Source organism: Bombus pascuorum, chromosome 16 (genome assembly GCF_905332965.1).
Source record: "Bombus pascuorum chromosome 16, iyBomPasc1.1, whole genome shotgun sequence".
NCBI classification, from domain to species: domain Eukaryota; kingdom Metazoa; phylum Arthropoda; class Insecta; order Hymenoptera; family Apidae; genus Bombus; species Bombus pascuorum.
Genome location: NC_083503.1, coordinates 213537 through 1360427, shown reverse-complemented (window position 1 = coordinate 1360427; position 1146891 = coordinate 213537). Strand labels below are relative to the sequence as shown.

At 37.7% G+C, this 1146891-nt stretch overlaps 92 protein-coding genes, 11 long non-coding RNA genes, 1 other non-coding gene and 2 pseudogenes across 234 annotated transcripts; 54 read left to right on the top strand and 52 right to left on the bottom strand.

Annotated features, from left to right (window-relative positions):
• The first annotated feature begins 135884 nt into the window (after window positions 1-135884).
• On the top strand, window positions 135885-193979 carry LOC132915042 (basic-leucine zipper transcription factor A). Its single transcript, XM_060974669.1, has 2 exons — window positions 135885-136288; window positions 186474-193979. The coding sequence occupies exons 1-2, from the start codon at window positions 136268-136270 to the stop codon at window positions 187725-187727; spliced, it is 1275 nt and encodes a 424-aa protein (XP_060830652.1). The 5' UTR covers window positions 135885-136267; the 3' UTR covers window positions 187728-193979.
• Window positions 180303-183524, bottom strand: LOC132915112 (uncharacterized). Its single transcript, XR_009659782.1, has 2 exons — window positions 182535-183524; window positions 180303-180801 (listed from the first exon to the last, which is right to left on the bottom strand). It is a non-coding gene; the product is annotated as an uncharacterized LOC132915112 (long non-coding RNA).
• A 990-nt stretch (window positions 193980-194969) lies between the features above and the next one.
• LOC132915040 (fatty acyl-CoA reductase wat-like) lies at window positions 194970-198151 on the bottom strand. Its single transcript, XM_060974664.1, has 5 exons — window positions 197713-198151; window positions 196768-197287; window positions 196475-196670; window positions 196111-196353; window positions 194970-195691 (listed from the first exon to the last, which is right to left on the bottom strand). Exons 1-5 carry the CDS (start codon window positions 197950-197952, stop codon window positions 195337-195339), a joined length of 1554 nt encoding a protein of 517 aa, XP_060830647.1. The 5' UTR covers window positions 197953-198151; the 3' UTR covers window positions 194970-195336.
• Window positions 198152-200112: 1961 nt separating this feature from the next.
• LOC132915035 (importin-5) lies at window positions 200113-208894 on the top strand. The gene is made up of 14 exons (XM_060974641.1): window positions 200113-200258; window positions 201267-201416; window positions 202326-202552; window positions 202641-202737; window positions 203071-203636; window positions 203952-204060; window positions 204370-204669; window positions 204746-204928; window positions 205043-205169; window positions 205278-205640; window positions 205752-206005; window positions 206083-206603; window positions 206687-206906; window positions 206998-208894. Exons 1-14 carry the CDS (start codon window positions 200142-200144, stop codon window positions 207091-207093), a joined length of 3330 nt encoding a protein of 1109 aa, XP_060830624.1. The 5' UTR covers window positions 200113-200141; the 3' UTR covers window positions 207094-208894.
• LOC132915397 (small Cajal body-specific RNA 8) lies at window positions 202805-202932 on the top strand. The gene has a single exon (XR_009659850.1). It is a non-coding gene; the product is annotated as a small Cajal body-specific RNA 8 (non-coding RNA).
• Window positions 208895-210293: 1399 nt separating the features above from the next.
• LOC132915043 (choline-phosphate cytidylyltransferase A-like) lies at window positions 210294-216419 on the top strand. Of its 8 annotated transcripts, none has more exons than XR_009659760.1 (11): window positions 210894-211355; window positions 211601-211818; window positions 212191-212335; window positions 213024-213131; window positions 213462-213570; window positions 213665-213781; window positions 213861-214024; window positions 214091-214312; window positions 214387-214554; window positions 214916-215147; window positions 215408-216419. XR_009659760.1 is itself a non-coding variant. In XM_060974673.1 (11 exons), the coding sequence occupies exons 3-11, from the start codon at window positions 212225-212227 to the stop codon at window positions 215508-215510; spliced, it is 1224 nt and encodes a 407-aa protein (XP_060830656.1). In that variant the 5' UTR covers window positions 211058-211355; window positions 211611-211818; window positions 212191-212224; the 3' UTR covers window positions 215511-216419. The 8 variants fall into 8 exon arrangements, 7 of the variants coding, with proteins under 7 accessions (XP_060830654.1, XP_060830656.1, XP_060830653.1 ...); XM_060974673.1 differs by having other exon boundaries at window positions 211058-211355; window positions 211611-211818; window positions 214916-215037; XM_060974670.1 differs by having other exon boundaries at window positions 211058-211355; window positions 214916-215037.
• A 1989-nt stretch (window positions 216420-218408) lies between these two features.
• Window positions 218409-234492, top strand: LOC132915034 (protein ECT2). 10 transcript variants are annotated; one of them, XM_060974633.1, is made up of 18 exons: window positions 218409-218580; window positions 218802-219398; window positions 220886-221096; window positions 221189-221324; window positions 221403-221612; window positions 221793-221939; window positions 222021-223301; window positions 223786-223920; window positions 223980-224229; window positions 224531-224658; window positions 224755-225151; window positions 225454-225894; window positions 226169-226323; window positions 226431-226516; window positions 227124-227216; window positions 228436-228610; window positions 230012-230130; window positions 231192-234492. In XM_060974633.1, exons 2-18 carry the CDS (start codon window positions 219332-219334, stop codon window positions 231232-231234), a joined length of 4074 nt encoding a protein of 1357 aa, XP_060830616.1. In that variant the 5' UTR covers window positions 218409-218580; window positions 218802-219331; the 3' UTR covers window positions 231235-234492. The 10 variants fall into 10 exon arrangements, with proteins under 10 accessions (XP_060830616.1, XP_060830615.1, XP_060830613.1 ...); XM_060974632.1 differs by having other exon boundaries at window positions 218409-218638; XM_060974630.1 differs by having other exon boundaries at window positions 218409-218732.
• Window positions 234493-276780: 42288 nt separating this feature from the next.
• On the top strand, window positions 276781-496555 carry LOC132915036 (cyclic nucleotide-gated cation channel alpha-3-like). 13 transcript variants are annotated; one of them, XM_060974645.1, is made up of 18 exons: window positions 276784-277271; window positions 320145-320847; window positions 323558-323985; window positions 381685-381762; window positions 393090-393367; window positions 396302-396540; window positions 399169-399380; window positions 400438-400693; window positions 401519-401773; window positions 402624-402754; window positions 477888-478028; window positions 479387-479539; window positions 482928-483065; window positions 486038-486076; window positions 489544-489711; window positions 494395-494721; window positions 495915-496260; window positions 496420-496555. In XM_060974645.1, exons 3-17 carry the CDS (start codon window positions 323643-323645, stop codon window positions 496178-496180), a joined length of 3024 nt encoding a protein of 1007 aa, XP_060830628.1. In that variant the 5' UTR covers window positions 276784-277271; window positions 320145-320847; window positions 323558-323642; the 3' UTR covers window positions 496181-496260; window positions 496420-496555. The 13 variants fall into 13 exon arrangements, with proteins under 13 accessions (XP_060830637.1, XP_060830628.1, XP_060830626.1 ...); XM_060974643.1 differs by having other exon boundaries at window positions 276785-276903; window positions 399166-399380; XM_060974646.1 differs by having other exon boundaries at window positions 276785-277271; window positions 399166-399380; window positions 489559-489711.
• Window positions 422188-424474, top strand: LOC132915052 (uncharacterized). Its single transcript, XR_009659767.1, has 3 exons — window positions 422188-422363; window positions 422506-422624; window positions 424125-424474. It is a non-coding gene; the product is annotated as an uncharacterized LOC132915052 (long non-coding RNA).
• Window positions 496556-510770: 14215 nt separating the features above from the next.
• LOC132915216 (elongation factor 1-alpha) lies at window positions 510771-513796 on the top strand. Its single transcript, XM_060974951.1, has 4 exons — window positions 510771-510948; window positions 511163-511771; window positions 511967-512242; window positions 512507-513796. Exons 1-4 carry the CDS (start codon window positions 510805-510807, stop codon window positions 512861-512863), a joined length of 1386 nt encoding a protein of 461 aa, XP_060830934.1. The 5' UTR covers window positions 510771-510804; the 3' UTR covers window positions 512864-513796.
• A 544-nt stretch (window positions 513797-514340) lies between these two features.
• Window positions 514341-515232, top strand: LOC132915217 (small ribosomal subunit protein uS14m). The gene is made up of 3 exons (XM_060974952.1): window positions 514341-514501; window positions 514622-514762; window positions 514887-515232. Exons 1-3 carry the CDS (start codon window positions 514427-514429, stop codon window positions 515070-515072), a joined length of 402 nt encoding a protein of 133 aa, XP_060830935.1. The 5' UTR covers window positions 514341-514426; the 3' UTR covers window positions 515073-515232.
• A 797-nt stretch (window positions 515233-516029) lies between these two features.
• On the top strand, window positions 516030-526258 carry LOC132915215 (gustatory receptor 5a for trehalose-like). Of its 2 annotated transcripts, none has more exons than XM_060974949.1 (10): window positions 516030-516210; window positions 521070-521314; window positions 521852-522083; window positions 522568-522703; window positions 523338-523534; window positions 523624-523715; window positions 524029-524249; window positions 525524-525692; window positions 525836-525925; window positions 526011-526258. In XM_060974949.1, exons 2-10 carry the CDS (start codon window positions 521108-521110, stop codon window positions 526068-526070), a joined length of 1404 nt encoding a protein of 467 aa, XP_060830932.1. In that variant the 5' UTR covers window positions 516030-516210; window positions 521070-521107; the 3' UTR covers window positions 526071-526258. The 2 variants fall into 2 exon arrangements, with proteins under 2 accessions (XP_060830932.1, XP_060830931.1); XM_060974948.1 differs by having other exon boundaries at window positions 523606-523715.
• A 1384-nt stretch (window positions 526259-527642) lies between these two features.
• LOC132915214 (gustatory receptor for sugar taste 64f-like) lies at window positions 527643-536251 on the bottom strand. The gene is made up of 11 exons (XM_060974947.1): window positions 535411-536251; window positions 533763-533830; window positions 533523-533670; window positions 532846-532964; window positions 532374-532568; window positions 531705-531814; window positions 531117-531287; window positions 530662-530834; window positions 530385-530547; window positions 530213-530302; window positions 527643-529887 (listed from the first exon to the last, which is right to left on the bottom strand). The coding sequence occupies exons 1-11, from the start codon at window positions 535515-535517 to the stop codon at window positions 529789-529791; spliced, it is 1443 nt and encodes a 480-aa protein (XP_060830930.1). The 5' UTR covers window positions 535518-536251; the 3' UTR covers window positions 527643-529788.
• A 4265-nt stretch (window positions 536252-540516) lies between these two features.
• Window positions 540517-541225, top strand: LOC132915051 (uncharacterized). The gene is made up of 2 exons (XR_009659766.1): window positions 540517-540958; window positions 541027-541225. It is a non-coding gene; the product is annotated as an uncharacterized LOC132915051 (long non-coding RNA).
• Window positions 541200-542331, bottom strand: LOC132915048 (uncharacterized). The gene is made up of 2 exons (XR_009659763.1): window positions 541474-542331; window positions 541200-541443 (listed from the first exon to the last, which is right to left on the bottom strand). It is a non-coding gene; the product is annotated as an uncharacterized LOC132915048 (long non-coding RNA).
• Window positions 542332-543074: 743 nt separating this feature from the next.
• Window positions 543075-559184, bottom strand: LOC132915046 (uncharacterized). 2 transcript variants are annotated; one of them, XM_060974683.1, is made up of 4 exons: window positions 558684-559170; window positions 551321-551423; window positions 547570-547854; window positions 543075-545827 (listed from the first exon to the last, which is right to left on the bottom strand). In XM_060974683.1, exons 1-4 carry the CDS (start codon window positions 558684-558686, stop codon window positions 545760-545762), a joined length of 459 nt encoding a protein of 152 aa, XP_060830666.1. In that variant the 5' UTR covers window positions 558687-559170; the 3' UTR covers window positions 543075-545759. The 2 variants fall into 2 exon arrangements, with proteins under 2 accessions (XP_060830666.1, XP_060830667.1); XM_060974684.1 differs by lacking the exon at window positions 543075-545827 and adding an exon at window positions 546304-547239 and having other exon boundaries at window positions 558684-559184.
• Window positions 559185-559199: 15 nt separating this feature from the next.
• LOC132915049 (uncharacterized) lies at window positions 559200-559790 on the top strand. Its single transcript, XR_009659764.1, has 2 exons — window positions 559200-559562; window positions 559675-559790. It is a non-coding gene; the product is annotated as an uncharacterized LOC132915049 (long non-coding RNA).
• Window positions 559791-568076: 8286 nt separating this feature from the next.
• Window positions 568077-584569, top strand: LOC132915038 (nose resistant to fluoxetine protein 6-like). Its single transcript, XM_060974660.1, has 12 exons — window positions 568077-568708; window positions 577799-577954; window positions 578557-578777; window positions 581559-581767; window positions 581888-582143; window positions 582237-582397; window positions 582545-582713; window positions 582814-583007; window positions 583101-583230; window positions 583297-583489; window positions 583579-583724; window positions 583789-584569. The coding sequence occupies exons 1-12, from the start codon at window positions 568447-568449 to the stop codon at window positions 583933-583935; spliced, it is 2244 nt and encodes a 747-aa protein (XP_060830643.1). The 5' UTR covers window positions 568077-568446; the 3' UTR covers window positions 583936-584569.
• LOC132915041 (probable serine incorporator) lies at window positions 583629-589582 on the bottom strand. Of its 5 annotated transcripts, XR_009659759.1 has the most exons (12): window positions 589375-589582; window positions 588461-588625; window positions 588129-588313; window positions 587846-588055; window positions 587659-587743; window positions 587390-587573; window positions 587055-587255; window positions 586761-586799; window positions 585979-586141; window positions 585720-585897; window positions 585175-585239; window positions 583629-583743 (listed from the first exon to the last, which is right to left on the bottom strand). XR_009659759.1 is itself a non-coding variant. In XM_060974665.1 (11 exons), the coding sequence occupies exons 1-10, from the start codon at window positions 589399-589401 to the stop codon at window positions 585759-585761; spliced, it is 1398 nt and encodes a 465-aa protein (XP_060830648.1). In that variant the 5' UTR covers window positions 589402-589582; the 3' UTR covers window positions 584828-585239; window positions 585720-585758. The 5 variants fall into 5 exon arrangements, 4 of the variants coding, with proteins under 4 accessions (XP_060830648.1, XP_060830649.1, XP_060830650.1 ...); XM_060974665.1 differs by lacking the exon at window positions 583629-583743 and having other exon boundaries at window positions 584828-585239; XM_060974666.1 differs by lacking the exon at window positions 583629-583743 and having other exon boundaries at window positions 584828-585239; window positions 585979-586126; window positions 589375-589581.
• An 8233-nt stretch (window positions 589583-597815) lies between these two features.
• On the top strand, window positions 597816-605929 carry LOC132915037 (extended synaptotagmin-2). 4 transcript variants are annotated; one of them, XM_060974658.1, is made up of 17 exons: window positions 597816-597979; window positions 598908-599376; window positions 599449-599589; window positions 599678-599754; window positions 599843-599909; window positions 599992-600137; window positions 600214-600334; window positions 600426-600596; window positions 602523-602617; window positions 603178-603226; window positions 603297-603386; window positions 603455-603541; window positions 603616-603774; window positions 603851-604003; window positions 604086-604206; window positions 604287-604575; window positions 604654-605929. In XM_060974658.1, exons 2-17 carry the CDS (start codon window positions 599044-599046, stop codon window positions 604979-604981), a joined length of 2427 nt encoding a protein of 808 aa, XP_060830641.1. In that variant the 5' UTR covers window positions 597816-597979; window positions 598908-599043; the 3' UTR covers window positions 604982-605929. The 4 variants fall into 4 exon arrangements, with proteins under 4 accessions (XP_060830641.1, XP_060830640.1, XP_060830639.1 ...); XM_060974657.1 differs by having other exon boundaries at window positions 597816-598008; XM_060974656.1 differs by lacking the exon at window positions 597816-597979 and adding an exon at window positions 598289-598509.
• LOC132915047 (uncharacterized) lies at window positions 605324-611837 on the bottom strand. 2 transcript variants are annotated; one of them, XR_009659761.1, is made up of 5 exons: window positions 611719-611837; window positions 611383-611485; window positions 608974-609187; window positions 606712-606827; window positions 605324-606532 (listed from the first exon to the last, which is right to left on the bottom strand). It is a non-coding gene; the product is annotated as an uncharacterized LOC132915047 (long non-coding RNA). The 2 variants fall into 2 exon arrangements; XR_009659762.1 differs by lacking the exons at window positions 611383-611485; window positions 611719-611837 and adding an exon at window positions 609269-609402.
• LOC132915039 (EF-hand domain-containing family member C2-like) lies at window positions 606029-613289 on the top strand. 2 transcript variants are annotated; one of them, XM_060974663.1, is made up of 14 exons: window positions 606029-606168; window positions 606346-606510; window positions 606652-606802; window positions 606898-607121; window positions 607600-607842; window positions 608202-608428; window positions 609033-609224; window positions 609297-609439; window positions 609710-609906; window positions 610049-610188; window positions 611104-611217; window positions 611282-611461; window positions 611733-611835; window positions 612474-613289. In XM_060974663.1, the coding sequence occupies exons 1-14, from the start codon at window positions 606115-606117 to the stop codon at window positions 612633-612635; spliced, it is 2295 nt and encodes a 764-aa protein (XP_060830646.1). In that variant the 5' UTR covers window positions 606029-606114; the 3' UTR covers window positions 612636-613289. The 2 variants fall into 2 exon arrangements, with proteins under 2 accessions (XP_060830646.1, XP_060830644.1); XM_060974661.1 differs by lacking the exons at window positions 606029-606168; window positions 606346-606510; window positions 612474-613289 and adding an exon at window positions 612198-612308 and having other exon boundaries at window positions 606751-607121.
• On the bottom strand, window positions 613273-643613 carry LOC132915045 (protein Wnt-11b-2-like). 5 transcript variants are annotated; one of them, XM_060974679.1, is made up of 6 exons: window positions 643373-643613; window positions 642649-643045; window positions 626764-627005; window positions 623688-624040; window positions 622851-623122; window positions 613273-614085 (listed from the first exon to the last, which is right to left on the bottom strand). In XM_060974679.1, exons 2-6 carry the CDS (start codon window positions 642738-642740, stop codon window positions 613911-613913), a joined length of 1134 nt encoding a protein of 377 aa, XP_060830662.1. In that variant the 5' UTR covers window positions 642741-643045; window positions 643373-643613; the 3' UTR covers window positions 613273-613910. The 5 variants fall into 5 exon arrangements, with proteins under 5 accessions (XP_060830662.1, XP_060830661.1, XP_060830663.1 ...); XM_060974678.1 differs by lacking the exons at window positions 642649-643045; window positions 643373-643613 and adding an exon at window positions 635728-636302; XM_060974680.1 differs by lacking the exons at window positions 642649-643045; window positions 643373-643613 and adding an exon at window positions 633970-634165.
• A 6235-nt stretch (window positions 643614-649848) lies between these two features.
• Window positions 649849-657671, bottom strand: LOC132915286 (arylsulfatase I-like). Of its 2 annotated transcripts, none has more exons than XM_060975094.1 (9): window positions 657286-657671; window positions 656239-656431; window positions 654601-654760; window positions 653114-653340; window positions 652551-652812; window positions 651662-651819; window positions 651105-651399; window positions 650606-650883; window positions 649849-650173 (listed from the first exon to the last, which is right to left on the bottom strand). In XM_060975094.1, exons 2-9 carry the CDS (start codon window positions 656383-656385, stop codon window positions 650009-650011), a joined length of 1692 nt encoding a protein of 563 aa, XP_060831077.1. In that variant the 5' UTR covers window positions 656386-656431; window positions 657286-657671; the 3' UTR covers window positions 649849-650008. The 2 variants fall into 2 exon arrangements, with proteins under 2 accessions (XP_060831077.1, XP_060831078.1); XM_060975095.1 differs by having other exon boundaries at window positions 657382-657671.
• On the top strand, window positions 651717-652297 carry LOC132915288 (uncharacterized). The gene is made up of 3 exons (XR_009659833.1): window positions 651717-651850; window positions 651929-652103; window positions 652201-652297. It is a non-coding gene; the product is annotated as an uncharacterized LOC132915288 (long non-coding RNA).
• A 592-nt stretch (window positions 657672-658263) lies between the features above and the next one.
• LOC132915285 (arylsulfatase B-like) lies at window positions 658264-663505 on the bottom strand. Its single transcript, XM_060975093.1, has 8 exons — window positions 663209-663505; window positions 661921-662080; window positions 661540-661766; window positions 661224-661464; window positions 660798-660955; window positions 660244-660535; window positions 659824-660131; window positions 658264-659469 (listed from the first exon to the last, which is right to left on the bottom strand). The coding sequence occupies exons 1-8, from the start codon at window positions 663329-663331 to the stop codon at window positions 659239-659241; spliced, it is 1740 nt and encodes a 579-aa protein (XP_060831076.1). The 5' UTR covers window positions 663332-663505; the 3' UTR covers window positions 658264-659238.
• A 1842-nt stretch (window positions 663506-665347) lies between these two features.
• LOC132915164 (isopentenyl-diphosphate Delta-isomerase 1) lies at window positions 665348-668058 on the bottom strand. The gene is made up of 2 exons (XM_060974883.1): window positions 667378-668058; window positions 665348-666993 (listed from the first exon to the last, which is right to left on the bottom strand). The coding sequence occupies exons 1-2, from the start codon at window positions 667645-667647 to the stop codon at window positions 666538-666540; spliced, it is 726 nt and encodes a 241-aa protein (XP_060830866.1). The 5' UTR covers window positions 667648-668058; the 3' UTR covers window positions 665348-666537.
• A 442-nt stretch (window positions 668059-668500) lies between these two features.
• LOC132915162 (serine/threonine-protein phosphatase 5) lies at window positions 668501-671968 on the top strand. 2 transcript variants are annotated; one of them, XR_009659793.1, is made up of 9 exons: window positions 668501-668763; window positions 669262-669651; window positions 669730-670016; window positions 670102-670207; window positions 670277-670419; window positions 670596-670903; window positions 671006-671087; window positions 671159-671288; window positions 671374-671968. XR_009659793.1 is itself a non-coding variant. In XM_060974881.1 (8 exons), exons 1-8 carry the CDS (start codon window positions 668670-668672, stop codon window positions 671216-671218), a joined length of 1470 nt encoding a protein of 489 aa, XP_060830864.1. In that variant the 5' UTR covers window positions 668501-668669; the 3' UTR covers window positions 671219-671968. The 2 variants fall into 2 exon arrangements, 1 of the variants encoding a protein (XP_060830864.1); XM_060974881.1 differs by having other exon boundaries at window positions 671159-671968.
• On the bottom strand, window positions 671542-673426 carry LOC132915165 (nucleoside-triphosphatase THEP1). The gene is made up of 5 exons (XM_060974884.1): window positions 673311-673426; window positions 672966-673033; window positions 672516-672687; window positions 672339-672444; window positions 671542-672264 (listed from the first exon to the last, which is right to left on the bottom strand). The coding sequence occupies exons 2-5, from the start codon at window positions 673018-673020 to the stop codon at window positions 672001-672003; spliced, it is 597 nt and encodes a 198-aa protein (XP_060830867.1). The 5' UTR covers window positions 673021-673033; window positions 673311-673426; the 3' UTR covers window positions 671542-672000.
• Window positions 673059-677209, top strand: LOC132915161 (DDB1- and CUL4-associated factor 5). Of its 2 annotated transcripts, XM_060974879.1 has the most exons (8): window positions 673059-673378; window positions 673516-673886; window positions 674120-674300; window positions 674377-674646; window positions 674716-674942; window positions 675026-675240; window positions 675310-675580; window positions 675662-677209. In XM_060974879.1, the coding sequence occupies exons 2-8, from the start codon at window positions 673691-673693 to the stop codon at window positions 676657-676659; spliced, it is 2358 nt and encodes a 785-aa protein (XP_060830862.1). In that variant the 5' UTR covers window positions 673059-673378; window positions 673516-673690; the 3' UTR covers window positions 676660-677209. The 2 variants fall into 2 exon arrangements, with proteins under 2 accessions (XP_060830862.1, XP_060830863.1); XM_060974880.1 differs by having other exon boundaries at window positions 673328-673886.
• A 201-nt stretch (window positions 677210-677410) lies between these two features.
• LOC132915160 (integrin alpha-4-like) lies at window positions 677411-681937 on the top strand. Its single transcript, XM_060974877.1, has 10 exons — window positions 677411-677990; window positions 678069-678447; window positions 678823-679118; window positions 679291-679750; window positions 679842-679984; window positions 680056-680505; window positions 680572-680735; window positions 680846-681339; window positions 681427-681716; window positions 681790-681937. The coding sequence occupies exons 1-10, from the start codon at window positions 677568-677570 to the stop codon at window positions 681847-681849; spliced, it is 3159 nt and encodes a 1052-aa protein (XP_060830860.1). The 5' UTR covers window positions 677411-677567; the 3' UTR covers window positions 681850-681937.
• A 258-nt stretch (window positions 681938-682195) lies between these two features.
• Window positions 682196-684903, bottom strand: LOC132915163 (collagen alpha-1(I) chain-like). Its single transcript, XM_060974882.1, has 6 exons — window positions 684733-684903; window positions 683857-684343; window positions 683524-683786; window positions 683182-683407; window positions 682626-682891; window positions 682196-682543 (listed from the first exon to the last, which is right to left on the bottom strand). Exons 1-6 carry the CDS (start codon window positions 684757-684759, stop codon window positions 682391-682393), a joined length of 1422 nt encoding a protein of 473 aa, XP_060830865.1. The 5' UTR covers window positions 684760-684903; the 3' UTR covers window positions 682196-682390.
• A 696-nt stretch (window positions 684904-685599) lies between these two features.
• Window positions 685600-687337, top strand: LOC132915169 (uncharacterized). Its single transcript, XR_009659794.1, has 4 exons — window positions 685600-685985; window positions 686249-686435; window positions 686515-686743; window positions 687011-687337. It is a non-coding gene; the product is annotated as an uncharacterized LOC132915169 (long non-coding RNA).
• LOC132915171 (uncharacterized) lies at window positions 686883-687870 on the bottom strand. Its single transcript, XR_009659796.1, has 2 exons — window positions 687263-687870; window positions 686883-687189 (listed from the first exon to the last, which is right to left on the bottom strand). It is a non-coding gene; the product is annotated as an uncharacterized LOC132915171 (long non-coding RNA).
• A 546-nt stretch (window positions 687871-688416) lies between these two features.
• LOC132915166 (uncharacterized) lies at window positions 688417-698925 on the top strand. Of its 2 annotated transcripts, none has more exons than XM_060974886.1 (5): window positions 688417-688846; window positions 692806-693049; window positions 694318-694419; window positions 697707-697832; window positions 698556-698925. In XM_060974886.1, exons 2-5 carry the CDS (start codon window positions 692884-692886, stop codon window positions 698645-698647), a joined length of 486 nt encoding a protein of 161 aa, XP_060830869.1. In that variant the 5' UTR covers window positions 688417-688846; window positions 692806-692883; the 3' UTR covers window positions 698648-698925. The 2 variants fall into 2 exon arrangements, with proteins under 2 accessions (XP_060830869.1, XP_060830868.1); XM_060974885.1 differs by having other exon boundaries at window positions 688420-688846; window positions 692809-693049.
• Window positions 695824-696601, top strand: LOC132915170 (uncharacterized). The gene is made up of 2 exons (XR_009659795.1): window positions 695824-696540; window positions 696571-696601. It is a non-coding gene; the product is annotated as an uncharacterized LOC132915170 (long non-coding RNA).
• Window positions 698926-699071: 146 nt separating the features above from the next.
• Window positions 699072-701289, top strand: LOC132915168 (uncharacterized). Its single transcript, XM_060974887.1, has 3 exons — window positions 699072-700017; window positions 700577-700724; window positions 700852-701289. Exons 1-3 carry the CDS (start codon window positions 699951-699953, stop codon window positions 701075-701077), a joined length of 441 nt encoding a protein of 146 aa, XP_060830870.1. The 5' UTR covers window positions 699072-699950; the 3' UTR covers window positions 701078-701289.
• Window positions 701290-716825: 15536 nt separating this feature from the next.
• LOC132915208 (cytochrome P450 4C1-like) lies at window positions 716826-729459 on the top strand. Its single transcript, XM_060974940.1, has 8 exons — window positions 716826-717912; window positions 722695-722892; window positions 725281-725466; window positions 727937-728006; window positions 728080-728206; window positions 728438-728674; window positions 728799-728961; window positions 729031-729459. The coding sequence occupies exons 1-8, from the start codon at window positions 717726-717728 to the stop codon at window positions 729366-729368; spliced, it is 1506 nt and encodes a 501-aa protein (XP_060830923.1). The 5' UTR covers window positions 716826-717725; the 3' UTR covers window positions 729369-729459.
• On the bottom strand, window positions 718029-727558 carry LOC132915210 (uncharacterized). Its single transcript, XM_060974942.1, has 8 exons — window positions 727139-727558; window positions 726769-726991; window positions 726399-726495; window positions 725589-725827; window positions 725197-725507; window positions 722686-722992; window positions 721975-722276; window positions 718029-721811 (listed from the first exon to the last, which is right to left on the bottom strand). The coding sequence occupies exons 1-4, from the start codon at window positions 727391-727393 to the stop codon at window positions 725647-725649; spliced, it is 756 nt and encodes a 251-aa protein (XP_060830925.1). The 5' UTR covers window positions 727394-727558; the 3' UTR covers window positions 718029-721811; window positions 721975-722276; window positions 722686-722992; window positions 725197-725507; window positions 725589-725646.
• A 77-nt stretch (window positions 729460-729536) lies between the features above and the next one.
• Window positions 729537-729658, bottom strand: LOC132915391 (5S ribosomal RNA; annotated as a pseudogene).
• Window positions 729659-731012: 1354 nt separating this feature from the next.
• Window positions 731013-731134, bottom strand: LOC132915389 (5S ribosomal RNA; annotated as a pseudogene).
• Window positions 731135-734449: 3315 nt separating this feature from the next.
• Window positions 734450-736598, top strand: LOC132915209 (UDP-xylose and UDP-N-acetylglucosamine transporter). Its single transcript, XM_060974941.1, has 5 exons — window positions 734450-734834; window positions 735005-735221; window positions 735297-735611; window positions 735917-736068; window positions 736152-736598. Exons 1-5 carry the CDS (start codon window positions 734758-734760, stop codon window positions 736396-736398), a joined length of 1008 nt encoding a protein of 335 aa, XP_060830924.1. The 5' UTR covers window positions 734450-734757; the 3' UTR covers window positions 736399-736598.
• An 815-nt stretch (window positions 736599-737413) lies between these two features.
• Window positions 737414-769684, bottom strand: LOC132915142 (AMP deaminase 2). Of its 12 annotated transcripts, XM_060974846.1 has the most exons (14): window positions 768396-768410; window positions 768244-768349; window positions 766765-766901; window positions 756669-756846; window positions 744099-744252; window positions 742222-742408; window positions 740519-740868; window positions 740175-740372; window positions 739782-740077; window positions 739584-739710; window positions 739336-739499; window positions 738955-739249; window positions 738742-738852; window positions 737414-738671 (listed from the first exon to the last, which is right to left on the bottom strand). In XM_060974846.1, exons 3-14 carry the CDS (start codon window positions 766895-766897, stop codon window positions 738501-738503), a joined length of 2364 nt encoding a protein of 787 aa, XP_060830829.1. In that variant the 5' UTR covers window positions 766898-766901; window positions 768244-768349; window positions 768396-768410; the 3' UTR covers window positions 737414-738500. The 12 variants fall into 12 exon arrangements, with proteins under 12 accessions (XP_060830829.1, XP_060830828.1, XP_060830827.1 ...); XM_060974845.1 differs by lacking the exons at window positions 768244-768349; window positions 768396-768410 and adding an exon at window positions 769501-769684; XM_060974844.1 differs by lacking the exons at window positions 768244-768349; window positions 768396-768410 and adding an exon at window positions 769237-769450.
• An 809-nt stretch (window positions 769685-770493) lies between these two features.
• On the bottom strand, window positions 770494-776183 carry LOC132915141 (uncharacterized). 3 transcript variants are annotated; one of them, XM_060974841.1, is made up of 5 exons: window positions 775821-776181; window positions 775548-775703; window positions 775366-775428; window positions 774485-774647; window positions 770494-774140 (listed from the first exon to the last, which is right to left on the bottom strand). In XM_060974841.1, the coding sequence occupies exons 2-5, from the start codon at window positions 775700-775702 to the stop codon at window positions 771030-771032; spliced, it is 3492 nt and encodes a 1163-aa protein (XP_060830824.1). In that variant the 5' UTR covers window position 775703; window positions 775821-776181; the 3' UTR covers window positions 770494-771029. The 3 variants fall into 3 exon arrangements, with proteins under 3 accessions (XP_060830824.1, XP_060830825.1, XP_060830823.1); XM_060974842.1 differs by having other exon boundaries at window positions 775366-775465; window positions 775548-776183; XM_060974840.1 differs by having other exon boundaries at window positions 775548-776181.
• Window positions 774079-775358, top strand: LOC132915149 (uncharacterized). The gene is made up of 2 exons (XR_009659788.1): window positions 774079-774170; window positions 774461-775358. It is a non-coding gene; the product is annotated as an uncharacterized LOC132915149 (long non-coding RNA).
• Window positions 776184-776572: 389 nt separating the features above from the next.
• On the bottom strand, window positions 776573-777826 carry LOC132915146 (peroxynitrite isomerase THAP4-like). The gene is made up of 3 exons (XM_060974860.1): window positions 777347-777826; window positions 776856-777238; window positions 776573-776787 (listed from the first exon to the last, which is right to left on the bottom strand). Exons 1-3 carry the CDS (start codon window positions 777372-777374, stop codon window positions 776662-776664), a joined length of 537 nt encoding a protein of 178 aa, XP_060830843.1. The 5' UTR covers window positions 777375-777826; the 3' UTR covers window positions 776573-776661.
• A 637-nt stretch (window positions 777827-778463) lies between these two features.
• On the top strand, window positions 778464-781237 carry LOC132915144 (katanin p60 ATPase-containing subunit A-like 1). The gene is made up of 10 exons (XM_060974858.1): window positions 778464-778762; window positions 778837-778972; window positions 779066-779210; window positions 779296-779386; window positions 779455-779576; window positions 779639-779818; window positions 779928-780070; window positions 780138-780250; window positions 780329-780455; window positions 780533-781237. The coding sequence occupies exons 1-10, from the start codon at window positions 778480-778482 to the stop codon at window positions 780729-780731; spliced, it is 1539 nt and encodes a 512-aa protein (XP_060830841.1). The 5' UTR covers window positions 778464-778479; the 3' UTR covers window positions 780732-781237.
• A 96-nt stretch (window positions 781238-781333) lies between these two features.
• Window positions 781334-782682, bottom strand: LOC132915147 (RNA-binding motif protein, X-linked 2-like). The gene is made up of 4 exons (XM_060974861.1): window positions 782415-782682; window positions 782175-782327; window positions 781971-782100; window positions 781334-781863 (listed from the first exon to the last, which is right to left on the bottom strand). The coding sequence occupies exons 1-4, from the start codon at window positions 782426-782428 to the stop codon at window positions 781741-781743; spliced, it is 420 nt and encodes a 139-aa protein (XP_060830844.1). The 5' UTR covers window positions 782429-782682; the 3' UTR covers window positions 781334-781740.
• Window positions 782683-782959: 277 nt separating this feature from the next.
• LOC132915143 (exostosin-2) lies at window positions 782960-786901 on the top strand. Its single transcript, XM_060974857.1, has 10 exons — window positions 782960-783846; window positions 783921-784127; window positions 784195-784378; window positions 784445-784584; window positions 784654-784881; window positions 784955-785133; window positions 785216-785382; window positions 785471-785614; window positions 785857-785985; window positions 786051-786901. The coding sequence occupies exons 1-10, from the start codon at window positions 783320-783322 to the stop codon at window positions 786270-786272; spliced, it is 2127 nt and encodes a 708-aa protein (XP_060830840.1). The 5' UTR covers window positions 782960-783319; the 3' UTR covers window positions 786273-786901.
• A 427-nt stretch (window positions 786902-787328) lies between these two features.
• Window positions 787329-790176, bottom strand: LOC132915145 (threonine aspartase 1-like). 2 transcript variants are annotated; one of them, XR_009659787.1, is made up of 9 exons: window positions 789970-790176; window positions 789772-789839; window positions 789411-789682; window positions 788635-788714; window positions 788290-788357; window positions 788110-788226; window positions 787829-788019; window positions 787575-787726; window positions 787329-787513 (listed from the first exon to the last, which is right to left on the bottom strand). XR_009659787.1 is itself a non-coding variant. In XM_060974859.1 (9 exons), exons 1-9 carry the CDS (start codon window positions 790007-790009, stop codon window positions 787436-787438), a joined length of 1056 nt encoding a protein of 351 aa, XP_060830842.1. In that variant the 5' UTR covers window positions 790010-790176; the 3' UTR covers window positions 787329-787435. The 2 variants fall into 2 exon arrangements, 1 of the variants encoding a protein (XP_060830842.1); XM_060974859.1 differs by having other exon boundaries at window positions 787839-788019.
• Window positions 790177-791056: 880 nt separating this feature from the next.
• On the top strand, window positions 791057-794029 carry LOC132915175 (sentrin-specific protease 1-like). Of its 3 annotated transcripts, none has more exons than XM_060974895.1 (3): window positions 791057-791227; window positions 791478-791581; window positions 791740-794029. In XM_060974895.1, exon 3 carries the CDS (start codon window positions 791850-791852, stop codon window positions 793545-793547), a length of 1698 nt encoding a protein of 565 aa, XP_060830878.1. In that variant the 5' UTR covers window positions 791057-791227; window positions 791478-791581; window positions 791740-791849; the 3' UTR covers window positions 793548-794029. The 3 variants fall into 3 exon arrangements, with proteins under 3 accessions (XP_060830878.1, XP_060830876.1, XP_060830877.1); XM_060974893.1 differs by having other exon boundaries at window positions 791057-791344; XM_060974894.1 differs by having other exon boundaries at window positions 791057-791344; window positions 791468-791581.
• Window positions 794030-794889: 860 nt separating this feature from the next.
• LOC132915178 (uncharacterized) lies at window positions 794890-797405 on the bottom strand. Of its 2 annotated transcripts, XM_060974899.1 has the most exons (6): window positions 797287-797405; window positions 796658-796895; window positions 796356-796458; window positions 795963-796227; window positions 795539-795692; window positions 794890-795461 (listed from the first exon to the last, which is right to left on the bottom strand). In XM_060974899.1, the coding sequence occupies exons 2-6, from the start codon at window positions 796893-796895 to the stop codon at window positions 795277-795279; spliced, it is 945 nt and encodes a 314-aa protein (XP_060830882.1). In that variant the 5' UTR covers window positions 797287-797405; the 3' UTR covers window positions 794890-795276. The 2 variants fall into 2 exon arrangements, with proteins under 2 accessions (XP_060830882.1, XP_060830881.1); XM_060974898.1 differs by having other exon boundaries at window positions 794890-795692; window positions 795975-796227.
• Window positions 797406-798007: 602 nt separating this feature from the next.
• Window positions 798008-801003, top strand: LOC132915177 (GATOR complex protein NPRL3). Its single transcript, XM_060974896.1, has 8 exons — window positions 798008-798365; window positions 798511-798677; window positions 798797-799068; window positions 799138-799233; window positions 799296-799514; window positions 799577-799910; window positions 799985-800161; window positions 800238-801003. Exons 1-8 carry the CDS (start codon window positions 798347-798349, stop codon window positions 800610-800612), a joined length of 1659 nt encoding a protein of 552 aa, XP_060830879.1. The 5' UTR covers window positions 798008-798346; the 3' UTR covers window positions 800613-801003.
• An 808-nt stretch (window positions 801004-801811) lies between these two features.
• LOC132915173 (endoribonuclease Dcr-1) lies at window positions 801812-810209 on the bottom strand. Its single transcript, XM_060974890.1, has 20 exons — window positions 809983-810209; window positions 809783-809898; window positions 809523-809682; window positions 809127-809422; window positions 807664-808580; window positions 807392-807570; window positions 807006-807157; window positions 806761-806902; window positions 806432-806662; window positions 806178-806357; window positions 805864-806077; window positions 805610-805782; window positions 805356-805534; window positions 804884-805137; window positions 803718-804814; window positions 803071-803643; window positions 802774-803005; window positions 802475-802695; window positions 802225-802390; window positions 801812-802141 (listed from the first exon to the last, which is right to left on the bottom strand). The coding sequence occupies exons 1-20, from the start codon at window positions 810040-810042 to the stop codon at window positions 801894-801896; spliced, it is 5790 nt and encodes a 1929-aa protein (XP_060830873.1). The 5' UTR covers window positions 810043-810209; the 3' UTR covers window positions 801812-801893.
• Window positions 810210-810637: 428 nt separating this feature from the next.
• LOC132915179 (ubiquitin-like FUBI-ribosomal protein eS30 fusion protein) lies at window positions 810638-813792 on the top strand. Its single transcript, XM_060974900.1, has 5 exons — window positions 810638-810740; window positions 811094-811182; window positions 812075-812210; window positions 812760-812815; window positions 813577-813792. Exons 2-5 carry the CDS (start codon window positions 811105-811107, stop codon window positions 813706-813708), a joined length of 402 nt encoding a protein of 133 aa, XP_060830883.1. The 5' UTR covers window positions 810638-810740; window positions 811094-811104; the 3' UTR covers window positions 813709-813792.
• A 1233-nt stretch (window positions 813793-815025) lies between these two features.
• Window positions 815026-821262, bottom strand: LOC132915174 (tyrosine-protein kinase hopscotch). Of its 2 annotated transcripts, none has more exons than XM_060974892.1 (12): window positions 821044-821262; window positions 820390-820688; window positions 819798-820157; window positions 818582-818785; window positions 818213-818493; window positions 817809-818130; window positions 817234-817623; window positions 816652-817031; window positions 816389-816582; window positions 815935-816219; window positions 815493-815830; window positions 815026-815420 (listed from the first exon to the last, which is right to left on the bottom strand). In XM_060974892.1, exons 1-12 carry the CDS (start codon window positions 821143-821145, stop codon window positions 815087-815089), a joined length of 3489 nt encoding a protein of 1162 aa, XP_060830875.1. In that variant the 5' UTR covers window positions 821146-821262; the 3' UTR covers window positions 815026-815086. The 2 variants fall into 2 exon arrangements, with proteins under 2 accessions (XP_060830875.1, XP_060830874.1); XM_060974891.1 differs by having other exon boundaries at window positions 816389-816585; window positions 816655-817031.
• A 541-nt stretch (window positions 821263-821803) lies between these two features.
• On the bottom strand, window positions 821804-831471 carry LOC132915099 (liprin-beta-1). Of its 8 annotated transcripts, XM_060974768.1 has the most exons (13): window positions 831291-831471; window positions 830658-830796; window positions 830225-830391; window positions 827808-827932; window positions 827502-827733; window positions 826843-827004; window positions 826533-826664; window positions 826242-826416; window positions 825513-825805; window positions 825276-825452; window positions 824229-824600; window positions 823574-823755; window positions 821804-822563 (listed from the first exon to the last, which is right to left on the bottom strand). In XM_060974768.1, the coding sequence occupies exons 1-12, from the start codon at window positions 831318-831320 to the stop codon at window positions 823597-823599; spliced, it is 2163 nt and encodes a 720-aa protein (XP_060830751.1). In that variant the 5' UTR covers window positions 831321-831471; the 3' UTR covers window positions 821804-822563; window positions 823574-823596. The 8 variants fall into 8 exon arrangements, with proteins under 8 accessions (XP_060830751.1, XP_060830745.1, XP_060830748.1 ...); XM_060974762.1 differs by lacking the exons at window positions 830225-830391; window positions 830658-830796; window positions 831291-831471 and adding an exon at window positions 828490-829234 and having other exon boundaries at window positions 824229-824340; window positions 824416-824600; XM_060974765.1 differs by lacking the exons at window positions 827502-827733; window positions 827808-827932 and having other exon boundaries at window positions 831291-831467.
• A 3103-nt stretch (window positions 831472-834574) lies between these two features.
• On the bottom strand, window positions 834575-838625 carry LOC132915104 (zinc finger protein ztf-16). 5 transcript variants are annotated; one of them, XM_060974775.1, is made up of 8 exons: window positions 838311-838625; window positions 838004-838264; window positions 837465-837697; window positions 837124-837355; window positions 836766-837034; window positions 836345-836680; window positions 836041-836267; window positions 834575-835716 (listed from the first exon to the last, which is right to left on the bottom strand). In XM_060974775.1, the coding sequence occupies exons 3-8, from the start codon at window positions 837638-837640 to the stop codon at window positions 835472-835474; spliced, it is 1485 nt and encodes a 494-aa protein (XP_060830758.1). In that variant the 5' UTR covers window positions 837641-837697; window positions 838004-838264; window positions 838311-838625; the 3' UTR covers window positions 834575-835471. The 5 variants fall into 5 exon arrangements, with proteins under 5 accessions (XP_060830758.1, XP_060830757.1, XP_060830759.1 ...); XM_060974774.1 differs by having other exon boundaries at window positions 838004-838246; XM_060974776.1 differs by having other exon boundaries at window positions 838326-838625.
• Window positions 838626-839272: 647 nt separating this feature from the next.
• Window positions 839273-844942, top strand: LOC132915106 (lipase 3-like). 4 transcript variants are annotated; one of them, XM_060974785.1, is made up of 6 exons: window positions 839273-840884; window positions 841390-841509; window positions 841939-842162; window positions 842582-842828; window positions 843574-843823; window positions 844006-844942. In XM_060974785.1, the coding sequence occupies exons 1-6, from the start codon at window positions 840843-840845 to the stop codon at window positions 844299-844301; spliced, it is 1179 nt and encodes a 392-aa protein (XP_060830768.1). In that variant the 5' UTR covers window positions 839273-840842; the 3' UTR covers window positions 844302-844942. The 4 variants fall into 4 exon arrangements, with proteins under 4 accessions (XP_060830768.1, XP_060830767.1, XP_060830766.1 ...); XM_060974784.1 differs by having other exon boundaries at window positions 839275-840884; window positions 841390-841557; XM_060974783.1 differs by lacking the exon at window positions 839273-840884 and adding an exon at window positions 840917-841086.
• Window positions 844943-845393: 451 nt separating this feature from the next.
• On the top strand, window positions 845394-854184 carry LOC132915100 (rab proteins geranylgeranyltransferase component A 1). Its single transcript, XM_060974769.1, has 12 exons — window positions 845394-845549; window positions 845657-845714; window positions 845797-845863; window positions 848521-848715; window positions 848788-848971; window positions 849714-849951; window positions 850462-850684; window positions 850801-851007; window positions 851332-851456; window positions 851543-851703; window positions 852090-852266; window positions 852375-854184. Exons 2-12 carry the CDS (start codon window positions 845666-845668, stop codon window positions 852540-852542), a joined length of 1794 nt encoding a protein of 597 aa, XP_060830752.1. The 5' UTR covers window positions 845394-845549; window positions 845657-845665; the 3' UTR covers window positions 852543-854184.
• A 1206-nt stretch (window positions 854185-855390) lies between these two features.
• LOC132915102 (FAD-dependent oxidoreductase domain-containing protein 1-like) lies at window positions 855391-860555 on the bottom strand. The gene is made up of 7 exons (XM_060974772.1): window positions 860246-860555; window positions 858660-858935; window positions 857960-858436; window positions 857053-857201; window positions 856852-856938; window positions 856580-856733; window positions 855391-856193 (listed from the first exon to the last, which is right to left on the bottom strand). Exons 1-7 carry the CDS (start codon window positions 860333-860335, stop codon window positions 855939-855941), a joined length of 1488 nt encoding a protein of 495 aa, XP_060830755.1. The 5' UTR covers window positions 860336-860555; the 3' UTR covers window positions 855391-855938.
• Window positions 860556-861032: 477 nt separating this feature from the next.
• Window positions 861033-863683, bottom strand: LOC132915107 (uncharacterized). Of its 2 annotated transcripts, XM_060974786.1 has the most exons (5): window positions 863432-863683; window positions 862965-863266; window positions 862289-862424; window positions 861655-862108; window positions 861033-861578 (listed from the first exon to the last, which is right to left on the bottom strand). In XM_060974786.1, the coding sequence occupies exons 2-5, from the start codon at window positions 863131-863133 to the stop codon at window positions 861297-861299; spliced, it is 1041 nt and encodes a 346-aa protein (XP_060830769.1). In that variant the 5' UTR covers window positions 863134-863266; window positions 863432-863683; the 3' UTR covers window positions 861033-861296. The 2 variants fall into 2 exon arrangements, with proteins under 2 accessions (XP_060830769.1, XP_060830771.1); XM_060974788.1 differs by lacking the exons at window positions 862965-863266; window positions 863432-863683 and adding an exon at window positions 862729-862867.
• Window positions 863684-864139: 456 nt separating this feature from the next.
• Window positions 864140-865205, top strand: LOC132915111 (NADH dehydrogenase [ubiquinone] 1 beta subcomplex subunit 9). Its single transcript, XM_060974794.1, has 2 exons — window positions 864140-864379; window positions 864808-865205. The coding sequence occupies exons 1-2, from the start codon at window positions 864270-864272 to the stop codon at window positions 865142-865144; spliced, it is 447 nt and encodes a 148-aa protein (XP_060830777.1). The 5' UTR covers window positions 864140-864269; the 3' UTR covers window positions 865145-865205.
• Window positions 865206-865351: 146 nt separating this feature from the next.
• LOC132915108 (uncharacterized) lies at window positions 865352-868998 on the top strand. Of its 3 annotated transcripts, none has more exons than XM_060974790.1 (5): window positions 865352-866684; window positions 867072-867333; window positions 867405-867612; window positions 867889-868018; window positions 868820-868998. In XM_060974790.1, exons 1-5 carry the CDS (start codon window positions 866360-866362, stop codon window positions 868828-868830), a joined length of 936 nt encoding a protein of 311 aa, XP_060830773.1. In that variant the 5' UTR covers window positions 865352-866359; the 3' UTR covers window positions 868831-868998. The 3 variants fall into 3 exon arrangements, with proteins under 3 accessions (XP_060830773.1, XP_060830772.1, XP_060830774.1); XM_060974789.1 differs by lacking the exon at window positions 868820-868998 and adding an exon at window positions 868217-868376; XM_060974791.1 differs by lacking the exons at window positions 867889-868018; window positions 868820-868998 and adding an exon at window positions 868217-868376.
• LOC132915110 (transmembrane protein 41B) lies at window positions 868066-870458 on the bottom strand. The gene is made up of 4 exons (XM_060974793.1): window positions 870332-870458; window positions 869680-869791; window positions 869491-869619; window positions 868066-869306 (listed from the first exon to the last, which is right to left on the bottom strand). The coding sequence occupies exons 1-4, from the start codon at window positions 870363-870365 to the stop codon at window positions 868799-868801; spliced, it is 783 nt and encodes a 260-aa protein (XP_060830776.1). The 5' UTR covers window positions 870366-870458; the 3' UTR covers window positions 868066-868798.
• Window positions 870459-871417: 959 nt separating this feature from the next.
• LOC132915109 (tumor necrosis factor receptor superfamily member wengen) lies at window positions 871418-881840 on the top strand. Its single transcript, XM_060974792.1, has 5 exons — window positions 871418-871728; window positions 874358-874777; window positions 875296-875479; window positions 880129-880257; window positions 881255-881840. Exons 2-5 carry the CDS (start codon window positions 874361-874363, stop codon window positions 881410-881412), a joined length of 888 nt encoding a protein of 295 aa, XP_060830775.1. The 5' UTR covers window positions 871418-871728; window positions 874358-874360; the 3' UTR covers window positions 881413-881840.
• A 1114-nt stretch (window positions 881841-882954) lies between these two features.
• On the bottom strand, window positions 882955-890859 carry LOC132915105 (gamma-aminobutyric acid receptor subunit beta-like). Of its 3 annotated transcripts, none has more exons than XM_060974779.1 (10): window positions 890399-890859; window positions 888220-888362; window positions 887645-887751; window positions 886959-887026; window positions 886391-886536; window positions 885839-885996; window positions 885293-885577; window positions 884893-885123; window positions 884548-884804; window positions 882955-884444 (listed from the first exon to the last, which is right to left on the bottom strand). In XM_060974779.1, exons 2-10 carry the CDS (start codon window positions 888282-888284, stop codon window positions 884292-884294), a joined length of 1470 nt encoding a protein of 489 aa, XP_060830762.1. In that variant the 5' UTR covers window positions 888285-888362; window positions 890399-890859; the 3' UTR covers window positions 882955-884291. The 3 variants fall into 3 exon arrangements, with proteins under 3 accessions (XP_060830762.1, XP_060830764.1, XP_060830763.1); XM_060974781.1 differs by lacking the exon at window positions 890399-890859 and adding an exon at window positions 889304-889338; XM_060974780.1 differs by lacking the exon at window positions 890399-890859 and adding an exon at window positions 888445-888541.
• A 1678-nt stretch (window positions 890860-892537) lies between these two features.
• LOC132915101 (gamma-aminobutyric acid receptor alpha-like) lies at window positions 892538-900022 on the top strand. Of its 2 annotated transcripts, none has more exons than XM_060974771.1 (11): window positions 892538-892657; window positions 894751-894953; window positions 896565-896632; window positions 897009-897229; window positions 897381-897463; window positions 898167-898366; window positions 898445-898532; window positions 898846-899006; window positions 899101-899277; window positions 899408-899550; window positions 899780-900022. In XM_060974771.1, exons 1-11 carry the CDS (start codon window positions 892650-892652, stop codon window positions 899991-899993), a joined length of 1566 nt encoding a protein of 521 aa, XP_060830754.1. In that variant the 5' UTR covers window positions 892538-892649; the 3' UTR covers window positions 899994-900022. The 2 variants fall into 2 exon arrangements, with proteins under 2 accessions (XP_060830754.1, XP_060830753.1); XM_060974770.1 differs by having other exon boundaries at window positions 897009-897241.
• Window positions 900023-903627: 3605 nt separating this feature from the next.
• On the top strand, window positions 903628-904861 carry LOC132915098 (single-stranded DNA-binding protein, mitochondrial). The gene is made up of 4 exons (XM_060974759.1): window positions 903628-903727; window positions 903800-903881; window positions 904326-904445; window positions 904622-904861. The coding sequence occupies exons 1-4, from the start codon at window positions 903716-903718 to the stop codon at window positions 904822-904824; spliced, it is 417 nt and encodes a 138-aa protein (XP_060830742.1). The 5' UTR covers window positions 903628-903715; the 3' UTR covers window positions 904825-904861.
• Window positions 904862-905582: 721 nt separating this feature from the next.
• On the bottom strand, window positions 905583-934493 carry LOC132915097 (ets DNA-binding protein pokkuri). 5 transcript variants are annotated; one of them, XM_060974755.1, is made up of 6 exons: window positions 933266-934493; window positions 921449-921609; window positions 911795-912040; window positions 909804-910466; window positions 908510-908759; window positions 905583-907914 (listed from the first exon to the last, which is right to left on the bottom strand). In XM_060974755.1, exons 3-6 carry the CDS (start codon window positions 912009-912011, stop codon window positions 907611-907613), a joined length of 1434 nt encoding a protein of 477 aa, XP_060830738.1. In that variant the 5' UTR covers window positions 912012-912040; window positions 921449-921609; window positions 933266-934493; the 3' UTR covers window positions 905583-907610. The 5 variants fall into 5 exon arrangements, with proteins under 5 accessions (XP_060830738.1, XP_060830740.1, XP_060830737.1 ...); XM_060974757.1 differs by lacking the exon at window positions 933266-934493 and adding an exon at window positions 923620-923740; XM_060974754.1 differs by lacking the exon at window positions 921449-921609 and having other exon boundaries at window positions 933266-934492.
• Window positions 934494-982365: 47872 nt separating this feature from the next.
• LOC132915199 (septin-2) lies at window positions 982366-986625 on the top strand. Of its 4 annotated transcripts, none has more exons than XM_060974922.1 (9): window positions 982366-982600; window positions 982834-983010; window positions 983081-983173; window positions 983856-984021; window positions 984105-984255; window positions 984417-984582; window positions 984859-985027; window positions 985455-985536; window positions 985964-986625. In XM_060974922.1, exons 1-9 carry the CDS (start codon window positions 982591-982593, stop codon window positions 986123-986125), a joined length of 1176 nt encoding a protein of 391 aa, XP_060830905.1. In that variant the 5' UTR covers window positions 982366-982590; the 3' UTR covers window positions 986126-986625. The 4 variants fall into 4 exon arrangements, with proteins under 4 accessions (XP_060830905.1, XP_060830907.1, XP_060830906.1 ...); XM_060974924.1 differs by having other exon boundaries at window positions 982367-982600; window positions 982838-983010; XM_060974923.1 differs by having other exon boundaries at window positions 982368-982600; window positions 984859-985015.
• Window positions 986626-986759: 134 nt separating this feature from the next.
• Window positions 986760-988180, top strand: LOC132915202 (pro-resilin-like). Of its 3 annotated transcripts, none has more exons than XM_060974930.1 (3): window positions 986760-986903; window positions 987325-987450; window positions 987730-988180. In XM_060974930.1, exons 2-3 carry the CDS (start codon window positions 987340-987342, stop codon window positions 988006-988008), a joined length of 390 nt encoding a protein of 129 aa, XP_060830913.1. In that variant the 5' UTR covers window positions 986760-986903; window positions 987325-987339; the 3' UTR covers window positions 988009-988180. The 3 variants fall into 3 exon arrangements, with proteins under 3 accessions (XP_060830913.1, XP_060830911.1, XP_060830910.1); XM_060974928.1 differs by having other exon boundaries at window positions 986760-987068; window positions 987761-988180; XM_060974927.1 differs by having other exon boundaries at window positions 986760-987068.
• Window positions 988110-990738, bottom strand: LOC132915201 (fructose-1,6-bisphosphatase 1). Its single transcript, XM_060974926.1, has 4 exons — window positions 990490-990738; window positions 988779-989243; window positions 988504-988693; window positions 988110-988403 (listed from the first exon to the last, which is right to left on the bottom strand). Exons 1-4 carry the CDS (start codon window positions 990663-990665, stop codon window positions 988215-988217), a joined length of 1020 nt encoding a protein of 339 aa, XP_060830909.1. The 5' UTR covers window positions 990666-990738; the 3' UTR covers window positions 988110-988214.
• Window positions 990739-993481: 2743 nt separating this feature from the next.
• On the top strand, window positions 993482-993957 carry LOC132915198 (ubiquitin-conjugating enzyme E2 T-like). The gene has a single exon (XM_060974921.1). It carries the CDS (start codon window positions 993482-993484, stop codon window positions 993947-993949), a length of 468 nt encoding a protein of 155 aa, XP_060830904.1. The 3' UTR covers window positions 993950-993957.
• Window positions 993958-995608: 1651 nt separating this feature from the next.
• Window positions 995609-1000839, top strand: LOC132915197 (RNA-binding protein spenito). The gene is made up of 2 exons (XM_060974920.1): window positions 995609-996049; window positions 996291-1000839. Exons 1-2 carry the CDS (start codon window positions 995928-995930, stop codon window positions 998479-998481), a joined length of 2313 nt encoding a protein of 770 aa, XP_060830903.1. The 5' UTR covers window positions 995609-995927; the 3' UTR covers window positions 998482-1000839.
• A 2159-nt stretch (window positions 1000840-1002998) lies between these two features.
• LOC132915093 (rho GDP-dissociation inhibitor 2) lies at window positions 1002999-1004810 on the bottom strand. Its single transcript, XM_060974749.1, has 4 exons — window positions 1004663-1004810; window positions 1003877-1004065; window positions 1003571-1003795; window positions 1002999-1003340 (listed from the first exon to the last, which is right to left on the bottom strand). Exons 2-4 carry the CDS (start codon window positions 1004058-1004060, stop codon window positions 1003141-1003143), a joined length of 609 nt encoding a protein of 202 aa, XP_060830732.1. The 5' UTR covers window positions 1004061-1004065; window positions 1004663-1004810; the 3' UTR covers window positions 1002999-1003140.
• Window positions 1004811-1005187: 377 nt separating this feature from the next.
• Window positions 1005188-1008486, bottom strand: LOC132915084 (dynein axonemal assembly factor 5). Of its 3 annotated transcripts, none has more exons than XM_060974732.1 (6): window positions 1007518-1008485; window positions 1007215-1007442; window positions 1006959-1007154; window positions 1006572-1006878; window positions 1005578-1006502; window positions 1005188-1005492 (listed from the first exon to the last, which is right to left on the bottom strand). In XM_060974732.1, exons 1-6 carry the CDS (start codon window positions 1008218-1008220, stop codon window positions 1005356-1005358), a joined length of 2496 nt encoding a protein of 831 aa, XP_060830715.1. In that variant the 5' UTR covers window positions 1008221-1008485; the 3' UTR covers window positions 1005188-1005355. The 3 variants fall into 3 exon arrangements, with proteins under 3 accessions (XP_060830715.1, XP_060830714.1, XP_060830713.1); XM_060974731.1 differs by having other exon boundaries at window positions 1007215-1007451; window positions 1007518-1008484; XM_060974730.1 differs by having other exon boundaries at window positions 1007215-1008486.
• Window positions 1008487-1008730: 244 nt separating this feature from the next.
• On the bottom strand, window positions 1008731-1011199 carry LOC132915090 (phosphoribosyl pyrophosphate synthase-associated protein 2). The gene is made up of 6 exons (XM_060974740.1): window positions 1010966-1011199; window positions 1010713-1010802; window positions 1010231-1010639; window positions 1009886-1010158; window positions 1009607-1009753; window positions 1008731-1008986 (listed from the first exon to the last, which is right to left on the bottom strand). The coding sequence occupies exons 2-6, from the start codon at window positions 1010787-1010789 to the stop codon at window positions 1008828-1008830; spliced, it is 1065 nt and encodes a 354-aa protein (XP_060830723.1). The 5' UTR covers window positions 1010790-1010802; window positions 1010966-1011199; the 3' UTR covers window positions 1008731-1008827.
• Window positions 1011200-1011550: 351 nt separating this feature from the next.
• LOC132915087 (exocyst complex component 7) lies at window positions 1011551-1014824 on the top strand. 3 transcript variants are annotated; one of them, XM_060974736.1, is made up of 7 exons: window positions 1011551-1011746; window positions 1011946-1012182; window positions 1012425-1012963; window positions 1013046-1013597; window positions 1013673-1013907; window positions 1013987-1014256; window positions 1014495-1014824. In XM_060974736.1, exons 2-7 carry the CDS (start codon window positions 1011954-1011956, stop codon window positions 1014764-1014766), a joined length of 2097 nt encoding a protein of 698 aa, XP_060830719.1. In that variant the 5' UTR covers window positions 1011551-1011746; window positions 1011946-1011953; the 3' UTR covers window positions 1014767-1014824. The 3 variants fall into 3 exon arrangements, with proteins under 3 accessions (XP_060830719.1, XP_060830718.1, XP_060830717.1); XM_060974735.1 differs by having other exon boundaries at window positions 1011551-1011774; XM_060974734.1 differs by lacking the exon at window positions 1011551-1011746 and adding an exon at window positions 1011797-1011824.
• On the bottom strand, window positions 1014783-1017764 carry LOC132915094 (ras-related protein Rac1). Its single transcript, XM_060974750.1, has 3 exons — window positions 1017105-1017764; window positions 1016237-1016624; window positions 1014783-1016134 (listed from the first exon to the last, which is right to left on the bottom strand). The coding sequence occupies exons 1-3, from the start codon at window positions 1017137-1017139 to the stop codon at window positions 1015979-1015981; spliced, it is 579 nt and encodes a 192-aa protein (XP_060830733.1). The 5' UTR covers window positions 1017140-1017764; the 3' UTR covers window positions 1014783-1015978.
• A 1133-nt stretch (window positions 1017765-1018897) lies between these two features.
• Window positions 1018898-1022974, bottom strand: LOC132915083 (DNA replication licensing factor MCM4). Its single transcript, XM_060974729.1, has 8 exons — window positions 1022741-1022974; window positions 1022274-1022620; window positions 1020954-1021840; window positions 1020571-1020890; window positions 1020215-1020492; window positions 1019511-1019911; window positions 1019220-1019430; window positions 1018898-1019127 (listed from the first exon to the last, which is right to left on the bottom strand). The coding sequence occupies exons 1-8, from the start codon at window positions 1022838-1022840 to the stop codon at window positions 1019032-1019034; spliced, it is 2640 nt and encodes an 879-aa protein (XP_060830712.1). The 5' UTR covers window positions 1022841-1022974; the 3' UTR covers window positions 1018898-1019031.
• A 578-nt stretch (window positions 1022975-1023552) lies between these two features.
• Window positions 1023553-1030364, top strand: LOC132915089 (uncharacterized). Of its 4 annotated transcripts, XR_009659780.1 has the most exons (4): window positions 1023553-1024088; window positions 1024194-1024564; window positions 1024656-1024831; window positions 1026155-1030364. XR_009659780.1 is itself a non-coding variant. In XM_060974739.1 (2 exons), the coding sequence occupies exons 1-2, from the start codon at window positions 1023962-1023964 to the stop codon at window positions 1027135-1027137; spliced, it is 1110 nt and encodes a 369-aa protein (XP_060830722.1). In that variant the 5' UTR covers window positions 1023561-1023961; the 3' UTR covers window positions 1027138-1030364. The 4 variants fall into 4 exon arrangements, 1 of the variants encoding a protein (XP_060830722.1); XR_009659779.1 differs by lacking the exon at window positions 1024656-1024831 and having other exon boundaries at window positions 1023555-1024088; XR_009659778.1 differs by lacking the exons at window positions 1024194-1024564; window positions 1024656-1024831 and having other exon boundaries at window positions 1023561-1024088; window positions 1026155-1029332; window positions 1029392-1030364.
• On the bottom strand, window positions 1028005-1034922 carry LOC132915088 (facilitated trehalose transporter Tret1-like). Its single transcript, XM_060974737.1, has 4 exons — window positions 1034670-1034922; window positions 1032812-1034298; window positions 1031799-1032425; window positions 1028005-1029654 (listed from the first exon to the last, which is right to left on the bottom strand). The coding sequence occupies exon 2, from the start codon at window positions 1034269-1034271 to the stop codon at window positions 1032859-1032861; it is 1413 nt and encodes a 470-aa protein (XP_060830720.1). The 5' UTR covers window positions 1034272-1034298; window positions 1034670-1034922; the 3' UTR covers window positions 1028005-1029654; window positions 1031799-1032425; window positions 1032812-1032858.
• Window positions 1034094-1040304, top strand: LOC132915095 (large ribosomal subunit protein mL42). 2 transcript variants are annotated; one of them, XM_060974752.1, is made up of 2 exons: window positions 1034094-1034236; window positions 1039899-1040304. In XM_060974752.1, the coding sequence occupies exon 2, from the start codon at window positions 1039899-1039901 to the stop codon at window positions 1040256-1040258; it is 360 nt and encodes a 119-aa protein (XP_060830735.1). In that variant the 5' UTR covers window positions 1034094-1034236; the 3' UTR covers window positions 1040259-1040304. The 2 variants fall into 2 exon arrangements, with proteins under 2 accessions (XP_060830735.1, XP_060830734.1); XM_060974751.1 differs by lacking the exon at window positions 1034094-1034236 and adding an exon at window positions 1039555-1039726.
• On the bottom strand, window positions 1035010-1039024 carry LOC132915085 (coiled-coil domain-containing protein 40). Its single transcript, XM_060974733.1, has 7 exons — window positions 1038658-1039024; window positions 1037831-1038453; window positions 1036904-1037147; window positions 1036405-1036815; window positions 1035801-1036322; window positions 1035448-1035735; window positions 1035010-1035377 (listed from the first exon to the last, which is right to left on the bottom strand). The coding sequence occupies exons 1-7, from the start codon at window positions 1038775-1038777 to the stop codon at window positions 1035207-1035209; spliced, it is 2379 nt and encodes a 792-aa protein (XP_060830716.1). The 5' UTR covers window positions 1038778-1039024; the 3' UTR covers window positions 1035010-1035206.
• Window positions 1040305-1040334: 30 nt separating the features above from the next.
• Window positions 1040335-1045115, bottom strand: LOC132915082 (uncharacterized). Of its 2 annotated transcripts, XM_060974727.1 has the most exons (8): window positions 1045026-1045115; window positions 1044441-1044572; window positions 1044100-1044261; window positions 1043728-1043957; window positions 1042456-1043644; window positions 1041615-1041719; window positions 1041514-1041548; window positions 1040335-1041436 (listed from the first exon to the last, which is right to left on the bottom strand). In XM_060974727.1, the coding sequence occupies exons 2-8, from the start codon at window positions 1044515-1044517 to the stop codon at window positions 1040511-1040513; spliced, it is 2724 nt and encodes a 907-aa protein (XP_060830710.1). In that variant the 5' UTR covers window positions 1044518-1044572; window positions 1045026-1045115; the 3' UTR covers window positions 1040335-1040510. The 2 variants fall into 2 exon arrangements, with proteins under 2 accessions (XP_060830710.1, XP_060830711.1); XM_060974728.1 differs by lacking the exon at window positions 1045026-1045115 and having other exon boundaries at window positions 1044100-1044286; window positions 1044441-1044523.
• On the top strand, window positions 1042132-1050721 carry LOC132915081 (putative ATP-dependent RNA helicase TDRD12). 3 transcript variants are annotated; one of them, XM_060974726.1, is made up of 18 exons: window positions 1042132-1042467; window positions 1045406-1045587; window positions 1045728-1045996; window positions 1046090-1046289; window positions 1046384-1046519; window positions 1046598-1046745; window positions 1046821-1046985; window positions 1047274-1047426; window positions 1047523-1047675; window positions 1047745-1047979; window positions 1048047-1048190; window positions 1048291-1048472; window positions 1048543-1048668; window positions 1048770-1048918; window positions 1048978-1049148; window positions 1049355-1049523; window positions 1049616-1049795; window positions 1050421-1050721. In XM_060974726.1, exons 2-18 carry the CDS (start codon window positions 1045411-1045413, stop codon window positions 1050631-1050633), a joined length of 2970 nt encoding a protein of 989 aa, XP_060830709.1. In that variant the 5' UTR covers window positions 1042132-1042467; window positions 1045406-1045410; the 3' UTR covers window positions 1050634-1050721. The 3 variants fall into 3 exon arrangements, 2 of the variants coding, with proteins under 2 accessions (XP_060830709.1, XP_060830707.1); XR_009659777.1 differs by lacking the exon at window positions 1042132-1042467 and adding an exon at window positions 1045111-1045285 and having other exon boundaries at window positions 1049616-1050159; window positions 1050192-1050639; XM_060974724.1 differs by lacking the exon at window positions 1042132-1042467 and adding an exon at window positions 1045111-1045285.
• Window positions 1050722-1050941: 220 nt separating this feature from the next.
• LOC132915080 (zinc finger protein 568-like) lies at window positions 1050942-1056052 on the bottom strand. 2 transcript variants are annotated; one of them, XM_060974722.1, is made up of 14 exons: window positions 1055915-1056052; window positions 1055131-1055401; window positions 1054928-1055049; window positions 1054749-1054870; window positions 1054535-1054677; window positions 1054289-1054457; window positions 1053800-1054220; window positions 1053363-1053700; window positions 1052939-1053285; window positions 1052723-1052796; window positions 1052426-1052654; window positions 1052163-1052335; window positions 1051816-1052088; window positions 1050942-1051510 (listed from the first exon to the last, which is right to left on the bottom strand). In XM_060974722.1, exons 1-14 carry the CDS (start codon window positions 1056050-1056052, stop codon window positions 1051325-1051327), a joined length of 3006 nt encoding a protein of 1001 aa, XP_060830705.1. In that variant the 3' UTR covers window positions 1050942-1051324. The 2 variants fall into 2 exon arrangements, with proteins under 2 accessions (XP_060830705.1, XP_060830706.1); XM_060974723.1 differs by lacking the exon at window positions 1055915-1056052 and adding an exon at window positions 1055754-1055843.
• On the top strand, window positions 1055975-1057648 carry LOC132915092 (N-terminal Xaa-Pro-Lys N-methyltransferase 1). Of its 4 annotated transcripts, none has more exons than XM_060974748.1 (5): window positions 1055975-1056112; window positions 1056658-1056851; window positions 1056944-1057130; window positions 1057194-1057299; window positions 1057368-1057648. In XM_060974748.1, the coding sequence occupies exons 2-5, from the start codon at window positions 1056663-1056665 to the stop codon at window positions 1057606-1057608; spliced, it is 723 nt and encodes a 240-aa protein (XP_060830731.1). In that variant the 5' UTR covers window positions 1055975-1056112; window positions 1056658-1056662; the 3' UTR covers window positions 1057609-1057648. The 4 variants fall into 4 exon arrangements, with proteins under 4 accessions (XP_060830731.1, XP_060830727.1, XP_060830729.1 ...); XM_060974744.1 differs by having other exon boundaries at window positions 1056929-1057130; XM_060974746.1 differs by lacking the exon at window positions 1055975-1056112 and adding an exon at window positions 1056346-1056472 and having other exon boundaries at window positions 1056929-1057130.
• An 83-nt stretch (window positions 1057649-1057731) lies between these two features.
• Window positions 1057732-1059594, bottom strand: LOC132915091 (heparin sulfate O-sulfotransferase). 3 transcript variants are annotated; one of them, XM_060974743.1, is made up of 7 exons: window positions 1059549-1059594; window positions 1058794-1059020; window positions 1058638-1058723; window positions 1058430-1058568; window positions 1058256-1058353; window positions 1058037-1058194; window positions 1057732-1057962 (listed from the first exon to the last, which is right to left on the bottom strand). In XM_060974743.1, exons 1-7 carry the CDS (start codon window positions 1059556-1059558, stop codon window positions 1057751-1057753), a joined length of 930 nt encoding a protein of 309 aa, XP_060830726.1. In that variant the 5' UTR covers window positions 1059559-1059594; the 3' UTR covers window positions 1057732-1057750. The 3 variants fall into 3 exon arrangements, with proteins under 3 accessions (XP_060830726.1, XP_060830725.1, XP_060830724.1); XM_060974742.1 differs by having other exon boundaries at window positions 1059516-1059571; XM_060974741.1 differs by lacking the exon at window positions 1059549-1059594 and adding an exon at window positions 1059139-1059509.
• A 796-nt stretch (window positions 1059595-1060390) lies between these two features.
• LOC132915126 (AP-2 complex subunit sigma) lies at window positions 1060391-1061500 on the bottom strand. 2 transcript variants are annotated; one of them, XM_060974819.1, is made up of 5 exons: window positions 1061382-1061500; window positions 1061203-1061303; window positions 1060883-1061032; window positions 1060646-1060819; window positions 1060391-1060571 (listed from the first exon to the last, which is right to left on the bottom strand). In XM_060974819.1, exons 2-5 carry the CDS (start codon window positions 1061203-1061205, stop codon window positions 1060470-1060472), a joined length of 429 nt encoding a protein of 142 aa, XP_060830802.1. In that variant the 5' UTR covers window positions 1061206-1061303; window positions 1061382-1061500; the 3' UTR covers window positions 1060391-1060469. The 2 variants fall into 2 exon arrangements, with proteins under 2 accessions (XP_060830802.1, XP_060830803.1); XM_060974820.1 differs by having other exon boundaries at window positions 1060883-1061006.
• On the top strand, window positions 1061492-1068443 carry LOC132915118 (cilia- and flagella-associated protein 44). The gene is made up of 22 exons (XM_060974802.1): window positions 1061492-1061694; window positions 1061773-1061935; window positions 1062011-1062150; window positions 1062220-1062514; window positions 1062591-1062735; window positions 1062818-1063008; window positions 1063062-1063304; window positions 1063367-1063545; window positions 1063605-1063743; window positions 1063810-1064083; window positions 1064164-1064404; window positions 1064498-1064768; window positions 1064843-1065006; window positions 1065285-1065497; window positions 1065581-1065691; window positions 1065930-1066110; window positions 1066181-1066366; window positions 1066425-1066622; window positions 1066718-1067254; window positions 1067343-1067514; window positions 1067639-1067937; window positions 1068017-1068443. The coding sequence occupies exons 1-22, from the start codon at window positions 1061492-1061494 to the stop codon at window positions 1068239-1068241; spliced, it is 4770 nt and encodes a 1589-aa protein (XP_060830785.1). The 3' UTR covers window positions 1068242-1068443.
• On the top strand, window positions 1068257-1069076 carry LOC132915125 (uncharacterized). The gene is made up of 3 exons (XM_060974818.1): window positions 1068257-1068488; window positions 1068569-1068711; window positions 1068804-1069076. Exons 1-3 carry the CDS (start codon window positions 1068257-1068259, stop codon window positions 1068957-1068959), a joined length of 531 nt encoding a protein of 176 aa, XP_060830801.1. The 3' UTR covers window positions 1068960-1069076.
• Window positions 1069077-1069288: 212 nt separating this feature from the next.
• Window positions 1069289-1073286, bottom strand: LOC132915121 (asparagine--tRNA ligase, cytoplasmic). Of its 4 annotated transcripts, none has more exons than XM_060974809.1 (11): window positions 1073180-1073286; window positions 1072304-1072467; window positions 1071893-1072006; window positions 1071324-1071734; window positions 1071077-1071234; window positions 1070869-1071012; window positions 1070611-1070759; window positions 1070381-1070509; window positions 1070042-1070291; window positions 1069664-1069927; window positions 1069289-1069583 (listed from the first exon to the last, which is right to left on the bottom strand). In XM_060974809.1, the coding sequence occupies exons 3-11, from the start codon at window positions 1071924-1071926 to the stop codon at window positions 1069452-1069454; spliced, it is 1671 nt and encodes a 556-aa protein (XP_060830792.1). In that variant the 5' UTR covers window positions 1071927-1072006; window positions 1072304-1072467; window positions 1073180-1073286; the 3' UTR covers window positions 1069289-1069451. The 4 variants fall into 4 exon arrangements, with proteins under 4 accessions (XP_060830792.1, XP_060830791.1, XP_060830790.1 ...); XM_060974808.1 differs by lacking the exon at window positions 1073180-1073286 and adding an exon at window positions 1072560-1072698; XM_060974807.1 differs by lacking the exon at window positions 1073180-1073286 and adding an exon at window positions 1072523-1072687.
• A 96-nt stretch (window positions 1073287-1073382) lies between these two features.
• Window positions 1073383-1075539, top strand: LOC132915122 (TATA-box-binding protein). Of its 2 annotated transcripts, none has more exons than XM_060974812.1 (6): window positions 1073383-1074083; window positions 1074163-1074293; window positions 1074353-1074596; window positions 1074669-1074867; window positions 1074977-1075106; window positions 1075327-1075539. In XM_060974812.1, exons 1-5 carry the CDS (start codon window positions 1073799-1073801, stop codon window positions 1075051-1075053), a joined length of 936 nt encoding a protein of 311 aa, XP_060830795.1. In that variant the 5' UTR covers window positions 1073383-1073798; the 3' UTR covers window positions 1075054-1075106; window positions 1075327-1075539. The 2 variants fall into 2 exon arrangements, with proteins under 2 accessions (XP_060830795.1, XP_060830796.1); XM_060974813.1 differs by having other exon boundaries at window positions 1075324-1075539.
• Window positions 1075540-1075711: 172 nt separating this feature from the next.
• LOC132915123 (exosome complex component MTR3-like) lies at window positions 1075712-1078126 on the bottom strand. Of its 2 annotated transcripts, none has more exons than XM_060974814.1 (4): window positions 1077694-1078126; window positions 1076869-1077122; window positions 1076173-1076319; window positions 1075712-1076069 (listed from the first exon to the last, which is right to left on the bottom strand). In XM_060974814.1, exons 1-4 carry the CDS (start codon window positions 1077839-1077841, stop codon window positions 1075797-1075799), a joined length of 822 nt encoding a protein of 273 aa, XP_060830797.1. In that variant the 5' UTR covers window positions 1077842-1078126; the 3' UTR covers window positions 1075712-1075796. The 2 variants fall into 2 exon arrangements, with proteins under 2 accessions (XP_060830797.1, XP_060830798.1); XM_060974815.1 differs by lacking the exon at window positions 1077694-1078126 and adding an exon at window positions 1077355-1077655.
• Window positions 1078127-1079569: 1443 nt separating this feature from the next.
• On the top strand, window positions 1079570-1080823 carry LOC132915124 (NADH dehydrogenase [ubiquinone] iron-sulfur protein 4, mitochondrial). 2 transcript variants are annotated; one of them, XM_060974816.1, is made up of 3 exons: window positions 1079570-1080034; window positions 1080134-1080463; window positions 1080533-1080823. In XM_060974816.1, the coding sequence occupies exons 1-3, from the start codon at window positions 1079904-1079906 to the stop codon at window positions 1080708-1080710; spliced, it is 639 nt and encodes a 212-aa protein (XP_060830799.1). In that variant the 5' UTR covers window positions 1079570-1079903; the 3' UTR covers window positions 1080711-1080823. The 2 variants fall into 2 exon arrangements, with proteins under 2 accessions (XP_060830799.1, XP_060830800.1); XM_060974817.1 differs by having other exon boundaries at window positions 1079614-1079959.
• Window positions 1080824-1082339: 1516 nt separating this feature from the next.
• LOC132915116 (sodium channel protein 60E-like) lies at window positions 1082340-1102800 on the bottom strand. Of its 5 annotated transcripts, XM_060974796.1 has the most exons (22): window positions 1101911-1102800; window positions 1099230-1101127; window positions 1098094-1098302; window positions 1097784-1098004; window positions 1097000-1097180; window positions 1096775-1096852; window positions 1096552-1096693; window positions 1096307-1096441; window positions 1096007-1096236; window positions 1095355-1095911; window positions 1094809-1094897; window positions 1093158-1094575; window positions 1092766-1093081; window positions 1091583-1091699; window positions 1091325-1091483; window positions 1089833-1090129; window positions 1089561-1089715; window positions 1088935-1089421; window positions 1088467-1088786; window positions 1088003-1088362; window positions 1087008-1087388; window positions 1082340-1086842 (listed from the first exon to the last, which is right to left on the bottom strand). In XM_060974796.1, the coding sequence occupies exons 2-22, from the start codon at window positions 1100649-1100651 to the stop codon at window positions 1086455-1086457; spliced, it is 7662 nt and encodes a 2553-aa protein (XP_060830779.1). In that variant the 5' UTR covers window positions 1100652-1101127; window positions 1101911-1102800; the 3' UTR covers window positions 1082340-1086454. The 5 variants fall into 5 exon arrangements, with proteins under 5 accessions (XP_060830779.1, XP_060830781.1, XP_060830782.1 ...); XM_060974798.1 differs by having other exon boundaries at window positions 1088467-1088534; window positions 1099230-1102800; XM_060974799.1 differs by lacking the exons at window positions 1082340-1086842; window positions 1087008-1087388; window positions 1088003-1088362 and having other exon boundaries at window positions 1088516-1088763; window positions 1099230-1102800.
• Window positions 1102801-1104021: 1221 nt separating this feature from the next.
• Window positions 1104022-1109107, bottom strand: LOC132915119 (H(+)/Cl(-) exchange transporter 5). Of its 4 annotated transcripts, none has more exons than XM_060974804.1 (11): window positions 1108891-1109107; window positions 1107234-1107343; window positions 1106951-1107134; window positions 1106503-1106846; window positions 1106274-1106435; window positions 1105912-1106199; window positions 1105663-1105845; window positions 1105356-1105570; window positions 1104716-1105276; window positions 1104235-1104612; window positions 1104022-1104145 (listed from the first exon to the last, which is right to left on the bottom strand). In XM_060974804.1, exons 2-11 carry the CDS (start codon window positions 1107330-1107332, stop codon window positions 1104055-1104057), a joined length of 2505 nt encoding a protein of 834 aa, XP_060830787.1. In that variant the 5' UTR covers window positions 1107333-1107343; window positions 1108891-1109107; the 3' UTR covers window positions 1104022-1104054. The 4 variants fall into 4 exon arrangements, with proteins under 4 accessions (XP_060830787.1, XP_060830786.1, XP_060830788.1 ...); XM_060974803.1 differs by having other exon boundaries at window positions 1106503-1106852; window positions 1108891-1109106; XM_060974805.1 differs by lacking the exon at window positions 1108891-1109107 and having other exon boundaries at window positions 1106503-1106852; window positions 1106951-1107103.
• A 551-nt stretch (window positions 1109108-1109658) lies between these two features.
• On the bottom strand, window positions 1109659-1114166 carry LOC132915078 (uncharacterized). Its single transcript, XM_060974721.1, has 16 exons — window positions 1113942-1114166; window positions 1113613-1113884; window positions 1112989-1113126; window positions 1112570-1112909; window positions 1112456-1112500; window positions 1112247-1112372; window positions 1112010-1112168; window positions 1111792-1111920; window positions 1111529-1111710; window positions 1111345-1111453; window positions 1111053-1111274; window positions 1110741-1110952; window positions 1110456-1110675; window positions 1110189-1110372; window positions 1109970-1110072; window positions 1109659-1109889 (listed from the first exon to the last, which is right to left on the bottom strand). Exons 2-16 carry the CDS (start codon window positions 1113862-1113864, stop codon window positions 1109779-1109781), a joined length of 2532 nt encoding a protein of 843 aa, XP_060830704.1. The 5' UTR covers window positions 1113865-1113884; window positions 1113942-1114166; the 3' UTR covers window positions 1109659-1109778.
• A 466-nt stretch (window positions 1114167-1114632) lies between these two features.
• Window positions 1114633-1118285, bottom strand: LOC132915292 (uncharacterized). Its single transcript, XM_060975099.1, has 8 exons — window positions 1117897-1118285; window positions 1117679-1117833; window positions 1117348-1117620; window positions 1116623-1117282; window positions 1116383-1116545; window positions 1116129-1116261; window positions 1115410-1116044; window positions 1114633-1115335 (listed from the first exon to the last, which is right to left on the bottom strand). The coding sequence occupies exons 1-8, from the start codon at window positions 1117975-1117977 to the stop codon at window positions 1115240-1115242; spliced, it is 2196 nt and encodes a 731-aa protein (XP_060831082.1). The 5' UTR covers window positions 1117978-1118285; the 3' UTR covers window positions 1114633-1115239.
• A 548-nt stretch (window positions 1118286-1118833) lies between these two features.
• LOC132915065 (mucin-2-like) lies at window positions 1118834-1125475 on the top strand. Its single transcript, XM_060974696.1, has 5 exons — window positions 1118834-1119296; window positions 1119501-1119622; window positions 1119753-1119905; window positions 1119969-1120327; window positions 1120415-1125475. Exons 2-5 carry the CDS (start codon window positions 1119502-1119504, stop codon window positions 1123961-1123963), a joined length of 4182 nt encoding a protein of 1393 aa, XP_060830679.1. The 5' UTR covers window positions 1118834-1119296; window position 1119501; the 3' UTR covers window positions 1123964-1125475.
• Window positions 1125476-1125512: 37 nt separating this feature from the next.
• LOC132915075 (COMM domain-containing protein 3-like) lies at window positions 1125513-1127338 on the bottom strand. 3 transcript variants are annotated; one of them, XM_060974716.1, is made up of 4 exons: window positions 1127170-1127338; window positions 1126330-1126479; window positions 1125980-1126251; window positions 1125513-1125899 (listed from the first exon to the last, which is right to left on the bottom strand). In XM_060974716.1, exons 2-4 carry the CDS (start codon window positions 1126463-1126465, stop codon window positions 1125729-1125731), a joined length of 579 nt encoding a protein of 192 aa, XP_060830699.1. In that variant the 5' UTR covers window positions 1126466-1126479; window positions 1127170-1127338; the 3' UTR covers window positions 1125513-1125728. The 3 variants fall into 3 exon arrangements, with proteins under 3 accessions (XP_060830699.1, XP_060830700.1, XP_060830702.1); XM_060974717.1 differs by having other exon boundaries at window positions 1126330-1126471; window positions 1127170-1127309; XM_060974719.1 differs by lacking the exon at window positions 1127170-1127338 and adding an exon at window positions 1126710-1126843 and having other exon boundaries at window positions 1126330-1126471.
• Window positions 1127339-1127866: 528 nt separating this feature from the next.
• Window positions 1127867-1129153, top strand: LOC132915076 (uncharacterized). The gene is made up of 3 exons (XM_060974720.1): window positions 1127867-1128012; window positions 1128235-1128360; window positions 1128861-1129153. Exons 1-3 carry the CDS (start codon window positions 1128001-1128003, stop codon window positions 1129041-1129043), a joined length of 321 nt encoding a protein of 106 aa, XP_060830703.1. The 5' UTR covers window positions 1127867-1128000; the 3' UTR covers window positions 1129044-1129153.
• A 1174-nt stretch (window positions 1129154-1130327) lies between these two features.
• On the bottom strand, window positions 1130328-1142213 carry LOC132915066 (uncharacterized). Of its 4 annotated transcripts, XM_060974698.1 has the most exons (19): window positions 1141546-1142213; window positions 1140728-1141010; window positions 1140447-1140534; window positions 1140035-1140257; window positions 1139028-1139214; window positions 1138665-1138886; window positions 1138392-1138541; window positions 1137828-1138176; window positions 1137055-1137185; window positions 1136642-1136896; window positions 1136272-1136527; window positions 1135951-1136175; window positions 1135547-1135694; window positions 1135270-1135440; window positions 1135053-1135185; window positions 1134689-1134963; window positions 1134489-1134605; window positions 1134150-1134275; window positions 1130328-1133236 (listed from the first exon to the last, which is right to left on the bottom strand). In XM_060974698.1, the coding sequence occupies exons 3-19, from the start codon at window positions 1140505-1140507 to the stop codon at window positions 1132756-1132758; spliced, it is 3510 nt and encodes a 1169-aa protein (XP_060830681.1). In that variant the 5' UTR covers window positions 1140508-1140534; window positions 1140728-1141010; window positions 1141546-1142213; the 3' UTR covers window positions 1130328-1132755. The 4 variants fall into 4 exon arrangements, 3 of the variants coding, with proteins under 3 accessions (XP_060830681.1, XP_060830680.1, XP_060830682.1); XM_060974697.1 differs by lacking the exon at window positions 1141546-1142213 and having other exon boundaries at window positions 1140728-1141104; XM_060974699.1 differs by lacking the exon at window positions 1141546-1142213 and having other exon boundaries at window positions 1138065-1138176; window positions 1140728-1141104.
• A 1139-nt stretch (window positions 1142214-1143352) lies between these two features.
• Window positions 1143353-1146578, top strand: LOC132915069 (SCY1-like protein 2). Its single transcript, XM_060974706.1, has 3 exons — window positions 1143353-1145427; window positions 1145520-1145901; window positions 1146025-1146578. Exons 1-3 carry the CDS (start codon window positions 1143738-1143740, stop codon window positions 1146488-1146490), a joined length of 2538 nt encoding a protein of 845 aa, XP_060830689.1. The 5' UTR covers window positions 1143353-1143737; the 3' UTR covers window positions 1146491-1146578.
• Window positions 1146579-1146891: the final 313 nt, after the last annotated feature.

Sequence of the window (1146891 nt, the reverse complement as noted above, 5' to 3'; positions counted from 1 at the left end):
TTCGTGTGAGTCGTCGGTCCAAGCTGGTTAACTTCACCTTCTCAACTTGATCGATGTTTATCTTGCATAATTTCGCCAATTTTCTTTGCTCTTTCTTTTTCCAAGGTAATCGGTTTGGCAAATAAGAGGCTCGTATAATAAGTGTAAAAAGTAGTGCCAAAGCGCCTGATCGATGCTCATCTTATATAATTCCAGCAATTTTCTTTCCTCTTCCTTCTCTCGAGTTCACCGATTTGGCAAATAAGAGGCTCGCGTAACAAGTGTCAAGATTGCAAGCAACGTAAAAGACCAGTGAAACCAAAATGCAACATTCCAGCAAGAAGTTCGGCTGAGAGGAACTCGGTGTGAGCGAGGCAGATGATTCAGACCTGCCAGCTCGAATTAACCAATACGCTGCTACCCAAAAACGATACCAACGAGTGTACAGATCGTGACAAACTCTCTCAAACGAGAGTTTCAGCTAAGAAGAACGCACGCGTGTTTGTCCACGGCAGATGACTCAGTGAAGTCCATTTCCAGACCCGCTGGAACTGACAAATACTCCGCCACCGACAGGTCTCTAAAGCTGTCGAAGCTATAAGATGGGAGGCTCAAACAACTTGCAGGCAAGAGGAGCGCGCTATGAGCGAGGCAGATGACTGCGTCGAGTTCATCCCTGGAAATTAACAGAATACTCCACTGTTGACAAGCGCAAAGCTGGATCCTTCGTCTTGGTCGTTTCTCGAGATCGATCCAGCGATGTCCATTTCGCATTTTGCCTGTCAGAAGCTAGATCAGCCTGGTGTCCACGGCTACCTCGTCACCCGAAACGTTAGAGCGTTTGGAAATTGGTGGCGGCGACCCCCGTATTCTCCGGTTCGAGGGCCGGGGCTATGGTATAGGTATAACGAGAGCGACAACAGCAGCGGCAAACCTCCCCTCATCGCCACTCCAGGACTCTCCTAGCCCCGTGGACTCGTAGTTGGAAAAGGGGAAGCCCGGGTGGCGCGCATGCGCCACGCTCGGACGGAAAAAAATCGGCCCGGCTACGTCGGAGAAGGGGCGCTGGGGTGGCCGTATCGATCGCGAGAGAACATCGGAGTCCGTGGCGAGTCCGTGGGCACAGCCGACGTTCACCCATGACGACGACGGCGACGACGACGACGACGACGTCCGCCGAGCCACGATGCCTCTCGCTCGGAATTTTCCTCTCGTCGATCCGCGAATCGATCACGCGACACCTTTCGAATCCTGCGAATGTAGGACACAGTCGGACCTTCCTCTTATTTTCCTGCTGCTCTCGCTGCTTTTGTTTCTCTTTTGTGCCGCTCGAGCTGGTTGTTTTAACGTTCGCCGCTTGGTACCTTGGTACTTTAGCAAGTACTCGCGGTGCTGCGGTACTTGAGGCTAATTTGAGTCGCCGAGAGGCGACAGGCATTGATGGACTTGGTAAATTGAAACGTAGAGAGCAGCAGCCTGACGTTGTAAATATTATTTTCGGAATTTGCTTCGCAGTTTGTCAGTAATTGGATGGCCGGTTTTCTTTGCGCAAATCAAGTTATCGAATTGGGTCATTTGTTTCTCGAGAATTGAATATCGGTCTACCGAGACGGAAGCACATAGCAAAAATGGAATCGATCGGTTTCGCTGCTGACAGCTTCGTTTACTCTAAAATCATGCAGAAATTGAATTGTTGGTGTTATCTTACGATTCCAAGCTATTTCTTCATTTATATTTGTCTGTACGATTATTATAATTCTCTTCGTCCTCTTACCTAACTTTATCGTTGCATTATTATCGAACGATCCATTTGTTGCTTCTGGCTCTTCACATTTTCGCTAAAACAAATCTTCCTCTTTTTTTTTTGCACCGATTCGACGTAAAACGAACCACGAACTTTGTCCTGTATTTTTTTATTTTTCAATTGTTTATAAGATCATCGCGATACCATGCCCTACGTCCCGCTATACTAACTTCTTTTATCGAGGTTACACATTTCGAGAATAGAAAGGTAGAACGAGCATACACGCGTTTTACTTCTTTTCCCTAGAAAGTAGGATAACAGGGTTTCTATTCGAATTTTTTTCTTTCCATTATTTTAACGTTGTTTCCACTTTTTCTAACTTGTAGCTTTCTTTCCTATTGCTGCCTCTCAGCGTATATATACTTCTTTCCTTTTTCTTGTTCGTAGAAATTATTGATTTTTTTAAGGGGCAAAGGAACAGAGTGGAGTTTTTCGTGGATCGTTTTGTTCAATTGTCTTAGCGATCGTTCAACGGTACGAGGAATGAGCACGTGAGAGAAGATTCCAACTTCTTTTTCCTTGTTCCAAGAGCGATTGATGCGCGATCTTGCCACGTACCATCGGTTCTCTTCAACCGTTTATGGTGGCAGGTTATGGAGTATTTTTAAGAGCAGACTGGATATATCGAGCTTGACGAATTTTTATCAGCCCAACGTTTCGAAATTAACTAATTACTTAATCGCATCATGAGTTGGTAATATCATTCCCCTAAGTTGAATAGAAAATAACGTTACATCCTCCTTAATGGGGGATTCCAGTACCACATTTTACGCTTTTTAATGTGGAAAGCAGTCTGAGGTAGTTTATGTACACTTTTTTAGCGTATAATCAAATCCTTGAACGTCCATTTGTTTAAGGAAAAATAGGATGTATGTGTCTTTCTAATATCGGTCAGAAATTCTACTTCTGCAATGTGCAGTGTATTATTTATTATTGGAACTTTTATTTATTATTTGTTTAAGGAAAAATAAGATACATATGGCTTTCTTATATCGATCAGAAATTCTACTTCTGCAATGTGCAGTGTATTATTTATTATTGGAACTTTTATTTATTATTTGTTTGAGGAAAAATTAGATGTATATGTCTTTCCTATATCGATCAGAAATTCTACTTCTGCACTATGCAGTATATTATTTATAATTGAAACTTAATAATCAAATCCTTGAACGTCCATTTGTTTAAGGAAAATAAGACGTATGTGTCTTTCTTATATCGATCAGAAATTCTACTTCTGCAATGTGCAGTGTATTATTTATTATTGGAACTTTTATTTATTATTTGTTTAAGGAAAAATAAGATACATATGGCTTTCTTATATCGATCAGAAATTCTATTTCTGCAATGTGCAGTGTATTATTTATTATCGAAACTTTTATTTATTATTTGTTTAAGGAAAAATTAGATGTATATGTCTTTCTTACATTGATCAGAAATTCTACTTCTGTAATGTGCAGTATATTATTTATAATTGAAACTTAATAATCAAATCCTTGAACGTCCATTTGTTTAAGGAAAATGAGACATGTAGTGCTTTCCATATTAATAAAAAATTCCAACCGCTAAATATTATACCTTTTACTATATATAAAATGATATCGAGGAGATTTTAGATGCTACGATGGATCAAAGCTTGATATTTAAATACCTAAACGATCTAAACGAATTAATCTACGATTCTGCCTCGCTGATAAAAATAATTTATATTAATACTCTAGAAATATTCCTCGAAAGGTGCAGAAAAAAAATGAAGCAACAAGAACAACATGCAACAGGAATTTTGTTCAAGATTAAATAGTGAATTTTCGAAATTTGTAAAATTATTCTGCACGATAGAAACGTAGAAAATGAGACGTCGCAATTAGAGACAGGGAATAAACAGGATTGTAGGAAGTGGAGAGAGGCGTTCCGGGTTTGGTCAGTTTATTTCACTGCAAACCTGTCATCCTTGAATAAGATGCTGCGTGGGAGGATCGAGCGACGCCATTCCTCGCGATGGATACCTGCTTGATGTCTGTATTCATCGGTGAGCTGGATCGTTGCGAGCCGCTCGTTTCCAACTCATTCTCGATGAAATGATTCACTAGCGAAACGTACGAATTATTTCCAACGTTGAACGTGTTCGATAGAATACTCTTTGATTAACGTAATCATATCTTACGTTGATTGTCTCTCAACATTTTTAATTACTCGCGATTCTTTATCATTTTTTTTCTTTTTATCGATGTTGAAGCGTGTCAAAACTTCACAAGCCTCGATAAAAATAGATTCAATTGGAATTATTTCGCGGTATGGCGTTTTAATTTAACGCGATTAATGTTATTTGTTAATTAAATTGAAATTACTTGGCGAGTAGCAAATTCTTTCGAAGAACAAACCAGGACTATCATCTGATTTATTTCGCAAGGAAGCTGAATTACTCGAATATTTCTCTATAAATTAATTATACTCAAACGTTAAGGATCGTGAATTTTATTTCTGTCGCCGCCAAGAAAAAGATATCGTACTTTAAACAATGATCATTTCTTTTTACCTAGATAGACAGATAGATGACTTTGTTCTCTTGTTTTTCGACTCTGAAAAAGCTGCAATTTTTTTACTCACGCGTTAACTCGTCGTTTCATTTCTGTTGAAAATAAGTTATATAATTATATTAAGTATCAAATATACGAAGATTTTGATGGATTAAAATCAATCTGTATTTGAAATGAACACTCAATTTCACGATGGCAAAAGTTTTCAACTAAATAACTGCAACAGTACAATCTAAGGTTTGCTATATGCATGGAATATTAGATATCATAAAAAAGCCGCCCTAAGATGGCTCAGCAGTAGTGCACGCATAAAACACACTTTTATTGACGTTATTCTTTTCTATTACGCCATTTACGTCTCACTTGCTATTATACGACGAATCAAATAAGAAAAAGACAGGAAACACGTACCGACAAAGCTGGAATAATCGGAGCAAAGATTATTCGTAAGAATAATTTTTTAAATCGTCAAGGAAGAAATCATGGACGAGGTCATTTAAACGGGAGAGAGCGATCGCCAAGTGTCGAAGAAATTTGTGAAAAAATTCAAGAACCGAGGAACATTCATTTCGAAGTATTCCAGTTACGTTTCGCTTGCTACGCGCAACGAATAAAAATAAGGGAAAGACACCTGCATACTGACAAAGCGAGAATAAACAGAAGAAATATTATTCATACTTTTTGCGTTCCTTCTATCAAACTTCTTCTATTCACCTTGCCCTCGTCGTTAATGGTCTGGGCATTCAGACGCGACCGAATCTCTATTTTATTTAAAACAAAGCATCATGGTGGCGTTAATCAGGAATTACAAGACGCGGGCGCGGACGTGTCGTGTTTTCATTTCCATCGCGGGCTTCCTCCTCTTTCCATTCACGCGATTCTGCGAAACAGAAAAGGAGAAAAGAAAGAAGAAGGAAGAACGTTAGACGACAGAGTTTTCACATTTAAGATGCCGGCAACGGGTCAATGAAAGAAGTGGCGGACGTCTTTTTCAGCCGGCCGGTTCCTGCCTATCTGTCTCCCTTTTCCCTGTTACACGTCGCTCGCCTCTTCTTCCCTTCGCCGCGAGCAAAGGAGAAGGGTGCTTTCAGCTGGAGACGCGTTTAACGTCGTGAAACAGATAAACGATGAATCACGACGGGGTCGCGTCTTCGAAATTTATGGTACGGAACGACTGCCACGGCCCGAGAGAGGCGTATTTGTTTCAAAGTAGCTGCTTCTCCACGCAGCCGGCGGAATTTTCTGATTTTTCTAGCGAATCGTTGCGCCTTTTCCTCATCTAAGACGACTATCGACGTTTCCCTATCGGCGAAAGAAGATGCCTCTGTGAATGCGAATTTGAACTTGCTGGGAGAAGGTTCTGAGATCTAGCGGATGAGAAAATCCACGACTTACTGAAATTCATTAAGGAAAGTAGGGTAGCCAGTAAAATACTTGAACGTGGAACGCACCACCCTACGATGTCGTCGCTAATAACCGCGTTGTTCAGATGACATTAAACCTTAATCAACAAAACAGGATACTTTCTTCTCTCTTAGGAAAAATTTTAAGATTTTTCATCGTAAACGGTCGTGTACTTTTGTCTTCGAAGGAGCAACGTCAGAGAAATTTTGTCGGAAATATTTCGCAGTTGGAAATCTTGGGAAAATCCAGGAGAAGGTGTGTGGATAATTCTCCTTCCTTTGGCAACCAATTTTTGGTATATCATAAATAGGACAGTTTACTAATTGAAAAAGGTAGACTTGTTACTTGCTAGTCACTCTTCTGTCAAACCAGCACGAACAACCACTAAAACGCACTCTGCAAAGGACTCGCTAGTCAACAGCAATGAGAATCGTCAACGTGAAAGAAGAATCGAATGGAAACGGATCAGAGTTGGCGTATCGTTCGCTGAAACACGAGCCATTTAATCCACGATGCAAAAACATGTGCGTGTGGCCCTCAAACAGACGTACGCTCCTCGGCAACTGATTTCGTTCGATTGACAATCAGTGGGCTGTTGCTGCGCCGTACCTAGCAATCTTCGACGAAAATACGGGGCCGGTAAAAAATAATGACTGTTATCGTTTCGCGATATCAGATCAAATACGTGTCGTTTAACCGTGCACGATGCGTTCCTGTTTGCTTTCGAGGGACGAGGCCCGCTGCTGCACTCGTTCTCACTATGGACGTAATTTTGGGGATGGGGCGGCTGCACAGGGTAAAGAACAGACACGAAGGGAGCGAAGAAGAGGGGAAGAGAGAGAGAGGAAGAGGCGGGGTGACGTCCTTTCTAGTCGAATATCGGGGTTGGCAGCGTAAGTTCGCCCCTCGACAAAGAGGGCATTTCCATCGGCTTACCCCAACGAGAAAAGGGGGCCGATGGGAGCACAGAAAGGGAGTGGGCACTTTTGGACGCTCTGCTCTTCCGGAAAACGCGTATTGGAGATCGGCCAAATATCGCGAAACGTCGCCCGTGGATGTTTAAATGAACAATTAACGCGTGTCCCCTAACCACCAGCCAAAGTGCGTTTTGCGATCGAAGACGAGGCAACCGTTTTCGCCCTCCTCTTGTCGAATCATCATGTGTCTTCCTGGCTGGAGTTCATTAGAGCCTCGCAATTCCAGATTAGATAGTTCCATCTACAAATTTGGAGAGGAGAATAACTTGTAATTGGACGATAGAAGTCTAAGTTTTCAATAGGTTTTGAGAAACCATGGGCCTTTCCCAGCTCCCTCAATTGCAACTTGTTGCAGTCTGGGAATTTGAGGTTAGACAGTTTGAGCTTGAGATTTGGAGAAGGGGACAACTTGTACTTGGACGATAGGAGGCTTGCCTTTTAGCTGGTCTAGGTTTTCAATAGGTTTTGAGGAACCATGGGCCTTTCCCAGCTCCCTCAATTGCAACTTGTTGCAGTCTGGGAATTTGAGGTTAGGCAGTTTGAGCTTGAGATTTGGAGAAGGGAACAACTTGTAATTGAACGATAGAAGGCTTGCCTTTTAGCTGGTCTAGGTTTTCAATAAGTTTTGAGGAACCATGGGCCTTTCCCAGCTCCCTCAATTGCAACTTGTTGCAGTCTGGGAATTTGAGGTTAAGTAGTTTGAGCTAGACACTTGGAGAGGAGAATCATTTGCGACTGGATAGTAAGGGTTTGTTTTTTATAGGGAGAATTTAAGAATACTGGTCTTTTGTGGAACTAGGATCTTATTAAATAATATGGTGTATGCTATTTCTTCCAATGACTTTCTGCTACATTGTTTCTGAATGAATTTTTGTTGCCAGGAATAAATTTTTCTTACACTTGGAAAATATGTTCGCGGTAAATTGTGTATTGGTACCCAAATGTACAATTCTTTGGAATGACAACAGTAACTTGAGCTTGCTAGTTGGCCTCATACTTTGGCCAACATAGTGCGTATATATAACTGAACTCACAAATGAACTGTTCTAACAATAGCATTCACATTCTGATACTCTTACTATACCTCTACGTAGATAAGGAAACCGATGATTTCATTGAAAAACGAAAAATGCTCTTATACTCGCAAACTTCGTTGAACCTGTAGAAAAATCTCAATAGAAACCTCATTAAATCTTCGTGTAATTGTACACGTACACATCAAAATTTAACTCGGCTCTATTTTAGTTCGTTTTTGCCACTGTCCTTCTAAAATTATTATTCCATTACTATTGTGTTTTACTTCTCGTGATTTATTATTTATATTCTATTACTGCAATATTATAACCAGTCCAAATAACTGTTACTGCTATTGACCAGTTAATTTACATAATTTAGTAACATTCGTTGACGTGTCAGTCTCGTTAATGGGCAAACCAGTGATTTTTAATCGACATCGCTCGTTACGGATCTTCTATTCGTTTTTTATCCAGCTAATTACCCGCTCGGTGGGCCGAGTAACTCAAAAAGATTTGCGCCATCGATAATGCGTTATCTGTGACGAATAAAAATTGTCTCACGAATAATGCAAAAGATTCTGCCACATATAGCGGATATCAGCAGCCAAACGAAATACCTCTTGAAGTGAATAGGTCGTAAAGAACCACGTGGGGGTCACCAGTTTGAGGTGAATAAGTCGTTACATATATATAATAATAATAATTATCAGAGTTCCTCGACATCTTAGGCGATCATCATCTACATATCAGTTTATATAGCGCATCAAAACGCATCGAACAGAACTCGAATTTGTAGCAGCGAATCCCGAACCGCTAATACAACAATCGCGAGTTCTACGCATCGTGTACACAGAGCATATATTTTAATAAATTTCTATTGTTAAATATACCCAAGTGATTCTTTAGTACCTATCACGACCTATTCACCTGACTCTCGTCGATAATGCTGATCGTAATTCGCCATTCGTAAAGTTTATTCGTAACACGTTGTGGTCTCTGTTCTGCAACTTGGAAAAGCTCAAGAACCACCGTGCTGAAGAATCGTCGAATATCCTGGCGGGACCACAGCAGAGCCGCGCGAGTAGCGAAAGGTGCGAAACGCTAATCGTGTAACAGAATACATCAACGCATTGGAAGTCGGCCAAACATTATGAAACACAGGGCTGAACGTCGGCGTAGAAAATATTCGAAGGAAGAAATTGAACGATACGTTTGACGCGCCACTTCTATTCTCAGTGTCGAAAAGGTCTAAAAATACAAAGCCGTGCTGACTAACCAAGAGAATTAAGGCATCGCTCGTGCGGAAATAGCTGCGCTGGAGACCCGCCAAATATCGTAAATGCCGCGCCAACGTGAGCGAACCGCCAACCAGGGAATTTGTAAATAATCGCCACTTGAATCTCTCGCATACTCGCAGACAGTTGCTCTTTGATGGTTCGACCAAGTTCCCGTTCCTCGATCGCTCGGTTGATTCACGATCCGGCCGGTTGGCTGGTTCATTCATGGATCGACCAGCGACAAATGGAGATCACGAGCACCGTTCCGAGGAAAAGAAACAACGCGATCGGCTGCCTCGTGCCAGCTAGAAGCAACTGCAACGTTGCTGCGAAGGTGAACGAGATCACGTTGATGAAGACGGGTCTGTTGCTTTGTTCGTGGCCGAGACGTTGGAATTTATTCGACCAGACGACGGTTTATTTTCTCCCCTCACTCTGTCTGTCTATTTCATCGCCATTGACAATATACAGGCTGTTCCCTAACACGTGACACCTACCCGAGTAGTGGACACGAGACGCAGACAACAGCGCGATGAAACAAATCCTGTCTTTGCCATTGCAAAATCGTGTAGCCACTATCGCACAGCAAAATTTCTTCCTCCATCGTTCAGAGAAATACAACGAGGATAAATTAAGTTTCCTGTAATTAAAAATTCCCGCACAGCGCCATGTTCTCCGCCACGATAAAATCTCCAGATTAGCGAAGACGTGTTTATTAGCAGTGGGAAAAAATTCTGGAAAATTTATGGAGTTGCCGTAACACGCGTCAGCTGAAACTTGAGACGCAGGTCAAAAAGTTCTAAGAGAACGGTCGTCATTAATCGAGAGGCGTTAACGAACATACCGATGGTTCATCAGCCTTCATCTGGTAACCTTCTGGCAATTTCTCTTTAATCGTTATTTCGTCATGCATTATTCAACGGTACACCTAGTTTCTTCGATATTTGAATTCGTACGAGGCCTCGCTTTTTCACTTAGCGACTACTGTGATTCCGCGATTCCGCTAAATGGTTCCGTATATATTACCAAAAACGGAATTTTTGACGATCGGCCTCGCGTTAATGCCTTTCACGATCACCACGACCAGCCAACGTTTAATCTGCTCAAAGGCAATGTTGAAAATTTCGGATAGAACGATACGGATTTGCGGTAATCTGGCCGTCTTTGTGTAATACTTACAACTGTAATCAGCTTCAACTTATCCTTCCACGTCGTCAAGAGTATTATATTTAACTGGGATGTGCTTATTATGTGCTTCCAGAACCGTTTATTCCAAGTTAATTTTCTACTTTGCAATTTCTGCAATTTTTACAATGCACGACTAATGGCTATTTTTCGAAAGCAACGATATAAAATGTAATCCGCATAGTCGTATAGACTTCGAATGGGGGAAAACTGGCCAGCAGTTTGAGAAATACTCGCGCGATAAAGAAACTTAGACACATTCGGATTAAGTAGAATGTCAAACCTTAAAAGCTATCACGGATGACGAAAATTTTGTCTCAACGATGCTGCTATCTTTGATAATGAGAATTACATTGCAGTAAGTAGCGTGTTTTTAAATATCTTCAACGATCATTCTCGACACCAGGACACGTCCATTAAGGGATGATTTATTCTCGTCACGATTCCTTAAGATTGTGTACTTATAATTTTACAACATTTCTAAAATACCAAACTTTTGAGTTATTATAACCTGAAGAGGTATTGTGAAAAATAGATAAGCAGAGCAATGATATCGTGGAAATATTGTTATTTGCAATAGCTGCAAACAATAATTTTCTTTCTCCTGGTCAGCGTTAAGTAACATTAAATAAATAAATAATAAGATGTTTCATTCCTCTTGATTGACTGTATCAATTTTTCTATTTAAAAAAAATATGGCTTTAAGCTTTAAAATACATTTATATGTGAAATATAATATAAAGGATTCTTGGAAAATATCTCTTCTTACTATTAATTATTAAAATATTATTTCTTCGTCACTGTCATTTTCCCAATGGAACGGTATATAGTTTCTTATGCATAATGCAATTTCAAGGCAGACGAAACTAAGGGGAAGAATGGGAAAGACGTCGATAAATTAATCTAGAGACGAGGACGTCTCGTAACAAAAAGATGTCCACTCCGCGAGTGATTAATGTGTTTCATATACATGCAGGCTTCCATTTCGTAAAAACAAGTAGAAACCAAGCCATCTCAGAAGTATCATAATGGAATCAACTTATAGATTTAGTAGATAATTGTTGCAGAAGATGTCTAATTGTAAGAGAAGACAGAAGTTTAGTCTTCAGGCTGATGGATGAACAATCTGACATATTCAGAGTGGATTTTTCAGTAACAAAAAGTTTATTAAAAAAATATGCCTTGGAGGGGAAAGATACCGATGCATCGTTACAACGAAATTAATCTTAAATTTCTAATTGGGAAGAAAACGTAGATCGCATGTTGAAGAACAGGAAACGAATCTGTATCTCTATTTGGGAATTTCTAATTGAACTTTCAAAGTGTTGAGATTGTTAAGTGTTTGCGAATACAAAGGAACGCGTGGATAAATTGCAAGGTAGAAAATATGTTTTAAATACTGAGGTGTACTACTCGACACGTCGGACAGATCCGCAAAGGCATTAACCTTAGACTAAGCACTAGATTCAAATGGAATCAAACATAGTATAAACACTTGTTAATCGTGTCATAGTACCACGCCAGATAAATTTACTTAAAATCCTCTAACGAGAATTGATTGCAAATTAAACGCAAATATAAAAAAATACTGAGGTGTAAATACAAATCGGAATATAATTGAGCTGACTGAAAATCCTGAAGCCAACGTTGCCTGCGCACCGTTTATGGTCTGCCTTCGACGCAGTCTTTTGTCGATACGCTGTCGATGGCTTCGGTGCTTGGGAAAACTCAAAGACCAGATGTAGAGTTTTCTTAGAAGTGATGACCGCTTCAACACAGAGTAGCACGTTGTTTTACTTCTCATTGAACACGCTATCCCATAAACCTACATGGATCTAATACATAAACAGGCAATTCTCTGAATCGTTTCTTCTTTTAATCCAGAAAATATCTTCGTTCCTCGAAGCTACCGTTCTTCTAAATTTTCCCATTACGAAATTCCAATTATTATTTCAAATTCGACTCTCCACAGACAAGTTCCAACGCCGATATCAGAAGCACACAGCTCGATAAATTGCTCAGCTGTTTGGATGACCTGACGAGTAAACAAAAAATCATGCGAGATGATTCTTCGTGATGTCCGTAGAATAGAGAAGGAGCTCTCTGAAAAAGAAAGGAACCTTCCACCTTGGAAGCTACATTCTGCGGATAAAAACGTGCTCGTTGAAAGACGCGATCTTGAATATTATTCCCCGTCGAGATAGTCGTTCGATGACCCAATAACTCGCCAGTTTCGCCACGCTTTTTGTTCCGTCCTGATTTACGCGGTTTATCAAGCTACAGCCCCATGTGACGAGAGGGACCAGCCGGTCGGTGTAGGTTGTCTCTACAATGAAAGTACATTCCCCTCGGGTCCTGGCTCGAACGAACGGCCCGCAGGGGTTCCTGGCGTCGTTTTCGTCGCTGAAAATGTTGGGGTTCCTGCTGACGAAGAGGGCGGTTCCGTCGCAACCCCCTTTCGCTCGAGGGGGATCGATCCGGGAACGCTGGTGCGCGCAGCTAACGTCCTCCTACGAACCTAAATCCGAATCCTTACTCGAGGATCCGAAGGAGCGACGTGCCTAATGAAAATGAAAGGAAACCTTTAAGAGGAGGAGATTGGCCGACGACCTGCACGCTCCTGGTTACTTGTTTCCGGCTGTCTGTTTGCTTTACTTGAACCTCCATTAGATTAGGACAGAGATATAAAGGCTGATTCACACTGGCGACCAGACACACGCGGTCAGATCGTCATACGAGCATTGATCGACTCCCTCGCATTCTTAGAATCGGTCATCGACCACCCTGTGGTAGATACGAAGCTTGCAGCTTTAAGAAACTTCGGTAGGACTTGTCATCCTGCTCTCCTCTTGTCAGCGTTTAGGTTGAGAACGTAGACTGGGAGGATATGTTTCAGACCTTCGCATAAAAAGACAAAAGATTTGGGCAAATAAATATTGCTCTTTGGGATGATCAGGAATATCTTCTTTGGGCGTCGCGTCAAGGACTTTTGCTTTTATCTACACATCGGCCAAGTTCTTTAAGAATATCCGTACTCTTTGACTGTCGGATGTCGTGCTCCGGTTAGGCCCCATTTACTCTTCCGTCATCTCAACACCTCATCATCATCTCGTAAATAATCCGGAAGCTGCACATCGCAATCTTCTATTCTCGGATCTCAAACCTTCCGAATGCGGACACTCGATCGTCCGCTGCTCCACCCATTGCAATTAATAAATTGTCCCTTAACAAATTTCGACTGATTTTCAGTTTCCTGTTAGTCGTACGAGAATTTCACCGAACCCGCAACGTAGTAGAATAAATTTGTGCCGCGTCAAGACTCTTTTATCCCTTCAGCCTATGGCGTCTACTTTCTCCTGTTAATCTCATTTTTCCTATCGTACGCTATAGAAGGCACAAGTGGTAAACAAGCGAATAAAATAACGTAAAATATGGAGCAGTTTGGAGATGGAAAGAGAGTTCGTGAAACATGGAGAAGAAGAGATAGATCGTAACGAGACGAACTAATGATCATCGAGGTCGGGAATCGCTCGTCATCATCGTCGTCGCCGTCGTCGTCGGTCGACGAGAACCACGTGATTAATCATCGCGGAACAGAAGCAACTCGCGGACAAAGCTAATTAACGCGGTCGTAAACGAAACGTCGCGTGTGGTACGCTGCACGCGTCTCGGAATATGTTTCCCAGGCTGGTCTGCTTCTCTCATTGAGTAAGCCGTTTATTAGCGGTGGATCGACAATTATTAGCGTTCCGCGGGGTCAAGTGTAATGCGATTCTAATTGCGCTTCGAACATGACACCGACGGCTCACGACCTCTGTTCCCCGATATTCCCTGGTCCGCTGGCTGCTTTGCTTTCGCACTGTATCGCTGCTAATTGTCCATCAACGAGCATGAAATCGAGAGCCGCGGGAAAAATCGATCGGCCAAATTGTTGCGCCGGGAACACGCTCGAAGGATAACCGTGAGTTGATTCAGCCTCGTTCCACACTCGTGCTCACGTTTCTCCACGCCAGAAAAAAGGGGTCGTGTCGATTTAAATCAACGCATTGCGAGTTTCGCGTTCTTTCGCGCCGTAGCAATTCGAACGAAAGTTCTCCGAGCTTTGCAGCAGTTGGAGGAAACTGACCTGCGCTCTGTATGATGTATTTTTTCCTTTTTTTTATGGTTTAATGCGTTCTCTGTGTTATGGATTGCAAATATTCCAATGGCGAAGGATCGCGATTTTATTTTTCAAAACACCACTTTCAAGTCGTTCGCTTTTATAAGCTTCGTTGTTGATTTACTATGAATTAGCGTTATACGTTGTCGATAATTTTGTTCAGCTTAAGAATTACATTCTACCGATGATGCAGGAATTATTTCCCTTTTTTCCTTTTTTAATTTCGTTGCGATATTGTAATTTTCAATACCAAAAGGGGTAATTTATGAAAGGGGCAAAAGAAAGAAATAAAACAGGTAAATACAAAGAGAGACTTGATACTATGGCGTACTATGGCCTTTGAATGTTATCAATTAGAAAAAAAAATGTATTTTTGAATGCGTTTTCGCTGTTTTCCGTTCGAAACAAAAATGTCCCTTTCATGCCACCTCTGCGCCACTTAAAATCGGTCGGAAATTAAAAGTAAAAGTTGGAAATGACGCGGAATAAAATATTTTGTAATATCAAGCTGTGACGTTGTACATTGATAATAAATTTTCGTTTTCTAGGAGATGCTCGACCTTCCCCCTCTTTGCCGTAGACTCCTCATTTTGGTGAGTTTATTGTTTTATTTACTGGTGATGGAGTGGAACAAGTTTTAAGATACGCGTAAATTTTTTTCGCCGTCATTTAATTAGCTTGATCGTATTTTTTGAAAAGGTAATTATTATTTGTCGTATCCTTCTTCTTAAATATTTTGGAATTCACGGTTAATTTCCAATTATATTGTTACACTTTTTGAAGTGCGTCGAACGAGGAAATATGTTTTCTATTTGTTGGCTAACTTGTGCAAGGACCCATTAAATGTACAGCGATCGTAAATTAAATTGTTTATCTCGTTCGATTAAATTTTGTTTATCGACTTATTTACGGACCATAAAATGGAAAAAATTGTAAACTAAAAGGGCTTTCGATATATTTTATTTCGATCTTTTTTTAACGGGGGAAAAGGTTGGGATTTGTGACATTCGCAGTTAATTTCAAATTACATTGCTAAAAATCTTTTAGCTGTAATTAAAAGAGAAATCTTTTTTATTTGCTAAATTTATGCCCCATGAAAAGCTACTACTATTTTTTATACCTATAGCAAAACAAAATAATTCGCTGCTTTTAATTTTCTGCTTCCATCGAAATTTCCGATGCTTAATGCTGGGAAAAACAGACAATTGGAATACGGGGAAAACGAGAGAAAAAAGCTCCTATCGTCATGCTACTGCAAAACTTTCACATCTTTTTTAGTCTCTCAGGGATTTTTATACGATAGTGCTTTACAAGATTTTCCTATGGCGAGGAATTTTTTTTAAAAATTTGATAATTCCTCGTACCATTTTAAATAATACGTCAATGATCTTATTACACGAGTCTAACGCTTGTGTCGCGACGAGTGTATCGTACAGTCTGTGAAAAAAGTAAATACACACGTACAATCAAGCATACGATGCGTCTAGACGAATCAACTAATTTCAAGGGAGAAATTGAATTCGAGATAAAAAATTGCTCGAGCCATTTCTTTGGAAACTTATTTCCGAAAGTCTCGGGGAAAGCATATCTCTTGAAAGCCAGGCTAATTACCTTCTGCCACTTGATAATCCAATTACCTAACACATTTGCCGTGCAGACGGTTAAAAACGAACGAACCGACCGAACGAGAAGGGAACTGCTGGAAAATCAAAAAAATGCCACTTCTTTTCGAAGATTATATGCTACGAAACGTAGAAATCGATCGAATCTTCGCGCCTCTGATTTTTACCATTCACTTGTCATCAACTGACTGCGAACGTTCCAAAAATCCCAGGTGTCTTCGGAAATACGAACTTCTCTCGATTAAGGAGTTTTCGAGATATGGAAAATTAAAGAGAGTCGCATAAAATCACTGGAAACGTATTATCTGGGGTCGATGATTACTTTCGCTCAAAGAACTACGAATACTTTTGGTGTCCGAAGGATTCGAAAATTAATAAGAAATACGTACATTAATTAACGCCGACGTTATCAGGCTCGATCGAACGACCGGTTCCGAAATTGAATTCCAAATTGTACATTCATCGTTATTTCTGCCGCTCGTCCAACTTTACGCAGATTCTCGTATTATCCGATCGGTCAATTTCTCGAATGTTGCTAACGCGAGAATTTACGTAACGTCGGACGAAGGAAAGAAACGACGACGAATGTACAAGTTGAAATAAAAATTGGAAACTCAAATTTCATCTGTCCGGGTCTCATCAAGATGGAATATGCTTTAAAGAGAACCGTGCGAACAACGATATCGAAAATTATCGTATTATACGACACGTGTGTACGGTAGCGGACGAAAGAAAGTTGGAACGCGAAGGACAGAGGAAGTAGGACCGTAAGCTACAATTTCAATTATGGTTGATAATTCTTGCGCGAATTTCGTCAACTGGAAACCACTCACAAACACACGAGAGGCCGTGAAAGTCCGGCTCATAACGCGATCAGACACACGTGAAACGAGACTTTGGCTAACTCGTGGCTACCAGGTAGCGAGGGGCTTCCATCGGACAGCAATTTGCGGCGATTTGGAAAACCGTAGCTTCGGAAAATGGAATCGTTGGAAAAAGAGGCGCAGAGTGCCGACCCAGTCGAAAATTGGGAATTTCGAGCGCACATGCGCGTCACGCGGTTGCAGTCGCCCGCAGGAAGTGCAGCAGGATGCATGCACCGGCGACCTTATTATCCTCTCTGTCTGCCTTGTGCCGCGCGCGAACGCCCGTCGAAATGAAGTCAAACTCGGGCTGTTTGCGCTACGGTTCGGAAAATTTCAGCGATCGTGAACGTTATGACGGCCGACTCGGTTTCGCGCTGCTCGCCGACGATAGAAATCCGCGACGTCCTCCTCGGGAGCTCGTCGTCCAGTTCGGTCGCAGTTAAAAACGCGTGCAATTCGTCTGATGTAATTTATATTTATATATTCTAACTGATTTAGGCAGCTTGGTGTCACAATTAAATAGAATTAAATATGGCCGTTTTTGAAGTATTTTTTGTATAAAAATTGTATGAAAATCTTGTATTTTCGCTAGAAGTAATCAAATTCAAAGAATTCAATTATCGAGCAATTCATTAGCGGCCAGAAAAGGATAAAATTAACCGGATTGTCACTTTACAGAAATTTATATTGCATAGCCATATTGCTAAGCTAACGAAACGAGTGCATTTCTTTTCTTTTTTCTCCTGTGGCGGACATTTCGAAATTATCCCGTGACGCGATGTTTAAACTTTTTATCGTAGAGAACGTATTCTCGAGCGATCGCCGAGTGTTATCAAACATCGCATGGCGGCTAAATATGATGGAAATAAAAGCAAACACGTGGTCGCTAGGCCTGTGGAAAAAGATAAAAATGAAAAAAAAAAAATGGAATTTGGTCGTGGAAGTTGAATCGTGTCCCGGCCGGGACACTCTCGCCGCTCTCAAATTGATTGCAATTGATCGGAGAAGTCCCTTGGTACAACGAATACACGATGGCGAGAGCCAGCGAGACCGAAAGTGGGCAGAAGTTCTGAAATTTTCACCTCTCTGCTTTATTTATTTTTTCTTCTCTATTTTATTTTCTTTCCCCTTGTATCTCTTATTTTTTACAAAATATCACTCGCCCTCCCTTTCTTATTTATCTTTTATTCTACTTCATCGGCGTTTTCATCGTCTCTTGCTCCTCATTCGAAACTTGAAGTCCTCTTGGTCGAAGAAACTCGATATTATTTTGTTTAAAGCCTGCCAGTGGCTAAAAACGTTCGTCTCCGAAGAGAATAATTTAATAAGAACAATATCCAGTCAAATTAAATGTAACAGCTGCTGAAGAATTTTAGCTGATAAATGATCCTTTGGGGATCTTTTAAGATTATTCCATAAATTCGTATTTTGTTAGAATATGGAACAATCAGTGCTGAAGATCATTTAGAAATATAGAACATTCCAAATAAGATACTTTCACTCACCTTTCGAATTCTACCACTTCACTTTTACCAAGCTATGTACAGTGGTGCGGAAAAGTTTTCGGAACTTGTCTTCGTGTCGCAACAAGCAAAGAGATGTACACAGGCACACAGAGATATAATAGATGTGATGATACAGAAATTATCAAATGACGAATATTAATATTCGTTTTTCTTTTCATTTTTCCCGTTAAGTGTGTCTTGGTATTTTCTCAATAATAAAAATAAGAACGTTTTACTTTATATTTGCATCGCAAGACCTGCGCCAAAAGTCAAATGGAAATTCTGAGCTACGACGTCAAGGCATCTTCGAAAACCTGTTCACGTTGCCTTAACAATTATACGGTTTGTTTAATATTTTTCTAAAAACCGTGTCGAAGACTGGAATACTTTTCGACGACGATTATTATACTTCTGTTGATGCTTAATAATCCTAACGTGACAAAGATTCTCTACACATCAAAATGTGTTTTATTTCCTTATTTTTTCTAACCCAGAGAGAAGCCTCGTGAAAATATGCAAAAATGACGTGGCCCTTATCGAGGAGAATTCACGTGTCCGTGGCAACGCGCGTTTAGCTTCCGCTGGCAAAGAAACGCGCGAATCTCGTGCCGTTACGTTTCACAGAACAGGACAGGCTTGTAATATCTTGGAGGTTTTTGCGTTTGAAGAGCCCGTTTCCATCGTTTCTTTCTCTTTTTACACTTTGTCTTGCCTCGTGCGTTCAAAAGATCGGCAGATCCGCGTCGTTGTAAATCATTTGTCACAACTATCACGAACGACCAGGTTGAAATAATCCTCGGCAACAACTTTAGTCTTTTATCGGCAGACAAAAAGTATCGTCGAATAATATATCGTTCCACCCTCTGCCGTCTGAAGGGTGATCAACCCCTCGCCTCCCCTGACAGATTACGCTCACGACAACTTCAAGTTTTACCATGTCTCACGGTTTACCATGAATAATTCTACCTTGCAGTCAGTTCCGCGTTTCACGGATTGCTCGGCCATCGCCGAAACCTCGATACAGGTTACAAGAACTCGCGCAGCTTCATCCGCAAACTTGCTTTTATTGCAACTTATTATTCGTTATATACTTGGCTCTTGTTGTTGGACCATTCGTTAAATTGCTAATCGTCGATCTGATGTAACATTTATGTCGTTTGGAGAATCGACCGAGTGGACCAGTCGTACAGGTTGCAGGCTCTTCTTTTGCTGTCGAAGAATTAATTTTATTGAAATTAACGTTGCACCAGGTACCTTGGGATTTATGCAGCTTGCTGCCACGCTAACTGTTTTGACAATTTTACGATCGAGAGGGAAATCTTCGAAGTAAATTTGCTCGATCTCGGATCATTGAGAGTTGCTAAGTTTCTACGTTCTTGGCCCAATTGGAACATCTGTCTACAGTGACAAGTAGAATGTTGAACATTGAAATTGTTATCTTTTCCGCACAGTGTGTTTTTTTCGTATCGATGAATTCTAATTTTAGACTCGTAAAAGTCCACACAACCACAAATGGGAAGTTCAAATTATTTGGAAAAAGAAGTCGTAGATGGTAGCGAAAATAGATGAGCTGTTCTCTGTTCTCGTACAATTTTGTTAATAATCTGTTCACCGGTGGAGAAAGGCGAGATGGAAATTATTCGAACGAAAAGTCATAGTAAAAAGAATAAATTTTTTTATTTCAGGTTCTGCTTTATTAGGTATTAAATTAGAATTGAATTAGGAGAATAAGTTTTAATGCAAATTCCCTGTTTCTGCCGTCAGTATAGGTAGATAATTAGAATTCTAATGCATCAAATTCTGTAATTACCTAATTGCTGCTGTATCTCGCGTTTGCTACAGGCTGATAGAAAATAGTTTTATTTTGTAAAGCAACGAGTTGCACACGGAGACCTACCTCTGTGTTCTATTGACGCATTTTCGAAAATTCGAATTTTCGGAACTCGTGCTCGTCGCGATTCCATTATGCGATTGCAGTTGCACGTAATGGGAATAGAATTGCGCGCTGCTGCACCGGCCTCCAGTGAAACGCAGCCGTTCGATGCTTCTTTGTGCTTTAAAGCAACGGTTTGTGTTTCCGCGTGAAAAGAGCTTTCACTGGAACACCATGTGATTATCCGCTTTTGCTACCTGAAAAATCGTGCGTTTCGTGAAAACCGCGATTGATCTCGCAACGATATCTATACAAATGATGCAACTGTGCCCAACTTTCTGTAATTCTTGACTTCATATTTTTTACATTTACTTCGTTTTAATCTTAATTACGGATGAATGAATAATTAAAAAGTTTTGTCACGATTCAACTATGATATTTGGCTAGCGAGTACAGTCTCTTCGAACGAACGTCTTATTATCCATTTTTTTCAGCAAATTCCACAATTTTTTTTTTATAAATACGCACATTTAAAAATTTCTCTCTGTCTCTCATAAGAAGTTCACTCATTTTTATTCCCATTTTCGTTGATGTGTATATTTCGATGACTGTCGTAAAAGTAGTTTTAAAAAACGTGAAGATACGCGTGCTGCAAGTTACAAAGAATTGCGATGAATAATTTGAAATATTAAAATACTGAAGATGTTTTTTGTCACGAAATGTAAATGAATTATTTATATAATTATATAATAGGATATTTGATTATCACTCAACAGAATATTTCATTTTGGAAGAATAAGAGCAGCTATATCGATGGTGTAATTACCAAATATTATAGAAAGGAAAATGCAGATGAGAAAACATGCAGGTGACACCTTTTCCAAGAGGAATGTATCAATGCCACAGGAAGACATGTAAATTTGTTCCTCAGAAAAATAATATACACGTGCATTCTCTTTCCCCATTCATCTTGAAGATTAAATATTCGTCAAAGAATTTTACATGAGAATTCACTCGGCGATATTTCCTGACGATATCTATTTACAGTGTACTAAAAGCACAAACACATCATACATAAAATAGAAATCAAAATAGACACATTTGGTACACCAAATGATTGCTCTTGAGCTAAGGAAAAATGAAAAATCCATGTATCTTCGTAGCACAGCATCCCTCGGCAGACGAAAGTCCTAAAAATCCTAAAAATTATGTAAAAATTTACTAAAAGCACAAACGTATCATAAATAAAATATAAATCCAAAATAGACACATTTGGTACACAAGATACCAAATGATTGCTCTTGAGATAAAGAAAAATGAAAAATCTATGTATCTTCGTAACTTGGCATCCCTCAGCAAATGAAAATCTTAAAAATTATAAAAAATTTACAATTTACTAAAAGCACAAACGTATCATAAATAAAATCCAAATCCAAAATAGACACATTTGGTGCACCAAACGATTGCTCTTGAGCTAGAGATGGATGAAAAATCCATGTATCTTCGTAGCACAGCATCCCTCAGCAGACGAAAGTCATAAAAATCCTAAAAATCCTAAAAATTATATAAAAATTTACTAAAAGCACAAACGTATCATAAATAAAATACAAATCCAAAATAGACACATTTGGTACACCAAACGATTGTTCTTGAGCTAAAGTAGCACAGCATCCCTCGGCAGACGAAAGTCCTAAAAATCCTAAAAATCCAAAAAATCCTAAAAATCCTAAAAATTATAAAAAAAATTTACAATTTACTAAAAGCACAAACGTATCATAAATAAAATACAAATCCAAAATAGACACATTTGGTAGACCAAACGATTGCTCTTGAGCTAAAGAAAGATGAAAAATCGATGTATCTTCGTAGCACAGCATCCCTCGGCAGACGAAAGTGCTAAAAATTTGATAAACCAGAGAAACAAGACTTTGGCGGAATAAAAATATACCTTGTAAGTTGCCTTGGCAATTAAACGTAACAGCCAGGCTAATTCTTCTAATTCCGATTACCGTATATCGTAGTATGTATAGTATAACAAGGCATATAAATTAAACGTACACACACGTATCGGCGAACGTGTAATTGCATTTACATGCAACGCACCAAAATGGATCCGCGAGCACACACGCACACGTGTGCATATAGCCACACGCGATTCAGAGAATAATGTGTGTATGTAGATGCACATCTGTAGATTGATAGGCACGTATATACCCGTGGATATGTACATTTACGTAATCGGATCCACGTACATGCGATTTGGTGGAGCAAACGTGTGTACACAATGCGACATTGCGGTAATGCACAGCCGTTCCTTAACTTTGCATCGTCGTCGAACGCTTTTCCACGATTCCTCGCGTTACACAGACACGGTGATGATCCCTTGATCTCTTCGATGATATTTAAGCTCGTTCGCGAGTATTTTCACGCTCGTCGATCTCGTGAAAAACGTGACAATCGAGAAGAAGCTCGACAGCTGGGAAAATTGAAACATTCCGATCTTTCGTTAAAAAATAAAACATCCTCTCGCACTGCCAATAAGAATATCGTAGCGTAGAATTTAAGAAGACGCTGCAAGTGCCAGGATTGACAAACGTTGATCTTTGGAAAATATTCTACGTACGTAAAATTAATTGTTTCTTGGCTTTTGTTGATGACGTTTGTCGAAACAGATGGAACAAACGGACGGAGCTTTCTTTAAAGCAAAAGATAGCACAGTCTTTGCTACGAAGCTTTGCTTGTTGCTTTTTCATAAATTTGAACTACGTTGGTGCATAGGTTTTCTTCTTCTTGAGGAACTTAACTCTCGGAGCTGACGGTGTTCTCTTCGATTAAACCGCGGATTTTTGTAGAAATCCGTGTCGTTGACGATGCAATTAAAAAGGGGGAACCTCGGTGGAAAATTTATTTAAAAGATACTTACGTTTTATATATTTTATATATTTCTCGATACTGTTGTTTGCTGTGACGTTTTGCACCACCAAATTTTCTACACACGCGTAAGAATCTATCGATCTAGCGATAATTAGGAAATGATTAATTGGTAAAAACTTTTATTATCTTGCTTCGTCGCCTCTTAGTATGGCTTCCAGTTTCCATTGATTCTATTATTCCAAATGATTCCATTACAGTGGGACCAGAGGAGAAAAATAACAATAAGTCACACCTACTGCCTTTCGCTATTCTTAGCAAATAATTGTGTAGGATTGTTTAAAAAATCAGTCGCCACATTCAAGAAAATTCTGTTAAATAATACATATTGTTTCTTTCAATGATTCTTTCTCCAGGAACTCTTTATTCTTCTCAACAATGACCACCTACGAGTAGATTTTCCTCCAACTGCTTCGAATCATTAAAGTAAAAATTTCCCCGTAATTGAAGGTATTTTATAGAATAAATAAACGAATAAAATAAATTCCAGTCAAGATTCGTTTAGATTCGCAAGATTGTGAAAATATTGCTCGTAACTTCGACTTATTGCTCTTTTAGGAAGAAATCGTCTTCGAATTAGCCAGACGTCGTTATTGCAATTTGCAATTTTGCAATTTTTCTCCGGTAAAGTATATTTAGTTGAAAAATTTTTTCAATGCTCTTCCCCCGGATTTTGTCACCAATGAACTTGTCCAGGTAGATTTTGCATAAATATCTTGGAATGAGTCGTAAAAATCCGAAAATTCCAAATTTTGAAAAGACCATAGCTTGTATATAACAAAATACATACCTAACGGTATTATATACTCTATATAAATAATATATAGTACGTAATATCTGTAATATAATTAAATATATTATCTGTAATATAATTAAATATATAATCACCATACAATAAAATTTCATAGACTTATAAAATAACGTGCACATACGTTCCGCTGAGAAAAGATGCGTGGAAAGCTGAAAGGCTGGAATAAAATATTTCCCACTGCTTTAATTTATTTCTCGAAATTTCTCGAAGGAAAAATGCGCCGCTTTCGTTCGTACGGCGAATTAGGCCTCTGGCGTGATAATTCGCGATATGCAACGGCCATTGGCGTGTGCCAGCAAAGCTTTCAATAAGTCCACGCGCGCATCCTATCGCGGATACACGTGTATAAAAAGCGTACATTTAACACAATAGATGTATTCATAAATTTGAGAGTAAAATGGCTCTGCATTCTAAATACATGAACGCACAGGTGAATGCATGAGAACGTGCATGACCGTGGTTGCACGTACGATTTTACAGTTAGAATATATTGTACAGGATAATTCATTCACCGATAGCGCTTTCGGGATAGCGGTTTCCCGAGCTTTGCCCATTGTACTTGGTGTCATTGATTTTTGCCTTCGCTCGAGTTTATCTTGATAAAAAGTCACCGCTATTATCAGGTCTTAAACTTTTGTCGGAGGTTGCGAATTGTCGATGATTAATCAGATTTCACTTTGACTTATTCTACCAACCAATAAATTAATTTCCTTTATATCGTCCTATGCGAAAAGTGAAAATTGGCCACAGCATTTTTGTTGCCAATAGCTTTACAAATTTCCTGTTCGGCTCAGATAGTCGACTATCGAAATTGAACAGATCTTATAGTCTTGGACTTACTGTAACCTGAGTGACTACAGCCTCTGATCTATCCTGAGAACGAGAAAATGAAGTTTCTCTTATCTCGTTACGTGCAAAACAATTATCCGTGGCATTTTTGTTGCCAGTCAAAAAGTGTTGTATTCACTGGAGGTTTTTGTATTCGCATAATCGATAAAGCGAAAGAACCGAACACGTGTCTTCGTAGACTATCGAACTAAAGGGAAGCAAAAATGAAACACCTGACTCGAGTGTAGTGGACGCCGCTTCTCGCTGAAATTTTCACCAGCTACTTGCAGAATCCACTGACCCGAATAAATTAGTCCGTGCTTGTTTATTTACCAACTGTTCCCAAATGATACGACTGACGTGTAGAAAACTAGCGCTGAGAATCCATCCGCTGAATATCAAAGATCGAAAGCGAAAATTCAACGTGAGAATTGTGCAACAATTATACGCAACTAAATTAAAACTAATCAACGAGACACGCAGGGAAATGAAAAGAGGTTTGAAATCAGTGCGCAGAGGGGCCACGAAAACAATCGCGTCTATTTCACCAGAGAGATTTCGCGCGAGCAATTAAAACAGAAGAGAAAAAGGGACAAGGTGTTCAAACGTTACTTGCACCAACCAACAGTCAGGATATCCAGTGGGCGCGCAAAAAAATCACCTGACTCTTCCCCATTCGGTCAAATTGCACGGTGTTTCCCACCGTGCGCTACTCCGCGGTAATCCACCCTCTTCGGCCACCCCTTGACCGTGGCCCTTCAAGCCCGTGCAACGTGGCTCCCAAAAAACCGAAAAATATTCCACCAAAATGAAACTGTAACGCAACCGGAAAACTCAGGACGACTGGTGCACGTGCTGTCTTTCTTTCCTTTTCTTTTGCTTTCTCGGTGCTACTCCCTTTTCCACCCTCTTTCGTTCACCCTCTTTCCATTCTGACGAAGTGCCTGTATCTTGTCATCGGAGCTCCATACGCGTAGCCAGTTTTGGCTGATTTTTCAGTTGGTTCGTGCTTTTGCTTAAACGTTTCTTCGTTCGAACAGATTAAGGTAACACGCAGGTATGAAGACTATGGCGTGATATTCTGGGAACCAGGAGGAGTATTGGAAAATTGCTCGGGACTTTTTCAAACGCAGGATCCCAAGGAAAAGAACTTGAACGACTCAGTATGCAAACGACGTGATTAGAAATTAGATTAGGATTAGGTAATTTCGATGTAAGGAATTTTTGATCTTCGCTGTCACGCTGATTCGTACGTTAGGATTTTTCACGACTATCATGGCGATCAGTAGGAAGCATAGCAGTGTTAGAATTACATTCTTAAATCGTCTTGGCGATTATGATGTTCGCGGACAGCGATTTAAACGATCGCAATTGCAAAAATAATTTTGACAATGCCAGCGATAAGAGGGCGGAAATCAGCTCGGAACAAACAGCTGGAAGACTCTTTGGAATAAAGTTCGTTTCTGCGAACTCGCGGTATATCGTTGGACTTTCTCCGATCGAAAGGATTAATCCTGACCACGTTGATTAGAACGTAAAGGACAGATAATAATGGCGCAGGCTTTTAAGTGCGCCGGGAGGTTGTAATTTCGTGTTTGATAAAAAACGAGCTTGTTTATTTAAATTTTCGTTTTCGTTGGGCGTATACGCCACCGATTACCATTATCAACCAGGCGTGTTAAGCGCGCTCGTATCCTCCAGGATTGCGGTGATGCACGATCCGCGTCGCTTTTAAATATCGCGCGTTTAAATATTCCGAAGTGGTAAGATTTAAAAAGCTTATATATCACTGGCGCGCGTTTTAACCGCATTAATTCTCGCCGTTTACCATTCGCATTTTACGCAATTACACGCGTCCATAAACTATCACCCTTTCCAGAAATATGATTCTAAAGATATAGTTATTTCTACTTGTTATCTTGCGCTTAATCGATTCGAACATTGTTTTCCAATTAATGGAATAAATTTGAACGCCGACTCATCGTGACGTTGTTAAAAATTCGTACGCTGCCCGCTGGTTAATTTATTGCAGGGATTGTTGGTTAAAAGTTATTGGCAACCAGAAATGTATTTTTAGTTTGCGCTTTTGTTGTTTCATTTTTATTTCTATTTCTTTGTTGTCGTATTTCCTGAAATCAAATGTGTTTCTTTTAAAATAACGAACGCGTAATAGAAGTTGTTCAAAACAACACGTTCTGAACGATCTTCCTCAAGAGCTGGAACAGACTCGTCGGAACTGCAAATCTACCAAAATTAATTTCGCCAAAGATGATACAAGTTCGTTGGCAATTTTCGTCGTATCAGCTCGATGTGTTATCGGTTATCGTGCAATAGGCAAAAAGATAATTCGGAAAATTGCGATCAATCATACGAAAGAAAATTCTTGAAGATGGAGGGGAGGGAAGAAAAATCCAATGACTAAATACACTTCCCTCCTTTCGAATACAAAATGTCATCCAAGAGGAAAGAATCCTCGTCGACCGTATAAAAAGAGATTTGCACAATAAAAAAGGAAGAAGGAGAGCTTCGATAACTAAACGCACTTTGCTCCAGCCACAAACAGAAAATATCAACTATCTCGTAAAAAAGAATTCTCATCGACCCCATAAAGAAAGATTTTCGGAAAAAAGGGAAGGAGGAAGAAAGCTTCGATAACCAAGCACACTCTTCTCCGCTGAAACGCAAAAAATCAACTATCCAATAAAAAAGAATCCTCGTACGAAAAAAGATTTTCCACATAAGACAACGAAGAAGGGAAGAAAAATCCAATAATTAATCAAACACGAAAAATCATCTAGTAAAAAGAAATGCTCGTCGACCATATGAAAAATAGAGGTTTAAAAAAGAAGAGAAGAGAAGAAAAGAAAGCTGCAATAACGAAACGCGTAAAAAGGAAGATTAAAAAAAAAGAAAGAACAGAAGAAAAATCCAATAATTAATCAAACACGCGTTCCTCCAGCCAAACGCAAAATATCAACTACCTGACCGAAAGAGAATCCTCGTCGACCATATAAAGAAAGATTTGCGAAAAGGCGAAGAAGGAAAAGCCCAATAATCAAACGCACTTTCCTCTCCACCTAAACACACAAAGAAATCAGCTAACTAATAAAATAGAATCCTCGTCGATCAAATAAAGAAGGGTTTCCAAAAAAAGAGCGGAACAAGGAAAGAAAGATCCAATAATCAATCGAAAAACCATATTTCCACCCGCCGAACACAAAGAAATCACCTGAATAATACAGAAGATTGCTCGTCGTCCCTGTGAAAAAATATTAAAAAAGAAAGAAAGAAAGGGGAGGAAGATGTCAATAACGAAACACACTTTGCAACACGGAAACTCAGCCATCTAACGATAATAAGGAATCCTCGTGGATGTAAAACGAGATTTTCAAAAAAGGAATCATCGTCGTCCCTGTGAAAAAATATTAAGGAAGAAAGGAAGAAAGGGGAGGAAGATGTCAATAACCAAACACGCTTTCCAACGCGGAAAATCGGCGATCTAACGATAAGGAATCCTCACGGAGCACGTAACAAGAGATTTTCAAAGAAAAAGAGAGAGATACATAGTTGTGCTTGGACGTCCATCAGGCGGTGTGCGTCCTTCGGCGACGAAGACGAAGCCGGCCACGCGCTTCATCTTGAGATTCGTCCCGTGACTAGGGGTTGGTGCGAGGGAGACACCCTCGTTCTCGTGCGACGAGGGTGGAAAAACTCATATCCCCTAATGAAGTAAAACGGGACGTGTCTGTGTGCGTGGGCTCGACGAAGAGAGAGAGGGTGAGCACCGGGAGGACGGAAGAGCGGAAGGAAAGAAGGAGGACCGTGAAGCAGGAGAAAGGAAGAGAGCAGTTTCGCAAGTGAGCGCGACAAGGACGACCATATGGAAATTCGCGCGCATAAAACAGAGAAAAGTAAAATAGGGAAAAATAGACACGGCTGTGTTGGACGTGTGTGCGCGCGTTTGTGTGAAACAGAGGGGAAAGTAGAGACGAGCGTATTGCAAGCTCGCGCGTATAAAACAGAGAGAAAAGCGAGCAGAAAAATAGAGACGACCATATTGCGAGCTTGTGTGCTTGAGATAGAGACAGACAGAGAAAGAGAGTGATAAAGAGTGAAACAGAGACGGCCATATGGAAAGTTGCGTGTACGCAAGAGAGAGGAAAGTAGAGAGGAAGAGAGAAGATAGCAAAGAGCGAGACGGAGCGACGTACGCGGGAAAAGAAGACGAGGTACACGTGCTTGAAAGAGAGACGCGATACACACTCGACAGTGACGAAGCACCCTTCATTCGGCAGGGCGCAGAAGAGAATCGAAGGAACGGAGCCGATGGTAGAGAGAAAAAAGAGGAGGAAATACAGGAACGAGGTTCGGGGCGCAGATGATAGCCAAGAAAGAAGAAAGAGAAGAGCCGAATGAGCCGAGCACCAGCGTGTGCGTGTATGTGCGAATCAAGGATTTTTCCCTGTCTTCCTCTGTTTCCTTTTTCCCTCCGCTATCTTTCCCAAATTTCCAACGATCGCGCACCTACAGACACGAGTATTGGCGAAAATGATTAGAGCGAGATTATTTTTTTCGAAAGTATAAATACGGCTGACGATTCAATGAAAATTCGAAGGCGGAAAATGGTAAGTTTTTGCGGTAGAACAAAGTTACTTAGGCTCACGGCTGTGCAATTTTGGAAACTTTTATCACATTTTCCAAGAAACATATGCTTGGCTGCTGTTTCGGCTTCCTTGTTCGTTAATTCGCTGGGAGAGCGATACAGACACCTGAGAAGAGTAAATTCTCGAGGAAATTGGTTCGAATCGGAAAACTTCAAATTTAGCAATTAAATTTAATTCGATTCGGTTGAATGTTTAATTTAATTAAGATTAAATTAAATTAAAAATTTAGCAAGTTTAGCATTACGTAATATATACGCTGTTAATTATTAACTAAGTAGAATATTAAAAATACTCGATGGTTTAACAACGAAAATATCTTTTTCTTTTACGATTTCGATCAATAATCTTCCACTTCTTACGACAAACTAATCTAACGAACTTCCTCGTGCTGTTAACGCTTCCTGATATCGTTTGCGCCTATTGTCCACTATCATAAAAGGGATTTAACGTTCTATTATTAATTTGGATTACCACGCTCTTCTTATTGTCGTCCATCGTTACGTGTACGCGTGTTATTTCGAGTATGCAAATCATCGTCGTCTTCCTACATTCCTGATTGCGTATAAGGGATCTAAATAGCGTGTGCAGCTTGAAAAAATGGGAGATGCCGACCAAATTGTAGAGGATCTCTGTAATTGTAAATCGCACGTAAGATGCGAAAAACCGAGCGTAGTGCGATGTTATAATCGCTAAGTGGATCGATGGTGGTAGAGCATTAGCTGGTCTGATAAATTAACAAGAAACAGCGTAGGACAGCGTCCATTACGAGGTGGATCGATGAACGAAAACGAGGCGAGTTCGGCGTGGATTGAAATTATTCGCTGGTAGCTGCGGCGGAATTATTCCGGCGCGCCGCATAACGTTCCAGAATTCTTCACTCCTTTGTCCGAAACGACGTCTGAAATCGTAAAACTGCACTCAATTAAAGGGTTAGACCGCTCGTCAAACGTTACTGCCCACTTGCTGCGAGACGTTCGTTCCGTCTGGTCGCGATAACGCTCGTCGCAATAAACCTGGGACCATCGAGCACATGCACACACGGCCTGTCGATGTGTACGTACAATAAAGCCGCAATATCGTGCAAGTATACGCCAGGTGTAACGCGGTTCTACGTGTCGTAGGTAGCGAGCAGAGATACAGAAGATGATCACTTTGGTCCTCGCGTATTAACATTTCTATCTGCCGATTTCTTTTAGCCGTCCCATCTGTATCTCTACATAGGCGCCTATTATGAAACCGATGCGAGTCAACGAGTCAGACAAATCGAGATTTTCATCTGTTTCACGTTGCATCGGTTTATATTTCAGCCCGGCACCTTCGCACAGCCGAAACTTGGTAGTCGAACTCCCAAGGGAGGAGATCTAAAATCTTCGACTTCTAGAGCTTCGACTTATCGAAATTTCCAAGCGAAAGAGGTTTAAGAGGGAAAAATTCAGCGTACGGAAGCTTCGTACAAAGGATACAAAGCTACGTTCGCCTTATCCCAAAGTGTTGGTATTTTAAACTTCCTTTTAGAACTCGTTTTACTCGAAGTACCAAGCGCAAAAATTAGGGACGCCGCGGATCGTGGCAATTCGCGTTCGATCGACGAAAGCAGCGAATTTCGAACGATGGATTTCTCAGATTTTCTTGACAGGCAGCGTTTCAAGTTGCAGAGACGATTGACCCACGCGGGTAAACTTGGATTCGTAAAGGCTCAGCTACTTTAAATTCGGACTACAGAAGTAAGAGGACACGTGGCAAATGATCGCCAATGATTTGCCGACGATTTTCAATTTATTGTTCCAGGGGAGATTAAACTACGATGCGAAATAATAAATTTCGTCGACGATGTTGTATTTAAAAACGCGCTACTTTGAAGTTTCGAGTGACAGACGCAAACCCTTAAGTTGTTTCAGCGTCCAGCCTGAAAATACGTAGCGACGACTAAAATGTGCAACTTGTAGCGAAAGGACAAGGGAGTATACATGAAAAAATGGATGATTTAAATGCAAGAAAGAAGCCTTTATTCGTATACTTTACGTTTAACTTGGCAAAGTATCCTTTGACTTATAGACGCGACTGTAGTCGCGGGAAAAGAAATGAAATCTCATTTTCCACATAGCGTTGCGAAAGTGAAAAATACTCGTCGACTATCGTTTCCGGTCAAATTTTTAAGGACGAAAGTTTCGCAGCTGTGATAAAATTACCATGGTGGAAGAAGCTTGTGTAGCTTTCGTTAAACACGTCAAACATAGAGACGATTACGCTGGATCTCGAATAGAACATAAAAGGCGGACGTTTTGTCTGAGCACGATGTAAAATAACTATCATAAAGCGAACATTCGTTAAGATTAAACACACACGTATTCAACCTTCGTTTAACTTAGTCCAATACAGTGATATTTAATTAGCCGTACAATTTTCATTTGAAGATTTAGGCTCAGATTAAATCGGTCTATTTATAATATTTCCGTACACATATTTAATTAAAAGAAAATGGTTTTATAGCGCGGACGATTTCCATGGATGAGGAAGCCGAGGAAAATTTTTAACTTGGCTCTTTTTTATCTTTAAATAGCCTGCCACGCTTTTTTCCAGCGCCCGCGACGCGATAACCGTCGAGACGCGTACAATAAACCGCAATAAATGCTGATTTGAGATTACTGGAAATTGTAAATGGACCTCTCGTGTTATCGTAACGCGAGGAACGATTCCAAAGTGAAAATGAATCGACTATGCATAGCCATCCTATGACCATAACGGTGTAACATTTAACGTAAGTGAATATTTCCTTGTATTTTGCAAGTTTTGTTAAACCTACTGATCTTCAAGATATTCCTCTTTGCCATTCTCTTGCACATTTGTCTTATAGAAATCAATTGGCTGATGTTACTTCTCAATGTTATTTTTATTTTTACGATTGAAGATAATTCAGAATATCGTACGTTGTCTTCCTCGTATCTTCTCCATTTTGCACTAAATAGAAGCATAACGTGGGTCAGTAGCTCGTTCCTGTAGATCTCAGTTTCCTTTTTCATATTAGTATATTTGTATTTGAGTAATTTTAATTACCAAACGATCAATACGTAAATTTGTAAAAAGAGTTTCGACGTATAGTCCTCGTTGGCTGTAGGATATTTTCGTATATTTGTTGCATACATTTTTAACCAAAGATTCATCAACTTTTACCACTACAATGTTAACTATATGTGCACTTTATTCGTGTTCTGAGCGATTATATATACCGTGGACATTATGTAAATGGGGACAATCACGAGATATGCAATTATTTCTTTCTTAACTGCTGATATTGATCCATTAAGGAGTGAAATTAAATTAATTTACCTGAAAGTTCACCGCGTAATTCGGCCAAAAAATATTTTAGAAAACACCAGAAACGCTCTCTCTTTCTCTGTGTCTCCTCTGCAATTTCTATATTTCATCCAATATTCAAATAATCGTGACATATATTAGCAACTGTCTTCTCTCAATCCCGATATCGATCCATTAAGAAAGAACCTGGAATAACTCGAATTAGACGAACTTACACCGAACAGCATTGGGAAATTCAGTGGACAAATCTTCTTTTTATTTCTTTCCTACAATTCTTTTCTCTCAATTTTAATGTTAACCCGTTAGGGATCGAGCAATTTGGATGAGATTCACGTGGCCCAGATATCAGCGCGAAATTCGTTGGAAAAAGATTCCACTGCATAAATAAAAGTGCGAGCGAAATCGCTCGGATCGTTGTCATGGAACACGGACAACAGTGTTACAGTGGAGCGAACCGATCGAGAAAGGGTGTATGAGCTGAATCCATCGAGCGGCTAATAAACGACGTTGTTCATCGATCATCGTCGACGTGGTGCAAAACGGATTTGCAAGGATAAAAAGTGAACGCGCGGGCGGACTATCGGCGGAAAAAACGAGCGGCTCGCGTGGCTGCACCGAATTTTCCCCTGAAAAGAGACACGTCGAAGTGACAGGTGCCACGAAACACCATCAAGGTCGACCATGACCCTCTCGAGGCGTTTACTTTCGTCCATCGATCGTCACGCCGGTTTCGTGTTTTTGGGACATTGACCGTTCGCAGATATACGCCGGCTCGCGAAAATATTTCAACACTCGGCACAGAAAATCTTCATGGATATGCCATACCTGTTCCATGACGTAATTGCATTAAATTTGTCGTATCGTGAAACATTTTCACGTGACACGCCTCTATCGCGATTACGATAGTAAACTTGCAAGCTAATCTGAAAATGTATACAGGAAGTTTGTTGAATAACGATGTTAAACGTACAATTAATAATAAAAATGGTCCCATTGCGTACTGTTGCTTGCGAATATAGTCGATAACCGATTTTGCAAGTACTTTGCTGGTCTTTTCGAAGTGTACGCGAGCAATTAGTATTTTGCGGTTTCTGTACAAACGTTCAGAACGCGTGTCACATTCTGCCAACGTAGATTCGAAAAAATAAAAAAGAAACCTTATGCGAAACACGCGCAATGATATTTTATTAAAAAATATATGGGAACTGCATTATGGTGTTTGTTCGCGCACTTTATAGGCCGTTGGCATGTTATCAGACTGCGTATCATATCCGAAAACATAAAGACGCTACTACTGTTATTTTATAAAAAAACGTGTACGCAATTTTTGTTTGATATACGTCCCTTAAATACTCCAGCAACAATTTACGGTGATAATGCACGATGATATATCCGAACAGCGTAACGATCTCTTTTTGCACGTTTTATAGATTACTGGAATATCATTAAACCGTGTATTATATCGGAAAACATTGAGACTAGTGGTGCTACGAGTATTTAATTATTTTATTAAAAAATGTACACGTAACTTTTATTTCATATATTTGTATATGTATGTACGTTGCTTAAATACTCTATAAACAAATTGACGGTGGTAATTTACGCTTCACGGCGTACGTGTAATCTTTCTAAAGCCGAATGATTAACTTAAACGTATGACATAGCCGCACGTTTCTTCGGGCGATTAAAAACACAGGAGAAATGGTAGCGGCAAGGGGAATCGGAGTCCATGGAACGTGGAAAAATCCGCGAAGATTAACAGGGGTGGAAAGTCGGTGGGTAATCGCGGCGGTAATTGAAATAAAGCTTCTGTTATCTGAACGAGGCGAAACGTTCTCTCGATGTGTTATTAATGCGCGACGTTTGCGCTGCGCTCACGCGGTTTCCACCCGCATTATTTATTACCAGGAATATTAATTTCCACTGGACGCCGCTGCATCGCCACCGATTAATCGATAACGTTCAATAATACTAGCTGCCACGCGTAAGTCCTGCCGATTCTTTCAAATCGTCGCGCCAACTCCCATTCGTTTCTCCTTCGATCGCCTTTATTTTTTTCTCTTTTTTCTTTTTTGCCAATCGGTGCTTGGAGATTGAAAATTCTTATCTTTATGCAGATTTTGTTAATTTCTTTGTACGTCGCAGATCGATAGAAAGTAATTAAAATTCGCAGACCTTTCCTTTCTTTTTATACAGCTTTATGCAGCTTTTAGACAATTTTTCGGCCACGCTGTATCGCCAGGTTCACATTTTTTTAATTTCGTTAAATCGAGAGAGAAACGTTGCTCCGTGTCAGGTCGATCGAATGAAATTTCGAAATCGGAAATTGCTCCCGACGTCGTGTTATTTGTTCTTTAATTTTCATAATCGTATTGTCTTTCGCAACATCTTTCGCGAAGCTCGATTTATATCTGCTCTTCGTCAATCAGCGTTATGGTATTGAAAGTTTGTATCTGTGTGGAAATTTCTTAATTTCCCTGCATGCTAGGAAATGATTGAAATTTATTGATTTTTCTGTCACAGGTTTAGCAACGCCATATTATCGCGTTTCAATTTTTTTCACTCGGAACGGAATATTATTTTATGTCAGATTAATCGAATCAAATTTCGAAATCGTCGACCTGACATCGTGCGATTGTTCGATAATCGCATTGTCCATTTTTAAGGAAACGAAACTTTACGTAAATGCTGTTTTTTCGTTGAGATTTATTTACAAACTTTGTTGCAATACGACGATGCTTAGGGATGAGCACCCACACACAGACACCCACACAGGTGTCGTGTATACGTTTCGTATAATACGCGCGTTAATGAACCTGGTTCACCGTATCGTTACTTTGTATAGTTTTCTAATTCATTTATCATAATTACAGAGCACGTGAAAGAATAATCAAATGTTTTATCAATATTAGAATTCGTGCAATAAAATTGCCAAATCTGTTACGTAACATGGAACTCTGTCTACTTTAAAAATGAATAATTTTACGATCAATGATTTTAATAATGGAAAACCTTTGCGCAGAGATCAATTCCTGTATTAGAATCGTAACTTCAATTTTCTCCGGCGGATCGAATTTCCTCTCGATTTAAAAAATAGAACAAATCACGATTACTATCGCGTTAAAATTCCATCGTCGTGAAATAAAGATTCGAGACGTATTTCATGTCGTATTCTTCGATGCAAGAAGAATTCTCGAGATAGTTAGCTATTTTCTAACGTAGAAATAAATTTCTTATTCCTTTCGTCGCCGCTCTTTTAAAATCGACGAGGCTGCGATCAGTTTTTCGAACCAATTAAAATTGATCGCGTGCGAAGCCAGAACATGGTGTTTGCCTTGAGAGCTGCGTCGTATTCGCGAGCCATGTTTCTTCGTTTAATATGAATATTAAAATTAAAAAAAAAAAAGAAATTGAAAAATGTGAACAAACAACGTAATTCATTATGTCTTTTTATTTGATGCAAGAAAGGTCCGGCGAACTTTCGCTAATTATATTATATAATTCTCGTTATAAAAATTGCAGTAATGAACTTAACAAAGAGAAGAAAAATTCAATCTTTATGCATTACACTGCGTCATGTTTTATTTAAATAATGTAATATATTTATTACGTTATACGAACGCAACATTAAAATTTTATTACACAAAAAGTATGCAAGGAATTTCACAATCACACTGTCGGTTTTAACGCATCTATAGCGAACTTGAAGGTGGAAAAATGCACAAACTGCGCGAAATATATATAGGAAACTATGGTATTTTCTCTAACATCTAACGGGTGAAACAATCTTCCACCTTCTAAATTATATTCATAGGAAAAATATGAATTTGCATGGATATGCTGTCAGTCTATTCGCCTTAATGATCATCTTACTCTGCTCGTGGAGTAGCTCTTCTAAGCGTCGGATGATATATTTCACAAAATCGAGCGTTGGCGAAGCTCGAAAAATCGACCAGCGGGCAAAAAGAAACAGCGAATGTGCAGGATGCCCGCGCGGTCCATTCATCAGACATTTTCGATGCGATATTAAGCCGATAGCAAATGTTTGCGTAACGTGGCGCGTGCGCCGACGTGATTCCTGCCGACGTAATTTATCCATAGTCCGCGGAATAATTTCAGCCGCGGCGGCTGAATTATGAAATTACCGGCCCCGGGGGCGGTTGCGCGCGCTCTCTCGGCTCGCGAATTTCGCGCGACGAAAGTCGACAGAGTCGCTCCCTTCGATTTTGATCTTGGCGTTTTTGTTCGTCAAGAACAGGAGAATTTCAAAGCGAACACTCGTAGCAATTTTAACTTCCACTTAGAAAATTCCCCTCTTTGCTGGAAGAGCAATTTTTAAAAAAAGCGGCTGAAATCTAGCTGCAAGCTGATCGTTCGGCGCCAACAAGCCAATGTATTACATTGCTGTACGATCTTCTTCAGCCGCGCTGTTTATTTTTTTAGCGAAATCCATTCGTAATGGCGACTCGGCCGTAGAGTGGATTTCCCACAACGCTTGTACCAAGAAAATTTTAGCAGTTGCACGAAACTCCTCTCTTTACCGAGTGTCAGCGCGATACTCGAAGAAACGAAACGAAGGGGAAATGATTTTTGTATGAGTTTTAGGAAGAAATGAGAAGATCGCTGCTGTTGGCTCGCGCGTCGCCGCGTGTGGTTAGACAAAGAAACAAATGTTGGAAATACCTGAGCTTTTCCAGAGAATAGGAAAAACGATAGCAAAGATTTGATAAAGAGAATTTTACTTAGATCGAGTTTCGAGCAAGCTGCCTATTATGCTACATTTCTGTCGCTCTTTGCTCAGAGCGCTCGTTCGATTACCGCGTTGCTTAAAATAAGAACACGTAGACGATGGAAGATTTGTCGTTTCCTCAGTGGGAAAAACGGAGAGGGAAAGAATATTTTAATATTTATTAAAAGAGTTGAGAGGACTGAGAGATGTTTGCGGATGTTGGAGGAACAGAATTTTATTCGTTGGTTGAGGAAAGGGTTAATTAAAGGAAGAAATGGTTTGCGTTGTAGAAAAATGAAGAATTTCAAACGCGTTTTACCGATCTAACGAAAGAATCCTTTGAATAATTTTTGGCAACTCGATAGAAAGAAATCTGGGAGATTCGCCGCTGCTGCTTTTACCAGAGGCTCTAGGAGAAATGAATTCTTCGAAGGGAAATTCCTCCGTATTATGATAATTTGATAGCAAAGGAATTATCTTGGCAATTTAGAAGCCTGTTTTCTGGCTATTGCATAAAAATTCGTCGTCTCTGTGAAGAACTGTAGTAAAGACGAACGTCTGAAACATTCATATCGCCCTCGGTAAGCTAAAGGAAGCAAGATACGTACACATATACACGCACAGGGGACTTTGTCCCGTAACAATTCCAAAGAGTGCATCGTTCATGTGACAACTTTAGAAAGAAGAAATTCGCAGACTTTCTGTCATCTGTCAGGGGGAGCAACTTCCTCCTAAAAATCTACCGTCTCTGTAAGGATTTTTAAGGAGAAAAAAATTGCCAAACATTCGTCACGCTCGCAATCGCGAAAGGGAAATGAGAATTTCTAAATAGCTGTATCAAAAAGTTGTAAAACAAGGCGAAGTTCACGATGCTGGAGTATACTGGTGGTTTGAAAACAGCGTGAAATCCGCGGAAATTCAACCGGCGATCGTTGGAAAAGATAAAAACGAATCTCTCGATATTCTAAATTCGTTAGGGTTGCCGCGTGATCGAAGGGTTCCAACGCCTCAGAACCACTTAACGCAGCCGATTCTGTGCGCATCGATAGCAGTATGCACGCACACACGCAACCGCGTTCAGACTTTGCGGCCGCTGAAAACGCGGCTGAAGGGCGCGGAGGGTTGATCTTAGCCCCGTTTCCGGTGACCGAATCGCCTTCCATTCGAGGAATGCGATGTTATGTTTTAACGACACGTGAACAGATAGTAACATAACGTTGAAAAGTTGATAAAATCGAAGCGTGTAATTAAATAAATAAATAAAAAGAGCGGAGTATGCGTGTGTAAACGTCTACCGACACAAAATATATATTCGTCAGAGACAGTTAACTGGTGAGCCAAGTCGATGTACAGCAATTGCCATCGTTTGGTCGCAGCAGGAGCGGAAAAGAAGGAAACAACGATCTACTGCGGCGTTCTGCTCTTTTAATTAACCGACGACACCAGCGACAAGCCTGAAAGGCAAAACTGAAATCGTCAGAAGTGAAAGCAACCTGCTGCTCGCTTTGAGTCTCGACGAGAAGAGAGAAGAAGGGCCAGGGTTACGTTCGACGAGGAAAAGGAAGGGGATCGGAAGCGATGCATCTGTGAACAAATCTGTCAGCCTGACTACATTGTCCGCGTCACGGCCATTATACTCGCGGCGGCAGCAGGGTAAATAGCAGTCAGTTTTGAAGCGACGCGACGACGACGGCGCACGACGCCGCAACGGCGCGGTGGCACGCGTGTTTGACGAATTACACGGCTGGACGAGATCGAAAGTAAAGTTCTCTCTCGGCCGCGTCCTCCTCTCTCAGCTGTCGCGGCCGTCCGTTCGATGGCCTGGATTTTTTCATCGGCCGCCGCGTCGCGACGCCCCATTTTTCCTTCCGGTCGACAGCTTCCTTCTTGCGCTCGCGTTGCGCAATTCCACCGCTGCATTTCCTACAACGTGGTGATGCCAGTAATTGAGTTATCGACGAGGCTCGAACTCGGCCGATTTCTGCTTTATTCGTCGGACGATCATTTATTCGACGAACGTACGTTAAGGTAAAGTACATACCAAAGGTAGGACGAAGAAAGGGAGTTGAAAGATACGGTAAATTAGTCTGCGTTTGAAAGCTTGCGTCGAAAATGCAGACTCCAATTAATCGATTTTTCCTAATATAAGAATTTACATAAAATTAGACGAGCGGAAGAAATAGGAATAAATTTGTGCGATTTTAAGTCACATTTGGAAATCGGTCGTTTGACCGGGCCGGGTAAGGTTAGTGTCAAGGTAAAACTCGAGCCTCGAGCAAAGAGCTAAAGCATTGCGGCTCTAGAAGCTTCGAATTATCAAAATTCCCGGGCAAAAGAACTACAGTGAGCAAAACTTCGACGTACAGAAGCAATTGCACTCGCCCTTCCAGCAAGTTTTTAGACGTTTTAAGTGTTGTTTTTAACAAAGTCCCTACTGGAACTCTCGGAACTTGGGTTTCGCTCATCGTCCATAGGCGAGAAAGTTGAAGACGCTGCGAACCGCGGCGATTTATTTTCTTCCAACGAAGATCCATCAGCTTGCAGGAATATGCACCGGACGGTCGCAACTGCTAACAGGAAAGGGACGACGTTGAACGACCAATTTCTCGCGTCTTGCCACACGCGTCCGAGTTGAACAACGACGGTTGAAGTTCTAGAGGGTTCGTGTTATCAAATCCCCCTAAGCTCAACATGATTAGCGGACGGAGACCCTTATGCAATTACACAGAAGCAATACAGTAGCAATTACACTCGCCTGTCCAGCAAGTTTTAGACGTTTTACGTGTTGTTTTTAACAAAGTCCCCGCTGGAACTCTCGGAACTTGGGTTTCGCTCAACGTCCATAGGCGAGAAATTTGAAGACGCTGCGAACGGCGGCGATTTATTTTCTTCCAACGAAGATACAGAAAAGGGACGATGTCGAACGACTAATTTCTCGCGTCTTGCCACACGCAGTGTAGCTATAGCTTCGTTTCGAGTTGAACAGCGGCGATAGAAGTTCGACTTGCGGAGGCCTGATCGGTCCAAATTTTAGTTACACGGGCGGAGCAACGCGTGTGAACATGTGGGAGATAATTGGAATTAAATTAAGTGGAAATAAGTTTTGACTGTCGCAGGCTTCCGCAGCGCAGCGCAAGAAAATGAACGAAATCATAGTCTTATAGAGGTTCTCGAGTTACTGAAGTATTCAGATCTGTCAATTTGAATTTTGACTCGATCTTTGAAGCTTTTTGGTAGCTCGATACAGGATATCGAGTGATATTTTCAACTAACACCAACAAATTCTATTAGCCCCGTTGCTGCCTCAAAATCGAAACGAAATAACGGGACGCTGAACGCAACGAAACGTTTCCACAAAACCGTACGATAGTGTCACGTCGGAGACGTAACGAATCGCCAGTAATCTGCTCGCGTCGCGGTTCGAACGAAATGATTCTTTCACGAATAAGATGAAGAAAATTGAATTTCGTATGCGACAATTAAATTTATTACAGAAACCCAACAGAGTGACGGTTCAAGCGTTACAACAGAATGGTTCGGAATGTTAGAACAGACCGGTTTGAAATGTCACAACGGACTGTTCGAGCGCTAGTTTAGGAAGATCCTAGACCGAGGGTCTAGTCCCTTTGGAGGGGCCTTTTCAGTTATTATTTTAATAGCTGTGGCATGCAAGGTGTTCGGTCTATTTGATTACTGAGCGGTTGGTCTTCTTGCGTGTGTGACAATAGAATGCGTTCAGCTCACATTCCCAATATTTTCCTATCGTTTGTTATATAAAACCCGCTGTCTAACGTAAGCTAAGCGAACAACAGCGTAATAAACGAAATGACGCATTGCCAAAGAAGAAAAGATGAGGAAGTTTCACGTTGCGTATTGTAAATTCAATGACTGCAAAAGTGTTTCTGTCAGAAGCGTTAGGCCAATTCGTAATGAAGGGTATAAATTGGAAAGATGTACGTTGGAAAGATTAAATGGAAGATTACTATCGTTGGATAGCGTTACGTTTTTCCAGCGTGCTCTTAACTGAATTGTTCTTTTAATAAAATCCAGTGAAGCCGCGAGATTCAAATGTTTTCGTGCGCACGCTGAAAGCAGAGGGTTGCCCGAATGACGAACGCAATTTTTCGTTTAATAGGATGCGGAAGGCGCGCGGAACTTTAATCTCGCGTGGCTGTCGGGTCAAGTGTCCCATTTTCAGGGTTCGCTCGGGGGTGGAATGAATTACGCGGCGGTGACACGTGTTTATTTAGCCGCGCCGCTCACGTGGGCGGGTAAGATGAATGGTCGCACTCGGATGCGGTTGTCCGCGATCCACTTGCGTAATAAGCGGAGGCCGATTGTGTAAAAGATCGCTGCAACCAACCGAGTGGCGATCGATACGCTTTCCTTGAACTTGAACTCCGTCGAACTCGAGCCTCGAGGCTCGATCGCAGTCTGAATGAGAAATCCAGATAAATGGACGTGATTTTCCAGCCGACTGGCAAAATCTAACCACGTATATATTTGCAACGTAGAATTATTTATTGCACGTAGAAGGTCAACATTCAAAACGCCGCACTGCCTTTGCATCTTCTTTGCTCAAACGATGAAACAATTCCTGCAGAGGTTCCTGACAAATTCGCGATGTCAGTTTAAAAAATCGTTCAACGTAACGGTGCGTCTCTAGTGACATACAGCTACCAGTTAGCCTAAGGACAATTGGCGAAAAACGCTCGCCTTTATCGAAATCAATTATCAGAATCGTTGTTCACGTCGACCACGATGAACGAACCATCTCTTCGTATTCCGTTCCATCCGGAAAAAAGGTTCGACAAACATCGTTCCAAGCAACAAACATGTTTTCCTTCGCTGCTCGTGCTAACAATGTTCCGTACGAACCGTTCAGGCGTCTCTTCGACTTATCAATCGACCAGCGACTGTTTATCAGCGTGGGCACCAGCTGCACGCGTCTAGAAATGTCAGTTGCCGGTTAGAGAAAGATTTAGAGAGAGAGAGAGAGCGAAATCGAGTGGAAAGGGGAACGCGATAGTTGTTTTCGAACTAGACAACATAGCTGGGCCAGTCACGAGCATAATGAATCTGTTCCAACACGGGACCGTGCAGAGTTGCTGGCAACCATTGCTGGCCTTCGTGTCCTCGAAAATCGCCCATTGAACGAGCAGACCGCGTTGTTTCACGACAAAACGTGGCTGCTTGGCCCGGCCACTAAATTATTCTGCTGTATTATGTCGCGAATGAACGAAGACCAGCCATTCCGGCTGCAACTGTTCACGCTGTACAGGATGTTTCTTGGATGTACAGCGTGGACAGCGCCAGTGATATCGGTGTCTTGTCGATCGTTAAGCGACTGTAGCCTGTTGCTTTAATTTCTAGCCCATTGTATCTTGTTGTTTTAATCATTGAACGATAGCTGTTCTTTCTATTTAATTTGGTATTTTCACGGTATTTGGTAAAATATTTCAACGTGATATTTAACCAAACTCGCGTCCTTCTGCTACTTGGTTTAACTCGTCTTTCATCTTTTTAATCTTCTTTAATATTTACTCGCTAATCTTGTTGGTTTTGGCTACTTTCATCGTCGAGTACGAGCGAACTAACACTCCTGGAAAGTAGCTGTCCGAACAACGCGACGTATTAAACTCCGGTCCTTTTTCTAATCATTAGAATAATTATTCGTCATTTTGACATTCTTCTTGGGATTAAATTTATCACGATAATTTATCCTACTTCGTATTATATACAAATTTATATTTCGTTGCAGGAAATTATTTCCGCGCATCGCAAACCATGAAATATAGTACGAGCTTGTGGTGAAAAAAAATGTTTCACAGTATCGTCACAACTGAGAAATTAAGAAAAATTACGCGCGATTAACCGGTAATGAGAAGTTAGTGGTAAAATACAGAGATGAATTTAATGTATCATTTTCGTTGAGGCAAGCTGGCCGTATTGTAATTCTAATGCAGCAGCAGATTGGAGATTGAGTAGGCGAAGTTGCAGCTAGATGACTGCCATAACTAATCAGTCGCGGACGTTTTGATTGAAGTGCGAGACGAGGGTTTTAATTACCACTAATAACATGTCTGCAATATGTTATGAATTTAAAAGACACGAGATATAGCAGATAGGTGCGAGATAACGATAATTAAGTATTTATATTTGCAACAAGTATGTCGACAGCAATGTTTCATTACCGATCTATCATTCAATCGATTTCATTTTTTAAACCTTTCTACAATTCAATATACAGTCTCTCCTCATACTTTGGTAGCAGACAATTTTTCCTTATTAATAACTATTAACGTTTGAACGACCAGACGTGTGAAATAATTGCATCGCGATATGGAAACATTAAAAATACGAATAAAACGTAACGTCGTATTTAATACCAGCATCGATGCTTTAAATTACAGATCAGTTTTTTAGAAAACGTTCGTCAAATCGCCTCTGCAATGTTCTAAAAACGTCCACAGCAACGAGTCAGAATAAAATCGTCTTATCGATCAAACGTTAAAATGAATAATAATTCGCCTACGTTTCTGCAACGAAATGTAAGAAATTGTCCCTCTTACTCCAACTTTCTCCTTTAAATATCAGCCGTCTGTATTTCATTTATAGTCGAAGCAGCTAATAGTCGGATTATTTTGAAAACGAATCGCAGTGGCGTGATAAAAACTGAAGGATCATTTTCCCTGTCACTGTGATTTTTCTACTCGCCTCGCGTTTCCACACATTTTGTTTCGATGATTATTTCACGATCGATCTTCGTTGCAGCATCGTGTACGAATAACATGTTAATCCATCGAATCCATCGGTCTTCTTTCTTCGTCCGATAGAATCCCACATGTTAACGATGATTATTTCGAGCAGTGTATAGTTATGTTTCTTCCTCGGTAAAAGTAATTCTCCTAGAAGCGTTGCTGCTGCAAGCAGACAGCGAAAAGTATTTCTACTGCACGAAGTATTTGTACTACATGGAAAAGTATAAAAACAGTATTTTCCAGCGTCTCTTTATCATTTTCATAGCATGAGATTAGCGATAGAAAATTCAATATGCCGTGATTCTAATTAATTAATTAATACGTAAACGTCGTAAGAAATGACGATATGGCGAATGTGTGTGCTGCTGGCAAGTAGCAAAGGAAGGTCCGAGGCCCGTCATTTCACTGCAAGAATAGCAAAATTAACCCTTTGCACTCGTCCGTTGCGAGGGGACGTCGTAAATCTAGCAAGCAGCTCGGATTTCAATTTAATTAATTTTGTGCTACACGCGGTTGTGTAATTTTCTGCTATACAATCGCGGATTACTGCTGGTTATATAGCGCGAAATTACTCGCTATATAAGCACAGATTACCGGTGATTGTATAGCACAAAATTACCGAATCTCACATTTTTTCGGGAACGCGCGCCTCCTCCAAGTTCCTGCCTCGCGCTCTACGAAGAAACAACTGAAAAAAATGTAACGCAGACCGGCTGTGCCATCTCGCCAACACCTTGCGCACAAACGGAGTTACGAGATCCGTTTGACACGGAAGGAAAATCAGCCGTCTCAGTCAGCCGGCTAATTATTCAGCATGAAACACAGGCCGTGGCACGAAAGGAAAAAAGAAAGTGGAAAAATGCACGTCGTCGACTGATTAAATACGGCGAACGACATTGAACGAAAGCGATAGTATTGCCCTCCCTTTCATCCCGCTGCGGAGATTTTTATCGAGGCAGCCGTGGAAATCGCACGGTTCCGCGCCCATGCGTCGCAAATTTTTCCGTTTATGGATTACATTCGTTTTGACAGGACCGCGGGGGACACCGAGCCTGTCCTACGAATCGTTGATCGAACGACCATCCCCCAGCGAGACGCGGACGTGTACGAGCCACGAGAAAATGACACGACGAAGAGACCGGCGGCGTGTAACAGAGACAGACGAGGGCATCCGGAATGAGGTGTCCCTTCTGCGTCTACCTGGCGTGGACATAACGCGTACCGTTATTAACACTCGCAACACGACGATGATAACTCGCTGCGATGTACAGGGTGTCCCATTCCGCACGAACGTCTCGTCCGATGCTGGAGGAATCTTCCTCGGAGCAGTCGCCTTTGGTTGGATCGGTCGTGCGCTCGTTACGTGTCGGATGTGCCGTGCGCTGGGTCTCCTCGAACGGGACAAGAAGAAAGTGTCCGCAGGCAAATCATATCGGCGATATTACAGCGAGGAAGCGTTCTATTATATTCTAACGTCACCGTTCGCTTACTGCAAAGATTTACGGCTTCTCGGTTTCTCGTTCTCGCCGTGTCAGCGACTGGCAATTCGAACGAAGAAGAGGCGACAGCGTGCTGCTCGTTTCGAGCGAAACTGGGTTTTTCATCAGCCTCGTTAACCGACTGCGTAGGAAGAAGAACGCGTAAGGAGATGGCTCGATTCGATGGAGACGAACGAATGGAAGAGTCGATGGACCAGAAAGATACGTCCGTGTGCGTTGAGCGGTTCAATTTCGTATCGTCCACAGTGTTACTTACGCACGATTAGAAAAGTTGATTACGAAGATGGAATTATTGGAAAATAGAGCCCAAGTGGCCACGATTGCGCCCATCGCTCTGTCTCTTGTCGCTTTTTACGATAATTAGCTTGCAACGGTTGACGATTATTGGACTGCAAATGAATGGGACGATCGTAGGTGAGGCTTGGGTCAACAGCTCGCAGTTCCTGTTTCTCCAACTCAGCTGTCCACGTCCACGTAATTTGTGGGTCTTCAAAAGAAGATCGTCGTCGCAGAAATGCAACGATCTCCGAGGAAACAACAGTTCGAAGTTGTTGCTGAACACCCTGTAGCATACGAATTACATTACACGATATGGCATATTCGAATAGAAATGGCTTTGCAAAAGCATAAATTTACGTAGATACATCGTAAGATGTTAAGAAATTCTTGCAGAAGAATTGTCTGATAGAAAGAGAGCCAAAAGAATGGGAAAGGTTAACCTTGACAGCGAACTTGCCGCCACTACATTCGTCCATACGACTTTGATTAATTGCTTTTCCAATGACCCTGCGATCTTTTATCCAAACTTGTGTATGGCGCACGAATTCCCGTTTGATCATCCGCGGGTGTAACGGCGCAACGCTGAAACTTTGAAACGGCAACGAAATCGGGTTGCGTTAAACGAGCTGCAGCCTCGTAATGCAATGTGCACAAAACATATATACACGCGCACACGTACGTCGTACGCGGCTGATTTTTCCGATAATGTGAGATTTCGCCAATTACGCGGGCCCGGTTGTGCGCATAATTGGTCGCTATGTCAAAAACGTGGATTATTTTTGAGGAATTAATGCGAGAGTACGCCGCCACGGGATAAACGCGTGCAATTCGCCAGCAACAAAGTCGGTTACCGTAACGAGTTATAATTAACGAGGTGATTCTTTTAACTTGCAGCCGTAATAGCTTGAATTAAAATAAAAAAGAACGAGCTGTGCGGGCAATTAGTCGTTCTCGTATTGTGCGTTCGATCGACTCTAACCGTATTATCATTAACGTGGCTCGATCCCTATTTTTTCCACCCTCCAGTCTCTTTTTTTTCTCGTTCTTCTTGCACTTTTCGCTTGTTACTCTGGTCGCTTGAACGAAACGACTGCCCGAAATTTATGTCGACGATACGGAATCGACGTTGTCACGACCACGATGTCACGTCGTATTAGGCTGTCCGAGAAGTTTCTTTCCTTTCATTGGTTAAACAACAGATTCACGATATTTGTTATTTTGTATTATTTTATGGACCTGCGTGTGATTTATAGTAATAGAATAAAATGGGATAAAATAATATAAAATAGAAGAAACTTCTGGGACAAATTAATATTATCGCGAATCGTATTTTCCATTTATTTCTATTTATTTATTCCAGGTTTATATTGTATTACATCGTTCGTTTCGAACAGAGGAACGTTGTGTACGGATCGAAACAAATCCGATTCTTGGGCCAAATCTTAGGCAGTTAGTCGTTCGGACAATACTTTCCAGCAGAAACATAGAGAAATTGTACACGATGGCTTGCACGGTGAAATACAGCGCGCGTGAAAAACAGGGGAAATTAATTACTGTATAGAATTATTAAAAGATGAGCCGAAACATGTAGACGAGTAAAACAACAGCCGACTTACGGAACCTTCTCTGTAATCCGTTGCGTTACGTTATCTGATCGCACTCGTAGCACAGATTACTGTCAAGATACGCCAAAGACAGATCGTATTCGTAACAAAGTTTAATCTCAATCCCTACTTCGCATTTGATGTATAACCCTAAGGTTTATCAGCTACAAATCACACGCAAAGACAGTGAATAATCGAGATCGGTTTCTCCTCGACACCCATTCATAAAGTGCATCAACTTTTTCCCGGCGTTCGATCGCGAAAAACGAGACACGTGCGGCCAACAGCGACGGAGGAAAGTAGCGCCGAATATCGTAGCAAATACGGAATTGTGGTGTTTTTAAAAATCTGACAAATGAGTATCTCCGAGACGACTGTAAAATACGTGGCTCGCTCATTTTTGTGCATTGCACATGTTGCGATTTAACAGTCGAGCGGACGTTAAATTGTCGTGGTGGGATCGTTCTACCTTGTCGCTGTTGGACAATTTTCGTTTTTTTTTTCGTATTTGTTATTATTTTGCCATACTTATGTGTGCTTTTTATCGTCGCTGACATAATTGCCCCGATTATTTATCAGCTGTACGTGGTATTTTTAACTTGGTAAAATTCCCAGCACGGACAAGCCCCAGCAGCGATCCAATTATGGAATATTCCATATTTGGATTACTCCCTTTTTACGGGGGTTTCTTTTTTCATTTATAAGATGCCAGGATATTCCCTTGTAGGATAAGAAAAAATCAAGAAGAAGGAAAGCTGTGAGATGAAAAAATAATGGCTCAAGCCATACAAATGATCGCAGAGAAGAATATGGGGTAGCTCGACGCAACAAACCACTTTAAGTCCCGAGAACAATCACCTTATTTCGACTTTGTGGGAAAACAGAGTCATTTTTTAATCCCACTCTTCTAAAATATGATTTTATTAACAAAAGGGAATAAAACGATCTTCTGCTTGTTTTCTATGAATGCGCAATACCATATTATTCTATACTCGGGTACTTGTTCCACGTTAAGTACAATTCCTATCGTCAGCTGGATATTAACAATTGTTCCTAGCGTTGCAAATATCAAAATGGTTTTGATTTATGCCTCGAGTAAATCTACCATTGAACAACTACAAATCTGGTTGATTCTGTAAAAAAGACATTCGACAAACAACGTAGCCTTCCACGCCTGGGTACCTGTTCCACGTTAAGTACAATTCCTATCGTCAGCTGGATATTAACAATTGTTCCTAGCGTTGCAAATATCAAAATGGTTTTGATTTATGCCTCAAGTAAATCTACCGTTGAACAACTACAATTTTGATTGATTCTGTAAAAAAGACATTCCACAAACAACGTAGCCTTCCACGCCTGGGTACCTGTTCCACGTTAAGTACAATTCCTATCGTCAGCTGGATATTAACAATTGTTCCTAGCGTTGCAAATATCAAAATGGTTTTGATTTATGCCTCGAGTAAATCTACCATTGAACAACTACAATTTTGATTGATTCTGTAAAAAGGACGTTCGACAAACAACGTAGCCTTCCACGCCTGGGTACCTGTTCCACGTTAAGTACAATTCCTATCGTCAGCTGGATATTAACAATTGTTCCTAGCGTTGCAAATATCAAAATGGTTTTGATTTATGCCTCGAGTAAATCTACCATTGAACAACTACAATTCTGATTGATTCTGTAAAAAGGACGTTCGACAAACAACGTAGCCTTCCACGCCTGGGTACCTGTTCCACGTTAAGTACAATTCCTATCGTCAGCTGGATATTAACAATTGTTCCTAGCGTTGCAAATATCAAACTGGTTTTGATTCATGCCTCAAGTAAATCTACCATTGAACAACTACAAATCTGGTTGATTCTGTAAAAAATACATTCCACAAACAACGTAGCCTTCCACGCCTGGGTACCTGTTCCACGTTAAGTACAATTCCTATCATCAGCTGGATATTAACAATTGTTCCTAGCATTGCAAATATCAAAATGGTTTTGATTCATGCCTCAAGTGAATCTACCATTGAACAACTAGAAATCTGATTGATTCTGTAAAAAAGACGTTCGACAAACAACGTAGCCTTCCACGCCTGGGTACCTGTTCCACGTTAAGTACAATTCCTATCGTCAGCTGGATATTAACAATTGTTTCTAGCGTTGCAAATATCAAAATGGTTTTGTTTCATGCCTCGAGTAAATCTACCATTGAACAACTACAAATCTGGTTGATTCTGTAAAAAAGACATTCGACAAACAACGTAGCCTTCCACGCCTGGGTACCTGTTCCGCGTTAAGTACAATTCCTATCATCAGCTGGATATTAACAATTGTTCCTAGCGTTGCAAATATAAAAATAATCATAAAACGCGCATTAAGCGAATAGCCAGGGAAACGTATTTTTATTGCGATTGATTTCGACATTAGAAAAACAACATGGAGTTGCGTATTTGGCCGGGTTCCTTCATCGCGACCAAAGTGACGGCAAAAATGTTGGACCATGCGTCCCGTAGAAATTAGATCCGGCTAGAAAATGCGACGCGTCGCTAATTAATCTCGTTTTCATCGACAATGCTCGTCACTGGTGCGTCCATTCACCCCTTGCAACGCCACCCTCTCGATCCGTGTATCCGTCAGCGTTTTACATTTTTGGAAATGCGCGCCGCGGCAATAATTACGGGCTGGATCTATTTAAAGGCCGCGCTGATATCGGCGCACGCAACCGTAGTGTCCGTGCACAGTTTATACGCGCACCACATCGACGTGGAAATTGAACAATTCCCGTTACCGCAAGGCACACAGCGCATTATTTATCCCGGATAATAATGAATTGGTTCGTCAACGAGAATACCTGCTTTCCAGCACTGGCTTCCATTTACGCGTTCCATCGCGTTCACTTCCCTTCCTTTCTCTCTCCCTCTCATCCTTTCTCTCTCGCTCGCAAGCTCGCTCTCTCTTGCTCGCCTCTCTTTTCACCCTCGTTTCAACCCTCTCTTCTGTCCCACCCTGTTCCCTCTTTCCACGGATATATACCTCAAACGGTAGTATAACGTTGTCCTCTCGCTCTGGTATACGTATACAGGGTGTTCCTTGGAATTGGGACCAGCTGACGAGTACAGCCAACTCTGAGAGAAGGCACTGCAACTTTTACGTTTTCACGTTACGATACAGTCGCGTCAGCTACGACGCTACCTGTGGCGTAGACACGAAGTGGCATTTCGAAGATAACCTTGACTCTTTATCGGAAAAGGATTTGGGGAATCTCTTTTATCGCCACTTGCACAGACTTGTAAACCAACCGATTTTTGTCGCAACTTCTCGTCAGATCGACGGTGCTTGAAAAATTGTCGAGCGTGTTGCGCGGCACACCCTGTGTTATCGATATTCTCAAATTAACAATTTCTCTCGTCGTATTTTTAGACGGAAGAACGACTTTGGGGATTAATCCTCTTTGCCATTTTCCAATTTTTGTATCTCTGTTTCGCGTCTTTCGTCTGTTAATATTCTTCCTATTTTATATTTTATTGCTGATTCTTTGCTGATTCTTCGTCAGCATACCCAGTCGATCTCGACTAGCAATTCCAAGTAATTTTTCGTTTTCCCCATATTTTTGAATTTTGCTCTGCACAGACGAATGAAGGTAACATATAGCCTACTCTACGGACGTGAGAGACTCTTCATGAATTTTGCGGGGTTTGTTAAAACGCACGAACCTAAAAGAAACTGCGTGCACTTAAACGACCCAGTATGCGGACCACGTCAGTCAACGAATAAAGTTGCAGACACAGAAGATTAATAATGATTACGCTTAAATATTCTATCATATTAGTAGCTCCTTTACTGATATTTAAAAAGTCGATTTTTATGCATATTTTTATGCAGAATTTAAAGATGGAAAGATACGATACTCAAACTGTAACAGTATGTCAAATTGGTCGGAGATAGGCGAAAATTTCGTAAGGCAAAGTTAAATTGTTTTGAGTAGTGCGTCGCGCGATGCACGTGCTTCCTTCGGGAACGGTGGCGATTTAAAGTTTACATTCCTTTCACAAAATAACGAATTTTTTATTCTCCAACCGATACATTTTTCTCTACAGAAAGGCATCGAGGCATTCAGCTCTTGTCTTTACTCCAATTTCGTAGAATTTAGCATTCGAAAGGGAAGAAATACCTCCGTCTCTTTGCTTTTCATTCCGCGCCACTTCCCATCGAACGTATAAAGCAATCGAACGACGAACATATAAAAATAATGATTGTCAACGTGCGATGTTTTGCTTCAACATTATGCCACGTTAGTACCTTTTCCTCATAGAAAATCAGATGTACATAACTCCTCCAAAAAAGAAAAAAAAATTGTAGTGGCGCCAAAGTCCTCAAAATGCCCCCTCGTTAAACTGAACGTCTCCTAACTAATCCTATCTTCTACCGTTTTGCAGTTGTATGAAACACCCTGTATACGCTGCGCCGCGGAACCGACCCTCGCGACAGTTCGCCCTGTCTCGTTCTGTCTCTGTTGGTAGCACCGATGTCTGCAATTGTCAGTGTTTACCGCGTACATATTATCGTGATGACGTTGCGGCGTTATGGCGATCATACGGCAGGGGATTGAAAAACCGTGGAAACTTGCGTTCGACTGTTTGCGTCTGGACCAACCGGACGCGGATTTCCGACGGAATTATAATTATTACGATGAATCGGTGGAACGTTGCAACGCTCTCTCGTTCGATGGCCGATGCAACGCTCGACGAACAACCGTAGAGCAAACGTGGATGGAACTTATTGTCCGCGAGCGACGGTTTTTATCCATCCAGGCATTCGGCTTTGCACGTTTAGCAGGGAAAATGGCTTGAAGATACCAGCAGTCGACGATGGAAGCTGCGAGACGTGGTCGTTCTTGGGTTAAAAAATGCCTCTTGGGTCTGTTGCAAGACGCGGCTGATATTGCTTTTATTCGAGTGATGAACAAAAGGAATGCCGAGTACCTTTTTGTTTGGCACGTCAGATTGTTTATATCGTTTATTCACGTGGAAGCCTATGGCGAAGCCTGGTATCTTCTGGAAGCGAAATTAGACCTTTCGTATGTCGTGTGAAACGTAAATTATTTTTTTGAAGTACTGTCAGTGGCACGTAGTGTAGGATCCTTCCTGAGGGATCAGCGGATGCTTGGAACATCATTTGGAAGGATTCTTTGCCACCTTATCTGCAGCTCGACAAGCAGACAAGCCGATTATTATAATAAACTGCTGATGGTCCCACGATGTCAACGCTTACAGCTGCCAATCCCTGCGCCTTGTATTAACTTTGAAAAACGAATTTCATCGGTAGCCGTAACGAGGCGTAGAATCGTCGCGAAGTCCCTTCATTTGCCACCTTGTAACTAATTAACACGCTGTCACGAGTGAGCAAATGTGCACGTACGTTGCAGCGTATCTTATTAAGCGACAAGAAACAACATGCAACACAGAAGCTGGAAAGACGCAAGTCGAGCAGAAGCAAGGAAAACGGACAGAGCAGCGGTCGGCGGAAGGCAACAGCGGACAGCGGAAACAAAAGCGGGACCAATAAACGTCAATGGAATGAAACGTGAAAGAGGAAGAGCGAGAGGAACTACGGCCGCAGGAGAAGACGCGAGAGAAGAGGTGGAGCGCGCAGGCCACGTCGCTCGGATTCGATGCATAAGAACGAGACAGGGAAAGAGAGGATTATAATATAAATGAAGGCACCTTACCTTCGTTTCTACCTGCTCCGTCAGCCAGTTCAACGAGGTTGCGACGAAGAGATCTACCATGGGACAGGGAGGAAGAGGGGCGCGATCACGGGGAGCGGAGAGAAGTAGAACGAAAGAAGGAGGAGGGTGCGATCGACGAAGAGTCGCAGACAAGAAGAGGGCCCGACCAAGAGGTCGCCAGAGAGCAAAGGGGCGAGAGGGAACCGGAACGAACGAGGAATAAAGAAGGGGTGAGCGCGTTGGTCGTGCAAAAGCAAAGAAAGTAATGCCGCGTGTACGCTCGAAGAACAAACGTGGTTTGAGCGAGCAGAAATACCCAGCGGTTGAACAAATTAATAGGAAAACCGATTTACGCCAAAAGATGACGCAGCCGACGAAGGTGTCGGTGGTTTAGGAAGCGCGCAGGATCGCCCGAATATAAATTAGCGTTATAGTCTTTGGGAAGCATGCAGAGATGTGCAAATGGCGAAGGAAATTAAATTCACAGGAAAACTGTTTCCCTGCGGGAAAAAATGGTACAGCCGATAGAGGGAAATTTGTTTGAAGATTGGCATAATCTTCAGAGGTGTTAGTCGTTCAGAAAGTAGTGCTCTAACTTTAGAACGCCAGGACGTACGAACTATCAGTTGCCTAAATTAATAGGAGAATTGCTTCGCGTCCTTCGTGCACTCTGCAGGAAAAGATGATGCGTTAATAGGAAATTTGTTGGACAAGTGGAGGAATGTCAAAGGCGTTGAACAGAAAGTGGAAAGGAGTGCGTCTGAACGTAAATCAGTCTCTGGGAATGACGCAAAAGTGTACAGAACGTACATACAGATACTCAAAACGAAACCAAGCACATTAGCAAAATTGCTTCGCGTGTAGAATCTACTAACTGGGAAAAGTAGGAGAATAAAAACTGAGCCCAGGAATCTGCCGCCCACGCCTTGAGACACCTTCGACCGCCAGCCAACAGCTCCGGTACAACCACTCAGCCCAATGATCCCCGCGAACCGAAGGTGGAAAGAAGCGCGGCTATTAGCAGAGCCGATATCGCGTGGGAAATGATGGAAGGCTGCGGGCAATAAATTGGTCCAGAAAGAGGAGGAAACAAAGTGCGCAATAAAGAACAACGCCAGAAAGAGGCAAGTGCGAGACGAACGAGTAGCCGCGCACGGGTCGAGGCTTTGAAAAAGCGGAACGAGAGGAACACAGGGGCAGGAAAAAGGGAGGAAGATAAAGGGAGAAGGTGGAGGACGCGCGTGGAGAACGTGAAAGGAAGAAGGGAAGGAAGGAAGGAAGGAAGGAAGGAAAGAACGAACGAAGGGGCAGAGTTTGCAGGCTGGTTAGAGAGGATGAGAGCTGGTACCCGAAGCCGTTGGGGGCTAGAGAGGCAGCAGAGAGAAGGGAAAAAACAGTGTGGCGGCAGGTGAAGTGGGACGAAGGGAGGCGGAGGAGAAAACGGTGAAAAAGAGAAAGACGCAGGCGAAGAGGACGCTGTACTGATGAATATGACAGATTATAATTTTACGGCGTGGGTGGTGTGAGAAGGAGACAGCTGGAGAAGCTGGTGGTGCGCCGGTCTAACGCTGGCTCGGAGGAGGTGGCCGTCGTTGTCGTGGCCGATGGAGGTGACGCTTTGGAGGTGGAAGTCGCCAGGCGGAATGGAGGTGCCCGAGAAGAAGGAAGGGAGATGAGATGGCAAGTGCTGTCAAAGCAAAAAGGACGGGGATGGAAGGGAGAGCGCGGGGTTAAGTCGCGCTCGTGACTTCTGACGTTCCGACGCTGCAAATGCCTCGACGCCTCTTCTACGGAGACCGTTCCGTTCGTTCCGCTTCCGACCCACGGAGCCGGCCCGATCGACGCGTGTCATTTTTTATCGCGTCGTATCGACGATCACCGACGTCGGGGCTGGAGCGGATCCCTCGCGCGGATCTGCTCGATCAACGCTTTCGCGGGCTCTTCGTTTCTTCCGCCTGTTTCAACGTTCCACTTGGACGCGAGTCGCAGCCCTCGCAGCTCCTGCGCGAGTCAACAGTTAGGCGAAAATGTTTATTCTTTGCTTGAAAAACATCGCGGTCGTTGTCTTCTCAGCCTTGAAACTTCCGTCTGTTGGTCTTCGAGGGTGTTTTAAAATCGGAATTAGTATTCCGGCTTCGATTTTCGTTTCTAAGAGGGAGTTACGTAATTGTTCGGAGTTGCAAATATTTGCAATTATAACTTGTCGATATATTCCCTATGGAGAAAGCGGAGCAACACGGCACAGCAATTTCTAGGTTTCACGAGCTTTCTCAATACCTAGAGCTTTTCAAAGTTAATGGAAAATTTCCTCATTTTTTCTGACTTTATTTCGTTTCTTCTCGTTGGAAATTAAAATTCTCGTGGCTGAGGCTTGAGGTATTTCTTGTCCACTCGATATAGCATACATATTATACAAGCATAATATAATTAAGATATTTATTACGAATAACAAAATTACGAAGACGATTCGTTTCCCCTCCAATTTTACGCACTACCGAGGTGCAACTTTGATTGCTGCATCTGGCTAATTGATGATCCGGAACTCAATTAGGGACGTAGACAATCCAGTTTCCACTGGCACGTTACAATATACGATATTGTAAACGAGTAATTACTTAACGATTGTTCGACGCCACTTTCTACGCGGCGTACACACTGTGTTCAATTTTTCGTAGATTTATCGAGGTTAATTCAACACAGTTGTAACCTGCTACCGACAGCCTCTATTCCCTGCATATAGTTAGCCTCCATAGCTGAACTAAACGTAATTTATATATACTTCGTAATCTTGAATTTGTCACAATGTTTGGGAATTCTAACAAACTGCAAAACTAATTATCTTGCAAACCCAAATTTTCGTTGGCATATTCTTCGTCACCGAACGAGTAGCTTTTCCTGAAGAATATAAATAAACGTTAAAAAGTATAATTAATTAACTGGCACGAGTTTCACGAAAAGATACGAATCGGTGACTTACGATGTTAGGCTAACTCTATACGTGTATAGTCTAATGCAATGAATCTATAGGATCTTCGTAGCTAATTAGGATAATAAGAAGTGAATATAAAAGAAGTAAAATATTTCTTTATTATTTGCATTTATTTTACAATCAATTTTCGCTAGAGAATTGTAAGTGTATTTATCTGACGTGGTACTGTGACATGATTAACTAGTGTTTTTATTAAGTGTTCTATTTAAATCTAGTGCTTAGTGTGTGTGAAGTGTCAAGTAGTCGAGTAATTGGAGGGCTTTGGTGGTTGTTAACTCTTGCGCTATGTTTATTGCTGAATTTGGATAATTTTTCTTTAACTGTGGGTACCTTGAGGTCCTGATGCATCGTTTCGTTGGTGAGGTACCAAGAAGCAAGGTGCACAGCAGGGCCCGCCGTTTTCTCAAGGAATTATCAGGTTTAGTAACGTTGATACTACCAAATATTGGTAGTATTAATTGATAAATCATTATCACGGCTTAACTGTAGCCGCAGTGCAGGAATTCCCACCAGTGTCTTTTTAAATAGCCCTTTACCCAGCTGTGGTCGCCGTTTTTTTCAAGGGACTGTTACATTTCGTAATAATTGGCTTTTAATACGCCAGAGGCCTTGGCCACGCGGCAACTACCGCCCACCCATTAGAACACACAAGTAAAACGGCGTTAGACACGGTCAGCACGTAATGGGTGATCGTACGTTATTGACACACACTCGCACACACAGGGAACGAGGAGGACGAAATGAAAAAAGGGAATTAGCGACGGATAAAGATCTGAGTATAAATAATAAAAACGCCAAAATATGGACTGAGGTATTTGTTGGATAAAAATAAGGTCAGACAAACAGGCAGAGGAAAAAAGGAAGACAGAGCGGAAGAAGGGAATTAAGCGACGGATAAGAATCTGGATATAAAGAAACGAAAATGACAATATACGAAGTGGAATATCCTTTGGATAAAAATAGTCTGAGCTTCCCTCGAAGCGCCAAAGAGAAGTCACACGCGTCTACATACATGCACACGTACTCCTTCTCTGTTGAGATGAGGTTATTAGATGTGTGCGAATTGCAAGGTAGAAAATATATTGTAAATACAAATGGGAGTATAATTGAGCTGATCCAGATGCGCGCGCTAGCAGTGTTACCCTGTGACTGAGAAACCTGAAGCGAACGTCGCCTGTCTACTGTTTTCTGGTTTGCCTTCGACCCAGTCTTTTGTCTGTCGGTGTTTGAGAAAACTGAAAGACCAGATATAGAGTTATCGTCGCAATGGTGGCCGCTTCAACGTTCTGTATACATGGAAACGGAAATGGAACGAAGCACACGTTACCGGCGTAAAAATGCCTTAAGAATCGCGACCGCTGAAAAGTGCTTTCAATTTCGCGTTACAGTTGATAATTCCGCTAGAAACACGAGGGGTAGCTGGAATCGCGAAATGTTGCGGTTTAATGGCACGGGGAAACCGGTGACTTCTCTAACGACCATTATCACGGAGGGTCTGAACTGGACGAGCTAACAAGCGGAGCAGCCACGACGCTGGAGGAGGGTGCCGAGGTCGCGGTCGCGGTCGCCACTTCCGGCTCTTGGAGGCGCGTACGCGCCAGCTCGCAGACGCCGTGGGAACCGACTTCCTTCGCGGTATGCTGTTTTTCTTTTCCTTCTCTGGTTGCCGTGCGTGGTGAAAGTAAAGCGGGCGAAGGCGTGCGCCACTCGCTCGCTCCCGTACTTTCCTACGTGCACGCAACTCTTCCGCTCGTCCGTTTTCTTTTCTCTTCTTTCGCCTCCTTCCACCGCCGTCGAACGCCGCTCTTGCACCGGAAATCGATACACCGTTAACCTTGCCGGTTCTCGACCAACGCGCGTCGCGATCCAACGGATCGATCTCTCGCGTCTTCCGATACAAAAGTCCACTTCGCGCGCGGCCTGTCGCAGCATTTTAATTATCGTTCTGGCGATGACGCGTTACCAAGTGTCAGCGCGGTTTGTCGTTCAGCGTGAATCAATTCGTTCTTGACTCGAATAGTTTGGCTAGTTTCTTTGGCTACTTATTTGAGTATCAGCGTCGCTGTATGCCACGACCCGTTTGCTACGCTCTCCATAGCCGGTTTTTATTTATATCAGGCTGTCGGTGTTTGAGAAAACTGAAAGACCAGATATAGAGTTATCGTCGCAATGGTGGCCGCTTCAACGTTCTGTATACATGGAAACGGAAATGGAACGAAGCACACGTTACCGGCGTAAAAATGCCTTAAGAATCGCGACCGCTGAAAAGTGCTTTCAATTTCGCGTTACAGTTGATAATTCCGCTAGAAACACGAGGGGTAGCTGGAATCGCGAAATGTCAGGCGTAATTAATAATCTATTTGTATATCGTTGAGGCAGCTGATAAATAATAAGACGTTTTATTAGCCATGTATTTTTCCCTCTTTATCGTAACTATTTACGTCTTCGTTAGGTTCAAGTTTCCTATTGCATTTCCATAAAAGTCAGGCGATGACAGATTCTGCTACATCGAATTGGCATAACTTACGGGGGATGATTTAATACGATGCGATAGAATAATTACGTTAATATAATAGTATATTAAATGATTCTTTAATTTCTACCAACAGCGTGCCATAATTTATTATAATCAACGGTAGATATTAATTAATACTAGCATTAATTTAATCACCGTATACCATATCTCTCGTACTATTTTCGTATTTATAACATACAGGTGTCTTAATTGTGTCCTTTTTATTATCGTTGCTACTTAATTTATAGGATACGTTTCGTAATTTCCACGCGGCTCTCAGCTCTCGCAGTCAGCAACGACGATAATAACGATAAACGTAATGGCCAGAACTATTTTATATCCATCAATTATAATTCCGTTAATTGCATTAGAAACCTTGCGTTTCGAGCCTCGGCCAAGTGTTGCAATATTCTCCACACAATTGTACCAGCGCGTATTTATTTCTTGCATGTGAATTGTAATTGGTAGCAATAATAATAGCATCGCCTATTTTACATGCCGTCAGTGTTTCTGCTCGTCGTCGGTTAAAAATCGATACATCGTTATCACTTGAATACTTAATGAACGTGTATTATAATTAACAAGCACAAAATGATGATTGCCGGCTGTTCGCCAACTGTTTACCGATCCTCGATTCATCAAATGATCGATCTCGATCGTGAAAATGGCCGAATCCCGGCCACTCGAGTGGCGGTCGAGCATTTTTGCGGCTACTTGCACTCGTGTTATTTAGTAATAGCAGCGGCAAGAATACCGATAATAATAACAACAATAATAATAATATCGATTGTGTTATACCGTATAACTGACAGCGGCGCGAATCAATAAACAGAAAAGAGAATGTACGGCGTATAATGCAACGTTAAATTAGCGGGCAACTTTTCACGATGGAAAATTATCCGCGTCTCGGAACAGCGTTTGCTGTTCGTACGCTGTTCGATGGTGATAAAAACGTGGCACAAAGTGGCGGAGAAGGGCTGGCCGGAAGTAAAGTTGTCGACCAGTTTCCCGTGGAATTAAGCGTTTATCGCGTTTCCTTAAATCTCGTTACACGTAGCACGCGGTAATTGTTCCTTAACGAAATGTAAACGAGTCTCTGTCGTGTAATTATATAAGTCGCCGCTTCGACTGCGATCATTTCCATCCGAGCCCGGGCACAAAGCTACGAAACACGGATTTTTTCCGCAACAAAAAAGCTTGGAATTCTACCGGCGGCCAAGAGAAACCGGGTCGGTGCCTTCTCCCCGCGGCGAGTCCGAACGAAAAATCGAATATCCAAACCGAACGAAACGGCCGTAAAACGCGTCTAGTTCTTTGAGAGCCGTCAAAGTTGGCTCCCTGCAACACAAAACGTTACAGAGCAAGGGAAGAAGGCAAAAGAATATCGCGTACTCCGCCCTTCTTTCGTCAGTTCCACCGCTGGTTTTCGGCTTCCACTGGCCAAATTTGCTTCGCTTCGTTTTCTTCAATTCGCTGGTTAAACGCTCGCAAGTGTTCGATACAATTAGCAAAGTGCAGCGATTCGTCGATAAGGTAATACAATAATATAGTCGATAGTAAAATACAATAATCGTGATATAGTAAAACAATAAGAATATAAAAGCTGTATGACACCAATACAACCGCTTTGATCGTCTAATTGCGACCGCCAACGATTCGGACAACTTGGAAAACGACGTCATTGCTGGTCCGAGCGGACGAACGAGGATGAGAAACACTGCCACGAACGGGATTCGTTTGTTTAGTGCGAACATCTCGGTAAAATCGTAGATTTTGGTGGATCGTAATCTGACAGTAACCTTGACCGCTTGCGTGAATCAGGCTTAAGTGAACGATCGACGTCATGGCCGAGATCTACGGATGATTAATGGTCTCGATAAAACGCCCGGACGAATTGTACGCGGGAAATCATTGCCAGGCTGTGGATTCTCAGTGACATGATAAGTCGATTTGCATTTTGTCAAAAGGCGAATTCTGTAGCTGTTCGCACCTTGGTGAGCACAATTCTCATTTCTGAAAAATGGCATATTTTTAATGAATAAGCGAGACGAAACATAATTCGTGTAATCCTCTCACTTCCTAGTCTTTTTTTCTATGGTTTTCACCTTTGGAAGTTGTCGCGACTATCGCCACGTCTCGGTCACTCGAGCCACAGTTCCCTTCTGAAAATTTTTGCTACTGCGTTCGCAGAATCTCACTCACCGCGACGACATTTTAATTAGTAGCTGATTAAATGATCCGTCGTTGTACGAACGAAGGAAGAATCACAAGTAATAAGGAAAATCAACTTCTCGAATTGCAGTTATTTGGACTGTTCGTTTCCCCGATGAATTCAAACGAATGCAACTCTGCTATCCGAACAACAAGATTTTTAGCACCGTCAACGTCATTTTCATCGACGAGCTTCTTTCAGCGCGCGTGCACGGTGTGCTCTTAGCTATATCGCAATCAGAATTTTCCTTCGATCCAATGAGAAAAATTCCTCTTTATCGGCTATCAACGATAGAGAAACCGTTATCTTGACTGTTTCGCCAGGAAGATACAAACGCGTTATACCAATGTAAATTACGAAGAAATTTTGCAACACGTACATTCATAGTTTATAGTTTCGTTGTTAATAACGTAGATAGATGAACGGCGTTACGTATGCGGAGGATGAAAGGCGCAAAAGTTAGAAATTTAACTATCGACGATGTTAAACGCGCTAAAGAATTGTCAAAAATGTTGGAGAAGTAACGCTGTTTGGAATATAAAATGTAAAAGGCGCAGAGTCTCTTTCTCTGCGCCTAATAAAAGAAGAAAACGTAACCTTTTATTATGATAATGACGGTAATAGGAATTCCTGAGCAAGCAGAAGGACCGAGGGAAAATCGATAGACGAAAGGAAGGATAGAGAAAAATTATGATTGAAATTATTCGTAGCTTTCGAATGAACTTTATTGCACCGACGAAATTGTTTCGTTCATTATACAGGAATTCCGTTGGAATTGCGAGTTAATTAATACTAATTCGGTGCTGATTCGCGAAAATTCTCGCTTAATTGTACAAAGCACTTTGGCTACTTTCGGCGCAATGAGTTTTCCGGTTTCGCAAAAGCCGGACAACCGCGAACCCGCTGCCTGCTAAATGAATTTTTATTTGGAAAAATGTACCTCCTTCGGATCCGCTTGGTCGCTGTTTAAATAATGTTCCTCTCGTCGAAATGTTCGGCCATCGGGTTGCACGCAGCGGCGCACACGTCGCCGCTATTTTCCAGTCTGATTTCCGTTTCTGAATATTTCCCCGTATTTTCCACTCGAGAAAGGCTAATGCGCTTCCTCGAGTAAATATCTTCGAATTTCGGATTTTTCGCCTTCGTTTTTTCATTTTAGCTTCCAACTCGACCGTAACGGCGCCAGTCCGCCAGTCGAGAAATATAGCAGCTGGCAAATTGGGAATCGAAACTGCGTGAATCTTCGTTGCTCGATGACAAAAGAAAATACGTACCTTGCACTAGGTTTTAATTATTTTGCTCATCCCCGTTAACTAGAAAACATCGAACTATTTTCATCCAGTCCACCTACTTTTTGTCCTGTCTTCTCACTCAACAGCGTTGCGACCAACTGTTCGCCTACTTCTTCGAACGCGAAGAGATTTTATAGTCGTAGTAGTAGGAAAACGCATCTTCCGCGATTAAAACAATCGAACACGACAGTCCCTTTACATTTGCCGATCCATTCGCTAGTCGCGTTAGCGTATCGGTGAAAACACGGAACAAGCAACAGCCAACGCGAATGGAATGGTCGAAGCTTGCTGCAAGCAATTGGTTAAACTGCGTGTCGATTAAAGCAATTTTCGGTCAAAGTCGATCGAGTCTGGTGGATGGTTGTCGGCAGAAGCAGTGGCGGTGATTTCAACCAAGTGCAGAAAAATTAGCCGCGTAGCCGGCTATTTCGCGAGATACATGAGACAGTTACATGAGAACCTCGATGCGACATGCAAACTCGCTGGAACTGACAAAGAAGAAGCTGCTGATCGGACATTCTCGCCACTTTAAGGTGAGACCGGTTGCATTGTGTGTGTTCATTCGTTCGAGACGAGATTTCTTTATTTTCAGCCTTTACATATGCACAAGTACGATGATCGGGCTGACAGCGGATTCCTCTTCGCATTTAAAACTCACTACAAACAACCTATGCTTTGTATTACATAGTGTACGTAGTAACCTAATCTCTAACTTTTGCATACCTGGGTGTCCCACGGATATTCTAGTACTTGAGTATCTCAGATGAACAGTTGAAACAATGTGTCTTTACCCATTAATTGATTAGGTCAAAGTGTGTTAAATTAAATATTAATTAATATGAAGCGTATTAAAGTGTACTAAATTTGTATCATTTGATCGTTTACCAATCTACACTTTACACTTCATAATCCAGTAGCCTCACTTCCGAGGCTATCCGGGTATCTCAGATAATCGTTTGAAATCTGTCCCTACCTCCGGAGCACTAATTGGATTAGGTTCAAGTATATTAAATTTTGTACTGGTTTGTAATCGATAACCAACAACGTGTGTGCTTTCTATCACATAGCAACAGTAGCCTAACTTGGAATAAAAAAGTATCAAATTCGGATGTCTTGTGAGATACTCTAGCAACTTTTGTACACGCAGTTGTCTCACGGATACTATGGACGTCTCAGATGATCAGCTGTAATCACTCGACCTACATTCACATACTGATTAATTAGGTCTTAGCGTATTAAATGAAACATTAATCAGTATCAAGCCTATTAAAGTGTACTAAATTTGTATCATTTGATCGTTTACCAATCTACACTTTACACTTCATAATCCAGTAGCCTCACTTCCGAGGCTATCCGGGTACCTCAGATGATCATTCCAATCCTCTGGTGCATCAATTGAATTAGGTTCAAGTATATTAAATTTTGTACTGGTTCGTAATCGACCACCAACAACGTGTGTGCTTTCTATCACATAGCAACAGTAGCCTAACCTGGAATCAAAAAGTATCAAAAGTATCGTGGATATTCGGATGTCTTGTGAGATACTCTAGCAACTTTTGTACACGCAGTTGTCTCACGGATACTATAGACGTCTCAGATGATCAGCTGTAATCACACGACCTACATTCACATACTGATTAATTAGGTCTTAGCGTATTAAATGAAACATTAATCAGTATCAAGCCTATTAAAGTGTACTAAATTTGTATCATTTGATCGTTTACCAATCTACACTTTACACTTCATAATCCAGTAGCCTCACTTCCGAGGCTATCCGGGTATCTCAGATGATCATTTGAAAACTGTCCGTACCTCTGGAGCACTAATTGGATTAGGTTCAAGTATATTAAATTTTGTACTGGTTTGTAATCGATAACCAACAACGTGTGTGCTTTCTATCACATAGCAACAGTAGCCTAACTTGGAATAAAAAAGTATCAAATTCGGATGTCTTGTGAGATACTCTAGCAACTTTTGTACACGCAGTTGTCTCACGGATACTATGGACGTCTCAGATGATCAGCTGTAATCACTCGACCTACATTCACATACTGATTAATTAGGTCTTAGCGTATTAAATGAAACATTAATCAGTATCAAGCCTATTAAAGTGTACTAAATTTGTATCATTTGATCGTTTATCAATCTACACTTTACACTTCATAATCCAGTAGCCTCACTTCCGAGGCTATCCGGGTACCTCAGATGATCATTCCAATCCTCTGGTGCATCAATTGAATTGGGTTCAAATATATTAAATTTTGTACTGGTTCGTAATCGACCACCAACAACGTGTGTGCTTTCTATCACATAGCAACAGTAGCCTAACTTGGAATCAAAAAGTATCAAATTCGGATGTCTTGTGAGATACTCTAGCAACTTTTGTACACGCAGTTGTCTCACGGATACTATGGACGTCTCAGATGATCAGCTGTAATCACTCGACCTACATTCACATACTGATTAATTAGGTCTCAGCGTATTAAATGAAACATTAATCAGTATCAAGCCTATTAAAGTGTACTAAATTTGTATCATTTGATCGTTTACCAATCTACACTTTACACTTCATAATCCAGTAGCCTCACTTCCGAGGCTATCCGGGTATCTCAGATGATCATTTGAATCCTCTGGAGCACTAATTGGATTAGGTTCAAGTATATTAAATTTTGTACTGGTTCGTGATCGATAACCAACAACGTGTGTGCTTTCTATCACATAGCAACAGTAGCCTAACTTGGAATCAAAAAGTATCAAATTCGGATGTCTTGTGAGATACTCTAGCAACTTTTGTACACGCAGTTGTCTCACGGATACTATGGACGTCTCAGATGATCAGCTGTAATCACATGTCCTACATTCACATACTAATTAATTAGTTCTTAGCGTATTAAATGAAACATTAATTAGTATCAAGCCTATTAAAGTGTACTAAATTTGTATTATTTCACCGGCTACCAATCTACACTTTGTACTACATTATCTAGTAGCCTAACTTCCCAAGTTATCCGGGTATTTCAGATGATCGTTTGAAATTTGGCTCTATCTGTACACACTAATTGATTAGGTCAGAGTATTAAATTAAATATTAATTAATATGAAGCGTATTAAAGTGTATTATATTTGTATCATTTAATCGATTACCAATCTACACTTTGTGCTACATGATCTAGTAGCCTAACTTCCGAGGTTATCCGGGTACCTCAAATGCTCAGTTGAATTCGCTAGACTTAATAATTTTCTGGTTAGATCTCATGTCAGAAGTATAGAACTCGGCATAGAAAAAGTAAAATCTCTCCTATTGAGGCAGTTCAACAGAAATTCCAGCTTTCTCTAACGTGGTATGTCTATTGGCCATTGATAACTGCAATTATGAGTTCTTGGTGCTCCTAATAAGCTACCGTTTGCAAATAGATGAAAGATACGTGACATTACTTTTCTTAATCATCAATTTCCATAAACCTTTCAAGAACACAAGCAGAAATAATATTCTTCGTGTCAACAATGTAGGTTCAAAATACAGCTCTTTTCACCCGTTGTTCCCTACGTATCCCCTTAATTATGCCAATTGTTACGCTGACCGCCTCGACCCTTTTTCCTGGAATAGGGTTGAAACGTACCTTGCGTAGCCTCGCTGTGTAGGTGAAGGTTTCACATTTTTCGTGGTGGAGTCTTCCATAGTTTACAAGTTACGTTTCTTTGATTTTCATGCGTATAATTGGTCTATGGCCTGTCAATAAACGACATGATGATACATAAATTTATGTGTATATATATATATATATATATATATATAGATCTCAATCAGCGAGTTTCTTCCGACTGCATCGTGTTTCGTCGGTAGTTCCATCGAATCGAATATTTTGTACTTTGTGTTTTACTTTCTTTCAGCAGTTGCGATGACGAGCTTCCCCCGTATTCCTCTCGGTGGCTCGCGGAATCCCACCCTTCGAGACGAGGAAATCAAACGACGATCAGATGGAATTTATATATTCGTGGATTTGCTGTAATGCAAGGATTGACAAGAGGATCGTTTCACTACGTGACATGGAACTGTGCAAGGTTACAGTTTTCTGGTAGGCCACGGGTAAGATCGTTCTCTTGTTTTGATTAAGAATATTCAGTTTTATGGAAGTTTGTTTGAAGAAGTTATAAGAATAAGTGGTGCTGATGATGGAGCATGTATGCATATTTTATCATTCTTGAGTCACTTTACAATGCACACAGAATAAAAACAGACCCATATCAGAATTTCAAAATGGGATTATATCATTGACTAATCGTTTATATTATATAACAGATATATATTATATGTTACATAACAAATATATATTAAAGTCTTACGTTAGCACTATAATTATTCCCAACGATTCTCCTGTTTCTAAGTTTCCGCTGGAAACCCGGCCCGTTATCCGTCCTGTCTGAAATTAAGAAAAATCTACTTTTCCTTCGGAGAGAAAGTAAAATTCTAGAAAATCCACGAAACTATATCGACCACCTAGATAGCAGCGACGCGACAAAACCGTCAAAATAACAAGATTCCCGATGGTTTGCAGAGAAACGTACTGAAATACGGTGTGCCTGAAACGGTATCGTCCTCTTTCCAGCGAAGTTACTCCGGTGAATCCTTTCGCGGAATCAATTCGAACCAGCACAATGTCTGCCTGATCGAGCCATTTGCACGCGTTCTCTGGTTCACGCTCGATTCGACGACAGTGACGGCGTGACCAGGAAAAGCGTGAATTAAACGAACGTAACAGAGACGACAAAAAGAAAGTGTGCGAAACGGGCGATGGACGGGGGTTGGTTCGCAACGCAACCCTCCTCGTCGATCGCCACGTGTAGTATCGCGAGGGACGGGTTGCTGCATGAGGCGCGCGTACGTATTCCACGCGGGCCGTACTCCTCGTATTAGTGAAATCTGCTCGGTCGCGCGAAATATAGTTGGCTGGCCTAGTACGGTGGATGGTATACGTCGAAAGCGTTCTCTGACGGGCACGAGCACATTTCCCGTGTGCACCGCTACCTACACACTCAGACAGCGGTGCCATTAACGCTACGATCGAGTCGTAAAGCACCACACACAGCCGCAGGCTGCTACTCCCACACCCTCACGCTTCCTCCGTACGTGTGTGTACACGAAGGGAACTAAATTTCCACGTTGCACGATGGAGCATTGCCCCTCGCGTCACATACACTCACGCCGTGAAACTGCGTGGATGTGACGAGGATAGCTGATTTCGGAGAGGGACAGGATAGAGAGGGAGGGTGAAGCTGGAGGGAAAGGGGTACGCGTATATAGGAATCCGTATGGGTGTGGACTATCATTGGTACCTCTACGTATATACACATACGTGCATTGTATATGACGGTACATACCGTATGTACGTATGTACACGTACGTATATGCTATGTGTGTATATAGGTACTTACATATATGTATATATCTCTAGATATATGTGTATATATATATAGTAGTCGCGTTAACACGTACGACAACCCTCCCCTATTTTCCGACGAAGAGGGGAGCTCTCTGGCAGCACCCCCACCAGACTGAAATCTACTTGTGCCACCCCTTTGGCCCACCCTTCTCTGCTGCTCGCTGTCTCGTTCATCCTGCCACTCCGTCTCTGTTCGCCGGTAACTATATAGATCGGTCGTTCTCGTCTAGCTCGGGGAATATCGGCGAACCTCGTCCTCGTTGCTCCTCGCGTTATCCAACCCTCCTGGCCAGCAGTTTCAATTTGTTATTTTTACATCATTTTACCCCCTTCCTCTCGCCGTAGACCACCATCCACTCCCTCGGCTTGGAATCTTCTCTTTTCGTCCGTCTCCCTTCCGCTTCGCCTCTTCTCTCTCGCTCTCTGTCTCTTTTTCTCGGTTTCCACCCTCACCATGAAACCCACTCCCCTCTATCTTTCTCGGTTTTTCTCTTTCCAGCATCGGCGTGTCCTCGTCGCTTTTCAAACCCGCTTTCTCCCCGTTCTTCCCATCCCACAGTTCCCCTTGTTCCTGACAAGAGAGAGTAGAGTCAGAGGGACGCGCTTTAATTGTGTAGTTATTATGTTTTCTGGAAGTTTTAATTATGTCGGCCGGCGTGCTTAGATCGTCGACACTTTCCACGCCTCGTCGATGGGCCGATTACGAAAAACTTTCATGCACACGCTGCCACGAACGGGGGTATACGTGAGGGGTCGTTTTCCGAAATGCGATTTCTCTACTTGCGCAGGACCAACCGGGCCGGTTGACTGAATATTTTAACGCTCGTTCACGACCGCTTCATGCGTCTCGTCCTAAAGCGTATCCTGCTCACCTTCTCCTCTTGATCCAAAATGAGGAGACCCGGTTGATCGAAGCGAACGTGATTTGATCGAAGCCGAAGCGCACGTGCGCTACGTCGGGGACAAAAGTTTTTCCAAAGGGAACACCGGGGTGGTTCTACGTGTTACGATACGCGGAAACTCCGTATAGATTTTTGGTGAAATAATTTCTAATCCGGCAAATTTTCACCGTTATTTCTTCCTCGTCGTTGTCAGCCTACGATTTCTCCCAACACACCGACGGTACTGTAAATTTACAGTATCGAGTTGCAAAAGCTACGTTTCCACGCACGTGTTTGTGGCGCGATTTCCTTTCGAGAATAATCCTGGAGGTTGGCAACTTATTCATAGAATCTTTCTACGGTATGATCCGGGCGAGACCGAGTCTTTGGTCGATCTACAGTTTTTCAAAAAGAAGAGACACGGGGAAAAGGGGCAACGGAAAAGAAGGATAAAAAAAGTCCGTGGAAATCCAATAGGCGCCGCCGATCCCCTCCCATCCCTTGGAACACCTTAGGCAGCAGCAACCCTTACCGTAGAGCCTCGAGCGAGCGAGCGAGCAAACGAGGGTGGGTTGCGCGCGCACGTATCGATCCATGGCCAGCAATCGATCGATCTATATATATACATGTATATATAACCCCGACGTGTACGTACACACGTAGGACACGAGGCACGTACATGCATACACGCGGCCACACACGGACCCCTACGGGTCAGGAACGTGGTCGTGCGTGAGCGTGTGTGTAAGTACGTGTGTACACGGTGGTTCGAGCGTGTCTCGTATATATCGTTGGTTCGATCGATAGTTGGTGCTCAGCCAGTCGCATGGTAGGTGCTAAAGGACGAAGCCAGCACGACCTACGCAAGGTCCTTCGAACACGTCCATTGGAATCATCAATCCTCTCGATCTTATTCCGATCGTTGGCTCCCCGCTGCGAACCGTAACAGGCAAGGGCCTGTTCGCCACCGCTGTCCCTAACCCCTTTTCCTTTTTCATTTCCTCTTTTCCTCTTTGCCCCCGTTTCTTTCATCACGGATCGCTCGTTCCACGGCGAATTTTTCATCCTTCCTTTTTATCCCGTAGCCTACGTACGGTAGTACCCTGTTCGTATTGTATTCCCTTTGCAAGATTCTTCTGTTTTTCTTCCCTTCTTTCTTTCTCCTCCTGTTCCCCGGATTCCATTGTTCCCCTAATCCCGTCCACCTCGTTCCCTTCCCTCTTCTCCTCGTCTTCCGACCTTTCGTTTATCTCGATGCTCCGCCACTTTGCTGAATTTTACATGTTCCCTCTCGGACGCGCTCCTTTTTTCCTCTCCCTTTGCCTACTCTCCTTCGGCCAAACTTTTTTGCCCGCCGCGCCATCCGTCCTTCCGGTTCTACGTTCCCGTTTCTCTCGGTTTAATCTTCCGTCCGCCTCGCCCGACCCCTCTCGCTCCCTCTCTCGCGCCAGTTTTCTCTCCGTGCAGTTTTTCCAGCCGGTTCTCTTTGATTCCCGGTGTCTTTTGCCGGCGCGGCCTTTCGACAGACATTCGTAGTCCCCCTCCACATCCCGCCATTTCGCGCGTCCCTTTATACACCCCTCTACCTATCTACCGTCGTTCTACTCCGCGAAAATGTCGCCCCTCCCTCTCTTGTCCACTTTTTCATCGTGCCGGCGTTTCTCTCGACGGGTCCTAACAGCGGTAGAGCGCAGAGCGTATTCTCTGCGTCCTTCCAGCTTCGTTCGTCCTCGACGCACACGAGGGACGGGATTTCAAGCGTGGGTGTAGTCGCGCGTTAGAAGCGCCTCCTATAGGAACGACGGCGAAAGAAGAACGAAGTAGAAGGTATAATTCGCCGTCTCTTCTTCCGTCCAACTTCCCTCGTGCCGCGTCGTGTATCTTCTCTCTCCGGAGCATGCCCCACCTTCCACTCCCAATTTAGACACGCTTCTCCCTTCTGTCAAAGCGAGAAGAAGCTCCCACGTGTATCCACGGACACACGTTAGCCAGCTGCGTGTTCCTCTATGTATATAGCGACGCTCTACCGCGCTCTATACGACGAGAGCGTATAGCGCACGAGCGCCGCACACGGCCATATATTTAAATAGATTTATGGGAATATACGTGCGCGCGCACGTATAGTTCCCGGTAAGTCCGTTGATTTACATCGCGCCGAAAATACACCTTGTCCATTACGGAATCTCCACGCGTTTCGAGATAAATACTTATCCAGCGAAATTAAAATCCCTCCCCGCAGCAGCAGCCGCACCGTGGTGCACGAGGTAGCAGCGTGTAGAAGAACAGGAGGAACCCGGCACCGCTGAGAACGACCAAGCTAGCTAGCAAGCAGGTAAGTGGAAGAGAGAGGGCCGCGTTAATGCTCGGACACGATTTTGCGTCCTCCACTCCCTTTTCCCTCTGTCTCTTTTTCCCCCTGCCTGCGTTCGTTCTTCCTATCTTAGACTCGCGTCGCAGAGTATCGCACTCCTGCTTTTCCCTCTTTCTACGTTCGAACGTTCCCCGTCCCACCTACCCGCTTCTACCTCCCTCTCTGTCCGCCTGTTTTTCTGTCTCCTGAAACCAGCTATTGCCGCGCGCGCGTATCTGCCGTACACGGAGGTCGGAGAGAAATAACAGAGTAAGCGAGAGGGATGAGAAGTATTACGGCCGGCTGGGGCAGGAGACGCGAAGGGGGCGACGGAGAGCGAGAAAAGCGAGTAATGGACGGATCGAGCGAGTGTGTTGGTGCGAGAGTCGAGGGAATGGGACTGGGAAACGAGGACGAAGCGATGCTTGATATACGAGCGAGAGAAGGACAGAACCAGGAGAGAGGAAGGCATTCGAAGCACGAACAACGGAGGAAGTGAGACGAAGCGAGCGACGAGGACAGAGCGAGAACGGCTACGAAATAGCTGTGGAACGAAGATAGATGTATGGCGGAGACCTAGCGAGCGAGGAAGAACAGAGAGAAATGACAGAGGCGAAATGAAGAGGGAGGAGAAGGAGGGCGAATAAACGAGTGGGCGGTGGTGCGACAGAGATATAGACAAGGTGGATGGAACGAGATAGATAGAGACGGGAAATGAAAGAACTGGTTGGACGAGGATCGAGATCGTTCTCTTCTTCTTTGCCTCCTTCTCTTTCTTGCTGCATATTCGACGCGAACAACGCGCAGCCTGGCTGTGTGCGCGCGCTCGCGCACCTATATTTCTCTCTTTCTCTGGTCTTCCAGCGTCGTTAGACAGGCTTCGCCGAAGTCCCTCTCTCTGAAATATCTCTCCGAGAATATTATAGAGACGGCGATGGCGGTGTTGCCTGGACTCCTCGAGAACGATGCTGTGCCATCGCGTCTGTGGATTATTGTATTATACGCCGGCTAGGAATTTTTTTCGCGCGTCACGATACAGCGTCGCCCAGCGCGTCTAGTACCTTTCCTAGGGTTTTTTTCCTAACCGTGACGTAACAGCCGACTCGTACGCAACGATCACCCTTCACCTCTGATTTCCCTTGAAAGGTCGTCGTTCGACTGTTCGGCACCGGGGAAAAAAAGCAATTTCCGAGATGCTGAAAAATAACTCGGAAACGTGCCGAAGAAACGGAATAGTCATTACGTTCAGCCCTAGCGCGCAAGATACGCACGCGATGAAAGCAGAGTGTAATGTAGCGTGACATCGGATATGACGTATGCTCGAAGCTTTTTTTTTTTTCTTTCTTTTACTTCCTTCGTTTCAGAACGATTACTTGGCTACTTGAAACGACTATCGCATACGCGATATACATCGCGAGAATCACGATAACGTTTACCATTTGCGAAATTGATCCAAAAGATACAGCGCCGTATGAGAAAAGATTGTGACATATTTTTTGAGAAGCCGGCGATTTTCGACGTAAAAAAGCTCGTGTCGGACCGATTGAAAACAGGAACGTTTATGAGAATCGAGGGGAATATCGTATACTGGAGAGCTAACGAGAACGCGTGGATACTTCTGCTTCGTGGTTCCTGTGGGGGTTGGTTTTCGTAGGATACGTTAGAAGCACCGAGTGCACCACCACGAGGAATGGACCGGCAGGGGAGCGCACAGGCGTGTGAGAAAGAGAGAGACGAAAAGAGAGCCAAATGTATCCACCTAACCTACCTACCGCAGGGCAAGAACAGATGAGCGGAGATCCCTCTCTGCCAGCCATCAGGGAAAGGGAACGAGGCGAGGCTCTCTCCTCGAGTCTTCCTCTTCTCCCTTCAAAGCATCCTTTGTTCGCTTGTTCACGATCCCCCGGGACCCCGCGTCCATCGTGTTTCCTTCCAGCCAGTGCCGTACGTCAAGCTTCGTTACGACCGAACTAAACTCTTTTTCACGTGCAACAATTTTCTCTAAAACTAATTTACCGTTACTTGGCGTACGTACGTTTAGAAGTTGAATTTCCTTTTTTTTTTTGTTTTCGTATCCGATATAGTAAAAAGCGTTCATCGCCGATGGATGAATTTTATCATGCGAAAATAACCGTTATTTATCATAGGTCGAAAAACGAACGAGAAATTCTCCGTCGAGCATTCTCGACTGGTTGGCAGTGGTTGTTAACGAAACTGCACGTCGGAAGACGACGATTTCGTCGGGCGCTCAATAACTTTCACGCCATTTACGTTTCAGTCGAGATAAAAATACATCCTCCGGTATCGACGGTCCGTCCTAATCAACTTCCGGATCCATCCGAGGTCGGCCGTTTTTTCTTCGATCGCGAGCCCCCCCGGCATCCTACGGCCCTGCACCTCCGTCGCACTCTCCCTGCTTTTCCCTCATCCCGCTGGATTTCCTCCCCTCCAGTCGGCCGCTTTCCACGCAGCATCCCCCTCACCCTCTTCCCCGCTCGTAGCCGGCACGAAACCGGATTGGCCAGCCGTTGGACCAATCCCGTGCCCCCGTTACGGACTTGGCGCATTCCCCACACACGTAGTTGACGTATGTCCATATTCCTAGGGTGGGTGCGCGAAAAACGTCAAAAAGTTTTGTTTCGGGCCAGATCGCGCGTTACGCGAGAGAAACGGCGACACGTTGGAAAAAAGGATAGAGAAAGGAAGAGAGGGACAGGAACATCGTCAAATACTGATAGACAGAGAGACGAGAAATCCGTAAGAGAGAAAGCGAGATGACCAGAGACAGATAGAGAGCCACACAGTGAAAAAAGCGAAGGGAGAACCGGTGGACGATGGTGGTGGGACAGAGACGAGTAGCCGGACAATTACATCAGCGAAAGGAAGAAAAACGACCGTGAGACGAGGAGAGAAATCGTTGGGAGCGAGACAGAGAGGGCGTGTGCCCCTGTACGATAGTTAAATGGAGACGGTCTAACGAGAAGTCCGACTGGTGCGAGCGAGATGGTGAAACGAGAAGGTTGTAGCGGGAATAAAAAGGGGAAGAAAGGAGGCGAAGGGAGACGAATGGGGGGGTGTTTCTCTTTCCTCTGCGTGTGACGACGTTGACGTGAACCGGCAACCACGTGGCTCTCCTTTCTCTCTCTCTTTATCCGTCTCTCCATGCCTGTCTTCTTCCTCCGAACTTTTCTCTCCCTCTTCGTCCCTCCACCCGGGTTCCATGTACGCGATACGCGCGTTCCTCTGTCTCTCCTTCGCCGTTGAAAAGCGTCTCCCGCTCGCACACAGCTTTCAGGCCTCTGCGGCTGGCAAAGCCTCCGACGCCACCTCGCCAGATGCAACGCCGCAGTCCCGCACTGCAGTTGCATCGTGCCGGTGCACGTTTCTCGTTCAGGCATTCTCGCCGTGCACAAGCTCTCTTCCGCGGAGCTTCATAGGCACCTGAAAACATGCGACGCGACCCAGCCAAGGGACAACGGATTAATCGCAGCCTGTGTTCCGGCGCTCTCCCAGCGGCCGTGTTTTTCCCTTTCCTTCCCACCGTTCTGTATCTTCTGGGCATTTTCCCCAATTCCCCCCCCCCCCGCTTTTTGTCTCCGCCGCTTTTTCATTTGCTTTCTCAACGCGATTCGTCCCGATCACGTGGACCGCTCGCTGTGTGGCTGCGCTCGCGACACGCGATACGGCGCAGGTGGAGGTTAGGTACGGTTATAGCAGCTCTGTGGGTTTAGGTGCTTCTATGGGTGTTTTTTATGACTGTGAATAGCTCTTGGTCAGTTTGGTTTCTTTTCTTTTTTTTTTTTGCGTTTTGTTTCAGGTACAGGGACACGAAGATTCGTGATGGTTTTACGATGCCAGGGATTGAGATCCTAGGGTTTGAGGGTTCAGGGTTTGAGGGTTCAGGGTTTGAGGACCCAGGATTTGAGTTTGTCGCAGTTTGGGGAAAGTTGCGTTTTATAGTTTTTGCTATGGTAATTGCGAAGGAATGCCATTCTCCGATGGGACGTGTCGAGCAATTCATTTTGCGAATCTACGCGAAAACTATTTTTGTCGTTTCTCCATATGCATAAACTCTAACGACTTCGAAGTACGTCCAACAAGTTGCCAAACTCTCGATAAAAGTATCAATTCATATTCGAATCTCAACACGAGTCATCAATTGCTCCGTGTGTACTTTTCGTAAGGCGTCTCATAGGAAAATAATAAAAAAATTCCTCTAAATACTCGTATCTACTACTCGTAACACTCAAAATCCTCCGTGCATTTGATTTCAACACGAGGTGCCAAAGACACGAAACGTCGTCGAGTTAACTTTACGATTTCCGATATTTATGGTTGCAGATTATTACAGCACAGGCTGTAGGTATAATCGTACGTACATGTTACAGGTATTACCGGTTTTTCACAAAAACCGTAGTAGAGTACAGGCTTTCGGCCAACAAGTTGTATGAAAATGGACGAACCAGCAAAAATGTCGCGACTTTTTCACTGTTCTTCAGATACAGCTACAACAGCGCTAAAATCATCGGCGCATTAATCAAGTCTTTATGTTAATTCATGTAAATGGTAAGTTTTATCCGCGCACGGCACGTCTGTCTTGGTTCACGCGTGTTCACGCACGCGGAACATTCGCGCCAGCGAAATAGCCGTGTTTCGCTGGTTGGCAACACGGTAGCGAGCAATCCACGCGACCGTTCCGCCGATCAGCTCGGATAATTGTCCTCGATCACGATGTTTCTTAGGGAAACGCGACTTTTCCCTCTGATATAATCGCGGCGCAATCAACGCGGCCAATCAACGAGCGGGCGTCTCGTAATTTATCGAGCTGCCTTGGATCAAGTGGAAAGCAAAAGGGACCTGTTAATATCATAAGCGATAGCTACCTTGCTTCTTTACGTCGCGCCATCAAACGCATACTTGGCTACTTATCAATTACCGGCACGTTAACCCCTTAACCGGCGCGTTATGCCCGATCGAATGCAACATTTTTGTCCCCAAGTTGCTTCCGAAGCTGGTTTTGCCGGCGTAATTATGCTTTTCCCCTCGGCTACGTGCTTATCAAAACCGATTACTGAACTTTGCTCTAGGAATCGCAAGCTGATTGCAAACCATCGCGCTCTTCTTTTTCGGCTTGCAATTAGTGAATGCGAAGGATTCCTCTATTTACTTTCGCTTTTACTCGTTTGTTTTAACGTTGAAGGCGGCAGATTTCCAAGTGTTTGTCACTGAGCTTGTATCATTGTCAGTTACAGGAATGTGGAACTCTTTGGCTATCTTTAAAATTACTATGCTCGAAATTATCTGAATTTATTAATATTCCTACTTGAAAGTGTGTTAATTAAGTGTACAAGGTTTTTTGCACGTTTTATAGTACGCGAGTGTTGAGTTTCTGAAAGAGAGTACACATTGCTATATAGGATAAAGTTAGGGTATCTAGGTCAGCTGAGCTTCAACGTCTTAAAACTCAACCTTGAACTTTGCACAGAATAATCAAGCTTGTAGCATATTACGGGACGGGCTTTAATATGATAAGAAAAGAATGGGAAGATATCGTGTACTTTAAGTTTAACACGACAAGATATCAAAAGCTGAGAAAATAACGCCGTAGTAAACTTAGTTGACTTAACTTAAAATTTCATATTTAAACGGCAAGAATACATTTAATTCTTCTCAATCGTCAATTTACTTATTAAAATGATTAGCTCTCTTTCTTTCCCATTTGCTGCGTCCTTTAAAACGCACGGGAATCTCAAACCTTTAAAACGTGGTATTTCTCCTCTCTGTAATAATTCAACGAAAGACGATCCTATGGAGAATACGTTTTTATTTCGTTGTGAGAATTAAAGCGAAGTTTTTTACAAAGCAGCTATACTGTGTCTTGCTAAGAAATATTTTGTGTTTACTTAACCGGTCCACATCCGATGAAACAGTACGGAGAAAAAAGAAAAAACACAGAATAAGTCGTCTGTACACAGCGATTGAAGAGATTAAAGCGATATTTGCGCCGGAAAGGGGTCCAAAATCAACAGCACAATGCTCGCCACGTTGACTAGGGACATTAATTTGTCTGGCATAGCGTCAGCTCCGTTATTTAATTATCAGACCGCGCAGTATCGATAGGCTGAACAGATTGCGCGTTGCCGACAATACAGATCCATCGTGTTCATTGATACTCGATCACTGATCGCCCAACAGCTGCAGACGAAACGAATTCTCAGCATATTTATCCTTACAGCCATCTGTAGCCTGAAACTCGGAAAAACGTTGAAAAACTTTGTGCGAGATTTCGAACGCTTTAAATTACAAAGAATACGGAAAATAATAATGCTTGTAATCTCTCGGATTACCTGCTGATTTTGTTCATTAAGTCGCTAGAAATTGGCAAATTTATTTATTCGTTCGTTCGTATGATAATCCCACACGTTTCCTATAAAAATGAACTGCGTCGATCGATGCATTAAAAATTGTATGATTTTACTTTTGAAAACCTGTGTGTAATCTTCGTGTCCCTCGATTAGCATACTAATTAAATTACTATAGTGGTAGATAGTAGAATAAATTTTTATAGTATCAAGTAATAGGATATTGGATTTAGGTACTAGATACACTGTATATAGCAGCCAGTAGAATCGCCTTTTTGTACAGCAAATAATTGAGGGATAATTTCTAAGTACACAAACATTAAGCAGGAACATGCTATGTCTGTTCATTCAAGTTCCTCACGATTGAAAGCTTTCTAAAAAATTGTTGGTCAGATCTGTACAAAAATTCCTGAAAAATGAAATAATTTCCTGAACACTCAAAAACGTCCTGTCTCGAGTGTCCCCTAAAACGTTGCAATAATTTCAAAAGCGTACGACAAAATCGTGTAGTAAAAGTGGCTAGTATTTGCGCGAAAGCAGCTGGCTGGAACCGTACACACAAATCTATAACTGTCACGGTGCAAGGAGAATCGTGTTGTCTCTTTTTGTTCGCCTATATTCTTTCCTCTTTTTCCCTTTTTTCATATTTTTTAATCCTACTGGACACGCGAACTGAACCACCCATATATCACAAGGAGGTGGAACGGTAGAACTGCGCATCTATATAGACGTTCGATTAGCTCGCAGCGTGCTCGAGGTAGGGCTGACCACCGGCGGAATCGTTCTACTGACCGCGCTACGCCGGCCACTAATCAAACGAGTTCCCAGCCGTGCAAGCTTTGCGCGGGAAACTCGTGGAAATCGTGCGATTCATCGCGCGTTCACTTGCGCGCGGCCTATCGCTGCGATTTCGAAACGAACGCGCTTTTTTCACTCGTACGAATTATTAATCGCAATCGACGTAGAATTAGGATACGGATTAGGATTTAATTAATAAGAATGGAGACAGGATAGGGATAATACAAAATAGGTCTTTGTAGCAGGTTGTATATAGTATGTATTTAGTTATTTAAGACGTACGTTACCATGTTTTGGTATACTGTATCGAGTATCGCGTGTGATATGGATATGGAAACGGGACGTTTTAAATGGTAAGAGAAGCAATATAGATATGTTACGTATTCTTTATTGTATGTTGGAATATCTGTTATCGCAGTTATACGTGTAACGTGAAATTGAACGTCTCCTGTTGTTTTCTTTCTTTTAAATTAAGTTATTCGTGTGCTAAAATTACCTTAGCTTTTCATGTAAGAAAATGTAGGCTTGCGTTTTAATTAATTTATATTTATAGTTAATTTTATCTATTTGTAATTTGGCTTTGATTTTACCCCGTGTAGAAATGCCTTCGATCGCTTGCACGCAACTGTCTCGTTGTTTTGCCTTGGAACGTGATATTTCCGAGGTTTAATTCACGTAAAAATTACGCCTGTTCATGAGCTGTACCTGGTCGCTGGTGACAGAAAATTATGTCCTTTTATGAGATAACGGGAAGACGTAAGAAAGTAGCGTAGAAGAAGTATAAACGAAGTTAACCTTATTTCTGTAGAAACCTTATTTCGTTTAACAATCGCTTTCAACAATTTTCTGGTTGGGAATGATAAGCCGAGAAATTGCGAGCATGGTATTTTAATATAAATTTTATAATTTATTTCGTTATCTTGGTAACAGAAGCTCGTTGCATAAAACGTTAGATTTTTATTCTTTCCAAAGGACGTTTGATCCCGGAGGAGCGTAGAAATTGCCAACTACGAATACGTCAAAAGATTCTCAATTCCTTAAGAATTTATTAAAAAATAAATTAGATCTTTTCATACGTCGATTTCGAATTTTGCAATACATTCGAACAAAAATCGTAAAAACTTTGCACCTTAGAATTTGCTGAGAGTAGCAGCAGAACAAAGATACAAAGCGAAGTAATGAACGATTTAATCTCGCAGATGACTTTGACATTGCCACTCTCCCTATATAAAGTATTTTTCAAATAGCTATAAAAACTAGCTATCGAGGCGCACAGATACGTCCTGTAGAATTTTAAAACCCTCTGTACAGTATGACAAACATAATCCTTTGTCAAATTGATTTTTTCCCTGAAAGTTATTGATGGCCGTTTTCATTCTCCACTGCCACTTCAACAATTTTTCCATCCGCCATTGATAGTGATTGCAGGTTTACCGTAATCAAAATATCACACAACCGTACGATCTCCAGCTAGCGATATAATACGTACACAGGAAGCCATAGCACTACACCGACAGCTGTCAGCTGCCTAATGAAAAGACGCATTGCCACATCATAGTTGAACAACCGTTACCGCTTTTGGAATTTTTCGATTGACACGTAAATATTGCGAATTCAATGTTATTTTCGTTCCATTCATAAGATTCGTAAGCTTCTCTGAACAAAAATACACTGGCGGTAATTGTCCGTATTTATTGGCAATTATTTTCTCCTTTATATTCTCTTTAACGCAGCTTTTTTAACGATTCATATTTATATATACATATACACGACGATCGTCGATACAAATTCCTCGTTTCCTCGATATAAAGCGAAGTTAATTAGGCTTTCACTTTCTACGAACAACTCTCTTCCAGTTGTTCTTCGGTAGAACCACATTTTCGCAGCATATACCGTGCGTGTATTTAAAGATACAAGGAGTTTCGTAATAAATGACTCTTTGATAATTCGTATTTATTTTATTTCACATATACGCGAGAATCATTAGAAAATTCCTCGTCCAGTTGCGATAAGGCAAATTGGATTACACTTTTCTTTCTACGAGCAACTCTCTCCCAGTTGTTCTTCGGCAGAACCGCATTTTCGCAGCATATACCGTGCGTGTATTTAAAGATACAAGGAGTTTCGTAATAAATCATTCTTTGATAATTCGTATTTATTTTATTTTACATATACGCGAGAATCATTAGAAAATTCCTCGTCCAGTTGCGATAAGGCAAATTGGATTACACTTTTCTTTCTACGAGCAACTCTCTCCCAGTTGTTCTACGGTAGAACCGCATTTTCGCAGCATATACCGTGCTTGTATTTAAAGATACAAGGAGTTTCGTAATAAATCATTCTTTGATAATTCGTATTTATTTTATTTCACATATACGCGAGAATCATTAGAAAATTCCTCGTCCAGTTGCGATAAGGCAAATTGGATTACACTTTTCTTTCTACGAGCAACTCTCTCCCAGTTGTTCTACGGTAGAACCGCATTTTCGCAGCATATACCGAGCGTGTATTTAAAGATACAAGGAGTTTCGTAATAAATCATTCTTTGATAATTCGTATTTATTTTATTTTACATATACGCGAGAATCATTAGAAAATTCCTCGTCCAGTTGCGATAAGGCAAATTGGATTACTCTTACCACGTATTTACGGATATATTATGTACAAATATATAGATACAGGCTACTTCATAATGAGCTGGCAATATTTAAGGAGATGGAGTCAGCAGTTGAAAAGAATTAGACAAATTTCCGTCAACGTGTTTGCTGTTTGATCTTGTTCATGACATCATTTGGTTACGTACCTGATCATTTTTCTAGAAGGTGCTGTCAGAACGACTTCCTTGCATCTCAACGCATGCAGTCGTTGGATTTTTATTTGTGGCACCTAGCGAAGTTGTTGAATTTGAACAAGGATTTCGACGAACTCGAGCAATATGATAACGTTGATACGAACTTTCCTTATCTTTCTTCAAGTTCCATGAATTCCACCTCTAAATATCGTCAACTTATAACGAAACACCTTGTGTAATTAATAATCTTCTTGCACATGTCGCAGGTCTTCATTCATCCTGCCATTTTATTTCGTACTTTAACCCTTGCACACCCTAATCTTCCATCTTGCATCGCGTATGTCCAAGTTCAAGAATCGACTAATTGAACTACAAACGTATCTACAACTACAACAGCAACACACTTCTATGGCTGTACGTAAATCTGTTGGATTCATCGGCAGCTTGTGCAACCGTTCAACAAGCGTCGTCCACTTGCTGCACAATTGTCAAAATTCCAAAACGAAATTACCAAAAGCAGTAGCCGTTCCCCTTCACCGACGCCAACTGCTTTCAAAACCTACTTTCTACCGGTGCGAGCGTCCGTGGGTCCATTTGACCACGTTGCTGAGGAGACAGAGGCGAGAGAACAGTCGGTTGCATCGAGTCGGACGAGACGGGACAAGCACCGGTGGCACGGTTTCGAGATTTCGGCCGCGCCAGCTGTCCTTGGCTCGGCTTCGTCGTGCTTGCACGCTCGGCGAGGAGACTCGTGACGGTCCTTGAGGCCGACCAAGGCTGCAGGATTACATGACGCCAATGCTAAGAGACTGGAAAACCTCCTGATACGCGAGAACGCCCGGGGAATACGGGCTGTGAAAATATTCATGGAGCCCTGACGAAGATCAACGAGGAAGTCGGTGGCCGTGGAAAAGCGAGGATCGTGAAACACTCGCAATCGCTTCGAATCTGTTTACACGGCGACCAATTCGAACCACTTCCGACCTGATTCGAATCTTAAAACTCTCGAAAGCGTCGGTCAGTCTTGAACCTTCATAGTCTTCTCGAGTCTTTTACAGTTGAAACAGTTGCGACAATAACTCGAAAGTTCATATTGCTACGGTTGTAGTCGATGTTTTATATCGATCGTCGTGTCAGTTGTAACGCGTAAGCTTGTGTACCAGTCGCAAAACGTTTCTAGAATCGATTCTAGCGTTGACGAGTGTTGATCGTGTTGGCAGTGCTGAAGCGGCGGGATATTCGATATTCTTGGCTCGAGAGTTTGGTAGTGGAAATGATGTTTAGGTCGTAGCGCAGGCTCGCAGCGGCTTATCTTATCGAAACATAAACAAAAGCGAAGTAGCCCGAGGAATTCGTCGGTCGTCATTCCGACGATAGAGCACGATCAAGGCTTCCACAACGATCAAGACGTCCGAGACGTTCAAGAATTCCAGGATGGCGAGACTCGAGACAGTTTAAAGGTTCAAGACATAAACAACAGACACCGTGGAAACGCAAACAAAGACGACACGGCCCAAGCAAGTCTCGTCGATCGTCGTTTCCACGACAGAGCACGAGCAACGCTTCCAGGACTTGGGAATGCTCGAGATTTTTAAGGCGAACAAGACTCATAGACTCGGGACATAAATAAGAGACGTTATCGAAACGTAAATGATAATGAGGAGCACCAAAGAATTCGTCGGTCGTCGTTCTGACGACAGAGCACGGTCGACACTTGCAAGTTGACCTTGCAACTTGAGGAAGACTCAAGACGCGAATAAAAGACATTATCGAAACATAAGCAAAGACGACGTGGCCCGAAGAAGTCGTCGATCGTCACTTTGACGACACAGCACGAACAAGAATTGCGAGACTTCAAGACTCCAAGATGAATAAGACTCAAGACTCCAAGATGAATAAGACTCAAGACTCCTCACAGATTCGAGAAAGATGAATGAAAGATGTTCTGGGAACAGAGACGAAAATAAAGAGGACCAAAGAATTCGTCGATCGTCTGAGACAGAGCACGAATAAGAATTGCAAGATTCAAGACTCCAAAATGAAGAAGACTCAAGACTCCAAGATAATAAGACTCAAGACACCTCACAGATTCGAGAAAGATGAATGAAAGATGTTCTGGGAACATAGACGAAAATAAAGGGGACCAAAGAATTCGTCGATCGTCTGAGACAGAGCACGAATAAGAATTGCGAGACTTCGAGACTCCAAGATGAATAAGACTGAAGACTCCAAGATGAATAAGACTCAAGACACCTCACAGATTCGAGAAAGATGAATGAAAGGTGTTCTGGGAACATAGACGAAAGTAAAGAGGACCAAAGAATTCGTCGATCTTCTGAGACAGAGCACGAATAAGAATTGCGAGACTTCAAGACTCCAAGATGAATAAGACTCAAGACTCCAAGATGAATAAGACTCAAGACTCCAAGATAATAAGACTCAAGACACCTCACAGATTCGAGAAAGATGAATGAAAGGTGTTCTGGGAACATAGACGAAAATAAAGAGGACCAAAGAATTCGTCGATCGTCTGAGACAGAGCACGAACAAGAATTGCAAGACATCAAGACTCCAAGATGAATAAGACTCAAGACTCCAAGATGAATAAGACTCAAGACACCTCACAGATTCGAGAAAGACGAATGAAAGGTGTTCTGGGAACATAGACGAAAATAAAGAGGACCAAAGAATTCGTCGATGACTAAGACTTGCAAGATGAGCAAAACTCAAGATAATTTAGAGACTCAAGATTAAACGAACGCTTTCAAGAAGTTTAAGCTTCCGATCCTGTTCGAAATTTCGTTCAAAATTTTCGATAGAGTTTCAGATCCCATCGCTGAACGACTCGCCCTGGTTTGGTTTGGCGCAACGCGCAGGAAATGCCGTAGATTTCGACTTGGCCACCTTCTTCCTTTTTCAAATTTATTTTTTCAAATTGTAACGGGAATACGCAAATGATACGCAAAATGCGGATGAATGATGTTTGATAGCCACGTTCAAGTACACTTAATAAATTTTCCAACTCGATTTTCTCGAGAATGGAGCATCGTATGAAGATACGTCATTCCATATTCTCCTCAAGTATTTTTCATATGAAGTCACTTCGCGCCTATCTGTACACGTTATTCAGCGACACCCTGTAGAGTTTTCTAATCGACTGACTTTAAACGCTAAGCCTATTTTTTAGTCTTTCTCAATGCTATCGTATATTTAAAAAAATGTTACTGAAAATGTAACCGCTCAATTCGATTGCAAGTTTGATTTTATTTATTTTGCAGCAACTTTCATAGCACTTTTTTAGAAACTTCAACTTGCATAAGCAAATGACAGGAACATTTCAATGTACGGCGACCGATAACGAGATTACCATATATTTGTGCATAATTTTTGGCAAATTCCTTCTTTCAATTCGATTGATAATTGGCAATGAGACGATGAATTGATAATGAGACAAAATTTAATGGATAGTATTCGTCCGGCAAATTTAAATTTCGACCAACGTCATTACATATACATATAGCGGGCTAATATTAATCCTTTCGTTATGAAAGGCAGATTTGTGCACTCTGAAAACGTTATGCGATCATTTGCTAAAAGCACAAGCACCTACACGCACGTGGCTTCTGCAATACACGTAGAATCATTTCCACCATAATTAATTATTATTCCCAATGCTTGTACGCTCACGCGCGTATTTTTTTCATTTTACAAGAACAACAATTTCTTCGATCCGTGTACCAATGACGATTTAAATTTTCCCGCCGAAAACATTTCGCGAAAAAGCTTCGTGGTAAGCTCGGAAGGAAAATTTTTTAAAGTAACATCTTTCAAGTTACTATGCGATCAACCGCACGAAATTATACTGTACCTTTCGTTTGTTTTAACGAACGACTACAAAACGTGGTGGAAACTGGGACCGTGAAGTGACGTGCAAATATATCGAAGCTTTTCGAACATATCAATATTTTTGACTCGCTGTCGCGTAAGTAACGTGACTGCTAATGACCCAAGTGAGTTGATGCGACTTAAATAAATAAATAAGAAGAGAATAATTAGCTGAGTAGCACGTGTATAGTGATGACAATCATTTCAGCAATGCAACGGTATTTAGAAAAAAGCTGACCATATTTTGAAATCAGATAAAGTAGATTATTCGAGTTATGTGTTTAACAGAGAGAGAAAGAGAGAGGAACTCGTTTCAATAAGCGGTTTTTCAAATAATCGGTCTAGAAGAACTAAATATGTCATAAAACGGTCGGAAATAAAACAATTTTCGAAGGCTGGACGTTTATTGCGTGATAGTGCACACAATAGGCCGAATATAGGAAGCGAAATTAATCGTTTTTTTCATATAGCTAGGCTTCATATTGCTCCTAAAGTAAATATTTAAACGATAGAAAAAAATAGGATTTTCAGTCTGCAAATGAAAATGAGCGCGCCGATTATGCTGAAAATTGTGAGAAAATTGAAAGAAGGACCATCTTTAATAAATTACATCTAATCGCTAATTACTCCAAGGCTGTTACATAGAATGCGAAAATGATTGCTGCTACTATGGAAAATGAACGTTAAATGAATAAACTAAATAGAAGATAAAAGTGGGCAAATATGAATAATATAAATCTAAAATATAAATTTTTGTTTCTGTCTGACTAGAAAACTAAATCGACTAGAGCCCGTCTCAAATTTTCCTCCCATTTAAATTCGAACTACAAAACCTCCGCTCCTTCAATCTGCTCCTCCAATCGTAGACAGAATTTTACTTCCTTCAAAATTACCAGCGCGATCGGTCATTGGCTTGAACTCGTTTTTTAAATTTGTAATTTTCGTAGTTTAATTCCATACAATGTTGCATAATTTCAAGCACGAGCGAACAGATCAATGTTTAACGTGTTGCTAGTTTATGTAAAAAAAAAGAAAGATCGATCGGTAGAAATTAACATGACCGTCGATACACAACTTCGATAGAAAGCGTGCACGGCGATATTTTTTCCCCGTGCAATGTGTAATTCTGGTAGTTTTTTGTTGGCCGGTATACCGGTTGGAATACGTGAGTTATGCAACTTGGAATGATAATTCAGCAGGTAGGTTCCGCTCGCGGTGAATGCGTTGGGACTAAACGACCTTGCCCATGCCTAAATAGGTCACTGTGTAGAAAGAGGCTAAGAGAGAAAGGGAGAACCTCTAGCCAAGGTTAAAATATTCGCGCAGAAATTCATTCAGTTGTTCGTTCTTCCGCGTTTCTCAGCCGAAAGAAGAATTTATATTCAGATACAGTCGTATCTGTTCGATATACTTTACTGATATTTTAGTTGAGTGACATTGTAGTTTAGTTTAGCGAGCGCGATTGACAAAATACACGAGAAGAATACACAGAAAACGAAACGTAGAAGAACCAGGGCAACAAATTTATTTTATTAAAAATAATTTTTATATATGTCCAACATATATCGATTAACCTAAACTTATTGATAATAGAAAATAGAGAAATAAAATGAATATGACACTGACGCGGGAAGCTACTACGTTCGCGTATCGGAGTAAGCTCGTGGAAACTTAGAGAAATCGAAACGAAAACCGAGGTTTAACTTTCCTGGAAGAAGCAAGAATAGAAGCTTCGATCGCGCCATCTTGTCAAATACTCGCACGCAATTCACACGGCAACGGTTGATCGTTGGAAACGGAGCAAGAGCGATCGGCGGTTTGATCGACGCGCGTTACGGTACTCCGACTAACGGGATGGGAAAATCGCGGGAAATTCGAGCGCGGCACCTCCGGAATTCAATGGCAGATAGGGCTAGGGCGATCGGGGAATCGTCGTGGCATAGCTGGGATCGCAGAAACACCGGGCCGCTGCCGACAACTTCGTTCGACCTTGACTCTTGAGGAACTTAGCCTGGTCAGAGCTGGGTCGCAGCTCGCACCAAGCCACCGCCGCAATTTTGACATTCGTTGATAGGAATCGGGCTGGTCGCGATATAAAACCATCTGCCGAGCGTGCGCATTTTCCGAATACTGCACAGATCACGTCGATTCTTCGCGTTCGTGCTCAACTACAAGCGCGGAGCCTGTGTCTTACGACAGCTTTCTCCGATTGTAGATTTTCCTATCGCGCTTGACGCGGTGATACGGTTTAATGGATAGTTTGGTCTTGGATTTTACTTTCTATCTAAACGCAGATGGGTGCGTTTCATTTTGTCGTTTACTTGACCATATTTCGTGTTGCAGGGCTGACAGGTTCGTAGTCGACTTGGCGACCGAACGATCGAACTGGTGGAATAATTCGTTCGAGCTTTTAAAGAGATCGCAAGCAGACTGTCATTGTTCGAATAAATAGTTTTAGCTAACTTAACGTGCTCTTTTGCCACTTGTTTTCTACTTCTAAATTTGTGAGAGTGGCGAACGTTGACGCAAGTTAATTCTTATTTCTGGCCCTTGTCTCGTTTGCAATTTTAATTCTACAATCGTAGAATTTAAATAGCGAACAGAGAGATATACACGCCATACGAATACAAACGTATTATATTTAAAAAATTGTTTCTATCAGCAGTGCTGTCCTTTGACTCTCGATTCTTCTCTTTGTTAACATTGATATTTGTTAAGGTTATTCAATGTATGTGAATTAAAGAAACGCGTGGGTAAATTGTAAGTACATATATATTGTGAATATTAAAGTACAAAGTGTGGAGTACAATGTAAGCTGGTCCAGATCCGCAGTGTCACCCTGAGACTAAAAGAACCCTGAAGCGTCCGCTTATGGTCTGTCATCGACGCATTCTTTCGTCTACGCGCTATCGATGACCCTAGCGCTTGAGAAAACCGAAGACCAGGTGTAGAGTTTTCTTGGAAATGGCCATCACTTCAACGATGTTAAAGATATTCGTTAAACGTAGGACGAATATATCGCGAGATATATTTACTGCTTAATAGAAGAATTGCGCTAGGAGGTAGGAGGCGAAGACTTATCGCAGCGTGTACTGCTACAGTTCATCCGGAAGCGAAAAGAAGCGTACGAGCTTCGGTAATTCATCGACTGCAACGAAATAGATTGGTGGCAGTTGCAGCACTTCTTGCGATGTAGCAATCCAATCTTTTACTTGCCTATTAAATATGGAACGATTTTTATACCAGAAAACACCGGTGGAATCCTCTCGATCCATCAATTACCTGAATATGTTAATCTCATAAACCGACATCGAGCAAAAGTGATTTTCTTTCGCGATCCTTCAAAACGACAGACATAAGCGAGCTTATCAATCCACCCAATGCTAACCGGAACAACAAATATTCTTTCTGCGCAAGAAAATTGCTCGCGATGCTCAGTGTCGTCCACTGTTCGAACCGTACGCTAGCGAAAACGTTCGTGCGTGGAAATTTGATAAATTAAGGTTGTTCCGTGTGCTTGGAAGATGATGAAAATTATCCGAATGCACGCGACATCGACCAAAGCGGCAGATATCCGCTTTACGTAAGGATCGTGGCTCTTCTCAACGTCCGACGTCCACTGTCCACTCGCGAGAGCGCGTAAGATGGTCAAAACGCATCGTAATGCCGCTTTCATTGAAAGATCGTGGCGGAAACCGAGAGAAGCAACGGAAACTCGCGAGGCAAGACATTAATCGTCGACACATATCTGCCTACCGATGCACAGCCACACCTCCGATCTCTTTCTCTCTGTCTGTGCTCGTGGCTTAGCGAACCGTGTCGCTACCACCTTCTCTCTCTCTCTCTCTTCCTTCCTTTCCTTTTCTTCGTCTCTTTTTCTCTTCTTCCTTTCCGTTTCGTTCTTTTTTCTTTCAAAAAATCGCGCCGCTCTCCGAGCGGACGACGCGATTGGTCGGCCTGGCAAAACGAGGATAAAGAAAAGGAGCGGCGCGGCGGTGTGGCACGAGCGACAGAGGCGGAGAACGACGGCTGGCACACTTAGCCGGCCACTGTGAGTCACACGCAGTGTGTTGAATCGGTGGGCCAGAAACGAACGAGAGAGGCGGTCGACACACTTCGCCGAGAGAGCAATCGGCAACGCGTCGGCCATAAGGCACTCCCATCGTAAAACACGCTCTATCTTTGCTCGCTCCTCTCCTTCTTTTTCTCTTCCTTTTTTCAATTTCGCGTGCTGCTTCAGTGAGTCGGCCAGTTTCCAGTGCCCGGTTTCTTTTGACCGCCGCTCCTCGAATTTTCTCTCCGGGATCGACGCGCGAACGGCGCGTGCATCCTCCGCGCTACACGCGCACATCTGCTTAGTCGGCTGGTTCTTTGCTTCCCTCCGTGGTTATTCTCCCTAGACATGCTGTTTCTTCTTATTTCTTTTAAAGGGAAATCCCTTTCGTTTCGCTTCTCTGCGTCCTACGTACAGTGCCATTTTCCTTTTTCAACCAGTTGGCTCTTCTTCACCGGTATAGTCGTCACGACCAGCCCTGTCATTGATACAATTAAAAAGTAATACAGTCATCTCGTCGTGCTTTCGTCTTATTTCCTAACGACCACGTGTACTCCGCGTTCGACGAGTATACTCGTCGTCGCTTACTTTTCGCCACACGTCTTAGGAGTCGCGACAGCTAACTGGTGTTATCCCTTTGCCGACTCTCGGTCATCTTGAAGTCGATGCCAACGCAGCTTCATGGACGTATTATATCGAACGATACTCTTCAAATGGCTGCAAGATTTTCTTCTCTCGAATTAGTCTGTGTCTTCAGCGTCAGCCTGAGCTTAACGGCTCTGCCAATAGGAATATCTCTTTCTCAAATTTTCTGAGTCGTGTCAGTCCGGAATTTGCCAAGTCGCTTCAAACGAAGATGAGTTTGATCTGTGGAGGATGCTTGGTCTTGTTCAACTCACATTGGTGACACCGACGTGCGAAGCGAGCTAGGATGATGGCAAATGCTAACGAAGCTGCGGATAGCGAAACCATAGCCAATCAAACGATCGGCATGCCTTCGCTACAGTCCTCGAACATGGTTCGCCTTATCGGAGGCGCAATTCGAGGCAGCGGACATCACGATCGACAAAATAAAGTCCGTGACCCCCGAAGCGTCCTGTTTTGCGGCCAAGTTTCAGGACAAAAAATACAGCACAAACAAGAGTACACAAAAGCTCCGCTCCCCAGCGGCTTAAATCCAAAAACAGGAATAAAAAAACAAACAAAAAACTGTGAAAACCACCACACATAATATAGCGTGGCTACGTCGTACCGTATCGGTACCTTATGCTAATTCATAGTTTAAATGAACACAAAATTAAATAAACAAAAAAAAAAAATAAGTTCGTGACCCTCGCCAAATGCCTCGAGGGTCGGCACCTACAACGAATCGAGGGCGTATTGACGAATCCCCGGCCACGAAACGATACCAGAAGCTAAAAGGTGAGCTTATTCGCGTACCAACCGATTCGGACAGTGTACGGGTGAAAGGATCGGTGGGAAGCTAAGAGATGAGCGACTGGAAGCCATCTCGATTCTATCAGAATCTAAAATAACTCGCCAGTCCTTCTCATAAACGACGAAATTTCGTCCGTTCATACTCGGCGATAAATAGAAGGAAAAGAGCATTCGAACATGGCAAAAATATTAAAATATCAATAGCTTGATACGTATGCGATCGAGCAATGCATGAAACAGGCGGCAAGTCTCGAGTTGTTGGCAGGTTCAGAAGAAAAAGCTTCGAACGTAAAAGGTTAATTCTTTCGTCCTCCTCGCTTTTTCCTTTCGCTCCAGCAACGCTCCTGCACACGGTCACCGATCATAGAGGTTAAAGCGTGCGAAACGCAGGTTGACTTTGGTGTTCCGATGGCTACTCGGTAGCTGGTGCGTGGCTCGGGTCGTTGGCGAGTGAAGAAGCAATTATCGCTGTATGTAATAATTCCTGAAGAGACTACGATCCCGCCGGGATTCGAATGCGGCACCTCCTGGTGGCAGCCGGTCCCTACGGGACCTGTCAGATAGAGGAAAAAGTTGCTGCGGCATTTTACTATCGCTGGAATGATATCGAGTTTCGGTTAGTAATTTGTGAATGTACCGCTTTAGTATCACCTGTTTCTCGATTATTATACGGCGATACAAAAATGGTACACTCGATATATAGACTGTAAGTGCCATAAACACAAGTACCTCTATAAAAAGAGGTAATAAAACTGTCCTTTTTTTCATCCATAAAGGGCATAAAATACGGAGCATAAAAAAGAAATCAAAGCCTGTTGCGTTATAATTTACTGACTTATAATATCATCGAATTGTTCACTTATGATATACGGATTTTAAGTTATGAAATTTGACCATTTTACAACTTGCTGTCAAACGAGATAATCGAGCGACACGTACCTCGAAAATGTTCTCTTTAAACCCCCCTTTGCCTTGCTTTCTCTTACCAGGCCTTTTATTATCCCGCGAGAGGATTTATTAATATCGAAACGTGTAACTGTCGAGATACTACACGCGTCAATCGCGCAAGAAGCTAACGATATTGATAATGTTCGAACAACGACGCGATATTTCGAGAAACCTAAAGACGACGCTAGATGAGAAGAGAAGAAGCAAAACGTAGCTCTCAGTTTCTCAAATACACGAACTTTATCCAACTGATCCAACGGCGGAGAAGTAACGGCATTCGCTGCCACTGACACGCACGTACGACACTGATACAACGCGACGTTGCACATATCTGTGACCAAACAACGACTAGTCTGACATCGAGTTGTGTAAGTTTACGAAGACCCCTCGGAGGTGGACGTCGCTCTAAATAAATAAATTAAAGAGGGAAAGGACAGCTTTGCACGACGACACGCGACATTGGCAATTAAACCTTCGGGTTCTCGCGCCGGTTTCGCGAATCTCGGTCTGTTCAATTTTCAAGCACACGGCTGCTGCCGTTGGAACAGTGGCAGCGAGAAAATCCGAGAATACAACTTGAACATCGTAAGCCACGGTCTGATAGAAAGAAGGCGACGTGATTTTAAAGAAACAAAAATCTGTCTAACCGAACACGTGTGTTCGTTTGTGGAAGTAAAACCGTGGGTCGCTGGGTGCCATAATGAGAAGCGACGGTTAAATCGAGTTTTGCAAGTTAATTTGTGAGATAATTTTCGAATTGCGAAAGAAAAGTCTATATAACTTGCAAATTGACTCTGCAGTTCGCCCACGCTGCGGATTAAATCGGAAATGTCATTTTGGTGGACGGTAGCGATGGCGTGTAAAATCGCTGAGAGTGATTTATCATAGCGATCGTTGAATTACGATATCACGGCCGTGATCCTACTTCATTCGCGGCCGTGACCGTCGCTTTTTATCTTGAGCGGATTTGCTCGTTGCAATGGCAACTTTTAACGCGCCAATTTTCCCGCTAATTTCACCGCGCCTCCGTCCAACAACAACAACAACAACAACTCGCCCAACTTTCCTCCGCCACGTTCGGGTCTCCGTCTGCCGCGTCCTCCTATTTTTCTTGCGGCAGCGCGCTTCCTCCTTTCCTCTTGCTCCTTTTTTCCACCGCCAGAGAGATGCCCTTTGTCTATTTGCCGATTCAATGCCACCGGCAGCAGGTGGGCTCGCTTGATAGATGGCGCGTTGTTGGAATCCCCGGTGTCGCGCACACACACACGCACGCGGCCGCGTGCACCGACGAACGCGTTGCCACGTACACGAGCGAGAACGAGCTCTGGGTCAAGATCGGCCGAGTACGTAAATCAACTTTCCACTTCCAGCGTACTTCCTCGTGCGCTACGTCGCGCGCCCACCTCCGCCCGCCCTCTTTCGTCCTTTTTCCGCCCCCTTCTGCCCCGCTGTGCTCTCGCTCTCTCCGCCGCCTTTGTTTTCGGAAGCCCTCCCCCACTCGCCGCCGCTCCAGCCACCGCAGGTCTCTGTACGCTTTGGCACAGACGCAATTCCCCCGTGTTTCAACGTCCGACCACCGCTCCTGCTCTTTTTAACGCGCGCCGGATATCGAGGAATCGCGCTCTGTCGCGAGCTTCGGCTCCAGCCTCGCGATAATTTCTCGCGCTTAATTCCAAACGAAGCTCGGTGCCGCTGACCTCAAGCGCAGCTACGAACCTTTCGCGCGCGCGACAGCGAAGCTGCTCTCGAGGAAGCCGCTTCCTGGCGTAGCTTCGACGGTGTTCGGACGTCTGCAGACCAGAGACGAACCGAAAGAAATTATGCGGACGCGCTGCGAGCTGCGTTCGACAGAAGACGCCAAACGAAAGCTTAATCGGCCGAGCCAGCTTGCCAGTCGCGTGGTGATTTCCAGAAGAGCGGGAAACCGCGGAGGCGTCGGGCAGCGAAAGAAGAGAACCGCGTGCGCTCGGAGGACGAAGTTTCTTACGAACTCACGATCCCTTCGGTCTTGCCTCGGCCAGGCTATGAGCTTCGCACGAGGTATACAGAGCGGTGAATAATTACAAATTGCAAATTATATAAATAATAAATCGCGAAACGACGTATTTTTAAAAGAAATTATTTTTAAAATAAACTGAGGATACTCCTTTCAAGTCCGAAAAGGATGAAATTTCCTCTCAAAATCTGGTTGTAAAGAAGGAACACGTCGTACACGAGATGTGGCTGAAGAATGGGACAAAGATTTCGGTTCTGAGAAGTCGGCAATTCCATCAGGAATAATAAACACAGCTTGAAACGTACGAGGAATCTGAGAAATGTGTTGCATTAATGAAAACAAACAAGCTGGATAAATCGCTCTTTCATAGTATTAATGATTTATGTAAAATTATTCACACTGTTTACTAATGTGCTTTCATAACAGCTATCCATCTAGTTATGAGGATTCATTGGTCGTAACGAATTATTTAACGTTATTTTATGCCGATAGCTACGTAATTTATTATGTCGCTGTTTCCCATTTTTTCTACGAATACTCGGCAAACTTTGCAAGCTTCTACTTGCTCCGTGTAGCGCTATAAATATCGCGATCGTAATAGGAATTACTTATCACGGATATAAGTAGGAAAAAGATGTTACACAAGCACGTGTCGTGCATCGAATGATACTAACAAGTATAGAAGGTAGAAAGGGATCGGCAATGAACTTGCGCCGCTTGCTACGATAGAAAGCAAGAGTAGCTATTATGCTTCGACCTCTAAGATCGCCTGATGTCACGCCACTAGACTTTTATGCGTTGGCAAGTTCGAAAGAAAAAACAACAAGCAGCGAACAAGAATCCGATATGAAAAATTCATCGCCTATCTCTTTCTCTACCATTTCATCTATTTACAACTTCCTCTCCAATTTTCCTTCTGCATTATCCGACGTTTTCTAATTTCTCCGCAGCGTCGGTCACTGTCGGTAGAAAAATACGATTTACGCGAACGGTAGAACAAATTCGATCGATGAACAGCGCCAGTTTTCCATCGATAACGATAGGAAGTACTTGAAAATGGAGCTGACTATCCGCCTGTTATAATATAATTATTATAACAATAATCGCAAGACTCTCTTTGTACCTGCTTCGCAGCTTCTTCACGACGCCTCTGTATTTATATAACGTCTTTTCTCGTGTCCGTAACACATTCGTGACGCCTGAACACTCCACATAGCATGCATCTAATTTCATCTTAACGTAACTTACGATCTAGTTACTGCGAGACATTTTACGCCTACCAACATTAGGCTAACAAAAAGATCAGTCGACTGTGCGTCACCTTCATGCAGCAATAAATTTCATTAACATCGGATTACGTCGATGTTTTCGCTACGTGTAGCGCAGCTCTAAAAACACAATACCGTAAAAATACGGCAATCGTCGTAAAATTTGCCCTATGACAGTCATAAATACGTACGTCTGACTAAATTTATCACAGTCACTCGCGTCTAATTTCATCTTGACATAATTTACAAAACAGTCACTCGACTGTACCTCGTCTTTATGCAGCAAGAAATTTCATTAGCATCCGCGCACGTCCATATTCTCGTATCTATGTATATATTTCAACTATAAACGTAAAGTAGACGGATGCTGTGAAATTTCCAATCGCAGCTACTCTACAGGCCCGCTCAAACGATCTGCCAGTCGGTTCGTGCGGCGCACCAATCTTGAGGAGACTACGTAAAACGCATCCGAATGATTTAACTACCATCGATCATCGGACACTCTCGCTTGTCCGCCAGTTTACTCGCTGCCAGGCGATCGCCTCCGAACGTACGAATAATTTATCTTAAAATGCTTTTCCTGAACCAACTGTAAACTCTAAGCAAGACGATGAGAAACGAAAGAAAAAACGAAGAATTCGACGAGAATCGGCCTAAACCTACCATCGACGCTGAAAAACCGCGCGCGGTAAAAAGCTGCCGATAATAACGATAATAATAACGCCGGAGCCGGTGCGAATAAACGTTACTTTACGGCAGAAACGATTTGTCAGGAAGCGCGAGCCGCTGCCAGAGGCATCATCGTCGGGTTACCCAGGTATTTATTAAAAAACGTTGGCCGCTGACGGCGCGTGGGCACGGAAGGAAGGCCGCGGGGCAAGCGCCTCCGTGCGAGTAATTTTTCACGCGTGCACACATAATCGATGCACATGCGTGGAGGGCGGCCCGGCTCCGGAACAGACTACGCCACGCTTGCGCCGGCATCTTCCAAATAGCTCGAGCCACTTTGGCTACGTGTAACGTAGCGGCGCGACGAAAACGTCGGATATGTTCCGCTTGTACGAGATGCCCTACTTGCACGCTGATTCGCCTGATGACGCGGAACAAACCTTTTCATCTTTGTATTAACCCGCTCGTAAACAAAATCGCGATTCGTCCGTCGATTAGCCTGCGGAACGTGCTGGCTCGTGCGAAAAGTCTCTTTCGTTTTACAGGAGGATCATAGACGCGCTGTGTTTCTCTGCGTATTATTATTATCGAGTTACTTATGGTGCTTTTTGAGAATTCCTTCTGTTCCACTGCGAAACGCAAAGCTTTTCCTCGGCTCGACATTAACCCGACCAGGTTCGATTTCGATCATGCAATTTCATCGAGAAATGAATTAATTGCATGAGGTTGAGAGACGTGCAAGGCATGCAAGAGTACCGCCTTATCTTAGAATTAAAAAAATATATAATCGATATATAAGATAAAAATCTGCCGGAAGAGATAGAGCAGCCTTTCATCGCCACTTTTCAAGTGGACACGCGCGTTGTTCAAAATCGTTGGATTTTCTTCGATTTCAATCCCCTGCGCACTTCCGCCGTTCCCAAATTCGAAGCAAACAACCACAACACCGCGGAGCGACGATACAAGCGCAGAATTGTCACGATCGACGAACGAACAGCGTCGGAGATGATCGAGATTTGTAGCTACGCGAAAGCTGCCACATGGCGCAGTTGGTACGAAATTGGAACACGAAGATCGCTGCACTCGGTAGAAGATTTGAGAACTCTTTTCCCTGGCTTAAGCTCGAATTAGCAAATTTTATACCGCGAAACTATTCCCGCGTTAGGTCGCTTGACTAATGTACTTTGAAAAGAGTAACTCGAACTGCTGAAAATGTGCTTAAGGAACGGCGCACATCTGCAGTTTCCAGACTCGAATTCGAGAGCACGTTGTAGTACTCGAAGTACGGCATTCTTGCCATTATTGCGAAACCGGCGAGGGACGTAAATTTCGTTGAAAATTCACTGCAGCGTTAAGCGAGCAGGTTGACTGCAAACCGAAAGATAAATTAATCGGAAAAGAAAATCGCGATCTAGACAAAATGCTTCTCCGTTGGTCCGAACGAAAAGCTACGAAGGTACGTGAAACGCAGGCTCTATGAAAAATATGCAAAACAACCGAAATATATAAAACTCGTTACGACGTTTAACAGGCGAAACGAGTGTCCGCGTAAGTTCGGTTGTGCTCGTGAAAGCATACATTTGCATAAACATCTAGGATCTAGAAACGTCTTGGTTGCTTGGTTATTAATAGATGGTGGGAATTTATGCGAATTTATATCTTTGCGAACACTTAACATTGTCCCAAAGAAACGGAACTTACGCGGTTTATTTTACCTACGCAGTTGCGGATAAAAATAAGTGGACAATTTGTAGAAATATTAATCCCAATTATTTATTAAATAACCTAAGCGCTGCGAGGATATATAAAAGGTAAAACTTAGGCGTGATACGCTGGTAGCAGTTTGACAAACTTCATTGGTACCTGCTACCAGTACCTGTGCTTTTATTTCTCTCCCCGACGGTAGACAGACGATCATAGCGATTAGGTTAATCGTAGGAAACGAGTAATGCAAATTTTTCAATGCAGCTTGGAGTTTACTTAAAAAAGAATGTATTTATTTATTATTTTTATCATTTATTTGCGATCCACGTCTGCCGGCTTTCGATGACTTCCGATTACATCTCCATTAATAGTATCTTATCTTATCTTATCTACTGGTCGCACCACGGAACCTATCTTCCTGTCCTTATAATTCCACTAAATTAGAATCAAAACGAAAGGTAAACTCACCGTCCAACTCCACTTGCATCTAAACATATTAAACATAAACATATCCCACGCCTCTTCTTCTTCATGTTCTAACATTCCTCGTCGAACATACATTTCAATTAATCAACGTATCCAAAACTGCTACGACGTTCGAACTCGAGGCACGGGTTCCATCAGGGGAAAAATGCCGTGTCTTGGAGCAAGACGCAGCGATCGCAGGACGCTGACAAAGGAGAACGTTCGGTGGAATCGATTCGATTCCGCGACAAAAGACGTCATAATGAGTCTCATTTGGGAATCGCCTGTTCCGATCGATGCAACGCGCTTTGTCCTATACTCGTCGTTTAACGAGTGGACGACACTGAAAACGACGACGATTGGATCCTGTGGAAAGGCGCAGCGTTCTGCCAGGACGAGGTGGCATCGGTCGGCTCGGAGTTACGGCAAGCAACGACAGCTACGTAGCTCGGTCGAATAATTTGCTGTACCTTTTTCGGCGAACTCCGAGTACCATTGACAAACTTCTGACGATCGCGCGGCTCATCGATAGCTTCGCGGGACGTGTTGTATATTTGTATCGATAAAAAAGGAAGTTTATGCGTGGGGAATCGATCGACGCAAATTGACGAAGAAGATAATTCGAAATGGCCACTTGCGGTCAGCGGGCGTTGGTGGAGAAGCGACGAGTACCTTGCTGCAACCGCTCGCTGTACCTTTGCTCGAAATGAATTTCCGGTCGCAGCGAGAAACTCGTGACTGTTCGTTGGCACGCGACTTTCGCGATAAACGCGCCAACAGCCAACTAACCGACCAAGGAGTTAACCATCCGCGCTTCAACCACTTACCTACGCACACATGCATGACGTTAACCACCGGATACGAAGGAACACGCACGGAACATGGAAATAAGCGCCTTCTAATCCTTATCATCCGCTGGCCCAGTTCCGGAAGCGGCTTACGTTCGCCGTTACGGAAAGCCAGAGGCGGGCCAGGAATCCGCGCGTCAATTATCCGGGCCAGGCGCACGTGCGCGCGTGTACAACAGGAGAACGAAACGAGAAGAACACGTAGCGGATCGATCCTACGTCGCGCCGTTGGATCCAGTTTGCGATGATGGTTGGACGAGCACGAGGCGATACTCGGGCGCGTCGATCGCGCCAGAGGGAAAAGGAAACAAAAGCGCGTGGGCGTACGAAAAGCAAAACAACGGGCAGCTGAATGTCGCGGCAGCGGATGGGGCGGGGGACGTGGGTGGTTCGCGCTAGTATGCCGCCGCGGGGGAGGGTTGAGGGCGAGGAAAAGCAGATTCAACAAGTAGAGGCGACAGCTGCTGATGAGACCGGCCGAGAGTGGCCAGACTTTTATCTCCTCATTTCACGCGTACGCGAGCTCCTCTCTCTTTGTCTATGCTTGTACAGGCCGCTGCAAAATACCCGCAGATTCTTCTTGCGCGTTGCATCGCTGCTTTGCTTATTCTTCATCGCGATATTCCTCATAGCCGATTATTGCTGCGATTGGTTCCTCGTTCCATTTCATCCTCCAAGACTGTGTTCGCGCGTAGGTAATTAGGTTTCTGTCGGATTGAGGTTCGTTCCGGCTTTCCGGGCAAATCGAAGGATCCGCTTCCTCCCTTACTTGTATTCTTCTGGATGACTTTTCGCCACCTGTGGGCGTGGAATTGCTCGCTCTTCCGAGGAAGGGAAACGTTGCAGCCCATTTTCGCGGTCTTCCAAAGAAGGGAAAGTCTTATCGCTCAGGTAGTTTCGTAACGAGCAGAATGAGCGATAATCTGAACTCACGAGACCGGCAGAATGCGGTAAACGGGCAACAACATCCCGTCCAAAGTGGAACGGACCAATTTTTGTCGTCCGTAGTATGTCTGAAGTACCACCAAAGCAACGAGAAACGAGTACTTCGCAGGATGTTTCTCTCACATTCCACGGTTCACTGTCAACGGATCACGCGAAGTTGCGTTCACTGCAGTCCTGCGTCCCTCGGATTCTTTCAGTCGTTTCTGCAGAATGCTCCTATTTTTGTTGCTTCTCTTGCGCGGTTAAACAGTCGTCTTGCATCGTCTTCAGTTTGCGCTGTTAATTTCTCTTCCACTGTTTCATTTCCCCTCGAATCCCTTCAAATTTCTTCTTATTTGTCCGTATAAAGGATGTTCTAACAATATGTACTCTACACTTTCTTCTTTGTACCTGTTGCACCATGTGCATAATTCCCCTCTCTCTATATATTCTTTGCTTGTATCCTTCTTCTTCGTAGCAGGATGTTTTTTACCAGCTGGTCTCGGTCCAGCTATTGATCTTATTGCCTTCGGTATTTGAACGGTGTAATATATGGAGAAAATATTGACCATCGCTGTAAACTTATGTATATCTGATATTATATCGCATTTTACCTTTATATTCATTCTTATCGTGTTATATATCAATCGCTATGATTCATTCGATTCTACGTAAAACTGCGCGTTTATTATCGCATCAGTTCCGCGTCAGAGGCAATGGCATTAATTAATAATCGCCTGTAATTAGTATCTCCGGGGACGTACGCCTTAAGAAGCCTCTGCTCTAAAATTGAAGTTCTTAAATTTCTTAAATCTTCTTAGCTCTTCAAGTTGTTCGAAACACCGACACCTGTATGAAACCGACGTACAAGCATCTCTCATATATTTTGTGACACCCTGTACAGGTTTGTATGTGTGTGCGCACCACGTGTACCTCACCCTCTCACCTTTGCATTCGTAATATAATCTAATGGACTGTGGCTGCGTGGGTGTGTGCGTGGTGACATGGTGTGCAGAATCGTGCGCGTTTATTGGCAAGCGTGGCGACCGTATCGAGATTGCGACTCGAAGGTGGCTCGATACAACGTAAAGTCTTTCTGTTTGAGTTTTGACCGTTAGGCGGATGAGTTGTGTCGAGATTGTGGGAGGTTCGAGCGAATGAAAGTGCAGAGAGAGACTAGGGGAGATTGAATTTAATGAAACGCGCGTCTGCACGATGGTGGTGTGTAGGTTTAGACCGGTCGCTGGGGGTTGCGCGGATGATATCGACATATTAAACCATGTCGATGGATCAACCGATTGTTAACACTGGCGAGAATCGCTCGGTCGATTCTATTTTTCTCCTAATTCGCCACGACTAATCGTATTTGACACCGTGTCGCGCGATAATTCGTGCGATTGAATATCAAACACGGTGTAATAAAGACTGTTGTTATACTTTAACGAAAGTGTAAGGAAAGCGAAAAAAGAAAACACGACAGATCCTTTCGAGACGCAGGAGCAACTGCAAAATCTCAATCTACGTTTTAGCGACACTGCACGAAGACCGAGGAAGCATAGCATAGCTGGCAAACATCGTCAAACACCGTCAAAAAGAAGCACACGGGTGTGCATTGAAAGCTAAACCAATCGCAAAATCTCAACAAAGTTGAAGCGACAAATTTCACAAAGCGAACCTAACCTAGCCCAAGGCTGCATTCATCCTTGAAGTGGATCAAGTGTTAATTGGTCGCGTGGAAGAACGAGTCGAGGAATAAGAAGGTGATAAGGCGATAAAGATGAGAAGTGGAAGATAAGGAGCGCAGGCGGTGGATCATATCGGTCGCATTAAATTCTTGGAGAATCCTCAACAAAGCTAAATCCACGAGTCTCGCGAAGCAAACCAGACGCAAGCCGAACCTCCATTCACCCTCCAACCGGATCAAACGATAATTTGTGGCGCGGAAGAGCGAACGGAAAAGTAGAAACGTGATAAGACGCCGATGAGGACCAAGAGCGGAGGATCGTATCAAGGGACAGCTCGCATCAACTTCTTGGGCGAGCCACGACAAAATTAAACGCGCGAGTTTCGCAAAGCAAACCTAACCTAACCGAAAGCTAATCCGTACCTAACCTATTCGGCCGCCTGAACCGTATCGAATGCTAATTGCTGGCGCTAAAGAAGGAAAGGAAAAGTAGGAAGCCGATGAAGACAAGGAGCGGAAGGTAGCTGGCGCGTGCGGAGGATCATATCAAGGGACAGCTCGCATTAACTTCTTGGGCGAGCCACGACAAAATTAAACGCGCGAGTTTAGCAAAGCAGACCTAACCTAACCGAAGGCTAATCCGTACCTAACCTATTCGGCCGCCTGAACCGCATCGAATGCTAATTGCTGGCGCTGAAGAACGAAAGGAAAAGTAGGAAGCCGATGAAGACAAGGAGCGGAAGGTAGCTGGCGCGTGCGGAGGATCATATCAAGGGACAGCTCGCATTAACTTCTTGGGCGAGCCACGACAAAATTAAACGCGCGAGTTTAGCAAAGCAGACCTAACCTAACCGAAGGCTAATCCGTACCTAACCTATTCGGCCGCCTGAACCGCATCGAATGCTAATTGCTGGCGCTGAAGAACGAAAGGAAAAGTAGGAAGGCGATAAGACGCCGATGAAGACGAAGAACGGCAGGTAGCTGGCGTGAGCGGGGGGTTATATCAAGGGACAGCTCGCATTAACTTCTTCGGCGAGCCTCGACAAACAAACGCGCGAGTCTCACAAAGCAGACCTAACCTAACCGAAGGCTAATCCGTACCTAACCTATTCGGCCGCCTGAACCGTATCGAATGCTAATTGCTGGCGCTGAAGAACGAACGGAAAAGTAGGAAGGCGATAAGACGCGGCGATAAAGACGAAGAGTGGAGCGTAACGAGCGCAGTCGAAGGATCATATTCACAGACAGCTCGCATTAACTTCTTCGAGAATCCGCAAGAAACACATTACCCGTGACATGATCCGATACAGAGAGGACATGAATATTCACCGACGTGCACACGCGCACATACACGTTTCCGTTAATACGCGCGCGTGTTTCTGTTACCGCTCGCGCGTATATTCCCATGTGCGCACACATGTCCGTGATAATCCATCCGGGCATACGTCCATAGATACGCACACGTACATAATGTAACATAGTACACCGCGTGTACAGGGGCGCACATTCACCTGTGCCGCCGTATATATCCGCGATTATTGGGGGTGAACGTGAGCGACCGCGCGCGCGCGCTCGAGTTTAATCCACCCAGACACGCGTCACAGGATATATGCGCGGCAATATAATATGACCGGGATGAGTAGAATCGTGCACAGGTGTGTGCATGCGGGCGTATGTTGCTCGTCTAGGCTGATCCAGATGCAACTTGACGAAGATTCTCGCAATTAGAAACGTTTGTACGCAGGATTTTTACGCGTTTCTACTTGTACGCACGCAGCTTCGAAAAGCAGAAATTACAACCGGTACGTTACACTGGATGTATCTGCTCTGATAGTTCCAACTTCTTCCTCCTTGGCCCGTTAATCGAGTCGCTTCTTGGCTGCAAGAAGTTCGTGCGACCGAAGCAGAAGAAGAAGAATCGACTTCAAGTACACTTTTCACGTTCGTTCATTTTATTTTCAATTACATTTTTAGGCGTTTACACTTTTACCTGGACAGCTCGAAATGTGGAAGGTGGATAGAGAAATTTGTTTGGTCCGTCGAAGATTCATTCGGATGTTTGCTTTACCGTTTCGTGCTTTTTTGCACAACGTGGGTGGTTTTAACGAGCAAGTTGCGTAATTGGAAAGCTAAAGAAGTCGATAGCGACGAATTAATTTGTCTTGGGAAACGTATACTTTAGTGAGCGCGAATAAAAAAGTAGAGATTAGACGGTGATTTGTTTTCTGTATTAAAGATGCTTAAAAAGTGAAGTAACTAAATGTATGTAGGGTGTTGCCATATGGAAAAGAAGTATCAACTATAAGGCAGATTTCTATGTGAATTGCCTGGTTGTTCTTGTTTCCTACACTGGCATGCTAATTATAATTAAACTTACACGTCGTGCAATCGATTTTCTAGCGCCTAAAAAAATACTTCAAATTAAAACGACATGTTTGACAATCGGTCAAAAAATGTTCGTACATGCGTCGTACACTATCGATAGATATGCACAAAGATAATAACAAACGGCGAACAAATAAGCAGGTATAACGACGTAAAATTAGTTTTGTCCATACGTTTCACGTATATTTTGTGCAAAACACCACCATGTATTTGCCTAATATTTCGCTGTTCGCAGGGTTGCAATAGTAATTTTAAACTAAATAGTATGTATCTCGTAGGAATTATGGAAACGATAGTATCTTATTTGCATGCCTGTTACTCCATAATGCGTATACAGTACCAATAATACCTCAACTACGCTAAAAAGTATCCAAGAGCCGTATCATTTTCTCCGTCCCACCTCGAGAGAAAAAAAGAAAAAAAGAAAAAGGAAGAGCGAGCAATTTCACCGAAACAACCTGAATCACCTTGAGCGTCTCGATCAGGTTGATTCCCCAGCGAACTTGGAAAAACAATTGAAAAGCTACGCGGGTAGAAAGGTTGGCAACGTGAGCGTACGTCGCTGCACACGGTTGCACACGTGGAAGGATAACGCAACCGATGGTGCACACGCCGATTATACGTGGCGACATAATGTAGCGAGGAGACGCGAAGCGTCGCGTCGCGTCGCAACTCGCTGCAGCGTGTTGCACGCGGACGTAGCGGCAGCCGCGTGCCTGGTGCATAGGAGAGAAGTGACGCCGATGGAAAAGTTGGAATGCGACCGAGCGGGCAGCCTTGAGCTGGCCAGTAGTGCGAGTCAACCTCCCGTGTGCCTGAAGCCGGGTTCACACGTACTCGAATCGCACAGCGGCTGGCCCTTTAGGAAATCGCGGTCATGCACGCCGAAGGAAACGTTTCTCCTTGGAGGGATCGACGTTCCTTCTCGTTACGTGCTAACGGTGTTCTTGAAACTAGTTCTTTTTTCTAATTTCGCGTTCCAGGCGTTTAGAAATATCGGAAATGTTCGTCGAACGCGTTTACAGCGCCTGGAAATATTTCGAACATTTGTTTAGCGCGTTTGGAGAAGCTGGAAACATTTTAAAGATTTTTCGGCGCGTTTAGAACACCTGGAAATATTTTAAAGATTTTGTCGGCGCATTCAGAGCACCTGGAAGTATTTTAAAGATTTTTTCGGCGCATTCAGAGCACCTGGAAATATTCCGAAGATTTGTTTAGCGCGTTTAGAGAAGCTGGAAATATTAAAAAAAATTCCTTTGGCACATTCAGAGCACCTGGAAATATTTCGAAGACTTGTTTAGCGCGTTTAGAGAAGCTGGAAATATTTAAAAAAATTCCTTTGGCGCGTTTAGAGAAGCTGGAAATATTTCAAAGACTTTTTGGCGCGTTTACAGCACTTGGAAATATTTCGAAGATTTGTTTAGTGCGTTTAGAGAAGCTGGAAACATTAAAAAAATTTTTGGCGCATTTAGAGCACCTGAAAATATTCAGAAGACTTTTCCAACGCGTTTACAGCACGTGGAAATATTTTAAAAAATTTTTTAGCGCATTCAGAGCACCTGGAAATATTTCGAAGAGATTTTTAGCGCATTTAGAGAAGCTGGAAATGTTTCAAAGACTTTTTGGCGCGTTTACAGCACCTGGAAATATTTCGAAGACTTGTTTAGCGCGTTTAGAGAAGCTGGAAATATTTAAAAAATTCCTTTGGCACATTCAGAGCACCTGGAAATATTACGAAGAGATGTTTAGCGCGTTTAGAGAAGCTGGAAATATTTCAAAGATTTTTTGGCGTGTTTAGAACACCTGGAAATATTTCGAAGACTTGTTTAGCGCGTTTAGAGAAGCTGGAAATATTTAAAAAAATTTTTGGCGCATTTAGAGCACCTGGAAATATTCAGAAGACTTTTCCAACGCGTTTACAGCACGTGGAAATATTTTAAAGATTTTTTTAGCGCATTCAGATCACCTGGAAATATTCCGAAGAGATGTTTAGCGCGTTTAGAGAAGCTGGAAACATTAAAAAAATTTTTGGCGCATTTAGAGCACCTGGAAATATACCGAACACTTGTTTAACGCGTTTAGAGAAGCTGGAAGTATTTAAAAAAATTTTTTGGCGCATTTAGAGCACCTGGAAATATTCAGAAGACTTTCCCAACGCGTTCGCAGCACCTGGAAATATTTCGAAGATCTGTTTAGCGCGTCTAGAGAAACTGGGGAACAAGTATTCGATCTATGCTAAAACGTGGGCATAGCAATATTTGTTAAGTCTTGTATGTTATGGAAAACACGGAACAGCGACGATGGTAGCGAAATCGAAGAGGAATAGTAGGAAGAAATAGGAACAGGACAGTAACCTAATCAAGATGATTTTGTAAAAGACTGAGTTTACATCTCAGCCATGATACTGAGATAAAACTCTCATATTAGTACTACCATCATTGTAATACCATAAGGATAATTACACAATTATAAAAACAAAAAGAAATTATTCCAACTTGAACACAGATGGTTGTAACGCGATTAACTTACAATATCAGTGATTTAATTCTACTCTCAAAAGCATTGTTATTAAAACCATCATACGCAGACAGGCGAAACAAAATGACGAAATTATCTCTTCAATTAAGCCTTGCAACACGCAACACACATTTTCCCTATTCTCTATTCTTCGCAAATCGCGGTTCCTGCTGCACCTCCATAAACCGTGTAAACTATAAACAATACGAAAACTTCGAACCTTCAAGCTGGATTTTCTATTCTCAGACCCAGTTACATTTAATCTGCGAAGAAACATCGTAGCGTGACGGCACTACGCATTAATAAACGTTATTTATTAAAAACAAAAAAAAAAGAGGGAAAGGAACGAGGGTCGAATGGAAGGGAGAAAATAAAAAAGAGAAAAAAGGAAGACAGAAAGAAGAGAATTTCTTTTTATTCGGTGGAAGCACGCGAAGCGCTGATGTCGCCGTCGCGGCGCGATCGAAGTCTCTTGGAAACGTCGACGGGAAGAGATTGCGGTGCCGTGGAAGCGCGGCGGGGCGGACGCCGGAAGAATTTGATCGATTCACCTGTCAGGTGAAAACGCAACGACCGCGAATAACGCGGCTGTATTTTCGCGACATGCCCTCTGTCGGCAGGTACGCCAATCGAGGGCTCTTAAGTTCGATCGATACTCTGTCGGTCGATCGTTTTCGAGTCCTCCTCCTCGTCCGTCAATCATGCTCGCGCGCGAAAAAAAAGAACCGCGCGCGCTCGGCTCTTCGCCTGGCGACTTCCGGCTCGTCGGCGACCCGCCAGCCACGTGACGCGTCTTCCAAGATGCAGCTGTCGTCGTCGATGGTCGCGCGGACTTTTATGATCGTACGTACGAAGACCTTGACGAAGAAATCGGTGGAGCGTGGCTGTCGGAGAAATTCCACTGGCCGAAATTTTGCCAACGCGCGCGGCTTCTGCGGAAGCTCTCCTGCTCGCGCAGATCTCGATAGGTCGACACCTCTGTCGCTGTATTTGTAGAAAATGGCAAGTAGAAGATCGTAACGTTGCCCTCGAGGTTCCAGCTAAGAGCGTTGCTTCTGCTTCGTTGGAGGATCGTTGTCGTTGTTATTGCAACTTGCCCAGCTTCGACAACGGCGTGTCGTCGTTGCAATGCGCTTATCGATCTTTTATTTCGCGATTACACAGGCTGCCGGTTAAGAACTGGTTCGATTAATGGGTTAGCCGAACACGATACACAGACAGCTGGACGAACGCGTTAGAACGAGCCGATTGTTTCTACGGGCAACTTTGTCCGCCGGCTCGCACTCCGGAACATCGAACTATCCAGATCAAATATTGAATTTTCGAATCGTTTGCGCATAAAAGCCGGAAAATATGGCGTGTCGTGTTTTTCAGCTGCACCCTCTCCGTATCTGATCGTACATGGCGTAATTTTAGTGGCAACTTGTTCGAATAATAATGGCGCTGAAATATCTGGCCACGATAATGAATTAGATGAAGCGATATTGCGTTAATGCGTGTATAGGAATCGGCGCGACTTTCGATCGGCGAATATCGAAATTTCATACGGTCGCAGGCTGGATAAATATTAATAATTTCAAGTCGGATAAATATTTAGACGTAATTTCTATCAATTACACTTTAACGTGGCAAATTCGCCTTTCGTTGCGCTCGTGCAACACGCGGCAACTTTAAAATGAATCGCGCGTGTAAATCAGCTGAAAAATGATTAAACTCGCAGGGCTTTCGGTATTCATGTCGTTTTCGTCGCTTTAAAATATGAATCTCCATTCATACACGTTAAATAATAATTAAACGTTATTGAGGATCCTCGCTGGTCCTTCCAAATGAAATTCACCTCCAAGAAGAGGCTCGTGTATCGCGTGTATTCCTCTGTCTCGCTTATTTCTCATTTTCTTTCCTTCCTTACATTTATCTTTTAACTTTCCTCCCACTCCACCCACGCGACACTATCTTTCCTTGGAATTCGTAAGTCGCTCTAACCCACTGTTCAAGCATTATACTTTTCAACGAGGTCGCAGCAGCCAACTGGTCGACGGATCGACCGTCTCCAATTTCTTTACAACGCGGATCGAGAAATAGAAGATCGATCGATAACAAGATCGGCCAGGAATTTGCGTTGCGACAGCTTGCGGTTTCAAACAAATTGCAACGTACGCTCGCAACGGTGCCACACTCGCGTAGAACCGCGGCGTCTTAAATGAGCGCGTTAGACGCGGAAAATAATTAGACGTTTCAAAGCGCTATTTTCTTTCTCGCTGTCCGCGGTACCGTGCGCGCACGGGGTCGTCCTGTACGCTCGAAAATACAGTCTTCCCTCAGGAGACTAGACGTGTACGCTGGAATTACATTGCGGACGATGCATGAATTTAATAGTATTAAGTCTATTCCGCTTATTTTTGTGGTTTGCTGGCATCAGCTGTCCCAGCAGCACTCGCAAAAATCCTACGTGCCCGCTGTAATACTGCGAAAAACAGTAAAATGATATCTTGTGCGCGCGTCTGTATTCCGCTTTCCAAAATGAAACTACCTGCTACATTGTTTTCTATACGGTTTCTTCTTTTTTTCCTTCTGCGTTACAGTTTCCTATACTTTGCCTTTTTATCAGTCGCGATGATAAATAAATTATTCTTGAGGTCGTTAGATGCATGAACGAAGGAACGCGTGAATAAATTGCAAAGTAGAAAATACATTTTAATACAGACGTGGAAATACAAGTAGGGATATAATTTGAGCTGGTCCAGATCCGCACGCTGGCATCACGTAAAATCGCAAGTCACAACTCAGACTATAAAAAGAAGATATAAATTAACTTTCTTTTTTATCGCACTTTATTATGCACTTAATAATTACAATTTAGTATATACCGAGTTGGCACGTACAAATTACACTTTACACAGATCCGAGGGTAGAAACGCGGTAGAAAGACGTTGACCGTTCGAAAGTTAGAGAATCGGTAAAGTTTACCGACGATGTTTGTTTTTTTTTTTTTTTTATTTTATTTTGGTTATTTTACAATTTGTCCTTGCGGACATTTGGTAAAGTGTTATATCTTGTTGGTGAAGAAAAAAAAAAATAATATAGCACGTGGGCGGCTACCCCCAGCGGGGTGCCAGCTTCGTTTTTTCTAAGTTATATCTTTTATGAGGACGATGTTTGTGGCGGAGGAAACCTAACGATGGGTGGGTCTAAGGACACAAAAGAGCTGATTGTTAAGGATAAGTTCTCATTAGGAGAGCGAGGGAAATAGACCTCCATGTCGATTGGCTGAGGAAGGGTGCTCACCGCCCTTGAGAGAAAGTTGCTAACCCGTATCTTCCCGTGGTAGGCAAAAATGTAAAAAATCGCTCGTTTTTGGCCTGAAGGACCTCAGCTATGAAAATGGTTTTATGCTGGGTCCTCAAGAACATCGAGGGTACGCGGCAAGGATGTGTGGACACCTAGTTGTCATCTCGCTCTCGGCGTGCGACCTGGTCCCTCGTGTGCTTGACGTTACACTAGCAGCGTTACCCCATGACTGAAAGCCCCGAAGCCATCGTCGCCTGTCTACCGTCTATGGTCGCAGTCCATAGACTGTCGATGGCTTCGGTGCTCGAGGAAACTAAAAAGACCAGATGCGGAGTTTCCTGAGAAGTGGTGGCCACTTCAATAATTATTTATCGCACTTGATCACGGTTTGCACTCAGCTTCTCTTATCAATTAATTACGTTGTCCTGCGATCTCGATGTTACTCTTCAACGATGTTTATAATATTCAATAATAATAACGTCGATAGAGCCATCGCAGAGATGGACGCTGATCGTCAGAACGCCTGCAATGGTCTGCTCTCGTGTTTACCGATCTTGGATGGTCGATACCCATCCGAAAAAGGTATAGAAACCTTACACGAAACAAACATATTAAAGAGATTGCACCGTGAAGGAAGACAGACAGCAGACAAAATCGCCTAAAACTTCTTCTTTTTATTATTATCTCGAGACCCTTACATTGCCATTGTTATGTGTTTTCTATTAACCATGTTTGTAGTAAGTTCGCCAATATTATGTGTTGACAGATATCGCCTTAACGTGGTGGCAGAACAGCGTGAAGATCGTGAGACAAAAATGAGCGAATCGCCAGAAGAAGCTGAAGCGAGGTAATTGATTTAAACACAGCGTAATTTTGCTAAATACGCGCGTAGAGTTATACAGGGTGGCGTATATCGACAGTCGCGCACGTAAACATTGACGCTGTTTTCTTCGTCCCAAGTTGCTTCGCTGTCAACTCGTGATATGATAATAGATCTCTGTAGGTTTTTCTCCTCGAATCTTAGCTTACTCGTCGAGAAAACAGTAGTCGTGACGCTGTTAACGATCCGATGTCAACCGCATTATCTTCGTCGATGGACAAAGTGCACCGACTTCTCTTGCTTCCTGAACGTTGCAATCAGCGTTCGTGGGAAATTCCACTCTTCCCTTGCTCTACATTGATCGAGCTGTGGACGTACGCTTCGAGGATGACTCGAACTCTCGGCTCTCTCTCTTTCTGCATGTTGCGAAGTCGGCAAAACGCCGAGTCGTTTAACTTCAACGCATTTTCGCCGCGCGTCTCGCCTTGTGTCGGTCTGCAAATCCGATCGAACGACGCGCCGAAGCAACAACGAGCCGATTCCTCGCGGCAAAGTAAGGAAAAAGCCCGTTCTGTCCTTGATCTTCGAGCAGATCGAGTTCGCAAGTTCGTCAAGTACAGCGGAACGTGGCAGAAGGTGGCTGTACGCGTGAAAATAAGTGTAAGATTCTCCCGCGGGAAAAATAAATTTGAAAATTTATCATACGCGCGTACCAGCTCTCATTTTTCTTGAAAGCGAAACCCCTCGAACGGAAAAATGTTATTCCACATTTCCGATTTGTTTTCCCACCCAGAACAACCTCCTGTCGCAATTAGCCACGTTCCAGTGTACTCGATTTCCTTCGAAAACTGAGCCGAGGACGACACGAATTTCGTTTCATATTTTGTCCTGGTTTTCCCACGAGGGTCCGCGTCCTGCCTGTCCTCTTGCCATTACGCCATTACGTACACGTATGTGCGTTATTTGGCTGCCAAATTTCAAGTATTCTTCGCAGTTGAGACTCGTTGGATCTTGGCGATGATATTTGCAAATTCCAGAATTTACCGCTCTTTGTCGGCCCACTGTGAGAACTTTAGCTCCCACTGCACCCCTTATGTACCGGCCAATTGATTTAATAATTCTCGTTTACCGGTCACTCGTGCAACTTGTTGTCTCCCTGTTCGTTTCTTTGTTCATCTATCTTTCAATGGAGCGTACCAATTTTGTATTTCTTTTTTTCTTTGTAGCCGAGTGTACCATCACGCAGCTTCCTCAATTTATCTAGACACGCTCTTGGGAGTTGCTCCTCGCCCGTGTCATACATCCCAGCTGAGTAATTCCAGGCATTTCTCTGTATTATTCTCTATATCGTTTGCTATATTTTAATTTCCATATCGCTCACCGCATCATCTTCTCTACTCTTCCCTATATTTCTACGTTGTCGCGCTAACTACAGCATCGTACGAAACACAAAGAAAATGGTCTTGTACTTTCATCCTCGTTTTGCGTGTTTTTTTTTTTTTTTAAATAGTTTATTTAGCCAATATTTGATTTTTTTGTACATTTTTGAGATTCACAATAAACAATGAATTGAGTATAGTGTGTTTAGGCAAAAGTACCGATACGCGTCGGTACGACGTAGCCATGGTCTAATATGTGTCGTGGGTTTTAGGTTTTTGCGTTTATTTTTTTTGTTTTTTTGGGTTTAAGTCGCATTGGTGCGTGATTTTTGTGTATTCTTGTGTGTGTTGTATTTTGCCCTGAAACTTGGCCGCAAAACAGGACTCCTCGGTGTATTACTTTTATGCGTTGTGGGATTTTGGGGGGAGGGGATGAGTGGGAAGGGGAGGGGGGTGTTAAATTATATTATTTACAATGATTATAGTATTTACATATTTACAGTACTTACATCTAGGTTATACGGTGGTAGGAATGGTTTTTTTTTTTTTTTTTGTCGAATTGGTAGTTTTCACTTATATTTTCTTATGGGTTTGGAATCCACCAATATTTTTTTGTGTTTCTTCTGTGTTTGTCTTTAGTGTCTTTTTGGGGGAGGGCCATGTTGTACCTCCACCTGGTGTCTGCAGTCAGTCCGTTTAGGTTTTCTCTCGTTTTGCGTGTAATAAGCTCAGCGTGATCCCAGTCGGAATATCTTCCGAACTAATTTTCGGCAAATATCAGTGTACTGTGCTTTTTCGTAAAACGACGGTGGAGATTCGATGTAACGGAGGAGGAAAATTCCAGGCAGACGGACAGAGAAGCGAGGTAAATGAAAAACTGTTGGAATTTAATCTTGACACGATGTTTGTGTTAAAATAATGTGATGTTTATTAAACAGAACTACAGAACCTGATGTATACAAGCGATATAATTAACAACGTATGGAGATCGTCGATCGTTGGCCAGTTACCCTCGGACTAGACGTAGGTAGTGACCCATGCTCCCTTAAATATTTTCATCCCCATTCCCTATACAGTAATGAGTATGAGTAAGTGTCCTGTTCAAATACCTGTACTTATTCCTAAGCGTGAAATATCGTTGTATTGCGACAAAAGCATCGAAAAGGAAGGCTACCGTTTGAAAGAATAGCGCAGCTGCAAACACGCATTTTTGCACTTGCGAGGAAGATGCGATCGCGTTTATGTAGTTGACTTTGAACCGTTCGTTCCCTCTCCCATTTCTCGTTTACGAGAAACACGCTGACTAACAACGCGAACACCCTGTATATGCTATTTGCTCTCAGCTCGATGTTACTACATCGCGTGCCATTAAGAATCTTCAAAATTATAACGGGTGTTCCAAGAGTACGGACGCAAAGGTACGCAACGTTTGGCGAAAAATGAATTTTCCCACTAACGAAGTGAAATCGTTGGAAACACTCTTTCCACCGCTATCGTCTTGCGGTGTATTACTACTGCAGCTTATGTTCATCCATACACGCGATATATTATTATTTCGTTATAGTGTGTTATAAAGCCACGTTAACCGTCCCCGGGATAAGAAAATGTACGGCAGGAAAAGCGAACCGCCGTGCCATATTCGAGACCTTCTTGCGGTAAACGACAAGTCCAAGTGCGCGATAAATCATCGTTATTATTATTATTATCGTCATATTTAAATTATTAACGTTAAATATCGCGGAAATCTAATCACATCTAATCGCACAGCTACGAACTTCTGTAGAATCGAAAAGGAATCTAATCTACCGGGTAGAACGATTAAGCAATCCATTTTTTATTTTCCATTACGATACCGCGTCGCTCGTAATTTTCGCCGGCGCGATGTATTCTCGATGCGCGCGATTTAAAGCGGACGCGATGCCAGTGGTCGATATAAAAATCTCGAAGCGTGGCGTATTATCTCGGGTGGAAAGTTAGAAAGAGACAGAACCGATATCGGATCGCCGCTCTCCGGCAGTCCGGCAATATTGAAATTAATCTTGATACTTGGCGAATAAAAACAGGCTATCGTAGAATAAGGCGCTGTCGTATAATGCGTTGTTACGCCTACAGCGATATCGAAAACGTACGTTCGGCGTATTTGTCAACGCGACATATTTTCTACCGCTGCATATCGAGGATGGAAAAAAGAGAGAGAGAAACTAGAAAAAAAAGAAGAAGGGGGAAAAAATGTTTTACGAGCCGTAAATAAACGCAGGCCCGTAGCCACACTTTTCACTGTTTTGATTTTGATAAAACGAACCCCCGAAAAATATTATAGATCTTTGATAACGTCTGCCGTGTCTGCTGTACGTACAGAGGGAAAAAATGATGGCCAATAAACGTTCTAGTCTCATCTTGCAACGTGGATAAATTGCGCGAAACATTGAATAATGCGATATCGCTTTCTTCCTTTCCCTTTTTCTCGTTTCTCTTTTTCACGGATATAAATTAGCACGTGCAAAAGCGCAATTACAATTTTTAATCTTTTCAATTCACTGCTCGTGTCGCCGACGAATGATTATGCGCGTGTTACGACGACGAGTTCTTTACTATTATTCTACGATTATTTATTTATTCTTATCGTATAAACAGCGTTGGGTAGTTTCCGTGACTTTTTCCTTCGACGTTTGTAGCCTTAGTTCCTCCTAAACGTATCCCTTGAATGTTCATCGCGCTTTGCCGAGTATTTCGTTGTACCGCGTGGCAACTATTAATTTAGAAACGAATAATGCGTGTTCCACGTGGAAACGTGTGTATTTTTTATCCGTTCGTGGCATAATAACGCGCGTGTGTAGCATGGGCTGGTAGAATGACACGCGAGGCACACGAAAATAGGATAAAAAATAAAATAAATAGACGAAATGACATAAACATAGAAAATGTTCATTTACAAGCAAATAATATGCGTTGCACGTGAAAATGTTCCTATTTATATGCTCACCCTGTATGTAGTAGAACGTACATACGTAGTATGGGCTAACAGAAAGATATAGAAAACGTAGGATATAACGTAGAAGATAATACGAAAGATAGAAAATATGAATTTAGAAGTAAACAATACATATTTCGTATGAAAATGCTGCTATCTATATGCTCGCCTCTGTATGTGGTAGAACGTACGTATATAACGTGGGCTAATAGAATACCATAGAAAATACACAAGAAGAGTATAGAAAATCATATAGAGAATAAGTATAACGCGTATCTCACGCAAATTATATTTTCACCGTACGCGCGAAATATAGAAAAGGCAGCGTACGAAATAACACAAGAAATTCTGAATTTGAACTTTGAAATAAACTATACTGCGCATCTCCTATGAAAATATTCGATACGCTGGTAATAAAATTATATTTGATAATAGCTTAAGAATAAAGCGTACTCGAGCCAACTAGAACGATGTACAAAGCGCGGACAAATAATATAAAAGAATGATAGAGCGAGTAACTAAACAAAGTGACAGAAACAGGAAAATTACGTTAACTTGGAAGCGAAGGATACGTGTTACTTGGCGCGAAGGATATTTCCACCGATTTTCCTGCCTATAAATAATAATTCCTTTGGCTTTGCGTTTTGCTTCCTCCATCCATCCCGCCAGTCGCCAGAGAAAAGAAAATGTAACTGTAATAGAAACTGATGGCGCTATTAAAACATTATACGTCTCGTAGATTGATGAGCTTTCCTTCCCCAGGCTGAAAGTGATTGTGCGATTAAGGTTCGTAGGGGTGTTGGCGGCAATCCCATACGCGTGTTAATGGGCTTCTGCTAAACAACCGAAAGGAGGCTATCGATACGATCGCTTGGGCCCTGATAAACGGGTAAACAAGTAGGTAATGTCGACAGTAGTATCGGCTCGGTGTGTGGTCAGACGCGCGCGTGACTGCAGTTGCATCGTGTTGCGCTAATTCGATGCGAGTATAAATTGATCTCGGCGACTCTGGTTGATCGATCGCGCGACTAGAAAAATCCCTCGTGTTCTTTGATCCGTGACCGGCGACCGTATCATCCGCCACGGGGAAATTAACATTCGCCACGTATCGTAGTCGTGCGGCGAAACGCGATCGACGTAGAGGGAAAGACGCGGAAGGAAAAATAATAATGATCTTTGGGTCGCCGTGCTGTTTCCTCGTTGTGTGAATGGACTTTCGTCCATCGCCATCTTCGAATTGGACATTCGCCGTGATAATTGCACTTATTTCTGTTTTACGTTGCGCTCGTTGACGTACTATTTGCTTATAATTAGCTGTCCATCGATACCGCTTATTAAGCACCTAATGCATATTATTATATCGTAGATAGTTTATTCTAGATGTCGATGCACGTGCGTTGACTGCTATAGCAACAACTACGTATCGATAAATACACAGTACGTGTTGGTATAAATGAATTAGAAATCTTTGAACGTTACGCGCTATATGAAACGCCATACACGGTCGGATTGTTCTTTATCGTTCGTGGCTTCTTTTGTTCTACGTTTCTCGGTGAAATAGAAGGTATTTGGATTACGATAGCACGTAAACGTACAAGAATCGGATGGCAATGTTTTTGAGTTAGTGGAGTTGTTGACCAACAACAACATTCATTTTCAGAGTTGTAATTCTCTGCTTGTTGATACTTCTCAATGTTGCGGTATCTGTAAAATCTGCTTTTATCGGTGAAAAACTCGCCGAGTTAATTGACGGCGCTTTAGAATTCGATCGAAGATCAAAAGTAGCAATAGTTATGCGATCGTGCGATAGAAGAGTTCGATATATGATAATAACAACGAGTATCGTCAAGAGAGGATCCCCTGTGATCATAATCATTTTTTCTATCGATCAACAGCGATTTGTCAATTTCCAGTAAACTTACAAATACGTCTGACGAAACGTCATCAACGTGAATTATACGCGCGTATATAGGAGTCGGATGTTTTCGAAACAAATTCCCGTTGATTGTGATCATCTGGCGTCTCGAATGATTTTTCATTTCCAACGAACCCCGACCTGTCCCACGTGTTACATAAAGCGATAAAAAAGAAAGGAACGTTTACGGAATAGAAATAATCAAACATCATTAAGAGTAAATAAACCGAGCGGACGTTTTCCAAGCGAATTTCCTTCGATCGTAATTATTTTCCCATTCGTTTCAAATACACTCTGGAAAATAAATGTTTTTCGTATATAGGGCGATTAAAAAAAAAAGCTGGAAATAAAACTAATCAAATGCCATCGAGTTATAAAATATGCGGAACGAACATTTGTAAAACGAACTCTCTTTCATTATATCCATCCCTCTGTTCGTCTGAAATTATCTCTCTCTCTCTTTCTGTCTCTCCCTCTTTTTTTTTTTTATTTCGCGCGAGCTTTCGATTTTTACTGATTGTATAAAACAGGATTTAGGAAGATAAAACTAATCAAACACCGTACCACTCGATTTTATTTACACATAATAAAATTTCGGTATTGTTTGCGGTATAAAAATCTGTCCCAAAGCAAATATTAAACGCACACGCTCGTGTCATACACGGTACACAACCGATATCGGTAGTTTGCTTATTTTAGCCATTGATTTTTAGGGGTTTAAGCTGCGATACTTTGTATCGAAACACGTGTACATTTACATCCGATGCATTTTTGTCCTGCTTTAAGGTTCAAGGTTAACTCCGAGTCCCTGCCAAAGAGTACAGCACTATTTTTAAAAAAGCCCGAGGTCACCCGATATACTGATAATTTCGAAATATAAACAGATAGAATGAATTTGCTCGACCAGATTGAATACGATGAAACATACGTACTTTGTATAAAATATTTTCGTTGATAAAATAATAATAATAATAATCAACATGAATTACACGTACGTGTTATTTTATACGTACCAGTTGCTTTAAACAACAGTTGCCATTCACTTCCCAACGATCTCTACTATCCGGTGTTAATTTTTATCGTGTCAAAGTATTTAATCGTTTTTTGCTACTAAAGCAAAAAAAAAAAAAACGAAATCCTGCATTGACACATCCGCTTCCGATAATCGTTACGTAACGCGCTAAAGGGATTTTCCGACCAAGTTAAACTAAAATAATCTGCGTGAAGAGAATCGATGGCAAATGGGTACGTAAGACGGAGAGGGTTTGGCGAACGCGCTTAAAGTGTACACAAAATACATAAAGACGTAGAAAGATGCGTGAAGATTCGTAATACGTCGAGTATGCTCGTCGAGCATTCGCTGGACGAGAGGAACGTCTGTTTAGAAACCGATTTGTCGTTCATTTTGCAAAGCTCGTGAATTTTTTCAGCTGACAACTAAGGAAACGCGGAGTTCGTCGATACCGACTAATGAGAAAATCCGTGTTCCTTAGCTGCGAAACCATTAAAAGCTACCGGACTGCATCGGCGAGCCAAGCTCTTTGAATCATTCATTCGGCTCGCCGCGCCGAACCTCCATTGAATCAGATCCAAGAAAGAAAATGAAAGATCCGTGGATGGATCGGCGACCACGTGGTGGCCATGCATCGATATCCATTCTGTCGCTGCAACGAGCTCGTGTGCACGCACACTGGTCCTCCTCCGTATAAACGTGGAAGGCATCGACCGAATAACAGTGCTCGTCGTGGTCTCTCTGTTGCTCGCGCAGCCTGCGCGCTCTTCGCCTTGCTCCGTCTCCGTCGTTCGATCGAATAAGGAACACGAGATATTTGGAGATATTTATAATGCATGAACGCGTGCGACACGGCGGGTGAGGGGAGGAGAAGAAAAGCCGATGAACGAGGATCGAATGGTCGACCGGCGGGTTTCGTCGGGATCACGAGGGAAAGGAGAGGCAGAGCAAGAGACATTGGGGCAGGTCGCGCACAAACGTGCCGCCACGGAAGCTTGCACAGAGAGGAGGAGCAACAACGATACGAAGATAGAGACGGAGGAAACGCGCGCAAACCATTCCGCCAACGAGGATACAGTGACTCGCGAAAGTATTCGAACGGTTGGGCACGCTTTTTACGAATGTACAAGCTGTTCCATTAACTACGCTACGATCGGCAAGGTGGCGATTCTACGGAGAAAAATCAGTCGAACACGTAGATTTGCAGTTTGTTCGTACGACGCGAAAGTTGTATTTCGAAATTTCCTAGCCGAATACGTCGAAGCTGGTGCACGAATTTCACTCGGGACGAGACGTTGAAGGGAAAAATGTTTCTTTCTTAATATTGTTATTCTTGGTAGTTTTCTAATATGAAAGAACCTGTTGTGATCGTTCCCTTGGCCACAAACGGTATTTAAAGTTTGATTAATACCCATATAAGTTCGTAGGAAGCCGCTTGCAGCCTCTGTTTCCAGGTTTCAAATTCCATCGATGTGATCGAGAGAGTCGTGTCTCGTTTTAGCGCTAATACAGTTTCAATACGTTTTACGTAACACGAACGATACAAGAGGAAAGCTCCGTAGAGTCGGTGTTCAAATACTTTCGCGAGCCACTGTACCTAAAGACCGATGCAGCGAAGGAACGAAGGAGGGAATAAGGAATGACAAGATAGAGAGACCAGGAGAGATTAGGGGATTTTTATCGCGCACGTGTGTGTAGTGTACGTACGTGATTTGTATCATGATATATCGATTCATCACGCATGTACATTGATACGTGATATTGATTTGTATCATGCCTGTACAATGTACATTGATACATTCATCTGCATCATGTACGTGCAATGTACATTGATACATTGATACATTCATCTACATCCTGTACGTGCAATGTACATTGATACATTGATACATTCATCTGCATCATGTACTTGCAGGACACATTGATACATTCATCTGCACCATGTACGTACAATGTACATTGATACATTCATCTGCGTTATGTACATGCAGGACACATTGATACATTTATCTGTATCATGTATGTGCAAAGGGCATTGATACATTCATTTGTATCATTATGCACATTGATATATTGATTTGTATTATGTATGTACATTGATACATTGATTTGTATCATTATGTACATTGCCACATTGATGTGTATTATGTATGTACATTGATACATTCACCAGTATCATGTATGTGCATTGATACCTTCTCCTGTATCATTATGTACATTGATACATTGATTTGTATTGTACATGTACATTGATACATTGGTTTGTATCATTATGTACATTGACACATTGATGTGTATTGTACATGTACATTGATACATTGATTTGTATTGTACATGTACATTGATACATTGATTTGTATCATTATGTACATTGATACATTGATTTGTATTGTACATATACATTGATACATTGATTTGTATTGTACATGTACATTGACACATTGATGTGTATTATGTATATACATTGCTACATTCATCAGTATCATGTATGTACATTGATACCTTCACCTGTATCATTATGTACATTGATACATTGATGTGTATTGTACATGTACATTGATACATTGGTTTGTATCATGTACGCGTATCTTCAAATTGGTTTGAAATTCCTCCGATACAACGAAGATCATCGTGCCCCGTGACAGTGGCGATGCAATTTCAAAATGTTTTACATAACACACATAGAACGATACGTAGAAAAAAAATGTTTCCTGCGGGCAGAATAGTAATCGTCCAAATACTTTCGCGAGCCACTGTACCTAAAGAATGGTGCAGCGAAGGGACGAAAGAGGGAATGAGAAATGGGAAGATAGAGAGGCCAGGAGAGATTAGGTGATTTGTATCGGGCACTTATAAGGCGCGGGACATTTTGTTCTCTAGAGTCGCCGGTATCGCAGTCTCGCTGCAGCACGCGTGTGCACAATGGCCCATGTGTATATTCACCGGGGATGAATCGATCGTATAGGCAATAAATAAGGCACGGGCCATTGTACGAGCCGATTTGGTAATCGCCGTTTAAGGAAGGTGCTAATGCATTCCGATTAATTGGTTATGGTATTCCGCGTCGCGTGCGACCGGAAGATGAACGATTGTTTCGTACCGTAGTTGGCAACCACGGGACCTGGTACATCGCGATATTAAGTAGGTGAAATCGTGAGTATTTTGAAAAGAATTTTGCAAATAATCGACAACGTACATGCACCGAGGAATAGAGAAAAGCGACGACGTTGTAAGAATTATTTTTTTTTGAAATTTAAATGTCTTACCGAAACCTACAATTCTAATTAAATTGAAACCTGCGATAAACGAACTTCTGAAGGTAAATCGTCAAGGAATCGTCCAAGAAATTCGCGAATCGGATTGTCGATTGCTTTGCTTTCCGAAGGAACTCGAATATGAAAGAATCGTTGATTCTGTACCGAGATTTTTCTTCAAAAATTGGGAACCTCTTGGACCACGGGAACGAGAGCGACACCGGGCTATAAAAATCCGAACACGGTGATCAAAATCCAAACGAGATGGGTGCGAACTCTGCACGAGTACCTCGACAAACGTAAACAGAAGTTTGCCAGCAACCAAAGCTCGAGCAAGTAGATTTGAATAGAGCGCTGCAACCAGACGACTCGTCCGTACGAATAATACTTTCACCTGTATCATTATGTACATTGATACATTGATTTGTATTGTACATGTACATTGATACATTGGTTTGTATCATTATGTACATTGACACATTGATGTGCATTATCTATGTACATTGCTACATTCATCAATATCATGTATGTACATTGATACCTTCACCTGTATCATTATGTACATTGATACATTGATTTGCAGTGTACGCTTGCAGTGAAAACGCTAATTTTAGCCAATGAAGTTGATAGAAAAGAAAGAATAGCGACGAGTGTGTGACGCGTCGCTGCTCGTCTCGCTTCTCTCGCCGAATATTCCCGCGTCTTCGTGCTTCTGTTTCATTCAACGTCTGCTGCCGTGTTCGCGATCTACCAGCGTATTCCAGGCGCGGGCGCGAAATTCGAATTCCATTGCAAAAGCGCGAGAGGCAAAAGAAGAAGAAAGAGAAGAGGCGAGAGCCGCGCCAAGTGACCAGCAAGAAGTCGCGTTCTTGCGTACCAGGTATTCAGAGTCCTGCGAAATGCCATCACGTGCCGGTTATAATTCAATCCGAGCGAGGGGGCAAGCGTGTTTTTCGAGCGCGTCAGCGCGCAAGGATCCGCCGTGACCTACGTCAAATTTCACGGCTGCCGCGCCGCGAGACGGCAGTTCGTTCACGCGGCGCTATCACTCGAGATCGTTATGCCGGTAGCGAACAATGGGTTCGCTCGGCCCGCTAGAAAACTCCAATGGCAGAAGTTGGCCCCGATTATGCGAGCCGCGTCGTTACCATCGCATTCCTCGCGTTCTTTCCACGGCCACGGCGCGTACGCGCGCGGAAGCGCGTCAGCCGCTCTTTTAATTTTCATTTTCTTTATTTTCATTGCGGCGTAAAATTCGGCGTAAATCTCGGCCGTTGCGTCATCGCGGGAATTTTCTCCAGCTCGCCTCTCACTCGACGCTCGTCCACGGTATAAGTGGAAAATGAGGATGTAACGTGGGTAAAAGGTAAACGGCGTTGCGTGCGATTAAACGCGCTTGTCCAAAGCGGAACAATGTGGGTCGAAAGTGTGTGATGCGAATATAGCAAACGTTTGGTCGCAGGCGATGGAAATAGGAAGCAACGAGGCATCCGTTCGGTAATGCGCGTTTACGTCGTTGATGGAAAGCGATACGATTTCCTCGTTTGGAAAAATCGAAAGAAAAGTTAAGCCAAGACGATGTATCATATCCTGACTACAAGTTGAATGGAAATCACCTGACCGTATCAAAGGATCACGCCGTACGATGCTCTAAATTACCTCGAAGAATTACCTCGGCTCTTGCACGAAATCCGACGCGAGGATAACGAGCCGAGACTGTCGCTGATCAGCAGCCAGGTGTCGATGCGACGAGTGCTTTAGAACGCCAAGAAAATATGCTTTCTAATTTCGTTTGACGGTGTAGAAGGGTCGAACGAAACCCACGCGACACTCTGGCCGAGTTACCTTGCGAGGCCCACCTGTCCAACGGCCAACAACGATCGAATCGACGATTTTTCCTTTTCTTCTGCAAAGCGAAAGAAATCGCGAAAGATGACGAAAAACGAACGAGTCATTCGTTGAACGAGGACAGAGACATCGTTGAAGCGACGTCGACGCTCGTGTCGCCGACCTACGACAAATTCGACGACACCCGGCGCCTCTTTACGCTCCGGCTATCAGTCTGGATCATTAATTTATTCCGACGAACAATGATTCACGTCGCGTGCCCACGCGACACAGTGCGTACGCCGCAACGCGAACGAGTGGGGATGGAGTCCGGTAACAGGAACCGAAGTGTCGTAAAACTAATCTCCCAGATACAAATTACATAATCCTCGTCTGGTCGTCCCTCTATGTCTCTCTCTCTTCCTCTCTCTCGCTCTCTCTCTCTTTTTCCCCAATAAATATCTCTCTGCGGACGTATGAATGGCTGTTCGTGCGCGACGTCCGACACATCATCGCTGACTCGTTTCTTTTCACTGTTTCCCCACCCCCGCTGTGCCGTGTTCCTCGTGTCGAACGTTTGCCAACACGGATATTTAAAATACAATGTTTCTTTCTTTGCTTTCTGCCTCTTCCAACCTCGTGTAAACGAACTTTCCTATCGACCGCCGTTGACAACTCGAAACCGACGCCAAATAAATGGCACTGGCTGTCCAAGTTCGATAGCGAGCCTCAAGACGCTCCTCAGTTTCCAACATTCGTTTTAGGAAAATAGGTGTTCAACGCCTTTCCAAACAGCGTTTTCTTCGAAATTTCCTGTCGCTCGCATTTATGGCGAACTAACAGAGACGCGAGAATATGTCTGACTCTGTGTAACTGTCATACTTCTGCAGAAGCTATCGAGGCTGTGAGTAATCAAAAATGCAAGTAATTCGTCGATAATTTGTACGTTCGTTTAGAGAAAGACGATTTCAAGTTGCCTGTAGAGACGACGATAATCGCATTTGTATACGTCAGTGTGAGAATTTTTCATAGGATAAACTTTCCGCGAGAAATGCCAAAGTCGACGTGGAAAGACGCGAGTAGCGTTAGGAAAGAAATGCGAAACAACCGCAGAAACTTCTGCGTCTGAAATTATTTGATCGTAACTTCTCTACCTTCCGCCAGTATCTCGACTTTACAAATACGAATGTTGTTGCTTCTTGCACCGGGCGACGAATGCAAAACGTCGGAAACGCACCACCTGTGAGGCAGCTTACTCCAAACCTTTCATTATCCTCCGATTATCCGACCATCGATTGTCCACACCCGTGCCGAGCCGAACGACGCCGATTAATCGGCAGCTCGGTGCTTAGGAATTTGTTGCCTCGCACTAGCTGACGATATGCAGATCGAAGTTTACGGCCAACAATATCTTCCACCTTAGCCCACTTTCCTCGCGATTTACGTGCGCACAATGTGGTCAGGATGTATATCGTCGAGGTGGACGTGGCTTCTGGTTGTACGGTCGTTCGACTAGGAAGTGCAACACGCCCGGCAGCTTGCAACTTTGTTGCGTTCTCTGCCGGCGCGAAGGTTAAAGGTGAACGATATTTGATGCGTCTTTTAAGCAGATCCGCGCGGCGACGCGATCGGACCTGAGGCATTTTATGGCAGTAGCGCGAGCTTTTCTTTTTATTTCTACGTTCAACGGTGCTGTTCTTCGTTAGCAACGCGGCGCGGAATTAGCCGTAGAATTGCGCGTAGAATTTCGTAAACCTCGGGAAGGTTTCTCACCGGTTCCAGCACAGTACGATTAACGCTAGAGGAAGCTATTTCAAACCGACCACAACCAGCCAAAACGACTGGTCTTTAAACCAATACCAATAACGACAGTATATTTGTTTACTTATTGATTTATTGCCTTCTTACAAAAGCAATCCCGTGTTACATAGTACGTTTGTCGTATTATTTCATCAGGGACCGTGATCCCTAAACAAACAAGAGAAGGAGCACGTTTTATCAAATCGTAGAACCGGTCGTTTTCACTGGTGCGATAATAACACACCGTCGGAAAATTGGCACGAGCACCGTACGCAAAGCTATCGCTCCATAGTGCGAAAAGCCTGATCGAAATCCGATCCAAGATATTGGCGTTGCCGGAAGAAAGGGTGAATCATCGGTGGAAAGCATCGTTGGCCGCCATGGCATTTGGTGCGGGGCGAGAGCTAAGTGCCGGCCCCGTGGCGTATCCGCGGGCGGCTGGAAAAGCGGCAAAACCGTGGCAAAAGAGTGGCTGGAGACGACGATAAAAGCAGCAGGTCGCGCGCTCGTAAATAGAGCCGCGGGTCCATTCATGAGTTCGGCCAGCTCGCTCGTGCGTACACGTTGGAAAAGTCTTTTTCTCCGTGTATTTTACGGGAGGTCAGGGTTAAAGAGGCGGAAAGAGAGGCGAGCGGCGGAGTAGGTGGAGTAGGAAGAGGCGAAGCGAGACTCTGTTTTATGGGGCTACGATTCCTCTCCTTGCGCGGTACGTCGACCCTTCTGCCGGCTCAGAATTAATTGGTACCGACATTTAGGTGAACCCGATCCATCTCTCGTCCCAGTTGCGCTCCTCTTCGCGCCAATTTTCACTTTCATCCCCGTTGTTCTCGTCTCGAGTCCGCGGGAAAAATCTCCCACCTGCTACGCGTTTATCAGCGTGGAAATTTCTCCTCGATATACGATAGCCGCCGGTGTGTGCCGTGCACGTTGCTGGCGTGTAGCAACTGGGTTAAGGATAACACGAGCGTCAAGCACGGACGGATGTGTGAGAGGATCGAACGAGATAGCGCGCGATTAGAAAAATTGCCAGCAAGTCGCGTTTCTTCGCGGCGAGATCGAAATCCGATTAATTATTAGTATCGTTGCGCAGCAATCGTTTTCGGTCGTTAGGAGCCAAGCAACGTGTACGTGGATCCGTATTGTGTGTAGATGTTGCGAACGCTACGATTTCTTTAAATCGAGTAAAATCGCAGAATCTGTAATATTCGTCTGACGCGTTAGGCGCCGAGCATTTATGCAGATAGTTTACTATAATGTTACGAACGCTCGACTTTCTTCGAATGGAACGAAGCTGTAGGATCTAAAGATAAAAGATATTAATGTGGAACACAGCAGGGAAGAGAGAGGGAATTCGACGAGTCAAATTAATCGGAAAAGATTGGAAATAAATAATTGCGATGGCGTGATGTTGGCCCTTGATAATTTCATTTTGTAAGTTTAGTTTCATGTTTAGGAACTATGTTGGTAAAACCAAGCCCGGTTTCTATGCCATCTGATACAAATAAATACGATATACTATATATAACAGTCGCTTGAATATTTATAGAACCTGTGCTACGTATCGCGCGAAATATCGTAATAAACGAAAGAATTTCTAACAAGTGAAATTTAAAAGTGTAAGAATGTTGGGAATGCATGCAGCATGCAAAACTATGTGTACAAAATATCCGAGACGAAATAGTCATTGTAGTATACACTTGGCAAGTGAAATTCTCATTTAAGTCTCTTTAGTTAGTGTCAATATTGAATTATAATTTCAGTATCGGAATATTGATAACGCTCGAGTACCGTCGATAGAACGCGTATCAGAAGCGAAGAAACATTTATCGTGATAGCAGAAAGTACGATGAAAAATGAACTAATGAGTTGGCCGGTAAAATGCCACTCGAAGCGGCAAGTGACAAGAAAAATTAAAAGTTTTTCCTATTGTCATATATAGAATGCGTGGATCATAATTTTTATCAACGCTTCCATGCATCGAATCCAAAGGACAGATATCGACGATACGAATTTATCTCTCAGCGTGTGTTGTTTCTTTCTTTGAAACAAGTTGTTGTTGTATGGCCATCATCTTTGCTAATTTTTTTTTTTTTTTATTTTATTTTGGTTATTTTACAATTTGTCCTTGCGGACATTTGGTAAAGTGTTATATCTTGTTGGTGAAGAAAAAAAAATATAAATAAAAAATAATACAGCATGTGGGCGGCTACCCCCAGCGGGGTACCAGCTTCGTTTTTTTTTTTCTAAGTTATATCTTTTATGAGGTCTATTGGGTTATATCAAATATGACAATGATTTTTTACTCCGTACATGGTATTAATCTGTGATAATTATTTACCCTGGAAAAGTCAAGATTTATTTATGTCTATTTATGATTTATGTCTATTGGGTCATCTTTGCTAATGACACGTCTGTTTAGATTTACGCAATGCTTAAGAGTAGGTAATCGTCAAATGATCGATGACGATAATGATAATCATCGGACGAATTGATAAATTCGTATCCACTGTGCTCCCTCCTCGTTTAAATTATTCAACTCTCCTACACGTACGCACGGAAATATTTATTATACAAATATTATGATTCAAAGCCTATAGCTTCTACGTAAAACGAGAAAATAAATACATGGTCACTGTGCTATAAATTTCCAGACTTCGCATTCCTCATAACTCTGATCGATCACAGCGCAACGTCATCGATTTGTAAATACGTAATATTCGTGTATCGTTGTTTCGAACGGCTGTTACGAAATTATCTGAGTATCGTAAAAAGCGGTGCTTTTCGGTGCAAGCGATTCTTCTTCTTTCCTTTTCCCTTTCTTCTCGCGCTACGTACAAGTTTTATTCAACTTTGCTTTTCATTTCTTCGATAAACGTATTCTGCAAACGTATTGGCAATCGTTTAATGCGATGTATTTGAGATAATTTTCAACCGAAAGACTCGGCAACAATCTTATCTCCGATAAAGATTTCCTTATCATCCTTGTTACGATGATAAGACGCGATCGCGCTAGTTCTCTTCTTCGGTATAGTCCGTGCAACGTACACGTATAGCGAAGTCTTAAATTAAAGCATCAAGCAGCGGCACCGATTGATGCAACGGCGTCCAAGGTCGCACGCGGCATTCTATATTTTTCCACAGAGGCCGTATCAAATCCGAGATACGCGTAAACTATTATATTTCTAACTCGAAATTTCCAAGCTCCGTGTCCCTAAAAATCTCCTGCGTCGCGCGACACACGAAACTACGACATTTCGCTTATTTCGTTAATTCGCCTTACTTGGACCGCCGCGTTTGAAACGATCACGAGATCTTTCGAAATTTGGTAGAAGCGTAAACTGTAGAATAATAATCTTTCGTTGTAACGGCGATGCTTCTTTTGCCTCGTTAACGGGCGGCTGTTAAGAATTAATTAATCGCGAAACCGCGGGGTCGTCGACTAGGTTACATAAGCGGGATCCCCGCGGAATTACGCGATCGTCCGTGACAATGAGCAATTAATGAATAATAAGTTGCATCGCTTTTATCGATAGGTACATGTTACTTGGCGAAACGCATGAATGAATGGCGGAGCGTGTACGCGCGCGCGTCTCATCGAGCCAGACCTGTGTCATGCGATCGCTTTGAATTCGTGTTACGTCGATCGTAAAGAATTAATAAATGTCTCCTATAATTATATGCATGCCGCCGCTCGTTCACGTTCAATGACACGGCCGGCCGTTCTCCTTCTCTTCTTTTTCCATATTTATTTTTCATTTATCACAGGCTGACTAATAACAGCGCCGCGTGAGCAATGGCTTATTGATTTGCATAAATCTGATACCGATCGTGAGTTAACGTAGAGCTGCATTTATCTGAATTTGTGGAAGAGCAGCTCGTACGCGATAATAGTCCGAACAGAGGACCCGAGTTCTTGCGCGGAATTAACGTTAGTAGCCAAGTTTTCCAACTTTCAAATTTATATTTTTGCGAGGATAATTAAAGGACGCAGGGTATAGGGAAATTCCCTTCGAATACTGCATTCTCAAAGATTTTTCCTACGGCTGACCGCACAGCAGCAAGTAAAAGCAACGAAATAGGTGTTCGTAAATGCACGTTCTACCTGCCTTCGTTTATGAGATGCGAAGAATTTTCTGTCTTTGCTGCGAAGAATTTTCCCTAAATACAAAGCTCGGTAGACGTCTCGTCGTAAATTGTATTATTCTCTCAATTCCCATTTTGTCTTCCTAATTTTTCGAACGTGCTCGTCCCCTTCTGAAACGTACTTGGCGTTTCGACATTTTCCACAGGCGTCGCCCGGTATTTACGAAATTCGTCGCGCGAATCGATCGACGTCTTCGTAGACGAACACTTTCGGACGTACGAGCACCTACTCGAGTGTCTGCCACCTGTTCCGTTTTACATACCCTGTATGCACATGGTAATTTGTTTATACGGGGCCATTGAACGAACAAAGAGCGCCGAATCTGTGAACCGGGCCTATTATGTAAACACGGTATTCACTCGGTCAATAACCGAGTGGAAGCTGCCAGGCTTCTTACCGGGCTAATCCGAAACGGTTCGGTCCGAATTAATTCGTGGCACTTGCTCGTAAAGCGGAAGGGATCGCCGCTTGAAGAGGAATGGGGGATCTTATTGCCGATCTTTATCGATACCCACGATCGGAATCCGTAATGAGGATCCGATCGTCGCTATTAGCGTGACCGCCCTTTTGAACGGCGCCGCACCGCGGGCCATTTTCTTCCTCTTATTCCTGGCTAGAGTCCTTCCGTATTAATGCTGCTGGCCACGATCCTGCGTCAAATTTATAGTCGTCGGCCCACGCGCCATGTTATAGACCGTGTGAGTGTATGAACTGTGGCGGATCTTGACGCCTGCGAGGAGTACAAATTTTCTATCTATTCTGGTACTTAATTGGAGTGCTTCGGCGACCAGTTTGTTCGGTCGTTCAACTTTCTGCCGATTAGCTGCATATCGCGATTAATTGCCATCCCGTGTCTGGAGGGAAGGTCGAAAAGGAAGAGAATCTCCACGTAGATGAACATTTCCAAGATCGTCGTAGGTGCCGAAGCGGAGAGTGGCGAAGAGCGATCTTTGGATATTTATTTTTGTTAAGGTTATTCAGTGGATGGAATTAAAGAAATGCGTGAGCAAACTGCAAGGTATTGAAAGTGTATATATTGTGAATAGTAAATTACAAAATATGTGGTACTATGTAAGCCGATCCAGATCCTCTCGCTAGCAACGTTACCCTGAGACTAAAGACAACTGCCTCAACCAACGTCGGACGTGTACCGCTTATGGCCTTTCCTAAACGCATTCTTTTGTCTATGCGCCTTCGAAGACCTTAGGCGGTTGAGAAACCGAAGACCAGATGTTGAGTTTTCTCAGAAGTGACGATCACTTCAACAATTTTCGAAGCTGAAAAATACGCTATTACCTGGGACGAAGATAATATACGAAGTAACGATTGAAAAAATAAATCATCTGTTTTCGTTGCTCGATCGTATTCTGTATCTCTTATACTTTCAAATATACGTACTTGGGTATTCTACGTCAATTTTTCGATCGCAAGAGATACGAGCGACGGCCACTTCTGAGGCTGACGAGTGTTTTACTTAACGGGGTAATCTTAGGATTAACGTTGAACGCATCCATCTGTAGGCTTCGATATCGCGAGATACCCTGCTGCCCATTAATAATAATTAGGGCGGGTACGAGGTATACGAAAGTCACGTGCACGCACGAGTTGTCAAATTAGTTGATTAACTTACACTTACACCTGTCGATGTCGTCCGGATGTCACCGTAGAACCGAACGTGTGTTAACAGGTGTTTTTAACTCGACCGTGCGAAACGCTTCCAGCTGCTGGCTGCCCGCTATTGGATAACAACGCGAATTCGAAGGATTTTCGATAGATTGCGACTGGCTGTCTCAGTTGATCAAACAAGGAGCAGCAGAACTTACAAGAGGACCGTGTAAATCGATATGATGGCGCGGTATGCAACCACGGAAATTTTCGCTAACCGTAAATCCGCCTTAAACAGGTGAGAAAACGATATACACCTTATAACGTAATAATCGTTATACAGAAACGGGCTATGTCGTCTTAATTAACACGTAAGAGAACGTATTAACGCTAATTATCGGTTAATTATATAATATAATATATAGAGAGAGAGAAAAAGTTTTTGTGATGTAGGTTTTTAATATGTATATACATAAAGGGATGAAAAATTTAGTCTTTCATGAAAACGAAAATCAAATACATCGAGGTTTCACGATTAATTATGATAATTGATTACGTAATATCGATAATGATATTATTTAATTATAATTTTATACCTTTGGCATTCGTTAGCTCGCGTGGACGCGATTAAACGACCGGATTTTAGATTTTGTTTGTCAGAAGCCTCGCTTCCTGACTTTTTCCAGCTTTTTCGTTCGTCCCGATAGATACCCGAAATTATTCCAATATTTCGATCGGTGTTGATTAGGTTGATTAATAAATTTACGTAAGGGAAGACAAAATACGAGAGAAAATAACGCGTGAGAAATAGTCGATAGCGTATGTGTAAGAAATCCAAGTTGGAGCATTGTCTGAATTTTCAAGAAGAAAGGCATATCAAGAGAAGAATAAATAGCGTCGTTGTATAATGGATAAATTAGTTGCCATTAATTGCGTACAAGTCATATTTGAAAAGTAGAAGATAAAAAGCGTCAACCGGAGAGAAATCGAAGAACGTTGAAAAAGAGATTTAAGGATGAGAGAAATGCGGCCGAGGAGCAACTTCCGGTTGCATGGAAACAGCGGGAAAACTGTCCTGACTTTCCAAGCATCCTCGGTCGCTGCACCTCTAACGTAACACGATTTTCCTGGATGCTTTTTCGACACACTTAGATACTTCCGCAAGACTTGTAACATAAACACCTTTAAACTTGCAATTTATCAACATTCCATTGCTTTTACCTTAGAAAGTAATCGGCCGCCTGTTACCTGTAGTACTCTAAATTCAATACCGTCGTAATTATAATTGCCTAAAGAAATTAACCTACCTAATACGTTGCTTGATTTAATTCTGCGTTAAAAGTATTAAATTATACGGAATAAGTATAAAAATTGCATTATTCGTTCTTGCAGTATATAGCAGATCTAAGATATCACATGTACAATAAAATAATTTCTAATGCGATGTATAACAGTACAAATGAATCTACGCTGTATCACTAAAGAAGTTCATTCTCCTGAAAGACGTTTGTAAAAGAAGCGCATATATGGATGGGATCGTCTAAGATGTATAAAATAATTTCTAATTTTCTAATATCATCCGTAACAGTTTAAACAGAAGAAACTTACGGCATATGCTATTAAACGATTAACGTTAAACCGTAGGAAAAACGTATGAAGATTGCAGGAACAGTTTTTACAGTACAGTTGCAAAATGACGATAAAACGATCCCTAATTCTGAACAAAATAACGGCAGAAAGGTCATCGCATCAAATGGTACACGATCGAGATATTTTCTGCGGTTGCTGAATTATCTTTCCCCGTCTGCGAAAAGAAAACCGCCTGGAGGTGCTTCTAGAATCGAGGCCGGAAGTGCACAGAAGTCGCAGCTTTCGAAGACGATCGTAAAACGCCCCACGAGTTCCTCGATGTTTCCTTATCCCCACCGCGAGCACCATCAACGTCTAGTTCCCATTCTGTTCTTAGATGAGAAAGTTTAGTAATCATATCAAAAGAAAGTTCAGACCAATTTTGACATCATTTTATCATCGGTACTGAAAAGAGTCTAAAAGAGAAACCACGAGAGGCAAAGGATCATAATGAAAAGTGGGGAAAACCGATACGTAAATATCAATTGTCCATTAGAAGAGTCACGGGCGTGATAAAATTTATTTCCTACAAATTGCATGCTCCTCCCTGCTTTTATTTTTTAATTATTCTATGGGAAATCTGTTATTTTATCCACATCCTATGCGATCCATAAGTAAACTGAGGATTTGTATTAACGTAACTAAAGAAATAGAAGACCTCTCTCTCTCTTTCTCTCTCGATAGATAAATAAAGTTTCGTTTCACCCGTTGAGCATCAATAACAGCTACTTTACTTTGAGTATTTTCCTTTTTGCATGTTGTGCGCATTTTTGTAACTTTAAAAAATACCTCGTTAATAGAAATGTATAGAAACCCGAAAGATCTATCTACCGGTGGCAAGATGAAATATCGAACAAAATACAATTTGCTAGAATGATCCAATAGATGTAACAAGTAGCAGTTCTGACACTAATGCGATATATAGTTTTCATAAAAAAGCTATCCTCTACTATTGAAACATCATAAAATACGAGCAAGATCGTAGATGCTTGTCAAATCAACTAGAATCAAGTTCGAAGCAGGCGACGTGGTCTCGTAGATACGCAAGCGGTTCATAATGTTCAAATACGGCTTGCTTACGTCGTCGTGGCCTCGTCCAGAGAGCAAGGACATTCATTGGCCACAATTCATCTGTCGCGCAATGCTCAACCAATCGTAAACCCGACTAGCGCTTTACTTCCGTCGTGAAGCCACGCGTTCGACTGTCCTCAGTCCTCGTGCACGCTGGCCGTCGTTGTAGCGGCACAGGTATTACGTTTACACATATGTATATTCGCTTACATACGGCGATGCACGCGAGTGAGCGGGTTTAAACGGTTGGTACGCGCTCGTTTCCGCGGTCAGAATCATTGGCGCATTCTCGCGCCGGCAATAAGCCGCCAGTTAAAACTCCTCCTTCCCACTCTCCTACGATATTGCCATCTCTCTCTTTCCTTCGATAGCTGTCCGTTCCGCGGCGTTAAAATCGCCCGACGACGACATCAACAATAACAAACGATACGAAGCGTAACGAGACACGCGACAATTCCGACGAAACATTCGCTGGACTCTCCCTTCTTCGATCGACGTAAAGAGTATTGAATCTCGGCGGCACCAGATGAAACGAGTCGTCACGGTCGGCGATTCGATCTCTCCGAAAACAACGATCTCTACCTGACCGACTGACTTCGTCGTCAGACTCGTCGTTGTCGATCGTCTCGACGGAGACGAGAAGAAACTCCAGGTCTTTCTTACGAATTCTCGCTGGGAGAAATTCCGCTGCCTCGATCCTCGTTCGCGAAGCCAAGGAATCGATCGAAATTCAAGTTATAGACGTATAGGGACTTTCACGCGCGTAACGACAAGTCGAAGTTCCCTCTCTGTCTGTGAAAAGCGCTGCTAACTCTTAGATACAGATATATATGTAAGTAGACACCGAGCAACAATGAAGGGAGAAAGAAGTTCGTTCCTCGTGGCGAGGAGGAGGAAGACATTTTCACCGCGCCTTCACGGAGAAAACGACTTCGCTTAGAACTGCCTCGCCGACGGCTGTGGCCGTCGCGCGATACGCCGCCGTACGCTCCTCACAGAGCCTCGAGCACGCTCTCCCCTCGGGCTGTTTACGGAATGTCGCGCAAAATTCCCGAAATTAACCGGCCTACCGGGCAACAGCGATCGACGATCGATGCGCCGGTTTGCGCGCCGTTGTTTCGCGATCGAAGCGTCCCGATGATGCGGCCCGTTTACCCGATACCGAATAAAAATGTTCGCGGTGAATTTTCTTAGGCTGCTTGCCGTATGGAAGGTGGCGCGCGGTATCCGTGCGGCGTTGTCTGCCGCTCGTTGCTGGCTCGCAAGAGCCGAGGCCTTCGAGCGCTCTTACGCTGCTCGCCGGATACAGGCTGACAGTCAGTGGCGGGTTTCGAAGCTAACGGCGTTGGGCAGACTCCCTCGTACTCGGGGGCCCCGGTGTCTACGAGTTCCCCGTTTCGTAGCCTCGAAATCGAAATCGAGCCACGGTTTCCACTGCGTATCGAACGCTTGAATTATTTCTGTATTTACAATCGCGCTAAAATATTACAGTTTCTCGCTCGTAAATAATTTTACACGTTCGTTATGCGACTATTGGAAAATATTTTTTTACACGTATAATTTTTATATTTCTGCCTATACGTATGTACGTGATTACGTTTTAAATATTGAATCGAACGATGCGGTCGTTCCGATAAATCGCTGACTTTAGGAAATGGAGCAAATTTTCAGATTATCGTATTACAGGGACATGGAATTGTACGATATAGTTGGATGGTTTTTTTTAGTTAGGATTTTATATCATTCGATAGTATATGATTCGGCCGCAACGACGTAAGAAACTTGCTGATAAACGACGCCAGAAGTGCGAGCTTCGCGAAATAGTTCTCGCTAGTACCTATCGAATGGCCTAAGTCGTTTTGAGTTTTTGCGCTGGATCAAATTTTTCATCGTAGCTCAATCCATTCTCCCGTAACTTTCATCGAGCGAGACCAGGCTATCGTGCACTTTCTCGCGCAGAACAATTTTTCACGTCGGTGTTAGTGCAAACAGTTTTATATGAAAAAAATACGAAAACACCTGCTTTGCGAACTATCTTGTACATAATTGGACAAGATTAAGCCGATTCTATGAAAGAGACGAAAACAAAATAATTTGGTAAATACAAATATACGGGATCTTCACATTTCTATACCCAGAGACTTTAAATACCTTAATATCGTATCCTCACTTTCTTTGGCAAGGCTTTAAGGGCACGTGGCCACTCCCCTTCCCTCGTGTTTTCCGCCTTGAACAAGTGCGTTCCACCTATGCTAGTTAGTTTTTGCGGTTTTTTAATGTCACACACGCATCATAAATCAGAATATAAATCAGGTTATATAAAAGCATTGATCACATTTCAAAATCATACATTTAAACAATGAATTTCCTTTGTATGAGCAACCTGAATGGCATAAACAATCCGAGGATATTCAATATCAATTATACAATTAATTTACGTGGCGTGAATAGAACGCACCCTTCCGCCCGTACGAAATCTACCACCGGTCGAATGTCGACAATATGCTGTTCGCTTTTCGATGTACAATGGCTTTTAAAAATAATTTATTGAATTCGAAATCCAATCGGTCGGCGTAGTAAATCATTGAAACGCGCAGAACTATTTTAATTTTCTCACGCGTATTTTGATAGATATATCGAAACAATTTAGCTAACGCTCTAATGGATTCGTATTGTCGGAGGCGGCGCCGTTGCGCACGAAAAAAAAAAAAATTATTCGATGGAACATCTAAATCATCGGTATGATCGCGCGTCGATATTCATGAAATTCATTCCGCATGATTTTGTATGAACAAAATATACACAATGGTGCGTGTTACTTCGACAACACGCGGACAACCGGTAGCGTGTAAAAATAAATTCTGAAACTTTCTTCGCGAACATTAAAGTACCCGCCACGCTCCCGTTATTACAACTTTACAAGCTGGAGAATAGCCAGGACCCTTTAATTTACGTTCATTCAAGAGGTGATCTTTCCCTCAATTTTTTTTTCTTTTTTTTTTTTTCTTTTTTTTCACCGACATTAGGAAATATCAATTTCCTACGATACAATAATGTATGTAACGTAAATCCCTACGCGTAGTTATATACGTTATATAACGATCGATACGAATCAAAAATAATTCAGTTTGTTTTAATAAAAGTTACGATAGCTGAAATCAGTAGGAGCAATACTATCTTTACGCTGTTTTCCTGCTTCGCTGTAATTCGTAGCGTGGATACGCTGATTTTTTAATACAGAAAAGACGTAAGTTTTATGTAAGAAGATAGTGGCAAGCGATTCGAAGATAGATACGAGGAGAGGTAAAGGGCTCGACGGGACAAGGCTACGGCACTGCGTGCCGTGCCGTCGTGCTAGAGTGCAGGTGGGCCGAAGTTCGACGGAAATAGCCGAGCGCTCACTCGGGGGAAAACCGAGCGGCGGTACACGACGAGTACTGTTGTCAGAGTATTCAGTAATGCTTTGCATGGCCAACCAGTCGCTAGTGGGCTCGTCAGTGAGAGTCGTGTCGTTCACTCGTAGTGATCGTGTGGTGTTACTCGACGAGCCTAGACAAGCGGTATTCTGAAACGTGAATCACAAGCGCACGGCGACGAATGTATCCGCAATCGTGAGAGTGCATTTCGTGAGACTGTGAGAGAGAAAACGAACAGAGTGTATTCACGGAGCGTACACCGACGGTGGAGCTTCGATTTCACGTACTATTTCTTCACTGAAAACAAAAAACCATTGCGCTACACTGTGTATGGTACACGAGCGATCCAAGATGCTGTCGTCAGTGCTAGCGAAATAATAATGTGGTGCGACGTTAGTCAGGTGAGTGAAAAGTGCTACGTCAGTTTCTTTTTCTTTTTTCTCCAACAATTTTTTTTCCCCCCTTTCGAAAACTGTGCCGGCCTGTGTTCGCCTGCCTCTAACGTTCTTGTACGGCCAGCCAAGAGAGCGTTACGCGAACACGACATCACAACGGCTACGAGGTGGTTGTGTGTCGCTTGCTGTGAAAAATTTAAACGTTGCTCGGTTCCTCGAGTTCGGTGTTCGTTACGCCAAGGGACTTTATCCTCGTTTCGACGCGACGTTTCTCAACCATCGAACGAGAGCCGTGTATCTCAACCGTGCCTTAGTACAAGTGGTTCTTCAGTGTGTGATTTTTCTGTCTCGACGACGGATACCTCGGATATACGATTCGTTACACGCAACTCTGATCGCCGAAGAGAACGTCTCGTCCCGCAGCGACGAGCGCAACTTGCAATTGAAAGTTAACTTCTCGTAACGCCTTGAAAGGCTGGCGCACATGAACGGCAGACACGGCGACGAATCTCCGTGGAAACTATTTTATCATCTAACCTCTGCGATTTCTTCTCATCCTGTGTGTGATCGTACAAATCGATGGGAAATATTGCATCAACCGGGTATAATCATGCCGCGAAACCGTGTTAATCGCCCGTCGGCTGCGAGTCATTGAATCGTACCGGGCATTCTCAAGTGCTAAGAAAAACCATAAACACTCGTTCGTTGATTCTTTTTTCATGCGTCGACATCGGAATCGATACAAATAATCGCCCCGAATTTTTTTTCGTCGTGTTTCGTCATTTCTCTCTCTCTCTCTCCCTCCCTCTCTCTCTCTCGCTCTCGCTCTCTCTCTCTCCCCCTCTGTCGGAGCATAACATTAGGAAACTCTGTGTACGTGAGAATCGGCGAGGTTTCACGTCGTCGACGTTATTTCCACTATGGTGTAGAAATTGATACAGCGGCGGATCAACGTCGTGCCGAAGTGTCAGATTTGACGCGTGGTAACCTCGTGTTCAGTAGTTTGAATTCGAAGCGATCCCGCGTTTCCTTGGGCTTGGGGACGAGCGGCGGAGGGAGCAGGAGGGTATAGAGGCGGCAGCAGCAGCAGCAGCAGCGGAGCAGAGTAAGAGGAGGTTGGGGGTGGAGAGGTGGAGGAGGTAGGACGGCGGCCGCGATGCTGGGTGGCGTAGTTAGGATGGCGAGAGGTGGGGAACGGTCGAGGTGGCTGTGGTAACGACGGTGGGTCGTGGGTCGCTACGTGCGGAGAGGAGGGGCAGCGTAACGAGCGAGAGAGAAAGAAGCAACGATAGGGAAGGAATAAGAGCACGAAGGAGAAACGTGTATATATACATATATATGTGTGTGTGTGTATATATATATATACTACACACGCGATATGAGAGACAAAGAAAGAGTTCTCGATAAAGAGAGAGAGCGAGATAGAGAAAGGTGACCGGAGGCTCCGAGGCTGGCTGCCTCTTCTTTACTTGGCCAGCGCTGTGGAGGAAACCTAGCGTCGCCTGTGCGTCAGGAGGAGCAAGGAGAAGGGTACGACGTTCACTAAGCAGCGGGCAAGGGGGGAGGGGGAAAGGGGCACGATTATGACCAACCATCAAGGGGGCAACGTCGTCATGGTTACCGCGACGACAACAACCCGACTCTGTTCTAAGGGATGTTTTTAAAAGCATATATTTACCTTTGCTCTTTTTCTCTCTCACCGATCGCGTGGAGGCGATAGGAACGACTAGTTTTTTCCTTTTTCACTCGCCGAATGTATGTAATGCATTTGTTGATGGCCCGGTTTCGTTTGATCAACCGAACGACCGTAACCTCTTCCGAACTGTATTCGTCCACGTTTCCAAACCGTGTTGGATCGTCGTCGAAATTTAAGGAACATGTTTCGTCATGCCATAGAGAATTTGTAAACTTGTACTTTAACCTGTGAGTATCTTCTGGCCGCTTTATTAGTTATAGCCGGGGCACAGAACATTCAGTGTGGATCGGTTACGTGACTATGCGGTATATCTCCGTGGCGGATTGGTTTTACCCACAAGCTACGAATATGCTCTAAAATGCTCCGTGTTAGTGAAATGCCAATGCGTAATAGGCGTATCTCGAGAAACAGCCGCGTTCGCGCGAAGACCGCGCTGTGTCCGACGGTGACAAAACCGGTCGAATCTGTGACTTCAGCGTTCTTGATACCTTTATCGTTTTATTATTCAGCAGGAAGTGCGTCGTAAGAATTTCTTCGTCTTTGGATCATACTGTATTCAGAGACATCTTGGCGACGTGATCTTTCCGCAAATTTCTAGTTATTTCTACTGATCTCTGTTCGTATACGAAAGGGTATCCTTCTCGCCTTGCAATCCTTGGAATATTTTCACGTCGAATTTCAATAATTCATAGAATATATGAGAACTATATATACACAATGTACTACGATTTTATGTATTTTTGAGGTTATCCCACGTCCAGTGCGATTGAGCGTACGATCGAACGCGTCCGTCGGACAATGTCACACGGCAGTTCTACCAACTGTCTGATCGAAACGAAAAAATCCTCGCGTTTTCACGAACGTTTCTATTGTGATAAATTTTGTTTTTAACGATTGAAGGAAAGCTCTGGCAGAGATTTCAAAGATATTGACAGAAAATAGCAACGTCTTTGCTAGTGACAGATAGTGCTTGGTACAGTTATGTAAGTGAGATATTTTCTTTCGATACGCTCGACCGATCGATCGACTAAAACTGACGCGTAATCTCGACGTCGGACATGGTCAAGAAATCGATCGATTATTTGTGCGAAAGGATAACGTTCTCTTGTCGTTTCCGCGAACAACTCGGTTTTCTTATTCTCCGTGGAAAAATCCAAATTAACGGAAGATATTAGTCACGCAGAAACAACTAATTTCGATCGCGATTAAAGAATCGTTCGACTTTTATGCACCAGAGTAGCATTTTCTTGTTATTTTCGAAGGTTTACGGCCATCTTACATCTACATCTGATTTTCAGACGTTACGATCTTCAGTATCTCGATTCAATCGCGATAATTCTGCGAATCAACCGCTTTTTTTTTACTCAAAGTGTATCGTTATCTCTTCGAATGCAAATTCAGATTATTATTTTTCATTTTTCCGAGGCAAATGCGTATAAGGCTGATTATTCGTGGAAGGATTTTCCGTAAACTCGTGTAACACTTACTCGCAATTATACATGTTCATCCTAGGGAATTATACATTTCGGAATCGCACATCTGTGTCTCTCAACTAACCCTTTCGTTCTCATGATAGTCGTACAGCTACATACATATTTAAAATTGCGAAGTAGAATGTTACTCTTAATCATTATATTTCATATACTCGTTGATCGTTATAACGTTTCTAGACGTCTAGAATGTTCCTACTAGTTCCTTATTTCTCACACGACACGCAGCCATATTTCCGACATTTGCTTTGTAACCAAAATATCTCTCCGAGCACTCTACGTCCATAATTAAGTAATTAATTAATTTCCACCGATATTTATTAATGCAAATGATGCAATTCTTTTTTGTAACAAAACACAACCAACGCGATATCTCGGTCGTACAAGATACACTTTTCATAAAGCACGTAAATATTTCTAGGTTATACGATATCGTAGATCGAACGCACAAAGATCAATGACCGAAACGATCGGCTAAAGTAAAATTTCTGGCACTCGTTTAATAAAATCTGACGTGCCAGAAAGTCTTCAACCTGGCCAAGATTCGAGTCGGAACAGACTTGTAAGGCGATCCTCCTGTGATTGTTGATTAGCTCGAACTTGGTGCGATCGCACAGAACAGAAATCGTCTTCTTGTAACAACTACATAAAGCGACACGACGGTCTTCTATGTTACATCGCTTTACCATTACAGTGAGAAGTTAGCTTTGAGAGACTGCAATACCTTTTTCTACGATAGTAGATTAATATCGATTGTTCGCTAAATGCCCACGGTGGCGTAGCAAGCGTTTTTCACGGATTTCTAACGACATCAAACGAATATTCGATAATAGCAAGACGAAAACAGACCTGCACGCGGAAACTCCGTCAAAACAGTTTTACGTCGAAAAATATAGTCTGCGGTATCGTTCGCTGCTCGGTACTACTGTGGCCAACAGGTTTTGGAAATAGCGATCCAGCGCCGTCTGTCGGATTATTCGATAAAGCGAACAGTCGTAGATCACGCACTTGTCTGTCGTAATTGTACAGAATAAACGAACGATTCCTAATTTGCAACACTTGGTTCGTTATCGCACTTTTTCCGCTTCTGTAAGATAAAAGGACGATCGAAAGCACCGGACGGAGACAGGTCGTATCGGCGATTTGCTTAAACCGACGAACGCCGATCGAGGGCCGAACACGCGCTTCTTCCAGCGTATTATCGCTCGATCAAACCGCCTACGGTTCTCTCCTTGCTTTACTTTAGCCAGTGCCTGATTTGACGTAATCTGGCCGTCTCGCTCGAGCTTAAACACGATGCAAGTATCGAAGCTCGGTCTCGCATCGGTTTCCCACCGCTACGAACGATTTCTATCCGCAGAGTTTTGACACCACTGCACAAGAGGGACCTCGCTGCGTTGTCCTAAGTTGGAACACTCGAGTAGCGGGCACGCACGCATCCGCTGTAACTTGGAGCGCTACCTAGAAATTGCGAGAGCTTAACCAGCTGGAGGATCGGTCGCGATCGGTGCTAACCACCGGGTGGAAGGTTTTCAGCGGGCAAAGGACAAAGACTGGCGGCAAGCGGGGAACACGGCGTGTGCCGCGAGCACCGGCGGCATAAAGCGGAGTCCAAGTTTCCCCCGTTACCCTCCTTGGTCGGCCTGGCCTCCAGCAGCTACTCCTCCTCCGCCTCCTCGTCCTCCTGCGGCGCATCGAGCCGCTCACCCACCATCACGGGCCATTAACGAGAGAGTTATCGACGCGCGATCTGTCAATAGGCTTCTCCCATTCATAAATTCGCCCGGCGTGTGGCGGCCGCATAGTTTTGCCGCGAAAACCACGTGGCGGCGGTGGCGCGCAACATCCTCTCCGTCGAGCTGCACCGCAACGAGCCGAGGCTCTACTACGTGATTTACGGGCCGCGTCCCCGTTTTAAATGCATGCAGAGTAACCGTGCGTATGCACGTCCTTCTCTATCTCTCTGTATCGCCGGCTCTTCCACCTTCCCAATCTTCTCCTCTCTTCCTCCGTCTCTGTCTTTGTCTGTGTCGTTGCATCGCGTAATCTCTTGGTTCCTTTGTGCGCCAATCTGTTTACGTATGCACAACGTGGCAGTGAAACGAGATCTACCGAGGAGCCGGTCGCACGCGCATTTTTCTTCCGCGTCTCGCGAATCCAGTCGACTCCTTCGCACTTGTTCAGCTTCGATAAGATTCGCAACACGCTGCGACGCACCGGCGAGTGAAGACGCGCGTCCTTCACCATTCCGCGGTCCCCTTGGAATCTCGTATCGAGACGTCTGTCTAATTCTCTTGTAGGATCAACCTGCTCGCTTCGCCGCAATCCGAGACACTTGTCAGTCGACGCAGCGGCAACTTGCACGTTAGAAAATTGGCTCGAAAATTCTCTTCGATCGGATTCTCGCGTCCGATCCTACCTCGGCCGATTTTTACGTGTAGCCGGTAGATGACGATAGAAAGCCTAGTTAACGTTGACGAAGCGCTGATAGAAGGGAAGTAACGCAAGGTGCGTGGCAATTGGCGCAGACGAAAGCTCAGCAACTCGAAGTAGCTCGTCCGACAAAGACGATAGTTGACGTTAATTAGCACGAGACGAAATAATCGAAGGCAAATGAAAGTTACTTGTAGGAAAAGTGGCGAGTTAGGCGACTCGAAGCGCGTGTCTGTCCGATGTAGGTTTGCGTGGTGCCAGCTAATTGTGGATAATTGTGGAACTTGATCGTCGACGCAGGTATATTCCTCGTCTCAGTTTCGATTCGACGGATCGCGTTGTGGCGAGAAGCAGAGAAATCACGGCGGACGAACCTTCTTCCGACACAGCGTGGTGAAGATACGAGGAAAATTCGAATAAGAGGCGTTTGATTTTGCCTGGAATACTCTCGCCGAAATTCCTCGTTTCGCAAATTGGCGTGCGACGCGCCAAACGCAAATTTCCCTGCGTAACAAGGGACGACGAGGGATAAGGATGACCCGTTCTTCGGCTTCGAGAGCCAACGAGATGGTTACGAGGGAATTCGCGTCCTAAGACGCTTCTTAATCGATGTAAAGACTGAAATATCGGTTGACTTGGATCGATGGAAAAAGACCGCGAGGGTTTGACGTTGCGTGGAGTATTCTCGAATAGGACATCCGCATTTCTCGTGGAAAATTATCTTCACAGGTTGGACGCGAACGCGAGCGAATTTCCTCGCAACGGATCATGGCAAAGATGAGGATGACGATGGACGTCGTTTTTCGCTTCCAAGTTCAAGGAGACTGACGCGACCATGTTAGTTATTGAAATATTATTATCGTCGTTATCACTTACATTTCGTCATTTTACGTCTCACGTTGCGCAATTGGATCATTGACGAGGCAGAAAGAAAATAATTGACGTTTCCTCGAGACATCCATCCTGCCGTCTTATCGCCGCCAGTTCCTGCAACCGACTCCAAACACTTCTATCGGTTTACGTTACACAGCAAGATAAATAAACCGAGTTTATAACGACGATGGGTGACACTCGACTGCCAGCGATTAGTCGTTTAATCGGCCGTCGATCGTCTCATTCATACTCGATATTCCTGGCCTTACGTTACGATGCCATTCAGTGCCAAGCAGTCTGGCGAGAGAAAACAGTCGCGGATTGCTGGAAATGCAGCCTCGACAGCGTTCGCGATAAGGAAACTCGGTACACGCGCGTACAACCGCGGTATCCCGAGAGACTTTGGCAAAAGTCGAGTCTCGAGACTCGTTGGTGGATTCGTCTGTCGGCTGAGCGTGCCGTTGGCTCGGCTCTCGTCCACCGAATCCACTTGTCTCCACGTAAACTCCCATCGCGCGAATGAAAAATCATATGTCGCCAGAGTCAGTGTATTTTTATTGTATTTATTGCACGAGTCGTGGCTCTGGCTGCTCTAGTCCCAGATTCCAAGCAAATGGAGAGTTTTAGTATGCTCCATTTCTCTAACCTCCGCGCGGCCCACCGAAATGACGCGGTTCGTCCCGAGTTTACAGCTGCGATGTAAAAGCATAGGGAAATCCCCCGATGAATTTTCTACGATGTCTTTTTTACGAATTAGAGATCCTCAGGTATCCGCTTGGTTAGCGTCGATTGACAATTTTTGGAAAAGTTTGCGAATATGGTTGCCGAGATCGCTGCCGTGGTTCGATGCGAGACGTGGAATTGATATGTGAATTTAACGAGTGGATCGGAAGCGCCACAGCAAGTTAAATATAGAAGCAAGATTCGGAATTACGCTCTTTGTTCCTATACTTTAGGCCGTATTTTAGCGTTAACCGATCTTTATCTACTGATACGATGGGATACTCGTTACGTAACGAGTGGAATAGGATCAATTTAATATTTCGAATTGGTCATTGTAAGAGTATGACGATCGTAGTTGACGGATAACTCGAGTGATCGTCGAGAGATACGATAAGGTTTACAGTTATATCGATCTAGATTTGATACGAGCATCAAATTCTAGTTACGTCGTTTGAAATTTACCTACAAAAAGACCGTCTTACTCTGCTCTGTCTTAGTTCGAATGGTTTACTCGCTGCGATTATCCGTTCTCGATCTCCAAACCAAATCGACGAATTCCAATTAAATTGTGTCTGGACATGTTGGGAACATCAGCAGCGAATCTTTCAATTCGCGAGCACGGAAGCCGTCGAAATCTCAAGCTCCACCTTCCCTCGCTGACTCGCGTAAAAATGTCAATTTTAATGCAAAACACGAGCCACGCGTCGGCAAGAGATGATCGTATTCAGCTGCGTAAAACGACGAAGCCGCGGCGCAGACACCAAGTAACGCGAACGAACCAACGCGATCCGATGCGTTGGATCACGACTTTGGCGCGATACACGGCTTATGGAAAAAAGCTCACGAGACGAGATAGAAGTATGACCTACGCCACTGTTTGGCGGCCGCTGATAACATCGCTGAATCACGAATTACGAATGTTACGTTGCGTCTGGCATCTCCCACTGTCCCCCTTTCGATGCAAAGACAACCGTAGCACGTGGCGCGTTTGTCGTCGATCGTGTGTACACGCGCAGAGAGACAAGCCCGCGTTGCACTCTGTGTCCCGTTTTGTTTACGTTTTACCGGCGTGCCTGCGGCCGATTGAAAAATTCGCAACCGCTGGCGCGCGCGCGTGTGTGCCGTAATTCACGCATCGACGTGACGAACTCGGAACCGTTCGCGTGTCACGCGCGGTTACAAATGAAAACGAGAGTCGGCTTCCTTTTTTCGTCTTTTTTCCTACGGACGAAAATTAAAACCAACTGGAATCGACGCCGCATCGCTGAAATAACACTTTCATACGACATTTTTTACACGCGCGCTACATGCCAATTCCTGTTTAGTTAAACTAATTACCAGGCTTTTTTTATCTCTCTCGATGACATTCGTCGGTAATGTAATTATTGGCCGTGATACTTTCTACTTGTGAATGAAACCTTCGACGCGTACGTGGAATTTCATTCTTCGGAGCGGCTTCCTGGATGCTAACTTTGCTAACAGTTGTAAAACATTCGGCGTTCACGTGCTTCATCGCGTGCTTTCGTATGTTAATGCCTCGTTCGAAACAGTAGCGGCAAGTTAGTTTATTCTTGTCTTTTATCGTATAAATTTTGAGGCTGCTTTCATAGTCGCAGGACGAGCTGTACACCGTGCGAAGCGAAAAGCACAGGCTGAGAATCCTACGATCGACGAAGCTGCATCGCGTGGCCGAACGGAGTCGTAGAAAATAAAAAGCTACCAGGACAATGCTAGACCAGGAGCGCTGAAAACAGCTGAGATTAAAACACCTGAAAATCGTTTGGTCGATCGCCCTAAAGCGGTCGAACAGTCCCGAGCATTGGAAAACGACATTCAGCCTGACTTGCAACCGATCCTCGTTAATTTCCCATGCAACGAAAGCTGTTGTTAGCGTGGAACGACTAATTGAGCTTAATCGGAAGCGCCTGGTTCGTCGCTCTGGAGCGACGCTAAGAAAGAAGCCAGGACTTGGAGACGAAAATTTGGAAAACGGTGGCAGGAAAAGAACTTGCAACTCTCGGTCGTTGATTTTCCAGCTGATTAGCGGCATTTCCGTAACGCAAGAAAAGCCGTTATCGTCTTAAAGTAGCCAAAGTGAAATCACTGGATCGTCGTGCCGGCTGTTAGAAAAGAAGCCAGTAATTGACCGATAGAAGCGAACTAACGGTAGCAGTGGAGCAACATGGACCGCCGGAAGAATTTGCACGTCGTTTAAAAACAAGCTTCGTTTCCAACAACCATCCCGCGTCAATTTTCCACTTTATTAGCCGCGTTTCCCCGCTAAGCATCCTCCTCTCTCGCTGGTGGAAACGAAAAGCACGCGGAACGGTAGCGTGATTTAGCGAAGAAACGGGGCCATAATTCACGCGTCTAATTCGATTGCGCGTTGCGAGGTATTCGAAATAAATCCCGCTTGCCTGCGGCTCTATAACAACCTGGCATCAGCATAGAAAGCAAGAAAGAAAGAGAAGAGAAGAAAATCAAAGTTTGCAGCGGGTGTCTAACTTTCGAGCATTCCTGCCACGTGCCGTTAACGGTACCGGCTAGTTACAAGTACCCACCACCGTTTTCCACCGAAAGTAACCGTTAGCAAGTAGCCACACACGTACCACAGCCCTCGCTGTACGCGTCCGCGTCGAATCGGCGTCTTCGCGCGGCCAAAAGGTGCACCGATAACCACGCACGTATATCGCCCTATTGGAGCTGGTGTCAGGGTGAGAGACAGCTTTGCGGTAGGTTAAGGTTAGACACGAGAATGCCCCCTCCCTCTCCGTCCTTCTCTCCCTTTCTCTCATTCTCTCTCGTCCCTTTCTTCTTTCCACGGTGATGAAGCTTTTGTACGAGCAAATTTCACGCCCACCACCGCTGATGGTTTCGTAATTGCGAAGGGAATACACCGAGAGAGGAAACGAAGGAGGCAGCAGTCTTGGCGAGACTTTCGCCTGGACCAGACTCGACAGCCGAGAACACAGTCTCCTTTCTAATCGGGGCGAGAGCGTCTCGACGTCGCCTTGCACGATTCTTCCGTTCCTATGGAAATTGTGGCCGACGAGGATACCGGTCTTCGGTGTCTTGCGAGTTTATCTCGCCTTCTTACGTTTCGCTTCTTCCTACACTTTCCTCGCACACGTCCGTCAGGTGAAACGCATCGCGAAGAACTGCCATTCGCCCGCCCATTTTGTCGTTTATCGCATGCTCGTAGGTTCCAGGGACGTTGGGATGATCTTAGGGGACAGTCTCCTGTTCCATATCGTAGCTCTCTGGCGCTACTTCCTACACCGCGCGTATCCCCGTTCTTTACGCTCGATGTCTACCATATTTCTTGGACTTGTTCGTATCGCACGTGTTATTGCTGACGTGCCTGTACTTGCGTCTAAGAACTCGCGGCTGAACCTGCTTATTAGATCCCGCTAATCCAAAGTGCTCTAAACCGAACCACAGCTTGGGCTACTTGTCTTGTCCTCCCCCCGCTCCTCGCCGCTCTATCCAGCCTTCTCAACCAGTTCACAGACGCTTCTTCTTCTGCCTCTTCGCTTCATAATTCTTCTATATCCTCGCCTCGCGTGTCTCTCGGAGTCCCAAGGTCTCTCTCCCATAGAGCACGCCTTCCTTCTCCTTCGTTTCCCAACTTTTGCCTCGTCCTTCCTACACCGACGTACAACGCGGTACAGCGATCTGTATAGTGGACCTATCTGTTACTTTCATCTGTTCGATCGACGGCGCCAGGGAATAATTGGTAAAAGTTTGGACACGAGGCACTGTCCGAGGAATCAGCAAGCAAGGTTAACGACCCGTAAAAATTCCCTTTGTCCAGACGTTTAGATGGCTCGTTCGATATAATGAAACAGGAATAATGCCACCTGTCCGCCACTGACCGCTCATTACGCCTTTCTCATAGACTCCTCTCATGCACGAGTTATGCGAGCAGGTGTGTTGCTTCTAGCAACCGTGTCACTCGTCGACCCTTGTTTCGCCAGCGGCTCCGAATTCTTTTCTCTGACTTCTTTCGTTTACCCAATGATCCCTCCCTCTCTCTCTCTCTTTTTATCCCGGCGCTATTCGGCCTTGAACCTTTAATCCTCGTAGCGTAACCCTCCGCTATGTTTCTTCCTTCTTTCCCTCTCCCCCTCACTCTGCTAACTCTTTCTTTCTGTATTCTCCTTTTCACTTAACCAGCACCCTTACATTGTACTTTTATTGGTCTTTACCGGTACCGGCATTGTTCACCGGCTGTTCGAAATTATATCACCGGCTCGTGCCTCTTTCATTGTTTTCCGGATGAATGAAAGCCGCTTGCAGCGGTCGTTGTTCCTACGACCGCGGTGTTTAGCATTTTACGATCGTTTTCTCTCGCACTTCGATCGACTCGTTGTTTTTAATTCCCCAAGCGACGCGATCCTTTGTTTTTCCCATTTTCATCCGTCTCGTTCCCTCCCTTCCATCGCTATTTACTCCTTCTCCATAGTTCGTCATCCCGTTTCTTCGGAGGACAGCCCGTGCGAGGTTGGACATAATTTGGAGACGTTAGGAGCGCAAGGCGCGCGGTGTATGCCTGCCGTGCAATTGCCCTTTCAGCGAACGATATTTACTATGCCTTTATCGAGCTGACAGTGTGCTGCGCATACTTTGAACAATAAGAAGCCTTCTCAGGCAATAATAGTGCGATTATCGCACGCAATGTACCCTCGTTCGAATCTGCTTTGTACGACACCTTTCAGCTTCCGTCCGACCAGATACCGTAGCAAACGGAAGACTCGTTTCAGCGAACCGATAGTGAACCAACGCAGTCAGTAGCGAAATTTCGGAGAATCGGCTCGCGAGTCCGCGCTTTCTTCCATCTTTCGTCGATATCCCTCGTAGCGGAGCGCTGGTCGATCGTCTTCGTGTGATGCGTTTAATCGAACGTCGGATATTTGAGTTAAACACACCTAAGGTTGTGGCCTCCGTACCTGTATACAGAAGGGAATGTCGTCGGTGTGTATTTCTTTGCGCAGGAGATCAACGCGATACTTTAAGGACATTATAAGCGAATGTAACTGGAAATGAATAAATTTGTCTGGTCGAATGGGAAATCTTTTCCTCTGCACCTATACCGCGCGAAGTAATTTTATATGGAGACACATAGAACAGGAAGTTGCGGACTAAAAATACGTAATTTGTGGTGAAAGGGTTGAGCTGTTTATAACTTTGCGTCCAACCTGAATCACGCGTTAGTCCTTTCACTCAGCGGCTGACCGATAAAATCATTTAACCTCTTTAAGGGTGATCTTATTAAGGCCAAGAAGCACCGTCCTTGTGTTTTCTTTCTTTGCTTAGGCATATTTACGTAAGACGGAAATATTTTGAAAATACTCGACAGGAGTACTTCACACCCATACACACGTAATGTCGTAAATCTCGAGGTAATTCGGGCGAGCGATTCCGAAGTCTGAAAATGGAGTTTATTGTGAAAATACTTGAATGAACGATTAATACCGATCTATAACAGTAAACAATAAACGACAAGTTCTGTGCAACGTCTACCTGAAAATCGATTCTGAGCTATCTTTTTCCGTCGATCTTTGTTGAAGATCATCGCTTCTAAGAAAACTCTACATCTGGTCCTTGAGTTTTCTCAAGCACCGAAACCATCGACAGCCATATAGACAAAAGACTGGGCCTGTACACAGACGACGTTGGCTTCAGGGTTTTCAGTCATAGGGTAACACATGCCAGCGTGCGGATCTGGACCAGCTCAATTGCATCCCCATTTGTATTTACACTTCGGTATTTACAAAAATATATTTTCTTCCTTCGTATACACGTACATCTAATAACCTCAACAATGTTCAATGTTTAAGCAATTATTCTTTCTCGTCTATCTCCGACGTTGCTCTCTGGGGAACGAGTGTCCCTCGAAATGGTTCGCAAAAGGAAAGAAAGTCGCTCCGTCCGCGAAACGAAGAAAATCGCGCTGTCCGTAAACAGAGACTCTATACACTCGAACTCTAGGGAACTTACATATACACGATCTTTCGGAATCGCGTTTCCCATTCACACCGTCGCTGATGAATCGTCCGACGCCTAATAATCGTCCGTGGAAGCGAGTAATCGCGACTGCAGCGAAGAAACTATGGCGGATGGCAATGTCGAAGCGGTTGAGAGGAATTTCGCTTAGCCGGAAATAACAGGGCAAAGTTTGAAGCGATATTGTCGAAGGTTCCGATAATTCCCTAACGATCATTCGCTGATCGCCGTACTTGCAATATTTACGAAGCAAGTTGCGCGTGCTGGTCGCCTTGGAGAAGTTAAACCGATAATTCGCCAATTATTTGCCGCTTAGCGGCGTTGTTCTTCGAACCGCGCGATTCCATTAGCAACCATACGCGAGTCCATCGCAGCGCTCTCCGCCCGAAACGACAATTTCTCTCGCAAACAAACGCTTCCGCCTGTACCGGCCGTGTCCGACCACGCGAATACCAAGGCGAATGGAACGAGTGGAAACACGTAGAACGTAGAACGACGGGCCCGGTGCCGTTGTATCTCGACCGCAACAGCGTCCCCGGAGCACGTGTCGCCGCATACGTATGCAACACGTTCACGGACCTCTTTCTTCCCGCCAAACGGCCGAAACGAGTAGCAGCCGACCGACGACGCGTGTGTGCTCCGGTGCACACGCGTTTAATACAAGGCGGTCGCGCGCGTCCCCGTGACATTGACAATCGCGCGCCGCGAACCAAGCGTGTGCGTTCTCACGTGAAACTCTGTGTGTACACCGGCTGTGTACGTCGCGGCGCCCGCGAACAGCATTTCTCGCGTGTTCTCCGGACGCCGGCGGATGCGTTAGGCTTGGCGTAGATCAGGGATCGGACTCTGCCGGCATTTTACAGCTGCGCGAGTAACAGCAGATCTGTAGCTTTCGCGTTGATCGGACGCTGTTCTCGTCAGCTTCGCGTAGCTTCTTCCTTGGAAATGGTGTTCTGCTCGTGGAATGCTGGGAGGGAATGACGCGATGGACGCGTTCTTTTTCCTTTCCTTCGGACTATTCTGTTGATAAAAATCGTGGAACGCTTCTTCTTTCGTAGTCGAAAGAAAGAGCGGAATATAAGGAAGACGGTAGCGTTGATGTCTGTCGAAATATCACGCGCATCGCGAGTCGTGTAGAGCCGTGGAGGACAGCAGAGAAAGAACTGAGGTGCGCGATTTTTCATCGGAACTTTCCGCTGAATATCGCATCGCGTTAAATAGTTTCCTTGCGTTACGAGATTCCAAGGATCTTGCAGCGTGGTTAATCGCAGAGTCGCTGAATTTTCGTGCGAGAAACAGACGCAGCAATAGAAATAAATATTTAGTAATATCGACAGATTCACATTTCTAATGTTTAGTTAGAAATCAGGGATACGATAACCTCGTGATCTGGAAACGGCGATAGCGTACAAACAGGCAGATTTGCATTTCTAATGCGGCGACGATGCCACGATCGCGCGCGTCGTTGGATTTTCCTACGAAAAACATTTTTCACGTTGGATGATTAGCGATGAAATTTCACTGCGACACGCTGTGTGATTCGGCAGATTTATAATCTTGCCAACGTACATTATCGTAATAACGCGTCGATCCCGCTATCGGAAATACTTTTAAGGTTTACCGTAGATTAGCGTTGTGACGTCCACGCGATTTCATACGGCGCTCTGACGTTCTATGATTCGCTAGATTTATGTTTCTAACGATGCAATGCACGTGGTCGTGTGATCCTGGTATTAGAAATACTTCTGAGGCTCGGCGGCGGATCCGTAACGTGATGTCAGTGCGACTTTGCAGCGATGACGCTGTGCAATTCGGTTGACTTTACTTATCTTACCATGTAATTGCGTAATGCATGCTGCTGTACGATCCCGTTACATCGAGTACAAAGATGCCGAAACACAACGCGTCGCACCGTTAGCGTGACTAGTCTCTCACTCGACGGCTATTAATCCACCAACACTCGATATGGATGGACGAATGCAACTTTATTAGACGCTATCTAGTAATTAGAAACTATATTTCGCTCTGTACAATCCCATCGCTAATAGCGACGAGCTAATCGATAGCGATATAATCGCCAGGTCCCATTAACAGCGTCGTTCCTTGTACGTAGCAGCGCAGGCCGCATCTACTTAATATTTCTCGGGCCATTGCTACGATAAATGCCTGCTTCGGCCAATGAAATGCGTTTCATCCCAACACCCGTGTCATACGCTCGTAAGAATCCAGAGAAAGTATTGGAATACTTGCTCGCTGCACACCTGTACGTAAGACAGCCTTTACGAACACCTATGTACCACGCGCGTCGTTCGTTGGCACTGTAACGACAGCCGACCATCGTTTTTATCGTTGGTCGGATCCGAAGATGTACACAGAAGCTAGAAAATATTGGGCGCGAGAAAAAGAAACAAAGATGCTTGAGCGATCGATTACCCGTACCCTAACAAACGTGGGTGTTCAACGAGACTCCAGGCTATCCAGGCTACGTGCTAATCTGTTTTATCAAGCACGTCTCCAAGTTGATTTGAAATTTCCAGCGCTGGCAAAGTGCTAGCTGCTGGCAGAGACGTCGGCCGACTGTTCTTGGCCGATAGGAGCGCGAACCAAGTGTCTGCGTTCTCGACGAGAGACGGCGTGGTGCGCACCTGGAACTGGTCGCGATACATAATACAGGCGCGTAGGAGAGTCCGCACGACGCAACAGAGGAAGCAACAGCTGACGATATCGACGTGAACGAGGACAGTTTATGTACTTTCTACGCGGGGGAGGCAGGCAGGATGATCCACGTGTATGCGTGAGAGGTTCTCGCGTTACAGGGGCCACCGGTTCCTATATAGCGTAAAGTACGATGTAAACACACGTGGATGAGCGAGAGAAAGGGTAGAGAGAGAGAGAGCTAACGGCGTGGCAACATATAGGAATCGTCGGAGTGTGCGTCGATGCATTGTGATGTCGCCCTCTTCTACCACCGTCGGCTCTCTACCCCTACACAACGGTTTACACACACTGTGTGCATGTGTGTACATACCTCCTCCTTTCACTACCCATCGACTCGTTCCATCCCTTTCGACCACAGCGAGATCGTTGTGCACTTGGTCGCGCGCCCCTCGCTTCTCTACATACACCCTTCTTGTCCTACAACCGGCTATACGCTTTGTCCTCGTCCATTCGTCGATCCCATTCCGATCTTCGTCGATCGATCCAGTTGGCGACCGATTCACACCTGTTTTGCGCGATCGTCCATCCTCCGTCGAAGAGACCGCGACAGTGGACAGGCTTGGGAAAGCGACTCCTTTAAGTGAGAACCTTCGACGTCGAAGTCGTGGCCCTTTTCCTTTTTCGAAATTTCCCAATTTCAGGATCTTTTAGCCACCTTTTGCAACCCCTTTCTTCTTGAAAAAAGCCGCAGAATTATCCCCGTTTCCCCTGGCTTACGATCTTCATCGAGTACCCCGCGTTCTCGTATTTCGCACGCTCGCATCGTTGCCTAATACTCTTGACGCTAAACCGAAGCAATAGTGCAACGATCGGCATCCGATTTTCCGCCTTCTCAGTTACCAAACTGCAAGTGTTTTCGATAATATCGATATTTACTCTCGTCGAGACTGAAACACGGCTACTCGCGTTGCTTCGATTCCAATCGACAGTGCGTTTGCGCTTAATGTCGTTGCTGCAGTATCCCATTGATATCAACGATATGTATATAAAAATAGGTAAATTCTACAGGCTGCTTTACTCTTCGAGAGACAGTCGATGAAACGTACTTAGGATACTCGGGCTCGGTACGTACATACATAGGCGCGTTGAACTTGTGTTTCTGTTGGTGTGAGGGCGCGCGCAAGACTCTTGAATGTCGTCGGGAGAAACTTGCAAGGTATGTACATCGTTGGGACTCGGCTACACAGCGAACACGCGACGTTGTATGGAAGTTGACCGTGAATGAAGCCTATTTGCGTACGAGCAATAACAGGTGACACTCTCCACGGTTGTTTACCTTCCCTATCGGCAAAAAGCCGGACGTGGAAATCCGCGGGGGCGAGGGAACCGACGAAAGAGAGACAGAACGCGCGAGAGGGGAACAGAGAGGCGGCCAGGGACCACGTGGCGTGTGTTGTATTTTAAAGAACGAGCGAGTAGTCGCGCGTGCTCTACCATCAACCGTGTACACCGTGTGTGATCCACTTTTCCACCGACCGCCGTAAGCTCTTCGAGGAACGTGCAGGATCGCTTATTCGCGCTTATGTCACTGCGTCGTTAAACGGTTTTCGCACTACGAATGATGCTTGGGACCAATGTTTCGTCTGACTTACGAACTTACTCGCCAACGTTGTCTCCGCGTCGTTCGCTCGCCATCTTTCCAAAGGCTTTCACGTATCGTCAGCGTTTCGGTTATACGTTTATACGTGTGTGCTTCGTACGTTTTACACGATCGTATCGTTTCTTTGCTCGCATGGTGAAACGAAGTTGGAGAGCTGGTATGGAACCGTGCAGGCTCCGCTGCGGGGCCCGAGTACCTCGCTTCGTAATTATTTTCTAGATATATGATACGTGGCATGTAAATAAGAATAGAACACCTCGTTGAATCTGTCGTAAATATTTGCCGGCTCCTAGGACTGTCGTTACAGTTTGAAGTGTTCGACGAAACTCTCGACAACGTAGATCTAAATAGAACCGAGCGCGAGCCTTGCAAAGTTAAACACTCGATCGGAGTGTCGTAAGAACTGCGTATTGAAATACTTAATTTCTCCGTACGAATCGATTGATCTTCTTTCTTCAAATATACACGCGCAAACGCGTAATCGTCTTGGATGTGGCGCTACCCATAACGTCTCTTGTTGTTTAAACGTGAAATTGCTCCCAGCGACGTGTCAACTTTTCGAAATAGAAATAGAGATACAATCGTGTGTATGCCTGCTAATTACGATCGTAATACAGTTTAGAAACACGTGGAACGCGGTTGATTCTATTAACTCTCTTATTAGAAGAGATCGTGACTCTTGGGAATGGTCGTATAAGTCACGCGTTTACATACTCGACGTGTAACAACGTTAACGTTACTCGTACTATAAACCCTGTAAAAACAAACGCTACACCAACAAAAACACTTAGCTTTACCGAAAGATACCCGTGCTTCTGTACAACCGATACAAAGTCCGCTTGTTCTTCCGATCGCCAGGAATTGGCACGCTTACGTCGGTAAATACAGAAACGTCTTGCGAGCCGTATATATAGCAGCGGGTACACGTGGAGCAAGATAGATCTACAAACACGTATACATTTTCGCCAGGCTACCAACACACCGGCGCGACTCACGCTTAATCGCGTTGGCCGTACGCGTCTCTCCTTGTCTGTTGCTCGGTCGGGTCGCGCCGCTCACACGTACACGCACACGCACGCGCGCACGTAGAGAAACGTGCAGGGGATGTGCGAACGTCCCCCCAACGAAGAAATGCTCGGACGGATCTCCGAAGATCACGTGCTGCGCATAACTTACATTCCCACCACTCCTTTCGGGTAGCACGTGCCTCCACGGTTCTCTCTCTATATATCTCTCTATCTGCTCGTATCTCTCTGTCTCGCTTCTCAGCGGTGCCCTCTCCTCCCCGTTCTTCCCCCGTCCTTCGCATTTGATTCCGCGATTCGGTTCAATCGAATGCTATACGATCTTAGACAGTCAGTCGCCTCCCGCGACGCCACACCGACGGACTTGCGACTGTACCACGCTGCCTCCGCGCCATCCGGAGAAAGCCAGTCGCTGGCTCTCTTCCTGCAGTCGCCTACGAGATACACGCAGCGAATACCTACATCGGCTTCAATTTCAATAAATCCTAGAACCCCCGCTCTACGTCTTGCAATTATAAATCCTAGAATGCCCTCGGTGAGGAACAGCGATGGATGGGCAGAGCAGGACGTACTATATTTATTTACCAGCCGTGTAACTAGGTGTAAAAGTTAGACGTTAGGTGCAGGAGAATGCCGGGAAAAGTAACTCTGTTGGAGTTTAGGATTTAATCACCGCAGTATCGAACGTAGACTCGTCAAATTTCATCGTTGCTCGATTCACGGTATTTTACAGGTATTCGATGATAATAGGTTATGGTTGTGCGCCGTGGTTGCAATGGCGAACGGACGAAGACGCATCGAGAAGCTAACTCGATCCGACGGTGGCCGCTTTCGCGTGACAAATAGATCGCCACGTGGTTCAGGTTATCCCTTGTTTCCCCCTGCGCATCTCTCTCCACCCCAGTTTCCCCCCTCGACATTCTGGCCAACTGTAAATTCACGTGCCTACACACAGGTGGCACCGCCCTCTTGCCAAGTGCATGTACGAACTGGAACGAGTACTCCCTTTGGAGGTATGGATACGTGTGTCTCTCTGTACGCGAGGCGACGATGTAGGGGGGATAAGCGTAGCCGAGAGAGAAAGAGAAAAGAGGGAGAGCGAGAGAGAGGCAGCGGCTCTGTCTGTTTATCATATGTAAATTTGAGGTGGCCGCGTGGGTGCGACGGAGATGGTAAAAAGAGACTGTACGAACGGAGGAGATAGGAACTCTCCATTCAGCAATAAATGCATTCCAACGGGGGCCGCCGTACCGGCAGCAACGAGCCTCCGCATGGGCTCTCCGTGTCCTCACGTGCTTTACATTTGTCGTGCTCTCTCCTATATTTATCGTTCCTCTAAATTTTCAAAATCTAATTCGTAGTTGGGTTCTTTCAAATGCAACGCGCGCATTGAAACTATAGGTGTACGTACAGATGTTGTATATTCGTTTGCTGTTTACAAGGAAAGTTAGAAATCGCTAATCGTTAATGATCGCAGATGGATAGTGTACCGCTGTGAGATAGAAACGTAACGTGCAGTAAAAGTTGCACGAGTTGCTTTGGGAATTACGTCCTTTGTCATTTGTCGGAAGTACGTTGCTATTTTATAACGTTTAACTTTATTGCGTTTAAACATTGTGCCCATCGAAGGTTACGCTAGCAGGATCCGAGACAACTTCTCTCACGTTGTAATGCACGCAACTGGATCGTAATCGCGTGCGAAAGGCCAGCCACATGCGCTAGTTCGCGCACTCCCTTTCAGATGGCAGCACGGTACAGTGCCTTATACTCACACACGCGAACGCGTACACAGTCGATTACCAATACAGAGCGCTATCTACTCTTGTCTCACGCGTAAATACCCGGATACTTGCGCAAGAATTCCTCTCGACGCACGACTCACGCGCTCATGCTCTCTTTTTGTCTCCCGCATGCATGCTTATCTACGATTTCCTCCTCTTCGTTCGCCCATGGCTTTTTTCGCTTTTTCCGCTTTTTTCACGAATCTCGTGAAACGTTCGTCTCGATTAAATTAGAAAATTTAGTTCGCAAAGAAGCAACGTTCGGATCGATTTACCGCGCATTTATCATCCACTGCTATTGATAAAGTATCAATGAGATATAAACGTAAACGATCAATAAGATAAATTAGAATTTGTCCTCGTATCGTATTACATAGAAAATTTCGCAAAAGGACGAAACTCGGGAACGAATCGTGGAACATTCCATCGAATATATCGCGAATCTAACCTCGTGCGGCTTCTGCGAGACACAAAATGTAATCGCGTATATTGCTCGTCGTTTCACCCACACGAGGAACGCCTTATCGCGTAACGAGGCTACATCCAACGTAGTTTGCGCCGAAGCGCTCTGGTGGGAGACTATCACGAGCAACATGCTTTCAGCTGTGTGCTCTAGGTTACGCAATCAGGCTTTCCACCTCGGCGTTGACGTTGCCGACTGTACGTCGACGTCAACGTAGTCGTCCCCGTCAGTGTCGTTTTCGAAAGGGCGCTCGACGCTGTCGCAGGTCACTCGTTCGATAACGCTCGGCGAATAGTCGACATCGATCCTCGAGCAAAACCTGCTGCCACGCAGAACGGTCTTTTTTCGAAGTTCGAGTAGCGTGAGCAGCAGTTACGTGGCATAGCTGGCGTAGAGGGGTACGGGGAAATTGAGATTACGTAACGCCGTCCAACGTATATACTTGCGAGTGCCTCGAGATTTTTGATGTAAATGTAAAGTATACATGTACATGAATAGTTAGTTGCGAATAGTTTTTGGGACCGCGTCGCGCGGTATCGCTATTTCAACGATATCTTTCTTTAATAAACATATAAAAAATACTCGATTCTGATTTTCTCATAAAATATACCGTTTATGATTTATAGAATTTTTTTTCTAATATTTTATTCCAAAAATTAATAAGTGGAAATACGAAATAACGTTCTCTTTTTAGTTTCAAGTTACAAAGAACGTCTGTAAAGTTTAAGACGTACAGCTTTATGTAATTCTATCCGTCTTTTTTCGCGCGATACGTCATACAGGAAGAAAACGCAAGAAAATTACATAATCGCGGCAATACTCGCGATCGGTGTTGCTTCCCTTCACCTGCGACGACTTATCTTATTCGTTCGCATCATTCCCAATTTTATTCCCTTTTGCAGAAAATAACCCGCCAATTATCGATACCGTCTCTTCGATCGGTCGGTGTTGGTGCCGCCGCTCCGTGTGCCAGCGGGTTCCGCTCGAAAAATTGCTCTCCGCCTGCGTTCGCAAAACATAAAATCATCAAAATACGTTCATCCACCTTGAAAATGACCAGACATTCTCTCTCTCTACCCCGGTGGCTGAAACTTTCCCGTAGTACCTCCCGAAATTGTTCAGCGTTATTTTCGCTGATCTCCCCCCAAAAAACGGATCCCTACCACCGGGCCACCCCAGAGAGAGAGTCAGTGTCCTTTAAGTAAGTTAGACGCCTGCGCGAATCGACGGTGGAAATTCTCGGCCGGCAGTGGTGAGGGTGGTAGGTGGTGGTGGTAGTTGGATTGCGCGGTGGTGGGGATGGAAGGCGACAAAGGGCGCGTGGGCGGATGGGTGGAGGGTTAATAGGACGTTGGCGCCACGACGGCGGCTGCGAGAAGCGCGGCCACGTGCGTTCGCTATCGAACGGCGGGCGCCATCCCCAATCTGCCCGTCCACCCAACCTCATCCACCCTTTCTATGCCTCTCCCCTACTTCTCCCTTATCCGTCACAACCCTCTATACCCTACCCTCTCTTCGAGTTCACCCTCCTGCCTCCCCGTTATCCCCCATCGTTTCGCTTCTGCCCCATACCACCACGCCCCTAACCCTTATACACGCCGTACCGAACTATGGCTACGTGCTACGTACATATAGGTGCTTACATATATATACGTACATTTATATATACATATATACATACATACATACATACATACATATATATACATATATATATACATATATATATATATATGTACGTACATATACATACATAGAGGCGTATATCGCGCCGCATGTACGGCTGATACTCGTGTGGCGCTCTCTATGTACCGTATATACACACGTACACGTACGTACGTGCAAGTAGAGACTGGATGCTTTTGCGTGTGGGTGAATACGTGCGGTCGTACAGCTGTATTTCAGAATGAGCTGGATATATCGCGCGAGAGAAGTCGCTGAACATGAAGTATACAGTTTATGCCATTACCGACGCTTCAACGAATTTCAGTCTCTTTTCAGACGACAGGATAATCTGATAGGAAGGTCGGGAGACTCCGATACGCCTCCGCCCCCGTCGTACCCGGCCCTGTCGTACTCGTGTTTTCGAATTTTTCGACCGGTCGGAGAACAACGGCGGTGCCACCGCTTTTCAATCGTCACCGGATAATGCCTGCTTGTTTATCTTTCGCTACCGTGTCTCCTCCGGTAAACGCTTAATTTCGCGTGCTTTAATTTTCATGGCGACCCCGACGACGAGACGGGGTCGATCCTCCTCGGTCAGGTTAAGCCGGTAACTTGTTTGCGCGCATATCTTTCGCGACCCGGTTGCCAGTCGGTATCGTGCGCGTTTCGTGATTCGATTTCTTCGAAACGAACACGATATGTATACATGTATTATATAGATCGCGGTTCCAACGCCAGATAACAATATATTTGAGCAAGTGTACGCTGGCGCCTGACAAAATCACTCTCCTCGTTCGCCGTCGGCACTTCGATTATCTATCTGGAATATTTTAAGACTTCAAAAATCCTCGCGTTACCCTCGTACGCGACTTTCTCGATCCTCGGTATATGCGTATCATCGAAAATACTCGTTAAATCTGACGAGTAGGCCAGAATAAGTTTCCGTGAACATGAACCCTCTATAATAAGATCCTTAGAGGATATTCCTCGCGCGCCAAAGGAATTTTCAATCGTCCACGAGTATGCATGCGTGCGTGCATGCGTGCACGCGCGTCACATCCTTCCAAACCAGTTTCACACGGACGTAACTGATACCTCCGTCTTCCTCGTGGATCGGACGATCTCTCGCTCTACGCTCTTTCTTTCTTTCTCATTTTCTCTCCGGTCTCCCTCCCTCTCTCTCTCTCTCTCTCCATCTTTCCTTGTAGCCCTGTCCCTTTCTCGCTTCCCTTGCCCACCACGCGCAAGGATACATCGCGGCTCTCTCGCGTTCTAAGGCCATTTTCGAAGTCCCGACTGGCGCGAATTATCGTGCAACTGACTTGGTCACCTCGAACGGGAGGGACGAAAGCGCCGTAAGTTTCCGATCTTTTCAAACTCCGCCTGCAAATATCTATATTCAGCGATTCGGTGTTGCCTCGCGAGAGGAAAATTTTACCTCTTCCTCTTTCGCCCGATGCTATTTTATATCGATTTACTTATCGCGGTTAATTTGTCGTGAGACGCGGTATTTTTAGCAATTGTAATATACAAATTCACGTGTTTATGAGTATAATTAAAAAAAAAAACAAAATGTAAAGAACGGAATACTATATTTTAGTTTTACGTATTTTTACATAGTGCATGAATTCTACTCGCTTTCAAATTTCCCGTAGACGCACGAAATTCTTCAATTCGATCGCCAGATGATACGTATTAGTCGAATTCGTTCGTATAGTTATTTTCATAATTTCACTTAAGCGACTATCTATCTCTGTACCGAATACCATGTAATATGGGGTATACAATTCTATAAAGAATATCGCTTAGTTACCAAGACCAAAATTACCTGCTTACTAACGACTCCTTGTCTGCAACGTTATTATTAAAAACTACGGTTTTGTGTAGGCGCGGTGAGCGCATGTCATATAGATATATTGGATAATGGACAGGTAAAGGACATAGTTTGGACGGAGAAAAGTAGTAGCGCGATAAAGTACCCTAAGGAGAGAAGGGTCTCTTAACAGTCGAAACCAGCAAGTAACGAGTAGTAGTAGCCTCGCGGTTATTTGCTTAATGGTGCTTGCTGTTGGATTCGCCGCGACTAGAGGTAGCCCCTCTAATTGCCGACATGATCCCTACACTCACCGGTAATAATTACCCCCAAGATATCGCGCGGTACTGCTCGCCATTCATCCGAACATCAACCGGTGTTTCCCTTGGTCTAGAATCATTTTCGAATCGGAACTTTGTCGAAAATACGGCAGAGGGAGACGTTACTCGGAAACAGAGCACGCGGAACGAAATATACGTTTCTGCAGTTTATTACGCGAATAGAAGTTTAAAAGCGGCGCGCGGATTTGCCTCTTGCCCTTTATATATTCAGCCCGATGAAAGGACGCGTGGCTATTAACGTTATATTATAAAATAAATTAAAACAGGAATTAGCAACTTTCCGGGAAGAGTTCTTTAACGAGGTTCATTCCGCTTTTACCCGTAGGGTAAAGCAAACTTTTGCGAAACACACCTACGCAACGCGTTACATGATGAACGCAGACCGCGCCACGCTTGTTCTCCTCCACGCTGGTATATCGGCGGCGTCGTCGTCTCTTTCTCCGTCGTGACGCGTCTTCTCGCCCTTTTCTCTCGCTCTGACGGTTTCAGGAAGGTGCGTTTTTCAGGGCCCCCTCTCTCGAAGTTCTCTGAAAACCCAACTGTACTTGAGCCACAACGGAAAATCTATACGCCGCGGGGGCAACCCGGAACACAGCGTAGCATTCTACTGGATCGTTCAAAAATCTTCGTTTCCGCTTTTCCGATACGATTCATTTAGGAAATTACCAAGATGTCGATGAAAGGGAAGTATATCGTACATGGCAGGAATAACGGAGGACGTGCAAATATTTTCGCTTTGGATGTTTAATGTGAAAAGAGGTTAAGTGCAATGATTTGGAAGATAATATATATATAGATCAAGGACCACCGGTTTGGAAAGATTCACGAGTATAAGTTAATTAATTTTCGTTCGTGCAACGATTGCGAAATTATACATACATTGCCACGCCCATTATTATTGGGAAAAAAGAAGCACCGGCAGAAGACTTCCCCGATTTTGCTATTTCGTTGCCCGCCGTTGAATCCATTAACGTCCTTCCATCATTTTCTGCAATTTTGCATGCGGCACCAACGACGATTTCGCCCATCGCGGAATCCTCGTTTCGAGAGCGCCCGTTATTCGTCCTCCTCGAGAAGCCTCGATATCGTACGGACTCGCCGGTCGTGTGTGAACGAGCCTGTACGCGTTGGAGCGACGAAGACGGAGTTCGCAGTATGTATGAGTGCCGTGTACGTGTTCTCTGTACGCGTGCGTATGCGCGAAAGAGGGAGAACGAATGAAACGAGAAGGAAGAAGCGAGAAAGAGCGATCGTGGGGCCGTGCAGTAGGGAGCACGAGAGAAAAAGAGACGGATGGCTTTGGAGGGGAAGGTAGAACGCGTCGGACAAAGAGGGACGCATTACTCGCGCGCATGGGGCGTTGCCATGGAAACCTCGGCTCGTTCCACCCTCTCGCCATATCGTCGGTGAGAACGAGAGAACTAGAGTGAAAGAGGGAGGAGGTGAAAGACTATCGGAGGGTAAGAGCGAGCGAGAGAGAAGAAATGACAGAAATAGAGGGAGTGAAAGGTGGGCCAAGAGAGAGGCGGTGGAAGAGGCGAGACAGAGAGAGAACGACTAGGATCGCGACGGCAAGAGGGAGAGAGAAAACGATACTGGAACACGAGAGTAAAACAGGAAGGAATAGGGCGGGGAAGCGCGAGGGGTGATCGCTAGACGAAGATAGAGAACGAGGATGAGAAGAGAAAAAGAGAGGAGCGAGCGAGAAAGCTGCCAAACGCGGGGCCGCCAGTGCAATCAACCCGTTGGCCGCCCGCGAGGGTAAAACTACCCCAAAGTCAAACGAGGATACGTATATTGCAGAGAGAGCACCATCGCTCTGTGCGAAGCTATATATATATATATAAAATATATATATATATATATAGAGAGAGAGAGTAACATGTATGTATACGTATCAGCACACGCAAGAAAGGATAGGGATAGGGAGAAAGGGAGAGAGGGGAGCTATAAAATGATAGCATGTAAAAAAAGAAATGCTTCCCTATTAAGCACTTGATAATAGAAAAGAAACTCCGTCGGTAAAACAGTCATATCTATTAAAGTTTCCATGGTTGGGGCTCGTTTTTAATTTGCATCAAGATATCGTAGCCGATCATCTTGCATAAAATTTCCTGAAATATTTATCGACTTTTAATCTTTATCGAAGCCCGGGGAAATTTATAATCTTAAGGTAAAAAATTCAGAAATTTATGTTCCACTGCAAAATGCATGCGAGAGAAAATCAGCACCTATTTGCAATTTAATCTTTATACCGTTAACTATACGAGTCAACATTAACGAAATACAGCTTAAATATCTTTTCGAATTTACGAATCGTTTTAGAGTCTAGAATATTTACTACGTATAATGAACAATTATATAACGTGTTTCTTTTGCGAAACGGGAAACTTGACGAGAGAAATCCAAGAACAGTAGTAGTTGCTGTTAGGGAGTTGAGCTGCGACCCGTTGTTGAAAGGCACCTTGCGGTACGTCCTTGCAGACGTTCCAAATATTCACGAGTGGAAAGGATCACGGTATATACGGGTACGAGGTTAAACTCACGCGCGAGGGTGTCGAGGCTTTCGTTCCTCGTGCTGTTGCTGGTAAGGCGCAGTTGCTCTATTCTCCTGGAACCAGTTTTCCTCCACACGCTCAAAAGAGCGTGAGCGCGCGCGCTCGCGCGCGCGTGTGCGCGAAAGAGAGAAAAAGAAACACATGCTAACATGACGGACGCGCATACATGCTCCCTATACGCACACAATTAACGTGCACGCATATGTTGCTGTAACCGTGTGAGACGGAGCACACGCGTACGCGCGCGTACACGTGCACGTACACGTACACGTGCATATACACGTCAGCTAAACTAGAAAGTTGCCCCAGCCAACGTCGAAGAAACAGTGGTACACGTTGGGTAGAGCCTTTCAAATTTCAACTCTGTCTTTCAAGAAGAAAAGTATTTCGTTTAGTATTTGAAACATCTCTATTCGAAGTATGTACGTAGGCTTTCCGATAGAAACGAGTAAAATTACTCGATTAACATCGTAAAATAATTTGAATATAATTTTCGTTAAAGCATCCACGTTTAATGTGAAAAATAGAAAATAGACGTCTTCGACGGATGATATAATTTCATGAGGTTAGAACTTGTAGTTAATTTTATCGTCTATTTTTAGCCATTACTTCACGAAATATATATTATTTTATTAACCTTGAAATGTTGATGGTATTGGGTCGAAGGTCGAAATTAGAAATTCGTATTAAATAAGAGATCAAAAAGTGCACCCTTGATATGTTGTACGATTGTTGCGCCAACAACCCCATTCTTGCGAGTAGAAAGTTCGTGTAGAGGTATTTTGCTCGGTGCAAGAGCGACATCGTGCGAGACCTCAGAGCGTGGGTATCAGTACGGAACCGAGTCTACAACGCACTGGCGCTGCGTTGCCACGTTTCGAGGTCTCTCTTTCTCGTCTCCTCTCTTTCCTTCGCGTTGCCGGTATCGTGCTGTTTCGTTCTGTCTTGATTTTCTCTGGTTACCCAGCGTTGTCGAGTCGACTGGCGGGAAAACTGGGTTTCGAAACAAATTTTCCTTCGCTCACGGTACTCTTTTGTGGCGAACGTTGCTAAAACTTTTTAATAAATTCCTTTCTGCGCAGTAATTTTATATGGTAATCCCGTTTATTACATCTACATTTTATTCCTAGAGAATTAGCAAATTGAACGAAATCAATAAGGAATAATCTTCATCGCGACTATGTACGTACACGAAAGGAAATTCTTTAACGTTGTAATTTCCTCATCGCTTAATATATAATTAATATCCAACTCGTAACGAAAGATAGGAACTCTTCTCGAACTTGAAGTTTTAAAAACTGGCTAACTACGTAGTTAGAGCAACTCATTACCGTGGTTTTCGATAATGGGTTTTTCCATTAATGTTTCTTATCTTTACTTAATTTCGAAAGTAGAAAATTCCTCGTTTTGAAAATACCGTTCGAAACGCCTACTTCACTGATCGTCCTTTCTATCGTGCTCGTGTAGAAGGTGAAGAAGTAGAGAAGAGAAGCTCGTTGCTGGATCTGGCGGAGTACAGGGAGGAAGGAGGGTAGACGGTTTTAGACTACGGACTCGACGCGTCGGCGTCGAGTTAAAAATAACAGTAACAGCAGCAGCGGGACAGAGCCAGTCTTCAGCGTCTACGTTGTCCACATTGCCTGCGTTTACTGTTGCCTATTTCTCGTTACTGTCGTACTACTAGTCGTATCATCGAGTGTCGAGCTTTATCAACGCTATCGACAACGATGTAACGCTATTTCGGTGCTGCCTTGAGCGTAAACATTGCTATCAAAAACTGAGTAGCCGAGTACAGATGCTCTACGATATCTGTGCCATTCTTAGAACTTCTCTATATTACCATATACCGAGATATATATTGCATCGATTTTAGACTCGCATCGATACATTCGTCGTATCTTGCCAACGTACGACATCGCACGATATTCTTACTATATCTGTACTCTATATTATCGGGACGAGAACGATAAAGAGAAGTCCAGCACTCGCACTTATCGTACTTAACTTTATCCTCGCATCTGTTGTTCGTGAAACTGCTTCTTCCATTAAAAATAAAAGTCAGACTCGTAGGCATACGTTGATAACCTAACGAGCCTGCCTAATTACACGAAATTAACGAAATAAAGAAGTTAGATCTTTTGCGCACACGTTCTAACGTTGTACGGTAAAGATGTCTATCGCGTAGACGCTCTGTAATAGATGAACGTTACCGCTAGAGTCCGTTATTGAAAACAGTTTAATCCTGCGTTTGACGTGCGTTTATCATAGTCAACTGCATCTAATTCTCTTCAGTATCGATCGTCCATCAACAACGAAAAGCTCGAAGCGACTAGTTAGTTAAACGGAGAAAATAACTAGACATTCCCGTAATAACCTCCAACGAAATCCTAGCGAGGTGCTTTTTCCCCGCCGGAATCACAAGATTTACGTTCCTGGCGTCACTCGTACGAACTCCCCATCGCTAATTGCCAACCAACGTCGGGATCGAGCGATCGGTAAGCAGCGGCCGAGAGACGTCAGCCGTAACGGCGCAGCCTTGAAGGAACGGCAGTGGCGGCGAGTTGCTTCGTCGCGGCGTCGAAAAAACGATGACGCGTTCACGGGCCGCCAGCTGGCGCTGCGGTCGCCTCGGCTTCGCGTTTCGCTTCGAGAGAAGGCGCGCTCGCGCGCTGCCAACGTTCTCTCACACGCTCTCTCATGTATGTACGCGCTTTACAAATTTGACTTTCACGAGGAGACTCGTTGGTTCGTCGTCGCACGTAACCTTGGCTGCGCCGTCAGAACGAGCCGCGAACGTCGTGCAGCGATGGGACGAATTTTATTTTCGTATCGTCGTCGTTGTCTCGTTGTTTTGCTTGCCCCTGGTTTCACCAGCGCGCGTGGCTGACACGCTCGTAAATTCGAATCGTTACCGATCGTGTCCTCTCGTATCGTCAGATGTTTCAATGATTTTCAATCGGTTCGTCTTAATTCGTACACGAGACGATGACAATTGAAAGCGACGAACGACGAACCTGCTGCGTGTTTATAAAATCGGAGAAATCGGATCTCAGTTGCGTTTCGTGTTACTACGTATATATAGTTCTGGGGAAAGCGATTGGGATGGTAACACCCGTAGGTAGGGCTCTGTTTAACCCCTTCGGGTTAGCCTTCGTTTATCATTACGTTTTTAGCGTAGTAATTTCGAACTTTGATTTTCTCGTGTTTCATTGCTCTGTTCTATCTTTATAATCTCTTATCACGAATACAAAGTAGGACTTTCTTCTGAAATATATCGTTTCATGTAATATCACGAATTAATATACTTTCGTAAATCGTACGAATTGACACGAACGTGTCATTATACGATGGAAACGCGAGAGCATTTGTAAAAAAGATTTTTACTCAAACACTTATTTTTCTAATTACTCGTGACATTTTCTTACGATTTTGATTACGAGAATTATCTCGACGCATTCTCGTAAAATGCAATGAATTCTCAAGGGGTTTCTCAACGAAGCTTGCATTACTCGGTGCAAACAATACAATTATCGTTACACATAAATTTTGTAATTTATCTAACATTGTAAAACCAACTTATCTTGTACATAACTTTATAACCATACATAACTCTTAGACGTCTTGTTAGACGGCACCAACTTAGAGATATCGAAAAACGAATATCTAAATATCAGACTCGCGTAAGAGTATTAGTTACCGGTTTAATCGTGCAATTCGAAGTCCAACGGCGCAACAAACGTTTTTCTCTCCTCTTTTTTTTTTTTTTTTAATTCTCACATCGACGGGACAGTTGTCTTTTTCTTTTTACGTTCATCGGCTACCGTATACATGCTGACAACAAACACTTGGCTGGTGTCGTGTTCTTCGGCCGTTCGTGTCGACCGTCCGCCTTATGCAAGCGATTTTCGCTCCAGTCGAGCTTCATTATATCGGTCTTGGGTCAATTTTGCAGCGTCGGTCATTTTTGTTGTAAAATGTGAAAGCAAACCTGGAACCTTTTATCTTCAACTTGGATGCCGTTTTCTTCAAATATATATCGCTTATACAGTCATTTATATAAATATATATATTTATATGTAATACGGCGATACTTCGTCTCGCGTATGATATAACTTCATCAATGTTCGCGTTATTGACGTATACGCTGTTATCTGTACTTCGCGATACTCGACGGTCTTCGAGCCGGTATCGGAGATGTTGTTCCTGCATATAAAGACGAGAGCAAGCTTTACGCTTGATGCAAATCAACGTGTAAGAGGAGGAACCATCGTGACAGAACGATCTTAACATCTAGACGTATAATTAGGTATATTTATGAGAACGATACACAGTACAAAAACCGGAGCTGGCCGCTTCTTTCAAAAACAATCGATTTTAATATAACGATGCAACGATGTTGACGCGTAATTTCATCGGATAATTCGCCGCGATGTTTCTCAGGCTGTGGAAAAATATCCACCGATGGGAGCACGTTTCTTGGTCTCTTCGGAAGGAAGGCGTAATCCGATAGAATGCAAATATTTTTTTATTCTAATCAGTCAGCGATATCGCGAGCGACCTTGGACATCGCGATATTACCAAGTTGAACGACATAACGAGATCAAACGTTTCGAGTACGCTATTACATCTAGGAATCTGCATTTTTTCACAATTTTTCGGACGCACAGGCGTGATAAAACGATATTGGACGGCGAGACGAGCATTGTACCACGTGTACTCGTCATTTTCAATATCTCATAATCTCCTTAATGTAGTTGCACTTTGCTCGACACGGAGCTAGGAATAGCCGAGGCAGGATACGGGAACAGTTACGACCCGGGCTGGTATTGCTCGAGGCGATCGTGCAAGGACAGTACCGCTACAGGCGAATATCTTCCATTGGCGTTCTTCCTTCTTTCGCGGGGATTTATCACGCGGAAAGTCTGCCTTCGCCGCGATAATCCAACGTAAAGACGTATGGACCGACCGACGTGGATTGTTCAAATACACTGGTTAAATATGTATACTTAACAGAGTAACAGCGTATACATCTCCAATACATGAAAACATATTCTTAGCCGTCCGTTTTGTAAACCGGACCATGCAGTTTACACAATTTCCATGTTTCTATTAACCTTTATTAAAATCGAAAGGTTCCTCCTCTATCGCCTCTGTGTTCGTTCGTAAGACGTTTTTTTCGGACGAAAGCGTGTTACATAATTTCTGCGATATGCGTTTAACTGGTTCCAATTAGGCTACGAATTCGTGGATCCGATGGATAGCGCTTGCTACACAGATCGTTCGTCGCCTCGGAGCATCTCGAGGCGCGATTTTTGGCGGAACTGCCGACGCAGCAAAAAGCTGCGTACCACAGCCACCAAGGCCGTCGTTCATCCACGTACATCTAGCGTCTCTAGAACGCGCGGTGGCCGTGACGCTGAATCCAGCGAACGTCCGAAAGACACCGGTATCCTCCTGCAAGGATCGACAAGGAAATCAAGGATGACGCTTGGCGTTTGAACAGAGACGCGAGAGGTCGTTGAATCCCATTAAGCGGTACTCCTTGGATCGTTCTTGACCACCTGTACATCCGTGTAATAGACGTCGTTCTTTTCGATCGATGTCTCTCTCTCTGTTTTCTCCTTTCGTTCCTCCTATCTCTGCCCTCTCGCCTTTTCTTCTTTTCCATTCGATGCATGTCCGAGCATCGACATCGATAGAAGAAGAAGAAGAAGAAGAAGAAGAGGGGTAGTAGCAATCAGGCTGCAGGATGAGAACGATTACTCCCGGAGAGTCGGTTCCCTTGCGTTTCTCCAGGCTCTGCGTATTTGCCGGTGAATATCGTGTATACCAGCAGCCGGAATATCGCATTCTCGTTTTCTTGTGTAGCCAACGCGGCCACACCTTTCACCAACACCCAACCAGCCGCCTAGCTAGGCTCTCTAGCCTGGTGAACGCGCGCGATCGCTGCTGGTTGTGTGTTGATCGGTTGGCTCGTTGGCCGCACGCACGACCAGCTATACACACGTTCGATATATATCCCGTACCAAGCTTTTGCGCTTAGACACACTGCTTATATATACTGCGTGTGCCGGCTAACAGTAAACTCTTCCACTTGGCTTCTCCGGAGAGGAGACGCGCGACGAGGACGCGCCGGCGTTGATGAGCCGCAGGCGCGCCTCGCGCTCTCCACCGCCATTTTCTAGGATCTTTTCCTGTTTCGATGCTGCCACGCGGCGTGTCGTTCTTCGCGCTCTCGCCGCTATTACGTAATCGCGATCCTGACTCGCACAGCGGCCGATTCCTCGCTGTTGGCTAGTCGCTTCTCCTCCAACGCTTTTTTGCATACTCCTATCGATCTTTCCTTGCAGAATTCGCCTGCAACGAGCGATACTTGTATCGATCTTGCTCGTGCAATTTGCCTCGTTTCCTACGACCAGGCATTATTTCCAAAATTTCCAGGCGCCGCTCGACGAGCTCCCCGATCCTGCCAGCTGTTCCGAACGAACAGCCTGCAAACAGTCAGTACAATCGCGAGATTTCTAACGGACCTATCGCATTGCCTGCCTCCTCGTCGTTATCAATCGTTTCCTGTTAACAGTAGTGGCAAGGTCGGCAAAAATTGGTTTCCGTTCGCCGAGAGCGGTCGTATACGCGTCGACCGACCTGCTGTTGTCAGTCATAGGATAGGCAGGCAGGCAGGCAGACAAGCACGGTACGGTCGTCGGTTCGCCCAACGAGGGGAATTTCTCCGTTGTCGCTTCGACGAGCTAGACAAAAGGAACCGGGACCGATAGCCGACTGGCGACCCTCTGCCGTATAAAAGGTTCCAACCCTCGTTTGCCTGCCGAGGGTATATACGGGCTGGCCTACCCCAAATCCAACAATACGGACCAAAAATAGCTCCTATGGGACTCTGAGGGACCAAGGAATAAGCTTCAAGGCCCCGACAGGCTGCTTCCCATTTCATAGTTCGTCCGTGCAACTGTACAACTATCGTCAAACGTGTTTCCTTTTCTACTTTCTTCCTTTTACAACTATCAGGCAACGTCTCGGATTTTGGGCTCTGACGAAGCAGGTGGAAATTTTTGTTTCTTGGCTTTTGCCTTTTGTTCGAGTACATAATCCGATAGCTTTAATTACGGAAATAGCAACTTTCAGTTCTGCTTCTTTAATATCGTTAATCGTAATTATACACAATTTACACCTCGTGTATATCTATATCTATATATATATGCAGATGGTTTACGTAATGAGTAAAAATTTCGTAATAGATCGATGGGAGAAAATACACTGGGTACTTGTGCGTTTGCTTCTTTGCTATTAAAGGCGATAGGGAGTGATTTAGACTCGATTAAGTTCGATCAGGTGAACCAATTGCTAACCGTTTGATTTCTAGAACTTAAGAAGCGTTTGCTTCTTTCTCTCGTTCGGAGAGGAGTTAGACGGAGATTGGTAGTTGCTATATCGACGGACGCGAGTATTCCAGCCGAATAACGGAGGATCGCGAAAGAAACGTAGGTCGGTTGTTGATGTTAGAGAAATTTCGCTTTCGTCAGATTCCACGAAGGTATAGTCATTGTTTGTGCCTCGATGACGCGACCCGTTACATTCAGTTCTTCTTTACTTTATGACGAATACGTGACTGGTCATGGTGTTTGAGCCCACGTCGTTGTTTGTCGTTTCTGCTGGCTCATTATGTTTGCCGCCACTGTGCAATAATTCCGTACGATATTCGGCACAAACATCGACTTACAAAATTCGTGACACATTGGCGGCGCAAAAAACCTCGCAACCGCTTCCTTCCGCAAACCGCTCAGTCTTATCTACACGGTAGCAAGCTCGTAAACTCCGACCTCTCCGGCAGCCAAAGCAATTAGGCCGTTCTTCCGAAAGAATCCGTTTCCTTTCTTCCAGCGACGTAGTCGATCGTTCGTACGAGGCGATAGAAACGGGCTTCTGCGGGAAGCCTCGTACTTGCTTCTCACAATCCGCGTGATTCATCCTCCATATGATCAACGCGGATCGAATTATCCTCTCGACCCTGCTGCCTTCCTCGGATCATTTTTAGCTCGATCCATTTGATTTTCCGCGCGTGGCACGTTCCTCGAGAAATACCATAGTTACGCGGCCATGTCGATTCCAACGAGATGGATTGCCCGAGCTGTTGTCTTCAAATTTATTTCGCCGAAAGATCCGAACGAAAACTTCCCCGTAGCTTGCTCGAAATTCGAGGAATTTGCTAACGATAGGACAATAGGATCAGGTGGAAAGTGGACGAAATAACGCAGGGTTAAGGACCTCGTAGGAATTGGCTTAGCGAGATCACCAAGATCGACGGTCATCGAAAATAAAACGAAAATACAGTGCTCAAATTATCGATCGTTTACACCGGCATACAGCAACAGGGGGACGAACGTTGTGCATTTTGAGAGTCACTGGCCTCGTAGAGGAACCGAAGGGTACCTCTCAAAGGTACAGACGATGATTTCCCTGATGCGGCCCAATGTCCGACCCTCGTCATTCGACAGCGCTGAGCCCCGGCCAAGGTTCGGCTTTCTACCTGGGCCCAGGTACAGAGAAACCCTCGCATAAACGGGGGACGTACCCTCATCGGTAGACACATTTCTTCAGGAACTCTGGCTGGATAGAGAGACGAAAGGAAATCCTGGAACGAATCGAATCATAAATTTTAACGCGATTAACGAGCAAAACAACACTTTCTCGGCCCTTTATCAACAACCTCCTTACGCATACTTGGCACAATCATCGGCCGTTGGACGATTAACCGGGCGGACGAATTTGTGTAGAACCGGCGATTTTAACGAACCCTCGTACTTAGTTTTACGACCCATCGTACTCGGTTCGACAAATCCTCGTACTTAGTTTTACGAGTCTTTGAAGCTACAACTTCAATAGGAATTATTACATAAAGGATATAACTTAAAATACACGAAGTTGGCACCCCGATGGGGGTAGCCACCCACATGCTATATTCATTTTTATTTTATTCTTTTTATTACCAATTAGATATAACACTCTACCAAATGTCCTTCAGCACAAATGGTAAAAACCAAAATAAACTATAAAAAAAAATAGGAATTGTTCTATACGACTTATTGAATCACGCACGATCCATTTTGTTCCGATAGAAGAAAAATAGATAGAATTCGTAAATAAGAAAAAAACAGATTCCGTACCACAGGAAATTCCAGGTAGAAGAGAAAACGTTGCGCATCTGTCGTTTCCTTAAAAAGAGGAAAGGAGCTTCCTGGACAACCCAATTTCGTACACGACGATTACCACGGGAACGCAGAACGCGCCACGTAATCGTAGAAACGGTTAAGAAACGACCCGGTCAACAGGTTAGGGCATTAAAGATCCTCCGCTCGGCTGGAACTGAAACGAGATGGATTCTTAATGAATCTGAGAATCGCGGCCGGGGTTAAGAAATGGCGGAAGACGGGGATGGTGTAGAGTCGTGTACTCGATTAATATTAAACGTCGCTGGTCAAGCAACAGGTCCCGATCGAGAGACCTAAGCAAACGGTACGGTAAGTACGTACATTCGCTGGATCCAGATTTCCGTGCGGCGGGACATTGCATAACGTCTGTTTATCGAGCTCGTTTAGTCAGCAAAGATATACGACGCAGAACAGATGAGTGATATGACTGAAACTGAATTAAGAAGCCTATCTTATCGTCGGACGGGTATTCGTTGACTTTCGTCACTTGCCTTTTGCATCGATGAATTCCGTTTCCTCTTGGCAGCTTGGCAGGGGCTGTAGTCGCGTGCTCGCCATGGTCGGAACTCGCAACAATAGCGTTGCAACGCGATCATCGATGTATTCTCGCCGCTTGGCGAAGCAAAGTGAATCGATCGAAGGGATCAGGTGCTTCTCGATCGTCGTAAATGGAATTCTCGTCGGTGTACACGGTGTTTCCTCGCGCGAAACATGCACGCTCCCCCACGATACCCGCTCCCAATCCTCGCGATAACACAGTTCCGTGAAATCCTAATAACCCTGATTAACGCGTAATCTTTATTCGGCTGTGTCGATGATGTTCCTCTATGCAACGACGCGAGCGAACGATACCCCGGAAGTTACATACTTGGGGTGAAATTCGAGCTGCAGGATCGTTACGTGGGTATACTTTCGTCGCAGAGACCGCCTGGATGGTCGATTTGAATTTTTAGATCGGCAGGAAGCTACCACGTTCGCGTGAGGTCTCCTCTCTTGATCGACGATTAATTCCACGGATCGATCGATAAGAAGCGAAACGTGTTCCAAGATACCACGTAAATCGTCGTATGGGACACGAGGCATTCTCGCAACACCTGGAACGTTTCGTCGTCCCCACTCCGTTTAGAAAAATTTCGTTTCGTCGGACGGAAACAAAGATGGGTCGTTCGCGTGCAAAAATCTAACATCTTCCGGTCTTCTAAGTCTCCGGCAGAAGTTGGTACGATACTCGTTGCGTAAAACAAGGAAGAACCCTTTCGAAGGATCGCGGATATTTTGCAATTAGATGGGGAAAAGACCGCGGGAACCGTAAGCGGGAGTCGAACGACAACCCTCGTAAGACGCGTTCCTTTCAGCAAGTTGTGCGACCCTTCTAACCGTAGCACCCATGATTTATATTTACAACAGCCTGTTGCAAGTTGTACGCGTGGCCCGTACGCGGAGGATTCGTCACGCGAAAGCTACCTGTTCGCCGCTCGGCTCGAATGCACCTTGCGACCGTCCCACTCGTCAGCGGCTGTGCGCTCGCGAACTCGGCACACGAGAGAGACGCGCGTGTATTATTTAGCGTGGCCGGCGGAGGCACCTGCCACGTCGTAACCATCCTGTTCCCTTCTTCTTTCACTGTCCTACGATGGCCACCTCGTAAACTCGAGCCAACGCGCCCACTCGTCACCGCCAACTGGTTCCGAACCGTACGTCGCGCTTCCTCTTTCGCCGCTCTCGCGGACCTCGCCCGTCTCTCGTTCCGTCTAATTATTATCATCAGGTCGATCGCGCACTTCACACCTGTGTGAATGAGCCCGCGCTCGGAGCAACGCGATTCTTATGCACGTGGTGCTCTCGCTTGGTTTCGACCTCGCGGTCGAGAAACGCGTTCCGTCTGCGTACGCGAACCAGTTACGTAATTTCGTTTCGCGCGTCCCATGCACTCGCCGCTTTTGCCCCTTTCACGCCTTCGCGTGTTCCTATCTAAACTCGCTGTCATCCAAACACACGGCCGCTAAACTTGGCGTCATCTAAACATACAGCCAGTGGCAGTTCTAACCCTTTAGGGGCCCCAGGCTAATGATTATTTTGAGCGCGAGAGTTAAGGCCGAAATGTCGAAAGCTCTAGCCAAGTCCATGTTTGTCAGATCGATAGGAGATGTACGTTTACGTCTGCCGGTCCTTTGGCCAGTCCGCCGGAGTACGATGTTCACTTGCGCGAACCTTAACTTTGATTTGTAGCAACGAAGATACGAACGACGCATGTTCCTGTCTCGTTTCCTAGCTCGCCATCTCTAGTTGCGTAAAAGAAGAGCTCTTGCATTTTCTCCGTCTATGAAATTAAATAGGATTAATAGAACACGGTTTCTGTCGTGTTTCCAGGGAAATTTAATAATTTCCAAACTAGACACGCAAGAGGGAAGAAATAATTGAAGAAACGTCAGACTACATCTCCTTGACTAAATTCACAATTTAAAAATATAATAAATCAACGAGTATTCGAAACAACGTCAAGCACGCCAGTCGGCTTTTCTCACTGGAATATTCACAACGAAAAGTCCAGAGTTAGGAAATTCTGCGTGTAGGAAATCGCCAACGCGCGACAAGTTCGCTTAATCGTCTTATGTTTCAAGGCGCCAGGGTCTCGGGTTTGCTCTATTACCACGAACGACCCGTCGAGTATCCCCAGGGCCATTCAGAAAAATTCGTCACAGCTCAGAACGAAAATGTGCTGGATACCTTTAACGCGCGTCATCCTGCAAACTCGCATAATCGCACTTGCCTGTCGTCCGTTCGAATTCGCCGACAGAACGGGCAACGACGGCGAATGACCGGCGATCGATCGAGCGTCATCGAAGCCGATAAATATTATTAGGAAGAAGCAAAATCGTCGACGATCTTTTGATCCTAACCGACGGAGCCAAAGTACTTGACGAATTGCTGTAATGTTTTAACGCTTCTTCTCTCGTCATTTGACCGATTCTCCTACGTTTATAACGCATTAACCCTTAAACACCCTAATTGTTCGCCCATCTAATTTTGTTCATCGTGGCACAAATTGCACGAAACTGTAGACACTGACGATGATCGAGAGAGAGGAGACGAGATGCTGTTGGTCTCGCCTGGCGATTTCCATCGATCGAAATCGAGAACGCGACGATAATGGATCGAACGATGCGTTGCACTGTGTGCACGTGTAAGCAGGAAGATGCTGCGCGTAAAAAGGCCGGAGGGGTGAAAAAAGTGCATGAGAAAGGGAGAGAGCTGCGACGCACGAGGGTGCTGGCCGTTGTCTGCCATATGGCCCCTCTTTTTTTAACCATCCCTGTACGGCTTTCTTCCCACACGACAAAGGTAGCCACCCGCGTGTGCGTGCACGTGTGTGTTTACAGCTGTACGCGCGGCTCCCGTAGTTACTGGCTTCCTCGAAAGTGAACAACCTCTTTTTCCCTTCCTTTTTTATTTTTTCTTTTGTTTCTGCTATAAAGTTGTAACAAAAGTGAGCAACCAGCGAGAGAGCGTCGCGTCAGGTGAATTCACTCTCTGTACACAGCTACACTCGTCTCTCTATCGTATCCTCCGTCTATCGTCTTCTCGCAGCGATAGACGATTTTGTCCGGATACCTTGCACGGAAGGGATAGGAATAGTTTAACGTTTGTAGTAATTTCAACCGGAGGGTTTCGTTGAAAATTGCAATTTCTGCTTTTAGACACCGGGTTCAACGCTTCGATTTCTATTTTTGCCGGTCGAGGGGATTGTGCGGTTTCCGCGGGGCGACGGAGAGGAGGATAGCTATGCAATGGAATAGTTTTACCGATTTAAATGAAGTTCCGCGAGTTGCAGCTCGGTTTCCAACAGATTTATCGGAACTCGTTTCCCCGTGCAATCGAAATCCAGCGATCCTGTCTGTCTTTCGACCAAGTACATACCACGCCGTCTTTAAATATATTCATAACGGTGGAAAAGCGATATGATTTTTACGGAATACTCCGATTAATCCCAACGCGCGTACGCCACGTCGTATTTTACAAATTGCCAACAGCTCGACGTCGCCAGCCAGCGTCTCGCTCGTCTAACTCGCTCCTCGAACAGCCAATTTGGTGGCAAGGCGCTGAAACGTTTCGGAAGAGGAAGAGGTCGGTGCTCTTCTTCTTGCAACGAGCCAATAAAACTAGCAACAACCGGCTCGAAACGAAATGCCTTTCGAACGTGATGTAAATTCATAGTCAATATCCTTAGCGATAACGAACCACTGCGCTCTTCCATATACTCGCGTATCTTCCTTTCTCTTTCGGTAAATACAACAGAAGCGTTATAGCTTCCCTACTGCCCCTGATTACCTCAAAGATAGACTTCTACCTTTTGTCCCGCAATAACCGTTACTAAGAAGGCTAAGCGTCTACGCAGGTTTGTGTTCCGTTCAAGGAAACAGACGAAAGGTACCGGGCTCAAAGAGGAGTTATTCGCCAGGCGCATCGAACTTTGCATGCCGATTCGAATCTGTTTACGTCGGCGTTTAATTTTTCTCCCGCGATTTCTTCTCCGAGAGAGACGAAGTTCGCAGTTCCTAGCTGTCGTGCCGTCTCGTCCAATGGAAAACTTCTCGCGCTTTTCTTCGACGTTTCTCTTTTTAAATTCTCCCGCTTCGTTTCTCACCTTTTCGGCTTCTCCGCGCACGCTCATCCGCCGCTAATTGCGGCTGATCCGCGCGGCTTTGGTTCCAACGCGTCGCATCTTTCGAAGCGTCGCCGGACCGGTAGCCGAGGCTGCGTATATTCATCCGACGAGACGAAAATCGGAAAAAAGGGTGACAGTTCGTAGCGTGTAGCCGAGGCCGCTCCGTTCGAATCTCTCCTTCCGTTTAATTAGCAGCCAGATTCCTCGACGAAGGCCAGATGAAGGGTGCTGAAATATCGTTTCTTCGTTCTTCGTCTCTTTATTTCGACGTTGGCAGGGGCGACGTTAAGAAGCCAACTACATTTCCCTTCCTACGCTCTGCTCCCCCGTGCTTCTTCCAATTTTCCATCCCCTGTCCACCCCCTCCTAGTCTCTCTTTTTCTGCCGACGATTCCGAGTGCTCAGGGTGCCGGACCCTTCGTTTAGGGCACCGCAGATGCCGCGCGCCCCACTAGATTACGTGCCGTTGGTTCTCAACCTTCGCCTCCACGCGGCGTAAACCTAACGGACGACGACCGTTCGCTCCGCGCGGTACAACCTCGCCGATTCTTCCACATCTCTCGTTTCCATCGAGTTATCTCTTCGATCTGAAATTCATCGTATTTCAATGACCAACGCGTCGTTAGCGGACCGAGGAGCTGTACGCGCTCGCAGCAAGTTGATAAGTGGGAAAATCACAGCGAACGCGTGTAATACGAAAATACGTAAAACGTGCAAAGTACGCCGCTTCCCGTAACACTCGGTAAAGCAATCTTTCACCAAGGTTCTACCTCTCTACACGCCGCGAATTTCCATGAAAGTCCGCGGTCTAGTCGTTGCTATTGGGATTCGAAAGTACCACAACGAACAGCGAAAATGTATAAAATACTCGGAATAGTCTGCGAATACTTTGCGGTTCCAATAGATCGTCGTTTAGGTTCTGTTTGTTTAATTCCGCTTGGAACTTCCGCGATCTAGTCGTCCAAGTATGAAACAGGACATTTTTGCAATCCCTAACGATATTTCACGATATTCCCGAGGCCTTTCCGCCCAGAATATCAAGCGCGGTGATATTGGAATAAGTTTGAACGACGCCACAGTGCGAGCCTTTTTCTCTGTTCTTCGACGAATGCTCTGTAGCTGGATACTTCGGATACTTTGGCTTCGCAAATTTAAATCCCACCAAGTATAATTCTACATACGTATAATTTCATTTCTTCTTGGTACATCAAGGAGTCAGGAAACGAAGAAACCGAACACAATTCCTAGAACGATCTTCCCTCGATAACTGTCGCGTGCCTCGAAAATACAGTACCGCGTTACCCTATTCTTATCCGTCGTCTACTTTCCACAGAGGAAATTCTCCTCCTTACCGAGGATACTCTACCCGATATTCTTTCACTTCTGCAGATACGCGGAGACGTTCGGGGAACCCTCTATACGAATAAACTCGTGGGGAATACAGGTCGCCGTGCTATAACGATCAAGTATTTTAAATCGAACGAGGGAAGACGAAGGTGGGCCGATGGAAATGATAAAACCCTTTTCTATCTTTACCTTGGTAGGTGAAGTTGCCCGAGTCAGGCCATGGAATACAGGCCGTGCAAAGTTAGTTCGTAACGAGCGAACGATACGTTGAATCGAACGAAGGAGAAGGAAGACAGGGGCCAATGAGAATGATAAAACGCTTCGATCGTTTCAATTTCGAATTGCTAGATACGACATGGTAATTAAGAGGGAGGGAAGATATCGTGAATAGCCTATGGTGTTTTTCTGTTATACGACGCGGCATTAGCAAGGGGTAGTGAGAACCGCTTGCAAGCAGGGAAAGCAGCAACCCTCCCTTTTCGGAGACCTTCCTTTATTCATCCCCTAATGTAGGACCAGCGCGCGCGTACGTTCTCCTCTCGCTGTCACGACCACGGTATATAGGCTAGTGTATTTATCGTGAAAGTTGTACATGCAGCGTATATACGTTTATATTGTACAAAGGATACGCGCGGTACAAGACTCGCAGGACTCGCGTCCGTGTACGTGTGCACGTCGGCGCGCGCGATAAATGCACCGCGTGTTTGTGCGTACGGCGTACAAACACCCATAGGCGCACACGACCACTCGTATTTTCGCGGTTGCAAATGTTGCACCGCGCGTCGTGAAACTGGGTCAACAATCGCGGGACTATTCTTCGGGGGCGACGTTTTTCTTCTTCCTTTTTTTTTTTTTTTTGGAAAAATTTGAGACGCAGAGGAGGGGAAACTTAGCCACGTTCGAAGCACGCTGCGACAATGATTTTCGCGCGAAAATTAGAAGCTACCAACATCCCTTTGAGTCCGTCCCAAAGCATTTTTTAATCGCAAGACATATTCATATGCAAATACCCGTACGTCTTATGTTTCTTTTAAATTACTATTTTTCTATAAATTTCACATATAGATGTTTCAACGGAGAACTGCATATATTTTTCGAGATTTTTCTGCGCGAGTTTCGTAAAATTGCGCGTTGTACTTTACCACGGTTATTCCCGTTATGCGAACCTACTCTATCATCGAATGTACACAGCATAGTGCTACTTGAAGTACAACGCTCAATGGTAATTGTAGCAAAATTTGCATTTAGAGGGTGATGGACAGATGAGCGAGTAGATCGTCATCTATCGGCGCAGACATGCATCAAAGGTAGTTTTCACCCTTTGTCCCCCTTTGTGCGACCCTCTCCATTATCAATGAATCGGGCACGTGGCCCCAAGCATAAAACGTACGTACGTACGATCATGTTCGCGAAGGATAACGCTTATTCATCGTACTTTTCGGCCATCTACGATAAACGTCGTGTAGATTCTAGATCGTCGCTGCCGCTTCTCGTGTTTCTTTCTCTCATTTAAAGGTCGTAAACTGACCCCCTGCCGTGGCCTCTTTCGCTCTGCTCTAGTCGCCATATACGCTGGCTTTCGGTTTTTCGTTGGCCGGCACGCGAACCACTATACAATTTCAGTCTTCTGTTCTCTGGTATCGATTTTCGATCGTCTTATTTAAACGCGTCATCGCTTTCGAACTGCAGCTTTGACTCGATTATCCTTTGACGAATCCTAAATAGCGCAAAAATATTTACAACATATTTTTTCCACCTTTCATGACGCTCTCGCTTCTGCATAATTGTCCCCTTTTACGCTCTCTTTGCATCTATCGGTGATACGATGTGACAATTTTTCAATGGTATGTCTTTACAATTATGATAATTGTAAAAATGTATCGCAGCAATAATTAGCAATTTAAAGTCAAAGCAACGATACGTGATCATTTCGTTTTATATTTCTGTTATATTAATTAATTAATTAATATATATATATATGACGCAGCGAGCAGCTCGTCTTTGTCTTGTAATTATTATTACTTAAAGGTAAAAGTAAAGATTTGTAACATTTGTTTCTTCAGTGCGAATTTAAATTCCTCCATGGTTGATTATTTCCTGAAAACATCCGACTACTTTAAGATAGTTTCAATATACTATTCTATTCAAGGTACATAGACGAGCATATAAAAATAAAACTAGCATGCAGCATACACGTAGCGAAACATAAAAGTCAAATCTGGATGCAACGCGTAAAACGTACTAGAAATTGAAACCCGTTTCAAAGCTATCGGATTTCTTAAATTCTTTTTACACGTGGATAAAAGGAAAAAGTAAAATCTCGCGCTTTACCATCTCTAAATTCTATGCCGAAGACCAAATTAAAAAAGGAGAAAATTTTCCAATTTGAGAAACGGGAGGCCTGTGACAATCTCAGGTTTTTCAAAGTTGACGACGATGAGCGCGATTTACGAGTCCTTGAAACCTAAGTCTAACTGGCTTGCTTGCTTGCTTGCTCCCCGACAATCTTATCCGTTCGACGAGATAGCGTACCGCTAATCTGCCGCGGACTTTACACCGTTAAAGCTAGCTAGCGCTCAGACAGCTTCCAGGATCGTACGCGCGAAACTCGAAGCCGAATTCGAAGAAACGTCGCCGCTCGGCAAAGATCTTGCGCCATATCGCGAAACGAAATTCGACGATTGCATAATTCATGGCTGAAACGGGGAACGTTCTCGATTTCGAAAAATTTTCTCGTCCGAGACGAACAAAGTCATTCCGAGCAGACTTTACTCTCACGGGGAAGGTATATTACGATTTTTCCCTTTCTTTTTCATCGCTGAAATACCATTAGATAATTTTATATTGTCCAAGCTACGAACAATTTGTTCATAAACGTACAGTAACCGTAAATTTGGTTCAGGTTCAGATTGTCGTTAGAACGTAATATCTAATATAATTCGAATTATTTTAATAATTTTCTCGACCGCAGCACTGATGGTGGAAAATTATCCAGAATATCATACCTATAAATAATACAGCAGCGCACGTCATTGATAAATGGACGGATAAAGAGTAGACAATATCTGGCGATAATATTATTCGTCGAAGAAACGTGAAAGCTACTCGTCGATTCTATAGGAAAAACGAAAATCTTTTATCCAAGGGTACGCTCGCTGGTTTCTCATTTATTTAAATATTCCCGACGGAATTGCGTTCGATAATCATAACACGGCAAGCTATATCGTACGCGTTGTTATTTCTTGGCCCGATACCGTGGTGCGCGACGTCGTTGTCGAGCTGTTTTTCGTAGTTGGCGATCTCGCCGGCAGGCGTCGCGTCGCTCGAGTCCCCTTTCGAAAATAACACACGGCCGGTTGACGTCATGTTGTCATGACTGCCGACCGCCGGCACCAACGTCGCCTCGATGTGTCGTTCTTCCGATGGCCGAGCAGCGCAGAAATTTCGCAGCAACGCGACTCCATTACATTTATCCACTATGCAATTTCGAATACGAGGCGAAGCAAAATTACGATGCTTCTGCGATGCATCGCGTGACGATCATTTTTTAAACCGATACTCCTTCGACAAAACATAAAGATAATATACTGCGAACTTATTTTACGCTTCGACTTTGCTCGTATCATTATCTCTTTCCTTTTTTCTTCCTCCTTCCACATTTGAACTTTTAATGTATTCGATCGTATTTCGTTCTTTCCGCGCGCTCCTTCCAAACGATTACCGAGTCTATTGCATTTCTTGTTGGTACGATCGAGTTATTGACCTAACCTCCAAAGAAGCAGAGCGATCGACTATTTTCCGCCGCTAAATATGCAAAACTAATATCGTACCGAAAATTCTGGAGCATTTCAATTCAAAAATGCATTCGGGTATTCGATCTTACAGTATCATCGTTCCAATGTATTTGTATATGTCTAGCACGCACACATATAACTTAGGAATGTACGACGCCACACACTGACTGGTTTTATCTACGGGGCTCCGAGTGGCTCGAACGGGGGCTTCGTGTGTGTTCGTTCTTTGGCTGACTAGATAGCTTTGACTCGTGTAGCAAACATTACCTCATCGTCAGGCATAGCCGGATCCACAACAAACCTCCTCTACTTTTGATTCTTCTCTGGTTCTGTGCTTGCTCGCTGGTCGTAGGAAATCAAATGGAGTAGTAGAACTCATTCAAAGTAAACGTATTTGTCAATCTGTTATTCAAATTACGGACACGTGTCAATTACCGCATATACGTATGTCGAAAGAAATTTCTTTATTTCCCCTATTGAAAGGAATTATTTTTACCTTTGTTTACGTTATCCATTATTCATATTTTCATTTTTCCAATCTTTTTTACATGTCAAGTGGAATTTCGCTTGATTTTACAAAGAGTGACGCAAAAGACTGACTTTATTAATCTTCTCATGCGTATGCTTTAGCCAGTCTAGATAGGCTTCACGCAGTGAACATTATCTTATTGCGAGCACAGTCGTCATGAATCTTTTCTAGTTCTGGTACTTCTCTCACGTTTATTCCATTGACCTACATTCCTGACGATAAAACAGGAATTGGAGCAAATTTGTTTATAGAAACTCTGTCGTCAAACTTTCCGTGTAATTTGTCGATATAATGACACGTATTTAACGATAATTAGTCGAAGGGATACCGTTATAAAATTCGATAAATTATTTCCTTTATCTACTCGAGTTAAACGTAATTCGACGAATTTCATAATTTATTTGTCGCGTTTCTCGATAAGTCGCTTAATAATAAAAATATTATAACAGGTTATGATATTAGGAGATATACGCTATTTTGGACGTACTTTTATCTGATTAACCTCGAAATAACTTCTCTCCGCGAGTTAATTACGGAGTTCGCTGGTAGATGGCATTCGTGTGAAAAAATCCAACGTTATTTAATAAAAGCAAAAAAGCTGTTTCGAATACGAATAAAAGACGGGGAAGTGCGTTCGTAATTTTATAAAATTTTAGCACAAAAATATTTTCATTCCAAACACGTTCGGTATATTTTACAATTCAAAGCAATTTTCATTGACGCGATCGAATTACTTGGAATAGTTGCATCGTAAAAATTTCAAAGGAGAGATATAAAACGAATGAAAGTAACTTCCCGGCACTTACCCTCGGAAATCAGTGGCACGATTCTCTAACTCAGATGAGGCTCGAAAGATTCTTCAGTTGCGAAAGTGAGCCGCGCGGATCGCAACCCTTAAATATTTCGTGAGAGGAAAAGAGAGTGGGATGAGGATGCTTCTTGACTTTGATTTATGGGCAGTTAAGAGCCGTGCATTTCTACCACACACAGTTAATCCGTTACGCGGTAACTCCCCGCAGCAACCACCCGGTGGCCGTCTTGATTCAACAAGTGCCCGGACCATGTTTCGCAAACATTGTTTGTAAGGACGTTGGTCGAATTCTTGAGCCCGCTCACTGAAATCTTCGTCTCATACGTTTCAATTAATCCGGTCTAATGTAACTTATGAAGATACAAAATCTACCGGCGACCTGAATAACACGGCTGATAAAGTAGAAATTCGCGAATAAAACATTCAGATTGGAAATTCGTCATCTTTCTTTTTTTCTTTTTTTGCGCTCTTTTATCAATGAAATGAATTACTGCGTTTCAAAAAAAAAAAAGTGATATCGTGATACAAAAAAAAAATAAGCGATTATATCGTAGAATACATACGGTTGTGTTAGCATTAGACAAATAAGGATATTGGAAAAAGCATTGATCGACAAAGCGAGAATTACTTTCCTGAGAAAAATCACGTTTTCACCGTGATGGAAGGCGAAATCAAGCTTGCGGATACGAATCCGTCATTGTTTTCCCTGCGATTCCGTGAATCGTCTCTCGGAGAGCTCCGGGACTGGTCGACCCTGTTGGAAGGAGAACCTTCGCGAGCGAGTCGTATTCCAAGTAGGCCGCCGCGGCGGATGTACACTGTCGAGTCGAGATTGAGTCGTTGGCTGCTGTTGCCGCCGCCGCTGTACTAACTAGTTACTTCTAGAAATCTATAAATCGTTTCTAAGAAAGCCTGCCTTTCTTCTTCTCAAGGGTTCTTGATGATGAAGTTATTTTAATGAAAGGTAATTTAATTTCTTGTACCGATAACACCATAATCGAAAAATATATATTTAAACTCTTCGTTTTATTCCAAATTTCCATTCTTTTTATATTATTAACCGAAAGTTTCATTAAAGAAAACGTCGAATTGCATTACTTTATCATAACCACGGATATATATCATGAGCGCGCGGTATCGTCTCTGATGGCATTGCTCGTTTCCTCGGAACTTTTTTTTTCCCCTCCTTTTGTCACCGTTGTTCTTGCCAGTTGCACACGCGGCTCGTCGTATTGGACGAACAACATAACGCATCGATTATCTGTTAAATGACGTTCACGCCACCGAGCATCCCCTACCCATAGGTCAGCTCTTCGTGACTTCCATTCCCTCCATTTCTGTTTTTTCTTTCTTTTTTTTTTTCTGAAATCAAACGTCATGTGCAGACCACGTGGATCCGACAAAATGACGAACGTGTCGCTAGTGACATCCCACGGCAATACGTTCAACTAACTGCGCTGTCAGCGATTCTCAACCACATCCACGTGATTTTTATCTCTCGAGTTTTTCGCGTCGCTCTCTTTGCCCCTTTGGTAGACTTGCTTCAGTGAGCAAAAGTTGAGGGAGGGAGAGACGATTAAGTAAGTAAATACTTACTTTCACCCGTACAGTCGTTAAATCGGATGTGCACGGATATAAATCATCGATGCTACGTGCTTTATCATTTTGTTTGGGGTTTCGTCGCATGGATCGATCATAGAGATTTCTCATAGTTCGAGTATCACCGTGGATCGCGAACAAGATATTTGTTTATATATGCGTAAGCTCCGCGTATATACATATTTTATTTTCATACAAAAGAAAGTAATAGAGAACATTTAATTTTTATAATACGGTAGAAATATAGTAACATTACGCGTAAGACTTGGTTACTAGAGATATAGGAAAATCACTAGTCAACCTCAAAATTGAAAATAATTTCGCTTTGATAAATTTAATATGTTACTATATATGTACCTTCGAACGGATATAAAACGAAGGAAAAGGAAAACAAAGACGGAGGGAAAGATAAAATGAAGAGGAGTATTTCACAAGGGGCCCGCATGCTTGCTGATTGAACCCATGAGTAACAACACTCCCCTGTCCCCTTCGCCATTTGTGGCCCCCTTCTCCTCCATACCCACTCGATCATCCATTCCAACGATGACTTCTTCCAGGCTAGGGTAGGGAGATGCCTGACGTCATTCTCCAACGTCTGTCAGCGAGCCGACCCTCTGAGTCATGCAGTCACGTCGTTTTGCCTACACTCTTGTTCGTAACAGAGTATCGAGACTGGGCAAGGTCTTTCGCGATCATGTCACTAAATTGTTATGGAAGGAAAATCCCTAGCCTATTCAAACTTTTTCCTCGTTCTTAAAAACTTGAAAAGTCCTATCTTTGTTTCCCGTATAACGGAAGATACGATTCTTGCTTTAATTATCTCTGTCTAATTTCATATTTATTCCGATAAACTAATATAGTATCATCGTTTCTCGTCGTTACCTGTATCTATAATTTTACGACGCTTACGCTCTAGAAAATATCGAACTGCTGTGAAAGGGAGACGTATGAAAGTATATTACATTATTTTGAAGTATATAAAAACGAATCTATACAGAGGAGGAACTAACGTGTCGCGTAACTTATCTATTTTCAGAGTTGTGCAATGATGGGTCTGCAGGCCACGGCAGGAAAACGTAAACTGGAGGGAGGTGTGGGCTGCATGGAGTTCGACATGGATATGGGCGAGAGCCCATCGAAGTTAGGCCGGGTGGAGGGTAGCTGGTGGGCGATGGAGGATAGTTACACGCCCCCGCTTAGTCAAACACCGGCTTCTTATTACGATATGGAAGTGAGTTCGCCCTGCCTGCAGACAAATCCTTGTCAGCCGACATCGGCAAGTCAGCCGCAACAGCAACAACATCAGGCGGCACAGCAACAGCAGCAACAACAGCCGCAGTCGTCGACGCCAACGTCAGCGCCACCGCCGTCTACGGTGGCGCACCTGCACCATCATCCGCAGCACTATTATCATCATCAGCGCGGACCTAGCAGCCCGGTCGGTAACAACGGTTACAGCCAACTGTCGAGGCCTCAGCCGCAGTGGGGCGCACCTCATCATTACGAGCCGCCGACGATACGGCGAGAGGAAAATGGAAAAAGTTATTTGGAGCTTGGTTCTAGTTATCGAGCGAACGAGAGGTGCTGCGAAGGTTCGAGGTCGAGCTGGTGTCGACGTGGTAGAGCGTGTTACAGACAAAGGCGGCTAGCCGTTTTAAATATTTCGATGTGCAAGCTGGCGAGGTATCGCCAATTTCCGGATCCGAGCCTTCATCGATCGGTTCTCATCTGCAATACACTGAGGCATCTAGAACGCGAGATGGAGAGGGACAGAAGTCCGCCGCCCATGGAGCCGGTTATACCGGCACCGATTGCTCAACTTCAACCTCCTGAGCAGGGCAGGTTAACGCCGTTCCCGATGCCACCAACGTCTTCGAACGAGACAGACGTCGATTCCGGGATCGGTGATAGCGACGACAGCCGTTCCATCAATTGGGGCAGCGTGCTGTCTCTCTCGAGTCAATCGCCGCTCGATCCATTGAACAACAACGAGTTACTGGATGTCGATATCGGTCCAGACCTAGATTTAGACTTCATGCCTGGATGGAAGCTGACACCCCTGTCCGCGGACGATATCCTCAGAAGTACGACGGCACAGGAACAGCAGCATCATCAGCATCAACAGCATCATCATCATCATCAACAGCAGCAGCAACAGCAGCAGCAACAGCAGCAGCAACATCTGGCTCCACCTAGCGGCAGCTGTGCTAGTAGCAACGTTGGAAACGCCTGTGTCAGCGCTGGCAGTAGCAGTAGTACGCACGAATCGTTGATGTGCGTTGGATCATAGCCCCCGATTTTGACATCGATGAGTCATCTCATCGATTTTTACCCGCTGATGCCGCAGAGTAAATAAAAACAAAAAGAGAAAAAAAAAAATACAAGCGCGGCAACAAACTCGCAAAGAACCACAAATCGCAGAAACGAGGTACTCGCCCGCCTCTCCGATATGTGCGACGCCTGGTCGGCGATTCTCCAGGAGGTCTTCTTTTTCTTATTTATTACCGTTCGTGTCAATTACGCACCGATCGATTATCTCGGTTACATTCTACTTGTAGCATACCGATAACCAGCATGGGTGGTCTACCGATTGTAGGAAAGAGAGAAAGAGAGAGAGAGAGATAGAGATAAATAAAGAGAGAAAAAGGGTACACGTCGCGTTACCCTGTGTTCGCAGGTGCAGCCGCCACGGAATTCATGGCCCAACGGGAGTGCTTCAAATGCGAAGCAACCAGAGGTGATTACAATTTATAAACCGACGAGTAAGCTTGATCTCGCCTTGTTCCAATTGTCTATCGACTACGATTCCACCTTTTATACTTTATCACGTTGCTTGGAATGATTTTCATTTTAACACATAAATCGTTCGAATTGATCGAGACTGTTTTATGAAACTGTTCGCTTCAAAAGTTTTATACGTTACGCATTCGGCCGTTTGAACGTGCGAATTACATTGGAAAAATTCGAGTTCTCATACGATGGAACAACGCGAGGTCGGGTCCTCTCCTTCGGTCATCAACAACCACCTCGAAACGAGCATGGCTATACTATATCGAAACGATGTGTTTTTGCAGCTGCACCTGCGAATTCAGCGGCGCATATCAGTTCCCGAGTCGCTCGAAATGTCGTCACCGGCGGCACGTCGGACACGAAAGAGCGAGAATAGCGTTAGAGAGTAAAACCGGAAAAAAGAAAGAAAGAAAGAAAGGGAATAGTGAGAGAGCGAGAGAAAGCGAGTGAGAGAGCGACAGGGAGAGAAAAAAGAGAGGTAGAGAGAAAGAGTTGGAAAAGTATCAGAGCTTTCGATGTTGACGCCCACGGGCCGACGATAGGACGAGTACGGAGGATCGGTGGTAACCTTCTCTTCGGCTCCTTAAAACAACGACGATAAAGCGGCACGAAACCCCGACAGAGACCTACGTATGCACACAGAATCTAATTGTTATCTAATTGTTACATTCGATAGAAAAGTGTCCTTCTCTTCTTTCTACCGTATTAATAACTCTCGCTATTTTTGTTTCTCTTGTTTTTGGTAACATCGGCACAGCGCGTATATCGCTCGCCTAGCCGGCTGACGTTGACAACTCTTCGGCGACGTCCGGCGTCGTTCGCGACAGCCAATCGAAACGGGGAGTGTCCATCATCATCGATCGATGTTTTTCTCTTTGGATTAGAAAGACTATCCAGCCGACGATTAAATTAATGTCATACACTCTGACACACTAACGATACACTTACACGCGTAAGACATAACCGCCGTGGCCTATATCGTACACTGATACACGTACACGCACCACATGTACACGCCGTATACGCTCATATACACGTACATTGATACTATATATATGTACATCAGGAGAGAGAGAGAGAGAGAGAGAGAGAGAGAGAGAGTGAGCGAAAGAGAGCGAGCGAGAGAGAGAGATACAGGTTCGTACACGGAAAAGTCGATATGGTGCTAGGACGATCACACCCTGGTGCTTAATTCTGTACACACAGAGACACGTGTGCGTAAGTTCGCACGGATCGCCTGCAGTCTTCGTTAAGAAGTCTAGATACGTCCTGACGTCGTGAACAGGACACACCGTGATCCGACGTATCTCCATCAGGATTCTTCGTGCAGATTCTTCGAGTTATATGGCTTCTCTGTTCGGTCGCCTCGAAGGACGTGCGAGCACTGGATGAAAATACGTTGGATGGAGACGCGTAACTGTGTTCTGGCGCACGATGCTAACAAATGTACCTGCATTTTAGAGATCGGGTTAAATGTTCGGTCCCTTCGCGTCGTCGCGCGGAGGCCACTGCGCGCCACTGATCTCTCGTTAATAATTATGTACTATAATACTATTGTAAAATAGAAAGTGGCCGACGAGCAGCGAACGAAGGCGACCAATGATTCATTTGGAACGGTGTGAAACGGTGGGATTATTAAGCGAGGAGAAGAAAAACGAAAGAAAAAGAGTAAAATAAAGTAAAATAAAACTCGACGACACGCACTTCGCGAAGAGGAACGGCGATCCGAGCGCGATCTCGTCCTCTACGTCCACTAACTGAATCCAACAGAGCAGCTATACTTAAATCGAAGATAAGCGTTGTGTAAAACAAATCTATGAACGAACGACAGAACGAATATAAGAAAAGGTAATTTATAAATCGACTGATCTACCTTGCGAGATAGCGGACAAGGAAAGGAAGAAGACGGAAGAAGAATCAAGTAACGAAGAAGTAAAGGAAGCTCTAGCCGGCAACGTTTCATCACGGGAATTCATTCATACTGTAATTAATCGAGCGTTAAGCCGACGATGATGTATACACTTACACAGATACGCGACACATACCGTTACAGCAAACTCGTATGTACACGCGCGACACTCTCGTACGACACAAATGAACACGTTTCTACACGAGATACGCTAGATACTTGGATGTGTGTAGCGAGGTACACGCTACGTGCTAAGTGTAATAACGATGAACACGAGCCATCAACCCTCGGCAGTTTTCAGTTTTTCGTTCCTGTTCCGATAATCGTTCGCTTCTTTCGTTTTCCATCGCCTCGCCTCTATCCGTTTCGTTCATTCGTTCCTCGCTTATTTACCACGAAGAAAACAACGAGCAATATTGTTACTTCAACGGCGCGGAGACTCTACGAGAAGAACGTGTACGCGTGCATCGATCTCGAGCGGTTCGCGAGCTTCCTTCAAAACGGCCGATGAGAACATCGTTCTTCCTGATCGTCGTACACGGCGGTGTTTGATCAAACGTTTTGTACATTTACAACTGTTTATACTGTGATCGCATTGTAAATATTATCGGAAATACGAATATCGCCAGTAATAGATAACAAAAAGAGGAAAAATTGTATATGAACGAAAGGAAAGTCGTTAGAACCAAAAAGTTGAATAAAGACTGCGACGTTTAATTTACGATCACGAAAGAGCGACAGAAAGTAACATTTTGCGATCAAACGTCGGTCAGTAGATATAAAGAAGGAAGAAGAGATGTGTTCTCAGGTGGCTCGTTGCGTCTCTTAGGGTTACGAATCGCTCGAGTTCTACGACTCTGCGTAAGGTGTTAAAACGCGAGAAACACATATGTACACGATACATAGACACGTAGGCATACACAAACAGATGCACACACGGATAAAGCGCGCGTTGCGCGAGATTGCGCTCGATGCGTATGTGCGGCGGAGCGTTTTCAGGGATATGATCGATGTTGTTTTCTTGCATGGTGTACCAATCGGAACTGGCGCGAACGTACGTGCGACGTACGAGATACATCAACGTGTGCTACATTGTTGAAAATATTCGTCCATCGCGTTGATGCATCTTTCCAAATACAAACGCGCCTTTCCGTGTTTTGCGATCGCAAGCGCTACCTCATCGGCTTGGTGTTCCGTGACGAGGAGGACGCCTTACAATTTCACTTTCGATACACGCTGTACTCGCCGATAAAACAAAATTCCAGCCAATTTACCGGATAGATGTGTGAAAAACGGGCGTTGACTGACGTATCGAATTTCGTTAATACGAGGAAGAAAACCGCGCACTGGTTACGCGTACGCGAACAAAATACTCATGCCTCTCGATCGCAACATTTTGTATCCCGTTCGGTCGAGTTGATCGTTTAACGGAATGCCAAGCACCGCGTTACGCGACACTAGACTCGCTTCTCCAGAGTCAAAGAAGTAAAAGAGAAAAAAAAGAAAGAAAAAAAGGAACTCGGGAGGCGACAAAATAATTTCGTATTTTTTACACGGAGACGTAGCATCGCTGGTTCGAAAGCAACATTAAGTTACACGCGATTACACACACTCTAGTACATGTACACACGTGACGAAGACCTCGGTACCGTAGGAGTGACCGCGAGTTCGGCGTTTGAGAACGGCGAGCGTGTTGAAGAGCGAAAGAGGACGAGAGTGTGTTTCTTTTCCTTTCCGTTTCTCTTCTCTCTCTTTTTTTCTTCTTTCTCTCTCTTTTTTTTTTTTTTTTTTTTTGTTTCAAGTCGTGGATCACGTGACGCAGCTTAGGGAAAAGGAAAAGCTTGTGACCGTGCGAGAGAACGACGATACGAGTTCTAAACACGCGTATATTTCGGCGAGTGCGCCGGCGTGCGTGTTAACGTTAAAACGTTTTAAAAAGAAAAACAATAAAAAAAGATGGATGATATGAAACGGGTGTGCGACGAACACCTTCTTCCGATGGAAGGTCGGAGGAAGGAAAAGAAAGGAGCAACCGAGCAGAAGACGTGGAAGAGAAAGAAGGTGGAAGATGAAAAATTGTACATAGTATAAATAGTACACGCGCAGAAGTACGTTTAAGCGGAAATAAAAGATGATATAATAGGTATAATGTGAAGAAAAATATACACATATAAGATATTATTATATATTATATATAAATAAGAAGTATATATATAAGATTATTATGTATATTTACCGTGGTAAGTGATATACAAAAGCGGTGACGGGGACTCGCGCAATCTCGTTGTCGTGTTCGGATGATGTTGCTGTGATTCGCGGCTGGCCCACGCAACGATTTCCTGTTCAAATTCATTTCTGCTCGTAAGACGGCATATCCCGTCGGACATCTCGCGTTCTCTTTTTCTAACCACGTACACGCACACACACACACACAAACGCGCGCGCAGAAACACCACCGCTCCGTTCTTGTCATCCGTACTTTCCCATACGATACATGCTCTTCCAGATTGTTTTCACGCGTGTACGCATCCAATGTAGATAATCGCGTTCGATCGTCGTACGCGTGTCGTCGCGAATTCTTTCTTCTCTCATTGTCCGCCGATCTTTCCCTTTCCATTTCTCGTCACTCGCCGCGTTAAGAGTGATCAGTCGCGCGTAACGTATATAACGACAGCTAGATACGGACAAGAATGCAGAGCAGCCGATAGTCCCGGCAATGCTGCGTTTCTTCGCTCCTTACGAGACGGAGAAGTCGCACCGTTCTCTGCGTCGAATTTATTTATGTATAACACGGTGGGTTGGTTGTGTAGAGCGTTTAGTATCGGGCTTTCTGTGCGTCTGTTCGTTGTTAGCATGAGAGGGAAAAGAAAAAAAAGAGAAATACATACGTTTTTGTTATATCACCGTCATTATTATTATTATTATTATCATTATTATTATCATTTATTATTATTATTATTATTATTATTATTTTAAATATTAATAAATGTAAATTTTATATTGTCCTACGAAGAGTTAATGGAATTGGGCTGTCGCGAGGATGTACGATTTAAGTTCCTATTACCACGATATCTAACAGAGAATTAATTAGAAGAGCAATCTACACGATTCGAACGAACGAGTAAAATGCAGTGCAGCGACAGCAGCGTTCTCGTGTGGGCCGCCTTGCGAACGCAACGTCCTCGAATCCTCCTATTTCTTTTCTTGTTTTTTTTTTTTTTTTTTTTTTTTGTTTAATGTGCGATTACTATTATTATTATTATTATTCTTATTCTTATTATTCTTATTATCATTATTATTATTATTATTATTACTGCTACTACTGCTACTACTACTACTATTATTATTATTATTATCATTAGCGCTAGTACTATTAATATTATTGATACTATTAATGATCGATCGTTTCTACCGAGCGCCTTAACCGAACGCGAAAAGAGAACGGTCCCTTCCCTTCTTTCGGACGAGAACGCGAACGAACGGGGCTGTACGACGCCGCGGCCAGCGTGTGAAATGCAAAAAAAGATAGTCGACGAAAAAATGAAAAAAAAAGGAAAAAAGAAAAAAAGAGGGCGACAGAGGGGAAAGAAGCAGAAACGAGGACGGGTGACGGCAAGCCAGAGCTAGATCGTAACGGATCTCCGAGACTTTACGAGAGTCCCGCCGTGACCGCAAACCTAGGACACGAGGAAAGAACACACGACACTGTACATTGTAAATAGTAGCGCGGAGAAGACGGTTACAGAGAAAGACAGAGTTAATTAATTAAAAGATAAATGAAGGATAAGATGAGATGAGAGAACGTGCGAGCGAACGTGAGAGAGAGAGAGAGAGAGAGAGAGAGAATGAAGAAAAAGATGAATTGGCTTTGAATTAGCGCCGGGCGCGTGAAGCGAATGCACGGTTCCCAGGGATGTTCGATTCTAAGGCGAACACAAAAAAAGTAGGAAATTTTTGAAACGAGAGGAAACCATGGAAACGCCGGTAAAGCCGTTTGAAATGCCGGTATCTAGTGCGATTTTCCATGGCGAAAAATGCTCCTTGGTCGTCGTGTCGATGGTAGGTTTTCTCGAAATTAACTAGCGTCGTTAATCGCCTGAAATCGATGTATCCCGATGGGAGGTACGTTCGCCGTACGAGCCGCGTGTGCGGCCACTTTAATAGAGCTAGGACAAATTTTAAGATGCACGATCGTGTATCTGCGAGACGCGCGCCGATCACTCGAACTGTCTTTCGTATCGTGTCGCAAGACTGCGTCTGAAATTAAAAAAAGAAAAACCAAGTGGGCGTGAAAGAGGGAGAGAAGGAAACATACACGCTTTAGGGAAAATAAAAGGAAGGTAGAAAAGAGAGAAAGCGAGGCGGTAGTTGCGCGTTTTACGCGGTTAGTGGGAAACGGAGCGCAAGGACGAAGGACGACAGGATTCTTGATACAATCCGCGTCCGCGATTCGTTACTTTGCTCGCGAATTTACCTTGCCAATCAGCATGAGAACAAAGGAAAAGGAAAGGAAAAATGTCATGGAAAGAGAAAAGAAGCATGAATCGCGATTACTCTAGTCCTAAGTGGTCGGCGCGTACACGATGCGAAGAATCGCACGGTTCTCGAGTGGTTGGACACGTTGTGTATCTTTTCTTTTTTCTTCGTTCGTTTCTCGTATTTTGTTTCAAAAAGTTGTGTCGTTGTATCGCGTACCGTTTTACCAAAATATCGAGCAGCAATGAATCAGCAGCAACAGAAAAAGAATGCAAACAACAAATTGCGGCGTAAAAAACGATTAACCTGAAGAGAAGTAAGAGGATAACGCACGATATGGACAACAACAACAAAAACTATCAAAAACAATAAAGAGTATTATTCTATATATAATTATGTGTTATATTTTACAATCCTTAAAATCCCCTACTATCCAACAATTTTCAAAGATTAAAGATTTCTCCCCATTTTAATGACGAGTAATTTAAACAAACCATATTTAACATCAACATGCATTTTATAATAACGTATCAGATATCTAACGTTATTGTTGTTCGTTATTTATAATCGTATCGACCGCGCGAGTTCATTAGCCAATCCAACATTACTATTTCACTATAATACAGTGAAAAAGTGTACTATACTGTAGCACACGACAAATACGAAAAATAAGTAAAAGTAAAAGTAAGAAGACACGTTTAACAAAAGTCTCGTGTTGCGTTTATTATTCTATGAATGAGAAAATGTTACATGTTATCGAGTAGAGAAAGTAGAATAAAACAAGTACAGTTAGACTAACAACGACGTAATGTGATATCATCAAATATCGATATTTCTTCATTGTCGCCGGTGTCGGCTGTGATGGTTCATTCAGTAGTTTTCGCAACATGTCGAAATTCTGACTTGTATAACTATTCCAGTTTATCGTTGATAAATCAAAACAGAATTCTTGTAAATCGGTCTCGCTCATACGTGTTAAAATCTTCTTCATATTATCTGTTTTTATAAATCGATCAGGTTTTAGAAATCTCTTTCCGTCTTTATAATTTAAAACTACCTTTTTCAACAGCTTTATAAACCTAAATGCAAACAAATACCATTTTGAAAGATTATTATTATTATTATTAGTAGTAGTAGTAGTAGTATCGTTTTAGGATGATATTAGGTTGTCCGAAAAGTGTCTTTATTTTACAGACACGTCTTTTGCAACGATACATCAAAGATGTACAAAGACAAACATGAAACTTAATCAATCGAACGTCGTGATCTTTATTTCGATAGAACAAAATGAATTATATGTGATTCGATAAAATAATATAAAACGGAAAATGTTGCGCGTCCGTTATTTCCTTATAAAACGAAAGAATCTTTTCGGACAACCTGACAGCATTACTTTAAAAGAACGAGTGTACAGATAATCTAATTAAGCATACCACGATCGAACGTGGAAGATGTGCTCATCTGAAATTAGAAACTGGAATTTGAAGTTAGGACTTACACTGGCTTCTTCCGTCGAAATACGAGGTACGCGTCGACAAATAAACTAGGAATAACATTAAGTAGTGTAAAGAGAAAAGCGAAAATATAAGCATTTTTAATAAAGATCAGGAACGGATAGCGGATCATTTCGGGCGATGGATATTTGTGTGCATTTGTCAGTATACTTTCTGACAGCATAGTGTTCATAACAGGATTCCAATCGCTGCTTGCAAAATTATACACTCGTGGTTCAGACGATTCCCTTTAGAAGAAAAACAGGTTAATAGAAATATTCCTTTTCATCTTAAGTGTTTCATTATGTAGAAATGAAAAAATACTGTTTACTTATCAATCTTTGGGGCCATTTTAATAATGTAAAATACCTATTTAAGACGTAGTCCCATATCGCTGCCAAAAGACCATTAGCCGTCATATCAACCGGAATCAGATCCATAGAAGAACCACTGATATCAAACTCAAGCACATTTATGAGGCCCGCTCTTACCGCCCTTGCCGCAAGTACTGGACCATTTTTATTTCCGATCCACCCTACGATTGGTTCGTGGTGCGTGCCCGTGACTATCGAAGATATAAATAATACAAGTAAGTAATCTAAATATTCTCAATCTCCGGGATATCTTTAAGGAATGTAAATAATATAAAGCAATTGACATACTGATGCTAGGTCTGTACACTATACAAGGAAGCGACTCTCTTATGCCAAAATTCTTGACTAGATTTTCAGCGGTGGCTTTGCTAAAGGGATAAAAATTTATCCAACTTCCTGCGATATCGCGCATCGATGCCTGCGAAAGTCCACTTTTGGTTTCTTCATCGACTTTTATCACGTCTTTGATCAGCTTTATATCAGCCGGAGAAGGGTAAAATTTTTCTTCCACCGTTGCGTTAGAAGGATTAGAATACGCGGTCGAAACGTAAGCGAATATCTCCAAGCGAGAGCACTCCGTCGCTAGTTCCAATAGCTTCTGCGTGCCAATCACGTTTATTCGGAAAATATAGGACGGCTTTGCGTCAAAATGCACGTCCGATGCGTTGTGAATTATTATATTCACGTTCTCCAGCAAACGCCGACGATTTTCTGGCGATAAACCCAAGTCGCTTTCGTGTAGATCACCGTAGATCAGCTCGACTTTTTCCATGAAATTCGGATTTGACCCACGTAATGTATCGAATATCTGTAAATGGTACGACGATATATGAATTATTTTGTAATTGCAATTATATAGCTGATTTACTCATAATTGATTTTAATAATGTCATGCGCGTAGAAGTTATACCATAAACTAGATTCTGTATTTCGTCAATTGTTGCACCTACATCTACGTATCTATTTTTCTAAACGTTAATACATTTCCCTGGCATTGCGGTATTCTGTTTTCTATTAATTTCAATCAACACACCTATTAGCACTAAATAATTCTTTTTGTAACAGTTGTTACTTTTTGGGCTTCAGCTTGAAAAGCAGGTAGTTTTAACGAATGCTACTTTTTTTTTTACAAATGTTAAACGATTTTAAGTATTAAATGATTTTCTTCGATATCATTATCGCCTTCTAGTGTCACGTAGTTCTTTGATATTATATCTCAGTTGCTTTACTTACATTGTTTGTAAAGTATTTTTCCAATCGCTCTTTAACTTCCATGTTCTTTTTCTCTCGAATCATAACGTAAATTTTACCGATTTCGTTACATGTGCGCAAGATTTTTTCCAAAATGACGGTGCCAAGGTAACCAGTGCATCCGGTAAGCAGTATCTGTTTGCCAGCATAAAATCTCCGTATCTGACTTCCGCAATTTTTCTTTTCCTCGTTTACTTGTCGATCTTCTTTTTGTTTAATCATTTTTTCCCTTTGTCCCTTTTTCCTCCCAATTTTATTAATTCGACTTCTTTAAAGATGATATAGTCGCACTCACTGAATGATGTAAATTTACTCAGCTTACTCAGATTCTAATATAGTTGAATCGTATAATAGTAATTACTAATAAATAGATGTAATAATCGAACTACTTTCGGTCACGATATACGAAGATCCGACGCGTGAAAAGATTATGCAGTGATCAAGCGATTTCACAGATCTTTTATAGACCGTGATTTACAATTCTAATACCATAAAATGATAATAAATCATATATTTCAAGAGACCGAACAATTACACCTATATATAGTGTTACGATGTGCATATCATAAATTAAGTATCTTGATTACGTACGTGTTTTGCCCCGACATTTTAAATGAAGGATTTGAAAGAAACATTTCCAAAAAACTTACAGTAGCGTGATTATGTGATCTGACCTACTGTTATATATAACCATATATATATAAATACTAAAACATAATTAAAATATCTCGTGATTATATTTAGAACGAAAACATTTCCTATTTGTAATAGCTATGATTTTTACTGTAGTAGCTAAAATTTTTACTATATTAACATATAGTACGACTGTGATACTTATATTATTGAATAATATCAATATTAGAACGGTGTTTACGTAATGTTGATCTCATCATTATTCTTCCTGCAATTCGACAAATGTAATCATACAGAATATTTAAATTGTTTAAAAATTACGCCGTGAAATATATTTCACCATAATTAGCTTTTCACCGATTAGCCTTTTCAAATATAATGTTTATAATATGAAAAACGTCGATTCATGTTTCCCGTTAATGTTAATAATTATAAAATAAATGTTACTTCTCATATTTGATATTTCATATGCTCTGTTTATTTCTCATTGTTCTTCTGTTATTTCTTCTCTTTCACTATTTTTCTGATGCTATTACGTTTTTGCAACCATGAACTATTGAACTATAACAAATGAATAATAAGTGTTAGCTGTACATAGTCATTAAACTGATTTAATCTGACTTTAATCAACTTTCCAGGAACCAAAGTTCGCGTTGACTTACAATGAAACGATTAAATATATATTTTAGTTGAAAAAAATATTGGACTCACGCACGTTTTTCTTATTTTTCTTCGTAGTTTAAATTACTGCTTGAAATTTTTAGAAACGAAGGCCGATCGTAATTAAAGCGAGAATACCGAGAACGTTTGTACTACAAAATTTCTAATATAATAATTTTTAATTTTTTATATTAATGACATAAATTAAAATACGATATAAAATTTAAAATATAGAATCAAAATGTAGCTGTGATACACTTTTGTACTTTTTGGAACGACGTACTTTTTCTAAAAACGTATGTAAAAGATATATAACACGATAGATGCTAATAATTTGTTAAAAAATACATTTCTTGTTGAATGTCCTGCAATCTTTCACAAAATCTGATCTGTTACACACTATACAAAATATTAAACTTGTTCTTGCTTTCATGTTATTTTTCCCTCCTCTTAAATCGACCTAATTCCATAAACGTTTGTGAAATTTGCAAACAGTATCGTTATTACACGAAAGTAGATATAAGTAAACATTACTAATTATCTCGTATCTAAAATTTTATGACCTGTTTTCTAAAAAAAAAGTTTTATTACACAAGTTATTAGAAAAAAAAATAAATAAATAAATAAATAAATAAAGATAAATTCATCGTAATGAACTTTATACGTATTGCAACATTTTAGTTCCGTATATATTTTTTTTCTTTTTTTTTAATTTTGTTATAGGAGTGTATTTCTTTTCTTAACTTACTTGACTTTTATCCTCTTCATCTTTAACGAAAACATCTATTGGACAGAATAACATAATTGACACAATATCTTAATTTGTACATCAGATTTCTATCGTTAGGATATCCAATGTAAATAATGTACAATGTAAAATATTATCTAATGTTTTACATAGAAATTTTGTAAATATTCTGAAACCATGATTTTAGATTCAATTTAGTAATATTTTCAAACAATCGAAATTCATTCTTTTCTAAAAGAACTGATTCTAGTGACATAAAATCTAGTTAGCCACGGTATCTTCTATAAGAAAAAAAATGGTGAAGTTGGCAACAAACATTTGGGAATATTTTAGTCGTTTAATTTGGTAACATTAATTGACGATCAACTCTATGAGTGTACGCTGTAACTTCACTCGTTCGGTGACAATGGCGGCAGACCTTGAGCAGTTTCAACAACTTTTAAACACACTTCTTAGCACAGATAATGATACCAGAAAGCAAGCAGAGGTGCGTATATAATTCCTAATTTTCACACGCGTATTTTACGTATATTAATTTGCCGAAAAACGTAAATACTAGAAAACGGGATACTTCGTTTCTCGAGCACGTTGCCAACGTGTTGTCAGAATCCGCATGTGGATGCCGTTCGATGGTCATTGCTGTTAAATCACAGTTCTATTTTGGATCTTATTACAAAATACTTTTATGTAGCGTTAATACAAACAGTTTCGTGGTAGATACGATTAGTAACTGTAGTGAATACTGACAAGTGTTTAGAACAACCTAATAAAATCCAAAATGGTGTCGCGCGGCAGCATGCACCCCTCGAACCTTTTACGTTGGTCCGTGTCACATTCAACGTGATACCAATGCACGTTTTAACCAAAATTTTTTACGATTTTTCACAATGTTTATATAATTTTGTTATAATACTAGGAAACGGAGCAGTGTAATTTTAAACTAAATAACATGTAATATAATAGCTTAATTACCTAGAAGGATACATAATTTCTATATTTCGCTTTCCCGCCTACACGCGATCATTTTCTGCCGGGACTCCGGCATTTCTGGACCTGTTTGAATCATGAAGAAATACCTTCTATTCTTTCAGACGAACGTTTTTAATCTTTCATGCATTTATAGCTATATTATGGTAGTTACTAAAAGTAAATTATAATATTTCCAATTTTCTTATTGTGCATTTAGCACATGTATATATAGTAGAACATTAAAAAAACACGTGTCATTATCAGGCACCACGTACTTCTTTTTCTTTAATGTTTTTTTCTTGTTAATTATCAACTATTAACGTATAAAGTATAGGTCACTAAATAACTACCGTAATTTCTCATTAACATTAAATTATAAATGCAGCAGTAATTATTAAACATGAATATTTTATTGATATAATAAGTTATCTTTTTCTTTTTTAAGCGGAGAAGTCTATTTGTGACAAATTAGATTATGTAATAAATGTGTATACATACCTATATGTATATATATTTCATATCGTAGGAGGCATACAACAACCTCCCAGTGGATAGTAAGGTGACGTTTCTTTTAAGCTCCTTGTGCAATGCCACCCTTACAGAAGAAATGCGTGCTATGGCTGCCGTCTTGCTACGTCGACTATTTTCTTCTGAATTTATGGATTTCTATCCTAAAGTAATTATACCTTTATTATATTTATTTTAAATAGAATATTTATTTTCTGTGAAAACGGAAGAAGGCTTGTTACATTCAAAACAAAATTTTTATTTGGGATAAATACATTTTTTACATTTTTTACATTTTTATATGAATATATGAGATATTGTTCTACTCTTACTAGTATCACATATAGTAAATTATTGACTAAAATAATTTCTAATCATATAATACTTTCTGTAGTTTATGCCAGCAACTACTGCCAATAATAAAGTGACCTATTGTATCTCATGAACTATAAACCTATTTCATTTATTAAATCAATATTATTTGTATAAAATATAATATATATATATATTTTTTTTATTTTTATATTATATATATATTGGGACATTTAACAAGTACTAAACAGAATGTGTTAAAAGTTCTTAATAAAATAATTTTTAAATGCTTACTACATGTATATAAAACTTGAGAAATATACTTTAAATAAAATAATACAGTCTTACAATATCTTATAACTTTTAGGTTTATAATTTTTAAGTTCTAGTTCTCCTAACGATAGATATTGAAATTTCTATTTGTGTCTTTCAGGTTTATTCTATGTTTGTTTAAATAAATGTTCCAACAGCTTATCAAAATCGCAGCTAATTTCATTAGACACGCAAAATATACATTGATTTGCATAAAATATTTCCATTGCTAGGACATAGATTAAATTTAAAGCATCAAATAACGGGCGATATATAATGTTAGCTTTAAACTTGTTATTATAATAAACATCAGAAATATTTTGCATAAAGTATCCCAATAAGTAGTTATATACATGTCATACAGTATACAATTTACTTTTCATAATGTATATAGCGTCAGGATCTTTGTGTACTTGTGGAAATACAGTTGTTATATAAATATATTTTTGCCTAGATTCCACCAGAAGCACAAGCTCAATTAAGAGAGCAAATTTTACTATCTGTTCAAAATGAACAGACGGAGACTATTCGACGTAAAGTTTGCGAAGTTGCAGCTGAAGTTGCACGAAATTTAATTGACGAAGATGGTAATAATCAGTGGCCAGAATTTCTGCAGTTCCTATTCCAATGTGCAAATAGTCCTGTACCAGCATTGAAAGAAAATGCTCTTCGAATGTTCACGTAAGTTTATCGCATTTGTACTCTAAAAGTAATGCCATCTTAGATTATAATTTGTATAATATAAATCATGCGTATTTCAAATATATAGATCCGTCCCTGGTGTATTTGGAAATCAACAAGCAACTTACCTTGATCTTATTAAACAAATGTTGCTGCAATCTGTCATGGACTCTGCAAATTACGAGGTAATGCAAAACATATTTTTTTTCTGCATATAGATGTAAATTCATTTTATATTTTCAACATTTCATATGGAAGAATGATACACGGGATGCAAATAGCTAAGTTCCTCGTCACAGTTTCTTCCTATAAGAAGATTGCCTTCTGATGACTGTAACTTGTGAAGTTTTAATTTACAGACAGATACGGGGCATACAAAAATTAACTGAAATTTTGTTTACTCTGTACTATCTGTATTATGTTTCATTAATTCATATGTTGTTACATAAAATCACAATGTCTTTTATTTTATAAATTTTATTTCAATGGTATAATAACTATAATGATATTTACCATAGGTAAGATTCCAGGCGGTAAGAGCAATTGGAGCTTTTATCGTTCTTCATGATAAAGAAGAGAATATACAGAATCATTTCTCAGAACTATTACCAGCAATTGTACAAGTAATTGCTCAATCGGTAGAAAAACAAGTAGATGATGCTCTTTTAAAAGTTCTGATCGATTTAGCCGAATCAGCACCCAAATTTTTGAGATTACAATTGGAAACTATAATGGAAATGTGTATGAAAATATTTTCAAATGAAGATATGGTTGATTCATGGAGACAATTAGCATTGGAAGTATTAGTTACACTTGCAGAAACTGCTCCTGCAATGGTACGTAAAGTTGGTGGAAAATATATTGTGTCTCTAGTACCATTGGTACTAAAAATGATGACAGATATACAAGAAGACGAAAAATGGAGTTTTTCGGATGAACTTCCTGATGATGACAGTGACAGTAATAATGTCGTTGCTGAAAGTGCTTTAGACAGATTAGCATGTGGTTTAGGTGGTAAAAGTATATTACCACAAATTGTACAGAATATTCCGTCAATGTTAAATAACAGTGACTGGAAGTACAGGTAAATATTCTAAGGATATTTTTATTTAATTTCAATACTTGCAATTATCACAGTATAGTCAGCAATTGTGTACTTCGTGCATATAATTGCGTTACATCTGTGATAGAGTAATCATCGGGATTATTCTCAATTTTATCTATCGTTCTGATATATGAAGTTTGAGATTCTCGATGGGTGTTCTTAAATAAGAGAGTTGATAGTAATGTTTCAATATTATTGTCATAGGCATGGAACAAACATTTATATTTTCGAAAATCTATTAAGTATAGCTTATGGAATTATAGTAATAAATGTTACCAAAAATTTATTTCGTAGGCACGCTGCTCTTATGGCAATATCAGCTATTGGTGAAGGTTGCCATAAACAAATGGAAGTAATATTACCTCAAATCATGGATGGAGTTATACAATATTTACAAGATCCTGTAAGTTTGATTATAATGAAATCCTTTTTAAAGGCCATGAATCGAGTCAGCAGTTATATTTAGGACATAAATATAATAGCGTTACGTTCATGGTAGAGTACAACGAAGGGTTTAGTATTTATACATTGTCGTTCTGACAACATGTTTATTAAAATACTTCCTTCGGAGTTCTCGGGAGAGAGTTGGTTATTTATTATTAAATAACCATAGTCATGGGACACACACTGCATATGTAATACGTATACATCGTGTTTCAATCTATTGCACGAGATTACCTTTTCTTGTTTATCGATTACATACTTTTTCTAGCATCCTCGCGTAAGATACGCAGCTTGTAATGCAGTAGGTCAAATGTCAACTGATTTCGCACCTATATTCGAAAAAAAATTTCATGACAAAGTCATTCCTGGATTATTAATGGTGTTGGATGATAATGCGAATCCAAGAGTTCAGACTCATGCCGGCGCAGCCCTCGTAAATTTCAGTGAAGATTGCCCAAAAAATATATTAATACCGTATTTAGATGCTATTATGGCTAAATTGGAGTCGATCCTTACTGCTAAATTTCAAGAGTTAGTTGAGAAAGGCACTAAACTTGTCCTTGAACAAGTAAGCATATTGATTACATATAGTCAAATGAGAATAGTGCATGTATAATTGTAAACTATTATTATTTTCCTTATAGGTAGTTACAACTATAGCATCTGTTGCTGATACATGTGAAGAACAGTTTGTAACATATTACGATAGATTAATGCCATGTCTAAAATATATTATTCAAAATGCTAATCAAAAAGAACATAAACTGTTACGTGGTAAAACCATTGAATGTGTGAGTCTTATAGGACTTGCAGTAGGACCTGAAAAGGTATAATTAATATGATATAATATTAAATCCATTGACAAATTAATAATAAAATATTTTAATGTTACTTTTTTTTTATAAAATTGTTATATACCTAAAGCTTTTATGGTTTTATAGTTTATTGCAGACGCAAGTGAAGTTATGGATATGTTATTAAAAACACACTCAGAAGGAGATCTTCCAGATGATGATCCACAAACTAGTTATCTAATATCTGCGTGGGCTCGAATTTGCAAACTTCTTGGTATGAAGTTTAACCTTTTATATTTTACTAAACCTCTATCTGAACTGGTGAATATGTTGATCTTAGTATGTTAAGATCTATTTAAACAGTAAAAATTAATTTCTTTAGGTAAACAATTTGAGCAATATTTACCATTGGTAATGGGTCCAGTTTTACGTGCAGCAGCTATGAAACCTGAAGTAGCTGTACTAGATAACGAAGATATGGAAGGTCTAGAAAATGTTGAGTGGGAATTCATCTCTCTTGGTGAACAACAAAACTTCGGAATTAAAACTGCTGGCTTAGAGGACAAAGCTTCCGCCTGCGAAATGTTAGTTTGCTATGCACGTGAATTAAAGGAAGGTTTCGCAGATTATGCAGAAGAAGTAGTACGGCTAATGGTTCCTATGCTGAAATTTTATTTTCATGATGGTGTTCGAACAGCAGCTGCTACAAGTTTACCATGTCTTCTAGATTGTGCAAAAATAAAAGGTTAATTAATAATTGTCCAAAATAATCAATTGCTCACATTTAATTCATTAATATTTTCTTTTTATTATAACTAAAATAATAACTAATAACTGAGTAATAACTGAATTACAGGTCCACAATATCTTGAAGGGATGTGGGCGTATATCTGTCCCGATCTCTTGAAAGCAATTGATACAGAACCTGAACCTGAAGTTCTCTTAGAAATATTATCTTCGTTGGCTAAATGTATCGAAACCCTTGGTGCCGGTTGTTTAGGAGCACAACCCATGGCTGAATTGTTACGTATATTAGATAAATTACTTAATAAACATTTTGAAAGAGCAGTAGCTAGATTGGAACAACGTAAAGATGAAGATTACGATGAAGTAAGGCTTTGTAGAAAGATTTAATATAAAATTTAACTGTTTATGTCAATAGCTTGAATTTTATATTCACGTCATAGGTTGTTGAAGAACGGCTTGTTGATGAAGATAATGAAGATGTATATACTCTAAGCAAAATAGCAGACATTTTACACGCATTGTTTACTACTCATACGTCATCGTTCTTCCCTTACTTTGATCAAATTTGCGGACATTTTGTTAAATTATTAAGTCCCGAAAGACCTTGGTCAGATCATCAATGGGCTTTGTGTGTATTTGACGATATAATAGAATTTGCCGGACCCGAATGTGCAAAATATCAAGAATACTTCCTACGACCGATGATACAATACGTATCCGATAAATCAGCAGAAGTAAGACAAGCAGCAGCTTTTGGTTGTGGCCTTCTAGGGCAGTACGGAGGAGAAGCGTTCGCTCAAGCATGCGCAGAGGCTTTGCCTAGGTTAATGGATGTTATAAACGACCCAGAATCAAGATCGCCTGAAAATGTCAATCCTACTGAAAATGCTATATCTGCAGTTACAAAAATTCTTAAATATAATAATAAAGCGATCAATGTTGACGAAATACTTCCTTATTGGTAAGAGTTTGATTTTCATATGATAATTTATAAATATTACGCATAATCAAATATTTCTAAATCCGTTATTACTCCTACTGCAGGATCTCTTGGCTACCAGTGGTAGTAGATGGAGATGAAGCACCCTATGTTTATGGATATTTATGTGATTTAATCGAAGCAAACCATGTAATAGTTTTAGGACCAAATAATGCAAACTTACCTCGGTTAATAAGTTTCTTTGCAGAAGCATTTTGCAAAGATGTTATATCGACAGATAATCCTGTTATGGGTAGAATTCTTAGTATTGTTAGGCAAATACAGGTATAAGCAAATGCAACATGAAGAATATTATACAAGGTACATTTGTTACTGTAACATATTTAGATTCTAAAAAATCTATTTTTTGTTTCAGAACAACGAGTCTATGTTCCAGGCATGCATAAATGCATTAACTGCAGATCAACAACAAGCATTGCATGAGGCACTTCGTGCACAGCCTACTAATTAGCCGTTTGCTTTTATCCCCCAACCATAACACTTTAATATAAAACAAAATAAAAAACACACAAACATTTGCTTTGATAAAGTTTGTGGAGAAATCACAGATTTTAGGTAGCTACATTATACCTATGGAACAATTTCGCCAGCCTAATTATGAAGAGAAATAATTGTATGTAACTATTTGATATAACTCATATATTTGTTGATTGTATTTAACTAGTAAATACAATAGTTGTCTCATTTTTTACTATTTGAAATTATTGCAAATTACATACAAGAAAATTTGTACTTGTCATTACTTGATAAAGTGTGATACGTTACATAAATAAATCTAACAATATAAAATTCATTAAATCATATAAGTGAGTTCGCACTGACGAAACTTTTTATATTAATTATTTTTGTTTACTTCATAAGAATAACACAATTAAGTAACAATCAGACATGAATTTATTTTTAATATAAAAAGATCAGAACAAAAATTACATTTCCCGCCATTGCGAGCCGAACGATGCTAAAATCTTTTTCCGTGTTTTTTTTTGCTCCTATTCTTTTTCTTAATGCTTTGTAAATTGCATAGTATCTGTAATCATTAGCTCCATTGTTTATTCTATGAGTATCGAAAAAGTAACACTTTTGTCATTGCGATCTCTTCGTCCCAATTATTCTCGTTCTGACACTACTTTTTTGGCAGAATAATAAAATTGCGAAAAATAGACTGCAAAAAACACCAACACATTGCCATCAAGTGATGGCGTAATTATTGTGATTTAGGTATTTTTATTATTAAATTTAGGTACAGTAAATGTTATTTAATAATGATATCGATAATATTACAGCGTTGAAGTTATACGGAACTGTATACGAATGCCTTTAAATGAAACGTAATGAACTGCTCTAAGATGTTTTATGTTTCAATATAATAAATTATTTGCTAAATTCTAATTAAATGGACTGTATTAAAATGATAAATATATATTTTTATTTTAACATAAAACATATTTGATCTTGTAACTTTACAGCTAATTTACATTGATTTGTTACGCTTATTTAGCTGTAATTTTACAGTTTATTATCGCGTCATTTAGAAATAAAAGATGACGATGTAATCAAGACATATTACTAAAGTAAGTTTAAAGGAATGAATGCTGGGCATTACGTTTCTTTCGGTTATTGTGTAATGACAATGTGAATTAAGAACAGCGGTGTAAAAAAAAAAAAAAAAAGATATGATTGAGTGGAGTAATGTTACAATTTCCTGTTCTCGTTGCTATTTATTTGTACACAATAATTGTCATGATATTTACTATTGCATGCAGATTTGCAATGGAAGATATATTCCAAGTAAAATTGCGACTAGTTTCAACAAAATTCCTCAAAAATTTCTTTTATTACGATATATAAGAGAATAGAGTAGAATGGTCAGACATTTATTTGTATATATATATATATACATACATATATATATATTTATATATATATATATTTATATTTATATGTATATTTATATATATATATTTATATATATATTTATATTTATATATATATATATTTATATTTATATATATTTATATTCATATATATATATATATATTTATATATATATCAAAGTATATGAATATTAAAACTAAGTACGTAAAGTTGAATTAGATAAATGTAATTATTGATGATTGGTAGGCACTGCCTTATTAATTATTTTATCAAGACGAGCGTAAAGATCCTGTGAAATAGATACAAGCAATGTGCGATTGTAAACATTTCATTAAGAATTATTGAAGGACTGTTTATGCGACATATTGTGACAAAAAGATGTGAAAGCAAAATCGATATGAAAAAAGTAAAATTATAATTCTTGTAATTATATAGAGATTATTTTAAAGTTATTATTCATTAAAATAAATCTCTGCTTTTTAATTGATTGTTTTGCTTTACCTTTCAAATCATGTATTTTGTAAGAAATAGAAATGAAATTTTTACAACGTGAAAAATAATATTATGTGAAAATAAATCGTAAATCATAATCATCGTTAGGTTACATTACATTTGATTTATGTTAACAAAAAAAAACAATCAAATCATTGCCTAAATTTTATACAAATATAATTTATACTCTAAAGTATAAGATTATTATTAGTAATATAAAAAATCAAATTTAAATCTAGATACGTATTATATAATATCATACATAGAAATGAAAACGGTGATAACGTTAATTTATTTTCATTAAAAAATATCTATTTAATTAAATGCCTTTCTGTTCATATATATAAATGTACTGAAAGTAAATAAACAAAATATATTCCATGTTTTTTTATATGAAACATTTTACTATATGGTGTTTAATAATTATTATGATACATATCAGAATTTGGATACTACATATTATCTATAATATTATATATAATATTATCAAATATTTCATCTACAATGTTCCGCTTAGGTAATAAATCACTCGTAAATAGTATTTGAGTGACAAAATTTTTCAGGGCTGATATAGTTTGACTGATGTTATATATTGGACATGTTATAAACAATTGCATGACAGAAAATTTTATTAAATTCAATAACTAAAAAATCAGAAGTTTATAAAATACACGCGATCATGATAAATGCAATTAATCCAGTTATAATAAAATCTTTAATTTTTTGATTACATTACGCAAAAGTTTTGTATATATTTATGTAAAACAATTATCATTATATATGTATATACTATATACGTATATAAATCGATTATTACTATATAAAGAAACATTTGACTATAAAATAAAACGAAGGGAACATAATATTATTTTTAAATATTTGGTTTTATCAAAAGATAAACGACGAATACAATGAATTTACAACAAATTTATTCATTATTCGATACGTGGAAATTTTCGTTATTTTAATTTGTATCATTTACATGTATGTTCATGAACTATATATTTACGTATGTATAATATAAATAAGCATTTCAGTTATAAGATATCAATTCAAAAATATAACTTTTTAAATTATCCTACAAAATACATATAACTTAATTCGTAATAACTAATTATCGTTTTGAAGAACGCCAATAATTTCATATTATGTTCGTAGATATGTATTGAAACGATTAAATTTGTCGGAAATAATTGTATAGAATTGGAAATGTATTTGTACTCATGTGATAATAAGAGTATGATTGTATGACGTTGTGATCATCCGATATTACGTCACCGTTATTCTCCTTTCATTTTCATACCGGCGTTCATTCTATCGTCAAACACGTTCGGTGCACATTTATGCATTACAAGTGATATATTTATTGTGTGAAACTGAATTCTAATTGATCGTGTTCGGAAAATTTATAATTATTAATTACTTCCTCTGGCAGTCGAGAAGTGTATAGTATCATTTTGAAAACGTATGTTTATAACATAAAATGCGAATTATGTCTTCTATTTCTAGACCATATTTTGCGCGCATTTAAAAAAAAATATTTTATTAAATATTTATTCTATTTTTGTATTGACAAAACTTCTTCATAACGTGATGATTATATACACGGAATGTCGATAATCCCAATCAAGTAATCAAAATTAATCAATCATACTAATATGTTACAATACAATGTTAATATCGACATTATATAATATTTAACAAACTAAATTGTTTTAGTCGAGAATTAATTTTTCCAATAATACTACTTAGTATTAATGAAACCTAATCAATCTTAATAATTAGAATATTTGACTTTTAGAAATTCGATGTGCAACTTTTACGTTCGCGACAAAGATAAAAATAAAAAAGAATTCCGGTTGAAAATAATCTAGAGCATAAATTTTCATGGTTTTATTTTCGGTAATCGTGGAAACTAGATTTAAATAAAGATATTGGTACGGCTTCTTGTCCTCGTTCGTAATTCCCGTACTCTCTATTCTCTATATAGAACTCACGCACGCACAAATACCATCTCGTTTATACTTAGGGTTCATAGTACTGTTATGCCGCTCCTGATTGCATACTGAAACGCATGCAATGCGCAGAGTATCCACAAGTATTGTGGCCAGCGTCTGCTGCGTTAGCCATTTAGTAGTACATGATACTAGCATAAAATGTGAAATTTCTCTAAATATTTTTACAAATTTGTTTCTTAAATTTTGCTGTAAAAGTTACGCGGAGAAATCCAACAGACTTAACGAGTTTATTAAACTTTTGACGGAACTCTTCGATTTGTCGTCATATCCTATTCCTTATTGTATTAGTCTACTACCATCGTGTGTACAGAAATTAGGGCGTGAAGAGGTTCGTTTGGTTCAACTGAAATTTACAAAAGTTTAAAAAGAGAATACATGATAAGATAGACAGTACACGTAACGATGGATTCTAGAAAGTCCAATGAATAAGTTACTTATCTCTACACGATTATTATATGATTAAATCGTTAATTATGCTATGAATATTGTATTTTTGATTCGTTGTTTCTGACTATATTTTGTTTTCTGTATTCTCCTTTTTTAACCTTCGAACAAATTTTAGCAACATGCCAGTGCTTTACAGGCATTAAACGTATACCTCTGAAATTTTCTTAAATAATAATATGAAATAACATCAAACATGACTAGCTCAGAAATAATTCGGCACGCCTCTAATTGTTCCCTGGGGATTATACGAGTATTCATGAATACTTTATAAACATAGTGATCTGTAATCTAAAGTTATAGTAATGGTATTGACCAATAATTTTAATATAACTAATGAAAACCAGGTAAACTTTTGTTAATTTCTGTGTAGATTATTAACTAATATCCATAAATTAATATTATTAAAGATACAGTAGTGCTTATGAAAGTGAATTGGAATAGTGCTATTTTTAATTTTGATATTACAGTTTTACAAGGTATTATCAGAAGTATGTGCGAATATATTTTTATTTAGTTCAGATAGAGTATTAATGTACATAAGATTGTGTGACTTTTGTTAAAGTTCATACTTATCTTTCGTTACACACAGATGTAAAAGATAGCATATATCTTTTATGTAACATTTTACATCACTAATGGCATTAATAAGATGTACACGTGATTTATTTATTAACAATAGGATCAATAAAAATTTTCATATTCTTTCTATTCAATAGGCTTTTTATGGACCTAACACTGAAACAATAAAAAATGTCCAGAAAGCGTGCTAGAGAAGAAACTATGTTGAATTCTACAACTTATTCAAATATTCAAAATGGAGAGGATGCATCTTGCTCCAGAAAAGATTTGCCTGCTTATCCTGTAAGTACTAATTAACATAATCAAAATTTGTTGAAAGTGTACTTGTTCAATAAGGAAGACACAATCTGTTTGTACTACGTTATCATTTAATTGATATTTCACCGATTTAATATAATGTTTATTATATTCAAGATTTTATATTAATATATATATATATATATATGAAATATGTATCTCATATACCTATGTGCTAGTAGTTACACATGTACATGCGAATAAATAAAGTTTACATACAAATTATGCTGGGGCTATGGGATTATCTTTAATCATGAAGAGATAATATAGAAGCAAAAATTTTTTATGATAGTGGTATGACATTATGCAAGATCATGAGCATATCTGTCTTAATATAATACCATGGATACTTGATTCTTTAAATAGTCTTATTGAAATACTTCGTGAACAAGTATGTGGACATTGGTTTTGAAACATATTCTCTGTACTGAAATATTTAGCAGACAGTATCTCAACATTAAATTCAATGCAAATCTAGTTTTTTAATATATGAAAAAGTTTTATATACATTTTAAAAAGTATTTTAATCTCCTAATAGAAACATCAAGATCTTTAAAATGATCTGTATTTAAAGAAATTTAACAGGTAGATAATACATATGTATATATATCTGACAAATAAATTCAATCGTATTGTTCTTTTATGGAAAATTTATTTTTCATAATATTAACAGCTAGTGACAATGACTTGGGGGACCAACAGGAATTCAGATAATGAGTCAGGTCAATTTTCGCTGAAAAAGTATAATAGCGAAATTTGTGTTTCCCACAAAGAACTTCCAGTGAGTCAAAAAAAAAAAATTTTTTTTTTTAATAATTTTTATGTTAACATATGTAATGCAATTAAATTTTTATTTTTTATTTTGTTTTTAAAAATAAATACAAGTATTTTGTCTTCATTGTTATTAAAATCAAACAAAATGTATGATTAAATAGGCTTTTATTATGTATTATATTCAACTTTTCAAAAATGTAATTGAAATAATGTTCTTAATAAATTTCTATGGATTTTCCTTGATTATATATATATATATCTATATCCCTTTTTTTGTTGTTTCATACCTTACTTTCATTTTTATTGTATCATTTACATTGTATTGAATTTATTGCAGTCAATTTGTAAGGAGGCTCCCTTTAGCGATGATCCAGAAGCACTTGCCGAAAGAAATGCATGTGATTATAATATTCGTATTACATTAAAAATGGCAAGAAGTAGTAAAGGTTAGTAGAAATGAATTAGATATTTGTGAAATTAAAAGGTAATAAGAACTTTTGAACAATACATGTAATATTAATAATCTGTATAATAATATAGCTCCTAGGAAAATCAGAGTTTATGCAGATGGTATTTATGATCTATTTCATCAAGGGCATGCACGACAACTTCTACAAGCAAAAAATATTTTCCCTAATGTCTATCTTATTGTGGGAGGTAAGAAATAAATTTCGAAATTTTGAGATGTAACATGAACTTTGCATAACATTAATAAAAACAATTTTTATTATTTTAGTTTGTAATGATCAGTTAACACATAGTAAAAAGGGAAGGACAGTTATGACAGATGTTGAGAGATATGATGCAGTAAGACATTGTCGCTATGTAGATGAGGTAGTTAGAGATGCACCGTGGGAACTGGATGATGAATTTCTTACAAAGCATAAAGTAAAATTAACTGTAAATTATTTTTTTAGAAACATGTTTATCGAATGTTAAAACAGTTCAACGTTTAACATTTTTCAGATTGACTTTGTTGCTCATGATGATATACCTTATATGACAGATGATAGCACAGATGTTTATGCAGGCCTGAAAGCTAAAGGTATGTTTGTGGCTACGCAAAGAACAGAAGGGGTGTCAACGTCAGATATTGTTGCAAGAATAGTTAAAGATTATGACATTTATGTAAGAAGAAATCTTGCACGAGGCTACAGTGCCAAAGAACTTAATGTTTCTTTTCTCAATGCAAGTATATATTTTTTTAGCGCAATATCTTTTTTAAACAATGATACTTCATCGAATAAGCTATATATTTACAGGAAAAAAAATTCCGTTTACAAAATAAGTTTGATGATTTAAAAGATAAGGGTAAACGGGTGATGGAGAACATTGGCGAGAAACGTATGGATATGATTAGCAAATGGGAAGAAAAGTCTCGAGACTTTATTGATGCTTTTCTACTCTTGTTTGGAAGAGAAGGTAGATTGGTGGGTAGTATTTATGGATTAATTATTTTGATAATTACTTTGTACTCAATATTAATGATACACTGTGAGATATGCATTTATAGAGTTATATCCATTATAAAAGAATAAATAATTTTTAAATTAACTGATATATAATTACACTTCTTAACCGAAATTGTTTATAAGGCTTTTTTCAATGCAATATGTGCATAAGCATAGAGGAATATTCGTAAGAATTCGGGATATATCTTCTTCGTACATCCGTAGTTTATATACAATGGTCATATATATGTATCTAATCTAATGTTTTTCGTATATTCTTAGAACAAGAAACTACGAGTCGTACAAATTTTAGTGAATTTTTAATTTCTTTTTTTTGCAGTCAACGATTTGGAATGAAAGCAAAGGACGTTTGATGCAAGCATTATCTCCTCCTGCAAGCCCAAAAAGAGATGGTAGTCCGAATGGCAGTAATAGCAGCAATAATGATGAAGATCAGACAAGGTACATCACAGCATTCGAGTCAATTGACTAACATGCAACACCACTTCATTCTGTACTGCTTCTATATGAAAACCTTCAATACTTCACACCATCCATTTGCAGCATGTTATGTTAGTATATAATTTCACTGTTAAATACATTAGATAAATTTTAAGCAATAACACACAATTTAACCAATGCTTGTTGTAAAATAATGTGTTTTACTTTCTTCCTTTTCTCTGTGTACATAATATATGTATAGTTCATAACTTGTCTGGTATTGTCACAAATACTTTTTTTTAAATACATGGTAAATATTAAATATGGAAATGTTATTTAATCAATGATTAATCCAAACTAATGTAATTAATTTATATGATTTATGTTGCAGTCCACCACCAAAAAAGACTGGCCGTTTTGAATATTCACAGAGTAATTATTATTTAAGCGATGATTACAGCGATGATGAAGAAGAAAATTTGCACTCCAAATGATAATCCTTTTTTTTCAAAAACACATTCTTTATTTTGACCAAAAATATCGTGCAATCTCCCAAAAAATGTTTAAGGATATTTTATTGCGTCCACGTGAATTGATCATATGAATTATAATGTTATGCTTAATAGTATTTTTATGGTATGATTTCATACTATATACGATATAAAATTATCTGTTAGAATGTTTTCATTCAATCCAGCCATGGATTATTATATATTAATTAAATTATATCTATGCACGAATATTTAGAAATCATACAGATAACTTAAAATATCCGTTGCAACTATTCTTGAGAGTTTCGTTATAATAAGTTCCTATATTCTGAACGATACTTTATCATTCATTTTGAGTTTCATGCTATACAAGAGCTACTAACAGTCAAAAGACATATTTTCTTCCCGTGCAAAAGAATCTATGGTTTAAATATTCTATCAACAATTTTTAATAATTTTCAATTTTTTTGTTATTAATTTTATATAACATTTTTTATACGTGTTACCTCATAATTAATTTCTTATGTACTATATATGTGCAGTGAGTACCTTCGCTGTAATTAATATTAAATCATATTTTTATTGAACATACTTAGTGTTGTTTATAAGAAGTTAGTCTGTATGAAATTAATATTTATTTATATCATAAACCTTATATTATTAGTAGAATGCCAGTAAGAAGATATGAAGAAAATGCAGAACTTCAATAAAAAACTTAATTTGTTGTATTAAGGGTATTAAAGAATTTGAATAGGATTAAACAAATTCAAATATATTAATTTTATAAATAATTGTTCTTGTTTAATCAAAGAATATTTATAAAGAAAGATGCAAATCTGCAATTTATTTTTAATAGTAAATATGTAGTAAGATTTCGATAAAAATCAATGAATAAAAACTAATCAAAATGAATATAGGATTTTAATTTGAATAAGAATAATACACCACATAGGAATCATTTTGGAGATGGTGCTTTTATTTGGATATATCCAGATATAATAACCCTGGAATGGTACAACCACTTTTATATTTTTAAACCATAACGTAGTTTTATAATATTCTTATATTTATGAAATATTTGAATAAAATATTTTTTTAATATATAAATAAAATATATGATGAAGATATTTATTCTTATTTTCGGTATGTAGCATCCACAATAAAGCAATTTTTAACATGCAAATTAGGAAGTTTGTTAATAGCATATAGTTCCAGGGGTAAAATATGTATTAGATGGAGTTTAGATATAAATTTGAAATTTAGCATGAAATGTATGAAAGATTTAAAGAAACGAGAGATGTATATAAATTTGTATACATTGAAGCGCTTCTGTTTCTTAAAGAAGTACCAATGGTGCCTGAGTTTGACACCTTTTATTTAAATGCATATAAAATAGTATATCACAAGTATGTCACAGAAGATTTTCAAGTATGTTAAATGTTTGCTTCGCAATGTAACTGATGCATAAATTAGTAACATGTAATGTATGTGATAAGATGTAGTATAGTTTCAATATCTTTTTTTAACGAATACATTTAAGAATGATTAGACACGCACAGGTTTACGATCGATAAAATGAATTTATGTAATTTCGACGGTTCATTTTAATTTTTTGAAACAAAAAAGATGTAGTAATGTTCCATATTATTCATATAACAGAAAAAGTTAAAGTTGTTCAATGAAACATTACAAGTTGTAAGTTAAATAGAATAATACTAATTAACTATATAATATATAATTGTAAGTTTTGTATATTAGTATATATATATATATAGATTGCTATATTGTTTAAAGATTTGTCTGATTCTAGCACTTGTATTTTTCTTTTATCCTTTAATATAAATATGTCGCAATAGTCCAATTCATGCAAAAGGTAATATACATGTTAATTATATATGTATAAATGTATATTACAGTATAATGTATTTATATCTAGAATAGTAAAAGAGATAAATAAAAGATAATATTTTTTATCCACATGATGACATGCACAAAGATACGATGATACAACGTGTGAATGTGGAAGAGCGAAGAATTTCCATGAAAGATCCGTGTCAGGTGACAGTGAATCGAATGGAAGTTATCGATAGTAGGATTGATTATTTGATTTTTAGAATGCACGTGTAGATTGATATACATGAAGCCACGTAAAAATTTGATATTGCATAAATGTGTGAATGAAGGTAGTTAATCGCAGGAAGAGGAAACGAAATCCAGCGACAGATATCATTATACTTTTCTTTATTTTATTTTATTCTATTTTATTAACATGTTAACTGCCTCGGTGAACATCGACGACACACGCTAATAAATTTCTTAGAATGATTTCATAAGATAAAATCAAAGAACTAAAAAATTATCAACAATGTGAATGATTTAGATAACATTGTCAGAGAAAAGTGTGCAAATACAATATAACATTTTGCATAAATTATATGTTATGGTGTAATTATATATTTTAATCTATTGCGTACCCTAGCGCAAAACACATGAAAATTGCGTGGTAGTTGGCGTGTTGAACACTATTTTACTATTACACAAAACTTTTACGTATTTTACGGAAAAATACATATGATCTCTGTCATCTTATTTACACGTACATACATATCATAAATGATAAAATGACAATATGTTATTGGTTGTATTGACTATTTTGTATTGTGTCGATCATTTTTTGTATGTTATTTCTTTGAATATTGCTTTTGAGTCGCTATAATTACAGTTAATCGTTATAGTTTTACTGTTTCAGAAGTTTAAACGCTTGAAAAATGGTAGCGTAAATTTGTCAATGCTACCATCCATTTGGAAAGAAATCTAATAATGCTATAATCTAAGTTACTCTTAATTTTGCAACATTTTCTTTGTTAAATTAGAATTTATATTACGCTCTTGTCGAATTAAACATTATATAATTTTCAATTTACTGTTATTTGTGCAATTTAAGAATACGGTAGTAAAAAAATAATTGGTACTACGCGATACGCAGTGATATATAGAGATCTAGTATAATCATCAACTTCACACTAATATCAGTAGCGTTAACAGCGCGTGTTGTCTTTAGCTGATAGTTATTGTTAGTTTTCAATATTTAAAATTGCGAAATGTTCTTACACCACTGCTTCCCATCTTAGGTTCTTTTACATACGTAATCCTTTCTGAACCTTATAAATCATAGTTTAATACCGCACTGAAATTTCATTTCAATTTGAACTTATCAATCCCTTTGTAAGAGATAAGGCGAATTTTGCATAGCAATCTGAAGTGAGTGAATTTTATTGTGTGTCCTCGTTACAGGAAGGAGGAGAGAAACAGAATCTCGGCAATTAGTGAGTAATAGATGCGAGAAGAATGTCGAGCGAAAAACGGTGATAAGTAGCAAAATCACGGCACTACTGATAATTACGTTTCTGTGCCACTTCATGACACTTGCGAATTTAGCAGAAGAACCGAGGATTATTCGACTGTTATATTCATAATGGATTTTAAATAAATGCTGATGGTAAAAAGTGTCGTTTGGTGCCAATATCCAAATATATATACATATGCTTATACATGTATACGTATACATATATAGATCTGAGGAATCTTATGTACTGTAGGGTCCGTGAAAATAATACACCTAAGGGAACCCTGTTCAGCATTTGAACTTGTGTTTTGTCTATAAGATTCAAGGGCGCTATATGCTGCGCCATCAAGCTCCACTGTTCTTTATTTTTCCGGGTCCTTTCTCTCACTGGATTCGCTCGTAGCCCATAGGAGGCGCTCTCAATGATCAGTACGAAGAAGAGCGTACGAGAAGAACGATGTTGTAACTAACGGCCAAAATGGAAGAGCAAAGCGTTCACAGCAGTATCAGTGATATAAATAGTGAAGAGGCAGTTAGAAGTGAGCGTAAGTTCGCTAATATTTTCATCTTTACTATTATGTTTAGCTATTGATCTACATTGTTAATTGTTGCATATACCATAGGCACCTGTATGGACTAACCCTACCTCACTCTTTATCAAAACTCACGCGACAATGCTTGTGTCTTATATCTGTCACTCATTCTGATCCATAGATAAATCGACGTATCATATCCGCTATTTCTCTTATACACTTTTATATTGTGTTTTGAATTTTACGCGGGATGAATGTCAACGGTTTCTTATAAAATTGGCCTTGACTTATTCTCCAAAATTACGTCAGAAATTTGGTAGTCCGAAATGTCTTTATGAGCTTCTCTACAGTTCGTTATATGCTTGTTTTGAATTTAATTATCTTTCATATTTATCTTCGTGTCATTTTAAGGTTAAAATCATCTGCTGTCATCTAAGATACATTATTTATTATACATTACATCTCACGAATTATTTTCATTATTTACTAATAGTATTATTTACTAATAATATATAGGCACGCATTTGAAAGCAATATCGTTTAAAAATATTTCGATTAAACTTATGTTATCAGTCAGTGATTGTTTGTTAAATAAATGAAGAATTAAATTTTTACATATTAAATATTATTTTAATTGTTTACTAGCACAATTATTTATATTTTATTTATTCTGCAAAAATTTAGTTATATTCACTTCATTTTTAATATTTTTTATTATTAATTAATGGACAAATAATAAATAACTAAATAAAATTCTCTTATATTTTACGTTTATTATTTAATAACACAATTATTTGAAACATTTTTCAAAATAATATCATCAAAAGTATTTCAGTACATCTTTCCCAAGTATTTCTTCTGTATCAGTAGTTTATAGATATGGGACAAATATTTACACTTTGTATTTTCTAGTCATATTTCTTGTTTAGTATAGGATTAATCATTATTTACATACAATTATCTGTGGGTCAATCTTAATACAATAATATAAGTTATTAGGGGTTGGTACCTGTATCATATGAAAGGAGATTAAGCATGGATTCAATAGGAGTTTATTGCACCCTTCATTTATGGATACAATACCATCATCATATTTATTGTCCTTTCCCTGTATTCATTGCATTTAGGATTCATACATACATAAATTTAGTTATTTCTAGCTATAATTACTGTGTGTTTGGACTTCAGGTATTTAAAAAATTTTAGATAGTGAAATTATTGTCGAATTATAAACAGATAAATAATAATAATCAATAATATCATATTAATAATTTAAATTTCATAAAAATAATTACTTTTTTCTTAGTTTTCTTAATTTGAATTACTTTATCTATTATACATTTTGTAACTGAAAATAAATTTTTTAAATTTAAATTATTGCTTTTGTTATGTAAATGATGAAATATTCGTAAAATATTAAACCTTGACCCAAAATGTTATTGGTAGCATTGCTTCATTAAATTTTACTAACGATAGCTGGATATTTGTTTAAATTTCAGCTCTGATCATACCACGTAAGAAAAGGATATGCTTGATTGGTGCAGCTGGTGATGATCCTGCACTTGGTGCTGCTGCTCAGCAGTTTAGCGTACCTGTTCTCAAATCTGAAACTGGTTTAGAACATGTAGAAGATACATCATATTGTACTTACTTTATATTAAAGAAGTTCGAGGGACCTGAATATGATGCTCTTCATAAAAGTGCACATAGGTTTGTCATATTTAATTTCATATAATTTGTAACATGTTGAAACATAATCAAAAGAATCTGACTTTTGGTTGGTTTAATTTAACACGTTGTAGAATATTGGGACCAACAGCACTTCTGCAGTTGGCAGAAAAAAAGGACTCATTACCTAGTATTACTAGACCAATGTATACACAAGCCATGGTAGGCACAGTAGTAGTGTTTACTGGATTTAGGAAAAAGGATGAATTGGTTAGTTTCATCTTATTAATTGATATAATGTAGGTCATAATAATAGAAATATTATGATGTTAATTTTTAATATCATAGACCAAGTTGATTAATATGATTCACAATATGGGTGGAAGTATTAGGAAAGAGATGGGTGCAAAGGTGACGCATCTCATTGCTAATTGTTGTGGCGGAGATAAGTATAGATATGCTGTTACATTTCGTGTCCCTATTATGTCTATGGAGTGGGTTACAGCATTATGGAATGCCAAAGACGATATTTCCAGTTATGGAAATAATGAAGAACTGGTAATAATTATATTAATAACTATATTCAAATATTTCACTATTCAATTCTTACTATCTATTTTTTTTGCCAATAACGATGGTACATTTAATATATATATATATATAACATTTAATATACGATATAATTATATGTGATATAATTATATAATTATTTATAAGTAATATAACGATTTTGTGCAGATTACAACTCATAAGTTAAAACCATTTTTCGGTGCAAAAGTATGTTTCTTTGGTTTTCCTGATGAAGAGAAACGTCATATGTGTGAGGTTTTACAACAACAAGGAGGCGAATCTACAGAAATTGATGATCCAAATTGCACACATGTGGTAAGTTTATACAATACAATATTTTACATATTTCATAAAGTAAACAATATGTAAAACAAACATATGTAATACATCCTTTAGGTAACAGATTTAGGAAGTCATCAGTACAAGAAATCAAACAATACTTTTGACACGCTGCCATGTACTAAAAATCCTAATTATACTCCATATCCTTGTTTAAAAACAAAACCGTTTTCCTTCACTTTTTATAATCCATACACTAATACCATTCCTAACACAAAACTCATAAATTCTTCACATACTTTCCATGTTAATAATACAAATTTAACTAAAAAATTGAGTACAAGACACTTTTCACATTGTTTCTGTTCTTATGTTCCTCAACATTTTGAACTTAAAGAAAATAAGTGTGCTTATTCTATATTAAATGATATTAGTCAGGATTCAGCAATTTGTATGGATGATAATTTATATGATTATCCAAGTTTATCAGATGAATCTTTTATGTCTGAGTTTTCTATAGAACGAGCTGATTCTGGTGTTAGTATGTCTAATGTAATACAAAGAAATGACGTTAATGCATTACAAGAAAGCAATTTTCCTGTCACATCTACTATGTTGGATATGCATTCTATGTCTTTATCTTCATCATCTTCATTTCTATTTAATGATAAAAGAATTAAGAACAGTATGTTTAATGCTTTTTCGAATTATAACACTGGTAATAAAAATGTGTGCACTCAACAAGGGTTATATAATTTTAACTCTTCTACATTATGTAAAAAGAAGGTTACTCAACATGTAAACAAGCAGTATTCTGCTAGAAAAACTAATTTGATACAGTTTTGTAAGAATACGCAGTGTGCACGAAATTCCCTTTTTTTTAACAGAAAAATTATATCTCCTAAACGGTATATCAAATGGAGGAAAGCTAAATCTTGTATCGCAATTCATAAAATTTGTTCTCTGGAAAAATTTAAATTAAAAAGAATGCATTCTCATCCTAATTTATTAAGACAACATGATTTAGAACTTAATGATTCTCTTTTGTATGATTCATCTATACCAATAACGAAAAACAAAGGTTTTTTGAGTACATGTAAACTGAACTCTTCCATTTTGTCAAAACTTAGTCATTTAAATTTTTCTCCAATGCTTAAACAGTACGTGGTTATTAATCCATGCAAGCAAATTCCTGAAATTCATCAAAAGCAAAAATATACTCCTTTACCTAGTCCCTTGCCCATCCCTGCTAAGGTAGCAAAATTATCAACTTCTGAATATGGCTCAAGAAGTTCTTTTGCATCAGATGAAAGTTACTTAAATATGTCTTCTAAAAGTTGCGTTCTGAAAGATGATCATATAAAATTGGACAAACAGAAGGACAAGCCATTATCTTTGGTACTTTTATTTTTTTAACGGGTATTATGTTAAATTATGGAATTAAAGATTAATAACTTGCTCCACTAAATAACAAGTTGTAGACAAGTAGGGATGAGGTTATTAGGGTATTTTAACACTAAATAAAAACTTATAATTAGCAAGAACAGAAATTGTTAATTTTAGAGAAATTATTTATGAATGTTTCATTATATATAATACTAGGATGTAATTTAAGTATAGAGAATTCCTATTTTTGTGTTGTTTTTGTGATGTATTATAGTGTGTTCCTTTAATCTGTAGTAATAATAAATTGCATAATTAGTATTTTGTCCTTTATAAATGTTTAATGGTTTATATAGTATATGTTTTTGTTATATTATAAAAGAAATAAATAGAATTTGTGTATTATATGTTTCAATATACATATACGTTATTTGTTTGTATTAATTAGGCATGGTAAATATAAACAGATTAAAATTATAATAAGTTACTATCATTTTAGGTTGTGGATGAATCAAACGTAAATGCATTACCAGATTTAGCTTCTGTGAGAGCACATATTGTAAAAGCAGAGTGGTTTTGGACGTCTGTGCAGAATGAGGGTGCAGCTGACGAAAAAGAATATTTATTTGAAGATGTAAGTTTATTAAAATATTTTATATATTTCCCATTTTCAATTATTTATTTTACATTTAGTATTTGGAATCCGTTCTATCACCAACTGTATCAGCTAGACGTGATAGTCAACAAGCTGCTACTCCAAGTACAGCATCCACAAGACGAAAACGCAAACGCTTAGCAGAAACTTTATCTAGTCTGGTTCAAAATGGTGCAGATTCTCCAGCATTGCATAAGAGACGATCCAGCATCAGTGATGCAGGACATTTAAGTGTTAGTGGAAGCTTTCTTGATTGTACAACGAGTCCAGACAAACCATTACTTGATGGTTAGTTGTTTATAAAACATAATTATAGAATTGATAGATGTGGTTTAAAAATATCGTACAATTAGCAATTACAAATATTTTAATATTTTTTTAACAGTCCCACTAAGTACGTCTTCCCTTCCTTTGTGGTTCATTTCTTTTGTTAAATAAAGTATTGTATTTTTATATCTCATCTAACACGATTATACTAACAATATACATAATTTAAATTCCCTATGTTTTACCTTAAATATTGATAATGCCTAATATGAACCATATGAAGGGGAAGATAATACAAATTTGAATTATTGATAACTGCCAGATATTCCAGAAGTGGAAGCTGTTAATACAGACACGTCTAGGAAAAATTTATCTCCGCGTCATCAAGTTTTCTTAGAATTAGTACAAACAGAATCTAATTATGTTGGTATTCTCAGTACAATTATGACGGTAAGATCTGTTTCATTATATATTACGCTGAAACAAACAATAAATTAACATTATACATATAATATTACATATTTGTAATATTATTTATGTTTCTAGCTGTTTAAATCTCCACTAGAAGATCTTATAGATACAACTGGCGAGTTATTAAATTGCACAGAAGCTAAAATTATATTTGGCAATTTTCCACCTATTTATGAAGTTCATAAAAAAATGTTGGAAGAACTGAGATACAGCACTACTCATTGGATGGAGGACAATAGTATAGGTAATATATTTCTGAAGTTCGCACCTGACCTAGTCAAGGCGTATCCACCGTATGTCAACTTCTTCGAAAATACAAAGGAAATGCTCGATCAATGTGATCAAAACAAACCACGATTTCATGCTTTTCTGAAGGTTTGTCAGACGAAACCTGAATGTGGCAGACAAAGTTTAAAGGAACTGTTAATTAAACCAGTACAAAGGTTACCCAGTATTAGTTTATTATTAAACGGCAAGTATATGTACTTATTAAAGTTATTATCTCTTCGGTACGATAATCGTTTGTGACATAGTGTTATCTCACGGTTGATACTTTTATCTAATACTTGATCATTATTAGTCATCATGTATTTACGGCTGTCCATTGTAGTCAACACTTTGTCATACATATGCATTTCATGCAAGCGAATCGAAGTCGACACTCGATTGTAGATTTGGCAATATAATTGATGCTTATACAGAAAGAGTTAAATAATTAAGATGATAATAAATTTTGCATAGTAATTAATATTTTTACACATTAATGTTTTGCAGATATCCTTAAACATACAAATAAAAATAATCCAGATCATAGCGCTTTGGAGTTATCAATTAGCAGTATTAAAGAAGTTATGACCTATATAAACGAGGATAAAAGAAAAACTGAAGGTCAATTGGTTATGTTTGATATTTTTAACGAAATTGACAACTGTCCACCGCATTTAGTTTCTTCACATCGATCATTTATTGGCAAATGTGATGTGATGGAACTTGGTGAGGGCCTAAGTGGACGTGGGGATCATTTAGTTTTGTTTTTGTTTACCGATACTCTCGAAATATGCAAGAAAAGGTCAAAGGCTTTTAATTCGTTAAAAAGTCCTAATACAGCAAACGGATTGCATACAACTAAACTAAGTCAAGGAAAACCCTATAAACATATTAAGATGTTATCACTTAGTACGATAAAAAAGGTCGTTGATATTCGAGAAACGGATGGTAAGTTTATAACGAACAATATTATAAACTAATAATGAACTAGATTGTGTTTAAACACGTAATAGATATATATTTCTTATTTTCATTTTTATTGTAATTTTTTTTTTATTTTATAAGAAAAACATGATTACAAAATTTATAACACTATCAAATATTTCGTACGTGTGAAGATTTATAAAATGTTTGTAAAAAGTTTAAAATGTATATGTTAAATAAAGTAAAGCAGAGCAAATATGAAAAAATACACTTTTCGTTTTATGTATATTATTTATAGAATGTCATAAAGTATTCGCTTTAATGGTGAGAAGTAATCAAGAGTTAAAGGAAAAATTATTTTCATTTACAATTACTGATGAGGAAGTAAATAAGACAAATTATTTACGAACTTTGTGTAGACAAATGGCTAATACAGTGTGTAAAGCTGATGCGGTAAGTTTTAGTATTCATCTTGCTTGTATATTATTACTGTTTGCAGCTTGTATATTATTACTGTTTGCAGCTTATTAGTAATAGTATTTTTATTTCTATATTTGCAGGATACGTTCCTGATAAGTCTTGATTCGCATCAACTTGAAATTGACACAAGCGATGTAGCATTAGGAACATTAAGTAAAGCATTTAAGTAAGTAGTTGAAACTTAATTGGTACCTGTCGTATATCGTTAACATCGCATATGACCGTATCTCTCTTATAACTGTAAGTCCGTTTTTTATTGAAAAGAAATTGAAAGAAATTATATTGTAAATGAAACATTATTTAAGATAAAAACGGTATTTGTAGATATGATAAAAATAGTACTTACAGTTTTTTGTAGAGAAGCACTTAAAAAAGATGATTTTCTCATATAAATAGATTAAAGAAATTTATTAGATATAAGTAAGAATGATAAATATATAATTAATTAGTATTATGCTCCTAGAATAGCTTAGCTTATAATATACTTTTTTGCATTGCTATTAAGTTTTGCTGAACTATAGTACACATACACACATAGAATCTTCTTATTATATTCGTATTTAGGATATGCTAAAAATAAGACCTTTGCGTGTTCTATATCTGTATTATATGTTATACAAAAATTGGTATGAATCTATTTGATAAAGTAGACATTTCTATAGAAAAAATATGCATACTTGTAAAGGGGAAGATTTATCAGTCGTTCTAAACTGTTTTTCTCCTGTATTGCATGTTAACAAAAAATAATGGGGCGACGACTCGTTTGGTTGCAGGAGCCTATTTCATAATTTTTACCTGGAGTATATGGACCCGTATGTGTTCCTACTCAATAGCATGTGTGAAACCACGTTACATGTCCCACTACCGTCAGTTTTCGCACCAGGCTGATTATCTTTTTTTTTACTCGCTTTGGTCCTTTGTTCCCTGCTTGTTTAAATAAATCAATCGCATTCTTTAGTGTAAAAATATAGAAAATTAAACAACTTCACAAAAAATTTCGCCAGTTCAAGCATAATATTGAATATTATCAGCCTGTTTAAAATCATTAATATGTGATTAAAATATTTAATATCTATCTATTTGACCCCTCGATGATTTCATATTTTATACGAACATCAGACTTTCTAAATGTTTATTAATAAAAGAATAATACATATTAGTGATTACACTGAATGGCATTTTAGCTTTAAATTGTTTGTTATTTATTTGTATGTAATCTCCTTAGGATTTGTAATAGCTTTTATGGTACAACAAAATCCTAAACTAAGATAATTAGTAGTACTACTGATTATGATATAGCGACATTTACGATCAATACGAGTATGCAGTATTTACGTTTTTCAATAGACATTGAACCAAAGTAAAGATATATTTTATATGACTTGACTAAGTTTACAGTTTCTTAGTTTCCTAAGTTTCGATATACGTAAATTTCTGCATATTAAATTATGTTTTATTAATTATAATATTGGACTAAGAAAGATATATTTTTTAGTGAGTAATGAATCTAAATAGTTGCTATTTATATAGTTAGGTTTCCATTTTTCTTAGTTGTTAAGGGGTGAAATTTTCAACACCACCACCTACTTAGTGTCTCAAGTTTTAGTATTTAATTATATATCATTAATGAACTTTCATTACTTTTTTTATTTTATAGGCCATAAAAGATTTTAATAATTTGGAAAGACTCTGTAACCTCGCAATTAAGCCCTATTTATTACTCTTACATTTGTAATATAGATTTATAGTTGTGATGTAATACTTCAGCATGAACAGAATAAAAAATTACTTGCTATAATTCAATTTTTGCATGCTCATTAGTAACTATTATGGTGTAATATTTACTTGAACTGGTTTATTATTACGGTTTGGGATTTTATTTAAGTTCGCTAATTCCTTTGTTTGCTTGAAAATTTATTTTCCTCCATTTAATTATATATTAAATATTAGTACATTATTGAAAGAAGTCATTTTAGTTTATGTAGTTGAGTAAACTATTAAAGGAAAATAAAATTTCAATATCGCTTTTGTTTTTTGTCCAAATGTTTAAATTTAAATGAGTTTGTAACAACTGTTTTTCTTCAGGTTCGCATCTCGTACACGGATGAAAGTTGGCAGGGCGTTTAGTTTTAATAAAACTCCAAGCAAATTAAAGAGAGCAATGTCAACAATGATGTCGCCATTCGGATCCACTAACAGTCTTACTCCGGCGAGTCAGCAACTTGCACAGATGCGGCTTGCTAGTTGCAACAATATTAACGTTAGTTGACAGTTTATTATCGCATGCATCTTTCTTTATTATATGCTTATGCTGTTTCTTTTCTCTTTTCTCCTTATTTACTTTCATTTCACGACAGGAGATTGTTGTCTCTTTCATATTGATCTGTTCATATTGAAATGAGTTCAATATATCAATCAAATTTTTTTTTATATATATATATAATATTAACGCGTTCAATTTCGAATTGCACGTCCGATTTCTATCGCTTTTATAGAAGTTTGCTTGAATGCGCAATTGTAAAATCATTTTGCCGTTTACAATATTTTCTTCTTGTGTATATCTCTATAAAAATATTATGTAAACATCTGATATTATAACATTGAAATAATTTATTTCATTTCTTATTTTCATTATTTTAAGATATTTATGCAGATATTGGAGGAGATTAATTTATTGTATATACAACATAATACATCATTTTCTTATATTCATCTTAATTTGTTGTTCTATTTGGTTTTTTATTTTATGAGATACATTAATTCATCCATAATGTGTGCGAATTATGTCCTTTTCACGATATTTGTTTCTTACTTATGCGGAAATAACGTTAGTGGGTAAATTTGTATACTCTATCACGTAAGTATACCGTATTGCGTTTATTTTATTGAATATTAGCTAAATATTATAATATTGAAGTGCTTACTAATATTCGCTCTAGAATATATAGGAAATATTAATACAATTTAACGTCTCCTCTCGTGAAAGGGAGTAGAGAGGAGGAGGGTTAGTAGAATTTTACTTTCAACAGATAAAATTCCTTTTAGGAATGTGACGCCACACAGTGTTTCGACTGGATCAAAATACTTCGTGTCACAAATTAAATAGAGAAACTTAATTTTATGCTATTCATGATTAAGACGATTCTCTTAAATTGGATTCTAGAAAAGCTAAAAATTTATATTTTTATTAAGTTAACTTTGCCCTGTTAGAGGCATTTTGTATTAACTGAGATTTTCTTTACCCTTCTTTTTTTCTTTTTTTTTCTTTTTTTTTTTTTTTTTTTTTTTTTTTTTTTTCTGTTACTGCTTACATATATCTATCACGTGCTGTACAGATCAACAAGGCTGGAATCCTTTCTTTTTTCTTTGTTTGGTTTCTTTTCGTAAAATATATTTGCAATGAGAAAAAAGTATAAAGTATTTTTTCTTCATGACACCTAAAAACTTGCATGATGTTATTTTTCATATTAAAGTATCTTTCTTATTCTCTATTAGTTTTGCTTCCAGTGTCGAATTAAATGTTTAAATGTTTAAATTGTTTTGTTTACCCAATGTGATTAATGTAGAATCAGTATTGTTTTAATCCCTCCTGGTATTGTATATATGTACAGAAAAATTGTATATATAAATAGGATAAATGGATATTCGTGTGTCTTTCCAGGAGCTGGGTAATGGTGGTTCAGGCTCGCCATCTAGAGATGATGTTCTAGTAGCACCTATGTCGGTTCAGCCGACACGAAAGGCCAAATGCAGTTCCCTCAGTATGGCTTCGTTAAGAAGGTTGTAATTAGTATATCAGAAATGATGCAATTTTTTTTTTCGCTGTTATCGCATAACTATGTTTGATCAACCTGCCTATTGTTTATGTGCCTTAAACTCTCTTCACTGTATGTTTAGTGTTGAAAAACATTTACATATACATATATGCGAGATCCTTGTACGTAAATAATATATCATACATTGGTATGTTTATTCATGACTGTAAAGACTGGATTGAAATTTCTAGTGTTATATATATATATGTTTAGCGCAATGCAAAGTTTACCATTACTAAATACAATGCATGTAAATGTGTCGTGGAAATTTCGTCGTTTCAGAAATATTCAAACGGAAATTTATGGATACTTGTTATAATTTACGTAATGGATTGAAATACTCATATTGGTTAAGGCGAGCTTTAAGGCGACCACAATGTATAGCACAATTTGCATATTTTGCAAAAATAGTGCTGCATTTACAATCACTTTGATCCTATGTTCTTCGCTAGTATCGATGCTTGTAATGTATATATATGTTTTTGTGAAAAGAATTCATTTATATCGTTCGTTGCAGTCCATGCTGTACCAAAAGTTCGCCACTGTTCTGTTCTTTAAGGCTAAGTTCATTCATAAGTACCTAGTTTTACTTTAAAGTATTGTCAAAATGATACTAATAATTATGTCTATTTAGTGCCTGTAGCATTAATTAGGTGGTTAACATTTATAATAATTTAATATTTAGCTTATTACTAATGCATATTTATTTAACAATATTAGATTTTTATTCTTTACATTTTTATGCTGATTTGCTGCAGGGCAATTTCGCTTGCTACATTTTCCGATTTAAAATACTTTTATCTATTATTTGTCATCAATAATTTTTTTCATCATACTTTTCCACCAACTCGGTTAATAATATTTCGAAATCTTAGAAAATTTATTCGATGTTACATACAATATGAAATACAAAATTAGAAGCATACTTGACTTTTATTTGTAAGAAAGAGTTGGTGTATTTATCTAAGCTTTATATCCATGTTTCCATAGTATAGTCTTTTTGACGTTACTTTATTTATCCTCCAGAAATTGTTCAGAGGAAGTCATGCAGGACAAATCCGATCTTTGAAGTGCAGGGCATGAGTAGTGTGCAACAATACCATACATTTTTCTTTGGGATCAGTAAAATGTTTATGTGAAAATATAAAATATATGAATATTGTTGCAAAGACATATCTTTGCAATATGATTTAAGTATTAATCTTCAAAATTCAGGAAATAATAAAATGTTCGTACAAAGGGTAGATGCGGAAGAGCACATTTATAAACTTCAGCAGATGAATACAAAATTTGTCATGTGCCAATAGAAAAACCATAAGGAATTTTACAAGAAAGATGTACATTGCCAATTATTCTTTAAGCAATTTTATAACCATATATTAACGATATACGTTACCTAATACCATATTAATCGTTAACTTTTATCTATCATACTTGCATAATTAAAACTCTTGTCTTCGAAGGACAAACGAAATTAAGATAAAGTAAGGGAAAAACATTTATATTTTCAGTGGTATATAATACAAATTTTATTATAATTGTATACATTTTATTAGAATTGAAAGTACGAATATCAATTTTGTGCCATTTAATCTTGTTCTGTAAAATATACTCAGAATTTATTGCAGTGCCTGAAGATAATATGTCGTTTTTAAAATTGAAGATAATTCGTCATTTTTAAAATTAAAGAAATGTAATGCTGATCTATTAAATTAACATTAACGATACATTTTTTCTGTTCAACTGCCATGTCTTGTATCATTGCAGTTTTAAACCATGAATACGAATTGTATAACTACGGCTATACTGTCTTTAGTTTATTGTGTTTGCTCTTATTCAATTTAAATCTTTCTGATTGTAGTTTTCTTAAACGATTCATAATGCCGAAATTGAATAGAACTGTACATGATATAATATCACTGGAAATCTAGAAGCTCGAATTTAGAATAACAGTACAGTATAATGTTTTTATCTTTTTCTTTCTAAGAATATAATTGTATTATAGTAAAGTCAAAAGATGTGGTAAAAGAAAAGTAAGAAACACGTATATCAATGTATATATATATACACATACACACACATATATATACATTGATATATATTTTTTTAAAACAACAGACTTTAGATTATACATATGTTTATAAAAAGCCATAGTTTATTAGGATTAAATTATTACAGACCTGTCCATCGATAAGACGCTTAATGCTATGAGTTTCCCTCATTCGTAGTAAAGTTGAAGATTGTTTACTAGCTTTGAAGTGAAGGGAATGATGTAAAATTAATAATTCGTTAAAAGCATTGATATTGATCACATGCTTTTCACATACAAGCGTTTCTTAATATAAACCTACGACCATCATCGTAGTTTCATAATGAAATTATGGAATAGGAAAAGTGTTTTGATACATGTGTCGGATCGTGGACAGGTCTGCATTATTATTAATTTTTTTTATCAATTTACGCTTATTGTAGTTGCTGACTATATCAAATTTATATTACGATGTATAGTTGGTTACTTAGGTTGCAAAATATGCTATTGTTTGAACTATATAAATATTTATATTCTTATCAAATATAAAGTATTACGTTAATTGATCGTAGATGTGAAGTATTTGTACAATCGATTATACATATTCTCAAGTATAACAATTTTCTATTGTGATCTGTATCATAAAGCTTTTAAAAAAATTTCGTTTTCAAATATCGTAGACATCATATAAAGACAGAGTACTGGTTCAAACATGAAAATCACGATCTTTTATGTTGCAATCTTTTAAGTGTACAATGGTTGTTTTTAAGGAACATATTGTAATATTATACTTAGGAAAGTGATCTATTCATATTATACAAAAAATATTTATAAATATTCCAACTGTGCGAGTAGTTTATGAAATGAATATCGTAAGATTTGGAAGACATTTACTTTAGTAGGTGAAGAAAGAACAAATTAATCTTGTCTCAAGTAGGTATTTCTTCAATTACGGAAGGTTTCAAAGGTTCTTTTCGCTTGATTAGTTATTCAGTTACAAATAAAGGTTATAGATAAAGTTTCTTTTTGTTCATACACTGTGTTTATCACTTTGTAATGGAAATTAGATTGAAATTTTGGTAATAAGAAGCTTATAAAAATGATCATTTTTGATATATGAAAATAAATATAGTTGAGATACAAAACTATTTTTGCACAAAAATTATAAATTATTATCAATAAATAAATATAATGTAACATCATAATTACAAATATAAAAAGATATTTGTATCACATGCTACGGAATCGAAAATCGATATTGTAATGAAGTATAAGCGTCAATTATATCTAGTGCCTTAACCAATATAACAACGAATTGTATTCCCTGTAATTTTTCTTGTTATCATCAGCAGTATTTCCTTATTGTTTTCAATGCTCTGGCGAAAAAGGGAATAATTTATCAACGATCAAGGAATAAATTAATCAACGAAATCTTTTAACTTAAAAGTGATAAATTGCAAGAAAAATAGAAAAAAGTCTGTTAGTTCTTTACAGGGACTTGTTTAATAAACTTCTTGCCATATTAATTCTTGCGCATAATGTCTACTCGAATAACGTGCCTTTGCGTAGAAATGATCTAAAAATACGGATCTTTCGGTGTCAAGTGAGAAAACATTCATTGATGATATTTTTGTGATTTATGATCTTGCATTAGTGAGTACGTTCACCTGAATAATTATGGATGCTCTGGTAGCACTTCATACTTCGATTCTTAATTTATATTATATTCTTAGGATTTCAGTGTAATCTATTGCTTCTCATAATATAGTACATGGATAAACAGAAGAAAAAATATGAAATTAACTAAAATAATGTACTGTTATGTAAAGATAATCGTGGACAATTTTGTAGAAGAAAGATTTAGACAGTCTTTTCCATTGATGAACATTATATAAAGTTTTTAATTATATCAAGGCTCATTTTTCGTGATTTTAACGTCAATTTATTAGTTTAAATAATAGCTATTAATAATTCTTTTATAAATTGCCGGCACGTCTGATAAAAGCCTTGATATTCTGAATATCACGACATTTTATGGTTGTCAAATGATTCCACGAATCATTTTGGAGATATTAAGCGTTTTTTCTCGATGAAAATGAGAGAAATTCCGCTCGCTTCGGAGCATTGTAAATATTAACGATAAGTATCGTGTAAGTGTAGTATAGTGCAGATGATGTTTTTTACTACACGCGTAAGAATATTGTAATACTTGTAATGTTGCGTATAGTCGTTACTATTTATATGATACTGTAATTGATTGTATAAATTTACTCTTTATTATGTAAACCGAAAATTAAAGCGTTTGCTTTCCTTCCTTTCCCCATTTTTTTTATTTTAAATTACAATTACGTCATAAATTACTACCATTCATCGATAAGATATCTATATTGCTACAAAACCTCGGGTTTAATTATAATATAATATATAATTTATTAGAAAAAAGGTCAAATTGTTTCATGATTTATAGAATTTTGTATGAAAATAATTCGAGAAAATGCAGTACCAGGGTACTAATAGAATATAATACGTACCTGAGCCCTCTGCGCTCTGATGACAGAAATACGAATTAAAATTTGAAATTACATCATTTCGCGCGGAGGCGTATTGGAAAGAGGAAGCAATTGTGGAAAGTTCGTCACAAATGTGGAAAATTTAATACATATCGACACGGCATTGCTTCAAAACGGTAAGAATCATAATTTAAACCATTCTATATTCACAGCTATTAACATATTACGGGTGGATTACGTCAGTGAGAATTCTTGTGTTTATTCTAATGCTTCAAGCCGATTATAAAAATTTTCGTTATTTTAATCGTTGTCATTTAGGGATAAATTATTTAACTATATCCTGGGAATAGCTAACAATAAAACGACTAGTTCGCAATATGTTAACACAATTTGTAGAGATTTATCGTATTTCTATGTAAATAGACGGATATTGAAATAAATTTCTAGAAAATCCGAGTAATATCCGGGTACCGATAGAACATGATACGTTCCTGAATTAAACGCACTCTGGCGGTATATTTTTTTAATAAAAATTTGAAATTATACCATTTCGCGCGGTGTCGTATTCGAAAGAGGAAGCAACTGCTAAGAGCTTGTCGTGAATGTGGAATATTTAATATAAAACACCAAGTCATTGCTTCAAAATGGTGAGAATCTTAATTCATTTCGTTTTATATTCGTAATCTAGTATAATTTACAGTGATTTGTCGTTTCTCGATGTAAATAAACGATTATTAGTTTTCAATCAAAATCATCTCTATCGAGGAATATAAATCATGTATTATTTGAAAGAATTCTTTTCCTTTTTACTTCCCAATGTATTTTTTCATCCATTTCTTTTACTTTGATAATCGTTTTCTTATGTTTTCTATTTTCTTTTCCTTTTTTTTCTTCCTTTCTCTGTTTCCCCATACATCGAACTACGTTCATTAATGAAATATAATTCGACAATAATCGTTCGGTAAGAGAAAGCAAATTTTACGGTAATAATAATATTATGATGTTTTATTTTCATTTTGTTAGTCTAGATTACATCAGCTCGTGTTTATTTATTTTTCTACGCGTATTTGCGCATTTCAATGTGTCGTATTATTTTTTTTTCTACGTCGAACGTAATATCGAGAGTAATATGAGTTTGTAAACATACTTTCGTGCAGGTTTGAACTTGTCGACGAGCCTCTCCCCACTCCCCCCTTCTTTTCACCGACCGAACACTGATATGTTGATCGGGGTGCGCGGGGTCATTCTATCGACGGAGAACGAAGCGATCGGTTGTGCGTCGCGTATTACTGCGCGTCAGAGGTCCTTTTACAATTTCGTTTCATTAATGTACGTTTCTATATAATAATTTATTATAATCTAATTATAATCTACTATTTGATTATCTTCTTTTCTTCGATCATCTTTCTAATTGTCGTATTTATCGCTATCTCGTACAGTGAACTTTTAGAAGCAATTTAACCTTGATCGTTGCTTCATTTTAATATAATTTATTCTCTTTGTACATTTATTTTTATGTCTTGGTTTTCTTTTGTGTAGATTATTGTTTGATTACGAGGAGAACTTGGAGCCATTAGAGAAATGCTGCGAAATTCGAAAGAAAGCCACGAAATTCGGATGGACGCCGCGGTGCTTGATGATCAATCTGATAGTTTTTTATGCAAATGTGGTAACATTTAATTTATTATAACGAAGGCGGACGTATTTAGTGAATAATTGATAATATTTATTTAGTATTTAATCTATACAGATTCTTACACACAATTCGTAATATTAACGTCATAAATAATTTTATAGTTTATTAAGAGTACAAAGATAAAGGTAGACAAGATTAGTTACACTTTTTTATTTCGAGTATCTTAAATTATTTTTTTATTTCAAACAAATTAAATGCATTTTCACGCATTTTCTAGAATAATACTTTCATTTCGATTTTTTTTTTCAATAATTTATGTTATTCTCGAAGAGGGCACTGTCGTAGGTTGGTTTGAATTCTGCGCATCTATTGCGCAGACATTTTGAACTGACAACAAAAAAAAATTTGATTATTACGAAATACATTTGAAGCTCTAATAATAGACATTCAGAATTAGATTTTTTGCGAATGAGGTGCATTAAAGAATACTCATAGACACTAGATACGTATATACGAAATATTTTGTAATCTATAATTATATTTTGACTAATTATATAATATAGTTAATAATATATAATATAATATGATATTTTGTTGTCTACGGTAAATGATTAATAATTAGTTTATAGTTTTGAAAAAGCAGTATTTTCATAAATAAACACTCAATAGAAAGAAGAAAACTGATGATATAATAAGTGATACAGAATGTTTTACTTCTTTCTCTTCCCCTTCCCTCTAATAAAGTTTTTTTTACAGAGAATTTTTGTGATCGCGCGCAATGCGATCGGTAGAGTCAGTGTTTGCTCGTTATATTATTTTTAATATTCTTTAGAGCATCATAGCTCTCATTAAATTTAATTATAATGATCATTCGCGAAATTAGAGTCAGTGTGTTCGCCGATTATTACACGAGCGGACGCGTTACTAGTCTTTTATTTTTCTTTTTTTTTTTTATCTTTTTTTTTAAACATTCGCTTTCGGTAGTAGAGTCGCAGGTCTCGCAAGAGGATAAAGCCTCTCCTGGAGCTCAAGAATGTAAGTATTTTTGTATATTGCACTTTAATTTATTTCATTACTCGTATATAACTCGAACTATTATTAATTTCTATTGAAATAAAAGTTTAAAGTTTCAATATCGAAATATATAATAAAAATGATTAACTTTTGTAGTAATTAAACTTTATTAGAATTTCAATTCATTTTTATATAAAAATTGCAAGTTTGTACGGAATTTGAATTTAGAAAACATTGGATTTAAGTTTTCTAATAATCAGAAGTATGTTTTTAGGGACAAATAATTATTATATTTTAAATATTTTGTTACAGGTTTCTCACAATATTCATTTTTTCCTCTTCTGTGGGAAGGATGTAGCGATGCTTCAACTTTAAGCATGTAAGAATCTGTGCACATTGTATTTCAATTAATTTTATTCCGTGTATTTTGTAGTAATTATCGTTAATTAAAAATTAAAATTAAAGTTCCAAGTTTTCGTAGAATTTCATATTTCATTATCCTAAATCGTTCGAACTATCATCACCGTTTTTCAGAACAAATTATAATAATTCATATTTTGTTAAAGGTATGTCACTCCTTCCTCTTCTTGCTGTTCTTCTTTGCAAAGGACCTCCTATGGTGCTTCAGAAGCCAAAAACGTAAGTAACATTTTACTTTGTGCTACATTTAATTCTTATTCCTTATATTTTACGATAATTATTATTAATTAAAAAATAGAATCTGATTGAAAAATTGACAAGTTTAAATTTGTCGTTCCTGAGCTGTATATTGCCATTAAAATTTTGATAGAATAGATATTAATGGAGATTAATCTTTCATTATTTCAAATTTTTCAAATAATCAACATTGTCTCCAAGAACAAATTATAATACTCCATGTTTTGTTACAGTTTTCTTCCAGTCTTTATTTCTTCTATGGAATTGCATGGCTCCTCCTCCTCCTTGATGACGGCCTTCACGATGACTTTTCCTGGGCAACCAGAGCATCGACGACCCTGTTCTTCGCATCTAATGGTGAGTCGCATGCATTTTTGTTCCTCTGGTCACTCAATCATGTCGTAGGATGAAAGGTCCGAATCGACACGGGTGACTAGTTGTATTACGTAGAACTTTTGACGAGCATAGTGACCGCGGGTATAATACCCGTGAGTAGTAACATATTTTGTCTGTGTTTTATCTATTAGCTCAGGATAGGTTTTCTTGCACATCGCGGTTTTAAATATTGAAAATAATGCATTAATGTACGAGTGTAACATTTATATATTACAATATAAGGAATTTGTACGAAGCACATAATGTTGCTAATGTGTATGTATATACGATTAAAAATTACAAATGATACATATTCGTTATGACTATTTATATAATCAAATGATGTGTATTTAATGTAACTATGAATCTTAAATGTCTGTACAAACATATGTACGAATATTCAAGTAAATAACGAAATGATTTTGTTTAACTACTTTATAGTGGAGAAGTCTGATTCCCTCAGACTTCGTTATTATGAAAATTTCGACTATTATCAAAATTATTTTAACGCTTAGATTTAATCTTTACCTTCTATTTTACGATAGCATAGAACATATTTATTATTTGAGTTTTATATTCAGCATAATTTCCGTTAAATGTGAAATATGAAATATGAAAGCACGAGTAAAGTTTTATTTTGTCTGTCCGTTAAAATGTATCAAATTTCATGTGCAAGAAGACACTTCGCGACAGATAGATTTCAGAATCAAAACAAGTTTTGAATGTTTCTTTGTATTTCAAAAATATGTTTTGATAAAGAAATCGCCTGAGGATATTTCTATTTAATATGCCACTTTAATATGCCAATAATCATTGATACATATATTATTTGCAAATTAATAAAATAGAACGAAGAATAAAGTAATTTTTATTTGTTAATTAAATTTATTTAATAATTTTTAATTTAATTAAATTATTGAAATTGAGATCAAATTTGATGGCATTATTCGCTTAGATGCAAAATATAATTGTTAATCATACTTTTAGCATAGGATTTTCAGATTTAACCCTTTCCATGTTCATTGCCAGGACCTTATTTACGTGCCCAGGTGCTACTTGAGTGGGAGAAAGGCAATGAGCATGATGACTAGTTGATAAGCTTAATTACTTTTTAGCGACTGACGTTGCGTTAGTGTGTCGTGCACGACGTATTTTCCACTGTGTGTGTGTGTGGTTAGGCTGTGGAATTGCGTCGATTTTACTATTCATTACAATTTTCACAGATATGTGAATCCAATTACGATTAACTATATACGTACAATACATTATAGATAGTAATATGAACGTACGTATTAAATTACAACGATAATTACATTGATTAAGATACAATGATCTATTAAAATTATCTCTTTGGATGATATATACATGATTATATTATATATGCGATTATGATTATTCGATTAAAATTGAAAATCAAATGTACGTAATATATTTACGCAATGGCCGCTAGCCATCGTCAGTCGATTTCAGGAAAATGGTACGTACATTAGAGTGTGAATGTTGTGTGCGAAACTCGGGTGTCGGAGGCGTCCCGGGACGTCTCTCTAGTGTAGGCCTTTTGCGCCCGGGTTATGTGTGAGAACCGTGGAGCGAATGTGTTGGTGTGTTTGTTTTGCCATTTTTCAGATTTTAAATATAGGTTCCCGGGTAGGATAGGTAGTATATTTTCTGGTATGAATGTTATCTATAAGTAGGTAGGGCCGGGCAGGTTGGCACAGTCTTTCGTCGGGTAGGCGCGTTTTCGCGTGACCAACCTGTTTCAGGAAATTTCATTTGAAAAATCGACGGTGAAGCTGACATCACGAATGGAGCATACCATTTGTCTTGAGTTTTGCCTATCGATTTTTCGAATATCGCGGTCGTGGTCGCGAATGGGGGATAGGTTCCGAAACGAACGTTTATCGCTCGAGCACGCACATGCGAACGGACAGCGATCGCTACGATCGTTGGTCGTCCATGCGCGCTTGAATTAGCTTCCGCGATTTATATTTTTATTTCACCTTTATAAGTTATTTTTTGTTTTCCGATTAGAAAGTCTCGAGCTAGATTTAAGTTTCAGCGGGCATCGCGCCCGAAGAAAGAAGAGGCTATAAGCTGAAGAGGCCCGACAAACTGTCACTCAAGAGGGCAACTACTAATGGCTCCCCATCCTCTGGGTAATCCAGAGCATGGGAAGTCATTATTGTTACTACTTTGTCACTATGCTCGCTTTTAGTATTTGTAGTTGTAGTTTGTTTTTGTCTTGGCCGATCTATATGTCGGCCCTCCACCACATTGGGCAAATCGCGGTTTTTTTATTAGCGTTGCGAGAAATTAAATACGGTTTGAATTAGAGTTGCGGAAAGTTTCGTGGCTTTTTATTAGTGTCGCGAGGTACTGATTACGGTTTGAATTAGCGTTGCGAAATAAAGATATTCGCGTTTATTTTAGTGTTGCGAATTACGATATCGCGATTGTCTTTAGCAATTTTTATTATAAATTGTCGGAATTTTTTACAGAGTTAATACATATTAGAGTTTTTCTTGTATGCTTTAAAGCTTTTTCCTTCGTTTAAAGTTATGTTTACAAGTGTTAACGTTTCATTAATTTTATAGTATTGCAATTTGTTTTAATACGATATTCGAAATAGCTTTTTCTTCTTATATGAATATCAATTTTATTTTTGTTTTGAGAATTAGTGTTTCGGTATTTTATCGCGATTATTTTAATTACCTTTCTAGTTAGAGTTGCGTTGATGAACGATCGCGTTTTACAAAGTAGCGTTGCGCCTATATAATGCCCAATCTTCTTCCACTGAACTGTGGAAGCACGTTCCCGCTCCTGGATCATCAGATGCAGTTTCATCAGTAGCCTGCTATGTGGCTACACTGGGCCCTTATTAGTGTTGCGAACATATAAATCTGAGTGCATAGAGTAATATAGTGTCGCGTCAGTAATTCACACGGGAATTTTCTGTTTTTTTTTCTTTTTTTTTGTCAATAGTAAATTAATTAACATTGCAAAAATAATAAAGCACTCGTCGCGATTTGCTTTGAGAAATTTCTGTTTTATTTTACTAATTAGCGTTTCAGTATTTTATCGCGATTATTTTAATTAGTTTTCTAATTAGAGTTGCGTTGATGAAAGATCGCGTTTTTGAAAGTAGTATTGCGCCTATATCATGCCCAATCTTCTTCCACTGTACTGTGGAAGCACGTTCCTGTTCCTGGATCATCAGATGCAGTTTCATCAGTAGCCTACTATATATGGCTACACTGGACCGTTATTAGTGTTGCGAACATATAAATCTGAGTGCATAGAGTGATACAGTGTTGCGTAAATAATTCACACGGGAATTTTCTGCTTTTTTTTTCCTTTTTTTTCTTGTCAATAGTAAATTAATTAACATTGCAAAAGTAACGAAGCACTCGTCGCGATTTGCTTTGAGAAATTTCTGTTTCATAACTATGTATAGTAAATTAGAGTTGCGAAATGAAATGGACATTCCACTCACGGTTGTTCGGTTACATCGAGTGGATACTTTGATGGCCCTTCTGGCTTGTAGAGTCATTTCTTTTTCAGCGCCCTTTATTACTAGAGTGTTTATTATTGAAAATACTGCTAAGATATGTTGCTTGTTAAATAATGAATATTTTTTGGGTAAAATGAAATCTCATTCAATAATTTCATATTGTATTTTAGAAAAAGTAAAAACAATGTAGTCAAAAAGAAAAAAAGAATATTTTTGTACACCATTGCACTAATAATTTATTTGAAAAATTCATAAGTAAGAATGATCTTTTTAGAATTAATAGTCTGAATGTCCGTTATTATAGTCTTTATCTTAAATAACAAATATGAATTGGTAGTTATCAATCAGTTTGGTAAATGAAACTGTTACAAGATCTTTATCAAATTAAATGTCATTTGATGGTTAAGAAATAAATCGTGTGATTTCTATCGGTTCTTTCTTCATCTTTGTACTTCAATTCAATTTAAAATTCAAGTTAAATTTAAATTCAAATTTTTAAATTCAGATTTTTAGATTCAGATTTTTAGATTCAAATTTTTAAATTCAAATTCGTGTCTTGATAATTTGATATTTTCTTGTGTCTAATATGTCTTCCTTACAGGTGTTTTTTTTTTTTTTTTTTTTTTTTTTTAAGTACTAATCCAATAAATGAGTATGTTTCAGATTGATTAACTTGTAGGAAGCATAAATTGTACATATGGGATTTTAACGATATCTCAAATGATATCAATATGAACGAACGACTGGAAAGTGAAATAATATGGATTAACAAAATGATTAAAAGAGGAGAAACATGTATGAAGAAATAATATTTGAGTCCTTTCTATATTAGTACCTAATTATACATATTTATAAAATTGTACTAATTTTTGTGTGGTTTAAGTTTGTTTCAGGATCTATTGTAAGATCGACGGAAGGATACTTACATCCCACACTTGCCCTATACAATGTCCTATACAATACCCTATATAATGCCCTATACAATGCCCTATACAATTTCCCATTCCTTCCTTTTATGATATTTCGACTTTTATGTACATAGATCTTTTTTATATCAAATCCCATAGATAGATCTTCAAACTTTTCTAGTCAGGTCTTGTAAAGAAACCTTCAGAATTTTGATAGATAGGGTTAATAGAGAAACCTTCAGATTTCTCACAAGTAGAATTCAAAGAGATGTCTAAATATCTAGATATCAAACCCCCATAGGTAGATCTTCAAATTTTTCTAGTCAGGATTTGTAAAGCAACTTTCAGAATTCTAACAGATAGGGTAAATAGAGAAACCTTCAGATTTCTCATAAGTAGAGTTTAAAGAGATCCCTAGACTAGTGATAATTAGGATCTATAAAGACCCATTCAGATCTCTGATAGGTAGGGCCTATAAAGGAATGTTTTATTTTGTTTAAGCTAATTTAAATTCAGATTTGTTTTAGAAATTTTTGCAGTGCTATTGGGAAGACACGAAGTTTCTACAGCTACATATCAGGAAGAATTTCACGATGCGCAACATTGAAGAAATCATCTTATAAAATACCCCTCCCCTGTCCCTGTTCCTTTATTATATTTAGATATATGGTAATTAGAACTTATATGCGAACTTTGGATTAGGTGGAGTATAGAGGGTTTTTTGATATTCGTAGGTAGGGCAATTTTAAGCTGCTTTCAATGCTTTCAGTAGTTTCAATGCTTTCAATGCTTTCAATACTTGTAGTTAGATTTGTGTTAAGTGCATGCATAATTATGGGTGGTGTTTGAGTAGATAAAGTAACGTAATGTAGATAATTAATATAATTCTTTATGATGCGCATTTTACTTTTTCTTTTAAATACTTTTAAATAATTTTAAGCGTCAAATATTTTACATTTTTTTAATACCGTCTAATACCATCTCATAAAGAATTATAAGATATAAATAAGAATTAGTTTAAGATTTAATTTGTCTTTTCATTTCAGCTGTTCGAATCCGTTTAGCTTTTCGCGTCGGTTTCCTTAAAGTTCCTTTTGGTGTATCTTTTGCGTAACGATCAAAGGATGGGACGTTTCGCAAACGCACACGAAAAGGGGAATTTGCTGTAACATTTTTTATTCAAAATTAGTAAATTTTTGCGTAAAAGGAGGGTGGATGGGATCGTGGATAGGGTGGGTCTCCACTCGCAGCAACCTCCACGTGGTGAGACCTGGGCACTTAGTATTATTTCATATACAATTGCTAATTGTATCATTATATATGATAGAATTATAAATTGTATCGTAAATAATATTATGAGCTGATTGGCTGCGATCGCGATTGTATTATGTATAGTTGGAGCATTTGTTAGATAGTTTCATCGATTTCTGCATAATTATGGACTTCTACCTCGTAGTTGTTTCTTAGTAAAGTATCATGCTCAAAAATTTCGAAAGTTATCATTCTATTTCATCAAGTGTGGTATACGATATATTAAATTCTACATTTAATTCTCTGTCAGTGTGAACAACTATCGTAGAGGTATTTGTATTGCAATTATATCCTTCGCAATCTCATAATAAAAATTTAATATTAATTCCATTCGTAACTAACCAACGTCGTAATCTTCTTTTATGAACCATAAAAAATTCATTAGATACCCGTCTGCGTTTATACGTGTAACAAACGAAGATTCTTTCATAGCTACTGGCTTTATTGCTCTCGATTGAGTCGAAATTAAATTGAAGTTGAATATACATAACTCCTGTGTTCTCGTTGGCGAATCGCAGACAGCGTAAGAGCACAAGAATTGATTTTTTTCGGAATCGATGATCCAGAACGTGAGACACGAAGTTTTCCATATAGTGTCAGATTAACGGTCAATGTATTTTGTCAAATAGTCAATGATCATATCACGCAAGAGTATACAGGATAGACAGTGTTAACAGGATTAACGGTGTTAAAATCTTGTGCCGTTAATCGAAGCTGAAACTGTTGGGAATTCTTCGAAGAAAGACGAAAATGATAGGTATCGTGTAAAAAGTTTTAGAAGGTGACGCTCCCCTAGATAAAGCGTTAGCCAAGTTGAAGAGACGAGTTAAAGTGCTTATGAACGAAAGAAGACGTAGAAGAAGCGTAACGCAAATAAAGAAGCTGGCGTAGTTGAGTTTTTTAAACGAGGCTAAAAAAAAAAAAAGAAATAAAAATATAAAAGAAAAATAGCAGCCAAGTCGCAGCCGTGTCGTAAATTGTGTTGCTAACGCAGCTTAACGATCTCTAACTCAGAATATTATAAAGAAATGATGCAACAGATTCATATTGTAAAAATCATTGTCCGTGATAATTAGATACAATTGTGTTATATCTATACTCGTAGATACACTCACAGCGTTCGCGTAATATGACGAATATTTCGTTAAAAGGAATTGAAACGCGTCGAACAAAGATTAAGCGCGTTATAGGGTACTTTGCTTTTCTGTAAAAACATAAACACGCACAAGTATCATTTTTATAGTGGATCTTTTCGGTTGGAAACCGGACCGGAGCGTAAGCAATATTTGTTTTTGAAACTCGAGCTCGGTGTTTGAACGCGTTTTATTACATTTTGAGTTTAAAAGCGGGATATGAAGTGGCGGTAATGCTACGCGATGCGGACGATGCAGTTGCAATAACCGGGCTGGGGCCATCAACGAAACGTCGACTGTTCGTCAACCGCAATACGCATCAACCTCGTTACGAGACTGCCGGACATTCTTGGCGTCGTCGCGACAGCACGCGCGTTACCGCTGACTAAATCAGTTACTGGCGCTGTCCACGTTTCCTGCCCGGATATTCCACTTCGATATAGATCTGCTAGTAGCGTTGGTACCTCGGTATTTTGCGCCATTTCGATTCACGAGAACGGCTCTTGATTTCCGGCGTTCGCGTATCCACTTTTATTCATTTCCATATATCGATCACTTTGGCGCTTCTTCTTTCTTTTACAAGTTTACATGGTTTTTTCTTTTTCTTCCTTTTTACTTTTATTTTCTTCGGCCGATGCTGTGGAGGAATGTTGGTTCGCGAACAGGATTTTATACGCTCGAAAAACGTAGTAGAAAGTAGATTTAGTGACAAAATAATAAAAATGTAACGATAATAATAGTACTTTGTAATAAAATGATAATAAATAACGAAATAACAGCGATAACTCTCTGGTAAAGTCCTCGCTATTTCGTTTGCCCCATTACGTGTTCATTCGCTTTTCCTTTTTTCGGAAAAGAGATATAGACAGAATATGATATATGAAGAGAGATATATACAGAGCGTACGGAAAATCGTGTTACTTTAAAAAAAAGTACTTTATTGGCCAATTTAGGTACATTTAGTCGCACGAGTATCGCGATTCAAAGAACTGAGATAAATTTTCGGCGTTTCCGGTACGCGATGGCGAACGCGTGCGGCTTTTCCGCCAGCGGAGACGTTAAAATTTTTACACGGCTCGCAGTTGACATGAATTTTCAATAGCCGCAACGCTTCAACGTGGAGTGCTGCGCTACTTCTGCACTTTGCCTGTCACAATAGAGGCAGCCGCGGCACGACGCGGCACGACGCGACGTGACTCGAGCATAAAACGTAATATCCCCACGCCAGGAGACGTCGTTGCACTTAATTCTTCTACTTACGGCCCGTTCCGTTTCAGCATACGTTAACATTCGCCGTTTGCGTGCCTCTAAATGCCGTGTCGTTACTTGCCAGGTAAAAATTGACGAAAATAATAGCAACACGCGTAGGATTTTTTAACGCAGACTCGCCTATTGTTTTACTATTTTTGAAAGCATCGATCTTTTTTTTTTTTAATTTGGAGGATCTTTAGAATTTGTACAGAAGGCACATTCGGTAAATTGTTATGGCATTGCGTGTGTTTCTTCGATGGGGAGCGTCTGCACAATAGATGCAAGTTTGCAACTAAAGTTGTGAAAGTAGTAGGTGGTGGAAGAAGGTTGCGGCGTAGGATTTGTAAAAGTACGTACGTATATCAACGAACACAGTAGGTTTCGGTTGACTTGAAACGTCGATTTTCCTTAAATTTTATTTTTTCCAAAACGAGGTCCTGCACGCCAAAATTGTATTCTTCAGTTTCAATCTATTTTCGCATACAGTAGAACAACTTTCTGTCAATTATTCGCATCTCTATCTCACTGGTAATTGGTGAAATTCACGTACGCTTCACAAATTTTAGAACTCGATTCTCTCGAAAACGGATCCTCCAACGCAAATTTGTTATTTTTGATTTTCATTTTATTTCCGTCCATAGAATCCGCCTTGACCCCATTTGTACCATGGATTACGGACCATTCTGTGTAATATATAAACCAACACATATATCTATAATGTAGTCGATCAATGTTCGAAGCTGCTTGCAACATACTTGAGCTGATCGTTAATAATAAGTGCAACAAACACGGAAGAAGAAAATGGCAGGCAGCACGTAGGCAATAGAAATACAATGGTGAAGATGTAATGGTGCGAATGAGAATGCGGAAGACGCGTTTCAAATTGAATTCTTAATTAAAATCGACGGGAAGCACGGTGAAAACGTCTGTCATTCCTGGGAATGAATTTTCAGCGAATTTCACTGAAAATTGTTATTTATTTCTTTTGTTTGATAGTCGGATTAATACCCTCTTTTTTTGATGAGAGGAGGAGTGGAGCATTGCGCTGCATCAGACTGGACAAAAATTAATAGCGTAAAAGCGATAAACGCAGAGGTGGACTTAATTCGTTTATTAATTCTGTTGTCTGATTGTCTGTTGTACGAACATTTTATGTTATTCGATTATTTCGAAAGTGTGGTTTTTCGTTCATGCTCATTCGGAGGAACGAGTGGATAATTTTCTTCGTACGGCACGTACGCGTGGCATATTTTAGTTTTTAAATCCGCGTGGTTTAAATCGTTGGATCGTAGAAAGCGTTGAGATTTCAAGTCGCAGGTAGTCGGAAACGATCGATTCGTAATTTCAGAGGGATAATTTAACGATAAACATTCTACAATGTATCTATTTTATTTTCAAGGCAGACTGAAGCAGACGGTGGATAATTCTTGTTAGCAAGAGTACCTACCAATATTTTGCGGTGTCATGAGCTAACTGGATTTCATTCGTAAATCACGCAGAAATTTAACAAACAAATGCCAACGGAACATGATTGAAAGCGGAGCTGTTATAATTTGCAGAATCGCGTTTTCTCGTTGAAATTGTACGACTTTCGATATGTTCGCGCGTGTTTCGGAAATGGAGTTAACCGAATGAAGTTAAAACGAGCTGACATTCCACCGTGAAGTTTTATTGCACGTTGCGTTTAGCAAACATGATTTCCGATACTTTACTAATATCTCGCTAATGACGGAATATAGAAACGCGTTTGAACAATTAATAGATTTATCTCGAATCGCGAATACACGTTTTGTTACCAGGAGACACAAAGCCCAATGTTATTTCGCGTGAATAGTTCAATAAATCTAATATTATTTCATACGAATTCGTTTTGTAAAGGTACAGCAGGCTGCAACCTGATATTTTCTTCCAACGCACGTATAATATATTCGTAAAAAGATGTTACGAGCGTTGAAAAACTGTTGAAGCTGTTGTACGTAGACGAACAAAATTATTTAACTATTCGAAAAATTGTACTGTCCAAGCAGCACGTGTTACAAGTTGTTTGGATAGCAGGCGATGAGTCTACGATTTCTACGGTTCGACGTAAATCTGAACCTTCGCACAGGTTACGAGACGCTGTACGGTGACACGACCGGCGAAGAAAGGAACCGAGAAAAAGGGGAGAAAAAGGGGGAAAAGGTAAAAGGGAAGGAAAAACGTTATCGGAATGGTTAGTAGCGAAACCGCAGTGGCTAACATTGATTTTTACGGGGGGTTGTGACTTTTTGAAGGCCACCGATGGAATGAAAGCTGCGGCCTTCAATTCCCTCTCGTTCACTCGTTTCGATCCTTTACGTCCTCGCACCCAACGTGTTTTCCTGCGATTCTTCCTCGCTTCCATGGACGCCGAGGCGTGTCAACGCGAAATCTCGTTCAATCTTCCCATCCTTTCTTCCACCTTGATCTCTCTTATTGTCAAGGAAATGACGAAGAGAGATTGGTATTTTTTAATGACAACACGTCGTCCGGTTCTATCGATAGAGATAATACCGGAGTAGTATCAGTCGGCCGCTAAGCTCTGTTCTCTTAATATAGCCAAGACACGAGATGAAATTGCTTCTCGATGGTCTTCCTTTTGTTCGCGAAGTATTTATTTCTCGTTCGTTTTATGATTTTTCGTGTAGATATAAAGGAAGGTCGAGACGATCGATATTATTGTTAATATCTAACGTTCTCAACATTATCGCACGTAAGAGACACCCTCTAGACTCTATTACTCTCTAGACGATCAGTATATATATATTGTCAATAGAACGTTGAGCATCTTAAATATTGACCATACTATCGACGATAGTTTCGATCGTTCGAACGCTTCTTTAGGTGGGCGCAAGTGCTCTGTCGAGATTAATAAAAGCATAAGCAGTCTTCGTATTGTCCGTTATTTTCTCTGTGTGTACGTACCGTTCGATCAATCGTACGGCTCTACATCTTGTTTAATCGATACCACCTCTCACAAAGGGTAATTTTATTTATTTAATTCAAACATTTTCGTAGTTCTTGTATTTTCTTTTTATAAACCGAGGGGTAAATTTCTTGTCGAGTATATTGATGTATTAAGTATACTTTGCAAGATCCTCGAGCGGTTGGAGGTAAATCGGACACGCTGTAGAAGCAAGGAGGATAGCAGGGCTAATTGATATCAAACGATCGAAAGTTATAACCTTTGCTCGATTAGATAGCCGTTTTCAAACACGTCGTAACGCGTCGACGCCGTAATTTTGTTTAACCGAGACGCAGAAGCAGCATGTGCTTCGCCTTCGAACCAATATCCATTACCGCGTTAATACACGGCGCAAATTGTCTTTCGTCCAACGTTCGCATCCAAGTGACCTCCGTTTAACAGAATTAATCCTATAATCGCCGATGGCATTATCGTAGTAACGTTATCATTCTGATAGAGCACTTTCAAATGATTATAGACCAGTCCCTTTAAACGGTGGCTTCGCGGCTGCCTTTATCGATTGATATTCAACAGTGCATTTTCAATACGAATCCATGTTGCGACGTACGCGTCGTCCGAACAAAGCCGATGGACTTTAACGAAGTTTGCCAAGGCATTTACGGGCAAAGGATCGTGGCCTGAAGCTGGACCACATATTTCCTGCAGGCTAGCCTCTGTTTAATCCTGTATCGGTCCATGAAATTTAGTGCTTCTGCCCGAGCAATTTTTTCATTCGTCTACGGAGCGTTCTTTCGTTTCCACGTTGTTTGATTCACACGTTTTAATTCGTTCGTTGCTCTATCGACGATCAATGGATGATCCACGTTGCTGATCTTTGGTAACGTGTGTAGTCACGCGTATAAGAAAACTCAGAATATGCCGTAGCATTGTGCAAAAGCTTTAGGCCAAATGGGTCAGTACTTTAATTAAAAGAGCAGAGTTAAAGTTACTCGCAGAGCAATATTATTTTGTCAACTTTTAAGTATCTTTCGAGATGTTTTATAAATTGAAGAAACTTTAATCGTATAACGTTAGCAAATTTATTATGGCGTAGTAAATGAGAAATTGCTTTAGTCAGCCAACGATGGATGTTCGTGAAACGTTCAACGATAGTAACGACAAGTATTCGTGCGATAAACGACGAACAAATATTGTCTGCTTTATGACGATTTAAATCAGTGCATCAGGATATAACGCGAATTCTTTCTATATCGGATGTAGCACGGACTCAAACAATTACCGATATTAATCTTCTTCATGGTTTGTGATTGTAAAACCATCATTAGTTACACCCGTAAACGTTATCGATGGTTTATCAGCTTGCATGACTACCTAATAACGCGAGTACGTAACTGATGAATATTCATTAAATGGAATCGGCATGAAAATTTGCCGACAAAACCTGACGGAAAATGAAGTTTACTCTGTTCCATTTTCTCGCTTTTATTTGCCGAAGATCGATTCACGCTACAGAGAAATCGCTAAACGGCAAACTTTTGTTAGAAATTTATTAGTTTTCCTACACGATAATAGTTATCTAGTTGCGCGTATTAAAAGCGCAAAGATTTTGTTAAATAGACTTTGTTGTGTTAAAATAGTGTCAAAAATTGTAGCCTTTTCACACTCGATGTTGTGTAAATTATAAATTATTAACTGGCTTAGAGAAAGCTTTGCAGACAAAATTCCAATAAACACGGAAAATGATAAGAATGATAAAAATGACCAAAGTTGTACATTTTTCATCTCGGTTAACGCATGTAGAACCATTTCATAGAAAAAGAATAAAGTTATTTCTAGCTTGAAAAATAATTGCCAACGATCTACAGTATCATGCTTGTAGATTCAATTATGTTATGAAAAATGGTGGAAAGTTTTTAATGCTTTCATAAGATCATTAATTCGATCGTTACTTGGGATCTTAATTACTTTGGATCCAGCTGTAATTTTTAAATTAAGCTATTAGCGAAGTTGATTAACCAACTTTGTACGTAGGAGCCATCTACGGGATGATGGAAAAAAATATTAATTTAAAACTTTGACGAATTCGCCGTTGTCATTAGCCGGACGATACGAGAAGTATGAGATGAGTGATGAAAGAATGAAAGTCGCAGTCTAATAAACACGTTACCAACGTGTGGCAAGAACAGTCGAAGCGCGTAAAAGTTATGCGAGCCGCTGCTGCCAAAGAATTACCGGCTTTAGCGGGAAGCGGGACTTTAAATGACTACTATAAATTATACCGGCAGGCAGTGGAAGAGTACATCGATGGTCAGACCACGCGTAGTCGTAGCAGTAGCGCTAGCCAGGAGAAAAGTCGTGTGTGGGTCAGACAGCGAGCGGCGAGAGCACAGTTACATAGTTTGTGCTGGCTATTCATTTTGAACAGAAAGCACCTTTTGGACAACGGGTTAGCGTTACGTCTACAAATGAATTACGGCCATCCTTTTACAACTTGGCGGCTGGTTATTAACTTTGATATTAACTTCCCTGTATCCACCGGTCTGTGATAATTCAGCAGGTATTTGGCCAGTGTACGTTCGCCCGCAATCGATCCAAGTGCTAAATTGCATGCATAGAATAATTAGAAGAGGAAGTGGACGTGGACAGTTTGTGAGATAGAAATTAGAGGTTGGAAATATAAATAATATATACAGGGTGTGCCACTATATTTTTTCTGCCACTTGCGGCCATATGACAAGAAATGTTTCGAACTTTTAACGACGTTGAGTGTACTACTCGTGAGTTATCCTCGCGAAAATGTTTCTCGATGTTCCTCGATGGCTGCAGCGTTTAACTCGATCTGCCTATCGATAAAATCTTGCACAATTTATCATCTTTCTTTAATTAGGCGCGACGGGTATATTCGCGAATGCACAAAAAGCTCCTAAATAATTTCGAAGCTATATTTGATTTTGTGTGTGCACATGCAGCGTTCCTTCTCTTGTTAAATCTTCGTGCAAGTACATTTGTGAAACATCGATTTCCTTTCGGACCGTCGAAGAAGAAACTCGTTTCAACGTTTTCCACTCTTGTCAAGTAGCACGGTTGTTTGTGTCCCAAGGCGTTCTACACGTATTTCCAAATTCTGCGTCCGATATTTTGTTGAAACGTAGACTCGGATTATTACTTTATTGAAATTCAAGACGAACAATATGGCTTTCGTTGGTGTACTTGTTTGGAAATTCGAAGAGAAAGTCGATACGTAATAAATACTCGAAGAAGTATAAAAGGAATATGGAACTGGATATGTAATATGTATGTAGAACATGAGAATTTGCCGATTGTGTCACGAATACTGGGACACCCTGTGTGTAATATAAGGACGTATACGCCAAACCATGTTGAATTACACAGCCAGTTTTCATCTGGCCGCGAAAAAAAGGTAACGTCGAAACTTTCCGTTCGAATTAGCAAAGGCAGTCTTGTCGAGGGGCCAGAGTCCTAACTGGCATTCCCCGTAGCGCTATTAACAAAGTGGAAACGAGTTTTCCGGCGCACAATGAAGCCAGGCCACGCAGCACTTGCGAACTTGCAGATTAATCGGGCTTTCGGCCAAATAACATTTATTCTATTATCGAACATGCATTTGAAATTCAAATGATTTCCCGCCGGTCGAACAGGTGATTCCATCAGCGCGGTATTACCGCATAAAATCGATGCACGGCGTTTCGGACCCCCTCTGTACCCTTTCAGCATGTTAATAAGACCGAGGCAACTCGCTGATCGTTAATCACGAACTTCACGAAATGACGATAAATAGGCCGAAAATGAAACGAATCGGACGCATCGTTTAAATAAATTAGAACAGAAGAACATATCTAACTTTCGCTCATTCTATCGTGTTCTCACGCTTCCATCCCAAACTCGCGTATCTCCTCATCTTTTCGCATAATATATCCAAAAATAAAAGTTGCCAGAGTTGTTCGATTACTTTCGTCGCTGTAGTCTAATGCCGAGAATTCTCGCATAAGGAGTAATTCAAGTGCTCGGTGTTTTTGGTGTTTAAAACTGACCTAGATACGTATGATATATTTGTGATTCTTCCATTCGGTTTTCAATCGTAATTTTATTAGCACGTTGCGTTTTGAATCGATAGATTTTTTCATCATTTTTTATTATTTCGTAGGAATTTTCAGTCGCATCCGCCATGTGCTTTTGCCATGATTAGCTAAACCAACGCAAAATAACGTACTTATGAAACACACACACACACGCACATATATATATTGTTCCATGGGGAATCAGGAACATTTACCAAGACATATACATTATTATACATACGTCCCACTTGGGCTGTAAGGGCTGTAAGGGCTGTAAGGGATGTAAGGGATGTAAGGGCTGTAAGGGCTGAAGTGATTCCAGATATTGCTACGAGACGATGGTCACTATCCTGTATTACATCTATGTTGTAGGAATAGTAGGTATATTTTGTAGGAGGAGAATAGTTAAGCCTATTGTTATATACTATGTATATTATAATTTAAATTTCTCGTAACACGTACATTTCTGTAAGAAATTATAATACGGTACAGTGTTAATCTACATATAATACTTGGTTGCTAGCGAAACAACTCATTTACTTTTCTTTGCGAGTATTTAAACGGTGTCGAGCCATTACCGATTATTTCGTCCTTATCCGCTGTTGAGTTTCGATAGGCAATCGGACAATACACGGACAGAATACAGTGGAATACTATCATTCGACCAGCAAAACATTTTTTAAATGCTCCCTATTGTTGATGCAGCGATGCGGAGGAGTGTCGATAATAGGCTGTTAGAAGCGAATACATTCGTATTTGAAGTATATGCAAGAACGCGAAAGTGTCGATACCGAGCTGTTACTGTTCGTTTGCTCTATTGTTCGGTGAACGACGGCCTCTAGATGAGCTTAGTCTCGAGCTTAATCGAATCTAGAGTGAAACGCTACGAGATGGAGTTTTAAACGCTGTCGAGCACTCAGCTACCGTACACCACATTTATCTAGTCTACGGCTATTTTATTCTATAAAACAACTTTTATACTGCGTTCAAGTTGAAAACAGCTAGACGCATGATCGCTACCAGAATGATGAAACTTGTCAAAATGACGGGTGTCGGGTGTTTTGTCTCAGCGGTTCGTAAAAACACGCGCGTGCTTTTAGCAAAATTAATGTTGGCTTTTGTTAAAGTAGAATGTTATATACATACAAGTATATACATCGGTTGAAGAAAATATCGGAACACTTATAGGAGGCATCTTTGATGTATACGTCGTATGTGTTACGAGAAACATTAAAAAATTGTATCTTAGTGGAATTGAAATATTGTAAATTAACGCAACATCATTATTAAAGACTCTTAAATGAAGGAAATGTCGCCTCATTTTAGAAAGTGAATTATTAAAAATCTTTGAGGATACAATTAAAAAGGTAGAAGCGTGACGGGAGACATGAACCGACGTTTTTAATTTTGTAAGCGTTGAGCACGGAAGTCGTGAATCGACGTTTTTCATTTCGTTTGATTTGATATATTTCTCAAAACTGCATGGGAACTGGGATAAAATTTATTTTACGGTATAACGTCGACATATGTTAAAGTTAGGTGTTATTTAATATCCTCAACTTGTATTTGTCGAGTTTGTTCGTTCCGATTTCCTCTACCTTGGTGTACTGTATTCAAATCTTTACGATTCCTCCCTTAAGCTGGACTTCTTCCCGTACGACCAATGTAATACGAAAGTTTCTATGTGGTAGTTGAAAAAGCCCCTGGACATTCTATTCACGGCATCGGTTCCTGAGATTTTCCAAGATTGCTCGACAGTGGATTTCGTTTGACGATGTATCGCAACAGACATTTCTCATTCTAAATTCCGCATCACTGCACTGTGATGAAACTTTCATTTAACGAGGAAGAGGCACGCGAGATTTGTCGGTCAATATCTTTTACTGTGATTAATACGTTTTTGTAATCACACGTGATTTACATTAACATCATTTTAGTTACTCTATGCCGTTGTATATATAAGACTCTGAGAGGCCGAATCGATCGACTCGGAGTTTTATAAATTTCCCAATTTCGTCATTCGATATTTGGTCGATATTAGGTTTATAAACCAATAATTCAATTTTTCCAGCGAAATTCAAAATCTATTTAAAGAAGAAAGTTGTTGAATCGATGTATTTGTCTTTGCATTTTATGACTTTGAGTCATCTATTAGGTAAGTGATGAATTCCACCATGGAAGAATGTGTCTTTAGACAAGATCCAGGCGTTAGGACACTGACAAAGGAGTACGTTCCGTGAAATTGCCGCCTGACAACACTAGGCCATATACTGCTTCTATCACAAAAGACGTCATAATACGTCTTACAGCAGCCAGTTTATTCACTAGGCATCGCTTCTTTGGATTACTACCTGTTCCTATGCAATACGCCTTATCCCATACTCGTTCGCAATTAGTAGGTGAAAAACAAAAATAATTATTTTCCCGTTAACAGATATAATACACTGTATCTCAGAGTAAAGAAAATTATCTGATACATTGTTACTAATATCGTGATTATATGCTAAAGTTTCCAATATTTTTATACGCAAATGCGAATACTAAGCTTCCCTTTATCCGTCATTGCACGCGTAACGTAACGCAAGTAACTGAAATAGCTGAAGTAAGTCAAATAGAGCAGAACCTATTATTAATATTGTCTTAAACTTTCACACGATACGCGGATGTACTTGAACTTTGGTACCTGACATCGTGTACAGTCGGGAAATACATTCGAATCGCGGAAAGTTAATAATTCGGAACAAAGTGGTATATGGCTCATAGAAGTAACAGAGGGGTAGCATAAAGATCATATTAGAATAGCCTGAAATTCTTATGTTTCTCAGACGTTGAAGAAGAATGAAAAAAATGTAGTTTATCGTTTGATATCTGATTAAAATTGAAAAATTCGTAGGTCACAATCGCCTGGTTATGATAATTTGTAATTTACTTCTTCGACGTCGATGTTATTCGATATTAATTAAACGTGTCGTAGGCATTCTATTTTTATTAATATAGCGAGCTCTATTGTAAGTATCGCAGTTATTACGATTTTAAACAAAAGTCATTTCTGCGGATAGAAGTGCAAACTGCACTTTAATTATTCGCGTAGGTGTTTACAATGTACATTCGATGTAACTGGTGCATATTATATTTATGTATATTAGGTCCATATGTTATACGTGGCGCAATTTTACTAATGGAACATTCATTACTGGGTTAAACGAATGGAACGAACATTTCGTCATACGCTCGTCGTTAAACAGAAAATAAACTGCATCGTGGAATCATAAAATTCGTCTCTTCGTTTATTTCTTGTTGTCCATTACTTATCGTTTTGATGTGAAAAATCGTATTTATCATCTGATGAAGTCTAAATATAGCGGAATGGATCCACACACACACACGCGCGCGCGCTCGTATAGAAGAAAGACGGTGGAAAATTTATATTTTGTTAGGTATCTTCCGACGTTCCGTAGCTCGATTATACGATAATAAGAAGCGTGGGAAATGTAATTCATTAAAGATAAGCTTAGTCCGAGGAAGTTTTGCGCCGAAGGAAGCAGGAGATTATCGGTTTATAGAATTTTCAAAGAACTGAACCGTATATCGTGGAATAATAAAGCTTTTCTCCATAAAGTTGAAGATGACTGCAGTAAAACCACATAACGTGTTTATTTATAAGAAAAAAAAAACCCGTAAATTCGTAAGCCAGAATTTTCAACAAAGCACCTTTCTCTTTAAAAACTGGAGCGTGCAGTCGACCTTTCCATTTCTCGTTAGAAAATAATTACTCTAAAACGGGGTTTTGCTCTATTATTTTCTCGAAAGGGGGATAATTTCCGTGTTTCAAAACAACAATAAGATCTTTGCATTGCGCGCCTTGTCGTGTCCTCAAATTTGACTCTTTTTATCTTCTGTAATAAACTATTTATTGCTTGTTCGTTTACGATGACACACTCGTGTTTCAACGACTCGAGATATTTCAGTTTTTAAGAATCAAGGCACACTCACGTTGGCCAGCACTTTGGAAACGCGATATGTTTCGTTGAACCTACGTATATGAATAGAAAAAGAGACTTTAGCTCAGACGTAAAGATATGGATTTTTGTGCTTTTGGTCCAAGTCCAGGTTAGGTTGGCTTATGCCGTACTACAAACTCGTTCCATTCACAAAAGTGAAAAGTCGTCGTTCGCGTGAATTTTTTTTTTTTTGTCTCTTTTACAACGTGGAACAGCGAAGGAGAAGTTAGAACACAGGTAAAGACGCGTTGGAGGAAGAAGGGGCGAGGTAGAAGCTGGAGGGTAGACCCTATTTGCGCATTCGATATCGCAGTTCAATCTTTCCCGGATAAAAGATCTCTGGCTTGGTAAAAGAGCGAGCAGTAACTGGACCGAGGGAAATGGATCTGACAGCAGATTACCGCAGGTGAAAGTGAGATTTCCGAATGTCTTTATCCGCGTTTTCCAGCTAGTCGCCGCGATATCGGTAAACTGTCGGAGAAACGCTTATCTGATTATCAGTTGAAACATTTATTTCTGCGTTAGACTACGCTGCATCGAAAGAGGAAAGAGAAGCATAAGTAGCAAAGGTTTCGATATACTTGTACGACGAAACATTTGAAAATTAGAGTAGTTGGTTATATGGTCGATTTGTAAAGAAAATGTATTTTTTCCCCATCAATCGGGCTGAGAATTGAAAACCTACAGCAAACGATAAACTCGTGTAGCAAAACTATTATTCACGAGTTTTGGCAGTTACGAATGTCAATTGCCTTATTGCATCCATTAAGTTTCAAGAATTCCATCGCGTCGGAATATTCTACGCTGTTGCACGAGCACGTTTATGTGGTGCACGTAACTGTAACAAATAATGGAAGAATGAAAGAATCGAATAATTGGATATCTCGTTGGCCGTATAGATATCATTGAATTACGTTCTGTTGAAGGGAAGAAGCACGTCTGGAAATACGTTTGTGCGACGGTGTATACCTGCTAGCAAGATGAGAAAGGAAAGTTAACGTTTGTATATTTTATATGTCGTGGTTTCGTTACGTTTAGAGAAAGTTAGTAGACGAGGGAAGAATCAATCGAGCAAAGTGCGACGCTGCACGCAACATTCGACTTTATACTAATCGACAAGTTAGACTAATCCACAGGTTATACTAATCGACAAGTTAGAGTAAATGCGGCTGGCCCGCGATAGTCGACAAAGTTCCTGGGATTAGGTAGCTACTCCAAGACCCTTATTCGGCATGAGTTGGCACAACACTATACAATATCGTATAATAGTGCACCTAGTACTTAGGACCATTACGTCGAGGGAAGCACGGAAAGCAGCGTAAACATCGTTGTTCTGGGAAAAACACGCGTGTACGTGATCCTTCGTGGATGATTGTCGCGCGTGGCTCTAAAAACCCTCAAGCTTCTTAAAACTAGAATATTTTTTAATATCGCTGTTCTTCTCACAGCTTTATATACGCTTGGAAAAATTCCGTCGACGATTTCAAACATTACGTGACTTTTACCGCTGTCTGATGTACATTACGAAAACGGAAAAATAGCTCGCAGCACGTAGGTTGAGACGCGGTAATTGCGTCCTAATTATGCAGAATCCAATAGCAACCCATAACGATCTGAGAGCGAGAAAATGTAATTAAAATACCTTGGGATAAACGTAAATGTAAATATAATTTTGATAAATATGAGTAGCTGTTTAAAGAAATTGAGCTTTGTTTCTATCGTGTAATTAATATTATCTTAAACATTATTTTTGCGAATATGCGAACAATCTGCTGGAACGAGGTGGCTCGCCTCTTGCAAATTTCTAACTTTTCCCTCTCTGACATTTGGCCACGATATCGATAGATCCGTAATAGTATTCGTAATGCTGTAGAACATCTGCCACGAGCAACTTGCTTTAGATTTATTGTTTCAATAAGATCGGACAATTCATTTTGCGTGACCAAGAGTGATTAGATTGAAGAGCATTAGACTGCGGACTTTTTTAAAGCGATTCCTCAATCGTGTTGCTTAACACAGCGAAAGTAACGAACCAAAGGCTTAAACGGTTTATTTCACTGTATTACCTCTTCCATATTCGTATTAAAATATACTAGGGGAAAGAATAAAAGTCGTTCGATCTGTACAATTTCATATCAAAAGACTCTCAGTAATCTTCTAGAGCTGTCCATCTGTTGGTATTAGAAGTGGTACGTGACTTCAGTTCTATATGTAACAATCCTTCAGTCCATGCTTTTGTTTGTTCAAAAGCTTATCTAACCTGCTACTCTATCAAAGATAATACCTCGTGCTCCGCGAAAGACACACGTTAGCTCTGCTCAACGATGATCTCCCATATTTTTTACCTTCTTATATCTAGCACACGTCTGGTATCGTGGCCATTTTGTGGCTCAGTTATGCGCAGATTTTTATTTCGCAACCCGTCTCTTAACAAGGAAATTGTAGCAGAAATTTCTCCTGTTGTCTTTTGTATTAAACATATGTATGACGCTATCATCGGCAGATATTGGATTTCTACATTTACGTGCAATCGTGACTCAGAAATTTGACACAAAACGGAGGAAACAAATTATCGTTACATATTCACGGCATTATTTTGACTACTGCTTGTAGAAAAGTAATTTTCGTATTTAAACGTTAGAATGAATATTGTAATGGACATAAATCCAGACGATTCTTTACAGAAAAGTTTCTATGACGAAGCTCCACGACGAAGCATGACTCGTGCAGCAGTTTGTCTTTAACGGTACTTCGGCTTTAATCGAGCAGCCATGGAAACCCCATGGCTGCGGACGTGACCCATGATAAAGGTATCAAACGGAGGAGGATGGAAACTTTCAAAGTTGAAGCTCTGAAATTTAAGTTACTCCATTTGATGTTATAAAAATTACAGAGAACAGTTCCTCGAAGAACATAATCCTGCAACTTGTGAGATCTTTCGCAGTGCCTGCCTTGCAATTGGTTTCGCTGGCTAAACGTTACACCACCCGCGATTCGAGTAGGAAATAACAAAAATGACGAACAAAAACGAGATAAAGGGTAGAAAAGAACAGGGAAGGTTTTTCTGTAGTTTGTTTAATGTTTTTGCTTAAATTTGATACAGAGAGGATGAAAATAATATAGTGTATTTTTTAGTGAAATCATTTTTGAAATACCTGGGGAAGTATTTAGAGAATTCGACGAATCGTCTATTCGTATCTTTTCGTTAATACACATTTTCATTAGCAGGTGATATAAAATGTAATAAAAGGATAAATTATGCGATTATTATTTGGGATATTTTATGTCTAAGTGTTTCTTGATATTAATAAATATCATCGTAGCTCGAATAGGAAAGATACTTAAATAGCTGTTAGTTAGAAGCCTAAACGGAAAAAGTTGCTTAATTTATTAATTTTCTATGTTCTCTACCGTCAGTTTTTATTGTGATTTTGGATATGTATCGATTAGTCTATTAAAGCAAGTAATTTATGTAAATTGCCATGTAGACTGGAAAGAACGTCTCAGAATAGGTAACTGTCCCAACTCTTTTCTCTATTATTGCTCTGTATCGAGGAAAGGTCAAAATGAAACTTTGTACTTACCGGAATTGTTCCCGAATAAATTGAAAAACTTAGAATGTGCTACCTGGAAGTAAGAAAACTTTACTCTAGCGTTTCAAAATTATTAATAGAATGACAAACTCTTCCTGCGCCTTCAACGAACACGTAGACAATTAACTAACCTCAGTTACCTATATTTTTAAATGAGACAGTTCAAGTTAAAATCCGTAGTAGCGAATTAAATATCTTCAAACCAGGGAGTTATCAATATGTATATTATATGTAGAGCATATAACTTGAATGTAGTTTAAGGAGGTGATTAAGAAATTGCGTTTTCGTCTTTGTTTTTTAATTATCGATGTACGTAAAAATTCCCCTGCACGAGAGCAAACCTTCTTACACGAACGAAAGGAGGGCATGTATACACACATGTATATGTATATTTGTAATGATAAAAATTTTAAATTTGGGAATTGAAAGATAGCAGAATCATATACGTAACATAGGTAATTAAAAAAAAAAATCATATTCATCCTCCTATAACCTCTTAACACCGTTTCAACTCATTAGTCGTTAACACTCGGGTTAATTGACACGTTGCGATATGCATTTCCTTGCAACGAAGTGCTATCCGATAACTGGAAATTAAGCAACGAAGACAAATCGGTAAATTAAAAAGCAACGATGACGCACGGTGACGTTGACAGCAACGAGGTCGCTTCAGACAAGATTAATTTTCATAATTTTTATTAGAGTCTTCCATCTCGCCGCGTGATAAACGACCTGTGGCTCAAATTTTCTCGATATCCGCGCAGCTACGACTCGTGGTAAGGTTGCAAGTAAACCATAAAGGGAGTACAATTTCTCTTCTGATCTTAGAGTTGTAACTCTTCTCTGGGAAGGCGACAACAATTTTTATGCGATTCGATGCGTGGCTTTGAATTTAGAGGACTGACAACATTTTTCGCACATACGTATCGAGTCGATAAAAGTTTCATTTGTTTTATGAGAACTATCGACGTTGAGCGGCGTCTTTCTTTTACAACAGCGCGCATCCTTATACAAACATGAAACCTAATCCGTTAGACGTTGTGACCTTCATCTTGATAGAACAAACCGAACCATACGTAATCCAATAAAATAATATAAAAGAAAGAAACGTGATGCATCGATTATTTCCTTCTAAAACGAAAGAAACTTCTCGGACAAGCTGATACATCGACTGTCTCGCTTGAAAGCGTGCAAATACTATTGCACGCTGGTGTAGATAGAGATTTCGATAATTTCGCGATATTCGTCGGGACGCACAAATAGCGATCAACGACAAAAGGAATTTCAATCAACGTTCTCGCAAGAGAACCGTGTGGTTTGGTCGTGTTTGAATATCCATTGATAACGTGGCTGTCAGAGATCGATCGTCTGGAATGCCGTGACAGTTTTATCAGCGCGCAAGAAGAGGGTAGTCACTCCGGGTTTGGTTTGTCATGGCAAAGTGGCTGGGTGGCCACCTACGTCGTCCTTGCTTTTATTCTACCCTCGATCTCCTATTTTTGTCAGCAATTTCCTCGTCCTTTCCACCACTCGTTCCTCTTTGTCACGTCTTCTCCTATGTTTCCCTCCATTTTCATCACCTTTCGACCTCTCTATACTCGTCTTCTTCGTTTCGATCCCTTTTGAACCTCGCCTCTAGTTTGCCGGTGTCTTTGGCATTTCAAGGATTTATTTATGCGTGCGGTGGTCGGCGTGTTGTCTTAAACACGCCAGCTCCGCCGCTAATATTATTTTCCGACGATATCAAAGGGGATCGTATCGACAGATTGTCTCTCGTATCTCGCGTACAATTGCGGTAGATCGTCGACCACTGTTTATAAGACAAATATCGAGTTGCTCATCTTGTTTGTTCGTGGCGTATCTGTTTTTTTTTCAGATGATCCTTTGCGATACGATCTACTCGTTTTGTTGCCAATCGTTGCTTTCTTATCAGGCTCGTACCAATTACGCAGGAAGACGAGCTGCTTGGTGATTTGCAACTTGCGTGGGTTGCAAAGTTCTATCGTCCATGTCGGTTGAATCGCGCAACGCGACCCAACACTCGTATTCTTCTCTCTTATCGTCCTTTTCTCCGATAAAAGCAACGTAACAACAACTTTGTTACTTGTTTCGTAGTTGCTTGAAAATTGCCCTTCGCTGCAACATCTAATCTTATCGACTTTCTCTTCCGATCGAACTCTCGCCAGAACAAGCAACATTCAGCGAAGATACACGGATCGCATTCAACGACGCGATCGTGTTCACAAAGCAGAACGCGGGCCGAATCATTAGAGTTTGATAACCGTTGGAAATTAAGGACTCGTTGCAGGCTTTCGTTGGGGAACACGCCTCGTTACCTTCGATGCGACATCGTTCATCCGGAAGTCAGCCTTTGGCTCTTGCCTTTGGTCGACGATTCTTTCATCTCAAAGGAGATTGCGTCATCCGTTGATGCAAAATCCAACTGAATCAGTTGGTTCGTCGTCGGGGAAAGGCCTCTTGCAAAGTTCCAATTAGACGAGCATCGCGGAAGAGTCGTGATGGACGTGCGCCTCTGGCTACGAAACCGCAGAATTGCTCGGTGATTATCACTGGGAAGAGAAGGAGCAACTGCGCGGCAGTTTCCAACCACGTGAATTTGCGGACGAAGCTGATACACGGTGCGCGCGAACAACATGCACAAGCAGACGCGAAGTGATTCATTATGAAAGAATAAGAAGAAAGGGTAGAGTAACATTTTTCCACGTGACGCCTCGTTCCCGAGAAAATGGAGTTTGGAAATTTATTAAGTACGCTTGAACATGATTAATCTCGAACTGGACAGAAATAAATAATCGACAGGACGTTATCGTACGTGTGAAAATAAGTGGAAAATGTAGAAGTACATTTTTCCACGAGAAAAATCCTTCGTTTCTGGGAAAAATAAATCCCACAGCTTGCTTATTATACGCGCACACTAGGCCAGTTTTTTGTTAGACGCGTTCAGACTCTATCTTCTTGAAAACGAAAGCTTAAAATCCTTGCGATAGTATGTTTCCGCTGTTGCACGTATCGTGTTCGGTTTTCATTTTTCCTTCATTTTCCAACTTTCTTTTTAGTTCTTTTAAGTAAGAAGAACCGTCGAGTATGACGAGAACATTCGCGCCCAGTATTTGGTGTTTTATGAAATATATTCTATATATATGGTATATATATACTATTCTTATCCAATTTCACCAAATGTACAAGTCAACGCCTGTGGTGTAAATAGTTTTATTTCTATCGGATGAATTTGCGAAAGAAAGTTTGGATAGAAATGTCGCGAATGTGAGTAATAGAGTTACAAGTACATCGAAAAGATGTAACTCTTGAATATGAAATTTTATCTGAAATCTCGTCGGTATAGAGGAGAATAAACTAAAACATCGCTTACATCTTTAGCATATCATGACGTGTGGTCTAAGAATCACGTGTACTTTGTGTTAACAAGCAGAAAAGTTGGAAAGAATGATTTATAACGGGGAAACGCGAGCGCGCACATTTTTGAATACTTCTTCAGGTTGTTTTTCATGGATGGAAAAGTACCCCGTGTCAGATTATTGATTCGAACACCGCTACTACCTGTCCCATGAGAATCCTACGTACGTGTAACTGGAAAGAGGCAAGGCATAAACATGGCTCATCAGGAAAGTAGAATGTAATGTGATTTAATAAACGCGAAACAATTGAATTGGAAAACCTACAGGAAGAATACAGATTGAAGATTTCAGGAAAGAAATGTCCAAATTCGAAGTTTTTAGTGCAACAAACGAATAACTCAATTGGCAATTCTACGAGAAGAATACAGATTGAAGATCGTAGGAGAAAAAGAGCCAAACTTGGACTTTTCGGTATAACAAACGAATAAGTCAATTGAAAAATCTGCGAGAAGAGTACAGATTGAAGTTTGCAGGAGAAAAAGGTCCAAACCTCGTTTTTTTACTGCAACAAACAAATAGTTCAATTGGAAAATCTGTAAGAATACAGATGGAAGATTGCGGGAAAAATGTGCAAGCTTCAGTTTTCTAGTAGCTACGACGAATCTGATAATTTCGATAAAAGTGATAAAAGTGATAAAAGCATGGATAGAAATGTGAGAGCGAAAATTGGTCAATTAGTTAATTACTTTTTGAAATATTGTGTGAGCCAATTTAAATTAGTTTTACAGTGTGTATTTATGGGATTTACTCGGATGCAGTTCTCGTTGTGTTTCTAATTTTGTCAATATCTGGAACTCCGCCATAGAATTTTTTAATTGGTATATTGTGGATATAAAATTTGTACACGTATTTCGAGTCGATTATCGAATATTTTTAGTTGAATAATTACAAATACTCGAGGTGTACCTTTCGGTTTATTTGTTCCGTAAAATTACAAAATGAAGCTGTCATCTTAGATCAGAGTGTTACTATATAAAATATAACAAATTAAAAATCACTATAGACATAAAAAGTACGCTATCAGAGCATAGTAGTCTGTTTCCCAAATTGAACGCGTAAATACACAAATCTACAGATAGATAAAATACCAATGGAAAATCAAAGGAAGAAATAAATAGATATATGTAAAAATAATTATAAATATTGCCTGTCCAATAATAGTTATTTTGATGTTTACTCTGCTCGAAATAGCCACATTGGCAGCAGAAAAACCGTAAGGAATTTTTAGAAACGATGACCTCGAACGCGTCGTCGGTATCTTACTTCTTTTGTAACGCGAACCAGGTCGGATGCATGTTGTGGCTTGCAAGAAATTTTTCCACCGGAGACCGAACCTTTTCTGAAAATACCTAGCGATTTTCCTTCGTACGCAACACATGCAAAAAAATCGTAGCTAATTCATAGACACCATTGTCTTGAATTAAACGCGCAGTATTGGCTCTATTCTTATAATGAAAAGTGCCGCCTATCGAACGAACTAGAATAACCACCGACAATGCTGATGCACGCTATCAGTAATCGATAAAATGATAATGAATAGAAAATAAACGACGTAGCGTGGAGGGACGATAGAAGCGTGTATGCATATTTTTACGGATATTTTTCGAAAATTAGCGTCGAATATTTTAACAGCGGAAGAATTTATATAATTTTGTTTTTTATAGCGTCGTTATAATAATATCGCTCTCCTTACTAATTTGTTTATAGGTTCCAACGAAGTGACTAGAAAATTTGACGAGTGGAAAATTGAAATAGGAAATAATATAATTTTACGTATAGAAATGTTGATTAGTTCCGAAGAAATCTGCATATCGTTCTGCTACTTTACAGGCGTGCAGTTTGCGTAAACACCGATGAACAAACTCTGCATATTTATGCATTTACCATAAACGTGTATAAAAACGTAGCAAGATGTACAGAAATTCAGAAATATACGAAACGTGGAAAGCAAATAACATTCTTCGAAATGTATAACGTTCTTTGATTCAACTTTTAATTTTCTTCAGCCAGCGGCTTTAAAAATATAAATTTGCACAACTCCATGCGATATACTCATGAAATAATTATCGCGAATAAATTGCGTTCCGCGGAAAGTATTTCTTCGCGAAGACAGATAGCTGGCGGAAAATTATCCGAGATTATAAAATTATACGCTCGTCGGCAATGAGAAGCTACGCTTCCGCGGATATATACGTTCGTCCGGGTATAGCGCCAGCCGTCTGCAAGATTTATCAGATTTTAATCCATGTTATTCTTCCACACGGTCCCAGGTTTATCTTCTCGAAATTAGAATGAGATCGTTGGTCGTTAAATGTTGACGATTTTATCCGCATCGAGAACTCTATCCATCGTACATTCATCGTGTATCCATCGTATATCCATGGTATATCCATCGACCGAACGAGAAACATGGGGCACTGCGATCTATTTAAAAACAGGCGATCGATGTAATATTTTTATTCTGCTGACAAGATCACCGAACGGAAATGCTTTGCCCAGACAGTCCATAGAATTTTTCTCCACCGTCCAGTCTCCTTTTTTATCTATTACTGACAAGCATACTTTTATCATCTGTGCCAAATGTCCTTGATGTTCGCCACTCGTCGAGGTCAGATGTCATGCAATGTTTCGGAAGGGGCAATTTCATGGAATATCATAGTCCACTTGCTTCGATATTAGGCGTAAAAAAGCACCGAGGGCTTGTATGAATCGATCAGGATATTTTTATTCCTTTATCGTCGTTTTATCAGATTTCTTGATTATTTTATTTCCCTTATACGTAGACGTACGGCAGCATGAAAATATTTGCAAACACTTACAGAGAGCTTTGGAGGTATATATATCACGTCCTGTACCACACGAGACATTTTGAAGTTTCATTAACATCGTAATGAGAGTCGACTACTATCACGGTTATGTCGATAAATTCGCTTGGTCAATCAAATTAAACGACTTCCGGTTAAATCTTCCTGGTTGAGCATCCGGCTAGAACTTCCGAGTCGAGTCATCAGTTTGATCAGCCAGCCGGAACATCGTTCAGTACAGATGGAGACAATGGGGCCTGAAACCCTCAGTTTCAGCTTTGCCCTGGAGAAATAGACTGCAATGTCTATGAAACGTTGGCGTAGAGTGAAAGTGCAACAGCTACACACGATTGCCACCGAAGAAGTCAATATCATATTGATGTATCGTCATCGCGAAACTTTGGAATCTATATCGATAGAGTTTGCAAGAAATCTGAAAAATATACATCGGAGCTACTAAATATTTAGAGCGAGTATATATTCCGCCGAAGTCACAAAAGTATTTCTTGTTCTCCGCCTCGCAGCGCAAACAAAATCTGCTTGTAGAATTTCCCGACCAACCCGCTACCATCTCTGAAGAAGCTGTCTGAAGCAGCGTCTCGAGTACACGGTGGATTTTTGTGCGTTTATGGAAAATTTGAAGGTCAAAAAATATTTTTTAATCTACACGGAAATTCTTACTCAAATTTGTATTTTTATAATCAAACGAATGGAATCTTAGCTTTGTTGGAGTTTCGTTCATTCACGTGAAACGACGATGATCGAAACAGGATTTGAACAACTGTTTATATGAACCTCGGGCAACGTACGTTTTCCAGGACTGCATCAGATTACGTTCTATTCTTGCCTCAGCGTCTGCAACGTTGACAAGACCGTACATACACGCATACACGTACACAGAGGCAAAGGCACAGACACAACATACGTACGGAGAAAAGCCTGATTTCCGGCCAAGACATCTTTTCTTAATTTGCTAGCACATGGATCGGTATTGGTTTGGACTAGATTTTTTCAAGCGAGCGAATCCAACGAGCAATACGTGTCTGTGTGTACTTGTAGTGTACTTGTCAATGTTGCAGTTGGTTGGACCCTGCGTTGCTGCTAGTGAAAAATTTGTCTCGACGAAGTCACGTATTGATGGCAAAACAGTATCGGTGAAACGATACGGACAAAACGGTGTTAACGTACGAGGGTGCCTGACTCTTCCGTGAGCCGCACCGATATCTCTTACGAATTATATTACATAACATAAAGTACATTCATAGAAATATGAATTTTGCACAAGTATCGTGGAGTCGTGAGTTGGTAATTTCGAAGAGCACGCGTAAGCTCGATAAAGGCGATTCACGTAGAATCGAAACTGTGTAGGACTCATCGATCGGCAAGTTGGTGGTCGACGAATCCGAGACAAGCTTGGCGGTTGCACGTTAATTACTAGGATGGTTGATGAATCGTTCGTTCGTAGATGGAGTTAGGACGGTCCGTACTCGTGGAGGACGATTGTTTTCAAAGCTTTGGCCCGTCTCGAACAATCGATAAATTTTCCGCGGTTCTCGTTGCGGCAAGTTCGTGAACCACGGTCACCGTGACGAGGGTATTCTGATTAATTACTTAAACTCGTATTGCTCGCCAAGAGCATCTCGTATTTCTCATCGGGCACCGTGTTAATTGTAATTATGTTACTATCAGCATCGCCCATTGTGCAAAGTACAATCCTGTACCATGTTGTTCAGTTGGTTAAGTATTCGTCGTGACAAGAGTCGTTGGATCGTTGTTGTTGCTGCTATTGTTGCTACCGTTGATTGCGTCCGATGGTTCTAACGGTATGTAGCGCGACGTCGAGTCGAGTTACTAGCGAGTATCTAGACTGCTAGAATTTATGACTGTCTCGTATGATGTATGGCTGTGACATTTGTTCCAAGTTATTCATCGTGCAAAGTTCGATGGGTCTGTAACAAATATCGTTGCGACGTGCTCGATGCTTTACTCACATAGTTTATTATTTCTTCTGTCTATCACACAGATACCTTTGACATGGATATAATTCCTGCACAGAAGGAAACGGAAACGCGCGTCAGTTGGATAGGGTCGTCGATCGTTCAACGTTCAACGGTTGTTAAACATTCCTCGTGTTTTGCAAAGAAATACACTTTTTTGTAAGACGCTGGCGAGGGAAACATCATCGTTTATCAACCGAAATATTATTCCATTCAGTTTGTTCGTTGTTACACCCTTCGACAAAAAGATAGCACATGTGTGCTATCATTAATTTCTCATAGATAGAGTCCGAATTTCCCAAGTTTGACGAATGGCATATAAACAGTACCTTGTAGTAATAAGGTATATGAGCTTGAAACTGTATCTTCGCTATTCCTCTTGTATTTATCAACAATGATTGTGAAATCCGGTCGGCGAAATGATAGCACACCAAGCATTTTGTTTCCATTCCTTAGTATTTCTGTGTATTCTGAGTGGTGTAGACGTAGTGAAAAGTAGAAGAATTTCATTAGAAACCTTACAAATTTCGATTCAAACAATGGGACGTGGAAAACAGCTAAATAGTGAAGAGATTCAAACAGTTTTGAAATTAAAGAAAGAAAACTTTACTATTTCTAAAATTGCAAAAGTTCTCAGTAGAAGTCGGAAAGTCATTTATAATTTACTGAAAGATGTAAATAATTATGGAACAAAAAAAAGCAGTGGGAGACCTTCCGCGATTAGTACTCGTGAAAAACGTGCAATTTTACGTGCCGCGTCAAATTCGCTTCTCACGTCACGTGAAATTGCAGAAAAAGTTGGCGTAAAAACTAATCCTCGGAATGTCAGACGTGTACTACAACAATCCGCGCACATAAAGCGGATGAAATTAAAACGAAGACCAGCTCTAAAGCAGATTCACAAGGAGCATCGATTATATTTTGCAAAAGAACATATACGGTGGAACAAGAAGTGGAGGAAAGTTATATTTACAGATAAAAAAAGATTTAATTTAGATGGCCCAGATGGATTCAATTTTTACTATCATGATGTAAGAAAAAAAAAATTGTCACAAATACGGCGTCAAATGGGTGGAGGTAGCATTATGCTTTGGGCAGGTATTGGGTATAACGGAAAGACTGATTTAATATCAATTCGCAGCAAGATGAATGCTATAACCTATCGTAATTTGATACAAAATCAAATTGCAAAGTACGCAACACATATTGCGAGACAAGATTTTATTTTTCAGCAAGATAATGCTGCAGTTCACACCGCTAAGGTTGTGAAAGAATATTTTTCAACAGAAAATATTGCAGTTTTGGACTGGCCTGCATGCTCCCCCGATTTAAACATAATCGAAAACTGTTGGAGTAAATTAAGCAATGCCGTTTATAGAGAAAATAGGCAATTTGAAAGTATTAATCAGTTAAAAAAGTGCCTTGAAGAGGAATGGAGAAATATATCGCTGGATTATATTAGAAAACTATATCGTTCTTTGCCGAAACGAATGCTGGAGGTGGTGGAGAATAAGGGAGGATCCACACATTATTAAATTTTAAAAGGTTTTTTATTTTTGTACAATTTAGTAGATAATAAACACTACAACTTTTGAAAGTGTGCTATCATTTCGCCGACCGGATTTCACAATCATTGTTGATAAATACAAGAGGAATAGCGAAGATACAGTTTCAAGCTCATATACCTTATTACTACAAGGTACTGTTTATATGCCATTCGTCAAACTTGGGAAATTCGGACTCTATCTATGAGAAATTAATGATAGCACACATGTGCTATCTTTTTGTCCAAGGGTGTAGATTCTTTCCCTATTCGCGTATTCCAGGAATATAAGTGGAAAGCCGAAGAACGTAATTCCAAGAACATAAAGTTAGAATAATCTTTATACGTGTAACGTTGTATACCGTATACTTATTACCCGGCTCTAATTCAATCGAGTTCAATATAGATTTTAATTTTTAATTACTAACAACTAATATTCACAATCGTGCAAGTAACATTTTCGCTAGAAATTAAATTCCACTCACCAAGTCGAATGCAGCCACACCGAGAAGGATAGGAATGACTACGAGCGACCTCGTAGCATTGCCCCAAGTACTGCGGAACTGGAAAAACGATTAATGGGACGATACAGGGGCAAAGAAAGCGACTGCTCTCTATCGCTCATCGTCGTGTCATGCGTGGCTATGTACATATTTATGTAGTCTTGGTTGTACACGCGATGCTTACAGCCAAAATACACGTGCTCGTCTTTACGACTCTGATCGTTGGATCCATCAGAAATAACCAATGAGAGCCGCGTGTCTTCGCCTAATCGTCTTATCGGCTGTCTGTTATATCGACTGTTTCTCAATTATATCGGCTGTTCCTCAATTATATTGAGTGCTCTCAATTTACTGTTACGTCACGCGTTGCTATATCATCTTATTTGCGTGCGACGCTCTCGGCCAATACCCGTGCTTATCTTTATGATTGTGTTTGGTTTGTCAGAAATAAACGATCAGCCCAATCAGCTCCGATTCTAACGACAGATCAGATTCTAACGACATCCCGGTGTTGTATCCCATTTCTTTCTATCCCATTCTTGGTGGATATTTCACAGCGGTTTTATCCGTTGGATACGATCTAGTCAGCAGTCAGTGCACAGACCGAATCTTCTTCTTCCCTTTAATCAATCTGATCGTTGGTTGCTAATCTTGTTATTAGGAGGACCGAAGCTACAGCGTCGAAGGAGTGCTTGCACAGTGCACACGTGTAACGTATGACGCATCTAGCTTGACGCGCGTCTATGTAGCGGCGCACCTGGATCCGATTATAGACATGACTTATCGCACACAACATTAGGTTTATCGGATAAGTGTTTGCGGGCGTGGTGCAAGGAATATCCATCCCCTCGGAGACTATTCCCTTTGATCTCCGACATAACAGATTTTGTACGATAAATGCTGTTGCATTTTTTACGCCGCTTCGGCTCCCGTGTACTCGGCTAACCTACATGTCTCGGTTTACTTAGCAACAGCAAGGTGTGGAATGAAAATTGGTCTGGAAGGGGTGCAGAGTAGGCGAAGCCGCAGGGACTACGCTTGATATCGGAGATTAAGCTCCTCCGGAATGGCGAACGGAGTACGATTTCGCGAAAGACAAATTGTCGTGAAAAATTGCCGCTCGAACTCGCAAATTCTAAATTGTTGACGAATGATTGAAAAATGAAAATATACTGCTAATTGATGTACATTTGGCGATACATGGCGTTAGAATTTTGTAGAGGATGGCCACTAGTGGACACCAGCGAGAAATAGCAAAGAGATTGCAGTGATCGAAGGCGTTATAACGCTATAGATATTTTGATTTCTTCGAACTTTGTAATATCGTAAGATCCAGCTATTAAATTATATCGTTCAGTTAGACGCGATCCTTAAATTGCTTTGAATAGTTCGTAAATAGAAGTAGTTATCTCACAATTTTTACGAATTAATGCAAACGACGCTTCGTATTTCACAGAATTTCATTAAATTTAATATTTCAACAATTTCCAGAGATTTTCTATGATCATCATTAATTTACGGAATTGTAATTACGAAATTTTATAAGATCGAATCAAGCGTGTGCAGTAGCTAAAATGATTCGTTGCACACGTTCTGTAGAATGCACGGAGATTTTACTAATTAATTGCATTCGGCGCGGAATGTTACAACGAATATACATGTATGTACACTGGCAATATAACAATCGTAATTAAAAATTATACGTGAAATCGTACAAGAAAGCGTTAGTCTACGAACGAAATAAAAGTCTTTACATTTTATTAGTATGTATATTGTTGTAATAAAATTTCTTTACTATCGAATTCTGATATACGGGGTGTCCCGCACAAATGGGACAAACCATATCTCTGGGACGTTTCTCTATTGACATTTATACTTAGATACGACGACAAAACAAAATTTCCCAAAATAATTGATATTAAAATACGCGTATTCGTAAAATGATAGATATTGTCTTGTACTAAAGGCTTGCCTTTTTTAATAATAAATGGAATCTTTTCATTCATCGTCCATTTCTCATCGTCGGTAAAAAATTCCATTGCAATCTAATTCGATGCCAATAAAATTAGAACGACGATAAAAATGCATAAACGATAATAACAATTACATATATGACGTCGTTTCTTAATTATTATTACATGCACCGTGACTCTTCCCTGGAAATTAGAGCAAAGGAAAGAGTGTTGTAAATAACTACGCGTGCTCGTATTACACAGTAGAAAACGCGATTCGAACCTTGTTTTTTTCCCCCTCGAATCTTCGGTATGGCCGGTTCTGCTGCCCCCCATTCGTAACCGTGTCACGAAGCATTGGAACAGAAGGGTGCTCGCCGCCTTTCTCGCCCTATTCAACGTCGTATCGTCACAGTTTCTTATTAATATTCCTTGTCTTTCTATACTTTTTAAAATACAACTCCTGAGAGTTTTCTATTCACTTTTCCTACCTTTTTCTACTTCCACGCGTATAACTCGCAATTTATTAGGGCTGTCTTCCATCTGCAGCGTGGTTCACACGTGGCGATTAAACCCTTTTCACCGCGTATATCACTCGTCGCTCCGACAAAAGATACGTACGTCCGCTACCCCTCTTTTCTGCCATCTCTTTCAACCTCGTGCTCCAATCATTTCTGTCCCTCCTTACCGCCGGTTTCTTCTCTTCCGCATTGTTTTTTGTCCTTCACCTCATTCTCGTCGTTCCTTAATCCGCGCCTATTTCTACCGTTTCCTACTTCCTCTCGCCTCCATCCTTCGTCACTTACTCTCTCTCTCTCTATCTCTTTCTGTCTCTTTTCAGCCGTCTTTGATCCCCGTCCAGTCTCCGTCCATTCTCTTGCTCCGATCCACTCGTCTGTTCCAACATTTTCTCGCTCGTGCACCTCTTTTTCCATCTCCTTAACCGTCCTTCTTGGACCGACCGACTCTATCCTTCCCTCTTGTCAGCCATCTCTCTTCGATCCAGTTTCCTCTTCGTTCTACTTTGCACCCCGTTCTCCTTGTGCCCCTCTCGCACTCTCTCTCTGTCTTTGAAGCCTACACGGCTCGATCCCTGTCGCACCCACGACCAGTTCGTTCCCTTTCACCCTCGCCGCGTACTGCGTCTCTGTTCAACCAGCGCCCTCTTTCATCCACTCTGTCGGCCTGTTGGCGTCTCCGTTGGACGTAGTCGTCGCGTCGCACGGATCGGTCCTGCGCGATGGGGATGCTGCGAGATAATCGTTCCCCCTTCGGCCCGCGAACAGCCGACCCCTTTCGGACACCCCCGCGCCGAGGGAAGCAGCAGTAAGAGCCAGGCCGCCGCCATAGCCGCTCCCCGGGCAACGAAGGAGGAGAAACCGGCGTACCATTCTCTTTTCCTTTTTTCCTTTCTATTTTTCTCTCTTTCTCTCTTTTGCGATCCGCGAGCGAAGATACGTGCTTCTTCCGCGGCGACGTTCTAACCTGCACCAGCTCTCTGCACCAGCTGTCCACTCGTCCAGCGACGCTGTTCGAGTAACATCGAAGGACAGACGGGAGCCGAGCATCCGTCAGCGGATCATGTGACGCGGACCTGAACACGCTCGACGTTGCCCTTAAACGCGTGTGCCCGATGACAGCGGGCGAAACGGCGCTGCCGACGACGTCGCCCGTGCTACGTCTTCGATTCGCTGCGTGGAACGTGGACGACGACCGGTGCAAGTTGGTGCCAGTGCGCTAACCTCGATTCCGTGGCATCGCGACGCCACGAACCTCGCGAACTGCGTTCACCGCTCGATCGCTAGCTCTCGGTGAGATTACACCGTGTGCGCGGTAAAGAAAGCAGCGGGTCGTCAAGATCTCTCGGACGAGATGCAAAGCTACGATGACACCGGTCATCGTGGAGAAACGACAGCCTGGAATCAGTAGTCGGCCAGTATCGACTAACGGTATCGTTTGATGACTCGAAGCGACGCACGAGAACGTGGTCCACGATGCTGATCGTTCGTCGTCACTGGCGAACATGCGTTGCATCGTAAGTCGCTTTCAGCGATCGAGCTTCGTTGCTTGCCTACGATATAATACGGCTGTCGCAATCGTTCTGGTGACGTGATTCGAAAGGATCGTCCACTAGGATGGTGGCGAGGGTCGTTGAGATGGGAAATGTTGACGCACGGCATCCGCACGTTTCACAGACTCGCTGCATCGACGTGTTCGGCCAACCAAGGCCGACGTTCTCGACGAGCTAATTGATTTATATCTTGGGAAAAGCCTGGCCGGTGAGCGATCTCGGCGTTATCGTTCGCTGCTCGGTAACAAAGCGAGAGACGCTCGACGAGATGGTGGAGAGGTCGCGCGAATGAAAGAAGAGAGTATATCGGCAGAGTATCCTTCGAGGGGAACAAAGAAGAGGAACACACGTGTTGCTCGAATGCAAAACAGCTTCTTATACGTCAAGGCTGTCGTTGCGTGCTCGCCGCAGCGAAAAAGTTACGCGAGATTGTGCAACGTGCGAATCGATATCATTCGGCGGAACGTGAGTGAGCGATCCCAAGAGCTATCGTATTTTTCTTCTCGCGCAGAGGATAAAATTCTGGCCAGGTGCGGGTTCTGTGCGCCGCTCGATGACCTTAACCTTTCGCGTTTCGGGGGAAGAAGTGGTCGAGGGATTAGACGTCGGACAGGGATCGTGGAGAAGCGTGAAAATTCGAGAAAGAATCCCCTTGCGACGTGACGAATCTAATTGAACGTATAACTGTACGCTCTTATCGACGAGCAGCCCGTAGAAGTAAGGGATGGAAGAAAGGATAAGAGGCACGCTGACGCATCCGTGCTGGATTTTTAGGCGAACGATCGCCGCACACGTTTTGTACCGCGACGATTTCTCATCACGTACGTCACTCTGAATCTCATCGACCAACACAGTGATTCGTGCGCCGGCGAATCGTAACGCAATTACCAAGTGTCTTCTAAACGATAAGCATCGATCATCGACATCGAACGAATCTCTCCTTATTGAGAAGCGAGCCGCACGACGGAATATTTATACCGAATATTTCAACAGCGACTTATTCGATCGAATACGATCGGCAAAACATTTTCCATAACCGCATACACGTAGAACGAGCAGCCGCGCGAATAGCTACGTTCTTCTCACGGACGACAAACGTACGAGTGCCCGGTATCGTCCAAGTTTCATCAGCAACGGCCAACGTCGAAGACGCTCTTTGTAAACGAGTGCAGTCAGCGGCGCATACAAACAGCTCATTTGCATTCTAACGATACGCAAACATGGCCGGACGGTTCGCCTCGGTTTGGAACGCAAGTCGGCGATAGTTTGATCGTTTCGGCAAGAGCCAGGTTTCGGCAGCGCTGAAACGTGTGGTGCACGTTCCGCGACTTTGGACACTGCGCTTCGGACTAAAGCGTGGTTCGGTGGTGTCGTCGGGCGATCGTGTCGAGTCGTCGTATCGGGTCATCGTGTTGGGCCTGCGATGAGTTCGGTTCAAGGATAAACTCAACTTGTTGCGAGAGAACACACGTACACGAGGTGGGTGGTGAAGGAGGAGTAGATGCGTGTGGAAGTGTGTCTTGGCGTGAGGCGACGCTTTGGTGCGAATGTGTGTCGGCTGGTGTGGTCGTTGGTGTCGCTGCTGATGGTTGCATCGCAGCCAGCCGTAAAGGAATACGCTATTTCGCGCGAGTGTCGGTACCGTGGCGTCGTGGAGGTGTCGTTGCTCGGTCGACCGGTGTCGATTCCCTCGATGATCGATCGACGACGCGGCCTCCGTTTCTTTCGATCGATTTCGCGACCGTGTTGTATCGAGCGGCCTGGTCGTTCTCACTCGTCCGTATTTTCAACCGCGTCGCACACGAGATGAGCAACGGGAGCAACGTGCTCGTCGAGCATCGGTGTTGGTGGTGAGTACGGTCAAATGTATGGCGTTCCTCTGCCTCTCCATCCATGTGTGTTGTATGCGCGTGTGCGCGCGCGCCACCGTTGGTCTGCATGATCTACGTGTGCATGATCTAACGTGTGTAGGTGTGCGGAGCCGTGGGTGCGCGCACGATAGGATGGTTAGGTACTTAGTAGCTCGTTACTGACACCGAACTAACATCGAAGTAGTTTAATCCAACGACGTCGCTGCGTGTTGTATTAATGTCCTGCTATTAAACGGCACTAACTCTTTTGAGATAGGCCGCTGCAACTAACGCGCAAGCGGACGCGTCTTTTTCCCTATCGATAATTGGCTCTTGCGAGTTGGTCGTAGCTGATATCGTTCTAAATCAACGGTTATTGTTTCCTGTAGGATGAGGTAGGTCAGTCGCGACGTGTATCTAAAGACTACACGGCGGAAAACATGATAATCCAGTTTGTCGGTTTTCCGACTTTTATGCTTTTATTTATATATCGACTACAGGATCTGTGCAGTAGCTAAGGCCCGAGGCTGGGTATTTTTCATAGAGTACAATATTGAAAGAGCGGCGTGCGAGCAAATATGAATAACTCTTTTGTATAATGCGTTTACCCGACACCTTGTGCATATCTTATCAAAGCATTAAAATATTTATTTAGAGTATGGCGGTGTGACTGTGTACGCATTCAATGGGAACTTTTAATTCGTTGTTTGAGTTTGAATATTTCTTTTCTATACTTTTCAGTATTTTTTTTTTCTATAGGCTATAGTTGGAGAAATCAAGACCCTCCTTTATTTCCTTTTTTATTTAGATTGTAATATCACGGTCTTTGAGAGAATACAGGATATTACTGCACGCAGGTAGATTTGGTTTGACGAGTAAGAACTTCTTTAATTATTTTCGTAATTACGTCAGCTTAGCTTTTCGTTTCGTTTTCGAGCGAAAATTCTCTTTCACTCGAATCTGGTTGGTAGAGAACTCCATTAGACGTTAATGTATTTCCTGTTATGGCCGTGAGATTTTGTCAACTGGCAGAGATCGATAGAAAAGCAAAATTATATTCGGTAAAAGAGGAGCGACAAAAAGTAGGTTCTGCCATGTATATGCATTGAAACTTTAAGCCAGTATCTTTGGGAGGCGAATCCTTTTATATTCGGATTTTGTTTCTCGACTTTGGTTTATGTTTGTGATACTTGAGAAGAAAAATGCAGATGAGAAAAATACACAGAGAAAGAAGGGAAGTAAACAAAATACGTAGAAAGAAGAAAGTAAAATACAGTATCGTACGAAATGCGAGTATATCGAACAAATTTTTAAAAAGTTTCATTTAAAAATTGGAACACGATAGGTACAATTAGAAAGAATATAACGTGATATTACCATAGAATAGATGCTGCTGATATTACAATGTCCAGTCGCAACACAGTATTCTGATACGCGTTGAAGTTATATCTCTATTCTCAAGTTTTACGTTTTCCACGAAAAACATTGTAAAAGTTTTTCGGTTGTCTCGCGTATGACGCTTGGTCCTCTCTAACTGTATCGTTATACTTGCTCTTGGCGGAATTTTTAACTCGCGTCATCTATGTACACACTTCTTTCGCAACAATAATTTTTAAGTTTCGAACAAAACACAACGATTCTTTGGTATAAAATGCAACATGAATGAATTCCTCTTCGTAAACTGGTTAGATGCATGGTGTTTGTAGATATTACGATTTCAATGATTTAATAATTAATACTATTGTTACTCATGTAGGGAGCATAACGAATATAACGAATATTTAACGCGTAATACAACACGAACGTAACAAATTGCCGAATCTGCTGCGCTGTAGGCAATAGGATATTTTATTCAAGCACATTGTTTTCGCTGCACCATATCGTTCATTATTGTATAGGTGTATTTTAAGTAGGAATAACAGCTTCAATGATTTCGCGTAATTTTATTCTATAAATAAGAGACACGCGTGTATTATCTGCCGTAATATTTTTCAGATATTAATCACTCTTGGCACGTTTCTTTTAATTAATTATTTATAGACGCGTCGACTATTCTAATAGGATATCAGCGAATTAATTGCAATGACGGGTCGAGTTTCGTCATTTTTGCGAAAGATTGCCTTGTCTTAGCATCGACGTCCGGTCGAGTGAAATAAAATTAATCATAAAACTATTTAATTAGAAAGCGAGATTAAAAGCTAGGATCAAACAGCATCAAACAGCCGAAGATTAAAAGCTAGGATCAAACGGCCGAAGATTAAAAAATAAATAAGATTAAACGATTGAAAATGAAGAATTAGATAAAATGGAAGATCTCCTTCAGTCGCTGCTGCAGACATTAAGATTTTTCCCGTGTTCGTTGTCACAGTGTTCGTTTGTCCGAATGCTGGTATTGCATTTTATCGGATTTTGTGCAATTACAGGATCGGCGAGTGAGGGCAAACTGCGGATAGAGAGCGAGGCAAATTAAATTTATGAGTGTCTGGCAAATATGATTGGGGTGATAAACGATAGAAAAACACAGGGTTCCGCCCATATGTGCGACGTTTATGCGACGATATTTGAGGCACGTGGTAGAATCGTAAAAATGGGGGCGCCAGTTTTAGTATTACCTATTCAGGACAAGGGAAAAGACGTTGAACCCCAAAAATTTGTAATTTATAGCCTGTTTGGTTATTTTATTTGCTCAGACAGACTTACCTTAAGCTTTACTTCTTTCCTTGTAAAATTTATAACTTTGGTTATCCGCAGGTGTTAAAAAATTTACTCGATCTAACGTCATTCCACGCACATCTTTATATTTTACCATAAATCTACTATACGGCCCACTATAAATTAGTTCTAGAATCATCAGACCTAGTACCTCGTTTCCTCGTTGATTTACGAGGACAATTATACTTGGACGTTCTGATTCGAGATCATTTCAATCCTTTTCCGCCGCTTGCCGCACTGTGCAAAAGGGCGAAGTCAAGTCTCAAACTTTCCACTTTGTTACGAGCATATCAGAGAAAGGTTTGTTGGCAACGCTTTAATTTTTATTTTTAGTAAGATAGGACTTTTTGTAGTTTCTCTTGAGGATTGTTTAGCAACGGGAATCGAGCAAAATTGCTCTACACGAAAAATTTGCGACTTTGGTTGATTTATGGAAATAAGGGTAAACTTGGTCTCGTTGAGCAATAAAGTAGAAGCTTTCGTCTATATTTTATCGTGCATGTAATACTTCACTTCTGTACAGAGTTCCCTTAAAATAATTATTTTCTAGTTGGATGATTTCCCTCGTTAGTTGACATATTCGTGAAATTTTTCTCGCTTACACAATTCATTGACAAAACGTTATCGTTCTTTCGTAACTCTTACTTGTTATCGAGCTTTACATTAATCCATATTTAACGGCAAACGTTAAACGAATTAGGGGGAATCGTAATCTATTTTGAAACTATCGCGTATTTGATGAAACTTCCGCACAGCACTTACAGTGAAATTTACCGAGTTTAGATTCGGTTGAGTATACATGCACCGAAAAGATTTTCAAACTCGATTTTCTCGAAACCTAAATCTTAGATGAACAAATATTATTCCTTCTTTTCCAGTTATCTTTACAATGAATCTACAATCTTCGAAGATTTGATGACGAAGAAAATGGTTTGTGATTTTGACGTCACGGCGGGGTAAAAATACAAGTAAAAATGAAATTAAACTAACAGAATATGGATATTAGCGTGTAATTTGAAAGTTAGGCGGCGTTGTGCAAGACTAATTACACGACTCGTGTCTGCAACTACCAACTATTCGCAAAATTAACGACAGCAGACGCTGTATCGATTTCTCTCACTAAAACCGTCAGAATAATTCTTAAGAGAAAACTTTGCATGTACCACGACTGGTTAAATGAAAGTTGAAATTGAAATGAAATGAAAGTAACAGAATATGGATATTAGCGTGTAACTTGAAAGTTAGCCGGCGTTGTGCAGACTAATTACATGACTTGTATCTGAAAGTACAAACTATTGGCAAATTTAACGTTAGCAGACACTGTATCGATTTCTCTCACCAAAACTGCCAGCGTCGGAGAATAATGCTTGAGAGAAAACTTTTCACGTGCCAGGAAAAATTCTGCCTGGCAATCTGAGCAATCTGAGCAATCTGAGCGACGTGCAAGGTGTCTATTACCGGCGTAACGGAATTTCGCGGAGGTATCCCGATCGGAGAACAAATGTGCCCGTAAAGTGAAATCAAGTGGCTTATTAATCTCGCATAAAGCGCGGCCGAGGAATTGCCGCTGCAACCGGAAGGAAATTCGATGGGCTGCGGCGGAAGTTGTAGCGCAGGAACCTGCTCTTTAGTCGCAGCCGCATTTCATCCGTGAAGAATCGCTTAGATTATCGTTGCTGGATTGCTTACTGCGACATGGTCCAACTATCGGGAAAGCGAACGTCGATGGAACGTGACAGGAGGGGATGCAATAAAAATTCAGGCAAATTTATTAGAAACGATGGCGAAGATCTCGAAAGAGATACCGAGAGAGATCGGAGGATCGAACGAAGCTAGGTCAATCGTAAAAATTCTGATTAGTTGGAAGAGGTATTAGAGGTAGGAGTTTGAGATCGAATCGAGATTAAAACGAAGGAATAATATCGTTTTCCCAGTGAATATTCTTGTGCCAATTGTGTGATCCATGTCGGATACGTGAAACAAACTTTTTTCACTTACTTTTATTTTTGTATCACGTTTAAATGTTTGGAACGAAAAGACCCAAGAATGATATTTACATAGAGAGTTTCATAACTCAGTCGCAGAAAAGTCCTGAGCTTTTCAAAAGTTATAATTGAATGCATATGTCAGTGATGAAAGTACGCAAGGATTTGAAACACATTTCAAACTTTCAAAAAGTCGAGGTTATATAACATGGTTTAGAGATGTGTGCGATCGAACGAATTGTCTTACATAGAAATTAGATGATGTTACGTTGCAAAAATATTTTTATTGTATTTTCTATTACGCTGATATTTATCGTACGATCGTATCGACTTGGACAGATTTTTGCGAACAACTCGAAGATACCAATATGCACAAGATACTAAGACGATAATCCTCCATCTAATTTCCATTTTTTTTTTTTTTTAGTTATATTCATAAAAAAAACAAATTTTTCAGTAATAAACAAACGCAGTCGCAAATTGTTACCGCAGAGAATAACGAGCGATAGGAATCGTTTCGTCTGCTTTCGTGAAATATCGTACGGTCTGTTCGAAGATGAAACAGTTTACGCATCCACACGGATAATCGAGAAGATAGGCCATTTATTTCAGTTCTATTAAAACTTTGCTTTGTATAGCTTTGATCGAACCTCCAATTTTATCGGACTGGTACAAGTGGAGTCTCAAATTGCAGCAAGATCACTTTGCAACCCTTTGTATCACGAATATACCCTTTAAGTCTTTGATCCTATGAATGCCTATATGCGTTAAGCAAAATCCATTCTCTTGCTCTACGAACACATGCATAGATATATGGCTGGCTACGCGATGGAGAAAATTCCATGGCTCTATGAATACACGCAAACGAAGGAAATAATGGACCAAGTCTGTGTACCAAGTTGTTGCACAAACAGAAACACAATCGCGAATCGAACGTCGCTTTACCATTTAACGTAAATTGCTAGCTCCTTTCCTAGATTTCTTACAGATTTACGTACATCGTTATTAATGTCTCCATCGTTTGCCGCGAATATTAATTGGTAAAAATATTAATTTATAAAAGCATAATAAATAGAAGCGTATTCGGACTGAAAAATAAAGAGATGTAAAATCGAATTCTTTACTTTTATATCATTTAATCGCGTCTTAATATCAAATCTACTTAGGACACTCGTACATATGGTTTTCACGTATGCTTTCTAAATGGAAACTATACCGTTCCACTGCTTTGCAGCCTATCCGTTCGCATACTCGCTGATGTTGGATTCCATTCATGCGTTATTACCGCGATTTATTCATGAAACAGCCGACTCGCGTCTCGCATTTATTCGACAGTTTTACAACTGTCACGCGAGCTATCGGTTGGCAATAAATACAGGAACGCTCGTGAAGAGAGCGTACGCTTTTCCTTCGATATGATAAATCGAAGATAGGAACGAAAGAAAGAAAGCGGCCACCTGCAGGGCGAAACATTCGACCTTGTATGGAAATTTAGCGCAGTTTATACGATACCCATAAACCATCCAGAGCTTGGAGCTTCTGCAACAACCGATTCAACGCTCTCACGAAGCTCGCTGCTTTTTATTTCCATCGTCGGTTTCCCCCGGCTTCTCCCGTCCCTCGCCTTCGTTTTTCCCCTTCGTTCTTTTTGCGCGTCCCCTTTCCATCCTCCCCTCTTCGTCTCTGTCTAATTTTTCCGTTCCACCGCTAGAGCAAGCATGTTTGGAATACCAGCTCGTTTAAGACGAGCAAAGAATCACAGCAGAGGAAGGAATAAAACTGCGAAATATCACAAGGCAACTAATAAACTTTTGTATTATTTCAAACACTCTGACATACTCCGAGGTTCTGACATGTTTTAACGATCCAATACTTGTTAGAGAACTCGTGCAAATCGAATAGAAAATTCACAAACGTGTCCTCTATTGTTGGCGGTGTTAGAAAGTCGATAGTTTTTTTTCTTTTTTCCCCAAGATACTCGGCAGTCTCTTAAACGTTGCAAACTAGCAACAGTGTCTGAAATATGCCGATCGTTCTCTGTCTATTTCTCGACTTTTCTTGCTAGCGGCACACCGGCAAATTTATGCATCATCCGACCGACGCGATAAATCATGCAGTCACCGATTTCGTCCGAGCGACGAAATAATAAATCAGCTTCTTGCCGCGTGTCCCCCAAGGCGTTGGTTTACTCTGCCTAGACGTGGCAGCGTGTTCGATCCGCGAAACTCGATCGAGATTTACGAGACGCGGTGGTGTTCCTTGAGCTGAGCGCGCTATCGCCGCGCGCGACGTTGTCTCGGCCTGATTGCGTCACGCGTCAGAAATCGCATCCGTTTTGTCGACGCCGACTCGAACAACGTTATCTCCGCGATTCTTCACCACCGGAACCGTTGCAAATTCACCCGCGGATGCGAAACAAGCGCGAATGCGAAGGAGGCTCCGCGGAGCTGAGAATAATGCTCGGATTTTTTAGCACCGAGCGACGACGAGGCGCGAATGTGACAAGCGACGACGTTCGTGGATCGAATAAATCTCGCTCGATTTCTATCCCAGAGAAAACTACGCACAGCCAACCGACGCTGCGACTCGGAGAATCAAAGACTACAACAGAGAGAACAGAGGACTACAATTTTCGACTAAAACCGGAGGAGGAAACAAGTAGTTGTAATGCGCAAGCGCAACGCTATACCGCATTAAATATCATGCTTCTGTACTTTTCTAGAAATATTGGCTTTCCGCGATTTACATAGATGCTTTCGAAGTACAAACGTAATTTCTCTCCAGCTTGATCTCTTATCGGAGGAAACTTTTCTCCGTACACTGTGCATAACTCACGACACTGCCGTGACGGACGCGAATCGATCAGGACCCGTAAAGTTAGAACCGGTTAAGCGGTTTTTAAGTTACAGAGGCGCGAACAAGCGTACATTAAAGCTAAACAGAATGCACCGTGTTCGCAGCGTGGTCGGGTAAAAATATCAGCATTTTCGGGATTAAAGACGATAAGAGCATTTCAAACGAGGGACCGCAGCACCGTTTCACGCAATGCAAACGACACTGCATTAAGTGTATGGCCGCTAAAAGGGAGCTCTTTGAACGCGACCGTGCAGGTTTCGAGGAACGTTGAAAGGAATAATTCTCGTCAATTATTTCCGCGAGATTTTTCTTCGTAGCGCGATTTGGTAGACGCACGCAAGCATAAAGTATTTGTACGTAAAGTTTCATCGAGATCTGCAACTTGGAACCGCGTAACGCTGCTTGTTAGTAACTTACTAACCGTGCAAACTAACTGTTAGCTTACTGTTTAGTGGAAATATAGAAACGTTTCTGGCCGCAGATAAATTATCGCGTTTGAAGAGCGAAACAGGTGCACCAATATTAGCTTCTTAACAGATTTATGCGGAGCTGAGCATTTGTTCGTTGATTTGACGTGTAGCGCGCCGAGATAATTATTATCGGAATTATTGCAGCATAAATTTGTTTAGCTGCAATCACAGCACACCGTACTCTCAAATTATTCTGTTTTTGCATTTCAATCATCGTAGCCTGGTAATTATATCGATACGTCAACTTGAAATCGCTCGATCATCGCGCCCCTCTAAACCGAATTCGATTAGCTTTCACCACGAATAACTTTCTTCGTTATAATCGTTTGTGACGGCAACTGACGGCTATTATCTTGGAACCGTAGCGAAAGGTTTATTTTTCAAATTATATATTCGCCATTCTCAAGTATACTAAGAGTGGAATATCCCCCGTTGTTTTTAAATCGAGCGATTAGACTCTCCGAATATTATTATGTATTTAAAGTATGTAAAAGTATGCAAATAAAATACGTAGCGTGGAATAATTGACTTATAGCGTCTGAACACACGAGAACAACAGCGTGAATTGTTTCACGAAGCATATGACGCGTGGAAGATGCTACACTATACTGAAAACAACGTGCTGTTGCAATAACGCAAGCTTCACTTTTTAAACATTACGTTCGTGATTAAAGTTGCAGCAAGCTAAAAGCATTGTTCCCATCTACATTTTCACCCTTGGCAAATTTCCTCGAGAGTTTAATAAATAATACTGAATTCTTTGAAATAATTGTGATAGACATATACGAATATAGCTAGGCTATATTTTTAAGACACGAAGACCACACGATAAGCCTGTCTCTTATGATGAAAACACGACAAGTCGTTTTCTGTCGGTTTTCTAATTTTAATATCTTTATACTTTACGACGAAAAAGGAATATATCAGCGCACGATATGCGAACGTGGAAAGAATCTGTCAAGTCCCGTTGAAGGAATTATTAATATCTTGGATATTCTAATGATTTTCGATGTTTTAAACTCAACGTTTTTACGAGCAATATGTTTTAATTGCGAGGAAAGTGGAAAAAGTGCATGGCTACTACGTGCTTTAAAATAACGTGAAATCACAATTTCGTTGGACGTGCCTCTAATTGACAGCGCATTGAATTTTGATATTTTAAAACAGTTATTAGAAAAATGGAAAATTTCACTCATCGTGTTCTTTTATGCGGAAAATACAACACGTACGAAATAGAAGGTGATCGTAACCTCGTAAAGACAAAATAAATTCCTATCCACTTTGCAATTTATTGCCAATTTCCCATAAAAATATGCATCATCGGACTATCTATAACGTCCCTAACGACAATTTGCATCTTGCAAGGAGCTGGCTTACCTTCCAATCGTATCGTATTTCGTAAAGTCGTCGGCGTTTTAAGCGCTCACACTGTCGGCGAGACCGTTTGCCTTCTTCGTGGATTCGAGGGTAGCGCGTTGTACCCGACAGACGGGAAAAATTAATGAGAAGCAATGGAAGAGAGGGGCATCAGAGACACTGTGACGAAAAGAACGGAGAGAATAAAATTTGTGTACGAAAGGCTAAACTTGAAATATTTCTAAAAATATGTTGCGATTAATTAACGGAAAAACGAGAAGAACGTGGGCGGAATCAAGCGAGAAAGTTTCTCCGCACACACGAAGAAGCGAGGCAAGGACGCTCGTTAAGCCGGATGCCGTTTCCGATCTTTGTAGCGGATTTAGAGAAAGTAACGAGGAAAGATTAGAGAGTAGCCGGTAAAAAAGTTGTGCAGCTTAACGTGGCCAAACGACATGGTGTTGTTGGCAAGGCAGGAGGTTGAAACGAGAGAAACGACGAACCGTTTGGAGAAACAACTGGAAAGGGAAAAGTTACTACCGAAGAAGAGGAGAAGTCGAAGATGACGATGATTTTCAGAGGAGAAGCAGCTTCTCCTGTGGTAGGAAAAGTCCACGCTGTAGTCTCCGTTTTGACTTTCCCTCGTACGATGGTGCGAGAAGTCCGTCTGTGCGGCGAGTTGGCGGTTTCGAAAGTAAGTTGGGCAGCGTTGCGGCAAATAACGAAGCGGCATTTCCTCTGAAATCGCCACAGTCTCGGCGAATAAACCAACGTGCATTATGGCTCCCAGGTCGGTGCTTCCTATCGGAGCCATTATCTCGTTTTATTCGAAGCAACGGTGCAGGCGCGCACGTTGCAATCTCTTGTCGGTATCGTTTATCGGCTGCTTTTGTGATGCTGCAGCGGAACTAGTTTATCGCAAAATGCCTACGCAAAATATTGGCCGGCGGTTAGCGAATTTTGTATTCGAAGGCTGTTCTTCGAACGCTATAGCTTGTGTGCGGTAGCTACGGGCGGAAATGCGTAGCGAGCTCGTGAATCAAACGATCGACCGATAGCAAGCATGAACGCCTCACAATTGCCTAATTAAATGTGTGCATGTATATTAAATTGAAGCGAAGATTTGACAAATCTCGAAGCACCGAACAACCATACTTTTGGACAGTGTGGTTAACGAACTTCTCTGTTGAAGCAACGTTAAAACTAGAGAACAGAAAAAGGTATAATTCTGAAGCGTGACACTACGCTGTACACCTGTGCGCTATACGTACTGTATAACACGGTATATCCCTGTAGAATGTTTAACAGGCGCATAGACGACATTTCTCATTGTGCGAACATTCCAATTTTTGCAGTATCCAGAGAGCAGCGAAAAATAATTAAAAAACAAAGTATCAAAAAATATATATATTACGTAAAACAGCAATAAATATTAGAGAGGGACGTACAACGCGAAAGCATAAAAGATAAATGAAGGTAATAAATCGAAGATAAAGGCAGTTGAAATGAATTATTGTATGAAATGCTACAAACTAAGGATACGTGGGTGTATCGAACGAAAAGATAAAACTGCGAATGAGAATTGATGTAGATATTATAGAAACCATTAAAGCAAAGTGTCTCAGATGGTATGGACATTTATAACGAATGGGAAAGGATAGATGGTCAAAAAAGATATTCAATTGGACCGGAGAAGAGGGAAGGAAGAAGGTGGCAGGCAGCGAGGAAGTCACGGGAAAACGAAGGCAAACGAAAGATGATGAATAAGGGATCCCAGAGATGGAATGTGTAAAATTCAGAAAATTGTTGAAACGCTTCGCTTGCCGGTGTTTCCGTGATAAGAGCGCGAAATTTTACCGGCGATTAATGGAATTTTCAACTAATAGGACAATCGCTTTTCTCGTCTGAGATTTCATTCGTTCAACTAGATAGGGATTAAGATTAATCGACAGGTTCTTGAAATATTTATGGAGCCCGTGTCTCCTCGTCTGTCGAGTCACATAATTCCGTCGATACGAGCGACTGCACAGAGTTACGTTACTTTTGTACTTGGAAACATCGAAGCTGTTTCTCGAACGCCACGAACGCTTCGGCATGAGAAACCAAATTATTTTATTACGTCAGTGTATTTAAGGTTTCTCCACTGTCGCCAGCGTCCGACGAGTCTACGCGTTTTGGATAATTTTCAATATCGCGTTTTTCTTTTTTAATGTCTGCGGTTCTCGCAACACCACAATTTGCCAATTCCCTTGCGCTTGCGAGTTTCGAGTTGTTTAATCGTGTCGTATTTCGTTTCGACAGTCAGAACGCTGTTAGTTTCGTACTAATTTCATAATGGGACGTTTTAATGTTTAACCGAGCAGCCGTCAATTTCAAATACGTTGGAAAGTAAACGTCAACCGTTACATATTCGGTTTCAATGCAGATATGGATTTCTCGTTTAATATATATACATAGACAAAGTATTTTTGCACTTTTGCGCTTTGAGATTCCGCATAAGCGCGTTAAAATGCTCGCTCTACTTACAGCCTTTTCTTTAAAACGTAGTTTCACCTATAATATTTGAAACAGGATTACGACCCGCTTTTTACACACTTGCCACTTACGCTGTAATTACGAGACGAGTATAAATTATACTTGTTTATGCTAATTATCGTTCGAAAGCTCCACTTTGCCGCGTATTACGACGACCAAAGGGTAGAAATTGCGGAAACACGGGAGAAAGGGTCAGGAGAGAAATCTGGTAACAGGGAAAATGGCGCGTTGGTTTTTGTCGCGCGACTATTTGCCCCTAAGCACGGGTTAGAAGCAGCAACGAGGCTGGAAACGCTGGAAAATCACAGAAAAAGCGTTGAAACGCAGAACCTGGCCAAGGGATCGGCTTGAATTCAATGGAGCGTACCGGCACTTGCCTCTCTCCGCCGCATGTTTCATGCAATTCGTAACACGAGGACACCACCGTGTTCTACATTTTTTCGAGCGTAAAGATACTCCACTACGCGATGTGCCGTAACTGTAAAATATTAGGCGAGAAACGAGATTCTGGAATGTACTTAACACGAACCGCGTTGCACGCTTGGGACAAAGTTTAAGGCAGGTTTCTCGTGTAACAACAGCGAAAGCGAGAGATTCTTTTCTTTTTTTTTTTTTTTTTTTTTTTTTTTCTGGACATAATTACTAGATAGGTGGGACCAAAGCATTCGTGGAATGCGAATATAGTCTCGAGGTAAAAACGTAATTTTTTCTATTTCGTTTCAATTCCTCGTATCGTTTATCAACTTGTTAAACCGCGCCTCGTTTGGTAACTTTTTAATCTGACGCGCGCGATACTGGAAAAACTAATTGGTCGATCAATTTCGTACAGACCTCATTCGCTTCGTTACGAATTTCCATAGGAACGAAACATCGAATTTTTATTCCATCGTTTGTTTGTAATATTCTTTCGGACAATATGGACTCGATTTATCCCCCGAAAGAAGTAAATTTTCTCGTGCATTTTCTTTTAAAAATGCTTTCGTTCAGTTTCAGGGTTGACCATCTAACTTTAAGAAAAGTCACAACTTTATCATTCTGATGACTGCGACTACACGCCAACAATGGTTACATTGTCAAAGACGATCACAAATCGCCCACCAATGATACTTTGCAAAAAGCATTGACAGAAATCGGCACCGAGTTGAAAGTATAGTCAAACACGTGTAAAAGAACGTATTGTATTCATGAAACAATGAAATAATATCTTTTTCGTTTGACACTAACTCGATATAAAAATGTCTTCTACCCTTCGCTTAAGAACAAGTTGACATTTGTCAGACGATATCAGGTGCACTTATACGATACACCTGTCTTCAAGTCTGTCTATTTGCATCGCGAAAAGGGTCCAGTCAGTCCCACATGTCCATTAGTTGGTCTAAAAGAGATCCATAAAAATCACTCGATTTTATCGTTGTTACACGGAGAATCCGCTCTTAATATAATTGACGTAATTAAAAGTAGTTTTAACTCGCTAATGAATTGAAGGCTTAGTCCGAAAGTAAAACTTTGTACATATATGTAGGTGAGTTACGAGGGAAGTTGGGCAAGAAGAAAATTCGAAAAGAAACTTGGAACTTTGCACGAATGTAGTTCACGTGATTCTGGTAACGGAACAATTTCTTCTTCCTGGTGAAAAACGGTCGAAGGGGTGGAAACACCCGCTCGGAGAGATTTTGACTTTTCGTATTATCGTGAATATTTAAGAAACTGTATAAAAGATGTAGGGAAAAAGTTAAATTAAAAGTTTGTTGGAGATTTATCTCCGCCATTCGTAATTTTTCAGAGTCTTATCTTTCGCTGTGACACACACAGTCTAGGAAGAGAGTATACAATTACAATAAAAAGATTTCGTACCTGTGCGTACGAATAAATTGATTCTTTCATATAATGGCATCATTTTTCTCATTCAAAAGTCGCTCTTGTTCGACACGTCAAATAAATATCTTTTTCGAGATGTTGCACTAAAAAGACTGTTCTTTCCCTTAGAGTACCGCATCTTAAAAGCGTCAGCCTACATTTTTAACGAGAAACATCAAAATAGAAGAAGGTTTAGAGCATTTTCTCGTAAAAATATTCCTTTTCGAAACCTACAGCGGAAAAGATTTTTTCTGAGAACGACGTCGCCTCGTCTGCTAAGTTTTTATCCTCGAAACGTATTCCGCCATGCTCAAACTGCGTTCTCAAAGTCTCAAAGTGTTTTTTTAAACAGCAGCTACTTGAAAATTGAACCAGATGTGGGTGAGCCGTTAGGACGAGCGAGATTCGTGGAAGAGGCGCGACAACCTAGGCTTCATAAATTGCTTACCTCGATTGTACAGCACGAGCTGTAAAGTATTTCAGTATGACAAAACTCCAAATACGAGAGAGGAGAGCAGCCATAAATAACACGGAGAAAAATAGTTTATTTGTGGACAAACGCTCCATTTATTCAGTTCGGCCGATACTTTATACGATGCTGCAGCGTCAATGCACTCGAACGTGTCATGTAAGTTTTATGCGTCTGCCAGATTAGCAAACACGAAGTCAGTTACAAAGCTCTAGGTATACAAACCGAATTTTATATATTTTGTCATAGAAACGATTTATCTTACAACTTTTATTGTTTCATGTATTACAAAATACCTTAAAATTTTTGCCATATATCGACGTATTCGCAGAAGGCTCTTAGAAAGACTTAAATTATTTAGTTGGTGAAAATTTCGGAACGAAATTGTAGCATAAACCAACGGAAATTGTATTAGGATCGGATCGGTGGTTTCATAGATGTTGAAAGATTAAATATCGAGAGGGAAGATATTAATATATCGTTAAACTTTTACGATTTCATGGACAATAGATCGGTTTTAATACATATAACTCTATTTAATAAATTGATACGATTTCATGGCGTAATAAATGTATATACGTTTTGGAGAAATTTTATTTTACACTCTTTTTTGCCTTTTCCTTTTAACTCGCGTAATAATTTGCGTTGTTGCTTTTCTTTTGTTTAAATCAAATCGATAGGAAATTGAATCGAAAATCAAATTGATCGTTATATACATATTTGTTTCATCAGAGATCGTATTAATTTCTATAAGCTTTGGAATGTTTGATTTACAATATCAGCTAATATTTAATATTGCCAAAGGAGAAATTATCAACTAAAATCCTCACCGATCAAAAATAATTTTCGTTAGGAATTGCATTAAAGAATTAAAAAGTCTTGCAAGTCTCCTAGAAGTTGTAGTTCAACAGTGATCAATCGATACCTAACTCAAAACGCAATTTATCTTATTTCCTTCGAAACGTTTACTCTACTTTTCCTCAAATCTTTTTTTTTTTTTATTAAATATTGGAGGTTTTTTAATTTGTTACAGGGTCAATGCTTTCGCCGCTTACGTCTATGTATATTGCGGTTATATTTATCTCAAGCTCAATCTAAACAAAGCAAAAAAAAGAAAAAAGCAAAAGGTAGACCTTTGAAGCGATCAACAAAATTAAACCTACTTTATATACCTTTTTTACATTTTATGAGTTATTTTAGTCTTTGTATTTTCGGTCGGGAACATTGTCATTTTCTCTTTTCTATTTCGCTGTTTGTCAGGAATTGTTATTTTGCACGATCGCAAAGCACAGTCGGTTTATCGCTCTCCCGATGACTCGGATCTAACTGCAAAGTTTTCAACGAGATCAGTTTAAATATTATATTTAGGGACAGCAGCGAACTGTCGTCCCCCTTCTCCTTTTCGTCCATCGCATCGTTTCGCTTCGCTTTTAATTAAACGCATTGCTCATTTTATACGCGCACGTACACCGTCATAAATAACTTTTCCTTCTTTCAATTCGTTATTTATCAGTATTACTTGTTGCTCCACACGTTTCACTTTTAATCTCGAAAAATTCACAAGCCAACTTGGAGCATCACCAAAGTACCACTCAGCCTGATGAAAAAATATCTGTTTTCCTTTCCTCCCCTGGTCCTTCCATTTTTTTTCTACCTTTAAACTGTCTTTTTACATCAAAAGCGTCTGTTTTCCCTCTTTACGTCTTTCTCACATTTTTTCTTTCTTTCTTTTTTTATTATTTTTTATTATTTTTATTATATGCCAACAATTTAAGCATCCTCGGAAACACCGAGTTTCGATTTCGACGGATTCAAATTATTTTAAACGAGTGGAAAATATAGAATACAATTTCGTCCAGTCTGGAAATTCTCTAGAGCATTCTTGAACTTCAGATTCAACTAGAGTAAATAATCGACGGAAGGTTATTCTACGTGCGAGAAAAAGCAGGAAAGTATACAATAAAATCTTTTGATAAAACCCTTAGTTTTCCAGGGAAAAAAAAAAAGAAATAGAAAAAGAAAAACGAGTTACGCGCGTGTACTACACCCTTGGACAAAAAGATAGCACATGTGTGCTATCATTAATTTCTCATAGATAGAGTCCGAATTTCCCAAGTTTGACGAATGGCATATAAACAGTACCTTGTAGTAATAAGGTATATGAGCTTGAAACTGTATCTTCGCTATTCCTCTTGTATTTATCAACAATGATTGTGAAATCCGGTCGGCGAAATGATAGCACACTTTCAAAAGTTGTAGTGTTTATTATCTACTAAATTGTACAAAAATAAAAAACCTTTTAAAATTTAATAATGTGTGGATCCTCCCTTATTCTCCACCACCTCTCCAGCATTCGTTTCGGCAAAGAACGATATAGTTTTCTAATATAATCCAGCGATATATTTCTCCATTCCTCTTCAAGGCACTTTTTTAACTGATTAATACTTTCAAATTGCCTATTTTCTCTATAAACGGCATTGCTTAATTTACTCCAACAGTTTTCGATTATGTTTAAATCGGGGGAGCATGCAGGCCAGTCCAAAACTGCAATATTTTCTGTTGAAAAATATTCTTTCACAACCTTAGCGGTGTGAACTGCAGCATTATCTTGCTGAAAAATAAAATCTTGTCTCGCAATATGTGTTGCGTACTTTGCAATTTGATTTTGTATCAAATTACGATAGGTTATAGCATTCATCTTGCTGCGAATTGATATTAAATCAGTCTTTCCGTTATACCCAATACCTGCCCAAAGCATAATGCTACCTCCACCCATTTGACGCCGTATTTGTGACAATTTTTTTTTTCTTACATCATGATAGTAAAAATTGAATCCATCTGGGCCATCTAAATTAAATCTTTTTTCATCTGTAAATATAACTTTCCTCCACTTCTTGTTCCACCGTATATGTTCTTTTGCAAAATATAATCGATGCTCCTTGTGAATCTGCTTTAGAGCTGGTCTTCGTTTTAATTTCATCCGCTTTATGTGCGCGGATTGTTGTAGTACACGTCTGACATTCCGAGGATTAGTTTTTACGCCAACTTTTTCTGCAATTTCACGTGACGTGAGAAGCGAATTTGACGCGGCACGTAAAATTGCACGTTTTTCACGAGTACTAATCGCGGAAGGTCTCCCACTGCTTTTTTTTGTTCCATAATTATTTACATCTTTCAGTAAATTATAAATGACTTTCCGACTTCTACTGAGAACTTTTGCAATTTTAGAAATAGTAAAGTTTTCTTTCTTTAATTTCAAAACTGTTTGAATCTCTTCACTATTTAGCTGTTTTCCACGTCCCATTGTTTGAATCGAAATTTGTAAGGTTTCTAATGAAATTCTTCTACTTTTCACTACGTCTACACCACTCAGAATACACAGAAATACTAAGGAATGGAAACAAAATGCTTGGTGTGCTATCATTTCGCCGACCGGATTTCACAATCATTGTTGATAAATACAAGAGGAATAGCGAAGATACAGTTTCAAGCTCATATACCTTATTACTACAAGGTACTGTTTATATGCCATTCGTCAAACTTGGGAAATTCGGACTCTATCTATGAGAAATTAATGATAGCACACATGTGCTATCTTTTTGTCGAAGGGTGTAGACCGCTTCTTAACTAAACGTCTTCAAACTATTATTAATTTCTTAATAGCGGTTCTCGGAACATTGTGTTTTACATTTTCGACGTATCTTGGCACGCGGAACGATCTGCCGCTGCTTACCCCTACGTAATCCGTAATTAGTCAAGTTTAAGCGTGCTCGACAATTTTCGAAACTCGATTTTCTGTAAAACCGAGCTTCGTACGAAACGATGTTATTTCATTTCCTCGACTTGTTTGCCTTCTCACGCGCAACCACCCTGTACCCAGTTGCAGCAGCAGTTACGAACCACCCTGTATATATTTCGTTATATCCTCGCTGCTTTCGCGATAAATTACCCGAGATCGACTACTAATTTCACGTTGCCTTTTATTCAGCTTCGTTGCAGCTTGGTTCCTCCCACTCATCCTCTCTCTATCTCTCGTCCTATTCTCTTCACCCTCGTCTCTGTTCATCCCTTGTTTTTCTGCCTCTCCTAGCACGCGTCCTTGGGGCTTCCTTCGTTGCCGAGTAACTAAGTAATTATTGAGCTCGGTAGATCACTTAGGTGATTAAAGAAGGAAATGGATGAGCTCTCATTTCCCTTCGTAAGTATAATTGACAGGGAAGCCGGCCGTGCCACGTTACACGTATTTAAGGGAAAGCCTGTACAGGGAAGCGCTTTGTGCCTGAATGGAGGCATTGAAAGTTGCAAGTAACTGGCTCGTCGATTCTTTCGTTTGTATTAATCGTCCATTGTCTCTCAGCGTTTCCTTGCGTAGTAGTAGTAGTAGTAGTTGATGAAGATAAGGGTATTTAATGAAGTTTAGGTTGGGTTGTTTGGAAAGTTTCCAACGTTTCCAACGTTTCTGACAACTGAGCGCTCCGTGGAAAAAGGCACATGCAACGACGATATCGCTTTAGGGGAGAAAAGGCTCGGGGTAAAAGTAATTTTCCCAGGGAACTTGGCATTGAGTCGTTGTTTAAATGGTAATTGGGTTAGATGATCTACGACGACTGTCGTATTGCGTCGGCTGTGAAATTTATTTTCTCACGACAACGTTCGCTATATTCCACGTTGAACGAGCTCGTGTAATTTTGACGCGAAGTTTGCACCGATTTGGCATATTATTTTTCTTCTTTATTACGTTTCGTTTCGAACGAACTTGTGTAATTTTCTGTTTTGATACGAGTTTTCTATCAGTTTGATACATTATCCCGTTGAAAATAGTGTTTGGAAATAGGTCGAGGAATATATAACACGTTAATAACGAAAAAATATGGTAAAATCAGTGCAAATGGTTTTTATTTGGTTTAATAGACATCGTCAACGTGTTAAAGTTCTTCTTTCTTTCTCCCTTGGATCACGTTTCAATGATAAATACACAGACTTTTTATCAGTCTGCCAGCTAACTCCAGAGGATGATAACTATAAAAACATGGTTCTCGAATATTTAATTAAATCTTGAGATTAATTTACAGAGACGATGCTCTGTTTTTATGTAAATTCTACTGCCTCGTTATTAAGAAGGGAAGACTATCATAACGAAGAGCGCGTGTGTGCGTGCATCCGAATTACGATATCTCTCTAAAGCGTTAAAATCAAAGTATCGGAATTCGGAATCGTACGTGAGACATAATACTTCTAATTTCTCGAACGAAAAAAATTTTAAGTTTTAAAAGTAGCTTTCATCTATAAAATAACATAACGTACGTTGACACGGTGAAATATCGCGTGGCGAGCAAAGAAGCTTAAGCAAAATAGATGAGCAAGAAAAGATAATAAAAAGGACAGAATAAACGGAGCGTTTTGTTGATGGAAAGCGGCATCGATAACTTCTTATTTAAATAAATTTACCAGCTACGCTATCGCGCCGTTTCGAGGTCGAAAGGATACTGCTCTATAATGGCTTCTTTAATTGATTCAGCCCTGCTTATTCTAATTATCCGGTCGGTATCAGCACCACTGACCCAGCCACTTTGTCCACTTTATTTCAGTGGCCAAGCAGTGAAATTGGAGAATGGAATGCGTGAGAACCGGTGATCGGCTTATAAACTTATCCACCGTCTGCTTTTATCTCGACGAAATGTGTGTTTTGCTAATGCGAGCACCCTTTATCTCGAGAATTCCACCCTCCACGGTCCCGTCGCCTCTTCAAATAGGGGAAATCTCTACAAAATTGTATATATGGGTGGAACCTTTGTTATATCATAGAGAAAAATAGCCGAACATGGAACGTCACTTTGTTTTTCGAAAGTCTTTCTTACGAAAGCAACAACGGAAGAATATTTTTATGGCTATTGGATTACACGTTTGTTTAACGTTCAGTTTTTAACACGATGTTTGTACTTGGAACGCCAGGAAGAATTTTCAGTATTGAACCTTGATCGTTGGAAGAACAGAAATTGCACCTGATGTGGAGAAGCGAAATGTGGAATACCGAGATATTAATTCATTACAGTCGTTACACGTTAGTCGCTAGTAGTCATTACTCATTGCACGTGACAATAATTGACTCTATCCGCCAACGGCGCCAGCCACGCAGAATGTACCGGGTACCCATAAGAACACCGAAGTCAAGCTGCGTTGGGCACGGATTAGCTGGAACTGGCTGACCGTGTGCTGTTGGCACAAGAGCAAAAGGGATAGAGAGACAGAGAGAGAATTAAAAAGAGAAGGTTGAAAAGGCCGACGAATTGCGAAAGAGAGTGTTTCATTGGACAAAATAGGGGTAGTTAGTCCCTGCAAACGCCATCTCCTGGGATTTCCTCGAGAGAAAACATAAATGCACGTATAACAGTTACATTTGGCTGTTTTCTTCGTAACTGTACGACACAAGTTACACGACAATGTCTATTAAAACAGTGTCTGTCGATATCATGTTTCGGAAATTATCAGAAATTTATAAAGAAAAGATGATTTTGTTAGGTATACATTTCTATGTAATTTCTATATGGGAAAGAGAAAAATGGTAGGTGAGTGAAATTGGTCGCGTTCTTGGTCGATAATGAATCTCATTTAATGGTTCCGAATGGATAACCGCCTAACCAATCTGATTTCTTTTCTTCTAACGAACTTTCCCTTTCTAACAAATTTTCCAAGGAACTTTTTAATGGATTCTATAAGGCGACACACTAGATTCCTCGATAATTCAACTCTGTGTTCGGGGTCCGGTGATTTAAATGTCTTGTCAAATTTAACAAGCAGGTTAATCGAACGACCATCTTCTGCTTCGCTTGATGTAAGTTACGGGCTTTTGCGAAAGTTCTTTACGTCGTCGCTAATTTTGCAGCTAGGGAAATTGGTCCCACCGTTTTGCTAAATTTTTTTGAGCCTTCGGGCTGGTTAAACTTGGTATTTTCGTTAATGGCCCCCGATAGGAAAGAAAATATATTAATTCTTATCGCGTCTAGATATTGTATTATAAAATAGTTACATACATAAATTTGATCTCATTTTCACTAAAAATTTCAATAACAATGTACTTATAATAAATAAGAAATACACAATATCGGCGTAAATACTCGTAAATTTAAAACTAAGTCTATGATACCAAAGATCGTAATTGAAATTGTGAAATCTATTTGGTCTAAATTATGCGGAAAGCTATCGACCCTCGATCATCTGAAACTTATTCAAGTATATTTAGTTTGAAGTATACTTTATTTTAGAAAAGCGTAGCTTCGTTTCTATCGAATATATCTTATTTCTCGTCATTTACCTGCAATATTTATTGCTCGCTCATTTAATAGCGAGTAATATAATTAATACGCGGTTTAGATCCGTACCGTATTCCGCTAATTTTTCTCGATGATGCTTAACGTTGATTTCTGCATAACTCGGTCCATTTAGTATCGTACATCCCATTTACTAGAAACGAAGGTGCGCGACAAATGAAATTCTTTGCCGGAACATTGCTCAACGACGTAATCCTTTTATTACGAGATACATGGTGACACTGAGATCCGATTAATTAACAATTCTTCGTTGGTCAATATCGGCTAGCTGCATTAATCTTCATCGTGCACGATTTCATATAAACGAAATAATTCAGCCGACTGGTGTTTCAAGAGCTCGAAAGGTTATCTCTACAAGGGGATTTTACGATTTAATTTTTATACGCGTCCTTTGAAAACATAATAGTCATCCGCGGCCACGATTAAAATAACCTTGTAACCATTCGAGTTGCTCGTTATTGGCTACAAAATAGAATTTTCTTGCATGCAGCGTGCGCGACACAAAGGTTAAATTTATCGGATACTTGTATATTCTATTTTAATTGTATCGAACGCCGTGTGTTACACGGTTTAAAGCGTATGAAACACGACGGGCATCGTTCAAAGAATTGCTGACGCGAAAGAGAACGCGTTACGACGCATAATTTTGTCGAAGCGTTTTCGATAGTTTGTGGTTGGCGTGAACAAATCGGACGCGTATCTTTATTCGGAACTTTATCGAACCCCTTATAAACGGAGCATTTTTTCGACCATAAAACTCGTCGTTTTACGTACCGAAAGAATCGCAAAACGGTACACCTCATAATTTGGAAGCACGATGATTAATTAGTTTATAGACTCCTGGCTGCCATTTATCAATTTCGTCCTCTTTTTATAAATCTCCTCTATTCGCGCATCGGTCTTACTTTTTCGTAGACTTTTTGCATGATTTGTAGCACTTATTTCACTACCATTCACTCGATCCATTTATTCATTCCATTTATTCTTTTCACGTTCGTTCGTTTTCGTCTCGTTCGCTTTCCCCACTGTTCCAGCGCACGCTGGATTGTTTGAGCGATCTAGCGGGACAAAAGTCGCAGCTCGTACATAAATCATCGGTTAACCGGAAATGTTTATTATTTGTTGGAAAAACACCATCGACGTTGCTTTACCATCCTTGAAACTTTCACCCCTCGACAAGCCCAAACGATCTTCTCAAAGCGAAATTTATTCTGTCAACGCCTTTTATTAATTACACGCGTTAGAACCCACTCGTATCATCGACAACTCTTGAAACGTTACGTTCAGTGCGGGTACAATTTTACGATTAGTCAGATCGTAGATTAACGTAGAATGGCGGCACAGAATCCTACGTACCCATTGCGCGAGTAATTGTATGTACAGAAACATTTCTAAAGTGACGAGTCTAGGTAATCGGATAGAGTGTTGGAATTATGGATGAAGTAGCGGAAGAAACGTCTCTACCGTCTCGTAGACTCGGAAGCGAAGCGGAAGCTTGGCGTCTTTGGCTAACCGAAGTTAACTATCTGTTTCTTCCAAGAATGCTCTTTTTACGCCACTCTTGGGGCTACCTACCGCCCAATCGGCGTTTTCTCCTGTCGTACACGAAGTTTTATCATTCTTCGTAGCCACGCGCCTTGCAGCATATGGCTCTTCTGTTACACTTCTCGTCTGTTAAGTAAAATGCCACGTTAGTCCATAAGATAAGACTAGCTTTTTCTTCTTTTCTTATCACTACCTTGCGATAAAATAATAATAAACCCGAAGGAAAATTATAATACATTGGAGGGAAGATTTTCGATGGTCGTTTAGAAGAAGAAAATACATTAGCAAAATAACTAGGATTACACGTGTATATTTGTAGGGAAAGGAGATTGTCGCGTTATAAGCGAATTAAGATACTTTCAATTAATTAATTACATGGCATAATCGTTTCGCTTTGCATCACTGTACCTTTGTGCGGCTATGTTAATGTATGTAAAACTATGTTAACAAGGACATATTATCTACGCAATTACTATCTCATATCAAATTATATCAATATTCGAGTAAACCAGTTACGATCATTTTGAATAATCAGTAATTAGATAAATTAATGAGAGAAATTAATCGAGCAAAGCAACCGCATATCGTCCCCTTCGTCGTATATCACCTAATTAAGCTAATAATAAAAAAATTGAACATGCGATTACAAAATTCAATTAATTTCGAATTCTAACAAATTTTCAATTTCTGCAAACGAGCGTAAGTATTTTTTTTTTTTAATTTTGTCCCAGGCAATTTTCATCGTATCGATATAACGATCGATATCGTACTAGTATAGGACAAACAACGTAATATGCAAAAGATGATAAAAAACGCGGCTTGTTCCACGATCGAATTTTATTATTTTACACGGGCAGAATGGGCTCGCAAGTATATTTTCCACGTTGAAGGTTGGTCCTCATTGGCGAAACTGATTTTCACTTTTTCTCGTTTCCCTGCAAATTGCATTCTCTCTTCGTGTCAAATGATAAAATTCGATGGCTGAACAAGCCCGGTCGTGCTAGTATTACTCATCCTGTGATATTATTCCACGCGTATTCATACGTAAATCCAGAAGATGCTGACGGCTAGAGTCTCCGATAGGGTTTTCAACTTACGTGTACTTTCCATACTGTTATATACCATCTTGGGGACGCATCTGCATTTCCCTGTGGAACCAAGAAGCGAAACGTAGCTGGGTAAACATCCGTGGAATCGAAGTGAAAAGGTGCCGCCTTCATCTTTCGCTACTAGGGGCGAGCGAGATCGATAGGGGAAGAAAGATGAATGTACAGGGTGACTAGAAAAGAAGTGTGGACAAATCCTTCAAGTACACACTGCCGTTTAAAAGTACAGAGTGGCTACACTTGGGTAGAGTAAGGCGTATTCAAATAGTCGTATCTGGTCGGCGAGTGGTTTCGAGAGAAATGACTTTTAGTATCCAATAGCCAGCCATCGATTTCACATACGTCCGAAAGTAAATGTAAACTGTTATATCTTTAGTTCGAATGCAGATGCGGCTTTCTTATTTAAATATACGCGTAGAGAAAATATCTTTGCGCTACCTGGCAGCAGGTGTGATCTGATTGGAACGAAAGTTGGACGTACCTCCTTTTCGAGAAGAATTTTGCTGTTTTCGATGAACTATGGCTCATGGTGTATAAAAATAAATACACGAGCATATAAATAGGGAATGTAATATATATATAATGCGATACAATATCGTATAATAATATAATGATAAAATATGTAATATAAAAGTCTTCGATTTAGATCAACATTAGTGGTACAGATTTTAATTTGCACTTGTTCGTCAGGGATACTACGTGAAACTACATCTGTCAATTGATTGATTGTGATTCACGGATAAAAATAACTTTTGATCCATTTTTAAGCGATCTTGTATTTATTCAAATGTTAAAAAAAAAATGGGATTCCCTGTCTATATGCTCGCCACTGCAAATCGTGTTTTTGTAAATTAATACACGGTAGAGGTTTATAGGACTCGACAATTATGTATATTAAATAACATTAATTGGCTAAGGGTGTCGTCAGGCAATCGATAATATTGTCAATATTTCAGTCTTCTGCTCTCAACGTCACCGTATAATATTGACAGTATCGTATTCACAATACGTATTCCTTTAGCCGAGGACCTTGAAATATTGACAATGTACGGAGACGTACGCAGGACACGTGGGACCCACTTTGGCAGCTGATTGTACAACGAACAAAGTTCGTATAAACATATGTTCTATCTAAGTATCGATAATATACTGAGTGTGACAGAGCACGCGACAGCCACTTCGTGAGCTGATTTTACACCTACAAATAATGCAAAAGATCGGTACAAACGTATGTTCTATCTGTTTTCTTTTATGAGATATACCGTGCAAGAAGCGGAAAATGTCGGCAATCCGATGCTTCGCGCGAGTTGGAAAAAGATGGGGTCGGATCGTGTCGGGTGGGTCCCAAAACTTTGGTCAGACTGAGATATTAAATTCACTCGCGATCGTTAATTCCAGGTTAATTTAACGAAACATCATGGTAGGGGTAGTAATGCGTTACGTTTGCTAATATCACAGTGGTAATAATACGAATCGTATAGGCAATGAGTACATTTGCATACTTCGTTATTAATTATCAGATTGTAGCGTATGAAATGCTCGTTTTTCTCGATTAACATGGACTTGCGTTTACTCTTGATTGGACTAACGATAAATTTATTAACTGACACACGCTGTCCGTCGAAAGCTTTCGGTCAAATTGTAGTCCTATTTTGGCGTAACTTATTATTAATTTCGTACTCTTCTTCGAAAAATGATCGTAATCTCTCAATTTATGAGATGCAGTGCGCGCTATACTTGTACGACAAACTTTTACTTTCAGAAATTCTTTGTCTCGACAACATAGTAAAATCTACACTGGATACGTAACAAGTTATCCCGTGAGATATCTAACAGACTGGATTGAATTTGCTCTCCAACCAACGATTTCAAACTTTCACGAACTTACTCTAGTTTGCAGGTTATAAATAGGATTTAGTTAAGAGAGATATTTGTGGTGTGGATAAAGTTGCAACACCTGTAAATATCTCAACTATTACATATGTTTCGTGCTAAATTATTTATAGATTAGCAGCAGTACGTAGAATTTGAACCAAATATTTTATTTAGACGTACACGTATGACGTTTAACTAATATATTTTTTATTTTTTTTACTTTACATACGTATGTATAAATTGGAGGGTTTATAGAGCAACAAAGGAGCTCGCAGTATCCTGTAGAAAATAACGATGGATATAAATTTTTTTAGCAACGGTTGATTAATTCTTGATTTAAGGATGAAAATAAAATGAACGAATGATGAAATTCATAAAACAACAGAAAGTGAATTCGTATACGAATATTCTGAAATTATTGTATCTTCTCAGAAAAATTCGTAACCCTAATTTTATAGATTCTTCCAATACGTACTGTCAGTATTCGACCTAATGTTTCCAGCCGTGGAATAACCGACGTTTCGCTTAATAAACTCTGTCGCTCAGAAACTCATATTGCTCTCTAGGATAACTCACATTTCAATGCGGTTCTATGGCATTAACTTGTGGCGAAGATAGCGTAGTTGCGGTACCACAGGTACGTTGTACACTCGATCGAAGTCTTACAACCTTTGTTCATTACCAACACATGGCTGCTCGGTCCTAATCGCGAATTTCCTCGCTGAAATATTATTAAAGTATCGGATAATATTGAATATGCAAATGTTTATCGGAGGGAATGTAAGAATATAACATAGCAGAAGAAACTAGGAATAAGAATGCAACAACCTTCTTGCAATAGACTATGGGCCTAAAGTACGAATCTCCCAACTACATCGTACTGCATTGAATCATCCGTTGATTTTACCTGTTATTCTTTAATTCGTCAACATATTTTATTAAAAAATGTTCTGAGATATTCTAGAGACAGTACAACGCGCAATATTCTATGTGAGTATAGAATATGCGATCAGCATAGCAGAAATGTTGATTATAATAAAAAGAGAAGATCATCTGCACGTACGAAATTAAATTTCGTTTGTAAGGCTGCCGTGTAAAAGTCGAAATAAATAAGAGTAATTTAGTGGAATTTAAGCGTTTGATGTATGCGTGTCTGTGAGAGCATGACTTTTAATTGAAAAGTGAAAGAGTAAAGCGATTTACGTGTACAAGGATACAACCACAGATGGAAGATGATTAAAATCGAAGGATTGCGTTTCTGCACAGGACAAAGAATAATCTGCAGGGAAACCTCAGAACTAATCTCAGAAGAGAAAATGAGTTTCCATTATACGTATAAAAATGAGGGAGGAAAGAAAAGAGATTTAATTAAAAGTTACAAATAGTCGAGAAAAATCAAACGCATTGATTATTTTCTTGCCTATAATTGTCGTCGTGATGTTCGATCGTCTAGAAAACGAAATTATCGAAATGGACAAGGACGAGAAGAAATCTCGTACAGGTAGCAACGTCTTCGTGCAAGGAACTACTCGGGAAAGTGACTTTATTCGAATGAACGTCACCGTGAAGGCTTCTTGACTTTTACTTATCCGAATCCGCTTTGTATCTTGAAAGTCCTGCATGAAACTTTGGAAAATCTTATCTGATGGAAATCAGATAGAAGACTTGTGCATTGCTGCGGATCCTTACGGTAAATCTTGTTATACATTACGGACGTTTTATCGATTTTAGTTTGTGTCTCATATCTGCAGGAATCGAATAACCAGGCTGCAGATTTTTAAGTTTTTAAAGTTCCTGTAAATGCATAAATATCTGTAGCTTACAGTGATCAGGATACAACTGTTAGAAGAGAAAAGAAAGGAGCAGAAAGGGCGCAGAACGTGTCTTACAGATTAAATAATTCGATTCCTTTATCGACAGCTGAACAGTTGGAAACTATATTTGGTTTCTACAGGGGAAAGAGTTGAGGGATCTTTTAAAATTGTTAACACGATCGTGATCGGTTACCGCGGAACACATGGAGGTTACGAACACATATATTTCAGTTTTACGCCAACTCTCAAACTATTAATTGCTTTCGAAGACCGGGTCCCGTTGCGACTGCAAACTTTTAAAGATTAATGGTATTTCCCGTGGAACTTTATTCTGGAATAAAACAACTGCGAACTGGCAGCCGGTCCGTGCGCTCCTGTTGTTTCCATTTTATCTATTACACGTGGAAGTTGCTGTAAGTACATACAGTCAGCCGAAGAAGTCTACATGCGTATCTTGAAATATTACGGTGAAAACGTTAGCTGCACGAATTTTTCTACGCGTTAACGCGCACATTCGAAAGTAACGAACGTAACAACAATAAAAAGTAAAGATAAATGATAAACGAGAATCGTATTACAGATAATTGTATGGGAAAATGTGCTTTTAGTTTCGCGCAGGCGACATGCCAAATTTAAATTCGATGCCGTAGAGTTTCGTCACCGTGCATACAAGGAAGCGAGGAAAAAATCAACAGAGATAAATTGCATAGAAACTTATTTCCTCTTTAAAAATTCATCACTGTACTTAGGTTCATCAGGTGTCTACCAAAGCATATAACATATACGTACTTGTGGTACCTACTTTGCTCATGCGGAAAAGTGCATCAGGGAAGATGGAGGAACATAAGCACGTGGCTCGAGAAACATGAGAGGTGCATTAGATTAGAGTACGCGCGATATACATAATCAGTGCTATCAAACATACTTGCTTTCACAGAGAACATGAAAGTAATTTTAAAGATATGAATATATACTTTTTTGATGGAATGATAATACAATATGAAGCAGCATAAAATAACATAATACGATATTATAAAATTACGTCGCATCACGCAGATGTAGAATGGTAGAACTTTTGGTCGAAATTACCAACTGATATCAAATTGGAACGAAAGTTACTCGGCACATCGGTTCCAAAACGACTTTCCGTTCGCTAGAAAATTATATTTATTGACTTTTTATTGAATTATATTTATCGAACATAAGCGTCTGCACGTTCTGCGGGAATCGTCCCTCCCTTGGTCCTTTTCTTTCAAAACGACAGAAACCAATTTGGCCGCAAATACAGAGACGCGTTCTGGTCGAATGCAAAACAATATTCTAAACTATCACGCGCGATCGAGATACGATTTCTCTGGTCGATAACCATCACACGCGATGAAAACGGAATTGCCCTCACCAAAAATGAGTATACCAGTAACATAAAAAGTCTTCGATCGCTCGTAATGATCTTCCGTAACTAGGACGTCTAACAGTGGAAAGTTTTTGATCGCGCCGTCTTCCCGAAAACTTTCTTTACGTTTTCCTCATTAATATCCTCCGCTTAAACGGCGAACAAGTTTCCGTAACTGATTCCCTTCCCGTAAAAATTGTTAGGGTGACCGTTATCTTTCGTCCCTGCCAGGAACACGTTTTACGTACGCTAAGCTGCCAATTGGCGGATATCGTTGAAAGTAGAGTTTCCAGAGGTTGGCAAGCTTCGCGACGCTCCGGCTCTCCCTGTTAATTGATTTCGGATAGCGCGGCGCGTATCCACCTTGGCTGCCGGCGAATGGAATTTCTCTGCCGGTGCAGGCTTTATCCTGATTAAATTCTCTGATTTACTATCAACGTTATGGAAACTCACGAGAAAGTGCAAGTCCCGTTTGCATAGCGGAGCGCTGCTCCGGATCGATATACGTAGGAATGCCGGTGTTTCCGGTCCCGTGGCAAACTTTTCCCAACCTGTCGATTCGAGCGGCTGGCTGACGACGATGCGTCTTCCGACACTTACGCCAAGGGACTCTTTCGCGACTCGAGACCTACATCTGTGTTGGATTTCTGTAGTTGCTTTCCGGCTTGAACCGTTTTCCACTGCCAACCGTACTGACTGCTCGTCGCTGCAACGCGAGAAACTCGATATGGATGCGGTATCGGGGAATTGTTGCGTGGAAACGTCGCCAGGGACGAGTCGCGCAACATTCGATTAGTCGATGTCCCGATAATTCCCGCAATTGGAAAGTTTAAGCTCGATGTATACCGATTCATCGGTACCAACGTGACAGTACCTACCGACTGTCATTTACTCGTTAACACTAACTTGCTCGCCAGACTCGCTCAAACGACCGCTTCCAGAATTTTATTCGTCTGACTTTATGTAGATTCCTGTGTTATCCGATTGAGATCAGTTTCCTAATTTTTCTTAATACAGGAATTTACATAAAGTTAAACGAAGAAAAGAAAGAAGGATGAATGTAAAGTTAGTGTCAAATTATCGACAGGTTAGAAGCTTTGTCGCGGTAAGCGCGCAATTAGGCTAAGCCGAAGAGAGCGAGGGATTAGGTGGTATCGTTGCTTGCTAATGTACTGATCGTAGGTGGAATAATGTGGGAATAGGAGGCGAGGAATGTAGGGCGAGATCGTACAGTATCAGTTATTATCCGATACTCGTGTGTATTCCGAATTTCACAAAGTTCACCTGAACACGCCGAGCTCGAGCTACCCTCACGCTCGCCGCGATCATCGGTACGCTATTCACGCACGAAATTCAATAAAAGAGCGAAAATAAGATAAATTTCACAGACTGACGAGTCGCCAATAGCGTGAACGATTTACGCAACATCGTCGGACAAAGGTGCGCAAATAAAATACATTTTGCAAAAATTAAACGTTACGGCGTAGCAATATTTCACCGTATCGCAGCTGCCAGGGCAAAAAATGTATAAAATACTGGCGGCAGAACGAACGCGCTAAATGCTTCATTTTTACCCTTCCGCCGAGCATAAATCAACCCCTGGCCCTTTCAATATTTCAAGCTTCGTTCCAATGTATTTTTATGCAGACGCCGGGGCAATGGCGATGGCGTGGCGCGAGCCAATCGAATCTCATCGCGAGCAACACAATAAATCGCAGACAATACATTAAGACAATGATAGCTAGCGCGGTGCGGCATATCGTATTGTTGGAGATACTTGGTACGTAGCACGGTCTGTTCCAAGATATACAAGAGTCGAACGGGACTGTATGCTCCTGCAGGAGAGTCGCTATGGCAACCAGAGACGTCGACGTATACGCACAGGCGCTTCTGCCGACGCCTCGAGAGACGTCCTCGTCGTCGTCGCGTAACACTCGCTCGAAATGCCAGACAATATTGGCCGAATTATTCACTGGGTCCCTACCGGAAACGATGCTATCGTCTTGACGCGTCGCCGCGACATCCACGACACGCACGACATCCACGGCTTCGGCCGTGCATGAATATCGCCATTTGATTTCGCGGAAACACTTCTGCACCGGCTGCTGATTATCCCACTGTTACCAAGCCGTGAATGTGCTTCTTATCGTGCATCGAAACGTCCATACAGGTTTTGTCTCTGCTTGCGTACGCATACGGACAGCTGCACGGTTTAAACCCTCGTGCGAGAAGAATAAGAGCACGTTTGACGTTGCTTGATGTATCTTTTTTAATATCTGTTTATTTTACGTCAAAAGTTGCCAAAAATGCAGGATAAAGTATCAACGAAGACATTTATCTACCAGTCATATTTTGGCCATTGTACCGTTACTCGTAACAGTAAATATCGATCGTAATAGCCACTCGTGATGTTCTTATGCAAAATGGCGAAAGGATTCGATTTATCCGGAGGAAAGATACATTTTCATAATAAAAAAAAAAAGGACAGTTCAACTATTAAATGCACACGCGACTGCCTGCAAGAAATATTTGGCTCCAAAAATATGGTACTTTTTGAATCGTTCATCTTCCTTCTGCGACATTTGCTTCTAATTATACTGGCTGAACTGCACCAAAGAGCTGTAACTCGCAACAACTGCTAGATTTAAAAAATGACGAATAACTTGTAGTATTTATATATGTGTATGTGAATTTTGTATTTGCAAGAACAAAGCACACATCGAAAGGGAACTTTGCTGAACGTAATCGATCGATCCGAACGAGAAACCATTCATCAATAATTTTCGTATATTTATTACAAATTTGTAGTAAAGCGTTTACGACGTTTACGCGTTTACCCAACATCTTTTTCTTACTTTTAATCGTGAAATATGCCGACACCGTTTGACGAGATAAAAATGAAACGTTGTATATATTATACTATGCTATTACGATACGTTATAATAACGTCTATAATACGTATAATAAGCGTAGAAGAAATATCTGCCAGGAATATGTTTTATACGCCCTTGCTGTCATTCCACGATCTTTTATCGGACAGAATGTGCAATCAGAGGCTGTGGATTCGTCGCTCATTGCGTCTGCTCTGTGTTGTGTGAGATTGGCGATTACTAATTTACAATGCAGGGTTTCGAGTAATTAACGGTAGCTGAGCAGCAATGTGCACCACATCCGAGACCTGTGGTCTATGTGCTGACGTCAGGATTATACAGCAATTGCTATTGAACAGGCGATGACGATACCCTAATTAGTTATTCAGGTTCGTTCGTTGCCCCTTTGGTTTATGAACGTCGTAACATATCCATTTCCGATATATCGCTGCCTGCATAATGGTAGATATTTGTGTTACAAGGTGCAACGATCATCAGAGTGATTCGAACGATTGAAAACGAGCGAACGATGCAAAGATTTCGTAGATCCATAAACGCGACGAAAGATGGAAGTTTAAAGTAGAAAAATGAAAATGTAAAAATGTATATGAATATCAGAAGAGTTCAATTTTGGTTCATATAAAGTGGCCATTTTCTTGAAATTTTAGTTTCTCCTGAACGGAGCTTCGAGCAACGAAATTTCGTTCTTCGTTTTCAATTTATTTCTGCATACAGAACAATTGTTGATTAAATAGTTAACTATCGATCGGTGTCCAGCTGGAAATTGGTCGAATTCTATGTACTTTGCAAGTCTCGAAACTCGATTTTGTCCGAAAATGCAATTGCGACGAATAAGTCATTTTCGTCCTGTTTTCGGCCATAGAATCCGCTGCTCGATCCCTTTCGCACCGTGAATTACGGGCCACCCTGCTTATCGTCCCTACGAAACAGCTTAGGCCGAATTAAGAGATCGTATTTAATAGAGCGTAAAGTCGAGCTGTTTAATAGGATACAGTTTCGAAATACTTAATAGAGCATAGACTAGAAACTAATAGAACATAGACTGTTGAAGCGAACGTGGAAATTCCCACTGGAACACGTAGTTTCGGCAAGTTTCGAGGAAATCTTGACGCATCACTGGCGTCGCTAAATGCCTTAAACAATGTTACTGGACGAGAGTTGGGTACGTACCTCCGTGTCGGAGAGTTCCACTTTGCAAATACCCCAATTTCGTTGCGAATCACAACGACGTGTATTTGCGCCAACTTTTCGTTTATACAAAGTCAGTCCTTCGCACACTCGTCTTTTAAGACAGACGGACATTAAACGTCTAGTTGCGATAATCGTGCGACTGTCAGCCGCATATAACTTTTCATCGGTTTCAATACCATGCATTCCGCGAAAGTAGTTTCCAAGGAGCGGGGGAAAAAAAACAGAGAAAGTAAGAGAAGACAGAAAGAAGGAACTAGAGCGAAACCACGATCCGCTCGGTCCATCCGATTTACCTAATCCGGAAGGTTGGCAGGAGAAACGAAGCGGTTGGCGGTGAAAACCGTCGCGTCGTGTCGTATCGTATCGTATACCTTTAGAGTCTTTTCAATTCGTGGATCGATCGGTCGCCGGGCACGCCTCAAAACGTATACCGCAATTTCCTTCTAATATCCCGGTTTAATTAGAGCTGATCGAATGGCCACGTATTTCAGCGGACTTTATTGCCTCTAATCCATTGATAGTGCTCGATGCGCGATACGGCGAACGCTGGAAACATTCCGCGTAACGTATTCAAGCGGACTGCGAGCTCGTAACTTTGATATAAAGTGGTAGGACGAGGTTTCGCGAAGTGGCGCGAAATGGATGGCTCTTACCCGTAAACGGCGAAACGCTGCTACTCCCGAATTATAATCTGGTCGGTTAAATACGTGAAACAGGCGAGTAGTGGTGTAGCCGGCGCACGGCTGTGTACACGGTTCCCCATGGGGAGACTTGGGCGGTGTTGAAACGCCACCTCCGAATAGCTTCATATTTGATAGCGCCGGCGTGTAACAAGGCCCGCGTACATATATAACTGTGCCACAGGGAGCGGTGATTATATTTGTGACGATGAAGAGTGATCCTCGACGGCCGGAACACCGGGGGAATCTGTTTCGAAACGCGTTCGACCGAGATTCCCGCTTCCAATCAATGACGATAGGTTCGTCGAGTCCTTTGTCATCGTTCGACGAGATTTCAGCTGAAACGCTCGCGTCTAGTTAAGGAGATGGATGCTACGGGATCTAGTATTTGCGGTATTTCCAGCGAGCGCTGCATGTTCGCAGACGAACGATCTTGTCGAAAGGTTCTCGTCTTCCGATTACTCGTGCAAGCGTAAGTGTACGATTGGAAAGAATTAGGGAACAGGAACCTTCGTCTCTTAGATATTAACGCTTTGAGGGTAATTAACAGGCTACGTAGCCCGAATTACCGTGTATCTTTTTGCAGCGATGGGAAAGATTCAAAAAGTCAGACTCTCGGTCGACCCTATCTTTGCACAACGGTATAATTTACCGTGTGTTTGGCGTAACTTGGAAATTATCCTAACCAACCTACCTACGCTTATCATCGATCAGACGATCGTCTGCTATGTCGTTTCACGCTACAGCATTCTACTACGTTTTACATCTATTTTCATACATTTCCATAGATTCCGCAACTACCAGCAACGAGCCTCATAAATTCAACTTTGCTCCGAAACTTCCGTATCCGTGTATAAATGGTGGCTCATTAAATCGCATCGCGTTGCATTCGGATTGGGTTATCGTTGCGATCTTCCATTAGCTGAGATATCCTGCGAGCATTACGCTTGGCGACTCCGGCTGAATACGCCGCGACGTTTTATCCACGTTTTATCGATGTTTTATCGATGTTTATACTTACATCGGTGCCAGTCGCGAAACAGCCAATGCAAAATATCGCGCAATCGCGTAAGGCCGTGTTTACGCGATACTTTTATTGGTCGCATCAACCCGAAGAAACTCGCTTGCGCTCCAATTTTTTCTCCGCCATCGCGGTTCGACCGTGGAATTGCTGTTTCGGCTACTTTACCTCAAAGCAAAACTGCATTACAAACAGCGTGGTGGAGAGATCGTTTTAAGCATTGACATTTTTAAACGAGCACGAATCGCGTCAACAGAGCCGCGTGATTTACCGTGAAAAAGTAGCGTTTGCTTTATTGTCTCGTTAATCGATGCTTTATGTGTTCGATCGTTTAACTTTTAATGCGCGCGCATAGAATTCGCGGCAAAATAATAAGTGCACTTAATTAGCATAATATTTCACGCGAGCTGTGCGAACGAAACGTTCTTATTTATACGTATGCACGCTATTGCGTGAAAAATTGCTTCTATGGGGCAAGTTTCCTGAATTAATTTAAAAACCAAACTTAGTACTACCTGATTTTTGGCATACTGTACCCAAAGAGTGCACGAATAGATAACTTTCTATGTACGTGGCAGAATGCATTAATGCGTTAATGCTTTCTATATCTTGAGAAACGAACGAGAATAGTTTACACAGGCTATTACTTTGATTCAGACTATCGTCGTTAGGGAAGTAATCGGTTCTTGATGTTTCTTAATGATGATTATCCTCAATGAGAATTACGCAGTTCTTGGTCTATAGTTTGACGGTAAAACCTTTAGTCTAACAGCTTATCGGCAAAAATATCAGGTTTTTGGAGAATTACGAGGCGATGAACAGCGTAGATAATATGTATACAGTGGGCTCATATTTTACGTATTTTCATTGAATTAACCGACGCAGCGTAAATATCAGGGGTTTTCGTAAACAAATGAGAGCTTATCGTTAAACAACGTGCTTGCAGCGCAGCGCTGCCCAAGTTCGATTAAATTCCTAATTAAATGGTCCTTGGCACCTCTCCATGCCGCAGGAGCCACTACATTTTCTCGATGAAAAGAGTTTAAAACAATCCTTTGTTCCTAACGTAGCCGAACAAAAATGAACGAAAATCGTGCATACGTGTATCCACACGGTACAGAGTAATCGTCTCACGACAAAAGAACTCTATATTTCGATACAGATTCGATTCACAAATACATCGTATCTGCTGACGTAATTTTTATTTCGAACATCGTTAAATATTGTACGCGATGACAGTTTCACAATAGAACATCGTTGCATATTATACGCGATTACAATTTTATAACAGAACGTTGTCCAACGTCGTATCGTTCGTTTATCAACGGTTGGAATTTTTAGAGAATCGGCCACTGAATAGATCGGACATCCACGAGTATAAACGATCAGGAAACGATGTTTGCAACTGTGCGGAATAATCAGAAAATAAATAAATAAATCCGTATAGCGCGGAAAAGCGTAGAAAATAAAGGAAGACAATAGGAAAAGGATTGGACGACGATGATGGATTCGAGCGTATCTCGATCAGATAATAGCAGAACGAAAAGTGCCCCAGTGGTTGGCGGCGAAGATGTACGCCGAAACGTGCAGCCGTCAGAGTGTCAAAAAAGACCCTAAGAGGTGTCATTCCAGCGCCGAATACTCTGAAGTTCGGATGCTGCGCTAGAAATAATGTAGACAGCCATTCATTTAGACACTCGGTAGATTACTCGGAAGCGGTAGTCTCTTTGTGCTCGCGTCGCGTCCTGGAAGCCGTGACATTTAAAGACGAGTAATACAGATGCACGATCGTGAATCACGTTAGATTAAGTTGGGGTATTCAGAGCGCACACAACAGAATTACCGTGTGGCGTAAATTAATTTTACGAGCCGCCAGAATCCAATGCACGCGTTATTTAAGACTAATAATTTAGCGTGCTCGAAACTGTCACGTAGTAGCAACGCTAGTCGATAAATAATGCTTTACGAAGAAGGATGTTCCGCGGTATCTCGTTTGCCACGTTAGAAATAGAAAAGCTAATAAAACTGGGTATGTCTTCGTCTGTCTATTTTTTGTCTTCTCTCGAGGCTTCTATCTTTCAAAAGTATTCGTTTCGTCAAAAGATAAACTGCTTTCACATCGCCGAGCAGAGTAATTAACAATTTTCTTCGTTAAACAGAGTACGACCAACGATTTTCTGTTTCAAATCGGGTCCATGGAAAATTTGTTTCCTTATTCTGTTTCTCGTTGCTAGTCGTGACGCGACAACGTGATATGGCAGTAGAACAAGTACCTACATAGTCAGACATCGTGCTGCTACAGGCAACGTGTTCGTTTCTATCTAACGTATAATTTGGAGAATTTCTAACGAACGAACTTCAGCGAAACTAAAGTATTAAAATCACTCTAATACGCGATATATGATATTCGTTACGACGTAATCGTGAGTAATAGCGAGTGCGGTGTGTAGCTGCCTACACGTATTACCCCGAGCTCGAATGGGATTCTACTTTCAAACTCTCGTTTCTACTCTCACACTCTCGAGCCAAGAACATTCGAATATCCCGCAGCGAAACTTGCAAGACGATCGAGACTCGAGAGATTTTAATGGTTTCGCGACTAAGGAATTTTGTCATTAATTGGTATCGACAAAATCCGCATTTCCTTAATTGTCAAACCAAAAAATTCCATATTTTCATGAACTCTGCCAAATGGATGGTAAATCGGTTCTTAAACAGATATTCCTCTCGTCTAGCAAATGCTCGACGAGTATACTCGACGTATTACGAATCTTTACTTATCTTCCTTCGTCTCTATGTATTTTACGTAGATTTTGAAGATACTAGACGTATTAAGATCCCAAATCGATCGGGTTTTAAGACTCGAATTAGGTTCGCAGTGATTGGAACTCGTCGCCGTGCAGATTCCACGCAATTGCAAGCGTCTCGCGACCCGTCGGTCGATGCCTTGTCACTTTAAATTGCTCGTTTAAATTGCACATTTTGCAGACAAGCGGGATTCTACCGCAAGTTACCGGTAGCTACCAAAGTTTGCCGAGTGGACGATTGCATCATTTCGTTTCTACGTTGAAGCAGTTTCTTTTCCAAAGCATCGCCTCCTGCCGTTTCGCGTCATTTTTTGGCTCCTCGTGTTCCCTAAAATGTGTCAACTTGCGCGTTTCGCTCTTCAAACATGTAATTTCGAACGCCCGACCGATTTTACGTCCTCGATATGTCGCTTCCGCGTACGGACGCACGTATAACACAGCACGTACTTAGAAATCTATCCGATAACGTTGCGCTTAATTCGGCGAAACCGAATGGGCAACGGCCGAGTTCGTCTCAATCATCCGGCGATAATACGAACGCATTCATCGACAAGCGAGAAACGGAAGCGCGATCCCTTGTCGCTGTTCAGTCATTTACAATCGGCGCGTTCCGAAACATTGGGACGTTGTACATTGAACGTCTATTGCTTTGTATCCATAACCAATGGATCGATCACAGCCGGTACGTACGTTACAGGAAGCTCCTTCGTGGCCTGTTCGCGAAATTTACATTCCAATTATTGACTCTATCCTTTTCCCTGTTATCTTTCTCGGGGTATATGTATTTAAGAAACGAGCCGGAAGAGAGTGTTATCGTTTTTAACGCGAACGTGGGCTAAGCAGTTTCTTAACGAATTTTCCTCCACGAGAAATCGGTATAAAATATCTTCGAACGATTCGTAACTTTAGAAACATGGATATCCCGCGAAGCCTTGGAATGCGTTGAAGAAACGAACCAGACGAAAGCTCCGTCATTTTTTATTTCAATTCCAACACGAATAATCTGAAAATAGCTTTTATTTATACGGTTCATATAAATGTATACGTAACTCTCTGTTGGGATGAAAATACCAAATACGAATTTGGGTAAAAATGCGCGATCTTATAACGAAGATCACTTGGTATTTATGGTGCTCTTGGTATTTTGAATCTGTGGAATTTGCTTGTCCAAGTCACCTACGATAAACGATACGTATCTGGTTCCTTCGTTTCGAAACAGATTGAGAATATCCGGTTATCTCGCGAAGAAATAACTCGGACAAAAGCGGTAGCGATTGTCGACGCTTTTCCGCTATCTACGTCGAGATATTCGCCGCTCTTTGTCCGCGGAATAATTCGATATATCGTCGGCTGGGGCTTTTGCCCGTATCACGATTGTCGAGTGTCGTCGCTACTGTCAGTGCCCTTTTTATACGCAACGCGAGAATAATAGGTGGAAATAATACGTCAAGCCAACTGAACGCGACAGCTGAATGTCCCGGGTGTTCACTGTGCTTGTTCATTCTCTCTCCTCTGTGTCCGCGATCTTCGGCGCCGTCAACGATCGTCCCCACAATGATTTTCGTTCGTGAAATGTACATACATTTTGCCACTTTCCACTTCCACTTTCAAAAACGTTTTTCGATTGGCGAATCGCGCGAACCGAAGGGAGAAACGCAAAGACAAAAATAATGAACGAATTTGCGCGTGAGACGAAGATGAATCTACGCGTGTAGCAGAGCAGCAGAATTCGAACGATTATAGTTCTTTCGTGGATTTGGCGATGATAGAAACGACGAATATTAGAAGCATAACAAGATAGATATTCTTAAACTGCATTAAGTTTCACAAAATCTTACACGGAAGAGAGTACGATACAACGATCAACGTGTAATATATAATACGAGTGTCCTCGGTATCTTCGACAAATTATAACAACGAAAAATCATAAATTGTATATCGTTAAATAATTATGCAGGTCTGCGTTGCTTAGGCTGTTTCATATTTTTGATTTCTCATTATTTCAAGTACTTGCCTTTTCCCCCTCTTGGTTTTATTACTTTTGTAGCACGTCGCGAGTAACACGTGCGCCCAATTTCTCGTTTTGTCTCGTGTTTCGCGAAAGGTATTCGGTAACTTCTTGACCACGATTTGTCACGCGCACCGACGAATGCAGGAAACTGGATAGGGAAAAAGGTGTAACGACATAATGTAGATGTAAGTCGAGAAAACAACTTGTTGGCGTTGAAAGTGGTGTCTGGAGGGTGTTGCACTCAACGGAATGAAATTCGACGGAATATGTAACGAAATTCTGACTGTCTGTGAAAGACGACTCGGCAATCTCGTCGTGTGATTGAAAATTTTGTATTATTCACGAGATGAAAGCACTGTGTGGAAATATCGACGGAGAATCTTTTACGAGTCAAATTGGAGGATTTATAAAAGTGCTTTGTATGATTCCTGTGCAGCCTCTCGCATTTTATGCAACGCTTGATTAAACTTTTTGAATCTATCTAGTAAACGTAGTACGATAAATAGAAAATGGAAGCAACACCGAATAAAAGAAGAAACACAGTCGTGTTAATTGTCTAGGATTACAGATTTAAAAAAAAAAAAACAAAAATACAAAGATTTTTTGCACTGTAGTAATACCTTCTTTGCAATGTTTTTTAATGTTTCTCTTTTCATTTAACACGACTTTAAAGCTAAACACGTGTTTCCCCATCTGCTTCAAAAATCCTCCTATTCGATAATTTAACCATAAAGCGATACAAAAATCAGAAACTCAACGAAAACGTACCTATCGTGTTCTACCCCCGCGATCTTCGTATTCCTTTGCTCCCCAAGAAGAAGATGGACACGCTCGTACTATTTCGCGCTCTTGGAAACTCGTGTACACAGAGATAAGTCGTATTTGCTAGCAGCCCTTCGATCGATACAGGATCCATGGCTGTTAAAACTCGTGCTCTACTCTCGAACCATAGAAAACAGTTGGAAATTTTACAAGAGAATTCGAAGCTAAGCCATGTATGATGTCGATGCAGTTTGATGGAAATTGGTCCACGGAGAGCAGATACTGGCGAATTCGAAGGCAGAGTTAATCGATCGGCTTATTAATGCGTCCGGAGGTAACTCTAGAATTCACCGTACCCCAGCAGAGTGTTGCCTCTAAACGAGCGTAACCGAAACCCTTGTTTTGTTAATATCAAATCACATGACTCACTCAGCCGAGTCAATTCGCTAAACGTTGCTCGGAATGGTCCTGACACACGAGCCCTCCTCCTGTCCGATCGGGGCCACGGATAATTGATATTGGCCATTTTCTCGAGGCTTCTTCTAATCCTCGACTCATTACTCGCTCATCAGCGTCGAGTATCCGATTCTGAAACGGCGGATCCTATTAGCGTGACTTCGCAAGACCCGACCACGTAAATTTGCTGCCACAAATTATGAACAAGATATATTAGCCGCCTCCAAACGAGCCACGTGTGATGCATTAGCTTGGAGAGCGAAGGAAGAGGGTAAATTTGTGAACAGCGTGGTTAATAATCGTTGGTAGATTTACGTCGTCCAATGTTTGCCTGTCTATTCCGTTTTCTATTTAGCGGCGAATAGTTGACAATTAATGCAAAGGAAGACGAATGATCGTGTAAAACGTCGTATCAGCGAATGCGAAATGTTTCCCCTTCAAAAGTAAAATTTTAATCGCATCCAGCTTCTTCGGAATTTTATTATTCCAGATTCGTAAGAATATTCAGTTTTAAAAGTCGATAATTGCAATGAAGTTCCTACGGTCTCGTCATTTATTTTTCTTTTTTAGCGTTAAGAAATGCGTTAAAAAATTGTTTATACGAAGCGGAATATTCTTCCAATCTATCCCGAGTATGGTCCAATTTAGGTTTTCGATAGCTAGCGTTTCATCTGGCTAGTCAGTAACATTTTTGCAGCTTGTGATGGAATGCCGTTTGAATTTGGCGCGACCGGCTATTGTATTCCGTGAGCGACGTTAGCGTGATAACGCTACTGCGCTGTGAGTTAGTCGAATGGCGTGCGACGTGATGCAATTGAATGTACAAATGTCCAAGTTCCTTTTTTTTCCCTTTCTTTTTCATGTTTCCCGTTTTGTTTGCTCCTTTTTCTTCTTTCGTGTGTACGTGTGTGCGAGCTTTAATTTCGTTTCTACTTAACGAAGTACGTCAATGCAAAGCTGCTGCTGATCTTCCCTGTGCACGAAGATTTTGCGACGACCGTGGTACAGGTATAAACGCAAACGTCAACTTTATTTTCTTCTATCGAACCATACATCTTTCTAATACATTAATCTTTACGTCTTGGTTCGGTTATCGATCTGTTTCCGTCGGAAGATCATTAGCTTTTAGTAGATGTTTGATCCTTTTTTCGAGAAACCTTTTGCATTGTATGAAAGAGACAAAAGCAGTGCTTCACGTTCTTCCGCCGTGTATATGTATGTATATGTATAATTCTATACAATCGACAAAAATAAACGGCCAGGTAGCGAAAGTAGACATGAATGAAGTTTAATCGAACTAGTAGCAGTAGCATATACTTAACTTTTATATATGGTACGGTACATAGTACATAAATTATGTAGTACATAAACTGCATGGACATCTACTTCCACCACCTGTCCATTTATTTCTGTCCTTGTAGTACATTATCGGTGGTATATTACCTATATCCTTATAGCGCATAGATTATTTAGTAAATAATAAAAGTTAATATTTATACCTTATAAACGAGCCGTATTTAAAAAAAAACTTCATTGATAGGTATTTGCGTTACCTGAGCTCTTCTCTTACTTTGGTCGCTGGCTACATCTACATATACATGCATAGATAATTTGCGTTTCGTTCTGCTGCCCAAAACCCACGTTCGACAAACACCGAAATTTCCAAGCACAACCACGAACCTACTTCTGCTCGGCTCGATCATCGAGCGAATCGTCGTGCTCTAACCTGATTCATCCGCACCATTTTCAGGTACCATCGCGCTATACAGCGCTTTGACGGAAGTTAAGCATCGTGATCGTTGCGAAGAGAGCAAAGGACGAAGGGGAGCATCGAGTGGTTGGCAACGGCAGCAGCGGCTCGTCGAAGAAGGAGTGCAGGCAAGCACGTGACACGAGTGCCGTGACCCGAGACACTTGTTGCACGGCTGCTGTCCCTTAAAGAGTCAGGCTGCACGGCGTGTTCCTTCAACGCGACAGGATTAGTCAACGTCGAAAATAACTAGAAGGAGGGAAAAGGGAAAGAAAGAGAATAAAAGGGAAATAAGAGGGACGTACGTGTCGTGAATTCCGTTGAATATCGCGTTTCTTGCGACGTACTCGTGGCATGTCGGCGGCGTTTCTTTCTAACGTGGTTCGCGAGAAGAGGATCGTCCGTTGACGGGATGAGAAAAGCACGAGCGGGGTAATCGTGTGATGCTGTCGAGGCGATCGTGGATTCGTCGTCGGCCAGCGAGCGCACAGGCGACGCGTCGCTCTGTCTAGGATTAGTGGTATCGGAGTTTCGAGTTTTCGGGCGTAAAGAAGAGGCAAGTGGATACCGGGAAGAACGGAGAACATGAACGTGATCCTGCGTTTAGACCGGTGACACCGGTGGCGGTTGTGTGTGCGTGGCTATCGTCGCTGGTAACACCCAATTAGCAGACTATCACTGAGACGACGGATATCCTCACTCGGTGAGATTACTTTTTAGATTCTTTCGTTTGTTAAGTTGAAACTTTAGATGAAATTTTTGAAATAGGAACGGGGTATATACTGTTATAGCGTAATTTAGGGAACGCGTTTCGATTTAAGAAACAAATCTCGAGCTGTCCAGAAGATTTCGTGGAATCGATAAGTCACACGACTCTCTCAGCTGATTTAATTCGGAGAAATTACATAAGTGATCCCAGATGGTTCTCTTCTCTTGTCTGTTCCATTTCGTAGACTTTACAAAATTCTGTGACGATAACGTTCCTATTTATCGAAAGTAATACAGCGTCGAGAAAAACGAGGTTGCAAAACGAAGAAAGACACGATAGAAGAATATTTTATGATGTTAACAAGATTTATTATTTTTTATATTAATAGAACATACTTTACATACACACACACACACACACATTGTTTATCTATTTAAAATATAATACGTACAGAGAAAACTCAATTTTCGTTAACTCGATAAGTATGCTTAATTGATTTAACATGTAAATACAATATAAATTAATTTAAGCACAGATTAACGTAAAATATAATCGAAAATGTGGCTCGTAGAACACGAATTATGTACTAACTAACAATAAGTTGGTTAAACTTGCAATATCGAAATATAAATTATAGCGATTAGTATCTCGGAAATTAATTTCCATATTAAAATATTCAATTTTGATATTCCGGATTATGGAATGCATCATGAAATTATCAACGATTGAAGGAATTTAGTAATAGTCACACGTTCATAACGTACACACGATGTACATAGAAAATACGATAATTTCATTGCAAATACATACGTATTACGTATAATAATAAAAAGATCGTAATAAAATCTTTGCCAGTAAATTATTCGAATAAATATCAATTATATTATAAAAATTATACTATTCGAATCTAAGTAACCAATTAAATTAATTTACTTTGTCAAATTCAAATTTACAAGAATCAATAATTCATCCATTAGTTATTTTCATATCAATTCTAGTTATTGGCGTGATTTCTGAACAAATAAATACTGATTATCTACTCTAAAATTACTAAAATTAGGTTACTTCCAGGACATAGAGTTGATCAGCTTGGTTTTCGGATCGCGTGTATAGCGAATAATTTTTAATCAATGATTCAGGAACATATGCATACGTTATCAAGTATACTGTTGTACGTGCAATATGACGTACAGGATGTGCCACAGTTATTGTACCTAATGCTGCTAGTATGTTTTGTACGAAAAAAAGGATAAAAATATTATATAAACATAGGAACGTAATTGGTTTGTTAAAAAGTTATAACAAAAATACGAAATAACAAGAGATTGGTTTTTCGTCTGTACGATTTTTTAATGAAATCTGAAACCAGACTTTCTACCTGTATTGTTATTTACGAGTGCAGAAACAGTGTGATTCCTAGCAAGCGTGATTCAATTACTAGGCGTATAAATTGATCGTTTTATCAAAGCAAATTAACTGCTCAAAACCGTTGTAAATATCTACCACGAATCAATTATTCTATTTGTTGTACCTTTTTGTACCTTTATTCCATTTCGTTCATTAACGCGAATACACCAATTTATATCTCCAAACGAACAGTATTTTCGAAATTGTGCTAATTAGAAATCTGCTAACAATTATGTTAATAACGAAATGTGCGAAAATGGAAAGGATATTGCTCTGTGGTGTAATCTTTATCATAAAAATACTGCAACGAACGTATAGTACTTACATAGTAATTATCTTTATTACAAAAATGTCGTACGAGTACTGTGAATTGATATTTCATTTTTAATAGGTGAAAATTTCCTGAAAATTAATTTCTACGCACGAGGACAGGCGAAAGATCATTTTGAAAATTCCGTGACGACAATTCTTGACGAAACTCCGAAATACTGAGATTTTAAGAGGCGTAGGCAAGTTAGTTTTTAAATGGAAAGCGATTATAGAAAACGAGGCAACATTAACGATCGAGTTCATAATACTTTCCAATATTTTCGCGTTAAATTTTTAATAAGAAAAACGTCAGGACTTGTGAAACGACTTAGTAGAAACAATGCAGATTTAAATTACTTTCAAAGAAACAGCCGCGAATACAGGGAAAATGCAACGAAACATTTCATAAACCAGTAACTCTACTCTGATGATCACCACCACGATATAATACCGAACAAATTAAATTCCACCTGCCTTCTCATCTTAGCCTAACCAAATACTTGACTCGTTTCTCCTCTTCGATCAGAATACGCCAGACACAAAGATAGAGCACACGAGTCGTATGTTACCAACGTGTAAATGACTGCTGTCACATGCGAGTAGAGAGAAAACGCTGCGTAGAGGTCCCTTGTGTCCTTATTTAATCAGGACACAAGGCACACCGACGCTGCTCGTCGACTGCGGATTTTTATGCAAATGCGTATTTTCGAGAATATAATTAAAAATGGTGCAGACGCAATAGAGAAATTGCTTTACCTACCAAGTACGTAGTGTCATGGATACGTGAAAATGCGCAATCTACTAGTTATCAGACAAGAAGACGACAAAGAGAGACCTCCGTGTCCTTCCTATCCCTCTGTCGCTTTTTCATCTCGCTGGCGCGCATTCTATCTGGATATCTCTACGGAATATACACTGTTGTTTCGCGCAAATAGAAGGAGCGCCGTCTGTAATCTAAAATCTAAGGCGTGTAATTTAAAATGCGTAGGTGGATATCGTCGGGCTTGTAGACGGGGCGGGTTCGGCGAAGACAGGAAGAAAAAAAGACCGGAAGGCTGGATCACCTCCGTGGAATGTCTTCAGGCGCCAAGCGGCTGGTGCAGTCGCTTCGCGGCCGCAGCGGGGGTGGCAGAGGCAGCGGCGGTGGCCGCGGGGATGGCGGCGGAGGGGAAGGCAGCGGCGGCGGTGGCGGCGGAGCGAGCACCAGCGCGACCAGATTGTGCCATTACGATAGCGGTCACGAGCTGGACGAGATCTCGGTGGTTGGTGCCGCCATCAGGGGCAGCGAGGGCCTTCCCACCCCCACGACCCCCTGTCATTGCGGCGGCCTCAAGTATGGCAGCGGGCAAACGCTTTACAGCATCGCCGGCCTGGTGCCCCCTGCGCCCGCTGCACCTGCGCATGGAGCCCAGTCAGGTAAGTAGTATCGCTAGTATCCTGTTGTTGTCGTGGCTCGTACAGACACGTTCGGTAATTTAGTAAATTGTCCTGTATGAACGTTAACGTTTAATCGAGTGGTTCAGTAAAATGTTCGGTAATTTAGTCGAGTAGTGAGCGATTTAGTAATCCACTAATCGCATCTGTAACTCGACTGTACTAATTCCTCACACTTTCTACGTAGATACTAAACCATCTTACGTATAAGTGATATACTGGTGGTTACTCGACTAAATTATCGCACGTGTCTGTACTTCCGCGAGTCTTTATTTGGTTGTTTCAGCGTATTACAATTAGTTAGTTTACGATTTGAACGGAGAATTGGCCATTGTCTTGGAAATAATATTTATTTTGTTTGTTCGTAGCTCGCCCATATTTTGACGCGTCGTGCCGTCCATCCATCTTAGCTGAAGTTTATCTGTTTGGTTTTATTAAACTTTTATATCATGCTATGCAGTCGATGTTACAGAAACGGCAGGTTTAGATAAAAGCTGCACTAGAAAAAAAAATACTCGTCCGATACTTATCCCACGTAACACATGTACAAATGTCAGGTGTATTTTACTATTTTACTATTCCCAAGCTTTATTCCTACGTGGATACGTCGAATAATTTGAATTTTCTTTCAAAATGGTAATAAATGCACGTTAGCTGCTTTTTCCAGCTTTTAAAATAAAAGAGACTGTGCAAAGAGCGGACAGACGGTCCTTTCCCATTTTTATCCAGACTGGGATTTCCATAAACAAGTGGATCGTATCGTATCAAATTCTTTTGACAATGTTGTACCTCACAAGGAACGGAACACACGCGTTACAGGATGTTTTAAATCGCTTTTCGTGTTCTGTAGGATATAATCGTACTTTCGCATATAAAATTTGTCCGATGGTCCTCGAAATATTCTCAAGCCGACTCTCTCGCAGTTGTATATAATTTACGATCGATGACAAGCTATTATATATCGTTGATGATATATCGAATTAGTTGCTTCTTATACAACTCCTTCGTTCGTGCAGCAGTCGTTTTCGTGAAACGCATACAAAGTTGCATATTTCCTACGTCACGTGTTTTGTGCGACCAGTTCCCACGTTAATGTTTCATCGAGTAAACACCATTCCTAAGTATTTCGTTCGCGTTTCTGAATCGACTGGGAGAAAAATTGGAGATTGTGTCAGTAGCTCCGATAACGTAAAATTTTTCTCCAACAAATATTTGTTCTCGTGTTACTTAATTTTTAATCGAACGCACATTTGTAATTTTAAAACACAAAGTGTCTCGATAGCGTATTTAAATTTCTCTCGGCGGCAATTAGCTTCTCAATTACCTGTTCAAATTTCACCGACTCGTGATACAGTTTTAAATCTGGAATTTCTCTGCGGAACTGTATTTTATTTCGTTATAGTTTTTCCTTTGGTATTTCCGAGTACCAATGTTTGATAGACTTGTTCGTAGAACGACCAATGTATCGATTAATCGTAATTACTCGTTAATATCTATAACGTTTGTGTACATCCTCACTTTTCATTTTCTCCGAGACTTGGGTAAATAGTATTGGATTTTATAAGATAAATACGACGAACGTGAATGAAAGGCGCAAAATATGCAAATATGTAAAATAAATATTATAGTATTTGCCGGGCTAAAGTAGTTTATAAATAAAATCAATCTTCCTTAAAAATATGCATTTGCGTAAATATCTTGGCCGTTTATGAGCAAACCCTTAAATCGCAAACTTACAAATTTCTCCTTAATCTCCATAAATTTGTTTCACTCGCAACTGTATTAATAAACTTGCCGTTAATGTGGTTTGTGATAATATCGTATCAGTCAGTGTAAACAAAATTTGATAATTCTCAGTGTAATTTCCGCTGGAATATCTGATTTTATCGTACATGTCAGCCATTTCACCTATGGCAATAATATCGATGTATACGAACGTATAGAATAACAGAAGGGTCCATCGCTGTTAATAAATGGTGCATTAACGTTGTAAAAAGACATTTTGATATCGTAGCATTGTATTTAACTTTAATTAACTATTTAATCGGTCGAAAGTTTGATTAACTGCTTTAACGGTACCTGATTATCTGCGCTTTCGTACTCTTTAACTTCACTCTTAACTCACACTCTTAAACTATCGGGGAAAAAAAATGAAGTTACGGTAAAGTTGAAAGCACCTGGGAACTTTGGTCGAACGAGACTCGGATAACCAAGACTCTCCGTTATACAAGGGGAAAAGCTAAACGATAACGAGGAAACGTAGAATATTTGCATTTCTGAAACGGTTGTCACTCCTCTGTAACAAACAGTATTGTAAAATCATGCAGCTATAGTTACGAGAAAGAACGAATTTGCTCCATTGCTCGCTAACAGTTAAATTTTCAAATACCTGGTCCCTTTGAACGCATATCCAAGCTTGTGAAATAGGTATATCTATCCGCTTCTCGCTAAAAGGCAGTTCACGATTCGCAGATTACCGGTCCGTAAGTTTCCAGAAATTTTTCTGCCTCTGCGTTTCCATAGAGAAACTTTCTTGTTGAACAATTCCCGTGAAAAAAGGTATGCGCCATCGTACGGTTGCACGTGCATGTCGCACATGCTCCCGACTTTCTCTGTACCGCGTTACGCGTAACGGTATAAAAGGTAGGGGTTTATTTCGATTCCCTGTCGCGTAGATTTCCACTTTTTCAGACGAATAATTCATGGAGCAGAGCCATCCTTGCCAACGATACTGAGTTCTTTTAATCCCCGACGAGTGCTTTGTTGCGATCTTCGTTGGCATTCTTTTCTTTATTTTTTTTTTTTTTTTATCTACAATGGCTACGAATAGTATTTTTTAATTTTATTATTATTGTTCATCGCTGTACGTTACTTCAATCGTTTAGTCATTTCTTTTATGATACACGTGCTCGTTAATTAGTTATATTAAGTATATTAGTTTCATATCATTCGGTAATACTAGTGTCGTGCATAGTGCAGGAATAATTTGCGGGATAATTATTTAATTTAAGTAATCAACTGAACATACGGTGTGTATTATTTCTTTACGTTAGGACATCCTGTACAGAAAATATTGGATCAAAATTTTATTTGTTCGTAGCAATAAGCCATAGTACCAGTAACTAATTCGTTCAAAAAATTCATTCAAAAGACCGAGGTAAAAGTTGATGATACCTGGAAATGTATACCCGTTTCTTCGGTGAAACGAAATGTTTCTTAAGGATTATATTCGAAGGGGTAAATATGGTGAAATTCTCATTTAGAAAGGTTCACGACCGAAATTGGAAACTTTTGAAGCGCCTCTTTTGGGCGGATCTCGGCCACTTCTATTACATCTCCGTTACAAAGGATGACTAAAGTATGCAAGTGGGAAGTAGATGTGTTCAGTTAGGACGTGTCCGTCGGTCGAAGAATCTCGAGGAACGTGGCGATAACACTTCCGCAGAGTTCGCTGCCGTACTTGCGAGACTTTTAAAGGCTGACACTTTGAAGAGTGAGCAAGAAAGTTCGTACAGGTACCTAAGTGTTCTGTCGGAAGACACTCTGTACGAAGACATCGTCGGTGCAATGGATGTGCATGTTGGAGAGAGAAACTCGATTTCCGAACAGATAGCTTCATTTAAGATATAAGTACCTTATCTAAGTTTTCGAGAAACCTATTTTTATCCGCACGTAACGACAGTCTTCTGTTTAATAAGATTAAGATCGTGTACCAATTCGATGAAACTGTACGTTATGTATTATATTTTACGTCCGTCGCATAATTCATTCGTACGTTCCAACGCACGCTCCAACGCACGTCAAGAGCATAAATATCCGCGTTTTACGTAAAAGGTTTCGGTAATTTTTGACGCCGCTGCGTTTCATTTTCCCTTGCAAACGCTTCACTCGTCGAAACGTTTAGCCGTGACGCTTAGTTCCTAATAAGCTTAAAACAGGACACGCAAGAAGAGTCAGCATTTTGGCGAGGAAGTTTGAGCTAACGGCACCTAGCGTCCTACGAGCACACAGAAGTCCTGACTTTGCCAAGTATCCTGGATCCCTGTACGCCTGGACACACTTAGGCAAAAGCTGCCTTGGCTTGGCTAAAACGTTTTCGTGCACGAGCCTGGAAGAACTCCGACCAAGTTTTCGGATTAAGCTTAGAAAGCACAAGGAAAACTCGGCGCATTGTGCCACTAAAAGCGAATCTCCGTTACGTAGTCAGATAACCATAGTGTCTATTCTTACCAAAAGTGGTATTTCCTTCTTTTCCATCTCCTCCATCCACTGATTTAGTATCTTCAGTTGAGATTTTAGCTGTAGGATCGCTTCGAACGTCGCGGAGACGACACTTTGCGTGTGCCTTTTTACAAATATATATATATTTGTCATTTATTAATTCTAGCCTCAAAACTAAGAACCGAGTTTGGCTTGCAATTCCTTGGAGTCAACTCGTATACCGATGGTTCCATTCTCCATCTTTCCCTGCCAATCGACCACTTTCTCCTCATTGCTTCCACGCAATACCCCATCCGTAGTACAATTTCCATTTTCTACCGTTATTTCTCGTTAACTTTTTCCTCGTAACGGTTCTCTAACTTGTGTTTTAACGTACGCCTGCCACTGTTACATAACGCTCACCTGCGCTCACAATCCTCCGACCAATACCTGTTAAGACTCACTAAATTGCCACATCTTGTTCTAGCAATTAACTTGTCACTTTTCTCTCCCTTGCTTGCTTCGAGCCTCGTATTCCACCAAACTGCTGCCCTCGCCTTTGGCTCTCATAGCCTCTTCTTTCCAGTGTAATATCGAAGAGATGTAATTCCTTCTACCAATGTCCTGCTATATCCATTCCTTTCCATAAACTCGGATCTATCTTCGCGGATACTCCATTTTTCCTCCTTTATCGCGCCTTATTATTCCTCTTCTTTGTATCTTAATATTAAAAAGAAGAAAAATGTCGAACGTGTAGCTGGCAAAGATCTCTATAGGAGATTTAATTTTTACGGCAGCGGTGTCTGCTTATGTCCAGGCATTTAGCACGAGACCAGTGCATTCATGAGCAGCTATCAGCGAAGGAAGCTGCAGTTTGCGTTGCTGAGTGTGCACGTATACATAATAAAAGCGCGGTAATGCCTCTGGCGAGGGTCTCGCTAACACGTACGATAAGAGTACGGCACTTTTCTCCGCAATTCGCCGCTAGATGCTATCCGCCAATTATTCGACTTGATTCGTCCCCTATTGCGATATTCTCGGCCAACGGTTCCACGCTGAACGCGTACATCACCAGGCACTGTAGCCGCGGGTACACAAGGAGTTTTCGGCTCGTCGAAGGCTATCTTGTTTGTTCGGTTGTACGCCAGCGGAATAGGTATTTCTCCCGCCGTCGTTTAGTTTTTACGGACACACCGGAGCATTTTTGCTGCCGCGTACGAACGTAGCGGCCGGAATTTTTTTGTACACAGAAGATTGCGAAGGTTGGTAATAACCATCATCATCGTTAGAGAACGGTAACGACCGGGAAGTACCGAATGTACTTTTAACGAATACGAAACGTACACCTTATTGTGCAGGAGTAAAAAGTGGAACTGACACGTTTGTCATTTTTAATAAAATTATTCGGCAACAGTTCGTTATAACGTTCGATCGATCGAAGCATTAAAATGCTTTAACTCGCAAGATTCTCTCACCTTTTTTAACCCTCTGACAATTTACACAAACGTTAGGTGAATTTTTTTAACGAGTTGACACCAATATAACGACATCCCATTGGATCGTATTTGAATTCAGGCAAGCTAATCTGTTTTCAAGATGTTAAATCGCTAGCGTGCGTGTTGCGCAACTTGCTCGAGACACTTGTTCTAAACAGGCATACGGTACATAGCTCGTACGCGTAATTAATAATTTGCACGTTTGGTTTCTTGGAGTAAATTCAAACACTGATCGTCGAACGCATTACGTACTTCCTAAACGGCGAAACTCGTTTGGCAGATGTCCTATATCGAATAAATTAATTAGGACACAAGAATAAAGCTATCGCGTAACCTGAAATATTCAGGTTTCACAATTCACGTTCTTAACGGCTTACCCGCTGAATTATAAAGCGTATTTGTCTTATTATTTATGGAACGGATCACGTATATAGCTTGAGCAGAGGTCGACGTTGACGTAATTGATAAATCATCGATGAATCCACTCCCGGACGTTGCTCGGCAATGCGCAAGTATCCTGTCCATCTTAATAGCCTACGAGACTGCCAGGATGGTAATTAGGCCGCTAGGGAATTAGGTCTAAGAACCAGCAGACATTGCGTCCCTTGATTGCGCATCGCATCGGGAATTCATTAGATACGTGTCAATTGTTATTAACATTTTAACACACTGTTACCGCTACTGTCGTGGAAATCGTAATCCGCTGAAATCGAATTTATTTCAGCCTGACGGCTTAGGAGGAAATTGCACTTGCGTCCAAGACTGCGCGTGGCGGTCAAAAATGTATAAAAAGTTCAAAGCAGACAGCGAATCGTAATATTTGGTCTGAGAAGGCGATTTCTATCCATTTTACGTCTTTCTAAATAATTACTTTCACAAAAATATGGATTCGTACGAGCATTCACGGTCCATGGATATTTTTACGGCCCTACGATACTCGCATACAATAATTTTCATATAAATTAAACGTGCATTTGTTTTTCGCCCCGTTTTTAACCACTCTGTCCCTCACACCGGCAGAATTTTGAAGAATTTGGAAATTGGTCGCTCGAGGGGTTGCAAGGGAACTTGGCAGAGCCAGGCGTCATTGTTTCTTAATTACCAACAACAAGTCGAATAAGTTCGTTGTGTAAACGCGGTTGAATGGAAGCGTGACGTTTGGCTGTGCTGGCAAAACCCGGACGTGAAATTTTAAGGGAGTAATTAAACGAAGGTACGCTTGCAGGCATTGCTGCAAAGTTGCCAAATAATTTGCAAATTCGCGCGTTAGCACTCTCGCCGGCGGCCAAAATGGAAAACCGTGGCAAACTTGCCGCCATTTCTCTTCCACCGACTATGCTCACCGGTGTCCGTGTTCTATTCCTCTTACTGTCGTTACTCGAAACGAATGACGTATTTTTCTTCAGCTTCGATATCTTTCAATCTCGCCAAGTCTGCCACACGAAATCAACTGGCTATCGATCGACATTTCTCGAAAAATGTTTGAGATAGAATTTCTCGTATTCGACCGGTCTGATCATGTTTTTATATTAACCTATTTATACCGAAAAACCATTAGTTTAGCAGATGTTTTAACTCTTATCCGTGGAATTTGTCCTCGTCTAACGTTTGAACTGAAGGCTGTCGAAGAAAAATGCCGTTCCTTCATCAGAGGAGAACGAGAGTTAATAACGAATCTTCGATTCTTAATAAATTTTGAATTCACACGGAGTTGGTTAGAAGAGTGTTAAAGAGCCGCGAAATATCGTGGCAACCGCACGTCTATTATCCTCTCATAACACTAAATACGCAAGATTAATTTGGCTCGCAGTAGCGTAGATTAACGTAATCTATTCAGCAAGTTTATACGTGCAATTTACATACTGATAGAACCGATTCTGCAAGTGAGTAATTAGATAGATTGCTTACGATGTTTATGCACCGCAAAAGTAATTTACATGTAATATAATTACGAAGATAACAGCGGGTAACGTTGTTAACAATTTGCTACGAGCTGCGCAGTTGTAGCGGCACCATACGTAATTGGTGGCAGTGGTTAATGAGACGCGTAATCGCAAGAATTATCAAATTTTCTTTCTTAATTCGTCTCAAAGCACCGTTATAATTTTACTCTGTCGGACAGACATCCTGCAAGTTATCGATATGTCGCGAATATTTATGAAAAAGTTCCTATTTTTACGAATATAATTCAAGAAGGATTTAAAATAGCACGAAGAACCGCATGGAATGTGTCTCTCTTGTATACTTTGACAAGTCTCTAAAGGCTAGGGTTTAGAGCGTAGTCGATATTTGACAAACATTTTCGATGCTTTGACTCGGACGATATCATTGACATAAAATATTAGAGAAGATCTATGAAGTTGAAGATATCAGAAATGCATTTACCCGAATGACTTTCAGGATTTACAAAGCTTGCAAGACTCGCAAGACTCGCAGGATCTACAAGACTCTTTTCAAGACTTTCAGAAATTTTAGTGTATCGAGTCTTGCAAGACTTTCAAAAGTTTCAGGCTATCGAGTCTTACAAAAGACTTTCAGGAGTTTTGGGAAACATTGGAGACTTTCAGTGTAAGGTGCCAAGTCTTGCGAGACTTTCCACACTTCCAAATCCTTCAGGTGTTTCAGGTGTTTCGTGTTCAAAGTGATCCGAATTCCGACAATTTCGAGAAGCGTGGAATCGTTTCGAAACTGAGAATCGAACGGCCAACACTGTTCGTAGTTTTCAAATGGCTCGTCTTTTCCAACATTTACGCGTGCAACAAGGAGATACGGCGCAAAATGTGCAGGCAAACGATACGAGTTAGCCAGCGTGTAATGGAAGCTCAGACTGCTAATGATGTTGTCACCGAATCATCCAGGCCCCCGTTGCTATTAACACACGATACACGAAGAGATGAGAAATCGTGGACGTTAATGCGATTTCGCGACAGACGCGCATTAATTCCGCGCAACGACTAGGCGCGTCCGTGCTCGATCGAAGCGATCCGCGGACGCAAACCGGACCAATTGAAATCGACAATCGGATAATCTGGCCTCGTTCATTCTCCATCCGTTTCTTGATGATTTTTTCGCGCGTTCGTTGCGCGCCCTGGATTTGCTATTCGGTCAATTCCAGTTGCGCTTGTTTCGATCGATTCCGAATTGAATCAGCGTGGCTCGCGTCGAATAGAGTGGAATCTAGAGACGAAAATGAAATTGCGATTGTTTGCGATTTATCCATGCCATGTTCTAATATATCGTGGTAACGTTAACGTCCTTTTCACAAATAGTCGCTAAAAATACTATTAGCTGATAATCGATTGTTTTAAAGCGTCACAAGCGATTTGATAATATTAAGATAAAGTTTCCATCCGCAAGAATATTACCACTGCCATATTCTGTATTATATCTCGTATATATCGTAGGATCTTCGTAAATAAAAATTTTCCCGTATCCGCGAAAAGAAGAGAGACGCCGAAGCTGATGAAAATTATTGCCCCTGTACACGTTATTGTACCGCGTATAAATTCATCCCGCTGCGTGCGTATCTATAAAACACTTTTAATGCGATTGATAAAACATAATCGTATATCAGGAAAATTGTAAGCAATCACCTTGATATTCTGCGATATTCCATTTCCCGTGTAATCCGAAAGTGACATTTATCCATACAAATTCCATCGTCATTGAACTCGAAATTTGACAGTATTTCTGCATGCATAAGCGACGTCCATTAGTCTTGTCTCTCGTCATGCATGCATTTGATTAAACTTTTATTCGTCTATCCAGCGAACATTTCCGCTAAATTCCACGTTGCTTTTTATCATCGAGATGTTGTCTCGTGTGTATCAACGAATCGATTAATCGTTCGACCTGCTCGAACATTCGTTAGCTCACCTAACTCGAAAATATGATTTTCAGAAGAATGTACTGCACAGATGGAACCAGTGTAAAGTTTCGCAATCTGTGTTCACCGGAACTGTCGTGGATATCGACTTGAAATTTGCGCGCGTTAAACGGTTCAAAGCGGCTGACGCTTTGGAGTAGAGGAAGTTGTGGCGGTGAATTTCCTAGGCGCGCAAAGGGTGCAATACCCCAATTTCTTTTCATGTAAACGTATCAGGTTGTCCCGAAATGTACCGACGACAAAGTTGCTGGAGATGTCGATGCATCGGCGCTTGTTTTTTTATCCTTCTTTTCCTATATTCTTTCGACGTAGGCGGCTCGGCGAAAATACGGTGACGGGAATAATAAAGACAGATCGGAGCGCTCGAAACAGGTCAGCTTTCATTTTTTGATCTTTTTATTAAGTGCGTTTGTGCGAGCCGCTCGCACAAACGAACACTTAACGCGTCTAGTTTTACTCGTGTCCGACGATTCCGATCCAATCAAACTCGAGCGAAATTCGACGAAATGAAATATTAGTTGGCGTTCCTACTCGATAACCGACACACACGGAAAATTTTAACTAGACAGAAATTGGAATCGGACTCGAATCAACTGCACCAACGACGCGTGTTTCGAAAGTGGACGCTTGTTTCTTGCGCGTATTAAAAAAAAGGAAAAAATGTTGACGACGAGCGAAACAGAATAAAAAAGAATACCATTGTTGCACGCTACTCATCGCAATACGAATTTGCATAAATATCCGCGCTCTTGGCGTTATAAAGGACCTCTCGTTGGCAATTTTCGAAAGGACGAGCCACTCGTTCTCTCTCCATTTCCCTTCTTCTATAGTCTGGTCGTTCTAAAATAGCTTTCTCGCCGCGGCTGCTATTGATATCACGCTAGTGTCACGTTAGATAGAAGGAGATCAATACTTTCGTACTGCGAACGCCTTGAGGAGTTGAAGGCGACCGTGAAGATTCCTTTGTAATAACCGCACAGCCTTTAACGAACGGCGATGTGCGTTATCATCAAGCTCTACTTGCTCCGCTTTCCTCATGCAGGACTGATTGACTTCCTATAGGATCGACGCTGTTTGCAATTGAGGCAATTGAGGCAATTAGAGGCGACGCGACCTAACCGCTGTCAGATATTGTTCCATCTGACTCATCCATTGCTACACGAACGCGGTATCGCACCGAGAAATTTCTAATCGAAGGAAATTAATGGCTCGCTGTATCCGAAATATCCGCGAAATTTACGCTCGCGGATATTTCGTTTCGTCCGACTCTTGTTTCCTTCGTATCTACTTTTTCTCTTGGTCCGTTCGCTACTACGATGCTATAACCTGTCGATTGTCAAATCGAGGAAAATCGTAGTAATTGAAATCGACCAACTGTCTTATTTGTCTATTTTCTCTAGATCTTTTTAAGAAAACTTCCACTTTTACGGGCAGAAAATCTTGACAAAGTTTGCCTGCTAAAGCCCAAACCACCTCACTCTGACAACTGCCTCGAATGGTAAATCGCTTCGTTCCGTGGCGGTGTAATCGCTGGTTACATTGACGTTTCTCGTCTCACCTTCGTCACGCGGCTGGCCCATAATTTCAGCGCCGGAAATAAAACCACGACGCGATCCATTCGCTTGTCGATCGCAGTCTGGTACGACAAGTACCACGGACAAAATCGCCGGATTCTTCATAAATTCTACTGGCTTCGCGCCACGTGGTAGTCGATAAAATCCGCCCTACGTGAATTTAGTGTGTCGCCTTGATTTGTTTTCGGTTTCGTACATGGAAATCCGCGCGTTACATTGGCTCGCCGCTATCGTATCTCGGACCCAAAACGATTAATGCGCAACGTTTTCATAGAAGGGAACTGCCCCGTTATCGCGTTGACGTGTGTTCCTTTTAACGTAAGATTTTCTGTCGTTTCTCTGGCCGCCTTTGTCCACTAACCAGTTAGCTGTGTTCGACGACTATACTCGTCACCGCTTACTTCTTGCCACGCGTTTTAAGCACGCTACAGTTTTTCGATGCAACAGCGAGGTGGCGAAAGGCGGCGATAATGGAACGTGCGAAATCGGCTCAAGCCGATCGCGGTAACTGGCGCGAGGCCAATATTCTTTCGCGGTTCGGTCACGTTCGAATTTTAAATCGTTACAAAGCGAACTCCGCAGATTCATAAATCTATTTGCTATCCCCGTTGAAAGAGCCGCCAGTGTTTTAAGGTGATTTCGACACGACGGTTTCTCTTCTTTAATTTCGCTAGCGCAAACAATCGTCGATGAAGAACGTAGTTGCCGTCGCTGTAGCTACATCGTCTCTGAGATTTTACGGTGCCTAGGTTGGCACTGTCGAATTGTCAACCAGTTATTCACTCGCTCCGTCAGCATGATTTTCGTCCGCTTGCCTGACTCACTGTTTACGCTTGCTCCATTTGTATCGTAACGCAGTCGTTTCAAGCATCGCCGGCATTGTCGCGGCAACGTTTCCTCTCAACCGGAATTTAGACCGCGTGCCGTCACTCCGTCCATTCACATCGCTGTTACGCGAATTTTTATCCACCCCGAGCACCAACACAAAAGCAGAATTAAACCTATATAACGTTAAACAAGTCAGGAAAATTCTCACTCGATGTTGGAGAACTACGCAAACTTCTAGGAAGATCACGCAGCTCGAACGTACCAGAAATAGGCGAAGAATAGGGACGATTTTATCGTCTTGTTACACCAAATTTAACGCAGTCTTGAGCATCGTTAAACAGAGCTGTGTTAAAAAATGGAACAGCGAGAGTCATCGAAACAGACGATGAATTTGAACGAATAGCGTTGCTATTTTCACCGAAGCCAAAAGCGCAATAGAAATCGTAATCAGAGAGGAATTACCGGCGATGAATCGGCGAACAGAATCGCTCAATAGCTTTTTTTTTTTTTTTTTAATTGTCAAGTGGCTTTTTTCATTGGTTCGCTTGTCGATACGCGACGCCCTCGTGGACTTTAATCAGACTGTTTTTAATCATTTTGTCGGAACGAATCGCGAAACAAAGTTTGATCTTGGATGGTATTTTAATTTTTTCAAGGTCATCGAGATTCGATCGTTTCTATTATTTTTCGCGCCACAGCAGGCTGATTAAAAACGGATCTCGTCAAAGTCCACGAGCGCGCCGCGCATCGACAAATTCACCTTTCCATTCGGCGGTTACAGCTAAATTGGATTTAACAAAAATCAGTCGAGTTCAATACCACGATATTGCGCGGACGTTTCGTTGTTTTATTTCGTCGCGTTTTTAATACTACGAACTTAGGACCACGACGTCTATTTCGGCGACAGAGGCCACTGCGAGCTTTTCAAACAGCTCGCTACGTATTTCTCGCTTTCAGGTAACAGATGTAGCATCTCGAACTTACAAGAATATCAAACGCCGGGTGACAAAGTTGGGCGAGTTAATTCTCGTGGAATAGAGCACACGCAGCAGCCCTCGATTGTATATTATTCCCGCTGCCTGATACGGCCCTGATTTATGCAGGTCGTACACGAAATTGGGGAAATGGTCCGTGTCACCCGTACGCTCACAGTTGGCCAAGAAAGTCTAGAATAGGAAAGATTAAACTTTGGTGTTACGTAAGTGGCAAGAACCACAGGCATTTCTGAAGTTGCCGCATATGAATCGTGTAACTTTGAAACTGGAAATTTCGCGTCTTAGGAATTGCTCGATTCGGCTAATTTTGCAACAGTTGCCCGATGAAATCGCAGGTGCTGTAAAATCAGCGCACAACTCGAACCAACAACGCGGTCGAGAGGCGCGTTTGCCACGAGGCATAAGGCTCCATTCACACCGACGATCGCGGTCAGGAGATTTTCGCTCGACTCGCCAACTCTCGTTGGACTACGCCAGTGGGAATCGAGCTTTACGATCGCCCACGTACCGATCCATTCGGTGGCAAACGCGAACGATTCGAGTGCAGGAAGCTGCTGAGCGAATATGTAAATCGCGTTCCCCGCAGCTACACACCGACGGAAGGACGTTTTACAAGGATTTTGGGTGCAGTTTGGAGCTCGGATAGCGTGCCGACGAGACACAGCTCGTTCTTCGATAAAGAGGCACGCGTTCAGCCGCCACAAAAGCCCGTGTTTCACGAGCTTTATTTGGCTCACGCTTTCAATGGACCAGCCGTATTGTCGCCGATCAGCCCTGAACGCTACCTCGCGCGGTTAATCAATCCGTTAAAGCAAAATGTTCTTCGCAAACGAGGAAGAGTTTGATACGCGGAACGCTCGGATGGATTACGTGTTATAACTGCAGATGGATAATGACAATTGTTGGAGTCGAAGTTACAGGTACAATTAGTAGCATTCGCGGGAAAGATATGACAGATCTTAGGATAATGGGTCGCAGACGAGCGCTTTGTAATTGCCGACTGACCTACTTTGCCTAATTTTCGTGCTCATCGCGCCATGATTCTCATTCGCGATCGTAAGACACGTTCGTTCGCAGATTGTTTCACACTACGACTCGTGTACTTTACGTGGAAAATATGTCGCGATTTTACCTTTTTTTTTCTTTTTGAAAAGAGTGAAATTTGAAAGCAGATTCGATAACTGGCTGGAGGTTGTTCTACGAAGAGGCAAGCAAACGAAAAGCGTAGAATAAAAGTCAATAATTTTTGGGCTGAATATATCGAAATTCAGGGGAAATGTTCACTCGGTTATTTCGATTAGAACTCGTCATAGAAGTGGAGAAAGGAGAAGGAAAGACTGAGGTCGTTTGGTCCAACTTTAAGAATTCTGGCTTAAAGCGTGCGCCTGTATTAACGTACCGCGCTGCATATTTCCCGCTGCTCTTCTAAAGATCGTTGAATGGAAGTCGCGTCGTTCCATCGGCCAACGCGATAGCCGTCGATTCTCAGAGATTTGTAAGGATATCGGGTGAAATCTCGTTCGACCGGCTGGTCGTATCAAACGAGACGCGGGCATTGTGGATTAAGCGCTCGGAAACTAAGGAGTTTTTGATCCGCTTGATCCGCGGCATCACGGAAAGACCGGCGCGGATCGAAGCGCCGCTTCCTAAAGAAAACGGGAAAGTTGTGTAATCCAGTTGCACTTGCCGTGAGATGTTGCGAGCAGCTCGACAAAAGAGCTTCTTTGGAAATTGTTGGAACAGGCATCCGACAAAATCAGTCTAATCGCGTTTTAGAATCGTGGAAGAAACGAGAGGCAAATGGTCGAACGCGATCTTGCCAATATCAGATTTATATTTTCACTTTTGTGTTCTTTTATTACATAGATGCATTTATTTTATATATTTACATACATTTTTATAATAATTCAAGAAATAGAAAAATAATTGACATTGTGCACATGCACATATTTTTATTTCGTAGTGCGTTATCGTCTTATCTTCGTACGTGTCAACTTGCTCATCGTTAACTCGTATATTTTTGCGATCGATCTTGGAGTATTCTCATCGTGTATCATCTTATACATCATCCTCTGTCCACCTTTATATATAGCGTGCTATTGCGCTGGACACGTGGATTTATGCCGCCTAAGTTTCAACAGTTCGATACATTGAAATTAATAACACCTTATATATTTGCCAGGCAAAACGCCATCGAACAAATTAGCTCTCTGCACCTGCCAGCCGAAGCAAATTCATCAGTAGCCGGCAAATTAACACCGCTGCGAAATACATTCAACGATCTCCAGTATTTATTCGAACAGTGGCTCTATATTCTTTCTTCGCGCTAATTTATTACCAACATTTGTATCGTTTTCTACGAGAAAGCCAAGAATCGATGCCCAGAGATGACATCGATTTAAATAAAAGCTCAATTGTACCTTTCATACTACCTTACGATATATTATACAGAAGCTCCCATAGATTTTGTAGTTTGGCTGAAAAGAAAGCAAACAACTGATCCATCAGAATTTGAATTCGTATTACGAACATAATATCCATGCTGAAATACGTAGGTACACGTCTGATACACCACGTACGATCCTACTATGTTTAAAAACGTGTCAGCTCTCTAATCTTGAATATTTCATAGCTTTGAAAGTATTGGTCGCGCGAAGAATAAGAGAAGGAAATAAAAAGTGACAGGATATATTCCTCTTTTGTCTGCTCGACGATATTAGAAGCCTGTTGTTAACATTTCCTGCTTCACGTTCTGCCGTAATATCGTACGACGTCGAACACACGCTAAAAAGGATATTAAAATGTAAAACGATTATTCTCCGGATGCTGAACGAAAACACCAACTTCACGTTACCAAGAATACGACTAAATCTTTTTCATTCTCCGTTTATTTATTTCTCCGTCATAAACGAGAGCGCCGAAGCTCGACGTTCTCAACGAAACGGTTTTGCACAGCTCGAGCACACGGATCGCTATGGACAGTGACAAGCGGTCGTTTGAACGCGAGCACGCGACACGCGCAACTCTTCCCGAAAGTTTCGCATCAGGACACGGAAAACTTTATTCAGCAGCGGCCAAGTATCGGCGAAACCGATTTGCACGCGCGAAAGCTTACCACCAACGCGGTGGTGATGGTCTGCGCGGACTACACACGGATGGGAGATATTTTAGCTCTATACAAGCTTCGCTTAGCGATCTCGGAGAAATTGCTCAAAGCTCTCGTCGTCAAATAGACACCTGCTGCGTGTCAATTCGATTTAACGTTAACGAAGTGATGCCACGGGGCTGCATTAACGCGGCGTCGAAGCGAAACGCGAAGCCAAGCCCTGTCGAACGCGAGGGCGTCTCGAGGATAGAAAATATGTAACGGCGACGTTTTAAGGAGAGAACAGACGGGCTCTGTCGGAAACTGTTTCCGAAAGAGCGTTAAAGCCAGATTTACCACCGCCCCGTAGCGAACCTCGTTGCAGACGCTTTTTATGGAGTCTCGCTTCGCCCTCCAAACAGAGATCTGCTGGGCGATTATCGCATGAAAAATGTACCAGTTATTAGCCGTACACGAGAATAATGAAACTTCTTTTTAAGCGTTAAAAAGTTGCCAATAAGGCGAGAATCGAGCGCAAACGTAAAAACAGCATGCGCAGCAGTCGGAGGTAGCGCGGCGAATCATTTGGAATCGCTTACGCGAGATGGGAAAGTTTCGGAACGGAGGAAGGTGGGTGTCCTGCGAAATCGCCGCGCGATAACGTCAAACCACGCGTTGCTTCTGATACGAAAGACGTCGCAATGGGTCCCGGATGGGAAATTATGCATATTCAGCCGACGTTGCTCCGTCAGACTGTTAGACGCTATCAGATATAAACGCCAAACGATAAAGACGCTAGAGATATAAACTGCCAATTACCAGAAGGACCGTAGAGGCAAATATAACGTCGGAGTTCGATTTTTGACTGTGTTTTACAGCGTTTTGCCAAGGTCTGTCGGTTCGAAAGCGTTTCAGCCTTACTGGGCGAATTTTACGGAGAAAGTGTATAATGAAACGAGTCGAATGGCAATATACTTAGCATAATGACGTAGAAGGAGAATTGCGAGCTAAATGTTAATATACATGTTAAAATTTGAATATCCCTTGGCGTACAGCGTTGAGAGGAGGTTCATTTTTCGTAGAAAGGCGGAAAACATTTTTTTCCGACGAGATTCGCAATCTCAATTTCTGAAGTAGGGTACCCGCCGAGCATAATTTATTTTCGAGCACTTGAGCAAAATCGGCCGTAAAACTCGGACTTTTATTAAAAGCAATCAGGCTAAAAGCAATCGACTCGAGTTAGTCGGACAAATGTCCACGGCACTCAGGTTTCAATCGCTTTAGCGAATAATTAAATCCGATAGCACGAGAATTGTTAATGAACCGATGAATCTGAAATCTATCGAGCAACGTCATAATAATATGTGCATCCGATGAAACGTAAAATGCGATTCTATCGAGCGGAGTGTGACAAGAAATGCAAATTTCTTTTTTCGAACGCGCCAGTTATTTCAAACGCTGAATTATCTGCTGGCATTCGACGTGTACATTATTTTTGTACATTTTCCATCGATGAACGAGCCTAACGCTTTAACGCGATGGTTTCCTTGCTGCTGCTTCATCGTCGAATCTTGTCAACGCCTCGCGAATCGAAAGATGCGACGATATACCACAGATTAATAAATAATAAACGAGCTTGCTGGACGATGGCCTGCCTCGATACAAGGCTGTGAAAGGAACTTGAAAAAAAATTAAACGTAACGCGACGTTATACCAAACGAAGACGTATCAAAAAGACATGGGAGGACGTGGGAGGAAGAGAACGCATCTTCGATACGGTACGTCGCTTAATCTCTGGCGGAAGATTAATGGACCAGCCTAATCCTTTAACACGACCACGGTGTTACTCATTGGCCGGTCGTTTCGCCGTGGTAATGTAATCGCGGATCAAGCAGCTCTTTCTTCGTACGGATCCCCCGGCGAAAGGAACTACTTGTGCCTGGAAGATAGGAAACTAGCATAAAGGGCCCCGCAGCGCGATTAAACGCTTCCTATGAAATGTTAAACGGCTGGTCGCGTGTTCAATGGGATTGCGCGATCGTGTGCACGCGTGATTAACGCGAGCTTGGAACTTGCCTTAATCACCCGACCGATGGTCCGTAATTCTCCTATCCTTGTCCCGCTATCCACGATCGAGCGAGCTGCTCGGTGATCGATTAACATCTATGGAAAACTTGGATTCCGCGTTGCTTTGTTTTGCCCTGCCTTTGTTCCCTTCGATCTCCGTTCGCGGGTATCGCGCCGATGACGAACCAACGAGGGGGAAGATGATTGTTTCACGAAATAAACGCGCTCGATGAAGCTGCGAGCTTAAAACGGTTTTTGAGAATTTCATTTCTATAGATGTTTGCGTAACTTTGGGAAGAAAGGAAATCACGGTGATTGCGACTTCCGTTTGCCGAGAAACGTTTGCCGAGGGGTGTGGAAATTTCGGCACCGAGAAATTCCAGCGTGCCACCTCCTCCGAGCTTCTATTCTTCTCGTAGAAATTTGCAATTTTGGTCAGAAAGTTCCTACCGAGATGCAGAAAATTCCAATTCCGCGAGATTGTAGCGCGCTACGTACAACCTCCTCGCAGCTTGCGTTCTCCCGATACGAATTTGCAATTTTGCCAAAGAGATTATCACCGAGACCTGGAAATTTCACGCGACGTTGAGCGTATATTTAAAAAAATAAAAAGATATTAAGAGCGTAAATGACTGTGTTACGTTTGCGGAGAGTACGGAAATATATATATACATATATGCGCATATCTGCACAGCGGAAAGAACGGATTTTAATTTTGAAACTTGCGGAACTACACGACCGAAGAATTCACGTGTCACGCGATGCAGCACGTGGAAAAACGTGTCAAAGATGCGAAACCCGGTTGCGGGACACGCGTACAGACAGCCTGGATACGTTATTAATAAGAGAGGAAATTATAATAATTTAACGATATTGCGAGATCTGCAGGCAGTTGAAAAATAATGAAATTGTAAAAAACGGCTGTAATTTATGTTTATCAGGCTACGTTCGTTTTACTTTCCTATCCTTCTTCTATTATATAAGTTAATTAAAGATAGATCGATTTAAAATATTCCGGATGGAAAAGGAGAGAGGATCAGCTACAAAAATTCCAGCCAATTATTATTACGATATTACTTATCACTGCTTGCTATTTATCACTTGTTATTGCGATGCAATATATCGATCTTTCGCGTCTCGATAATCTTGGTAAAAATACGCCAACCTCTTAGTTTCTTTCTATATAATTTTGTATTCCTTTATGCAAAATTTCTTGCGTACTTCATATATTTATTACCGCTTCCTCCGTGTTATTATGCAGAGCGAACTGGATCCTACTGCATACGCAAATAGGCAAATATTTAAATTGCGGCTATACATATTTCAGTCGTTCGTCGATGCATGAAAAAGTTCTTTCAGCAGAAATTTTTATTATCCAGGGGAGTGGCAGAGGGGGAGGGGGAGGAATCCCACGTCGAGAACAATACTTTTAGCGAGATTAATTTTTTTTTTTTTTTTCGAAAATTAAAAACCGTAATTATTAAAATTATTTTATATTTTGTCAGAATAGGAAGAATCCTAATAACATGCAAAAATTATCTCTATTAACGCATTATTCTAATTAACCATTCGTTTCATTGGCACTGGGAAAAATGACGAATATTTGAATTAATTATACAGCGTCCCGGAGATCGGGAAATAAAGATCCAACTAATACTGAACGTCGAGACGAGTGTTTACGATTTTTCTCGTAAACGAAATTCGATTAGCCCTGACGAATCCATTCGCAGTTAGACCGCGGACGTCCGCGTAATTTCAAATTTTTCCGGAAGTTAAATTACAGAAATGGAAACTTGCTTCGTCCATCGAATGTACTCTGTGTATTTTTGCATATCGTATGCACCGTGTACTTTTGGAATCTTAAATCGCCCAAAAATGCATAAACATCCGCGGACGACGTAAACATCCTGCTTGTAGAAAACACTGCGAACGCCACGAAACAAGTTTTCCAGGAGAAAGAGGGACAACTTATGCATTAACGTGGCCGAAATTCACGAAGAAGAAGAAAAGCGTTTCCGTAGAGAAGTCTGTGTGTGCTTCTTGTTAGTCGTGAAAGCCTTGTCGTTAGTCGTAAAGGAAGCTCAGCGTTACATTCGTTTGAATAAATGGCATTCGTTGAAATAAATGAAAACCAAAGAAACAGTCGATAACGTTCACCGCCACTCGTGTCTTTTTCTATAAAGGCGACGTTGAGACGTCGCTTTCTAATGTTATTAATAACTATTTGGAAAGGAACTATACATCTACGCCATATACTGTACACTCAACGATGTATACTGTACTATCTATTTCCAAATTTGTCCAAGTTTGCTGCAAGCGCTCCTCGATCACGCACCGTGGTCGTTTGTTAGAATCGTCCAAGTCGTCGATTATTTGGACACGCGTTTGGGGCCGGTCGTGTCATATCGATCGCCAGACGATTCTCCGCTAGACGATAGACGAAGAACCGTGTGTAAAGCCCCGTAAAAAGATAAATGAAAAGGGTTGAAGCGGAAGCGAGACGCGCGTCTCACGCTCGTCTCTCCCCTTCGGCCACTTCTCTGTCTCAAGAAGCGAAAACGAACGATACAACGAACCTGAAACTTCCGACGTTGTTAATGGTTCGAGGTATCGTCGGTAACAGGGAATTTCATTAAAACGCTGAGTTTCTGAACGCGATCCAATTACTTTAGTCGCAGCTGCGCGAGCAGCCGTTTTGTCGCGCGCGTTCCATTCGATCTTCGGCGAAGCTTACAGTATTGGGTGTCAGCGTGTCTTTCGAGCAGCAGGATATATACGCTACGAGCAGTTTCAATCGCGTTACGCGACTCGCGCGTCTATTCGAACGATCGGGCCGTGTTACACGGAAACCTGGCAAACTTGCAAACGACAAAAAATTTGTCGAACACAGCGCGGATGCCACGTTAATGTGGTCTTCGTGTTGCGAGAAATTGCTGACCCATGGAACACAACCCTTACGGTACAGGGATGTAGCGTGGCAGGGAAACAGAGTGTCTCGTTAACTGGCGCGTAGAATAATAAAAATCAATTGTTGCTGCGTTCTTCGGTAGTGTTTAGAAATTTTTATATAGAAAAATTATAATACTCGAACAACGCGTAATTGAGGCGGTCTTTCCTTGTGAAAATTGTTTGTACGATTAGAGTGGAGGAATCGGGAATTAATGGAAAAGATGTTGTTGACGCTTCGAATCAAACAACATTCGTAAAGGATAAATATAACGCGTGGAGAATAACAGCAGAGGATTTATCGCGAGAATGTTGTATTCTCGAAAGTAAATTGCTCGGAATTAATGCCATTGTGATTGATAGTTGAAAAAGACGCCATTATACGTGTTTGCAGAAATCCGGTTAAAGGCGACGAAAGGGAAAAATTGAATGAGGGAAATCGTTCGAAAACACAGATGGAGAAAGTTTGGCGCGGCAAGTTTGGCACACGATCGTCGTGCGAGAAACTTTTTCATCCCTGCAGTTTGAAAAAGTTAGACAGGGTCAACGAGGTGTCGCGTATTTTGATACTCGGTTCATAATAGCGAAGTATAGTGTTGGCCGGTGACGGTGGGAATTTCGAAACTAAGTTTTCGTTTCAACTGTGAAAAAATTTGCTAATTTCGCAACAAAACTCACGCTCTTTCCCGTCTTTAACTTTCATCGAGTTTCGCCAGAGACCAAAGTTTGTCTCTCTCCTGGCGGTTAAAAAACACGGACTATTTACTACAAGAATGTAAAGGTCTATTAAATAAGAAACACAAAAAGACACGAGGCGAGAGAAACGAGTTTCAATGTTAACAACTGCCTATAGTTTGCAGTTTCTACCGTACGATAGAATTTTCAAAGTTCGCTCGTAGCATTCCGCCAGTAGAAAGCAGAACCAACGACTAACAAATTACACATTTCTGGTTACGTGGTTGTCGCAGGAAGCTAGCGAGAAGCTGTGGAAAGACACGTCGGTAAACTTCACCTACGATTAACTTTCATTCTCAGCAGAAGAAATGCGAAAGTTAACAACTCGCGATAGAAGGTACGTCGTAGAAAGTTGGCAGGATCGAATAAACGTTGGAGCTTCGTGATTGACAAGGAGACAGGTTAAAAGGATGACGAAGGTGTCGGAGATCTGGACGCATGCGGTTATTCGAACGACTCGCAGCCGATGGAAAAGCCGGCGATCCACCTATGAATAATGTACGTACCACGACTGTGAACGACAATGACGAATTCGTATTCGATACGTCCTTTTGACCACGCGAGGCGATGTGGATTAACAAACGAGCGAGCTGTTTAGATATAGCTGGAACCGATGTAGATTGAGAGGGATCGAGGCTGCGATAGTTGGACCGGGGTTGGATCGTGGCGAGTCGCACAAACAAGCATTAATTCAAACCGTTACTCCCTTTGTGTTTGTCAAGATTCGGTGCTCGATAAGATGTGGATTATTAGTCGATTCGGCCAGAAAATTGCCGCTATCGTCTCAACTTGCCAGTCAAATGGCGCGCTCCGACCGCACAGAGACGCGATATCCGTTGAGCGATCGAATCGCATAAAATTTGATCGGTTCGCCGTGTTTCGTCTAAACGCAGAATATTTGCTAGCGGAACTTGTTCGTAGAACAAACACAATATAGCACAACGTGGTGGAATGTCGAAGCGATAAATTTCAAGCGCCTTGCCGGAGTTTCGCAATGCAAGGAAGAACGATTTAACGAAACAGAAGGAGAACCATGGATGCAAAAAGCAACCGGACGGACTATTCGAGTTTCTTGTGTGATTAAAGCAGCTCGGTCGAGAGACATTTGGCAGGCGGAAGCTTTACCGCCGTAAATAGCTTCAACAGCGTGAAACAGAATGCGATGGAAATGTAATAGAAAAGTAGATGGACCAGGAGAAATGTACAACTCGTAACGTAATTTATTTTGCGTATTACGTACTTGCGTTACTTACGTACACGTTAGACGTTATACAGTTATAACGAAGTCGGCAATCGCAATCTCTATGACGTTATTATACGAAATATCCAATTACGCGAACTCTTTGTCTTGTAACAAGATTGCAGAAGCAGATCGCGTACGCGTTGCAAACGTCAATACACTTTGCATATAACGTTCTACCTTTAAGATGTTATAATACACACAGCGTGTATTATAATACGCGTTATAACAGAAGGAGGAACCGATATAAAATCGATGAAAGCGAATAAAATGTTAAGAAAGTACGGAGTGCGTGGTGCCTATAGCGTACTTCATATATATACAACAAATAGAAGATTCTTATTTATGGAAACAATTTAAAAAATTCTCGGCGTCTTGTGCCGAGGAAGCGGAGAGTCGTTTGCGAGTCGCCGATGGAGCTGCAGCTGGGAAGAAAAATGTATCGGCGTCGGCGGAGACTGGTGACAAACGATCCTCGCAATTTACATGCCTAAACAGGAGATTCTTTGCGAAAGTCGTAGATTGTACGGACGATAGCGCTGGCCACGTGGCCATTAGCCGCGTCAAATGGCTTGAAATTAATTCTTACAATCAGCCAGACGCGATTGATTGCAACGATTTCCCTGAAATTCCGGTATCTGGTCGGACCGCGCCATGCGAATGGAAAGTTTCCTCGTTGAAAAACAAATGAAACGCAAAGAAAAGCAGAGAAAGGAAGCGCATACGTTCTAATCGTTTTACGCGTATCGAGACAAGCAAAAAAATGATAGTGCGCGTTTAAACATGGAGGACCGGGGACATGTTGTTACATTTACATTCGTTTCGTATTGCCGTTTTTAATATCTGCGTTCTGCGAGCGAGAGACGTACGTACATTGTACGTACCTTTGGTGCGGTATGGAGTTTCTTTCTCGGTGCAGAAATTCCGAGAGAAGAAAAATTCACATTCGCTGAAACTCGGTCAGTTCGTTTCGAAAGATACGAAAGCTAATTATGAGTCGTAATGAGCGTATCGAGAGCCCTGACAGTGAACACATTCAAAGGCAACGATATCGTTCGAACGCATTAATGCCGTTTATACGTTTACACTGGAAGCAATTTTAAACAATTTCATATTTTCAACGATATTCGCTTGCACGCGTATCGTTACGATGCGCCGGCTAATTCAACCGATATCCATTTGTTATGTTAATATCGTTCAGAGTTGCACCACATTATACAAGTATCGAACAACAATACTCATTGTGCAACTGTGCACTGGAACAACATTACGCGAATATTACGACCGACTATTCTCTCTATTTAATCCGGCCATGCAGTTCGGACGTCGAAAGATGGCCATTTTTTAAGCATCCTCCAATTGCCTGATATAATTACGCCGAATACCAAGCAAGACGCTAAAGATAATGATTTTTATATTTGCGCTAAAATAGCATCGCGTTATAATACGAGTACGCGTCGAGTACGCGTGTACCTGAACGAATGATCAATCAGACGGCTATTTCTAATCACACCTGTGTTCGTAAATATCGGCAACGCGATTTGTTTCACATCAGTGGGAGGTTTATTAATATGAAATCTATAGCCGTGAGGATCATCGCGCGTCAGGCTATTCTGGTGGGTTTCTCGATCGGGATAAAATAAGACTTTGCTGTTACATGCATTGATTTTCACGCTTCTGCGGTGGTTTCAATCCCTTCGGACGCTGAGCCGTCGCTTTTAACTCGCGCTCGCTTCGATCTTTAAATATAATTTTTGATCGGAGCCAAGATATTCGTATAGATATTTGAAATAGCTTGAAAACGTCAGATGTCCGTAAAAATATTGAGAAAGCCATTGTGGATCGCGTATCGTGGAAAGGGTCTTGCAAAGTCCGTCCCTTTGATACAGAAAATTTCACTTTTCATAATTATTATTGTCCTGCTTTTTTCTTTTTTTCGTCGAATTCTCCAGTTGCATAAAATTGCAAAAAAACCCCCAAATTGCTATAATCCGAAGAGGTATAGTTTTCTTTCTTCTTATTCGAAACGGACTTGAGATCGCGCTTGAATATGTCAAAACGGAGGGAAATTGAGCTTTACGCCACTTTCGAAATGAACGTATCCGTATCGTAATACGAAGAAGCTGATAAATTAAGCGGCTATAGCTTCGTTACGGAAGACATTGTATAATTTTAATACCATCTGTATTACCGTTTCGTATCGGTAGAAGATAACACAGCTGAAAATTACACTCGCGGGTTCGTTTTCCGCGGCGTGTCCCTCCGGAATAATTCTGCTACACCCATTACCCTCATCGATACAATCTGCACGGCACGCGCAAAACCCAAGATACCGCGGTTCCCGCCATTGTCCGAGCGATCTATATTTTTACACGTAATTGCAGCTTTTAATCGCGCCCTAATATCCACCGAGGGAATAAATAAACTCGTTAAGCGTTGCTTTTAGCATCGGCTAATTGGCGAACAGCGCGCGCTCGTCCAACACTCGTGGGCTGAACGATTAACGTAGCGTAGGAAATGGAAACTGACGTTTCGTATGGTGGATCGTAAAGACTCTTGAGAGACTCGATATGAATTTAGTACTCCTGTGTAAACGTTATCGTCGTATTTGTTTCGACAGTCCACGTATATCTGCGATACGTACAATTCTAGCGAATGTGTCGCGTATAGAAAAATGTCGTTGTTGTCTGCGTCGACGTTACCAAAGCACGCGTAATTCTATCGTCTGATTATAACGCACTGAAATGCGTACTCCGTGCTATTTACAAAGGAAGCTTATTTCGTTTCACGACCAAATGGTCTAACAAGATCGCGCGAACGTTGCAACAGAGAGCAGTATCATCGAAGCAGTACAGTTACTCATGTTGTTCAAACAGTATCACCGTGTATACTCATTGTCAGTATCCACATGGCGCAATTGGTCAAATAGCGCGGGTATATGCCTTAATATAACGCCAATACGGGTTGTAGCGTTCGGACGCGTTCGATCGTAATATCGCTGACGAAGAATTACTTATTTACAATCGAAAATGTTCTATTCCATTCGTATACGCTCGAACGGCCAAGTTTTTCAAACGATTTTAAACATTAACGCCAGATCTATCGTGCCTACGTGAATTCAATTTCTTTCGTGATAATGCTGTTACGTAATTTTTCCTGCACCTTTTGTCCTTCCCTTCTTTCCTTCGTGTCTCGAGCGCATCATCAAAGACGTGTCTTGAATTCTCAACGTTTGCGAAATTTCAAGTAAGAACCGAACATGACGTAAGAATATCAGAACGAGGATAGGTTTTTCATTTCTGACGTCTCGAGCAAAGTGTATACTCGAATTTGTCGAATGTAATATATATACTACTCATATGTATTACACACAAGTTGTTCTCGATGAAGCAGGACATTCCGCCAAAATTCTCATTCTCTACACTTTACCTCTGTAAACGCATTCCTCTCAGCTGTAAGTTACACGTACGTATTCGCACATACACCGTCTCGCTTTTGAACTCCGACCGGGGTTTATACCCGCACGTATTTCCCACCAGCTTTTACGTTGGCGCGTTTCCTTTTTTCTATTTCTTCATCTGGTTCGCCCGATGCAGCTATTTGTAGCATGCATTCGAACATGTTCCCCGAAAATCCGACGTCCAATTTACATCCCACGTATGTTGGCGAGAGCATGACTTGGCTTAGACAACCTCTCCGTTCTTAACCTCCGTTTACTACAACCAACCAACCAACCAACCAAATTCCCAGCAATAGCGAACGCGTTAAGTCGCTGTTAGATTAGCGCAAGACGCGGCACTAAAGCGGTTCCACCTAATCTTCCTACATTCCTAGATGATCTAAGCTCGAAGCTCATTGTTAGAACGGGAGCACACGACCGCAGCTCGTCGGTTGGTTAACCAGTGGATTTCGATGCGACGCGTAATTCATAGGAGCGTGTTAATGAGATGCGAGCTGCGTCCACTCGATAGTGGCAAATATGCACGCGGCCAGCAGCAATACGCATTCGTTATGGCGGTGTCGTGTGCGTTTGACAGGTATAATGGGCGTACGAGCGACGAAGCACGTTCTATTATAGTAATGGTCCGCTCTCCGACTCGGCAACCGTCGCCGTTTATAGCCTGTTACCTTAAGACGAGTTCTCGCTACTCGTACGCCGGAATTTTCTCGTCCGCCGACCGATTTAACGACCCAATTCCGCGCCCACGAAGTGTTTCTTCACGAATGAATCTTGGCGAAACGCGGTCAGACCAATCGCCGCCCTGTTTCTTTCCTCCCGGCGATTGATTTTCACAGTTTCGATAATACGTGTCGCCGATCACGGAAATTTTGTCGTATATTACGTCCGAGCGTGATCCTTACTCGACTGACTTTACGTTAGGATCGCTCGATGGACGAAACTTCCCCTCGCGATAGAGGAACGTAGCCAGACACGGAACGGTAGACGTAGCTAATACGAAATGGCGCTCGTGTTTTAAACCTGACAAACGGACAGACAAAGCAAGTCGGACAGGATTAAGCGAAGATCCCGGAGAAGAGCAGGGAGAAGCTGATCCTAGAGGATCGAAAGGACGGACAGAGAATTCTAAATTCCAGCTACAATCCGATGCACGGAAAAATCGGGGACCCGCGGATGTACAAATAGGAGGACTATGTCCAGTTTCGACTATCGACGCTCTACAGGACCTAGACGGTAGACACGGAATCCTGATTCTTTGCTAAAATCCGTCGCGCAAAGGAATCAAAGACCTGCAGAGTTACAAATGCGAGGACCACGTTCAATTTCAGCTGCCAATATCCCAGAGCACCTAGACGATAGACACAGAGTCGTGAATTTTATCTGTAGCCCAATGTACAAGAGAATGGAACACCTGAGGACGCGCCAATACGAAGACCGTGTCCAGTTTCAGCTGCCAATGCCTTGGAGGAGTTGAAGGACCTGGAAAATGGATACAGAGTCCAGAATTCTGACGGTCGAAGACGTACCTGGATGTTACGTAGAAGCTCTGAGGCCACGCTGAGCGACCAACTATCAAAGTCTCGTAAAATCGTACCGATGAAGCAATGTAATAAATAAAGTGAGGTCGAAATCAGAGTGGTCGCGGGATAGATGGATTGGAGCAAAGTGAATGGCAACACGTAATTGTAGCTGGTGCGAGCGTGCGCGATGCAGAGGGTGCAAGAGAGATTGTCGAGAGGTACAGCTGAGCGCGATAAGAAGCGCGCGAGGTGGTTAAGAGAACTGGGTCGCGTTATAATTGTTTTGGGAGTGAAGCGAGACGAAAGTGTTGCGATGTTTTAAACGAACTTCAGCTTTGGAGATTTATGTTAGTTTTAAAGGAGTGAAATGTGGCGCGTCCACGGCGTTTACTTTTCGATAATGAAAATAAATATGAGAAATTGCGAAAATGGAAATAGAAATCTTCCATCGTCTCGGAAGATGTAAGAAATGTAAGATCGTGCCGTGTTTCAAAGATACATGCTCGGAAAGGAGATAGGAACAAGTAAACGGTTTATATTAAGAGTCAGACATCCATGATGATCTCTTGAGTACGATTTATTTCGTACTCCGAGCAAATATTAGTCTGTAGCGACGTTTTTTCAACGAATCTCCGCCGATCCAGAGACGTAGAATCGCGCGGTGGTGGTCACGACGCTTTGCTCGCACCTTGTACACTGACTTACACCAAACTACGAGAAGCAGCCAACTACACGACTGACAAATTGTCAGATGTCTCGGAGTCTTGGTAATTCTCTTAGGATCTCGAACATCTCGCCAATCTTGATAACTAGAGGGTCAGCGAGTTTGCGCCGCAGACCAACAAAGAGACTAAGCCCGCGGGAAGCTAACCCCTTGTATACTAATTGCGAGTGCAGCATGTTATGCCTTGGCGACACGACTATTGTTATTAAGCGTGCGGATGTCAGGCTCTGATACTTCACACGACCCGCACGCCTTATATCGCCATAAAACGATCTCGAAGCCCTAACTTTCAGCTCCAACGACTTGGCTATCGCGTCCTAATGTCAATTATTTATATCTATACATATATATGGTTACACGAAATTATTTACGATATTTATATGGCCAGCACTTTGTGCGACTTCTACGATTCTACTACAACTCTGTTTTACGTTCTCTTTGTTACGACCCAACGGCCACAACTTTTCTTACTACTGTGCCGTATCTGTTCCGTTTGCGTTGTATCTCGGACGTCGGTCTTCCCGCGAATTACGTCCTCGTTGCGTTCTGCCTCTGGGAAGGGTCTAGAAGCTCTGTGCTGTGTCAGGCTGGACGGTAGTTTGGTGGCCAACTTTGTGCAAAGTTCTACAGGGTTCGAGCCAGATGGCCATCGTCGTATAACGTTTAGAAACTCTGAACTTTATGACAGGATATTTGCTACCGAGGCATAAGAAAACTAGAAAACTAAATGCATTTTGTCTGTTCGATAAATGAACTACCGAGTCACGTACCGTTTTAACGTCAGCGTGCAGACGACAGCGGCGTCGAGTTCCATCTCTCGAAAGTAGCGATCGACTCGACCGTGTCATAAAGCCACGCGTGTAGCCGCGCGGCACTTAACAAACAAAAAACGATATATAGTCTTCTCGCAACGTCATCGTAAATCACCTAGTGGCTCTGTCCACGTAGCGAGCAGCTTGTATACTTTTCCGAGAGAGGGAACGCGTTGACCACTTAATGCGAGCCGGGGCACGATGTCTCGAGTCGAACAGAACCGTGGTAGCAGTTAGAAGACAGAACGCTCGGATAAGAGGATCGTAGTAGAATCGTAACAAACTGTTACCATTGGAATTCCTTTCGTCTTTTTAGTTCTCCGCATAAAATTCCATTTGCTTTTTCCAGAACACGCAGGTTTCAGAAGCAAATAAAAGTCTCGAAATGTTCATCGAATTTGGAAGCGAAGAACAACGAAGAACTCCCCGCCTGTTCGCTTTAAATTGAACGAAAAATGATTACCTTAAAGAATAACAGTTCTCATAAATGAAAGATTATTCTAACGTAACAACGTTGGTAACTGACATTGATACTGGCGTTTTAATCGAATTCCCCACCCATTTATTTCGCATCTTTCTTCTTTTCGCATTTAACAATTATACTTCCTTCGACGTAATTAACGTACGGTAATTATGTGGACATTTAAAAGCAACGAGGAGACTCGTGTTCCGTCAGAATGTTTCTATGTACGTCGTAGTTGCGAGCAGTTTATTGGAAGTTTAAACGGAAATTTCTTTAATTAGTTTCGTAATTGCTTCACGGTTTTTAGTATCGCGATTATCGCGTTTTATTAGAACGCTTCAACGGTCAGTCAGAGAGAGAGAGAGAGAGAGAGAGAGAGAGAGAGAGAGAGAAAGTTTCCACGTTTCAGTTAGGAAAGAAAAGGTTTTAAAGAAGAAAACCTTTCGTTAGTCTTCCACCCTTCTTTTCGATCATCGTGCGCGACGCTTTAAGAGATTGATAAACGACAACCAGGATCGAAATAAAAGGAAATTAAATTTCTACTTGAAAACTGGGATCTACATGCCAGGAAAGCTTCGCTCTCGCATAACTGGTGGTTAGCCCGAAAGAAATTCGCAAAAATTACTTGCTGTGTCACCGTTGTTACGCGAGAAACCGCCCTTAACGATAACATCTTTATCAACTCGCGCTCTTCCTTCTACTTATCAAAGGAGAAAAAAAGAAAAGGAGAAGGAGAGAACCTACTTATCCTATAAATATCATATCCTTTCTTTTTTCAAAGATGCTGCTACAGAGGAACAGCTTTTAACGTTCCAACGTAGTTTGCGGAAAAGCGGCCGTTCTCATTATCCTCTCGTTCTCGCTTTCTTATCTGCTGCCTCTCCTTAAGTTTCATCGAAGTCACCACCCTCCGCCGCCGCCGCCCCCACTTTTCCCAGCTTAATTGAATCCGCAGTATCTTCGTAACGATTCACGGTGGAGGCCGGCGAGCTTTTATATTCACTGAAAGGGGAAGCTTTACCGCGAAAGCCAGTGGAATCGTAAAAACGAAATTCCGCCTATTTCAGCGAAGCTTCGCCTCGGGAACGCGATGTTGCATCCGCTGCACGTGCTCGCCGTACATGATAACGCATGTACTTTCGTCTTTGAATACAAAGTTACAGTTTCGTAACCGTGCATGTTGCAACGAAACCTCGTCAGCAACTATAAACGACGTATTTCGAATAAAAATGGAGTGGGGCAGCCAATGCCTGAAGAATATTCGTGAACGAGGATAGCTTTGATTTCCGACGCCGCGTTTGCAACCACCTTTTCATGGATGTTAGTCGGGGAATGCGAGCGCGTGTATCACGCGTATCACGCGTCGAGTATTTCGTATCGCGAAGCATTTATTCTCGCGTTCGTCCGCGCGGAAGGTACAAATCCAGGTACAAGCAAACGCGAGAAGAAGATACGCGCGCGTCGTGCAAGTGAATGTATCGGTATATTCTGTCGAACGCGTTATTCCATCCTAAATCATCGTGGAATTTGATCATCGTTCCCTCCCGAGATATATATTTGACGTCGTCAGCTAAGTTTTCGTATTCATAGCTCTATGGCAAGCGTTAAAACCTAACTAAAAGCGGTAAAACGTGACTCTTGCGGTAGCTGCATGTATATCGAAGGTTTTTATCGGTACTTGCGTATTTGCGGCACGCAGGTGCATTAGTGGAAGTAGAATTTTCGAAACTATTTTCGTATGTGCAGTTTCGTATGAAAATGCGAAAGCTTTCGGATAAAACTTTAAAATATCGCTTAATCCTCTTTCGGGCAAAGAAATGCACGGGGACGCACGTTGCGTGTAAAATGTATACGCGCTGCTCTTTTCATATTCCTATCAATTTTGTGTATTTCCATTTTTAATTGCACAACAAAACCATTTCCACGACGGTCGAGTCGAGTTTACCTTTTCGAAATCGAGGAATCGATCGTCGGATAAACGAGTTACACGTAGATCGCGAGATATATCGCGTAATAATTTATTTCAAATCTCGCCTAGCAAAAGCTCGTTGCTCGCCGTGATTCGAACATTTCGTACAAACTGCGTCGAATTTCCCACTTGACCCAACGACGAGTCCTGTCGTCCGTGAAAAGAAACAAGAAGACGATCGAAACGATTCAAATGATGGAACCATTGACAGAGCTGGATTAAACCTTAGAGCAAACAGTAACGATAACGGCCACCGCGCGACGCAATTATCAAGAATTACGACGAAATTGCAGCCTGTAATTACCGTTAATAAGATTAAGCCGTTTCCAATTGCGACGAGAATGGTCCAAGTTATAAATATATTCCATTTGAATCAATAACGCGATCCGTGCTAATGGCGAAAAAATGCCAATCCCTCCGGCGAGTCTCAAGTTTTTTGATCAAACTTTATGGAAACCCGTAAAGTTTCTCGGTTTACAAAGTAATCTAAGAAGCTTTACTGTCCTCGCCATTTCACTTCGTTGAAAATACTTTCTTCCCACGACTTCTGTTTCTTACAGCGATTCGATTCTTATCAACCTGTTCATCCAGGCAAATGGTTCACCTCTTATTCGAACACTCGAGATGGAATTAATTAACGAAATCGGACTGATCGATAAAGGAAAATTGATACTTCTCGAGGAATTCATTTTCATACATTTCCTCCTTGCGATTGTCCTGCGAATATCTATCATTCTTTGTTCCTCGTTATTTATTCCTTATTCCGATTTTCTGTTGCGTTTTTGCTGTGCCATTTATGCTATGTTGGCATAACGCAGTTGACTTTAGCATTTGCCTATAGAAAATATATTTTTACGGAAAAGTTCTTAAAATCTTCTATCGCCGCACCGTTTCCCCGCGGTATAATACAGCGTCATTGTCCGATCAGCGTAATTTAAGAAATAGTTTTCCTACGATTTGATTAATTTACTTTCACGCGTTCCAGGGAAGAATATAATTTGCGACGAGTCCGCGGTCATCGCCAGTGCGACAGACAGAAAGGAATCGCTAGAGTCGCATAAGTTGGATGAAATTCTGATTTATCGACGATAACATTTTTGTTATAGTCGGACTCTATCGCAAATAATCAGCTTACACGGTCGTTGCCGGCTTTTATATTTCGCTCGATGTCGTAGCTTTTACCGCAAGCTAGCTCTTTACCGAGATTAAATTCCAGTTCGGTAACCCTAGCAGCTACCAGATATAACCTTGCAAGCTTTTCTTCGGTTTCGTCGTTCGTCCAATCGGATTTCAACGCGTCGAGAAATCGTCGATTTGTCACCGCGCAGAATTTCCACAATATAATTTTATTATTCGCCGGAATCCTATTTTCTAGGCTGGCGCGAGTTTCAAATTCTTTTATCGTTACAAGGTTCCAACACGATCGTAGAATTTACCGGAGCCGAAGGATGTGAATTTTTTAGTCGGAAAATGTCTTTCGATTCGTCGATTATACGTACGACCGTGAACATCGTCTCGTATAATTAGTTAATGTACTTTCCGTCGAATAGATATGTTTCAATCTGCGAAATATTTAGTTCGCCTGGACGTTTTATTTCGAAGCGCCCGTGTGCTTTATTATTCTCCGCAACGTGCAACTATGTACTCAACTCGGTAACGAATTTTAACTTTCCACTTATTCAGTTTAGTTAAATAGGAATCAAGGGAAGACAGGAGTTAAATAGGAATTAACAGTAATATTAAGTATGGTACTCGACTCGGCAACGAGTTTTAACTTTTCCACTTGTTCGATTCAGTTAAATAGAAGTCGCATCTCGATAAATATAGGCAAGTAAATTAACGCGTTGACTATTTTCGATGCTCCCTTTCTATCGCTACAGACATTAAATTAAATTTAAATGGAAATGAACGAAGCACTGGTGTTGGTTTCATTAATTTCATTTATCAAACGAGAGTGATTCACGTAGATTTTTCACTCAACCGTGTGTCTATTCGGCAAACGCAATATCTTTGGTGGAAAGTGTTTTATAAGTTGCTGATGTAGATGGAAATGAAATTGTCAATGGCAACTACTCGCAGAGAGGCGAGAGGAACTTCCTAACGAAGATGAATAAATCATCGACCGAGCACGGACAAGGTAAATTAATAAAAATCATTAATGGAAGTTAATTGCACTTGCGCAACGAAAGGCGAATATCAAAGGGAATATCATATCGAAATGGCTGCCGTATCGATTTTCGTATTTTCAACGATGATTTTATTGTGGGACAGCAACTTGGTCGATACGCGCACGTACATGCATGCGCTACGTTAACGGCAACGCACATCTTCGCGTCGATAGAACGACAGATAGCCTAACGATGATTTAGCCTAATGATAATTTATGACTCGAAGTCGCCGAGCTATGAGCTATGAGGTATGTGCTATGTGAATGGCGCGTCTGTTCGGAGGATGCGTGAAGCAGTTTGACGAAGGATAATTTGATAGAGAGACAGACCGATGGCGAGCGAGTCGACAAATTTGCATCGCCAAAGAATACAGAACAGAGACATTGTTTAACTAGCCCGGTGAAATGATCGATTTCAAAATTTAATTAAAAATCGTACATTCATCGTCGTTTCTTTTATTCATCCGATTTTATGTAAATTCTTATATCATCCGATTAATAAATCTCTCAAGTTTTGTTAATACAGGAACGTATATAAAGTGAGTCTCGTGGAACCACCTACCACATATCCATTAGGAGAAGACTCGGAAGAAGACACCCGGTGGATCTTGCCACACAATGAAATATCACGAACAATCTATGAATCCGAGTTTCAATTACATGTGTATCTTACACGCTATATGCGTATAATGTAATTATAGCGTATACATTGTATTATGCAAAGAGGCGTGGGAGTGAATGGCGCGTGAAAAAATTCTGACGAACCAACGACAGAGTACGTAAAACATATATAAACGGAGTTAATAAAAAAAGAAAAAAAGGACACGAATCGATAACTCGCTGCTCTTTATATTTTCAGAGGAAAAAGCTATATTCGCTTACACTTCGAAGCAACGATATTTACTTGAACACCGTGGAAGGAAATATTTTTGTATTCTATTGAATCAACTCGCGAGATTTTACGAGCTCGAAAACCAGTTTCTTCCGCCGATTATTCCGCCGTTATTTACAAGCTTTTCGCCGTCGTTTTAATAATTGCACGACGATCCCCTTTGCTCTCTCGTGGCCTTTCGTTGTTTGGAAAAAGTCTGCGGAACGATTAGATGGTTTCCGAGGGGAAAGAAACAGCTCGAGTTCGCTTGACAACCGCACTCTGTTCGTTCCACGTAATACGAGGCGTTCCCTGGCTCCTCCTTTCCTTCCAGAAATGAGAAATAATGCTTCGTGCGCGTTTTGTAATTTATATTTATGGCGATGTTTCCAGATTTTTCTCGCTTCTTATAGATTTGCAAGCTTCTTATCGTGAACTGTCTCTCGGCCGTTCTCAGCCGCCATAATCGATTTCTTCTCGAAGCAGGATGACAAATTTCCAGCCTTTTAATGTCGAATCGTTTCATAAAATTGTTCGTCGTGCTTCTCTTTGTCAAATGCCTGATGCGAAATTATGAAAATGTATTATAAACGCGATTGTGAGTGTCCGTCTAGCTCTACCGTTCCTCACGGTAAAATCTCATTTTTCTGTATAGCAAAATGTCTAGGATTCTGAATTCCGTCGAATGTTTCGTGGCCCAAGAGACTTTCATAAAACTTTCCATCCTCGACTATCTCCGATAGCCTGCAACAGTCTGCATCGCCTACGTTCTTTAATTACCACGATGCACTTGGACCGTCGTCTTCGACCGATGGAACGAGCGTTCTCTTCTGCAGATTCTAGTAATGAATCAAATCTTTGGTGTGCAAATAAACGACGCAAATTTGTCAGCGAAGCTCAGAGTTCACTTAGAAGGAAAAAGAAATACCGCGAGTTGTTCGGTCAAGCCGTGCACTTGTCGTTGCCTTCTGTAACGCGCTTTCGATTGCTACGCTCACGATGGACGACTCCCTTCGAGTCATCTATCCATGCAAGTCCGCCTCGGTAGTCGTAATTCGCGATGGGGCGGCTCTCGCAACCACAGCGGTTGCAACGCGTGCGAACGTTAGGAGCGTCGAGGCGGTCTCGTAAATTTTTCGTCGCGACTTAATCGCGAAACAGAAGGTTCTCCGGTTTCGCAATTAATTCGACCTCGCGACCTGACGTCGAGGATACTAACGCGGACGAGTGGCTACGAGGAAGCCCGATAAAAGGCAGCGCGAACGAGCATCATTTTTCTCGGCGCGCCGCGCCGCGCGGCTGCTTGAAAATAATTTCACCGTAAAGCCGGCCAAGTCGGCATTGATTTATCGACGAGCCGGGCTAATTGGCGCCGTTTCTCTTCGTCTCGCCGGCAAATTTTTCCCGCTCAGCCGTCAATTACACTCGCGACGTGACCGAGCAGTGCGTTAGCGAGAGACGCGCGTCATCTCTGGATTCGACGAATTTCAATTAGCCGGATTAATCTTCCGGTTCGTTTCACCGAATCGTTGGCGCTGTACAAAGGCCAATTGTTTCCGGCTCGTGCATCGCGAATTCACCCCGTTTCCTTTTTTTCTTCTTCTTTTTTTTATTTTTTTTTTTTTTTTTTTTGGCAACGTACGGAGGATGTTTCGCGCGAGGAATATCTTCTGTCTCCGGCGCGTGATTTCAACGTCGTCATTCCGTCCCTCTCTCTCTGTCTCTCTCGTTCCTTTCCCTCGCGGTCTCGCGCTGCTTTAATTAACGTTTGCACAATACGCTTTGACAAACAGAATCGAACTCGCAAACTCCGGATGATTATCCATAGAGCAAGTGCGTCTGATCTGGAACGCTGCGATATCTCGTCAAGCAGCTAACGAAATCAATCGACAAAGGTATTTAGAGTATGTCGTTAAAGGGAAAAGACGAGCGTGTTGACGCTCTTGGGCTTCGCTCGTGATAAATCTGTCGCTGAACGCAACCGATCGCGCGTATGAAAGTTTTCGAACTAAATAGTGGAATTCTTTAGCGGAAACGAATTAGAAATATCGCTCTTGCACGATGTATCATCGAACGCGTCTGCTGTTCAGCGTTCAGAGGAAATTTACTCGAGTTCGATTTCTCCTCTTCTTGGCGCGATTATTATCCTTCTATCGATGCACGTGCGCACACTTGGAACACTTTGAGCGTACGTAATATGGCACGCGTGAATGCTACTGACGATGATGATAGAGAATTATATGCGTTTCGTTCGATGGTGGTAATTACGAGAGAGACGAGGATAATGAAAAATGGGCGCAACGTGTTCGGCGCCTTTGTTGCGGTCACGAAGAATGTGCCTCGGGAGCTTCATCCGCGTGTTGAACGCGTAGAAGACGCAGGAAATTAACGTGATATTATACAAGTCTAAAAAATGCAAGATATTTGTCTCTCCGTCTTTTTCGTTTGGAAAGATATTCGTCTTTCGTAATAAGAATAAAGATTTTTGACTAGGAGTTTCATACTGGGTACCATTTCCACGTGTCACGAAAGAATGGTTTTCACGTGGAATTGGCAAAAAATAAAACTGCTCTTATCCTGTTTTTCACCGGTGGTCTTCGTGTAGCTTGACCAGCTTATCGTTACATTTTTTTTACCATTGCTTCGGGGCACTTGAACCTTCGCATAGTTAACTACCGGCGCAAGAATATCCGTCGATTTGATCGCGCCTTGTCTGGTTAAAACTCGCGCAGAAGAAAGCGTTTCTTTGCCTGGGAAGCTTTTAAAATCAGCTGTTCCGTGTTAAGCGCAGTTAGAGACTGAAACTCGCAAGCTCCGAGTGGCTATTCGTAGGTCCACATTTTCGTAAGTTTCTCCATTTTCTCCAAAGTTTCTTCGTGGTATTTTCCTCTTCTCTTAGGTTTTCTAAAATTTCGCCTGGACTTGGTTACCCTTCGTTTACATAGCTCGGCCAGGCTCTTGCGAACCTTTGTATATTCGTCCCTTGCTGCTTTCACGTTTCCTCCGGCTTTTCCCACGCCAACTGCGCATTTCTCTGTCTCGTCGGTTATCTCCTTCTTCGAGATGCGACGCGCAGGAAATTGATCGCGCGAGGTACAGAGCTTAGCGTACGAAGGATCTCTTCGCGGAAAGACTCGAATTACTACGCGGTATGTTAACTGAATGCGGAAAAGGCTCCGCTAGTTTTTTATGAGTCAGACAATCTTAGTATCCGAAAGTATCCTATGCATACAAATAAGGAAAAAATACGGGGCGATGAGGACCGACGATTTAGATAAGGCCAGTTTCTTCGCTTCGCGTTCCGCGTAACTCCGTTTTTCTTTCTCCGAGTTTAAACGTCTTTGCTTCTCGCGCAAGCTGCAAAACCTTACGATCTTTCGGTGATAACCAATATGAGAAAAATTGATCGGTAAGAAGCGTACCCTTGGAATTTCCTTCGTTCGGTTGAACAAATCGGCGGAACGATCTTTAACAGCCTATTTCTTTTTGTGCACTGTGGCGTGTTTTATGCGTCGTCTCGAACAGGAAACGTAAAAAGTTGGAAGCTTGCGCAATAAATCGGTATCGTCGCAATTAAGGCCTCATGCTGACTCGCGACGATAATTTTTCGCGCATCGTTCGTTCTTTGCGACAATGGCATAAACGAGAAACGAAGGTTTCCAGGGAAACGAGTTTGAACGTCGGAAATCGTCGCGTAGTATCGTGACAAGGCGATGGTGACGGAACTGCCCTCGCCTGGACGATTTTTCGCGGCTGTTGTTTCCGCGCCGGTAACTCGAAAACTAGGAATTTTGTCGGCAAACGAGCGATACTATCGCTGCAGCGTCACTCGTGAATTTAACGAGGCGACTCGTAATTAGTGGCAATCGGCAGATTACGAAATCCCGCCGACAATTATAAAATTAATCATTCGATTATATTGTACATTGCAAATGAACTTTTGTTTCAAGCAAAATGATATTTGTCGCGAAATTACACGAGCGATTCAATTAGCACCGCCCGCGCTGCCTCGAACGATATTTTCCGCACGCAGATCGAACTCGATAAATTGCGTTTCCGCTCGTCCCAAATTTCAAGCATATTTTCTCTCGGCCGGTGGACGCTGTGGCTTTTCTGCGAGTTTTCGCGGCGTCGGTCGTTTCCGATTCGCTCGCCTGAAATACGAAACGGCCCTCGGTCTCCCAACGAGACAAACAAAACCAACAACCGACTCGTGATTGAATTGCATCGCTGCTTTTGCCCAAGTATAGTTACTCCGGCTGCGCTTTACGTCTGACCAGAGGTAATTTCCTGTTGCACGAACCGACCCAAGATTGCCGCTTTGTTTTATCACGGCAGCCGCATAAATTATAAATCTATCGCGGGCAACTTGCCTGGCCACTTTGTGGCGAGCGCGTGAGATTAAAATAGCCGGCTAACGAAGCGTCAGGTGAAGCATCGCCAGGTATCGGCAAGCTCCTCTCGGTAGACGAGAAATCTCTCTCTTGCGTAAAGTCCCGGCTCGTCCTGACGCGGCTCTACGGAATTCAATTACGGCGATGCGTCAAGAAATCCAACATCGACGTGGCTCGATGAATCCCAAGCAAAGTTCTCCGAGGGAAGATAACAATAACAACAGCCCCTTTGTACGCGAGAAACGAAGACTTTCGCGCGCAGTGCACCGGTACGAAAGAAAACGCGTGCCAGCGCCGTAAAATCGGACCGTAAGATCGCGCGGCAACCAACTGTCGACAAGCCAGCGAAAATAGGACGGCTGAGAAGAAGCGACTAACTACTTTGTAACTTTGGTAACTTGGAAGGATTGTCAAGCCGGACAATAGCTCCTTGCACGCCAGATTACCAGTTGAAAATTCGAAGAATCGCCTTTATAAACTGAAATCGTCGCTTTTTATAGGAAACGTACAATCGTTGGCAAACTCGGTACCGGATTTAACCCATTTTTCGCAAAAATGTAACATCGCCACTTGCGTATGTACGTACATAACTTATCCGTGTATGAAAGAGCGCGCGATAAAGGTACGCGATTGGCTCGTTGAAGGAACGAGAAAGGAAGCCCGATGTTTGATGCTTTGATTCCGGTACAGCTCGATCGGCTTCGATCGTTCACGAGGTAATTAATTATTGGGAAAATGAAGGAAGAAAGAAAGAGGGAAAGCGTAAAGGAAAGCCGTGTGAGATCGTGTGGCAAAGCGAAACTGTATGCCACGCTTACTGCCATAAGTAATTAAAAAAGAATCGGCAGTCATTTGAAAATGACTTCCCATACCGTGCAACTTTATACCAGAATTTTAATTAGCGTGCTTCTAATTAGCATCGCACAAAGAAAGGAGGAAGAGATCGCCAAGGAATATTGGCAAGCATAAGATTCTCAAAGTATCTCTTCGTCCTAGCGAATCGTTGCTCGTGAATCGTTATTTCTATAGCCGTGTTATCTTTCGCTGCTGCATAGTTCGACGCGATAATTCCTCCGTTTTTATCTGCACCGTGGATCGTGTCTTGCGTTTGATTTGTATTCCGGTCAGATGTTGCTTCTATTTTGAAAGACCTCCGATAATTGCATATAGTCCCGCGAATTTTTTAATTGGTTCTCGCAGGCGATACTTGACAATCGAGTTGTTAATTATATCAGGAAGCGTATTTTTATTTTATTTTTCTTTCTGCTATTGTCGTCTCTACCATCTGTGCTATTTTATGCCTGCACTTATTTGTACTGTTTATTTCTCGTTTACTTTTATTTTTATTTCTATTGTTTCTTTTTTTTGGTTAGAGTACACACACACGTATATATATGATACAGTGTCAGATAAATCAGTTTTTGCTGGCAGCATTCGTCGCATTTCTGTGGTAGCTTCGAGTTTCAAAAAGCACGCTGTTCAATCCGTTCCCATCGTTCGCATTAAAAAAATACGTTTGTAAAGACTCTGTTCATTAATTAAACGATATGCTATCGACGATTCTCACACCGATGAACTAGATTTCAGGACGCGCAACGCGGGAACACATTCTGCGCGGAGATTTCCAAGAGTTTTACAGATGCTTCTAAAGCCGAGAACATCGGCGATGTTGATCGAACCGAGATTATTCTCGGGAAAGCCGGAACGACAGAGTACGGCTAGCAAAGGAACGAAATTTTCATTTACCGAGAAAGCTGAAAGGAGGCGAAGCGCGAGAGCAACAATACGGTCGAAAGAACAATTAATGCGAAGGAGAATGGAATAGGTTGCGGCGAGGCGAGCAGCCAGAAGAAATCCTCAACAGCCGTGGAGATTCTTTGACTCTGAAGAATTATCTTGCAGCTGAAGTGAAAGACAGAGGGTACGCTCGATCCTCGCAAAGTAACGCATCGTTCCACTCTGTCATCCTATTTGGCTAATCCACTGCAAAGGCTTTTCGCTTGCGGTTCGGCGTGCAAGCGCAAAGGATTGAGCGAAAGTAGTCGCGCACTTTGCGGTTTGTGTTAATTTTATTTCGGTGGTTTCGAGGCGGTTACGATAATTTTAAAAGCGAGAACGTCACGAACGAAAAAAGAAGAGCAGAGAGAAAAGGAGAAGGGGGGAGTCTTGAAAGGCGGACGGTTTTGAAAACTCGCGCGTTGCACGAAAGAGGAGGCAAAAGTGTGTCGTCGCTTTGCCAAAAAACCTTTGATAGAAAAGTCGCTGGAAATGGATCCAAACGTGCGAATACAAGATGAAACTCGTCTAATTCGTTACGTTTCATCCTCTTTCTCGTAGTAATCTCGCGATCCATCTCCCAGACAATTAGCGAAAAAATCGCGCGACGAGTCAATGGAAATTTTGGAACTGAGCAAAGTCAAAGTAAATCCATCGACGGGATCCATTGTATTGGACTCATCCGCCTGGCCGGACGATATCGTCGACGCATCTTGAGCGAAGCTACCGCCATCGACGAGTTAGTTGGATGAAATATTCGAACAATTTCTGCTCGCTGCTCGACCGTGTAACGCTCCGTGCAACGGTTATTTTGCCATGCACCCATGAAACAATTGCTCAGGCGGGACAAAAGATGGTTGGCAGAATGGCGACACTTGGAAATTAATCAGTTACACATTGTCCAGCCTGTATTTTATCAACACCGTTCCCATGGAAAATCCATAGCTCGTAGCAATTAGTTATGACTGTGTTGCTAGCGTATTCGTCAAATTGCGCTGCACGACAGGGACAGTCGCGCCAATTAAAACTTGCGAACGTAACAAATAACTAATGAGCGACGGACGTAGAATTTCTGGCCATGTACGGCAAACCGGAGCACGATGGCCAATTCTAGGCGAACGCGCGACTAATTCGAACCACGAAATTTTTGACGAGAAGCTGCGATGGATATCACGATGTTTGTACGTCGGATAGAAATATTTTACTGGAACGTAATTTGTGAGATATTTAGCGAACGTGTTTTGTTCGACCAACGTTTGCGATAGAACGACGCCGAAAGGGACACAGCGAGAACGATGGGAAATGCGAAAACATCAACGGCAGGAGCGAACGAATGGAAATGCAGGAACAAAAATTGGAAGCAAGTAGAAAACAGAGTAAACGGTATAAAACGTAATGAGCACGAGATACTCGAACAATACAAAAACGTGGTGCGATAATCAGAAATTAACTCGCTGTAACAGGTCGACCATTTCCCGACGTACGTCGCGTTGACGTAAAATTATAAACATCGACGAAGAATCGTTTAGAATTAATATCCTCCGATTTATCATCGGTCAACGTTTCGTCCGTGCATTTTATTTGATGCGCCGTTTCACGGACACAACCGGGCGTACAGTTTTTCCAAGCAGAATGGGGTCGCGAATGGGAAAAGTTCAAGAAGCGCCGCCTTAAATGCGCGGCAACCACCTTTCAGAGGAAGTTGGCGAGCAGAAAAGTTGCCCCTCCTCGTTCTGTCGAAATCGAAGAAAACTTGTCCAGGCAATTAGCCAATATTCCCACGAGACGGTACGTGCTACCTAATTATCCGAAACGAAGGTGCGAGCAAATAATAGCGCTCGTGTTCGCAGATTCCCACCTCCCTTTGACAGCTCACCTTGCGGTCGAAGCTTCCCAACAATTTCTCAGCCAACCTCCGGCCAAGTTAGGAGCGTAACGCGGCTCTCAGGCCGCCGGGAACTTTGGCCAACTTTATTTCGACTTGTTTAACGCGCGGAACCCTGTTACTCTTCGATCCGCCTGATCGCCATAAGTGGATAACGAGAACATACCTTTGCGAAATTGAAATTCGCGGAAACGTTCCCCTCGGCCGAGTTAGCCCGAGTTAGCTTTACTCGCTTCTTCGCTGTTCGCATTGGCGAAGATTCTAAGCGAAACGAAGCGATCATTTACGGAGTTTAACTATCGTAGGTATCGAGAAATTAGAAATAGATTATGTTGGGCAAAATAATTCGTAAAAATTTCAAGTTAGTCGGACGTAGAGCTTCGCTGATCTGCTGACTGCAAGCTCGACAACATAGTTTCGGGGGAAACGCGTTTTATGTTTCAAGTTGATGTTTCTCGAAAGTCGATTTTTAGAATCTGAAAACACCCTTTTACCACACTTTCATTTGTCTACGGTTATTCTGCGCTTATATTTTTCCAAAAATAAATAAGTCTTTCTTCGGATATTTATTTTTGTTGTTAACTCGTTCGTTTAAAAGCCAGCAATTTTTACACCGACCATTTTTTGGAAAAACTAATAGTTTGCGAGATATTCCGTGAAATATGTTTCCAACCCTTGACTTCGCGGTTCGTTTTGACCCTTTCAGCGCGAATGTCAGCACGTAAAAAAGATACGCGTGAAATATTTTTTTCGAGAATTACGTCGCTCGGAAATTTCGTTAAAATGGGCATTTTACAGGGCGCGTTGCTGCCGTAAGTAAGTCGGCTTTTAATCGCGAAATTCGAATTGATTTCCAATTTTCGATCGTTTCAAGTGCAAATATCTCGTACCGAAATACGACCGTCAAAATAGTTGGTTACTTTTACACGTCATCGATCGCCGTTGGTTTTAATAAAATTGTTTGTCATCCCAGAGATATTGCCATGCCCGATTTTCAGTCGAAACGGGATCAGCTATAAATTCTCGCATTATTCCGACGCGAATAACTTTTTTGATTTAGACTGTGGCCGAAACGATGTGAATTTTTAATAAGCACAGAAGCGAAATAAATCAGACGGATCGTACCTTTATAGAACAAGGTTCGTTAAAATCAATACGACGTTCCTTCCTGTCCGCTCTACCACAAAAAATCCTTCGTACGTTCGTCTTCTGCAATGATATTATATTAATTGTCAGATAGCATCTCGAAGGCATTTTTGGAACGTGATTAGTTCTCTGTGGAAGTCGACTTACGAAAGCGTTAAATATTTAGAAATGGAGAATAAGTACTCAACAGTACTAAATACCTAGACAAAAATGATTAGATAGGATATTGAGTAATCAATGATATCCTTTGGCCAACGTGCCAAGTTGTTTTTGGCGAGTTACCTTGCGATATTCGTATCGCCGGGTGATCATCCACGACAGAATCGACTTCCTTCGGTCTAGGATCTGACCAACGAGGAAGAAAAACGAGGCGGCGATGGCGTGACGATTTTGCGATACACGACAGAGCCATTACGCGAATTAATCGAAGAGCCACGGACCGCGATGACTTGCAGAGGTTTCGTTGATTGATATTCACGATTGCCGAAGAGAAGGAATAAACGATATGAATTCTAGTTGTCGCCTGATGCTTTCTGCTCTTGCTCCTTTCGGATCATCGAGCCTGATGATTCGAACGGCGGTGTGTCGGCTATCGGTGTAATATTCTAGTAACAGTTTTCGAACGCCGCAGTGGCTCCGGTGAAAGCTTGTTATACGATTACGAAATTTATGTTCGAATAGAACAACCGATGCGAGAATATCTCTCACGCTTCCATAATTTTTTACACGCTATACCGATGGATATATGGTGCGCGTAGAGTGGCTGGCTCTTTGTTACACGTACGCAGGCGATTAAAAATTTGCATGCATGTGTTTTCATCCTTGTGCAACAAAATTGCTGCGTAATCTGTAAAAATTGGATGTCGGTGAAATGCAGTACCTCGGCTATCTTGCGCGATCACGTTTATGTCAAGCGATAACGTGGATTGTATTAATCGACGATGCGACTAATGACATTCGTGAATTGACAAATCAGGGAGCGCAGGTCGCACTTCTCTTTTACCTGTTTTTCAATTACAAAAACACCTTGCAGCGTGTTGCGTCGGTACGTGCCAAGTCCAGTACCAATAACGTAACGCGCAAGAAGAAAAAAGGAAAGACCTTTCCCAGGTACAAATTATACAGAGCAGTAGAAAGGCCAAGAGCATCTTCGATTATGTTAATAGTATAAAACGTAATAAACAATAATGTAAGATGTAACAGGAGCTGTATGTCGGAAATTATAAATCTTCTTTTCACGTGCTACGGGGCTGAAGAAGAAATAAATTGTCATTATTGCGTACTGTGTTATATTTTACAGTTTGAAGTCAAACGGGAGAGTCAATCGATTGGAAAACTGATAGTTTAAGCGTTTCGCAAATGTGATTTTTTGAAATTTCCCCCGCTTTGGGATTTCGTTTACTATGTAACTTGAAACTTGGGAAATTTCGCTGACAGTAATGTCTCGGTTGTACAAAGTAATGCTGACGCTGCTTGAAATTTTTCATCGAATTTTTATGTTCACGGTGGCCGCTCCTTTTTATATCAACACGGACGAAAAGCCTTTAAGGAAATCTCGCAAGAATTAATATCGGCTAGAATAACATGCACGATCGTTTTACTTTGATCTTTGTGAAAGAAGGAGGTTGAAAGTCTCGAGGAGACGCTCGAACGAAATAAAATTTCTCGTGTAATTTAGAAATACACGTTATTTCTCCGGAGAAGAGTCTTATCGATACGCGATCTCTAATATTCTTGTTAATAAAGAGAGATTATTTCATTTTGCGAGAAAATAGAGAAATGTTGATAAATTATACGATTTAGCGAAGGAGAGATTTCGCATTTTATACCGAATTCATATATTCACGAGCAGTGTGTAATACGAAGTATTCGCCTAATACGCCGTACCTATGTAATTGATTTTATCGATTATAGGAATTTAAAGGAACCGGGCACCGTGCGTCGCTGACCGCAAAATAAATCGAGTCCGCTACACCGTACCATTCTTCCGACAATAAGAATATGAGATACGTGCTGAATTTATATCACGGAAGAAAACAGTGATTTTTTACGATGCAGGACAAATGGCGTGGTTCCCTCTGGATTACGCGATTATTAATGATGGGACGATTTAAAAGTTTGTCTGAAGAATTCCACGTCGCGGCGCCGTTCCTTTCTAAACATTCGCAAAATCCTCCGACGAACGTATAATCTCTTCAGTCGTATCTTTGCTCGAATCTGAACAACTGGTCGTATGAACTGACATTTCAATAAAATGAAATTAGAAGAAACCATCGAGTCTTCGATGCTTTCAGAGACAAATAAATTAGAATGAAAATTTAACGAATATCTAGTAAATAATCGATGGAGGGAAGCGAAGAGGTGTATCTTAATTGAAAATTCTACGTGCTACCGCCTGGATGTTGCTTATCTGCTTGGTTGGTCGTGACGCGTTAGCGGCTTCAGTTTTGCTTGGTCAAACAGTAGCAGACAAACAAAGCGGCAAAGATAAACCCGGTATTGTACACAAAATGCATGGAGCGAATAGTTATAAATGGTTTTAGCCCTCGTTGTTAACACGGTTTATATCACGCCATGTTACCCAGGCGGAGCATCCGACAGGAGAAAAGAGCGATGGTACGGTTTTGTAGATGTTACAAACTAACGGTAAATTATTTCTTCCGGTGCCAGTACACATAGGCGTATCGTACATCAGACATGTTGGAACGATCATTGCGAGAAATTTGTACAGAGACTGATTAACCGAAAGATCGTAGTCACCGTTGAAAATGAAATTACTTCTTTGGAAAAGCTCGATGGAACGGTTGACTTGGAGGAGATCTGACATTCTGAGCGAGATCTCGCGAAGCTAGCGATCGAGCCATGACGAGCTACAGTGAACTAAAAATCTCGTAATCGTACTCAGCGTGAATACCGGCAAGATCGCCAGTTATTGAAATTGGATGATATCCTGTGACTTAATAAACTGAACGTAGCTACCTGTATCAACCGAAGATCCAATCGCGCGTAATAAGACGAAGCTTGGATAAACTGACGCTCGCACGCAGCGCGACTAATATCAAAATCAGCGAATCGATCGGAAACTCGGATCATCGTCACGCGAACTGCCCTCGCCGACCACGAACACGCAAACTTCTTGCATAACTTTGCTAGGCAGCGTCAATGATCGATGCTGCCCTGCGTCGATTGATTCTCCGGCAAAGATCAAGTTGGATGGGATCATCCGACCATGATCTGTAGCATTGATAACGTATAATAGGATTTCGTAGCATTTCTACGTTTCAAGTTAATCAAAAAGACACTTGAAGAGGCTTTCGAATTATTGCCCATTCTTCTCTCGTTAGTTATTACTCAGCCTGAAAAAAGTTACTGGTCGTTGCCAGTTCTCCTCTGGTTCGTTTGGTAACAGGGAAATCAAAATCCCGATGTAAGAAGAGCGTATCCAAAGTTGTTCCATCGTGCCTGCTCTCGTTTCGTCTTCAGGATCTTCATTGAGAGATTGACTAAATCTTCTTAGCGATGATTTGTACACGTGTCTGGAGATCTATTACAACTTCTTTGGCTACTCGGTCGACCTTTGCATTCTGCGCGATTCCAACATGGGACAGGAGATCCATAGTACGTATTGTACAATGATATTTTCTTTGCGAACAAGCTCTATATGAATTTCTAATGCTCGTCCTTACCGGACATTTTGTCATCCAATGGTTAATGGTGCACTTTTGAATCCAGACAGAATTAATGCATTACAGTGGAATTTCTCTTTAGCTGTAATTCGTGCATGTTTAATTACCATAATCTCCGCCGCGAAGATTGATGCACCTCAGGAGTCTGATTCTGCTAGTGCATACACTACATCTATTTTGTTTTTGGAGCCGCCAGTGTAGGTGGCAGCGTGGTCTTGCTACGTATTAAGTGTCTCATTAGTCAGAGCGGTGAACGCATCGGGCTTTTGTCGGGTTTTGCGTAAACCGAAAACTCCAGGCTGATTTCGATGCTCGGCATTGTCCAACGTGGTAATTTCCACAGTGTTCCAGGGTCGGTATAGCTTCTTTTCCCTTTAATTAACGTTACGCGAGTCTCTGTACCGCGCCTATTGGCTCCGGGCTAATTTATCGTCAAACTATAAGTCGCTGTCGACTACCAGAACTAGAAACGGGTGAACGTTGATCGTTCGACGAATGGAGGGACATTTTGAGTGGAAATCTCCAGGGGCTATCGGTAATCAGGGAATTGTTATCGCAGAGAACTTGATATTTAAATGCTCTTCTATATTTCGCATATTCTGTCGTAGAACGGTTTTTCGAGTAACTTCGGTATTGCAGATACTTGGCGTTAAATCGATTTGCGCGAGCGTGGTATGACGAGGTTTGCTAGGCGTTGCTGAGATTTTCCTATCGCCCCTAACAGCTGGCAACTCCGCGTACACCGGCGTCGTGCTAACCCGTGTCCCAGGAGACAAACACCATCCTCGCCGTCGTCTTAACGAATTCGTCGCGCTTTTCATTCGTTAGTCTGCCAGGCTTCTTGCGCTACGAAAGCGCGAGTCTCTCGTGGTTGACTTCTCGGCGCTTCCTTTGACGACGAACGAACATATCGCGTGAAACAACGACTGGAAGTAGAAGCGCTGACGTGTACGGTCATCCGATGCCAAGTTAGGAGCCACGATGGCACTAGACGGTTTTATCAGGCAACGATTTCAGTAATTCTGAGCGTCCGAATACTCGTGGCTGTGCTCAGGCTGTAGGCAGGAAGTTGCCGGGACTGTTCTGGGATACTCTCGCCGTAGGAACGACCGGTTCCGCCCGGTGGCGATCGAATTCGACAGAATTACACCGGATCCGGGGACACGGAATCACCGCGACGCGATATTGCCTCGTAATCGTGCGAGTTCATGGAGCAGGCAGCGTGTGCACGTACGCAGGTGTGTCTGTCACATGGATGCGCGTGTTAGGGCGTTGGTTAAACAAATCGCGGACGTACAAAGCTCGGCGTACTCAAAGCGTCGCGCGTGCGACCTCTCTCTGACGCTATTGACACGCAGTGCGCTCTCACGTTCCCTCGTGTCTCCTGGCCGTCTCTCCGGCATTCTGAGTGTCAACGTTGCCGCGTATAAATATTTGCCTGCATCGTATTGCCGCTAGATTCGCCAGCGAAACGTACCTGCCTGCCGCCGCCGCCGCATCCATAATCCACGCGCTGGTAAAAAATGTGCTCGTCCAAACGCATTTCCCTGATTCTCAACGGACAGCCGGATTCGCTTCGTCGTGAATGCAAACGCGATGGTTCTGCCGTTTACCCGCGTTTTATGCCGATTTAGATGGACGAGGCTGTGATTGGCGGGCCGCCTTTGAGTCTCTGTTTGGTTAGCTAATTAACGCGTGACGGAGCGTGTGGTGTGCAGAACGTCTGCGTTTCGTCCCACGAGTGGAATAGTTTGTCAGTGATCGCGTGCTCTGCTCGGGAAACTGTCCGAACGCGGTCGATCCTCCAACAATGCGGAATTAGGGACGCGCGGATCCCGCGCAGTCGAAAAATCGCGTACATTCTGCCTGAAGTTCAAAATCACGATCGAAGATCTGAGATACGCTCCGAGGCTGCTACGTATACCTGAGAAGCATCCGAGATGCGTATAGTCAACAGGCAAATAATTCCAAGCACACGGTACCTCTAGCAAATATATACAGTGTGGTGACCCTCGTGTCACCATAGGGATGAACACCAAACACCTTTCTGCCAAGCCCTTGCCTGACCAACTCTCACACAAATAGGTACATACGTTCTCTGACTTGATCTCTGCGCTGCCAAAATTTCATAGTCGATACGCACCGATAGTTGGCTCTGGAATTGCCAAGAAAAATCGCTGCCGTACAAGAAGGGAACAGAAGAGGGAAGAGAAAAGAAGCATCCATCTATTTGGATTAATGAAGTCGCAATAGAGTGGCTAAAGCGGCTTCGAAAGAACTCGGGGGACTCGTAAGCTGAAAATTACACGAAGCTGTCCATAGATTCATAGATCCTACGACTGTGCCTCCATTTGGATTATCATATCCCTTCGGGCAACGTCCCGCGCTCGAACGTTGTATCGAAGCCATGGAGAAACGTTTTGCCATGTAATTTACTCGTTTGCCTGGAATTGGCCTATCGAGGTAATGGGCCATCCGTTGCATTGGACACCGGTTAAAACCACTGGCGACTGGTCAAAGTCAAATACCATGACAAATGCGCAGCTGTGGGGCTAGATGTATCGGGTGGATTTATGGCTGAGCTTATTCGACGAGTCAGAAAAGTTATTGTCTATTGTTGTTGTTATTATGATTAATATCAAAAGCTCAGACGCGCGAGTATTTTCGTATGTACGGAAATACAGCTCGACGCATACATACGTTGTAACGCGGAAAAATAAAGTGGGCGGCAGGGGGCGAAAGTTACCCATTTTAATGAGAGCTGTCGGTATACAAGAAACTTTGTCCAAGAAGTTGGCGCACCTCCGAAATTATTTAACGTCCCGTCGACTGGAAGAACTCGCCATACTCCCCCTCCCCCGCCCGAAAATCGAATAAAAAACAGTCTCGTTATTTCTCGGACGCGCGAAACGTAGTTCGGTACTACTTTGGCACGTGGCGAGCCGAACGAACGCGATTTATTACCACTCGTCCACGATCTTTTTCTCCTATTCGCCCCGTTATTCTCCCTTTCTCTTTCCCTCTTTTTCTTCTTCCTTTTTTTCTTTTCTTTTTAAGCTTTAAAAACCGATGAATTTTCCACCGATAGTAGGCAGATCGGGGGGAAATGGAATCGTTGGCAGTTAAAAGTGGAATCGTTGGCAGTTAAAAGTGGAATCGTTGGCAGTTAAACGAGTAAGCTTTATGATCTATGCGCGGCTTGCTTCTCCGATGCGCTTTCGAATCGACGTGCCGGGTAACATTCGTCGTTTCTCGGATTTGTACTTCGAATATCGTCTTGATAGAAAGGTGTAATGCATTTTTTCCTACACTTTACAACGTCTTAGTCTTATACACCATAATTTCGCAGCGATTTGGTTTGATCATTTTGATTTAATTAATTTAACTGAGCCATCCTATAACATTCTCGATCGGACGTTTTCGTATTACCATAATTCAGAAAGAGAATAACATAGTTGGTGGGATTTCTTAGCTAAGTACGCCGCTAGCAGCAGTGGCGTAAACGATATCATCGCGATCTATCTTCTTCTGCGTGACTAGCCATTTCGAGACCCGAGCATTTGTCATCGCTTAAAGGACCATCAATTTTCGACTGGACGATTCCTCTTGAAAATATCGATATTCCACGCACACCCCGGGGTTTCGAGCTAAATAAGTTTCCAGTCATGCTTTATTCGAGGAAAAGTGTTTGTGCCTCTGCCCGAATTATTTATACGTTGCATCCTTCACTTATCTCTCCTCCTCTCTTTTCTTCTCTTTTATCTCTGGCTATGTCTCCTTTTCCTATAACGTTTCGTCATAAATACCCTGGCCTACGATTTTAACAGCAGAGAGAAAGATAGAGAGCACTGTGCCCGCTTCACGTTCGCGTAGCATTTTGTAAAATTGAAACGCCTTCGTTTACGTCGTTTACTTCACATGGACGAGTGCTTCAAATGTAAAAATGTAGCACGTACATCGTTTAACGCGTTCTTCGCCCACGAAAGAGTCTGATTTACATGAAATTACCTACTTGTCGCGATCGTTCAACCGTTTGTAATGCCTGTTATAATAGTTACGGTGTCACAAATAGCTGTAAAGGGATTAATTAACAAAGGGGTTAACGTAGCCCATTTTCTGTCATTAAATTTTCCTGGTTTCCTGAAATAAAAAATATGCCAGAAATTCGAAGACACAACCTGCGCATGTAATTTCACGCAAGACGTTGAAGACACGCTCCGTGCTACTAGAAAATATAATACGACGTCGTAATAAGAATTCGTAGCGAGCTATAGGAATCTTCTAGCTATGTGACAGCGTGAGTGACGCTGAAAAAATTACCTTACATTTTCCATTGGTAATTCAGGAGAAATGTAGTCACATCTCGGATTAAAACGTTCCAAACATTGACACTGGCTCGTAATTTAAATCGCGTACACCAACCGATGGCTAGTATTGCCATTTAATCGATGCACGACGTACAGAAGCTGCGTACGAGGGCGCAGTTGCGTTCACGTTTTCGCAAGGTGGCTGGTACGTTAAGCTTCTCCCTGGAACTCGTCGTTTTATTCGCAAATGAAATTTAGGACAATCAAAGATGACGGCAATCGTACCAGCTTCCATGGATAAGCAGATGGAAGGGCGACGAGGCGAGGATACGGCTTCTGGCGTCGTCTTATGTTATTCGAGACAATCGTAACAGTTGGAAGAAAGGAGGCAATATCGAACGATCGATCTCTCACATCTTGCGACACGCGGCGTAGCTGTGAGTACGCTCGGAGTTGCAGAGCCGAAGGCGATAGATGTTGGACCTACCAGCTGATAAAGTAAATTTTATTTCGACTTGCAGAGGTTTTCACGACGGAACGGCAAGCAAATGAACGGAATTGTAGTCTCGCAGAGGTTTTCGAATCGCGCACAGCTTCCACCGTGTTACGATAGAAATTGTACGTTTGCTGTCTGGAGCTTCTGTTCGACGTAGGTGTATTATTCGTGCTAACAGTTGACGCTGTAAGTGGTAATGTAAATTAGTAGCGAGGAGAGGCACGTACAAAGGATGATTTCGTTCGAATCTTGCGTTAAACGCGTACGAGGTGATCCGAATAACGTCGCAAGTTGGTTAGAAGAGCGTATTGTTTTAAGGGGGATAACACCTGGCCGTAGCTTTCCTTTACTCATTGCTGGGAAGCAATTTAGTCATAGCTTCCCTTTCCGTCCACAATTTTCTCTCGCTCGTATAGCGTCCTCTCGACCGCCCCAAACTTAAGCCAAATTTATACCGTTTCACTTTGGAGAAATACGGCGGATGAATGCTGCTTTCATCCTTGTTTTTCACGCGCGGATGCTCGAGCAAAGACAACGATGAAACTTTTACTCTGGAGCTACGCAGAGAGTCAAAAAATGCGAATCGATTCTCGGAAGCTCGAGCTTTAACAATTTTCTAACCTCGCAGTTTTGTGAGGTCGCGTTTCCTCGTATTTTGCAATTTTCAAGTGCCAACATGTCGTCGATAAATTCTGTATTACCAATTGTTGCTCCCCTGTCGTTCGATTTCTATCGGCACTAAATATTTTCACACGAAATCGCGTCGATGTCTCTGCGTGTGATGTTCGGTCGAGAATTTATCCATCGACGTTTAATTGGACTCGATGTTGATTTCGGAAAATTCGACGCTCGTCTTTGAGTTAAATCGCGTTCTCGTCTTTCGGCCGTTTCACTCACGGCCGGATCATTCGATTTCACGTGACCACAAGCGAATCAGGAGCGCAAAGCCGATTACGCGGCCGCGATAACTATTATCACGGTTTACGCAGTTAATTGCTAAACTGCGCGAAACTTTGTCGTTTACTTTCAATTTGCGGACCGATCGTTGCAATTGACATAATCCTTCCGATTGACATGTCCGACGTGTAAGTGCAACTTTGTTGCGGTAGATCTATCGCACGAGAAACACGTGCCTTAAGATCGGCTTTCGTCTCAATTTCCTACGCTTCTGTGTAATACGGTGTCGAGAAAGACATACCACCGCGGTACCTTGTTGATCTCCTCGAACAATTCTCCCAGACTCTTTTCAACTTCGTTAGTCCTAGACGTAACTATCGGTAACGTGTTTTCAAGAACACTGCGTATAGTTCAGCTTGTATTTATTCTACAACAAGTAGAAACCGCCGTGTCGTAAGATTTTAACAAGTTTGGAAATAGAAATGGAATAGGGAAGAAGAGGAGAACGGAACTAGAAATTAAAATAGCGATCGAGGTAATAAAAATAGGACGTCTATTTGTACGAATCTTCGATTTCTCCTGTACATTGACTATGCCGGTAGAACTATATTTTCTCAGTGTAAAACATTTATACTCGCAAGGGAAATTGGGCAATCGGAAAATTCCCCAAAAATTCGAAGCTTCGAACGAACGTAGTTCGCGCGATGCCAATAGCGGGACAATTTTCTTTTCCTGCTGAAAAACAGCCCTAGGGCTGAAAACACCGCCCTGAGGGTTTTTTCGTGAAATCCAAATACATGTGACGGTGGAAGAGGAAACATCGAAAAATTATGAGCGCTACCGATAAATTCTCAAAAAAGAATACATTTTTTTTTAATTTATCGCATCCGTCGTACAGACCGTAAAGAAGACCGCGGCTTTTAAACGAACTTTTTTCCTCCATCTCGCGCTCTTCCTTAAATATTCACGATTACACGAGGAGCGAAGATTTCTTTGCAAGGGTGTTTTTCACCGCCAGGATCGTTTCTTCTCAGCGGGAGAAGAAAATTGCTGTGTTATTAGCATCGCGCGAAACTACGTTCGCGCGGAGTTGAGTCGGCTACGGATTTCACCGGAAACGTCATTTATTTTGCCATTTTACCGAGTCTGTCTGTCCGGTTGACTGCGCCACGATTTTAATACACTGTTATACTACTGGCAATAATGATAACCTTTATGACGTATACAGCCTAGCAAATATACTTCGCTTAGCATCTCTGCCGTGATCCTCGTGGATATTGATTCCGCCGACTCGTAAAGCTAAATTCCCTCGGTTTCCACGACCAGCTTTGACTCTTCCCACTTTGATATTTAAGCTGTTCAACAGGGTTGACCGACGGATGATGAAAGTTTGTTTTCAAAGAACCTTTGCACGTCTTCGTTTTTCTTCGTCTTTTTCCATTTGTTTCTCTTTTCTTTTTCCTTTCTTTCTGTGTGTGTGTGTGGAAATGAAGCATTTCGCGTTTCACGAGTTTTCAATTTAAAACTTCAAACGATCGCCGGGACTGACTGTCTTTGGAAGGAGCACGGAGCGCATTGAATTTTTTCCAAGAGCAGAAGCACGATTCGCGAGCTTCGTATTATTCTCGGGTCTTTGGAATTTGTCCAGAGACCTGGACAATCGGTCAATTGGTTTAACGATGTTGTAACCGTAGCAAGTAGCCGCGTTTGTCCCATTGAAGGGACGTTGATGATAATTGCACGAACGCGATTGCGTTGTTTACCATCTGCGAGCGAAGCTCCGAGTATCGTTCGTTCGCTGCAGCAGCGACGCGACTAAAAAATATCACGACTCTAGGAAGTACGTGTTTGAACGTCGGTTCAATCGGCGAAACCGTTGGTTCGAAAATTGTCGAACTGTGAACGATTCCGTTAAACGAAACACTCGAACGAACTTGGCGGTTTCACGCGTTATTCGTACGATACCGTATCCGCTTCATATATTTTTAGCTAAACTGTTGCAACTGTTTTACACGTCGTGGTCCATTAGGCCGTTAACGACCATGTGTTTTGGAACTAGTAAAACGAAATGCGTATTATACGGGTAGATTAAACAGCTGTGCTGCTAAACTTTTTCGCCGGTGTGTGTCACGCGTGGCGCGCATTCCAAGAGGAGACGTTCCCTTAAACGTTTAGGTATGTGCAGCGTAGGGTTCGTCAAAGGCTTCTAATTAAAGCAAGCCAAGCGGTTAATTCCAGAATCCGTTACGGTCATCCGCATACACGTTCGTCCGTTGGTCTTGAAGATGAGCTTATGACACGTTAATCGCCTACACGACGGATATACCGATTTCTGTCCTAATTAAAGTTGCAGCCTCGTCGGATCGTACGTTGATGGGCTTTCGTACGCGCAAAGTGTAATAATGTTTACCTGTCGGTTGCCTGTTCGATGAACAAAACCTATGGAACAGTAGCCGTTTTTAATAACCAACCTACTGTTGCGATCTCTTTGAAAAGCGGGTACCTAAAACGCGTAGCAGAAGGCAAACGACGATGAGTATGCTCGTCAAACGCAGCGTATGCGTGACTGTTGCGACGGAACTATTTTTTCATTTTATTAGCGCAATTTTCTGCGATTATTAAATTGCAAGTTAAGCGGCAAACGGCGAGTGTACTCGTCGTAACGGGAACTATTGCCATTTCTTCACGACCAGCGAAATGCCGTCGTTGAAAACGGCTAACTGGTTAGAGCGAAGGATCTAACCGGCAGGCAGTGGTCGTCGTTTCTCAATGATTTTCCCCAACCTTAATCGAAGTAGAAACTTTGCCGGAATAATCGTATGGCCAATGGTGCGAAATGAAATAAAGCTTTGAGTAGCGGATTAATAAAGGTCCGCTGCGTGAAATTTACGTCGTTACTGACAGAGCGGCGAATTAAAATTTCCGATAGCAAACTGCTTCGCAATTAGTGCCTCCGTATCGTTGTTCGTCTGTTTCACCATCGAAACTAAATTCCAGTTGCGAGCGACGCGTTGGTCGCATTGGCCGTTGTTTCCGTTTGCTCCTGCTCTCTCGCTAACTCGCGAAATAGATGTTTAATTCATGAACGTGATTAGCGAGTGGAAGGGACAAAGCGAGTAAAGTTATAAGTATAAAGTAGAATACGTAGCTTTAGTGCTCTAAATACGTTTTAATACCGGATGTTTAACATCGATGTTTACTAACTGGCGAACAGTTGTTGTTGGAATAACTCTTGGATCAACGAAACCTTTCCGTGCGCGTATGTACGATTAGCATATATTCGGCTATAGCAGCTTTATCGATATCAATTTCGAAGCGCGGTGCACCGCGAAGTCTATTTATCGATGTTCAACCTTGTGCCGCAATTTCCATCAATTATCGTCGTACAGATAAGTTGGGGAACGATGGGAAATATTTAAATTGTCCGATCGTTTCATTCTTCTGAAATCCTCCGAACGAGGTTTAGATGGGAAGGATACAATATCCTATTCCTAGAAGTTGAGCGCTCCAAACGACTAATTATTTCTCCAATAACCTGGTTCGATCGTTACCTTCCGTGCGTGGCAGGTGTCCTGATACTCACGAGGGCGTAGAATTCTACAATTAAGTTGGAAACGTACGGTAACAATGGGAAAGCGGTGTAACAGAAGCGCATGGAACATCTACGTATTCACAGATCGTACGTTGCTCGGTGTAGGACGTTCACGCGTTTCATTGTCCACTTTAACGTAGAATACTCGTAATTAGCGTGAACGGCAAGTTAGATAAAGCACGGCCAATGTGAATATGTTAAACTTTCCTGCATCGTCCGTAGGTTGTGTTGTTTGCAACAGGAGAATACGACATATCGATACAATTACTTGTAATATCACGATACGTCTATCGATGCGAATAAAGCGAATTTTATTCTCGTCTACGTTGAATAATTTCCACATTCGCCTCATTTTATTGTTGTATTTGTCGTTGTTCGATTTCATCTCCATGTTTGTTTTTTCGATGTTCGTCTTTATGAATTGCAAATTCTGATGGATTAATCGTTTCGTTGATAATTTGCAGACCCTGCTCATCGAATTTGGACTACGTATGAAACCGTACTTGGCCAACCAAATTATTATCCAATGCGTAGACGCTCGAGTACGTAACAATTAATTTATCGCTACAAAATATCGCACAGCCAAATCCGTCACGAAAACACCCTAATACCAGGCAATTTACCCCTTTATTCGAATGCTGTTAACCGTGTCTCCTCCCAGCCAGCCACTTCTTGTGTATCCAACGTCGCATCACCCGATTTGAATTCGAAGTTTACTCGAAAATTCACCATGTTTCGTAGAACAAGTCGATAGACGGCGGATTTTTATGCATTTCTAAGATATTTGAAAATATATGCGAGATTCTACAGAATGCAGTTTAATACGAAAAAGATGTACGGAATCATAAATTGTGCTTCTGTAATTATATTCTGAGAAATACGAATTTGCATAAAAATTCCCTGGCTGCGATAAACTGTATCGTATCCTTATGTGTTTCGTGTCTCGTAATTGGTGTAAGTATTTCTATTAGAAACGTGTTACGATAAATCCACAATCGCAAATTCTGCTCCTTTTTGCACGAAATCGTATACGAAGCATTTCAGGAGATTACGGGAAATGGACCTGCACCAGTTTCAAAATATCCTCGCTAAATTCCATCTATGTATGTTTGTAAATCTGGAAGTTTGATTCGAACAAACTAACGTTGGAGGATGAGGGACAAACGCGTTTCGCGATGACGACGAGTAAATTTGGCGGATTCGCGCGATTAGGATGGTCGATCTGCTGCTAGCTCGCTCGCTCGCCGATCCTTTCCAAGAGACGAATACCAGCCGCGATTCGTGCGTTTCGTTTTGCAGTTGAAAACGCTTACAGCGAAATCAGAGGACATCGATCGCTTTAAAAGCCAGACAGGAAATGCATTTGCCGTTGCCGGCGAATTTCCTTTCCCAGACCTTTGCCTGCGCTGGTTTTATTTCGTCGGAGATAACGTTTAAGAGGGGAATCGTGAAATTCATTAAAATAAATTCTGAGTATAAAGTGGGCGCTCAGAGTTGGATGCTCGGAACGAGAACGTCGAAGGAGGGAAATCCTTTGGCGCGAGAAATCCCGGCGACGCCATCGGGGACGAGGAACAGCGTGCAGATCTCAGAAATATTATCCAGCGAGACGACCTTTGCCGGATAGGAAACATGAGCTAATAGTCTCGAGATCTGAAAATTCGCGGTATCTGATTCTTGGGTCACCCTCTATACGTACTTCGAGTGGAAATTGATTACATTTCTTTAACCGTAGGAACGAAAGTACAAATTCCAGTTACGAAATACGTAACTGCTTGTTATATTCCGAGCAACCTCGTTAATAAACCCATTTCCGTTTTTAAATTATTCCTCGGGTAGGTCTTATTTACCGTTCAACTGTGCGTTAAAGTTTCAACGATAATTTTTTCTAATATTCATGCATCTTGAGGCGAAGAAAAGCGCGTATTTCCCGGCGTTAACCAGAGCTAGTACGCTAAACGGATGAACTCGGCGAGTACATCTATGTTACGGTGTACTCCTGACTGGTTCTTTTAGTACGCAATTTCATGCAAATTTCTCGTTTTCCTAGCGAATGAACCTCGCGATCGATGTGGCATCCGTGATATACTTGGCTTCCGTCGCGTAGAAAACCGGTGGCGTACGCTTTCAAGCCGTATCGCGGCAAGATCCCTGTGTTTTTAGCTCGGTTGAAAATTTCACGTGTTTTTAGTACCGCGGAAGTTTATGACGCGCACGTATTTTACTAGAAACATATTACCAAGTTGATGGGAGGTTACGCGGCGTAGTCGCGACGAGGCTGAGACGAGCGAAGAAGAAGTGGAAAGGAAGTGGTGGAAACCGTGGAATACACTACTACTTGGCCGTGCAACGTCATCATCGACTTAACTACTTAACTCTTGGAACGAACAAATATTCGAGACACTCGAACCGAGCCGGAGAAAATAGCAAGCAAACGTACTGGCGAAGATTCGATAAACGGACTTCCGCCAAGTATCCTGGGCATCTCCTGCTATCGAATTTCAGGAAAACTGCACGTTACAGGCATTTGTCGTTGGAACGCCGCGCCGTGGAGCGTGCGAATCAAAATTCTCTGGCCGAATGCTCGTTCGGATGCCGCACCGTGGATCCGCTCGAACGCGAACAACCGCTCGTTGCAGTCGCCAGTCGGACAGGTTATTATTCGTCGCGGGGACGTTATCCCGTCCGAACTTGTATTCTATTAATTCGCCCCTTTGGCGGACTTCCGACCGGCTGAAGTTCCTTTCGGCCGGGGAAAGCGACCCAAGTCGGCGGAAAAATAAGTTTGACGGCTCTGGATGAAGAGCGTCCGCGGAAAGCCGGATATTGGAAATACGATACTTTCATCGGGCAAGTTGGAAAGTGAATACACTCTTTAGAAAAGTTGCCGCGCTTCCGAAGGAATCACGTCGAGGAAATACACAAAGTGGAACGGTGTTCGTGGCGTATCGAACCGGGACGAGCTCTGAAACGCGTTAACGAGATATCTTGCCGCGAAGTGAACAGGGCGAGAGATATTTTGCGGAAGTTCAGCCGACGAGAGCCACTCGATACACGCCGGTGGCGTCTTCCGAGCCTGACAAATTTCCCGTTTCTACCGTCGCTTTTTTAATCTTTGACGCGAGCGGTTGACGTCGAACGCACGTCGTCGATTTTAACCAAGCTTACCACGAATTCTTCGATCATCGAAAACGCGATCCAAACACCGATAAACTGCAAATAGATATGTCAAGATTCAGCGTGTAATATGCGCAGGTTTCGGAAAGATCGATGAAGCGCCGACGAAATGGCAAATATCGACGACCAGCTTTTGAGTGTCTGAACATCTTGAATCTCTAATCTCCTAAACCGTCTCGAGCGACGTACAAATTATTTTCCGATTAGATTCCATCGACGTTTCATCAGTACGAAAAATAAGTGAACGATACCTACGCGATTATTTCTAAAAGCAATTTTTGTATCGCTCGACGAAGACCTGGATTCTCGATATTGTTGGCTATGGATATGGTTATTTAAAATATTATTGCGAATATAATACGTCACTCTACTTTGTAATTATCTCGAGACCGGAGAACACTTTCGAAATGAAATCACTTAGGATATCGTTTCAACTGACGCGTTGCGCCATTCCGTAAATATATAAGATAATTATGGACCAAATTAATTTGCTGCTCGTAATTATGCTTGGAATAATTATTTCAAAAGTGCCCAAGATCGACGTACATACCTCTTTATTGCCTTGCCTTTGCTGTTATTCCCTTCGTCGAATTTGTAATTGAGAAATAACGAAATAATTGCCGTTATTTCAGACGAGTCGATATCGTCCGCCTCTCGCATATAAACCCGTAACGGTATCGAAAATAATGGCGCGATATAAATTATTTCGGATAGTTGTCTCTTGTTTCAACTCGAAATACAATTTGCCCGACTCTGTTCTTCGATGTTTAACGGAGGATGAGGGACAGGATCGTTTCTACAGCGTGATCTTCCCGTAAATTTTTATCGATACCGCGCAACGCCTATAATAAACGTTGGTATTTCCTAAGACAGCGGCGTTCGATGTCGCAGTTACGACGTATCCCATAAAAGGAACTTGGCTTCGGAAATATCGTGCATGAGAAAGGTGGGATGGATCGTTTAGCGGTAATAAATGGAAGCCGTAAATTAAAAGGTTACGAGCGATGCACTGAAATCTGGTTTCATTTCTAGATAACGCGTATAAAGGACGCGTCTCGCCGCAGGATAGAAGGCAAGAACTGGAAAATGATCGTGGCTGTTACGATCCCTCCTATTGTCCTGTTTAGAATTTCATTGTCTAACCGGCTATTGTCATACGCGCTGTCTGAAACAGCATCGCGCAAAGAATCGAGAGACCGCTATAAGTTTGTTTAGCTCCGTGTTGTCAAGATTCGATGCCTCGCAGACGAAGCGTATTTAAATTCTCGTATTATTTGGCAGATTGTTAATATCGTGGGAAATCGTATGTTCTCAGACGTGGTATTTCCTGATACGTTCAGGTTTCGCGATTAAAAAATGTACCGGAATAGCATGAAAGGACGGCTGTTGGAAAATTACTTATCGGTAAATTGAAATAGCTTTCTGTAATAAATAGGCAACTCTAACGCGCATGTCTATATACATATATAAATGTTATTACATATACAGCTATTAAACTTCACTTATCTTCTGAAAGAAATCCGTTAATTTAATTTTAATTAATTCGTATTCCATCGTGAAGCAGTAGCTGTGTCTACTAGTAGATAGAGGACGTCTGTCCAATTACTGACTTCTCTACTTATCAGGCAGAAGTGAATTTAAATTCGTTGATTGTACATAGCAAAATGATACTGCATTTATACAGGATTTCGCGGAAACCTCGCGGAACTCGTTGGCAAACTCGTTGGAAACAAATTATCGCGCAAAATTGAAAATATATTTATATTTGTTCTGTATGTAATAAGCAGAGGTATGAAAAGAAAATTATTATATTTTAATAAATAGCAAATTCCAGGAAACGAATGTTCAATGACTTCTTGCGCCATGAATTAATTGAACAATTAATTAAACAATTTTCCAATCTCATTCTCCCGTCAAATTCATCTAATCGAATTCATTTAACCAAATTCAAATCAAACTCATCAAAAAAATCTCTTCGTTTGCAAAGCTTTCTTTCAATAATTTGATATACATGTAACTCGTCAACGATAAAGCGGTACGAAACGACGAATCAAGCAGCGAATCTTCATCGAACTTTGACTTTCTCAAACGGTGCTGCGAAAATCACAAATAATAGGCGAGATGAAACGATGAATCGGAGACCACGTTCGATAGGATAGTAAATTCTAGGACCCGATTCTTGGAGGAATTATCGGCCAATTGTATTTCCTTTCCGATGACAAACAATTCCAAGTTCAACAAATAATTGGTTCACCAAGTGCTGGAGTTCAAACGTTCTCGTCGGTCCAATTAGTCGGCTTCTCGCTTTCGGATAGTCAACAGTCAGTTAGTTCGGAGAATTCTGTCGCTTTCCTTTTTCCTTCGCTGTGTGTTTCGAATCGCTGTCTCATCAGGCATCGATCAATACGACGCCAGAATCCCGCTTTGATACGAATTATAAGGCTTCCATGAGATGTCGTGAATCGACATGCTCGACCGACGGTGAATGCCGCAGAATGCAGTGGTAACGGTATATTTTGATCATTATTACCTGCAATTGCCTGCACTAGTTTTATTTGATACGAGAAACAATCGAGCAAAACGATTCGTCCACGGTTTGTCTGCCATTGTTTTTGACTTTTGTTTGAAATATTTCTTTTTACATAACGTAGTAATTTAGGATAGTAGACAATTCGAGAAATTTCATCTTACAAGCATAGGTACGTGGTCTTTTACACGGTCGTCGAATGCTGCCAACAATAATAGTACGTACATTCAAGGAAATACCGAGATAAATAATTCAGAAAGTAAAAATTACAAAAATATTTGAACGCTTTGTGTTGAGCTTCCCTCGCTTGCTTGCTACCGTGTATCTCGCCGATTTTGTATCACACGGTAAATGTATTCCCTGTGAAGTAACAATTTACTATTCACAAAGCTTTATGAATGCAAAACAATATTGGTGCTCAAGACATTCATTGTTTTCGCGTTGAAAGCAGACAAATGCTTTGTAACGTTTCGTTGAAGATATAGGCATGTACCTTTTGCTGGAAATTTTACTTTAATAATTATACGTAGAATATTATTTAAAGAAGACTAAAAACTATATTAATGTAATTACTGTAACAATTATATATGGAATCTTATTCGATGAATATTAAAAACCTCGGCAATGTAAAACGTTTTTTTACAGCTCTTTCACTAAACTATGAAAGTGTAAGAATATTTTTAACATATGTATTTTATTACATATGTATTTATTAACAAATTTTGCTATCGTATACAATGGATAAAGATAGAAGAAGCAAAGTAAATGTTACACAAGCACGAAAAAATTGATACCATTCCATCGCTAACAGATCTTTATCATAGTATAACTGGTAACTGAACGCTAATTATTCAAATAGAATTGTTCAACGCAATTGAATAATCTACAATAATCTACAATAATCTACAAACATCGTCAAGAACAATTATAGAAATTCGGAAACGCCGGGAACCCGCCTGCGCGATCGAGGTGCGCAATAGCACCGATCTCGCCGCGATGTCGATAATCGATAGTACGATCGATGGAGCGACGCGTCGCGGGGTGGGGATATCGCTCTACGTGCGACTTGTACGGGGTGAAGAAGGTCAGTTCGTATTTCGATCGATTGGCAGACAGACGTGTTTACGACACTGCGAACGGAGCAACTTTATCGTTTCTCCGCGTTCGTGCTTATACGAAATACAGTTTAATATACTGTCTTTATTCGTCGTCCAAGATGTTCGTAAGCGAAAATCCGAGTTTAAATCGCTGCCGTACAAACGGATCTGGGCGTTCGCCAAGGAAGAGTCTAGAAGACCAACATGGCGTCGGAAGCAAGAACGCTGCGTACGTTATGCGCGGGCATAGCGTACGTATTCGTTGTCGGAGGCCGGTGAGAATCTTTGGAGAGCCGATAGGACAATAAAGGAGAAAGACAAGGTGGGATACGTTACTCTTTATAAGAGAAAATTCTAGTAGAAGCTCGTTTTGTTCCTCCGCGTTCTTCTTCCCGCCTTGCGCCTGGGCATAGCTTTTGACGTATCATCCGTTGGTTCACCCTTCCTAGTGGACGCAGCATTACGCTATTTCTTTTTTGCGATCCTGTAATTTCCCACGTCCTTCGACGTAAAAATCAAGTTTTGCGATACTGAATCCACTGGTTGGAAAGTTCCGCGTATATAAAATTCAACGTTTCTAACGTATTTAGTAGGTCACTTTGACGCCATATTGGCTAAACTTTATATATGCACATACGCATTTGGTCGACTTTATATACGCATAACTTTTGGACCAGTGAATTCGATACCTTAAAGCTTGCATTTTACACGTCGGAAACTACAAGATTGCAGATAAAAAAGTCGATAATTTTGCGTCCCCCCAAAATAAACGCTATACGTGGACCATTTACCTCGGCAACATAATTATTTTTGGTCGAAAGTTATATTTACTACAAGTACGTATCGAATAAAATATTAAATTTAGGGATTTTTCCATCCAAAGTACGAATAATATTGGTTGGACTACGGTATTTTTCCCTTATGTGACATTTTATCTGCTAAATCGATTTGAATAATGATAATCACGCGATATTCCGTTACTTCGTATACGGTATGCGTGTAAATAAATAAAAAAAAGTTTGTTCTCGACGATTCGATAATTTTCGAATATGCTATCGAGCACATGATCCTAAATAACTTTTTCACATACGTATAACAACATCGAGTGACCTAGTTTTTCGAGACATTCGCAAAAAATTGTCAATACTAGGTGGACATGGAATCCTGCTCGTTTTGTGTATCTGTGACACAGCGAAAAACACAAACATTGTCGACGCGTTTGCCGTTTGAAGATCTCTTTACATCCATCAACCATCCGATCTGCTCGTCTCTTTCTACGTATTAAACTTTACGAATCGAAATAAACAACTTGTGTATAAACCTCGTTTATAACTGCGTACACGTTGTCACTCAACGCAAAGAAAATTATGTATAATATATATTTCTAATTCATTCTGTACATCTGTTATTATTTTACACGCACATTGTTAATAACTTAATATAATATGACATAGTATAATATATACGGCGATACAGACGCACAATTTATAGACAGAATTTACTGTAGCGGTTAAATTCTATGGATATCGATATATAGGTCAATAATTTTCAATAAATTTCAATACTCTTGCAATCGAATACACAATTCGATTTCAGGCTTATAAAATTTAACGGTTCTGCAAGTAAGGAACGCGGATTTTGTCAGTTCGTATTGAAAAAATCCGCATTTCCTTACTTGCCAACCCAAAAAATTCCACATTTTCACGAACTTTGCCAAATGGGTGATAAGTTGGTTCCTAAACGGATACTCCTCTCGCCTAGCAAATGCTGGACGAGTATACTCGACGTATTACGAATCTTTACGTATCTTCGTACGTCTTTGTGTATTTTAAGTAGAAATATATAACAGTATCGTTTTGAGCGTTGAGATCGTAATTTCGAACTGGAAGAAAAAGGAATGCCCGGATATTTCAGAATTTAATTTTTAGCTTTTTTCGTGACGTAACAATCCTTTATAGAAAGTTTCCGTCGCTACAAAATTTTATGCTTCAATCGTGTATCTCAGCTCGCATTTATGCACACATGTCGCACATAAAATCACGATTTCTTTCCTCCTTTTCTTTTTTTTTTTTTCTTTTTTCCTTTCATTAGACGATACTGGCCATAAAACGCGCCAACGAAATCGAAGCTTCAAACGCTTGCTGTAAAATTTCAATTTGAACACGGTGCTTGCTTTCCTTTTTTGCCGTCTACGCTGCCATCTGATACATAGCTCGGGATGGAGAGGAGGCTATAGATTGCGTAGGACTTGGTTCCAATATTTTTTCGTTTCATCGAAACATTCTGTGTAGTACACTAGAGTTTTCGCTGCAAATATTTGTTACAATTCCCTCTGCTACGATCAATTTTAGTGTAGCTATATCCAGTTGTGAATTTTTAACGCCTGTTAACAAAGTCCATTAAAAATCCGTGAAAGTTTCTTGCGGCTATTCGCGAGATAAAAGGAGCTACAAATTTCGTGTGTGTTTTGCGTATTCCTTTGGATTTTATTTAATATTATCTAGGGTAATATTTACTTGAGATATATGAATATTAAATAGATAATACGTATCTACTAAATAGCAATATTTTGGAATGGTTTGTTTAGGATATCGACTTGTAAATTGTCGCTAACTCGCGTCACAAACGAACAGAACTTACAGTTAATAGCTGAGGTATGTTGGTACCGGAAACTTGTGTAAAGTTTCATATACGAGGTGTGACGATAAAGTTTCGAGAATAATCCTATTTCCATCAAAGTTGCGAGAAAGTAAGTAGACAGTTACGTGTCTGCTCTGTGAAGCTTGATCCTTTCTCTACCAGCATGCCAAAGAGAAACATTGTCGATTGTTTTAGTCACGTAAAAGTTGATTCCTGTAAAAACGTGTCGATGGTCAATAGGAAAACTGGAACGCCATTCAGAACAAAAATTCTGATGAAACTTTTCGTGGATAGCGATTAAACATGGACAAAGACTTTCAAAAAAATTGACTGACGCTAAAGCTACATACGTATTTTTGATTGGTCAAACAGATAGATATTAATACCGTAGTAAGTTAAATATCTTTTTATTTAACTTTGCATTTTTTGTTTAATTAAATGTGTATAGAAATAATACGCAGAATAATCTCCAACTTTATTAATATTATTTTCCATCGTATATCGTAAGTTCCGTCGCAAATACTAATTAAATACACATTTTGTATTACTAATTGGAATCAATTGAAGTAAATATTATAAGATGGTAAAATAATTCAGCTGTATCGCTTGCTGGCTCAAGTGGTACGTAATACAGAATATTCAAAATTGAAATGAATTCCAAATTATTTGCTACCTTATTCGATAAAGTTAATCAAAATTTGAAAATCATTTGACCTTCGCAGAAAATAGGGTAGCTTTTGTACTAAAAGTAACGGGATAGTTGATATGACTCATTCTTCTATTGTTTCTTTCTTTCAAACAAGGTTTGTCCGAGTCTAGTGCAAACATTATATCCAAAGCCGCTTCTTGAAATTTTTCTATTCGCGACCTTGGTTACGTACGTGAAAAGGTACGTGAAATAAATACACAAAGGAGACATTAGTCGCTAACAAATCCAAGAGATTTAATTTGAAACGATTCTTTGACGACAGATAATTCACGTTCGAATCGAAGAAACCCCGGTACAATTTAACACATTTACATAACGAATAGTTCACGAACGACGATTTCATTTTTCCTGAAATACTTTCGTAAAGCGAAATTTATTCTCGGAGATGGGGCTACCGACTGGAACAAGATCGCCTGTTGCTTGTACGGTGCAAGTCCGTATCGAATCTATTTAGTTAGAATATGATTGGAATCTCGTCGCTGTACCAGTTTATAAGCAATCTCGAGATACGGGCGATGACACGTCTGGAGGCGACTTAGATGCTTTCCGTAGGATCCCGAACAGCCTGTCCACTTTGATAACTATGTAGAAGGTTAGCAAGGTAGCGCTGTAGGTCAAGCGAAGTACCAGGCCCAAGGGGAAACGATCGTCGTGCTCGCGAATTGCTCGTCTACCGCGCCAAGGCTTTGTAACGCGTCTCTGGAGTTTCCGTAGATTGCAACTACCAGAAACGCAGGTCCGCGTTGTTCTTTTCTCTTTCGCATCGAACAGGCTCGATATTTTGAATTTTATTTCCGATAGCGACACGAGGATACGTCGTAAGTTCTTATCCGGTTCAGTCGCAGTTCTTGCGTATTTGCTTGAACGAATATCATTGTACCCCTTTACGTTTATCTTCTTGTCGATTGCACCTTGATACCCTGGCATGTGTAGATAACTTGCGTTCAGGCAAAATACACGTTCCCTGCGTAGAGATATTTGGACGAGAACTTGTAATTTATTCTCACAACATAGTTTGTTAGATTACACTTTGAGCAGAAAGCGAATCGTACTTGCGTATCTTTTTATTTCTGAAACGGTGTAACGCGTTTCTTGATAATTGTTACCGATTCCGTCGACTTTGCTGATTCACTGGAATCGGTCATTTTCACTGCTTGACCTAAATACGAAAAGACAGAAAATTGTTAACCCCTGGATATTTGAAAAATACTTTTCGATCGCCAATTAACGCCCGAAGCTAGCTCGAAATAAACAATTGAATAAAAAAAAAAGAAAAAGAAAACGAGGTAACGAGGAATATTTCCACTCGACGAATCGAATATTCCTGTTCTTCGAAAAATATAATAGAAAATTGACGATGGCTGGTCCATGGCTTCGGCCTCCATCAGCGAAGTTATAAACCGGCCGTGGCGCGTTTCATTCCCTGAACCCTGCTAATTATTACCCTGTCCGTGAAAGCGGGAAATGCAATGGCCGACATCGATCTCGGCACAGTTATACGACGTTTGGCGACACTTTGTACGCGATATGCGATCGATAGCCGCGCTCAGTCGATTCTAATCGACAGCCCTCGACGCTTTTTTGCTCGTTAGCGGCGCTCTTGGAAAGAAAAGCGAGAAAAAAGCGATAAGACGGAGAGAAAGTGGTAGAGAGAAGAAAGACGACGGCTAGGAGGGGGAACGAGGGAGACGAGAATCAAGCGATTTCCCTTTGTTACAGGCATAATCACAGGGAGTGGCGGCGGAGGAAGAGATCGGTACAGCGGCGGTTCCGCTTCCGCTTTGAGTTGCGGCGGCGAGAAACTCCGCGAGGACAAACAAGGGAGGATGCTGGATGGCAAGACTGGGATCAGAAGAGAGAAGGAAGAGGACACGAAGAGCGCGGACAACGTTTCCAGGGGTGCTATACCTTCCAGGCAGAGCCTCCTGGAACTGGTCAGCAGCAAATGCATGAGCCGCCACACGCCCACTCATCATTATTATCATCAGCAACAGCAGGTCAGTACGACGTTCGACAGTCACCAGGCAAGATGCCCAAATCCGCCAGTTCAAAAGATCGCGAAACTTTGGGCTAGCTCATGCAGAGGATATACAGGGTGCACATACAGCTAAATGGGATCGTTTAAATGTCTGTATTGTTCGTTGTCGCGTAAGGAAACTCGAGGACAAAGTTGCACTCTCTCGAAAAGCGCGTTTTGGTACTATTAATATGTAGCTTTTATTTTCTTCTTTTTGACGATCCTTTTTTTACGGGACTCTCGGATCACCGATAATTGGTTCGGAGATCAGACGAAGGTAACTTCTTTCGATCAGAACTATCGGTCGGTAGAAAACTTATCGGTGCCATAGCGAGTCGTAACGCAAAATTGGAAACCAACCGAGTGTTCAGGGGTTAATTTCACCCCTTAGAGTGAGTTTGGGTAGCAGAAAAAAATTGCGCGATACTCGTCTGCGTATTCTCCCTATACACACATTGCCTTAAATTTCAAACTTTTCTGAATTCGCAGATCGGCGATGTTCCCTTGTCGGTTCGCCTATTCCGCGAGTGTTTCGCTGATTGCGTCGATAGTAGGCTCGACGCTAATTGCGTTATTAAGTCCGACGATGGGATTAATCCTGGTACGTGTTCCGCGAGTTAGAACCGATCCAATAATCGCGTGGCTTTTCAGTACGATCGAGTGAGTATAATAAATTCGAGCGGTATAATCGAGCGGCTAGAGATGCGCGGGGAATTTTTGCTCTTTGGAACGTTCTTCTCGCGTTTTGTTAGCGATCTAGCGAAGTTACATTATCGATCAAACGTCCTGTTAAATTTCCACCGAAGCGAGGAATTGCCACGTCGAAGAAAGAAATGTTACCGGAGCATTTGCTCGAATAAACGCTTCATTCCCGTTAGTGTTGCCAACACGCGGTATTCGCGATTTATTTGACGTTATGGGGGCCATTTATGCACATGCGACTAGATTGTACCGCCTCGTGAAAACACGTGCAACCACAGCTGCGTTCAAACCACATGTATATTTGCAACTTGACGTGGGAACAACTGTTCTAACGTCAGCGAAGCATGGAGTTCATTTAGCGCGTGATATTTCTTCATTTTCGCTTTCGTAATAGGCTTAGCAATAAATAAACGCATCTTTGATAATTGTGTGATAGAAACGTAGTTTCAGAAACGGTTTCTTCCATTTAATTTCGCGTTATCGTCACGAAGAAGAGGTAACTCGTTTCTCGAACACTTTCTGGCTCGAATTACTACCTCGCTAACACCGCTGTCCTCTTTACCTCTTCTTCGCGTTTGTACCTCGTCGGGTGTCTTCTCGTTTCGAACAATTTTATTGGTGAAAAGCGTAGAATACACAAAAGATGGAAAAATATGAATCGAAGCAAGTGAAATTTACGTGTCATTGAAGACGAATGTCAACCAAACTGGAAACAGAGCACTCTCCTGTCGCAAATGTTGATTCGCGTCCCTTATTCGAACATTCTACTTTGATTACACTCGTCAGAAATCCATCGAACCTCGAATCAACCTTTAGTCGCGCCGCTTCGTTCGATGCTTCCTTCATCCGACCGTATCATCCCAGTGCTTTCCCATTCTCTTGAGGCACCGTATTGTCTCTTAATTTCCTTCGCAGTGCCATTGTGTCAACGAAGACGACCTCCATTGTCCGTGCGAAAGCTAGAGAAAAAGCGGTGCCTAAACCGGAGTCCGGGTAATCACGGGGAGAAAAAACAATTTCCCAAACGAAGAACAGTAAAAAGATAAGGGAACAAAGAAAGGAAGAAAAAAGAAAAACTCTTCCTGAAGATTTTAAGCAGACTGGCGTGACAAAGGGATAAATCCTTCCGGTCGGAAGGACACACAACGGAAGCTCGTTTTTAATCAAATAAATTGTCTGTATCAACTTCTTGGAAGGGCCGCCCTAGACCTTCTCTCGAGAAATCCATTTGATTCCCATCTGCTGTTCTTAGCGTCGCTCCACCTAATAGGCCACCGCTGTTGCTTCTCCGATGGAGCCGACAAAGTGGCATTTAACCTTTTCGATATTCTTACACCCCACTATTCGTATTTTGGGAATCGAAGACGCTTTTAGCCTGGTGCACTCTGTCGTTTGACTTTTTTCGGAAACGATTATCGATATGCTTAAGGAGTATGCTTCAAATAAATACTTTTCAAAGTACCAAGATTCTTCGTCAGAGTAGTTGAAATGATCAATTCGTGACTTTAAATGCAAAATAATTTTTGTATCTTTTTGACGGATTCTTGCTAGCATAGTGTTTACGGTTAATATCGTTCTTTCGTTTGGACAATTGATACATAGCGAGTAAATGATAAAAGGAGAAGGTAAACGATAGAGAAAAATTCAGATTATGCTTCATTCGGCTTATAGTTTCGCCCTTTATTTAGTTATAGATTCACCCTTACAGCCAATCACAGAACTGTATCTCCCAGTTCCAGTATCCACGTTCATTTTAAGTTTAAACTCTTTCCCTAACGAAGATGAGCCGAACAATTAAAACGCATTTATCATTGTCCAATCGACTGGCATTTATTTTATTAAAATTCGAGTGGTGTCTTGTACTCCGTTTACGTTCAGAATTCGTTCTGCGAGGCTTTCGTCGGAACTCGCGACATTCGTATTCGAATTTGCAGAAGTTCGCAACACAAAGTAATCCCGGAGCGAGCACAGACAGCAAGAACTTTATAAAACGTGATATCGAATTTTCCATTCGACTGCACCATGCTTTTCGTTATTATACCTTCCATTTCTTATTCTTTTCTTTTTAAATATAATATTTTATTCTCCCAGTGTAAATTTTCCCTCCGTTTATTTTAAAACCAAGCACCGACTCTGGAATCGTGTACCAAAGGGTTTCATACCCGTGAATAATAATAACAACAATAACAAAAATCCCTCGAATATGTTACAGGTGTACTCGGTACCGCAGCGATATTTCAGTTCGTCCCGCGACTCGCTTCAGGGGGCTTACGTGAATCGCGGCGCCAGTGAGTTCGACCTAAGCCGCAAACCGAAGAGGAGGGACCAGCTGAGGGGCAGATTCAAGCTGCCATACACCGTCGCGCTCACTTCCTCGCGCGACCAGTCGCACCTGCACACGCCAGCATCCGTCAATCATCTCAGCAATAGCAGCTGTAACGGCACCGAGACGTGAGTATCCGACCGCGTCGTATTCGTTCGAGAGCACCGTCGCTCACCGTCGCTGGGATCTACGGGTACCCGAACTTTTGAGCACTCGGATACGCCAGCTCGATCGATACCCGAGTACCCGAATAAGCAATCGGACAACGAGAACTATGTTATATTGTTAATTTCAGCAAAGTTGGTCTCCCGAATCTATTAATTCGAGCGTAGACGAAAAGCTTCTCGTACGTATATTTGAGTAATCACGAAAAAGGAGTCAAATCCGGGTATTCTAGTACTCGGATTCAAGTTCGGATACCTGGATTCTCAGGCTCGTACGCTGTTCTTCAGCGGGAGGGTAACAACGAGTACTCCGAGTGCTTGAAGCGAGTTAACTTGGATCAAAGTCCATCGAGCATTTTTTACGAAGCTTTAGTCAATCGGCCGCCGCGAGAACTACAAACGCTTTCTTTGGCACCGAGGTTCGAACTTGTGGTACAACGATGATATAAATTTACAACGTAACTTCCACGAAGAAAATTTGAAGTGGAAAACTATTGGGAATTATTGGAAATGTGGAGGATTGTTAGGAAATTATTAAAATATTATCAGAGATCGTAAAGGATGCATAACGTGGCAAAAGTCTCGTCGATTATATACCTGCGATGGAATCGATCGTTTGTCTTATCTGCGCGCTGCGTTTCTCGCGCTCTCTCGTTTCCGTCGATACGCTTCCGCGTGACTTTTACGGGCCACTCGTTCGTCTTAGCTGTGTACGCGCTCCGAGGCACAGTTATGCGACTCGAGTCACTTTGACACAGCCGGATAAACGGAAAGTTAGGTGTCTGGTTGTCGTATCCAAGGCAAGTTGGTTTTGCGCTCGTGTATTCTATTCCAGGCCTGTTGTCTGCAGCACGTGACACAGGCCAATGCCTGCAGTGCACGAATGTATCCGCAGCGGCGTGAAATGGCGAATGTAGGGTGGTGAGCCGGGGGCGTAATTTTTGTCGGTCGTTACTCAGGCATGGTGTGTTTGACGGCAGGAAATCTAGCGTTCGATGGTAACCTGAAGTGGTAAATATCTAGCAACAAACGCTCGTGCAGCGTGAAAACGTCGAGTGCACGCGTTGTGGCATGGAACAAACGTTCGAATCCGGCTGTGAGCTGGAACGAATGGTAATCCTGGTAGCATGGATTATTTGAAAAGTATTTGACTTTAACAACCATTTCTTGCAGAGCGTGCGTACACTGCTGTTCATTGCGTTAGCTACCAGCAACTCGGCGCCACTTTGTCGCGAAAACGTGGACCTAGGAATCGTCATATCGTGCGATACACAGCTTTGCAACCGGGTAATGTGTCGTAACGATATTTGATTTACGCGAATACAAATTCATCGAGGAACAGGGACACGGAGCAACGTATTTTTGCAAAAGGATCGAAAGCTTATTTCTTATAATTTTTCCGCAGCGTGATCAATTTTGAAGCAATTTCCAATATGCATCGCAGGCTGGTTTATACGCGTTTCACGATAATAAATTGTTCGACGTTTTCCACCTGGTGATTTCCTATCAGAACAAACGATACAGTCCCGTTTTCTTTCTTCCACGTTGGCAATACGTAGTTTATTCTAGCGAATTGCAGGTTTCTTTTATTTATCTATTATTCGATATAGGAGTATAAAATTCATGTAAACACACACAGATTTTCAAAAATAATATTGCCGCATCGCGGGATAAAATAGCGGAATTTTGCAAATTTCTAGGAAAGCTATTTGCTCGCATGACACGATAAAATAGCAACTTTTGAGTAATTTTCTATTAAAGAATGTATACATATATATATTTAAAATTTATCTCCAATGAAATGATAAGATCTTTCGGCAAACTTGTATAAAGCTTCGTTATATAATTTTGATCCAAGTTTCCTCGGCGTCGTAAAATCGCTTCTTTCGGTTCGGAAACAGCATTATATTGCCTCCATTATGTTGCTTCGTACAATAGCCTATTAAGTCTTCCCCGGGCGATTTTCTATGATATTAAGATCTAAAGATGTTTCCGCCCAATTTGAAACACGTGATATATCTTCTATTTATTATATTTGCATCTCTCGAGAACGCTATCGAAGAACGTCAAAAAATGGAAGAAGAAGAAAAACATATAATCGTAAAATACTCGTATCCAGGTTGGACGCGTGTTCGAGATTCCAAGATAACGTTCGTCTCGCAAAATGAAACTGTACATTTATTCGCGCGATTCGATGCATTTTTTAATCCATTTTTTAATCCTTAACAAAAAAAAAAAAAAGAAAAATAAAATATTAAGCCACTTGGCTCGAAAAACGACTAGTACAAAAGATATTTCAACTTTAATCGTGTAAAATGTCCCGCGCACTCAGACACGGAGATCATTCTGACAGTTAAAGTAGGAAATCTGATTGGGAAATTAAAAAAAAGAAAAGCATCGTACTCGCGCGATTACGAACTTTGGGAATTGTCTGCCCGACTCGAAACTCGAGTATCTTCGTATTAAAATATTATAAAACTTCATGGCGCGGAGTTTGCTCGGAAAGCCGGAGTTGCTGGATTTTCGTACCAAGCTGCTCGTTTGTCGCGTAATGTTTTCACGAGTCATTGTGCCGTTAATTTTCCATAGTAGGTATACGGCGCAGCAACAGCAGCAACAACGTGGTAATAGAGGCTACCCTGGACAAGCAGGAACAAAGGGTTTTCGTACGGGTGCCCCTAATTGGTCCTTCATCTTCGATCCCGCGGGACGTCTCTGTTATTACTGGTCGATGGTGGTCTCCCTTGCCTTTCTCTACAACTTCTGGGTCATCATCTACAGGGTCGCCTTCCAAGAGATAAACGGTTAGTCTTTTGCTCCGCGACTCGATAGATACCGTGCAAACGTTTTGTCTCGGAAGAAGGGGCACATCTCGTCGAGGCGTTTCGCCTATGTTAATTTTACAGTGATTGACAAACTATTAATTATATTTTTGTCGTACCCTTTTTCACCCTTTCAGAGGAGCTATTCTAATTGACCCTTTAGGGCAGCGTCGAAGAAGGTGAATTTAGTTAAACGTAGATGCTTCTCTTGACAATTTTCGGAATTTAAGAAATTGGTCAGCTTATTATGCTGCACGTTCGTAAATACAATAAGAAGCAATTTGCATACGCGTGCGGACGGAGATGCGTTGTCGGAATGGAAATATGAAACAAGTATCGAATTCAATTTTATTAATCGCGTAGTATATCTAGGAAGATTGTAATATTTGTTTAAATCGACGATGCAATTCCACGTTACACGTAAAAGTGTGATTTTAACGAAGAAAGATTTGCTCCTTTATCGGGAAATGGAGGAAAATAGAAAAATAAGAAAATAACTCGACTGTATGTATGCATAGCTTCGTGAAAATCATTGAAAATCATCGTAGACCAGATATTTTTATCGTTCCTTCTCCATCGAGACGATTTGAGTTTCCAGAATTAAAATTACTTTGATTTTTTCTTGCTTATCTTCTTAAGAAATGATTCTTAGCAATTTTCCAGAGCCGAGGAAAGAAAGAAAGAAGGAAAACATGCCATTGCTCGCCTCCAAGTAAATGCTTGACTTAGTGCAAAGCTTGGTACAAAAAAATGGTGGATTCGTAGAATTAAAAGCTTAAAAAGCTCTCACTTATAGACTTATAGGATTATGTATGCTAGTCTCGAATTGTTTAAAGAGTTTAACTTGGAATTGTTTATATGAGAATATACTTTAATATCTTGACGTTAATGCGAAGTATAATTCATTAAATCGACAGGGCTATCACATTTATATCTGTAGTTAACCGATAAGAAAAAAGTATTATCGATGTCTAATAGAATTGTATCGTTTAAAAATGCTTACATATCTAAAATTGAAATGCGATTTTATGTTATTTAGGCGAAACGCGCTGGGTGTGGTTCTGCTTGGACTACTTTTCCGATTTTTTATACGTGCTGGACATAGTGTTTCACATTCGAACCGGGTACTTAGAGGACGGTGTCTTGCAAACGGACGCGACGAAGCTGCGAAATCACTATACAAACAGCACCACGTTTTACATGGACATCCTGTGCCTGCTGCCCCTCGACTTTTTATACTTATCTATAGGATTCAACAGTATACTTCGAGGTTTTAGGCTCGTGAAAATATACCGGTGAGTGTGAATCTTGATGGAATTTCCAATTATCGCGCAATATGTTGACAGAATATTTCACGTGTAATCAACGTGTTAAATCGAGTCGTATTTTATTTATATCGGTCAACTTTTATGTCGCAATCGCGCTTTAATTTTAACAGTCGATAGAGAGTCGAGTAAGATATTTGACACGAAATTGAAACGAGAAGTCGCGCGTATCGATAGAATAATCTCTGTATATTTCGATGAACCTTGAGACGCGTTTCGACGTTAGAAAAGTGTCATCGGGTGGGAAACGGTGGAAGTTTTGCTTAACCGTATTCCGAATGGAGGTTGCCCAACTATGCTCGTGTATTGACCACGTTCCGTTTATCACCTACTTTCCTCTCCTCGTCTTTTTGCTTTAGAAAGTTTCCTAGGATAGCGCGAAACAATCGAATGGTCGAACTTTTTTACGGCACTTGCGAGGGCAGATTATTTTCGGATCCTTCGCTCGAGTCGACTCTCTCGCGAATTTCACAAGTCCGTCCATATTAAACTCGAAATTCTGCGTAAACATCGTCGCTTTATGAATGGCAAGCACGTAACAAAATTATACTGCGAATATCGGACGAACAATTAACGAAACAATAGCTACTCGATCGTTGCCTGGAATAAATTATGCTCGAATTACGTCTGAAACTCACGGCACGACGCGAACATAGAATCTGTTGTTTCTCAAAATATGCCGAACTTGATGTAGACCCTTACTCGAGGTTTCCATTCGATCGACGAAGGAAAACACCGTGACGAACACGTTGGAATCTCACGAAATCTTCTTCTTCGTTGCATTGTCACACACAGGTTCTGGGCGTTCATGGACAGAACCGAGCGACACACCAACTATCCGAATTTATTCCGCTCCACATCCTTGATACATTATTTACTGGTGATCTTTCACTGGAACGGGTGCCTCTATCACATTATCGATAAGAACAACGGCTTCGGCAGTAAGAACTGGGTATTCAGCGACTCGGAGACCGCGGACGTGGTGAAGAAATATTTGCAGAGCTACTACTGGTGCACGCTGGCCCTCACCACCATCGGTGACCTGCCCAGGTAATTCGATTTTCCTCTCCCTGTTTCCGTCCACGCTGCTTTCCGCGATAGAATCAAGAGCTTTGCTCGAATCCCGAATGTCATAAAGTAGGAGAAACAGCAGGATGCTTAAAAATGACAATTTTTGGTCCTCCTCGAGAGCGAGAAATTCTCGCAGGACATTCTAGAGCGTCTAACGTTGCAGGTAATTCGATTTCTCCCTCTTTCACCCCGCTGTATCGCGGTCCACGCTGCATTTCGCGGGAGAATCGCGAGTTTTGCTGGAATCTCGAACGTTACAAAACGAGCATTCCTGGTTCTCTTTGCGAGCGAAGAATTCTCACAGCAGATTACTCAGAAACATGTTTCAAGGAACAAAATATCTCGTACCGTGATAGGAGAATCGAAGAAGACAAGTAAAGCTTAAAAACGGAAAAGTTACGTATCTCGAATAGAATATAACCGCGGTAAGCGTCTTCGAGGTGCCGATGTCGCGTGTATGTGCAGTCAACGAAAAAAAAAGAAAAAGAAAAAAAAGCGAGAGATACGAAAAGAAGAGACGTATTGAAACGTTCCTGTCCGTTTTATTACACCGTTTCGAAAGCTTCTCTGCTCGTTTGTTCCTCGCGAAAGCCGGATCGTTTCTACGTTTATGCTGATCTCCTTCGATCGTCGATGTTCAGCTAGCTCGAAATACGATCGATTAAGAGCGAAAATGTGTCTAAACTCAGTTGGAAGACGAACGAATGATAAAACTTAGCGATTTAAGCGCTGCGCATAAAAAGCTTTGGCAGTCGGCCTTGAAAAATTGGAAGACGAAAGGAAATACGCATGGCGTCGTCGAATCACGCTATTCCGTTTCGCTTTGCAGGCCGAGGAGCAAGGGCGAGTATTTGTTCGTGATAGCTCAGCTGCTGTTTGGTCTGTTGCTGTTCGCCACGGTGCTCGGACACGTGGCCAACATCGTCACTTCCGTCAGCGCGGCCAGGAAGGAGTTCCAGGGTGAGTGAAAAGCAAATGCAATTATTTCGCTCGCGCTTGCTTGGTTCTTTTTCATCGGGAAAAAATCGCGCGAGAAACGTTCGTCGCGCGCCTCTGATTGACCGTGCCAAGAGCGTGTGCCTTGCGATTTGCCGCAGGCACGGGTCAAAGGAGGATCTTTCAGTTCGTACACGCGGCGGTTAAACGTATCTGGCGCAACGCGCACGTGAAAATTTGCTACGACACGCGTCCAGTTGTTTCCGCGAGCCAGCGTACATAGCTTAACGAGAAACGAAATAAGACGTTAAGTTGTTTCGCGAGAGTGCGAGGAACGCGAATGGGAGTTACCTAACGACGCGGTCATCCCGCTTGTAAATTAAAATTCAGCGCTACGCTAGCGACGAAGATGGCCACCGCAACATCTGCGATAGCCAGAAAGGACCAGGAAGCTCGTACAAATGCGACGGCAAACCGCATTCTTAATTATAAAACTCGACTGCTACTCGCAGTTTCCGCCACGCTTACCCTCCAGAGAGAGGGAGAGCGAGAGAGAGAGAGAGAGTTAAGCTGGCTTTCACGAACCTGATTGCGCTGCACGGTTAACAGAGGCGGGATGAAATTTGCAAACTACACTTTCGTCTTTCGTTCGGACCGAGAAACGTGTTATTTCGCGTGCTGTGCGAGACCCGTTTAAATCGAAGTAAACGGTGCAGTTTGACGATGCAAAATAGCAGTTTCGCGAGCATCTCTGCCCACCGGGGAACTCTATAATACCTTTGCACATTGTCCTTTCTGTCGACCAAGGGCCACGATATTGCCCCTGTGTTTGGCTACCTTGTGGGGCAGCTGGAAATTTTCATGTCTTCATACCTGTCCACTAACTTTCAGTTCTCTCGGTTATACAGTGTTGAACACTTGACCGGCTGCAGACGCAAATTCGCGTTTTGCATACTTCGTGCGGTATCATCCTGTAGGAACGAGACCTTTATCGATGCGTTAGATATAACATTGGTCGCTCGGAAAGTTCGCTGCGATTTTTAAGGAATTTAATAAAACAGTAAACTTTGCTCAGTACCTGTAAAATCGGTATTAAAGTCGAAAGAAGTCCAGATTCTGTGAGAAACTAATTAGAGACGTAATTTCTCGGGGAACATTAACCGGAAAAATAATTTGCGGCGTATTAACACGGAAGAGATTCTCTTTTATCTCTTTTATCCGGATGAGGCAGCGTAAGAGGACGAAAATGGCCGAGAGACGCTTGTAACAGATTATCCACGAAAGCGAGTGTTTTTTACTCGACCAGCCGTTGATGAATCGCGAGCATTAACTATAGCCGCGACGGGAATGAAAGGAGGCGTAAGAATGAACGCGTACTCTTAACGCAGTCGATAGAGCGCCGACGACAAACAAAAATGGACGTGGTTTTACGCAGCGACATCGCCGGCAGATCCGCGCCCACGATCATTCCGAGATACAGATTGCTCGACTTTTTCTCGCCCCTTGTAAAAACGCATTAAGCAACGTTTTAGCCGGGGATAGCAACACGAAAACAACATTTGCCGTAATTGCAGCTTCTGCCTCGCTTTCTCCACGCCTCTCCGAGAGGATCATTTATGTATATCACCGCGCGATGATATTGACCCAGTGAGTCGAAAAACGAACAGTGGAAAGCTTGGTCGATCAATGTCCAATAAAAACTTTTCAAATCGCGTGTACAGCGAGGCATCTCTCAAGCTCGATCTACCGTTGCAAAAAAACATAACCAAATATGAAATATATCTGTTATTTATATTGAAATATATCAATTATTCTGTTGCTCGAGTGTTGCACGATCGATTTAATATACGATTGAACTCGAACTTTGACTCCGATTATTTAAAAGGAAAAAAGCACAGCTGGGAATCTCTCAAGCTCTATCTGCGTTAGCAAAGAAAGTAGTTAAAACTGTACTTCAAATTTCCTAGGCGATTGTCATACAATCGATTTAATACGATCAAATTCGAGCTTCGATTATTTAAACGAAAAAAAGCACAGCCAGGAATTTCTCAAGCTCTATTTGCGTTAGCAAAGAATGTAGCCAAATATGATATATCATTTTGTTGTCCGAGTGTCGTACGATTCATTTGATACAGTTAAACTCGAGCTTCGATTCCGATTATTTAAACGAAAAAAAGCACAGCCAGGAATTTCCCAAGCTCTATCTGCGTTAGCAAAGAAAGTAGTCAAAACTGTACTTTAAATTTCCTAGACGATTGTCATAATACGATCTAACACGATCAAATTCGAGCTTCGATTCCGATTATTTAAATGAAAAAAAGCACAGCCAGGAATTTCCCAAGCTCTATCTGCGTTAGCAAAGAAAGTAGTCAAAACTGTACTTTAAATTTCCTAGACGATTGTCATACGATCTAACACGATCAAATTCGAGCTTCGATTCCGATTATTTAAATGAAAAAAAGCACAGCCAGGAATTTCCCAAGCTCTATCTGCGTTAGCAAAGAATGTAGCCAAATATGATCCATTTTGTTGTGAGTGTCGTACGATCGATTTGATACAGTTAAAGTCGAGCTTCGATTCCGATTATTTAAACGAAAAAAAGCACAGCCAGGAATCTCTCAAGCTCTATCTGCGTTAGCAAAGAAAGTAGTCAAAACTGTACTTTAAATTTCCTAGACGATTGTCATAATACGATCTAACACGATCAAATTCGAGCTTCGATTCCGATTATTTAAATAAAAAAAAGCACAGCCAGGAATTTCCCAAGCTCTGTCTGCGTTAGCAAAGAATGTAGCCAAATATGATCCATTTTGTTGTGAGTGTCGTACGATCCATTTGATACAGTTAAACTCGAATTTTGACTCCGATTATTAAAATGAAAAAGGGTACAGCTTTCTTCTTATTAGAAATGGACTTCTGAGGGAGAACACATATTCCCGGAAAAGAAAATGTTCTTCGAAAGCGTGCATTCTTATAAAGTAAAGCTTGTTGGGGATAGATGGACGCTCTTAAGCGACATATGTTTTTTTTTTTCAAAAATATTTATTTCCCTTAAAGGGGAAACTTCTGAAAACATGAATTCTTCGTGAAGAAGAATTAACTTCGTTCGCCGCGATGGATTTGTACGATTAATAGGTAAAAATAGCAGATGCTCTTTGTAAGTACCTATCGTAGACTTGAGATAATTGTCAAAATGTTTTGGCCGGAACCACCGCTCCTCGATCGATACGAGACTTTTAATTTTAATCATGGACAGTTAATTACCACGATTGTATTAATGCTTGTCGTCGCGTTGCATGGTATCGATAAAGAATGAGGCGACGTAGATTGCTTCGCTGTCGAGCATTGCCCGGACTCGACCTATTCTCGTAGTCGTTGGGCAACAAGAAATATTATTACATTTCCATCGAGTTAATCGACGTGCCACTCACGATCGCGGAAAGTAATCTTCTTTTTTGAAGGCATTCGCAGCATAGATCGACTTGCTTACAAGTCTCTTGAAATTCTGACGACACGTTATTCGGTGCATTATATTTGGCATCAATGACACCCTCTACACGTTGAAACCTGCATGTCGATCGAATCTTGATCACCGACTAACAGCAGATCCAATTCCTGCATCGATACGAGTGTCCTTCGCCGATATCGAACTACGTTCATTTCAAGATGCATCACGAGACCTAAGCATACGATGCATACGATGCATACGTCGTAACACGTTAGACGCGTATATAAGCTTTTAACGAAAGAAGCAGAGATATACCGTGAAAGAGGGTCCATCCAGATGCAACAGCGTCGCTGATCACCTCACACTGGATGCAACTTGACACGCAAAAGACATTTCATGCCACAAGTTCACGGATACGCCGAATGTTTTCATTGGTATACCAGCCCCTAACCATCATCATGCGCGTCTTCCTTTTTCAAATCTCCTCGCCTGTTTGCAGGCGATTGCCTTCGTAGCTTTCCATCCATATTCTGATACGTAGCGTGCCGATCGCTTGGTTCATGGATACGCAAATAATTTCGTATTAACGCGTTGTTCCGTGAAGAGATCGTCGGACATCTTCAAGACGCTTGACGGTATGGGCGTACCAAAGAGATTGCCATAAACGAACTTAACGTGCGCTCGTCACGTTTAACCTGTTTATAGATAAGACTTTAATTGTGTTTTTCGGTCAGTATATTGGATCGCAACGGTGTTGCTGCGTTGATGGCCAAAAAGATTATTGAACGCCGTAGATACGTAGATTCGCCTCTTTGTCTGTCCACATAAACGCGTCTGACGCTTATAGGAAATCTCACCTTAAGAGGATTCTCCACATTCCTGCGACATTGCGTTCGATCCGCTTTGCAGCGGCATTTAAACAGGACTTGGCTGGAACGCGCGCAAGGCCGAACACAAGATCAAAGAGAGTGTTTGACGGCGGTAGCTGAACCCTGGGACGAGCTTTAGCGCGCCATTTTCGACGCGAGTTAGAATTTCAAAATTTTAATTAACCAACAGCCCTCGAGACTCCTGCGCGCATCGTCAAAAAGAGGGACGAAGCTGCCGGGCTGGATTCGCAGCGCAAGATGCGCACAGTAAGGCATTTGGAAAAAGGATGGATAAATACACGCAACATGCAGTTTTCCTGAAACTTTGGTATCCGGGGACTCGATGTCGTGAAGAATCTGTTCGTCGAATCTTTTGTTCGCGTTTCTCTCCGACTCGATCGAAATATCTTGAATATTTGTCAGTGCTGTCAACTATCTCTTCCCACTTTCCCCTAAGTGTCGTATAAAACGGACGTATTTGACCAAAGGAGGATTGCTGGTTAGACGATTATAACTGCACGACCATGTTGCGTTTGTAAGCAATATGCACCGCATACAAAGCGCCCCGTAATCAGCGATACAACTGCGAAGAGGACGATCGTACAGAGAAGAAGTAAACAGGGAAAACACAATTTTTAGTTTATCGTGCTTAGTCCGGCTTTGGAGGAAATCGAGTTTGAGGATTTTGCTGTTTCATTTGCATACAACAAGAGAATGTAATTACTAACGATCTTTGATGTTGAGGTAACGTCAAAACTAAATAAGAAAAGAAAACTGAAGAATAATTGAATGAAGAATCGAATAAAGGAAAAGACCTTTTGAGAACGTAAGGTGTAATTTTTATCAATTATTAATTTATTATTATTTATTTATTTATTTTTTGGATTATTTCCTTAATTATTAATTATTAATTTCTATGCTGCTTTCGTGCATTGCACAGAGATATTTTGTTCGATAAGCAAGGAGCGTTTATTTTTACCCAAATCTGTAGAAGTTTATACAACGCTCTGTTTAAAAAAGTAAATTTGTTTCGGGAAACATTGTTTCAACGTAGATGATTCTTACAAAAACGTATGTACATCGTACGTTTCGTATCTCCGAACAAAGAATCTAAAATGGGCTTCCAAAAGATTGCTTGACGCACTAGCAACAAGCCAACCTCTGTATAATATACGCCGGAATTTATCATTTGATTTATATCAAATTATTAAACATTCGATTGAGAGAAATGGAGCCTACAGATAATTCTAACTAACGAGAAGACGTAGGAAATTATTACCATAACTCGTTCGCGCTGGACATCTTCCACAAAGTATTTCATCTGAAATGTTATCTATCCAACACGATGTCGAAACAACATCGAAAAATTATTTCATTCGCTTAGAACGATAACTTACGATCTAACGAAGGATACGTTTACAGGCAAACACACAGATACCTGCGAATACGATACAACAGATGTCCTTAAAATCGTATGACGTTGCGTTTAATCGACCACGAAGACGTTCACCGTGCAATAGAAGATGTACAATTTATTAAACGGTTTGAGAAAGGCCGTGATTTTTAGCGCGCATTATTCATAAGACACGGACGCTTGCAGTCGTATTCCCAGCACGTTAGCGTCGAAAGTTGTTTCAAATTGAAACGCCGGCTTGGCCAGCTTTATTTACAGCGCGACCAGCCACGAGCAGGTTAATATTGTAAATGTAATCTCGCGGAATCCAAAGAGAGACGCGAAACGGTCCGTGGCGATCTCGTAATGGCGGGATTTCCGTTCTACAATTTCCACTCGGGGGAATGAAGCTACATCTTGTCGGGACGACGCTGATTGGATATAAAATTTCATTTTGCCCCGGCATACCTAAATCCACCGGTAACTCTCGATGCTCGCGATTCCGCTTTCAATAAAAATCCCTTTATCTCCTTAATTGCTATCATCCTCGTACAATTCTCTCGGAATCGCGGCAGATCTAAAAAGAAAAGAAAAAGGAGGAGAAACGACGTTGAAAAGTGAATCAAAAATCATCTTTGGACCTCCTTCCATTCCATTCACAGGTCCGAAAACCTAGTCGAACGAATCTCGCAGGAAAATCGTTTCACCTAGCGGATATAGTAAGAAGGCTGTTTCAGACTGCTCTTGGACGCAGCAAAATCTGAGATGACGATAAAACAAATCGCTGCGAATGTCCGAATATTATTGAGAAGCAAGCGCGGCCAGTTTCCGTGCTCTCGTTTCTCAACGATTCTTTTCTTCAATGATTCTTAACATTTCTTTGAAGTTTGCTTGAATTTACGGTTGTTGCGAGCTAACGAGCTAATCAAAATAGCCGGTCGAAATTTTATCTACATCTATGCGACACAATTAGAAGTTGGGTTACGAGATATAACGCGGAAGTCGAAGCATGGAGCTAGCAGTGCAGTTGCCAGTCGAATACGCTCGCGGAATAGAGGCAACGGTATAAAAGGAAACGTCGAGTCGTTTCTCAGCGTGCAGCGCTGTTAAACCTCGTGGTTGTGCAACCGTATGCAGAGCAAACTCTTTGCGTGTCTCCGGATTGAACGTATATACCACAAGGTAAAGCTATCCATTCAGCTATCCTGCTGTAATGCGAAAAATCAATACCGCATTAGTTGACGGCGAATGTCAGCGACGAAATTATGAAATGTCAGGTTACGAAATTGGAAATTCGTATTGTTACGAATAAACGTTTAACGCGTACGTTTCCTTTCTTCTTAACCTACACGTGTTATATTCTGTCGAAGAAATTAATTGCAACATGCAGCGGAATACGATGGTCGAGACGATGAAGATTTTCATGCGGATACAAAATCGTAGAAAATACGCAACTTCGGAATTGAATTCTAGGATTATATCCAGTATCGACTATCGTGATATCGAAGCTACTCGCGTACACTTGGAACGAGCAACTTTGACGAATATTTGCTACATCTGCTAAATCTGCAAGTTTTTCTCTTCAAAATGATAATCTACGAGCAACTATGGGTGTTTTAAAACGAACAGAATCCAAAGAGTGGCCGCTTTGCCTCTGACTACAAGTACGAAATTAAGTCATTTCAATAGCTGTTCTCTAAACGATATTGAGAAATTGACGGTGAATATCAAAAGACTGGAAGTTTAACGAGTATTATCGCTGGCCGATCTCTGCTCTTTTATCGTTAGCAAACGGTTGTCGTTAGTTGTAACGTTAAACTTTTCACCTGATACAGCTTAATAAGGATCCAATTAGCAAGAAGCACGCGTAAAAAGCCGCGTGAACTTGGTTGCAACAAAGGGAACAGGGAGTCGTGTAATTGTAGAACAAACACCTGTGTAGGAGCAGAAGGACAAGACCAAGAATTAACCTGCCTGCACAGCCGTAGGGATGTCCTTGCTTTAATCGCAAGTATGCCCAGGTTACCGCCATTATGTCTCGAAGTGCTGAACACGGGTGGCATCCTCTCTGTGCCTGCAAGTAATTTACTTGTAAACTAGTTGAGACGTTTTGCTCGGCATACGATCGAGCAGGAAGCTCTGTGCGATAGAATCTGAAGGTAATTCGAAGCTAAGGACACGAGATCGAACCCATAAGGCGAGTTCGTCTCTCCATCGTCAACTGGCTCTATTTTTTATATTTTTGAGAAGAAGTCGAATCGCAGCATCGTTCGCGTGTTGCAGCTGATTAGAAGACGAAGCAAAATTACCTTATCAATGGGAATCAATCAACAGCGTCAGCAAAGAAAAATTATTCAAAATTATCAAGATCATTAGGATACACGAGCTACTTAACCGCGTTATTATCCGCGATTAACGGAGTATACGAGTTATCCGCGAGCATTCACACTCTATTTTTGCCAATACGTCATACAAACGTCTATCGATATTTATTGTGTGGCGGCACTCGACAACAAATACCATCACTCGGCACCAACTAGCACCGAACGACGGTAGCGCGGTGGTTAGCACCTTTGGTTACGAACGTTCGGGACCCGGGTTCGAATCCCGGCGCCCGTAGTTCCGATTTTTCTTCCACGCATCTAAATGAGAAGAAGTGTGAAGAAACACCATGAAAAACAACACCACCACACTTAACACCAAGCGTAACGCACGAGCTGCTGATACTTTCTCATCTTCGCGCTCATCTTTCTCAACTTTCTTAACGCATTTTCGGTAGACGTCGGAACGACACTTTTTGTTCCTGAAGAGATGGTTCTTGAACAACGTCTCGTAAAAATTTCTCCTCCGTGGAAAAATGGACGCTTCTCAGCGTCCTTCTCTGTCCGATTCAAATGGCAAATGAACGAAAGCACGCACATCCCCCGATCTAATCGAATACAACTGGACGCCGAACGAGGCACCATCGAACGAAGGTTGATTTTACGAAATTAGCCAAACAACGCAAACCATAGCGCGGTAAACCTGCCCGTAAGAGTAACTTTGATAGTTCGTTGACCCTCGGGCTCACGTTTCGCCGCGGTGAACCACAATACGCCAGCTGGCTAACCTTGGTTGAGCCAATATTAATTTCATTAATTATGCGCCACCGTATTACGATATTACCGCCGGCACGGCCATTCCGCTATGCGGCATAATTTCCCAGGAACCGCACTAATTATTGCGGCAAGCCTTCTTCGTGTACGACGATCTGGTTCGAGGTCGTTCTTACTGGTTCCGAACGTGGACGAACGAAAGTACCTCGCCATATCGAAAGTTGCTGATATTAATTGGAAGAAATTGCAGTGAGAATGGTGGGAGGAAATCCCATTTTTGGAAAATGTAAAAGCAACGGTTCCTGTAAATTACGGAGTACGGAGATGATCGATGTGCACGATACACAAGTTTCTGTCGCATAACACGGTATGTTTGTGATAGAGCCTCGCCTTAACGCGATTTGAAAATTTTGGAAACCGCCGCGCAACGCGATTTCTGTTTCCACGGTGGGAAAATGGAAAATTCCCGTGATCCAAACTTAGGTGTATCCGTGGGAGACGTATGAATTGGAAAGAAATGCCCCATTGATCTAAATGGTTTTAGACAAAAACCAAAAATGCTGTCAATTAATTGCATGTAAATTACATACTGCATTGTATGCATGGACATCGCACGTGAGCCGATAAAGAACCAAAACTTTTCAATTTTGGTACTTACAACGTTTTCTACGAGCACTCTGCGATTGCAAGAACTGAACAGATCCGTGCAAAAAGGATGATAATTTTTAAACGCAAGCACGTTAGATTAGCGTATGAAATTTTGATATACCGAAATTTGTAATCTACTGGTATTTGTATTCTCTTGCCTACTCTTCCTTTGCTTCCTCCTTCAACTTTGTTGCTCTTTTCCTTGTCCTAGTTCTTATCTTGTCTCGTTTCGTCTCTTCTAGCCCCGTGTAACTCCCGTGTACAGCTGTCCAGACCTAATACCCACCTTATGTATGTTATCTGTATCTTTTCCACTTGCCATCTCTCTTCTTAACCCCATCCCTCATACTCCATACGCCAGTACGCTCAACACTGACGCGCGAAACCTGTACATTCTCAACTTTAAATCGCTCTTAAATTTTCTCCATCCTATGCCCGAAATCTGGTTTAATCTAAGTTAAAACCCTTCTTCAGTTTCCTCTCTCTTTCTCTCTTGTGGCTCGAATTTGGCTTAACTCGACTGAAAATCATTTCTAAGTTGCCTCTATCCTATGCTGCAACAAACGTGGCTTAACTCGATTAAAATTATTCTTCAATTTTCTCTGTACAATATTACAACAGCTCACTGTATACTTGTACTTTAATGTTGCATCGTATTGCACTAGAAATCAATATCAATTAATAGTTTGGTTGTTTAATGCAATAAGTCTACCGCATAACATTATGGCGTTTGATATCGTCTCTTTGAAGTTGCATACAAATTATAGCAGACACTTTGCGTAAAGTTGCTTACGCGGCGAAGGCAAAGCAACTTTGTAGAGTCTCGTTGTCAGTTAAGTTGTTGAAATATGCAATTAAGCGTCTCTTAACGAGCCGTAATACAGGTTACTAGCCGTAAATCGGCTACTATTAATTTTCTGTTAATTGTTGCACATTACTATATTAACCCATTAATTTTCACGCGATAGCAGCCGCGTTGCGTCTACGTAAATTGCTGTCAGTTATTAAAATACAGAAACAAGAAGAGAGAGAGAGAGGGCTTTTAGGAGAAAAGAGAGCGAGCCTGATCCGCTTCGTTATAACGAACAACGCGTAACTCGTGCATAATTTGAGCGTTTAAATTTATGTATTCTCCTGGATAAACGTATCAAAATTAGCATCCAAGCTACGACATACTGCAACTTGCGATTAATCATTTGTAAGGAATAACGCAACAGAGCAAGGATAATCCTCTATGTCCGTGTGATTTATCGTCGTAGCTACTTTTCCGTTTATTTCTCGGAACACTCTGATCTCGTCTTTTCCAATCTACAAATCGCTGGAGCTGATCGCGTGCGTGTAAGAAAAAAGTCAAACGACTACATAAATATTGGATCGTTAAAATAATGTTGGAAAAGAAACGAGTAAGCCGACAAGGGACTCGACAAATTAGCGTAGGTGTTTTGTTTCGCCTACTATGAAACTATTTTACATAAAATTATCAATGGCACTTGATAATCCAGCGAAGTTCGATTAATTTTCCATTCAAAATTGGTCTGTAAAATAGCGAATGTTTGAAGTTAGAAATGCCAATCAGATACAGATTGATCCTAAAATAATTCGTTAATACAATTAGTCCAATTATCAAGCGCTGCTTTCCAACGTAATTATTTCCTTTCCAATTATGGCACAGTGTATCCGTTCTAGTTATTACGTAATTATAGCAATACTTTTTTCATCAATAAGACACAAAAATTCGTTAATTTACTCGGCTAATTATTCCTCGCTATAATATACAGAAGTAGATAAAGTGCAAAACAACTGTGTCGTTTAATCGATCGACAATTAACAATACTGCTACGACAAGTTGGAAAAGCCACAGACTAGACCTCGCTAGACCTCGATCATCCGAAGATCCATAATTCTTCATATCTAAAAATGTCAAATAAATAACATGAAACACATTATCCTTTCGCGAAGATCAGGAAAACTCGATTAAGTTGGAGCCAACCGTAAATCCATGGCTGTGTTAAGCATCGCGATATAACCGAGGACATTATCCCGTGCTTAATACCACAGAAGGAATTACTTACTCTGGTATGCACGGCTTAAAATTACGAGCTGAGCCGTGCCTGTGTCGACAGTTCCGTTGTGCTCGCGGTAAACTAGGGAGGAGAGATCTCGTCAGGTTATTGAGCGCGCTTTATTCGGAAAAGGCGATGTCAAAAAAACGGCTTGCGAACGAAAAATTCCCACAGTACGTTACCTCAGGAATTATTAGAGAAACTATCGATCGATCAGAGTGTCTTATGTCTACGGAAGATAACGATATAAAAGGGAGAACAAATGTTATATTGAGCGTACGAGTGATTTACAATTCTTAGTTGTGAAAAGTTGTAGCAAGTTTTCAATGGTGTTTCGTTTTCCTTCTTTCTCTATTCGTGCTCTAACAAGAAGTTATAATCTGATTTTCCCCAGAAAAGGAAATAACTATTACTGTTCGGCTCGTGTTTAGGTTTCCTTCTTCTTTTTTTATTCCTGCTCTAATAAAAACTTATAATCTAATTTTTCCTCGCAAGAGGAAATAATTAGTATTGTCTGGTCGATGTTTAGCTTCTCTTCTTTTTCATATTCCTGCTCTAACCTGAACTTATAATCTGATTTTTCCCGAAAGAGCAGATAATCAGTATCGTCCGGCTGGTATTCGGGTTTCCTTATTTTTCTCTTCCTGTTCTAATAGAAATTCATAAACTGATTTGCCCTGCAACAGTAAACGAACATTATCTGGTTGATCCTTGCGTTTCTTTCGTTTCTTTCGTTTTCATTTTCTACCTACGCTCTAATAAGAATGTATAAACTGCTGTCTGGCGATTAATCGCCGCCAATAATTTCTCGAAATTTATTACACAGCTAAGCTCAGAGGCAGTGAATTTTAAAAACTCGCAGAGCTGTTACAAATAATGTAACAAATCCTTCTCCAATTTGTCCGAACTGTCCGTTTGTTTGCACCCTTTTAAATCACGCAGATCAAAGCCGCGCGTGAACGCATCGGTTGCGTACGAAAAGCCGTCAAAGGGATTTCGAAAAGCGATTGCTATTTCTATCAATGTCTGTCATTCGTTTGAAGCCTCAAACGAATTGTTGCCAGCGTTTCGCTCGCGGTAAGTCGATACGTTTAACTAGAAATCCGACGTGTAGGCTAACAGAGACACGTTCAATCTTTGGTCTCTGTGCTGACGTTGGCGTATTCAAACATAAAGCAGAGGTTGGGCTGGCCGGCGGGCGAAAAACTGTTTTCTCAACAACTTAAATCCACTCGGACAGGATCCACGCCCCTGTCGAAAACTTTCCTGCGTTTTACGTTTGCTCGATAAACACGCCGCCTCGGCTATCTGCACTTTATTGCTTATACCGGAGAACACTTTTGCAAACAGCGATCCATCTAAATAATTTGCGGCCAAAATACAGACACGTACGCGAAACGTGGCAAGGTGGTGCGTTTTACTGGGTCAAGAAACAAAACAAATGAAACGGGCCGCGACTCTCTCTCTATCGTATCGATAGTGATCAAAGTTTCACACATCCCGTACTGCGGCAGAATTGAAAGTGTCGACGAAACTGACGACTGGCTGAGTCACAAAGGCGACAGCAAAGGGAAACTAAACAAAGTGAAACAAAGTAGGATAAAATAAGCGCAGAAAATGAACGACAGTCTACAGCGAGTCAAAGCCACCACCGCGAGGACGACCTCACTCTCCCGGATGGTGTGGAAGAGCAGGTCTTGCGCCCCTCTTGATCTTCCGAGGTTACTTTGGAGGAGGCGCTTGAATTATTGCGCCAACTCCATGGTCTCCTCCTGGTCATCTACTGCTTTTTTTGCGATGTTTTCCTCAGCTCCTTTCCTCGGCTGACTCGCGGATGGGTCGCCTCCTCTTGACTTCCGAGGGGGGGGGCGGCGCCCAGGGTGCACTTGGGTGCAGAGGCCTCTGGCACCAGCCTCTGGCACGATGTCCGCTTCTGTTGCACCTGAAGCACAGGTACCCTCGATCCACAATGTTCACGCATATTGCCAAGTGTTCACAAGGTTGACGCAAGTTACTCGTATGTGTTCCGTCTCTGAGCACTTTAAACACTCCTCGCGGTGGACCATCCCAAGGCAACTTATCCTGTATGGGCTAATTTCCGGGCTCCAGCCAGCAGGCGCTTTATCCATATTGACCTGAAGCCACCTCTGGAGGTGCCAATCTCTCCGACTTGCACCTTCGCGCCGTCACATCCTGCTGCCAAAGCCAGTGCTTGCCGCAGCTCCTCCTTCTTGACCAAAATGTCTATCTTGACCAGTCTTAACCAGAGGCGTCGCAAGCAATGACGCCTTCTCCATGTCCTTGCCTCCAGGGATCTTTGTTATAATGGCGCCCGTCATGGCCCTCTTCTTGTCCACGGACTCAACGCCGATCTCGGCAAGGGGGATGTTCTGCCTGGTCGTTGTAATTACTTCCACATAAGACATCTTTGATCCATTCCTCGCTCGGCGTTAGAGTCGACGAGCGAGAGAGCGTGGCTCTCTTCGATGTCTGTGTCGATCCTTTGTTTGGTGTGGCGGCACTCGATTTCGGCGCACCTGTCGTCCTTTTTTGCGGCTGCTGGCCATTCGCCAGTGGAGCCGCAGTCGCCGCTTTCTTCGCCACCTCTCCAGCGGATACTTTCCTCTTCTTCCTATTTTTCATTAGAAATTTCCACTTCCATCTTCTTCCTATTTTTCATTAGATATTTCCACTTCCATCCATTTGTCTCCCTCGTATTTCTTCTCACCTCAGACCCCAGACGCAGAAACACGTCCAGGGGCCTGGCGGTCCACCCCCGAACGGCCGTGGTCGTGAGGTGACGACGCGGTGGGGCCCACTTACCACCTACAACCGCGCCGGTACTGTGGTCTCCCTCCCCTTCTTTTTATTGTCGGAATCCATCATGTGTATGTATTTTGAAATTGTCGCCAAGTCGTCAACTGGGGAGCCCGACGAGAAGGTGAGGTGAATAGTCTTGACAGGCATGGGCCAACCAACTTCTCCGAAATTCTCCGCGCCGGATAAGCGAACTGACTTTCCCAGGGCGTGGTCCTACGCCCTGAGAACCCATACCCGCCTCATGCTCCCCATCGAACCGTAAGACTAATAGACTGGCAACTGAACCGCGATAAAATCTAACAGTCTCGCATCGTCCATTTCTCCGGCCGGGAAATGCCACGTTCTCCCTTGGTTCGCATCCATCATTCTCCGGTGTTTACCTATCTGCCTATATCAGCGTTTCCCCGAACCCATTTTTACCACGTTGCGCTCTCGGGCCAAACGCGCTGCCTTCGAAACGGCTCTTGTTCGGTCGTTGGCGTTTCCAACTTGGCTCGAAAATATTATCTTTAACGTAGCGGCTGACGAGGACACGGCGTTGCCGATATCACGGAACCAGGAGACTGCGAAAACATTGTTCGATGTTCTTCCATCCTCTTTTTTTTTTTTTTCTTTTATATTTTCGTGGAGGAAATCCGCACGAACACCCGCCGCCTCTAGGGGGGAGGGCGGCGTGGTAGTGTCGGACTCCAACCGACTAAAACCTCCACGGCGGAGACTGTCTCTACTGCGTCGAGGGGAGCCCGGGAACCGCTGCGGCGACACACCGGGCCCCCCTCCGCGCAATATTCCGTCTATATCACGTCTCTCCCTCTCTCAGAGGGCGTCCGGATCCCCAACCGGACTGTTTGGTATCTCCCGGGTGCTGGAAGGTCCAGCGCCTAACTTCATTCCCCTTTGGAGGTCGCTGCGGCTCTCCCGTGCCCCATGTAGGCGCGAGACGCTCGAACTGGGCGCCAAACGTCCAGTGACAAACGTCGAGAGTCAGGCCCAAGTAGTTCATTGTAGTGTATTCTTTTTCTCTGGCACATGTTCAACCAACACCGTTACCACCACCAACTCGTTCTCGCCCTGTTTCACTTCTCCTTCTTTCTTTTTTCAACCAGCCTTTTTTTCGATACGATCGCCACCGTAATTACCATTAATGGTAATTACCTCGAAGATAATTTCCAACGAGCGCAATTACATTTCTATCGGACAGAGTGCATCGATTATCGGCGGGCGAAAGCCAGCGAATATTATGCTGAATATTCGGATTTTACGGAGCCGCGGCGAAGGAATTTGATATCAGACGAAAGCAATCGAAAAGGGTGGAATGTATATAATTGGAATATTTTTGTTTCAATGAGACGACGATGGTCCCCCTCTGTTATTTCGCCAATGGCTCGCGCGCGTTGCGGTGAAATGTAATTTTCTGCGGTTTTCAGACTAGATAGACTCCGAACGAAGGTAAAAAAAATACGAAATTTCGCTTTGAAATATGAATTTGCAAGAGTCGCGTTTTAGGTACTAATGTTTGACGCGTAGAGCAAAAATTGTGGAAGAACCAATTGGTAGAAATTAGCATTAAAAGTGAGACTGACAGTTTCCCCTGGTTCGATTTTGACATATTTTTCAGTGGTTTCAAAATTACGAATTGTTCGAAGGCATTTTTGTAGTAATTTCACGTAGATGAAAAATTGTTTGGAAGCTATTTAGCAAACATTTGTTTTAAAAAATGATAATCCTTTCTTCCGACTCACTCTTCAAATACTTTTCAAAGCTTCGTAGGATGTGCATGTTGTCAATATTTGCGAATTACTCGAATATATACCGTTTACAGTTTAGCTGTTTAGACGACGGCTGTTTTCTGTCACGTTGTTAATTCTGTTCTGTCGTTAAACGTTCGCATTCGCATCTTCTCGATCGTTCGATACGATTAACCGCGCACTTTTCATCAAAACTAAATCGAAAGGTGCAGAGTTTTGTTTTACGCAGAAAACGAAAGGAAAAATTGAAACAGTTTAACTCGGTTCAATGGTAAAGTAAAATCTGCCGTGCCTTGAATGCAAACTTGAAATAGTAATTAATGGTGCTGACCATACACAGAGTCATCAGTTCCCTTTCTGCGTGCTTCCTTTCATGCAGACTTACGAGATTTATGTAGATTCATTAATCAAGCCATTCACTATTCTCGCTGAATTAAAATATGTAATAAGGGAAATGATTTATCCGAGTAGGAGGTTTTGCAACAACAATTAAAAGCTCGCAGCGCCGAGAGAAAGCAACTTCTCTATAAACATCAACGACATGATTAACGAACAAAAGGAGAATATTCTTCCTTTTGCAAGAATATTTCTTTCTTTCGAAGACTCTCTGTATACGTTTTCTCGAGAATGCTTTACAGAGAGAATAAAAACTAATTGGCTATTTAAAACTAATTTAGCAAATTACCGATTTATAACAAATAACCAATTATTTATATATTGCGTAAATAAAAATTAATTCGCGTAATATGCGAATATACATGTTGAATTTGCGTTGGAATTCTATTATTCTTTCGGTTCGTTAGTAGTTGCACCGAAAGATGGTGTTTTCAAAAGCATTCCGCTTTTACATCGCCAATTCGTTTACTCCATTTCGCGTTTCTCACGCCTCCGTTATCAAGCGCATAGAATATACGTTATAATGTAACGTAGCATATCCCAGCATGCTCGTTCGGCCTTACACTCGCATCGTTTTCGTTTAATTTACACATTGTTGCGATGTTTAACCGGCGAGAATAACTGTATGGGAATATAAATTTATAAGATTATAAAATACGTGGCCGTAGAAACCGGAATACAAATTATAAACTGTGTGCGGTAATACGCAACGCTGCGTACAATTTTCGTTTATAAGATTACAATTTTCTTACTTTCTAATTATTCTATTTTCTTGCGATACGTCGCGACCGAAACGAATGTGTACCAGGCCTTTTAGTATCGCCAGATTTGAAACGAAAGACGAGCGCGTTGCGAAACAAGGCAACGAAAACGAAATGGCGAAATAGAAACTAGCTTTCGCCGAAATCCCGCATTCATCAATTAAAAAACAATCGTTGTTTCGTCATGTAACCTTACAAAATTCACTTTAGTTACTCAAAATTACCGCTAAAGCACGTCGCAATTAGATAAAACTGTGAATCTTTGCACCTGAAAATCGGAAAGAATATTTCAAGTAAGTATATTCATTTGCAGTTACGTTGCATTAATACGCCTGCGTATGTGTGTGGCGGTGCGATTAGAAATATATAAAAGATTGGTCTTTATATATATAGAAAAAAACCTATCTTTTTTTTGGTATATATATATATGGAAAAAAACCTAATTGAAGTTTAACAAAATGACACCTATGTTATATTTATTTGTTGTATCGTGCTTGCTCTTCTTTGCAATTAGGGTCCGCAATACGCTACGACACAGTTAGAAAACCAGCGATATCTTCGCAAAAATAATGGTTTCTTTTCGAAAACAAGAAGAGTAATTTATAATTGTAGATTAAAATTGGACAGCCGGTATAATCCACTTTGAAGAAAATCAGACAGAATACGAAGCAATCGTTTCCGCACTCGAAATTCTCGTACTTCCTTGGCAAACATAGTGGCAGCAAATTTCGAACGACGAAGGCTTGGAAAATGATCGCTGGATAGAATTTCTAGGCCTATCGCCTTCACCAAATGACCGACCAGGAAAGATCGACTCGTCGATCGAGTCGTCAGCCGAGCCACGAACCGAGTAGAGAGCTGAAATCTCGTAACAATTCTACGCCAAATCACTTCGATTGCGATCCTCAATGCTCGTCTCCTAGCACAGGGGAAGATCCAACACTGATCGTGCGTAGCAACCGAGTTCCTAATACTTAGACTGCGAGTTTTTAGAAAATTATTTCACGTAGCACGTATCATGGAGACCAGCATACTTTCGGGTATTTTATACGCATTTTCTCGTGTCACGTGCCGTGCAATTTTGCATTTTCGAAATTCCTCCCTTGCGAACCAATTGACTTTATCCTGACGGAAATTTTTCTATCGATTAAAGTAAATATGAGCTATCAGCAGCTTCGAGGGATGCAAAATGAACGAAACGATATTTTTGATAAATACGGAAGCATAATGATTCGCCGATACTCGTGGTGCTCACAGTGCAGCATATCTTAAATGTAATTTAAAATCGTACGTTCGTCGTTGTTTCCTTCGTTCGTCTAACTTTATGCAAATCAGTTTCTCGGCTTTTATTAATAAATAGGAATTTACATAAATTTAGACGAAGGAAGGTAGCAACGGCGAACGTACAATTTGGAAACTGGGCACTCGGCCGAGCCTGGCAAGGTTAGTGTTCCAGAGAAACGTATTTCGTGGTTCGATCAGTCTCTCATTTCGAATCATTCGACCCTGTTGGTTCGGCGAAGCACGCTGCGGAAAGTATTTCGATTATGAAACAGAGGTGAGTTCCACGAACTGCGGCGTGCGGAATATTCGGGGCGGCGCGTCGATATCCGAGGTAATTCAATAAATACCGGTGCTATCAAGAAGTTCCTGTACCAATGAGCTCTGAATAATTCCGAAAGTCTGGGAAATTGTGGAGCACGTCTCCAGCCGAAATCGCCAAAGTTCCCGCGTACGATGTTGAGCAAACCAACGTGAAATCGTCGGATCTCTTGATCCTGGGTGTGTTGCGTAGCAGGTGACAAGGGTGTGACGAGATTTACGCTCATATGGCAGATAGACGTGGATCACTTGTGGGAGGCCGATCGTAGAAACGATGCGGGTCCAGTAGAGACAGTTCTATTATCTTTTCGTCGTGTGTCAAGTTTAAAAGTAACAGAATATGAAACTTACGAGACATAGGTACAAATAAACTAGAAATATTTTACACTTAAGAGCTGTGTGTGTATGTGTGCTTTAACGCGACTGACAGCGTTTGACATTAAAGTAAAGTTGCTTGATGATAGCTTTCGAGGATTAACTATCACAGAGAATTAAGAAAAGAAAGAAAAACACTATGCTTGCGATGTTAAATTTTCTGGTTTAATGTTACTTTCTATAACAGCCCACCGAAACGTACGAAATACGCGCTTGCGAGGGACAATCGAATTGCTGTTTGACATCTGACTCTAAGGGACGATCAGAGAAAACGTCGAAGTCAAAAAATTGTGGGTACAAGCACTGCTGAAAGAAACAGGAGATTGGACGTTGGTCTGTGTTGAAGAAAACGCTTCTGGGTCGCGGAGATAATCTTGTCTGGAGCTGAAACAACACCTCTCTTCTCTTTCTCTTCGTAATCTTATAAAAACATTCAATTTTATCCTTAAGCTCTTTACTATAAAAGTATTTATCATACCGTTGCTTTTTTCACTTTTACAAACTAAATTCCGAAGGTGCAACTAGTAAAAATGTTGAATATCATAGTTTTATTTTAGATCTCTCGTTACAAGACGTCGGTGAAAAATGCCTGTCATCATAGGATGCACGAAAGAGAACAATTGCAAAAAGCTTGCATTTTTAAAAGCCAAGATGCTTGAACAAGCTCGGGCCGCAGGTTTGCTTTGTTTCACGTTAAATCTGTTAACCAAAGAGCGATAGGGAAATTGAATTAATTCAGGAGAAGCTTATTCCAAAGAAACAGAGAATCTCGTTAAATAACAAACACGTTTAAATAAATATGTTAAGCGAAGTTCTGTTCTATTTTGACAAATTTTCGTATTTGACCAGCCTCGAACTATTTATTAGAATCGTTCTTTGGATAAATTGGAACTAATATCGAGAAAACGTGATTTTAACGGTCCGATTGAACTAATCCTGAATTATAGCAATAACGACGAGAATAAAGAATATAACAATACTATTTTGCCTTGCTCTCAAATGAGCAATATATTGGTAGAAATTTTCTCCAAACGCGCAGTGTCCAAACACACCTTGCTTGTTCATCGTACATTTTCGAACACGAGAAAAGTACACAAAATACCAATCATTCACGCATAAATTTAATCTCCTGTTTACCCTGTCGATTCGAACGTTAAGTCCGCTTCTTTAAACTTCAGCGTTAAATATACCCGTAAATAACAGGCAAATTGCATCTGCACACGTGTGTGCTCATTTCCGGTTTTAGGTTGGCTAAAGATACTTTAATCGAAACCGCTGTAAACCCTTTTACGTTTAGCGGCTAATTAACGAAAAACGCTGTGTGATCCAAAGCAGATATTTGGTTGAAACGCGTAATTTGCTAAAACAAAGACACGCGTAACGTCAGAGATGGTCACTTGTTTAGAATACGGCAGGCCTCACCGATCTCGACGGCCTTGAAATGTGTTACCACGTTCAATAGTCTGAGCCAGACAGCTTTAGCTCCTCAGGTGTTTCCAACAAACTTCAGTTGAATCTAAGTTAGGATTACGTCGCCATTCTAGGGTAAAATAATATTAGACATAAATTCTCTGTACCTCCGTTATTATCTTTAAAATTGAAACCGAGCAACCGTTACATGCGTGTACAAGGAGGGTTGTTCGCGAGGGGAGATCCTCGACTCGGAATTTGCAAAAATTATCAAATTTCGGGGATACGCGGAGGACACGTATTTGTACATTCTTCTTTCTTGCCCAAATTCGCTCTGATGAAACGAAACGGACTCCTAAAAATCCGCCTGCTTCTCGATTCCGTCCCTCGCTACAACATCGATCAATTTTTTACCGAACGACAATCCTAATTGAAGGGACTAGCTGTTGCCTGCAAACTTCTTTCCCGGTTCTTACAGTTGCCAAGTTATAACGAGAAATGGAAGGGTAGCCGGGTGTTCGGGGGTCGATCTCATCCCTCGGAGAGAATTTTGGGCAGCGAACAGAAATTGCCCGATGCATAACTTGTATGCGTATTCTCGGCATATCCGCCAAGTCTCGTAATTTTGTAAATTTGCGGTTTGCGGGTCTACCCTCGTCAAAATCATGTCCGCGACAAGATATTCCGAGACCATCGAAATTGGTGAGGTCGGTCCCATTCCGAACGACTATCCATCGATGTAATACCGCGAATTCGAACCTAGAAGAGAAGAGCAAAAGCAACGAGGTGGGTGCTAGCTCGAAGGAACCCATGAAAACGCCTCCCCTGCGTTCCACCGACGCCGAGTCGAACCGCGAGTCAAGAATCGTGGAACAGCTGGAGGACGAAGAAGTCGAGCAAGGACCGATCGAAGGGGCCGAGGTTCCAGCTGAACTTCGCGAAACAGCTGGCCAAGCTGAAGGAACGAATAACGAAGACCCGACTGACGCCTAGGGCATTTGAAAATTCATCAGCACCAGCCAAGAATACTATCAAAGAAAGGAAGAAGGAAGAACTTGACCACAGAGCAGAAATCTTGGCAACCGATCCTCGAAGGGACGCTCCTAATTTACTGACAGTTAGGTAATAATTGCTCGTTTCCCTCGACTCGGATGCATCGTTAATGGTCCCATCAGGTTTCGGGAGGACTCGTTGTACGTACGACGTGATATTTTACATTCGTATCATTCGTATTATATTCTTTCGCTCGCGCCCTGTCTTCCAAGTTGGACGAAACGACAAGTCCCATCCGTTACGTACGATCGAGTTCTCCGAACGATAATTGGCGGTCGCAGAGTCTCGATTTTCGATTTTCGACCGATCATGGAGAGAAAAGTATTTACGTATATCAGTCGTCCGTTTTCGAGTCGAAGATGTACGCTTGCAGCGAAACGACGTCGTTTCCAACTACGTCTCGCGCTTATCATAAATTTGCATCGTTGGAGCAGAAAGCCAGCCTCCGAGGAAGACTCGTTTAGCCGCGTAATCACCGGAGGCGGATTAATTCGCCGACATCGAGGAGCTCTGCGAGCTCGCGAGGCTCGGCCGTGCAACGAGAGGAAAACGAGAGGAAAACGAGAGGCAAGAAATCAAGGGAACCTTTTGTGCTTAACGACAGCCAGAGCCCGGCAGAGTCCTTGGGTAAATTTGCCGACTCGTCCGCTAACTAAGGACGTCCCAACTGACGATTTCAGCTCGGCTATCCGACTAGAAAAGAGGTCGCGCGGTGGTTGTTCCGCGCCCTAGACGAGATCAAGTTCCGTTGGTTCTTTGCCCGGTCATGTTGTATCGTCGTGGCCTGCTCAGGATCGAAATCGAATTAACGCGACTGAGGAATTGAAACGGCACGATCCGAAACAGCTTAGAGTCGTTGGATGTTTCTCGGAGATCGGAAAATTGGTTCGTCCGAGGATATGGAGAGTGAACGGAACAGCCGACAGGAAGTAGAAGGTATCGTAATGAAGTTAAGAGCAAAGAAAGAAATACGACAGTTCTCTTTTTTCTTTTTTAATTGGTTGTCTTAAAAATTTGTTGCGCTTTGTCGGTCAATGATGGATTCGGAATATTTCAGCGAGAACTGGAGAAACAGCGCGATGAAAATTAACGGAGAATCGAAATCGATTAAAGAAAAATACCGTTTCAAAAGTATACACAAATTCTAGTAGAAAATCGAGCACGAGGCAAAATTATAATACTCTTCGTGAGATAATTCGAACAGCGCGCGCATTCCTTTAAATCGCTCGATCGAACTACGGCACTCGACATACCTTTGACAATTGCAAATTACTTTAAATTTAGTGTTTGTATTTTTGGATATAATATTCCGTTTTCAATGGAACAAATACGTTTGTTAACGATACGAAATTTGCTACTCTAATATCTGGGGAGTAGTAGGCAGAACGCGGTTGTTGCGTGTCTTGGGTGCAAGGACTTGAAATATTCGCGCGATCTTTCATAGAAACTAAAGACGAGGTTGAAGAAGAGGCCGAGGGAGAGAGAGATATCGAAGAGAAGACAAGGAAAGCTGGAACTTTAGACGAAACCGCGGCCAAGGCAGAGGGGAAGCCGTTGAAGCAGGATGAATCGGTGCAGTTATCGATAGGCGAAGAATGCCCATCTCGAGAGTGGGACGAACACGCGAAAGAAAGTGAGACAATTTTAATTCCCCTGAGAGATCGAAGCACGCGTCTCGACGTATCCGAAAGGAAACTCGCAGTTGCCTGTTAAAGAAAAGCGGAAATTTATTTCCAAATCCTTTGATGTTCCTGCATTCTGCGCGCGTTAAGCTACTTTGCCGCGAACTTCTTACGGGTCCCATTCAAATCGCCGACAGCGATTCGTCGACGACGGTATTTGATCGTCGGTAGCTTTGACTTGTCAACAGCTTCGCTGCTGTAGTTTTAACGACGGCCGGTCGCCAGGACCGTGTCGCGTAATTTTTGAATGATAACCAACTGACTGACTCGATAAAATGACTTCCTTTATTGGCTACATTGTTGAGTTTTTGCTGCAAAACGATTACAAGAACTGTCGCAGACCCGTCTCATACCATCGAGGAGGAAAGCTCGGTGTGAGTGTGCCCTTTTGAACTAAAATCGTGGATTCGTCGTTCACGTTTTTCGGTAGAAAAAGAATAGAATAGAATAGAAGAGAAAGAAAAGCTGATGTGCCTCATGGGCATCCTCGTTCATGGGAAAAATCTGCTATTTCGCTAGACACCCGCTTTCTCCGTAAGAGCGTGCAACAAACATAAGGACCATCCGTAAACCGAAAGTACTTATATCAATAGAAATGAAGCTAAACAGATTCGGTTTACGGTATTTCCTCAGATTTGTTGCGGGTCAGTGTAGCAATGTGTAGATCTTGGCGACCAGACCGTGAGGGCAACACATGGCAAGCAGAACTCTATTCGTGACAACCGCGTACCAAATCATGAATCCGATGTCGATGTGCGTCGAAATTACGTTCGAACTTTACGCGAATTAATTGCGACCGAGGCAACGCTTGTTTCGTTGCTACCGCTCAATTTTTCACAGGCCGTCGTGAAGCGGCCTGTTCCATCAATTATCTGCAACAATCGAATCTACAGAAGTAAAAGTCCTCTGTTATTTCCCTGTGTTGATACTGCCGGTCGGTGGGAGCTGGCGTCAGTTAAAATTGTCGTCGGACGACGACGTTGTCAGTCAACTCCGCTGTCGGTCAAATCTGTTGTCGTTAAAAATGGTGTCAGCGGTTTCAGTGGCGATTTTCAGAAACAACGCTAGGACTTAAGGTGGTAGCGAGTACGAGCTCAACTTGCGAAATTCCAAGCAGCGCGGCACAATTTCGTCACTTTCCATTCATCGTCCGCAAATTTTACGGTCGCTTCTGCACGAAATTGTGTCTGCGACCGTCAGGAATTTCGCAAGTTATGTCCACGCCGGCTGCCAGCTTAGGCGATACCATTCTACGAAGCTGGATCCTACAAAAACTGCTGCCCCGTTATGACAAGCTTATCGATTATGAAAAAGTTTGTAGAAAGTTCCGTCGTTTCTTTGTTAGCGAAGGGAAACGCGAAATTCGACTGCGAAACGCTTCAGGCGTGTCACAGGCCGCCTCTGCCGCCTTCCTGCCCAGTTCAAATTCTTACGACAACTCACGCCCAATTTTTACTCCGTCAGACATCGTATTAATCGCTCCTTTGCCCGATTAGTCGTTCGTTGCGCGATCCAAAAGCCGACAAAATTCTCCGCTAGTTTAAAGTTTGTTGAAAATATATAGAATGCATGGAACAACGCGAAGGTTTTTAGAAATTTCCTGCTTTTCATTGATAGGCTATCGGAACCTACTTTCCGCGTACCAACGATGATCGAACGAATGATTTCGAGTGGGCTGGGACGTGCACGCGAGGCTTTCTCGTCGGGAAATTCGTTTCGTATGGTCCGCTACGCCGATTCTAATCGGCTTTATGAAATTTCGCAAGCAGCGAAGTATCTCAGCTGGTGCTGCGCTTTCGGCGAAGAGCTGGGACCAAAGATCGAATGAAATTCGAAATGCTCCGGCCGTAATCGGCTTTGTCAAATTTCATAAACAACTGGAAACTGAACTCCGCGAAAGACGAACCGAGATGTTGCGAACTGCGTAGGAGTTTGAGCGAAGCATTAAATTATATCGTGACTTTAACGCGTCAAAGTATCTTCTCCGTTCATCTTCCTTCCCAACGATACCGCGAGATTCTTGTTCGCAAAAGAGCATTCGTCAGTGTCACTGGAATTTTTATCTCGAACGATACCCTTCGTTGTTTACGTGTAATTGATCCCACCTACTGAAAAGCAGCAAAACGACTATAGCAGAGATCGAGCTTTGTTTCGTACACCGTTACATACACGTATATAGCGAAATTTAAGTATACCTGTCAAATTTCATTCCAAATTTTCTTATTTTTCCACACGATGTGCCGGATGTTTATAAAAATGAAAATTTCTAAACATTTGCCGCGAATATTTCCGCGCACGTAAGGACACGCGGCGTAAATTTCCTTCGCTTAAACGAAATTGAAGCGAGCAGCTCTCTGGTCAAAACTCGGGGCTCACGATCGATTTCGATTCTGTTCTCGTAGGATTCGACACGGCCGTCTTCACTTTGGGCACGTGCGCTGCGGTTTTCGCTGTCTACATTTACATCGTGTACAGTTTGAGCAGTCCACCGACCGTGTTGCATCGAGTCTAACAGCGGTTCCCTAATCAAACGATCGAAAGACTGAGCAAGTCGAGCGCCCAGAGTCGACTGTTTGCGACAGCTGTGTACAAAAGCAGTGTACCCGAAACGTAAAATATACCGAGCAGAAGATGAATTTCAGCGGAATGTTTTCTTTAACACAGAGACTCACTGACAGAGAGACTTTGACGAGTTTATGTTCCAGGAACAAATCACATATTTTACGTATTTATATATTTAATTACAAATTATATAAAATGTTTTGGAATTTCATTAGCATTGTAATGCGACACGGACTAATAGTCGAAACGAATTTGAGAACGTATGTAGAAATTTCCAGATACTACTCGACATTGCAAAGATCGTCAGGATATTGGCAAGACCAATTATTCACTATATTAATAAATCCCAATATTTAGTGTGGCCATTTTTAGCACTGGATGTGCGTTTGAAATCGCTCTTCGTGTTGCATACTAATTTTAACGATAACGTTTAATGTACGTTTACGATGAACCTCTTGCAACTTGCTTGTAGACTTTTGGGTCGATGTGAAATTTTGCTATTATAATTAGGATAGTTGTATCTTCGTTACACGGCTAACCAAGTTCCACGAAGTTTCGTTGGATGCACGTAATATATTCATGAAAAAATGTTAAGGCACTCGAGAACTGTTGTCGTGATCGTATCGATAAAGTTCGGAAGGGATCCGAGGGTGTATGCATGTAGAGATGAGGAAATATTTATTGGAAACTATTTCGCCAAGACCACCGATTCGAAAGATGGATTATTCGCGATATCACTAAGCCAGAATATTCAGCGTGATCGTGTATAACGGTAATTTCACGTTGCCGACTACTCTGTTAACGCTCTATGCTAATTTTTCACCGAATTTATGTCTGCAACGAATATCTTGCAGCTTTTATATACATCTTTGGCTTAGTTTCGAAATTTACCAGCAGAATCAGGATAATCCTGCCTCGTTACGGTATTAACGAAGTTTCAAAAAGTTTCGTACAATGTGCGTAGTATGTTCATAAAAAAAAATTCTATATTAAAGTGTTTGAGTGCTTTTGCGAGTCACTGTACTTTCATAAATAATCGGGCTGGATGAAACGGCGGCGTAGAAAAGTTTCCTCGTTTCCCGCTGAACGGTGAAAAGTTCTATCAAGTCAGTTACCCAACCAGTCGACTTGTTCTGTTGTAGATTAATTAATTTCTACCGCGTCGCGTGATTCAATTAACAGAGCTAATTGGATTTCATCGTTGGATCGACGCTCGCGTCAAACGGAATATCGATAGAATTTAAAAAGTGCTAATAACGTCGGAGAAAAGTATCACCGCACGCTGTCTCGCAAATGTATTTGGGCACCTGTCACGGATAACTTTCTCTTTTCTCTCTCTCTTTTTCCAAATCTGTCACTAATTATAAGAGAAGAAAGGGCCATGTCGCGCGAGTTTTCGATCGTTAACAGAAAGAAAATTGGGAATAATTTGCCAGTGACGAGTTTTTACTGTCGCATTGCTTTTTAACGAGTATTACTTTGCGCAATACCTTTGAAAGTTCCATCTGAAAATGCATTCAGCGTTCCATTTGCAGTCAATTAAAATGTTGATGAAGCGTCTTTTATCGAATGAAACGACACGACGTCCCTATTATTTGAAATAGAAGGCGCACGCGAAATAGAGAACAGATGGGGAACGTGACACAACGTAGCAAAAAGTTAGATACAATATATCCTGCATCGATGACTTTCTTGCAATCTTTCTCGTAGACGTAGACGTAAACGTTGATTTTGATAGCCCGTAAAAGTGAATTGCCATGTCGGTCGAAAATCCTTGTAATTAACCGCAGTGGAACATGTCGATCCTTCGAAAAGTAACACGTCAACGTTAACGGTACAAGAATACGTCGTCGAAGTCAGTGCTTCGATTTTATATTAGAAGGTTTCGGAGCTTGGATTCGAAACGCGTATTTTCTTCGACTGGAAACCTAGTTCGATCGATTTTCCGACGATTAGTCGATGGAATGATATTTGCAAATTTAAACGGTGATTTCTGCCTGCGTGTATTTCTCTGGAACGTAATATCAAATTTCGAGAATTTCCACCGCAAACTCAACCCGTCCAAGTTTGACGTGTATCCCGCTACCATTGACTCGGATTAATTAAATTTCTGGATTCCTTTGACGGAGAATGATGACCTTTCGCCTTCTCACGCTCGGTAATGTACACTCAAACCTGTCTGGGGTTGTCCGCAAAATTGCCATAAGTTACTGCGCCCCTTAAATACCCAGCGATCTCAGAAATTAGACGGAGCACGTCAAGTACAACGCGTATATACCTTGGTTCTATAACGTCTCTCTGTAAGAGACACGCAAATCGCGAACGTTTCGTACCTTGTCCGAACTGATAAGAAGGCGGCATAATTATTCGGATAGTGGAATATTGCGCGTAACGGAAGAGTCGCTAGACAGAGAGGAATTTTTATGCGTTTATGAGAAATTTGAAGGCGCGGAAATGCGTAGAATGCAGGAAATATGCAAAAGTATATGAAATATTCAAAGTGTATAGTACTCGTTATAATATTCAGTACGCAAAGCAATTCTCCGTCTCTGGCTTCCATATTCTCTGTGAATATGCATTTGCATAAATATCCGCGATCGAACAATCACTTTTCTCCTATGAAATTGATTAGCGTGGATGCCTCGACGTTCTCACACGTTGTATGAATTCTACGCGCTCTTGCGCTTGCGAGTCTTCCACGAGCGCAGCTAAAAAATGCACGTTCGTAAACATTGTCAAAGAAGAACTAGAAGTAGAAGAAAAGGAAGAACTAGAAGAGGGAGGGACAAAGTTCTACCGAAGATGTTAAAAATTCCCTGCTGTCCGTCATTTCCTGTCCCACTGACTCTCCAGTGAAATATAGCACGAGCTAGAAGCAACAATACGACGCATAATTACGGAAGAAAAATGCAGAAGCCGCACTCTCGATTCGTATTTCTACGCGGAGAAATGGCAGAATAAAAAGAAGCATCCTGCTGGCCTCGTTATTTCGTTGTTCTTCTCGTCTATCCGCTTTTATTTGTCAAAGAGTGGATCGATGACGTCAGAGAACACTCGAAGGCTAATAGCTCCTTGAACGTGCTCCTCGAACGAAAACGACGATTTCTACGATGGCGCCCACAATCTACAGCAACTATCGAAATGTTTTATTTTCCGCAAACGAACCTATTCCTATCTGTACATCATTTTTACATCGATACACGGATGACGAACGGGAGCAGGCCTCTATTTAGCGTACATGAAGTTAGGCTTGCGTCAGTCCAGACGGTGGATCGAAGTAAAATCCGGTAAAAGACTGGAAGGCATCGACCGGGTTTCCAGTCGATTCACTGGAATGTTGCGATTTGCTTCCACATTAACGAACTGGTTCTTATAAGATACCAATGTCATTAATCGTGCTATAAAGTCGTAACCTGCAAGAGACCTACTCCGATCCAATTTACAAGCCGCGAACTTAAGAAGACCAGCTGCGTTCTCTCAACGAGTTGTTCGTATCTTAACTGGTTTGGCGACCGGACGATAGACGCGTGCTCCGTGTGCTGTTGTTAATCTTGAAGAGGAATAACGAGTCTCCCAGTCTCGAGGGAAGATCACAGATTCGACAAGAACGTAATCGAACGTAACGACAGCCATTCTGATCCTAACACGAACTTAAGAAGACTACGCTGCATTCTTTCAATGAGCAGATTTTGGCGAGCAGGCGATAGTGGCGTGATGTAAATGCGACGTAATTAGGGTGCAGTATAAAATAGAATTTACCTGTTCCTCTTCTACAGTCGAGAGTAATTAACGAAGAGGAGCTTTCTTGGAAGAAACGTCATGGGAAAGGCGAAGCGGCACGGCGCTATGTGAAATTGCCACTTAGACCTTGTCGCGGATTGGGTTAAATTTCAATTTCTGCCACACGGGCTATATCTACCACGGTGAATTATTGGATTACTCGGAATGTTCGACGAATCTGGTCGCGTGACGGAATGTTTCGCGGCGTCTCATTACTCGCGCAATCGAGTTTCAGCCGGCTGGCTCGCTCGCATCGCGATGAATTTTCACGCTGCTCGCAACTTCCATCGCGATACTTGCATCGTGAACGCGAAGATCGACCACCCCGAAAATGCTTTAAATTGCACTGAATCGCGCGACGCTGTAGAATACGTAAAGTAATTTTACGCGAGCTCTGGCACGCGAATATCTCCGCTGACGAGTTTCAACAAAAATGTGTTTCGTCGAAGATCGTGCGCAGTCACGAGTGCCATTTTTTCACAAAAGTGACATAAATCGAATAGCGCGTTGAACAAGGGCTGATTTTTTTTAGAGTTTGTTGGGTTTATACGTTGAAAATAATGCAAATGTTCTTTATTTTGTTTTTTGTTTATGTTGGTTATTTACAGTTGCATCGAATTACTGTACCGGATGACTTATTTTTATTAGTCGATATCGTAGATCGAGTTCCGTCATCTTTGGAAAAAATTACTTTCCATTGAAATTTTTTAAACGACCTTTTATAAAAGAGTTGGTAACGTTTAAGTACGATGTAGTAGCGAAAGAATTGTCGCAGGGCAGGATAAAACGGTCCACTGTAAATTTTGCAAAATAATACTCGACAACGCATACAACGTTTTCCACGGCAAGTGTTCAAATACTTTCTTCAAAACGTTTATTCTCGTCTTATAATATTTTTGTTGTACGCTAGAATGATTTTAAAAGCGTCCAGTTAGCTCTAATTGCATTATGGCGTGACAACGCTCCCTTTCTGTTTATCAACGAAATTTCCAAAATCGAAATATTTATCAGAATTTCGCGTCGTATTTTACGGTCAAATTATTTAACTTTTAAAATATCACGAGACCCACAAAGTGTAATGGAAAGTCTCTTTGCAATTTATTGCAAGACGCGAATAAGTATGGCGAGGAATAAATTATGGCTGATCGACGAAGAGCGGTAGAAGTCAAAGGACGAAATGTATGAATTTTTGAAGTGCCACGGGTTGTGTAAGGGATAGTTGCGAAGCTATTTACAATTTATCGATAGATAGGAATGAGCGTGGCGAAGAATAAATTTATCGCTTAGTTGTGAAGCAGAGCAGAGCAGTGGACGACTCTCCGCAGTTTGTGCTAGCGGGAAACGTGCTGTTTCGCGTTGCCGCGCCATACCCATATCTCACAGCAAGACAGATTGCCCACGAAACTGGAGTTGAAATCAATTTTCTAAACGTTGGTGGAAGTACCTGTGTGAGGATATTAAGCGACTAAAACCGCAAATGCTAATCTGGCAAACCGTCGGCAACGTTAATGTTTATTTAATGCAAAACGAAATGACGAAAAATAGAAACGTCGTCGGTCTTGTTCGATAATTCCCTTCGTTGGATACTTGTTCATTTATGCCAAGATTAGTTTTTAATACATCGAAGTAATTCACTTAAACTGTGAATCAGAATAAGATGTGTTAGGCAAAGGTACCGATACGCGACGGTACGACGTAGCCATGCTATATTATGTATCGGAGTTTTTGCAATTTTTTGAGTTTTGCATTCTTGTGTTTTCGGATTTTGTTTTTGGCTTTTTTGGATTTAAGTCGCTGGGGAGCGAAGTTTTTCTATGTTCTTGTTTATGTTGTTATATTTGTCCCGAAACTTGGCCGCAAAACAGGACGCTTCGGCAGTCCACTTTTTGTGTGCTGCGGGACTTTGGGAAGGGGCGGGATGAGAGGGAGGGGGAGGAGCCTTCGTTGGATACATTTTTCGTTAGATGATTAGCGTTCTGTTGAAGATTTCTCGTCTGCAACATAACATCTCTATATCTATGTATTTCTTTTCACGAAATATTTTATTGCGTCGATGGAAAGTTATATTTCTGTGCGGTTTAACTGGCAATCCGCATCTGAACGCCATCCCCTGGGCCGTCGCGCAAGTCCGAGGAGGTCCGGATCCTGCTCGGCGTGTCAGCCTCTATGACCACCTAGGACGGCGTGTAGGGCCGTCCTTCGGCGCGGAATTCTGCCAGAGTGGAATGTTGTCACCCTCTCCCGCTGTGTTCGTTCCTTTACGAGCATTACGGCTTCGCAATATGAGCGTACTGCGAGCCCCCTCAGCATCGCTTTCACGATCGACGAGGAGTCTTAATCTTTCTCCGATCGTTACCCATAGAATACGATGCTCGTCGCCTCTCTTCCACTTTTCGTCAGGTATTTCCCGAATGCTCCATGTTCTGCGAGCACCTGCGTCATCCGTAAGGACGGTGGCCCTGGATCTGGTCTTCGGTGAGTAGGTCGCAGCGCCATCGCTCCCACGCTTCTCGACTAACTTCCCCTCGAACGTCTTGGACCGCAAGCTCGGCGAGGGGTGAGTCCCCGCCTGAGCTTCACTGATCGGAGCGCCAAGCCCTTGGAGCTCGAACGGAGGAGACGCCGAAATAGAGACTACGGGGCCCCAGGGGGATTTAACCTGGAACTTGTAGCTGGACTACTACACCAAAGCAATACTCTTTACTAATATTTACAACCCGTTCTTTTCGATCTCCTTCACAACGATTACACACCGATTATTTTTGAGTAAGTGACCTTCGTGTTCAGTAATATTACAGAAAATTATGAATATAGTTTTCCAATTGGTGTAAATTTCCTCCGTGGTGCAGGTACTAAGAATACTGTTGTTCCATGAATATGCGTGATATTTACATTTTATTGGTGGACATGTCGACGTATCTGTAACATACGCCATTTTTAGCGAATATCGTTACTTTTCGGCGGTTATATCGATTGGGAAAACTTTGTGCCTTTTGGAAGCTACTTCTGTAATCCCTACACATAACAAAGTAGCGCTGTTAAAATGGATCTACTGTCTGTGCCATCGAAACGTTTTCTCTGGTGGGAAAGTGATACGTTCGCACGTTACGTGGTAAGGTAACCCCGTAACGGTAAGGTACGCCGGTACCTCGTGTTGAACGCGTTTGTGATGTCCAGGGAGATCGTCAGTGCCACTCCTTCTCAGGAGGCCATGTTCTCCGCCACAGACCTGACCCATCTCACCGCGTCCACCGTCGGGCAGCCTCGGCGAAGTCCGTATTTTCTGTCGTGCAATCCTGGATCTCGCCGCGACATATGGGCCTCCAGGCTGGCGGCTATCACCTTTTCCAGCGGACGTCGGGTCCAGTGGACGACGGGTCCAGTGGACGTCGGGTCCAGTGGACGTCGGGTCCAGTGGACGTCGGGTCCAGTGGACGTCGGGTCCAGTGGACGTCGGGTCCAGTGGACGTCGGGTCCAACGGACGTCGGGTCCAGCGGACGTCGGGTCCAGCGGACGTCGGGTCCAGCGGACGTCGGGTCCAGCGGACGTCGCGGACGTCGCTCCACTCCGTCGTTGTCGTCGCCACCTCGTCGTCGTCGTCGGAGGAGGAGGTGGGTGAGGATGGTCCTGACTGCCCCGCGTCGCTGTTCTGCCGTGGGAACAGAGTCCCGACGACGTTGTCCAGCAGTACTGGATCCATGTTCACTGTCAGTGGGGGGGGGGCGAAGATCGCAACTTATTCTTCAATGCTTGATATGACTGTCACTCTCTCTCATACGTCACTTACAGTCACTTTAAAGTCAAGAGTACCAGCAGTCTGACTATGTGTTTGATGCAAAATTGCGTAATTTGCTAACGGTATATCGTGTATTATAAAAACTTTGTATCTTTTAGAAACTGCAAAAGTCGGATTATCTCTCCTTTCTCATACAGAATCGTCTTACGTCTAATCGCTTGGCGCGTGTTACGGTCCGCGTCTATCGCCCTTCTGCCCAGTTTAAATGCCTACGATAACGCACGCCCAATTTTTACTCTGTCAAACATCGTAGCAATCGTTGCTTTGCCCGATTAATCGTTCATTGCGCGCTTCGTGTATTCGAACCGAATGACAAAAGACTCGTGAACGTAGAAACGACGGTCATACGTTCCCATGGCAACACTCTTAGCGTTCGCAGGACCGTGACACCAAAACGAGGAAAAAACGACCCGATACTTATCGTCCATCGGAACTATCAAGCGGAGTAAATATTTCAACCACCGCGGAGCACTTTAGAATTGAACGATTTTATTTTATCGTCGGGATTTTTTTTTACGCGACGTGTCTACCGGAGCTTCCGCAGCGGCCGCGGATCCAGAGCTTTCAGAATAGTCCAGGCTGAAAACGAAATAGTCCTGGCTGAAAACAGAGTATTCCTGGCGGGCTAGCTGGCGAGCTAGCTGGCGAGCCTCCGGCCTATCGACGAACGAATATTCCAGGCTATCTGTCCCCGGGGAATCAGAGATCAAGCAGGATAATATCGTGATACGAGTTGGCCTCGTGGAGATTTTTCGGGGTAAACTCCGCCACTTGAACGTGATATCGAACCTCGCGACCCGGAAAATCGTCGAAACATCGATTAATCGAACAGTGCGAGAATGTCCAACGAACTGCGGCCACCGATTCGTTGCGCCGGTGTTTGCAACATCATGATTTTTCGATTGTACGTAGAACGTTTGATTCAATGTCGGTTGATAGAAGGAGGAACTTGGGATAGTCGAAAATTCGGATGACACGACGACGGAAGGTGCAGTAGGAACGTAGGTAAATCGTACGATAAAATCGTAGAAAGCATTTCGATAACGTTGGTAATTAATGCACGTGTATTTGGGCTTAATTAATTATGTAACCGGTTGAATGTGCGATCAGTTACTTTCGCAATTCCAGGCTATTCGTATTTTCGTATCACTCTGCGCAGAGAATTTCTCCGCGCTAAAATTTCGAACAAAAGCGAAGTTAGGATTAATTTCAAAAGCACCTCGGATAATACGGAGCTTCGGTTAAACGAGAATCGGATAACCCTGACTCCACTGTATAGCTTGCTTTCTGTAGTACTTGCTACGGTAAAACAATTTTCTGCCGAGGTTCCACTTTTTTAATTATATTCTCGAAAATATGAATCTGCATAAATTCTGCGCAATCCAGCCGCTGTAATTTAAAGCTGTACCGCAGCATGGCCGCACTTGTTCGTAAAAATACGATGAGGTCTCATATTCGGTTCATTTACCTATAATACGCTGTTCATCGCGTTGAGATACAGTTTTATGTACCTGTTTTGGCACTTCTCTCTGATATTTTCCCTTCTTTTTTCTCTGTTTCGCGTTGTATAAATTGTGACTTTATCACAGGCAGAATTTATTATTAGCGTTGGGAATATAACGCAAAAATTCCTGATAAGCTGCGAGAGGTTATTCTCTTTTATTAGCCGAGTGCTGTTTAAAGCGTGTTGCTGTACCCGAGCCAGAGAATACATTTTGCTGTTTTTTTTTTTTCTATTTTCCGTCGCGGAATTTTGCGTGTTTTGTTGGTACTTAAAAATTTTACACGATACGCAGATCCAATTCGAGTCGATTATTTTTCCCATTATTTGTTGCCGTTAGTTTATCTCGACGTTTATTCCCAACGTCACCGCAGTTTCGATACTTGGAGGAGAATTTGCACATGGAATCGAAGTCACGTCCGATAGCAACAAATTTTTCACGCTGCTCTCAGATCTGACAAAATTTATTTGACCTGTAATTTTCGCCCGTTGCTACGAGTCGTGTTATAAACACACGCAGTTTCATCTTTTTTAGAAATCATAATGCGTAGATTGCTCGTTATTCTCGACACGAGAATGTCAAACGTAACACGGAGCATACGTAGTTGTTATGTAATTCTTTTGGTTGACCCTCGAACGATCGGCAAAAACGGTCGACAAAAACGGTCGACCTTTGTGTTAAAAAATTTCCATCGTTTCCACGTACTAATTTTCCTTAGACCGTTGTCGAGATTAGCCGTTTCGAGCGAATAACGAAACAAACAAAATTATATGAATTTTCGGTGTATTCGAAACGAGCCTGTCTCTTTCGAACGAAAACCGATTGCCATTAATTGTTATTTGCCCCGTTGTTATCGATGAAATCGCATTACACGTGCACGAACGATAAATTTATATCGAAGCACGAGAGACAGTGGTAAGAAATAAATTTCTATCACTCTCGAAAATGTAATTAAAACGCTGTCTAAAATCAGCGAACGATCATCAAGGTAAAGAGCCCCGAAAACTAAAGCTAAACGAAAAACTGGTTAACACAGCGACAGGATAATCTGTGTCGCGTTGACAAGATGCACGGCAGTCGAAGAGAAAATTAGCAGAAAGTAGGTTTAAAGACAATCACCAGCCAATTCTCAAGCACAACGGCGTGCGATGACGAAGCAACGAGACGCCGTGTATGGGATTACGTTGAAGCGTATTTAGCAGAAACAACGAGATAGATAGTCTGGAGCGGAACGAGCTTCGCGACTACCCGAAGAGGATATCCTTCTCGAAACATAAAACGGTGATGATGACAGTTTAAGAGGCTGCAATAACCGTTCCCTCTTTAGGATGACATCAACTTTATCAAGAGTCGCAATCATAAAATCCTCATCCACTAACCGAAGAAGGGTCTCCCTTCGTTTTCGTCTGTTTTCTTCGCTGGATCTTATAGAATCAAACAAACGATAAACATCTATCAGACATTACATAGAAGCACGTCTGATTAATCTACTTATCATTATCAATGAGAATCGATTGTAAAATTCTCTCAAGTAAAAAAAAAAAGAAAAAACTGGCTCTTATACAATAGCGTGGCTGTAAAGTTGGCGATTACTTTGAATGTCCTCGATACTTGCGATGGAAAGTAATCTTTATGGACCGCGCCAACTAAAGCATATTCGTTTTTTATTTACTTATGGGAGATTATCGTTTCTAGCTACGCATTCCAAGTGTTATCAATTATTCCAAGTATTCTGAAATATTCACTTTGCGTAATTACAGTGAAAGCTCCCTTTTAATGTCGATGGGGCGGCGGAATTTTCGACGATGATGAAATTACGATTGGAATGACGAATTCGACGAATTGGAATTCTTTCTTTCATACGGAGTTTCATTTCTGCGGATACAGATTCTTCGAATATTTATCGATCCCGCGTCTGTTTGCCTGCCGAGTCAAACACGTGGTTCTTTCGGCAGAAACAACTGAAATTATTTCGTTACGTTGGCATAGTATTTTAGGTTCTCCTATCGTCGCCAGTTTTGAATAATTTTCGTACTTTTGTTCCTTAACACTGACCTTACCAGGTCCGGTCAAACCTCGTCGTTATTTCTCGCTTTATCCAAGTTCTTGTTTCTCCAAAGTTCGAGAAATGGGCGATAACAGTTATCGGAGATGACAACGAACGTACGATTTCAAATTACATTTTGAAACCGATCTTTTGAACTTGCCTGGTAAGGTGAGCGTTAATGCTCGTAACGGTGGATTTTTTAGTAGTTTGTACTTTCGTACATTTTTGCGCACACACTCCGTCTTTCGAGTTTCTCAATTATTTCTTATTTTCTTTCGATAATCAGCACGCTGTTAGTTTGACCGTTATTCGATCGAATAAAAATCGAATAGAAGACGATAAAAGGTCAGGATAGAACACACTGTATATGTAAGATAATAAAACACCTATACGTACTCGAAACAAAAAAGAAAGGGCGTTCGTCAAATAAAAATATTATGTTGGGTTGATACAACGTCCCGTTATTACGTGTTGACACGGCTGTTATCCGTATGTTTACAGTTTTTGCGCGTAACTTTGTTGTAGGACGCGTCGCCGGTTCGCCGTTTCGTTTCAGTTTCGTCTCGCTTTCGCCTCAGTTTCGCTCCAGGCTCGATCCAAGTAACACTTGCCTCTCCCGGCTTTCGGAACATCGCAAGAATTTACCAGTCGCGAATAACTTAGACACGCGTCTCGTTTCGCCGATTGTGTGCCCGGAGTCGTAGAAACACGCGCAGCGGTGAGATGCGAAGAAATCGCCAAGGAAGCTCGATCAGCGATACGTTTAATTGGCACATTGGTATCAAGTTTACGTTGATAGAGGTGGACGACGTTTGAAAATATGCACAGTATGTAGGTACGTATTTGTAAGGGATAAAGGCTTACGTTACCGGGAAATAATTATGTTCGATTAATAGAACGTTGGGATAATTGGTGTTGGAATATCCGCCGCTTTACCGTATATTGTAACGAAGCAAATCATACCGTTCCATTGTATATTCCATCTTCGTACGGATTTCGAGTTATTAGCATATCGAACATCGTTAAACGCTCGTTGTAGTTATCCAGCGATTGAAACGTGGTTGATGAACCTCTGAAATGAAGCGTTTTGTATAAATTAGATTCGGCTGATGGGATACGTTTAAAATAAAGCAAGGGTAGTGTTGTAGGAAGTAAACGGAGAAACAATGTACAATTAGTAGTTTCTCCTTTCACAGATAGAGTTTAACGTTACAGTCTCTAATACCAAAGACGATTTTAGGTAGATTCAACAATATAAATATATTTATATATATAGTATAAAGTATACCTATATACATATAGCATAATCTACATAGGCAAGTTCAATTTCTAGGCTAATAAGATGAAACGAATAAGCTATACTACTGGTAATATACATGTATAATGCATGTATATTTGATACAATAAATCAGTAAAATGTTACTTTTGTACGTATTAGAACGTACTAAATCGTATTTACAGGAGAACGCTCGACGTCATTTTCTTCGAAATTTTTCCATTGAAACGTAAAGCGACGTGCACGAGATTTCGAGAATTTTCAATCTCAACTCGCTACTTTACGCGTCATCTTGGAGATCGCTGATCGTAAAATGTTCTCTCGTTGTCCACTTCGGATAATTTATTTAGTAGGTAGAAACGCAGAACGTTTCAACGTTTGTTAAGGTATTACGGACTACTGCTGGTGATACAGAAAGTTAGATTCTCATTTATCGTCGCATCGTTAACGCGTAGCTTTGTGTTCGATATCATAGGATCTTCCCAATGAAATAGAACCTCTCTATCTCGGTAGCGGTATCGTGGTTCGAAGCAGGTTAGTAGAATGGGGTAATCGTTTTACTAAATTACTGCGGGATAACTACGAGAATATAATTATAAATCGACGGGAATAGAAAGGATTTCAATAGCGGAAAGCAAAGCCCCAAAACCATCCGTACGATCCTACTGTCTATATAAACAGGATCGACAAATTGAAAGTTATATTTGCTCGCAAACCGGCGATCAAAGGAGCCTTTGTGATCGATCAAAACATACTGATTTTAAAGCAAACTCCACCGAGAGCAGTTCCATCGAAGGACCGGCGATCTCGCGACGCGGCCAATTGTCACATAGTCGTCGTTGATTTTCCAACGTATTCCGAACGCGCGATCCTTGCGATCGTTACACGCGCGATACCATTGATTACGGCGTTAAAGGATTTACCGGAATCTCGATCCGCACGATATCGGAGCAAGCTGGACGCGATAAATAAATTTTGCTCGCAAGTTGTGCTCGATTGAAAGGCCCTGGCGGACAAGGACGAGCGGCATGAAAACGGCAGGGATGCTCGTTAATCCGTCAACGGTATTAAACCGGTCGCGGAATCGTTGGGATTCGCGGGACAATTTTATCGGCTTTGTAAACGTCGTTATGAAATGCTACGCGAGGCGGGCGGTTCATTATCGATCAGAAGGATTAAGGTTCGCTTTATAGCATCCTCGAGCGATAGGTGTCGCGTGAAACGCCGCGTCCTTTATTGCTAATTAATTTTAAGCAATAACGTGTTGGATACCACGCGTTACGTATACGACATAGGTATTACACTTGACGACCACGTATATCGAGAACGTTGTACTGACGATACACGGACGGATAATTTTGACCATCTGAGTCAGAAATGTTAAACTTGGATTTGTCTGAGAACATGACTTTATTTATATATGTTAAGGTTATTCAGTGGATGGAATTAAAGAAATGCGTGGGCAAACTGCAAGGTATTGAAAGTATATATATATATATATTGAATAGTAAAATACAAAATATGTGGTACTGAGACTGAAACAACTGCCTAAACCAACGTCGGACGTGTACCGCTTATGGTCTTTCCTCGACGCATTTTTTCGAAGACCTTAGGCGGTTGAGAAACCGAAGACCAGGTGTAGAGTTTTCTTGGAAGCGACGATCACTTCAACAATATATATATATATTTTGGCAAAAATCAATTTTGTTTTACGAATTACCGCGCTAGTCGCGAGGACGCTAATGAAATTTTAGTGTTTCCACTAATACGCACGATATATTCGTAAAAATCGTCTACCAGCGTCGGAACACGTCGTTGGTCCGAATGAAAATGCAAATACGAGGATCCATTATGTATAGAAGGATTTTATTTCGTGGTCGGTAGTTGATAAATTCGTCGCATCATCGACTATCGATGATAACATTGCGGTTCGACGTAGAGCCGCCATTTAGATTTCCGGTAATCATAGTTGGTTACTAGTTACGCAGAAAATCGAACCTATCGCCGCAAATTGATCGTCAAACGCGGCCACAAGCGACAGACACGTGCCATGTAAATCAGGATTGTCAATGTGGAACGTGCAACAAGCAGAAAATGTAGCATTCGTATGAAAATATTCTTCGTTCCACCTCCGCATCATTCCACCATTATGTTAATTAGTTGCTGTGACGGAGGTTCGATTAATTATTAACACAGCAAACGTATATTAACGTTTAGTGGACTGGAACTTCAGCTCGCGAGTCCACGGTTCTCTCTTTCCGCTTCTTTTTACGAAGGAAACGTATTTTGACTCGCGTTGATCTAAATCGACTCGAGTTTCGCTCGAATCTAGTTGGTAATTATTTACGTTATTCGATTATTTATGCCGAAGGTACAGTAAAAATGTATCGACGATGGAATTTACGAGCAACTAACAAAGCCATCGATCGGTTCGAACAAGAAGGCCAAATAGAGTCGTTTCCAGGCCGCGAATTTCCCATACTGCCGATTGGCGATGTAATGTCGAGACACGGTTCACAGCGCGCAATTTGCATCGAGGTTCGGGACACGCGCGAAAAGGTGCATATAACGCGCAAATTTCCCAGTAACTTGATATCGAATGATTCGAAGTGTGTGAAAGTTCCTATTTACCTTTGTATCGTTTGCCTCGGTTCAAGTACCTTAAAAATTTGTATTTTGACATGAAGTAGCGATGACATCTTCCTATTTTTCCCCAAGTTTCGCGTAGAACAAAAAGGAGACAGAGTTTTCGTCCAACTTCCAAAATTTTCTCGCATCGATGTGATCGAGTACTCGCTGCTCGACTAAATCGTGACTGCGGATGGATCTCAATAAAAAAGAAAGAGAAAGTTAAAACAGTAATCGTGAACAATTTGATTTTTACAAACACGCGAAAAGCACTTTCTGTTCGAAATGGTAGCAAGGCAAAAATAGGCAAATGTAGGAAAAAGTGTCTGTAAACGTAGAAATCTAGCGGACGTACCGACTGGTCAGTTGGAAAACTCCAGTAAAATTCACGAGGCTTCAGGGAACGGGTAATTAATAAACGATATTTCAGCGCGCGATTTAAAAGAATAGCTGGTTTCCGGGCGGAAACGACCGTGTCCCGTTTGCATCAGTTGGACGCATCGTTAAATCGTGTCCGAATAGAGCTATAAATTATTTGTTTCTGCGTATTTTCTGAATGCATCGAGGACAAAGCACGGTTACAAATCATCGGATACCATACGCATCGTGTGCGGTCTATTTTCATTCGCGAATTACGACGAGAGCAACAATTAATTGTCCTCGTGCGGGGTATCGTTGCTGTTATCTTACTGTTCGTGTGTCGATGGCGGACGACGATAGGAAAGACACGAGTTTCTGATGTTTTCGAAGCAGAAGATGTAACACAAAATGGGCAGGTATCCGTATGAAAGTGATAGGATTAATTAATTAAACGTGCAGGTGTAAAATAAACAGGGTATATGTATTATATACGCGGTGTGAAAAGAACGTTCGAATGTGGTCGCAAAGCGAAGTAAGCGAAAACCGCAAATGTCTCCCTGTACAATTTTTCTTCGCAAACATTTTCTCTCGTTTATATTTATATTTTGCCAGACATTTGGACGAGTTTCGTAAATTGAGCAGGACGTCTCGTATATTAGGATCCGCGCTCGAAGCAGATAGTGTCCCTAATTTTCCACGGACAACGTTCGTATGCAAGATTATTTAATATCGCGGCAAATATCAGAGGCTGGGAGAATCTTTTATTAAACGGTTGGGACAAGGATGGAACGGTCTGTCGAGAGAAAGGCGAGGAGTGGGAAAAAGGGCGCGCGATCGTCGTGTGTATGCAAATCGTCGTCGTTTTCTTCGTCTCGAGTCGAACGTTGTAGCCCGAGTCGGCAAACAATTCTCGTTTATGAAAGAAGGCTCGACGATATTTCTCCGGGCGGACCTTTGGAAAAATGCTCGGCATTTCGGCGAGCTGCGAGAGCCTCCCTCCTCGACGAAATGCGCTCGTTCGATGCATTTTCTCCGAGTTTAGGTTCCAACTTCGAACGCCTGTTGAAGCTCTCTCGTGTCAGAACGAGAACGAAAATACCGCTTTTTCTCGCCGATCGAACGCGAGAAGTAACCTGAAAATCTGTATCTTTATCTAGCCACGCATGGTAACCTTCAAGTATAGATAGCTAAGAATAGGTACGATCTCTTCTTTCTATTCTTTCCCAAGTCTTGCGTATAACAGGCGTATCCGCTTTCTCGTCTCGTGAGACACATCACACCGACGTCCAGCAAAGGACAGAGTTATCGCTCGATTTGCAAAATTTTCTTGCATCGATCCGATCGCGCGTACACTCCTCTAAATCGTAATTGCGGATGGATTTGGATAGAAAGGGTAGAAAAGATGCGGATTGGTATCGGAGCAGATAGGACAGAGGAAATAGCGAATTCCTTTAGAGAGAAGGTCGGCGGCTCGACGTGGCTCCGGCAACAGATCGTCGCTCTGCTAACAGTGTATTTTATTTTATAGCCGAGCGAGAAGACATTCGCGTGCTTGTAGCGCGCGATACGAATTTCTCTTTAGATCGTTACAGAGAAGAAACGCGGCCCGGGGAATCACTTCAGGATCGTTTCTGTCCTGGACAGAAATTTATGTCTCTATTGCTTTACATTCGGCCGCTTTATCGTCGTCCGGGGTAAACATCACGATGAATGGAAATCGATTTCTTTTACGACTCTCGGATTAAATCGAAGATACACACTTGCGAAATAAGCGTTGATTTATTGCGCTCTACGCGTAGCTGCGCGTATTAGCTGTCGCAACATTGTACAAAATTACAGAAACCTGTGTTATCAGGAGGATTTTCTTCCTCCTGCATTCAAAGTGTTGTTGTCTATTTTGGAAATATTCCGAGATACATTTATAGTACTTTGAAGAATATTAGAAGTATAATATAGTATAAAATTTGGAAGGATAAATTTTATACTTTCTCTATATCTTCCCGTTTACGTGCGTCGAGTAAAACGAGTTCTTATAGGAAGACTTCATAGCGTTAGGCTTCGAAAAAATGGATAAAAATTATATACAATCGACCGAAAGACGTTGTTGTGTATGATCTTCAACATTCTTTTTGCGGTACATTTACATAGTTTTTGGCCTGCATTTACATAGTTTTTGGACCGTGTATTGCTTCCAACCTTTCCATCTTTGTTCCAAGCGGAACGTTAATTCGACTTAAAGGTGCGAAGAAATGAATCGCTCCGTATCTTCCCCTTTCTTTTCGATGCTATCATTGTCCCGAATAACCACCAACTGACCACGCTTCTTGTCGTTCGAACGCGTAATTAGCGTCTTCTGCCGCGTCTTTATCTTGCTCAGTTGTTTGCATCTTGGTTCTTTCAAATCACGTACGTCGAGTAAAACGAGTTCTGAATATATTTTTCAATGATTGTTCCTGCTTTGAAAAGACGGATAAAAATTATCTACAATCGACTGAAAAACGTTGTTGTGTATGACCTTCAACAATCTTTATCTTGTGCACTTAACCGCATCTTGGTTCTTTCAATTCACGTGCATCGAGCAAAACGAGTTCTCAAAGAAAACAGACGATGGATAAGAATTATATACAATCGACTGAAAAACGTTGTTGTATATTACCTTCAACAATCTTTTATCTTGTCCACTTATCTGCATCTTGGTTCTTTCAAATCACGTACGTCGAGTAAAACGAGTTCTAAGTGTGTTTCTTAATGTCTGTTTCTGCTTTGAAAAGACGGATAAAAATTATCTACAATCGACTGAAAAACGTTGTTGTGTATGACCTTCGACAATCTTTATCTTGTGCACTTAACTGCATCTTGGTTCTTTCAATTCACGTGCATCGAGCAAAACGAGTTCGCAAAGGAAACAGACGATGGATAAGAATTATATACAATCGACTGAAAAACGTTGTTGTATATTACCTTCAACAATCTTTATCTTGTCCACTTATCTGCATCTTGGTTCTTTCAATTCACGTGCATCGAGCAAAACGAGTTCTTAAAGGTTAACGTCATTGATTGGGAGAAGATGGATAAGAATATACAATCGACTGAAAAACGTTGTTGTATATTACCTTCAACAATCTTTTATCTTGTCCACTTATCTACATCTTGGTTCTTTCAATTCACGTGCATCGAGCAAAACGAGTTCTTAAAGGATACGGTCATTGATTGGGAGAAGATGGATAAGAATATACAATCGACTGAAAAACGTTGTTGTATATGACCTTCAACAATCTTTATCTTGTCCACTTAGCTGCATCTTGGTTCTTTCAAATCACGTACGTCGAGTAAAACGAGTTCTAAATATGTTCCTTAATGGCTGTTTTTGCTTTGAAAAGACGGATAAAAATTATCTACAATCGACTGAAAAACGTTGTTGTATATGACCTTCAACAATCTTTATCTTGTCCACTTAGCTGCATCTTGGTTCTTTCAATTCACGTGCATCGAGCAAAACGAGTTCTCAAAGAAAGCAGACGATGGATAAGAATTATATACAATCGACTGAAAAACGTTGTTGTATATTACCTTCAACAATCTTTATCTTGTCCACTTATCTGCATCTTGGTTCTTTCAATTCACGTGCATCGAGCAAAACGAGTTCTTAAAGGTTAACGTCATTGATTGGGAGAAGATGGATAAGAATATACAATCGACTGAAAAACGTTGTTGTATATGACCTTCAACAATCTTTATCTTGTCCACTTATCTGCATCTTGGTTCTTTCAATTCTCGTGCATCGAGCAAAACGAGTTCTTAAAGGTTACGGTCATTGATTGGGAGAAGATGGATAAGAATATACAATCGACTGAAAAACGTTGTTGTATATGACCTTCAACAATCTTTATCTTGTCCACTTATCTGCATCTTGGTTCTTTCAATTCACGTGCATCGAGCAAAACGAGTTCTTAAAGGTTATGGTCATTGATTGGGAGAAGATGGATAAGAATATACAATCGACTGAAAAACGTTGTTGTATATGACCTTCAACAATCTTTATCTTGTCCACTTATCTGCATCTTGGTTCTTTCAATTCACGTGCATCGAGCAAAACGAGTTCTTAAAGGTTATGGTCATTGATTGGGAGAAGATGGATAAGAATATACAATCGACTGAAAAACGTTGTGTATAACCTCCAACATTATTTTTGGGGTACATTTGCATTCTTTTTGGGGTTCATCTACATAGTTTTTGGACCGCGTATTGCTGTCAACTTTTCCTTCTTCGTTCCAGGTAGAACGTTAATTCGATTTAAAAGTGAGAAGAAATGAATCCCTTGCCAAATGTAGCGGATGATGTATAGATGTTTGGAATAATGAAATGTCAAGATATTGCTGTTGCGACTCTTATAAATTATAAACTCTGTAACTCTATACTCGAAACTTATAAACTCTAAAAAATTCCAAGGATCAGAGAATTAGTAGCGGAGAATAATTAACACGGCGCACGTAATACGAACCGTGTGTTGTGCATCTTTACATCGATGCATTTTTGCAACCGGAAATGGATGTCGTAAATATTTCGGAATGATATCGACGAGATCGGAGGATCTTGGTCTGGTCCACTTTCCTGGAGGATTCGCTGGAATATCGTGGCCTGGTCAACGACCTGCGGTATCTCTCTACGTGTAGTATGCAACGTCCTGTCGAACGGAAATCGTTCCGCTTTAGTGGTGCAGTTGCAAAGGGCCGAGAGAAGCGGTAGCAGGTCAACCAGTCGATGCATTCTTGTCCGCCACTAAATAAAACTAGGAGAAGACGTCCTCTGCTACGTCGGTTCTTGCTTCCGAATATCGATTTTATCTCCACCCGTACGCCACAATGTTGCAGCGCGAGACAAAACGTAAACAAGGCTCTGCACGCGATCTCCTACCCATTTCCGATTTTATGTCGCTACTTTATCGCTTAGCTGATCAGCATATAACCGTCGATAAAACTGTACCTTTTTCTTACAAGGCGTTTCGTTCTTCCTGCGAAGCGAGCAATTTTTGACTGCGATCTTCTTGTACGTTACTCTGCTTAAAAAGTTCGCAGAATTACACGGGCAAGAAAGCAGAGATAATGCTCTCTCGCTTCTGAATCGTTTTTTGGAATCGAATGTTCTCTTGCTCGGCTGATACAAAGTTCTCCATCATCCGGACGGTAACTATGGCATCCCATAATACGAACACGTCGAATGTTCATTGTAGTTGGACTAGAACTTTAAGATAGACGAAGGAAGCGATTTCTACTAAACGATGTTTTTCCAATCCGTTTCCTCCATTTATAAATGCTTACCGGCGTTAAAGCGTCCATTCCGCTTCTTTTAACATATCCACCACTTCTGTCCCTTTTCCCCCGCTGTAGTTTCTTCCGTATTGCGGGAAACATTTAGCATTGACCACGTTGCTACTTGAAAAGATCATTGGGCACTTTGAAGATGCACGAGCATACTAAGGAATTCCTAAGTAAAGCCATAAGCTTATCGTAAGCTCGCTTAATTTGTTTATCGATACGATCATAGATTACCACAACGACGATACAAAGGATCGATGTGATTCAAATCTCTTTGCCTGTTTGCCTGGCAAAAGTTTTAGAAGAACGGCGTCTACCTTACTTACGATACGTTTTCTGAACAGTCTACCTGTTTCGGAATGAAATGCACGCGATAAAACATGTATAATAAATATACGAGAAAATATGGAAGAATGCACTTGGGTTGAGCCGTAGTTCGTTTCGTTGTTAGCAAGTTTCAGTGGCCGAAGTTAATCTCAATTTTCTTTAAAATCTTAACGACGCCGGGGCTAAATCTCGACTCGTTTCGTGAGCTGTGTTACGCGAGCCATAACATCGCGTTGAAGCTAAAGTTCTCGGCGAGAGAAGTTGGCCGAGTACTCGCAATTTATAATGTTACGATGGATGGACGGATCTGCACGAGCTCTGGCTACCTTATTGACTTTCTTCCCAACTCGCCAGCAACAGACGGACGACATCGACTTACGGGAAACGGCGATCCTCGAGGACCTTCCACATTCCCAAGTGCTTCTCCAAACGAATTCATCGCACGACTTTAACCGAGTACCTGCTACTAATAGAAATCCACTTTACCAGTTCATCAGCCGGAGCCTCTCATATCCGCGCGGATAGAGTGACGAAAATAATCGAGTAATGGAACAACCGCTTTCGTGACATCGAGTTTCTCTCGTTCGTACAGAGACGACCAGCATGTCAACTATAAACGGATCCGAAGAGATAACATATATAAGAAATTACACAGGTGGAAGAGTCGATTGCGATAAATTATTGCGTGTAATTGCGCACCTCGTTGTAGGAAACAACGAGCAAAGAAACGTAGAATCCGATCAAATGCGCGCGATGGAATATCGGGTGTAGCGTAACACGTAAGCTTTCGCAGCGTTGTCTGCGCCTCCTTGAGGCAGAAGCTAGCGACAAAGAACGATTCCCTTTCCAGAAATTGTGCGTTCGCAACCTTATGATGTACCGTGGTACTTGGCTGTTGCAGGATGCATAGGTCGATTACCTTAGCGTTATAAGAGAGCGCACCTTCGCGTACGAAGACACAGTGTTTCAAAGAATCCTGCCACACGCACGCTATATACACCTTTCTTGTTTCTTTATTTATTCTGTGAGGTAATAATGATAAAACGAAAGGACAGATCCCAGAGCCACGTTACTGCATTAGCACGCAAATGAGTTAAATCTGGACATACAAAAGCCGATGTTTTGAAGCAGGCGAAAGTAGAACTTCAAGAATAACTGACGTTGTTCTCCTTAAAAAAGAACAAGCGAGTTAAATATCGCGGACCGTTGTAATTTGCTACCTGTTACTGGCTTTATCTCCGCGGTATCGATTATTGCTGTGCGTTATTGCGCATTCAGTTTGAAGGATTCCATAAATAAAGATAAGATGGGTATTTTTCCGATTAACAGAAATGGAATACGCTGAAAAGTAAGGGAATTGTCCAATGGCATTCGTGATCCGATGGATGTAAAAGAAAGAAGAAGAAGAAGAAGCAAGTATCTGTCTGGACGCAACAGTCTTTATTCTGTTGGATCAGCTGTATCGTTAAGGAGTTGCGCTCACCGTAGCCAAGCTTCTTATATCGGAGGTCCGATCATTTCGATGATTGGAAACTGAAAGCCGGAGGGAAGAAAAGGATGCAAGGAGTGCTGACACGTGGCGCGTAAAAAGCATCAGGCTTCGTCGGAGCGAGTGGCACAAAGCGCGCGATTCCATATAGGGCGCCTCAAAGAAAAGGGAATTTCCCATTTTCTGAATTATCGGTCCCGATCAACGAACGAACGCCCCCTTCATCCGCTTTCTCTCCTTTACCTCGAGTCGCAAACAATGATTTTCCTCGCGTGCCGACCCCGTTGACCCGGCACAATGCGGAAAATTGCAGTGATTGCCGGTTCCGTACAACGCGAACGCCGCCCTATCCCCCCGACCCTATCGGGGCTCTGGGCCAAAGCAAAGAATTCAAGAAAGTGCGGCTGCCTCGACCGTAATCGCGCTGTTAGCAACGTCACACGCCGCATTCTCAACGCCCAACTTGAACGCTCGAACCGCACGTTGAATTCGACAATTGTATAGAAAATAAAATATCAGAGGAAGAGTGGACAAATACCACGTACATGGAACAGCATTTTCTTCGTACGCTCCGTCATTAATGATCGATGCTGAGAGCAGTTTTGCACGGAAAAGGACAAACAGAATACGGCGAAGCAGTAACAAGTACGAGAGAACGCAACAAATTTGCACAGAGTGAAAAGTTTTCGAACGGTAGCAGAGCGAAACGATCCTACCACGAGATTAACGTTCTATCGACTGCCGAATCGTTGTCAAGTTTACCGGATGTTCGTCAGATTTTTGAAAATATCACTGGTCCGTGTTTGGCTATTTCTCTGCTATTTTTCTCTCTCCTTATCACACGCTTACAGTCCACGCTACAACAACAGTTGCCTTTTATCGCGTTAAACCAAAGTTGCACCGCGTTGTGCCGGTGTTAGAATTAGAATATTTTTTCCACTCCTTTATTTATACGTACGTATAGTAACTTTCTTGAAAGATATCGATAACTCGGATATCAGCCGTTCTGTCTTCGAATGTCAGAATATCAGCAACTTGCTTTTTCCAGCAGTATCGATTCGCCATCGATAGCAATAATGTTGCAAATGTATTGCCACCTGAACGAACGAACGAACGAACGGATAGGTTCCCTTTCTTTTGTCTCGGTCGCATTTGTCTTTCTTCTTCGTTCTCCTTTTTTCATTTCTCCCTGCTTCTAGTAATCACGGATCACCGTAAAGAACAGGCGCAACGCGTAATGTAAATAGAGAACGTACAAAGGAATAATCAATCGCGAAGATAGAACAGACACATAAATCGTATCTACGTATCTCGGGTCGTTCAGCGTGAAGAAAAACTTTTCCCTTTCCTCCCTTTCGAGCAATGAAAAATGTCGAATTTGTTATCGCAATTGCTCGTTTTTTAATTCTCGAATTCATTTTCGAAACTATTGCTTCATCTTGGCAAATTATGGCTGTGTTGATAAACGAATTTTACTCGAACGTATCTCGTTGCAAATATATTTTGATGTAATTTCTGTTTTTTCGATTCGGATAGATACGTGAAAATGATTAAGCTAGAAATTGATTGCCGCGTCTAAACGGAGGTTGGACCGTGTGTATCCTGCAGATTATTTATGCATGAATATAATTATTTCGCATTTCGCTTGATACGAAATATTTAAAAGTCTCATTTGCATATTGAAATAATCCTGACACGATGAATTTAAATATTTAATGAAACGATCCCGTCTTTTTTTGTTAAACATCACCGCTTCCCTGAAGATTATTTCGTTGTAGCAACGGTAGTAGTGGTAGCGGTAGTGGTAGTCTATTGCCTCCCCTATGGGGTTACAGGACTTTCTCTTTATATATTAACCGTGCTTTGAAACCCAACTACGTATAAAACAGAAAGCAGGAAGAAAATCCGCCTTAGGTACATAAACTTTGCATAAAATCCGGTACAAATTAACGAAACGAACCAAGAGCTTTCGCAACACGTACACAAATCTAAACCCAGTGATGTAACAAAAATATAACGAAAAGGAGAAACATCGTGATACCTTATGAATAAGGTGACCTATAAAATGAAAGAATTCCATACACGGAATATTTCACAATCGAGCCACTACTGGCGGCTGTGTCCATGTTTGGAATTAAACAAAAAATGTTTGCTAGAATAACGGAATTTCAATTTTTACGTGCTTGTTTGACCGGTAATTGTGTATTTGGGTGCCTCGTATTTTACGAGTGACCGAGGCTAATTAAATCGTCAGGCTGACAGAGCTTATAGCGATAAGGCTAGCGACTTCAACTGATCATCTGAGGTACTGCAGATAGCTGTGTATCTCATAAGACACCTCTAAATACGTAAGATAATCGAGAATTAGCGATATTCCAAGTGGTGTTTTACACTATGTGATAGAAAAATATGTTGCTGGTGTCCTGATTTTAAATAATCGCATGCAAAGTTGCCTATCGTTGTACGTATGCATATGTGATAACCGAAAATAAAGAGATGTGTATCTCCTTGATGTGACAAGATGCACGATCAGGGCCTCTTCCTTTGGCACTTATAGCGAACTCGACATCCGCATCGAGATATTTACGCGTTTGGATCGGTATAGAGGCGTCGCGCGTTCCACGAGTGACCAAGGGCGGTTAAATCGTCAGGCTGGCTGGACTGTAGACGTTAGGACTAGAGATTTCAAATGATAGACTTATCGTTTTATATTATTTTGAAAGCTTTGTGATACTCTCCCAGATTAGGTTATTACACGATGCGATACAAGGAATATGCTGTTGGATGTGACGAAACGTACGATCAAAGAGGCTTCCTCTTTGGCACTTTTAGCGAGCTTCACCCTCGTGCATCAATGACCTCAACTATCGTACGTATCTCATTCCCTCGTACTCGGGTATCTTATGAGTCAGGGACCTGGTCATTATCGAGGGATACATGTACCCAATCTCGATATACGTAACCCTCCGCCATCCCCAAAGATCGAGATGAAAAGTAAATATAGCGCGGATAGTTTGGTCGATATATATCGCCCACTAGATGGAATGGACATTGCCATTGAAAATGTAAGATGGAAGTCGCAGTTGGCAGAATCTCTGCCGTTCGACCATTTGACACTTCGGTAGTTTGGAAGACAATATTCGTCGATAGCCTGGGTAGCTTAATTGGGGTCAGATTGACAAAGCACTAGCGCGGCAAGCGGAAGATCCGACATCCAATCCCGGCCTAGCAGTACGGTCGGCCAAATATCTTTCTCCCTACAAATCCAATACAAGTGTTCCCGGAAATAGCAAATATTCTGGTCCGTATCGTAAACTTTGGGAGTCGCATGGATGACCCGAACACGTATCGTACTACTACCGCACGTATCGCTACAGCGTCACGTGACCGAAGCATCGATGGAACTCGCAGTACCCATGTTTGTTGGAACGTCGCACCGTAAAACATCGGAAGTGCAAGCGTATACGTGATTCCCTGCGACACGCCAAAACCCTGTAATTCCCGAATAAGGGGTCACGTCCGTTATCCGCGCGGATGCCCGTCATCGCAAGGCACACGACGAGCACCGGCCGATTGTCTATCAGCGAAGACGAGCGAAGCGAAACGTTTGGAACCGCTGCAACCTATCCGTAGAGATACACGTATATCTCGATCCCTGCTTGTCCATTCGTCGGCGTCGTTCAATTTTCCGTAATGGTTTCTTTCGTCGAATGACGTTTCATGCTGGACGCGATCAAGAACCCTCGCTCTTCGTAATGTCTCGCGGACCAGCTACATTCGAGAACCGATAGACCGTGTTATCTTCGCGAGCATAATTTCTAGCAAGTTCAATTTTTTTTCTTTTTTCCTTTTTATGATTATAGTTAGCTTCGAAAGTAATTTAATATCGCGCTAGACTAGTTACAGAAACGTTAGGAATAAAATATAGTTGCTCGCGAATATTTATTGCGTGAAATTACGTAATCGGTTGTGCTTAGTGGTTCGAATTTTATCGTTCGTTAACGAGTGATAGCAATAATAGTAGAATGGCAGAATAGCGAAGCGAAGTGAAGTATATCTGATTTTAGTATAAATAGTATATATATATATATATGCCGTTACTTCGGTAATTATTAAAAGTGAGATAACGTTCTACGCGAAAATCGTTTCGCTTTATGGGGCAAGATCAACGAAATATCTAATGTAACTCTAGATGAGATAGATATCGAAGTTAATATGTATTTCGTCTAATTGAAAAGTATGTCGAAGAGAGGAGAGAGACAAATTGAATCGACTGTAATTGAGACTTGAATTAATCAAGACGAGTGCAGCTAAAGGGATTAATCTCAATTTTGAGCATAGCCGTGCTAGGTGGATTCCACGTCTTTAGCGATAAACGAACCCGATGCATATAGACTAAATAATTAATCTCCAATTTCCTGTTAATATTTATTATTGGCCGAATTAGTACTATTTAATAGTACAGACTGCAAGATCGAATCCTACACTTTTAATAATAAATGAACCGAGCTGCGTAAATTACATAATTCATTCGTAGCGTTACTAATATGTATGGCTACGTAAAGTGGACAATTTGGTAGCACAAAATTTGTTTCGCGAACGATTCACGTTGCAAAGAAACACACTTCGTTAGATAGCTAAAACTCGTCGTTCCTAGCCCGATATTTTTCCCACAAAAATCGAAGTAACGAAGCGTTCGGCCATTTAAATCTTCGCGATTCACTGATTCCTTTTTATCTTTTCTTTTTTTTTTTTTTTTTTTTTTTTTCGTCAACACGAATCGATAACGTAGTTTTGGTTCAGCTCGTTGAATCTGTCGTTGCGTCGCATCCCTGGCCAGATACGGGTATCTCCACTGAAACGTAACCCCGAATAGATTTTCTATTTAATTACGATGTTTCTTTCTATCGTGCGTCCCCATTCGTAACCATCAGAACGTGGTTGTTTCGTACAAAATTTGATAATCGACCAAAATCGACAAGGAAACGTTCGTCCGATCGAACTTGACCGATCACGCAATTCGAACCTTCGCGATAGCGAGATATTTCCGTATTGAAAATGCAATTGCAAAATCCAAAGCAATAAAACGAACATAGATAATATTTGAGGCTTCTCTCGTTTTCTTCAAATGTCGTGTGGTTGGATATTGTCAGCATTGAGGTTAGCGATGGAAATCGAACATATCAAATACCCGGTTGCACGAAAGTCGGTTGGCTCTCCGGGTATCTCACGAGACACCTGAATACGCGAGATAGTAAAGAGTTTTGACGATACCCTCCGACGTTAGGCTACTATAGTACGTAGCCTATCAGGTACAATATTTACTGATTTAATACTAATTAATTAATATAAAACTGTTATAGTAGGTGCACAGTACAGTACTTGTGAGACATCCAGGATTCTCACAAAGTTAGGCCTCTGGGCAGTTTCGCCAATTCCTAAAAGTGATGATGGACAGACATATCACGCGTCAGGGTTGCTGACAATTGTATCATATTCGTCTTCTACCGAATGTTCGTTTGACGACAAAAATTTGTGACTAAAGCCGCCTTTACGGACTACGTACTTTGCCGCTTACTCGGGTACACGTTGATGGCAGTCGGCTTTGATATCCAAAAGCAGAAGCCGCCGTTTCTTCCTGCTTTCTTTTCTTCTTGCTTTAGCATGTTATCACGAATGAGCCTGTGCTTTCCACGCGTTCCAACTCGGTCCGTATACGCTCGCGCTAAATACCTTGTCCAACACCTGCAAATATACAGACTCATTGAAAACTTTGCCAATATAATTACGTCGATTATGTGTCGTGGCAGAGCTAAGGCAATTTCAAAGCGCTTAGCGCAACACGCGCGTAATGCGCTCGTAAAAGTTGCCGACGAGTACGAATGCTGTGACGAGCCACCGTGTAACGGTTGTCGCTGCACCTTCGAGGAACTCGCTTATTTCTTCGTGTAACGGAAATTCGTATCGAAAGCGCGGATACCGGACGTAGAATACCGAACAAATTGGTCCGTCAAGCTTCTAATTCGGCTTCTGATTGATGAACGTTTTAGATGAAAGTCGACACAGGCTTATAGAAAGATCCTTCGAAGACGATTTATGGGAATAAAAGTCAGCGAGGACGTCTCCTCCTTGGAGGGTCGTAAGCTTTCTCGATCGATTCGTCGAAAACTTTTAAAAAGACGAGGAAGCTGGCCGCGTATTTCTTTGAAACAGAGAAGCAACGACTCGAAGCAGCCTACAAGGTGAATACAGCCAGTCGAACGATCCTTCGAGGATGCGTTTGCGCATCGATCATAGAATTCATTTTCTGATTTCCCAGCAGACGTACCCCAGGTGTGTCGTAGCTAATCTCTCCAAAGTTGGTTGCTCGTTACCGAAAGCGCTTTTCAGCTCCATACAGAGAGTACTTTCAGCCAATTTTTCCCACACGGGTGGCTGATATCTCTTTCGTCCCAGTTAGAGAAAATACTTTGGTGACGTTTAGGTCGCTTAAACAAATTTAATTACGTTTAAAAAGTGCAATTGAAAATTAAATCAAATTGCATTAAGTATAACAAGCCCATTTATGCATGTACGGTGAAGTTTAAAATTCATAGCTGTGGCTAATAAAAATAATCGCATCGATAGGATCATCATTTACCTAATCAATGACAGTATTAAAAAATGTCCAGTTTGTAGACACAGATCGTTATATCTATCTATAATTTATTCGTTGTTGTCGAATGTAATTCTGTCTCCTGAAATTGCGTTACCATCTTGCTACCACTTTTGTGGCAAACACCTTCTCTAACCTGATTTTGCACTTTGACCAGTCGAATGGACTGTGAATGGATTGCGTTTGAGTCGAAATTAGTAGACGTAGTAGGTAGGAGCATTAATATCTGCAAACTGAATGCAATTAATTTGCAACAAAACCGGATCTAGTTAACATATTCGCTGACATAATTTCCATTTGCGTCGATTGAATTCTATGGTAAAATGAACAATGGAATACGTAATTCGATTTCTACTACTGAATTCTATAAAGTACGATACGCGTGCTGTACATATATTCCTTTGTCGTTGCGCTCTTTTTGTAATTGTTATGCGGAATGATAATTTCGCAGTTGGAAATTAATTAATTTCGTATCGTACTTAAAAAAAGGAAACGTGCGTTGTACGTATGTTGCTCCGTTATTATGCTTTTCTTTTAATTGTTACGCGGCATGATGATTTTTCAGTTGAAAATAATTAATATCGTATTATGTGTAAATGCATATAATGATCGACGCGATGTAGGCAAAGAATTCTGTATTGGAACGTATAATGACCATCATACGAGAGCACTCGCTCCATTCGCGAAGCATCCGATCATACAGGATGAGTCCAGCAACCGAATTGACGCAGCTTCGCTCCAAGCAACGTTGGACAAAGATTCTGGAAGAACGTTCGTGTTTGACGCTTTTAATTCGATTGCAAACCTCGTGTCATTTTCTTCTCGCTATCTCGCGCAAATTTCACGCTTCCTCGGATATTTTCTTCTAATTAGATGAACACGGGTAAAGCTTGCGTGACGTAGATCTTCCTGGTTGCTGATCGCCGCCTTTCGTTCGGTGAATCTGCACGCATTTCTCGCAATGTGTCGTCTCGTACTAACCGAATGCTTGCTGCTGGATTGGCGTTCCTCGTGTTCATACAGCTGACCGCTGCATAGAACGAATTAACAAATTGCAGCACCTTGTACCTAACTCTACCCTAGCTTCCTAAGGTCCATTAATCTCGCGCGCAATCTTGCGGTCCTCAAAGCATGTAAACTTTAGCTTCTGACCGATCGCACGATCTCACCGTGTCTGCTAACTATATCTCTACGAGTTCGTACGAAAGCGTCTGAACGAAGAGACGACGGAGTAGCGCGCACGCGTTTCACGCCGGTCAACGTGAGCCACCCACTTTTCCACCCACTTTGCCACCCTATCCCGTTCCATTCTCTAGGTCAGGAGGATGAATGAGTCGAGCGAAGCACCCTCTAGGGATGTCACCAGCTTTCCAATCCCTCCGACGCCCCTTCCCGAGCGGCCGCGGTGCAGACTACTCGCGCTCTACCCCCTTCCGCAGGGTTAAAAATAGCCGGATCCGCTGACGTCATCGATCTGTCGTCGCCGGACCAAACTATTCCGACCAACTCGTCCCTGGGAAAGTGGCGACCCGACGCCACTAGAACGGCTCGTAGCTAGCGATGGGATCAAGTTCAATACGTGTATAATTATAAATCGAAATCCAATACTATCAGCCGCGGTTCATACTGTTCTCACAGTTCTCGTAGAATTTCTGAATAGTGCCAGTTGAAAGTATCAAAACGCGATCTTAAAGATCACGCAGGAAGGTTGAATTTCTTGCACATTGCGAACAAAATTTCCTACATTTCTTCTTGAGTTTCTTTGGTATCCAATCGAGACCAGTTTCGAGATTTCATCAACGCTACGTGCAGGTACACTGTTTTTCTACGAAAAGTGTTGAAATTCGAAATACTTTCGCGGGACATTCAACTTGAACCTATCACTGCTCGTTGCGTTAATAACAGGTGCAACGCAGCAGTTTTACGACCGTCGCGTCTCGCCAACCTCGCCGTACTCGATCAATCGTCGATGAGGTTTTTCCACATGAACAGCGGACGTTCGTTCGATTCGCTGGAATTCTCATCGCTGCAGAATTAAGCGGTCGGACGGGTCGCGTTCCTGCGGATGTTTCGCCAGGACGCTTCTGCGGCGATTTTCCAAAGTTACCTGTCTCCGCACGCGCCACTATTTCCAGGCAAATTACAAGCCCGTAATTGCTGGCTGATAATTTCGCGGGGTTTAACCCTGTTAAGTAATCCCGCTCATTTCCCTGCCAATCGTATTTTGCTGTCATTAAGCTCTTAATCAGGGAAGATGAATCGCCTCGCCGTTCCTATTACCGATTTCTTCGACACGGTGATCTCTTCGTTGCATTCCTCTTAAAAAAGATAAATTACGTACGCTGTATCGATACTTGCAAGTACTAGAATCGACCTGATCGAAATTAGTTTATTCCAATTGTTGAGGTTATTCGGTGTATATGGAATTAAAGAAAATGCGTGGATAAATTGTAAGGTATTGGAGGTATATATATACTTATACTTATACTTATATATATATATATATATATATATATATATATATTGTGAACAATAAAGTACAAAAGATACAAGTAAGCCGATCCAGATCCTTTCACTAGCAACGTTACCCTGAGACTAAAACAACCGCCGAAACCAACGGTCTGTCATCGGCGCATTCTTTTGTCTACGCGCTATCGATGACCTAAGCGCTTGAGAAACCGAAGACCAGATGTTGAGTTTTCCCGGCAGTGGCGACCATTGATATATATATATATATATTGTGAACAATAAAGTACAAAAGATACAAGTAAGCCGATCCAGATCCTTTCACTAGCAACGTTACCCTGAGACTAAAACAACCGCCGAAACCAACGGTCTGTCATCGGCGCATTCTTTTGTCTACGCGCTATCGATGACCTAAACGCTTGAGAAACCGAAGACCAGATGTATAGTTCTGTCGGCATGGCGATCACTTCAACACCAATATCTTGTATTCGAGAGATGTATATAGATTTCTACGAATGACTACAACGCTCGTCAAATACACCGCAGGGTACTCGTATTCACTGTTAAATACACTATGAAATTCTCGCACAAATTAACGCTAGTTGTCTGTCTACTTTTTTCTCAGTAGTTTTGAATATTTCTATATCCGGATGGAATTTTAGGAACCGTTAGAGAGTGAGCCAAAGGATCGCGCCCATATTCGGACCCACCGTTACAGAACTGAATCTTGTAGCAGATAATACCGCACGATGAGAACGCAGGAAATTTTCAAGTCGAGCAGGCAGTTGATATCTTGCTGACGAGACATCGATCGATCGATTGCCTTCCGAGATACGGCAGGTCCGAGAACTCAAAATTCATTCGTGGACTACAGTCCCAAACATGGAATACCAGGTTCCGATTATGCAAAATATGGGATTTCGGTCGAAAATCCCCCGCCAGTTGTTACATATACATGACATCTCGATATGGGATCTCAATGGAAAGAATCGCCACATTTTTATAGATTATCGATAAAGATAAATAGTTGGCTGTTGCAGCCACGTTACCAAACAGTTGTGCGTAGTTCCTCGGATGTTGTTAACATTGGGACTAGCAACGTAGATCGAACGTTTGAAATATCCGGTTACGCAAAAGCTGCCCGGCTATCCGGGCATCCCACGAGACACCTGAATACGCGAGATATTGGACAGTTTTGGTACCCTCCGAGGTTAGGCTACTATACGATATTTAATACACTTGGAAGTAATCAATTAACACGTGACTGCTATAGTAAGTACACAGTACAGTACCTGTGAGACATCCAGAACTCTCACGAGGTTAAGCCACTAGGCAATTTTGCCTCGAAATAAGCAACGACCGCCTCATGAGTTATTCTGAGAAGCGCCCGCTTCTTACAAGTCACAGGTGTACCGTTCGACTTGACTGACTGTGCTTCCGAACGGAATCAGAAAGAACACGGAGGACGAGCTTCGAGACAGTCGGTAACGATTCCTGAAAGCGATGGACCGAGGGACGTATCACGGAAATTTGTGGTTAACCGTTTCCACAGACTTGGTACTTTGCCACTTACTTGGATACACGTTGTTGATAGTCGCCTATATGACACGACGTTTAATATACTTCGATGTAATTAATTACTATGTAACTGCCATAGTAAGTACACAGTACAGTACCTGTGAGACACCTGGGATTCTCACGAGGATTAATCCACCAGTCAGTTTTGCCTCGAAACAAGCAACGACCGCCTCGTGAGTTATTCGGAGAACCGGCCGCTTCTTACAAGTCACAGGTATACCATTCGACTTGACTGACTGTACTTCCGAACGGAATCAGAAAGAACACGAAGAACGAACTTCGGGACAGTCGGTAACAATTCCTAAAAGTGACGGACTGAGTAACATACCACACGCCAGGGTTGCTGACAATTGTTGTATTATATTCGTCTTCTACCGAACGACGTTATCGTTTGTTTGACGACAAAAATTTGTGGCTAATCGCCTTTATGGACTTCGTACTTCGTCGCCTACTTGGATACACGTCGATGATAGTCGGATTTAATACTGCAAGGCACAAGCCGCTGTCGACCGAACTATGGTATACGTACACGTGTGAGAACTGGAAGAAAAGATATCTCGTTGCTGGATATCTCAGTCGCTTTGAAGTTGTAATATCGTGCGATCAGCAGCTTCTTTACGATTTTTTAGCCACTTTGGCTCTCGTATCTAAGTCCTCGAATATCTCATGTATCTGGTGCGTCTCTATATTCACATTTATCTACCCGTTTGAATAAGTAGATACAATTGAAATTATATCGTGCTTTATCAAAAATAATATCCGCTCGATCGCAACGGACTGTAGAGAACCTGCAGTCGCGAGGTAGCGACGAAGACCGGGCAATTAACGAAATCCAAATGAGGAGAAACAAATATCGACGTGATAGATGGTTTTTCCGATGTATCATCCACACCGTATCGAATCGGCCATCGTTTCTGAAAATCTGAGTCAAACTCGTTGTTGCCAGTCGATAAAATCCACGGGAACAATTTCCAACATCATCGGACTGACGTAAAGTCGAAGCGCGTGGATCGACGAGGTTACAAAATTTGAGTTCTTTGATCTCCCATACCTTAGAAGGTAATCGATCGATCGATGTCTGTTCACGATGTACGTTTGGCCCAAGATTCAGACCCAAAATCGTGGGACGTAAAAGGTAGGCGAAAGATTCTCTCACTTCTCAAAAGCTAAGATACACCGGCAGTAGAGATGTTTCGTATTCGCGGGGTGAAACGTGAAATTCGCTGGCGAGTGAAAATTCACGGGAACACGGCGCTCCGACGAACGATATATACGACGTTTAAAATAAATGCAATTATAGAATATAATAAGCGGGGACGGTCCGCGTGTTACGTCTGTCGAGTACTCTGCGGCTTGCAGATAGCTTTCTTAGGCACACAACACTACGAACTGGGTCGACGCGGGGATCGATGTGACGTAAATGAACGAAATTCCGCTTGGGACGAGTTATTACATCGCGATGGTGCTCGTTCCTCTTCGTTGAGGTAAGATTGAAAGGAAATCAGAACGAAAGAACGAAGAAAAGGACGGGCAGAAATATAAAAGATCTCCGTCCCGAATGATTTTTTTTCTCTCTTCTGTTTTATGTTTTCCTCCTCTTATTGTTCCCCGTTTTGGATTCTTTCTCCTTTTCCCTTTTTTCTACGTTTTTCAATCTTTCCTTTCCATCTTGAATACGTTTGTGACGCGATAAAAGATGATGTTGACTGAGATGATAGATCGCATGGAAACGGGTATGAAAACGACACGAGATAAAGACAAGTTACTTCTCTCGGTTTTTTACGAGAGATGACTCCAGAATGCAATACACGATCGTTTATCATCGTACTAAAATTATTTGGTTTTGAAAAATACTATAACGATAGAAGCTGTTCGTCTTTCGTCGATAACGAGTAGCGTGAACGTCAGAAAATCAAAGACTTGTTTTATTCTTTTCTCAAGTACTTATTGTTGAGGTTATTAGATGTGTATGAACAAATGGAGGCGCGGATAAATTGTAAGATAAAAATATAGTTTAAACAGCGAAGTATAAATACAAGTGGAAATATAATGGAGCTGGTCCAGATCCGCACCTAGCAGTATTACCCTATGACTGAAAACCCTGAAGTTAACGTTACCTGTCTACCGTTTATGGTCTACCTTCCACCCAGTCTTTTGTCTATACGCTGTCGATGGCTTCGGTGCTCGAAAAAACTAAAAGACCAAATGTAAAGTGTTCTTGGACATGATAATCATTTCAACGCTTATTCGCGAGAACATCATTTTTTGTAGATATTAGGAATTACGAATGAATCAAAACGTCCGAGTCTGCCCATTTGCAACAACCTACGACAAAACTAGACACCAACGACCACAACCACAACCTCGTACCACGAGTGCACGAGAACCGAATCACAAAGGGCAGAAACACGACGTAAAGCCAAAGCCAGCTTTAACATCGCAGAGCCACATAAGGCACGATCAAGAACTAACGCGTATTTGACGCGTATTAAAGCTGAATTTTCAGAAACGCTCCGAACGTGCAACGTAGGTGAGCGAGCTATTGGTATCGGTCGTATGTTGCGGATGATAGCCGCAGAAGTACCACAAAATCTCTGTTCGCAGCTGTTGAAAGCTCGGTAACGCGTTTAAAGCGAGCTCGTCCGTGCCGGGTCAGTTGCGCGTCTTGGGCTGCCGGGTCCGAGAGTTAATTCGTCAAACGAAGAAGACGGAGAGACTCCTCGTCTGATTTCAACGTCGGCTTTCCGCCCTACTTGGCGCACGAATCCACTCTGGCGCAGCGTCGTTCAAAAGTGTATCGTTGAATTATTCATGACGCGTGTTCTTTTGGACTACGTTAGCGCCGACCACCGCCCACCTCGCCGAGACTTCTCGTTAAGACGTTTGCACGGTGAATACAAACGCGCGATCACGGCAGAAAAATAAGCGCGATCATCGAACGCGCGCCGCTTCCCTTTGTAAATAAAAACCTAGCTCCTTCCCGTAGCTAATGAAACAGAAGAAAAAGCAGCAGGGATTTGCCGTCCACTCGTACTAGGGGACCATTTATAATACGTTGATCGAATTTCTCCAGTCTCACGCACCCACGCGCTTCTCAGGATAATCCAACAGCCGATCCAACGTTATCAGGTCCGTTTCTTTTACGGTATAAAATTCGCGTGACGTTGGCGTGTCCGTCGGTACCGAACGATTCACGCGCACAGAATCCATCCGCGTTGGTCGTAATCGCGGCGCTCGTTGGAACCGAGGAACGGCCGATATTCTCTTTGATATTTCGACCTACGAACGAGACGCGAAACGGCCGATCGACGGTGGAATATTACCGACGATCGATGCACGATTATGCATACGTGACGTTATCCTATCAATCGGGATTCGTCGATGGTATCAGGCCAGCCACCGGCACCGCCAACGAAGAAGCTCGCGCTAATTCTGCCACGGTTTGCAGACGACGTCCATGCTCTAATACCTGATTACGTATGCGTGCATCCGCGTACACGTTGGTCTACCGGGATTAGACTCTATCCGGACAAACGGCACCGGTCTGTTCCACTCTGGTTTAACATTGAGCCCTTAATCTGTACGTTATACCTCTTATCTGGCCGACTAGGCCACGCGGAATCGGCCCTGCCACATCGAAAATTCGCTACAGCTATTCATTATGGATTATCCGACGCAGCTAATCAGCCAGCCGGAAGACTATATTTCGGCCAGGTTACCCGGACGCACCGGAGGCCGACTATCAGCCGTACGCCCGGTTAATTAGACGTAGTCGATCCGGAGAACGACGATCGTCGATGCTCGTTATATGGCTATGATATTAGATAGTTGATTAGACGGACGGTGTCGCCAGGCCACCAGATCGTTTGCTTGGAAAGGCAGTTAATTAAGGGACAATCGTTCCGCGGTTATAGCGTTAATTGGCCTGTGTTCGTGGGCCGAGCGAGTTCGCATTCGGCGCATGGAGTCTGTCGCCAACGTCCGGCGAAGAATCGTCGTCGTTTTAGCTTTACAACTTGCTTTATCGCTCGCCGAATAACTTGTTTAGTTGCGAGATCAGTATCTTATATAAGTATCAAGGCATAACGACGGTAATATGAAAGACGTCTTCCATGGAGGACATATGAATTTCTGTTATTTGCACGTGTAACGATCTTGTTCGAGAATGGGGTAGGATAAGTTGGTTTAATTTCAAGTATTTAAGATACGACGATCGTATGGCCTTGACGGTATAAACGTGGATTAATTTAAAGGGTCCGTTTAAATACTTTGACTGGCTGCCAGTAAATTAATTCTATTTATCCCGCGTAGATCATACAACGATTTGTTCTTCGTCGTAAAAAGGAGTAAAAAGAAATAAAAGAGAACCGTATTTGGCAAAGACCAATTGAAATTGAGCGAATAGCACGAACCGTGGCCTGTTACCCGTTGTGATAATTGTACAACGTGTTTAATTAATTCTGCATCTTTTCAAAGCTCGCTAGATCTCTGCGCATAACTCGTGGCTCGATTAGGTTTCGAGCTTCGTCCGATTTCGACCGCCGATTTTACGATTGATTCGATATCGGCACCGATATATCCATCGACGATTCAGTTAGAGAAAAATCAGATCATGTTGGATATGGGACGTCAAATGGTCTGCTGGAACGCCGACGGTGATCGAAATTAAATATTCAATCAGTGGTGAATGGGGTATCGAACGAAGCGGAAAGAAGAGAGCCAGAACGATCAGGTGCAGGCAGACAATGCCTTTATGAAATTACGTTAAACGATAGCCGCCATAAAAACGTCAAATCTGTTTCCATGGATCATGTCGCAGAGTAAAATCCATTTCTCTTTCTTCTTCTATTCCATCGTTATCGTCTCTGTAACCTTCCCTTGTCCGGATATCATGGCGCTTCCATCTTGACTTTTATTCGAAGATAGGAATATCCCTGTTCGAACACGTGCATCGCTTACATCCGACGATATTCTCCGGATCTTTAATCCCTTTCCGTTTTACGAGAGACCGTGAAGAGGTGAAATAAACATTATCGATTGATATATTTATACTCTTGGATATATATATATCGGCTTGCTCGCAAAGTAATCTCGTTTCTCGCGTGAATATGAAAGAGGATTATTTTTTTTTATAAAAAGAGATAGCTCCGTTCGGTTATGTAAATTTATATCAGCCTCAATTGGCCTTGGACGGAGTATGGAGCATATTCGAGGTCGAAATTACCAGGACCAAATTTGGCATTAGCGTTCGACCCATACACGACGCGTGATCGTCCGATCAACCCAGAAGAATACGGAGGAAACGTTCGACCGGATTTCCACTTCGATCGAATTCTTCGAGATTTCCATAAAACAAAAGTAACGTGGACGCGTTACGACGATACTAACACTGTCTATACCTCGAATGTATTAATAATATTAATACCACCGTTCAAATTTGTCCACGTTCAACGATTGCAATAATTTCTGATATATTCCACAGGTCCCTGAAATCCACTGTTCGACAAAACTACTATGCAACAATGTGTTGCTAAAGTCTGTCAATGATACACTAACGTTATAGCTGGAATGTGTCGATAACCCGCCAGACACCTAACAATTACTCGAACGAGAAACGAATAAAAGAAAGAAGGTCACGCGTGGCCGATGCCAAAACGTATTCTCCGTACGAGAACGATTAATTTGGCCAGAGACTAAACTAGCTTCTCGTAACCGGTATTATACGGAAGTATGGTTGGCGGTACGTAGGTTCAGCAGCGAACGATGGGAAACTGACGTGGCGCGCGATGAAATCGAAGAAAGACGAGGCGACATGGCCGGGAGAGTCGCGGCCGTTCGAAACATAGTAGGAAGAAGAGACTCTGTCGAGAACGAAGCGGAAGAAAGTTCCGACTGGCGTGGACGTGGGGTTGGTTTCAATCGGAAATGGGCTTCCAACCAGCCGAATAAACGACAACCGAGTCGTGATAGACGGTGGTGGTGCAATTTAAACTTTCTCGTTCTCGCCGGCTTATGGCTCCTTCGACTCACGAACGAACCGGTCCAAGATAGTGGCTGACAGCTCGCAAGAAAGATGGCAAAAGGCGGCACTGATAATATACCTGAACCTCGGGATTCGCCTCGGAACGATCAAAGTATCGGCAAGATTTTGACAGAGATTCGAATCACGGCGTTTAACATTCGCCGTTACAGGAGGCGGAGAATCTTTAGCTGATTAGCGTGGTTTAGCAGCGACGCGGCGATAAACTCTGCTTGGTCCAACGCTGCTCGACGCATCTCGGAGAGACCAGCACCCGAAAAGAAAAGAACATCGACGTTTGGCCAGCATCGCGGTATCGCGTGTCGCGCTCCTGCTAGGGTGTATCCGGAGCCTTTCGTGGTCCGGATGTTCCGAAATGGTAACGAGAATGACACTCGGTTGCGAGTTGCGGGTGAATGATGGACGCGACGTCGATTTTCAAGTGGGATGATCGGCTAACGGCGTTCTTAATCGGTCGGCTGATCGATTAAAACAGGAACGAACGGAAAGTAGGCTGTATAAAAAGCCGTATCTCGGTTGATGTACTCGAGGTGTCTGGCGATCTCCGTTTCCTTTCCTATAGTTCTTCGGCAAGTACCCTTTGTTCTTTGCTAAGACAAACGTCTTTTCAAAGAGTATCTTATACCCGGTAGTTGGTTGGTGTTCCGCTACCGCCGACTGTACGTACTTGAGTCCGGTGCACCTCTCTCGTTCCTTGAGCCGTGTACCCAAGCTCCTCTCAGTTTCGCCATAGTGACACTCGAGGCCGTGAAAGTCTCAAGACTCGCTCAAGTTTCTCGATTTGTTATCCGTATTGGATTACTTGTCATGGATAGGAGCGAGTTAAAAAGTGGCCTTCTACGGCCCTGCTTGCCAGTGAGAAATGCTTGCAAGATATCCGAGAGCGTCTCCGGAGGAACAAAAAATGTTCCATTTGCCCGAGATGCGATGAGAAATTCGAAGGAAATGAGTGCAGTGACGAAAGCGATCCAAGTTTGGAACAGAGCAAATCCCAAGTATCACAGCACGGTTGTTGGCCATTGTTCTCGTACGTAGCAACGATCCGCTGCTACTGCAGATTCGCTCGATTTCGAATTACCTATAAACGCATGAAAATTCGCGGTCTAGTCATAAACTACGCAACCAGTGCTTGTTAACGTGGCGAACATGAGATTTTGTTGATTTAATGACGCAATATGATTGACTGTTGCCCTGCCTATCTTCTCCCAGCCCTTAGTACGCTGAGGAAACCTCCAGGGACACCAGTATACCGATACTCTTTACCGATGCTCTTCGACAACTGGTAGAAATACAAAAAGTACCAATTCTTCGTTGTTTCGTATTTTTCTTGCAACGTTTTTAACGAAACATTTTTATAAGTCTACTTCTTACCGATAGAATATGTTTGCCATTCGGTAAAAAAAACTTTGGGATACCTACTATATATATATAGATTGGGAAGAATTGATTTTCTCGAAAATAAAATGTAATTCGAAAAAAGATTTCACTGTCCGCTCACACTCTGTTTTATTTGACTTTACCGAATAACACCGTGTGTGACGACTAATAGGGCTGGCAGGTTGAATTTAATTTTCACCGACCAGTTCAAATAATTACTCAAAATTAATCACGGAAACGCAGAAAAGAGCACTTCCTTTTGGGACAAAGCGAACGGAAAATCGACGAGTCTGCAAACGGAACAGAATGCTGCGATGGTCAATATTTGGAATAGAAAAGCGAATTTTACAGAGAGCGATCAAAGCGATCATGAATACTTTGGTACATTTCCAACGAGCAAGGCTCGAAGCGGCACCTTCGTTATATTTAGTTTCATCGCCAACATCGACGAATGCCGTTTATCACGATTGAAAAATACTTGTCTCGAAGAGTATCAAGAAATGCTGATGACATCGTGATAGAGCGATTTCCTAATTTACGAGCGAACCAGTGTCGCCTACTTTTTAACCAACAACCGTACAATATATTGCGTAATGCTATCCTCAAAATGCTGGAAACACTCGATAATTCCTCGGAATGAGGACTCAAGTTTCGCAACTGTGACGTAACCACCGCCTGACTGACTCGCCCCAATGAACGTTCGAACGTTCGGCTCAACTCGTTCCAAGTTGTACCGTCTGCGGTCGAGTCCTTCTCGATCATCGATGGAATATTTGCGGCAGAAACGGCGCCACAAAAATTCACGTAAGATCGTCATCGTGGAAACGAGCTTTCCTCCGCGTCCAGTCTTTTGCCTGTCACCTTAATCGATGCATTAACGCGTAATGTAAATGTACCTTAGCCAAAATCAACGCGTAGTAGACGGCTGCCGTAATTTTGTAACTAGCCCCAGCCTAATTCAGTACTCACCGACAAATTCCATGCCATAATTTACCGTTTTATGGGGATATTCCTCGGCAGCAAGTTGAGCGTAACTTTTACAGCAGACAACGGCACGCTTCTCGTCGCCGAGGGTAACGCGGTCTCCTCTAATGAAAATCGCTACGATCGTGCGACGATCGTTGGGTAATTGACTTACCCACCGACCGTTTCATTTTCAACTTTTCATCCTCGAGATGGCAGCAGTCCCCGCTTCTATCAGCGCGAGTAACAGCCCCTGATGATGGAATACTGGATGAATCGCGCTCGCATGAAATATCCATCGAACGCGAGATCGGTTAATTAGGTTCGGCTGGAAATTGGTGAAATTCCTAATTATCGGCTGGACGATACATCCGCGCCAGATGTATCCGTGTCCCATGTATCGTTTCCACGTAATTCGACGCTCAAACACTGGCGATTACGTTAAAAACAACCTTTGTCTCGTTTCAAACGACCGTTCCAAACAACTTGGTTACAAGTTTCAGTCAGACGTACGTACACTTGCCTATACCACCCAATTTCCTTCCACTTAACCGGGCGGATCGAGCAAAACTTGGCTGGCGCTGCGGACAGCAGTTACGTACGCGGCAAAGAGCCACAAAGGGAAGGACCGAGCTTCGCCGTCTCTTTGTTCCAACAAGTTCTGATAATTGTACATTCGTATCTTTGGTCGTTCTCCTTCTGATGATAAAATCGAGAATTGTTGCTGCATCTATACAGGGTGTCCGGCCAAACTTTAGTACCTCGAGTGCGTCGCGCATGACTGTATTTTACTAAATATTTTATCGTACACGCTTGTCGAACACGATGCTACGGAAGCGTTTCAAAGAAGAGCGTTCGGAGTGTTCGATGGGGAACAGCAGCAGCGAGCCATATAACCAAAATCGAAACAATGCAATTCGAAATCATTAGAACGATGGTAAACGTGGTACGTTAGAAACGAGGACATACGGAAAAAGCTGATGAACGGTCAAGGAGGAGATTAACAGACTCGTAGAAAGATACAGAGAAAGAATAGAAATACACGCGAACCAGCTGACAGCGGAAACGAACAACGCGACAAAAATCTCAAGAAGACTAAGAAGGAAACACCTAATAGACTTCATAAAAGATATAAACTAGCAAACACGAAGATGGCACCCCGCTGGGGGTAGCCACCCACATGCTATATTTTATTTTTTTCCCCAACAAATAAGATACGATACTTTACCAAATGTCCTTCAGGACAAATTGTAAAAAAAACCAGAATAAACAAAAAAACAAAAATTTTGTTGACTATCTTCTCTGGTTGACCGGGAGATCTCTTCTCGTAGGATTAACAAGGTAAAAAAGAAAGCGAGAGAATCGGGGAAACGTTCTCGCAAACCAATCTAGATAATCTCGGAGTTGAGAAGCTCGGGACAAATAGGCGAAAGAACACGTATCGTTGGACATTAAGCGTTACGTTTAATAAGGTACAAACGCGTGTTTATACGACGCGTAAATCATCCGTGTTGCATTTGCCGGGCGATTCGTTGCCGCGTTAACCGTGTAGTATTCATATATTCCGCATCTGCAGTCGCACGCTCATGTAAATTACATAAAGCTTTCGGGGTGCGGTGTCGCGAACGAACAAGTTTTGCATCGTTGTTTGCTACATTGAACTGAGTTTATGGTACGAGCAGAATACGTCACTTCGAGGACATTATGCTCCGAGGAAGTTACCGATTGAATTCAAATTGCCACCGGCTATAAATCAGCCACCAGAGCGAAGCTTCTCTTAAAAAATCTCCATTCTGCAGACGACATATGAGAAACGCGAATTCGCGACGGTGCCATTTGTAGCGTGCGATGCACGTTCGGAAAATGACGAATTCGCCAGGTTTCGCTTTGGCGTTTATAGCAACGATTGGGCGAAGAACGACTAGTGCCTCCACCCTCGGCGTCGCAGCCTCGCAGCAGAATGCCGCTAGCCTCGGTTCTAGCGAGGGAGCTTTGGAGGAGAGTCGTGGAAAACCCAGGCAATCGAAATCGCAAGACGCCAAGGCCGCTGACCCGTGCAACATGCGAACGAGGGCTTAAATTATGGCACCCTTAAGCGTTGACGACTGCTTTTCCTTCCCACGGCCGAAGGTGACGAAGGGCCGGACGGCCGTCACGGGTGTTCGAACTTGGCCTTTTCTTACAAATATTTTATGGCTTTCAGATGCACTTGTGCATGCTAAATGGATATAAATCGATGGATGCAAATAAACGATGGTACAAGAATGATAAACGAACAAGTCTCTTTAACGTATACCACGATTGATCGGTATGATCGTTTGACGAATCTAAAAGATATAGTTTGAGCGATGTCATTGGTCTCGCCCTCGCTGATAAGATATTCAGAATTCAAATATGCTATAAGTTGTCGAAATTCGTAAAAAGAAAAGAAATTTAGCCAATTTACAGAAACAACGAGTTGCATCCCCGTGTGAAAAGACATCGTTACTCGGTCAACCATTGTACATGATCGAACGCCTGACACGGCCTTAAACGATAAGACGATAGTTTCCAAGTTATTTGTTTGTCCGATGCGATAGTTTTCGGAATGGTAAAATAAATAGAGTAAATTCGGCAGTTATAACTGGATCCGAGTCGAGTTATCAGTTTGATCAGCGAAGCGAAACGTTGCTCGATGTTAAAGGGAGACACAGTGGGACCTGAAATGCTCAGTTTCAGGCCCGTTCCGAAGAAACGAACTCCAATGTCTACAAAACGTTGCGTTAGCGCAGGATGCAAGTGGAAATTGCAAGTAAAATGGCTCCCGAAAGGCCAATCTCGCGTTATCTCGCCATCGTGGTGAGACTTGGAGATGTGAAATGCGCACTCGCGTCGTTACCTCTCCCCTGGACAGATCGTCGAAATATCATTTTCCACTCAAAGGGGAATCGCCTTTTATCCTCCTGGCACTTACATCGTTTACCGTTTCAACTGTGCAATTATAGAACGATCGTGGAAGGTGGTGAAACGTGACGTCGCGTGGCAATCGATATCTCCGGTTGCAGCGTTCCCGAGTTGGTTGAACGCCGCTGTTGGCGCGTTCCGCGACCCTCTTTGAATTCGGTGCAGCCGGTTTTTACGAGCGGGTAGCGCTCGCAAAACGGTTCTCGGCTACGAAGGCTACGAACCACCGATGCCAGGAAGCACGTATCGGTCGTTAGTCCTTGCAACTTGCAGCGCTTTTATTCCGCAGCGGACGCGGAACGATGGACATTAAAATGCCAGCCGGGTGAAAAAATTCGTACGTTCGGGGAAATTCGAATCCGAGTGAATGGCGCGACCAACGAAAAGGCTGCACGAAGAGAAAGCTTTTAAATTACACGCTCCGGTCGTTAAATAGGTTTTTATAGAGGGCTCGGGACGAGCCTGTTAGAAGATAACCTCCGTTTTCCAAATCTCGTCTTTTCATTTTCTCTCTTTCGTTCCAAGTTGCTCTACGTTCGTTCTACGGCGCGCCAAAGAAACAACGATTCAAAGGATGGAAAAATTTCAGAAAAAAGAAAGTGAAAACAGTGAGTTTCTTACCAGCCTGCGTGATTTGAAAATCGTGACAAAATATTGTTGCAAATATCGCTACATCGATGCCGCGCTTCGTCGGGGAGGCGTGTAATTTGAAAAAGCTGTACTCGCCAGGAAATGGACGTTTCTCTTTATTCTAACGGAGACCTGGAATGCCCAGACCTCTATGAAATACGCTCGTTTCTGTTCCTTCCGCAAGGAAGCGTCCTAGGTCCAATACTATACACACTATATAATACTATATACACGGCCAACATACCAACAACCACCAACAGCAAAATACTGACATTTGCGGACGGCACAGCCATACTAGTCAGGCACACTAACCCCGTAACAGCAGCCACGATATTACAAGAACATCACAAAAATAGAAAAGTGGCTGCAAGACAAAGAAATTAAAGCTAACCCTAACAAATGCAACCACGTCACGTTCACACTGAGAAAACAGATAACACCGAACATCTTCCTGAACGGCACACATAGATACACACTTCACGTGGAAACAGCATATGAAATAAATAATAGACAAAATACAGACAGCAAGGAGACAAATGCACTGGCTAGCAAGCCGAAAATCCAAACTGAGCACGGAAAACAAATTAAAAGTATACGAAATAATCATGAAACCAATCTGGACACACGAAATTCCACTATGCGGAACAGCAGCAACGAGCCATATAACCAAAATCGAAAAAATGCAAGTCAAAATCATCAGAACGATGGTAAACGCCCCATGGTGCGTTAGAAACGAGGACATTCGGAAAGACCTGGGAATTTCAACGGTCGAGGAGGAGATTACCAGATTCGCAAGAAGATACAGAGAAAAAATAGAAACACACCTGAACCAGCTGGCAGCGGAAACGAACAACGCAACAAACATCGCAAGAAGATTAAAAAGGAAACACCCAATAGATCTCATAAAGGATATAACCTAGCAAACACGAAGATGGCACCCCGCTGGGGGTAGCCACCCACATGCTATATTTTTATTGTTATTTTTTTCTAATCACTAGGATGTAATACTTTACCAAATGTCCTTCTGGACAAATTGTAAAAAACAAAAATAAAAAAAAAATTTCTCTTCCTCTGGAAACCACACCAATACACTCAGCTGTACACACCACTAAATTAAATGTTCCTGGAGGAACAGCGTCGTCTCTGGATGCTGCAGTGGCTAGAAATGTAAGGCTACCTACTACGAACCGCGATTTTTATTAACACATTTCCTACCGGAAAAATATTTTATGACGCTGCCTTTACGTCTCTTAGGACCTATACTACACCTCATTTTATGGCAGCCAACAATTTTCATCAAGACAAGGGCGGTTTACGGAAGGATGGACCGGATCGTGTCTAACCTTTTTCTGTCTCTCACTGCGGCTCTTGATCATCGAATTAGAAGTGGAGAGATCACGGAAATGGAGCAAATCGCGTCTATCTTTGTTCCGACTCCAATTACAATTTCTCATCGTCAAATTGGAAATGATTTACAGAAATTGGGTAAATCGCGTCTACCTTTGATCCGACTCCGGTTACAATTCCTCGTCGTCGAATTGAAAACGATTCGCGAAAATTAGTCTAATCGCGTCTACCTTCGTTCCCACTCTAAATCCACTTGCCGATCATCAAATTAGAAATTATTCACGCAGCTCTTAAGAATTGTTTGCAAAAATCTCACCAGTCTCGTTAATTCTGTAGTCTTGGTTTCGTCATTTGGCGTTGATCTACGCGATGATCGCTATTCTTTCGCCTATGTACGTCGATCATCGTCGATGAAGTCGTTCGAATATCCAAAGTTTACGGTTACGATAAAAATTTTCATAATAAATTCGCAATTATTCCGCTTAATAAAGAGTTACGGAAAACGACAGTGATTGACAATCTCGCTGACGGAAATAGCATTTTTTACCATTTCCTCTACGAAACCTAATTTGCTTTACAAATGGCACGTACATAGGCAAACGCCGCGCGACATTTGTCTTTTCTTTCATTTCGGTTTTCATAAATCCGTGTCGTAGAAACGTCAACGCGGTAGGAACCGGCGAACGCGTAGAAAGCATTCCCTAAAACATTCTGAAACGTGACAAGTATTTTTATCCAGGAAGAATTTGCCGAATTTGCGGTAATTGTCGCTTGTCATCCGCTTGTTTAATTTTCATAAATCATCGTTCGTCTGTATACGAGTGTTTGCGCGTACGCGTGTTAAACATAGCCGACAGAAGATTGTTTCAAGTCGAACGTTTCAATTTCTCCAATTTCTATTAGAAACGTGTTGATAATAACAATCGCATGGATCACGTGGGAGTAAATAATTTTGTGGCAATACAAAATACAATTTTGGTTTCTTCGATAGAAGATGAACGGAATTCGGTAGATGTACGTAAACTTGCGTGATTAACTGTAGCATACGTTGATCAAACGCACAGATTTCTCCGGCATATTTTTCCATTTGGACATGGCTAATTAATTCAAACATCAAACGTCAGGTTCGGGCAAACACGGCGAAATATCCGTGCGTGAAATTTTCAGTTAATTCCGGTTCTCGTTCGAGCTGAAAACGCGTGCGTGTAGCTATTGTGACCGAATATACAAATACTTTTTAACCAACATTCTCGTTATAAAAGCGGCCGGTTGAACAGAGGAACGTATGGTTTAAAAATTAAATAAAGCGATGAAACAAGCGAGCTAGCTACCCGGTAACGGATATCACGGCTTTTGGGATTTTTCGGTTAAAAAATGTTTCAGCAAAGGACACGCGAGCGTGTTTCATTTTTCAAAATTTGTTTTTCACTGACCGGTAAGATTGGATTATTTTCTTGTCGATCGAATTATGCCCATGCACCCAGCCATCTATGATACCAACGTTCGACGATAATCGAATCAGATTCGACAAGATATAGAAAGCGTAACCCGAACCATCGAAATAATCTCGTCAACGATTTATCAAGCCAGCACGCTGGAACAAGACTCGAGAGGACTTGGCCGAACGATCTCTCGAGATAAGCTCGGTTAAACCATCGATGGATGGATGGTTTCCGATTCGAGTCACCCAACACCTAGCAAATTTACTCACTGATTCGCACTAATGACGGGCAGCGGTAGTCCGGTGATGTAATGTTCGAACTTTGCCGGTGTCTTCTATGAGTACAGATAAATCTGAAATATCATGCGGCGAATAGAGGAAAAAATACGTTGCAAATGAACGTTGATAAAACACGCGCGTATTCGAAGCGGAAAAGGGCATCCGTTAATAGGAAATGTTAATAGAACGTTCCCTATGCTATGGTTTCGTCGTCTCGATACGACGCACCGTATAACTGTGTTTACCGTTTCAACGCTCGATTCTATTAAACGGCGTAGAAAGCTCGTTTCGTTTCAGTCTCGTTCCGCTTTCGTTGGAAGCAAGAGTTGCCGAATTTTCACAGTGTCGCCAGTATTTGCGGAAATAATTACGAATTTGCGAATGTGCGGATACGCGTTTCGTTGGCGGGTTGTGCGCCGCAAGCTCTAGAAACGTGCGCGAAGTTCGATCGACGAATATCCTGTAAATAATTATGTAAGTTCACGAGAATATAATATTCGATGGTTAGCGGAGAGAGAATAGAGAGATAGAAGTTTGCATTAACAAAAGCGGTCGACACTTGGAATACATGGTTTTCCTATGACTTTTTAATGAACCATTTGCCAACATTTTGCTACATGATTTTTAGTCTTATCGTTGCCCCGTAGAACACACTGGCAAAGTTTGCACACTGTGTATATACGTATAATACTTAGAACAGCATCATTACGTTTGAAAATTTTAACTAATCGAACGAATAGAATTTTGCTTAACTCTCGTCGATATAATAAAGTAGACCAATTGGCAATTACCAATAAAATTGCAGATAACTGATATATTAATTAGTGATTGGCGTTATACGATTCAATATTTTTTATCTTATATTGTTCTACGTTACTATGGATATATTAATCGAGTAATACGCTTATTAATAGCACAATACCGAAAGGTGACGCGATATAGCGGAATATCGACTTGTAGTAACCGCGATGCTTTCTTTTTTCTAATTGCAGCAAAGCTGGATGGTGTGAAAACGTACATGAGAATGAGAAGAGTGCCAAAGCATCTACAGGTGAAGGTGATCAAATGGTTCGACTACCTTTGGTTGACGCAGAAATGCTCGGACGAAGAGAAAGCTGTCAGCTGTCTTCCCGGTAAGCGTTTCCCGCTTCTCTGTTCGAAACGTTCGCCCCTTTATTATTAATAGTAAGTTGGAATAAATAATTTATTTACTTATACCGGAAATTTATAGTTCTCGAGTTACCGCTGCAAAAGAAGCAGCCGTGTTTCTTGTACATCGTTCCACCGGTAAAGTTGTCGTGCAAGTAGTCCAGTTCGAAGATTCATTCGAACGTACGTTCGTGTTTTTTTTCGTTGAATAGAAAGGTCGTTGAGTAAAAGTCCATTTTTATTTAAAGGAGAGCCAGTTGTATCAGTAAGTCGCATAAAAATTTCTCGGAAAATGGGAAACGATTAAAAAGTATTAATCTTTTTAATCGTTCCAACTACGAATAACTATAACGAACGGGTTAATTTTGGTCATGTGTCGCGTTTATCGCAAGCTAAAATATTCACAGACGTCTCCTATCGGCGAGTTGACGCGTTCGCGCATTGACGAAGGTTGCTCGAAAGTGCATCAATTTGCTCGTGTAATTTTTTCCACAGCATTTAGCATCGCACGATTCGCTTTTCCTCTTCGGTAATTCCTTCCTCCTCTTCCTTATTTCTTCTCATACGTACACGTGAATCGCGTATCGAGGTTTATTCCACTGGATTTACCTTGGTCATAGCTGCAGCAATCTTATTTCATCCCGCAGTAATATGACGCACGTAGAAATCTTCCATCGTGATTCTCATTTAGCCAGAATGATGGACGTCGCTGAAACGTATTTCCGCGGGATAGTTCGTTAAATCTGCCGCTGAATCTCCGTCCCGTAAATATTTTTGAAGCGTTAAAGTACACCGGGTGTAGTCGAATAACATGCACGCATGGCCAGCACGTGGTGATTTCTCGTGAAAAAATAAGAAGAAAACATGGAATAGAATTTGTTCGTACGACGAATCGTTTTCCACGTAATCGAGTTGCAGGATGTACAGCAGGCTATATTTACGGGCTACTGTAATGGTAACATTTATAATCAGAGTATCCAAAGTAAAAAGAAAATCCGAAATCATCCTTAACGTGGACTTTCTGACGTCTCTCTTGAGCTAAGCGTAACGCTGACAGACGATTGTCCGCAGCCAATCAGCGTCCGTCTTTCGTGCAAGATCCGCAAATTTCGTGAAAGATTCGCAAAAAGACAGATCCGCAGGTGATCGGCTGCGACACGTGGTTGCGGACAATTTACCGCCAGCGTTAGACTTAGCTTTACGGTCTATCCATTCATGAAGAAATAAATCGTCCAAGCCGAATTTATCGGCGAGGAGACCTTAAGATCTCGCGGCAAAGAAGCTGAACAAACGGAAGCTGAAAAGTCGCCGTCGTTAAATTAATCCCGTTGGAACGTTGCAGACAAGCTGAAGGCCGAAATTGCGATAAACGTGCACCTGGACACGCTACGGAGGGTGGAGATCTTCCAGAACACGGAGGCTGGCTTCCTGTGCGAGCTTGTACTAAGACTGCGACCAGTTCTTTTCTCACCCGGCGACTATATTTGTCGCAAAGGTACGCGTAATTTTCTCCTTTTCTTTTTTTCCTTTCTTATTCAGTCACCGGAATCGCCTAGCTAGCTCGATGTCCAGTGCTGATTGAAACGTAGCGCGGTGTATCATCGCCACTACAGAATAACATAGACACGAACCGATTTCCAATCAAACCGCTGCACTGTAATCGTTCGATACAGCGACTGGGCTGATGTAAATCCATCTTTGCAATATCGATAATCATAGATGTTATTAGATTTGTGCTATTGGGATGTTGCGTTTAGGTCAATCTGTTTATCAAGTCAACGAGTGGCGTGTTTTCTTTTTTTAAGTTTGACTGGCCTCTATTGATTTTTTTGATCGGATTAGTTAAGAGGCCGGTGTGGCTTTTTACGAGACGGAAATCGGTTTTTCAAGTGGCTTTCGTCGAAGTTTGTGATTTCTTTTCTGATCGTAAATATTTCAACGCCATTGTGAAATATTTTCTTCGACGTGTACCACGATACGTTGCGTATAGTCCACAGGTCGTGTAACTACTTCTCACTTGCAATTTCTTCCTTCCTTTCATCCTCTGCACCCTCCTCGTTCTTCTTGCTTGCTTCCTTCCTTCCTTTTACACATCGCCACACGTTTTTCCTGACCGGGATTCTCTTGGAACGAACAGCTGGAACCTCGCCAAAAGATGTACCCTAGCTGGCAGAAGTTTCAGAAGCGATTGCCTACCCTCTCCACTTGGCCTCGTTGCCAATAGCGTACCCAGAAGGCGCAGTTATGAACGAAATACTTTATTCCGAGAAATAGCTAACCGTGTCGCGGATCGAGAGAATCATCCGCCTCGGACGACTGCAGCTTGCTCTAAAAATTCTCTCCCGCCTCACGAGGAATCTTATCTTGTCCGGCGTTCCTCGGCAACTGCAGGTTCGTTCAGAGAAGAAACGTCGTGTGTTCGATAACGGGGCGCTATTATTTTCGCCTTGCTCGAACCTTTTCTTTTTTCTCCTTTTTTTTTTTTTACGTGGGGAAATCCTCATGGACACTCCGCCGCTCTTCCAGGAAGCGAAGAAAGTTTTCGGGAAGTCTTTCCTATCGCAGTCTGCAGCCAGATCGAGGTTGATCAACTTTGGTGTGAAACGCCTTTCCGCGAGATTATTGGAAATGTCGGAAAAGTGGTGAATCCTCTCTTAGACTGTACACCGCGTACATCTTCGAAATTGTTGGATCACTTTCTATCGTCCTACGAGTAGCTGCGATATTCTACGAAACAAAATCGAAGAAACGCGTAGTTGGCGATGAAAATCTTGGGCCGCCGAGCCACTTCGCAAAACCTCTGTACAAAACCTTTGAACAGAGCGGAGAGATTCGTCGCCGAAGGCAAGTGAATAAAATCGTCGATTTAATTAAAGGCAACCGAGCGTGGAATAGTTTTCGCTGGATACGTCAGCGATCGGTCAGTATTTCTTCGATGGGTCGCGCGGACGAACGTGACCAGCCAGCCAAATAATTTTCTCTTCCCCTGGGAGAGCAGGGAATGAGAAACGAAAGCGAAGGACAGGAAAGCAGCCAGTGGACAGAGACAGACAGTACGTGTGTGTGTGTGTGAGGTGATCGTCTTCTCTCTAGCCTCTTCATCGCCGCGGAAACGACTGCCGCATGACCGTTGGTACGCGACTACAGCCGTTTTCTAGCGCCCTGGATGCTTCTGCTTGATGGCCGACTCTACGTCGAGTGGATCCACTGCTGCTGCGGCGCAGTCGACGACTTCAGCCTGAATTATGGCTACCCGTTACTACTTTAACTACGCTAACGTCGTCTTTACCGTGGCTTTCTCCAAACGAATCGCTTTCTCTCAGCGATTCGCACGATTTTACACACACGTGTACGTAGGTTGGATGAAACGACGACAGCGTTGGAACACTCGTAGGCGTCTTCTATACGAACGTATCACGCGTATTGCCGGGAATTATTTGACTAGAAAGTACGCTCGCCGTATATTCGTTTTATCAACATTTTAATAGAACGTATAATTACTCGCTTGAAACGTTTATTTCGTCATTTGTTTCGCCACTTGGTCTGAAATAATATCATCCGAATAATAATACACGTATTCGTTAGCTTCTTCGATATTTAATTTCATCGACGAAACGAATATGGTTTTCCGTGACACGTGAAATTTTTACTCCGACGTTTAACGTAGATTTTCAGATTTCCTTTACACGTGCCTCTTTATTCGCAATAGCTCTATGAATGTTAAATTTGAAGCGAACTCGGAAGCATAAATTTTCTATGCTGGTACCCTGACTTCTTTAAAATTATTCGCCGATCTAACGTCTCACGGCAAGCAGTTTAGTAAGTGTACGTTGAACATGCATGGAAAATCGGGCTTTGACATCGCTTGATGTGGGTTTAATCCCCATAAGTAGTGCAATGAATAGGATAGAACAGGGTTGGAACAAGGCTGAACGGAGTAGAACAGAGTAAACATAGGATGACGAAGCGTAGCAGGCACAAGCACACAAGAAGATACCAAGCCGCTTGTGCAATGCAAGTAGAAACTATGCTCTGTTTCCCATTAGACTGCTAATGAAACGTTATCAATCAAAATTTAAGTATGATGATGCACGCCGGGTGAAACGTCGTAGCGGTGTAAGCGAAAATTCTGAGAATTGGAATTTATTCGCTCGTTTCAATTCCTACGAGTATCGTCTGTTCGGTGTCGTAATTAACGCGTTCGTAATTATTACTTTCTCTCGTGATACGTTCTCACAACTTGGAAGATGACGGAAGATACAACAAATTTCTCACAACAACATACGTCGAACGTTATTTTACGAAGAGTACTTAAAGATTATACGTATTTAAGATTACTTGAAGATTTAGAGTCTTTCGATTAATTGTATGTCTCCTATGGATGTCGCTGTTCTTCTCTCGTCCATCGGTTTCGCGTATCGTCGACTACTTTTGCTAGGCGAGATTTTCTTCCGTTTAAAAGTGTCCACGGTTCGGTCGTATGCTGATTCTTTTGTCGATCGAACGCATAGTACCATCTTCTACCCTGTCATTAACCATCGCGTTTGGGTACGTCGAACGAAGCGATTTCTAAGGGAAATCTTAAAATTCCGACACGTTTGGGAAAGGCGAACGTAAACCTGCTGCGCCTTTGTACAAAGCTGCTTTACCTGAAATCTTCGTTTTGTCAAATCTCTTTTATCCAGAGATTTCGATAAGTCGAAAGCTGTATAACTCGAAGATTTTAGCTGCTCCCTGGAGACTCGTGCTACCGAGGTCCGACCGTGCCAGTTCGATCAAACTACACCGATATCTTGCACGCTTATTTCTGCCCTCGATTCTATCTGTTGTTGGGAAAAATGGATCTCCGTTCTACTAACTTTGCTCTCTGAAATCTGTTGCAGGTGAGGTAGGCAAGGAGATGTACATAGTGAACAGAGGCCGGCTGCAGGTGGTGGCTGATAACGGGAAGACAGTGCTGGCTACCCTTAAGGCTGGTTCCTACTTCGGGGAGATCAGCATTCTCAATATGAGGACTGCAGGTAAAGAGTGCGGTAAATATTCCAAGCGGACCAGGGGCCCGTGAGCTGTCCCCCTCGTATTTCACGATCACGTTTTCACGATTCACGTTCTTACTACTCTGTGAGAGGGCAACCCGCCGAGCCGGTATGAGCCGATCTTCAAACCCAACTTTCTTCTACTAACGATCATCTTTCTTTACTCTTGTACTTTCTCTGTCACCGACATTCCTATTGTCGATTTCCTCCTGCTACTTGCGCTCCCGACGACCACGCAACGAACAAACGCGCGCTAAAGGACGTTGTTGCGTCAAAATCGAGTGGTTTAGATAGAGGAAAGTATCATCTTGAATGGACCTTTAATGGTTTCGGTAATTTGCGGACCAAATATCGACTTTTAAAAGATTTTTGGTAAGTTTGCGCTGATCTCGCTATAATACGTTTAAAACTGTTTTTTTTTTCCTTTTTTTTTTTCAAACGTACATTTGCGAACAAAAGCAAACAGATTTTTCGTTACGACGGTGTCGACATCGCAGCTATTGTGCGTTCAATGAATTTGAATAACCAACACACAACACTTTGTTACTTGGACGCTTGGACAGCGCTCTTTGTTCTTCTATTTCAATATTTTTCGTTTGTTGTTGCCGAACAGATTTAACGAATCTGGTCGACTTCCGTTGAAATTACGAAAAATTCGCTCGTAATGTAGGTCATGAATATTCGATGCATTGAGAGGAGGAAACGTGTATCGTATTTGCAGAAGGTTTAGAGTATCCGATGCAAAGTATCGAGTCTAGAAAATCGGTAAAATGATCAGGTCGTGTCGAGTCAGGCACCGGTCGAGAGATTTTCACTCGACTCGATCGAACCACCGACTGTGGATGAACATTAGCTTCCATTGGATTACGTGTAAGCGATTTTGACCGGTGCCTGACCCGACGTGACCCGGCCGTAGCGTGATCGCTAGTGTGAATCGAGGTTTTTAAAGAAAAATCGATAGGGCGAAATCGTTGCGAGATCGTCGATGCGTATTGAACAAGGCCCGTGACACGTATTGCCCTTTAGCCTTCGACCCTCTGTTTTTATCGATTATTGTCTTCCAGCCGATAAACCAACACAACCTACTGAAACGTAATAGATATCGTACGAAAATAAATGATACCATATAACACCGGGGCCTCTGTGCACGGCCTCGGCCGTGATAAAAATACCGAGCGTTCCGAAAATACGAGAGACAAGGCCGAAAGCGGGAGAAAATCAATCGTGGGTCGTGTCGGTCGATCGATCCAACCGGACAAACATATACAGTAACTCACGAAAGTATTTGGACACCCTTTAAAACGGAATAACTTTTTTAATATTGGACCGAACGACTTGAGCTTTTTTCGAGAAGTTGGATCGACCAGTTGGTAATTATGCAGGAAGGGGGGAGGGGGCTTCGATTACAGTTTCGTTGAATTTCGGATACGTCGTAGGGTGGAAGTTCTTGAGTAACGTGCACTTTGTCCGAAACGTGGGACGATCGCGGTTCAAAAGTTGTGAGAAAAAGAAAAAAAAACGATATTTGCATCACATTTCTTCCAATATAAGTGGCTAAAGACGAAATAACAATACGCATTTGCGTAGGATCGCAATTCTGATAGCGGTAAGTTATAGTTAAGTTACGTCAGTTTAGGTTAGGTTAGATTCCACGGATAACCTAACCTAACTTTTGATCGTCTACGGCAAAGTGCGTGTTACTCGAAGCTTTCCCTTCTGTAACGTGTTCCAAGGACGAGATCATCGGAGTCAAGATCCCCTTCCCTGCGTAATTACCGATTAATTTGATCGATGACGTGTAAGAAAAAAATGTCGTGAAAAAATTGCAGTACATTGGAATCGCGAAGAAAAGGACGAAGGTCGTTTCTACAATCTTTTCGGTGATACAGGAAAGGACACGCTTCCAACGATTTCAGCGAGGTTGAAATATGTTGCCAAGGTCCTAATACACCTACCGCTATAACCTAACCCATAAGCCATTCATTTTTATGTTCACGATATCAATCTCTCTTCCGTTAATGAGTCAAGTTCCGCTGGGTATGTGTAAAAATGCGACCACCTGTTCCAAAACGAAGTATAACCGTAACATAGTTCGAAGTTCTTTGCAAATACCTCGGAACCTGAGATCCAGCGGAACGGGAACAGGAGCATACTTGGGAAAAAGTTGTCCAGAATGTCGACCTTGACAACATATTTTTAAGCGGTGAGACGCGTCCTGTTCTGTATGCCACAGTGTCCGAATACATGCAAATACATGGATCGGGACTCGTGCCCGCTCTACCGTGCTCTACCGTGCTCTACCGTGCGTGCATCGAAGATAAAAGCGAGAACCAGACAGTGCGAGTGAAACAGAATAGATAGAGAGCGCAATACCAACGATCGCAACCATAACCCGAACCCGGTTGGACTCTTGGTAACACGATATCGTAAAGTCGGCTCATTTCTTACTCCCGATCACATATCAAATATTTCTTTGGTTTAGTTAAAAATTGTTGCTGAAATATAGCCATGTCCGATATCTTTTTCATCGTACGAGTCTCGGTAATTTGACTAAAGCCATCTCGTAACGATATAACAGAAGATAAAACAGATTATATTTTTCTCATTCCGGTAATTCGATATCGAGTTGAATTACGTCGATAGATGTCAAAGATATCACCCAGGCCTGCCTCGAGCCGGCAGTTCCAGCAGTTCCAGCAATTGGCGAGGATAATCTCCGGCTGTATGTGCGGACAAATTTTTGATCGTACGTCCGGAATTTTTTAACGCAAATTTGGAAAATACGTTTGATAGATTTACTCCAGTAGATGAACTTCTCAGCATGTACACTTATACGCAACTGGAATTGCAATCTCTTTTCGAAGCTTTTTTTTACACGTCATCCAGTAAACTGATCAAACTTCTCAAAAGAAACTCGAATCGTTTGGTCGGATATTAAGAAAGTTATTCTGTTTTAGTTGGTGTTCAAATAAAAAGGTCACATAAAAGGGTGTTTCGTGAGTCACTGTACTTTTTAGTCACTCCTGTTTTTATCATTCCTCTTTAGACACTCCTGCTTTCGTAGTAACATTAGAATACCTAGTTTAGATTTGACCCATTTGGAAACTGGACATGCTCTTTCAGCATTCTTTCATCTTCTTTCTGGTTACGTTTGCCGATCGATTTGCTTCTATGACATGCTGAAACATACATTTTACCCGTGATCTATCTGCGCAAGGAAATATTTGCGAGTCGTCTCTGCGAAACAGGCCATTTTTTATCCATCGTTCGTACGAGGAACTTTGAATTCCAGTGAACGTTAATTATCGAAATTTCTTGCGAATGTCTCGCATCGTTCGTTATATACACGTTTCTGACGAACTTCAACGAGTTAATCTCCGTTCTCCGTTTAAGATATTTTTACGAGAATTTAATTCCAACAACAATCGGTATTCGTACGACGGTCTTAATTATAATCGTCGATGTAACTGAAACATTATAATGGTCAACGATGAATAAAAAATGTTGTGTTCTCGCGTAGAAACAAGGGGGAGAGTACACAAGTTAAATATATCTGGTAAATATTTTCTTCGCTCACGTTCATTTCCATATTTTTCTACTTTATTACCCATATCAGTGCACTATTTAATTACCTATATCTTATTATCTTATTATATTTTTCACGATTCTTCTCTACCATTTTTTAACGTAGTCTCTTAATAATTATTGTAACTTATTGCTGCAATGATTCGTGCCCACGGATGTGACTAATTTGCACTGGAAAATTACATTATCTTCTTATATATGTCCGTATATTAATTATCGTAGTTAGTTTCCTGTATATTGAACGATCTACGTGGAAAACAAATCTTTTGTGTCAAACACTTTTCGCTGCGAAGAATAGCCGAGAGTGATTTTTAAATGTCATCGATATTAGCGAGCATGATTTGCAGAATATACCATGAATATATTACGCGGTATATCGATCGAACGAACAATCTCATCTCGTTAGAAACTTCTTAAATTACGAGCGAGGTAAATATCGCGTAAAAGATCCGACAGGTTTTACAAGCAACGTAGCTATTACAACGTACGATTCGGGAAGGGGATTAATCGGATTTCACTCGAGTCACCGTCAATTTCTAGCATCGTACAAGCGATACTACTCGCCGTTGGCGTTGCAACAATATATTTTTTATCGGAGCAAATAAAACATTTCGATTTATGATATCGCGTACATTACGCGTACGAACAAAGGTATATTTGCATTTCAGTCATCGATAGGACATTCGTCAATTAGTTTGGAAATAAATACACGCATTTCTCCGTGTTTACCAACGTACAATACAAATAGGTACTTTGCATGTCCGAACATTATGTACACACCCGCGAATAAATCGAATTTTACCCCTTTTAACTCTAGCAAATAAATTACAGTGAATTTATTCCCTTTTACCATTTTAGCAATTAAATCGCACTCACCGTTAATAATTAATTAATAATTAATATGTGCAATGCATCAAGAGTTGTGTTCCCATTTCTTGAACATAAATGTTTTACAATTGACAGTAAAGGAGCGACATATATATATATACGTGTTATGTGAAAGAGAGATTATGCGCAAATGAACCGTGATTCGAAATTCGCCATCGTTTTACCATATATATCGTTAAATGGTAACCCTTTACTCTCTTAGTTTGAAACATATATTTGACAAGAATTTTATACTTTGTGATACGACAGTATATAACTGCCTTCGATCGAAATCCTGTTTAAGACGTGCAAGAATTTACGCAACACTTTCGAACGGTTCCAGTTTCACAATTTTTTCATTATAATATTACGAATAAAAAAATCAGATTCTGTTGAGAGATAAGCGACTCGTCAGAGGAAAAGTTGAGCGACCTTGTTGATGCAATTATGTAACAATTAAAAAGTTAGGGAAAGAGATATGGAATATTCGTTTTTCCTTCTTTCTTTTTTTTTTTTTTTTTTTTTATTATCGCTATACGTGCGATTTGTCGTATAATAACGATCTACAGAACGCGCATTACGTTATTTATTGCATTTTATTCCGATGAAAATATACACTTAACACACACGTATCATCACATGACGCTCTTTATAACGATAAGAAAACTTGATCCCACCAAAGCACACACACAGTACATAGATATAAAACATCACGTAGTTTGTCGGTTTTCAATGAAATTTTGTCGAGCATGATTTTTACGGCTTATGAGCCAAGGTTATGCTTTGATATGGTTTTGAAGTTGTATCGTTAGGTAACATCGGCGTGTAAAGCAGCCTTCGGCATCGTCGTGTTCACAACTATCGCCCGTTTAACGACACAGCACCGGCACGACGTTCGGCTGTCCACGCGTCAGCAACGATACGTTTTACTGTTATTTAAAGAAAATTACCGTAACAGCACTGTTGCTCGACGAGCGCGCAGACTGTTGGAAAGCAAGAGAATTTTGAAATTCGGAACGGGCAACAGCGAATTTCATACGCTATGTGTCGAAACGATTAATTACGGATGAACAAAGATTCTATCTTGGACGTCGATGATCCCACATCAGATATTATTTAAAAAAAATTAGAGCGGCAAACGCGGGACTGTAACATTCTATCTACGACGTTATTTATAATGTACGTAAGATTAAACCAACTAAAGTAGCCGTAAAAGCTCAGAGTAATTAAATTAACGATCGTGGAAGATCGAAATGACCAGCTTCGAACCAGTCGGACATCCGATTGGCGATGGGATCTGAAACGGTTCGAATCGCTTCGAATCTGCATCGCGTACGCGACGACAATTTTTCGGATCGCTCGGGGAACAGGATTCGAAGCTTAAAACTCTGGGGAGACTCGATTCAGATCGCTAATACGAATCAGAATGAGAAAGCGTATCCTGTTCGTCTTCTGCCGAACGACGTCACCGTTCGCTCGATCGCAAAGATTTATAGGTTCTTGCTTTCGCGAACCTCTTTCTCGTTTCCGGATCTCTCGCTCTGACGACGAATTGGAACAGAGAAGAAGCAATAGCGAGTTGCTTATTGCAACGCGGAAGCCGGCCGCGTGTTTCGAGTTATACGCCAGTTTCTTCTTTCGAGGCGGAAAGCGGCGGTTGGTTTCGAGGCAAGTCTCGCGAGATACCCGGGTGTCTCGTAACTTGGAATCCCGTTTCAGACCCCATTACCAGGATTCAGGATCGCTATCGAGTCGGCAAGGAGGAACGTACGTCGGTGCTTGTGCTGTTGTCGTCGAGTGGACGCACTTGTGTTAATTAGAATACATGGAAATAACGCGAATACGTGGATGCTGGTCTGGTGCCATTCGGGCCACGTGCTGTTGGACGGGCGACGAGCTTTACACGATCGATGTACGATAGCGGAACGATCGGTCGATCGATCGGTTCCGAGCGGATACAACAGAAAGCTTGATGCATCTCGATAACCAATAAATGGCTACATCGACGCAGGTAACCGGCGAACAGCCAGTGTACGTTCGGTGGGCTACTCGGACCTCTTCGTCCTCAGCAAGAAGGACATGTGGGACGTTCTGAAGGAGTATCCTGCGGCTAGGATCAGACTGGAAGCCATCGCGGTCAAGAGATTGGAAAAATACAAGAGGGCTCCTCTCGAGAAAGGTAAGAACCTTTAATTAAACGCTGCTTAATTCTACACCACTCGAACGACCTTCGGTTTTATCGACTCTCTGTGACGGCGATTTTCAACCGGCGTGCCGAGAGAATTGTCAAAAGGCGCGAACGCCGCCTAAGTGCAAGTATTTCGGACCGGCGCGAATTGCCTCGAACCGAACACGTACGCGTAATATATCTTTTGGTCTACCGCGGAATTCCAGTAACGAGTTTGCGAGTGCCGTGAGATGGAAATACGTTGAAAATCGCTGCTCTATAAAGCAGAGTTCTCTTCTCTCTGCTCCTTACGATTTTTCATCCGAGGTCTGCTAATTAACGTAATTAACGACGTTGAAAGATCGTTCAGCTTCGGTATAATTGACCAATAACGCAACACCGATCCGTTCGGCGATTCGAGTCAGTTGAGGTAAACGGAACATTTGCCTGCTAGGCACGCGATAGACGCAAGGGACAAACGTTCAGTTGTGAAGCGGTTTGCGTGGTTTATTGTTAGGGTTTGCTGTCGCTTCTAGGCGCTGTGATACAGCGTCTGAGACCCGTGTACCTCCACCGACTCGATTCATTGGACGCGCTATAGCTATGACTAAACAAGTCCGTTAATGACTAAATAAGATTCGCGTACGTGGACGGAAGAATACGCGACTGGGGGCCGGTCTATAGAGGGAAATTGCAGAGGACAATTTTGCATTGTTTATCGAGAGGTTTGGGTTAGGTTTGGGTTAGCGCAGCGCGATTTTTTAATAGAATCCTACGATCTTGTTTGCGTCGATGGATTCCTCGCCGCGCTGTTTCGAACAAAAAGCTATAATATTAGGATAGATACAATGCTGGAAAATGATGGCGATGAAGACTTCACGTGGTTCTTTTGTTCCGAACGTAACAATGGCACTGATTGACAATATACCCTGACTTTTAAATCTGCTCTTCCGTAAAAAACGAAAAATGTTGCCGACCGGAATAAAACGACGACGACACTCGCGCTCTTCCCCTGTATTTTTGCTTGTATTACGCTTCCGCCAGTTAGTCGCAGATCGACGGCTGAACACGTTCCGCCCTAACAAATTTCTTTGATCCTAAGATTCTCGCAAACCACATTCGACTCGTCGTAATCTTTCAGCCACAAAACGTTGCTGGAACAGCAACATTTCGAACCTGGATAAACATCATCCTCTGCGTGTATTCGCGTACACGTGTATCGTTGACAAATGCAAACGAGTTGAAACGTAGCTCTGCATTAACAGCAATTCCAGCCGAATCTGTCTACCCGCTTACCAGCAATTACATAGTTTAGAGCGAAAGTTAGCACGGAGATGTAATTTGCTTATTAATTTACCCTCGTATACCGAGTATTCTGCAACAGATGGTAGAAAATTTAGCAGCCGCCTCTGCAAGCCAAAATAGCACGAAAACGAGGGATAAATGTATCGCGTTTGTGGCTTTGCCCATTAGTTGTTAAGTCTTTCGCCGGTTTGCTCGAACATCGCACGGACGAATCGAAAAGAGTAAACTTTAGATTCGTAACTCGCATGCGTTGCTATACAGGGTGTATCGTAACACCTGCTTTGGTAGCTACTTTGAGAAGCGGACAAGAGGCACGAGAACAACGTTTATTTATATAAATATCTTCCTCGTACGTTCCAACGTCCAAAAACGCGATACACCGAAAGGCCTGCGCCTCGGCTGGGTACATAAACTACGGAAAGAAAAATGTTACCAGTGGATGTAATAAATATCCACGATCGCTATAACTGTCAAAAATCCTGCCCCGTAATACGACCAGTCACGCGTGTCGATTCGGACCTTTTATTCCATGACGTGATTGAGTGACCAAAGGAACAGAAGTACAAGCGATTCATGGTTATACGTATGCAGAGAACGAACGCTGCCATCGAAGCCACAATAGCTCGAAAAAAGGTTATCGTGAAGGCAGTTATCGAAGAAGAATTATACGTATGGCGAACTTCGTGAAGGAAGAGTGCTTAGAATTGTTCGACGCTCGCGCGATATTATAATTTGTTTTTAAAGGCACACAGTGTGGGTAGCTTGAAGAGTTTGAAACAAGTAACGAAGACTGGAAATCTCTGGTAAAATTTAGTTCTCGAATAGATAAACTTTGAGAAAGAAGTTTGATATCCAGAAATGGAAAGTCTAACTTTTACGAATTGTTTAATCGAAACTTTAGCTGTTTGAACATAATTATCTTAGACGTATCTTTGCAAAAAAGGAACGGCTCTTTCACGCGTTAACTGAGAAAGTATACCGTACAGGATCAGGATAAATCATGCGGCTTCTAACTCGCTCGTACTTGTGGCACGAGCAAGAACTGCCAATCCGTGAACGATGTAGTGTACCGACAAATATCAAGCATGTCGCGTAAGAATGAAACGAATAGGACACTAGGAGAGTAATAAATCCGCCAGGCGATACCAACAGTGTATTATTATGTTCCGAGGAGAACTGTAACAAACCGTGCAAATCACATTATTTCCATCGAAATTCCGCAAGTTATCAAATTTCTAGCGAACGATTTCGACAAAATCCGATCAGGCTGCGGATGTTTATGCATCTGCGAGAGACGTAGAGATGCAAAAATGCGTAGAATGCGCGTAACATGCAGAAGTATGTCGAATATTCGACGCACAGCGTTGGACTCGAGCGTAGACAAACTACCTAAATCTTGGCGCCATTTCTTTACCCTCGCGTATAAAAAAAGAAAGAAGAGAAAATAGATTTGCATAAATATCCGCGGTCCACTAACGACCTTCTTCCGTGCGTTGCGGCGACGTTGAAACCAATTTAAAAAAGAGCCAAAGTACAACAAAACTGCTTTTTCGCTCTTAAATCACGGAGGAACAGCAGCCTAATGATACGCCGTAGAAGCTCGCGGAGGAGATTTAAAAGGATCTCGTTGGCGAATAACGAAGCAAACAGCTAGCGGGCACGTCAAAGGCGTTGTGAAAAAATTCTTGATCGTCGGTGTGTCGCCGTCGAACGTGGCCGGACCGTGGGCTTTCGATTAATTAGTTCGGAAGTCGAAGAGCGAACAAACGCGCAGCTTATCGTCCTCTTCGCCCTGGCGTCGTTCTTTCGCCGAAAGAAAGTTGCTGTTGTTACGAACTTTCGAACTGGCGAATCGCATCGTCTGTACTTACGTGTGTACGCGTATGTAGTTGGAGACGGCCATACAGTGCTGTACATACACACTGACACGGACACACGCGCGCGCTCGTTCGCTCGCGCAAAACTCAACAACCGCAGAGGCAGCACCGCTGCAGTGCGCCGCACTGCTGCACAATGAGAAAGGCGGTGGCTTAATTAAAGAAGCTCGCCGTGGTGAAAATGGGAGGCGGTTAGGCGGCATTGCAAGCAGATCCGCGAGGCCTGTTCTCGAACAAAGGACTCGAACGCAGAACACGGCGAACGAGCTTGAGACGAATTTCGAGAGGAAAAAAAGAATAGGAGAAAAAGGAGATCGCGCACTTGTCAAGGCAACTCGGCTCCACGTAGAGTAACGAGGATGTTGTTCGCGTGTTTGCTTTGTAGTATTGGAAATATGAAGTTGCGTTTCAGCTCGTGGAAAGCTGTCTAGTTTGCAGCGGACCGCGCCTAGTGGAAACTTGTGTACATCTCCGGTTGAAGGATTTACGATTAGTTACCAATACGGCGGCGGAATTACTTGGATCGTTATATTCAACTTTCGTTTAGCTCCACGTCGTTGATTATTGTATAGCGGCCTTTACTCTGTAAGAGGAAATTCTATCTTTGCGAATAATGTAGCCAATTAAAGTGAAATCGAATATTATTAACGTTATAACGAAATCCAGTGTACAAGCTCGATCGATACGAAGCGCGTTCGCGAAAGCAGAACTCGAACGCGAGACTACCGTTCGCGATGACGTGTTACGATTAGTAAGTTCTCGTTAATTTTCGAAAAAATTGTAGCGACGTGAGATGGAAAAACGTAATTCGGTTGATCGGTGCAGACGTTTTAGAAACTTTCAACCTCACGTGAATTTCATACTTAATCGTACTTTGACGTATCCCAGTCTTACAAATCTCAACGGAAAATTTATTTAAGTACCAAATATATCGAAACTCCGTAACACGCACCAACTAAGAGTAAACTTTTGGTTGCAACGATGATCTTACACGTCTCCTTTCCAACTAGAATCCATTTAATCGACGAACTGTCTTGTAAAACGATCGATCTACATAAATCTTGAAAAATACTAGAAAAAAAAAAAACAACCTTTCGAAACCAACTACAAGCCCTACCGAAACCAAAAACAGCACTGTTACTCGCACATAGCAGAACACTGTCGAAATAAGAACGTACGAAATACAAAACTTTACAGAACTTCGTTTAAAATTTATGCGAAAGTATCAAACTAGCTGCGCATAAACTAAGTAAAACTCCAACCTCACGCACACCTCCTTCTCAAACAGCTTTCATTTAGAACGCTCTAACTGTGCAACTACCTCACGAAAAAAACAGTCAGTCTACGTAACTCCTGAGAAAAAGAAAAAAAAAAAAAAAAAAAAAACTAAAAGACACATTTTCAAACAGACTGCGAGCCTTTCCAAAACTAAAAGCAACACTACTGTTCCTCCGACAACCGAACTTGATACTTGTGGCATGTGACGTTTTACGCGCACGATACGAACTTTCAGCTGCAATGGGACGATGCCAAAGCACGCCAGGCCTCGTGGAGTCACGAGGTCGTATACCGTTGGAGGAGATGTGGGTTTCACCGGTGGACACCAAGTCCACTCACGCGTACTCGGCTGGCCACTCGTTGTTCTCCCCCAGCCCTAGTCCGGTGACGTCGCGCGGCTTGCCCAGCACCGCCAGCAACGTCAACGCGAGCAACGTTGCGAGGAGCATGGATAGTCCGATGAGTGCCACCAGCAGCGGCCACAGCAGCGAGGATCAGACCGCCAGGGCACCGCAATCCGCGGCCACACAGCCATCCACCGGCAGACAGTCCACCCACTCTGGCAAGTATTTCATCTTGAACGCCACCGACTGGAAATATACGCCCTCCTTCTGAATTCTTCGACCCCGATTCTCTTTCTTAACTCTCGGACCTTCGGATTGAACGCATTTTTCCTTCGTGATTTAATGGACGTTAAATCACCAAGGAATCTTCTTCCTCTTCCGTTGGAATCGAAGCTTCCATGCCTGATGCACAGTATCCTTTGATTTACTGGTCGGTTCACCTAAAAGGCTACCCATCGCCAAGAAAGAATTTGTAAGAATATCGAGATAAGAGGAACGAATGTTCGAAAGTACGAATGAGTTGGAAACTCGCGACGATCATTTCCCGTAGGAGGTTTTATTTTCCCGGCCGACTGTGCTACGAAAGCTTATCCGAATATACATGCGTTTCGTATAGAGTTCCGAATATGATTTGGCTGTTGCGTTTGAGGTCCGGAAAAATTGTTACTTGGGAAGGAAGGAACCACTCTGACGACCTGTTGTCGTTGATCAGGATCCACGCATAACGTGATAACGAGTTTTCTGTCAGTTGTCCACTGTTCGTAGAGGGAATCGTAAAGAGTTGTTCGTCTCGTGATATTGCGAAATTTTAATGGACGATCCAAACTTAACCTAAACTCAATTTAAACGTAGCGTATATGAACGTTCAAAGACATTAAAACATTGGAGGGATAGGAAAAAGAGATTTATCTTTTAGCGGTAGAGTAAACAAACTAGTTATGAATAGTATGATATACATCGTTCGCTTGAAACTCTCTATCTATTTTGAAACTCTCCGTCTCCTTTAGAGCATCGGATTATTTATAGTGGTTTTCATTCGATCTTACGTAACATGTTGTAATATTAAAAGTTCATCGGAGATCGAACAGAGACTTGTTACCTACTAGCAATTTATGCGTTGACGTTAGCACTCATCCGTTGTAAACGGGTCGCCGCGAACAGTTCAATAAGGAAACATTGCCTGAATGAATCCAATGAAAAATGAAGTCATTCGTCTAGAACAAGCATGTTTTAACTGGGAGAAGAACTATACGTAAAATGTCGAAACAATTTGCAAGTAAATTTCTTAAATAGACGTTTCTTGCCTTGCTTTAATCGATAACGAATTAATTAACAATACGCGTATTTGTACACGATGTTCGATATTATCGATTTACTCGATCGATAAGACGATACACGTTACTTTTTCCAGGCATAACCAGCAGCATGACGCATTTAGTGAGCGAAGGTGCCACGCCGCTTTTAGGCACTAACGAAGCTTTATTGGCTGAAATTAAACGTCTCCGGGAACGTCTGGTTTGTTTGGAGTCTGAAAACGCAGTGATGAGCGCTAAACTGAATCAACAACAGTGGGAGGTTGAGAATCGATTGGCTGAAATCGAGATGCAGATTTGCGGTGCCAGCTCGTCTTCCAGTTTAGAAGATAACAACGAGCGAAATCGAGAAAGTATCATTTAACAAGAAACAAGGCCGCGAGAGCGCGGCAAAACGAAGATTGCGCGAATACGACACTATTTGGCTGACGCTACGGACGACAGGTAAAGCGGTGTTGTTACCCCTATTAAAGATGAGCATTTAATCGGAAGCATCATCCTGAAGCATTTATCTCAAAGCATCGTTGCTGAGCTTCCAGTTGAAGTGAATTCCGTGCATAATTCTTATACGTGTACTCTTCACGCGTGTAAACTTTGTTACAGATACGCGGCGGACGACAGAGAAGAACTGGAAGAAACTAGGATCTCCGGTAGATCCAGCGATACGAAATCGATCGGTAGCCTCAGTCAACATTTCTTCGAAAGCGACGAAGATGAGAAGTATTACGGCACTTGCAATGGTTACGCTTCGCAGCCTGGCAGCAAGTCGAACTTATTGCTATGCAGCGAATGCGATCAGAAAACCCGTACCTGTACGTACAGGCCACAAACGCCTGGCTCCTATTCTAGCAGATACGTCGAGGAGCGTTTCGACGATCGACTTCAGGAACCAGGAACTTCCCGCGCGTACAAAAGCCCGATTCATATGTCTTCTCCTCGGTCGACGGTATATCACGATCAAGAGCATAGCGGTCAATCTTCTTCGCCTAGGTCGTCGTATCGCGATCAAGAGTATCGAAGAGTTTGGCCCAAGAAATACGAACAGGAGCACGACCGAAGAGACTATGAAGACAGAGACCTAAAGCAGGACGACGACAGTCCTGTCTGCGAAGTCTGTCATGGTAATGGACATGTCGTTCAATGCGAACATTGCGATTTTTCTAGCGAAGGTGATTTAATATGCTTCCGATGTCAGAGCGACGAAGGTTCGTCGAATGGTCAAAATTGTCCTCGTTGTGAAAAAAATGACAGAATATTATCGAGCAGGGTAGGTTCGCAAAGGGGAACGACGTCATCGAGCGACGAGGGAAAGTACCCGGTAGATGCTGTAGTCAAAATCCAGGTTAACGACCATATGATCGACGTAGACTCGGACGAGACACCTGAAAGTGACTTGTCAAGTAGTCATCACCACCAGAGGGGTACGATGGATCGACTAGATACTATTGTCGAGGCAAAGGGAGACACTGCCAGTGAAAATGACGAGGAAAACGGCGGTACAAAACTAAATGGAACTAACAGCGCAAGATATCTCAATTATATGATCGTACTGTTTCTGTAAATAACATGGTTATGGTAGCTGCAGTTGAGCTATGGACTATGTTGGTAAAATGGAGAGTGTTGTTTCGTTGAAATTAGCAGTTAGTTGACAGATGATAAATATAGACACACTTGTAATACTTTATAAGTTTTAAAGTTTCAGATGATTTCATAATATCTGTATAACATTTCTACTGCACTTATTGTAATACTGTTATAATAACATACTATTTATATGCTAGTAGAGTATCGATAGTATACTATTATAACATACTGTTATACTCTATAAAAACAAACCACTTTTTAATAGTATTTCGCTATATTGCATTTAAGCTAAAGCGACATAACGCAAAATAGAAAAAATATATATCAGAATATATATATATATATATATTACAAGTTTCAATAAATATTCTTTTAACAATTTTCTCACGATACGATAGCAGACTGTTGCGTTTGTTTTGAGCAGAATTCTCTAACAAAACAATGTAGTTAACGCTACCCTATTAAAATCATGTTTCACCACTGTCATTATAATTGTACAATTGTTTCTATTTTGATCACGAAGCATGAAGTAAATAGTAAATATAAAAAGTACGATGGAACGATTCGTTACATTAAAATTACGGTCACCATAAACATTCTCAAGATGGATAGATAGAAACGAAGGAAATGTTAGATCGAAACATTTCAAACCCTTTTATACGCGTATACTATTTGTAAACACTCTGATGAACGATTTTTAAGAAACGTTTGGAGGATCGACTCGCTAATATCCGCAACGACACTCTCCATCCAAGACACGAAGCATTTTCAAAAGTGCTGGTTCGCTACACGAGGGAAAAAAATCTATTGATTTTGACGTGTCTCGCAACTTTTCAAAATGTTCCGTGCTTCACGGGTTGCTTGACATCGAAATTCGTTGCCGTATGATATTTTCGGCGCCATGGCTCAACTCGCGTGTAAATAAACTGCCAAAGGAACATTCATCCGTATATCGTAGGGCCGTATAGGTTAATAGATAACTCGTAACGTTTAAAATGCTACTTGAGAGAATGAGAAAGAAAGATCGAACGAGAGAGTGGAGAGAAGAAAGAGAGAATGAGAGAGGGAGAGATAGATGTTACATTACGTTCGACACGCGCAGCGTTACCATAAGCTGAGATCCATGATGCAACGATCGACACGATTCCATGCGCGACTTTTACAATGGGTTTGTGCAGAAATCGTGCTCGTTTTAACTTTGTATATTTATCGTCTTTCTTTCTATAATTCGTTCTTTTAAAATCTTTTGTACCAAATTCGATTTATTTCCCCTGAAGGGTAATATGTTTTCATCGTTAGTATAGTATAGAAGATACGATTACAGTGAATAGAAAAGAAATTAGTTTATTCGTTGTATATCGTTTGTTACGTGCAGTTATCGAAACGAATTGAACGTATTAATTGGAAATGTGTGATCTGTGTTTGACATGTACTTCGAATCTTTCGTTTATCGACCGATAAAGATTTGTACACAAACCTGAGTAACTCATGTTCGGGACCAACTAAAGCCACCATCTGCATCGCTGCTTCCGACTTCTGCTTTCATTTCCGGTCATTAGATTTCATATTTTTTTCACATGTACGGAATACGAGAATAGCGTAGATAACTTGTCGTATATGTTTCACTCGTGGAAATTCTACGGTAATTTCTTTTCAATGATACAACACGGTTGGTTGAAGAAAAGATTTGTCAGAATCGCGAGATAATTTACACGATCAAATTGAATCTCACTACTACCTGTACGTGTAATTTTATTTTTTTACACATCTTTCCTTTCGATGTGCCGAAACCAAACGCATAGAAATTACGAACGTGAATGTATTTGAAGCGGAGCAAAGCATTCATAATCGAGTCGTATTATCAGCTTCGAAAGTTTCAATTCGGACGAACGACGATAGAATTACTTGTCCTCGTACTAACAAACCATTTCTCCTCGAGGGCCTCAACGGGACCGAATTTCTCCAGATTCGAAAAATCGATACGGGATCACAACCCTTCTTCCCTATTTCCCCCATGTTTATAACGTTAAATTATGATTAATAACATAGTACGATTTCGCGATCGACAATTTTCCCCGTTTATTCGGCTCGTTATCTTTCATTGGAGATCGAAACAGTATCGACGATGAACCAACATCGCGGCAATTATTATCGTTCGAACGTTGCCCTAAATTTTGTTCTCCGAGTCTTCAAGATAGAGTTATTTTTATATTCTTTACTTTTCCATTGGGAACGCATAGTTTCGTTGGAAGTTTCATATCCATTCTAGTCGCAATCCTTGATATAGCGTTTGAGGAACAAACAAAGTCGAAGAATAGTATCTTTCTTCGAGAATTATTTAGATAACGTAAAAAGGTGCAAAAACAAAAAAAAAAAAAAACGCCACACTCATTAAACATCCGTATTAATTGTGGGGGAAATAATAAACTGCAGACTCGCCCGTTTGTATTATAGAGACAGGTAAGAAGAAGGCGGTGTAAATCCTTCGAACTACAAAATACGAAACGATTTGTAATAAGGATAGCGACTTTTTTAGTATTTATAAACCATCGAATAGACTTTAATAGTTAAATACATTTTTTTAACGTTCTACTTTGCCCACTTTGTAAGCAGACCGCACGTTTACCGCTTGAACCGACGAGATTTCCATTTAACGAACGAAACGCGCGAATCCGAAAGACGACGGGAGAAAAGCAGGCAGATAGAGATGAAACGCGCAAAAGGGGGTATGTATATTGCGTAGTTATCTAGCTAGCTTCGAGCATTATCGAGGGACGTATTTCATGCGAAAGATTCCGCGGGATTAGACTTATATCGATCTACATGGTATTCACAGCGACAGACATTATCAGGAATACAGCGCAAAGTCTAAACGAACAATCGTTAAGATACACCAGTATCCGAAAACCTACCTTACCTTGAAGCAAGGGCGTGATAACTCGAAGGATTAGAAGGGAAGAAGTTACATCGTGTATTTCACATCAGGATGTTTAAATTCTGGAAGCAACTAAAATTAAATACTCGTGCTGTGTACATATCGCGAACTCGGATTTTCTCCATTCCTAATATACTTGTGTAAGCGAAGAAAATTTACGAATTTAAGAATCAATTGAGAGAATTAGCGGTTAACCCTTTTTAAGAAGAATATTTGCCTCTCTTAGCGTCAGAGCTGCTCTCTTCCTTTGCAATTTGTTTCATATCGTTATTACGGAAGGAAACTCTTCCGGTAAATAAAAAGTAATGATATATTGATAATGTTACTAAATGGTATAATGTTTAAAGGATTAGAAGATCAGAGTAGGTCGAGTTACTTCGTCTTTGCGACGAGGTATCGGGTGTACTATTATTCTACTGCCATGTTCGAAAAGTTCTGGGAAGAACTTTGAAATCATTGAATACCTAGTCCTATACGTCATCGTCAGATCATTACACGGGAGACACCGGACGATTAAACTCTCTCTCTCTTGGTTTTATAAAAGTTTTACGCGCGATCGCGCTTGCTTCTGATCGGAGTGTTGACTTATTGGCGGCGCGCCACGCTGTAAAAATCCATTTCGATCGTGGATGCGGTTGAAGATACAACGGTATCGCCGACGACTAACGATAAAACGGAGAGAGAACGTTGGATCGCGTTGGAACAGGAAAAGAGGAGTGCGTTTAATCAGCCTTACTTATACAATTATTATCTACATTATTGTACTAAATTTATAAGCATGATTTGTGTACGTATATGTATGGTCGACGTACTTTTGATTATAGCCTTGAGAGAATGCTGTGGACAACGATAATCTCTGAGCAACGTATGGCTTGGTGTGTAGTACGTTTCCGGTTTCATGGTATTTTGTACCTTCCGTTACGAAGAATACGTTCCATTTATTTTTGTTGCTCGATACTCGTACCATTTATAAATCTAAAATTGTAGGCTATTTAAATGGCTGTGATACGTGTACGTTCGTAATTTATTATACTCGTTACCAAATATGTACTTAGTACTTTACGCAACACGATGATTTATTTATATATCGTTTATATCGTTTATATCGTATTGTCTGTGTATCGTTTACATGTATACACCATTTCTAAGCTGTCTACGGATACGTTAGGAAATGATATACCCCCCTTTAATTAATTATCTAGCCAGTTGCTCCGAGTCACGTCTTATTTCATAGTGTAAAATATTCCAGAGCACAGCATCGAAACTGCTGATGAACAATTTGTGACTTTATCCAATATTATAAGCCTTCCGATATCTTATCATGTATTGATATTGTTTCAGAGATACTAGATTTATAGTTGAACACTTTGAAGCTCCATCTTCGACGATAGTGTCTTACCTGTACACGGACGAACAAAATAAGAACAAAATAAGACGATACCCTCCTATTAGTGTAGCTCCTAATTCGGTATTTGTATACGCTCCTTTTTGTTATTTATCAATTTACCGAAACCCATCTATACTTAATTAAAAGCAATGTTTATCGGGAAAGGTGTGTGTGTGTACATATATATATATATATATATGTAAGTCTCATTCGCGACGATAGAATATCAGGATGGCGGCGCGGTAAAGGGAAACAAAGATGAGAATGTAGTGTCTCTGAAACCTTGGAACGCGGGCGAGGAGCGAGTTCGACGATTCGCGAGATCGAGCTCGCTCCTGCTCGCCGTAGTTTTTATTCGATTTTGAGAAGCTCGAATTTACACGATCGATAGAACTAACTCGGATGATCTTCGCGGTATAAATCTCCTCACGACTGTTTGCATGATATTGATTTTATTGAAGATGTTTATCGGTGTTACAAAGGAGCTGAAGAGCTGAGACGCGCGTGAACGCAAAAGTCATCGATGTGGTCTCGCGCATCGTAGCGGACACGATTCGTGAAAGTTTGTTGATAATCGATCGACGTGGTCCGATCGGCAGGTCGACGATTCCCGTTATACTGTCCGATTGACGATATCTTATGCATGGAAACCTCCCAATCGCCTAATCGATATTGTTACGCGTGTTGTATAATTTCATTTAAGTAAGCGAATGAATATTGGACAAAATGCACGGACGCTCGATGGAACCACGTACGTTCGGGATCGATGGTTCGAAATACTTCGTCGGCTAGTGATCCTTGCGAGAATTTCTCTAATCATTTTGTGGATCGTCGTCATCGTCCTCTTGCGCGATGATGTGCGACTCGTGCCAAGATTCACGACCGTCTTCCTCGCACTCTTCTCGAAGTATATTTGTCAGTGTTCGCCGATCCTTGTCCTTGGATACTAATTTCGTTCTTACGTCGTGTGTCTTTAGTTGTTTCATTAAGTACCAATTAGTATCGAGAATTTAGGAGATAACGATGAACAAGTATTTATGAATATTGTTTACGAATAAGTGCCAATATTATACAGGAAGTATATTTGTTACATGTATTCGCAAGATTTTATAAATAAGAGTATATTAATCGTCAATTACAAATACAATTTAACGATTTATTTTATATCGAACGAACGTTTATCTGCTTTACAACCTATAATCTTGTTGCTTCTATAGATTCAAGAAATTTATTCGCGTTGAAATCAGAAACATTTCTTTCGTCGCGGCATATCACTCGCGTAATATGTAGACACTTTTGAAATTCGTAAAGTTTCTCAATGTTTCTTTTAACGATATATACGTACCGTTCTCCACAAAATGATTCAGAAAATTCTTAATTTACATTCGGAGTTTACGTAATAATATTAGGCCAGTTCATATCAAGCGATTAATTATATGTAAATAGTTCGAGTAACGTAAAGAATATCGTTCAGGATTAAGTCAAAATTATTATACAATGTTGGTAAATTAGACGCGTTTAAATTATTTGTTGCGTTACGCATATTCGGCTCATAATTCGCGTGGTGGGTTTCGACAACCATTGAATCTCTGAAAAGTAGATTATAGAAATTCGGGAGACGTACGTGTAACGCTATCAGCGCCCTGCTATTCTTTCCGGGACTACGCGATCCGAAATGAACGTTACATTTCGATAGATATTATCGAAATGTAAATAATTTCTATAAAATGTTTGATTTCGGTATTCCATATAGCGTTTACTACCTTTATTATGTAATACGAATAAATAAGAGCGAAGACGCAGAGCCGAGGAGAACAGCAGGGTTAAACTTGCCGAAATGATCGTTTTAAAACAAGCGGTATAGTTTCGTTGATTCGCGAACGAGTGATTTTTCGATGTCTCATACAAACGATGATTATAAATGACAATGATTTCAAACGATTGTCATTTTCTTCGATATGTAATTATTTTTTTGTCTTACGATTGAAGGTATCTATCGTTTCTTGAGCTGAATATGTCTGAAAGCACTGAAACGTTCGAGTCTGATCGTTTCTTCGAACGAGGAAATCGACTTGGGCTTTCGAACGAGATTCTCGATAGTTTATCCGCAATCGGTTCGACTTAAGTATCGATCAACCATTAAAAATTGAACGTATTTCCGTATTTGTCGTCTTACTACCTCGGTTTCTTATCGCGGCGCTTTAGCGTTAAAATAAGCTATCCGATAAAAATAGAAGGGGGCGGGGGGGAAAAAAAAAAAAGAAGAAGAAATAAGAGGCGAGTCTCTTAATGAATGGTCACTCAGGAATAAAGTTATAATGTAATAACAGTTGCGATATTGAATATTAACGTTTAACGAACAATTTTTTGTAAATAGGAGTATAATTACAAATAAATATAGATATATAATGATGAACATATATATGATAATAGTATGAACATGTATAGAAGCTGCGTGCAGGGTTATACGAAAAAGGGTGTCGTGCGATCGGAGTGTCGTTTCTTTGAACAAAAAGTTTACCAATGTACAAAATTATTGGAAATTAGCGGAGAAACCGATCGTTTCTCGAAGCGTGTGGAAGGCATGTAGCGAATCGCGTGCGTGCCAAGAAAAATAGTAATTGTTGTTTCGATAGCCGAAAAGAGAAAAGCAGTGGTTAGCGTATGATACTCGTTCGAACTTAGTTGGAACCGTTTCCCCTGTACTTTTTTTTTTTTTTTAATCGTAGCATTTCTCCGATCTAACGCCTGAACGATGTCATCCTGCACAACTTTACGATTGCCCCGATAAAAGATAACAAGCCTGCGAGATAGTAACGCGTGAATGAAGCGGTATATCTATATGTATATGTGTGTACACGAGGGACGAGGTAAGAAAGAGTGGGAACAAGAAATAAGAGAGAATGTAAACGCGTGGAAGAATACGTTATGCGAGAGAGTCTACTTCCGATTACAAAGAATCGACCAAAACGTCTGCATTAAGGTTAGAGCGCGACATATGTTAATTAAACGATCGTGACTGTCAGAAGGGAGACAACGAGAATCGAGCTAACGGGAGTCACAAATAAAATTTAAAAAGAAGAAAAAAGAGCGAGAGAGAAAAACGAGAGAGAGAAAAAAGATACGACGGCGAGAGAACACGACTGTAACCATACAATTATCAATTAGACTCGTAACGAGTATACATTGCGTGTATCATCGACTATGTACTGGAACATGAATTATGTCTACCCGCGCGATTACGCGTGAATTTTTGTCCATTTCTACACGTATATCCGTTTCCTCCTCCTCGACGATAGAAGTTATTTTTAAATTTTCGAAACTTAGCTACGCCGCTCCCACGTGCGAGTGTCTGTACGATCGGATGTCAGTAGGAATTCAGAAATATAAATAGAAGATTGAAGTTGGCAAGATGTATCCTTCGACAACACCCCTCTGCCTATATATGGCAAAAGATTCTCAATTTTCTTTTCCTTTTCTTCTGCACAGTTGCCCGTCCTCGACGAGCGTCCCTTTTTCTTTCTTGCAGTCTGTACGATTTTTCCTACCTGGATTTTACCTTGGTACGATATTTAATTTTTCTGCCGAGTCCGATGGCCATAGGTCTCTGGACTAACGCTACGACTGTAACTCTCCAACGAGTACACCACCGGATTTTCCCTGCAGTACCAGTCCCTTTCTTTCTCACTTTTCTTTTTATTTTATCACGGCGTGTCCGTGTGACATCGGTTGAATATTTTCTATGTTTCAGTCTTCCTGCGTATCCGCATGCATATCTGTAACATATATAAGGTTTGTATCAGCTTATCGGTGTGCGACATCAGAAGAATATGCATCTCTCGAAATCATTCGACTTTCATTCGAATCGTGAAACTCGTAAACCAAATACATTTAGGTCGTCAGTTACATTTTCGTAATATCATATTCGTTTATATCGTACTCGGTTGAATTCGCAAGAAATAATTATTTATCATCCTTTATTTGTACTTATTGCTCGAAAGAAGTTCTAGTTGTAACGTTACCAGCGAAATATTCGACTCGAAACGAATGAACTTTAATTCACAAGTACATATTCCTCCGGAGCAACCCTGACCATGGGAACGATCGAATCTCTTCCCGCAGAATAATGGATCTAGGAAACAGGAATCTCCCCTCTTTCGTTGCACGTGGCAACATCGAATACCAAGAGTCAATAAAAACTGATGCTTTGTTTTGTCAAAAATCGATCGATACGAACTTCGAAAAGCAACTTCGTTTCGTTCGAACTTTGCTACATTACTCGTGCTCCGAAAACCTTAACGTATTTTCGTTAGTTGTTTTATATTCACCGGTAATAAAAGTCAGTAACAGTAAGATTGCATGATGTTAATAAAATTATGCGTATAATTGAGATTGATTTTTGGGTATCTAGGAAAAAGAACGTAAATTTAATAAAAAGCTGAGAGTAACTAAAGACGAAAAGCTTTTCCGAGATTTTATCTTTCCAAGTATCTCCAAAATTTAATCTTACTGCCAACTAATTCTGCCTTTGTAAACTTCTAGTTAGTATGATTCCTGAAGAGTATATTAGCAACAGTATGACGTTTAGTACTTGCGTACAAAGCAAATGATGCATAATGAGTCGTCCGTTATTTTCAATGATTCATTCAGCGGTTTGCGGAGAACGCGATTGCATAACATCTCGTAATAAACCGTAATTCTTTTCCCCATATCGACATCATAGGATACTTTTCATGCTCGAAGGTAAACACGGGCATCCCTCAATTGGATATGTAACGCGTATTGTTTGTTATTAAATATTAATAATTTAAAAATAAAAAAACGATGGATCAACAAGTGTACCCTTTGTGTATAAAAATCGTACACCTTATATATCAATTAATTATATTACGCAATTGATGTATATTCGATATTAATTATATTACAATCTTGAATCATATTTTACAATAAAATAATAGATATTTTGTAATTGATAATTAATGTTGGATTATCAATGGTCGGAATTAAAATGCGTATGAATATCTTCAGACGGCTATTAAGTCGCAATTTCCAAAGATTTTACAAAGCAACATATGAAGGGTAATACCATTATATTGTCTATACGATATGTACGTGTTTATAATACACGCAGATTTGAAATATTATAGTACGAGGGAAAAATATTATAACGAATAGAAAAATATAGTGTAATAAATGAAAAGATTTAAGAAAGCTATGTTCCATTGTCGCCACCGGAAAGGTTTTGTAACAGTAGTCCAGGGCTGTAACAAGGTATCATCAGTGCCTTGAACGTTTATCGTTCATACAACGACGTTCATACCAAATGGTTTCGTACTTTTCATCGCGAATAATTCTTGAATCGTCGATATCGAAAGATTCAAAGATTAAGGAGAAAAATATAGAATCGCAAAATAGGTATCGCCTTTCATACCGAAAAATAAATAATTTCATTATTTAACAAACGTTGATTTCGTATTGAATATTTTAAAAATTGTGCTAAGAAGACATAGAAAGTCTTACCGTTACTTCGCAGATAAAACAGCAAAGCAGCTATTCTCGAACTACAGATTACAGACCATTTCCATTGTAAAAATTCTACCTGCTCCAAAGTATTATTCTTGCCGTATGCTAAGATACTGAGATACATATCGAAAGATGTTACAGTTCACAGTACTTTGAAACTGTGCATACATTTTACTGATCTTTATATATTATGTATTTCGATATGTCGTGCAATGTATTTTCCAACATTTTCTTGTGATATCACCGTTTAATCTTTGTTATTCCTTTTAGATAAGTTCCTAACTCGCCACAGTAAAAAGAAATAATAAAATGAATTATATATATATATATCTGTAACATCTTTCGATATGTATCTCAGTATCTTAGCATACGGCAAGAATAATACTTTGGAGCAGGTAGAATTTTTACAATGGAAATGGTCTGTAATCTGTAGTTCGAGAATAGCTGCTTTGCTGTTTTATCTGCGAAGTAACGGTAAGACTTTCTATGTCTTCTTAGCACAATTTTTAAAATATTCAATACGAAATCAACGTTTGTTATATATATATATATATATATATATATATATATATAAAAGAAAGGTAATAAAAATGCGCGTGCACATTGATATGCTTATATCATCGAATACCGATTGTATCGACAATTATATCATAGAAAAGTAGCTTTGAAGTATGATTCATGTATGTATATCGGCCATGAAAGTACATCGGGGCTTTTCTTTTGGAATGTCCGGGAAAGTCACCGATACTTTAGTCCAGACTTTTACTTAACATTATTACACTTAACATTGTTTATTGAAAAACAGCTGTTTATGATTTAATCTAATTGCGTTTGCCTGAGATTTATGACAGTGGGCCTGGGCTCGAAGCGACATAACGGGTCGCTGAACGTAGCCACGGTCACGGGAGGGACGTGTACCTAACTCAGGTATGAAGTAATTAAATAGCTGTCCTTAAAAACAAGGATATACCCGAGGGATGCAAGGGATACGAAGAATATATAAGGGCGGTTTCAGTTGGACCGAGGAGCCAGATAAGTTCTACATGCCTCGTGAACAACAAATACATTTGGTCACATACAGCTCGTGAATTGGTAAATTTTTTTTTCTTTCTTTTTCTTTTTCTTTTTTTTTTTTTACTTGATAGACTATTTACAATCGATTCTCAGAGAAGATCAGTAAGTTGAATTCGACTTAGACTGTGTAAGAAATCGCGTTCGTTATCCCGTTGCCCGTGGATTATCTAATCGCTGCTGCAACTTGTTGCTAAACTCTGTAATAATCACATTTGTATCAATAAGTATCATCGATAGTACATAATAACGATGGCCAATTCGCGTGAAGATTCATTATACGCCCCTAACTCTCCAATGATTACCCGACATATATATATATAGATCTGTATTACAAAAATATTAAATTCTTTATTCACCCAGCAATAATCTATATTGGCTAGATTGGTAGATTATGATATATCCATATTGCTTTGAAGTGAAATTGCATTGAACTCGTCGTCTAGTCATCGCGTATAGAACAATTTGGTAAAAAAAGAATGTCGAAAAAAAATCGGATTTTGCTTCGTATTATTGTTTGATATTGTAAAATTTGGCAGATTCGGGGTTGTAATATTAACTCTGCTGTTACGAATACATTAATGCATCCCTGAATGTAGCGTGTTAACATTCTCTTGCTTGAATATCCCTATCTTTTTCTCAATTCTCTACTCACACACGTACACGCATCCCAGGACTATCTATACATACATATATACGAGTCTCGGCACGCCTGTTGTTGCTGCGTAACCGTAATCTCGAACCCAGCGCTTCATCCTCTTAAAAACTCCAATTTTACTGGTTATTAAAACCAATAATTTTTTGCAAGTTTATAAAAAACATGTCAACCAGTATCTTCAATAATTCGGAAAATTATTAGCTGTACGACAAAAAATATAAATAATACGAAAAATAATGGTATATCGTTTTACAAATGATCAATATGGTGAGGGCGCTGGCTTCGAGGCTATGGTAGGAAACCCGTATGCGCATGTCACTTCACTTGGACGATCTCTTTCTGTCGTAGCATCTGAAGGTGAGTGGTTGTACGAGGTTTACGCACAAGAACATAATCCGTCGATTTTCTCATCGGAAAAGTAGCATCGGACGTCAGGTACGGAATAGAACGAAGCACGAAATACGGGCGAAATGTGTTGTGATAACAGTTTCTCTAAAATGTTATTTTTCTCGGTGAATTACAATATTAAAAAATGGGCGCGTGGTTGATCGTTATATTCGCCGGCTGTTCAAATACGGACGGACCACATGCTGACTTTCGTTGAAATCGCTCGTCATATCTTTCGAGGAAAACGCGTCGAATTTCGCAAATTGATTGTTCGATCGTACGAAACAATTCACGCGAATAAACGAATAACTAATTGAGTGTGATTTTTAAATTAAAAAATTAGGAAAACTCAAATAACCGGATGCAGTATGGCGGTCGCTTGTCAGAACTGGAGTTACACGGTCACGAGTTCGAGCATTGCTGGAATTCCATTCGTGATGTAAAATCTTTTCTAGTTCGGCAATTTCTAAAAACATCGACGAAAGTAATTTTACATGTATGATCGAAAGGGAGCTGTAATTGTGGCTTCAACATTTTTCTAAGTACGGTATCCAGATACGTGATGCGTATACTGGAAATCGTGTGCAATGACGACATTGTGGGACGACTCTTCGCCAACAATGGAGTTTGCTTGCTGATTTCCAGTGTGGTGGATCGTTAAATCAGTCAATTTTCTTTACCGTTATAAAGTTCATAGCTGTGTAAAAGTGATAATAAGTGGAAATTATATTGTGCGAAACTTGGTAATTGAACGGCGGTATATCTGTATCAATTTATCATATAGCAATTGTATAATATATACAATTTTGTAGCGCGTTTTTTATACATAATTTTCCAAATTTTAAATACTTTTCTAACCTTCTGTATATAATTAATCAACAATAATTTTGTTTTCAACACGATTAAATGTTTTTTTAGAAGTTACCTTATAGATACCGTAAAGCAGTTGTTCACGTGCAATTAAAATATATATTACTTTTAACGGAAATTTTCGAGTAATTAGTAAAGTTTAAATATATATGTACATATAACACTAGTATAGCTTTTCTCATTGGGAATTATTGAAAGTAATAAGTAACGTAGCATTGTGCAACGCCAAGCGTCAAGCAATTCTGGCAACGTTGCAGCTCTTCTCATCACGTACAAAATGGCTGCCAGTTCCGTTCTCGAATATTCAGATACCGCCACGTGGACGTTAATACGGACACCTGCTGCTTTCTCGATAGAAAAAAAACAAAACAAAAATCGCCAAACTGTAACTTGTTAACAAAAATGAGTATTTTTAAACGATATTTTGAACAATATTCGGAAATTTTTAATCGTAAAATAAATTTGAAATTTGTTCGCACGCATTGTATAAATGTAATCTTTAATGTAGAATGATTTTCTGATATGTTATTTCATTTCAGATTTAACTAGTAAAGTTTTACAAAAACTTTCATAATGGGTAAAGAGAAGATTCATATTAACATTGTCGTCATTGGACATGTCGATTCTGGAAAGTCTACCACCACTGGTCATTTGATCTACAAATGCGGTGGTATTGACAAACGTACCATTGAAAAATTCGAGAAGGAAGCCCAGGAAGTAAGTAATTGATGCGTAGTATAGTAATATTTACAAGGAAACAAGGATTATAATAGTAGTTGCAATTACTGCTAAAAATTTAGCAAAGCTTTGTCACTGGTAATTGGTTTCCTTAGTACAGTGATAATTAGATGCTGCTGTTCTCTAAACGAAACAGCTGGTTACTTCTTACACAATTTTTAAACGTAATTGATAAAGCATTATGAAATTTTAGATGGGCAAAGGTTCCTTCAAATATGCCTGGGTATTGGATAAACTGAAAGCTGAACGTGAACGTGGTATCACTATTGATATTGCTCTGTGGAAATTCGAAACTTCAAAGTACTATGTTACTATTATTGATGCTCCTGGACATAGAGATTTCATCAAGAACATGATTACCGGTACTTCTCAAGCTGACTGTGCCGTATTGATCGTTGCTGCTGGTACTGGCGAATTTGAAGCTGGTATTTCAAAGAATGGACAAACCCGTGAGCATGCTCTGCTCGCTTTTACCCTTGGTGTGAAACAACTGATCGTTGGTGTTAATAAGATGGACTCCACTGAGCCACCATACTCTGAAACCCGATTCGAGGAAATTAAGAAAGAAGTATCATCTTACATTAAGAAGATTGGATACAATCCTGTTGCAGTAGCATTTGTGCCAATTTCTGGCTGGCACGGGGACAATATGTTGGAGGTTTCTTCAAAGATGCCTTGGTTCAAGGGATGGACTGTCGAACGCAAGGAAGGCAAAGTCGAGGGAAAATGCCTCATTGAAGCTCTCGATGCCATTCTTCCGCCTACTAGGCCTACGGACAAGGCTCTTCGTCTTCCCCTTCAGGCAAGTTTTCGATTGAATTTCATAGCCGAATTTTTATTTATCTTAAATGATGATAAAGTTATTTGCTCATTCGCGGTTTCCACCGGAGAATTTTCTAATTTGATGACGGTTAGAGACGACTGACTAAAACTAATTTTTCAATAATTATTCCTGTTTCGAAAGGCATATTGGTAATATTATTAATTGTGATTGTAGGATGTATACAAAATTGGTGGTATCGGAACAGTACCGGTAGGTCGAGTTGAAACTGGTGTGTTGAAACCAGGTATGGTTGTCACATTCGCTCCTGCTGGTTTGACCACTGAAGTTAAGTCTGTTGAAATGCATCACGAAGCTTTGCAAGAGGCTGTTCCTGGTGATAATGTCGGTTTTAACGTGAAGAACGTGTCTGTCAAGGAATTGCGTCGTGGTTATGTTGCTGGTGACTCGAAGAACAATCCTCCTAAAGGAGCTGCTGATTTTACTGCACAGGTATATATTTAATAATACGTTAAAAACTAGAAACAGACTCGAGTAAATTATTATCGATTAATTTGCACGATGATGAGAACCTATTAACTTCGTTCGCGGTTTCCACCGGAAAGTCTTTAAGGCTTGTTGACGGCAGAAGGCGACTGAGTGCATTTTGTTAAATACTTTTTATATGAATACTTATCTACATCTATTTACCTATTTTAATACCTACTTACATCTTAATTCTAAAAATATTAATTATGTTTTATATGTCTGTTATAGGTTATTGTGTTGAACCATCCTGGTCAAATCAGCAATGGATACACACCAGTGTTGGATTGTCACACTGCACATATTGCGTGTAAATTCGCTGATATCAAAGAAAAGTGTGACCGTCGTAACGGAAAGACCACCGAAGAAAATCCTAAAGCTATCAAGTCCGGAGATGCTGCCATTGTTATGCTTGTACCAAGCAAGCCTATGTGCGTTGAGGCTTTCCAAGAATTCCCGCCTCTGGGGCGTTTTGCTGTTCGTGACATGCGTCAAACGGTAGCCGTCGGTGTTATCAAAGCTGTCACTTTCAAAGACGCTACTGGCAAAGTCACCAAGGCTGCCGAGAAGGCCCAGAAAAAGAAATAACTAGTTTCCGTACATGTGTATCACCAGATGGGTATGGGCGTATAGTAGCTAATATAGTTTACCTCCTTTCTTCACGTTCCTCGCACGAGAACAACGTTACGTTGTTGCCATTGGAGACTGCAATATTTTCTACGAAATCGCGACCGATAATTAAAGATAATAGAGTCGATAAAGAATCGCGACGACTAGCATTTTTTATGCATGTAATTGCATACTCGCCACATTTTTTTGATATTCGTATATTCCATTTATCAAAATGGTTACTTCGTCACTTTTCTCATCGCAAAGAATTTCGTAGGAAAGGCAAGCCAACAATGGTTTGCAAGCAGATGTTTTTCTTCGCCTGTGAGTTCCATGAGAAAAGAAAGTAAACTATGTAAAGTTACTTATTACCTAGTCAGGTAATTGGAAAGTGATGGCAAATAGGTCACATTTTCCAATCAAATTTGTATTGAAATTGTTAAACTAGGTAGTTTTACAATTACGATTTGCTTCCGAATTTGTAAAATTCCATTGGGGAGACTTTTAGAAATTTTTAAAGCTTTAAGCGAGTCATTGCATCGCGGTGCATCGATACAAAGTAATCGAACAAACAGTGAATAAAATGAAAATGATAATTTTATTACGAATTTGGCTGGGTAATGAAATCTGTTTTTCTATTACTTTCCAATTGCCTGGCTATAGGTAAGGAATTGAACTACGAAAATATATATACACAAAACACTTTTCTAATGATATATGTCTTTACAAAGATTTCCCTTATCTTTTTACACGTCCTCTATATTAAAAAGAAGTATGTGCGGAAATATATGATTGTTCTACAACGGTACAGCAGTTTTAGCCATGATTTTCCGATTGAAATTGGTTTAACAACGGTTTTGTGTACATACCTATAAATAACAATGATAAGAAAAATAAAGGAGATACGGAAACAATTTCATGTATAGTATTTCAATGCACCATTATTACCCTTGTGTCATGGAAATATTTCAATGTTTTTCGACAACATTAGTTATAAAACATGTCACGTATGCATGATGTAAGAATTGAATCAAGCATTCTTTGAAAACAATTTCAATAGTACAAAAGCCTAATTCTTATTTATTGATAGATCGTAGGATCGATCGAAGTTGACTTACGTTGCCAAAATATATGTACTTGGATGTGATTTGGTGATTTATTTTCACGAAATTAGTCGTAAAGTGAATTTTTTATTCAAACGATATATACCTGTGCAAAGAAAATACGTAATAGTGCTGTCGAACTAACGTTTTCAGAAACAAATTGATAGTGGAAACCTTTTTTTCGCAGAATCTGGTTCGGGGCGATATTTAGCGATCGAAGCAATTTTCCTCTGGTGTTTTTTAAACAAATTATCGGTCGAATGTAGAAAACACGTTGGACGAAGAGAACGATACTGTGCAGCACAGGCAGATATATATTTTCCGTTAGGCGAAGATGGTAGTAGTGTGCGGCATCATGGATAGAGAATACGAGCGATGCCAGAACTAGGTTAGGTAACGTGCGACGAATTTCATAGCAATAGCTATTGTTGAGTCCAACATGGCTGCTCTGAGGAATGGTTTGTTGACATGTTCGAATTTTCTTTCAAGTAGCACAAAATTTGCAGCATGCGAGGTAAGTAGAAATAAGTTTTCAAATCTTTTTATATATAACATTTACTTCGTGATGTAATATATTTTAGTAAACCATATATTGTTTCCAATAGATTTTAGTTTCACTATATTCTTTGTTTAGTTGCAGCAAATACGTAACAAATATGTTGGTCGGTGGATGATTCGTGATATTAAACGAAGAAACATGGCAAAACAATATGCCGAAGAACGACTGCGACTTCTAGCTATAAAAAGAAATACTATTTTGCCAGCGGAAATTCGAGTACGTCATATATAACCTCAAAGTGTGATAAAAGCATACGAAGAAATTTGTTACGTTGAAAGGATTATTAGACGAACTACAGCTATTGGTTTTTTTGTTTACTAAATCTACTTTGCTGTTTCAGGAAGAAGTTAATCAACAATTTGATAAGATAATTCCACGTCAGACAGCTTTAAGACAATTAACATCACGGTGTATACTAACTTCTCGTGGACACGGTGTCGTGCCAAGGTGGAGATTATCAAGAATTATGTTCAGGGAGTTGGCCGATTATAACAAGTTGTCTGGTGTACAACGTGCAATTTGGTAGAGATTATATGTACAATGGTGTTTCGGTTCTTTTGTCGAAAAAATGTGAAATAAATACAACATAATTGATGTATCAGCTTGTAAAGAAGTATAAGAATGTTTTCTTATTTTATTACGTTTATTATTTACCATTATCGATTATCGATTATTTATGTTTCGTTGCTATCTTGTTAAAAATTGTAACTTCTAATAAAGTAAGAAGAAATTCTTTTTTATAAGCAGCTAATACTAAAGGCATAGTAGTGTGTACAGTCTTGGACTTGTCGTCGATACAGATACGTTTCTAAAAATATTTCATGTTATAAAGAAGACATTAGCCTAGTAAAATACTTTAGGATTAGCGTATGTTGTGATTTTTATTTACCCATACCATGTTTCAAGAAACGATAATTTGTCACGGTGTTACGAATATTTTAAACTTTTCGAGCTTCTCAAAATTTAGAATCTGGTCAAAAACATAAACAGTGCATTGCAAGCGATTAAAGGCTGTAAAGGCAATGTTTTCGTTTACTTATATGTTGAAAAAGATATTTCTTAATGAAATAAACTCGCGTATAATGTTGTTGCATTCCAAATTACATTTATTATTTTTTTCTCATTTACTCTCGTTTACGAAAGTTCCAGTAACTGTTGTGATCTTTTGATTTTATTAGATTAAATTTGTATGTACGGTAAAATGGAACTTGTTGTACTAGCTTGTAACAGCATAAAGCATCGGTTGACTAAAATTTTCCCTTCTTTTATAACCGAGTGACACCATAAATAAATGGAAGCTTAAAGCTTTTACGATATCGAAATATTTATGATGTCGAAATAATAACTGGTATACAGAGAGAGTTCTACAAATACAATTAGCGACCGTGTCTATATTCTACCACATAGTTGATTTATGCCAAGTAAGCGCGCGAAAAACTAGTAGTATAAGCGTTTATCTGATCAGGCATGCATGGCGCAGGTCCGAGTCTCTAGTTCACTTCTCCTGAATCAAGGAATTTTTTACGAGGTAGTAACACAGCGGTATACTCGTGCAGTAGGATACTCTTTTGTTCTTGTTAAAAGTCGACCTGTTGCATTCGCTTTCTTCATTTTCCATAACCCGGGACGTCCAGCATATTAGAATTACATAGATGGCTGATTTAGTAAGTATTTCGATTATGTAAATTTCTTTAAAACTGGACTTTGATTGACACTGTTAAATTGTTCAGACGTTCTTCTATCTATGTGGACGTAAAATGATATGCATTTTACACCATTTCTAATAATATCGTACGCACGTCGAATATCTGAAGTGAAAATTGCCGAATTTACAAATGAAGAAACATACCTTGCGTTGTAAAATTATAGAGCGAGTTACTTTTGTTTAAACATATGCAGATTTTTTCCACCGTGAACGAACGGCGTTTTATACTCGTTTTTTTTTTCCAATTTCTCGTAATTTCATTGACTCGACTTGGATCGTGAAAAAAAAAAGGAAGAAAAGAAAAGAAAGAAGAATGAGATAAGACGCTCGAGGGAAGCGCATTTAATTTTATGCGAATTTGCGATTTTCTTGCAGCTTATTAAGTAATCGATCGAACTATCTCGTTGAGTATTTGGAAATTAACGTGCTTACGGATACACCGTGGAATGATTTGTTGAAAAAATAAATAATTTAACTTACATGAAACTTTGTAAGACACGATATCAGATTTTTGTGCAGTTAGATTGTGCTAAAGATTTCCTCGTGTGAGAATAATAGCTTCGCGATATATATCAACGTGTTTTCAATTTTGGAGAAGCAGTCAAACGTCAAAAGTTATGAAAAGCATGCATTGAATATTTATCGGAGTTTGAAAACAATTGTTTTCGCTTGATCTTTATTTTGAAGAAAATTATAAAATTATTTACCAACCGGTGCGAGTTACTAAAAGTGAAATAACTTGTGAATTATTTTTGGCTAATTGGTTCGCGATATTTTTCTATCAAAATTCGAAGGTAATCAACGGCGTTTCTGTTACTTCCAATAGTGTGCCATACTTTTTTTTTTATTATATATCAAAACGGATAATCTAGACGATTTCAGTGACCTCCATCGCGAGGTTACTCGGCCATAAATAAGGGAATAAAACAAGGAGTCTTACATTATAATAATACTGCACGTGTATAAGTATACAACGTTTCATTGTCTTATATCATGTGATGTTGTTGCAGGCTTTTCCTAGCTTACAGTAGTATCTTTCGATATTCCCCAAAGGTGTAACTCGATGAAATGTTTATTAGAAAGATGTGTTGATATTAAACGTGTAAAAAGAGAATGTTAAATTTAGAACGTCAAGCGTCCGGAGTTGTGCCGCCTACGCCTCTTATCAACTCCTCCGTATTTTTTTCCGTGTCGACAAAAATTGCGTGTACACATATATAACAAGGTGGAAATAGGAAGAGGAAAATCAAACGATCAGAGATATTAAAAAATCGGCCGAAGTACCCCTGTACGCGAGCAAACCTCTGTACACGAACGAAAGGAGGTCAGCCTAAGCAGCGGGGCGCACCGTGATCGTCCGCGATCCGAACGACACATGGGCGGCAATTTACCTCTTACAAGTCGCAGAGAAGAAGACTATGATATTCAGAGACGTAAACTGCGATTTTAGATAGAGGGTAGCCATTTCGAGCAGCTTCTACGGAGCCAAGAGGCCGCGAATTATCGAAGCACAAAAGTGGCTGTAATTTAAAGATAAAATTGGACGGGACACGTTTTCGTATAAACTTTTTTCCCTCGTGAAGCGGTCCCACCATGGCGCAACAATTTTGTAAAGAAACGTTTCTTTGCATTTCTAAAAATAACGACGAGATTCGAGTTATTGAATGGTACATGTCCTTGAGACACTGTGTGTGGCGCGTATTCCGAGGTGTCTATTTTTATCTGTATCTTTATCAATGTAAGTCTAATATCGGCGTGCTATTGAACTTGTTTGATAAACGAAGCAGTAATTCATAAACCTATATTATACCGGTGTAATAATAAATATCAGTTATCTATCCGTACGGTGTATTATATTAACAAGGGTACGTTCCTTATCGTATCATTATATTTGTATAATATATTTGTGTTGGTTTCGTGGCATTTCTCAGTATAACACGTTGGGGAAAGTTAGTACAATAACCTAGAAGTTAGATTTTCTAAATTCCGATGAAAATTATACAATTAATTTTACGAATTGTTCGAGTTACCTGCTTGTTCCGTGTTATCCAATTTTTTTCAAATATTCGACTTATTCGCGCTTGCACGGAAAAATTCAAAGCAAACAACGAAATGAAACTTCTCGCACGGATACATGCGGGAAATGTAAGGGACGATCCTCGAAGCTTTCGAAATAAGACGAAAGTTAAGAACAAAAAAATTGTTTTCGGCTTCGTTTTTTAGTTACCGACGATTAAATATCGGCCAAAATACCCCTGCACGCGAGCAAACCTCCCTTACACGAACGAAAGGAGGGGTCGGTCAGCCAGGGCAGTTTTATGTTCCCATAAATGTTAAATGATAAAACTGAAGAAAGGGGAAAGGTATTAAATAATTCTTCGTTTCTTCTTCGACAAAAGAGAAAACGTGTTAAACAATTCTCCACTTTTTCGCTAAGAATCGTCGTCGATAAATTTGCAATAGGTAACCGAAGTGTCTAGAAATTCTTTCAATTTCCAACGGAACGTTGCTGTCTTGTAATCCAATTATCTTCTATTAATAGCCTTCTTTGAAGGAAAAGAACGAAACACATCGGAATAGAAAAGCCGCAAATTAACAAGACTTTACAGTGTCAACACGCTGCTCCGCATCCTAGATAAACACGGGTCACCTTTTTCCCTGGAATATAATGCATCATTGGGATCGGCGGTTGTCCCGGGGCGTGCGTCACCACGCAGAATGTCCACGATGCTCGGCAATTAATCGAACTACAGCGAGTTCTACGAACGATGCCACTTTCTCCTACGATCTATCGAAATTTGTCGCGTGTCTCGTTAACGTTAACCGCAGCTCGACGTGGATTGGAAATAGGAGACGTTAGCTCGTGTTTCTGAAACGGCGAAATGCTGTTTCGGAGGACTGATAAAGCGTGAAATATTAGCACGATTAATACCACCACGTATAGATCGATGACACGTGATATCAAAGGTGTAGACTATAAAATATTATTTACTACCGTTGCTGTTTCGTTCTAAAAGATATATTTTAATTTATCTTTTGAGAATGGGAAAATTCTCGTCCCCGAATGAAATTTCACTTCTCATTTGGATTTCGCTAGAGAACGAACGACTGGATATACGAACAAATAACTTGTAGCTTCGTCTCGTTCGTTTTTCGTTCTGTACAATGAAAAATTCGCGAAATTAACACGGTTCTATATATGCCGTTTTACATGTACGTCTGCGTAAAATTTAACACGCGTGATATCAATTTCCATGCTATAGTTTATACTATGGTTAGATGTTAGATTCAAATTATAAATCTACAGTGCATATATCTGTAAATAATAAATATTTAAAGATGCAAGAAATAGCGATCGGTCGTGTGTGTTAAAATACATTAATACAGCAAGTACACCGATAGCAGTCCAGTTGCAGAGAGAAATCGATAGAGTATAAGTCTAAATTTAAATGTGCAGACGAAATCAAATGCACGAACCTTTTAACAAACGTCGTTCCATTTTGTCGATCGGAACATTGGACAAGCTCTACGATAAGAGTCGATTCGTGTTTGTCGAGACGCGCAGGAAGTTTGTATTTTTCGAAGCGAAACAAGACCAGAAATATTACGTGAATTTCTCCTTTACCTTCCGTCATTCTCTAACGTTTCCGTCGCTCTGTATAATTTTGTATTACGTTAAATGTACTTGATAGAATTCTAATTCCATTTCTAAGAAATTAACTCGACAGGGAAGATGAAAAACAAAAGACCAGACGTATCAGATAAACCGCCTCTTTATCATCCATATTATCTAACATTTTCATTAATGTATGTAAATTTGAAATACGTTAAACACATTCGATAGAATTCTATCTTATCTGCATGAAATTCAGGTAATAAAGCAGCAAATAAAGGAATACGTTAATTATTATTTGATAATGATTATGAAAAGCGAGCCTCGTCAAATTTGTCAACTTTTTAGAGAAGAATATATACGGTGTCCGGTAATTAGAAGCAAGGCTTGCAATATGCTGGCGTATCGATAGCATCGAAAACGATCTATTCGTGTCTTGATTTACCTATTGTTGAATCAAAATGAACTGCCTCTACAAAAGCAACATTTATCAAAGCTTCGTCAAGAATGGCTCTCGTTAAACGACTAGCGCTATATTTCCCCGTTTTTCTTATTGTCAAGATTGATAACGGAATATCGCTGATTGCTGTCCAGACGACGTATCAAAATGATTTGAATCTAGTAACAGCAGCGGGTAATATCGATATTTTTAAGAATTCCACGCGTTATTTGCTTTTTTTTATTTAGACCAGGCATCGTCTTCGATGGTTGAGCCACGTCGTTCGACAAATCATAATTGGAAAATGTATAATTCTCCGAAAGCAACCTTAGACACGTGACTAGGTATCGCGGCACATTCACAGTTTCCATTCAACTTCGTTTAATCGAACACGATCTCCTGCGATACGACTAAAGATAATAGGACAACTATCGTGTAATATGATCGATACTCTTTGTTAAGAAAAATTGAAAATTAGATATATCAGGGTGTTGCGTATTTCGTGAGCTCGGAAAATGACAAGAGTCGATAAATGTCGTCTTCGTTACGAGCACACCCATTGAAATATCAATCGTAGAAGCTTGACGCATAAAACGACGAAACGAAGTATTTAAAATACAGGAGAGAACATAGAACTGTGAGAACGTGGCGAGAAAAACACGGGATAAAAGGTTATCGAATACGAACGCATCGATCAGTTGGTTAAACTACGTTGCTGCTATTATCACTGCATCGTCGTCTAATAACTGCGCTATTATTTCGACAGGATCACTATTACACGATGTAATAGCGATACGCAAGAGCATGCAGGAGGATCGATGCATGATGTTAAAATCGAAAGGAACGTCGAGCGATGTACCCCTTAGAAGCAAAGCTTCCAGCTTGAGGGTTTGGTCCTCCTTTACGTATCGCAAGAACGACAACGACGTCGGGGAATTAAGCACGAATCAGGAAAACGATCTATCCGTTGGAAGAATTCGAGATGGACAAAACTACACGGCAGACTTCAACGTGAGACTTTACGTGTTAATCTCGAAAGAGAATATGCTCGAAATAATGAGAATTATGAAACGAAAATTATAAAAAAATGTTACGAAGGAGCGAGTAGCTTCGCGTGAAATTCATTTTCTCGCTAGAAAAAAGATGAATAGAGCACGTTCTTTATATGAACTTTTCTTCGTTATCTTTAGGTTCGCCCCGTTGTATAGACAATAGGCAAATCTTTCGCCAGATGACAAGAGCCTAACTAATCAAAAGAAGTAACTTTTGCCCGAGAACTTATTTTTTATCTGCTACAGCCCGCGAGTTGTAAATCAACACGAAATCGCAAAATAGCCGAATTTTCAGCGGTCAGTCTTACGGCTTACAGTTAGAATTTGAAGAGCGAAAAAAATCGCGTACCTATCTACGTATGCTCTACGTATCTTCAAAGTTTCATAATTTTCTGAGTTTCCGGATCGAGGATGTTCCATCGTAAGAGATACTCGTTCGAGATACTCGGACGAGAAAGACAGACGAGATATCATCTATAAGTTTATTCTCTTGCAGACGATAGAGAGCTTTCATTGCGCAATCGGGCCTGTTTTAAGCATAGCCCGAGTCTTTGGTTTATTTCCAGTGGCTGGAGTCCGGTCCGTGTCACCCTCCAAACTCCAGTTCAAGACATTTTCGTTCGTCACTTTTTATTCAGGTTTCGTAGCCTCGATGATATTCTTTATGACGATCGTATCGGTGCTTCACATGGTGAAAACTCTTAACGCTAGTACGATCCAGACACGTGGTAAGCACCGTTCATTATTACTCCGTTACATTTGCGTCTTCCACTTAATAAAATGTGTAACTAGATGAACAACTTTCCGATAGACGCATTTCCTATTTTCTAATAGTTACGTGATTTATTTCTTGAAGCTGGGCTTGCGTCGGTCCAGTAGTGTATCTCGAAAGTGCGCCGATCCAACCCAGCATTGGAGCGTAACTGGAGCATGCTGTTTAGCATGCTCGTTCCAGTACCGCTCGAAAAGATATCGACCGCTCAGAAATCTCTCAAAAACAAGATGAAACCCGAGAAAACATCGTTTCCATCGATTTTTTAACGTGCTCCTTGAAATAGCTTAATTTCATCCCGTGAAGCATTCGCGTGCCGTCGCAAATAGGACAGATACTCGGCTCGATCTCGTTTAGCTGGCTTCAAGGATTGTTAGTTATCGAGGAATTATAATTATATTCGAGGCGAGATAAACCGACGACGTTGTATCGTGTTGCAGGTGGCATAGCTTCGGCGACGGTCGGCGCAGTGTTCTACGGGAACAGTCTGGTGGGCAGCGTCTTATTTTTCTGGCTGTCGTCACGCTGGGTACCTCTTCAGTCGGAATGGAGGGCCATGGAACGATGCATAGACAGGTCGATATCTCGACACTCTTGTCCAGGTTCAGAGCTTGGCACGATTCGCGAGTTTGCTAATCGTCTTGTTTGTTGCTTATCTGCCGTGCACGCGAGCTTGGATACCCGTTAATCGGCACCGCACTGGCAAATTACAATTGGTTTGTTCTACCGTGCAAATGAGATGCCAATAGATTCACCGATAATCCGATGCAAACTTTTTTTTTACGATAGAATATTCTTCCGTGTATTTTACAATTTGTTGTTGGACGTTCTTTCTCTAATCGTTGATCGATACCGAGCTTGAAGTTGCGCCGGATCAAAGAAATCGTTAGAAAAGACACTGACTCGCTCTGCAGCTTTACCGGAGCCAGGTTTGTGCGTAACGCAGTGATAACATAGCGACTCGGAAAGATTTCGGAAGAATTCGAAATCGAACATTCGTTCAGAATATCGCCGATACGATATATACGAAGATAAGTCGCAAATGTGGAATAGAATTTTCCTGTCCAAGGTCTCGTGCTCGACAACATAAAGTTGGAACACGTTCGGGTTACTCGACGAATCGTCAAACTCTCGGACACGAACAAACTAGCTCGATTTATTCTTTCACCGCAACGCAGCCTCCTTCCATTTATCTTTTTACGATTTACAGCAACTGCATAGAACCGACGCGGCTGCGATGGAAATTCTTCTTCCTAAGTTCCGTGATACTGGTGTTGGCTCTGGTCGAGCACATCCTAAGCATGTTCAACAACGTCGATGGGTACGACTGGAACGCATCGAATTCCACGTTTCGCAGCTTCCTGGAGACCTACACTCTACGCTCGCATTCCTTCATCTTCGACACATGTGAGATTGTACCGCTTAAACGCAAAAACCGAATGTCAAACGTTACGAAGGCAATGACGTCGTTTAATCAGCGTCACGTTCGTTTCCAGTGAACTACAACTTTGCCTTCGGATTGTACATTTTCGTCGTTAGCAAACTGGCCACGTTCACTTGGAACTTCACCGATCTTTTTATCATGCTGGTAAGTAAAAGTGGCTACTTTTTACTATTCTCGTCATTTTTAGCAGAGTGTCATTGTTTCGGACCTTCTTTGGAATTTTCTTCGAGGCAATAATCTGATCGGTACTGATTTGTACTGATTCTTCGTATGCACAGTTACCGTTACTTGCAGCGTAGAATATATCTTTCTCAAGCCAAAATACTTGAAATTGTACGAGTTGTACTTGCCCGAACAAGATCTTTTTAAAAAGAAAATTTATTACTATACGATAAATACTGAATTAGCAACGTATACGACGTTTCAATAAGATTAATCCTCTGTTTTTATTGTTCAGGTTGCTACTGCTTTGGCCGAAAGGTATAAATCTTTGAACAAAAAGTTGGCAGTGACGGTGACCAAATATCGGCCGATATTCTACTGGCGCGAACTTCGCGAACACTATGCGATCTTGAGTTGCGTTGTTAAGAAGGTGGACGAGCACATCTCTCCCATAATCCTTTTATCCTTCGCAAACAACCTCTACTTCATCTGTCTTCAGCTATTAAACGGACTGTCGTACGTATACTCGATTTACAAGGCACGAAGATGCCACGCTCTTTTCCACCTTTTTTTCCAAAGAGAAATTACAACTGAGAGATCTGTCCTCCGCATAAATTACGATTTGTAATAATCGTGAAAACGGTCCAGTTAAATCAATCTCGTTTGATATCCGCCGATTCCACCAAGAAGTTTCCACATATTGCTTTTTCAAAATTTGTCGGTTCGGACGCTATAGTAACCGTGGAAATGGAATTAACCTTGCAAATTTTTCAAACGTAATTATCCAGTGCCCCGCCTTTAGAAATTGCCCTACCTATCATATCTTGGATACGATGGATTTGCGTAATTATTCGAAAGCATTTTCATTTCGCCTAATGACATCGGGTTTCCAGGACTCAGCCGCTTTGTAGTTGTGACTCGCCCCAATTGGGCGAGGCATTTCGTATTAGAGAGAAATAAATGTAACGCGCGCTGACAAAGGAGTAGGCCGATACGTGTTCATTTAGACGAGACGCTCGTAATTGGCAGTACGTATAGTCGCGTTCTATTGACATCAAAGTGCTCGGCTTTTTAAAATATTAACGAAGTCGCAAGTTTTGATTGCCGGTAATCTCCCAGTTTAGCTGATTGCCAGATCGGTAAAATAAACATGACGAGCACGAGCGAAGTCAGAGCGAAGGATCGATGATACGTCCAGCTCGGTTGGCAAAATAAGAAATGTTTATATAATTTTTGTCTTTCCTAATAAAAATAATCGCGCCGGAGCGCAGCGTTTCTCAGTTTCTCGTGGGAATTTTCGATTATTCGTCGTTTTTACGATGGATGCGTAAACATAGGAAGCCCCGTAGCGGAGCAGCGATGCGATCTTCCCGTTAAAATGACTTGAAGTCCAAGCATTCGATTTACGTTTCAAAATTATCCGTAGCTTCGTACTATTAACTAATTATCTGCAGAACTAATTATATCATATTTTTACAGATGGTTTCAAATTACGTAATGTGTATTTATTACGATTGAAGTAATATCATGGTTTTACCCGTAATTATGTACTTGTCACAATCTGTGCGCCCTCTCAACGATCGTTTCTTCTTCCAAAGAAACACGCACAGAGTCTACAACATCCGGCCATCGATATATTATAAAATTTAAACAAATTTACTGCGCGATTAATTACACAGCCTCTTTTCTCGTATACATAGCTTAACGAGAAGCATAGAAACGAATAGTTGATTACGTAACGTTCTCGATTAACTTGTTGATTAACGTCGTTGTTCTATTTTTGTCAAAAGCATAGCAGAAAAGAGCAGCCCATTGAGCGCGGTTTACTTCTTCGGCTCTTTCGGCTTCCTTATTATTCGCACCTGTGCCGTCACCTTACTTACTGCCAGGATACACGATCAAAGTAAAGAGGCCTTACCCTATCTGTACAATTGTTCCACATCCAGTTACGGCATCGAGGTAATTATCTTTCCTAGCTGCATATTTCGTTGCTTGGAAAGTTCAAAATATTCTTTCGTACGTTTTGGACCGAAGTTTTTCTTTTATTCTGAAAATTTACGTTTATTCGCAATGAATTAAAAACGTACATTGTCTGTTCAAAGGCGCAGAGATTGCAGTATCAACTGGCGACAGACGAGGTAGCGTTAACTGGATTACGTTTCTTTTCGATCACGAGAAATTTTATGCTTGCGGTAAATCAGTACATCTACGTACATCCAAATATAATCTCTAAGATCTATGGTACAATTTATTAATAGAAAATATATGGGTATACAGGTGGCCGGAGCAATCATAACGTACGAAGTCGTGCTTCTGCAGTTTGTCGATGGTAAATAAAGCAAAATTCAGTGATATCTATTTTACGCTACTATCGATCTGTTTGTAATTATATTTTTGATAATATTGTTGTTACTACGTATGCAATTCATGTTTTAGCCTATCTCTGACGACATTTCTTGTTATTTGTACATACAAAAATATACAATTACTTTATTTAAACGTGACGGAGGTAGTTATTCGACCAGTTTAGCCGATTTCTCTTTCAATTAGAACAATTAAGAGCCAAGTGGGCGAGAGACGTCGTACCACGATAGATACGTAAATGTTCTTCTCTCTTGGAGAGGGGGTTGATGCAATGACAGACGTTAATACTAGACACAATTTCTCACATTCTTTTCATCCTCTTCTTTATTTTTCTATAAACGATAAAATGCGTGTGTTACAACTACATACACCTGCACATTTCCAGAATAACAATTTCAACTTCGAATTTTCAAGGAATATCAAGCAATTACACAGAGTTACTTCGTTACTTTTTGCTCTTACTCTTAATGCAAAGATTGCGAAGCTAACAAAATAACAAACATTAGTCACTCTTCCGTAGTTACAATCGTTACAATCGTTGTATTTCTTATTCCCAAGTAATACCAAACGTAAGATTTGTTGCAGCAATATCCTTTATCGATATATTTTATAAGGAAGTTCAACGAATAACCGAGATTACGGTTTGCTAGTGTGCTCCAACGAGATGAACTACATCACAGAAGAAGGATCCTGTCGAAACAAAGGAGCATTTAGTTAATTCCACTTGTATGTTAACCGGGACGAACGATGTTCGACATCCATAAATTAAATTGTTTATTATTATACATAACGGTGATCGAAAGATATTTAATAAGAAAAAAGCACGTGACTGTTGCGAATATGGTAAAACGAAGTTAGTGCAAAATATTTTTATATACAGAGGTAGTTATCGATGTAGCGTAGTTATTATACATAGGTACGAGCTTGAAACTGTCTTCCGCCGTCCACCGTATTCCTGACGAAGGAGGAGATACGATATCGTGTATAATTCGAAATGCGGCCCAGCTATATTTTATCGTTGATAGCGGTGAACGCGTTAAAGAATGACTCAGACAACGGATTGATAAGTGAAGTTGGAAAGTATACGCCGAAGCAAGGAAATTATACTACTTATAATACATACGTACATATGTACATATCTACATGTCGTAAATTTTACACGCAATATAACGTTTTTATAATTTGGATCTCGCGAAAAACCATATTCTTCGACGAGTAAGTTTTGTTTTCCAGCATTTGTGACACGTTTATGCAGGACTCCTAATACATATAATGTAACAATATAAAATACAATACAATACGGTGGAACTCCTGTTGCAATTACAACCAATTGGGAAGCAATTTTTTCCTTAGCGTTCAATTCGACTGAACACCTGGGATAAATCGAAATAAAATGAATACGATTTGTGTCTGAAGGTAACTTCATACGTAGAATGCAAAATCGAGAAGACAATATCGTTCAATGCTGCTTCTTTTTAACGAAATTAAAAAGATCAAACCTATGGTTGTCAGATCTTCTTTGACAGATGTGTAATATTATTATGTATTAATATAAACATATGTATATTCTAATACTTGGCGAATAATAGTTCATATTAATAATAGATGATATTGTACATCATATTATAACATTTTTACCACTGAAAAGCTACGGCACAATTTTACATTACTATGCTACATACAAGCATTTATTAATTACTTTATCCCTAACGAACCTTATATTTTTGTACTTTTTATTCCATTATATATATATATATAGTTCGTTTAAGTTACAGATTAATTTGTTCGTGACAAATTACGAATTGATTTGTTCAAAACAAATTTCACTCTGCTTAGAACAAATAACTGGACATTTCAATGCTATAACAATTTTGTTATTGTAACTGCATCGACTGATTTCTGGTTGGTATCCACAAAACAAGAACTTTTAATTTGTTTTCGCGACCAATGATGATTTGGTACTTACCCAATTTAATTGATTGTACGTTATCTCTACGATTCCAGACGATCCGTTTCGATTAATTCGATCAACATCGAACAGTGCTAAAATTATACTCGAGAAACGTTATATATTACAAGATAATATATTCAGTTTATTCGATATTCCGTGACACTCTCTATTAACTAATCGAGTAACGCCTTTACTATCTACTCGGATTATACTCTTATTACTTCTGGTGTTAACGTTTCGTTCAATGTACGAAGCATTATTTTGTGCAAAGAGATTTTGCTTACCGTTGCGAAGCTACGAGAAAAACATATCGAAAGTTACTCGATAAATAAATAAATGGACGTTCCCTAATTTTTAGGGTGGAAAATTGTTAATTACATATAACACGCATTAACTATACAAAAGTCTGTTTTCAAAGCAGCACTCACGGAACAGTTTTCCTATAAATTACTACGATATAAATCATGATGAAACATAAAGCATAAATTACTTGAAATGTTGTATTGTATGTACAATGTATATACATTGTGATTTTTCAATTATTAAGCCCAGCGCTTCTTAAACTTTTTCCACTCGCCACCGCATTTTGCCTCGGGAAAATTTGACGCAATCCCAGTTATATACGTAGAAAGGTACATAAAATAAATATACAAACGAAACCATTAATCGATAATAAATGAAGGAAGTTTAATTTTAAACAACTACTCGTTACGTTTATAACTTTACCACGCATTACCACTTATTGGGACAAAGCTAAATTCCAAGGAAAGGTCCGTCTGAACGTTCTTTTTTTAAAGCTGGTGTTTTATACTTGTGTCGATTAATAACTCGGCGAATTCCTCGTGATCCTTCAACGTGAGGTGACTTACGTGTCTCGTCTCGGTGGTGTGTGGCAGCTGCAAAAATTTTCACGACCCCGTAATTCTGTAACGCGACCCCGTATTGGGCAGTGGTTTAAAAAGCCCTGATCTAGCCCTGAAGCAAACGAAAAGGAAGAAAATAAGAGTGAAAATAAATCAGGGAGAAAATAAATCGAAGAACAATTGTACGATACAATGATCCGAAGCAGTTGGAGCAAATTGAAGCGAAAATGTTTTACCAAATTTAACGAAAACCGTTTAAGCAGAACCACTCTGATGTTGATTTCGTCATCTAGCTCAAAGCCTAGACCTACATCTTGTTACGATGTCTCGTCTCATAGTGCTTCGCTGTGTTCTCAATTTCGATGGAAATAGCGACGTCGTTGTAAGATTTAGCGTGTAGTTGCAGATCTTTGGAAACGATATTTATCGTCTGCATAGATGTGCAGATTCTTATGCGTTTATACGACATACGAAGATTCGGAAAATGTGTATAATAAATAAGAACGTACAAGACAGTTTTGAACAGGGGAAACAAATCTTCGCTTAAGCTCTGTTTCCTAGTATCCCGTTTGTCTATAAATTTTAATTTGCATGAAAATCTGCGGTCCATCTAATATCAATTTCCACGGAACGTGTCTTTGTAGAAGAAAAATTTCGTTTTCAGCGTCAACTTATCTCTGGGACGAGCGTAGGTCGCCCTACTTCTACATTCTTCACACTGTGCACTTATATACAGCGGCTTGGGCAATAAGCGCTATTCTATTTAAGATATGGAAATATTTATAATGGGAAATTGTAAAGCAAGATGTTAAGGCTGGATGGCGATAATGTAGGTGAAATTCCTTGTAAGCGCGTCGAAAGATGTTTGAAAACGCGGTTACTTCACCTCGCACACGGTACTGTTCGACACTTCACTTTGCTGCGTTGTGTTGAACTGCACCAGCACCAATTCGTACGTGACTATGGTTCCTGCTACCTGAAACAAATTTTCAATCATTCGGCGAACGCTATTATCGCCAACAAACACGTGCTGGATATTCGATAATCTTTTTAGCGATTGTTGGTGTGATCCACGCGAAGCGAAACTGATCTGGCGTTTTCACAAGCTTCTCGCAAGTGTTTGGAATCGTGCAACAAAACACTTCAGGTCAGCCTTCGCAGTTCGTTTATAAATTATACGGAACACGATACACGTTCGTGTCTGTCTTTGATTCTCAGGACACGTAGCTTATACGAGGGACAAACGCGTTATATTACGCGCTTTTAAAATCGTTATCTTACGTTATATATTTTATACGCACTGTTAATACGAGGCTCCTGGTCACCGAGAAGAATTTCATGCCCGTCAAGCAAATATTATCCGTTGTCACTTGTGCCAGGAATCTCATCACCTACGAGAACGATAAAATGATTACACGCGCCATATGGAAAGTCAATTAAACGGGCCGATAAAGGCGTGAATGGAAATCTTACTTCCGTTGAGAAACTGCTTCCAGAAACGCTGTATAAGATCGGGGCCGGGAGTAACGACTCGTCGTGAATCGTTGCGGCACACAGGGAGACCACTGTCGTTCTCGCCAACAGGAATCCAAAGGAAAAGCCGAAGTAGATTTTCTCGATAATGCCTCGCATCGGGCTGCTTTTTAAATGTTCGATATCTTAGTTAGAGGACATGCTGGCGCGGAGGGACGTCGTCGCATATCGAACGTGCGATAATAAAAATAAAAGAATGATATTTTGTCGTGCATACGTGAAAGAGAAAAGTAGTTGTATGCAGATGAAATACAGATCGGTAGCGAAAGAGAGAAGAACCATAACGGAGATATGGGAGTCCAGCTGCCTTGTTAGCGTTGCCAAGTGATTATATTCGCTCCTTGCCTCGGCCCACCACCATTCGGGCATTGCCTTAACAATGAAATGATGCTAAGGACCAACATTCGTTATTAAAAACTGTAATATTTTCTGCGCTACTTAATTCAGCTAACAATATTATAACGATCAACGATATATATACGATATCTCGCGCAGTTAGTTTTCTATCGAATGATATTCTGTAATCTGCAAAATAACGATAGTTACTTAATTACGTGAAATATTTTGCTTCTTTCAAACAATAAGGCACTTAACGTGCGAACAACGAGTAAACGCTTAACTTAACGATGAAATACTCGATTATACGTGTATAAATACGATGCAGTCACTTACCTTGCCCCTTATAGAATTCAGACGACTGTTCAGTTGACGAAACTGATCTGTCAAGGCGATGCTGATCAGAATAAGAAACAGATCGACAAAATTCCACGAGAAGGTACTGAGAATATTACAGATGTCCACCAATACTCCTTTCCACAAACTGTACTGTATCCTAGAAAATATCTGGCCAACACACGTTTCTATTTACAATGTTTTCCACTGATCGAACAACTTGCAGTATTTTTTTTTTAAACGAACCTCGAGTTTCAATGAAAATTTTGGATTACGCATTTGCACATGTAATATAAGCGAGTTGTACGAATAATATGTAATAATAATAAGCTATTCGAAAAATTAGCAGGAAGGTGAAAACGGCGATAAGAAATATACAGGAGAACGAAGTAGCCCGGAATATGGTAAATATAAGGAAATAAAAACGCGGATACCATAGAGTACCAAAGGATCGTTGAAAGCTCTTCAGCTTTCGTGGATGGAACTTTTGTGGGAATAAAAAATAATAACAAAACACGGCCCCTTCTAAAAAAAAAAAAATATCAATTTGTTGAGAAGAAAGTTGATAACAAGAGAAATAGGTGTTACCTGTGGAAACTGCATCTGGAAATACACTCCAAGTATATCCTCTTCTGCTTTGTACGCGGCGCATTCTTTAGCTTGGATGTAGCCGTGGACTATCGACAAACCGTGTTCAACTGTTGTAACAACAAATCGCAGTACATCGATTAAAAGAAAGCAGAAAAAATATTAGAAAATATAGAACTCTCGGTTTAAGGGAACGATGTTTGGCGGGGCAAAGACTAAAACCGAATGACACGGTAAATGCTAAGGAAAGGGGAGAATTTATGCGAAGATGAGGATGAGGAGCGTACGTAGAAAGACGGATGAAGACAACTGCGGAAGAAAGAGACAGGCAAGTATCAAGGGATCAAAAACGGTACAGCGGAATGATTAAAACACAAAGTGTAATAAACGGTATAAGCTTACCACGTGTTTCGGTGTATCCGAGTATCAAATAGAGGAAGAACGTGGAATGAAACAACAACAGTTTTCGTTTCGCAAGAGCGAGGCGCGGGAATGCGCACGGGAACGACAGATTTTGGGAGAAAGAAGTAAAAGAGAGGTACATTTTGTGCGAGAGAAACTTGGAGACTTTGAAGCACTGGTTGGAGGGATTGCACGAACTGTGACTCCTAGGATCAGGTTAGAATCACGCGATAAATAAAATAAAATAACGATAAGAGTGTCACTTACCTAATGCAATCATCATCACTACTATGGTCACGATACTAAATTTCGTGGCCAGGGTGATTTTCGAGATTCTTCTATGCCTGTGCGAAAGCTCTTTCTCGAGTTTCTCCCAAGTTACCATCAAACAGGGCCACTGGATCGACAACTTTAGGAACAGCAACGAAGCGATCAAATTCGTCCCATTGAATACGAACGTGGCTTACGTAAATAAACGATAAAATATATTACTTGTGTTGTAACGGATCAATGCTATAATAATTATGTTATAATAATGTTATAGATAATGATCGATCAATTTAATCCACCTATTGTGTTCGGATTCATCACATTATTTACATATGAAACAGTCGTGTTTCTAAACCAACGTAATCTTTTTTTATCGATCAAATTTTAGTGAAATAATTGCAAATTTTTATATGTAAATATCTTAGAATATTTGAACGAAGTAAACGTAAAATATCTTCAAAAATCTTACTCATTTTCGTGGAATTTACTCCGGTCGCAACTATTCTCAAAATGTTAAATATCGTCATCACCGACGAACCAAAAATTGACATCGCACAATATACAAATTTCGGGCTGCGCCAGGTGAACCTAGACGTAAAGAGAATCGCGTTAATAATTAATGTTTCAACCATTTGTACTTTTCGAGTGACATTACGCATCCAAATTGTGCCAAATATTCGAAGCAACCTTGTAATAAATCTTGTAAGTAAAAATATCTTCGATTCTGTTGAAACTATCTGAAAGATGTCAGCCCATCCGTTCGTTTCAGGTTTCGTGTTCAGCTCTATCGCTCAGAATTATTGATTGCTTGGAATATATACAATTCCCTACAATATAGCAACTAAGAGCTCGATGCAAGAGAATATAATTATAGCGTACAAGACCGGAGATAAGAATGCAACAACACTCCCTGTAACATCGCTATGGGACTAAAATACGAATAAATTGTTGTCATACGTAAAATTCTTCTTTAACAAACTTTTAATCAAGTTTGGTGTCGGTGAAGTCTGCGTCGATGATCGCAAAGGGGTCCCCAATTGTTGTCTACCCGGCTATCTCATAAGTTAGAGGCACAATGGACGCAATGGACACAATCGTGGAGGACACATGGAGTTTCTAACAGATCATCGATGGGAAAGAGATTACCTGAGGTACGACGCATCGGAGTTGTTGATACCGGACACAGGAAACAAGGAGAAGCATTGCGCCAACATGATGATCGGCCTCATAGACGCGTGTAAGCTGTCGGTCTTTGGGTTGAAGGCGCTGACGGAAGCTGCTACCGGCTCCGACACTGAAAATTTATTTTGTAAGTTCGATTGGAGATTCGTTCGACCCGCGCTCGATCATAGGTTTTTTGTTATATGAGCAGTCCTTAAAATTTACTTCCGATAGTGTCTATCTCCGTCTTCAGATTGTCGAATTTGCCAAACTGCGAGCTACTCTTGGGTGACCTGAAAATTTCGTTACTCGCGTTAGCAACAAATACGACATCGACTATACGCGGTGATTCTAACAATCATGCTCGGTTGTATCTCTGTTTCAAACGTAATTGGAGAACATCATAGAGAAATTGGTAAAACAATATGTATCATAGACGTTTATTATGTATCTATCCGTATACTTTTGTGAAATTATTACTTTCTTCCTTATACCTGCAACCCACTCGTTATCTAAGTTCGTAACGGGCCAATGTCTAACACGATGGTAACATTAGAATTAAAAATAGATAGTTCCGATATTAAATCGTAAATTTCACATTCACTCGAGGCGATCGAGGCGATCAAACAGCACTTGACACAACAGAGGAACACAGATATCCCGTCCACGTAAACAGGCGACTTATTAAAAAAGCGAAATTAATCGAAGCGTGATAGATTCGCGTGAAATGTTTGACCGTGTTGGCGATCACGATAAAAATGATAAAAACCTTCCGCGTGAGGCGTCGCGATCGACGGTGTGCACGCCGAAGGATCGCATGGTGAACAGAAGATAAACTCGTTATTTCCGAGCTTTATCATACGTCAAAGGATAGGTGGAGGGTGTTTTATAGACAGTTCTAGGAAACTCAATAAACGTCCGGTTGAACAACCATTGGAAAGTTTGTTCGTCTCAATGGGGCTAACGTGAGTGTTAGCAATTGTAAAAATCCCTGACAAAGAAGCGATTTATTCTCCTTTCTTACTCGTCCTGGTGTAGGAAAGCAGGATTCGTATTGTTGTAAACCTTTTTTTAATATTCGTTTCACATCCCCCTTGACGTTCTTCTTAACATTCTCGCGATATCGTCGGAACGACTAGCACAATTTTCGTGAATAATTGTTTGTAAATTGTTAATCGTTGCTGCTACGATATGGATGCAACGATTATTTGCAGAGTTTTGAAACCTTAGCTACAAGAATACGCAATGAAAAATGGAGGAAAAATTGACACTCTTCAACGCCATTTCTTTCGCAACGTTAAAATTTATTGCACAAGACACGTTTATATCGCATTGTAGCGTGCTTAACGACGGGAAAGAGACTCCAAAGCGAAGGTATAGATACATTTTACGAGAGACAGTGCGTTTTCCTAGATGTTGGTAAAAAAATTGGACGGATGAAGCCTCTGTAACGACAACTTGCAGCTATTTCCCGGAAACAATAGATCGAATGATTCTAGAAATCTATAGGAATATTATACAATGGGTCGAAGCTTTTTTAGAGAATAAGAAAGGCGGATAAAACTGCGAAAAAATCTGATGAAAATTCTTTGACAATTTCTTAATATTATAATTAGGCAAGTAAAATTATTTATATCGCTGTATTATATTTCGTATAAATAATTATATTAACGTGTATTATATCGACATTATTATTACAATTATAATATAATATATAAATTTTTAATACAATATTATTTCGTAATCTAAAGTTAAAGAAAAATTTCCCTTCACGTTTTAACTCGTATATTTAATAATGTTTAAAAATCACAACTACTAGTAATTACGAGCACTAGTCGATGTTCAATAAATATACGAAGTTGCAAATACTTACCTAACATTGATCAATAACGCGTTCTGATATTTCACGGATGGCAAATTCAGCGGCCGCATCCCGTTTACTTTTTTCCCTGTATTATCGTAATTCGACATGTTATTCATAGCATTTCGTCAAAAAACATACATCTCACACGATACGCATGCCACCGATCCGCACTAACTGCAATTCCAACGTGTACGATATCAGCGAGCCATTGTAAATACCATTGCAGACACTTTACCACCATCAAACATATTTATATACGTGAAAGAAGCCGGAGGACGAGTAAAGGACACGTCGAAAGGTATAGTTAATTAAAAAGCGCAGCTGAATACGAGCGAACACTTTACAGTAAGCGAAACACGACGAATACGCGCACGTTACGTACAATATGACACGACAGGGTTGTAAAAGCCGACTAATTGGGTTACGATCGTTGCAACTGAGCTAAGTATAATCGAGAAATTGTGGAAAAATTAAAAGGGGAGGATTACAAACGCGGGGTATCACATGACAAATGTTACTCCCTTGGCTGTGTGGAACGTGTCAGGAAATGAACTGAAAGATATACGAGCCGCTGGCACGAACTATATATCTCATAGTTTATACATATAGATCGCGTATAAACTATGACAGAGAAATAACAGATATGCACTACTGGCTGTGTAGGTCTATGCATGAGCGGACATTTGACACACTCGTCGTAAATAGTGCTCGATGCTCGCTTATCCTAGCCATTTGCGGGTACTCAACTTTCCGATTTTCCCCGGTCACGATCTTCCTTTGCATTTCAACGAAATTACACAAATTCCACAGAAATCACATCTTCGGTTTGCCTGATGTTCGCCACCGTTCTTCGGTCTCCACACGGAATCGCTACACACCGCTGCGCTAATTGCCATTATCATCTGCTTCTGCGCAGCAATTACATCCCCGTTTTGGCTGATGTTGCTCGCTGCTCCCCTCAGTTTTCAGACAGGGAATCGCCACACTGCTGCGCTAATTCGCGTATCATCTGCTCCTGGAGGTGCGACGGGCTCGCTGCAAACAGCGCTGGATACGCTCGCTCATCCCAGCGAGGGTACTCAACTTCCGGATCTTCTTCGAAGTCGACGATCTTGTTTCCTAATTTAACGAGAATTCCTCTTTGAACAGAAACTTTGCATCTTCGCTTTGGCCGACCCTGCTCGTTCCTCTTCGACTTTCAGACAGAATTCCAACGCTACCGCGCTAATTCGCGTATCGTCCGCTTCCTGACTTCATCGAAGACACGATATTCGATCGACTATCAGGTGAGCAAAAGGAAGAAGCACGGAGTTGTCGTTACCTTCGCATTTAATAGATGCAAATTTGTTGCTTAGCTCTCTGTTCTTACGCCTCCGAATGCCACTGTCCAGCGCTATTGCGTTGGATGCTACACCGACAACGTTAATTGGCAATTCATTGTTTTTAAGCAAGATTATCGTCGGTTCGTCGTGTTTCTCATCATCGATCATCATTTCATCGTTTCGTGTACGATCCGTTCGATATGAAGTCCCTCTATTGGAAAGTTAATATCGTAGATAAGGAAGGATGATGACTGACGCAAATTCGAGTGTGTGAATATGTCTTTGATAAAACGAGGAAACCCTTTTTATGAAAAGATAGTGGTAGATTTTATATTTTAATATGGAACGTACCGTACAAAGCAAACTTAATAAAATTCGACAGTCGTACACGGTTCCCTCGTACAGCATAGAAGCCGCCAAACTTTGTAATACGATTCTATTCTACCGTGATGCTCGAGATCGATCGATTTTACTACTCTTTCCGCTGTAAAGCTTCTTACGTAAATGAAATTTAATAAAATTCAGTTTATTCGTATACGTACGCGAAAAGTTTGCTCGTTAAACGTAGATTCTATCAAATTTCATAATTCTATTTTGCTGTTTTATAAAATTAATATATTAATATATTTGGATGCAACGTTTCTTTTCGTTAGGTAGCGTTTATCGACGAAAAGCCAATTTTCATTTAATGTTACTTTCATAGTAATACGTACAATTACGTATTAATAGCTTGATTCCGAAAAGAAACGTCGAGCGACGTTTTTCTCGTTTCTTGTTTTCGTGCTGTCCACGTAAATCTTTAATAATTCGTTACTGTATTCATCGGTATAGCGATGCATCAATCATATCTTTGCTGTCCCATCGTTTCGAAGGAATGCGTGAGAGAGTCGTGACGTTTAACACGTTCGCTACCGATCGTTGATCAGCCTTCCATCATCTAGAATACTATACATATATGCTAATAAATAATTTTCATAGAGAAGCTATTTTTATGCTATAGGTATTCATGTAAAACTTTATGTCTGTGAGTTATTACGAGAACTTCGACACAAAGCGTTCCAACGTCCCTCTCGTTCGACTCAGCGACGAAGAAACATCTCGTTCCAATTTATAAGAAAACATTTGCTCACATTAGACGACGAACTGGCGGCCTAAGAACCGTTGATAAAACTTGTCTGGACTTATGGGACACCGTTATGGGGCGCGGCAGCGAAAAGTCGAATGGCAAAGATGAAAGTAATGCAAGAACTTGCAAAAATCCTAAGAATGGCAGTGGATGCACCGTGATATCACAGAGATGAGGATACACGAGGAGGCTTAAAAATACCAATCGATCTCGAAGAACGGTCCTAATGAAAATTGGCATTAGCGTGAAAGCAAATCAAAAATGATGAGAAAAATTTGCCAATTGGCAACCAAAGAGGCGATGGATGTTCCTCTCGAATCAAATGCTGCATCGATATCGCATAGCAAGATTTTAAAGAGGCGATAACGACGTACGTGAAACATGCGTGGACTCACAGGCGGATCGCTGAGAACGCTGAGAACGCTGAGAACGCCGACCAACGGTTCGAACGCGGTGGGAGGATCCTTCGATAGAAGAGACCGAATCATCTTCAACAGGATCCAGATTGGTCAGGTGAAACTTATTCGCGAAACCTCCATCCGGTTGCAACGCGTGCCAATGTCTTCCTGTCGACTCTTGAACGCGTGTCGATCTTTCGCGAAGGAACCTCGCGAAACCGGGACGAAAAACTCGCCAGATCGTCATAAGAATGCTTCGGTAAAGTACGAGGAGCATTGAGAAGGCTTTCTCGAGAAGCTCGAATTTATCCAAAGCGATGAACTTTTCTACGATTGCATTTAACCGTCACTAATCAGCACAGTGCACGCAGCTAATAAGACGAACGTGGAATAAGACAATTGTGTAAAGAGAACACGACGAAGTACCGACTACCCATTTACCTCTTTTTACCTGTTCGACTTGCCTTTTATACCTACGTTAGTTAAGAAATTAGTAATATTTCATCCTTTTTAAACGAGAAGTAAACGTAAGCTCCAAGTTACATTAAATACATGGGTTAAATACATGCGATTAAATTTAGTTTCACATTCGCTCTAACGCACGAAAGATAGCAAGGTTCCATTAAAAGAGAAAAATAAAACATTAATTATCTTGATAAGATTGCGAGAAGCAAGCAACGTTGTTGATTGTATTAATCTTCCGAAGCTATCTGAATTATGTTTTACACGCTCTTTTGTATATCCTTGAATCTAACGCGGATATTCGTACTTTTGCCTTCCGATGAATCATTCTTCGTTTAATTGAACGTAAACCTTTCACATTAACATAAAAATAGCAGGCTTGACGGAGATCCAGAAGTCGCTTCGTGACAACATGATATTTATTTGAAGATGATCTATCAGGAATACGTGTATACGTCTACAGTATGTTGGAAATACAGTATTTCCGTGCTACTTTGAAATTTGCTTCCACGTTGCATGCTTGCGTGTACACGAATTACATTACACGCTGCTTACGAAAGCACAAATTACATTTTATCTCTGTGTACTTTATAAACAGTCTTAACTGGACCGATGGTCGGACGTACGAGCTTTTACGCGCGTTTAGTTGTTGAAAAGAAAAGAAGACCGATCAATGCGCAGCCAATACGATGTAAATACTTAAAGTCAGCGAAATGAAGGAAAATCCCAAAGAAGCGACTCGAATTGTCGAAGTTTTTAGAACCAATGTTTCTCGTTTAATTTAACACACGCGTCTACGTCGGAGTTCGCGTGCTACAGCCGATCGGTAGAACGAATGCGATCCCTTTGTCGTTAATCAGAAACGAAAAAAAAAAAAAAAAATTGGGAGGACACATGCTTATTAAGCGGTGTCGTTGATATTGATATCTGTAGGAGTTTAGATTATCCACAAAATCATCGCCTGCCATATTCCCGTATTAATTATGCATATCGTAGCAATTCTTGGTAATCACGAGGGGTAGGAAATTTCGATGGCTTTGAAATATATCGCCAAGGTCAACATATTTGGAACATTTTTCTTCCAATACCCGCAAAACGCTGCGATTAAACTTGGGTTGCGATCACGCTTCATTCTGGAATAGTAGGCAGCCGCGTTTTTCCATGATCCAACATAAACTGAAAGTAAATACTAGTAAGTAATAGCAAATATCGCGCGAGGAGAGAGGAAACACGACGAAACAAAAACAAATCAGAATCATTTGTAGTTTCGTACAAGCTCTAACGATGTTTATTCATCGCGACGTAGAGACTCGGTGCTTCGGTTTCTCTTTCATGTCAGTAGTATTCCGTATACATAGGCGAACAAACGACAAGCTGACAGGCTGTGTAAACGGAATTTTTTCCATTGTCAGGCCGCTTGCATTTGCTTGCAATGAAAAGGGGCGCGTATGTGGACCTTGTCTCGTAATTCCGACCCACTTTAATATCCTTCCCTTTGTAGCCTTGGATACCAATAAACGCACCGCGCCGTGTATCGTGTCCTCCAGAAGATTGCAACTTCGAAATTTCTTCTTTACGAAAGGTACGAGTTAGAAGCAATATCACTGTTACCGCGAACTTTTCGATAACGTCATTTTCACAGGAAACCTTAAAGCAATAGAGTTGCTCAAGCGTTACTTCTGCAAATTGTGATTATATTTTCCTCGAACGTTTATCTGCAACAAAAATCCATGTTTTACGTTTCACGTGTATGTATGTATATATGTATATACGTATGCATATATCTCGCGAAGAAGAAGAATAAATCATAGGAGATTATCACCGAGCCCAGTGTCAGCAAATTACATTTCATTTCCAGGATACAATTAGCAGTCATATTGCGATCAAATATTCATGTTGCGTGAAGAGTCGCCGGACGACGATTGCTTTAACAATGGTTCTCCGGGTGGAATGGTTTCACAGGGTGTAACAGCTAAAACAAACAATGAAAAATATTCGTGTAAACATGCGCTCTATCTGCCTTCGCTATGAGATTTAGCGAATGTTAAAATAAGCGGAGCAAACTTATTAAAAATGTCGAGACTAGAGCAAGCTTTTCAACGAACACAGGAAACACCAGAAATCGATTCCTGCGTCGACAAACGAACAAACGGTTTATCGTCTTCGGTTCGTTTATTTGTTAAGCAACGGGTAGAGTAAAGAAGATTCTTTCAAATTAACGGAAGGACTACGGTGTGTCGATTCTGGCGGTAGGACATTTGACGAAGGCAGACAGAACATATTTATTATTATACGAACATTTTCCATCGTCTTTCAGGCCACGAAGTAGGTTCCACGTGTTTTGTTACATCCTGTACATGCACTCCGGTTTGTTTGCTCCGATTATATTTGCTGAATAATCGTAGCTGCTTTCAAAGTCAAGATGATTATCATGGAAGAGCAATTGGAGAGAAAAAAGCAAAAGTGGGATAAAACGAGGTGTCGGCCGAATCACACGTACGAATTATATTTATGTTCTGTTCCCATATACGAGTGGCATACTACATTGTTACAATTGTGTTTATTCGCTAGACACAGTAGTTTTAAATAATGAACTTAATCGCGAAGGCCGTTATTGTACATGCTCGTACATGCTCCGACAAGATTTTTCATCGATCGACATTTATTATTTATTAATAATAGTCTGGTCGTATCATAGACCGTTATCTGTGCTCGTGTCCTTATCGCTAAAGGCCTCTATACACGTTGAACCACGTTGAACCACGTTGAACCACGTTGATCAACGTTGCGGCGCATACATCGGCGCTTAGGTCTCATGATTACATGTTACGAGCATGTAATTTGGTATCGGCGGATCACCATCAAACAGCAACTTTTATCTATGCTTGCCGTCTTAGTTGGTGAGCAAATCCCCGTAGACACGCGGCTTTCAACGCGTAGAGGGCGCCATCGATACCAAACATATTAATTTACATTAAATAAATAAGAGACTCTCGTCCAATGAACAGACGCTTATCCAAACGAACCGCAATTAGTAGTAGCTTTTCCGTCGTTAACTAACGCTATCCCAAGTTTCAACCCCAACAATTATTATCAAAATTTTCTTCAAAATTTCATGATGTTTAACGACTAACTATTACGACGATCAATTTGTCCTCTTGACGTCTCGTAGACGTCAGAAAATAAAACGGAGCTGATAATTGGGACTGTTACCGATATCCGAAGCGAAATCTACGCTACCAATGATCCAAACATTCGTGTAAAAATCGTTCGCTGGTATCTTCGTCGGATTAACCTCGAAGAACGTATCTCGTGAAGATTTCTACGCGCGTTAAAACGTGTTGCGGTGCATGTATCGACATTTAGGTCCCGTGATTACATATCACGATGTGTACGTAGCTCGTTATCGGCGAATCGGCATCAGAAGCAACTTACATCGGTGCAGGAATCGCAATCCCGCGTTAGTCGGTAAGCTAGATTCTATTTGGAATGGAAATTTCAACGTATAGAGGGCAGCACCGACATTGACCGTGATTGACGGTACACCCTCGTCGTTGTATTTCGTTCGTCGATCCTTGGGCGAAGTTGAAACGATCGAAAAGCAGAATCACGCGATTAATCATCTTCTTGGCCATTTCTGCTTTTCTTGAATTTTGTACGTTCTATAACCAACGTACCTCCTATCGGAATATAATCGAACATTTTCAGACACGTGTTTCAACGTTGGTACATCGAGAAGAGTCGGTAAAGCGAAACTGATGCAGATTTTATGAACTCTGAACATCGCAACGTGTTTTAACGTCTATAGGGACCTTAAGAAGAGATACATTTCGAATAATTATTGGATTAAATTATGTATAAATTACATAAATTCAACTTTCCCCTCACCGGTACAATTAAAATGTAAAACATCGTTACAAGCTTCGAGTTGGAATTAATTTTCTATTACTTACACGGTTATATTTATCCCTTAGATTAATTACCAGTTACATACGCTAATACTGTTAGGAGCTCGATGCTGTTTACTCGTGTGCCTCGCCTCATTTGGTAACAATATACATACATACATAAGTTTATCGTATTTAAATTGTAGCAAAAATCCGATATACGTGAAACAATATCGTTACTCATAGCGTTAAAATTTTTTACGTCTTACGCGATAAAATAGCATAACGCTAAAAAACAGTTTCTTTACAGGAGATCATTCGTCAGTCATTTCTTGTTACGTGCTAAACGTTCTGCCGCGTATACGGTGCTGGGCAAAATTTCGTTTACCCATTAAATAACGAATAAGAAATTGAAATAACGTTTTAGTTGCGAATAAGAACGAAATTTCTTATTTAAATAAGGATCGTCCCAACGTGAAATTTATTCAATAATGCCCAACACCGCTCGCGGTACATACATATATTTACAATTCGGTAATTCAAAGACACATTATTCTTGGTATCGTCTGTACAAGCCCTTATATTGACATAGCTAAGAATTATGTATTTTGTACACAATTAACGTACTGTACATTATTTTCGACAGAAATTTCAATATTATTAAACGATCGAGGTTTTTCCATAATTACCATTCCACGTTCATCAATCATTATATTCGTCATTAATTTAATTATCGATTATTTGCAACTAAGAACAGCGAAGTCTAAGCATCGAAGTGAGTAATTTGCATCGGAATTGTGCGAAATTACAATTGATCTGCTTCGAGAATTATAATTGCAAAATAATTCAATTACGCTCGTGATTCAAGTAATTTGCGATTACAAATCGAATTAAATGAAAAGTTTGCGTTACGTAATACCTTAAGTAATCAAATTACAGCGTAATTTAATTAACACAACTGTAATATACACTGTTCTCCACGATAGTAACAGTGCAGAGGATATAGTCGCGGTTAAGGAGATTATCCTTGAATCCTGGAAACATTCTCGGAAGAGAAGACCTATTTTTAATTGTCTATCTTGACCAGCAGTATATTTCTTGGATCCATCATCGATATTTTCACAGATTGAATACAATGGAACATCTTGTATTTATGCAAGTCTGTTGATGATCTTGTTTCGCATTAACAGTTTTGTTTGTGGTACGAGATTGAACAGCATTACTGTAAACGAATATTAAATATAACATAAATTGTTTTAAATTGAAACTCCTGGGAAAATGATTCGAGACGAAGATAATTCTGTTCGTATTGCTATAGTATTTCATGGATGTATTCGAAGCACAACCAGAGTTAATTACGCTGCAAGACAATTTCGTTGCCACGATTAAATTACTATTACTAACGTTATAAATAATCTTTAGGCATGTAACAAATCACACGCGTTTGTAAAAATATGAGAATTTCAGAAAATACTTACTTCTCGTTGGAAATTTTGAATACATAACGTGATTTCTGATCATAAATAAAAATATATCTCTGCGCGTGCGTTTGTCAATAGGCCAATGTTCGTACAATGAATATTTGTATAAAACTGCATATCTTATATCAAACTTTTAATTCCTAAATGTTATGATATTTACGCGTACCACGATGCAAAAAAAAGGAAAAAAAACAGACCGAGAACTTGTAAGATATCTTCGGTGGTAACAGAACCTGACAAATTTATACAAAGGATCATACTCGTTTCTGCGAACCATGTTCGCGATTCACAAGGTGCCCATGGGGGCGTACACACGTACAAACACGCTGACCTATCGGTATACAACATTCACGACGTCACGACATGAAAGATTTATTCCGTGAGACAGACAGCAAGTGTTTCCCATCGTGCGATTCTCGAGCTATACGCACACGTACACGACGTGCTCTGGTAGAAAGAGATTAAGGTGCGACGAGATCCATCTTGACGTTCTCATGTTTTTTTATAGGACAGAACTACACACGTGCAACGAGACAACCTCGATTTTCTGGAATAATTATTGACTTCGCAATTCACAATCAGTCGTTTACCGATAACGAAACAGTGGACGATTATTGATTATCAGACTGCGGATTTTTGTGCATTTGCTTGTGCATTTATTTCGACGCGTATATCCAAAAGTACGTTAGATATCCAAAGCAAGATATTCACTCTGATATTCAGTGGAGACGACACAAAGGTCCATTTCTTTGGTTCCATTCATAAAGACGTAAAAATGCACGAAAGTTCGCAATCTATTTATTACATTGAATACAAGTTACGAAACATCTTTAGGAAATGCGAAAATCGACTATTTTTCTCGACAGGAGGAAGAGGCGTCTTCGTTCGCTCTTTTCTTCCTGGAAAGCCGTGAAACAGCCGAAGACAGACTTTTTTATCCTACTTTGTCGCGAGTACAGCGTGAAAAGAGCGCGACACTTTATGAAATCCAGCAGACACGTCACAAAACGAAAATCCTGGCAAAGCGCATACTCGTTTGTCCCACTGACTATTCTCACAGCGGTCGCTCTAATAGCCTCGCAGAGTGCAACTTGAGAATGCGCTTGCAATAAAAAAAAAAAAAGAAAAAATATTCGTTCATCCGCCACTGTAAAGCGCGTAATTCTAAACGCGTTTTGTCTGGAAAAATCATTTTCTCGCAGTGCTCTCTTTTTCCAGAGCGCGTCGCCTACTTTTATCAACGACGCGTCGCAAGAGCCGCTAAATTGTCTGCGACGTTGCTGCTTCAATAATATCAAACTTGCTAACTAATCGTGGCTATTTCAATGCATATTGTGAATATGTCTCTGTTCGTTACTAACAACACGAGCTGCAACGCTCGTTTCCGATAGAACGTACTCTCCACACTCGCATTAAATCACATGCTTACAGTAGCGCACGTGTGCAACTGGCTTTCAAGGGGCAACCACACCGGCGCAACGTAACGACAAGATAAACGATGCGTGAAGTTTGAGGCCGAGCGTCGCGTCGAGTGACGGCCCGATGCTGTGTGTTTCGACAACTCCTTTCTCCTGCAACTTCGAACAACCACTTCTTCTTTTGTTGCTGCTGCGTTCCCCATCAATGGCACGTTCCGTCGATCTTGCGACCGAGGTATTCATAAAACGAAACCAGGGGCTGTGTCAACCCTGTTGTTTCGAGGTGCCTGGCGAATTCGGATCTTGCCCACCACTGCTCGATTGACCTGCAACTAATTCGTGAGAGTCAGGTGATTCGTCTCTTAACCGGCTAACACGAAATATATTTCGTCGTATCAAGTACGCCCTGTTGAGTACGACGACACAGGGACAACGTCAGATGTGATACGCGATGTCAATGGACGATCCAAATCGTTGGGAGACACTCAAGATTTGCGAAGACCTTCGAGGAAACCTACGAAATAGGACTGACTGGTTGAGAAAGAGACCGTCCGATCGTCGAAACGCTGCAGCAAACGATCTATACGGCCAATCTATCTTGAGGAGATTACACAGGAAACACGTCGAATCATTAATTCTATTATTAATTAGGCGATTAATTGAGAACGATGTAAGAAACGGTACAGAGTGCTGGGAAAATATGTGCGCGTGTCACCAGAGCAAAATAAGAATTGCCGAATGTCTGCGAGACAAATTGCAATTTTCAGAAATGAAGATTCAGAAAGGAGCTGTGAGAAAGAAGATAAAGTTTCATTTCTAGTCGTTTTATGACGTGGAACACATTTTGCTGGTTACAATTAGAATTACAAAACTATCCATAACCGTTACGCGACTAATTAGAATTACATAGGATTATGAATTCCACGTTAAATAAAATTAGAGATTCGATGAGGAACGATGCTGGTTAAAAATAGAGCATGTTCACGTTCCACCGTAATGAAACAAGAAATATCGCCATTCTTCTTACGTCCATTATTTCTGATTAGAGTGTAACTTTACATTATGTCAAGAGTAATAAAGGCTCATGCATAGTAAGCGAGCGAAGGCCAGAGCATCTGAATATTAAGAAAACGGCAGAATCGGCCTTGATTTAACGATAATACAGGCGAGTACCAGCGTACTACGATGCTCGTTTCGAACAAAGATCCATAAAACGAATAAGAATTAAAACAATATAAAAAGATTACATACTTTTCCCAAGTGTCGCGTTATCATCGATAAATAAATTCAAACAGCCCTTCTTTCGATATCTTGCGAGTACCTGGCACAACGAACGATACGTCCCCAAATTTATCGTAGCTGTTAGCGATCGTCGCTGATACGCTTTATGTCACGGCTGTGGCGTTTTGGTTTGGAGTCCCTGGGCGATTGCACAGATTGAACGGACACTTCGCACGTAGAAAAGCCGCTTCGGCTCTTGCCACACACAGCCGTGCCGTAAATTAAGGATTCCGAAGGGTCTCGACTGGCGTCAAGCACCGGAGTCTCAGTTCTTCGGACTCGAAGGAATTTTCTCGCAGTCACCGGACAGGCAACCTTCCATGATTCCAGAAAAGGCAAATTTCTACCAGAGAGACACGCGAGATCTCTGAGATGTGCCGATTGGGTCTTGTTTCTTAGAGAAGCGGGGCAATCGGCAACCTCGAAGACTGTCGATCGGAAGGATGACTCCTGGAGGAGGTGGCTGAGGCAAGGAAGACAATTTTAGAGTTCCGAAGCGAAGTTGGAAGCGAAAGAACCGGCACTCGTCCGGTTCGGCAAATTTCGCAGGATTTTTGGCGCGTGCTAATCCTCAAACGACCAGATTTTTCTTTTTGTTTCGATTTTTATCCACCGTGTGCATCGCCAAGAAATTCCCTCTGGACGTGGCTTCTTACGTTCGTAATAAATCGAAAGTGGCAACGATAAAAATGAAAAATCAAGAGAAAGAAACGATATTAAATGCGGCGTCTGCGAGTGTTCGGATGCTTCCACAAGCTTACGTTTAAGTATATTTATCGTATGGCTAACCAACCTGTCTCCATGGAAAGCTCCTCGAATCGATCCGGCAGATCCAACATCGCAGGCTCAGCGTGGCGGCCCAAAATCTCCGTCAGGGCATTCCTCCTTCCGGCTCTTCCGGTCGAAAGGAACTCTTTCGCCCTGTCGTCGCCCTCGTAGGAGCCTGGGCTGCGCGCACCACGCATGTAAGTTCCCGAACCATTTCCTGTTGCCCCAGGATCCTTCGTTTCCGGTACATTGCCGATCTCCGCGGGACTGATTGATCCCGATCGTCCCGGCGTTAGCATCTTTTTCAACGCTGCAGCAGACAGATCGAGTTATTTTAATCTATTCCTTCGGGCGCTTCGATAAAGTTCCAAGACAGACCCTTCCAAGTAACTAGCTCCAACACTATTTAATTGAGATTAGATTTGCCTACAATGTTATTAGTATCGTTTGCATAGAATTTTAGTATCATTTATTTGCATAGAATTGTAGTGATGTTATTCGTATACGATTTTATTATTGTTGTCTGTGTGCAATGTTATTGTTGTTATCTGCATACAATGTTATTAGTTGCTATGCGTACACAATGTTATCATTGTTATTTGTACACAATGTTAGCATTGTTGTATGTATACAATCTTGTTATTATTATCTGCATACAGTATTATTATTTTGCTATGTGTACACAATGGTATTATTGTTATTTGTATACAGTCTTGTTATTATTATCTGCATACAGTGTTATTACTGTTATGGGTACATAATGTTATTATTGTTATTTGTACATATTGTTATCAATCGATCGTCGTCATCATCGTCAATTGATAGCACGTGATACGGTAATTGGATATCCATTGCGTTTCATTAGGTGCGAAGTGCAAACTATTTGGCCTGGAGGTTTCTGAAAGAACCGTGTCACCGATGCAAAGAATATTTTATTTCGAGCGCGGCACGTTTGCCCGTACAATTACGAGATAAAACAACGCGTCGTTCAAATCTGTGTACGAAATACCATCGGTTGTTTTAAAACTTTGGTTCAACGCACCGGGAAGATTATTTTTGTAATTTAAAATCATAGAAGGGAGTTGCAAGTGGAAAAATTCGTGCTTGTCAAATTTCCATAAACTTAAACTTTTACTAGATATCGTAAAAGAAATTATCGACGATCGATCGAATATTATCTACGAAAAATACAAATACATTAGAAAAATATACTTCACCAGGTTCGATTTAGAGAAGAAAAAGTCAGGGACGGAAGAGAATTGACGTTAAACCTTTTATATCGATGCTTCGCTGCTTTTTATAATCACTATTCGTAAGTTCGATTGGGAAAATTAATTTCTCGACGATGTAAACGATTTATGGTATAACAAGCGATTACGATACTTCGATATAAGACACTAAGTTCGTAGACACAGAAAAAAAACGACTGACTTAGCCGAAAACAGCGTCAAGTGATAAATTTATCTTAGTACGCGATAAGATTATATTAATATGATATAATTTGTATCCCCTAACTTTGATGCGAACGGCGTTTTTTTTTAAAACGATGCAGCTTTAACACATACGTTTATATCATTTACTTTTATTAAGATAGGACGTGACAATCCAGCAAAACAAACAAAAATAGAAGATACGTTTTGTTTCGCAACGTTCCACGTATTTCGTATTAAATAAATAATTAAATACTCCAAAATCATAAAAGCATTACTCGAATAAACCAAACAACGTTCTGGTTTTGTAAAAAATGAAATAATAATAAATTTTATATTAATAAATTCGAATTAAGCGTTGTGCTCGCGTAAATATAAAATTTTAATTACCTATCGTTTTTATACGTTCCGATTATTCGTTATATTTGGCGAATATATGCCCGATATCGATCGAAAGTCATCTGTTGCTCTGAAATATTTATACAACGCAAAAAGTGTAAAACATACCATTTTGTATCACTCACGACGCTATATTATAATCAACGACGCAATATGATAATTAACTCTGCTGTCCTCCTTGCTCTTTTCCTTCACCTTTGTGTCTCTTCGGATATTTACTTCTTTTTCTTGCCTATTTTATTCGCAGAAGTCGCGGAATACGCAAAAGCTGTAGAAATTCTATGGAACAGTAAAGACTAAAATATTAAAGGGAAAGGAGCTAAGTTCCAACAAAGTTGAGCAATATCTATATCGAAATATAAAAATATAATATTCATGTAGGCTCGAGGAAAACAGCAGAGTTAAACGATACTACGCGCATAGCCGTCGATAAGGCGAGGTTAGCTTTAATTCTCACCTAAGGCTATTAGAAATTCCAAACTTCGCGCGACAAAAGTTGCCAAGGATACTTCGACGTTGCAATCTAAAAACGCACGCGTTTCTCGTTACATCGACAGTCGATAAAACAGTTATCAAATAATGGAATAACAGAAACACGAATCACGCTAAAAAGGATTAAATCGGAGGGAGGTAGTCCCGATTCCCTTTATTACTGTCGTATTTAATCTGGCTTTAATCCAGTTGGCAGTCCGAAAGCGGAAAGTTTCTCGAGGTGGATAGCGGCACGATTGCCGAGGATATCTAACAGAATTTCCTCTGAGAATGTCCGGCGAAACAATACAAACAATAAACGATGTTTTCCTTCGTCCCTTTTTTACGCGTTAGCTTCCTTCTTTTCCTACTTTTCCACCACTAAAACCGCTAACTTTCTCTTCGTTGAACGGTATTTCTCAATAAAAATCAGAGCGGTGTTTGGTATTTTCGCGACACATCCAGATCATTTTTTTAAACGGACTATACGATACGCAGGTATTTTCGTATTTAATTTTAGCCCATTCCAAGACGAGTTCAATGAACCGTGGCTTGGCTTTCCGACTGAATCCGCAGCTATTTAAAATGAATCGAAAGTCTCCTTCGCTGGACAATTCTACAGAAGAATAGTCTTTTTAGATATTCGTAAAGTTAACCTTGGGTATCGATACATTGATGAGCGCATTTAGTCCGGATGATGTCATAAAACTGGAAAATCAGATGAACTCATCGAGCAACAAATTTTTAAATACATCACGAACCGTTTAGATTTGACTGATTCATAAATCGTGTTTCGATATGCTCGATTTGCATTTGGCTACTGTTACATGTCATTCATCTTAAATATTCGCTGTCGACACGAAATTAAGATGTCACGAACGTCGGAGAGCGTTAATCAAGCTATAAAATAAATCAAGTACAGCGCAAGATGTAAGCGAAGAACAACTATGCCAAGTAGGCGACAGGGAAAAAACCAGGATACAATGTGACGACGATGTGATGTCAGTTACTAGCAATAAAGATGAGAATAAGACTCAGAGAGATAGTGCAAATCAAAGAAAGATCGTTATTTACATAGCTGCTCACATACTTTTGTAATATTATTACTTTCTTACTTATATGTTATAATATTGAGTACAAATTATTATTAGTATCTAAGCTTCTAGCGGATTAGTAAGCGAAAGCCTAACAGAAGGATAACGATAATAATAATAACAATAATAAAAGAAAATAATGAAACAAAATTATAAAGTCAGCTGAAATCACATTCAGTCAATTTTCAGATATCGCGCTAAAAAGTTCGAAGAAAGTAATCCTTTCTCCTTCTTTCTAACGATAAGTACAAAGATTACCCTTATACCGTGATAAAACAAAAAGTACCGAGGTTAATTTAAACGTTAGTACTTGTGTTAGTGTAAATTAGGATTAAATAAAAATTTAGCACGTACGTTTGGAATTAAAAAAAAAAAAAAATACCTTTTTCACGCAGGAGACGTTTTTTCCGGCGCCCTTTGTACGTCGAGTGGTCGAAAACGGCAAGGCAATTTCTCCCTGCCACTGACACTTTGCGCAGCTTCACCTAATCGAGTATCGTTTAGAATTATAAGCTACTGTTTAGGCCGACGAGATACCTTAAAATTCAAATTGATTATAAAATATAAAATGAAACAAATAAACGAAGAAACAAAACGTGCAATCGTTTCAAATTACCCGTAGCGTTTCGCACGAATAAAATTTCGTAACGATACACCAACTATCTGAGTAATTTCCGAAATGTTCAAATCCTATCTAAAGAATTTCCAGAATGTTGAAATTCTATCTGAAAAATTCCCAAGAGGCTCAAAAATCCTATCTGAAAAAAATTTCCAAAATTCAGTAAGAAATATAGTTAGCAATTTATAGATTTCCAGATTTTCAATATGAACCTTCGTTTCTACAACGATATGTACCAATTTCAGGAACTTTTGACGGCGACGGAAAATTTTTCGCGTGGGACAGTGTTCAATCAGTGCTATTCAAATCCTTTCAGAGATATTTTCACTCTAGGGGAGCAAGTATACGATCGACGAGTCAGCTATGTAAATGCTAGAAATGTAAAATTGCACTAATATAGGATGCTCTTATATCATAATTTCAACTCCAAAGTAACACAAGTTGGAAACGAGATCTTTATGGGATAAAATTAAACGATTACGTATGTACATGTGTGCACTGGAAGTTTTCTGTGAAATAATTATAAGCCTAAATCGAAACTATGGCTCGGAGTTGTTCTGTGGATTGGTAATTTTTTACAAAACGAATGTCACAAAATTATGGGATCCGTACAGCGTTCAACCAATTATTTGCCACACTGGAGGTTTCTGCCTAAGTTGGCGCATTTGGAGCTAGTTAGCGTGACACATTCTTTAACAAGAATATTTCGTTAAAATTTTTCTCTTACAAATTCTCATGTATATTCATATAGGATATTGGAGAACAGCGATAAATATTTTGTAAACGTGAAATTTCCCAAGCAGGAAAAGAGCGTTCGCGTTAAAGCGGAATATTAAAAACTGACGAAGAACCCATTAATTTCTAGGTGTTTCAAACATGACTTAAATTATAATTTTTGTATGTCGTGTATACGCTTTGAAGCTTCCTCTACGAGCTTCGACAAAGTAAACTGTGATCATGCTTTTAGCGTCAAGGAAATTTAAATTAATATGGAGCAAAGAAAAATGTAATTAAAATTCTATGCATACACTGTCATTCTGACACTGTCATTTTTTCAAAAATAATCTCCATAAAATTTAACGAGATCAACTCCGCTCAAATCTACCAATAAACAAGAAAGAATTTTGGGATAATATAGTAAAAACCGCATTTAAAATACGATCTCGTTGTTGTTACTTAAACCTGCGTTAATTGCGCAGACAACGTCCATTGTATCACTGTGGTGCTCAAAACTCACGCGCAAATTCTAGTACTCTAAAGTGCACAACTCTGAAACCTCTATTTCCAAATTTCTAACAATAAGACGCCAGTACTCTCGTGTCTCGATCCTGTATTTTCCGTAAAAAGGAAAATTAAAAATTCATTTAAAAACCATAGATACGCAGTTGCGAATTATCGAGACACTAAGATGGCTGTGGCTTTGAAACAAGATCGCACAAGACACGCGTTAGTATCAATTTTTCTGAAGTGGATTCCACATATTACAATACACGCTGTATAGTAGTTTGCAAATATATAAAAATCTATCGTACCGTTAACCATTAGTGTTAGGAAGAAATCGCTTGTTATATTATATTACCCATTAAATTTCCTTCGTTTTTCCTTTTTTTTTTTTTAATTATTTTCTTCGTTCTTATCAGCTCGTAGATATGGTCCAATTATCCAGCACATTTGATTATCCGGCACAGTCTCGATCCTGGCTATGCCGGATAATGGGAATTCTAGCGTACCAATATCGAGAGAAATTGCTTCATAGACGCAAACGGTGCAAAAATCTTTATTATAGTAAATATTCGATATGATTTGCTTCCGCTGTAATGCAACACTCACATTGTGGTACATCTTCGAATATTGCTCTTCGTCTATCGAGTAATTTCGATCGATATTAGTAATATTTTGTGTTGGCAATCCCGAGCTAACTTAGGTACTTCAGAATCAATCTCGTTGTTTACGTTCAACGAAGAAACTCACTCGCGACGTCCAATGTTCGTAAATGATAAAAATCGATTTTACGCCAAAAGCATTGACCGCGGGGATCAAGACGCTTGGACGCGTTTGCTCCTCTTGGTACGTGAACTGTAAACTCTTATAGTCATGTACCCTCTCTTCTTAACAATCTGTTACATTGGTTTGCTTATACATTTACAATTTCTTAAAAAAGAAAGTTGTAGTCCAAAAATTTAAAAGTTACGTGCTCTTTGTCTACACGAATGTCGTAGATCTTTTGTTCTCCCTTCTTTCTTTTTTTTTTTTTTTTTTTTTTAATCTTGGGTTATTTAGCGACTACTTGCTGGTCACGTTACTTTGGTATCTGGTACTTCAGTAACTCGATTGCGTTTATCGTTTAAATACGGTTCCTGAGATGTGTACATTGTTGATGAACGAGATTACGATGATACTCCATTTATCTCAACGAAATTGTATTTACTAATGAAATTTCAATTGCTAATGAAGTTTCGAAACGTTTTACGGCTATAACACACGCAATATACGCATAAAAGTATGGTAGTATCCTATTCTATGCTCTATGTATCGTTGTAGGTTATCCGCTACCAATACGGTAATTGTTATCGAGCAAGAAGGAATATAAAATACAGCGTAGTTTCGATGAAAGATTTTGAGCAAAATTTCAATTTACAGGTGACTGTTGCAATTAAATATAATTTTGCCGAACCACTGTGTACGTTTGATTTTACACGTGTATCGCCTTTCATAGAAATTGATAAAGTCGCATCAACGCGACTTATTTTTAACGATAAGTCACACAATTTTCAAGTGTCCCAGACACAATACATTCCACGGGAAATCTAAATTAATTATGAATAATTCAAGAGATCAAACTCATCATTTTCTAATGTTTATCATGCAAACTAAATTATTCGATAAATTAGCATAGTACAATGTTAATATTTCCTAGATTAATATATCCTCCTATAGTGACGCTAATAACCTTGTAGTTGATGTGACATTAAACCTTGTCTGGACTGCAAACTCATATCCAAAGAGCACGTCAAAATAGTAATTGAAAATGCTTATAAAAATGAAAAAAAAGACAAATATATCGCTTGACAAACAGGAAGGCAGTACTCCGCGTAGAGAATAAATTACCAATGTACAAAACGATCATTAAACCCATACACAGATTTATGGAGAATAGTCACGTTGGTAACAGCAGTAAACAACCGCGTGGGTAAATTTCAATCGCTGCAATCAATTCTGCTGACAACAGTTTGTTAACGGTTCGTGATACGTCAGAAACGAAGATCTACGGAAAGATCCAGAAATATCAACTATTCGAGAGGAAACTAAGAGGAACATAAGAAAAGCGCGTTGCACAACATCCTAATCAACTAGTCTTGCGGACGTACAAAGATCGGATTAAACGAGGCTTAAAAAGGAAACACCCTGCTGATCTTCTATAGAATTCTCACAGGATACTGTAAGACGACGTCCTACCGGGGATAATCATCCACGTAATAATTTATAGCTAGAAGAATTTACCGAATGTCTAACAAGACAAATTGCAGAGAGAAATAGCTAAAATAAAACGAAGAACGTCAAAGTCCAGTTGAAAAGGAAGCATCGCGAGAAATGAAACTACAACAGTTGAGACACAGACGAGGAGTTTATCTGAAACGATATTTTGCAGTAGAAACAGAAGAAGATAATATAAAAGCTCTTTGAAAAGCAGTCGTTCGAATAAAAAAAAATAAAATGTACACGTCCGATCTTCTGCGCGCTATTATATTATCTTCCCTGAATAAACGAAGGAATGTAAAAAGAAATAAAAGGCAATGACAGAATGAAAAGAACGGATCCACGCGCAAAACTTCTACGCTGCAGTTGCGCACGAAAAAATGTAGTTTTCCACGTCGCACAGAATTCGAGTAGTCGAATGGAGCGTATAAAGGGTGTCCCGCGTGACGCGACTCAGTATTTTTCAGCCATTTGCGGCCATGCAACGAATAATGTTTTGAACTATATCGACGGGTGAAATATTATTTCCACCATCGTGAACGTGACATTAAGTAAACAGAAATATGTGTGACACGTTTTTTGAATTTTTCGTAAAATCCTGTACCATCTCGTGGAAAAAACGACACATGGTCTTATATTTACGTTCCCTAAACAGCCCTTGGTTTCGCTATGAAAACAAAGTATTTTTGGAATATTTTATCGTCGTTCGCAGTACACTCGGCGACATTAAACTACGATTCGATACATTCTTTTATTACATGGCCGCAGATGGCAGAAAATACGAGCCGCGTTACGCGAGACACCCTATACACGAGTATATCGAAGTAGTCCCGAAAAATATGATCGCGTCACCTGCAGTTCGAGTATTTAAACGGGATACGCAGGTCTAGTCGCGAAAAAATTAAACAACAAATTGCTAGCATTTGTAGAAAATATACTATGCAGGGTGCTCAAAATATTTTCTGTAAAATATTTTCTATTAGTAGATTATCGTTATACTTTTTCTTCGGTGAATGATAGAAGTGCGTCGCGAATTCCCTACATTAATTTCTAATGTGTGCTAACTCTAGAGTAATCTTTCTCTTTTAAGTTCTATTCAAATAGAAATTCAATGGCGTAATATCTAACGATCTTGGGTTAGGTTAGTACCAAGAATAATGCTCGTTTAATCATTAGAATTACCCTCTTGAATCATACTGGCATACGTTCGTAAGTTTAGTTCCTTTTTTAGCTTAAGTATAATTCTACAGGATATAATAAATCATTACACTGAATAAATATTGCTGAGTGCAGAAAATTGTCTCCCAAATAGACACATCTTAAATTCTTTAAAAAATAATTTATATTTTTTTGATCATAACGATTCGGCTCTCAAGAAATTCAAGGCTGCATAATCCATCATGCCATTTCGTATTTTTGTTGTAATTTTTAAATTGCAATTAAATATTCAATAAAGTATTTACGACTCCTACATCTTTCTTAACTTCTATTCGTAGAATATGTTAGCTTCGCAAAAGATACCCAGGATATCCTATATAGAGTGATTCTAATAACTGAGCCAATTAACTTAAATTAAATTAAACTAAATTAAATCAACTAAATGAAATTAAAAATTGAAATTAAAAAGACGTCGTAGAGGTAAATTTTGCGTTGTTTCACGAGCCTCCTCGCCATGTGGCACAATTTTGTTTACAAGTGCTTGCAAGTTACCGTGCTTCTTTCTATTTTTCCAATAAAATTCTACTACTCTGTTTGCGTAAATGTATCTCTCCTCCTATTACGCTACGAATTTCATTCCTTCGAGAACTTCTAATGAGTATTCAAACCTTTCACTCACGTTCTAGGTACTCTTAAGAAAATTGATTATATTTTCCATTATGACGTCTAAGTTTTCAACGCTCGTGTTCAACGCGTTAAAATTAAATCATCACATGAGTATCGTGTTTCCTTGCAGTTCATTATAACTCTCATGTTATTACATAGTGTTGGCGTTATTTCGTATTTGACCATTCACGTAATTCACTTAGTAATCATACAGTAACGACTAAACTATATGATGGAAAATAGTAAGAAACGCATGAACGATACAACGAGATACGATGGTGAAACGATTGAGAATTTGCCACAAATTTTTTAAAACGTGAAATATACGATAAATTTTAAAAACGTAATAATACAATTGGTATTCGATAAGACCCATAGTACTGTTTTATTTAAGTTTAAAGTATTTGTTTTAATTTTTGAATGAAAGGTCGTTGGATGTAATTTTATTAAATTACTATTAACTTAGATTATAGAATTTCTAATAAATTTCCAATAATTTAGTTAAAACAAATTATTAACGAGTCTAGAATAAAACTGTTACTATATGTTTTTGAAATAAGATGCACCTTGATATGAATATACGAGAGTTTAATAAAAATGTTTACCTTTCAAGCTATATATGCGTGTGTTAAATAAAAACGTTTATTTTTGTAAAAAATATTCTACCAATTATTCTTCGTGTAAAACAAAAATATTTGTACATTCGTAGAAACCTTTTTTAAAATATGATTAACATTTATTTTTAACGTTACATGTTATGCTATGGTAATAGAAATATTAAAAAAGAAAATAAATATTCGTCTTTGATAGAACGATCCATAGCGCAAGAACTTTTAGATATTAATTTCATTAAGAAATTTAATAACAGAATCTCATATATCAATTCGGAGCAAACATATGTAATGCAAATTTCATATAAATAGCTTGCAATTGTATTTACGATACACCATGCATATATAGCTTGAAAAATATTAATTGTGCTACTGCTACATCTTACGATTTTTAAGAAATACAAATATTTTTAAAATGTTCAAAGAACATTGCCTAAAGAAAAAAACTAGGATCAAATAATTATTCCAAAGAGGATAAATTTTGGATAAACTAAATTCCATTAAAATTCATAAATCGTGCATTTTGTCAACAAATTTACAAGACCTCCAAGGTGCTAATAAATAATAGTTTAAGCTATTTTATAACTGCGTTAATCGAACTAATACATTTTTCATAAACATCGTGTCTAAACTGCTTGTAATTATTTAATACTGGCAAACAGTACATCGACTGACGCATCACTTATTAACGAATCTACTGTCTTATTCATACAGTAACCCTGAAAAGACAGTGATCGATTCGTACGTATCCCCGAACACAGTTACGACAAAATATGTATATCTTACGTCAGCACCACGTGCTTCCACGTAAAAGTCCGCGATACCACAGGATACTCGGTAAATTTCGTAATACCAAACGCTGATTACCGAACCGACAGAACTGTCACATTCTAACAAGATTTATTTCGGAGCCGACCCCCCGGTGAACATGAGCTGTCGCGTAACTGCAACTTCTGGCACGAACAAAATACGCAAGAAGCAAGTAACAGGCAATAACCGAAGGGAATGGTAATAAGGAGACGGATAAAGACGAAGTGATCGAGCGAGACGGTGGAGAGCAACAACGTGTGCAAGTGCAAACCGTGGAAAACAATGGTCGAAAGCATGTCACTGGAAGAATGAAAGTGGCTTGAGGAGGACATCGAGTGCGAAAGAGCAATGAGACGTGACGCAGCGACACATCAGACACATGACGTAGCGATTCACGGACTCACCATCGAGATGTTGATAGCGTTGCTCTTCCGTGTGCGTAGCTCGGTGTCGCTGGCCACTGGGTTAACTACACACGCGTCTGCAGTCGAAGCTTCACTGTCAGCGTGGGTGCTATACAGCGTGCACGCCGGTTGTAAACCAGCCGCCTGGCGAATCGATACTGCGCGAATCAAAGCATACAGCAGTTCCACGAGGGGACCGTATAATATGACGTACGATGCACGATGCACGGGACTACGAGAGGATTACGAGTAATAGAGAACAATGTGCTGGATGTCGATCCGGGAAGTCTACCAAATGGTTTTTGGCCTGTGCACACTGTTACTACTACGCGCACGAGATGCTGTTATGCGTGATCGGAACGAGCCGTACGACTTGGCAGCAATTAGCAAGTTAGCACTTGCCGGCCAATCGCAGCAGTGCAGACGTACGAGAGAAAAGGACCGATCACCACGACGAAGACGATGTCATAACTTCTCAACCGTCTGATTTCGGTTTGTCCATGAAACGAATGGGTCATGGCTTACGGCGCTCACGAAGCCGATTTTCTTTGTATTCTATCTACGTGCCGTACGCTTCGACGACCATGCGACCGCTGCCGAACCTCGCCGACTTTTGCCGAACGAGCAACAGAATTTTGGTGCCCCGTACAGGCTTTTCCAATTTTCCGATTAATGAAACATTTACAGCCGTCGTTGCTCGCTTACGTATTCTAGGTTCTAGGAATGTCGTATATGTCTTTTGGAAACTAGAGATTCCAGTTCTATCTCATTTTCTCTTATTTTACAGCGACAAATATCAAGGTATGAAACTCAGTCGACGGTACGAACTTTAAAGGTAAATTCACGTCAATGAAGTACTTGGATTTATTATTGAAAGAAGTAATTCTTATGTTACGATCTTAAGAAATTATATGTTTCTATACGATTCTGTACTTTCTCTCGTAGAAAGAACCATGTCTAAAGAATATTCATTTTGATCTGTTTCAAACAGGCTGTCTGCTCAGTCGGACAAATAAAGAATATGAACTTATGTTGGAACATAGTGCCATCTACCAGAGTCAATAACAGCTACGAGTTTTTGAAAAGCTGCCGCTTTGGAATTTGCAATACGTGATCAGAATTGCACATACAACAATTATTTAGAAGTGTTTAACATGTATTCGAAGGAACATTCTATAATTCGAAGATATATAATTAACTACAAGTTTACAGGGAATTCTGATATTAGTATATTAGTAACAAATATAATATTGCTATTGAATCTCATTGAAGTGGAATTAGTATAACATATATTTTGTAGAAGGGTAAAGCGACGAGCATGGATGAAAAATCGATGCATCGAAGTGTTTTTACTACCAAATATTGCGAGTCAAATATTGACCGATTGAAGCAGAATAGACATGAACACAATACTTCAATGTTCAATATAGAAGCGAAAAACTAATTTTATACTTTGAGGAAATATTTACTATGTGTCATATTTTCATTATATGTATACATGTATATTATACTGAGTACAATGTTCACGATGTATATAAACCGTGTAATATTTGAGTTAGAAATTACATGAACAAATTTACATTTGCACGTTGTTCGCAAAAATTATTACGATCTAGATAAGACTCGTAACAACGAAACAAGCTATGTTCCATTTGAAACACTTTATCGAACGATGCATACTCCGGGCGATATCTGCGCGGATCGATTAAAACGAGACACCCTGTATATATACGTAAATGTATCTATTAAATTAGGTTTACTCAACACATTGTGATATTGCACAACATTTTGGTACAGCTGTAATAAACGACTAATCGAATATTCAATATGCATCTTATTGCACGCGATAGAATTCTAACGCAATCTGTATCTATATTTCTAGCTGACAAGAGGAAATCATTTCTGCAATCGAGGTCAATGAGTTTAACACTTTTATAAACTTAGACCTCTATACCTACCGTTAGGAAATGTCATTTACTTTTCCCTCGATCAGAGAAGAAGAAGCATCATTACAGATTCTATACGGAGAGCAGCCAAAAAGGGGGACCCATAAATATCTAAAGAATCTGTCAGTTAATCTGAATCTATATTTGAATAAGCGAAATATCATATCGGAAGTCTGATTGTTCGTTCTATTATCCGGGAAATTCCATTACCCGAGTATTTTTGTCGGATTAGGGAAGCTCCGACTAAAACTATTTAATACGTGTATTTATTTATCTATAAGGAATATGTCTTGTCTGCAAGGAAGTTGCGGGCGAGCGATTGACGCTTGTTTGGCACGTTACGAATTTAAATTTTCAGAGATAATACAAGATCGTCGAAACGTGGTCCATGGTAAACGAAAGGATAGGAACCACCGTTTTGTCGTATTGGAATTTGACTATTTTTAAAAATCATATTTTAGAATATCTCGTCGATACAATTCCAATGTTTTCCAATAATGAGAAACGCGTCGAATAAATTATTCGTATAAACGGATCGAAACTTTCTTTAAACTTCTCTTGCGCCGCCTTTTGGAAGATTTGGCGCATTACTAATAAACGTCACGTACTGTGTGTAACTGTATAAATTACAGGTTGGACAATGCGGAACAGAAGAGGCCATGCCGTTAACGAACGATTACGTAAGCGACGCTTTCGTCAGAATTTTTCTCCTTTGAACAAATGCGTGTGACCGCTTAGAAATTTTATATCATTTTTTTAAGGAGAACGGGACAAGCACACAAGAAATACCATCATCATTAAATTATTGCAAATACCAATTTCATTTTGAGACGCTACGTCATAAAATTCTGGTCTCGAGTTCGTTTTTCCATTGTCCAGACTTTTAGCATAATTTAATATTACATTAATGTGTATCATTCGAAGAATACTCCACGGTCACTATTCTGAGACGTAACACCTCTTGAATCGCTTCGCTTAACAAATCCTTTGTCAGTTTCTAATCGTAACAGTCGACCGAGGCTTCTCATTAAAAGCTTGCACGATATTAGAATAGTAAATGTCTTGCGAGTCTCGTGCATAGACTATCTCGGATTACGAATATTAAAAAATCGTTATTGATAAGCGTAGTTTCTCGCTTTAACGAGAAAGAATCAAAGATATAGCAACGATAGGAGCAGCAGACTACCTGACCTTAAATATATCACTATCGTTGAGAAGAATTATTGCACAGGAAAGATTAGCTGGCAAACAACGACGATAGCACATGGACTGAAATATAAAATAGAAGAGAACCTGCCGTGTCAACGATGCAACACCGGGGAAATAGAAAATAGAAAACACATATACCAAGCGACTGCACGATGTATGCAGAAGGCCACTGAGACTATATACGGACGCACATTGAGGAATAAAGAATGGCCAGAGATAGCAAGAAGAGCAACCGAATGACAAATATGACAAGTGCAGGATCTTGTGAAACGAGACGCCAAGTTGAGGACTTCCTGCATGAACAACAGACGGACCAGAGAAGAACTAACAGGAACGAAATAAATTTAGATCGCTTAGCTACTAGATCAGCGGTAAATCAGTAGAATTAACAGCGATCCGGCAACAGGCGTTCAAGATTGCTTATTACAACGTACAACAAACAAAATCTGCGTCATTCTCATCGATAGCAAACTGGATTACCAAACGGAAAATTAAAATCAATCGAACTAACTCAAACCGCATGAGATTCGCCTTAAGGGAAAGCATGTAACAGCGAAGAGGAAACAAATAGATCTAAGATGCAAAAATATGTACAGCCTGTTTAGCAGAAAATCAACATTATCGCACGATGACAGATACACCATGGTATATGTCGAATAAAACGTTCCACGATGATCCTGACGTCCCATTCGTCACAGAGACGATACAGGAAAGAGGCAACGGCTAACACATCTGACTAGATCCTCGCAGCAATTCTCTCGTTCAACTTGCACTCACACACAAAGATTGTCCTTAAGGAACATGATCCTGGAAGATTGAGGAGACAATGGCCAGGTGATCTCGAACGAGCTATAGGAGGAGAAGGCTCGATGGAGGACTTGTAACGACGTATAATGGATCTGAGACACTAAACCACTAAATCGACCTACAGAATCCACACTTCGACCCTGATTGATGCAAAGGGGAAGAAAGAAATCGATGGCAAGGATGCTGTCACATCCATCAACAATGTATACCAGTTCTGATGACATCGAGCTTGATGTATTGGAAACAAATCACTATGTGATTAAATTTTCCTCGAACGTGTCCTTTTAATCCGCCCTGATATCATCACTCTCGGAACTTTAAGCGAAAATCTCCGTACGATACGATACAATATTTCGTTCCAATGGCACACCACAAATGGCTTTCTCAAGATATTAATTAGATCATTAAAATATTAAGCGAAAATTGGAGAACTTCAACGGAGATAGGGGAACTTCTTTCGAGACACGTGTCAACAGTTCGATTCGTATGGGCTTTCGTTTCGTCGAATTTCGCATGTGGCCAGCATGCAGGAACTCGAATGGCATCAACTGTATTAGGTTCAATAACTCGCACGTGGCATTTATGTTCACGATGATGCAGTCAGCTTTAATTAAAATAACTAACGTGCTGCGCGTAACATTATAGCGTAGAGAAGGCCGGTCGCTTCGCGAACATCGCGCCGCGTGAATCGACAATGAATTATTGTCACTTTTCTTTGGCCAGCAATCACTGATCCATTGACACATAAAGAGCATCGGAGTATCGCTGATTTTCATCAGTCCCGGCAGAGAATTTTGTATGCGTCGTTCGTGTTGTTTGAAATAATTCGGCGCAAGTTAATGCACCCGGAATTAACCACCGCCTGTCGTACGAATTATTATTTGCGGACGATCCTTCTCGTGCATGTCGTCGCATTACTTCCCAAATTCCATATATGGACGATTAAGAGAAGAGCAACGTACTTCGCTTTCTGTCAATAATACAAGAAATATCTAGTCTATGCTTGCGTTATAACGTGAACGGTATATTTTCAATAGCTTTTACTTTTAACTCGAAAGGCTTTTATTTGTAAGTCCTTCGTTCTCAATTCGTTTCAACGAATATTATATTGCATTGTTTAAATATTGAGTTGGAATAGGCGAATGAACAATTGTTGCACATTCTCGCGCGGAGAATTATTATATATCTCGAGTGAAACGGTAAATATCAAGAGAAATCATAGTTGTGATCAGTTAATTATCTAATTGTTATTCATTCCAATTATAGTCGGGTTTTCATATCGTGAGACACGATTAGAATACGTACGTTAGAGTATTATCCTTTAATATTATAATTGTCCTGCTACACCAGTAGCAATTGCTTGCTAATTAGTTATTGTAAGACAATTGAAACGTAATAACTGAGTTTATCGTTTAAATAAAATTACTGACACGTACGTGTACTGTTCATGAGACTCTGAACCCTCCAATTAAAAAAGAAATTGGACTGTTGAGCGCTTGCAATTGTTTTAACGCAAAAGAGATTGAAATTAATTTTTTATAATTCGAATAATTATAGTATTTGCATATCAAATAATCCATTAAAATAATCTAATTATTTTAATTTTCCTTTTATCAACAAGCAAACATTTTCGCTGCAGCGGACACGTATCTTGCTATTGCTGTTGCATAAAAAATTATTATATTTCTTACTTACTGAATAAGTATTTTACTGTTTTCTTCCTTTGTGTATAATTTACAACGTGTTATCATAAAATTCCGGGAATATTAACATGTCACGTGTACGTTCGTATGCATACAATTTTCCGCAAGTTTATAAACATTTTAATATTTAGATATTTGTGATATCGCGCCGAATATCTTATCAAATTTTATAGCCGAATTAAATATTTACCATAGCTTGTATTGCATTCTTGTCACAGCTGTTTTGCGAACTTGTTTATTTTGTATCTACCGTATAAAATATTTGTCTCTTCGTAGTCGCATTATGAATCGTTTATTTCAGATAATACTACTAAATGAACATATCAGCATAGAGGAAAGAGTTACGTATATTTTATTCAATTTTGTACTTTTAAATCTCCCATAAATTATAAGTGCATAAAACTCCGCAGTCTGATCATACTAAATATGATACGATATATTTAGTTTAGCACATTACAGATTGGTGATCCAGCGTTGATATTATACGAACGTGCATACGTACAAATCTGATCGTAAATACATCGACAGTCATAAGTACTTTGGCGCGCAAGTGTTAGTAAAGTATGTGAATTAATGAGAAATTAACGATCAAAGGTAATGCTATCTTCTCGAAATTAGCATGATACGAAACTTAAATTGTCTGTTTAAGAGCTTGTTAGTCCTACGTTAAAATTAAGTACAAGACTCGTCATGGTGTAATAAATGTAATTCCTATAATTAAGAGAAAAATATCAGGTTGAAAGAACCTTCTCTATGTTATTTGTAGCGTGGCGACCAAATGAATTGAGGTAAATAAATTCCTCGAGTATCGAAATTTCTTCACAATGCATGACGCTTACAAATGTTAATCTTTTCAGTTAGTTTTAATCCTAATATGGTCCTTGGATACTTACATCTCTATCTCGCTCTTGATTCAGCAAGTAAATCACTTTTTGTGTTTTTTAAAGTATAAAATAAAATCCTGGATCGTTCTGTCCGTAATTTCCTAACTAAATTACATCCTGTCAGAAATAAACACGTGTCTACGTACATTCGAGCGACGATATACAAGATGTACAGTATAATCCAGACACTCGTACGGCCAAAAGTAGCAGTTAAAATGCAGCTGGATGCGTGAGTTTTTATTTGTATTCATCGTATGAATGAATTCAAGTTTAAGGACGCTGGAATGATTTTCTTTAACCGCCAGTTGCTTCCTTTTCTTTCTCAATGAAACGTTCGTTCCGTTCTTAATATTCACGCGTATAATGTGATTAATATTTTATACGAGCCAATATGTTCACGTATAAATTCAAATTTTAAATGCAAATTTTGTTACGCGTATTTCACCATACACGCAGAATGAACAGACATATCGTAGAAATAAATATCTCGGCGGTTCTTCTCTTCTTCGAACGAGATTAGGATGTAAGAAAATTTGTAATAAATCGAAAATCTTGTTGAAAATTGCTGGTAATAACCTGGCGGTATGTAAATATTGTTACGATATCCTACGGCATATATGGACAAGAGGTGTTGATTAAAAAAAGAAAGTAATTGCAATCTTTAAATTTAGGCTGGCGAAAATGAAGAATGAAAGACACAATTCATGGAGAGCACGCGTAGAATGTGTCGTAACGATTACTAAAGAATGCAACACACAGGGGACCCCGACCCACTCTCTATTGCGATTCACACGTGTATATTAAGTATAACGAAGACTTCACAAATGTATCATTTACGATCGGCTTCGTTAAAGAAATAATAAGTGGCAAACTACGCGAACAGTCGGGGAAAGTATCATTTAAAAGAAAAAAAAAACCAGTCGTTTAAAAAGTGGACAATTTTGTACGAATAACCCGTAATTCGTATCTGTTTTACAAAATTGACAAATATATAGCGTTAAATAAGAAATGAAAGAGCGAAAGATCGTTCGGTTAAGTACGCGAAGCATTGGAATTCAGTACCTGTCGAAATATTCCTGCCTGCACGAATGTATACAGGGTGTCCTACGTAACTAGTGCAACCTGTAGCTCTGAAACGACGGAAGATAGGAGATCGTTTCGTTGAGCAAAATTAAATAATTTTGGATAATACAGCGGAACCTCCTACACGAACGTCAACATTATTTCAACGTCGTATCGAATATGAACATTTTCTACATATTAAAATATACAAGGTTCCTACACACTTGGCTTTCACAAGATTTCTGTTAACCACAGAAGTAGTAACGAACGAGGACGTAATTGGAATTCATAAAAAATTACGTCCAAGAGACGGCGATAATATGCTGACAAATGCCACGTTGAACGTGAAAAGCGAAGAACGCCGGAGAGAGTATGGGATAAATTTTTGCCGTATGAAATAACAGAAGAAAATCAAGGATCAGACTGGAGTGGAAACGACGAATAGAGCAAGTCGTAGCAATGCTACATAGAATACCAGGATGCAACGATACGCGATACTGTGGCTTTTTACCTTGACCATGATAGTGGATGCGACTCTAATAAAACAAAGAGTAATAATTAAATTAAATTTTGATGAACGTATGTGGATGAAGGTGAGCAGGTATATGACGCGTAGTTATGCATGAAAAAATATTTACGTAAAAAGTAAAATACGTATGAGAAGAAGAGTGAGCAGAAAGCAAATAAACAATTATCACGTAAGGTCTAAAATACTGAATGAGACCATGCAGGTCGCGTTATAACGTAACAGCGTGGTTAATTTTTAAATAACGATTAGATTAGAAAAACAGCAAATTGTCGAAATAAAATACGAAAAATAAAATAATAATTATTTAACGAAATAAGGAAATCCGTAATATTCGTGCAAGAAAATCTGAATCTGAATCTGAATATGTACTGTGGTGGAAATCGAAATGAAAAATACCGTGGTTAAAATTCGAAAAGAACCTCTTCACGGTATATCGAAATACCATACCGTTGGCTGTTCGTGACTTTCGTGTCTATCGATTTTGATAAAGAAAGTTTTACGTTTACCTTTAATATAGTGCTCTTTGAAGTATGAAATGTAATGATGTAACGACGTAACGATACAAGGATAAATAATTGAAAGCGATAATTAAATTGGAAAATTTCACGTTCTACTTCATAACAATACGGGACAAAGTACGTAATAAAACGTGCAGCTATGTAACTGATAAATTGAAATTTATAAAACAGATAATATTGACAATTGCTATTGCTTATGTGTAAATTTCGGTGTAAATTTCTTTCATTAAGTATCATTTTGACCAATATGATAAGCATTTAAAAAGAGTACAATAATATTTTTAGAATTTCAGTTATATAAAATAACATCAAATTTCGAACGCATCTCGTCTCAACTTAATTTTTGTTGTTTCCATGTATTGTTAAAACATCAGCTTGCTAAAGTATCAGGAGCCATCTGGTAACGCTATGTTGGTGCTCGCAGTTTCGAGCGCGATATATTAATTATACTAAAAGCTTTGCTAATTTCGAGTAAACAGAGCTAAATGTTGTTTGATTAAAGACAAAAGCTAAAGATGACTAGAAAATGGTTTTAAAACGTCGCATAGTTAAACACAAACGCGTTGTTTTCAAAGGAGGAACGATATAAAAAGGAAGATACCTATCCTATAAATTATATAATTATTCCCATCAAATTGATATAGGACTAGCAAGCTCCTTCGAAGACGGTTCAGAGTGGGAGAGGAAGAACGCAGCATTCACCCCTCTTCTATCGCCCCATTCGTGGCCACAAGTAACTCCGTCGTCTCACGATCACTCATAAAGCTCGCCTTCGAACGTCCAAGCAATACAGAAGTCCGTGAAACATTCGGTGGTGCACTTTTGCAAATTCTCTTTCGTTCGCTTCACGCTTATCCCGCGAAACAAAGATTGTTCGCGTGCGAGCATCTGCCACGTTCTAGATCGCCTGTTGAAGTTGATCCGTGAGCAATTCTTCCGTTTTACCGTCCCGTTCCTCTACAGCCTCGAAAATCTATGCCGAACAGGGTCGAGGAAGCCGCGTAGAGTTACAGAGTGATCGTCGACGAGATACCCCGAACGAAATCGGATAATTCGAAGAGACTGACATCGATTCGAATCCTGGCCGTTTCGTTTTTCTGTAAAAATGAGAACATTGGCCAGGGCATGGACGATTCTTTTAGTGATGAAGCTGTCGTACGCCGGGAAATCGGTGGACGTGTTGACGTCCAGCAGCCTCAACGCCCTGGAAGACGAGGAGATCCTCCGAGTGCTGTCGCGCAACGAGAGCGCATCGGCCAATAATTTCACGCTGGTCGAGCTGATGGACAACTGGAGGAACCACACGACCGAGACAGACGCCACAAGGCGGGCGAAAGAGCTGGATGTCCGCACTAATCCCTTCTACAGTGAGTTCTTTTGCCAAGATAATTAGCAGTCAAATGTCCGCCGTCTCCTACGAAATTGTACAACTCCGTGATCAAGAGGCTGTACAAGTCATTATCGCGAGCCGATGTTCGAATCGACTAAACTGACGCGTATATTTGTTATATTTGTTACTCTTGTCATTTTTGTGTACCACAAACAACTCCAAGACGATAACAGGATTTTATTATGCACGTACGCGGCGGCTATGTACACGTATGACGTAATTGTTAAATTGATAAAAAAAGGTATTGGCGTTTTGAATTAAAGTCGTCAATATCGAGTTCTACGTTGGAGTTGCTTGCTTCTCGACCAATTGGAGATTAGTGGCCGCTGATAGGACACGGACAGTTTTAGGCAAGCGCGACTCTTTGGATGGAAACATCCGACGATCAGGTGTACACCCATTAGACCACACGTGATTCTTATAATTTTGCCATCGTTTAACCACGTCGTTTCCATTCGTTTAAGTTGCCACTAATGGAATTCTCGACCGACTATTATAAACCACGAGAAGATAGATAGGTGTTTTCTTTTAACAATCGTTAGTCCGAAGGTTCCGAAATCATTCCGACGAGAGCCATTATTTAATTTCTACGTTCTCGTCTTTTCCTTACTTTTCCAATTGTTTATGTTTATTTGTATTGCATATGCTGCTGGAAAAACTCGACCCTAACGTAATTAAATGTAATTACGTTAAACGAAAAATTTAGTAATTTTTATAAATGGATTACTTGCGATTAAGAAGATGTTAATTCGACGAAGATAATTATTTTCCTCCCGATTGTTGAAGAATAACGTATGGGTTAATTGCATCAAAGACGATAATTTTAAGCGCCAAGAATAATTCGATACCGAAAAACCATGTTTATTCTACAAAAATTACCGTCGATTATGCTATTCATGTATCTCTCTATTCGTTACATCGAAGGTCGCTCACGTCAACGATGACGTATTTTTCGATCGTTGGTGATGCGAGGCATAGATATCATTTAGGCCTTCGAAATATGTATAGTCCAAACATAATCTGTATATTTCTTAACTATATTAGAATAATTAATACAAATGGGCACATTCTGAAACGAAAATTTTTATTAATTAATTTTAATTTGATCATTTTACGAGGCTCCGAATGTAAATTTTCTTCGATTCTTTTCCTTTCGACGTTTCTCGTCGATTTCTTTATACCTTTCCCCCTTTACACATTTATATTTTTACGATACGTTTACAGTTTAGTTGTATCCGTACTTCTTCTGTATATATTTGTTTCCGCTCTCGCAGTCCTGAAAAAGACATCGCTCACGGTCTTTTTACGATGTCGATTCACTTAACCCAACGACTATAATTTTACTCGTTCTACTTAGGCTTACTTTTTACATCTTTATAATTACGCTTCTCGGATAAGTTTTTATTTCCATATTTCGTAACATAATTCAATGTTATCTTAAATAGGAGCATATTAGGTTAATGTTATAATGCATATTATTATTGCTATAATTAAAACATCATACATTACTGGTATAAATTAGCAATTAGTAATGTATGAGTGTGTAAAAAAAGCAATCGAGCCATCTATATTATAGATTCTACAATCTAACGTTTAAAAAAAGCATAAAAATGCAGTCTACTTATTCAAATACTGTGGCAAAAAGAGCTGTTATTTTGTTTGATAGCACGAGCGAAATAAACTCGACCGTTGATCGAACAAATGACAGAAAAAAGCAAAACTACTTTCGATATTTCGAAATGCGCGCTACTAAAGTCCGATTTTCATCCATACACAGTGCCAGTATACCTCTCACGATTTCCCTACCCATTGTACCGCGTGCACGTCCTTACAATGAACCTGAACACGTAAAAAGTGCATCACGTTTAACCTTGTCTTTTCTTTCGGCCACTTTTTGACCCAAATTCATTCCCCTAACGTCGACACATGTGTTTCGAGTTCGAAGAAGAGAGAAAGAACGAAAGAAAGGAAAATGCGTGAATACGCGTGAATTCTTCTTGCTTGTTAAAACAAAGAGATCAAGATCGTGATCGAGACACGGAGATTGTCGTAGCCTGGATGTCTTGCCACAAAAATATCTTTGCAAATGAACCGAAGACAATCCTCCTGTTAAACGTAACATCTACAGTGTCAATCATAGAGCCACGTAATCATAGAGCGTGCTACGCACAGTTGAAAAAGGGAAAAACGTAACGTCGACGATCATCTTAGAGATATCGCGTCGGTCCTGGTCCAACGAAAGACTATCAACTGTTGTTAAGACGTTGAACGGAGTTCGATAAGCCACCGAATATAAAAATATTCGCTAATGGTCATAGTAATCGCCACAACTTTAAAGGAAATAAATAATGATAGGAAAAATAGTAACTAGAAGTATGAATACAGAAGGTCGGTCGCGCTTCTATGTTTACAGTCGAAAAATTGCAACTAACAGGAATATATAGATTACTATCTTATTGGTGAATTACTTTCTATATTTCGCCACATCTAGCATACTAGAATTTCTCGTCTGCTATATACGCTCAATTTCACCGCGTATTGCACAGCGTATCTACATGTTACTAGGTCCCGAAAAAGAAGGCAAAAACGAAACTTGTCGTTCGGACGCGTAATCGTTGCCAGCCAAGTGCGCTTGCCTCGTCACGATGGCATAATCGCGAACGTTGTAAAAATGCATGCTGCACCTTCGATCCAGTTCGAAGTAGTTAAATTCTGATCGTTCTCATTGTACACTTCCGTGGTATCACGGGTGAACAGGACAGTAGGGCACAGTGTCGATTAAACGCGAGATAAAAACCTAACGTGTGAATTTATTTCGTTTTAAGACATTAAACGCGACGTTGAACAAACACGTATTTAACCACTAACCTTTCCTACATTTTATTATACCTTTATTAGCTGAACCGCTCATTATCTGATTGATCAATTTCTCGATTTTTGTTAATATAAGGATTTACACAAAGTTAGACGAATAAAAGACGAATAAAACGACAGGCCTGGTAATGTTAGTGTTAAAAATACGATAAAAACAGGTAACTCCGAGAATCGGTCCACGTTATCTGACTCGTCCCGCTCTGACGTGCGTGCATCAGGGAAAAGAACGAGAAACAGGCAGCGAGACAAAATAGGTGCAATGTAATGAGATAAGACACTATAGAGTCCAGTCATTCCTTGCTCCTTGGTATCGTTCTGATCGTACGAATTTCAGTAGTTCGACTAAAGCCACCTCGCAACGATATAATAAAAACACGAAAGAGATTATATTTCTTCTTATCCCGGTAATTCGGTATCCGCTTGAATGACATCTATGGTGATCATAGATAACACTATGATCTGGTTCCAGTTAGCAGTTCCATGCTTTCACGAGCCATTGTAATAATCTTAAAACACAAGTACGCCTCGGTCAAACAGTCATTCAACTTTTAAGTTATTGCTCGAGTGACCTTGACGTTTTCAGTCGTCAGCGCTCGACAGTGATCGGGCAGAAATGACTTGTCATAAGAGTAAAATACTCTTAAGAGAGTATCAACATTTTTTCCACATCGACCAGCAATCGTAGAAAGAAGATTTATGCAGCTTAGTTAACCCGAGCGGTGCATTAACGTGGTTTTATTTCAGCGTTTCTTTTAACTGTCTCGCTGCCTCGCTGTCTCGCTGTCTCGCTGTCTCGCTGTCTCACAACGAGTGCATCGCTACAATACTTTTCCTCTCTCCTCATATCACCATCTTTTTAAGAAAGATCTTTTCATTTTGTCGTTTAATCGACAAATCGAATAAATTGAAGTGAAGCAGACAGAAATATATGTTAGTGAACTTATCATATTTTCCCCGTGTGATCTTCATCTATTATTATTCACTTCATTTATTCTTTGTAATCCTCCTCCGGGTTAGATCGCATTTCCAGTTACATTTCTCTTTGATTTAGAAGTAGACTCATGGTCTACTTCTGCGATTACCAAGCTTGACGTCTCTCGCACTTAACATTTAGAGTCGACGTTTGAACTTGATCTTACAATGTACCTCTTAATCCTCATTTAGTCGTAATCTATCAGAGAAATTTCATCGTGTGTACCTAAGTTGTATATCTAAATGAATTGATACGAATATTCTTGACCTTCGTTCTTCGTACTTGGATATAAATTTCTTGATCTAAAATCACGAATGAAATATCCACAAGCTGTTCCACTTCCTCGTTCATTCTTAGATCTACAGGCGCGTGTTATTTCGACACGTTAACTTAACAGGTTTAACAGGTCTCCGTCAATATACAGATTCTGCCAGCGACGTACTACGAATAGCAAGTTTGTATAATTTGCAACGAGTGTTTCTGCTGTTTAAAAATATTCGTAATCCATAAACTTTTCTTTCCACGCAGAAAGAATTTTATAATATTATACACAAGGAAATCTTACATAAAGGAAATCAAAGCTGTATTAAAATACCACGATGCAGTAGATATCCTAATCAATGGTACGTGTGGATTCGGCGGATCTCTGGCTAAAGCCAGAGGTTTAACGAGCTTTTGAGACAGCTAAATCTGGCTACGCTGGAAACACGGTTCTATATATTTGCACAGAACGATCTCTTAAGTGACTCAACCACCTTAGCTCGCCGGCAGAGACCATTTCGTGCAAATGCGTCGAAGCAAAAGCTCTTGGATTGGCTTGAACCAAATTTACAACATCCGTAGGCAACGGCAAGGATGGGAGCAGCGTCCATCCGCCAAAGTGAAACAGCGTAAATTCGACTTTAGATTGTCGGTGGACCTCCGGCTTTAGTTTCGCGAGCCTGGAAGATATTACGAGCGGAGGACTGTGATTATCGATATCTCAAGCCCTTCACCGATTTCGATGACTCTTTGTCGTGTCATTATACAAAGTGCACACTTTTGGTACGACTCGTATACAAATTTTAAAATTCAATCAGAATGGCTATTTACACATATCGATATTGATAAAAAAAAAAAGAAGAAGAAAAGAAAAAGAACCTTGTTCGCTCGTAAAAAGCAAAACGCGACTCGAATGTAACCAATCTCACGATCTAGAAATTTATGGCGACCTAACGCGTGTACTTGTATACTGATACTTTACATAGGTTAAAGTCTAACATAGATAAAATACGTTTAAACGCGTTTACTGGGTAGCTAGTGTACATATTGCGTATTTAGAGATTCTCGGCCAATAAAGCCTCTAGCGAATACTAAAACCACGATGGGAATAAACCGCTTCATTTAATCGTTTCGACCAGTGTATTCGTAACACTGTTCAATATTCAAACGCATCAACAAGTGCGATAAATACCGAAGAAACTCCGAACAGCCAGCTTCTCTCATTGTGCAACTTCGTCCAGTTTGCCAATACATCGCTCGCTGAGCAATCGGAACTACGTTTGAACAACAAATGTATTGGGTGTCGCACGAAAGTAATAGCCGCTAACTTTGAGGCAATAATCGTCAACCCACGACCATTATTTTCGTGTACACCTAATAAATAGAGAACCAACAAGTGAATTATCGTTCACAGAGACAACGATGCTTCCGTTTGCTTTTTAACGCCAACTTTACCAGTTAAGATCACGAAGTGAAAATATAATTCCGGTACGATGTCCAACATATAAATCTGTCTTTTTCTCTGGTTCTGAAGTCAACTTCGTCTCATCCTTTCAGTTATCTTCAACGCGTGCGTTTCGTTAGACCCTTGAGTATTTTTAAGACACTAGTTACGATTTCTGCAACATTACGTAATATTCTTAGTTGTCACGTATTTTTCAAGGCTTACGTATTTTTGTTTCTAACTACGTTAATGCCTAATAAAATATCCAAAAAGTCGACTCATCGTGACTCTCCTCTGTAGGCTGCGTATATGTACACTGAGCATGTAACCCGAAGATCCAATTAACAGGCAACAATTAATAACAGGACATTTAATCGCGTTTATTCGAATTAATCGATTTATCTGTATAAGATAAAATATGAGATAAAACTTCATCCATAATAAGATTAACACGATATCTTTCGGAATGAGCTTGTAAGCGGTAGCACGAACTATTTGCTTGCACAAACCTAATGAAACGACGCTGATTAAGACCGATCAAGGATAATTGATAGACGCAGGCATATACGGGGTGACCGACAAATAATTTCTTCTCTTGAAAGTTGCATAACATCTTTTTATTATACATAGTCTCGCACGAGCCTGACAGCCTTGAAACAGGACTCGGATTACAATTTTTATGAATTTGGACAAAATGAGGTGGCGAATGGAAAAACATTAAAAAGCGCTGCGTTGGAACAATAGGGTTGCTTCGTCGTGTTTCCACTACAAATTCCCCCTAAAAGCAGGCTTTAGAAATCCAAAAGCTTCTTTTTTCTAGGAACACAAAAATTTGGAAATACGCGACAGAACAAGTCAAGTTATGCAATTTTTAAATGGGAAAGCGACTTATGGACCACCCCGTGCTTGATGTTTCGAAACTGTCACAGGCAAGGTATCGATATCCGGTTCTATTTGCAGTTCGTCGACCATTGTCCCAACGCCCGACGTTTCATTGCGACAAAAATGGAGGAAATCGAGTTCATCCTCCGCTGCGATTATATTAAGACTTCGAATGAACATTAACAGACTGTTACGAAAACTGCTGTGACTTTCACTCACGATTTATTTGCATGCTACTATATATGTAAATGTATGTGTAATAGATTTGCAAAAGAGTGACCTAATAATTAGCTCACGGGTACAGGTTGATACGTGTCTCAATCGATGTTAGGTTTGCCAAACGTGTTTCGCGGCGTCACGTTGCAGCTACAAAAACGTAAAAAAATACGCGGTATGTAAAACTTCTCGAGTTCGCAGATAATACGACACGTCGAAATATCCAGATAATCGATAAAACCACTATTCTCACCTGTTCTACGATTTTTTTTTTTAGTTTTATTACACACGCGTGGACGACAGCAAAACGAGTTTCTCGCAATTTCGCCGTGTTATCCGTAGAGGCGACTTGTTCAACCGATCGAGATAACTGAAATTAGGATAATCGAGAACAAGCTCGAAAGAATTAATGCATTCGCTGAGTTATCAGTTTTCCATGAAGATTAATCTTGCACGTGGCATCTGGAACGAACGTCATTAACTCCTGAGGACCATGGTGGGTGAAATGGGAACTTTTGTTCTAATATCGTCGCGCTGTAATTTATTAGGGTGAAATTTCACTCATCGTAACATACACGCGATTTTCTTCGACGAAAGTTTTTACAGTTAAGGGTTAAATTAGTTCGATAGGCGTATCGCTGACGTCAAATGCTTAAACGATCATATTATTCTGTATTCCAACAACCGTACATATGTATGGCGCGCGTTATGTTCCAACAATTACATACGTGATTTCACACTCATTACTGCAGCTGCTTTCATTTACATCGCATCAAGATTCAAATCAATGTCGAAATCACTTCATATCAGGCACGATTTAATATTCAAGGTGACAAAAAATTTATTAGTACCGGGTCACTAACTTCTTTATTCCCAATTATGCCTTTTGCATCGCATATGAGGCTGTTTTATAATAAAACGAATGACACGACCAAGAAAGAAATAATCTCGCGAGTAAACGCAAGTCGCAAAGTGGATAAATCTGTTCCCTACTTTAAATTTTAGGTCGCATACAGCTTTAGAGACTATCGGCGATCGCTCTTATCAGTCTCCGGTTTAAGAGAGTAACAAGAAAGTAAGTAAGAGAGTAAATGAACGACGATGACCATCAAGCCCAAGAAACATGACTTTAATTGGCAGTTTACTTACCATGACGAAGTACTAATTCCTCTTGGCGACCAATCTGAACTGCCTCTCGTCGGGTTACTACGCGCTCGCGGGGTTGTTCGCGACCCTCTCAGAAGCTGTTCACGGAGCTCCTCGATCTTGCGGAGGAAGAGAGCCTCTAGATCCTTCGGCGGATCTCGAGGTCCTAATCCTCCAGGCGTCTTTCGTTCATCCCCGACACGCGAAAATACCTACGAACACTGTCCGAAAAAAGACAGAACCTCCAACTTACATCTAGCGACTGGGCAATATCTAGCAAACATGCGCTATACGAATATCGAGAATATAGAGCCCAAAGATCGGTGTCAAAGACTGTAAGTTACCTCAAAGAAATCCAGTCCTACCACGAAATCTAACTTAAGGACGACAAGCTGACGTTGTCGCCAATGACTCGGGTGTCGATGTGACATAAGGTCGAAATAATAAAAAGAAGGAAAAGGAACGAAATCTGGCAATCCTAGAAGGGAACAAAGTAACTGACCATTGGTCAACGGAATATGCAAATGACGACGAATGATCCAAGATACAAGGCGTATATCATCGGAACAGTTTCATATCTGCAAATCGTATCTTTTTCCTCTTTCTTTTTTTTTTTTTTTTTTTTTTTATATATTCCTGAACGAAACTATTCGAGCTATCATAAACGGTACTTCGACCTTCTTTGAAGTCTTAGAACGTCTTCCGTGATAGTCTAGCGTGGGCACTATAGCCATTGATCAAGTTCGTAGAAAAAATCACGTTTGTAGAAACAGTACCCGAACGTGAGTGTCAGCATAACAATGACAGAAGTTCCATCGGCTGGTACTGGCATTTATTTTCGCGTTGTAATCTCCGTTTGCACGCCAAACACGTACTTACATGCGTGTTACTTCATCGCGATACCAGCTGTATCCTCGAGACCACTGAACGAAGTGAAAGTCTTTCTTAAATCAACCTTGTCTCGATCTTGATTTCGCGTGTCGAAGAATCGTGATAGACCTCTTGATCGAACTTGGACTTGCTCTCTTTCTCGTGTTTTCAAGTTAACCAATTTTTTTTTCTTTTTATTAATTTACACATTGGCTGTCACGATAGTTATCGGCCACCCACGTTCTACCAAATTTTCTAGGATCGTTAAGATGAGATAAATTTGAATATGACATCGTCGGCAAAAGTAACGCGATTCGTTTAAAGTATATATCGAATGATCTAATTAAAAATCAAATTCTTAAAACACGTACTAATTACAGATATTCGCGTTTCTTGTTTAGACGATTTTCCCGAAGAAATTGATCGAGAGGCAAGGAGATTGTTACAAGTTCTTCCAGCTTTCGACCCCAGTGTTGGACGAGTAAGTGGAGAATGCAAAAGGCACGCTGACATTTTTCATCGGGAGCTTGCCAAATTCACTTTGTGGGCTCTCAAAAGTAAGTATAATTACGCGCTACAGAATTACATTAATAATAATAATAATAATAATTTCGCCTATCGAGAATATCCTTTTTATTCCGAAGAATCTCTGTCGTGGCAGATTTTCTCAACGAAGGATAACGCAATTATTTTTTAACTGTACTTTCGCTTGTACTTTACTGCCATACTCTGAATAATTTAAATATCTATTAAACACGAGTAAGCGTATCTTCTTTGCAGCTTTATTACCTCGTTACATCATTCTCGGGGGAACCACATTATTCATGAGACGATTGAATTTCAATAAATCTTCTCGTACACGTTCCACAATCTCAATTTTTAATATATTCAAAGACTCTTCTTATCATCGAACATCGACGATAGCCTCTACGTTATGTTTTACAGCATTTTTATTAAAGTTCCCAAGTATGCTTCCAAATCACGGGAAGACCGTAGGAAAATTTCTCGGCTTTGGAAAAATCCATTAAAAATTACATACTATACGCTTTTGTCCGGAGCTGTAAGGTTCGGCTGATTTTTAAATATTCCTCATCGGTCATAAGGCGACATCAAAATGAAGAGAAACAATTTCCAATAATTCTTTTATTACTCTTTAAAGTGTACGACGCAACGGCGAAAATACCGTCTGGCCTGTTAAACGGAAATATAAATCAGTTTGGCGACTTCGACGAGTGCGTTGGAATCGAAGGAAGCGACGGAATTCAAGGGCAATATTGCTTGGCGTACCTTCAGCTGACCGTCGACGAGTCTCGTCTAGATCTGAAGCATCTTCATCGGTTGGTGCATTCCCATTATGCTTTCAGAAGCAACATCACCGATGTAAGTACTTACGTGTACGTGTGGTTGTCGTCTCTTCGAAACCGCAGAAGCAATGTTTTTTCACGTTGACGCTAACGCTTCGATTGAATATCGTGGCTTTTACATTCAAGGATAAAAATGTTAGAGGAAATCGGTTTAATTATCGTTTAAGAACGACTGATTTATAGTTCCCATTAACATATTTCATGTGGCATCCGCGAAATTTGCTTTTTCAACCGCCGACGAAAATTCTTGCATATTTTATTCCTTTTACGATTCTATGTCGCGCTTCAAAGGGGATTGTCATAGATGAAAATATATTAAATTTGTTCCTTGTATTATTATTATTGTATTATTTTGTTTCGTGCAAGCATACAACATGCCACTCAACTTTGTCCAAACTAAATTAAATATTGGAAATATCTGGTTATTATCATCACGGATAACGTTATCAATAAGATATCATTGTCATAATCAGTCGGTCTCAAAACGCTCTATATGAATGACTACGGGATTAGTCGTGACTATGAGAATTATATTCAGGAGCTAATAAACGCGAACAAACGACAGACAACGCTCGATAAATGGTCTAAATAAATTTCATGCTACGAAACAATCGTACAAGTTGTACAAAATACGTTACATTTTTCATTTCGCTATTTCCATTTCTCCCAATTCATTTCATTCGTCTATTCCTTGTAATTCACGTTACGTGTACGAAGTTGCAGAAGAATCTGCGAAGAAGAGACCTCAAGAAGGGTGACGAGTCCGTAAATTTTTCCGATTAAATTTAGACTCGAATTATCAAGAAGAAATCTGGCGTCTGAGAATTTGCACCGTGAAAATACTCGTAGAATATTAACGCGTTATTACGGACGAATGTATAATCGATTCGGCAGACTGTACGTAGGTATCTGCGTAAATTGAGACGCGACAGGAGATATCTGTCAGAGGATAAGACGAAAGGAATTTATTTGATCCGTAGCTGCGGCGAAAACAGCAATGTATTATGAATATTAAGCGAGACACCTGCCACCTCGAAGCGTGCAGACAATCGCTAATAGAAAACCGTGTGCCTGCAATTGAAAACTGGACGTAGAAAGAAACAATGGATACGTATCAAAGCCAAGATTCTCAAGGAAGCAATTTTTTTAAGTTCCAAAATGTTGCTTACCTACCAGACGTGTCAAAAGTTACTTATCACGTATACTACACCGCTTTATATACGTCGCAGTAACAGATCGCATCGAAACGGATAAAGGACAGGAAAAATATTTCCAATTATAACGTCCAACTTTTTTCTAAAGTACGGCAATTGCTGTGGATAGCCTGATACGCTGTAGCAACGGAGCAAAATTCCTTTTCCCGATCCATTAATCGCTTAACGACGATATCTGTGTATTAACAGGATTTCAATTTCTCGTTAGACTTCGTTTCATTGCGTATTTTTGTTTTACAGCGTTCGGGGCTTTGCCAATATCGCTACAAACGGATTCCAATTTTTCTCCCTTCTTTCTTTCTTCTTTTTTACGCCAACAGCACACGGTCACCCGTTTCGAGTTAACCGTGTCCAACGCAGTTTGACTTCGGTGTTCTTATGGGAACCGGTAGTTCCTGCATGGCTGAGGCCGTTGGCGAATAAAGCCAATTATTCATTTATTTCACCATCCATCCACACATACGTTTGTCGATATATATGAAGCATATTTCCAACTTACAATCTTGTCTGGAACCATTGAAACCAACATAGTTAAATATATCTTGCTTACGTAAATTAGACGTAAATCCCACGCAAGCTCATCTTTTCTTCCTCTGCATTCGCATCTTCTTCGTTGCTAATCTCAGTCCCCCTGCAGCTAATTTCGCCATTGAATTCTTCATATCCTATATTAATTTCATACGGCTCCTGCACAGTTCCGTGCAGGTTTACTTTCACGCAACTTGAATAGTTCATCTTTGTAGAGTTTCTCAGGTTTTTCGGTGAAAAACATTTCAATATGATTTTTTATGAAACGTATCTCGCTTACTAGCAAATACAAAATTATATTCTATTCCGAAGAATAATTTTCTCGTGCGATGTTTAATGTTTAAACGACGACAGGACGTATTAATTTATAGATTACATTAATGTATATTTAAATAATTGTACCAAAAATATTTTTAAATGAAATATTTCCGTGTCTATGTAAAACTATCAGTCAAACAGTTACGATCATGATACAATTTGTAAAGATATTATGTCAGAATTTCATAATAGACCACGTCTACTTTCATTGCGACAACTTCTACAAGTTTAACAATCAATACAATACTTTTAGATAACGTAACGTAATTCGAGAAAGTGTTTCGTGTCGTTGATTGTAACGCGTTTCGCATTGGAATTACACCGTGTATTTCAGAATGTGACGAAAATACCAAAGTACGGTATTTTGACTGTTATGTGCTCTGATATTTTTATACAAAGTTTTCATTAAATCTCTAACAATATTTAGCTGTTTAATGTTAAAATATCATCGACAGTTACCAATGATGAAACGTCCAATCTAAAAACAATTCTGTATACGTCTAATTATTATAATTCTTTCTATATTTCTCTGTATGAAATCATTTTATGTATGCATTTTTACTACATATAATAATTCCTATTTCTGTTACACTTTTAGTTGATAATATTTTGCCAAGAGATATTAATCCCAATCTTTCACTCTTATTCCTGCTTCTGTTCTTAGAAATTCACTAAAACTCTCAAAAGCTATAAGAGATAATTATGCTCTGGTTAATAATTTATTTTTCTGGTTTTAGCCTGGCCATCGAGTACCTCGATTTAATATAGTAAATTGGGCAGTCTGTACTCCAGCATCGTGTAGTTTCAAAGATGTCGAGACATCCATTCGCGAGATCCTTACTAGATACACCTCACAAACTGGTGTAAAAGTTACGGTGAAGGTGAACAGGGAAATGTGTCAAGTAAAAACGAAAGAACCTGTACCAAACGAAACTATATTTGTTAGGTAAAAATATCTCGAATACTATTTATTATAAATAACCAGAGATTGTGGAAAATAAATTCATAATACACAGTATCTCGAATCTTGAATAGAGAATAAAATGGTAACCGATATCTTTTTCAGCTTACTCTTCATAGCTATATCTGTCTTAACAATTGTAGCAGCTCTTTATGATCATTACAAAATACCAGCAAGCGAATTACTTCTATCGTTTTCCTTGAAACGTAACTTTAAGAAGCTTATATCGTTAGAACGAAGGCAAAATGACATAGCTACACTTCATGGTGTACGAGCTATAAATGCTCTAATGCTGCTTTTAGCTCATAAAAGCATGGCTCTATTTTTTAATCCTTACGCAAACAGAACGGAAATGAGCGAAGTATGATTGCGCTATCTATGGAGATTATTTTATAATAAACATCGATTCTATTTCTAATTCGAACGAGGGAATCCATAATTTAATATTTTTCAGTATCTTGGTAAACCATGGACGGTCATAGGAAGAGCTGCCAGCCTTTACACAGACCCATTTATAATGCTTTCTGGTCTTTTAACATCATATTCTTTTATTGGGAAACTAAAAAAGACTGGCAATTTGGACATAAAAGATGAATACATATCTCGTCTAATCAGGTGACACAGATGATGATTTATATTATCTTTTATATATTGTAATTTCAAATGCATTAAAAAATGAATAGAGATCAAGATAAATTAATCAAACCCAATAGATCAAATTTCAGCATCTATTACTAATTGAATACTAATTTTTCTTCTTAGAATAGTGCCATCTTTAGCAACCTTGATATTGTTATGCACATATGTAATACCTTATATTGGTTCTGGACCACAATGGAATTTGGTGATAACTGAGCATGCAAATATTTGCAAGAGAACATGGTGGAGAAACTTTCTGTTTATTCATAATTACTTTGGATTCGAATCTATGGTATAAGTCTCACATTAAATTTTGTAAAATTATACAATAGGATAAAATGTACTAACGAATTAAGTATTTCTAGTTACAAAGCACTTTTCTTCAATTTTAGTGTCTTACTCATACTCATCACCTAGGCATAGACACGCAGCTGTTCATTCTTTCACCTTTAATGGTGCTTCTCCTTTATAAAAAGCCAAAGGTTGGGACTATTGTTCTTACTATGTGTGCTTTATTTTCAACAGCACTTCGATATTTTGTAACATATTACAGAGAATTAAGCAATTATGTCTTCTTTGGTACCTCGTAAGTTAATGAATCTAGAAATTTTAATTGTATTGAATATCTATACTCTTTACATCTATACTTCATCTTCCTAATCTATTTACATGTTTACAGGATAAAACAACTATTCGATACTGCAGATTTTTCATATACTCTGCCATCTCATAGACTGACGGTATACACGATAGGAATCTTTATGGGCTATCTGTTAAGACATTTGCCAAGAGATTACAAGATGAATAAAGTAAGTAGCATAATATATAATCTACAGATATTAATGTAACATTAATTATTTCCATATCTTTTTTAGATAGTTCTTTACACAGGTTGGATCTTATGCACATTCATGTGCTGTTGTGCATTCTTTGGACCTGCACGTATGGGATCCATAAATTATATATATAACCCAATAGATGCTGCAATGTATAATGCATTTGCTCCCATCGGCTGGTGTAGCATATTTGCATGGGCAACTGTGATGTACCATACTGGCAATACAAGCGGTAAAAACCATCTTATGAAATATAGATAATAGATATTCATACAGTTATACAATTACAAATAGATATGAATGTAATAACTGAAATTATAGATTGGTTCAGTAGACTTTTAGCGTGGAAGGGATTTCTGATTACTACAAGGCTCAGTTATGCAATATATTTAACACAGTTTCCAATATACTTTTACAACGTTGGAAGAACTCGAAGTGCTGGACATTTTGCATTCTTCAGCATGCAAGTAAGTTGTAAATGTAAACCTACACATAAATATGGTTATTAATAATATATTTACTTCTTTACAGTTTGATCTAAACGAATTTTTATGGATTTTTATTTTATCAATAGTTCTAACTTTACTAGTTGATACGCCATTTCAAAATATTAAAAGCTATTTAATGAAAAAATCTTCGTTGCCAGAAACAACGACAAAATCGTTGAAACAACAGTAATTTTTTCACCAAATAATTGCAATTTAATCAAAACTACTGTAAATAGTGCCTACGATCTTTATTTCATTTTTAATAAGATGAAATCCTATAGCTTGCCTCGTATACAATGTATATGATAGCTAAGAACAACCGTAATTTATATAAATATTCTTATATTTCATTTATATAAGTACTTGTAAATAATATGTATTTTTGTAAATTTAATAGTACATTTTTTAAATCTTTGTAAATGTTAAATATTATGTTACGCGGACTAATATGTCTAACTGGTTATTTTAGTGCAGTGTTATTTATTTAAGAGCGTTTTTTTTTTTTATTGTACTTGCTCCATTACAAAAGAATATTTAAGAACATTCATAGCAACAGAAAATTTATTGCGTTTATTTCTGAATATATTTCTTAAACTTAAACATTGCTAGATAAAAATTTGAACTAATTTCTCGTAGATTTTGCCAAAAGACATTCGATAATAATTACTTGTTTTTATCTCTACGTTTCCTTTATACATATATACAAACTACATTTGTATATACATGTACAGTTTTTATATTCTAAATTTATAGATTAATACTTTGAATGAACTGCACATTGGTGAAAATTATAAATGACGTAATAAAGTTTTATTAACAAATTATATTTATTGCAATGATTCTTCAGTTAATAATGCTATATCTGTTTTAGTTATAATTGGATTAAGTTTTACATATAATCTAATAAAACGTAATTATTAAGGGGTAATAAAATTGTTTATTATTGAATTTGGCTTGTTTATTATATTAATCAGAATAAAGAGTATCATTAAAAAAGAATATATTTTTGTATACAATTATTATCACATTAAAGTTATTAAATGTAAAATGCGACATTAAATTTGTAAATATATATACATAGATATATAGAACTTGAATATATTTTAATATTATGTTGCTAATTTAAACAATTTTAATTAGAATTTAATTTTTATACAAGAACAAATGATTCCATGTTAAAGATTTAAAATAGATACAAGAAATAATTCATACTTTCATTATACGAAATTGACTGTAAACTCATTGTTGTTCAAAACATATAGTAACCCGCAATAAAAATCTACATTCATTTAAAAAAAGCTTATAAACTACTTCTACTCAATCTACTACTTAATATGTACGAATGTATTATATTAATGATATTAAAACAAATTAACTTAAAAATATATCAAACAGAATCAAACAGAAAAATATATCAAATGATACTTACAATGTTATCACCACTACAGATGGAAATTTTACAACAAAGTCTTAATTATAGAGGCATTGCAAAAACTGAAATTAAAAAGAAATTACTAAATTAAAGAAAACAATATGTATAGAAAAATTAACAAAAGTAATCAGTGTCAAATATAAAAGATATCTAAAAGCATAAATTTCTAGCTTTTATAATAAATTATTCTTACCTCCATACAAACATATATTGTGTATAATAAAAATAAAAAATAAAATTGTGTAATAGAATGTGTGTAACTATTTATTAATGTATACTTTTTTATGTTAATCATTAATTATTGATCATACTACCATCATTAATGACACGACTGTTATACTTTGAGTTAAATATTGTAAGTAAATAAATAAGATTTTGAAAGATATACCATAAGACTTTATGTAGTTTAATTAAATAAGTAATCTTTTCATAAATATTATATAAATATAACATGTCTATGAAAGCTCAGAAATAATGATAAAGTTTATAGATCAAGAATGATTTAATATATTAATCATTTTATATTATATAAATTTATATACCTGCTAATTACCACTCTTGATGTAAAGAAGATAATGTATTTAAGAGAAATCTCGATTTGGTAATACTGCTGGAGCTATCAATGACCAAATATAGAGTGCTAAGCACATCCAGGAAGATATAATTTTTACCCACATTGAAGCAGTATTAGAGTTCAAGGTATCCAAATTGGAATTTGGTCTATAAAATAAATATAATATATATAGAGAATAATAAGATTATGTATATGATTTTATTTGAAATAAATAAAAAAATACTTACTGATACCAATTAGTAAGTGTCATCATAACGTATAAAGTGGCCAGAGCAAACATGAGATGGAAGAAGCTCCAGTTGTAAGCTACAGCATCTTCTTCATTGTCCCAAACTTTAGCTTCATTTCCAGTTTCTGAATCAGGATTGCGACCTTCTACCGGAGTATAATCTAATTACAATTAGGGAAAAGAGGAATAAAAGAGAAGAAAACATTTATCTACAGTGCAATTATCGATGTATGAAATATTTCTGTTAGGATTAATAACAATGCTAAGCTCACAAGTGATACTACATACATGCACATTGTAATAAATTTGTTTTAAACTATATGCACATAAAAAGAAAAATATTAAGCCAAGCAACATTACATAGATTAGCAAACAAAAAATAATGAAAAAGATATATTTTTATGTAGCATCAAAATTATAGTTTTGATTAATAACTTTAAATGTTTTTGTTTAAAATATGACAACTATTTGTCAAAAAATTGAATATAAAAATGCAAAAACGGAAATATGCAAAATAGTGAAAGAAGGCACACGCTACTACTAAACGAATACTATATAAATAACGATTACATTCTATACTTCAAAATTTGATTTTTCTAAAAAATAAATGTTACGTGATTTATCTGTACTAAAACTTGAGAATTAATTACATTTTTGCAAATGCATAAAAATATATTGTATGCATATTATGTGATGCTACATTTTTTTTAAATAAAACAAAACAGGTGGGATAGAAACACCGAATTTGAATTCTATTTTAATTTAATAGTGTGTGCCTACCTTCATTGTTGATAAGACTTTGGTCTCCTGCATTCCTGACTGTATGAAGAAAGTAAAATTTGTTAAAGACACTTTAACAAGTTATTAATGTATGTTTAAATACATAGTCTTACTATACATGCATAAAACAATGTTTTTCTTAAAATTAACTCATAAATATATCAATAATGGTATATGAAATCTATGAGTTCGTGTATATTTATTAGAGAATAAGACTTATGTTTAATTATTATTTAGCTCAAATGGCAAGAAACATATACCAATTCTGTGTGAAATACAACTACATTTACATACCAGCTCCATTATCCTGGACCAAAATGTTTTCAGACATTGTAATCTTTGACGATTTAGATGCAGTACGTAAAGAACTATACAGTACGCAGCTAAACCAAATAATTAATCCAATAATGCTTTCCTTATCAAAGGCAACACGATTTTTTGCATCAGCATCATTGCCCGAAATTAATCCTAAAAATCCAGGATTGCACTCACGATCTGTAAATAACACAAAGACAGTGTCATACATAAATATATATGAATAAATGTTCATTATATATATATATGAAATAATTTTCACTAATATATAAATAAATATTAATATATTCCATTCATATGTTCAGAATATATACCTGGGCTATTTGAAATTCCACTCCAAGTTAAATAAACAACATACAGAGATACAATAGATGATTGAAGAAGACCAGATCGTGGATTATGTTCTTGCACAGTCGATAGGGTTGATATAATACTAGCAATTACACATAAAATCAGGTTGAGAGATATGAAAAATTTGTTCAAATCACAACTATCTGCCTATAAGAGAGAACAAAAGTAAACAGAGATGAACTTAAAAGGTAAATATTAATAAAAATTATAATTATTTCATATGAGAACTTACATGTGTAAAGTATATAAACAATAGAACAATTCCAGTAATAGAAACAGCGTAATTAAATAATGTTGCTCCCAAAAGTGCAGCATACCTGTATATTTAATTATATAAATTTATATTAGCAATAGAAATTTACTTGTTTTGTAATAATTACAAAATAGATAAATTGTAATAATATAACAACTAAACATACCATCCTTTTGATTCAGTATCTTCATAATTCCCTACCCAATTATCTGCCCATGTATGGGCAAAATCAACAATCAGAATTAATTGTATAATAATAAAAAGAAGACCTCCTATCATACCAAAATACATCCATGTTGTCCCAAATGACTTTTCAGGTATAAAGAAAGCACCAATTATTCCACCAATTATTAGAAGATATTTAATGGCCCAAAATCTAAAAATAGAATCCACATATTAAATAAATTGTCCAATTAATGTACATTGTACATTAAATTATTTTATCATACCCATTTTGTATAGGAGCCCGAGGATCTTTAGAACTTCTTACTTTTATCATCATAATTGACATTAGGAAGAAATAAAGGGCTATAATAAAACATATTCTATAGACTGCTAAATATCCAACAGCAGATTCACAATCAACGGTGAATTTTGATGGTACGTAATTTGAACTATTGGTACAAAATGGAACCTACATACATAACATATACAGACAATGTATATTCTTGGATTTATTATATATAATATATATATAATATATATATATATATAAATATAGATATTGTATATATATTTGATTTGAGATTCATTTCAATATTTTCATATTTCGAAACGTTACCTTTTTAAGTGCATCCTGTAATCCAGGGGCCAATGTAATACAAGCAGCAATTGTTCCCAGCATTAATAATAATGCATACATAATACGAGTACTTGTACTGTTGCGACATGTTGGACATTGGGAGCAACAGAAGCTGCAAGCTGTGCTTCCACAAAGGCAAGCAAGCTATATAACAAGATGTTGAATTCAATTTCTTTTATTTGTGCTAAAACAATTGGTGCATTACAAATATTAAGGACAAGCTCAACATTTTGTGAAAAATTTTGTTATTTTATCAACTTGATCTATGGTAAACAATATATATATTTCTGACTACACTTGACAAAAGATACCCTTTTGTTTCAATATAAAACAAGTTTTTGTTGAAAATAAAGAACATTTTTGGCTGTTCACAGCTCTAATAATAGAAGTAAACTCCGTAGTCCTCACTATGCCTTCCTGGTTGAGTTTGCGCTTATGAAAAAAGTTTATAATACTGTTCTATCAAAATAAACTTTTGTTGAGTTCACCCTTACTATCTGTAATTCCTCAATTGTATTTATGTAGTATTAAGGTAGTATCTTGTACAACAATTTATAAATTTTTTTTTAAATCAAGTAATTTTTATATCTTATTTCGTAAAAATTGTTTTGACCTTATTTTAAGAGAATTAATCTTTTTAAGAATTTAAAAAAAATCAATATGATGTACAGTAGAATGACATAATCAAGATCATAATTAAGTTTCGATGATTCATGGAATTTTCCTCGTATAATTTTAACTAGGTGAAGAAAAACATTATTTTCCTAAGACAAAATAGCCGACAAAATTATCAAATGAAATTGAGTGAGATATACACAACTAGTGATTTAAGTCATACAGACGCGTTCGGGAAAAAGAAGATACACATGTTATTTACAAATTAATCTTTTTACCTGTGCCGTAGAGCAAATAAGACCCATTACGATGTCCTATGTCCGTTCAATTTATTGAACGGTATGTAAACGCGTATAATTTATCACGATATTAAATATGACGCTATAAATCATGGACTGCAGGAGAAGACAAAGAACACTGTAGTAGCTCAGTGCAACAAAATTTTCACAATAACAATGGCGTCTTGACAGATGACCGCGGCTAACTTCTCGCCATCAGCTGACTAAAACGTCATATCCCTTCACCATAAACATAATACATATGTAGATTCATTCCTTAACAGAACTTTCTATTGAAATTGCTTTATCCTATTTTCTATTAATATTTTTGAATCCATTTTGTCGCAATAAAATTGTTTCTTTGAAACAAATGCTTATTTTTAAGATATTTAGACAAGTATATCTGCTATAGCGTTATTTGAGATAACATCTCTTTTTATTAAAAGGCGATTAAATTTAAACTTTTACTATCATCTGTATGTTATAGAATAAACAGAATCAATAAATTCATCACAGAAAGGGTGGGATACTTTTCAAGTTCTGAGATATCGACTTCGAAAAAAATTGGAATGTTTTTCTACGCCTTCTGCAATTTACTACAAGGAGAATATTACAGGAATTATGAATATTCAATTGAATTTCCAACTTTAATTTCATTTAATTCAATCGAAAGCGATAAAGCCAGTAGCTATAAAAAGATCTTTATCTATTAAACGCATAAACACAGGAGGTATCTAACGAATTTTTTAATGATTCATGAAAGAAAATTATAACATTAATTAGGATTGGAATTCGAACTAAATTTTACTATGAAATTGTGAAGAATATAATTCCAATGCGAATACCTCTACAATTGTTCATCCTAATACAGAATTAAATATAGAATTTAATATATGTCAGGCTAAATTTCAAGAAATATAATAATTTTCGAAATGTTTGAGTATGATACTTCACTAAAAAAAAAAATAACTATGAGATAGAAATCTATGCTTATACAGAAATCAATGAAACTACTTGATAAGTGCACTAACTATTCATAATATAATCGCGATCGCAGCCAATCAGCTCATAATATCATTTATAATACAATTTATAATTCTATCATGTATAATGATACAATTAGCAATTGTATATGAAATAATACTAAGTGCCCAGGTCTCACCACGTGGAGGTTGCTGCGAGTGGAGACCCACCCTATCCACGATCCCATCCACCCTCCTTTTACGCAAAAATTTACTAATTTTGAATAAAAAAAAGTTGCAGCAAATTCCCCTTTTCGTGTGCGTTTGCGAAACGTTCCATCCTTTGATCGTTGCGCAAAAGATACACCAAAAGGAACTTTAAGGAAACCGACGCGAAAAGCTAAACGGATTCGAACAGCTGAAATGAAAAGACAAATTAAATCTTAAACTAATTCTTATTTATATCTTATAATTCTTTATGAGACGGTATTAGACGGCATTAAAAAAATGTAAAATATTTGACGCTTAAAAGTATTTAAAAGTATTTAAAAGAAAAAGTAAAATGCGCATCATAAAGAATTATATTATTTACATTATTATATTATCCTAATTATATTATCTACATTACGTTACTTTACTACTCAAACACCACCCATAATTACGCATGCACTTAACACAAATCTAACTACAAGCATTGAAAGCATTGAAAGCATTGAAAGCAGCTTAAAACTGTTCTACCTACAAATCTAAAGAAAACCCTCGATACTCTATCTAATCCAAAGTTCTCATATGAGTTCTAACTACCATATATCTAAACATAATAAACATAATAAAGGGACAAGGAGGAGGAGTATTTTATAAGATGATTTCTTCAATGTTGTGCGTCGTGAAATTCTTCTTTATATGTATCTGTAGATAACCTGTAGATAAGAATCTGAATTAAAAAGTTTGAATTTAAATTTGACATGGATTTTAAATTGAATTGAAGTACTAAGATGAAAAAAGAACCAATAAAAATCACATGATTTATTTCTTAACCATCAAATGTCATTTAATTTGATAAAGATCTTGTAACAATCTCATTTACCAAACTGATTGATAACTACCAATTCATATTTGTTATTTAAGATAAAAGCTATAATAACGGACATTCAGGCTATTAATTCTAAAAAGATCATTCTTACTTATGAATTTTTCAAATAAATTATTAGTGCGATGATGTACAAAAATATTCTTTTTTTCTTTTTGACTACATTGTTTTTACTTTTTCTAAAATACAATATGAAATTATTGAATGAGATTTCATTTTACCCAAAAAATATTCATTATTTAACAAGCAACATATCTTAGCAGTATTTTCAATGGTAAACACTCTAGTAATAAAGGGCGCTGAAAAAGAAATGACTCTACAAGCCAGAAGGGCCATCAAAGTATCCACTCGATGTAACCGAACAACCGTGAGTGGAATGTCCATTTCATTTCGCAACTCTAATTTACTATACATAGTTATGAAACAGAAATTTCTCAAAGCAAATCGCGACGAGTGCTTCGTTACTTTTGCAATGTTAATTAATTTACTATTGACAAGAAAAAAAAGGAAAAAAAAAAGAGCAGAAAATTCCCGTGTGAATTATTTACGCAACACTACATCACTCTATGCACTCAGATTTATATGTTCGCAACACTAATAACGGTCCAGTGTAGCCATATATAGCAGGCTACTGATGAAACTGCATCTGATGATCCAGGAACAGGAACGTGCTTCCACAGTACAGTGGAAGAAGATTGGGCATGACATAGGCGTAATACTACTTTCAAAAACGCGATCGTTCGTCAACGCAACTCTAACTAGAAAGCTAATTAAAATAATCGCGATAAAATACCGAAACACTAATTCTCAAAACAAAAATAAAATTGATATTCATATAAGAAGAAAAAGCTATTTCGAATATCGTATTAAAACAAATAGCAATACTATAAAATTAATGAAACGTTAACACTTGTAAACATAACTTTAAACGAAGGAAAAAGCTTTAAAGCATACAAGAAAAACTCTAATATGTATTAACTCTGTAAAAAATTCCGACAATTTATAATAAAAATTGCTAAAGACAATCGCGATATCGTAATTCGCAATACTAAAATAAACGCGAATATCTTTATTTCGCAACGCTAATTCAAACCGTAATCAGTACCTCGCGACACTAATAAAAAGCCACGAAACTTTCCGCAACTCTAATTCAAACCGTATTTAATTTCTAGCAACGCTAATAAAAAAACCGCGATTTGCCCAATGTGGTGGAGGGTCGACATATAGATCGGCCAAGACAAAAACAAACTACAACTACAAATACTAAAAGCGAGCATAGTGACAAAGTAGTAACAATAATGACTTCCCATGCCCTGGATTACCCAGAGGATGGGGAGCCATTAGTAGTTGCCCTCTTGAGTGACAGTTTGTCGGGCCTCTTCGGCTTATAGCCTCTTCTTTCTTCGGGCGCGATGCCCGCTGAAACTTAAATCTAGCTCGAGACTTTCTAATCGGAAAACAAAAAATAACTTATAAAGGTGAAATAAAAATATAAATCGCGGAAGCTAATTCAAGCGCGCATGGACGACCAACGATCGTAGCGATCGCCGTCCGTTCGCATGTGCGTGCTCGAGCGATAAACGTTCGTTTCGAAACCTCCGTTCGCGACCACGACCGCGATATTCGAAAAGTCGATAGGCAGAGCTCAAGACAAATGGTATGCTCCATTCGTGATGTCAGCTTCACCGTCGATTTTTCAAATGAAATTTCCTGAAACAGGTTGGTCACGCGAAAACGCGCCTACCCGACGAAAGACTGTGCCAACCTGCCCGGCCCTACCTACTTATAGTTAACATTCATACCAGAAAATATACTACCTATCCTACCCGGGAATCTATATTTAAAATCTGAAAAATAGCAAAACAAGCACACCAACACATTCGCTCCACGGTTCTCACACATAACCCGGGCGCAAAAGGCCTACACTAGAGAGACGTCCCGGGACGCCTCCGACACCCGAGTTTCGCACACAACATTCACACTCTAATGTACGTACCATTTTCCTGAAATCGACTGACGATGGCTAGCGGCCATTGCGTAAAAGTATCATGTATATTTGTATTTCAATTTTAATCAAATATTCATAATCGCATATATAATATAATCATGTATATATCATACAAAGAGATAATTTTAATAGATCATTGTATCTTAATCAATGTAATTATCGTTGTAATTTAATACGTTGACGTTCAAATTACTACTTATAATGCATTGTACGTATATAGTAGCATTGTTATTGTTAATCGTAATTGGATTTACATATCTGTGAAAATTGTAATGAATAGTAAAATCGACGCAATTCCACAGCCTAACCACACACACACACAGTGGAAAATACGTCGTGCACGACACACTAACGCAACGTCAGTCGCTAAAAAGTAATTAAGCTTATCAACTAGTCATCATGCTCATTGCCTTTCTCCCACTCAAGTAGCACCTGGGCACGTAAATGAGGTCCTGGCAATGAACATGGAAAGGGTTAAATCTGAAAATCCTATGCTAAAAGTATGATTAACAATTATATTTTGCATCTAAGCGGATAATGCCATCAAATTTGATCTCAATTTCAATAATTTAATTAAATTAAAAATTATTAAATAAATTTAATTAACAAATAAAAATTACTTTATTCTTCGTTCTATTTTATTAATTTGCAAATAATATATGTATCAATGATTATTGGCATATTAAACTGGCATATTAAATAGAAATATCCTCAGGCGATTTCTTTATCAAAACATATTTTTGAAATACAAAGAAACATTCAAAACTTGTTTTGATTCTGAAATCTACCTGTCGCGAAGTGTCTTCTTGCACATGAAATTTGATACATTTTAACGGACAGACAAAATAAAACTTTACTCGTGCTTTCATATTTCATATTTCACATTTAACGGAGATTATGCTGAATATAAAACTCAAATAATAAATTTGTTCTATGCTATCGTAAAATAGAAGGTAAAGATTAAATCTAAGCGTTAAAATAATTTTGATAATAGTCGAAATTTTCATAATAACGAAGTCTGAGGGAATCAGACTTCTCCACTATAAAGTAGTTAAACAAAATCATTTCGTTATTTACTTGAATATTCGTACATATGTTTGTACAGACATTTAAGATTCATAGTTACATTAAATACACATCATTTGATTATATAAATAGTCATAACGACTATGTATCATTTGTAATTTTTAATCGTATATACATACACATTAGCAACATTATGTGCTTCGTACAAATTCCTTATATTGTAATATATAAATGTTACACTCGTACATTAATGCATTATTTTCAATATTTAAAACCGCGATGTGCAAGAAAACCTATCCTGAGCTAATAGATAAAACACAGAAAAAATATGTTACTACTCACGGGTATTATACCCGCGGTCACTATGCTCGTCAAAAGTTCTACGTAATACAACTAGTCACCCGTGTCGATTCGGACCTTTCATCCTACGACATGATTGAGTGACCAGAGGAACAAAAATGCATGCGACTCACCATTAGATGCGAAGAACAGGGTCGTCGATGCTCTGGTTGCCCAGGAAAAGTCATCGTGAAGGCCGTCATCAAGGAGGAGGAGGAGCCATGCAATTCCATAGAAGAAATAAAGACTGGAAGAAAACTGTAACAAAACATGGAGTATTATAATTTGTTCTTGGAGACAATGTTGATTATTTGAAAAATTTGAAATAATGAAAGATTAATCTCCATTAATATCTATTCTATCAAAATTTTAATGGCAATATACAGCTCAGGAACGACAAATTTAAACTTGTCAATTTTTCAATCAGATTCTATTTTTTAATTAATAATAATTATCGTAAAATATAAGGAATAAGAATTAAATGTAGCACAAAGTAAAAGGTTACTTACATTTTTGGCTTCTGAAGCACCATAGGAGGTCCTTTGCAAAGAAGAACAGCAAGAAGAGGAAGGAGTGACATACCTTTAACAAAATATGAATTATTATAATTTGTTCTGAAAAACGGTGATGATAGTTCGAACGATTTAGGATAATGAAATATGAAATTCTACGAAAACTTGGAACTTTAATTTTAATTTTTAATTAACGATAATTACTACAAAATACACGGAATAAAATTAATTGAAATACAATGTGCACAGATTCTTACATGCTTAAAGTTGAAGCATCGCTACATCCTTCCCACAGAAGAGGAAAAAGTGAATATTGTGAGAAACCTGTAACAAAATATTTAAAATATAATAATTATTTGTCCCTAAAAACATACTTCTGATTATTAGAAAACTTAAATCCAATGTTTTCTAAATTCAAATTCCGTACAAACTTGCAATTTTTATATAAAAATGAATTGAAATTCTAATAAAGTTTAATCACTACAAAAGTTAATCATTTTTATTATATATTTCAATATTGAAACTTTAAACTTTTATTTCAATAGAAATTAATAATAGTTCGAGTTATATACGAGTAATGAAATAAATTAAAGTGCAATATACAAAAATACTTACATTCTTGAGCTCCAGGAGAGGCTTTATCCTCTTGCGAGACCTGCGACTCTACTACCGAAAGCGAATGTTTAAAAAAAAAGATAAAAAAAAAAAGAAAATAAAAGACTAGTAACGCGTCCGCTCGTGTAATAATCGGCGAACACACTGACTCTAATTTCGCGAATGATCATTATAATTAAATTTAATGAGAGTTATGATGCTCTAAAGAATATTAAAAATAATATAACGAGCAAACACTGACTCTACCGATCGCATTGCGCGCGATCACAAAAATTCTCTGTAAAAAAAACTTTATTAGAGGGAAAGGGGAAGGGAAAGAAGTAAAACATTCTGTATCATTTTATGCACCATCAGTTTTCTTCTTCCTATCGAGTGTTTATTTATGAAAATACTGCTTTTTCAAAACTATGAACTAATTATTATTCATTTAGCACACACAACAAAATACACTGTAAAAATACATATCAAATCTCTATGAATATTGAATGTAATGCACCCAATTTCCAAAAGTTCTAACTCTAAATGTCCGTTATTAGAGTTTCAAATGCACTTCGCAGTAATCAAATATGGCGTACCTTTCTTTTTAGTTAAACATATCTGCGCAATAGGCAAAAAACACGATGCGCAGAAAATATTCAAACCTATCTGCGATAGTATCTCTTTCCGAAAATAATACAAATTATTGAAAAGAAATGAAATGGCAATATTATTGTAGAAAATTTGCTATAATGCAGCAAAAAGTTATTTTTAATTTCTCATTTAAATAGAACTTTAGAGAATCTACGTTAATGTTAAACAGTAAAGCAATTCGTTTAATTCGATTGCGATAGAAAAATAATTTAATATATCCGAAGTAAAAAGAAGTGATTAATCTCACTTATCTTCACTTTAGTACTCTTAATAAATAATAAAATACTAAAAAAATATTACCCAATAAAAAAAGAAACAAACGTATAAATTATAAATACGTCTACCTTTATTAGAAAAAATTAAGTGTTACCATATCTGCATGAACAGCTATCGGACTGATTGTAAATCACCACCCTTTCGAATCTGATGCCTTCAGGTTTTTCTCGCAATAAAGCAATTATCTGCACAAAAATCGACCAAGACAATGAACCAAGATATTAAAATAAATGTATAGAAAGAACAAATTATATCAAAGGGAAGCAATAATCAAGGCATTGTATAAAATTGTACTAGATTATGAATATAAGATGAAAGAAAGAAAGATACTCACCGTTTTGGAGCAACGACTTGATGTTGCATATTGAATTTTTCATATTTACGACAAACTCTCAGCAGATGCTTCCTTCTTCCAACATGTCACCGCGCGAAATGCTGTAATTTCAAATTTTAGTTTAAAAATGTACCATCAGAGTGCACTTGGTTCAGGAACGTATCACGTTCCATTAGTACCCGCATACTACCTTGATTTTCTTGAAATTTATTTCGATATTCGTTTGTTTATATGGAAATACAATAAATCATGTTAACATATTGCGGATTAATCGTTTTATTACTTAGTTATACCCAGGATATAGTAAGGATATAGTTAAATTACTTTTCTCTAAACGACAACGATGTATGACAACGAGAATTTTCGTGATCAACCTCAAGCATTATTAATAAACACGAGAGTTCTCACGAACGTGATCCATCTGCAATATGTTAAAATTATGAATATGGAACTATTTAAATTAAGATTCTTGCCGTTTTGAAGCAATGACATGTTGATGCGTATTGACTTTTCCAAATTTATGACTTATGATGAATTCTCTGCTTCCACTTTTCAATAAGATGCCGCGCGAACTGACGTAATTTCAAATTTTAATTTCTATTTTTCCCACCAGACTGCAGCTAACTCAGGTACGAAACTATAGCACAATCAGAGTACAATATAGTCAGGCGTTTTAGAGGAACTACTTCAAGAATTTCCTCACTATAATAATTGATTGGTCCTCGAAAACATTTGATACTCTTTGAAGCAAATCGGGGAGCATTGCCGCTTTTAATTGTGCTCATATGAATAATGGCTACATAATCATACAGAGTACGTGAATACACGGTTTTATTATAAGTGTAAGCAAATTGTACAATAAGAATACCAATTTTTAACAATATTAACAACGCTTGCACATAATTAGAAATTCGCACATTTTTTCATCTACTTACACACATTTATGCTTAATTTTAAGTTATAAATAGCAATATGTATAATATAGAATTTGTACTTATAAGTGCCTACTTTATGAAATAAAATTGTATTATATATTATATATTATTTATTGTTGTATATGCTTCCATATTATTTGAATATATTTTTAACGTTTAATATGTATTTTAATCATTCTGGCTACCAACGATGACTCATTTTCCGCGGAAGTATCAAGCTAGACCGATAACATCTTGCGTGTATGATTAGACAAAGATTGAGTCACGATTAATTTCGTTCACTTTACTATTTTAAAACATCGCGATTCTTTTACTTCTTATTTTACGTGCTTTATATAAGTGTATCTGAGTTTATCATTGTTATCAACTGAATTACTGTAATTGATACTTACAGCTACTTGTAATCAAGTATGTATACTTCATAATATCAGATTCAATAATCATAATAATAGAATACAAGTTTTGATATTAATCATAATTTAGATTATAATCTACCTAACTCTTTTACGATTAAGATTAAATAAAATTACAAAATCTGTAGATTAAATTTAAATGTGATTCAAACACGAATATAATTTTATTCTTTTCACAATTAATTTTCTTACTATATGTATATTTCCATCTTTTTTAATGAATATTAATTCGTACAATAAATGTTTACGAAAAGTTTTATGATATTTAGACTTAACTAAATAGCATAATTGGAATAAAATCATTTAAATTTCATTTCATGATTGTATTATATTACAAATTGTTTGAATAAACTTTAACATGATTTTATATAAATAAATGTTTCATTCTTGCAGGAAAAATATAAATAAAATAATTAGCTGGGAGCTAAGGAAATTGACCTTTTATAAACATAACAAAAAGTTATATAAACATCTATAAAAGTATAATAAGTTACATATTAAATTAAAATTTAGTTACTATTTAATACAAATGGAAGGTAACTGTGAAGACAATAAAGTATCTAAGCCAAATCCTTGGCCATACATGAATGTGGGCTCCTTGACCATATCATTTTTTACTAAATTGGCAACTGTTGGTTTTATTTGGAGTTGGGGATATCTAAACTTAAATATAGCGTGGTTAATTGCACCAATTGCTTTGGTAGCATGGAAAACAGAACGCAGGAAAGACAACGAATTAAAAGCAATTACTGCCCAAGCTAGTGTTATGGCTAAAGAAAAAGAACTAATAATGAGTCGATTGGATGAATTACCTTCTTGGGTTTACTTCCCTGATTTTGATAGAGCTGAATGGTTAAATAAAGTATGGAAGATCTTGATATATCATTTTAATCCTTTAAGTTATTAATATATAATATTTCCTTCATATTCTAAGGTTTTGTACAAAATTTGGCCAAGTATAAATCAATTTGCTCGTGAACTTTGTAAGCAAAGTATAGAACCTGCTATAGTAGAAAAATTAGGAGAGTATAAGGTAAAGGGATTTCAATTTGAAAGGCTGGTCTTAGGTCGTATTGTAAGTACACTTTTATATTCACAATAGTTATCTTTATTTTTATTATAAATATATCAATATTACAACTAATCCTTATATTTTATTGCAGCCTCTAAAAATTTATGGTATTAAAGCATATGATAAAAATACTTCGAGGAATGAAGTCATTGTGGATGCAGATATTATGTATGTATTAATTATTTGTGTGATTTTATTAACTTTATAATATTTTATATAATTTATATAACTTTTTTCCAATTATTTAATTTTATAGATATGCTGGTGATTGTGATATTACTTTCTCGGTTGGAAATATAAAAGGTGGTATTAGGGATTTTCAGGTAAATACTATTAAAAGATATATGTTTGGTAATATATACTGTTTACAAGCTTTACTAATTTATATACGCAATTAATTTTTAGATTCGCGGAATAATTAGAATAGTTATGAAACCACTATTACCTGCAATTCCTATAGTTGGAGGTGTGCAAGCATTTTTTTTAAATCCACCAGCTATTAATTTTAATTTGGTTGGAGTCGCGGATGTTCTCGATTTACCTGGATTTAAGTAAGAAAAGTTTGGCAATAAATAAATTTATGGTTTATCTCTTGAAAAGAATAATTAATTAAATATTTTTTAATAGTGAAATTTTAAGGAAAACGATAGTGGAACAAATAGCAGCCTTTGTAGTATTGCCAAATAAAATTGTTATACCATTGAGCGAGTCAGTGCCAGTTGAATCGTTAAAAATACCAGAGCCTGAAGTAAACTTTTCATTTACAATATTTAATATCTAGATGTTAATTGCTGATGCTCAATCATATTCAGCATAATATAATTATATTTCTTTCTTAGGGTGTTTTAAGAATTCATGTAGTAGAAGCAAAACACCTTATGAAAAAGGATATAGGAATGTTAGGTAAAGGTAAATCTGATCCATATGCTATTATAAATATTGGAGCACAAGAATTTAGAACAAAGACTATAGATAATACTGTGAATCCAAAATGGGATTTCTGGTGTGAGGTATGCATAATATCTTTTTTTAACAAATCAAATATTGATAATATTTAATGCATGTGCTTTGCTATAATATTTTCTTGTAAGTCCTTTGAAATTTCAAGCACATCGTCTTTTATGTGGTAAGAAATATTATTTTTTAGATAGACAGAAGCACATGATATACAATAGTAGACATGCATTATCAAAAGACATTAGACAGAACATTTTGAAATTTTTTCATATTATTTCTGTTCCTTGGTCGTATTACGATCCATTGTCATCATATCTATAATTTATTATTTTATTATCTTTTTTATACGTTTACAATCCCGTCTCAGTCAGATGTAAGATGTTGCTGATCTAACACATCAATGCTTTTTTCTCATAAATCAATAAACTATAATCGTTAATACATTTATATGTATAATTTTGCTTGGAATTGTTTGCTTAGAAGTAAATATAAAATAATTCATGGATAGATCGGAAGCATCTTAGTCCATATCAGTCTAATTTAATTTCGTATTTTGGTATGTATGTATGTATGTGATGTGCGATGTGTTATGTGGGATTAGTGTGCCGTGACGTCAGCCATCGCTCAACAAATGACTGTGCTGTTATGGGACTATGATGACACCAAAGGAGATGAAAGTCTTGGAAGGTATGGGAATAAAGTAACATATATTTTCATTTTTTTTTCAATTTTATGCTCAAGGTAAGCTGTATTATAAAAGCTAATGAAAAATTGTTTTAATCGTACATGTTACGTTTTTTATTTAATTATAACTGAAGATAATTATTATTTAATTTATCATATAATTATCATCTATATGTTTCTATTGTATATTTTGATCATATATTATTGTATATTAGATCACATCATATATTAAGGGTATTATTGCCATATTTGCAAATTAGAAGCATGTTGGTGGTGCATTTTGGTATTTTATCATTTACAATTTTTGGTTTATGAGTGGTGTTTGAATGTGTGTTAGTTTACTGTGTCAGCAATCACTTAATGCTTGCTATAATGTGCAATAATAAATCTGTAATGAATCTTTTAGTATTAGAATAAAATAAAATATTTTACTTTAACAACATTAATTATTTTTTATTTTGTTTAATTTAATTTAATTATTTGTTGTTTAAATTAAAATTTTTTATTTTAATTATATTCATAGTCATCCTATGTGGCACATATTTACTCAAAATGATATATATAGTACATTTATATTTTATATGTATCATAGCATTTTCACATTATGATTATATTGGCACAGGCTGTGGTCTGCTCATGCCTAATGCAGAATATTATGGTGTTTCTTTGGGATAGGGATGTAGTAACCATCCCGGGTATTCAATATGGTGACTTCCTTGGCAGGTAGTAGATGCATTTATAGTATAATATTTAATAATCTAACAAAAATAGTGAACATTAATTAACTGAAATTATTGCCTTACTTGTTATAGATCTTTCTTCTCTCCCTGCCATATTAATATGAGTCTTGTATGTTAATATAATTTTCTTCTGAATAATTTATAAATTTATTCAACTTTAAATAGCAACAATATACTGTGCTATGATATACTTACAATGTGTGCCATACATATGTATTTGGTGTGTTTACTTTTATCAAGTGTCATGGTCATATAACAATTTTTATGATTTACATTAATTAAAGTTTTCTTTCTATTCTTTTTTTTATAATCATAATTAGGAGTCATTTTATGACATTATTATATTATTTCATTTATTTGCATTATTTAGTATCTTTATGACATAAATTACTTTCCCAAGTTTTTTTTTACATATATACATATTAGTTAATCTTGTAATGATAATATCTTCTAATTTTGAAAACTTGCTTTTAATTGTATTTACTAATTTTATGGGAGTGATTAGGTGACTGCATTTGATAAAATAAAAAACTAAACTAGATTGTGTGATGGCAGTTTATAGTGGAAAAGAGCTTGGGAGCCTATTACAACACGGTGGCTGCCCACCTTTTTGACAAAGACAACGCTGGTCAAGATGATCCACTTGGCAGGTATTGCTACTTGTAGCAAGTACAGGCATAGAACGTATTTGAAATATTTTCTACAGTTAGCTTAGAAGAACGTTCCTTGTTTAAAAAATTGTAAAGTTGTACTGTCATTATGGTGCATGTTACTGAAAAAGATGTTTAAGAAGACATGGTAAATTTATATTATAAAAATAGTGCAAAATATATGTGCCCTTTGCAATTACAGTAAAATAACAATTTCTGTCACCACGTTACTTTTTTCTTTTCAATTATTGTTTTTTTTTTTTTTTTTTTTTTTTTTTTTTTTAGAAATCAATTTTCTTATACAATAAGGTACTGCTTATATGATTATGAATATATAATTACAGAAATTTATTGCTTATTTGTGAAACGAATGTTAGAAATTTATAATGTATGCTGTAATTGCATGACTGCTTTATAATGTACATAAACTAAATTTCATAACTATATACTAATCATCATTCATCTGTATAAATAGCATTGTAAACAAAATAGTAGCTAATTTCCTATACTTTAAGTAAAATATATAAATTACTAAATGCACTTATTTTGGCACAATATAGGGCTACTATCGAAGTTAGTAGAGTGAAAAAGAAGGGAAATATTGATACAGTAAGTATACAAAACAGTAGCATTAAGGTAGTAATAACTTTTCAGTAATAATAAAAACATTACCTTCTAGTGGATTTCATTGGAACAAGCAAAACATGGTATGGTTCATTTACGTTTAACATGGCTTCAACTTTCAAAAAATGTTGCAGATTTGCAAGATGTATGTATTTTTAACAGAACGTAAATATTTATATAGAATTTATAAAATAATATTATAAATGTATGTAGGCATTAATCGAAACTCAAGAACTCAGAATAACATCAATGAGTACAGCTCTTCTTATACTTTATATTGACTCAGCAAGAAATTTACCAGTAAGCATAATTGATCAATTTTAAAACAATAGATTTTTGTTTAAGAGAAGCAAATTAAAATTATTGAATTACAGTGTATTCGAGGTAATAAGCAGCCTGATGTTTATCTTGAAGCAAGTGTTGGTGGAAGCACAAAAAGAACAGCTACTATATTACGTTCTTGTGATCCAGTATGGGAACAAGGTTTTACCTTTTTAGTGAGCAATCCACAAACTGGTGTTTTACATATAAAGGTTATTTATTATTTTTAAAAATATTTTCTTTTTACACCCTATGTAAATTTTACATTTTATTTATCTTAATTTTTAGATCACAGATGAAAAGACTGGTGTCATAGTGGGGGAAATGAGTCACAATATTTCTTTACTTTTGAAACAGAATAATCTTGAAATTACACAACAGCCTTATGATCTGCAAATGGCCGAAGTTGATAGCAAATTAATATTATCCATGTCACTAAATGTACAAACTCCTCGAACTTTTTATATTGATACATTTGTAAGCAATAAGTACATTGTATTTATGCACTTAATTTCATTTGCAGATTTTGAAATACGAAGAACCTGAGCCTACTTCAGAAGAAGATGACGACGACCACGATATTAATCAATTGAATAAAAGAATCGAACGCCAAGAATCAAATATCAGCACGATATCAGCTAGTCGTAAGTCTATCAATAATTACTTATCTTTCAATGAGATTTAATAATCTTATATAATTTTATAATTCTACAATCCTTTCTAGTTCCAGCTAGTCCATTGAAAAGGCAACCTTCAAAAGAGTCTGTTAAGAGTTTAACACACAGTACTGGATCTGCTGCCATAATTGTACCTGAAGAATCAGGTACAGCAGAGGAGGAATTAATCGTCATTGCTACTGATCAATCTTCTGCTCCTGTTGGAGATCAACAGTTAATTCATAGGAATACAAATATGACATCATCCGCGGGTGAAGCTAAACTAGGTCGAATACAACTGTCTCTACGTTACAGTGTACAAAGACAGAAGCTTATAATCGTTGTACACAAAATAGCGTATGTAATTAACAATGTGAAATTTAATTTAACAATGTGACATTTAACAGAGTGTTAACGAACTTTTTACTGTTACAGTAACCTACCTCTACCACAAAATGATCCGCATAACATACCAGATCCATATGTAAAGTTGTATCTTCTACCTGACCGTCATAAGGAAACGAAACGTAAAACAGCAGTAATAAAGGATAATTGTAATCCAATATTCGATGAACAATTCGAGTATGTTGTTTCTCAAGCTGATTTAAACAGTCGCACATTGGAGGTATCAGTATGTACTCAAAAGGGTTGGTTGTCGACCGGAAGCAACGTAATGGGACAAATTTATTTAAGTTTGGCCGAAATTGATGTCACAAAATCGTCCACAAGCTGGTACGATATACAACCAGAGACTAAAGACTAGAAGTTCAAGAAAAGCAAGTGGAGATTCGAACAGTTGTTTATATGTTTCCGAAGACAATCTGTTGAATTTCCACGATGCGAGTTTTCGAGACGCTGACGTCTATAATCACGCGTTTAAACCAAATTCCATCATACTATAAAGAGCAGAAAATTTTCAGAAGGGTTTAACCGATATGAAAGTTCTGAGAAAGTGTCAATGAGTACAGTACGTCTATTATCTATTTATACTTGGACCGTCCACTGTCGTAAAACTTGTTTAATTTCGTAGTTACCGCGCGCATGCGCGCCTTTTCCTTTTATATTATGTTATCTACGCTTATAGAATATTTTCGTCGCTAACAAGTGCCAGTAAAACAATTTATTGTTGCTAGCATCTGCATAGTATACGTGTAATAGTAACTTTATGCATATTACGACTATACACATAATATAACATCTGTTATTCATTAAACATGACTTAATCTTTTTGCACAGAGGTTTATTAATAATGCCTTTAAATGTGTTTTAAATTATGTTTGATCAATGGATGTTCGATCTTGCTTTTATTACGCTTAACTTCTTATTAAATCTATTACCTCATTTACTACATACTTGTGATTTATTTACCATTGATGCATTTATATCATTTGAATAACGAGTTGCCAATTAAATAGTATCATGATCCGTACATCATGCTCTTAAGTAAGAAAAGTAATAACAAATTATAGACAGCAGTATCGTTCAAAACTCATCATTAACATAGGTTATTACGAATCAAACTAATATATAATATATACGTGTTATTATATTTATACCAGAGTTTTTGCTATATTGTATATTGCTATATATTATATAAATTTATGTTTCTGCATATACTGGTATAAAATGTTACCAGTGTAATATTGCAAATTGTTGATGATAATAAAATATAAATATATATATATATATATATATATTAAAGCTGCAAGTAGCTCGAAGTTCTTCTTTTCTCCTGATGAAATCAACCGAAGTATCTCCAAGGAAACACAATAATATCAAATAACAGTAACGGGTATTCTTACGTCGATATCAGATACGTAAAGTGTTTCCCCGTAAATCGGCTACTAACTCTTCAGATGTATCATATTTATTAATCCAATTTCCGTCGGCGGTAAAATGCAGCGTGATCTCGTACTTCCATGTCTACCAGGGTTTAGTTTCGATAAAAACGTAAGTCATTTTTCTTTTATGGTCTCATGACACTTTGTATTTAATTAACCAATATATGCATTGGCTAAGACATAGAATTTCATGAAATAATATTTATATTATTGATGAGCATAGAACATACGCGCGTAATACATTACAATATAATACAAAAAGCGCTTGATGTATGTTCTTGTTTAGCTTGATCGAACAAACTTTGCCAGGAATCAACACTTTACTAAAATTCACGATGGAGTTTATTATTTATCGGAAAAGTTTGATAAAGGCGATCCGATTCGTTATCCGTCGATTTATGCTCGCGGGGAAGTTCAAGAACTGCCTCCTTGGATTGCCTATGATGGCCAAGTACGATCATTTATCTAGAAAACTAGACAATTAATGTCAATGACGTTTGATAATTCAGGCGTTGAAAGATAATTAGACAAAGCAGATTAATTTATCGAATATATTTATAGCGATATTTTCTATATCGAATGCACTTTTCAGAGGTTAATGTTCAAAGCATTCTTTCAAGAAACAGTTAATGAAAGATGGAAAACAGCTTACCAAATACGCGTAGTAAATATCAGCTTCTTTTTGGAAGATGGAACGATGAAAATTTCTGAGCCTTCCGTGGACAATAGTGGTCTTGAGCAAGGTTCAACGGTGCATCCTCTTCGATACTTTTAATTATTTAATATATATTTAATCTGTCAAAGTTTTATTACTGAAAGATGAAACGCGTGTACCTAGGTGTCTTGTTAAGGCGACAGAGAATTCCAATGCCTGATCCAGTGAGATACAGATACTACGATATAATAGATCTAAATATCGGCAAAGAGCCGGAATTATTTGGGAGAGTATATAAGATCGTAGACTGTGACAAATTTACCAGACAATTTTTAAATCGTATGGGAATCGCCGTGCCAGATCCGATAGAAATACCAAAGGATCCTTATTTGGAACTTCATAAGCGAGTAAGTACAATAAAAATAGTGTCCGACATAATTATGATTATTTTGCTAATATTTTACTTACAATGAAACATTGAAAAGAATATTCTTTACCTTCGTTTGCATATATCTTTACTTTTGCACACAACTTAATACATACACGAACATTATTTTTTATCGTAATGTATGTGTTTACTTAAAAAGAGATTTTACCGTAAAACGTGGAGTTTCAAAAACACATAACGTGCATGGAAGTCTTTAATTCTATTTTTATACTTTAGGAACCAACATTTTTCCAACGTGATCTATATTATCACGAAATGGGATTCTCCAGTTATCTAAAAGCTTTAATCGACGGCGGTGCAATTATTTTTCTTTTATTATTTTATTATTTATAATACACGGTCCTCGTCTATCGACTTAAGAAGGGTTTCCGGCCTTGCATCTGTTCGTTTACATCTGCAATTGTCTGCTTACTCTACGCTTTAACTGATCGAAATAGGAGACGTTTCCGAAGAAACCAAAACAGAAGGTGGATACTCGCGGCGATTTCTTGAAATACGACAAACAAGTGCTTCGATTCTACGGCTATTGGGATGACACGGATAATCTTTACGGCGTCGTGCATGATCTGGAAATTTACTATTACCTAGCTGACAACACGATGGAGATCAAAGAGAATCTGCCGGCGAATTCCGGACGAGATTCCGGTTCCACGTTTTTACGACGTATGCAAGTTCCTAAAGTAAGAATTCGTTGTACCGGTATATGTGCGAACTCGGAATTCTTGCCTAACGCGGTACTTTGAGAATAGGATAGCGCAAATTGCAGCAAATTTTCACAGAATGATTCATGTAACAATTAAAAAGGCATAAATTGACGGTCGATGTATTCTCATTGTACGGAATAATTGAGTTCGCGAGGTTACAAAGATGCAAAAACCAATTTGATTTTGGGGTATTATTTTGCAAAACTACGAAAAGATTATTTACGTATCCAAAGATTGCAGGCAGTGACTCGCTGCTTTTATATTCTGTTTATAATGGGATTTAGTTTCGCAAAACTTGTAACTGGAGGGATTAATGAACGGGCATTCGAATATAGATCTTCTCGGAAATGGGCTCGATCGGAACAGGAGACGCTTTTACTATTTTGAACGTGATGGGAGACGATACATCCCATGGTTATTACACGATAGATCCATTGAACGCTGGAAAGGTTCGTAGGGAGTATTACAAAGAAAACGAACTTAGTATTGGCGCACAAGTAAATATCTTCGGCAGAATAATTGTCATAACAGACATGGACGCTTTTACGAAGGAGTACTACAGGTAAAATATCCAAAATAAATATTTAAAGGCGAGATAGTGAAGATGTTAGAAATAGATAAAATACTGTAAAATTAATTCATTTTAATGCGTTAAGATACATTCTATTTGTTGGGGATTATTTTAGAAACGTTTAGAAATAACTTGGCAAAATTTTATGTATACATATACACAAGGTGTCCAGCTATAGGAGGCCACTTATCATCCTTTTAGTGTTCACGGTCATTCGAAGATCATAATTCAGGTATATTCATATTTTCTTGTCTGCTACAAGATGCAACAAAAAAAAGTACGCGTTTCCTACATAAAACATAACTATGACCTAGAAAAAAAAAATTAAAATATAAAAAGTAAAGAAAGAACTTCATTTAAATTTTAATTTTAAATCGTGCTACAAACATTGCAAACAAGAGAGACATCGAAGCGGCCTCCTTCAAGCTGGTACATCCTCTATATTTATTATACGAGAATAAAATTTCCCATAAAACATCTCCTGATTTCGAATCATCGTCGCTAATAACCACTTCTGACGCAACGTTGATACTTACGTAAAAAGCGTAGAAAAGAATGTGTCACGTAAAAAAATGTTCCTTGTATCGCATCAAAGGAAGAAATACGGTCTGGATGACTTCACGCCCATGGAAAGACCTCGAAATGTTGGCGAGATTTGCGTGAAAGTGGAAAAATACATTCCACCCTACAATGGTTTTGGGTCCTACGAAGATTCCCTCGGCAACTGTTTCAGCATGATACCGCAGCCACCTAAAACGGATGTCGTTAAGTTTCTACGTTACGACAAGTGAGCTTGAGGCGTGATCATGAGTATTAGAATCTCGCGAGCACCTTTTCTTCCTCTTTTCCTCTTTCTTAGACAGGGCTTGGACAGCTACGTTTTGAGATTCAGAGCGCAAATGATATCGAATGTACCGGCTAATCAAGACAGACAGTTCATTATAAGAGTTTTCCTCATGGACGATACGGTTTCTATTTTCGAATTGGCGAGGAGAAATTCAGGTGAACAGTTTTTTAAGAAAATACTATTATCGAAATTATCAATATCAGATTACGAAGATGATACCAAGTCGGAAAAGCTTTTCTCCCTTCTCCTAAAAAAGTTTGATGTTCGACACCTACGGGGCTGTCTTCAAGAAGTCGTCGAATGTCCACAAACCAAGTACCATTATACATATAAACGGCCGTAGCCTGATTATTAACATTGGTTTCAGTTTAGCGCCTCAACATCGTTTCCTTATTGATTGCATGGGTTTTTCACGTTATTTGCAGGCTTTAGACGATGCCTGTTCCAGAAGAGAATGCCGATGATGTTACCTAATCAAGAGATATTTGTAAGCAAGAAACCGGATTATTACAAGCCGGAGGATTTTTATATTGGAGCACGTCCTAACTTGAACGGTTTTATCTTCGAAATTACTTCGGCCGACGTTTATGCTCTTCGTTACATGGAGTTACATTGCGATAAGGTGCAATAATTTATACGCGTCTCGCCTTTTTTACCGTTCCACGCTGTCCCGAACTTTAGAATATCGGATTAGCGTCCCCTGACGAACTCGGCCGGGCAAGCCGTTGAAATATGAACGTTTCGTTTGTATTCCGATTTTTCAGTTCGCCAAAGCTAACGTCAAGTTAATCGTGGAAAAACTGCGACAGACATTGAAACCGGTTTACAAAGAATTCCTACAGCTTTGCGCGCCAGCCCAATCAATCGACGGGGATCTTCGAGTCCTGCCGTACGAGAAACTCAGGTAACTCGGAAACGTCACCGTTTTGTTTCATTCAATTACCTATGAGGCGAAAAACGAAAGTATTCGAACGGCGTGACAGGAAATGATTCGTCACGCAAAAATCAAAAAATCCAATTGCAATTTGTTGAAACGCACGCTACTGCTGATTACGAATTTATGTGAGTCAGAGCATGCGGGTAAGCACGACAGGTGTTAATTCAGTACACTGAAATAAGAAGAAAACTTGGCATAAACATACGTCCGATACGACCACCTTTTCGAGTTACTTATTTAGCTTATTTCGCGATGCTAGACGTTACTTGGATCAACGACTTCCTGGAAGATGGATAGGTCGTGCTGGTCTTATTTCCTCATCAGCTCGCTCTTCGCACCCGGACCCATTCGATTGTTAGTTACGGGAGCGTTTAAAGTGTCCTGTTTATACGACGTCGGTTGACAGTGTCAAAACTCTTCGTCAAAGTCGCCGACGAATCCGTATAAGCTGTTGGAACAGGTTCCACGATCTACGATGCGACGCGTTCACGCTGCTACCGAAGCTGCAGCTGACTACTTGGAGCGATTTTCTGGGTGGCAGCTGAGCGACTATCACGACACGAAACATGCTGTTACTCGACAGCAAGATCACATGGACAGTTCGTAGGAACTCTTCTTCTTATTTTGACGCGCTGAATCAGCTCTTCCCATACTCCCCACATGCTCTGATCCACCAAATCTACATACACAACATTTATATCGAAAGGTATTCGAAAGCTGTCTTTTAGAGTCCTTGCAAGCCCTCAAATAGACATCTTAAAAGCACGATCTAACGCGCTACTAATCTTTTTAAATAAAAATGTATTATATAACAGTTTCATTACGTCACCAAATACTATACTATTTATACTGTACTATTACGATAATTTCATGAAAATTCAGGGAGATCTTGGGCAAGTATATGGAAGGAAAAATAACAGAGCACGAAATAATCACGGTCGCTCGACACTATTCGTCTCACGAGAAAAAAGAGTTTCACACTAGGGAATACATAAGGTAAGCAATCGTTGTTGGTAAGATCGATTTAACATAGTAAAAATAATAATTGGACGTTTAACAGACAGTTAATGCATACGGAACTTTTGCGAACTTTGTGGAACGATCTCGATCGTTTGGAGGAGGATCTACATCATTGGGACAGAGGAAGAACAGGGTTCTTACCACGCGATACGTTGTATACTACGCTCCGTGCTGCCAGAATTCCAGTCGACGTGGAACTTTTAAATTCTATGCTTGATCAGTACGTATATAAGCGGAGATGTTGCTGCAAAAACCAAGCGAGTCCAGATTTTAAAAATTGCGGGAAATTGGATAAAACTGAATTAAATCTTTATCAGTTATTTAAGTCTTTATGTATTTTATGTACATTTCAAGCAACTATACTAACATTTTGAATCTAAAGAGACATTAGTGTGACAAGTACACCGATTTCCCACAATTTTAAAGATTCGATAAATTGGAATTATATATATAACTGTACACAATAATACTACTTACCAATAATAATATAGCATTCGTAAGAACGAAGAGGAACAACTTGACTACAACGACGTTCTAAAATTTATCAACGTTAAAGTGGATCCTCCTCCACCCGCGCCGCCGATAAACGTCAAGGTATTTTTTTATCGTTATTGTTTCGTGCACATTTTCTTCTGCAAATTTGACAAACGATATTACCTGGTAATGATGCAATATGTAATAGCCAAGTTGAATTGTACATTGTTTAGAGATGCAAAATAATATTCATGCACTTTTAGGCACATGAAATACTATTTCAAATAATTATTTGTAATTCATCTTAAATATTCATTTCAAATTCATTTACTATATTTTATACAAACATTTTTCTTATATATATATAGACGAACTAAATATTATTTCATTTAAACAAACCTTTTTCAATAATTATTTCCAATATGTTTCGCTTGAAATATATTCAGCACTGCAGCCAGTATAGCCATACAAATTTTCTGCAGGAAGTACGCACAACTTTCACGAGTTGCTCTATCTATGACCTGAAACAAGATTCTCTTTGCATTAATCTTTTAGTTTAGATTATTATCTCTTTCTAAACTTGAAAATTCATCTAGAAAAATGTTTATGTTTAGAAAGAAGATAACACGTGAAAATAACAACAGTTATTCCCATAATTAAAGTGGGTTTTCCCACGTGCTTTGCTTTTTTCCTTCTTGTTATGACAAGAACGACAGAAATTTATTAGTTACCTAAGCTATTATTCATGAATGTTTCAGACTGCACTTTGGTGGGCATCAGAAAAGGAACCGGACTGTGGAGCTGGTATAAACTGGTGTGTTTTCATAAAAGATTTAAATATTGTCGATGAAGAAACGAATTCAGATGAAAGTTCAAAGTCGCCAGAAATGCAAATCACAAACTGCAAAACAAACTATTGAATATTCTTAATATTCTTATTCAATATTGAATATTTTATTCTTATTCTTATTGAATATTCTTATTCAATAATTCGTCATTTTTGCAGAATTTTCGTTATAGTCAACAATGTTATATACTTTAAAGATACACAATTTAAATTTCCTATAACGTATTTTCGATCATTTTACATAATTATACATTTACAATATCGCTCATAATTATTCAAACATCTTTTGTACTTTGCTTCTGCCATAACAGTTGATAAGTGTTATTAATTTTAAAAGTCAAGTATTATATTTCTAATTTTTCATTCTCAGCTCTTGAAATTCTTCTCTGACAGTTTCGATGTCCTTCTAATAGAGGACTGAATTACATTAAGTTGCTACACATTTGAAATACACGCGCGATACCCGAATCTTACCAAATTTACAAATTAATAGAAAATTCGTGAGAATTGGAAGCGATATTTCTCATTTCCTCTTCGAAGTCGTTCGAATAATTACGTGGAATTTTGTACGTTATACTTTGATCGTAATCTGTAACAATTTTTATGAGAAATATATTTTATATCTATATCAATTGCATGCGATGCAACGTATCGTGCAGATCGTAATCAAACAAAACGTGTAACGATCAACAGAGGTGAATAAAATCTGCTTCTCCGTGTCAAGTGATATTTATTGTAGAATATAATTTTCAATACAAACTACGTCGAATTCAGCGAATTATTTACATTGCGACTAATCACGCCTATGTCTAACATGCTGCTAACGGTGTTGTCTGGTTTTGTGCCTGTGTACCAATATCAGTTTTTCATCGATGTTATTAATGTCTAATCTTCCCTCGTATCTCAATATTTTGGAAAATGTTGACTAACAACACTGGTGTACTATACTCGCAGCGTATCAAACACATAAATTTCAATAAATAGTAGACGAGATAAATAAGAGTTTCATCGAGTTTCCTTTTAACATTAAGTACTTTCTAATCCAACGTTTTCGTCATTGACGATTCGTTCGAGTAATCCATCACCAGCCTGATTCGTACATTTTCCACATTTTTCGATATAATTACACAACGACCTCTAAAAATAACTACAAGTATGCGCTTCCAATCGCGACATCCTCCGATCGTTCCGAATTATCGCGACGATTAATCACACCGCGTAAGTTTCATGTTTTTAAACGCAATGGACAAGTTTGTCGTTTACAGAGTCGCCTGTGAACAGTTTACACGAATTCTTGCCATTTGAGCTTGATCAGGCTTCGATTCGAGATTCCTACGAATCCGTGCATTCATTTGCACTCGTACGTTTTCATAACTTTCCTGCATGTTTTGCATTTGACGTAACAGCAGCTGATGTACTTGCAATCGCATCGCTCTAAAACTTCTTCCGTTTTCGTCACGTGTCCTCGGCCGCAACAAAGGTACTCGCAACCTTCGTATCCGGTACTGCTGCCATTGCATTGCCTGAAGCGAGAAAATCAAACGTATTAGCGTCGCTTTACATCCTAAACTATATTAGATATGTATATCCCAAAAGTATTTTTCGTTTTACAAGGAAATAATAGATGCACGACGTTCTCTATTTTATGTTATTCTGTATGAATTACGATCTCTGTAGTTCTATCGGAACAACGACAATTGTGCGTTTATTATTTTCTTACGAAACGAAAGAAGCTATTGGGACAACCCAACACTTTTTTTCAAGCAATTCCACTTCGCTCCATTATATCTATTTATATCTTTTCCATTAGATTTATACGTTTCATTAGTAGCTTGTAATTGTCACGCGTTTGATTTAATATGTCATTACGTTTATCATATCATTTGTTACCAGTCGATTAAACGCGCTCTAATGTCACGACATCGGGTATAAAATTGATATTTTAATGTCTCGACAGATATCATTGCACGCGTATACATGTGCCAATTAAATTACGAGCGAGGAAAACAAATTGTCGAATGCCGTTTGCTGGGAAAGGAAATAAAAATACGTAGGATATCATTGAATAGAATACGTAAGTAAGACCGTATAAATTCTTCGAGGACTTTAAACGAAATCGTTAACGTCTCAATATTACCGGTTGATTGCCCGATCGTCGATCGCACTTCCATAAAGATGCGCAGCCTGCGACACATTAAAAAGGGAAAAAGTCTGCCAAGTCACCTGGCATGTTGTTGCGGCCCACGTGTTTTTACACAGGCGTAGTGTTAAGAAAAAACGATTTCGAAAAGTATACGGTGAAATGGTCGAAGGCGTCCCGTAATAAACATTCACCACGCCTACTTTGTATAATTATACGGAGGGTTATAATTACCGGTTGTAAGCTGTAACCGGCAGGCCGGTCAGTGATGCCCAAAGAAACCAGGTACTATACATATATTAACCGGCACAGATGAAATATTAACATGTCCAGAACTAGCATCCGATTAGCTTACGAATTGCTCACCAGTTTGGCTCAACCGTTCCATTCTTTTCTCTTTTTCTTTTTTTTTTTTTTTTCCTAATCGTACATAGAGAGAAATAAAAAGAAATTAACGTGTTTTCTACGGCAGAACTACACGTAGGTGAGAGTAGTATAGTACCGACCACTCTAAGCTTTTGTGCTACGAATAGAGCTACACTTGGTGGAAGTGGAATTTCGAAAGAGTAACTTGTAGCACCAGTGGCGCTTTTAACAAAAGGGAACAAGTCGTCTCATCGACGATCGACGTGGTAATCGAAGTGGTAAATTTTAACTTCAAGGTTACTAGCTTCACTGGACCGTTCTTCCTCGGAGGAACATCTTCTAGCAAATAGGTGGCCGACTATCGGTGTACGATGTTGCATCGACAAACAGCAAAGAACAGAGATTTCGTTGAAAGCATCTGGCCACGGAGTAGGAAAAGCAGCTACGTCTTTCGGTAAATGAACAATTGATTAAAAAATCCACTCTTAACGTGCACTCCGATGCGCCGAGCTAACCACTGAGATAACAACCGACGTCACGAGCAGAAGGTACCGCGTTAAATTTTGCCCAACGAGACGGTACAGCCGCTGATTCGATGGGTGATTTACAGGGCGGGCTGAACGGAACAAAGCATCGGAGCCAGAAGGGATGACGGCGTTGTTGCTGTATCTTCTGCCGAAAACCAGTCGCCGTTCCCAGAATGCCGTGGGTGATCTTAATTCACGAACATCGAGCCGTGAATAATTCAGGACGACGAAGACGCTGCTTTCGCGTGCTGCCGGAAAATCCGTAGCGAATGCAATCACCGACGAAAGCTCGCTTTATTCCTTCTTTCTCGCTTTATCTCGTGCCAGCTCGCGCCAACAGCGATCGTTGCCCGAGCAAACCTTCGAGGCGGCCAGAATCCTCGTTAAAAAGGGTACTTCTCGTTAAGAATCAACTTTCGATGGATCTTTTTCGTCGACATAAATATCATTAAACATTTGACTATGAAAGGTGTGTCAACTACCCCGAGGAAACAGTTTCACAACAATTCGAGCGCTTGTTTTCCTTCTATTCGACTTTCTGTAAAAAGCAAGTGGAGGAAAAGAAGTACGTCGCCCAGCATGCGCAAATTGATACTCGTCGATTATGGTCTGAACCAGCCGCCAACGCCTGACAACAGAAGGTTCCTCGTTGTCGGTTCAACGAGCACGCAGCTTCAGCATTTAACTGTAAGCGAAGAAAGATTCCGTGTCGATAGCAGAGGGGCCGTAGAATCGTTGAAATATCGTAAAACAGAGGATTTATTCGGTTTCGAGAACAGGTTTTTCCATCAGCCGGAAAAATCAAGTTCCGCCCTATCTCCAGGGTCTTCCCTCATAGGTAATTACCGATACAGTCGTATAAATAAGCGAGTATCCGATCACCGATACCCCGGTCGGTGATCCGGCTATGCCGAAGATAACCGAGATCGAGCCGAGAAATTCGTTGTGTGTGGCTGTTGCACAAAAGCGAACAAGCCGAAGGATCGAGTCGACGTACAGGATGGAAGTATTTTATTAGCGCCAGGTAACGATTAGTTGACTAGCTCGGAGACAGAAATAAATGCCGCGATCGCCACGAATCGCGCACCGTAAACTCTTCTGAAATATCGCTCGTCTGATATCTGCATTATGCATCGGATAGATATACAGGGTGTATCGTAACGCGTGGAATCCGCGTCGTAAGAACGCGTGTCCTGCCTGACCTTCTTTCCAAGTTACAGCCATTTTCGCGTTCCAGTAATCTGCAACTGCTCGCATAAATGCGTTAAGAACTTCCACAGGGAAGAGAACAAGCAAAATGTATAGGTTTAAATATAGCTCTTACCTACGGAACAACCCTGGCACGAGTAAGACCATCGAGTAAAACTGGGTGGAAGGTAAACGTCGAGGGTGTTACATATTTTATTATCGACAATGCAAATTGCAAACTGTGCAACTGGAACAAAGTGGACACATTGGAACATACTGTGGTCGAGTGTCCTCGATATAAATCTAAACAGAATTCTCGAGAAGGTATGAATATTACAAGTATCTTTTCTTTTCAAGAAGAAAAGCTAATAAAAGATACATACACGTGAGTAAAATCGTGCACGGGATTAAGATCTATCTGCGTGAAAGAATGAACAGGAAAATAGGCCTGCAAATAAGGGTGCGACGCAATAGGAGCAAACCGAAGGAAGCCAATCCGGCGAAGTAGATAACAACAAGAGACTACAACTTTAACGAAACAGTTTATCCACTGTATAAACCTAAGACACGATTTATTTGTACCGCAAGTTTGTATATAAATATTACTACTACTATTAACAAAGAATATTAAGAATATATGAAATTAACAGAATAAACAAAGTACCGCGATATACGAATGAACAATTACGTCAAACACGTTACAGAAAGAACACAGAATGGGTCGAACGCTTGCCGAAGAACTGCTCGCGAATAAAACGTAAATAGCAACAGTAGGCAAAGCGGGGAGGCGAACAGAACGCGCTACTTCGTACAGAGTGCGGCGAGAATTAGGGGCCAACGTGATACGAATTGCTAGTAACAGGGATAGGAATGAAACTCAAGAGGTACATCAACGCCGTATGAAATAGAAATCGTTGCTTATACATTTTTGCGACGTTGTTAAATAGTTTCTTACTTTTACTCGTAACCCACTTATTGCCGAAACTTGCAACGACCAAAAGTGCCAAACGCAAGAACAATAGGAATACAGAAAAATGTTTACGAGCAGCTCGTTCATTTTTATGACACGTGTACCATTCTTCTGTGTCCACGCAAACAGATAAATGAAGATGCAACGAAGCGTCGTTAACTGGCTGTCGTAACGTAATTTTACGATTCTCGATACGCTTGATCATCGCTGAATTTCCATTCTTTTCTTCTCCGTAAAGGATTTTCTCCATAAAGAATTCGTTACCCATTACGTTCCTTGAAAATGAAAAAATCATTAATAGTATTCGATGTTACGTGATCTCGTTCGTCGTAACAGCTAACTGGTTAATCAACGCCGAAGCATTCGTTTTTATACGTTCAGCATCTTTGAAAATATTTGATGAAATTCTAATTAAATTATCGCATAGGCATATATACACGGTGGTACGTCAAAAACGTTCTCTGTCGTTTCTGTTAAACGTCGTAACTATCTTCAGCTGCCAGGGTGTTATTCGTGACGATTAGAAATATTACGACCAGTCAAAAAAAGAAAAAGTCAATTACTTATATTCGCCAATTATTCAGAAAGGCTTACATTTTGCAGAGAATCGGCGACGAGAAAATTAATAAGACGATCAACAAGAGAATTAATCGCTTCGGATCCTTTTCAGCGGGAAACCTTTCCCCTCTAACGAGAATTCCACGAAATAAACGAACGCTAATCTCCGTTGGAGAAGTTTTACCAGCGTTCTGACACCTTCTTCTTTATTCTTGCCTCTAGCCTGCAACCCTAGCGTATGGCTGTTGCACGAGACGGTACTCATTCACTACGGTAGATACTTTAAATGCATTGCTTTCAGCGGATTATGTAACCGATCGTGCACCGTGCACGCGTATGTCACCGGATTTAGCGATGAAATAAATTAGCCTACGTTACGTGTCATTGATATCCATTCTAGACGTCATTTATCGATGTAAATCTTCTCGCGAGTGTTGCTCGATTTTTCCTTTAAATTAGCCGACACGTGCATTGGCCGTCGGTAGGATCGAGAGATAAACAGCGACGATATTTGTATAAATTTGTTATATAATACCCAGCACATTCACAGGGTGTCTCGGCTAGATGGGATCGCCTAAACCTCTGATATCTTTTGTCTCACCGGTCTTACGGCAGTTGAACAAATTTCCACAAACTCTTACGCGGGACCGGATCACATAGTTTAGCAAGAATACAGCGAATAAAGGATCACGTCGACTGGTATAAACAGATATGCAGAGTTCTATTTAAAAAATACCGATAACCTTGCAGTTTCCTCGAGAAAAAGAAAATTGAGAGAAGATTCTTTCCTCGTAAGTAGCCCAACTTTGTCCTGAGAAGGTTCCTTATACGATCGTAAACGAGGCAAATATCTTAGGCGATTTCGTTTAACCGAGACAACCGTGTACAACGATATAGGTAACGTTGCAACGTAGTAGCATTAAATTTTCTATTGATAATACATTCTTGTATAACACGGACAGTATGAATAATGTTTGTAGATAGATCTTTTTGCTGTTCGATTGACAACATATTTATGAAGCTCGAAGTATCGACAAAAAGTACAGTAGTTTATCTCATTGGCAAATGGAAATTTTGCTAGACACAAGATATCCCGAGGTTTTCCTGCCAAACGGTGTTAGAATATTTTCTACTTTGAGTATTATATTAATATTTTTTACGCAGATATATTTTGTTTTAATTTAATTATTCAAATGCTTATTTAGTCACTCAGACGATTTAACCTTCTGGATCGTATCAAATCTTTACAATTTTTAAGTAGATAATTTTGTAGCGCTATTTTAATTTTGAAAACAGGTTCGCGGTTACATTTGCAAAGAATTTTATTTCGTGCATCGTTATAATATACAATTATTTTCTTAAAAAATGCACGACCATAAGCCTTCGAGATTTGACCGAAAACAAAATTTACCCGGCAAACATTTATACGCGTGAAGAATTAATGGAAAAAATTAGTAGCGTACATTCCCTGAAGTTGTATGGAACGAGCAAGAAGTTTCCAATATAAGAAACATAATGTTTCCTATAGATGCGAATGTAAAGTCCTGTGATGTGCAAATCCTGTGTTTGTAAAGGCAATCAATATTTACGTACTGTGAAATCGAACGAACACAAACGTCAATTTACTTTTACGCTTTCTCGGCGGCAAGTTATTTCGTATGTTTCCCTTCGACTTCTTAGCAAAATATTTATTATTTCTGTTCATCGGATACTTTCATCAGGCCCATACATCCGTACGAGTGCGTCGCTGCTATAATACTGTACTATAATACGCTACTATGATATGCTCGAATGGAAAACTCTGGGACACCCCGTACGTGTAAGATTAATATCCCACACGAATCTATTTTAAAAGCGAAAAATATCGTTACATATGTAAGCATATTTGTATTTCGATTTTACTTCTTAATACGAGCTTCTGACAAATGGAACTATCGTAATGAATTCCACTCGGCTATCTACAAGATACTTGTTGTACGTTGTACATGTACCTTACTAACGAACTGAATAAAGTCGCTGACAAATGTAACGAGATAACACCTGACTGCGTTGAAAGGATAAGGAAATCAATGGCAAGGTGGTCGCGATCCTATATCAAAATGCAAAGTCATTTTCAAAGCAAACCTACTTCCTGGCCTCCTTACGCCACCTCTTTCGTATAAAGATACACAACTTATCTTTTTCCCTTTTCCCTCTTCTTTTTCCACGCGCGTACTTAACGATTGCGTTTATTTGCCGAAGAAATAGGAATTAGCAAACGCGTATCGGTGATCGAACGAATGCAAGTTAATACGCGATATAAACAGATTTGTATTCTTATATTTCAGAACGTAAATCGTACATACAAAGTACAGGCTAACGTAAGACGACTTGAAGCTGAGAAGTTGACTCGGATAAGGAGCGCGCGTTAAAGGAAACGTTCATACGTAGTATTAAAACGAATCTACTTCTACGTCATAAATTCTGATTATATTTTGCATTAATCGGTTACTTTTCTAGATACATTCTACTTATGTAAATGTACAAATATATCGATATGTTCTTAGGAGTTGGCTACAGGCAAACTTGGTACATTATGTAATGCAATATTTACGAAGGATCTCGATGCTTACTATTTACTATTCACAAAGTATTTCGGCTACTAGGAATTCGATCGATCACAATCGCTATCGACGACAGACGTAATTTAAGCGACAGTTCGATTGAATTTGTGCCAATCTATAGGCAATGCTACGAAAGAAACAGATACATTTCTCAATAATAATTTACGAGTATAATCCATTTGGAAGCTTAGAAAACTAGATACATGAGATTTCTCCGAATTGGCAGTAAGCGTGAAGCGTGCTAACTAGATGTTTGTGTACTTCTTTCTACGTGAAAGGAAAGTGAACCACTTATAATAAAATACGATCCTGTGTCAGGCTCGCAAATGATAAAATATCCTTAAATCCGTTGAAAGTAAAAAATTTATGGATATATCGATCAACGCGTTTTAACTTACTCGTGTCTAACTCGTACCTTACTGAAACTCGTACCTTATTTCTTTCACCTAAATAATACGGAAAATAAAATAATGTACGATACCAGAAACGACAAAGGACAGCTTTCGAAAGGAAGATACAAGAAGAACAGTGAATTCCTCGTACAAACCCAAATACAAAGACCTGAAAGAGCTGAGAACGTTGAATACTGTGCACGCGCGAAATAAACCTTCGAACTAGAATCGAAAGAACCCTAACGCGGATAAGATTGGCAGGAAGAAAACAATGGAAAGTCAACGGGCTAAAATATCACGATATATAAACGAAGAAGGACTATGCCAAACATGTGACAGGATAAAACCAGCATCAGTGGGACGCGTACCAAAAATAAAAGTACCCGATACACTTGAATGAAAAATGTACGCAGGCAGAAACAACAGGCAAATTGCAAAGACGAACATCGAGAAGGATTTTGTAAGGAGCTCGTTTGGGACCATGCGATGTTAATTACTAGTAATAATAATGATAATGGCCAACGTTAGATGGAAAGGAAGTACAAAATCATGATGCAGCGTTGCGACACAAACGTTCTGTATCTTTACTTAGAAAGGAGTTGCTGTGCACTGTAACTTCTAGAATTGCATTCGACTATCTTTCTTCTAGCTTTGTAAGGATTGGGTTACTTGTACAAAATGTGCATGTTCGTGAAATGTTGGTGGAAAGTTAGACGTGAAAGGAAGGATTTGAGAAGATTAGCCTGCAAAGTGCACTCATGTGTATCGCACAGAACGTTTCAAATATTCTATATATTCTTTATTACTCCATCTACTGTACATCAATTTATCGATTTGTTATTAAACCGTTGGTGTTTCTGCTTTGAAAATATAGCAAAATATGCAAATCCATAAACCTTGGATATTTATGCAATTTCATACTTCTAGGAAGCTAACTATGAAAATGGAGTCTACGTAATCTGTATCAGCTACTAACTAGCATAATAAATATTTTACTTCGAATACATTAGATATCTCTGAACATTGTGTGCATTCTATGTCTTTATGCATATTTAGATTTCCAATAAGTTCATAGACACTCACAATCTGTGAATAAAATACGCGCAGAGGCATATGCAGAAATATTGAGAATACGATAACACACGAATTTTTATTATTTAGGCAGCACGATTATAGTTTGGATTACGGTAATCTACGATTGTGATTTAAGTCGCAACCAACTGACTATTTATCGATTGCATATAATTAATCCGTAATCTTTATCAACTAAAACTTTGAATTTCGCGCGAACATGTCTTAATCTTACTCCAGCTGCGTTATTCAACTCCTGTTCGTTTCCAATCATTTGACTTATTAATTTATTCTATCAGAGACTTTCCCCCTTGAGATTACAGGTCGGTTAGAATCGCTCGTGGCGTGAGAAGAGAACGCGACAGAGAAGCGTCTGTCATATGGGCGAAACAATCGTCTGCAATTCACTATATAGCACGAAACCGGTTCTACGATATTAGCGAAACAAATAAAGAAAGAGAAGCGTGATTTACCTGCCGACAGTTCCAAGACTCCCCTTCTTCTTGTCAGGAAGACAATAGTCCGGGCTTTTCGTGGTGTACAACAGATTATCGTGATGATATAGAGGCGGTAGCCTGCCTCCTGACCTCGGCCGAACTTCCGCCGCAGTTGCGTATCTCCGAAGCAATCGACTTCCTGCGGCTGCTGGCCCCGAAGAACCAAGACCTCTCCAACAGGTACGCACGCTGCACGAGCCGGAAACTCCGTGACATTTGCATTCCAGGGTCAAGGATTGTTCCACTGCCTTGTAACGATTAAATACACAGAGATCACACGTGAATTCTGTTAACTCGTGTATTTCTTGTATTTTATTTGAAGCGTACGAACGAATAATTGAAATTCCTCAGTGAGGCTCGGAGTTCGTTCGAAGAGAGGAGACATAGCTAATTGATATAGCAAATTGCTCGATCCAAGTATTTGCTTTTCACGGGAAAGTTCATATTAGCGCGGAAAGATGTTGCGTCTTTTTGGACAAGATCCAACAGCTTGGAGCTTTATTAACGTGTTAATACGGTAATTTAGTTTGCCGTGTATCAGCTTTTCCTTTCGTTTTCGATCTTTTCTCGTTTCTCATATTTTGATCCAAAGTACAGCTTCTACGTTTCTAATTATGCTCTGAAATATATGAATTTGCGTAAAAACCCTCAGTCTAGTAATTACCACGTATTTCCAAAACCGAAAAAGCTACACAAATGAAACGTATAATGACGAAATGATTATCGGTATGATCATCGTCGATGCGAAACGAATCCAAACCCTCCGTCTTCCTCCTGTTCGTCGCTTTAAATTAATACGATTATTTCAATTACCCTTCGACCCGCCCGGTTGTTGTGCATGTTAACAGCGTGCATAAACTTCGCGGTTGCACCTGTGCCAGGAGGAGTGGCGCCTTGGAGAAATCTCTTGGCCATCCTGGACGCCGATCTAACGTCGTCGCCGCAGCCACCCCATTTGAACGAGTTCTTGGCAGAAAGTGTGCCGAACGAGAGCGACGTGGCGGTGAAGGACGATGGTGAAATCAAGGCGGACGGTGACGGTGGCTCTCTTCGTGGTGGAGTGGCGCAGGAACAAGCCGCTAGACTGCCCAGAGCGCATCCTCTCGCTAGCCTCCAAACTGCAGCTGCAGCCGACATAGCGTACACGAATGCTTGTTCTCTGGTTCCTGTTACGGCAGATCGCAAAATACGTCTCTTGCATTTAAGAGTTCTCTCTTCTTTTCTTCCGCGGAGAATTCTACAGACCCTTTGGCTTTGATTCTATCTGACTTGATTTTCTAGCTACTCTGTCATTTCGTTGTAGGATCTTAAATGGAGCAAGGTTTGATATAATTTTTCGTTAAACGTAACCCAATACTTACGACAGTGTACCTTTCCAACAAGTATAACAAATAAATTATAACGACTCGGTATCCTGATTCGTTGCTTGCATCCTCGTCGCAAACAAAACCTCGCCGAAGCCTGTTCGAGCTAATGAAATTCGTTATAAACTCCCGATAAATCCGGACTTACAGAGAAAAAAGGAACGAAAGAAGAAGAAAGCTGAATGAAAACGTAGCAAGCCGCCGAACGTTCTCTCTTGCAACGGGCATTGTTCGGCTTGTCCATTGGCAAATTTGCTTAACAAGCTCGCGTTTAATTCTATTTTCGTTACATAAGAAGCTTTGCCGAGGCTGCTGCTAAGAGCAAAGGTCTTCCGATGAATTGGGTCGAAGGTCGAAGCGACGACGCTACGATTTTCTAATAAGAAATCTCCGAGGCGGGCAATTAACGTGGCAAGAAGTAGAGTCTCTCGAACGACCCCGAATAAAATCGGTAATGGTACGGTCCGTGGTGCCTTTAGAGGTCGCCATTCACGGTCTCTCCTCCAGCCGGTTTGAAATAATTGAAGGAAAGCTGATTAGCATAGCGGCAGCGAAAGGGCGGCTTTTCCGCTCCTCCGATACGTATCGAGCAACCGTGTGTTTTTCATCGCCACTGCGAACCTCACGGGCCGAAGCTTCTCGGTTTTCTCATTAACGAAGGATCGCTTCTCTTGCCCCGAGGGGAACACTTTTATTTACAATATATAATTATCGTCAAACGGCCAACAGTTAATCCGACATTCGCTGGCAACCGCTGCCAGAAAGGAAGGAAGCAGCAGCTTTGATAATGACCACTAATTGAGCCGCTTCTTCGAGGCCTTCCTTCCTATTTAACCTGATACGCTTCGCGGGATATACGATCCTCGTTTTCAGGCTCGTTTGACGTTTCTAGAAATAATTTTTCGTTCTACCGGGGCCCTCGAGAAAGCTTTCGCACAAGAGCACAAAGAATCGTCTTGTTCGAGGGCGTCTAATCCTAATTTATTCTCCTCTTCCGTTTAGAAACATCGATCGTTCAGTGGAGCCTGAGCTTTTCTAATCCGATGCAGCTACGCTTTCGAATTGAACTGTGCTTAAGAAGTTTCTCAAATTGTACGGGTGTCTTTGCTTAAGAGAAGCTAATGATTACTCGAAGGCTGATTAGAAGCGTGGCTTCTAGCTCTAACCGCGTTAGCTTCGTTGAACGAGAGAGGAATTTTTCACGTAGCTACGCGTACGAAATAATCGCTCGTTTTACTTGCTTCCTCGAGCGATGAACGTGACGATAACGATACAAGTTGAGTAATTGACGCTTTTCTACTTTAGACTTTTTAGTTTAAATTAATTGCCTGAAAGGTTTACCTTTCTTCGTTTCGTTGCTTTTCTAGGAAACTAACGCGACCGTATGAAAGGCAAATAGGGATTATAGAATAAGGATCTTTCGCAGGAATGGACCGACTTTGCGCGGCTCCACTTTCATATTCGTGTAAATTCATATCTAGGAAGCGATTTCCAAGAACGATAATACGAATAATTTCCAAGTGAAAGAGAAGGATTTAATGTTGGCAACATGTTCGTGTCAACTCGCGAATCTTGTTCACTTTCTCTGATCAGCCAGTTCATGCATTAACGAAACAAATACATCACGACAGCTCGATGTATCGCCCCGAACCGTATCGAATCGTCGTCGTGATTTACCTACGCCTCTGACAGAATTTAGTATGCTAAATATTACAGTCAATCAGATATATATAGCCATATACGTGATCGAAGGATTTTCGATTAAATTCCTTCTGGAACCCAATAAGTTATAAGACATGGATATTTCCATGGAAATAAAGAGACACGTTGTTTGCCATATCGTGCCATGTTACGTAACATTATCTTGTTCGATCTAAAACGTATGCCTTAAAATTCCATAGAGTATTTATTTATCGCATCTAGAAATTTTTCTACCTTTTCTAAGATGAAGCGAAATTTATGGGAAAGTAAACATTAAGCAAATACGTAAGAGAGTATCGTGCTTCGCAAGCATGTACGTCGTGGATTCCGGTTTTTCGCTCGTTATTACGTTCGTGATCTTGAGCGATCTTAGACGACCATAGTTACGATCTTCTTCGGAAGGGCTACGATCATCTGTGTTCAGAAGTACACGGTTCCGTTGAAAGAAGACGAAGATGGCCTTCGAATCTTCTTCTATCACCAAATACCAATGGCTCGTTCGAAATCGAACGACTCTCTTCCATCGAAGATTTCTTCTTATCTCGAAAATCGAAGGAGAAGAATTAAGTTTAGCCGACTGTTCAGCCGCCTGAGAAACGCATCCTCGACAGCATCATCGTCCTCTCTCTTCCAATAATTCCTCTCGATTTTCTCCACGCGTTGTTCCAACCGCATTTCATATTTCAGCGAGCATCTACGACTCGATATCTCTTTTCGCGTCAATGTCAGACGAAATAGAATCTTCGATGAGCCGGGAGGGCAGCTTCGTGACTGGCCTCCGCGGTGTTAAATAAAAGGTGTCGAACATCCGACATAGAACGTACCGGTAAGTAATTCAGGCGTATAATCCGGCGCACGCTCGATGCTGCTGCAATTCCATCTACGATGTCGAAATGCTTGCTGGCATACCGTCGATGTATCCCTGGCCGCTTGCACCAGGCTGGCCATAACGTCCGGCGTCGCTCTGCACGCCCTTGCCTGCTTCCTCTCCAAAAGGCCGGAGCTTTTCGCGCTGGTGCAGGCCTCCCTCGTCCACGTGTAGCCATCTCCGGTACGACCGAGAGCCCTGCAATTAAATGGCTGATGAAACGTCGATGATACGTTTGAACGAAAAGGGCAGCACGAGTGCTCGATGGTCTGAAGCTCTGCTACCACTGAAGCAACTGCGAGAAACTTTTTGTCGTCCGAGACAATTTTCCAACAACATTCTGTTCGCACGGAAGAAACATAATCCGGGGAACATGTAGGTTTCGTTCTAGGAACGTTTGTTCGTTTATGCCCGTCATGTTGCAAATCGAATTTCCCGCGGAATTAAAACTTTCGAAAAGGGAAGCTCCTTTTGGATAAATAGAATTTATTTGCTCGTAAAATGTTCGCGACAAGGATAGAGGACGTATCTGTCGCTCCAAATTGAACGATAGCAGGGAATACGTTGAAGGAACGCGCCGTCGAAAGCAGAGAAACTGAGGATAATGTATTAGAGTACTCGTCCAACCCCACCTACGTTTACCAAACGTTTCTCTTCAACCTTGCAATACCCATCCACGTCCGAACGATGGTCACTCTCCGCGTTATAGCCTACTCGCCATCCGCACACGTGAAAAGGGCTTCACCCTCCATCGTAAATCCGCCTATGCCCAAACAATTCTTACCCTCGCTACGAGTCGACATCCTGAATCGAAGGTCGAAGGACGAAGAGGTCACGCAGTCAATTTTTCAAAGGACGAAAAGAACGATTAGCTGCGACAACTGGTTCCAAACGTATGGATACACGTGTATCACGGGTCACCTAATTTATTTATTTTATCGCTGCTATTTATTACCACTGTTATTTTGTATAATTAGTATATCATTGCGATATATATAATAATACGACGAAATAAAACGATGGGATCGTCTTTAATATCCACGTGTAAACTAAAGTTTCCCGGAAACATACGCGTGCTCGGACTACCCCTGCGTACCGGTCACGTCCGGTAGCGACAGGCTGTGAGGTGACCGAGCGCGACGTTCGAATGCCCGACTAACGGTTCGCGGGCAATGAAACAGAGCGCGCCGAGTTTAAGGAAAGGAAAGAAAGGTCCGTCGATAGCAAACAATTCTGCGTCGTTGAGTTTTCCTTGGTCGTAAAATAGTCATCGATTGCTTCAACCGCGATATTTCTGAAGATCCGACGACTTTACGACGCTGTTGTTGGTTCGCGACAAACGTAATTTTCCTGTCCTTGATGCTCGTCTTACCGCGAGCCTCGCAATCTACTTGGCTTCGCTCGTGCCTCGAGTTTATCCTACGACGAGTATCTCCGCGCGGAAGTGGCGAAGGGATGCAGCGCGTAGGACGCAGCGAGCGAACAAATCTCGAAAATGGAAACTTGAGGTTGAAATTCACGGAACGGAGGTGGTTCTATCGGACGGTGAGTCGTTCGCGCCACGGTTCGAGCAGAGGGCCGTAAATCAGGGGTGAATTTCGAAAATTATAGGGCGTGAAGCTGAAAGGTGGCTTTAAGCGGCGCGGGTGGATACGTGCGCCGCGGCGCAAACCGTACCGAGGATAATTACGGACACCTGAAAGTCGAAATGGCTCGGGCACGGGATACGTCTAGACGTAACAGCCCTGGGAATGGCCGGCTCGCCAACCCCGTGTCAGCAGCCTACCCTCGAAATTACCCTATCAAAAGGCCGTACCTCTAATTCATTATTCCGTCGCCGATCGCGCCCGCTGCTGTCGTTTCCAAGATGCCATTCGCGTTATGTGCTCGTCCCCGTTCATGACGCTCATACACCGGGACAATCGTAAATGCTCGCGTTCCCCATTTCTGCGGGGATTTACGTCCTTCTTGGCTTCGATATCAACTAGACATCCCCTCCTTCTTCGTCTGCCACGCTCGTTTAACGATCAACTCGCTGCACGAAGCCTCGTTTAGATTAAACAAGTTATACGAATTCGAATTAACGTTATACCGCCTCACGAAAGCAGTCGAACGGTTATCGCGGCAAATCGAGTTTATGCCGGTGTTTATGCAGCGTGTGCCGGCTGACGCGACTCGTTATTTCTCCGCTGTTTGCGACGATGCTGTCCACCTTACTACGAATGACGACCAAATATTCCCAAAATACTTTGTTTTTATAGCGAAACCGAAGTTACTTCGGACCAAATCTTGTTTCTTCTCTTTTTTTCTTTAGAGGGGGCTAGGTCGGGGTTGTAGGAGACTTTAGGACAAATTCGACGAAGCATATTACTTTGTTTTAACGCCTGATCAAATTTCATCGCGCAACAGCATGTTCTACTCTTTCGCAGAAGTTTGAGCGAGTTGTCGTTGTCAAAGTGGCTGGATGTACCAATCGTATATAGAGAAGATCGTGTAATATGCATTCTTGAATTTCTCTTACAGTCCCCTATAATCTCGTGAAAAATAGTTCTAAGATCTGACAATGTTCTTCGACGTAAGATCTTTAGAAACGTTCAGATTTTATTGTCGATATTTAAAGTTCTCAGCATTGTATCGACGATAACGCTGAGAATCTGAAATATTGGTAACAATATCAAATCATCTAAACGCTTCTTAAGAATATTCTGAAAACGCGTGTAATTCGCTGAAACGTTAAAACGATAATGTCTAGTGAAATTACTCTTAAAAAGAAAAGAAAAAGGAAAGATGCCGTGTTATATTTGTGCGAGGTTATTTATCGCCTTATGCGAGAGTGACACGCACCACCAATGAAAGGGGACTTTTTTGTCAATGGAAAAAGAAGGAAGCGAATTTATTTCACGCGTCAAGCGCTTCGGAACGGAACCGAGGGACGCATTCCTCACGCATGGCTCATTAAATTCACGCACACTGAAATAAGGACGCGCACGGAAGACCAACCGACCATGTTCGTGCCCTGCTCGCCAAATTGTTTGCCTAATTTTTCATCGTCTCCTCGCAAAAAGATAAGCAATTTCAGTGGCCATTGAACTTTCTCCGATTCTGGTTTCAAGCTACTGGTACAATCGGAATTCATCGGAAATATATATTAAAAGAAACTCGAAAAATGCTCTCAGCGTTTTACATCTTCTTCGATTTTTTAAAAAAATACGATAAATATTTGGTTGCCCCAAAAGATTCTTTCGTTTTACAAGGAAATAATAGATGCACAACATTTTTTGTTTTAATGCAAACGAAACGTATCCTACGACAGCCAGAACACGATTAGGTTAAGTTGTCTACAAGACGACAGCCAGAGAACGATTAGGTTAAGTTTACTACAAGACGACAGCCAACCGAGCTTGTAGAGGTTAGAACAAGTTTCTAATAAATAATACTGTATCCAAAGACATATTCCAAGTACAAATCGAGCAATATAATATCATATTATATACAAATAAAATTATTAGTAGGAATGTCATAGGTAATATAGCGTATATTGCGAGATATTGAAAACTTAATTTATCTCTGATTGCAGTTTCATATAATTATTTCGTGATACTCGTATTTCATACTTCTTTTATGTCTCTTTGTTTTGTACGTACCGTTAAAATCATTCTCTTTCTTGCAAAATTGAAAGACGACTGAGACGTAAAAATTAAAGTAGCTGTTCCACATCGGGCTAACCACTTTTCACGCAAAGCTTCAACGTCGTGATACATTTTCTTCGTGTTTTTATTTACGTACTAAAAGTGCATCGCGTTTGGCTGCAGGCTTGGAACAAACTAAGACAAAGATAAGAAAAATTACAGGCATTGGTGTAACCTAACGGAAACAAATTCAAAGGAAGACAGATTCGGCGTTCAACAAATGACACTTGACAGATTTTCCGTACAATTATGTAAATTGCTGGTCTGAAACATGCTGCTTGATAGACAGCAATTATTTTAATGCGAGTGTGAGGTTTGCTCTCGATTAATTTCTTTTTTTTTCATTACAAAATATGATTGACAGAACTAAAACAAGCAGCCTGCAACCCTCGTCAATTCTTCGTTCCATTTAATTATAAATTATAGATATATATATGAAATAATTTTTAATTAAAATTTAATTAAACCTCAAGTTGATATACGTACATAAGTTTCATTTGACAGCTAAATAATGACATCTAATAATTTGGAGAAAAATCAATCGCTTATGCAAATAAAATAAATATTACTTAAACCACTATTTCTCAAATATTTTACTTAAATAACGTTCAAGTTGAAAACTGCTCTAACGTTGGATAAAACAATACACGCAAAGAAAGCATTATTATATTCACTTTGTTAATTTTCTTCTTCTTAAGCATATTCTGGCGTAATAAATCAGACAGCATATTAACAGAACGTTCTAGGACATAAAGGATACGTGCAATTGGCTTTCTCAATTTCGATCATGAAACGTGCGTTGATAAATCATTCGCAGTGGTAAATACTACGACAGAAACTGTCCGATATCCAATTTGCAACGATCGCGCTTAGATTTGTTACGAGTTATTATTCACGTGCGGCGTATATCATGTCGGTAACCATTTCAATTAGCCAATGAACGCATTTTCGAGGCACTTTCAACAATCGCGGCGAGGTCTTGTCTCGCGAGACCACCTAGTACGCAACAAGTCCGACTACTTGTAGAAGGTGTCACGAATGAAGAATATATCGTTTGCCATTCATCTTGTTTCTTCGCAATCACCGAGGTTTATATTGATGTATCTACTTCCTTTAAGAGAGCCGTGTTCGGTTTTACGTTACTTCGCAAAACGTACAACATCGTTTATAAAATATTCGAACACTCTAAGAAACTTTTCACGCGTACGAGAGAGTCGTAGAGCGTCAGCCGAAGCTTGTCCTCGCTTCTACTGTTAGTTAACTACACTACAGGAGGAGAGTTAAATGCATACTGGTATACTCTTCGATATTACAAGAGTTCCAAGACGTTTACGCTGGTCTTCCCTATGTAGTCTTCAATTATCCAAATATTACAATTATTCGGCTAACGCTATAGAAATTCCCACGAATATTACCACCCAATCTCAGCATTATGTTGAACAGCAGCTTAATTTTCTCGAAAACCGACAACGAGCGTATCCAATTATAATAACCAGTTTACCCGCTAAAACGCGAGACGTAAACGCGACGACGTGAGCGAATTCGTGCGAATAATCCGCGTGGAAGGTATGCTACCGGTTCGCTCGTTTCCTCGGAATCGATCGGCAGCCGCGAGCTTTCTCGCAAAATGCCTCCTAAATTATAGAATCCTAAATTAGCCGGGTGGAAGAAGAAAAAAAAAAGAACGTACCCATAAATTGGAGGAGATTTGGCCGGCCTCCTATACGCGATCCATTACGTGGAAGAGTGTATATAAGGACAAGCTTATACTCCCGAGGAAGTTCATGGTCGTTCACGGGTGTGTACATTCTTATGAAAATGCGGCGAGCTTCAATAAAACTCCGTGATGTACGTTTCGAAACGACCGAATGGACAAGTACCTCCGATGTCGGATGCAATTTCGAAATTCGTTTTGACTGGTGCAATCGTAAAGTGGCGTTTTTACGGGGCTGATAATAGGTCGGCGCCTACGATTCCCAACCGAGGACCTCTCGTGTGCGGCCACCAGCCCGTTTTCAACCGAAGAGGAAACGAAACTGAAGTAGCCCTCGAGTTCCATTAATATTACAATTCCGGATGCAGTCATTTTCACTATTTATAGTTGTTTTATCTACCTCGTTATCTACACTGACTCGCCAAAATATTTGGACATTTATCATAGAAAACATTTGCATTCTACGCTTTCTATAAAACATTTTGGAAAGAAGATATTAAGAAATGGCCGTTTATGTAACTCCTTGCGAGCGTGAAATTCTTGCACAACGTTTAGGAATATCTCTCAAGCAACACAAAATGTTCAACGCTTATCCAAAGTATGAAAATGAATGTTGAGGTTAATTTGTACAATATAATGGATAATTGACTTTCATGATTTCTGTGAAATACGCATACTTCTGTTAAATATCTTTCAATTTATATCTGTTTTTTAGTACTTGTCTCTCAATATTTGTGTCAAATCTCATAACAGTGCTAGGATGTATCGTATAATGTACATAATATATTCATAAAAGGTATCTACAAGTATTCAAATACTTTTAAGAGCCTGTGTGTAATCGTTATTCCTCTTACATTACTCCTAATTTGGAGAATTTTTCATGATCAAACGTTGAAATAGTATTTCAAAATTGTGTGCAAACTTAGATGAAGTAAGATTAGGTTTCATCAAAGTACAAAACATATATTAGGGTAATAGATACATTATAAAAGCTCGTCATACAAGTTGGAAGGACAGAAAGAAGTTTTATAATTTGAAAAAAAGTTCACAAGAAGTTTATAAAAAATATTCCTATAGAATACTTCAATTTGTTCAAGTTTCACAAAACTATAGTATCTACACAGAAGGAAAAAATAATAATGATGAAAAGAATATCTAGAAACTTCTTGGAATCCCTTCTCAGAGTCATAATATGAATTTAATAGAGTTTACAAACACAATATGTACAAATGAGATAACAAAACATGTTCAAATAGATAACTTGAACATTTTCAAGTAAACATTGTGAAGTATTACATGATAAAGAGATACGCTTGTTTTATCAACAAGCTATTATATCATAAAAGCCATCAAACTTAAACATCAAGACAGACCTCTAAATTCACAATGAAAATTTTGTAAAATTCTGTATTTTTGCCAGTGGAATACCACAAATGGATTGTTAAAGAATGTCATTGTCGAATCTAAGAGATCGTCTATCTGCAAATTTGACGGCTTTTATTAAACAACGTATTAATAGAAACGCGATTGAGGCTCGAAGAACCAGAAATATATTATCTAGTGATCATGCAAATTTGAAATCTGCAATCTCAATTTTGTTTCTCTTTACCGTGTAATACTTTTGAATTTTTCGAGTTTAAATCGTATATCTGCACTTGCTAATTATCCTGTCACTACCTGCTTCGTAAGCTTTTTCCCGCCACGCACAGTTGCCTTCTAACCTAACCTCGCTTTTATTCCTTATGTTTTTCCTACTTACCTCCTGCTTCCTAGTACAGAATCTATCTTTCCGCCTTTCCGCAATCATATTCGCTGTTTTTTGCATCCACTTCTAGCTTGTATTCCCTTTTTTTACCCTATCTATCTCCTTAATTATTCAACATTTATACTTTACTCTATCCACGCACACGACTGTACACGCTATACACACTCTACACACTATACCGTTAACATATACAATGTATTAATAAAAACATGATTGAAACCCAACAAAAAATTGTAAATGTGACGAAGCTGAAATTATCTTGTTGTAGTTGAACATGTTAATAATTCGTATCATTTTACGTATTCAGAGAAATCAAGGTGAAAAAACATTTGAAATATCGTAATTCTCCATATTCGGTAGCAATCGATAGTATCGATACTTTCATCGATGAACGTTCGTTACGTTTGAGAATTCTTGTGGGAGGATCCGTGCAAAGATATACATTATAGATTTCTAAATTGGTTTTGACATATAGATCATAAAATACGATGTTTACAAGCTTGATAATAGCCCGGGTTTCCGAGGTTCTTTGAATACTTAAAAACCGATTACCTATAAATTTGTGAGCCCATAACTATTTGATGTCTCAAGGAATTCTGCCGCCATTGGGTAACGTAAATATTAATAGTCTTCTATAAATTAATTAATATAGTTGTCCAGGATAATGTTATCCACTTTTAATTATGCAAATACCCATACGTTCTTACTGAAGCTTGTATTCATAAAATTTACACTTTCGTAGAATATAGTTGCAGTGGACATTGTCGTCTTTCATTACTCGAGGTCTTGTGATATAAATCCTAAGAAATCAATATAAATAATTACAAATTGAATTGAAGAATCATGTTTGTTACATGCTTTTCCTAAGAAACTCCTGCATCGTGTTATATTAATACATACATAAATATTATGTAAATATATATATATATATATATATATTGATAAGCTTTGTGTATATATGTATGTATGTACACACACACACGCACGCACGCACGCACACACAAAGCTCTTGCAATTAAGATGGCTGCCTATTCATGCTGTATAATATTTTTTTACTAAATATATGTATGCAGCAAATATCTTGTAGTTTCTATATATATTTTTAGATCAGCTGCAAATTGTACCAACACATATAATCATAGCGGATCTGTCCCACTGGAGTGATAATGAAGTTTCAAAATATTGTACATAACACACACAATATGCACATAAAAGTTTCCTGTGGTGGTGAGTGTTCAAATAATGTCATAAGATATCATACCTAGAAATCTATCTCGTCCTCTAAATATCATAACAAATAATGTCATAAGCTATCATACGTAGAAATCTATCTCGTCCTCTAAATATCATAACAAATACATTATCTTGAATATTTTATAGATTTTCATTTATAACGAGTATTCTATACATTATTGATTATACATTTAAATTAACCATAAACATATAAGTATTGGCAATCTACTTAGTACAATGTATCGTTTAATATAATAATAATTGTACGATGATAATCATTCTAAACATTAAGAAACATTAATTTGATAATATTATAAATAATATAAATACTAATAATTATTTAGGTTAGGTTAGGTCTCTTACAGTACATGTATCAGAATATTATAAGCGCATATAAATAGGGTTCCTACCGCATGAAGGGTATCTAATTACATGATAATACCTCCTACGTTTCGCACAAGAATCATGCAACAGATGATTTACGAGAAAACGGATCGACGATACGTATAGCACACTTACGTGCGAATTTTATAAATAGCAACATCCACGCGATCTTGCACCAGTCCGACGTTAATCAGGATACTGATGCAAATTATTATAAATCGATCGTTAATCCTCGTTCGCAACGAGCCTCCTGTCCAGATCATTTTACAAGTGGCAGAGATTGCGCTGAAAGAACGGCAGAGATGGTTCTATAGCATAAAAACGATTGCTGATCTTGATCCAAATGATAGATGAACGTCTTCGTTCGAATCGTTAGATGAAGCATCCTCCGGTTGCTTTCGATTTCAAAATTACGACGCGAGGAAAACGAATTCACAAATATTTTGCTTCGACGTGTATCACGCTGTCATAGTATTGCAAATGCTATTCAACTGTCTTCTTAAGTTTGCTTCACTGTGAAACTGGTTTCTAGGTGGTTTGTTTAAAAGCAGTTTCGTGAGAACTGTTAACCTCTTCAGGGACAAATTTATTGAGATCAGGAACAGATTGTAATTTTATTTTTGCGTAAAAAAAATATTATTCTTCGTATTTCATTGTATATTAATAACATATACTTTAGCAAAGTTATCAGACAATAGGGATATTCTATCAAATATTACTTTCATCAAAGTGCTCTTATAAAATGTGCTAATATTTTTATTGTTTGTTTATGTTCCGCAAGTGATATTTTCAACAGTCTCCATTAGTATCGAGTATGAAGGCACAGCAAGTAGAAGAAAGTCGTACGACGAATGAACATTGTTATATAATTCTACAACTTTTTAAAGTATCGCTTCTGAAATACAAAGTGAAAGATCTATCTGACCACTATAGAACACACTTCTGCAACACCATTGTACAAAATTATCACTGTAACCTTATATAAGAGCTCATCGGATGGAGATCAAGCGTATCAAATTTTCTCCCGAGCTGAATGCTTGCCTGTGAAAAGAAAGTCCCTTCGTGAGGGCACAATTAACGGGCGAGGCTCATATATTTCCTTTCCAAGAAAGGTCGGCCCGACAAGAGCACGCATCTTTCATAGGGCTGGACGTGACAGGATCGATGTTGGATTCCGGGCTGTATAGCGACAAAAACAAATCGCGTTGGCGACTTCCGAGATCGCCGTTCGATTGCCCCCGCTAGGCGGTCGGTGTCGATGATTATAAACAAAAGAAAAGGGGGGGGGCGCCCAGATGATGGGCGGAGGGCTGTCGGAATGACGGAGGGGAGGCCTCGAGGAGAAAGAGGCTTCTTGGAAAGGACGTTTATAAATCACGAATCGCAGGCAACCCCTAATCTTCCACCCTGTTCGAGCCGCGCTGTCTTCCTCTCGTACTTTTCTTCCCCATTCCACTCGTATTTTGGTTTTGCACGCGAAACCACCATCACTCCTCCATTCATCATCCGACGGCGAGCAGCGTTCTCTCTTTCTGTTTCCGCTTTTCCAACCCCTCTCAGCGTCCCCCATGGACGCGCCCGATGAAATTCGCCCCGAATCACAGGACAATTAACGTCACGGCGTGCAGCTACGTGAAATAAAGGAGGTTCGAGCGATCCTACGATCACGTCTGTTGCCGCCTGAACGATAATGGGATATCTTCATGGCTCGCGAGCAACGGCTAGCAACACTAGGATTTCGTATGTAAGCGTCAGATGCGCCATCTACACGTACATTTGATAAAAGCGACCCAGCCAGATCGTAAAATCGGCCAGTTAACGTTTACAATTTTCCGTGACGTTATATTCGCAACTATCAAGTCTGATTCACACTAGCGGTCAAAGGTGCGGTCACAGGTCACGATCAATCAAAATCTAGGATTTGACCGAGGCATTCACACTGTACGATCAGAAGCAATCAAATCTCGTCGCCAGTCACTCTCATCTTTATTCGTTCGCTCGGACAAGGAACAAATGAAACTCGCGTTAATCTTTTACGAGGATGCATAAGATGGCGAATGAGATACGTTTGCGGTAGTAATGCGATGAGTGGAAATGATAAATGGAAGTAATTGCGATAATTGCGTGGCCGTAGAAGTTTCCAGGTCGTTCTTCTCTATATCCATCCACCGTTTCATCTTGTCAGATGTATCGTAATATTTTTTTCCCACTGAGATCATATAGTTCGTTGCAATTTCCTGCAAATTCGATTAGATGCTCGTTCTTCGTGCTCCTTTCCGACTTTTGACGGTGATCTTGATCCGGCGCCGCGGTCGACAGATTTTCATTCGACTCGATCGAACCGCCTATTGCGGCTGTCCTCGTTGGATTACGTGCAGGTGATTTTGACCGGTGCTTGACTTGGCGTAATCTTACCGTACCGTGATCGCTAGTATGAATCTAGCTTTAATCCTTAACGGTAGAAAGGCTCCGCTATGGGCACATCATACTCGTATATACCATAGAAAACGAATGACTTCACATACGAAGGGAGCATATGAAGAATTTCTATTTTTATTTCCATTCATCGTCATGTTGTATTCTGTTCGACGATCGCGCGTGTTTTGTGTTTTGCGCCAACGCAAACCAATAACGTGGCGTCTTACCTTATACTTTACCATTTTAGCTTCATGCGAAGAGGCATCACGAGGGCCAGCAGATATAATTTTCGTAAAGCGTTTGAATATTTTTGTAACGCCATAGCTACACGTTTCTTATTCGCCGTTTAATGTTTCATTAACTCTAAGAGATCGATAAGCGAATTAAATATTCATATTAACCGGAGATCGCGCGCACTGATCTGATGTATCTTTTTAATTATTCTTATATTTACTCACGATATAAACCAATTATTAGAAACATCGTAGCATGCGGATATTTTTGCGACAGATTATATTTTTAGCAAGATTATCTGCCTGTAAAAAGGAATAAAAATGTCATAATACGTTTCTATTTATATTCCAGAAGCTGCAATTTTATGACTCATCATTGTGCGATATATACAGATGATCTTTTAGTTATGGCTAGATTAATCGCTTCTAATCAATTCTACGTGACGCTGTTGTGAAAAATTGTAAACTTCGATCGCTGGCCAATATTACGACTATCGCTGTCTTCGTACGTTCACTGCTTCCAGCTAGACGCAACGGTTACACGACCAGATGGAATTTTCTATAAGCATCAATTGTATATGTCTGGATATACAGTTACTCATGAAAATACTCAAACACTTGCCACAGACAATTTTTACGAATATATTATGAGCGTTGTATAAATCCTTCTGAAATTTCAATTGCTTCGTAACGAGACACCACTGTCGTGACTACGATGGAAGAAACAGTTTCGGTATTTGATATGCGATTGCTTGATAAGATGTTGGCTTTTAAAACTGCTCAACTTCTTGTACGAAAAATATAAAATACGACTTATCCCGTCTTTGCCCTGTACATTCTTCGTACATTTTTATATATTCATGTATATTTCATATTTTATATATTCGTACGTATCATATATCTTAAGATTTGTTCTAAGCTTAATCAGTCTAATCAAGCGAACGTGAAATCAATGACAGTGCCGATAGAATTTCGAAATGTTTCACACAGCGCGAGTGATACATACGTAACAAGTTTCTACAAATGTTCGAATACTTTCATGAGTTACAGTCAAACCTCTGGCATCCGAACATCCATTATTCGAACGTTACATTATGTACTACCCGAACGTTTCACTAGCCAAACGTCCTATTAATGGAATAATATTTCTCGCTTGTGTCATTTACTACCAAGTGTCCTTTCTATAGTTTTATATTACTTTCCTACTGCTTCGGTACGAAGCTAATATCGTACATATAATATGATCAAAAATAATTCAACGTAGTTTAACGCATTATAAAAATTTGATTTAGCAGCAAAAGAGACCTAGAACTTATAAATAATTTAAAAAAATATGACATCTGCGTTATATCGTATTCTCCTTAATTGTTCTTCTATCGTTGGTCTTATGAATAATAATCATAAACAGAGACGTGGGTTCTATTATTCGAAAATTCCCTCGTACCAACAGTTAGGTGTGTCTCATTAATTCGGATACTGGAGGTTCCACAGTACTATAAATACGTCAAATTATAAATGCGTGTATATAACACACTGTATCTGACATATTAGAATAGAAAGAGAATGGAATCTTATAGAAAATGCCGTCATAACGATTCGTTCGTTCGCCCGCGGAAGAACCGGCCATGATTCATAAGAAATTGGCCTCTGGAATGAAGAGAATGATCGGAGGGGAAGCATAGGATTAATTGGTACGAAGAATGGGAATTAAGGCAGGAATCGACGAACGTAGAAGGTTCCGTGAAGCTCCTTCGCAGAAGATTAATCGCACGGAATATTTGGTAGAGAAAATGGAAGCGAAGGGAATTAGACGATTGTTGATTATGTTTAATGAATTTTGATCCTTCTTTCTTGTTATCGATCTAGCGTAGCCGAATTTCTATAGCTGCGAGAGAGACGAATGTAAATTGCACCCAAAGCCAAACGTATCATTAAGACGAAAGAGATTTGTACGATCAAGATGAATTTAACTGTTTCGAGTATTAGTCGGCTGTTGCACGAAATTTCATTACTCTCGTTGATTACGTTTAATGAATTCTAATCCTTCTTTCTTGCTATCGATTTAGCGTAGTCGAATTTCTGTAGTTGGAAGAGAAACGAATGTAAATTGCGCGCAGAGGCAAACCTATCGTTAAGACGAAGGTGATTTGTACCATTGCCAAGATGAATTTATAATTGTTTCGAGTATTAGCCGATGGTTGCACGAAACTCCATTATGTTCGTATCATAATGTTTCTCAAGAGTTCACGATTGAGAAAGAAAAGGTTCACCGGCGAGCCTAAATTCATTTTGTCAAAGAAGGTACAATAAATATTCGCACTCTCGCGGTTATTCGATGATCTATATCAACAAAATACACAGGATGATACGAGTCAATTTCCTATTGTAATTGTTAATACTTTTACGTGATTTTCTATATGAAAAATTTTACGTTATCGCGTTGCAAAATTTGATTTCTATCGCGAATCGTCTTCTTATTAATTCCACGTATATCTCGTTGCGTCGTATTCGTTTACAATATATTCCTGCTGTAATCGTAGTAGCAAGATACAGAAAACAATAACGGATTGATCCAGCAGATGTCCAGCAAATCAAAGTCGTCATTATCTTCTTTGGATGTACATTGTACATACTACATGTTGCGTACGTTGTAAAACATGTTCATCTTTATCATGCCATTGTTCCAAGTATCTCGTTACCATACAAGATCCAATTTTCACCGCGAATAGCAATAAGTTTGAAGAACAGATCCTGTTCATTTCTTCCAAGTAACGAGCTGGCTATCTCCATTCCCCTAAGCTTCTTATTTATTTTCTTTAGCCTCCCTATATGAGACAAGTGATAGAATGACTTACCTTCGTTTGAACGGCCATTTGTCAGTCATATATTATTCTCGTTGCCTGCTACGTATTATTTTCAGTAATATTTCTTAGAACGCTGTTATCGATGGTGTGTCACAGCTCTTCTTTCGTCTCATTTTCAAACAAGAAACCATCGTATTTCCGAAGCTACCAAATCAGAAAGTCTCTTCCTCTCGGTTAATCATATTCCTGCCAATTTCTCTTTAGTCTCTTCGATCGTATACTTTTTCATACTCCAAGTACCTGCTATTACGGATAGCAAAACTGCAGTTGCTATTGAACGTAACGATCGAACATTTCGAAAGAGGCGTTTCAACGTTGGCGTCACACCGCGAACACGGAGGAATCGGTAACGAGGAGATAAATCGAAACTAATGCAAATTTCACGAAACCTAGGCGTCGTTACACATGGCAACGTGTTTCGCAAACGTGCAAACATCGTTATAAAATATTTTCATAGGAATTTACGAGTCGGCCGGAGTACAAGGGACGGCCTGATAAACCTAAATTCGATGCATCACACGTAAGAGAAGTTCGAACGTGTAATAAATCCTCGTTGAGACTTATTGTTCCTCGGGGCCCCATGGCGCGGCCAAGAAAACAAGCAAGAAGGAAATCTTTATAATAGAGTAAAATGATCCTCCTTGCTTCGCTCCCATTCTTCTCCGCGCGTACGTACATCTCGGCTGGTAACCTATTTGTTTCTCATTAGCGGACCTACATTAATCTTTCGATTCCTCCGGAGACCCCGTGAACAAATGTGAGAACACCGGGGCTGCTTGTTACCGAACGATTCATGGCAGCTTCGACAGAACAGAGCTTTTAGACCTCCGTTTAAATTACTTTACACAGGTATCCGGTGTAGAGCATACTTGCAAGCATAACTTATCTCGTAACTGATTAACGACTATAATACGCTTCCCATAAAAATTGGAAGCTTTCGTTTCGTCGATAAAATTTAATTAACAAATTATAGCTTTTAGATGAAACGCTGTTCAGATCGTAGCTTTTTTACGTTATTAAATATACGGGATTTATGTAGTTTACTCGTATTCGTTGTAATTTTTTAGACTACTGTACCAGCTATAGTTTAGATAGATAGGTTCTTTGATTAGGAGGTGTTTTAGATTTATAATTCTTCAGCTATCGTTTAGATCTTCCGGCGTAAATTATTGCGTGTAAAAGCTCAAAGGTCAAACAGATTTTTTCATTTTATATTCCAGAAACGATATCTTAAAGAAGTTTAACCAATATCACGCATCCTTTTTAAATATCGTTTTTGGAATACAAAGCGAGAAATCTATTTGGAGACTTCTAGATATACCAATAGTTTCTCGATTATAGCCTAGACGATAGTCTCTTACATTAAAATTCCTTCTTTCGTCTAAATTATTCTAGAGAAAAGCTGTAATATTTTCTTCGCAGTCGTGTTGGATAAAGTTTGAACATCGAATGAACGCATGTTGTTCCGCAAGAGAATTTTGCGCGTGCTTAAGATAAAATCTAGACGCAAGAAGCGATTAAGAAATCGTATTGTTACTTACAACCACTTGATGCACCTGCCATCGTGAATCAGCAACAGGAACAAGAGCAGCCAAGCTTTAGCACCGCTTCTCTTCGTTACCGTCATCTTCATGCACTTTACATTCTAAAAGACCGGCATTCGTTCCGCTGCTTCGCGCATTAGAACTGCTCTATCAATTGTCCAATGTTCGACGACTGTCCTGGCACGCGCGCGCTCTTTCAGGGACCACTGTGTTTCTCTCGATGATCGGTGGATATCGTAACGTAAAATCGCGCTACCTTTGGCGATCCATCCATCTTCGACGAAGCCAATGAAAAAATACTCCAAGATCTCCGATCAATGGAATCGGTGTAACGACCGAACCGAACTTCGCTTCCAATTATTCCGCTCTCGATGTAACTCGGTTAAACGCTACTCTAAATTGAAAGAAATGTTAAACAGAAAGAACAATGAGAACTGGTTCGGAGATACAGCCAAAGATACCGGGGGGAAAAGGGCAGCGCGTCCGAAGGAAGATATAAATTCCAGGTCGGGAAACACTGTACTTAATTGCAGTTGTCGATGGGACGATAAAGCAGTCGCTTAGAAATCACACACGCGAGGCCCTGATTTATCACGGCTGATCACCGCGTGCGGTGCAATTATCGTCGAGCCTTTTTCTCTTCTTTTTTCTCCTTTTCCTTTTCTTTTTCTTTTATCTTTTTCCTTTTCGAGGCGAGCTTTCCCACCGGCGAATAACGTACCGTGTGCACACTTGGCGAAGCTAAGCGGGAAGCGAAGAAGGCCGAGTGTAGCAAAACAACAACCGGCACGTCCACTGTCACTCGACGATTGATCGGAGGATGATCAATGGAGGCAGCGGAGCAGACGTCAACGCGCGGTATCCTGAATGATCTGCGACCGATACGGTCCCCTATCGGGTGAGTTCCTTCGCGCCGTCCCGTGCTGCAGGGAGTCTGCGTGGTTACAGGTGTCCGTCGAGCCGTCCCGCAGGATTTGCCGGTCGCCGTGGAGGTGGAATCCTCCTACTACTACTCTATTTCCTCCTACTTCACCTACTCGGTTTTCGTTGGACGAGGAACCGGCCACAGGGATGGCGATCACGGTGTGAACGCGGCCACGCGAACAAGGGAGGAGGCGAGAAACTGGTCAAAGATCGCGTCCACTTGGCCTGTGAGGATCCGTTGGACAAAAATCGGGAAAGTCGTTCTTCCATGTCCGATCCGATGATGCGTCGTGACCGATGTCTGGATATCTAAAACGTACACAACGTTCGTCGACGTAAGATTCTCAGGAATATCACCGACTAGTTCGTTCGACTCTCGTTTTTGCTCGAACGAGCAACGAACGAGCTTCTGCAATGGAACGTCGATGGTCCTAGGATTCGATACGAGTTCCTTTCCTCCTGCTGTTTGTAGTGCGCGCTATCCGAACGTCTCTTTTCTCAAAGAAACCGATTCTAAGGGATTCTCTTACGTAAACTAGTTGAATATCGCTTACATAAACAGGTGTAATACGTGAAATTGCGGAACAATTTATATCTATTAATAAGAAGCTACGTTTCGCTGAACTACCAATCCAAACTAATCTAGAAGCCGTCGCGAAAAGAGCAAATTATTCTCACCACACTCACAACTGGACAACTGTCGTTTAATATTCCTATTTGTCGTAAAAAAGATCATTATTTGCCTGTACTCTTTTGGTCTTTCTACTCTTCCGATCTTCGATAGTCGGAGGACATTCCTGCGTCACACGTTTGATAGTTACTTTTCCACTACAACTACTGCAGATAGATTTATCAATTTTTTTAATTATATTCTATCTCGTAATTATGCTTACGCAATGTACATAATTGCTAAGTCAATTTGGCGCGCCCTATTCTCGATTTCATAAGGATGGTTTAACCTACTATTAAAATATTTTACGCTTTCAAATTCCCTATATGGTAAACGCATCAAAATCCGCAGTATAACAATGCTTATGTCTCAATACCATTTTAACGCTGGAACAATTGGCCTTTAATACGTAGCTAAATGTTTTATGTATATATATAAATTGATATTAATTCATACCTGATGATAATAGAGGCAAAGAAATTACCATTAGTGGAGGATCCTTACTATTTTGGGACAGTTGCATAATTGTCATTTCTGCACTGCCCTAGATTCGTTCTTTGTACGTGAACAACTTTATGATTCACCGTATATCTATTTGTTTTCATCCTGCCACTTTAATTCTGATCATCTGCGTATGACATATTTAGGCAAACATCGCAGGTCAGTAGATCTAGTGTCAAGAAACGATTGTATTCTTCGAGGCATATTATGCATGTACACTGTACACTACCGCTCAAAAGTTTCCAGTCGCTTCTATTTTCTCGCTGCGGATTTTCACGCAAATTTACATTTCTATGGGTGCACTAAAGAAATGGAATTTAAATAGAAATTTGTTTTTCACGTCAAAGATTATATAACGAATGCTCTGCTTTTAATATTTTTAATATTTCTGCATATAAATGCACATAAATGCGTACCAATCCGCAGTCCATTTACTTTCGTCCTTGCTGGCTGATAAACAAGTATATTTATCACCAGGACAATGCTCTTTTTATTAACCTTGTATCGCGACCATTCGCGCTTACCATTTATGGCTAATCATTTCCTTCTGTCGCCGATTATCTTATATTTTTATCGTTTGTCATAATTTTATCGCACGTCGATATTAAAACAAAATGCCAGGTATCCCTGGACGCCAGAAAGACAAGAAGAGAAGGAAGAACAAATATAAATCAAGAACGTAGAAATGAATTACAAACGCAAGCTTCGTTCTTATTCTTAAACCGTGTATTCTTTTTATTTATTATATATGACACAGGATCGTGAAAATGTTCAGACACACGTAGACACCTTTAGCGAATATATCATGCGTGTTACGCGAAGCATATATTTAAGATGTTTCGTTAATCGCCGTGACAGGATCATCGTAATTTCCTTTTACTTGTCGTTTATCGTTGCATCCACTGGCACAGTATTAACGATTACAATTGCACGTGTTCCGTAATTAATTTGCTACAGCTAATTTAATTAGTGCTCTTAATTGGTAAACGATTAGTTAGCTACCAGTTAGCGAGAGAATTAGAATAAAAATAATGCAGATATATTTCACATTGCGTTCTATCGCAGATTAGGTATTTTTAAGTTGAGTCTTGTGTCTTCAAATCTGGTGCACCAGCAACGTAGATGTTCGATAGCGTTATTTTTCGATACACCGTCCCATGCATTTTTTAACCCTTTACGAAAACGTACCAAGATAGCTGGGAAATGAAACAGCGATCAGTTTAAAAAATATCTTAACTTTAATCTCGTGAAACTCATCCTACGAACGATTTGCACGACTTTGTATGATTTTACCTCTACGTTGTGTCTTGTCTTTCGTACACCCCATACGATGGGATTACCATCGAAATATCTCTTAAACCAGACAATATTTTCACATACGAGTGCCCTGGTAGCTTTTCGTAGAGAAAAAAAACTGCGTAGGATGGCGCATAAAAGAGAAATATGGTTTCGTTAAAAGAGCAAAGATGAAAACGCCTGCACCTAGACAAATCCGGTGGTCGCGGTAAGACGTCTCCTTCTTGAAACAGAGAAAATTGCGTTTGAAACACTTTTTCCGATAACGTATACTTCAGCTGACATACTTGCGTGGATCGATTAAAAGCAGACACCCTGCGTGCACTTATTTCACATTTTTTCTACGTTGTCGTAAAGATGGAAATCAATTCTAAAGTCAACACTTTGGAAAATATTTTTGCTACATGTTCACCTACGCCATCGATGATAAAACGACGTTTTATAACAGTAAAATTTTCATAAAGCGAGTAGCGCTACTCTTTACTGCGCTGTTCAAGTGGAGCAGATGCAGAAGAAGACGAAAGTGTTCGGAATTTAGGACAAGTAGTAACTCTCTAATTAAGTATTCTAATATGACTTCCTCGCTCATATTTAAAGTTCCATCAAAACGCTTACTTCACTCTCGACGTAATGATACGTGAAACACACAGGGTGTCTCGTTGTTATCGACCCACGGAAATATCTCCTAAACGATAGATTAACGGAAAAAGCGTTTCCCTCCCTATTAGACTGTGCCAAAAGTTTCCTTCGTTTTACAAGGAAATAACGGACGCGCAACGTTTTTTGTTTTCTATTATTTTATCGAATTACGTGCGATTCATTTTGTAGTAATAGAACAAAATAAACATCATGTAAAATGAGACAATCGATAAGATAATATAAAAGAAAAAATGTGGCGCGTCTATTATTTCCTTAGAAAGCGAAAGAAACTTTTCGAACTAGCTGATACATTTTCCTAGCGACGAATAAAATGAAACGCGCAACTTCTCGTTTCGGAGAACGCGATCCTGCGATACGAAGTTCGTTTTCTGCGATAAGAGATAGAGCGAAGAAACGTCGTGTTTCCCATTTGCAACATGTGTGCTCTTTGTGCGAAGAATGCGGTAAGCCAGGAATCGTAGCAAGCCTGTGTCACAAAGTATCGAACCAATTACGCGTACGATTTGCCAATTAGTTTCGAGGAGAAAGTGGGATCGTATATTTGCCGAGAAGCCGAACTTACCATTGGAAATATCGCACAGAAAGTATCTAGAAAGGTCTAAAGAGCCGGTTCATTCTCCAGCTATCATCCGGTTTCTATTTTATCCGAAATTAGCCTGACGCTCTATCGTCCTTCTTGTATCTTCGTTAAACGCGGCGGACTTTTCTCTGATATCTGCTCGTCCGTTTTCGACGATGGGTATATTTTGGTTGGTTTATAATGGACAGCGTCATAATGGATCAGCTGATTCTCTGAATACGAACGTCTCTATATTGTCAACGTAAATATGCAACACGCTCCGCGGACACGCTTAGTCGACACACATCGTACATGCTGAAAAATAATTCTCTCGCTGAATGTGACATCTGCGACGTGGGACTGTCGATTAGCCGCGTAATAGCCCTGTACAGTAAGTGTACGAGTAAATATGACGAAGATTTTCCGATGAAACTGCAAGTTTATCAACGAGTTAGCTGTCGCGACCTACAACAAAATGCGTGGCAAAAGATAAGCGACGACGAGTATACTCGTCGAACGCAGAGTACGCGTGACTGTTATACTATAGAATTAGGCGATACACTTCAATCGTTTTGCGGCTAAGAGTTGCTCGAGCATCGATAATGCCGTATAATAAATCGTCACAAGAGCGTTAATGGTAACTAACAAATGAGGCAATCAATGGTAATGACTGTTCAATTTGTTGATTACTCGAAGAGATATTAATTAGGCGCATTCGGAATGTTAGTACATACGTATGTGCACGCAACACATGCATACGTATACGAAACTTCATTATGAAATCGTGCGATTCGATATCCTTTTTTGCTCGGAAGTATATAGCCATATACAGGGTGGGTCAGTACGAACTAATATCCGAAATAACTCGTTACTTATTAGATAGTTTTATCGAGAAAGGGACTCTCATCGAACGGATGCGATTTTATTCTCTAATATTTTACACTCCCTGAGATATCAACCTGAAACTTGAGCTTTCTTCAACGACACCGTATATTTTCCATAACGTTAGTCGACTCAGCTGGACATTTTTCACGCTACTCGATAAATATACAAACTCGATTTTCTCGAAAACTGGAAATTGTTGCTCCATGTTATTTTCTTATTTTTCCAGGAGGAATCACCTCGTGCCCGCTTTTACCTGTTATTCGGCCAGGCCCTGTACAAGTCTCATTGCGCGGTAGAACCGCGTTCATCCGAACAGGTTGAGAAACAACGCAGTTCCTGTAACGAGCAGATCGGATAGTCGGTTCGAACGGATAATTTTGGCGCACCACGGCGCCAAGCGTCTCTTCGTAGACGCGTGTCGGACTCGTCGAAGCTGACAGCGCGCTTGCACGTGGCGATCATCGCGAAGCAACGTGCACCTGTCCGCGAAACAGCAACAGCGGAGCGTTCCCGTCACGACGGCTGGCGTCGTAGCTGACCGAAGAATCTAGACGTGTGTCAGCGTTGGGAAAAGATCGGAAGACGCGTTGCGAGGCGACAGCGTTTGCCAGTTTGTCTCGCGATTCAGGACGACGTGACACGCGAATCGGCGGAAGAAGGTTGGCGTTAATTGCGCGAGTACTTTCACTCGGCGCTGTTAAAACGACCGGCGAATCGCGTTGACGCGCAAAGAGACGAAGAGAACGGGTTAAAAGCGGTTTATTGCAGAAGCAGCGCAAAGGATGGCCGCTTCTTTCGTTCCAGATTATTTCCTCCCATTATTCGTCGAAGACGTCTACCATAAAAAGGGGGCAAACAGATCCGGCGACAGCTGCTTGGCTATTAAAAGCGACTTAAACCCCAAACCCTCGGTGCGATCGCAAAAGTTACCTCGCTCGTTCCATCGAGCCCCCTTCTACCGCGTCTCGGCTCCTCTTCGCGATTACGCACAAAGCCAACGCATGTATACCGCTCGACAGACTTTCCTAGCAAATAAGCAAATTGCTAAATGAGCCGTAACGCCAACCCCCGCCACCGCAAAAAAAGGGGAAAGAAAGACGAAACTTGCAGAGGCAGCGATCTTTCTTTTCCCAAATTTTACGTTAAAATGCTACTGGTTTTACCGCGCGACGTTTACTTTGCAACGTTTCGCGATCTTTCTTTCCCGGTGACTCCAAACGCGAACGAGAAGTTGTTTTCGATAATAAGTCGCAGCAGCTTCGTTGTTTAACGCTAACTTTGCCAGGCCCGCTTTCAAAGTTTCATTTGAAATTGTACATCCATCGTTATTTCGTTTGTTCGTCCAACTTGTGTTTTCGCGAAGAAAGAATCAAATTGTATAATATCGTTTGGTTAATGATTAGTCACAGCGTTAGGGTGCACGTTAAATTGAAACAAATTGAAAGTCGGAAGTTGTGTATCCGCGTGGATGTAGATTAATTAATTCGATACCGATGCAATTAAATTGATATCAAGGTGTTTCGTGAGGACGGATTCTCATCTGCATAATCTGTATATAATAACATGGGTGAAAAAAAGGAATTAGTCCCCCGGCGATAAACTTTTTCCCACCCCATCGCTCGCTTCTCGAATCTGGCTCTTCTCCCAAATTGTTAAAGCAGCGGATAAATTAGAAAAATATTCTTTCGGCCACTGATACCTTATAGTTTATTAATTATCGTTTGGCCGTTTCATCTTATTTAACAAATAAAAACGACTTATACAAGTTTTGTACGAAATCGTGATGAAACGTGTAAAGCTGCCTCTCTGTACACGTTGATACGTGTTGCGATGTATCGATCTTTCACGGTTTTCCCTGCAGATTATCGACCGCTAAGAAGTCGAATTTCATCGTCGGGTAATTTTATCCAGGGCATCCAGGTTCCATTGAAGTGCTCGGGATAAGAACGTGGATCCACTAGACCGGACATTTGATTCCTTAGAACTGTGAAGTATCCAGCGATGAAGCGATTTAACTCGTTGACAACCTACGAACAAAATAACATTTCTTTACAGAATAATTTCAAATCGAGTATAACAGATACGATCGCAATAGATATCCACTAAATTTGATAGAAACTAAACATAGAAAATAAAAAATATGCCTCAGTTCGTTACGTAATTACGGCGATAATTCTTGATTACTTATACTGATTTTTATCTCGTACGAAACGTTAGATCTTGCGGCGTAATAAACTAATTTTACGCGATTTTAAACAAATTTCGATACGATCGCTTCGTCTAATTTTCGTTAGGATCGTTAGGGCGTTTTAATAAAATTGTAAAATAAGCAGCGCATAAAGTTTTCGATAGGAAACATTTACCGAATATATTTATTATCCGAATAAGGTCTCCGCGTATTCGAATAACCTTGTCCTCCAAACAGTTCGGTTAAATACGGCCCCGGCGAGTATATTTACCTCTGGATGTTCGCGCGACACGTCCGTAGTTTCGCAAGGATCGTTGTAGACGTCGAACAAGCATCTGTCCAGGCACCTAGGATAACTTGTAAAATTATCGCAAACAACCGTGGCCGCTCGTCGAAGTTCGATTATACGCTCGCTGTTGAACGTCGCATTCGAAACGCTGGCAAGAGCCAAACCGGCTGCTGAATGCAAAACCTTTGATACGTTGTACTCTGGGTACGATTCGCTCGTGCCGCTGTCGCCGTAGTAATCGCCGTACATAAGCTTCGCTCCTACGTACAAGAGAAAAAGTTTTATTGGACAAGATCATTGATAGTCGATTCACCAATCGACAATACACGATTATTTACTGACGGTATTTGTCAGTAGCAACTAAACTTAATTTGCTGTTATAGAGGCTGAGTCGGAACATGCGAAGACTAGGACCAGGAGCTGCTTGAACGCGCTAAAAGGAGAAGAAAATTTATTATTAATTGAAACAAAGGATAATTACCATTGATCAATTTGTATCTTCCCATTAGAGCTCCAGAGAGAGCCTCCTTCTCGTCGATGTTCAATAATACGTTCTTACGCCTAGTCTTTTTTTCAGAAACGATAGTGGCCCATTGATCCACACCGTCGAGATTTTCCTCCAGATCTTCCAAATTACCGCCGGCAGCTGAGTAGAATGTTGGTAGCCAATCGGTCACGTGAATCAATTGGTTTGAAATTCTGGACGGATTTTTTATCGCTGGCGAATAAACGCACGCTGCTCCACGAACTCCGCCCTCGAAGAGCGTGAACTTCAGCTGAAAATAGATGCTACCTTAAATAGAATAAAGTATTAATTTTACTTATTTAAATAACTCCTATCAAACTGAATGACGTCAATTTTTTTGTCCTGTATAAATACATCATAGTCTAGGCTCTCAAACGAGAGAATAACTGCTAAAGATTTTAACAACTCCTTAATTATTTTTCAGATTTATCTCGTCTTTTCTTAAGCACCCTGACACGTACCAACGAAAACGTACAAGAAACCGCAGAGCATAAAATACGGCGTTATATTACCCCACGCAGAGGATAGTTTGATCCATAATTCTCCAAAAGACCCACAGTCTGTGCACCGTTATCAGACATAAAAACGATAATCGAGTTTTCCAGCATGTTAGCGTGCCTCAACGCCTGGACAACTCTACCGACAGATTCATCCATGGCGGTAACCACGCCTGAAAACAAGGAAACATACATTGCAATAAGGTACAGCAAGCAACATTTATGATGTACATAAATACTCATATTTTATGTTTCTGTTTGGATTCGCGTGTTATGAAATAGACGCTGCGAGTATATAACAAGTAGTAGTCGATGCACCGAGAATAAGGCGACAAATATAAGAGTCACGGTCCAAGCTCGAGTTCAAGCTGGAGGTGTCAGGTATAAATGCAAAAGTACGAGGAATGTCGAGCTTGTCGATTGGAAAAGTAACCCAAGGCTGTAACCCGAAAACAACGTCGTACGTTTACATAAACATCTCTTTTTATTTTATTAGGCTGAATCAGCCCCTGCTTTGCTTCACACGTGTTCTCATTCATCCTATGTATTTTCAGATTGGGCTCAAATTTTACCAGTACAGGGTGCACCGTAACACCCCACGTTGGATCCACTTCAGCAGAAGACAGGGGGAACAAAAACAACGAGAAAGGTTCGTACGAGTAGTGGCTCACGCGTGTCACAGTACACCCTGTCTAATTAGACCATATGACGATCAACAGCCACGTCTCATACGGTGTTAATCAGATTTCAAAATCTATATATATATATATATATATAACAAGCACGATATAAACGTAAAAGTTTTCCGTGGAAAACGTGCGAATACTTTTCCTAGCCACGCTGTACACACATATGATTAACAAAGTCAGTGCTCGTCTACGATCTAATCGTTCTCGTCGCATACCTGCCAATTTCCTTCTATTAAAGTCTTCGATGTAGCCTAACGTGGCGTTCGTTTCTTCTTCATCGCGGACTTCCATCTTCTCCTCAGCGTCGCTAGAATGAGCGGCAATATGGGATAACTGAAGGTACAGAGGTTTGCTCTGATTGTGTTTGAAGATTATATCTTCCGCCCTTTCCGTTATAAGGTCTGTCATATATTCGTGGCTGTACTTGACGGATAAGTTTCCCGCGACGTCGTAATGTAGATCATATCCAACGTGGAGCTGTAAAAGAATTTTCATTCTCCTTGATCGTTTCTTTTGGAAAGGGAGTTTTCGTCTACGCACAGTTTGGATCCGAACCGATATCAGATGATCAAATAGATGCAAAAGGATGGCGATGATGAAGTCTCGCAAGAATAGGAATATATTTGATCGTTACTTCGAAAGTTATCGAAATTATTGAAAGATATATTTGATAATAATAAGATTATAAAAAAGTGGTTACCAAAGTGGAGAAAATTATATTCCGTTATCGTCAAAATGGTAAAAATGTCCATGCTTTTCGTTATTTTACAAAACTCACGTTTTGCTCGATGGTGTGGTTGAAGTATGTGACGTAACCATTGTAATATCCCAAGAAGGTGTCGAAACCACGATGGGCCGGTGTATGATAATCGCTATAATAGCCAACGTGCCACTTTCCTACAAGATGCGTGGCGTATCCCAATTTCCGTAGGTATTCTGGTAGGAGCGTATTGCTCAAAGGTATCGCGCGTTCTTCACCTGCCTTTAGCGGGTAACCTTGCATTCCTGTTGTGCAAAAATGTACACATTACATTACGAAACATTCCCGATAATTAACACTTGTACGTGAGACAGCTTATTAAACGATAATTAAATCGAGAAACCTATAAGTACTTGAGTCTACATCATCTTCTGTACAGGTGTCGAAAAATCTTTTTTCTTGAGATTATTCGTGATCGATACCATAACACTTTGTATTTGAGTTGAACTTAGTCATCGTGTAATTAGGTAATTACAAATAAAGAAACATGTTGTGTAATATATACATAACGTATAATATGTAGTATTAAGGTCAAGCGGATAAAAGCACAGTATAATATCCCTCTCGATATCGTACGACTTTCCTTCGAAACATTTTTCCGTGTCATTCGTATTTTTCCAGACATTTGTGCGTTTCCAGTTGAACAGAATGTAACTGTATGCATTTTTACGATATTACGTACAAGGCCACTGAGCAGGAGACACCAAAGCAATTTAAAAATTCCATGCGTTAATGATAAGAAAGAGGAAATCTAATTGCACTATTAGCAGTCGTTTTGAATATACGACTTCCTCGTTATCTTTCACAGGTGAATAAATAATTAAGCGCATAGTTCAGCTTAAATGTGCCACGCAAATATTCCTCGTTTGTTTCCACGTAACATGGCAGTCTTCTTCGATTCTTTTTTCGATCATTCACCTCTTACAAAAGATGACATTGAGTTCCACTTACAACGCTCGATGAATGACGATCCTACTTTGACAATGGCTCGAGCAAATTTTATTTATAGATAGAAGTTAGTCAAGTGTTGAGATAGTTAAATCAGAAGTTAAATAAACATAGTTAGATAAATAGATAATGGCAGGATAAATAGTTAGATTAAATAAAAGATTCTCTTATAGCTGTAGTTAAATAAATAGACGTCTGATTAGAGGAGTGTGTAAACATCCATATCAGAAGAATGTATGGTCAAGAGTACAAGGCAAATAAGAATAACAATTGTAAACCGAGTGTCTCGTGATAGCCAGGACGCTGATACGAGTAAAACTATCATAGTTGTTAATTCGTAACGCAAAAATGTGTCAAAATAACATCGACTGCTACCGATATATCGGTCAAGTAATCATTTTGCGAGTATTTTATTCGAATAATTCTAAGCTTGAAACTGGCTCCTGACTTGAAACAGGTTGCTGCTTTAACAATCGCGAGTCGCGATAAAAAACTGTTAAAAGATCAACGAGCCAAATGCCTGGCTATCGATCGTATAAATCATATTCATAGAGTACCTGTCCGAATAGGATAACGCCCGGTAAGAAAGGCTGTCCTCGACGGTGTACAAATCGGCAAAACGTAATGTCGTTGCAATATCACGCCATTGTATGCCAGGGCGTCTATATTCGGCGTAGGTATTTGATCGGCACCGTGAAAACTCACGTCGTTCCAGCCCTTGATGAGGAATTCCAGCAATTCAGTATTGTCTTTCGTTCGTCAATCGATAGGTTGTTACTTATAAATGATAAGACCCTGGTCGATATCAATCGTATCAGGATTTGCATTCTTAACATCGTTTGTAGTTAAAAAAAGTTCAATGAAAATCTTTATCTCTGGGACGTGTAGGGAATTGTCGAGATTTCGCTGACAACACGTTTATCGTGAAAATTATTTGCGACCGGAAACGATCAATTAAAAATCTCTTAACTTTGAGTCGCGTAGCAAATTTTGTCGATCTTTCGTTATAAATCTACTTGAAAAAGACTCGATAAAAATCTTTAGATCGTGTAGCGAATTATCGAAGTTTCTTGGTTGTAAAAGTCATTTGTACTCGAATAAAATTAACCGAAGATCTTTATCTTTGAATCGCCTGGCAAATCGTCGAGATCTTGACATCTCCTTAATCGCGAAAATTACTCGTACTGGAACGAAGTTAATTAAAGAAACCTTATCTTTGAATCACGTGGCAAGTCGTCGAAATTTTATTGACGAAATCTTATTAACCATGCAAGTCGTTAAAGACGCTGTTGTTGAAAAAAGATTGTTCTCAAATGTTTGAAGAACAGAGATAAAAAAAGATCCAAGTTTAGTTTGCAACGCTTTTTAAAAACATACATAAAATTTACGATCGTATTTGTCGAACGTTCTTAGATACGACGAAACGAAACGAAACGAGCACAAGGATTAAAGAAATTATGTCAAGTTTGCTCTATTATCTATCTTATTGGTATTCAAGAAGGAATTGAGAGTGCAATATACATGCGTGCCTTTTAATCGATCTTCAATTTGATCTACATGCAACGATACACTGCTATGTTTTTGCATGTCAGTTACTGTGTTCGCAATTGCAAGAATGCAAAAACATATATGTTCGAAACCATATTTGTCCGACAAATGAAATCGAGAACATAGAAAGCGTGGAGGAGCAATATGTGTGTATTTCCACGAATCGAGTATTTATTTCATAAACATGGAACCGCGTGGATATCTCTACATGAAGTATTGAGAAATTAATTTCTACCTTATCTTTTAATCGTCTGCGTGCAATATTCATGTGCAACGAAATCTGATCAAATATCCGCGATTATGAAACACAAATGACGCAACTGAGACGCTCCCTGATTCGTGGAAAATAGAATTATCAGGGAACAGGTCGATAAACTTGCTTTTATCATCGATCAGAATAGAAATATTACTTTATCCATTTGTTCGAAAGAGATCAATGTAAATCATTAGTGTGAATATGTCGTACGACGTTTGGCGAACCTGTCCCTGCAAAGTGAAAGAAAGAATGGAAATTCGGCTTGCGTTTATTCCCATATTTGCTGTTAAACGCTTTTCGTTCGATTTCACGAGCGACATCAACAGATTTGTTCTAGGAAGTAGGATAAAGTGGAACGTTTTTGAAACCTAAACAATTCGGATAATCTTACAAGGTCATCCGCCATGATAACTATAATATTTGGCCGCTGCTGGCCCTGCGCTTCCTGTTGCGCCAGTACGACGTAGAAGTAGAACAAGCATCCTGAGGCAATAATCACAGACATTGACACTATGCAGTTAAGGATAGAACTTGACATTTGTTTTTACTCGTGCCCAGGTCTCTTCTGCTAGCCGTACAAGAATCTACGGAGAAAGATTCACACGATATGCGATAAGCAAAATTGCACACTGTAAAAATTGCTTTCGTTTTACAAGGAAATAACAGATTCTCTTCTATTGATATAAAACGGATCATACATAAAAATAAATAAAATTCGATACATTAATATAAAAGAAAAATGGTGCGCATCTATTATTTCCTTCTAAAACCGAAGAATCTTTTCGAAGAATCTATAATGCGCGTATAGGCAGGAAAAACAACACGTTACGAGGAAATACGAGACGCGTCCAGAAAATAAATTCCGACTGGCTGTCATATTGGAAAAATAGAAGTTTGCTGCATTCTACACGTAGTTTTTACCCTCATCGAGATATTTACCATTACAGGACGCCGGTCTTCGCACGCGCTCGAGATCAACGAAGAATCTTTTAACAAGCACCCAGTTACCAGGTACCCTGGATCGTCGATATCAAATTGTATCTTTTAATTCGCCCTAATACGGTCGCTCTCGTGACGAATACCAGACCGAAGAAGATTCAATCGAAAATCTCTGTGATAAAGACCGAGTCTCGAGCGTTTCCTTCTTTACGAAAGAGATATCGTTATCTAGGAAAATCTAATTACTAAATCTCTATCTCGTCGCGCTGTCGCCTCTAATAGTCAATGCGTGAATCTTGGAAGTATTTTGTGTCACTAAATCCGCAAATGGAGTGTCTGCAGCTTCGTTTGTAAAGTTGCATCTATCGTACGGATAATTTCTATCGACGAGACGTTTACGTAACGTAAACGCACGCCCTGACGCAACGATTTACCGAACGTCCCTTCTGCACAAATCGCGAAGATCCTCGGAAATGGTAAAAAGCCAATCGGAACTTACTTTCGCGGATACGCCTCGTAGAACCGCGCGTGGTCGTAATTTAAACGCGTTGCCCGAGCTAAGTAAAATCGACCAACACTCGACACAACGATTCACCATTAACGATCCTGCCACGTAATACCGCGCCACTTATAACGCGCCGAGGCTTTATACCGCCGGCGGAGAAAGTATTTTCCGGGATGCTCTACACTCTAACTATTATCACTGGCCGACCGTGCGATCATTTAACTCCGAAGCCTGTACTGCAACTATCGAATGCACGCGTCTCAACGAGAACGTTCCGCTTTGTCTTGTATTCTTCGCAATTATGGGACTGACCCGTCCTTGCGATTTTCTGATAATACGCACCCTCACCTTGAGTACTGGCACGTTTGCACGGGACCGTCGGATTCCTAACTGTCTTTAGGATAATTAAACGCTCGATATCGCTTAATGGACAGGCCATCGTTTAAAAAAAACTGATAAACAGAGATATCGTTAATCTTGCGATAACTGTGTCATGTATTGTTTGTTATTATTGATATTATCGAATTGCTTAGCTGGGTTGTGTATTGTTTAAGTAGGATGTCTGAAAAATCGAAGTATACGTAAACTGCAGCTATTTTTTGCGTTTACACAATAGATTAGATATACAGTTTAGATATGCAAAACTGTATGGCATAAATGTAGTGAAAAATAATATGAAAAAATATTCAAAGTGGAGTACTGGGTACAATATTTAAAGGTCAAAATAGATGTTTGTTCAAACGTCATTTCTTCAGTTCCTTCCATAAAAATTTGAATTTACATCAGCAGTCTAGTAATATATTTTATCTTGCTTGGCTGGATTCGACGAGTGTCCTGCATAGAAGAGAAGTTTGTTGTCTGCGCTTAATCCTTCATTTGCTGTTAGATCTTTAACTAAGTAAGAGACATGTACTTTCGGTTCAGTTAATTTCGGTATAAAGGGAAATGTGCCAGCAAATAATTGACAAACTATTTTGCATTCGATAACTTTATTATCTTTGTGAGATTTGCCACTTATTTTATTCGTATTTTAAAATACCCTATGGAACTCGTATCATTGCATTTACGTAAATAAATTAATCGCATCTTTAAATTATTTGCGTATGTACATTAAAATTGGGATTGTAATGCAAATGAAACGTTCGCCCAGTTCTTACCAGATGTATAATTTTTAATTTAAACAGAATTACTAAACAGTATGGACATTTCGTAAATAATAAACTCGTAAAACTCGACTGCTAAACGACTTAATTTATGGCAGGTAACGAGTATACTTCGCTATAAGGCTATCATCCAAGGCACCTAAATTACGTATTTGTTTGAATTACGCAGCAAGGTCGGCAAAATCGTTAATTACAACGTAGATATGAAGCCATCTATTTCAATTTATGCCTCGCTAATCATATTTATCGCTATAATTCACCAGTCAACCCGAAGCATTGCCAGCCATATTTTTACATTTTCTTTCGATGAAATCGCTCGACTATGAACGTTATTCCTAGTTGTTTTAGTAACAATAACAATTTACGTTCCAAATTGTTAGCGTTCCAACTTTGCTTTAACAATCAAACCGATTACGCTGTTAAATATTACATCGCTAGAAACATCTAATTTTATATAAATTTAACGCAATATAAAATTATTAATTATAGAACGTAAAAGATTGAACTAGTTGAAATACAAATAGCAGCATAAAATATTAAAAATTGTGCTATTCTTTTAAAACATTCATTTACTTTGCTAAAATTTCTGATGGTAAAACGACCACGAATAGATATGTTCTGCCTGACTCTTCCAAAACTGTCCAGTTTGGCAAATTATTACCCTGTTGTTTAAAAGTCTGTGCGCCATTTCAAGTTGAGTCGACTGATTTTCGATTTTCGACAATCATTTGATGCTACGACGATATTTGTTTATAGAATCATTGCTCGAACAAACGTTGCATGGTCATATAAAACTGCTCAGCAATATCGAAACCAAAATAGCCAATATGTGGATGTTGTAGACTAAGTTGCCAAGTACAGCTGCAGCGTTGCACGGCGTAGCCTCTGATTTCACCCACGGTCCCCACGTGTTGTTTCTATTTCTCGGATCTGCCGACCAATCGATCGGTTTTCTCGTCTGCCTCACCAAAATGTGGCTATACTGTTCCAGATAATAGTTCAAGTCTCTGGCGATCTACAGACGACAAATCAGTACATTATAAAAATATATAGAATATCATGTAGCAAGATCGATGGTCGTAACGACGATTTTTAATAATAACAATAATAGAAAGGGAACGAAAGGAGAGGGAGACGCAAGGCCGATCATTATAAAAGACTGTGACTTGAAGAACATCGATAATGATGGCCAACGTTGGTTGGCATTAGCGATGTTCAGTTGTGCACGCATTCGTGCTATTTACTGTACGCATTGTCGACATCGATATGACATCATCATTACATCAGCACTAGATCAGTAACGCATTGACATATTGATATCGCTTTGACTAGCCGAAATAATGTAAAGATATTCATACCTATTACTCACCCTGACATACGTTTCCGCTATGTTCCTTGTTTCGCATGGATCGTTCACAATATCGAATAAACATTCCGTGACGTTGCAAGAAGTGAGCATCTGTCTGCGGTAATACGTGAAATTTGCATTACACTGAACCGTTGCATCTTGCCGTAATCGTACCATTGTACTCGGTTGTGTCACCGGGTCACCCAAATGATAAGTGAGGCTTTCAGAGACGGTACTTTTCATCACGATGTCCGTGTACGTAGGCAGCGTCTCTAACGTTTTTCCAGAGTCGCCATAGTACCCGTCGTAATAACCATTTTCGATGGTACCTTGAACCATTTTTTAGGAAAAATCCCTAATTATCTAGAGAAGGACGAAATCTTCGTCGACTTCGATCACCCTAGCGGTGGTTTTTATTTTATTCTGCATTTTAGTAGTTACCTCTCAACAATTTAAATCGACTATAGATCGCTCCCTCAGTTTTTGAAACTTCGTTGATATTCAACAAAAGTTTATCTCTGCCATGTCCACGTCCTTCGCTGAGTAGACGCCATTGATCGATCCCGTCGATCTTGCCTAGATCCTTCAGATCTCCGCCAGCCGCAGAGTATAATGTTGGCAACCAATCCGTTATGTGTACCAATTCATTGGATACACGGGCTGCTTTCTGCAGTCTGGACGACCACAATGCCGCGACTCCTCTCACGCCTCCTTCGTATAACGTGTATTTTGTCTGTAACAATAATATTCTAAAATGTAGAGGTATCGTAATACGGTGGACTCTCGGTTATCCGAGTCCCGTTCAACCGATATTACCCGAGATGCTTTGAGCTTTAGCGTAACTTCATTTTCGTCGAAATTTTGACGTACAATGTCAATTATAACGTATAATTAATTCGATTATTCGAAAGTTTGAGATTGAATTTGAGAATGCTGAAACTTAGGTGATTCGTTTTCAGATGGATAGAAGCTCCGTCTTAATGACGTGATCTTACCCCTCTTAAGGGATAGTTGGAGCCGTAGTTCCTGTATCTACCGACCGAAGCTGCTCCGTTATCGGTGAGAAACAGAATCAAGGAGTCCTTCAACATTCCTTTCTCGCCTAGCGCGTGAAATATGCGCCCAACCGATTCGTCCAACTTCGACACCATTTCTAGAATAGGGCAAACACATTCAATTAGTCGTGTGATTTATGAGATCGTAAACCGTACAAATACGAATTAAGATAACAAGATCTGCCACAGAAAAGATGAACTATTTATGCGGCTTTTAGCGACTATTCTATTTTCGTCCGATGAAGCTAATCTGAATTGTTTCCTTCGTAAATTTCTAAAAGCCTCTTCTCTAAAATTTACACTTTTCCAGTTGTACTACTCGATCAATGCGAAGCAGCTATGTCTAAATTAGACGCGTCTACGTACTAGCGTATTTGCGACGATTCGGCTCGCGAATGTGTATAGGTTCTCTATCGTTGTACACGTTCGGTGGTTGTTCTAAAGGTGCGTGAACAGCAAGATGCGATAACTGGAGATAAAGAGGCCTATTAATTTCGTGATTCTCGATGATGCTGATCGCTTCACGGGTGAACATATCTGTCGCGTATTCGCGATTCATCCCGTAAGCTGGATCGTCTCCGCGATGCATATCGTATCCGCTCATGTTCTGGAAATGTACAAACAAGATATTTTATAAAACTTCCACTTGCTTTGCCACTCGCACATGCTTCTAACATCTCACCTGATTCGAATAGATGTAATCGTAGTAAGAAATATAGCTGTTGTAAAAACCGAGGAACGTATCGAAGCCTCTGTGCAATGGCGTGTACTGAGGTGTATAGTAACCGATATGCCATTTTCCAATTAATTTCGTGGTATATCCTAAACCTCGTAAATACTCTGGTAAAATTTTGATGTCGAGTGGCAGGCCACGTGGTTCGCCACCGCGAATGTCAGCTCCTTGCATCCCTATATAGATCATCAATTGCAAACCGTGATGTTACATTAAACAAGAATATTCATAAGATGTTACGTATACTATTAAATTCCTAGTACGATTTAGAGTCAGGTAGAGTCCCGTAACTCAAAATAACAATACTTTTAAGCGTGTACAAATACGTACCGATACGGATTGGATACTGTCCAGTGAAAAAAGCTGTCCTGGATGACGTGCTTGACGGTAGTACATAGTGTCTGTTTAGTATAATCCCATTGTACCCGAGTGCATCGATGTTAGGAGTCGCTATCTGATTCGATCCATGAAAACTAACGTCATTCCATCCCTATCGCACAAAATAAACGTCAAATCATATATTCCTTGTTTCAGTTTAAATTTACCAAACTATCTAATCCCGCTTGTGGTAAGAAATAAAGGATTAACAGTAGAGAAATGTTCCTCGATCGTAACTTTGAAAAGATAAGTCTTCGGAACTCTGCACGGAATAAAACCTAAACCTAGTAACTCCGAAGGATTGTCATTGGACAATACCTTCTCGCCATATTATCCAAGATCATATTAGCTAAATGACCTAATTGAGCCAGTTGTAAATTCGAGAAATAGATTACATATGTAAGAAAGAAACTAGTATATCCGGTTGTACATTAGCGAATATCAACGTAAACTGGTTTCCTAACATGCCAAATGCCAAAATGATGTACTCCTAAGGTAAATTACGCTTATACATCTATGCGCGAGATAATAAACGATTATATAATAATAAAATATGACAGCATAATAGTAGTAATTGATATGTCATGGTAGATAAGAGGGAGATTCTTGTTTTGCGGTTAGGATGAGTCACAAGCACTAGCATCCTTGTTAGATGAGGGGGCGTAAGTAATTTTCAAGTCACGATAATTACCTTAACTAAGGATAATTTTAATTCAAAACGCTTTCGTACTACAGATTAATTGCAACGAATTGGACGAAGCAGACAAGCATAAGTAATATATGGACGGTTGCACTTTGCATAAATGCAACTTTCGTAAATTTTTATCTACTTTCTGGACTGGGCAACTATAATAGGTCATGTCCTACTTCTTAAATGAAATCGGCACGTGTCGATCTAACGCAAAATGTTAAAATATTAAGTACCCATTTCACGCGATGTAGCTAATCTTTTAGCAAATCACTTGTTTTATAAAATTCTTAAATTTATGTGCTGTAAAAATAATTTGCATTTTGATTAACTCGTCGGTGTCTAAATTCGCTGCGAATATTATACAAATTTCGTACACATATCAATGAATAATATATTTTAAATCTGTAATATCGATATGATATACCAAAGCATAATAAAGCTAACGTTTAATAATTTTGCTAAAAATATATGTTTTAAATGAAATAAATTTAAAAGTTAATGAAACTTATTTATTGAACATTAATTTTAAATAATATATTATAGCCTTACCAAATCGTCAGCTATAAACACAATAATATGAGGCGACGTTTCATACAGGCCGAATGCACAATCGATGAACAATATTAGGGGCAGCAAAGACGTACTTATCCAAATGATGGAAAACCGACGCATTCTTCGCAGAGTTGAACGAAAGAAAGAAGCAACAAGGTAAAAATATAATAAAAATCTAACGAAAAATTGGAAAACGCTTAACACAGGGCACTTTTTCTTTTTGGCACTTTAAAACACGGTTCACCAAGGATGATGGTCAGAACATTGTGCCCGCGATGTTTACGAAGGAACTCCTAGGAATGACGAAAGAATGAGGAACAGAGATAAACGTTTATATAGTCCACCCACGAAGAAGCATGTCATGAATGGATCACTCGAAAGGGGAGGGAAAGTACACTAATAATTACGACAATAAAGAAGGTACGTGTTTCAGCTGGGTTGCTTCTCGTCTTACGTGTTATTTTCCGTACTTATGTAATTGTCTATCTGCGTACGAGATATTCTGTACGTGTCCACTAATTTTTAAGTGCTATTTAAATTATAATAGAATATAATATAATAACTGGATATATATTAACTGTTAGAAAAAGTCAAGGAAACGACATACTGATCTTGATGTCTGGTCCAAGTTTTATTACAGGTTCACAAAAGACGTACTGATTCTAAATAAGCTCTCTTATTGTCTCGATTGTAACTAACGAACGATAACAAAGAAATTATCAAAATATATTTTTTAAATATCTTGTTAATTAATAATTTGTTTACCATTGTAGCCCATTACTCCTTTGCGTAGAATGACGAGGGGAATCTTTCTATGTAAAAATAAGCATGCATTTTCATTCAAAAATATAATGCAATTATTGATTGCACACACACCTTTGCACTTTTAAACAAAATACGATCCTGCGGATGTAGCACTCTCTTGACGATTTGTATTTCTCCTTTGACATTCTTCTGTGACTGCACTGGTTACGAAGTTATAATCTAACACGTGAACCATCTGTACACATTTCCAGATTACTTTCAAATTTTACCAATATGATCATGATAGTCGCGTCTCATTACACTGATAAAATTTCAAAATGCTTTGTGTATCATAATACATGTATATGCATAAAAGCTTTCCATATATCTTAAAATGAATGAATTTCTCACAAAATGTATTTAAAAGTTTAAAAGAAGGAGTCAGAAAAAGATAAAAGAAAGATAAAAGAAATTTATTAAAAGAGTGAAACAAGCGAGGACAATAATTCCAAAAGAAAATCAAACTTCCGTTCCTTTATTTGGAATTCTATAACACTTTAAAGTTTATTAAAAAATACACAGTTTACAGTTTTGGTCTTTGCAACTTCCAATAAAAACTCATAATTCTATATTTCTGAAATACACATTACACCGTCATTCTCATCGGAAAAAATAGGATAGAATTCTAGAATAATCTTCTTTTACACGTGTAATAGATTTGTATATCTATATTATATAATGTTCAGCTAAATGTATAACTAAATAGGTATTTTATTCAATAATCTCCGATAATCTTTAGAAAGATAAAAAAATGTGCTTTATATTTTTGCTGCATTGTCTTGTTTTATTATATAATTTATCATATATAAAATATATTATATAAATATAAAAATATATATTATATAAAATTACTATTTCCCTCTCATTGACGTACTTTAATTAGAAGACTGATTAAACTCGCTCATTTGCCGCAACAACGACTGGAAATTTCTAGTTTTTTTAGTTATTGGCGCAGAAAAAAACAGTTGTTCTTTCTACTGATAGTCCTATAAGCGAACTTAAAAAATTCACCACGCGAGTATGAACGTTTATAACTTTTTCATAAAGTATTTTCAATCATAAGTTTAGGAGGACCTTTTTTTACTTGCTTTACATCGTTAACTAGATATTGTTAAGTTAAGCTCTCTGCATTTACTGATAAGGTGCCTCGTAAACTGATTTTTACCGAGTCTATGAATAAAATGTCTCGCACTAATGCGTGTTTTAGTGAATAAAACACATGTTAGTGCCGCATAAATTCATAATTAATGCAGCACTAATATCAATAAACATTATATCGTGAACTATGTCGCCCATAGATATAAAGGATTAATAATAAGTTAAACGAAAGGATTAATAAATGATAATAAAATAAAACCTTTATTAAATGAATACAAATATTTCCCAATATTAGACCGAGGTAGACGTAAAATTGCATAATTATTATCTGTCTGTAATTAAACATTTTAGTACGACTTTTCCTTTTAAATTTGTATTTCTTTAGAACATATTTTTCATATTTTTCTTTGCTCTTCTTAGTTAAAGATGGAGATATCCGTCATTTCTAACATTCAATCAATATCTTTATTCGATATATTTTCAAACCATTAAATACTAATTCCATATTAGATTATTAAATCATAGTAATATAATATATTATTGTGCAGCAAGAGAATTTAATAATCATATAACAATTTATAAACACAATAAGGTTTATTCATAGAATAGTTGAAAAATTATGCATATTACGTATATAAATAATAAAGTTGTGAACCCTTACATCAAACCATTTTTTATTAACCTTTGAAATACCATCAAATAGAAAAATTAATATTAGTTATTTTTTAAACCTTTAAAACCATTTTTAGACCTTTCAAATCTTTTTTAAAGTTCTTAAACCTTTTCTATACCTTTTAAACCATTTTTGAAACTATAACAGAGATATTTCTGTTATATTTTACTGATCATGTTCTATTATTTTATTGCATTATTCTAAATATTATATTCAATATATGATAAAAACCATTTTTTCTTTGACTTTTTAATAATGAATAAACTTTCGTTTAATGACTAAAGTGGAAGATACATTAACATAGAGATGTAGAAAATTGTTTTAGATTTATCATTCGTTGCAGTATAAAATTTTTATATTTTTGTATTTTTGAGTTGTACTTTTTATTAAGAAAATAGTATTTAAGAAAGATTAATTCATGATTTACTATATATTTACAACCTATGACAAATATGTATTCACAAAATTTATATAAGTATACAAATTGTCAAATGGTAATTAGTCGTTATCAAAATTATATTGAATATTTCAATATTTACAAAGTGCAAGTTTATGTGAAGAAATTTACTTTGTACTTATACCGGCATTATATTTATAGTGTACAACTCATTGCATAAAACTAATCATCTTGTATAGATTTCATCCTCAAATCTTTTGTTATTAATTATTTAAATATTTGAAAGGTAATAAAATACCTTAATTAACGTTATGTGTGATAAGGCTATTGAACTTAATTCTTTGTTCAAAGGTGTTATAAAAATCTTTGTATTGTTTTATGATCTTGCATTTTTTCTAATGAATGTAGATTATCCCACCACGATGACAATTTATGCTTAAGAATTAATTTAAACCAGGGACTCAATGGACTAAGATTTTTCTCGATATCTTTGATTTCTGATTTTGATACCCAACGAATTTCACTGATTTCATCTGGATTTGGGTCCAATGTTACATTATCTTTTTGTATAAATAGCACATAATCTATTTCATGTTCACCCCATATACCTTCCACATCTTGATAATGAATTCTTGTCAAGTACAAAAAATCTGATAACAAAATTTCTGACAAAGGAATTCCTAATTCAAAATTCAGTCTTCTTCTTGCTGCTCTACGAATTCCTAGTGCCTCGTGTTCTTCAGTTTCTTCGGGAATTTCAAATAATGGATGACTACAGCATGTATTTGTATAACGGTTTGGGAATGTTATCTATAAAAAAAACAATCTTCTGCATTAATCTAATATACTTAATATAAATGGACAACTTTTATATAAAAACTACAAAAAAAGAACGTGATAAGTCGCATTTCCCAGTTCTTATAAGGCGATTTTAAAATTCATTACATTGACAATAAATCCCATGTTAATAAAATTGCCTTTTTGTTTGATTTTGGAGATAAATATGTATTTTTTCATCTTCTTTAAAATTTTTTAAATATTTCTCATTACAATATTAAAACATTACCTGTCTTAATAATTAATGTAATGGAAGTTCTCCTTTGTAATCATAAAGTGACATTCAAACGACAAAATCAACAAAAATGCACTTGTCATATTTTTCTTTTGTAATCTGCATATACAAGAATTGCATACCTTATTGGGAGACCTTTTTTGAAGTAATAGTTCTCCTTTACCATTGAATAAAAAGACACTAAATGCTCTATGAAGTAGAACTTGTCCATCAGAATTAACAATGTGACAGTCTCTTTTTGTAGCATTACCAAGAGGCTTGTCCGACTCATCAACAAGAATACAACGTTCCTCTAAAGCAGCTTCCTGCAAAGGTTGGGCACTACCGAAACTCCTCATTGGTGATGTTAAACTTCGTATAGCAGCACGCAATGTTCTAACCACTTGAGCCATCACACTAACCAGTTCTCCTTTTAATAGTATTGAAAACAGTTCAACGTGCAGCAATTTATACACTCGAACTGGCTCCAATATATTATGACATGCAAAGTATAGGTTAATTAAATCGGTGACCTTCCTTTAAAAGTTATTTACATTATTTGAGTTTGGCGATTATTAATAGACGCGATATACTCAGGGTTATGCAAAATTAGCAAAATCAGTAAACAATTAAATCTAATATGTATATTTAAATGATGGTATCAGCATAAAACGTTTAACCAGAAATACAACAAGCATACTAGGCGGGGAAACTTTCTTTTGGAGAAATGCGGTCATATATTTTCGACATACATATTACATAAATCATTCTTCCTGACATCGTGATAGCATCTTCTGAATAAATACATAAGATCTTTTGATACACTGCTGAATGCTTTCAATCGTAGATTAACCAGTTCTCTTATGATAAAGATTTATACATACTGAGATATAGAGAGCGTGGTGGTAGAATTTTGAACATACTATACTAACAAAATTGGCTATTGTGATGTAAAAAAAAAATCAAGTTTTTGTCAAGAATGATATTTAATGTAAGCAATTAAAATAATCATTTAAAAATCATTAAGAAGTTCATAAAATGTATAGATAATAATTGAAAATATTGTAATTTAATCTTAAATTGTTATGATCATTTTGTTGCCTAATAAATAAAATATAAAGGATGCAATAGACATGATATTACAGAAAAATTACAAAAAATTTAATATATCAAAAAGTTTTATATTATGCATAGTTATAGCGTAATTATGTCATTTGAATCGTAATGATCGATAGTTCTCGTTGGTTTTCGACTTCGATCGATCGAATCGCTTCGTGGGGTAGTTGAGTAGATTTCAGGATTTCAGTGTGTCTGCAATAAAGACCGTTATATAAAAAAAATTATTGTTTCTTTAATGTGTTATTTATTGTCTACGTTTCGATATAATTTAAGTCATTTTATATTGTCCCATTAATTTGTTAGTATAAAGCGCGAAATGAGCGAGAACGCAGAAATTACGGGAGTAATATCGCCAGAAGATGCGGCCAAAGCGGAAAAATTTAAAGAAGAAGCAAATGAATATTTTAAAAGTGCGTTTACAAACTTTCCTTATAGATTTGATCTTGCTATTTATTTTGTATTTAGATGCCAAGCTAAGCAAAAATTCATGATTAACATTAGGATAATGTAATTTAGTCACGTGTACGTTGGAAACTAACCCAACTTCCGTAACGTAAATTATCATTAAATTATCAAGTGTAAACCTAATCATTAGAGATTTTGAAATTCAAAACAATCAGGTTGCTTGTTATACCGCTGCTACAAGTTTATTGTAAATAATTATGTTCATTTGTAATGTTTGTCACTTTAATTATGACATTTCATATAACATGTTTTATTTGATGTGTCAAATTTGTAGTAATTGTTTTATTTTGACAACATAAAAGAATTAATTTTTAGAGTACTTCCATTATAGCAAAATAAAAAGTAATCCGTTATCCTTCCGGTGTATATGTTGAGAACAAACAAAACATTAATTATAATTTTTTCGCTATTAACTATCGTATATTTCATTATCTTCTTTTTAGATCAAGACTATACCAAAGCTATAGAATTCTATACTAAAGCTATAGAAGTAAATCCTACAGTGGCAGTTTATTATGGAAATAGAAGTTTTGCTTATCTAAAAACAGAATGTTTTGGATATGCACTTACAGATGCATCAAAAGCTATTGATTTAGATAAAAATTACGTAAAAGGATATTATCGTAGAGCTGCAGCTCATATGTCACTTGGCAAGTTCAAACTAGCTCTTAAGGATTATAAAACTGTTACTAAAGCAAGACCAAATGATAAAGATGCAAAGATTAAATACACAGAATGTTCTAAAACATTAAAAATGTTAGCCTTTGAAAAAGCAATCTCAGTGGAAGAAAATAAAAAAAATATAGCAGATATGATTAATTTAGAAGCAATGGGTAAGTTATGTTTAATATTTATTTAATGAGTTTAAATATTCTTAAAAAAGTTCTGCTGTGATTGTTTTTATTTTACAGCTATCGAAGATGAATATACCGGGCCTAAACTTGAAGATGAAAAAGTTACGTTGCAATTTATGCAAGATTTATTAGAATGGTATAAGAAACAAAATAAATTACACCGTAAATATGCTTATAAAATTCTTTTAGATATAAAAGCATGGTTTATGGCACAACCAAGCTTAGTTGACGTTACAATTCCTGAAGATAGTAAATTTACTATCTGTGGAGATATACATGGACAGTTCTATGATTTACTTAATATATTTGAATTAAATGGATTACCATCAGAAACTAATCCATATGTATCCTTTATAATAGTAAATAAGTTATACTTATTATTACTAATACAAGTACAATAGTATCATATATTTCTTAATAGTTATATAGTTATTCAATGGAGATTTTGTAGATAGAGGCTCCTTCTCTGTAGAATGTATATTTACCCTATTTGGATTTAAATTATTATATCCAAACCACTTTTTTATGTCTAGAGGTATACTCTTACCAATCTATTTATATCATTAACATGTTGTACATATTCATAGTAAAATACAATATTTAGGTAACCATGAATCTGCTACAATGAATCAAATGTATGGATTTGATGGTGAGGTTAAAGCAAAATATTCTGCTCAAATGGCCGAGTTATTTACAGAGGTTTACAATTGGCTCCCTCTTGCTCATTGTCTTAATAGTAGAATACTTGTAAGTTTATATTGTTACGTACAAGAGAGGTGTTGAATTTAACATAAGTAGGTAACCAAGAAAGTTTGTGCTGTTTTAATCAATAACAATCAATAAAGAAACGAAACGGACTTTCCTGGTTTTCTGATAGTTATGCAATGGTATATATATAAATTATGTGTTTATGGCGTTTGTAGGTAATGCATGGTGGTCTATTTTCAAGAGACGATGTTACGTTAAAAGAAATTCGAGAAATTGATAGGAATAGACAACCACCAGAAGAAGGACTAATGTGCGAATTATTATGGTCAGATCCACAACCACAAGCTGGAAGAGCACCCAGTAAAAGAGGAGTTGGTGTACAGTTTGGTCCTGATGTTACACAAAATTTCCTTGCCATGAACAATCTTGATTACATTATAAGAAGTCACGAAGTGAAAAATGATGGATATGAAGTTGGTCACTTTGGAAAATGTATTACTGTATTTTCTGCTCCAAATTATTGGTACATAAATGTGTATTATTAGTTTAAAAATAATTGTTCTTTATAAAATGAACGATCTTTAATACAGTCATATTGTATATTAATATTATTTTTTATTCTTAGTGATACTATGGGTAACAGAGGCGCTTTTATCACACTTAATGGTAAAGATATGGAACCCCATTTCACATCATATGAAGGAGTGGTATGTTACAAACTAATTGGTAAATTTTATAATTTTTAATTGTACTACATAAGGATGTATTTTTGTTTCAGGCTCATCCAAATGTAAGGCCAATGGCATATGCTAATTCTCTACTAAAATTCATGTGCTAGTGGAACACCATAGGTACTATTGATAAATAAATAAATAACAATAACTGAATACGAGTAGCCCAATCAAAGTGTGCGTAATATATTTGATACCGAAATGGAGAAGGTGAGAAACACTTAGGCTTCTCCAAAACAATAAAATACTGTATTCTTTTTAGGAACATGAAAATCTTCTGTATCATAATAACTGCAATGAAGATGTAACATTGATGGGTACAAAAATGAAAAAAGTTTGCTTGTTTTGAGAACTTGCGAACAGACATATATCAAATTTTCTTGTCTATGATAAGACTAATGCCTCATTAGCAATTTATGTTTCATTGTAATGAAATGACGCAAAAAAAAAAAAAAAAGAAATGTTTCTATTTTGTACCCTCAATTGAACCACCTTATTCACTAAAGATTTTAATGTTCACGCACAAGCTGAGTAAATGACCTCAAAGATCTCAACAGATTAACTTATATTCTAATATTTGCAGAAGGTGCTGAACATATAATGAACACACCTGTTATTCTTTTAATTTATTCTTTAATGAATAATGGTGGTTTTTACGAAACGATAATTATTACGAAAATATCTAATACATATGCAATTTAGCATGACTATGTAGTACAATTTTCCAGCCAGTCACTATTTGTCACGTTATTTGTGATGACTACTTTTTTACAAATTTAACGTGATTGGAAGGATTTCTTTAATCTAACATTTTGTTTTTTTGTTAATAATAAACGATGTTTATAATGTATTTAAAATTTATATTGTTTTACTTTAAAAAAAAGGGAACTTATGTACCTTGTAAAATGAGCGGAAAAATTTCTCCTGGTAAATTATCTCGATTTTGACGATTCACAGTTATAATTTTACATCTTTTATCTGCATGAAGCTTTTGGAACAATGATAAATGCCGCTGCGGTACTTTATGCATTTGAGGTATCGTCGCAATTATAAAAGGTATTTTTGAAGTTCCAAAAAATAACTTCACTATTTTATCATGAAATCTTTGACTAAACAATTCCATTTTTCCAATTTCATCTATGATTAATATGTCCTACAGAAATCGAAAATTAATAAATTGATTACAGTTATAAATACGTATAAAATATATAAAACTATTCTGCTTACCGCATTTGAATCGAAGACAGACAATGCTGTTGCTTCAAAATCATTAAGAAACACATGATAATTCCCCACTTTATATTTAGAGTGCTGCGACTGGTTTATCACATTTCTATTTACAAGTAATATTGTCTCAGTCAAAAAGGAAATTAAACTTTATATATTTAAGAAATTAATACCAACTCAATTCGTGCCAATGTTGATTTTTCGTCACGGTTTTTCATTAGCACAACATCAAATCCAATCCTGCTACCACTTTGACCTCGAACTTCTTCAGTATAAAATCCATCAAACTTATAACTTTGTTCCTCCATCATCAAAGCTAACTTTTTACATAATGTAGTTTTTCCTATACCTATGGCAGTTCTCACTTTATTCAAAACCATTATGAACTATTTTTATTTACAATAAACGATTAGAAGATTAACTAATAAATTTAAAAAAAAAAACAACAAATACGTTACTTATTATTATAAAATTACACATGTTATATGACGGTGATTTAAATAAATAAGAAATGTAAATAATTAAAAGAAAAAATATTAAATATTTTGAACATTGAGGATATGTAAAAGTTACTAGAAATGGGAGATTTTTTGAACACCTTGTAATTTTTGAAAATCGCGGACTTACCAGGGGGGCCAGTGAGAAGTACGCGTGAGACACGCAATGCGGCGTCGGTATCCATGCTTCTTGTTTTTCTAGAAGTGTTTAAGTAACAGTCGTGAGTGACACTTGCATATAAACGTAAGAAGACAGTAGGTAATCGAAATAAAAAGTAAAATATTTTTATTTAATGGGGCTATTTAGTTAAAGATATATGTATCGATGATATGGATAAGAGATTGAAAGGGAAAGATTGATAATATTAGTCACAACGTGGAGTCACTGAATAGCGATCAGCTGATTGTGCTCGAGTAAGACAATCTGTTCGGGTGGGTTGAAACGCCTTTGTATATGTGGGTACCTACTACCTACATATATACTTTGATTGCGTTCAGAAGTGCGTTGGTGCGTGAGACGCACCTCGTGTAGCTTATGTTTGTGTGAGTTTATGAGGTGTATACTCGCGACACGTCTGTCACAGAATAAATATAAGATCGGTCACGACGAAACTTATAATAGTTACAACCTATAATAATCTCGTAGATTTGATTGCGCCACGAATTTCCCTATTCCATAGGTCTCCCCGGTTTACTAAGTACGCGAGACAGTCTTAGAATCTTTGAGGTGCACTAAGGGTACTTAATCGACGAAGAGAATACGGGCGTTAGTTACAGGATACATGGAAGAAAGGGACGAAGGGTGAAAACGACGGTTCTATCCGTTTTCGTATACGTATCAGTATATGCAAAGAAATGGCTCGTCCTTCCAATTATAATCCGCTCTCGTATTTCGTCGCAAGACAAACCGACGACAAAGTCGACTACTGCAAACGCCTCGTTAATGCAAGGTTTGAAAGCTCCGAAAATCTGTTTAGAAAAGACCTGCTATCGCATTATGGATGCGTCAATGCGATTGAATTTTCGAATCAAGGAGATCTATTAGTTTCCGGTAAGAAGTTAACAAATATGTTTGATTTATTTCGTTCTTACACGGCCTATGCCCGTCGATTTAGAAAATTAAAGTTCGACGGAAAATTGGAGCCTTTTGATATTTTTAAGTAATTACACGATTGTGCAAAACACGTGTTACTTCCTGGATATATGTTTTTGTAATGTATTAAATTGATTATTGTAATGAAAATATATTTATTGTTTAAAATTATTTTATCATTAATTTAACAGGTGGCGATGACAGAAGAGTTTTATTATGGAAAGTAGAGCAAGCAATACAAGATGTGGGCAAACCCGCAGTAATGAAAGCTCAACACATTAGTAATATTTTCTGTCTTGGTTACGATAATAGCAAAACAAAAATATTTTCTGCCGGAAATGACGATCAAGTTATTGTTCATGACTTACGAACGTATGAAGCTTCTTTCTTAAACACTTTTATATATATAAGCATTTAGAACTAAACAATTATTTATTTCTTGATATAGGGGAGATGTTGTGAATTTCTTCCTCCATGAGAAACCTGTTTATGGACTGTCAGTACATCCGCATAATGACAATGTATTTGCTAGCGCCTGCGATGATGGAAGAGTTTTAATTTATGACATACGAGGATCCAGTGCTATGGAAACATTTTGTTTGGCACGGTACAAAACTGCTTTTCACTCTGTAATGTTTAATCCTGTTGAACCGAGAATGCTTGCAACCGCCAATTCTAAAGAAGGAGTTAGCATGTGGGATGTAAGAAAACCTTTGAAGTAAGTAAAAGATTCAAATAAAATCATATGAAAACGTTCCGTCAAAATAATAACTTTTTATATTTACAGGCCTGTATTACGTTATGGAAATGAAAGTTCAGCTCAGAGTTGTATGAATGTTAGATTTAATGCAGCAGGTAATAGATTGCTAGCTTTGAGAAGAAGATTACCTCCTGTACTTTATGATGTAGATTCTTCTACTCATTTATGTCAGTTTGATCATCCTGGATACTATAACAGTTGCACAATGAAATCATGTTGTTTTGCTGGAGATAATGACGAGTATGTCCTTTCTGGTAAGTAGTACTGCAATAATCATAAATCTTGTTATATATTTTTTCTGCTAGTATTTACATACATTTCAACTTATAATTTTAAGGTTCTGACGATTTTAATCTATATATGTGGAAAATTCCTTCCGAGGATGTAAAATGGGTAAATTTTGCACACATGGTATTACGTGGGCACAGATCCATTGTTAATCAAGTACGATACAATCAAGCTAGTTGTATTTTTGCTTCATCTGGAGTCGAGAAACTCATTAAGATTTGGAGTCCATTTCCTCTTGGAAGCAATTGCTTAGGTGGATTAAAGGTAATTTATGGAATAATTTTATTATACATATTGATAGCATATATCATTGTTTCTATATTTATATTTTAGAGGGATGATGGAAGACAAGAGAGGCAAAGGAGAGTATTCACACATGATGAATATATTGGATTAGTATTACGTAGTGGACAATTTATGACACATGATTATAGCCATCAATCAACCAGAGAAGATCCTAGAATGATGGCATTTTTTGATTCACTGGTACAACGTGAGGTTGAAGGCTGGAGTTCTGAAGACATGTCAACAGCGCCTCAAACTCCTAGTGATTCTGAAAGTAATCTTATAACTGGACGGGTTTATAGTGCAACAGATTCTGATGGTAAATCTATTTTTCAAATTTTCAAATTGAAGTACTAAACAAAAATAATTTTGAATGAAATATTAATTTATTTTCTTGTAGACTCTACAGCATTTGACCGTCAATTGATGTCAAGTATTTTGGGGCCAGCAATAACACTGGCATCTCGTGGATCCTGTGGGGGTGGAGTAGCTCCTGAAAGACCATTAGAGTCCCCAAATCGTATAACACGACTTATAGCATATCGTAGAGAAAAACTAATGAAACTTGCAGCTGTAGATTGTGATGCACCAGCAAATAATGCCTCAGCTGCAGCATCAGAACCATCTGCATCAGGTTCTGCCAGTGATGGTGACAATGCAGAAGTTAAGTGTAAATCTAAATCAAAAGTAAAATTTCTTAAGAGGAAACATAGTAAAATTACTGAGATAAGGAGGGCCGGAATAAAGTGTGCAGTGTTACAAATTAATAGTGACTCTGATAGTGATGAACAACCTGTTGACACAACTCAGCCTAGTACCAGTTCTGGCGTAGTTTCTAGAAGATCACGGTATGTTGTGCATATTGAGAGGGAAGCAAAACACTCAAATTACAGCAGTAGCAGTTCAGATGATAACGACATTTCTGGTAAACGTAAGCATTCGAAAACTGATTCTGATACTTCCACGAAAGTACACAGAAGGAAACACAAAAAATGTAAAAGTAACTCAAAAAGTGACAATACCAAAAATAAGAGCAAACGGCAAAAAGTTGATTATGATACAAAGAAGAAGAAATCAGGCAGAGATTGGAAGCTTTATTTAAATGATGTTAGTAATGCAATGAAAATTCAGAAAGATGGTTCATCAGTGCCAGTGAACAAATCAAGCAAAGTTCCTTCAACTCCTGACAGTGGTATCACATCAGGAGTATCTACAAGTGAAAAAAATGGTGAACAAGCACAGAAAGATCAAAATGATGCAGAGAGCTCAGATCATGAGCAGAAATTAAAAAATCTAGAATATTTTAGAAAGAAGGTGAATGTAGTAAGAAGGAGCTATCGTATTCGATCTAAACCTTTATCCCAAACTATTTCAACTACAACTGATTCTTCCGATTAAGCTCCTGTTACCTTCAACATTTTAATCCCTTTCCTTTTGTACATAATAAATCTGTGATTCCTTGAAGTATATTTTTATAATACTAAGTTCGTTCGCACGCGAATATGACCGGTTTTTTCTATCTTCTTTTAGACTTTATTATTTTTCCGTTATCTTCATATGTATGCTATATTTTATTGGAATCTCTTATCATACAAGACTGTCCCAGAAAAATAAATCTTCTTTCACCATATATAAAACAATTTTCATTGTCATCTAATCGCAATATTTTATAATTGGTACAAAGGATTATACGAATTTAGTAGTCTAAAATGTTTAAAATTATTAATAACTGATGTCTCAATTGTTTAGAAAATTTGATTTATTATTATAGTGTAAACATGTTTGGATATGACCATTAAATCATATATAATCGAAACTCCAGCAGAACACCGCCGAGAATTATAGGTAAATTGATGCTACATTAGCTATAATAAGCGATCCAGCTAATGTGTATTGTTGACATGGTTTGTAAGTGTGATGGAAAATAATAAAACAATAAATTGATATACATTTTTTTCTTATATGTTTAGCTTTGAAAACAAGTTAAGAATATTGCATTATTTAATCCTGCATTTATACGTCTTTATTAACTTATAATAAATAAAGGAAAGAATGACCTAAATTTATGCATTAATTTATTGTCCAATAAATTTGTGTAGTTCTGTTTTATTTAATATCAAAACACGATTTTTCTTTCAATTTTGATAGAAAGTATATACGAAACAAATATGAACTAATTCCTTTATGATGTCATTGTGGTATCTAGATATGAAGTACTTCCTTCCTGTGGGTACAAAACCTTAATTCTTTCAGTTTTAGAAATAATGTTCCCTGGTCTTTCATTTTATTAACATCAGTTATTCAGAATGTTATATTTAACTTTATCAACTAAGATTAATATATGGTTTTATAGTTTTACATTTATAATTTTACAGTATAGTATACTAGCATATAATTTAGACATTGATAATGCCAGAATATTTAATATTCCCAAAAATTTTAGTTATCAACGGGGAAGTTATTTTGGATTTTCCGTTGCCCTTTATACAGATGGCCTAGATTCTGTACTACTTGTAGGTGCTCCCAGAGCAAATACAAGCATAATACAAAATGTAATTGAGCCAGGTACTATATTTCAATGTCCAATTAATGAAACATGTAAGGAATGGATTATTGATAGAAGTGGAAATGATAAAGAGAAGCAATATTCAACAATTAATCAAATTAAGGATAATGCATGGATTGGTGCAACAATTGCTGTAGAAAATAAGACTAATCCTACAATTGTGGTATGTTGAAGTTTGTATTTCTTTTTTCATATATTTATCCTTAAACATTTATAATTACTTAATTAAACTTGTAAATAGGTTTGCGGCCCACGATTGAAGTATAATATTATAAATAAACGCCAATCTAATTGGTTTATGTATGGCATTTGTTATTTGTCATTAATTAACGGTATTAAGTCTTTTAAGAAAGAATCTAAAAGTAAAATTTTATCATTTGTGAGACTTAGAGAAGCTATCGATACAAAAAGATATGTTTATAATTTTGGCATGAGTCAAGTTGGTTTTTCTATGCATATGACATCCAATGACTTAAAGTGGGACTTAATATTAGGTAATCCTGGTGTATTTAACTGGAAAGGTACGCCTTTGTTAGTTACAATATCAGTTGATGGTGAAATGCAAAATATAATTCCATCAATTAAAGATGAAGAAAGTATTCATGCAAATAATTATTTTGGTATGTAACATTCATTGTACCACTAACTGAATATTTTCATAATATAAACCGTTAATAATCAATCATTCTAGTCTGTATTTCATTATATATCAAATTATTATTATATATTATTTATTATTATTTTTAAATAAAAACATTTTTCTTATCATTCCATTATAATTATTAAAAGAAGTAAAAGTAGCAAATGCATGTAATTATAATAAAATAAAATGAAACTTTTATAATATTAATATTTGTATTTTCTATAAAAGATGTGTTTGCAAAATAGCTTTATACTGATATTAGCCACAATATATTAAACCTATAAATTAAGTGAAATAGTTTGTGTAAAATATTGTTGGTATATAAAATAATAATTTATCATAATTTATTTAGGGTATGCTGTAACATCTGGTTATTTTAGAGAAGGAAAATTGTGGTTTGTTTCTGGTGCTCCAAGGGCTTCACTTATGTTTGGTGCTGTTGTTATATTTACCTTCTCTCATAACGATAACGCAAAATTAGAAATAAAAAAGATTTTGAATGGTGAGCAACATGGTGAATATTTTGGTGCTGCTTTATCATCATGTAATCTTAATGGTGATAATAGAGATGAATTAATTGTTGGAGCACCACATTGGTCAAAAAATATGGATGAAGGTCGCATATATGTCTTTACTGTTCTACATAATGTATGTACATTTTGTAATATCACTGAATTATTGTAGAAATAATACTTTGGCTTGAATATAGTAGTTTGAAATTCCTTTTAAATTCTGATTAAATAAGCCTTCAATTTATAAATTAGTATAGTATATTAGTATTTAACTTAATACACATACTGATCTCAAACATTGGCGGTAGGAAATTTTTGAAAAACAATCATTTGAAGGAAAAATATCTGGAAGTAGATTTGGATCTACTATAACTTGTCTTGGTGATATTGATTATGACGGCTATGGTGATATTGCTGTTGGTGCACCATACGAAGAAGAAAGTGGTGCAATATACATCTTCAATGGCAATAGCAATGGATTACCTAAACATTATAGCCAAAGGATAGTTGGCAAACAATTTGGAAGGAATATCCGTGGATTTGGAATTTCAATTTCCGAACCTCGTGATATAAATGGTGATAAATATCCTGATATCGCAGTTGGAGCTTATTTATCTGAACAAGCGATTTTAATAAAATCAAAACCTGTTATAATAATAACTACAAAATTGTCTTACAATGACAAACAAAAATTATTGAAAAATTCTACATCTTTTCTAATTGATGTGTGCACATATTATGATGGAATAAATACTCCTAAATATCTTCGTAAGTATATAATTTAATTTTCATATATATATATATAATGAAATTATACATAATCTGGAATATCATATTTAATAAATGAAATTGCATTTAGGAGTTGTTAAATCTTTGAAAATCGATCAAATATATAGAAGAGCTTATTATGGTACAGAAAGAAATAGTGATAACATTTATAAATTGTCCGATACTTTATATAAATCTAAAAACCTATGCAGTCAACTTAAGATATATTTAAAGGTAGAATTTTATACCGATATTTTCTTAAAAAATATTTTTTTTAATTATATTTTATTTTTTAATTTTGTTAGAAAAATATCCAAAATATAATAAATCCAGTTGAAATATCTATCTCAACTAGTTTAGAAAAAGACTTAAATTTAAATGATAGTGAGACGAAAGCAAACTTTCTCTGTACAACCTGTGTAGCTGTAAATAAATTGTTTTCTAAAACTGAAGATTTAATAAAATTACCATTTGCTGTTGATTGTGGTGACGACAATATTTGTACATCAGATGTAAAGATATCACTTTCAACAAATTTAAATTCTGGTAACAAATATGTTGTTGGATCAACATTCACTACCAAGCTTAAAATAGATGCTCTTAATTATGGTGAACCTGCTTATCAAGCTAAAATATATGTATATATACCAAAAATAATATCATTAGCCAGTATGCCACCTTCGTGCATGGAAAGTTTTTATACGAATAATACTTTAGAAGCAATATGTGATCTTGGAAATCCACTTAGAAAAAATGTAAGTGTAATCTGTTAAGTATCAAGACTTTTACAATAAAGTAACATAATTAATCATTTCTATTAGAAAACATTAACATTAGATTTGGATATGAGTAAAATTCGGTTTGATGTTGATCACGTGGATCTATGGACCAATTTTAACTCACAAAGTGAACAGAAAGATTCATCCAATAATACACATGTTTTAACTATATATTTTGATGTTGATGTTGACATAGTGATTGCAGGGTTAGTATTGCCAGATTTATTTATTATTATTATTAGTTATACTTCATACTCTCTATAACTATATTATTTATTATATTTATCATCTACTAACTACAATTCTTTTTTATTAGCAAAGCACGAGATAATTTATATTCATATTCTACTGACAATGAGGATGAAAAATTAAACAATATTCGATTTCAACATATTTATGAAATTCAAAAATTTGGAGATAGTCCAATTGATGAAGTTATATTAACAATTAATATCCCAATATACTGGAAACATTTTACTGGAGATATACAGATTATCAATATAAACGAAACAATTAGTTATCTGGATGGTCAACCATTTTACTGCACACACTTAAATTCTACACTTTCAACTGCTTTAATTAATATATCTGAAATTTACTTTGCAAATACTTTGTATACACAAAAAGGATTTATGATGGATACCAATTTTTCTATAAATTTTCCACCAGAAAACAGGTCAATCTATATCAATTGTACAAATGCTAATGTCAAATGTACATATATTAAATGTAAGCTTGGTCCCTTTCTAAGTTCTTCGTCTGTTGCAAAACTTTCACTCATATTGGACTTTTACTTATCTGATTTTAAAAGTAAGATTTTTCTTGACATGTTAGTGTATCTTTAACTTCCAAGATATGTTGAAAAATTTTACCGTTTCTTTTTAATATTTATTACAGCGAAAATGATGGAAGAGAAAGACATAATATTTTTCTTGTCCAGCGGACACGTTAATATTTTAGAATCAAATCATGTTATGAAAAAAATTAGACATAAATCTGATGATACTATTATTGCTACAATGTTCTTAGGTTCACCAGTAACTCAACACATTGCAATGTGGATTATAGCTTTGTCAATAGTCTTAGGAATTTTATTGTTAATACTGTTAATTTTAACACTACTTAAAATTGGATTCTTTAATCGAAATAGGAGAAAAGAACTTGAAGCATTAAAATCAGAAACAGATGTAAGTTTTTTAAAACATTTTTTATTATATATTATACATAGATATTACATTTAATGTATTCGTTACATTACAGGAGAGACATGGGATTACATTGGAAACATGTTCATCAACAGAAATTTTTCAGAAAGAATAAATTTATTAATATATAACTTTTATGTTTTGTATACATATATATATGATTTTTATTCTTTGCATAATTAAGAAAAGAAAATAAATAACAACAACTTACATTTTGTTATCGCATTTGAGTACTATTAGTATCTTTATAAAAATATAATAAATCTTAGAAAATATATATAAATTTTCAACTATAAAGCTTAAAAGGATTGTATTATAAATATTGTTTCATTTTGTTTATAATCTTTACTTATGTTATGTAATATTCTGTGAAAATAATTCGAGCAAATTTATCATAAATAAATAATCTATATACAAAAATATTAATCTTTTTATATATAGCGTGAGATTCGAGCAGCTTGTATTATAGTCGTGGTGCTTTTTATTGAAATATCCCGTGTCAAAAAAATATATAAATATATATATAATTAGCTGCCTTTCATGTTAAATATCTTTAATACACAATCACATTGTGCATATATTTGCATTTATCAATAACAGAGCATAAAACTTTCATTACACATAATTTTTTATATGAATTTTTATCTCAACTTACATTAGTCATCCAAACCTAAGCCTTTTGAAATTTCATCTGCTGTTAATTTATTTCCGGAAACAGGACTATCAGAAGATACAGGAGGTTGTGCAGGCGGTGCAGAAGTTGGTGTATAAGCTGGTGGAGGAGTTGGACGATTTTCTTCGTGAGATTTCTGTATGTACAATCATAATTATATAATCAGATTATAAAATTTACATATTCATAATTTTTAAAATATTATAATTTATACTTACATCTTTATCGTGTTTAGTAAGACCTCCTAAAGCAGAACTAAGAAAGGCTGATCCTATTCCAGATAAGAGATCTGAATTTGATGATTGATTAGAATATCCACCAGAAGGTTGGTAATTTCCGTAACCTCCTGAAGGTTGGTAATTTGGTTGTTGATTTCCACCACCTCCAAGAACACCACCAAGAATAGATCCTAAGGCTCCTGTCAATGGATTACTTGGTTGACTTGGAGGGGGTGGTGGTGCTGCATTATGCCCACTATTACCACCTTAGATATACAAAAATTTAATGTATTAAAATTTACTTATGAAGCATATAAAAATTATACTTCAAATGCAAAATTATCTGTATTGTGTGTTTATCATGATTCACTATAACCTTTAACATAAATATAGCTTATAATAGATGACATCATCTATGTCATCATCTAACATTCCAACACTCAATCATACAATTATGAACAAATCACTATATTAATATCTTCAGTTTGAAAGATTAAGAGAAGTATTATTCCATAATTTGATCATGTTTTAAGCATAAAATGTATCTATATCATACCTAATGCTCCAAGAATGGAGTCTAATACACCACCACCACCACCACTTGATTGTTGGATGTTGGTAGGGTAGCCTTGTTGTGCTTGTGAGTTACTTAAAGCATTGGTCACTAAACTGCTTGCTAAAGCTGCACCCAAAGAACCAAGATTTCCCAAACCACCTTCACTTTCTGTTTTTGATTTAGAAGCATCAGATTTTTCCTGATCATCTTGAACTTCTTTCTTTTTCTAAAAAATTATAAACATAGCATGCATATAACATATGTTATTATTTCTAGCATCTTATACAGATATTATTGCATGCTATTATTTCCAAAAGACTTGTAATTATTAAATTTATATACACTCATAGCGTGTGCAGCAGCTGCTATGCCTCCTGCTGCAACTAGTCCCCCTATTGCTAATCCAACTTTATCCAAACAACCACTAAATGCTTCTTCTTCTTCAGGCTTCTCATATCCAGGCTGATATCCATATGCTCTTGGAGGATTATAACCAGGTCCTCCATATACACCAGGAGGAGGTCCATACCCAGGAGCTGGAGGTGGTGGACCATATCCACCTTGTGGTGTTTGTGGACCAATTGTAGGATATAATCCTCCAGGTGCTAAAAAATGACATAGAATTTATTATGTAATTGTTTAGTAACAGTAAAAGAATATAAAATGTTTAATTACGTGGTGGCCCAAAATTAGCAGCAGGTACATCTGGCGTGGGTACAGCTCGAGGAGAGCGAGGTGGATCAATTGGAACGGTCTCATATGTGATAGATTGTACTTCTACGTCTCCATCAATAACCAAATGTGTCACTTTCTCATATGGTAGCCTATGAACGAATTCTGCAAAATGTCTGCCATTTATGGCAATCTTATAACATGGAAAATCACACAAAAGGAACATCTCGAATTCTTGGCCAGGTTGTATCCACATGGGGCCATCATTTTCCTCTGGGCCCCAAGTCATTGATACTATGTGATTTCTAGTAATAAATCCTTCTGTGAAACGTGGTGAAACATGAATGGCAATATCATCTCTTGGATTTAATGTAGGTCCCAATTGATAATTTACAGCAAAACGTACAGCACCAGGAGGAACTTTGCCTCGAATTTTTACCATCTTTCCAGGTATTAAGCCGCCTTCAACAGCTCCCACATAAGGAATTGGCTATTAAAATATAAAGGTATTTATTATTTAAATGTAAAACTTCACAGTTCTGAAATTAAATTGTACTACATTTAGAAAAAGCAAAAATGCATTACATATTATTGTATAAATTGTTCATTAATACTTTATCCATCTTTTTAAATTGGAACTATTACAGATTTTTTGATCTCTTATAACTTATACAATATTATTCTCATATAGAAAGTACTTGTAAATAATCTAACGAATTAACAAATATAGTTGGATAAGTGTTTGGATAAACTATGTTTCATTGAGATCATATCAGCAGTGCAGATGCTATGTATATATATACGTATATCCTTCCTGGATCGATGACAATCAACTTTGCCAAATGAAATAACTTTTTAATCGATGTAAATAATACTTACAGGATCCAAAACTGGCTCAAATGACATCTTTATTGTTTAATTGTATTTCGCAAGTTCGGATAGAAGTTTATAAATCAATGCACTATTTTAAAATAGCGAACACTCCGTACACGAAGAAATCTTGTGACTTGTCTTTCGTGTCTTCTTTCTAAAACATTTCTATTTAAAGTGGTGACGTTTCCAGCTTAAACTGTGCAATGCGGCACAAACTATACTTATATGATACATAGCTTCTTTGGCGCATGCATTCTCAAATTCTTTACAGTTACTGTAGTGGCGTACATCTCGTATGGTAGTGCCGTAATATAGAAAAGCCGCGAATTCAAACTTATCTCGTGCAGAAATAGAACAAACCAATCAAATTTCTTCATATTTTATTTAAACAAGAAACACGTGGAACCTATTATAAGAAAGAGATGACATGATACAACACATTCACAATATAACCAATAAGTTATATATTTTTTATAACTCTTATTAGACGATTACAAGTACATTTCAATATAGATAATAGCTAGATTGCAAATTTTTCTGCATTTATGTAAAATTTAAAAATACAAAAACGTGCAAAATGCATATTATAAACGAAAGTACATAATATATGTAACGTATAATATTCACTGAATTATTTAGCGTATAAAATAAATCGTTGCAACAAAATATCCGCAATAATATCCTAATAATAATTTAAAATAGTCAAAAATAGAAATTAGTCTTAAAGTACATATAAACAATTTTTAATAATTTATTCTACCTGCATATATTCATTATTAGTGCGTTGCACGAATTGAGTTACTAACTGTGAGGTTATTAAAACTCTTTATTTAATACAAGATTATAAAATAAGTTTTTACATTTTATTCCTCGAGATACAGAAATTTCATAAATTTCAAATTTCAATTCTGAATATCTTTTAGATATTAGGCTATAAACATTGTGTGAAACATTTCCACTTTTATGGAGGGCGGCACGCTATAAACTGTCTCCATTGAAATTATCGCTTAAAGGTTGCGCAATTAATTATTGGAATAGTTACACGCGGGCACACGTACGTATTATCGCCTACGTTCATTTTCGTCCACGCATTGTTTAACACTACAGGAAACTAAATAAACCGTCCATTGAGATATAACAGGTTCAGTGAGAGAGAGAGAGTTTTTGCGTAGAAAAAGTAAACAGTTAAACGGGAGCAAGTTAATAGTGAACAGAACCGCTGTATCAATGTAAATCAATAAAATCGATGATGAAACACGGTAAAATTCTATACATAGGTTACTTCTTAACCTTAGAACGTCATAAAATTTCAAAGGAACGAAATTTATGCTTATTTTACAATTCCTTATAACCGTAACAATTATTTCAAATTATTTTATGTGTTTTTAATACAAGATACAGTTACTGTCCTGACGTTATTTATAAATAAAAATATCAAAGTAATTAAAACGATCGACTACTAAAAAGTTATTAAAAGTTAAATTGTTATTCTTCATTTTTATCTTAAACAAAATTTGTCCAGGTCTGACTTGCTACTATGTATGGGTGACGAACGTCAATCGGATATGTAAGCAGACGTATTGTGACTACAAGTTGTGCATTTTACGTGATCACTTCCAGGGACCACATACAGGGTGTGCCGCTATGAAACGTATGTGGAGCGTGCGAGGGCTAGGCACAGGCGCACCCACGATAAATAAGATTTAAATGTAACGATTCAACCGAATTATCGTCAATTCTTGTGCGTCACTTTATACAATTTTCACGCTTAATCAATCTTTTCAACAGCTGTCAGTATCCTTTTATTTCGTTCGTTCAACATTTACAGTAATTGCTAAATAGAGGAAAAGATGCATAACCATAAGAAAAAATCAAACATGTGGGTGGCCAAAGAATCAGCCGGTTGAAAATTTACTCGTTCTACAATTTGAATACTAAATATACGTATAATTCATTACTCTATGGGAATGTCCTTGTCAGGTCTAAGGCGGCAAACTGGATATCAGGATCAATAAAGGTTTTCCTCTATTTTTACCTATACCACCTTCGCTGTAAATTTTGATAACCTTTATAGGAGAATAGATACGTTTATTGAAAACAATGTATTCGAACATATTAACTTCTAATTAACTTCTTTTGGCAAATGAGTAAACATATTTTTATTTTCATGTTTATGCTTATACATATAAATGATATACAGTGAAGAAATATTTGTTAGAATTATTTTATTAAGACAGATATTTGTTAAGAGACATAACGATGAAAATATTCTTTCCTGTTGAAGATATTGGTGGTAGGTATAGGACTGAACCAATGCAGGACTCACCGACAAGATCAATAAGCAGCGTAAGCGGACCCTTCTTCGCAGGGCATTCAATGCTTTCTTATAAACGCCCTTTCATGTCGCCTTTATACTGGTCCTATCCTTACAAAAATCCAGGTGTCTGCTATTGCAAGAGTGGCCTGTACATAACATGCACAGTACATACATATATACGAAGTCGTCAACGAGAAATATTCGTAAATAAGATTGTACCTTGTAAAAACAACAACTGCGTCGTATATACTTGATCTATAGTGCTAATTTTTATAAAAATATACTAAATTGGTACACCTGTTGTGCTTTTTAAAAATATGCATATCTAACGCAACATTGGGTATATGTATAATATTTTACTATTTTATGAACATCTACCATATAAATTAAGACTTTATTTAAAAAGGCAATAAATAATTTAACGCAAAGGTAATGTTATTATTTCAGAATCAATAATCTATCAATACGGAACTCAATCGCCAAATCAGTGACTGGCACATCTAAAAAATTTGCGAATCTACCTACATAACGATGCGCAATGCAGTAATTTATTTCTCTTTTGTAAATCCAACAATGTTTTATTATTTGACAGTCGCTGTCGCATTTTTCGAAACCTACCAGTCAGCTGCGTTTATATAGATGTTTCTTTCGTCGAGTACTATTTGTTACATGTTTTGTTTAATACATCCCAGTCGAAGAATTGGTACGAATATTGGCATCTGATTTGGGATTGGAGTTCCGTGCGTACAATGTATATGAACGGTTACACGTTTAAGCATTCGTACTTTGAAGCACGTATTCTTTTTTCTAGGATTCTTGCTAGGTGCTGAACAGTAAAAGTACGCACGTGAGCGCGTTGCATTAAATAAATGCGAATAGGCCGAAGATCGATCGCTAGTCCTGATAAATTATATTTTAAATACTGTACTTTCAATAGTAATTCCCTTTTAAGGATTCAAGTTAGTATCTTTGTTTAAAAGAAACTTGATAAGAAGCTCGTTAAAATTTATCATCGCTTCGAGGACACAGAACCGTATTTCACGTAACAGGTACATATTGTAACAGTTTAAATACCTCACGACAATTCTTTAATAATGTAATTTAAAATGAAAAATTATTACGTTGTCCAAAATCAATACGATATAAAACCAACCATGCCTTAAGCACAGATTAAACAATTGTTGGTGGCAAAAATATAAGACAAGTACGAATTTACACAAATGATACTGTAAATTACGGTAGCGGTGATTGCAGTAGCAGCTAGGGTTGAACTGGCTATTGGGGAGTTTAGAAAAATTCCTAGTGGGTCGCTAAGTATTTGGGGCTGTTCTACGTAGAATTTGATTAATGAATTAAGAAGAGGGGACCGGTCATGTCGATAATTTTCCGGTAAAAATTTAAGTCCCAGTCCGCCCCTGGTAGCAGCAGTAGAGGACAGTAGTGGTAGTGGTGCTGCCTAATACTCTTTTCAGCCCTCGGCCGACAGTTCAGCACAGCTCGTAGTCTTCGACGGTTGTACGTCGTTCAATCCGGCACACTTTTATAACCATTGTACACTTCCTACTATCTCATTCACGTTTTATAAACAATGCGACAATCCACGGTTTCTTAAACGAACATTTCTCACTTTTTCCGATTCGTATCTCCGTAATTACGATGCAACCAGCTGATTCGTTGAGAAAATTAAACGTGACTGAAAGTATTTTGTGCCAGTGAATCTGAACATGACATTTCAAAGGATTTGACCGAGAAAATGGATTTCCTGCCATGGATTGTCTAAATGTCCAACAAGAAGAAGTAATGGTGAGGAAATATTTTATAGTTTTTGTATTTACGACGTACGACATTTTTTGCAGTAAATATCAGACAGGATAAAGGTATTATTGTAAAATCATTTTTGTAAAGAGATATAACATTCTGGGTACTTTTATCGTTCGTTTTGCAATAATGTGAATAACATACTTACTTTTGAGATTAGTTTTTGATTGCGATAACTTTCCCCTCATCGTTTTTTCCTTGGTTTTCGTAACAAGGAAACAGATAGATAATTCGGTCAAGTCAAAGGTTAGCTGGAGATAAGTGGTCTTCCTTGAAAACGTATAACGAAAAAATGACTTTAGATAGGAACGCCTTACTTTTGATCTTTGTTCAAAGATTAACTTGTTGTTGTAACATCTTCAAATAAATGTTGATGTAACAATTTTATTGATAGTAATAGAACATTTCTTTAATGATGTACACGAAAATTTCAATTTACATAAACATTCGCAGTTTACTTGTTGATCATGTCTGGTGGAAAACAGATTCCAACATTAATCGTTAATTAAAACGAGATATTATGATTTCGTTGCTGAACTATCGAAAATTACTCTGAATTATAGAAAATTCAAATTTTCTTCATTTACAACTTTCGTAAAAGTTAAACTCGATGGTTTTGACGATTTTATGTCTTTGTTAAGACGATTTATGCTTTGCTGCCTTCGTTCATTCAATGTATTCTTAGAAAAACATGAAATACAGGTGAACTGATCTAACAATTGATAATGTATCTCTATTTGTGACAATTGTTAGCTACCAATTTGTAGATAAACGTAAAATATTCGGTATTAAGTAGCTCGCTGTAGGATTATAGCTCTCTAGCTAATATCTTTTCTCGAAACGTTCATGTAACCGTACGAAATGCACGAAAAATAGGAAAAGTCCACCTACGCTTAATTTAAACTTTGCCAATGATATTTATTTGCTGGCGGCGAGAGGTCGCGCTATAAAATTGCAATATTCATGCACTTTTATAACCAACCTTGACTCTATGTCGTTCAATATTCTCGTCGTTATTCTTACAATACACTTGGTTCGTGTCTTCTTCTTCTTCAGAGTCTTCTTCGGAGTCTCCAGAAATGACGTAATTGCTCAAGTAGATAAACCGTGTCCGCTTTCTGTCATATCGCGTTCAATACCTTAATTAACTTTACGTTTTACGTCTTCAACAGTTTCGGGGCCAATGTTCATTCGGTATCGACGTTTTCCTTCGATCGTTAGGAAAAACAGGAACAAAATTTCGCTCTTGAAACAAGGACGCAATTAGCAGGAAGATATTCGGCGATGCCACCTTGATTCAAAAATATGTCCAAGACGTCCGTGTTTCGCGTACAGGGCCCTTAATTGAGCTTAATTAACGATTGTCCGTCTTTGTCATCGGGCCGTGACTCACAGCGAATGTAACTTCTCGTACTTGCCTCGTTTTTTCATTCACACTATTCTTTTACTTGCACTCGGTAATTTTTCTTATGTTACTTCTTTTATCAGAGTTGCACGTCTCCTAACAAGCTTTGATATTAGAAATACCGCTGAGTCAGCAGTGCTGGTCGTACTTAAATATTAAGACGCTTGTTATACGTATTTAGCACAAATTTAATGCCTTTCGCTGCTCTTATTTCCCAATTATTTTATTATCAGACTGTGAATTTTTGTGCAACTATAGAAAACTTGAAGGCACATGCAAAAATACACATAGTGCGCACAATGCGGGCAAATTTATGAAATACGCTTCATAAAATGTGCAAATGTAAATGTAATAAGGTCGATAAACAAAAATTTGTTGAGGTTTATCATTAAATGCAACGAACAGGCAGATGTCATAATATAATCGACAGTGAGTATTCATCGAATAAACATTTACAGATTCCCTGCGAATCTTTTAATCAAATCTATCGCTTAATTCGCTTCAGCAATTGTCCATTCGATCGAACATAGCGAATACGGGAAAATATGAGGTTACACAAATAGATACGGGTATTTTGTCTGGATAACACGGATCGTTTCGTTTGTTTGAATCTTTTCGTTTATAGGTGTACTGGACTATTTTATCGCCATCCTGTTTGCATCAAAATACGCAGATTCAAAACCTATAAATAATTTTTTGAAACGCCTGAATTGTTTCCATCACATTTTTATTGGTTTAATATTTCTATGGTCGGTTCACTAATTATTTCTTCGTTTATATGAAACGAATATCGTCTAATATTTATATTATAATGATTATAGTGATCGTTCGCTTTACGCATTTGCTACCTAGGTTGACCCAAGTTGGCGAGCACAAGAGGGTAGCGAGGGATGAATCACTCCCGAAATGAAATGAATCGCACGATCGATATTAAAACCATTCGTTTCAGAGCGGAACGTATATTTTCTGTGCAACCTATGACATTAAAATACTACCCTATCTTGAATAACAAATGCGAGGATAAGATAACGTAATTATACGACCTGGCCATCGATTTACGTTGTAATTTTGGCCTCTAGTGTCTTCGCGATAACTAAACGAGATATTATATTATGTTATTATTATTATTATTACTATATAAAAATTCATTAACATTCGCGATCTAATTATTAGCAACTCAAACGAGGTTTACAGTTTGTTACGCAGTTTGATACATTTTAGCTAGTACAGTAGGTCTTGGCCCTTTAAGTTGTCTCTCAAGCTGAGTCTTACGCTGAATTGTTGTCCATTTAATGACGCGTTTTATAGTTTATAATAATCTTTCTAATAATAAAAGATAGACGATAGAAGTTTCCAATTAGCTAATAATTATCTCATTAGGAGGAGTATGTTGTTGAACGTACTTGCATGTTTTCACAGCATCGTACTATTCAATAACGCAGCGGAAAAAATTGCTTGACGCAACGATTATACAGTTGGGAGAATATTTAAAATGTACACCTTGATAAAACTCGTATTAGGTACAAAGGGACCCTTTTAAAACTCACCTTGGATGACGATAATACGACAATCGTTATCGTTCATATGGTACTGTCCCACCGGTATTCTTATCCCGTAATCTTGCATATACTTCCGGTTGCGACAGTCATTATACTATGCGTATGGAATAAGTCTGGGTAATAAAGAAAAGGTATAAAAACCGTGGACAATGGAGCGCAATTAAAAGCATAAAACCACAGAAGATTAAAAAGAGATATGTTGCAAGTAACGATTGAAATAATTATATAATTGATTCGCAGCTTCGATAATCTAGATATCGTTATACATTCGGTAAGTAATATTACGAAAGATACCCAAATAATCACAAATTGCTTATTTCTCTATGCGATTCTGAAACAATAAAATTTGGAGGGATACGTTGTAAGTATTTTGAAACGATCGTACGATTAATTCGTAGCTTTAAAATTTAACGATCTCTTGAGCGCTGTTACACATCGATTAACAAACATTCCAAAGGACCAAATGTTTAATCTACGGACATTAATCGAAGAGTGCTGGTAGGAAACACTGCGAACGCGAAAATGGAAAATCTTCGATCTTTTAACGAAAAATGTTTTACGAATGAGAATAGAGTTTAAGTACAATTTCCCTTCCTAAATAGATATCAGTAATTCTAGAAGATGGTGTCACAACGTCGCCTCTGTAGAGAAAGATATAGTCACCAATGAGCGCTGGTTAATTGTTTCGCGATTTTTTCCTTTGCTATCTAAATGACATCTAAAAACATTCTAGGTGAATGATCCAAATGAACGAAACATTTTATTTTCTTTTCTTTACGACTAAGAGGCCACGTATACCGGTTTTCCACAAATACTTTGCTTTCCCATGAATTTCGACTACATGAATGCGCAAATTCTCTTTCGCTCCTGAAGGACTCGTTCCGAGAAGCTCGCAGCGTTTTCTACAAGCACTTTTCGATCGTATTTCGAAGACAAGCGTGTAGCAACGAACTTGACAAGTTTCGTGTTTGAATTTCAAGCAGCAGATAAAAGCGGAACTCGTGTAAGAACAGCGGAATCTCGATCATCGTCGAAGATGTCGAAGAAGAGGCGTTAGCATGAGCTACACCACTGCATTCAGAGTACTGACGCTGATCCTGATCCTCGGTGATCTCGAGTCGATCACGGTGGTGAACCACCATCCGGACGAGGAATACTTCCTCGAGCACGAGGTCCTCTACGAGGAGGCAATTACGGAGGCGAAGAAGCTGCAGCTCTATCCCGGTAGGAAATTTACGCTTTTCGCTCTCGATACTAAAAGCGTTACACATGCCAAGCCCCTTGTCCGACTTCATTCTAACGTCTGGTCTATAAAGCATCTTTACGAAGCACCGAAATCTATTTATCTTTCCTCCGAGAATAACCTCCCTTTGATCCGTTTAAACGGATACTTGGGCCGCGTCCACCTACCGCGAATTAACTCGACGAATCGTCTCGTTTTATTAATTTCGCCTTTGTGTTGCCACTTTGCAGCCGGTACGGATAAGAAAGGTATTTGATCGATTCGAACGATCGTCGTCCTAATTTAGGCTCAGTATGCTTGCCGCACGTCAGGATCCAAAGGCCACCTTCTTCCTTGATGCGATCGTTATCTGAAAATAATTGCTCGAGAGACAGGAACGATCTTGCGTTTTTCAAACGTGAGCACCGCGTATCGTCGACAGGAAATAGAAATCAAGGTTACTCGGTTTTGTTTGACAATTTCAGCTAGCCGGCGATTTGTAACGATACACAGGATTCTAAGAAAAGTTGTATCTCTGATGGTTCCGCGAAGTTATCCTTGCATAAATAGATCTCTGTCATTTTTGATTTGCGCTGAACTACCGATTTTCCCGTTACTCGCTGCGTTCGTTCATTTGTTTTATTCCATTTAGACTATTTTAAGTTATTCTTGTGGCAATAAAGCGCGATTTAGTTTATCTTGTTTCGCGATGTTTTATAAGCATTCTGTATCGAACGACGTAAAAGAAAATATTCGTACCCAGTCGGTTTGATAAATGATAATAAATGTTTTAAGTGACATAACGTCGGTATAGCGCCCAACATCAACGACATAATTTCAAAGCAGTTGCATAAAACCTGAAGGCACCAATTAACGTGAATTACACTCGTACTCCCTCGATTTGATGCGATTATCGTCTGTTTTAATAACAGCTCTACGAAACGAGAATAATGAAATGTAACTCTCAATCGGTCGTAGAAAATTGTTATTTTTTATTTCAAGGAACATGGTGTCCTTACTGCAGCGTAGTAGAAGGCTATCAGCTCTGTGTTCTTCCTCCAACTCGCCACAACACGATTACTCGCTTGATAGTAGTAGCAGCGGTAGCAGCTTTCCATTACAATTCAATTTTAATATTCATTTTTTGATCTACATTAACGGATACGAAGATGTTGCAATTAATTTAGAGATCTAAGTTTCATTTAGTGGCACAAATAGATGAAATGTTTCATCGAATAGAAGAAATATCATATTTTGACGAATTCCACAGGTCCTATCCCAGGATGCAAGCCCTGCACGAGATCAGAGATGACTTACTGCAAAGATGGAAGCGTGTTAAATGACCACTGTTGTTGCGATGGCAACTCCAACGGTGAGTAAAATTTATAACAACGATAAAAAGCAAAATATTCGATATCGATCTTTTCTTATTAGTCTTTTATAACGAGTCAATAATTATAGCAATAATCGGAACAACGATACGATAATGAAATGTTTGAATCGAAAGGATCTTTTAGAAATTCTCGCAATTCGAACTCTGAGGTTTGTTTCTTTCAATTTTCTATCGTGAAAATTTCTGTGACGCATTGCCGCTATACAAAACTTTCTATATTGCACAGTACGCTGCGTTTAATGTTGCAATAAATATAGAAAATGGAACGATCACGTTGATTTCTCATCAGTTTCGCTTTTTTTTTCAATTACGTTGCTCGTATTTTAGGTTCGTCCTTCGTCGATTTACGTGCATATAAGTAATCGTCTGAAAAACGACAATCGCGTGCAGACAATTCGTGCGTGAAGAATTGACCGTGCAAATGCTGGTGGTTTGATTGCGCAACTCTTCACGGAATTTTCGAACCACGATAATAGACCCTGAAATTGTCGTAATACTTGCAATTTCTACAACCGTGTAATAACTGCAGTACAATTTCAATTAGAAAACACGAGTTAAATGCACGTTAATTTCGTACGTAGCAAATATAAGTAACACGATATAATTTATTTTTAACAAAAACGATAAGACGCTGTAAAACATGGGTAATCTATAAGCGAAGAAGTCAATGGTTGGTAGGTTCCCGCAGAACTTGGCCCAGTTGTTCCCCCCGCGTGAGAACGACGCGTGAATTCGTGAAACACCTTCGAATCCAGCTGAACGGAAGGACAATCACCTGTTCAGGAAATCATCGTTGTTCGTTTGTAACGATTGTTCATCGTAACGATCCATCCTTGTCAGACACGCGCTTCTAAATGTGCTGAGGCGCGCAGGGTGGTTACACATACCAGGTGATTCACGCAAAACGACCGGCCATTAACAGGGACACTTAGGTATTCCGCGCATCCGTCGTCCCAACTCTTTGGTACTCTTTACGTAGTTATCGGCCGTTCACCTCTAACACCATTTGCACGAATTTCTAATTAGCATAGTTTCTCTGATGGCCTTGCTTCGCACACACGGACGAAAGCGCAATTGGTCTGCTTAAAATCGGTTCCCTTTTCTGTCTATCTTTGTCATTATATTTATTGCCTTTCTATTGGTAATTGATAATTGGTAGATCGCAGATATCTCGATTATCGATTTGCTTTTTTGAAAATATATTTATATTTACAATTAAGCGTCTGTTGTAGAAACACGCGCAGTATATTGTCTTCAAAAAGGTATACGTAAAAGGCAAAAATACCAGAAGATAGATTATCGAGCACGGTGAAATTCGTTGTAAATTAGCCAACGGGTAAATTTCAAGTATTTTGAGAAACAAATAGGTATTTAAAAAGTTATCTTCACGGCTAAATGCTTTTCTGTGTCTCGAACAGCGACGAAGATAATTAACCGTTATATTCCTGAAACACTGTGTAGCGAATCGCTGATAATAAAATGTGTGTCGTACTAAAAATAAACGAATAGGTAAAAGGATAATTTATTTTATATTGCACAGGGTGTATTGTAACACGTGGGACCCGCTTCAGGACTGGACGGAAGGCACAAAGACAAGGAAGAAAGTTCATACAAACACGTGCTGCTCTATCTGATCTTATATAAGTTGCATTATTTTATATCTTACATTCAAAGACATTTTCGTGGTTCGATAATCCGTAACTGCTTATCTTGGTAGAATGGCTATGATGGCTCGAGATGGCTATCCTCAGCCATATTATATATAGACATTGAATATACAGATGAATATGGATATGAAGCCAAGCAGTTGCGAATTATCGAAACACAAAAGTGTCTGCAACTTTGAATCGAGCTTACACGAGACACATGTTCGTACAAACTTTTTCTATTGTTCTTTTATCTCCTGTCCGTTCCTGAAGCAGCTCCCACGTGTTACGATTTACCCTGTATATTAGGTGTACGAATGAATAGTCCAAATTTTTCAGTCTAACTCGAGGTTTAGTTTAAACCAATACTTTAAGGGCAACTGATGGATCCACCATGGAAAAATGGAGTGTCTCTAAACAAGATCCAGTGGTCAAGGCATTGACAAAGGAGAACGTTTGGGCGAGAATGCTGGGCCACACGCAGCTTCCTAAAGTACCTAAGCGAGTACCTAAAATGTATGGCAAAAATGTAATATGTAAGCGATGACGAGTATACTCGTCAAAAGCAGCTAACTGGTTAAGCCATCTGCTTTAAAGTTATAAGATAAATCAGAAAGATATAGGATAGAAAGTTTGTAGAGTACATTGACTGAACTTGAACAACTGACGTCGATTGAACGACTTGCTGTACTTTTAAAAAATAAGTTTCGAGTTTCATTGAAAAATTGGGATTGCTCGTTTGTACACCTAATAAGCATTTCTTTGGTCAAAGTGCAAGGTAAACAACGCGAACGATTCCCGTATAAATTGTAAGCAATTCTATAGCGTTTCGTTTGTTACAATAGTCTGACCATAATGTTCGCCGTTAAATACTCGTAGAGTGTACACGAATGGCAACGACGACAGTAGCAATAAAATTGCGTTGCTGCACGCATCGTGTGCACGAATCGAATACATGAGTCCATTTCGATCAGTCTTATGAATCACACGTTCTTCTTTGCCCATTTCTAATCAACCGATTCGATTACGCAGAAGTTACAATACGGTAAATAAGAGTGTGCTAAAAGTAACGGAATACGTGCACGTAGTTTCGCATTAGTCCAATGAAAAATCCGAAATGTGCGACGTATTTCTTAAGTGGAATTTCGAATTTTAGTTATTATAGTCAAAAGACAACATTTTACGAATACACATCTCGCAAACTAAGGCCGAACGACGATTATAAAATATACAAATAATTGCATGAGAATTAAAATTAGTAATTACAGTAATTATAAAATATTGGTAATAGGGGAAAGTTGTCAAAAATTTTGATTTCTACAACATATTTAAAGATTATGAAAATCGGTAACTTCCTATTTAAAAAATGAACTTGAGCTTGAAATTCCTCCTCTGCTACCGCGGCTAGGGGAAAGTTATTAACACAATTCCTCGTAAGCGTTAAACAGCTTTCGTAAGAAACGTCTTTTCGATATCCTTAATTCTTAATGACTGATAAGATATCCCAGCGATATTCCACTAGAAAGATGTCACCCTGTGTATAATCCTTTTAAATTGATCATAAGGTTTCTCCGATTCGTCGAAAGTCTGTTCCTGACACTCATCAACCTATTGTTTCAGAGGTATTCCCCTTCGTGAAGCACACTTGTCGCGTGGGGCCAGAAGAATGCGAAGTACAAGCTGGAGACTGTGCTGAATACGCGAGGCTACGGGAATGCTGCTGTCATTCCTACTTAGCTTCTGTATGTAAGTACTATTTCTCCGCTTACGTATTATGGTGAAACGTATTGTCGAGCTAGACGTCGTTGCGTAAGCGCGAGTAATCTAATATCTTCTGTTTGAGATGAGCACAAAGCTGAAATTAGCATAATTCTATAATATAATTAACGAAAGAGCAGAGAAGGAAAGATCGTTTTTCTCACGGGGAAAGTACAGTGCCGTGAGTATAATATAAAATGCCGTGATAAACTCAACCCTATTTTTAGATGTTCGAAATGCTGTTAAAAGAAAAATTGGCAAAATCGTTTCTATAATTTCATATCACAATATGAAGTTACAGCGCTAGTGAAATAACAGTAACTTATATAAATTTAAGATCTGCTTTCGATCTTTTAAAGTCTGGAAGAAACGGAATTTTAAACTGGGGTTTCTACCTGTGAAAACATATAAATCCAATGTTCATTTTGTTTCATCTACGGTTTCATTCCATATTTGGTGGGATTTTCTTTATCTTTTATTCAGAAACTTTTCCCGTTAGAAACCACTTCTTTGTGGTGGCATTGCCTCGTTGAAAAATTGTCTTCTATTTCCTATTTCACATATGACAGGCAATAATTCGCTGTGTAACGTCTCCTAATATCCCATAGCGTTCACTTTACTCTTTAATCGCGTAAATTTATCCGAAAAGTTACATAATTCTTAAAATCTGTTCCTGCATCGATATAATTGACAACTGTGTTTTCTTTTCAGGGAAATATTTGGCGAACGACGCGGTATCACCGACGAATACACACTTTATAAAGTTCCTGGCGATATTAACGGTGCTCAGGTGGCTCTTATAGCCGACCTAAAATTGACAGTACACATTTAATACCAAATATTTTGTATAGGACGAGTTATTTTAATAAATTATTTTTCCACCGGCACGGGAGAAATTTGGAGGCCAACGAACGTTTCTAACATGCGACAACGAAGTGAAATTTCTAATAATTTGATAAACAATTTTTGCGGCTTCACCTGTACATATGAGAAAGTGTAATTGTACAAATAACGAACATTGTCCGACGGCAACATTTGTACTTTAATGGATGAAATGCAACAAACTATGTACAAACGTGTACCTAAGAGCCTATTTCAACCTCATCCTCTTCCTTTCTTACGGATGTGATGTAATACCGCTTAAACGACGGTTGCCTAACTGTAAACATTGTCAGCGTAGAACGATCGCATGTAGAAATGTACCGAATCGAATTGTTGCGACATTATCGGTTCTCGAGAGTAAAACAAATGATTTTCCATAAAATGAACTCGCTGGAAAAAACGAAAGATGAACGTTATCCAACAGTCTTAATAGACAACAAGTTGCACCAAACTTCGATATGTACTTCCGCCCATCCTCTGCGATGTATGAAATACGCGATCATCGTCTGAAAATTACCTCGCAGCGGCAAACAGCGACAATTAATATTTTTTTTACTCTCGATGCATGGACGAATCCAAGATTTCCTTTTCTACGACATCGAATGTAGCGTCTTTCTCGTCGCTCGACGTTCTAATAACGGGACAAAATGTATCATTACTGTGCCCTATGTGTATACTGAACATCGATATAGACATATAGCCATGCCGGATAAACTGCTTTCTGGAAAGCAAATCTTTATTTTTGGCGATTGGCAATTACGAAATTAAACCGGATCCGTGCAATTCGACTTTGATCCGTGTCCTTGACGCGCCTCCGCTCGCGGTTTCGTCCTTATTCTCTCTACCTCCAGACACACTATCGAAATGTCAATTAAAAAAAGAAAATACATACATACAAGGCAAATTCCGCGGAAAATTATCAAAGATATGTCTGGGTGTTCGTCGAAGATTCTCTCAGCGGACGATATCGTTTCCTTGTTTTCTTCTCTTTTTCGTATCAGCTCAGGAAGAGAGGAAGATCTGGATCTGTTACGAGTAACGGGTACTGGTCGACCGTATTTAAGCGATCCTCCCGTAAGCAAGCAGAGCTGCGTGTGTGTCAATAAACGTTGCGTGGGTTTTAAAAAGAAATCATAGTAGAATCCACGCCTATTTCTTCGGCTTGGTCTGTCCGTGTTCGAAAGCGTTAGACGAAAGTGTGACAAGACGATTTCGATCGAAAAGATGCATATCGTCACGGTGATATTCGCCGGCATTGTGATACTACTATCGCACGTTGCTACCGCATCGAGTAAGTACCACGAATCGACATGAAAAGTTTTCGTTAAAATCGAACCTATCCACTTTCATTGATCGTTCGCAACTCTATCAATCAGTCTGATAGATTATTAGTAGTCAGTGAATTTTTGTGTATTTATAAGAACTTTTAAAGTGCAAAATTGCACAGAATGTACGTAATATTGTCCTTTTGTCCGAACGTATTTCTTGAAAGCGTAAAGATTGCGATAGTTCAAAGACTCGTTTGACTTCTAATTAGTTGTTAATAAATAGTTGTTTTGTTTCAAAGTTCAATTCGTTCAAATTTCCTACACCATTCGCTGGTTATCAAGTGTGTTCAATGTAAAATTTAGGAAGGAAATTGTTGGTAATATTTTATTAACAACAGATGGTAAAGTAGTCGGTTTCATCCCAAATACTCCTTCAATTTGTGAAACATGTTCGTTTTAAAAAATTAAAAATTGTTTCAACAAAGTAATAATTTAAATATTAAAGTATCGGTATTTGATAATTAACAAATTGTTTATATTTGTGATAATTTATATTTCTTTTTCATAATTCACGTCGGTAAGGCGAGCAAAGCGCCGTGGCAGATAGCCAACTGAAAGGGGTCAAATTGGCATTATCACCCACTTCATCGTTACAAACAGAAACGTATCAAGACAGCATCAATTATTACAATTTTCCAATCGACGATACGTACAGACCGGTTCAGAACACGTAAGTATATAGGTTTTGTAATTATACGATAATATATTTTTTAAATTACCTAAAAAAAATTTTTCCTAATTTTTTTACGATCTTACGTTATGATCTTCTGTCACTAAGTATTCTCTTTATTTTCCAGAAAATGTCCACTATGTGACAGCTCGGTCTATCCCTATTGCGGAGAAAAATTGTTGCACGACGCGTGTTGTTGCACCGATCCCTATAATCACGACTTACCCTATCAATGTAAATTAGCAGATTGCCGATTTTTGCACGCAAACAGTTGCAGGGAACATCGATTAATCGCAACCTGTTGCTGCAGCGATGATTATCGGTTTTCATTGAAAAGTTTCCCGAACGCTTAACAAGTGTTAACTGCCAAGCAGGTTTTGCGAAATCTGTCTATTTATTTTCATCATTTTATGTCATAACATGGTACAATAAAAAAGAAAAAATATTGTTAACAAGCGAAAACGAACGAAATCATCGTAAACTATCAAGTCACGCGACGTCTAAAGTTGTTAAGAATTCATTGTGATATTCATATCTAGAAATACCTAAAAGAAATTAATCCATCTTAATTAATCTTTACTTTCCTATGCAAAAACGAACGCGAAATCTGTTGGCCCTTTGATGTCACTGGGCCACGTGGCACAGCCACTAATTTTTTCGTTGCGAAATCTATCGTGCGTTACTATTCCCATTTTGTTACCAATTCGTAAAGTTACCACTGTATTATATCAGTATGTTTCGCAGCATTTGAGACTTGTAACAACTCCGTTACTCATACATACCTTGTTATTGGATGTAAGCTTTAGAATACAAGTTCTTCTTAATACCTGAATATCAAAATATACATATATAGTTTTAAGAGGGGTTGTAAACGGATTTATAAACGTAATTTATAATAATTAATTAATTACAATTATATTAATTAAGTATATAACTTAGAAATTATCCTATATGCCCGTAGAAGGAGTACGCAGAATGGTGCGACGAACCGTGTGCTGACATCTACCAAAAATGCGAGGAACTGTGACTTGGAGACTATGAGGACAGATGGCACCAGACGGTGTGTCCGTAACGAAGAACGCAGGACGGTGCGACGGACCGTGTGCTGACATCTACCAAAATACGAGGAACTGTGACTTGGAGACTTTGAAAACAGATGGCACCACACGGTTTGTCCGTAACGAAGAACTCAGGATGATGCGATAAAGCGTGTGTGACAACCGTGTGCGACGAACCGTGTGCTGACATCTACCAAAGATGCGAGGAACTGTGACTTGGAGACTTTGATGACAGATGGCACCAGACGGTGTGTCCGTAACGAAGAACGCAGGACGGTGCGACGAACCGTGTGCTGACATCTACCAAAATACGAGGAACTGTGACTTGGAGACTTTGATGACAGATGGCACCACACGGTTTGTCCGTAACGAAGAACGCAGGATGTTGCGACAAACCGTGTACCACAAACCGTGTGCGACGAACCGTGTGCTGACATCTACCGAAGATGGAAGGAACTGTGACTTGGAGACTTTGATGACAGATGGCACCAGACGGTGTGTCCGTAACGAAGAACCCAGGACGGTGCGACGAACCGTGTGCTGACATCTACCAAAGATGGAAGGAACTGTGACTTGGAGACTTTGAGGATAGATGGCACTATACGGTTTGTCCGTAGACAGAGAAGGCGGTAATGTTAAAAATGCACGCGTTATCTCGCGATAAGTGTAAGCAGTGCAACATGTGCAAGTATATAAATCAATCGCATCTTTCAAATGCATCAGTTGTGATCCTATCATACTCTTATATTTAGTTACTCTTAGATTCGATGTATTATATCGTAAAATAAATGAAACTAATATTTCTTCTGTGTGTTGCAGGATTGCTTTTGGTGCAACATTAGGATACCTCGACAGGATGCACTAAATCTTCACCACGTATACAAAATCATTACCGTGTCAACCAAATAATCACCACGTCGATAAAATCTTCACCGTAACGTCAACAAAATCCACTATAGTTAACGCTAAATAACTGTAATTACTTATAATTCATTATAATATTCATTTATAATTATGTTTAAAGATTAGCTACTTATCGATTGAATTTGATACATATATTTGATCGTAATAGGTATCGAGAGTACGTGCCACGTAAATACGAAGTCGAACAAGTTTAAAGAAACAGGATGAATCCAAAATTTGCGTGTATTAAGAATCGACGCAAATATGGAATGTAAATAACGATAAATGCATAACGAGTTAATGGTAGTCGTTAATTTATTCATGCCACTTTGTACAGTTCGAAAATGGGTCAGTGAGTCTGTAACAGATACACCATTTATGTATGACAATTAGTCTTAATGCATGCCTGATAGAACGCCTCCGAAATTAAACTCGTTAACGAGACGTCCTTTTCTTTCCACGAAGACATCGTTACGAAATTACACGCGTACGAAATAAATAAATAGAAGTAAATAGAACAACTATAAACGTGTATTCTTCGTCATAAGAAGTGTGATACACTTTGTTTAATAAATTTATCGTGCGACTAAAACGAAATCAGGGTGCAGAAGAACAGAGAAAACTGTTTAAATAGTATCCGATAATATTGAACGAGGTTTGAGGTCATTCGCGTATTTTTTTTCCAGTCAATAATAAGTGTAATTATATTTACTACTGATTTTCCCTTGAAGTTTGCACGCTCCCATTACATGGCTATTTATCGTTTGTTTCGAAACTGCGAGATTCGAATAATCGTTTCTCATCGTTTACGCTTGAAAAAATAAAATATTGAGCAACCTCGACCTCAACTTCATAATGTGGATCATTGATTACAAAATCGTAATTGGAGAAACGCGCGATTCGACGGACTCCTCGCTTTTTTCTTATTTTTTAATATCGTCGTAGCGAAAATAAAATATCAATCTCGATGAATAACAACGTTACACGATGATAACGGAGCGCGTTCCATAGAAAATATTCGATCGACTTTATATTAAGAAGGAAAAACATCGACAGGCATGGGGATAGTAAATATACGCGCGGTATATTCTACCGATGATTAAAAAATTAATTGTCGCGGTATAAAATATTAGGTACATTCTTGAAATTACTGGCAATAAGATCCTGGTGCAAGTATGCAGGTACATGCAAGTACGTAACAGCGTAAACAAATTATCGCGTACTACTCGGTTACTTTGTACTATTCCTTCCAATAAGCAAAATATTGTATCTTCGGCTGACGAATCCGAGCCTCGTAGTGGTAGTGATGCGTCTATGTAACGATACGTATGCCCCACGCTCCTCTTCAACTATGGAATCCTCGTAAAGGAAGTGATCCCTCTTGCTGAAAAAAAAAAAAAGAAAGAATACTAGGAAAAAGAAGGCGACGTTTTTCGAAGTAGATGCATCGACCCTCGGTCTCGGGGGTAGATGTTCGTAAACAGCCGTGGTCAAAGTCAAGGTCGTACACGTGTCGAGGGGACCGAATGGGTGGCCCTCCGAAGCACACGTGCACCCCCACTTCCTCGAAAGCAGACAGTGGGACTGCAGGCAGATCGGGGAAAGACTTTTGAACGGTCGATTACTCGATTCTAGACAGACACGCGTCCATAAATCGATCAATTAGTCCTTCGGATACAAAGTGAAGGACTGTAGCCGTTGTCGACTGATGGAAATGCGTTTGATTCGCGATGTTCGCGTTTGACGTCTTTGGCTTGTTCGACCAGCATGGTCCGATATAGTTTCGTCTTACGCGTGATTCTCATTATATACGTATAATCTTATTAGCGCGATGTCGAAATAACGAAACGAACTACGCTTCCAGAATAGACATTGTAATCTTTTTCAGATTTGGACAAATTTCATTCGAAACGAAATTCAAAGATAACGGTTTGGAAATATCCAGTCATTTTGATTACATTATTACTTTTATTTGGATAATGCTTAAGTAATTCTACAAAATATGAAGTAACAAATACATACATCTCAATGTCACGTCTGAATATTCCTTTGAGTTTCAAGTACCGTACTTTGTATAGGTGAGTATAAGTCACGAATAATATAGAATTATTATATAACGTGACAAAAGTCCACCGAATTACTGTAATTTCAGTTACCTTTGGATAACGCGTGTCTGAATTTACGCGCGAGACATCTATCAAGAAATATGCGTTTCTAACGTAGGTAGTGGACGATCGACGCGACGGAATCGATTTATTCGAACGCAAACCATTAATACGCGGTGCGTTAATTATTTCAAAATTACATTTAGCCATTATTTGAGTCGTGTCTTTACAAATATGTATCTATTTAAATAACGCTCAGGCTCGATCTTCGCCACGACGTTTTTATCGCCATTGTTACTGTGTCTTATGAAGATACGCAAAACAATGGCAAAATTATTATACGATATATGCATACATCGAGCGTTATATAATTATAACGTATAATGTAAAACGAAGAAGAGGGAATTACGAAACGACAGCAGAAATAGATAGTGGTTTACCACGCACGTGTAAGTATATGAGAATATATAATTCATTTTTGGCATATTATGATACGCAAAGTGCGTTTTTTTTTTCAATCAAAGGTTACAGCGATAGAGATACATTTCGAAACATTAAAAAGAAGTTAGGAATAAATATATTAATGTTACTTTGATAAACCATCACCCTGATAAGGTACTCTTGATACCGTACAATGTTCATTAGCATGTTACAGCCTCTGACACGTGTATAGTGTCTTTCTTCTTCTTTTTTACGTTACATCACAAAGATAAGCGAAATGGTCACGATAATCCGTATACATAGTAGCAAATTGAGCTTTTTTCGACGGAGATCGAAGATGAGATGTCGGAGACGAGATGTATTAAGTAATAACTGAAATACATACAAAAAAGTAACGAGATAAATTAAATAAGTCGAAATGGAACGTGTGCAAACATCGTCAAAATACGTATTACAAAATGTCAGATTCCCAGAAGCAATGAAGAATTTTGAAAGTTTTCCGAAATTGATAAAATTAAACGAAATTGGCTGCTCGAACGAGATAATTTTATTTTTTAAGAGATAATTAAATTTTTTTTAACGAGATTTTTTACCTTCGTTCGATAAATGATTTTCGTGTAGATATTCCGGTCTTAGAATAATCTTTGTCAATTATATTATATCAATTTATAACGTTATCGAACGATTAGACAATTTTAATGAACCGTCCCGAGAGTCACGTATTTCCCGTTGAAACGATAGGTATTTCACCTTGCTGTCTAGCCGGCGCGTGGCTCTTTAGAATGTAAACAGACGTATATGTCAGACATGCGCAGCCAGACCAATCGCGCGTAAAAGGAACGCGCATTTCAGATCGACTTATCGTAAAAACATCTTATACCAGAAATCTTTGTTCTAACGTCGAAAGTTAACGCGTTAATTATAATATCTAACGAAACCGCGTTGATAATCTCAGGAAAAATCCAATGGATTTGTATCCATTAGAATATAGCAATTTGGCTTGTTCAAGACGAACTTTTATTACTTCTATATCGCATCTATATCGCAGAAATTCCAAAATTAAAGAAATATATCGCGTAATATAGTCGTACCTTGAGGATTGCCGTGATTTATTATCTACTTCATTATACTAACCTATAATATATTTCTTTATCACGGTATACTTAACGTTAGAATTGCTAAACGGTACCTATTATTATAACATATCTTTGTATTGCACTATTCTATCATATTTCTATTGAGTTGCGGTTTCTCTGCAATTTCTGCTATTGCCCTTGTTTCGTATTTCCCTTCGTCGAATCAATAACTCATCTTATAGTATTTCTTATATTTCTGACTCGTGGTTCCTAATCTCTGCTCGCTAACCTATATTTCGGACTTCTTAGATTCGTTTGCCTCTTTCCCCGTATCCTTAACCAACAAGTTATGTCACTATTTCTTATTACTCTTACGATATCTCTTATTCTGTATCTTTTAATATATGTACGTTAATTTTCTAATTTCCTTAATTACGCAGTTCCACTATCGCTCACACGTGTTCACACTTGTATCAAGTTGAACCGAGTCCAATTCGTGTTACGGTATTTTTATATTATTTATATTACGATATTACCTAATCGTTAAATAGTAGTAATAGTATACGTAATATTACGTACTTATAATTAGTAGATTATTATGACTGAATTACTACCGCACGAATGATACAATGCTATTATTATCGCTAATAAACATTAATAGTGAATTTAGTATGACAGATTACATATTATAAATTATGAAACAATCGGAAAAAAATCTCGTTCGTGCAAACGCTAAGGAACGTTTATGGATATTCGATATTCGCACTTTCTCTTTTTACAGTCATTCCTTATTCTACGCTATAGTCGGATACCTTCCTCCCATCTTTTAAAACGCCAGATTTGCATATCCTAGCCTTGTTCGTCTTATTAGATATCACGGATATTTTTCAGCTTAACGATGTTTGCATCGTTCAAAAACTAAAACGATTCTTTCTTCTATAATTATGTTATCACGTGTTATGTGTTAACTACGTGTTATGTTATAAACGAAGTAACAAATTTCTCTTTGACATACATTAAAAATACAACGGAAATGCGTGAACAAAATGTATCGAATATAAATATTTGTTGTTTTTACGCTGGAGAACAAACAGTAATTGAAATCATTCGAAGAACAATAGCAGGCGTTATGTCATTACCGATGTAAGTATCATTAAGGGCTGTAGAAGCGATAACGTATCAATTTCATCAAGAAAGCAAATTCAATGACGAGACATTAAGGCCAGACAGAGAGATAATCTTTTCTCCTTCCCGTAGTATCTTACACTTTTATTGACTTATAGATATTAACATTTGAACTTTCCTTAACCTTTTAACCCAGGGTATTACAGTGGTCTATAGTGTAGCGCATATCAACTGTTTTACATAAAGACAAATAATTTACAAATAATTTACAGCTAATCGATATATAAATTACGAATAAATCGGATGTGAGACTGGAAAAACTGGATGAACGAAAAAGGGAACGAGTGAAAAAAGAAGATGAATGAAAAAGAAATATTATTACGATCTTTTTTACTAACATTTTCTATTGAATTAATTTTCAATATCTATTTTCCAGTTAATTGTATAACATTTTCGTCGTTGAAATAATATTTTAAGCAGATACAGTGACGATTGGATCACGACATTAACTGATCTATAATATTTCTACATCCCAGTATACTTTGTCGATATATACCTAATATTATGATAGACAATGGGATTATATCTATTTCTTTTCTTATCCATTAAGGAGAAGCTAAAAAATTTCCAAAATATTAGCAAGATGACTCGTCGAACGTCTATACGACTAGTTTACGCGTATCCTGACTACGATCTACCCTAGCAGACTATTCTAGAAGGGCTCGTACATACTAGAGGACTCTACCTAACGAATTAGGAAGGATCGTGAGAATCTCCTATGTTCTTAGCGGACATCTAAAGACTTCAAGGACGCCGGAGGGTTACACGTGCCGACCGTTTCAGGGCAACAACCCTCGACGCCAGAAACTCCAAAGAAATTCCAATCCGTCCCTCCTTCGACTCTTTCTAGATAAATCCATAAAATCGCCTTTCTCTTCTTCTTTCTCCTGCCATTTTTCCATTCCTTCGTCTACTATTTGCCTCGTTTTCTTTACGCGTTTGTCAGAATCCTGAAACCCGCGAAATGAGTCTTGAAAATGCGATTTTAAATAATTTTCAAGACATTCGACACACCGAATCTCACTTTCATTTGGCAGAACTGAATAATAATATGCATCGAAAAATTCAAGCACGTATTATGTGCGATCAATGCGTATCAGATATTCGTTGTACATATATTTCATCTTCACGTTCTGGCTGATCTCGTCATCCCACGTGTACTCCTCCTATGATCCGTAGCCTCGTTTTTCATTTTTTATCGAGGACTTCTCAAGCGATGATCCAGAAAAATTTGACAACGGTCAACACGCGGGAAATTTACAAGAAAAATGGGGAATGTCAAATTTTAGAAAACGAAAATTTATTTTTCGATATCATAATGCCACCACTTTGTATTTTCTCAAATATCGTTATAAAAATAAAATATCGTTTTATTCTCCGTTCTGTTCTGCGTTATATTCACTTATAGCTTTAGGCAATACATAACGCATTAAACTCTACAAAATGGAAAGTATTCGTTTTTCGTTGTACGCCTGAATCTCTTAAAACTACTCCAAATGTGAGAAAATTTTAATTCACAATGCGATACAGCGACGAAGAGCGCATACAGAAGCGTACGAAAAAATGTTAATCTCAAAATTCATTACAATTGGCATTCGCGCTTTTTCCCTGCACCCTTCGCGTGTTAACAACTTGGCTACGACATCAAGATCGAATTCAAATTTCAAGTTTATCCAAATCGATCGGTGCTGCTGAATCGTGCGTGTCAATGAACGCAAAGATAAATCGATCCGGCCGAACTTTGTTCTACGTGTACTCTTAACGTTCAATTGCCATCTATGATACGTTTACGGTAACTTTCTAGAACCATTCGCGATCTGATCGAAAATACTTTCTCCTACTTTCAATAGCTCGTAACGTAAAATAGATCGTAACGCCATAACGATCGGTACGATTGATCGATAAAGTTGGGCCGGGTATCGGAATAGTGGGAAAAAAGTGTCTACAACCGCATGCACATTTCCTACAAATACTTGCCGCGGCTAACACGTTAGATGAGCGAGATGACATAACTTTAGTATGCATCATCGATATTTTTCTCGTACGAAGAAACCCGTGAACGGACCGCGTACCAGACCAGTCTGGTGTAACCGAAACGAATCGGGTCTTCGTCCTTGTAAGTTTCAGCCACGTGAACCACTGATTATAGGTGGCACATTCAGTTCGTACGGCGGTTTAATGAATGCAACCGTTCGTGGAATTCGTACGACCCGACGAAAGCGGCCGAAAATAAACCACATTAATTGAAACTCTCTGTTTCGCTGTATGCCAATTTAGTTACGCAAACTGTCGGACTGATATCTCAGCAATTGATCCGTTTATGAAAATTGATTATGCCGTTCGACTTGTGAAATCATTTTAATTTCAGCGTTTTACTTGGCTCCTCAAATTCGATACTCGCGTCTGTTGATTATAGTAACGATACGTGACCAATAACAAGTATTATATTACAACGAAATCGAGGGATTATCGTGTTCACATAATTTAAGAATAGATTAACAATTTTTTAGTACAAATCTACATAGTAATTAATGATATTTTAAATTATAAGTTTGTATAATCGATTGATAAAGGTATGGTAAATTCCATCGCAGGTAATGTTAACAACATGTACGTATGATTTATTTGAGCAATGTTATCATTTTAAAAGACACGCGTATTGCATAATATTAATTATTGCATGTAATCGAATACTTCAAAGATAAGAGGACCCGATCTCAAGGACGAATAATCTCAAAATGACTGTAACCGAATAAGATACAAAGTTTTAATGGAAAAAATTTAATAGCTTAAAGGATATGCTAGAGCGTTTTGTAAGATTTAAGCGATTTTCAAAATCCATTGCACAGTTTGAATGATAAAACTCTACTAACAATTCTATATAATAAATACTTGAATTATTTTAAGTTATTCCGTGTTATCAGATGGATCAGTCCGAAAATACAAATTACAAATTAATTTCGAGTTAATACGGTGCTATGTCCAATTATCTTTGCACTAATTTTATTGCGCGATGTTCCTTTTACTTATATTCTGTTATTTTAATTGTACAACTGTCAGTTTTAACGCCAGAGCTACTAACAAACATCTAATGTATATTTAAATACATTAATAAACATATTACGCGCATATAAGAATAAAAAACATATTAATCTGATAAGATTACAGCAGCTGCAAATTCTTAGTACGATAGTGGAAGCAAAAAATCTGAAAGCTGTATTATTTCGGCTGTTAACACAGCTCATAGTGGAAACATTCGTCGAAGATAAAGTAAGATGAACAAAGAGAAGATAAAGTAGAGGTAGAGTAAGAAAAAGATTAGTCGAAGAAGTCGTGAAACGCAGTTGCATTTGTCAAATGCATCTGTCAGATGCGGAACGGTAAAAAACCAGAATACTAAGAGATGTTGGCGTACTGGTTATAATATACATACATATGTATGTGTAATAATAGTATGTAATGGGAGGCGTCGCTGGCAAGATAAATGCAAATAGATTCGTGGTGATTACCGAAGATATATTGTCCATCGTAGAATAGAACGGGATTCTCCTCCACGTGCAGACAATTGGAGTTTTCCGAGTAGATCACGTTACACGTGGAAATGCGCCGTATTACGTAATATGGAAGGTCACTTGTTTGCTAACTCGCGGAAGATCAGGGAGCTGAGGTCAGGCACGTGGAACTGACGTGTTACGAGAGGACGTGATGACGCGTACGTGCATATAGTAAAAGCCCTTTATACATCCTCGATTTAAACGTCAAAATTTTGACAACGTGAAAGAAAAAGATCGTTTATAGATTCGCTCGTTTGGAGAAAACCGCCGCGAAAGGAACAGAAAAGTTTTCGTATTTACCTCCCCGATAAAACTTTAAGTCTTAGCCTGCGTCCGATTACACCTAACCACATAATTGCTATGTTACATAGAACAATGACCGTCCTAATTGCACTTTGACATTGCCCCGCTGATATTCGATGCATTGCTACACCCTCCCAAAGTTTTGACATTTAAATCGCAAACACCATGTACATACAGAGTATGCACGCTATTAGTTTCCAGCGTTTTATTCGTAAACGGTACGTAGGAGAAAGGAGGAAAACGAAAGGGAAAAAGATAAATGATTAAAAGCGAAGCGGTTATGGATTATTAAAACACAAAAATGGCTATAACTTTGAAACAAGATCAACTGTCCTGTCCGCTCGTAAAATGAATCCCATATGTTGTGATACTAAATACATAAAGGTTCTAGGAATGTACGAATGCTTCTTTGAGTACGCATATAAATTTTCGTATGGCAACTTGTAGCATCAAATACTTCCTACTTTATAACCTGATAGGTACGTAATAACAGACTAGTACACGTCGTAACTAATCTGCGAATCACTGCCACCGTGCTAATGTGCGACGAGTGTTGGCCCTCCGATTGTTAGTTTCTGCTTTTCCTATAATCTCGTAGGATTCCTCGATTCTTCTTGTGGTCTGATCGAGCTCAACATTCGTTGCTTCACGTCGAAACTTTACGTGTTTTCGCGCTAATTCCACGATAAACCGATAATATCGAGCGTGCAAAACGATTTCCCTATATCCGACATGTCACGCGAATTATAGTGCAGAGAGGTTGTCTACGGTGTGTAGTACGATTCGCGTCAGGTTGGGTTAGGCTCGATAAGGTTATACATATTTCAATAGCGCCAAAGAATAATTATTCACAAATTCTGCACACGCTGGACGTTATCGCGTTGAAAGATGCACGTCTTATCGTTCTCGTAGCACGTGTTCCTCAATGACAAGTTCGACGAACCGGCCTCTTCTTTCTATTCATTGTCACAGTGCATTATTCCTCGCATCGGAGTAAGCTTCAACTTTTCGAATAGTTCTGTATAGTTGCTTTGATTTCCGGCAAAACGTTGCAACAGAATCAGGAATAAAGATCAGCTAGGTAGTTATATACAAAAAGGACGTAGAAAAAGGTTAGGAAAAACTCGAGGAGTATAGTAGCATTTATCGAAAGAAGGGAAAAGGTCTCAACGAACATGGGTCCAAAAACGCATTAGTTTCTGAGTTACGAGGTGTCTTTGTCGGTAAGACTACCCTTGCAGCATGTATTCGATACGTCCCTCGTTTATTTCAACCTACACCTTGACGCATATTCTCATAGAAATAAAATTTTTGAAGTTTTTCTTGAAACAAGAAGTTGATCTTGAATCGTAAACAGTACAGTAAGGCCTAGAATCAATAACCTATAAATAGACGGCTAACTGTTGTAATAACATCCCTTTCTCTTGCTCGATTTTCCTACCACGTACACGTCTCCCTCGCTAATCTCTCACCAATCTGCCTCCTAATAAACTAATCCTATTCTCCTTGCATTTGGCTTGCCAGGCAGTGTTATCGATTTACTCGATCTTTCTAATCGCGCGTTATTTTCAAGAAGGAAGAGAACGAGAGAAAAAGAAGGGAAGATGGAAAGGAAGAGGAGGGGCGTATGTTACGCGCTGCATATCGATGTAATGTGCATTGACATCTAGCAGAAGGACACGATTCATTCAAATGCTGATAGACGTTTCAACGCCGTCGTATAGACGAGTTTCTATGAACTGCAAATCGTTTACCTTTTATCTGCCCAAGTCCATCGTCCATCTATCTTTGACAGTGTTATCTAACTCGTTATGTCGCATCAACATCAGCAGTCGCAGGTATTAATATTCAATTGCTTCTTAAAAGTTAGCTTCGCTAATATATTAAAGAAACGTTGTCGATATATTCCTCAGGTCATGATAAGGATAGAATAGCATATTTGTTATTGGAAGCATCGTTAAAGAGTTACATCGATAAGAGAAAAGGATATAAGAAACGAGCGGTAGCGAACGTGAGTTACAACAAACAAAAATATGTGTTAATAAGAAATGTTTACACTTGTAAGTAGTCAGAAGATATTACAACACTTCTACGATTCTAATTAAAATACAAGATCAGCAGCGGCAAAACATTTAATTTATGATACAAAGAAGTAACACGATATTTCCTACTTGCTATTAGATTAAACATTCCCGATCAATTCATATTTTACAACGCAGTAACGTACGTCCGTTACAATTCTAATTTCTTGCCACAACTTTTTAACGATTCTTCCAACGGCATATGTGACACATTGTCCTGATCTCAACATACAGAATGTACGGACGATCGGAAAGAAATTGGGAGACCCTGTACGTTTTGCATCGTCTGTATCCGTAGATGGTTAAATCGCAGAGATAAAATTATTAAAATACGATGTAAAAGTAATCACGGGGCTGTTAATTTAAATACCAGTAGCTAGTAGCACGCAGATATCGATCAAATATAGATCGGACATCGGATCGAACGAAAGGTGTTGCAAAAAATTTGCAAATGTATTAACTGTACAGGCTGGCGAAGAGGGGTACAAAAAATTAATGACGTTCTCCGTTAATTGTCCTTGGCTTCCTACACGTTCTCGTTTCAATAGCTACCAAACAGACACAATCGAATTAATCAAACACATCGAAACTGCCTTAACTACGATAGAACTCCATTTATCCGAACTCCGTTTATCCGAACTGATGTCATCGTAATGCCCGATTTACCGAATATGTTTCTCAACTTTTGTCATCGACTACAAGCCATGCTCCGTATCGCTTATACGAACAAAGATTTTTCCCAACTTTCCTTTAGACCCTTTTCCGTCTATCCATCTGACATCTATAGATTTTATTAGCGTTCACATACAATGCATTCTTTCCTCTGTTCGATCGTGTGAATTCTGATTATCACAATTTAGTATGAAACTAGTAATTACAGCTAGTAATAATAGCGTTCCAACCGTCGGAACAAAATAACGATTAAAGAAATCGAGAGTGATGCAAATCCAACAAAATTAGGAAAAATATACGATGTTGGAGAAGCCACGATCGCAGACGTTAAAAATCGAAAAACACGATATTGAAAATTATCCGAAGCATGTAAGATTGCTCGGATGTTGGCGTCAGTAGAAAAACCTTAAATATACCGATGAAATGGGTTTGTTGCGATAAAGACGATAATAATGACGATTTTATACAAATGGAAACAGCAAACGAAAGTGGTAGGTGGAGACGCCTTTTTATTCCGAGACATTCGTGGCATTCGAAAAAAGAGCTTCCAAGTACAAAAAGAATGTGACTCTATGTAGTTACTTATGTTGAAAGAATTACGTGACTTATGTGACAGGTGAAGAGGAGATAAGGGAAACTGTACTGTATTTACAAATTTCAACTTGGTAGAATCTATTTATATAAAAATTAACTCCGATTATACGAATGATAAATAACGAAAGAAGGGAGAACTAGTGAATTATTATTATCCGACTTGTCCAGTTGAGATAGGTCTACATTGACGGACAATTGTCCGCGGACACGTGTTGTAGCCAATCAACATCTGTCTTTCGTGGAAAATCCGCAGAAAGGCAGATTCTGATCAACTGTGACACGTGCCTGCGGACACTTGTCTGTTAATGTAGACTCAGCTTTATCCGATACGTCTAGTCTCGTTATCCGACACGACGCTTGTCCCCCGATCGAAAAATGTAGTTTTGCTCTATCTAATGACACATAACCATATACAACTATAGAAAATAACTACATCCGTCTATATTAAATATTTTCGCATTTATACAATGCGATGAAAACCTAATTTGTATTTTATCTGCGTATACTGCGTATACTGCGTATACATACTGCGTTAGTTACGCTTATAGAAACGTAAATTTGTATAGAGATATAGTATAAGAAATCGCAGTACACTCATTACCGAAAAACCTGTCGAGAATATTAGGAATAAAAAGGTAGAACGCACGAGAATTATCTACGGGTACGTTCGTGCGAAATACATCGACTATCAAATTATGTAATCAATCATTATCGATCCTTATAGCCTGCCGATCATTCAGATAGAAACTCCTTACGACCGGTACTCCTATCAACCGGTCTTGCTTGCGTTCTCAACGATAGCTCAGCATTCGTTCGAAATTCGTTTACTCGAAACACCCTGTATCTCGTTCGCGTTTCTACGCCCTTTTTTTCAATCACATTTTTATACATCTCGTGTACATCGCTTCTCTCTTCGTTGTTTATCTGAACTTAGCCTTTGTTCGATCGTCGGATTCTTTCGGTTCGCGCCTAACAGTGTTCGTAATTTGGCATGTGCTTAATCAAATCAGACTCGTTATTGTCAGTGAATGGATCATTGCCTGTACAAGTAGATGATTTCGAAAGAGATGCAAAGGGAGTCGAAATCGAAAGTGCAACATTGGCACCGATTAAAATATATTCTTAGAGAAAGAACGTTGTCAACGCGTTGAGGTAAACACTGTACTGTGTTTTCATTTAGTTTGGAATTCTCCACGAAACTTTTGTGTCCATCAAAGGTAACGACTACGATGGAACGAACATTTTTTTTTTATGTTTGAACGTTTGATTTAGTCGTGCTCGTGGAAGGATCGTTAGAGATGCACTACATACCTATATACCTCATCCAGGATTCTTAAAATCATTTCGCGGTTACGCGCGAAGCAAAATAATAGCTTTCTTCTCGTGAAAACGTTAGCTTTCTTTCCTGTATTGCATTATGTATAGTTACGATATTAAGAACAACGTACAGGAGGTACGTACAATCAATGTAATTCTTAAAACCGAAGAACATGGATACGTTCATCCTCCGTTACGTTTCCAGATCACAAAGGTACATGTTTCGTCGTCGATGATAAGTAGAGCGCGAATTTTTATGCATTTATAGGAAATTTGAACGCAGAATACGTATGACATGTCAAAATATACAAGACATTAATTTTTAAATCGCAATACGGTTTTCCATCAAGGCTGTACCTTTTCAATTATATTCTAGGAAACACGAACTTGCATAAGAATGCGTTTAGTAATGATTATCAAGAGAATCAATAGGTCTGTTTCGAGTGCGATCCGGAACCAACTTCGCTTTCCTTTTTAGATTTTTCCAACCTCGCGGCGATCCTTAAATTTTCGTATTTCGATTCTTCGACTAAAAAAAAAAAAAAAAAAAAAAAAAAAAAAAAAAAAATAGATTTAACTTAAAATTAAGCCGAGAACTCGCGTCAAGGCCAAATTTTCTCGTATTTTATTCAAAGTAAAAATACGTTTTTAATGCTGCAATATATAATTAGGTTAGTTAAGCGATTAGGACTAAAGAAATACTAGAGAGTTCTTTTCCTATTTTTTTTTTATTTTATTTTGGTTATTTTACAATCTTTTATGACAAATACTAGATAATGACACGTTTACAAAGTATATTTTCTAAAGGTCTTCGTCGATCGTTCGTTGGACCAGGTATTAGCGACGCTTCTCCAACAAAACGATTAAAAAGTAGATCACGGTATGTGACAAGTTATTTCGCTGAGAAATCCTTGAATGTAAACGTGATTTGAACCGATAGCGTTCGAATCGTTCGTAATCTCTCGTGTATCTTTCACATTGTTACTATTCGCATGTATTATTTATATATACGTGTGGATATAACAAACATGAACAAGATGGATGTAGAGAACGTACAAGTATTCACGAAACACGATTTTCACTAGGATAACTGACCGTTCGTATTGTCCCTGCAAATCGTTGCGCATAAATATGAATCGTGCGATCGAAGAGGCTGGAACATGGTACGTGTGTACTATCGGAAAATTCATGCGGCGTATGAACCGATATTCCGCGCGAATGTAAATTTTATACATTTTCAGTGACACACATACAAAGAAATGGGGGCTCTACCTTTGTACGTAGAGTCAGTCGAAGCTTCACATATACGACTCACGTGTTTGTTTCTATTGGTGGAGGAGTTAGCCACTGGCCGCTGAAGTAGTAGTAGTACACTGAGCATTCAGTAGTATATAAGGGCGCATAAACCGACAGGGAGTCATTCCATAATACGCGACCGGGACCTCTGTTCCTCCACTTGTTCCTCTTTAGTATTCTTTCGCCGTATTGTGATTGCTTCGACGACTGACGCTTAGTTCGTCAAAGTGGAACCTAGGGGTAGGTAGCTCGATCCTCACTCTGACCTTCTCTGCCCCTCTTCTTTTTATCTTTTCTCCTTCTCTCAAGATTCATCATCCTTCGCACAACGATTTTCCGCATTTCTACACGAGCACGCCAGTACCTATCTTTGTCATTGAGAACTCTTCTTGGCAGATTCATCATACTCGTTCAGAATGTCTTTCCCGATGATCGTCATAGAAGTATCGTGGCTGACGTTAACCTTGTCTACGTGCTTGATGTTAATCGTTCTGCTACTGGTGGTCCGACGAGGGAAATTTCTGTATGATCTAAGAAAAGTGCCATACCCGCCTGCTTTGCCCATCATTGGCAACGCGTATCAATTATGTTGCAGTCCGGAAGGTAAGCGATATGTTTTCTGAGACACCGTCCATTTAGGCTATTCCGTAGCATAGTCTATAGACTTTCATACAATTTTTTTAACAATTTCTTTACGATACGATTTTCACGTTATTCGGTGTACATCATCTAGTATTTGATTCAACTCTTAGTCTAACCTAGTTCCTATACAAGATTAATTTTACAATATTGTTTGTTTTTTTTTTTTTGTTTTACGTGTTTATAAATTTAAGAAATTAATTTTGAAGTATAAAGTATAAAGTATAAAACTGCTGAATTACATGATCTTCTCTCTGACGATTTGATATGTGTCGTTTTTTAATCCGTTGCTATATAAAGTCGAGTAATACACGTGGTGTAAATTGTAGATTATGGTTCAAATGTGACAAGTGTGTGGTCAAATATAATCTATTCTGACATTTTTCATTCACCCCGCTAAAGTAATAAATTATTCTGTCGCAGATAGTTTGTGAAAAAATTGTGAGGCAATTGAGTTAAGCGATATGTGAGCTAACGTTTTAGGGAGTACGATACAATTTCAATAACCTGTTTCGATGTTACAAGACCGTAGATATCTATGAATTTATAGGAAAGTTGCAAAAATACGCAAAAATGAACGTAACAAGAAGTATATCAAATATCCAAAGTATAGTGCATCCAATAATACTATAATACTCTCAAAAACGTAAATTTGTACAAAGTAATTCAGCAGTTAGCATAAATGTTGCAGCGTAGCTATGTGTACATACAGTTGCATATGTACACTCGTGTGCATGATCACTGCGTAACATATTTTCGTTAATTGTCGCGTATTTGTTCGACGAAAAAATACGAAGCTTAGAAAGTTCCATAATTGAAGCATTTTTGCAACAAGTAGATGGTCGCGTTGATAAATATTATATGGCGAATATATCGCATTGGCAAATATTCCCCAAAAATACGAGATATCGGAGATATTCGTCAGATTCGGCCACGTACGTAATTCTGCGTGCTCGCATATTTACTTACTGTTATTTCAAAGTTTGTACAAGATTGTGATAACCTCGACATCAAAGAAATTCACGCCATTGACCACGCAAGCAAAGATGCACCGATATCGAGAGCAGAGACACTCGCGGTCGGTGTTTCGGTGTCGTGTAACGACAGGTAAACGTGTAATTTGCACCGGTGAAAGCTAAATTGCGCGATGCTGGTGCGCTACCGGTACAGTACAGCGGTGCACTTGATACCTCTGGTAAATATGCGGCAGATTCGATCACGTAGTTTCGTGTAACGCGATACAGAAAGGAATCGTGATCAACGGCGAACTTACCGGACCTTATCTTCGAATAATACACTTATTTCCATAAGAGAGATTAAAAGAGAGCATCTAAATATATCAATGCGATATCGGGAATTATCTCATTGTAAATACGTATTATTTATAGAAACAGAGTGAAGAATTTCGTAGATAGACACATAAATTGCTTACTATTGTTAACTATATATATATATATATATATATATATATAATTATTAATATATAAACCTTCATTGCACGGTACGATAGCAACCGATAAATATAGACGACGAAATATAACGGTTCAAAGTAGTTCAATCCATCGGTTCAAGAATTACGCGTTGCAAGAGTTCGCGGTTAAATCTCGCTCCAATTTCGCTTAAATTTGGCGAATAAGGACGAAATATAGCGTGTGTCATAACATGTGGAACCTACTCGAGGAGTGGACACGAGGCAGGAAAGCGATGAAAAAGTTTCGCCTGGACACGTGTCCCGTCCGACCTTCTTTCAAAGTTATTGCCATTTTTCTGTTTCAATGGTCCGCAACAGTTTATCTTCGTACGAATTGCAAACTTGCAGCCGGCGTGTTGAAGGATTTTCCAATTTTTCAAAAATTCCACCGATAATAATTTGAAACAAAGTCAGATAGCAACGCGGATTCTGTGCACTCGCTGCTCGAGTAGGTTCCACGTTTATAACACATTCTGTATGACGATTCTCAGCTTAGAAACCCATCGATATATGAATCGATATATGGCAAATAGTCTTAAACGTAACAGTTTTGAGTCCGTTGATACACCAATTTAAAAATCGCGACCGATATATCAATCGACTCGGTAAATATCATTTTGGATAACGTGTTCGGTCTTCCGGAGAATTAATAGCCCGGCCAATATTACGACGATAATGTTCGTAATGTCAATAGGGACTAACGCTATCTTGTGTCACTAACGCTCTATCTCCAATGCATAAGATAGATTCTGAACAGAGGAATTTCATTTTCACTCGTTCTACTCGTCGAGCGCTATCGAATCGTGCGAAGAAAGTTCAAAAAAACGATTTGCTACCCCAAAAAGAAGTTTAGCCTAAATGTGTTAAAATATAATGTAAAAATATTATATAAAAGCGATCTTTGCGCTTCACCTTTGGCCCTCCTCCCACAAAAAAGAAAATAAGTAGTAAATCGAAGATACGGAATGGAATTTTACAAAAGTTACATACACCTGATATATCTACATAGGATTAAAAAATAGTTTATTATCATCAACCCTCTTATTCCAAAGTTACGGATGAGTAAATTTTTTTTTTTTTCGTTTAAATAAACGAGCATTGTGTTTCGAGCAAATAAACGTGTAATGGTCATACCTACTCGTAAACTGATTTCACTATCTCCAGAATTATCTGATAAATTTACACTCAATTATGAATTTCTACGATCTATCGAATGGCACATTCGTGACATTGGTCTAAGAGGGACGCTGCATCGGTGTCTTTTAAATTGCCCACGTAGTCGCCAGAAATCAATAATGTTCTGGTATCTCTTCGATGTTGAAAAAATCCAAGATTTTGTAATTTGGCGCGCGAGTATAGGCAAAATTGTTCGCGGATATTTCAGAAACTATGGCCGATTATTGGCGATTACGTGAACAGGGAAAAGTCGTGCAGAATTACGCCGCCGGTGACATATCCGAAAATTGTGAAAATGCGAGATATCGAAATAATTACCGAAAACCGAACGGGTGGTACCGGCATGCGAAGTTGGAACTTCGAAGAAACGGTTTTTCGTATGCATCGGCCTAATAATTCATTTTCAACGCGTATCGAAAGTGATTGTCGTGAATGATAAAGTTCGATGTTTGGAAAACGATTTTTAATTCGGTTGGGGAAAGGCGCTCGTGAACGAGACGTTCGTCCGTGCACTGGCGAAACAAACAGAAAGTCACGAGAAAGAAAGAAGAAAAAAGAAATTATCCACCTCAGCCCGCTGAACGCTAAAGATAAATGGTTAGCCTGTCGCGCATAACCAGACGAAGAAAAAAGCGGGTCGAGGTCGTTCGCGGCCTGAATAACGTTACGATTCTTGTATGCAATTACACGTGGCGCGAAAAAGGAAAAAGTCCTTAGCGATAACGATGATTTTGAGAAATCGTTTAACGAGCAATACTCTCGTTCGGATGTAAACTGTACATTATGTGTAAATATAAATAGTTCGTTGCGTAATCGACGTGTACATGTATCCGTCACGTAATTATAGTCAGTATTATATCAATACCGAATTACGAAGGAACATTATCCTAGTGTGACATAATTTAGATAAAATTTCGTAGAGACTAGCAAATACGTTGCCGTTGTTGAACGTTGACACCATTAGCGTAACAGAGAAATCAAAAACGGTGGCGATAAATCGAATTCACTATGATCCGAAGGAAAGCGTAAGCGTCTCGTTCGCGTCAAGGTCTACGAGAGTGTGCTTGTTCTTTTTGTTACGAATCATTACTACTCGATGACCTCGCGTTGCATTTTTGCCGGTCAACGTCCGGTCAGTGACGGCGTACAGCTACTTTTCTTCAACTAGAATTGCAATGCCGATCTTTTCGCCTTGGACCTATCTTTTTCCTTCTCTCTGCAACATTTTCAAAAAATATCGAATCTGTAGGGAATAGCGTATAGCGACGATTTTAATTCGGTAAAGCCATCGAATCTTTAGAAATAGTTTAAGTAATCGACAAGACTGTTCGTAACGAAGGAAAATCTAACGACGCCGAGTTTTTTTGGAATCAGCTTACCTATTTTTTCCTTTTCTTGAACTTGGCACGTTTTATTATTCGATTGCCCGCGAACCGTTGACAGGGCACTCGTAACGTCACGAGCAGTCGCCTCAGGGCCTGTTGCTACCTGATATGTCCGTGACATAGGGTTAGGTTAGGGTCAGGTTTGACTTTCTCTTCCTTGGAAATATGCACTGATCGATTACTCGTTCTCTCCGCTTCATCCGTCTCAAGAAAATGTCAAGTCAGGAAATTCGTGTGTCCACGCCTCTTGCCTGGCAACCGGCTCAACTTCGATGTTTCTATATCATGCAATGTAACTGCAGTTGAAATAAAAAAAAATTACATTTGTACTTCGAGATTATATCTGCGTGTCGGAAATCCGTCTAATCCTATACAACTTAATAGTCAGCCGAAAAAAAAATTTTACACGAGAATCTACCCTTCTCCCCGGAGGATGTGTCTATTCGACGTTCTTTCGCTATTTGGTAAGTCGAAGAAGCAATACGATGCCGTCCAATATCATATACAACATATATCTTGCCCGTTTATTTTCCGAATTGTATACTAATCACATTGATCAAACTTTCAACCGATAACTTATCTTTGTGCATTACGTTTGCAAATTACCGACCGAAATTCGATGTTAGTTGGTCGATAACGAAAAGTCGCAACGAACTAATTAAAGATTTTGTTCGTGGTGTTTGGAATTAAAGAAAGGACATTTACCTGTTACAGAAGCCTTCCAAAAGATGGTAAAATGGGGAAAAGAGTTAGGAGAAATGTACTTGGTTTGGGTAGGCACGAGACCGTTTATCTTCCTGTACAAATTAGAGGCGATACAGCCTCTGTTAAGCAGCAGCGTTCACATCGATAAAAGCTTGGAGTATGGATACTTAAAACCTTGGCTTGGTTCCGGTTTGGTAACGAGCAGTGGTGAGTACTACAAGGAACCGTTAATACGATCCTTAAGTTTCTATTTCGCGTCCATTTGATCCTGCTTCGCTCTTCTCGTCGTTTCTCGTCCAATCGTATTCTGATAATGTCAAAAAATATTTTCGATTTAGAGTCATGAAAAATTGATCGAAAGACCAGGCCAAATAATAATTAGCGATTCAACCGTCGAATAACAATATTCCGCATCTAGTCGAGTACCATAGCACGTTGTATCTTCGCAAGAATGAAAAAACTCACACATGTCGAACCTACCTACGCCCAAAGGTTCACGCGAGGAAGAAACGATACGATCGAAAACGATGAAAAGAAAAGAAAAGATGTACAGGTAGATCGAATCAGCCCGATCTACTTGGCCGGCCACTAATTTCTGGAGGCTACATTTAACCGTTGCATGCCAGCATTTTTTCGGTAGAAAAATTTCGGCAGATTGCCAGCCAGACAACCAGTAGCAAAAATTTGTGTGACGAACGAACTCGAGTCGAGTTCTTTACAACGTGTTACTATCTGAATATTTTTTATATTCTACGGTACCTCGAACAAAATATTCCTCAGAATTTTTAACCAACGCCCGAAGCGAAATTGCGCGAACGTGAAAAATTGATTAGGTCGAATGGCACAACAGCTCTTTTTTAATCAAATTCGTGTTTTTCAAACTCACGAAAATGAATTAAGAATCTAGATTCCGAGAATAGAATTTTATCTTGCGATCGATTAAACAAAAAAATCGATTAAAATATGCATGTATACTTGTATATCGCTGCTTGGCATTGACAGCGACAGATGCCCATAAATTTCAAATGGCATATTTTTAACTCCACCAAAAAAACTTCAAAATTACTAAAAGCTGCTAGTTAGTATTTGGAATGTAAGTGAATCGGCTGATTTAAATAAATGAACAAGAAGACCGAAAGACCTACTTTCAGTAGTTCGACATCTTATCACCAGAGGATTGAAATCTAAGCTAGCCTTTCATTAAGTTTCCCATATCTCCCGAGACGAGAGAAAAGTTGTAAATTTTGATAGTATTCGCTTACGAACGCGATATTTCTCGTACGCGCATCGTCACACGGGTGATACAAATTCATACTAATAGATTTTAAGTCTAAACATATTTTCTTCCTTCTGCGATTACATTGGTCTATATACAAAAACATATGACGATTCTCCAGACAGAAAAGAAGAACATACGCTGTTCTCATTACCAGTTGTATATATGAATCACTGATACGGTCAGATTTGTTGCATCTACTTGTTCTGGTAATCGGATACTCGGAGAAAGATCGACGGATGCAGAAAAGGAAATTATTTGCAAATTTTGTAAAGAGAAAAATTGCGAAGATTATTGAGAGGAGCTGGAAAGCGGTGACTCGTTTCTTAAAAGATCGGGAAAACTACGCAAAACGGAAAAGTACGGGACCGTCCTAGAAAATTAACGTACAACGAGGGAAGAGCGATTTTAAGAGTAGCTATGACTTCGGAGGAAAGTGCTAGGAAGATCGTCGAGAAAACTGGAGTAAATACCATAAATGGTAATTTTTTACAAGACAGTAAATATTTTAAACGCAAGAAAACGAAGACAAAGTCGCAGTTAACGCATGCATGTAAGAAGCATTCAAAGTGGCTGCAAAAGTGGAGGAATGTTATTTTCACGGGTGTAAAGAAGTTTAATTTAGATGGCCCAAATAGGTGGAAGTATTATTACCATGATTTACAGAGGGAGGAAAAATTTCAAGTTGCCGACAAATTGATGGTGCAAACGCAGTTGCGCAGCGGTTGTGCGTTGACATTATTATTGGTATTATGAGAAGACGGAAATTGTTTTTATTCCGGGAAAAGTAAATGCTAAAAAGTTTACCGATTTGATTGGCGAACAAATACAACTACGCGCAGTGCATATTACAACTTTGTACACCAAAACGATAATACCGCGGTCCGCGATACACGGTCGGTAAAGAAGTAATTCTTGGAGAAAAACGTCGATGTTTTACAATGGTCAACAAGATCAACCGACCTAAATATAATAGAACATCGTTGGGATATGCTCGCAAGAAGACTTTACGAAGATGGACGGCAATTTCAGAATATTAAATAACTTGAAAAACTGCATTGCCCACGAATGGGAAAAAATAGGTCAAAGTGAAATCGAAATGCTATTTAAATCGCTAGAAATCGGAATGGCAGCGGTTGTAAAAAATACAGGAAGCTATACGAGATATTAACATAATGAAACGTATCGCTGTATTTTTATTTGTTATTCGATAAAATTTTCCAGGTTTATGTTACCTGCTATCTTTTTGTCCGGGAGTACAACATCAATCATTTTCTCGTCGAAAAATTAAACGTAATAAATCGTCCATCATGTTCCAGGCGAAAAATGGCATTCGCGCAGGAAACTGCTAACACCAACCTTCCACAGCGGTCTTCTGGAAGTATATTTGAAGACGGCAATCAGAGAAGCCCAAATATTAATCTCGTGCATAAGGCAAGAAGTCGGTAAACCAGAATTCGACATTGTTCCTTATGCTAAACGAGCCGCGTTGGATATAATATGCGGTAAGGCCACTCAATATTGTATATCGTCGCTTTAGGTATTCCTGGAATAAATTAGTTTGTAAATTTCGCTAATTTAACAACGCTTATTATCATGTATAAGTAGACATTAAAATATTACATACATAGTGTTGTGACAGTGAGAAACGACAGTGAGAAAACGTCGTGCTTCGTTCTCAGTAGTCAAGAATGTAGACGAGTTTTCTTATCGTCCTTCAACTTCAAGCCAACCATAATGATGGTCCTGTCAGAGTTTGAAGTTTTCAATTGTCTCTTCTTACTCTTCGTTTTTCGATCGTTCTTATGACGATTCAACGAAGTGTATTTATGGTCCAACTTCTTTTTACCGCGCCTTACGTAACTTCTGTAATAACAAGATTTATTTTTACATCAGATACGCAACGTGAATAATTCAGTTAACTTACGCGTCTCCCTTACTCGCAATCATTTGAATTAATTACGTTATTTTTAGAATTGTATGTATTGTTTCAAAGCGCAAGATCAATCACGTCTTTTTAATTATACGTCGGAAAAGAAAAAGCTAACTACCAGCAGCAAACATCGTTTGCTTCCAAAGAAATTATTAGAAAACGTAAATATATATGTATCGTTTTATTCGACTCTTCCTTATTAAGGGAACCATACTATTTACTAATTTAAAAAAGAGTCCCATGCGCCATAAAATAGTAAAGAAGAATTTTGTAGCTTCTACTAAAAGCACATAAAGTACCCATATTCATATGTAACGTTATTTTATTACTGCAAGTTAATTAACAAAGACTTATCGGTATTTTTATGGACATAAAGAAAAATGCAAAAAATGTGGAGGAAAAGCCACTAGATTCGTAATAATTGCGTTTATACGCATTATTTATTATTTATCATAGATGGTAATGCTATACGAAAAAATTAGAAAATTTCAATTTCGTTATTACCGTGACTTTTCATTATGCAATTTTGATTTTCTTTTGCTCGACACTTTCGATCTCCGCTTCCTTTTTGGTTTCGATAATTCAATTATACGCCGAGTGGCTAGCAAAAAAATTCAAATTACCAGTTATTTAACGATAAACGTATCTGACGGTAGCAATTGAACGATTAGAATCGAATAGTGAATTTAACCTGACTACTAACTAATTTGGTACATTTATTTCATCGGCAAAAATGCCCCAAACTATCGGAAATAACAGAGAGCAGCCAGAGTTTTTAAAGAGCAATACGAAAGTGATGCAATTGGAAACAATAAGCTTGTAATTCGTTAAAAATTATTTAGACGAGAGGCGCGTTAAAGATGAAGATACCAACCGACGGCCGTGAGAGCACCAGGCGCGACGTATCCAATTGGTTTAGGGGTATACTGATAAGGGATTCGTGGCTTAGAAAGTTGGATAATACGTGACGATGCTTTCGGAATCTGTGTTGAATTCGGCCGTGTTTGAGACAGCTTTTCTTCGATGGTTCGAACGCGTGGTTGAGCTAACTGATTAGTGCGATCTGTTATTTCGTATAAAAGTGCCGATGCTTTTACCTGATGCAGAAAAGGAATCGACATAAGAGTGGATTGGAAATTCATATAAGCGGAGTTTCACTATAAATCATATTTTTCAATGTAGATTATGGTTTTAGATGTCATGATCGACCGATTATGATAACGCGATCGAAGTCGTACACCTACGTGACTAGATTCCAAGACGATGTCATTGTAGGCCTTAGTCGTCTTCGATTTTGCAATTTTCGATACAACATTCAACGCATTGCGTTTCGTTAACTGTTTCCGAGAAATATCTTCAGGCAAATGATCGGACGCCGAAACTGACTTGTCGTTGTTCGGCTTTTCTTGTGATTTTGCGAATTTGCTCACGAACGTCTTGCTAAAGCAACTAAACGATTCGTCTGATCCCCAGTGACGAGTGGTGAGCAGCATAGCCATTTCCTCTTGATAACATATGTGTGTCACTTAAAAAATTTTGTACATCGTAAAAAAACTCCCGTTTTTATTTATCGATTCTTCTCCTCGTTTGGCATCTTACGCATCTGTTTGACATCTTTCAAACAACGAAGAATCAAATGTTTCCAATGCCTGCTTCGACTATAATCGAATACAATAGGCTTTTGCTGTACTCTTTCTTATTGTTCGACAGGTTGGTACACCGGGAGTCAGTTTAAAAAAATCTCCATTCGCGACTATGATCACCTTGATCAAAGGGATGAATTGCGAAAAACTTTACGAAGCTTCGATAGTCTACGCGCGGTGCTCTCCATTCTTACTATTAGTCTGAATCCCTACGTTACGTACTTTATTCCGTGCAACCAGCATCGTACGACTAATTCTCACGAATGATCTTAAACATGATATCCGCCCTAACTTCGAATGTTTCTACAAACAAATTGCAAATTACTCTGAAGAAAATATAAAGAAAAAGAAACAAAAATATTTAAGAAAATTTTACATCTTTGTTTTTTAACGTTACAGATAGTTCTATGGGATGTAACATTAACGCACAAAAAAATTTTGAAAACGAGTATGTGCTGGCTGTGAACACGTAAGAGTATTTTCTACTAAATGCGCATTAGAGCAAATGTCAAGCATGTCATTTATACATATACTTTTTCCAGGCTAGCTTCCATCTCGCAAAGAAGATTTCTAAATGTGTGGTTGTCTTTTGACTGGATCTTCAAGCTAACAAGATGGGGTAGAAAGTACTATCAAGCACTTTGTGTTACTGATGAGTTTATTAACAAGGTAAATAGATATAGACGACAATTTTAAAAATCAATAATTTTGCGTCCGCTAAAGTAATTTACTCTCGAAAAATACTAATCTCTGTACGATATTTATATCACTATCGTTCATGAAATTTCTCTTACTCGGAAAATTCGACAAGACCTTTACAATCCATAATATAAACCCACAGTAGAAAATGGCTTGTTAATTAACTTAACTTTATTTAAATTTTAAATCCAATATGCCTAGATAATAGCGGAAAGAAAAGCCGAGTGGAGAGCTAAAAAGGATGGGAATTGCCATGAACGATCTCATAAACGTCAAGCTCTGTTAGACTTGTTGTTGGCTTTATCGAAAGATGGAGAAGTACTTACTGACACTGATATCCGTGATGAGGTGAATACGTTTATGTTCGCCGGTCACGATACCACTGCGACCAGCATATCCTGGATCCTGTACGCATTAGGAAGACATCCTCAGTACCAGGTAATTTTCCACCGCACACTTCTACATGTCCTGCAACCGATAAAAATCTTGTTTTTCTCTATATTTTCCCGATTATTAAGCGAATTATTAAATTACTATGTACCTTTTTCACTCCTCATTTTAGAAAAAAATTCTTGACGAATATTATGAGATCGCAGAAACGGAAGAAATATCTCTAGATATGCTGAGCAAATTAACATGGTTAGAAGCGTGCATAAAAGAATCTTGGAGAATTTATCCAGTAGCACCACTCATCGCAAGACAGATTTATAGTCCTATTACAATTTGTAAGTATAAATGTACACAAAGATATATTTTCAGTGATAGAAAATTTTAATAAAGTAATTCGTTTTCAGTGGGACATAAACTTCCAGTAGGATCGACGGTTCTCGTAAATTCGTTCCTTCTTCATCGCGATACTCGATACTTTCCAGAACCAGATGCTTATCGACCAGAACGATTTCTTCCGAGTGGACCAAAATATCCTCCTTATGCTTTTATTCCCTTCAGTGCTGGCTCTCGTAATTGTATAGGATGGAAATATGCCACGATGATCGTCAAAATTCTTATTTTGCATGTATTGAAAAATTTCCAAGTCAAGTCCATAGATACAGAGGATCAACTTCGGTTATCCAGTGAATTGGTATTACGCAATGCTAATGGACTTCGTTTACAAATTACGCCACGAAAATAATGAAATCTTGTTTAATTTTATTGCACAAATATACCCGACTAAGTGAAATGAAAAGATCAAAATAATATATATATGTAATTGTTATATATTATTTCGATCTTTTACTCTGCCCTCATCATCTTCTCAACCAGTTCAATACTGGGCTGATCTCCTTTTGAGAAGAACACATGCCAACACCACACGGAGTTCCAAAAATATATACCCCCATCTTAGTACTAACCGTGCCCAACGTTGCTTAACTTTCGTGATCGGACGGGAATGAGTGCATTCAACGTGGCTAGGGCGTTGGCTTATTGTTCCATACCTATGCCCATAATTAGTCCATTATATATATAATTGTTATATATTATTTCAATCTTTTCATTTCACTATAATAATATATATATATATATATGTATATATATGTATATATATATATATATATATATATATATATATATATATATACACATTTACATACTTTGAACTGTAAGCAAAAGGCTGATTTTTTCTGCATATCAATGTTAGAGAGACCATATTTTGTGATAACAATAATGATGTTAATTTATGTCGTATTCTTATGTTCATCGCGACAGTCATTCGTATTTATTTAAGAGCAAAAAAATATCATAGGAAATTAGTTTAATAGAATTTGTACGATGATCAGTAAGAAATATGTATCTGTAAATTAAATAGACATTAAGTATTGACTGTATGTTGTACAAATCGTAATAAATTGTTGTAGAGCTCAAGAGTCATAATGATCGAAGTTTTTGTATTCCTTTATTATTATTGCACAATCATTTTATGTTTTTCAAATGTTGCCACATTAAGTTATTACAATTGTATCTCTAATTTTATATGTTAACAGCCATTTGCGTAATTGATAAAAATTTTGTTATTAGTAAATAGGTTTCTTGCTGCAATTATAACTATTTTAAAATCCTGACTCATTGAGAAGGACTTGTGTAATATATGTACATTGGGCTTCTTTAGGTTTAATTGATGTTTATCTATAATGGCAAAGAATGAAAAACGACAGATCATTGCATTAGTGCACCAACTAATGACTAGGAGATTGTTGGTTATTTCGAAAGTGATATTAAATTTGGCGCATATTTTCTTATTAGATAGCCATAATACTTCGTTATTAAGTACTTTGCACTTATTGAGCGAAGGAGTAAAAGCATAATAGGATATTATACATGTAATAATTCTTAATCTTTTATCCATTTTTATTTAATATTATAAAGCACCATGTATAACCACAAAAAATTTTGATTCCTTACACAGTGCAATAACCAAACTATAGGTAACATTACCATGTAATGTAAGCTCTTATTTAAAATTATTGTTCCATACTTTTTTTTTTTTTTATTTTAATGAGGAGGGGAAAATGCTGTTACGCATGCCCAGTGACCCGCATCATCACTGGGTTATGTTGGGACTCGGGCGGATGTTGTTGCCATACCCATTAAAAACCCCTCCTCCTTCTTTTTCTCTGCTTTGAGGGCAGACAACCCCGGTAATACGGGTGGTCGGCAGTCATCAGGGTTGTCCTTTCTTGCCCCGTTGTATCTCCTCCTTCTTCGGGCCAGTTACTCTGCCCTCGTCATCTTCTCAACCAGTTCAATACTGGGCTGATCTCTTTCTGAGAAGAACACATGCCAACACCACACGGAGTTCCAAAAATATATACCCCCATCTTAGTACTAACCGTGCCCAACGTTGCTTAACTTTCGTGATCGGACGGGAACGAGTGCATTCAACGTGGCTAGGGCGTTGGCTTATTGTTCCATACCTATGCCCATAATTAGTCCATGTTCGATGTTCATTGAATCGACATTCTATAATCTGGCTCTTGATGTTTGAGCAACGAACACTACATGCGAACATCATCGATTTTATCGATTTCTCGTAAAACTGGTATCCTATTCAGAAAATAGATATACGTGTAATATTTCACACACTGTTGAGTATTCTAAGATATTTTCTCAGATTTTCTTTCAGACATTCTTAAAATATCATAAATCATTTAGCAAGTTGCAGAAGTTATATGTTAGCAGCCTAAAATAAAAATGGAATACATTAGATAAACATTCAAATACGTACATATTCATATATATAAATAAACAGTAATATATGTTTTTATTTCTTGCTATACCAGTTCATCAAGATCAATATCTGAGATATCTAGAGACAAAACTGATTCCTTATACAAATTAGTTTCAACATCAGGTATGTCCTCTGTTTTATCAGACTCTTTGGTATCAATATTGATATCTTCATTGACCTGCATATTATCTTGCTGCTTCATCTCACTTCTAAATAAAGTATATCATTTAAAATATATTACTATATTTTTTATTGCTGCAAACAATGAAAGCTTTAATATATGTATAGAGAATGCTTATATATATACTTCTCTTTTTTTGGATTTATACTCTGCAATCGAAATAGCTCCGAAATTTTCTGCAGATGGCATTTACTTCTTCTTTTTATTGATGGTACTTCAAAAGCTTCTTTTAAATAATTTTCCACGGGTGGTAATGGTTTATCTGGATTAATAGCACGGTACGATAACATATCCCATCTATGTTGTGCACCAGGATTTGGCATGGATCCTGGTAAAAAACGCTGACACCCATCAATCTGACAATCATTTCTGTTTAATGTAATGTAAATGTGTAGTCATATAGAGGATGGTTAATTACATATACCAAAATGCTAGTATCCTTACTCTGTATCCGTTAACATCAGAGAATCTATTAAACTATCTATAGCTTCATTTTGTAGAGTATTTAATTGTTTAATTGTGGATTTCATGGGTCTTGTTTCCATGATCCTTCGATCTTCTGCAAATACTAACTGTATTTCTATCAAGCACTGTGTACAAATGTAAACAACATATTAAACAATATATCGAAAGATAATAATATATTAAAAACATATATTTTATAATACCCATGGTTCATCAGGAATATCAATACAAGGAAACAATGCAACCATTCTAGGCACGCCACCCTTTTTAAAAATTTTTCTCACAATGGCAACTGAATTTGTTTCATGCATTGCTTGCACTAAACTATAAAATGGTTTCACTACATTCTAAAACATCAATATAGATATGTAGCTTAATTCGAAATTCTTTTGGTATAAGTGAAATATTAAGACATACATTTGCTTCACTATTGGGTAAAACAACAGAACTGGAACTTTTGTAAAAATACTCCAAATCAACATTATTTCTGTCTGTAAACCCGTAAATTCGATAACTTCTTTCACTGTCTTTATATCTCATATTCTTCTCCAAACCCTCTACATTTACAATAAAATATATGTATTATGATAATATATTGACTATAATATTTATAGTAATAAAAATAAATTAATGTATACCAGGTACTGAAATAAAATCTCCTCCATATTTGTATCCTTTTTGAATTTTATCTGCTGTATAAAGAACCCTCTGTCTATCTAAGTATTTTGTTTCTGGTCTGAGCTTTTGATTACCTTTGGCTTTTTTCCACGATGGAAGTTCTTTTGTTCTTACCTAATAGAAATAGCAATATTAAACTACAACAGTCATAATATAACATAATACGCATAAATGATTTCTTGCTCCACAATTTCTCCTTACCTTAGCATAAGAAACAACTGGTATTTTTTTATCAAGTAGCTCTAAGCTATAATAAGATGGGAATGGTTTTGATGGTATTGGTGTATAAAATTTCATATCTGATATGGCATTGTCAAGTGTTATATGGTAACCATTAATCTAGCAAATAAAATAAATTGAATAATGATCCACAGTAATATGTTATAAAAATAGATAGTTTAATAGATAAAAACCTTTTCATTGACGTCTTTAAGAAGGGTTTCACTAATTGTAGGAGTAGGTGATGTAGTTGATTCTGATCTGAAAATAATAAAATTATAAAATTAAATTATATACAATAATTTATATAACAAAATTAAAATAGATGTTTACAGTGTGATTAATATAATTTTGTTTGTTGAAAGGTTATCTGCAATTACATCTGCTTGAAATTGTGAAATAATATCTGGATCTTCATTAAAATCGGACATCAAAATGATTTTCCTTGTAGAAGAACTAAAATAAGAAATATATTGTAATTGATATTATAATATGAATTGGAATATTTTCATTTTGACTATTTCCATAAGTACAATCATAATACATCTAAACATACCTGTTTTCCTTCATAAATAACACTGCAGCCTCAAGTGCTTCAATCCAATTACAACAATGGTTTGTACCTTTTAAACCCATACATTTTTTTACAAGATCCCAATCTGGAATCTGAAAATCTGTAAATTCTTCGACATGTTCTGTATCCAAACGATTTTTTGTAACACCGGAACCCATTAACATTATTGCAATTTCATCTTTTGGTGTTAAGAAAATCTAAAAAATACCAAATATTAATAATTGAAAGTAAATAACATTAAATTAAAATTTTATAATACCATTTTCTGAATTTTTCGCTTGGCAATATGTTTTGCTTTCTCTAATAAGGAATGATTATTTTCTGTATTTGGATTTGTTATTCCAATATTTATTAATAGTACTAATGATTCCTGAAAATAACATTAACATGTTCCTTGTATTATATTATGTGAATGATTCAATTATATTGATATTCAACCATAAGTTTAAAAATCCAAAAATTTAAAAGAAATGAAATAATAAAATATATTTTTAAAAGTGACAAAATATAACCTTTCGTGCTTTCGGTGGCATTTTACACAATTGGAATTAATATATGCTGCTCTCAACAATATTTGTGTTTAAAAGTGCTAAAAAGGAAAAAAATTATAGTCAATTACAAAATAAAGATTAATTATCGTTCGGGGAAAAAATGTTCTAATCACTGTTACGGAAAAAGGGCGTATGATATATTTTTAACAACTATTGTAGAAACAATATCATATCATATCATATTATATTATATTATATTATATCATATTAGAAAACTTGAACCAATGAATTGTACGCAACAAAATCTATATTTTAGTTTTATATAAGACGTGTCTTATATAAGATACGTAACTTACATTAGGTTCTTAAGATATAGTATGTACAGAGACTATCAGAGACCACGGTCGCATTAGTTGTATACGACCATGAAATAAATAAAGTCCTTTATATGTACTGACACTGCATTCTTTATTTTCTTCTATATATATAGAAGAAATTATGTGACGTTTAAATGATACGCGAGATTATTATGTATCGTGACCTACTGATAACTCAACCAGTTATTAGACAACACGTTTCACATAATTTTGTGGCAGAATAGTAATACTTCTGGTAATACGAAGGAGCAGTCTATCACCCGATGGTTTGGTTAGGTTAAACCCTGTGATATTTATTAAACAATAAAATATGCGTGCAACTATTGCGATATTGTGCGTGTTCCTCGGTTGTTGTAGCAACGTCGTTTTCCTGGAACTTCTTGTTAAGTTAGTATTGCATTTTGTTTTTCAGTTATACAATACATTGTCTTTATATACTGCTCTCAAAGTTATTAACATAACAATTTGCATCTTTTATAACGATATAACTTAGAATTGTGAAATACCAAATCAAGCATTACCTATTGTAGACAAATTAAAAATAATTACTTTTTCAGGGATGATCCAGGCAGTGGAAATCTTATTACATTTGCACAGTTTCTTTTTATATCGATAGAAGGATTTTTATTTACTTCAAAATGTGGGACTGTAAAGCCCAATATAGGAATAAAAGATTACTTTATATTAGTAACAATGTTTTTTGTTGCAAATGTTTGTAATAATTATGCATTTGATTTTAATATACCCATGCCATTACATATGATATTCAGAGCTGTAAGTATTTAAATATGAAGTATATTACAAAATTTGAATTCTCAAGCAATTATTGTTTATATTCAATAATTTTAGGGTTCTCTAATAGCTAATATGATTATGGGTATCATTATTTTAAAGAAGAGATATGTTTTTAGTAAATATTTGTCAGTATTTATGATAACTCTTGGAATTGCTATTTGTACCATTGTTAGCGGCAAAGAAATTAAATCTTTGCAAGCCAAGAACGTAGAACAAGTACCTACAACACCATGGGATGATTTGTTTTGGTGGATACTAGGTATATCGTTATTGACAATTGCACTATTTGTATCTGCAAGAATGGGTATCTATCAAGAAGTATTGCATAAAAAGTATGGAAAAAATCCAAGAGAAGCTTTATATTACACGGTATAATTTCCTATCTCATTTACAAATTTATAAAATATGTTCAGTTTAAACATACACACATTATTTCTGTAATTATTAAAAATATGGAAAAGGTCTTCATATTAGAATTGTTTCATTTAATGGAGAAACTTGATTAATTTGGATTCTCTTCCAAAGCGTTTATATAGAGTGTATACATTTAAACTGGATATAATATGTAGTAAATAACATAAATAATGTATATATATTATATATATTATATTATATATATATATATATTATATATATATATATATATGTATGTATAATTAAATATCTGATTTCAGCATTTACTACCTTTACCATTTTTTTTAACATTGGCTCCTAATATCTGGGATCATTTCATGTATGCTCTAGCATCGGATCCAATAAAGATATCAATTATTAATCTACAAATGCCAAAATTAATTCTATATCTTGTAGGAAATGTTCTCACACAGTATCCTTTCACTAATATTTAGATATGTGATTAATAGACATAATCAAATTTTAATAATTTATAATCCTTAACAATAATTTTAGATATGTGTGCATTAGTTCCGTTTTTACATTAACAGCAGAATGTACATCACTCACAGTGACTTTAGTCATAACATTACGAAAATTTTTATCTCTAATCTTCTCTATAATATATTTTAAAAATCCTTTCACATTGTACCACTGGATTGGTACAATTTTAGTCTTTCTAGGAACAGTAATATTTACAGAATTATTACCAAAAATCACAGAAAGTCTGCGACCTACGGAGAAGATTAAGAAAGCCCAATAATAAATAAAATTTTTAGAAATTGTTATATGTTGTTTGATGTAACTGTACAAAGCAAAGCGAACGTGGTAGATATAATAACGAATAAAATGCCTTATGAATGAATGTAGTAACTGTAACAATAAGAGAACAGAAAAAGAATCATTTTTGTTTTTTCCAAGTTACATCTATTAGAACTATTGAATAAAGACGATTTTTCTCTATTTTCTTGTGAAATCTATTTGTCTATAACGTATATCACTGAAAACATAATAAGTACATAAATTATTTTCCCCTAATTGCGTATTTTTATTTTGCATAAACAAAACTTTTTATGAATAAACAATTTGAAGTAATTTTAATGTTTTAAATACATAAATGGAAAACTGTTATTACGGACATGATTTCTATGAATTTTATATATCTATAACTTGATAATTCCATGACATAAATAAATTTCATAACCTTCTATAATCTATAATCTAATCGTTAATTTAAAAGTGATCAAATTAGAAAGTTATAATATCAAAGTGGATGAAAAATTTGCAAGAAACAAATAAAAAATTTTGAAATTTTTGTTATATTTCTTTATAGCCCTAATCTTAAACTACATAAGTATAAAACAGGTGCATATAATGTATATATTTTCTCTACTTAAGAAGGATATGTGAAGTCATTTGTGACAGTGCTATTTTCTACATTTTCTATAATGTATATAATACATTATAAAAATCATCAAATCTAAACTATATAACAAATATATATATATATATATTTTATTTGCACTATCAATTATAATTTTGTAGATAAAAAACATATATATATATTTATTTATATATTTATATTATATTTATATATTATATATATATTTATATATATAAACATATATATATATATATATATAAATAGTTCTTTAATAATTTCGGTACCTTATATGAATATGAGTTATTTCGTAAAATCAGTAAGCTTTTAAATTTATGGCATTATCCAAGAATAATGTTTTCATGGGATATGAAATATTTTAAGCTTAAACACAACATTATTTTGACGGTACAAGTATATTTTTGTTTTATAAGATATACCTTATACAATGCATACATCTTTTCTATTTAGCAACAATTTATATTCAATATTAGGATTCGTTAAGAATGTTGATATATCATCATATATTTGCCAGTAAAAGCTCGTTCATCACAAAGTTGTCTCAAAAACGAAGGAGGAAGTGATTATATAATAATGATCCGAAAATAAATTTTATGTCTGCTATAAATCTAATTATTTTACAAGAGGTACTACGTTTAGTGCCTTCAATTTAATATTAATAAAGATGAAAATTATATAAATATTATATAGAGAAATATTACTTCAAAGTAAATTATCCATATTCGAGTTAAACATATTTTTTAAAAACAAATACACAATTTCTGTATAAATGTACAAAAAGGTAAGTAAATAACATTAAAATTGAAAAGTCTGAAATGACATACTTTTATATGACTAAAATATGAGAAATGAATTGCTGCTTTGTAATATTTTACATTTTTTTTTTTTTTTTACACAAAGTTAATACAATACTCAATTCTAATTTAATTCACATACATATATGTAATTAAGATTAGTAACACTTGAAATTGGAATTTCATCTAATATCTATTTTTAAATTGGTCAACGTATATGAAAAATTTGAGATTAATTTCTCCCTGTTTTACATTAAAATTTTGGAACCTGAGTGAAAGACGTTTTCTTATAACTTAGCGTTTATACATTTACTCTTAAGAATAACCTTGTTTTCTCTATCAAAACATCTTAAACGGAAAATCATCACGTATAAATCATGCGGTTAACATTATTGTAATATACAGTTATCGAATGATGTGTAAATAAGATAGTTTATACGCGATTTTGTAAGGAATTTAGCTGATAACCGATAAAATAAAAATTTTTTGCGAAAGTATCATTAAAAGTTGACAACAATTATTAGCATACATCACATAATTATTTACGTTACAAGATTCATTTTATAAATAATTCTGATCGCAGTTTCGTCGAATTTTATAAATACTATTTTGTAATTGTAGAATAATTGTTATATTATGTTCAAGGATCTTTTGTACTATCGCTATGGATTAAAATGGAACGGCTTCGGGTTTTTCGACAACTTTAAAAATATTCGACAATTCGTCGACTAATGTTTCGTATCGATAGGCTACCCGAATATCCGGTACATTCGTTCGCGTAATATCATTACCAGCCACACCCTCCTTTGTATAATTTGGCCCAAGCCAGTATTGTTTACTCTATAAAGTAAGACAAAATGATTATATGGTGTTAATTTGTTTACCTTATGAGAAGCCGTAGAACGCATACCTTGTGTGGAAAACCACTCATAAGCACGGAATTACGCGCTAGTTCGCACATATCGCACGAACTAAGCTTCCATACTTGTGCAGCAATACTGTACTCTTCCATCAACGGTTCCTATAAAAACATATTATTATCAACTTAGATAACGTAAATAAAAGAGGCGAAAGCGAGAAATATTTCGAACGAATAAACGGAGAATTTTTACATCACGCTGACCTTGGTAAAGTGAAATTGAAGGGGATCGTCCGTAGAAAGACTTACACACAATCCTCTTGCTAAATATTCGGGTAACGGATTACGATGATAATTTAAGAAAAGGGAATTATTACTAAGAGGCGACATTGCAATCCCAATTTGTGCTAAATAATATAGATATTGTAGTACTGGCACTTTTCGAAGTAAAAGACCATGAGAGATATTTTCTGCCATCATATAACCGCAAACAAGATGTTGAATGGGACCAGCCTCGCCACAATGAGGTCTGAGGACGAAGGTGTTTAAACCTTGTTCCCTAATAAATAATATATACTCTAGGTCAAATGTTTGTCCAATCAGAGAGCCAACACCGATTACTAGTCGCAGAAAGTGTATACGTACGCTCTAAAATGATTCAACACGGTCATGTTGGCATAAGTGTAGTATTGATAATATCCGTAAGGAGGATTTTCAACATCGTCCCATTCTGGGGGTGGACAGACATCTTTATCGAATAAAGGATTTTCAGGTTTGCTCTCGTCATCAACCGAATCAAATCCTATTACCTATAACGATGATAATATCGATGATTCTAAAATACCAAACCAATTCCAAATATTATCAACGTTTATTGTTAAAAATCTGCTTACGTATTGGAGAAATTTATGTAGCTCTGGGTGAGAATTAGCGTCATTCGTTACTTCGAAAAGAGGAAGAAAGATGTTGTTCATTATCTCTTGGAAATTTGTCAGCAATTTGTTCAATTTAAAAATGTCACTAAATGGAAACGGCAGATATTAGAATGATTTCAGCTGAAATATTAATTGAATACACGCTAAATAACTTACTAAAGCCGAGGGATCTGAATGAGCCAGCGCACATTGTCCGAATATACGTCGCTTTGAATTGCCCATTTTGCTAATTTGTCCCACTCTTCTGGGCTTTTGCCGTAAATCGAAAGACGTAGTTCCGCATTTTGGTACTTGGATTCTTCGAGATCGCTGGCGACTTCCTTGATTATTCTGGCGAAAAATTTACCATTCAAATAGTTATCCGTTTTCAGAAACACTTCACGCAGGCGACTTTCACCGATTGGATTGTATTTGGCGTTGAATTTGTCGAACCTATGGAACGTGTTTCTATCCTGAAAGAAAAAGAAAAAACGCGGATAAATATTTTATTCCTTTGATCGATAGTACAATGGTACTTCCCATACGTATGATATATCAATGGAAACTTACCGCATGCACATCCAACATATCGACACTGAGATCGTAAGTCGTCAGATTCATCGATTGAAATACCTCCCGTAGAGTCATTGTTTCTTTGTTCTTGGAGTACGTGACGATTTCATCCGCGTGATTCTTCAAGGTTTTCTTAATAAATCTGAGCAGATGCTTTTGATTCATGCAGGACGCTGCATGAATATGGGTATCAACCTGAAGTCAATAGAACAAACATTTCAATCTACTTAAAGGTATATCATCTATTCGATATTCAAAATGTTCACGATGTAAATCCTTAATGTAATCTGTTTGCTGCTAGCTGTAAGTTGTAAGTACATCCGGCTCCTCCGGTTACTAACCTTTCTGATGTTATAGAAGTCCCTATGAGGGACTGCCTTTTGACTGGCAAGTTCTCTAAGCTCGTTCAGTAACACATGCAGTTGGAACTTTGACGAAAGATAACTCAGTCTTCTGTAGCAAAAAGATTTTAATGGACCATCGGCGATCATCGCGCAAAGAAGGTTCATGTCCCTGACAAAAGTGGCTAAGTCAGGATACGAGTAAGGGACTGGCTTCCCATTAGCTAAATCTTCCTCATTAGCGTACACATTGAAGACACCGTTAACGGGAGCAATTATGTAATTCTTTGCCATAGGAAATTCACATTGCCACGGATCTCCTCGAGATGCAGGTGCGTGCACAGGATGATCTAATAGTAACATCGTTTAGGGAGGACAAGTATTAAAACATCATTCATCTCGAGTTACGATATGCAATTACTTGCAAGGTAATACAGTACTTTATTTATTCTTTGGGAAATTTCAACGTTTTTATACGCATCGATACATGGACAGAAAAGCAACTACGTGTGATGATACGATCTAACCCTGCTGCACGTCCTTCGGATCATTTCAGATCCAGTTCTATCTTTCTATCGTTAGAGAGCATTTTTCAAATCCGAGGAAAATATTTAAAAAATCGTTATTCACGTGCATGATTTCTCTTTTCGTTTGTACGTTGAAATGTCTTTCTCCGTTGAAGTTGTTTGGAAGCAAGATTCAATGATCGCAGCAGGGTTGAAGCTGGTTCAGACACGGCCGGTCAAGTGGCAAGTAACAAGCAAACAACATACTACTAAACGATTTGCCCGTTCGCAAGCGAGACCAGTGGCACGGTAAAAAGGTTCAGCCGAGTACATCAGAATCGTTACATCTTCCGGCCAAATAGAAGAATGAAACAGTATTTCTTTCACTAAATTTACCGGATGCGTCTCTTTAATGGAGTTCATTAGTAACTTGTCACGTTCGCGCTAGAATCGGGACGCTTGCCAAGCTTATCACCTGTTTCGTTCACGTTTGGACGAAATTTCTCTTGCGACGCGCAGTGGAACGTACCATGTATACGTACATTTACTCGAACTTGGCTCGTTTTAAATCAAACATAAATTGACTGAACTCGAACCAAAACTCATTTAATTGCTCTTCAGCTTGTGCTCTGTATTGGATTTCAGTTGGTATTTTTAATCCGGTCGTCTATAAATTATCCGCAGCAATAAGCCTACATATCCAAGCCAAAAATCTTCTCTCATTTTCCTGTGGTAATAGCGTCAGTCGGTTAAAGCTGTTATCAGCCAAAGCTATCGTCGATGAAGTTTGGTGTCGCTGACAAATCCGATATAGGTAAACCGTAGTCGGTGACTTCAACGATAGCCTAAATTCCTCGTTACTCGCTCGCTGTACTGGCCAATCTGTGCCTGAACCAGTGCTCGAAGAGGGTTTGAAACAAAGGATAAGAAGGACAACAAGGGAGGAGGACCTTTCAGAGGTGCGTCTTCGATCGATGTGCAGCGATGTATGCGTCGGATCAAACGTCCACGATTTCCCTTTCAACTTCTAACTGCAACTTCTTACCTTGAGGAACGATACGTTAAAGTAACTTTACGTCATGAACATTTAAGACGTCGAGAACGTTACTTGACGTACAAGACATACAAGGGGATTTCGATAAGAGAAAGATCGTCAGGCGTTAAGAGGGTAGTACTCTATGAATTTGAAATAAATACCTGCGATGGCTTTACGGTCATCGTGCTGAACTTCGTCGTCGCTGTTCACTGGCCTCTTATCGACGCTACGTAGAAATCGCGATGTTATAGAAGGGAAGCTCTGTTTGGAATTATTCATGTATTTTTCACGTATTGCCAGTGCCTGAACCAACATCTGCGACGCTTGCTGCAGATCTTCCAAGGGTACCTGCAAACGCACGACGTTTCAGTTAGCTTTTGCAACTTTATACAAACGGTATACACAGTCTCAAAAGTTACTTCCTTTCGTTTCCGTTTGCGTTTCTTTAAAAAAGTGTCAGACATTTTATATAAGATTATACACAGGGTGTACCATGTAACCGTGGTCAAGGATCTTTTGGCTATTTCCGATGATCTGACAAAATTCGATGTTCCAAATAAAAGTCAATCGATGTTTCGTCAGCTACAAGCAGCCGTATAAAAAATTTCCAAGAAGTTGTTTTTTCGACAAGCTATCTCGAGGTTACCTTGACCTTTTAAATGACACGGTATTTTTGCCTTCGTATCGCTATAACCGATATCAGAACGAGTTCACCGACATACTGTATCGTATTCTTGACTCTCGAAATTTCGGCTCGATATAAACGACGAAGATACCAGCGGAATCTCGGTTATCCGACGTTTCGTATTATCCGAGACGCTTCCAACTCTACCATAACTGCGTATTTTCCAAGATTTTAACTTGCAATTTTAATTTCGAAGCGTAGCTAGCGAGATATCGCCAAAGCGATCGATCGAACGTCATCGACTGATTAAATAAAAATAAATTATATAAATAAAAAGATAAATCTTTTCTACGATTTCGTCGAGGTTCCACCGTGTATCTAAAGGTACATACTGCATCGTATATCGCACATCGTATACCGTATCGTTACTTTTACGAATTTCAATAAATCATGGATTTTCTTTATAACTGTCGTTAATATTCTTCGTCACGTCACCGCTCAAATTTTTCCATTTCTATTTCGTTGGAACGTAAAATCGACGTTTGGATCGTTACGCATCGTACAATACGATCGTGTAGCGATTAAAAGAGCTTCTTATGAAATAATGGAACAGAGGGTTGGTTACGGAAGAGAGAAATCGTAACGGAGGTTTCCTACGTAAGGCAGCGCGGCTCTTTAAGGCTTCCTATCGTAGAAATCTCAAAAAAGCATAATCTTCTACGTAACAGAGATTTTACGCGTGGACTTGATCAATCTGTTCTATCCGTTACAACACGTGACAACGAAGTAATAGTAAGATAATCGACAGCTACTCGTAAAAGCTCGACCACAATACGGTATAATCTGGCCAAGATATGTTTACTCGAAATAGAAGATGGAACATACGAATAGAAACTAACGAATAAACGATTAATTTTATTTCGAGATAATTATAATCGTTGGTTTTAAACTTTCACGATGATTGGATGACGTATTTGCGGTTCTTCCTGGTTCGGATTCGCAAAAAGTGGCGTGGAATGCTCGCGGAACGTTCAAACGAAGCACAACGTAGGGCAACTGTACCTAATATGGGTCAGCACTTAATATGGAACGGCGCAATATCTCGACGAGTAATTGACAAAATCAATCGGTAACAGTATTTCGTTGAAAGCAGAAATCTGTCGTTGAACGCGTTCGATCGTTGCGTTTGAAAGCGTATGATAGCTTTGGAGAGAGGCGAGTTACGTGCATCTAATATCAGGTTGTCGCGCAAGTTGCTTTCGTTTTCCAAAGAAATAACACAGGTGTTGCGCTAATAAAGACACGGTTGGAAACTGGAAGAACCAAAAGTACATCCAACGATCGTAACTTTGTCATTTTTAAGAGCGTTACGAATACTACCAACGTTTTCAAACGACTACTGTCTTAACGTACCCCGGAAGTATCTTCGCCGGATATGGAGACCCTCTGGAAGTGTGGCACGAAATCATTTTCCTCGAGATTGAAGATATGATCGACGTCATCGGGAACACCGGGGCCGAGCGATGGTTCATAATGGCTACGACGTTCCTCTAGATCCTTGGCAGCTCTGTAAGAATACTCTAAACATGATTTTTTCATTCGTACAAACGTAGAAGCCTGAATCGCGATCGAACGAACAAGCGTCGACAGTGTTTACGAGATACGACGCATACTGACATATATTAGCTGTATTAGCTAATCTGTGAAAAGTTGATACAAAATAACGAGTACATAAAACACTTTATACGGAAATCAAGTTACTTGCATCAGGTTATTGTTTAAGGATCAACGAACGAGCTACAGGTGCTGCTACGTTCTAAACAAAAAGTTGATCGCATTCTTGGAAGGATCACCGAATTTTTGGATGCTCGCTAAATTTTATGGAAACGTACGTTCTCAACGTCATATCACCATACCAAGTTTTTAAGAAAAGGCACGAAATTTTTTACGAAATCGGAATCAGGCACGCCAGCAAACAAGCTTTGCCTGCCTCGCTGTTAATAAATTTCTTTCGTCAGCATCGACACATCGTTGCTTTGCTTTTGAATCAGCGATTCAACAAGCTGCACTAAACTTTGACACGTAGTTTTGCTCAACCCGTACAATGTATGAAATACGTGGTCGTCCTCTGACGATTGTCTCGCAGCGACGAACAGTCGACGATTAACAGCGTGGATGAAAATTCACGCGCGTCTTGACAAATGCTCGAACTCGATCCTCCGAAAGGAAATCGAAGCCTCCAACGAAATTTCGTTCTTTTCGATTTTCGTCTTGTTTACAGCTATAGAATCTGTCTGGCCCCATTCGTACCATGAATTACGAACCCTGTACAGTTCCATAAATTGAATCGATCCAATGACAAACCATTAGCATACTTCTAACGAGACAAATTGGAACTTTAAGCTGCGTTTAAATGGTTGTTGGCTAGCCTACGTCGTTCGAACATCGTGATTCTGAGCTATCGTTCGTACAGGACAGCGCTTCTTAAACTTTTCCTATTCGCGACCCCAATTATAAAGAAGAGAAGATACATACGAATAAAACGTTAATCGGCGACTAAATCGAAGCAGTTTAAGTTTAAACAATTCTCCGTTATATCTATAATTTTATCGCTCATTACCACTTATTATCGCTTATTAAAGGGACAAAATTAAATTTGCGTCGTTTCGCGACAGGTACGTAGAATAAAACGTTACACGAGCGTTGAAAACCATTTTAGAAATCGTTTAAAGTTCTGTCCTAATTCCAAAAAAAGAAAAAAATTCGTCGGAACGATTTTTCGAAAAGCCCGATAGTTCATATCCATGTGGATTAATAACTGGCGGAATTCTTCTCGATCCTTTGACGACGGACGATTGGCACTGTTCATTTCACTGGTACATCGTGGCATTTAGGAAAATTTCGACGACCCCGTAATCCTGTTACATAACTCGCGTAACACGGGGTCGCGACCCACAGATTAAGAAGCCCTGGTACGGAACAAAGTCCCCGCATTTCGTCTTTGCTCCGCGAAGAAAGAAAACGATGAAAAAATGAATTACGATTGAACTAAAAGTACGTAAATGTAAAAGAATAGCGTTGCTATCGAACGAGAAAAGAAAAGTCATTGAACACACGCTAACGTATTTAAATTAAATGCATCGAACCTGTCGTTTCTGTTCAACCGATTCAGGACGGGTATGCGCTATACTTATATAATATGACTCGAATATTTCAATATCTTTGAGCGATTATGTTTCCTTTAAAGCAGGATTCCTGGTCGTGCGCTTCCATCTAAATCGCAAACAACTTTTATTATGTACTTGCAATTTTCGTATCGTAGCGTCGAATTTCAAGTTTCGTTCGCTTTACGGTCGTCGAATTTTTAAACGATAAGACAAATGATAATGGAATGGTAAAATAAGCGCGTTCGATCGGATAACGCATTGTAATAGAATATTAGAACGTACGAGAGCGATAAAATGTTTCGAGTCGAGCAATTAATGAGACAAGAGTAATTAAAATGCACAAAAATTAATGGCTGATAATCTGCATATACATTAATAATATGCAGTTACAAGGTGGGGAAAATTTAATACAGACCATAAAACCTGGACGTACATGTAATTGACAATTTTAACGCAGTTGTTAACCGTAATTGTCGCAACAATTCTACGGGAACTGTCGACAAAGTTGATATCGCCGTTTCAGCGCAATAGCGACGTACCTGCAAATTTGTAAACTTCGAAGTAAACGCATTGCTAGTCCTCGGACATACCTGATCTTTCCATTATAGAGGAGCGTACGAACGATCGATATTATTGTCAATATTTAGGTTTCTCGATATTGTACTGACAATATACAGGGCGTCCTCGTCTTTTCCAACCTTGTCGATATATTCTATAGAATACTTATAGGTCAGGATAAGGGAAAAACGTCGATAAACGTATCGCACATCTGCTTCGACAACGACACGACGTCGTTCAAGATTCGTAGAGTTTTTGAGTTACGTTTCTTTAGTTTTCTAAGGGAATAATAGATGCACAACATGTTTTGCTACATCTCTATGTATCGTACGTTGTATCGTCTCTAGTATCTCCATGTATTTCTATCGTGTGATCAAAACGGATCATACGTAACTCGATAAAATAACATAAAGCAAGAAATGTGTGCATCCATCGTTTCCTTGGAAAACGAAAGAAACTTTTGGGACAATCTAATAATTTCTACTGGTAGAATGCCGTAAGTGAAGACAGCTATGCCGCTGCGCGTCGCATCATCGCGAAACCAAAACAGTTCGGAACGTTCGATCTCATTCATCCTAAAATCATGATTTTTCAGTTATCGTCGCAGCGGATGATCAACCTGTCGTTGGAAGCTTCGTCGTGGAGTCGTAACGGAAAGAAAAAAGAAAAAAATAATGAAAAAAAAAAAAATAAAATGACCTGGCAAATCAGCCTTACCTTAACGAACTTCCTTTATTACTGTATAAAGTAGGAATAGACGAGGAATATTTACATCTGGTAGTAGTCAGAAGGTATCATAACACGTACTTTTACAACCGCAACTCCAACGAGTAATAAACCAGCAACCTCAAAGGGTAATAAATTCGATCTTTCGCCGCTGCCAATCTCGTATTGACAGGTATGTTGAACATCTTGAAACGAACTTGTACTCGAAGTCGTACAAGAATCACGATAGCTTCTGGCCACTACCAGATGCAAATGTTTCTCGTCTATTAATACCTTGCGTCGTGGTAATGCACGTTCGTCACCGCTCGTTGCGTATATCTTTTCTTTTTTCTCATAACTCTTTAACGATGCTTCCAATGACGTACGTTTATATAACTTTTTTTTTTCTTATCTCGGCCCGTAGAACGCGTATAGACAGCGTCTGGCCGGGAAAACAAAACTGGGACAGCAAACACCTTGTATATCGATCATCCGCAGCGTCTCCCACGTACCATATTGTTGAGAACCTTAAATATTGACGATAATATCGATCGCCCGGACGCTCCTTTAAAGTTTCATAATTTTCCGAACGTTGTTGACCAGTGGATGAGAGTAACGTCGCTACTGAAATATTTGTTGTTAGCTAACGCGCTTCGTAGCAATAACGGCGTAAGTTGTGTCGTAAACATAGCTAAAAGTAAAACCAGAGAGAACGCGGACCGCGTTGTTTATCTCGACATTGTAAAACATTTCCTCCGTTATTTAATTACAAGTTTTACCGGACGAACAAACTCGTTCGCTTCGTCTCCTGAGAAATCACCTTTTTTTCTGCAGTTGCGTCATCGCTGCGCTGGAACGGCGAACGTAATTCGATGAAATAATATAAAAGAAAAAATGCTGTGCATCTATTATTTCCTGATAAAGCGAAAGAAACTTTTGGCACAGCCTAATACTTTTCGTTTCATACGAAGACGGATGAAAATCACTCGTCGGATCCAAAAAGAATATTCGTACCATCGTACGAGAAACACATAGCAATCCGATTGATTCGAGAGCGAAGAATATGTCACGTCGGATCCCGTATTATCGATTTCTTCGAAAGTTATCACGCGCAAAAGAGAAATTTTCAGGGTAATAGAACAAATGGTCATTCTTCGTCTATCTTTAAAGCCCCGTCCTAAAAGGGTTAAAGGGTGTGAGCAATCGTGATGACGGCATTTTAATTTACCTCAAGAGTATCCTATTATCCCTGAGCCATCGTTTCGATTCGTTCGCACCAGCGAACATGTTACACGATCCTTCTCTCGTATTTTACGTCTGTTGCATGCACGCTGACAGCGTCCGAAAAACGAAATGTTCTCATAAGCAAATGTTCCTTTCTTGTCGCATGCTTTTTCATTTCTCTTTTCTTTACTTATCGCAAAACTCGACAAAGCAAACAACGATATTCCAGTTTCCTTATACGTTATATTTTATTATCCGTTATCATCGTGAACTTGGTCGTTCGTTTCGTCTCAATGTGAACTTCCCAGCGGGTTTCAATTTACGTTTGCCCTCGTTTATAAACTCACATCGCGTCCATAACGCGTTGTGTCTCGTCAAACGATCGTCTAGTTAGCTGGTTAAACGTTAGCAAGTTTACAATTGAGGGACCCAGATGTGGAAAACGCGCGAACACGTGGTACTAAAAATTGACGGCAAAAATCAGCTTCAGGAGGAGAATAAATTCTTCTCGAGAAAGTTAATGTTAAATCGCGATCGTCTCGATCGCTGATCGACGTACATTCGAACAGCTTTTTTTACCGCACGGTACTCCGTCCAAGCCTTAAACCGTCTACCAAAGGCAAACACGTTTTATTATGCGATTATAACGTTTCTCAGCGACCGATGCCTTCGTTCGTTTCAAATATGTACATATTTTATTAGCGTTCGCGTGCGATGTATTCTTTCCTCTACTCGATCGAGTAAATTCTCGTTACGAGAGTTTAGTAGGAAATTATCGACGTTCTAATTGTCGCAAGAAAATGCAAAAGTGGTGCAACTGTCGACAGAATAAGGAGAAATACGCGGCGTTGGAAAAGCCAGAGACATGAACGAACAAAAACAAAAACACATTGAAAATTATCCAAAGCGCGTAGATATAAAGATCTTGTACAAATGGAAGTTGCTTATGTTGAGAGAATTACGCGAGTTGGCAGGCAAAAACATACGGAACGCATAAATGGAATTTAAATCTCATTATAATACTGTGATTCTGTGTCCTCGGCTTCAACGAGTCGATCTAAACATTAACCGTCAAGCGTGAAGCATAAAGTTATATTCGCTAGATAAGAGAGCTAACAGAAACCAAATAAATAAATATGTTCTACTAGTATAAATTATAAAGCGAATAGAACAAGCGTCAAGTTTCCAAACCAAAGATCGTACACGCGAGCCTCGTTGCAACAAGATAAATAACGATAAATAATATTAATAATTTAAGAAACTAGTGCTGCGTACTACTGTCAATATTAACCAGTTAGCTGTCGCTAACGCTAGAAATAAAGTCGCAACGAAACGACCGTTTTCACCGTTTAATTTTATTACTGCAGTTTATCGCAGTTGCCAAATTGCGATTTAAACGGCAAACTGTAATTATTTTTCACTGGTGACGAGTATATTCGTCGAAAACAGCTAACTGGTAGCGATTAACAGTTTGCTTCGTGAGCTAGGTAGATGGTCGCGTTTCTTACGATGCCATCAGGTGTCCCGATACTTATGGACGGGTTCGTATATATCTCCACTTTCGTCAAGCTTCGACGAAGAAGTGGAACACGTACAGACAGACAGATATAGATTGCACGTAAGAATTACATTGCAAGTTGTCTAAGGAGACGGAATAACGTGACTTTCTTTCCCAGTAGATGTACAGGAAAGTCGTACAGCACCGGCCAAAATTCTCGCTTCTACCGTTGGTTAACTTCGCTATAAACGGACAATTGAATAAATACTACGAGAATGCAAGGCGATAGGGAAAATAATTGCGAGGCGAGTTGCTTTCGACGGCTGGAATTGTATGGATGAAAGTAAACTATTTTACTACGTTCCGTATTGTACGAAATTCAAAACAACTTTCAAAACATAATCGGAAAAGATCTTTTTTCGTCAAATGAAAAACAGTTTCCCCCAGGAAATGGCTACAACGCACGGAAAAAGTTCGCTGACAAATATTAAAAAAGAAAATAACGTCGATACGTGTATCGGCGCCGTCGCTAAAGAGCTTCTTCCTCCTCCTCCTCCTCCTCCTCGATACGCGTATCGACCCCGCGTTGGACGTGTCAATAGAAGGATGAAAAACGCAACAGAGGTATCGATAAGTATTTCGAAATTCTCCCACGCATTTTCAAAGTCTGATAAAACGGTTGCCCTTTAATTTAAATCTTCCGGTTGACGTAGGAGAGAACGCGGAGAGAGAAAAAGAATACGTTTGCCTACGGAGGGTTAATTTAATCCTGTTCGCAAAAGGTTACACGCTACATCGCTGCACGGCAACGAAACGAACGGTACAACGCACGAGCTACATAGTTGATAATAGAAAAAGGCGGAGAGTCGATATAAATTGCAGCATATGGCCTTTCTTCACTGAGCCCCTCAATCGTCTTGTTGTCACGAAACGTGTAAATATTTACGATCATCGTCCGGCATTTCGAAACGGTATCGAAGGCAACCATGCGTTTCATTATTTCTCGTTACAGGACAAACGGTAACAACGATTCGAAAAAAGACACCACTTGTCGGAATTCTACCGTAATATCTGTGCAATAACACGTTCGATTTTACTCGCGAGGTTTTAAGTCGACTTTATCGTAAGAATCTAGGAAATGAGCGTATAAAACGTATCTGCGATATTTACGGTATTCGTAAATAGTACTGCACGTGTGCGTTCGCAAACAGAATAAAATCGTGCGAAGATAACGCATGTACGGTTCGACTGTTAAACACTTCGATCGCACGTACAATGGCTGTTGGATAAAAGACGCAGACAGAATTTATTCGCGATCGAACGAGATAGGTTTCGAGTAGAGCAGCGGCCGTATTCGTCCATGTGTTGCTACGATCGTTACGAATGCGCAACGATTTTGCGGTAAGAACGACAGGAAGATCATCGCGACTTGAACGAAGAAACACGAGAAAAGGAAATGTGTCGATGATCGACAAACGGGGGAACGAAATTTCCATAACGACGTACATCTTCCTACGTGTAGCCTGTTACATAGAGCGCTTGCAAGTCTTGGCGATATCAAGTGCGGTACTACCGCACCTTTTCGCGAGATCGGAAAATTTTTTCACGAAATATTCGCAGGAGCGAATGTCCGCAGCTATTAACCAGTCAGCTGTCGCGACCTCCTTGAAAAGCGTGTACCCGAAAAAGTGCGTGGCAAAAAGTAAGCGAGTTAACTCGTCAAACAAAAAATATACGTGGCTGTTATAATACAAGATTAAGTTGCAGCAAGAAAACTGTTTTATTTCAGAATTTTATTACTGCAATTTGTTGCAATTACCAAATTGCGATTTAAACAGCAAATTGTAACTGCTTCTTACGGTTGACGAGTATACTCGTCATAACACGAAATATTGCCACTTCTTCGTGACCAGTATACTCATTGAAAACAGCTAACTGGTTAAAGAACGTAGCGTCGAATCATGCGTCTGCGTATGTGCTCTATGTACGTATACGTGGCTCACGAAAATATTCGCACGCTCCTTGGAACTGTTTATGCGTATACGAGTCGCTTAATGCAAAAGCGATGTAAACACAAAAATGCCGATCACTGATTAACGAGGAAGTCGAAATCCTGTAACGTAGAATAACATTAAAGAACGTTACATCTGTTTTATGTAAGTCACTGTACAGTTACAGTCCGAAGATACCACACCTGCACGAAACAGAATCAAGGTTAAGCTTCGGAGATGCGGCGTTAAACCAAATAACTAGAAAACTGACTTACGCTACTTTCGCGTTAGACGGCTCGTATTATACGAAACGTTTTGAGACTCGATTGGCTCTGGAACGGGACACGATCGACGTGATTACATTGGTAATATTTGAAACGAATCTGAAAATGTATGTAAAAGTTAGAAGATATTTTATGGATTTCGTAAAAGTTAGCGTATTTGAACAAAGCATTCGAACAGTGTATTATTCGCTATATGAATAATACACGATATGTAGCGAGGCTATCTTTGGCACTAATCACACATCGAAGACCACTGTTCATGCTGTGTATTAATTTTTCATTAACCGTATGTTTATGATAAATGTCTATGTATATAAATGTGATAAATAAATCTAAAAACGTATGTAGAAGTTGGAAGATACGTAGTGCAAGCGTACTGTCCGTTTGAATGGTCAATTATTCGCTATATCAATAAGCCACAATATGTAGCGAAACTGTCTTTTGCGCTAATGGCATAAGTAAGACTACTTATTCGTCCTGTATACTAAGTTTTCGCTAACAAGTGTATGTTTGCAATAAATATTTTCTAACTTCTCTACATACATTTCCGGACTGCTTTCAAATCTTACTATCGTAACCACGATAGTCGTGTCTCGTTACTAGACCGCGGATCTTTATGCAAAGATCGTTCATTTGAAAATACAAATTTGCACAACTCGGTAATATAATACGAGGAACCATAAGAAAATATCCAAAGTACACTGCTTTCTACGATTCTAGAGATTCTTTTTTCTCAGCTATATCCTTAAGAACACGAATTTCCGTGAAAATCCACAGTCTACTCGTCTACGGTGCCAACGAAATGTCGAAAAGTTTCGTACACGCATAATGTACAGGATATTGCCGTAAATAAGGATTCTGTGGTAAGTTTTGGAACGCTTTCACGAGCCACTGTGTTTAAGTGTCAAAATGTCGTTGAGGATTCGCTCGACGGTTTATCGTTGCACAGGACGGGAAACTAAGCGAACGCGAACGTCTAACCAGGAAGAGACGGCGGCTCGGCCTTATTTCCGTTCCCTTTCGTTATTCGTCGATACATCTGTAACGCGTAATTCGAAGGTGTCACGGCATAGTAAACGCGGCGAGAGTCCGCGAATGTAAAATTTCTGTCAATCGATACGTTAACTCACATAGCCTAGCCTCGGAAATTCTCGTGGCGAGGTCATGAAAGGCTATCGTAAAGCCGACCGGGGATCATGCGGTCGTCCAACACGAGTCTGATATTTCTTGATAGCGTACCGGAAACGATCTAAGTTGCACGCAGAGCATACCGTCGCGCACTTCCTATCACCACGATGGTCTTACGACTACTGAAAGGCCGGCCATGAAGGCTGCTCGCGAACCTAACCCCAACCTAACCCCTTCCCCACGTCTATGCCACTGCCACGCCATCATCGTCGCGCCACACCGAATCTCGCCACTCGCTCATTGTCCACCAAGCAACCACATTGTCCATATTGCGAACACGTAGTTCGTTCGATGTAGCCCCTATAGGTTGTCGCTGCTTCGATTAATCGCGTTAGCACCATTATCGTTATAAAGAAGCTTTCGTTCAATCGTTTAGGAATTAACCCGAAGGTAACAGGCGACGCAATCGTATCGTCACAAGGCAGCTCTTGAAAATCAATTTCATCGCGCCACGATGTTCCGCTATGCGTAGCTGCGATCCTCGCAAACAACAAAACCATCGCAGATCCTTTAATCCGCTATCTTGTAATTCGATTGTATTTTTTCGCAGAAAGTTATATCCTGTATTTGTTTATCCCGGTTCTGTCTCGGCCAAACGTTGTCGTTGCGTTCTGTAGGCACCGAGATAAGGAAAAAGTGTCGTATAAACGTAAGCGTGTTATTGGGAGCATCGTCAAAGAGTCATGACAAAAGAACGATATAGAAAATGACCGATAACGAATATGCGTTACTACGTATACTATACGTATACTAGTGCAGATGATGAATGGATCAAGAATAATTACATCCAGTGGTAGTCGGTAGCCACGATTCCGCGACTCCAACTACAAGTCCATTTCGAAAGATTGAGAGATCGAAGAGTTGAATTTCGAACGAGTGCTGAATTTTTCAAGTTTCGAGTTTTATATCCGTTAGCTTTTCAAATTCTGTTCCTTTCGAAGGATTTTTCAATTTGGGGGATGTAATCGGGAGTCGCAGGAGAGCCAGGAGGCTGACGAAATCGCACGACGTCGTGTTTCGTCAGAAACTGCTGAATAAGGTGAGATGAATGAGCCAGTTGTAGCGAAGCACGAAGCACGAAGATTAAGTCATCGCTTTTCCAAAATTCAGACCGTTACTGCACTTGATTCTAATATAAATATATATATAATGCATGACATTAGTTAGAGTCACATCTTATACATTACACAAAATACACCAGCTACAATGGTAACCACAGCAGATTAAACGGTAAACCAGATAGATCTACGTTGCAGTATTGATCGCTACTTTACTGCATACGAACTAAGATCTATCGTGTGAGATAATTTTACCAGTGCTCATTTTAATCGCAAACGTAATAGCGCATGTACCGAGAATACGTTAACGGCAAATTATGTGAAAAAATTAGTCGAGTCGTAAACTCATGCTTTCTAGTAGAAGTTTTATTCCAAGTTTTAGATTACTGCACAAATCTAAGAACGATAAAAATGAAATATTATTAAGGATACTTGTCGACCTTTCGTTAGACGGCTATTTTTTTCTTTTTTTCCACCTGGTCTAAGCAAGCAAATGTAATAGAAATTGAGCGCAACTGAAAATTTATTTTCAGAAGCTTCAGCACTCGCATCAAGAGGCATGGAATGGAACTAACAAGAGTAATAGCCAAGAATAGAATTGAATTAGGTACATGCACCTTCGTAGATAATCCCAATTATAGACGGCAGTTAAAAAGAGATCATAAATTCTGACCACCTATAAAAACGCATTGCAATGAAATTTACGTCTTTTTAAGACAACACGAGACTCACAAGTGGATCGCATAAAAGTGCAATTTTCAACGTTAATAGAATGTCCTGAAGGAAATGTACCGGTGTTCTATTTTAAAAGCAAGAAATGACCTCTAGAATGAACGTCTAGGGCAGGAAAAGATTACAGGCCTTTTTAGACGATGGAAAAGGGAAATTTCTTCTCAGCAGCGAATAAAAGATTACAAATTGGAAAGTGTACAAATTCTTAAACTGAAGAATTAAACGTAATCTTAAAAGCATAGTCAAATATATTATCTATCTTAATTTAAGTCTGTATCAAGAGTATAATACTTGTATTCTTAATGTAGTATATGATTAATTGTACTTAGTAGTAATAGTAGTAGTAGTAGTAGATTGTAACGTGTAGTATATTCCAGCAATTTTATGAATGTTTACTACGAGTATTGGAGTAATTGTAAGTCTTATTTCATTTTGTAGTTTTTAAAATTACTTCAAGCGTGTCTTGTAATAAATGTTACTCGAGTAAGTAGTATTTTCTAGCAAGTATCGTGTCCTATACATTGTTATATAATGTACATACAACGGATAATTTTGGAGTTACGTTACTAAAATTTTTGGTTAATGTCACGATACAAGCATAGCTTAAATCTTTTGGAGAATACGGGTACGCTGTGGCTTGAGGCTGTTTAAAATCGTCTTCGTTATGCTTTTCTCTCGCTATTCTCAGTAACGCTTTGAAAAGGGCTGTATCGCGACTACACATAACTACTGCAACGGGTTAAAGAATGACCTCGTTTCGACGTTGAATTTTCATGAATTCTGGAGCAGGGAAATCGATTTATCAAACTGTTCAACAAACTCGTAATATCTTCAGTTTTCAAACATTTACAAGAAAAATTACCATTTTTATAAAATTGCAGTGAAAACTGCTCAAACATAAGAAAAAAGTTCTCCGGTTATTACTTTTGACCTACGTGATATAAAAAGACCTTAAGATATAATAAAAAACTAGACATATATACAGAACGTGATTGAAGAATTATCAGTACTGATAATGAAATCTATGTCGATAAATAAACGTCTCTACACCGAATCTATAGAGTTATTGCGACATGTTTAAGTAGACTAATTTGATAAGTAAAGATTACACGTACATATTTGAACATACTCTTACAATTTTTTAATTTAATTTGCAGTATCATAAGAGATAAACGAAGAACACCATTTTACATAACTTACAAGATAATTTGTAATAACGTCTGGATAAGCTCGAATAAACTGAATATCAAATTAAGCAAATACATTTTATCGCTATCGCGAGTGGAAAAATACAAAAACCGATATATGAACTTTCCAGTACAATAATCAAAGAACTGGAGAAGTAAGAAGACCAGTAGGTTATCGTACTTCCAAATTTTCCACGTACGATTCGTACAATTTACGAACTGGCGTATTTCAGATCTAATTCGCCTGGACTATACCGTGGCTGCTCTCATTGCGTGTAAACGTGTAAACAAGTTTTATCGATGTCTGATTAGACGTTATCCGATCGTAGCACGATCGCTAGCGCGAATCAAAGTTCATTTTTGAAAAGAAAAGTACGAACGTGTTACTTACTTGACGGTTAATTGCCTCTGTATGAGAAGCTTCTTCTCGATTTGTTCGATTGGAAATTGTGGCACCTCATAGGGGGCAGAAATTTCATTGGGCAATTCGTGCGGTACAAGTCTTAAGGAGGTTCCACCACCTGTACCTGTTCCGCCACCTTCCAGACCAAACACCGGACTTTCGCTTCCTGTAATGAAAAGCATAGTCCCTTTTTAGTAGAGAAAAGGTTTAATACTAAACGTATTATTATACCTCGAAAGCGAATGCAAAATGCCTTAAAACGAGTTTAGTCCAGTGCAGCGGTTCTTAATCTCTGGTCCGCGGACCCCAAATGGTCGCAAACACTTCACGGTGTGACGCTCACGCGCAACTTTATTTATTTAGACCGAATATCTCCTCTACAAATTTTAAGATCGTCGATGAGCGATCGACGAATGTTTTAAACATTTCAGGCATCTTACGTATTCGAAGTTTGAATCAAGTGGAAACGGGGATTATTATATACGCGACAACAGGAAATTACTTAGAATAAACGTGATTAACGAGAGACTAAGAACCGCTGGTTTAGCGGTAATACCTCGAAACTCGGTTAACAAGATCGTACGCTTCTATGTATGTCTAATGCAAATTGCTAAGTAAGTTTCAGCGTGCGTAGTTTATCGCTGTAAACTAGAAAACGCTTTCACCGTAACCGCGAATTATTTAACGTAAACGCAGCAAGCATACACGTTGCATCGAGAAAATTACCATCGTTCTCCACCTGCCCCGTTTTTTGCAACCATTCCGTAACAGAATTTCGCTTATATCCAGACAAGTAGTCAGTTTCGCTACCCAGCACCATCGTGCGGTTTTGTTCTGCACGCCTAGAAAGATTCGCCAGAATTCTAATATCGAACATGATTTCCCCAATTTCTACTCAAATCTGTCGATCGTCTACGATAGTTGCAGCTTGTTTACTTACAAATACAAATCGGTATCAATTAGTTAAAAAAAAGTAATCAAATGTGTATATGTCGTATTAGAATAATTCAAATTTCTCCGTATAAACTATTGGGTTGGCAACTAAATGATTGCGGACTTTGTCAATACCGAATAAAAGATCCGAACGTTCGTTTACCGATCGAATAATCACAAAAGAAAACGATAATCGTGATACTGGAACCATCGACTTTTAACCAGTTAGTTGGTTTTGACGAGTATATATTTTAAGTACACGCTTTTCAAAGAAGTCGCAACAGCTAACTGGTTAATGTGTAGCTAAATATATTGCACGTAATTAGTTGGAACTGAAGCAACATGACAAAAATAAATGAATATGTGTAACCGTGTTTCTATCTGAATAAAGGTGAACGTTAATATCGCTAAAAATATTTGCATGTTCTCGGTATTTACAAAAACAAAGAATCTGGCACCAGCCACTGTAACTGACTTGACAGTTTTACTATTAGGCAGATTCGATTTGCGAGTAGTTTGAGAAGTGTAAACAATAATCTCAACCACAACTATCTCTACGCGTTAATTCATCGTCGAGAAGTCCCGATTTTCGTTATATAATAATTTTACGTACATATTTCTACGAAAATATTATTTGCATTTCTCTAGCGTATCTGGAAAGTTGTACCAATTATCGATACGTATTATATCGATAACGATATCGTATTTAGCTTTTCACTTCTTCGCTTTTCGAAGGAACAATTAATGAAAATATACCTGTACTTAAACGAATAACAATCACCCTGTATAATATGCGAGGAAAATCTCTAGTAAGCTCCGTTTCTTCCTCTCATGTTCATAAAACCATAAATTTGCATAAACATCCAAAGTCTATTTCTAAGTCCAACCACAAATTGCAACAGCTTTCTGTTTACATATGCAATATTGAAGTCAAGTTAAATCAAAGTGTATGTTGTTCTTCAGAGTTCGAGTACTATTTTTGGAAATCCGAATCTTTCAACACGTTGCAGTTCTCTGACGCCAATACGCCAGCAACCTTGACAGCGTGACAATCGTTATTTGATTTTGCTTTCATCGTAAACGACGTAAACCAAATTTACACGCGTTTATAATATTTCCCTTTCTGAAACGAAATTCTTTGTTTCGAGATGTAGGCTATACGCGAGTGCACTTACGCGCAAGTCCATTCTCACAATGTATCCAATTTAATCACCTTTTGTAATTTACAGCTTTTACAGTCAACTTGATAAATAAAGTAATTGGAACCATAAACTATAACTTTTATAAACTAAATTTTTTAAGTTACGGCGTAAGAATTAATATCTGCCTCTGAACGATTTTGATCGTGAATACTATATAGGACCAACATTTTTTAGGTTACTGGTAACCACTATCGATGACGGAAATTGTTTTTCGTTATGAATAACCATTATTGACAAGTGAAATTGTTTTCAGTTATGACTAACTATTATCGGTGACAAAAGTTTCGTTTGTCTAGGTTAAGAGTAATCAATATCGATGGCTGGTTGTACATAGCCAAAACGGATAAATCTTAATATCTTTTTTACAACTTCGTTGCTCGAAAAATTTCTGCAAAATTTAACGACAGCTGATTTCCATTTGAATAAAAATTAACTTCCTCTCGATGATTTTCTTTCTTAATTTTTAAAATAATTGTTACTTCCGTTCTCCGATCGAAATATTATTTCTTACGAGTAGCACGAAATGGAACTTGCGTATCAAAATTGATTCTAACCTTAATTACACCAAGCGACAACACTTATATAAGATCTACTTCGTTCTGAATAATTCAGCGCGATTAAAGAAAACTTGTAATGTTTCGAATCAGAGTTTAATTTAGGATTAAACTAAATTTTAACAGGAAGTGGAAACAGAGAAGTCAACTGAATGAGCGAATGATATTATATAGAGAAAGAAGAAATTCTATCGGTTTAAGTTTAAGATAACGGCATTTTTTAATGAGACTTTTATTTTAAATTCCCAAGAAAGCAGTCAACCTTAAACAAGCCACCGCTTTCGTGACAAACAAAGCACATATCTCACAACTATTGCGAAACGAAGGATACGTATTATCACATATATATAGGTATACCATGGAATGAAAATACGATTCAGATCACATCGCTTGGTTATTTACATATGACGAAAGTAACCAATATGTATTAGTTGGTGGGATGTTTGTGTTGGAAATTACGCTACAAAGATTACACCTATCAAACATCTTATAGGATAGTTACAAGTTTGTTTTGAAAACAATTCCTAAAGACTTTTCTTGACAAATTTTTCTACAAATTTAATGGGACTTATTTGATATATTAACGCAGAGATTGTTTGCGAAAATGAAGTACGACCCATGACCTACGTCAAATTTACAAAACCAAATGAGCAGTATTAATAGAACAGAACGTGGAGAATAGCACGAGACAAAAGGGCAACGGCTGTTTGCACGCGTTAAGTACAGCGAATTCTTTTTTGCCTTATGTTGTCTACCAACCGATACAGACAAGTAATTTTGCCAATGCACGGTTCCCAGCCGTAACAAACTGTCGGCTCACACTAACAAGAGTATGTCAACAAACAGACGTTTCATTTTTTGCGCAGTACCTCCGATTCAATCGTGAGTGTACTATTTTTGTTCTTTAAACAAGAATCTTCGTATACAAGTAGCTCTACTAGTTTCAGTCAGCGATACCGATGTTCGTGAATAACTATTTCCAGAAAAAATGTCTGCTCGCATGAGTCATCCTTCGACAGTTTCATTTGGAGTGTATCCAAAATCTAGAAATTAGATATGTATGTACACAGACGATTACTAAAGATAAATTGCTTTGAATCGTTTACGTGTTTTCTTTAGTTACGGTTATAGATAAGATATGACACATTGAATTATTTTAATATCACGAGTAAGACGCAAAGTATTTGTAAATCAAACTAAAATCCTTCAAGTTTTTCTAATACAAAATCCTGTAACGCTTCGGAAAAATACCACGTTAACCATGATGTCCGAGAAACAATATTGGTTCGTGAGGCAGCTACATGAATAATTAACGAGAAGATGAAAAACGTGACTTTAACATCTGAGACAACGACGTCTTTTGTTTCAGCAAAAGTACGAGAATTTCACACGTATACGCAAAACTTATCGCACGGACGATCGACATTTTGAAAATCAGAATTCTAACAGGACAAATCTTACACAAATAAATTCACACTTTCTTTGCTTCCGACCACTAATACTAATAACGATTTCTTCAATTATAATATCACAAAAACTCGGCAGTACACTGCCGTTTCCGAAGAAAGATAACACAAAACAGTTTTTCAGCTTTCCTCGTGTTAAATGCGTCAAAAAATGAGTCAAAAACGTGGGGATTAACTACAAAATAAAGGCGATACTCCTAGTTCGTAGTACAGAGGGCACTGACCACATTAACTGGTCGCGAGTATCGAATACACTGACTGTAGCGTACAGTTGGCACTTGGTAGACGTCGTAGAATCGGTACGCACGACCACACACTCGCTGGTCTGCATGTACGTCTCTACCTCTAACACTAGCGCAACCGTGTTTTCTGGTAGCGCCGTTAACGCACGCACGCCAACGTTGTGAAACAGTTCTCAAGAAACGTTAGCCATCGCACGTTTTCTCATAACCTCATAAGATATGTGCATTCTTTCCTTTCTGCTCAGCTTCCGCTGTTATTCACCTAAATTATTAGCGGTGTTCATTCGTGCACAGGAATCATTCGTTAATATGTTAACTACTACGCGAATTTTATATCTCTAACGATGGTCACTAATGATGTAACAAAAGTACACGTGGAATTTTCATATGCACACGTATATATGTGTGTGTGTGTGTGTATATATATATATATATATATTATATATATATATATATATAAACATTATGTATATAAATATCTATATATATATATATATATATATATATATATATATATATATATAGATATTTATATACATAATGTTTTTACTTGGCTTGCGTATTCTCATTTGATCCACATTCTTTATAACTACACATGTAGTTACACACGATATGCATATATATTTATACACAAAGTATAACTATGTATATACATACCACGTGTGTAGTTTTAAAGAATGTGAGTCAAAAATAAGAATGTAATATATAATATACATGTCCTGATTATTATCGGTAACCAAAAGTTTTTTGATCGTTTATAACGGTGATTTCTAACCAAAGTCGGTTAAACTAACCTACTGTTACTATTGTAAACCTAGTATTGAGTTAATAAAACTATCATGTAACATGCTTCTCAAATTGAACGTAAAGCTTCTACAATCTCATGGAAAAAGCAATAAATGGTCCCATTTATGCTAAACATGGGTGGCCTTGGTTTCGCTATGAAAACGAACTATTTTCGGAATTTTTTTATCGTCATTTGCAGTATACTCGACACCGTTAAAGTGCAGTTGAAAAAATTTTTCGCTGCATGGCCTCGCAAATAGCAGAAAAATAAAGTCGCGTTACGCGGATACCCTGCAATTGGTGATCTTTATCGGTCCATCAGATCTACTGGGATGAGTTCTTCAGAGCCTTCTCTGTATATGCTGGTTATATAATTGTTAGCCAGTGAGTTGCTACGAGCTTCTATTCTGCTTTTATTATCTGTAGACATTTAATTATTAACAAAAATGTGAAACTCCCCGTTTAGAATTCATTACTCATAAATCAAATCCTGGCACTCGACCAAAGACTGGTCCTAAGCGCCAAGAAGCCGCTTTTCATAAACGAGATCGATAGAGGCACTTGGCGCAAGTGTACAGGTATGCGATTTACAGATTTTTCATACGCCAAAATCATACGAATCATCCTCGCTATAATTATATCGTGCTTTTCACTTCTAAATTCAATTAACTTTGCCAAAACTTTAAATATCGTTAAATTGTTAAAAATAGAAGATTCCGCAGCTAAAATAGAAATATCTGCACTTTCAGATTTTACTGATACGCCATTACACGTTCCAGCGGTTTTGTTCAAGAAAGTAATTTGTACAACGAAATTTCAATAAGATCAATTAAGAAATTGTAAAGATAGCGAGAAATATTTTCATTTTGTGACTAAATGACGTTAGACTTACTTGATACAGGATATCTGCACTTGACAAAGATTTTACCTGTGAACAGACCTGTAAACCTGTGAATAGACAACTCCAACTTCTAAGACACCCAGCAACGTGGATTACTCGTCAGCAAGACCGTCGGAAGGTTTCTCACATCGTACTCGAGGAGCGGTTTCCCTACTCTCACAGCCACTCTTAACAGAATCAGAAGCTCGCGTATTGGCCAAAGACTTATATATTATGGTGGCAGTGGCAGTGGGAGTAAGATTAAGGGGGTCATCTGGCAATGGCAACTCTGCTATGAGATAACCTGATAGACAAAAAACTCGGATACCCGCTCGTAGAGATACACATTCGTATCTCATGAGATAAGGATACATAGTTGAGGACCTCAATGCCAGGGCTGAACTTGCAAAAAGTTCCAAAGCAGAAGCCGCTAATCGGACGCTATTACATCAAGGCGACACCGCCTGTATCGTGCATGTTGATTCGTTTAAAAATATGATTTGTACATCTTCTGTCCTCGCATATGCAAACGTATGTATGTACCAAATATGGAACCTACAATTAACTCAATTAATTAATACAATTAAAGACAATCAGCGTTGAACGTGCGTAACATGGAACATGTCAATGATGCTGTTACCGCCGATCGTGTTGCAGAATTATATTTATTTTCTAGCTACCAGTTCTACAGACTATACTAGGCAGCGTCTTTTTCTCGTCGCATTTGTTTACATTTTTTACCGCGACTTCAATTTTCTTAAATCTTTGCATAGTACACAATATATTGGGTTGTCCGAAAGGTGTCTTTCTTTTACAGACACGTCTTTTACAACGATGCATCTTTATACAAGCATGAAACCTAATCTGTCGAACGTTGTGATCTTTATTTTGACAGAACAAAATGTATCATACGTAATTCGATAAAATAATATAAAACGAAAAATGTTGTACATCCATTATTTCCTTATAAAACGAAAGGAACTTTTCGGACGACCTAATATTAACATACGAATAGCCATTAATCTTGTCGCGTTTTAACATTAGCTTCGTTGGAAAAAAGGCATGTTTCTCTTCTTGAGAGACTTTAGAAATCAGCTGTTCCATATTAGGTGCAATTACCCTAATAATTATGATATATATAACACTTCCATTTCCACCTTTTCTATTTAGATGCGATTTACTAATTGTTTCCTACGTTGATTCATACATGATTAAATTCCTTCTAGGAAATTACGAGAAATCTTTTAAACGGTAATTGCTTCCAGTTACTTAGCTTTGTCACACTTCGAGCACCTCCACTGCACTTACGTAAAGTTATATCGAACGATGCAGCTAGAACGTACAATTTCAGAGTTGTAAAATTCTCAGAAGACCTTTTCTACATCAGACATAAATTTTTTACAAGATCCTTCGTAAATAACGTTATAAAGGAATATGATTGAAAGGTTTGATTGTCCAAAATCGAAAAGTAGATGAATTGCTACAACGATGAATTATTACGCAGTAGATATATCGATATCAATGACTTTTGATGACAGAATAAATTATCGCTTCAAGTAGAAGAAACTCCCTGTTTCTTCGAATACGTAAAGATAAAGCATAGATACCGACAAATTACGTGTGTTAACCACACGGGCGCAAAATAATATATGCCAATGTGTATATAAGGTAGCGATAGCGTATCACGTTTGATTTTAATTTATCCACGTATCTCAAACTCGTCTTTCACGACAGGATAGTAGTCGATGATATACTATTTAAAAGCAAAAAATGATGGAGATTAAGCTCTTTTGAAACTGCGATTTATACATAAAATTTGGTGATAAATATTAGCTAAATAACGTAGAAATTGATGTAATAGGGATAGAAGTAAACAGTTGAAGGACACCGATAAATAATTATGATATCGTACATTTCTTGGGTAATGTTAACCAGAATAAAATTTTTGTCATCGACGATGATTACCGATAATCAAAAAAACTTCTGTTATTTATAACGATTATTAAAAAAATTCCATCATTTACAAAGGTTATCTGTAAGCAACGTTTCTTACTTAAAGATAATAATTCTTACATCATAACTTTTAAAAATTCGTCTTATAATAGTTACGATGTCTGGTCATATATTTATACAAAATAAACCTAGCAAGTCGCAAATAGAAAAGACCAATGTTTACCTTCATCCTCGGGATCTATGAGAAAGTTGGGTAGTCTCGGTAGGCAATGAAAAAAGTCGTTTTCCGTCGAGGTGACGCCTCTACTTGACATGATTCGATTTATATATAACCGCCAGACGCTTCACGTAGCACTCACGATGCTAATTCTGGGTAATTTAAGTTCTAAAAATTGATACTGCGGTATATCGTATACAGTATATGTTTATATTCTAGACAGACATCCTCGCGTGAAAGATGTTCTACCTTCGAAACGAGTTCACCAATTTACTATGCTTCGTCCGCTGTACCGAGTTCTTCGTCTTGGTTATTACGCTGTTCGTTTAACAACTGAATTTTATAACGTCAAGTTAACTACAGTTAGACTATTCCATGTTATGACACGACCGTGCTAACCGTTTAATACTCGAACAAATATTGCTCGTTATCCATTAGCTGCACACGGAATCCACAAAGCCACTCCAATCTATTACAGTTTTTTAAACGTTGAAGCAACCAAATGCATACACGTTTGTTTGACAGCCCAATGACCTTAAACGATAGACCGAACGCGAGTCATAGGAGAATTACATATGTAGTTAATGTGGCTTGTGATACGAATACACCAATACGTAATACACTGCTTATTGGCAGAGAACTTTGCATTCATATATCGACCATTCACAACGTGGAAAAACACTAGAAAATGTGACCGTCGCTTTTTCGTCGTTAAACAGGATAATTAAACGACTACGAGTTATCTTCTCGTTTCTATGCACGTAGTAAAACTCTCGAACAGTCCAGCTAACGCAACAGTAAAGAGACAGAGGATGTTCGCACGATGGCAAAAATACTATTCAGCTTCGCGAAGGCGAGAAAGAGGACGACGTAGAACGCAAACGGGATGTAGGCTCTATGCCAAATTTCAAAAACATTACCTGATGGTACAGTAGAACTCCATTTATCTGAACGAACGGTATAAACGCGTAGGACCCACTGGAGGAATGGACAGGGAACAGTAAAGCAACGAAGAAGAGATCGTATAAACGCGTATCCTATCTGACCTTGTTTCTACTGCGCTAATAACGCTAATAACATTTGTTGCTTTTTCAGAGATGCTCTTAAATGTCCAGCAAGAATTTTTCGTTTCCGAAAAGGTCGAAAAATGGTCAGGCGAGACAATGTTCGAATATATTTTACGAAGAGAGTAAGTTAACGACGCATGTTGTTCGTGATGCATGCAGGATGCGAATGATCGATGCGAACGACGCGGCTGAAAAGTAAGTAAGTACGACAAGGAACGGTAATAGGATAATTTGTCAATTCGAGCTATTATTAAGCTGCGAGAACATTTATTACGGAGACGCTCTGCACGCTATCAAAGCCAGTTAAAACAAAACCGGTTGTTAGCGTCACACAACGGTTTATCGATCCTTAAGAACCTAAATGTTGGAAAGATAACAATCTTCACACCTATGCACTCAAGCTTACAGCGCTAGCATAAGCGACGACATTATTGTCGAAAATGTTTATCCATATCTTGGATGAATTAAAATTACAGCATCATATTTAATAAAGTGTACTTTACGCTTCGATGGTGACCATACGGCAAACGCGTTAAAAAAAAATAACGCTTTTGGTATAACTAAAATGTTTTACTGTAAACAAAGTACGAATAATAATAGCGTAGGTACTTCAAATCTTCCGATCAACAAAGTGGAATATGTATAGCTTATGATGCAGTGGTGTGCAAAAGTTCCAGTACATCACACGTATTAATTAATATTCGTTTGGTATATCTTTCTTCTCTAAAAGAATTCACACATATAGGAGTTCAATGACATGATAAAATATTACAATCAAACTTACGATCACGATGGTGGTCGACATTGCGTGGCGTTGTCGAACTGTCGGCATCACCTTCGCCGTCTAATTCGTAATAAATCCTATTGGTTCCACCATTTACGTCCTTCACGCCATTCACACCTACCAGATCTTCCATTCTTCTATAAACATGTACGTTTTGATTTTTCTCTGTGCACAGTGCAACATCAATTTATGTAGTAGATGAATAATGCGATACCGCAACAAATTGCTGCAGATAAGGTACGAACTCGATAGTGTCATAAGAAACTATATGTTACTGACATCTATTGGCATATATACTTATTTTCCAATGAAACGTTTTTCGATCGAAATTGGACATTTCATTCTCTGAACCATGTAAAATTGGATACACCTGGTCCCGATTAATTGGTATGTAAATACTTTAGTAAATATTATTAAGGGTAACGGTTAGAGTACCCGTGAAAGTTATCTGGCTACATGAGATAGTCAAGAGTTTCGATACCCTCCGAGGTCAGATCACTATACTGTGTTATATAAAGCATACGTTGTTGGCAGTCCTTTAAACGACACAAAATTTAGTGTATTTTTTTGGATAGTTTTCAGTGGTAATGTATACTATTATACTATATTCTTTTGAACAGTATATAATATTATATTTAACAGTATTCATAAAAAACGTACTTCATACTATTTACTTACGTAAAATCATTAAAATCATTATTATTAATTTATGGCGTTAATTAACGAAACTTCACGTAAAATAAATAGATAAGGTCATAATTAATAACGTTTTTTTTCTATGTGAAATTCATTTTTCATCCGGCACATATCTGGTCAAAGTAATCGACCGTCCAAGTGATAAATCAAGCTTGTTAAAAGTTCGGGATCCGTTAAATATCGCTATCATGAACGCAAGTCTAAATCATGTTTATAAATCTTCATAGTTGTTTATCTTGCTGTTCATTTTTTACTCCACAGATCGGTTTACGTAATAAATATAAGCAGAATTTTAAAAAATTAAGATAACGAAACAGAAAAAGACAAAATGTAGAAAGCAATACACTATAAACGAAAAAGGTCGTTTAGTTATTATAGGTGAGTAACATGTTTCGAAATAAATTCATCGACCTATAGGTCTATTTGGTATGGTAACCTATAATTATGGTATATGTATATTGATTTTTCGAGATTATTGGACGTCATCATCATCGTTTAAGAAGATATTTCTCTATGAACGATGCAAAATTTAACAATTTTCATGAATTTAAAAAAAAAGTTTTTGATAAACAATGTAAAAGTATAAATTTGCTACCGTTGAGATAGCATATAATATATGGAATAACCTATAAAAATTTCAGAGCAATCGGCCATATAATTTCTGAAATTTTATCTACACTGTTGTGAAATTTTATCTATCTATTGTGAAAGAATTACGTTTCTAGAAAAACGCGTGTAAATTTCAGATTGGAAAAGTACTAAGCCTACGGAAACATTACTTACGATACCAATCGCCGATCCCAGCTCCAAGCAAGACATCTCCAGCTTCTTCATACATATTTATCATCTAATTCTAGTCATAGAGCAATATCGCCTTAAACTTCTCCTCCTTCGTAGAAAATCCACAATATACAGTAATGAAATGATACTTACACCTCCTAAAATTACTCTAGTATGTAATTTGCTGGCAGATATCCCAGATAATTATCAAAGATTGTAATATCTTGTAAATATACATCATATCATACATATATCTTATAAATATATACTATATAATATATGTAAATATTGTAAATATACATATAAATAAAGATAATTTATAAGTGCCGAACTCGAAATTGATGGCATCCAATTATAAAAAAACACATCATTTAGTGTTTTTCGACGGCTTTTATGGACAGGAACATCATTATGCTGGAACCATATTCGTCCGATAGCGAATTAGATGTCTTTCAGAAAATTTTAAACTTACAAAATAAGAAAATCATCATATTAACGATCAAAGCGACGAATTAAAAGTATCAATAGTAAATATACTATTAATAAACTTGACAGTATTAATGATAAATAGTGTAGCAAAGTAAAATAGCGTAAATAACAAAAATATTAATTGACAACAAATAACCTTTAAGTATATTCAGAGGCTAGTATATCAGAGACCAATGAATTTATCTCGGAGTCCCTTATACACTTATAATTAACTGAACAAATACATATACATATGTATGTATATATATGCATACATATAAAAGAAACGTCTAGACATCACCTAACTAAGCAAAATTTGTAAATATCTCTATAAAACATCTTTATGTTTCTACAAGTTTTATTTTAAACATTTTTCCGAATAACGAATGATCCGGTAAATAACTGCGTGGGAAAATTTAAGTAGGATACCCATCACATAAGACAAAATAACAATGAATCGGTTCGTCATTATTCAATCTGTTATCAAAGCGTTGACTCTCTTACACTTTCGCTATTCTTAGAGCTTACGGGTGAAACGTCAGCATGCGTTTTTTCTCTCCGTGAATTAAGAAAAACACTTCACTTGAACAAATTACAATAAAGAATTACATGTACGCGTTACACGTTGATTAAACCAACCACAAAGCACAATTTTTGGAACATCTGACGTTTGAAAGAATGTATGTGTTCATGGAAACATTCAATTTGCCTTTTAGAGTAGCTTCCAAAACATAGCCATAACAAGGGCATGAACGTAGTTTAATGATATATATGAGAAAAAGGTTCACATACATGTATTGCTTTGTTACAGGATTTATCAAAGATGCAAAAGAAAAAACTTTGTCGAATGATAGTTCTCGAATATACTTTTTGATAAAAAGAAAAACACCACAGGTAAAACTTCCAGCACGCTGGAGCGTGCTGTTACCTATCGACTGTCACTGCACGTTTCAGCCACGATGTGTCGCGTAGGATCGTATCTATCGTTTCGAGGACCTCCCTGTAAACTCGACAAGCGTATTATCAGAATTTATAGTAAATATAAATAAAAATATAATAGTAAATATAATAAAATCTGCTTCTTGATAGTAAATGCAGTTACACTTTATCTTCATTAAAGCGTATATTAATCCTTTTCAGAAACTGTATCTACAATCTCATATTTCCATTGACCATAATAAAATAACCTCATTTGTAAATTTAACCTTTACTTGTTTATTAACACATAAGCCACAAGATACGCAGAAATAGCAAGTAATTTTTACGATAAAATACACTTAATAAATTGACTACTGTTTTAAAACATTCAAACCCATTGATGAATAAAAAAATATCCTATTTTACTATTGATTGATTTCAAAGTATATATATATCGTTTTAATAACTATCAAATCGTTGATTGTGGAACATTAAACGTATCTTTAGTGTCAATGTGACAAACAGCCCAATATTCGAAAAATGTAAAATTTTTCACCTGTAACCTTAAAAGTAGTAGAAACAAAGGAAACATACGGCAATGGGCACGATTGGTCGAATGGCGCGACAGCGTCATACGACTGGCGCAGACTCGCGACTGTCGATCTGCGAAAATCCATATTTCGCGACGCACTATCACTGGTGCATCCTTTAAATATATTAAAAGATTACATTGCATAAAGTTTGGGAAAAATATCCAGTCGTTAGATTGTGGATTCTTATGTAAATTCATATTTTTGAGAATAGAATTAAAAAAGCAGAGCCTCGATGGAAAATCGTTTTACCTACCAAGTATTATAGGAAGCACTATACCTTGGATATTATATGTATTTTATCATATGTGCGTTTTGTGCAACTTTACACTTACAAATTTCCTATGAATGCATAAATATTCGCAAATTCTAGTAATTATAAAGGAGCATTAACATTTCTAAACTCTATTTCTATCAAATGGTGAATGCTATAATTTGAAAGATTAATTATTTTGTAGATACCTATTTATATATCGAAACTTACATATATTATTCATGTTAAAACTTTAAAACTACGGTTAATAGTTTTGAGATAAAAGTTCTAAAAATACATGTTCTTTGGCTGTTATTAAAGATAATGCAAGTGTATATCGAACAGAAATAACAACAAAAAAAACAAACGGGAATATTCTTCTTTTTTTCTTTTTTTGGTTGAGAGATCCCTACGTGATTTCGTTACATTACACTAAACTTACATTGTCGAATATAATCTAAGCGTATATCACATAGATGTGCGTTAAGAAATAAGAAGGAAATATCTTGCTTAGAATGTCAAATACATTTTAGACAGATTTCCTCTCAATTTGTGGCGTTTCAATTAAAGTCAAAATCACTTTCCGTATTTGAAACGTTCCTTTCGATAGTGCTGTCTGTATCAGAATCCAATAAAGATTTGATTACATCTTTCTTTTTCTTCGTCCCATTCTCAGAAGATAGTATCTCATTTTTGCCCTGGGCTGTATCAACTTTTCCCTCTGCTTCTTCATATTTTGGCTCTTCTTGTAAGTCTTTACGTTCTTGATTTTGCTGATCTTCTTCCTGTATAAGTTGCGCTTGATTAGAGTCGTAATCAGGACATGCAAAGGATTGATTTATGTTGGTGTCACTCTGTTCCTTGGTTTCGTATTGTTGATCATAATCGTACGCATATTGTTGATTCGCGTCTTCTTGGTACTGCATGTTGGTATCGTGTTCATACTGATTTTCAGAACCGTATTGTTCGCCTGCATATTCTCCGTATTGCTCGTTCGAACCTTGTATATATTCCTGATTAACATATTCTTGATATTCTTGATTTTGATTTTGATTATCCTCATACACGTTTTGTTCGTAATTCTGATCTTGACCGGTTTTATATGATGAGTTTAGGTCGTAATTTTGTTCTTCATTGGTATCATATAATACATTTGAATTGTAATTTTCATCTTGATTAGTTTCGTACGAAACATTTGGATTGTAATTTTGCTTTTGGTCGGCGTTATACAACATATTTTGATCGTAATTTTCACTTTGATTATTCTCATACGACGCATTTTGATCGTAATTATATTCCTCGTTCAAACCAGTATATTCCGCTTCATAATTTTGCGTGTAATTATGTACTTGATTAGAATCTTCGTAGTAATTTTGATTAGTATAACCATAATCTTGTTCATTATCTTGAGCTGTAACAGTTGTAGGATTAATTTCATTAGATGCTTGTTTTTGCTCACAGTTAGGTTCATTCTGTTCATCAGTCTGATCTAGTGCTGGTTTTATATTTTGAATGACAGCCTTATCGTTCGTATAACCATTATCTTTGTATTCTTCTTTCTGGTCTTGTGAAGCAGAAGCCTCGCTTACTTCTATTTCGTGTTTACTCGTAAGCTCTTCTTTTGATACAAGACATTCGGTACTTTTTTGTTTTAGTTCATCCTCCGTAATATTCAAATCTACATCTTTTCTATGCGAATCTTCGCTAGAACCTTTCTTATCTCCTTTATTTTCCATAGTTTCTACTTCATTTGAAGATTCAATTTGTTCTACGTCATCTTGATTTAAACTATCAATAACAACTTCTGTTTTACCAAATTGATTTTTAGCTTCGTTAGTTAAATCTACTTCTCTTATTCGTTTCTGTAAAACATCCATATCCCATGGTTCTAATTCTTCTAAAGTACCAAACGAATACTCATTAAGATTTGATTCTGCTGCCATATAAATATTTATGTCTTTTTCACTATTCTCTTCTCCTTCTCTATTTTCGGACATAATACTCTTAGTGTCTTGTTTCGTAACTTTATCAGTTGATGAAACGGCGAAATCAACGTGGTCGTCTATTTCCACTTTTGGTAATTGTCGTTCATAATGTTCCAGTGTGTTACTTAGATTCCTGAGACTCTCTTTCCTAGAATTTTCAATATATTGATGTGAATCTAATTTCGTCTCCTGTAATATAATATCCCTGCTAATTTCGTCTTTTGCAAGCGTAACCGATGTTTTACAGCCGTTGCGTGTATCCGAAAATGCAACGTAGTTCCTTTCTGAAGTCGGTACGCCGCTCTTCGTGGTTTGAACTAAATCGACATTTCTATTTCTATCCATGCGTTCTTTTCCAGGCTCGTTGGCAACGTTCAGATCCACCGATCTAGACGCAAGATCATCCGCCAATGCTAAAACTTTCTCAATTTTTTTAGGAAGATTTTCTTTAAATTGATCTTCGCCAGGAAGAATCTCCGACAAATTATCATCGGACAAAGAAACGTTAAGCATATTACCGCCCATAGTCTGCTCCTGATCGATTTCCTCTAAACTTTGCGCATCAAGGTCTCGGTGAAGTTTCCGAATTTTATCGATGTACCTATCCAACTCGTTCTCTACGATCGTTGCTGTTCTACTTTCATCTTCATCCGCGGATTGTCTGGCACCCATCGACAGCCTCGCATTGGTGGAAGTTTCTGGGGTAAAACATTTGTATCGTCTTATCATATTGTCGACGTCGGAGGTAGTTAGCGGGCGCACGCAAGTACCGCTAACAGATTTGTGCCTTGATTTGAAATGATCAGATTTCCTCCAAGAGTAATCAAAGTAACGCGGGGAAGTTTGTTTTGATAAAATTGGAGATTTGTTTAGCGAAGACATACCGCATAGATTTCGTTCCTCAGACACTGGCATAGTCCTATAAACTGAAGATATTTCACTCGGGGATATATCGATGGTTCTTGTCTGTGTTTCCGTATCATGTAACAATGCTCTATTACTTTTTGGTTGGTAAGGTTGCGCAACTGATGACGAATGAACATGATGTAAAGTCATCGGAGCAAATCGATTTGGAGACACATCCAACAACTTATACTGTGACATGCTACAGTCGGTACGTTCTGGAACCGTAAACTGCGACATAGTTTGAGGTATTTCCATTCGTTCCAACAAGGGTTTGCTGGAGTTAAAATGCGAAGTAGTTTGTTGATTCAACGAACACGATCGACCTGGTGACGCATATGGAATGTGTAAATTTGGATCAATTTGAACATACGATCGCTTTTGTTGAAAATTTTGTGGCGATACGTTCTGCGTTGTTGGTTGTTGTATCAATTCATTATCTTGTGGAATCGATGAATACGATCGTAAAATATTCTTGTTGTTTATCTGCTGATTTAAAGTTATTGGTTGCGCATTATTTCGTTGATAATAGTCGTAACACATATTTTGGGCTGATTTAGCTAATTTCGATGCAGTTGGAGAAATCGATCGGTTCTTTTGACCGTTCAACCGTAGCAACCGAGGCGATAAAGTATTTTCTACTTCGGGGGAGATTTGTTGCACGATGACATCTCTCCTTAAATACCTATCTTCACTTTGATTCGTCACATTGCTGTCATCAATAATATTCGTCGACGGACTAGGGACTGTATAGATACGACGAAGATAAGCTTCATATTGTTTCTGAAAAATAACGAGTTATTCTACAATGCAGTATGTATTTCGAATCGCACACATCGTTTTTCAAAGTATTTCATATTTATACAGTCACATGCTGTGCGTTAATGTAAGTTGATGTGCATTGTACTTACAAATGCTTTCAAAGAAAAACAAAATGTATGATCTTAGTCCATATGAATTAACTTAACCATAAAAATCTTTTATTTAAGCAATACATAATAATCTATGAGAACGAAACACATGTAAATTACGAGATAAATTATTTAATGTCTCGGGTATAACTATAACATGTATATGTAGAATGATGAATTTTTTAATTTCAGATTGTAAAAGACAAAGAAACTCACTCTAAGAACATTAAGTCTATCTGTTTTTGCAGTCATCAATGCAAGGCTATTATCTACTCTATCCAATGCTTCAAGAAGTTTATGATTTCTTTCATCTCTTGTACGTTGTTCTTCTAAAAACTCTATATATCTTAAACGCAATCGATTTATACACGCATCATGCCTGAAATATCAATGATTTCATAATTTTTCCAAAATAAAATCCCCATTTCTTTAAAAAAAAGAAATCCATTTTAAATAATATTACCAGAGTAAAAAATGAATAATCGTGAGCAAAAGGATCTTTCATTTTTGTTAATTATATCTTATATAGCATAGTTTGTTGAATGTGTCCGCATAATCGAAGGACATTGCGTGACATTTGCAAAAGATCATGTCTTTCCTATAGATACATATCTATATATGTATAATTGTGTACTAGTATGTATATCAAAATAAGAAGACTCCAGTTACAAATCCTGTACTACTATATCCGATCTATGTTTACATACATAGGTTAAGTTAAGGCACAAGTGTTAAAGTAGAAAACGTAAACACAAAGAATAAGGAATTTATATTCCAAATCAATTGAAAGACAAGGTTAGTATTGATTGTGACATTTCTCAAAACTAGGTCGCTTCTAAATCAATACATAATCTCCGAAATTCTATCGTGTTATTATTACGTAAAACGGAAATAAAATCAATAACAACAGCTACTTGCCAATGTATGTGTATGTCTAAACATATTCTTAATCACTTTTCAATAGCATATATAGTGAACACAATAAATCAATTTACTGCTTTAAGAATTTAAGAAAATCTGTATAAAATATATGTATATAAAAATAAGAAATTGAAGAATAATACTTTTAAATAAATAACTTTCTTTTAAACACTCACCTATTACGAGATTCTTGTACGAGTATTTTAAATCTCTCTTCTAATCTTATTCTTTCTTCTTCACTGTAACAGTTGTTTACAAACATATACAATGACTTGTCTATAGATTTAAAAATAATATCCTCATACTTAACAATTTTACTACAGACCATTATTTCAAAAAGAATGTATATTTTAATTACCTTTTACGTAATTTTTCCTGTAGTTCCAGCATTTTTTTATAATAATCATAATTATCATAAAACGATGTCATGATTGATAACAATGTACAATTTAACTTGAAACTAATTGAAAGTTCAAAATTATCGATTGTATCGACGTTCGATACTTGGCGCATGCTACAAAAAATTTTAATAGAACTAATACTTTTGTAAACATCGTTTACAAAGAATATAATACTTTGCAAAAGTGATAAATGCTCTATAACTATATAATATGTAATAAATAGACATTACATTTGTAAATAGTGGATATTTATGTTGCTACTTCGTAAAACTATTTATCGATTGAATAACTAAGACGAATAGTCACTAAATTCATTAAATAATACTTGAAAGAATATGTTACATATTACTATGTAATATAAACTCATTTTATTTCGAACAATCATAACAAGAATAGTTGTAACGATCCTTCTTTGGTTCGGCACTACGAACAACTGTCGTATTTGACGTCGTGCAATGGTAGGATAGGGGATGCTACAGCAGATAAACACGCAGGTGTTGTCCCTACTCCCGCTCTAATACACGCAATAATAAAATATATATGTTTATACAAAATTATATTTTAATGTAGTAATTATAAAAAATTAAAATATTTCTTTGTTTAAAATAATATTTACAAATAAATAAAAGGTTTTATACACTTTTGTTAAGGTCATCCATATATGTATATACATATCTATTTTAGATGTTACGCATCACTTTACTACAGACTTTTACTCTTTGAAAACTTTATTGTTTCAATTAAAAATATTTTTATTTAATATAATACCAATAAAATTGACATACATATTTTTCATAAAATGCTTCTATAATTATAATACCACTACAATTACTATATTATTGAACCTCAATTTTATATCACATAACATCTATTGCATGACACAGACTGTGATTGTGTACACAGACTATTACATACCATTAAACTTTTGTTTTTATTTTAAATATTTTGTACTAATATTTCTTAATTGTATAAAATAAGAATATCTGTTAAAAGGATTTAAAGATTTTATTAACAATGACAATATACATATATATCATATTATACAGTTTAATATAATTATATTGTATTGTTTCATGGGTCAGCTTCACATTTTTTAATATAAACTGCACGTAAATGTTCTTGCAATTTTGTGTTTTCTGTAGCCATATATAATGTATGTTCTAGACAGTCTCCGACAAGAGCAAATTGTCTTTGAAGCTGTTTAAAATAATGATTATTTATATGTTATTCTTTTAGTAAATTAATTTTTAATTAAATAATTATACCTCCAGTACTATAGGTCTTCTTGTTCCTTCTGTTGGTCTTCCTATATGAGTAGTTTTCAATTTAATGATTTTATCTTCAACAACTCCTTCCTCTATTGTTGTTACACCAAAGTTATGAGACAGCAGCATATAAACTTTATTTGTATCAGGTATTATTTTCAAAAATCCAACTTCATAATGCATTGGAGTTTTTTCATCAGGCTTCCAACTTAGGGCAGAATAATTTAACATTGGTTGACCGATAGAAGAGAAGGACATCTCTTCGCAATATCTGAACGGTTGAATTGTTGGATATTTACCAGCTCCAGGACTTTTAGTTCTCCATGTTCCTTTTAACCAAGCTAGTGGTTTGAGCACTTCATTCATTGGTAATAATCTCATATCTAACACAAGAGAAATACTTATTAAAGTAACTATGTAAAGTACAGAAATGAAATTAAATGAAATTAATACTAAGAAATGAAACTTAGATAATTTTACACAATACTAACCTGTACAATCATCAGAAATGTCCTGCATTTGAAAAGTCTTTATACCTTCTACTTCGTTAGTAATTCAAAATTTGTCTTTTTGTTGATACAAAATAATACGTAATATGATTATTACGAACACTTTATTATAAAATGTATAACAATATTGATATACGTATGTGTATCATTTGTCTACGATATTATAAAAGATATACAGTTCTGTATAACCATGCATGATAAACTACACAGTTTACATACGACGTTCTTTCATTTTTAATTATTGTTCATTACGTTTATATCCTCAACATTTAAAAAATCTGTTATTTTCTTCTTGGTTTAGAATTTCTGCGTTATTACAGTGTCGATTTTCGTATTACATTGTGTATTAGAATAACGTTTCAATTAAAATGCATTTATACTTCAAAATTTAAGTAGAGAAACTAGAATAATGAAATGCTGAGGAGATACGTTAATTATTAATAAAGTTTTGAGGAAAAGACAAGAATTTTAAAAAAACCGCGATTTCTAAATGATAATATGGCGACCGTTTTAACAAATTCGAGTAAATTATATGGCAAATAACTGTGTTGTTTGTAACTAGTAGGATTTTTTAATAATTGTACGATAATTCAATTATTTTTACTAATTTACAGCATGCTAATCATGAGTTACATTATTTTTCGGATCTGAGTTCATAGTATTTATTCTGAGATAGGTTCGATATTTACGATAATAGTTACTAATATTTTAAAAGATCGTTTCATATAAAAGTAATTTGACTTACATACATATTTAGATATAATATTATAATTATCTAGAGGAATAACAAATATTGTAGTGTTGATTTTGTTTCTATTTAGTAATTGAAAAATTAATGTATATATTGTATGAAATTTATAATATATTTAACTTCATTGAAACATACTAATTGCTAACATTTATTTATATTAAATATTTTGATACAATGATATAATAAAGTAGACAATTATTTTTGTATATTAATAATCGTGTTAATGTAATGTTTTCAAATAATTTGTCTTGAATTGATCTTAAAAATATTGAACTAAATTAAACCTAAATATATCATTTCTTGTTTGAGATTTTATCATTTTTATTGTAAATATTTGTGTACGTACAGGTTCATATATGTATATATGCATTTTAAAAAGATCATGGCAGTTTCAATCAATGAAATTTGTGAAAATACCAAACTGGCTCGTGAAATGGCTTTGACTGGAAACTATGATACATCTGGAGTTTATTACCAAGGTGTTGTTCAACAGATTCATCGGTTACTTGCGAGCATTGCAGATGTCACACGGAAAGCTAAATGGCAACTTGTGCAACATCAAATTGTTCAAGAATTTGAAAAAGTGAAAGCAACTTCAAATACCTTACAACTTTTTAAAGTCGATACACATGGAGAAAGATTACTGGGTATGATTATTTGTAAAAAACTTGTAATAAGGATATGTACAATAACATAATAAAAATATAAAACAAACATTTAGGTACTTCATGTTTATCATTTGAGGAGCCAACAAGAGATCCAACTTTATGGACCTATAATAATTCAGATAGTTCATGGAATCAAACACCAGCAAGAGATCCAGATGTATGGCCACCTTTAACACCTGCTGAGCAAAAGTAATTTTATATTTAGATATATTTATTGTAAAAAACAAGTTTCAACCAAAGAAGATTACATTATATTGATACTATTAAATTACATTCACATAGAAATATTAGACCACTGAAAAATCAACCAAAGCAACAACAAAATCGGACAAATGTACGAAGATCTGTAACTACTGGGAAAAGACCAGATGCCAAAATTGCTAAAAAAGATGAGAGAAAAACATCAAGAAAGGATGACATAAATAAAGTAAGTTACATTTTTATATTTTTGTAGTCAATTATATCCATATGTACAACATGATAATATTATAAAGCATAAATAATATTTTCAGGAAAAATTGGAAACTGAAAAAGTAGATGTAGAAGTAGAGGAACGCAAATTTGAACCATCTGGAAATGATAGAGATTTGGTTGATTTATTAGGTAATATATATAATAGTATAATAACGATCTTAATGTAAAATTAGTATATATTCATATAAATGTTACAGAAAGAGATATTGTTCAAAAAAATCCAAATATTCGTTGGGACGATATAGCTGACTTGCATGAAGCAAAACGATTGTTAGAAGAAGCTGTTGTTCTTCCAATGTGGATGCCAGATTTCTTTAAGGTATATGTACCAATCTTGTATATTCGATATTTCCCATAATAAAATATGGTTTATATTTTCAGGGAATTCGTCGCCCTTGGAAAGGAGTACTTATGGTTGGTCCACCAGGAACTGGAAAAACAATGTTAGCAAAAGCAGTAGCCACTGAATGTGGAACAACATTTTTTAATGTATCATCTTCCACTCTAACTTCAAAGTATAGGGGAGAATCTGAAAAACTTGTTCGTCTACTTTTTGAAATGGTAATTATTATCAACACTGAAATGATATATTGTTTGGTAAAACAGTGAATATATTTAAGCAAAAATTATTTTTAACTACTTTTTAATCATTATATGTACTTTTATGCAGGCCAGATTTTATGCACCTAGCACAATCTTCATTGACGAAATTGACTCCCTATGCTCTAGAAGAGGATCTGAGTCTGAACATGAAGCTTCACGACGAGTAAAATCTGAACTTCTGGTACAAATGGATGGTATAAGTTCCAATAGGTAGAATAATTCTATATATAATTTTTTATTTATATGAATTGTTCATAAAATAAAATGTATTTTCTAGTGAAGATCCAAGTAAGGTTGTAATGGTGTTAGCAGCAACAAACTTTCCATGGGATATTGATGAAGCTCTTCGAAGACGATTAGAGAAGCGTATCTATATTCCGTTACCAAATCGTAAGTTAATTAGAATTTCATAGGAGCAATTTATATGATGTATACATTAATTTTCTAACAAAAAATTGGAATACACAGGTGAAGGTAGAGAAGCACTGTTAAAAATTAACCTACGAGAAGTAAAAGTAGATTTATCTGTAGATTTAGCAGATATCGCAAAAAAATTAGAAGGTTACTCTGGAGCAGATATTACAAACGTTTGCAGGTAAACAGAAATATTTAATATATATAAAATTTTATATGTGTAATATACACGTACATTTTGAGCATATTTATGTACAGAGATGCGTCTATGATGTCGATGCGGAAAAAAATTGCAGGCTTAAAACCTGATCAAATTAGACAATTACCAAAAGAAGAACTAGATTTACCTGTATCTGCTGCAGATTTTGATGAAGCTGTTGAAAGGTGTAATAAGAGCGTTTCTCAAGAAGATTTAGAAAAATATGAAAAATGGATGAGTGAATTTGGTTCATCCTGATATCATTCTACTCAAAAAACATGATTTCATAAAAAGTTGCTTATTTAGACGAAGATTATTTAAATTTTTTATTTGTAATTATCGATAAGCAAAATATAATGATCACAATATATCTATCAGTACTATATTCATCGTATTACTATTATGAGCAACTATATTTTTTCTAATTTATAATCAACGAGTAATGCAAATTCATACGATTTTCTACAAACTAAAATCTTTACTTCGATTTTATAGTATATTGTACATGGAAAATTGCGCAAATTATATAATATTACAAAATAATTTTTTAGTGGAAGAATGCAATTTGATATTATGTTATTATTACTTGATCTATAGAGCTAAAATGCAAAGGATGATATTAGATGGTTTTATAGTCTATTGATTTTCATTTGTCTAAGTCAATTATTGTTTGATGTTTCTATGGTGTATATGTACTTCAGAACTAATTTAGATATTTTGAAATGACTATATTATAAAAATAAAATTAACAGTTTTACTTACAATTTTGAATATATTTATTTTTATATTTAAATTATTAACAATTGAAATGTGTGTGTGTGTGTGTGTGTGAAGATTATAGAATTCATAAAAATACAAAATATTAACAAAATTGGCGTTGTTCATTAACTTCACATTTAAATGCAACTAAATTACTGTTTTAACTACAATTTGTTTTAAAAATAATATTTAAATACTTTTACAAAGGTTTAATACATACAATTATATTTTAATATTCTATACGGATTTCATTTGTACTAAAAGTATTGACTAGATTGCGGATATTTATGCAAATTTATATTTTTATATTGACACTAATAAAGCATCTAAACTTCAATAAAAGTATGTTTTCTCTTCTAAATATCTTGTAATATATATTTTACTTTTTATATTTCATATATTTGTACATTTATACTCATTGTCTTGTTCATTTTTGCATATTTGCATTTAGTGTCAATGCATAAATAACAGCAATCTAATAATGATACACTAATTATCACAATTTTTACTATATATTTTTCGGAGCACAACCTTCTTTTCTTAACCGTTTAGTCTCTTCATCAATATTTTTTGAATCTTTCGGTGCTTTATAATTTGCTACATGATCAACTCTTATTGTTCTGCCTAAGATCTGAAATGTACAATTGTTATTAAAGTTAATCAGTATAATTTTTGTTTCATATTATAATGTTATTGAAGAATTTAATACAAAATAATTTATTTCAGAAATGTTTCTACCTTAATACCATTTAAATTATCAACAGCTAATACTGTACTTTTTTGATTTTCATAGCATAAAAAACCATATCCCTTTTGTCTTCCTGTATTTTTATCCCGAATTAAATTTATATTTACTACTTCTCCATATCTATAATAACAATAATTACAGTTAACATTTATTAAACAGAAATTTATAAATTACCTTGAATGTTTAAAACTTACTGAGAAAATACAGTTATGACATCACCTTCTGTTAAATCATATGGTAATCCACCGATAAAGATCCAAGCACTATCTCCATATTGATCATGCCAAGATGTACTTCTATTACTTACTAATTCTTGTTCTCCAAGCTTTTTTATATTTTTTACGTTTCTAAAAATATGTACAAACAAAGTTATGCCTTCTTTTAAATTAAATAAGTACATTTATATTCAAATATATGTATGTAAGAATACTCACGTTAAAGGATTCATTTTGACTGAACTCCTGTTTAATAGAAATAAAATTAAATTATTGGAGTGAACTTCGCTTCAGTGGAAATAAAATTATTTCTTTTTTTATTGTAATCTAATAGTTTTTAATGCGTAAAATCCAAAAATGCAAGTCTTAATTTTAGGAATTCAGCGGTTCAAAAATTAGCGTATCTAAAGCTGAGCATTTTTAGCAAATTTGACAGATTACTTTGACATCATGTTAGCTTCTATTCATGATTCGTCCAATGAGTGGTTTCATTATCGCAAATGCACGTGGGTTTCGGACATTTTGCGGCGGCATTTTGAATTATGAGTAATGGATTAAGCTTGGATTATGTTTTCATTTTATATGTACTAAGGAAAATAATACATAAAATTCGTTAATACATTTTCTAAACAAACGTTACAAGATATTGTTTTTGATATCATATACTATATGTATACATTCTGTATATAAAATTTAATTTATTTTTGTACTGTTAATTTGTGATGAAATTATACACGAAAAGTTATTAATGTTTTTACATATGACGTGTATATTATTCATAGATTAGTATAGAGTTTACGATATTAATTTTTTAAAAATAATTATGCACCAAATGTAAACGAGTATTCGAAAATATAACCTCAAAAACAATTTATATTGGCATGTATGCACGCGTGTGTGTGTAAATATAAAATTATCTATTTAAGAAGAGATAATAGAAATACTATTATATTGATAGAAACCCGATTGATCTGATAAAATTAGTGGGTTAAATAATTAATTGTTTAATGTATCAATACATGAATTTATAAATGTTAGGATAATGAGAAAAAATGACGCCTGATATGATAAATAACCTTAAACTATCTTAAATTAGTGAGTTTATAGTGGTAATACCAAACAATATGGTATTATCAACAAGAATGTCACATAAAGTGAATAGAATTTCTTATCACTATCACAATGTTTTTGTTATATGTTTATTAATATTTACATTGTTTATAATTTTAATTACTGCATATCATATTTTTAAATTTGGGAGTACACAAAAACGCTCTGTATATAATGCTATCATTCTTAATGACTTACAGTCATTGCCGATTCAAGTAATTGATGAAGATCTTCCAGTGGCAGATACTACAAATATTTCTTGCACATACTTTAGTTGTTTTAATGTTTATCGCTGTGGTAGTCAAGGAAATAAACTTTTAGTATATGTCTATCCCCCAAAAATATATGTAGATTCCTTGGGAAGGCCTATAACAAACCAAATAACAAAAGAATTTTATCAAATTTTAAATACTATTATTTCAAGTAAATTTTACACACCAAATCCATATGAAGCATGTATTTTCATTCCTTCCATTGATACATTAAATCAAAATAGATTAAAATTACAAGAAGTTTCGCAAGCCTTGAAAGCATTGCCATTGTAAGATTCATTTTATTTCATATACATTTAAATAAACAATGTATGATGTCTGTAATTTATTGTTTATATTTCAGCTGGAATAATGGAGAAAATCATTTAATATTTAATATGGTACCTGGAAGTGTACCTGATTACAATACAGTCATTGATGTACCTATTGGAAAAGCAATGATTGCAGGTGCAGGAATGTCATCATTAACGTATAGATCTGATTTTGATATCAGTTTACCAGTATATAGCTCTCTTGTGGATAATCTTAAACCAAATTTTAATAATATAAGGTGATAAAATATTTTGAAAAATTCTCTTTTATTTACTTAAAATAATAAATATATACATATATTCTAGACCATGGTTAGTTATTTCATCTCAAATGAACATTAATTCTGCATTTGAACAAGATTTATTGGAAGTTAAATCTCTGTCGCCAAAGGATATCTTAATATTAGGTACATGTTTGCATTATAGTTCTATGAACAGTGCAATTCGGTGTGCAGGAGAAGACGTTTATAAGTATCCTAATGTGCTTCAAGTATGTAAGATTGTAATAACTGCTATAATTGAAACAATATTTGTTTATTATATCTATTACTGTTAGACAGCAACATTTTGTCTAGTAATTCGAGGTGCAAGACTTGGCCAGAGCACACTTTTAGAATGTATGGCAGCAGGTTCTATACCTATAATTATAGCTGATTCTCTTACAATGCCTTTTCATGGGATAATTGACTGGAGCAGGTAAGAGGTAATTAATTATATACTAGCAGTTTTGAAAAAGATGTTACAAGAAATATATTCTTTATTTAGGGCTGCTATATTTGTACGCGAAGTCGATATCTTATCAATAATATCAGTTTTGAAAAAGATATCTCCACAACGAATTATAGAACTTCAAGAACAAGGTGCATGGCTTTATGAAAAATATTTTATGTCTGTGGAAAAAATAACAGAAACTGCATTGGAAATACTCGCAGATCGTGTATTTCCACATTTAGCTAGAGATTATACAATTTGGAATATACCATCTCATACAGAAAGTATAAACTATGATAATTAATAAATTACTAATAAATCAAATTATAACTATTATTTTATTATAAATGTAGGATATTATGTCTCCGCTGTTTCTACCAATTACTGCGCCGAAAACTCGAGGATTTACTGCTGTAATTCTGACGTACGACAGATTGGAATTGTTATTTCTTTTAATTAATAAACTTGTTAAAGTACCAAGCTTGTCTAAAGTTCTAGTTATATGGAATAACCAACAGAAAGATCCTCCACATTGTAAATTTTTATCTTTTATATTAATATTGTTATGTGTTTCTTTGGTTGGATGGTTTCTAAAAGTTTTGTTTATGTATTACAGCATCTAGATGGCCAAAGTTAAATAAACCATTAAAAGTTATACAAACAAAGGAAAATAAACTATCCAACAGATTTTATCCTTATGATGAAATCGAAACTGAAGCAGTTCTATCAATAGATGATGATATTATTATGTTAACTGCTGATGAAGTGGAATTTGCTTATGAGGTATGCCTACTAAATTTAAAAGTCAATTTTTAAAAAATTATATAAAATTAAAAAAGTAAAAATAATAATACATATGAGTAATTATTAGGTATGGAGAGAGTTTCCAGACCGAATAGTTGGTTTTCCATCTAGAATTCATATGTGGGATAATGGAACAAATTGCTGGAAATACGAAAGTGAATGGACTAACAGTATTTCTATGGTTTTAACTGGAGCTGCGTTTCATCATAAAGTAATATAACACGTATTTTATTAGAAAGACTTACAGTCCAATATATTTCTATTTCAGACCCCAGAAATATAATTTCTTAACTCTTGGACTTTGTTATTCCTTCCTGAAAAAGATATTTCCAACATAAATTTCCTGCATTCCTATGTTTCCGGATATAAGTTTCTAAAAAAATTAAGTATAATTTAGATTCTATTTGTAACTCAATATATTAGATCATGTTAATATTTTGAATAATATTTCAGTATTGGAATTATATGTATACCACTGCTATGCCCGGTGATATAAAAGAATGGGTTGATGAACATATGAATTGTGAGGACATAGCCATGAATTTTTTAGTAGCAAATATCACAAGAAAAGCACCCATAAAAGTAAGTGTATTAAAATTTTTTTAATTTGAAATAAATAATATACTAAATACTTAATATTATCATAGGTGACACCAAAAAAGAAATTTCGATGCCCGGAATGCACAAATACTGAAATGTTGTCTGCAGATTTAACACATATGGTAGAACGTACACAATGTATAAATAGATTCTCTTCAATTTATGGCACAATGCCGTTACAGTCAGTTGAATTCCGAGCAGATCCGGTTTTATTCAAAGATATATTTCCTGAAAAACTCAAAAGATTCAACGATATTGGAAGTTTATAAACATTCACCCATTCTAAAATATAATAATAGAGATCTTTCTTATATTAAAATAATTTATAAACAAGATACTATACGAACAGTTGCAAATGCATTTTAAAAATCAGCAAACGAAATCAGTATGAAATAGACAATTTATTGAAACATGTCTGAGTTTATTATATCAATAATAGATAGGTAGATGTATATTTGGTGATTGTTATGTAGTTACATGTGTAGATAATATTTGAAACAGAAATTCGTGGTTTTAGAAACCAGGATAGTTAGAGTTTTCGAAAAATATATTAATTCGAAAATATCAGGATTTCTTCAAAAAGGAATGACTGATCTTATATTCTTCTTATGTGATCTGATCTTATATATATTTATATCTAGAAAAATTGCTCTAACTTTTGTTTAATAAATTAGTAGAACTCAAAATATGTATAGATTATAAGAATAAAAAAACATAAATGTTAACCATTTATTTCTTACTAATTTAATGTATGTATGAGATGTCGCATCTTAATGTTAATAGAAAGAAAAGTATATAAGAATATAAAAAAAGAATTATGTAAGTACAACGTATAACGCCTATTTTGATCTTTATGTGTCGTAAACCTATATAAATGTAGAACGGATGATGCCTATAATATCAATCACTCGATATATTTTTTGCTATTATCAGACGCAATGAAAATACTAAAAATGCTCTCCTATTAAGTGAAAAATTGTTACATTATACAATTATTTTTAAACTCTAAGTTAAACAAATTGTGTTAGATCTTGCGTCATATTTTTAAAAGATATATGACAATTATTTTTATTGTTCTTTGTTAATTGTTTCTTTCTTTATCTTCTTTTTTAATTATCATCTTTTAACTTATATTTTTTACTACAGCACTAAACATATACGTTATACTTCATAAAATAAGTTCTTTCTTTTGTATATCTAAAATTGCTTATAATATGTATGAAGTAGGTATGTAATATTATATAATATTAATAATGTAATATTATGTATGAAATACTACTTTATTAACCAACTTTGAACAGATTTTTTTGTATACTACATGAAAGTAAGAAATAATTTGCATTTTATAAAAAAAACCTACATATTGACATTATTGTATATTATTTCTTATATAATAACATAATTTAACACGAATCATAAATTCATTAACATGTTATGTAATTTTGAAACAGATTCCTTCGACAGTTGCTTTCTTTCCAACTTCATGAGATGGAAGAACAGCCATGTGGCTCTGAAAAATTACAAATATAATATTTACATCTCTTTTTATTTTGAATAATAACCAATCATACCATTGGTGTTTGTTCATTTGAATTCATGTAACCTATTATCATTGAATTTGTAGAATGACTCCAAAGGAAATCTCCTACTCCTTCTTGGGCTGCATATCGAATAGCAATAACACCTCCAAGTTTCTGTTCAAGTCCACATAAAAATTTCGAATCTGAAAGAAATTTGTCTTTATTTATAATAAAATAAACCTTTAGTTTATTCTTTCTAATATAAAAGATTTGTTGGCAGTGAAAGATATTGATAAAGTAGTTACGAGTTTTCACCAATAAAATCAGCTTTCATAGAATGGTATAAGTTGATAATAGGACAAGAATTATGTGCTATAGCTTCTGCGGTTGTTCGTGCTAGCAAAGTGCGAATGAGATGTTCGCCACAGCCTGATGTGCTTGTTCCTATAGAATATTTGTCTTTATATGCCCATGTTCCACATCCCCACATTCCTGCCTTAATGTCATAGTTCAATAGTATTATTATTATATCTGCTTATAAAATATCTGCAACCAATGTTGATAATAAAAAGAGAAAATATTGTACCTGCCCTACTCTTCCTGGATATTTTAAAATAATACCACCACTAGAACAAGCTCCAGCAATATTTCCTTCTTTATCAACACATATTGCACCAACTGTATCCATTCTTTGTTTAGTATACTAAACCATTAAATTAATTTAAGATTATATAATAATGTACAAAGATATTGAAAAGTAATTTACCTTGTGAACATCTATATTAGAACTTTCTATTTTTCTTTTATAATGTTTATACATCTTCTGTGCTTTTGCTAAAAATTATAACAGAATATTAATTTCTTTAACAGAATATTAATTTACAAATTAAAATTAATTGAAATATATATAAATATAAAAAATATTTGTCATAAACATTTAAATTTTCATATATTAGAAGTTCCTAAAAGTTCCTTTTTTACCATCCTGAATAATAAGTTATATATCATATTTCAATATTTTACTTCAGACATAAAACAATAAATAGCTAACATTTATAAACATAGCTATAGAAAAATCACAAACAAAGGTGTTAAATTAATTGTTACATACTTGAAATTAGCTGTTCTGGTGGTAATGTTTGTATTCCCATTTCTTGTGCCCATACATGTGCACCATTCCCAACTAAAAAACTGATATTACAAAATGATTTTTAAAAAATTATTATTATTATTACTATTACATCATAAATTTACTTTTATTTTTTATTAAAAATTTTTATAATATTGGCGTTGTTGAATTTATAGAAAAAAATTCTTATTGGTGAAATTTATTTTAATCATTTTGTTTATATATATATAAACAGTAGGAAAAATAAAAAGAATTCAAAGAATAAAAAACATCCAAAAAATAGACAATTTGAAGAAGAATTTTAATATAAAATGAAGACACTGATATTTATGTTTTATCATGTATTGTCACTAAAAGGAAAAAATTTATTTAGGTCACATTAAAGATGGAAATGAGACAGACATCTTTTCTTTTTATGCATTTGTTGGTACCATGGCTTTACATCATACAACGACATTGCCAAACTTGAAACGCAACCCTCTTTAGAATTAAAATACCAATGAAAAATCACACATATGTATAACTTAATGAACAATTTATATTAAGAATATTAAAGTGTTTTTATAAATGTTATTAAGTTCCTAAAGCTTCTCTCCATTTTTCCTCCTTTTTAGATTTTTTATTTTTCTGAAATTTATTCAGGCTGTTCGTGTTTTTTATTTTTGCTACTGTTTATATATATAAATGAAGCAATTGGAACAAGTGCCATCAAAATCTGGCTGTTTTTCTGCAAGTTGACCTCAGCTTTTAATATTTACCTTGGTGGAATCCTACCATATGCAATTTTAATTGACTGATATTCGCAAAGTCGTTTTGCCAATGAAACAGGATTTTTTACTCCACTAACTGCACCAACTGCTCCAAATTGTAATGTAGTACCATCCATTACACTTGCATCACATTCTACTGCTCCTTCCAATGTGAGATTTGATCCAAATCCAGCATTAGTTAAAGGAGAGTTTTCTAATACTATTACAGTTTCTACTACAGCATCTAATGAACTACCACCAGCCTTTAAATTTTGTATGCCCTTTAAAAATATTGTTATTTATTAAATTGCCTAGGATTATATCATATAATATATTAAAATATATTAAAATATAAGTAAAAATAACTTACAGCTTTGCATGCTTGACGGCATAGTTTCCGATATTTTTCTTTAAGAGCTTCTGAATGTCGTCCTGCTCCTAATAAAATATATATTATTATAATATTGCAAATATAAACATTTCATTTAATTGAGACCAATTTGTTTAGTTCTGTTTTAATTGTGCTCAGATGTTTCATTCTATATGTTTTAAATAAATAATAACATACCCACATGGACAGCAATAAATCCTTCATTAACATTACTCATTACATGTAATGAATTCTGTACTGTTACTAAATTTTTAACTTTTTTACAATTACAATTTATCAAATATATTATTTATACAGTGATTGTAAATATATCAAGACCTCTAAATCACATTATGTTTAACTTATATTTTAAAGACATAAAGACATACATACATACATAATACATACGTATATACGTACATGCATATATATATATATATATATATATATATATATATATGATAACCTAACTAATTACTATCTTTCTGCGAGTAAGAGTATTGAATAATGATAAGATTTTGCATTATCTGAAAGAATACAAAAAAATCATGAAATTACTCATAAATATAAAATATGAAGTTATGTTTAAAAAACGCATGCGTATATCTTTTATTGTATATGTATATATATACAACTAACTTACATATGTATATGTATATCTTTTTATAACTTAATTATGTTAAAATAATACAAAAATATCTTTCTATTAATATTATTATTTATAATTAAATGAAGTTATGATTTTTGTACGAATAAATTCGAAAGAATTATTACGTGTTTCGTGCTTATCTAAGGATTTATTTTATGTGGATTGGTACCCATGGAGCGTAAGACATTTGTTAGTTAGAATGCGTGAAAATTTAAAAATTGTTAGCTAACTGTTCAAGACACCATAATTCTTTTTTTTTTTTGAAAGTTATGCTCCAGTTTTTCTTCGTGCTTCTAGGATCTTCCTTCCAGATCTCTATTATTCAGTAGTAAATCAGATTTCATGTAACTAATCGAAAATTTTCGTTCCAATTAAATTAACATCCAACCAAATTCTCAGTTTTCTGAATAGGGTATTTCCTGCTTTTTGAATTATAACCTTTTTCATATCACGTTATACGTATCGAATATTTGAATATTTGAATATTTTCATATTTAGTGTGTGTATATGTACATATATATACATACATGTATGTATGTACAAATCACAGTCGTATGACCATAGACAATTTTAAATTTCGCTCCTAATTTACATATCGATATCGCTAAGTATAAATACATTAAAACTAAGTTCACGCAATAACTTAACAAAGAAAGGAAATCAAACATGTAGTTCTTAAAAGTGACACCAAAGGGCGTTAATTTTTCCATGAAATACGCGGGAGTTGTCAATCCATATTCTGCATTATTACAATGGAATTGAACACACAGTTTATTAGTATACTTGCTGTTTAAATTTGTATGTGAAGTACGTAGCGTTAAATGTAGAATTTTTTTATATTTCTTTGGAACATTACAAAATTCATAATGCCGGTTATTAACATGAAACCCCAAGCTTTACAATAATAAATCAAATTAATTATAGGTACAGTTGCATTCTGTTATTTATATGTAGTCATACTTTTTATTTACAATTAATGATTTATGTTTAAATATTTCTTCTATATTTATTTATTTTGATATTAAAATATCTCAAATAATCTTAAAGATTATTTTAGGTTATTTGAATTAACAATTGTGACGTAGCGGTTATCAATCTCAATCTTCATGTATATGCACACACGTATATATACAGATATATATATGTTTATCTGCATACACTGTAAGTATTACATTTAACAATTTTTCTCTTTTTATACATTAGATACTTACTTGTATATCCTATTATATTATATTATGTTATATTATGTTACATTATATTATATTACTATAGCATGTTAGTTCATTACATGACTGATGAAACTTTGATAAAATTTTCAGAATTATATGAGAAATAATAAAAGATACATCATTTACAATATATTGAATGGCAATATTAGTAAAAGACAATTGGATTTTGTGCTACAAGCAACTGTTTTTTTACAACAATCATGATATTCGACTTCCTAAAAAAATTTTTTGGGTGGGTAGATGAAGCACCTAGAAAGCGTAGAGTTTCATTTAGTTCAGAAAAAGAATTTGTTACTCCTAAAAAACATCGTTGTGATTACAATATCATTAACGTGGAGGAAGAACCCATTGAGATTAAAGATGACAGCGATGGTGATATTCAAGATATTTCTAAAGATAAATATTCTCCTATTAAATCATCTAATAGATTAAATGGTACATGTAATAGTAGAGACAAGTCACTGACATGTTGTCAGTCAACCTTTTCATCATCAAAATCACACCAATGTTATGATAAAGTAAATATGGGACATTCTAGTAATAAAAGTGATAGAGGACAAAATGTTGTGCCACATCAACAATGTTCGACATTATTTAAAACTCATCGTCTAAGAGAAAAAAATCAATACGAAGAGTTATTACAAAATTTTTTCCCACGTAGGATAGATGTTATATGTGATAAACGCGAAGATAAAAGATCTAGACAGAAACCAATAGAAGTAATAGATTTAGATAAATCTGGTTCTTCGTCTCCTTTTCCTAAAACTCAGCCAGCTTTTAGAAAACATGATAGAACGTTACAAATGCATTGGACTATTCCAATTAGAGAAAAAAAAGGCAGGGAAATAATTATCAATGTAGATAACGATGAGAAAGAAAGGACAATACATTCCATTCGCAATGAGACACAATGTCCTAAAAAAGATACGACTGTAGAAAAATCTGCACAAAATAAATATCCTGAAAGTATAACTACAAACACCTTAAGAGATCGATTAGCAGCAAAAGCTGTAATGAGAGAGGATTTTGTTCCTCAAGTAACAAAAAGATACAATGAACGAATCGAACAACGTCATAAAGAGGCAGAGGAGCTTAAAAGAATGACCTGTGTTTTGTCTAAGCATAATCGTTTAGCAAGAGAAGCTGCACTAGAAGAACATCTAGCACGATCTATAAGATTATGTGAGGCTGTTTTGGAAAGAGAAAAATTAGAAGAGCCAGAATTACCTACATTAACGGAAGAAATGCTGCAAGAAGTAAGAAATGCTCTTATTTCTCGACCTTCAGATGAAGTTCTTGTTGAAGGATTTGGTTTAGGAATAACAAGAAGAGATATTCATACATTAGCTGATTTGAATTGGTTAAACGATGAAGTAATAAATTTTTATATGAATTTATTAATAGCCAGAAGTACTAGTAATGATAAATATCCAAAAGTACATGCTATGAATACGTTTTTTTATCCAAAATTGATCTCAGGTGGACATTCATCCTTAAGAAGATGGACTAGAAAAATTGATATTTTTTCACAGGATATTATAGTTGTTCCTATACATTTAGGCATTCATTGGTGTATGTCGATAATCGATTTTAGGGATAAGTCTATTCGTTATTATGACAGTATGGGTGGCAATAACTCCAAGTGTCTGTCAGCATTACGACAATATTTGGAGGATGAAAGTTTGGATAAAAAGAAGCAAACTTATGATACCAGTAGCTGGAAATTAGAGTGTGCCAAAAATATCCCACAACAAATGAATGGCAGTGACTGCGGAGTCTTCTCTTGTATGTTTGCTGAATATATTTGTGGAAATAAAAAGATCACGTTTACACAGCAAGATATGCCATATTTTCGAAATAAGATGATTTATGAAATACTGAAGTCCAAGCTTTTATAAAAAAAGGTATTTATTTAAACAACTAATGACAATGTATAAGCAGAATAACTTACAACAACTTCCAAAAATTACAAAATATTTTAGCATAAAAAAGTTTACTACTAGATAGAATATTCTAAAGACATTCTGAGAATATTCTGTGAACATTTATATGGAAAAGTAATGTTATTCATATTATTACTATAGTATTTAAAAGAGTTACACAGTATAATCTTTTTTTTTTGTAGTATCATATTTGTTTAAAAGTGGAATGTTAATTTCTTTTTTTAATGTAAAGAGAAACAATAATTTGTTAACACAAGTCGAAAAAATAATGTCATAATAAATAGTATTTCCTCTTAATAGGAATCACACTTATTTTAATGACAAAATTCATCAATAAAAAGTGTAATATTTAGCTACTGCACATTCTTTATACAAGAATAAAAAGATGTAATGTATTATAATGCTTTATTTCGAATAAATGTAAAATTATAAAATTACTTATATACAGATATATTTTATGTTTGAAACTATTTATATAATAAAAACTAAGTTTTCTAATTATAGTTTTATTTTATAAACACTTTATTTCAGTATTTAAGCCTGACTCATATCTTAAACAATATCGAGTTGCAAATTTGATTATGTCAAACTGTCCATATATACATTTTGAGTTTCATTCGTATATAAACGTAGTATCATGGACGAAAGGCCTAAGAGATATCAGGCGAACTATAAACAATGTCGCGATAAAGCCGAAGTGCCGACAGGTCCAACAATGTATCGTCGGTCCTTCAATCGAATAGTTTCGCGGAAAAAGCCTGCGTGACCCTGGCCACGAGCCAGTTAAGTTACGAAACACGTGCGTGGTGAGGCTAAGACAAAAGACAAAGGGATTCTAAGGGAGAAAGACAAATTAACAGTTAGAGTGTTAGTTGAGAAGTCAGAGAGTGTTAATTGCGTTGTCGAGAGAGTGTGGTCCGCGTGAGAGAGAGCGTTGGACGAGACCGTGGTGACGAGAATTACAAATTAACTATCTATTTGTCTTAATTATAATACGTTATTGTGATTAGTTCACGTTAAACAACCATCGTTTCCTGTTTCACCAACATTTGTTTAATCCATTTATTGTAAATAAACTAATTATAGTAAAGATCCTACATAAATGTATACTTATATGAAATACGGTAGATTTATAAAACACTAACATGTTTCATCAATCTGGTTTTTATATAAAATCAAAATTTACAGGGACTTTAGAATTATTAATATTTAATACATACAAAAATACTTACATATTATCTTCTTTGTTTAACTATATCTGAGTTCCTACCTGTAAGAAATTAATATTATGAAAATGTTTGTGAAAATAATAAAATTTTATTGGCCAAAATAAAATATACATGGATGTATGAAATAAGATTAATTTTTACATATATCCCTAATTTTTATTAGATATATGATATTTCATACACAATACAAATTTAACATATACAGAATGTTATATATCTAAATATACTAACTCGATCACATTACTATGATTTTAATTTTTTAATCGGTTAAAGAAGGAAGTACATATAATTTACATATACCGGCTAACGACTAGGTCGCTTTAATTTGACTGGCAGTTATTTCTTATTTATAATGACTAGGTGTAAAGGTAATGTATACAAAATGTACTGTTGTTTATGTCGCTTATTATATAAGCCTTTAAATATGTATGTATAACAAAGATTGGACGTAAAACTTATATAGTAGGAATATATGTAGATGATGTGATACTACTTCTTAATAAAGTATCTGAAGCTTGTGGTGTAGCAGATCCTTTACGAGAGGAACGTTTATGAGGGTGAAGATTAAGGGGTGGTAAATTTGGATGTTCGATTCGTGTCGGCGAACTGACGCGTGGACGCGATGTTCCTCTTTGTATACCTATAATTAAAATTAAAATTAAATTACAGATGCGCTAATTATATTTATCAGTAAAGATGTAAGTATTAAAACATTGCCTGGATCATTCGACTCCAAAACATCATTGAGCTGATAATAGTCAGTCTTTATTAACGAAGGTTCTTCGTAATCTACAAACGCAGTGTTATCAAAGGCTTTGTCGTCCTTCAGGCGATTTTGAATCGGGGTAGTTACCGGTGGATCTGCGTAAGTCTGCAAAATCAATAATCTATCTTCAGATATTTTAAATGTTTCCCTACTTCATTCGAGGAATATACAATTTTTTGGAATAAATAATTGTACATTCTTCCTTTATTCTTATATTAGTCAGCATATATTGTTTTCGTTTTATCATTGTTCAGAGTTACAATTATTTTTCACTATCGATAGTTTATTCGATTTATTTCAATTGTAACAAAATTTTTTGGAACCGTGTATGTGAATGAAAGTATAACTACGTATACAAACGTAATATTAAATTGCCTTAAGTTTTACATGTTCAGTTGGCGTAGTTGAACAGGCACGCTTGTGGAATTGTCCACCGCCAATAGTTTCATAGGTATGTTCCTCCAGATAGTGTCTGGTGGTACCCCGTGGTGTCAGGGTAGCCCACATAACACGGCTATCTTGCATAGTATCAGCTGCACAGGGATAGAGAACGGCTTCGTTTTGAATCCTCCCGTTTTTTGCTTGTATAGCAGATGTTGTGTTTGGTATGGAAATTACGCCACTCTTGCCACTTCTATTGCTGCAGAGTAAAAGTTTATATTGTTTATATTGTTATATTGTTTATTGTTTCAATTTGTATTTAACTGATAATTTTGATTGTTCTATATCTTATTATTCCTAAAAAAGAAATAATGGAAGGAGACTTACAATTTGCATTTCAAGAGTAATATTGCTAGAATGATGCCTATGAAAATTATACCGATACAGGAGGATATTAGAACCAGCAGCCATGTATCGTCAAATACTGTTCCTAAAAATATAATGAATTATATATATTTATTTATCCTTAGATAAAGCACGTATTTTTTCGTTTTGATCATTTTTTAAAATTGAAAATGTTTAAAATATAACATGATAGATCATCGAATTATAAATACAAATAATTAAATAAATTGATTAAACGAGTACAAATAAGTGAGTGTAAAATAATTATAGATTTCATAGTAGACCTTGTTGAGGCATTTCTATGTATTGAACACCTTCGGAGCGGCGATCGCAGAAATGTTTACAAGGGCTGTCATTGAGATGAGGTGGAAACGATAATAAATCCGTGTGCGGATAAAAGTCGGAACTTTGTTGGAGAATCGCTGGGAACGGCGGTGGCGGTATATGAAGAATATCAGGCGGTGGTTCGAGTGTGCAAGTCGCACAACCCGAATTATTCATTGTTAAATCAAAACCTCTCATCTATCATTAACATTACAGAAATAGTTAATTAATAATGACTAATTTTTATTGTATCGTTAAGCTAAACGAAATTTGTTTAAACCACTTATTCTTTGCTTGATTAATTATATTTTTAATTTACTTAAAAGGAACAGCCAACAATATGAGGTAAACATTTATTATATATTTAACAAGATGATCATTATTTAATATTTATAAAGTTATTATATTTCATTTACTCTTTGCTTTTTTTTGTGATTAATTAACACCTTTGATTCCTAATGTTGGTTTTTATATTATCTTCAATTTAATTGAAAAAATAGGTGAACGATAAAAACAATATGATATGCATTGTCTTATTTATTTTTAAGTACGAAGAAAACAATAATAACACTGAAAAGTACATTCTCACCGTTAAACAACACCCTCGTACGAAAGTATCATTAGAACGACTACTGGCTCCTCCGGAAGAAAAGCGCACGCGTTGTCGTATTGAACGGCGGAGAAAATTTCTTCAGCCAGTCTACTCCTTGCGCCTGTAACAACAAACAATAATATCATTTAATTTATTCATACAATAATGTTCTACGTATAATGTACGTGTACGATTTAAAAAAAAATTAATGATATTATCTTTATCAGTCGTAATTGAACTATGTCTTTCATATTTTTAAAAAAAGTAAAATATATTATATTATTTAGAATTATTCGCTTAATGTATTTTATCGCATATGTACAGCAGATCATTGCATGACCACAAGATTTAAAAGTTTAGAAAAAGATACAGTGTAGTAAGATACAATTTCAAAGTATTATATGTATATACAATGTATATAGAGAGAGAATTATATATACTATACGTTAGAATTTTATAGCATTTAATAATTGTATGTATACTGCATGTAATAATTTTACAAATTTTATTTCTAATTCGTTCAAAAATATTGAGTGTAAATAAGTATTAATGAATTAATTGCATGAATAAAATAAGTTCTTTAGATGTATTGTCAGTAGTAAGAGTATATATGCAATCAGTCGTTATTCCAAAAGTCGTTCTTGGGTTTTTCTATATCCTTTCTGATATTCTGCTAGTTACAATAATTAATGTAAGATGATTAGATTGTCGTTTCTTAAATTAAAATATAAATTTTATTAAAATATTATAATAGACATTGATTGGAGGCAAAACAATCCTATAGTATTCAAAAACAGGATAAAGAATGATAAATGTATAAACACATTACCACTGTAATCAGTACACTAAACACGAGAAATAATTTGACTACTTAAACATACAATTAAATGTTTAATTATAGTCATATAATATCTATGAATTTGCAGTACAAATTTCTTAAACGAACCTTTAAAAAACCATGTTTGTTAAACCAAAATACATGTGTGTTAAACTTAAGAATAGCGTAATATCTAAACCGCATGGTTCCGGTAAAACGTAGTGAGCAATATGTCAAAAAATGTTTACTCAGAAAAATGGTATTTATATCTCGAATATAAAATTATTTCGAGTTTATATTTTTACCGATTATATATTTACCGATTTCCTTTCTAACTAATTAAAGTTTCTGGTTAATAATTTATTGATGACAAGATTTCATATAACCTCTATATCAATTAACAGCAATTATGGAGATAAATCCATTGAGTATAATTCTTGTGAAAAGTGATAGTAAAGGTGATAGACTTTTATTTCGATATCCACACGTAGCGAAATATACACGAGATTCTAATCAATGTACTAGAAGAAAAAATCCTTATTCTTTAACTATCACAGAGGATTTATTACAGGTCTGTTTCATATAATATTCTGACTTAGTTCTTTGTGACAAATGTCATTAATTCAATATCACATAATATCATTGCACAAATAAAGTAATTTAATAACATTCAATAAATTTTATTAACAGTCTTTACCTTTTCCAATCTCTAACATAAGCAATGGAAATTTGACCGGAGTAACTGATGAAGTATTATCTACGTTATTTGCTGTTAAACCAGAATTATGTGAACAAAAGTTCGAATTAAAAGTAAATGATGTCCGTTTTGTTGGACATCCAACTTTAGTTCCATCTCATGGAATGAAAGAGGTTAATTCTTCGATGCTTTTTAATATAGTTTTTGCCCTTCAAGCTCAAGCCAGCCATTCTATAGTAAAATGTTATTATGATTTAAGTAGGAGGTTTGTCATATATTATATTATAAAAGCATGATATATGAAAGACAAAATTTCAAGTGTTATTTATCTTAGGTTAGGCATAGCTTTGAGACACGAAGAAAAGAGATGTGGATTTTTAACAGAAGAAATAAAGATTATGGTTTCTACTCATGATGAAGTTGCTACTAGGTATATAGAATTATATGTGTGATGAAAGAATAACAATTGGAACTTCTTATATGTATTTATAGATCAGAAGGTGAAAGTGATTGTGATGAGTCGCCATATGAATTAATATTGCAAAGAAGTTCACTTTCACGTGATTTGAAGTCTGTGTTTAGTAGTCTTACTACTTCTGGTATAATCAATATTATGATTAATAAATGGATTCAAGTACGTTTCTGTCTCCCACAAAAGGTTCATCAATCTCATAAAAAGGGATTTGTTATCAATCCAGAAATAATAGACAGGTAAATATTATATTCAATAATTACAAATTGAAGTAAATATTGAACATTAAACTTTATTGCAGGTGTTTAAACAGTTTAAGGCCTTATCACGGTATACTATTACTCATTGAACCTTTAGATTTATTAGATTCACTTCCAATAGATTCTTCTCCTGCACTTAAACGCCTAATCCAAATGTATAGTCCTTTAAAAAGTCTACAAACTCTAGCTGCTGATTCTGACTTAACACTAACTCAAGTTTTTCAATTGACTGGGCATTTAATATATTGGGCTAAAGCTACTATAATTTATCCTCTTTGTGAAAGCAATGTTTATGTTGTATCACCAGATGCTATTATTACAAATCAATTGTTAGAGGTATTTTCTGAAGAATTTCCTGGGCTTTGTCTTTTACAAGTATGTGATAGAATTGTTTATATAATTTTATATTATTCGAATTGTATGTAAAATTAAATTTCTACTGGTAATAGGTTCTCAGTGATTTTTCACTACCAATTTCCATAAGTCAACAGTTAAATCCTTTGAGCCAGTCACAACAACAAACACAATTAGTAAAAATAATAATATGGTTATTAAAGAATCATTTACTTTTACAACTACATACATATGTACAATATATGCCAACTGTACACGGACGAGTATCATTGGTAAGTTTAAAGAAATTTATTTTTTAACTATAAATTAAATTATTTTTTAACTATAATCTGTCACATATTTTTTAAGGATGCAAAAGATGAATTGAATCATAATATAAATGAAATCACAGATAGTAATAGTGCATGTAATTTAAGTGATGTTCCAAAAGGTACTTCAGCTGATATAAATGAAGAACTATCAATAACACTTCATAAAGAAAATGGAATATACAATTATCAATCGGAAGAGTATGATATTCCTTCTGATGATAGAAAATTACTTGACAGATTATGCCGTCTTGGTTACTTTAATGGAGGTCATCATTTAGAAGAGATTATGTATTTAGAAAATATTCGTAGATCGCAATTATTACAAATCTTAGATAAATTTCGAGACGTGTTAATTACATGCAAATGTGAAGATCCTGCTATAGCTCTTTTTTATAGCCAGTTTGGCTCTTAACATTTTTATTTTGAATAGATATAAAAAGATATTAAATTGTATATATATTACATTTTGCAAACATTTCTAATTAAATGATATATTCGTGGTTCTTCAGGTTCCGATCGTATTATCATATTCCGATCTAATTGAAAGTTTTAATATATTTAAATATACATATAATAACATTATTGTATCATATTAAAAAAATTTAATTTTATAGCACAATTTAAAATTCGTTCTCTTATTTTATGTAATTAAAAACATTTATTACAAAAATTTCGTACAACTTATATGATTTATATTATATTCGTTTCTACAAAAAAAGAAAGGTAATGCTAGTTACATAACGATTACATTACATTCAAATATGCAGAAAAATGATTAATAAAAATTAATAAAAAGTGGCATATGTACATGATACAATGATGTGTACCATCTACACACACATATATATATATAACAATTTTAAACTTATCATATCGTATGACCGTATGATGTAGTTTCCGTTTTAGATTATACATTTTTCGTAATTTTACTTGAAATCGAAATTGTCAATTTCTTAATAAATAATAATTAGGTATTGATAAAAATTTAAAGGTATAAAAAATTATAATGGGAACAACTTCATTAAGAAAGAAGATATTAATTTTTAACTTTTTAAATTTAGCTATTAATTTCCCTAATACATATTAATCTTTTTATACAATATGTTTATTGTGTATATTTTTATTATAAAAAATTCCACCGGTTCTAAATCTTTTTACTACTGGGAAAATATATTTAAAAAACATATAATGTGTTGACTAGAATTTTGAGGAAAATTGGTAAACAACAAATTGCATAATTTATAAGGTAATGAGATGCTCGAAAGATATTTTATGTCATAGAAAAAAGTTACTTACAATTAATTAAATCAATACTTATAATACATTGAATGCCAGAAATACGTATTTTAATATAGCATATTTGAAAAATAGTTTTGGAATTTTTAAGTACTTTTTATATGATTGTTTAAATATTTACAATATAACAATATATTTACGCTTCTTCCCCAAAATTTTGTTTCGTTAATTGTAATAATGAAGTTCGATACATATCGTTTCTATTAATTCGTGCAATTCATAAATCCATTCTATAACGTTAGTGCAATGTTATTTTAGGCTAGAATACATAAAATTTGTTTATATTACAAATTCATAAGTATTTATGGATACAATTTTTATAGAAATATATTTTAACAGTAATACAGAAATTAATCTCATTTTATGTTTTCATTTTGATCTAATATTGTATATGCTATCATAGTTTATCTCCTGAATAATTCTGCATCTTCTTCAGCTTTTTTAAAGCACATTTTGCTGCAGTACATTTTGCAATTCTATAATTTCTGCCAATTCCTTTAAAAGAGCCCTTACCAAAAACATCTACTGTAACTCGAACTCTTCGTCCATCAGCCAATTTTTCTGGTTTTCCAAACTTTGCTGTTTCAGGCTCTAATTCTAATAGTTCACGAATTGGAGATTTAGGAACACTGGTGCTGAATTGTTCTGAAATAGTAAAATATCCCTGTTGTTTCTTTTCATAAAAAATTTATCTTTGTAATTAGATAAAAGATATTTTAAGAAGTTACCAATTTCATTTTTCATAATGGCGTAATAGACGCTCCATACTGCATCCAAGGACATTCCACTATCTAAATAAATTGCACCAGCTAATGATTCAAAAACATCACCTAATGCTTTTGGTACCTCTACATCTTCAGCTTCTTCGCATTTTTCTTCTCCAATTAAACAATACTTAAAAAGAAACAAATAATAATAATGAAATATAGACACACATGTAATGCATATATATAAGCAAATTTGTTTAAAGCTTCTTACTTCTTCGCTAATAGAATGTCCATTTTCTTCTTGAATCCTAACGAAACGATTTATGACAATACTTAGACCAGGAGAAAGATGTCGAAAATATTTATGAAATCCACATCTTACAGCTAAAGAAGCAAATATAGTATTATTAACTAAGGCGGATCGTAAATCTGTTAAAGCACCTGGAGAATGTTGACGAGCATCTTCATATAAATGTCTTGTTATTAAATAATCTAGAATTACAATTTTTTATATTAAATTTTTCACTATTGGAAATTATACTAGAATGAAAAGAACCGATTATTTGCTACCTAAAACAGCATCTCCAAGAAACTCTAAACGTTGGTAACAATCTGTCAGCCTATTAGGTTGATATGATGCATGAGTAAATGCTTGTAATAAATAACTAATGTCATGAAATTCATATCCTATACTTTTCTCTAATTCTTCATAACCATCAAGCATCATTTTTAATTCTTGTTCTGGATCAGGAATGTATCGAAGTAAGGGATTTTGTGGCTCTTCCAATTTTCCATAACGAATCTACAATAATTGATATGCTTTATATATGATATTTATTTATAGCTATATAAATCAATTATAGATACCTGTGTCCATGTTGTTTGTCCTTTTTCGTTCGTTCCTTTTATATAAGGGGTACTACCTGGAACTCTTTCTCTTGGTTCTGATTCTTGTATGATAGTAATCTCTTCTGTAGGTAAAACATGAATCCCTAACCAAGTCATGAAAAGTAATGCACCTCTAGATCCGCAAGCAATTAAATAAGCTCCAATCAACGCTTCCACGCAATCTGCAATACTTTTATCAGGAATGCTATGTTGCGTAATTAAATTGTACGGTATAAAACAACGCATATTATCTAAATTATTCGAAAGTGATGTCTCATTCCGATCAAGTTCAGTTTTCATGACACCCAATTTTTGTTCCGTTTCTCGAACTAATTGAGTTATTTCAGAAGGATTTACGGCTTGCAAAGCTGGAATGTCGGCTTGATTCCACAAAGTAGAAGGTACACCAGATTCAATTAATGCTTGTTCAAGTTCCTTTGGAACATAATAACAAGGAGGTAACCAATTGTCATGTGGTTCGAATTTTGTTGCTATCATGCTCTCACCTAACATTTTTTGTCTCCCTAATCTGTATAAATTTAAATTACTGACCTAAAAGGTTTCCATTATATTAAAATAAATTATTACAACCAACAAAGCTAATTAATATTTCGAATTTTGTATACCTGTTTAGATCTCAAGTGACTAAGCTTGCCTTCGTGTATATTATCATATGTACAATATAAATAAGTAGTTATAGCATATTTCAAAAAAGAATCACCAATAGTTTCTAAACGTTCTAAGTTAATACCATCATTTGCATTGGACATAGTTAAAGCTTGCAAGATTAAACTGGGACTTGGGCCCGCATGGTTTTCTAGTTCTGGTTGAAAATCAAAGCTAAAAAGATTACTATCCGAATGATATGTAAATTTCGATGGATTAGAATCCTTTTTTATCAGTTGTATAGTATCATTGTTATTTAATATTTCTTTAGTGAATTTCTCGACTACAGTTTCTACATAATCTTTGTGTTTATAATTTGGCAAATTCTCTTCACATTGTAAATTACATGAAGCTTTTTTTTTTATTGCAATTTCATTGTCACAGGATATAAAAGATCCATTTTGCATTATTTCACATTCTCTTACTTTAGCAAATTCGTAATGAGCTTGTCTATGCTTCGCAATTGAAGAATTCTCTTTCTCTTCCGTGTACGACCATAAAACGTCATCCAAACTTTTCTCAGCTTCTAACAAATTCAAAACTTTTTTATTAGTCTTTTGCTTAGACATCTGTTTCTTGTCTTCTACAGCTTCTGCAATATTTTCTCCCATGTAAGCAATTCGTAACCTTCTGTTTTCATGTTCACTTCCATCACAAGTATCGACAAATCCATCGTCATAAAAATCGTCTGATTCATAACCGTCGAAATCTGATTCACATGAAGGGGATCCGTATCGAATATAACTCCAGTTAAAATCATCTGGTAAAACAGTTACATTTAAGGGAAATGACTTTAAATTATTTGTTTCAAAAACCAGAGAATTCATTGCCATGTCGCTTGACCAAGTACCAATTTCTAATTCAGTTTCGTCATTTGATTTGTGTAAACTGTCTATTATATCTTTAGGGATATTTTGACATTTATTATCAATTGTATCATTTGCAGAATTTTGTTGGATAGTTTCATTTCTGGCTAACTTTGCTTTTTCAGATTCCTTAGATTTCTTTAAAACCTCCGCTAAACTCCAACCAAAATCTAATGGTGGCCATTCAAAATCTAAAATATTTTCACATTAAAATCAAAAAACGAAAACTCCAGAAGTAATTTCTATAATTTTATATCTACCGAGATTTAAATTTTCCTGTCCTAAATTTATCATTCGTGCAACTTGACACCGTATTTGATTAGCAAGTAATAGAGCATTAATTCTATATAAAATACAAGGTAAACAAACTGCTTGTCTCCAAAGTGAAGCTGGAAAAGGATGAATTGCGCATAATTCAGCAACAAGAATTTGTTTTTGCTCCAGATTTTCCCGTTTTGCCCGTTTTGTTTCTTCACTGCTTGTTGGTAAAGCAACACCTTTCCGATTAACATATCTAAAATAAAATATTAGATATAAATATAGTATATTTATTTTATTTCATATTTATTTAATAATAATATTGTGTGTATACATATATATATATATATATATATATATATATATATATATATATATATATATTATAAATATTATAAATTACAAACAAAACAATTATAAATATAATTACAAAAACAATTTTAAATATAATCATATATTTTGCATCATATCTACCTTGGTGTTAAAAAATTCAATCTAGCTGATGTGTGATCCACATCTAGTAAAGGTTGATCTAAATTTTGTATCTGTATATCATATTTTTTAAGATAATATTCTTCAAAAGTGCTATAATTATCACCAGGAAAAGAAGATTTGGGATTTAAATTTGTACAAATTTCAGCAACATAAAAGTACTAAAACGAGCAAGAAAATATAATGTATTTCACTTGTAACGTTTTTCCATTTATATTAGATTTTCATTAAAATACCTGAGGTTGATCCTGACTTCTATACCATGGCATAATTACTGCATCATGGTATTTCGATGCATCAAACTTGAAATTTTTTCTGATTTCTTCTGGAACTTTAGTTGGCCCTGCATTTCGATTTTTATATATACATTCTAAAAAATTCCAATCTACAATGACGTCAGATTGTTCATCTGTTAAAAATAGATTTGTATGTATATAATATCAAATATAATATAAATAATGATAATATTTTTAACAATGTTTACAGTTACCTAATTTCACAGGTACAATCATATATGAGTTCTCTGAAGCATTAGGATCAAAAAGCATCAAATATTGTTGTAATCTTAATACATTTGTAAAAGTATAATTAAGAAAAATGGCAATTTTTTCTACTTGCATTTCATTCAGAATTATAGTCTGTTTACTAAGTTTTAATTTTACATGAACTTCCCCAGATCTAGTATAAATAGGAAATGGACATAACTAAAATGAAAAGTTAATGATTAATATTGCAAGCAATTTATACATTTTGTGTATGTGTGTGTGCGCGCGCGCGCGTGTGTATGTGTATAATTATGACTACCTTAGGAATTTCTTTTAATGTTATTATACCAAAACCAATAGCTGATTCCTCAGGAGGATATATACGTCGACCTCTTGTATTTTGTTCTTCAGGTAAAGGACAACTCAAAACCAGATTAATATGATATAAATAAGAAGGAACTCCAATTATTGGTCTACAATCTGTTAATGCCTCGGCTGTCTATGAAGCACAATTTAATATTAGGATTAAATAAAGTATATATTACTATAATTTTTATCTTTTATGAATAAAACCTTTTTATAATAATATTGTCTGCGCTTAGTCGTTCCCGGTCGAGCTTCAGAAAAATCCACTTTACTTTCATCTGGTAGAGCAGGTACTTCTGCATCCTCTGGTTTAGCTTTAAAATTTTCCTTCCCAATGGGTAACAAATTATCGTCTATTTCATTTTTTCTGTGTAAATCAATGCATAACTGTAAAGCAGCCATTCGTCTTGCCATAGCTCTATTAGGCATAGGATATGACTGAAATAATAGTGTAATATACAATAATTCACATACACACATACATATTGGAAAAGATTTAATATTATGCTTCCATTATAAAGAACAAAAATATTTACCAATACAACATATTTTACTGGAGAATTTATAGGAAGTCGTAAAGAACATGTGTACATAAATTTATTATCAACATCCATTTCTCGAATGGACCATTCTGGAGTTAACCTTGTAAAAGTATCACTAGGTAATTTTGCACAGTATCTAAATGAATAAAATTTTATAATAATATGAAATAATTTCTAGAATTATGATTATAAAATACTTAAAGTGTTTTTATTGTTTTCTATTCATAATTTTATACTACCTGTTTACTAGTGATATAGCAGAATTAAAAGTAACTTTAGGTGCATCATCTCCATCAAGCGGTTTATAATGTGGTATCATAGCAGCATACATGTCTGCTTCGTTTTCTTCTTCTTCAGATGGTTCGTTATTAGAACATTTTACTAACAAAGTCTACAAAATAGATTGATGCTCTTCCATTAAAACTTTCGACTGGGATGGACACAGGTAATGAACCACATTAAATGGCTGATATTAAAACTGGTACACACTGAAGTTTATGACTAAATTAAATCGAGCAGACAATATAGTCATTAATCAAACATCAGATCCAGTTCATATATTCCATTAAATTTTACCATAACGAATAATTAAAGTAATTAAAAAGAATATACCATAATTTAATACCTTTTCTATGTAATGATATTGAGCTAGCTGCCATATATACTCCTTTGACATTTCTTGCGGTACTAATAACACATATAATGCATCTGTAGCTCTTGCACGACTTTTACATTGTACATATGACTGATAAGTTTTTGGAAAATCGTACCTCATTACGAAATTGCATTTGGGAATATCTATACCTAACAAACATAAAACGGTATATTAGTATAATATTAATAAAATAGTATCTAAAATAAGTTATGTAGTAATAATAAGATAAATTAGTGACTAACCTTCTTCTAAAATTGAAGTCGAAATTAGTAAATTACATTCATGTATCCTAAATCTTTTCAAAACTTCTTCTTGTTTTCTATGTTCTATTTCTACATCTTTTGAATAACTAATATCTTCAATATTCCTCTCAATCGTATAAAGAGGTGACAAAAAATGTAAGTCATCATCATGCATAGATATTTCGTTTAATAAATAAAACAATACTTTTGCCACAAATGCCTTATTTACAAAAATTACTCCACAAAGTAGGTCAGGATCTGTAATACCACGCATGTGTCGTGGTGCTCTAGGTGGTCTTCTACAATTTTCTTCATTACTTTTCCAATTACGATCTGATTTTTTAGATTGCACAAATCTATCTCTAGTAAACCCTTCCCTATTATTTACTGGTAACTTTTGAGAAATATTTTCATTTAGTTTATTATTAATATCTTTATTATAATACGGTGTATATGTTTTTAAAATTTGCAATAATCTATGAACCTTTGGAGTAGTATATTTATATATTCTTTCCTTTTCAGATAAAACTTCAAATGTATTATCACATAAAGCTCGTATTTTTGTGAAAACGGATGCTACCATGTTTAATAATAGGTAATGTCTTTCATAAGGTGTCTTTACTTTTAATTTTTCTGTTAAAATTAGAAGAGCCAGTGCAGCACGATCTGCACACCATGGTCCAAGAGTTTCTAATATGTACAAAAAGTCTTGCATCATCTCAAAAGGTTTCTCTGTAGGATCTGGTATTTTTTGAATGTCTTCATAAAATTCTTCATTATAAATCTCAGTTGGATCATGACGATGATCACGTAAAAATTCAAGAGCATGCAATATATAATTTTCTATAGTAGTATGTAATTTTCCTTTTGCATTTTTAGCATATTCTACTACATATTCTTTAGGCTTAGGGCTATACCTATTTAAAAAAAGATCACTATTAAGTAAAAATATCATATATATTAGAATCATATAATTATAATAACTTTATTTTTTGTTTCATTAAAAATAGAAAAAAAGAAACGTAAAGAAGAAATGTTAAAATGTATTTTCCTAAGATTACATTTCATTTCATACATGCTCCTAAAAATTGCAGTATATCTTTTTAATAAAATTCTGAATACCTTTTTATCTAAGATAATATTAAGATATAGTATTAGAAAAATTAATTATTCTGTAATAAGCTAAAAAATTTTTAAATTTAATATATTTGCGTCTTTTAGAAGACGCAATAGAGTTATCTCAAAGATAAAATGTACATATGTTTACTTCAATTTAAGACTTAATAGAACCAATTAATAATACCTTTACAAATTTTTTTTACAAAAAAAGATTTGTTCTTGGTATATTATATTGAACTTATGAAACAAGCAAAGTTATGAGAAGAAAGATTTTTATGCCAATCAATTTTTTGTATTTCTTACCCTAACAACAAGATTTACCTTGCATACTAAAATATACATACCGCAATATAGATAATATATCACTAGTTGTTTCAACTTCACATTGAAATGTGTCTTCTACTTTTTCTATTTCCAATGCTAATCTTCCAGGCTCTTGTGTTAAATTAAACAATGGTACAGCTAATCCAATGATTCTAGGAACATTCTCACATGCCGAAATAGTTTGTAAAATAAATTTTAGCTTGTTATTGTCTATAGATTTATGGCACTCGTCAATTATGACTAGATTTATCTGACATGGTAAAATTTTTCTGTCTGTCAATAATTGTGCACATGTCTTAGCAGTTGTAACTAGTACCTAAAAAAATTATTAAAAATAATTTATAGAAAATTAAAGAAGTTAGTAGTAATATATGTTGGTAAATATATTACTCTAATAAGACATTAATATTCCTTACATGAGAAGTTTCAAAGTTTTCCATAAATTCTGTAAGTGAACAAGTGTCACATAATAATACTTTTAAATCTGTGAGTTGTTGTATGTAGCTTGCTTTTATTGTACATTTTTCTTCATCTGTCAATATGAACAATGATCGTCTTCCTCCTTCGCTTAATAATCTAAATTAACAATTTACAATAAATAATTTTAAAAGAAATTTAATACAATAATGCAAGAATTCTCCAAGAAGAAAAACTAATTATAACTATATATTATTACCTTCTATTGTTTGTAGCAAATTCTTGGATTAATTTTATAACAATAAAAGTTTGTTCATAATTTTTACCTAAACAAACAATAATGTCTTTATCTTTAGCAGCATAAAATAATTCTACCTGCAATAATATTTATTTTAAATATTGTATACAACAATATATTTTCTTAAAATCCTTTAAATAATTTATAAAATTCCCTCTTACTTGGTATTCTCTAGGTGTAAAAGATTTTGTATAAATCTGATCGTTCAGTGGAAATGCCATGGGATCTATAACCTTCGCTATCTTAATACGATATTTGATAAAATGTTATTCTTAACTATAACAAAAACAAGATTATGCTTTTAAGATTTATTATTTAATCTTGCATTAAATTCTAATCTAAGGTTAGGCTAGGCTAAGATGATACAGTTGAAAATTTTCATACTCAATAAGTACTTGTGTGTTCACTATATTATACATGTACATACTTTCATGCATATGAAAGGTATAAAACGAAATTTGATTGGCTAACTATGTCTACTTAAGAATCTTCAGTATTTTAAGAAATATTATTTAAATTTTTGTATCTTCAAATATAAATTTTTTAATGTTAATTAAAATTAATAACAGTTTTCCTATATATGTGGATTATATATTTTTATATATGAAATTAAATATTTATGAAAATATAATCACAGTACACGTTATATTATAATTAATCCTCCTATTATTAAACAATCATAATTTCCCTTCAATATTTTTACAATATGCTATTAAATAATATGTAAAATAAATATTAAGTTTAACAGAATATCGATAAATCGATTAATCGTTTCGTTACCAGATTATCGATAGTTCTTTATAATCAACAACTTCAACATAGAGATCCCGTTAATCATTACTGCGTCGTTTGTAAGTATAAATTATCGCATTTCCTCATTTTAGTGTGATAAGTATTATTACAGCATTGATTTACTAAGGTACAGTATTTTTATAACTATATTTGATATTAGTTAGAATGTCTTTTTAATAAAAACAACTATTTTAAAATTAAATATGGTTCTTTTAGTAACACGTGTTAATATTAGTCATTCATCCTTTATGCGATCAGTTCGTACACGTTTGTAGTTTATACATACATATTTTTAATTAACTGATATGAAATGTATAATTATTTTCAACATTTATATTTACTTAAATATATTTTATGTTAATTGAATTATAGCATTATATCTGTAGAGCTTATAGGTTAATTAATTATAAAGTAGAATTTCATATAAAGTAAAATATCTTAGATAGATATTAAATATTCTGTTAAATTATGTTTTTACAGATAGCGTAAACATGCAGTTACACATCAGAGGAGCAGAACATTCAACTTTGGTTGAGTCGCACGAAAATGAGACTATAGCAGACATAAAGGTATGATAGAAAAAATAGTAATATTGTTATTGTAATTAGTTTATTACAGAATTTAATTTGATACAATATATTTTCTGAAATGTGCTCTTTGCAATAAGAAAAGAGTCTTTTTGTTTTATATATATTTATATATTATAAATGAAAGGTCTTTATTTACATTAATTCAAAACTAATTTGAAATGTATTATCTTTTATCATAATAATCTATTGACAATATTTTTATTTTTAAAAACATAAATAATTTTCAATAATTCAAATTAATGTATATATAATTAAATTATTTATCGATAGATAACTTTATTTTTCTGTCTTTTGGACTTTAAAAGGGTTGGCATGTAGCTGTCCATACAAAAAAGGATAATTACAATAAATAAATTATTTATAATAAATATATAATATGTAAATTCACTTAATATAAATAACTATTTTATATATAATTATTATATATCCATAAAATCGATAATATTATCTTGACATGTATTTAATCATTTGCGTCGCAATGATAATCTGGAGTCTAAACTTTATGCCTCTGGAACGAGCAACGACGCAATATCAAATGACAAACTTAATTTGAGATGGTGGTCAAATAAATCTTTCATTGAACACCATTCGTGAATGTATGTCAACAGTTATACAAATTAAAGAAACTTTGAAATTTTTAGAGGAAGTAATATTGATATATGATAAGACTATTAAACACTCTTTATAATATAGTGATAACAATATAATTTTCTTTTATATTCTTTAGTATCTTATCAATATAGTAAATATTTTAAAAGTGCTTTAGGTAAATAATACTATTTCCTGTGAAGTGATGAAAGATTAGATTCTAGAACTTTTAATAATTAAATATAAGATAACATAAATTAAAATTTATTTTAATTTTTTCCAGAGAAAAATTGTCGAGGCAAAAAGTGCTGCAAATACAGAATTCAACTTGTACTGTTGTGGCCAGTTACTGGAAAATGATGCTTTAGTTGGAGATCTTACATCAAATATTCTAGAATTAACAGTTTCTCTTCCTGGTGGTAAGTTTTGACAACTAAGAAAATTTTGTTCTTTTTGAAATTTATATATTATTAGGGATGTGGGAAATATCTGGGATTTTAAGAATTTAGAGAACCTGAACATCATTTTGAGATTAGTTTGCTTACAACTATGTTATGGGATAGGCAGACACTGTATTTGCATTTATTATAATTCACAGACTTCTCGAGCTGTAAGTATTATATGCTTAATTTAATTTTTTTATGAGAATCACATACTGTCGAATACAATTGTATCTATCTAACTAATTAAAAGTTACTTTTATGCGTTATATTAATAATTTGAAACTATTGTCAGAAACAATATATTAATATAAGACATGTTGTTAAATATTTATCCTAAGATAGTCTCAAACCTTGATTCAAATTTTCGAAATTCTTGGAAATCCCTATATTTTCAAAATCTCAAGATGGTTTCAGGAATCGGACTCTACGTTTTCGTATACCTCTAGATATTATTGATCTTCAAGTTTACAAATATAAAGTTAGATATTTTAACATAAATAATCAAGTATTACTTTAATTTTTAAGGTAAGGTCCATGGATCTTTAGCACGTGCTGGAAAAGTAAAAGCTCAAACTCCAAAGGTAATTAAGTCATACAATATGTAATTAAGGAAAATAAATATTATAGACTAATGTAGTAAATTATAAAATCAACTTAACTATCCAAATATGTATTTATCATATAAAACAATTAACAATTGGCATGCTGCATACATTGATTCTACATTGTAAAACAATCTGGTGTCAACATACATAACACACATTCCTTTGTTAATTTTTTAAATGATTAAAACATTCGTAAGAAATATACAGTTTAAAGTCACATTTAGTCAATTCTTAACACTTTGCTATCAGAATATTAACTGTACCAATACAATATTTTTGATGTCATATGATAAACATATTCACATTATATAATTATTGAACTCGAACTTTTTATTGAAAAATATTTTTCTTTCTTTCTTCTTTTTTGTGAAAGATACTATCATATGGTAAATTCATGTAGAAAGAAATAAAACTTCAGATATATCAAGAAAAATTATATATTGACAAGGACTCGGATAATCAGCAACTATCTTGGTTTTATCAATTAGAAAATCATAGAATATTTCACTCTAGAAAGAATTTATCGATTATTTCGATTAGAGTCAACAGTATGATTGAAAGAAAAGAATGAATATATCTCTTTCCATCAATACTCTTTGAAATAATCACTAGGACAAGTATTATAGAAAATATCACGCATAGAAAACAGAAATTATATGAATGTTTCAATTTTCGTAAATTTGCCTTACTACATTTTTTTTTGAATATTATTTCAAATATTCTTTTCCATTACACAGGTGGAGAAACAAGAAAAGAGTAAAAAGAAAACAGGTCGAGCTAAAAGGCGAATTCAATACAATCGAAGATTCGTTAATGTGGTCCAAACTTACAGTCGTCGACGTGGACCGAACGCTAATTCAAATTCATAATTGTATGCATATATATTTATATATATGTATATATACATATATACATCCTGTAATTATGAAAACGAAATAAAAAATTAAATGTAACCATTTCTTTATTTATTTCTTACTCTTTGTAATTGTATTAGCATTTATAGAATATTTCAATGTATTACAGTGACAATTCGATTAAAAGTTTAAAACTTCATTTCAATTGTTTGATATTAAAATTTTTAATATTAAATAGAGTTATTCACCAATGTAATAAAATTTTTATAAAAATACTATGCAGTCCTAATTAAAAAGTATTTAGTTTATATTAAAACATTTACGAAATATTTTGATTGAAAATATTTACAAAAGATAGACAAATATTAAGACTACAAAATAAATTTTAAATTTCTTTGACAGAAACATATTACATAGTTTACAAAAATTATATATACATATGTACAGATTTTAGATAAAATTATTTTAAGTATACATATATCTTAACTTTTGTAACACTATGTGTATGCTTGTATAATATTATATGTAGATATACATATATTAGATAAATATACACATATATTTCAGAAATAAACTTTTCTACGAAAGAGATTAATTAAATTTGTGCTTAAAAATTAAAATCGTGAAAAGACGTATTAGTTTTTTTTTTAATATTAACAAACTACAGTAATACATAATATGTATTATACGAACTTTACTTATTTAAGCTTAATTCTTAATGATACTGTAATTAATATATCAATTCAACAAATTTTTTAATGTTTATTGCATTAAACATTGTATGATTGCAGTTACTTAATTTTTACAAATATTATTTTTTCATTTTAATCTCAATTTTGTGATATAATTAATGAAATGATCATTTATTTCTTACAAAAAGCAAAGATACTAATTTCTTTACAATAAGTATTTACTTGTATGTAAAAAGAACTTTTATATATACATATACACAAGGAAAGAATTCTGTGGAATTCATTCTACTTTATACTAAATTGTATCTCTTTACAAATTCACAATTTAAATTTATTTCGTAATGCTAAAGTAAATAACATATGACAACAGGAAATAGGTACATTAATACCTTCCTTTTTGGATAATTACAACAATTATATTTATAACAATAATTTCATATAAACTTTTTAATTAAAATCGTCATACTCTAAGTAAAACGTACCAATTTGTATATTTACTTAATTATCAAATTTGAATTAATATATTGCTATTTAATGTCCATAAATTTAAAAAAGTTCAATTTAACTTTGACAAATAGATATACCAAAGTAACATAAATTATTAAAATTAAAATTGTACAAACTTTTTACATAATTTAAAGTTGAATTTGCCTAAATTACACTTAATTTCACATGTATTTTTTATTTTCTATCTTTGCTTTTTAGTATTGAGCAAGAAGATCTTTAATATCCTTGCAAAGAGTTGCAAAATCTGGTCTCTGATGGCTTTGTAAATGCCAGCAAGGATACATAAGTTTTACATAAATTGCTTGTGGACAGGTAGACGGACAAGGAAGACGAGTGCCTCTTTCTAATGCAGCCAACAATTCAGTACTTCCTTTTTCTTGTTCATTTTGAAGACGGTCTATACTTGAATCAAGGCCAGGTAAACGTGGTTCTTCTCCAAAGCCAAATGTTTCATACATTGTTACACCAAATGACCATACATCTGATCGAGTAGAAAATTTTCCATCTCTAATACTTTCTGGAGCATACCTTAAAAAGAAAAGCTTTCTAGAATAGAATAGAAACTCAAGAACACATAATTTCATTATATCTGTAATTTACCATTTAATAGGAAGGCCTCGATCAGTTTGTAAAATGTAGTAATCGTTTTTTCCAGTAACTTGAGCTAATCCAAAGTCGCTGATTTTAACTTTATTTTCATCTGCAACTAAAATATTTCTTGCAGCAAGATCTCTATGAACAATACTCATACTACCTAAATAATCCATTCCTGTTGCAATATCTAAAGCAAACCCTAATAGTCTTTTATGAGTCAATTCTTGTTTGTGAATTGTTAGATAACTTTGCAATGAACCATGTTTTACATATTCCATTACCAAACAAACTTCAGGTTCTGATATTACACCGAGAATTTCCACTACATTTGGATGTTTCAAGGTCTGCAATTTTATTTGATTAATATCTATTACAGTTTTAATATTGCAATATTAATATTAAATTGCACAAAAAATAAATTAAAAGTTAACTGAATCATTAAATTAACCTTCATTATAGCAATCTCTCTTTCAAAGTCTCTTATATCTGCTTCAAGTGCTCTTGTTTTCAATTTTTTTATAGCAACTTGTTGTGGTTCAATATCTTTCCCATTTTCTCTTTCCAAAGTACCTCTATAAACTTCCCCATAAAAACCTTGACCGATTCTGCCTTGTAGAATTATATTACAATCGATATCTAATTCATAAATGCCTCGCATTTGACCTAAAGAACCATTGCTACTTCCTCCAGACCCACAATCTTCTCCTGTTCCAGATTCATTTCTTCCCATTACCTATTTTTATATTAATATTATGTGTTAAGTTTATTATTATTAATTAAAACCATTAATTTTTAGAAAACACGATTTGTTTAAATTATTTTTATTCTTTAGACTTATAAGTAGCAACTATTAAATTTAGATGTTGAAATATATTCAATCAATTAGTTTATTATTTTATTACCTCGCCTAAATCACCAGGGTGTCCTATTCGCAGAGCTTGAGTGGAGTGTTCAATACAGTTCATGTTAGGAATGTTATTTTGAGAAATTGGACACCCTTCTGAATCTCTTCTTGCATTAGATAACCAACCTAAATATGCAGAGAGATCTTCTGTACTGCCTGCATAATTATCATTGGTGTTAATTAAACTTTGCACGCCTAAAATTTAAATAAATTAAATTTTTGAATTTTGTTAAAACAATGTTACTATAGCAAAGAAACTCTTACTATCATCAGTGCCATTCCATTGAAGACTTGTATTGTCTGTAGAAAGACTGCTACTTCTTGATTCACTATTTATTGATCTATTATCGCTGGAGTCAGGGTTATCTTGCTCAAATTTTTTCAATTCAGGAGTAAAAGTTTTAGGGAAAGCTGTTGCGTACGTATGACTTCTGCGAGAATTGTATACTTGATACAGAATTTGATTAATGTCTCTCATAATTGCTTGAGGTTGTTTTCTAGAACCACTTGAATCTCCCCAACATTCAAGCATCAACCTATATACGTCCATAGGACAACCATTTGGAATAGGTAAACGTTTTCCAGATTCATAATATTTCTTCATAATAGAAGTATTTCGGAATTCTTGCAATGTGGCTCCCCTAGGATTAAATAGCACACACACACACATACATATTAAATTTTATTTTTATAAATTTTACTTTTATTTGTTAAATCTTATAAAATATTATAAAATACTTGTGATAAATTACTATATTATTAAACTAATAATTCTATGACTAAACTAAATCAAAATTATAATGAAACAACAAAAGATTGATTTTTTTCATTAAAAAGCTTTACCTAGCAAATATTTGCCAAATTGTTGTTCCAACAGCCCAAACATCTGCCTGAAAACTATGTCTAGCCAATTCTGGATCATTATAAGTTTCTGGAGGTAACCAGTGAATATCTGTTTCTGTATATACAAATATTCCTGGATCGGCAAGTTTTACGACAAAACTATTATTAGTATGGGCATGTACTAGCAGTTTATTGCATCTAATGTTACCATGAACTACACCATTCTCTTCAAGATGCCAAAGAGCAGTGGCTAAACAAGCTGTTGCTTCTACCATATCTACAGTTTTGATAGTTTGAGAAGAAGAACTACGTAAATATTCATCAAGAGAGCCATGTCGTACCAATTCCAGAAGCATCCCAATGGATGGTGTTACTGTTAAACCATACAATCTAATACAACATATAAAGTCATTGTAGTATCAATATGATATACATAAATTTAAAAACGTTACTAATATTTGTTATACTATAACTTAAGATATTTTAATTATTACATTATTTCATATAATATTAAAATATAGGAAATTACAATTTATATTTATTTTATGCACCAATCTATTCAAAATGTTATTCACCTTACAACAGCGCTTGAACGCAATAGGGACCATTTTCCAGCAAGTTCCAAAAATTCTTTTGTAAAATGTATTTCTTCTTCTTTTAAAATTTTCAGAGCAACTTCTAATTTTTTTCCTTTAGTTAATCTCCAAATTGCTCTATAAAGAGCTGTTGGTGAACATTGTTGAAGCCTAGTAGTTCTTAAAAAAGGTTTGTAAATTTCTAACTGATTTTGAGGTACACAGCGAGGTCCAATTTCTAAAACTGAAGCAACTATTTGTTCATCAGCTGCAACTTCACTAACTGCACTTTCAGGAGCACAAAGTAATAATGATGATTTATCTAAAAAAGTAAGTTAATTCTTTCTCTTACTAACATTATTAATACAGATCAAAATAAAACTAGAAAAATATTCTTAATTTACCATATTCTGATGGCGGTAAACATTCTGAAAGATATGGCTGTCCATCAGAATCTTGGAAAGATGAGACACATTGTGCCAATGTATTGTATCGACTAGAAACACCAGTAATAGTGAAATCATCTGATTCAATCCTTTCTTCTATTCTCTTTGAAAATAATTTTCCTTCCTTATTGCATGCATCTAAATAATATACATTGTACTCTGTTTCACTCTCTCTAAGTATATAAGAACCTGGTTTATTAGCACGCTTTTTTTGGAGTTTCATATATGAAAATTCTTGCCTAAAATAAAATTTTAATGTTATGTTCTTATACTTTTATAAAATTTTATACTGCAACACTATATTAAATTAAGTAAATGAAATCTTACCCAACTGGACCATGACATTTTAATTTATGTAACCTTTCTAAAGAAGGGGTGACAATTTCTCCACATAAATTAAATGTCCATTTAACTGCTAGGCGATAGTAACCATCCAGAGCAGAAACAAAGGACACTAAAATTGCATTGTTTGAAAATATTAAGTATGAAGGTATACCATTCTTTCTTGATATTTCCACTGTGTTATCTTGTCTAGAAAATAATAGAAATATTAAAATTTGAAATACTGAAATATTACAAAGAAAAAAGTGTTATTATAATATTATAATTATTATATTAAGATGTTCAATGCTCAAAGGAAAAGGATTTTAGTTAAATTTTATTACAGAAGTTCCAATATTTAAGAGAAAAATAGTAGTAGTATTAAATTTGATTTTTGAGTTTTCTTTACATTTAATTTACTTAAATAGTATATTTAAGAATATTGTACAATATTAATACTATTTAAGGATATTGTACAATATTCTTAATTTTCTCAATATTGTATATTTCTCAATATTGTATAATATTGTATAATATAATTAAGAATATTATACAATATTCTAAATTGTATACCATCAATAGACTATGTGCTACGCAAAATATTAATAAGTATTTTATATAAAATTTACACATTTTATTACATAATCTTAATGAATTGAATGCAAACTTTCTTTTCTTAAGAAAGAATATTTTTATTACAATACGTAATAGTTTCAAATCAAATTTAATTTCTATAATAATCGTTCGACACATAAATTGCGACTATGAATGAACGACAATTATAATTTTATATCAACAAGATCTATAAGAACGAGAACTATTTTTACTAAGAAATATTGCTTTTTACTAAGAAAAAAAAGGAAACTATTTCTACAGATAAAGATAATATTTTTAATTTTCTTTAAAAATAAAATATACAAAAATATAATTAATGATAATAATATAATGTATTCAATTGTGATATATTAAATACAATTTACAAACAAATATTTCTTATGAAACGATAGTATCCTCTATCTTATTCTTTCTGTAGACAATTGAATAGTAAACTACTGGATAATAGAAAAGATTTGAGTACAAAAATACTAAAGATTGACCTCATTGTAATGCATAATATAGTTTCTACTACAAAAAAACACTTTTCTGATAAAAAAAATGTAAAAATTACGTTTAAATCTTGTTTCTAATATTTATCTATTATATTTAACAATAAATTAAAAACCTTATAGAAACAAAACATAAATCTTCGATTGCACATAATGTAATCCATGGATTAGTAATTGTTTCACAATATTTTACTTCGTCAAAATTGACTCTTAAAGTAATTTTTGCTGGAGGATCTTGAAGACCTCTATCCATTAAAGCTTCATATTCTTCATATGGGTAATTTGGTGCCATACATTCAAATTGTTTCAAATACTGTTCTTTAACATAATTTGCATCATATCCAGATATTTTACGAAGCGCATTCTGAATTGGTTTTCTAATAAAAAATGCATGACGCTTTATACATTCTTTAGGAATATATTTTCTGTATTCCGCTTGCACTGTTTCTCTTGATATTTTTTTTTCTAACATCACTCTATAAAAAGACAACAAAAATTGAATTAATGTTTTACAAAACTCGAACTTTATTTAATTAATAAAACCCACACCAGAATCAAAAAGCAAATTAATTGAAATAATAATTCTTACAAATTCCATATTTTTCATATAACTTCAAATAACAATATAAAATATTTCTATATTACACTAAATATGAAAATATAAATAAATAAATCATTAAGTGATTGAATTAAATACATTATACAAACCTATACATATCACTAACACCAAGACCAATTAATTCTTGTTTATGTCTTTCATAAACAATGTCTGGTACCTTATTATCCATAACATCTGAACGTGCCTGTTGAAAATAATAATCGTAGGCTTTTATGTCAACCTGCTTCAGTCTGTGTAAACTTGAAGGTTTAAATCTTAACCTAAATTCATATTTGTTTTTATCTTTCATTTCCAAGGTGTATGCTGATGGATACCAAAGTTTCGTATAATGATCTCTAAGAGTAAAAAGATGCCTGGCTACTGGACCTATACCAAGAGATTTACAGGCCTAAAAAATGATTCTTTATGTAAATTAAAATGCAAATTTAAATATTTGCTAAAATAAATAGGATAAATTTAATTTAAAAAGTTGCTATTATATTCTTATACACATCACATTAAATATTTTGTTAAGTCTAAGTATCATCACAATTTATATTAGATCTTTAAACAGTTCAAGTCAAAAATAAATTTTAATTCAATTTTAATTTCATTCAATACACACATTCAAGTTTAATTGATATTTGCAAAATACCAATAAAACTATTCAATATCTTGTAAAATTCTGAATAAAATATTCATTTAACCTCAAAATAATAAGAAATAGAATTTTGAGGAAATATAGCTTTTTAAAATTATTTTACCTTAATACAAAGGTCTTCAATTGTTTGTCCATAAGTAATTGTAAGGGATAATTCCTTGTCTTCGCTCGCAACATAAACGATCGCTGAACAATCGTTTTCCATTGTTAATACAGTTATACGTTCTTTTCACATTTTGTTACTTCAGTTGCTCATAGTATATTGTTTATTTACAATGCGAGTTTGGAGTTTGCATTAACACGCATGTACGGGTGTATATGACCACGATCGTGCGCGCATGGCAATGAAAACACGAATGAATGAATATGACTATACATATATTTATATAACAACAATATACATACATACGTACTTATATACAGACTATGAATATATAAAATTAATTGAATATTAGAATTTATTATTTATACGTAATAAATAATTTTGTTGACAATAAAATTTTGCAAACATAAATTATTTATATATATGATAGAGGGTTAGATAAACAATAAAATGATAATTATATTTAAATTATACAAAATAATTTTATTCATTGAATTGAATTTGGTATATAGATTGTGATTTTCATTTATTTATTTAAATATTTATACAGTGATATAAACTTTCAATCGATCCAATTTTGTTTAAACATTTAATATCTACGAACATATACTTAAATAATATAAAATATAAGTTTACTCAGTTACCTTAAATTATTTAATTTATATCTTAAATGACTTATAATTGAAATTAAATAAATTGTACTTACTTTCAGAATGTTATGGAATTAATAATTAATTATCATTAATTGAACTAAGTGCGATTAAATTTTAACTAACTTTTATTATTCAATTTTGAATCTTATAAGATCCTTCATTTAGGGTAGGACAGAGTTTTACTTTATTCGTGTTGATTTAGAAAATAACATAAGATATAGAAGTATTGTTTAGCGAAATAAAATCCAAGAACTTGTTATTCAATAAGTTTATGAAATATTACACTTTTATTCTGTTTACAGTTTAAAAGCTTCAATTAATGAATATTGGTATACACAATTTTTAAAATTTAAAATGATCAGTACTGTAATATTTTCATTACTTGATTTTAGTCGAGAATATAATAAAACAAAAGTAGTAATAAAATTAAGCATAATAAAACTGCAGAGGTAATATAAATATTATTACAATTTACGTTTTATTCTTCACAAATATGCATGCTAATTAATTATTCATATTTTCAAACGGCTAAAACTTGTACTGTAATTTTTATAAAATTTAATGTTCCCATTATGCAAATATTGTTTTCTCTTCATGATATGAAAGTATTTTGTATGATATTGTAAAATTGTACAATAGAAAAGTAAATAAATATATTGAAAACATACTTTTTCTAGAAAAATCATTTCTATTAAGACAATAGTCTATTTAATCTTTTAAAAAAGATTTTTGTTATACAAGATTAAATAGTAAGACTTAATCTAAGAAGATGAAACAATGGTCCCTAGAATATTTTTCTTATTTACAGGCGTAATTACTTTTGTCAGATGCAACCAATAACTCTTCTCTGTCTATTATCTCCTGGCTCTGGAAAACATATGATAGTATTTAATACATTTAAATAATTGAATATTTTATATATTAAATTACATAGTGCAGTATGTGAATAGATGATAAAGTGAAGTGAAATAAGTAGATCAGTGATTACAATAATGTACTAACTTACCTCCTTAAGTATTTAACTAATAAATGACTAATTTATTAATAAATAAAGAAATAACAATTATAATAAATATGTATGAAATATATATAAATTCTCGTGAATAAACAAATTATTGTATATTATAATAAAATGTATAATAAAATATGAAATAAAATATATAATATCTAACAATCTCGTTACAACATAAAATATGATAAAAATATAGAAAAGTTTATTAGAAAATTAAACATTTTTGTTAAAATAATAAGAATATTAATATAAAAGTCATAATTTATTTATTATATAGTTTTTCCTAAATATGATATAATATATGCATATAACTATTTTGTATATATTAGTTAGTAAACTGAGATTTTTGGGCGATTATATCCAAAAACATATAATTAAAAAATTATAATAAAATTCTTTGATGATAAAATGGTTATATCTTCGTATTATTTATTAAAAACAGAACCAATTCTTTCTTAGTTGTTGACTTTCAAAATTAATTACAAAAAATTAAAATTTTTTTAAATAATAGCTCTTAATAAAATAAATGTTCATCAACTAGATCAGTGAAAAATGTTATTGATATAAAATTTTTCAATTAAAACATTTTAAGTACTATCCTAAAATATTTGCAGTTTAAATATTTTAATTGCTATCTTAAAATTTCACTATTTTTATAATTTAAATGATTCTAAATATAAAAATTCAATGATGAAGTTAAGGTTACTATTTTGATATAGTAAGCAATACTAAACAATAGATATCAAGTATAATGTAAAAGAATATTTATATGATACATGAAACCATATATTTAATGAACTATCTGTTAAATATGAAATATATGTTAATAAAAGATTTGTATTAGTATTAGTCGAGTTAAACTTACGAGACTGTGATCTGTGACTATTGTTAGAATGTAGGTGAATTCAAGTTAGGGCTGCCTGGTGTCGAAGTAGGAGTTGATGGAGTACCTGGTGGTGAAGCATCCAAAGGACAGACCAAATTACCATAATCTGCTTCATTCTTGCTTTTTTTGCGTTTTAAAGTAAACTGAGATTTCTTGGGTACCTAAATCAATTTCATTCTAATTTAATTACAACATTTAAATCTAGTACAAGTTTGATTACATATCATTTATTTAAAGAACATAGACTAATTTTATTTATTAACTGTTACTTTGGTCCATTTAGATTTATTGTTACTTCGACTATTCGCTAATATATGTCCATTTCTAGATTCAGTTTTTATTTATTTTCAGATTTGTATTGAATTGTTGTTATTATAATATATATATAATCCTGTCCTTTTTAAATATTCCCTATTAGTTTAAAGATTAATAAAAATTAAAGATAGAGAATTTTATGATTTTGGATAAAACAACGGAATGATAATGATTTCATTTTAGATAAGAAAGTATAAAAGATTTCAAAGATATTCCCATTTTTGAAAATAAAACGGAGTTCTGAGTAATTTAATCACAAACTACTATGGACCATCATTTAAGAAATAATTTATCTATGCTACAAAATAATTAAAGTCACCTTTAAACGAGCAGTAAGCGTAAGTGGAACGAATCCAAGACTACTCTCAATTTCTCTTTTCCTTTGTACAACTTCTCTTCCAAGAATTTGATTGAAATGTGTAGTTAAATGTCTACGAAGAAGAGTTTTTCCTGGAGAAATACTAAGTAATGTGGCCAGTAATTCTGAAGTAAATCTGCCTTCATACATCATTAAACCTCCATGTACTCCAGATCCTCTCATATTTGGTGCATATTCTGCTAAATCAACTACCCTAAGCCATTCCATTACTCGATGATTTGTCCACAGATGAACATTACCACCCTCTGCTCCATTACCATTTGTAGATCTTCTTTCAAGGTTATCAAATTCAAAATTTAGTTCTCGTAAAATCTATAAAATTAGATATATTTTTATTTCAGTATATCTATAAAATTAGATATATTTTCTTTTTGTTCTTAAATTTGATATCTATCTGTTACGTCCCGCGACCCAACCAGATGCTCTCATCCATCCTTCGGTCGGGATGGCCAGCAACTGTTTAAACATATTTGCTCGGACCCGCAATAATCTTAAAGAACCGTTATAAGATTTAACATTTTTTCTTTACTCTTGAGGCCCTTAATTGTCATAATATATCCTTCAAGTCGAAACGTTCCTTAGGATTATTGCTCATTACAGTAAAATATGGGAATAGCGGGGTTTCCCACGTACGATGTTCGAAGACCACTTCCACCCGCAAGCGACCGTTGGTGGAGGGTAGCCAGCGCACCCATCACTAGTTTTCTTTATAGACCTTACCATCACCGAACATCATTTGCTACTAACTTTTCGATCAGAAGATACCTTGACTTACTTACAACTATTCGCTCTAAACACTTCTACATTTCTCGCACGCACCACTCGCAGACACTCAAGTCCCAAAAGTTGTTGAAAATAGAAGTTATATTTAAACGTTATATTTAAAAGTTATAAGTTTTTTTGTGTTACTATATCTTAATTTAGATTACTGTAGTTAGTGTAATATTTGCAACGAATTAAGTAAAATTGAGGACATTTTAAAAGTACCTGAATTCCCCGTCTAAGGCTTGCAGCATGTAACTGTGCAGTAACTCCAAGATTTAAGAGATCTTCAGTGGTGAGTCTGTGTAACATTCTGCCATCAACTTTACCATTTTGAAAAGCTTCTTTATGTTGTGGTAACCCAATATCATCCAGCCATCGCAAAACTGCTGCATTATCCATCTATAATTTCATTAATATTTACGTATTTGTACAATTCAATCACTAAATTGTAAAAATTACCTTATCTGATCCAAAAAATTCAGCTCCACCACTTTTTTCTGATTCTACTGCATAAAATAATTTCTTCCTATGAAGAACATTTTTAATTTCTAATTCCTTTTCTAATTGCTGCTGCGAGCATTCTAACAATTTTGTTCCAGTAGCACCCCATCGCCTCAATTCACCCGCATAACATTCTAATCCTAAATTTGCAAGCCAATCTCCAATTTCTTCCATTGAAAGTTCTACCAGAGGTTTCTGAATCGACTCTATTTGAGAATTTGTATCTCCTATGATTGTTTTCTCCTCTTCAGCTAAAATTAGAATAATAAAAAAAATTTAATATCATCAAACTAGACTCACTATTAATGTAATGTTATGCTGTATGTTAGCAGTAAATGTAAAACAGCAAATAAATAATTTGAAAATACAATAAATATCTTAATGTCCAAAACATATAAATGTTTTAAATACATGGTATTGTTACATCATATATGTTAATTACACATGAATTACATTATAGATCAAAACAAATAAAATCAACATTTTCATGCAAAACTCAACATAAAACTCGTTTTAGAAAATTAATTGTGATCAACGCTAATATAATATAAGTTTTAAAGCCACGATTGCCTGTCATATAAAAAGAACAATTATAATATATAATTAATTTTTAATTTTTTAAACAATATAATTAATTTTTGAAAGGACATTTAAAGATGCATGCTTAAAGGCAGAATCAATCGCAACCTAGAGTAGGCGCAGACAGGCATCTCGCGGAGGCTCCTTTAATGGCGAATGGTACTGTTGTGTGTACTCCAGAAACTAAACTGGGTACCTTACCGAACACTACACCTTTCTTTGAAGAACTCGGTGGCCTAGGAAGACTACTATATTGGCTGGTATGCCTCCCAAATTTTTCTCCCTGCAATAAATCGCTAACAATAATGTATTCTGTTTTTATCACAAATTTAGTATAACTATTTATATACCTCTTCTGTAAAGAAGTATCCAATTTTATATAAATTCTTGTCAACTTACATTTGATACAGGACTTGTACTACGGAGTGCAAGATTTTCATGCTCTAAACTTGCTTGTTTAAGCTTCATTTCTGATAAAGAACTCAAGAGCTCTAATTTCTGTGTTTCCAAAGCACTTCTTGAGAGTACTTCCTTTAAAAATTAAGACTATTGGAATAAAGTAAAAATAAAAATAAAATAGAAACAAAAAGAAAACGAAGTATATAAAAGTAGGATAAAATTATAAAGATAATATAAATTATGTTATAAAAGAATAACAGCAATATTAATAGAAATATAATCACTATATAAAATAAAATCACCAAATTACTTTTTGTAATGCTTCTTCCATTCTTCTGAGTGACTCCTTCTTCTCTCTAAGCATATTTTCCAATTCTTGAATTTTGTTAGATTGTGCATCTACCTGATCTGACAAAACTGACACTTCCATACGTAATGTGCCACGTTCATTTTCTAATTTTTTTAAACGTTCCTGTAATATTATTTAATACCATGTATAAGATATAATTTATTAATCATTATCATATTATCAATCAATACAAAACATATTTTCACAATTAACATACTCTTTTTAACATAATTCATTTATTAGCGTAACAACATTGAATGAAACAAATAATTCAATTTCAAATCATACATATACTATGATATAGAAAGTAAAAAGAATATAAAAGGAAAAATCTATGAAAAGTTTTCCTTGTTTTAAATTATTCAGTATTAAGTATTAATTAAGATATATGAATCTTATCTCATCTCAATCTCATGTATTCATCTCAAGTTCCATAGTGTAAATAAATTAATATAACTTAGTTGAAAATTAAAAGCTGTAAATATTTACAATATTAAATGCAACAAGTTCATGACATAATATTCATATCGATTACTCTTCGATTTAAATTATACATGTTATTGCACACATTTTAATTATCAAAACTTTTTAATATTCTCTATTAGTAGATATCAATATACCTCAGTTTTTGCCTGACACTCGTTCCATTTTTGTACAGCTTGAAAGTGTTGTAGAGAGCAACAATAAGGAAAGTCTTTTCTTCTTAAAAGAAGATCTGATTGTGATTTAGTTCTTTGTTCATGCACTATTCTATTCCTCAATCGTCGTTTCTTTCCTAATTCTAATGATTGATTGCTTCGATTTCCTTTACACTCTTTACTGCCTTGACAGTTATTGGTTTTTGAACAAATGCTGTTCAACCATGTTAAATAAAATCAGTAATTTAAAATTTGCAAATAGCAATACAAAAATAAAAACACAAAGACCTCATATTATATACCGCAGAACAGAAAGGTGGAAAAGTCCCAATATGTGTTAAATTTGTGGATGCACAGAGATTTGGTACACTTCCCCTCAGATTAACCATTTTAGCACTACCTAATGGACAACTCTAAGAAAATGCTATGATTCTTCTAAACATTCTATAAGCACACTCTATTTCTCATGTTCTTATTATGTATACATAAGGGCTACTTATATACAAATTAGAAAATTATCATTAATATAATACTAACACTTGTAACTATAAAAGTTACTAGATAAATATTTTGTTTTTATAATCATATACAATTGTAATATATATTATATATGTTATAAACAAATTTATATATTTGTAAATAAACATATATATATTTACTAAAAATATTTATATGTATATATATAGATATTAATAAAATTATATGGTATTCAACCTGGTACGTCATTACAACATATTTCTATCCTTAAAAGTTATTTTAAGCTTGTAGAAAATGTAGAAGAATCATTATTAATGTATGTGATTTCTCATTTCAATGTTATCTCATTTTATATTTAATAAAATTACAATCTTATATTTCAGAAAGATTAATTTTTCATAAAGTCTTATATACTTTAGATGTTAATAAATGAATTGAAAATCGAGTTATAAATACTTTAATCTTTCTTTTTAAATATTCCCTTATCCATTACCTGGCAAAAACAATTGCCAGATTCGTGTATTTGATGCTCAACAAAGCCAATATTTGCAAACTCATCTTCTCCCTGTTCAGAATTTGATGTTCCTGAAGAATCATATTCTTCAGAAGGAGTCCAACTGCTATCCAATTGTTTTGACCTCGACATAATCTTCAATAACTTTGAACCTAGATAAATTTACTTAACTAGTCCTTTAAAAAGTTCTATGATTTCTTTCACCAATCTTAATTTTTCTATTCAAATATAATACAATATAGAAATTTTCATAGACTATTACAGAAAATTTGTTTCATCAAATAATGTAAAGTGTTGTTAAAGAAATTCTTTTTTAATTATATATGATTTATAAATATAAGAAGTTCTTTTTAATGATATCATTTACTCTTAATCTTGCTCTCTTCTTTTAATTATTAATAGGATCTTTTGCAAGCTCTTTCTTTTCTTAATCCGTTATTAATTTTTTAATCTTAAAGTTATTAACTAATTCTTTTCAATCAGGTATTTTTCTTCATCCCTTTTGTCAATCGTTTTAATGCAAGTTAGACTGCACAAAAAAGATATCAATAAAAAATAATTTTTATGAAACGATCACGACGCGGTTCTGTTCGAAACTAAAATTACCAATCTAAAATTTCTCAAGACGAGAGTAGTCACGTGACGTAATCTATACATAGATCATTCTTTATTTTTCGAAATGCCTAATACGACAAAATTTTCTAGTTAACATCATTATTAAAATAATATCGTGATTAAATTTGTCATATTCAGAAATCTATATTATTCGTGTAGATTTAAATATACATATTTATTTTCAAACAAAAGAAAGTGTATGTTCAAATTTAGAAATTTATAAAATATATATATTAAACTTATATATTTATTAGATATTCAAAAATTTTTACATCTATATAATGCAATAAATGTAAATAAATAAAGTGTGCTTTTTAGATATAATCTAATAGAGTATAATTTTCCAATTTAATATGGAACTAGGATGAAAATCATGATTTTCATATTATTTGCAACAAATAGGATTTTATTGATTACACTATTTGTCACAGTTTTTAATTAAAAATTGAATATATATATATATATATATATATATATATATATATATATATATATATAATATATATATATTATATATATTAAATATAATATATATAAGCAAATAGTATTTTGAGATGAGATTACTCCAAATTATAAATATTTAACGTCTTTTGCCATTTCGTACTTCAATTCATGTCTTAATCTGTTTGCAGGTATGTTTGTATGTCAAATAAATCATTTTTCAAAATCTTTTTTAAAAAAATATATGCAACATTGAAGAGTTGAATCTCTATTTATATAAATAAAGTCAAACAAAGTATCATAAACTGTCTCTTATAAAAGCATTGCAGATATCAATTTATCCCTTCTCTTGCATTGTTTACAAATCATTAATTAGGATAATTTTAGATACAACAAATTTTGTGACAAAATATTCTGATGGTGGAGAAAGAGACCTTAAAAGAGAGCAGAATGCTTAACATAGTATGGGTGATACTACTATTGTTTTAACACTGTTCTAATTGATGTTTTACTTATTCTGTTAGCAATCCCAAAGTGTGCCAAATTATATTTTTTAAATATATTACTTTATATAACAGAATTTATGTTTTAATCTAGTTCTTTTATTTATATCATCTACAAAATAGAATATAATTGAAATAAACATCCAAATGTTTACCCCATCCAATGGTTGCATCCATTGCAATAAAATTTTAGTAGTATCTGTATCTGGAGGTGAAGGAAGACTTGGAGAATTCTTAATTGCTGTCACAAGATTTTTTGTGGCTTCTTTAACAGAATCCTTCCATTCAGCACTACCATCGTTGTTACTTTCTGTACATACACCTGTTAATATATGTATATTATAACATTAATGATCATGTGTCAATTAAAATTAATTAATACCAATTATTATTTATATTTTAAATATAATATATTCATATAATATACTCTTTTTAAATATGATATATGCTGATAAACCAATGAAATTATACAATGAAAAATCTTACTATACTTCCAATTTTTAATAACTCCAATAATTTCTAAACTAATTATTATGTATTTTCATACACTTTAACTGAAATTATTTCAAATTAATAATCATAGTTTACCAGAAATAATGTCATCCATTTGTAATAAAGCAGCTTCCAACATCTTACTAGCTTCACTTGATGTTTTTGTAAGAAAAGTTGATTCTCCTGCTTGTATTGTGTTTCCGTTTCTTTCTTCACTTTTACCCATTGCTAATTTCTGTGAATAAAAAGAATCATATATTAAAAGTAATATAAAACAAATAATGAAACACTTGTTATATAATTAAATAATAAAAATGATAAGCATCAGAAAATTTTAAAACTTACTTAAAATAAGTAATTGTAACATATATAACCTAAAAACTTCTGCTTTAAAATTATTTTTAGATTTAAGACATAGTGTGTTTTTGAAAAGTATTTTATTCAAAGGTTCAAATATATAACTTTATTCACAGATTAATAATAAAAGAAAAAAGAAAGAATAATTGCAAGACAGAAAAAGATAAAGTTAGCTGTCAAATAGGTTGCGTTTCAAAATGGCGTGTTTACCTAAATCATTTATATATTGAGAAATGAAATAAAATATAATTAACTATCCTTTATTAATTTATATCTTTTTCACATTTTGTGTGAAAAATGGATATATATCCCTCTTTCAGTAATTAAATAAAATATACAGTTAAAGTACATTTGTGAAAAAAAGCAACTTACCTCTCTGTACCATGATTTAAATTCGTGCATATAGTTTGAAATTTCTCTAAATCAATTATTGACTCAAATCACAAAGCCAATAAAAAGCAACAGGTGTTAAGAACAACGCCCAATAGTTTACCGCCATAGTAGCATTTTGCTCCTTTTTTCTAGCGTTTTGCCCCTCCCCCCCCCCACATATAAAATTAGTAAACTAGTTTTAAATTATATAAATAGTATCATAACTAATATCTAGTAATATCATTCTCAAATTGGATGAAATATTAAAGAAATAAGGATAACTATTTTAATTATATACTGCCATGCGTATTTGCAAACTATGAAATAAAAGGCAAATATATATATATATATATGTATATTTGCCTTTTATTATATTATTATTTATTATATATATATATAACCACAGTAATGAACTTCATAAAGTGAAAAGTACAGAAATTTGATGATATTACAAACACTATTTTTTAAATTTATCTTAGAATTTTCCGTTATTTATGTCTTCTTTTTTCGATTAATGAACTTATGAGAGTGTCATTTTTTCTTAAGAATAGCATATTAAAAATCGCCTACTTATACATATAAAGAAATTAGTTAATTAATGAGAAGTGGAATTGATCAATTTAGCTTCTGAGAGACTCTTATGTATAAATATACATATAACATATACAATAATGATATATTTCAATTGTACCCATTACACCATAGTTATAGTAACATCAACAATTTTAGATTTTTGCCTATCATATTCTTAAATATGTTGCTACATCTATAAATTTGTAAGAATGAATTTCTATTGTATATTTGCATTTTTCTTAAAATTGAAAGTTAACAAGGGTAATATTGACAACTCTAGAATGTTTTAAATATTTTTATGCAATATTCATCATATTTTTGCAAGGCTAGAGAAAATACCTTCCCATTTGAATACAATTTTAATATTACATACTTTTCCTAAACACGATCACAGTGTAAAGGCATACAGTTTAATGCTTCTGGTCCATTTTCAGTTAAATCTATTTTGCTTACTTTATGTTTAAATATTCTATGTACAATGTTAGGTAACATATTTTGAATTTATAATATGCAACATCTTAAATTATTTATATGAAAGCCACTTTTATTCTCAATTATTGTTTTTTTGACTTGTTATTTGAGATAAGAATTGTTAATAATAATAATATAATATTAAATATATAATATTTTTGCTACAAATCAAATTAACTTTTGTACAAAATAAACGTAAAGTAAATCAGTTTGGGCATGTAAATACTAAAGACTATTTAAATCATAATTAAAAATTGTACCTATCCAATTGTACTTATCTAATTATATCTATATGTACTTTAAGAATTTCTAAAAATTTTTCTAGATTATTACAAAGACATCAATATTTTTACATTTGTAGAAATAGAACATAAATCAATTAAAATTATTATGGTAATATTAGATTTAATTAAATTTAGTTTAACTAATTAATTAATTATTGAAATGAAGATGAACAATCACAAGATAAAATAAAATGGAAATATATATTCATATGTAGCTTCTTCGCATGTGTTGATATTATATATTAATTTTTAAATCTCAACAGCTTCTCACATTAATATAGCAAGAAAATAAAAGATAGCTCACAGCAAATTTTAAGATGCAAATTAAAATATTACTTGAAATATAGTGAAACGCATATCAAACATGGAAGATATATATATTCTTATCTTACTATTTTGTCAGATATCTTAATAATTCAATAATTTATAATAACACAATAACAGTTAACTTTGATACATTGAATTAAAAAATGATAGTTCTCTTTAAAAAATTCCACTGAAAGAAATATTATTTTCTGTAGACACACAATTTAGACCGTTAAGAAATCAATTAGTTTTAAACAGGATGATAAAAATCTATATATAACGGGTATATATAAAATAATCTAATTAATACTGCCCCTTTCTTATAATATATGGAGCATTAATTCATTAACATTTTCAAAATAAATTTAATTCTAACACACTAAGATCGAGAATAATTTATTACATATGTATTTCTTCAATATGTACTTCTTTTGTTTTTTTTTCTTAATTACGTTTTCACGAATATAGTTATTATTAAAAACATTATTTGCTCACAGGCTCTTTTGCTTTCTTTACTTTTAAAGACAAAATAATTTAATAAGAAATATTTTCTGTATTTCATTTTTGTATGATCGAGCAAGAATATGATGAACACGCAGTCCGTTATAAAAAGATATTTAAGAAATTTTTACATTGACGATGCTAATTTAAAATTCTTTTTCTTAAGGAAAGTTATGTAATATTTATTTAAGATATTAAATATAATAATTATTTATATATTCATTAATGTTTACTTTTAGCATTAAAAAATATTGTTTTGTATCAAAAAAACACATCATGTAACATATGATACATCATGATCAATGTAAAATATCTTATAACAGAAATATTTTACATTTTTTTATGAATTTAGATAATTTAAAATTTTGTTAACAAAAATAATTAATTGGAAAGGCTTCATTATTTCAAAAATATAACAATAAGACTTTAATATATAGTAAAAAAATACGAAAAATAATAAATTTTGAAATAAAGAAGCATCGTCAAGCTTAAGGCATATTTAAAACTTAATATATTGGAATGCAAAGTAACAATAAATAACTTACGTATCGATAAATAATACAATAATGACAATAATAATAATAACATAATCATGGTAATAACATAGTAATAGTAGTAATTATATTAAATATTACGCAATTTACGGAACGATCTTTAAATAACTACAACCATTGATAACAGTAATCGTGCGTATTGCGCTTAATGTACTTGTTTAATATAGAATATGTACAGAGTACCAATTTAATTACACATTCTGTTATAATTTGTTACTTTTATTTTCTGAAACTAACTATAATATCTCAGTATAAATTTTTAATAACTGTGATTCGAAATTTTTGTATATTACATAACATAGTATAATAACACAAATTTATGCACATAAATTGAATATTCTGTATTAAACGTACATACATACACACGTACACAAAACACTTATTAAGGTCTCGAAATCATATTTCGCAACTATTAATGAGATTAACTTTTTTGTAGTTAATTATATTGAAATAAATATTTAATTTTCATTTGACCATAATTAGGTACTGATCTTATTTTAATTCAGTTTGCAATTAACTTCTAACTTTATATACTTTTGTGTAAAATTTAACTTTAACAACTACATAATGATTTTTATTCTGATATTCATATCAATTTCTGAAATATGATATCTTGACTTCCTTATTTGCATACCTTTTTTATACTTTAATACTTTTCTGTACAAATATTTTTATATAAAATATTTCTTATGCTGACACAATATTTTAGTTGTCATATCCTTTTCCTATTTATATATCTGTATTTATATATAACACACGGCTCGGTTCTTTTTTCATACCATAATAATAAATTGACAACTGAAATTTAGTTTGTAATTAATTTTCCTTAATTATTCGTGATTCTTTTCTACATACAAATAACCAAAGCAACAACATTCTGTAATGATCATAAAATCCTTTCTATAATAAAACTAAGTAAAATTATGTATAAGGACACATTACATAAATATAAAATTAATAAAATTTAACAAATAATTTTACAAAAAAAAAAACCAAACAAAAAACAGTGCGTAAAAAGAATTTGAATAAAAAAAAAGAGCACATTTTGGTAATATAGTCACTGCTTTTTTCTATCTAAATATACATAACTATGTTTAAAACTATCAATAGAGCTTCTGGAATACGTTTTAGTAAAGCTCCATGGACGGATCATTCGTACCATCACAAATTAGCACGTTTCGGACGAATGTGAGCGTTGGCAAAGGTATTTTGATGAAGGCACGACTTTTTCCAGATTGCAAAATTATTTTTCGAACCTCGTTTACTTGATTTCTAGTTAATCAATATCTGCATATATAGATTTTAAAATAAATAAAAATATTAAGTTGGAAAATTGTAATACGTATGGTTTATAGCATAAAACAATTCTTTTCAACTCAAGATTATGATTCTGTTCATATAAATTATAGCAAAGTAATTTATATTATATAATAACTATTTAAATAAACGAGGTTCTAAGAGCTCTTAAAAGAATATTATTCTTTCAATAAAATTATTGATGACTTTTGCTTAATAAATGCGAATTGAATTGATATAAGTTGCAACATTGTTCTCCACAAATATTGCATTTCCAAGGATTGCTTTCACTATGACAACCTTTATGAAGAAAATATAATGTTTGATCAGGAAAAGTAATCCTACAGTGAGCGCATTGAAGTCCACTACTTCGTTGATCGGGCCTTGTCGAACTAGGAGGTTCTCCTCTTGAATGGGGATTTGAATTTGAACTATTATTACCTATTACAAAATCAATTTATCTGTTAAATTATATTCAGATCAATTATATGAAAATAGTTACTTTAAATAATATATAACATATGCAATAATCGTATATATTAATTAAATCGAGTACCAGGAAAACAAAGATAGTTTACTTATGATTGTCATATTCCTGATTAATCTTTATATATTTTAAAATATAAAATAGTAAAAATGTTAGAGAACATAGCTAAGATAAATATTTTCACAACAAAACATAAATAAATGTAATTCATATTTAAGAGCCATAAGTTATATTAAGGTATTAATAATATAAATAAATTATTAAGATAATGAAGTTACCATTATTATTATTGTTGTTATTGTTATTATTTCCTGAGCCAGATGAAAGTTTACGTCGTAAGTCGTCTCGAAGAAGGGATTTTAATGGAGAGACCTTTATCAAAGATGGTAATGGAAGATTGCTGGATGTTGCTCCATTTTCTTCCGCTCCATTACTGTTTGGTTCTTGCTTAATAGGAATTAATGAAATAGAAGGTGTAATTGCCTCTTCACTTCCACCAAGATTCCTTAATTAAAAAATTAGTTTAAAATAAATTTAAAATAACATAAAAATGAAAATCAATTTGTAAAATCTTTTCTATACCTGTGAATGCCACTACTGTTAATTGGTAACTGATGGTGACTACTACTTGGAGCATTACTATTACTGTCTGCACTTTGAGGACTATTTGGGCTATCTCCATTTAAAGGAGCAGGACTTGGATTTCGTTGATTTGTAGTTTGTTCTGGATAAGGAATTGATATTTCTATGTGAGGTGTTAGAAAGTGCATTGGCGGTGTTGCATTATCTGCGGAACGATTTCCAGTACTGTCTCCACTATCGGAAAGAGGAGCAGAAGGCATAGCTTCACCTGGAGCACAGCTATTCATCAATGAACTTGAACTGTTTGGTCCTGGATTATCTAGATCGATTCCATGTCTAAAACAAAAATAAATAAGCACTTAACAGCAAAATAATGTTATTATAAAACAATATAATGTTATTAAAATAATTAAACACCAACCTATTAAAAAAATGTAACCTGAGGCACTTCATAGTTGCTGCACGATAATTGCACAAAGGACAAGACTTGACCATATCATGTTGGCCGACATGTTCATTTTGAAAATGAGCTCTCATAGCAATTTGTCTTTGAAAACCTCGGTTGCAAATTGGACAATGATAAGGCAGAGTCTTAGAATGTGTTGTAAAATGTTCTGCCAAGTGATCCTTTCGAAAAAATCTTTTTTGGCATACACGACATTCATATGGTTTCACACCAGTGTGTCTCATCTATAAATAGTACTCATTTTTTCTTACATTAAAATAGCTTAGCTTTCGAATCTTAGTAAGTTTAAAACATAAGCAAATTTATTTTATACCTTATGCCGTCTCATGTTAGCTCCATTGGAAAACTGCATATTGCAAACATCACATTCAAACATTTTCCTATGAGAACGAATTCCAGGATGCGTTTCTTCTCCATCTCCATCATTTTCAGTAGCTTCTATATTCTCTGTGCTCTCTCCTGGCTCAGCACTAGCCAAACATTGATCCTGATGAGCGCAGAATGCTGTCTTATTTATAGTTTCATAGTTCTCACACCTTTCACACCTGTCCACACGTTATGGATCCTTTGATACGCTATTTAACACCTTGATTATCTAAACGTTTATTGGAATTTTTTTAAATACAAAGAATTAATTACATGAAGATGACAGACCTAAAAGCTGGTACAGCACCATCACCACTATCGTAATTAGTATTTAAGGCAGCTTCATTATCTGGATCCAAATTCTCCTCATCTCTCGGATTTGATGATTCTCCAACATCGGCGTGCGAACAGGAATGGGAATCTACCTCGTTTTCCCCGCCACCAGCATCAACCCCATCTGACATGATACTGAACCCTCCAGAAGCTATATTGTTGAACCTGCACCATTCGTCGTTGATTACCTACAATATTGAACAAATATAATCCAATTTATCCTTTTTTTCAATAATACGAATTTACATATCTTAAATTTTCAATGTTTTATACATAAATTTGCACAATATACACGTAACGTTAGAAATTTTTACGAAGACACATGCAGTATTCAGTTTCGTTACAATTTAATTCAATAACATAATGTTCATACTAATAATACGCTACTACTAATAAACAATGGAACAATGAATAACAAATGAAATAATAGAAAAGAAAAAACATACAATAAATATAAGTAATCCAAATATATTCTCGAAAATTTCGATGTTTACCTGTCAGTTTCGATCGAGGATTCGAGGATGACGAGACGATTGGTCAATCCTGAGAGTAAGAGAGAGAGAGAGAAAGGGGAAAAGAGGGGGGAGGGGGATACTAGGACATGAAGTGAGAGAGATTCCGGCAAAGCGCAATGCCAGAGTACACTGCACTTTGTCCCAGTTTCGGGGGAATCCGTCACTGGTGACGTAGTTTTCCGCCGATCTGGCTGGCCTCGTCACCGTATGGTCAACATCGTTCTACGAGAAAGAGGGAGTCTGAAGTTTTTACTCAGTTTTCTTGCTCAAATTATACACAACCAACCATCTCCACTATAACCTCGTTTTAATTTGTCCTTTGTTCAAAAATGTACAACACTTATATGAACCACTGCACACTACTCTCTTACTGCCTTCTTCTGAATGATCGATTAATCGAAATAATCGATTCAACGATATTCGACTTCATAGTAATTTTCGATCCATCAAATCGGTTATCTGTCGATTTTTTTCTATGATTAGCCGCAAATGTAATATTACTCAAGAAATGAGTAAATGAACTAATCAAGGACTAATCTACGTAACATTTAATTAAGAGACATATACATTGCGTAAGTAATGTTATACGCAAACGGTTGTTTATACACTATTACTTTAATATATACATTTTTTCGGAAAAGATGTAAATAAGAATGTACTTCAATATCGAATCATATGTATGAGAGCAGATGAGAGTATGTTATATACGAATAATAACTTTCTAAATAATTCATTTTTTGGAAGAGGAAGAGAGAGAGGGAGGAAGAAAATTTAAGTCTTAAAATTTAATATGTCTTTTAATATGTGATTATATCAATGATATATTATTAATACTCAATGTTAAATTCAGTATTGTTCGTAAAGATATCGAAATAATGTATGTATTTTCATTTTGTGTTGAATTGCACTCTAGACCAGGAAAAATTTTTGGCTGATATTTATATTTTCTGATAGTCAGTTTCTAGAAATCGAAGAGTAAAATCCAAAAATACCAGTTTTTAAGTTTCGAAAACCTTCCAAATTTAACCTAAACCTTAACTTTATCTTAACCTAATCTAAATCTCTCTTCACTTACAAACCCGACACTGTTATTAATTGTTTTGTGAACATACCTGTATTAAGTTCAATATAACTCGTGAAACAAAAGTAACAGGAACAGGAAGTCTTTAAAATTCAAAATTAATATTTTTTAAAATATATAGATCAGTTAAAAATTTATGTCTCAAAACAAGCCTTAGTCTCATTTTGTGCATTTATGTTTTCAAACTATGCACTTATTTATTAAAAATAATAAAAAAAAAAAATTGAAGAATTATGAGAATAAAGTATAATATAATGATAAATATGACAGCAGTATATATATTTTAAAGAAATGATTAATTTTTTTAATTAAGTATATATGATGTATGTATATATGTATATGTGGCATATAGAAGGAATGTAAAATATATGTAAAATTTTGGAAAATTAATATATTAACTGATATTGTATAAATAATATGTTAAAATATAAAAACAAACAATAACAAAAGTTATAAGCTAAGTGATTTCATAAAACAAAATAGAAAAAAGCTTGTAATAGGCATAGAGCAAAAAGAATCTTAATCATTAATATCATCATGATATTCATATTTACTATTATTTCCATAAAAACAAAAATAATTTTTAATTAATTTATATTTCAGTATCAGAAACCTTTTCTTTAAATACTTATATGAATTAATACAAAATTAGTCAAAAGATACGTAGCTAACTATATACAACAGCTGCAAAAAATATTCTTGCTTTTTCCAATGAAGCATCTTTTTATCAAGTTCTACAATTTATTTTCATTGTATCAAATTTTTTCAGTCCTATGGAAAAATTATTGAATGATACAAAATATAACATATTTGGTTCCAATTAATAAGTGTGTAAATACTATAATGAATAAAATGGTGTGTAAATATTCTTTATAGCCACTTGTACCTCATAAAAATAATTCTGTTCTGAACTTATAGTTCAGTTTATGTATTGTGATTATAGATTATATTATCCTATAAATACTATTAATAACGATCTTATTAGAAGTTGAAATAATGTTTTCAGTAAACAAGTAACTGTACTATTATGACTTTATGATTTTAAAGGTCAGTATAATTACATAACTTTAACATCGATTATCATGTTGTTAGTCAATAAATTGAAGAATCCTAATTACAATTCTGTTTAAAAAGATAATATAACAGAGAGGACATTTTCTTTTTGAATTAATGCATTAAATATTCGACCTTGTTCATGAGATAGTTTTATTAGTAACAATAAAAAAATTAGTTAAGTTAGAGAAACAATACGGAGCTTTCCTACGTACTAATGATATCTTTATCATCTTTAAAAAAACATTAACTCTAATATTTCTCCAGATTTGACAATATGATAAAATTTTATTAAATTGGTACGCATGCGCATAAATCGTTTCTGCTGTTACTTCAATGTATGTAATGGACAATGAAACACATGGATCTGCAATCTATGGCATAGAACGACAGTATAACACGGTGTGTCATAGTGAACGTGTTGATGTTGGTGCAAGTTTGTTATAGCTATAGCTCGAAATCTTAAACCGCTCAAATCATTTCGATATTTCTCGATCTTTCGACGTTTATACAAGAATACTGTAATCTCACAAAACTTGAATTTCTCGTTTAATCAGTGCTTGGGAAAAATAAAGTCGTAAATAGAGAAAAATAATAAGGAGAAAAAGGAATAATTCTTGGTGAAAGTTAGGTACGTAATTTCTCTGTTAAGAAATCCAGTCTCTTTTATCAGCTGTTCATATAATGGGCGCAGCAGCCAATCAAGATGAGGTTCATATGACAACAGTAAGTTCATTTCCCTTTTTTATATAACTTTTTCTTCTTAGTTATGATTGTTATGAATATGAATAATGGTATTAGTATTAGTATTAATTTTAGTTTTAGTTTTACTATTAGTATTAATATTAGCATTTATTGCACCATTCGTGCATCATTCAATGTTTTCGAATATGACACACAGTTAGTAATAACATATTACAACATATTAGTACGTATTAGTACATGCAAGTTTTTAAAATGTCACTGAATTATTATTAATTCAGTATAATATTTTGCGTATTTATTTTGTATATGAAATGTATGATATCTTTTTGAAGCAATAATTATAATAATATTTTCATTATACCAGAAAGAAATACTTATATTACTTCTGTTTTCATATCAGTTATTATTTAATATTAACATAACTTAATATTTTATCATCACATATTACATTATTATTATATGATTACTATATAACTGTTATATATGATTAAAAATAACAAAATAACAATAAAAAAGTGTTTTTCAGCCAGAACTAATTAATGTCCATGGTTATAAATCAGAAACACATCATATTTGGACAGAAGATGGATATTGTCTAGATGTGCATAGAGTTTTACCAAAATCTCATCAAAATTCTGATTGCAATGTAAGTGGGAGTAATGAGCAAAATTTAAATAATAAAAATACAATAGAGGTAAGTTACAAATATAAGCGTTATCACAAAGTTATTATCATAAAGAAATTAATCCATTCAGAAATTAAAAATTTAACTCTTTCCCTACTGAAAGCCATTATGTGATAGATTTCTTGTGTTTAATTATTTTATTTAAACAAATGTATGTGAAAATACTGTATTGTCTGATAAATATCAATGGTATTTCAGTATTCATCAATTTATATTACTATGTGTTAGTTTTATGTAATATAATACAATTTAAGTATAATATTTGATATAAATATCTTTTTTAATTTTTCAGCCATGCTGTAGTGAAAGAGTTAAAACTTATTCAAACTATATTAAATTATGATAACATAAGATTTATGTCAACATTACAAATAAATGTCTGATATTTAGTATGGAAGCCATGGAGTCAAGGCAAAAGAACCAATACCAGTTCTCATTCATCATGGACTTCTATCAAGTTCGGCTGATTGGGTATTATTGGGTCCAGAAAAGGCTTTAGCATATCTTTTATGTGACAATAATTATGATGTCTGGTTAGTAAATGCAAGAGGCAATGCATATTCTAGGAAACATAAAAAATATACAACTAAAGACAAAGAATTTTGGGATTTTAGGTAATTTTATGTAAAAAATTATTAAATAGAATAGAATAAATAATAATTTTAGGTAAAAATAAGTATAAAATAGATTAATCAACAGAATCATGCTTGCTTAGTATTTGTATTTGTATATTGATTAGTGATGCATTATATTCCCTATTTGTGTAATTGGTTTCATAGAGTGAATTGTGTTATGCAGTAAAATATAGCTAAAGCTAGATCTTGGATCAGTTATGAGTCATTTGACTACTGATCAATCTACTTCACACACAATGTGAATCAAATGAATTGGAAGACAAAAACAGGCTAATGTCTGTAATTCTACCTTCCTGTATGGTATTTATGATGAAGTTCCAAATCTGCAAACACTAAGCAGGCATCATTGTATATATGAAAAATTAATTATGTAATAAATAATTTCACTATTCTTTTAGCTGGCATGAAATTGGGTATTATGATTTACCAGCAACAATAGACTACATTTTGGAACATACTGGATATGCAGAACTTTATTATGTGGGTTATAGTCAAGGCACAACTGCATTTTATGTAATGGCCAGTGAAAAATCTGAATACAATCGAAAAATTAAAGGAATGATCAGTTTAGCACCAATAGCATTTCTCGCAAATCATAGAAGTCCTTTACTTAAGTGTGTTGTCCATTTTTATGGATTAATGGAGGTATGTTTCTTAGTATACATGAAATAACTTGTTATTGTAGCCAGAGGTGGTTAAATTACAAGTGTTACGTACCAAATCTCAAAAAGATTTTTTACAGAAAGTGCAATATACAAAGTGTATTGAAAATCGTGATACAAGCCAAAAAGGCATAATTGTTAATATTTTATTTTGAGAGTTTATTTTTGAGAAAATTGAATTTGGAATTTTTATATCACATATAATTAACTAATACCTGAATATGAGTGAATTAGCATGGGGTTAATTGTACAAGTGAAAAATAAGTTAGAAACCTAACCCCATCTGTATATTAAATATATAACTGTAATTATAACTGTAAATATGATATGCAAAAATATTACACAGTAAAGCTTTTCATGGATAGATAAACAATAAAACCTTTTAGAGTACTTCCTTTTTCTTATTTCAATTAATAAGATATCCTGTTTTCTTCCAATAAATTATAATTTGGATAATATTCAAATATTAGCAGTTGTCATAAATTCATTAAACAAGAGATATAATAAATAATTCAAGAATTGATATTATTTGTACATGCATAATTTATATTAAAAGATTTGATTCTTATTAAAAACGAATTTGGTATTAAGAATGCATATGTTAAAAATTTTTTAATGTAACAGCACTGGTATTATACTGATATATCATGTACTTATACATGTAGATCCACCTCTGGTCAATACATCTGCTATTTATGGTTGACATTTCTATAGCAAGTATATTTCAGTGGGGATCCTCATATTGCAATCTACATCAGTGGTTCCCCCGCAATAGGTTACAAGCTCGAGCCTTGGGTACAATAATTCGAAATGCTCCAGTTGGTCTCACTAATGGTTTCTGTGTATGCTGGTTTTCACTAATTGCTGGATTCGGTAGTGATCAACTAGACAAGTCTATGCTACCATTAATTCTCGGACATTTTCCAGCTGGTGCTTCTGCGAAACAAATTATTCATTATAGTCAAAATATACTATCAGGTAATTATTTAATAATTAATTTAATAATATTTAGTGCTTTCATTTACTTCGATTATATTAATTATCTATTGTTATAAATTAATACATTTTTATCATAAAGATTTTATACAAAAATTTCTTATACAAATTCACATAATTATTGTTCCACATTATTATTGAATACTATTATTTTCTTTTAACAGGATCATTTCGCAAGTTTGATTATGGAGCAACAGAAAATCTGAAAACTTATGGGTCAACACAACCACCAATATATGATCTTGAGAAAGTAAAAACACCAATTGTAATATTTTATAGTAAAAATGATTTTCTCAATGATCCTGCAGATGTAAAAAGGCTTACTGATAGATTGCCAAATGTTATAGAGACAAAAGAGATTGAATATTCAAAATTCAATCATATTGATTATTTATGGGGTAGAGATGCCAGGGTGATTCTCTATAATACTGTTTTAACAGTTTTAAAAAAATTTAGATAAAATTAAACTCTTAGTGAGCTTATTTTTTATTACCTTGTATATAATATTAACACTATTACATATTACATAAGGATATACAACAGATGTATTTCAAGAAAACATATATTTTTTATTATTATTTAATATCTTCTTTGGGTTTTAATTCTTTATACATGTAATTTATTAATCCATGTCATATAAAACAGTATGTAAAATAATCTTTTTTTTTTAAATTTTTTTTTATGATGTTTACAGATAAAATTGTAAGAATATAAAAAGAGATCGTTTTAATTCAATATAATCTCTATATAAATATATGTATTCTTATATTACTTTAAAAAATATAAAATATTTATTTTACAAATGCAAATGAATTGAGGAAAAATAAAATTTATAAACATCACAAAGTAAGGACTTCCCTTATTACTTTAGTGTGAAGTATTTGTATATTATTAAGTGTTACAAAAATATTTTTATGAATAATCTATGCACAATTTTTATTTAAATGAATTTTATAGAAATGTAATAAATTATATAAATTGTTATACACTCTAGACAATCATACATCATATCAATGTAATTATAATTGTAAATAAGTTTTAAAGAACTTTAACTTTACAAATGTAGTTAAAATAAATTCAATATGAAAAACGTGTAACAAATTCTAATGTACAACGATTTCTGTTTATATCTTGAATAAGTAAATAACAAGATAATATCTAAAACTATATATTTGTATGTATAATATTAATAGCATAATTTTCTTGACAAAATTGTAAAACATTTTTTATTGCTATTAATCTCATGTAATATGTAATTATAATAAAATATGTAGAAACTGTAAAAATTTCTTAATTTATTAATATCCACGTTCTTTTACAGATATTTCATCTATATAAAATTAATTCTACTAATTTGTTTTATTTGTGTTTAATATTTTGTATATATTAACAGAGAAAATATTAATTTTATATCGTTAGTTCTATAAGAGGCCACATCATTTAATAATGGCGGTAATGTCGGGACACAATCGAAGTTAACGTTGAATATCTCTATCTATATATTTCTTGGCACAGAATATCACTAAGTAGATGCAGTATCTAGCTGTGTTGTCTTTCGAGGATAAATCCCGACGAATCAGCGGTCAGTTCAGTTACAGTTCGGTTAGTCTGCAGCGTCTTGTGCTGTCAAACTGGAGTTTCGAGACTGTCGTGAAACAGTGAAAGTTCAAAGCGAAAGCGAAACGACGGGAGTGGCCCTTCACTCAACGTAATTGAGAGGGATTCATTAGAAATGAATTGATTTCTTAGTCATTCTCTTACTGAATAGCAAAACTAATTTGTGTTCACAATTCTATATTCTATTGCAATTTACAGCTGGAAGCCATGGAGGACTATCTGCCAAATGAATATGATGTCGTCGTCGTAGGGACTGGTATTGATTTTTGCAATATACGTCTTATTTATTTTGCTGCTTATTTCTTTTTAATGTTTATAATGACTTGTCAAATTTATAGGTATGACGGAGTCTATTGTCGCAGCAGCTGCAAGTAGAATCGGTAAAAAGGTCCTTCACCTAGACAGGTATGTCGGATTTCTCTCTTCTTCTCTTTCTCATTCGATCTTACTCTTTTTTGCTTCTTCGCTTCTTACTTCTTGCTTTTTGCTTGCTCCCTTTTTTCTTTTTTATATTCCTCTATCTTGTTCGCTTATATTTTCTCGTGTTTTTTTAATATTTTACATGTTTTCTATTTCTTTTCATGTTCCATATTGTATTATTAACTAGGAAATATTTACGTATTTTTATATACTTATATAAGCTGCTCGATTTTAATTGAATAAATATATTTATTCAGCATTTAATTAGAAATTTTTTATATATATTAGAAATATTCATTTCAAAAATTATATTTAAATAATTATTTTTACACTTATAACTTCATTACTTTTACATTTATCAAATCTAGATATAAAATAAAAATATGATAATTTATAAACAATTGTATCTTTTTATTAAACATTTAATTCCCTTTTGAACAAAAATTTATGTAATAAAATAGAATTTTTCTTCACACAATATAGTAATTATGTTCAAATGAACAAGAAATACTTTCAATTAGCGTTAAAAACTAATTTTATAAGCATTTAATGAATTAATATATGCAGTTTTTATAATAATAACTTTAACATTTTAACATTAAAAAATATTTTAAGTAATATAATTAAACATCTGGATCTTTGGATTTTCAAGATTATACATATTCATGTATATATCTTCTTAAATTCTACAATACAATTTGTATAATAATGCATTATTATATATAATTGCATAATAATATAGTTGTATAAGTTTATATTCTGTATAATGATCCCTTATTTGTGAAAATCCTTTATTATTATATATCTTTTAAATATATCTTTTGTGCCTTAATATATAAAGGAGACATCCTAAATTATTTAACCAATTAAATAGTTGTCTTTTTCATCTATATATTTCAAATAGATATAAACAGTTATGTATTACATTGTAGTATATGTATTAATGCATCTTTTCTACTTAATTAAGTTATATAAAATCAAAAACTTTCTATTCTATTTAAAATCATAGTTACCAAAGAAGTGTTGTATTTTCATAGATGGAAAATAATGCAAATAGATACAATACTTCAGAGTACAACCTATTCATGCAAAATATTTTCTAAGTATCATAAAAAGAATTTTTTAATTTATTACAGGATTTATTCTGAAAATATAAAATTCTAAATTTTAGTCTTTTAAATAAATTTTTATTTTTGGAAATATAGTACATTATTCTCTTTGTTCAACATCACCAAGAAAATTCTATACTTCTAATCTTTTTATGAAAAGTTTCGATTTTTGTTTTATAATTTTTTGACTAAAAATTTATATTTATAAGTAATAAAAAGATTACTCATGTTCTTTGAAATATTTTTTGTATTATATTTTCTTTTGTTTTTTTGTTTTATATTTATATTTATTATATTTATATTTTAATACAAATATGGTTTAAATATATTTTTATTATTCCAACAAATCAAATATTTAAAAGTATAAATATTCGAATATTCAATTATTTTCAAATAAAATTTTGAATATTGCTGTGATCTTCTTGTATTAACCATAATCTTTTGCTGCAGTACAATATCTTTTTTTATGTTTCATTAAATAATATATTTTAAGATTTTACTCCCTTCAATATAAATTTTTAAAGCCTGAGGGTCTAAGACTTAGATTTTTTTACTTTTTATACATCCTGTATATACATATATAGATACATATGCCTATAATCCAAAATTTTTGTGATGATTCAAAATTATGTTTGTTTAAAACAGTTTTCTAACAATTTCACAACCAAAAAGAAAATAAAGAAATATATAAAAAGTTGAATGAATAAGATTTTCACGAAGAAGTCTTTGATTCTAAGAAAAATGACTTCAAAAATTTATGGTATATGTATCCAACTTCATTAAAATTTGGAATTAAAACTGCATTTGGATTAAAACTAAGAATTTGGTTTATGTAAGAAATTAAAGAATTTATGTATATTTATTAATATAAAAATCTGTGAGTATGCATGTATGTATGCGTGTGTGTATTATGTGATTCAAAGTGCTATCTTCATATCGTACGTACAAAATACTACTCTAAGAACCACATTGATGTATAATGTTTGCAGTGGATTTTGTTCTTTTTCAAAATTTTTTAACCATATTTATTATTTCAAGGTAATAGTTCACAAATATAGGTAATAGTTCAAAAGGAATACTGTACAATAAAATACAAAACTAGATTGTAGTTAATGTATGCATATGTATTTAATAAATTTGATTTTCGTTTAATTTATTTTATATATTATTTACTTTTTTTATAAAGAAAGAAATAGTTCCCCTTTCCTTCCTCCTTATGGTGGTGAAACATATATATATAAAACTATATATATACATACATATATATATATATATTATATAGTTTTATAAAGGATGGCTCATTATTGAAGGGGATGATTCTTTATAAAAAAATATATGAAATATACACGCACATATCATTAATTATTAACGTTTTTATTATGAAACTAAGCACCTGTAAACAATACAGGCTTACTTATAATGTTTTAATATAACAATTATTTCCAATTAAAAAAAAAATGTATATAATGAACATTGTAATATTTTCATATTAGTGACAACAAACGTAATTAAATAATTATCATTTACTTGTAGCGATGAATATTATGGTGGTCTATGGGCAACATTTAACTTTGATGGGCTACAGAAATGGATAGAAGACCTAAAAGTTTCCAAAAACATTACCAAGGATCTATCTGAAGCAGATTTGGAACCTGAAGAAAAATTTCTAAAAACTAGCAATGAATATTCAACTGTTGAAAATATTGAGGAAACATGGTATATTTCAAAGTAAGTTTCCTTTCATGAATGTATGCATATTTGTGTCCTGTTCTTCTTTGTAATACTATATTTTTATTATAGTGAAGCCGACCTGCCAGTAGTTTCTTCAAAAGATACTCAGACTGATAGTACTGGAGATGGTAGTGGAAGTGATGATGAAAAAGCTGATGATGATAAAGTTGAAAAAAAAGAGAATGTTAAACAATGGAGTATAGATCGTATAAGAAAAGAATACAGAAAGTTTAATATTGACTTGGCGCCAAAGGTATGAAGATAAAGAATATTATCATTACATTAAATACAAGATAAATAACTATAAAGGTAGATTATATTTTTCGTTCTTTTGGTTTTTCTTACTTTTGTCTAAATAAATATATCCACGAACAAGGTTCTGCTCAACAGGCAGAAGTGTAAGCGCAACACTGTTTTTACGACTCATTATATTTATAGAACATTAAGTATAAGAAGCAGGTTTTTCTTAATATATTTATTTAAGAATTGTGTATAATATATAAATAATATATAAATATATTTAAGAATTAAATTTTCTTAATCATCTTAATAGATTTTAGTTATCAAAAAATTAAATTAATTATTTTCCTACTATTCTATGTATCTGTTTCTGCTAAAATTCAAAATGTTTATTAAGTATTAAAAATTGGTTAGGACATAGGTATACTTTTCATCTATTGTTCTTATTTTTAAAATGCATTTGATTACCTATAATGATTTTAAAATAACTTTTAAAAAAAGAAAAGGTATATAATATTGGTAAAATCTGAATTATGAAAATGTTATTTCATTCATTTAGGTAGTACCATATCAATATTTAAATATTTCATTCTATTTATCTAAATATTTCTTATTTACCCATTAATTATGGAGTAAATATCTTTCTTAAAATAATTATTGTAGCAATATCAATATTGTAATTCCTTCTGTTTATATAAAATATATTATGTCAGAAATTACAATTAATTAATTGACATTTTATCTGTCTAAAACAGTTATTATTTGCACGAGGTGAATTAGTTGAACTCTTAATCTCCAGTAACATTGCTCGTTATGCGGAATTTCGTGCAGTGTCCAGAGTAGCTACATTCATGGATGGGAAATTGACACAAGTACCTTGCTCAAGAGCTGACGTGTTTGCAAATAAAACTGTTAGTGTTGTTGAGAAAAGAATGTTAATGCAACTGCTCACTTCATGCATGGAGCAAGGCGCAGATAGCCCAGAATTTGATGGTAATTACTTGTACTTTTTTTACATTTCAATTATATTTGTAATATGATGTCTGAAATAATATTTTGTTATTAAGAACACATCTTTAAAATATTCTGGGCAATAGAAGATTTGTAGATCTTTTATTTAATAATTACTTGCTTCTCAAAACACAATAATTAGGAGTTCATAATGTTTTTAATATATGCATATAATATATTAAAAATTAATAATCAAATACAATATAATGGTCTATCTAATGAAAGTAACCTTTTTCGATACATAATGAAGAAAAAATTTATTGAGTCAGTTTAGATTCCATTACCAATAATAAATAAATAAAAAGATTGTATGAGCATTGTATTTTGCTATATCTTTTTACATTAGGAGAAATTGTTAATAAAATGGTATTGTTTACATGTAAATTATGTAATATACATAACATGCATACATGTATATGCAACATAATTAATTCAATATTATAATTTATTAGTCGTATTTGCTATTATTATTTTATTAAATAATATCAACAGGATTCCGTGATAAAACCTTCTTAGAATATTTAAACACGAAAAATCTAACACCAATTGTGCAGCATTATGTTGTTCAAGCAATTGCTATGGCTACTGAAAAGACTTCTTGTAGAGATGGTGTGAATCGCACAAAACATTTTTTGAATAGTCTTGGACGATATGGAAATACACCCTTTCTTTGGCCTATGTATGGTAGTGGAGAGCTACCTCAGTGCTTTTGCAGGTACAATTTTATACATATATATATATAATAATAATATACATATAATTATCTGTTATTATACTATTTAATATGTAAATATCATAAATAATTTAAAAAATCATTACTATTATTTACAGATTATGTGCAGTATTTGGAGGAGTTTACTGTTTAAAAAGGCAGCTTGATGGTGTAGTAATAAACAAAAATAAATGCAAAGCTATCATTAGTGGCAAACAAAGAATAAGTTTGGAACATTTAGTTCTTGGTCAAGGTCATCTGCCACCAGAAGTTGTAGCTTTTGAAGGAGAACAACGGATATCACGTGGAATTTTCATTACGGACAGGTAATAGTTAGAAAAAGCAAGAAGTAACAATTATATTAGATTATAATTGTAATAAAAAGAAGTTGCGGTCCAAAATTATCTAAAAAAAATTAATTATATGAAATTAGTATAATTGAGCTTGTCAAGATATAAAGTACTACATTTTTTAAATAATAAACTATATAATTTTATAAACAATAACAAATTTATATTAGTAACAGAAAGCCCTAGTTATATTAATTATAGTATACATAAATTTCTGCTTCTAACCTTTTTCTAATTTATTTTTCAATTTTTTGAAGTAGTATTTGCTAATAAAATTATCTTTTCAAATATTTATTTTAGGTCAATTATGCAAGGTGAGAAGGAAAATTTGACACTTTTATATTATCCTCCGGAACAACCTGATCAGGAACCTGTTACATTGATTGAATTGGGACCATCTACAAATGCTTGCCCTCAAGGATTGTGTATGTAGAATTATTACATTTATGAAAAATTTATATAATATGAAAATCCAAATTTTTTGGAAATTTTTAAATTTATTCCAAAATAGTTATGGTTCACATGACATGTAAGCGAACAACAAATGCAAAGGAAGACTTGGCCTATGTCGTCAATAAATTTTTAAGAGCTGAGCCACTTGATCCATTAGCCATTCGTTCATCTATCCATAGTCATACACAGACTGTTTCTCCAGATAAAAGACATATTCAGGTATGTTTTTCCTGTATTAGCCATATATTTATGGTACGGGTAAATATTTATATTTATAACATGATAAGTATATTTTTCAATTCTTTACGAAGTATAGAGAAATTATATCACTGATTACATGATTACATTATATTTTATTAATTTACTTTACAGATGTCCTGGTACCACTAAAACAAATTGATTATAAAAAAAATTGGAAGATATTTTAGCAATATATATTCTAGAGTTTCTTATTTCTTAGATGTTATAAATTTTGAATTAATTTATTAAAGATAAATATAGTTCTGAAAATATATTTATCTTCCTCTTTTATAAAATATTTCGAAATTTTGATAACTGCTATATTCATGTTGATTCAAAATAAAAACCAAATTTCTTGTATGCAGGAAGGTGATCAAGATAATAGAGAAGGGTCTACAGAGAGTCCAAAGCCTCAAGTTTTATGGTCATTGTACTTAAACCTACCTGCAAGTGATATTAAATTAGAAGAGTCCACGCCAAGTAACCTTCATCTGTGTTCAGGACCAGATTTAGAGCTTGATTTCGATTTCGCAGTTAATCAGGTTAATTTTTTCTCAAATTATAATTTCGTTTTAGCGTAATTGAGCTTTTAACCGATCCCAAATGATAAAAATGGTATACATTATCATAAATTTTTAAATTTTGTCAAGGCGAAGAGCATCTTTGAATCTATGTATCCTGACAAAGATTTCCTTCCACGTGCACCTGATCCAGAAGAGATCGTACTTGAAGGAGAAGAAGCGCCAGGACCGAAATTTGAGGGAGATACAGAGGCTGAAGAGAAACAAGATGTTGAGAAAGCCGAAAAAGAAGATTAAATGATCTTTTTTCGTCTTTTCATCTTGAAAACACGGGCCAGCTCCCTTAGCCGCACACCTCTTTCTATCCAAAGTTACACGCGCCTTCTTTCGTTTGAAAGTCGGAAAACTTTTATTCGAATGATTAACGAACATTTTGTTTGTAATTGAATTACCAGTTATGTCCGTAAATAGTGCTAGATATTATTTTAATCTAAATGTTTATTTAAATTAAAAACGAAATTACACTATTTATTTCGATTGTGTAAAACATTGTTTTTGCCTAGCACTCTTTGTAGACGAAACTGTTTCGAAAAAAACTTTGGTTTCTTTCAAGAATTTTCATTGCTAATCAACTTAAAAGTTGTTCGTAAATTTTCGAATAAAATTCCAATCGACTGGCGCTCAAGTCTGCGTTACACTCGCTCTTTTATTAAATTACGGATCGATCGGCCGAAAGCATTAGTTTTTCTTTCTTTCCTTTCTGGTCAAACAAATTTACTTTCAATGTTAAGTTTCGAGGAAGTGAAATGTAGTTTTATGATAATATATAAGAGAGATGTGGAAGAACTAAAACGAAGGATAGATAGTATTTATAAACTAATTCTTCATTAAGTTACGTTAGATTTAAAATTAATCATAAATAAAAAAATATATATGATTATTCAATAATTTATAAATATGATCGATTTCTAATTTAATCGGAAATTATTAAGACAATTTAGCATCGATCATATTTATAAATTGTTGACTTATAAGGATACAATGAGAAAATAAAATTCTAAAATAATAAAATTCTCATTAATCTTATTTTCTCTAATCACTACGAATGTAAAAAAGCACATCATTCCACGTTTCTCTACTATATCAATATAAAAGATATCGTAATGTCTTTTATCTGATTATTAATACGTATTATACATCATTAGTGTATTTATTACGCATTATATTGCATAGCATAGTTTACTCATTATATATTGTTAGTGTAAGAACAAATTTAGACTGCGAAAAATCAATCGTTCCTCGACTATTTATTTATTTTTCGAATTATTTAATTATTACTACGTTATATTTCACTATTCGTTGTATTAATTAACATCACATAATTTTTATTAGATTCCGTTATTTTTTCATCACTCTGTTTTTTAACTTTAGTAATAATTTTTTACTTGAACAATATTACATCACTTTTATATTACTATTAGTAATTTTATATACATATATATATTATTATATTAATATATATATATTTTTTCTGATCGTTACTATTTGTTTATTAAAGTTTGATTTACTTGTTTCCATTTAATTCATTGAGTTGAACTTCATTTAAGTAATTCTGTCAAATATTAGTTTGGATAACTAACATTATTTGGTTTATTTAAATTTTTATTTTATATTTTCTAAAACACGTATATTTGTTTTAGATAATTATATTTTTAATATTTATGTAAGTTAACGAAAGCAAAGAGAAGAAATGCTATCGGCTGGTTCCGCTCGTATACTATGAAAATTTTTAGACACATTGATCGTAGAGCGGCTTGGATGTCAGAATTGATAATCTTTTTCTCGCCGTTACTGCTTCGATGTGCGCGCATTTATTTGCATTTAACTGATAATACGCCGTACTCAGCATTGAAATACAGTAAACTGATACGAACTGAAATATAGTTTGTTTTATCAAACTTATCTCCTAGAAAAATAACAGTGATTCGAATTTTGAAAGGAATTTCACTTCCCATTCTCATCACATCATAAATTCGTAATTCTGTAAAATACTTATTTAAATCGACTTAATAACATTTGAAGGAATATAATTCTAACATAATTCCAAATTAATTCATTCTCTCAAATAAAAATGATATAAAAGCATAAAATTTTTAGGAAATTTTATAACAAAACATTTTACATTGTTTTGTACTTGAGAACTTTAAACACACAGATTAACACATACCTTTTAAGGGAATAAATCCTTTCAGAATTCAGTTTTTTACCTTTTCTGTGATCAATTTTTAAATAGGGAGATAAATTTTATACTTATTTGTTATTATTTCTTATTATATTAATATTCTGCTTTTTCAACACTATTTTTTTTTATTATATGATATGATACATGATTGTTATTTTATATATTGCTTATGATTTATATATATATATATATCATGATAAAATTTCACATGCACATATTGTTGCACTATATAAAACGAGTCAAAATAAATATTATTTTAATAAATAAATATTACAATGAAATTTTATGTAACTAAAATTATTTTTCGTTGTTATTTTATGTTTCTTTAATTGTCTTATTAAAACAAGCATACTTATACCTAATATTTCATATTCAGTATTAACAAAAAAAGCTAATTTTGAAAACATTAAACATATTAATTATAATTCAATGTAGGGGATGTTATTTATTCAATAATGAAAGTAACTACAACTAGAATTATATTAATATGTACTTCATATCCTACACATAATACTACATAAAATAATATACATATACATATATTAATTATATTGACCACAATTTTAAGATTTATAAGACATTTTTTAAAAAGTTGTCGATTTTTTAAAAATTTATGCATAAAGTAGTTCATTTTTACATATTAATATTTGTGTTAAAAGATGAAAATAGATTCCTTTGGGATTCCAAACTTTGTTATTTCATTATACATAATATAGCGTAGTTTATCTTTGTTAGAATCTTAAGTTATTTGTAGGCTAATTTGCACATGTAGATTATAGAAAAAAAATACAAAATACTGATATTTCAAAGTATTTCAAGTTCCGTCCCGAACGGCCACTGATGGTACCCAGAATAATATTCACAACTAGTAATAATTTTGCATGGGCGGTGATGGTCTTTCCCCATAATTATTATTTATTTACAGTAATAACAATCTATTTTACAATGTACAGCATAATGAGACGAATATCTTTCAGCACTGACGATCTTGTCTTTTTCGTGAGGTGCACGCAGTAAATACATAGAATTTTACATTCCATAGTGTGGCTGTCAAATTCTTACAAGATTTTATTTTAAAACATTGAAATTATTAAAGATCATTACATATTTTTTATTGCCATTATATGTATACTTTTAACTATCTAAATACTTATTTATAAATCATCCTTTAAAACAAAATATTAATTATAATAACAAATATTGAATAAAACAAAATATACTTAATTAATTAATACAGATTATAATATTTGATGAATTTAAGACCAATTTTTTTCTATATTAAACATATTTATGTACAAATCATTTTAAATAAATCTAAATTTTAAAGTTAATCTCTATAAATATTATTATGTATATTGCAAAATACATAAAATACTATTTGTATTCTGTTATTAAAATTATTATATACATGCAAATATAATAAATTTTTATTACAATCAAATGCATATATTTTAAATAATGTTCTTTTCATATGCAGGTTTACGATAAATAATTCTATTAAAGTCAAGATTCGATAGGTCAAGTGTTTTATATTCGCCATCAATAATTAGTTCTGAAATTGCTCTACCTACTGCGGGTGCCTGTTGAATTCCATGTCCACTAAATCCAGTTGCAAAGTATAATTTCGGATGATATGGATGTTGTCCAATTATTCCATTTTGATCGAATGTATTGAATTCATAATACCCTGCCCAAGAAGATTTTAACTGTAAAAATAGTATAAAAAATTGCATTTTAAAAGCTATTAAAGTAAATAATTTAATTTAAGTAATTTGAGTAATAATACAAATGTTATCAATATATTCGTATGTATAACTTTAATATATTAGGTTGTCCGAAAAGTTTCTTTCATTTATGAGGAAATAATAGACGCACAATGTTTTTTGTTTTATATTATTTTGTCGAATTACGTATGATCCATTTTGTTATGTTGAGATAAACAGCGCAACATTTCATAGACTTGGTTTCACGTTTATATGAAGGCGCACTGTTGTAAAAAACACGTTTGCGAAAGAAAGACACTTTTCGGACAACCTAATACATATCAGTGTATTTATATCATATTTCTATTATGTGTAAATCAAACACAAACCTTTAATTTTTCAAAAGCTGGGACTCTCCGTGCGAGTATAGGCCAAATTTTTTCTTCAAAGAAATCATAATCAATGCTTAAATCTTCAGTACTAGGTTCTTCGGACTCCTCTGGTGATCTTCCACAAATATACGTACCTGCCAGACCTTCTCTCCTAAAATAAATATTGATATTTAATTAGTAGTAAACACAAGATATTATGTATAAGCAAGATATTTAGTTTTAAAATATTAGTTTTTAGAAACAACTTTTATTTTATGAATAATGTTTACCTAAGAAATGTTCCAGTATTATCTATCAATAATGGGGTATTTAAACTTGGCCCATCAGGACAATGAACGCAATAAACAAATCTTTTCCTATAACACCAACAATATTTGTGTTGGATTCATATTAATAAATAATAATAGTATTAATATAAACTTTCGTTTCATACTTATTCAAACTTTTTAACAACATGAAATTATGATTACCTTGGTTCAACAGGTAAATTTGTTTGGTACAATCCATTTTCTGTTTGAACACTACCCAATTTGTCAACAATTTGTCCACTATGAGCTCCAGCAGCCACAATGGCTATAGCAAATTTTATATTATGTATTTCACCCTCTTTGGTTTTTACCTAATAAAAAGTAAAAAGAGATTAACTATTAAATACTAATAGAATAAAAATAAAATAAATGTTAAAATATGCTAAAATATATATAAATAGATATACACTTTTGCACAGTTTTGCATACTTTGCATACTTCTTTTTTCTTGTATATTACAGAATATTTCTATATATTTGTCTCTGCATGTACATGCTTATGTCTACATACGTTAGTGAAACATATATATCCATGAAAATGTATATGTTTATAATATAAATTGCACAGATATATATATACTACTGCTCATAAGCATCCTGACATTTTAACTGATTTGTAACAACAGTATATGAATATTAGAAGATGTATAAATTAATAAGAAACTAATAATCAAAAAATTAAAAAAATATCCACTAATGATGTATTGAAATTTGAAATATATTTTATTGATGTTTTTACTGGCTTCAAATAATTATTACTTGCTTTAATCACACAATCTTCCTTATGGATAGTTTAGCAATAAAACAATATTTTCAAACTGTTTTGATATAAATTTTTATCTTACTACTTTAAAACCAGTTTTAATGTACTATTATAATGAGATAATAATATTGAATGTAGTCATTATTTATCAATATACAATTATTTCTTGAGGAACTGTAATAAAATTGCATCAAAAATAAACAAACATCTGGATAATTTTTTACAGTAATGTAAATATAATACTGAATATCAAAAGTTGGAGTGATAATTAATATATTACTTTAACAAAATTGGAATTAAGTCTTACAATCAATCCATCTAGTTGATCCGTGTTTCGCTTATCTTTATAAGTAAAACCTTGCGCTTCACCATAAATATATCTTGCTCCCAATTGTAGTGCTTTCTTTTTAAAAGCAGAAAGGAGAACCCATGGGTCAAACCAACCCTCTTTTTCTAATCCTAAACAACCTAGTTCAATACCTTCTGTATTTATCCAAGGAAACATACTTTTCAATTTAGCAGCTGATAATATAATATTTTTTGCTCCAAGGAAATTTTGTAATTTAGAATTTTCTATTAATATTCCAGCAGTTCGCTCAGATGCTAATGTTAAATAACCATATGGATGGAAATATGGATCAATTGCGGGTTCTCCCTGAATGCCCAAATATTCATTGATGTTACGTAAAAATTCTGCACCAAAAAGAGACATTTCAATATTTTCTTTCAGAGAAAATTGTTGACGTAAACCTCCACAAGAAAGAACTGTTGACGCTGTAGTATACTGAAAATAAAATTTACATTTACTTATTAAATAATTTCTTTATTTGATTATATCTTTATTTGGTAAATTCAACTGAATAAATTTCAGTCTTTCAGAACAAGCCCTCTAATTTTTATGAAACTGGATATTATATTCATATTATTATATTCACTTAAACTGTAGAACATAACTTCTAAATTATTTTTATACTGCAACTGCAAAACATAATTTCTGAAGAACGTACCGTAGGGTCTCTCTCTATTACTACAACTTTGAAATATTCTGAAAAAACTCGGCTTCTCAACCAATATGCTATAGAACTGCCCATTATCCCACCTCCAATTATTACAACATCACAAACTTTTGGAACTGTTTGTGGCCGACCCATCCATTCAACTAATATATCATCAACATTCTTCACAACGAGAGATTCTCTTATCGATGCCAAACCTTTTTTAAGTGTTTTTGGTATTATGGAGTTAGAATCTTTTTTAGTTGGTACAATTTCATCTGGAGTATCCTGAGAAATTACATGGATTAATATAAATTTGAAAAAATGTTATATTATATTTCTCTTATCATCTTTTATTAAATTGGCATTACAATTAAATATACAAAATTGATGAATGTCATATAGCTTAAAATTACATGTACACATATTGGAAACATTCTATTATATAATACTATATTTACAATTTATATATTTTGAAAAGAATTATAAAGTTGTTTTATTTGATTAAAAAAGCAATTCCTTGTTTAACATTAACAAATTTATTTTCTCAGTCGATACAAGGACCTTGTGATATTTATTAAAAATATTAACAATGGTAGGAGTTACATGATTATTATTCTGAACTACTTATATGCAAGGCAACTTATTTAAATTAAAAATCTGAATTATTATCATTGCTATGGAATCTTCTTGAAGATTATTCCAAGATCGTTGACGTTATCTTTGCATATTTATTTTTATAATGCAATGTTAAAGATCGCATTAAATCAAGTTGCATCAATTATGAAACGATAATTTTAAAGAATGAACTGAGTTTAAATTGTAATAATGTAAAAGTAATAAAATAAGAGAAGTTTTAATACAAATGAGTTTATTTCATATTCAAATTGTATTGTTTCATATTCAAATTCTAACAATTAGTAATACTATTAGTAGTAACAATACTAAATTGGTTAGTTTCTAAATTTAAATAAATTAGCAGTAATAATATTAAACAAATAGTAATAATCTAACAATTAGTAATTGAATGGGCTGCAAGTTTCCAGAAGGGTAGAACAAATACAGACAAATTTACATTTATTTTAGAATATGTACTGCAGGAGTTTGTAATGTAGTATGAGTACTGAAGAAGATGTTCCTGAACATGAATTTATAACTTCTAGTTTATTCTTATAAATATTTTGATGATATTGATAATAAAATAATGTTACAGCTACTGACATTACAATAATGTTCTTTTATTCTGAAACATTGTCACTTTAACGATTAAAAATTAATAAATATACATTAATAAAACAAATATTTTTTTTTATTTAATTTAATGTTTTGTTCTTTTATTATATTCATATCACAATTTTATTAAAAATATCGATACCTTTTTTAGAAATGTAGTAAGTTTTATAAATTTCGTGCAAATAAAAAATATGTGTATAATAAAGCTTGTTAAACAATAGCTGATTTTGTAAATTATTAAATGTTCTCAAACAGTTAAGTGAATGAAGATTGTAATAAATAACATACAATGGAAGAAAATAAATATAAATCGCACAAAATCAAAACAAATAACTTAAATTATTAACCTCAATATTATTATTTACCTTTTTTGAATAAGTTCTTCTTGTTTGTGAGAACAAACATCTTTGTAGAACATTATTTTGTACTTCCAATTTAACAAAAGAACGCAACATTTTTATAACTGCTCAAAGTTTACATATATTTTAATTCAAACTAAAATTTTCCTGCTACTGCTTCGTTAACCAGTAATCTCATAATTATATAAAATTTTACGAACGATAACATTCTAATAATCATTGAAAAATTAGATAATTCTTTTTTATGAAATACCGTCATATTATCAAAACCAGATTAAGATGAAACACGCATCTTTGTTAATGAATTTTATGATGTCGCAAATTATATTCAATATGTTGTAATTTTCTCCGTATATAAATTGATTTAATATTTAAAATCTATTATTATTTTAGTTAGAATATATTATAAATAATACATTGAAACTTTGACATATTAAATGCACTGACAAATTAAAGAATTTGGTTATGATACACCATAATTACAATAGTAAAATTATTTATAGAATGAATACATGTATGAATTTGTAAAACAAGAGTTGTCATATCTACTTCTTATATTTACAATTATCGTATGAATGATAAATGTATTGCATAAAAATAAATGATATCACGTATAATATATTATACGTACATTATATGTACACATATATATCTATAGATACCATTTATTTTTTAATTATTTTGATACATTATATGCATTCAAAGATTACATTTATACATACATATTTGATAATTTACTAAGAAACTTTTGTTAAGATACGGGTATAAATGGGAAGTTTTAATACGACAATGGTTCTATTAAAATAACTATATTTATATATAACAACAGCTTAAAATATAACGACAGCATTTATGTATATAGTATTTCTTTCAATGTGTTATATAAAGATAAAACACAGTACTGAATACAAAAATCATTTTTATTTAAACTACTGTCTTAGTTCAATATTCTTCGGTTGTTGTGTGTTGCATTCTTTTATGATAGAAGAAACCAATTTCATAATTTAGAATAAATTACAATAATTCTCTCAGGAGAAAGAATTATTCTTAGAAAGAATCAACCTTTGTTATTTTGTCCATCAATCATGTTACATGGAATGAGGACCAACTTAGGAATCATTCCAGGTGGTGCTATAAATTGTTGAGTACTTTGGGGTGTGTTACGTCCAGAATACTTAAGTTCTGCTTCTGTTACAATTTTACAAATATTCATTTTAATATCTGCTTGAGCTTTTGGAGGGAGTCGCTTGACGGTTTGTGCCATACTGTCGAAAAAGAGCTCTATACTACTTTTTCCTTCAGGAGCTAGGTAGACTTGGTCATAATTATTTTGTGTATCCTGAAACATATATTGAATTAAAGAATAATAAATTGCAATTAAGAAATACATACTAGTTTCGAAAATTGCAACTTACTTCTATTTTAGAAGAATTCTTTATAGAATTATTTGCAGCCGGTGTACTAACAAATATTGGAGTATCAATTGTTTTATTTTTAAAAGGTGAAGCTTTTAAGATACTGTAGGTTGCAGGCACTTCCAATGATTCAATTTTCACTTTTTTCGGTCTTATTTTTCTATATTTTGATTGAATTTGCTGAGCATATGAATCAATATCATGATGCATTGCATTTCCTACCTCTATACTTTTTACTACGTTATCACCATTATCATTTAATTCCATAGAATCACGATCCAACACTGGATCTGCAGTTGTTTCTTCCAAAACTTCTAAATATTCACTATAATCTTCATCATTACGATCTTCTAATTGTTCTAAAAGACCTTCAGAACTAATTCCACCTGCATTTATATCCTGAATGTAGTCTTCAGTTAATTCTATACTTTGAGGTTGATAATCCGATTCATACCTAAATAAAGACTTTTATTGATATTTAATCATTTTGCTTGAGTATTAAATAAAGTTAAACAGTATAAAATTAATAAATAGAATATATATCACATAAGTAAAATTATAGTATATAGAAAATTATTATTAGTAAAATTATTATTATATAGAAAATCATTAAGAATTTACATATTATTCTTACGGAAACTTTAAGAAACTAAGATGATCTTCAAAAATCCATTTTTTCCTACGAACTCCTTTTTCCGTTCTATTCTTATATTTAAGTATACGGCAGTAAGTATCCCTTAAATTTTTCCATCTTAATCTCACCCAGGTGGCTAAAAACATATTAATTATATCTATATACATATCAATTTATAACAATAAATTTAACAATTCTAATTTATAAATGCAAATAAACTTAAGTTCAAAAAACTTCAATTATAAGGAACAAAAAATATTACAGATGTATAAATTCATATTTTTTCATAGATATCAAAATAAATATTGTATAAAATAAAATAAAACGTTTTAACACAATGAATAACCACATATTCCATTAAATATTATATTATCTCTTAAATAATGCAGTAATATTCATTTAAACACAAACTTGAAATTAATACTGGTTATTATACATACTTCTACCCATGTTTTTTTTTTAAATAAATGTTATTTAAATTTCGTTTTATTACTTAAACTTCCGCAGTATTTACACAATAAAATTAATAAAACGAAATTAATATGTATATAATTTTCCAAACTATGCAGAAAAATTAAAGAAAACATTTTAGCAGTAGAAATATTGTATAGCGATGATATATTAACGAACATACAAAATTATCCGAAAACAGTGAAAGAAGAAAAGGAGTTCGTACGATCAAGACCAAGTTCATCCGAAATCCTCTTCCAAACCTTCTGCCGAAATTCCTGAAGTTTAATAGAAGAACCTTTCACTTCAGCATTATATAAAACTGGATGTTGTTTTATCGCTTCAATGATCTTCAGCGAAATTTTATGCGAATCAGGCGGCATCGTCGGCACCATTTCGTCCGTTGAAAATCGTTCGAAGAAGTAAACAATGTCAATATTGGAAACTCGATCCTATGTTCTTAATTTGATGACTAAATCAAATCTTTATATTGAATGAAAATTTCAAGCTTGATTCGTAATATAAATACTGGAAATTTATTTAATAGTTAAATAAAATTAAATTAATGGTTACATTTATTTTTACTGTTAATTCGTGAATTAAGTAAACAAGGTACATAAAAGAAAATAAATTATATAAAATTGTACTTTAATATTACGATCAAAGTTTTTTAATGAAACTGAAACGATTTACTTATTTGAGAAAATTGAAGGTTGGATTTTTTGGTTAATTCGAATTTTAAAGATTTTTGCCACAAATATTGCTGCTTAAAGTAAATTATAAGTCTTGAGTTCATCGCACAACTATGTGATTGAAAGTTTCTTTAATTGTTGAAAAGGCTAAGGTCCTTGTCGCGTCTTAAAAATTAGTCGTTAAGTATGCTGAAAAATAAAGAACCCGTAACGTAAATAAAACGACAATCGCCATTCTTTGTGATTAACTAGACTTCCGTCGCGCTGTTTAACCGGAAGCATCCTATTTGTAATATTTTTCTATTTTAGATTACATATATTATTTGAATTTTGCTATAATCATTTTAACTTTCTTACGCTTTAAAATAACATTTTCTTTCGATGTACTTACTATACTTTAATACATAAAAAGTTCATATACTGATAATATTATCTAATATTTAATAAATTTAAAATAAATATATGCTAATGTAAATCACAACATAACAGTGAAACAAAATGCGAAAAGCAATAAATGAAAAATAAAAGAAGAATTATATTAACATTGCTTGTACTTTTCTTATGATTCAACAAATTTTACATTTTTTTCTATACATAGCCCCTTTATAAAGATTATTATTACTGTAATTTTGTGATATAATAATGATCATTAAAAATAATTAGTAACAGGGCAATTTAGGATCATTGCGATTTTTATAATCCCACAGTACTACGTGTAGTTCAGTTGCATCATATAGTTCATGACTAAGGAATAGTTAATCCTCGAATTGGTTAAGTAATTTTAAAATAAGCAGAACAATACCAATATCTAAGTGAATTAATATCGAATCTAAATAGGAATGGCCCAACTACCATCACCTTTCATTAGTCATACTAGAAAAGTATGCAGTCTTTATAAACGCGCTATACGTGCGTTAGAAGATCAGAATATTGAAAGACACGAATTTAGGTAAAAGTATGTTTAAATTACATCTAGTAGTATAAAAAACCATTATTTTTGATATCAAATATTATTTATTACCAATTAGTATCAAAATATTAATGAAGAAACATAAATTTTGATCGTACTGCTATCATAGTTTTTCAAGATATCATATATTGTGTACATAGTTTCACTTGTCTTGTTATATAATTTTGTTATAAATTTCATTACTATTATTATTTATATAAAATTGATAATAATATGAAATAAGCTGTTACTTCTAATAGACTTACTTTTGAAGATTCAATAAATTTATGTTTTGAACTATTTTTAACATTTTATAATTATCTACTTTTATTATATGTAACTGTAGATGTAACTGTTTATTTTAAGTTTTAATACTTGATTAAAAAGTTTTGAATAAATATTCATTATTATGTATTCTTTTGATTTAGATATAACGCAGTTTTATTAAGACAACGTTTTGAAAAGAATCGGCATATACCAGATGCTCGTATAGCTAAACAACTACTATTAGAAGGTGAAGAAGAATTATTTAATAATACACATCCTGATCCATCAAAGTTTCCTAATAGCCCAGGTGGTATATGTCATGGACGTTTTGTAATACCACCAGATTCTGTAATGGATTATTGGGATCCAATTGAAAAAGCTAGATATCCAAAATATTTTGCAGAAAGAGAGAAACTTAAGGTGGAATATGAAAAATTATATAACAAATTATATAATGAAACTCCTGCAGAAGTTGAAAAAGCAAAAACAAATAAGTAATTCAAGTAAAACACATTGTTTATATAGATATAATAGTTAAAATAATGTACATTGATATTTATATATGTGTAATACTTAATTATTACATATATTGAAAATAAGATAATCTCTCTCCGTGTATGGTCATTCATGTAGTCTGCCTTTGCAGCACGATCTTGCGTTCTTTGCCTACGGACAAACCATGTGATGCCATCTATCTTCTCATACTCCAAGTCGCTGTTCCTTCCGCTTTTAATAGATGTCACCACATGATTTGTCCATAGGACAAAGAACGCAAGATTGTGCGACAAGAACAGATGATATTGCCACTTACCATTACATTAATTTGTTTAACAAAATCTATTTATTTAATGGAATTTAAGAACACACGTGTGCGTGTGTATTAACAAATTCAACTTAATGCTGACATGAATAACGTATCATTCATACTTATTTTGACAATATAATTATCCTACATGTATTTGTTTAGAACTAGTGTAAATAATAAAATCGCAATTTATGCAATATTTAAGGTTTTTATAATTTATAGCATTTGTTATAATGTAAATGATGTTCTAGATTTTAAATATAATTACATAGCAAGTAATATATTGAATCATATAATGAATAATCATTAGAACTAGCTACAACTAATTTTATCGACATGGTGAATTAAAAGTAATCTTATTTGATGTTAAAATCTCCTTCACTTGTCTAAATTATTGCAAAATGGTTTTGAATATGATCGGGCGGCAGCGGGCGGAGAAGCGTGGAGGTGCGTGGAAACGGGCGCAAAAATTTTAGTTCTAAACAAGAAGCATCTTTGACGTATGACGCAAGATTGCATATTATATCAGGTTAATAGTCAATGTATAATGTATTTAGTCAAATAGTTAATATATGTATTTAGTCAATGGCCATATCACAGACGAGTATATGGAACAGACTTTGCATCCTTATATATTATTTTCATTTTAGTATCATAAGTAGTTTAACAATCTCCTGATAGAGAGCACAGCTGTGTTTAAATATAGATTTGCAGGTCTAGTGTATATTTACTTCATTTTGTAATTTGTAATGGAATACGATGTATGCATACATACTTTTAGTTGCTATGTGAATGTTTATTAAAATGTTGTAAATTACACGATATATATATATATATATGCCATTATATATTATCGATTCCAATAAATGCTAATTCTCATTTATCATTTTTATTTTGTTTCTTAAAAAATGGTTGATTTGGAGGTGTATAGAAAACAGTTGAAAAAGATCCGTCAATTTGCACGCGAAAATGATATTACGGAAAATGAAATCAATAAAGCTTTACAAAATTCCTTTCGTACTCTTGAGAAGAAAAAGAAGAAAGTTAATTTTCGTTTCTTTGTGAAAAGTATGGTTACATTACTATTTATAATAATTATATGTTTTATATCCTTTGATAAAAAGTTCTTAGGTGTGATGCTACTGAGGAATTTACAGAATTCCATCTATCCAGGCTTAAAATTACTTAGAAAAATAGCTGTACCAATAATTCAACATTATCCCTCTTTATCTGGTATGTTGATATTACAATTTATGTTGAACATACTATATTTTATTAACAATTTTATTAGCGGCGGCTTGAAAATGTTTACTTAAAATTTTCATTAAATTTTTTATATTTTATTGTCATTAAATCATTCATTATCGTTGTAGAATTTGATAAAAAATTCTTTATAAAAATATAGAAGTATATATAGACAAAACATGTAAATTACAAAAAGAAAAAGATGATAAATAAATAAATATATATTGGAATATAAGACATCAGTAGTTATTTCTTAAATCTCACTTTATATGACATTAACAATAATTGATTTTAATAATAGTTTTTTTAAAATTTCATATTGTTCCTACTTGATTTATTCAATTATGTATATGTTTTTATACTTTTGCCTTATAGAATTATATGATGAATGGTGCATATTAGAAAATCCATATTTTTATGTAAATGATATGGATTGTTGGCCCTGTAGCATTGTACATTTTGTACCTGATTTAAGTAGCCATCACATATCTAGATCTTTTAATCTTGGCATTCCTTATACAAAAACAGAAAATTTATCTCAAGTTCATATGGAAGATATACAACAATTATTGTGGCAAAATTCAGGAGTATTTAAGAAAGATGCTATGAGAGTATTTTCTAACAATAAAACTTACAGGTATCACATATAAACAAAAATACTAAGGTGCCTTAAACAAAAGTTTGTAAATATAAGCTTTAACATTTTAGAGATATTCAAGATATTATGGAAAAAAATATGGATTTAAATCGTTCCAAAAATTTAAATAATCATATTACATGGAGAATTAATAGCATGACAACAGGAAGAATTTTGAGAAAGCTATTTCCAAAACCTGTTGATACACCAAATTGGTGGGAACAAAGCACAGAAAGATTTATTTTTTTCGATGAACCAAACTCGCCACCTTACTCTTTAGTAAGATGTTATTTTTATTAAAAGCTTTTGATTTGCATGAAATATTTCTTCATAAAGAACATCAATATAAAAGCAATTGATAAAATTAATTATTGTGTGAATAGTAATATTCAAAATGTTTGTTGCAAGAAGCATTACAAAATAGCTGTAATATTTCGATATATGTCTGCTGCATTATTTTAATTGACAATAGATGTTAAAAATAATGTTATGTTCGAATTAAGCATATTGCTTGCAGAATAACTTCTTTAATAAATACTATTTCTAAAACTTTAGCCAAATCCTGAATGTAGTAATATAATGATAAGGTGTACAGCTGGTACAAGATTGATAAAAATGATAGCAAGTCCAGAATGTAGTGCATCTTGCGAGTCCGTCATAGTATTATTATCCGCTGGAAAAGCTTGTAAGTATCTTAATTTATAGTCAGTTAAAGAAGTTGATGAACATACGTTTTATTATTTAAACTATCTACTTTATTTTTGACAGTGTCTAACATTAACAGAAATGAGTGTCCATTAATTTAAATTAATGTTTTGAATATTACATATATCATAATTGATACATTAAACAAGATACTTTCAAAATTATGTTTCTCTTTTAGTATGGTATAACTGGTGGTACTGGCGACCAGTCAGCCTTCCAGCTTTGAATTCAACTAGTATTACCATTAGTTATATGACTTCGTTCTGCTGAATTACTCTTTCAATTAAGTTAATTTTATATAACTATGTTTACACTACAAAAATTTTTTACTAGTATAATTGGTTTTATTGTTATCCCTTTCCCTTTAAACAATTTTCTAAATAATTGCTTTTGTGAAAAACATACAACTGATTTCATATAAAACAATACATTAATATTTACGAAATAACAATCTAAATTTGTGCACATTTTGTAAAGTTGCAATTTATTAATAAATGCATGATATTACAGTATAAAAAATAGAAAAAACATCAACACATGGAATTGGTACAAGTTAAGTTGCAATTAGAAAAAAGAAAAGAAAACGAAATCTAATTGTATTTAAGACTTTATATAACAGTGTAATAATATTAAAAAAAAATTTTGTTTATTGGAACTGAATTTTTTAAAAACAACTTAGTTTGCTTTAAGTTTTAAATATTAAAATAAAGAACATATTTCTTTAAATAAATAAATCTGTTCAAAATTTCTTACCTAAAGTTTAATCTAATTTTTGTTGTAGTTTTTGTTTAAATAAAACAGGTACTAATGATAATACAGCAAATATACATAATATTATAATGCTATTCCACGACCATGCATCAGAAGATGAAGTTAAATTTTGTAATGTCTGACCCGCTTGAATAGCAACAAAAGATGGTGGAGCAACTCCAAAAAATGTGCCTAAAGCAAATGGTACAAGAGGCACTCCAATTACAGGACTGGCTAAATTTATAAACCAATTTGGTAGTAATGGAGTTATTCGAAGAAATAGCATATAATTAAAGAGGTGGTCTTTGTGCTTCTTTACTGTTAACGTCCATTCCCTTGCTTTTTCTGGGAAATATTTAAAAAGTAATCTACGTCCCAAAAGTGAAGAAAGAAAGTAGCAAAGTGATGCTCCTATTGCGCTGCAACTGCACACTAATAACAAAGCTAAAGGAAAGGGGAAAAGAAAACCGGAAAGGATCGAAAGGAAAATAGAACCTGGAATAGCAAAAGTTTGTAAGCTAAATCTATGTTAAGGGTTATCCTATAAATTATACTTTTAAATTCTTATATGTTAACATTTAAAAATAATTGAATATAATATTATATGTGAAAAGTAGAATGTTACTTAGATAAATCTGAAATAGCATATTTTTAAAGTTTATAAATTATTCTAAAACTAAAAGATTTAATATCGAAGGATACAAAACATATGTAATAAATAATCCAGCAAGCACTTGAAAATAATAAAGATCTTTATATCGTCCGAGAAGTTTACCCAAACTTTTAGCTTCTTCAATATGTAATGGCAATTTCATGTATTGTCGCTCATCTCTGTAATACAATAAATTAAAATATTTCTTTACATAAATCTTTATTACAATTTTTTCTTACTCAGTAAGTTCTGGAAAACTAGTATAAGCATAAAATAATGCTGATAACGAAGCGATGAAAATCACACCAACTGTTAAGGTTGCTTGCTTTGTCGATGCCTCCTTGGAGGAATCTGAAAATGTATTTAAAATTTTATTAACACATTGTAAATCAAAATGTTTTGATTTACGCATTAATTTAAACATTTAAACAAAACATTTTGAGAAAACTAGTAGTATTAATTAGAAAATTATATTGAATTTAAAGTATTAAGGTTACTTAAAGTCATATTTATATTAACAAAGATATTTATGAGTAAAATTTAGTATAAAAGTATCATGTACTAATAATTTAAAAATAATAAATAGTAACTTCCACTTGCTTCATGAATGTGTGAAATTCAATTTTAAGGTTAGAATTTTCTTAATTTTATTTACACATTATTAAATATCGAATTCTATATCAATAAAATATTAGGAAGAATTAGATATATAAATATCTCGAAGTTTTGATACTTAAGTTAGAAAATTATTAACTACATAAAATCTTATTGACATTCAATGTTTGAACTTTGGAATTGTTTTCAATAGATGTAACAAGTTAAAAGTTATTTAAAGGAAAAATCAATATCCAGTTTATTGTTAAGACATCATATCTTAAAGCGTTATCCTACCGAGGCTTTGTTTTATTTTAGTTTCAGTTTTCATAACTAGACTATCACTGTTTTCTTAGAAGACAATCGCTCAGTAATTCAAGATGGCGCGAAAGTAAAAGACTATCTTTTTTTACAGCGAGTTAGATAAATATATTTTTGTAAATAATTTAATGGTATCTAACAAATTTAATGTACTTATATGCTTATAAACTAACCGAATGTCGACTTTCTGACTAAAAAAATTAAACATGAATTAAAATCATTAACATATGTATATAAATATTGTACAACTATCAACTTGATAAACTTGAATTAATATTTTGTATGTATTATTATCAGGTGTATTATATTTTCTACATTATATTCTTTACCTTTAAAATTTGAAATTAACATTTTCCTTGACAAATTTAAAAAGTTTCAAAAGTTCTTTGATATAAATATTAGAAAAAAACATTTATGCAAAATTTGTGTAATAACATATATATTAAAGGAATTCATTAAAATATGATAAAGTTGTGTTAAAATTTTTTCAATGAGATTGTCAAAATTGCACACACACACGCACACGCGCACACACGCACGCGCACATATACATACGAAATGTCATCGATCCTAAGTTATATAGTTATAAGTTACAATATTTAATTTTGTTCATATATTTTGTATATTTTACATATGTTGTATATATGTTTGTATATGTTACAAAGAAATGACAATGTTAATTAAATTCTAATATATTTCACTTCATTTACTTTAACTTAATTACACATGGAATATATCTAATATATGTAATGCATCTAATATATCTCGGATTTCATTATGTTCTTAATAACGAGCGATATAATAATTAGCAATGATCATACATTTAGAGTTAGCGAAACATTATCTTTTTGCTACAAGACTGTACTGTCAACGATAGGTAGTGACGTTTGAAGCCATCGCTACTTTTCTTTTTTTGTGTTTCACCGCGTGGCTCCCTCTGTCTTCTTTCATCTTCTTCCAGCTCTAAGTTTCTTTCCGTATCTCTTTCCTTTCAACATCTCTTTCTTTCTCATGAACGCGTTCTCTTTCTAAGGGAGGATCGTGGGCGGAAATTAGAATAACCAGTCTAGTCAGTTGTATTGTGGTCGGCGGGCGGTGCGCGTCTATTTCGTGGCAGTGGAGATCTTTTGAAATACCGCCTTTCTCTACTTGTATTCCAATATGCGGAAAAAGGATTTTTGTTAACTTTGATTCTAAGAAGGCTTAGGACTTGTAGAATTTAGTCTAAATAAATCAATCGTGATCTCGTTCGAATGGAAAGTTCAATGATATCTTGTGTATCCTGGATGTTTTGTCGGTTTCTCTCCCGGTGATCGATCTTGGATACATCGATTGGATTGCGTCATGACAGGCCTGCATTTATCGAAGGCAGCGTATGTATCATTATATAGACATACATTTCTTTATATAAATGAACTGTCAGTATGTATTTCTTTAAGTATTATTATAATTTGATAAAATATTTTCGCTTCTAGTCATTTTTTGATTTGATTTATTACACTTTTCGTTGTAGGTACTATCTTTATTTGTAAAATTTTAATAGTATACTATTTGTTTGATGATAGTTGATCTAATATTTGGTATGACGAGCATATCTTATAGTAATTCATATATACTTATTAGTTTGTATTATGATGCACATAATTGCCAAAGATAAATCTATCAATAGGTTACTTTAAATTGAATAAAGATTATACTTAGATTATTTCACATTTTTACGTATTACGATTTTCTAACAAGATTATAATTATAAAACAAATAAAACTAAAAAGCGTTGGAAGATCTAATTTAAAGTGCATTCGTGATAAGATGTAAAATATAGCGAAATGGCTTAGTTGACTTTTATGCGCGTATTCAATGACACAGCGAACGTAGAGAATGTCAATGAGATTTATGAATGGTCGTATAATATATGTTAATAGCAGTTATTACGATACTAATACTAAAGAATTGATATAGATATTGATTGGTTGAATCAAATTTTATTTTATATTGAAAGACAGTGCAAAATTATTAAATTATATAAATTTATTTATAAGTTCATAAAATCCAAACAACAGTAAAATCTCTTAACGATAGTACAGTTCATAGCCTATTAATTAAATTACAAAATATTTAATAAAATTATATCGTGTTCAGAAATTATTTTCCAAGTAAATGTAATACGTATGTTACATTTAATATTGATAAAGCGAGTTCTATATTATAGGCGATTCAAATTATGATTACTTAATATCGAATAATTTAAGTAATTAACTATGAATTTGTTATCAGGGTTATGCATTATAAATCTTTACATTAGCCCCTAACATTTGTCAAAGAACTTGACCAAAGTATCGAGATCTACGGTGTATAGTCGTTTTGTGTTGCCGTGATTCTGGTACGCGAACTGCGTATGTTTGCCACGCAATCGAGAAGTACGATTGGTAGAAGCGCGCGCATCAAATTTTAAATAGCCCGGGAGAAACCTTCGCCTCGGATAGAACGTTACGCTTTCTATTTGAGCGACACAATTTTCTATTTCTAATCATTTCATTCATCCAATGACCGATTGAATCGAACCTTAATTGTAATTCGAAATCTACTACTACTATACCTTTCGTTTAATTTTGTTTAATTTAGAATACTGAACATTTGCGAATTAATTAACGTGTAGATTGTTGACGTTGGAGGACAATCCATACCAACTAATCTTATTAAATTGTGCAGTTGCTGAGAAACACGTTTTACTAATTACAGTATATTTGTCGTTAACGATTAGGTCATGATTAGTATATACGTGTATATGTATATACTGATATTAAAGAAAAATGGCAGAAAAATCACAACCAAATCGCGGTCAATTGATTCATGTCAAAACTATTCTAATGCACGTGCGTACGCATACTCATGACTATACCCCGCTCGGGATACAACTACGGATGTAATTACATCGCAAACGAGCCGGAAGTGGAAACGGTCTGGCCGGTTTTGCCGGTTAAATGGCCACTTTACACGCTCGATTGTTTCAACGAGTTGTTTAAAAAATACATTTTTCTCCTCACGAATGTTTTATCTTTTCTTTCACTTTTCTTCTACATATATAGAGTCAATAAAGTTAATATAAATTAGAATTATTTATATGATTACGATAGTTATATACGTATAATCGTTATAATTGTTGCATCAATATTATAATCAATATTTTGTTTTCATATCTCCTGATGTAAAAACTGTTTTCTTAATAAATATTTATCAATTAAAATTAAAATGTTAAAAGAATTATTATAACATTAAAATAAAATTAAAATTATAAAGGAAATTCTATAACTTTTGATTTTAGAAAATTAAATACTGCATCCAGAACCGTGTATAAAAAACAATGTATAGTTTCATTTAAGAAACCAAAGGTCACCTTGAGATCTCGAGAACCCCTCCACCTGGACAAGCCTGGTAGTCGTCGTAAGACGTCCCCCTTGAAACAGAACAAGTTTTATTTGAAACGTTCCTTCGAATATCGTACAGTTTAGGAGATATTTGCGTGGACCGATTAAAACGAGCCTGTATATTACTTCTTTTACTGCAATTTAAATTCAAATACATGATAATTATTTCCTAGGTTTTTATCAATTATCGTATTTATTGCTATTTGCTATTTACCGTTCCTGCCTCGTTTAAGGATGCCCTTTTTCCAAGTTTAGGATTATAGAGATTTATACATTTAAGGCAACTTCGTACATGTAGATTACGTTTTATGTGTATCTCAGTCGTTTCTACTGGAAATCGACCGCGATCAAATTCAAGAGATGGAAAACAGTTCCATCTCTTGGTCTCCGAGTATCTCGTTGAGAGATTTTACAACCGATAAAAATTAGAAATGCGTGTTAACCGAGGACTTTGCAATTATTTATCCTTCTTCCCCTATTTATCCTTTTGTACAACGAACATTATCATTGCTGTAGCGATTAAAAGGTAACAACCGCTGTAGCGGTTGAAAGGTAACGAGCGTGGAAACTGTTTTAGGTGATGCCTCGGGAGCCTAATCGGGCATATCTGTCGGCCGTGTTGCTGCTATTGGTCGGTCTCCGCAAGGCTGGCTGCTCGACATCCGCTCCCCGATATCCGGTCTGTAAACCGGGTTTCGAATTTTGGTCGGTCGAGCGTGCCACCTGTTGGCCTTGCACCAGATGCGCTCCTGAATTCACTTTGAGTCCCTGCGCCATTTACAAGGATGCTATTTGCGGACCGCTCTCCGCTCTCGAGCTCGACTGGTCTTTTCTCTCGACCAGGAAACGACCGGAAACCGGTCAAAGGAGCCTCGAAGCGGTTACCTCGAAGATGTTATGGAGGTTCCCCGACCTGGACCAGCAACAGATTAGGCAAGAGTCGAAGGAATTTGCTGACAATTCGCAGCCAGATATCCGATCGAAAACGAAGAACCAGGTATAAGGTCTACGGTATTAAGTTGGTTATCAGAAATCCATCTATCCATTTCCCAACCATGTCCAGTTATCCGCTTAGTTGAATTCACCACGTTGAAAGACAAGTGATTTATTATACAGGGTGTGTCACAACGCGCGAGACCCATTTCAGGAGTGGGCACGAGAAACGATAAAGGAAGTCCACATGAACACGTGTCCGATCTGATTTTGTTTCAAAGTTATGGTCATTTACTTTCGTGCTTCAACAATTCGCAACGGTTTACCTTCGTAGAAGGCCCTTGTAACGGCTAGCCTCGGTCTGTACGCAAGCTTGCAGTTGTCCTATCCAAGTTTCGTGGTCTTTCAAAAATTCTAGGCGCATAATCGAATAATACAGAGCAATAAATTTGAGACAAGATCAGATAGGAAGTATGTTCGTTGTTTTTATGCCTTCTGTCCATTGCTGAAATGGCTCCCTGGGCCCAAGCTGCAGCTTGTTCATTAACGAGTGGAACTTTAATTCTACAACGGAAATTCTAGGTATTGAACGAGTCTCCTTATCCAAGGAGCGCGGCTACTTCCAAGGAGAGAATCCTGTGGGACTGGCAAACGGTCGCGCTGATCCTTGCAGTGTGTGCCTGTATACTCTTTTTTCTGGTCGCAGGATGCTCGGCTTTGGTCTATGCGAGACAGTGGCGTCGGATGAAGAAAAACTTCGAGCCCGGTAAGAATTCAACTTGTTATTAGTAATCGCTGGACCGCGGATTTTCCTGCGTTTATGGGAAATTTCGAGACGCGAACATGCGTCGAATGCACACAATTTACGAAAATATATGGAATATTCAAAGCGACGTACTCGTTGCAATATAATGGACGAATCAAAATCTCTGCTTAGCTTTGCTTTCCTATTTATTATTCATTATATTCATATTACGCATAAAAATGAAGCCTTATGAAATGATTGCACAGTAGGAAAATTGAGTTCCCCGTTAAGGGCGGAATGTGGCGTCCACGTGAACGTCAGCCGAACATTGCTGTCACTGTATTTTATGGGTGTAACGAAGCAGAAAATGTTGTATAAACGTAGGCTAAACGAAGCTTTATCAAAAAGTTGTAATAAAAGCACGAAGTACGGAAGGAATGGACTTGTGGTTTCGGTGCTATAAGACAAGAATAGATTTACAATCAACATAATCATTATTAGCTATTAATAGTCATGGTCAATGTTTCTGTTGATACGAAGATCTAGTCGGTATTCCCGTTGGTATTTTGTATCTTTACCATAACTTTTTAATAAAGCTGTAAACGACCTATACTTGTAATTATACCTGGAAATATTACCCGTCGTGTGTAGTACACTACCACCGAGTGTACGTACACTATTGAGCGTACCAAGCATTAGTAGCAGGTAATATTTCGCGTTCTGGTATTTTGTTACATTCGATTCCGAAGGATCGTTATATGTTTCCTTGGAGGGGGATAAGAAGTCCTTTAAAATGCAAGACAGATTTTCTTCATTAGAGGGCCGCTCACGACCTCTGCTCACCTTGGCTCGATCTATCACGCCCGGATATGACGTCCCGGTATCCGATGCTTCTCATTTCTTTCGTGATGCTCCGTTCCGCGTTCTCATTGTACTCGTTTACCAACTTATGTCACCAATGACGATTATACATATCGCTCGCGAGATACGTGCCTTTAATTGCCAACATTTGGTTTCGTCGAATCGAAGCCAGGATAGTAAGGATCGGCTTTGATCGTAACAAGCCTGATACCTACATTTACGTATCGTTTTTATCGATCAGCACGGCATGCCAATATTTATTAGATTTTCGAAAGAATTACTTAATATACGTACAAGGTGTCTCATTTTAATCGATCCACGCAAATATCTCCTAAACTGTGCATTATTTGGAAGAATGTTCCAAATAAAAAACTTGTTCTGTTTCAAGGAAGACGTCAGCTTTGTCTAGGTATAACGTATCAGCGACGTATTCGAGATTTCGAGATAAACGTTCGCGACTTTTTTGAGAATCAAATCTCCTTTATAATAAATAGATTTACAACTTATTTAGTCACGTTACAAATATCAAACATTGCTTCGATGCTAATTATTATAATAATTCTATGCTAAATTTATTTGCAACTATAACGATTAATATGGTATTGTAAAATCGAAGGTTTTTCATTTGCTCGGTGATGTCGCAGCTGATCGTTCGCGTCATTGAGCAGCACGAAGGCGGGAAAGGCAATCGGAAGGCTGTTCAGATTTTTCGAAACGTTGAAATAACACCGCGTACGAAATCGCGTGACCCAGCTGCTTTAAATTCCTTACGGTTCGTCCAGTACTGTAAAGCTGTAAACGGGCAATGTTCGCAAATCGCCGTTACGATGTTCACAAACGAGAGGTTGCTCGCGTATTCAAGATCGATCGCAGCTCATCGACTGTGCGTCTCCACGAATACGACGCGCGCTCATATTTTTTGAGACCGTCGAAATTCACTTCCGAATAGGGTTCGATACTTTAAACATTCCTGGAAATTTTCAAAGTCTACAAAAGTCTCGAAAGTCTCGTAATCCCCCTAAATTTTGCGAATCGCGATCGCGCAAATGCATTTCCGATCTTTTCAACCTTCAAGTGTACTGGATGTACATCCTCGCTCAAAAATATCCGGACGTTAGCTTATTTCGTGACAAGACGTATTTTAATTATAAAACTACAGTTGAATCGTACTTGAATCGATTTGATTCCTCGTAATCGCTGTAGCTACTTGTAATGTATAGGTGTCACATTAAGTATTATATCATGCTCTTATATTACTTAAATATCAAATATACATACAGTGAATATCAAAGAATATGTAACGTGTGATTTGGATTTATATCCTGATGATATAACTTGGTACAAAATTTGTAAAATTCACACGCTGTTGCTGCAAATTAACCCAGGTGTCCGTATACTTATGAGCGGCAGTGTAGGTGTACAGAGAAGAGAGAAATTCGAATGGTGTTATGATCTACAATCTACAATGAACGTTTGTACGATGTTACTACCCGCATTTGCATAACGAGCGTTACGCAGAACTCATCAACGCCGGAACCCTCTCTTGTCCCCTCTATTCTTCCCGATACCCCCTTTTCCCCTTTTCCTCTTCCCCATCTTGCTGCCACCCACGCTTCCCGAGGAAGCGTACTATCCAGCGATAGAATCGATCCGTTCGATCCCTTCGATCTTTTTACGAACGTTGTTATTGATCAAGCACAGGCACCCTTGTAATTACACGTGTGTCCATCCATCTGCAATTTAGTTGCAATTATTTAGTAGAAAATCGAGGAGTGCTCGCAAGCTCGATATCGCAAGCAAGTAGCAAACAATATACGATAAAATTTATTCAACTAGTTTAGGCAAAATGATCGTTCAAGTTGACGAAAATTTGTCTACCGTCTTGCGGCTGTAGCAGTTGAAATGTCCATTCTTTTAAAACCAAGATGTTCGGCGATTGCGTAGGCAAAGAACTATTTCCCGGGCAATATCGTTTCTTTCCTATTTTTTCCCACCTGTTTCCAAACCTGAACGAAGCAGGTAACAAGCGTGCTGATTCTAGCGCAAATCCGACAAGCTACTAACTGTCTTCGCTAAAGAAACAGAAAGAAGGAAGCACCTGACGTACACTTAATCCCATCGCTAGTGGACATTTGTGGAAAACCTTTGAATCGTCACACGAGTCGGTATGAATGAACCACGCTACTCTTTGACTTCAACGCCGGTACGACGCTGTTAATTCTACGATCAGACGCATAATGTTTCGTGTGATCTACCGTATCGTTGTAACAATCGTAGTATTTTTCCGTATTTTTCCGAGAAGCGACCGGGAAAGTGGCAATCTGTTCGTGCAAATGGAGGTTTGCATAATATAAATGATAAGTCGATTATCGATAATAAAAAGAAAAAAAAAAATGGTATACAGTGGAGAATCGTTGAAACGAGGCTTTCGTGTTGAATCTCGGCCGAACGAATTCGCAAGGATATCGCTGGCTAGCGTAATCGTGCTCGACACGTTCCTCAATTGGAATCAGAAGGTATTGTCGGCATTCTCACTAACGGATTGGTAATACAAGCGAATGGTCGTGCATTCGGTACCGTTTCATTGCTGGTTCTGCCTACTAAAGGGGACTGAGGATAGCCCGCCTCTTCTGTTAGAGTCCATTACCTGACAATCCCCTCTAACAACGTTCCTTAATCGTAACAAATTAACGATAATTCTCCAACACGGATCTTCGCAAAGCGATTTGCATTGCTGCACAAGTATAAAAGTAATTCTCGGACATACGCAGTACAATTATAGCGACGATCCTTACAATTTCAGTTTCTTATTTCTTAATACTTAATAATTAATTTTAACGATTTTCTAAAGTAGCACTTCCATTTATACATGTTCTATTATACATATTCCATTGCTACATGTAAAAAGCGACCCACAATTTCAAGATTACCTCTTACGATCTTAATACTTAGTCCAAGTTGGAAAGATTATTGAAATTCCCCTGAATCGTCTCTATCGGTGTTAATTACGAATTGGTGGTGTAACAAAGTGTATACGAATTAAATTTCAAAAGGTAGATTTCGAGAAAATACTTGTTAGAAAAAGCATGCCAGGCGAGGCATTCATTTTTCTAACCGAATAGTTCTTCGACCTGTGACTAGTCAGGCTTTTCTTCATGGGAAGAGAAACATGACTTCAGACCGGAGCGAGACTATCGTTAGATTCATCCCATGGGGCCTTGAGAAAGCAGAACTGCATTCCATAGTCGTTCAACTCGCATTCCATCCTTGGGCAGGCGATACGATCGTTTCAACTTGTACCACTAGATTATCAATGAACGATAACTTAAATGATCGGTGTCCTAAATTACTGGATCTAGTAAACGTCGAATTTTGTAGCAACGATAGTAAATTAAAAATCGTTAAACTACAACATCGACGTTGGCTCGAACCTCTTCATCCTCATCGCGTAAAAATCATAAACAGAATAAATAACGTAATATTTAATTTATAAAAATTATACGATCGTACTTTATATTTACTTTGCTCTTTTTAATGTAATTCAAAGTTCGTCTATTCATAAGGAAAATAATTATAGTTTGAAAATTATAGCTGAAAGTTTGGAATTAATAATAACTATTGATAAATTATTCGATGGATTCGATCGATATTTCGATACAAAATGGACATGATTAGATTTTTACGCATCTATGAGAATGTGCTAAAATGTGCCAAATTGTACAGATTATGTAGAAATAGAAAATATACAAAGACTAAACTAAATTTGTTGTTGAAGCTCGCGTAGAGTAAAGACCGTTCGATATTTTCAGTGGGTCTAGAAGAGATCTCGGCTCGATTAAATTTAATGGTCAAGGCGGAACTAGCCGAACTGGTTGCCGGCGCACCAATGAACCCTGGTGATCCCGAAACAAGGTGCCAGTATCTCGAGAAACTCTTAGGTAAGTAAATTCTTTGAATCGGCTTGTTCCGTTTTAAATTGTATTTTCATCTTTAAAAATCCTCTTCGTTTCTTTATGTACCTAAAAATATATCATATAGCTATGATTGAAAAGTAAGAAGAAAATGTATGCTTTTCGCGTGACGTTGTGCTGTATTCTATAGGGTGTATTATAACGAACGGGACTCGCTTCAAGACAGGAGTGGACAGGAGGCACGAAAGCAATGAAAAAGATTCGTACCAGCGTGCGTTCTACCCGATCTTGCTTTAAACGTGTAGTCATTTCGGCGTTTCGATGATCCAGTTTCAATATGCCTAGAAACAATTTATCGTTTCTTCTGGAAAACATACGTTCTCAACCCGAGTCACTTTCGTCGCTAGTGGGCGATAGAATACGTTCGTGAAAATTTCCAATGGGAATATATCGTAGTACGGGATAGCTCGACTTGCGTTCCTTCCTATTTGTCGTCTTTATTGGCAACGCCATCGGTATTTATTAAAACGGTCAGATTCGTATGTCCAAGTGCTCAGGCTTTTCAACTCTGCGAACAATCGTTACGTGCAATGCGATTCATACATTTATTTAAGTCGTAGTTTCGTGGTTGTCTAATTTTATAATATACGTTAATTAATCCCTACCATGTACGTATATCGCTCGTTTGCCGCAACAACGACGTAACTAAGAAATCACAATTATAGGGAAAACGAGTTTGAATGCTCTGAACTGTTACAGTTTCGTGATGATGCAATCATTGTGAACGACACAACTGTCACCGTGCGGCGAATTTTTCAACTTTGTTTGCACGACTTTACCGGTAAAAAGTACACGGAACAATTATTTCGACCGTACCGATAGCTCAAAGGCTACAAATTTCATTTTCAGTTATGTCGTTACTGCGGCAAATTACCGACGTGCTAAGCACATCGTACAGACTGTGTGTGTAATAACTAATAACTAGAACAATATAGGTAATGCATCATTTTTTTTTTTTTTGCAGATCGAAAAAGGGAGACTCCCGTGGTGTCCGATTGGCCGGAAGTCAGCGGGAACGTTTACATAGAAGACGGAGATCCCTCGAAGAAATTGCAAATCGCTAGAATTCATCGAAATATCGAGACGATGTTAAATCAGAAGAAGAGTTTCAGCGATTCGTAGAAACGCAAGTGGAATACGCGCGAAAGAAACGGTTTTCGAAGAAAGTCGAGTCAAAATTTTAATCGAGGACTATTTTATATTTATATTCGTATTTACGACTCGTTATTCAACGCGGTAGTTGAAATAAGGAAATTACGCCGAAAGGTACAAAATCACATTCGACGATTGTACACGAGCAATTTGTATTATTTTTTTAATAATTTAATAATTATATCTTTATATATATATTTTGTTATTTAAGTAGATACACGAGTAAGGAGATGGAAGAAATCGTTGCTCGAAGTCTCGAAGCTCGAACGTGATCGAGCGACGACCGACTTGCCCCGTTCGATTATTTATTTCTTCTTAGTAGCTTTAAAAGCCGCCATCTCTGTATTATAACTATGCGATGTATGTATCGAAAAACAAAATAAAATTGCATAAACGTTTTCGCTATAATATTTTATGTTTAAAAGGCGCGTGTAGAATAATTTTCTGACTGACCATAGATCGTTTTTCATAATATCCACGTTCCATCATCCTGTAACGAGGAATTAGGCAGCAAACATCGGAAAGCGAAACCAAACAAGAGATACGGATTTTGTGAAACACGACGCGAGAGCCTGGATCGTGTAACGAGGAGGTGCGAGAATGTAGAAGAGTTGGAAAAGATCCAACAAGAATACTCGAAGATTCCGATAAAGGACACACATGGACGAAGGGTTTTAAACGCAGAGCTGACAATGTACCGACGATGATCGCATGGAAAAACAGCGTACGAAAAGAATAAGTATCTAGGTCGGGTACGGTGTCCACCCACGGACGACAAGTACGTGGTAAGGATAGAGTAAAATTGGTATTGTAGAAATAGCATACAGTCGTTTAAGTCGCTAAATTTAATTTGCCTTAAAATTACAGATACGATTTATATTAAAATAATTAACATTACCACGCGCAATCTATAAGGATCGCATTTTCAATGTTTCAGAAAAATATTCCCTAGAAAAAGACAGTTTTTTTCTCTTCTCACTCACGCGTACTCACATTCGTTAGATCATCTTTTCTCCTCGTTCTCACCGTTCAAATTAAAGCTCGAACGATTTCTTAAGCTTTGGACTAATGATACCGAAAATACTTTTTTTATTCCGTTCTTTCTCCTTCTTCGTTTTCCATTTACAACTACCATGCCTGTACTCTTCTACATTGAGAAATAGTGCGCTGTGTATGTGACGTATGGGAATTTTTATCAAACCAATTTTTACTTATTATCGTCGAAAATATAGAGAGTGTAAGCTGTATGTAGATTTCTCCAATCGATGTTTCATAATTAACGTTGGAGGAATGGACAACTAAAGTTTTCCAAATTCATACATTTTACCAACGAACGGAAGATCGAGTCTAATTTCGTGTACGTATTACAGACTGTCGTCGTTCGTGTAAATGAACAAATGTTTATCGACAATTGGATTATTAATTATTATACATTCATTTCGATAGTCGTGTATGGTGGTACATGTATTGAAAGATGTTGACGTACAAATAAAAAGATTTACAATCGTTGCGATTATTTATTTATCGAAAGTAAAAATTTTGAAGATACAGTGGAACTCCGTTTATATACATGAAATTGTAGCAGCTCCTGGCTAACCGAACTTTAACCGAGGCTCCTATCGTCTCAACCATCGTCGAGTGTCGATCGACTTTTACCGACGTCTAACGACAAGATACAATTCGCAAAAAGGTAGAGCAAATTAGACTCAAGAGGAAAGACAAGCACCAATCTACCAGTAGATTTTCCAAACCATCGTCTAAAAACAAACTGTCGCTGTACAATCGATCGTAAAAAGTCTATATGGACATACGGGATCCAACTTTGGGCACACGCGCTGTGTGGCACGCTCTCGTGCTTCGTAGTCGATACAAATTTGTAGCAGGAGCAAATTTTTGGAATCTATATTAATCCTATTAATCCATAAAACGTTTATCTCGTCGACGGAACGAAAGACGATTATTACATAAAATATCTAGGTTATCCGAACCAACTCGTCCCTCTGCAAGTTCATACGAACGGAGTCCCACTGTATATAGTTTTAAGATAACCTCGTATGATAACACGTACGAGACACGCTTTGGAAAATACCGACATTATCGACAACAGTGGCATTATCCTTTACCTACAGTAATGATAATTAGTAGTTTTAATCGAGAACTACTCTAATTTATGATATATGCTTCTAAAATTTATGCTTCTCTCGTTTCGAACGATTTTTGTTGATTTAACGACTTTTCTCGATTTGGGTGGAAACACCGTCAGATACCGATACCAGCAACAATTACGGGAGTTAACGATTTTTGAAACTTCGAAATACGGTCTCTGGCTTTCGTTGCAATCTCAATTTGGTTTAGACGAACCGTTAATTGCTTGATTTGTAAATGACAGGTAAAAAAAAGTTATCGATTTTTAAATGATCTTTCCAGCTGACGTTATTTAAAAACATTCTCGAATAACAGTACCATTTGCACCGCGCACTGCAATCCATTCGAATTGAAATATCGAATAGGAACGTATTTTCTAAAATATTATTATGTCTCAAGATTATAAATCGATATACCTTGAAAATATTTCCTCGTCGATAAATATTGGCAGCTTTCGATTCAGTACTTTCGATACCTGCTCCCTTCGATTGAAAATGACGAAGATTTCGATTTCAATCGTGGCCCGAACGTCGACTCCATTCGGCATCTAATTTCAAAATTTCATTCAAGTTCAAATAGAATTGATTTCCTTTTCATTGAGATTCTTGGAAATTCTCGATTACGGATTGGTCCTTTCTTTTTTTTTTTTTTTTTTAATCTTTCTTCGTACGGCAGATGGCACGAGACTGTTGCGACGGCTAGGCTCAGAGGAAATAGAATACCCAGTAAATGGCATTGAACAGCATAAAACTGACTGGAAATATAATTCTCGAGTATTTGTCGATAATGTTCACGTCTTTGATCTTTGGCATCGACACGCGCAATACGGACGCTCCTCTCCGTATCGCGTGTAATACCTGCAACCATAATGATTTTTCCTCGTTGTTAACTTTCTCTTTCATTTTCTTTTTCTTTTCTTTTTAAATGGCCATCGACGGTTCTTTAACGTTACTCCTTTACCTTAGGTTTATGTTGTTTAGGGCCTCTGTATCTGAGGCCAGCGTTTCTCCCATACGTGTTGTAGGCCGCGACTCTGGAAATTCGAAAGCTAGGAGGAAACTTGGCCGGATCGTGTTCTCTTCCGGTTCCAGGCGTCGAACTACTACTAACTAGGCCCGATCTGTTTCTTATGCTTGGCAGGGGAGACATTCTGAGATCTTGAAGCTCTATTATGTCCGCTTCCGTCGAGCCAGGAAAAGGAGAACTTGCCTTGCTTCCTGCAAAGTTTCCACGGATTCCAAACGGATAAGGCGTTTCTCCAGATTTAAATATCAAACGGAGAAAATCTAATTAAGAAAATCTTACCCGATTTCGAGGAAATTACTTTCTTGTCGTCGGTTTCTTTCTTTTTCGTCTTCTTTTTGGCTCTGGCGCCCCAATAAGTGTAATTGACCGCCGCATACTCGAGGAGAGCAGCGAACACGAAAACGAAACACATTACTAAGTAAATGTCGATAGCTTTCACGTAGCTGATACGTGGCAGTGAACTACGTACACCCGTGGATATCGTGGTCATTGTAAGTACTGTCGTTATACCTACAAAGGGAAAATATAGCGTGACGATCGACGATTTACGTAATAACGGACTGTTACGATCGAGGTTTTCGAATAGATAATATATAATATATAATTAGACGGAAAGCTTTTGTACGAGTCGTAAGTGTTAGGATTTACGATCTACAGGGAAACAATACCATATGTTTACCGAGAGCTACTCTAGCGCTGGTTGCTTCGTGATTTATCCAAAAACTGACCCAGCTTAGCATCACGATCAAGATACTAGGTAAATAGGTCTGGAAAACGAAGTATCCGATGTTCCTTTGAAGTTTGAAGCTCAACGATAATCTCTGGTATATACCGGTGGCCAGCCTCTCTTTGCGATCGTTCGTTTCGTAACCGATTATCGTGAATTGTGGCAGTTCCGCTTCTTCCACGCCACGGACCGGCGTTTGTTTCCAATACATTACCACGTCCAGCACGGTGTATCCGTCTATCGAAAAAAAAAAAAAAAACGAAAAGCAGTTCAAGTATACTCGATGAACGTTCCAACTCGATTCTCTCCGACTCTATTCAAATAAACGATATGCGGCACGAGGAAAGCGATCGTCCAACTATACGAACGTTCCATTGTCCAAATATTTCGTTATTTCTTCGAATACGTGGAGCTCTACCGTACTTGGAGAAGAGAGAAGCGAAAGGAATAGAATCGATAGAAGGGGCAAAGAGCTACGACAGGTAATATCGACCGTACAGCTTTCGATCTCTACGGTGCAGTTCTGCGAATCGAGCGGATAGTAGTGCAGATCCATCATGCAGGCCAGGGTCGTCGTGAATCTCATGCCGTAAGTGACAGATCCGTCTCCGGACAACCGAACGAGTTTATTGCGCTCGGTCACGTCGTGTAGGAAACTGCGAACAAACCGAAAATCAACATTTTCGATTGGAGAAAACGACAGCAAGATAAATATAGATCGAGGCAGCTAAAACGGACCACCCGAAGATCTCGAAACGAAACAAAGTTCAAGTCTAACTAAATTTACTCTGACACGCTCTTCTTCCTACCGCGTAAAAACAACCAATTTCGTTCTATATGGTTTTAGATGCCTCGTCCTATAGCAGCCATATAGTTTAGAAAGTAATGGACGTAATATTCGCGCGTGTCGGAATTGATTCGGACTCGGCTGTTCGAGGATCGATAATTTCACGGCGCGCGAAAGGTAAATCAGAAAATTCTCGAAAAACGTTTGAAAGTTTGTAAAATCGAACGACAACTTGCTGTTTTCGTAAAATTGTTCCGACGTACCTGTTTTTGTCGTTGGCGAAAAACGTGTCTGGAACCCAAATCTTTTCCGCAAAATCTCCACTGAGAGTGAGAACCTCCTCTTCTTGAGAAAACGCCAGTCTCTCGTCCTTCCAATACTGATTTAAATACATCGTTATCGTATAATCCTGTGGTAAAAAGAACACCGTTATCGTTTCTGTAAGCAAGAACACAACATCTTATACCTTAAACCGATGGAATTCGATCGCAAAAGGCTGAAAGACCCGACCGCTGTAAGTATCGAACGATATATTCAAACGAATTTACTCTTTTTTCTTAATAAAAGTGGAGATAAATAAATTGTACGACACGTGTCTCGATGTATCAAAAGGATTCGTAAAATGGATGCTTTCGCTATAAAATTTTATACTTTATATTTAAAAAGCGCGTGTAGAATTTTCTGACCGACTATCGTAGACTATTTTTCACGATATCCATTCCATCATCTTGTAAATCCAACTTGCACTGCGACCTATTACTATCTAAAATATTGCAAAAAGTCGAGTTTGACGAGGGTCGGTTTTCTTACGAGCCCCTTGATAATGCTTACCATGTTTACTTCCGAGATTGCATCGAAGCTCGCGATCGTCAGGTCCATGCCAACCAACAGGGGATCTCCTGAGAGAATTAGATATAGAAATCTGTATAAAATATGATAAAAGGAGGAAACGAGTAACAAAAAGCACTCGTATATCTAATTCGTCTTTTATAGGTCGAGCAATCAACGAGGATTAAAGAAATTACCTGGCATCGTTAAGCGGATTAATTGGAATTCCGGCGCGATCACCGACCCGTAAGACATTCGCGATCGCTCGATAAATTCTCTTTACGTTGACTTTAGTTGGTCAACGTTTCGAGATAGGTCGTTCAAAAATATTATAGCACGCGAAATTCCCTAAAAGTTACTCGACCGATTTTTCTATTCGCGGCTGGTCCGAGACAGCCTGGTTTAAAAGATGAAACTAGTATATTTCTATCCTTTCTTCCATTATCGATATTATCGATGATACTGCGATGCCAGATAGCCTAAAGGCCCTAAAGACAACGCCAGTCGAGCGGTACGATTTATCGGCTCTGGTTAACTAATTGTTACTTATAGAAATGTGTTTTACGCTAAAAAAAAAAGGATACCTATACCGATTTCTAAAAATTACAAACAGGTAAACATCGAGTTAAAAACATCGTGCAGATTATATGCTCAATTACTTTGGACGAAGAAATTTAAAGTGCACTTACCGCCGAAATTTGGCCTCAATCGAATATCGTAACCATCGAGGATCCGCGATATAGTTTGCGTCACATTTTCTAATCTGTCAGACAGCCCTGTATTCTCGAGACTGGCCCTAAAAATCAACGCGTTGCTTGGAAAAAAGGATCGAGACAGAAACGAAACGAATGTACGCGGACGCTCTGTCATCTCCTCAATGACGCGACGTGCTTATATCTTTACGATCGTTATCCAAGCGTATCGTGGTGTATCGCGAATACACGGATTACCAGGAAACATTTTTAAACCGAATACGAGATTAATATGTATATATATGAATTTCCAATAAAAATTTTGTCTCACCAAATTTTTATTTATCGAAATTACTTACTACGAAACAACGAACGGTAGACTAGTCGTTCTTTGATCCGATCTATCGCTGATCGTTCTTTTTCTAACGACGACTAAGCGAGGCACAAATTTCATTTTACCAACGATACAGTCGAATTCGTCGACCTTTCGTTCTTTCTTTGCTAGCGAACTAAAGCATCGAAAGAACAGACGTTTTCGACGAAGATAAAATTAATGTCGATAAAACGATTACCAAGCGATCAGGTGAACCATCTGCAGCAAGAGGAACGTCTGCTGCAGCCACATCCTGCGATGCATCCTCCGGAATTACGTCAGCAGGTAGAAGAGGACGTCATCTCGATAGGTCCTTGCACCTCGACATCGAGCTGCCAGAAACTGCAATCAGAACCGCTCTGATTTCCGTCCTTGACCCTTTTCGCATACCAACTGGTCGTCTAATCTTTCGTCTCTCGCATACCTAATACAGACAGCTGTACGAGCTACTTTTAACAACGATGCAAACATCGAACCGTTGTAACTCGGCTTACAAAGAAGTAGTCGAACGAAGCAAGTTTGTAATGTATAAAGTACGCCAGATGTGCTATAGATCAAATCTTAGTATAAATCGTATCCTTTCGTTCGAACAATTCCCGAACGATCGACACGAGTAAACGGGGATGACTCGCTATTCTTGCAGCAGGATTGTCAAAAAGTGATTAATCAGAGCGACAGGCATCGGCTATACTCACGCAAGCGTAGCTTACTTATACGAGTATCCGCAGAAGGTGAAAGTGAAAGTAAAACGCAAGTACGTGCTTTTAATTTCTGCGACGACGATGATTCGTCTTTTGGCTCGCGATATTTCGTTAAAATCGAGAGTTCCATGTTTCTATGTTAATTCCATACGATAAAAATGTTCGCGCGTCTTCTTTCTCGCGTTTGTCGTGGCTACCGCGTACGTTTGTCATTCGTACGTTAGTCCTCTTACGAGGGACGTCCGATTCCACCTAACGAAAAATTGGAAGAATCGTTCGAAGGAACGGTGTACTCGTCGCGTGGAGCGGATGGAACGACGTCGACGGAAAGGCCGTCGACAGGATCCGCGGACATCGTCGAGGAGGGTTTTGTCTCGGGCCAGGAGTCAATGCCTCTCGCTGTTCCTGGCACGGCAGCCCTTGAAAGGGCACACTTTCTCACTACCGAACAGACAGCTTCGTTCACCAGCACTGTTCAACGTCGACGCCGTCGTCGACGGTATTTTCCGACGCTTCGGATACTGCGCGCTACTCACCTTCTCCGCATACCCATCCCCGTTTCGCTACCCCTTCGCTACCAACCTCCTTTCGGCTTCTCTGTTAGGATACGTTTCTCCTTATCGTCCCAACCTCCCCCTCTCCCTCTCTATCTCAACCTCCTCTCTCTCTCTCTCTCTCCCTCTCTCTCCCTCTCTCTATCAATCTATCCATCTACCCATCTGTCCATCCATCTTTCTTTCTCACTTTCTTAAACTTTCACTCTTTCTCTCGAGCCCTACACATTTTTCATTTCACCTTCCACGCTGCCTTTTTCCGTCTTATACGGCGTACGAGTAATTATCTCCCATCCAGCTATTCCCATCCCCGTTTTCCCTTCAATTTCTCTTCTTCGAGCCTCTTTTCGAACAATCTCGCTCGTAATTCCAATTTCATTCGCCATGTTGCGAGATTTCTCGACCGGCCAAATATACGGGGTGTCGTGAAAGAAGTTCTCCCTTTTATTCGCAAGTAATTTTTAAACGAGATACGCGTACGTATATGTACACGTATACATCGGTCGAACGACCTCCTCTAGCTGCTCCGCCACCGCTCCGTCACGTATCCCACGTTCCCGAAGCACACCACGTCTCACGGACACGACGTCGCACGAGCACGACACCACTGTTCCGCCTGTCAGCCACGGTGGTAAAAAGGCTTCCGAAATCTTTGATCGCGCGAAGAACGATTCGCATCCAATTTCTCGTAGATCTCTCCGACGGATGACCGACGTCGGCGATAAATCTCCGTCACGGCGACGCGTCGTCCGAGCGTCCAACGATCCACGAAAAAATTGTACAGCGCGCACCTCGCGATCGTCGACCGATCATCCATATATAACCTCGACGAAAGACAAACGCTATTGCCTCTTGCGCGACACCCTGTACAAACCCCTTTTGCAAGAAGCTCTGTGCAAGCCCCGTGGAAACCCTGTAGAAAGCCTGTTCACCTGTTCGGTCGCTCCAACCATCGTCCCTTCTTTATCGAATTTAGTCAACCTGTTTCTCGCACGTCTCTCCCTGCCTGCCATTCCCACCCTCGACCTCTCCCCTCCACTACCACACGTTTCGTTTCGTATCGGTGTTTCACACTTGCACTGCTGGTACTCTCGAAGCCGGCTTCCCATCCGTTCTCTCTCACCTATTTATCTTTCGCTTCTCTTTGCACGCCGATAACACCAGCCTCCGTATCTCTGGGTACTTGGCATTCCTCGGCTCCCGAGGCGGTCCGGAGGTTGGCGCAAAATGGACCACGCATGTGCAGCCCCGTTTCATCGCGACCTAGTGACACAGAGCCGGTCCTCGTGTCTCTTCGCTTCTCCGCCTCTGTCCTTCCTTCTCTCTATCTCTCGCCCTCTTCCTTTCTCTTCCTCTTTTGATTTCCACGCCACGATCGAAGCACAGCCACCCTTCGCATGCCTCCGCAAAACACACACCGGCATCGAGAGTCGTTCACCTTACCAGATTACCGTTCCATCGATCTTCCCCTCCGAACGTGTACTTTTGTCCTATCGAAACAAGTGGTTTCGCGATAATCTATTCCTATCTTCGCACTTTTCATCCTTCTTTTCTCCGCCAGGCACAAACCTTATTTATCTATTAAGCCTTTTTATTTACGGAGCGTAAACGCGACGGTGCGAGTCACGAATCCTACGAAATCGTCGACCACACTGATCGTACGATTTTACTTAAAAATTCCTGCTTCGTGTTACGTTCTTTCTCCGCGCAACGATGTAACGACTTTTAACATAAAATAATTATTTTTCTTCGTTCAAAGTCAAAATAATCTTGGCTACTTCTTATATCGAAGCCAGTGAAAATGACCGGTATTTGCCACAGCGTAAAAGGCTCCTACCTGCCCTATCTGTTTACCGAACCCGAATCAACCAGTTTCCTAGTTCCACGCGGTTTTACAATTTTTACCGCGTATCGTTCGATACGATTATCGCCCGTGCTACTACCGCTGAAACTACCGCACTGGTTTAACGATTTTATAAATGTGCCAACCCTTAAGTTCAGGGATCGTGATTAGCACCCAGGGTTGATAGTAACAAGAACGTCTTACATAGGATGATATTCCTTTCGCAAGAACGCGATAAATCAATAAATACGGAATGTTCCACTGTTGCGTATTCTTTAAAAGGACTAGCCATTTTGACTGGTTTTATGGAAAAATACGTGTTGGCTCAGCAGCAGACGCGCGAACTCGAGCACGGACAACCAACTTCTCGTCCACGAAACAATCGTCGAACCGATTTGAACGTACGGTGTCGAGTCGCAGGGTATGCTTGCCAAAAGCCACGTTGCTAAATTAGGAGGTTCGCATAGAAAACGCAACGTGGTACGTGCGAAATTACCAACTCCGTAAGGATCTGAAAATCGTCTTCGCCAAGCTGCTGCTCTACGCGATCCACCTACGTAGGAAACTTCACAGAATGCATCCTAACGTACATATAATTTAACTTACGATTTACGAGAAAAGAAACGATGGAAAAGTCGAAAGCTGCTATTTATAAAAGCTTTCGGTTTCGTTCGATCCCTAGCCAAAGTTCATGGTACGAGCGAAACCAACGAAATTTTACGATAACGAAATTTCGTCGATTAAGAGGCTGAGATCTTTTTACCATCTTCCTCGTACCTACTCTTTTCCTACGTCGGAAAAGTAGCACAATGGTACCGCATACGACACACCATTTTTATATCTTTCGACCACAAAGACAAATACCACGTTAGCGCGTAATTTCTCGAACGCTGAATAATCGTCGAACCGTATACAATGCGCGCGTAACTCATTTTTTCTTCGTAACTAGTTTCCCCTTTCCGTTGCTTCCCAACGAAAAGGAAGAAGAGAATTCGTTGGTCGAATAACTTCGATCAAAGATAATCTGCCTATTACGCGAAATTAAACGATAGTAACGAAATTGCGCGAGAAATCCCCACTGCTAATTCCTTTTGATCCTCGTTCTTTCGCTTATGTATTCTTTACGTATGATTTCACTTCGCCCTACTGTACTCGCACAAAGCTCCGTAAATTCAATATATTTCGTCAAACATGACTGAAGGTAGGATGAAAAAAAAAAAAAATTGTAAAAAGCCAGCAGCCGCCAGATAACATTGTCAATGGTTGAACGTAAGGTACAAAGGAATAAAGAAGAAACGAATAAACGATAACAAAGTTCGTTGAACGTCGCGGAAGGCAGGATTGTCGGAGCTTGCGCGGCAGAAAGTTCGGTCGGCCAGGTGGGAGATCCACGAGGATCCGTCGCATGAATCGCGCGTAGATCTTCCCCGCGAGTGTCGGTATTCGGTTCGCGGTTATTTAATTTTTCAAAATTTCTCGGTGTCGCTTCGTCGATCGTCGAGGATCAAAGTCGAGGAAAAGGCGCAGCGAAATGTTAACGTAAGTACGCTCTTTCGTTCCATTCCGATCGATGGACCGTTTCCTTTCAGCAGCAAAAGAGAGTAGTCAAATATGAAATACCATTTTGTTTCTCCGATATCGCTCTTATACGAGCAACAGTCTTATCCCTCTCGTTTCGTTCGTTCTTTTTTTTTTTCTAATAAATTCCGCTTCAAAGCAATTGCATCAAAGTACGATCGGATCTTCTCGCGAAGCAGAAATAAGGTTGCTCCGGGGAGTCGAAAGCGGTTTCGCGACTTCAGCCACCCCGTTCTCTTTTCTCGAACCACTTTCAGGGCTCGAGACGTTGTCTCTTCGTTGTTTCTTCCTTGTCGACATTTCTTATGTCTAAAAAAAATCTATAAAAAGGATGGTAATCCAAAAGTGGAACGTTTCATCATCGGACTGCTAAATTGGCTATCCATCTTTCCAATTTGACAAAGTTGAAAACGCGATATTCGCGATATACTCGTGAATCTCACAGACAAGTATGCCAGCAAGAAGAGAAAGCACGAATAAGCATGGTTAAAGGGATATTCGATCGATCGATCGAATTTTGTTAACAGAAGCAACTACGTTGAGCTCTGCGTGTGCCTCGAACCACCTAGTCGCGAGTTTTCTTTCCTATGTCATAAACATTTCAAAGTAGGAAGGCTTACGTTGCTTACGTTTCTTCAGCCGTTATTCGCGCCGAGTATCCGTTCCACGTAAATTCGCTTTACGCGATTTTCATTCGCGTCTGTCATCGACGTCCGTTTCTACGAACGAAAAAACGCGTAAACGTACCGTTATCTTTATCTCGTAGGACACCTAGGCGTTTCAACATCGCCGAATACGTTGCCGTATACCCTCGTTACGTTTAGAGGCTTTTTAAATTAAGAAAAGCAGGGTCCTACATGTGAAACGAAGGATTAAACGGAAAAGTAAATTATGGTAATGAAAGCACCGGCAAGGATCTGCATTCCGCGTCGATTATTTAGCTAGCCTGGCAAATATGGCGATATCGATACAGACCGCTAATGAAAAAGCTGAAATTAAAGTGTACGAGTAGCCGGTAAACGTGTACCTGTGGTAGCCGCAAAGAGAATAATTACCACTCTTTCGTCAGTTCGTATCTCCTCGTTGATTATTGGCTTTCTACAAGCCGGCACGACTATTGTAATTTCTGTTTGGCAGCTTTGAGGCGTGCATACGTTTCTCGTGCCTTTCTACTCGCTGAATAATCTACCTTCGTATTTTTATAACATAAACCTACGGCTTGGTGCATCAAGTGTACCAACGACAGTACCTACAAAGTCGAGATATCAGCATTCGACAAGTCGAATAATTTGCCGCGCACGAGTCTTTGAAAAAACGACTTTTATAATTTTATACGACCAAAGTTGTAACTCGCAATGATATCGATTCACGCGTGGTTCTCCTGTTTCGACCGCTTCGAACGATCTGCGTAACGAGCAAGACGTTTCGGAGCGATGTCCAGGCAATGGAAAAAAAAAATAGCGAGAAATTCGAACGTGGTCCGCCGAAAGAAAAAAAAAACGGTTTTCACGTGGCAAAGCAGGCAAAAGGCTGACGAGAGGCCATTGCAGAAGGTGAGGGAATGAAAGGGGGGAAGAGGAGAAGAGGAGTAGAAAAGTGCTCTCCTTAGCCGCGGATTCAGCAACTTCCGACGAGGCTGCCCCTCGATGTTTCGAGTGAACGTTCTCCCTCGTTACGTCAGAATCGCCCTTTAAGCCCTTCCGGCGCCCTTTCTGCCAAAAGTCCATCGAAAACGAGATTTTTTCACAAATTTCTCTGTACCACGCGCAGAATCCCTATCTCTAAGATATTCGCTGATAACATTTCACAACGATGATCGTCGAGTACGCGTGGATCTTTAAGGTGTTTCGTTCGATAGTTTAAACGACGTGAAATATCGTGAAACAAACGAAGAGAGAAGCTTGCGACGTTTACGGTGGTGACGTTATTATTAATATTGGATGTAATATTATCGAAAGACGAATCGACGAGACAATGATCGCGTTATAATCGATGGGACGTGAAATAAAATTGATAACAACATCGGTCGATAAGCCGACGTTTGACTTTTGCAGGTTTCTACTCCTTATATTACTGTCATCGTGGAGAAATCGGAACCACGCGCTCCACGTTTCTTCCGCGTCCTCGAAGACTTCTTCGAAAGCTACCCAGCTGACCAGAGGGACTGTCAACGACATTGTTTCCAGAAACATCACGATGGTTCTTGAGAACCTTCTAATGAACTACGAGAACAATCAACTGCCTACTCACGGAAAGGGTAAAGAGACGAGCTTCGACTTATTTCGAACGTTCGTCGCTCGAGCGAATGTCGTCGAAACGTTTCTCCTTCTGGAACGCTACGAATCGAGAGAACTCGTCGATCAACACGTTTTCGATAATAATTTACACCGTGTAAAAATCAATTACGATAACTTTTCTCCCTAATTGAAACGATTCTTCGTTCGTAAAATTTTGTTCACGCTCGATCGGGTCGCTCCGAGCAAATTGGATTAATTCGATCCTCGCGATGAAAGGATTAAACGATCGCGAGAGAATCGCGGCCGAGAATCAGCGAATTACAGCGATTGAAAGGAAGGGGTAGCGTTTTCGTGGAATATCGATCTCGAAATGTTTACTACGAAAAAATTGGAGCATTGTAACGATCTTTGACGAGTGATCGGCCGGAAAGGGGAAAAATAGGAGCCGGTCCGATACGAATAGAACACGCGGAAAGTTGGATCGCAGCCAGCCGAAGAAAACTATCCCTTCGAAATCGCCTTTATCCCTGACACGCGGTCCCAATTTTCCATCATCCTCTTTTCTTTTTTTTTTTCTTTTTTTTTCTTCCAAAAGAACGCCAAACTATTCTCTCGATTATCTCTCTCTCTGTACTCATTTCTATCTATGTATTATTTTTCTTTTTTTTCCTCTATGTAACAGCCACCCTTTCTCGTTGCTGCTTTTAGCTAGTCCTATTCGTCGTCCTACTCAAAAATTGATAAAAACTAACTATAAATATTTCTGAGACGCGAGCGAACTGCGTTTACCCGAACCTGTCGGAGGCGAGTCGTCTAAACGAGATTAACTAAATTATCCGCCTTATTTGCGATCGCACGGAAAAACTTCTCGTCTACTTCCTGCTCGCCAAGCGATTCGCGTTAAGAGTAACAATACCAATCGAAAGATGGACGCGTTTCGACGCGATACCGTTCTATATTTCACAATCATCGCGTATCATTGCTATTATGCATTTTACGTGATTCCGATAAATCGAATTAATTCGACCAGATGAGATCGACGATAATCCCACTTTGCACGATCGCGTGATTAGTCGGTTCGAAGATATGCTCGTCCTCCGAATCCTCCAAAACGTCGCTAACGGTAGTAGGGTATCCGGGCTGCAAAATATTCGGCTAGGACGACGCGTTTTACGCGTAGCCGAAGGGTTGGCCAAAGTCGAAAACGAGAGTCATCTTCCAAGACGCGTGACGTCCGTACGCACCTTGACGATACCGCTATAAAATTTGATATCCTCGATCCGCTCCGTGGCTTGTCCTCTATGCGTTTGAATCGCAATCATCGAGCGTCGGATTAGGTTTCGGTCGTGTGGCGCATCTAGCGTCGGCCCGACGCTCTTCTAGCCCCGGCCTCGCGGCTCTTCCAACATCCGCTCCAACGCTGCACGCCGCGTTCCTTACTGGCCCAGCCCTGGACACAGTCGTAAAGTCGCGGTAAGGCTAAATAGCTGCCGGCTGCTTGCCACGGTGTCGGCACGAATGTGTGCGTTGCCGTATAAACGTAGGTATCGTGTTACGACGCATCCTACGCGGTCGAACACGTACAGACGATGATTCTTCGGTTTACAAAAGATGTAATTTCTTTTTCCTAGGAACGCCAACCGTGGTAAAAACCAATATTCTGATAAGAAGCATGGGTCCTGTGTCGGAACTCGACATGGTAGGTTTAGCGCGTCAGACGTGCAAATAATTTTGAATTCGTTTGAAGAAACTGCTCCTTTGGCAGCGCCCCGACGATTGCATCTCGTCTAGAGACACGACGTTTCTCCGTGATGGAATTCGTCAGGTGCCTAACTGACGGCTCAAAATTATAGAAAGCGTGGACAAAATTCTTTCTTCTTCATTTTTTCTTTTTTTTTTCTTTAGTAAATGTTAAGTTTAGCGAAAAATTTCGATTATCCACGTCCACGAAGATGTTAAACAGCTTCTTCTATGTGCGATATGTATACGTTTTATTCGTCTTTGAGTTTCGTGGTCCGCGAAAAGGACAGGATGGCGTTTCTGTTACTAACGATGGTACGTGCTGCTTCTTACAGGATTATTCGATGGATTGTTACTTTCGACAATCTTGGCGCGACTCTCGTTTAAGCTTCTTGGGCCCGATAAAGTCGCTCAGCTTGAGCATCAAAATGTTGGAAAGAATCTGGAGGCCGGACACGTATTTTTATAATGGAAAACACAGCTACGTGCATACCATCACGGTGCCGAATAAATTATTAAGAATCTCGCAAGACGGAGATATCCTTTATTCCATGAGGTTGTTACTAATGTAAACATTTCATTTGCACATTAAACACAGTGACCAATAGCGATAATACGGAAATCGTAAAATAATTTAACGTTAATTTAATTTAATTTAACGTTGATTTATGGATCGCAACCATACGTTATATTCTTCTTTGCAACAGGCTTACTATAAAAGCGAAATGTCCAATGGAGCTTCGAAATTTTCCCATGGATCGACAGTCTTGTCCGCTTATTCTCGGAAGTTGTAAGTATCTTTAAAACTATTCGAATGCTCGTCAAATGTTTTCAGCCTTTCAAGCAATAACGTGGATTTTGGTAGCCAGAAAGTAGACGAGATGGAATCGATATTATAAAAGACGAACCGTATCTTGTATTTCAAATTTTCGTTCGAGACAAATTTTTCCAATTCTTATATTTTCCGATACGGATGGTTCGTTAATTTTTCGATACTTTTTTAATCTTTGTCTGCCGGCTACACACATTGCGTATACATATATATATATATATTGTTCATTTGCCGCAACAATAACGTAACTTAGAAATCAAAATTTTAAGAAAAATGAATTTAAACGCACTCGATCGATATAGTTTCCTTATACCGACGCAATACCGACACGACTGCCCTCTCGCGGCAACTTCCCCAAGTTTAATGGCAATCCGGCAAAAAGTACAAGGAACGGCGTTCCTTCTTTACCGACAACTCGGAAACTGCGTAGAATTAAATTCAATTAATACTAAAAAGATAAATAAATGCACTTTGATATCTTCGGCAAAGGGAAGGATTTACGTAGAGGGATTTATTGGACATATTTTACGATACACGTCTGTTTCGGAATTCCATGCGCAGAGATCAAAGGACGAAATTCATCGAAATGTTACCAATATGATCTCTGCTGCGCGTCCAACAATTTCTAATATTTTTAAATTTTAATGTCGTACGTTTTTAGATGCGTATACGTCCGGTCAATTAATTTACGAATGGCAAGAGGGCTCCTCCGTAAATTTCGTCCCTGGAATGGCTCTTTCGCAGTTCGATCTGATGGGTTCACCGTACAGGAATTTAACTTTTGTTCGTCGCGAAGGGGAATTTTCAGTTCTTCAAGTTTCCTTCAACTTGCAACGAAACACCGGCTATTTTCTCATCCAAGTAAGTCATTACGAATAAATCAGCTCGTTACATAATTTTACGCTGATCGTTATATTCTTCTCCTTGTGGTTCTGTCAGGTTTACGTACCCTGTGTTTTGATAGTAGTCCTAAGTTGGGTGTCTTTCTGGATTCATCGTGAAGCTACTAGCGATCGAGTCGGTCTAGGTAAGTCAGTACCAAACATACCGAATATATCCATAAATTTCGTACAACTATAAAGTTTCGGATCGTAAAATATTCGTCGATTCGTTCGCTGGTGAGAGATCAACGACTAATCCGCTCGTATAACATCGTACGATACGTAGTCGCAAAAGTCTACACCCTTTACGTATAAAACGTTACGACCAAATCTTGATTCCGATCGAATCTTGGGAGGTTCAAGACCAACGCGAACCAACGACCTTTCCCACGAACCCTCGCGGTGCACAAATTTCTCCAAAGATACTTGAAAACAGTATCGGACAAATTATTGTTACAGGCATTACTACCGTTTTGACACTGTCCACGATCAGTCTCGATTCCAGAACAGACTTGCCTAAAGTCAGATACGCCACTGCCCTTGACTGGTTTTTGTTAATGAGTTTTGGATACTGTATCGCTACTCTGTTAGAATTTGCCGGCGTGCACTACTTTACAAAGGTATCTATTCGCACCTAGCGCGTATTTAGCAAAAATTCATAAAACCGACGCTACTTTCTCGCTAATTCTTCGACGTGTAACGCGCTTCCGTCAGGTTGGTAGCGGAGAAATTCCTTTGGACGAGGAAGAGTTGGAAAACGAGAGCGAAACCGACTATCAGGATGGGTTTTGCGGTATCGTGTCGCGCAGTCCTCAAACGGTTCACCCAGAGACGATAATAGACGTACCTCGAAGGAGAAGTTCTCTGTTATGCGATGTTTATGACGTTAATGTAAATATAACGTCCAACTTGTCGAAGCATCGATAATTTGACTTTTCTTTATCGTTTAAGCCCAACTCGCTGTAACTCTTCCCGTATAATCTGACTCATCCTGTACACCTTCCAACAAATTTATATTTAGGAATCCGTTTCTTACGGAAGAGGATCGATGACGGTCTCCGTTACGTCGAAACCATCGACCATGGAACGACAAACGCAAACGGAAGTGTGGATACCGAAGTGGCGACAATTTCTGTATTGCCTTGCTGGTGACGAGGAGTTCAGGTAGAAATTGCCCTCGCTTTCGAACTCAAAGCTCCTAGAAAACGTGAAATCGTGTTTCGTTTGTTCTATCGGTTCCATTCCGTTTATACTTGTATATTTCCATCGTCCTCTGGCAATCCGTTACTCTGAATTCGTCCTGCACCGATATTCATCGTTGTTTTTATCCTTTGATCGCTCGTAAGACTTTGAATATCGTCGATTCTTGTTATTTTAACGTTTTAAATTTTAGGAGGCGCAGACAGAGGGAAGCAGCTGGAAATTGCAGGAAGAAAGGCGAAAAGATCGCAAGACACATAAATAGCGTGTCTTACATCGACAAAGTGGCGCGAGTCGTATTCCCCGCTTCTTTTGGACTGCTCAATGTCTGCTATTGGGTCATTTACGTCACTTATCAAGAGGAATTTAAGTGGCAAGATCCACCGTTTGGATCAATTTCTCACTGATTCGATCGATAATTAATCAAAGTAATCGAGATAGCGATGCGTATGTATAATATATGCGCAAGTCAGATTCATATAGTATATGTGTATAACACGTATATTTAATGGAAATTTAACTTTAGAAAGAAAGCTCGAGTTTCGTCAAATTACGAGATAATACGTTCCCCTTCTACTTATCCCTAGTAACAAAATTATGTAATTTCGTTCTTTCTGCTTTCAAGTTCAACAAAATATTATACTCTTTAACGACAGATATATGTGTGTATACCGCGTTTAATAAATTTAGTATTCCCTTTTTTCGATTTGGGTTATTACCTGCGTTAAACGGAACGCGTAAATCGATCTTAAAATATATCGAAGTATTTTATACACGTACTATTACAAATACTAAAGGCGAGCATAGCGACAAAGCAGTAACGAGAATACTCGGCATTTTCTGGATCATCCAGAAGATGGGAAGCCATTGGTAGCTGCCCTCCTCCACGGCAATTTGCCGGGCCTCTTCGGCTCGTGGCCTCTTCTCTCTTGGGGCGCGACGCCCGCTCAAACTTATAAACGTTCGTTTCGCAACCTGTTCTCTACGCGCGACCGCGACCCCGAAATTGAAAAAATCGATAGGCAAGGCCCGAGACGAAAGTATGCCGCGTATCCTACCCGGACGCCTATGTTTAAAATTTAAGAGGTGACGAAACAAGCACACCGACACGCTCGCTCCACGGTTCTCGCGCATAACCCGGGCGCAAGGGCCTACACTAGAGAGCTCCGGGCACGCGAGCGAGGTCCTGGCAACGAACACGGCAGGGGTAAAACCTGAAAATCCTAGGCTAAAAGTATGATCGGCAATCGTATTTTCATCTATCACGTTTTGCGTCGAACCGGATAACGATCTCATTTCGTTCAAACTTTAACGACTCTATACTTTACTTTACTTTGTTAATCGAGAAATAATATTTTTCACGGATGATTCTAATTGAAATATTAACAGAAACGTGCCAAGGCGTGAAAATGTTACTACTCACGGGTATAATAAATACCCGCGGTCACTATGCTCGTCAAAAATTCTACGTAATACAACCAGTCACCCGTGTCGATTCGGACCTTTCGTCCCACGACATGATCGAGTAACCGGAGGAACAATAGCATGCGACTAACGATTGGATACGAAGAACGTCGTCGTCGTCGTCGTCGTCGTGGATGTTGTGGCCCGGCGAATCCATCGTGAAACCCGTGCCATCGAATAGGAATCGTCGAATCCCATGGTAGATGCCAGGAACAAATCTGTGACAAAACATGGAACATTATAATTCGTTCTTAACGACAGTGTTAATTATTTTGTGAAAACTTGAAATAATAAAAGATCGATCTCTACCGAATTAGAAATTCGTAGGATAATACTTAATACGAGATCGAAAAGTTTACACTTGTCACGTTTTTAATCAGATCCTACTTTCTAATTAATAATAATTATCACAGAATATAGAGAATAAAATTGAACAAAGTCCAAAACAAAAATCTATTTACATTGTGGGCTTTTGAAGCACCACGGGTCGTTTCCAAGGTCCAGCAAGAAGAGAAAGGAGGGACATACCTTTGATAAAATATGAATTATTATAATTTGTTCGGAAAATCAGCGAAGGTTGTTCGAACAATTTGAGGTAACGGAATATGAAACTCTTGGAAAACTTGCAACTTCGATAACAAAGAGAATTTAAATTCTAATAAACTCTAATTACTACAACACTTGGAACATTGATATAACAATTTAAATCACACTTGGCTTTCTAATAAAAAACTGTTGCAAAATCCGAGAAATAAAATTAATTGAAACGCGATGCGAAAAGACTCTTACATGCTTAAAGTTGAAGCATTACTTACTACTGTATCCTTTCCAGAGGGGAGGACAAGATTAAGTTGTGGAGAAGTTGTAACACGATATGTGCAATATATATTTTACTTTGAAAAAACGTATTTTTGATTCTTAGAAAGTTTAGAACAACGAACGATTAATCTCCAAAGTTGAAAGTGGAAAAATAATATCTGTCGCCAAGTAATACGCACAAATATACATGTAATCGAAACAAATTCCGATATTGAAATGACCTGCTGTGGCGCGATTTACCTTTGGTGGTTTGATTGGCGAGGAGTGGGGAGGAGTGGTGAGGCTCGCCGGTAAGTCGAACGTGCACAAAAAACAAAATGTTTTCAACGATTCGATATTACGTTCCAAGTAACGTAAACGATACATTAGACTAAACGTTGAGACACGTGTATAAAAGTAAACACGACCGAGCTAATATAATTCAAACGAACAGAATTGAAATAAAATATCAGAAAATTATTACCGTACATACTGTTATTAACGTAAAATCGAACGATTATCGAACTATGTTCGAACTATAGTTCGATGTATCAAAGAAAAGGAAAGGAAGGAAAGAAACGGAAAAGTAATAATGATAATAAAAGAATTATCGAGGATAAAGAAGAGAAGAAAAATGGTCAGGGGAAGTGAAAAGGGAAAGAATTTCACTTCGATAACATGAAACCAGATGTAAACATGAAGCCGGAACGTAAGTATGAAATCGGAGTGTGAATATGAGACCGGAACGTAAGTATAAAACCGGATGTAAACATGAAATCGGAACGTAAGTATGAGACCGGAACATAAATATGAGACCGGAATTTTTATATAGAAAATACACGTTTATTGTATGAAAATGATTAAAAATATTTTATTCAAAGTATTGACCATCGCTAGCTATACATTTTACCCACCTGTCTGGCAATTGGTGGATGCCACGCCAAAAAAACTCTCTCTCTCTTTTGAGGCAAACCAGTCATCGAGCCATTTTTCGTACATTTTCGTAAGAAGCGAAGTGCTGGTGAGAAAGTGCGTGTCCCATCGAGAAACGACCTTCTTCTGTATCTGGCGAGCAGCATTCCGCAAGTGGTTTTTCGGTTTTCCCGCTGTCTTTCATTCGGTTCGTGTGGAACCCATTTTCCCACCTTCTGGATCTTTCCCATGGCTTTCAAGCGTATGGAGACGGCTTCTCGTGTCACGTTTAATCGATCAGCGAGTTGTTGTTCCGTTTGAGCGTCATCCTCGTCCAACGATGCTTGCAATTCGCTGTCTTGAAACTTTTTCGATGGTCTTCCACGTCCTTCGTTCCTCGCGTCAAAATTGCCACTTCTGAATTTTTTAAATCACTCAAATGCTGTTGTATGAAACTTGTATTGTTGAAAGTCGAAAATGTTTGCGAGATGTCAACAAAGACTTTTGGCATCAATGACGCGATACACGCGATTGTACTTCTCGATGTAGGTGACATTAATCAAAAACTAATAACCTTCTATTTACATTGAAAAACGATAAATCGCTATAAAGTGTACTGGATTATCGATAGAAAATGAACTAAATTGAAATTCTTACCACTTTGAGGCAACGACTTGCTAAATTTTCCATATTTACGACAAACTCTCAAAGTTTACATCCTCCTCCTAATACGACACAACGCGAAATGCTGTTATTTCAAATTTTAATACCTATTTCTGCCATCAGAGCGCAGATGGTTTCGCTATATATTGTACAGATAGATCCCCCCTCTCCAACCGCCGAACATGTGTTCGTATCAGTTTTAAGTACTTTTGTGAAACGTGATTTTTCGAAGAATATTAGATACATTTTTAATTTTTTTACATTGTTTCATTCCGTAAAAAATAGGAAAAAAATGTTTCGGCAGGTAATCTAAAATTACGTTATGTAAAAGTCTATGAGACAACGTATAACATTAAAAAGATCGCGCTATTTTTAGGTTATCCCACGAATGGTTCAAAATATGCCAACAATTGGCAAAAAACAATTATGTACTGCTCCTAATACGAAATTAGAAAAATGTAAGTAATAAAACTTTATCTTTTTTTTTTACCATACACTAACAATCATCAGAATTATAAAGAGTTTTGGGGGAGAACTTTTAATTTCTTAGATCGGGCAATTTGTTTAAGTGTACCGGCTTTTTACATTTTTATATCTACAATGAAAAATATGAACATCAATGTGATGTTATGTATCTTTACATAATTGAAAAGCGAGTTTCGATATAAATCATTTGCATCGCATGCTTTTGAGAAATACGATAACGTAATTGTTTACATCTTGTTTCTATCGCAAACAAGTATCTAAAAAAAGATCAAAGACACTTATTAGAATTTAGTAATGACAAATTTATTTGGAATAAAATTTTAAAATTGAAATAAAATAAGTATTTAAAATTTTTACCAGATAAATACTATTCTCTCTCTCTCTCTGTTAAATATTAATCATATGTTTAATCGTAGCTGTAAATCAAGTCACTCTACTAGGAAGAGTAGGAGGTGAGGCACAAAAAAGGGGTAACGAAGAGCATCCTGTTGTTATATTTTCTCTTGCCACGCACAGCAACTATAGATATACGAATGGTACATAGAATTAATTAATTACATACAACATAAGTTATATATATATATATATATATATGATAATAACTTCAAGCTATTATATATATGCGAGAAATTTTACACGTATAATTTATTAGTCGTTCGTTTTATTTAACTTGCACTTTATCAAAATAAAACTATATCGAACAAAATTTCAGGTGATTTCATGCAACGGACAGAGTGGCACAGGATATGCGTTTTTAAACCAAGTTTACGCGACAACGTTTTAAATTATTTGAGAAAAGGACAAAGGATATACGTTTCAGGAAAAATAACTTACGGGGAATTCAAAGACGAAGATGGTAATACAAAGTCAAGTACTAGTATAATAGCAGACGATGTAATATTTTTCCAGTCTTAAACTATCATTATGTAAGAATCTCTTCTCTGTTTTAATATACGAAAAATATATGAATAAAGTCAAGCGTAACAGTATATTTTTGTTCTTAAGTATTTTCATAATATCAGAATTATATATATATATATATATATTATTTTTTTTATGTTATTATCTTATAACGTTTCGATTCTCCTAGAGAAGGATAATAAACTAACTCTTAAGGTTAGCTTAATAAGTAAATAAATCTTTATTTACACATTGCTCGTCCACTTGCAACGAGTTATACAATAAACAGTTTGTAATTTTCTAAAATTGTACAGGTTTTATTTTCTACAAAATTTGTAAATAGAAATGAAATATAAACTTTGTTGGCAAATCGGAAGGGAAGAGGATCGTAAATGCTGGGAGATGAAAGAATTTTGCAGGACATTGATGCTCTTTAAAAATTCTACAACACATGCGTGATACACATGTATATTACGATATATTTCTAAAGATAATACGACAATCCGAACTAAGATCGTAATCGAGATCGAGACATGGATTTTTGCATTGCGTAGGGAATATTCTTTCTAGAACGTCCGTTTTTAGAGTGAGATGTACATTCGTACGTAACCACGTGTGTATAACGTTTGTGGATTGACACGTAAGTCTAGTACTTACGAATAAATCATTTTTAGATACAATCACACTTTTTAAGTGTATTAAATTGCATGTATAGGAATATCAAATCTTTGTTACGGTCCAAATCTGGGTTGTCTTTAAGAACACAAATTGCATATGTGTATTTCAATATATTTATCATTAATATAAATTGTTCTCTCATGAAAATTATATACACGATTGTTTCTTATGCATTTGAATCTTTTTATGATAAAAACTTCACGTAGATCACAGTATACAAATAGCGAAATACAACGGTTTTTTTTCTTTCTTCAGTTATATAAATCTCTTGCTTGCTAATGCACTTTTCGTATTTGCAGACTTATTTGTCTTTCCTCGTCTTGCTTTCTCGCACACGCTCACACTCATTCACACGTACGTAAACGTACATTGATTCGCTCGTAAGAACTTTTCCATACTCTCTGTCCCGTTTGTATGCGAGTCTTTTGTAAAAAATACGATCTTAAAACCACTTTCTAATCATACACACGCCTTCGGTCCCTAGTTACATACCACCTTTTTTTTTACTTTTTCTTTTTTTTCTCTTTTTCTTTTTTTTTTTTTTTCTTTTTTTGTTTAAAGTCTAGGTTCCGTTGGCGAGGAATGTGAGTCACACAATCGCATCGACAACGAACGTAGAAATTTCGATTATAAATTTCTCTCCGGTACTAAAATATATATATATATATATATAATATATATAGAGATTTATTTATACATAAATTTATATTCATATATATATGTATATATATAACTCTGGCCCCGAATTCCTTAAAACTCTCGCACAATTTTGTCCGCTTTCATAGAGTCTATTATACTTTTCTCTCTCTCTCTCTCTCTCTCTCTCTCTCTCTCTCTCTCTCTCTCTCTCTCTCTCTCTCTCAATAGCTCGTCAATTTATGTACAAGTATCTATTAGATAGATGCAGGGATACGAACGATCTTCGGTATCGTTTTGACCACTTGAAGCGGTGATCGCGTCATTTTTCCCTTTTCGTTTCCTTTTTTACAGCACACTAAACTAAAAAACGCGTATATGTACGTAATTACCGACGATTAGATTGGCACAACTGAGTCGGTGCAACGGGAAACCATTTTCGAAATTTTCTCAAACTTAGTTATTTACAAAACGGACCGCACAACATTGGATCCTCTTCAAACGATTTGAGCTATATTACGTTAATTTTAAACTAATATCAAGATGTCCTTTTCTTCGTTCAAACAAGAGAACGTTGGATATATCCAATCTCTAGTTATACTAAAAAGCATATTTTACCCCGGGAAAATTTACTTTCAGGTCAAAGTTTACATCACAGAAGAACTTTGGAATAAAATAGCTCGATCGTTTCCCGAACACACCGTTTTGTACGTTCGTCGATAACGCTCTATAAGCATTTCTAAAGTAGTTCGTTGTAGAAGCGAGAAACGTTTCACACTCGCGCACGTGCGTTCACACGAAGGATGGAAAACGGATGGCGGAATATCCGCGAAAAGTTCAAGCTTCACCGAAGCGTCCTCCACAATGGTAGCACGACAATTGGCTCCTGGCGTACTTGACGAGGTTCCGCGCAGCCAATTATCTATTTGAAACGCGTGGAAATCGATGGACCGCTGTTTGTTCGTTGCTCATCCTCGAGCCCGATTCAAAATCGGTTGGACGTTGTTCGAAGTTGCGGCCAACGTCGAAATAAAATGCATCGTGATGCGGTCGACTATCCGAGGCGTGTCATCGGCTAATCACGACCGAGGCAACCGTTGTTTGCTGCTTTGGACACCGTTGTTTTCGTCGCTTGACGCGGTAACTCGCACGATATCTTTATTCGTCAGTCTTTCGTCGTGTATTTTGCCCTGTAAACATCGATCGCACGTCGATTTTTACGCAACTAACTTGTACGCGGGTCTTGTTCAAACAGTTGTATTCAGCAACAAATATCCCTAGATGTGTGCATAGTCATTGCGAAAGCAAAGGCTATAGCGACTTTGTCGAGATAGCTCTCGTCTATTTAACAGAAGGTACGTACATTTTTTCGCATCATCTCGAAACACGACCGTCTCTGATCGAGCAACGAGTACGTTCTATAGTACATGATCCATTGACTCGGTTGGCGTTAAAAACGCACAGTCGGGTCGGGGCTATGTCTCGCGTCACTTTTTCTCTTCCGACTCTTGATTAGTTTTCACGAGATTATACGCGTGACTTCTATACTTTGCCGGTGGGTCGTGAAGAGACAGAGGTTGCTGCTGTTGCTGTTGTTGCTGCTGCTGTTGTTGTTGTTGCTGCTCGCTGGATGGCTGACTCATACTAGACATGGAGAGGTCCGTCGGCATATCGATTTCCGGCTCGACGCCGCTTCCGCCTTCTTCTTCCGGCTCCGACTTTATCCGCATTTGCTGACGCAGCAGAGATATGTTCTTTATGTTCTTCAGCTCCGTCGGATTTCGCAGAAACCTAAATACATTGAAACCTGTTAGAAGCGAGTTCTATTCCATTTCGTAGGAAGCTCGATATTAAAGTTTCAACTTCTTAACTCGACTGAATTACGAAAGCAATTAAGTACATATATAGAGGAAATTACTTCATTTCAACACGTACGTAAATAGTTAAGGGTTTGAATAACCTCCAATTATGTACGTCTTTGTGTGTTTCGCTTTTCCTCGACTAGCTTTTACGCATTAGTTGTAATCGTCATATTATAAATATTTTCGTTCGACAGCTTTATATTCAAGCGGCTCTATGAAAATACTTTTCATTAAAATCGTACAAACATTTTCCTAGTATATTTATTCATTTGTAATTTATCTGATAACGGAAGAATATTTATATAGTAAACTTTGTATATCGTTACTTTTCTAATTTTTCGAGGATCCGGGGAAATTGCCAAGTGTTCCTCAAAATGTATCTCTCGAATCGATCGAATTATCCCTACTTTTACGAAATCGTCTCGATTTCCGCAGCTTATCAGATAAATATCTGTATCGCCTGGCTGTTGGTCGGCAATTGTTAGTCGACAGGCTAAATTATTACAACGACAGAATCAACTTACTGGTAACAGTGTCGTTCTCCTTGGACCTTTCGCAAGATGTTCACTCGATAATAGTATCGGAGAGCTCTGCTCATTTTATCGTAATTCATCGAAAGATGATTCTTCTGGATGCCCCAGAGCCTCGCAAGTCCAGGGGGGTCAACGATTTTAAATACCCCCGTTTCCCGACTTTTCCACGCGATGTAGTGCGTATACCGTTGCGAGGGATCGTTCAAAAGTTGTTGCAGAAAATCCCACAAGAGTCTACCATCTGCGTGACAAAGAGAAAGGAAATGTTTTTACACGTCCATTTCGAGTCGGCTGATCCACGATGTTATTATTAATTATATCAGTTTCGTATCGTCCTTACCATCTGTACCGGATACAGTTAAGAACGAGTTGTTTTTAGAGGACAGCTTGGATCGGTTCTGCGTCAGTTCGTCGTACGTATTAAAATTTGTTTACGGTGTTTGGATATTTATTACGAGCGTACGGTAGAGTGTGCGTAACTCTCTCTCTCAGATTCATCGCTATCTAGCACAGAATTTTTAGGACCATGACCTTCGCAAGATTAATTTCAGATGCGTGTCAGGTACTCGTAGCGTTGCGTTGCAAGAAATAGCAATGAATAACTTTGATACACGACCGTACAATGATTATCAACGTCTTGGTCGAACGAGCCGTTGTTTCGGTTACTTTCAGTATGTACGTATCTACGAATCTACGTCGATTTTTATGTAAAAAATTATCGGCAGACGCGTGTCTGTAGGCGATCTTGCGACGGGGGACAAAACTCGAGTGCAAGGAGCAAGTCCGCGGAATGGAATCTAGCCCGAACCGGCGGACAATCGTCGACGAACACGCGTTCGCGGTCCATCTATATAGAGACGGTGGTGCAGGCAAGAGCCTCGTAAAATGCAAGTCCGCGAACAAGTATCTTGTTCTCCGTTGGAATGCAAAACAAGGGGCAACGTCTCCGCGGGCGAACGTAGGAAGAAGGTGCTTTTTACCCCGTTTGGCAAGCAACGAGTCTCGCTGCGCGATGGATAGGATTTACGACGCGACATTTGCTATCGGGACGAGGCGGAACGAGAGTGGAAAATCGAAAGATACACGCTGCTTGTCGAAATCGCTGGAAAGCCGCGTACCACAAGGATCTCGCGAATCGTCGCAGGTCGAAGAAAGTGCGATCTCCTATCGACTGGAGGAAAAATGACAAACGACGGGGGACGAACGAGCGGACTGACGTTTTACCGTACGATCTTACGACTGACGCGAACGCCGAGATGGCGAAGGCTAGCGAAGCGCTGCTTACTCGTATTGGGTTCCGGGGAGTCGCTGGGGAAAAACTCTCTCGCGGCGTTGGCAGGGTTGGTTCTGAAGGCACCGGGCGTCAGAGGCATCATCGGTTGCGTCAACGTGGGACTGGGCTGATCTTTGACGCAAACTTCGCTTAACCTCTGCGCCGCGAGGGCGGTCGGGGTGGCCGGTGGGCTTCCGGTCGCCGCCTGTTGATTGTCCTCGTCCGAGTCGCTTTTGTAGACCTGACTCTGAGTACCTTCCGTGTGGCCCGGCGAACCCGCTTGACTGTCGACCGAGGGCGCCGGAGACAGCGTCACCGAATTCGCCGACATCAACGAGGCCAGATTCGCCGTGTACGGGTTCTCCGTCCAGGTCGGGGTAGGAGGATGCGAATGAGGGCTGAGGGGATACGCAGAGGGCCTCGTAGGCGTCACTGGACTGCTGGGAAGACATCTTTGAAGCTGGCTAAAGTCTCTGGCCAGCATCGACAGCACGTTGTGCAACACGTCGCCAGCGCCTGGACACCTCTCTCCCAGATCCGCCTTTGTCAGCAGGCAGAGCGCCTTGCCGTTCATTTGGAACATGTCCATGTCGAATTGGGGTAGGTCGAATTCTCGCTCGGCCCATCGCAGGAACGTCGCCACATCCTCGCGGGACCATAGCCGTGGATCCGAAGCTGTTGGACATACGCGTTCGATTAATTTCTTTCTACTCTCTCCTCCTCTTCCTTCCTTCTTGTTCTTTCTTTTTTTTCTTTTTTTTTTTACACTTATGGTCTTTTCGTGCTCGTCAAGACGACGAAGAGACCGGCAAAGTCCGGAGAATCGTACGAATACTGGAGAACTCGAATACGCGAGTAGTACGCGTGCATCGATGCTTTTTATGACCTGGAGCGTGTATCAAAAAAGATACATCTAGCGATTAAAAACCTACGTTCGTAATATATTTCACGTCGGTTACGTAAAAATATTACTTAATCCGCGACTACGTAGAGGCACGTTTTTCTTCGTACTTTCATTGAATAACGTTACAGTGTTTCTATCAGTTCTCAATATAGTTACCAATTACAGGCAATTGCATAACTTTGTCGCGAATGCGAAACGTCGTGTATCTATTAACAAAGTACACACGCAAAAGTCGAAATTTCACAGCGAGGTGTTCCAAACGTTTGTAAAAATACATTTCGCTCGACCGCGTCTAGAGTTAAGTAGAGTTAAAAAGTACACACGTCAAAAGTATTGACGCGATCGTTCTGCGGTGTAATATTTAAATCGAAATACGTACGAAAAGCTTCGGCTCTGCTGGTGAATCGGTTTTGGTCCAAAGTTCGAATAACAGCGGTAATACGTTTTTCGCTCGAGTAAATTTCACGAACGGTAGTGTTGCAACGACGAACGTATTCGTATACGTATTTAATTACGCGATTCAATGACCACGTACTCGGACGTTAAAGGTCTCTAATTCACGCGTATTTAAATACTCGAACGCACGCGTGTCAACATATTCATATTCTAATTCATGAATCGTAACAACGATATATGAATAATTAATATTAGATGTTGTTAGAAAATATGTAGCTAGAAAAAGAAGGAAATAGGAAATAACGGTAGTACGATGGTTAATGACAATAACGAGAGCCTGTGTGCTAATGACCAGCGTCGATAATCGCGAACGTGTTTTTTCATCGAACGAAATTTGAAACTTCTTCTTCTGGAACGTCTTTTTCGTATACAACGCGTTTTATCTCGCAAATTGCTGCGCCCGTTCATCCGCGTGGATAGTCGAAGCGCGTAACCAGCCCTAAATCGACCCTTCGAGTCGTTTTCGAACCGGTCGGTCGTACGAATCGGAGAAAAATGTCGACGATCAAGAACAAAATTTAGTATAGCGGTAGAAACAGGTGGGACGAAATTGTCGAAATTGTTAGCCTGGTTCGATAGATAAAAGGTACTTTTGCAAGCGATCGTGCGCGAGCAGAGGGGACGAAAATCGAACGGAACTTACCCAAACTAGCTGGTAGATGCGTCTTGAAATCGAGAAAGGGACTCGGTGGAGGATGAGTGGGTGGAAAATTCATGGCAGGTCCGTATCGCCAGAGCAGCTCTGTCGGGCTAAAAGGCAGAGATATACCCGGTGGTAGTCGAGAGTCCATCCCCGTCATTCCACCCCCGGCCGAGACCGGTGGCAATTGCGGCAGCTGAATCGACGGCAACAATTTCATAACACGTTTTTCTCTCTATCTTCCCTTCTCTGAAATCGACAAAACACCAACATTTTCAAATACCATTCGACGACGATCGTTGTTAGACTTTTAACTTTCCGCGGTGAAAATATCAGAAATACCAGAAAAATATCATCGATGAGTTCGTACGTCTGTTTTGATTTCAACGTACGTAGGAGATTAATAACGAGGAAAACACAGCGTGTTGGAGACGCGAAGGAAAGGCAAAGATATTGGCACGCGAAGGTCGTTGCGCCATTGTTCCGCACCAGGAAATTCTCGTTCGGGAAGCGCCGACCACGCGAACCGATCGCGAGACAGAGAAACAAACTTGCCGTGGAATGAAAAAAGAGAGCGAGAGAACGATGTTAAAAGGAAAGAACGGAAGCGCCACGACACCCGACGACACCTTCGCCGTTTCTTTTCTTCCTCCGATCGACTTTGCGTTTCGCGTGGTGTCGCGCGGACCTATTTTTCCAAAGCTATCGATTACATCCACCGTTTGTCCGTTTTTATACGACGCACGCAGGAAGAAAAAACAAAGGCAAGTTGCCGCGGACGCTGCTAATCATCGCGGGCAGAAAAGAAACAGGAAGCATCTTCGCTTACGCGCAATCGCCCGTAAAAGTCGGCAGACCGCGCTCGTACGAACAATAAAAGCTCGATGTATCGCCGCGGAAAAGATATTTTGCCGCGAATCAACCCGGTATCGAATTTAAAATATAGATAATAATCTCTTTTTTTTTTTTTTTTTGTACTTTATCATACCGTAACGGTAGAACGATGTTTAGACGGCCTTAGTCGGACGATCATCGAGATTCTTACTATCCGACCAGCAGCGATTTTTAACCGAAACGGTGAAATGTACGTAATACGTGGTTAGGAGTAGCGAGAGAGGGAAATGACCTGACTCTGCGCTATCTTATTTCCCACTGCCTGCTCTTACCCTTGACGCACGAGCAACAGTCGAATAACGTTGGTTAATTCTCGGAATGTCACATCTCGGGATATACGAGCGAACACGGTGCCGGCCTGTGGCCGTATATCCGGACGTTGCTCTACCTACACTGTACTATTATTATTATTATTATTATTAATATTATTATTATACAGAGTAGGATAGATACACGCTAATTATCGCGAAAGAGCCAAGTAATTACGATGTAACGCAATAAAATAACGATATAATATAGTAATACCACGACCATTATTTGCGTTAAGATAGACGAACGTGGAAACTTGTAAAAATTGGATATGTATTGCGATAGCTTTGCTCTAACGTGACTCACGATGCGTTGAAAATTAAACGTTAATGAAATCGTACGCTTATTTGTTAAAGGAGCAACGAGGAAAACGCGGGCATCGTAAATCTCTCGTATCAAGATTTCACCGTTCGTACTATCGACGCAAAGTGCGCTCCTCCTTTATTTCCATTTGCCGAATATAATCGACGAACGCCGTGTATTACGTTCGAACGTGTGCGATTCCGCATTGTCTCGTTACGTCGTAACGTTCGATGGCGAAGATACGTGGCGAGAGATAAACCGGTTGCAGAAGGATTTTAAACGTCCTAATTGCCGAAGAAGGCCTGAAAGGCAGTTTTTGTTTAGAGGATCGTTCGAGCAGTTTCTCGCGTCGATTACGACTTCCGGTACAACTTCCTCCTTTCGTTGGCTCGTCGCAACCTCCAAGCCGGAAATGCCCGTTCTGGATGCTCGATCGATCACATTCCGTCCACGGGATTTCGTTCTGCTAGACTCGCGCGACTTTATTTTTACCACCTCTCCACACCTTACTCGCCTTTATTTTCTCTCTTTATTTATCGAAAAAACGGTGTTTAACGGTGTATTTAATAGAATTCGACCAAGAACCTGACGTAATAATCGGGCAACGCGCGCTTTCACGCGTTCGTAGGAGATTTCAAAGCGTAACATTTGACAAAACGCGCGTAACGTAAAAACATGTGCAGAGCATTTTTCACGGAGGTTGTTCTGATCGCGTTCTCAAAAACGCGAATCCGCGTAAAAATCCGTCTGGCTACTAATAACTAATATCAGGAATGCGCAACAACGTCTATCGAAACATCGTAGGCAATTAAAAGCAATGAAACTAAGGAAAATAACGATATTAGCCGTTCTCTGTACTCTACAGTTTGCTCGTATATAATTTACCGGAGCATATTGCCCGGCGGAAAACGCCGAGTATTATCTTGGCTGATGAAAAGAATTTCATTTAGATGCGCTGGATAGCGTAGGTACTTGAGGTCTGCCATAATTTTTAAGATTTAACGCTACAGCCACTGCGAATCTGTCCTATCGCAGGCTACGAGTTTATTGATTTTGCGCGCGATTTCAACAAACTTTGCTCCCTCGAATACCGTTTCGTCGAGTCGTGCTTAATGATATTTTGGTAATACTTTGTAATTTTTTCTTTTTTTTTCGAATTCGACGCATCGAGAAGAGCTACGTAGAAAGGTAGTGTATCGTCGTTCAAAAGCGTGACGTAAACAATCGTAAGTACAAATTTTCGCTTACAGATGCATACTACGTACCGTATATAAGCCGAGCAGTCAGCCGTGACTTTGTAACAAATTAGACGGCTACGTATAAACAATAGAAATATACATACATATATATATTAGTATATAATACGTAGGTAATTTTTTTTGATAACGTTTCCTTTTCTCCGACCTGTTACATTACAAGAATACAGAAACCAACGCGCGTCCCATACAATTTTTGTTTCAAGAATCGACGACAAAGATCGCGGCAAGGAAAATTGTCACTTTGGAATTCTAGCGTCACGTTGAAAAAAAGAAAAAAAAGAACTCAATTTCCGTTAAAGACAGTGACTCGCTCGTTTTATACATATTCTGAGTCATAACGTTTTCGTTGATTCACGCATTAAAAATTACGATGTAACGATAGAACCGAAATCGTTCTTTTAAAAAGAGAAACATCAGATAGAAAAACGTGGCGAGGCTGGTCGTTCAAGTTATCTTATTTCTCAAGACGAGCGTTATTTATCGATAATTTCCTTATTTACAACGCGTCTCTTTAACACGCGGCAAAATTTTGTACAAGAGTGGCGAGAGTGGAAGTAAAAGAAGAAACAAGACGGCGAGAACGAGGGAAATTAGCAAAAGAAAACGGTTCGGAAAAACACGCATACATTATTTCGTACAAGCAGAGATATGCATACATGCAGAAGCGTATAATCTGAATTGGAATAGCGATAAATGTAAATATAAACATAAACAGATAGGAAGCGAACATTCTCCCCGATCTTCCTTAATGTCAGAGGTTCGTTATGTCTTATTCATAGAATCTGTTGCGTAACTAACGACAACCCGAAGGAAACTACTACAATTTGATCGACATTAGCCGTCCCCCACGCTTTCTGCCAACCGTTTGCTGGCAAAAGCTATTTCGATATTTAGCGGATCGTAATTTTCTGTTAAAACGCGAAACGCGCGAAACATCACGCTCTCGATCAAATACATTATATATCGGTGCGAAAGTATACAAGGCCGTAACGCGGAGTCGCCCAAAGAAAGGTAAAGAAAGGAAAAGAGACGAAAAGCGGTTTAAAGGAACCGGTCGAAAACGAGGCAGCACGCGGACGAAGCGTCGACTCTCGCTTTGCTTCCTTATCGTTACGCTATCATCGTACTTTGTCGCGACAAAATGTTAGAAACGTTACGCGGATTTGCCGCGACTGCGTGCTGTTTTCTTTTTCTCTTGTATTCGACGCACCGACTGCACGCCGTTTGTCGTTAGGCGACTGTCTGCCAACAACGGCGCGGACGTTTCCAGACAGTCACCGTCTAAACGCTGTCCACGGGTTCGCAGCTGCTTAAGACTCTCGTTTTAAATCGGACAGGAACGAGCGTTTTCAGCTATAATTCGTCGACTATCGCGATCGTTGTCGGGTCTCGCTCGCTCGACTAAACCGAAGAAACCTGCGATCGACTGCGCTCCTCTTCTCCTTCGTAAACGAAATTCCATCTGTACAAAAGAAACGAGGCAGATTCGTCTGTTTGCGCGTATGTCGCAAAACTGTTGCAAAAAAAGAGCGAGTTTGCGGTTGGTGCACGCGACTCGAAGCAAAATAAAGGTCGCGAAAAAAAAAAAAAGAAAAAAGAAAAAGAAGAAAGAGGGAGTTGTAATATATAAGAGAACTCCGAGCCAAGCACGAAATCGTTCTGGTTAACGGTAGAAGGCGGAAGATCCTTGAGGAGGATTTAAGATTTATCGCAGAGCCAAGAGTCGATTCTCTTTTCTTCCGGGTACTCGACTGCTTCCTCTCTCCTTCTCGCTTTCTTTATCTCACTCACGGTTTTCGCTAATTCCTGTCGGGCTTCGTTACGTGGCAATCTACTATTGATTCGTCGATAACAGAGGATACATCGCTGATAATAAGTTGATTTATTATCGGCGTAATACAAATTATATTAGCTGTTGATCGACTCGTGGAAAAAGGTTGGCCGTGCCTCGAGAAACTCCTAAACAATTTAAAACGTCGCGAGTTTTATCGAAAAAACAATTCCGTTTTACCTATTCCTTTTCTTTTCTTTCCACTACATAATTCAGCGGCATCTTCAAATTACGATATACGTATTCCTGTTATTGCGTGAATTACGTAACACGGGTATTTATGGTAGACAAAGTACCGTTGGTTTTATTAAAATCAACGGTGAAATTAAATAAATTATTATCGACTGTGCTGGTAAATGTTACGTACCTGTCAAATAACGAGTAACAGATTGAAATAATATTTTAGTTGCTAATAAGGATTAAATTTCTCCTTTAAACGACGTGAAAAATAACCTATTTACCGTTTCTTATCTGCAAACGAAATGTTACTTTTTGTTTGGATTTAATTGTTAATAAACGTTAAATAATACCGTTTACTAAAAATAAATAACAACGACAAATGAAAAGTAAAGGTCTATCCGCAAATAACGTTTAATTTCAGTAATTAACTTGATTACTTTGAATAACGAATAACTTATCTCTGCTTTTCGTCTCAACTATGAAATAACAAACGGCTCTCTATTTAAATAATTATATAATTGAGACTTTACTCGATAATGCCCAACGCATCGACTATGACTCACTTCTGAGAAAGCGAATAATTACAAAAGCCATGTCGGTTTTCACTTGTACAAACGTTGATATAAATTGGCCACGTAAGATTCGACGTTTATCAGGAAACAAGAAAGGAAAGAACAACAACGAAAAAACAGAAGCCGCGCGAAACCAAAGAATAAAGCGTCGATCACGTTACCCGACGTTATCAGTCCACTTCCGCGTATAAAACGGATTAAAAGAAGGCTTTCGTACTTGACATTTCGTAATCGATAACTACAACACGCTTCCATGTAACATCGTCGACGACAAAAATAAAAGTACATATGTACTCTCCAGATGGAAATACTTTTGACAAATATATTCCCACTGTTTGAGTTTAGAAACGTTTGGAATTTTACTTCTCGCCTAGGTATGTGCGCGCGTGTGTGTAAACCGACGATTTATCGATATCGTCCGATATCGTACTTACATTCACCTTTGTCGCGATCTACTAGATATTAATATCATCCACTTTATACCGACGTCCTTTGTATCATAACCGTAGATTAAATTGTGATTTACCGTTGTTTACTACGTACATACAGCGATAGAAATTTGCGGATAGATTTTCGCATATCTTTGACTCTATAGGGTCGTAGCTGAGGCCAAGAAGAATTCTACGAAATTCGGAAATCGGACGGTCGCAACGTCGACGACGTTAACACGAGGCTAACGCTGAAATCGACACAGACCGAACGAAAAGTTTCGATGCACGGGCGATAACGAGTTTCGTCGTACGTATACCCGGGCGTTAGAGCGTACGGTGTAAATATCGAGATACGAAGGCACACGCTTCGAACCTTTTCTCTAATTATCTGTAACTCGGGTACACGGCAGGTACGTTCACAGGACGTCTCCGCGCTTATTTTAACGCGTACATTCACCTCCTCTATAAGTTGTATAGATCGGATACACGGACAGAACGTGGCAAGCGATCAGGTCGAGTCGTAGCTTGACAACGATAGAAAATTCCTCTCGTCCCGGAAGCGAAAGACGTTTCGAAGATTCGCGAAACGCGTCTATTCCGAATCGCCAAACCCTAAACGCTGGAGACGCGATATCGCGGTAAAAAGCAAAAGAAGAGGAAAGCCGGTTCGCCCATCGACCGTTCGAAAACGCTATCGTCCGAATTTCGCAAGGCAAGCATAGCAGACGGTACAAGAAAATTACGTAATAACAGCGATGCATCTATAGAGAAGAGAATAACGAGGGAAAACTTTCTCCGGTCCCGGTACACTCTGCTTACCTCCTCTATAATTTTCGTTACGCTCCAACTGCACCATGATCTATCGCACATGCGCCACGTAAATCACCGATTACACACAGATTTCCTCGCAACGCCGCCTAGATGATCGTTTAAACGGGAGTTTACGTAGGTTTGAGTGCTTATCTGGCGCAAACGCTTTTTACGAGAACGCCGGTACCTGAGCGGATCGTTTCCGGAACGTCTTGATACGATAACCGATTTTCCTTGGAATTGAAAAGCTACGGCAACCGATGGAAGCGTGCGCAACAGCGAAAAGTATCTTCCTTACGTTATCGGGCTTTAATTCCATCTACGATTGTTACGGAAAATTCGGCGTGCGCCTATGTCGGCAAGGAAGACCGAACATGGAAAAACGAGATACAAATTCGAAATAAAATCGCAACGCGATATCTTTCAACGCGTATAGAGGCTTCTCATCGGTGTTGCCTGCAATATACAGCCGAAGCGTATTTTCATTTCGATCGTGTAAACTTTGCGGGATTTTTGTTTCGTCTAAGATAAGTAAAAAAAGTAAAACAATGGTAAAATAATAAAACTCGCAAGGACGTAACATGGAAATACTACCTCCTGCTTCGTATCGATTCATAGCTTGGCGTCTCGAGACACGCTCCATGCTCGTACGTAGTCGATGCTAAAACATACAATCGCGCGTGTCGCACACCAGACATACGCTTTGACCGTTTCCCATAGTCATCCGTAATTCGAAAACGACGCATTTTACACGTTTTAACGCGTACTCGCGCAACTTGTCAAGTACGAACATGCATTTACGAATCTGTTTGCACAAGGATGACATACGACGCGCAAAACGAAGCAAAGGAAACGTTTTCCATTGAAAATTCCACGATAACCGAAGCCGCTATTATTATTGATTAGGCAAGCTGTGTCAAGTAATATAGTTTGAGGTGGCGTCAAATGAAACTGTACTGGCGCCGCTTTCGTACCACTAACCGATAACCCAATACCGCAACCGTCTCGCAAACAAAAATTGCCAATATACGATATATTGCCGTACGTCATTGCTTCTCTATTATCTCGATATAGTATCACTGTTCAGTCATGTTTTTCGCATTCCGAGTTTTCTCTCTCGTTTCACAGACGAACGCTTCTTACATTTTTTCCGCTCGCGACCCGGTTTTGACCGGCATAATTTTCCGCAATTCCAGTTGCATACATAACAACGATATATTTATAATTTTATCCTTTGCCCATCTACCCATCTACCTAGCCGTGGAGAACGAAAACGCGATATCGTAAAATTTGTCCAAAGCGCGTACATTCTTCGGATGCTAACGACGGTGGAAAAATCTCGAATATGCTGATCTGACGAAATGGTTTCGTTCCGATAAATACGATAATAACGACGACTTTACACGAATGGAAACGGCAAACGAAAGTGGGAGCGAAGAGGCTTCGCGAAAAAGAGCCTCGATAGTTCCAAGTACAAAGAGAATGCGACTCTATCGAAGGAATTACGCGACTTAGCAAGCGATAAAAAGACAATGCGAAAAGATAATATCAAAGGTATACGTTCAAAGAAGCTATCGATCAATCTTCGTCCGTATTCGAATAAACGAAATTTCATATCGGAAAAGTGATTGTTATTCGAAAATCCCATTGTCCGAACGGTTTTGTCTCCCTATCGATCCGGATAAACGAACCTCTCTCTCTCTCTCTCGCTCTCTTTCTACACACACACACACACACACACACATATATATATATAAAAGGAGAAAAAAATACTAGACGTTGGAATAGTTTAGCGAACCACTGCAACTAGGCGAGTGGAATGGAGGAAACGAAAAGAGGACCGGGGAAAAGAAGAAAAGCTGGGTTTCCGCGACCTTGAGTTGGTCGGTGAACCCGATGCTCGCGCGTCCGCTTACGTCACGCTCTCGCCAACTCACAAGGAAGTGCTTTCTCGTTCCTCCGCGGGCGGAAAGAAAGAGAGAAAGAGAGAAAGAGAGAAAGAGAAGCAGAAAAGAGAGATGCGGGCCGAGATAGCAGCCACTGGCGTAGCGCGCTACGCAAACAAATCAACGTCCGTCCACTTACTGGTAGAGGCTGGTTCGAACGGAGTCAGCGCGGTAGACGAGTAGCGAGTAAAGCCGAATCTACGCTGTTCGCTTTGGAGAATCGGTGCAGATCGTTGGCGATTTATATCCTCGTTCCGATCCGCGGTGGTCCCCCGACTCTAAGTCGGTCCACGGCGAACGACGTAAAGTCAGCTTCGTTTCCCTAGCTAGAAAGATAGGGAAAATGCTACGAACGTTCGCACAGACGCAACAAACACCTTTTCTCGTCTTCCGTGTTGATGTTTCGCCACTCGATTTCCGACTCGATTTGGCCGGTGATCGAGACCTATTCGCGCGATCGCCGTCCGAAGCAGCCTTAAAGCGAATCTTGGTCGGTTCGTCGACGCGAATGTCGCCGCCGCTGCAACGGTTTGACGCCACTCTTCGTGCAACGGTGAACGCATTATGGCCTCTGCGTTATCGCAATTAAGAACAAGCATGGAAACTTTTTGCACGCCGACGAATCGCTCGATAAACCGATACCGTGTTCGCACAGTGTTGGCGTTCACAGAGAAGCAGCCACGCGGAGGATAGAGGTACGCTAGCACGCAGATCTTCGTCGTTTAAAGTCCCCCAAATGACGCGGATGTCGATTTAGATAATTTGCTTAACGGTGCGTACGGTACTGGGTGCTCGTGCGTCACGATGGGCGTTATTCGAATAAACTTTTAGTCGAATAATCAGACACGAATAAAACTTTACTCGGCGTTCTATTAGAATTTCTTATTTAGTCGTTCCTTCCAATCCTATTATATTCGTTATTTTTACTATTCGCTGCGCAAAAACTAAACCATGTACATACGTACATAACCTAAAATCAAAGATAATAAACATAGGATTTTTCAGATAACCGAGTTTTACCTATTACCTTTTAACGGTGTAACAGTTAATTATATTATTAGATCAGGTCCTTCGACGAACCTTTTCTATCTTTTTCTCTACTTTTACCTGGTTCGTTAATACCTTAATACGGGGGTTCCTTCTCCATGACTCGTATTTCGGTTTTCGTATTTTACTGCATCCAATCCAATTAAGCGTTTGATGGATGAGATCTTAAGACGTTCGTCGAGTGTCTGGTCAGAGATACACCGAGGAGCATTTGTCGCGATTCGAAGGGTTTTCGGCTGAAAAGTTTCAAGGATCGTCGCGTTAGATGGTTTCTTTGATGATCTTTCGACTCGTGATATTACGCGTAGTAGGATCATAATTCTACGTACAAGTTGGAAAAAAGTACGCGCAACGTTTCGTGTTTTCCCAAACGATTACCGTTTGTCCGTGAACTTTCGTGTGCCGCGAAAGCTCTTTCGAATCCATTATATCGTTTAAATTACAGGAAATGCCGCGGCGATAATTCACGTTCGAAGCCATGAAATTCCCAGTAAGCGGTGATTCTATCTGGCGTATCATCTATAATCCGGTCTTTCTTCGTCCCTCTGTCCAGTTACGTAAATATGGAAATCCATGCGTGTACATCAATCATGCGATATCGTTACAGCGATTATAACGATTCATTTTGTTAATCGTTTATATGCACGCACGGAACAGAGATCCACGTTTGGAATCTTCGAATTCCGACGATTATCAACCCCACTGCGATAATAATTCTCTCGTTAGCACCAAATAAAAAAAGAAGGCTCGTTTCGATCCGCTAGAGATATATCGTTGAAAAGTTCAAAAAAAGAAAAAAAATAGACCGCAACGAATACTAACCGTTTCTTTTGGAATTCGCACGAGACGAGACACGAGCATATACCCCGCAAACGAAAACGGCAAAAGAAAAAGATGGAAGGTCGTTGGCGGTTCTTTCGAATAGTAACCTGTCGCCAACTTGACCCGATAGTCGTAGCTGCCAACCTTGGAAAAAATACAAAAGCGATAGCCTAGTTAGAAAACTCGAGATACTTTTTAACGCTAGAACAGTACGTACGATTGGGTCGCGAACGACCGAAAGAACGCAGTACGGTTAAGAGACCGTTCGTGTCGAATCGTTATCGCGAAAAGGAATTAAAAAAAAAAAAAGGAGAAAGAGGGAAAAGAGCGGCGAGCGAGGAGAGAGGTTGGAGAAGAGAGGGTCAGTGACACGTCGTCGAACAGAGGTTTATCAGACGAACGACCGACCCACGTGGTTAGCGTTCTCCGCCCTCTTTTATACCCTCGATCGCCGCGCCACTAGGAACTACCGCCGGAAAAAAACACGATTAAACGTTATTCCTCGCGCGTTCCGTTATACAGGGTGTTTCTAGCAACTGGGACAGGTTACAACTTGGTTGCGAGCAAAGTTGGAGAAAAATCGTAGAAGGAAAATTTGCACCGTCCAACACTATCGCTATCGCACTGCCGTACCAGTTTCTATGATTTTCGATCGATGCGTTTTCCCACGCTCTACGAAAAGTTATCGAGTTACGTGGTTGGACGGCAAAAATGCCGAGCTTAAGAGACATCGGACGAAATGTACGGAGAATCGATCCCCGTTTCTCGTCTTTCGTTACGCTAAATTTGGTGCGACTAAAATCGAAATACCTTTAAACCGAACTATACGTAAGATGGTCTGTCTGCCACGTACGCGTGAACGTTGTAAAAAAGTAGATAAAATTGTGTTTTCGTAATATTTCTTTGTGCAATAATTTACTTCCATATCGACCGATGATCACAGATACAAAATCGTATCTTCTTCGAACAAATTGATATTTATGATGAACGATAACGTCGAGAACCCTAAATATCGACAATGATATCGATCGCTCGTACCCTGCTTTAACGACAGAACATAACGTTTCAAACCCTTATTCCATCGTAACATCTCGTACAACGATCTTTGACTTACTTACAGTGGTTTTAAAGATTTCGCGCTGCTTGCCCCGTTCTATTTAACGAAACGATCCTTATTTATCTGTCTTTATCGAAGGAATAACGTCGGTGGAAGGAAAATGGTAGAAAATTAGACGCGCTTATATAGACCGAGGAAAGTGGCGCGATTTAACACCGCCACGATAATTTCGAAGGTAAAAAGGACTCGTTGCAGTTAACCGTTATACCGTGGAAACGCTAGCGCGTAAAGGCGTGGAAATACGAGGCGGCGAAAGATATGGAAAAGCTTTTTATCGGGCAGAAATTTCGTCAAACTTTCCAACTACCTGTTACTCGAGAAGAAGCAAGGAAGGAGAGCGCGAAAGATCGAGGGTGAATGAGAATCTCTGCGAAGGTACAAAGAGAGCATCGAGGCCTCGGATGCACGTGCGTGCAACTAACGCCGACCGGAAGTCGATAAAAAGGCTGCTTCACCCTCGTCACTCGGCAGCAGCTCCTCCTCATGGGAACCAGCCTCTTTCTTCTCTCTTTATCCCTCCTCTCGCTTCGCTCTTTCCACCCGATTCTTCTCTCTCCTTCTTTCTTCCTGCCCCTCTCCTTCCTCTCGTCGCCACATCCCTCGACATCGCACCGTATAGCGTGCCAGCCACCCTCATCCCGGCAGAGAAGCTTTCTTTCGAGTGGCCCAGTAAACTCGAAAACTATCCTCCGAAGATGCGCTTTGCTCTCCAAAGGTGTTTCTCTCTCTCTCTGTTCTCTGTCGAGAGAATTTCTTTTTTCGCGACTTTGGCTTTGATTTATTTTCTCTCCTCGGCGATCCGCCACTGTCCTCGCGTCCTTTTCTCCACGTCTTTCGTAACACGCGTGACTTTGCCGCTATCCCGCTACCAGACGGATCGCGATCGGTGGGCGGCGAGAAATTTTGAAAACACGCGACGTTATTCGGTCGGTAGGACGGAAGCCCTCGGCTACGTTTCGTCGGACGCGTACCGCGGAGCGACGGAGCCTCGCGAACAACGCGTCATTCGTTACGGCATCAAAGGAGAAGCGCAAAACGACGCTAACGAAGATCGCGACCATTTTCAACCGTGTCGTAAATTTCGTCGTTCCGGGCAACTAGGCGGTTGGCTCGGTTTGCCAGCTACGTGCAAAAATATCCCGCCGCTCGCTCCTAGTTCTCAAGCTGGATTGGTTTAGTGGCGATATTAATCAGCCGCCGTGAGGCGGCCGTCCAGCATTGTTTATATTAATACCGATAAGGGGATTTGCGACTCACGGCGGCTGATTAACGGCGCTACTAAGTTAGCGCTAACCCGCCTCAGCCTGAGAATCAAGGCCGAGCGGCAGGATATCTTTCCCTACGACTGGAAAACTATGGCCAACCGCCTGTTGTACGCGCAGCAAAAGTACGTACGCGGTGTAAAAAATCGGGCATCGATGCTCCGACCAACAACGCGCTCTTCACCACGATCCCCGTACGTACGACCAAACGTATCCGACGTGCCTGTTTCCTCTGCTTTTCCTTCGTTTTTCCCTCTTACGTATTTTCCTGTTCGCGCCCGCCCCTCTTTCTACCTTTTCCCTTCGCGCGTGTTCGACGAGTAAGAATCGCGTCCCTACCATCCACCGTATTGTATTTTCAACCGGTGTACCGCAAGAATTTTTCAAACATCCACGCTACTCGCTACCGTTTGGTCGGCAGCACCGACCCTGCAACGAGATGTCTCTCGCTCGACGTTCGACGGAGAACGTTGCCGCTCTTTCCTGGCCGTGGTTTACTTATCCTCTTACCTATCCTCCTGTCCACGCGCTCTCCCTTTCCGCTTCTTTCGCGTGTACGCGTTTCGGCCCACTGCTACAGCGGAAAACCCGTAGTAAAATCTTTGCATCTACCATGTATCCGCGATTTGCGACCGGTGCGTCGCGAGAATCTCCAACCAGAAATAACAAGAATTTGCAATGTAAAAAACGTCGCGTTACATTAAATACTCGATCGTATCTTGAAAGAATTCTAGATACCACACTCTAATTAATGGGGATAAAAATAGACATTATCTATCGAGGAGTAGCGTATCTTTCTTTTTTTCCATCGCGTACACGATCGATCGGTATTTTAGATAACGCCACTGGATAGTCGGTGTAACGTTGACAGTGTTCGCGCTAGCGTAGGAAAATCTCTTTTGCCCGATTTCCAACGTCGCGAACTAGAAACGAAGGAAACTTTGCGACTAAAACGGACGGCTCGTACGAGCTCGGACGATTACGAAGGCCAATTTCTTTGTATTACGTTACAATTGAATTTAGCGGATTAGCCCTGGAAAGATCGATTCCATCGCATCACGATGCTCTAATTACCGGCCGTCGAAGATAAAAATCACCTCTTTTTCTCCATAATTTTCACATTAAATTACTATTCTATCAACGACGTATACGGCGCGGACACGCTCACGTACTCGCGAGACGGACGGTAATTAAAGGAATCACGTTTTCGGAACGAAGGAATCGACGAAAGTAAAAGCGTGTACGTACGTAAGGGTCCGAGAGGTCTGTCAGGGCCGTAAGAAGAAACGTTTTCACGCGGTCAACGTACGAAGACCAACGTCGTTGAATTAACGAAAATTCTGCTCCATCTTTACGCCCGTGGGAATGTCATCGCGGCGCCGATCGGTCGCGAGTCAAACGTTGGGAAATATGGAAATCGAACGGTAACGTCGATACGTCCTCCGTCCGATTTTCTCACGTAGGTTCGCATCGTTTCCTTATAAACGCACGCTGTTTATCGAAACGAGCAACCTTACTCCAACGCGATTCGCACGTCTCGGCCGAACAGGCCTCTAGCTCTAGCAGGCCTTCTCTTTTCTAGCGCGATGTACCAAGCAGCGAGCGACCACAGAAATATTTACGAACGTCGCAGTACCGTAACCTTCTTCGACGTGGTTAGGCACGCTGCTAAAACAAATGCCCACCGATCTTCACCGATCTCCACCGATCGTAGATGTGATCTTCCAGTCGTGTTCGCGAAAACATTGACTCGTTCTTACACTCGCGAGTAATTTGGTTCTTTTCGACGCTAGTATCGCTGGAAAATAAACCATCGCCTTACGCGTATTCCGCTAATTTCTACGACTTAGCGCGTCTTTTATAAATCCGCCGATGACGAGTTCAAGCTCTCGACTCCAAAGGACGTTGGGACGGACGATTTACGATCGCCTTCTACATATATACGTATGCACGATGACTCGTCGCGACAACGACGGTCGTAACTAGCCGATCCAATAGGAAAAATTGCATCCGCCACGAAACAACCGAATCGGTTTGCCGTCGACGGTTGAACGTCGACGACCGTCTTAAGGATATCCTCGCATCGATTCCGCTCCAGCGAAGGATTGTCCGTCTATGCAAAAAGAAAAGAAAAAAAAAAAAGAACGAAGACATCGAACGATCGGTCGACGAGGCTTCGGATAAAACAAACGACCGCAATAACGATAAGAAGGTTGGCAAAATATGTCGGACGCGAGACAATTCGGACTCGAGAGTTAAAAAGTTACGGACGACGTTGTAAAAGCAGCTGACGTACGCGGCTTTCTTCGACGCTGAGCTTGGAGTAATCGCGCAACGACTCGTTTCGACGATGCGAGCTGTATCGTCGAGAGGACGGAAAGAAGTTTGGCGGGTTGGCGGTTCGGTCGGGAAATCTGTATTTATAAATACAGGACGAAGGAAGCACGACGGTTACAGTCGGCTCTTGTTACCGCGATATCCGTCGTACGATGATTTTAGATTGGAAAATTCTACGATCCACGAAACCACTCAATGCGCGTAAATTATACAAAGACGCGACGAAATGTCGCTGTGTACTTGCAAGAGGGAAACGAACAGCGCGAGCGACTCCAACGATAAAAGGTGTAAGATGTAGCGCGGTAAATTGTATCTCGCCGCTCTTTTCTCTCTCTCGCAAGTTTAACCAATTAAACTCGACGCGACTTGGAACTTGCCAGAGTTGAGATCCATACGGAAAGGACCTTGCGTATCGTGTAAAAGCGTATGAAAAGCGTTTGAAACGATACAACGAAAATGGGAATAGGGAAAATTAAATTCTCCATTGTTTATCTTGTATCGACCGTCGCGTTCTATTACACGGACAACAATTTACACGCATAAATCGAACACGCTATTGTCGTTATCGAGACGCTTTGGAACGTTGCGTTCGCTGGTTGGAAATCCGTACGCGCGGCTGTGGCCGAATATCGCGAACAACGCGAATAATACGGTGGAATTAATCGTGAAAGGAGTAACCGGGGATTCGAGCAACCAGTTGATCTTGATAATTCAACGGTTAACTCAATCAGCTCGATCAATAGGTTTTTAGATAACCTAACGGTCGATTAATCAAGATTCTGCGTGCACAAAGGGTCAACGCGCGGCAAGAAATTAACGAGTCTCGGCCGAACGATCCTCGACGAAGGAGAGGGATGGAGGAGACGCGACGTACGAGAAGGACGAGACAAAGCAGAGAGAAACAAGTCGAAGGAGGGTGGATGGAGATCGAGCGTTAGCTTCGCGGGGCAACACCTAATCCGCCAAAGCCTCCGACCATCCCGCCGATCGTTGCATCGAAACGTCGTTTCTCGTCGGGAGCTGACCTCGATCGTAGTACGTTAACGCCGTGTTTTCAGGATAAAGATCGTAAAACTTGAGCGGCGAGGGAAGTTGGAAAGGAGGAAAAAGAACCGATAGAACGAGGAACCGGCGTAGGTATTTTAAACGCCACTTCCTCCTCGAGTTTTCCTCGAAAGAGGGGAACCGGATGCCATCTATCGCGAGCGTCTGCTTCCTTTTGCTCCCTCTTGGAATTAACCGGACGAACGAGAAAGAAGGGACACCTCTGTCTCTTTCTCGACTCGAGAGAGAAAGAGAGAGAGAGAGAGAGAGAGAAGACTCGCCAAGATGGAAGAAGAGGGAAAGGGTGTGGAGATCGAAGGAGCGAAGAAGAACGAATTGACCGCTCGTCGAATTCTTCACAGGAGGAACGAGGCAACGAGACGGAGATAGCGAAAAAGAAAAGTCCAAGGTCCGCGCTTCCGGTCCGGATACAGACCGGTTCTCTTCCCTGCGGTGCGAGAAGGAGAGAATAGCCGGACACGTATTCTGGAATGTTTCTCGTTACTCGCGATTCCTCTTTTTCTTCGAACCCGTGTGTATCCTATTCTCTTTACCTAATATCCTAAATTCGCTTCTATATCACAGTACCTGATATTATCGCCTCGATCCAACGCCGACGCTTCTTGATCTCCGTTTTCACCCGGGAGAAGTTTACGCCACCGCCCGACGATAAGCGATTATCCTCGTTATATTCGTGATTCGACCACTTGTTACCGTTTGTTTGGACGAAACTGAATTTGCATATCGACGAGACCGAGAACTCGCAACGTGGCGAGCGTTTTGCGAACGTTTCGTCGATCGATTCGTATCCGTACGAACGAAGCATCGGGCCGAAAATGGCGTGGAAAGATTCAAAGTTCGTCGTTCGAGTATATCGCCGTTTTCTCAGAAAATTCTTATCCGAGACGAACGTTCGTACCACTATTTGCAGACTGTCCGTTTACACGCGAAAAAGGCCTAGCTGCGTACAATCGCCGAGTCGTAAAAATCACTCGCTCGTATCGTTCAAGCTAGCGCAAAGGACAACGAAAGAGGCAGTCGCTAGAAATTTGCCGGTGGTTAGACGTCGACACCTCGTCCCGTGATCTTAACGATCGATCGAGCCCTCCCCCGAGGGAGGGCTCCGGAGAATTTTCCATTCCCCTTACCACCCTGCCGCGGTAGTGCTTCCTCCCTCGCTTCCGGGTTCCCGGCTCTTCCGGCCGGAATTACGTTTCGAAAGGCTTTCTTCTCCCGCCACCCTCGCCACCCACTTCCTCTTCCTTCCACGTCGTTTCTCCCCTTTAACCTCTTATCAGCTCTCTCGACTGCGATAGAAAATCGACGTAAAAACCTTCCCATCCTTTCCAACCTTCTCTACATAGCTCTCTACGATTTCCTTCTGCGACGCTCGAAAAACCAACACCCGTTTATTTTAATTACTTTCCAACGGTCTCCGCTCTCTTCTTCTTCCTCCTCCTTCGATCCAACGATTACGCCTTTTGCCATCCATCTATAACCTCTTAACCGGTATCGTTGGGTCATGGGTGATTCGATCGGATTTCGGCTGGGTTACCTAATTTTAGATTATACGGTTAATTTTAACTCGCGTATTCTACTACACTGTACGCGATAAATGTCATCGATTGCCTTCGTTACGCAATTACGGATTATAAATACGGATTATAGGCTGACGCAGTTTTTCTTCAAATTTTTAAAAGCATCGGATTTATTTCGAGAAGAAAAAAAGGTCGCAAGCATTCGCAAACTTTCTTATCTTTCTTCTCGCTTCCATTCGTTATCGCGGAAACGTTCACGTTATCGGTATCGCTACAACGCGAGTCGCGAATTATAAAAATAACATTTTCTTTCTAGATTACGATGCAATTAGACGAACAGTTAACGCCCGAGTACAAAAGTATCTTCCGATCGAGTGCTTTTTTTATCGGTAGTACATTCCATTTTTACAGAGCGGTATCGTCGAGTACGTCGAGATCTATTATCCGAATGTTTTGAGAAAATTCCGACCTTCTCGTCCAACGTCTAGAAACGCCATTTTCTTCCTACTATAAACGAGCTAGTCCATCTTTGCCTCCCACGTTTCCATCAGCCACTGGCCATCGTTTTGATTCGAGTTCGGCCATGTGGCTCCTTGCCGTTGTTGCCCTCGCAGGACGATTCTCCATCGGGCCGTACGAGAGGCGCAAACGAAAGCAACGGAAACGATAAAAGCAGCCAAAAGACTAGGGAAAATAAAAAAAGGGGGATGACGATAGGTAGGAGGAAACTTGTAAAACTAAAAGGACGCTTACGGAAACGACGAGGGGAATAGGAATCGGAGCAAAGACGTACGCGCTTACGAAGCAACCAGCAAGGGAAGCGGTTTCGAGAGCAACGAAATATGCGAAAAAGGTCGGCGTGCAAATTAGCCCGAATAGAGGTAAGCAGGAATAGAAGAAAGCGACGACCATCTACTTTTGCGATATTTATACGGAGATTTGCTTCTCCGCTTCCCTTTTTGATCGATACGTCTTGTTTATTCCTCTGTATTTCCAAGCAGGTTTTTTACGTTGTCTTTCCGTGTAAGTAAATATATTCCAGTAAACACAAGAGCGTGGAAATACTTTTTCAAGTCACCAACAGGAATAAATATTCAACGACGGCGGTTAAACGTTCTGGGAACTCGCTTTAGGGACTCGAGATCTCACGACACGTAACTCGGTCGCCAAGATCACGCGAATTCTCGTCGAGTAACGCGTCCGAGTCGAATAGAACGAACCTCTCGCCGGATCTTCGTCAATAGGCATGGTAGTAGCGGCGAGCGAACAGACGCGGATAAAGGAGGCTGTTGTCTGGCTAAGATTTGCGCCGAACCTCGGCGCTTTGCCCGACGCAGGCGACACACGGCCTCCTCTTCCTCTCGTTTCTTTCCTTTCTTTTTCTTCTTTTTTTCCAACCAAGGGAAAAAGGAAAATAAAGAACGAAGCGGTAACGCAGCCGCGCTAAGGAGGAAGGAATTATGCATGATTTTGTTCGGGCTCACGTGTTATGTAAATGATAACGTGCAACTTCCTGAATAACGATCAAGGAGCGTAAGCAACAGCCGCTCCGCTTAGCCGTCGCGTCGTATACTCGCTCGTCGGTGTACATCGTGCATATGTGCGTAAGTACGAGCGCGCGCCGCGCGACCGTGTTCGCGCGTGCGTCGTTCTAAGTGCAAGAGAAAGAGAGCGGGTGGGGAGGCAGGGCTACGTAAATCCCTCGCTCGGTTTCCTCTTTTATCTAAGTAGAATTTTACATTTTTTTTTTTTTTTTTTTAATGTCAAATGCATTTTCGGTTATGCTTACACTCGCCATTCTTCCAATCGCGCGATTATATCACGCGTAAGACGTTCTTCGTCATCGATCCGTTCCTACTAACAACGATAACGGTTCGTCCCTTTAGTTTCCCGATCAATTTCCCGTCAAAAAGCATTTGCGATTGTTACTCTGCCGATCGTTATTCGCCTGCAACTCTCAACTAACGTATAGTTGTACTTCTCGTACATATATAACGATCTTGCGTCATTTTGTCGGTAGAAAATCTTCAAATTCCCTAATCGAGCGGATAGATCGTGCTTGCCATTAGTCCGATCGAACGCAATAAGATAGCGATGGAATATAGCAACTAGCAAGAATGTAACGAGTGTGTAAGAAATTGGGAATAAGGATATAATAGTCTCCTTGTAAACCTGGTGATGATATCTCCGATTGCCTCTATATAAAATACTAAAACGTTAAACAATCGGTCGAGCTTCTTGCTATTTTCCTGTTAACGAATAAATTATATTTCTGAATATGCCGCATACCATGTCGAGCGTGAACTATAACCTACGACTTAATTTTCATAGGGACCTCGGCTGGAATTTTTTTAACACGTTCGAATCTCAAACTGGATGTTCCCAACACCAGAGAAATATTGTTCGCGTTCCTTTGGCGTTCGGTGTCTCGTATAACGTATTAAAAATAGGATATTTAATTTTGCCCACAGTACTAGATAATTTAATAATAGCAACTCAATTTCCTGTTATATTTCCAATTAATAGCTCGATAGCAATTAAAAGCAGAGAGATATTGCAACTATTATTGGAATTAATAATTGAGAATTTTCAAGATGCTTTCATAGATACACTTTCACGCGGGAGAATGAGAAGATTGTTGCGAGTTTTATCGTTATCTGTAATCCCATACGCCGATTAACCGTCTTTTTCCTTGTAACAGTAGTTCCGTTCGAATGTAGGTTAGGTTGTTAAACGATAATTACAACGGCGAGCAAGCTATACACTCGGATGACAATTTTTCGTTATTGCGTCAAATACGCATTGCTATGACAAAGTTTACGTTATTTTAAACTTTACTTTATATTAGATGGAAGAAAAGGAACGGCTACTAAACGCAGAACGCTTATGGCTCGGCGATGGCAAGTTTGTTTACAACGCGTCAAAAATTCGATCGATACGTTTCACGTCGATAAACAACGTATAAATATGGTACGTGTAAATTAACTGCAACGGTCGAACGACGCTGGAAAATCCTGCAACCAAGCTGATCTCGGTCGAACGAAGGTCGATGACAGGCACGGACGAACTTTAAACAATTTGCTTTGGCTATTTACGCGATATCGTGCATCGTATCTTAATTTGAATACCATGTACTTCCGGAAAATGTACACCGACGTATAAACTAGACCGATAAGATCGATACGAGTAGCTTTTGTCGTCATAAATAATAGGCAGTCGATTAAGACGACAAAATATTCTACGAATAATTCCATAATTCATCGTATTTGATATGATAAAAAAAATGTATAATCGTAATATTAAAATTGATCTCAACATGCGTCATTATCGTAGGAACGTAAAAGATCTTTCTTGGGCTTGATATTTCGGTAACAAAATCTCGCGTCAACGATAAAGTCGGGTTAATTTCACCACTCGATCTCACGGACAATAGCGATTTTAATGGACGACGATAAGTTTTGCTCGCAATTTGAAAATTATCAGTGAAATTGTTCCAACGAAAAGGTGGAAAAAGCTTTTATACGCCTTGAATCGTCAACGATTAAAATCTTTTACATAACCTAGAAAGAATCGCACAGTCGAGAGATCGCTTGGCAGGCGTGTTTCCGAATTGGAGGCGAAGCAAACGATAGGAAACGCAGAAAGAGGGAAAAGAGAAGCGATAAGACGGACGTTGGATTTTCCTCGCGTAACCACGCGTCGTTAAAGAGCGACGTCGAACCGAGATTACGCGAAAGTGGAAATAAGAAGAAAGCAAAAATAAGATGGTTACCTCGATCGCGGCTTAGCCGATAAACCGTCCGATGCGGCGTAATATCAATGGTGTAGATCGGTTAGCGAGTCGAAGCGAATCCCCTCGGCGGTCATCGGGCAGAAATCCGCGCCCTAATACGTCGCGACTACAGCCTGGCATCCACAGGTATCCTCGAGACACCGACCACGCGCACGTGTATCTTTTCTTCCGCTGCTCTTCTTCTCTATCTCTCTCCGTTCGTACGTCCGTCCGTCCGTCCGTCCGTCCCTCTCTCACTCACTCTCTCTCTCTCTCTCTCTTTCTATCTCTTTCCCTCTCCTTTCTTCCGCACCTTCTACGTATTTATTTATACACCCATTCCAATATCCCCGCTAATCGTACGGATCCCCTATGTTGCTCGCACACAACCAGAGATTCCCGTTCGACGACAACGATTAAACGTTCAGCAGATATCTGTACCACACGGCGGATATCGGCTTTCGGTGTCCGTACGAGAAAAGTTCAGAGCTATCGAAATATCCATGTGTGTATAATACGCGTATATCACAGAGCTATCTACGCGGGCTAAGTGTATCACAGTCGGCACCACTCGAATATCACTCTCCCTCACCGCTGTTCTCTTCTCTTCTCTTCTCTTCTCTTCTCTTCTCTTCTCTTCTCTTCCCTTCCCTTCTCTTCGTTCTGTCCTTTTTATCGTATTTTCTCCAGAGGAGGCTACTGCGGATCTACGGCGAGCGGTAGACGAATTCGAGGAGGACACACGAAACGGATTTCCTTTCACTTTGGACACGACTCGAGTCTTTCGGAGGCACGACGACGACGACGACGACGACGACGACGACGACTACGCGACAAAATTCACTCACTGAGCGTCGGAGCTGGCGAGCGACTGAGCCGCGAGTTGCGATCTCCGCTGGAAGCTTGCCGCCACACACCCCACTCCTCTCGCGCGCGCCATGAGAGACCGGCGACAGTGCGCATGCGCCAGACTTGCCGCGCCGTATAACGCGTTCGACGAACGGAGACAAATGGACCACCGGAACGCGCGACCCTTCGAGTCCGACGAGGACGAATAGATGGCCGGTTATACGGCGCGAACGGAAATAATCGAAGCGTTGTAATCGAGTGGGAAATACCATAGAACATTGGAGGGGGCTTCACCGACTTCCTCGTAGCTTCCTCGTAATCGCGATCCTCGCTGTCGACGCGAACCTACCTTTTTGCCACCAGCTCCGACGACTCCCCGAGGTCGAACCCCACTTTTCTCATCGATGCCGATTTATCCGTCTTTTCTTTTCGCCTCTCCCTTTTCATTTTCGATCGAATTATGCGATCGATTTACATCTATATCTACACGTTGATCTCTTTGAAATTGCAAACGTCTCTTTTAAATTATTTCTCTTCTGTTCGCTGTATTCGCGGAGAAAGATCATCGATCGCGTACGACCGAGATGTTCGTTTATCGTAGATAGATTCGACGATGCGTTGTTCGAATTTAGGATCAACGTTGGAATTGGAAAAATGTTGCGCTGCCGAGAGAAAGTTTATAGTTTCCGAGTTGCATAAAACCGACGATCGTTCCGGGTTCGAGAAAAAGCTCAATTTTTTTCTTAAGATAATGTGTTTTGTCGCGATCGACGTGTCTCTATAGTGCGCGAATTTGTCACGTTGGAAAAACGGTTGAACGTATTAAACCACGAACGAGAACCGACCGGGGGTTAACGAACTGACGGGAGGGGGGGCATTACGATTTATTTTTGTGTAAGCAAAGGAATTTTCGAGTTTCGTGGCCGAAAAGGTGTCTGTTGACCCGACGAAACGTCAGATTACCGAATCCGACGAAAGGTAGTCGCGTCAGATAATTCTGTTAAGCCGATAAGATACAAGAAGTCGATATCCCAACGATCTCTAAAAGGAGTAATCTCTCTTTTTTTCTTTAACCTTTAGGATATATTATTGACGATGATTAATCGACGAATTAATATCATTAGCGAAATTTCACGAGTCGCGAGTTGCAAATTGTCCATGCGTAACGAACTGTCTCGCATAACGGTAATCGATTGGATAACTGAAACGAGCGACGTTCCGTCCGTAGGTTCGATCGTATAAACAATTTTACATAAAACCGTGAAACTTTGTTCGTCCGGTAGAAACTTGCGTTACGTTTAATCCAACTTGTCATAGCATTCGCTGTGATATCGCAAGCGACAAATTAGTCACGGTAAATCCAATGATCGTCCAATTATGGTCGAGACAGTCTGGGCCTTTGCGACATTCGTTGCTTTATAATTGTCCGACTCGTCCACTTTTAATTTCGATTCGTTGCGATATCGATCGCTTTCGATTCGCATCGTTGTTTACTTAAAACTTGATGCGAAAGGCTTTGTTCTTGTTGACGAAAAGGCACGTTTCTCCGAGCCATCTTTCTTCCGAATCGTTTCTCTCTACAAGTTTGTCGTGTGAGAAAAAAAAAAAAAAAAAAGAAAAAAGAAAAAAAAATTGAAATTTCTTGCTGCACGCGTATACGCGTCATAGTTTCCTCGATGATAAAATCACGGAGCGGCTGTTTCGGAGACGTTAATCGTCGTTACTTAACGAACAGGTGCATAGGTGCCGCGTTTCTCCCCTTTCTTCCGTTTTCTTCCGCAAGAATCGGCAGGCGAGTTTGAAGAAGGACCCCTCCGAGAAACGATGCAGGTAGCCCACGTTTCAGGACGCCCACAAACCTGTTTTACCTGTTATATCCCGGCTGGCTTATGAGTACTACCGATTCTTACGCTTGATCTTTTCCTTCTATCTCCCTTTTCCCCTATCCAAAGGATCCTACAAAAAGAGTGGCAGAGGGGAAGAGAGAGAGAGAGAGACAGAGACAGAGAGAAAGAGAAAGAAAAGACGGAAACATGGAACTTACTATTAGTCGACCAAATCGATCGACTCATCGTCGAACCGTAAATTATATTTAGGAATTTCCATGTCGCGCGACATTTGATTTATCGTAAAAACGACAAATTCGCCAATGGTGCATTTACAAAGCTTTAAACGGACCGCAAAGCGAATTCGAGGCGCGAGAGTCGACCATATTTTTGGAAATATCAAACGCGGTCGATAGAGGCAAGTGTTGGAGGAAGAACGAAGAAGAAAAAAAGCGCTGTTTTCATAGTGTCAGCGGCTAAAATAGGAAATTGAAAAAAATTTTGACACAAATTTAAGCGGCGCGGATCCGAGGCCCGGCTATTCACAAACATTTCTCTCGAAAAATATTGTGTCGGTGGTTCCTTTAGAACAAGATCCTTCGGAATTCGAGTCCAAGATTTAATAGGTCCCCGAGGTGGATAGTAGAAAGGAGCCGGTAACTTTTCAGGACGATCCTTTCTTCGATCGATCAGATGTAAGCGCAAGCAAGGAGGATTCCGAGGAGTCCCATTGTGGATCATCGTTCTTTCAGAAGGAAAAAAAGATTTTGACCCCGAGTCCTCGTACATACCTGTGCCATGATTAATGTTACGCCTCCTCGGAAACCTTTTTCGTTGCTTGACAACTGCCGGAAAATCCGGCTCGCCCAATAACATCGTCTTTAACTCTGTGCGTCGCATTAAAAAAAAAAATCATTTACAACTTGATATTTCTACACGGGCTTACGCCGCTAGCCACGGTTATCGCGATATCTGTCGATATTTGGCAAAATCGCTCGTTTCGTACACACGTCTCGCGATATAAAATACCGTGAAAAGATCAAACTTTCGAGAGAGAGAGAGAGGGAGAGATTCGCGGGACACGATAAGAAATGACAAATGGAAGGAGAATATAAATAGCGTATTAGGAGGGTCGTGCGTGTACAGGATAGAAAATTGGAGCGATCGGCAGGGAAAGCGAATCGCGACGAATATCGAAGAAACGTCAAAGAAACCGAGGACGGCTCGGCTACCAAGACCGACTCGGGCTTCGGACTCGATCGAGCTACAGACGAAATTTCTTCTAGCTATCGAACAAATACACGATACACCACGTAACAACGTTCGAACGACGTTTCGAGGTATTTTTTACAGACTCGAAGCAAACGCTTGGTAAACGTACGAAGCGACGTGCATGAAAGAATCGGTGGTTTTTGAAAATACCCTTCGTTACAACAGCCGTTCAGAGTACACGGTTGAAACCAGACCGATCAGAATTCTGAGCGTTTCGCGTCTCGGGAAGAGGAATTTGCTTTGTCGCGGTTACGTCAACGCATCGGCCGAAGGAAGAAAGAAAGGGAGATCTTGCAGCCTCGAAGAATGCCGTGTAATGATGCTGCACATCCGGGAGGACGACTGAAACGACGTCGATCCCCTCCATCGTCCAAAGGTCCCTTCTCTTCTTCTTCTTCTTCTTCTTCTTCTTCTTCTTCTGTCTCCGCTTTCCTCCTCTTTGCCGTCTCGTTTTCCTCTCCGCGCTTCCTACTTTATTTACGTCGATTATTATCCTCGTTCCCTTTGTTTTCGCTACTGTCCTCTTTTTTCTTCCCTCGATCGATCATCCCCTACCTTTCTGTTTTCCTAATCTTCCCCCTCCCCCCGCCCCGTTCTCGCCACTCGTTTCTTTTTCCTCCGTTTCTTCCGTCTTGCCACTTACAGTTTCGTTTCACTTCCACTTCTCCTTCAACTTTGATTTTTTCGATTCCGTTTCGTTCGACTTTAGCCGCCTCGTTTCTAACCTTTCTGTGTGTTCTCGCGTGTGTGTGTGTATGCGCGCGCGCGCTTCGTACATTATAATACAGGATTAGACGGAGGTGAGAGACGCCGTGGCGTAATCGCTTAAGAACACAGAAGGAGAAGGTGGAAGAGCGGGCCGTACGAGTAGAAAGAGAAGGAGAGCCGTGGATCAGAGGAGGAACTTGGTGAATCCCAGAGACTAGTTTCCATCATCCGTTCTCCCGTTTGTGGAGTACGAACATTTACCATTCGAGCGCGTCATACTCGCGGAATTAACGCCCGCTCAATCCACTCGAACTTGTACATCTTTTAGACGGTAACGCTGGAATCGAAAAGAGTAACAGATTTTACGTCCAACGATCGTCGTTACGGGGTCTACGACCTCGTGGTTTAATTAGATACGCGCTTAACGCCGATCGGTGTTTAACCGTGTACGTTTAACCTGCGTTTTCAGACCCTGAAGAAGATATGGACGTGACGCCGGCGAAACGACGGACAGAAATTCCTGTTGGACGCAGCTTTTAGCCGACAGTCTCCAACAGCTGTCAAGTACGTAGGACCGATCGGGCCCGTGAAAGCCTCGAATCTCTCAACTAGATATAGTTCTTAGAAGACGCGCTCCTCCTCGCAATCGCGTGTAATATTTCTTTTTATCGAGTTATTTTAAATCCGCGATTCACCCATAAACGGGTCATTTACTATCAGTAAACGTAACGTACGTCGGTACGGCGTCCCGCAACATACCGCGTTGAAGATATCAGCTACCAGATAGACGATAGTTGGAACGTTTTTCGGTTAAACGATACTTTGGATAAAGATATCGAACTTTCCCCGTCGACCAGGCACGCGAAGCGGACATTCTCCTGCAACCTTTACGGATTTAAAAGTTTTTATAATTATATATAGACGACCGGTGGTTCTAGCAAGATGAACAATTTCAATCCGAAATATCTACGTACCGATATCCGATGGAACGTGATTCGCGATCACTTGCTATTTCAATACGCAGAGGTAACGTACGGATATCGCTCGAAGATTAGACAATGTCGTTATAACGTCCATTCGTCTGACTTGTGCTCGTCCGATGAAAAATTACATTCGCGCGAAGAGAAATTTCTTTCTTTCGAAGAACGCGATAACGTCGGGTATATCATATAATACGCGATAAGGATATATCATTGTTTTTTCGTATCTCGCGGGATTAATAATCGATATTCTCATCCTTGAAACGTTGAGAGCGTCATCACGTGTTACCGTATATTGTACAAAGACAACGTTGGTCGTTCTATATCGTTTAACAAATTTCCTCTGTCTATACCGTTGCGCGTAAATATTTTAAACGATCTATCAATTTACCGGCATCGTACGCGGTCCTTTCGATACAATCTTTGCATCAATTTCTTTTCGATGCATTTTTCGATTGTCTAGAAAAAGGTGTTCAGGTACTTGAATCGACAGACGATTAATTTAAAAGATATTTTATGACTCTAATCTTGTAAGGCTTATCGCGTAAAAGACAAGGAGAGATAAGACAGTGTTTTCATATTTATGTTTCCCTTTTCTTTCTCGTACGCTCGATGATTCGACGAAATTAACATTGAAATATCGATTAAACCGAGCGTTTTCCGATACGAGTAGCGTCGCTGATCGCATATAGTTTTATTTAAAAAAAAAAAGACGCGTTCGACGACTCGATTTCCGTAGGACTAAGCTGCGTAAAAGTTGAATCGCGTGCAAATAACGTATAATCGAGAGAGAGAGAGAGAGAGAGACGTACGCCACGATGTAGTTAAATTCGTCTAAATTGGTGAAAATTCGAGACACCGAGACGAAATTTAAATCGCCGAATTACGCGAGACGACGACGATCGTCGTAAACGAGAGAGAAACAGCGGCGATTAATTTTTATCGCGTCGATATTAATCCAGCCGGCAGCGGCGATCGATCCAAGATTCGAATAAAAGATACAAGTCGCGCTAGCCAAACGAATCGGTATAGGCGATGAAAATGGCTAGGCGCGTGCGCGTGCGTTTAAACAAGCAAAAGGTACACGGAATTAGATAATCGTACAAACGTGGCAACTTAGTATGTACGATGTTTCGAAACCTTTTTCCCTTCCTCTGTCTCTCGCTCTCTCCCCCTCCGCAGCTTCGCTCGCTCCTTCTTCCTCGCGAATCGCTCGCTCTCTCTTGGCCTTTCTTTCTGCGGTCTCCCGCGATTTCTAATTGGGCAACGCAATTTCCTTCCTTCGACTCACAGGAGGAATTCCTCGATTGCGCCAACACCAACGTGGATTACTAAACTTTTCTCTCCTCGTCTATCTTTCCTGTCCCTCCACGCCAGGGCTTCTTAAACCGCCGGCTATTCCCATATGGGATCGCGTAACGGAATCACGGGGCCGTGAAAATTTTTCCAACTGCCACGAGCCGATGAAACGAACAACCTCGATCGTCCGTCTTTAAACGATCCGGAACAACTCGCCAAACTTTTAATCCACACGGATCCCACATTTTTCTTTCCTCTTTCTCCTTTCTCATTCTTTTCCCTTCTTCCCGCAATTGCAACGGAATCTCCAACGATTTCTCGTTTTGTATCATTACGCGTCGTTGTCGCGTCAAATATTACTCGGCCAACGTTCGACTCCTCCCGCAAAAATATCAACTTATCGGTTAAACGCAGTTGCGAGTTGCGGAACGTCGTTGTCTCCGTCGTGCAAAAAAAAAAAAAAAAAAAAAAAACGTGCAACTCATGGGACAACTTTTACGTTATAAAATTATTAAAACCACCAGGCCACAGATTCTTTTTAGTCTCACAGTTGTCTGGCAGAAAATGAGATCGATCAAGGTGGAAAAGAAGGAAAGGGGTTAGGTCTGCGATCCTCTCGAAATAATATAAATCTAAAGAAAGTTACTCGTGGCAGATGTTCTAGCATTACGGATACTTTTATCCGTCCATCGATATCATGGCCAAGCGGTAAACTCGTATCGCAGGCGAAACTTTAAAGTTCCCTTCCTTTTTTCTTTTTTTCTTTTTCTTTTTTTTTTTTCAGACAACGACGAGAGAAACGTCGGAGATACGGACAGTTTCAAGGTAGAAAGCCGCGAGTAGGAATAAAATGGAATTTTAAATACCAACGCAGAGCTGAATTTTTTGGAGAAGCGAAACGTTTAATGGAAATTTCCCCGGTTTCTTGATGTTCGCGAGGCCGATCGGTAGGGTTCCGCGTAAAAGGAAATGGTAACAAGTGGTAACGTTATAAATATAGCAAAGGATCGTTTAAATTTCAACTTCTTTCGTTTATTATCGATCGATGTTTTATTCGTATGCTTGTTTTATGTATCTGTCTATGTATACAACTGGCGTTACGCAAAATTTTCCCGGGCAAAATGGGGTCGCGAATGGGGAAAGTTTAGGAAGCGCCGTCCTAAACGAAGGTACGCTATCTTAGTACTCTGGGCAAATTGCTCCAATTCTCATTGCACCGTGTACGAAGCGGCGGAGCCTCTTTACATCCTCTTCGCGTTCATCAGCGTTCGCTTTCGTAACTCGCCTATTTGTGCATATTCGTGGCCTTTACCTCCAACGTTTATCCGACTTGTCCGATCTTGCGTCGAACGGTAGCGCGTCGATAGGAATTTTAATCAGTGAAATTTTTATCTCCCGATATCGTACTCGATCGTCCAACGATATCGTTTCCCGGCGACTTTTCTCGTTCGAAATTATTTACCAGAAAAACAGCGGCGGTTATCGTCGTCGAATCGAGAAATAATTTCTCGATCGAAGGCAAAGAGGCGTTTTCAAAAAAAAATGTCGCAGCATCGTTCGTCATTTTCTAAGTAACGAGAGGAACGATTTTCCAATCATTTTCACGCTCTTCCGCGGCGACGTTTCCAAAAGTCGTAATCGTATCGATGCATCGAGCCGTCAAAGATTTCCATCCGTCGTCCACGAAAGCCGAAAGATTCCGAAGAAAAGAACACGAGGGAATATAAGAAACGTTAACGAATTTAGTCGTTGGACTTTGCATTGCTGGGTAAGGACGACGGTCGCTTCCGGTTTACGTCGTATTCGCCTGCCGATTTGCCATTACGTTGTCCAATTAAACGAGATTATATCACGTTTATCGTTTGTTGCGCGCCGGCGTAACAGGAACGACCAAGACGAGAAATTGCGAGCGTCGGGCAGCGAGTTTGGCCGAGAGGTGGAAGAAGCGGAGGGAGAGAGAGAGTGATAATTCTCGCAATAGCCGCGATCGATCGAAACCGATTTGGTTGCGGACACGCGACTAGAATATCTTCGCCTCGTGATTCGAGCGTCCTGCATAATTGAGTGCATTCCTCGGCCACGCGGATTCCGCTTTGCGTCGACACGGATTCCGTCTGCTGCCGATAATCGTGCGAACATCGCGCGCTTACTCACCTTCGACGCGCGACACAAAAACGCATTCCTCCTCGTTAACCGCTCCTACCGACGACGACGGCGGCGGCAACGAGAATAGTAAAAATCCGTGCGCGGTCCGCTTACGGGGCGACGAGTACCGCCAACCATCGACAAACGATAATCTTTCTCGAAAACAAGGTGTTTTCGTTTTGCTCGATATTGGCATTATCTGCGTACGAGGAAACGCGTTGCTCCTACCGAATAATCAATCACGTTGACTCGCTTTGATCGATCGGCCGGTCCTATCTATCAAGACGTATCGAGTCGATTAATTATTTCGAATTACGAAACGGGCAAAACAAAATTTACTCGCTCCGAAATCGTGCCGCGGTCGAGAGTGCAATTTCGATAAGCATCGCTAATCGTCCGATAGCTCGATAAAGCTACCGCGAATTACGTAACGTCGATTTACTTGTTTCGCTTCCGTCCAGATAAATATTATTCCAGCCATTTTGTCGTATTATCTTAATCGGTACGTCGCATGCTTTTACGTATTTGCCAGAAATTTCAAAGTTTACCATTTACTCGTCTTTCTGCTTGTAGACGTAAATTCTTTTATTCTCTCCGATAGAAGATCGGAGAATCGGAGAATCGGAGAATCGGAGTCGTCATCCGTCATCCGTCATCGTTGTTCGCGCACCGTTGTCCGACACCGTTCTTCTTCTACGGTGCAGGCGCTCGATACACGTCTTTGAATCCGTCTTTCCCGAAAACGGAGCGTCCGACTCTTTCGGGAAAAAAAATTTGGATTCCACGTTTTCGATTTATTCTCGAAGGCGGTTCAACCCGCTGTCGATCGTTCGCTCCCACTCGGTCCGGAATTAGCCGACTTCGGCTATACTTGCCAAATTTTCGAAGCGAATTTTCTCGGAAACGAAGCGTCGCGCGAGAAAAACGTTATTGCTCCTTTTCCACTTATCTTTACGCGTAGAATGGTGCACGAGTGACGGCACACCGTGTACAAACGTTGCGTATCTCGGTGGAATGGAATACCTTTCCGCGCGTAAACCGGATCGCGCGAAACAACTTTGAACGCGTTAAAGGCCAACGTTGCGTCAACGCGAGCTTTCCTTTGTTCGACTCGCCTTATCGGATCGTTCCGTCTTCCTTTCGGTTATCGTTTCGTCGAAATCGTTACACCGGATGCTTTGCTCGAATCACGCGGATCTATCGCGCTAAATATCGATTACTCGAATTACTCGGCACGCTGGTCGACGAGCGGAGCGTCGTCGGCCGCTCCAACGAGCGAATGTAAGTTTGGAATTTCCGCGAGAAGCTGTACGTGTACCCTCGTAGGATTTCGGGTGGGCAGATAACAGCTTGGACCGATAGACGAACGATATGGGCGAACAGGTTGAGACAAAGGCCGCCGATAGAGTGCGGAGACGTTGCGAGGTGGTGGGCTGGTAAGGTGAGAGAGGCAGGGGAACGGGCAGCGAACTAGAGACTAGAATCGAGTATTAATAGACTCGGGTGGCTGGAAGCCGGAACTGAAGAGCGCACCTCCTTCTAGTCGAGTCGCTCGTTCGAGTTATTCGAGCCGAGAAAGAGGGATATAGAGACAGAGAGGCAGCCGGAGGAGAGCGTGCAGAGAGAGGGAGACGAGCGGAAAGAAAGAGGGACAGGTAGCGAGCGAGCGAGAGAGCGAGGCATAGAAGAAGAGAGGAGAGAGAGAGGGAGCGAGATATCGGCTTATTTATAAACGCAAGATAAAGCGTGGCAGTGCCGTGAGAGGAAGCCGTTCGAGCATGGCTCCCACGCTTCTAGATACGCATTACGTATGCGCCTTAGCCTTTCGACTCTCCTACGTCGCGCAACCGCCCAAATGGACAACCATGGAAGAACCGTCGTTGTCCGTCGATGCACGCGGTCTATCGCGTTCGCTCGTTTCGTGCACGCGGGCATCTCCGATCGGGCGCCGATATTCCGACACCTTTGAAACGCCGGCGAATACACGCCTAGCACACGCGTACCACACGCTCGCAACAGGGTCGATCCTGTCGTCGACGGATCTTAACGTTTATCGTAATATCGTTCGAGTATACGCAGCTTTCAAATATTTGGCTAAAAGGTTTCGCCGCTTCTTACGCTTTGTCCATTCGCGACCTCGTTTCCGCCGGGAAAATTTACCGCCGCGATTTATGCACGCAAAGCAAATATACGGATAGAACGTTATAGCCCGTTAGATGGTAAATCGAAGAAGGGCTTCGTCGCGTTTACGCGAATCGGACAACGATTTTGGTAAGCGGCCCGAGCCAACGAAGCAATACATGGAACGGTGGAAAAAATGGCCGGTGTAAATCAACGCATCGGTGTTGCTCGCGTGCCTGTAACGGGCCCGCCGTGCGTTCCCAAGCCACGTGAAAAGCCATGCATACACCGAGAAATCCAACTTATAGATAATACGCGATACCGTACCGTTGCAACCGGTACTTTTCACTCGGTACTCGTTTCGAACTCGCGCTTTCCCGCATCCCGCTTTACCTCGCGTAGACGGTCGCGTAACCGAGACACGCGCATCGCCCTCCTATCGATAAGCAAACGTCTCTTTTGTTTCCAGTTTCTCGCTGCTAGAAAAATTTCATCCATCCGTTTCGTCGCTGAGATTCCTCCTTCTTGTCGCTCGCAAGAGATCATCGTACACGTACCGCTGTAAAGGCCGCTGTAGCAACGTTTATAAGTAGGTCTCGTGACATCCAGTGGCCTCGCACGAAACCTGGTCTCGAGGCACGCCTCGAGCAACATCTCGCCGCGTACAGCCGTACGGCATAACTCGACGCGTCCTTCTCTTTCTCTTTTCCGGCCTCTTCGCGTTATGCAAACGCGGGCTTTCGTTACACTTTTTTCCAAATCCCGTTTCCATCGATCGTCGAAACTCTCGTTGCTCCTCCGGGCTAGGCGTTTCGTATACATACATATACATGCCCGATATGATCGAATCGTGCCAGCGATAACCGAAAGTTTATTAAAATAAGAAAGAAAAGAAAAGAAACGAACGGTTAGGACGGACGATAGGCGAAGAAATACACGGCCGGGTTAGAGATTCGCAGATCGGTTCGGTTGACAAAGAGGCGGAAATTTGAAATTCGTTAGCGAGTTTGCTGGCAATCGGCCGAAATTTCGGACGAGTAAGCGTGGAAGAAAGCCGGGCGTAGGATTTCCTCGGAATCGGAGGAAGAGGTCGAGCTGACGGATACCCGGGCGAAAATAGAGTCGACCTCGCATAGACGCGTCTCTAGACACGAGGATAGACGCTAGGAATTCGAGTTCCTCCGTAACACGTTCTCGCGAGAATCGATATAAATACGACGACGGTATACCGAATTAACGCGCTACGCGGGACACGGGGAAATTTTATAGATCCGTGGCGAAACCGTCAAACTACCGGCCGATACCGATCGATCGACGATTCCACGCCTCCTACCGATAGCGCTCGAGAGCTTCCGCGATCGAGCTTCGAAAGTTTCGTCGATGCGACGTGAAATAAAAGTTAAGTTCTGGAAACGGAGAAAAGTTAAATGTTCGGACAGGATGGAACCTTTATCGATAGAAGAGCGTACGGTTTGGTTCGATCGGCGCGTACGATCGTCCGCAGACGCGGATATAACAGGCGTGAAGGTATATATAAACGTGGAGGAGAAACAAAGGAGAAGTAAACGAAACGCGCCTCGTAAGAACGCAACGACGAAGAGAGGAAAATCGTGGATTTATACGGAGGCTAAGAGCGGCGGCTAGATTCGCGAAGAAGAAACGTCGGAAAGGTTGGGAACCGGCGAGATGGAGGAAGAGGAGAACCGAGCGGAACTGAGGTCCGCGGAGCTTCCTTTCCTTCGGACATGCCTCGCTGCTTCTTCGTCCTATCCCACAGATTACCAACAGCTTCGCTCTCTTTCCCTCTTTCCTCGGCTATCTCTGTTATCCGCGTTTGTCTCTGTCCCGAACGCGACGATACGGTAACCACGACAATGCCGATCGCTATTATAACCGTCTCGGCCTCGAGAGTAGGAACTACGTTCGACGCACCTACTTCCTGGACGACCATCGCCGACAGACGGTTCTTCTGCTTGCCGGTTACGACCTCGCCGATCACCGTCGCCTTTTCTTTCTAATCCAACGGTTTCTTTCCAGCCACTCGAGGTATTTGCAGAGTAGGTTGGCTATCTCGCGCGTTTCCTCGTAACCAACGCGTGTGTGCTCCCCGTCCCGTCCTCCCTCCCCCCGTCCCTAAACTCCAGAAGACCATACTCGGACGAATAACGAAGCGCGAGTTTCGAAGCGCTATACCCGCATAGTATAGCAGAAACGTGGATGCAAATACAGCCAGGTACACGGCGATACGCCCTGTACCGTACGCACCACGACGGACGAGTAACGATTAATAAGACAGGGTTAAGCAACGTGTATCGGCCGTATAATGTAGCCACTAAGCGACCGACGCGAGAGTATACGAGAGTATAACGAAAGTAGGAATTATTTCGGGAAAATCGGGAACCCAGTCATCTCCTCGGGTAAATAAATTACTGTTATCCTTGTTATTCGTCGACGTGACTGAGACGTTATTACTATTACTGCTATTATTATTATTATTATTATTATTATTATTAATATAAATAGGTAGCCGAGAAGAGAGAAATTGGACAGGAGAGACAAGCAACGATAGAGGCACTAGCCTGGCAGCAGGAATTATCCACCGTTTTCTCTCTCGAAGGTGTCTCGAGCACGTGGCTACGTAGGCGTGTATCGATATATCAGCCAGATATATATCGCGGCTGGAAAAGCTCGATGACCTAATCCAAACAAAATAGGCGAGTCAACCGCCGAGATTCTTTCCTCCTTCCTATCTATCGTTTCTGCTACATCTTTAATAGATATCGCCACGTAAATTTATCGTTTGTTTACGACACGCGGCTTCTTAAAACTACCGCGCGCGATAATAACGCGCGTCGCCTCGCGGTCCAAGGATCGAGGAGGATCGACGCGTTGTCGAACGATGTCGGCGAGAAACTGGCCCGCCAAACGTTTACGGAGCGATCGCGCGCGCCCAAGAATTAGATTCGTTATTGGCTGCGCGACCTCCTCTCTTCGAGTTCCTCTACTCCGGATAATTAGATAACAGCAGGAAACCGCTACGGGTTGCATAATATCGACGTTGCGCAATCGATACCTTCACCTTATGCGCGGCTTACGTCGTCTCGCCAAGTGAAAATCACGAAGAGAGTGTGTGTATGGCGGCGATGGTAGACGCGATTGGAGGGGAGACGGTGGACGGAGAAAGAGGAGCGACCGCGTTCGCAGAAAATCCAACAGCTTTTGCAAAAATCCTGCACGCGCGATCCTCGTACGACGCGCCTACTCTGGACATTTAAATTTCCTACGAACGCGTAAAAAAACGTTTCGGGTACGCTTCCGTTTCGCAGGATCTACGTGGCTATCTAGACGGTAGACGAGAGAGACGTCGATCGGAAGGATTGGAAATCGGTAGGAAGGAGAAGAAGGGTGGAAAAAGGGGAAGGGGAAGGAAAAGATTGGAAAAGGTAAGCAGGTAGGCAGCAGAGTGTTGCGGCATGCTCGAGCGAGCGTGATAGGTGATGTCATGGTGGGTAAACTGCTGCAGGACACGCTAGGACCCTCTCCACTCGAGAAACCTGTAGCAATTGGGCCGAGCTGTACGGTATCGTTTATACGCTCCAACATGGAGCATCGAATATCCGATATCGATCATCGGCTGCATTACGTAAAACGGATAAAAACAAACTGCGATTTTGCAACAACGGTAGCGGCGTAGCAAGGGCTCGCGGCCAACGCTACACGACCAGACACCGGTCTACGGTAATTACGGCCAATGCGATTCCATTCGATAAAACGGTAACCGGTAAAACGTACACCTCGATACGGACGAACGAAGACGCGAATAGTTTAGCTACCTGAAAATACCAAATTTCCCTGGTTCTCGGAAACGGACCATCGTACGCCAAGGATAAACCGAGTAGGTAAAAGCAGCGAAGGGCAGAAAGCTTGCGGCGTCCGATCTGCCCTTCCTTTGGACGCAAAGACATTCCCTTTTCCGATTTCGCATACAAACGGACGTATACGTAGCGCCGCGTTAACACGCCGTCCGCCAGTACCCTGCCTATGAAATCGTACGTTTAAATGGAAATTCGCGTTTTTATATAATTGCCGCGATGAAATTACGGCCATATAGACGCGAAAGAGTCGAGGACGTAAGAAGGAACGGAAGAAAAGAAGAGGAAGACGCGCAACCTCGTGGTGGAAGGAAGGGGACAAACTCGAACACGACGCACGAGAGTTGGAAAAGGTTGCCGCGACGCGGCGCGGCACGGCCGAAGCGGCGGAGAAAGTCCGCTTCCGGCTGAACGCGTTTTAAGGCGTTTTAAGGCGTACTCGGACACCGGCGTCGTTTACGCGTCGAACGCGATTATATAATCGTTTACGTTGCGAGAAGTAACACGCCAGTTATGACGATCCACCTTATGCCGCTAACCCAATTCCCTGGCTGGTCCGCCTCGTCCCCTCCTCGCTCCTGTCGCTTTTCTACAGCCGCGACTCGCCGTAACCGTCGCCTCGTCGTTTCTGGCTGCGCTACTCCAGCCGCGCTGCTCCGACTAGCGGCTAACGAGGAAAAGCCAACAACGAGAAACAACGTTGTCCACGCACCGTGCACCCTGAACCGCTGCACTCGCCAACGATATCGGCCTTTCCCGCACAGAGTCTCGCGTCGCACGGACAAAATAAAATTGCGCGACGCCGACGAACAGAAAATACGACGGACACGTACCGCAGTTTTCCCTTTCCTTTCCGATCAAATTTCGTTTGCCTTCTGCAACCACCGATATCCTAACGGTACTAACAGGTGGAACTAACGGACCTTTCCTTCTAATTTCAACAAATTCTTCACTGAAATTTCGTAATTTCGTAATTTCGTTCGTCCGATTACGCGGTGGAGGTCGAGCTACCTCGAAGATTCGTGGGTCAAGTAACGGCAAAGAATGGAAAGTAAATCGCGGGGGAAGACGGTGCGAATTACGCGGATTTATTCGTTCGATCGAGGAACACGAGGGACAGGTTGTTGAACGGCGAGTTAAAGAGAGCGAAGAAGGGGTCGAGGAACGTAGAGGGAAAGGCGATCGTCCCCCTAACCACGCACGAAAAATCACCAGACTTCCTGCGACGACAAAATCATTATCGTTCGCTGGCCGTAATTAGTTTCGCCAGGCCTTCGGTTCCCACGAGCAACGATTAAACGCTTTAATAATCCTCTCGTTTTGCAATCTTTCTTAAAAAACAGAAAACGACCGAGCAAATACATGGAAACGCACGCGTCGAGGAAATTCGATCCTTTTCTTCCTTCTTAAGTCGTTTCTGACGAGTCCTTTTCGCATAAAGTTTCGCGTTAACGATCTTTGATCAGCTTCGAATATTTTTCACGGGGCTGCCGTGTATTCGCCGCGGCCGGGAAAATTTATCGAAACGCGGTGCAAACGCGTTATTCGGTTTGGAAATTATTAAAACAAATCTCCTTTACTCGCGCCATTTGCGAACTTTTTACGCGATTTACATTTATTTCGCTATTGTTCTTGGCCGGATTCGCCCGTTCGTTCCGCTACTTGCTCTCTGCACATTTGTAATAATAATATACGCGTAATCGTTCCGCGCTGCAAAATGGAGCCCGGTTAAATAAATATTTCCGTCAGAGCGCACACGAAATTCACCTTTGTAATTCGGAGATAAAATTTGATGCTATAATCGTTAAAGTGTAACTCCTTTAAACGATTCGACATATTAATTTCTATTAATTTGCTTTTGGAGAAACTTGTCGGTAAAAAAACCAGTTATGCAAATTCCAATTCGTCGACTGGGAAACACGCCGTACGACAAATTAATTCGTTTCGTTAAATTACCTCCGTTCGTACGTCACTTTCACGACTTTATAACAAATGCAACGAAAATGCACCGAGAAGCAACAACCCGTTGCGTGTAATTCGGTTTGCGCGTTAACAAAGTCGACCTTGCGCCGTTAAAGTATCGTCGAGCGATCGGATCGAGTGGGTCTCGTATTATCCGATCGACCTAACGCGTTAGAAACGATGGAAGAGAAAGGGAGAGAGAGAGAGAGAGAGAGAGCTTATACGACGATATAAGACAAAAGTGGCAAAGCGGTAAGTCGGTAGGCGGACTGGGCTCGCGTTAGAATAATAGCGTTATTAGAACTAGAAACCATGCGACTTGGAAGGCATTCGTGTTATTCGCCTTTCACCGGTACCGCGGCTTAATGCTCTTCAGGGCCGACCTCTTCGAGAACCTCCGCGTTTCTCGTTCGATCGTTTCTTTCGATTCCTATATACACGACTTTCTGTTCGCCGCGAATCTCTCTCTCTCTCTCTCTCTCTTTTATTCTCGATCGTACTACTCATTGGCAAAAATCGCCTCCGTACACACGTTTATCGCGCTTCGGAATAATAATCGTCCGTGCTCGCGACTGTTTGAACGTCGTCGGCGGACAGAAGACGAGCTGGAATTTTATGGAGAGCGGTTTCGATCCACGCCACGTTGATTGCCAGGGTACGGCAGCGGAGAATCTCGAAGGAAGGTGTGGCAAACGAGGAGAAGCACGAGGAGCTCGGCAGGGGTTAGCTAGCTGGCTGGGAGGCATTTCATTTCCTCGGCGACTTCCGGCAAACGCGACGCTTCCGCCATATCGGGGCCGCCGCCGCCGTCGCTACCGCCACCGACGCCGACGTCGACGTCGCTTCGTCTTCCTGCGCTCCCTGCTTCCGCTTCCGGTTCCGTTTCCAGCCTCTCTGCCCTGCCCTGCCTCTCCGCCATCCTTCCTCACCCTCTTTCCTCCACCCACCCACCTGCTCCTCCTCTCCTCTCCACGCCTCTCTTCCACAACTACGCGCCGCCCTTCCGCTTTCTCTCCGCCGTTCCCTTTTCCACTTCCGTTCGTTCGTTCCCAACCCCCGTCCACTTCCGGCGTTCGCCATTCTCCGCCGCCACCACCACCGCCGCCACCGCCGCCACCGCCGTCCCTTCCTACCCCCGTTACTTCCACCAACTTCTCCAGAGATTACTTCTATTTCACCGGCCAGAATTCTCCAGCCTTCGGGCGTTACCTCCTCCGCGCTCTACGCTCTAGACGATCCTTCCTCCTAAGTCGCTCCGACGAAAACGCCCGAGAATCGATCTTCCCGGAGTATCGAGCCCGTCCTTTTTGCGAAACGGAGGCAAGACGTTGCCGTCCGACCAACGACAGTTTTCTCTTCTCTTCTCCTACCGGTTTTTGCGATATCCCGTATAACAGCCATCGTTCGGAGATGACAACGTAGAAGGACCGCGACGCATCGATAGCAAGAAACGAGTTCAAAAGCGACCTACTTTTCGAGTAGCTTTTAACCAGTTTTCGTTAAAAAAAAAAAAAAAAAAAAAAAAGAAAAGGAAAGAAAAAAGAGAACAGGCAATGATCGGTCACGTGAGGGTGGAGCACGTGTGTCGCAGTCGGACAAGGGTAACCTATCGCACGACCCGGCAACACGAGCCTCCGCGAGGGCTCACGAACACCATTCCCCGAAAGCCACGCAAAAGCTGCGACTCGTAGGCCACGGTTTAGCTTCGAGTTACAAATTCGACCGTACTTGACGAAAACAGTCGACCAATTATTTCTTCGGACGAAAACGCCGTTTCTGGTTTTTGTAACGCGCGTGCTACGGCTCTACCCCACGATACACGTCTTCCAAGGCGATCTCGTTCGTCGTCGTCAAAGTTTGCTCGGCGACGCGATTTGGTAGAGAATCGGCCGGTGTCGCGGCCAGTCGTCACGCGGAATCGGAAAATAGCCCCGACATATACTGTACGTACGGGCAAAGTTGCATAATTTTGTCAACTCGCGGTCTTCCCTGGTCGATCGCGTGGGACACCCGGTATAAAGGAAAGTGGTACAGTTCGTCGGAGAAGAATTTGATAACAGCAGGTGTAAAGCAGGAAGGGCGAGGAAGCCGTTTAAACTCTAGCTCGAGGAAGGCCCTTCCCTACCTCAACATCGGATACCTCGAAATTCCTGCGATCTGTTCGAGGCTAGCGATTTTCTTTTTCCTCGTTCCCAACGAATCGATCGAGGAGAATATGCGTCGTACGCGAACGCTCGGTTGGCCGCGGTTTTCATTCTACTTGTTTATTCTGCTTTTCAAAGTTGGGACAGCGGAACGAGAGGAACTGGAGGATCGGAGAAAGAAGAACCTGCTGGTAAAAGTCGGACCTGTGCGTCGAAGGGAGGGTGTACAGTATGGATAGGTCATCCGACACCCTGCCAGGTCTCCAGGGTGAGTTAAATAGTATCATTCCCATATGGAAGGGCCTGCCTGCGCTGCGTCGTAAACCACGCAAGACACCATCTGTGACCGTTTCGACCAGACTCCCCTCGTTTTTCCATCGATCTGCCCTCCTTCCACGAAGACCACCTAACCGATCCAGCCGCCACGCAACGCCGCCTCTTCTGACTAGTTCTCGCCCGAACGAAACCTCCGAAATCTCCGAAACCTTCGAAATCTCCGGGAGGTCTTCCTCGAGGGATCGACTGCACGAGGATTGCGACGCACGTGAGACCTCCCCGAGAATCACGCTAGGAAAACGATACACCATGCTTTACGCGCCATGCGCTTTTTTGCTTCCTGCTACGCTTCAAGGGCAACCTCCTTTCCCAACCGTTTTCTTCTCTCTTTCCATTCCAACTCGTATCGCGCGCGCCACCATACGTTTCCACTTGTTTAAACGTACTTATCGTAGTGGAACGTCCGATTACACGCGATGGATTATACGCGAGAAAATAAATTTCTATCGGTTGCCGCAGTTTCACCAGCGACCGAATAAACTTTTTACTTATCCCAATAGCTGATAAATCGCGCAGACCGTGTTATTTTCGATGTTTGCTACGCTTATTGGAAATACCCATCGGTGGGAAACGAATGGCCGCTCGAAATATGCCGAGATTCAACGTATAATCGTCGCGATAATCATCGATCGTATCGCGAGCGAGATTACGCTTTGTAGAATAGCGTGGCGTGATTAGTTCGATAGGTTTTTACATAAATTCATAAGTTACTGTAAAACTCTTCCCATACGAACAATAACCGACCGCTTGTCTATCAAAATTCATTACGCCTATGCTAATCGAATGGAAACGTACGATTCTGCCATATCCTGTCTTGTTCCCCGAGCTCGTTCGCCGTCGATTATTACATTTTCGAACAATTGGATAATCTCTCGCGGCAAATTGCTACAAAAGCTTCGCCACGAAACCTCCAACGATCCGACGATCCAACGTCTCGGACTTTCTTGGCGTTTTCCAGCGTAACGTGTCTCGATTTCGATCGGGCCCGCGTAAATATCCGCCAAACTGGGTAGGCCTGTGTTTTTCAGCGTTTTCTCGCGCGACAACACGCCGCGTCATCGCCCGATGGATGGCTCGAAGCCGTAGCAAGCACAAACGCTTCGATTCCGACGACGTAGAAATTCGGATACGACGTTACGGGCTTGCGCGTGCGACAGAAGCGAGAGGCAAAGTTTCGGGCGAAAGACGCGGACCCACTTACGATATGGCGGCGCTGATAACAGAAACGAAGACAAGAGCAAAGACATCAAAAGAGTTGTTTCCGTTGGCGGAAGAAGAGGAGGGAATTTTGGCGAAGGAAAGAAGCGCAAGTGCGCGGATGGCATGCGATAGGTGACACGTGGAACACAGCGGGCGAAAGGATGGTAAAAAAGCATTAGGGAGAAAAGGCAAAATGGATCGAGGGTGGCGCGAGGGGTTGAATTATAAAGATGAAAGCCGTTGTCAATAGGGAGGACCAGCGGCACCCTTCTCTTTATCCTCTCTTCCTTTTTCTTCCCCCTGTTCCACCACCCGCCCTGCCAACACCCCGCCAACCACCGCTCTGTCTCTCTCGTTCTTCGGCGTCTCCCTTCGGTCCGCGCGTCCCTTTCATCAGCCACGCTACCGATACCGCGCCTCTAAAAATCGTTACCGCTTGTTGTACGATCAACCAGGCTCCGTTATCGAAATACCTAATCGCTCTTCGTATCGAGCTTTCGTTTCAACGAAACAAAAAGAGAACGACGGCGTACCATTGTACGCCGGGCCTGACCGAACAACACGCGCGCGACCGCGAGACGGTTTGCAGAGAAGAGGAGAATTTCGAAAAGTTTTCTCTATCGTTGCTTCTTATACGGGCAAAAACGGAATTACTATAACGGAGAGAATAGAGGAGAAAATAGCGAAACGTTTGCGTCGATTTTACGATCGAATTATATAAGCGTTACGAGGAGGAAGAGGATTAAAAACGTGGAAGACGGAAGAGGAAAAATCAGACTTAGCCTCAGGCTAAACCGGAATTGATTCGACCTTGCAAAAAGGGGGGCAACGCACCCCCGAGCCGGGTATCCAGCTGCGCCCGAATGACTAATACGCCAAACGTTCGTCGGGGTGCGAGCAGATTTTCAGGGGTGGAAACGAGCTGAATCGAATCCGAGATCGAACGTACACGCGCTTCGCACCCTTCCCCGGTTCCGTCCGACTCGTTGTCGACCGGTGAGCAACTACGAAATTTTCCGCCTCTGCTATACCTTGCGCGATCTCTTTCGTTTACGTTTTCCACGCGTTTCGAGTCGCCCTTTCGCGTAAACGCGATGGCTACGACCGCGACCAAGACCGCAACGAGATACGATCGATCGCTTCGTGGAAATTTAGCAAAATCGGTGCAAGGCGAGAGATAGAAGGACGCGGCTTGGATGGTTTTTCACAACGAACGAAGGGAGTCACCCCGAAAGTCAAGATAATTCGTCGAAAATTACACGGCGATTTTCGAGCCCGGTTACCGATTCGTCTCGCGTTTTACGACTTTGCTAACCCTCGGCTGGGGTGAGAGGAACGGCCGAGGGATCGCTAACCGAACGATCATCCGTCTGTTTCGGACGTTCCGGTCGCGATTGCTCGCCGCGCGAATCCCATATCGCAATGTCCACCGACCTTTGTGCAAACTCGATCGAGAAAGACGGTATTCGCGCGCAGTTTTCCTCGCAACCGGCACTTTCGAGCCGGCGAACGCCGGCCGAAGATCGGAGGCGCACGGCCAGCTGGAACAAAGGGCGGCTGCTGGACGGTGTAATGGCCAGTCGAGCAAAGGGTCAATCGAAGGCAACGAGGAGAGAACGAGCGAGGAGATATCGCGACGGATCAAACGGAAGGGAGAAACGGAGAGGGAGAGGTAAAAAAAAAAAAAGAAACGAGGAGAGAATAACACTCGAACGAGTTAACTCGTTGGTGGGACCGAAAGCGATCAAACGGTCGATTGACGAAAGAACCGGGAACGAAAGAAGGAGGAAGAGACGGCGCAGCGCGTGGAGAGAAGCGAGAAGGGACGAAAAGGAGATAGGAAGAGAAAGATTAAGCGTTCGAGGGGAACGGCACGGACAGGCAAAGAGGCGGAGAGAGAAAGAGAGAGAGAGAGACTCGTTGTCGAGATATGTGGGAGCCACTCGATCCGATCGTACACACGGACGGTTTCGAGCGACTTTAATCGATCGTACGTAGCATTGAAAGAAGAGGTCGTGAAACGTCGTATCAGAGGTACGGACGGATCCGAGTGGACGGGGATTTTCGCGCAACTGCGACGAAAGCCGCCAAACGTTGGCTAATTCGAGCCCATCGATAGACTCGCTTTGCGAGAAACGCCGAACGCCGAGAAACCGGATCGATGAGAAAGAACGTGTGGCCACGCGTAATCGCGTTGCAAGACTGTTCCCAGGGGGGCGGGGGGCGACGAGGGGGTAAAACGAAGCGGAGGGCGTCCGCACAGGGGGCTGGACGTTGTTTGTCGGAAACCGGGGCATCCTGCTAATGCCTTGGTCGGTACTCCAGGTTCCTTTGTGCCACCCTCGTGCGTTACGGATTCACCCCACCTCGCGCGGGTACGCAGCCCCTCTAGAACGCGATTTGAGCCGGCAGGCCACGCACCACGCTTCACCGGCCACCGCGTGGCCGATCGATGGCTCGTACGCGAAAATTCGTGTCCGGGGCATCGTGCCCGATACCCTTTTCTCTCCGCCGTTTACGGATGTCTAGCAACGCGATCCGAAACTCTTCGAGTGTACGCGAGTACACGAGGCGACGAAATTCGAATCTTGCCGCCGCGTCTCGCGCCTTCTCTTTGGCGGTAAAATTCGATTCGCTTGGAACCGGTAACCCTGTGTCGTGGTATCGACCGCGCGCTAAACGCTTCGCGAAACTATCGGAGACTCGACGATCGAAACTTTCGACGCTTTTTCAGCTTCGAGTCCCGTTCGAATCCGGTTCGAAGCGATTCCACGATCGTTGCGAGAAACTCCCCTGTCTCTGTCGCCGGTGTCGATGGTTAAAAGACGCGTTCGCGCTACGTCGGGCCGTTTCGCGTGTTCCGCGGCGAGCCACTCTAAACGATGAGATTTTCGTCGATGGTACCAGTTGGATGCGGTGGAGGCACACGTACACGTACACGCGTGCACGTTAGAGAGAAGCAGCAGCCGTATTAAAGTATTGCTCGGATGTTTTTTTGTCACGGCTTTTGCTTTGCTTTTACGGTCGCCTGGAACAATGACGAATCCCCGACGTCATTGTGCGCTGGCCCTTGCAGTTGGAGAAAAATGCAGAAAAGGGAAGAAAGCCCGGAGAAAGGAGCGAGAGAGAGAGAAATAGGAAAAGGTACGCGTCGTGTGACAATCACTCGCCGCTGATTACACGGACCATTGTGCAAGGACAACGGAGTACGCGACGATAAAAGGGTTTCTCCTCTCGCTCTGCCAAACAGAGCCGGATGATTCCGACGTCGGGACGAAAAGGCGAGGGAGAACGGCCGCGCGATGGAAAGCGAGAAAGAGGAAAGAAGCAAGCCTGCTTGCTTCTTCGCTAAGCGTGTTTCAGCGGTCACCTATCGAGCGTGTTTCCTGTCGTCCGTGGAATTAATCCGACGCGTCGTCCTTCTCGCTCCGCGCATTCCGCGTTTCTCCGTGTCGTTTTCCAACTCTCCACCGTGTATCGAGATAGTTGGGCGATGCCGATAATTGTTGGGGCCGGGCGAACACGGCTCTTTTCAGCTTAGACGTAGCTTCGAGAAGAGGATACTTTTGCCACCGACTGTACGTGGCAAAGGAGAACGCGAGTCGATGCGTAGCAAACGGCTGGCAGGTAACTCGAATCGTATGGAACGAGGATGTTGACTCCTCTGAGATCGGGAAGAAACCGGAAACGCTTAGACGTTGCGAATCGAGCAGGTAGGACAGGTAAAACGGGTGGGGCTTCCGTTTCGAGATCGTCGATCGAGATCGATTCACCGGTCGTATTTTCTTTGCAGGAAGCCTTTCGATCACCGGACGAGCCAACTTTTCACCGCACGGCTACGTTATCGTTGATTTTAACGCTCGAAAGAAGCGGTTATACCGTTCTATCGATGTTATTACCTTTCCGATTAACTGGCTGCACGATAAGAACGACGAGCCGCGAGTACGTTCGTTACGTATTTAATTAGCTCTAATCGATTATCGTCGATCGCCGCAACGAGACCGCGCCTACCAGATCTTCCCTATCGACTCGGATCGGAAACAACGGATAAAGTCCTCCGATAAAATCAATTTCTCCGATCGAAACGTTCAACCTCGTTGATATTGTTGACTTGGACGCCTTGAAAATGCAGATTCTCGTTTGCCTTTAAATGAACATTGAACAAACAAACAAACACTTTGACTTGGTCGATACGCGTGTCGATACGCGCTATCCTAAAATCTGTCATCGAGAGCCTGTTATCCGAAGGCTTTCGAATTATCGCGCCTAGATCGTGTACGCGCAAGGGATCTCGATAAGAACAATTAAACAGCGGCTACGTGGAACGGTGGAAAGAAGAAAGGAAGAGAGGACGCTTTTTATCTTATATCGCTTATGGCGGTTCGAGGCTCGATAACACCTGCGAAAAGTAGGAAGTAGAAAATAGCGCGCAACCGTGAGCAGCTTCGAGGTCGTAGAGGAGAAGAGGAAAAGGAAGAGAACGGAGAGGAAGAGAAGATCGCGGTGGTTAAGCCGCTTTTTGCCAAGCGGAGATGAGAAGCCAGGAGAACCGACCCGGTGAACCGAGGTCCCCGAGGACAGAACGGTACCCTGTGCCCTCCTCCTCCTCCTCCTCCTCCTCCTCCTCCTCTTCCTCGTCGTTCCACCTCCACCGCAGTTCCTCCTCTCGTCGCGCAGGCTACCGAGGACGAGCAGAGTCGGTCCGGCAGCGCCTCGAGCCTCTTTCCCGTAAATTCCTACTTGCGTGTTTTTCATCCGCTCTAAAGGCTCCTATACACGTTGAAACGCGTTCCGACGCATCGCTTACTCGAGTTTCGCGATACGCCTTGCGACCTACGTAATCCGGTGTCGGCGAATCGGCATCGGAAGCGACTCGTATCGCGATACGTTTTTCCGTCGTTTCTCGTCCTTTCGATCCGACGCGTTTAAAGGCCATAACGCCTTTTTTTCTCTCCCGAAAATATTTTCTCCTCCGTCTCGCAGGAATTTTACTCGAAATGAGAATAAAAGGCGGCGATTTCAAGCGGCAAATCGTTTCAGGTAATCGTTCGTTTTACCTCTGTTCGAGAAACAACTGGCTCGAGAAGTAACTTTACTTTACGAAGTAACGTTGAATTTCGTATTTTGATCGAAACTTTCGAACCCGCTAGGAAATAACCAGCGGTTTCAAGCGGTTGCATTCTTCGTATGTTCGTGTCACGAACGACACGCTCGCGGTTATGTCACGATGTAACGGCGGCGTAAGTTACGACCTTACTTTTACGTTCATTTGTACGATGGTTTTTGAATTATCTTAGGTTCGGCGCAGTCGCGACAGCTTGCGACGAAAGATACGAAGGGAAATATCTAAATACAACGAGCAAGGTCTTGCGTTTGTTACGTACGTTTGTTGACAAACAAACGATAACACGCGATAGCGACGTAGTATGTAACGCGGCTGATGTAACCTATTGCGTAATATTTGTTCGGGAATAGAAAAGACGCCGACGATCGTCCATCGATCGGCAAGAAACGCGCAAACGAAAATACGTAACACGTATCGAGCTGATTATTTACATAGTCGTCGTACATACTACGTATTTATCGAGCAACACCGACACACGTCTTCTATTATTTTCCATTTCATCTTTCATCCGTGCCTTTCGGCTTTCTTACATCTTCCCTTGCATTTATCTTTGCATCTTACGCGCCATCCGACCGTCTCGCGACGTAATCGCTTTATAGCGGCAAGTACGCGAGACAAACGTACGATCGTCGATTAAAAGGTTCGTAACAGCGGGCAATTTGGTAATCGAGCGATCGGTACACGCGGAACACGAATAAGAAAGGAGAGACAAAGGCGCGTTTAGGCGGACGCGAGCCGAGGTCGATCGAACGGTGTTTGAACGCCTCCTCGATTCCTCTATCGGGTGAAAGCAACGTGTTCCTGGTAATCACCTCGTCATAGTGCAGACTCCGCGCCCGTTGTCTGGTAATACTGGTAATACCAAGCAGAGTTACGGGACTATCGACGTACCGCTGTGCTACCGAAAAACATTCCTTGCCTATTTTGCCGCGCGTTAATTACCTAGCGCGTTTTATTTCCCTGTCTCTTCAGCTAGCGCTGCTTTTCTTTCTCTTTCGATTTTTCTCCTAATCCAGACCTGCGGAACACAGCCGTGTAAAAATCGTAACGGTCGATCAAATAACAACCGTGAGCTTGCCGCGCGCGATTAAACGGCCACGTTCCAGACCAGACCTACCTACGTATCGGTCGTTGCAAGCTAGAAATAGAGAATTGCAAGCAGAAATTGCGTATAATTGGACGACGTAAGAGTTTTTCTTCTTAACCGTACGCGCACCGTTAACGACGGAAGCCTGCTTCGAAACGGTAATTCGAAATTGCGTTCGAAACTCTCGCTTACCATTCTAATGGTACAGGACGATCTCGTTTCTTATCCGCTTCTTTTTCGCTTCTTTTCCGCGACCTTCTAATGGCATATCATCTCGCGTTCTAACTCGCGCTCTAAATATAATAAACGTTGCTCCGCAAAGAGTTTGCGTCTTTCTTTGCGCGCATTACCACCGAGAGGCGGGTACTCTTTTAATTTCGAGCAACGAACGAAAGAAAAAAGAAAGATGGAAAAACGACGCGATCGGAGAACGATAGAAAAAAATCTCGACGCGAGGAATTCGAGTCGGAGCAAAAAAAAGGAGATGGACCTTACCGGAAGTGGCCGCGACTCGATCACCCTCCTCGGATCGTTACAACGAGGCTCGTCGTAGCCGTGGAACGATGCAAGGCGAGCACCAGAGAGAGAGAGAGAGAGAGAGAGAAAACAGGTGGAGAAGGTGGAGAAGGTGGAGAGAAGTCGATGGAGAAAGAAGGTAGAAGCAGGGAGGAAAGAGAAGGGCTGTACTGTCACGGGAACGCCACGCGTGATCGAGTTACCTGGACGAACTGGCGTGGCGCAGGTGAGGTTGGTGCACGGCCTGCGGGACAAAGAACCGCAAGAAATACCGATACTACCTTACTCTGGGACTGTAAGGTCGCTGTCGCGACCCAAAATCGATACGTCCGTGGATTCAGCGTCCCTCGGTTGCCTAGCGAAGCCAGCTATTCCGACGTTCGAGTCCGCACGACCCAACAAATCCGTAAACCGCGACAAAGCGTTTCGCGTTGCGCGTGAAAAGAACGAAATTCGGTGGACGGTGGTGGTCCGGCGAAGCGCGCTTTTACCAGAGGCCAGACACGCGAGCCCTTCGCACGACATCGATACGACGAAACATAGATACCCTCTAGCATTGCCTCGTCCTTCCTGTGCGGTTTCGCCGTTACGTTCCCTCGCATACGCCCAACTACTTGCGCTCACTTACCGGCCCCTGCAGCTTCCTTTACCTTTGTACACGTGTACGCACGGAACGAATCACGCTCTGCTCGGCATCGATGACGGTACGACTGGAAAAATGTACATTTTCGTATCTTTCTTTCTTTTTCCTCTCTTCTCTCGTACTTTAGTGGTTGCCGTTCGTAGTTGGTCCTGTCTCGGACGTTCGGTAAATCTCTCCAGCTGTAAGTTATCACGCGGACAACTATCCCCGCTAGAAACGAGAATCGTATAGTAGGTCGGCTGGATGTCTCCTTCTTGGCCTTCGTTTATTCCGCTCTCTGTACGTCCGCGGAGCTAGTCGAACCGACTCTTTTCTTACGTTTCGTTGCGTTTCTCTTCGTTTCCTCCGAAACGGCGCATCAGATCACAGCCATCGTATTCGCTCGTAACCATACGAGTAATAAACGTACTCGCCTTGAACGTGCCGTTAAGTTTCTATTTGGTCGATCGTTTCGTAAAACGTGCGATATTCTCTTTCGACTTTTCTTCTTCTTAAGCACTGGCGCGCACCGGAACCAGGCCGGCACCTTTTTCCCCCCAACTTTGTCCGCGTCTAACGATTCAGCTATTACAGCCAACTCTCGCGTACTTGAACGAGAAAACATTTCTACCCGGCGTTGTATGACTTTGCGAATCGCTGTCCGTCGATTTACTTGCTCACCGAATGCCACCGTTCCACGAAAATAACGTAATTCGAGTGCTAATTGCGTCCGTGTCACGGACAATGCCGATACGCGAACCGTTACGCGACGAATTGATATCCATCGACCTTGTATCGCGGCCAATGTGACGTTAAAGTATCTAGACGATATATTTACAATTGCTCGTTAAAACGACTTACCGGACATCCTTATACCGCGAAACGGTTACACGTCCATGTTCCTACGATCCTTGCGTCGATACGTTTGTTCGATTCTTCGCGAACGTTCGACGAACCAACGATTTCGATCGGTAGGGTCACACCCTCTAAAGGGGTCGTCCAGGTGAGCTGGCCGATGCACGTTGGAAGCCGTATCTGTTTCTTAAAAGAGTAAGAAAACTGCAACTACACTTTGTTGGTTAACTGGTTGGTTACCGATCGTCGTTGTCGCCGTATAGCGTTCGGATAGATCTTTACCTTATTAGAAGATTAATATCGCCGCGTTCTCTCGGCTAGCCATTTCCACGATCGGTTTCCACGCGATCCGTCAGTTTCTAACGAGGTAAACGGCCACTGTCGAGAAACGAGAAAAGAGAAAAAAAAATGAAAAACGACTGTAGCTTGGAAAGAAGGTCAAACAGAGTATAAAGAAACATAGACGAGATACCGCGCGGATTTCCGATGCGACGGTCGTCCGGAGAGCTTCGGTTATTCCGGACGGCTGCGTGACTCCCAGAGGGTAGCGGTCCGTGACTTTGTCCAAGCGATCTTCACGCGTCTTCGTGGCTTTTCCCCTTTCTGGAAAAAGCAAGTGCAACTATAGACAAGGTCGAAAAATGTCGCGATCGACCAGACGAAAGCAGTTTCGGTGCGGAAGAATCGCAATATCGTTTCCAGAAGCGAGAGAACCGATAAACGGCCGAAGAAACGATAACAACGAGATACGTGCGAGTCTGTAAAAATTTGCGCGAAAAGCGGATGGCTGGCAGTAACTGTATACGCGAACTCGAGTGCGCTTCGACCGTTTATTTTGAATTTGTCGCGAGTTCGATGACCGATGACGACGAACGACGGCCGCGAAGAAAGGCTGCGTCCGCGTAACCATTCCTACATATGCATACATGTATTACAACGCATAAACACACGACGTGCATTCGCAATTTTTTCTCCTCGACCCCCGGTATTTTGATATTTGTTCGCCACGGCTGGCTGAAAAACGTTCTACGCCAATTCTTACAACGTTTGAGATAAAGCTACGGTCGCGATAAAGCCATCGGTCGTAACGAGAAAACCGGCCGCGACGATTTATCGGAAAGAGGATAGACAACCGACCGCGAGGTTTTTCCAGAGGAAAAAATTAAGAGGGAACACGAGCGAACGGGAAACACATGCCTTTGTTATTACAGGCGTCGAAATTCTACACCTTTTCACCGGCTCTTTAAATTCATCTCTGTTTAATTAAGGAAACCTTACTGTTTCTCCTTGTTTGAACGCGTTCTGTTTCTTACGTACTCTCGCGGTATTCTGCGTGCTACTCTCTCTCTCTCTCTCTCTCTCGTCAATTTCCACCTTATTACGTAATTCGGCAACGATCGGGTTCCTCGTCGTGTCGTAGATATAGAGGGGCGACAAAATTAAACGCGATTAAAGCGAGACTCGTGAAAATAAAACGCACCTTGGCCACGCGATTCTTCCCGTTACGATATCTACGCGCGACTAACGATTTCTTCGAATCTTGCGTCGTTCGACAGCCACCGTTAAAACGCGATTGCGACGTATCGCTGGATCGATATCGAAGAACGATCGTCTGGATCTTGGTTGGTCGTGCGTCGCGAGCGATCGAAGCATTTCGCGTAATCGAAACGTTGACGAAGAGAGAGGAATAAAAGACGAGGAGGATCGGAGGAGAGATGGAAGGAAAAGGTGCCGCGGTGAGCCTAGCAGGGACACCTGCGTCGGAGACGAAGAAGCCGCGTCGATAATCCGCCTTATCCTAAAACAGGATCGACCATGAGATCGCGTAGGCGTGTCAGGACATGTCAGAGTTGGCCTATAACCGCGTGTCTTCCTTACATCTAAGGTGCTCACTTTCCCTGCCTACGATTTTCCCTTTTCCTTCTTTTCTTCTCTCTCTCTTGTCATCTTCGTCGTATACAAGAAGGGGAATACGATTCGAGCGTCGTCGTTTCGACGTCGGCAGGACCAACATCCGTGCATTGCCTGCGCGCGTTTTTCACTTCGTTCCTCCGATCGTATCCCGTCTTCTCTTTTTCCCTCGCCTCTTTTTTCTTCCATCCGAGAGTCTCGACGTCCGGAGAATCGACGAGCTTGAGGTTAAGGTGGGACGATAAGCCAGTGAAAAATGAAAAACCTGTTCCTCTTCCTGCGTTGGGATGAGACGGTGGTCATTACATGGTCGAGCGCGCACGGAGGTCTCAAATATAGGTGTACCTGCCACTGGCCGTGAGTACTCGCGAGAAGCTACACGAAGGATATGAGAAAAACCTCGAGTCGACCGGAAGCTAGTCTCCCGATAGACCACCTTATACAGGGAACGGCGAACGCTTCGTACGCTATTTGAAATAAAACCGCGGAAACTTGGTCGCAGCTATGGGAACATTCTTTTTTTCCTTTTTTTTTTTTTTATCTTATCGAGAGTGGCTGCTTTGACCGCTTTGCGTCCGCCTCTCGGCTCCTAAGAACACGCGGGCAAGCCGTGTCTCGATACGATCGAGAGCCAACGTACCGTAGTATCGTACACGTGCCCTGTTTCGTGCAATACCGTGCAGTAGCACCGCGCCACGCTACTGCCGTGTGTGCAACGCGTAGAAACGAAAGCTACGAATCGCGCGTGAAAAACACGTTTCCGCGATAATTAGGCGAAAGTTTCGCGAAAAACCAGACGATTTTTACATTTTGTTTATCAGAATGAAGGCGATTGCCGCGGGGTATCGCCGCTACCGGTTCTCGACGTTGTCTTCGTAAGTGACAAAAAATAGATACTTTCAGCTTTCGAGCTTTCGTCGCAAGATTGGCGGCTGCGTGACTCCATTAGGTAGGATTCGTTCGCCGTCGACGGACGAGTCGGTTGAATCGCGAGATCGCAGGGTAACGAAAGGCAGAGGCGTGAGATTGGAAGAACGACGGAAGGATGGAAGGAAGCAACTGCGAAAAAGTAATAGAACGATCAAGTAGGATATGGGTGAAACGGAGGGCCGAACCAAAGATAGGTATAACAGGAACGGGAAGAGCAACGCGACGAAACAAAAGTAGGTTTAAGAGTTCCGCGGGTACAACGGTAGTACGGTAGCTACAGTTTCGGAGTAGAATTAGAATTCGGAGTAGATCGGGAATTAATTTCGCGGTCGGTAGACGGAACGAAAAATTATTTAATTAATTAGATAGAGTTAGTAAAAAATATCGTAGGAAATACGATTGCCGAATTTGTGGCAAAGTTGCCTGGGATCTCGCCGGAAGAAGAACGCACGATTCTATCCAACGGTATCCAAAGTGACGTTGGTTTTGCTAGAAAGACAAAGTATTTTAATCGAGATACTTTCGTTACACGGCCGCGAATGGCAAAGGAAAATAACGAGTGGCGTTACGCGCGGGACAGCCTGCACGAGCGGGCACACGTTTCCTCGACGCAACGTTCGTTCCAGCCTCACTCCTATCCTTATTCGTCGGTAATTAGTATCACGTTGTCCCGAACGAAGGTACGCCGTCCTGGTACTCGCGTACAACGACGCAATCAACGAGATAATCGTCAGCGCGAGCACTATCGAGCCCTACGGATCCTCCTCGAACGGAATGTTCTCGCGTTCGTCTATAGTTGTCGGCTATTCTCCCAGATCTGCGATTTCGTTGGTCGTAGATCTGTGAACGTTTCGCGTATAACGGAAGGAATGAGAATAACGAGGAGAAAGGGCGATGGGGAGGGGAGGTGTGTCGTTCATCGGAATATTTACGAGGAGTCGAACCCTGTTGATGCGTGCCCGGGCGAAACACGTTGGCCGTACTAGACGGTGCACGTGTCTGCACGCACCTTCGACCATGCGTGTTCGTTCGTTTATGCGTGTATCCGCGTGCTTACGACGAGACGTGGCAACGCAGGTTGGAATGCAGTTTAGGAACGCGAGAGTCGCCCACGAGGCCAGCTCCCCTTCCCCTTCCGAAGGCCTTCTTACAGGAAGAAACCGAGGCTGAGGGGAAGCTCGCTGCTACCAGGAAGGAACTCGTTGGAATTCCCTTGACTCGCCTTCTTTCTTCTCGTCTATACGGCTCTCGTCCGTACAGCTTCTTCTCTTCCTTCTCTTCCTTCTTTCTCCTCTCGGCCCCACCGCCCTCTTCCCTCTTTTCACCGAATAATTTCTAATATACCCATGCACGCACTACCGACGTTTAAATTACAGTGGCATTCGCCGCATTCATTCACGGTCATCGTTTTTCTAGTATCCGCGCGTACATTTTTCTTCTTCGGAAATTCTACGACAATGTCTCGCCGTTGCTTTGTCTGTGCGTTTATCTGTTCAGGCTCGAAGCTCGGGCAGCACGATGCTTCTCTTCGGGCAAACGTGGCGCGCAATTAAACGCGACCGCGCAAGGTGTCGGTCGTCACGTCCGTTCAAATTTACCAAGCGTCGGACGCAGCGAAAAACCTGCGATTTCGATCCTGCGATGGTCGAACGGAGCGAATGCAAGCGACGGAGATTGCCAAAACTGATCGAAACGGTCAAGGACAGCTTCGTCCATTTCTCTAACGGCATTACGTAACATTTCACGACCTAACTGCTTGATTTATTCGTACGCAAGTACACACGAGTCGACCAAGTATCTTCGTATAATAATTTCCCAAGCGAGTTATTTAGAAAAAGCCTATCGAACACCCTGTAGATAGCGTACTTGCCGTTTGAACAAGTTACGCTGGATATGTACGTCGATCGTCGTTCTCCGTAAGAACGGCCGATACGACACGCGAGTAGCGAGTTGGCAGAACGGATTCGAACGAATACGTTCGCACAGCGTACGTGATATCGAGACGGTATCCGACTTGCGATCAGGCCTTGTAATTTGCTTCTTCTCGATGCAATTCTCTATTCTTTCTGAGAAAACGTTGAAATAAAATTTCGTATACTTTGCGACAGTCGGTGATGCTCTACTCCTATCGTATCTCGATTATTCTATTCTAGAAAATGTAGGCGAGATGACCGGTGACCAACCTAGCGATCAACGCGTCAAACGGTCCGATGCTTTCCACGAGTTCTTCTTCTTCTCCTTCTTCTTTTTACGTCGGTCTGTTTGATTATCCCGCGAGACGAGAAGACGTCGTTGATCTCGACGTACGTCGAATTTGCCTGGATCGTTTCTCTTGACAAGGAAGATGGAAGCAGAGGACCGTGTGGAATCAAAGACTCGACTCGTCGACGATGTCAACGGCGAGAATAACGGAGCCTGGTGGTGACGACGAGAAAGGAGAAGGAGGAGGTCACGGCTACCTGGAAACAACATCGATGGAATGTCTCCCTTTCTTTATTTTTCCTCGTGCGTAGTTTCGAGGGAGGACCGTCGTTCCTTCCTAGAAAACTTACGCGTGAAAAAGATGGCCGCGGCGCTCGTACGAGATCCGCCGATTTACGGCCAATCGTCGACTCGCTTCGAATTAGGTCGTACGCTGGTGGAAGCGGCGCACACGCTTCGACGAACGTTTCTCTTTGACGAACGACGTCGCGTTGCGATCCGATCATCGATCGGTATCGTCGCGTAAACGACGACGACGACGAATCGGTGGAACGGTTCTGGCAGCCGAAGAACGTCAGGACGACGCGTTATAGCGGTTTTTCCGCCCAGCGTTCGACCGAACGGTGTACCGTAGGTGAGTTTCGAGGCGAGCCGAGAAGGAAATATCGCTCAGGCCGGAGTAGAAAGCGCGAGGACGGTGGGTATCGCTGGGTAGATGACGTAATCGGACAAGAGGTCTCTTAATTGGCTCGGCGTCTAGCGCGTTAGGATCAATTGTCGACGTAATGCGAGGCAGAACGGCGCGGAGTGGAGTAACACAGCGTGACGAAGCGCGAGGCAGCTAACGCCGACGCAGCTTCCCACACTGGCGTGTCTCGAACGGCGCCTTCGACCGGCTTCCGATGTAACAGGTACTTTGGATCCGTCTTCTTTCTACCTACGATTGCTTCTTCTCTGCCATTGCTTCTTCTCTTACCGTCTCGCACCGTCACATTTCCACGACCAATTTCTTTGCTGTTCAACGAATTTCTCCGTTTCCGAGTACGCAGCGAATAATAGACGAAATTCCAAGTGGAACGAGAATTTCCGGTATTCCGGTATCTAAGAAGGAAACGCTACCTTTTTCCACCGATGCGACGATAGACGTGTTTGGAACGCGAGAAGACTCGTCAGGGACGCGATTCGTATTCGGAATCTCGACTTTTTAATTCGCTTGTTAGTCGGCGGTGTACGTAAGCGTTTAATATCCAATTGTTATCGTTCGTTCGTTCGTTCGTAGAGATCCGGGTAGCAGAGGCTGCCGAGAGCCTAAAAGGCGTGTAATACGATGGCAGACGAGGAGCTAATGCGCCGAGTCGAACGAACTTCCGGGTGTTCGGCGACCCTCGTTTGTCTCGGAAGCCAAAGAAGTCGCGAGGAGCCGTTACGTAGTGGCACCGAGGCATTAAGGCATCGAGGCGTTCCAGCCTCTCTCGATCGCCGTGCCTCTACCGTCGCTCGAAAAATAACTCGAACCTGCTCGACCCTTTAAAAATCGCACGTATCGCGTTCTTTCCGCGTCTCCTTCCAAGATACGTACGATACGAAGAATACGAGCCGTTTCTCGAAATTTGCACGCGTGCCTGAAATATCAGGAGACGATTCGCGTGGCGCGAATATATCCGCCTCGAAACGGCGATCAGCGGAAACAGTTGGAGAGGACGTTTTTTCGATAATGACGGGCAATTTAACGAAAAGCGACGGTATCGATATTTTGCAAAGGACAGGGGATAATCTAGAAATTTTCCCTGCGAATCGTTTCACGGTCGAGAGGAACGGAGGAACGAAGAAGACGGAAGAGTAGTAGTGGTAGGTGATCTGACCTTCCTTGGGACGAGAGGTGATCTGGGATCGCGCCCTCTGTCGGAGGTACGGTTACGTGGAGGAGAACGATAACGGAACGTCCTCCTCTTTCTCCGCCGTTTTCTTCTCCTTCTTCTTCTTCTTCTTCTTCCTCTTCCTCTTGTTTCTTGACCGTCTCGTCGAACGGCATTCGCTGTCGACTAACCGCTTTCGGTGATGTGGAGCGACGAGATTCTTAAAAGAAGCAGAAGACCAGGCATCGCACGATGGATTACTGGAAAACGAGGGAAAATACGAGTCAAAAGAAAAGAGAGGAAGGAAAAGAGGAAAAGGAGCGAAAAGGGGGAGGAAAGGCAGGCGGATCGTTCGAGTCGAGACGAGCGTGAATTTTTAGTCTAAACGGTGACCATTCGACAGCGTTCGGGAGCAAAGTGGTTATGACCGTGTTCGGTGATTGGAAGCTGGGAATCCTGGCAGAACCGCGGTGGCATTGCAGTCGCAATCGCGTGTCGACCGCTCGTTACCACCGCCGGAAGTTGTCATCGACTCGATCGAATACCTTGCTCGTGAGCAACCGACCGAGCGAGCGGAGCAAACCTGCTCATTAACTTATTATCGATTACTCGACGCTTTCGGCGTTGCGGTCGGTTGGACTGTCATTTCCAAGTACGTCGGACGTACCTCGAGGTCCTGCTGTTCTGGCCTCTTTCGTTTTCTCCAGAGGAGACTGTCTCGCGCGAGACAACCATCACCGGAAGCAGAAAAACTTGCGAGACAAAAGGATCGCAGCGCCGGTCTTCTCGAATTTTTATACCTTGCCATACAGTTTCGTGAGAATCTCGTCGGAGGTCGAAGCGATCCGGAGACAAGTGGAATTCGATCTTCGGCCTGGACCAAAGGATACACGCGGGAACTCGCAACATCGTGCATTCTACTTCACTTTTAACCTTCGCCCTCCTCTTTTCCCTCTCCTTGGATTACGTTTTTTCTTCCACGTGCAAATCCGATTACTCGGAGCCTCGCTCGCGTCCACGCGTTCCTCCAAACGTTTAAAAGTCCGTTCCTCTTTACGTTTCTTCCAAGCGTCGTAGCCGTCGTAGCCGTCGTAGCCGTCGTAGCTGTCGTAGCTGTTTGGTAGTCCGTTAATCCGTTAAAACGAACAGCGTATCTATTTGTCGATCGATCTGTGGGATCTGGTAAGACGAAAGACGGATAAGGAAGGGAGGAAGAGAGAGAAGGTGAATCACAGACACGCCCTCCTCGTTTCTCAGGGAGGAAAAGGGCGAGGCCCTTCCTCGATCGAGCCCACCTCGTTTTCGATAATCATCCAGATCCTTTGGAGAACGATCGCCTCTTTTATTGGTTTATCTTCTTCCTCTTCGAAGAAAAACTGGAATTTGTCTTGGCGAACGATACGCGCTACGTTCCTAAAAAAAAAAAAAAAAGAAAATAAAAAAAAGAAAAAAAAGATAAAGAGAAAAGAAAAAGAAAAATTATTCTCGACCCTTCCACGGCTTTTCCTGGCTCTTTCTTCTGTATTTTCTATTTTTGTTTTTTATAGAGCACAGTGATCCAAAATACGAGACAGCTAACCGAGAAAGTGGGTTAATGCTTAATCGCGTTTAATTGTCCGTTTCTCGGCACTGGTTCGTCCGCAATTACCAGAGGTTACCTTTGAAACTCCCTTTGACCCTTTTCAAACGGATTCAGCTTCTTGGCCAGAAATACGAAGCGAATATTTCAAAGCGCAAATTAAACGTATAACTTGATTAAAATTATCGATTTCGTTTATAAAGCACTTTGATTCCCGATCACTTTGAGTCGTTTCGCCGAGTGTAACTGGAAATATTTATTTTCGACCTGTTCTTTGAAAAAGTACGAGGAGCGCCAGATTCGATTCTCGATTATACGTATTCTCGGAATGAAACGGCCAAGTACTGAAATTAAAACGGCATCCCCGAGCCGTTTTAAACGATCGCGAGCGGATTGATTACGCGCGGTTTGCCGAAACTCTAATCTCTCGATAGAATAAGTCTTCTTTTATTAACTCGGCTCTCGTGGCAAATATCCGTAGCCAATTTGCTAAGAACGGAGCTTGACTCGACGCTTCTTAACGTTTCGCCTGTACGATTGTCCGTTTCGCGATTGTCCGAGCATCCAAGGATGCTACCTTCTTAGTCACCTACTTAGTTACCTAGGCATCGATTCCAGGCAACACGCACATTCCTCGTGCGTCTCGCTTTTTCCGTTGATTTAGTTGATTTGATTTAGTTGATTTTCCGGCCAGGCCTCGGACACCGTACGTCTTAACAGGCTTAACGACTGTTTCGTACGGCAAAAGTCGGTCTCGGCATCGGCCGATACGCGAATTTTCGTCAACGTTTTTTACGCGTTGCATCGTTCGTACAGCGTGCTGTTTCTATCTTCAGGTTAGCGTACGTTCCATCGATCGATAGAACTAAAGTAAAAAGTCGGTGGTCGGAACTGGCGAGGGAACTTTTGAAAGGCGAAGACGTCGAAGCCGACGGCTGAAAGAACGCTGTCAGACTCGGTCTAACACCGAACCTCTAATTGAGATCATTTCAACTCGGTTTGCGTCAATCTACGCGAACGGAGGAAGTTTTGTCCATCGCTCGGTGTCGCGGCAGAGCTTGCCGACTGTCGGGAACAGCGGAAAAATTAGGGGTTTGCGAGCACGACTCGCCGAACGGCCCGCTTCGAGGACGGATCGCATTCGCGAGTCGTAGAACGAAGGCGATCGAGCGATCGGCATCGGAAATCGTTCCTCGTGCGACGAGTTTTATCTCGACACGTTAAAACGACCCTACTGCAGCATTAATTCAGACAATTTGCGACGTGGTCCACGCTCGGTCACTCTTGTTACATTCTTTTCGTGTCTTCCCATCGTCCTCCTGCCCCTCTCGGCGCTCATATACGTGCTTACTCTCCTCTCCACTCTTCTCCTCTCCTCTCCTCTTCTCTTCTCCTCTCTTCTCTTCTCCTCTCTTCTCTTCTGTCCGCCTGCTTCCGTCATCAGTTCGTCTCCCTAGTCGTTCGTCTCCTTCGGATGAAAAACGCAACGACCAACGCAGATCGGATTAGATGCGATACCACGATACGATTATCGGCAGTTTCAATTATCCGTCGTTGGAGTTATCTTATCGTTAGCGCGATATCCAACGAAGATGATGTTCGTATTTTTCGTTACATCCTCGACGCGCCGTCGTCGACGAAAGGAGAAACGTACTGGATCGAATATTGCATCGGCGATCCTGGTAATCGGCTAGCTATTTCTAATGTCGCTCGCCAAGAGTTCAACTGGAAAAACCGTAGTACATCACGCGAGGAACGCGAACACGCGTTGATATTTATAAAGAACGAGGAATATCTACTATGAAATTTAAAATAATCGGCTGTTTAACACGCGATACCTACGCTGCGTTTTGAAATATCTCGTAGGTGCGAACGAAGAGTAATCTCATCGGCCAACTTTGCCGATTAATCGGAAACAGTGGTATTCGTGCGTAGGATATCGTAATTCGGATAAAACGAGTGGGTCTTTTCATTCGCCGTCTTTCTCCTCGTTTACCCTTCGCTGGCGAGTTCGAGGCAACGTTAACACCGATTCGGTCATGAACGCAACATCAACGATAAGTGCGAATTTCTTTGGTTAGCTGTCTTCTTGGTAGCCGAGGATACCGCGTGCACGGTGAATCGAGGAAGGAGCCGATGCAAAAAGCGGAATAACCAGAAATTTACTCGGAATATGAGCCTCGTGAAAAGAAACAACGGAGATCTCGTTGGAGGCCGAGACAAAAGGGGGGCTCGTTGCATGTTGGCCAGCCTTCTCGTAATTTCGCCCTTGCAAAACAGGAAGCGCGATACAAAGAGAGCGAGGCGCCGCGTTCTTTTTCTTTTCCTTTTTTTCCGCGATACTAACGAAATTAAAGGTTCCTTTGTCGCCAGTTTCACGAAATACGCGTATCTACACTTTGTAATAAGGAGGGGAGAAGATGGTTATAAAGGGAAAGAAGGAACGAGCTCAACTACTTTTTGGAGCGCCACTTTTTCTCAAACTCTCTTTTCCACGATCCTGATACCGACTCCACGATACGACTCGACTCGACTCGACCAGCAGAAACGAGATACGACGGGTTTTCGGTGTCTGTACACGTCGGTCGAACGGTGTTTGCCGCCCTTAGCCTATCGCGTTTTCGTTCGCTCTCAAAGCGTTGATCTTCGTCTTCGTGGTTCCGCTATTGGTTGGGCTATATATTTTTCCGGCCACCGCAATACCGGAAGATGCGAGAAAAAGTTCAAGGAAACGAGGTTCAACCGAGAGAGGCGTCGTCCGAAAGATTTTAACAAAATACGCGTCGTTTCCGCGTTAGTTGCGCGTTCCGGAGAATCTAGACGCAACTATTTTTATTCCAGCGTTATCGTTGAGCATTATCGTAAGCTATCGTAGGAACGCTCTTACTCCGCAGAGCGAAGGCATTTCTTTTAACAAAATATTCAAACGTATCTTTCTCGCGAAACTTACAAATACTTTCGTTGAAACGCGAAACGCGCGTTGATTATAGTTATAGTTATTCTTTAGCTCTAGAAAAGAGATATCTGTCGTTTCTATAATTTGCCTTGGTTGCAGTTACATCGATAAATAGTCTGGAAAATTAGATTTTAAAGCGAGTGCCAATTCCGTCGGGTTACCTAGATGGATCGAGTCGTTCCGAAACGGTTCCAACAGCGTCGTTGGAAGAACGGAGAATCGCGAAATCCGAGTGCCTTTCATCCCTGATTGCAGCATAGAGACACGATTTACTAGGTTCTTTCAATCGACGCATGAGCCACGAGTTTTATCTCCGACGCTTCTGTTCGTTACAAAATCAGGAAATCCGTCTTTTTGCAAAGGGGCCGAGGCACGTTTCACGCGTCTATGAATGAAGATCCATTTACATACGGTTTCGTATGGAAATTAGGCTGTAGGGCGCGCGAAACCTGTTCCAAATGCTCCGCTAAAACCGATCCTTAGCCTGAAAACCGATCTAATTTAATTTATAACGTATCGAGTAATTTTACTTTTGCCGCGAACGTATACGCTTACTTATTCTGCTAAAAGTTCAATCGAGAAAGAAGAGAAAATAGGCGATAACCGCAATGTTTCCAACAAATAAGATATTTAGCGACGTAAATAGTAAACGCGTAAACTAACCTCGATTCGATACATTCATCTTCGATGAAACTTCTTACCATTTATTCATTTACGCTTCTTCTCTTGTACGCAACAATCTCAACGGATCGCAACGCGTTTACTTGCAACTACGAGATCGTTGTCGCATCGTTAGTATCACGGCATAACGTTTGCTAACGATAAACAACGCGATAAGGACAGAGGACGTGGAGGAAGGAAGAGAGAGGTTCGAAGGAAATATCGTTACGCGTCAAACGGTAAGCCATGCTAAGCGGTTTCGAAAACATCTTACCAGGCTGGTAACGATTTTCCCACGACTCCTCCCACGACCTACACAGATTCTTTTCGAGGTTCCTCTTTGCCTTTTCGCCCCTCGCCTTGTTCTCCTTGGCTGTCCTTCTCGCGTATACGAATCGTATTGACCGAGTCTTCGTCTCGGGATGCGAAGAGCTCACTCGGTCATGTAACGGGATGCAAGGAAAACGCACTCCAGCTCCCTTTGATTTGCTCGCACAATGACGGCTTTCGTCCGAACAATGGCCATGCGAGGGTAAGATACGTGCTTTTCGAAGGTATCCGCCCGGTCGCAGAGAAGTTGAGGAAATCAGGACCGCAAAAGACGGGCTACCTGGCCGTCTGTAGCCGGATGGAGAGACGCTGAGGGAAGAAAGAAAAGAAAAAAAAAAAAAGGAAAGAAAGAAAGAAAAAGCGTGCGGGGAAAAGAAGTCGTGAACGCGCAGAGTACGAAGAAGAGGGAACGACTCGAAATACAAAAAAGGAGGCACGAGAACGAAACGTGGCGGGATCGAGCACCTACGTCGATATACCGGTTACGCGCGCGCGACCATCATCCCCCTGCTTGCACATGGCCGAAAAGTTTCTCACGAAAAGGAGGATCCGTACCTATGGTGGTCGACTTTGTCCAGAAGAAACGAAAAACGATCCTTCCACTCTCAAGCCACGCTCCTTTTTTCCTCTTCTCCTATTTCTTCATCGAGTCAGAAAAGAAGATGCGCTCCGTACGAGGAAACAGAACACGGATGCAGACCGCAACGTAGATCCGTGTATTCGTGTATCCGTGTATCCGTGTATACGTGTATACGTGTAGACGTGTAGACGTGTAGACGTGTACACAAGCAACGCCGGTGCACTTACGTTTCGAGCTAGAAGCAAAGAGCAGGTAAGAAAATGAAATTACCGTAGCTGCAAAAATGGCGTCGTCCTATTAGTATTTACGAAGAAAATGTCAAGCCGATAAGCGTTTCGCGGAGTTCGCGCTCCTACCGCACCTTCCACTCCCTCCTGGATCGCTTACGTTACTTACGTTGCTTACATAATAAGCGATGAACTCTCGGAGAACTCTTCTCCTCGCCTTTCTCATCCTGTCCCGGTCCCTCCTTTCTTTTCTAACCGCCCGTCTCGTTTCCTCGCGGTGGCACGGCGGCACGGTGGCACAGCGGCACGGCGGCAACGGTTAGCGACGACCAAGGCGACGGCACACGAGCGCATCGCGATGGAGCAGCGATATCGGGACCCCGGCATCCAGAGTATAAAGGGAAAACGGTCTCGAACAGGAGGGAGTAGAGAGAACACGGAGGTCGACGTTACGCCACTGAGAATTTCTTCTGGCGATCCTCTTCGTCCCGATAGCTGTCGGTACCGTCTTCCTCTCATCCACTTGTACCATATCTTTTGCGCAACTCGATTGGCTCAGCTCGCGCCACGCACATAACCTATTCCGCAACCACTCCGATTCCACCGGCAATATTTGCCCGCCAACAATTTTTCAAATCCTACGCGCCATCTTCTAACTTCCGTGTCGTAAAGTTCTCGAATTTCAACGCGTTCTAATTCTTCCTCGTGATAACGAAACGAAAGGCGTATCCTCGGAAGGAACGTAACCACTTAGTATTTCATCCTTTCTCTTTTTCTTACGAGTCCTGTAAGCTGGTGAAAGACGCGAACGAACCTTTAAGCGGCCGATCCTCCTCGTACATTATTTCATAAGCATTCCCAATACGGAAAAGTTCATCCGCTCGTACCCGGTATGAGCTCAAGCCGTTGCGCAAGCGACTGCAAGCCGGGGATCGCTCGTTCCTGCGCTCCTTGCTTCTTTGCTTGCTTGTACGCGTCCGTGTTCAAATTCTCTGACATAAATGCATATATAAATACACAGAGTTATGCACGTACGTATACCTTCGAAAGTTGAACCGTACGAAGCGCGCAGTCCTTAAACGCATCGAGACGTTCGAATCGACTAGACGTTGCCAACGTTGGATGCGTGCTGCCCTCTCTCGTCTTCTCTCTCGTTTAACTGCATACACCGTACGCATTTACGTATTTACGCTATATACATATCGTATACGTAACGTATCTATCAAACCGGCAAATACAAACGTTTCCATATAGTAAATAACTTTGTGCGGACGACTCGCAGTAATTAATATGTATATAAATAATAAATATTATAACGATAACCTTTCCTATCTCGATACCGCGTTACTGCAAAACCGCATATTTGTAATACGAAACTTTTAACGCAAACTGATGTTACTTTTGCGCGTTTCTTTCTATTCGATATTTAAATCAAATTTGAGAAATCGCACTACGTAACAAATACGCTGTATACGTGATTCTATGCAAAACGGTATTTATTTTGCTAATTATCTTTGTTCCTTCGTGAAACAACTACGCGTTCTTATTTGTCCTATTTACTCCTGCAGGACAACAACGTTTTATTCTGCCTATTACCTATTTCATCCGATTCAACAACGAAATATCAATGCCGAGTACCCTACTGAATGCAATAACTACGTTCGAATATTATAATAGCGACTAAAGAGTTTAATCGCGAATACAGACATTCCTTTCTATTCATAAACCGTAAACATTAAGCTACAAACTAACGATACTATAAACTACTAAAACGTACGACGAAAAAAGGACCCGAATGGCCGTTCTCGGTTATTTTAACGATATTTGCAAGCACACGTCGAACGAATCAACTAAATCGATCGAACGACTTTTCATTTCGTGTTCCAACCTCAGGAACATCTGACTCATCGTATATTCTTTCGATAAGAATAAGAGGCGGAGAGGAGGAGGAGGAGGAGGAGAAGAACGAGCGTAGAACCATGAAATTTGATTAGCTTTCGCAGGTACGCGTGTGTTGGTTATGTAAGTTGGGGCGAATTAGCATTCGGTTGGTGACCGAATCCAACGTAAAATTTAAAAAACAGACAAGAATATCGGGCCGTAACTCGTTGGTAATCTTTGGCAGAGTCTCCGTACGGCCGATTGCTAATCGCTTGCCTCCTGAGAAATTCAAGCGGATCTACCTCGATCACGTAGGGGCGATTTCAAAAACGGGACACGTTGTCGCGAGCATACTCACGCCCATGCGCGCACCTACGTGATCGGGTTTTGTTTTCCACGGCCTCGTGTACGCGGAAGAATTATTCCCAAAGGGCTTACCGCTTCGCGCTGTCCCGGAAAAGGTGTGCGTACACGCGGCCGTTAGCATTCCTCTGCAGCGCAGACGTCCGATCCACGAAATCTAAAGGAACGATCGATGTTTTCCTTTTTCTTGCTTCTTTATTTTTTATTCAAGGTCGCCACAAACTATTTCTTACTCGGATTTCCTACGCGGTCTTAGCGGCTGCGATCGACGAAATACGCAATTAAAATACACAACGAACGAACCGTGAAATGGGATAGGGCAGGTTACGAACTTGAATAACAATATCTATATATTCGTATTATGTATACGAACGATATACTTGCAGGCTTAGACTAAAGAGAAAAGGCAAGATACTTAGGCTCGAGTGTACCTCTTACCTACGAAAGAACCCTGGCCCGATCAACACTATCGCGTAAAGTTGGATGGACGATAAGCGTCAAGGGTATCACGTATTTTACCAACAACGATTTAAATTGCAAACTGTGCGGTACGAGGGAAATCTAGACGTTGTAACGCATCCTAGTCGAGTGTCCTTCTTGAAAAAATATCAACGTTACACGTATCCTTTCCCTCGCGTAAAATCATGCACGAGAGTAGGATCTCTCTAGCTGGAGGAACGAATAGGAAAAGATGTAACAAAGCGAAACGAATCAAGGAAAGCTGTTTTGAAAATGTTGGAAAACTTGCATTTCGGCGATACCATGGCACCGACTATAGCAGCGCTATGAGAAACACGTTCACGCGTCCCCGTGGCGTAGAGCGGGTCACCTTGATGCAGGCGGCACGCGCAAAACGACAGTGCGTTGTATTTTGATAACGTTCAGAAATGGTGATATCCGTTTAAAAATCTTAACGATAGTCGCCTTTACCTTTCGCCTAGGACCAAGGTCAGGATCATCGCTAGGTCAAACAGATAATAATCAGTCCGAAAAATTTGTCCGTATCGTTCGTATTTTTCCAGATGTTTGTGCGTTTCCAGCTAAACAACGCGTATTGTACGTTGATCGTCTAGAGTCTAGAGGGTCTCTTACGTACGATAATCGGACGGAAAGCCAAAGATAGGTCTGTCGTATCGTTCTGTCATCGACTTTTTACATCGTCGTTATTTTGACAAAATTCGGAAGAACCGGTTCCACGTTCTCCAGTTCTGTAGTTACGTCAGACGTTACTCAATGCGAAAGAACTCGATTGCACCAGCCGCAGAAGCGAGGGAGTTGTGCCATCCTCGCTTATCTCTTCCTTTCTTTCGCTATAGCGCGCTACTTCTTCGGCGTATAAAGTCGACTCGCTTTCGAAGGATATCGTCGCGCTATACAGAGTTTCAGCTTTGTCCCCGTCTTTTCTAAAATCGCTGGTTCGCATTGGACCTAAAATCAAGACCAATCAGCTTGTCGCAATGATAAAAATTCACTGAGAGAGAGAGAGAGAGAGAGAGAGAGAGAGAGAGAGAGAGAGAGGAAACTCGTTGAATCTCGTGGAAGGCAGCGCGTTACGCATGTTCGATTACAGTAAGCACGCTTTCCTCGTGACATAATATTATTTAACCTAGAATAATACCGTGTACGGTGGTTGCGTAAGGATAGAATTCGCGTGTCGGTAATTCGCGACACGGCTGCGAACGCGAGGCTGGTTCTTTTATTATATAAAGCCACGGGTTGCGCCGGGACCGTTCGTTCGACTACTGTCGCGGTCGCGGCAGCGCCTCCAGGACAGAAAGTTTCCTTCGTGGAACTGGCAAAGTTTTCGAACGGCTTCCGCCGAATCGAGCGCTGTTGCGCGATCAAAGAACTCGTCGAAACGAGACAATGCTATGCAGAATACGATACGTAAAGTCCTCTCTATGTAACATTGGTATTCCAGATAGCGCACACGCCTCTTGTCGAGGAACAACGAGGAAAGTCGGAGAACGTCGTGCCGTTGCATCGCTAACGCGACTCTCTTTACTCGTGATTCCTCCGCTTCGTGAATCCTCGCGCGACTCGTGATCCGTGATCCGTGATTCGCGATCCGCGATCCGCGATCCGCGATTCGGCCCTAAAGGTCGATGTGAAACGCCGAGATACGATCGTTTATGTAACACTCGCTTCTCTTTTACTCCGTCTCTCTCCTAGCCTTACGACAAACGGTAGCTTAACCGATTCTTTTTCTTTCTTTTTTCTCTTTTCTTTTCTCTTCTTTTTGTTACTTTCGACCGCTATCGGAAATTTTTATCAACGGTTATCGATAATCGGTACCCAGACAAAGCACACCAAAGACGAATCCTCTATTCGTCTCTTACGTACAACTTTCTTTAAGCGGGGAGAGCGGGTATATCCGCTGCAGTTAATCCGTTCCGTCGGTAGGCCGAGCAACCAAAAACAAAATTCCATCACGAATAATGGTTACGGACGACGAAAGAGAGACGAAAAACGCTTTGTTAATTCTACAACGATTATTAGGAATCGGTTAATCTATCGATTCTTATACCTCGATCCTTTTCGTTTTGCTCGTATCAACCACCTTCGTACAGAAGATTATTCTACTTCGATTGCTTTTTAGCACGCTGCGTTACATTAATTCGCAATGATTCACCGTGTTACTATCGCGTCGTCATTTCGAGCATTTTAGAAGAATTCAAAGTTACAGAGCTTTTTTGCGGCAAGCGTTATTACCGCTGCTGAGGAAAAGTAAGCTCGCGTATAAACACGCGACGAGTTCGAACAACGAATTCTAAAAATCCAATTCGTTGCTATTTGTATTCCGATACGTTGACATTCAAATATAACGCTTAGAGCTTAACAGACTTTGTATAAATGGAGAAACACAAGTGGCCGGAAACTTTTCGACACGTTATACATATGCATTAGTAACTGATTCCGATATGCGCTATTACTATTCCTCTCTAGTTACCGTATTATAATATAAATACCATAAATACCATTGCTTGCAACTATCTGGAACAAACCGTACGCCGATTCGATGGAAACGGCTCGCGCGATATCTTGCACGCCTGATCTGACGACGATCAGTCCGCCTTGCCCTGTGTTTCCTCGTTGCTTGCCGCTGTCGTATCACTTTCGTTTTCATTTCGAAAAACGGTCTAGAAAGAGGATCGATTTGTATGGTTTAGCGATACGGCCGCTGCATAGTTTTCGATTTGCAGCATCCACGATGCTGATGCAACGCTCGCGGACGAGTTCACAGGAGACTCTGTTAACCGCTGCTGCAATTACGTTGACGCAACACCGAGAGACAGTCGGATTCGCTTTCTCTCGTCTTTCTAGCTCTCTTCGCATCCTTCGACGATCTTTGTAATGTCCGACGTTAGAGATCGTTCGTTCGGCACACGTTCGTATCCGTATCATCGGTTACGTAAACATCGTAACGGATACTATCCCCACGTGTTTCCTTCGTAATGTACACGTGGAATATCGAATATTAGGAAACTTGCGAGAAACGCTATGCAACTGCTGATGAAATCGCACGGATCTTTTACGTAGGCTGGCTACGAAAAGTACTTGTACACCGTTACGTTTATTTTATTTAGCGGCCGTTTTAAATACGAATAGGCGTATCTGGTGAAAAGTATGATTTCGAGGAAAGCGACCATCTATCGATTTCACGTACGCGCGGGATACGAACCGTTACATCTTCGCCGCAGTTTCGACGCGGAATGTACAGCGAAATGCTTCGCAACGCGTTCATGTTCCTACGAATCGTTGTGTTCGTTAGCGTATATCAAGTACAGAGGGAAAACGTAATCCGTTAAGTAAGCGAAGTAAGGGAGAGAAGAAAATGGAATGGAGCTTAGACGATCGATGGTGAATAAGAGTGGATAACAGGGTCCCGGGGGCGAAGGAAGAATGCGAAGCAAGTACGGCCCGGGTACAACGTGGTACATAAGCCGGATGGGTTCGTCTCGTGTTCCAAGTATTACAAGAGCGACGTCCACGTGTCGGGACTGTCAATTCGTAAAGTCGCGCACCACGAGCATCTTCGTCTACGTTCGCCCACCTTCGGCCACCGGGTTTTGCCCCTTCCTTCCTCGCCTTTTCCACGGGAACGTTGACTCCGAGGCGTGGCGCCGGAACTCGAGAAACATCCTAGCCCGACGACCTCCTCGGAAATTACGCGAGTCGCGATCGCCTATCATTCACGATCGCCCATGCTACCAATCTCGTTGCAATCTGCATCCTCTGCTGCTCTTCGTTAACGTTCGACCAGCCTTCGATCAACCATTACTTGCCGCCGTTTCGTTGCCTCCCTCCTCGTTTTCAAATCAATTTCTCAGAATCGTGCAAAACAAACGAAAGATATTATCGATAAGATAAATAACGGGAAAGATAAACTCCTTTTTTTCTGTCGTTTTCTTTGCGATTCCGCTTAAAGGCTGGTACGTCCGTATTTAGTCATCGGTTAGTTTGCACGGTCGACTAACGGAAAACGATACGCTTCGCGCGTTCTCAATTTTAACGAGACAAGATACATTTTCTTTCGTAGCGAAAATCACGCTGTTTATCGGCGAGACGGGTTTTCTCTCTCTCTCTCTCTTCGATTTACGAACGATCAACGAAAGGAACGCGGACGAGTTACGTTTACGTAGCTGTAGCGAAATAAAGGTCTGTATGGAAACGGGCCTACAGACTTTGTACAGAGGCAGGCAGTTGCGCGTCTTGCGAGCGGGGCCAGACAGGAAACGAAGCAGGAACTGAACTAGCGAGCACGTTATTGATCGGTGGCCGCCAGTGCGCCAGCGCAGCGCGATCCTGAGGGCAAAACAGTAGCGATCTACCCTCGTTCGCGTTTCGTGCAGTGTTCCAGTGCCTGTTTTATCGCCCATTCGCCGCTACTTGTCTTGACGCTTATCAAAGTGCCGTCGCGCGTTGCTAATATGTCCGGTGGTACGTATGCAAGCGTCTTTTTTCCTTTCTTTCTTCCCTTCTTTCTCCCTTCTTTCTTCTTTCTTTCTTCTTTCTTTCTTCCTTCCTTCTTTCTTCTTTCTTTCTTTCTTCTTTCGAGAGACGAGACTCTGCAAGAGAGGACAAGGGTGAGACGAAAAACAAAAAGGAAGGAGACAAGCCAAAGCGAACGACGACTCGAGCAAATTGCTAATCGTTTTGTCTTATTCATCAAGACAGGGACTATATTGGATTCGCCACGTTGCCCGAGCAAGTGCACAGAAAATCGGTTAAAAGAGGATTCGAGTTCACCCTGATGGTGTTGGGAGAAAGTGGCCTCGGCAAGTCTACTCTGATAAACAGTCTGTTCCTCGGTGATCTTTACAAAGACCGACGAATCCTCGATGCCGCTGGTTGGTACTATACGTACAAACATACTAAGTCGCACATTCGATGATCATTGCCAAAACTAGTCCTTTCTAGAACGCATTGAAAAGACAACAACGATAGAAAAGAAGACAATGGACATCGAAGAACGTGGAGTCAGGCTACGTTTAACGATCGTCGACACACCTGGTATAATTTCATTTAGTACTTTATATACGATCGAACAAAGTTTGCCAAAGGTCACGGTTTTAGTGGACGCGTATTCGGGCTGACTGGCGTTCCAACGAACGTAACGTCCGAATACCGCGGCGCGTGCACTCGTAAAAATCTCTCTTTCTCTCTATATATATATATGTGTGTGTGTGTGTGTGTGTGTGTGTGTGTGTGTGTGTGTATTACGTATTTGATTTCATTGACGTATCGAGTTCATCAGAATGTCAATTCATCGGAATACGCATCCATTGTAACCGTAGCCTAACTCTCGCATCGCACGTTAACAGTCGCCCATATACATATTATTATCTTAACGAGGTGTCGTTACATAATTGCATTACTCCCGCATTCCACTAAATTATTTATACATCGTTCCGTTATATTATTAATTGAGTTACAAAGAGCCACCACGTTCCGTTACCAGTTGCATCGAAAAGAGAGCCACGTGTCGGACAAACGGATAAAAATACGTTTCTTAATCGTATTATAGGAGGAAACTGCGATTCCAGCAGTTACGTCAACGTCTAACTTGCACACTATGACGTCGATACACGTCAAATAGACGAATTTAATTTAAACGTGTTAGGCGAGAGTTCTCTGGCCAGGAAAATGTCACGAAATTTCCACACGCGCTACAAAACCATGAATTTGTATTTAGGATTTGGCGATGCGGTAAACTGCGAGGACACCTGGAAAGCGTGCTCAGCCTATATCGACGAACAGTTCCGACAATATTTTACGGACGAGAGCGGATTAAATAGGAAGAACATCCAAGACAACCGAGTACATTGCTGTTTGTACTTCATACCTCCTTATGGCCACGGGTATATCCGAGCATCTATCTATATTTGACGTTGTATCGCGCCACGTCTACCCCCTTGCTATTATCCTTGCTTTCCTCCCGTAGACTCAGACAAATCGATCTGGAAGTATTGAAACGATTGCACCGTAAGGTAAACGTGGTCCCTGTAATCGCAAAGGCGGATACGTTAACCACCTACGAAGTGAAAATGTTGAAGGATCGAATACTCGCTGACATCGAAGAGCACGAGATTCAGGTAGTATCGGTCGTTCCTGTACTTTTCCTCCGTAATAACGAACCTGCATGCTAAAGTAGAGAAAGAAGGAAAGAGAGAGAGAGAGAGAGAGAGAGAGAGAGAGAGAGAGAGAGAGAGAAAGGGCAATTAACGTGAAAAGACGCACAATGTTTTGCGCCTAGATATATCAATTTCCGGACTGCGACAGCGACGAGGACGAGGAATTCAAGCAACAGGACAAAGAGCTTAAAGCGTGCATCCCGTTTGCTGTGGTCGGCAGCTCAACGGTGCTGGAAGTCGCGGGCAAGAAGGTCCGCGGTCGCCAATATCCCTGGGGAGTGGTAGAAGGTAACTAGATCTCGGATTTTCCAAGCTGGCCGATGTTTCAAAAATGGCCATTTCTGCATCACCTTGCGAGCCAAAAGTCTCAAACTTTTCCATCGCGTCTCGGACAAACGCCAACAACGGTTTTCCACCCTCCGGAGACCTCGTTCGCAAGCAGGCGCAACAATTGTCATTTTTAACGTGCTCTTTTACGAATACAGAAAAAGATAGTCGAGACAGTAGCGGCGTCGATTAATCGTTCCAACGGGAAATTAACGTTTGACTTTCGATCGGCCGCAGTGGAGAACCCGAAGCACAGCGATTTCGTGAAACTAAGAACGATGCTGATATCCACGCACATGCAGGATCTGAAAGACGTGACACAGGATGTGCATTACGAGAATTTCCGGGCGCAATGCATTTCTCAAATTTCACAACAGGCCATCCGGGAACGGAGGTATTTACGCATGTAAATATGTATTGCATTTCAGTAGGTATACTTTTCTCTAGATGTACGTACGTCCATCTATCTTTCTTCCTTTTTTCATCGTTTCTCCATCGTTTTCCCATCGTTTTCCCATCGTTTTTTCATCGTATTATCGTTGTAATTTCTATAATATCCCGTTTCTACTAGTTAGTTTCCTACTAGTTTCTTCGTAGTATGCAAGGTGTCCCGGACGAATGAGAAAAAGCTTGTCAGGATAAAGCGAGACAATTTGAACGCGGGCACGCGTGACCCATCATTCGGGATATTCAGGCGATCTGATTTAGCCGAGACACCCTGCGTTTCACTTTCTTCTTCAAATTTTATTAATCGAACGTGCTACCGATCGAACGTAATCGATATAGCCCAATACCACCGACAAACATATAATTTCATTTTCTCTCGTCCACAGTAAGCTGAAAAGAGATTCGGGCCCGCACTTTGAGAACAGTATATCCGATACCGACAGGCTGCTCCTACAGAAAGACGAAGAGGTAAGAGGCATCGTTACGATTCCAACGATATCGATTAAAACAAACAGATCCATATAAACGATTATGTCTCTGTTTGAATAAAAAACGATATCAATTTCCACAAAGACGCGTCGTATATAATATGTTTCCTGTAATCGTCAAAAATACGAAAATCTCAAGCCCGTCGTTTTACCGAATTTGGTAGTTTTAGCGTACTTTAGCGATTGGTCTTCAAATATTCTTCAAACAAAGTACAAGTAACGCAACTCCAAAGGTCATGCCGGCTGGTAAAAGATCGGTGTTTCTAAGACGTTTTCATAAAAGCAATTGCATATTTGACCCAGTGATCGCGTATTTCGTGGTCGAACAAAGTGCATCCATCATTTTCGTATTTACGCCATTTTCGTAAACGGTTCCTAGAATTATTTCTAAAATCTTACCTTCGCAGATACGAAGAATGCAGGACATGCTGGCGCAAATGCAAGAGAAATTGAAAGCTACGGGCCAGGTTGGAACTGGAATCGGTCTCAGAGGACGAGTCGGCAGCCTTGGAAACGATCTGGACTCTACGGACGTCGAAAAGAAACGCAACAGTATTATAGACGTTTAAACCTCCGAATATCACGATATTATTATTATTATTATTATTATTATTACTACTACTATTATTATCATTATTATTATTATCATTATCATTACTATTATTATCATTATCATTATCATTATTGTCATCATTATTATTCTCATTATTATTGACATATTTAATTACGTTTAACTCGGTTTTACGCGAATGCGCACAAGATTATCGAACGTGACTAAAGAAAGCAGCAAGTTTTATATGCTCCTGTATGTATTAGACTCATCAGGTTAAATTAATAATCCGATAGGGGATCGAACGAGTTTCTCACCAGGTTTTCACTTTTATATGTATAGTGCATACGTATTGACTTAAAAGACTGTCGCATTGTATAAACAGCGTTTGATATCACGATACGTATTCACGACGTGAAAAACTTGTACCTACATTATATTGTACGTGTAAAAGATACAAGGAAACTACGATAGAAGTAAACGAAAATTATACCGTGTAAGAAAAATTCCTTGAATAACTTTCTTTCGTTTCGTTAATTCGTCAGCCCGAGCGCATCGATTATGTTTAACCGCAGCATCGCGCCTCCGATCCGATTTCTACAACGATAAACATATTATTTATGTAACGAATTCTGATTTTAAAGAATCTTTCGCAAGCAGAAGATAATTTGAATAATTCCATACCGAAAGTGGTGAAAATTTGAGCGATTCAGGAACTGTTACGATCGCGTCAAATGAATGATTACCGCTGTACAGCCAGACTGCCAATGCGGTTTTATTATTAACTACGATTATAGGTATGGATCCGTATTAAAGTTCCCGCAAATCGTCGTGATTTCATCTCGATTTCGTCGCAGCCGTACCTCGAACGTGGTATAAAATCCACCGGCTTCGTAACATTAAGCTATTCTCTTTCAGCCAAGACATGCAGCACTTGTGCCAAGTTGCTAATGATTCCAAAGGTTTGTTCTTTGCGCGGTTCATAATTCTTCTTACGAATTTCCTCTCTCTCTCTCTCTCTCTCTCTCGTCTTTTCTTTTCAACTATATCGCTGATAAAATAATAAATTCGATAACCTTGCAACCATGATAAATACAACGTTGTAATGAAACACATTCACCTCTGTAAATATATTTAAACGAATAACTCGCGATGGTTTTATCTTTGCTAATTATTTCAAAGAGCTGAAAGGCGTAAATCAGTTTTTTCCCTACATAGGCGCTTCTGTTAACGATGACGTTGGTAGGAATTTTGAGCGAACCTCAAGGACCTGCCTATCTTCCGCCTACAGCAACTGGAGCGCGACCAGCTCCTGCTGCCGGTCATCCGGACGAATGGGCCGGTGTAAGTAGCACCAGCGTTTCCTCTCTTCTCTCTCGTTCGAGTTCTTTTCGCGAAAAGATAAATTCTCTTTAATTTATCTCACCGATATCCGTATTTTCGTATTTTCGTATTTTCGTGTTTTTACATTCGTAATTTCGTACTAAAAAATTTACGCAATACGATAAAGATTTGCCTTATCGAATTATTTGCTCGTCGATAACCATAAAACCATACCTCGATAATTTCGTCTACAGTCTGGATAAATGCTTTTCTTTCGCCCATATTTTTTCGTCTTCGCAGGATTCAGCGAATTACGAATTTTCATACGAAGTGGAGGACGCGGTAGCTGGCTTAAACTTTGGCCACCACGAGTCACGAAAAGACAATGAAGCAACTGGAACTTATCACGTGCTATTACCAGATGGTAGAACACAAATCGTCGACTACGTTGCCGACGGTGGTGGCTATCGGCCAATGGTACGATACGAGGGAACGGCAACTTATCCAGCTCCGGGATCTGCTCCAAGGGCATCGGCTGCTACCGCAGGATCCACGAGTAACGAAGGATACAGATACTAAACATTTACATACGTCAAAGTTGCTTTTTCAAAGCAGGTAAAAAAGTTCGGGGAACGACAGGACGTTCGTTGTGCACCAACAAGACAATTCAGCTCGAAATATTGATTTATAAAATACATATACTTAGAACGTGTAAGCAAGTTATATCTTACAATAAAAACTCCGAAAGCTATTTCTTCGTTCGACTACTCTCCTCCCGCTGTACTCTATTTTTTGTGTTTCTTAATAAACTGTAAGACTTCTTGCACATCTTCCTGTGATCCCAAAAATATCGCTGATCTTTGGTGAATTTTCTCGGGCACGATCTCCAAAATATCAATCTCCCCGTTTGTTGCCATACCGCCGGCTTGCTTTATTATGTACGCCATCGGAATACATTCGTACAAAAGGCGCAGCTACAAATAATAGTTTCGAAAATGATTATACGCAGGCGTATATGTGTTTATAATAAAGACAAACGTTAATAACGACAAAGGCGAAACGTGGCTATTATACCTTGCCAGTAGGATGAGTTTTCGTTGCTGGATAAAGAAATATTCCTCCATACTTGATCGTCCTGTGCACATCAGCAACCATAGAGCCCACGTACCTTGCGCTGTATGGTTTCCCATTCTCAGGATATTTCTTCGAATGTATATATTCCTTGATGGCTGTGTCCCAGGTTGTCTCGTATCCTTCGTTGATGCTAAAATCATCGTTACGAGTCTTGTCATCGATCGTACGCTACTACTCTTCTACTTTGTATAAAAAGCTATTTTCACTCTAGATACCAGTAGATATTTCCTCTGGCAGGTATGCGTAAGTTCTTTTCAGTCAAAATAAATTCTCCGATCGCTGGATCGTAGGTAAAACCATTGACTCCTTGGCCAGTCGTGAGTACCATCATAGTTGCTGAACCATAGATCGCGTATCCAGCGGCGAGCAAATTTTTACCAGGTTGAAGAGCATTCGCCTCCATAGACGACCTCGGTTCGTTCGGTTTCTTAAAGATTGCGAATATAGAACCAATCGATACTAAACAATCGATATTGGATGATCCGTCCAACGGATCGAAGCACACGATATATTTTCCGCTCGCCTCCGTTTCCACCTCGATCGCGTTCGTATTTTCTTCGCTTACGAGAACGCAGGTTGTGTAAGAGGATGTCAACATATTCACGAACAACTCGTTGCTCAATACATCCAACTTTTTTACTTCTTCCCCCTGGACGTTTTGAGTTCCGGCTATGCCGTACCTGTTCGAATAAAACGTTCGATCAAAAAGAGGAAAGAAGAGATTAATTAATTCATTAATCGATAAAAGACAAAGATTAAGATTACGATTCGCCAAGCTTCTCTTGCTAAAAAATACTCGACTAATCGGGTAACTTTAAATTTTTCAATTTCATTATTACGAAACGACGACTTGGACGCCGCGTGAAACGTCTCGTCGGAATCGAACGGCTTATCTAACGGAATATGTGAATATCCCAACGAATAACGCTTATTCTACATGAATTTCAGGCTTGAACAAAGCCAATGAACAAACGCAACACGAACGATTTCTTCTTTTCAAATCAGAGCATGATAATGAAGAAGGAATTTTCAATGCACCGTAAGAAAAGGAGAAAGACAAACGGAAGACGACAACGTCTTCCGTTCTAAAGTTACCGACAACGACGAACCAAAGGTCTTGATCGAGTCTGATATACAAGTCCAAGTGTAAGAATTTTATCGCTTAAAACTTGTAGAAAAGGGCAAACAACTGGACGAATAGACGCTTCTTTAATTAGCATCTGCTATCTATAAGATCGAACGATCGATATATTACCGTCGATATTTAGATTTCTCAACGTTACGTTGTATCCACGATACATATACATGTAAATAGGGTGAATCGGAAGACAGCGGCAATGATAGAGCGGGGGCCGATCCAGCCGACTAAAACAACAGTTCAAACTAAAAGTTGATAATGCCCGATACGGCCTTACTCTTTTTCAATTATAGCTATTTCACGACACCAGACGTTACTTGGATGGCAACCGGACGTTACCTGGCAAACGGATATTAATCGTCGTTATTAATCCTCGTATTAGCTATTCGTCAAGCAACTTACACGATCCACGATGCGACGCGTTCGCGCGCTTTCATCCACATCTTCGCCTGCTCGCTTGGAGCAACCTCTCTCTCAAGATAGGTAAGCAACTAGCGCAACACGAAACAAACTGTTGCTCGAAAACAACATCATATTTTAATAAACAAGGGCTTCGTATTAATCGATCTATAGGCCCTCTCCTACGTACGACGATGTTGACAATCCTGAATATCGACGATAATATCGATCCTCCGAATCGCTCTTCTATCATCCAATAGACCTAATCCAAGCCCTAGTTATTTGTTCATATAGCAAGAGTATTACTGTAACGTTATGAATTTATGCAAAAACATATTGAAGACTGGGAAAAATGATTGGAAATAAATATATACGTAATAAATACTCACATATTGGCGATACCGGCTTTCCTAACTACCGAACTGACCGCTTTTACTGCAGTTTGTATGCTGTTCAAAAGCTGAGTCAAGTCACCCGTAGCGTCTTGTACTTTTCGTTGCTCGGACAGTACGAATCTCGTCAATGTCATGCAGTTAGAATCGAAAGAATCGCTCTTCGAAGCCATGTTTTGCAACGGCCAACTATAGCGTAACTTCTATCCGACACCGTCTCAGCGAACAGACTGCGGCAAATCTCTTTATGCCTGGTCTTATATAAACTCGTGTAATATAAACCCCGATCTATATAAATCCGTGCAACTTCTTGATATTAACTTATCTCTATAGCGAAAGCAATCGGACGAAACGTAACAACATTGAATTTGCGTTATAACTTGTTCGAAAGCGGTTGAAATCGCTCAATTTGAAAATAATTCTTCCGTTTTCTTCTCTGTTCGAAAAGTATAACGATTTCTGTCTCGAACAATTGAGAATATTATTTTCCATCTTACAATCTGTCCAACGATCTCCGAGTGACTACTTGAAAAGAAAACAACGATTACTAGACTATTTAGACAGATTTTTATCTAAATTCGTATGTTTAAGAATATAATTGAAAGAATAAAACTTTGTTGTTGAAAATACTTTCGCGCATCGAGTATTATAGAAAGCACCTATACTTTGGACACTTCATATATTTTTTCGTATCGTGTACTTTCACGTAACAACTTGTACTTTCGCATAATAATTCCAAATCAATGTATAATTATCCGCGGTCCAATGATTACAGATTACGCTATAACATAACATTACGGGCAACCCTTGATGCATAATTATTTACAGCGTTATCAGCTTATATGACAATAATATTCTCAATGATAAATTGTGCAAGGGTTATCGACGCTGCCAATGTTCTAAAGTTAACGCTCGTAGCCGATAATATATTTGAATGTAATACGAGTGCTATCATAATGTATTATACAGGGTGTCTAGTTTTCATCGATTCGCGCAAATGTCTCCAAAACTATCGTATATTGTATATTATTCTATACTACTGCGTACATGTCTACCAGTATATCATTCGTAAAAGCGTTTCAAATGAAACTCATATCGTTTGAAGCCGAACATCTTATCTCGGTGGACGTACCTTCGACATTTCAAGGTGACATTTCTTTTCTCAATACAACTACACATTTTTCTTATACGTCATTCGATCCAGTTTCTAATTCTATAGTACCAAAGAAAAGTACCAAGGCACTTTAAAAGGGTCGACAGATGATTAATTCAAATGGCATTTTATCTCCAATCTTGTAAAACTGATCATACAAGGAAAAAAAAAAAAAAAAAAAAAAAAAAAAAACAAGGAAAGATACAAGACAATGCTTTTATGCTTATATTTTCCTTGTCTTTCGTACACTCGATTTGGTGAAATTAACATTCAACTATCCCTTAAACCAATAAGCATATTCGCATACTCGTTACTTTTTTGTAGCCAGTTGAAAGATGTATCGAACGGTGTATAACAAAGTGTATAGTTCCATTTAAAAAACAAAGGAAAACGCCTCCACCTAGATCAATCTAGTAGTCATCGTGAGACGTCCCTCTTCACAATTAACATCGCTCCCTATTCAATCTGCACAGTGAACTTGCCGGACCTCAGGCACAGTTCGCTCTTAATTTATATATACATATGTAATAAAATAATGTTATGTAAATAACCAATACGTAGGAACTCAAACGCAACTTTTTTTACTTTTTTATTTTCGTCTTACTTTACCTGGTACTTATAGACGAACCCCTTAAATATTTTGCCGAATCTGTGTACATATATAGTTCTTCCACTGTTAATTTGAATATGCGTATATTATATTATAAATATCCCCGTCTACCACAATTACATAATATTTATACATTATCCATACATAATTATTAAAGAAACGATGTATAGATTCAAATCACTTCCTCTAAACAAACATTAATTACATTCCATCTACACATCCGTTATAACGTTAAAATTGGATTCCCTATACACACTGACAAGAGATGCTCTGTCAAGTTAAATACCATATTTTGTATTTAAAGAAGGTTCAATTTAATGCAATATCCATTTATATATAAATTAATTTTAAATAAAAATTAATTTGTAAAAATTAATTTGTGCCATTCGTAAATAGAAATTAATTTGTAAACACTCCAAATATTGCTTGATAGTCGCTAGTGAATAATGATTTTTAGGGATATTTTATATCACTGAAAAAAATCTGCTAAACGGTACAAGTATATTTAATTAAACGACAACAGCTATATTTTCGACATTCCACTTTCCACTTAATCTTCGGGAAAATATATATATGCTACTTTGTAATATCTCAGATTTTCCCCTAGATTTTGATTACGTAATTTTATTTACCTTTCCTAGCTGGCTATGTTAGACGAGGTACTCGCAATATTTGAAAGATATATATCTATTTACAACTGGTTTGAAAACAATTCAACGTTCATCATTTTTAAGCAAACGTTATGTTACATTAACATAAGGTAACTTTATGAAAAATTAGTACGATATAATTATATTTAAAACAATCGTAAGATAAAATTTGAATGGGTGAAGAATATGTGTAAGCAAAATGTATGTAGTCGATATATAAAATAATGAAGTAATGATAAAAAGTTGGACGAAAGGTACAAATAATAATTGATTCAGGTACGTACAATTAATTATTCGTTATTCAGAAGAATGTAATTTTGAAAAAAGAAGGAAAGCATTGTCAATTAATTGTAATAATACTATCGGTACAAGAAACAAAAAGATCATTCAACAATTGAAAATTCTATTTGTGTAATATTTACGTATTACAATTATAAATAGACAACAATTATATAATAATAGTTTTATTTAAAACTAATGTTATATTGTCTCTTTTGTTTGTTTAGATTAAATTAGATTTAGCTTATTGTTTAACTTACGTTCAGAGATCTGCTTATTCCTATTAAAGGCGGCATAATGCAGAAATCTATCAGATTAAAACGTGAATTTGAAAAACTTAGTCAAAATCCTGTCGAAGGTATTTCTTGTTATCCGCGATCTGAAAATTTTGAAAACCTTGTTGCGACAATTATCGGACCAATTGGAAGCCCATATAGTGGACACGTTTTTCAGTTATCCATAGATATTTCTGAACAATATCCATTTGAACCTCCAAGGATTACGTTTCAAACACCTATTTATCATCCAAATATTGATAATAATGGCCGGATTTGTATGGATCTTTTAAACATGCCACCAAAAGGTAACTGGAATCCAACTATCGGAATAAAAAATCTTCTGGATGCTGTAAAATGCCTATTGGCAAATCCAAACCCTGATGATCCTTTGATGCCGGACATAGCGCAAGAATATAAATTTAACAAACAAGAGTTTGACAGAAAAGTACAACAGCTTATGATAGAAACAAAAAATAAATTGTTATAGTTAATCAATACCTATTTCCATTCTTTAAGTAATTCAAGTGCGTTACAAATCTACAATATATTTATTACCTTTCTCTTTTAGAAAAAGAAAGGCTTTCTAAAAATTAACCTTGTTTTCCTTATGTACTTCTCGTATATTTAATGTAATTTCCTTATTTGTGATATTCGTCTTCTATATTTTCTTGAGAACTTTTACGTTGGGTTTTTATAAATATACACAGAATGTATAAATATTATTATGTATAAAGATCAATACAACTTCAGGTCGGTGGACATTTGTAAGAAACGTTCAGTGAAAAATTGTCCTGCAGCTTGAATTTTAAGATAAAATCTTTTCCTTTTCATTGTATTTCGTTCGTCGCTGCATAGAAAAACTTCTCAAACAAATATTGAATGGGACTGAAGGAGGTACTATTTGATGTTATTAGCTTTCTTTCTAAGTGGAGATGTAGGCTATGTATACTATATTTTTTTTTCAATGCAATCACATTTCTTAATGATGTGCCGATCGATGCACCTAATCTTCCAATGGTGATCTCTACGCATAATATTTATACATCCTCTACAATTAGTAGATCATAGTTTACAAATCATTCTTACAAAACTTTCTACTTGTAAAATTCCAAAATGAAAACAGAATGTTTAAGAATATTTCTTATTCGGAAGTCTTCAACAATTCAATAATAATAATAATAATAATAATAATCTTAGCAAAACTAAGTCAGATTAAATTCATATAAAGCCTATATAGAATTAGCAAAAATATATAGATGAATTGATGCACAATATTTTCATACTGTCAGAAATTATGATCAAACGATCTTAAATAATCTCGCATCTTTCACATATTATATATAACTAAATTTATCTTTTATAAACTGCACACCTACGTAAAGAAATATATAGTTTTTAATTAAAAAAACTAACCTTGAAATTTTCAAAGTGTATGCATCCAAATAAAAATGTATTAATCATTCGATAACCGGACCCATAAATTAATTTCTCTTTGAAACATTTCTTCCAATATTTATTATTTTTAAAGGCACTCGCGTCAAAATATATTTACTTAAAATATAAAACAAACTGTAATTAGAAACAATTATATCATATATTTTATTAACCTTTTATTTATTTATAGCGCATTAAAATGTGTTATATATTATACCTGAAAACATTCTAATGTACGGATGATGCAATAAATTACTTACTATATACTTATAGCATTAACATTTATGAAATTTTCAATTTATGAATTTTCAAATTTATGAAAATGAAACTTTAAACGGGTAAAAATCTTTTTCCAAATTCGAAACTATAACATCTTTATAACGATATGGATACGCGATTTGAATTCATTTATTTCTACTTATTTCCAAAATAAAATACAATAGAAAAAGATAAAATTATCTATTACACATTTTATACAACCAATCAAATTTCTTATAGAATGCACTCTCTCGTGAAATAGTAAAACTACTGATATGCTTGGAATGCCCTCTAGAAAGAAAAGCGCGTAGTTGTTTCTCCAATACACGTTGAGCGGATCTTCTCGTTTCGTCGACGGAAACATACTACTTGCACATCAATTTGCGAATCAATAGTTTTCACATACAAGTGGTGTATATATATATATATATATATATATACAGAGAGAGAGAGAGAGAGAGAGTGAGAGAGGGGGAGAAAGAAATCAAAACAAATATAATTTGGAAAGAGCAAACCGAGTTAAAAGAGATTAAGAGATTTGAAGAAATGCAGAGCTAAGATATTTGATTAAATTTCTATGGAATTCCTTTTAGCTTACTAGGAAATTCCGGAAGTTAAGTAAGGAAAGAGGAAAGTCGCCATTTTGTGCTCATTGAGGAGGATAAAGACTTCGTGAATGACGGCTTGATTCAAGCCGAGTAATCTTTGTGTAATTATTGTTCCTTTGTTTTTTCTTCGCCATTTGTTCGGCTCTGCCGTGTTAAACAGCGTTGATGATTGGGATTCCGCGTGACGATCGACATAAGATCACGGTTAAAATCCGCAACAATATGAAAAGGAGCTCTAGTCGTGACACTCCTCCGCGCGTCAAGAGAAGTAGATCATCGATGGGACGGTAAAAATTTTTCATAATATACTAAACTCTATTTTTAGAAACTTATACGAAGTGTGTATTATTTTACTTTATATTTCTTTACTAGAATAGATACTTAGGTATATAGACTTAGAGATGGTATATAACATTACCTGGAGGTAACAAGTACATATGTATATAGTAAATCGTTGAAATTTTCGTGTTTTACGATATAACAAACAGTATTTTTGTTATAGTAAGAACTCTTTTAACTAATTTGCAGATATGATGATTCCAGTGATGAACGAATAACTCCTGAAAGAATTCGTCGACGTAGTAGAGGTGCAAGAAGTCCCAGTCCTCCAACGCGTGCCTCCTCTCATGCTCGTTATGTAGAATCAAGCTCCCATAGAGATGATTATTTAAGAGCACCCAGAGAATTACCACCAGAACGTCCATATAGTTATAAAGTGCTTTGTATCAGTTCAATTCATCCAAAAGCAAGTGACGAAGTGATAAAAGATACACTTTATAGAGAATATAAGAAATTCGGAGATTTTTCTATTAGAATTTCTCATGAATTAGATGAACGTGTCGCATATGTTTGCTTCAGAAGTTCAGAAGATGCTAGAGATGCAAAGCATGCAAAACCAAGAATCATTATGTATGACAAGGTAGCACTTGTTGAACCAGTTTATGAAAGACCTGATACTTACCGTCGTCCAAGATCAATCACGCCCCCTGATTATGAAAGATACTATGCCAGAAGTCCTGGTCCAACAGATAGACATAGACCTTTAGAAAGATATGAAAGAGTTTACGGACCACCAGTCGGTTTACCTCCGCCGCATAGAGAAATGAGGCGTGAAGCAATCCCTCCTCCTCATCATGAATTTGTTAGACCACCGATTCATCATGGCCCACCTCATGTTCATCCTGGTCCACCTCATCATTATGGCCCTCCAAGACATATGATGATTCGACATCCGGTTCATGGATTTGAACGCGTGGAGAATAAAAAAGATAAATTCCCCAACTATTTACATCATGTTTCTCCAGAAGATGACCCACTAGCAACAAGAACACTTTTTGCAGGGAACTTAGAGATCAACATTACAGAGGACGAATTAAGACGTATCTTTAGTAAATATGGAATTGTTGATGATATTGATATTAAAAGACCTCCACCAGGTACAGGAAATGCTTATGCTTTTGTCAGATTTCAAACATTGGATATGGCGCATAGATGTAAAGTTGAACTTTCTGGACAATATATAGGAAAATTCCAATGTAAAATTGGATATGGAAAAGCTACACCTACTACAAGAATTTGGGTTGGTGGTTTAGGACCATGGACTTCTGTACCACAGCTAGAAAGAGAATTTGATCGATTTGGGGCAATAAAAAAGATTGATTATATTAAAGGCGATAGTAATGCTTATATCTTATATGATTCAATTGATGCGGCACAGGCTGCTGTAAAAGAAATGAGAGGATTTCCTCTAGGTGGTCCAGATAGGAGGCTGAGAGTCGATTTTGCAGATGTGACTCCTGGATTTGGATATAAACCAAGACCCTACCCAGAAGAAAGTGGAGAGTTCAGACCAAGACCAGTAGATTATGAACCTCCTTACGATCCTTACGGACCAGATAGTGATTTTGGTTATGGACCAAGAGGATTCCGAGGTAGAGGATCTGCTCCTTGGCATGAAAGAAGGGGCGGAGGAAGAGGGGGTTATCGCGGAACTTATCCAGAAAATTACATGAGAGAAGAAGCCGATTGGTCTAGCCGCAGACCGCCTCCAGAATTAGAGTATGAAACACCGAGAAGCTTACGTCGATCTTTATCGAGAGAACCTGGTGTAGATAGATCAAGATCAAGATCTCCTCGTAGAAGGCAAATTGACTCTGATTCCGATTCAGAGAATACTCGTAGCGGAATGCTTTCTACTTCTCGAACATTACCTGAAGTGGCAAGGAAATCAATAGCAATTTGGCAAGGAGCACTAATCTTAAAGAATTCTCTATTTCCAGCTAAGTTCCATTTAACTGATGGTGACACAGAAATAATCGAGGCCTTGATGAAAGATGAAGATGGAAAACATATGTTAAGAATTACACAAAGATTACGTTTAGATCAACCAAAATTAGATGATGTGTCAAAGAGAATTCAAACTTCTAGTTCACATGCTATTTTCCTAGGACTGGCTGGTTCAAGTACAGTTATATCTACAGATGATGCTAATGTTCAAACCAGACCCTTACGCAACTTAGTATCATATTTAAAGCAAAAGGAAGCAGCAGGTGTCATTTCATTGCTTAACAAAGATACAGAGGGAACTGGGGTGCTTTATGCATTTCCACCTTGTACATTCTCTACAGAACTATTAAAACGAACCTGTCCAAGCCTCAGTGAAGAGGGACTTAAGGAGGATCATCTGGTAATCGTCGTTGTTAAGGGGGGTAGTGCTTAAGTTTCCTCGTTAATTACAAAATAGAACGGATACATGTATATACTGGCTGGAGTGTTTAGTACCATTTCTCATATTAAAAATGATTTACAGTCTTTTAATGAAATACTTTATATTTGAAATGTGCAAAATCTTAGAAGATTTATAATATCAATAACTATCTTATGATCTTTCTTCTCATGAATCACCATATTTGCATCGACAAAAAATATTTGTTAAAAATTGTACATTATATAATATAGATTGAAATTTTGTATTAAAGAAAAAAAAGAAAAAGCTTAAACAAAAGATATTGGAACAAAGTATCAAAAATATTCAGAGTAAATATACACGATACAAATTTTTTAAATAAGTAATTTTATTAATAAATGTTATGTAAAATGATACATATGATAGTTTAAATTATGAAAGATATTTAAAGATATAAATTCCGGTATTTATTACATTATAAGAAAATTATTATATTAGACCAATATAAACAGTTCCTTTCGCACTCTTTTTCCTTCAATTATGAATGTTTAGGGACATCGAAAGGTTACTAGACGTACAAGCCTGTATATGCATAAAAAGAATTGAAATTATTATGAATCTGAATTGCAAGAAAAATTTAAGTTATATTAATAACAATATTAAAGTAATAATAATGATAATAATTCTATACAGAATGTTATTTTAATTTTCAATCAAACATATTGATTAATTTTTATTACAATATTTTCAGCTATTACGTATATATACTCTTAATTGTTCTTTTTATTTAGAAAAGTATTCATAGCGTTTAACATTAAAGCAATTCAGAGTTCATTAAGTTCTGAGGAAACGCTTAATTAAGTTATTTTAATTATCATAAATAATTTGTAAGAGACGTAGATTTAATTTGTATTATAATCGTATAATCTGCGCATATATATATGTATATATATGTATGTATATATATATATATATATATATACATATACACATACACATACATCTACACACACACACACACATCTACACATTCACACGCACAGTTCTTTCATATTCAAGTAAAATCTTTTAAGAAATATTTTGTTTTCAAAATTTCATGATAAATCTTCTTTTACAATATGAATATTAATGAAGATAAAGGTGAAATATGAAAGGTCTGTTTGAAACTATATTTGATACAGTAATTAAGTCTAATTAATTGTAAAGCTGCATTTTATGACTATGTAGAATTATCCGTGTGATATATACATCCAACACTTATGTAAGTGAATTGTGCGAACGTGTTCTGAAAAGTGAACTTAATGAAAGTGAAAGGACAGTATCCCTAAATAGCTCTATGTGCTTTTCTTCCAGTGAAACAGGACAGAATCTAAAAAGACAGTGTTTGGTGATGAATATTTTAAAAGCATAGAAGAAAAAAAGCAGAACGTGTACAGTGAAATGTAAAAAAAAAAATCCAAGTGTTTGTGCTTGGCGACCAACACTGTGACGCTCTTTTAAAGTACTATTTTAAAAGTGCGTTATAGCATGGCGCAACCAAAGGTGCAGTGGTTCAATAATACTATAGTGTCGGAACAACAAATAGATGACTATTACGCTGATTCAATGCGTTTATTATTCCTACTTTACCTACCAAAGTTTCAGTGGCGTCAAACGAAAGTAAAGATCGTTGCAATAGAAATGTAAATGATTTTAACGGGAAGAATGCATTAATAATTTCAGTGGCATTTAAAGATGTAACGACCTATTTAATAGGGAATGAAAATTTTACAAGAAGATATACTTAGTTAGTATCAGTGGTATCAAAAGAAAACAATTATCATGTAGGAAAGTTTTAATTATATTGCTTAAAAAAAAAAAAAAAAAAAAAAAAGAAAAAAAAGAAAAGAGAGAGAGAGAGAGAGAGAGAGAAAAGAATAAAAGAAAGAGAGATGCATGCTGTGACTTAACTTGGTCGTATGGGTTGAACACAAGTTTTCTCGTGAAGTTGATCGTGAATTTGGTGGTGTGATTTTCTTTGTTTTGTCAAGAAGATCTTTCTCATCTTGCTTAGACCAATTGTGTAATTAGTGTTGTCTGTGGTCTGTGGCCATTTTCGGTTCTCCTAATTTTCAAAAAGTAACAAGCATTGAAGGAAAGAATAGCATTTCCATGTCTTGAATAAAATAAAAACAGTCGTGCCAAATGTAAAAGTGAAAAATGGTCGGTGTCGTTTCAAAGTGTTCCTTTTTAAATTTTAAATTCAGAAATTTTGTAAAAAAAAGTCGATTAACATTAAAAAAAGATTTGTTTCAGAACAACCACAACGAAAGGATAGAAGGCTAGAAGAATTCATCTTTACTCCAATGTATTTGATACATTATACAAATAAATTATTTAAATTGGCAAATACCTCACAGTGCAATTCTTTTAATACTGAGGAGGCACATAAAATAAAATATACGCAATAACCTCTCACCTATCATTCAGGCAAAAATATTAGTATAGTACCATCTAATGATAGAAGTAAAAATTGATTCATAATAGTAAGAAATTTACATTTCACGGATTGACTTGCGGTATACTAAAATCGTATAATTTCATTGCTTTCATTATAATTAAACTTTATTCAATTTTTTATTTCCAAAAACTGACCATAATAATTGGAGATTAAAGTCGATATTTATAAAGGTATTATTTACACATGCTCATATATGTATATATATGTGTGTGTGTGTGTAAATAAATCAATTAGGTTATTTTATTTTAGGTTATGTGATTATCAACTAAAAAAAAGTTACATATATATATATATATATGTATGTATGTATATATAGTTAACAATATAAAATATAAAATAAATCAATGATGAACTTTTATTTTTATACATAAAACTAGCATTAATTAAGAGAAACTGTTTTTGGTACAGAAAGTTACATTTCCAAAATCTGATATTAGATTACTTTACAAAATACATAAATGTAAGAACGATTATTTTTTACTAACATGTATATTTATTATTTTTCAATATAAAAATGTTACATGATCATTGTAAATGAATCGAAATTTTTATTTTTCAAATATTTATAAAATATTAATCGAAATATGTTACGATCTATACATTTATGAACATTCTAAATATTTAACATCATAAACCCATCACATTAGCTTATTATAACAAAATATCTTTTGCCATGCTTTATTTAATTAAAATATATATTAATTGAATGTAGTAGAGATATAACAAAAGCGGAGCATAAAATAATAATTGCAAACAATTTACTAACATTCATTTTTAATGCAGCTCTTTAGGGTTTTATTGAAATATATAGTATAACCTTAAAATTATAGGTTAACATGTGTCCAGTTTTAGAATCATGAACAGTATTAAATACATTTTCGGTGCATTCTTAATTAGAATCAACTTTTGAACTTTTAAAATTGTTTTGTTTTTCATTTGTTTTTAATATTTCACTGCTATGTGACATTATTAGCATGGTACTATATGGTACTGAATAAAATAGAGAAGCAATTCTAATAAACTATTATTTCTAAACTATTATTATTAAAAAATGAATAATATATTAAAACAACACCTTTTAATAACAAACTTTTAGTCCCTCTAATTGAAACTTGATATTGTTCTACACATAGGGACTCGTGTTAAATGCATACACTATTTATTACACATCATGCACAGCAAAGAAAATTAGCAAAAAATAATTTCTGCTCGTAAGTTGCCTTTTCTAAGCTGTAACTGAGAAGCAATTTATATTTTTATTTTTATTGTAGTTTGGAATCACAATTGCAATACATATTGCAATTTCTAATAATGTACATTATAAAATTGTTCCTAAAAAAAATTGTTTTATAAAACAATTATTATTTCATATTGTAAATCTTAAAACAAAAAAATTAATTAATAGTTTAAATTTGACACCCGAAGGACTATAAAAATGTCATATTATGTGGGAAATATTTCCATATTTTAAAACAATTTAAGTCTAATATGATATAATAAAAAGTAATAGTGTATATATGTTAATGATATAAAGAAATATTTGAAGCGCACCATTTAAATTTTCTACATTAATAATGTGTGTACATTAATTTCATATATATTTGTATTCTTGAACTTTAAGATATTTCCAGCTTTGAATACTAAAAGACAAAGTATTTGAAATAATAGCATATTTTTGTCATTCAACTGTTAGTTAAAATACACTATTGGGGGATTTGAATCAAGACCGTAAAACTTTAGCAAAATGTGTTAACAATATAATACTAAAGGATCTTACACTGATCTTAACTGGAAAAATTAAGAGGAATATATGAATAACCACAATATAAAGGCAATTAAATACTGACTGATATACACAATTTAAATGATTATAAAATAGTACCTACGTGATTCACTATGTATGTGTATACATACGTATACATATGTTTATGTAAATATATATACACATATACATATCTCTTAGTATGTGCGTTTATGTATGCATATATATTCATGTACTCAATTGTTCACTTTTAAGGTTTACGATTTAGGAAAAGTATCTAAATAAATATCAATGTTACTCTTTCTCTTATTACTTAAAAAATACAGTTATGGCATCGCAGTATGACTGAATATCTATAAAAATTAGAGTCCCTTTTGGCATTTTTATTTTAATTGCGATCGTTGTAGGGCTTCCCATTATAAAAGGGAGCTTACTCTTTCCAGTCTTTCTTAATTTCAAATGACCATTCCCACTTTAGGTGTTCGTGTTTGTCATCATCAGTAAACAAAGAGCTTACACTATAAGAACCACGTGCCATTACTCCAGCTGGTGCATCCTCCGTTGGTGTTGTATACGATTGAATTTCCGTTTTTGGAGGATAAGAACCCACCATATGCATCATCTTATCCACTGAAAGTATAACAAGGCAAATGAATATTAAACATGTTAAGCCATACATACAGTATTGTCAATACTTTGTTTTAAAAATACCTGTGACACCTACAGCAGAAAGCATTGAACAAAAAAAGTAAATATAATGGTTTAATGTTAAATTAAATTAGACATAATTAAAAATTTTAAGTTAGCAATAAAAAAAAGTCAAGGTATAACTAATAATTTATCTTTAATGAAAATTTTACCTGGCATTCCAAGACGATAAGTTTTTTGAACATATTTTAGGCCATGCACAATTTCACGTTGAACAATGAAGTCAATCCTGATTCTGTAGCTAACACCTTCTTTTATTACAAATGTCTGTTTCTTTAACTGTGATAGGTCACCTGTTAAATCTAATTCCATATCTGGCCGATCTGCTACGCACAGCGCTAACTTTTTTACTATTACTTTCCTGGGATCATTTGGATCTATAAAATTTCAGAGCATCATACTCTTTATTTATATTCTCTTTTAGGTAATTTATTTTAATTATTTAATGAAATGCTCACCTACAACAACACCTCCGGACTTTGCTTCTCCCAATAGAGTTTCTTTATATTTGCGTAAACTTTCATCTTCTTTATCTGTTTCTAGAATTTGTTCTATTGTTTTTTCTGGTGGGGGTTTGTAGTTAGATTCCACTTCTAATTCTTCTTCTACGGAGTCAATGTGATCGGTATTAGGTTCTGACATGTTTACTGTGACAAAAACATATTTTATTAATAGCTTAAATACTATAAACCTAAATAATATAAGTCACATGAGAATATTCCAAGTATTTTATGAGAAATTTTATATCACGTATCCTGATAAATATTTCACTTATTTAACAACAGAACTTCGCAGGCTAAACGGTTACTGGATTATGATAATAATGGAAAAGTTGGTTACTAACCTTGGTTAATAATTGATCGGTAATGAATCTGACACTTCTAACAGTAATAAACGTAACATTATATTTAATCATGAAACAATTTTTAAAATTCGTGCATCAGTACAGATATATATTTATGACGTACACATATGACCATGTAGTTATGCTTCTATAGAATATTTTTAGACGATTCAAATTAAAAATTCAGTACAAATTATTCATGTTATGTATTTCTTCAATATTTTTCTATTACTAAGAAATATTAAGTAATTATTCGATTATAAAATAAATGTGTGAATTATTCATGTAAGAAAGTGACAGAAAGATAAAAAATGTTTGAACAGACTTACAAACGAAAAAAAAAATTCATAAAAAGTACTTTCCAACTAGAAGAAATATAATGTTCAAATAGTACGCTTACCACAATTATAAAATGATAAGATGAAGCTTGAAATGAAAACTTGGACAGAATTATTGGCAATTTCTTAATCCTGTTTGCCACCCCTTTGTGATTCGCCTCTGAAAGCGGAAGACATGTACAATATGGCGGCTTCAAAAGGGCGGGTACTTCCTGTTCTAATACTTTTTTAAGGTTAACTTTTCCTTCCATAGGTTCCTGTATTATTTCTTGTCGAAAAGGAATAGTTTATTTATATTATCATTTTACGAGATCTTTCGATTTGGTTAATATGTATGTTTATCTTAATCTCTTGGTCATTTAAATATATTACAAATTTCCTAAATTGTGTATGTGCGTATGTTCTTTAAATCTATAGATCATCTTCCTACGTTTTTGTATATACATATTCGTTTTTAGATATTAATTTATTTAATAAATTAAGTAGTAGATTCTTTGCAGGTATTTGTATCGAACAGTATTACATTTTCACGTTAATCGTTAAAAAAAAATTGCCAGAAATTAAGATAACCTTAAAATGAAACGATATTTTAAATTCTGTCTATAAAATTTAATTTGAATAGATTAATTAATTTTTGTTTACAATAAATATACATATACATTATACAAGAAATATTATTACTGAATAGAACATTACTCTTACATAATAACTATCAATTTTACTCATTTGTTAAAAGAAATTGACAGTCATCAATTTTATTTACTGGTTAAAATAAATTGACAGTGTTCTATTATTGTTTCCATATCCCGTTGATTTCTAAAATTTGTCTTACATTTCTGAAGTTTCTGATATAATAATTCTGGATGCACTTTGGCCAATTCCTTTAATTTATCTAAAAGATAAGTATTTCATATATAACAATTATATTTCAGTTTGGATATTATATTAAAATGCACTCTTAATTTAAATGTTATTACCTAATACAATATTTTGAAATTTGCTGTCTGGATCATCCAAATATATTATAATTGTGGTATACAAAGTATCTACATGTCCTTTATTAAACTGTAAGTCATAATCCTTAGGTATTGCGCTCCAAACTTCTGTTAGAGCTTCTAATGATATTACTCTAACATCATCACATCCATCATCAAGTCTTTTCAATAGTATTGGATATATTTTATGTATGTATTCTTCCGCGAGATGATCAAACTGCTTCCGGATACACATTATTAAATACATAGCTTGCAAAGAATAAAATCTACTTGTTTTAGAATTATCATCTGCAAGACTAATTAAGACAGGAATTATTTCATCAAATATTAAACAAATATTTTGTTCATCGTGATTTGTAATTCTCTCCATAACAGAGTCTTTTTCATATTTATTTAAAAACGAACATAAACAAGTTACTGCAGCAGTACGTATAGCTTCAGCAGTTCTTCCTGCTGTCCAAATCAATCCAGGAAGTATACAATCTTTCAAAAATTGACTAGAAAATTTTATATCCATAATCTCATTTAAAGATTCTTGATTAAAATATTCTGATAATAAAATAAAATGTTTCAGTCTCAATTCAGGATCTGCATCATCCGTCAGAGTTTGTTTTAGAACTGGTAAAATAATGTTCATATTATAAGCAAAGATTTGCTTAGCGTAAGTTAAACATGCACAAAAAATTTGAGATTCCGGATCATGAATTGACCATGATTTATAGTCAGAAAATGTTGAAAATAATTGGCCAATGTATTTATGATATAACTCTCCAACACTATCAAGTGAATTAATGTTAGCAAGTATACTTAGTAATTCTTGCGCTTTCAAATTTATCAAATTTTCTTGTGTCATAGATAAAACAGTGAACATTATTATAAATAATTCCTTTGATATAAGCTTGCAATCCTAGAATTTGTTTAATATATTAGCGCAGGAAATAACAAAATTAACTATGTAGATATTTATAAAACAAACCATTTTGCATACTAAAAGTAAAGAAGAACAACAAGAAAGTATTTCTTTTTGATATGCTCCCTTTTTACTTTGACAGATATGTGATTGTTGTAAGAATCTTCCAATATCTTCTAATAATGGAAGAAGTGTACACTGTTCACTACCTTTTAAAATTGCAGAAAATACTTTTAAATGACCTACGGATGGAGTGTCTTCAAGAGTAGGTATTATCAAATGACAATAGATTTTTGGAGGTACAAAATATCCTAAATATTCTGCAGCCCTTTCTACATTTTCTACAACTCTGTTATCTTCATCGTTACAAGCTCTAATAAATAATTATTAGTCAACAGTACGATTAGTTAAAGATTAATTTTATAATGTATATTTTAATACTAATACATTTACCGATACATAGGAGATAAGAGTTTTCCAATATGCTGTATTATATCTTCTTCTATGTTTAAAATAAATACACAAAGTAATTGTGCAGAACGTACTCGTATGTCTGCAATCCAATCTCCTAATTCCAAACAAATTCCATTTATCAATTTACTGAAGCATTGTTGTGCTATTACACGGCATCCTATGTTTGGTCTAATAACTGCAAGAAATTTATAACGACATAAATAATATTTGATAACAATTTATTAACTCAACATACCATTAGGGTAATGATGACGATCTTTGGTAAGAAAATCTAGTTTGTCTTTCAGTTTTTCATCATTCTGGTTTTCTTCTACATACGATTGTCCCGCAGCATCCCAAAAGTTGCCAGCTTTTTGTCTAATTTCTTCTAATTCATCATGTAGACCCGTTAAAAGTAGTGGAAGAATTTTATGCCACCAGTTATATCGATCTTTTAGGTTTAGATGCCAATAACCTGCTACTTCTATTACAGCTACGAAACAGTACAATGATATTAAATATAATTTGTTTAAAATGAAGAATAAAAATAATGAAATACCTTTTCTAACAAGACCATTTTGATCAAACAACCTTTCTGCCATAGGTGTAGCTACTTCTTCTATAGATTTACTATTTCCATATTGGATTAAATCTCCTATTGTTTTAATAGAAGCGATTCTAATTCTATGATGTTGGTGCGTAAAGTTATTTAGAATTGGTTTTACGAAGTTTTGCGATTGCGCGTAGAAATATCTTGACAAATTCTTAGCAAATTCAGATATACAATCACAGCTTTCTCTTTTAACAAGTGGATAATTGTCTGCTAGAGTTTGTACTAAGATTTTTGTTAAATCATCAATGTATAATGCTAATAAGTTTTCGTATTTCAATACTATTATTTTTAATAACGCAATACACTTCAGTCGAACTTCTTCTGAGGTTTCTATTTGCTCAGAAGAACCTAATCTTTTGGATAAAACTGGGAGTAAATGCATAATATACTTATCATTCGGTGCTAAATTAATTATAAATAACTTGATAATCTCCACTGTTCGATCACGACATTCTTCTACAGAATCATTTAAAATTCTCAACAGATATTTATTTATAATATCCCATAATTTTAGGGTTTCATTCTCAGATTGCTGTAATTCTAACAATGTGAAAACTTCTTTCAAACCTTGTATTCGTCGCTTTTTTACTTCCGATTGTAGCATAACACAAATTCTAGTAAATTCATTATTTGCAGTTTCCACAGACATTCTGACAAAGCTTAAAATATTTTGAAAATTTCAAACAATTTAGAAGCTGCGGATTTTGAAGCTATAGTTGATCTATTGTCATAGCAACATTGTTATTGATCCATTTGTTTTAATTTGGATGTGTTCACCAATTATGTATATAATAATTGCATTCAAGTTAGTTAAAGGAAAGAAAAAGTGTTATTCTATTTTCTGTTAAATTTATATTATTATTTCATATATTAGCTCAATACGTATATTTATGACCCTCACATCTTCAGATTATCTTCAGTATTATCTGCTAAGTGAGCAGTACAAATTTTCTAAGTCGAAATATACAACCAAAATCGGCATATACAACTAAAACCAAAATCTTGCAATCTATTTTATGTAAGTTTATCAGTTATCAGTTCCGATATACAGAAACTTAAATGTATAGAAATTGTCAAGCAATTCAAATGTGTGGTGTGTGCGCGCGCGCGTGTGTGTATCTATATAAAACAGGACTAGCATGATTAATTCTTCATAAAATAAAGTAATAGACAAAATTTAATAGATATGTTTTGCATATGGTCCTCAGATATGGAAACTGTCAGTATGTTTGGAAGATATTATCTCATCGTAATTTTTAATCTTCCAAAGAGACATTTTTAAACAAGTATGACATGGATTCTTTATTATGAATACGCCTAATAGCCTCTGCCAGCAAAATACTGATATCAACAGTTTTTATTTTTGGACACTGCATCTTTTGGACGTCATGAGGGACAGTATTTGTAACAACGACCTAAAAATAATATCTAATTATAGATTCAATTTTTTTAAAATTTAAATACATATATATATACATATATACAGTGTCACCTAACTCTGCCACTCTTAATTACTCTCTCATTTGTCACGGTTAAAAAAAAAAAAAAAAAAAAAAAAAGAAAGAATATGTTACGAGAGAAAGTTATTATATTTCTGAGATTTTAATAGTAAAGTTTTTTAAATGGAATGACCTACTCTTTTCTTTACCATTAAGAAGGATGAAATCAAACTACATCATCAGATGGGACACCCTGTATATACATGTATGTATACACGTATTCAATTTAAATGGAAACGATTAAATATCTCGGCAGATATAAAAGCCACGTGAAAGTATCTCAGACGAAAACTATACTATATCAAGGTGCCATGCTGATATTTATGTAACCTTATGACGACCTTGAATCGTCAAACGGAAATCTGTATTCTAATATTAGCTAAAAATATACAATACAAATCTACATGTCCATTTGAAAACATAATCATGATCTTCACAAGACTATTTAAGATCAAGTAAGTCAGTGAAATGGGTTGCTTACAAACTGCTTCACATAACTTATGTCTTTTTAAATAAGCCTTTAAATATTATACTACCTCATCAATTGGAGATTCTTCTATTAATCTTGGTGCATCAGAACTTAAAAGTCCATGCGTAGCTAGAACATAAATTTTATATGCTCCTCTTTCCTTAAGAACTTCTGCTGCAGCTACATAAGATTGAACATCATCTATCATGTCATCCTGAAATATAACAATGCATAATAATGTAGAAATTTACGGTAATGTAACGTAATGTAAATGTAATGTATCAAATGTACAAATTTTTAATACACTGTCCTGTTTTCTTTAATTTTTACATTTAAACATACATACCACCATAATAGCTATGCGTCCGCCTACGTCCCCCACTACATTAATTGGAGGCTTTTCTTTTGCAGGATGCATTGGCACACCAACGCCAACTTCCATTGTTCGTGAGGCCAATGCAGGCGGAGAATAACGTCCATCATTCATATCTGACTCTGCCTCTCGCTGTTCTCCGTGAATGACTGCTATTCCTAAACGTAATCTTTCTGCATAGCTAGTTGCTTTTTTTGCACTACCAGGATTTCTCGCAACTATCACTGAATTGTGATAATCTGGTATCTAATAAGATAAAATTCGAAGTTAAATCATAAAATTCTATGATAATCAGTTTTACTAATATTATTTACGCACAGACTCTTGAATATATTGTAATAAAAATGGACTGGCACGCAAATTATCCACTGGTACATCAAAAAATCCTTGTATTTCCTTCTGGTGCAAATCCATTGTAATTATATGTGTTAAACCACTCTTACAAAGCATCTTTGCTAATAATTTAGAAACTATACAACCTCGTTTACGCATTTTGCATTGCTTAGAATAAGGCAAATATGGAATGACACCAACAATATTCTTTGCAGAAGAAGTTTTGCATGCGTATGCCATAATCAAAAGTTCCATTATGTTATTGTTTACATCTTTTGTTCCTGTTTGAATAATATAGAGGTCTTTGCTGCGTACAGAATCTCCAATTTCAACCATAGTTTCACGGTTTGATTTATGATACACAGAACATCCTCCATGTTTAACACCTAATCGACTAATAAAGCAATGCAATTATAATTGGAGTACTGAATGATTATAAATATACATATATATTTGTGAAAACGTACTTGGCGATAAGATTAGCCAATTCTGGATGGGAATTGCCCGCAATGAGTACAATATCTGAAGATACAGGTTTGTCCATATTGTAAATGCTTCTAAAAATCAAATGAATATATAATCTGTAACTTGTTCCTTTAAAAGTGTACGAGAAAGTATCTTATTATCTTATATAAATAAAAGTCATACAGATCTCCGTCACTTATACTTTTATATCACTCATAATGCTTAATAATGACATAGAATATTTAATGTAAATACCTTATAACATGCAAAAATACGATAACAGATTAAACATCTATATTGAATTACGTATTATAAAGTATTTCTAATACTATAAATTAGATTATTCTTTGTTTATTTATGTGTTAGTATTTCTATAATCCTATTAACGAAATGCTGTTAGCTTATTAATTTGAATGTAAAGTGTGATATCAATGTATCAAGATCAAGTCGAATTCGATCTAATTCTTATGTTTCGTCTCTTTGTCGATTACATACTGCTTCTTGAACAGCTGCTTAATTTCAGAAGTACCAACTTATTAACAAATAGCCATAATAAATCAAAATTTTTATTACGTTTTTTCTATAGTTCTAGAGCTGAAAAAACTGGGATTAAATTTTTATGATATAATTCTTGTCAATTCTTTAAGATATTTATTTTTTTGTTAAAAGCGTAATAGTGTGTTATTTTAATTTCTTTTTAAATTTGAGTTACTGTTTGTTTATATTAGGATCCTTTCGTATCTAATATACTAATATGATATAGTATTTCTTATTAATACACTGAATAAATCAAATATTTAATTCATGTATTTATGCAATTTATTTGTTTGTTTAATCACACAGAGTACATTACAATAGCAAGTCCATATATTTTAGCAGTATTTTCTGAGATTTCAAAATTATAGTAATAAAACTTTTCATTTGAATAGGGCATTTTTATGTCAGTAGTTGCATCACAATGTTCTATCTCTTTGTATTCATGAATATATAGAAAATCTTTAATAATTATTTGATAACTAATCGATCGATTATAAAGGTACAAAGCAATAATGTAATGAAAGAAGGTTATATCATAATATAACATACAATATTAAAATAGCAATGACATTACATCGTAATTTTATACAAATATCTTTAATATACGTGTTACATAGCGAATAAAGTGACACTGACTCTTCAAAAGATTTCAAATATTTCCTGATTTCTGTTACACATATGTATCGTACTATTTTCAGATAAAATAATGCACACTACAAGAGCAGATACTTCTGAACGAAGATTTGAAATACAATGTAAATTAGAAGCAGAAATTGCTTCTTTAGAAGCATTGAAAGAAGCAGAAGAACGAAGCAGAAAATTAACCAGTAATGTTGTAGGAATTCTATCTTCTTTAGAACAACGTCTTGCTACATTGCGTCGAACTATACTTCCTGTTTACAATGAAACAGGGAACCTTCAAGCGCAACAACAAAGTATATTATTATAAAATAAATGCAATTAATATGTATTAACGCTTTATTAGTCAGATTCTGTTGCCATAGCTTTTTTATTGGGACATCCTCAGCGAATGACAAATTAATTAAATAGTATTGTTTCTAATTCATAATATTTAGTTCAATGAGTATATCGGATCATTTTAATATTAACCATATGAATATTTCAAATCTGTAACTTATCATGTAATAGTATAATTTTGTTTATTTTGTCTTTACAGATATAGAAATGACATTAAATGCTTTAGATCACGCTATTGGGTACTATGGAGTCTGTCAAGAAGTAGAAGCTACAGTGAGAGCTGGTCCAGGAGGATCTGGAGGACTAGATAATTTTTTGGAAGCAATGAATCGTCTTTACAATGCTCAACGTTATTTTCAAAAAAATAATCCAAGCTCTGTAGAATTAGAAAATGTAACAAGTTTGTTTGTTGTCGGTTTAGACGCTTTATATGCAGAATTCCATGATATTTTAACTAGACAAAGTAAACCAATTCTTCCAATTGTTCTTTTGGATTTAATTGGATCAGACGAAGATACTAGTGGTGAGGATGCCCCTCAATCCCTTTGTCAATTACCAGAAAGTATTTTAGGAGATTTACTTAAAATTGCTGCATGGTTGGAGGAGAGGGGACACCGTAAACATGTAAAAATTTATGCATCTGTACGTTCTGCTATTGTTTTAAGATCTTTACAGTTGTTAAAAGAACATCAAAGGAGCGCTAGTGGTGGCAGTACTCATGCAGGAAGTCCTTTACCAGTAAGAAACTTAATAATGTATTCTTTTGATCATAATTAATTGATTATTTACAATTTAATACTAGTTATATTACTATTTGTAGAAAACAAAATTTGGGAACAGACATTCACTGGGAATTCAAGAAAATAGTGGCAAAAGAGCTTCTAAAAGATTACAGCATGCTTTAGAAAAAAAAGCTAGTAGAATGTTACTAAAAGCTTCTCAGACTACTGGTTTGGGATTGTCTTTAACTGCATCTAGGAAGCCACCGCCACAGTTATCTGGACATTCTGTAGAGGATACAGCACCAGATGAACAAGAAATGGAAAATTACTTGCTGTTAACGGTTGGTCTTCATAAACTTATGCAAGCGGAACGGTCACTAGTTGCTAAAATTTTACCGATTAGTCTACAAGCACAAGTATTAGAGGCTACAGTACGTGAAGCTATGGATCTTGTAGCTCATGATGGAGAGAGTATAGCAACTCGTGCTAAAAGATGTATCGTACGGCGTGATTTTTCTGCAGTGCTAGTAATCTTTCCAATTTTAAAACATCTTGGAGAATTAAAGCCAGACTTGGAACGTACTGTTGAGGGCTGTGATTATGCCCTTAGATCAAAATTTACTTCTGTGCTTAATACTCTAAACATAACTGTACGTTGTAACACAATATGATTGTATAATGCAAATTTTATTTTAAATTACATACTACATAATTTAACAATATAGGGGGCAAAAGCATTGGAAGATTTTGCAGAAAGTGTCAGAAATGAATCTAGTTCAATTTTACCTAAAGACGGTACTGTAGCAGAAAGTACAAGCAATGTCTTAGTTTTCTTGGAACAATTGGCAGAATATGCAGATACAGCAGGAGCTGTGTTAAGACGTAGTGCCGATATGGAAGGTGCAACATCTATAAAACAAACAGAAAATATGTATAGAATTGTTCTTGGCACTTACATTAGTTGGTATCACTATTTCCTTATTTTTGGACATATTATGAAAATATTATAAAACTTATTAATATTATTTTTTATTTTTAGAAAAGGTATTAGCACAATTGAATTTGGTGCTCGTGAGTAAAAGTGATACTTCGTATTCAGATATTGCATTAAGAGCTTTGTTTCGTTTAAACAATCATAATCATGTTATAAATGCTTTACGTCGTAGTTCCTTGATGGAACTTTTATTATTAGCAGAACCTAGCGCGGAACAAACATATCACGATCTCCTGTTACGTGATAAGGCTAACTACGTTTCTACTACCTTTGCAAAAGCACGCGCTTATCTTGAACAACCTTTCGATGAACCAGGTTTGTATTTTGACAATTTAGAAAAATTTTATAATACTAAATAAAAAAAGAAACGTTTCTGTAATAATATTTATTTTGTATGTAACACTAACTATGTGTAATAATGAATTACGTAAAATTAAAATACACGAAATTATTTAATATAGCTATGGAGGTTTTAATGATATATATCAATTGTGTAACATATAAATGGAAAAATGCTAAGAACGAAGATTTAGGATTTTTATTATTTTCACAGAACCAGCAGCAAAAGCTTTGAAAGAGAAATTTTTGGGATTTACAAGAGAATTAGAGGAAGTTGCAAAATGTCAACGTTCTTATTCCGTACCTGATGCTCGATTACGAGAAGAATTACGAAAAGAGCTTCAACAAGCTATTGTTCCTCTTTATATGAATTTTCATAATAAGTATCGAGGAATATCATTCTCCAAGAACCCAGCTAAATATATAAAATACACTCCGGAACAAATATCTATATTAATTGATACATTCTTTGACACAACGGCATAATAAATAAATAGAAAAATTTAATAAACACCCATTTAATAAAGCATATTTAGTTACAGTATCTATGATATTTTTATGGACTGAATCCCCATTCCCCGGATAGATTGCACAGGTCAGTGGATCTGCGACGATTGAAATAGATCTCGGTCCAGCCCCACTTTATATATATTTATAATATATATATAAAAAACAAGTAACGTCCGATTTAGATTCAGCAGCTTATACATGTAAAATGATAATGATAGGAATACAGTTTGGACTTTTACCATTTATGTACAATTATTTGTTATAGAATAATTCCTTCTTCTGTCTTTCTCCCTTGGCTTTCGTATGCACTCTTAAACATTCATACACACGTACCATTTTCCTCTACCTCTGATATTTTATTCTTTTAGCCATGTTGCGCGTATGAATTACAGCAAGATTGCAACAACATGAAAATACAAGAGAGGTAAAGAATTGAAATCACACTTGTATCGCTCATTTCTAAAACTTACATGATTATCTTATTCCATGGTATGTATATAGTAATATCAACCAATTTAGTTAAAGATGAAAATCATTTCATGTTACATACTTGCAATTGTATATTTACAATGAAAGATATAATTTATGTTTAGTTTCATTTAAATTATTAGCTGGAAAATTCAATTTATTTAAAAATTAAAAACAATTCCCATTAATATGTAATGTTTATATTCAAATATTTTTTACTTCAATGTTTTCACTGTATCAATCTCTTTGTATACCAAAAATTTAAAAATGACAAAATTGTATGATTACATTTTTAATCTAAAATATACAATGCAAATTTACATAAAATGGTTCAGCTCTTCTACTAAATTGATTAGTATCTAGTGCGCTCACAAACGCACATACATAATGTTTAATTTCTTATAATTCGTATGTAATAACTAATATTAATAACACACTCTAATATACTGTACATTGTCAGTTCAGTTTTCATTTGGCTTCCTTTCTCTCATCAGAACATTCAGCTAATGTCCAAAACACTTAAATTGCATATATTTTCTTCTTTATCTTTTTATACGCATTATATAAATTGGTTTGTGCGCTTTCATGGCAGATGCTTGTAGAGAGATGGACCGTACAACGGGGTTTTTTAATCAAAGTTAGATGTCCTGCTGCAATCAAGTCCGATCGGAGGAGGGGTAGTACATTTGCACATGCTCCACCGTCGTTGGACATTTAATATTATAGAAGGAAACATCTGCGTTTTGGTTTCACTTGAAGAACAGGACACAATACTGCGCGAATTGCTTCATCAAATACTGTTTTCAAACCTTTCTGAGTAAGAGCAGAACATTCTAAATATTTTACAGCACCAATTTCTTTTGCCATGGACAAACCCTAAACATAATTTAATGCAAAGTTGTTATGTTATTAAATTATTATACTCTATATTTATGAGTAACAGTAAGAGGATAGTTAATAAATTAAACAAATACATGCCTGAGGATATGTAATAGGTGCAAGTTTTTTATCTTTTAACCGCTCAATAGTCTCTTTGTCTTCACGTAAATCTAGTTTAGTCCCTACTAAAATAATTGGAGTAGCTGGACAATGATGGCGTACTTCTGGATACCATTTAGCACGAACATTTTCAAAACTGGCGGGGTTAACAAGAGAAAAACAGATCAGAAAAACATCTGTCTGTGGGTAAGACAATGGTCTTAATCTGTCATAATCTTCTTGGCCTGCTGTGTCCCATAAACCAAGATTTATTGGTTTACCATCCACCATAACATTGGCGGAATAATTGTCAAATACAGTCGGAATATATTCTCCAGGGAAAGCGTTGGTAGTGTAGCTTATGAGGAGACATGTTTTACCTACTGCTCTGTAGAAATTAATCAGTTAGAGATAATTAAATTGACTGTGTAGAAATTCTGATAATGAAAAGGTTAATTATAAATGGGACATGAGTAAACAATTTTTACATTATCAGAATAAAAGTCATAAAATAATATAAATTCGAATGAAATTTTAACGAAGACGAAAAAAAGAAAAATGAGGAAAACACGGAGAAAAGTAATACCTCGAGGCGATAAATTATCTAAAAGCTGATAATTTTAAATTAAGACATTCTGATTTTCTTAAAAAATAAATAAATAAATAAATAAATAAATAAATAAAAAAGAAGAAAGAATACATATTAAAAAGCATAACGGGTGTGGTACTAGCTTTTAAATAGTTCTTGATCAGGAAAAACCAATCGCCAAGGGGTACTTCGATGATTCTTTAGATCAAATAATGTAGATCGAAAACAGGAAAAGGCAAACATATCGCAAAACATTAGAGTAGTTATTAAAATACTCACCCGTCTCCTACGACAACACATTTGATAGCTTGCATCCTGAAGGTTGGAACCGTACACAATTAAAAATATCTACGTAAATTCGCAGGAAGGGAGGCTAGTTCGATTCGACAGAACAGGAAAGATTAAGAGAGATAGACAAGGAGTGGAAATGTCGTGAAATAGAAAGAGAGAACATAAAGGAAATAGGCGCAAGAGAGATAAATAAGTAGTGTCAAAAGTAAGATAGAAAAAGATCATAAAATGGAAGGATGTATAAATCAAAGGAAAAGTGGGAATGATATAGGCAAGAAAAATTATAAGTACTTGTGTAGAACTATAACAGTGGCAATAAGCAAATATATATTATAACGTCCTTGATGTCCTTGTTTTGTGATAGAAAACGCAGTTGGGGGTCTTTCGTTAAATGCAGCACTCCTGACCTCAATATGTGGCCTCAATAATGAACGTAGACTTAAAGGTTTTATTTATTTCATAAGAATTAAAATGCTATTTCTATGAACACTACAAATTTTAAGCAAATGCTTTACTTATTTACTGTGTTTATGAATATTGTTTTAAAAACATGTTTAATTTCAGATAATTCATTTAAATGAAGGATCGGATACATATGAAATAATGGTTGAAATGATAACCAGTGCACTGTAAAGTGTAATACATTTGGTGGGGATTTTTACGAATGCGCATCAGCTTAATAAAATTCACATGCACGTAAATACAATAAAAACACGGAAATTTTGTAACATATATTTCAAAGTTATGCAATACAAATCTAAAAATGGTTAGCAGGTCAAATTAAAAAAATTAAAAGATTTTGCCTTCATAAAAATTACGTTTTTATAGAAAATCTATATTGTTTAATTACAAAATCTATTATCTATAAATTTCTTAATTTTATTCTGATAGAAATTAAATATTAATGCTAATAAAATTAAAATTAAGCTAAATAAAATATAATACTGTTACATTATGTAATATCGGAGAGGAGATTTCCTCTTAGGTAATGTACAATAATGGTTAAATTTAGTATTGTAATTTCATCATGTATATCTTTTAATTCTTGTTAACATTCAAATCGTTTAAAAATCAATTTATATAAGTATTAGTATAGAGAATAATAAAAAGTATATATGTAACATTCAAAAATGTTAAAAACTCAAAAAATTGAAGCAGGAAACAAAATTTTAATAAATAAGTATAAATATGTATAAAATAATATAGAATAATCATGAAGAATTTCACATATTTAAATGTATATTTATAGCAAAGAAGTTATATAATAGGAAATATAAAAATATATATAATATTACAGAAAACTAGCCTCGTATGTACAACGTGTAACATTGGGCCTGCAACTGAGTGATTGCGGATTTTGTCAATATATAATATATTTTGCCAATAACATAAAAGAATGTACATAATATACCAAGAATCTCTTGTATAACTGAACTAATACTATTAGTGAAATTTCTAATCATAAATTATCGGTATTTATAGATTTTCCTATATAATGCAATAATAACTTTGATAATAAAATAAATGAAATTTTTAGAAGCAAATTTTACAAATCATAAATTGTTTGATTATCCTGTTTGTTACAAAATTTTTAAAGACAAATCAGTAATCTACAGTTCCTAATTTATCAACCTGATTGATATACTACTGTACCAATTTATATTGGTGATACACATTTATAGGAATATTGAGAACCACAGCTTTATATATTTAAAAATTTTATGATAAGAATCATATATATTAAGAAATATTATGTGATTGAGGATATTACACATAATAAATAATATTAATTTATGATGAAAAATATATTTAATACAAATTTGCAAAAGACAATAAAAATATATATATTCATTGCTTTATATGTACTTTGTTGGCACATAAGTCTAGTTTAAAATGATGAAGTATACAAAATAATTTAAGAAATACGAATATTGTTTCTCCCAATTACTGTTATTAATCCATTACTCTGAAGCTCTCTTAAAGCATCATCAAACATATCTCGTGTAACAAGCTAAAAAAATATAACTTTCAAAAGTTTTCTGAGATACTGATGTTTACACATTATAACAATTATACTTATATGCACACAGTACTTTTACTAACCAATTCAGAAGATTGTTTTATTTCAGCAAAAAGTTTTTGTTGATTAAGTATATGAATTTTATCCTTGCTCTCAATTAGTTTTTGAATTGCGTCACATAGTTCTTTCCTCCTTTTCCTAGTTCCTGTAGATATACCTGTAGTTAAGATAGTTATGTCTATTTTTCCGCTTAATGGATCGATTGCTGATTGTTTTATAGCTTCTCTGTGCAACCTATTGATAATAAATTAAATATCTAGATTTACTTAAAAGGTTTATATTGATATTATTATATACTTATCACTTAATATAACCTCCATGCTTCTTCAACATCTTGCAACTCTACAACAGAGCTCAATCGTACTTTGGCATGTGCTTCAGATAAACGTATCAAAGACTCTAATTGTCTAGGATATGCTGTTATTTGTCCATATCCTCTTCCAACTCTTCTCATATCAACATAAGCTTGTATCAATCTTTGTTGACTTTCTTCATTAAGGACAGGATGAACGTGTTCTTTTGCAAAAACTATATAATCGCGAACAATACTTCTATTTATCAGTTCATCTTCATCTTCCTTTATTGTCTTATAGTATAAAGATACCATATGAGTTGCAAGTCTTCCATCATATGCTTCATCTTGTGGATCTAATATTAAAAAAATCAAATCAAATCGAGAAAGCAGTGTATGTGGTAATTGCACATTTTCAACCACCTGAAAATATATATTTTGATATAAAGTACTCTATAGCCACGATAAAATTCGTATACTGGTTAAACCTTGTAACGTTATTGTCTTAAGTTGTTATGTTGTTGGTGAACCAACTGAAATCTCTTTATCACAAACAAAATCCAGATTATCTCATTGCTCTTATGATCATAGAAATAAAAACATAACATCATTAAAGAAAGTACATATAGAAAGATCGTAAAAGACTATAGGTTCGTTAATAACAGAATAATTTAACGTATTTACATTACAAGATTTTGTCTCATGTAAAATTGATGAAAAACGTACAGTTTTATTCTTATTCCATTGAGATTCACATGGATTAGCAGCTGCAAGTATACTAGTTCTAGCATTTAATTGACAAATAATTCCAGCTTTAGCAATGCTCAAAGTTTGTTGTTCCATTACTTCATGTAGTACTGATCTTGCACTTTCATTCATTTTATCGAATTCATCAATACAACATATCCCATTATCTGCAAGCCCTAAAGCTCCTGTTTGTAATATTAATTGTCCAGTTTCTGGATCTTTTGTTATATAAGCTGTTAAACCAACCGCGCTGGAACCTAAAACATACATTAGTATACAGTAAATATATAAATATATACACTTCTATTAAACTGTTTACTATTGTTTTACTTTACCTTTGCCACTAGTATATTGAGATCGTGGTACCAAATTGTATATATATTGTAATAATTGTGATTTACTTGTACCAGGATCTCCGCAGAGTAATATATTAATATCAGGTCGAAAATGCTTGCCATATATAGTAAAAGTCTTTCTAGTTCCTCCAAACAATTGTAATATAATTCCCTTTTTTACATCATTATTTGCATATATACTAGGAGCAATATGTCTTGCTAATCGTTCGTAGATATCACCCTTTTGCGATAACGATTTCAAAATTTCTATCCTTTCCGGTGTAAAATTATGTTCTTTTCCGTCTTCTTGATCATATAACCTATGAATAACTTAAAATAAACAACTGATAAAAACAAATTTTAGAATTTGTTTATTTCCTTACCGTTTAGAGTTGTGCTTTCTAAAATGAACTATATCAATATAAGTTTTATAAATGGCTTGCAAATTGTGATCAAAATTAGGCTTATGTGTTGCTGCTCTATAAATTCCAGTAACAGAGACCCTATCTCCAGGCATCACTGCATCTACTAAGTTATTATGCGCAAATAAAACAATAGTGTGTGGCGTCTGTCCTTGTGGCATCTCATCTGGAGCTTCTTGCAATCTAATCATTTGTTTATCAGAGAAATGGCTCAAATTATGTACTAAAGTGAAAGAATATTTATAAGTGCAATGTGCACATACTGTAGGCTCTTTCGTTTTCCCTTTTTCAATTTCTACAATTGTTGTAAAAGCACAAACGCTACATTTAAAATAAGCCTCTCGCATTTGTGGAATTAATCGTGATACTCTAATTACCATTCCTGGTATTGTGATTAATTGATCTACATCAGTAGGGTTTAGTTCTCTCATAGTTTTAATTTTGGTCACATTAAAAGGACGTACTTGAATTTGATGCTCCAGAACAGCCGCTGGAAATTTTTCAAAGAATAATTCATTTGCTGCCATATCTAGTGTTGGAATTGCTTCTTGAGGATATGAAACTAATTGTTGATAAAGTTGTTCATTAAATGTTTTTACATGAGCGCAATTGACATTCAAATATGGTTCTTCCAAGGTATGTATCTCTTCTAATTTTTGAAGATACAAAGGTTCTGACAGATTCATATTTTCTGGTAGTTCATCATTTTCTGCATCTGGGTCAATAAATTGTTGGAAAAATGATTTGAATTGTTCTTTACACTGATTTATTACAATGTTTGTCCCCCAAACAACCAAATGAGCTCCTGTTGTATCACTTTCTGATGTACCATTTGGTGCTTCTGCAATCTATTGTCATCATTATTTTCAATTTATTGTTCTAGTTATTAGTATTATCACTAAATTAATATCACCAATATTAATATTATTATTTATTTATTACTTGATATTAACATATGATATTATCAAATATTTTAATAGATAAAATTAATAAAGTATGAACTTTTATTTTCATTTATCTAAACTTAAATTTTATTCTCTCTAAAGTATAATACCCTATAATACCCTTTTAAAATATTAAAACTTACTTAAGATTTTCCATAATGGTATAAAGTTTAAAAGTATAATCTGTGTATAATAAATTTATAAAATAGTTTTAAAATTAACTATAAAACAAAATTTGACTAACTATAAAAAAAGATTATGCCATTTCACAAAAATTAAGTATTTTTCAAATTTCTAAATTAAAGAACAAGTGTAACATCGAATATCATTAACTCACTGGTTCTTGTAACGTAAATTGACGCAACCGCCTGTCCGTATTAATGTCAGGTCTATGCCTAATTGGAGTGCCTCGGATTCCACTTCTTGGCGTACGTATTGATCCCAGCGAGCTTGGTGTACCATAATTAATCGGAGAAGATAATTGTAGACCACTTTCTGAACCATTAATTTGCCCAGAGTGATCTATAAATTGATCACCAGAGCCAATAGCACTTTCATGTTCAGAAGAAGCAACAATTGTTGCAGTTCGGTTTCCAGAACCTAAAGTACTTTGTTGTGTGCCAGTGGTGCCCCATCTTAACGGAGTTTCTACATTATTATCACCTCCATTACGAGCAGAATTACCTTATACACAAAGTTCATAGAATAAATACTTATATATCGTAATATAATAATGTATGTAACACATACAATAGTACTATAAGCGTGAATATAAAATAACCTTTAAAATATAGATATACTTACGGGGAGTACCAAAAGCAGAAGGGGATCTAGTATCTTGATTTTGTCTTCTAGGAGTTCTCCCAGGACTATCGGCACCTGATAATCTCATAGGACTCGACATTGTCCTTTGTATATTTCTGATATTTTTCTGAAATGAAGAAAGAACATCAAACACTTGTTTTCCCGCGCTTGAAGCCTCTTATCATTAAAGATGAAATAATCTACAACTGTGGATAGCTAACAATACCTAGGATCTAGTAACAAAAGATGATGCATTAATCCCTAGTCTAGACCCCATAAAAGTGGTTTACGTAGTATCTCAAACCCATGTTTACATTAGGCTAGAGATGAGAAGCTAACGTTTTCATTAATTTTAAATTTCAGATGCCATAAGAAAATATCTAGGAAAAACTGCTTTAATATTATTATATCAAGGAACAAATCTAATAAAAAAAGAAGCGAAACTTAATGAAAAATTAAGATTAATGAAAGAGTTTTAAACATAGTTCTTTTAGACAATTATGATTATCTGCTATGAAACTGTAATAGTTTATTAACCGAAATAAATTTCAATTTTGCTTTAAGCAAATGAAGAACCATTCCGCTCCAGCCATTTCAGGAATCCGCTCCAACCAATCAAAACTAAAGAAAGTTTTGGCGCAAAAAACTTTTCTAGTTTGTTTGCTTGTTCAATAAATTATTTGTTATTTATTATCGTTGAAACCAAGTTTCTAATAATTATTTCTTTTCGTTGATTCGGAAAGAGTAGGAAAAGAATAGTTAATGTAAGTAGGTTACCCGCATACGTACTACGAATTACTGCCTCTAGCGGTCAAACATTTGAACTATATGTATATTTCTTTCTTCGTTATTTCTTTTGTAACAGAAAGTTATGCAAATCTAAGAAACGGTAAGAGATGAAATATGTGTTCGTACTGTGAAGCTTAGAATTTTTTGATCATCGGAACTACGGTTTATATGACCATGGTCAGAATACGTATGCAATCGTGAATCGTTCAAAATCGTACAATTGAATTGTGTTTTTTTATTAGTGTCTTCATAAAAAAAATATACAGTGAACAATTACAGGTGCAAGAAAGCGTAGTTTATTTTTGTGGATTGTTAATCCTTGCAGTTTAGGTAGACACGTTGCTTCGGTTCCTTAGTTTTAGTGATTAATATTTAGTTTCTTCTTGTTTCTTACAATCGATTGCTATAACCTTAAAAAAGACAGCAGTAACAATGTATAGACACGGTACTTACGATAGATGTAAATTTGTCCATTGTAACAATGGAAAGCACAATGGACACCGTTTGTTTCGATTTCCATCTAAACCAGAAAGACAGAAAAAATGGATAGAAAATACAGGTAAGTAAAAAATATTTATACTTTTATTAAATTATTTGGCTGAACTTTATTTTAGAGTTTACTTTAGAGAGCCAAAAAATTATTGACCTTTCTGCTGTCTTACAGTTTTCGATGTGTAGAATACGAAAGTGCAAGTTTCAAGACGAGGAATCTACTGCTTCAAAAGTTCTGACTGTTTCAAAAGTAAAAACCGAGCAACATTTTAAAGCACTTTACATGTTATTTTGACGTCATATTGTTTTTTTTTTATACATGATTCGTCCGACGAGTGGAGTCGTTAATTGTAAATAAATGCACGTGAATGGCGACTATTTTGTGACGGGATATTGAATCGTGAGTATTGAATTCGCTTAAATTAGGTTCGGCCCAATCTTCACTCTCCGGCCACCGTTTACTGTTTACGCTAGTACAAACCAACTTTCGATGAAATTCATTTCGATGCTCATCTACGCAGACAGGAGGAAATTGGCGTTAAGGTAATGTGTAAAATAAAGATGTTTAGTTTTACATAGTCATATTATATGTTTGGAACCAGTGGATTCCTTGCCTTAGAACTTGCATTTTCAGATTCTACACGCTGAAAACTACAAGATTGCAAAAAAGTCAATAACTTTTTTAGTTCCTAAATTAAGGTTTAACCAATGTGGTTCGATGATTCAACAAAGTGCAAATCATTTGTAATTTGACAATTCCAATCTTTTTGTTCGGCGGATCATAGCTTCTGCTGCTCGGTTTCTATTAAGGTATTTGTAACGTACATTGACTTCCTCACAATTTTTTAAAAATTTTGACAGTGCGTTGTTTAGTATACTATCTATACATAATTCAATTTTTTAAAAAATATTAGTCTTACTGAAATGGAAATATTTACCTTGAAATTTGAAAGTTTTGGTGATGTACAAATCTAACTCAACCTTCCTGATTTCGATGATTTTTGAATATGGGTCGGGGGCATGACTCCGAACAACTTTTTCCTGCTTCCAATGTCACTACAATGAATTCTGCCTACAGTTGTGCATCTGTGACAACGTATGCAACGTATTGGTTGCTGATAGTCTTGCGATGAACGAGTATAATGACCCTATGGAAACTTAGCCCTTATATTTTGTTTATGGTATAAATGTATATATAAATGAGGGTTTAGCGAGCTTAAATCTCGCATACAACCGCATATGTACGGCTACAACAAATGTTTGTTACATATAGCTCATAATTCAATTGAAAGTGAATATCGTTAATGTATTGAGTTCAGGTTTGGGTCAGAATCTTCAATCCGGATGCCTTGCGATGATTGGCAACACGTGCTTGAGATAATAACAAATTAATTATAAAAATAATAGGTGGATGAATAATTGATATTATTTTACGAAATAGGATAATCATTTTTACATGTATTCTACACAAGCGCTGTTCGTGGCAGTTGGATTGAGAAATCTGACCCAAACTTAAACCCAATATGTATAGATCTTGTAAATAGGAATGTTTCCTTCTTCTTTCTCAAACACTTCAGATATTCTGGCAATTTATCTGTATCAGTCTTCTGTATCCTCCTATGTCCTCTTATCCTCTCCAATCTCCCCCATTCTCTCTCTCTCTCTCTCTCTCTCTCTCTCTCTCTCTCTCTCTCTCTCTCTCTCTCTCTCTCTCTCTCTCTCTCTCTCTCTCTCTCTCTCTGTAGTAACCATTATCCTTATATAGCCCCTTCCCACTTTGTTTAAATAATAATTTTACACAGCATTAAGAAATTACTCACTGTTTAATCATAAATATAAATAATAATTTTTTATTCTAAGGATTGAGAGGAATTTTAGTTAGAGATTTAAGTCAGATTTTTAGTTTCCGTGTCCTAAAATTAAGTTAAGAATTTACTGCGAATAAAAGTTGCTTAAAGGATGATCATATTGCGTGCAATGCCACATTAGAAAGAACTGTCACGCTTTGTTATTTAACTGTCACATATATTAAATTATATGACTGTCTATTATATTAAGATGTTTGTAAAATAAATTTATAGCTTCTCGCGAAAATTATGCATTCAGAATTCAACACTACTAAAATTCACGCAGGAAATAGTTGGCTTCGGTTCTTGTCAACCTCCACGATCAGGACTGCAGGACTTTGCGATCTTCATTTCCGAGAGGAAGATTTTTGCGATGGAACGAAAAAGCGTTTGCTTCGGAATCGTGATCCGATCCATTGGAAGGAAATATCGACGCCCCATGGGCAGACACAGGCGATTGTTGAATCGCAAGAATCAGGGAATTCCACACAAGTAGCAGTACAAGTGCAGAAGCTTCAAGAACAAGTACCAAGTATAATAGAAATCTGTGATAAAAATCTTCAAGAAAATGTTAATTGTGATAAAAATCTTCAAGAAAATGTTAACTGTGATAAAAATCTTCAACAAAGTATTAACTGTGATAAAAATCTTCAAGAAAATGTTTACTTTAGTAACCTTGACGATTTTAATATTAGAAACCAGTCAAACCCTAATTTATATCCTTCGGGGAAAGAACTGTTCCTTAACACTGCTTCGGATGATACCGATTTGTCATTTTTAAATTACGAATTAGGTGCACAGGCTCCTATACCTTGCGAAAATGTGACAGTTGTTTCACTTGTATCAAAAAAAGATTTTCAATGCTCCAAAGAATGTAAAATAGTGGTTGATTCCTTAAAAAAAAAGATAAATCTTTTACAGATAAAGGTAAAGCGATTGGAAAAGAGAGCAAAATGTGTACAAAGTAAATATTCATATGTACGCAAGCAATTAGAAAAGCAACTAAGCCAAAAAATCCGCAATATTGATGACTTTTTAGTAACGAATAAACTAGCTAAAGATGTAGGTCCGACGGCGAAGACTGTAATTAAACTACAGTTGCGTACAAAAAAGACTCAATATACAGAAGACGAGAAAGAGTTAGCGAAGCAAATTTATTTTCAGTCACCAACTAACTATACTAAATTGCGAAATGTGGGTTTGATTTTACCTTCAGAATCCATAGTTCGAACATGGTTCTCTAAGTATGATGGTTCCGGGAATGAATGAAATGATCTTTTGAAAAATTTCTGATTATGTAATTGAGAAGTTTGATAAAAAAAAAGAGGGGGGGCATGCATGCCAAAATCCCATTTTAAGAAAATTGATTTTAAAGTTTTCATTATGGTATTACTTAGTGAAAAGTAATTGAATCCAATTTTTTAAAGGTGTATTAATATATTCTTAAAACGTTCTGGAAACAGAAATAATGATTAAAAGATGTTATGCATTTTTATTTATAAGCTTTAAAAAATTGATTTATGTGCCTTTTTTTATAAATAGAGTAAAATTACTTTTTTGTTTATTTGTTTAAGTATAATTTTATTTACTTATTCAGTTACAAATTTTTTTATACAGAACTTATATAAAAAATACAAGCTTAAGACCAAAATTAAACAAAAAATTAAATTTCTTAAGTAAATATTTTTATACAAGTTGCATGTGTAACTGTAGTTCACGCTTTTATTTTCTAATGTCACCATATCTAGCTCCAATAAGTTCTATACATTTATACTCATTATCTTTTTTTCAAAATTTTTACACTTCCTCCTCGTTAGTTGACATGAATTCATCTTTATCAGGTTCGCTCGGTACGATCTTCGCTACTTGAAGAACGTTTTCAATTCGTATTCTACTGTCCTCATCCAGATATTGGCATAAACTTCTTGCGTCCACTCCGCGATCAATTCTCGTAGAGCTGGTTCAATCGTTAAAAGCTCTAAATAATTTATGCGCTTCTTTCATAGGGATTTATACCAGAAACCATAGGCTTTTTTTTTTTATCTCCGTTTACTGCATCCTAACCGAGAATGTACATGGATACATCAGTGTATATTGTTACGTTAAATTTTCCCGAATCAATCTTTTTAAACGAGCCTTTTACCTTATTTGGGACGGCAAATCCGTTTTTCTGTACAATTAACGCTTCTCTTATATAAACAGCCGAATCAGTGGTCAATTTCTTTACGTCACCTACTTTGATTTTAGATTATTTGACAAGCAGGGCTATAAGGGTTTTGGTACGAGGAGGTAAGTCAAGCTCGAGAAGAATTCGTCTGGAGACGATGAAAACAGGAAAAATTCCTTATCACCAATCTGAAGACTATTCGCTTCATCGTTTCTAAAAATTTCAACATCGCATTTTGACTTTCTAAAAATACGGCATTTCTAAGATTCCTGTCTCAGCAATGGAAAATTCATTATTAACAATTTGAAAGTTTACATCGACATAATGAACTTTTTAATGATGATTTCGTCACAAGTAAGTATTATTCTTGAATCAATGCCTGTGAGAATTGTAGTCGATATTAGTATTTACTGTTTTGCTTTATTGTATTAAGTAGCGAGCCAGCGTCAATAAGGAAATTGGCAAACCTTTCTTGGAAATAATGATGAAAAAAGTTAATCATTTGCAAAGGATCGATCAATTCTGGCTTTACATTACTCGGGATTCAATCCTTCATTAATTTTAATTTTAAAATTTAGAAGAGGTATTCAGTGACTTTGCAACATTCTGTTGAGGAACCATTTTTGAATGAGGCGACCGATTGTCGACTGACTGACTGCATTTGCGTTGTCGATTGATTGATTTTTGAGGCTGCGATACGTCAGCAGAAGATTCGGGATTAGCAGTAACAACCATGGTTGGATAAGGCAACTGGTTCCTCATTTCGGGCAGACCAACGATGAAGCTACTTGCTTATGTTGACAAAAGACTTAATTCTGAAAATTGTGATATGTCAACATGAGATTCGACTCGCATGGTTTCAAAAAATATATCTTTGACATCAAAAGATGAAATATTAAATCTTAAACTACGACTATTTTTATATTTTTTAAAACTTATTTTATCGTATTTTCTCATACAACCTAACAAATTTGATTACAAAATAACTATGTTTCATAGAATACACGATAGACAGGAGAGAGTTTACAGATTACAATCTAATCAGGTGGTAATTATTTTATACGCAGGCTATTTTGAAGTCCAGTTGAGTCCAATTTTCCAGATGTTGATCTCATTCAGCGTTTGGATACCAGCTTGATGGTCGCAGATCGCAATAGTCCTCCAATAATTGCCAAGAAATCCAATTGCGGTATTCGTTCAATGTCTCGATGACTGACCAGGGAATGGATCAGGATATTTGAGTGTGTGTCATGTGGTAGTCAGGAAATGGATCAAGTTATGTCGGGTGCATTTAGCAGTGAGAGAATACTTGCACGGTCGCTGTCATCATTCTTCCGATATTCACACTCGCTCTAGGGGAAACCGTGCGGAAATTCAAGAGGAAGAGATTGCATCTTCGCAAGAAGTCTCTCACCAGCCGACAATAGGGGAAAGCTTCCTCCCGCCGTCGATCCTCAAGTGTTCCGCCGTCTCTTCGAGATTCCACGGATATTTTGCGCATCCCATTACTGTCAGCAAAAATTGTTGCGGCCTGATTTGTTAGAAAGTCGAAATTTTGGAACGAGTTCGGATGCTCATGGAACGCTGATCCGTTTTGCTCATGATGGCTTCGATAATAACTCGAAATGTAATATAAAATCAATCAACTTACATTTGAATTATTTAAATATTTTAAAACAACAAATTGAACAACAACTTAAATTTTACAAGAACAAAAATGAAGTGTGTTTGTAGCAAACATTGTAAGTGCCAAGAAACAATTTTTCGGGAGGAGAAGAAAACTTATTCTTTAATATAATTCAAATTCACGAAAAAGAACGGTGTGTCTATAGAGAAGTCTGTATGTGTCACCTCTTGATTGTAAATTCAATGTTTCATTCATTTAGATAAACGACATAGACAAAAGCCAAGAAACCATTAACTACCGTTTATTGGGGCTTATATTTTTCTCTATAGAGGCGACTTTGTAATACGATATTCTAGCATTATTAATAACTATCTAAAAAGGGAAGTTCCACTTAAATTCTATATTACAGTATTCTCATTAGTATGTAGGATATTTATAAAAAATAAAAAATTTTCAATTTTTTCACTTACTATGTTTTTTGCAAGCACTCTTCAACTAACTTCCATATTGCAGAAGGAAGCTCTGAGACACAATATATTTGAATTCTTTGAACGCTTTGATTAATTTATCTATCAGTCTCGTGGCTCAAATGTATCTCTTCTAATTAAAAAAATAACAAATTGCGATTTTTGTTACGTCCAATCAGAAAAATTGTTAATTACTAATGTCAAATACAAATTAATCTTATTAGTGGTTATCATAGTGCAGAGCGAACCTTTTATGCCTTAACAATGTCCTTTCATATGGCAATAGAAATAAATATTGAATTGCCACATATTACCGCGTAATTGGATGCGATTTTATACCGTGTACTAGTATTAAGTAGATCCTAATTTGAAGTTACAAAAATAGCCATTTAATTATGATAATTGTAAAAATCCAACTTTAGGCACGTTTCAAATTCTAAGAAAAACAGCTGGCAATATTTTCTTGTAACTTATTATGTGTTATGTTGGTAATTACTATAAAAAAAAAAATCAGCTATTGAGATATAACATAACATAACATCACTGGTCTCTTTTGCACTTTTGACATACGCTCACGCATCGTTGTTCGAACGCAAAGCAATCAGACGACCGTTTTCGTTAATTAATTTCAAATTAAATAATTTTTCGGTTTCAAATCTTTACTAACTTTTAGAGAGTTAGTACACGCTGACTAAGTTGTTCTTTGCAGATCTTTAAACTGCATCACTTATCGCTGGTTGACACTTTACTCTCGAGTGCGCTCACAACGTACTTGAGATACTCTCAAGTAGTTGTATGCTTAATATGTTTATAAACACTATCGACGTGCTCTTGCGTCGTTCTTGCTTTTTTCTAATGCTTATTAACCTGAACTCACGTAAAAAGATACTATATTAAATTTTGAATTCAGTTACTCATATTTATAACTTTTGCGCCTATAATCAAATAGATGATACCCTGTATAATCCTGTATAACCCCACTGCGTGACTTACCTTATATTAAATAAATTAGTTAAAATCAAAGTTAATTAAGATTCAAAGAATTGTGATGTCATGTATTATTAGTAATGGGTCTTAATAGGATGAATCTATGGTGCTGTAAATAGAAATTTTATAGCAACATAGTCGATACAACAAAGGAATTTTGATAACAGATTTTATCATGATTTTATTGACTAAGTGTTATAATTATTAGTCATCATTGATAACTAGTTGTAATCACTCGTTTGTTTGGACGCTTACTTTTGTTGCCATGAAAAGGAACATTTCTAAAGTATAAAATGCCAGCTTTTTGATATTGTGATGAACACTAATTAGATATATTTTTACTAACATTAGCTATTAACAATTAACTCAACTGGATATAAAGTAAATAGATAAATAAATAAAATAAATTTATCAGTTATTAGTGAGGATATATTATTATATATCAGGCAACAAAAATTAGAGATTTTATAGATATAGACTTCTCGTTGCGCTTGAAGTGTCTAGGATTTCTCCAACTGATAACGCAAAACGCTTTCTGTTTTCCAATTCATTATTCAACTAAAATGTTTAAGAGTTAATTGCATAATGTATAGGCAACTTACTCTATTTAGAAGATTCGTAATTTCTTGATGAGATTTTCCTTCTTGATGTAATTTCACTATCAATTAGCGCTCACACTTACTTGTTTCTGACCTCTTTGTAGCCATGTTTAAGAATTACCATTCATCATGCTATTCATTATGAAATACGTGTTCGAATACTTCCGTAATTTGCGTAAGCAATATGTAGATTGCTCTTGTTGTGCTATCAATCCTGCATACGTGGTCGGATCTTTTTCTAATTTTATTCATACATTCTCAAGATTTGTACCTTCTGTTTGAGGCCTGCGAATTTCATTTTTTAACAATTTGGAGACATTCGAATGTACTTTGTATATATACATTGTACATATACAGTTGTAAAAAGAAATTTATAATAGCTTGTTATATTTTCTGTTTGCCTGATCAACAAAAGCTTATCTCAGAGAAGTAATATATACACGACCATAATTAGATTTGGATAATTACTAACGCTATTATGTATTTTGAAGCATCATGCAAATTTACATATAGATATATACACGTGTGTACATACAAATTATTGTTATGCTACCGTAATGGATTGAACTTCATTCACAGGTGCACAGAGTTTACAACTTTCTTTTATATCATCTGATAATTTTTGCTGAATGACATTAATTTTAGATGCGCATAACTTTTAAAACAGTGATCTCCTTGCCTTAAGTCTGCTACGTTTGGATTTTACACATCTAAAATATATAAGATAAAAATTGGTTACGAAACCGATCTTTCTCAAAATAAAATTTATACAAAAACTGTATTTATACAATGCAAATTAAAATGTATTCAGTGTACAGAAGTCATATATATATATAACTTTAATATATAACTATAAGCCTAAAATATTGGACCACAGTCTGTTGTATACTTGAATTTATTTCAAAATTTATATTCAAATAAAATAATTTTAAATCGTTTGCAAAATGTTTATATTTTAATTGTTTATTATAAATTGTTTTGCAGGTATATACATATTAATTTTGTTACAATATTTTATTCTACAGCTTTTTAATATTTTTTTATTGTGCTTTTACATAAACTAATAACTTGTAATTTGAAATAATATTAAACCAACCATCAGTCGATCATTGTAGACAAACAATTTTTAAATAATAACATTATTTAGGAGCCATTCAATTCTTTTTGGATTTCTTCTAAAGACTTTCCTTTTGTTTCAGGAACTAATAAATACACAAAGGAGGTTCCAATAACACAAACTACGGCAAATAACCAAAATGTTTCACCAGTACCAATTGCCGTGGAAACGTTAATGAAAAATTTAGTTACAATAAAAACTAATACCGTATTAAGAAGGCAAGCACTACTTGAAGCTACACCCTTAATTTCTGGTGCAAAAATCTCACCCAACATCAACCACGGAACTGGACCAAAACCCATATTAAACATAATAATAAAAATACATATAGACGTTAGAGGTAACCATGTAATTGAAGTTTCCTGGTTTTCAAGAAGGTAGAAATAAACTCCAAGAGCGCAAGTTGTTAAAGCCAAAAATATTATAGATGCTAATAGTAATATTTTTCTGCCTATACGGTCTACAATTAATGTGCTCACACAGACAGCTAATACTTGTATTGCACCTACTATAATAGTTGAATAATGAGGGTCTAAATCACTGCCAGTTTTTTGAAAAATGCTGTTAGTATAAAATATAACAACATTTACACCACATAATTGTTGAAAAAACATAAGACCATAAGCAATTATAAAGCCTTTTAAAGCTGCTCTAGATTTGATTATAGTCCAAAAAGAGGTCGTATTTTGATTGCATTCTTCCAATGCATGTTTTTGATTTTCTAACTCATTTTCGACATTGTATTGAATACCGCGCAATCTAGTTAAACTTTTCTTAGCAGAGTCTTCATCACCTTTTTTTAAATAATAGACTGGTGATTCTGGCATAAACATAAAAGTTCCAAAAAATATAAGTGGTACAATACCAGATATAATTGACAGTACACGCATATCAACAAAAGTTCCAAAAATATATGATAAAAGAATGCCTATAGTGAGAAGTAATTGAAAGTAAGATCCAACAGTTCCACGAATTTCTTTCTCAGCTATCTCTGCTGTGTATATTGGTGCTACTACAGAAAAAGCTGGACCACTAAGACCAGTGATGAATCTACCAGCATAAAACATGATTAGATTATTGGCAAAAATTAGAAGTAACCAGCCTAAGGTAAAAGGTATCACCATCAAAAGCATTGAAAATTTTCTTCCTATTATGTCAGCAAGAATTCCAATAGGAATACACATTACTGCTGAACCTATTGCAGTTATTGAACTAATCCATGAAAATTCTTCTGGAGAAATAGGTATACCATATAAAGATTGTAAGCTTTCTCCATCATTACCAGCAGAGGAGGTCCATGCCAATGACATTCCAGCTGCTAAGGCTCCAAGTGTTGCTGTCAAACTTGCAAGATATTGAGGCAATCTTTTAGCTGGCACATTTTGATCATCATTGGAGACCAAGGTTTGTTGTGAAATTCCAAGATTAATCTCTTTCATTTTTTTTTTCTTTTTTCAATTACTTCACTAAATATGCAAAAGAATTAACTTGATTATTATGATTATTCATAATCATATAAATCAATGCTTTTTTTCTGTTCCACAGAAATAAAATTTTTAATTCACTATTATTTTAATTTATATAATTCTGAAAAAATTTTTAATCTTGAACATACTTCTTTATATTTTTTATTTCACGTTAAAAGTATTGACAATAAATTTTATTGCTTCCATTATAAAAATAGAAAAGAGCAGAAGTTTTTTACGATATTGCTTATCGCATAAAATAAAATTTACAAAATCGATTTAACGTTTTAGATAGCAAAACAAAGAAAAAAAAATAGAAAAATCTGGTTTAATTATTTTGTGTGTATATTTTATAAATTAAAATTTCTTACCATCCAGCTTCAGATTCCCTATTCTTTTCAATCGTAATATCTTTAATCTCTTATTTTGTATGAAATTCTTTACTTCTTTTATGTAATAATAGAATTGTATATTTAGCTTATTGCCTACAACTTACATATAGCTTGATATAAAACGTTTTCTTAAAATAGTTACTAGAACTTTGTCCCATTGCATGAAGTATTTATTGAATGATAACATAATAATCATACGCTTATCTTATCTTACACAGTCAGTTATTCTCTTAAATAATTTGCAGAGTTACTAATACCTTTTTAATTCTGTTTTTTAACATTGGAAAGTCATGGTCAGCCTTTTCTAATGTACATTTTAGATATTCTCTGCAACAGTGTTCTTTTTGCAAATTTTCTTCTATTATATTTTCATTCTTATAAATCATTTTATATATACCATTTTTAATATCATATAATTGCTTTACTTTTCTTTGTTTAAGGACCAAACTATGTAAATTCTAAAAATTGAAAGATAGAATCGAAAGTTAGTAAATTATGTTATCTAATGTGATACAATTAGAAACATACATGATATTTAAGCAGTTCCAATCGTTCAATTTCGTTTTCCACAGTGTTAACATGTTCTTTTAAGTTTCGTAAAAATTCTTGACACTTGACTAATTTATCTTGAATACTTGTTACTTGATTGTTTAATTTCTCTATCATATTAATAGTTTGTTTCTTAATCTGTTAATAATAAAACATATAATTTGCTAATTTAAAACAAAAAAAAAAAATATATTATCTTAATGCTTACTTTTAAAAGTTGCTTAATTTTTGCTCTTTGATCAGACAATCGTTTGTGCATTACAACCTTCTCATTATGTTTTACTTTTGAATTCCTTTTAAGTCTACCAAACACTTTATCAACTATAATATCTCTTCTTGTAATACAAAGATTCATATCATGAATTAATTTTTCCTGAATCTTCTTTAAATAGGAAAGTCTCATTTCCATTCTATGAATTTCACTTTTCATTGATGCTATACTTCCAGTATTTTGCTCCTCTTTTACATTTTTAATTGTATCTTGTATCAGTTGTACCTTAATGACATAAATATTATGACAATAAAGAAATAAATGATAAAATAATATAAATTACCAATTACCTTCTTGTCCCATGCTAAACTTTCTTGTAGTACAGAATTTAATTCCTCCTTTAGCATTATTTTCTCAGTGCATAAATATTTTAAATCACTTTGTAATTTTATAAGTTCTAATTCCAATTCTTGGAAAGACGAAAGACATTCGTTCTTTATTATACAATTTTTATCCTCCAAGTCCTTTTTCAGATCTTTTTGTACCATTAAATTTGAATTTATGCGGGATAACTTTTGATCAAGAGAAATTATAGCCTTATTTACATTTGCTTGTTCTTTTGTAAGCATTTCTAATGCATATTCCAATTTAAAATTCTTTTGCCCCATTATCATAACTTCTTTTTGAAGAAAATTTATTTCTTGCAATTGCAATTCTCTTTGTTGGCTTAATGAAACCACAAAACCTTGTTGACGTAACCAAAATTGTTGCGTTTTTTTAATATTTAGTTGAAATTCTTGAATATTTTTTTCTAAACCGATAATCTTTATATCTAATGGACTCAATTCTTCTGCACTAGTACTTGGTAGTATCTAAAATTGTTTGCTTGTAAATATATGACTTTTTTATTAAATTTTTTTCTGAATTCGAAAATAAAAAGAAACAATATATAACCTGCTCAAGAAGTTTATTTATTCCTAAAAGCTTTGTTTGTGCTTTTCCCATCATTACTTCATATTTTCTTGTCTCCTTTTGCAATTCATCTATTTGCTTTTCTTTTTCAGTATTTATTTGCGACAGTTCATGCAATTCTGCTTTTTTATTTACAATAAGATTTTTAAGTCTTTCCAATTGTAGAAGATTGTTTCCATATGTATTCTCTATACGTGCAACTGAAATTTCAGATTGCAATACAGCATTTTTTGTATTTATTAATAACTCATTAACATATTGAGTTGCTTTATTGCATATAACTTTTTCTTCCAACTTTTTAAATATAGCATCCTCTAGATTATTTCTTTTTTCAAAAATATTTTCAAACTTTTTATTCACTTGCTCTTCTTCATATAAATAATTCTGATATTTCTGAAATGATGTTAGTTAAGAATAAAATCAATTAGAATTATAGCATGTTTTATATTAGTATTTAACAATTACAGCATGTTTAACATACATTAAATATAACATTATAATCGTATTCTGTTTGTTCACTGATTTTTGTAAGATTTAGTAATTCTGATTTACTGTTTGCAATATTTTCATTATATTTTGATATTGCTCTTGATGTAATTTTAATATCATTTTCTATTCGAAAGGATAAAGATGTCAGATGTTCATTGCTCTCCATTTCTTTTTCTGTTTCTTTTCTTATTTTTTGTATTTCTAATAATAATCCATTGTATAATTGATGTGCTTCTCTAAAAAGATAAATATTTCAGTGAACTTGAGATGAAATGATACAACTTTATATCATGTTCTCTTCTATAAAAAGTTAGCAATAAATTAATTGTACTTGAATTTGACTAATTACCGACTGAATATGAGTAAACAATCAACAGGATGTTATTTTAAATGCGAATATATATAAATAATGTAGACGAAAATTTTCCCGTTTAACTATACTGTGATGCAAACATATTTGGAAACGTTTAGTTAACAATCGATTTACTACACGCGTATGATAAATTTTCATATCTACTTTTCTCGGAAACAAAGCGTCTTGCGAAAAAAATGTTATTCTACACTTTCGTTTTATTTTCACATGTAGAATGATATTTTGTCGATTGTTCAGTCCTGTCCAGTCCGGAACTAGTCACGTTCAAGTATACTTTATAAATTTTCAAACTCGATTTACTCGAGAACTAAGCCTTAAACGAAAAAATGTTATTCCACATCTTTCTTTTATTTTTTAAATAAGAAATCATCACATGCCTGCTTGTACATAACTTTTGGCCTCACCTGTATGTCAATCAAATATAATTCAAATATATAACCAAATGTAAGATTATCACAGTAAATTTCAAATTATATCTCTAATCATCATAGATTCATACAGAAAATAATATATTTATATAATTTTTAAATCTTCTGCAATACTTACTTTTGTTCAAAATTTAATTGATCATGAATACTATTTCTTTTAGAAATATTAGTTACCACAGATTTCCATATATTATACAGATCTTTATGTTCCGTATGTAGAGTTTCTAAATCTGTATTTGCATCAATTATCATTCTATTAGCATCTTGCTTTTCTTTGTCTTTAATTTGTAATTGCTCATCAATGTAGGCTATTTCTGATTCTATTTTCCATATTTCTTCTTTCAGTCGATATAATATGAAGTCTCTTTGCTGTTTTCTCTTAATCAATATCTTATTTTTACTTACATCTTGTAATGACATTTGTTTTGATATTATTAAATGGTCGTTCAAATCCTTTTCCCACTTGGACAAGTAAGAATAAAATTCCAATAAATTCTTTAAGTTTTGACATAATTTTTCTTTTTTATCTTTCTCTTCTTTTAATTTTGAATAGTTTTCTTTTAAAATATCCTTAGCATTTTCTATATTATTATTCCTTTTTTCTCTTAATAATGTAACTTTTGATAGTGCCTCTATATATTGTTTTAATATTATATGCTGATGTTGAACTTCTTCTTGCTTTTGATAAAGTTGTATAGCTTCTGATTCTATTTCTTTTTCTGCATGTTTTATTGAGGCTTCCTAAAAATATTTATAATTAACCTTATGTTGTTATGTTATAACAAAATATTATAGAATGTAACATTTCAAAATATATTTTATATCCTTGTATTAAAATTGTAAAATATATTTTGAAATGTTATAATAAAATCATTGTTAAAGATAATAGCATAAAGTATATAAAATATTTATTATTTATTATATTTTGTATAGTCAGTTACTTACAAGATCGAGTATTTCTTCTGAAAGTTTATTATCAACATGCAATAAATGCACATGTAGTGTTCTTTGAAACTTTTTCATCAAATTATCATTTGGATCAAGAATACTTAATGTAGACGTCATGATCAGGCTCAATTTATTGCACCTTGTTATGAATTTTTTAACTACTTTAAAAACTACTTATTAAACTACTTTTTACAAAAATTGTCTTTTTTATCTCTTTTCATATGTTCATTTAATGATATGAATATACATCTCAATTTTTTATAATCTCTTAAAAGTTTCATTTAAATATTTCATTCTCGTAGCACTACAAGATTTGTTTGCATTTAAATTAAATGCGGTTACCACATTAACAGCCAAGTAGTAACAAAATAATAGAAAGCAGTAGAAAATGAACACTTCCTTTTTTTATGATCAATATTTTTTTCTTTCGTTACTTAGTCTTTAAAATATGTGTATAACGTATGTATAAATATTTTAGTAGATTTTAATAATTTACTATATATACTAACGATTTACTATTATACTAAAAGATATTGTACAACAAAATTTTAATTTATCTTAATACTATATATATTTATGCTATTTAATTAGTAATAGAAATATTTTATTCTATGTCGTTGTTGTATTTAATATTTTTAATATACCGTCATTAATGTAAAATAGTATTAGAATGTGTAATAGATTATATTTTAGAATACATAATTGATTAAATTATCTTTTATTTTGAAAAATTTTAGAACATAAGGATATAATATTGTAAATTATAGGAATGTTATTATTATCAGACATTACAAAAAATCAGTATGATTAGTAATTTAAATGCGTAATTATGATTATGCTTTTAATTTTAATGCAAAAGGTGGTGTATGTAGGAAGTTATTCTTTGTCGAGGGATTCAATATGTGTAGTGGCACTACTGTTCATTTACAAGTTGTATATCTCATTTCTTAAATATATGTTACTTCAATTATAATATAAATATTGTAAATATTTATATACTGTAAATACGCGTTTTATTTTGAGTATACCATTTATTTACCACTTCTGCAATAATTTACGCTTTAAAGTAAGATATACAAATATTTCTTACTTACAGAATTTATGTATTATTTGTAGGTTATTCTACAAAATATAACCTTAGATGTGTTATTAACTTTACATGTATTTTTATTTATAAATAATTAGTATAAAAATATATTAACTAATTACCCCATTTCTCTTTCTCTCTCTTTAAATAGATGAATGCTGTATTAAGTACTTTGCGTGTACTAAATGTATCTGCCAAGCGATATCTAAGTTCTGTTAAATTACCTTCAGAAATAGCTATACCAATGAATAAAGATATGATTATCTGTTGGCATCCAGAACGAGAATTCCCTTATGAATGTTCATTACCATTACCAGAAGAAAAACAAATTTCAACAAATTCTGTTTTATGCATTGGTGAAAAAGAAATTGCTGAAGTTTTTAAGCATAAGAAAGAAGAGATTGTTGTTGAAGAACTTTCTAAATTGACATATACTACAAAACATAGATGGTATCCCAAAAACTGGCGTCGGAGATTGAGAAAAGTAGAAACAGAAAGACCATATCTGTAGTTGTATGCTTAAATCATTAATTCAATAAAGTAATATTAAAAGTAAATTTTTATTTAGGAAGTACTATTTTCGTAGGTTATTTTATGTTTATATTTATTTTCATTTTATTGCACTTATTTCGATGTGAATAACATTCCTAAACTTTAATATATATATATATATATATATATATATATATATATATATATATATATATTAGTCATTCTGATATATTATAATATTTGGTCCCTCAGAAGAAACAAAATTTACATTTTACAAATTTTGAGGTAGTATTTGCCTTTCTCCTTCACACAGCAAGATATGCATTGCTTGATATAACAAATATCTTCCAAAGCTACTTTTTTGTTCTGTATTCCATGTTGCTGCTATTCCATAATAATCTCCACTTTTACAATTTTTTAATTCTTGTATTCCTAAAGCATCAATCATAGCAGCTTCACGTGTGAAAGCTTCTACTGGAATACTGTTTTGGAAAATGTGAAGACACACAACTCCATATCCAGCGTTCCAAATATCTAAAATATGCTGGATTTTTTCATTCTCAGGTTTTTTCTTTGAAACCCATGTAGCAAAAGCATCCTTAAGGTGGGAGTATGGCCTATTGCGTGTACCTTTACCCACATAAAATATAGCAGAAAGAAATGTAGTCCAGATCATGGACTCTGTCAAATGTCTCTTACGAAAAGCTAAGTCTTTAGTTATACGTGGATCTAAGAGTAAATAATTAAAACAAGTTTTATTCATTCCATCTCTCCATTTCCTAGAAGGACTTGCTAAGGAAAAGTCTTTAAACGCATTTCTTTCAATGATTTTATATTCTTCTATATCATTTATCCAATCTCCAAATGTTAAAAATGGTTTCATATGAAATTCACAATAATTCGACTCATGCAAAGGAAGATGATTAACTTCAAAAGATAATGAATTATGTGATTCACATTTTAACTTAGTGAGTTGTTTTGGATATAGTTGTCTTTTCGTATTTGTTACCGATCCAGAATTGACTTCAAAAAATGATGAATTATATGCTCCACTTTTTAACTTAGTCAGGCGTTTTAAATATAGTTGTCTTGTTGTATTAGTTATTGGTCCAGGATTGTCACCATAATGAATTAGTTCCCTTCGTAGCACATCATCTGTTGGATATGTGTCCATTGATAAATTTAACGATTTGGGCCCTAAATAAATTTATAAATTGTAATTATAAATTCATAAATTCAATATTGAAGTATAAAATAATTTTAATAAATCTTACACATTTTGTCAGGTGAAATACAATCTGCATTTTTGCTACAAATTAATAACAAATTATTACAATCACTATTAATAAAGGTATGATTATTCTTAATGTCTTACCACGGTGATAATGTGTAAATCCTACGTTCCAAGAAAGCTAAGCCTTCATCAGGATCTTCATATCTATATTCCTCTTGTACACTGATATATGACTGTGATTTGAAACTGTTGAAAGCAATTAATTTATTAGACTTAAAATACTAATACTACGTTTATCATAAAATCTAAAGAAGATAAGATATAAAAAGAAAAACGTGATAAGGTGAGAAAGGTGATAAAAATGGTTCAAAACGATTAGCATAGATAGTATCCGTCAAATTGAAGAAAAATGTTCTGATAAACATGGTTCGAAAAATTAATATCTTCAGGGTTACAAACAATGTTACGTTTTGATTAAAGCGGGTGACTTTAAATTTTTCCGTCACGTACAAATATCCTTCGCACAACACAGTACTCCTACAACACAAATTCGCTCTAGCATTGTTCGAGAATTTGGGAAATCCCTGTACGGAATGATACGTAATGGTATATCATTCGATATTTTTCATTTGAGCAAGCGTATATGTTGTCTCATATTTACCATTTAGTAACTAATGTTGTCACCTCTTATAAGCGGAGGTCTTATCTTATTTCTCTATCGTTTTATGTTATATTACATAATATTAATATGTACTAACTTTTATTAATTATATTATTAATTAATTATTAATTCTTCTTTTAATAACGCTATATATAACCTAGTTTTTTATATAGTTTTTATTTATAACTAGTACGTGCATGGCCTTACAATTAGTTATCAAAAAGAGATAGTGTATGTAACAAGGCATTTTTTCGGAAATTAACTACGGTGTTATTCGGATGATACCTATATATGGATAAAGATAAATATAAATAATTTTACCTTGAAAGAAAGGTACTTAAATTTTCTTTAAAAGTATTTATAGTATCGCTGATTTTTAATTCCACTTTATTTAAAAATCTTTTTTGTACTGCACATGTTTTGTCTGTTTTTACTTGTAATATATATTCTTTTAAATGTTCTTCACTTTTTTCCTTAAAATCTGATTCTTTTATGCACAAACTTCTAAAATTATGATCAAGTCCTTCTGTTAAATCCTTTTTTAATATACACTTTTCGATATTGTTCTCATTTTCATTAGAATCTATTGGTATATCATCATCATATTTATTTTCATGTAATCTTATTGCCAGATTTTTATTAAATTTGTAATTTACATTTCTTGTATAATTCTGGTTTGGTGACAAAGAATTCGTAGTATCAGGGCTTGTATTTTCTGAAGACGTAAGTTCATTATTTCTTCTACATTTTCTAAGAGATGAATATTGCCTATAAAATCGTTTCCTTCTTCTTGGTGTAGACCTTGCTACTTCTTTTCCCATATTAAACTCTTTTGATTGAAACGACTGAGTTCTCATTCTACAAGGTGTAAAAGCTTCAAATTTTATTTCTTTATTTAGTATTTTTGGAGATAAATATTTTTGTCCTTTCTCTATTGGTTTATTAATCAAAAAATTTGGCGACTTGCTTATGATGGAATCATTTGGATCATATATAGGTGTTACTGGAACTTTAATATTACTGCTTTGATTGAAAATTTGTCGCCGATATTTAGGCATAACAGATCGCTTCTTTCCTTTCATTTTTATCGGAAATTTGTCTTTGATATTATATAGAATGCTATTATCAGTACTTATTGTAGATAAGGGATTTGTATCATATAGAATGTTTTTACATTGTCGATATTTTTCATTAATCTTTTCTTCTTTGGGATTAGATTTTAAAGAATTTGAAAGCTGATTAATAATTTCGTTAATTAAATGTTTTTCTTTATCCATTTCTTCTTGAATTCGAAGTTCTGCTGCACTTGTCATTGCACTTTCAGATTGATTATCATTACTTATACTACTGTAACTAAAATTAGAGGAATTTACATGCTTCGTGTCAGCAAATCTTTCATCTTTACATCCCTTAAATATAGTTTCATTTATCATATTTTCTTTAGAAACGTTCGAAATTTGTGGAACGATATATTCTGCCATTACATCTTCGTTATTAATCAGAAGTTTATCTACAAAAAATAATTTACTTCTTATTTATTTATTATTTAAATATGTAATAATATATCAAAGTTAATTTATTCTTTTTACATACCAAAAGTCATTTTATATCTCGTTGTTCTTTCTTCTTTTATAGAATTATCACAATATTTTCCAAGTATCGCAATTGCTTTATAATATTTTCCATCAAATGCATAATGAAATGGGCTACGGCCTTCATCATCCAAACAAAGTGGATCTCCACCATTTGCTAAAAGTAATTCAAGTACTGTAACTCTACCCCATGCTGCTGCCACATGAACTGGAGTTAATCCATCTACTGACCTACAAAATTAATTGGAATTACCATATGCCAATTTCATGCGCCATATAAAAAATATATTATTGTAAAATTTTACATTATTTTTCAAAACATAAAATCAATTGTATCTTAATCGATTACTTCGATTTTATTTTAATTAATTACCTGACATTTGGATTACCTCCATGACGCAGAAATAATTTAGAGACTTCTTCAGCAAAAGCTTCAGAATCGTTACCTATTACTAAATGAAATGGAGTTACTCCATGCGTAGGAAGCAGTGTATTAGGATTTGCTTCCTTATTTAAAAGTAATGTAGTTACTTGCCTATCAAAACACATTAGTAACAATTCTAAATTTAAAAAAATGTTTATGTGCTAATAATTGAATATTTAAAATATTATTAGATATCTAACATACAAACATAGTAATAGATATTTAAAATAATTAAAAATAATATTAGTAGTAAAGAAATATAATAACATTCAATTATAGGAAGTTCTTACTTTATATTGTTATCTTCTAGGCCATCACAAAGGGAAGAAGCCAAAAAAAGACAACCTTTTGCCTTTAAAGTCGACATTATATTCCAATTAAAATTGGCTTATATTAGCACTATATTTTAAGTATTTTTAAATCTATTATGAAAGAAAATAACACATTTATACATCTTATAAATTGAAATGGTCAATATATCACTTATTGATATTATAAATGAAATCTAAAAATGTATGTACGATTAAAAGAAATATTTCATAATAAATACTCAGACTTAGTTTTAAAACACAGAATGAATGTACTTAATGATATACTCTATGTAAATATAAAACGATATTTTGAAAATACAAATATAAGATAAATATCTTTATCGCTACAATAACAAACCCATCATTTAATAACTGTAACCAGTAAAAATAACTATTTTAACAGAATTCTTGCTAGTATATTATGTAAATTAATTATAAAATAATATATGATTAGTTATTTTATTGAGAAATTATATTTCTTGTATTAATTCTTATCATAAAATATTTTTATATTACATATTTATTACGAGAATATGAGATCAAAAATATTCAAACACTGTTTACCTTTCTTGTTTTCTCTGAAGTTGTATGTATTTCTATTGACTGTTTAAATTCGTTCAAATTTGTTGTTCTTTCTTTGTCACTCTGTAAGCGTATGCAATGAAACAATCTTAATATCCTTCGAAAAATATTGTAATACCTAAATAAAGTAATATTTTTTAGTTTTTTGTTGTGACGATCTGTGATATAGATCTTTTTGCAATATTATATGTATAAGCGCGACTGAGGAACAAAAATGAGCAATCAGAATTATTGTGATACAGGTTAAGTCTATATTTTAACATAAAATTTGTATTTCTGTACACTTTATAGCATTAGAAAGTAATTATTCACAATTCTTTCATCATATGTAGATACCTTATTAAATTAATATTTAATTGCAGATGCTATGTTACCATCTACTGCAACAGTAATTAAAATTACAAATATTTTAACTCCATATATTGTAAGAATTTATGAAGTGAAGGACTATAATGAAAAGTTAAATTCTATCAATAAGAAATTGTTAAAAGATGAGAAAATGTTTCACAGTGTTGAAAAAGATATAGAACCAAAAATAGGAGATGTAAGACCAATGCGTAATATATATATAAATTTTATAATGCCAATATTAGTAATAATCAATTTAATTCTATATAAAATTAACTATATCATTTTACTTATAATTATTATAAAAGAATATGTTTTAAATTCGTATTCTTTTAGACAGTTATAGTATATAATAGATTAGATATTACAACTGATTGTCCTGGATGGTTATGCAGAGGATATATTAGTAGTATTGAAAATCTGAAAGATACATATAATATCTTTTTACCTGATTATGGAATTTCTATTGAATCACAAAGAGAGGATTTCATTATATGTTCAACTGGTGCAATTTTGGAAGAATATTTAACCTTCACAGTTGGTTTATATAATATTTTACCTGCGGATGTAAAACATAACTTATCTGTACAGAATGAAACTCTAATGTATGGTTACATTAAAACAATTACATGATTAATATATTTCAGTAATTTATATATTACAAAATTAAATATAGCTTTTCTTATATCTGTATAAAGAATTTTAGAGGAATGGAGCACATCTGCAATCGAATACACAAAGGAATTAATAAGTGCATCTGATATAGTCTATTTTGATCATATAGTATCTGATCAGTATGGAAAATATTATGGTGAATTTTATCTCAATATAAAAAACAAAATAATATGTTTAAGTGAAGCTTTAGTTCTACACCAATATGCTATTTATTTAAATAAAAGTAATTCAATAAATTTTTGTATTATATTATTAATATTTAATTTTATCGAAAGTTGTTGTATGTATATAATGCTTTTTGTTTGACTTTTATATAGAATTGTTGCAGTTTATAGAAAGTTCAATGAATAGTGAAAAATTAAATAAAGAAATAATCAATGATGAAACTGTATTTTATTTAAATGTTTCACAAGTGTTGGATAGAACTAGTGAAAGAAAAAAGCAAAAGGAAAGGTTTGATAAAAAAAATATGATTAATTAATTAATCAATCCTGTCTTTTTTACATTTTTATTAAATTTACTTTCTAATAGTTTCCTAAAAAGAGCGAAATTTAAAAAAGGCAATTATTTACACCATGAACTTCAAAGAGATGAAGAAAAAGTATTAATTTATGGAATGGATAAATATGAATGGTTAAGTTCTACATTAGATGCAAAATTCCCTGCAGAAATACACAAGGTATAATTGTATAAAAATTCTGTCTACTAAAAATGAAGACTAACAAAAATTTATTTGTATGTTATTAATTTTCAGGCTTGGAAATCATTGATACAGTCATGTAAACCAAGGAAAATACAGTCATATATATGGCCTGCTATAAAAAAAGGTTTAGACACGGTAGCAATTGGAACAGCAAAATGTGGTAAAACTATTGGATATATATTTGCTATTTGTGGACTTTTGGCTACAAATTCCAATGTAATATTTTCTCTAAAATAAGTGTTTGTTTACATTAACATTAAAATTAATATAGAATATATGCATTATCTTCCTTTCAAATACATAAAAGATTGTATAGTAATATAATCTATGATAATAATTAATTTCTATTGGATTATGAATAGAGAAGATAATAGTTTTTTCTTAAAAATTAACGGAATAGATAGTAATTTTAGAATTCACATATTATTTATTTATTATACATTAACTAGAAAAAAAAAGAAATATATATATATAACATTTTAAAGAATATAAATTTTGAAACAGCTTCCTCGAGGAGTAAATCCATCTGCATTGATACTATGTTCTTCCTCATCTGAGGTACTAGAAGTTCATTTTTTATGCACAAAATTCCTACAAGACTATAAAACGATAAAATCTGTTGCTGCAATTAATGGTAAATCAGAAAGAACATTAGTGGTAAGTAAATTTCTTAAAATAAATTTAGGTAACACTAAAAGTAAATACAGTAGTAAATATTTCAATCAGATATAAAATAATTTATTAAATCTTTAGGCTGAAATGTTTAATGGATGTCAGATACTAATCTCTACACCAAGATTTTTAATACGCTTCATGAATAAAAACAAAAAATTAGTGAATTTTAAAAATCTTCGATATTTAATTTTGGATGATGGTGATATTATCTTGGATAAATATTTTGATTCTGTAAGTTTATTTTATCTATGATAATTTTTCGCCTTCATATTCATATAAATGTAAAAGAAATTTTTTTAGATAAGTCAATTATTTAGACGACACAATATTATTTGTAACAGAGAATTAAAAAGTAAGACGTTTCAAATTATAATAACTGCGACATACTGGACACTGCATTTAAAAAAAATTGCCTCTATTCTAATGGAAAATCCATGCATATATATAGCATCTTTTATGGAAGCCGCAATTTTTAAATCTATGCGTTTAAATTTTTATATAATAAATTCAAAGGAAAAACATGAAAGACTTTTAGGTAAAATTTAGTTATTTAAAAAAATAATTGTAGTAAAATTAAATAATTCAAGATCATTTTATAACAGATTCATTAGGTAATGAGTATTCCACCTCACGAACTATAGTAATTTGTGCAAATAATAACGAAGCTAAAGAGTTAAATAACTTCTTAGAAAAACATAAAGAGACTCTTTTAGCTCATGGAAATATGAACTATGTTCACTTACAACGTAAGATTATTTATAGATAAGATATTTAAAGATATAAATAATTTTGATTCGTGATGATATTGTCAACAAATTGTATCTAACAATTTTTGTTTGATTATAGGTATTAAGCAATATTGGAATGTTTGTATAAGTGGTTCTTATCCAATTTTAATATGTACAGATGATATATTACCAGATATAGATATTACAAATGTAACTTGGTTGATACATTATTCAATTCCTTTGCATTCAAAGACACAATTTAATTTTCGGTTCTCTACACTTCTAGAAAATTTACAAATGGTATGTAATTTTATTACAAAAATGTTTGTATGATTCAATAAATAATATTCATTTAATCAAATTGTTTTAGGAAAATAGCACTGGAAAAGTAACTATAATAATGGATGAAAATAATGACAGACAGTTTTTACATATAATAAAAATAATGCAACGTACGAATTATGTCATTCCTGAAAAGATATTAGAAAATGTTAAGGTATGTATCAAAATATTCATATAAAAAGTAACATGTACAAGCCGTATTTTATATACAAACTAACTTATGTTATAAAAAATCTACTTTAAAAATTTATTAAGTTTATAACAGCTACTTTAGAACAGAAAAAGGAAAATTATCCTATTTGTGACAGTATAAAGTCTTGGGGATTTTGTAACAAACAAATTTCTTGTGCATTGAGACATAAAATAATTTCAAAAGTTGATGCCCCAATTACGGACATTCAAATGTAAGTAAAAATTTACGAATTAATCAAAAAAATTTGGTTAATTTTGGATATTATTTTAGAAACGACAAGGTAAAGTTCAGAGTAGTGAGCATACATGATGCTACACATGTTTCTGCAAGGATTATATCATATATCAAATTTAATACATTAAAAGAAGTAGAATTTTCTACTACTGAATATCTGCGAATTAACACAAGAATCCAAGAGTACTATTCTTGTGTGGAAAACAGGTTAATATAGCAATAAAGATTCTTTTATATATAGAACGATATTTATAAATTTGTGAAATTAATGTAAAATTTAATCGTTTATAATATGAAAATTGATGACTATAATCACATCCTATAAATATTGTTTACTTCTTTTTTAATACTTTGTATAAAAAGATAATATTTTATATATATTATTTAACGTGTTTATTGGTATCGTGTTGTAGAAAGAAATGTGAGACCCTCGATGTGGGATGTATATGTGGCTTGGAAGAACCAGTAGATACTTTTAAGAGGATACAAATTTTACATATTGAAAGAGAAAATAAAACAGAAATTCCAAAGTATGTAAATGTAAGATGTATTGACAATGGGGTAATTTTGAAGAAAGTAGATGTATGTATTTAAGTAATATAATAGTACAAAATAATATATTATATAATTAAATAAAAAAATATAATCTTATATTAACGTAATTTTTATATTAGGTATATAGATTGTTACATATGCCAGAAGAACTTATAGAATATTCTATGCAAGTAGTAGAAGTATTTTTAGTTGGTATAGCTCCGCATGATGAAGAATATGTTTGGAATAATTGTGCAATTGATGCTGTGTACCAGTGGTTTAAAGAAAATGTTGATGATAGGTCCTATGTGATTGGAACGGTATATTACATTATTGGTTTTTATTTATTTTTGGATTCCTTTTTTTATATCTTTTTTATTCATTTTGCTTATGGATAAGATATATAATGTGGCAAAGAAATATGATCAAACTTTGGTACTGTTCTTAAGGATAAAAGGAGGTCTGATAAATATAGGTTGGAAAATTTTACTTACATCGAAAATTCTTTGGAATAGTCGTCGGACGTACAATTTCAAGTATTGTCATCATTTCTTTTGCTAGAAGTAAATAATGTGATAGAGAAAATTATGATATTGAAGGCAATATGTTTCATAATAAATCAGTATGTATCTGAACGTTTCATAGTGAAAACAGTGCTATAGGACTGATTTATTCTAATATCAAGTGAGCAGATATTCACTTTACGTATGAACGAGCTAATGGAAACGCTACAGAAGTTCAATATCTCTTATCAACAGACGATGTTCTGTTAAAAGTATTTTTGCTTCGACACATCGTAGATCGTAGACTATATTTATATCTCGGAAAGAGCTTTTGGATCTATGGTTGTATGACCTTTTTTTATTTTTAGAAACAGTAGAATATGATACCAAAGTTTGATCACCTATTTGCTTGTCACCCTGTAATATAGATTTAAATAAACAGGTAAATTTACATCTGGGAAATACAATATGGGTAAATACTTTGAATGTTGGAACAAAATTAATTGGATATAAAGATTTAATTGGTTCATGTTTAAGAACAGAATTATTAGAAAAAGATCACGCTGTTGAAGATGACAAACATTTAAATCGGATGTATCAACTTTGTAGGGATGCTGGGTTTTTGAACATAAATGGATATGATTTAAATCTTTAAATAAAATTTCAAAAATATCTTCAATTAATAGACCTTTCGTATCATTTCTCCTTCAATATATTAAATATCGTGATTGTAAAGGAAATAACACTTGTTTTAAATATTTATATATATATTGTACACATATAAGCGCGCGTGTGTATATTGGGTTGGCATTAGGTGGTAATGACAAAATCCGCAATCACTTAGTTGTCAAACTAATATTATTGATTATTATAATATTTAGTAAATTTTGACATTTACAAATTTTATTAAATCATGTAACTCCCTAAAGATAAAATAAAGAAAAAATAATTCGTTTGAAGAACTTTCTGAGTACATCGTTTAATTATTAACCATATTTTATTAATTTGTAGCATTCACATAGCCGCTTCAGGGATTAAACAGCTAAAGTTATTATTCCTTAGATTCTGATAGATGTAGTCAGTAGTTTAACCATAGTGTACATGTTTTGTATTTCGAAACATACGGAATAATTAAAACCTCTACCTTTAACATCTCTTAAAGAATTATCTGTTTATCTAAGGGCAATTATGATCGTACATCGCTTGATGAATTCTACAAGCTAGCAAAATTTTATTAATAACTAAATAGGGTACTTTAAAAATTCTGTTTTTCTGTTAAAAATAAAACACGATCACGTTTGAATAAATTTAACATATAGAATTGAAGAAATTATACATATATGATTTTATACAATAGTCAGGTACTCAGAAGCAAGTTGCATTGGATCAACATGATAAGAAGTAACTAAACGAACTTTTTGTCCATCTTGTGTTGTGAATTCTATTGCTTGTTCGCTATCGGCGATCCCCGATTGTTCTGATTCCTCCATTTGATTAATCGTTGCAACAGCACTTGCATCCGTATCTTCATCCTATTACATTTTAATTAGAATTGTATATAACAATACAATTTTTTGTAAAATACATGATAATATATTAATTTATATTATACTATATGTTTGTAAAATGTTAGAATTTGTAAATAGGGCAGTTTCTATTTAATTGTAACTAGTTCAAGGCATTATAGAACTGAGTAGATGATTTCCAGAAATTACATGTAGATCGATATTCTTTCTATGACCGCTGGCTTCTGAATGAGTTTAAAGCGAAAAAGTATTGAATGCTCATCAGATGTAAGGAAGCTTATTACTTGAACAATTTTATTTAAAAATATTACCTGCAATGCCTTTACAATTGCTTCTGCATCTGTTTGTACAGTTGACATATTTTTCACTTTTGTTTCTACCGTACTAGAAATGTCGACATTCTTTATGTCGGAGTTTTGATTAACGTGTACACTTAATGGTGCTGTTAATTCATCTGGAATAACACCAGAATGAACTCTAATTTCTTGTCCATCACTAAGTTGATTAACAAATTGACTTTGAGATAAAAGTTGTCGAGCATCTTGAATTGAAAGAGGAATTGGGTTACCTTCTTCATCTGTAATCTGTAAATATAACTACCGTTTTATTCTTTTGTTATTACTACGTAATAACAGTTTAATATCTTATTCATCTTTACCTGAAGTTGAAGGTCGGATTCTGAAAGTTCCACATTTATTCGTTCATTTGAGTTATTATTTTCATTAGCATGACCTGGATTAGAAAGCATGCTATCATTGCTAACGCTTAAATGTGATAATGATTGATTTACATTCGTTTTCTCCTCTTTATTTCTCATCATTCCAGCATCAACTGATTTCAATGTAAAAAAAAAATAATTGAGTTGGATTAGAAACAGATGTAAATTAATAAATACAAATGTTATAAAATTGTCATTTTTACCGAAATGTAAAGTTCGAGACTGGTTAGGATCATCTGGATCTTGGTATGAAACATATATAATTTGTTGAATACCATCTCCTGATGTCTCATCTGTTGCAATAACTTGAGCCATTTGATCAGTTAATGAATGTTCATCAGATTCTTGAGAACTTGGTAAAATTTGCCAAACTTCTCCGATTGGAGAACCTTCTATTTCATTTATCGCAGAAAGTTTAGTTTCCCTATGTACCTAGAAGCAACTCCGTCTTATTGAACTTCTCACTATTGAATTTACATACAATTTGGATTCTCTCTTACTTTTTTATGCTTTGTTAAGTTTGAACAATCAGCAAATGCTTTTCCACAAACATCACAGGAATAAGGCTTTTCACCTAACAAATAAAAATATATGAAAACACATTTTTAAAGATAAATCTTAAACACATAAATTAATAATAAATAAATTAATTAATTCATAATAAATTAATGTTGAAAAATTTGATAAAAATAGTAAAAGCAGAATAAAAATGTTACCAGTGTGTAAACGAAGGTGCTTTTTCAAAGCCCATTGTTCTGTAAAACCTCGATTACAATGTGCACATTGAAAAGGACGTTCTCCTTTATGCCTACGAACATGACATTTCCAAGTATCTTTGTGTAAAAAGCACTTTGCGCAAAATTCACATTTCCAAGGGCGCTCGCCAGTGTGCCGTTTAACATGTAGTTTAAATTGTGAAGAAGTAGTAAACTTTCTGCCACAATAATCGCAGCAATAAGGTTTTTCTCCCGTATGTATTCTCATATGTTCTTGTAAATTTCCATTTTGTGAAAAACTTTTATGACATACGTTACATGTATATGGTTTGTGTCCTGTATGCCACCTAAATATGAAATTATTTGTTTATTTAACTAAATTTAAATCAATGTATATAAATATATCTTTTATTTGTATAGTAACCTGTAATGTAGCGTGAGACTAGTTTTATGTGCAAATTGCTGCCCACAAATTTCGCAGAAATATTTTTTTTCCCCGGTATGCGTAGATTGATGATTGATTAGATTTGCCTTTGTTTTAAAACTGGCATTACATGATTTACAAATATAAGGCCGATCATCAGAATGTACAAGCTGATGACGTTGTAACAATTGCTTATGTTTAAAACTTTTTCCGCATTTATTGCAAACAAATCGACGACCATTATTGTGTTCTGCTTCTTTATGATATACTACAGAACTAGGATGATTGAGTACTTTTCCACAAATATCACATGGATACTCTTTCTCTAATTTATTTCTCTAAAAAATAATAAAAAGATATTTAATTATTATATTTTTTTATATACTGGGAACCTTTATAATTTTTAGAGTATAATTTATCCATATTCATTTTTTTACCTCGTGTATTGACATATGATGTTTTAAAGCCGCTTGTTGTGTGAAATTTTTATTACAAATAGTGCATATAAATAATTTATCACGTTCATGAGCCATTTTTAAATGCAGGTCATACATCTCCTTTGTTTCAAATAGCTTTTCACAGTGTTCACAGGGAACAGTTTTCTGAGAATCACTAGAATTATTTGAATTATTTGTATGATGTTCTTCAGTCAATGCATGATCAAGTGTGTTAGAAATATTATTTTCTTCGGATAAACGTTTTGATTCAAAGGTTGAATCTTCGACAATATGCTCAAAATCTTGATTAACATCATCACCAATATGATGAGTTGCCTTCTGATGCAGTTCTAAATTTTCTTTACTTGTAAATAACTTTTTACATTCCGAACATTCATATTTTATGCCTTTGTGGAAACTCCTAATTAACAAAAAGCAAATATTACTTTCATCGTATACAACGTTAAAATTTCACTAAATTCTATTTACTTGTGTACAATATATCTGCTACGTTGAAGAAACCCTCGACCACATAATTGACACGTGAACTTATTTCTTCTACGACGTAATTTTGGTCGACCTCGTCCTCTACCTCTGTTTACTATCACTAACTCACCAAGATCTTTTCCTTCTTCAGATTCTAGGTGACCAATTATTTCTAAAATATACAAATGATTATTGATAAATAATTATTAGATAAATACCTTTAAATTAATGTATTTCATTATTTCTTACCTTCTTGACTATCAGGAACAGACATATTTAACTGTTCTTCAGAGTCTTCAAAATTATCAGGATCATCATCATCTTCTTCATCAATTACTCCCTCCTCCTTATATATTCTTTCCAGTTCTTTGCCTTGAACTGCCTCCATATATCTGAATCATTTCATATGCTATTATAAAAATGATAGTAATTACCTTTAAATGTTTCTTCTTACAATCAATACCTTTTGGGAACTTTACGCTTTCTGCGACGTCTTCCATCTCCATCTACTTCATCTATTTCCTCTTCATGTTTATCTTCTTCTTCTTGACTCACTGCCTCTAGTACATCTCCCTTTGTTAATTCCTGAAATTTAATAGTTTAAAATATTTTATCTTGAACAAACATGTTACTTTTACAAACCACAGATATGTTCTCTGTGTGAGATTTTGGTGGACGTCCTCTTTTTCGTTTGGGTTTACTTAATCCTTCCATCTGTAAACTCATTTCATGTTCTGCAGCATACATAGAACCATCTGGCATTACTATTAAACAATATCATAATTAAAAATTTTACAATAGATCTTTAATTAGAATATAATATAATCTTTAATATAAAATAATACTTTTTATTATTATTTGTTGCTCAAAGTGGTCTTCTTCGTTATATCTTGGAATAATATCCAATTGTGATGTTTCTGATCTAACATCTGTGTTCTCCTTTTCTGCACGTAAGCGTTCTCGTTCAGCTTTACGCTGTTGTTCTATCTGATGCTTCCACATCTCACGAATTTTCTTTTGACCATCCACCAATAATTCAAAAAACTGTATCGTAGCCTCCAGTTGAATATTACAACCAGGACAAATTGTACGTGGTAATTTCCCATCATCTCGAATCTTTAATCAAAATTGTATTATAACATTTATTTGAGAATAAATTCAATGCTTCTTTTTGTAGTATAACCTCAAACAATAAATCAATAATTACGCCAATTGATATTCATTATTTTTACATGTTGCAAGAGATTATTTAGAAAAACTGAAATTTTGTACATCTTAAAATGAAACTTATATGACAAGCAAAAACGTTAATATTTTAAAATAATATCATATCGAATTAAATTGAATAGGATTAATAACAATACACAGTAACAAATATGTTTAACATTAAATTATGAACATGACTAGAATATTTATTATTATTTAAAAAATTTCATTAACAAAAACGATGTTCTGCAATTATACTAACATTTATAAAAATTATAGTAAATTCTCAGACAAATAACAGACAAAGTAAATAACAATGTACAGTGTACAGTATCAGGAGGAAATATCGAACATTTGATTCTGGTAGTATTTGTGTATAAAGCAGGAAGTCAAGTTAGAGTCTAATGTTTCGAAATTTCGTACCTTGAGCGGCAAGTACCGATTGACCATAGAACTTAAATCTGGATCATCACCATCTGTCATATAGAGTAATTCTCCATTACCATTATCTTCTGCACATAACCGACAAATTGTTGAATCATAAAGTCGTACTTCTGCCATGATTCCAAGGGAACTGCTCACTAACGACTAACATCGATTTTATCCTAACCAAACCGACCAGTGAGTACGCACAACTACTGCACACAATTTATTTTAACCATACGCAATGTAATCTACCATTTGAAAATTTATGTATAAATTTTCATACTATGTAGAGATTTTGGTTCTTTCCTACGTAATATTCTTTTAATAAATTTATCTTTAAATTGTACAAAAGCTTTTATATACAGTAATCGATATGTTGTCGATATTTCGACTCCACAGAACAGGCAATATATCGATATTTTATAATCGATATAAGTCGATATAATTTATTAAATGTCGATGATAAAGTATACAACTTTTAATGTCAGTTCTATTCATCAAATTTTTGTTAACAATATCTTATTTATATATAAACATTATTTCATAATATAGCAGGTTTTTATTAAATATAAAAAGTATTAAAATATTTAGTTTTTATGAAGAAGTCGATGCTCACCGTTTATTAATTTCTTTGAACACTGAACACGTTACATGGTGTTTTGATTGCTTTTTAATTTTACATAATTAAATTTTTTGAATATATAGATAAAATGAAATTGATTATGATATTGATTAGATAGGTAAGATGTATTATTTATCATCACCAAAGATGGAAAAAGAAGAAAATACACTTGAAGGACACGAATTTTATACAGCAGCTATCAAATACTGGAAACATGTTCCACCTACAATAGATGGAATGCTTGGGGGTTTTGGATTTATTTCTCAAATTGATATAAAGGGATCCACAAAATTTTTAAAGGCTTTGTTTGCGGTATATATTATAATGATTAATTTTGTAATATTCAAGATTCTTATCATTAAATTTTTTAAATATTATGGTACCTAAAGTTTGTTTTATTTCAGTTAAAAAATCCTCCATTGAAGACACATGCATTAGATTGTGGTGCAGGCATAGGAAGGATAACTAAGAATTTATTATTAAATCATTTTAAACATGTTGACTTAGTGGAGCAAAATTTAGAATTTCTAAAAGTAGCTAAAACATGTTTGAAAAGTCATTCAACAAGAATTTGCAACTATTATCCAATTGGTAATACTCCATTGGTTTATATAAAGTAAAAAAGACATTTAATTGATTAAATCACATTTCAAGGACTACAAAACTTTTGCTTTACTGCCAAGTATGATGTCATTTGGTGCCAATGGGTTTTGGGTCATTTAAAGCATGATGATTTGATAGAATTTTTAAAAAAGTGTTCGTAAGTATTTCGTTTAGTCTTAATAAAAATTAGAAATTATTTTTAATCATCTAATAAAACTTTTATAGGAGTGGCCTAAAATCTAATGGTGTAATAGTGATTAAAGAAAATGTAACCAGTTCTGAAAATTTGGAGATTGATACAAAGGATTCATCAGTGACACGACCTCTTTCTGAATTCTATCGTATATTTCAGGAATCTAATTTAGCTTGTATAAAGGAAGAACAACAACATAAATTTCCACGTGGATTGTACCCAGTTTATATGTTTGCTTTAAAGTCAGATAACAAACTTCAAACCTCAATGTAAAGACTAATAGAGTATTGAATAAATTATTTCATTACCTATACACATTCTATCAAAAATCTATATTATATTTAATATTATAAATTTGAAGTTCGTTCTAATTTTATAACAATTCCAAAAAGTATCTCTGCTTAAAAAAGTAAATTTATTTTGGACGTATTTTTTCATACATAAATCGTTGATTTACATCTTGAGGAGAAGCATTTATAAGTCGTTTCTTTACAGCATGGAAATGCATTAAAGCAAAGTTATACAGTTCATTTTCCATCTTCCAAACAACAGATTTTTGTATTTTGTCTATTGTTTCAGGTCGTGGATTGATCTTTTGTGTAGTTTGCCGCAAATGTGATTTATTATCTGCAATTTAATAATTCATTAGTAATTTAAAAAGTCTTATTTCTTAATAAAATTTCGATTATATCTTCTCTTACTATGCAAAAAAGAATTATAGGCTCCTCTAAAGAAACGTGGAAGTACAATTTGCAAAATTTCTACAAATTCTGTTAATTCTTCTGTCACTCCTACAAGGAGATAATGTTTTTGTAAATTTCTTTTTGCTTCTTCTAATGCCCAACTATTTCCAATTTCCCTATTAAATAATATTTGTTCATTATAAATTATGATAACTGTAATAATTTATTAAATCTTACCAACAAGCAGGATCATGACCACACAGAAATGGTATTTGTAACCACATATTGTCAGGATCACAATCTGGTTGTCCTGCCTCAATACACTCATCAAAAGTCTACAAAAATATATGTGATTTAGCATGATTAATATAATAATAAATATAAATTATTATTATTATTATGAATACGAACCTTGGTATCTCCATGCTTTTTTCTGATTAAATGTGGCCTAAAATTATCTCCATATCTTAAAAAGTAGTAATAGGAAACAAATCTATCTAAAGGCTTACGCAAGATATTTATGTATAAAGGCGATTGTCTTACACCAAATCTAAAGCATAAACATAATTTTAAAAAATAAAACAAATGTTTTTCATAATGAATATTTCTGTATACTTACTTTTCAAAATTCAAGAATGCGACATGACCATGATAAAATGCTGGCTTTTTTGTATTCCAAACGGTTATATTATTTGCAAATTGAATCTACAATTTTTTAACATATATTACAAATAAAATAATTAATAATAACAAATTAAGGATGATATAATATTACCTGATTAGGAAGTGTAAGCGTATGCATGTTATTAGAGACATTAATATGTAAAACATGGTATTTGTTGTGTTTGCACAGATCGTAGACCAAACCTACAAAGCTGGTTGATGCTGTCTTTGGTACCCTGTTGTAGATAATGATGAGATCATCAAAAGTTGATTTGTAAGAATGCTCACTAGCTTCAATCCCACTTTGAATATTGTTTTGTTCTTGCGTGATGGCATTGTCTGGAAGTACGATAGGATACCTATGTTATTCCATCACCTTTAACAGAACGAAATATTAAAAGGATGAAACTTTTGCTGTTACAAATTAATAAAATTAATTGTCTATTATAACGCCTACGCGATAGTTTGTAGTGATCCTCCAGGAAATTTAGTTTCATTTTTAAATAAATGATAGTGATTATGAATATCACCACTAAAATCCATTGCAGGAAAAAGCTTCTGTGTATCATTATTTTTCTTATTAACTTTTTAATTGTTCTTTGTCATATGAGCAGGAAAATACACTTCATGAATTTTATGCTAATACCGTTTTTAACTTATAAATATTGGTAAACTGTACAATACGACCAGTTTCATTAGCAGATTCACTAAACGATAGTTATTTTGGTCTAAACCAAACACTATTCATTTTTATTAGTTAATAATATAATAAAATAGCAATTATATGTATTTTAAAAACAATATTAACTATAATTATCAAATATACGTATATACATATAATTGATATTTTATCTCCGTGAAGCTCACTAATCCACATCAATGAAATTCGCTTCTATTACGTAAGTCGATAATCTAAGTCATCGATTAATCGTATATCGAATATCGATTATATTGAATCGAATACTGATGTATTAACCAAACAATTATTTTCAAAACTATGATAATGAAGATATTAAAATTTAATAGCTATTTAAAAATAACATATCATTGATAAAAAAAAAGTACATTTAAAATATGAATTGTATTAATTCATATTAAGATATATAATTAACTTATAGTAATTTTCATACTTTTCATATAATTTGTTAACACATAGAATTAGTATATATATAAAAATTATATATATAAAATATATTATATATATAAAATTTTATATATATAATGCTTTAAGTATTTACATTTTATGAATACATTCAATATAGTCCCAAGCAGAAAATTTTTAAAAATCAATTGTATATATTAACTTTGCAGTAAAAAATCTCAGTTTATATGCGAAAGTTATATTTTTGTTTATTGATAAAATTATAATATTTATATGCACCTTTTAATTTATATAGAATAAGTAATAGTATATGTTATGTTTATATGTAGCAACATATAAAATGTTTTTATTATAACTTTCAAACATATTTATTTTCAAGTTTATTTAAAATTTACATAAGATAGAGTATGTATATCATTCAACAAAATGCATCACATAATAAAATTGATTAGTAAATACATTGCTTGTATGAAATTTTAACAATCAATATAAATTCTTAAAATGTTTCTCACTAATATTTATTCCAGCATTTTTATATTTTTACACAATAGTATCTTAAATTCATCATATAAAAAAAACAATGAATATTAATAATCAACTAACAGGATTTGTTGTCCTTGATGTATTTTACTTTTTACATTTATATAATATATTCAATTAATAGAATTAAATAATGTTAAATAAGTTTATTCCAATGAATTTAACATCAGGAGTTGTTTCAATACCTTTGTTTGACTAGTTTCCCTTATTTCACCAGCTAAGAACATTTCATCTACAACAGTGTAGACCTATAACAAGTTTTACATTAGAATAAAATTACGTTGTAATATAAATTTAGATGTACACATACATTAAAAATTACCTTATAAAAATTAAACACAAGGTCCAACTCACATACATTATGGAAATATTCATTTAGTACTTCAACAAAATTATGTATTGCTTCTAGGTAACATAGATTATTATCATTGACATCAACACAAATGCAAAAATATAAACCAGCATATCTTCTATATACAATTTTGAAGTTACGAAACTAAAATATGAAAAATTCAATATTTAATACATATTATAATGATACATGATATATAAAATTTACCTCAACAAAGTTAGTATGCTTAGCATCTCGTACAGTCACCACTGCATGAACTTCTTCTATTAGCTTCTGCTTCTCATCGTCATCAAAATTCATATACCATTTTGCCAATCTCGTTTTTCCAGCTCTGTTTTGAATAAGGATGAAACGGATCTGTACATTATTTGACAACTTTTTAGAATTTATTCTGTTTGAATTGATAAATAATTTTATAAAGATGTAATCTTTATTATTACAAAAAAAGAAGGGATTATATTTTACACTTTTGAAGTAATGAAAACAAATACATTTATCAACGCTTAATACACTTAATAATTACTTGCCATGATTGATCTGTCTTTATACGCTAACCAATGCTACAATTGCTGCACTTGACAATCGATTAACAAGAATACACGGAATCGAGTGACATTTGTTGACGCCCCTAAACCATCAAATTATGAATTAAACCGCACTCGTGTCTAGAAATCTAATAAGAAAATCTAGACAGTTCAATAATTACTTATAACAGTTTATAACAAAATTTCAATTAAAATAAAGTATAATTGAAATTTTTGAGAAAATACATGACAAATACATTCTATATTAGCTCTTTCTGCTTGAAATAACAAAATGGCCGATGGTGGCAAATTTGAATCTGTAAGTGGTGAAGATCTAGGACAAAACATAGAATTAAATTGGGAAGCTGAGTATGAAAGCGTTGAGCAAAAAGAAGAAAATTTTAACATAAATCAAGAGGAGGAAAAAGAGGAATATTCACTTATTGCTCGAAAACCCAATGATGGAACTATACCTGAAAATATTTTAGAATTTTTGTATCCTTAATAAAAAATAATCATTTTTCTTTCACTATATCTTTCTTCTTACATACTATATATTTGAATATCTGTTAGTCATTCTTATGGATATAACTGTCGAAAGTATTTCAATCTTTGTGTAGTCGATACAAATACTATTGCTTTCGCTGCTGGCAATTTAATTCAGTTTTTCAATGTAAAAGAAAATAAAATGTGGTTTAAAATAGGTTCTGTGGGTACTGGTATTGGGCATATATCGGTAAATACTTGTATCTTTCTTTTTAATACTAAAAAAGATTTAAATTTAAAAAATTCTATTATAATTTATTTTTAGAAAAATCCTATTTTTGAACACATTGCTGTTGGGGCAAATGGAGAAAACCCTCTAATAAATATTTTTAATTGGCCACTTATGAAAACTATAATTGTTCTAAAAGGTGGAACAACTAAACGTTATTTTCATTTATCATACAGGTAATCATGAACCTACACAATTATTATTTCATTACAAAAGATATAAAATTACATTTTGATAAATTATAGTCCAGATGGATTATTATTGGCATCACAAGGTGGCGAACCTGATTATTATATTTCACTTTGGAATTGGAAAGAGTCAAACATTATTTTGCAATGTAAATCTTATGTTCAAGATGTATATAATGTCACTTTCTCTAAATATATTCCTGGCCAGTTAACGTCTAGTGGAATAGGACATATTAAATTTTGGAAAATGTCTAAAACTTTTACTGGATTAAAACTTAAAGGTGAAATTGGTAAATTTGGGAATACTGAAATCTCTGATATTATAGCAATTCATCCCATGCCAAACGAGACTGTAAGGAAACATTAAATCTATTAAATAATAAAATTTATAGCTGTTTTAAATGTATAACTTTGAATAAATTTTTTAGATTGTCTCTGGTTGTGAATGGGGTAACATACTCTTATGGGATGCAAGTTTAATCAAATTGGAAGCACGTAGAAAAAATAAAGAGCCAGCACATGTTGGCTATATCTCACAATTTGAGTTGCTTAGCGGAGAAATTATATCAGTCGGTAATAAAACAGGAACTTATATGATTAAAAATTAAAAAGAACGTATATACAATAAATTATATTATGATCTGCGATAGTGTAGGATCTGATGGATGGATACGATTTTGGTTCTATGAGACCATAGACCATGCTGATCTTTCTGATGATGAACAATTTCTTGAAATTCAACCAATTTACGAATTTCAAATTGCAGAGGGAATAGAAAATGCAATGCTTATGAGTATCCAAAAGCAGGAACCAGATAATCCTGAAAAAACCATGTGGTACGCTCAGGTAAGTAAGCAGATTGTATTTAGGAAACATTCCAACATTTCAATATTCAATAGGATGGAAATGGGGGACTGTGGCTACTTGACCTTTGTACTAGTAAAAAAGAACATGTTCAACAAAAACTTTTTACATGTCATGCTGGTCCTATTGTCGATATGGATACAGCAGATTGGGGACCCTTTGTAGCAACGCTTGATAAAAATGGAAATTTGCATATTTATAACTACATAGAGAAAAAATTAAATCTGGTTTATAAATTTTATGACACTAGTAGTCAAGTAATTTGGCTTCCATGTAAGGTAAATTATTTCTTTTTATTTTTAAACGTTTTATACAAATACTATTTCATAGAAATGTTTAGATTGAAAAAACAGGTTCAACACTCGTATGTGCTTTTGAAAATGGTATTATTAGGATGATTACAGTAACAATACAAACAACAAATACCGGAAATGCAAAAATGGATAATACAAAACTAATTCAAGTTTTAAAACCACATTCGATGCCAATTACTGTAATGTCTTTAAATACATCTTGTAGGTGCGTGTTATATGAACAAAATGATTGTACTTTAATTATTATATATGATTTATTTTTAGCTTATTAGTAACGGGCAGTGATGATGCCACCATTTTTCTATTTAATATTCATACTACCAATAATTATCCTACAATTGCGCCTATTGGCTATGTAAGACTTCCATCGCCTGCTACTTGCATGACATGGAATCCCCAAGAAGTAAATACAATTATTAAATACAAAAAGACGTAATAAAAAAACAATAATTATAATTAATACAAATAGGAAGCAACTCTATTAATTGGATGCTTACGAGGAGATTGTATGGAAGTAAAATTGCCTATGATACCTCAGTCGTACACAACAACTTCTTATGAATTAGTTAAATGTAGACCTGCATCATTTAAATTTGAATCAGTAAAGTCTGCAATAGAAAGACAAACTATAAAAGAAAAATATGAAGCAGAGAAAGAAGAAAGACTTAAAGAAAGGAGAAAAGAAATGGAACGATTAATTGCTGAAAATCCTCACATTATAATTGATGAAGATACATTTCTTAGTAATTATTTATTTTAAATTACGTTTTAGTAATTTAATTTAAATTGCATATTGATTATTTGTATTTATTTATTTTTTTAGCGGAGCTTGATGAAAAAGAAATGATTCTCCCAGAAATTTATATTCCAGAAATTCCAAATAAAGTTTTAATAGCACAATATGGCATTGATGGAAACATATGGTTATTTATGGCTGGGTTTGATGCAGGATATGTTTACGAATATCCACGTCCATTATCTCTAAAATTAAAACATAATAAACCCATTAGGAGTAGAATAATCGAACATGCAATAGACACAGAAATACATAATTTCCTTTTTCAGTAGGGACATTTATAAACATTAAAAAAAAAAAAAAAAAAAAAAAAAAAATAAAATAAAATATATGAAAGTAAAAAATTACGGATTTTTTTTAGGAAAAATAAGAAATATTTATATTTGGGAACACAATATGGACAGCTTTACGTCGTTAAAATAAAGGACAAAGATCCATTAGATTTTTCAGACTGTTGGATTTTACAAACACATGATCATTATAATGGACACATCTCTAATATTTTATTCGGTTATAATAAAGAAATATTGTTAACATGTGGCCAAGATGGAAATATATTTTCTTTTAAAATCAATGATGATACACCATATGAGGAATATGAAATACCAAAGTTAGAGTATTCTCTTTTTATAGTAAGTTAATTTCTCAGTAATTATTTTTCAATTAGGTTAAATATAGTACTTATAATTGCAATATTTATAATTAGCCTGAAAGTGTCGAAGATATTGAAGATGCTGATTATCCAAATTTGGAAGAAGTAATTACTAAAATAGAACAAGACAGAATTTTTTCAGTTGCAGAGAAGAAAAAGAAAAAAGTACTTGAAATCATACATGATTTAACAGAAGAATATGTTAAAATTATTACAAGGTATATGTCCTGTTTAATTACAAAAGCAAAGGACAACAAATGATCTTGTTTTATATTATTATTATTTTGATGTCCTCTCTTTTGTAATGTGATAATTAATTATACATATGTTTAATTTGGAATTGCCTGGATTTTATATTTTTTGATTCTTTGGTTTAATGTTTTTCATGTAATTTATTTATTATTGTTCTTGTTATTATTACTATTATTATTATTGTCATTATCATAATTATCATGCTTGTTAAAGTCTATTATTGAGATTTCTTTTGTTAATTAAGGAATAAACATCTCCTGCATTCACAACGAATATCACAGTTTGAAGTGGATCCGAGAATAGTAGAAGACCTAGAACAACAACTGAATACACATAAAACCTTAACAGAACGAAAGCTACAATTTGAAGTAGAAAAGAGGAAATTAGAATTACAAAAGCTTATGGACCATTTTGTTACATCAATTACTTACTTACCTTTTGCAGTGCATGGTATATTGTAAGTAATATTGTTTTTTTAATTATGTTCATTAAATAGTGTTTACTAAAATTACAAGGTTGTTTATGAAAATTTAAAAATAGAGATGAAAGTAGAGCAGTATATTCTTTGAGAGAATTACACCTAGATACTGACAGCATTTTAAAATGTATGAAATTGCTGAAGGACAAAGATGAGCAACAGAAAGCAGGCAGGTATTTTTATTTTTTTATTGTATAAATTTATATTATGTTTCTTAACTTTAAATTATTTTACAAGAAATGGAATTGCAATTAAAGTTGGATAATAATTTATCCTGGGAAAAAACAACTTTGTATGTCCTTTACTATTATAATATTTATACGAACTATTATTAATTGACTAATTTTTAGTCATGTAAATTATTTAAAGATATTTTGCTCTTTTCATATGAATTTTGTTATTAAATTATAGAATAATACAAGAACAGGTTAAGGAAGACAAACAGAAATCAGAAGAACAAGAAATACAATATTTGGAAGGACTCTTAGCTGAAGATTTTGGCGATTTATCATCTGGATTAGGGTTACAAATTAATCGAATGTTGTTAAAGTACAAGCAAAAGAAAGCTAGATTGATTGAACGACAGAAAGAAGTAAGTAATTTACTATAGAAAAGATCATAATAAAAGTAATGTGTATCTTTCAAAAATATGTTATGTATAGTGGCAAAAACTACATGCAAAAAAGCCAAATTTAGTTAAAAGTCGTTTGGAAGATGCAGTTTTCCTTGAAAAAGCGGAACAATCCATTGGTGAATACAATTTGAAAATGAATGTAGACTTTAGTTTAATGAAGAAAAAAGAAACTGCCGCCATAAAATATAAACAACTTATGGATTGTAGAGATAAGGTAAAATTAATAAAAAATTCAATGTTACAGTAGTTTTTGACATAATTATTTTTTATAGCTTCATCATTTGCGAGAGAACTTTAATACAAAATTGAAAACGATTGCATTGAAAAAAGAAAAGATGCAGAAAGAAGTTATTAAATTAACAGAAGTTCTTAAAAAGATTCACACAGAAATTCCATTAAAAAATATAAAACCTTTACCACATCCACCAAAACTGTATTTTGATATTGAATTTCCTGAACATAATCTTGAGGTTAGTTATATTTTTTTAGTTAATTAGGTATAATTAATGATTACTTGTAATTAAATTTACGTAAGATCCCTTTTTATAATAATATACCATTATAGCTTCAGAAATATGTATCTATGTCGGAAAAGGTGCAACAAGTAAAACGCCAAAGACAATCATTAATTATAGATCAATTAATAGATCATTCTGATTTAGAATATGAAGTATTATATTGTGATGATAAAGCTATCTTTCACAAAGGACAAGAAAGTCTCTATATTCTTATTTCTGCTTCACAAATGAAAATAAAGGATCATTCATCCATAGCTGGTGATTTAATTCGAAATCTTAACATAAATGACTCTGTTCAAACTACCTGGGAACGTGAAATGAAACGTTCTCGAATGTGGCGAAAAATATATGAACAAGATTGTATTTTACGATATATCAGTGCCGAATACAAACAATTGGAAAAGGATTTAGATGAACTAGAAGAATATCGATTAGACGTAGTATATCAAAGTACATATATGAATCTGAATTTGTTAACTTTATATGAAGAATTTATGATCCTGCGGGAATCTGAAACAATGGAACATGCACTTGAAGAGAAAGTTATTGATAAATCAAATGAACGTGTTACAATGATGTTAAAGGTTATTATCCCTATAACAAAAATAATAATGATTTATATATTAACCAACTATTTATTAACAACATTATATTAATACATGATGTTAATAGATGCAAGCTACAAATATTAATATTGCTGCACGAGAAGAAGAAATAAAAAAATTGCATATAAAAATTAAAGATACTGCTACTGACTTTACAAAAGCTATTGCTGATAATAAATTTCAAAATTTCCTTCAAAAAATATTCAAGAAAAAATATACAGCACTAAAAAGACAAAATGGTATTAAATTTTCTTTCTAGAATTTTTAGCTTTATAATTTTTAGTTGAGCTAAATTTGCTAGATTAGTAATTTATTTTAACTTTAGTCATTTTCGTAGTTAATTTTCGTAATTATAATTTGTAGGTTCTTTAGATTCGATTACACAATCATCAGAAACTAGTTCTGAAGAAACAGATGAAACAATAGATTCTGAAGCTGAGTACATTCCATTTGATGAAAATATCTGCCCAGTGGGCTGTGATACACAATTATATGACATGGCATTTTCTATGAGAGAAAAACGATATACATATGAATTGCAAATCAGAGAAGAACAAAGAGAAATAGAATTATTGCAGAAAGAATTAGATACTGATATCAAACATTTAAGAATTATTGAAAGTACTTTAAAATACAATGAAGAAGAACTGCAAAATTTTGTGGTATTTTTAAACATTATTATATTATATACATAATAATTTGCAAAACAACTTATGAACTAAAGCGTTTTATTTTTCATAGCTGGATAAGCAAAAAAAATTAAATGAAATTAATGTAACAGTCATATTAAAACTTCATCAATTACAGCACATATTAGACTCTGGATGCACTGCAAGCATTCAAAATTGTATAGTTTTTAATAAAAAAGAATTAGCGAATTTATATGCCAGAGTCGGAGAATTGCAAGATGAAACATACAACTTAGAAGAAACACGCAAGTATACTAAAAAATATAATAGTTTCTAAAAACGGAATATATTTATGGTTTATTGCAGGAAAAATGAAGTACATCTAAAACGAATAAAATTGGACTTAAAATATATGGAAACTCAAAATAAGAGGCTGAAGGAACACATTAAAGAAAAAATGATACAAAAATTTGGTTGTAAAGTGTCTTTGATTAACCTTTATCAGACTATTTTACAAAGATTAATTTATGATACAAAAATTGATGTACGGAAAATTATGAAGAGTTTATCTAAAAACATAGAAAGTAAATTACAAAAATTTGGAATTTTATAAAATTATTTTGATAAAAATTTAACAAACAATTTTAATATTAAAATTTTTTAGATACAAAATGGAATTGTAATAAAGGATTAATTGTTTTAGAAACCTTAATTCGAAATAATACCGAAAAATTAAGTTTCTTGACAATATTAGAAAAAGAAAAGTTCAAACTTAGAAAAATTTTAGAACAAACTTTACTCTCAGAAGTAAGAGAAATTTTGTTGCATCTACATATATCAATATACTGCGTAATTACATTTTTTAGATTATTTAACCTAATTATTATTTCATCTTACAGGAAAATATGCTACAAATAGAACATGAGCACAAAGTTGACATAGTTGCACTTGAAAATATTCTTTATAATCAAATACAGCAAAAACATATACTACAATATGATATAGAAAGTCTTAAAACTAGATCAAAAAAATTATCTTCAATTTGTTTGGATTAAAATACATCATAAAAATGTTAACTTTAAGTATAATTATTGGTTAATTAATTATATTATAGTGGTTTATTTATATAATCATTTAGCACTCTTGAAAATAAAATTTCTTGAATTGGCCAATTTTTTATTTGATTTTCGGCGTTGTCACCGACTATGTCAATCCAATGACCGCGATATATTCCAATAGGTGATCGTTACGACGGTTAGGAGAAACATAACAACGTTTTCACTATTGTCTCTCCTATTTTATATATCGGACGTCATTCTGTAACGATCACCGATCGGAATATATATTAATACATAGATATGTTCAAACATAAGTCACAAATTCATAAATTGATAATTGCTTTAATCTTGATTTATTTCTGAATACAGAGATTTCTCATTTTTCAATAATTCTGTCGGAATTAAACTTCTGAAAGCTTGCAATAATTTATCTATTAATAACGCAAATTCATTTATCAGATATAAATGATAATGTTCATAGCTTATATTCTAAGGTCTACAACGTTCCAAAAAACGTGGATAAAGACATGCTTCGCGTATATGATATCTATTCAAAAGCCAGCATAAAAATCTTTCAAGACCTAATCCAAATCCACCATGAGGACAAGTTCCATATTTTCGCTAAAAGAAAAGTGCATAAAAAATTTAGCGAAATTAACATAAGACAATATGTCATCACAAACAGAATCGATAATGCCTACCTGATCGGTATACCAATAGTATGGTTTTGGGTCTATGTTTGCACGAGAATAGCCTTCCAACAATTCATCATAGTCCCAAATACGCATCGAACCTCCAACTATCTCACCAACATTCGGTAAAAGCACATCCACCGATTCTGTAAGACGTTTGTCATCAGCGCAACGTTGCATATAAAATGATTTGATTTCTGCAGGAAATCTACACAACATTATCGGTTCATTTATTATATCAGTCATTTTTCTCTCTGGCATTTCTGGAATGTCCTATAGATGAAAAAGATTATTATTTCTTTCCCTCCTTTTTTCCGTTAACGTAAGTAAAACAAAGGATAAGTATTTTGTAGCAAAACAATAATCAAATAATTTTATTGAATGTACTTCGCCAAATTCATAAAATGTTCCATCATCTTTGGTTATATTGTTAATTTGAAGATATTCGATTGCATCCTTGTAATCCATTCTTTTGAACGGCTTTCGTGGTATTTTAAAATCAGGATTTAATTCTTTGACTAAATAACCAAACTTTGATTTAAGGACACGATCAACGACATCACATATCATATCTTCTAATCGATCCAATAATTCTTCGAATGTAATAAATGCATATTCTGCCTCCACATGTGTATATCTGAAAGTTAAATGTTTTATATGAATTTGACTTAAAATACGCTCTGAATATTGAAAAAAAAAAAAAAACATCAAATTCTGCATATTTACTCTGCAAGATGTCTCCGAGTCCGAGATTGTTCTGCTCTATAAGACTGCGCAATACAATATACATCACCCATTGCTGGAAGGCAAGTTTCTAAATAAAGCTGTGAACTTTGAGTCAAGAATGCTTCTTCTCTAAAACAAAAGGTTAAATTCCCAAATGATAATTAAGTTAGATTAAGAATACAATACTGTTTTAATGAACAAGTATAAATTCAAATAACTGGTATGCTTACCCAAAGTAATCTAGCTTGAATAATGTTGATCCACCTTCTACCTGCGTTTGCACTAATGTTGGTGGTGTTACTTCACTGTAACCCTTTTCATTAAAGTGATCCCTAAATGCCTGCATCAACACAGATCTCACAAGTAATACGCGAGATGTCTAAAACAAATGAATTCACCGAAATTTATTTGATCAAATGAAAATTTATATTTATTATTTTTCTATAGTTATACTTTTAATAAATGGCTTATTACACCAATTATCATACATTTTCACCACGAATCATAATATGTCTATTATCTAACTGCACATCAGGAAGAGCTTCTTCGTTTAAAATGGAATCTGCACCACCAGGAGGAGATGTTCCTATTAATCTCCAATAATCAACATGTAATTCATGTCCATTCGGAGCCTAGAAAGGATAAGAAATATAGAAATTTGAAAAGCTCTTGTTAAAATTACATCTGGTATCATACATTTTTTCCCTCTGGAACGATCTTGAGAGTTCCAAATATTTCAATGGAAGCTTCTGTGGATAAGGTTAACGCATTGTACGTTTGACATAAAATATTGCTAAGTACACATTGTAGAAAGCCTGTTCCGTCTCTCAATGTAATAAACATAAGTGCCCTCCCTAAAAAGATGTGAGATATTAATTCTAAGTTAGTAGGTACATAGTGAATACATAATTTAAAATTCAGGTTAGAAATATATATATTATACCTTGACGCCTAAGCCTATGCACCCATCCAAAAAGCTTTACTCGTTGATCTCGATGATAAATACTATCTCGAATTTTTATACAAATTGCAGGTGACAAAGTGGTATCTTCTTGAATTATAATTGTTTTGGCTTCTTCCAAGTTTTTCAATCTTTTCTCTTCATCCTCTAATAACTTCTTTTGTTTGTCTTCATTTTTATATTCATTCCTTGCCCAAATTTTTTGTGCTTTTTTAAATTGTGATTTCGATACTATCACATATTTTTTTCCATCCTCGTGAGAATCTTGATAAAATGGTGGAAATGGTTCTTTTCCTACATAACGCATTGCTCTTAAAATTGTTTTAAAAGGATTAGTGTCAGAACCATTGCCAGTCTCATCGTTCCCATACTTTTGAGAAGTATAAATTGCATCTGAAAGAAAATTGTAAAACTTCTTTATTCCTTTATAGAAAAATAATATATATATATTATTTTATATATTTAATATATATATATATATATTAAAGATAATTTAAATTTTATTAAAGCCTTTTATTTTTGAGAAATTATAAAAACATATGCAATTTTACCTAATAATGATTTAGAAGACTCCATCACCGACATATTACTTCTTAATAACTTTTCCCTTGTATCTTATTATCTTTGCTTTCAATTTATTAATTATATTACAGTAGCGTTTTAATCTACGAAAATTAAAAGATTTATAGTAATTACATATCTGAACTTTTCTATGTGTTAGTTCAGTCTCAGTATAACTAGTAAGAATACACACACTGTACAAGTAAATAAGTATGTTTGTTATCATCTATACCTGATACAACGTATATTTTATAATTTCTAGTAAAAATCTTTAGTTTTACTCATTCGTGGTACACCATATGCTTTTACATATATACATACAAATATAAACCATTTATATACATATGTATTATATGAATGATAAATACGAATGATCACAAGGTGGCTAAATAGGTACTTACTGTTAGATAGTAACGTGACTCAACGTCGCAACGCAACTCACATTTATGCAATATCTATAATTTGTATGATTTGATTAAAAGGCTAAATTTTAGTTTAGGGGACGAAACATTATTGAGCCTTTTTTTTTTTTGCAATCCTGTAGTTACCGACGTGACGATTCGACCTAAAAAAAATAAGTTTTAAGATGCGGAATCCAGTGGTTCAAAGATTAAGCGTACACAAAGTCGAGAATTTTTATAGTATTTGACAGGTTACTTCGGTGCTATATTGGTTTCTAGCTATCATCTAACTGGTCTACACAAATGAGTATTGAATTTAAGTTCGCTGGAAATTAACTTGATAGGGATAATCAGCCGTTTCGAGGCGACCGGAGAGTAAAGAATATCCCAAACCTAAACTAACACCGTGTCCAATTTGCTACCGTGCCTGTTTAAATGTTATAGATAAAGATATGTAAAAAATTAAGCGAGAACCTGTTACTAATAACAGAAAAAAATATCTATACATTATACAAGCCCACTTATTTCTTTATTTATTTCCTTTAATTGTTATTTTATAAATTCGGCAAAGCTGTTGAACAGGTAACTCCTCATCGATTCTAATGTCTTTGCAATATGTCCTCAAGGTTAGGGTTTCATCAAAGTCAAGGTTTGATATCATAGCTATGTATTTTCTGTCTATATTTTATATAAAATTGTATATTAGAACATATCCGTGAACTCAGAATATCTTAACGTCAATAGATTTAAATCGCCCATTTCTTAAACCGCCCTTACACAGCCCGCAACATTTAAACAGTTTAATCCTGCCTACTTCTTTCCATTATTAATTCATTCGCACCGTATAATTATGTGTAGTTATGTACTAATAATAACCCTTAACTTATGAATTTGCTTCAGACTTGCGATTTTGCAATTTGTTTCCATAAAACTTTAATTTATTTTCATTCTTATGAAAGGATTACATTATGTTCGTAGCGCTATCTACGCTACCCGCGCCATTACACTGGGATAATTCGAAGCATAAGCATAAAGCGTTGTAATTGGGCGATCGTAGCACCTCCCTACTAATCATTGCGAATTAATTTCGAAAAAAGAAACTCATCTCTGTTAGTGGCAAGAAAAATTCAAACCTACCTTAGCAGTTACAAATCTATGGTAATCTTTAAACTAAGTAGTTGTAAACAAACAAGGATGAGTAAGAAGTAGGAATAAGAACAAGGATACAATAAAAATTTGAATTTATTTCTGTGTAAGAAGTTTATATACTAATCTTTTCAGCAAGTATAATGACAGAAATTCAAAGTATCATTTATCGAAGAACATAACCTATGAATATAATGGTTTAAGATTTTTTTAAAGATATGAGCATCATTGATATTATAAAAGTGTACTGCACGTTTACGAATCTTCCTATAATCTACCTATAAGTTATTTCAACATTTTTTGGAGTTACGCATTTGCTATTGTTGTATTTTCCAACATAAAAGAAAAAATGGATCAGATGTTGCCCAGTCCCGGATTTAGCATACCAAGCATTGGTACTCCTTTACATCAGCCAGAGGAGGATCAGCAAATTTTGCCTAATGCGTTACAACAACAGCAACAGCAACAATCACAGCAACCACAACAACAATATCAATTACAACAATTGCATGCTATGAGTCCTAACATCCAAAGTGGAATGCTTATGATTGGGACGCCACAAAAAACTATGCATGCCTATGCAACAGCACCTACTTTTGCAACACCACAAAGTCTTATGCAACCACAGACACCGGTATGATTAAATATCATCATTGAAAATTTATTAAATGCTATCTGTAATACTAATTTAAAAAATATTATATTCTTTATAGCAAAATATGATGTCTCCACATCTACAAAATAGTAATCATATAGCTCCTCCATCTATAGCGCCGTCTACTCCTGGTCCTATGACACCTATGACACCAGCTTCTGCAGATCCAGCAATACTACCACAACTTCAGTTAGTAATAACATTAATTTATAATGAAAAATATTTAGTATGTTCTGTTTATGTTACAGGAATATTGTTTCTACAGTTAATTTAAACTGCAAGTTAGATTTAAAAAAAATAGCTCTTCATGCTAGAAATGCAGAATATAATCCAAAGAGATTTGCCGCAGTTATTATGAGGATAAGGGAACCAAGAACTACTGCTTTAATATTTAGTAGTGGAAAAATGGTTTGCACTGGAGCAAAAAGTGAAGAAGATTCTCGATTGGCTGCAAGAAAGTATGCCAGAATTATTCAAAAGCTTGGTTTTCCAGTTAGTAAATATCTTAAGATATATCATTTATTTTTTATCGATTATTATTAATTTAATCTATTTTGGATAAAGGCAAAATTTCTTGATTTCAAAATACAAAACATGGTAGGCAGCTGTGATGTAAAATTTCCAATTAGATTAGAAGGATTAGTACTTACACATGGACAATTCTCTTCATATGAACCAGAACTCTTCCCTGGATTAATATATCGTATGGTTAAACCCAGAATCGTTCTACTGATATTTGTTTCAGGAAAAGTAGTTTTAACAGGTTAGTAATTATTGTATATTTATTAGGTAGAGATTTTGTATATATTGATAATTCATTCTCCAAACTATTTTCTATATTTCTATTTACTTTCTTACTATTATTTGAATAGGAGCAAAAGTTAGGCAGGAGATCTATGAAGCATTTGATAATATCTATCCTATTTTGAAGAGTTTTAAAAAGCAATGAATTTATTTTTCTTTAAAACCGTTAATATTATGCGTTACGTGGGTAAAACTGAGGTAAGATATCTTAGTTTTTATGTGAAAGACTAATAAGATAAATTTTTTCTATGTATTTCTATGATGTTAAAAGATTTAGAAAATGATTAAAATATGTAGTGAAATATATATTTAAAGATATGAAATGAACGAATTAAAAAATATTTTTGCTAAAATAATTACTTAAGGAGAAGTTAAACATTTATCAATCAAAGCTTTATTAGACAACTTTTAAAAGCAGGATCTTCAAAATTTATCCTCATGGAATAACCTGAAAAAATACCGACCACTTAGGAAGTAAAGTGTCTTCTCGATAACATGGTGCCTTGATCGAGAGGTAGCTATTGCTATACAATTTGATTTTTAACTTATATATTTATATAATGTACATATTATTGGTGTAAAACAAATTTTATTTTATTTAATGCACTAAGTATAGTTCCAATTAAATAGAGATGGCTAATATTTTATTATATGCAAATAATAGCGAAGAAAGGTATTTATACGATTATCCATATCCTTAAATATGTTCATAACTCTGTAAAAATTAGATGGCGTTTTGATGTATTGTAATATTGATTAGGTATTTAAATGCAAGATACGGATTATATAAATATTCAAATATATATATTATACAACTTTTTTATTATAGAAATATATATTTAAATACAACACAAAATTGTTTCTCAATTAAGTATTCTATTACTTTGTTTAATTATGTAGTTTCATAATAGTTTTTACTAAACATTGTTGAAGTACAGGACAAATATCTTTATTAGCTATTGTTAAAATTTCTGTTGCTTGTACAATAGAGTTTGTGTTAATACTGCCAATTAAAAATACTTCAGATATTTGATTATGTTGTGGAAGACTAGCTAATGTAATCGTCCCATGATTAAAATCGCCTTGATTATCTGGTTGTGTATTGCATATTGCTTCTTCTATGTCCGTAGGATCCATTAGGTAATGATTATCATATATACCCTGTATTTTTGTTAAAATTAATAGTTAAAACACAAACAATAAAACAAAGTAATTGACAAAAAAATTGTAATCTTAGTAGTAATTTTTTAATGATATTACTTACTATAGTAGAAGCTGTAACTAAACCAAACATAGGAACACCTGCATTAGCTAAAGCTGTACTAGCAGCCATAATTGCAGCTGCTAATGAAGAACCAGCATTATCCAAGACCATTATATATACATCTACTTGAAAATTAGGAAATTCATGCTGAAAGAGCCATATTATATTTCAATTAATCATATGCGCAACGTATTTATATTTTGTTTTAAAAAATGCTATCTTTTATTTTTGATATCAGGAATGAGTGAAAATACTTGATACATACTGTAATCATAATATTTTCTTTATGAATACTGAATCATAATATTAGGAAAAAATTAACTAGATTCTGAGAATATATAAAACATAAAATAAATTAAATAAATAAAAATAAATTGGTCTTATGTATATATATATATTGATTTTATTTAAGATAAATAATTTTTTAAAAGATAAGTTACTATGTACATAACTGAATCCATTTGAAATTTGATTGCAAACTTTAGTCTTGATTCTATTGGAACAAGATAAATGACATTTCTATCAGTAATTATATCAAACTGTAACAGTTACTACATAATTCTATGTTAAAAGAATAATATAAATTTATAAAATTTTATAATTGCATAATCAATAGAATGTTCTACACATATATCTTACTTGTGTTTTTTATTTTAAATTATTAATAAGACTGATAATATATATATACATATTTACCAAGCACACAGCTGGTTCTAATGCTCTTTGTAAAATTAAGCTATATTGTTTTTCTTCTGCATTTTGCTGATGAACTTTTCGTTTTTGACAAGAGAATGGTGCAAATTTAAATTCACAATAAATTTCTCCTTGTGCGCAGTAGCCATTCTTGTTTGATACCTCCCTAGGATCAAACACCGAACAAACTACTTTTGTATTTCCCAATTCTATATATGCAGAACCTTTTGCTTGACTAATTATACCTGTTTTTAAAACTGTAAAAATAAAAACATAAACAATTACTTTTATACTGTCTACTTGCATATATTTATCTGTAATGTAAGAAGTAATAGCCAGCAATTTAGTCAATATCTCCAAATTTTTCGAACTTTAATATGTTAAGATTTAAATAAGCAAATTTCACAAGAAAAGTGTCGCAAACAAATATAAGTGCTCTTAATTGTAGATTGAAACTAGATCTAAACCTAATCTAAATCTAACTCAAACCGTATATTAAATTTTGTAATTTCACGATTCGTTCACTAAATCTAAGCATAACCTTAGCCTAAATAGTGAGTTCTATCATGCTCTAAGTCTACACCACAGCTATTTTGTTAACAAATATTTTATTAAACTTTCTTTTTAACTGTTTACTATTTACATTCATTCACTTAATTTGCGTTCATATGGTTAGGTTTAGTTCTAATTTAACATTGAAAATACCTATAAGTTTTTGTAACATTTCCTTTTTTATAATACTTTGATTTTTTAAATAACCCTTTCCATATTAAAGTATAGAAAAGATCGTAGATACCGATCAAATTATGATGTAATTCACAGTCTTACATATTTTTCGCATTTCATTGTTGGTTCGTTTATCACTTCTTTCACTAAGATCATGTTTTACTTTGTCACTTTTTTCATCGAGATCAGAGTAAATATGATAAGGCACAGTTACTTCTGGACCATTAATCCGTTTTTGATCGATAGGCATTTTTAATGAATAGAATAGTTATTGTTTTTATTAAAACACTTTTGACCAGTAGAAACGAACTAGAAATAACACTTAAATACAGTTCATTTCAAAGTTAAAAAATTATTAAGCTCTTAATATCCGATTCATAAATAGTTGGCACGAATTCTATTTATTATATTCAAGTGCTTTTTTTGGATTTTTGATTTTCGCTAACCACGTTCTTCTATTCCCTTCGTTGTTTCCGACTCCTTTGTACATTATTCGTATTGACTGTCCTCGTCGCATAGTATCGTCTTCTCTGTTAAGAACTTTTATGATAATTCCCATCTCAACCCTTGTCGCAAAAGTATCGTGCTCTTTGTTAGACACTTGTTAGATACTTACAACTGTCCTTGTCGTACAATAATGCTTGTGCTGACATCTATCAAAGGCGGAAGGAACAGCGACTTGGAGAATGTGAGGACAGATGACACTACACAGTTTGTCCGTAAGGAAGACCGCAGGATGGTGCGACAAGCCGTGTGCTGACATCTACCAAAGATGGATGGAACTGTGACTTGGGGACTTTGAGGACAGATGGCACTACACGGTTTGTCCGTAAGGAAGACGGCAGGATGGTGCGACAAGCCGTGTGCTGACATCTACCAAAGATGGATGGAACTGTGACTTGGGGACTTTGAGGACAGATGGCACTACACGGTTTGTCCGTAAGGAAGACGGCAGGATGGTGCGACAAGCCGTGTGCTGACATCTACCAAAGATGGATGGAACTGTGACTTGGGGACTTTGAGGACAGATGGCACTACACGGTTTGTCCGTAAGGAAGACCGGAGGATGGTGCGACAAGCCGTGTGCTGACATCTACCAAAGATGGAAGGAACTGTGACTTGGAGACTTTGAGGACAGATGGCACCACACGGTTTGTCCGTAAGGAAGAACGCAGGATGGTGCGACAAGCCGTGTGCTGACATCTACCAAAGATGGATGGAACTGTGACTTGGGGACTTTGAGGACAGATGGCACTACACGGTTTGTCCGTAAGGAAGACCGCAGGATGGTGCGACAAGCCGTGTGCTGACATCTACCAAAGATGGAAGGAACTGTGACTTGGGGAATGTAAGGACAGGTGGCACTACATGGTTTGTCAATAGGTAAAGAAGGCGATAATAAAAAACGACGCGTAATCTCGTGTTAAAAGTGAGCAGTAGTGTGCAATATGTACAACTATATAAATCAATTGGATATTTCAAATGCACCAATTGCGATCCTATCATCCTATATAGACCCTGAACTTTACCATTATACTCCTTTTAAGCGTAAAAGATGTAAATGAAGATTCATAAACTATTTTCAGTAGATCAAAACAATAACTGGTACAGACGATGACCATTAAACAATTTCAGTAATTTCAATATTATCAAATAAACTTTTTTTTTATCAATATTGTTCAAAAAAGATTGCGGTAGTTACGTTCAAGATATGTCAATGTATCTCTATTGTAACAGGAACTGCAGATTGTTAATTCCTAAAATATTGCATGAAACATGATTATTTATACTAGTTTTAATTAAATGCTTGTATAATAATTATAGTGGAAAAATAAGTATGAATTATACACCATTTATATAATTTCTTAATTACAATCTATAAATAAGTTTTCCTTTAAAGCGAATTCGAAAACGTGGGTCATGAGACACTAAAGAGCGTCGAATATCACGTTTATTTTGTACCTCTAGTCGTTGGTGCTTCTATTCGTAATTTAAATTCGCTATTCGTAAATATATGTACATTTCTATTGCGCATCTCCTGAAATAGGGACATAGAGTCAACTGAAATTGATATCAGAAATAATCTATTGATGCACAAAAATACTTTTAATGTTAAATGATATTGAAGTACAGTATTTTTATAATATCGTAGTGCGAAGTGTTTTTGTAAAATTATAAATATTTATTGCATACTACTATTTTTTGCATATGTTAACGCATGCGTGAAAAATTATTACTCAACAAGAGATTCTTTAGTTAGTCGAACTACTATAGCAATATTGAGTGTACCACCTTAACCTGTATTATTCAAAATGGCACTTCGTATATTATCGTTATTATGTCCAGGCAGTAATTCTACAAGATATGGGTTGGTTGTGTTTCATGATATTTCCTTTTTTGTTTCCTTTCTTGTTGAAAATAAGAAAATTAAAAAGAATTATATGTAATAACATTTTATAATTACATCTACACCTAAATATAATCTTACAATTAGGTGACTTGGGAAAAAAACAAAATCAATTTTTTTTAATTTGGTTTACAGATTAACAAGAAGATTTTTCGCAAATACAGGTGCAGATACTAAATCAAACAGTGAAATAATAGTATCAAAAAGACTCAAAAATGAATTGATACCTGAAGAAGAACAGTTGGCTCAAAAAGCTAGGGAAGAAACATTAATTGTTGTATCAGAGTGTGAAGATGTTGGTAGTTGTTCAGGAGTTCCAGAAACTCATATAAAAACTCGTAGAGTACGTATTTATTGTCCTGCAAAAAGTGCTATGCAATCTGGAACAAATAACATAAATTATTGGCAATTGGACTTTGATACACGTGAACGTTGGGAGAATCCTCTTATGGGATGGACTTCCACGTAAGTATAATACAATATATTAAACTTTACTTATAGAAACTTTAATTAATGATACATTTTGCTTCATAGTGGAGACCCTTTGTCTAATGTTCAGGTAGCATTTACTACAAAGGAAGAAGCTATTGCACATTGTAATAAAATGGGATGGGAATATTATATTCAGAAACCAAATGTTAATAGTCCCAAGCCTCGTAGTTATGGTACCAACTTTTCATGGAACAAGCGTACTAGAGTTTCGACCAAATAAAAGTTTATTAGAGAATAATGATTATAGTTCAATGAATAGTTCCAAATTATTATATATTTAATTGTTGTATGTAAAGTTTTAGACCACAAATAAATTTTTTTAGATTAACATAACAGTAACATTACAATATTTAAACAAATGTCAATGATAAACTCCACAATTTATTTTTTAGCAATAGTTATATAATATCATTCATACATGGTTAACATTCTTATTATTCACCTGTTTCTTATTAGTATCGTTAGCATTTGTGTTATAATGTCAGATTTGATTAGACTGTATTTCAAAATTCAGTATTTGCTCGTATTAGCTTATAAACTATATCGAGCATTGTTAGTATTATAAAGAGGAAGTACATTTGTACAAGTATATTATATATGTTAGAAGTTTAGAGAAGAAACTTGATTTAGATACAAAAATATGACTTAAATATATGCCAAATATGATTTAAAAGCATACTAAATTGAAATGCATAGTGTAATATTACTAATGAGTTTATGAAACAAATAAGAAAATAGAAATTTACATAAAATTTAACTGGAACTAATATATATATGGAAGAACAATGCTCGAGTCTTTTTTATAAATTTAAATGATAAAACAGTCATGTTTGCAAACTAAAGGATCATTATACTATTTACAAGTTTGATCTAAAGGAACGTTTTACTGCTCTTTTTTTAATTTTTTCTGATGAATCATTACAACACTAGTACAGAATTTTCTGCTCTGTCTGTTTGCTTGTTTCTTCACCCCTCCCTCCACTTAATCTTTATCTTTATATTTTGTCATATCTCCATCATTGTTGAATGTTAGAACATGATCTATACTCTTTCATCTATAGTGAATTCCTAATAGCGTGATAATTTTATTTTTGTAAGAAATTGAAATTATTATTTATTAATAATAGAGTATTGACTGTTAAGAGTAAACGATATTGATTATTTTGAAATAGTTATACTAAGTTTTTTCAAAGTAAACTGCGTAAAATGGTGGAAGAATAGAAAAAAGCAATTTTCCTTCAAGACCTCGATTGTCATTAACCCTGTACTAATGGGTATCTCTTGTTTTAACATTATTACTTAAAAGATTTCTCATAACTATACGCTTTTTTCTTTTTGCCCGAATGAAAGAACATTCGATTTTTGTTGTTGTTTCATTGTATTGTGTGAACAATATTGTCACCTTGATGCATTTTCCTGTCTCTTTTACATAAAAAAATGTGAGAAACGTTAAACTAATTGGAATTAACAATGAATTGCACGATCGATCGCACATTCCAGCGTCGAAAGAAAAAGCTGATAGTTGCAATAATAATTTATAGTTAGGTTAGTGCATCCTGACGGTGTATTTAAATATGTATAGGTTTGAGCAGGTGTTGTTTTATCGAATTTTGTTCACACACACGCACGCAGCACGCAGACACGCAGAAAAGTTTATAATCTAAATAATTTCGGACCCCTGGTGGATATCCGAGCGTGATTGTACAATTTTTTGGAATTTTACTATCCGTTAGTTTTAAGATAGTCGTGTGTTATGTCCAGTCTCTTATTTTTTTTGATATATTTATAATATTGTATGTAGTATCTAGACGTATCGCGCGTATAGGCGCCAATTATGAATAACATACAGTATAATTTATGCCTTTAATTGACATGATACATAGCTTTACAATGCGTGCCTTGGAAAGATCACATTTTCGAATTAAATTATATTTTCGAAATATTAAATTTTTATCTTTAATCATATCTTTCTGACTGGTTTACTTGTCGACCTTTTTCTCGGTGATCCTTAATACTTAATAACTATGTCTTATAGTCAACGCGCGAAGTAACAGATTTATCAAGCATTAAGCATTAAATGCTAAACTCTAAAAGTAACGTACGTTGTACGTTCTAACGAGAGATTTTTACGTAAATTTAGCTCGTACTGTTTTCATGTACGAACGCTTTGTAATATGAAAATCTAATATACATGTTTATATTTCTGTATACATATTATATTAACTCGCAATCGTTTTCTAACAATAGGCACTATAGGTCCACGAGAGGTCGTGACGTGTTAATGGCAACGATTAATTTGTGAAAGGAAAATATGAAAATGTTAACGTGAACATCTATTGTTACAAGAATCAATAAATTGTGTGACTTTTTTAATTTTAGGGATTTGAATATTAAATAAACAAAGAAACAAAAGGAAGATGATCCAATAAGGTTACGCTAAAAATGTAACTAATTACTACAAAATTCGTTGTTCCTTTCTCTATGTGAATCTTTTTTTTAAATTTTTTCCCCACTTCTTCCTTCCGCTCTTTCTTACCTCTCTCCCTTTCTGTCATTAAATATTTCTTAATTTTTAGTTCCATGTTGTACAGATGTTAGATGATATAGATTTCTATGATTTTGTCACACAAATCATAAGAAAGAAAAAATAAAATAAAAAATTATTTTTATACATATTAATTTTATATTTATACGTGTACATATATATACATACATACATTATATGATACACGTATATATACATATGTATACATTACATACCGCTCATTTGCTGCAACAATGACATAACAGAGAAATCACGATTTTAGCGAAAACGAGTTTGAATGTTTTAAACTGTTATAGTTTCATGATGATGCAACAGCGATAGCTATTAGTATAAATAACAGCGGATAACTGTTGCCCTGACGTGGTGAATTTTTGAAGTTAATTTATAAAACTCCAAAAGAGGTACACACAAGGAACAACAGCTTTTTCTGTATCAATAATTCAAGTTATTCTCAAGTGATGTCCTTGTTGTAGTAAATGAGCGATATCTATAATACTCATCGTCGAAGATTTAAAAATTTCTTTCATACAAAGTACAGTTCTAAATATAATTAGTCTTTAATAGTTAAAAAGTAAAAACTGTTTATACTGTTTATTGTTTATACAATTTTATCCAGAAAAGAAAATAATTCTTCCTAGATTGGTATAAATTCATTGATAAATTTAGTTTCACGAATTTCAATAATATTATAAAAGCAAATTGTATCATTGTTCTAAATATGTAGAAATTTTACCTTATTCGTTTATATTTTCAATTTGTTAATTACTAAACTTATAACATTTCTCTTCGAGGACAAGTATACATCGTTAGGTTTACATAAACCCTTTTCGTTTTATAATTAGTTGAATGAAATAAACAAAAAAACAAAGATATCTATAATACTGTCTTTTCTTGTACTTGACATACTGTATGTAGCTATATTTACTGGCTTGCTCTTGATTTGTTGTTTTTTAATTGTATAGAAAATGGAAAGAAAAGCAATACATACAGTATGTCCTGTTTAGCTAGAAACGCTCAAATATCTGGAAAAATGGAAATGACACAAAAAAATGGAAATGACTATGGTATCGAGGAAGACATCATCTATTTCACCTTGCGACGACCTTGGATCATCCTGTAAAAGTGCATTACAATTTTTTAGCGGCTATTTCTATTTTTTATTAAATATTCTTGTAGCTTACAGTCAGAACGTCTTCAAAAGATTACAAACTGGTGTCTTTTGCACCATCTGCCATCGAATTATGAATTTTAAAATTCAATGTGCCCCTACATTACAGTTACCCGATATACACCACGGGGATGTATATCATATAAAGATGTTTTTCATAATGCCACCACTGGTATGACACTGCTGAAACACAAGTCCGCAGTTTTCAAATGTTTCCCAAACAGTCAATCAGTTCTGAGCCGTCACTTTCAGATTAGGTAATTCCTTCTATTGATCTTTCGAATTTGAAAGTTTATATCTCGATAACGGGTGATGCGAAAGACATAAGTTTGTAGTGTTTTGTAAACATCTGAATATCAGTTACAAGAATATGCAATAAAAGATGGAGGTATCCATTAAAAAATTTTAATATCATCTTTACAATACGTTTTTAAGTCATCGCAAGCAAGTTATTCAAACAGATAAAAGCACAGTATGTTCCCTTCGCTACCATACAGCTTTTGTCTAAAACATTTTTTCGTATCATTTGTATTTTTCCAGATATTCGAGTGTTCTCAGCTAAACAGAACATACTGTATATTATGCCAATGTAGAAATCAATATGAATTTGAAAGTAAAATTTAAATTCATTATGATTTATCCGTTTTTTCCTTTTTTTTTTCTTTTTTGAGCAATAGATACCGTGCGATATGTAAGTATAATTATATGTGTAATGTAACATATTAATGCATTTTATTTCAAAATAATGCTATGAAGAACGTTAGAGGAGAGAGAGCCATCCTTTCTGGGCATTGTTCGATTTCCATACATGTTAACAGATTTTCGATAAATTTACTATTCTGTTGATTATAGATCGATATCAGGTTTTCCGCGTGTATATCTATCTATATATATATATATATATATATATATATATATATATATATATATATATATATTATAATATTATAAAACAAGTTACAAAATTGTACTGTATATTGGAATTGGTACTCCAAGCTGGTTAAAATGTATCAAATTATAATTTCGCTTAATTAGAACATTATTGTTTCTCTTTGTTAGTTATTTGATTGCAACGTAAAAGAAAATATCGTTACATTTTCTCAAATATTCTTGAAGAGACAACATTGATTATAAAGTTAGCACATATATACATATACGGAAAGCTAAATATCGATCATTAGCGTAGTGAATATACGATTCATTGCTTGAATGCTATAACGTGTCCAGAAGAGAAAGTCTTTCTTTCTAACAAATATGGAACGAAAAAAAAGAAATATTATCAATTCTAAATTAGCGATAAGCATGTAATCTTATTACTTATTAGGAATATCGCAATTTCCTTGATAATTATGAATAAGACAAACATCACATACGTTTACGTTCTATAAATGCTATTGTTTATGATGTCTGGTATTATACAAAATTAGTAGCGGTACTAGTAATCTAAGTATCCTTAAATGTGTAAAGAAAAACAACTACTTGGCTAAGTGTACAATCTTCTTTAAAAATTCCCGTTTAGTTTTCCTTCTTCCATCTTCTCTTTCCCTCTCTTTTTTGTCCTTTTCGTTTCTTTCTTCAAAATAATTATACAAATGAAAAATCTATGCTATTTAAGGCAGTATTATTCTTTTGTCCACGTAATTATTATTCATTTCTCTTTATAACGAGTAGACCGTATCAATGATTTAACTTGAAGAAGGGATCGGAATTTAAATATATTTCACTAAATTGGTCCAATCACCCTTAATTATGGTAGAAGAAATGCGAGTTTCGTGTAATATCGAGTCAATTAAACTACCTCAACTATATATATTCCAGCTATCACTGTTTCTATTGCATAAGAAAAAGATTTAAGCTCGTCGCGATAAATTGATTACTAAAAATAGGCTACTATTATTCATTAGGATCAAAAGTATCGTTAGAATAGCTTTTGTAAAAGAAAAATCGTACTGCGTTTACAAGATCTAATTATCGGAATAAATATTTTTATAAAGTTATTACCATTGTAACTGTTAGGAAATAATTTCATTGAGACTTCTCAAATGTACATATTATAATGAAATAGTAAGAACATTTGATGGTAATGATGTTAAGGCAACAGCGTCAAAGAAAGGGGGAGAGGAGAGGGAATCGGATGAGATTCGAATCTCGAGGTCACTGTAACGCGATAAGAAGCAAAATTTCGATGGCTTTCAGCCTAGCCTCTCGTTTAAACTGATTTCGGAAGGATGTCAAGCATAACGATCTAAGATCAACTGGCATTGTCGGGTTGTGTATCTCGATATTCTTCACTCTCTCTGTGAACGAGGACGTGAACGACCGTGGCGGCGGATTGTCGTCTAAGTAGTGCCGGTCTTGTAGGCGGTGCTGAATTCTCTGGACTGGGTTCTGTAACAAGTATGCTTACATCGGTAGATTCGATTGGCAGCGGAGCTGGTTCTGGTGTTGGTTGATGTTTCTTCCGGAGACTACCGCAACGTCTGCTAAACGCTTCTTTGATGTCACGATGTAAGGTATTTAAAGAGAGTGTTGTAGCGCTTGGCGGAAGTGATCTGCGCTTCGTAGGAAGACTGGGGACTTCCTCATCGGGATAACTTTCAACGGCGTTCTGCCGGCCGAGAGTCGGACCCCCGATTGATCTGTTGTAAGCAACGACCATAACAGTTATAATAAAGATGAAAATAGGTGCAGTATAACAATTAATAAATTAGTTCAATTGATTTTAATTATGAATAACCGTTATAAATTATCGAAATGTTTTTGGTTACCCCAAGTTAATTGCGAGTAAAAGGAGAAACGCAAACCTAATGTGTAGATCAGAGGAAGTAGCAGAAGTAGCAGAGGAGCCGGTAAACGATTGTTGTTCTGTAGTCGGCGAGGGACGGGATACGGTCAGAGCGGGAGGAGGCAGGTCCTCGTGAGTACCGGTGGCGCCGGAGAGCAACAGCAGAGGTAAGTTTGGAAAAAGCCATGCCGAAGCTGTACCGAGCTCGCTGAAATCGCTGGCGTCGCTGGCCCTCGAGGACTTGCGACTACTGGCTCGGCTACCTCTATGCACATGTAGAAATGCCGATACTTTGCCACTCCATCCACCCCCGCCCCTACCCTCATTCCCACCACCAGGACTCGACGTTTGAGTCTGCGAGTCTACTTCTTGAGCCATCCTTTCACGTTCCTTTTTTGCCCTGAACACAATGGAATTTTTATTGCGATCCGCATTACAAGATTACTATTAACACGTTCACTGTATTGATAATTCTAATATTATTAATTTTCCTCTATATATATAATGCAAGTAGTTTTTCTTGCCAACCAAAATACCGTTTGTTGATACGTTATCGTAAAAGCTCAAACTCTATTGTATTTTAAAGAACAATCTATACACGTCTAGCTGCATTCTGAATGGGTCGTACACAATGAATGCATAATTGTCGTGCAACAATTACAAAGCAACGAATTAACCATCAAAGGACTTAATAAAACGTAAGAATTATGCATGTCAGATTGACGCACAGGGCCTTTTGTAACAACCGTCATACCTTTTTGTCGCGCATGTTTTGTCACTAATAATATTAAATATTTACATTTCATATTAAAAAAATAAAGGTCAGAAAAGCTCGGATCAATTTTTCTACAAATGACAGAATAACATCATTATTAACGTGAAAAATGTGTCAAATTGACATGAGATATGGACTGGGTTAAATCTTAAACCTTAAATTTTAAATCTAAGAGGACACCCTATATATGCTTCGGAGCATAGTGAACGTGTTAAAGAAATAGAAGATTAGTTACTCACGTTATAAATTCCCTGATAGTACGTTGAATCAGCCTAGCTGCTTTATCTTGACGTTTCCACATTCTCGTCGAAGAAACAATCTCAAGTTCCTTGCGCGTAGGAAACTGTTTCTTAAACTTGATATCCATCTGTTCCTGTAGCTTTCGGAAATCTTCAGACTCCTCTACGTGTCCAAGGACGTGCTTGACAAGTGCGTGCAGAATGTCCAGACAATGAATTTTATTACCCTTTGCGATAGGAAGATTAAAGCTAACCAACGCGACCATGTTTGGTTTCGAAATTCCTAACGGTGGATCCAGGCTTGCTATGAAATCGCTTAATTGCGAGAAATTTATGAACTGTGTCGCGTGCGGATCATACCTACGAATCACAGTTACATACGTTAATGTCAAATCCTGATTGAAAGCATAACCAAAGATAGTATTGTTATACGCATAAAAAGTCAGTTCAAAAGCAATTCTTACTTGGACCATCGTATGTAAAACATTTCTAAATCATCTTCGACGATACCAATCTCTTCTTCCTGATGGGCCTGATTAAAATTCTCGAGGATAATAGCAATGTACATATTGATAACTATCATATAGCTGATTATGATGAAGGAAGTAAAATATGTTATTGCCAAGAGAGGATATCCGCAATTTCCATTCATCTGTCGACTAGTCGGAGTAGGATCGCAATCCGGTGGTTGTACCATCAAAGACTCTAACACATCGTTCCAACCGGCCGATGTCATTAATCGAAACAGTAATTGCATGCTTCTACCAAAAGTTTCGAAATTTACCTACAGAAAATGAGAAGAAAAGAAACGAAAAGAACACAAAGAGAAAAACAAAGAAATATCAATTAGCATGTCGTGTTCAGATAATATGTGATCGAAGAAATAAAGATTCAGAGAAATAGACGATAAGGTTTTAATAACGTTTACTCACCATATCATCGAGCGCGCCCTGCTTTTTAACATGACCAAAGACCGACATGCCGATAATGGCATAAATAAAAGTAATTAGAGCTAACAGGGCACCGATGTTGAACAGCGCCGGAAGACTAACCACCAGAGCGAAGAGCAGTTTACGAATACCTTTGGCTGCCTTTATGAGCCTTAAGATTCGACCGATTCTGAACACTCTCACGACTCGCAGGAGCGTCGGAGACACCGGAAAGTCTACCATAATATCCTCCATTAATATTCCTAATATGGATGCCAGCACGAGGAGGAAATCGAACAAGTTCCATGGCACTGTGAAATAGTGATATCGAAGCCCAATTATTTTCACGATTGCCTCTAAACCGAAAACGGTCGTGAAAAATGCGTTGGACACTTCGAGAACGAAGAAGATTGGATGAGGCTGATCGTAATGCTCGATTCCCATTGTCAGCATGTTGAGGAATATCAAAATGAAAATTGCTATTTCAAATCTGGAAACATCGTAGTTGTTTATAAAACGAAATTGGCAAAACGTAGTCGTGCCTCTTGAAAAAAAAAAGAAAAAAAAAAGAGACGAGTAGTTAAGAAAAAAGGAAACGTAAATGAACAAGTAAAACTGAAATTCGTTACCTGCGTGAATTCGATAGGTCGTAAAACATTGCGAGGATTTGATTCATCGGACGCTTTATCACTTTTTGTGGCTTTTTACGGCCAAGCTTTTTCATGGCAGTGTAGTAGTGCTTTTGACTTTCGGTCAAAAACATTTCTAGCACCCCACCTTCGTACTGAAAATAGGGATAAAAAGGATAAGAAGGGGAATGGAAAAAATGTTTCAGCGTTCGATGAAATACGTAATAGAGTTATTCTTCGATAACGTCTTTTTGATCGGTTGTGTTTCTTACCTTTTTCTTCAACATATTAAAGTTGTCTATAATTACTCCGATAAAGAGGTTTAGTGTAAAAAAGGAGCCACAAACGATAAATATCACAAAGTAGAAATATGCGTAGATGTTTGCTTCTCTTTGAGGCTGAAGATCTACACCTCTTGCGTCTACTGCATCCTGCATCACCTCCATCCACCCTTCGAATGTGGCTACTTGGAACAGAGCTAGATAAGCTATTCCGACGTGATCAAACGTAATTTTACTATTTTCCCAAGAGTAATTTTTCCTCAGACAGTCGTCTTTCGTGTTTACAATCTAAGAAGTAACGTTCGTCGATTCGAATATTCCTTCCTTGCTTTTCGCAACCTGATACAGCAAAACTCCGTTTATATGAACCTGTTGATTCATATAACCAGCTCGTTCATATATTTTTGTGAAATTTTAGAAATAGCAGTCCACCTATTTATTCCCACCCACCAACATCGTTGTTAATATCATTGCCGGTATTTAAGGTTCTGAACATTTTCGTATGTAAGTGACGATTCGCACCAGCGATTACGGTCAAATCATGTTAAATTAGGTACCGGACAAAATCGTTTACACATAATCCAATAAGAGCATTCACAGTAAGCGGTTCAAGCAAAATGAAAATCTTTTGACTTGTGCCTGATTTAACCTGATCTGACCGTACAGTGATCGTCATGAATCGTTCGTCTGAATTAAGTTTAACAGGTCCTCTAGAGTCCAGCTGATCAATATATAGAGTGTCCTAAAACCTCAGAAGCATGTAGTACTCATTGAAACAAGCAAAAGTGTTTGAATAAACATGGGTCGAAAATTATTTGTCTTAGACTTACAATATGTTCTTGTTAGAAAGACATTAACTATACAGCATGTGTCCAATATGCTCCCCGTTTATTTTAACACACGCTTTGACATATTTTCTAATAGAACACGCATGCGCTAAAAAATCCGCGGCATTTCCCTTACTTCTTGACAGTAACTTTTGTTGTACGAACTCATTTAACGAGGCAACTGAGTTACTATTGACCATGAATTTAAATGTCCTCACAGATACAAGTGCAAGGGATTTAAATCGTTATCGATACATTAACGAACGAGACGGTCATGTTACAGAGCAGCCACGTCTAGTTCATCTGCTGGAAAACGTCTAAGAAAACGTCTTGTAATAACGTCCGAGACTACTTATTTGATGAGTGCTGTATGCTCCTAAAGTCTGTCTTTTCCTAAAGTCTAACCGCAGCATTTTAGGGCACTACAATGTTGAGAATCTTAAATATTGACAATAATATTGATCGAGTGAACGCTTCTTTAGACATTCATATAAGTGGATTAATGCTCGACGGTAGTCCAGACATAATAGGAGCTCAGCTAGGGTTCAGTTAGTCAGGCATTACTAAAATCTCGTTCATATAAACAGAGTTCCACTGTACTCTGCTTTTGCCATCGTCAAAGCAGAGGAAGAGGATAGAGATGAGATTCTACTTACCGATATATCTAATAATTCGCCGTACTCGTCAACGCATTTGAAAAACTTGCCGCCGAAAAATTGTACACCCATAATAGAAAATATCAGCCAGAACACGAGACAGACGAGGAGCACGTTGAATATACTAGGTATCGCATACATCAACGCGTTCACTACGATCTAGCCAGGACAAAAAAGAAACAGCCGATACTCCTAAATTTCAAGCTCCCAGGAGATCTACCAGCAATCTACCAGCATAGTCTACAGCAAATTCCTTACCCTCATGCCTTGCCATCTCGATATCGCCCTTAATGGTCTCAGTGCTCTCAAGGTTCTTAGAGATCTTAGCACTTTTAAATTTTCATTTTCTTCTATCAACAGACTAAATGTTGATACCTGTTCAAGAAAAGTTACATTACAATTGTTGAAAAGACACGTTCGTTTCTTCGAACCTCCAAAAAATAACATGCTGCTTGTACATTTAGCTTGGCAGTATATTATCGTAAATTTAATGTAGTAATTAGTGCTTGTTTAACTCAAAAGAAAACGGTTACAAATTTTCATATTTACAAATTTTATATACAAAATTCAAATTGCAAGGAACTGAATAAACGAAAATTGCACAGCTACTTTGTATGAACAGGCAGCGAAACATCAATAATAACGGTGTTTAGAATGCCATGCAAAGCAGTACCGGTGAGTTTCTTTTCAAGCATTTTACAAGTGGTTAAAGGCTGCACTATTTCTGTCAAATCCTGTATTCTCTTCTATCCATGATACACATATCTATAAATGTACAAAAAGTTAGAGTACATTTTTTTTTGTCTCATTAAGTAAGAAGACTTGTATAAAAGCTACAAGAAATTAGTGTATGAAAGCTACATGAAAAAGCTACATGGAAAGAATATAACGTGCAACTGGAGGAAATAGTGTAATCTAGTGTAAAAAATAGAGGAAATATGACAAAATTAGATGCAGAAATTTGTATAACTAATTGTAAAATATAAACTTACAATTGCTATGTTAAAACTAACGTTATGACTGCCAAAAATATCGAAAGTGGCAGATAATATAGGAAGAAGAGAGAAATAAATTAGGCAACATTAGTGAAATTATGATGAACCAAAATGAGACGTAAAGCGTCAGAAATATAGTTCAATCATAAATGGATGCAATAGGAGCAACATATTAATTTTGCACGTACCTGAATCCGCAAGGTGACATATATAAAAGATTGAGAAAGAAATGCATAAAAATGAAGGAAACAGTGAGAGAAAGTAGCGAAATCGCAACAGGATAGTTACGATCGGCGGGAACGAAAAATCCATGCAGCAACGATGGACGTTAAAATTTACACAGCATGCGCTCACGCGCACGTATGTGCTGCTGCTTACACATACACGTAAACACATATATACGATACGAAATCGATGCTGCTGCTGAATGTATAGGCTCTACTTACAAAGACAATTATAAAATCCAAGATTGTCCAAAAACTGGTGAAATATTTGCAGAAACCCAGAGCTAACCACTTGAGTAACATCTCAATGGTGAAAAGCGCGCAGAAGCCAAGATTGGTCCAATAGAGGATTTTCTTCAAGAAAGGATTATCATCTAGATAAATATCTTCGAAACAAAGAGTTATGGAGGATGCAAAAATGAAAACTAGGATCATCCATTCGAAGGCAGGCGTGTCAACGACTGAAAGAATCACTGTTCGCATTCTGATCCATTTTTTGCCGATAGTTGTTGCAATACACCGGTCGATGCAGGTACACCTGCACACACAACGTATTGCTATCATATTGATTCGCTGGCAGGAGAGAAATTCGAAGCGCAGTAGTAGGTTCTTACTTCTGATAACACTGTCGTGGAAAGCAATCTTGCGGTTCTTTGCGTCGGTTGCTTCTTCCAAATCCAGGAAAAGAACCCATACCATCGATGTATTTTCCTTTACTATCTCTCCTACCGCCAACCGTCAGTTCATCGACATAGCTGACAAGCGCGTGCCAAGGTCGTTTTGGTACCCGATCCTCGGGTCTAGGAAATGGATCTGTCTGAGGTAGCATCGCGACTCTTTCTTCAACTGGTGCTTTGTTCGAAGACGAAGAGTCTCTCACGACATCGACTTCTTGACATTCCTCCTCTTTGCCTTCGTTTGCCTCGATCTCTTTTTCCTTACTCGAATAATCGTTTTCGTCGTCTGGCGAGGCGTCCTTCTCTTCTTCCTTCTCTCTTTGTCCGTATCTTTGTTCTTCTGTTTGAGACTGAGAGTACATTGGATCGTAAGAAAAAACGGGCTGATTTAAACTTTCTTGATAAGATCTATTGTAAACGTTATCTTTTGGAAGGCTGAGTACAGTCTCTTGAATAGCGTATTTAGTCTCGTTGTCAGACCGATCTATTACCCGTCGCACGATCTTTTCGAAACGAGCATCCTTCCCTTTACCTTTAGCGACAGCTTGAGACAAGCGCGAACATTTATTCTTCCGTATAATCGAACGGATACGATCGAACGATCTTGCGAGTTTCGAGTCATCGCCGACTTCCTCTTTCTTCTGTTTCAATTCCTCCGAATTAAAGCTGTTGAGCAGCAAAGCAAGAAAAAGATTCAACACCATGAAATTACCCATTACGAGAGCTGGTAAAAATATGGCGAAGCAAGCCTCAGGCCCGTCTTCCTCTTCTGCTCGCATGCAGTCCCACAGGGGCTCGATCCATTCTCCGCATAATATACGAAATATCATCATGAACGAGTGAAAGAAATCGTTAAAGTTCCAGCGTGGTACCGGGTCTGGGTAAAATTTGTCCAAAGTGTAGTCTTTACTGAATAATTGCATGCCGATCACGGCAAATATGTAAATCACGATCACCAAAACTAAGGTGAGATTTCCAAGGGCGCCGATTGTTGAAATAATAATACTGAGAAGAACCTTCATCGTCGTCCAGGATTGTGCCAGTTTTAACACACGCAGAAGTCTCAGTCCGCGTATCACGGACAGGCCGTCTACCAGCTCAAAGGTAAGATCTATCAGAGACGCTGACACTATTATCAAATCGAAATTGTTCCATCCGTTGGCGAAGAAATCTTTACTCAGCGCCAACAGTTTCAGCAAACATTCGAAGGTGAAGATACTGGTAAACACTTTATTACCGATGTTGAGCGCCTGTCGGATCGACTCGCTCATTCCGTGGTGTTCCATTGCCAGAAAACCAGTGTTCAGGACGATGCACAATGTGATCGTCAACTCGAATAGTGGATCTCTCACTACCTAGATACGAGCCACTGGTCAATCGAGAGTCAAGCGTTTTCATTTTTCTCGTTTGCTATTCTTAGCCTTATTTATCGTATTTTACTAATAATTGGTTCGTTATTCGTTATCATTCACTTTGACTAACATATCCGCAACGAATATCGAACTAGTTATATTAGATAGAAATACTTGCTTTCATATCCGAAGACGCTCCTCTCTCGACGCTACTATTATCTCTTTGGCATACCTACCTTGTACAAGCAATTCTGAAATCGTAGCCAACCCTCGTAATCTATACAGCATTGGATGCACTTTTCACAATTTCTATCGGGAAGATCATCTGAAAGCCACGATAAACTAATCGTTGTAACTGTTGTATGGAATCTTGGGCAATTGTAAGTAATCAGCTCCAATTCTTTTGAATTACGGATATGTTTCAGGGAGGATTATGGGTAACGTGCATTTCGTCCGATCGTCGTGAGACGATCGTGGTTCAAAAGTTATGACAAAAGAAAACCGATACTTGTTGCATTACATCTACTACGATATAAGTGGTTAATAAATAGTAATATATTACGGTTAGACTTCATAGGATTTGCCCAAAAAAATTTAACCTAACGTAATTTTTGAATCACGATCGTCCCACGCCTCGGACAAGGTACATGTTACAAAGGATCTTTCCCTCTACAACATATCTCAAAGTTCAAGTCATTGGAGTTGAGGCCACCTTTTCCGCATCATTAACGAATCTTGTCTTTGAATATGTACAAACTATGAAGAAAATTCGTTGCCCCTACCTAAAATAACAATGTGCGATAGATACTCTGGCGGCAAGGTGTACATCTGTTTCTTTGTTTTCACGCCGTTGCATTTAAACACTCGAATTTCTCTAGTAGTCCCGCTGGCAAGAGAAACTGGAACGTTCGTAGGTGCACCAAGATACCCGCCGGAATTAGTTGCCTGTGATCTTTCTCTCTCATTGTCCACTTCTGTCTCGTTATTCGTTTCATTTTTTGTTTCACCCGTATTAGTTTCGGCATTGCCATCGGCCTTATTATTCGTAGGTATCCTCTCTTGCCAATGGGCCCTAGATTCTTTGTTGTCACGTCTGTCGTGTTCTTCTACGGATGTGACATCGTCGCCATCGTGATCGTCGACAACGCCTGAGTCGTCTAACGATGAGTGTTGATTACTGTTGTTACTTGCTTGTCGAGAATGAAGCATTCCACGATTTGGCGCCAATCTATGAACCCCGTTATTCTCTACAGTTCGTGGGCTAATATTTTGTAGAAGTAAGTGAGACGGTCGAACGTTCGAATGTCTTGGACTTGGGCTCGGGCTCGGAGTCACTGACCTAATCCGACAGAAAATTACAATAAAAATCGTTAAAACGATTTTTCCTATCTGTCGAGCAATTCGACTTTATTATGACAAATGATGGTTAGATACCTGCTTGGCACAGAGCCACCTTTATCTTGACCAGATGAACCAGAACCGCCAGTGCTTCTCCCACGTCTTCTTCTTCGTGTTTTTTTGCGCGTGTAACTACTTAGCAGGACTCCTTTCCTCGCGTCTAATTTCTTTTGCTTTTCTTTGGCAAGCGTCTTCACATTGATTTTTGTCGGGTCGAAACTAAACGTCGAGTCCTCGCGATGGTCGGTTAAGTCCTTTCTTCGTTCCTGTCGTACCAGTTGCAAGATAAGGTCAAAGGCAAACGACTCAAGGTAAATAATTACAACGATTATATACCTCGTTCGTAATTTCGGCTTCCTCCTCGTAGCTCAGCGCAACGACAGCGAGCATCAAATTGATCAAATAAAACGAGCCGAAAAACACGACCACCGTGAAGAACGAGACGCTGATAGGTCCGCACGCCGACAATACCTAAAAACCAATATAGCAATTCTTTTTTTACCTCGCAAACTAATTTGTTATGTAAATAGTGATTCCTTGGTGAAACAATTATCCGTGCGGAAAAGAAGTTGTCCAACTACCTTATTATAGACGTCTTCCCAATAATCCAGAGTAATCAATTGAAACGTGGTGAGCATCGACCACAGAAAGTTGTCGAAATTTGTATATCCATGGTTTGGATTTGGGCCAACACAAAGACAGATGTAACTTTCGTTGCAGTGCCTAAAACGTAGGGTTCCTTGAGTTAAAATTGGCATATCATTTAAAGCAGTCGCGCGTAATAATGAACCAAGTTTGGCTAACCTGGCGCCGGTTGCGTTACCGCAAATTATTGGTTCTTCGTCTTCATCGAATGCCCAGTTGGACGAGTTCCAAGTCCACCTGCGGACGGTACTAGGTATCGGTTAATGCCTCTTGAGAGTCAACGAGCCATTGTCTCTCAAGTTAATACATATAGTATCCGTCTAAATACTTTGCAAGCAACATGTAAGAATCTAAGTAGAACATATTACGGCGAACAATACGTACTCTCTCCAATCGACTTGAGTATTATTGAATTCCACATTTTTTACGCATTTATTCCGAAGTTCACCCATGTAAACTTGTAGAGCAAAAAGTGCAAAAACCATCAGGCAGAAGATCGTGAGCGTCATTACTTCAGCAAGTTGCTTAAAACTATGTAACAATGCATTGATGATGGTTTTTAAGCCTGAAAAAATATTCGATAAACGATTATCCTTATTTTCGTCCCATTATTTTCTTACGAAAGCAATTTTTCTTTTTTTTTTTATATAACTTTTTCGGATAAACAATTCTAACAAATTTGTCGATCATTCATTGATTTACGAATTGTGTCAATACTATCTGTTTCACGTCGATCAAAACGATAATGATATTGTTTATGTTTTACTGTAACGCCAATATTTCTCAATCTTTTTCGAGTCATGAGTCTACTTTGTAATAGCCGAATAATCCCTGTCATATCCCTGCCCTTTATATCGCATTTATATCACGTTACTATCACTTCCTTTCATTTATTGTACTATCTATATGTACCATGTACATGTATATCATAGTAGACGATATAGCTAAATCGAAACGAACGAATGTCGGAAATTTCTGATGTGATTTTCTGTTGATAACGTAAAGTAATTTCAACGAAAGAAACACGGCAATCCCCAGAAATCAATTTTCAATTCCGTCGCTTACACGGTCTAGGAAGCCGGGTTTTACACGATATTTTCTTCTAATCTTGAAGAGAGAAAAGAAAGGGAGATGTCTGTAGAAAGTCGGCTTTCTTAAAAATTTTTACCAGGCATAATGGAAACGGTTTTGAGGGCTCTCAATACTCGGAATGTTCTCAACCCAGCCAAATTTCCTACTTCCATTCCAATAGTCGCATAACCACTGGTGATCACCACGAAATCCAACCAGTTCCACGGATTTCGCAGGTAAGTGTATTTATTGAGCGCAAATCCCTTGGCTATCGATTTGATCACCATTTCGGCCGTGTATATAGCTAAGAATATATATCTGGAAAACAAAAGAGAAGAAGCGACGCATTATATTCCTAGAGGTTTGATTAATCCGAGAAGTTGCGCGCGGCCCGTGAAAATGCTTACTCGGCTTCCTCGATAGTTTCCGTCATGGCGAGGAAGGCACAATTTAATATTATCGTAGCCATGACTATATAATCGAAGTACTGATTCGTGCTTAGGTAAATACAATACCGCCTTATAGGATTCCACGGGGAAAATATGAACCAGCTGTTTGTCGCCGTGAATCGGTGAATGTAATTTTTACGAAATCTCTTCGATACCACGCAGAATGTCTGAAACACACGGTATGAGTAATACATGAATCAAACGTTCCGCCACGAATATGCCAGAAGAAATATTCTTTTTAAGGATTAAAAGAGATATCTTTGCTATGTCTTTGATATTTTTGATAAATAAACGCATATGACATGCTCCGAGGCTGATATTAGTAAAATCGAGTGAAATTTAATCTTAACGATTAAAAATCAAACGACTAGCTTCGAGGTGATTAGTTTTACTTTTTACGAGCAATTACTTTTTACAACCATACAATTATATCATAAATTTAAATCATATTAATCTTGCAATTATTCCTTCTCTATCTTAAAATACAGTGGTGTCCGGTAGCATCGGGGAATCACTTTGGCAGTGTTTCCTGCGCATGAAAGATGAAAAGGGTTTGTCTAAACATATCCTCTATACGACCTTGTCTCCGAGTTATAGCGAGGTTTTTCTTTCACAAACTGTATCTGCATTAGGTTGCTCCGCGAGACGCAATCAAAATGACCTGCCTAGACGCGAAGATTGGAGATGTTTTATCATCGAATGGAAATTTTCACAGGCATAGAATACAAAGTATTCAACGTCGTATATCGAGTTCCGTTTGTAAATATAAATAGGTACGCGAGATTAGTTAGATTAGACCGTCTCTATCTTCCGATAGAATTCGTTCGATAGAATTGTAAAAAAAAAAAAAAAATGTCCAAAGTTATAACTGAACTCGCTATAACTACTTATAGAACAGTGCGCATGTTCGCATGAAATTTTTCTATTGCACTTCCATGTGCAGAGTTGATGGTGGTGAAGCGGTTCCCCGATGTTGCGGCACAGTCTGCATATTAAATTCGAATTGAACACATGACGTTTGATTAATTATATCACAAGTTAACTAATGATTAAATAATAAAATAATTCAAAAAAGCAGGAGTCTAAAGACGTACCTCGTCGTAGATAAAGTTGTCAATCTCCTCGAGAGGCCTACCGTAAAGCTCAGTTGGGAAAGGTTCGAATTTGTTTGGAAGCACCGCACCATCTTCGACCGACATTCGTCGTTTCGGCTGAAAGCCATAATCTCTGACGAGCTGTACGGTCTTGTTTTCCAACCTGTCGAGACTTTCCTTCGTGAAGAGTTTCACCGTTTGTTTATTGTTCCCGGTGGGAGTTTTAATGGACGACTTACTAGCGGCTTGGCCATTCTCAACTCCGTTCCTTCCATCTAGAATTTCACCGGCGGTCGTTGTTCTGGGAATGCCGAGGGGATCCACTTGGATCTCCGCACTTCCAGAATCACCGGTCCCAGAATCGGCCGAAACACCTGCTGCTGCGGCCAAGGGAGGTCGCAGCCTCGCGACATCTCTAGATCTCGAGACATGGTCGTCCGTAGACCTTTCTAAATTCGATCTGGTTCGCCTCGATCTGCCGATCTCTTCCGCCAAAGCTTCCTCCGGCTCCGACTCGAATCGGCTATCACGCTTTAAACGTTCGTCGCGTGCAGTGAACTCAAGCCCGGCGTCCGAAACCGACGACCTCGAACGTCTGTGATGTGTCTCTTCCGCGTACGATGTCAGTGGATAATTTGGAAAAATCGGCGAAGGCGTTTCACTGGTCTCGTACTCTTGGCCGATGTACTCCGGCGGACTGAGGCCCGCATACGGTGGCGGTGATGATTTCTCCACTTCCGGGGGCAAGATTGCATCGCATTCGCTGGTCTCGCTCGCCGGAGAAATAAGTATCGAGGCAGAAGTTGTAACGAACGTCGAACTGTCATCTGGCCCTCTTCTCCCAGTAAGATCATCGGTCGAAACAGGTATTTTAGAATCACCAACGTCCGACTCCATCCACGTTGTCTGGTCGGAGCGCGGAAACTCAAGGAGAGACACACGAAGGGTACTGCACACGGATCGAGCAATGCATTCTTCCTGTTGCTCATCGTCGCTCTCGCGAATCCTTTGGACAGGTGGCGATCCATAATGATCCGTTCGTCTGGTGGCGGATTCATCGAATCTGGATCTAGGTTCGTAACGAGCAGCGTCCGTCTCTCCTCTCCTTAATGGCTGGGGTGTTCTTGAAATCCCGACTCTTGACCGATCCAAAAGCTCGAATTCCTCGGCTATGCCCGTAGGGAGATTTAAACTTCTCTGGCTTCCAATCTCTCGTGGCGATCTTTCGAGGGTATCTCGCGTGAGACCATGAGATCGAGTAGTCTCTCCTGACGAGAATCGAATGGGCTCTTCTCTGAAGAGATTCGTCGCGTAAAGGCCCGCCACTCGGGGTCGATTAGCGAAGCCATTGTCCTCAGAGCCGTTGCTCGGAGGGTTGGCAGAACCTTTGTATCCCTCACGGCCACCTTGCGAAGGTATCATTGGAATCTTTGGTTCCTCGGCTCACCGAAATGTGTACCTTTCATCGTTGCGGTTCCCTACGTACAGCTTATCGCGTTTCCGTTCTATTCTTTTTCACGTTCGCGACTCGACAGTTCGGGCATGTTCTCCGGCATAAGAATCTCTTCCTCTCTTCTTCAATAATAAACAAAAGCGTAGAAAACGCATAATACTGTTTGACCGCCGACTGGGCCTGCTTCTCGATATCGTCGTACCACCACCGCCGTATTTTCCGGCAGGCTGGAAGGCAGCAATTTCTTCTCCGCTAGTTTTTGATCGCCGGTCGTGTCTGGTATTCGATCACGATCCGTTCGTTTCGCACTCGTGGATATGCTCTTGTGTTTCTGCTTCTTTTGAAATTTCAAAGGATGCAGCTGCTATTGACTGAGCGCGAACTCGTATGTGTGTCGCGGTACAGTATATAGATTCTTCTTTTTTCGTCGATGACGATTGTGCCACTGCGGCGCGTTTCACCACCAAGCGGTGAAAAAGTCAAGAAGGAGCAAGAAAAACAGAAATAACGAAAAGAAAGGGAGAAAGGATGAAGGATGAAGATGGTCGGTCAGATGGTTGGAAACCATCTGAGACGAGGCACAGCAAGGAAAAACAAGGAAGGAGGAGGAAAGTATTAGAGTATACTCGAAAGAGACGTTGCGTGATTTTTCCTTGATATCTTGATGATCGATGTACCCCTAATCCGGCCTGGCCTGCGACGTCGTCTCCTGGATATCGTTCACACACGATCCCGTGGTTGATCGCATAGCGAATAGAAAACAATGCCGAATAACAAGATAGAACAACAACAAGGAATGACGTAAAACCAGTCTGTTGATTACTGGTCACTCGAGTAACGTATGACACTCGCGAATCATATTTACCATTTGCTTTATCCAAGGAGATTCAAAGCTTGAGCTCTGAATAGCGTTCCAAATTGGGTTTAAATGAGATGATAACGACGTGTCGACCAATGGGATAAGGAGGAAGAAAGAATCAGGCACATAAATTTGCGAGTAACGAGCCGAGGGGAACGCGATATTATGTGTTAAAATCGAAACGACGGGATGGAATGGGATTAGGATAGAAATTAACACGTATTTAAATATAACGAGAGAAACGAACGTAAAGAGAAAGCTGGCAGCGAAGAAAACGAAGGATTTAGTAAGAGAAAGAGAACTGGAGAGAAAGAAAGGCGAAGATAGAAATAGAGATGAAGGAAAATAAGAAAGGAAACCGTGGTGTACCCTCGTCATATAGTTCGGTAAATTGTGACTTGAACAAGGGTGCAAAATCACGAACGTCTCCGACGAGAACTGTGACGATACTATGGGACGAAGTCGATTCGTTTCGCGCGCGCGCGTATTGAACGACCGAGGAAAACGGCTTTGAGGTCTCTCTTTCCCTGTATAAGCGAATCTATCTAAACCTAACACATCGAAATACATGCATGCACACGCGCATCGGGGGTTATCGCTACCGCGAAACTAGCGAACCACCAGCCTGCACGAATGCTCTTCGCTATCCCCCACTCTAACTACAACTGACCCCTGCAGGTGATACTGTGGTCAACAAACATTATGATTCCTTTTTCTCTCAACCAATATTATCTTCTTCTTTTTCTTCTCCCGAAAATCAAACACAAACGGCTTTAACGATAAAACATGGCCATGATTGTTTAGTGTTTCGCAGAAAAGACCTCGTTCTTTTGTGCATATGTACCGTGCTGTATATAAAATCTTGAAATTCGCTTTGGGCATAGAGTTAAGAACATCATTACCTCTTTTCCTACTTTATTTCTTTGTCCCGAATCCTTTAAAATACCATATCGTACTTTCCCATTCCAACGTTTCCTTGCTATTCCGAAAATCGTTCTCACGAATCTTCCATTCCTCTGTGACACATGCGGTATTCATCTACGATTTTCTCTTTGATCGACTTTAAATTTCGAATAAAACGTCCTAGTTCCTCAGGCTATATAGCTATAACTACAAACTATCTTTCAAATACTTATTGATTTGTCCTCTAGCGTTGCTTTTGCTAGATGAAATATTTGATTGGTATCAATTTTCATGAATTACAATACAATACTTCATTCTTAAAAGTATATATTTGCCGAGAAACGACGAAAAATCGTTAATTGATACTCCGTATTCGTGAATGAATAATTTTTTCTTTGGTATTTCGTTTATTGATAATTATATTCTTTCTCGTCCTTTGCACATCTATTTATATCTCCCCTATAAAGATCAACTATTGAGAGAAGAACAGGAAATTAACTGAAATAAAAATAACGATTTATTATTAATATTTGTTTATGAGATTTTGCTGTAAATAATATTTAAATAATACTTATTTTTACATTTATATTTTAACATTCATATATATTAAGATTCATATATATTACGTTTATGTAACCTCAATATTCATAAAGTTCATTCGTCTATATATATTGCGTACATGCCGTACTATATTTGCATATATACATATGTATATTGAAAATCGACATGATCATAAATTTCATTTTTTCATGTATAAGAAAAGATTTCCTATTCCTTAAAGTTTCATAATTTGTCCTTTAACTCAGCAAGAATATGTTGGCTTGGACATGGACTAAAATTATTCTAGATGGAATAATCTATTTTCTTTCGATCATCGTTTATAGAAATTCTATTAGTTCTTGGAATATTTTAGTTTAAAACGTACCAAGCAAAACCAAGAAAAATTACATTAATCGCAATCATATATGTATATACGTATGCATAATGGATACTCAAAAAATAAAATTCATATTATTCTTAATATTTAAATCCAATTATTTTTGTAAATTGCAAGCAATAAAATTTGTTGCGTTACGTGCCACTCTACCTAGGTATGTGACACGGTTAAACGCGTTATTATTTGGTTTGCTGTTTCGACTATAAAGATTCAAAGTTATAGATTCAAGAAATATAACGTTTTTAAATATGATGTATATAACGTATTTCATGCCACATTATAGAATTGTATGATCAAATACAATATAACACTTTTACACATTCGATCAACATGAAAACTGAAAATATAAAGAATTGTAAAACATATTAAGCACTGTTAATATTACTTTCCTTCTCCTAATTTCTCAAACTTTTAAACATATAGTAAATAAATTGAGATTTGCCTTAATGAAATATATAAAAACTCGGATAGTGCAGTGAGTTAAAACTGTTTTACCTATTTATTATTATTATATCCTCATTTGGAATCACTAATAATTAAAACAAATTTCTTGTTAACAGTTATATGAAAATATCAAAAATCATACTGTTGGCATAGTGTACCCAATTGCTCGGTTGATACCATGCATTATAAAACACTGTATCTCTCATATATATTTTTTTTTATATAAATTTTAATTGAACAATACAGAATTAGGATCTTCGTTGTCAAGTTGCTTCACGTGTCTCAATACATCCTTCTTTGTAATAACTCCGAGTAGTCGGCTGCAAAATTGAACGTAACCATAAAAAGTTAATATAATCTTGTATTGTATACAAAACAAGTAATACGTAAAGTAATAGGAAATAATTACCCATTATGCGTAACGAGGGTTTGTCTTAATCCCAACTTTCTAAACATATCAACAACAGTCTCCATGGGTGTTTGGTCGGTAATTGTTATTGGAGCCATATCAAGGATCTTTTTCAATTTAAGCGGTGGAGGAGAATGAGTTTGAATGTTGTTTCCATTTGTAAATATAACCAATGATTGTCCAGTAATTTCCTCTGTCATACGTTTGGCATTTGCGATTGCAAGATTCAAATCTCTTCGTAACACGAAACCAACAAGATATTGAGATTCTTTTGAAACTATCACTGGGAAACCATTATGTTCCGTTTCTTTCAATAAATTTTCAACGTCTTCGACTGTCATTGAATCTTGAGTGAGCACATGAAGGGCTTCATTTCGTCTGAAAAAATAATTAGATTTGTTAACTATGAAGAGAAAACGTAAAAATCAAATCAAAGATATTTTACAAGAATATAATATTTTAACGATAATGGTGCAATTACTTAGGTTGCATGACATCAGCCGCAAGAGTAGTATGTTGAAACTCATCTTTGCTATCAAGAAATGGATAACCGTTCAAACCAATGTGAGCATCATAAATGCCCTGTTTCCCAAGAGCATCGCCGACCCATTTACTTGCCATAGCGGCTGCCATTAACGGTACAATATATCGTACACCTCCAGTTAACTCAAACATTATTACAACGAGAGAAACAGTCATTCTAGTAACACCGCCGAGAACTGCTGCGGCACCAACCATTGCGTATAGTCCAGGAGTTATACAATCGACGCCAGTTGAACATGCTTCACTAAATATCCAAATATGTGGATAATTATACGCTAGTTGCTCCATTCCAATTCCCACGATACGGCCCATTATCGCTCCCAAACAAAGTGATGGAATAAATAATCCGCAAGGTACTTTCATACCGAACGTAAATATCGTCATAACAAGTTTTAGAATTAATGCTAAGACGAGAAGCCATATCGCCTTATAAACCCCGGGGCCAGCTGCTGCAACTTCAATCGCTGATTTTACAGCAGTAAAGTTTCTATTATAATCACTATATATAAACAAAAAGAGAAATTTACTATATTTTAAAACTAATGTTAATTTTAAAAAATAAAAGAGAGAATTTCTACCATAAAATGTCTGCGTTTGATACTCCACATTGTCTAAATAATAAATAAATGAGTTGACTTGTACTCATTCGTGTATATGGATTTGGATATCCAATAACAGCAGTTGCAACTGTTACGATTAGAACTTCGGTAACTGGATACTGGCCCAATTTTGAAGTTTTACGATAACGACACCAAAACAGATTTGCTTTAATAAACAAAGTAGCAATCACGCCCTATTTAAAGAAAGAGAAATGGAAAAGGGTAATTTAACTTTCTTTTAACTATAGAAGAAAATTTATAGAAGAAAACAAAAAAATAAACTTACACCAATTATTCCAAGCATGACGAAGGGTATTAGCTCAAAAAATATCCAAGGCTTATTATATTCAACATAAAAAAGCACAGAGTGCTCGTTGCCAAATGGATTTATAGATCGCAAAATAAAAGCAGCTATCAAGGCACAGAAAAATGATCTCCATAAAGTTTTTAGTGGAAAGTAATAGCTCACCTGAAAGATGTTGTTAAATATATTCAATCATTAGATATATCAAACTATCATTCTCCTGATACATACCTCTTCAAGACTAAAAAGAACACCCCCAATTGGAGCACCAAAAGCAACTGAAACTCCTGCAGCAGCAGCTGCTGATAAAATTTCTCTTTTCTTTGCTTCATTTCTGCCATATTTTGGAAAAAGATAAGAAAATATATTTCCTATGCAACAAGCTATGTGAACCATCGGCCCTTCTTTGCCTAAATTTAAACCTGCTGAGACCGATAGAATCAAACCTACTGATTTAATTATTAATGTCCACTTCCCTAAATATCCACGAATAATAAATCCACTTAGGATGGTCTTTATCTAAAACATGATTTTTCAGTATAATTAAAGAATCATTACAGTTTTTATTTTCGTTTTTTTTTTTACATATTTACCTCAGGAATTCCTGAACCACATGCGTATGGTGCAAACATTCTTACTAATGAGGCAGAAAGTGAAGCAAACAAAAGAGCCCAAGCGATGTAAAACATATACGAGATCATGTAAGGTCCTGCACCATCTTTTGACTGACTAAATACTTCTGGCCATGTCCACCACTGAGAAAAGATTATGAAATACAAACTTGAACATTATTATAAAAGAGAAAATAATAATAAAGCATACCTGAGAGCAGTTACCACCGTCAAAAGTTGTTTCATTATAACTCCAACAACATTGTTCTTTATTTAACCAAAATGCTTGTGGGCATATGCCAAATTTTAAATCAGTCATCCAAGAAGCCCCTATATCTATAATACCTGCCGCGACTCCTGTAAAAAGACCAACTAGCAAAACACAGAGCCATCCAGACCAAGCATCATGAGCTCCCTTGATTAAGCCCCAAATAGAATCATGTTTCTTTTTCACAATATATCGGTGACGCATTCTATCTCGAGCGATATCTCGTTGCCAATCAATCGTGTGAAAGTCATCATATTGTCCGATACCAGGAATGTCATCGGAATCAACTGAAACTAAAATACAATTGAGCAATACAGAACGAAACTGTGTTCTATTTTTACAAATTAAGTGCAAATTACAATATTAAGAAATTACATTATTTACTACATACTGTGAGAGGAAGCATCGTCGATACGGATACAGTGTTCCGAAAGAACGGTGTTCTGTCCATGATGAGAATTTACATTATTAACTTCCAGCATGTCGTCGTCGCTGCTTATAGTACTGTCACGTGCAGTATTTCGATTTCGCGATCGGACATCCTCTACGAAGTATACATCATCTGAATTTTCTATCTATAATTAATCAAAGATTTCACTCTTCAAATTTCTGTTACCATTATTATTCCTTTTTTATTATTCTCCTATCAAATTTCTTCACATATTAATTTTTACCTTTGTATCAACTGACCGGTACGTAGTTAATGTATGCTGATGATTCTGTGGAATTGTATTGTTCGATAATGTTGTACCTTTCAGTGGAAATTTCTCCATGGCATTGCAACCTGTAAAAGGAACTTGAATATATATACATAATTTATGTATGTATATGTATATAATATGTTTGAAAATAAGAAATTAAGTTAATAACAACTAAATATTTTTACATAAAATAAATACATAAAAAATACTATTTCTTCAATTCTCGTTAACAAATATATTAATAAAATTGGTATTAACAGTTAAACAATGCACTAACTTAAATGGATTATTCTATAATATAATTGTAGCTCCTCTCAACACAGTATCATTGTTTCTGACTACATTACTAAGTACGTTAGTAATATCATCTCATAAGAGATTATCTTACACTCATGTTGTAGGTACATTGTATAGGATTATATTGATGAATAATGCATAAAATGTTTATCTTAAAAATTAAAATAATTTCTATCGATATATGCTACATAATAATATATGACAATACTTATGACTATATTATATGGCTAATTTTTAATTTTTAAATAATATTAAACATAAACCTTGTATAACAAAAATTTAATTTAATTTTATCACTGTTATATATAGAAATATTTTATCTTATGAGATAGGCTTATGATAGCCTTCATATTAAGCATATTTTTGATCTGCATGTACAGTATAATATTTATAAATAAACCAGTATAATATTTATAAATAAACAGCACTGTATTCTCCAAAATCGAAAAACGTGTAACAACATTAAATATTATGTAAATACAAAATATACTAATCAGAATATTGAAAGTATTTTCTCAAAACATCATAAATAATTGGATAAAAATATCTAGGAGAAGATAGTAATTTAAAAGTAACGAAAAATGATATAAATAAAATTGTATACATATGATACATTACTTAGTATAATATGTATAGATTTACATACTTTGCTAAATTAATCTTTTGTAACTTATTGATAGTGATAAAAAAGTCTATATAAATTTTCTCTGTTTATGTATACAGAAAATTTATTTAATATTCATTAAATATTATATTTCATTTATCTGCAAAGCAAATATAATATAAGGTACATGTATAACGTATTAATTGCTCATAAATAATTACTGACAGATCAGATAACAGATATATTCAAAATTTATTTGGATAATCGAGTTGAATAAACTATTTGCGGTACTATAAGATAACAGGAAATATTGAAGTGATCAATATACATTAAAATGGCAAAAAATTTCCAATGAAGACCGTTCATCGGCACATCGTTATGATACTTTTACAATTGACTTTGATGGACCAATTTCTGTCTTTCAAATATATAAATTAGAAAAAAAAAAAAAAAAAAAAGAAAAAAGCAAACAGAGAAAGAAATATAAATGAGAAAATTTGATTACTTCAAACAAGTTGAAGGTGAGGTTATCGACATCCATGTAATGTGCAGGAAAAAGGTCTGAAAAAAGGTTGAAACGAACAGATGTTTAAATAAATCACTGAAGATTCATAAATTTTACGTGACGTTTACTATAAGACAGTTTCTACCACATTCAACCTTTGCAAGGTTAGAATTGACACCATATTTTCGACAGATCAAATTGTCGAGTTGTTCAATCATACTTACCATTTTTTCAAGTAGAATGCTTCTCAGCTTTCCATTCATGAATATCCTTTCTCTTTTTTATTGTTTTAACATCGAATCATGTCATTTATTTTCTTGTAGGTCAAATTTCGCCTTAGTATTGCGAATACTTCTTCTTAATCAAGGAGAAACTACGAGGACCGGACTAAAAGTAAAGACTTGTCAAAGCATTTTCTGTTTCTCTTACTCACTTAGTCTACTTTCTTACTCTTTATTTGATTAAATATGCCATCATGCGCCATCTTACCGAACTACATTGAACAAATGATTTTACTTACCACGTTTCAAAATTTGTTTAGACCTTAAAAGATAAACTCCAAAAAAAAGTAGTTTTGACGATGGAAGAATTTACGTTTACTAAAAAAACTAAAAAAATTAAAATTTTTTAAACCTATCGTCAATCTAAAGAAAACAATTAAACGATTAAATACAATAATTTATACCTTACGATAATCTAAGATTTAATACGATTAATTTTAAAATTGAATTTTGTAAACACAGAATTCTCTTAGATTACTTTTATAACAATCTTTTAATATTGCAGATATAAATTTTTAAAACTGAAGAAGATAATCAACTCGAGATATTAGTGTACCATTCGATCTCTTTATTAGCCAGTTGTAATGTTAGAGTATAATATTTACTGAACATGATTTATACTCGGTAACTTTCAATTATTATAGCGAAGTAAACTGAATCATGCAAATCTGAAATTCTTGAGTTAACAAGAAAGGGTTTTCAAGCACAAGATTAAATGGAGAGAAAAGCTTTATTTCTCTTATTGTCTTCTTTTGTTAATACATTAATAAAAAGTTAAAGGATAAAATATATATGTTTCACCAATTTTTCAATTTCACATTGATGGTAGCCTCAAACTCCAGTTTCCTTAACCCTGAATTCTTCTTTTGCTGTAGCATTTGCAGAGCCCTGATATTTAATCGGGTAAGCCAATTGATTTCCTTTATTCCAAGTATATAGTTCCTAAAAATAAAGAGGGCATCGCAATAAGCTTTAAAATCCTTATCTAATTTGTTTTATTTCTTAAACTTCAAAATATTTACTTTTGTCTTATGGTTGTAGCTGACTGCCGTAGTTTTGTGATAAGGATTCGTGAATGATAAATGAACAGGTATTGTAACATTTTTATAAAGATCAAAGGCCAACCTATAAGTAACATATCGATATATAATTATAAAATAAAATATATTATAAAGTATACTTTTATTTTTTAAGCTTATAACACTTCTTTATTCTTTCCCTTCGTTTTTTTTAAATTTTACCTTATTTTCATCGTTTCTTCCGTAACGCTATGAACAGCGTAAAGCACTCCTCCAGCAATGAACATTTCTCCAAATTTATGATTATCTATACTAATGTTCCATGCATGTTGAATATTCATATTAGTCGCATCCATCTTTATTACTATTGTATTATTCGATGGTAAGCCGTATATTAACCATAACCCTATTGTTAAAATAATGTACGTCTTATTCACTATTTTTATTTAAGGAGAAATACTTCTTTTAAACAAATTACGCTATAATTACCATTCTCATCAACATTGAAGTCAACATAATTAAAATTATGATTCGGTGTATATAAATAATTCCTCGTGTTCACTAATAAACCTGGAAGATGTAATTCACAACGCGAAAAATCCTTACCACATACTTGATCAGAAATAGAATGAAGATTAAATCGAAAAATTGATGATCGGTTTATGGGATTATAAAAGAAAGATTTGTTATACACTACATGCCCATTTCCCTAAAAATAAATTTAACATTAGATAATAATACATAATTTAAAAAAAAAAAGAAGGTACGACATACCTGAAATGGATATGGTAGTTTAATGGGATATGAACTCCCGTGTTTAAAATGATCCTTTGACTCATATTCAAATATGAAAGAAGTTTCATTCTTTCGGGTAACCCAAAGTTTCTCTGGATAACCATCAGATTTAGTGTCATGCATCCAGCTTCCATAATGATCGTCCATAGTACCCTTTAAAACTGGTTTTCCTACTGCTTCTATTACACCATCTACAAAATTAAATAAAATTAATATCTCGTTAATTTATTTAATTGTGTACAACCTATAATTATATATTTATATTGAAAAGAAATAATAAATGTACTTCACCTGCCAATCTCAATGGAAGTCCAGTAAAGTTGACATTTTTGAGTGGCTGAATATTTAAATATTCAGCAACATCTGTAAAAGTACATCTTAAAACAGGGCAAGCAGCGCAAGTTTCATGCGGTGCACAAAGTTCATCTAAATCAACGTGCTGTGGCGCAGGCTTTCCATATGTAACGTGTTGTTGTTTTCCTAGCTTTGACTTCTCCATACTCTTCGCATCATCTACAAAATACCTCAATGTCAATATTCATGTAATTATTTGAAAAACATTGAAGCTAAAAATATATGTTACCATCGACTGTAAATGATCCTTTAGTGGTGTCAATATCATTTTTCACAACACAATGGTATGTACCATAATCTGCTGATGTTATCTTTGCAATCTTCAGGCGCATTTTAAGCTAAAATATTACATTAAGATAGAAGTATATGGAAATATATATGAACACATCGCGCAGGATACTATTATCTTTTACCTTATACATATCTCTTCTGTCATAAACTTCAAGTCTATATTTTTCAGACATTTTGAGTCTACGATCTTCACGTTCCCAATAAACAATTGGTTCTGGAAATGCTTCAACTTCACATTCTAAAACTACAGTACTTTGACTGCGTGCGCGAATCATTTGATTGCGAATTCGAATGAAAGGTGGAACTGGAAAACAATACTTTCTTAATAAGAGAAATAAATAAAATATATATGTATATATATAAATGCGTATATCAAAATATTTACATTTAACTTGAAGTTTGATTCTTTTCAATGCTCGAGGCGGAATTCCGTTATCAGCTACACAAATATATTCTCCCATATGTTCTCTGTTAACTATACTGATATTAAATGTATGTCCAATTACAGAAGTCACTGTTCAATAAAATTGTATACTTATATAATTATACACTTTTGTGAAAGTTCATAATCGCGTTACCGACACGATTATAATTTTATATTACCGTGCCAAGATCCTATAGGAATGACACCACCATCGGTTCTAAACCATTGAACAGTAGGTTCAGGTTTGCCACTTGCTGCACATTTTAATCGTAAATTAGTTCCTTCATAAATGGAAATTAAGCCAGTCGAATTTACTGTTGAAGGTAACATTCGATCATCTGAAAGATTTTATAAAAGCTATATCATTTGAGCAAATTTTCAAAGTATAGTTATTTAAAAATAAAGAAGGTACTTGCCTAGAATAGAAGGAGGAATCAATAAGTCGTTTATATTATAATCATTCATGTTCACCTTCCAGGCTGTTATCCCTGGCCTGCCATCTTGCCCTGGTGAGCCTGGTCTACCAGGAGGACCCATTTCTCCTAAAGTTGTTCACATCATCAGCGTATCTCTTTTTCATCCATGTGCAATTAGAATGAGCGAATTTGAAATAATGTTAAGTTACCACGTGGTCCAATTGGTCCTTGAGGTCCCATTTGACCTGGCCTTCCTAAAGATATTGTATCTTTAGATATAAAATTAATGAATACAAAAGGTTTCTAAATCAAAAGGTGCATACCATCTGTTCCATTACGTCCAGGCCGACCAGGAGACCCATTTAGTCCTGGTTTACCATTCATACCAGATAATCCATCTGTACCACTACGTCCAGGAATTCCATCAAGTCCAGGTTCCCCCGGTATTCCATCTCTTCCATCAAAACCAGCTGGTCCTATATCACCTTTTGGTCCACGAGGACCAGGAGGACCAGTCAAACCGGGTGGTCCTTTCGGACCAGTCATCCCTCGTAATCCGGGAAGACCTGGTTCCCCGGGAGCTCCTGGACTTCCTGGTGCTCCTGGTAATCCCGGAGGACAATATTTCATTGACGATCGACAAAAATTTTCAATCGCATCGAGCTAAAATATGCAATATCTATGAATAAAATTTAACACATTTCTATTATCTGTAGTTATTAAGAAAAGTTAAATATTTAACCTGCACACGAGTATCTGCATTTAACCATACCCAATCATGTCCCATAGGAGTAATTGGAGAAGATGCCAAACCTGTTTTTGCTATGGGAGATGAAGTTACTTTCTTAGATTCTTTTAATGTATCCTTCTCTTGCCAAATCTAAAATGTAGAAAATATAAATATAAGGTACAATTTTTATACGAGGCAACTAGAACCAAGAAGATGCAAGTGACCTTTTTCTGATATCAAGGTAATCAAGTTTGAAATTCAAATATGTTAAAAAAGATTGCACTGTAAAGTCTGTATGAAAATTAAGTTATGATTTAATGCTTGACATAGCAAGGAGTATACACACATATTTTTAATGAATTTCATGTTTTAGTTTATGAGTTATTGAATATATGGAAACTAATGTTATTACACTTGCATGTTATTTCAATATTATTTGCTTAGAAGTCAATTTTTCTAGCCTTTAAAATGATACTTTTATATAATGATATTAAATTATATATATATATATATATATATATGTATTGTATTCAATGATCTAATTAGCTATTTCTGCTTTTAATTAAAAAATTTGAAAAATATCACTTGTGCCCCTTTGATTACAAGTGCCTTATATTATATATTGATAATACATACTCTGGATGTATCTGAAACTTTATTATCTTCTGTCACAGGTAAAGCACTACTTCGTTTCCTCCTTACCAATTTTTCAGTTTCTAAAAAGTCTTGGTTTCGCATAATAAGAACATCTGTTTCCACATGGGCCACATAAGTATAAAGATAGATAGATGTTAAAAATTGTACCAAGAATTGAATTAGAATAAGAAATAAAAGGCTCCATGGTTGTAGTATCCATCGAGTAGATTTCATAGAAGCTTTCTTTTCCATGATCACATGTATGTCAAATCCTTAAAAATTATTTATTTATCGCCTTTGTAACCAACAGGGTATTACATTTAACTTACCAAAGAAAACTTTATAAAACTCATACGCTCCTAAAGAGACTTGTATCCCTAATATATCAAACAAATTAGAAAGAAGGGGAGAGCAAACAGATTTGAATTGGCTGAATTGTTACTATCAAGTAATTTGATAGAGTATCCAATTTCTCTTAGATACAACTTTTATCCATTCAAGAGCTTTAAGCTAATAAAATGACATTTCAAAGAATCTAATTGATTTATATATATATACACACATACATATATTTGTGTGTGTGTGTGTGTGTATATATATATATATACATACATATATTTGTGTGTATATATATATATATATATATATATATATATATATATATATATATAAATAACATTTTGACAAAATGCTAAACATAGATAATTCTTTAAATACTTCATAAATATGTAACGAAAAATGTATTTTATATCAATAATTATAATTAGTCGTTGCAACAAAAATGATTATGTAAAAAAAATAATTTTATAACTCATAGAACCCATCTTTAAACGACTTCAGCGTAAACTAACGCACCTGAATACTTAACACCACAGCCGGCAAGCAATGATATTTCGGCGATAACGCATGCGCGATTATCTTTTATTAAGGGTACAATCATCAAAATCAAAGTATCTATCAAAATAAGTTTTAGTTTTATATTGTACATGGCGGTAAATTTAAAGTGATTTAATCCTAAACTGATATGAGCAATAAATGTGTATTATTTTATCCAAAATGTGGTATATTTTTGAGAAATTTTATGATATTAGTATCCATATAGAGAAAAATAATTTTTACTTCCTCCGTATCCATACTTGTATGTATAATACATAAATACAAAATTGTACACAAACTCCCATCCTTGTATGTACAAAAACATAATACAATAAAGACTCTATAACTGCTGGCGAAGATCATCACTTCAATCGTGCTTATGTTTTATCCTCGGTAGGATGATACGCCAATGACTTTCCTCTTAACATTCGTATCGTCTTCGTATCAGCGAGACAATATCAATACAATGACGAAATCTTTTTATTTTCAGCTTTTTCTTAATAAGGATTTCATTTACATATTAGTTTTTTTTGTTAAAACGAAACTAAAAACACTAAAAAGCTTAATTACGTTGATTTGGCCCGTGGATCTTTCTTCTTCACTCGTTGTTTCTCTTTGCGTCCGCCAGGCAAACTGCCGCCGACATAGTACGTACTAACTTAGACAATAATGTCTACAGTTTACCAATCGCTTAGCGAAACCAACTCCTGAGCTCTTAGAGAGTCTTTACTGTAGTATCAATGTTATTGCTTTAATTCTTTACATAATTTTTTCTGTCATTAAGCAACGTTATTTCTATATCGTTATCACTACTCCCTGTCTTTATTTCCACATTGTACGTATTTGCCTGCAAAGACAAAGCGGTCGTCACAATTTATACTAACTCGAGGTGTAAATAAGTTATAATGATAATAAATATACCAATTGTAACGAAGCTAAGAAGTATCTAGCTACTTCACGGGCGGGCTTGTCTTGAACGACACTATCGAAATTAATTTTTTCCTGTTTCGATGCTTGCAAAACTTTTATTATATGAGATGAATAATCACGAATTCGAAATGCAGGTCTCATTTCAGCCTCCGCTAATTTTGGTTGTAACGAGGCATGCCACTTTGCTACAGTCTGATCTAACTCTGTGATAACATTCGACTGTTCAAAAATCTTTTTCATTCTGTCCTCAATTAATATTTGATAATTCGGCAAAGAATAAGACAAATTAATTTCTGAAGTTAAAGATTCACGCCAATTGTTAGACGAGTTAGGAGATTCTGCAAGCATATCCACTGTATTTTGACAAATTGTTGATCGTAATGGAATGTCAGTAGGTGAAGAACTTCTACTCGTTATATCCTCAATACTATTTTCAATTGAATCATTTCGATAACTTCTATTTGTTATATCCTCAATACTATTCTCAATACAATCATTTTGATTTTGGGATACATGAAAATCTATAGCAACATTTGTCACAGCTTCATAATATTGAGAATCATCATTTTCTTTTTCTATACCATTTAAACATTGATCAAAATTCTTCATGAAGTCTTCTATTTCCTCTATCAGAAAAATTATATTTTGCAGTTACAACAACAATAACAACAACAACAATATAAAACACGATTTGCTTCGGATTAACTTACGTTTCTGCAAATGTTTAAACTTTTGTTTTGTACATAAAGTAGTGCCTTTCTTTGCAAACAATTCAGTTTCACGTAAAATGAGTTTTGCTAAACATTCTGGTTTATACAGTTTTGATGTAAATTTACGTTTTTTCTAATAAACAAACAAGAGAAAATAAATAAATGAATGCATAGACGTACAAATATCTAAAAGATTATTATAAGCTCTAACTGGTACAAGGTACAAAACATTAAAATTTATTATTTATACGTACAGAACCAAATTTTGTTTCCAAAAGTGAAATGTAGTCTGGAAGTTTCAGGATAGATGAATTGCTAGAAAAAACATGCTTTATTCCTTGAATAAGAGGCATTGGTTCCCAGTCATATTCATTTATATCATCTACAGAACATATTGATACTTTTGTTGTTTGATTCCTAATAAAAATATTAATGTTTTCATTGATTTAATATCATCAATTGTAAAATTAATAGAATAATTTTCTAAGAGATACCCTCTTTTCCGCATACTAGGTAATCCATTTTTCCATCGTACATTATCTGATTCATTCAGTTGAAAAATTTGACTCTCTTTGGAGAAATGATTTATTTGCTTATCATATTTTATTTGATCACTTGCACTAAGTTTTACTATATTTTCATCGTTATTCTGATCACTCTTCTTTATTTGATTCTTTTGCACTGAATCTCTAATTTGGCACTCTTCTTCAGTTTGTTTCATGTTTTTGAAATGCTGAATTGAGCAATTTTGAATACTAACATTTTGCACCATACTTTGTTGGATATGTTCTTTTTCTGATTCATCCTTCTTAGATTGTTTTAAAATGTTATTATTAACAAATAAACTTTCATGATTATTGTTTATTGTGTTTTGTTCCTCCATACTTTGTAATTCATTTATTGATGAATCGTTTTCCCTTAATGAAGAATTTTGTTCATCTTCAAATTCATCATAAACAAGTGTAATAGACTCATCATCATTTGGTGAAGTAATTGAATGATATCCTGAGGTTCCTGTACCCGGAGTTTTTGGTTCTGAATATAATGACAATGAATTTCTTCCTTCTTCAATATAAGATCTATATACATGAGCAAAATCATATGGTGTTAATTCATTCACCAACATTCCACTTGTATTTATGGCTTGATTGCACCTTAAAATTAAAAAATTGAAGCTATCACATAAAAATTAAAATAGAACAAAGATATTGCTGTTTACCGAAAATCATATTTCTTTCCAATGATTTCTCCTAAAATATCATATACTTGAATAGGAATGCATAATTGCAAGGCATCATTTTCTAATTGTGTAAACCGACGACTTAACAATTTAACCTTCTTCTGTGTTCGAAATTGATTTTTTTTATCAATATGTTTCCCAATATCTTTTTCTAAGTCAATCATTACAAAATTTCCCAAATCAACATGACTCTTCTTAAAAATTTTCTTTTCTTTATTCATAGACTTCTTTATTCCTTTTTCCCTAATAAAAAAATGAAGAAATTATTGGCTACAGTACATCTTTCACTGAGTGTAAGATAAATAATTACTCATAGAAAAATGTTTGTCTCAAAATTTCTGCTTCATTGACTAGATGTTCAATTCTTCGAACGTATATGTCAGTTGAATTTTGTAGAATAAGCGCTGCTTCCCCAAAATTGATATTGCACGGTTCTTCTAATAAAGCATAATATTCTTCTAAAATCTAGGATAACACAATAATATTCTATTTATATTGAATAATAATAACTTTAATAGTATAATATACCTGAGATAATGGAAATTTCCAATCAGCAAGATCTTTTGCTGGTTTCATAAGTTGTTTACTAATGTCTTGTAAAGTAATCATTTCAAATGCTATTTAAATTTTTCTGAGGGATATGGAAGAACTAGATTCAACAAGTTGAGCATTTATATATAATTAAATAAAATTATCAAATTTCATTATCTAAAAAAAGATATTTAATATTTTATACGTGTTCTCTTGATATAAAAACTGAATTTACTCTGTTGTGTAAATGTCTGGATATCGATCATAAATTACAAGAATAGTAGATCACGAATCCTGATCTAATTTACTATCTGAATTGTTTAAAATTCGATTTTCTATATATTTTTATAAACATGAATATTTGTAAAGTAAAAGCAAATGAAATGAAAAATTATGATCTAATATGTATTTATAATAACATTTTATACATACATGTGTGTGTGTGTGCGCGCGCGCGCGCGCCTGTATGTGTATGTATGTATATATAAGCATTCAATTACTGTAAAATAAAACAAAATTGAAACTGCTCTATTTAATACTTTACTTACATACCATATTGTACCTAAACATAATATTTTATGATTTTATTATAATATGTAAACTGTTATTTCTAATAATTAAGATATAAGAATAAAACATGGACAAATTTTTCACTTGAAATAATTGCAAAATATCTACATATGTGATATTTACACGATACATGTTGTACAAGTTCAGGTTTTAGTATATTTACATTTACATTTTGATGAAAATACAATATATAACAAAATGTTCTTGTGCAATTTAAATAATTTTAAATTGATTTGTACATCGAATATAATTCGAATTAAATATTAATTTTGGATGAAATAATATATAAATTTAAATTTACGTGTTAGTAATGCCATCTCTGAATTGTATGAAGTACTCAAATAGTCATATCGATAAATGATACCGTTAATTTGTTATAATAGCCCGTAGTACTCATATATTTCTTAGTAAATACAATGTTTACTGTAATTTATTAATTTTAGTTATTATCTTCTTTTCTTTACTTTTTTCTTGTAAAATATGCTTAAGGACTACACCTGAAAGGAAACTCATGTTTTTGGAAATGTCATTGGCATGATTGTTTATCCACCATTTTGTTTTGCTGTCGTCCTCAGAGTTTTTCCTGGTACCGTGGCCTATTTTACAATGAACTAGATTGACTCAAATTTCGAAAAATCGTAAAATCAGAGAACGCTCTGTGTTTTCGAAGAGATTTGTTTTTAACGGATTTGAGTCAGTTTTTTAATAAATGTTCTCATTATGAGAATTCGTGAAATTTCACCTCGAGTTCTGACCCAACTTTCCTGACTTCTTTAATCAAATGGCGATTACTAGATAAAACGAACAGTTTTCGCGTCATTTACCACGTAAGTTTAATATTTTAACGATTCTACTTGGATACAATAGCGCAAATTGTTTAAAATTGGTCGAAAAAAATCGTTTTACTTCTTGTTTATTAATATTTCACATCATTCAATATTATTAACGTTTTGTGTTATTATAATTTGTGTGATATTTTTGTTAACTATGAGAGTTAAATATATATGAATAATACAGTTTTCTTACTGCAGGATGTCAGGTCAGAGTGGAGGGCATCGCTTAAGGTTGTCCAAACTCAACGATCAGCTGACGTGCAAATTATGCGGTGGATATTTCATTGATGCCACTACTATCATAGAGTGTTTACATTCGTGTATGTGTATTCTTCTGTCGTTTTTTTAATCCTTTTGTCTGTGGTGAATAAATACAGTTTCATCATTGCAAAAGGGTTAAGCGACGATTCCAACATATTGATGTAAGCGGCGATTAACGTCGCACTACAGTTTGCAGGAGCTGTATTGTCAAGTATCTGGAGAACAATAAGTATTGTCCAATATGTGAGGTACAGGTGCACAAAAGTAAACCACTACTCAACATTCGTCCAGACCACACTTTGCAGGACATTGTGTATAAACTGGTACCTGGATGCTATCAAAGTAAGTTTTATTATTAACAAAGGAATAATGTAATGAAGATTCATTTAAATATTTATATTGCAGATGAGATGAGATGTAGAAGAGACTTTTATTTAAAACATCCTGAAGCATGCACTCAAGCAACATCTCCAGAGGCAAGAGGGGAACCAATTGAATCGCATATATATTCTCCAGATGAATCACTTAGTTTATCATTAGAATACTTCAGTCCATCCAAGGATATCAGAGGTATAGCTGTAGAACCTTTATTGAGGCGGTATCTTCGTTGTCCTGCTGCAGTGACCATTTTTCATTTACAAAAGCTTATACGAGCTAAGTATGGCTTAACTGATGCACATAGGGTGGATGTAATGTATAAAGAGGAACCACTGTGTAGTAATTATACATTGATGGATGTGATGTATATTTATCATTGGAGACGAGTAAGTATCAACAGTCTATTGAAAATATTTGGAAATTCTAATTTTATTGAAATTTTTTCTATAAATACTTTATCATATTTATTTCAGAAAGTGCCATTGCATTTAAGTTACAGAATATTTGAATCTTCTCCAAAGCGAATAAAACTTTCTGAAGATAATGTCAATTATAAAACAACTTTACTTCATGCTGGAATTGATTCCATTGAATCAAAAGAAGAAAAATCAATAAAAAGGGAATGGAAAGAAGTACAATTGAAGATTTCTGAAACTGGTATTATGAGTATTACAGATATAACGGACCAACAATTTAAGAAAAATACAAAAGTTGAAGAATCCATTACTAGCATTGAAACAATAAATGCATCAATAGTTGAAGAAAATGATAGTAAAAATAACATACCTGAAGTCAGTGATGGAAACAAACCATCTTCAGACAAACAAGACGTTAGCGAGTCTGATAATTCTTCCAAATTAAACGAATTTGGTGACCAAAAATGCTCCAATCAAACAGAAACTGTGAAAACATTAACAAAAGGAATAGAAAATACGATAAACCTTAAATATGAGGAGGAATCGAAAAATCGATCGGATAATAACAATGTTGAAGATAAAACAACTTTACAGAAAAGTATTCAATCACAAGAAATGGCACAATATGTGAGTGAACATGAAATTAGAAATAATAACATTGAAAATAAAGATCAAAAGGAGTCATCAAGAAATAACAATAATATTATCGCGGATAAATTGGAAAACTCTAAGCAAAATTCAAGAAATGAGGTAAAATTTATAAATACAGGATCGAAAATCAATGCTCTAAGTGTGAAATTACAATTCCAACCGAAAACTGGACAAATTAGCAGTAACAATGCTTCTTCGAAAAAGTTTACAAAAGATAGGAAAATCACACCACAGTCATCTAAAAAGGTAGATGTAAAGATTACTGAAAACTTAAAATCTACAGAGCTGAAAAATTCTTTTGATTCTTCAAAAGCACAAATAATGACAAATAATGGCGGGGTTACATTAACCAAATCATTAGTTCCATGTTCTACAAAAGCCATATCACAGAAAGCAGAATTACTGGATGCCACAGAACTTGTTTTATCAACATACCCAAGTACTTCAGTTAATTCTGAAACGAGAGAAACGGAAATAAATGTAAGAAATGTGCAATCAACTGATCAGAAGGAAGAATATTCTTCTCAAGGAGAAGGTGTTATAGAAAAAAAACCATATGTATCAGAGCAGATTTCAACAGAATCTTGTCAAAGAACCAATGGACAAGCAAATACACTTTCCCAAAAGTCGTACACTCAAATCGAATCGTTATCGAATGATAATCTCGCATCATCAAATCTTTCTACATCATTACCTATGTCTGTTGGTAATGGAATCAATCCAATTTCTACGTCAACAATAAGTCAATCTACATCTACATTTCCCTATATGGTCCAGGATCTGGTAAATAGTACTATGTTGAAAAATTCTCTCAAAAGCTTGAGTACATCAACGACGCAAAAAATATCCTCTACTGCAATTTCTGAAAATGAAGTACCTACATCTTCAGTATCAGACAGTTCTACAGCATTTACCATACCTTCCTTGAACGTTTCTTCTTCTTTAAAAAGTAGTTATCTAAGTCCAAGTACTTCAAAAGAGTCCGTTTTAAAAGCGAATTTGGAAATAACTAATACATATTCAGTGCCTCCTTGTCCCGATGCTATTCCAATCTCTTTGATGAAACCAACAATTCGTAAAAATGAATTGATTACGAAGGGTTCTAACTTAAATGAAATTTGTGCAAAAATTGGAGCCTCTGGTTCAAAAATTAACGATATTTGTGCTAAAATTGGGGAAAATTCTAAAGAAAAAAACAAAACGGAAATAAGAAGTAAATCCGATATCCCAGATTTATTAAAAATCGGGAGAAAGAATGGTTCGCCATCAATCGCTATTGATTCGAGTAGTAAACAGCAGCAACATACAAATATTCCAAATGTGCCCGTTTATGCACCTAATAGTAGTGCAATCACAACAGAGAGCAAACATATTTATTCAAATGTAAAGGATAGTCTTAGGGCTACTTCATTGATAACTACTTCTCCAATAGCTACATCACACTCTTTACAGAAGGTTCTTTCTGTCTCTAAAAAGCAAAGTCAAGCAGTAGGTTACAAGACTCTTCGTGATCCTCCAAGATGCTGGAATCCTACACTTTCTAAAAACAATTATGTAGCAGTTAAAAATCAAAGTAAAGAGACACAAAACCAATTACATCAAACCACGCTTTTCGAAAGAAGTAAGACAATTCAATCTAAACCGGCTAAAATTTTTAAAATGAGAAACATGCCAAGATATTTGGGTAATCCCGCATCTGGGGTGAAGCCAATGTATGGTATTGGTAATGAATGTAAAGAAAAAGAACAGTCGACAATGGCATCAACAACAACTACAAACACATCTAGCAGTTCTAAAAATGGGAACTTGAGTATGATGAAGATAGATCCTAAAACTTTATCTCCAATTGTATCAACAGTTAATTCACCTATCGTTTCACCACCTCCATATTCTCCTAGCGCAAGGAATTACCCAAATCCTCCATTCTCAAGAGATATTTGTAGAAGTACTGGTTCACCAATATCTCCAAAAAATTCTCCAGTAAATATGCTTTCAACGAGTCCTTTTATACCTTCTCCAACACCAAATATGAATCCCGGGCTAATCTATCCCCACTTTCCACGACCATTTCCAGATGCTACTAGATTCCCAAATCCTTTGATACGTTCACCAATAGGAATTCCATCTCCCAGTGCCTTCCATAGTAATTTACCTCCTTCAATTAATAAATTGTATCAACGATCTAGTTATATTCCACAAACTACTGGCTTTTCTCCAGTTTCACAACCCCCAACAGTTCAGAGAATACCACCAAGCACCTATTCTTCACCTAAGTCACCTAAAACTACCTCTCTAACAGCAATTTCTCCTGCATCTTACAACTTGGTCAAACCCGAAACACAAGCGATTGCAACATCTCTTGAGACTAATAACCTGCTTCTTCCAGAAAATACGCCACAGGAAGATGTTAGTGCATTTAATTTGTCTAAGACTGGAAATTTTTGCAACACGGAGGTTGTTAACATACCGACAGAAACAGTTCGAAATTCTAAATCAACTTCGCTTTCTCCCAGTTCAAGTGTTGGACAGAATAAAAATACATCGATCGTTAATTCAAAAACCAAGTTAGAAACGTCTCCGTTGGGTGCAGGCGATCAAGATCAAAATAAAGAACGGTTGGAAAAGGAAGCTATAAAATGTAAAGAACAAAATTTATATCTATCAAAAGGACAAAATTTGGAGAAGAGTCGATCTGATGAGGATAGTGGCAGTGTAAATACGAAAAAAGAAAAATCTCCTCCACAAATTAATGGAGATCTCACCAATGAAAAGGCGGATGAAGCAATAACAGAAAAAATTACAGAACAGAATGAGCAAAATGAAGCGGAGATAGTACAAGTTTCAGAAAAAGTTGATGAAAAAGAAAAAGTAGAAGAACCCAAAAACGAGAAATGTGAAAAAACCGAGGAGCAACAGAATAATTCTGAGATTCAAGTCAACAAAACAAAGACATAAATTTTGCATTAAGCAACTCGTACAAGTTGTATGTTCATTGACGTATGAAAATATTCGGATATTACTACATTTTATTTTATACAAAATATTTTGTCGAATCGTAATTCAACATATTTCAGATTCCTGATAAATCTTTTCACGCTGCTAATACAAAACGAATACGTGTTGTTATTTTAATTATTACGATTTTTAAACTGCAAAACATTAAACATATTGAAACAATAATATGTTTAATGTATCACTAATATTTAAATCTTTATCTTATATAAAAGTTGTAATAATTAGAAATACATAACACATGTCTCTCCCTCTCTTTCTCTCTATCTCTTTTTTGGTTTAAACAAAAAAGAAAAAAATGAAAGAAATGACTAAATATATTCAAGGTCACGTTTAACATAAGGGCTGTATAAAGATTATATAGAAAACGATACTGCGTATAATTAATCATATTTATATGAGGAGTTTTTATAAAATAATTTCACGCAGTCTGTTAGTTTACATTATTCATCATATCTCTGAACAAATTTTATCATTTGTTTCTTAATGTATCTTAGTCAAGTAAATATCTAACCAAAGCCTCGAGAATTAATCTAATGTTCCAAGTAGATTTAGCTACGATACACTTTTTCGATTGGCTCTTTTTTCGCATATACCCTCTTTTTAAAAAGGAAACAATTATAGTAAATTGTCCGAGGCCTTATCACAGTAATCTTATATATGAAGTAATGTTAGGAAATCGAGAGCAAGAGAAAATCGTTGTTAAATGGTTTAAGAAGATGAGAAAAAGTATTACGCTATATAAGTGATTTCTCTCTTTCCAGCTTAATTAGTTAATATTATCGATGTGTCGCATCGCACCGAATTATTAAAATAGCACGCATGGATAAGAAGTCCACTATTAATTTTGATAAGTGCCGGAAAGAAAGAAAGAGTTAATGTATAGATAAATTTTTAATATTGGATGATTTTCTTTTTCCTTTTAGATACATTTACTTGTAAATAGTGTATAATGATTCAAAGAAGTCTATATCACGTATTAGATATAAAAAAAATTATCGATTATTAATATAATTTGACACGCATATTTTTAGGTATTAAGGATGTAACGATAGTATTTTTTGTCTAATACGAGGAAGCAATTTTTAGAGAGATGCCTGATTGTAGAGCAAAAAACAACGTATTTTTAATAAGTTATTAGTTGTGTGCGCGCGCGACTCTTTTGTATACAAGGTGTACCTGAATGAGTGAGCGAGTGAAAAATGTGTGTGTACAATTTTGTGTATAAAATTTCAATATCGAAATTTTAAATTTCAATATCGAAGTTTTCGAAATTTTGTTTTATTTATAACAAAACGTTGATCGTCGTTTGTTTTGAAATTTATGTACATGTTTTACGTATGTTTGTGTGCCCGCGCGCATACTCTGAAGCGCGCGCGTTATCAATACAGTAATAATACTACGTAAAGTAGATGATGTTCTTTTGATTATAAAAATATAGTTGATTATACTTTACACGGTCTGTTGTTTGTATAAGATTTTACCATTACACTTATACGTACAAATATTGAGTTTATTATTAAACAATTACTATAATAATTGTTGTGTAAATGTTAATATACATAAATGTTATAAGTTGATGATAATTATAATTTATAGAAACTCACATATTGTAATAGAAATAGCTAAAACAAAAGTAATTCCAAGGAGATTTGAAAATATACATGGATCATACTATATGCAGCAAATCAATAACTTAAAGATACAGCTAAACATTAGTAAGCTTCTCTGAGTATCTGATGGCATCTTTGAGCTTAAATACCAGTTCTTGCAGCTGTTGTATTGTACATGAAAATGTTACATGATCTATTGTTTCATGTTTCTTAGTACTAAGCCGCACATGATAAAGAGGAACACCTAGTGAATTGCATGTGTCCAACTGAAAATGACTTTCATGAATAAGAGCAAATAAAGCATCAGTGAATGAAACGATCGGTGTTCTATTCACCGATCAATTACCTTGACACAGTAATCTAAATGCCAGTCTATATCAATAATGTGAGGTGGATTATTGCCTATCAATTCCAACTGAGACTGTATTGCCTTTTTATTATTAATGTATACTTCGCATAATTTCGTAATTCTTTTTTCACCAATATATACAAGATTTAAAAAACTTCTTAAGCTTTCTTCATCTAAATCATGTCGGGTAGCCTCTATAAGTAAACATACCACATCAGCAAAAACCTTCTTTGTTAAAATTGGTTTCGCATCAGATGTTTTGATAGTGCCTGAAATTTTATTAGTTTCAATAATCATGTTAATTAATCTTATTTGTATTTGGCAATTACACCAAAACAAATACTCACATTTTATTTCTGTAGGATTGTCATATATATATGAAGTAGCCATTCCTAGAATTTGTAGAAAGTTATCATCAGTAACAATATTTGTGTTTAGAATATTAGCAAGACCATCAATGGTGTCTTTTGATAATTCCATCATTATATCCTGAAATACTAAATTCACTTAATGATACACTAAAATCAATCGAATAGTATAACTTTCAAATAATTTAGTTGCTTTTATAATATATGTCCATTGGGATGACTTCATTTTTGTAACTATGGAAAATATATAAATATACAATTAAATTTTAAAATATCGAATAAAAATTTCATAAACATGATATGTGAGGTTATCTTTCATAATTGCCAACCATGTGTGTTATCGATTTTCAATATCTGACCTATTATAATAATAAGCGGTAATAAATTGAATAACTTTAATTTATTTGATTTACTTTGTAAAATATGAATATATCACAGTTAATTTTTATTAGAACCAAGAAGAGTATAGATTCTACATGTATTTTTGTGTGTAGTCACAACTATAACATATTTTAATTTTTGTTACATTTAAAGTTTTAATAAATATTTCTTATATACATATATATATACTTATATATAGAATATATATATTTATTGTATAAAAAGAAAAGAAATATACATTAAAAATAAATTATTATTTATTTTAACCAAGAACTTCTTTCATATGATAATAGTAGCCACACACAAGATATTGAATCTACTGCCAAGTCTGGTAAATCATACTAGAGATGAAGAAATAAGAAGATCACCAATGAACATAGACGAAATTCAGACAAGAGTACGCAATACGAATTATCTGTTTAGTGCTAGATCTCTTACTATTACTCAGAGAAAACGAGCCTAGATATACATAGTTCGTCGGTTCGAATAATCGATTCGATCCGAGCAGCGTGAAAGAATCGAGTAACTTGAACGATCCGAGTAGGTCGTATACCTTTTGTACGAATTAATTAGACCATCGCATTCGCTTAACGCAAGGTATAAACTACGTGTAATGTACGAAAGATGACGACCTATTCAGATCGTTCGAGTCACTTAACTATTTCAAACCGATCGAGACAATTCGAGCTACTCGATTCTTTCGAGTATTCGGATCGGATCGATTATTCGTACTTACGAACTGAGTATTCGATGGTTGAGATGGTCACCGGGTTTCAGGGGCAGCCCAAGGTCGATAAGGTAGGTGTCCAATACATTATCAGAAGATTACTTTTTCTCTAATAGTGGATCTGAGTATATTTTGTTGATAATAAACATAATTTATTTGACTGTGATCACGGTAAGTGATATAAAAATTTCAAGTAATATTTGTTACAAGAAAACTCTGTCGAATGACGAATTTTGAGCAATATTGTGTATTTGTTTTAATAATTATGTTAATTCAAGCAATACTTTACAAAATTAAGGAGACACTAGGTAAATCTAAGTAAATACAAAAATTGAAATTTCTGCAACGATCGATTTACGAAGTCAGAAGCGGAAGAATAAGCGCACGCCTGCGCCACGTCCTGTACGTACTCTGTTATTTCAAGTACTTGTGAGAAGCATACAGTATTAGAAATTAAATATGTAGTTCAATTTTTACCAGATTTTTCATACAACATCTTAAAAGTGATTGCATAAAACGTTGCACGAAAGATTTTAGCAAAAATGCGCAACAATGTAAGGACTACAATAAACGATAGAGTTAATCGAGAGAAAGTGTAATTTGTTATATTATTGCATCTCTATTTGCTCGTTTCGATATTTGTCATTCCATTCTTCCACGTTTCTCATTTATTTCTTTATACGTATATTTTTAATATCAAATTGATTAAAAATTGTGATAATAAGACGGCAAAAATATTAACATAAAGATATTATTATAAATTGATTCTCTTGTAGGAAGGATCAGTGTTGTACTTGTTACTAGTATTAATCTTATGCGCAGAAGTATGTATGATAAACGCGAGACATTTGATTAAAAAGAGAAATTATAGCGATCAAAGCGTGAGAGGTTATTTGGCAGAGGTAAGGAAACTGTAAACAAACATTTATTATTAAACTGTGGATTTTTATGCATTTATGGGAAATTTAAGAGTAAATGCGCGTAATCAATGCAAACGAAATGTACGAAATATCCAATAAGTGGATCACTCTCAGGTGATAATGTTCGTATATCCTTAACAGGACATTTTCGCGTATAGTTCTTGTATGCTTGGGGTTACTTTGTTTTCATTCTGCAGATTTCGTGTTGCTGTAATTAATCAAAAGCCCGTAATGAGCCATAATGAAAGATCCTACGCAATATACATCACATATCTAGGCATTTTCAGTGCAGAAGCGACAGTAATCCTCAAAACCCTTGAATCTTTTCTAACAATCAGCAAATCAAAAATTGTACCATCTTCGCTCTAACCTTTCTCCTAGCCTTTCAATTGTGTTTACAAAATGAATTTCCAACGTGAATTTCCATAGATATTCGCAGTCTATACATTATTCATGAGTTATGAATGAATGTCTGTTTCTAGCGAACTTGTTGGTGGAATGAGGTCTGTAAAGAAGAATTTCACAGCAAATTCCGCTGCCGTTGTCCAAGATGGTCCTATTGTCGTGCTCCTGGCAGATATTACGACGCTCATTGTAGTATAACACGTACGGGCTACATTTGGACTCAACCAGAAACTTCGTTGACGCTCGAAGTTAATAAATGAGTCCTTTTTGTAAATTCCTCTTCAATCGCACTTATCCAAATATCAATCAAAAACTAATACAGTAGGATCCCAACTACGTGGGAGATAAGGCTGTTTGGATGAGAGAATTTTCGGATAGTAGAACAGTTGCTCTCCTGATGTTAATCTTTACGCATGTATTAAAAAAGAAAAAGAAAAAAAGAAAGAAAAAGAAAGAAAAAAATGAAAGAACATAAATATCAATAATAGCAATACAAATAATGAAATTAAATATAATTCTATTAAAGATTTATGGGTCCGAAGTTCTTTTAGCAGTTAAATCACACAACTTTTTCAGCAGATCTAATTCGGTAAAGTTACATTCCATTTGTGACTGCTACCATCTTAACTCTATTTCTAACGCCTCAAATATGTACTTGGAAACGTTGAGGAATATCATTGTCGTTATATTCATGTTTCATTTTATTGCCCGAAATACACGTAATATTAGTATTATGGTCAATCGAAGAAGATTCATCACATTAAAACCATTCTATTAGGTGGGCGTTATCATAACCTCTATCAGTTCGATAGAAAACTAACTATTATACTAAAAAGAAAATTAATTTAACGTTGAATTTCCTTTAAACACTCGAAAACATTTGAACATGTTAATTGTAAATCATGTAAAAGTAATATTTTCTAATTTGCTTTCCTTAAAAAATTTCATTATTTAACTCGCCTCTTAAAAGCTTTTATACTCATCGATAACTTTCAAACACAACGATCAATTGCATTCAACGACGCAGGCAGATTTCCAAGCGAAGCTCGAATGTGAATATATTTATCTTCTACTCTCAACGAAACATTTAACACTGTTGCCGGTTGATTTTGTTAATTCTATATTAGGTGTTTACAGTAATTCTAACAAGTAATGTAATGTTAGATGCATTGAATATTATTATATTTATATTGTATACTATATCGTATTTCGGTGCGCAATTTCGTTATGTATTTTAAATTACCTTTTATTTATTAAACCATACATTTTATTGAATGTATGAATTTTGAGATCAACATGTGTATGCATATTAGTTACATACATGTTTAAATCATACGCCCTTAAGTATCTAAATGTTATAATTGAATGAATTATATTAAAAGATGTATTTTTGTTATCCGTAAATGTATTATCAATGTATCCATACTATGTATCCATACTATGGGATAAACTAATTTCAAATATAATTATCAAGGTAGACACAGTTTTAAGTAATGTAATTAAAAAAGGCAAAAGATTTAGATAAAAAGATTTATTTACTAATACTCGGTCAAATATTCTTTTAATTTATTTAATTTTGCTATTTAATCGTGACACATAAAACGTATTTTTCAAATGTATGCATAGAATGTTTACAATAAAAATTATAATAAAGTACAGTAAAATTTGATACAAAATGTTTGTCGAATGTATTATCCGATAAATCTTATTCTTTGTTTCGGTTACAGTATTAATTATATACATTAATTTATATGCTATTACTTGATTAAAAATTTTTACATCATTACAGCGCGTAGCATAACGTACTAATTGACTCGAAATAGAAGATGAGAAAACTAAAAATTAATCATCCGATGACTAGTGCTTTGCAAGAAATCAATAATAAATAGAAATTAATTTACGTAGAATGTAATTTAAAATTAGTGATTAAAAATTAACATTAGTTGAATGTATATACACGTTGAAAATGATAATTACTAATTTAACGTCATATAAATATTAATTTTAAATATTATAAATATGTATATGTACGTTTCTAAAAATATATAATCTTTTAAATATCGATATCCTTTCATCGTATATGTATGATAAAAACTAGTATCTACATATATTTTCATGTAACATATGGCAAACTTATTTCTCAAATACATCGTCGAATTACATTACTTTTGTATTTCATATTTGATAATTTACTTTACCATTTATATACAAAGAGAACAATAAAAATATTGCTAGTGAATTATTAATCAACGTGACAATATTATTTTAATTGTAATCAGGCAAGATGAAATTGACTGCTTCAGATGACGTTGTGGGTGAAGTCATGAATTATAGTGTTCGTTGTTCCAAAGTAGTCAATTTTTTCCTCATACAATTTTTCGTATTACAAAAGGTATACACAGGCGTCTTAGGATATTAAAGTAACCGAGGTACACGAAACATCCTGTATTAATTAACAATACATATATCCTTTTCTAGAAAAGTAAATGAGACCTAAATTAATGCTTGAAATAAGTAATATAAGTGATATAGAAATCAGCTCCTATAAAATATATTACAGCTTTACACATGATTTCTGTTACGAGTTATTTGAAGAAGAAAAATTGATATACATCAGTTATATAAGAATATACATTTACTCACGGCTATCTTTCGTTAGCCGTATCATTCTTATGCATGATATATATATTTTCAGATACATTTTATATTTTATACAATTACATAGCAAAATAGTAAATCTTAGAGTAACCGTACTGCGCCATATAATTTGTACTATACCAATGATTAAATAATGAGAATTATTATATACAATTGCACATAATCATGTTAAAGTGGTTAACGATTTTAAAAATATCGAAGATCTGATTCCAAAAACTAGAAATTAGTCTCCCTTATTGCATTCAATTCCATGTTTATTACTTGAAATTTACTTTTGGATATTTTTGTTGGAAATATGAGATCTCTTAGACCTTATGCCTTTTTTTTGATAAAGTTTCACAGACTTATGTTTTTTGATTCCCGATAAATCGTACAAGTTCAAAATCGAAATAAAGAAAGAAGAAGAACAAAAATTTGAACTTTACAAACATTTTTAAATTTAAAATAAAGATCTAATTATTCATCTATAAAAAAAATCTTTTTAGTTCAACATATGAGCGTGATAATATTATAGTAATATATTTCAAAATGCAACTCGAAGATTTCCGCATAATATGACCTTATTATCTCTACTACCTCATGGCAGTGAGCCATTAGTATTCAACGATCGAGCTAGTAAATGCCGCTACGTAGCATTTTATAATCGTCCCTTTATATCAAGACTTCTTAAACTATAGATCGCAACCCCATATGAGATCGTGTAACAGAATTACGGGTGAAATTTATCGTGAAAATTTTCGAGATTGTGAATGCGAAAAGTTTAAGAAGCACTGCTTTAGGCTCATAAATAGATTGCCTATTCCTTTTTACATATTCCCTCTAAATTTAATAGCCGTATCTTTATAATTGACGAAGTTACAGTAAATTTTGTAAATCGATATGAATCGTTCGGTAGCAGAGTCAAAGTAGTTAAATATAGTTTTTCTCTTTGTTCTTTTTTTCATTGTCTGTTCATTTAGATCGCCACTAACTATTATATCAGTTAGCCGTTATAACATTAATTATTACATCAAAATCCAAATTCTATTAGAGATAAAAAAAAGCCTCGACAATCAACTCTTGATTATATCTTGAGAGACATTAATGTTCTTTGTTACAAGTTTAACAATTTTCTAAAATCATTACTTTGTAATAACAAGAAATATAATTATATTTAAAGAAATAATATTAAGGTATTTAAAATACCATTAAATACCATTAAATAATCAAATGTTCGCGTGCTATTAAGCTAGCGAATGATATAAACGAAAACGTTTAACTAAAAAAATTATAGAAATTATAGTAGAAACGAATAAGGATAATTTTATAAAATTTCTAGTCGATATATTCATCGTCATCATCGTCAACAAATTTAATATTTTGATCATAAAAAGACCCCTGCTTTAGGCAAAATGTTTCTATACCATAATCTGGATTTTGAACATTTAAAGAAGCATCAATATCTCTGCTATTTAATTTTCGTACTTGAGAAAAGCTTTTTAAAGGGCTCCCTGATAATTCTGTCATAGGAATATTTACTGTGTCCTTTATGTTTGTAATTGACTGACTGCACTCCATTAACTCTTTATATTTACAAGACATGTTTGTTATATCCTCGTCTTGATTGTTGGGAATTTTTTTTTGATTACAATTTTGCTTTATCTTTGAAAGATCTTTTTGTAAAATTCTGTTTGGCGTAGAACATAGTTTTCCTTTATTATTTTCATCGTTATTCAGCATATTTATAGGGCTTCCAAGAAGGCTTTTAGAAGAGTTCGATTCTTCGCTTGATTCTTCATCTTTGCCTAGACGAACCCTACGACGAGCAAAGGACATTAATATAGAAACGACTATTTTAAAAATAATTTAAGTGATATGAAATATTTGAAAATGTATATTCTACTCTTCTTAGTTATTATGCATCATCATAACATATGAATACAGCAAATCCCTCGTGTCAGTTTTTTTAATTATCCGGCTTTCACGAGTTACTTTGATCCACATATGGATTAGTGGAACAGAAAAATTATTATAATGTTAAATATGTTCGTAAACGAAAGAAATAGAATTGAAAAATTATGAAATATAATAAAAAATAATATATATTTATGCATTTACAAAATATTTAAAGGCGTAAAAATATATAGAATGTATAATAAGTGAAAGAGACATAAGAAATGATGTAAGATCTATAAAAAAAAATCAGTCAGTATTTAAAGTTAACAACTTTCGATGACTATAAGTGATTTGAGTAGTATCAAGGGTCATAAGGATCTATACATAGTATAGAGCTTCGTTCAGGGCCGTACGATGTCGACTCAGAAACAGTTTTTCCTTCGCTACAAGTTTCTTCCTAAGGAAACCTTAACCTTATGTCCCCTTGTAAAGTTATAATACTAATTATAATAAGTTATAATAAAGGGATTATACTCACCGAGGGGAGTAAAAAATGTCTGATCAGCATTCATACATATATTGGGGTAGGTCCTAAAGTCAATCCTTTCAATGTCGATGAAGCGAAATGGTCGAAATTATCGCGAATTCAATCAAGCATAGTAAATAAATGTAATGCAACTTAAGGCAATGATCGAACGCGAAATCGAAAAATTTTACATTGAAAGGATTGATTCTAGGATTTACATATGTTTATTAGACATATTTTACTTATCTTTAATAATCCCTTTAATACCACCCATAGTTATATAAATTACGTACTATTACGGACTTACCTCCGGTTTGAAATAACACAGTATTGTTTATGCTCAAGGATACCAGATACAGATTCCATGCTTACTTTAATACTAGAATCTTCTAGAAGTTTTTGGACAGGAAGTAATTTTTCAAACGTTCTTGTTCTGAAAGTTTCAGAGATTTCACACCTAATTAATTTCCATAATCCAAATTTTAGCAATAGCTTTTCTCTTTTTTTCTTTTTAGAAATATTTTTCATTATTAATATAAGACTAGCTAAACAGTTTTATAATTTAATGCATAAAACTAACCCATAAAAATATTATATCTGTAAGTCATTTGCAAAGTAATAATAGATATATGTTTTTAATATTTACCCTTGTTCCAATTCAAATCCAAAATCTTCAAAACTAGAAAGTTTCATTCTTCTATATTCGGAAGGTGTTAATGCAGCACCTTCAGTCTCAAGAGCCAAAATAGAATTTCTCTTGCTTCTGTTGATAAACAATTTTATATAATTATGTAATTAATAATATTACTGCTAAATTAAAAAAAAAAAAAAAAGATTACTAGTTACCCTAAGAGAAGATCTTCTGTGTCTAGATGTAAATCCTCGATTGGTGGGATCCAAACTAAAAAAGCAGGATCCATTCCTAAGTAAGATCCTGGAACAGCACTAGCATTTGCTACATTGTAATCATAATAATCCAGTTCGAGTTCTGAATCAGGATTTGTTAGACTAAATTCTGATCCTGGGCCTTGTAGAAGTTTTTCACGATTTCTTCTTTCCTTTGTTTCTTTCCCACTTACTAAAATTGATGGACTTGAAATAACACTTTCAGGTGAAGATTCCTATGTGTTAAGAAAGATACAAAACAATGAACATTACTCATATAATTTTTCTTTAAATTTTATAATTTCTTAGATAAAGAAATATTTACTTTTCCTTCTGAATAAATAATATCATTATTTTGATAAATTTTTGAGATGCTATTACTTTTATTATCTTTTAAGTTACCGTTTTCCATTTTTGATTCTTTCTCTTCTGAACCATCATAATCTATTGTTTGTAACCTATATAACATATCAATAATATTGTAATTAAATTGCAATCTTTTAAATCTCCGTTATATCAAATAAAATACACAATAAACTCACTTTACGGGATAAGCATATTTAACTTCTGGTTTATGATACACAAGAATACTGGAAGCTGATAATAATTTATCACAGTTTGACTTTATTGATGTGATTGTTTTGTCAGAAGAACTTTCCAATGTGCTATTTAATTTTAATGTACTAGAACTCAATGTAGATTCATCCTTGCACCTACATTGAGAATATATGTATATAATAATAGAATTCAAAATTGATCTTTTTTATTGTGGAACAGTTTTTACGATTTTCTAGAATTTTAAAATAATATTATTCTTACCCTGTTAAGGTTTCAATACTATGGTAGTGATCTTCTGTATTACTTAAAGTCTCCTTTGGAGCAGATTTTGTGGTTGTTTCTATCATAGAGATAACTTCGGAAATGATTGTACTTGTAGATAGAAATTTTGATCGATCAGGCATTAGTTCTGATTCCAAAAAAAAAAAAAAAAAAAAAAAAAAAGAATTTGGTTAAGATTATAGGTACGAAACAGTATTATTCTAGTAGTTATGAAAATTATTCGTTTTATATGATAAGAATAGTGCAATTCTTATTATAATCATGAAAAAGAAGAAAACGATAAACAAAGAAAGTAATAAACATTAATGTGAAATTAATATTAATAAAATATTCAATAATTTTATCAAATAACTAAATATTAAAAAATGTCATAATATTGATACCTGAAACATCATTGAGACTGTCCAAATCCTCAGCAATACGATACTTTCTATACTTTATAATAAATTGTAACGTCAAGAAAATAGAAACTATAAATATGAGTATCAATAGCAAGGCAGTTGCTAAATGTGCTGGTTTCCAGAAGATCCATTCTTCTTCAACGTTCGTTGAATTTGTTTCAAAAGGCACAGTGGTGGTGGTTCTATTCCTTTTTAGATACTTTTTATCTATAAAGACGAGGTGTTTCAATTAAAAAACTATTTTTATATAGTCTACGTTTTAAATTACTATGAAAAACATGATTCAGTAATAATTATTTTTACCTAGTACAGCTGCATGGGCAAGAAAACCACCGATACAAGCATCTCCTGATGCTACAAGTTCATCACTAAAAAATTCCAGTAATAAATTTTGCCCAGAGCTGACGAGTGTTTTCACAGTAAATTGCATTTTATCATATGTAACGTCGATTAAGAGATCTGCATTTAAGGAATTCCCATCCCGAACACGAAAATACTGCCCCGGGCAAGGAAATTGTAATTGATCTAAATGTAATCCAATTATAAAATCCGCCTGCGCCTAGACAAATTAAATCAGACTGTAGACTATTGATGTTGTTATCTTCGGTAATAATTTATTATTTATTTGGCATTTTATTGATTATTTATTTTCTTATTAGTTATTTAGTATTACTTGCAAAAGCCAGAATGATCGGCCAGGGCAAGCTTGAGTATTAGCTCCAAGGATTTTCCTGAAAGGTTGATGCTTTAATACAATACGACATCCACATCGACACTGTAATCCAATGTTAGCTACAACTTCCGGCTTTGTTGCAGCTAAAACTGCACTATCGCATATCGAATTCTGAATTCGATTATGCCATTCTTCATTTTTAGAGGATGCTTCCCAAAATATTTTGCCACAGAATTCAGTTTCTATTGCCTTTCCCTATCATTTGATAAATAAATTTTAACTTTAGTGATATTGTCATCGTTATTAAGAAATTGATCATACGTGTATAATAATTATTTATTTGGATTTCGAATCAACCATGTAATTTTACTAACAACATTAATTGAATTTTGCATTAGTAAAAAAATATTTACCTGGCAAAATCTTGCTCCGTATTTCGGAGGTGGAGTATCACAAAAGCGATATCGATTTCGAATTCCTCCAAAACACGAGCTACTGCATGGGCTCCATGAACTCCAAGGTCCCCAACCAGCAGCATCACTTTCTAGATAGAGCAATATTGAGCAAAAATGAAGTATTAATGTTTCAAATATATATATAATAAATACAATACATAATAAATACAATAGAATAGAAATTAAAATGCATTATAATGTATGTTTTCAGAACTTTCTACATAACTTCGACAATCTTAATTACTCATTTAGTTGTCATGATAAAAAATCATTAAGCTATGCGAGTGAATATCATCTCAAGGAAACATCTTCTGATATTTTAATAATAATAATAATAATAATAATAAACGTTTTTTAAACGAAATAACCTATTTTATCCTTTATTATTATAATGATGAGATTAAAACGCGTTCAAGCATGTGCCATACTATGACCTTGAAATGATCGAGACTGGACCGAGAACTTGCCAAGTAAATGACTGAGGTGGAAGCTCAGAGAAAATGAATTGCAGAAACAAAATCATACTATTTATTATTTTAACGCGTGCTCAATGTTCCGATAACGGCAGCAGATATAACAATGCAGGTATTCGCAACGCTTGTAAAAGCATACTTTCGGGTACAATAAACAGAATTGGGCATGCATTTTTGTGAAACATCCTGCATATGTACGTAGAGATAGATATAATGTTAATATCATGAATACATGAATTGTGAAAAGTTTGAATGTACCTTGGAGAGGGAAGGTGGGTATGCAGGACATATTAACGTCCCCCATAGCACCTGTGACCGCCTGGCTAACATAGACGAAACAATATTCGACAAATTTTTCTGTGAAAAGATCACAATCGAAAGCCAAGGAATGCTTGCCAGGTATTGATCTAGATTCGGTAATATAATGAAGACTGGAGGGTGAAGCAACGGAAGTAACATCAGCTTTCAAACGACCATAAACGCGAACACGATCACCTTCTAGTCGACACGCAGGATATTCGAAAAGGACGGCTACACCTCCTGACCCTTCACAAGGATATATCGATCTTGCATGAACCGTAAGTTTAAATTCTTCAGACCATTTCACCTGTAATTCAAACGTAAAGTAAATAGAAATTTATAGCTAAATATTTATATACATTATTGTTTCTAATATGTTATTTATTAATGTACTGTTAATACGAGTCACGAAAATTTTTCGTTATTTTCTATTATTGTTTGAAAGATTTTATTAATAAAATAAATAAATAAATAAGTAAATAATTGGCTTGGAATAAAAATAAAAACATTTGTGCTAATTACCTTAAAGTACACGCTAGTATTTGGTGCTGTAGGATTGGTATTCGAAGCTTTTAATCTTACAGCATAATTGCCAGGTAACCCGAGCAATTCACATCGGAAAAAAATAGTCTTTGTTGGTAAAAAATCTCTTATTTCTTCATAATATAATATCTGAAAATATAGCAGGAAATTTACAAATAACATAACAACTGTTTTAGAGATAATTAATTTTTAAAGATTAAAATGCAAATAGAAATAGGTAAAAACAAAGTTGTAGAAAGATCGTTCATTTACTTGAATATAAGTATTATTCTGCAAATAACAAGCAGTTACACTAGATCCGCAATATATTAATTGTAGGATGTAAACAGCTACAGGAACATTATCAGATGGACTGCAGTTTACTCCATTGTATCTTATTGTGGCTTTGACAGGCTTATCCGGGTAAGTAGAAATTTGCTGAGATTCTAAGAAGATTGTTGGTAGTGGCCACTTTACATCTAATATTTTACTTGTCTACGAGCATAAATATGTCTCATTACCATTTTAATGCAAATATGCTACCATCATATTATAGAATATGTAATAAAAAGTACATTAAATATTAACGATATTATAGAGAAAATTCTATAAGTATAAACGAGAAGGAATAACAACCTGATGAAGAGTGGCAACAGGCACTGTTGAATTTTCATACTTATATTCCACTCGTAGAACGTAAACACCGCCACGAGTAAAATACCCGCAGGGAATGATGATTGAAATGGTTTCATTTCCCGAAGGCAATTGTTCCAGTTGAATTTCACCTATTAATTCTGATATGTCTTCAAAAAGGTACAGTACTCTATGAACAATATAAACAGCATGTAACGGTTAGTTTGTAGATCGTACAGTCAAAGGGTAATCGTTTGAAACATTAAAATATTCGATCACTTCTAGAAACTCGTTATGTATATATACATTGTAGAAAAGATTTTGGGCTTTCATTAGTACTGTAACGAGACACGAGTAACGTCATTATCTTGGTAAAATTTGAAACGGATCTGAAAATATACGTGGAGAGTTGGGAAATTCAACGATTCTCTGAAAATAAATTATGTGATACAGAAATTAATCTGTATACGGGGGTGTATTATGACATTACGGGGGTGTGGGATCTACTCTAGGAGTAGACAGAAGGCACGAAAACAACGAGACAAGTTCATACGAACATGTGTTCTATCTGACTTTCTTTCAAATTTATAGACATTTTTGTGTTCCGCGATAATCCGCAACTGGTTACCTTCATAGGAGGTGCTCGAAACGGCTATATTGTGTTCTCGGCTCGCACAGGCCAAAGATAGCCATTTCGAGCATCTTCTATGAAGGGGCACACGTTCGTATTTCTATATCATATTCTATTTTCACTGTTCTTATGCCTCTTGTCCATTCCTGGTGGTAGGTCCGACATATTATCATACATCCTGCATACTTGTATATTTTCTGGCTGGTTTCAAAAATTTTGCTATTATAAAAATGATAGCCCTGTCTCATTACAGTGCTAATGAAATTTCAAAAAAATGTCATAGAACGTATTCATGAAAAAATTCTATAGTAACTTGTCGAATATTTTACATACTAACAGTAATTATCAATAGCTCGCAATAAGGCGCAAACTAGCTTACCTCAGTAGAAAAAATTGATTAGAAATCACTTCAAGTGATTTCGAATCTGCATTTTCTTCTTCTTCTTCTTTGAATCCATATTTGTACTTTGTTTTTTCTAACGTTTCAGTCGATTTTCTAACAGATATTGTAAGGTCTCCCGAAAGAGCGACGTGAGAAGAAGGAGAATCAATTTTCAATGCAACAAACTCATCTTCTTCCTTTATCATTGATCTAGTAATATCTAAATTATTTATTTTATTATTATTTATTATTAATTGTCTATTATTTATTAATGATTCGTATTCATATATTATAATGAAGTATATTAAATAAGAATTAAATGGTAGACAACATTTTCATTTTTGTGTATGTATCATGTATCTTTCTGTAACAATTTAAATGTAATTGAAAAGTAATGAAATAAATTTACCGAATTCAAGGAGGATGGTAACTAGTATTCCAAGGAAGAGCCATTTAAATTTCAAATTCATATCCAATTCGTCATCCGTGTTCAATTTCTAAATAACCGCAGACAAGTAAATATAACATTTAAATTTACAAATTGTACAATTATTTTTACTTCGTTACATTAATTTTATAAATATAGTAATATAGTAATCAAATATAAATAATAATTAAAAAAAAGCCAGATATAATTTCTAATGTCACAGTCGATTAATTTTAAAAGCATTGCGATATTTATAAACTTACAATTTTCTGGTTTATCTGGATGCGAACATTCTCCTCGAGAATAATTTTTCTCGCATTGAGAGCAGCAGAGTCATAAATGTGCTGTTGGTGGAGGATGCACCACTGCAATTTGCAGAAATCGATATCGAAGGACTTATGTACACCGCAAACTTTCACTATTCACTTCTCCAACATTTTTTCACCTTCGCAATTTAGGAAAATGCTTGATAGTACGTCGTCTTTATTACCATTAACCATAATGTTAAGCATTAACATCATAATCTATCTTATTTATGTTTCCAAACTAAAACAATAACGATAAGATTAAAGATTCGACAACCATCACGATACAGTTGCATTTTAATAAATAAATTAAAAGAAGAAGTTCAAACATGGATTGTAATTCATGGACAATTCAAATTCAAAGTTACGAAAACATTTTACATTATTTTTTTAGTAAAAATTGCATATTACAGTTTCGATAAAAATCGCGAAAAGTGATATATATATATATATATATATATATATATATATATATATATAGTGATATATATATAACATATAAACAAAATATTCGTTCAGAATCGTTATAGAAAGTACGTACATATCGCAAAATTAAGAAATATCATATTATTTAAATGAACTGTATATAGTAATATAGTATGTATAGTAAATGTAAAATAAGTAAGAAATTGCTACTACTTTGAGACAAAAAAATTATCTTATAAACTGCGAAAATAAGCATTTCCAAAAATGGTAAACAGAAATAAACAGCAAACTATGTATTCGTATCGTATGTATTTTTCAACAAAACATTTATTATATTTCACTATAAACACCTTTTCCTTTTAAATGCTCACACGACGTCCTCATTGATCCAATGAAACAATCATAGACAATAACGTATTAATCGTAAGCAGAAAAAAATCTATAGCAGACAGAATGAAAGAAATGTAAAAGGAATTTTAATAGAGAAAATGTAAGGGTAAAACACGAACGACCCATACGCGGTTCATAAGGCAACTAAACTGTCGGGGTCGACGGCCAGTTCTCTCTCCCTTATTCGTCAGCCCACCCCACTACGAAGGACGTCCTTTAGGGAAAGAACTCTGACAGAATATCGACTTTAATCAATGAAGGGATTATATTGACCTAAAGTCTGCTAAACGAAAGAGTACTGTTTATATTATATTTGCATTATATATACATGCATACACACACACACACACACACACACACACACACACACACACACACACACACACACACACACACACACACACACACACACACACACACACACACACACACACACACACACACACACACATATATATATAGAGCATATTATAGGTGCAATTGGTGTAACGTTAATATGTACCTATTAAAAATGAATTGGCTGTTTATTAAAAAACTTCTGTTTTTATCATTATAGTTTTCATATTCTTTAGTTTCAGCAATTTTCATTGTACTGCATACCTACGTATGTATACATATATCTTAGAAATATGTTAATTCAATAGATATATGCACATAATCAATGTATTATTTACTAATTTCATAATTTAAATAAATATAATCACAGGCAATGAAATTTTAAGTACAAGTATCCCGGATTGTTTAAGGAATAAGCAAGCGATTGCATGCGTTGTCGATGCATACATCTCAATTTTGCGCATTTTTATTATATGGCATAGGTATTCATAACATATAAAAATTTTTAATATTTATCGTATTGTTTACATCCTATGAAAATATTTAATATCTGTATAAATTATCATTTTTCTAAGGATTAATGTAATTTTAAACTATCGGAAAAATGTCATAATGACTATTTTTTAATGTTATTATTTTTTTATTCTGTTATTATTTTAGATTTATAAATCTTGATATCCTAATTATTTTATTTCGAATAAAATTACTATTATCGATAATGTTATTAAAATAAAATTGACTATTATCTTTTACCGCACTCTTGCAGTACGTTGAACTCTTATTACTTTATGGTCTGTTTATCATATAATGACATATCACTTATCTTTAACGATCCAGCAAACATATCAGCAACTAATTTTCCAGAAATCGTCGTCTTATATTATATATCCTCTCTGCAATATGAAATGTATTTTATTAAAAATGTTAATTATTTCATGTATTTATAAATATACTACATACGTACATTAGGTTACTTGTTTATTAACTACTATTATCTATTACGTGTTTTAAAAACAAATATACTTCACACATACATATTATATATACACGTATATACATATATATATATATATATATATATATAATTACTAATTACAATTTAATGATCTCTAAACATTAACGTCTTTTGTTACTTAACTGTAATAATTTCTCAATTTCATTAAATATATACCCTTTTTGCAAACATTTCTTATTTCTTGTTAACAAAAAATAGTGACTTCTAATGTTTTCCATGTTCCTAAATTTAAAACACATAAATATTGTCAATTATGTTTAATTAAAGAATTAACCAGATAATTTTATTTATTCGTTTTATATAACACATTAAAATAAAAAAATACTGAGAAAATTTGATCTAAAATGATAGGAAATATTAAAGGAATTTTTGGAAAGTACTAAATATATTAACATTTACGTGTTTAGGTTGGTAGATAACCATTAAATGAAAACTAGTAAAATACTATGCCGAACTGAAATGATATGTAAAATCAAGACTCATGTCAAGAATTATTATAATACATTTAATATAATAGAATCAACGTTAATTATTGTAATAGATGTATTTTGTGACGCTATTGAATATTCCAAGAAATTACGTTTTGTGTAGCGTAAAACATATATCAATATATAACACATTGGAATGTTGAGAGACAAAATTTATGAAACAGAAAACAAGTCAAATGTCGAAAGAAATAAAAAAATATCGAAAAGTTTCTAATTTAAGTAATTTCATCGTTTATTAAAATTTTTTAAATAAAATATATTAAGCTAATAAATGAATATTTAAAGCTCATACGCACGCAAATTATAAAATAAAATGGATGTGTTTACAAAGTTACGAAACACTGTTAGCAATACAATATCCAATACTGTTCAAAACACTGCTTATGGTTTATCACAATTGTCAAATGTCCTTCCTGGTAATCCAGTGACCAGAGAATTTGAAGTAACTGCTCATATAGCAAGTGCAGGACCATCGTTGCTATGGAAGGTTTACAATGGTTACAAAAAATCTACAAGACAAGAAGCAGCGATATTTGTATTTGAAAAACGTATTTTGGATAAATTTTCCAAAAACGATAAAGAATTAATTTTAGAAACATTGAAAAGAGGTGTCGCGCAATTAACTAAATTACGTCATCCACAAATTTTAACTGTTCAACATCCTTTGGAGGAATCAAGAGATAGCTTAGCATTTGCCACCGAACCTGTATTAGCTAGTCTAGCTAATGTTTTAGGAAACCATAATAATTTACCACAACCATTACCAACAGCGTTAAAGGATTACAAGCTACACGATGTTGAAATTAAATATGGACTTTTACAACTTGGAGAAGGTTTTACATTTTTGCATGGAGATGTTAAATTATTGCACAGAAATCTATGTCCAGAATCTATTGTTGTAAATAGTCATGGAGCGTGGAAAATTTTTGGGTTTGATTTTTGTGCTTTAAATCAAAGCGTTGAAGGTAAACAACCTCAGTGGTCATACGTAGAATATGACATATCAGCTCCATCTATAGCTCAATCAAATTTGGATTATCAAGCACCAGAATGTATTTTGGCAAGTAGCGTTGGTACAGCTAGCGATATATTTTCTTTGGGAATGGTGATATACGTTTTACATTCTCCAAAGAATCTACTTCTTCATGAATCTAACAATGATTTATTGAAATGTAAACAGTTTTTAGAAAATTTTAAAAGTTCAAATATCACAGATAGGTATCTTCCAACTTCAGAGAGCCTTAGAGATACAGTTAAATTGATGTTACATCATAATCCTGAATTAAGACCAGATGCTCATCAGTTTGTAAAGATTGATTACTTTACAGATATAGGTGTCAAAACACTGAATTATTTAGACAAAATTTTCCAATGGGATAACTTACAGAAATCGCAATTTTACAAAGGATTACCTCAACTTTTAAAACAATTACCACATAGAGTTATATTACATAGAGTTCTTCCAGCTTTATACAAGGAATTGTTTAATCCTCCAATGATTCCATTTGTTTTACCTAGTATAATCTATGCAATGGAAACAAGTTCTGTGGAAGAATTTAGAGAATATATTTTACCCAACATTAAATCAGTTTTAACATTAGATGATCCACCACAAATCAGCCTTGTTTTAATGCAACACGCGGATTTGTTATTAAGATTATGTACTACAGAAATAATAAAAACAGATATAGTTCCAATGTTATTACGTGCTTTAGAATCGGAATGGGAACAGTTACAAGAGTTATGTTTATCAGCTTTGCCTAATATTATAACAATGATCGAAGGACCAGTGATTAAAAATGCAATTTTACCTAGAATGAAAAAGATTTGTTTATATGGGAAGGGAAGCCGCAGAAAAAGTCTTGGAGTTAAAGTTAATTGTTTATTATGTCTTGCAAAAATGTTACCGCATTTCGATCGATGGCTTGTCCTTGATCAAGTGTTACCTTTTCTCCAAGAAATTCCACACTCTGGTGAACCTGCAATTCTAATGGCCATCATAGGTATTATATTACATTAAAAATATTGATCTAAAAATAAGAGTTATATAGTTAAAGTTAATATAAATAAAATAAATTAATTCGTTTCTTATCAGGTATTTATAGAATGTTATTAAGCCACAGTAAATTGGGAACAAGTAAAGAAATATTAGCAACAAAGATCTTACCATTTTTATTGCCACTCTGTGTTGAACAAAATTTCAGTCTATCACAATATGAAATTCTGTCAAATCTCGTGACTGAAATGATAAATCGTGTAACATCGGAGCACAAAGAAGCTTTAAAACAGTTAGATGCCATGCGTCGTGAGACCCAACAGTTAGATCAAGAACTTTCAAAAACCTCCACTATGTATAAAAATATTAATTCAAATAATGATGATGTAAATATAATTCCTATAGTTCCTACTCCAAATACAAGTACAAGTTTAAAGTCTCTGCAAATTGAAAACGGATTGACAATAGAAGATAAATTTCGGTTGGTAATAATACAAATTATTATTTATTTTCTATTAATAAAGAGTTAAAAGAATTTCTTTTGTGATTAAAGTATGGTTTTAGAAATGTAAATTTTTTAAATTGGGAATATTTTTATTTACAGATTAGTTCAACAACAAGGAGTGCACCAAAGATTACAATCTCAAACGCTATTAACACCTACAATTGTTCAACCCACAAAACCTCCAGTAAAAGATTTAACTGATACTTTATTGAGATCTAATTTAGATCAACTAAATCTTTCAATGTCATGTTCAAAACCTGATTATTCGTGGAAATCGTCGAATTCAAATCAATATCAGCACTTCAATTTACAAGGAATGAATGTACAATTAAATCAGAAAGGAAATACTTGTGTTCCTAATTCAGTCATTCCTCGAAACAGTATTAATTATTCTATGAATCAAGGAAATGTTACAACTAATAAGTCGGAATTTAATTCAAATCTAAATCCTAATACAAATAATTTTCCTATCAATCAGTTGGAATTTAATTCAAATCTGAATTCCAATTCAGATCAAAAAGTAGAAAAATTTCCATCATATGATGTAATGGATCTACTTAGTTAATGATTTTACGGATGTAATACTGTATTATAATGTTCATTATTACACAGGATAAGGATATTAATAAATTATGGATATTAATCTTTTATTATCCAATTTCTGAAATTTTAAGACAAAAGTATGTATACTTTTATCTAATCTTTTAATATTGAAATGTTTATATTATTATAATATGACATATTGTTATAATAACATATTATTACTCTTATATTATTAATACAATATTATTGAATACAATTCATATTAGGTACATATGCTGAAAGTTATAAAGAATGTATGTACAATTGTTTACAGTATGTAATATATTCCTTTTCATGTAATGCACTGTTCTAAATTACTTATCTTATTATTAACAAAATTTTTACATCATATAGAATTCTGTTAATATTTTAAAAGATGAAAGA

Excerpts from the sequence above, each read along its gene's own strand:
- LOC132915042 (XM_060974669.1), top strand. The coding sequence starts at position 136,268 with ATGTGGTGCGACGTTAGTCAG. Across the intron at positions 136,289-186,473 it reads TGTGGTGCGACGTTAGTCAG|AGTTGTGCAATGATGGGTCT; the intron begins GTGAGTGAAAAG and ends ATCTATTTTCAG.
- LOC132915040 (XM_060974664.1), bottom strand. The coding sequence starts at position 197,952 with ATGATTAAACAAAAAGAAGATCGACAAGTAAACGAGGAAAAGAAAAAT. Across the intron at positions 196,354-196,474 it reads TGGGACTACGTCTTAAATAG|GGAATCGTCTGAACCACGAG; the intron begins GTATTTTACATT and ends TTTCTTCTAAAG. Across the intron at positions 195,692-196,110 it reads TTTCGACGGAAGAAGCCAGT|GTTTATAAAGCTGTTGAAAA; the intron begins GTAAGTCCTAAC and ends GTTTGCATTTAG.
- LOC132915035 (XM_060974641.1), top strand. The coding sequence starts at position 200,142 with ATGAGTGTACGCTGTAACTTCACTCGTTCGGTGACAATGGCGGCAGAC. Across the intron at positions 204,929-205,042 it reads TTGCAGTAGGACCTGAAAAG|TTTATTGCAGACGCAAGTGA; the intron begins GTATAATTAATA and ends ATGGTTTTATAG. Across the intron at positions 205,170-205,277 it reads TCGAATTTGCAAACTTCTTG|GTAAACAATTTGAGCAATAT; the intron begins GTATGAAGTTTA and ends TAATTTCTTTAG.
- LOC132915043 (XM_060974671.1), top strand. The coding sequence starts at position 212,225 with ATGTCCAGAAAGCGTGCTAGAGAAGAAACTATGTTGAATTCTACAACT. Across the intron at positions 212,336-213,023 it reads AAGATTTGCCTGCTTATCCT|CTAGTGACAATGACTTGGGG; the intron begins GTAAGTACTAAT and ends TAATATTAACAG. Across the intron at positions 215,038-215,407 it reads AATGATGAAGATCAGACAAG|TCCACCACCAAAAAAGACTG; the intron begins GTACATCACAGC and ends TTTATGTTGCAG.
- LOC132915034 (XM_060974633.1), top strand. The coding sequence starts at position 219,332 with ATGGAAGAGCAAAGCGTTCACAGCAGTATCAGTGATATAAATAGTGAA. Across the intron at positions 224,659-224,754 it reads TTCTCAGTACAATTATGACG|CTGTTTAAATCTCCACTAGA; the intron begins GTAAGATCTGTT and ends TTATGTTTCTAG. Across the intron at positions 227,217-228,435 it reads ACGTTACATGTCCCACTACC|GTTCGCATCTCGTACACGGA; the intron begins GTCAGTTTTCGC and ends GTTTTTCTTCAG.
- LOC132915036 (XM_060974643.1), top strand. The coding sequence starts at position 323,643 with ATGTCTTCAGGCGCCAAGCGGCTGGTGCAGTCGCTTCGCGGCCGCAGC. Across the intron at positions 396,541-399,165 it reads AGCTGTAACGGCACCGAGAC|TAGGTATACGGCGCAGCAAC; the intron begins GTGAGTATCCGA and ends AATTTTCCATAG. Across the intron at positions 486,077-489,543 it reads GTCACATAAAAGGGTGTTTC|GTAACCGGCGAACAGCCAGT; the intron begins GTGAGTCACTGT and ends ACATCGACGCAG.
- LOC132915216 (XM_060974951.1), top strand. The coding sequence starts at position 510,805 with ATGGGTAAAGAGAAGATTCATATTAACATTGTCGTCATTGGACATGTC. Across the intron at positions 510,949-511,162 it reads TCGAGAAGGAAGCCCAGGAA|ATGGGCAAAGGTTCCTTCAA; the intron begins GTAAGTAATTGA and ends ATGAAATTTTAG. Across the intron at positions 512,243-512,506 it reads CTGCTGATTTTACTGCACAG|GTTATTGTGTTGAACCATCC; the intron begins GTATATATTTAA and ends TGTCTGTTATAG.
- LOC132915217 (XM_060974952.1), top strand. The coding sequence starts at position 514,427 with ATGGCTGCTCTGAGGAATGGTTTGTTGACATGTTCGAATTTTCTTTCA. Across the intron at positions 514,502-514,621 it reads CAAAATTTGCAGCATGCGAG|TTGCAGCAAATACGTAACAA; the intron begins GTAAGTAGAAAT and ends TTCTTTGTTTAG. Across the intron at positions 514,763-514,886 it reads TTTTGCCAGCGGAAATTCGA|GAAGAAGTTAATCAACAATT; the intron begins GTACGTCATATA and ends TTGCTGTTTCAG.
- LOC132915215 (XM_060974948.1), top strand. The coding sequence starts at position 521,108 with ATGCAGGAGGATCGATGCATGATGTTAAAATCGAAAGGAACGTCGAGC. Across the intron at positions 522,704-523,337 it reads ATGGAACGATGCATAGACAG|CAACTGCATAGAACCGACGC; the intron begins GTCGATATCTCG and ends TACGATTTACAG. Across the intron at positions 523,535-523,605 it reads TTCCTTCATCTTCGACACAT|CGTCACGTTCGTTTCCAGTG; the intron begins GTGAGATTGTAC and ends TCGTTTAATCAG.
- LOC132915214 (XM_060974947.1), bottom strand. The coding sequence starts at position 535,517 with ATGAATAACATGTCGAATTACGATAATACAGGGAAAAAAGTAAACGGG. Across the intron at positions 533,671-533,762 it reads GGAGATAGACACTATCGGAA|TGTCGGAGCCGGTAGCAGCT; the intron begins GTAAATTTTAAG and ends ATAAATTTTCAG. Across the intron at positions 532,965-533,522 it reads TCCGATGCGTCGTACCTCAG|GTTCACCTGGCGCAGCCCGA; the intron begins GTAATCTCTTTC and ends CTTTACGTCTAG.
- LOC132915046 (XM_060974684.1), bottom strand. Across the intron at positions 547,855-551,320 it reads ACGTCTCCTGCGTGAAAAAG|CGTTGAAAAAGATGCTAACG; the intron begins GTATTTTTTTTT and ends TGTCTGCTGCAG. Across the intron at positions 547,240-547,569 it reads GGAGCTTTCCATGGAGACAG|CCACCTCCTCCAGGAGTCAT; the intron begins GTTGGTTAGCCA and ends TCCTTGCCTCAG.
- LOC132915038 (XM_060974660.1), top strand. The coding sequence starts at position 568,447 with ATGAGAACATTGGCCAGGGCATGGACGATTCTTTTAGTGATGAAGCTG. Across the intron at positions 582,398-582,544 it reads TACATATCTCGTCTAATCAG|AATAGTGCCATCTTTAGCAA; the intron begins GTGACACAGATG and ends TTTTCTTCTTAG. Across the intron at positions 582,714-582,813 it reads ACTTTGGATTCGAATCTATG|TGTCTTACTCATACTCATCA; the intron begins GTATAAGTCTCA and ends CTTCAATTTTAG.
- LOC132915041 (XM_060974665.1), bottom strand. The coding sequence starts at position 589,401 with ATGGGTCTTATTTGCTCTACGGCACAG. Across the intron at positions 588,626-589,374 it reads TTATTTGCTCTACGGCACAG|CTTGCTTGCCTTTGTGGAAG; the intron begins GTAAAAAGATTA and ends CTTGTTATATAG. Across the intron at positions 586,800-587,054 it reads GGTCCAGGATAATGGAGCTG|TCAGGAATGCAGGAGACCAA; the intron begins GTATGTAAATGT and ends TTCTTCATACAG.
- LOC132915037 (XM_060974658.1), top strand. The coding sequence starts at position 599,044 with ATGGAAGGTAACTGTGAAGACAATAAAGTATCTAAGCCAAATCCTTGG. Across the intron at positions 599,590-599,677 it reads GGCTGGTCTTAGGTCGTATT|CCTCTAAAAATTTATGGTAT; the intron begins GTAAGTACACTT and ends ATTTTATTGCAG. Across the intron at positions 599,755-599,842 it reads ATTGTGGATGCAGATATTAT|ATATGCTGGTGATTGTGATA; the intron begins GTATGTATTAAT and ends TTAATTTTATAG.
- LOC132915039 (XM_060974663.1), top strand. The coding sequence starts at position 606,115 with ATGCAGCGTGATCTCGTACTTCCATGTCTACCAGGGTTTAGTTTCGAT. Across the intron at positions 609,440-609,709 it reads ATTGGCGAGGAGAAATTCAG|GCTTTAGACGATGCCTGTTC; the intron begins GTGAACAGTTTT and ends CGTTATTTGCAG. Across the intron at positions 611,462-611,732 it reads TTAAATTCTATGCTTGATCA|CATTCGTAAGAACGAAGAGG; the intron begins GTACGTATATAA and ends ATAATAATATAG.
- LOC132915045 (XM_060974678.1), bottom strand. The coding sequence starts at position 635,855 with ATGATCTGGACAGGAGGCTCGTTGCGAACGAGGATTAACGATCGATTT. Across the intron at positions 627,006-635,727 it reads GCTATTTATAAAATTCGCAC|GGCTCTCGGTCGTACCGGAG; the intron begins GTAAGTGTGCTA and ends ATTTAATTGCAG. Across the intron at positions 614,086-622,850 it reads AGTCTTGGAACTGTCGGCAG|GCAATGCAATGGCAGCAGTA; the intron begins GTAAATCACGCT and ends TTCTCGCTTCAG.
- LOC132915286 (XM_060975094.1), bottom strand. The coding sequence starts at position 656,385 with ATGTCAAGTTCTATCCTTAACTGCATAGTGTCAATGTCTGTGATTATT. Across the intron at positions 653,341-654,600 it reads GCGTTATCCTATTCGGACAG|GAATGCAAGGTTACCCGCTA; the intron begins GTACTCTATGAA and ends TTTGCACAACAG. Across the intron at positions 651,400-651,661 it reads CAAACTATCCTCTGCGTGGG|CTGAAGTTCACGCTCTTCGA; the intron begins GTAATATAACGC and ends ATCTATTTTCAG.
- LOC132915285 (XM_060975093.1), bottom strand. The coding sequence starts at position 663,331 with ATGCGTCGGTTTTCCATCATTTGGATAAGTACGTCTTTGCTGCCCCTA. Across the intron at positions 660,956-661,223 it reads GAATCGTCGCAAATACGCTA|AAATGGTGTCGAAGTTGGAC; the intron begins GTACGTAGACGC and ends GCCCTATTCTAG. Across the intron at positions 660,536-660,797 it reads CCAACTATCCCTTAAGAGGG|ACAAAATACACGTTATACGA; the intron begins GTAAGATCACGT and ends TTATTGTTACAG.
- LOC132915164 (XM_060974883.1), bottom strand. The coding sequence starts at position 667,647 with ATGGCTCAAGTGGTTAGAACATTGCGTGCTGCTATACGAAGTTTAACA. Across the intron at positions 666,994-667,377 it reads AAAAAAGGTCTCCCAATAAG|ATAACATTCCCAAACCGTTA; the intron begins GTATGCAATTCT and ends TTTTTTTTATAG.
- LOC132915162 (XM_060974881.1), top strand. The coding sequence starts at position 668,670 with ATGAGCGAGAACGCAGAAATTACGGGAGTAATATCGCCAGAAGATGCG. Across the intron at positions 670,904-671,005 it reads TTTTCTGCTCCAAATTATTG|TGATACTATGGGTAACAGAG; the intron begins GTACATAAATGT and ends TTTTATTCTTAG. Across the intron at positions 671,088-671,158 it reads TCACATCATATGAAGGAGTG|GCTCATCCAAATGTAAGGCC; the intron begins GTATGTTACAAA and ends TTTTTGTTTCAG.
- LOC132915165 (XM_060974884.1), bottom strand. The coding sequence starts at position 673,020 with ATGGATACCGACGCCGCATTGCGTGTCTCACGCGTACTTCTCACTGGC. Across the intron at positions 672,688-672,965 it reads ACTTCTCACTGGCCCCCCTG|GTATAGGAAAAACTACATTA; the intron begins GTAAGTCCGCGA and ends GAACTGCCATAG. Across the intron at positions 672,265-672,338 it reads CTGTCTTCGATTCAAATGCG|GACATATTAATCATAGATGA; the intron begins GTAAGCAGAATA and ends CGATTTCTGTAG.
- LOC132915161 (XM_060974879.1), top strand. The coding sequence starts at position 673,691 with ATGGCTCGTCCTTCCAATTATAATCCGCTCTCGTATTTCGTCGCAAGA. Across the intron at positions 674,647-674,715 it reads GATGTAAGAAAACCTTTGAA|GCCTGTATTACGTTATGGAA; the intron begins GTAAGTAAAAGA and ends TTATATTTACAG. Across the intron at positions 675,241-675,309 it reads ATTGCTTAGGTGGATTAAAG|AGGGATGATGGAAGACAAGA; the intron begins GTAATTTATGGA and ends TTTATATTTTAG.
- LOC132915160 (XM_060974877.1), top strand. The coding sequence starts at position 677,568 with ATGTTATATTTAACTTTATCAACTAAGATTAATATATGGTTTTATAGT. Across the intron at positions 679,751-679,841 it reads AAATACTCCTAAATATCTTC|GAGTTGTTAAATCTTTGAAA; the intron begins GTAAGTATATAA and ends AATTGCATTTAG. Across the intron at positions 681,340-681,426 it reads TTACTTATCTGATTTTAAAA|CGAAAATGATGGAAGAGAAA; the intron begins GTAAGATTTTTC and ends TATTTATTACAG.
- LOC132915163 (XM_060974882.1), bottom strand. The coding sequence starts at position 684,759 with ATGTCATTTGAGCCAGTTTTGGATCCT. Across the intron at positions 683,408-683,523 it reads CTGCTGCACACGCTATGAGT|AAAAAGAAAGAAGTTCAAGA; the intron begins GTATATAAATTT and ends ATAATTTTTTAG. Across the intron at positions 682,892-683,181 it reads CTCCATTCTTGGAGCATTAG|GTGGTAATAGTGGGCATAAT; the intron begins GTATGATATAGA and ends TGTATATCTAAG.
- LOC132915166 (XM_060974886.1), top strand. The coding sequence starts at position 692,884 with ATGAGCTACACCACTGCATTCAGAGTACTGACGCTGATCCTGATCCTC. Across the intron at positions 693,050-694,317 it reads GAAGCTGCAGCTCTATCCCG|GTCCTATCCCAGGATGCAAG; the intron begins GTAGGAAATTTA and ends CGAATTCCACAG. Across the intron at positions 694,420-697,706 it reads TTGCGATGGCAACTCCAACG|AGGTATTCCCCTTCGTGAAG; the intron begins GTGAGTAAAATT and ends CTATTGTTTCAG.
- LOC132915168 (XM_060974887.1), top strand. The coding sequence starts at position 699,951 with ATGCATATCGTCACGGTGATATTCGCCGGCATTGTGATACTACTATCG. Across the intron at positions 700,018-700,576 it reads GCACGTTGCTACCGCATCGA|GCGAGCAAAGCGCCGTGGCA; the intron begins GTAAGTACCACG and ends CACGTCGGTAAG. Across the intron at positions 700,725-700,851 it reads TACAGACCGGTTCAGAACAC|AAAATGTCCACTATGTGACA; the intron begins GTAAGTATATAG and ends TTTATTTTCCAG.
- LOC132915208 (XM_060974940.1), top strand. The coding sequence starts at position 717,726 with ATGTCTTTCCCGATGATCGTCATAGAAGTATCGTGGCTGACGTTAACC. Across the intron at positions 722,893-725,280 it reads CGGTTTGGTAACGAGCAGTG|GCGAAAAATGGCATTCGCGC; the intron begins GTGAGTACTACA and ends ATCATGTTCCAG. Across the intron at positions 725,467-727,936 it reads CGCGTTGGATATAATATGCG|ATAGTTCTATGGGATGTAAC; the intron begins GTAAGGCCACTC and ends TTAACGTTACAG.
- LOC132915210 (XM_060974942.1), bottom strand. The coding sequence starts at position 727,393 with ATGGCTATGCTGCTCACCACTCGTCACTGGGGATCAGACGAATCGTTT. Across the intron at positions 726,496-726,768 it reads TGGTGCTCTCACGGCCGTCG|CCACTCGGCGTATAATTGAA; the intron begins GTTGGTATCTTC and ends TTTTTTTGCTAG. Across the intron at positions 725,828-726,398 it reads TTGCATAATGAAAAGTCACG|AAGTTACGTAAGGCGCGGTA; the intron begins GTAATAACGAAA and ends TTGTTATTACAG.
- LOC132915209 (XM_060974941.1), top strand. The coding sequence starts at position 734,758 with ATGCGTGCAACTATTGCGATATTGTGCGTGTTCCTCGGTTGTTGTAGC. Across the intron at positions 735,222-735,296 it reads TACATATGATATTCAGAGCT|GGTTCTCTAATAGCTAATAT; the intron begins GTAAGTATTTAA and ends CAATAATTTTAG. Across the intron at positions 736,069-736,151 it reads GTAGGAAATGTTCTCACACA|ATATGTGTGCATTAGTTCCG; the intron begins GTATCCTTTCAC and ends CAATAATTTTAG.
- LOC132915142 (XM_060974844.1), bottom strand. Across the intron at positions 744,253-756,668 it reads CAGAGGCAATTAACCGTCAA|AGCTGCCAAGGATCTAGAGG; the intron begins GTAAGTAACACG and ends GTATTCTTACAG. Across the intron at positions 739,500-739,583 it reads TACATAAATTTCTCCAATAC|GTAATAGGATTTGATTCGGT; the intron begins GTAAGCAGATTT and ends TCATCGTTATAG.
- LOC132915141 (XM_060974840.1), bottom strand. The coding sequence starts at position 775,702 with ATGCGCCAAGTATCGAACGTCGATACAATCGATAATTTTGAACTTTCA. Across the intron at positions 774,648-775,365 it reads GTACAAGAATCTCGTAATAG|GCATGATGCGTGTATAAATC; the intron begins GTGAGTGTTTAA and ends TTGATATTTCAG. Across the intron at positions 774,141-774,484 it reads ATAGACTTAATGTTCTTAGA|AAACAATATGAAGCTTATCT; the intron begins GTGAGTTTCTTT and ends GTTATTTTTCAG.
- LOC132915146 (XM_060974860.1), bottom strand. The coding sequence starts at position 777,374 with ATGCAGGACATTTCTGATGATTGTACAG. Across the intron at positions 777,239-777,346 it reads CATTTCTGATGATTGTACAG|ATATGAGATTATTACCAATG; the intron begins GTTAGTATTGTG and ends CTCTTGTGTTAG. Across the intron at positions 776,788-776,855 it reads GAAGACCTATAGTACTGGAG|CTTCAAAGACAATTTGCTCT; the intron begins GTATAATTATTT and ends TATTTTAAACAG.
- LOC132915144 (XM_060974858.1), top strand. The coding sequence starts at position 778,480 with ATGCATTTTAAAAAGATCATGGCAGTTTCAATCAATGAAATTTGTGAA. Across the intron at positions 779,387-779,454 it reads AGATTTGGTTGATTTATTAG|AAAGAGATATTGTTCAAAAA; the intron begins GTAATATATATA and ends TAAATGTTACAG. Across the intron at positions 780,456-780,532 it reads GATATTACAAACGTTTGCAG|AGATGCGTCTATGATGTCGA; the intron begins GTAAACAGAAAT and ends ATTTATGTACAG.
- LOC132915147 (XM_060974861.1), bottom strand. Across the intron at positions 782,101-782,174 it reads GTCATAACTGTATTTTCTCA|ATATGGAGAAGTAGTAAATA; the intron begins GTAAGTTTTAAA and ends TTGTTATTATAG. Across the intron at positions 781,864-781,970 it reads ATAATTTAAATGGTATTAAG|ATCTTAGGCAGAACAATAAG; the intron begins GTAGAAACATTT and ends TGTACATTTCAG.
- LOC132915143 (XM_060974857.1), top strand. The coding sequence starts at position 783,320 with ATGGTATTATCAACAAGAATGTCACATAAAGTGAATAGAATTTCTTAT. Across the intron at positions 784,585-784,653 it reads GGGATAATTGACTGGAGCAG|GGCTGCTATATTTGTACGCG; the intron begins GTAAGAGGTAAT and ends TTCTTTATTTAG. Across the intron at positions 785,134-785,215 it reads ACAGAAAGATCCTCCACATT|CATCTAGATGGCCAAAGTTA; the intron begins GTAAATTTTTAT and ends TATGTATTACAG.
- LOC132915145 (XM_060974859.1), bottom strand. The coding sequence starts at position 790,009 with ATGAGTAATGTTAATGAAGGATTTATTGCTGTCCATGTGG. Across the intron at positions 789,840-789,969 it reads ATTTATTGCTGTCCATGTGG|GAGCAGGACGACATTCAGAA; the intron begins GTATGTTATTAT and ends ATATTTTATTAG. Across the intron at positions 788,227-788,289 it reads CTAATATAGATGTTCACAAG|TATACTAAACAAAGAATGGA; the intron begins GTAAATTACTTT and ends TTAATGGTTTAG.
- LOC132915175 (XM_060974895.1), top strand. The coding sequence starts at position 791,850 with ATGATATTCGACTTCCTAAAAAAATTTTTTGGGTGGGTAGATGAAGCA.
- LOC132915178 (XM_060974899.1), bottom strand. The coding sequence starts at position 796,895 with ATGAGAGGTTTTGATTTAACAATGAATAATTCGGGTTGTGCGACTTGC. Across the intron at positions 796,459-796,657 it reads CATAGAAATGCCTCAACAAG|GAACAGTATTTGACGATACA; the intron begins GTCTACTATGAA and ends TTATATTTTTAG. Across the intron at positions 796,228-796,355 it reads TTACTCTTGAAATGCAAATT|CAATAGAAGTGGCAAGAGTG; the intron begins GTAAGTCTCCTT and ends TTTACTCTGCAG.
- LOC132915177 (XM_060974896.1), top strand. Across the intron at positions 798,678-798,796 it reads TCACAGAGGATTTATTACAG|TCTTTACCTTTTCCAATCTC; the intron begins GTCTGTTTCATA and ends TTTTATTAACAG. Across the intron at positions 799,069-799,137 it reads TATTATGATTTAAGTAGGAG|GTTAGGCATAGCTTTGAGAC; the intron begins GTTTGTCATATA and ends TATTTATCTTAG.
- LOC132915173 (XM_060974890.1), bottom strand. The coding sequence starts at position 810,042 with ATGGCATTTCCACTGAACGATCAGATTTATACAAAATCTTTTACACCT. Across the intron at positions 806,358-806,431 it reads GACAATATTATTATAAAAAG|ACAGCCGAGGCATTAACAGA; the intron begins GTTTTATTCATA and ends TGTGCTTCATAG. Across the intron at positions 805,138-805,355 it reads TTGAATTTTTTAACACCAAG|ATATGTTAATCGGAAAGGTG; the intron begins GTAGATATGATG and ends ATTTTATTTTAG.
- LOC132915179 (XM_060974900.1), top strand. The coding sequence starts at position 811,105 with ATGCAGTTACACATCAGAGGAGCAGAACATTCAACTTTGGTTGAGTCG. Across the intron at positions 811,183-812,074 it reads AGACTATAGCAGACATAAAG|AGAAAAATTGTCGAGGCAAA; the intron begins GTATGATAGAAA and ends AATTTTTTCCAG. Across the intron at positions 812,816-813,576 it reads TAAAAGCTCAAACTCCAAAG|GTGGAGAAACAAGAAAAGAG; the intron begins GTAATTAAGTCA and ends TCCATTACACAG.
- LOC132915174 (XM_060974892.1), bottom strand. The coding sequence starts at position 821,145 with ATGGAAAACGATTGTTCAGCGATCGTTTATGTTGCGAGCGAAGACAAG. Across the intron at positions 820,158-820,389 it reads GGTGTTAGTGATATGTATAG|AGTGATGTTAGAAAAAAAAA; the intron begins GTTTGTATAATG and ends GTCTTTTTATAG. Across the intron at positions 818,786-819,797 it reads TTATGTTTTGTTTCTATAAG|ACAAGATAACACAGTGGAAA; the intron begins GTTTTTAATTTA and ends ATTATTTTCTAG.
- LOC132915099 (XM_060974768.1), bottom strand. The coding sequence starts at position 831,320 with ATGCACGAATTTAAATCATGGTACAGAGAG. Across the intron at positions 827,734-827,807 it reads TCTGCGGTATATAATATGAG|CATTTGTTCAAAAACCAATA; the intron begins GTCTTTGTGTTT and ends ATGGTTGAACAG. Across the intron at positions 825,806-826,241 it reads CCTGTCTGCGCCTACTCTAG|CTGAAGAGGAGAAAACAATC; the intron begins GTTGCGATTGAT and ends TTCTAATTTTAG.
- LOC132915104 (XM_060974773.1), bottom strand. The coding sequence starts at position 837,640 with ATGTCAGATGGGGTTGATGCTGGTGGCGGGGAAAACGAGGTAGATTCC. Across the intron at positions 837,035-837,123 it reads CTAACATGAGACGGCATAAG|ATGAGACACACTGGTGTGAA; the intron begins GTATAAAATAAA and ends TACTATTTATAG. Across the intron at positions 836,681-836,765 it reads AGGTTACATTTTTTTAATAG|ACATGGAATCGATCTAGATA; the intron begins GTTGGTGTTTAA and ends TTTTTGTTTTAG.
- LOC132915106 (XM_060974782.1), top strand. The coding sequence starts at position 840,928 with ATGATTGTTATGAATATGAATAATGGTATTAGTATTAGTATTAATTTT. Across the intron at positions 842,163-842,581 it reads AAAGAATTTTGGGATTTTAG|CTGGCATGAAATTGGGTATT; the intron begins GTAATTTTATGT and ends CTATTCTTTTAG. Across the intron at positions 843,824-844,005 it reads TAGTCAAAATATACTATCAG|GATCATTTCGCAAGTTTGAT; the intron begins GTAATTATTTAA and ends TTCTTTTAACAG.
- LOC132915100 (XM_060974769.1), top strand. The coding sequence starts at position 845,666 with ATGGAGGACTATCTGCCAAATGAATATGATGTCGTCGTCGTAGGGACT. Across the intron at positions 848,972-849,713 it reads ATATTGACTTGGCGCCAAAG|TTATTATTTGCACGAGGTGA; the intron begins GTATGAAGATAA and ends TGTCTAAAACAG. Across the intron at positions 849,952-850,461 it reads AGATAGCCCAGAATTTGATG|GATTCCGTGATAAAACCTTC; the intron begins GTAATTACTTGT and ends TAATATCAACAG.
- LOC132915102 (XM_060974772.1), bottom strand. The coding sequence starts at position 860,335 with ATGTTGCGTTCTTTTGTTAAATTGGAAGTACAAAATAATGTTCTACAA. Across the intron at positions 856,734-856,851 it reads AATACTGGAACATTTCTTAG|GAGAGAAGGTCTGGCAGGTA; the intron begins GTAAACATTATT and ends TATTTATTTTAG. Across the intron at positions 856,194-856,579 it reads CAGCTTTTGAAAAATTAAAG|TTAAAATCTTCTTGGGCAGG; the intron begins GTTTGTGTTTGA and ends CTATTTTTACAG.
- LOC132915107 (XM_060974786.1), bottom strand. The coding sequence starts at position 863,133 with ATGGTGCCGACGATGCCGCCTGATTCGCATAAAATTTCGCTGAAGATC. Across the intron at positions 862,109-862,288 it reads CTTAGTTTCTTAAAGTTTCC|GTATGAATCGGATTATCAAC; the intron begins GTAAGAATAATA and ends GTCTTTATTTAG. Across the intron at positions 861,579-861,654 it reads AGAATTCTTCTAAAATAGAA|GATACACAAAATAATTATGA; the intron begins GTAAGTTGCAAT and ends TATATGTTTCAG.
- LOC132915111 (XM_060974794.1), top strand. The coding sequence starts at position 864,270 with ATGGCCCAACTACCATCACCTTTCATTAGTCATACTAGAAAAGTATGC. Across the intron at positions 864,380-864,807 it reads ATTGAAAGACACGAATTTAG|ATATAACGCAGTTTTATTAA; the intron begins GTAAAAGTATGT and ends CTTTTGATTTAG.
- LOC132915108 (XM_060974789.1), top strand. The coding sequence starts at position 866,360 with ATGGTTGATTTGGAGGTGTATAGAAAACAGTTGAAAAAGATCCGTCAA. Across the intron at positions 867,613-867,888 it reads ACTCGCCACCTTACTCTTTA|CCAAATCCTGAATGTAGTAA; the intron begins GTAAGATGTTAT and ends CTAAAACTTTAG. Across the intron at positions 868,019-868,216 it reads ATTATCCGCTGGAAAAGCTT|TATGGTATAACTGGTGGTAC; the intron begins GTAAGTATCTTA and ends TTTCTCTTTTAG.
- LOC132915110 (XM_060974793.1), bottom strand. The coding sequence starts at position 870,365 with ATGAAAACTGAAACTAAAATAAAACAAAGCCTCG. Across the intron at positions 869,792-870,331 it reads TAAAATAAAACAAAGCCTCG|ATTCCTCCAAGGAGGCATCG; the intron begins GTAGGATAACGC and ends ATACATTTTCAG. Across the intron at positions 869,620-869,679 it reads AGTTTTCCAGAACTTACTGA|AGATGAGCGACAATACATGA; the intron begins GTAAGAAAAAAT and ends ATTGTATTACAG.
- LOC132915109 (XM_060974792.1), top strand. The coding sequence starts at position 874,361 with ATGCCTCGGGAGCCTAATCGGGCATATCTGTCGGCCGTGTTGCTGCTA. Across the intron at positions 874,778-875,295 it reads GATCGAAAACGAAGAACCAG|GTATTGAACGAGTCTCCTTA; the intron begins GTATAAGGTCTA and ends CGGAAATTCTAG. Across the intron at positions 875,480-880,128 it reads GAAGAAAAACTTCGAGCCCG|TGGGTCTAGAAGAGATCTCG; the intron begins GTAAGAATTCAA and ends CGATATTTTCAG.
- LOC132915105 (XM_060974779.1), bottom strand. The coding sequence starts at position 888,284 with ATGCATCGCAGGATGTGGCTGCAGCAGACGTTCCTCTTGCTGCAGATG. Across the intron at positions 885,124-885,292 it reads CAGCGCTAGAGTAGCTCTCG|GTATAACGACAGTACTTACA; the intron begins GTAAACATATGG and ends TTCCCTTTGTAG. Across the intron at positions 884,805-884,892 it reads AGTAATTTCCTCGAAATCGG|GAAGCAAGGCAAGTTCTCCT; the intron begins GTAAGATTTTCT and ends GAAACTTTGCAG.
- LOC132915101 (XM_060974770.1), top strand. Across the intron at positions 898,533-898,845 it reads TAGCGATCGAGTCGGTCTAG|GCATTACTACCGTTTTGACA; the intron begins GTAAGTCAGTAC and ends TTATTGTTACAG. Across the intron at positions 899,551-899,779 it reads GCTGGTGACGAGGAGTTCAG|GAGGCGCAGACAGAGGGAAG; the intron begins GTAGAAATTGCC and ends TTTAAATTTTAG.
- LOC132915098 (XM_060974759.1), top strand. Across the intron at positions 903,882-904,325 it reads TAATACGAAATTAGAAAAAT|CTGTAAATCAAGTCACTCTA; the intron begins GTAAGTAATAAA and ends GTTTAATCGTAG. Across the intron at positions 904,446-904,621 it reads CAACTATAGATATACGAATG|GTGATTTCATGCAACGGACA; the intron begins GTACATAGAATT and ends ACAAAATTTCAG.
- LOC132915097 (XM_060974755.1), bottom strand. The coding sequence starts at position 912,011 with ATGAAATTGTTGCCGTCGATTCAGCTGCCGCAATTGCCACCGGTCTCG. Across the intron at positions 910,467-911,794 it reads GCATCTACCAGCTAGTTTGG|CTTCGGATCCACGGCTATGG; the intron begins GTAAGTTCCGTT and ends TATGTCCAACAG. Across the intron at positions 908,760-909,803 it reads CTCCCCGGAACCCAATACGA|ATGGTAGACTCTTGTGGGAT; the intron begins GTAAGCAGCGCT and ends TTTGTCACGCAG.
- LOC132915199 (XM_060974922.1), top strand. Across the intron at positions 984,583-984,858 it reads TCCCTGGGGAGTGGTAGAAG|TGGAGAACCCGAAGCACAGC; the intron begins GTAACTAGATCT and ends GATCGGCCGCAG. Across the intron at positions 985,028-985,454 it reads GAACGGAGGTATTTACGCAT|TAAGCTGAAAAGAGATTCGG; the intron begins GTAAATATGTAT and ends TCTCGTCCACAG.
- LOC132915202 (XM_060974927.1), top strand. Across the intron at positions 987,451-987,729 it reads ATCCGGACGAATGGGCCGGT|GATTCAGCGAATTACGAATT; the intron begins GTAAGTAGCACC and ends TCGTCTTCGCAG.
- LOC132915201 (XM_060974926.1), bottom strand. The coding sequence starts at position 990,665 with ATGGCTTCGAAGAGCGATTCTTTCGATTCTAACTGCATGACATTGACG. Across the intron at positions 989,244-990,489 it reads AAAGCCGGTATCGCCAATAT|GTACGGCATAGCCGGAACTC; the intron begins GTGAGTATTTAT and ends TTATTCGAACAG. Across the intron at positions 988,404-988,503 it reads AAACTCATCCTACTGGCAAG|CTGCGCCTTTTGTACGAATG; the intron begins GTATAATAGCCA and ends TATTATTTGTAG.
- LOC132915198 (XM_060974921.1), top strand. The coding sequence starts at position 993,482 with ATGCAGAAATCTATCAGATTAAAACGTGAATTTGAAAAACTTAGTCAA.
- LOC132915197 (XM_060974920.1), top strand. The coding sequence starts at position 995,928 with ATGATTGGGATTCCGCGTGACGATCGACATAAGATCACGGTTAAAATC. Across the intron at positions 996,050-996,290 it reads AGTAGATCATCGATGGGACG|ATATGATGATTCCAGTGATG; the intron begins GTAAAAATTTTT and ends ACTAATTTGCAG.
- LOC132915093 (XM_060974749.1), bottom strand. The coding sequence starts at position 1,004,060 with ATGTCAGAACCTAATACCGATCACATTGACTCCGTAGAAGAAGAATTA. Across the intron at positions 1,003,796-1,003,876 it reads GTCCGGAGGTGTTGTTGTAG|ATCCAAATGATCCCAGGAAA; the intron begins GTGAGCATTTCA and ends GAAATTTTATAG. Across the intron at positions 1,003,341-1,003,570 it reads TTATCGTCTTGGAATGCCAG|TGGATAAGATGATGCATATG; the intron begins GTAAAATTTTCA and ends TTATACTTTCAG.
- LOC132915084 (XM_060974730.1), bottom strand. The coding sequence starts at position 1,008,220 with ATGTCTGTGGAAACTGCAAATAATGAATTTACTAGAATTTGTGTTATG. Across the intron at positions 1,006,879-1,006,958 it reads CTCTTATCTCCTATGTATCG|AGCTTGTAACGATGAAGATA; the intron begins GTAAATGTATTA and ends ATTATTTATTAG. Across the intron at positions 1,005,493-1,005,577 it reads ATTTCAAAATATTGTATTAG|ATAAATTAAAGGAATTGGCC; the intron begins GTAATAACATTT and ends CTTATCTTTTAG.
- LOC132915090 (XM_060974740.1), bottom strand. The coding sequence starts at position 1,010,789 with ATGGACAAACCTGTATCTTCAGATATTGTACTCATTGCGGGCAATTCC. Across the intron at positions 1,009,754-1,009,885 it reads GACGCATAGCTATTATGGTG|GATGACATGATAGATGATGT; the intron begins GTATGTATGTTT and ends GTTATATTTCAG. Across the intron at positions 1,008,987-1,009,606 it reads AAGAATCTCCAATTGATGAG|GTCGTTGTTACAAATACTGT; the intron begins GTAGTATAATAT and ends TATTATTTTTAG.
- LOC132915087 (XM_060974734.1), top strand. Across the intron at positions 1,013,598-1,013,672 it reads TTAATACTCTAAACATAACT|GGGGCAAAAGCATTGGAAGA; the intron begins GTACGTTGTAAC and ends TTAACAATATAG. Across the intron at positions 1,013,908-1,013,986 it reads TGTTCTTGGCACTTACATTA|AAAAGGTATTAGCACAATTG; the intron begins GTTGGTATCACT and ends TTTTATTTTTAG.
- LOC132915094 (XM_060974750.1), bottom strand. The coding sequence starts at position 1,017,139 with ATGCAAGCTATCAAATGTGTTGTCGTAGGAGACGG. Across the intron at positions 1,016,625-1,017,104 it reads TGTGTTGTCGTAGGAGACGG|AGCAGTAGGTAAAACATGTC; the intron begins GTGAGTATTTTA and ends TAATTTCTACAG. Across the intron at positions 1,016,135-1,016,236 it reads CACCTATTACATATCCTCAG|GGTTTGTCCATGGCAAAAGA; the intron begins GCATGTATTTGT and ends AATTATGTTTAG.
- LOC132915083 (XM_060974729.1), bottom strand. The coding sequence starts at position 1,022,840 with ATGTCGAGTCCTATGAGATTATCAGGTGCCGATAGTCCTGGGAGAACT. Across the intron at positions 1,022,621-1,022,740 it reads TTCTGCTTTTGGTACTCCCC|GTAATTCTGCTCGTAATGGA; the intron begins GTAAGTATATCT and ends TTTGTGTATAAG. Across the intron at positions 1,019,431-1,019,510 it reads GATGTTGAAGAAGCATGGAG|GTTGCACAGAGAAGCTATAA; the intron begins GTTATATTAAGT and ends TATTATCAATAG.
- LOC132915089 (XM_060974739.1), top strand. The coding sequence starts at position 1,023,962 with ATGTATAGACACGGTACTTACGATAGATGTAAATTTGTCCATTGTAAC. Across the intron at positions 1,024,089-1,026,154 it reads AAAATGGATAGAAAATACAG|GAAATAGTTGGCTTCGGTTC; the intron begins GTAAGTAAAAAA and ends AAATTCACGCAG.
- LOC132915088 (XM_060974737.1), bottom strand. The coding sequence starts at position 1,034,271 with ATGAAAGAGATTAATCTTGGAATTTCACAACAAACCTTGGTCTCCAAT.
- LOC132915085 (XM_060974733.1), bottom strand. The coding sequence starts at position 1,038,777 with ATGACGTCTACATTAAGTATTCTTGATCCAAATGATAATTTGATGAAA. Across the intron at positions 1,036,816-1,036,903 it reads ATTATAATGTTATATTTAAT|AAATATCAGAATTATTTATA; the intron begins GTATGTTAAACA and ends ACATCATTTCAG. Across the intron at positions 1,035,736-1,035,800 it reads GTTTAGCATGGGACAAGAAG|GTACAACTGATACAAGATAC; the intron begins GTAATTGGTAAT and ends TATGTCATTAAG.
- LOC132915095 (XM_060974752.1), top strand. The coding sequence starts at position 1,039,899 with ATGAATGCTGTATTAAGTACTTTGCGTGTACTAAATGTATCTGCCAAG.
- LOC132915082 (XM_060974727.1), bottom strand. The coding sequence starts at position 1,044,517 with ATGTCGACTTTAAAGGCAAAAGGTTGTCTTTTTTTGGCTTCTTCCCTT. Across the intron at positions 1,041,720-1,042,455 it reads TTAAGTACCTTTCTTTCAAG|TTTCAAATCACAGTCATATA; the intron begins GTAAAATTATTT and ends TGCTTTCAACAG. Across the intron at positions 1,041,549-1,041,614 it reads ATTTACACATTATCACCGTG|CAAAAATGCAGATTGTATTT; the intron begins GTAAGACATTAA and ends ATTAATTTGTAG.
- LOC132915081 (XM_060974724.1), top strand. The coding sequence starts at position 1,045,258 with ATGAGCAATCAGAATTATTGTGATACAG. Across the intron at positions 1,045,286-1,045,405 it reads TCAGAATTATTGTGATACAG|ATGCTATGTTACCATCTACT; the intron begins GTTAAGTCTATA and ends ATTTAATTGCAG. Across the intron at positions 1,049,149-1,049,354 it reads TATTCTTGTGTGGAAAACAG|AAAGAAATGTGAGACCCTCG; the intron begins GTTAATATAGCA and ends ATCGTGTTGTAG.
- LOC132915080 (XM_060974722.1), bottom strand. The coding sequence starts at position 1,056,052 with ATGGCAGAAGTACGACTTTATGATTCAACAATTTGTCGGTTATGTGCA. Across the intron at positions 1,052,797-1,052,938 it reads GCACCTTCGTTTACACACTG|GTGAAAAGCCTTATTCCTGT; the intron begins GTAACATTTTTA and ends TTTATTTGTTAG. Across the intron at positions 1,052,089-1,052,162 it reads AATCCGACCTTCAACTTCAG|ATTACAGATGAAGAAGGTAA; the intron begins GTAAAGATGAAT and ends TTATATTTACAG.
- LOC132915092 (XM_060974744.1), top strand. The coding sequence starts at position 1,056,663 with ATGTATTATTTATCATCACCAAAGATGGAAAAAGAAGAAAATACACTT. Across the intron at positions 1,056,852-1,056,928 it reads TTTTAAAGGCTTTGTTTGCG|TTTGTTTTATTTCAGTTAAA; the intron begins GTATATATTATA and ends TGGTACCTAAAG. Across the intron at positions 1,057,300-1,057,367 it reads GAATTTTTAAAAAAGTGTTC|GAGTGGCCTAAAATCTAATG; the intron begins GTAAGTATTTCG and ends AAACTTTTATAG.
- LOC132915091 (XM_060974741.1), bottom strand. The coding sequence starts at position 1,059,250 with ATGATACACAGAAGCTTTTTCCTGCAATGGATTTTAGTGGTGATATTC. Across the intron at positions 1,058,354-1,058,429 it reads AAAAGCATGGAGATACCAAG|ACTTTTGATGAGTGTATTGA; the intron begins GTTCGTATTCAT and ends ATATTTTTGTAG. Across the intron at positions 1,057,963-1,058,036 it reads CTATAATTCTTTTTTGCATA|ATAATAAATCACATTTGCGG; the intron begins GTAAGAGAAGAT and ends ATTAAATTGCAG.
- LOC132915126 (XM_060974819.1), bottom strand. Across the intron at positions 1,060,820-1,060,882 it reads AGCATACTAACTTTGTTGAG|TTTCGTAACTTCAAAATTGT; the intron begins GTAAATTTTATA and ends TTCATATTTTAG. Across the intron at positions 1,060,572-1,060,645 it reads TTGTGTTTAATTTTTATAAG|GTCTACACTGTTGTAGATGA; the intron begins GTAATTTTTAAT and ends AACTTGTTATAG.
- LOC132915118 (XM_060974802.1), top strand. The coding sequence starts at position 1,061,492 with ATGGCCGATGGTGGCAAATTTGAATCTGTAAGTGGTGAAGATCTAGGA. Across the intron at positions 1,063,009-1,063,061 it reads AAACCATGTGGTACGCTCAG|GATGGAAATGGGGGACTGTG; the intron begins GTAAGTAAGCAG and ends AATATTCAATAG. Across the intron at positions 1,064,084-1,064,163 it reads TGATGAAGATACATTTCTTA|CGGAGCTTGATGAAAAAGAA; the intron begins GTAATTATTTAT and ends TTATTTTTTTAG.
- LOC132915125 (XM_060974818.1), top strand. The coding sequence starts at position 1,068,257 with ATGGTTTATTGCAGGAAAAATGAAGTACATCTAAAACGAATAAAATTG. Across the intron at positions 1,068,489-1,068,568 it reads TTTATCTAAAAACATAGAAA|ATACAAAATGGAATTGTAAT; the intron begins GTAAATTACAAA and ends AAAATTTTTTAG. Across the intron at positions 1,068,712-1,068,803 it reads AACAAACTTTACTCTCAGAA|GAAAATATGCTACAAATAGA; the intron begins GTAAGAGAAATT and ends TTCATCTTACAG.
- LOC132915121 (XM_060974809.1), bottom strand. The coding sequence starts at position 1,071,926 with ATGTCGGTGATGGAGTCTTCTAAATCATTATTAG. Across the intron at positions 1,071,235-1,071,323 it reads GCATAGGCTTAGGCGTCAAG|GGAGGGCACTTATGTTTATT; the intron begins GTATAATATATA and ends ACATCTTTTTAG. Across the intron at positions 1,069,928-1,070,041 it reads CATTTTATGAATTTGGCGAA|GACATTCCAGAAATGCCAGA; the intron begins GTACATTCAATA and ends TTTCATCTATAG.
- LOC132915122 (XM_060974812.1), top strand. The coding sequence starts at position 1,073,799 with ATGGATCAGATGTTGCCCAGTCCCGGATTTAGCATACCAAGCATTGGT. Across the intron at positions 1,074,084-1,074,162 it reads TTATGCAACCACAGACACCG|CAAAATATGATGTCTCCACA; the intron begins GTATGATTAAAT and ends TATTCTTTATAG. Across the intron at positions 1,074,294-1,074,352 it reads GCAATACTACCACAACTTCA|GAATATTGTTTCTACAGTTA; the intron begins GTTAGTAATAAC and ends TTTATGTTACAG.
- LOC132915123 (XM_060974814.1), bottom strand. The coding sequence starts at position 1,077,841 with ATGCCTATCGATCAAAAACGGATTAATGGTCCAGAAGTAACTGTGCCT. Across the intron at positions 1,077,123-1,077,693 it reads CAATGAAATGCGAAAAATAT|TTTTAAAAACAGGTATAATT; the intron begins GTAAGACTGTGA and ends TTATTTTTACAG. Across the intron at positions 1,076,320-1,076,868 it reads TAGAACCAGCTGTGTGCTTG|CATGAATTTCCTAATTTTCA; the intron begins GTAAATATGTAT and ends TGGCTCTTTCAG.
- LOC132915124 (XM_060974816.1), top strand. The coding sequence starts at position 1,079,904 with ATGGCACTTCGTATATTATCGTTATTATGTCCAGGCAGTAATTCTACA. Across the intron at positions 1,080,035-1,080,133 it reads AAAATTAAAAAGAATTATAT|ATTAACAAGAAGATTTTTCG; the intron begins GTAATAACATTT and ends TTTGGTTTACAG. Across the intron at positions 1,080,464-1,080,532 it reads CTTATGGGATGGACTTCCAC|TGGAGACCCTTTGTCTAATG; the intron begins GTAAGTATAATA and ends TTTGCTTCATAG.
- LOC132915116 (XM_060974796.1), bottom strand. The coding sequence starts at position 1,100,651 with ATGATACCTTCGCAAGGTGGCCGTGAGGGATACAAAGGTTCTGCCAAC. Across the intron at positions 1,096,237-1,096,306 it reads AAGCCGAAATTACGAACGAG|GAACGAAGAAAGGACTTAAC; the intron begins GTATATAATCGT and ends CTGGTACGACAG. Across the intron at positions 1,093,082-1,093,157 it reads CCACGACAGTGTTATCAGAA|GTGTACCTGCATCGACCGGT; the intron begins GTAAGAACCTAC and ends TTGTGTGTGCAG.
- LOC132915119 (XM_060974803.1), bottom strand. The coding sequence starts at position 1,107,332 with ATGGAGAAATTTCCACTGAAAGGTACAACATTATCGAACAATACAATT. Across the intron at positions 1,107,135-1,107,233 it reads ACCGGTCAGTTGATACAAAG|ATAGAAAATTCAGATGATGT; the intron begins GTAAAAATTAAT and ends GATTAATTATAG. Across the intron at positions 1,104,613-1,104,715 it reads GCTGATGTCATGCAACCTAA|ACGAAATGAAGCCCTTCATG; the intron begins GTAATTGCACCA and ends TTATTTTTTCAG.
- LOC132915078 (XM_060974721.1), bottom strand. The coding sequence starts at position 1,113,864 with ATGGAAAAGAAAGCTTCTATGAAATCTACTCGATGGATACTACAACCA. Across the intron at positions 1,112,910-1,112,988 it reads ATGCAGATACTCGTGTGCAG|CTCGATGCGATTGAAAATTT; the intron begins GTTAAATATTTA and ends TGCATATTTTAG. Across the intron at positions 1,112,373-1,112,455 it reads AGGACCAATTGGACCACGTG|GAGAAATGGGTCCTCCTGGT; the intron begins GTAACTTAACAT and ends GAACAACTTTAG.
- LOC132915292 (XM_060975099.1), bottom strand. The coding sequence starts at position 1,117,977 with ATGATTACTTTACAAGACATTAGTAAACAACTTATGAAACCAGCAAAA. Across the intron at positions 1,116,546-1,116,622 it reads CCTAGTATGCGGAAAAGAGG|GAATCAAACAACAAAAGTAT; the intron begins GTATCTCTTAGA and ends TATTTTTATTAG. Across the intron at positions 1,115,336-1,115,409 it reads TCTTAGCTTCGTTACAATTG|GCAAATACGTACAATGTGGA; the intron begins GTATATTTATTA and ends TTGTCTTTGCAG.
- LOC132915065 (XM_060974696.1), top strand. The coding sequence starts at position 1,119,502 with ATGTCAGGTCAGAGTGGAGGGCATCGCTTAAGGTTGTCCAAACTCAAC. Across the intron at positions 1,119,623-1,119,752 it reads CATAGAGTGTTTACATTCGT|TTTGCAGGAGCTGTATTGTC; the intron begins GTATGTGTATTC and ends GTCGCACTACAG. Across the intron at positions 1,120,328-1,120,414 it reads ATATTTATCATTGGAGACGA|AAAGTGCCATTGCATTTAAG; the intron begins GTAAGTATCAAC and ends TATTTATTTCAG.
- LOC132915075 (XM_060974716.1), bottom strand. The coding sequence starts at position 1,126,465 with ATGATGGAATTATCAAAAGACACCATTGATGGTCTTGCTAATATTCTA. Across the intron at positions 1,126,252-1,126,329 it reads CAATCCTACAGAAATAAAAT|GCACTATCAAAACATCTGAT; the intron begins GTGAGTATTTGT and ends ATAAAATTTCAG. Across the intron at positions 1,125,900-1,125,979 it reads ATTTAGATTACTGTGTCAAG|TTGGACACATGCAATTCACT; the intron begins GTAATTGATCGG and ends AGTCATTTTCAG.
- LOC132915076 (XM_060974720.1), top strand. Across the intron at positions 1,128,361-1,128,860 it reads TGAGAGGTTATTTGGCAGAG|CGAACTTGTTGGTGGAATGA; the intron begins GTAAGGAAACTG and ends GTCTGTTTCTAG.
- LOC132915066 (XM_060974698.1), bottom strand. The coding sequence starts at position 1,140,507 with ATGAATTTGAAATTTAAATGGCTCTTCCTTGGAATACTAGTTACCATC. Across the intron at positions 1,135,695-1,135,950 it reads CAGTCTCAATGATGTTTCAG|AACTAATGCCTGATCGATCA; the intron begins GTATCAATATTA and ends TTTTGGAATCAG. Across the intron at positions 1,135,186-1,135,269 it reads AAATATGCTTATCCCGTAAA|GTTACAAACAATAGATTATG; the intron begins GTGAGTTTATTG and ends TATGTTATATAG.
- LOC132915069 (XM_060974706.1), top strand. The coding sequence starts at position 1,143,738 with ATGGATGTGTTTACAAAGTTACGAAACACTGTTAGCAATACAATATCC. Across the intron at positions 1,145,428-1,145,519 it reads AATTCTAATGGCCATCATAG|GTATTTATAGAATGTTATTA; the intron begins GTATTATATTAC and ends GTTTCTTATCAG. Across the intron at positions 1,145,902-1,146,024 it reads ACAATAGAAGATAAATTTCG|ATTAGTTCAACAACAAGGAG; the intron begins GTTGGTAATAAT and ends TTTTATTTACAG.